This window comes from Misgurnus anguillicaudatus, chromosome 3 (assembly GCF_027580225.2).
Source record: "Misgurnus anguillicaudatus chromosome 3, ASM2758022v2, whole genome shotgun sequence".
NCBI classification, from domain to species: domain Eukaryota; kingdom Metazoa; phylum Chordata; class Actinopteri; order Cypriniformes; family Cobitidae; genus Misgurnus; species Misgurnus anguillicaudatus.
This window is the reverse complement of record NC_073339.2, coordinates 35,390,770-36,371,283: the sequence shown is the minus strand read 5'-3', so window position 1 is coordinate 36,371,283 and position 980,514 is coordinate 35,390,770. Positions and strand designations below refer to the sequence as shown.

Below are 980,514 nucleotides of genomic sequence, written 5' to 3'. Positions count from 1 at the left end.
TGTCTATTAAAGGGATAGTGCACCAATAAATATAAATAATATCATTAATGACTCATGTCGTTCCAAACTTGTAAGATCTCCGTTCATCTTCAGAACACAGTTTAAGATGTTTTATATTTAGGTTGAGAGCTTGTTGGCTCTTCATTGAAAATCTACGTACGGTATACTGTCCATGTTCAGAAAGGAAATAAAAACATCATCAAAGTAGTCCATGTGATATCAATGGGTCAGTTAGAATGTGTTAAAGCATCAAAAAATACATTTTGGTCCAAAAATAACAAAAATTTATTCAGCATTGTCTTCTCTTCCGCGTCTGTTGTGAAGCGCATGTGCCAGACTAAAGTCACTTGACTTCAGTGCTGCGGATGACGTGTTATCTGGTGCCCCCCGCCTGTTTTTTTTTTTTTTGGTTTGTTTTTTGTGCGCACGGGCTTTGTTTACAGTCTGAGGGAGACGCACGCTGTAAGTAAAAAAAAAAAAAAACATGCGCAAACATGTCTGAGGATAACATGTCATTCGCGTCACTGCAGTCACGTGACTTTAGTCTTGCGCATGCATTTCACAACAGACGCAGAAGAGAAGACAATGCTGAATAAAGTTGTAATTTTTGTTATTTTTGGACCAAAATGTATTTTCGATGCTTCAACAGATTCTTACTGACCCGCTGATGTCACATAGACTACTTTGATGATGTTTTTATTACCTTTCTGGACATGGACAGTATACCGTACATAGATTTTCAATGAAGGGACAACAAGCTCTCGGACTAAATATAAAACATCTTAAACTGTGTTCCGAGGATCTTACGAGTTTGGAACGACATGAGGGTGATCAATGACATTATTTTCATTTTTGGGTAAACTATCCCTTTAAGTGCTTAAAATAAGGCCTTAAAGTTTAAAAAAAAAACTTTTACGTGATTCTTTTCAGCATTATTAATAAAACGACTAATAATAATAATTTATTGAAAATATGGAAACATATGATCATAACTACAGCAACATTTTTTACAGTGTACATCTACATCAAGATGCTCTACATACAGTATGTGATGGAGATAACACATAAAACTGACACACAGATTATATACATTTAAATAGACAAACAGCCCCACATATCTGTGTATGTGAGCCCTCCCAGTATGTGTTGTATATACAGTATGCGGTCTGTGTGTTCGATTGAATGAACTTTTCATGGGAAAGTTGTGCTGTCTTATTTATATGTTCTCTTAACCTTGTATTCCGGCTTCACTGACCACAGTCCAAACAACACATTAACACATAAAACATATTGTTCTACATTGGTCAAAATTGGACCGTTTAAACTCAGAGAACTTGGTGCTCTAGCCAGATAAGACATACTGTAACCAAAGACAAAAGAAACACATCTTTTGTGTAATACTCACATAAATGTGTGATAGGCTACGTATTGCATTACAGGTTTTGTTTTCTTATGTCTCTGCTGTCTGTTCTAAAATGTATTTTCTGTACTATATTTTTAACTATATTGTAAATAACACTTTTTATCCTAAATCTAGTAATCTTCAACATATTTTAAAGGAAAAGTAACCTGTTAAATGATAAAAGATGTATGTGACAAATTGCCATGCATTTTTTTTTTTTTTTTGGTGTGCCAAAAACAATACCCTTTAAAAAGTACACCTATACTTTGTCCCAATTAAAAAAATGCGACCTCAGAAGGCGAGCACTCTGTCTTTGAAGTTGGCAGTGTCCGAATTCCACAAAAAGAGAACCTGAAATGAGACAGTATAGCCTTCGGGGGATTCTTAATTTGCGTCACCTGCTGCATGCGCCCACCGCGCCTGTCATTAGGACACAGAGGAGACATTTCTGATTTATTAAAATAAATATGGAACCAGAAAAATATTCATTTTATTGGAGAAAATATGACACGTTGATGTAGATTAAACTACTAACAAACAGTATATTAAATTAATCAACTTTAGAAATATACGCAACATACACAGAATAATATTTATACAAAACGTAACTTATAATACAAAAACGGTAAAATAATTTTTTTTGTGCTAAATACACTTTTATTTATTAAAGATTTTAAGTGTTTATTTCAAAATATCCAGCCGTTATATTCAGCCATTACCGGCGTGCAATGAATCTTGGGATAGCCTAGGCTGTAAAGGATCCATTTGTTATATCTTTAGCAGCGTGGAGAATTTGATTTGATTTAATGGTTTATTTTAAAACGGGACAGAGCAATTTCATAAAACACACGTATAAACATTGTTAAAAAAGCCAGAATTAGCCAAAAGGCTATTTTTAAATCTGTAGTCCCCTGAAATAAGGACACATTTTGAGACTTCATTTTACCCATCCTTCCAATTGGGATGGCCCTACTAGCCTTAAGTCTTACTGTTGTGATGCAATCGGTCTTAGAATACGTCATTCGAAGGTCGCAGCCTTCGAATTGGGAGACAGCTCTATAGTGTACTATATTTGCACTTATAGAGTTCATATTACTACCTCAAATGTACATATTGGTACCAAATGTATACATATCTATATATCTTTTGACCATTTTTCTGACCCTAAATATAGATGTAATGGAACACAAATTTTACAATACTGATATACACTGTTAGAACAACATTGTTCCTTTTCTTTCACTGGGGTGGTACCATTTTGTACCTTTACATGCATACTAAACATAATACAATGTTGTCCTTTTTGGTACATTACTGTGCCTTAAGGACCTATTGTGTACAGTACCTAAAATTTAACAGGTACTGTACATAATAGGTCCTTATGGTATAATACTGTACCCCAATGTGTAGTGTATACCCAAAAAGGTACAAAAATGATATGAGGGTACCACCCCAGTGACAAAAATTGTACAATTGTGTACCTTTTGTCTGACAGTGTAGTATTAATGACATTCTCCGCTGAACAACACACTATCACTATAATAAAAATAGCTTAAATAATCACCTTAGAAGCTGGAAACACTACATCACACTGACTTAAGCTTTTGATATACTGTACTGTTATTTAACTTTCCAGGTGGTAGAAAAATTGTGTATGTGTGTGTGCGTATGTAGCACAGGAGGGCCTGTCATCTTTATTACAATATGCTCCAACCCACATACGCTCAGCACGAGCGGAAGTATGACCATATAAGCCCATGAGAGATCCGCTCTCGCGTAACAGCATCATTAGTCACATGACTCTGAATGAAGAATGGCCCATTCATGAAGAGCACGCAAGTCCCATTTGGTCTGCCCCATGCTCCATAAGCATTGCTCAGAGATCCAGAGGAAACGCTCCCACATTCTTCTGCCATATAGTTTATTATTGGTGAAAGGCCAGTTTAAATTGACGAGGGGAACCGCATGGGGAAGGTGGAAAGTTGCGTTCAGGGAGTGAGAGAGAGAGAAAGGGTTAAGGTATACAAGTTAGCTAAATCTGGTACAAGTGCACCTTTAATCTTATGTACTAGATTCAGAATTCAGTTTGCTAATTACTAAGACAGACCCTAGGAGTAGGAACCATACTAGATTGCATTTACATTCATGCATTTGGCAGACGCTTTAATCCAAAGCGATTTACAGTGCATTCAAGTTTTATTACTATGTGTGTTTCCTGGGAATCAATTAGACTGTCCTCCAAAAGAAGTAAAAACGCCATCATACATTGTTTGTCAAGCAGCACAAATTTATCCTGTTAAAATTGAAAATCATATCCCAAATCATGTCATAAGTGCAAAATTATACCCCAATATATAATTTCATGATGACCGTAGAGGTGGATCGCATTTGGGGGAATGGACGGATGACCTAAATGGTCAGATGGGTTGGAGGATATGTTGTAATCGAACCCATGACCTTTGCATTGCCAGCGCAATGCTTTACTAACTGAGCTACAGAAACATAATATTTTAAATCAGTTGCATTAAATACAATTATATATCATCAAAGAGATTTCAGAAAACAATATACATTCATTAATTCAGGCTAATTATCCCTTTATGCAACACTGTACTTTTCTATCCCCATTACATCTACTGATATCCCAGTGAAAATGGATGACAATTTCTAGTGTTCGTACTTTAAGTGGCACACTTATATTTGAGTCATGCAAGGTTAACAATGACTGTGCTTGACTTTCAGATGCTTTAATTTATCTCTCTTAAATCTTTTTTTAAACCATTACCAACTTTGATTAAATTGCTCTGTCCTTTTTGGGTAATTATGTTTTAATGGGAATTTAAATTGAGTTAAAAGTGTTCATCCTCTCCAGTGTTTCTTATTATTCAGCCTAAAATGTTTGACTCCACCAATTTGCATGATTATGCTTCCAATTGTTTTCAAAACGCTACGTAGCATTATGACTGCTTCGCGAAATATCAATACATGCATGCTGAACTGGATTTTCGGGTTGATTTATTCATTTGCATTAGTTTATTAGACCATTTGTTTCAATTTGACATGCATATTGATTCATTTCTTGACTAAAGACTCCGGTATAATAAAACATATTAAATTAAATTAAGCATTAAGTGATTAAATGTTTGTTTTGTTTAGTTTAATGCAAGGTTATCAGAGTCTGATGTAAAGTTATTGAGAATTAGAGTTATCGAGCAACAGATTATATAAGCCTCAGTAATCATTAATCATTGATCATAATAAAAGTCATTTACAATGACACTGTAATGTGGTTCTTTCTGTATAGCAAAAACAAAAAAACTCACACCCTCCAGACATAACCCATTTTGCACACTCTAAAAATGGCTGGGTTATTTTTGACCCATAATGGGTAAAATATTGGACAGAACACGTGCTGGGTTAAAATTTTACCCAATGCTGGGTTATTTTAACAGAACTCCTGGGTTATTATACCCCATGGTTGCATAACAACAACCCAACATTGGGTCATTTTTAACCCAGCACGGGATGATTTTTAACCCAGAACATGTTGGGTCCAATATTTACCCATTATGGGTCAAAAAAAAAAAAAAAAAACGGCCATTTTTAGAGTGCATGTGTACTGTAAAAAGTAGGATCAACAAAAAAAAAAATACTTTAATTGTTAACACTTTCAAAAAAGGTTTTCAACTCACATTTTTCACCTAAAGTGAAACTAAAGTGAAATTTTAAGTTGATTTTTTACCAGTTGAAGCGATTTTGATAAAAAAAAGTTACTGTAACTGTGTGGTTTCTTCAGGAATGAGCTGATATTCTTTTTTTTCAACCATGAGAAAAAAATACCATATAAAATCATATGCAAAAGTTTGGGCACCCTTGACAATTTCTGGATTTTTATTTATAAATATTTGGGTGTTTGGATCAGCAATTTCATTTTGCTCTATTAAATAACTTAAGGAAACATATGTCAGTATTGAAATAAGGTTTATTGAAATTAACAGAAAATGTGCAATATGCATCAAAATGAAATTGGACAGGTCCATAAATTTGGGGAACCCTTGTCATTTTGTTGATTTGAATACCTGTAACTACTTAGCACTGATTAATTGGAACACACAATTGGTTTGGTGAGCTCATTAAGCCTTGAACTTCATAAACAGTTGCATCCAATTATGAGAAAAGTTATTTAAAGAGTAACTAAACCCTAAACCATTTTTTTTAGTTAACGATCTGTAAGAATGGGGCTTTATTAGTGCTGTTCATTGATTTGAGTAACTTTTTAGACATTTGGGTATAAAGTGTGTCAATGCTACAATATATGGTGTAAAAACATCTGAGTGCTGCCCTCTTCAGGTTGAATGGTGGCTACTGCAGTTGAATTTTCCAATTGGATGTTGGAGTACTACGTGATGTAAGTGGTATAACGTTACGTAAGCAGTTTCAAGCTCACCATGCCCTTGTTACTATCTCACCACACTCTTGCTACAAGCTCAGTTCGTCCTCTCTATCTCCGTTGGGGTCTGCCCACTTTTCTTGCATTTTTTAAATATTGCCACTGGGTGGAGTCAGGCTCAGACAACATCAACTTGCTGCAGATGGTGTCACTGTGCATCGTTCAACCATTCAGTGCACTTTGATGCAAAAGAAGCCTTTTCTGCACACATGCCACATGAGGTATGCAAACGCACATTTGGACAAGCCAGCTTCATTCTGGAATAAAGTGCTGTGGACTGATGAAACAAAGGCTGTTTCTCAATTCCAAGAACGCAAAGAATGGACTTGCGTTCTCGTGAAGGCTGGTCTTGCCAGGCGACCTTGGAAGAACGAACTCAGAAGTTCGCGAGAACACAGAACGCACTTGTGAGAATTGAGATGTGTGCGATCTTCCTGTTGGTCACCTGACCTCCCCAGATTTTAGCGTGCAAGTCTGCACTCGATGCATCCTTGACATCAAGAACACATCCGGGTATTTTCATGCGTCCTCTATACTTGTGTTCTTGAGAATTGGAATTGAACTTCGACCGTTAATGATGAAGTAGAGCGAGAACACAAGGACGCAAGATCGCTGAAAAACGCATATTGAGAAACAGCCAAAGATTGAGCCATTTGGTGGCGGCAAAAGAACACGGCATTCCAAGAAAAACACTTGCTACCCACAGTAAAATTTGGTGGAGGTTTCATCATTCTGTTGGGCTGTGTGGCCAGTGCTGCTACCGGAAATCTGGTTAAAGTTGAGGGTTGCATGGATTCAACTCAATATCAGCAGATTCTTGAGAATAATGTCAAAGGAATCAGTCACAAAGTTGAAGTTACGACAGAGCAGGATATTTCAACAAGACAATGACCCAAAACACTTCTCAAAATCTACTCTGGCATTATGCAAAGGAACAAGTACATTCTGATATGTTCTGGAATGGCCATCCCAGTCCCCAGACCTGAATATCGTTAAACATCTGTGGGGTGATTTGAAGCAGGCTGTTCATGCTCGGCAAACATCAAACCTAACTTAACTGGAGATGTTTTGTAAGGAGGAATGGTCCAAAATACATTCAACCAGAATCCAGACACTCATTACAGGCTATAAGAAGCATCTAGAGGGTGTTATTTCTTCTAAAGGAGGCTCTACTAAATATTGATGTGATTTTTCTGTTGGGGTGCCCAAACCTGTCTAATTTCGTTTTGATGCATATGGCACATTTTCTGTTAATCTAATAACCTCATTTCACTACTGAAATATTACTGTGTCCTTCAGTTATTTGATAGATAAAAATGAAAGTGCTGATCCAAACACCCAAATATTTATAAATGAAAATCATGGAAATGTTCAGGGGTCCTCAAACTTTTGCATACGACTGTACTTAATTGAAGCAGAGATCCGAGCCATATCTTTGAACCAGAATATCATAGAGACTTATATAAGTAAGGCTCGATTGACTGGGCAAACACCCAGAACACCCTAGCAATGCACTACAAATCACAAGAAAACTTTAGAGACTGCATAAAAATGCAGAAACAACCAGCTATAACAACATAGCTTTGGCCAGTTTTGCATATGCAAGCACCAAAAGCATATTCTTCAAAAAAATGTATAAATCTTGTATTTTGCTGAGGTTCAAGCCTTCAAGTAAATGATGTCTACCATTTATCATCATTACTGTGTATGTGTTTAAGAGAGAGAGAGAGAGAGAGAGAGAGAGAGAGAGAGAGAGAGAGAGAGAGAGAGAGAAAACATCAGTGTTTTCCTGCATCATGTGGAAAGGGGCATCATTGGTCATTAGATGTGGGCAGCTTTCCTCCAGCTCATTAAACACTTTAACACGTCTGAAAGCTTTGGTTTTTAAACAAGTCGGTTTTAATTAGGACTGATCTCTCTCTTTCCTTTGCTCATATTTTCCAGTGCAGCTGGCCATTGGAGCATTGGGTTGCCCATGGGACCTGAAACTCCAAGGACGCATTGACCCAGGGAGAAAGCAATGCTGCAAATATTGGGTGTCTTTTTTATAATGTCCACAGACAATGTAATTTTACCTCATGCCACAAACAGGAACAAACTTGTGTTGCTGAAATGGTGTGTATGTCTGGTGCTTACATTGTGAGGACTTACTGAACATACTAAACAAAGTATTTTTTGTTGTGATGGTTAGGACTCATCTTCCTCGAAGTGCTCATCTTTTTCCAAGAACAGAGCACCTGTCTATTCAATAAGCGATTCATCTCTCTTTCTCTCTTGTGCGTTCATCTCCTTCACTCTTTCCATCCAGCTCATTACATGAAACACAATTACCACACCCTCAAGCCTTCCAATGTTCAACTTAAAAGAGCTAAGAAGACCTTACCTGCTTATATTTCTTCCAGGTACTGATAAATGCCGATTTGCACTAATAATATGTGGCTGAAAACTATTCTGAATCGTACAGCTGATATTATTCACAGCTATTTTATGTACTACGGCTTTTGATCATTAAGTCCTTATCGATCTGAAATCACTGTTGGTTTGAGTTTATAACATGCATTTGAAAAAGCAACACTTGTCAAACATAATCATTATACATATTCTTTATTATCATGAAAATACCTGAAAAGGTTGAAGAATAGCAATGTAAATATATCCTTAAGCCATTTCCTGGAGCTGCGTGTCATAGCTACGTGTGTATGGTTCTTCGTCTACAGCACATTTTGGTCCCGTACACACTGCATATTAATTTGGTTGTCACTTCATCTTTTAATGCTTAATTCTGTTCTGTACACACACAGTTCAGTAATTTACGGGACTCACAACCGCATTCTACAACCGAATTAACTCCCGCAAAATGCAGGTAGTGACAACCGAATTTACAAAACTCTGCACAGTGTGTACATAACCGAACTGAACAACGAGTAGTTAATCAAGTGTTTAAACGTTCATCATAAACAGGACAGGTCTCTCTTCTGAAAAAATAAATGCTTAGAAGAGGAAAAAGTCTTCTGTATGCACGGATCAGAAAATGACAGAGGCACAAGCGTTTGCTGACTAGTGTTGCCAGATCTTGCACTAAAAAAGCAGCGAACAAGAAAAATCCAAGAATAAACCGAAATAAATCTAAATGCTTTACCTCAAAGATCAAAATATTGCGACCGGCACCCTCACACTTTATTAACACCAAAACTTGATCCCTTCATGAGCCAAAAGCCATAAACGGTTAAGCGCCAAAACGGCATTTACGTACAAAAAAGATGAGGGCTTGGCAACACTGCAAGACCGCGCGCTCCGCGCTGTGAAGCAGCCTCACAAAATCGTATAATACACAACGCCAAGACGGAGGTTTATTGCAAAACACAATGCTATGTTATAATGCTAATAATGTTATTATTTTGGTCAAAGCTGTGAGTGATAAGCATGCGAGACGGCAGAACGTTGCTATGGTAATTTCTGTGTCAATCATCACATTTTCGGGAGTGAGTCTTGTTCCGTACAGACATGAAACGAACATTTAGGGGATTCACTCCCGCATTTTAATGCGGTTGTCACTCCCGAAAGTTTGCAGTGTGTACGAGACCATTGAGTTTCTGCATGAGAGCGCCCTCTGGCTTTTGGATGTAGTGCCATTTCACCGTTATTCATTAAGAAGCATAGCAAGCATCATCTGCCGATATATTGGTGCACCCCTAAAAAACACCTTGTCCTGTTTCATTTTAACATATATCGGTGACATTATTTTGTCGTAAGGTGTTCGTCAATATGTGACGCGGAGGGTATACCTTTCGCGTCATTTTTTGACGAACTGGGGACTTCAATACTATTACGTCCGTTGCATTCTCTTCTCCTATTTTCTTACCATTTTCGCGTCGGTTTAGGGTTAGATTATGCAAAATTAAACAGTGTATGCGAAATTAAACAGTGTACGCGAAATTAAACAGTTGTCACCTGGCGTTGGGGTTAGAAACAGTTGTCACCTGGCGTTGGGGTTAGAGTTAGGTTTGGGTAGGGATGTCATTATGTAAATCTAACCCTAAACCGACGCGAAAATGGTAAGAAAATAGGAGAAGAGAATGCAACGGACGTAATAGTATTGAAGTCCCCAGTTCGTCAAAAAATGACGCGAAAGGTATACCCTCCGCGTCACATATTGACGAATGGTCAAGTGTCGTCAAATATTGACAACATGGGGTGAGACTGGGTTGTAAGGTGCACACCTGTAGTGTTGTATTTGTGATGTATTTGCATTAATGTATTAAATGACCTAATATAAATAAGGCCTAGTCCTGGATTAATCTAAACCCTGTTGAGAAACCACCCCTAAAAGTAAACCAAAACAAAACTAGCCTCGTTCTCCCCATTGCATGCATTTAGATATAATAATGGCTTTTTACACCTGGTTACTTCATGAGTTTTCTCTAATTGGATAGTTGTCCGATCATAAAAAGACCAGGTGTAAATGCCCTTCTAAACCATTCCGAGACGGATTTAAATCCAATCACTCAAACCACTTCGGGAGGTGGTCTGGGACGCATTTCCGACGAAACTATACAAGTGTAAATACATCTGGTTGATGGAGCCACATGTCTCATCCCAAATGTAAGCACATCATTCAAGAGTTAGCCGGAAGAGAGCCAAACAAATAAAGACGACACACTTATTGCTTCATGGACCGACGACAGTGGGTAAAAAGGCTTTCTAGAACTAATTAAAGAGTCCAATGACAAACTCGATTGTATTAATGAAAGAAATAAAACTTTGAGAGAGCGTTTTCTGAAGCGCTTTTCCGCGGCATAGTCCTGTCAGTTATCAAGCGGTCTCACTACTGCTGCTCTGTACTTCGCCCTTCAGCTCATGGCGAGCAAGGAGACGCCCCTCCCCTGCCCAACATACAGTACAACATACAGTAAGTGCTGACCTTTGTTGCATAGGTGTCGTCTTAAAGGTCATGCAGGTCTTGTTTATCCGGGGTAGCAGCTGAGTTTTGGGTGTTTGTTTGACGCTGGATTTCATTGAAAAGCCCCAACTTGTCATGGGTTGCATGCGGTAACTGGGTTGCATGCGGTAACTAGTGACTCGCTCCTCCCACAGCTAGTAACTCCTCCTTCCAAATTTTTTCGTACGTTATCAGAAATAATCGAAAGCTAATCTGTCTTTATAAATCTGATAAAACTAAAGACTCTTCGGAGATATAAAGGATGTAATACTACTCTACTCCAGATTAACATCAGATACACAGAAACGGTTTGTGTAATGGACCTTTACGTTTTTTAAGGTGGAGTAAAGAATAGTGCATTTGCATTTTGTGCAAAGATCTGATTGATAGCTGTTTTGCCAAGACGCATTCATGTGGGCTAATGTAAATGGCTTTCTGATCAGAGAAAACACATGAAGTGACCAGGTGTAAAAAGGCCCTTAGATGTCATTGTAGATGTTGGTGTTACAGTATAACACTGGCTTTACCCGAGTAATCCACTAGGTGGCAGTGTGGTTTCTTGCTTGTAGTGCTCACAGCTGAAGGTTAGCTCAGGTCAGCTTCAACAGTATTGTTACAGTGCTGTTGCCTCAGCGTATATCTGTCTGTCAGTGTGTGTCTGGGTATATGAGCGTATGGATATAGAAAACAAATAAGGAACAGGTTAGACCTTTCTAACATCTTATGAGATTACTCAGCACATGGAGTGAAAACACATAGAAAATTACCAGGATATGCCTCCACGGCAGGTAATATTGAATGTTTTGCATTACCTTGCATAACATAATTCTGTGAATGTAATCACTCTGATTTCTGCTGGGTTATTTTTAACCCAATTCTGGGTAAATATTGGACAGAACACACGTTGGAATGTATAGGTACATAATATTTTAGTACTATATTCACATTCTGTAAAAAGCATACAAAGGTACAAGATCCACAGTTGAAACAAGAATCTCTCTACTATATACTTTAATATCTTAAAGTTTGGACCATATGCTGTATCTAAAAACAATCGAACAGGCTCGGCTTTAACAGCACACCTATGATGATGTATTGTGGATGTAAATCTAACAAACAAATTGAGCTTACAATAATGGGAGGCCAAAACAGAGCTTGTCCTGCACGGTCCCCCTTACGGCATGAACAGCTTTCTATTGTTGCCACATTATTGCATCAGTGTTTTGGCCAGCCGGGGTGCAGTCAGAGAAATTAAAGCCATCTGACCCACAGACTAAATGAAATGAGATGAATATGGAAGCATGAGACCAGAGACAAGGCTGTATTATACTACGTGCATGAGAGAGAGAGAGAGAGAGAGACTAGCATACGGATCTAAAGCGTTGGTAAAGCGTGACCTTCCTCACAGTTACTGCTGGTAAAGAATCTCTCAAGAGCCTTGAATCATGTTTATTTTTATAAAGGTCACACTGCCCACAAAAATGGGTCTATATGACTATAAAGAATGAGCTTTGTGTGCATGTTAGAGAAAGTTTATGGCTTGTACATGTACGTCCCACCATATTAGCAAAAAAAGGAAATATTGAATGATTCCTCGTCAAAATGGGGATTTTCGAAGTCTATTTCATGGTTAAAAATACTTGTCTATTATCCCAATCTTAGCATGAGTCACAGATAGCGCCTTAGTCATTCTCGTGGATCAGGCCAGATGGGCCCTTGGGCACTCTGAGCATATGTAAGTGTGTGTGTGTGTTTTCCTGGACACTGTCAGCTTTGGCACAGTTGCCTCAGAAGAGGTCCAGGCAACAGTGCTATCCTTAGATACGGTTACCACAGCAGCATGACAAGGAAGTGCCTCACAGGAAGACTCACGGGCATGCACGTGAGGAGCGTGCATGAGATCGGAGGTTAAAGGAGAACATGTGAGGAGCAAGTGTAACCTACAGTAGCCTACTTAACACCTCATTTAAAGGGTCACTAAATAGTTAACAAAGGTGGTTGTGTTGCACATATAGGTGTGTTCGACATCGGCTGCGGCTGGATATAATCAATCGGCGAGATTAGCCGCGTGGTTCCCGAAGTTTGCTGCATTTACGTCAGTCATGGCTAATCACGTGGCGTTTGCTTGCTTTATGATTCGTAAGATGTAAACAACATGGAAAGTGACCGGTATACAGTCTTAAAAGTCTGTGTATGAGCATGAAGAGGCTTACAGCATCGTTTTTTACAAGAATAAAGTTCAACATAAGCATAATATTTAAATACCAATGTAGTGGGGTCTACGTTTTTTATCCGTTTTATTTTAAAGAACATGACACAATATAACATCGCTACATGACAAGAGCCTTAAAGCTGCCGTCGGCAACTCTGGAGGATTGAGCAGTTTCCAAATGTTTACAATTTCATGTCCCTCCCCCACTACCTCCGAGCAACCTCCCTCAAAGCTTGTTCTCGTCAGCGTGTGTGCAAAAGTATTATTGTGAACGCATACTTAGCAAGAATACTTAGATTACTTACATAACACTTCGAAATACAATCAATGGTTGATAAAGCAATTACCTGTCGAGAAGAAATGTGGCAAGCTCTGCATCCAGCTTGAAATCTCGTAGATTCCTTTCAAATGCCGGTCCGATATTGATCCTAGTTTTAATATGGTCACAGTCGCTTTCTATCTTTGTTTCCTTCTTTTCATTGTTTGTTTTCCTAGCTCTAGTTGTTAACCGAGAAATCGGAAGTTTGTTAATGAAAGTTCTCTCCGCCATCACGCTGTTCAAACCAAAACAACTATGAATTAAGGCGGATGCACGTGATATTGTAACGCGCGCGAGGGGGATGGGGATCTGTGGCGCGTGCAGGTACTGTGATTGACAGGCAGATTTTACACAGCCCTGCGCTGATTGGACCAAATGAACCAGCCTGCGCTGATTGGACCAAATGAACCGGGAGCGGTGGATTTTTGCAAAACAAATAACAGGCTCCAGGTGGAGCTAGAAGCGCGGATTTGTTTCTTAAACAGTCTAATTGATGTTGTTCTATCGGAGCATAGTGTTGGTTTCAGTGAATATGATCAAAAAATATGATAAAATAAGTTGTCGACCGCAGCTTTAACTGTTATAAAAATACAGATTTGTGTGCATTCGTGAAACCAAAGGCGTGAAAAAACACAAAACACGTGATTATTGTTATGCGGTGAATCCGATCAATCGTGAAACAGCTGTGTCGTCATTACAGCCCATGCAGCTCCTCTTGGCGAACTGCGCTGGCTGACTCGGGCGGCTGATCTCGAATCGCTCTCGCGGTACTTTAAAGCCATACGTCACAGTCACATGCCTGCAGTGCCAGTTCAAGTCGGACAAAAATACTAACCGGCATGTACTGCTTCAAGTCAGTCACCAATCGGTCTGCGCAGCGCCGCATGAAGTTGAACACACCTAATGTAATTTACTGGTAAGAGCTATCTTTGTGTGAATGGAGAATTAGGATTACCGGCATTAGAACAGACAACGTCAGAACATCCTTCTTGCCAACTTTGTGCTTCTTCGTACTTATTTTCAAAAGATTTATCCTTATGACTGGTTTTGTGGTCTAGAGTCACATTTGGCTGTGCAACATTTATTTCCAGCTTAAAGGTGCAGTGTGTAAAATTTAGCGGCATCTAGTGGTGAGGTTGCGAATTGCAACCAATGGCTTAGTCAACTGCTCACCCCTTGCTTTTGAAACACATAGAAAAGCTAAGGTAGCCGCCACTGGACAAACATGGCATCATTGGAGATAACTTGGTAAAAAAAAATTGTACGTTAAGGGCTTCTGTAGAAAAATGGCAGCACAAAATGGCGACTTCCATGTAAGGGGACCCTCCGTGTATGTAGATAAAAAGGTCTCATTCTAAGTTAATAAACACATAACGGTTCATTATGTAAGGTCTTTATACACCCCTAATAAAATAGTTTTGTATATTATTTTGCATTTCTGTCAAGAGACACTGCACCTTTAATAATGCTGTTTGTCTTTATCAATATCATAGCTTCTCAGTCAGACTTCTTAAGGCCTATTCACACTAAGGATGATGATAACAACTATAACTAGAAAGTTTTAAGTTGTTCTAAATGTAAGATAATAGCAGAGTCCACATCCCAACAATAACAAAACATAGAAATGACATTGCTGGGATCACCCCAGGAACGTTTATTTTCCGCTGATGAACATAAAACGTCAATCAAAATCCAGTCTAATTTAAAGGGCTTGCGCTGCTTAGAATAAAAATATTTTATAGTTATCATTCTCTGGGTAAACAGACACTGTCACGGTCAATACTCGCACATAATTATAAAGTTTAGCTTGAAGCTCCAATGGAAGGCCAATGCCAACAGCAGTGTGTGGTTCAGCGGGAAAAGCAGAGTGGTTCACCGCAACATAAATAAAGCTAGTGAGACACAGAGACCTTCATGAACACCCCAGCATCCCCAGCACCACATAAAACAGAGGACAAACCTCACCGCTGATGTCATTACACTCCAGGCTAATGCCAATCAAGAAGCTGGAGAAGTGAAAATTTCACAGTATGGGAACTGATGAACCGTGGCGTGCAAAGGATTCCACCCTTTTATGAAACAGATGCTTTGGATACACAAATAAACACGTAATGAGATTTTAGATAATGTGGTCTTTTTGGTTTAATACAATGAAAGTAAGATGCCTTTAGTGCTTAAAACTCCTGTCTGACTTATTTACTATATTGCAGTCCATGGGTGAAAGGCCATATACAATGCAGGTGCATAAATCGGACTTAGAAGTACATTTTTGCTCTGTCAGACTGGGTCTAATCAGTTGCATAATAACTTAAATCTGTCAAATTTAAGACCGGAAAGTAAGACTGCATACCCCTGGGCTAACTTTAGTGGCAAAAGCATACATCTCAGAAGTCAGGCGGGGTTGGGGTAATGGCCTTGCGAGGAAACTTACACTCTGAAAATGGTTGGGTTAATTTTGACCCATAATAGGTCAATATTGGACAGAACACACCGCTGGGTTAACATTGACCCAATGATGGGTTATTTTAACCCAACTGTTGGATTATTATATCCCATAGTTGCATAAAAACAACCCAACATTGGGTCATTTTTAACTCAGCATGTGTTCTGTCCAATATTTACCCATTATGGGTCAAAAATAACCCAGCCATTTTTAGAGTGTACTTTCCTTAAACCATTGATTTTGTCACTGCAGTCTAAATCGTTCAATATTTGCATTGTATTCACTCTACCCCATTAAAATCAATTTGGGATGCTTGAAAATGCAGAGTTTTTCTTAAGATGGAAGCGTGCAATTACGCCATTTTGTTTGTTGTATTACAGTATGTCTTATATCTCCCATAATGCAATGCAAATTAGAGAGTCTTACTAAAATCAGCAGTGGGTTTGTTTTATGTTAAAGGCTTTTTCTTTAGTTAGTCTTAAGTTAATGGCTTTGTTTACACAAGTGGTCCCACATTTAAAATAAAGCTCAGGGTCTCCTATTTACATAAATGTTCTTGAAAATGGAAGTTTAATGTTACCGTTTATTGCACTGGATTGTCTAAATTGTCTCCAGAACACATAGCAGACTTCATCGTAGTAAAAACAGAATATTCTTACCTTTGACTTTTATGGATTGCACTTGAAACATTTCCAGAAACTTTATGGATACACAATAAACAATAGAAAAGTCTCTTCCAAGAAGAGTTTCCCGAGTCTTCCCCAGAGGTCTGGCAGGTTCCTCTGAATCCCTCAGTGTATGAGATGCTGATGAGAACAGGCTCCAGCACACAAGGACACCTGCTTGAGAGATGAAGCCCAGAGAGGCCTGCTGAGCCTGGGATCAGTCTGAGTCAGTCCCTGGAGAGACCTGATGCAAATATGCATTTGATGGGAGCTCCGATTCACTCGAATGAGAATGGAAAGAGGATTTAAGGACACACACACACACACACACGTGCAATAAATGTTGCTTGTGCACTCAGCTTGGGTGTATACTCTTTATACTTGCAATACAGTACACAAACACATGCATGACTTTTTTCAGTGCATTTCTGTCAGCCTTGAACATTTTGTTTTTTCTAAAGTGACAAAATGCCAACAACTAATCTTTTTTAAAGGTGCATATTTTTGTCCATAGAATATTCTCTAGAATATAACACCACCTACCACCTACAAGGAATAGCAAGTAAATTCATGGTTTTCCTAAACTGAGACTAAAGACTACTGGCTATTTAGAAATAATGGTCGAGTCTGTTGATATGTCCTCCCCCATCTCTTGTTTCAATAGGACATACGTCAACACAGAAAACGAAAATTGCTCTTGTCAAGGGGTTTCAATCAATACTTCACTATTGGCAGTGCATCTCGACACTCCACTCCAAGTTGGAAAGACACCAGCAAAAAATGAACTACACGCATTAATCGCAAACGCACATAATGACATACCACAGACCACAAAACACACACAAGCCTTACAAATGTGCAAAGGACACCTTTGCGTGGACCGAGCCGGTTTACCTCAGACACGGCTGCTGGGTTTGGAGCTGTCACACCTGTGTCCTGTCTGGTTAATTTTGGAGATGCATCAATGCGCACACACACCGCTCTGCCCCACAGCACTTATCCAGATGAGAAGACCTGTCTCAGGGCCGCTACGCTTGGCTCAAAGCCATCTCAGAGGTAGCAGTATGATGGTGACTCACTGACAAACAAACAAACACTTTTTCTCCTACTTAGATTTTGAAATTCGAGTTTAACAACATTTAAATGATTGAATTATTTAACTGCTTCTGCATCACACAAACAAACATGTTTACCTTGTTATCTAATTAAGGCCAGACCAGAGGCCTTTATGAAGCACTACAAAACACCTTGTGCATTTTAAGGATTGATTTTATTGAAGTTAAATATTTTTTAGGTCTTGTCACATTAAGCTACTTATAAGAAACATATTCGCTGCGTCCCAAACCGCATACTTCCATACTATATAGTAGGCGAAAAGCACTACTTCTCGTACTATATAGTTTGCCTACTATATAGTATGGAAGTAGTTGGTTTGGGATGCAGCGATTGTTCCTATACAGTGGCCCTGTCCCAAATGGCACACTCCAGACTTGTGGTCCTCCTCAGAGTCCACACTTTGATGACATCACGTAGTCCAGACTTTAGGGACCATTGATGCGAGTCCACGTGGGTGCACCGGAGTTGTATTTTGGGACAGACTCGAGCATCACACCGGAAAGAGGTAGAGAAGTTGTCCGTCAATGTGAACTCCTCCCTTCCGTCGCCTGATTGGTCTGATTGCCCTTTCGCAAGGACTTCTGGGTTGGCAAAGTGCGCGAAGGCTGCTGCAGTGTAGGCTTCGCTGAAGACCGCATCAAGGGGGCAAAGGAGGCGCTGACGAGCACACTTAAAAGCGTAGAAATGACAGATGGGACACCCTACGGACTCGTAGACTAAGCGAGAACGCGGAATTTAAGGCCACAAGATCGAAAGTCCACATGAAGTGCGCCATTTGGGACAGGGCCAGTATATAAAGGGAAAATATTAAATGCTTCTGTTGTTTCTACGTAATGCTTTGCCTCTCTGTTGCCATCTCTGTTTGGAATATAAAACTGCAGGTTACTATTTTTTATAGCATATTTTATAAGTAAAATTATAATTTTTGTTTTATTCTGCCAACTACCGACAACATTTCTGCCAAGTTCATAATAAAAATAATGTTTTTGTTTGCATTTATTTACTGAAATTGAAATGGGGAAAACATGGTCCAAATAACATAAAAAGATACATTGTTTCCTATCTTGAATATTGCAGAGAAAACAAGTTCAAATTTATTTCCCAATAACAAAATCCTAATGTATTTTAGTCTTTGTGTCCACTAACTGTGCCTTTACACCGTCAAGAGCGTCAATAAAAGCTCTGGCTGCCCTACCAATGACGCTATAGACGGTTTCATGGGAAGCGCGTGCGGTGACGCAATTATGCGTCTGGTCGGAACTTTACTTCCGGTTTCTGTTTGTGTACTTATCTGACTAGTTGCTAAACTGAACTCTTGAACAAATACCTCGGTGAAAATAACAAATGTTTTGGTTTTTTGGGTAATCTACGTGTTGTTTAATTTGCTTGTTATATAAATAAACTACTTTAAAAGGACTTTGTTGTTATTTATTCTTAGCAGTGTTCATCGGAATTTAAGTTACGTGTTGTCCACGAAAGCCACTTGTTTATGTTGTTACTGCTGAAACTGTCTATAGAAAAGGTGTAGTAGACGCTCTGATGCTCGAATGCATCTCTCAAGTGGAGGTTTTCGACTCCCGATTGTTTGCCGCCGAACCGCGTCATAGCTCATTACCATAAAGTTGAGCTGATTTCAACTCTCCTCAACCCTCACACCATACGACACGCCGCGATGCTGCTCGACGGAGCTCGCTGCTGGCTCTCATTTAAATGAATGACTTCCAGCCACTTTGACGCTCTCGCCAGTGGCGGTGTGAAAGCACATTTAGTCTTTTACATTGCTGTTGGGTGACTTTATGTCGCCCATGAGGTTTGCTTTTGTTGGAATTCAACATACCCTGAACGGAAATGGTCGTAATACATGTAGAAATGATTATTAATTAATTCATTGAAAGAGATGGGCAACACAAGGCATAAGAGGGAATGAAAGGTACCTGGAAGACTCCCCTTCTTCCTTCTTAACCGACAAAATGTGATACAGGAAAGGACGTCTTAGAAACGGCTATAAAGAAAACGTCTGGATCAAAAAATAGCTAAAAGCTGAGTTCATGTGTTTTGACGTGGCTTTAGAGAGGGCTCTAAACAGAGGGTGGGATCCTTTTAAAGCTAGCTTGCTATGGCTAGCTTCCATGAAATTGCCTATTCCACCTTTGACCAGGCCCTTAAAAAGTACTCATTGGTGTATCTGTATCTGAATGTAAACAGGTTTTTAGTCATTCTAACTAATATTACTGTTATTTATTTTAATCATGTTTTTGGGTTACTCGACAAAACTTTATTTACAGTAAATACATACACAAACCTATTGATTTACATTACATTCATTCATTTAGCAGATGCTTCTCTCCAAAATGACTTACTGTACATATTACAGAGTCATTCAACATTTTGTCATCAGAGCCAAAAATAACCATTTACATATAAACATATGGGTTGATCAAGCTCTATTCCTGCGCTTCAACGTATGCCACCCTACTAGGGCAATAATATGCTTGTGTTTATCAATGTGTGACACATTCAAACACTTACGAACATCTGCTATATTGCAATAAGCTCAGTTATGTCCCCACCTCCCCCCTTTTGATTTGTAAGGAAAATTTAATCAGTCAAAGAATCTCTTTATTAATCACATCACAGAGGATCCTGTTTTGTTTGCTTATTTTCCTAAAGTTAATGAAATGTATTGCATTGTGTTCATACATGCAGCGATACGAATTAGATCAGCAGTAGATTATGAAAACCAGCCCCCCCATCCTCCCTTATCTCGATCAGATAATATCTATATTAATTCTTAACATGTGTTGTATGAAGTCTTACTGCGCTGTTGTTGATTTATGAGATCACATTTGTAAAGCCTGCATTACATTAATCGCAGAACTGAGTACTTTCAAAAATGAATAGCTTATATATACAGTAGAAATAATGTGCATGTTTAGTAAACGTTATCCCACATTTGTGATATTTCTGGGTTTTTATTAACGCTCAATCGGACAAACAAAAATAACATTCATTTAAAAGTAATTCTTCATTGGTATTCTTCATTGGTACATTAAATTGTGGTACATTCAATTGTGTGAAAGACCAAATTGCTCACCTACAGAAGACATGCTCATATATATATTTGAGCAGTTGTTTCAGTGCATTTAGGGGTGTGGTCCTGGTCAAGAAAATCTCATGAACTCCAAACTCAATGTCAGAATGTGAAAGAAAGGTGATTTAAGCAATTTGGAGCGTGGCGTAGTTGTTGGTGCCAGACGGGCCAATCTGAGTATTTCACAATCTGCTCAGTTACTGTGATTTTCACACACAACCATTTCTAGGATTTACAAATAATGATGTGAAAAGGGAAAAACATCCAGTATGCGGCAGTTCTGTGGGTGAAAATGCCTTGTTGATGCTAGAGGTCAGAGGAGAATGGGCCGACTGATTCAAACTGATAGAAGAGCAACTTTGACTGAAATAACCACTCGTTACAACCATGGTATGGAGCAAAGCATTTGTGAAGCCACCACACGCAAAACCTTGAGGCGGATGGGCTACAACAGCAGAAGACCCTAGTGGGTACCACTCATCTCCACTACAAATAGGAAAAAGAGGCTACAATTTGCACAAGCTCACCAAAATTGGACAGTTGAAGACTGGAAAAGTATTGCCTGGTCTGATGAGTCTCGATTTCTGTTGAGACATTCAGATGGTAGAGTCAGAATTTGGCATAAACAGAATGAGTTTGCCTTGTTACTACTGTGCAGGCTGGTGGTGGTGGTGTAATGGTGTGGGGGATGTTTTCTTGGCACACGTTAGGCCCCTTAGTGCCAATTGGGCATCGTTTAAATGCCACAGCCTACCTGAGCATTGTTTCTGACCATGTCCATCCCTTTATGACCACCAGGTACCCATCCACTGATGGCTACTTCCAGCAGGATAATACACCATGTCACAAAGCTTGAATCATTTCAAATTGGTTTCTTGAACATGACAATGAGTTCACTGTACTAAAATTGCCCCCACAGTCACCAGGGGCCTCATTTATAAACGTTGCGTACGCACAAAAGGCGGCGTACGCCACTCTCTACGCAATAGTTGTTATTTATAAAAAGCAAACTTGACGGGAAAATGTGCGGTCCGTCACGCAAGCTCGGACCCAGGCGTACGCACAAAAACGGGTGAAATGAGAAATGGCGACACCGACGGCAGATGGAAGGAACACGTGAAAGTGAAAGTAAAAATGACAACACTACCTCTCATAAATAACATGAAGACTTCTGTTGTGTCGAAGTCTGTTGCCACTATGTTCCCCCTATTTTTCCCTTCAGTGTAGTGTTTTTATGGCGTTTTTATCACGTTATAGGTTTTATTATTTATATATTTAAAGTTTTAATGGCTACTGAGATGTATATGTGTGCATTTCTGTAATGTATCTGTATTGTTCTTAATGGTAAGTCAATTATTTTTACAGTATGAATCATATTATATGTATAATATTTATTTAACTATGTATGCAAACATTACATTTTTAAAACGACCAGTAAAGGAAAAAAAAAGAAAAAGACAGGCTATATTTTAAAAGAAATACCCTAATAGAAAACTGTCAAATGTATGAAATATTTAATAAATTGTATTATAAAATACATGATATTATGCCTTTTTAGTATAACCAATTCAAATCTTTAATCTTTCTAAATGTAACGTGATGAAAACGCTATAAAAGCACACTAAAGGGGAACATAGGGGGAACTGAGTTCGACACAACACTTCACAAAGCAAGTCTTACAATTAACAGCCTACACGAACACCCGTTTGATCGATCAGCAGTGAAACAAAAAAATAAAGAAATCGAAAATTACAACAGAAATTCAAATGAACACATATTTGCTAAAAGAAAAGTGAAATATGTTCTGCAATAATATTGGCATGTTGTGTAATTCATCCTCATAAAGAATATAGTTAACAGAACGAAATAATGTACAAAACTGATATTCTTGTCAATGTGTCCGTCTGGCGGAGCAGATGCAATTACATAGACAGATAGATAGATAATTAAGGAGATATATAGTTAGATAGATAGATAAATAAATAGATAGATGTATTAATTGTCCACTGGGGAAAGTTGTTTTCATAGTAAACCATATCTTCATAATCTACGGAATTATGGTATTCATGCATATGCCTTTAGTGTGTTTATTTTTGATAAAACAATGTATAGCGTATGTCTCAACCATTCAGGAAGCAACAAGAAATTACATTTGCGCTGAACAATGTCCCATTTCCACGTCGATTATTACCGACATCTGTAGCTTGTCAGATGCAATTAAATGAATGGAAATAAAATGCCCCATCACAATGCGTAACGCCCACACTGTGCCCTCCAAACAACGTTTTTCTCCTCTTTTCCCCTTCGCCAACGATAACTTCTTCTTCACATTGAGTGAATTTACATTTTTTTTTATTTCCTCTATGTGTTTGCCATGATTTCGCAATCAATGCATATTAACTTGTGGGCGTTTCACGGACTATTTATGGGCAACTATGGGCGTGTCATGAAGCCGCAAAAGCTGCGCTACATTTAGAATTGATTGTGATTTATTAAGGGAAAAATGCGTAGGATGTGCGTGCGCACGGTTTTATAAATCCGAATATTTCTGTGCGTACGCACGTCCTATGTTTCATCCGTACGCCACTTCTGACGCAAATCCTACGCAAAGTTTTATAAATGAGGCCCCAGATCTCAACCCAATAGAGCATCTTTAGAGAGAGAGAAAGAGAGAGCTTACTTGTCTTCTTTATTTATTTTAACATTGAAAAGATGACACACTTCAGCTTTAAATCAACATCGCTCATTAAAATCTCACACATGTTACGTTTTTTAGGTAACACCTGACAAAATAATAACATGTGTTCTGGTGCTTCCAGCTGCTTGGTGCAGCTATTGGTGTGTAGTGTTAGTTTCATCCGTGTATTGTAGATAAACAGATTTGACCTTCAGATGTTATTTTCTCTCTCTCTCTTCATCCTTTCCTCTCTCACATGATGTTTAATGATTTGGCCATGGTGATGGAGATTAGCCCAGAGGGAGCAAAAGTCATTTGTTTCCATCTGAGCATTTCATAAAAGGATTACTACAATTCTGTCTGCAGGCTCGAGAGCACACATACACACACCAGCCAATCACACAAACACACACACACATGCTCACACTTTACCATCTATTAAATCAAGAAGGGATGATGTGAAAAGATGAAAAACCTTCTACATAATTACACTAACTATCTGACATCCTCTTACCAAGACTTATGAATTAAGTGTATGGCCTTATGGTATATATAGATTTTGCATCTTTTAGTCCGTATATAGTTCTGTCATGAGACATGCAAAACACTATTATTTACTTAAAGTGAACTATACCGTTAACACTTAGGTGAGCATTTTTAGTGCAATGCTACCTATAACCTCAATGTCATGCGGCCAACAGGGACCATCGGATCATCACCAACCCAGTGCTGCTAATTGGGCTGTTGTGGGTACGATAGGCAGCACCGGGGCTGTTAAGGGTTCTCCTGGGGAGAACAATGGCCCTGATTTATTTAGCTGCCCATGGAAATGGCGAGGAAACTTATTATGGCGTGTTTGGTGTGTCGCAAGAGCTGAGTTTTGTTGCAGATGAGTTTTGTTAACAATACAGAGTATGAGAAAGAATTTATAACTTTGCTTTGTACCAGAGGCCTCCGTTGAATAATTTACAGTGGACAGGAATATCAACCATATCATGTTAAAAAGAGCACAAAAACAATAGTTACTAGAGAATTCATGGAGACATCATACAACACAAGAAAAATCTTTGACTGAGCCTTCCAGGGGGGATCCGGGTAGCCTGGGTATTACCATAGGAGGCCATGGGTAATTAGACAGAATGTGGCAGGAGGATGAGTGATCCCCTCAGTACAAACGGTGGATTTTGAGGGAGGCAGGCACAGCGCGCTCTCATTCCACCATGTGGTAAACGTCTGGTGACTGCAGGGCCAGCGGGAGACATGCCAGCAGGTTTTAAATCATTGTCTTTTCATGCCTCCCCTGGCAGCTAATTGTGGAATTGAAGCTAATCTGCAGTTTGTGGAAGGTGGAGAACTGTAAGTGAGGTCTGCAGGGGGGACACAGACTGCTGTGACTGGACCACCAGTGGCGTGCTGACCGAAAAACCTGTTTGGTCTTTCTCTGTCCCTGTTAAAAAGACCTTATTAGACCAAAAGTGAAAGATTTTGATGGGGTTGTGATACTGTAATGCAAAGTTGAATGGAAAGATCATCAGACTTGAATAAAACCATAAAGAGCAATAGAGAGTGTTTATGTGCATTGATTTGCTATGAATGCCACCACTAAAGCGCAATGAAAGACGATTCAATGAAAAGCATCAGATGAGATTTTAATCGCTTTTCTCTGATCCCTATACTACATTCAGCCAGCCGCTATTACATAACATAAGTTTAAGGAAGCAAAAAGCAGTCTTGAATTTTTAAATGACCTCTTTTAGGATATAAACTGCATGTAATACTTCAAAGGAAAATGCTTGTGTACGTGTAACACAAAATCTTGCACATGGCCGGTGTGGTGTGCAGAAACGATGAAGTGATTTAGAAGCCTAAATAAAGCAATCCTTATCTTACACCACATCGACCTGAGAGTCTTGTCTATGTTGCAGCGGTGCTGCTGAGGAAACAAATTGACAATTTCCTGCTCCTTTGCTAATTTCCTTCATGGCAATTCTGCTATGCATCATAGGCTCTAAGCAGCGATTGCCTATTGACCTTGAACTAACATCAGCCTTCACAGCCTTACCCATGTAAAAACTGCAACTTGGGCTCCATTTACGGTCAATTAGCTCATGCATCTTAAACCGATTGAAAGTCAAGCATAAATGCAACCAGGATTCATTGCAGCAATGAGAACGGCAGTCGGGTTATTCAAACTACATTGCTAGGTGGTTTGTCAAGCATTATGGGAAAGGGAGAAGTGGATAATGGTAAATTGGGTGTTAGGTTGAGGAAAACACAATCTAAGACTTAAATGTAGTTCAGGTAATGACCATTAGAGGGCGACGCAGCAGCGAAGAAAGAAAGAAAGAATACCTACCAACTTTACGCAAACATTCAAACATATAGGGGCGATAAAATGCATGATTGAGTTGCCTTCATTTAAAAACATCTTGCACTGACGTGTCTTATATCAGTGCCATTGTTTTGTCTTAAGATGCCCCATTGTGTATTTAAATAGTTTAGAGATTTCTACCTATGCATCTCTCTCTCTCTCTCTCTCTCTCTCTCTCTCTCTCTCTCTCTCTCTCTCTCTCTCTCTGTGTGTGTGTGTGTGTGTGTGTGTGTGTGTAGACATGGGGTATAGGGTTGTTATGAGGGTGGGGTTGGTGATTTAAAGAGATGAGACAGACACTCTCGATCTTGACGGGATTGAAATATGTGTATGCTTGGGTGTGCTTGTATGCGCGCGTGTGGGTGTGCCATATATTGGCCACCGGAGGAAAAATCCAAAACACACTAAACTATAGAGAGCCATAAATCAGACCTGGCTTCAGAAAAATGCTGTCAGTACTGGTACATATCAAAAATAGATTTTACCGTTAGTAGGGCAGTTGACAATGAATGAGCTGTTCTCTTTGTGCTGCGAGTCTAGATAGACATCGGCCATGTGAGAGTCTTATGCTTGAGGCTGAGATGTAAGAGACATATGGTCGTGAGTAATCTGCGCAACAGGATCGCAGATACATTTTTTGTGTTTGTGTGTAAAATACAAACAAACCTACACATCCGTGTTAATCCTACAAGAAAACTGACAGTTGGCTTAAACCTGCTTAAGCAAGCCTAGCTCGGATAAAGCCACCACAGGACAACACATCATTGTCTGAGACAACGTACATGTAGGGATGAAAAGCGTTTTGTAGAACAGTTTGTCTGTTTAGTACCGTGGCCTGGAAAGGCAAAAATAAATTACAATGGTAAATTACTTATTTACAATATTAAAAACAAATTTACAAGTTTTTTAAACAAATTTACACTTTTTTTAACAACTTTAAAAGTTTTTAAACAAATTTACAAGTTTTGTGACAAATTTACAATGAGTGAATAAATTTACAAGTTTTTTTTAACAAATTTATAAGTGTTTAAACAAATTTACAATGAGCGAACAAAAGTAAAAGTTTTTTAACAAATTTACAATGAGTGAACAAATTTACAAGTTTTTTTAACAAATTTACAATGAGCGAACAAAATTACAAGTTTTAAAACAAATTTACGTTTATTACGGAAAGGGTAGGTACAATACGCTGACGTCACGCATCCGAGACTCCGGTCACGTGGGAAGAAACCCGGAAGTATCGCCGTGAATCACATGACAGTTGTGAATGCGATGTTGTGTATTAGGCTGTACATAATATTAACGTAAAGAGAGTGATAATATAACCTTTCATCGCTTCCGAAGTGACTAAAAGGGATATTGGACCTTATTTTCAGGTAAGTGAAACGCTAGCTTTCCAAGTTGCACACGTTTTGGATGGCAGTTATCAAAATAATTCACTGACTTTCTCATTAGATTACAGACAACACGAGAGGGTGCTTCAAACTTTTTAATCAGGACTGCATTGTTCGTTCGCTCCCGGGGTTACATAGACTGAAACGAGGAAGTGTGACGAGTTTGTTTACATGGTGCTGTAAACTCCAACCCAGGAGGACACTTCAGAGGAATCACAGGGATAACATGGTGTGATTTTTTTTGTCAAAACCAGAACTGACTTCCGAATCCACCTCGAACGCATTTACTTTGATGCAGATGTGGGCGGAGGCTAAACCCTCCAAATAGTATGTTTAGAGAAATGGAAGTCAGTAAAAATTAAGTTGGACTCGTTCTTTTTAACTACTGGCTGCCTAACAAACTGCTTATAAACCCAGAAATAGCAGACACACACACACACACACTTCTAACAGACATGCAATGCACACATTAGATACGTGTTAAGTAAATAACTGTACGGTTTTAGAACAAATTTATACATTAAAGAAACTTAATTTCCCTCATTGTTCAAAATATAGTTTTATTTATAAATTAACAATGTATATTGTCTCAAGTATGAAAAAATATATATGTACATTTTTAGAACCAATCATATTTACATTAAAAGCCAGTGGGTACAAACACACTTTTTTACACAGGGCCATGTAGTTTTGATTTTTTTCCCTTAATAATAAAAACCTTCATTTAAAAACTGCATGTTGTGTTCACTTGGGTTTTATTCTTTGACTAATATTTTAATTTGTTTGATGATCTGAAACATTAAAGTGTGACAAATATGCAATAATAACATGGGAAATCTGGATGGGGGCTAACACTTTTTCACACCACTGTTTATAAATTTGTTCCAATGTATATTTCCTATCTACTGTACAAATTGTAACAATAAAGCAAAGTAAAAACATTTAAATGAAAAACGTTTGTTTTTAGGATTAAAGGAATTTTTCACCCAAGATATAGATGGTTTGTTTTTTCATTGGAACAGATTTGGAGAAATTAAGCATTATGCTTACAATGGGATCCTCTGCAGTGAATGGGTGCCGTAAGAATATGAGTATTTAACACAAACTATGATTGTGTTTATGGTGTGCAATATAGCATGTGTTCATGTTTTGTGTGTAAAAAAAGACAATATTTTTCACATAATTACTCTCTATAGCGCTGTTTTCACTTTCCTAAAAACGAGCTGATGTTTTCCTTGTTCTATAAAGTCCCTCCTTCAGAAATGCCTATAGAGTTCTGATTGTGTAGTTTGTTTAGTGTGCTGTGATTCAACAGCAGCTTAGCTTAGTAGAGCCACTTGAGCTTAGCTGGCGACTGACGTATTCCAGTGGGTGGAGGTTAGTAAAAAAAACTCTTCTTTGGATGTCATTCAATCGGGAAGTAGAGGGCTGTAGTCCAAACTGGCCGTTTGCTATAGGCTTTGAAAGGGAAATTATATTAAAGAAAATATATCGCTTGGTATAGAATTTTGAGCTTTATAATTTTACAGATATTATTTATGCTCTAACAGCAACATTACACACCAACTAAAGTTTAAAAAATGGGATCAGGATAAACGGGACCTTTAAACCTTACAGCTAAATCTGCGGAAAGAAGCCCCTGCCTCATACGGCAGAGAAACAAGAAAAACTGATCCAAGACACAAATGTTGCAATAATCTTCCATAATAGGAGATGTTTCCAGGTAATCATAGTCTTGCAATGCCCCCAAACCACTGTTAGATCTGTGTATTGAGAAAGAGGAGAAAATTGCATGTAAAAAAAGAAAGATCAATGAGGACATAAGATTTATTTGTTCTAATTTTCATCAATGAATTACATGCTTAATTTTTTTCTCACTCTTTTCTTGTGTTCTGATCAGGAAACGAATGGTGGTCCTCCTCTTCTTCCTTTAGTGTTTCAATATCACAGACACTGGAAATTAACATAATCATGATTTCAGTCTTGGCAGTCTATCTATCTATCTATCTATCTATCTATCTATCTATCTATCTATCTATCTATCTATCTATCTATCTATCTATCTATCTATCTATCTATCTATCTATCTATCTATCTATCTATCTATCATAAATCTCAGTTTGCTTAGGCAACATTAGAGTATTAGTAATATGATAAAACATTACAGTACTGTCACAAGAGGTTTAAATGATTTAATGAAAATATAATTTATAGTATAAATATAGGTAATTTTAACATATCGTCTCATTACATAAAATCCTAATCTTTTAAAGATTATTCAGATTATATCATCGAACAAGTTAACGCACCCTTGATTCCTCTGAAGTGTCCTCCTGGGTTGGAGTTTACAGCACCATGTAAACAAACTCGTCACACTTCCTCGTTTCAGTCTATGTAACCCCGGGAGCGAACGAACAATGCAGTCCTGATTAAAAAGTTTGAAGCACCCTCTCGTGTTGTCTGTAATCTAATTAGAAAGTCAGTGAATTATTTTGATAACTGCCATCCAAAACGTGTGCAACTTGGACAGCTAGCGTTAGCTAACTAAAACTATTTCACTTACCTGAAAATAAGGTCCAATATCCCTTTTAGTCACTTTCGGAAGCGATGAAAGGTTATATTATCACTCTCTTTACGTTAATATTATACAGCCTAATACACAACATCGCATTCACAACTCTCATGAGATTCACGGCGATACTTCCGGGTTTCTTCTCACCGGGGGCTCGGATGCGTGGCGTCATCGTGTTGTGCCTACCCTATCCGTGATGGGCGTGGAGTTGTTTTGGAACTTGTGGTTTTGTTTGCTCATTGTGGATTTGTTTAAGGAATTGTAAATTTTTTCACTCATTGTAAATTTGTTAAAAAACATGTACATTTGTTCACTCATTGTTAATTTGTTAAAAACATGTAAATTTGTTTAAAGACTTGTAAATTTGTTCACTCATTGTAAATTTGTTAAGAAAACTTGTACATTTATTCACTCATTGTAAATTTGTTAAAAGACTTGTAAATTTGTTAAAAAAAATGTACATTTGTTTAAAAAAATTGTAAATTTGTTAAAAAAAATTGTAAATTTGTTTTTAATCTTGTAAATAAGTAATTTACCATTGTAATTTATTTTTGCACCCAGAGGCCACCGTAGTTTAGGGCTACTGTAAAACATGACGGTGACTTTCATATAAAGAGACCTGCGGTGTATGTAGATAAAAACGTCTCATTCATTAATAAATAAAAACAAATAAAAACAATACAGTTCATTATATAAGATTTTTATACAGCACTGATAATATAGTGATGCATTTCTGTCAAGAGGTCCTTCCAGGGTTTCCCACAGCACTTTTCAGTTCAGGCGGCCCGCCTAAGCTGGGAAACCCTACCGCCTTGACAAGGTCGTCCAAAAAAAAATTGCTGTACAAAAGGCCGTCAAGTGCATCTTAGAGAATAGCGTGGACATGCTTTACACCGCGAGTAGCACGCGCGCCACACGGCCGAAATGAAAAAGACGTGGTCCGGACCGTCACTGTCTGGAGGATAACTAGCTAGTTGATAAAACATCTCGGAGAATAGCGCGGATGCGCTTCACACTGCTAGCGTGCCTGCGCGCCACACGGCAGAAATGAGATAAAAAAGTGGTCCGTCATGTCTGTAGGATAGCCAGATAAAACACATGTCCGTGAAAACTGTAAGTGAACTTATGTTTTGGGTTTATTTAAGCCTGTTATTGTATTAGTCTATAGTTCTTGCAAATTTAAAATAATTTGGCTGGTGATTTTTGTTGTTTGAGCAACCTGCTAGCTAGGTTTCACGTGCCTGTTGATTATATTATTGTTGAGGGCTCTTGCTCATGTTATTTATGAGCATTATTTACATGTTACAGTACACTCCTTTAAGATAGTGTAATTAATAGTGGGAAATAATAAGTTGTAATTTTTTTTATCTATCATCGTTCACCAGACGTTCTACAACATCTGCTTTAGTTTGTGTTCATTAACCCTTTAGTTTCACTTCATTACGCAGCTATACCCGTTAGAGGTAAAATATTTAATTCATACATAATCTAGTATGTGTTCATTTTCTGTCATAGTTTCTTCAAAATTAAGTTTTATTTGAGTGTTTTAAATAAAAATATTTAAATTTTCATCATGACGCGTACGCCCCTCCCTTGGATTGCCACGCCCCTGTCCCGCCCACCTGCCAACCCTACCACCTTAACTAACAAATTTTCTGCGGGACACCCTGCCTTCTTAATGATAAACATTGCCCCTTTAAGGGAGGTTTTGGTTATGGTTACTGGCTTGGCCTGGCTGGGGGACTGGCTAAAGCTGCTTTTTTCGTTCTGGAACCTGTGCCAATTTCATTGATTTGTTTATACTGTGACATGGGACTTCCCACTGTATACAACAGTTTAGGCTTCTTGTAGCTCAGTATTTGTTGGCACCCCAATGGTTGTGTGATTGATCCCAGAGACCACACATGCTGATAAAAAAATGCATACTGTAGATTGAATGCCTTTGGATACAACTGTCTGATAAATGTAAACAACCAAAGACCTTCTGTCACCAAAACTGGTTATTAATACTATCAAGGTACAAATATATACACATTCCCAATATCAGACTGATGTAAGATATATATGATGTATATTCCTGTCTTTAAATGTGCACATTTGTCAAACAGCATGCAAAAGCCTGGGTATGTGAAATAATTTGTTGCAGTTTTTACCACAGACTAAGCTGTTCTCCACCCAACACTAATTAATTATAATAAATAGTAAAGTCTGTGCTGTTAATTTGTTTAGGTCTCTTCTGGCAACAACCTATCTTCATTGTGCAACACTCAGTGCTAGGCTGGCAATACAGTTAGTAGCTTCTGATTTAGCCTTGCTTGACTTTAGGAGACTTTAGTTTGTCTTTATTAAGTGTGTGCATTTTTTATACTGTGGAGAAAATTCACTAACCTGTATTGCATAAAGGGATGAAAAAAATAATAGACTGCTGTAGTATGCTGTAAAATACAGTTAACCATGCACCTCACAAAACGGGGTATTTTGCTGTGCAAGTTGCATTCAGCCCAGACTTTTTGTCTGCATAATCTGCATAATTTTTTTTACCGAACCAGGTGCTAAATATACACAGCCATTAGTGGACACTATTTCTTAGAGAATCCCCCCTCTTTGATTTTCTTTAAAATTCTCCCAAGCGGACACAAATCGAATAGACAGTACAGATCTGGTTAGCACAATGACTGTACTGCTAAGCATAAAATCACTTTTTTTTCGGACCCAAGAGTAATGGAGAACTCTGATACTAAGCACTTCTGAAGTGAAGAAAACAGGGAGTCCAAAAGCTAAACTGACAATTAGCAGCACTCATATGGGTAACCTCTGCCTCTTGAGCGGTTACCCTGCAAATCCTTCACTATGAGAATATGTACTTGATGAGAACAGGTGAAGGAGAAAAAGATATGCACTCCTACATGAACTAAGTGGTCATAACTTAAGCGTTTCGCATAGCCCCATTAGCCTCTGCTAACTCCACCCGTAATCAAAGCCAATCACGTGACCTTGTGAATGTCATGTGCATAGGCGGAGTTTGGGAGGGCACTGTCCCCCCAGACGAGAGCCAATAATGATTTTGTCTTAGCTTTAATTAAATATAAGAAATATGATCATTCTTATTTTATTTATCTAATTTTCATATTTTAATGGGTAGACTGAGATACATAAGGCTAAAATAGTTTGAATTCATTTAAAGGTGCCAAAGAATGAATTGATACAATAAGTTACACCTACATGTGACTTTATTAACTCTTTCCCCGCCAGCGTTTATTAAAAAAAGTTGCCAGCCAGCGCCAGCGTTTTTCATGATTTTCACAAAAGTTTAATGCCTTCCAGAAAATGTTCTTCTTTAAATATATAAACATACAATATACCAAATGAAAGAACAGACCCTCTGCTTTAAAAAAAAAAAAAAAAAAAACGTTTCATCCCACCTTCAGTAGTTCTTTTGTAATCAGCTTTTGAATATGGGTAGGTTTCTGCAAAAACACCACATTTTGAGCAAAAAGCAGAGATAATTCCATTTTTGTGACGGACTTTTCATAGAGATCCCATTCAGAGCGATCTTTAAAACAGACACGGACATGCAGCAGCTTGCCATAGGGCAATACTTCCGGTTTTAAAAAGTTGCAGAAGGATAATAGCGGTATTGCGGAAAGACGGAAATACTCGTCATTGGCGGGGAAGCGTTTTCTCTTGATTGACGAGATATCTTGTCAATGGCGGGGAAAGAGTTAAGTGCAAAAATTATCCAGAAATGGTTTTACAAGTCCATTTACAACCCTAGGATTTGTTTCCAGATTAAAATGGTCTATTGTTACCTTACTTGAAAGGGTCATGAATAATAATGTTGAGCTCTGCTCTTATTGGCTGTTTCTCAGAGCGGCTGATTTTCAGAGTGGCTGATTTTCAGCAGCTCTGTGTGTGTGCAAACAGACCTTACTGTATGTTTGGGCCTGAATTGAGACAAAGATACAGATTTTGAGAAATAATCAATTATTCGGAGATTGGAAATGGACGTTTTTTGAGTGATACGATTTTGTTTTTCAGTATGGACCTGCAAAACGTAACTGTAACGTCAATAGAACTTTGGCCTAAATGTTAGCATTTAGCATTAACTAGCATATAGTGCTGACTCAGCAGTCACAACTAGTTGCTTGTTAGCATGTACTTAATTTAATGTGTAATTTAATGTTGGGAACGTACATCACGACTGTAACATGAAAGTCTGTGTTATGTTCAAATTGGCTTGTTTTCCAGACGTCTCAATATGTCATTACCATGTACAAAACTTGTTCTTGATTCTCAGCATTTGGATGTTTTTCATCCCTAAAAAACAGTTTGGGAACACAACAAAGCACAGATGAAGACATCACTTGGTTTGCTAGACGGCACACGAGGGTAAGCTAATCTTGGAACCCCCCCAAAAAGTGAGCAATACTTAGTACTATGAAATTGAAAGCGCCATTTGAGGTACCAATATGTTAGCCTGGTCCAACCAGACCCTCGTACATTCATTTCATTTGTACAGAGAGTCTGGCCACGCTCCATTGCAAAGCGTTACTTCCGTTAAAGAGGGTCCTCTGTTGAAGTTTAAAACTATTGGATCTGCCCAGAGTCACTCAGGATCTGCCATAGCCAATATTTAACGTGTGGCTTTCCTTACCCAGCCAAACCTTGACCCCCTATATATTGGTGCTTTACCTTTGCATAGCACCCCATGGTTTGGGTCGGGTTGGATTTGGGGGCTTTTCCATTGGGTACAGTACTTAGTACCTGATACACTTTTTTAGTACCACCTCGGTTGAGGTTCCAAGCGAGCTGAGTTGATACTAAAACATGACATGAAAATACTGTAGATCAGTATTTGATCTGAGCGAATCATGATGCTAAACGCAAGATTAGCTTTACAGTACTTTGTGCTTGTGCTGTCTTGAGTAAACCTGTTGTCATCTGTGCTTTGTTGTAAATTCCCAAACTCCCTTTTAGCTGCGAAAAACATCCACAGGTTAAGAATCAGGAACACCCTACCAGTGTTTTCCAGAATTGCAGTTTGTGGTGGCACATTCGCTACGCAAACGTCGGCATGTACGGCATTTTGCACTTACATCAGGTTCAGTGGAGCGCATTGACAGAGGTAGTGATAAACGTGATGTGCAAACATTTATTTGTGGTGGTTAATTTTGATTTTGTGGCGAACTGAGAAATAAATGAATGTATGGGTACGTATAGCATTCCAAGGACGCTCTCACTTGTATGATGTCACAGCAGTAGGCAGCGCCAATATAATGTACTATGCAATGGAAAAGCCCATCTTTACACCAAAGCAGAGAGCCACAGAAACATCAGTACTCTAGTTGTGCAGTATTTTCACACCATTTATGGCCAAGGGCCAAGGCCTCATTTCCCACTGCTGGCTTCCAATGAAATAAGCTTGCTGATTTATGAGAGTGCTCAAGGAAATCATAAATTAAAAACTACTTAGGATTAGAAGAGACATATTGTCAAAAATGTGATTACCTATTGTTTTGCATACTGAGATATTGAGCCAACAGAAGTGAAAATGTCAATTCAGTGCTTAATCGCTGTTTGTCCAGAGTTCTAGCTGCATGGTAATAAATGTCCTTTCTCTCTACATGAGTATGCGACTCTCTGTTAACCAGTAACAAGGCTACATTTTACATCGAAACTTCTCAAGAAGTTTATATCCTTATAGGTTCATTTGTACTGGAGTTATTCAACCAATTCATTTGGCCAGGAACTGGAGAGGAACCAAGCAGAAGGGTTCTTAAGAGGTCAAGTGAGTGTTTTATTCAAACGTATAGCCAAAGCATATGTGCTGAGGAGAGATAACCTAAATTGAAAGCCTATTCAGTTCAGCATCCATACGGCTGAATTCAAAAGCACATTTATGTCTCTGACAGCCACAAAAGAAGCAGCCAACACAATTACTGAGAGTTTTTTTTAACGGAAGCGGTTTCCAAGTATATCTTCGGGGTGGAATGGCAAGTTTGTAGGAATACATTTTTTTCACACGCCTTACGGTGGCTGTGTTTTAAACGCTCCAGGGTGTGAATGCTCCCCGACTCCACGGGGATGCAAGAGAAAGCTCCAACAGCGAGTCGATTAGTACCCGCGTGTGAATGAAGTCTAATTAAACCCAAGAAACATCACGGACTGGCTCACTGAACCACAGATGCACATATTAAACTGCGACCACTCTTTTATTTGATGGATATGTTTATCAAATTTTCAGATGAATTGGCCACAACACATCTTGGCGCCAAAATAAAGAACGTTAATTAAAGACCATGTTGCGATTTTAATTCATCACGGTGCTGTGTTTGTTTTTAATCTGCTCTTGTCTGATCTGAATTGTGTCGCTTGGCAATGCGCACCATCGCTAAATCAATTAATATGACAAAGAATGGGCTACATGGGAATAACTTCAGGGAAGGAATATTTATCTCTGAGTGGGACATAATTACAGAAAAGTCACTATAGGATTGCATTTATAATTTATAAACTTTTGGATATTCTGCTGTTGATAAATCATTTTCATGACGGTGTTTACCGACACAACGTTGCACCCTTGTGTGGGTGTGTAATAAATATTTACATTTATATACTGTGACTTCAACAACAAAGTGCTTGGGTTTATTTGGAATTTGTGCATATGCGTATTCTGCCCTACAAAGGCAAAAGACCTTAACTCGCTAGAGAAAAATAACTTTTTAGTTTAGACTTTTTAAATGATTTTAGTTGCCTTCTTGATTGGTTATTTTCTCGAAAAAACAACGAAATTGACTCAGGATATTTATCCACACGATAAAGAAAGTATTGAATGTCCCAAAAATATCAGTAATTTTCGAACAAAAATGAAGTTACTCCCTTTTGCCTTTGTAGGACAGTATTGATGTTAAAGGGGACTTTTCACAAAACTTTTTTAAGATGTAAAATAAATATTTGGTGTCCTCAGAGTACATATGTGAAGTTTTAGCTTAAAATTCCCAACAAATAATTTATTATAGCATGTTAAAATTGCCACTTTGTAGGTGTGAGCAAAAATGTGGATGTGTCCTTAAAAATGCAAATGAGCTGATAAAATGCAAACACTGATCACCATAATGGTGGTTTGTTGAAATTGAAACTCAATTGTGCGTTCTCACTCGCTCTCTCTGCACTAAATGGCAGTGCTGTGGTTGGATAGTTCAAATTAAGTGCCATTATTATTATAATAAGATCCACTTTTGACATCACAAGGGAAGCCACATTTCAATGACCTATTTTTTCACATGCTTGCAAAAAGTAACTGGGTTGTTCTTTTTCACATTTTCTTCCGCCCTTAAAAAGTCACTCCGTGACAATTGTGTCTTTGTGAATAGACCTCTGTAGCACTCTCTTTAATAAAATAATATTAAATAATATACATAAAAAATAAATAATATTAAGTAAAAATATACAAAATAACGTTTTAGGTTAAAACGCTTACAGGAGTTTAGACTGTTACTTGCACTGTTTTGTTACTAAGAAAACACGATAAGATTACAATAACTTACTGCTTCTCCACACCGTGTGTTAGTGTGGGTCCGTAAGGGCTTTTCACGCTCTCTGACTGAACTGGTGTAAAGGTGAGCAGATAAAAGATGGAAGACTGCTGTTACCCAGCTGTCTATCTGTCAGCACTGATAACAGACATACAGTAAGACTGTGTCCACCTGAGTAGACAGAGAGAGAAAACAAGAACGTTGAGACTGAAAAAGCTACATAGTAGCACAGTGGAATATTCCAGAAAGCTGCTGTGTGATAGCGATCTGTGTAATGGCACAGAGAAACGCTCGGGGTGTGGAGGACACTATCTCACGCATGGCTTTGGTTACTAATAAACCCATCTGCTTGGCAATCTATAGTAGTTCCCCATTGCCTGTGGAGATTTGTATACACTCTTAGTAGAAGTGAGAGGTCAGAGTGTTTTTATCTTCGCTTTACATTCAATACTTTTGTTTGTTTTACTTTTTTGTTTATTGCAGTGATTTTTTTATTGTATGTCGCACAACGTACAATTACACAGACATAAGCCTCTTTTATAATATTGTGTAAAATAAAGAGGACGTTTAGATTATAGACTGTAAAAAAGATGGACGTAGTGTCCGTGACGTCACCCATAGGTTTTGATGATCGTTTTTGAAGCTTAAAGTAGGCGATGCCATCTTGGCAGCGCATCACCGCGCATCGCTCGCGGATATCCGAAAATGGGTAAAGAGGCGGGACGTGGGTGAAGCTGAGTTGGCTGGTTGCTGAAACCACGCCCCCCTAGCTCACTCTAGTGACAGCAGTGGCAGTTCACCCGTCACACTCTTAATTATGCAGAACTTAAAGGCTTAATATAATTTAAACAGATGAGTTGCAAAAAAATTCACCCCCCTCACAGTTGTCATGAAGGGCAAAATTAGCTAAACCAAAAATAATAATTTGTACCAGGCTGTAAACACATTATTTTCTGGTGTAAAGTTGGGCATTTTAACATGGTGGTCTATGGGAATTGACTCCCTTTTGAAGCTAGCCTCTGGCGGCTTGTTGATGAATTGCAGTTTAAGTCACTTGACTTTCAGAAATAAAGGTACAAAAGTTGTCACTGGGACAGTACCCTTTCAAAAAGGTAGACCTTTGTACCAAAAGAGTGCATATTAGTACTTCAAAGATACATAGTGGTAGTTCAAAGATACATATTTGTACTTAAATGGTACATATTAAAACCTTTTTTAAAGAATACAGCCCCAGTGACAGCTTTTGTACTTTTATTTTTGACAGTGGGCTTCATCAGAGAGATCAGAAGGTTGCCCCTCGGTTAGATACATTTACACATAAACTTTTAACCTAACAAACATCTCCTAAAAATAGAATCATCCTATATTTTGTTATACAACTATACATAATTAGTTGGTTGTACAATCTCAGAAAAAAGGTTTAAAAGTTTCACTCGGACGGTACTTTTTAGAAAGGTCCTAATATGTACTTTTTAGGTACAGATATGTACCTTTGAGGTACAGTCCCAACATGGCCGGAAAGTCTATGAATCGCCATGTATTGGGTGATACACTAAATGCTTTTAGTTAAATTTTATATTTTGCTTGTGAATAGGTTGACAACGGTATTAACCGAATAATTATGTTGCTAAGGCTAATCATAGACCTACTGTAGCTCTCTTTATCTGTTTCCACTTGTGTTTGTCCTCTTGAAAATAAATCGTTAAGCTTGGCACATTTAGCAACATCCTCCTCTAATGCCTTTTTCACCCCGTCCTGGCCTATTCCTCCCACCTATCCTCCCTAACGCATACGTTACGGTAGGGCCGGCCCAGCTATGGGTTGGCGCCAACAGTAGCTTACCTGAGAAAAGTTTTGGAAAAGACGGGCTATGGACCCAACCAACTCTATGGGAGGGTAGAACTCCTTCACATGCCACAACCCATGCAGAGGCTGTGCGCTGCCAGAATGCGTAACGTACGTAGTGTTATTTAAGAGAAGATAGACTCACTAACTAAACAAATGTAAAAAAAAAAACTTGACCGGCCCTGGGAATTCTCCCGGTTCTCCTGATTACCCACCCCGGGCCTGAGTCCCTATATGCATCTTGTTACAAAAGAGTACTTTTTTCCGAGTGACAACTTGTGTACCTTCTTCTAAGATGGCGGCGTTACCCGAAGATTACCCATAGAAGGCTTTTGTTTATCCCCCTGAAGCCGGATGGATTACTTTTGTGAAGGATGAATGCACATTTTTGGACTTGAAGGAGGTGGCCCCCATATTTTTGCATTTTATAAACTGAAAGATCTAAGAAATTTTCTAAAATAAAAAACATGGACATATGCATCTCGGATGATTTGAGGGTGACTAAATCATGGGTTTAATATAATTTTTGAACTATCCCTTTAAAAGACTAAGTAAGGTTTGGCCACTTTTTAAATTCATACAAATTAGACACCTTGTAAAATAAGTAAAAGTTTCCGTAAAATCATACTGATCCTTACTTTGCTTGCTGAATCCAAAACTATACTGATTACATTTGCTTAAAAGTGGCCCATCTATCAAATAACCGGTGCTGGATACGCCGTTGTGGCTTCGTCTATGTTTTTAAATGTCATGTCTCTAAAACGTGAACAACAGTTCAACACGGGACGTGTGCTGATTCGCGGTGTAGTTCTTTGCGTAATCCATCTCGCACTCAATAAAGCACTTCCACACACCCAGAGAAGCAGAGGCGGAGAGAAAGAATTCTGCTTATTCGAAAATGTTCAGCGGTTAATGAACAAACTATTGCTATGCTTGCAGAAAAGCCACCCCAAAAATAAGTCTTGGGCATTAGTGCAAGGTTGTAGTTGCTTAGCCATACATCTTGTTCTCAGGAGGCGCATTCGTGGAATCGTAAATAGAAAGATAAAATGACGATGCTCTGAGCTTTTCCCCCCAGGCCTTTTATACGTTCTTCAAGGTGAGTTGGCAGATAGGGGCTTGCGCTAAAGGCCTCAGAAATCAACGTGATGCGACTAGCCAACAGACAGAAAAAAGAAATCTGATCGGAGAAAGCCGGACAAATCAGCAGCTCCCAGAGAGGATCTGTTTAAAGTAGCGATTATTTCACACTTCTAGAAGAGCCAAAATTAGGACAGCTGGTGGAAGATAAGTGGCCAATTGACCACAGTTTTAAATCATGGAGTGAAAGTACCGAGCATCATCGCATATCGATAAGCCGCGGGCCAAACCGCCTCTCACTGCGGCTGAACCTCATGAGACACACTAGACTCCAAACGGATGGTCTGTCGCTTTGACAATAACCTGTGGCAGATTGGTTAAAGCAGCATTAACGCCTGGACACTTCATATAAAATGCAATATTGGTTTTAACTTCATTTCTGACAATTTTATATCATTTGTTAGTAAAAAAAAATCAAGCTTACAATCATGTTTATGTACTCTGGGTGTGCAAGCTGTGGGCAGGGGTCCTATCTCAAAGGAATAGTTTACCCTAAAATGGAAATTACGTTATTCCTAACTCACTTGAATACTTACGTCATTCAAAATTCGTATGATTATTGTTTTAGATTTTGCACTGGAACAATCCTTTCTAAAATACATTAAACTTTGGTTTACAAAGACGTGAAACTCACCGAGTGGTCACGGGTGTTTACTGATATGCTTACACAAAAATCACTGCAAATGCTTTCCAACAGGTGTTTTACTATTCGTTGTAAACTTGTGGACCCATTTTTCCAACGCCTCACACCTGTATGTTCTTCCGTTGAGAGCTTGAATAATAGACACTCCAGCCCAGTTGGTGGCGATAATCCACCGTTCCCGGGGGCGGAGTAATATACCGTACCTCACAGCACATCTAATACAAGTCAATGGATGTGCATGGGTACTAAAGAAAGCTGTGGTCACGATTTTTAAAATCTTTTATTTTATTTATTTTTAACTAAGGTTATATTTGTTTACACTAGTTATTGCATACATACATATGACCACTGCCATGTGTGTATGTGTTTTGTCTCAAAATGCTCCCACACAATGTTAATACATGTCTATGATGAACTTTGATGATGCAAATAAAATATGAATATTCAATGCTATGTCATTGCAATTCGTATATTTTTTTACGAGGTGGCTAATTCACATTAATTAGTACAACCATATTCGACTATTTTGGTACTATTTTGGTAACTTTTGCCCCTGTGACATTGGGGTGGGGTTTCATTAATGTTTTTTTTTTAATGATAATCATACGTTTTGATCAAGGGGCAATCTTCTGATCACTCTGATGAAGCCATCACGGAAATTACTTAAACTGAAATTGATCGAATGGCCGCTAAAGACTGGCTCCAAAAAGAAGTCAATTCCCATAGAGCCCTATGTTAAAATTCCCAACTTTATTAATATGTTAATAGACTGGTGCAAAAAGAGATTTTGGTCTATATAGCTAACTTGCCCTTTATGACAACTGTGAGGCAGGTGAATTTTATGTAACTCATCCATTTAAATTATTTTAAGCATTAAATTACTGCATACATAAGGCCGTGGCCACTTCAGTGACGGGTGTCACTACATCAACTCTCACTACCATCGAGCTAGGCAAGCGTTGTTTTAGCTGGGTCCACCCATTTCCCGCCTTTTTACCCATTTACGGTTTCTCGTGCTGCCAAGATGGAAACGGCTGGCTCCACCAATTATTGGCTTCAAAAAAGGTCTTCATAATCCTATGGGTGACATCATAGACACTACGTCCATATTTTTTACAGTCTATGGTTTTGGCACGATTAAAGGACAAGTTCGGTATTTTACACTTAAAGCCCTGTTTTCAGATTGTTTTTGATGAAATAGAGCGGTTTTGACGGAAATTTGGACATATGATGCTGGCCCGAGAATTTTCGGTTTCCGTTGTATCATCCCACACCTCTACAATGGCAGCATAAGTGCACTGGAACAATCTTTTCTAAAATACATTAAACTTTTGTTTACAAAGACGTGAAACTCACCGAGTGGTCAGGGGTGTTCACTGATATGCTCACACAAAAATCGCTCCAAAAGATGTTTTCCAACAGGTGTTTTACCGTTTGTTGTAAACTTGTGGACCAATTTTTCAAAACGCCTCACACCTGTACATACTTCCGTTGAGAGCTTGAATAATAGACACTCCAGCCCAGTTGGTGGTGATAATCCACCTTTGCCAATTGCAAGAATACAAACAACGTTCCTGGCGGCGGAGTAATACCATACCTCACAGCACACCTAATACAAGTCAATAGAGTTGGACAAAAACTCGGATAAAACTTGTTGAAAAGCATCTTTTGCAGCGATTTTTGTGTGAGCATATCAGTGAACACCCCTGACCACTCGGTGAGTTTCATGTCTTTGTGGACGAAAGTTTAATGCATTTTGGGAAGGATTGTTCCAGTGCACCTATGCGGCCATTGTGGAGGTGGGAGGTGATACAACAAACACCCGAAAATTCAGTCCAAATTTCAGTCAAACCCATTCTATTTCATCATAAACAATCTGAAAACAGGGCTTTAAGTGTAAAATACCGAACTTAAAAACGTAAAATATGTATAAATTCTAATGAGATCAGGCTGGAATACTACACATCTTAACTCGATTTGTGTTTACTTTGATTATGACTTGTTAGATTATGGTAATCGAAAATCCCTGTTTACATGGTAGTTTCTTAATCAGATTAGTATATAAACCGAGTTTATATTGAATTATTGTTGTCCATGTACTCTTTCTGACAGTCTACTAAAAGTTTTAACTTTGCTACTTACAATTTGCTGTGATTTTACGGTACACTATTTGTTTACAGATATTTACATTTAAATACAACCTGTGCTGATCTTTTCTAACTCCCTTATGATAAATACACCATAATGAGAAACAACTTAAAAAAACATGGTTGCATTTCAGATTGGACATGTCCCAACTTTTTGCCATATCATGAGCCAACTCCAGAAATGACCCCTCTAACAGTGTGAGACTAATTTTTTTAACAAACTGTCAGAGAACAGCATTAAATATGCATGCGATAGAATATAGCTCCAAACTTGATCTCATTTGCCTGGCTTCAGTCCAGCTGTCTGAACTCTCTTTAGTTAATTTCAGTCCTAGAAAAATTTGGATTGAGTAGATGCTAAAAGGTAAAAAAAATGTTGAGAAACTGATTGCAACGCCAGCACCCTATGAGGCCAAATAATGAGCTACGCTTGCCAGAGTGCCATCACAACAAGAGGTAAATAGCATAATTTGGACTGGATGCGAGTCCAAGCCCATTCTGACCCAAATGGCTTCACACAGCAAAGACGGAGGTGAGAAAGAAAAGAGGTTGGATATGAAGGGCAGAAAAATGTTCATACTGAATTTGACTGAAGAAACTACAGGAAGAGCACAAAGCGAAGACGGCCGATCTGTCTACAGCTCAGCGGGATATAAGCTGTAATTTCAGTCCTTTTTTCGTTTAATAGACCTGTAATCAGTCTAAATCCAGCTCTCTGGCTCCGCGGGCATTCGGCGGTCTATGCGTCCGTGAGCTTGCGTCTTTGTGTTGTAATGGACTGCAGGACGCCACGGTTATGTTTGAGCACAACAGGATGTAACTGCACTCATTTTTATTTTCTATCTTGCTATTCAAACAAGGTCGGTTACTGTATGCCTTACATTGTATGCACATTTTCTTGATCTCTCTCTCTCTCTGTCTTTGTTCCCCTCGTCCACTTTTCTCTCTTATCTGATTGTTGAGATGCAAAAAAAGAAAACTTTACCTGATATTAGCTTTCAAACTAGCAAGACTTACAATGCTAAATTATTAAGAGATGATGAATTGTCTAAACACATTTTATTTATAATTTATTTCAAAATTAGTATATAATATTTATCTATATATCATATAGACTAATAAATATTAAACTAAAATATACATTAAAAAAATTGAAAATCAATTTGTATTCTATTTTGACATTTTTTATGTTGAAATATTAAAGCACTTACTACATTAATAAATTATCGTGTTTCCATGGTTTGTGGTAAACAACCACATTATTTTCCACATACTGTACATTATCGTTGCTCCATAAATCCCTGCCTTCCTAAAATGGCCAACTAATCTGTACGTTGTGATTGGCATGAATATGTCAGCTGGAAATGTGACGCTCCTTACCATGTTTTGAAGATTAGCTCACAATGCACAAGTGCTGACAGGAGTTAATATCGTCTTTTCTACCTTATTAATATATTCATGAATACATTGTAGTACAAGAAAAGAGATTTACGTTGGAAACGATAACTTGTGTCATCGTTTACTTTTAGATTCGTACCTTTTGCATATCATTAACATGTACTAATACACACCAAAGGAAATGTAAATTTGTGAATCGATTAATTGGTGCTCTGTAAGAGTTTAGATGCAAACCCCTCTAAGTGCAACTGACGTTTTCTTGTAAATTAGCATTTTTTAACAGGCTCTTATGTTTAGGTTTAGTAATTTCACTTGAATGGCAATGAAATGGCTTTGTCTGCTATTTAACAAATTTAACAGTCTTTTGCTGCAAAACCCTCTAAGTGCATGGCAAACACTTCCATTTTAAAAAATCCGCTTTTTTGGAAAAGACATATTAAACATTTGCAAAATCACTAAAGACACAACTAGAAACATTGCAAATAATGAAAGTCAGAAATCAAAGGGTAAAAATGAAGAAACTGAACCACACATTAGGTAGCGCTGTGATGCATGTGGCTGCCACATTGGGATTGCATTCAGGTCCAAGTACTCACAAGGGACACAAATTTGAATGTGATCCACAGTCGTTTCACATCCGTCTTTTGTGCACTTTGAGGACTTTGTGGCATTTAATGGATTCTGCCAGTAAAGCAGTATTTCTGAATGGCCTGAGGCCAGGATTAAGCGGATTTTTTTGAGAAAGTATTTGATGAATATATACTGTAATACATGTCGAGAGCATTTGGTAATATCATTATCTATTTTTACGAAGGTGGCAGCTTTTGCATCTTACCTTTTTAAAATAAATATTGTCTTACATGTCTCAGTACTGCCATATATTGTTCAAAAATCAGCACGTTTCAGCAAGGCAGGGCATATAGGAGCAACAATAATGTAGGGTATGTGGAAAATAATGTGTTTTTTGAACCATTAACCACGCAAACACATTGCATTACACCAAATAGACAAAAATAAAGTTGTTTTTAGCAACGTAAAAGGTGCTCATTAAAAAATATAAAAAAATACCAAAACATTTTGCATCTGACACTGTTAACCCATACTGAGTGATAGGCAACGGAAACTCATATTACATTATGGAAGCATTATGCAGCAGATTTCATTCAAACATAGATGAATACCTCTGAATATCTGGATTTATTTCTTAATGGATCAACTAGTGGAATTTATTCATTAGGTATTTATTTTTCTGTATGAATGATATTTAATACAACTAAATGGCTCTTTATTGGATTCTGGTAATACTTTTATTGTAAATGTTGCCCTATTGTGCGATGTGTGACCTTTTATGAACAGAGTCATTTTACTCTTAGGCTCCATAAAGAAGTGAATAATACCCCTGTCAGGATTTGCCAAGTCATGTGACCACAAAGTGATTCATTTAGGTCGCAACTGCTGTTATAACTGGTAGCATGTTTATGGCACTGCAATGATGGAGGGTTCGAATAATAGCACTACATACAATACAAACAAGCTTTCATTTCTGCTACAGTGTGTTTTTAGTCTCTGCCAACTGCAGTAACATTTAGTCTAGTGTTGGTTTATAAAGCAATAAGCCCCAAGAAATAGTGGGTTACACTGTTCGCTACGTCAGAATTTATTCGGCAAAATGAGTATCTATCTACTATTATTCACATGATCTCTTTTTCGCATAAATCAAAACAGCTCAAGCAAGCATAAAAACTTTTTGGCGAATTAAGGGATTTTTTAATCGAAATTTGGCGTTTCCATCGCCAGTTTTTGATGCGATACTTCAAAATGTGCATAAAATTAATGGAAACATGGCTTATGAGAATTTATCTCTGCAAATATAGTTGTAAAAATTTGTCAAGTATTGATTATGGAGTTTGTCAAAATTAAACAACACACAAAGAATCAAATTAAATTAAATTAAATTAAATTAAATTAAATTAAATTAAATTAAATTAAATTAAATTAAATTAAATTAAATTAAATTAAATTAAATTAAATTAAATTAAATTAAATTAAATTAAATTAAATTAAATTAAATTAAATTAAATTAAATTAAATTGTGGCCCTGATGTACCGTCACTAACCTGAATGTCACCTCATTCTGCCCTTTTAGCATCCTCTTGTTCCACATCTTTACTTGAAGCAAACACAACAAATGAGATAACCAGGAAATGTATTCAACAGTAATCCCTATATTTGTATTTTTATATTTTTCCTTTGTATTCAACAATGCGATTAGATAACCAAAGTAATGCTAGGCTACGGTCAATTTTTACTCACCTTATCAATGGAACCACTGTCCAGATCTCTGTATTTATCAGCTCACTAAAATCGCAATGTGACTTTTTAGCCATATAAAGTAATCTTTTGATATATTAATACTTAGATGCCAACACGAGCCTCAACATTTAACTAACCATTATGTTGAAACTTAATAACCAGATTAATTTAAATAACAAGACCTGTTTTGTATTGTTCAATCAGCGCGTCTGTCTCTCCGCAGCACGTCAACAAACTTTTTGGTTCTATATATTAGTAATGAGTATGCATCAGTGTAATATATTACAAGTGAAATAATTTACCATTTAATGTGATATATCGCCAAACTGCTAAGTAATCTTCTCTCTTGCACACACACGCATGCACGCACGCACACACACTATCACACAGCAATATCTTTATGTAAATGGTGCACAAGAGAGTAGCAGAACTCCCCCCCCCCCACTTCAAGCACTGTGCATACTGTATACACTATACAGACACAAAAATATGCATGTCATGGACATTTAAACCACAGTGAACACACACACTGCAAGTCGGTAACACATGCACACGAAGCAGTTTGCAGCATCGCTGCAGTGCCAAGGGGGCAATTGGGGGAAATGTGCCTTGCTCAAAGGAACATCAGCCACTATCTGCCAGTAATGAGACTTCATGTTACAAACCCTAACTCTATAATCATTAGGCCACACTGAAATTATGAAACAAACATTTTAAAAATTCTGTGTTCTATAATGCAAAGTTTTACTTACGGTACAACCAAAGATGGTTTATGCCGTAAGAGAAATAAGAGAGATCAAACCATTGTATTTCAATAGTGAAAGGTCACAGGAAAATTATTCCTGATAAGAACGGTATTCTATTGCTGAATCTTTATTGTAATAACAATGGAAACTCTGCAGTGATTCATAATAGATGCTCACAGATGGTCCATTAATATGGTAGAAACCAAAGTGCATCAAAACAGAAAGGCCCAAAGTGTTACAGATGAAGAGAGCAAATAGCTCCTGCTTCTTCTCCTCTACACACAGTGTAGGATGTTTTATATATGCTATGTGCTTTTCGAGTGCTGGATAACCAGGTTTTGCAGTGTTCCACTGCTTTAGCGGATGCTGTATATTAGGGGTGGCACGGTTCATGAAAAAAATCCGAACCGTTCGGTTCGCTTGTCTCGGTTCGGAGCGCGTGTGTGTCGTACGGTTCAACGGTTCATGGCATGCGCAATGTAAGAGGTGACTGGTGTGGAGAGTGAGTGCTGCCGGTCATGTTACATGTAGAAATGGCAAGAGGGAGAGAAAAAGAAGTCTGCCCGCAGTTGGAGGATGCGCCAGCGTCGTATAAGTTTGGTGTGTGGAAACATTTTTTATTTCATGTTACCTATGATGACAGCGGAAATAAAACAATAGATACAGCCACACGCGATAGCCTTCTCTCCGACCATTTATCTAATCTGAGGTAATGAACACTGTTTTACGTCTTTTCGTATTCAGCGCTATTTTTAGCCTTTCGTTGATAAAACGAAAGCGGCTGATTTCCGCCTAGTTTCATTTTGCTAGCGTGTGAAAGTTGCGCGATCTTATTTCATAAACTGCCCCTTAAAGTAATCAGGACAGAAATGGTCAAAAGTGGACAAAAGAGACGGATTTAAATATTACAGGTGTAAACGTTATGTTTCTCTCTCGTTCACATATTCTCTCTGCAGTATTTAAGCAGCCTCTCAGTGATAAATGGTAAAGCTACACTGAAGTTGGGATTTTGATAAATGCAAGTTATCTTTGTGTGCTAAAAATGCACACAAAGTTCATGTAGATGGCAATACACATTCTCTTTTTTGCCAAATAAATGAAAAGCATGTTGAAATCATCAATGTCTTCCCTCTCGCTGTGTCAAAATCTCGCCTGGCTTTCCTCAGGGATGTTCCCAATAATGTGCTTAAAGTCAAATTCAGTTTGTGCATGATTACATGATATAACTTTTTTTAATACTGTATCCTAAATTACGGATAATTAATACATTAATAAGATAATACATTTCTGGAGTGTTAAAAAAAAATAACAACAAGAACCGTACTGAACCGAGAACCGTGACCATAGAACCGTGATACGAACCGAACCGAGGGTTTTGTGAACCGTGCCACCCCTAACTGTATATTGAAATAGATACTTGTATACACCTGTTAAATGGTAAGCCAGTCGATACTTAAACAGCAAGGATTTGCTTTTACAAAGAAACCGTGTTGTTAACTTTATGGGATGTGAAAAGAGATTCAGCTTGTTAAAGTGCACATATTTCATTGCCAAAATACAACGTTATGTTATCTGTTTGGTATAATACAATGTGTTTGTGTGGTGTATGGTTCAAAAAACATATTCTTTTCATACACCGTACATTTTTGTACTAGCTTCAGACATTCCTGTCTTCCTGAGACGCACAGATTTTGTACAAAACTCATTGATTTGAAAAGCACTTTGTCCCTGATTGGCCAGCTAATCTGTACTTCGTGATTGGCCTGAATACATCTGACATCAGCCGGAAATGTGACGCATCTTACCAGGTTTGAAAGATTCGATCACAATGCAACGCTAACAGGAGTTAACTTACAGGGGTGCATTTCCAAAGCATCGTTAGCCAACTACTGTCGTAAGTTGCTGACAAAGTTAAACGATTTGGTGTTTCCCGAAACCATAGTTCAAATGAACATTCGGAAGCTGTATCGCAAACTTGTGTGGTTTGATAGACAGCTCTTCACCTGTCGTTAGAAGCATCGTTTCTTGTTATTATCATATGTAGACTTACGTTGATCATCCTTTTAACAAAATAAGCAAAAAACATGTAGTAAAATGTATATCCATCATTCTAAATATATAACATTTTTATTTTACGTTTTTAGGTTTGTGAACAGAATTAAAGCGCATGTGCGCAGTCCTGCGAGCTTTAAAGCAACACTAAAGACTTTTTGCTCTTTGCTCCCCCTACAGGTTGGAAGCGGAATTGTCCATTACCACTGTCGTAAATAATTTAGCCTACTGCAGCAAAGCTGGCTCTGATTGGATTGTAGGTCTGCCGTAAAGCAAGTTTTTGTAGTTTTCACTCGAACTACAGGACCACGACCCGACGGTTGGAAACTTCTTTAGTGCGGTTTTGGCCGATAGAGGGCTGCAAAGCGAATGTGAAAGTGCCGTTCACCCTGTTTCGAGTGGAAACATTTTTGGAAACATTATTTTAAGGTAAAAAAAAATTAGTGTTGCTTTAAGACCCTTGGGAATCCCTGGGAGGAGTGATGTAAGAGGGAACTTGCGCATAAATTGAATATCTTGAAAATAAATAACAGATAACTAAATCACGATAACAAAATCAGTTGTCCGGTGCAATATATTTTATTAACAGCAATAATCTGACATTAAATCGATTTGAACAGATTAATTAGTACTTCACGTCTCACGTGACATCATCAACTATGTTGTTAAACCAACATGGTTCAAACGACGATTGTGCGACAAAGTTACTATGTTTTCGGGAAAGAGTCGTGACAACGTAGTTCGTTTCTCCATCATACTATGTTGGTTCAGCAGCGAGTTGCGTCGTTGTTCGGGAAACGCACCCCAGGCCGAGTCCGAAGCGGGATGAATTATGATAATGTCGGTCTTGTCTACATCACCAATCCCAGGAAGTAAACTGTAGCCTACAATCCGTGTGTTTGTTTTAGTCCAAGAGCAGAAATTTACGTTGGAAAAGATAACTTGGTCATTGTTTACTTTGGTCATTTGTATACCTTTTGCATATCGATAACATGTACAAATACACACTTACACACCAAAGGAAATGTAAAATCATGAATCAGATAATTGGTGCTCTTTAACTTTACTATTAATGACAAAGTTTTGTAAACTTCGCAAAACCTAACCGCAAAATGCTGGGTTATTTCAATATAAATATTATTAAGCTAACCACAATAGGTGGGCTTGTCCTTTTATAGAGCCATTGCTGCAGGGTTGAAAACAATATAGCTTTTTAACAGAGTGTAACAGCCCACCTAAAATGGCTGGGAATTATCTGGTGCAAGCTGGTTTATGTCTGTGACCGGTCAAGGTGGAAATCTGAACAGGAGGAACCATTATAATAAAATTGTACAGCATGTATAACTTTAGATGTTATTACATTTTCTGGTTATATGACAAAACATATTTATAGTTTTTACGGTTGCCAAGTATGAAAGACTACAGTGTGAATATTCTTGCTGTCGTTTTGCAAAAGTTCACAATCTGCTTTAAAACCATAACAAATCCTATACATTCAAAATCTCAGGCTTTCACATTTTCGAGGCTCAAAAGCTCTGTTGGAAGAAACTCTGTTGACATACGTTACATAATCAACAGAGAAATTCTGCAGTATCACTTCTGTTGACACCTGTTTGATCAGAGCCTGTGGAAATGCGCACAATGCCTCCTACTGACTACTAAGCTCTACTAAGATATCTTTTCTTCTCACTTTCATCTAGGATAAGAGAAATTCCGGATGGGATTCTCGTTTCCGCTCAAGAAATGCTGATACCCTTTTTCACGGGTGCATATGGAGCGAGTGCTCTTGGTGGACTCATAAAAGAACGTTTTAGCATTGAGAAGAGGGTTGCGAGTCAGCCATCTATTTATTCTGTTTTTAGCGAGACGCTCACTGAATGTGTCAATCTCTCTGGCACAGGGCAGGGAGAATGTATAAATTGGTTAGCTGAGTTTGAGCCCACATAAAGGCTGTCAGACACACACGCATGCGCACACATGTTTAAGCACAGATCAAAGGTGAAAATCTTTGACAAGATGGAGACTTTAATGCACCCTCACTGCCTGAAGCGCGCCTGTCCACGAATGACAGGTTTTTATGAAACTGAACACTTTGTGGAAAAATGTAAGGTTGGTTGAAAAGGTGGTCTGAAGCTGTAAGAACCCCCATCATAGCATCTTATAATTAGATTTTCATATTTATTAACACTCGTTGTCATCCCTTCATTAGCATACATTATGTGGCATATGTCAATACATAGGTCTTTTGCATAATAATACATCCTACATAATTTAAAGAACATTTTGTAAAAATATAACCTTGAAGTATTTAATATTGACTGGGGAAGGCAATATTAAAAATTTAAATCAATGTGAAATCAATGCTTAAAATCAAACGTGCATCCTTTTAATCTCACAATTAGATTATGAGACTTCTGCCTGGATTTCACAGACAGGGTCACAAACATACCACCATTTCTTTTCCAGTGACTGGAATACTGAACGTGTCAGATGTTTCTGTCTGGTAAAATAGGTCTTCCACAGAATATATATAAAATGAATCATTCATGAATCGTTACCCTAATCGTGAAAACATTTAAACCACGTTGTAGTCGACAGCCACCTTTAAATATTTAATAAAGAATATGGAAGGCAACATATGAATCAGAGTTTGCAAACAGCGGGTGTGAACGGTGTGTTTATCTTCACTGGCTTGAGTAATATTTATAATAAATCTCACCATATGGTTGATTTTTATCCAAACCCTTGAATCACCTGGACAACCATAACACACAGAAGCTCACATCAGTATTTACAGTCTCATTAATCTATTGTATCTCTCACTTTCTCTGCTATTTCTCTCCTTAAACAGAGGTAACATCAAAAAGAAGTATCATGTTATAAATTGTATGAATAGCAGTGGCGGCTTGTGACTGCTCTTCCGAGGGGGCGCAAATTCAAAATAAGTGTTCGGAGTGTCATGTGTGTTGCCTGTGTTTTTAAAATATGTGTTTGTTGCATTGTGAACCATGTGCATCACGTGTTTTGTCAAAATAAGTGCCTGCTGCACACACGTCAAAACCGTTTATGATAACAAAATACACGCAAGACACTCCCTTAACAGTAAACTCTGATTACGCATGAGATTTTGCAAGTATTTGGCAAACGCAAGCGTCTCTTTTATCATAAACCCTTTAGACGCGTCTGCAGCAGACAATTGTTTTGACAAGACACGTAATGCACATAGGATCACTCAAAGTGCAGAACACATATTTTAAAATTGCAAACCACACACATGACGGGCTACATACATGTTGTGATGAACTTCGCATTGAGGGCCCTCAAAAAAAAAAAATCACCTGCCCCCACTGATGATTAGACCAATTTAGTGTTAATATATAAATCGGACTGTTTACAACAAAAGTGAACATTTGCAGTGATTAATAAATCAGATAAAAAGTATATTATTTACTTTCTGTGCAAAATTACCATTAAATTACATCAAAATGCAATATAGCGCTGCCTCCACAGAAAAAATAAAATCAATGGCTAATTTATTCTATTCTATTCTATTCTATTCTATTCTATTCTATTCTATTCTATTCTATTCTATTCTATTCTATTCTATTCTATTCTATTCTATTCCACTTCATTTTGTTTCATGCCAGCCTATCCTATCCATTTTATTCTGCATTACTCTACTGTGTTTTAATTTAATTTAATTTAATTGAATTTAATTTAATTTAATTTAATTTAATTTAATTTAATTTAATTTAATTTAGTTTAGTTTAGTTTAATTTAATTTAATTTAATTTAATTTAATTTAATTTAATTTAATTTAATTTAATTTAATTTAATTTAATTTAATTTAATTTTATTTTATTTTATTTATTTTATTTTATTTTATTTTATTTTATTTTATTTTATTTTATTTTATTTTATTTTATTTTATTTTATTTTATTTTATTTTTTTTATTTTATTTTATCTTATTTTTATTTTATTCTGTTTCATGTCATCCTATCCATTTTATTCTGCATTACTCTACTGTGTTTTATTTTATTTTATTTTATTTTATTCTGTTTCATGCCATCCTATCCATTTTATTCTGCATTACTCTACTTTGATTATTTTATTTTATTTTATTTTATTTTATTTTATTTTATTTTATTTTATTTTATTTTATTTTATTTTTTTTTATTTTTTTTTATTTTATTTTATTGTTTTGTTTTGTTTTGTTTTGTTTTGTTTTGTTTTGTTTTGTTTTGTTTTATTCCACTTCACTCCATTCCACCCCACTCCATTCTGTTTCATGCCATCCTATCCATTTTATTCTGCATTACTCTACTGTGTTTTATTTTATATTTTATTTTATTTTATTTTATTTTATTACACTTCACTCCACCCCACTCCATTCTGTTTCATGCCATCCTATCCATTTTATTCTGCATTACTCTACTTTGATTTATTTTATATTTTATTTTATTTTATTTTATTTTATTTTATTTTATTTTATTTTATTTTATTTTATTTTATTTTATTTTATTTTATTTTATTTTATTTTATTTTATTTTATTTTATGTGTTTTCTTTTTTTTATTTTTTATTTTTTATTATGCTGTCCTTATCACTTCGTAATAGCTATGGAAACTTCCAGAAAATGATCAGATTATTTGTATCTTCATTAAAGTGAATGACTAAAGTGATTTTTAGGTTTTGCTTGTGATTGTCTTAATGTGCTTTTCTCATTTATTCTTGGTGTAAATCTTTCTTGATGAATTACGCATTAAAATAATACAAATCTATATTTTATTTATCACTCTATAAGACTAATGATAGATTACATATTTAAAATGAGAGAATCATGGCAGAATACTCAACCAACAAGTCACTGCTTTTTTCCTGCGTGTAGGGTGATTTCAGGTACAGTAAATAGTGCCAGTGTTGTCTATTAAATGAATTTACCTTCACCTTTAATCCTTTATTTTCTTCCTTCAAATGGTAACTTTAAAAATCCTTTAGAGTGTCTATTTCATCTTTTTTTTAATACAAATTCCTCATATTGAACCGTAATCAGTGCGCAATTCATAGTTTGCTATTGAAACATATAACTGAATGCACATGATGCTAATAACATTAAATAGCATGTGTAGAAGACAGTGTTTTCAACTATATAATTATTCGTTTTCATTAAAGTTGACTTCTTTTCATTCTGAGCCTATAGCAGTGATGAAGATAATTGATGTGGGCTTTTCGAAGCATAAGAGAAGATTAAACTTATATCACAGGACAAAAATAAAATTGCTTTATAGCAGACAGGTTGAAGCAGCCCTAATTCATGATTTGTTCTCTTCGAGAACAAGCAAGTGTTTTCAATGCCTTGTTCCCTGAACTGAATGGACCAATCAGAAATGTGATTTGATATGTTGCATGATGACTGATAGAAACAGCACAATGAGAATCAATACTGAACTAAACGCTGAGAGATTTATTTTGCTTTTATTACTCGGGCCTCTGAATCGCACTTTGTTCCACTTATCTAAGTGTTCACATTTTATGTCTCTTTGATCACTCGCTCTTTCTCTCTCTCTTCTCTCTCTCTCGTGCACATGGAAGAGCTGTGAGTAAATTCAGTCTGGGAATGCTGCATACCTGCTCTTCAGCTTGATTTAAAACCATAAAGGATCGTCAAGTATTGCGGCTTAATAATGCAGATAATTCAAAGGGGACTGCAGGTCTAGAGACTGTTGCTTTTAAATGGGCTACTTAAAACAGCATTTTATGAATAACAAATCCTCAAAATAATAAGCCTCCGTCCCCTGTTATTCCTTTTTTAAATCCCAGGTGGCCGTGGAATAACAGAGCTATTTCTAGTCAAAACGTTTTAGATGTTTGCATGCTCTAACAATCACCCTTGTATAACCTTTAAGATCCCTTGCTTAATAAAAGAAAGTGAAAGAGAGGGAGAGAAATCGGATGAGACACATAGCGAGAGCGCAAGAAAGAAGGAGGTTTTGTCTGGTATTTGTAATTAGAAAGTGGGGGTAATGAACCTACATCAGAACCACAGATTAACTCATTTACCGTCAGGTTATGAAGCCTCAATGTTCTCAACAGCTTTTTCAATGGGGTTTGGCTTGATAAACACGCACACGCCATTATAGAGTTCATTTAGCTTTTCATAACTCAATCACGGCAGCAGGGCGAAGCAAGCAAACTCATTACAGTAGCCCTCGGTGAGATGGATCCACAAGTGGAAGTGGGCGAGATGGATGGGTGAGAGCGGGAAAGGCTGGGTTAAACATCGCCTCCCATAATGCCTCATTTCTCTGTTCATAAAATCAGGATGAAATGTGTCCCGTGAGGCGGCTCCTATCACCCGAACCCCCCTCTCCACTTCTGCATCAGTGGAACATGATGAAAGACAAAATGAAGGTTTGATCATCATTATTCAAAATCCCCCTTCACTTCCTTACAACAGGCTCCAAACCCAACCCGCCATCCCTTCACCCCCATCCGCATGCAATAACCCTTCAGGAGCCCTTGATCCCTACAGCTAGAAATCATAAAGGCAATTTCAGGGACAGCAGATCATAATTCAATTCCCCCTCATCTTGCTTGATGCAAAGGTCGATGCTTTCAATTAAGTGACGGTGAAAATCATGCTAGTCACCCCGTTTTTATTTTTTTTGGGGGGGGGGTTAAAAAACAAGAATGCAACTACAACAGATCAGTCGGTCGATCGGGTCGGGTACAGAGCTGAAAGGATTGTTGGGTGCGCCCGAGTGCACCAGCTGGGCTGAACGAATTGAGCCGTTCGTGGAGTGTTTATTGGACAGGAGTGGGTTCATTCAGAGATAATTAAAAAACATGTAAATGGCTTTGAGAAATAAATGCAGTTTGTAGGCGTAATGCAAACAAGGTCTCGTTTGGCTAAAGAACACGAGTTTATCGCTGTGTGGGAGTTCTTTCACTTTGCTTCTTGAATGCTTTACACAAGGTCTGCCATACATAGTACAACAAACCAACCCAGTCTCACCCCATGGCGTCAATATTTGACGACACTTGACCATGCGTCAATATGTTGACGCGGAGGGTATACCTTTCGCGTCATTTTTTGACGAACTGGGGACTTCAATACTATTAAGTCCGTTGCATTCTCTTTCCTATTTTCTTCGCGTCGGTTTAGGGTTAGATTTACATAATGACATCCTTACCCAAACCTTTCCCTAACCCCAATGCCAGGCGACAACTGTTTAATTTCGCGTACCTAATAATATTGAAGTCCCCAGTTCGTCAAAAAATGACGCGAAAGGTATACCCTCCGCGTCAACATATTGACGCATGGTCAAGTGTCGTCAAATATTGACGCCATGGGTGTGAGACCGTGTTAAACAAACCTACATAATGCACTTGTGATTTTTTTCAGTCAAGGGTGTGGTGGTTTCTCACCTGCTTTAAATAATCAGATTATGTATAAAACAATTGTCAAAATTGACCCTTATGACCCTTAGGTTCTCAAAGGGCATAGTGCACAGGGTTTCCCGCAGAAAATTTGTAGGTTAAGGTGCCCCATTGATTGGAATAATGGGAAAAGCTGCGTGATGAAGTGAAACTAAAGGGTTAATAAAAATGATAGATAGTGTGAAGATTGTAAAAACTGATTATTTCCTACTATTAATTACATTATCTTAAAGGAGTGTAACTACTGTAGCATGTAAATAATGCACATAAATAACGTGAGCAAGAGCACTCAACAGTTATATCAAATCAACAGGCACGTGCAATCTAGCTAGCAGGTTGCTCAAACAACAAAATCACCAGCTAACTTACTTTAAATTTGCAAGAACTATAGACTAATACAATAACAGGCTTAAATAAACCCAAAAGATAAGTCCACTTACAGTTCTCATGGACACGCGTTTTATCAACTGGCTATCATCAGACAGTGACAGACCATTTCGGCCGTGTGAAGCGCGTCCGCATTGTTCTCAGAGATGTTTGTTTCAACTGGCTAGTATCCTCCAGACAGTCTTTCTCTTATTTCGGCCGTGTCGCGCGTGCCCGCTCCGAGGTGAAGCATGTTTGCGCTATTCTCCGAGATGCCTTCAATGGACTTTTGTGCAGCGAAAGTTTTTTTTTTTGACGACCTAGTTAAGGCGGTACGGTTTTCCCATCTCAGGCGGGCCACCCTAACTGCAAAGCGCTGCGGGAAACCCTGGTGCAGGCAAATTGAGCCCACAACCTTTGCCTGTACCACACACAAAAATAAAGGTACATAAGATAATATAGTTAGTTAGTTTTGCTGAAAATTACTTTACACATCAAAAGACTTTTATCTCCTTTGGTTATTTTCTTTTTTGATTGGACCTTGAGGCATTTAAAAAAGCTTAATGCTTAAATGTCATTATAATTAAATCAGTGAGAACAGTAGTACATTAGGAACCTCACTGAATGAATTACATTGAATATTAGCTTTAAAATGTCACTAACATTAACACACTAAAATGTCACTAACATTACAGTTTATTTTGGTTGCTTTGGAGCATTCCTTGAATAATTCTTAAAATTGCAAAATAATAAGTGCATTTCTCAGAACAATTTGTACAAACTGCACAACATCAAAAGCGTGAAACTTGTTCAAAATCTCTCAAAAGTGGATTTGCATGTCAGTGAACATGTCAGTCCCACCAAAATGGCAAGTCCTTGTGTAATTTTTCACGAGTCAAAATGTTTAGCCGTGTTGTCAATATAACAAGAGTACACAATTGTGTCAGTATTTTCTGAAGTGAACTTTAAGGCTACAGTTTGCAATGATAATGGTGATTGTAAATGAACATGGCTGCACAATTTCAACAGTATAAAGTTACTCATTTGTGAAGTACTGATTGCAAGAGATTGGACAGAATTCACATTTCCACTTTTTCTGTAAAAGGTTATGTGCATTTGTCACAGGGTGACGATCTTTTGGGCGGAACCAAAAGTTGGGAAAGTTTGGGTCCGCCCGGATGTTTCCGCCCAGACCGGGAAGAGGAAACACCGGACATCCGGTAGCATCGCGAGGGCTGTAATCAGCCAAACAAAGCACAGCTGTGAGTTATTAAGAGGAGCGCCGAGCGATTGGAAGATTACAGCACTCAGAAAAGTATTTAAGAGCAGTTTAAACCACAGTTTGTGTTCGTTGTTGGTGTGTATTGAAGTGCTGAGTTGTGCTCGCCGGATACGCTGATCGATCACTATACTTGCTCTCTCTCTCGTCTTGTGTTATGGATATATGTTGATGGAGATACCGAAAACCTTATAGGTTGAAGAACGAACGAATATTGACATCTAGAGGAGAGAAATAAAGGAAGAAGAAACGTATTGCTGTGAGTACACCTGTGGAAAAGTGTATTTTGGCGACTGAAAACCGCCCTGCCAGTGCATCTGAAGTGTTTGCGACGTGGATTTACATAAGGAAGCGTGGGACAAAGGAAGTACGACAGCCGTGAGTAACCAAACCCAATTATTATTGGAACAAATTGTACATTGTCTGACTTGTAGATCTTTCGAGTGCCTCCAAGAGAGGGAGGGCGGCCCTACCCCTGAGTCAGTGTGGTGGGTGAGCCGGAGGATCCTTTTTTGAAGCAGCTACAGTGACGAAACAAACACTAGGCCGTGTTATCATCGCCGTATTTCGCCCAGAGCGAAGTGGAGGAAGACGGGCGTCTTTTGTGTGCACTGAGCGTGGTGGGTGAGTCTTTGGATATAGAAGTTTTCACTTTGAAGTGGTGCTGTGTAATGCCGTGTATTGCAGTGAAATTGCTTTGTCTTGTCAGACGTATCCCCGCCTCCACTCACTCGTCAAGGGAAGACGAAGAGGCAAGCGGTCCTAGAGCAAACTTGTAAATAATTATGCTGTGAGTGTGCTTCAGGTTCGAATAACAGAGTGGCATCCTGGAGTGATTTCGCAGCCGAACGCTCGGCGGACTTTATTGAGTGGCGGTGAAGAACTGTAGAGTTGGCAGTGTGTGAGTATTACCAATAATATTGCTACCTTACCTGTGTAATTTCATCGTCACAGAGCTAGAGGCGAAGGAGATCCGCCGCCCCGAGGTCTCTACAAAAGGGCGCCCCTGTCCAGTGTTCGATCGCCCAACGGGTACCGAGGAAAAGGGCAGCGCTCGACCCGGTGTGACGGTGTGACGTTCTCGCCCCTCTGTAGACCAACGAGCTCGCCGGGAGGGTTCGTCCCCGGCGTCACATAGGAACTAGTGTTCAGCTGACACACTGTGGACGCCAGCTGTCGTAAGTCCGCCACCCTGTAAAGTGTATACTAAACTGCTGAGTCTGTCGATCAACAGAGACGAAGAGTGTGCCGTGCATATCGAGCTGTGGAGAGAGAGAGAACAAGCGTGAGAGTTAAGGAAACGAGCTGTGGAGGAACCTACACTTACCAAGAGCTGTAGCCAGCGAAGAGGTGAGAAAGCCATTCGAGATCGATTCACTGTGTCCTTGTGTCCCAGCTGCCGTCTGTGGAGAGAGAGAAAACAAGCGTGAGCGCTAAGGAAACGAGCTGTGGAGGAACCTACACTTACCAGGAGCTGTAGCCAGCGAAGAGGTGAGAGAGCCATTTGAGATCGATTCACTGTGTCCTTGTGTCCCAGCTGCCGTCTGTGGAGAGAGAGAAAACAAGTGTGAGCGCTCAGGAAACGAGCTGTGGAGGAACCTACACTTACCAAGAGCTGTAGCCAGCGAAGAGGTGAGAGAGCCATTTGAGATCGACTCACTGTGTCCTTGTGTCCCAGCTGCCGTCTGTGGAGAGAGAGAAAACAAGCGTGAGCGCTCAGGAAACGAGCTGTGGAGGAACCTACACTTACCAAGAGCTGTAGCCAGCGAAGAGGTGAGAGAGCCATTTGAGATCGATTCACTGTGTCCTTGTGTCCCAGCTGCCGTCTGTGGAGAGAGAGAAAACAAGCGTGAGCGCTAAGGAAACGAACTGTGAAGGAAACTACACTTACCAAGAGCTGTAGCCAGCGAAGAGTTGAGAGAGCCATTTGAGATCGATTCACTGTGTCCTTGTGTCCCAGCTGCCGTCTGTGGAGAGAGAGAAAACAAGCGTGAGCGCTAAGGAAACGAACTGTGAAGGAAACTACACTTACCAAGAGCTGTAGCCAGCGAGGAGGTGAGAGCTATCCCGTCTGATTTAGCGTGTCCTCTGTGTCCCAGCCACTGCCTGTGGAGAGAGACGGAAAGGAGAGTGAGACGACGACAAAGGGTGTGCGAGTTCCAGCGGTGGAGTGCCGCGAGAGCAATACAGGTACGCAGACAGGAAAACCAATACCAACACTCATTGTATTTTTGTTCTGCCTCCAGGAAGGAAAAGGAGGGCGCCACGGGCAGAAGGAACCAGAGGCGGGAGCCTGTTCCTCAACGTCACCCCCCCCCCCCCCCTGGTCACTCACTTGGCCGTGGCCCCCTGGAGGGCAGAGCCCGACATTAGTTTTAATTCCCTTTTCCCATTTCCCCTTTTGCATTTTAAATATTTAAATAAATAAAGAATATTTTTATACTTACCTGTCCTCGTTGTTGTCTGGTCATTGGGTTGGTTTTGGGGACCTCCTCGAGGTGGAAGTTGAGAAGGGGCGTGGCTTAACAATTAGCAGCCAGCCCCTGGCTTGTGACACATTGTGGTATTGAATACATCATAATTTACAGTACAAATACAAATAGAAAGGTTCACTGTATAATATATAAAAATATAAATCCCAACTCAAAATATTCTCCTGAGGGACATCCGGATGTCCCAGGCTGTCAGCCATATTCCTATCACAACAGATATAATTTCTTGCAATGTAGCAAATAATAATAATAAGAATCTCTTATTCAGTAATCTAACACTTTACACAATCATTCTCCTATAGAAATTCATCAATTTAGTTCCAATTTACAAATATCTAAAAAAAGGGAAAATCAGATTATGACAAATAGCGATAAATTAATTCAAAATTCCTTATATATGGGCAGAGGTATTTAACTAGTTAGTCAGAATATTTATTTAACAAGCTTGCAATTCTTGTTTTGCATGTTTTGTGTTTTGTTTGGTTGTTAGAAAATAAACCTCTGCATACATTACCGCAATAAAACCACAATAAAATGATGTACATCAAAAGAAAAGGAGTAACTTCAGCACTCTGACATGATTCAGTTGCAAATAAATGTTATTTAATTGCTTCCTCTGCGATAGAAAACGCCAAACTGACATCAAAATGGAGTCTAAGAAATGTACTGTACAGTACACTTCAGTTACAAAGGTAAACGTCAAAATCTGGAGAGCGGAAAGAATAGTGCATGATAAAGTCCTTTGTATTACAATGGCAATGTCACAGTAATGAAGAAGATGGAATGTCAGAGACAAAATATAAGCACCTTTCAATTTCAAAGCACTTAGCAGAACAATACTTTCAAAATTCTTTTGCCCTTCAGCTTGTGCACTGCTTTGTGATCTGATTCTTAAATACCTTTGTTGCTATAAATGAAGCAAGTAAACAAAATGAATTTATAGAGAACGTCTTCAAGCCAGACACCGGAAAACCAGGATGAATTAGCTGTGGGACATAATCAGAACATGATAGCTGACTTGAATAGTTCACTGTGTTAGATTCATTAAATAATTCTCACTTAAAATCTCTTAATTGCTGTATAATGCCAAATTGCTGCTATTAACCAGAAAGACAGTCAGGCGTGTTTCCAGGGAAACAGAAAGTTCCCATTCTTTAATAAAAAAAAGTTTGAAAAGGCTCTAAAGACTAAAGTTTTGCACAAACTTTTTTAACTTTAAATTAAGGAATGTTCTTGTAGCTCATCTGGTATTGGATTGGTGGGTTTGAGCCCAGGAAACAAACATATTGATAAATTGTCAACCAAGAATGCACTGTAAGCCATTCTGATTCATCTTTTGTCTTTACCATAAATACATATTAGTGAGTAACGAACAAAAGAAAGAAAGAAAGAAAGACCAACAGAAAAAAACAGACAGGTAGACAGACAGACAGATAGATAGACAGAAAGACAGCCAGACGGACAGACAGAAAGACAGATGGACAGACGAAAGCAGCAAAGAAAGAAAGAACAGACAGATAGACAGACAAAAAGACAGATAGACAGGCAGGAAAAAAGAACAGGTAGGCAGGCAGACTGACCAACAGAAAAGAAACAACAGACTGATAGATGGACAGACAGACAGATAGATAGGAAGACAGACGGACAGGCAGACAAACAGAAAGACAGATGGATATACCAACAGGCAGAAAGACAGACAGACAGACGGATAGACGGACAGACAGAAAGACAGATGGACAGACGAAAGCAGCAAATAAAAGAAAGAACAGACAGATAGACAAAAAGACAGATAGACAGGCAGGAAAAAAAGAACAGGTTGGCAGGCAGACTGACCAACAAAAAAGAAAAAACAGACTGACAGACAGACAGAAAAACTGACAGACAGACAGATAGATAAATAGGAAGACAGACGGACAGGCAGACAAACAGAAAGACAGATGGATATACCAACAGGCAGAAAGACAGACAGACAGATTGACAGGCAGACAAGCAGAAAGACAGATGGATAGACCAACAGACAGAAAGACAGACAGACAGATGGACAGGCAGACAAGCAGAAAGACAGATGGATAGACCAACAGACAGAAAGACAGACAGATAGAATGACAGACGGGCATGCAGACAAACAGAAAGACAGATGGATAGACCAACAGACAGAAAGAGAGATAGTTAGATGGACAGACAGACAAACAAAAAGACAGACGAGCAGGCAGATAAACAGAATGACAGATATATAGTCCAACAGACAAAAAGACAGATAGTAGATGGACAGACAGACGGACAGGCAGACAAAGAGAAAGACAGATAGATAGACCAACAGACAGAGAAAAGGACAGACAGACAGACAGATGGACATACAGACAATCAGAAAGACAAACGAGCAGGCAGATAAACAGAATGACAGATAGATTGACCAACAGACAAAAATAAATATGACAGACGGACAGACAGAAAGACAGAGAGACAGATGGACAGGCAGACAAACAGAAAGACAGATGGATAGACCAACAGACAAAAAGACAGACAAACAGATGGACAGGCAGACAAGCTGAAAGACAGATGGATAGACCAACAGACAGAAAGACAGACAGATAGAATGACAGACGGGCATGCAGACAAACAGAAAGACAGATGGATAGACCAACAGACAGAAATACAGACAGACAGATGGACAGGCAGACAAGCAGAAAGACAGATGGATAGACCAACAGACAGAGAGACAGACAGATAGAATGACAGACGGGCATGCAGACAAACAGAAAGACAGATGGATAGACCAACAGACAGAAAGAGAGATAGTTAGATGGACAGACAGACAAACAGAAAGACAGACGAGCAGGCAGATAAACAGAATGACAGATAGATAGTCCAACAGACAAAAAAACAGATATAGTAGATGGACAGACAGACGGACAGGCAGACAAAGAAAAAGACAGATAGATAGACCAATAGACAGAGAAAAGGACAGACAGACAGACAGATGGACATACAGACAAACAGAAAGACAGACGAGCAGGCAGATAAACAGAATGACAGATAGATAGTCCAACAGACAAAAAAACAGATATAGTAGATGGACAGACAGACGGACAGGCAGACAAAGAAAAAGACAGATAGATAGACCAATAGACAGAGAAAAGGACAGACAGACAGACAGATGGACATACAGACAAACAGAAAGACAGACGAGCAGGCAGATAAACAGAATGACAGATAGATTGACCAACAGACAAAAAGACAGATGGTAGATGGACAGCCAGAAAGAAAGACAGACAGACAGACAGACAGATGGATAGACCAACAGACAGACAGACAGATGGATAGACAGACAGAAAGAAAGAGAGATAATTAGACAGACAAACAAACAAACAAACAGAAAGACAGACGAACAGGCAGATAAACAGAATGACAGATAGATAGACCAACAGACAGAAAGAAGGGCAGACAGACAGATAAAAGGACAGACAGGTAGACAGACAGACAGACAGATGATGGACAGGAAGACAGTAAGAGAAAGGTACAGGAAGAGACATACAGAAAAAAAGATAGACAGAGAGACATAAAGACAGACATACTGACAAAACAAACAAAAACAAAGAAAGAAAGAACAGACAGATAGATAGATGAACAGACAGAAAGGCAGACAGACAGATGGTCAGATAGACAGACAGACATAAAGAAAGATGGACAGATGAATAGAAAGACAGATGTATAGACAGAAAGAAGAAATGAAAGAGACAGGATAGGCAGGACGACCGACAGAAAGACGGACAGACAGACAGACAGATAGAAAGAATGAACAGACAGACAGATAGGTAGACAGACAGACAGACAGGCAGGCAGGAGTGAGAAAAAAAGAAAGAAAGAAAGAAAGAAAGAAAGAAAGAAAGAAAGAAAGAAAGAAAGAAAGAAAGAAAGAAAGAAAGAAAGAAAGAGAAAGAAAGAAAGAAAGAAAGAAAACTTGTGCCAGATGTGAGCTTTATCTGTAAACATGAAGCAGACAGTTGGTCAAATATTCCTGACAGTAGCCATCTTGATTTCCCCCGTTGGGCTTGCTGTTGTTCCTGCAGTATAATACAATTAATCATTCTATATTACAATCTGAATTACATTCTATTACATTAAATAAATGACAGCAGTTGAATGGCTGTGATGGGGCAGTGTGGCCCTTGGCTAGACACAGAGTTTCAGGTGATTGCCTGCCTAATCTGATTTAACATGCCTGAAAGCGCTCACATTCGCTTTGTGCTGTGGTGTGCCATAACGGCAGATGTGCACCAGGAATCATCTACAACTAAACATGAAATATTTACATCATGGTCTGAAAGTGCTATAGTCAAGACCATTAAAGATGGCAAAGAAAGTCTAGTACACTACAGGCTAATGTGAAATAACTTTCTGTCTTTATGAAATGTAATCAAACATCAGTCTGTTCCAGGAAATTGAGAGAATAGTTTATGTTAGTGTTTGTAGTAAGTACTCTCACAGCCCCATCAGTAAGGCTTCATCTACATAAAAGGGTTCTTTGCCACACATATTATACAGAATATCATTCGGCATTGTCATTATTACCATGTTTCACTTTAAAACAAAAAAACATTTAGACTGTGGCTGAAAAACAGACTCACCCGTTTTCATCTCATCTTTCCTTTTAATGAGACACCTGAGCTTGTTCTACTTTCACAAGTTTTGGCAATTCTGGAGGACAATCTCGGAGAAACTTTCTCAGAAATAAACAACTAACGGCAAATGTATAAATAAACCCAGATGGAACGTTTAACGAATGTAAAGTCATTTCCCGTTGAAGCACAACATTTATGAATTATTAAGACGTCATTTATTTTATAGGTTTTGCAAAACAAAATCGAAATCTTCTCAAGGACCCCTTTGGGTACTATAATTATTTGGGAATCTTTGCCTACACTATCACATGAATAACACAACACATTATTATTTCTCCAATTTTTTTTTAATTTTTTTTTTGTACTTTTTCAGAGCTTTTTTTGTAACTTAAATCAAACCAAATTCCCATATCAGTAATTGTTTATGGACATGTTAATGCACATTCTCATGCTTAAGGAGATTAAAGGCTTTAGTATTGTATAAAGTGTCCTAAAAAACTACAGGTAAAAGTATCTGAAATAGGAGAACAGACACCACAACGTGCACACTTATTGCACATCTGCTCTGGTCTGCTTTGATTTACATTCATTATGCAAATCAAGGAGGTGGATTGTGGGATTGACACACCTTGTAAAAAAGTTGGCTCAACTTAAAAAAAAAACCTGGTTGCCTTAAAATGTTGAGTTATTTCAACGTACAGTAACTCTTTCCCCGCCATTGACGAGTTATCTCGTCAATTAAGAGAAACAACATGATCTCACAAAGTTACTAATTTTTCTGTGGCATTCTCACTGATCTCTGCAGTTTTCCGTGGCCCTGGTTACTCAACTGCTTTTTCCTATTTTCAAACCATTGTTTCTTCGGTTTAGGGTTAGATTTGGTGTTTGCCTTAGTATGCCACTTTAACTACTGGTTTGTACAATTTTTTCTTTTTTTTATATTTTTTAAACTTTAAACAGTTGTCCCTGGCTTTGTGGTTAGAGCTGGGTTTGGGTAAGGATGTCATTTTATGTAAATCTAACCCTAAACCGAAGCGACAATGGTAAGATAATAGGACAAAACAGTTGGGTAACCAATCCATGAGAATGCCACAGAAAAATAGAGTCCATGGCAGGGCCACGGGAAAATGTAGAGATCCGTGAGAATGCCATGGAAAAATTAACAAAAAATTTGGTGACTATCCCATGGAAATTTGTGAGATCAGGCTGAGGAGAAAACATTTACATGAAAACTGTTCCTGATGAGTTATTATGGTAATCTGTAATACCGTAATTATTCACTATATGGGGTACTCACCCAATTTCTAAGTTTACCCAATTTATATGTTTATTGTTAGTGACAGTATACATACACTATGTGTGCCGGTACTTACCATGTACCATGTAACAATTTGTAAGTACAGTAGTGTTTGTTATTAGTTTATACATCATATACTATATGTGCCTGTCATTAACTTACACTGGCTTGCAAGTAACACACACACATATACAATGTATTTACAATTTGTAAGTAAAGTAGTGTTTGTTATTAGATATCATTTATGTATGCTATAATTGCCTGCCATTAACCCACACTTGCCTGTAAGTACTGAATACTTATATTGTACATTCATTTGTAAGTACAGTAGTGTATCTTCTTAGTTACAGTATACCTACACTATAAGTATGTATCTGGTATTACCCAGTACTTATCTACAGTGAAATAATAACTACCAAGTATGTACCACTGGTAAGTACAATAATGATACTATTTAAAAACCATGTAGATGGAGAGTAAAAACTCATATTTGTCTGTAAGTACAACATATTTACCATATATGTACAAGGTAAGTACACATACTGAAAAATTCAGTGCAGCCAAAAATTTTCCTGAAGGCATTTTGTGAAAATCACAAAAAATGCTGGTGGGCAACTTAAAAAAAGGCTGGCAGGGAATGAGTTAAAAATATTAGTTGACACAACAATTGTTAATTTATTACTAATATATATTAGGTTGAATTAACTCTAATTTTTAACTTACTTTTTTAAGTTGAACAAAAATATTTGTTTTTGGAATGGGACTACAATATCTATTCAATTTGTCCTGGGTAGTGTTCTGCAACCTTGCATGATTATTATGTTTTGTATTTCAGTGATTTGTTTGTGATTTGGTTGTGCTAATGCTTGGAAATGTACACACCTTTCCATAATATGTCAATTACTTTCAAACTAGTGATGGGTCGTTCGCGAATGAGATGGCTCTAAGAGCTGATTCTTTGTAGCGAACCAGCAGAGCCAAATCTTCAGACGCAGGCAGGGGTGGGACCATAAGAGTCAGCTCTTCTAAGGGAGCCGAGCCAGAAGAGCCGAATCTATGAAAAGAGCCGGACTGCCCATCACTATTTCAAACATCAAACACTCGCATCTCAAGACTCAACAAGGTTTTTCAAAGCCCTTTAAAGACAAATTTAATGACATCACACTTTCCTTTCAAAACACATCCATAAAATGAATTAGTTTTTTGCATTCAACACACGTTTAAATAGTAGGCCAATGTTTTAAACACAAGGAATGAATAGACGTTTATAGGCCCAGAGAAATATAGATTTGGCTCTCGCTCTCCTGTGATGTTTAGCTCCTCCCAGAGTTCTTAAGCTTTATGAGACCTCTCTACTTTTCCAAATGAAAGTAGAGATGCCAGTGGAGCGTGTCCTAACCAAAAGCACTGACCTCATACTTTTATGAAGATGTTCTATTTCATGGTAAATTTGATCCAAAAGCCTTAAAGACAGCATCTCCCTGTCTCTATTCATCCTAGTCAAAAATTGATAGAAAAATTGACAGAAATAAAGAAGAAAGAGAGAGGGCAGGCGAGAGAGAACCGTAGGAACATATATCCCCACTTTACGTCACCAACAATAAATCAAGTCTAAAACTCTCTGAGATTCGTCAGTCATAAAAAGACTTTCAAAAGGAAGGAATAGAAAAAGAATGCTCGGTTTCATCAAATAAACATATTTGCATTTGTTTATAATTTCATGTTTATTTTTTAATCTTTTTAAATTCATAGTTTTTTATGCCACTTTAATCCGGGTGTTATAATAATAGTTATGATGAAACAACAATCTAGAACAATAATTTGACCTCTATAACTGAATAATACTCCAACCTCACAGCAATCTTACAAACACATTGCATAGAATTTATAAGAAAATATATCTTTGCTTAAGTTTAAGAAACCTCTCTCCTACAGAACACAAACATGAAAATAAATAAATAGTGATTTTGACAGTAAGCACCTCATACTACTGCAGGTTAGCCTGTTTGGTGTTATTCTAGAGTTAACGTTCTATGGATCCTCGTCACAATGTGTGCAATGCTGTATCGCCACAGATTTTAAACACTACTGTTTGAAAGTTTAGGGTCACTTTCTCATTCTCTGTTAACATATTTTCAACACCTAACGTTGACATCAAACCTTAGGGATAACACAACTCTAACTATGTGAATTATAGTAAAACTTAAATCAAACTATTTTATATTTTTACATCTTCAATCCAGCCACCCTATTTATGAACTAGCTTCTTGAGGTCTCACTCTGAGAAGCTTTTTAAACTTTATTGAAGGAATTTACATCTATTATCGACTTGTATTGTTCATTTTAAGCCACTGATTCCAATACATTTTTAGGTTCAACCAACTTAGATTTACATTGGATTAATTTGGATTTATCTTGACTAGAGATGAGTTCTTTTTTTAAGTTGTAGCAACTCATCTCTAGTCAAGATAAATAATAGTAAGTTGAAATAAGTTGTAAATCCGAATTGATTAAACTTAAAACATTTAAGTTTAAACTTTACATTTTTTAGTTGGTTTTCTATATATATATAACTGTAAAAAAAATTGTTGGTTCAACAAAAATAAGATACCTGGTTGCCTTAATTTTTTATAGTTTAACTTAAAAATAGTTAGTCAAGTTTTTAAAAAAAAATTTAACTTACATTTTTAAGTTGAATTAACTCAAAAATTTTATGCAACGAGATAGGGGAGAACCGGGGCAAAAGTAACGCGCGACTAAAGTAACAAAGCGATTTTCTCTTTCATTTCAAACTATGACAGCATCTTAAGTATGCAACCCTTGACGGAGCTTGAGATTCTGCGCACGTAGGTCGAAAAAGCCATTTTCAGCCATGAAACAAAGCGGTCATTTTTTTCTTATAAGGCGTTGTGTTTCTTGTTTATGTGTTACAGAACTGATAAATCTACAGGTAATTTAGTTTGCCTTTTCAGAGTTTTTCAAAATAAAAGTAAATCGATCTTGAGTTCCTGTCGGGACAAAAGTAACAAGCTGCTAATGCTGTTCAAAATCGCTATAATTCTAATTTGATTTAATTTTCAGTGTTCAAACTGTTGAAAAATGTTTTATTCTCAACAATTCAAGTACTGTCGGGTTGCTTTTGAAACATTTGATGAAACTGAAATTTTAAATGAACATTTTTTGCAATGATAAACAACAAAATATGTTTACAGTTACATATAAACAAGCTCATAGTCATGTTTATTTACTACAAACAAGTCTAACACAAAAATCTATTAGTAACAATTTGCCACTTAGGGTTACGTCATTTTACATTAGTTCAAAATTGCACCTGGTATTGATAGACCACACTTGTGAGTTATTGACCACAGCAAAAATATATCTCTGTCTAAAACATTATCTTTTAAAAATTATGTTTTTCGCCCCTGCTCTCCCCTAACTTACTTTTTAAGTTGAACCAACTTTTTTTACAGTGTACAAAAAATTATTTTATTTCTAGCTCATGACGAACATTTCAGTCAAGTGACCCTAAAATTTGAGCAGTGGTGTATGTGGTTTCAGTATTTTGGGTATAACAGTGATACTGTAGATGGCAGAAGGTAGCTGGTCACCTAAAAAAAAACAAAGAAGCATGGTGTTGCGCTTGTAAACAACTTAGACGTACAGTATAATTTAGTTATTACATACTTGATCAACTTACTTTCCTATGATTTATCCTCCCAAAATGCTGCAGTCAAAATGCTCAGTCAACATTTCATAATAAGGTTGATCATAACCGTAAACAGATGTGTTATTGGATAACTGTTGATACTGATGTACAATAAGGTTAATGACGTTTTGGTAATTAGATTTTTACATGAATGGCTTCTAAATGTCTGCATGTTGTTTGTGAAATAGAGCTGTCCTTAATCATTATTTACTTATTCGTCATACTGAAATTACCTTTTGGGAACTATCCTTGCATAAATGGATATAATTTCAAACTGTTTCTCATAACTGTATAATGCTCTGTATAATTTTCCTTACAGAACGTCGAATGGTTATTTCAAATTGGCAGTTTACGTTTCATTCACTGTGAGATCGTTTTTGCAGGAATGACCATCTAAATCATATTTTAATTTACCCAAGTGCAATGGTCCATAGCCCTAAACATTGAAAACAGTAAATAATGTAACAACGAATGTTAATTTTACACTTTACGTGAAGGGAATAATCAAGTAAATGTTAACAAAAAATAAAAAACAACAACACACAGTTTGCAAAAGAATACCGCACCTCTTTTGGCAGGATCGATTTTAGTCAGAACCTAAACACAGAACATTTTGATTTGTCTGAAAACAGGTAACTGTATATAAAAAAGAATAAACATTAGTCAACTCACCATAGTACATGTAAACATGTCCATGAGAACTAAACAATAAAATAAACATTACCAAGCATTCTTCGATACAAAATTCTTAAAATAAACTTTCTCTTTTTATTTTCAATTATTAATGTTGTTATATACATGGCATAATCTTGTGCTTTTTCCAAAAAGAAACATCCAAGAGGAAAGTTCATCGTAGTATCTTTTTGACCCATGGACTAAAAGACAGGACAAGGTTCATTCGGTTGGTTGTCCTGTAGCAGAGGTCGGTGTAACTGTACGTGGAGGGACCGTAGCCGCTGATGTGCTTTACTAACAGTAGCAAAGGCACCTTTGTATCTTCTTTAGAAAAACGCACACTTGTTTGCAGGTCGCAGTGTGTGTGCTCATTTACAGTTGCAGTCCAGCGTCCCGGCACACATTCGCAATCCTCCACCAAGTCAGACGTTCGTACAAAAATAGGAGGAACAAAACCGAAACGAAGAGAGTTTTTGCTCCATTTACAGATTGGGAAGAGCGGCTTCAACCGAGCCACGATTCGTCTAATGATTCCTGATTTCTGTTTCGGAGGACAGAAGAAAGAGAGGAAGAAAGGAGAGAAAGACAGACATAAAGAAAGAAGAAACTGACTGAAAGAAATGAGAGACAATGCGATAGATAGATAGATAGATAGATAGATAGATAGATAGATAGATAGATAGATAGATAGATAGATAGATAGATAGATAGATAGATAGATAGATAGATAGATAGATAGATAGATAGATAGATAGATAGATAGATAGATAGATAGATAGATAGATGAAGATATACAGCCATGAGGTAATATGGGAGACATGAAGATGCCTTTAAGATAGATACACAGATAGACAGACAGATACTGATGATGGATGAATAGATGTAATAAAATTATAATAAACGATTAGACATGTAATAAGAGAAGAGGTGAAGGAAGGCCTTTCTGGTGCTGGGTGGTCCACTGCCCACCCACCTTTCTCAGCTCCAGAGACACACACTGTTCGTGGTCTGGCAGGTGGAGGAGCTTTCTGCAGGAGACAGATAGAGTTTGCCGCTGGGACATACGCACACCTCGTACACAGTCTGTTTTGGGTAGGTGGTCCCTGGACCGAGCAAAGGGTCCACACTCCCGTGTGGAAGATTCCCGAGACGGATTGAATTTGCGTTTAAAAAGATCTAGGGAGAGGCGAGAAAAGAAAAAAGACAGACGTTATAATCAAAGGCTTCAGATAAATCGATATAATAACAGTAATTTAGGAGAGGACTTCATTTAATCGTATTAAAACATCAAGTTGATGAATGACTGTTTCATTACGTTAGACATTTACACGGAGCTGTAACAATTCACTGTAATATAACATTATGTCCAGGGAAATGTCCTACTGTATGTGTAAGACTTATCACTCCCACAGTATTACCTCCATTTACTGACCATCTGATATGAATTGCACTCATACATCTCAAATGCTTTGTTGATTTAATAAGCTCTTGTCTGATTGGATAGCATGAGGTGCTGTGGTATTAACTCAGACTGATCGTGATGTGTTATAGTCACAAAAAATTTGATTAATTTATTCATGTCCATGGCACGAAATTCTGCTTTATTTTTGTGCCTTGAGCACGAATGTCTTTGTTGTGTCACCCACACAAATTCCTATAAATAGTATTTTGTGTCCATGGCACAACTTTCTTTTTCGTGGCATTTTATGTATTGTTTTCTAATTTTTTTTCCTATTTTCTTACCAATCACTTTTTGTTACATTTTTAGACATCCTAACCCAAACCCCAACTCTAACCCTAACTCCAGGCGAGAATACGCACAACCGGCGCAACGTCATAGAATGTCTCTGAACAGGTTTACGCCCACTTTTGGGGGAAAACAGACTAGACCTTCCATTGACTTCCATTCAAAATAGCGGAAAAAAGCAACGTTCGTACACAGCCGGCAGGTGTAAATAACTTATGAAATCACTCAGACATGTTGAGTAATTATCTGTCCACCCTGCCTGCCGTGGAGCGCGGAAGGTGCATTAGCATATTTAATTTGGTCAATATAAAAACATGTCCCTTTCATTCTCAGAGCGTCAAATTTGTGTAACAACGCTCCCAATTGGCCAGAGGTGTCTTACCCGGACATTTACTCGTACCTCATCGAGTCAACAGGGAAGCAAGTGAATGATTTTACTTCGTATTTGAAAGTTACTTCGTATTTATATATTATGTCTTTATATTTAGAGTAATGAGTGCACTTTTCCGTCCAGCCATACAACTAACTGGCTTAGCGATATTTCCAGCAATCACTGGATGCCGTTGTTGCACAAATTTGACGCTGTGAGAATGAGGGGGACATGTTTTTGTGTTGACCGGGTTGGATGTGTTGATGTGTCTTTCGCGCTCTGTGGCGGGCGGGGTGGACGGATTGCTCGGCATGTTTGATCTGAGTGATTTCATGAGTTGTTTGCGCCTGCCGGCTGTGTAAAAACGTTGCTTTGTTCCGCTATTTTGAATGGAAGTCAATGGAAGGTCTGGTTTTTAATTCCCCAAAAAGGGGCGGTGACGAAATTTACAGTCAAGTTCCCGGATGTGCCGGTAGTCCATATATTTTTAAAAAAGGAAGATAAACATGTAGAAACCAATACATAAAAGTACAACCCAAACCTCAAATCTAACCCCAAACCCAAGCGACAATGATTTAAAGGGATAGTTCACCCAAAAATGACAATTGGGTCATCATTTACTCGTCCTCATGTTGTTTTAAACCTGTATGAATTTCTTTTTTCTGATAAACACAAAAGACGATATTTTGAGAAATTATGGTAAACACAGTATATAGTGTCAATTGACTTCCATAGTAGGAATAAAAAATATGATGGAATTTAATGGGTACAGCCAACTGTGTGTGCTTTCCATCATTTATCAAAATATTTTCTTCTTCATTTATCACAATTCTTTCAAAATATGTTTTTCCTACTATGGAAGTCAATGGACTCTATATGCTGTGTGTTTACCATCATTTCTAAAAATATCTTTTTTGTGTTCATCAGAAAAAAGAAAATCATACAGGTTAAGAACAACATGAGGATGAGTAAAGAATGACATAATTATTATTTTTGGATGAACTATCCCTTTAAAAAAAGAATGAGAAAACAATACATAAAATAACACGAAAAAGAAAGTTGTGCCGCGGACACAAAAAACTATTAGAGAAATTCGTGCTGAATGACACCAAAAAGACATTCGTGCTCAAGGCGTGAAAAAAGCTGTATTTTGTGCCATGGACACAAATAAATGAATACATTTTTTTGTGACTAAAACACGACTTACCATCATGTGGTATTAACTGCATCAGATAAACCCACCTAAACTCGATTTCCCTCTCTCTTTTGTTTTTAAAGAGTAACTAAACCCTAAACCAACTTTTTTTAGTTAATGATCAGTAAGTATGGGGCTTTATTAGTGCTGTTCATTGATTTTAGTAACTTTTTTGACATTTGGATATAAAGTGTTTACTACAATATATGGTGTAAAAACGTCTGAGTGCTGCCCTCTTCAGGTTAAATGCTTTATTCTGATTGGTTGAGAAATGTTTCATGGGTGTTAATTTTTTTCTGTAAAATGCACACCTAACCTGTCAAATGTCTTAAAATAACCACCAGAGCAATGTTTGTGGTAATCGTGGTATAAGCGGAAAATAATGCACACCCGTGGTGTAACCATTACCACCTTGGGTTTCCATTATTTTTAGTGCTGGGCAAAGATTAATCGCGATTAATCGCATACAAAATAAAAGTGATTATTGGTATAATATATGAGTGTGTGCTGTGTCTAATTATTATGTATAAATATATACACACACATAGGGATGGGAATCGAGAACCGGTTCTACTTAAGAACCGGTTCCCAGTGAATCGATTCCTTTGAACCGTAAGCATGCCTGCTTAACGATTCCGCTTATCGGTTCCGCTCGTTGCTCGTTATCATCATGACGTCACACACACGCTGTGTTGTTTTGGTTTAGAACACAGCAAACATTGCATCGAGGCAGAACGATCCAAAGTTTGGTTATATTTTGTGGTGGGCAGAGCGAGCCTTCGCGAAACACTGAAACAGTTGAATCAGTAACTTATATTTCACGCGAACATACGACAATACGTTCGCGTTGCAGGAGGTTGCAGGACTGTCGCGTGTTTGATACACTATTACACAACAAGACCAGCGAGTCAAGCACCAGCGGAGCTAACGGGACGTCATCTGTTATTAATGCCGAAGGTAATGTGTTAATGTTAACGTGTGCGCCATTTCATTATTTAAACTTTTACTATACGGATAATATCCGGTGTCATTGTCCATCAAATTGCTGACGGCCAGAGTCTGGCTGGCTCTCACACTGGCTCAGAGGCTGCAAAAATATCTCTCGTGCACCTCTAGCTAACATAGCCTAACTTACTCCGTTTACAGAGGCAGGGAGGAATAAAATGACCGAGGCGAGGATAAACAACTTTCACCCAGCAGTAGAGGCGGACACTACTTAAGTATTTCTACTTAAGAGTACATTTTCAAGTATTTGTATTTTATCAGTGTTTTTGTATTTTTTTGAAAACATACATTCCAAAGCATATTATCATAATTTTAACTCCACTACATTTCATAATTTCAAGTTTTTGGTTTATATTTAATATTTAAGTACATTAAAAATCGAGTAATGTTTTTTACTTTTACTTAAGTAAAAAGTACTTTTACTCAAGAAAAGTAAAAGTACACAATTTTTATGTAATTATGTAATCAATCAATTTTAATATGCAATATAAATACACAGTATGATTCTATGCTTTAGAATGTAGTGAACATTTTTTAGTAAAGTAATTTTTTTCCCAAGACAACACTCTGATAAAGCACAGATGCTTGGAAAATGAAACTAAAATACTCAAGTAGTGTCCACCTCTGCCGAGCAGTGACTAAGTTTGTGGTAAAGGGTTTGCATCCGTTTGCCACAGTAGATGTCTCTGCATTTCGGTAGGTTAATTTGCTGTATTTTGTCCAGTATCATATCTTTTCAAAAGAAAATAACAAATGCATGCATGACCAAAAGTTGCATGTTTTATGTCAGTCTAGTTCTGTTTTATTAATTCCTAGTCCTATCATATATTTACTGGTTGAGAAACACTGCCCTAGGCTTTAAGAAGTAGCTCACCTACTTTTAAGTTTGTTCTGAGGTTGCTACACATAGTGTGTGTATACTCTGTTCTGTGTCTTCTGAACAGATATTAAAGCCAGTTAATACAAAGATACAAATTTGTACTTATTCCCTCACCCAATGAGAATCGATAAGAGAATCGATAAGGAATCGGATCGATAAGCAACATCGATAATGGAATCGGAATCGTTAAATTCTTATCAATTCCCATCCCTACACACACATTCATGTATGTATTTAAGAAACATTTACATGTTTATATATATTTATTTATATTTTTATATAATCTATATTAAATATAAATAAAAAAAATGATATATAAATAAAACAATTCTGAAATGAATATATGAATGTGTGTGTGGTTAAATATACATAATAATTAGACACAGTACACGCACATATATTATGCAAAAAAATCACTTTTATTTTGTATGCGATTAATCGCGATTAATCTTTGCCCAGCACTAATTATTTTCAAATATTTTAATGGTTGTCGTCAATTATTCCTTAAATATATATATAGGGGTGGTGACCCGGACAGGGCCTATCCTAGTCCAAGCCTAAAATGCATGTATGAGATGCCTTAATTTAAAAACACCTTGTACTGACATTTCTTAAAATATATCAGTGCCATTGTTTTGTCTCAAGATGCACACCAGTATTGTTTTGTGTAAGGTTTGTTTGTAAAAACTACTTAAATGTGCTAATATAACTAAGGCCTAGTCCTGGCTTAAACTAAACCATCCAGGAAACCACCCCATATATTTTTTATATATATTATTATATGACATTTATTTAAAAACATCTCTCGTTGGTTGCTTTGCATGTCAAATAACCACTTTGCATTCAAGTAGGCGGTTCTTGGCCAGAAAAACTTGCAAACCTGACTGGGCTTTATGCCTATATATTCAAGAAACTACATTAGCTCATCTGAAGGACAACCATTTATTCTTCAGATTTGGATCAGGAGAGACATCGGCAGGAACGTAAACTACATTATTTCATTAAAGTTTCATCTGTTTCATTGATTTATGAATTTGTTTATTCTTAATTTATCACTTCCAACAAGTCTGTTGGCACTGACAGCTAAGAAAAATCAAATAATCTTTACCGTAACTGAAACACAGTGGTTGAATAACAAAAAGTGAAAAGTGAGAGAGAAGAAGAGAGGAAAGGCTGATATACAAACAAGGATGAAGTAATCAGTGTAAAGTAATGGTATCTGTGGGGTTGACAGGGCATATCTCTACAAACATTTACACAAACAAGCCTTCATGATGCCTTGCTGTCACCATATTGCCACTCTCCTTATGTGACTTTCATTTTGTCTGTCATTGCCATTATTTCCGTCTCACGTAGATTGCTGCAATTTCAAAATTGTACATTTATACATTTGGCAGATGCTTTTATCCAAAGCGATCTATCTTACAGCGCATTCAAGGTATACATTATATGCGTATCCTGCACTCTCAGAAAAAACATACAATAAGATACAAAAGTTTTCACTGGGGTGGAATCTTTTAAAAAGGTAAACTTTTTGTACTAAAAGGTGCATATTGGTACCTTAAAGGTACACACTGGTACTATAAAGGGACACCACTTTTTTCCAGCTCCTATAGAGTTAAACATTTGATTATTACCGTTTTGGAATCCATTCAGCTGATCTCCGGGTCTGGCGGTACCACTTTTAGCATAGCTTAGCATAATCCATTGAATCTGATTAGACCATTAGCATTACGCTAAAAAATAACCAAAGAGTTGCAATATTTTTCCTATTTAAAATCTAACTCTTCTGTAGTTACATTGTGTACTAAGACTGACAGAATTAAAAGTTGCAATTTTCTAGGCAGATATGGCTAGGAACTATTTTCATTCTGGTGTAATAATCAAGAACTTTGCTGCTGTGATATTGCAGCGCCTGAAAATAGTCCCCTGCAATACAGTTGGTAAACATTGTGACGTATTTTGTGGGCGGGGCTTAGTTGAAGGCAAAAAGAGCCGCAGAGGCAATGTTGAGAAGCTTAAGATAGCACGTTTTAGGAGGGATTTATTAAACATGGATGCAGAAGCAGTTTTGGAACTGTCCGAATATGTACAGTCACTGATTCAGCGGGACCGTGACAGCTATTTTTGTAAATCAACTCTTGCGATTTTAACCAGGTTTTGGATATTTCCTAGACAACATATGAATTACTTACAGGTGGTTTGGGTGGTTTTGTCTAGGCTTACTGTCTAATGTAACCTATCAATGGGCTAACTATGATTAGCAATGTGGATTATTTTAAGAGACCATTCAAACGATGGCACACACATCTATCGCTGTATGTTTGTTTAACATTTAAGCTAAACAATAGCACGGTTGGCACTTTTCACTTATAAAACAGAAACTTGCTGATTTGTACTAGATAAAACCAACACAACAGTACATATGCATAGATTATTTTACCTGATATGAAGTGTGCACTGCAAACACGAGCATTATTTATGATAATCTCCGTCTAGTCTGTATGCCGTATTGCAATCAACCACAATTGTCTTCTTGATTTCTGTGAAGAAATGTCTGCCGGGATCTGGTAAAACTTTATTTTTGAACCAAAAGTGCTGTTCCTTTTAATCTGGCAGCCAAAAACACAACAAGATGACATTTTAAAGTCAAAAACTCAAACTTTTAGCGCGCCGGCTATGAGTTGCTACTTATTTTTTGCCTCCAGCTAGAGCGGTGACGTCACAGTGACGTGGGTGATTAAGGGGTCTATTGAAAGTAACCAAGGAGAATATTTCAAGGGGAATGAATCACACAACTCTAGGGGAGCTGGAAAATGAGCATATTTTTAAAAAAAGTAGAGTGTCCCTTTAAAGGGACATACTAGCACCTTAAAGGTACATATCTGTATCAGAATGGAACGTCCCATTGACAACTTTTGTACTTTTGTGTGGAAATTGAATCCATGACTTTTGCGGTGCTAATTCAATGCTCCTCCAATCAGCTATAGAAATGCTATAAACCAAAATAAAGCCTGATTTAAAAAAGTCCCTTTCTTTTGGATGAACAAAAGCTACCCCAGACAAAGCAACAAGGCAATACAGTGCAGTGTTATTTTTTAAAAAGGCATGCTAAGGGATGTTATACAAAAAGTGCTGGTTTATTTTAATCCAGTGTTAAGTCAGTAATTGATAGAATGCATTGCTGGGTAAAATTGACCCAACTGAAGGGTTGGTTAACCTTATAGTTGATTAACAATAACACAGCCGTTGGGTAATTTGGGTAAAACCTAGCAGTGTGTTCTGTCCAATAATGACCCAACCCTACAATAAAGGAAATATGATATACATTGTATAGCTCAGTAAGTATAGTTATCATACATCATTTTCAATGCCCACCCAGTTTTCAGATGTCTCCATGTGCACTGCCTTACTTGACAAGCCTATTTATTGTTGAAAGCAAGTATTCTACAGAAAGCATACATCTACAATATACTCATTCCCGAAGACATTTCAAATACCTCTGCTTGTCATTCTACAAATGATCATGCGTTCATGACACTTTGCAGGGAATGAAGACGTGCCGATGAGAGGCGTGTAAAATAAAAAAGCACAGGATCAATACTACCATCAAAAACCCCATGAGAGACTTGCTTGTAAAAGGCACCATGGCAGAGCTAAAACAATGCTATCCTAAATGCGCATTTAACTCAGGCTTTCAAAACACTTCAAGTGCATTTTTAAAGTGAGGAATAGTTACACTTGAGCTCCATTTAAGTAAACTATAGCTCAGATCCAAAACGATCAGCTGTACGTCTATAATGTCTATTTGCCCTCAAGGCGTCGACAAGCATACAATAACATTATGTTTAACAAAGTCTGCCTGAACACAAGAATCGAACCCAAGCCCAGCTATTATGTGTCAAAAGCATTTGAACAGCCAATTGGACGACAGTTCTGACCATGTTTTCCATTTAAAAATCCAATTCAGGTGTTCGAGTCGCAGTAATGCTATACAGTTCAAGTAATAAAAACTACCCAAAAAGAGTTGCGGTGTGAAATTTACTAAATCAAAACAGCAACACTTAACAATAAGGATGTATATGTTAACATCAGTAAATGCATTAGTTAAATGGGATATTTCACAAGACTTTATTAAGATGTCAAATAAATCTTTGGTGTTCTCAGAGTACATGTGTGAAGTTTTAGCTCAAAATATCATATAGATAATTTATTATAACACGTTAAAATTGCCACTTTGTATGTGTGAGCAAAAAATGTGTCCTTTAAAATGCAAATGAGCTGATCTCTGCACTAAATGACAGTGTTGTGGTTGGATAGTGCAGAATAAGGGGCGGTATTATCCACTTTTTTTATTTCCAACCCAAGTTTCCTCAGTGATGTTTTCATAATCGGTGAAGGTCAGTTGTCGTTTTGCATTTCACCATTAATATCATGATTTGTCCTCTGAATGTTTTATTGCATCACCTCTCTATTACCAAATTGCAGAAATTCTACATTGGCATGCGGTTATTACACGTGTCCTCATGGATTATGTCACCTAATACTGGTGAGTGCCACCTTGGCCCAAACCGGACATTCAAATCCAATCCAATTTTAAACAGTCCCACATTTTTTGCCAACAATTCCGGAACCTTCCAAGATGTGGAACGGCCAATGAAACCTCCTGCTGACAGCTACCGTAACCCTTCCTAATAGTCACTGCGAGATGGGTGGTTCGGCTAAAGTCAGAACGGAGTCATTAAGGTCACTTTATGAGAGAATTAAAGATGGCACCAACCCCAAATGAAAGTGTCTGTATGAATCATTGTCAGTCAAATTTGGTTGGCGCATTGTTTACAAACGTCTTCCAGTTCTGGAACCACTGTTGTGGTTTGTGTGTGTATGTGTTTGCTTGTTTACAGCCAATCATAGCTGGTCTGAATATTTTTTCATGCATGATTTCCCTCACAGCTGAAGTGGAGAAGACAGCGAATGAGAAAGAACAGGTTTTGGAATGAGAAGAAAGATAGAGGTGGAAAGACTGGGAAAGTTTCAGAAATGCAGTTGATTTAAATTACGTAAATGAAGAGTGGGGAACAAACTTAAAGTCAAACTTTTCTTGCATATTTGTAAATTATTTCTTTGAGTAGTATCATGTAGGCTATACATAAATTTACAGCAATTAAAATCCTGCCAATTTTACTTCCATAAGTGCTATTACGCCATAAAATATAGTTCCTCTTTTAAATCCGCTTAGAAAAGCGCTACGTTTTATTTTGTACCACCAAACTTGCTCGTATAACTACTCGTCTTAAATAGGAAAAACGTTGATGTGTTTGGTCACTTCTAACTTTATCTCTAAATAGTACCATTGAATGAATGGGGCTAAGCTAAATGCTATCGAAGCTTAAATAGCATGACAATAAAAAAGGGGCGGAGCAACACAGGAACAGGAGATAAAAGGCAAACTATGTAAAATGTACACTAAATGTAACAACAATGCTAATAAAAAAGTTAAAATTAGAAGGGCTAGTTATGATTGATACCGTAATATAAAAAGGCTCTCCTCAAGCTTTTTGTAGAGAAATTTGCCAACACAGCTGTCCATTTCTGATTTATAAAGCCCTAATAAAGCCTTATTCTTTCATTATTTATATTTAATGCTCTTGTGGGCACAACTGTAGCCCAAAAATTTTCTCAGTATTATAACACGATTGTACTGTCAGTCCAGACACATGAGTCGCACATACAGATGAAAGCACATTAATAATGCCCCCAATGCTAATAAAACAATAATAAGCCCAGTACTCAACGGGGCAATGGAGGTATATTTAATTGTCTTAAATGTATTGCTATTCAAGTAGATCTCTGTAAAAAGAAGGGGAGTTTGAAGTTTAGTAATACATTATTACTGGCTTGACTACACTGACACTTTTTAATAAGAACAAAACTTAAACTGAACTGAACTGAATTTTTGCAAAGACCCGCCCTCTTTTGCTATGTCCGACATCAGCCAAAGCACTCTCACTGCACTAGAAATGATTATCATGAAATAATTATAAGGTCAATTTTAAACAAAAGCAGACAGTAGGTCTTCGATATGCATTTGAAGTGTAAATTCAGGATTTGAAAGTGACTCGGAATGAAGTAAATAAAATAAAGATCGAAGCTATAGCCTACAGGCCATAAAACTGTAAGTGTGCTACTACATCACCTCCAGACTGAGAATCACAACACTGAAGAGCTTTATAATGTCACATCCAGTAAGTCATCCTAGCTAGCATTAGTTATACTGTAACAGTAGCCTGATGTGCTTACAGTAAAAACTTAACCTATGGTGAGCACCAGGTAAAACTATGATTATTATAATCAAATTTGACCTGTATACAGTACGATATAATTCTGGGAGTGTCAGAAGTGTTAAGATGCAGTCATGCCGTGTGGCTATGAGGTAAAACTCCAGAGTCTTCTTCTTGTGTGAGTCCGTTTTTAAAGTCTTTAGATGGTTGTGGGCGGGGCCTGTGCCAAGTGATATCAGTTTGCTCAGAAAAAGCCAACATCTTGTCCCATAAGAATGTTAAGGGTTTACTGGGATTAAAAAAGTAGTGGGCAGATTGTATTATTACAGGGTGGTTGTTAACACACACAGGCGACACACAATTGTGTTTACACAACATTCACTCGTGTGTTAAAAACAACACAATCAATGTTAGTTTTCCCCTGAAGAAATTTCGTGAAACTTTTTTGAAAATTACAAAAAATACTGGCGGGCAAATTTTCAAAATAAGGCTGGCGGGGAACGAGTTAAAAGCAATAAATCTGCTCACCAGGCTACAGCTCTTCAGCTCTTCACACAAGTCCTGTAATCTGTCCACATTTATGTCCAAGAGACACAATGATAATCTTTTACATTTTAATTCTTTAATTTTTCTAATTTAAAAATGCTTGTGTGCTGCTGTGCATCAATGTGTACAAGCGTTCCCGTTTATAGGCACATATTACTAACACGCTCTTTAAATAACAAAAAAACATATTGTGCCATTGACTTAAGACCAGGTTTTAGTTGGATAATGGCGTAGTATATTATTTTAGTTGCCTCAAAATAGCAAAGCGCCAACAATATACCTGAAACACCCAGTTTTCAGATCAGATACTTACATTTGTCCTGAAGATCATTACATCCTATAAAATTTTTGGAACAACAAAATGAATCGACACATGGCTTTGTTGTCGATGACAGCCAAATATTTAATGACCACATTAATTATTCACCTCTCCACGTTCTTGCCGAATCCTTAAGAACAAAGAAAGCCTGGTAACAGTTGTAATTATGAAGTCAGAGAAGACCTGAGCGGTTTTCACAAGAGGAAACCTCTTGATTACGGTAATTCCGACCTGACGCGAACACACAATTACACCCTGACGCCACAGACAACTTCCAACAAAGCATTTATTTATTTTTTTGCGGTAGAAAACCATCTACAGTATGTTTCGATGCTTCAAAGACCTAAAATGAGACATCAACAACTTTTTCATTTCACCCCTCCCCCCATTTTTTTTTTACAGCCAACTTGAAAACCCCATCCAGCAAAAATATGGCTGCCTTGAAGACACTTCGAAAAACGACAAATGATTTTGGGAAGAAAAGCAACAGCAGACTTATAAACCAAAATGAAGCTGCCACAAATAAAACCACTCCAAAAACGAAATTGTCCCTCTGACTTTTAAAGGCTAAGCACGGCAGAGAAAAGTGCCATGGGACTCCATACTCCACAATAATAGAAAATAAAAGCTTGCTGCCATAACGCAGAAACAACCCAGGGGCAAAACAAACCGCTGGCAGTAATATGGCTGTTGGATTATTAACCTCGCAGGATCTACCCCTTTACGTCTGCACCACGGGCCTTCTGATTGATTTCTCCACTGATAGATAAACGCTATTCAACAGCAGGGCGACTTTACTTTCGTTACATTGGCCCTATCGCACACCCCGGTGGCTTTTATTAAGACGCATGGCTTAGGGGCCGGTCTGAATTGGACACCATATTGGAGCTTTGCGCAAACAATTGAAACATTAGAGTACATATGCCTTTCTTGTCTCCTCAGCTTGTCGGCGCCATATGTATCTATATCCATCGCCTCATTGGCTGGCTGAAGCGAGAGGGAGTGTTCAGGTGGAGAGAATGGGTGGTTTAATTGGCTGCACAGCTGTCATGTAACACATCCGGAACAACAAAACGGGTGCTTAATTTCATGGATGATGATGAGATGGTGTTTAGCGGTAATGAAAACTGATTTAGTCGAGGGCTGTGCTGGGATAATCACGAACACATTTGCATAGTTTTTTTTCTCATTCTCATTTTCAGCTGTTTAATTGTTGAGCTGTGTTCTCTGACATTTTTTTTCACCCGATATAGTGTTTAGACTTGTTTTTTATTGCATGATCTCTAAAATACCTTTTCGACATTAGCCATTTCTTTGACAATTAATGAGAGTATTTATATACAGGGGTTGACAAAATAAATCTTTTCAAAATAGTTTGTATATAATTCTCAAACTATTAGTAAATTTGACAAAACTAGTAGTTATTTTTTTACTAAAGCTATGATAACTTTAACTACCTAAACAGTATTCAGGGTCTGTCCTCTTTCTCTCGTTAAGAAAAGCTATCAGTGCACACCAGTCACTTTTAATTTCCCCTGATCTTAATGGGCAGCAGCAGCAATAGAAGGCAATAGGACATGAACCCAGTCAGCCATTTGCCTTTAATTCTCTCACCCAAAACTTTTTAACACCGGCCTCTTAACAGTCGACCGTTAACAACGTAGATTTGATTTTGCGTCCGAGCTATCTGACGCACGATTCTCTTCTCCAAATTGACAGAGGCATCCGTTTTACGTGTGGCGTCTCGTGAGAATTAAAAGGAGATGGGGAAAACAGGGTGGGATGTGCTTATATGAGGATTTGTTCCAAATTTGTTCTATAAGAGAGGGCGTCAAGGGGAGGGGGTCTGATTGTGTATCAGCCACTTTGTCTCTTATATAAGTTCTCTCAGCACCATCCCGCTATCTCAGGCACAAAAACCGAGGGAAAAAAATCTTCCTTTTTCCCAGAGAGGTGACAGGACTGCATGATATATGACTCAGACTCATGGAAGTTAATTAAATAGCCTGGGCAGTTACTAAAGCAAGAGAGTAGAACAAGAGAGAGACAAAAGAAGATGAGGGAGAGAGAGAGAGAGAGAGAGAGAGAGAGAGAGAGAGAGAGAGTGTTTGTGTGTGTGTGGAAGACAGCTTGACACATGGCAGCAGTAATGTGAGTGGGGTGGGGTCAATGTCAGTATGTGAGTATGGTTAATCCCGAAGTATAGTCTGTTTTATATGTGATACACACGAGCAAGTTTGGTGGTACAAAATAAAACGTAGCGCTTTTCTAAGCGGATTTAAAAGAGGAACTATATTTTATGGCGTAATAGCACTTTTGGGAGTACTTCGACTCGGCGCAGTAACACCCTCCCTCTCCCATTATGAGAGGGAGAAGGGGAGCGGACTTTTTAGGCGAGTCGAAGTACTCCCAAAAGTGCTAGTACGCCATAAAATTTAGTTCCTCTTTTAAATCCGCTTAGAAAAGCGCTACGTTTTATTTTGTACCACCAAACTTGCTCGTATAACTACTCGTCTTAAATAGGAAAAACGTTGATGTGTTTGGTCACTTTATCTCTAAATGGTACCATTGAATGAATGGGGCTAAGCTAAATGCTATCAAAGCGTCGCAGCGCGCTCCAGCGCTTACGTGCAACGCACAGAGATGGTAGAGGGATGTATCAACAATTCTTAGTTAAGGTAATAACATATTTTAATATTGAAAATGAGTAGACTATTCCTTTAAGTTTAAACATATTCTAGGTACTGACCAAATTACATAAAAATTATTTGAAAGCAAGTTATTTTCTTGGTCAAAATAATGGAGATTAGGGATGTATGATGACTAGGGATGTATCAAATGAAGAACAGACCTTCTGTTGTCTTATTAAAAAATCATCCTATCTTCATTATGTTCTCTTTTTATCATCTCTAATAGTATATGGGTAGGTTTTTTAAAAAATACAAAATTTTTACCAAATACCAAAAAAAGATGAGATAATTGCATTTTTGTAAAGGACTTTTGCTAGAGATCAGATTCAGAACGATTATTAAAGCATACACAGAGATTTTACTGTTTTTGGATCAGTGCATGCTTTAGTGTTTTTTAAAGGTGGAAAAGAGGATGTTTGTTTTATACATTTTTGCACTATTACTTGACACTATCTTTACTAAATGATAAAAGCCTCTTTATTAGGTGCACTGACAGTCATAATATTAATAAACGTCGTCTGTGCATAAGGTAGGGCCTTAAAAACATCAGCCAATCGTTGACGAAATCATCACGTCAACGATTGGCCCTCTGGCTTGTCAATCACTGCCATTACGTTCCTTGTGAGAGACGTGCACGCTCCAGTAACTTTACACGAGTGACGCATGCGCAAAGCGTCTTTAGTTTCGGTTTGTTTTCATTGTCGCTCCTGCTTTCCTCCTCGAATTTGCACCATGGAAGAGAAGAAACCCGAAGGAGGACGTAAAAGAAAGACATTTTAAGTCGCTGAGAAAAGGAGAAAATTGTCAGAATAATGTAATCTAACCAGAGTCGTTCTTGGAGAAACATTTCAACACTGGAGAGCAATGAAGGAACAGAGAGGTGACAAGACAGGTAACAGTGATTATTCTTTCTTTGTGTAATAATTATTGTTGTACTGTTATTCAGGTATATCGACGTTGTTCTTGTACTGTAGTTGTAAGGCGTTGACCAGTCTGCTACATGCTAGTTGAAATGGGAGTAGCGTCGACTGATCTAACTTTACGTCTTATGTGTTTATTATCATATCATTTCACATAATGAATCCACTGACGCGACACAGCATATAGCGGTGGTAAACAAACACTCGTGTTCAAATACTTGCACGAGTTTTGGAAGGCGTTCCCTAGAAATGAGCTGTGAAGGAGGGAGGCTGTTCTTATGCATGCGCTTATTTTAAAAAACTCAGTAACAGTTTATGGATTCTCAGTCGGCGGAAACATCCTCTTTTGCGCCTTTAAGTTGCGTAAGAGTGCCACCTAGTGTATAATATCAGAAATTTGGATTGCCGTAAAAAACTTCATTGGCAGGAAAGCGTTTTCTCTTAATTTACAAGATAACTCGTCAATGGCAGGGAAGGAGTTAAAGCGATAGTTCATCTTAAAATGAAATTTTTATGTTTATCAGCTTACCAACCATTTCAGTCTGTCAGCCATATAAGGCAAGTGGAGCCCCATATAGTGTATATGCGCCCTCTTGCCATGCTCCCGATACAGTAGGTGGCAGTATGCACCTATGAAGTTGTTTCGCAACCAGCCATTAAACATTACAAGAATAAGACGGTCATGTGTATGCGCATATTGCTTTGGGGATAGTGTTATATTAGAGGTAAAAATTATATAAATACTGTTCAGTTTCTCGCACAAACCGATCGTTTTGTGTCTCGAGCCGCAGGGTTTAATTTGGATTGGTCTGTGCATGTTTTATTTTCTCTATCAGATTTGGTTACCACCTACTTGCATTATACGACTGACAGACTGAAACGGTTGGAGTTAAAAATCTACATTTGTGTTCTACTGAAGAACCAAAGTCACCTACATCTTGGATGGCCTGGGCATAAGCTGATAAACATAAAAAATTTTCTTATTTATTTATTTTTTGCTAAACTGTAGTCTCGCATAGCCAGACATTCAGACTGATGACACAAGGTACAGTATGGACTAGGGCTGTCAAAATTGCTCAAAAATGACGTTTGAATATTCTCCCTAAAAAACCCACTAATATTCGAACTATTCGAATTTTTTCAACGACGTTAACGACGTTTAATGACGCATTACGTCAATAACAGGACAAATTAATATAAAGAGACATAACTACTTCTATAGGTAGTCTATTTAACCCTTGTGTGGTGTTCATATTTTTGTTACTTAGACGATGTTTGTGGGTCTATTGGACCCAGAGCATTATTAGTATCTTAAATCAATGCAGTCATACAAATTTATATAATATTGTTTACAGATGTTTACTTTAGCCTTATTGCAAGTAACATAGACAGAATTCATGGTTAATATTTGTCATTTTCCACTGTAGAGGACTATTTATAAACTAAAGTGCCATTCGTTTTTTGTGGTAATATGAAATAAAAGAAGAAAATTCTATTATGATCCAGATATTGGGGGAAAAACTATTTTATCTTAAATAAGTATAAATTAAACCAAGTTTTTCATCACTGTTGATGTTATATTCTTTGAACTTTTTGAAATTGTACACATTTTGTCAGTCTACACAGCACAGGCCCCAACTGAACAGATGCCGTATCATAAGACATTATCCACATTGAACATATAACCTGTTCCTGCCAGCCAACACAACACATAAGAAGCAAAATTTTATTGTGTAGTTGTGTTGCGTATGCATTTCTTGCATTTTATACACATATAATGTGTCCATCTTATGTCCACACACATGTGTTGTGCAATGTGTTGCTATTGAACACAACTTAGAATGATGAGAATTTATGGATAATATTTTACTTTCTCTATTATTCACTCTCTCTCACACACACATCTTTGTTGGACATTTAGTCCCCACAATGTGATAAATACCAGGTACACACACGCACGCACGCACGCACGCACGCACGTGTTTCTGGTTTCCATGTTTTGTGGGGACATTCCATAGACGTAATGCATTTTATACTGTACAAACTGTATATTCTATTCCCCTAACCTACCCCATTCCCTAACCCCAACCATCACAGAAACCCTTCTGCTACTTCACATTTTCAAGAAACATCATTTTGTTTGATTTATAAGCTTGTTTCAAGATCACAAAAATACTGGTATTTCTATCTTTTTGGGGACAATTGGTCCCCACAACGTGATAATGACCCGGCTGCACACACACACACACACACACACACACCATAGGTTTTGTGGTAAACCCATGGTTTTACTAATGGTAATCAATATACCAAACAACTAGGTTACTACTCTTTTACTACAGTAAAACTATGGATTTTTTGTAAGGGAGATAATGGTAAAATTTAGAATGGTTCCTGTTAGACAAAAGGTAAAGTGTTTTTGGGACAGTGTGGGCAAACAAATGTTCATGCATGATATATAACATGTTGTATCCTTGCGGCATTACAGCAAGAGTAGAAGGACAAAACTCTGACATGCACCCATCACATATGTACAGACATAAATACAAACACACTCATGCACTCACAGGAGTCCCAGATAGGAGAAAAACAGAGTAAAGTTACATAGCATGTTCAATTTTCACATTCTTATTACCCCCGGGTCCAGTGGACCCGAACACCACATATGTAATATAAATGTGTAGGGGGGGTACACAATGTACAGTAATTATAAAGTTGATTATTTTTATGTTCTTTATAGAAAATGAGCCAAGGCCAATGAATCTGAGGTTGAAACAACAATTGATTACATAATTTTTCTTACAGTAAACATTAAAAACGGGTCCCACAGACCCGAACACCACACAAGGGTTAAGTTTAAACATATTTGACAACGTATATTACATACACAAAACAAGTAAATCAAGAGACATCAAAGTGATATGGTACCTCGGTTACATTGCTTGACAAAACTCCCTGAAGCCTGCTCCATCCACGACACTGATCGATCTCATGTCCTGACAAATGAACGAAATTAATGTCTCCGTTTTGACCTCTTGTCGTGTTGCAGACAAATAGCTTGTGGCGGGCGATGCAAAGTAAGTGTTAAGACGTGACTGTTTAGCTGGAGTTCCACACATTGTGGTCTCGTACACACTGCAAACTTTCATTTAAATGTGAAAATGTGATGATTGACACGGAGATAACCATAGCAACGGCCTTCCGTCTCACGTGCTTATCACTCACAGCTTTGATGAAAATTATGTTTTGCAATAAACCTCCGTCGTGTCGTTGTGTATTGTACGCATTTGTGAGGCTGCACGCTCTTGCAGTGTTGCCAGGTCCTCGTCTTTTTTGTACTCGCATACCATTTTAGCGCTTAACCGTTTATGGCTTTTGGCTCATGAAGCGATCAAGTTTTTGGTGTTGTTAAAATGTGAAGGTGCCGGTCCCAATATTTTGATCTTTGTGCAAGATCTGGCAACACTGAGCAGCAAACGCTTGTGCCTCTGTCATTCTCTGTACTGCTCACACAGAAGACTTTTTCCCCTTGTAATAATATATTTCTTCAGAAGAGAGACCTGTCATGTCCATGATGCACGTTTAAAAACTTTATTAACTACTAGTTGTTCAGTTCGGTTATGTAGGCTACACACTATGCAAAGTTTCTGTAAACGCGGTTGTCACTGCAGTTTGCGGGAGTTAATTTTACCTCCTACCGACCAAAATCCAAAGTACTTCCAGAAATAGCTTTTTAGATTTTGGGGGGTTAAAATCGCTTTCTCTGCTGCGGTCGACTTTCTGCCCTCTTCCATGCAAGACGCGTCAACTTTTAACCGTGACAGACAGTGTGACTACTGTGACCTGTCCCTGAACCAGGCGCACTAGTGTGCCCACTCACAAAGCAGACAGCCACGCCTCTACTACCGCAGGCTTTAAAAAAAAATTATTCGAATATTAATTTTCATTTTCGAAATTCGTTTTTTTTTTAACTATTCGAATATATATTCGAATTTAGAATATTCGTTGACAGCCCTAGTATGGAACCTATAGCAGCTTTCACTGGCCAAGAACCCGACATAAACACCCAAGATATCGTCTGACTGAGATGTAAAGCAACTAATCACAGTTTGTTTTGTTCAGCAACATTTCCAGGGGGATAAAAATGTAAAGGCAATGTCCCTACATCTCCTGGAAATCCAACCAATCAGATGACGACTTTGAAACTCCTGATGTCTCAATGTCACGTACCGTATGAAGCTGAAACCACAGTACTGTAACAGGACTCTTTGTACTTAAAACTAATTTACGCAGTTAAGCAATAAGTAGTTGATTTCTGAACAACTTTAATTTGAAGCAGATAAATATGGGAATATTTTGAAAATTGAGGCACAAAGCACATTATATTAAGCATAAAAAACTTGGTTACAGGCCAAACGTGCTTAAAACACTCCCTGGTCTCCCCTACAGTAATTGCAAGTGTGCCAGCCCTTGAAATAATCTCTTAAAGAATTAAATGTGTTTATTAAAGGGAAACTTTACCTAAAAATGAAAATACTCCCATCACTCCCATTAAGCTTGAAACCCATATCATTTTTGCTTTCTAGGGAAATAAATAAATTAGCAGTATGTCTAAGCAATTGTTTTCATATAATGTACTGTAAGTAATGCAAAATGCTGCAAGGTCTAAAAGATCTATGGTACTATCACAATATTTGCGTGAATACTTACTTTGATAAGACGTATAGTACATGTGGAGGTATACATGCTTGACTTGTTTAGTACCATGGTATAGAAGTACCAAGACACCATCTAATACCTGAAGTGTAATATGGCATTGCCACAATGTTTTGTAATAGGCCAAATTTCACCAATGTCACCAAATTAAGATTTTACCTTTAAATATCCCTTTAAGAAAAACACCACAGTTTTATTGCAGTAATATTGACGAAAGTTTGAGCGAGAGTGGGAGTAGTCAGGAGTGCTGCAAACTAAGGGCTCTTCCGCCATACAATATAGTTCTCATTTTTTATATTTTTACGTTTTATTCTGTGCCACCATCCTTACTTGTGTAACTATACTCATGTAACTCTTCTACTATTTAAATAGGGAAAATATGGAAGTGTTTGGTGGCTTCTAAATTCATCCCTGTTTGGATCCTAAAGAATGAATGGGACTAGGCTAACACATTCACAACATGCTGTACAAAGATTAAGTGCACGCATTGAAAAAAAAAATGGGATGTATTAATTTGTCTAAGTTAAGGTAAGAACATAGTAAAATATTGAAAAACTGTGGTGTTTTCCTTTAATACAATTCAGGCTACTGATTTAAACCTGCACATGGTCACACCGCGGCACATACTCACCTCTCCTTCTGAAGACTCCAAAGTGAGATCCTTCCTACAGGAAGCTTTGAATTCCCCCACTCCTGCATTGACTTCTACACCTTTAGGGGCCTCCAACGTCAGCGTCCGAGTTGGGGACTCAAGTCTGTTAAAAAGAAGATAGACTTCCATGATGTGAACTTCTCAGGCTCTGGCTGAAGCCAACAAACTTCATGACGGCATTCGATTTTTTAAAACTAATTAAGAATTTTATATTCAAGACGTATTTGGGGCTGTACAAGACTGCAAAAGAGATGTGATGACTAGATTGTAAGGAGGGGAAGAACAGGAAGACAGAAATCAATAAGAAAGTGTCAGTTAATAAGATAACAGAATGAGTCTGTTCACTCCTGAATATCCACTGCTTTAAAAACGGAAAGAACAGAAAGGAATATTGGTCTGTAAAGAAAAGATAATGAGTAAAATGGAATCTATATCTTGTTTAAATGTTAAATGTTTCTTTAACTACAGGCATTTTTATAGCCCTAAACTATTTTTTACACGTTCACATTTAAGGGGTCCTATTATAAAGTCTTGATTTTTTTGGGGGGGGGGTCTATCTAGATGGTTTAGAAAGCACATTCTTTGAGACATTCGTTTTGCAACTTTTCAACACTGTACTGTATAATGTGGTTTATTGCAACAGTCAGTGCATGAAATGCCGATTATTTCTTTAAAGCACCTGTCCCCTTTCATAATATTATACAATAACAGGGCCAGTTTTTATCAGAAATAATATGATCTATTCTAGTTCTGACGAAAATATACAGTCGAAAGGTTATCTTAATTGTACAATGCTTATCCAGGAACTAATCTGTAGTCTTACAGCTGAGGAGGAAAAAAATGAAAGACGCAGCAGTGCTCAGCTGTTGTCTGCTCATTACACTGAAATGTAATTAATCAATTAATTACGTTTGAACAAATACATTTATGAAATGCAGGACTATTTAACTAATTAGATTCTAAAAAAGTATTACTCTATTGACACTGTTAAAGCTACCTCGGTATATTGAAGATACCACCACAACAAAAAGTGATCGTTTTCCAGACGGGTTTAATTACTGTGCCTGCTCTTTAAAATATTCCATGCATATGTTTATCTGTCCATAGTTGAATAAAACAACACACACACACACAAAACAAAGTTAATACACTCTCAAAAAAAAGGTACAAAAGTTGTCACTGGAAATGTACCTTTTAAGAAGGTCCTATATGTACACGGTCTGTCATGAAATACTTATCACCAGCCTTTCTAATATCGGTATCACTCGTTCAGCTCTTTCCTGGCTCATTTCCTATATCAGCAACAGAAAATACTATATCACTATACAAGAGCATATATCTGCCATTGCTCCAGTCTCACAGGGTGTTCCTCAAGGTTCAGTTCTAGGTCCACTTCTGTTTATCATTTTTATCTCTCCACTTGGTGACATCATATGCATGCATGGACTCCAGTTTCATTGTTATGCTGATGACATCCAAATCTACCTTACCACCAGCTCTGATAGGCTATCCCTGTCTGACTCACTCACAGCATGTATCAGGGACATAAAGCACTGGATGTCCTTGAATTTTCTTAAAATCAATAACAACAAAACTGAAATATTGGTGATTGGCTCTACTACTTCAGTCGAAAGGATGGACCTGTCCTTTGAAATTGATGGGGTTCATGTTAAGCCTTCTTCATCTGTCCGTAATCTTGGTTTCTTATTTGACTCCATTATATCTTTTGCCTCTCATATTTCTTCTGTTGTTGAAAACTCATTTTCAATCTCTGTAACATTGCTCGTCTTCAAGCTTTTCTCACTTTAGGTGATGCTGAAATTTTAACTCATGCATTGATACATCACCTCTGGACTATTGCAATGCACTGTTTATTGGTCTGCCTAAAATACTCATAGCAAGCTTACAGTATGTTCAAAACTCTGCAGCAAGAGTTCTCACCTCCACCAGGTGTTCTGCTCACATTACACCACTTAAGGCACACCATTTAAGGCATTACATGGTCTTGCGCCTCTATACCTGTCTGACCTTCTCTGCCCCTATTCTCCTGCCCAGTCCCTCAGATCATCTGAGCTTGGTCTTTTGTCCATTCCTCATTTTCGTCTGTCCACCATAGGTGGTAGGTCCTTTAGTGTTAATGCTCCTAAATTATGGAATTCCCTACCCCTTTCACTTCGTAATATACCAACTTTGTCTATCTTCAAGACCCAACTAAAAACGTATCTCTTCAATACTTATTATGGATAATGTTGTTAAATCTGTCCTAATGTGTTTGTATTGTGTATATGGTCTTATGTGTTGTATTGTGTAGGTGGAAGTGTTAATGTACTGTATAATACTATGTGAAGCGGCCTTGATCCATGGAAAGGTGCTATATAAATAAAACTTCTTCTTCTTCTTCTATATGTACCATTAGGTACCAGTATGTACCTCTAAGGGGCCTTTTTCACTGGGTGCAGTACGTAGTACCCGATACTTTTTTTAGTACCACCTCAGTCGGGGGTCCAAGTGACCCGAGCTGATACCAAAACGTGACACGAAAACACTGTAGATCACTGATTGGTCTTAGAGAATTGTCACTACCAGCATCTTTGCTATAATGTAAAATATTAGCTTTACCTTTATGCTAGCTTGCGCGGTCTCAAGCAAACATGTTGTCATATGTGCTCTGCTATAAGTTCCCAAACTCCCTTTTGGCGATGAAAATATCCACAGGTTGAGAATTAGGAACACCATAAGTTTTTTTCCAGACTTGCAGTTTGTTGCGGCACATTCGCAATGTGCACGTCCGCATATATGCTTAAATGCAACTCAAATGAGGCTCAGCGAAGCGTGTCGACCGACGCCACGGGTGTTTGTACAGAAACTGCCTTGTGAGACAGAGGTAGTGATAAATGTGATGTGGAAACATCCATTTGTGGTTGTCAACTTTAATTTTGTGGCGGACTGAGAAATAAATGAATGTGGGAATGTACAACGACGCTCTCACTTGTATGATGTCACAGCAGTAGGCAGCTCAAATATAACGACACGCCTCCATCAATGGGAAAGTATAGCCATCCCAACACCTGCAGTGAATTGACTTACACTCACTAGAATAGCACTCACTATATAACGAATAACCTGTCTGACATGAATATATTAACCCAAATGCTATCTTGTTCTCAACTTCCCTCTTTTCTTCTTAGCTTTATTCTTCTCTTACCCGCTATCTGTGCGATCCCCTGTCGTCTGAGAAGAAAAACTCAATCAGGTCATTGATTTTCTGTTCCGGCGTGCTCCCAGGCAATTCAGCACCAAAACAAAATATCTTAAGCACGCAGAGAGCGGACTTGATTTTTATATGGACGATAAGAGAGACTCGCTTTAGTCTCTTATCGGCCTGATTCATTATTCCGCCAACAAACTTGGCCCTTCAAACATTCGTCTTGACCTTTTCTGCCACTCTGACAAATGTATGCGTTGGCATGTTTGTTACCTTGGCACGATAAGCAATAAATAAATATGGCCATTCGGAAATATATACCATTATCACATTTATAGCTACCTTTTATTCTTCTTTCCTTCATCTCACATTAAATATATTCTTTAAAGCACAATAAACATATTGGATGGTGCACTGACCTAGGTCATTTTTGGCTTATTTATTAAGCTAAAAAGTCATAGGAGTTTATAAATTTATTTATAAATGAGTGAATGTTACAGTGGCAAATATGTATGCTATCTGCAAGATTCACATTGTGAATCTAAAAGCAAGAATCAAATGCTTTGCACGTACAACACATGAATACATACAGTATGCAGAGATCAGTTGTATTTGAAAGAGACTTGTTATGTGCAAAGGTTGAATGCATGATTGATAAATTGTATATGCTATACTGCAAAGGTGCCTTTTATATTTTGACTTTGGCTGGAAAAACATATCAGGCAATTGTTAAGAGGGGTTTTTGATGTGCACCCAGACTACACTGGGGAAAATTCACTTTTTTTGCAATCTGCTGACAGCACTGTTTTAGCTGATTCACCAAATTATGCAAATTAGAAAATGAAATTTATTGCACGTAATATGCATGACACAATCTGCAGTCTTTCGGGTCAGATGTTGGCATGACTACAAGGTTGTGACGGATGCAACAGACTTTTCCGATCTGGTAAACTTAGACATTACTGTGATCTAGACGCTTGAATCAGCTCTTTAAAATGCCAAATGTGTGCTCGACTATACGGCACGGCTGCATATGTGCCCATTATAGCGCTATTCTGATCATTTGATGAACTACTGCTGCCATGATAAATAAAAAATATACACAAACATCCACTTTAATAAATAAAACTCCCTTAACTGCCTGCTTTTCACAGACAGTCAGTATTATTGCTAGTTTATTCAATAGTAAGTAATAATATGGAAATCGGGAAAGTTTGTGATTTAAATAATAATATTTTCAAATAATCACAGTGCAGAGGACGGCATTTACATTACATTTATGCATTTGACTTTTATCTGAAGAGTCTTACAAGGTAAACTGCTGTTGTGTTTTCCAATACTGGAAGTATATACTGAATAAAAAAAAGAAAGAATGCAGATTTTATGTACTATATATGCAATCTTCCCTAAACCTCCTCTTTTACTCACCGTGGATGCTCAAGTGTTTGATAATGTAACATAATTGGACTGCTTTTTGATGTGGTGGACACACTTGATTAGAATTTTCCTCATATTGATTCCCAAGTTTGCTCACTTTTCAAAAAAATCCTCCAAGTTTGGTGTGTGTGGTCTTATTATTTATCACTGTGTCTCCAACGTGCCCATGGTCAGTGGAGCTGGCTTCTGACTTTTGACTTTGGAGAATAAGACCAATGAAGACATTAGGCAGCTCAATACCGACTGCTAACCTCTGACTTCCTGTTTCTCTGTACGCATTTACTTTCGGTCGCAGCCTTTCAGATTGATGAATGACACTGTAGCATGGGTAAATGAACATCAGCCAATGGCAAAGATGAGAAAACGTTTCGATCTGACATTTTCAAGCATGCCTGAGTTTAAAGTTTCTCTATGCGAGCTTCTCGCTCGCTCGGCTCTGGAAAGTTGATGGATAAAACCGAGGGGAATCTTGAGAAAGTTAAAGTTATTTTTGGAGGCGCAAAGAGAAGAAAAGACATGCTGAAATTTTAATGAATTTCATATCGTAATTGAGGTGTTTCTTCAAATATGGGTATCTCTAGAGTATGTCCCATAGGCCGTTTTTTAAACTAGCAGGTTTTATTGTTAAAACATTGGTATCATATTCTACACTATACAACTATTGCCAATTTATTCTATTTTTCCTTTTACTGTATATAAAGACTTTGGGGCCTTTCTTGGACAGGGATTAGACTAGTCCTAGACTAAAATAAATGTAAGAGCTGTACAAACTGAAAAAAACTTGCACTGACATATCTTTATATACATCAGTGCCCTTTGTTTTACCTCAAAATGCACACAAGTAATGTTTTTAGTAAGGCATGTTTGTTAAAGGGCACTGATGGTCTGATTCACGATTTAACATTTCCTTTGGTGTGTAAGTGTGTATTAGTGCATGTTAACCACATGCCAAAGGTACAAACCCCAAAGTAAACGATGACGCAAGTTATCGTCTCCAACGTGAATCTCTTTTCTTGGACTACAAATTGTAGGCAACAGTTTACTTCCTGGGATTGGTGATGTAGTAAAGACCGACATTATCATAATTCCTCCCGCTTGGACTCACAGTCTTTAAGTTAACTCCTGTTAGCATTGCATTGTGCACGAATCTTTCAAACATGGCAAGGAGCGTCACATTTCCGGCTGATGTCAGAGGTATTCAGGCCAATCACAACGTACAGGTTAGCTGGCCAATCAGGGACAGTTTTGTACAAAATCCATGCGTTTCAGGAAGACAGGGAAATCTGGAGCTACAAAAATATACGGTATGTGGAAAATTATGTGTTTTAACCATTAACCATGCAAACACATTGTATACCAAATATACAAAATTATGTTGTTTTTTAGCAATGAAATAGGTGCTATTTAAAACTATGTATGTTTCCTAATTAAACTAAGGACTAGTCCTGGATTAAGATAATCCATGTCCGAGAAACCACCCCTTTATTTTTTACTCTATTCCCAGACCTAATTCTTAAAATCTTTAAAAACAAAAATCCTTCACAAAAATATTATTACATTTTGAAATTGATAACCTAAACAAAGAGTGACATAATTAGAAAACATTTTAATATTTGTTAGGGATGAAGCACCTGAATGAAGAACAGAAATATGAAATTTTACTAAATTTACTTCACTAAATATTGTTAATATGAACATACTTTGTTTTTTATTGTTTATTTCTAATCAATCATCAATTTTGTCAAAATATGCAAAAAAAGTTCTTGATATTTTAGAAAAAAGCCACAATTTTCCTGTGGTTCATGACCTTATTGGATATGTCCACAAAAATGTGCACTAACAAAAATGTATTTTTCTAAAACTCCACAGGGCTCTTGCTCCCCATTTTAAAGAAGCACCAAATCATCACCACAAACGTTTCATCACAGAGACTCCAGGTGCTTACATCTGAATCACATCGCTACAGAAAAAGGTGTCTTTCAAGAAAGTTCACTGGAGCCGTTGACCCTCTGAGTGGGTTTCCTTTATAGCTCGCTGAGCTCTTGGCCCGATGGCCCAATTCTTGTCCCAGACATTCTCTGACAAATCCTCGAATCGGTCAGAAATGACTTTTGCAGCCCGACCGTCTGCTGTGTGAAATGTAGCTGGGGAAATTGGGGCTGGCAGCAAGACCCTGTGAGAAAACGTAAAGCAATTTCATGCCCGTGCGCATCCATCGCTGATAATTTAATCGATAGAGATGGAACTGGGGAACGACTATGCTCAGTGTGGGAAGCAGGAATTAGGTAGAGCCACTGGGTCTCTGAAGCATCGCTGCGGTATAGAAACAGGTTACGGGACTAAAGGAATGATATTGTATCTTATTTCACTCATCGTGAAGAATATCATTCACTCGAGCGAGATCATGTGTCATGTGAAGTCACCACTTCAGGGACACTTCAAACCAAGACACTGGAAAATGGCGAGATGGACTGCTAGTGTGACAAATAGAGAGAGAGACAAAGAACGATTTACAATGCTTTTTACTCAGAATGACAAAAGCAAAGACGTGGGCTCTCATGGAGACATGCATTTGTGTGTTAAACCTAGGGCTGGACAATAATTCAATAGCAATATATTTCACTGTTTTTTTTTTCAATAACGGTGATATGGTTTCTAAACACATTTCTGTTATTTTTTAATCTAAATAACAGCATCCCATTGTCGTTTACACCCAAAAATGTTTATTAAACGCGGGTCAAGGCGCTTCTTCCTTCCTCGTGTGGCGTCTTTCGTAGCGGGGACGGTAAGGAAAGCGGAAAGCCTGATCGGATTAAATAGCTCATCTGTACCTCACGTCAAATCATATTATTATTACCATGCAATAAAATAATCTGGCTGGGACTTTGGAGTGTTTGCCCAAAGAAGAGCTGTCACTCAGAAGTACGAGAAGGAGGTGCGGGGTTAGTTCGCATTAAGTCACAGCTTCCAATGGTGACACCATATAAAGAGTGAGAACAGGAGATGTAATGCAACACAAACTGAACTACAGATGAGAAAAATAGGCTTAAGTCATCAGGTGCCAAGGTTAGAAAAGGGAAAAGATGAGAAACGTGCGAAAGATAAAAATATGTATGCAGCTATGACACTCGTAGCAATAATAAAGCAATAATATATTTTTTTCCACTTTTGTAACATTGAATAGTGTACTACCATTCAAAAGTTTTAGGGTCACTTTCACTTACACTGAAAAAATTATTCATTGAATTTAATCAATTTTTTTAAGGTAAGTGGTTGCAATCAATTTATTTAGGCTAAATTTAAACAAAAGTTTTATATTTTATTTTACTTTACTAATCTTTTTTGTTTAAATGTAGCTTAAATAAATTGATTGCAACCACTTACCTTAAAAAAATTATTAAATTCAATGAATAATTTTTTTCAGTGTAGGCCATTTATTAATCTATTTCCACATATCACTATAATCAAGACTATGGAACTATGAAAGGCAATAGGGAGACTGAAGAAATGTATTCGTTTGAGACCCCTGCATTACAGCATTTATCACTGACTGGTGTTCGGGTGCACCTTATTAATATTAAAGGTGAGCCTTAATGTCTTAAGTTTATTTGACAGTGAGTTTACATTTAATTTTGTATGAATGCTTAATAAAAATTAATTTATTTATAACTTTTTAAAATATTATATCGTTTTATAAGAAGAGGTTTCATAGACTTTAGATTTATTCTAAAAGGCAATAAATGGAATTTAAAAAAAAATTAGTTGCCACCAAAATCAGTATTGTATCGGGTCAGTATTAAAAAGTAAATTCTTAATTTTACGTAAAATCCGATATCTGTCATATTTTCCCCTTTTTTTCCCAAAACGCGATAAACGCCCCTTCCTCCTTTTCTGCAAAATGCAATAAATCCGCTCCACAAATTACAGCTCACCATTCCAAGCAATGTAAACTATAATGGGGGCGCGGAATACACTCAGAATCCATGTTTCCATTTTCTACTTTGTACTTCGTTATCAACAAACAAACAAAAATTATAATTTTGAATGCATTGATAAACAGAATAGAACAGAACACAGTAGAGTAATGCAGAATATGGTAGGATAGAATAGGAGAGCTTTAATGGCCAAGTATGTCTGAACATACAGTAATTTTTTTTGGTGGTTATTGCAAGACCACACCATACCAGTATGAAACAGCTTTAAAAAGTACTCTAAGCGGGACCTTTCAGTAGGGAACACACTTAATCTTTTTCTAAAATAATAAATGGACAGAAGTCAGTTGTTTTCAAACATATAACACATTGATTGACTTTTATTCCATAGAAAGACAGATGACAACAGGGCCAGTCTACTAAGCTACTCAATAAATGTGAAGGTCACCACCACAAATCGATACTGCGTCAAAACCGCATACATCCTTGGGTTCCAAAGCATCTAAAAATTAAGTTTATGCTCTTATAGAAAGAAAGAAAAACGAACAGCTGGCTCATCCGCACTGACAGTACAATATAAGAGATGGACATAGAGGTACAGAACTACAGAGTAATCCCTGCGTGATAAGGTAATCAATGCATCTGAAGGTCACGTCCAAGAGGTGAATGTTCTCGCCGCATGTGTGAAAGGTAGAGTGAAAGTTAATTTAATGTGGATTTCAGAGAAGCGTTTTGCCATAATTACAACAGGACAGAATCTTAAGTATTGCATATGATCGTCACATATGCAGCCGGATGACCGCGGGTTCTCCTGCCGAAGGTCAACCTTAATAATTCTGCGCCTTCTGAAGCTTTCCAAACTTTGAAGCCAATCACATTTTATTTCCAGGCACAAACTCAGCCAATTAGTTACTGGTGGCTCAGGGTCGCGGTTTCACTTTTATTTTGATTTAGAACCAGCTCGCTCCACACAAACTTTAACCCCAACTATTGCGAGAAGAAAAAACGTCATTTCGAGTAAGAGCTCGAAAAGTGGAAAAGCCACGTATGAGGCGATTCTTGTCAGAGATTTGACAGATGAGTGTAAGTGTGGCCTTTAGCTGAAGAGATAGACGGTGATAAGAATCTATGGTTAATGTCCCAGACTGGTATCCGCGGGCTGAGATATGATCTTCAGGCTGTTCAAAAAAAAGTTGTATGGCATTTGAAAAGAAAGATAGCTTGAGTCTTTCGCTTGTGGTTTGAGATACAGTACTTGAAATCGTCATGTTCGGATGTTTTGCAATGACTGAGTTCAGGGACATTCAGCATCGATTTAGCATTTACATTTCTAATACGTTAATACATTTGAATTGAAGTAGTAAACATAATTTAGAATTGTAATTGTAACTTTTATTAAAATCAAATCGAAATGAGATGAAAAGAAATCACATTCAACTGGTTAATACTACTCCAATGTACCACTCCATCAATCATTGTGCGATATCAAAATATTTTTATTAAATTGGGCACAGTTATAGGTTAATATTAATATAAAATGGGCAGTTCTGGTTCTTCATTCTGATTGGATGAAACACGTTCTAAGCCATGATAAAATACCCCGATAACCCCACGGTTTAGACCCCATTACATAAGTATCACTGCGCCACAGTCTTTAATCCTATTTAAAATTTTTCTACAATTGCGCAATTAATGACGATATCCAGATAAATGTCAATAAATATTGTTGAGTCATCTCGTCAATAAAGAGAAAACGTTCCCTGGGGAGTTTCTAACGTTAAAAAAAGATTTGATCAGGGTCCGAATCTGATCTCTTAGAAAAGTTCTTCACAAAAATTGAATTATCTCAGCATTTAGCTAAAAAATTGAGAGGTGATAAGAGAACAAATGAAGGTAGCATGAATTTTTTTTTTTAAAGCGGAGGGTCTGTTCTTTAATTTGATATTTTATGTTTATTTACCGTAAAGATCATTTTTCTTTAAGGCATTAAACTAAAACTGTGTGGCAACTTAAAAAAAAACGCTGATGGGGAAAGTGTTGCTTCCAAGCATATTTGCTCATCACTTCTACAGTTGCACGATATAAATGTTAATGTAAAAATTAGATGAATGTTGATTTATAAAATAAACACCACAGTCTTTAATCATATTTTCATTGTGTCTTTGCTGTGTCTGTGTCGGTTGGGAACTGTGCTCTGTTGTAGCCACACTTGATTCTGAGGAACTACTTTGTTTGGCGGAAGAGTAATATTTGTACTAATATAATTACAACTTATTTGTGTTTTATTTTATGAAATCCTGCTATGCATATGAAGTAACCGTTTTATAAACGCAATAAGCCTCGGGAAGCAGTGCTGTTACAGTGCATTTTAGGGCTGTGTAAAAATATCGATTCATCAATGCATTGCAATTATTTGTTTCTCAAATCAATATCGATTCATCAAATCCTATAAATCGATTCAGCCCCCCCGGCCAGTGGCGGCGCTGTGGGCAACACTCTAGTGAGAGCGTTCAGCGTTGTACAAGGCGCTATATCAAAACAAAAAGATCAAAGATGGCAAACAGCAGCACTTCTTTCAAGCCTGCACCATCAACGTGATCAAACATTAGCAGAGGTGGAAAGAAACGAATTACATTTACTGACGTTACTGTAAATGAAAAGTTTTTTTGTGTACTTTTACTTTTTTGAGTAGTTTTTAAAATCTGTACTTTTACTTTAGTATGTTTTGTTTGAAGTATGTACTTCGCTACATTTTAAATCATATCCGTTACTGAGTGATTTTTTTTTTTAAAAAGCAAGGTGATAAAGACATGCAACGGATGATTGATGGGTGGGGGAACGTGCAAAAAGAACCATGGAGAGGGACGAGACAGGCGCGCGCTGATGCAGACCCTCAATTCTTATGAAAGAAACCCCTGGCCATATTTAAGCGACCACTTTCCACTGACGAGAAGTGATTGTTTAATTCCTATGAAAGGTAAGATTCAGGCTCTCGAGTACGAAATTGCAGACCGGGTTTTAACGCTCATTTGCACGATGCGTTTTTAATACAATGCGCATTATCCATCGCAGCTTCGCGTCAAGTCAAACACAACTTCAGAACGTCCTCGAGAATGCGCAGGTCATTAGACATTGCAGAGAGAGAGCGAGAGAGAGAGAGAGAGAGAGAGAGAGAGAGATCTGACATCAGGTACCCAGGTCAGGGACGCTAGAAGACAATAAACGTGTCAAAAGTATGACATGGCTCATTATATGCTCATTTAAACTATATATATAGTTTAATAAAATAATGTATGTTACCAGCAATACATCAATTACAACCTTACTATAGTGATTGTATTTACAAGCTGCTGACCACCTTCAAAAGTGCATAACTCACATGTAAAATCATTAAATAATTCCATAAATGTTTCTTAGTTTAAAAAAGCTTTTTATTTTAATTTTAACTTTTTGTTATTGCACTTTAATTGTAAAGATGTTCCTACAATTAAAAATAACTAGTTTGAGATGTATATTCCCTTGTCGTTTTTGAACTATACTAAAATCCTCCACCTCTCCCCGCTGTAAAAAAAGTTACTTTTACTCTGAGTAAAGTTAAGATGATTTACTTTTTACTTGAGTAGATTTTTAGACCAGTAACTTTACTTTTACTTAAGTAAAATAGTTTATACTTTTTCCACCTCTGAACATTAGTAATACTACACACATTATTTAAAAATATACTCAGGTACTTAATTGCTTGTGTATTTACTTATTATTGAATCGATATCGAAGGAAGTAAATCAATATTGAATTGAATCGAATCGAATTGAATCGAAGCCTCAAGAATCGAAATCGAATCGAATTGTGAAATTGCTAACAATACCCAGCCCTAGTGCATTTTATAACTGCTAAGGGGCGTTGTTAGGCACGACGCAAAGCACTGGTAACCCACTGCTTCTTGGGGCTTATTGCTTTAATAAGTTATATAAGTAATAACACTATTATTCTTAATGACTTATTTAAAACGAAGACCAGAAAGTCGCCACATTAAAATATATTAAGTCAAATTAAAATGTCATGTAGTGCATGAACAGTATATGACTTTGCATAACAAGACTGATTATTTTAATATCATTTTAATATAAGCATCATAAACCCATTCGTATGGTACTATATGCATGTTAGCAGACTAAAAATGTTCAGTTTTACACTAGGGGTCCCTGCTCATTCGCTTTATCCATCGATGCCCTGAAAAAAGGTTGAAGAGCTCTGCAGTTTACTGTTTTTGAGAACTAGAAAGACTTAAACATATGCTTTCCTTTCATGATTCAACAATAATAAATGATATGATGGAGGCTGGAAACAGGAAGTTTCATTGTGGAATCTGCTCCTCCACAGGAAAGTGCCTAACCGAGAACAGCCGCTGGTCATTACTAATGTATGTCACTCCCAGTCACTATAGCTTTAAATTTGATTTGCCCAATTGAGCATTAAAGTCAACAAATAAATTAAATTACTTTCATATTTTACGCTCCCAAATGCAAATAACCTTTCAGGGTAAAATGTCATGTCATTTTGGTGAACTATTCATTTTGATTTCTGATCATAAATGGAAAGCGTATTATCAATCCCAATTACTATTAGTAATTGATTTTAAGCCTATGCATGTGTTCCTGTGGCTCAGTGGTAGAGCATCGCATTAGCAGAAGAAAAGGTTGTGGGTTCAAACCAAGGGAATACAGATGTAGAACTATACCTTGTAACTCATGGTAAGTTGCTTTGGATAAAAGTGTAAATTAATAGCAATATCTATTTTTAATTATTTTTGTATTTTTAATCAGGCTTCCCCTGACTTTTAAGCCATTTTCATTATAGTTTGTCCCCACAATATATGTGCAATCTGAACTAGGCAAACACAAAGGTAATTTGCAGATATGCCAAAAATGGTCAAAGGCGCAAGACCATTTCGATCGGCTTTGAAGATTCAGGTGTGCAATAAATCTACCAAAGCCCCTTCAAATCCACCCTCAACCTTCAGTCCCTCTTTATCGCTTTCTATTCATAATTATGTTCTGAAGAGAGCAGACTGTGTTATCTGGATTAAGCCCCACACAACTGTACTTCAGTTACAGTGTGCAGAAAAGCACCCATCACTCTTTAGTTGGGTTCGTCTTTGCCATCTGGGTCTTTCTCTGCGGATACTTGTTAGTGAACACAGTAGCAGGTGTTAATGGAGAGATTTTACAACTCCCTGTAGGGGATTCATGTCTTGATCTTTCGTACGATCGCATTACATTTACATTTTTTGTGCGTTTGGCAGATGCTCTTATCCAAATCGATCTACAGTACATTATATGCATCAGTTTGTCTGTTTCCTGCTGTAAGCCATGTTAAGAAACATTAGACCAAGTTGCCATGTTAAAATAATTATCTAGCTGCTTAACTGGTTTGATTGTGTATCCTTTTCGTTTACACTTAGGAATTTAGCAGATGCTTGTATCCAAAGCGACTTACAGAAGTGAGGAAAACAACAGAGCGATTTGTCTTACGGCAATAATAAGGGCTATACAACGTTACTTTCAGCTTACAAAGTTTTGAAATTGGTAGTAAAATGATTAAATTTTTAAAAATTCAACAGAAACTAAAATAAACAAATCGAAGCTAGTTTCTAATGATCTGTTTAGCATTTTTATAGCGTTTTTGTCCATGCACCTTAAAAAGTGTTCAACTTGGGGAAGAAAACTCAGCTTGTCAATGTCTCACAGTAGAGGAGGGGCGGGACAAATACCACACCAACCAACCGGCGCATCGTACAGTGACTGAAAAACAAGAATCATAGCAAACTAAGCACTCAACTGAAGAAAAGCTGGTAAAGGCCAAAGTATAGGCCATTTTTTTCTCTTTCCCCGCCAGTGTTTTTCAAAAAAGTTGCCAGCGCCACAAAAGTTTAATGCCTAAAAAAAATCTTCTTTAAATATATAAACAAACAATATACCAAATGAAAAAACAGACCCTCTGCTTTCAATCTAAAAAAACACATCCTACCTTCATTTGTTCTCTTTTATCACCTCTCAAATATGAGTAGGTTTTTTAAAAAAATACAACATTTTGAGCAAAAAGCTAAAGATAATACATTTTTTGTGAAGGACTTTTGATCAGAGATCAGATTCAGAGCGATCCTCAAAACATGGAGTTTGAACTGGTTGCCCTATAGAGATACTTCCGGGTTTTATAAGTTGGGTATGAGCATCACCTGACGGATAATACCGTAAATATGGATTGCCAGAAAACCTTGTCATTGGCAGGGAAGCTTTTTCTCTTAATTGACGAGTTAACTTAAATGCTATTGTTACTATGTCACTTAAATTTTCCTACACATTTCTGTCATTGCATAATATAAAAAGAATACATACATATTTTAAACATTTTGCATAAAATTATTAAAGGAAAAATATAGGGAGAAAATATAGGGAAAAAAATTTATTGTACTGGAAATCACAAGACTACAACCGCTGCAAAGGAGGTGTCTTTTTTTTCCTAAAAAACAACAGTGGCATTGTGTAAACAAACCAGCATTTGAAGGGTTAAAATTCTGAAAATTAATGAATGTTTGGTCATTGTGATTAGAGCTGATGCTGGTTAAAAAAATGGCATCAGTGAAAGTGGAAAAAAATATTAATCTATAATATTTTTATGACACTTTTTTGACATGGACATATTGTCCTTTATGGACCTGAGAGGTAACTTTTTTTTTATCTGATACTGCATAAAAAATATGAATGCATAAAAATTAATGTTGTTGTTAATCATTGACATATCCAAGGCTGTAATACTCAAAGAAAAAAAATCTGCTTAGCATTTAGTAAATTGAAAATAATTAAAAATTTTCTTTTTTTCATAAAAAACAGCAGTGGCATTGTGTAAACAAACCAGCATTTAAAGGTTTAAAATTTTAAAAATTAATGAATGTTTGGTCATTGTGATTAGAGCTGATGTTGGTTAAAAATGGCATCAGTGAAAGTGGAAAAAAATATTAATCTATAATATTTTTATGACACATTTTTTTGACATGGACATTTTTGTACCCTCTGAACCTATGTGTAACTTTTTTTAATTGATGCACAAGGGTTAAAGCGGGCATGACTATTTTACCTCAGAACGTTTTTTTTTTTTTTTGGTACTATAAATCCCTTGTTAACCTGTAGTGTGACCTGTAGAGGGAGTCGGGTCGACTACCAAACACACTTGTAGCCAATCAGCAGTAAGGGGTGTGTCTACTAACTTACACCGTTGCCGTTGTGTGGGGTGGGTCTATCAAAATAAGGTCCAGATTCTATTGGGGTAGGGGCATGATTGTTTACGTGATTTCAAATATCAACAGTGGTTTTCAAACATTGTGCACTCCGCCTTTAAAAATCAACATGTAAAAAACACTCTCTGAATGAACTGTAGTCAGTTGGAAAACACCCCTGAAGTTAAAAACCCCTTTAATGATAATAACTTTTCAATTATAAATAATGGATTCTTAACTTAAGGGCTCTTATTCCCCAAATTACTTTGTTTTTCATCTGCCAAATTGTGTGAAACAATGAATAAGAAATTATTTAAAAATGAATGATATTCTTGCTGTTTATATCTGCAGTATAGTGTTTGTATTCTCAACACAGCCAAATGGAAATGCTATATTGGATAAAAATATTAAATGCAAAGAGAAGTTTGATGTACTGCATTCAGTCCAGATTTGACTCTTGGTAACAGCCCACCAGTACTGATGCAGAAATATGTCAGTTGTGCACCCAAACAGAGAATTTTGCTTTCAAAAAAGCTAAATCCCCAAAGGACACCCTTCCCTGATTTGAGACGTTACTTTGCTGACTGATTGTCATACTCTGTTTTAGAAGGGTGCAGTTAAAAATGCTTTCACTGTCATCTGGTGGCTATTCATTGTTCAAACACAATTCAACTGGTGATGCTGTATTGAGTATAATTTTCACTCTGGTGAAAGGCTTATGGTAAAAACTACAACATCAATTCAAACTTGAACACCACATCAATTTTCAATAAGAATAATTTCAAGATTTTGGCGAATATTGATAAGTTTAATTCTGAGTACACATTGTTGCTTTAGATGACTGTGGACTTATCTTATCAGATCTTGTGCAGCTTGATCAATTCTCATTTTATTATTTGCCACATTAGCTGGATAAGATAACTGATTGCTAATGGCAAAATTGTGACAGGCTCTTACCCTCTTCTCCAGACCGGTGTTGACTTTGCTGACTATATCAACTTTAAATAGGTTTGTCTCTATCGTTTATTTTTAATTTTTAATTATTCCACCTCATTTTGAAGTCAGGAAGAGTCACAAATGTAAATGTAAAGCAACCTGCAATGTTATGTTTCAAATAGAGATGGCTATATACTGTAGAGGCAAACATTACAAATTGCAGCTTTAAAGTTTTTGGCCTTCTGCACTAACTGAGCTGACAGTGACCATACAAATGTCTGAAACTCTCTGTTAACCCCGCCCCCTAATGTGATTGGGTTTATTATATATCTGCACCTCTTGCTGTCTAAGTGGGAGTTTCTTGGCCAATTTATGTTGGAAAAAGAATCAGACTTTTTCTCTATTTGATTCAAGCCATCTCAGATGGTGCCAAGGTTACTTTGTCGGAAATTAGCAGTTTAATAAATGACAGCCTGTGGCAAGATTAAATCTCAGCACTAAGAGGAAAGCACTGAACTAAACAAATGGAGGAAATGAACAGGATGGGCCAGGCATGAAAACTAGTAAGGTTATATAGACACTGAAAGAAATTGTTGTATAGTGGTATAATACTTAATATACAATTGTCTTTCACTCAAATTTGGATACTACGCCATAATGAAAAACAGAAAATATTTATTAATAGAAATGTTTCAATTGGCAAACACTAATGATGATTTGCAACAAATTATCAATGACAACTAAGGTTTATAAATATCAAGGGAATGCTCTTCTGATCATTTTTACTACTGTATGTTCTTTTTCTATGATAGCTAGTTTTTCTATTCACATCGTTAACTAAAATACATTTGCAGTGGTAGAAACAGTGCTTTTAGTTTTAACTTAACTGCTCTACTATTAGGGGAGAGCAGGTGCAAGAGTACAATTTTTCAGAGAAACTTAATTTTTAAAAGATTTTCTGTTTTAGACAGAGATATATGTTTGCTGTGATCTATCATCACCAGGTGGAATTTTTAACAAATGTAAAAGAACTGTGCCGATGGAGACCGTGGGATTGTGTTCTACGACCCCCCGGCATCTGTCGCTCTTTCCAATGAAAACTCTATGTCCTTTACTGCATCGAAGGGGGAGCTATCTATTTCTGAGGCCGACTCGGGTCCACTCCCTTCTTCAGGTAGGGTTGCAGAGCCCGTGTTCAACCCCGAGATGGCAGTTATGCTCACTTGGGCCACGGCGGCGGTCGGCTTGGAGGGGAAACCTCCTTCACCACCCGAACCGTCCTGCCTTTATGACTGGTAGTTTGGAGCTGCTCGGGCATCTCAACCCTCACCTCCAGTACCTTTCTTCCCCATGGTGCATGATGAACTGACTAGGTCATGGAGAACCCTGTTCTCCTCTCACAACCAACGTTTTCTGCCATCACCCCTCACCTCTCTTGATGGCGGAACCTCCATTACGCTGGGATTCTGATAGGGTTGCGATGCAGCTCCTGGAAGGACTAGCCAACCCTTCCCTTGTGAGCCTGCAAGCATTCGTCCTCAGTAATGGCATCTGCCTACTGGGCTTGTGAGGAGGGGGTCTCCGCCCCTCACGCTATGGTGTTGCTGCAGGTCCACCAGGCAAAGGCTGTGATGGACCTGCAAGGGGGAGATCATGACTCGGCTGTCTTTTCAGACATCCATGTGGCTACTGACCTGGCGCTCCATGCGACCAAGGTCACTGCACAGGCCTGCCATCTCTGGCAGTGTCTGGTGGACATGAGGGATGTTGACAAGAACCGACTCCTGAATGTTTCGGTTTCCCAGACCGTCCTGTTCAGCGAGACCTTCAAGGCCATAGCTCACATCATGCTGCGTCGGAAGAAAGCTGCCCCTGGTCCATCAACGTTGGCACCTTAGTTTGCCCCTTGCCGAGGGTTCCTGCTGCGACCACCTCCGTTCTTCCCCCACGGACCAATTCACGGCAGTGCCGAGGAACCGGTTGCCAGCAGCCCGCCCTGCCCGCTCAGCCCACTACTCGAGGTGGAAAACGTAAGAGCCAGCGCCTCTGAGACGGGCAGCCCAGAGATGGAGGGGATCGCTCTTCGGGAGATGGTGAAAGCACCACTCCCTCCCCCAGAGGAGGGTTGGTTGGAGAATCCTTGGTTTCAGGTATTTTTTGTTCCGTCGGCTTTTCAGCCAGCACCCACATATCCACCAAAAGAGTGATTTCCGCTTCCTTCCCCTGGTCTTCAGAAGAACTCGAGAGCTGCGACCGGTCTCAAAAACTGCTGTCCTCCCCTTCCTCTATCACCAGTGGGTATGTTGAGCAGCTTGGGTACCTCACAATGGAGTCTCACTAGCCCAGCCACCCATCAGTGGAGCCAGGTGAGTGTTACACCAAACCACGCCCCTATTTGTGTAGTCACAGCGCACACACCAGCAATCACTTCCGCTCCGTTCGGCTGCCCCACTGCAGGTACACAGGTAGTGCTGTTAATTCCGCCTCTCCTTCTTCTTCACTGGATAACTTCTTTCCCTGGGGCTCACGGGATAGTTAAGTGTCTAACAAATGAACACTTCAGGATTTTGCCAGAAACAGTAGTTCATCCGAGTACTTTTCGCCTATGTTTTTTGAATAGTATGAATTCAGACATAGCCTACTACTTGCCTCGTCTACTGCTTTATGCTTACTATATAATATGGAGGCAGTTTTAGATGCAGCTATAGAGTATTGATAAAACAATGTATACCTTGTAATTTAGTGAAAGTCGCTTTGTATAAAATGCTTAAATGTAAAAACGAACATCTTTAGAAGGTGGCTTTTAGTTTTCTTTTTTTATATAATTTTTGAGCTTGTAATGGATCTTTGGAGCACAAATGACTTGCTTCTCATGTTGCCATATTTTAATCTTAATTAATTATACTTATGATGGAAGTATGTGCTTGTAGAGTTTAGCCATGTTGTAAAATAAAGTAAAAGAAAGAAAGTACGGTAACAGTAGCTGAACAGATTAACTCTTGTTAAACCTGTGAGACTATATCATAAAACATTAGCCATTTTAAGACTCTAATAAGACATTACATGTTCCATTTACTTTAACTGTGTAATTCTGAACCCCTAAACTACCCGGACGCCACAACCAAAAAAAAACAAGAAGAAGCAGACAAAACTTTTATTTGCAAAAGTTCCACACACCAAGGACAACACAGCTGGCTCGTAACTCATCAAGAAGGCTCGTTTCAATTGGCTGTTAAGCATGACGATAATGAACACGCTTCAATAAAACAATAATTAGGCGAAAGCGAACTTGATTTATATGTTTCCTTCTTTCGATTTACAAATTAATGAGGATGCGAGCGGACTGAAACGCGCAAGGCGTGTAATAAGGAATTAATCGGCAATAAAATGTCGAGGAACGTATCTGAAAAGAACAACCTGAAATTCATGTTGAAGATGACGAAGAGGTGAAGATGAGTAAGTGAGAGAGTCTTGATGAGGTGGCAGATTTTCACTACAATAAATTCTCAGGTGTTACATTAAAATGAAGGCAGGATAGGTTAAAATTACTGCTATATCCCAAAAACACTGAGTAAAGCAACAAACTGATACTTTGAATTGCTCGAATGCGTCCTTGTGGAATCTTTTCCTAAAATGCTACTTGATTTGACGTTTTGTTATCTAATCCAATGACATTCATACATTTTTAATTGCGGCTTAAGTGCCTCATTATTTTCTAGGCCAATATAGCTGTGGGTTCCATGAAAAACAAATGAGAGTGAATAAGATCTGGCAACCTTGGACTCGCACGTCCCAGCCCGGATAATGTTTGCCATTAAGATAAGAAATGGAACTGACAAGGGTCAACACTCCTGCTGAAAGCTAAAAAGTTCCCTCTATCCCTCCATTAACCCATCGTTTCCTCAGTTTTCACTGCTGTATTTGCATTAAGTGAGTTTATAAGCGTTCGGAAAGCACCCTGGTGGTGCTCTATCAAACCAAACCGGGCGGGTAAAAGCTCTCGGTTCCCCTCACTAACCTGGCTATTTACACTTAAGGCAACTTCATCCATCACAGCACTACATAATTTCCTATAGTGATAATGTCCTGGAGAGCAAGAAGCTTCAAGATGTGTTACTGACCTATCGAACCCCCAATCAGATATCGACTAATGCAGACAGAACAGATTAGATCAATCCGATTGGCTGATGCATCTCAATTGTTAGAGGTCATGCACTCTTCCGTTTAACAGAATTTTAAGTAGACAGCAAATAATTGAATATTGAAGATGTAACACTTCTGTTGACATTTAGAAATGGCCATTCAGGTTCATGACTTAATGTTGTCCTTTTTCTATTCTTCTCTCAGTCCTTTTTCTTTTTCACTCTTATTCCCCTCTTTGGATCTCTCCGAGAATCATACGGTGGATGATAATGAGATACAGTACATTAGGAAACCAAGTCTTACTTTAGGTCTTGGAATGGTTCAGCACGAATGTGTGGCGTTTCCACCGAATGGCTAAACACAACTCCCTCGTTGCCTAGAGAAATGAGAGAGAGATTAGAGTTTAGGGTCATATTGAGCTTAGTCATTGATAAAGTAGAACCAAATACCAATCAAAAAAGCTTTTGTAACATATTTTGAAAAGATTGAGTCATCCCATACAATTATAATTTATAACAGCACCGTACAAAAAAAATAATAATTCTGCAGTCTTGCAATAGTTTGCTTAGCTCTTTTGCTTAATTTATTACTACTTATAATCTGTCAACAATTTGTCTAAAAGTGTAAACTATTAATCTAATTGCACAAATCAGTGAGCTAAATCAGCCTGAAGCCCGCTGACCGTATAATATTGGAGTCCAAGATCTTAGAGCTAATGTTAATGTGCTTATGTACTTTCTGAGACAGCAAAACAAAACTGCCTGGGGAGCAGCTTAAGAAAATGAATCTATGGCTTCATTACTCAGATTTTCAAACGAAAAAGCCATATGTGTTTGTGTGTGTGTGTATGTGTGTGTGTACATGTTTTGAATCCCAGTGGGGACTTCAACCTGCACGAACACCAACTCATGGGGACTCATGTCTGCGTGGGGACCTAAATTGAGGTTCCGGGTCAGTATATGTCTACCTTAGAGCTAAGTCTAAATGCAGAAATCGGATACGAGACACTTTTTAAAGATGATGTAAGGGGGTTGTCAAAAAATTGGATATAATCAACAAATCAGTATTGGGCATCAAGATCTGCAGTGTAAATCTAGCCTAAGACTGAGGGATTGAGATGAAGACAAGGCGCAGACCAAAGCAGGACATGACAGAGTCACATTTCAAGAGAAGCTGTGCTTAAGTCTTTTAAATGTCTTCTTTCTCAGTTTGTGTTTGCCTGTTTCTTTCATTTCTTCTTCTTCATAATCATGTTTTACAGCAGCTGATGTCATTAAATGCTATGCTACATTTAAAAGAACAGCTCAATCAAAAATTAAAATTCTGTCGTGGTTCACACATTCCCCTGTCATTCAAAACCATATGCTGTTATGTTTTCTGCAGAAAACTACATTTTTAGAAAAATCATTATATGGCTCTTGGCAGTTAGTAGTTGATCAACTCTTGCAAGCTGCGAGAAGAATGAAAAAGCAGTCCATATGGCTTGGTATACGGATATGTTTTACATTAAGTATTCAGAATTCAGGCAATTCATTACACAAAGCTATCTAAGACTTCAGAAGACTTGAAACTATAGTGCTTGAAATTACATTTACATAAGTGCATATTGCAAAAGTTACTGACAATGCATTTAAAGTATACATTCAATTATTTTTTTTCCTAAGGAATGGAACCCATGACCTTTGTAGGGAAGTCATGCCACTAGCAGCCATCTTTGCAATGCTTCCCAGCAATTATTTCAGTTATGCAAGACTAAAGTCCTACACTACTTGAATTGAGAAAGACATATATCTCTAAAATCACTGTTAAATTATGCTTTCTGACCAACAATTAACTCTTTCCCAGCCAGCATTTTTTTTTAAGTTGCAAGGTTTAATAGTGGATATATGGATTGACGTAAAAACTGGTCTTTGGCATGCAAGAGTTTGTTTTCTCTTAATTGATGAGATGACTTATCAATGGCGGGTAAAGGGTTAAACCCGACATTGACTGTATCATAAACTTTTCGATGTCTTATACCTACTGCCTATGCACACAGGTTTGCAAGCACCTTACGTGACTTTGTATAGAGCCCTTTCCCCAGAGCATCATTAGTCTTTATTGATTGATGATTGGTTCTCTTAAATGGAAGGCGGGACTTCCGTCTCCAGAGCAGCCATATTGTGCGATGCATTTTCCTCTTTATAAGAATACTCAATCTTGTTATTTTCAGTATCTTTGGCTACAAAAACATGGTAATTAGTCACATAATTACATTCCTACTGTATATAGCATATATAAAGAGTTTGGTTCCAATTAATAAATCCATTTTGTCTAATTTTAAATGTTTGTTTGTTGATCACCAAGTACAAAGTAGATGAGGAAAACAAGAATTCCATTTGTATTCAACGTGGCACCATTGTTGTTTACAATATGTGGAATGGTGCCCTGTGATTGGTTGAGCGGATTTATTGCAATCTGCAGAGAAGGAGGACTGGCGTTTATTGCATTTTGGGAAACAAGGGAGAAAAGATGACAATAACACGGCCGATATCGGATTTTGCGTAAAATTAAGATTTTACTTTTTTTTTTTAAATACTGACCAGATACAATACTGATTTTGGCAGTAACTTTTTTTAAATGCTGTTTATCGCGTTTTATAACCAAACTCTTCATGTTGCTTTTTTGATATTTTTAGAGCATAAACATGGTCACTCTTTTTGTATGGAAATAGCTCTATAATGATTTTTCTGCCCATAAAACCAACAGCATACAGCCCTAAAACCACTTGCAAGTGAACTTTTCCTTTAAAACATTTACTTTCGTTGAATTCTGCCCTTCAAATGGTCTTTCTATCTCTCTCTCTCCCCTTCATTCTCTTGCTCTCCAGAGGGCAGTTCCTCTTCCTGACATGTTTTAGCCTTTTAGACTCGCCTCTGAAGAACCACTGTATTTCATTTATGCATCCCTTTCTCTCTCAACCCATGTCTTTTTGTGGTAATGGACAGATCTACCCAATTACTGAGCATGTGCCCTTTCCGTCCCTGACCTCTAGCTGTTTCACCTGACCTCTCAGCATGCCCTGTTTTAGATAGAGACCTGCAGTGAAATCTATTTGAAACCTATTTGCATTTTAATGTAAGGGCGTGTTAATGCTATAGTACATGCAGTGCTGTGGAAAACTATTGGGATTCTTAAAATATCTCTGCAACTGTACAAAAAGGATTTTACGGCTACAATAGCAATATGGTTTATTGCTATACGTTGCCTGCATTTGCTCCCAGGTCAGGTAGCCTACTTATGTCCTGGGGTTGGGGTGTGGGCTTTGCGCAGGTGAGTTAAGTTCTTCTTCCCTAGACTTAGTAAATCATTTCTTTATGGACCTGGCTTTGTGCACTGAGGCATTGTCATGCTGAAACAGAAAATTGCCTTCCCCACTCACTGCGTTGTCTGTAATGCCATTGTATGCTGTAGTATTGAGATTTGTCTTCCCTGAAATTAAGCAGACTAGCAAACCCATTAATCAGAAGGGGTGTCTGCATACTTCTGCCAGCACTGTGCACCTACTTGAAACTGAATGTTGGATGCATACTGTATGTGTGTTTGTGTGTGTGCTCCAGTGCTACCTGTGACCCTCAATTTATCTGTGCCAATACTGATCTCCTCTTCATCAGCAGAGAAGAGAACTCGCCCTCCATCGCTACTTCTCACCTCGAACCTCTGACACTGCGCCTCCACCATCTCTGAGCCTACAGAGAAGAGAGAGAGAGAGAGAGAGCAAATGTGGTAAAGATTGTGGTAAAAATAGCTTCATTCTTGACACAAACCATTGAGCCACCTTTTTTCATTACAAAGAACCTTTTTGAAGCAGAAAGGTTCTTCTTTTTCTTATTGAACCTTTAAGCTTAATTTATAAGCATCTACTGGAAAAACATTTATATTCAGACATGTTATTATCAGTGTTATTCCGACTCCTGCAAACACAGAACCAAGGAAATACATTTGTTTTGTCTCATGCACTCATGGTGGAGCGAGAGATGTGAATAAAACTGATCTCGGTTTTATTTCCAGAGAGCGACCGGGACACTATTGCATTGTCATTGGAAACTCGGGAGCCTTTAATCCAGTGGCCCAAACACACGCATAATAGAATGGCTTCACAGACTGTATTATTCATCGTAGCTATCATATCTTCCACGTCTTATGTGACCTTGGAGAGCAAACCATGAAAGGTTTTGTTTGCATGGAGTGTGTGCATGCATGACAAAAAGTGAACTTCTCTTTGTATTCCTAAAGTCATTTTCTCGCACCTGCAACACTCTCATGTCTCTCTTACCCTCCTCATCAGTTTTTACCTGTGTGTTCCTCATGACCAAGACAGTGCTCCATTAAGGTAGCTCAAACCAAAAACATGTCAAATTGTGGGGTTTTATTTAGCCATTATTATTAAAATGTTTACTCTTCAAAATGCTGGGTTATTTTTTATAGACATTAATTGTTAAAGCACATCCCTAATATTGCCAGGATCATAGATTTGATTTCCAGGAGCACAGCAACCAAGAACATTTACTGTAAATGCATAAGAGGTCCCGTACACACTGCATATAACTTTGGTTGTCAGTTTACCTTTTAATGCTTAATCCTGTTCTGTACACACACAATTCAGTAATTTACAGGACTGACAACCGCATTCTACAACCGAATGGTGACAACCACATCTACAGAAACTCTGCATAGTTTGTACATAACCAAACTGAACAACTATAGCTAATAATAAAGTGTTTAAACGTGCATCATGGACATAACAGGTCTCTTTTGAAAAAGTAAATGCCTAGAAGGGGAAAAGTTATCTGTATGCGCGGTGCAGAAAATGAAAGAGGCACGAGCGTTTACTGACTAGTGTTGCCAGATCTTGCACAAAAAACAGCGAATAAGAAAAATCCAATAATAAATCGAAATAAATCCAAATGCTTTACCTCAAAGATCAAAATATTGTGACCGGAATCTTTACACTTTAATAACATCAAAAACTTGATCGCTTCATGAGCCAAAAGCCTTAACAGTTATGTGCCAAAACGTTATGTACGTACAAAAAAGACGAGATCCCGGCAACACTGCAAGACAGCCCGCTGTGGAGCAGCCTAAAAAATGCGTACAATGCAAAACGCCAAGACGGAGGTTTATTGCAAAACAAAAGTGAAAGTGTAATACCGCTTTTATCCACCAGATGGCACCAAACCGAATTTTTAAAAAATGGAAGTTAAAAAGATTTAATGATTTATTTTAACTGCCTTTATGTTTGATAGTCATTCTGAGTCTGATCTCTAACATAAATTCTTTTACAAAAACGCAAATTTTTAAGCTTTTTGCTCAAAATGTTGTATTTTTGAAGAGAAATATCCATATTTCTGTAGTTAAATTAGGTAGAAAAAGTAAATATATAATGAAACGTTTTTTCCACATTTTGTTTGTTTGTTTGTTTGTTTATTGTTTGTTTGAAAGCAGAGGGTGTGTTCTTTAATTTGATATAATTTGTATGTTTATATATTTATAGAAAATAATTTTTCCTGCAAGGAATTTTGTGAAAATTTTGTTAAAATCACAAAAATGCAGGTGGGCAACTTTTCTCAAAAAGGCTGGCGGTGAATGAGTTAAATACCACTGAAGATATAGATTAAAGGCAACTATGGTCCGAATCACGATTAACAATGTTAACAATATGTTAAACAAATCGATGATGCAAGTTATCATCTCCAACGTAAATCTCTTATCTTGGACTACAACAAACACACGGATTGTAGGCAACAGTTTACTTTCTGGAATTGGTGATGTAGACAAGACCGACATTATCATAATTCCTACCGCTTCGGACTCAACCTGTAAGTTAACTCCTGTTAGCATTGCATTGTGAGCGAATCTTTCAAACATGGTAAGGAGCGTCACATTTCCAGCTGACGTCAGAGGTATTCAGGCCAATCACAATGTACAGATTAGCTGGCCAATCAGGGACACAGCGCTTTTAAAATCAATGAGTTTTGTACAAAATCAGTGCGTTTCAGGAAGACAGTATATCTGGAGCTACAAAAATGTAAGGTATGTGGAAAATAATTAGTTTTTTAACCATAAACAATGTGAACACATTGCATTATACCACATACACAAAATAACATTGTTTTTTGCAATGAAATAGGTGCTTTTTTATTTAAATCTATTTTTCAGTTCTGTAGCCATTTATGTCTTGTCTTTAGAGTCAGCAATGATTCAGAGTTTCATCACGCTGCTACAAGTTTAGTTTTGTGGTTTTGTTTGAGTTTTAGTACAAATCAGCTTCGGCTTATCATGGCTGAGTTTCTTTACACGGCAGGAAGTCAAACTTCCCACTGAGCTGGAGGTTTTATCTTAAACCGCTTTTTTTCCCTACAGACAGAGAGATCCTAAGACCTTAAAGTGACTAAGTTAAAACAAAATGTGATGTGCACATGATGCTTTTAAATATAAAAATGCTATTCATTATTTCATTGCTTTTCTCTTATAATTACGGAAATTAGACATCATTTGATGCATTACTGAAAGATAAAGAATTGAAAAAGGACACAGAAGAAATGTTCAATCTACATTAATTACGTGGGCTAGAGATGAAAGACGTGCTTGATGATAAGGCGAGGCTGATTTTGATTATGCTGGTGAGGTCAAGAGAAGAGAATGCTAATAAAGTGTTCATTTATACTTCTGTTTCATTAATCCTCTCTTGACCGTATCGCATCGCACAGCGGTGGCCAGAGATTTGCTCATAGACAGATCCGCTACAGAGCATATGATCAGAGAAGATGTGATTATACACACACCAAAGCATATTTCTACTCATCTCCCTCCCCTCCTTCTTTCCTTTCTAAGCTAAACCACAGGAAGTTCATTTATTAATTGGTTTCTGTTATAATATGGGCAACACTCTGTGGCTGTTATCCTGGACCAAGAAACCATTTCTATGTTTACTAGTGTATAAAATGAATACATTATATGCAGTGCTTTCAAAACCACTCCAAAAAAAGTTTTAGATGTTACCTTATTTAAAACACCTGATTCAACTCATCAGCCTCCTTTCACAATGGTTAACATGGCTGCGTCCGAAATCGCGTACTGTGACACTATACTGAATGAAGTACCAACTCATCGATTGTTAAAACAGTAAGTACTTTATAGTATAAATTAATTTGAATGTACTACATCCACCATGTTGATACATCACAAGACACGTCATCATCAAAAGTTATTTGTTAACTAAAATGACGTTAAACAAGCGCAATTTAAACACAAAACACAAGGGACAGCTGTTGAATATATGTATTTGCATATGAATAGAGCCATGTTACCGCTTTCAGGCATAGGGGAGACCGGGGTTGGTTGTCACAATTTTTACTCATGCATGAATTGCTCATCTTCAAAAAATCTTTCAGCAGTAATTCCTACATGAAATGAAACTTTGGAGTCTTGGCTTTAAATGTGTATACTTTTTATTTTTCGAATGTATTGTAACAGGAAGTAATTAACCATCAAAGACACTCTGACACAATGTGACAACCAACCCCATCACGGGGTTGGTTGTCACAGGGTATGGGGTTGGTTGTCCCTATAGAGGTTCAATAGGATTTCAGTGATAAATTGGGATCTGAAAAGATAATGTGTAACTTTTTAGTTTTTTAAGCTAGAAACTCCAAATAAGTTTTAATATGAATCCACCCCTATGATAGTTGTCATCAATGCCCATTATGTTTAAACAATGAGATTAAAGTGGGTGATCAGTTACTTGAATAGGCTTTATGCCCAGCTGCACTATGAACTTCAGCCAGCTCCTTGTTTCCTGTCTGCCATTATTGGACAAACTGATTAATCCAGGTGTGTCTGATTATTCTTGCTGTGACTACTGAGGTCAGGCACACCTGGATTAATCAGTTTGTCCAATAATGGCAGACAGGAAACAAGAAGCTGGCTGAAGTTCAGGAAGTAGTGCAGCTGGGCATAAAGCCTATTGTCTACTGTGTTGAGAAATAAAATAAAATAATTTTTAGTGTTAAAACCTCTTTATTTAATGCTTTATTTATTTTATTTTAACAGCAAACAAAAACAAACAAACAGACGAACAGTCTTAAAAGGTCTATATGTCCAATACTCACATGTGACAACCAACCCCGCAAGCTATGTGACAACCATCCCCAACTGACTTCTTGACAAACATGATAAGCTAGCTGCCACACGGCTTTAACTTGATAGCTAAAATATGACTCAAAATAAAGCTACTACTTTTGGCTTTTTAATGAGTGTTTTGTTTTTGAATGACTAATATCCTACAAGATCTCAACACAAAAACACCACCAACATAAAAATTTACTCTGACCCATAAAAATAAAAAATTGTCTCCTAACCTCAATGTTTTGTGTCTGCTCAGCAAAATTTCAAGTGCAAATGAGAAAGCTATTAAAAGCTAACAAATTGATATAAAAATTGTACCACAGCGCCATGTAGTATGTCTGGAATAAGCAGTGTGACAACCAACCCGTGAGACAACCAGCCCCGGTCTCCCCTACTGAATAAAACAACGCCCCTACGTCGTCTTCTTTGTTGGATAACTCTTCTTCCAGGATCATGAGATTGCAAAGTGTCCATTGAATTAATACTTCGGTATCTTCCCGGAAGAAGGAGGTCACCCGGGTCCTTTTCGCATACTGCGGTTTTGATGCAGCCCATGTCTCCCTAACAAGTTGATGAGTTAAATCAGGTTTAAATCTGGGGGGAGGGGGGAATCCAAGAACCAGGATTGGGAAACACTGCATTAATGCGTAAAACATCTTGCATGTAAAAAAGACTAAAAAGAGATTGTTGGTTAAACTTTAAAAAGTAAGTTACCTGGCTTCCTTAAAATTTTAAGTTCATTCAACTTAAAAATATTAGATGTAAATAAAGTTGTGTAAAAATTGTTGTGTTTAGTTGAATTATCAACCAGTTACTTTTTTAAGTTGAACCACCTTTTTTACAGTGTAAGGCTACATTCACATGACAAGGTTTTTAACCAAAATTGGGAAACATCTTATGCATTTTGGCTGCTCGTTTACACAACATCATCGTTTTGGGGTTATGAAACTGCAAACCTCGAAACGAGTTTTAAAATTAAAGTTTTTGAAACAACACTGTTTCTGTTTTAGTGTAAACTACAAAAATGGTAATCTGAAAATCATGACATCATCCGCATATGTACTATGTGTTTAGTCTACAGGAATGTGTGAGAACTTGACAACCATAAAAACAATGTCGGCCTACAGGACTGTGTTTGTGAAGTTTTAAAATGCTGGATTTATTAACGCTTCTCCAACCTCGGATTTCCACCGACTGCGGAGCGGCTGCAGATCGGCTCTGCTGCGTTACGGCTCCGCACTCCGCCATCCGCCAATACCCACCAGTTCCGTATTTGTTGCAGAGCGGCTGCGTGCAGAAGTGACGAGGTCTCGCAAATTCACGTTATGATCGAGCGATATCTAGTTCTGTCTCCACCCATTATGACGTTAAATTATGACGTTTTGCTGGACCAGCCCAGATTACAACACGAGATCTCGCAAATTCACGTATGATCACGCGATATAGTCATGGCTCCGCCCATTATGACGTTAAATTATGACGTTTTGCTGGACCAGCCCAGATTACAACACGAGATCTCGCAAATTCACGTATGATCACGCGATATAGTCATGGCTCCGCCCTGCGGAGTTGTCCAGCATCTGTCAGAAATAGAAGCTCTGCGTATTTGTTCCGGAGGGCTGCGGATGGCCGGAGCTGTGACGGATTCGGAACGCAGTCAGTGAAAATACACACATTGACTTGAATGCAAACCGAGTGACTCCGCCGCCGTTCAGCAGTCGGTGGAAATCCGGGGCAACACAGTTTACAAAATTTTGCCACTTTATAGTCCATGGGACAATTGTAGTAATAAAACTTTATTGTCTGTATTTATTGCTGTGTAGAAGAATGCACGTGTGCGCAGCTGCATAGTTTTTCTTTAAAAATTAACATTGCCAACTACTGGGCTGATATGCATATTTCAGTGTTATGAATTATTTTTCTAGATCTGTCTGAATGGGGATTGTTTTGAGGTGTGTATGTGAAATATTTCAAAAACGCAAAGGAAAACTTTTTCACTTTTAGTATAATTGTAGTTGTGTAACCATCAGTGGCGGCTCGTGACTGCTCATCTGAGGGGCACAAATTCAAAATATGTGTTAGGAGTGTCATGTGTGTTGCTCGTGTTTTCAAAATATGTGTTTGTTGCGTCATGTGAACCATGTGCATCACGTGTTTTGTCAAAATAAGTCCATGTTGCACACAAGTCAAAACAGTTTATGATAAATGAGATGCTCACGTTCACAAAATACATGCAAGACACTCTCTTAACAATTAACTCTGATTAACTATGAGATTATGTGAGTATCTGGCAAACGCGAGTGTCTCTTTTATCATAAACCCTTTTGACGCGTCTGCAGCAGGCACTTATTTTGACAAGATACGTGATACACATAGGTTTACTCAATGCACAGAACACATATTTTGAAATTACAAACCACACACATGACGGACTACATACATGTTGTGACGAACTTCGCATCGCCCTCGAAAATAGAAATCACCAGCCACCACTGGTAACCATACCCTAAATGTTGTGCACAACAGGTGCATAGTGTTTCTTTACAAAGTAACATCGCCAACTACTGGGCTGACATGCATATTACAGCGTTATAAATTATTTTTATAGATCCGTGTGAATGGTGATTGTTTTGAGGTGTGTATATAAAATATTTCAAAAACACAAACTTTTCCACTTTTAGTATAATCATTGTCAGGTAACTATCCCAAATATTGTGCGCAACTTGAGATGAATTGATTTGCTTCATATTTGTGTGCATCACATTCAACTAGATGTTTTCAGGACTTAGGAGTGGAGTTTGCTTGATTACTTCAACAATTTATCTCCGTGAATGCACATAGAGCAAACACGCTCAATACTTGGACAAGGACAACTGCACTTCCCCAAAGCCCATCAAACTGCTGCACCTCACGGATCTCCTCTCCCTTCCACTCATCCAGGTGGTTAAAATGAGACACGATACGCGACGGAAATTAAAGACCTGCTCTTGAATATTAATTGAAACGGATTTACCCCTCATCAAAACTGAGGATTGGTGATTAATTGTTGTTTTGAGGTGGGAGGAAATTAAAAACTTCTCTCGGAGTGAATTAAATGATCTTGGGTTGTGGAAACCCAGATGTCTTTCAGAGATTAAGAGATACTTACTACACAAATAAACACAAAAACAGTCAAATTTAAACCATCAACGTGAAACCATTGAGGTGAGCGTCTAGTCAAAAGCATTCTTCACATGCCTGTACCCTGTATGCCACAATAATAATGTGCCGCACATATTCTGCTCCCTTATCATGGCAGCAATAAAAAAGACTGAAAGATGTGAATGAGCTTGCCCTCTGTGAGAAACATCGTCTATAAAACACGCCAAGGTTCTGACTCTGAATTACTGTGACCATATAGGTAAACAACCACAGCTGATGCAAGCCAAGGAAATGTCAAAAACATTCCCTTTTTAGGGGACTTTAAAAAGCTCCTTTATTCCTAAAAGTACCGTTTGTGAAAAGAAGTAGCTTGCTGAGAAATGCGGCACAAAAAGTATTTGAAAAAAGATAAATAAAAGGGTGAGCAAGGTAAAGATAAATTATTTATCTGAAGCTGATGACCATCATTAATAAAAGACGAAAGCGTTGAATTTTGATCACCTGCATTAATCAGTGGGTGTGCCTGCATGTGTCTGGGTGTGGTTTGCAGACAAGGTAAAGAGACGAATAATCAGACTTCTTGTCATAATCAGGAACAATACACAAAAGACTGATGTGTGTATTCGTATGCATTAATTTCCATACGTCCTTCAGGTAGGCAACCCTCTTTCCAGATTCCAAAGATTTCTAAGAGGCAATGTGGCATTACGAATTATGATGTTCATTTAAAACTAGCAATTTATTCGGGCTAAATTACGCAACATAAAACAGCGCATTTCATTTCCAAGCATTCCTCTATGTGCACGATGCTTTGCCGGTGTATTCTCTCTCTGATTAATTACTTGGAACTAATAGCTGAAATCACAGGATATTTGGTGCCATGAAACTCTTAATCGTTGACTCCCACATGAGCCGCGAGCACTCTTGACGCAGATGATTTCTAGATACGTCTACATTTCAATGTTCCGCTATGCTCTGCAGTGGATGTGAAAAAATGTAACTTTTTATATTATATTGAACTCTCCTTGAAAATGAGTGTTCCTGTGGTTTGAAACGGATTTAAAATGTAAATACAAGCATAACTTTTTTTGCATAGTGATGAAAATTAACTGTAATACATTATTTCTTGAACTTTCTTAAATATACACACTACAAAAGTTAAGGGGCATTCCTACGGACTCTGAAGGCCAGTTGAGGTCACAAAAAGTTCAGAAAAATACCATGGTATTACCATGGTTTTTTTTACATGCTACCCTGTTTCTATGTTCCTACCATGCTTTTTAGATATATACCACGGTATTACCATTTTTAAATGTGTCATGTCTTCTTAAAAGTACTTTGGAGTATGGTAAAAAGTCAAATCCACATATATTTTATATTACTTTAAAGAGCACCTATTGTCCGATTCACGTTTTTTATTTCCTTGGTGTGTAAGTGTGTATTAGTACATGCTACGATAGGCAAAAGGTACATACCCCAAAGTAAATGATCGTCTCCAACGTAAATCTCTTTTCTTGGACTACTAAAAAAACACACGAAGTTTACTTTCTGGGATTGGTGATGTAGACGAGACCGGCATTATCTTAATTCCTTCCGCTTCGGACTTACAGCCTGTAAGTTAACTCCTGTTAGCATTGCATTGTGAGCGAATCTTTCAAACATGGTAAGAAGCGTAACATTTCCGGCTGACGTCAGAGGTATTCAGACCAACCACATCGTACAGTTAGCTAACCAATCAGCGACACTACGCTTTTCAAATCCACACGTTTCAGGAAGAGAGTGGAAAATAATGTGTTTTTTTAACCATAAACCACAAAAACATATTCTATCATAACTAATACACAAAATAACATTGTTTTTTAGCAATGAAATATGTGTTTTAAACTTAACAAATTAAGTTAAACAATTTTACCGTACTTTCCGGACTATAAACCGCACTGAAATATAAGCTGCATCATTTAAAAATGTGTCATTAAGACGAAATAACATATATGAGTCACAGTGGACTATACGTCGCGTTTATTTAGAAAATTATTTCACAAAGTCCAAGCCGAAGAACAGACATTTAATCTGGAAAGGCAAGTTATTCAACTAAACAATAGCAGACAGAACAGCAGGCTGAATAGATGTACGTTAAAGTAATATTATAAGTTATTTAAACGATAAACCATAGCATACAGAACTTACCTGGAAGGTTTAATAGGCTAAATTAACCGAACAAGCCAACTAGTATTAAGTTCGCATACTCATCATTCCACATTACTGAATCCATTGAATTACATAAATACAGAAGCAGCATATGGCGGACTCTCACGTTAATGATGTCGCTTGCCTCATAAATGTCAAAATTAATTCATACTGACTTACAAGGCGCACCTGACTGTAAGACGCAGCACCAGCCAAGTTATGAAAAAAACTGTCAACCTATCACAAGTCAAAACTTAAAATAGTAGGTTGAATTGACTTAAATTGACGTAAATACACTGCTGCCCTTTTGTTGATGTGATTGCATCCATTGTTCAACTTATTTATAAGTCGCTTTGGATAAAAGCGTCTGTTAAATGTAAATATCATGGTTCATGCAGTACACTAGCGGTCAAACGTTTTGGTTACTTCACTAAAACGTTTCCCGTGATCTTTAAAACAATTTAAATTGAAGGCGTACGCTTAAATGCGTCAACAAATAATTGTCTTTTTTTACACAAAACTATAACATATGTTTTTAAAATGAATGACTTGGACTTAATAATAAAGAACACTTCATTAAAACCAGAATTGATTTGATCTCATTTAATACCGATTAAAAGCATCTCAAGGTGAGACTTCAAGAAGCTGTCTGAAGAAATGGCAAGATTAAAATAGACTCTTTTAATTTATTTTACATTTATTTATTTTAGACACAATAGTTCCCATAGTTAAATGTGTGTTTTTCTACACCTTTGATGAGTAACAAAATAAATAAATAAATAAATTATAAATAATAATAATATTAATAAAGATTGAGTCATGTCATGCCATCAATGCACAGGTGACGTGAGTTGAGATCAGTGTACCATCTCATAATATCTCGTATTTGCATTCAGCTGAACTCTGCTCATCCTGGTTGTAACACCAGCGGCTTCTGTCGCTCCTTAAATCCCCATTTCTCATTACAAATGAATGAGTTACGGCCGCTATGACATCGCAGTCTCTGTAAGCGCAAGCGCCCCTTTGGTGTCATGTCAATGTGAAGTAAGTAGCAATTTAGCAGATGGTTTTATTCAAAGTGACTTGTAGTGCACTTATTACAGGTTACCCTGAAGCAGCACAAGGTTAAGTGCCTCACTTAAGGAGGAAGCTCGTGGATTTCTCTTCACAGACCTTTAAAGAAACAGCCCCCCAAAAATGACACTCACAAAAGAAAACTATTCAATTCTTCTTAAGTGTAATAAAAGATTATTTGTGAGTAATGGCATAACATATGGGATTGTTCCTCAAACAGAACATATCTCATCGTTGCAAACTTGGAATTTGAAAAATAGTGCACAAGTCATATGACCTACTTTAATGACTCTTAAACTGCACCACAATTAAATGAAAATGTATATGTTTCTGTTTTGCAGATAAACAACAGAATCCACATTTGGGAAAGTAACAAATGCAGCAGTGTCATTTTTTTTTTTTTGGCGAACTGTCCCTTTAACTTCCAGACATTCGTAACGTGTTGAAAAGGACGAACAAAGTCACTTTTGATGCAGGCAGCATCTCTGCCCATGATGAGTTTGTGTATATGTGTGTCACCTCTGAATCCCTACTGTCACAAGGCTCCTGTTGTCCTTGCCCACCCCACAGAGCGCTTGAACACTCGTTTATGTCCTCTACACCACCCGCCGCTAATAAAATCATCGCCTGCTCTCCCAAAAGTGAGAAGGCATTTATTATGCAGTCTACACTTATAAAACGAAGGAGTCAATAGGTTGATGCCGTGTTCCCTTCCACGTCCCCTCAGTGGTTTGGCCTCTCCAGCTCACAGCGTGAGAACATCCCACATGTGAATTATTTTTTGAGTCCCCTGATTTCAATCACTCAAGACCTCAATGCGAACAGCAGGGTTAGCGGAAAAGGCTGGAGAGTGATGGGGACGTGGAATCAAAACAGGATCTGGCAGGACAAGCCAAGCCAGATGGCCAATCCCATGTCAAATCAACACCTCCAACCAAACCCATCATACCTGCGTGAAGGTCACAATGAAAATCTTTTCTGATCATCGTTTGTCTGAAAAACACATCTCTGAAGGATCACCAAGAGAAGATACCTTGAAGAAGTTTAAAGCGTGGAAAACCTTGACAGATAAGTGGTCTCGGATATTAAACGGCTCACTTAAGAACATCGTGAAAATAATCATTTGGGAATGAGTATATGCATTTAAAACCAGTAATTAATTCTGGCTAAATTACATAACATGAAACAGCTATTTAATTTCTGAAGGTTCCTCTACATGCATGAATTCATTGCCAATGTATTCATATCATGATTAATTACTTGGAACAAATCACTCAGATAACTGTTTTTTTTTTTGCTCAATGAAAATTACTATGTGACTCCCAGATGAGCTTCATGGGCTTCAAAACGGTTATTTGGAAATTTTAACATGTACAGTATACACTCAGAGTTAGTGTTAAATATGGACAAACCCAGCCGTTGGGTTTGAATTACACTGTAAACCCAAATGTTGACTTTACTTAAACAATCAAGCAGTGGTGGCCAATGACTTTTCTTCAGAGGGCGCAATTTCAAAATATGTGTTTGTTGCGTCTTGTGAACCATGTGCATCATGCGTCTTGTCAAAATAAGTGTCTGCTGCATATGCGTCAAAAGGGTTTATGATAAAAGAGGACGCTTACGTTCACAAAATACTCACAAGACAATCCCTTAACAGTAAACTCTGATTACACATGAGATTATGCGAGTATCTGGCAAGTGCGAGCGTCTCTTTTATCATAAACCCTTTATACGCATCTACAGCAGGCACTTATTTTGACATGACACATGATGCACATGGTTCACATGAGGCGCCGAACACATATTTTGAAATGACGAACCCGACACATGACGGGTTACATACATGTTGCGACGAGCTTTGCGTTGTGTGCCCTCAAAAAAGAAGTCACCGACCGCCACTGCAATCAAGTAAACATTTAAGAGAAAAAATTAAGTTGAAGTAAGTTAATCATAATCATGTAATTATATCCCAACGCATGTCATCATAGCAAAATTATACTCCAATATATAATTTTATACCCTAATATTTAAAGTTTCACCTGCTGCAGACAGTGGTGGAGCCACTTTGTGTTTAGCTCTGCTATTTGAAGTAAGTTTAAGGTTTGTCATGGAGTTTAGATTTCCTGAACAACTTTTACGAAAGTTACTGCAGTTAACATGATGTCTTTATTAACAGACAGTAAATCAGATGTGATGGGAGAAATAGAAATGTTTAAAAATTCAGCCTTACATTATGTTTACATTTATGCTAGTAATCCATGCAGGAATATTGATCTATTGTAGGGTAATGTGAAGTAATCAGCAATAATGAGATTCATTTGTGCTTTGTAGATACAGGGGTACACAGTGTTCTCTCCACAAAAATGTAAATTCATGTCAAAAATTCAGATTTTAAGTTCTTTAAGTACCCTTTATGATCACTAAAGTAAAATTAACAAAGTGGAGATGCCAGACATAGCTATTTATATTACAAACTATTTCAAGTTAAATCAACTTAGAATTTAATGCAATGAACCTCATACAGTGGTGTGAAAAAGTGTTGGCCCTCTTCCTGAATTAAAATTTTTTTCATGTTTGTCACACTTTAATGTTTCAGATCATCAAATGCATTTTGATGATCCCCGGTAAAACATAACTTAATATATATTAAATACATTACTTAACCAACATAACTTGGTTTATCACACCTGAGTTCAGTTTCTCTAGCCACACCCAGGCCTGATTACTGCCACACCTGCTCGCAGTCAAGAAATCACTTAAATAGGACTTGCATGACAAAGTGAAGCAGACCAAAATATTCTCAAAAGCTACACATTATGTAGAGATCCAAAGAAATTCAGGAACAAATGAGAAAGAAAGTAATTGAGTTCTATCAGTTTGGAAAAGGTTTTAAAGCCATTTCAAAAGCTTTGGGACTCCAGCAAACCACAGTGAGAGCCATTATCCACAAATGGTGAAAACATGGAACAGTGATGAACCTTCCCAGGAGTGGCCGGCCGACCAAAATTACCCCAAGAGCACAGCAACGACTCATTCGAGAGGTCACAAAAGACCCCATAACAACATTCAAAGAACTCCAGGCCTCACTTGCCTCAGTTAATGTCAGTGTTAATGACTCCCCCATAAGAAAAAGACTGTGCAAAAATGGCCTGCATGGCAGAGTTCAAAGACGAAAACCACTGCTGAGCAAAAAGAACATAAAGGCTTGTCTCTGTTTTGCCAGAAAACATCTTGATGATCCTCAAGATTTTGGGGAAAATACTCTGTGGACTGGCGACATAAAGTTGAACTTTTTGAAAGGTGTGTGTCCCATTACGTCTGGTGTACTGTATAAGTGTCCCATTGCGTCTGGCATAAAAGTAACAGTCAAATATGGTGGTGGTAGTGTGATGGTCTGGGGTCTGGTTTTGCTGCTTCAGGACCTGGAAGACTGTGATAAATGAAACCATGAATTCAGCTGTCTACAAAAAAATCCAGAAGGACAATGTCCGGCCATCTATTCGTGACCTAAACTGAAGTGAACTTGGGTTCTGCAGCAGTACAACGATCCAAAACACACCAGCAAGTCCACCTCTGAATGGCTGAAGAAAAAACAAATTAAGACTTTGAAGTGGCCTAGTCAAAGTCTTGACCTCAGTCCTATTGTGAGGATTTTATTACCTTAAAAAGGTGGTTCCTAAGGGTGGCCCAACACGTTATTAGGTTTAGGGGGCAAGCGCTATTAACACAGGGCCAGTTTGGATTTCGTTTTCCCTTCATAATAAAACCTTTACTTAACTGCATGTTGTGTTTACTTGTGTTATCTTTGATTTATATTTAAATGAGTTTGATGATCTGAAACATTACAGTGTGACAAACATGCAATAAAATAAAAAATCTGGAAGGGGGCCAACCATAATGACAATATTTTTTGTCAGCTCTCAGTTCGCTTTACCAAATGGCTGTGAATGCAACTGGCTTTTATTGCCATGTAAAGTCGTGTACTGTACAGTATGTAAAGTGGTAAGCAACAATTTAGCAGATTCTTTTCTCCCCAGAAAAGGTCAGTCCAAAGCCACGATGACCATGACAGACTAGAGCTCTCCGACATTAACTAACTCAGGATGAAGTCATGATCGCATTTCTCCCTGCTCCTTGCTCACCGCAGCACAACGGTACATCAATCATCTGAACTTATGGGACGTATTATAAAAACAGAGACCTCTGTACTCCTGGGCCAAGCTATCAGAGTAAAGCCCAGTTCTCTCAGTCTCAGCACCTCTGCACAATTTCTGTTTCAAGATTAATGTTCTCGGAGCGAACGGGTACGAGAGAACGGCAGAAAAGGGGAAATAAACAGGAAACAAGCTGCGATACAGCAGAACTTTGCTATCTGATTGGAAGCTATTTTATGCTCTGATATTCCCTAAATGTTCAGACGGCGTCGAGAGAGCGGAGGCAGCCTGAGGGCGATGGCACCGCAGACTTGTGGGTAATGTCAGGGAGATGATACAGAGGGCACATTGAAAAGATAACTTTTCTGTGACTACGGGTGAGCAACACGCCGCCAGTGAGTAAGCAAATTTAAACAACATCTGCCCATGGGCATGTACTTAATTAAGTTAAGTACGGGACACAAATAGCTTGAGATCAAATTTAAAAGTTTGCATTTATCATAATACAGGTCATAAGAGTCAGACGATACTTGATGCATCTTTGCTAGTATTAGCAAATATTTTATTATTCTATTACTAAAGACATAACTTATAAAACTAATAATTAAAGGCGGAGTGCACAATATCTGAAAAACGCTTTGGAAAAGAAAGTCGGGCCAACTATCAAAACACACATTTGTAGCCAGTCAGCAATAAGGGGCGTGTCTACTAACCAACATCATTGTCTGGGTTGCGTATGTGTGGGGCGGGTCTACCAACAGAAGGTGTGTTTGTTTAGGTGATTTCAAATGTCAACATTGGATTTCAGAGATCATGAACCCTGACTTTAAATAATATAGATGTGGACTATTATGTCCATGAGTTTGATTTTTTTAATGTTTTAATGCTGGTGTGTTCAACCAGCTTTTTACCCATCAACCCTTGTTGGTCTCCCAGGTTGGCTGAGCAGGTCTTCAGCTGGTCTCACTGGTATCTCCCATCCTAGCCCTGTAAAGCCCTTGGTTGTAATATTACAACATCAGTTTAAGGTCTAATAAAATATACCTGTAAATGTTTTGTTCTCTTTAAAACAACATTTACACAACTAAAAAGTCATATTGTTTAAACCTGCAATGATTTTAAATGGTAGACTTTGTAAATAGGTTTGTTTTCCTGGTCATGAACTTACAAAACCTGCCTTGAAGAACATGACCTTTTTTACTGGACTAAATAAAACAATCACGTAAGTAAAATTCCTAAAATATTTTTTTCTATGATTAGTTATGTGTCTCGATCATGCAGATTTTAAGATACAGCTGAATGTTTTGATTATATTAGATTTTGAGCTTGTTATGTCAATGTTCCAATTTTACAACGTTGGGTCTGAAGGGTAGCAAAATTTACCTGTACACCTGGCACATTACATGAATTAGCTGTACTTCTAAACTGTTAAAAACCTACTTTTTTAATCACTGTTTTGGTAGCAACAAAATATAATATTGATTTTAAATATATTTGATACTATTTCAGTTTTAATCAAAGTTTTAAGATTATTAAATAAGTTTTTAGGAAATTAATTATTCATTTGAGAATTTGAAAGTATTTATGTAGCAATATTTAAAACTATCTGTATTTTATTATTTTCCAAAATATACTTAACTGGTCCTGTTTTCTTGTCTGGACTTTGTTTGCCCAAATATCTATTTGCTGCATGAGGGTCAGGTGATAATGTTTGGAATGTGGGGTAGGGGGTACAGGTGCTATTAGCATTATAAATAGAGGACAATAAGCTCGCCAGACAGTATTGTGTGAATTCTGTGGAATGGGTGAATCCTTTGAAATGTATAAATGTGATTGGAATTGATTTGCATCGAGATTAATAAGCATGGAAATAATCAGTGTGTATTTAATTTCAGAATGCTACCAGACAGGACTGCCTTATATACAATGCGTATGATGTCATTTATATCATTCAAATTTGAAAAAAGTGACTTTGAGATGGGACTCTCGTATAACTGATGAGGAGGTATGTGACGATGCCTCTGAACTGAAAAAGAGAAATTAAAAACTCTATGTCTGCCCATATGATGATTATGTGGACATAAAAACTTACTAAAATGTCAAAAATGTAAAAACTCATTTATTTCTGCATTAGAGTCATCCTACAACAACATATAAAAGGTGAAACATTTTTTTTCAAAGATTTTTTCTATATTTGGGTCTTACAATGCTAGACAAACTGGTGTTGAGCTGGATTTGTTGACAAGTAAAAGTGCCCAAAAGCGAATAAAACCAGCAGACCAGACTGGGAGACCAGCTATACCACCTAAGACCAGCAAAATCAAAAATGCCTCAATGGGGAGCACTGTTGCCTCACAACAAGAAGGTTCTCGGTTCGAACCCTGGCTAGGTCAGGTGGCCTTTCTGTGTGGAGTTTGCATGTTCTTCCTGTGTCAGCATGAGTTAACTCCGGGTACTCCGGTTTCCGTCGACAGGCCAAAATGTGCAGTTAGGTGAACTTAAGATGCCAAATTACCCCAATGTTTGTGTGGATTAACCAGTTCTTGCCATGAATATAGCCATAGATGCTGGAATGGTGTTAAGAATAAATAAACAAACAAACAAACAAACAAACAAAATCATGACTGTCACCGGCACTAACTAGAATAAAACAGCATCGAAATTAATGGCAGTCTAAGCTGGTCTTTCTTTCGACAAGGAAAGAAAGCCTGAAATGTAGGACAAAGAATGTGATGATTTCCTCCCCTTGTTCTCCTTTGCAAGGCAGACCTGTGATCTGATGTTTTGTTCTGCTTGTGAACAGAAAGAATAGGAGAGCACCTAAATTACAGGCCTCTGGGGTAGTGACTTGTTCTTCGCTCGAATGTTTAGCTCGTGTCAGGTAGCTCTTTCAATACACACAAACACAAATACTCTGTCTTGCATACCCTTAAGTAAGAAAACCCTCACAGGTTAAGAAGATTCACTGGAAAATGCCAAAAACACAGGAAACCCCTGTGGCTGCCGTGAGATGTTTGATGTAATCGATGGAGGTCCTGAGTCTGGCAGGCACCTGGTCCCAGAACGTAGTCTACTGCCATCTGTGGCAAGATGGTGGACGAGTTTCCATCCAAAACAAAAAACAAAACCGGTCTAGAGGACAAGTGCATTGTTTTAGCAGCGTAAATGTGTTTGTGTGTCATACAGCCGGAAAACTAAAAAAGGAGAAGAGCTTCCGATATTTTCTGAATTTATAATCCTCTGTTTCCAGACCCCAAATCCCTTACGTGTCTCGTTTGCTATAAATGCCATTAAGGCAAAAGAAACTGCAATTCATTTTCTGTATAAGGGGAACTTGCGAACAATGATAAATTGTAACATGGTCGACACAAGGTGTCTCTTTCCCTGTTCGAATTAGATTTACTTTTGTGCAAGTGTCCAGATGCCATTTAGGGGTACAATTATGTTACGTTCAAGAAAAATGTAATTCTGCTCCTTGAAAGGCCAAGTGTGTGCTTGTCTAAACTGCGCATGTGGATATGCACCCAGTTTTAAGACGTTTCTCCATCATTTGATGAATAGCTGTTGCCAGATTAATAGAAAACGTACACAAAACATCTCTTGTAAATGAAACACTGTTTAACGTTTGCATCCCACCAGCAGCCTAAACAGTTATTGAGTTTAAAGGGATAGTTCACTCAAAAAGAAAAATTCTGTCATTTTCTCATCCTAATGTTGTTCTAAACCCGTATGAATTTCTTTTACCTGATGAACACAAAAGAAGATATTAAGCACACAGCTGATTGTAACCATTGACTTCCACAGTAGGAAAAACAAATACGATGGAATTCAGCGGGTACCATCAACTGTGTATGGAATAATATTCCGGACATTATTAAAAAGGAATTGCAAATGGTATTAAAATGGCTTTAAAATGGCATCTTTCTTTACTAGCAAGTTAATGCAAGTTAATAAACAGTGCTTAAGCTTATTTGGTTAATATTTGCAGAAATATAACAGCGGTATTATATAATTTAATGTATACAAAATTTTCTGCGTTATCATTTTAGCTTTTCTTGTGCTCCCCCTTGTGGCCGTTTAAGCGCAGTGAAGCGTGGTCGACTGTGAGTAATGTGGCTTCCAAATACAAACACGCCCTATAATATAACCCCACCCTGAACACTGTGATTGACAAGTTTAAAGGAATAGTCTACTCATTTTCAATATTACAATATGTTATTACCTTAACTAAGAATTGTTGATACATCCCTCTATCATCTGTGTGCGTGCACCTAAGCGCTGGAGCGCGCTGCGACGCTTCAATAGCATTTAGCTTAGCCCCATTCATTCAATGGTACCATTTAGAGATAAAGTTAGAAATGACCAAACACATCAACGTTTTTCCTATTTAAGACGAGTAGTTATACGAGCAAGTTGTGTCATCATAATCGCCACATGCAGGTTACCAAATTAAAATACGCTAATGTCATGTGTATACATTTAACAAAGTATGTGAATATGATTACGTAAAATAACCAAATTTGGTGATATAATGGTACTATATGACCCCCCTATGGTTCTTCATAGGTGCTATATAGCACTAAAAATGGTTCATCACAAGCCAGGAACCACTTTTCTGCTATTTAGCACCGTTTTTTTTTTTTAGATATATAATATATAAGTGCAAGCAGTTTTCAATTAAGGGAAACCACCTCTTTCAGTTAACTAAATAATGTGTGATCGCATTGTATAATGACAATCGGCCCTTTTAGTGTGTTTGCAGTGTATAAAAATGAGTTAACTTAAATACTCATTTAACTTAATGCCTTTAGTGCACGGAAAACTAGATGGAGGGAATCAATGAACAATACAAAAGTTTTTATGCTGCACTCAAAAGTGGTGCAATTAAATGTGAACTCTCCCCTATGTTTACATGACAAAGCGGTAGCTGTTGCAAACACTGGAATATTGCGGTAGCAGAAACGATCCAGAAAAAATAGAGGCGAGTATGAAAAACACATGCGCTATAAATGAAGCGCTCTGCTGTGAAATGAGAACGTGTGAACTCGGCTGACATGCCCATGAAAATAAAGTCGGTTTGTAAATGCCACTCACCCACAGTGAGCTGTCCTGTCAGCTGGCCAAGGTTATTTCGTGCGTTCACCGTCACGTTGCGGTCTGACTGTAACACCAGAGGACTGTCCTGAAAAACACACAGAATAAAGAATCTGCTCATGCCATCGTGTGTGATGAACAGATGCATGTTTTCAATGCTGATATGAACTGTATGGCAGAATATGATGCTTGCCACGCCAAGGTCATGAATTCAATAAAAAAGGATAAATGTTCACTTTTACATTAGCATGAGCTGAGGGAGCTATTTGTTTGACCAACCAATTCCAGTTGAATGGAAATTGTCAGAACCTGTGTATTGCCACTAGTTGTGCAGAAAATACATACTGTATCTTACTTTCCAATAAACTAAAGGTAATAAAGTAAAACAGTAGCGGAAAACAAAGAACAGGACGTGATTTGTAAATTAAGTGTAATGAAAGATAAAGACAATAACAGAGATGATAAACAATGATACCATAAACTAAATAATACAATAGATCTAGCTTAAAAAAAGAATGATAGGATGATAATGTGGTTAGTATGACGCTATTTTTGATTTCCAGGCTGTCAAAGACAGCTGTGTGTGCGTGTGTGTTCATGCATCAATGCTCTCTGGCTGGCAGGGGTGTGTGTATGTGTGTTCATGCATGCAGGGGTGCATCTTGTGGATCACTGGAGCCACTGTCCTCTCGGTTCTGTGTAGCTGTGATCTAACTGACCTGGACATCCGTTCTTTCATCACAGTCTCCGCTGTGGTGTAAATCACACACTTGCACCACTGCACATAATGGGGTTCCCGCACATATACAGTAAAATGCATTTAACCCTGGTCCATACTGTATCTAGTACAACATTCAGATTTATAGGGAGATTAAATTCTTAAATCATCTTATTATATATGACGTATAAAATAGGGAGTGTTACTTTTATCTAGATCACTTTTAACACTCCAGACCCCTGGCATGAGAATTCGGCTCTCAGTTTACCTTCAAAGCACAGTGCTCCTTTTATTCATCGATCCACCTGCCAGCCAGCCGGATCAATATATTGACAAGTACAATGAGGGTCCGCGAGAGAAAGTTTCTGATTTCTGTGCCTTCTCGTGTTTTTGTTGTGTGTGGGCATCTGTTTTTGAATATGGGTAGGTTTCTGCAAAAACACCACATTTTGAGCAAAAAGCAGAGATAATTCCATTTTTGTGATGGACTTTTCATAGAGAAATTAAAAAGTTGTGGAAGATCGCCACCTAGTGGATAATAGCGGTATTGCGGGAAGACAGAAATACTCGTCATTGGCAGGGAAAGAGTTAAAAAGCAACTATCGTCCGATTCACTGTTTTACATTTCTTTGTGTATTAGTACATGTAAACGATATGCAAAATGTACAAACCCCAAAGTATACGATGACGCGAGTTATCGTTTCCAACGTAAATCTCTTTTTTTGGACTATAACAAACACACAGATTGTAGGCAACAGTTTACTTTCTGGGCCTGTTGACATGGACAAGACCGACATTATCATGATTCCTCCCGCTTTGACTCATCTCTGTCACCTGTTAACTCCTCTCAGCATTGCATTGTGAGCGAATCTTTTAAACATGGTAAGGAGTGTCACATTTACGGCTGACAAAATAAGAGCGCTTGAAGAAAGCAGTATATCTGGAGCAACAAAAAATTTACGGTATGTGGAAATAATAGTTTTTAACCATAAACCACGCAAACACATTGTATTATACCAAATACACAAAATAACGTTGTTTTTAGCAATGAAATAGGTGCACTTTAAATATATAAACATACAATACATCAAATTAAAGAACAGACCCTCTGCTGTCAAACAACAACAACAAAAAACAGTTTCATTCTATCTTCATTCTTTTTTAATAATCTCTCACATACAGTATGTGTAGGTGTCTTCAAAAATTCCAATCTTTGTGCAAAAAGCTGAGATAATTGCATTTCTGTGAATGACTTTTGTTAGACATCAAATTTTACTGTTTTTGGATCAGTGGATGCTTCAGTGTTTTATAAGTCAATTTTAGAAAATGAAATACCATCATACCTTAAAAAAAAAAGGTTAAAGGCTTAAAGGTTGACAGTGCCATTTTTTGCAACTGAGATCATAGTAGCCCCTTAAAGTATGTACAATACAAGGATTTATATGTGGATGTATATAGGATGTTTTAGTGTGAAACAGCAACTTTTGGAAAACAATTTAAAACATCAGTGTGAAAAGAACGTGCTTCGAAACTTCAAACCAATGCTGAATAGTCCTTTTGTCTAAGTCCAGCATGCAGTTTGTCACCTGATCAATCAGAAACTCAGATCTGACACGCTGAAAAAACTCACAGGCATTCATATGCAAAGAAGGCACTTCTTCCAGTCTATTCTTGTCCATTCTAATCAAACAAATCTGTAATCTGTATTGACGTCCCACTGCTGTTCTTTCTTTCTTCTCATACAATGCCAGAAAGAAGAAACAAGACACTGGACACCAAATGAGCGATCGAGAGATTTTTTGGGAATGTCATTCAGCCATGACAACTCTGTGTTCCTCCATATGTCCACCTGTACATTATCTCTCTTTCATTGTGTTTTCTCTCCTTTAAAGAGTAACTAAACCCTTAACCAACTTTTTTTAGTTAATGATCTGTAAAAATAATGCTTTATTAGTGCTGTTCATTGATTTCAGTAAGTTTTTTGACATTTGGATATTAAGTGTTTCAATACTACAATATATGGTGTAAACGTCTGAGTGCTGCCCTCTTCAGGTTGAACGGTGGCTACTGCAGTTGAATTTTCCTATTGGATGTTGGGTCCAAAAAGTAACTCGTGACGTAAGCAGGTTCAAGCTCACCACGCCCTTGTTACAATCTCACCACATGCTTGGAACGAGCTTAGTTCGTCCCCTCTATCTCCGTTGGGATCTGCCCACTTTTCTTGCATTTTTCAAATATTGCCAGTGGGTGGAGTCAGGCTCTGACCAGGGGTTTAGTTACGCTTTAACGTCATCCCCCGACACTTCAATCCCACACACCTGCTGAGATCCTAAATTTAGGACCCACCTCCTGCGGCGATCCCCATGGATTCTGTTGGATGGTTAATTACAAGATCATCTGTAGGATTATATCCATTTAGACCTTGTTCTCAGAGGTGCTAAAATAACCGGATAAAGTCTGATGGCTTTATGTGCAGATTTACCGCTCTGCGTTAGGAGGTCTATAATACCTGCAGAAAGCTATCCGTTGGCATTCCCATTCATCTCTATGGCATTTGGTCGATTTGAAATGTGGCATCGTTGCTCGTGGGCACTCGTTTCCACATCCAAGGATTTTTTTCAAACCAAGCTATAAAAGTACCATGGCTGATAACAATGGAGCCACATGAGAATGACTTTGTGACATTCTGATTGGCTGATGGACGGACATGTAAGGTTTACTGTATAAAGTGCAGCAGACAATACAAATGTTGTCTATTTCATGCTTTTAAGAGGTTTCCAGGACATTTACCCTAAATAATATTATTTGTATTAACATTTACTATGAAAATCTTCTGAAGTCTGTCAGTATAGTGTTGAATGAAAGATGCATTTTGGAAACAGATGTAGTTACAATATGGCATCTGGTCAGTGCTAACCTATGGAACCGTGACTGCTTGGTTCATTTAGCCAATTTATCATACACAAGGTTGAAGGAATAGATCAACCAATTAAAGATGTCTTACCCTCGTGTGTTTTGAGATTGCACATGATTCAAACTCTTTATGATGAAAGTAACCAGACACTGTCAGAGTCTAAAAAGGATAAATGCATCACAAAAAGTATCTATACGTGGTCAGATAAAAAGGTACAAAAAATTTACAAAGAGTGTTACCCTTAAAGATTAATTTTGTACATTTACGCTTTTTTTAGGGGTACAAAACCGTTAACTGTACCTTTAAAAGTACACAATAGATCCTTAAATGTCCAAAATGCCCCTATTTTGGTGAGAGCAAAAGCGTGTGTGTGTGTACCTTAAAATGCAAATGAGCTACTGCTTTTGCTCCCTTACCAAAAGAGATGCTTTGGTTAAAATAGATCTGATTTCGGAAAGAAGCACAGAAAAAATAGCAGACAGTGTTTAACTCACTGGAGGCAGAAACTATGGTATAATGCTGCGTTTACACCAACCGCGGTAGAGGCATCAAGCGCGAGTGATTTCAATGTTAAGTCAATGTAAAGACGTGTTGACGTGTGTCTGGAGGTCCCGCGGCGCGGAAGACGCGTTTCCGCCTTATTCGCGGGTCTAGTTCGCGCGAATTTAGCGTTGTGCGCGGTACGCGCGAATGGTGCTTTTTGTGCATTTTGCGGTTCAGGCGAATGTGTGGCTGACGCCCGAGTTGAAAAATTTGAACTTTGGCGGAATTTCCCCATCAGGAGCCTGCTTGCTGCTCTGGTGGCAGCCCTGCAGAGTCACTCATTCAACCAACGCTTGATAATGTCCGTAAGCAGTCATCCGGAGCTATACGACACAAGTTCTTATTTCTATAGAGACAGGAATAAAAAGGACCTCGGTTGGAAGAGTGTCAGTGAGGACATCGGGCAACCTGGTAAGTTGTAAATACACATTTCACTTTTGAGTCACGTGACGATTATCTACCCGCGCTGTTTATTTTCCCCCTATAGTAAGGTTACCAAATACAAACTGGTAACTCTTTTGATAAATGCACAATCAACATCAGTCATCTTGCAAACAGACAACCGCATAGCACTTGCCCCTCCCACAAGGAGCGGATTTTGTCTCTGACGCGCGTCAAATGCTTGCTTTTTCCGCGCGTCTACTCCGGTCTACACCTGCGAATGCATTCAAACTGTTCAAGCGACAAACTAGGCGCGGTAGACGCGATTTTGACGCCTGAAACGCGGTTGGTGTAAACTCAGCATAACAAAACTGTCAGTCAGCAGCCGTGGGCGGGGATTTAGCAGTGTGACATCACATTGCTAAGAGTATCAAAGCAGCATGTCTAATGAGACTGCTTTGGTTTAATGGGGATTAAAACAGATGGGGTGAATAGATTTTTTCATTTTAAGGTGGATGCGTTCATGCACTGCCAGCTCACATTTACGTCCAAAAAACTTGTAAAAGTGGATTTTGTATAATAGGTGCCCTTTAACGCAAGCCTTTTTTTAAAGTTACCCGCCAAAATGAAAGAACAGACCCTCTGCTTATAAACAAACAATAAACAAACAAACAAACAAAACTGGAAAAAAAACGTCCCATTTATATTTTTCTCTGCTTATAAACTCTGAAATATTGATTTTTTTTTTCAAAAAGCAAAAAGCTGAAATAATTGCATTTCTGTGAAGGAGTTTTGTTAGAGATCACATTCAGAATGATTATCAAAACATACAAGGAGTGTAAAATTAATAAATATTTTTTTGCTTCAGTTTTTTATAAATTGGGTGAGTGCGCCGTCTAGTGGATATCATGGTATTACAGATTAACGCAAAAACTCAGCAGGAACACATTTTTTCATGCAAATGTTTTCTCTTAATTGACGAGATAACTCGTCAATGGCGGGGAAAGAGTTAAGGTACCGAAAAAGATACAACATTGTATTATGTTTAGCATACCTTTAAAGGTACAAAATGGAATCTTAGGGTATGACCCCAGGGACAGAAAAGGTAAAATTAAACAAGAGATGCACCGATATATTAGCCAATAATTGGTTTTGGTTGATTAAAGCAGTTTTTCCACACTATTTGCCGATAGTTTAAAAACAGCCAATAGTCATGGCCGATGTAACAGGAAAATGCAATGAATTTCAGCTCTGTGTAAATAAACATTTAATCTTCAGAATTTTGTTAATGCCAGTTTATATATCCACCAAACTATCGGCATCTGTATCTGTGAAAAAGATGTAATATCGATGCATCTCTAGTTTAAACCTTTATTTCTGACAGTGTAGACAGACATATATAGAAGTATATATAGGGACGGATGAATAGATTTTGCTTGCTGTACATGTAAAACCCAAGTTCTGTTATTCTAGTTAAAATCCCAGGAAGCATGGGGCATCACAGACAGCACAGCAGAGCTCAAGCACCAGACCAGACAGCATTCGTGATGGCACACAGGGAAGCACAAGCCGATGAAGCCTCAGGCAAAAGAACCTGTTTCCCAGAATTGCAAGTAAGCTCAGTGTTAAAGCACTCAGACTTTTGCTTTCCCTCCTACATTTCTGCAACAGATGAGGAATTAAGTAAGGAATCCCTCATCACGAGAAGACGTGAGATGTCAGTCATTTGAGCTGAAGGTACTATCTAACAACCTGACTTAAACTGCATTAGTAAGAAGCATTTTAAACTTCAAACGTACTATGTCTTTTAATGTGGTAGTGACAACAGGGTTGGGCAAAGATACATCAAAATGTAATGAAATATATTAATGAAATTCCAAATACCTTAGTTTTAAGTGTTTTAAAATAAACTACAGCAGCCACAACAACTGTATTTTTGTATTTTAAAAATAGTAAAAAAGACTTTTACAAGGGAGCATGAAATTTCTTCGTAAACCTTCTATCAGTTGGACTATTTGATCTACTGCTTTACCATTACATTGCCTCTGATTGAGTCATGCAAAATCTGACATATGCAACTGATAACGAAGGGCCTGCATTGTATTAGCACCATGACAAACAAGTCATTCATAAGAAGACAACTGATGGCACCTGTATTCATAGCAACTAGTTGACCACCACCTTTCATATGGATCAATTTTCTGGTCTGGTCTGGGCAAACTTCTCAGTAGGCACCAATCAGAGGCTGCATTTCTACAGTATGATGTCATCATGTAGAGTTTTTACAAAGTATATTACAGTATTTTAAAAATACAAATCACTAAAGTTTTTTGATATAAAATACGAAGGCATTTTCTTCAACCCTATCAAATACAAATTACAAAATACTATTTTGGATTTGAAATACGTATTTGAAATACATTTATCAAAAATACTGCCCATCCCTAGTTGACACTTTGGGCTCTATCTTAAACCTTGCGCAATGCAGTGCAATGCGCGACGCAAGTGTCTTTTGCTAGTTTCCACCCTGCACAATTATAATTTTCACTTTTAGCGCCACGTTGTTTAAATAGCAAATGCATTTGCGCCCCCCTTTTGCGCTCATGGGCGTTCTGATCTAAAAACGAGGTGTGTTCAGGTGCATTGTTGGCGCGTTGCTATTTTGAGGCAACTAAAATAGACTACGCCATGCATTGACCAACAAAAATCTGGTCTTAAGTCAATTGCACAATAGTGTGTTTTTGTTATTTAAAGAGCGCATTAGTAATATGCACCTATAAATGGGACGACAACGCGGGTTTTCTTATCACATACATGAATGCGCAGCAGCACAAAAAACGCTTTTAAATATGAAAGATTAAAGGATTGAATGTAAAAGACTATTATTGAGTCTCTTGGACATAAATGAGGACCGATTATGAGACGTTAGAAGGCGTAAAGAGCTACTTCACCTGTAGCCTGGTAAGTAAATAAATGCTTTGCTTTAAACAAATGCATCTGTTTTTAAATGTTTTTTTAATGCTACCTCACAGATTTATTGTATAGCCTATATGATGACTCTCTACCTGTGGATATGGTGAGATGAGAAACATTTTTAAGTAATGCTTAAAAAAATCATGACGCTGTCCAAGTGCTGAAACGTGCGAAGAGCCGTTTGTAAATTATATCTCCTGTTTGTTACAAAAGTATTTTTAGAGTACAAACCTTTTCTTACATACTTGTAAATATTTTTTTGATGATATTGGATAGCCATACATTTAAAGCAATTAAAAGCCTGCTTTTTTAGTTCCATTACTAAAAGAAAACAGGTTTTAAAGGTTTTAATGAAAAAATAACAATTTCAATATAAGTGAAAACAACACAATTATTTAACATTAATCTTAAACTGGGGATCTTCTTTCTCCACTTAGTTTTTCAGTTTACAAAGTCCGTCATCTAAATAGGTATTAGACATAGCACCATCGCAACTGACTTTTAAAGGGGATGAGAGCTCTCATTGGTTTATTTTGCACGTTAGGCCCAAAACACACCCATTACTCATCAAACATACCAACCATTTTTGACCACAAACCATTTTTCCCGTCGTTAAATTAGCAAAAGTGGATTCGGACATGCCCATTTAGACGTTGGGCTGTGCGCTTTAGACGATGCGCTTAGATCGTTAAAATAGGGCCCTTTATATCCCTTACATGCCCAGTTCTTTAACTACCTGAAAGAAAAACTATTGATGGGCAACCCAGTATCACGAAATTGCGTGACTATTTCACGCATGGACCAGCGTGACAATGTCACGCTTTGCCGCGTTTGAGCGTGAGCATGTCACGCTTTCTGTTTGTGTCGCTGTCACGTATTGGTTACTCAACTTTTTTGTCCTAATTTCTTACCATTGTCGCTTCGGTTTAGGGTTAGATTTACATAAAATGACACCCTTACCTAAACAAACTCTAACCCCAACGTCAGGTGACAATTGGTTAAAGTTTAGAAAATATAAAAGAATAAGTATTGTATCTTTTTATTTTATAAAGCAATACTTAAAGTGACAAATACTTAAAGTGACATATAACACAAGCACCAAATCTAACCCTAAACCGAAGCGACAATGATTTGAAAATAGGACAAAAAAGCCGAGCAACCAACACGTGACAGCGACACAAACAGAAAGCGTGACATGCACACGCTCAAACGCGGCAAAGCGTGACATTGTCACGCTGGTCCATGCGTGAAATAGTCACGCAATGTCGTGATATAGGGTTGTGATGGGCTATATACCATTATTTCTTCAAATTCAGATGATTAGTAGGGGAGAACCGGGGCGAAAGTAACGCGGGGTGAAAGTCACAAAGCGATTTTCCCCGAGCCCTGATAACATTTACATTCCAAACTATGACAGCATCTTTAGCACACAACGATTGACAGGGCTGACAAATTTCGATATATTTCTTCAAGTTTTGTGCATGTAGGTCCAAAAAGCTGTTTTCAACCATGGTAAGTACATTCCTAAAGCAGTCATTTTTTCTTATAACACGTTATAATAATCTATATGTTATTTAGTGCTCTAACACATCCTGAAGTTTGCCAGTTTTTCAAAATAAAAGTAAATCGTGTTACTTTTGTCCCATTGCTAATACTGTTGCATTATATTGAAACTTTATATTATTCTAATTTGATTCAATTTAATTTTCATACTGTTGATTTTTTTTATTCTCAACAATTCAAGTTTGTACTGTCAGGTTGTTTTTGAAACTTTTGATGAAACTGAAAATGTAATTTAATTATTTTTTGCAAATGACAAAAAATGTTTGCAGTAACATATTAACAAGATTATAGTCATGTATATTCAATAAAAACAAGAGTAACACAAAAAATATCTCTTGTTCTGTTGTGTTACTTTCATCCCAGCTGACAAGGTCAAAAGTAACAATGCGCTACTTATGTTTAAAGTGAAATTATAGTAAATTCGTTTTACATTTGTTCAAAATTCCACCTGGTATTGATAGACAACACTTGTGAGTTATTGACCAAAGCAAAAATATATCTCTGTCTAAAACATTTTCTTTTAAATATGTTTTTCTGAAAAATCCCCCCTAGTAATCATTGATAAGATAATCTGTTGTGCTTCTGTAGCATTGTGTTAGCAAAACACAAAGCTCATGGGTTTAGGGAACACATATACTGACAAAAATTTATAGATTAAATAAACTAAGTTGCTTCGGATAAAAATGTAAATGTATTAGATGGTCACTGAATGGACTGTGGGAGTTTGCATTTGCTGGTGGGTGGCACAATTTAGGAAATAAACCAATCTCTCAGGGGTATAAAGCTAACAAGGTTCCATTTATAACATGATAAAAGCTGAAAATAAACGCATGTTCCTGCACCCTAAGGGGAAAAAGCTCAAGATTACATTTGTGCTATTATGACAGCACATATACACTAAGGGTAAGTCTTTGTGCTTCTAACACAGCTAAGCACCACAGAGTTTCAGACATTTTTCTGAAGGCTAGACCAAATAAATTCGCAGCTCAAGGCTGTTTTATTTTAAGGACCACTACATAGGATATTCTGCACAATCTACGAGCTGACTTCATTCAACAGAAACGGGAACCAGGGGCTGCCGAGTACCAAAAAAGCACCATAAAATGATAACAGTTGTTCAAAATATTCATTCAATGTGATTTTAGTCTTCTGAATACGGTTGCTTCACTAAAAAATAAAAGATTTGTTAGTTTAACTTAAAAAGGTAAGTTACCTGGTTGCCTTAAAATTTTGAATTCATTTAACTTAAAAACATTAGTTCACTCAAAAATGTTGGTAAAACTATTATTTTTAAGTTTAACATTTTAAGGCAACCAGATAACTTTTTTTAATTTGAACCAGCTTTTTTACAGTGTTTACTTGAGGAACATACATACATTTAGATCAAATTATTCTAGATAACCATGTTAATTAATAATTTTAATTATATGAAAACAAATCATCTTGTACATTCCTGTAAATAACTGCTTTTGCTTCAAAGTCTCTTTAGGGAAGTCAAACAAGCAGGCAGCCATGTCTGCAATGCCTCCGGGCCGTTATTTCAGTCATGACTTCCCTGAAGAGTACAAACACAAAGAATCTGCGTTTATTAAATCAATGGAAGCAATTGTTATAGTTGCAATTCGATTTGGTGTTGCCAGCAGGTAGGACATGACACATTTTAGCTTTGAAGACATTTTTTCTTCAGCTGTAGACGGTCAGTCGAGACCGTAGTTTCGAATGATGTACGGTTAAGTCGTTGTGATATTACTTAATTGCAGATTTAATAAGCACTCTGAACTATACATTCAGTAAGTCAAGAAGTGTTTTATTTGAAAAAGTGGCATGCTTATGTACTTAGTCCATATTATGAGCAATTTAAAAGCTCTTCCGGCCAGTACAATGTTTTCAAAGAAATCAACTTTGAATGGCATACTTATAGTTTTCTTTGCCCATTCACCTGGGAAAGGAGAAAGCAATTTAAGTGTGCTTTGAGTTCTTATAATGCAAGTAATAAAAGCAGTATTTTCGTGCAGGATTTGGTTGGTTGAGCAGTGTCAATCACGGTCGGACTGAAAGCAAACAGCCAAGCTGAAGGCAAATTTTTGTGTCATGTAATGCGTGACCCTGGAAGATTAGACGTGCACTTCTCAGCAATCACATGTAAATACAAACACAAACACTCCCTTTGTCATTGGGCCTTGTCTTGCATGGCTAACAAATGCCTACTGTTGCAGGGCATAGTGAAAATGCTTTGATTTGAAATTATTTAAAAAAAAAAATTAAAAATATTGTACATTATTATAGCATAGCAATATTAATGAGGGTTGAAATGAATTCTCTTTTGGGTTAAACATACAATGTCAGAAAAAAATGTCAAAATATGTACACCTTCAAAAAGGTTTTGCACCTAAATAGTTCATATTATACCTCAGAGGAACATACTAGTGCCAAAGACAACTTAAGGGTCCTCAAAGATACATATTAGTATCTTAAGGGTGCATTTGAAGAGTTTGGTTTCAAAACGAGATAAATGTTTCAAAAATCTTGTGCATTCCAATTAATATTAATCAAACTGCTGTTGGTTTGTGTTGATTTAAGCCACCATAACTAAAAAGATACAGCTAAGTAGCACAATAAAGCACAATAAAAACATGATAACATAATAACCAACATGTTTTACAACATTTTAGTTATCTCATTTTGGAACCAAACTCTTTATTTGGTACCAATATCCATAGCTGTCCTTAAAGGGATGGTTCACCCAAAAATGAAAATGATTAATCGCAATTAATCTATAGCAGATTAGAAGTTTTGTTTACATCATATATGTGTGTAAACGGTGTATAATAATTACGTATATATAAATATGCACACATGCATGTATAATTTTAAGAAAAAATATTTATATATTAAGTATTTATATTTATATTAGTGCTGGGCAAAGATTAATCGCGATTAATCACATACAAAATAAAAGTGATTTTTTTGCATAACATATGTGCGTGTACTGTGTCCAACTACCGTGCATATTTAACCACACACACATTTATATATTCATTTCAGAATTGTTTAACTTATATATAATTTTTTTTAAATGTATTTTTAATATAGAATATATAATTTGTTTGCATGATTTATGCTTTAAAAACACATTATTTACCATTTGTACCATTATGTACCATTTAAATGTTATGTAGTGACATGTTAAGAGTAAAACTATTTATTTTTCATTTTACTTTATTCTCCCCAGAATCTTAAAACCCGTGTTTGTAAATCTGGGTGTTAAAGGGTCTTTAATCCTGAATTAAATTTTAATTACTGCGTATATGAGATTGTTAGAGAAAGAAGCACAAAGGAATGATGAAGTAGAGTCCCTGAATCAAATAATTATGATAAACCGAAGCTAAAACACAAATGGAAACCAATGCAGATTTAGCAACAGATGTGCACAAGATTATTTCCTAACCAGGACTTTATCATTCTAAAAGTAAGACAAAGCTTTTATTCAATTTGCCTTTATGACTTCAAAGCTTCGCCTTAATTTCTAAGTTTTTATTGTTTGCCTAAAGCACATTAAATGGATAACACCCCAAATACAGCTTTTATGTTATTTTGTTGATTTTGAAAGTGAAATAATTTTGCCAAAGGCAAAGAATTAACATATTGCAAACTTGTAATACCTTTCTTGTATTACCTTATTTCTTCATTTTTATCTTGAAGTATATATTGCATATATATATATAGCTATATAAATCCAATTATATTTTATACACGTGAGCCTGCCTGTAAAATCCAGGCTTTAAGATTAGGAGCTTAGAATTTTGATTTTGGTCAAAGATTTTGCATTGATTTCAATGACCTTACTCAGTCAATATTAAAGACATCACGGTTTAATTTTCACATAATGTTCTTTACATTATGTAGGATCATTTAGTAAATCACAAAAAAATTACTAGCTGTTCACAGGCAGTACCCATAAGACATTTATACTTCAGTACACATATAACCATTTAAACCTTACAGTTAAAAAAAGTTTTGTAGGTAATCCCAACTGGGTAAACGCATTGTTTTGAAACATTTGAAATGATAAATAAAAAATTAGTGATGGACTTTTATACTGACTGACAGTCTGCATACATATGATCAATTGTTCACATGCACACGTTTTCCACTGTGTGAAATGGGATTATACTATTACATAATGTTTATATGACAACCAAAAGCAGTGATGATTCCAGGTTATGTATACCTCATACTGATATCTGGATACCATCCAATCTCACGGTGGCCTTGGATGGAGTGGAATATGATTGGTTGTCATCCACCGTCAGAAATCTTAGTACTAAGCATTAAATCCAGCAATGTAATGACCTTCCCTGTCTACGCTTCGCAAGACATTCTGAGCAAAGGCATCTTTAAAGTTCGCTGCTTTTTTTGTTAAAATGAACATTAATGAAGATTTATTTGACACCACTTTGTAAATGTGTCTGTTTGCAAAATGAACATTGCAGAAGATTTATTTGATGGTATCCTTTACATAAAGTTTTATTTGGTTGCATCCATAAATCAAAAAATGTGATTGTCAAACACAATAGTTTTATTCTCTTTTTAAGGGTTGAGCTTTTAAATTTTACCCACACACACCTTAACTGGAGTAGAAAGAAATAAGCTTCTTGCCTGATAATAGATTATCGATTAGCAAGTCGTCTAATAATGTCATTTGTTTCTAGTTTGAGCAAAACTAGCCGTCCTTCTCTGAAAGCAATCAACGAAATAAAACACTCACAAAAGCAAACCGAGGACAAATAAAACAATGTCGAAAAATACCTCAATCACTTTAAGAGCTGTATTTTGAACAAGCTTCTGTTATTACATTGTGAGTGGCCTAATAGTGGATTTTAGGGGACGGACTGAGATTACATTTATGCGTTGGCACACACTTTTATCTAAAGTGACTTACAGTGCATTTAAGCTACAGTATATAGGGCCCTATGAAATCCTTTTAATTTTTCCCAAATTCCATTATATTTATTATTATTATTAGTTTTTGTTTTCATTTTTCTGGATTCTGCTTTTATTGGTTAAATTATATTTTAGGAATCAAAAGCATATATTATCAACTAAAACATGAAATGAATACAATTTAACAACAATTTATTTTAAGTTTTATTTAAAATTACATATAGGCCAATGTATTTTGGCTGTCTTGGTAACCGTACAACAACGTTACTGACAAGCAGCAAAATATTTAGTTTTTTATTTTAATCACAAGACTATACACTGTTAACCCAGATATTGTCTTTGCTCTCTGTTGCGGCAACACTTGTCATTGTTTACAATGCATGACGAGAAACAGCGGTACCTTTCTTTACATCCAACATTACGTTTTTACATCCAATTCATGTTTCCATGCATTTCTGTCATTTTATTTGCAGATTAATGAAACCACGTCAAAAAACTAGTATTTGAAGATTAGTTAGAATGGATTTTAAAAATGACTGAATCCAAAATTCCACGACATTCCGCAGTAAATTCCATTTTCTGCTTGTATTCCGTGATTCCAAATGCATTTCCCGCATTGCGGAAATCACAGGGCCCTAGGTATACATTTATCAGTATGTGTACCCTGGGAATCAAACCCATTACCTATAGGAACATCTTTTCTTCTCACCTAAGCAGGGCTGCACTAGCCATATGTAATGTATTACTTAAACAGACACGTTTGGTTCACAGCGGGGGCTCAGGAACTACTAATTAGTTTGAAACTAACTTTTAATTTACTTGTACCATTTGTTCTTGAAGCAAGAAATAGCCTGCAAGTTCTAAAATGAGCTTAAAATGCAGCTTTCAAATGAGGAAACTTCTTTACAAGTTAGAAAAGTAGTGTATTTTGCCTAATTTTTTTTTCTTTCAATTATATATTTTTCAGTATAATAAATGGTGAATAAAATATGTAAATAACTAATAATATCTAAAATCTGTAAACAAGTGTAAATGTCATATAACATAGTTTATCATATATACTGAAGTGAGCATTTGTGTCAACTGTTTTTCCTGGAAATATTTAGTTTATACATGGATTCACCTTTTAAGATTCACAGTTTAAAGACACAGTGCACAAATATTACAGTAGTGGATAAAGGGGCGGTCACTTGTGATGTGCGGGTCTGGGTTTATTTCAAACAACGGGTCCTGATTTTATGAAATGATTTGGCCTCCCCGCACCACTTTATCTATTTTTGTAACCCGCCGTGCCGCACCTGCGACCATTAAATAGACATACTAGGCATTGTAATGTAAATATTTATTTCAGCCTATAAGTGCTTGGACCATAGAAACCAGCATGGTCATGTTAATAACAAGATAATGTTAAACATTGTCAACATTTATAAAGCAGTGTTTGTATTCATTTCTATAGAAGACATTAGATTTAGCAGCTTGACCTTATTTTTTTAATATTGTAAATCCCGACCTTAATTTCCCTACACCTCATCTTCAATATACATTTTTTTCCCATTTGGTTTGTTGTTGTGGTTGGCGGCGGGAACTGCTTGAGGCCAAAGGTTTGGGGACATCATGTTAGTTACGTTGCTATGTAGACCTATGTACTGTAACCTTATCAAAGAACCTAATAAAATATAAAAATATATATTCTGAAATATTTTATATAAGCTATAGGTTATTGCATGCAAGATTCATGTTTTTTTTTTTTTTTTTTTTAATGACCTGCCCCAACCCGCCTTGCAAATAAAGTGACCCACGCATCACTAGCGCTCACACTAGACTTTGAGCATGCTAATATTTTTTGGACGTTTCTGTGAATATGAGTGCTTCGGCAATAAGTTATTTTGCTTTTCAAAAGAGAGAAAGGTCACCCCATGATGTACCGTTTTTTTACTGATAAGAATTTGCAGATCAGAGTTCAGCTGATTTTAACTTTGGTAAACAGAGAAATGCAAAATATCTTTGCACGAAGTCAATGGACTGAAAGGTATACTGTGACCGCCCCTTAAGGCCCAGTCTGGACTACAGTCTGGAAAACCAAACCGGTGCTACTCAGTACCATAAAATAAAATATCTCCATTTGTGTTCAGCAGAACAAAGAAATTCATACAGGTTTGTAACAACATGAGGATAAGTAAATCATGACTGAATTTTCATTTTTTCTGTGAACTATCCCTTTAAAGGTTCTTTATGGAACCATATGGTCCGACTTTCAGGAACCTTAGTTTTTAAGAGTATAACCCCCCCATCTGAATTTACAGCACGTCATCACTTTCTCTTTCTGCCCTCTGCGTAACTCTGTCTATCATTCTTTGCTGACTGTTCAACTTAACATGCTAAATGTTTCTATGGTGTATTGAGCCAATATAATCCAATTGATTTCATGAACACCGCAGCCTGAGACACACGCTTAAATTCACACACAATATAACAAAACCAAACAGCAATACAGAAATTCATGTTTTAAAGATGAGCCAAACAAGATGACAGCTAAGACAAGTGACAGTACTGTCAATGTAGGTATTATATTATGACACATAGTGCTGTTATATTGTACGTTGAATCTTTCAATCTCCAGGCTTACATCTCTTTAAAGGGACAGTTCACCCAAAATGACATCATCTATTTCTTTGGGGGAATAAATAATGACAGAATGTTGGTGCTGGCTACATTTAAAGAGTTCAGATCTTAAAGCCACTTAACGCTAGCCTGGGCCAACCAGACTCTCGTACATTCATTTCATTTGTATAGAGAGTCTGGCCATGCTCCATTGCAAAGCGTTACTTCTGTTAAGTAGGGTCCTCTGTTGAAGTTTTAAACTATTGGATCTGCCCAGAGTCACTCAGGATTTGCCATAGCCAATCGCTAACGTGTGGTCGTGACGTATATCATGCGCCGAAACTGGCCGTAAACAACTAATCCGAATAATCAGACCAACAAAACTTAGCAAACAATGTTCGTGCTCCGGCTTTAACTGCTGTATATTCGGCAGTTTTGCAACAACGAACCGAATAGCTTTTCTCACGTCTTTCTCCGCTGATATTACTGATTTACAACACAAACAGACGCACAACCTCAACGTCATCTTTCTTAGCCATATATACAGCATTGTTCAAAATAACAGCAGCACAACGTGACCAACCAGAACAATCAAGGTTTTTAGTATATTTTTTATTGCTACGTGGCAAACAAGTTACCAGTAGGTTCAGTAGATTCTCAGAAAACAAACAAGACCCAGCATTTATGATATGCACGCTCTTAAGGCTGTGCAATTGGGCAACTAGTTGAAAGGGGTGTGTTCAAAAAAATAGCGGTGTCTACCTTTGACTGTACAAACTCAAAACTATTTTGTACAAAATTTTTTTTTCTGGGATTTAGCAATCCTGTGAATCACTAAACTAATATTTAGTTGTATGACCAAGGTTTTTTAAAACTGGTTGACATCTGTGTGGCATGGAGTCAACCAACTTGTGGCACCTCTCAGCTGTTATTCCACTCCATGATTCTTTAACAACATTCCACAATTCATTCACATTTCTTGGTGAAACAGCATTTTTGACATCACCCCACAAGTTCTCAATTGGATTAAGGTCTGGAGATTGGGCTGGCCACTCCATAACATTAATTTTGTTGGTTTGGAACCAAGACTTTGCCCGTTTACTAGTGTGTTTTGGGTCATTGTCTTGTTGAAACAACCATTTCAAGGGCATGTCCTCTTCAGCATAGGGCAACATGACCTCTTCAAGTATTTTAACATATGCAAACTGATCCATGATCCCTGGTATGCGATAAATAGGCCCAACACCATAGTAGGAGAAACATGCCCATATCATGATGCTTGCACCTCCATGCTTCACTGTCTTCCCTGTGTACTGTGGCTTGAATTCAGAGTTTGGGGGTCGTCTCACAAACTGCCTGTGGCCCTTGGACCCAAAAAGAACAATTTTACTCTCATCAGTCCACAAAATGTTCCTCCATTTCTCTTTAGGCCAGTTGATGTGTTCTTTGGCAAATTGTAACCTCTTCTGCACATGCCTTTTTTTTAACAGAGGGACTTTGCGGGGGATTCTTGAAAATAGATTAGCTTCACACAGACGTCTTCTAACTGTCACAGTACTTACAGGTAACTCCAGACTGTCTTTGATCATCCTGGAGGTGATCATTGGCTGAGGGTTTGCCATTCTGGTTATTCTTCTATCCATTTTGATGGTTGTCTTCCATTTTCTTCCACGTCTCTCTGGTTTTGCTCTCCATTTTAAGGCATTGGAGATCATTTTAGCTGAACAGCCTATCATTTTTTGCACCTCTTTATAGGTTTTCCCCTCTCCAATCAACTTTTTAATCAAAGTACGCTGTTCTTCTGAACAATGTCTTGAACGACCCATTTTCCTCAGCAAATGCATGTTCAACAAGTGTTGGCTTCATCCTTAAATAGGGGCCACCTGATTCACACCTGTTTCTTCACAAAATTGATGACCTCAGTGATTGAATGCCACACTGCTATTTTTTTTGAACACACCCCTTTCAACTAATTCAACTAATTGCCCAATTGCACAGCCTTAAGAGCGTGCATATCATGAATGCTGGGTCTCATTTGTTTTCTGAGAATCTACTGAACCTACTGGTAACTTGTTTGCCACGTAGCAATAAAAAAATATACTAAAAACCTTGATTATTCTGGTTAGTCACATTGTACTGCTATTATTTTGAACAAGACTGTACCTATACATATACCTGGTGTAAATATATTCATCAGGTTTAACTGTAATGCACAAAGCATACACACACAAGCACAAACAACATTGCCATTTTACAGGTCCACGCTCTGGTTAATAATGAGCAAGCTTTATATAGTTGCATGTCAGTGTGTGTCTTTAAAGCAACATAAAATACTGCATCATGCTATCGGCCAGATCTTCGCTCTGATCCCAGCGTGAGCAGACCACAGGGACTGTTTTTCACTGTATTACAGATCAGACCCCTCCTCTTTAATACTGCTAAACTTTACCTATTGATTTCTATTTAAACGCCTCACTATTGATACCAGGATGGTGTAAATGAGGAGTCTTTTCATCAAATTTTCTTCTGCAGGATTTGATTTAGAAGGCAAACCATGCACTGCAGTTTTGCTGCCTCATAATCCATATGGAGAGATCGGAAGATTTGGGGTTCTTATCTATAATGGCACTGCAAGCGTACTCATGTTATATACTGACAATAATGTAGGGCTGAGAAGGAATGCAGAGATAAGACGGAGGAATACGAAGGAAATATTACTTACTGGACCAAAAACATGTGAAGCTCTTAGATTACAAATGCGAACTTGTATCTGGTTCAAAGGCACCAAGGAGCATGTAAGCTAACCATCAGCCCAGTGATTTTCAACTTGCGCATTTTGATGCAAAAATGGGTCACAAGTCTCTTAAGATTACAAGTACTCTCAAACAGGACGTTCGTCATGACATAAAAAATATGCCCCTATCAGAAAAGATTAAAAAGACCATCATATACTGTATAGTTTACACACCAATGGTCATGCCTAAAAAATCTTTTGTGAAAACCTGAAAATACAATGTGAAATTGTGAGAAACCTCCACTGCTCACAGTGGTTGTCAGGCTAAAATCACCTCAGAGACAGGTTTTATTACCTTACAACTTCAGTAAGAGCTGCACACTTACTGCATTAACAAACAACAGCTTTTATTAAACTACTGTACAGTTCCATATAGAAAACGCAGACCAGTTTTTGCAAAATAGAAATTATTGCTTTCCACAAAGAATGCTTCCAAGTTTGTCAATGACTGGACTACATCTGACCATAAAAATATGAAAACATGGTATATACACATTTTATAGATTGGGCTCAATACCTTGATGTTTCTAGCCAGCCTGATCTCAAGAGAATTTGTACATATTTTAGGAGTTGGCTCATTCATATGAATATCAAGTTAATCATGCAAAAACGTACAATTCTCATAAAAAACAACAACGAAACCTAACCCCGCACCTAACCCCAACATCACAGGGGTCAAGGCAAATTGTACAAAAACGTATGAATTGGTCGTATGAATTACCGTATTTTCCAGACTATAAGTCACTCCGGAGTATAAGTCGCATCAGTTAAAGCAACACTAAAGAGGTTTTTACCTTTAAATAACGTTTCCAAAAAAGTTTCAGTCGTTCATCCACTCGAAACAAGGTGAACAGCACTTTCACATTCGCTTTGCAGCCCTCTATCGGCCAAAACCGTCGGGTCGCGGTCCTGTAGTTCGAGTGATAACTACAAAAACTTGCATTACGGCAGACCTACAATCCAATCAGAGCCAGCTATGCTGCACTATTTACGACAGTGGTAATGGACAATTCTGCTTCTAACCTGTAGGGGGAGCAAAGAGCAAAAACTCTTTAGTGTTGCTTTAAAAATCAGTTTTTCGAAGAGGAAAAAACATATATAAGTCGCACTGGACTATACGTCACGTTTAGAAAATGATTTCACAAAATCCAAGCCGGAGAACAGACATTTAATCTGGAATGGCAAGTTACTCAACTAAACAATAGCACAGAACAGCAGGCTCAATAGGTGTCTGTACATGTTAAAGTAACATAAATATTTTTTATATATATATAATGCAAACACAGAAAGTAACTCTATTTACATGTGCTGAATAACAAAGGGAAAAACAAAACAAAACAAATAAAACAAACAAACATATTTGCTGCCCATACAAATTCAAACTGATAGCTGCTGTGTATTGGTGAGTGTATGTTTGCATGAAAGTTGCATACGGGTTTCCCAATGGATAATTCAATTCAATAATAGGATTAAAGCAAAAAATAATAATAATAATAATAATGGGGGCTGGAGGATGAGAGAGATGACCGTGAGTAGTTGAATTGTAGTAGGAAAATAGTTTTATATTGTATTCATTGTGTTTTTACATTGTACCCATGTTGTAAGGGAGTTATTGGGGACAGATGGGGCACCCCATGACCCCACATGATAATTCCTGCCCCAGACCACCGCTCTCACGCCAACCCTACTTTATTGCTTTTAGAATGGATGTGTCAAAGAAAAACATCTAGTGTGTATATCACCTTGTAGCCCAAGACAGCTTGCCCACTGAAGCTAAGCAGGGTTGAGCCTGGTCAGTACTTGGTTGGGAGACCACCTGGGAAAATCAGGTTGCTGCTGGTACACTCTAAAAAAAAAAGGTTCCTTGAGGTTCTATATAGAACCGTGGGGTTCTATACTTGGCCAATAGAACCTTTTACCAAAAAACGGGTTCCATATAGAACCCTTGGAAGGCAAAGAACCATTTTTATTAAAATGGTTCTATAATTCACGTTTTGTGACTGAAGTGTAAACTAAAGATTACACAATAATTGCAGACCTACACAACTCATTTACAAACCTACACCACTCATTCACAAACCTTTTTGTGTCAATAGGTTGTGGTCAAATAAAGAGAGAGTCAACAAATAGGCTACTTATATTTAGTGTACACTGTAAAAAATCCAACTAATGAAATGTTGGACGGGCAAAAATATATAAGTTAAACCAATTTTTTTGTTTGAGCTAGTTGAGAAGATCTGTGTTTAAAATATTAAATGAATGGTTATTTTCAAATCCAGTCAAAATTCAGAATGGCTAGTGTTGACTGAACTAATTAAGACAAATCAGGTAAGTATGTGGACTTATGACAGCTATGTTTCCTGACAACAAAATGCTCATAATATTACTGTTATTTGGTCACAAAATGTAATTGTAAGAGTTGTTCAGGCGTGAATGTATGTGCTTAAAGTTTAAATATGCGGTCGGTTAATAAAGATAGCGTCTATTTAAAAATGTGCTCGGACACTTTCGGACGTAGATGAGCTCCATATGAGCTCCAGAAAATCACAGACACTTAAGCGCTCACACCCCGCCCAGCGCAGCCTTGCCTCGGCAAGCGCATCAGAAATCGACTGCTGGCTCTGGTCTCTCTGTGGCGTTTAAACATGTGATTTAATTCATTTTGATTTCTTATACTTAACAATGAAAGGGTTATGTTTTAAATCATATTTTAGGATTGCACTTAATTGATATTGCTGTTGAGTGATGTTTCATATCTTTTACATTTGTTATAACCGGACTGCATGCGAACGTGAACTTCAGAGCTGAGGAAGCGGGTGGAGAAATAGTCCCAATATCATAACAATCTTAAATAAAACTTCTAAATATGCCCGTGTGTGTACCCGTGTGCGCGCGCGCGTGCGCGCGACCCGCTCACGCGCGCGTGTGTATGTACAGTATGTGCGTGAGTTTTTAATTTAAAATGTCTTAACTTAACTCGGAATGATCTGGATCACAGGTCATTTCATCTGAGATCAGTCCGCATGTAACAGCCAGAATCACTCACTGTTTCCCACAAGGACACGAGTCATCAGCCGTTTCCTCAAGGTCACGTCAGGTAAGTGGTTGTAAATAAATGTTAATTTTAGACTATATTAATTGGCAAAGACGCAAATACTCGACGTTTTTGTAAACATATAAGTTATATAAAGGTGTGTTATGTTATGTGACCGACTTAAAGTGTGTGTTACGTTATGTGTCCGAGTTAAAGTGGAGCTATTTTAGTTAAGATAATACCGGACAGGGTTTAGGACTCCGTCTTAATTATAATTGGGACATTTTTACAAACAAACCTTATAAAATACAATACTAGTGTGCATTTTGAGACAAAACAATAGTACTCATATGTTAAGAGATGTCAGTATTTTAGTCAGTGATAAGTCCTGTCCGAGAAAACCGCCCAATAGTGTTTAATTCAATTACGTGTGATGTCTGAGGGAAACTTGGCAATTTTAGGGTATAAAATCTTTCACCGTCAAGCTTTATTATATTAAACATGTTATTTATGTATGTGTGTGTGTTTATATTCCTCTGTTTATTAAACCAGAGGGGTGGAGAGGCAGACCAGACCACCACCATACGCGAAGATGAGCCTCGAGGCTTGACAGTTATTTTTTCAAACTGAGGAGTTCGGACTCCGGACCGTCATTTCTGCTTTGTACCCTGAGGTAAGTAAACTTTCTACATTTTTGAAACGATATTACTGAAATATTTAGTATAATTAGTTAATATTTATTTTGTTAGAGTAGGTCTTGTGCTAAATAGTGATACTAGAAGCTACTAGACACTTACATTTAACATTCAAATGTTTTAAAAACCAAACGTGTTCAGGTTTTTATGTGTATTTGGTTTGTGAAGTGTAATTTTTTTCCTCTCCCTCACAGATAACCATGGTTAATAAATGGTCAGACACGTCACTGGCTTTAAAATATAAACCCCATTGATGCAAAAAGGTAAGGTGCTTAAAAGGACCTTGTAAGACTTCGTCACTAATGTTCATTAAAGAGGAAATAAAAAGAAATCTGTGTTTTGTAGCTTTAATGATAATTCTTACTGTATGTATTTCATTTAGAATTTAGCATTAAAGACTGTAAAGTGTTTGAGGATTTAATTTAAATTCTGTATATTTCACACTATTTTTTTATTGAACATTGTGTTTTGAAAAATACATCACTAGTCAATTGCAACCTCAAGTTAATGTAGACTTTAAGGAACTTGTTTGTCTGAAAGTGGATATATAAAGATTTTGTGTTTTAAGATGCTGCATGGAATGACAATGTGGTTTGGAACAGACTTGGTGAAGAACATGGAAACATCTCTTAATAAAATGGCCCCAAACATCATCAGGAGTGCAAAAGAAGGAAGTAAAAACATCTCTACGCCAATCTCATTGGAGAGGAAACCACAGAAGGTGCTTGTTCTTTGTCCAGTGTAAAGTAGCCTTATTTGCATAGTCAATGTAAAGGTTCTAGTGAAAATATGAAAATAATGTTAGTATAAACTTTTTCCTTGCCATTGAAGAGTAAACTTGTTAATTAAGAGACGCTGGCTGAGAAAGAGTTAAAGTTTACCCACAAATTAAAATTGTCGTCACTTTCTTCAGCAGAACACAACAGAAGAAATTTTGAAAAAGTATGGTAATCGAACAACAATGGTGCCCACTGACCTGCATTGGTTTTGTGTCCATTAAATTGCTAGCAGAGTTGTTCGGTTACAGACATTCTTCAAAATCTTTTTTGTGTTAGTGTTCTGCTGAAGAAAGAAAGCTGTGAATGTTTGAAATAACGAGTGAGTGAATGAGTTTTCTTTTTTGAGTAAAATGTCCCTGTAATTGATATCTGTACCTAATGTACAATAATTTGTATCTTTGTAGGTCTGGTGAGGAATGCTGCACTTATGTTATTGCAAGCATTATTTCAAGAAAATCCCAGCTTCCTTTACTGTGTAAATAGTGTAAGTCTTCTGTAATTTAGTTAGCATTTGAGGCACTTTATTTAAAGTAACATTCAATGCAAATATAAAAATATTACTCTGTTTACCCTTAATTAGCATACAGCTCTACATCAATTATTACGAGTCTTGTTGGTTCGTGAGTGTCGCTTGCCTAGTTGTCATACTTTATTTGTGTTATTATGGGATAATTTTAAGTCTATTTGATGGCTTCTGTTAATTGGTAAAAAGCACTTAAAAGGTGAAATGTTTGTTTTACAGGAACCCAAAGGTCCCACACCAACCATAGTGTTCAACGGCTCTCCTGATCTTTTCAAATCTGAATGTATCAACTTTATAATTGACAATGTGAACTTAATATGTGGAAGACATTGACATCACAGGCTGTGGAATGACTGTGTCACAGGTCGGAGAAGCGGACCGCCCCTGTCGCGGATCACGCTCCTCCTAGTTCCACCTCGAGGAGGTCCCAAAGCACCCCAATGACCAGACAAACCAGAGATAAGTAAAATATAGAAATAGAAACTTTATTTAAATTATTTAAAACTAAAGTGGGGAATGGGAAAGGGAATCTAAAAATCTCGCTTTTCGCCCTCAGGGGGAGTATTACGGGGCCAGGGACGTTGGAGGGGTTTCCACGTGACTCCAGCTGGAACACCGCTACAGAGCGTATCTGGGTGGGTTGGGCACACACCGTCGCGGCGGCCCCTGATGGCATCCACAAGGGTCCAAGACCCTCCTAAGGTGAGTACAGACGACAAGGACACAGCACAACACTTCAATAAAGCTTTGTGTATTTCCGTTTCAAGAGGTTCTTACTTGACTGTTTAACAGTGTTTCTTCTCTCTCCACAGCTCCTAGCCGTAGCAGAACTACGTATTTCAGCACCCGAAGGACTAACAACCCAGCCGGCATCTGCAGCGTATATCCAACGCGATCAAACTTCACTCTGACAAGTAACTCCCTATACACAACCACGCCGTCCTTTTGCCCGGACCAGCCCCGCACTCTTTCCGCCCGCTACCTAGCGGTCGCCGGATCAGCAGAGCCTGCGGACTCTTCGGAGGCTGGTCTTCGTTGTGCTGCCCAAGGCGGAAGTTGACTCGCCCGAAAATCGACCCTTCCAGTAACTTCTACCTTCTCTCTTTATATCCTCCTCCCAGGCGTGGCTCGCCCAACCATCGCTCGCCACGTCACTCACACAGCTGTGCCTTGTTTCAGCGAGTGCGGGGATTCCCGGGGAACCCTGAAGTGCCGGTGTCTGTACAAACCGGTCCGGGCGGAACCTTTTCACTCTCCTTTTGGTTCCGCCCCGCATAGTCACTCCGTGACAACTATTTGCGTTTTTTTTTCTCCTCAATGTTCAATACCCTTTTGCCATTAAGCAAACACTGACTTTAATATAAAAAATATATGATTAAGTTTTAATAACTGTACAAAACAAATCTACAATCAACTAGTGTAAAATGTCAATCTATTTAATAGATTGTTCATGAATTGTCTTTAAATGCATTGTGATTTCGGTAACACTTTACAATATAGTTCATTAGTTAACATTGGTTAATGTATTAACTAACTTGAACAAACCATAAACAATACATTTGTTACAGTATTTATACATCTTTGTTAATGTTAGTTAATAAAAATGTAAGCTTTAATTGCTTGTTCATGTTAGTTCAGAGTGCATTAACTAATGTTAACAAGATTTTAATAAAGTAATTGTTGAAATTAACATTAACAAAGATTAATAAAGGCTGTATAAGTGCAGTTCATTATTAGTTCATGTTAACTGATGTAGCTGGCTGATGTTAACTAATGAACCTTGTTGTAAGGTGTTACCATGATTTCTTTTCATAATTTCAGACACATGTAAAAGTTACTAAAAATTAATACTGCATATACTGTACAGTATCTATGCGTAAGGGAAATAACTTAAACAAAATTTTTAATGTATAGTGTAATAAAGAGTTTAGCTGTTTAATACAGAGATGCAATTTATTTATATATAAACGTATGTATGTTTATTAAAAAGTGAAAATGCTTACTGGAAATAATTAAATAACTAAATGGTTGAATGTAATGAGACATTTTAAATGTAAACTAAAGTTTTGCTGTCTAATACAGAATAAAGAGATGTGATTTTAAGTAGTTTTTATAGATTTATATTTCTGTGTAATACAATTAATAAATAGTAAACTTTTATAATTTTCTAGATCGGTTATAATTTCTTATCAATAATAAATTACTCATAATAATAATAAAGAACCTTTAATGGTTCTAAATAGAACCATCTAACTTTGATTCAAAGAACCATTTGGGGTTCTTTTTAATGAACCCATTAAAGTGGTTCTATATTGAACCATTTAGGGGTTCCATATATGAAGCGGGTGATAGAACCATTTCTGGTTCGATATAGAACCATTTTTTTTAAGAGTGTAGAGGTGATAGTGAGACCAGTAGGGGGTGCTCACCCTGTGGTCGGTGTGGGTCCTAACACTCCAGTATAGTGACGGGGACACTATACTGTCAAAAAGCAACGTGTCATGGTCTTGTCAGACTTCTGTGCTAGATCAAGGTCTGAGTGCATCTGACAGGACCATGACAGTATTATGTTCTGTGTGGGGACATGTGGAGTCATATTGTATGTGTGGCTTCCACATGTTCCCAGTGTCTTGTCGCTGTCGTGATCTTGCCAGACCTTAGTATAGGTTCAGGTCTATGTTCTTAGGGCAAGGTCATGGCAGCATTGTGGTCTGTGTTGGAACACGTGTTTTCACATTATGTATTTGTGTCACGTGTTCCCAGTGTCTTGTCACTTTTACCCTACTCCCTTATGTACTCGTGTCTTACGTAATTAATTATGTTCACCTGTTCCCCATTGATGTGGTGTCTTTATAATGCCCTCGCGTTCTCTGTGTTGTGCGCGTTCGTTGTTGAAAATCAGTGTTCATGATATCCGTGTGTTCTGAGACCTGTTCCCGAGTTTATGTTTGTGTTCCATCACAGTCTTTAGTTCATTCTCTGTTTTACCCCCACGTGGGTTTTTTCTGTTCCGTGTTAATAAATTCATAGTTTATTTTTGTACATCTCTTGCGTTTGGGTTCTCCTTCAGTTTTCCTTTTTTCGGTGTTTACACACTGTGACACAACGTCTTTCGATGAGACATTAAACCGAGGTCCTGACTCTCTGTGGTTATTAAAAATCCCAGGATGTCATTCGAAAAAGAGTAGGGGTGAGCCCCGGCATCCTGGCCAAACTTGCCCATTGGCCTACTAATCATCCCCATATCTATCGCTGCTGTAGACGGTAATGGTTTCTCTCTCATATGAAATAATTTTGACGTATAAGTTGCACCTGAACTTAAGTTTCTGGACCCAACAAACTATGAAAAAAGTGTGATTTATGGTCCGGAAAATACAGTAATACAAATTAGCCAACTCGTAAAATATGTATGAATTCCTGTGAGATAGTGTTGGAATAGTCAAGATGATGTGTGGACAGAGTAAATATTTGGTTAAAATTATAGGTTATGTTTGAAATACTTTATATGGTAAACTTATTTCTTAATAAATAATCTTGACCCTGTCTGGGAAATCCAGGCTAAAGTCTCACAATCTAATGATGAGACTAGAAGCATCCAAAGTTGATTTCATATTGATTTCAATTTATGACATGACCTTAGATAATATTGAAGATAGCAAGGTTTTTTATATTTTAGTGTATGATGATTTAAATGCTTTACTGATGTAGAAAACAAATAAATCACAAAAATGACTTTACTGTAGATGGGATGTCACATCAGGGTCACATATTCTGTATACCACAGAGCACAAAGTATTTTCCCACACTGCAATGTGTTTGACTCAACTTTCCATTCCCAGTGTGACAAATGAACTGAGAGTGATTTTTATTATCTCATTCTTGACTCATTATCTGATCTCTTACTGCCAAGAGTTAGGAGTTGTTTGCACAAAATTGGATTAGAAAATTCTAGATAAAATGTCACTTTAAGCTCATACAAAAATGTGCTGCATTACAAAAAAAATGATACTGTTAAGACATTAAGCACTGCATATACTATTTCACATACAATAAAATAGTACAGTATGTATTTAGTGAATACTATGAGGTTGGCAGTAAGCTGAATGCTAGGATCCATTCCAAACACAAACTTTAGAAAGCATGGACAATGCCAAATTAATATGTTCATTAAATATGTGTATTAATATTTTATTTACAACTTCAAACATGGCATAAGATAAGGATTTCTATTGAATGCCTTTTTAAGTTTATCTCCCATAAAAGTTTTACTTATTCTAAAGAGTTTCAAAGACCATATCTCTTTAAACCCAGAAATGTTCTTTCTTCTTAAAAAAAAAAAAAGGTAGGTGTAAATCTCCAATGGCCATCTCAGTCAAGGCTGTGCATCACTTTCTAAACCATTCAAACTCAAAGATTATTTGGATTTATTGCTTTTAGCATTACTCAAGATTTTCTGTCCAAGCCTGATTTTGTTTCTGTCCTGCCAACATACTCTTATCACCTTTAACATTTACCTTCCAAGTCCAGGTTCTACCCTGAGTCCTGCTAGCCAAACACCCAGCGGTTAGCTGCCCTTTTACGCATGCTACATAGCCTTTGGCTAAATGTCATTAGCCGTAGACGAGGATCAAAACGGAGTCTGTGTAATGTCACCGTGTAGCATTAATTAAAACCGTGTCTGTTTTTAATTATTTTTGGCTAATCGAGAGGGTAGAGCTGATCCTGTGTCCGGGTCGATTTTAATGTTCGTATCGCGTAACAGTGGCAGTGTTTGCTAGTTTTTTTGTGAACCTGCTGAAGATTTGACTAAAGATAATACCAGTGTTTGCTTGCTTAAACAATGAAAAAAATGATTCATTCAATTTACTCATTTTTTTAAGGTAAGTGGTCACAATCAATTTATTTAAGGCTACATTTAAACAAAAGTTTTTTGTTTTGTTTTTCTAATTTTTTTGTTTAAATGTAGCTTAAAAAATGTATTGTGACCACTTACCCTAAAGGAATAGTCTACTTATTTTCAATATTAAACTATGTTATTACCTTAACTAAGAATTGTTGATACATCCCTCTGTCATCTGTGTGCGTGCACGTAAGCGCTGGAGCGCGCTGCGACACTTCGATAGCATTTAGCTTAGCCCCATTCATTCAATGGTATCAAACAGAGATAAAGTTAGAAGTGACCAAACACATCAACGTTTTTCCTATTTAAGACGAGTAGTTATACGAGCAAGTTTGGTGGTACAAAATAAAACGTAGCGCTTTTCTAAGCGGATTTAAAAGAGGAACTATATTGTATGGCGCAACAGCACTTATGGGAGTACTCCGACTCGGTGCAGTAACACCCTCCCTCTCCCATTATGAGAGGGAGAATGGGAGCGGACTTTTCAGGCGAGTCGAAGTCCTCCCAAAAGTGCTACCACGCCATACAATATAGTTACGTTTAGTTAGCACTATGTTTTATTTTGTACCACCAAACTTGCTCGTATAACTACTCGTCTTAAATAGGAAAAACGTTGATGTGTTTGGTCACTTCTAACTTTATCTCTGTTTGATACCATTGAATGGATGGGGCCAAGCTAAATGCCATCGAAGTGTCGCAGCGCGCGCCAGCGCCCACGCGCACGCACACAGACGACAGAGGGATGCATCAACAGTTCTTAGTTAAGGTAATAACATTTAATTTTGAAAATGAGTAGACTATTTCTTTAAGAAAATTAGTATGAATCATTAGTATAAAATTGAATGAATAATTTTTCTCAGTGAAGGATTCATATGCCATTGCTAAAAAATATTATTTTGTACATTTGGTGTAATGCAATATATTTACGAGGTTTATGGTAAAAAAGTTATTTCACTGTACACACTGAAAAAAATATTTCTTCAATTTACTTAATTTTTTTAAGGTAAGTGGTCGCAATCAATTTATTTAAGCTACATTTAAACATAAAAAATATAGAAATACAAAACAAAACAAAAACTTTGTTTAAATGTAGCTTAAATAAATTGATTGCAACCGCTTACCTTAAAAAAATTGCAAATTGAATGAATCATTTTTTTCAATGCATGCTCTATGCTTCGCTCTTTCAAAACGCGTACATTTTTACAAAGCTTGTTGTTTTGAATAGTGTGTTGTGCTCTGATTTGCCAGCTATCCAGTGCTTTGTGATTGGCTGAATATCTCAAGCATGAGATGGAAATGTTACGCCCCTTACCATATTTCAAATGTCGGCTCCCAAAGCACAGCGTCTCCACAAAATGGCGGCAACGGCAACTATAGGAGTTATTCTATCTACGTCATCAATGTTCGCAGCGGCCATGTTGTTGACATAAAAACCATGACACCTGTCAGTCTGTCAATTTACAAGCGAGGCAGCGTCGGTATTATCCATGGGATTATAGATGTAATATTTTTTAAACAGCGCGATGATGTGTGGTGTAATACACGGCTGTTCTAACAACAACAATAAGAACCCCGGAATTAATGTTTATGCGATACCGACTGTCAGAAAACATGAAATGAGGAGACAGAGAAGTTGAGCCAGCGCAGGAGAGACTCCCAACAGCAAAGTCTGTCCCCATCATTTTACCACAGGTAACGTTAGGGATATATGCCTCACAGCAAAGTCTGTTCCCATCATTTTATCACATGTAGAAAACGTTTAAGTTTTTAGATAACTAAACGTCACCTCACAGCAAAGTCTGTCCCCATAATTTGATCACATATGGTTAGCAAACAGTGGCTGAAACTGCTCTTTCAAATAAGCTGCCATAAATTGAGACAGTTATTAAATTAGTATTAATAACTATATGAACATAATTGGTCTGGCATTGATACTAGGGAATTAAGGGCCGTTCACATTATAACTATAAAAATATAGTTTTGAAAATCGTTTCAGATACAATGAACGACATTGTTGGGATCATGTTCTGAGCGATTTTTCCCACCTGATGAAGGATAAACCATTGATAGCCAATCAAATCTATTTGAACTTCAAGTGCACGAGTACTTAAAATGACAGTGAAGCTCATTGCTGAGGTCTATAACATAAAATGACCTACAGTTGCTGTGAAAATTGACTACGCAATGCTTTTTAATTACTAACGTTTAACTCTTATGCCAAAAGGGAGATTACACAAACTATTAGAGTTTAGAGTTACGCGAAACGCAGCGTGTTGAGGACATCTGCAAAAAGTTTTTATTACAAGCAATATTAAAGGCAAGTGATTTGCACAAGTGCCGTGAGCAAATTAGCATAAACGTATCGTTTGGTGATGTGGACGATGATATAGTTATCGTTATAGTTATCGTTATAATGTGAACGGCCCTTCAGTGCTTGTATGATGAATGCGGATACTGTATGAACGATATAGTTATAAATATCTGGATAAGTTACGGCTGGCAATAAGGACGGATCTTTACTTAAGGCTATTGGGTCTATTTGATATGGTTCCACACCAATCAAGCTTATCTTCTCTTGATACAGATGAGATGAAGCCATTAGCCTCCTCATCCCCTCAACTCAAATCTACGTGCAGCTAGGGGCAGGACAGATGTCATGTCAACAATATGGCTGCGGTTAGCTACTTCAGGTGTTTGCGAATAAGCCCTATACTACAGAGAGAATAAAAGTGACGCCTTCTTTCTTTGGAAATACATTTGTTATGCAAATCTTCCTAACCAGTGACGTAGATATGTCGTGGCATATTTAAATGACTTTACGGTTCACAGCTTTTAACACTCCAAAGACAAAGGAAAACATAACATTGCATCATATGACCCCTTTAAGTGAGGCTAATGTTTAAAGAGACAGTGACCCATTAGCTACAGCCTTTAATAACTATAGTAAACATAAGCTTATTTTGTGACATCTCATCAAATGCTAATGCGATGGCACGCACGTCCACTGTCATAACAAACAGGGCTTTTAACCCATCAAGTATACAAAACATTTGAAGTCGTAAAACAGTAATGCAGAGGAAACTCTGCGTCCTCTGTGAATTACATTACGTGTCACTGGCGGTTGATGCAATCTCTGCATCTGTCGAATAGCATCACTTCGCTATCATATGACCTCGTAAACACACAGCACCATGCAGACAAACAATAATAATGTGTTTTGACAGAACAGATTGCACGACACTAATATAAATAAAGAGACTATCACTCTCTGTTATGCTAGCAGCTCTCTGATGACACATCTGTCTTGCGCTTAAATGTTGGGTTTGATCTAACCAATCGCAGCTTGGCCATTGCATAAACGCGCAGTTATCCCATCACGTCACAATATAGGCGATAGAGCTTGAGCATCAAGCCAATCAAAGAGATAGACAGAGATTAGATATAATTGCAGAGGTGTCCTATTCCCACAAGGCATCTGTATGTCTGTATGTAAGAGAGAGAGAGAGAGAGAAAATAATTAATATTCTCCGTCATTCTCAGTTCCTGAAGGCCTGAACATTATCCACGTTTTATCATCCTGAAATGTTGTTAAATGTTAATGGGAACCTATTTTTACGTGGGCCCACACTCCAAATCCCTCCTTGTGCCGATCTGAATTAAACATTAATACCAACAAGCTTTTTAATGCATCTGAAGCCCTTGCACTCTGTTCTGTCTTCTTGAGAGCTGATGACCTGTGTTGTGACATCTATAAGCGTGTACCTGGAATCAAGCTGGACAAGTAATCGTTGGAATTTAGATGCAAGTGCCTATGCGATCTTACTACCAAAAGGCAATGATTTAATGCATGCATTTAATAACTCAACTACCACAGTGACATTTTTAAAGTACCACACGCACAAAACTTTTTTCAAAAGGTCTGCATCTGTATTATTAACATTCAGTGGTGGCCGGAGACTTCTTTTTCAAGGGCGCACGATTCAAAGTTCGTCACAACATGTATGTAGCCCATCATGTGTGTGGTTTGTTGCGTCAAGTGAACCTATGTGCATCACGTGTCTTGTCAAAAAAAGTGCCTGCTGCAGGCGGGTCTAAAGGGTTTATGATAAAAGAAACGCTCGCGTTTGCCAGATACTGGCATAATCTCATGCATAATCAGAGTTTACTGTTAAGGAAGTGTGTATTTTTGCGTGTATTCTTGCGTGTATTTTGTGAACATGAGCGTCTCTTTTATCATAAACAGTTCTGATGCGTGTGCAGCGGGCACTTGTTTTGGCAGAGCACGTGGTGCACACAGGATCTTTCGACACGCAGAACACATATTTTGGAAAAGGGAACAACACACGTGACACTCCGAACACTTATTTTGAATTAGCGCCCCCTCGGATGAGCAGTCACGAGCCGCCACTGCTAGTGATGAGTTGCTATAAGTTACAAAAATAAAGTTTAAATAATTCAATTTTATTTTTTATAATTCATGGGTCACTGTTTGGCAAAATGAGAATTTAAAAATCTTTAAAAACAATTTCTTTTAAAAGCATGCATCGGGTTTATATTAATGCACATAGTATATTTATGTTGATTTTATGCAATACAAAATTACATGTGCACCATTTTTATGAAAGTTAAGACTGAATGGACCTGAAAATGTCAAATGGTGCAACCGCCAATTGCGCCATAGAATGAGAAATATTAAATACTTTATCCATCTTGATGTATGGATGTAAGCGTAATCATCGAAAAAGAAATAAAAAACATTTATTTTAAAATATCATTTTATTAGTTATTTCTAAATGTAAATTTGAATGCATTTTTGTAATATTTGTCCTGACATATGCTGAAAACAGCTCTGTTATCTAAATAATCTTTGAAAATGAAAAATTTTTTATGAATTTATTTATATTTTTGTTTTAAAAATACTAGTTACACCAATTGACACAGACCGGTTATACCACATTGACATTTTTGCAATAATCCCCAAAATATTATTTCAAAATAAAATAAAACACTTGGTCCTCAAAAAAGATAATGTATGCATGTAATCTGCAAATTTATTTTGAAATTTTAACCCTTTTTACATTTAACTGAACCATACAAAATAATGAACGTCACGTCATTGACCCTTATACCAACTCCTCACTAGTCAAGAGAATTGAAAAGAAATGTAAAGTTGATTAAACTTAAAAAATTAAGTGCAACAAGGAATTTTTTACAGTGTAACTTAAATTATATATCGATATTATGAAGTGTTAATTGCGAATTACTTTAGGGTAAGAGGACATTTTATTTTTTTACAAAAAAAGCTACAGATTGTAGCTTTAAAATGTAGTTCTAAAGGCTACCAATAGGGGCAACCTAGACAATCCTAACACTGCTAACAACCAAACGTTGAAACAAATCTAGTGACATCAGTGCCAAGAAATGATCAATTAAAAAAGTTCAGCTCTTCCATTCTGTACAGCGTATATAGGGACTGTGTTTTTAGACTGTTAAGGGAAGAATTTACATTTATTTCAACCATTCAAAAAGTGCTGTCTCAACAATCTTTTTTATTACTTGTGCTGACATCTGTTTAAGGGGGGAAGAAAGGTTATATTGCAAAGGGGAGGAAAATGAGAGGAAGCATTATATTCTTCTTACATCACACAGAGTGGAAATAATGCATACAATAGGAAACTTTTGTCTCATTTTAGCAACTCCCATCACGGGCATTCTAGCAACAAGGCCACAAGGGAGTACAAGAAAGCAAGAGCAAACCAGAGAGAGAGAGAGAAAGAGAGGGAGAAAGAAAGAGAGGGAGAGAGAGAGAGAGAGAATGATAGATAGTGAGTATGGAAGAGAGTAGATAATGCACTAGAGGGAGTAAAAGAGGTAGTAAGGTAAAAATAAAGTTTTTGTCTTTTGTTCCTCTAGTGATGTACTCTTTGACCTGAGAGGGACGTTTGTAAAACACATGTGAGACCTTGGTCATTATTCACCAGGTGTGGCTCAGCATGAAAAATACATATAAACAATAACACACTGTATGTTGGGCCTGTAACAAATGATCTTGTTCCAGGCAATGACGTTAGCACTGTAATCTGACTAACTCAGCTTTTTAATCCAAAGTACAGAGATAAAGATGCTGAAAATACATGCCTAAATTAGCTCTGTGCAGCTCTTGTGACCTTATCACCAAACTGTCAAAAAAACACTCTAAAAAAATATTGGGTTTAGAACAACCCAAATTGCGTTGTTTTTAGCCAACCGGCTGGGTAAATATGAGACAGAACACGTGAGGGGCTAACTTGAACCACCAAGCTGGGTTTTTCAGTGTTTTTTAATCCAAACAATGGTTTAATTTTTATTAAAACATTGTGTTATTTTATTTCATAAATAGGTTCATATTTTTTTATCTTAATTCTATTTATTTTATTTTGTTACTTTATTGTAAATGTCAAATACACCTCCTTAAAAACCAATGCCAACATGGTATCCCCTAGTGATGGGGACGAGACCGCCTATGCCGAGTGCGAGTCAAGACAGAGTCTTTGAACGGTCGAGACCAAGTCGAGACCGAGTCCTTTGGTTTTCAAATACAATCGAGTCCGAGTCAAGACCGAGTCTTTGAGAAAGCAAGTCTGAGTCGAGACCAAGTCCTTTAAGAGTCAAGACCGAGTCGAGACCAAGACCATAAAAACATGTCGGTTTTCATATTCATGATTTAAAATCACCCCAGTTAATAATCAACAGTTAGACCTACAGCCTAATCTAGATTGGGAATTGTTTAGAGGAGCAGTCTTAACTTCTTAATATGGACTATGCTTTTACTATCATTAAAAAAAACATTTAAACTATTATGTTGATCTGGCAGGACAACAACTTTCTGAGACTTAAACCCGTGTCTTTGCTTGTTACATTTCTTTATTTCTATTTCACTCATTGACACTCGGCAGTCCTGTAGATAGGAACAATCCAATGCCAAGGCGCATTTAAATTTACATCAACATTTAGGTATTTGGCAGACACTTTTATCCAAAGTGACTTACAAAAGTGGGAAAATAGCAAACAATTCATCAGAGGGAAGCAATAGTGATGCATGAGAGACAGTAATGATTTATGAGGCACAGTGAGTGTATTAAAGAGACACCAAAACATTTTATCTGCACAGTTCAACTTTACAGCTCAAAACTAAAAACCTAGACCAGCATGCCTCCTAGCCTTAGCCCGTGTCTAGCCTTTACACTACCTGTATTAAATGTAAGTCACACCGTTACACCCTTCCGGTTATCTGTAATACTTATGAATTACTAGTTTACCAACCAAGCTGTTGCAACTGAGTTTTTGTAGTTTGTTTTGGCCATTATTCCAGTAGGATTTAATGGTCCCACCAATAAAACCCAACACATACCAGTAGAGACCTACAGAGGCCATTATAGTTTCCACAACCATTCAAATTCCTATTAAAACAATTCAATCCAATAGAATTTCTGTAATGGTTTCTGTTTTTTTAGCAGTGCTAGCCAAGACTTCTGGCATAGCTTTAGTGCTAGCTAGATTAATTGTAATTCACACTGTTGCACCATCACAGTTATCTGCAGTGAATGATTCAAAATGGCCACTGTGGCACAACAAAGGGTGTTGAGAGAAACTGCAAAGGCTGCTTGATCCTTGTGATTACTGAGGCTAATCGGCGATGCCATCGAAAAGCCAGCAGCAGACCAAGCTTTGTTTGTGTTCTTTAATGCTAATAGCTGTGGCTAACACATTAGGCACTTTGATTTATTGGCTCAAGGACGAGGCTTCTTTATAAGTTTATCTGTGCAGCTGTAAAAGGGTTTATCATTATTAATTAATGTGTGCTCCATGCATATTTATAGGCCATTGCTTTAGCACAGTGGATCAGAATATGGAGTGGGGGAAATGGAGTGCAACACCTCTATTACTGTGCGTTCACACCACCACCATCAAGAGCGTCAAAGTGTCCTGAAGTCATTCATTTTCAAGGAGAGTCATCAGCGAGGTACGATGAGCAGCGGGGGGGGGGGGTGCATTTGGATGTTGTGAGCATCGAGGACAATTGAAATCAGCTCAATTTATAGTAATGAGCTATGGCACGGTTCGGTGGCAAGCAATCGGAAGGTGGAAACGTTCGGCGGGAACCAATCGGAAGGCAGAAATCCATAGAAGTTTTCCACCTGAAAGGATTCCAGATAGAGTTGGGTCTAAGTCCACCTTTGTCGAGTACAAGTCAAGACCAAGTCCTTAAACACCAAGTCCGAGTCTAAAAGGGTCCAAGTTGGACTCAAGTTCGAGTTCTTAAAGGCAGAGTCAGCCCGAGTCCAGAAAGTAATTAAATTGAAAAAAAAAGATACAAATTTGTATTATATTTGTATACACTTTGTAGCTGGTCAAACTGGCCTAGCCAAGCTGTAAGTACAAGCTAAAATGAGCTACGCCCAGGTAAACCAGCTAGAACCAGACAACAAGCTCAGGCTGGTTTTAGCTTTTTTGCAGCAGGGCAACCAGAAAAATTTAAATCTGTTTTTGTATTGTCTGTTTGATCCTGCCCACTGCCAATTTACCCAATAGTGTATTTCGACAGCTCGGTTGCCAGTTATCACAGTTGCTTAAATGAGACCGGAATGGCCCATAAGTGCAACCACCGGTGGACGCAACCTCTGAAATGAGCTTTTGAGTTATAAAAATCCACATGAGATAGTTTGTAATTTGCACACAACAAAAATGAACAGATAAACTTGTCAGTAGCACTCCTGTATGTGTCTGATAACCCGAGAGGGGGGGCAGGAAAAAAAACATTTAAAATATTTAAAATTTGCGGTACCAAGTTCAACTGCTAGAAGTCTATGTTACACACAGCTCATTTAAGTCAGCGGGAAAAAATGGGATGGATTATGATTGCAGCAGTGACAACACAGCTACAGTGTGTTAAGGAGGGAAAGATACAAAGCTGGACGGAAAGAAAATCAATCAACAATGTTGAGTTTGTAATTGGCTGTTAAAGGTCAACAGAGGCCAAATAGAAATGAACCGGAACGTGATGCACACACACAGCTGTGAGCGCAGGGAAGCGCACGACCCCTTGCACTTCTCTGCATGCGTGCTAGACAGAGAATCTGTGCCTGCTCGCTTGCCCTATTCATCTAAGTGATCTATACTACACGTGTCACATATATCAAGAGCTCAAGCAAAAATTTTCAACACACTCACTCCAGAATCACAGCTGGCACTGGTGGTGACGGATGACTACGGCGACTTCACTTCCTGTCTGCGTGCTGCCGTTTGATTGGAAGGTGGAGATATTGCATAAATGTCTCGATCATTTTAATTAAATCTTGGCATGTGGCAAAGAGGCCGCAAAAATCCTGAAAAGGCATAACTGTGTAAATGTTGTTTCCAAATATCAATTCTTTCTGACACCATAAATCTACACCTAAATCAAGATGTAAATGCTCAATCTAAGTCTACAGTTAAATATATTTAGCTACCTTGCAAAGTGGTAACGCCCCCGGGTTGCATCAACATTTGGCACACAAAGTCAAATGAATGAGCTGAACATGTGCTCTAGGCAGAGGACATCAGTTACACTATTTAATAGCTAAATGGTGCCACGGAGTAAAAAAAACTCATTGAGGGATCTACAGCAGCAGGGAAAAGTTCAGCAGATTGTGTAAGCTATTAAAACATGGATCCACCATTGACTCTGAATGACCTGTGAGCAGTACAAAACCTTTTGTAACAGACAGCACAAAAATGTACAAAAAAATTACTATGAAACATATCACAAAGTATCAGATTACAGATGTGCCATCTACCATAGTATTACCACTTTTAGTTGTAGTTTAGGGGTATCTATCACCTACAGTACATATCATGTATAAGGTAGGCAGGGGCATCATGCACCAATTTTTTAAGGGGGCACAGTGCACAGCTCAAAAAAATTTGTGCATACACAGACATCAACCGAAATATTATAGAGCTTTCAGTCTTTTCCATGGCACTTACATTTCTAACAAATTTGAACACCTCTGCCTTCATGCAAAACCTCCAAAATAAGTGTGTTGACTGATTTTCATATCAAATACTATAATGACAATAATGACATATTGGTATCATATTTACATCCGAAACGGCATGTTTTATTTATTTAAGTTTAAAAAAATGACTTGTTTAATTGTGTCATTAATGCATTTTGCACAACAACTGCATTCTCCTATAAAATTAATGTAATTTTAAATCCATAAAGTATATAAACAACGAAAATGACATAAGCTATAGCCACGTGATTGATTTTAATGTTCAATAATGATTTAAAACATTTGAGGAAACGCATTATTGCATCAAATTTCACCTCATATGTGAAAATGTGTGATTCTGCGTCCCCGTGAACTCTGGCGAACTTTGGCGTTGTACCAAAGTTAATTTAGAAATCTGCTAATATAACGTCGAGACGGTCACATTTTAAACCATACATTTTTTACACAGAGGAGGTTAACTGCACATTACTGTACTGGAGTTTGGAAATGTTGTGAGCGTTTCTTACATGTTTAAATCCTCAGATAGCAAAATGCAGAAGCACAGGGCCCGTGAGCACGCTCAGACGCTAATGACGTCTGCGACTGCGCTGTCTGCAGCGCCTGCCGCTAGAATAAAGTCTGACAAAAATCTCAGAAAAGTGACAAGGATGCAGCACAGAATTGATAATATTCTGCATATTTAACAGATTAAAAGTCAATAACAGATTAATGGACGCTTCTTTCATTTTGGGGTTGCATGCAAAATCCATTTGGCTCACAAACCCCAAGGGGGCACGTGCCCCCTCAGTTTGAATGGGCATGACGCCTCTGTACGTAGGTGTAAAAGGTAATCTTTTAGGGTCATTAAGTGTAAATGTATTAAATAGGGGTGGCACGGTACATGAAAAAACATCCAAACCGTTTGGTTCGGTTGTCTCGGTTCGGAATGTGTGTGACGCACGGTTCGACGCATGCGCAATGTAGCCTCGTACCCGTATGTTATCTGAAGTCTTGTATAGAGGGTATGCACATGACGTCACCTTCAGCGAAAGTGACTGCGGTTACGCACACTGATTGGCAAAAGACACAGCCACAGAATTTGTGTACAGACTGCTAAAAAACACCGAAAGGAGAAGTAAATTGATCGTTCATGCCAATGTCCACAGGTGGGTTGACAAATTGCTAGACACCAACGAGGACATATTTATAAATAAAGACATTGATTTTGATTAATAAAACACTTAAAATCCTACTTACAGTCCTTTTGAGTAAAAGTACACACTTTTAACGTAATTAGGTAATAAATACATTTTAATATGCAATTTTAAAGGAACAGTATGTAGGATTGTGGCCAAAACTGGTATTGCAATCACAAAACTGGTGGCCAATATACAGCATGACAACATAAACATCAGTTGAGGGCTGCAACTCCACTTTTTAAATGACAATATCCTGGCCAGACCACTGTTGTCAGTGATACAAGTATTTGAAATGAAAAAGATTTCTTAATGTCTAGTGACATATCAGGGCCATTTTATGATTAATTGATATACATTTCTTACATACTGTTCCTTTAAAATTAATAATAGCTATGTTTAGAATGTGGTGAAGTAAAATTTTTCCCAAGAAAAACACCCTAACAAATAATTAGATAATTAGACACAGATGCTTGAAAAATGTAACTAATATAACTAAGTATTGTCCACCTCTGCTATCAAGTCCAACTAAATTCAATTTAAGCTGATAATAGTCAGTTTTACTGGCGTTTAAGCAGCAGCCGTTATGAAAACCAACATTTTCCACTCAACAAGGCGTGCTCCAGGGTGGTCACGTGGAAAATTGATGTCAATGCATACCCTCTGTAGACATTTCCTGAAATAACATTTGGAATGCTACTTCTTCTGCGGCACAAATGGAGTTTCTGCATGAGAATGCCCCTGGGTTTTGGATGTGCCAGCATTTCACCATAATTCATTAACTCTTTCCCTGCCAGCGTTTTTAAAAAAAGTTGCCAGCCAGCGCCAGCATATTTCATGATTTTCACAAAGGTTTAATGCCTTCCAGAAAATGTTCTTCTTTAAATATATAAACAAACAATATATCAGATGAAAGAACAGACCCTCTGCTTTCAAACAATAAAAAACGTTTCATCCTACTTTCATTAGTTCTCTTGTAATCACCTCTCAAACATGGCTAGGTTTCTTCAAAAATACCCAATTTTGAGCAAAAAGCTGAGATAATTCCATTTTTGCGAAGGACTTTTGATAGAGATCAGATGCAGAGCGATCTTTAAAACATACACGGAGAGATATCTCGTCAATGGCGGCGAAAGAGTTAAAATTCATTAATTTAGAAAACGCGCATTTGCTCGATTAATCACTACAGCCCTAAGTATAAGTAGGCGAACTGGGATGCAGTACTAGTCATTGATTTCAAATTGATTTCAATCTTTTACATGACCTTACTCAGTCAATATTAAAAATATCAAGGTTATATTTTCACAGGATGTACAGTAGGATGATTTTATATAGAAAACAGTAAATCACAAAAAAGACCATATAGCTGGATTTTCACAGACTGAGTCACATATTACTTTTTTAAGCAAAATGTGTTGGTTTCCTTTGGTTGATGCCTGGTTACAGCAAAGGTTTCAAAATTGGACTTACCCGTCTGGATTTAATCTCTTTCACATAAAGTGGTAGAAGGAACTCTGACACTCCCTCTAATCTGATGCCTTCTTTGGTTACACGGAGATTTCCCATGCCGTCCTGTGGAACAAAATGAAAGAAGAGATTGTCACATAAATGCATTTGTAACAAGTACTGATTTCAAGCATTAACACAAACGCTGTGTGCACATTGATTCATACACAGCCATTAACACATTCAGCTTTGATATCAAAGGAATATTACATTTACATTTTTTTTACACTAGAGAAGGTAATGGAGTTTTCAGATTTGTATTATTGAATGAAGGCAGTTCTGTCCTTCTGAGTATGCGAGATGTTATGGGGAGTCTAAATGTGGAGAATTATTTCATTTAGTTGTAACTAAATGGGTTTGTAAGCCGAATCTCACATTTCTGCATCTCTTACTCTCTATTTACCTCTCTCCCTCTTTTTGTATTTGGTGTAATGCATGTGTATGATGAGATGTGGCAGCTTGTGAATTTAAACATCTCTCATGAGCAGCATTCGACTGGAAAGCAAAGTAGCTGGTCTCCTAGAAAGGGCAAGGTGTGTCTTTAGCCCAAACCCAGACCAGCCTGAGTAGCATCAGTAAGTACAGCTGTTTTTTCTCGGTAAGGATGAGTCATCACTCAACAAAATAGCAGTTTGCTTTGAAGTTACATTTACGTCTTATAAATGTTATAAATGTCTATACGAAACATTGTTAAAAGTTGAGACGGTGAACGTGGGCAACATGTTGATTTTTCTAAGCAAAACGTTTCGAAGAAATGCCAATTTATCAAATAATTCTACTTTTCATTTGACCTTTCATTTGTTCATCTGCTGTTTTGATTTTTTATTAGAATATTGTGTCCTCAGGCAACACTAATGAGTCAATTACTTGCATAGTTTATTTTCTGGTGGGCTCTAAAAGCATCATTTCAGACGTAGTACACGAAGCATTATAATTACAGAGTGTAATTTCTGCTATTCTTTGGGATACTCGAGTGTGGCATTGCTGGCAAAGCGAGAGTTTTGAAAAAGGAACAAAAAGCACCTGCGGCATAGCGGTGGGTGGTTTTTGGAACTTTTCCATTTTTAAAGTTGAAGAAGTGCATTTTTTAAGTTTTAGTAAGTACATCTCAAATAGTCGTTGGAAAGAAACAGTTACATTAAATTCAACCAATCCCTGAGAGTCTCTTTGTTGATTAATGTAAGATTAAATATTCGCTGATGTCACGGGTGGGTGGGACCACTCTGTGGCTAACATAATGTAACTCGTGGCATATTAAATATTACATGTATGAAAATTAGGCTGTGAGGTAAACAATTTAAATAACTGTACAATCGCACATATCGTAGATCACATCTTATGTTTTCTGAATTTGAGTTTTGCAAACATATTATTCAAAACTGTTTATTCAGCTAAACAATTGGCATCAATTCCAACAAAAGTACAATCCATTAAACACACTGTACTGTACATATATCCCTTAAAGCCCCGTTTTCATTCCCATCTGAAATGAAGCGTGCTGTTCCTCTGACCAAGGTCTGTTGGTTTTGAGATAAGTTACTCTAGTTTCACTCCTCCGATAACCATGAAAGTGCTTTTCATTGCCACCAGAACAAACCTGCTGGTCTTGAGCCAGGAACCACAAACTTCAATCTTCAGTTTGGGGTGGATTAATGTTCTCAAAACAACAACGATTGACTACTGTGGCGCAACTAAACAAAAAAAAAGCTTTCATTACTTTCAACAAAACTGTCTTGTGCACAATGTGCATGACTTCAAGCAGTTGATGGACATCCGACTATACAGTATCTGCCTATATCTGTCTCTTTGCACAGCAATTTCAGACACTGAATATTATTTATATCCCCATGACTAAAATTTCATGTTTTATCTCTTTCCCCCGCCGGCGATTTTTTTTACGTTGCCAGCCAGCGCCAGCATTTTTCATGATATTCACAAAAGTTTGATGCCTTACAGAAAATGTTCTTCTTATATAAACATACAGTATATCAAATGAAAGAACAGATGCTCTGCTTTGAAAAAAAAAGTTTTATACTACCGTCATTAGTTCTCTTTTTATCACTTCTCAATTATGGGTAGGTTTCTTAAAAAACAAACAGATTTTGAGCAAAAATCTGAGATAATTAAATTTTTGTGAATGACTTTTGATAAAGATCAGATTCAGAGAGATCCTCAAAACATACACAGACATACAGCTGTTTGCCCTAGAGCGATACATCTGGGTTTTATAGACGGTTTCAGCAGTAACAACGTAAACAAGCGTCTGTCATGGTCCGCACATAACTTCCGGTAAACTCCGCTAAAAATAAATAACAACAAAGTTATTTAAACGTAGTTAATTTATATAACAAGCAAAACACAACACATAGAATACCTAGGAAACCAAAACATTTGTTATTTTCGACTTGGCATTTGAGATCAGTTTAGCAACTAGTCAGACCATAAAAAAAATATAACCGGAAGTAAAGTTCGGATCCAGACGTGTTTCGGGTCAGTGCGTCCAATGAAACCGTCTATAAGTTGTGGACAATAGCGATATTACGGATTGCCGGAAATACTCGTCAGTGACAGGAAAGCGTTTTCTCTTAATTGACAAGTTAAACCGTCAATGGCGGGGAAAGAGTTAACACGTAACACATCAATTTCATTGCTACTGTATAAATTAACCAATTTATGCCCTCTATAGTACATCAAAGTCAGCCTGTAACATAAAGAGTCAGGAGGTAATTAGTTTGGATATTCAAGCTCATGAAAATAATAAAAATACTTTACTATTTAACTTAGTAATATGTATTTCAGGGTAAACTATTCACTGTAAAAAAATTCCTTAGATATTACAATGTTATTGCAGCTGGGTTGCCGGTAATTTACCGTAGATTCAAATTTATGTAATTTACTGGCAAGAGTTTGTTCAAAGTTAAATACATTTTAAATATTAACAAGCCTCTTGCAAAGCATTTTGGGAACCAGAAATCATCATCAAACTTTTTCAGTTTTTTGCTTCAGATTTTGTTTCCCAGAATGTTTTGCTTGATGCTGTTTTTCCAGTTTAATTCGGTTAAGACAAAGACTTGTAAATGTTAAATGTTCATTTAACTTTGATCAAAATGTTGCCAGGAAATAACATAAATTTAAATCTACGGTAAGTTACCGGCAACCCAGCTGCAATTTCGAGGTCTTTTTTTACAGTGTTCCTTAAAAATATACAGCAGGGTGATGTTTGTTTGTTGGTTGGTCAATGAAAGCGCAGACTTTCAGTGGTGAAACAACTATATGGCTGACAGTCTGAACAGACTCAATAACCAGACTATCTGTCAATCAGCGGACACTTTGTGGGCGACAACAGAGTCGCCAAGCTGTTACTTGCTGTTCTTAAAGCACCATCACAGCTTCCACTTTTGTTTCAACTGGTGTGACAGCAGTTTGTTCCTATCAACCTCTTTTGCTGCGGATCCCATTGCTGTTTGTGTCTCTGCTAACATCTTCAATGTCAACGCTTCTTGCTGTCATGATCAACTGAGCTTCTGCTGATCATGCTGGAGTGATCTTGTTTAAACTGAACGTCTCAGTGCCATGAGGGCAAAACCCAGAAGGCAAAGGGAATCACTTTGCTTTACAGAACTACAGTCAAGTGCATCCTTTATCTCTTCCTTTAAGAGTTCTTTGTTAAGACACAGACTTCATTATGATAAGATCATACATCAATATTTTCATCAATTCCTACGTAGAGTCATTTGCAAATCGTCTGTATAGACACCTTGCACGTGACGTCACGCTCTACTCGCGCGAATTATGGACGCCATGATGGACGGCGGAAGTGCTATGTTGTAGACGGACGGCAAGCCGAACAAGTACGTGTTTGTGTTCGTTAGGGTCGTTAAATGGTTATTTCGTGTTGCTATGATGCACCTACCATTACAGAAAAGTGGCATAAATACATTATTTTTACATGAATGTTATTGTTTGATGCTGCAGTGACACCATACATTTCATAGCTGCCAACTCTTACGCATTCACCGTGAGACCCACGCAATTGACCCCATTCTCACGCCACACATCCATTTTCACGATGTAAGTAGCTGAACCAGTGCTCGCAGTACTGACACTTTTATATTTTAGCGTACCTTCACTGTCTTTTGCGTGCCACCTTCTCATGTTGCTGGTACTTTGCTGCAAAGAGTCAAAGAGCATTTTACTTTATGTGGCGCTTCGCAGGAAGTTCGGCAGCGAGGACATCAGAGTACCGCGAGAGCAAGTCGAAATGTTACAAAAGGGTCCGCCTTTACCTTTGCTCTCGCGTTACTCTGATGTCATACGCCGATCAGTCAGCTCCGCACCAGTCGAACACACAAAGCGTCAAGGTCTGGATGAAAAGCAGAGACCTGCCCGGATTCCACGCACGCAGCAGATACCCTCAGAAAACAGCAATTTTAATCAACCATCACTCGCGTGTGCATGTTTGCAAGCAGTACAAGCCTGCGTGATGTTTGCGGTGACAGGTTTTAATAAAAGAGAAAAAGTCAATTGATATTTGACATCTATAAACAATAATATATACGAAATATAATTATATGGTCTTGACATACACATTATCTGTTGCTTTAGTTTAATATTAAACTACTCATTTGGTTTATTTGATTGTGACAGTCCCTCTATCACCAATCACAAATCATCACTTTACGCTTCTCTTTCTCAGTGGATAAACTGAATCAAAGCTGCTGTTATCTGCAGTTATACATTTTACAGAGACCAGTAGCCTATTCATTAGATTTTAACTGAACTTTTTTTGGCACTTTTATCAGAAGGAAAGCATAATAGAAGTGTATAAAATAATATTATAAAACGGTTAGTTCCAATCCTTGATTCTAATTGGTCAATAGGTGTGCTTTATTCACAACAAAACACTGCTATGACCGCTTCACCCAACGGTTCTATTTAATATCACTGCGCCCTTAGCAACACCCTTAGCAACACATAAACATATAATGAGACAAAGTCTGAGAGCAGTTTGTTGTTTTTATTTGAGCTTCCATGTTGTTGTTTGCATTCAGGGACTATTTTTTCTAGCGGAAGGAATGCTTTTATTGATTTAACTTCATGAAAGTTGCACTAATTTTTTTTTACTTTAATATTGTGTGGTAACCGTTTTATAAAAGCAATAAGGTACTCGAGGCAAGTGCTGTATCGTGAATAAGTAACGGCTGAAGGGGTTGCAGGCACTCCGCTTCGCGTCGTGCCTAACAACGCCCTTCAGCCGTTACTTATTCACGATACAGCACAGCCTCTCGTACCTTATTGCTTAAGTAAAGACTCTAATCCCAGGCATTTAACTCAGTAAAAGCTTTTATTTCAATTTAATTTCTAAAATATGATTTGATTTGTATTGTGAACCATTTTAACGCAGTCTTTCCCAACTATTTAACACAGAAATAGCTAAAATCCACACTATTATCAATTGGCAAATGGTTAGGACTTATATAAAAAAATATTACCACAAACCCCCACCCCCCAAAAAAAAATCTCACTCCAAGCTGAACTCAGAAGTTGGCAGCTCTGCAGACTTTTAAAAGCCTTAAGATCAGCATCAGTGTATGGGGATATCCCGTTTACCACATAGTGGTACAAATCATGCGGGCTGAAGTCGGGCAGACTCGGCGTTTAATGAGGTCCGTGAAAATTGAAGGAGGAATCCAGTCCCGCTATCTGTAACTTCTCTAAATAGCGCTTTTTGTGAGGACCTACCAAATGCCCTACCTCGACCGATAACGGCACAACAACTTCCTTAATATAAGAAGCCATGTATTTTAGTGTAATATATATTTAAACTGTTTAAAACTAATCAAAAATCCCGCTCGTCTATTACTAATCAACCTAGTGCGTCAGTGATTTTGCCGTCCAGCATGGCGTCGTCACGTGGTCTAGGTCACGTGTTTGCAAAGGGTCTATAGTCATGTAAACAGAAATACATTCACAGCCTTGCTGAGTTCACAATCTGTTTCTTTTTGTTGTGTTTTTTGCCCTCTGAGAGAATAAGGCAATACATGTTTTTAATGTTGCATAGAACACAGCTTTATAGTGTGTCTTTGTTGGGGCGGAGCCACAACAAAAGTGACCAGGAAATACTACGGCGACCCACTGTCTGATGAAATGCAGTGCTGATTATTGCTACTAGAACAAAAATGCACCGTAAAAACTATAAACAATACCCGAAGGTTACAAACCACTCTGAAATACCAATAAAGGTCTTTATTGAATTTTAATTTAGCTTGGGGTTGACTCTGGAGTTTCAATAACAATAACCTATTACAAGGTCAGTGCTTTATTATATTTCGTTCTGTACATTTAACTATGCTTTGCCAGGCACCACCGTGCACTGGATCAATGTCTTATTGGATTTGAACAACCTTAGCTGGACGCTGCTTTTAAAAATTAATTTTGCAGAACAGTGAAAAATAATGCAAACACACACACATACGCAGTCACATAGCAATCCCCCACCTGGGACGTGCTATAATGTAAGTCCTTGTTGTGAAAAGATCGATGTGGTAGCTTTGCACAAACGACTGAATAATAACAATGATCGGGCTATGATTAGTTAAAGACCCTGGTGGGGAGGAGCTTCAGAACAGAGCCGTGTACCTTTTTTATATGTTTTATCAGATGTTTTAGAATGAGGCTTTTTCAAACACAAGAACTTCAATTACTCTCCAGCTAAACTTTTGAACAAGATCAAGAGTGTAGACTTTGTGTGAAAGCCCTAGTTTATTAAACAAACGTTCAGATATCATTTCCTTACCCTTGTGTTATTCCAAGTAAACCCTATAAATCCCCAAAAGCAGACTCATTTGCTATTTTCCATATTCCGAAACCACACAAAGACTTTGAGGCATAAAGTCCAGCTCATGTCAAATTGGATTTCGCCAAAAATTTGAATATGTGCAAAGAGAGCAAAGATGTTCAGTCGGTCATAAGATAGAAATCAACAGAATTTTAATATAGTTGGGTTTGGAATGAAATGAAGATGATGAATAAAGTTTAATTTTGGGGCGAACCATCCTTTTATCCACCAGACTGTGTAATAATGCAAAAAATTGAAAGCATAGTCAAGGCCAAACAACACTCTAAAAAAACAAACGGTGCTATATAGCACCAAAACTGTTGATTTGAATCGTGACCATGGAAGGGCCGTTTTTGGTGCCATGTAGCACCGGTGAGGCACCTGTGTAGAACCACACAGGTGCCATATAGCACCACTATAGCACCACATTTGGTTCTACATAGCACTATATGGTTCTACACAGGTGCCCCACCGGTGCTACACGGCACCAAAAACGGCTCTTCCATGATTACGAGCAAATACCCACCTTTGGTGCTATATAGCACCGTTTGTTTTTTAGAGTGAAGACCAAATCACTACAATCAATAAAAATATACAAAAAAGCACAGAGATGGAGGTTAAAAGATAGGCGAGGAAGAAAGAAAGAAAGAAAGAAAGACAAAAGAAAGTTTTGCAACATTTTGCACTGCTAGCACAATGCTACAGTACCACATAGCATTGGGGCCACTGGGGCGATACTACAGACTAGAAAAAATATGGACATAGTGTCTGTGACATCACCCATAGGTTTGTAAAGAGCATTTTTAAAGCCAATAATTGGCGGAGCCATCACCATATAGACCTTTTGCAAGTAGACGTCACAGTTACGTCACTGCAAGCTGCGCGCGCAATGTGGTGGCAGAAAAACAGTGAAAATTAATTATACATGAGTGAACCGAAAAAGAGAACTCCCTAAAAAATGTCTGCTGTTTAGTGTCAAAATAGGAATACCAAAAAAGATGGCCTTCATTTTTATAGAATATCATTGTCGAAGACACCATTTGAAAATAAACGTGTTTATGGTTGCAATAAGCCCTTAACCGGACAGACTGGAGTGATGAAATCATCTGAAAATCTTTTAATAATTACAATAGAAAAATATAGCTGCAAGCAGCAATGCCGGGGTCAAGCCGAAAAGGGCACAAAAGGATGTAAAATTGAGATTGGATAAGCAGATTGAAGAACCTAGGTAAATCTAATAATTTTAGATGAAAAAACAAAAAAGTTATCAACAAAATTAATCTAAGTTCTTGTCTACTGCAATCGTCCTTCTGTTATTGACAATCATGGAACATTAGAACACTGAAGGACATGTGAGTGGTGTTTGCAGTGGTCACATCATGTTACAACAAGTTTAATTAGTCAAAAGAGACCATCCCCATGTCTCTACGATGTTCTGATGCAGAGATATAGCTTTTGCAAAAACGGTTGATAAGGTATTCTCAATGGTTGCTAGGGAGTAAATTGGCAACCACCAGTGATTATAGTCAAAGCCATGAAAGGAATAATCCATGATGACTCATGGTTTTAGATGTGTTGTTGCAGTAGTTTTAGGCAAAAATACCATATTCCATCTCAAAACCAGTAGGTGGCGCAATGAAAAAATTGTGCATGCAACATCAGGTCATGATTGTGTTACATCTAGCTAGTTTTATGACTATACACTTTAGTTTAGTTAAGAAACAGTTGTATGACCATAGGGCTGGCTTGTTATCAAAGGTTTTGTTCAATTATAAGGCCATCTAGTGGTGCAAGCATACAATTTTTTTTGTGTGGCCTCAGAATGTGCTCATGCATCATCGTATCAAATCTGGTGAAAAAATCTCTTTTCGTTACAAAGTTACAACCATTTATGTGTAAAAAACACAAAATTTGAAGGTAATTTTTCGTTTTTTGCAATTTTCGGCCATTTCTGATGAAAATTTTAATATAACGCCAATAGAACTTTTTGTTCAGAAGGTAAGGTTAGTTTCTTCCTATGGTGTTTTCGAGTCGATCGGAAAAACGTTCGCGGAGATATTTACGCGTGTTTCTTAAGTGCTATTTTGCTGCGCAGGGTTAACCGTAAGGCGAATTCGGGTATGTTTGGTATCGTTGGACTCGGCAACTATTTAGAACTCAAAGGAAACAAGTCCTGTGAAAATATGTCAATCGGAGCCAAAGTTATAGGCATGTAAAACATAAGTCTGACCACTAGGTGGCGCTGTGACGAAACTCTGCATGCACCCTTAGTTCCTGACTGGCATCACAAATACAAAGTATCGTGTCAATAGGCTTAAGTTTGGCGAAGATACAGCCTCAAATCCGTTTTTTTGAGCTCTACGTAAAATTTGTTGACGCGCTATACGACAACGGATTGGTTTATCAAAATTCTTTTAATAACTTTTTGCCTTGAGTGTCTCTAGATGGTGCATACCGATTTTCAAGGCAATCCGGCAAAAGCTCTAGGACGAGTTCGCAAAAGTAGGTTTTATGAATATTTAAAAATGGCGGGAAAATTTTCATGACTGAAAATGACGTCATAGGGTCCAATCGAATCGTCTTGAGCCAAGGAATCAGAGGAAACAAGAATTTAATTTCTAGGACGTACGGGTCAGAAGTTATAGGCAAAAACATAAGTGCAATTTTGGACTGTTGGTGGCGCTAGTGGGTTAGATATAGAGACTCCAAATTTGCTGTGGGGACACATTGGACTGTCGTTTATCAGTGTGCCAAATTTCATAACTTTCCTACGTACGGTTCTATGGGCTGCCATAGACCGCAATGGCGGAAGAAGAATAACTAATAATAAATATAGCTGCAAGCAGCGATACCGGGGTCAAGCCAAACATGGCAAAAAATGATTCATACGTGATGACTGTCATGATTTAAGATCTAAGTTTGCATTAGTTTTATGAAAAAAAAAGCATTTTTTTGTATCTTGAGACCATTATGTGGCACTGTGCCGAAAGAATAGATGGTGCCTCAGGTCATGACTGTGATGACACATACCAAATTTAGTGTAAATACAATAAAGCGATACGGAGATATATCCTTAAATGACTTGACCACTAGGGGGCACTGACCAAAAAATAAATTGTGACTCAGGTCTTGATTGTGATGACACCCACCAAATTTTGTGTAAATACAATAAAGAGATTCAGAGATATAGCCTTAAATGACTTGACCACTAGGGGGCACTGACAAAAAAATTATTGTGACTCAGGTCTTGATTTTGATGACACCCACCAAATTTGGTGTAAATACGATAAAGAGATGCAGAGATATAGCTTCAAATCTCTTGACCACTAGGGGGCAGCGGAAAGTTTACAAGTCCTCCCAGAACATGTTGCGGATGAACCATACCAAGTTTCATAACAATACGCAATTGCATTTCTGAAATACCTGAACTTAAAGAAAAATTCAAAATGGCCGACACACAAAATGGCCGACCAAAAACCATTTGGTATCGTTTGACTCGCCATGCCTCACGAAATCTAACAAGACCAGTCTCATAATTTTACATTCAAATTTGCAGTAGTTATAAGCAAAAATAGACATTTTTTATATCTTGTGACCAGTTGGGGGCAGTGTGACGAAATAGTGCATGCACCCTCAGGTCATCACTGTCATGACATATACCAAGTCTCATATCAATACGCAAAAGTTTTGCGAAGATACAGGCTCAAACACATTTTGGCATGCTCGGCCTCGCATTCTTTGATGCGTTATACGACAACGGAGAGGTCTACCGAAAAGCTTTTGATAACTTTTTGTCTGGAGTGTCTCTAGATGATGCATACCAAAAATCAAGCCAATCACACGAGCGCTCTAGGAGGAGTTCGAAAAAGTAGGTGTTCAATATAATTCAAAATGGCCGACAGGACGTAGGTTTGACTCAGACATATTTGGTACAGTCGGACTCAGCATGAGCCAAGGAATCAATAGAGTGAAGTCTTATGTCATAGTGGCAATTTAATCAAATGGAATAAAGATTTTCAAAAAATATTTTACATATTCTGACCACTAGGTGGCGCCGTCCTAAAGATTTATAGGTGCACTCAGAACATGTCACTGATGAACCATGCCAAATTTCGTAGCGATACGCCATTCTGTTTGTGAAATACTGAACTTAATGAGAATATTCAAAATGGCCGACACCCAAAATGGCCGACCGAAAACCGTTTGGTATCGTTTGACTCGGCATGCCTCAAGGAATCTAACAAGACCACCTTCATGATTTTAAACTCAAGTTTGAAGTAGTTATAAGCGAAAATAGGCATTTTTCGAATCTCGTGACCACTAGGTGGCACTGTGACGAAACGTTGCAGGCACCCTCAGGTCATGACTGTTATGACATATACCAAGTTTCGTGTCGATACAGTAAAGTTTTGCGAAGAAAAGGCCTCACGTCCGTTTTGGCGTGCTCGCCGCCATATATGTTGTCAATTTATATGAGAACGCATTGGTCTATCAAAAAGCTTTTGATAACTTTTTGTCTGGGTTGTCTCTAGATGCTACATACCAAAGGACATGCAAATCGGACAAACGCTCTAGGAGGAGTTCGAAAAAGTAGGTTTTACGAAAATTTCAAAATGGCGGAAAGATGTGAATGACACAAATGACATTAATGTGTGCATTTGAATCATCATGAGCCAAGGATTCAGAGGAAACAAGAATTTAGTTTCTAGGACTCACGGGTCAGAAGTTATGAGCATGAACATAAGTGGATTTTTGGACTGTTGGTGGCGCTAGAGGGTTTGAGTCAGACACACCAATGTTGCTATAGTAACTTCTAAGACCGTCCTCTACATGTGTGCCAAATTTCATAACTTTCCTATGTACGGTTCTATGGGCTGCCATTGACTTCAATGGCGGAAGAACAAGAAGAAGAATAATATATAATAATAATAATAAGAAAACTAACAATAACAATAGGGTTCTACGCCCCTTCGGGGCTTGACCCCTAAATATAGCTGCAAGCAGCAATACCGGGGTCAAGCCGAAACCAGTTAATGGCGCAATGACAAAATTGTGCATGCAGCATTAGGTCATGATTGTGTTACATCTAGCTAGTTTTATGACTATACACTTTAACTTAGTGAAGAAACAGTTGTATGGCCATAGGGCTGGCTTGATATCAAAGGTTTGGTTCAATTATAAGGCCATCTAGTGGTGCAAGCATACAATTTTTTTTGTGTAGCCTCAGAATGTGCTCATGCATCAGCGTATCAAATCTGGTGAAAAAATATATTTTCGTTACGAAGTTACAACCATTTATGTGTAAAAAACACAAAATTTGAAGGTAATTTTTCGTTTTTTGTAATTTTCGGCCATTTCTGATGAAAATGTTAATATAATGCCAATAGAACTTTTTGTTCAGAAGGTAAGGTTAGTTTCTTCCTATGGTGTTTCCGAGTCGATCGGAAAAACGCTCGCGGAGATATTCACACGTGTTTTTTTTAGCGCTATTTTGCTGCGCAGGGTTAACCGTAAGGCGAATTCTGGCATGTTTGGTATCGTTGGACTCGGCAACTATTCAGAACTCCAAAGAAACAAGTCCCGTGAAAATACGTCAATCGGAGCCAAAGTTATAGGCGTGTAAAGCATAAGTCTGACCACTAGGTGGCGCTGTGACGAAACTCTGCAAGCACCCTTAGTTCCTGACTGGCATCACAAGTACCAAGTATCGTGTCAATAGGCCTAAGTTTGGTGAAGATACAGCCTAAAATCTGTTTTTTTGTGCTCTACTTAAAATTCGTTGAAGTGCTATACGACAACGGATTGGTTTATCGAAATTATTTTAATAACTTTTTGCCTTGAGTGTCTCTAGATGCTGCATACCGATTTTCGTGGAAATCGTGTGAAAACTCTAGGACGAGTTCGCAAAAGTAGGTTTTACGAATAATTCAAAATGGTGGAAAAATTTTCATGACGGAAAATGACGTCATAGGGTCCGATCGAATCGTCTTGAGCCAGGGAATCAGGGGAAACAAGAATTTTGTTTCTAGGGATTACGGATCAGAAGTTATAAGCAAAAACATAAGTGCAACTTTGGACTGTTGGTGGCGCTAGCGGGTTAGAGATAGAGACTCCAAATTTGCTGTGGGGACACATTGGACTGTCCTCTATCAGTGTGCCAAATTTCATAACTTTCCTACGTACGGTTCTATGGGCTGCCATAGACCACAATGGCGGAAGAAGAAAAATTTACTAACAGAAACAATTGCCAATATAGCTGCAAGCAGCAATGCCGGGGTCAAGCCGAAAAGGGCACAAAAGGATGTAAAATTGAGATTGGATAAGCAGATTAAAGAACCTAGGTAAACCTAATAATTTTAGATGAAAAAACAAAAAAGTAATCAACAAAAATAATTTAAGTTCTTGACTACTGCAATCGTCTTTCTGTTATTGACAATCATGGAACATTAGAGCACTGAAGGGCATGTGCGTGGTGTTTGCAGTTGCAAAACATGGGTCACATCATGTTACAACAAGTTTAATTAATCAAACGAGACCATCCCCGTGTCTCTACGATGTTCTGATGCAGAGATATAGCTTTTGCAAAAACGGTTGATAAGGTATTCTCAATGGTTGCTGGGGAGTGAATTGGCAAACACCAGTGATAATAGTCAAAGCCATGAAAGGAATAATCCATGATGACTCGTGGTTTTAGATGTGTTGTTGCAATAGTTTTAGGCAAAAATACCATATTCTATCTCAAAACCAGTAGGTCGCGCAATGACAAAATTGTGCATGCAACATCAGGTCATGATTGTTTTACATCTAGCTAGTTTTATGTCTATACACTTTAGTTTAGTGAAGAAACAGTTGTATGACCATAGGGCTGGCTTGTTATCAAAGGTTTTGTTCAATTATAAGGCCATCTAGTGGTGCAAGCATACAATTTTTTTTGTGTAGCCTCAGAATGTGCTCATGCATCAGCGTATCAAATCTGGTGAAAAAAATCTCTTTTCGTTACGAAGTTACAACCATTTATGTGTAAAAAACACAAAATTTGAAGGTAATTTTTCATTTTTTGCAATTTTCGGCCATTTCTGATGAAAATTTTAATATAACACCAATAGAACTTTTTGTTCAGAAGGTAAGGTTAGTTTCTTCCTATGGTCTTTTCGAGTCAATCGGAAAAACGTTCGCGGAGATATTCACGCGTGTTTTTTAAGCGCTATTTTGCTGCGCAGGGTTAATCGTAAGGCGAATTCTGGCATGTTTGGTATCGTTTGACTCGGCAACTATTCAGAACTCCAAAGAAGCAAGTCCCATGAAAATACGTCAATCGGAGCCAAAGTTATAGGTGTATAAAACATTTCTCTGGCCACTAGGTGGCGCTGCAACGAAACTAGGCATGCACCCTCGGTTCCTGACTGGCATCTCAAGTACCAAGTGTCGTGTCAATAGGCCTAAGTTTGACGAAGATACAGCCTAAAATCAGTTTTTTTGCGCTCTACATAAAATTCGTTAAGACGGTATACGACAACGGATTGGTGTATCGAAATTCTTTTGATAACTTTTTGCCTTAAGTGTCTCAAGATGATACATACCAATTTTCGTGGCAATTGGACAAAAGCTCTAGGACGAGTTCGAAAAAGTAGGTTTTACGAATAATTCAAAATGGCGGAAAATTTTCATGTCGAAAAAAGACGCCATAGGGTCCAATCGAATCGTCTTGAGCCAATGAATAAGAGAAAGCAATAATTTTGTTTCTAGGGCTTACGGATCAGAAGTTATAAGCAAAAACATAAGTGCAACTTTGGACTGTTGGTGGCGCTAGCGGGTTAGACATAGAGACTCCAAATTTGCTGTGGGGACACATTGGACTGTCCTCTATCAGTGTGCCAAATTTCATAACTTTCCTACGTACGGTTCTATGGGCTGCCATAGACCGCAATGGCGGAAGAAGAAGAAGAATAACTAATAATAATAATAAGAAAACTAACAAATACAATAGGGTTCTACGCCCCTTCGGGGCTTGACCCCTAAATATAGCTGCAAGCAGCAATGCCGGGGTCAAGCCGAAAAGGGCACAAAAGGATGTAAAATTGAGATTGGATAAGCAGATTGAAGAACCTAGGTAAACCTAATAATTTTAGATGAAAAAACAAAAAAGTAATCAACAAAAATAATTTAAGTTCTTGACTACTGCAATCGTCCTTCTGTTATTGACAATCATGGAACATTAGAGCACTGAAGGGCATGTGAGTGGTGTTTGCAGTTGCAAAACATGGGTCACATCATGTTACAACAAGTTTAGCTAATCAAACGAGACCATCCCCGTGTCTCTACGATGTTCTGATGCAAAGATATAGCTTTTGCAAAAACGGTTGATAAGGTATTCTCAATGGTTGCTGGGGAGTGAATTGGCAAACACCAGTGATTATAGTCAAAGCCATGAAAGGAATAATCCATGATGACTAGTGGTTTTAGATGTGTTGTTGCAATAGTTTTAGGCAAAAATACCATATTCTATCTCAAAACCAGTAGGTCGCGCAATGACAAAACTGTGCATGCAACATCAGGTCATGATTGTTTTACATCTAGCTAGTTTTATGTCTATACACTTTAGTTTAGTGAAGAAACAGTTGTATGACCATAGGGCTGGCTTGTTATCAAAGGTTTTGTTCAATTATAAGGCCATCTAGTGGTGCAAGCATACAATTTTTTTTGTGTAGCCTCAGAATGTGCTCATGCATCAGCGTATCAAATCTGGTGAAAAAATCTCTTTTCGTTACGAAGTTACAACCATTTATGTGTAAAAAACACAAAATTTGAAGGTAATTTTTCGTTTTTTGCAATTTTCGGCCATTTCTGATGAAAATTTTAATATAACACCAATAGAACTTTTTGTTCAGAAGGTAAGGTTAGTTTCTTCCTATGGTGTTTTCGAGTCGATCGGAAAAACGTTCGCGGAGATATTCACGCGTGTTTTTTAAGTGCTATTTTGCTGCGCAGGGTTAATCGTAAGGCGAATTCTGGCATGTTTGGTATCGTTTGACTCGGCAACTATTCAGAACTCCAAAGAAGCAAGTCCCATGAAAATACGTCAATCGGAGCCAAAGTTATAGGTGTATAAAACATTTCTCTGGCCACTAGGTGGCGCTGCAACAAAACTATGCATGCACCCTCGGTTCCTGACTGGCATCTCAAGTACCAAGTGTCGTGTCAATAGGCCTAAGTTTGACGAAGATACAGCCTAAAATCTGTTTTTTTGCGCTCTACATAAAATTTGTTAAGGCGGTATACGACAACGGATTGGTGTATCGAAATTCTTTTGATAACTTTTTGCCTTAAGTGTCTCAAGATGATACATACCAATTTTCGTGGCAATTGGACAAAAGCTCTAGGACGAGTTCGAAAAAGTAGGTTTTACGAATAATTCAAAATGGCGGAAAATTTTTATGTCGAAAAAAGACGCCATAGGGTCCAATCGAATCGTCTTGAGCCAATGAATAAGAGAAAGCAATAATTTTGTTTCTAGGGCTTACGGATCAGAAGTTATAAGCAAAAACATAAGTGCAACTTTGGACTGTTGGTGGCGCTAGCGGGTTAGACATAGAGACTCCAAATTTGCTGTGGGGACACATTGGACTGTCCTCTATCAGTGTGCCAAATTTCATAACTTTCCTACGTACGGTTCTATGGGCTGCCATAGACCGCAATGGCGGAAGAAGAAGAAGAAGAATAACTAATAATAAATATAGCTGCAAGCAGCAATGCCGGGGTCAAGCCGAAAAGGGTACAAAAGGATGTTAAATTGAGATTGGATAAGCAGATTGAAGAACCTAAGTAAACCTAATAATTTTAGATGAAAACACAAAAAAGTTATCAACAAAAATAATCTAAGTTCTTGTCTACTACAATCGTCCTTCTGTTATTGACAGTCATGAAACATTAGAGCACTGAAGGACATGTGAGTGGTGTTTGCAGTGGCAAAACATGGGTCACATCATGTTACAACAAGTTTAATAACTCAAAAGAGACCATCCCCGTGTCTCTACGATGTTTTGATGCTGAGATATAGCTTTTGCAAAAAAGGTCGATAAGGTATTCTCAATGGTTGCTAGGGAGTAACTTGGCAACCACCAGTGATTATAGTCAAAGCCATGAAAGGAATAATCCATGATGACTCATGGTTTTAGATGTGTTGTTGCAGTAGTTTTAGGCAAAAATACTATATTCTATCTCAAAACCAGTAGGTGGCGCAATGAAAAAATTGTGCATGCAACATCAGGTCATGATTGTGTTACATCTAGCTAGTTTTATGACAATACACTTTAGTTTAGTTAAGAAACAGTTGTATGACCATAAGGCTGGCTTGTTATCAAAGGTTTTGTTCAATTATAAGGCCATCTAGTGGTGCAAGCACACAATTTTTTTTGTGTTGCCTCAGAATGTGCTCATGCATCAGCGTAGCAAATCTGGTGAAAAAATATATTTTTGTTACGAAGTTACAACCATTTATGTGTAAAAAACACAAAATTTGAATGTAATTTTTCGTTTTTTGCAATTTTCGGCAATTTCTGATGAAAATTTTAATATAACGCCAATAGAACTTTTTGTTCAGAAGGTAAGGTTAGTTTCTTCCTATGGTGTTTTCGAGACGATCGGAATAACGCTCGCGGAGATATTCACGCGTGTTTTTTAAGCGCTATTTTGCTGCCCAGGGTTAACCGTAAGGCGAAATCTGGCATGTTTGGTATCGTTGGACTCGGCAACTATTCAGAACTCCAAAGAAACAAGTCCTGTGAAAATACGTCAATCGGAGCCAAAGTTATAGGTGTATAAAACATTTCTCTGGCCACTAGGTGGCGCTGCAACGAAACTGTGCATGCACCCTCGGTTCCTGACTGGCATCAGAAGTACCAAGTGTCGTGTCAATAGGCCTAAGTTTGACGAAGATACAGCCTAAAATCAGTTTTTTTGCGCTCTACGTAAAATTTGTTAAGGCGGTATACGACAACGGATTGCTGTATCGAAATTCTTTTGATAACTTTTTGCCATGAGTGTCTCAAGATGATACATACCAATTTTCGTGGCAATCGGAGAAAAGCCCTAGGACGAGTTCGAAAAAGTAGGTTTTACGAATAATTCAAAATGGCGGAACAATTTTTATGACGGAAAATAACGACATAGGGTCCAATCGAATCGTCTTGAGCCAAGGAATCAGAGGAAGTAAGAATTTTGTTTCTAGGGCTTACGGATCAGAAGTTATAAGCAAAAACATAAGTGCAACTTTGGACTGTTGGTGGCGCTAGTGGGTTAGACATAGAGACTCCAAATTTGCTGTGGGGACACATTGGACTGTCCTTTATCAGTGTGCCAAATTTCATAACTTTCCTACGTACGGTTCTATGGGCTGCCATAGACCGCAATGGCGGAAGAAGAATAACTAATAATAATAATAATTATTATAAAAAGAAAACTAACAAATACAATAGGGTTCTACGCCCCTTCGGGGCTTGACCCCTAATAATAAGAAAACTAACAAATACAATAGGGTTCTACGCCCCTTCGGGGCTTGACCCCTAAATATAGCTGCAAGCAGCGATACCGGGGTCAAGCCAAAAAGGGCACAGAAGAAGGTAAACTTGAGTCCGGATGAGCAGTTTAAAAAACCTAGCAAAACCTCCTAATTTCAGACAAATTAATATAACAGTAATCAGCAAAAAAGCTGTGTTCTTATTCAGTGAAATCTCTCCCTCACGTCTTGAGGAGCATTGACAATTAGAACACTGAAGGAAATGTGAGTGGTGCTTGCAGTGGTAATACTCAGCTCACAAAATGTTACTGTGGTGTTAATGAGTCGAAAGAGCCCACCCCCATGTCTCTACGCTGTTCTGATGAAGAGATATAGCTCTTGCAAAAACAGTTGATAAGGTATTCTCATTGGTTTGCTAGACAGTAAATTGACATCCACCAGTGATTTTAATCCAAGCCATGAAATGAATAATCCATGATGACTTATGGTTTTAGATGTGTTTGTTGCAGTAGTTTTAGGCAAAAATTACCATTTTCTATCTCAAAACCACTAGGTGGCGCTGTGACAAAATTGTGCATGCAACTTCAGGTCATGATTACGTTACATCGAGCTAGTTTTATGACTATACACTTTAGTTTAGTGAAGAAACAGTTGTATGACCATAGGGCTGGCTTGATATCACAGGTTTTGTTCAATTATAACGCCAACTAATGGTGCAAGCAAGCAATTTTTTTTTGTGTAGCCTCAGACTGTGGTCATACATCAGCGTATCAAATCTGTTGAAAAAATCTCTTTTCGTTGCGAAGTTATAACCATTTATGTGTAAAAAATACAAAATTTAAAGGTAATTTTTCGTTTTTTGCATTTTTCGGCCATTTCTGATGAAAATTTTAATATAACGTCAATAGAACTTTTTGTTCAGAAGGTAAGGTTAGTTTCTTCCTATGGTGTTTTTGAGTCGATCAGAATTACGCTCACGGAGATATTCGCGCATGTTTTTTAAGCGTTATTTTGCCACACAGGGTTAACCGTAAGGCGAATCCTGGCATGTTTGGTATCGTTGGACTCGGCAACTATTCAAAACTCCAAGGAAACAAGTCCCTTGTAAATACGATGATCATAGCCAAAGTTATAGGCCTATAAAACAGTCGTCTGGCCACTAGGTGGCGCTGCAACGAAACTGTGCATGCTCCCTCAGTTCCTGACTGGCATCTCAATTACCAAGATTTGTGTCAATAGGCCTAAGTTTGGCGAAGATACAGCCTAAAATCTGTTTTTTTGCGCTCTATGTAAAATTCGTTGACGCGCTATACGACAACGGATTGGTTTATCGAAATTCTTTTAATAACTTTTTGCCTTGAGTGTCTCTAGATGCTGCATACCAATTTTCGTGGAAATCGGGCAAAAGCTCTAGGACGAGTTCGCAAAAGTAGGTTTTACGAATAATTCAAAATGGCGGAAAAATTTTCATGACGGAAAATGACGTCATAGGGTCCAATCGAATCGTCTTGAGCCAGGGAATCAGAGGAAACAAGAATTTTATTTCTAGGACTTACGGATCAGAAGTTATAAGCAAAAACATAAGTGCAACTTTGGACTGTTGGTGGCGCTAGCGGGTTAGAGATAGAGACTCCAAAATTGCTGTGGGGACACATTGGACTGTCCTCTATCAGTGTGCCAAATTTCATAACTTTCCTACGTACGGTTCTATGGGCTGCCATAGACCGCAATGGCGGAAGAAGAATAACTAATAATAATAATTATTATAAAAAGAAAACTAACAAATACAATAGGGTTCTACGCCCCTTCGGGGCTTGACCCCTAAATATAGCTGCAAGCAGCAATTACCGGGGTCAAGCCAAAAAGGGCACAGAAGAAAGTAAAGTTGAGTTCGGATGAGCAGTTTAAAGAACCTAGGAACATCTTTTGATTTCAGACAAAACAATATAACAGTTATCAGCAAAAGAGCTGTGTTCTCATTTAGTGAAATCTCCCCCTCTCTTCTCAACTAGCATTGATAACTAGAACACTGAAGGAAATGTGAGTGGTGCTTGCAGTGGTAATACTCAGCTTACAAAATGTTACAGTGGTGTTAATGAGTCAAAAGAGCCCATCCCCATGTCTTTACGATAATCTGATGCAGAGATATAGCTCTTGCAAAAACGGTTGATAAGGTATTCTCATTGGTTGCTAGAGAGTAAATTGACATCCACCAGTGATTATAATCCAAGCCATGAAATGAATAATTCATGATGACTTATGGTTTTAGATGTGTTGTTGCAGTAGTTTTAGGCAAAAATTTACCATTTTCTATCTCAAAACTACTAGGTGGCACACTGACAAAATTATGCATGCAACCTCAAATCATAACTGTGTTGTATCTAGCTAGTTTAATGACTATACACTTTAGTTTAGTGAAGAAACAGTTGTATGACCATAGGATTGGCTTGATATCACAGGTTTTGTTCAATTATAACGCCATCTAGTGGTGGAAGCATACAATTTTTTTTGTGTGGCCTCATACTGTGGTCATACATCAGCGTATCAAATATGGTGAAAAAATATCTTTTCGTTGCGAAGTTATAACCATTTATGTGTAAAAAATACAAAATGTAAAGGTAATTTTTCGTTTTTTGCATTTTTCGGCCATTTCTGATGAAAATTTTAATATAACGCCAATAGAACTTTTTGTTCAGAAGGTAAGGTTAGTTTCTTCCTATGGTGTTTTCGAGTCGATCGGAATTACGCTCGCGGAGATATTCGCATGTGTTTTTTAAGTGCTGTTTTGCTGCGCAGGGTTAACCGTAAGGCGAAATCTGGCATGTTTGGTATCGTTGGACTCGGCAACTATTCAGGACTTCAATGAAATAAGTCCCGTGAAAAAAACGTCGATCATGTCCAAAGTTATAGGCATGTAAAGCATAAGTCTGACCACTAGGTGGCGCTGCGACGAAATGGTGCATGCACACTCAGTTCCTGACTGGCATCTCAATTACCAAGTTTCGTGTCAATAGGCCTAAGTTTGGCGAAGATACAGCCTAAAATCTGTTTTTTTGTGCTCTACCTAAAATTCGTTGACGCGCTATACGACAATGGATTGGTTTATCAAAATTCTTTTGATAACTTTTTGCCGTGAGTGTCTGTAGATGCTACATACCGATTTTCTTGGCAATCGGGCAAAAGCTCTAGGACGAGTTCGCAAAAGTAGGTTTTACGAATAATTCAAAATGGCGGAAAAATTTTCATGACGGAAAATGATGTCATAGGGTCCAGTCGAATCGGCTTGAGCCAAGGAATCAGAAGAATCAAGAAATTCGTTTCTAGGACTTACGGGTCAGAAGTTATAAGTGAAAACGTAAGTGCAACTTTGGACTGTTGGTGGCGCTAGAGGGTTGGAGATAGAGACTCCAAATTTGCTGTGGAGACACATTGGACTGTCCTTTGTCAGTGTGCCAAATTTCATAACTTTCCTACGTACGGTTCTATGGGCTGCCATAGACCGCAATGGCGGAAGAAGAAACGGAAGAAGAATAACTAATAAATATAGCTGCAAGCAGCAATGCCGGGGTCAAGCCGAAAAGGGCACAAAAGGATGTAAAATTGAGATTGGATAAGCAGATTGAAGAACCTAGGTAAACCTAATAATTTTAGATGAAAAAACAAAAAAGTAATCAACAAAAATAATTTAAGTTCTTGACTACTGCAATCGTCCTTCTGTTATTGACAATCATGGAACATTAGAGCACTGAAGGGCATGTGAGTGGTGTTTGCAGTTGCAAAACATGGGTCACATCATGTTACAACAAGTTTAATTAATCAAACGAGACCATCCCCGTGTCTCTACGATGTTCTGATGCAGAGATATAGCTTTTGCAAAAACGGTTGATAAGGTATTCTCAATGGTTGCTGGGGAGTGAATTGGCAAACACCAGTGATTATAGTCAAAGCCATGAAAGGAATAATCCATGATGACTCGTGGTTTTAGATGTGTTGTTGCAATAGTTTTAGGCAAAAATACCATATTCTATCTCAAAACCAGTAGGTCGCGCAATGACAAAATTGTGCATGCAACATCAGGTCATGATTGTTTTACATCTAGCTAGTTTTATGTCTATACACTTTAGTTTAGTGAAGAAACAGTTGTATGACCATAGGGCTGGCTTGTTATCAAAGGTTTTGTTCAATTATAAGGCCATCTAGTGGTGCAAGCATACAATTTTTTTTGTGTAGCCTCAGAATGTGCTCATGCATCAGCGTATCAAATCTGGTGAAAAAATCTCTTTTCGTTACAAAGTTACAACCATTTATGTGTAAAAAACACAAAATTTGAAGGTAATTTTTCGTTTTTTGCAATTTTCGGCCATTTCTGATGAAAATTTTAATATAACACCAATAGAACTTTTTGTTCAGAAGGTAAGGTTAGTTTCTTCCTATGGTGTTTTCGAGTCGATCGGAAAAACGTTCGCGGAGATATTCACGCGTGTTTTTTAAGCGCTATTTTGCTGCGCAGGGTTAATCGTAAGGCGAATTCTGGCATGTTTGGTATCGTTTGACTCGGCAACTATTCAGAACTCCAAAGAAGCAAGTCCCATGAAAATACGTCAATCGGAGCCAAAGTTATAGGTGTATAAAACATTTCTCTGGCCACTAGGTGGCGCTGCAACGAAACTATGCATGAACCCTTGGTTCCTGACTGGCATCTCAAGTACCAAGTGTCGTGTCAATAGGCCTAAGTTTGACGAAGATACAGCCTAAAATCTGGTTTTTTGCGCTCTACGTAAAATTCGTTAAGGCGGTATACGACAACGGATTGGTGTATCGAAATTCTTTTGATAACTTTTTGCCGTAAGTGTCTCAAGATGATACATACCAATTTTCGTGGCAATTGGACAAAAGCTCTAGGACGAGTTCGAAAAAGTAGGTTTTACGAATAATTCAAAATGGCGGAAAATTTTCATGTCGAAAAAAGACGCCATAGGGTCCAATCGAATCGTCTTGAGCCAATGAATAAGAGAAAGCAATAATTTTGTTTCTAGGGCTTACGGATCAGAAGTTATAAGCAAAAACATAAGTGCAACTTTGGACTGTTGGTGGCGCTAGCGGGTTAGACATAGAGACTCCAAATTTGCTGTGGGGACACATTGGACTGTCCTCTATCAGTGTGCCAAATTTCATAACTTTCCTACGTACGGTTCTATGGGCTGCCATAGACCGCAATGGCGGAAGAAGAAGAAGAATAACTAATAATAAATATAGCTGCAAGCAGCAATGCCGGGGTCAAGCCGAAAAGGGCACAAAAGGATGTAAAATTGAGATTGGATAAGCAGATTGAAGATTCTAGGTAAACCTAATAATTTTAGATGAAAAAACAAAAAAGTTATCAACAAAAATAATCTAAGTTCTTGTCTACTGCAATCGTCCTTCTGTTATTGACAATCATGGAACATTAGAGCACTGAAAGACATGTGAGTGGTGTTTGCAGTGGCAAAACATGGGTCACATCATGTTACAACAAGTTTAACTAGTCAAAAGAGACTATCCCCGTGTCTCTACGATGTTCTGATGCAGAGATATAGCTTTTGCAAAAACGGTTGATAAGGTATTCTCAATGGTTGAAGGGGAGTGAATTGGCAACCACCAGTGATTATAGTCAAAGCCATGAAAGGAATAATCCATGATGACTCATGGTTTTAGATGTGTTGTTGCAGTAGTTTTAGGCAAAAATACCATATTCTATCTAAAAACCAGTAGGTGGCGCAATGACAAAATTGTGCATGCAACATCAGGTCATGATTGTGTTACATCTAGCTAGTTTAATGACTATACACTTTAGTTTAGTTAAGAAACAGTTGTATGACCATAAGGCTGGCTTGTTATCAAAGGTTTTGTTCAATTATAAGGCCATCTAGTGGTGCAAGCATACAATTTTTTTTGTGTGGCCTCAGAATGTGCTCATGCATCAGCGTATCAAATCTGGTGAAAAAATCTCTTTTCATCACAAAGTTACAACCATTTATGTATAAAAAACACAAAATTTAAAGGTAATTTTTCGTTTTTTGCAATTTTCGGCCATTTCTGATGAAAATTTTAATATAACGCCAATAGAACTTTTTGTTCAGAAGGTAAGGTTAGTTTCTTCCTATGGTGTTTTCGAGTCGATCGGAAAAACGCTCGCGGAGATATTCACGCGTGTTTTTTAAGCGCTATTTTGCTGCACAGGGTTAACCGTAAGGCGAAATCTGGCATGTTTGGTATCGTTGGACTCGGCATCTATTCAGAACTCCAAAGAAACAAGTCCCATGAAATTACGTCAATCACAGCCAAAGTTATAGGCATATAAAACATTCGTCTGGCCACTAGGTGGCGCTGCGACGAAACTGTGCATACACCCTCAGTTCCTGACTGGCATCTCACGTACCAAGTGTCGTGTCAATAGGCTTAAGTTTGGCGAAGATACAGCCTAAAATGTGTTTTTTTGCACTCTACGTAAAATTCGTTGACGTGCTATACGACAACGGATTGGTTTATCGAAATTCTTTTGATAACTTTTTGCCTTGTGTATCTCTAGATGCTGCATACCGATTTTCATGGCCATCGGGTAAAAACTCTAGGACGAGTTCGCAAAAGTAGGTTTTACGAATAATTCAAAATGGCGGAAAAATTTTCATGACGGAAAATGACGTCATAGGGTCCAATCGAATCGCCTCGAGCCAAGGAATCAGAGGAAACAAGAATTTTGTTTCTTGGCCTTACGGATCAGAAGTTATAAGCAAAAACATAAGTGCAACTTTGGACTGTTGGTGGCGCTAGCGGGTTAGACATAGAGACTCCAAATTTGCTGTGGGGACACATTGGACTGTCCTCTATCAGTGTGCCAAATTTCATAACTTTCCTACGTACGGTTCTATGGGCTGCCATAGACCGCAATGGCGGAAGAAGAATAACTAATAATAAATATAGCTGCAAGCAGCGATACCGGGGTCAAGCCAAACATGGTAAAAAATGATTCATACGTGATGACTGTCATGATTTAAGATCTAAGTTTGCATTAGTTTTATGAAAAAATAGCAATTTTTTCGTATCTTGAGACCACTAGGTGGCGTTGTGCCGAAACAATAGATGGTACCTCAGGTCATGACTGTGATGACACATACCAAATTTAGTGTAAATACAATAAAGCGATATGGAGATATAGCCTTAAATGACTTGACCACTAGGGGGCACTGACCAAAAAATAAATTGTGACTCAGGTCTTGATTGTGATGATACCCACCAAATTTGGTGTAAATACGATAAAGAGATGCAGAGATATAGCTTCAAATCTCTTGACCACTAGGGGGCACCGGAAAGTTTACAAGTCCTCCCAGAACATGTTGCTGATGAACCATACCAAGTTTCATAACAATACGCAATTGCGTTTCTGAAATACTTGAACTTAAAGAAAAATTCAAAATGGCCGACACACAAAATGGCCGACCAAAAACCATTTGGTATCGTTTGACTCGCCATGCCTCACGAAATCTAACAAGACCAGTCTCATAATTTTACATTCAAATTTGCAGTAGTTATAAGCAAAAATAGACATTTTTTATATCTCGTGACCAGTAGGGTGCAGTGTGACGAAATGGTGCATGCACCCTCAGGTCATCACTGTTATGACATATACCAAGTCTCATATTAATACGCAAAAGTTTTGCGAAGATACAGGCTCAAACACATTTTGGCGTGCTCGCCCTCGCATTCTTTGATGCGTTATACGACAACGGATAGGTCTACCAAAAAGCTTTTGATAACTTTTTGTCTGGAGTGTCTCTAGATGATGCCTACCAAAAATCAAGCCAATCAAACGAGCGCTCTAGGAGGAGTTCGAAAAAGTAGGTGTTCAATATAATTCAAAATGGCCGACAGGAAGTAGGTTTGACTCAGACATATTTGGTACAGTCGGACTCAGCACGAGCCAAGGAATCAATAGAGTGAAGTCTCATGTCAGTGTAGCAATTTAATCAAATGAAATAAAGATTTTAAACAATTTCTTTACATATCCTGACCACTAGGTGGCGCCGTCCTAAAGATTTATATGTGCGCTCAGAACATGTCTCTGATGAACCATGCCAAATTTCGTAGCGATAGGCCATTCTGTTTGTGAAATACTGAACTTAATGAGAAAATTCAAAATGGCCGACACCTAAAATGGCCGACCGAAAACCGTTTGATATCGTTTGACTCGGCATGCCTCAAGGAATCTAACAAGACCAACTTCATGATTTTAGACTCAAGTTTGAAGTAGTTATAAGTAAAAATAGGCATTTTTTGAATCTCGTGACCACTAGGTGGCGCTGTGACGAAATGATGCAGGCACCCTCAGGTCATGACTGTAATGACATATACCAAGATTCGTGTCGATACACCAAAGTATTGCGAAGATACGGCCTCACGTCCGTTTTGGCGTGCTCGCTGCCATATATGTTGTCACTGTATACGAGAACGCATTGGTCTATCAAAAAGCTTTTGATAACTTTTTGTCAGGGGTGTCTCTAGATGCTAGATACCAAAGGACATGCAAATCGGACAAACGCTCTAGGAGGAGTTCGAAAAAGTAGGTTTTACGGAAAATTCAAAATGGCGGAAAGATGTGCATGACACAAATGACATCAATGTGTGCATTTGAATCATCATGAGCCAAGGATTCAGAGGAAACAAGAATTTAGTTTCTAGGACTGATGGGTCAGAAGTTATGAGCATGAACATAAGTGGATTTTTGGACTGTTGGTGGCGCTAGAGGGTTTGAGTCAGACACACCAAAGTTGCTATAGTAATTTTTGAGACTGTCCTCTACATGTGTGCCAAATTTCATAACTTTCCTACGTACGGTTCTATGGGCTGCCATTGACTTCAATGGCGGAAGAACAAGAAGCAGAATAATAATAATAATAAGAAAACTAACAATAACAATAGGTGTCTACGCCACTTCGTGGCTTGACCCCTAATAATTATTATAAAAAGAAAACTAACAAATACAATAGGGTTCTACGCCCCTTCGGGGCTTGACCCCTAATAATAAGAAAACTAACAAATACAATAGGGTTCTACGCCCCTTCGGGGCTTGACCCCTAATTATAATAAGAAAACTAACAGATACAATAGGGGTCTTCGCCCATTCTGGGCTTGACCCCTAAATATAGCTGCAAGCAGCAATGCCGGGGTCAAGCCGAAAAGGGCACAAAAGGATGTAAAATTGAGATTGGATAAGCAGATTGAAGAACATAGGTAAACCTAATAATTTCAGATAAAAAACAAAAAAGTTATCAACAATAATAATCTATGTTCTTGTCTACTGCAATCGACCTTCTGTTATTGAATATCATGGAACATTAGAGCACTGAAGGACATGTGAGTGGTGTTTGCAGTGGCAAAACATGGGTCACATCATGTCATAACAAGTTTAATTAGTCAAAAGAGACCATCCCCGTGTCTCTACGATGTTCTGATGCAGAGATATAGCTTTTGCAAAAACGGTTGATAAGGTATTTTCAATGGTTGCTAGGGAGTGAATTGGCAACATCCAGTGATCATAGTCAAAGCCATGAAAGGAATAATCCATGATGACTCATGGTTTTAGATGTGTTGTTGCAGTAGTTTTAGGCAAAAATACCATATTCTATCTCAAAACCAGTAGGTGGCGCAAAGACAAAATTGTGCATGCAACATCAGGTCATGATTGTGTTACATCTAGCTAGTTTTATGACTATACACTTTAGTTTAGTTAAGAAACAGTTGTATGACCATAGGGCTGGCTTGTTGTCAAAGGTTTTGTTCAATTATAGGGCCACCTAGTGGTGCAGGCATACCATTTTCTTTGTGTGGCCTCAGACTCTGCTCATACATCAGCGTATCAAATCTGGTGAAAAAATCTCTTTTCGTTGCGAAGTTATAACCATTTATGTGTAAAAAACACAAAATTTGAAGGTAATTTTTCGTTTTTTGCAATTTTCGGCCATTTCTGATGAAAATTTTAATATAACGCCAATAGAACTTTTTGTTCAGAAGGTAAGGTTAGTTTCTTCCTATGGTGTTTTCGAGTCGATCGGAAAAACGCTCACGGAGATATTCACGCGTGTTTTTTAAGTGCTGTTTTGCTGCGCAGGGTTAACCGTAAGGCGAATTCTGGCATGTTTGGTATCGTTGGACTCGGCAACTATTCAGAACTCCAAAGAAATAAGTCCCGTGAAAAAACGTTGATCGGAGCCAAAGTTATAGGCATGTAAAGCATAAGTCTGACCACTAGGTGGCGCTGCAACGAAACTGTGCATGCACCCTCAGTTCCTGACTGGCATCACATGTACCAAGTGTCGTGTCAATAGGCCTAAGTTTGACGAAGATACAGCCTAAAATCTGTTTTTTTGCGCTCTACGTAAAATTCGTTAAGGTGGTATACGACAACGGATTGCTGTATCAAAATTCTTTTGATAACTTTTTGCCATGAGTGTCTCAAGATGATACATACCAATTTTTGTGGCAGTCGGACAAAAGCTCTAGGACGAGTTCGAAAAAGTAGGGTTTACGAATAATTCAAAATGGCGGAAAATTTTCATGACGGAAAATGACGCCATAGGGTCCAATCGAATCGTCTTGAGCCAATGAATAAGAGACAGCAAGAATTTTGTTTCTAGGACTTAAGGATCAGAAGATATAAGCAAAAACATAAGTGCAACTTTGGACTGTTGGTGGCGCTAGCGGTTTAGAGATAGAGACTCCAAATTTGCTGTGGGGACACATTGGACTGTCCTTTATCAGTGTGCCAAATTTCATAACTTTCCTACGTATGGTTCTATGGGCTGCCATAGACCGCAATGGCGGAAGAAGAATAACTAATAATAAATATAGCTGCAAGCAGCGATACCGGGGTCAAGCCAAAAAGGGCACAGAAGAAGGTAAACTTGAGTCCGGATGAGCAGTTTAAAAAACCTAGCAAAACCTCCTGATTTCAGACAAATTAATATAACGGTAATCAGCAAAAAAGCTGTGTTCTAATTCAGTGAAATCTCTCCCTCACGTCTTGAGGAGCATTGACAACTAGAACACTGAAGGAAATTGCAGTGGTAATACTCAGCTCACAAAATGTTACTGTGGTGTTAATGAGTCGAAAGAGCCCACCCCCATGTCTCTACGCTGTTCTGATGAAGAGATATAGCTCTTGCAAAAACAGTTGATAAGGTATTCTCATTGGTTGCTAGACAGTAAATTGACATCCACCAGTGATTATAATCCAAGCCATGAAATGAATAATCCATGATGACTTGTGGTTTTAGATGTGTTTGTTGCAGTAGTTTTAGGCAAAAATTACAATTTTCTATCTCAAAACCACTAGGTGGCGCTGTGACAAAATTGTGCATGCAACTTCAGGTCATGATTACGTTACATTGAGCTAGTTTTATGACTATACACTTTAGTTTAGTGAAGAAACAGTTGTATGACCATGGGGCTGGCTTGATATCACAGTTTTTGTTCAATTATAACGCCACCTAGTGGTGCAAGCAAGCAATTTTTTTTGTGTAGCCTCAAACTGTGGTCGTACATCAGCGTATCAAATCTGGTGAAAAAATCTCTTTTCGTTGCGAAGTTATAACCATTTATGTGTAAAAAATACAAAAATTTAAAGGTAATTTTTCGTTTTTTGCAATTTTCGGCCATTTCTGATGAAAATTTTAATATAACGCCAATAGAACTTTTTGTTCAGAAGGTAAGGTTAGTTTCTTCTTATGGTGTTTTTGAGTCGATCAGAACTACGGTCGCGGAGATATTTGCGCGTGTTTTTTAAGCGCTATTTTGCCGCACAGGGTTAACCGTAAGGCGAATCCTGGCATGTTTGGTATCGTTGGACTCGGCAACTATTCAAAACTCCAAGGAAACAAGTCCCTTGTAAATATGATGATCATAGCCAAAGTTATAGGCCTATAAAACATTCGTCTGGCCACTAGGTGGCGCTGCAACGAAACTGTGCATGCTCCCTCAGTTCCTGACTGGCATCTCAAGTACCAAGATTTGTGTCAATAGGCCTAAGTTTGGTGAAGATACAGCCTAAAATCTGTTTTTTTGCGCTCTACGTAAAATTCGTTGATGCGCTATACGACAACGGATTGGTTTATCAAAATTATTTTAATAACTTTTTGCCATGAGTGTCTCTAGATGCTGCATACCAATTTTCGTGGAAATCGGCCAAAAGCTCTAGGACGAGTTCGCAAAAGTAGGTTTTACGAATAATTCAAAATGGTGGAAAAATTTTCATGACGGAAAATGACGTCATAGGGTCCATTCGAATCGTCTTGAGCCAAGGAATCAGAGGAAACAAGAATTTCATTTCTAGGATTTACGGATCAGAAGTTATAAGCAAAAACATAAGTTCAACTTTGGACTGTTGGTGGCGCTAGCGGGTTTGAGATAGAGACTCCAAATTTGCTGTGGATAATATTTGGACTGTCCTTTATCAGTGTGCCAAATTTCATAACTTTCCTACGTACGGTTCTATGGGCTGCCATAGACCGCAATGGCGGAAGAAGAATAACTAATAATAAATATAGCTGCAAGCAGCAATGCCGGGGTCAAGCCAAAAAGGGCACAGAAGAAGGTAAACTTGAGTCCGGATGAGCAGTTTAAAAAACCTAGCAAAACCTCCTGATTTCAGACAAATTAATATAACAGTAATCAGCAAAAAAGCTGTGTTCTTATTCAGTGAAATCTCTCCCTCACGTCTTGAGGAGCATTGACAACTAGAACACTGAAGGAAATGTGAGTGGTGCTTGCAGTGGTAATACTCAGCTCACAAAATGTTACTGTGGTGTTAATGAGTCAAAAGAGCCCACCCCCATGTCTCTACGCTGTTCTGATGAAGAGATATAGCTCTTGCAAAAACAGTTGATAAGGTATTCTCATTGGTTGCTAGACAGTAAATTGACATCCACCAGTGATTTTAATCCAAGCCATGAAATGAATAATCCATGATGACTTGTGGTTTTAGATGTGTTGTTGCAGTAGTTTTAGGCAAAATTTTCAATTTTCTATCTCAAAACCACTAGGTGGCGCTGTGACAAAATTGTGCATGCAACTTCAGGTCATGATTACGTTACATCGAGCTAGTTTTATGACTATACACTTTAGTTTAGTGAAGAAACAGTTGTATGACCATAGGGCTGGCTTGATATCACAGGTTTTGTTCAATTATAACGCCAACTAGTGGTGCAAGCAAGCAATTTTTTTTGTGTAGCCTCAGACTGTGGTCGTACATCAGCGTATCAAATCTGGTGAAAAAATCTCTTTTCGTTGCGAAGTTATAACCATTTATGTGTAAAAAATACAAAATTTAAAAGGTAATTTTTCGTTTTTTGCATTTTTCGGTCATTTCTGATGAAAATTTTAATATAACGCCAATAGAACTTTTTGTTCAGAAGGTAAGGTTAGTTTCTTCCTATGGTGTTTTTGAGTCGATCAGAATTACGGTCGCGGAGATATTCGCGCGTGTTTTTTAAGCACTATTTTGCCGCACAGGGTTAACCGTAAGGCGAATCCTGGCATGTTTGGTATCGTTGGACTCGGCAACTATTCAAAACTCCAAGGAAACAAGTCCCTTGTAAATATGATGATCATAGCCAAAGTTATAGGCCTATAAAACATTCGTCTGGCCACTAGGTGGCGCTGCAACGAAACTGTGCATGCTCCCTCAGTTCCTGACTGGCATCTCAAGTACCAAGATTTGTGTCAATAGGCCTAAGTTTGGAGAAGATACAGCCTAAAATCTGTTTTTTTGCGCTCTATGTAAAATTTGTTGACGCGCTATACGACAACGGATTGGTTTATCGAAATTCTTTTAATAACTTTTTGCCATGAGTGTCTCAAGATGATACATACCAATTTTCGTGGCAATCGGAGAAAAGCCCTAGGACGAGTTCGAAAAAGTAGGTTTTACGAATAATTCAAAATGGCGGAACAATTTTTATGACGGAAAATAACGACATAGGGTCCAATCGAATCGTCTTGAGCCAAGGAATCAGAGGAAGTAAGAATTTTGTTTCTAGGGCTTACGGATCAGAAGTTATAAGCAAAAACATAAGTGCAACTTTGGACTGTTGGTGGCGCTAGTGGGTTAGACATAGAGACTCCAAATTTGCTGTGGGGACACATTGGACTGTCCTTTATCAGTGTGCCAAATTTCATAACTTTCCTACGTACGGTTCTATGGGCTGCCATAGACCGCAATGGCGGAAGAAGAATAACTAATAATAATAATTATTATAAAAAGAAAACTAACAAATACAATAGGGTTCTACGCCCCTTCGGGGCTTGACCCCTAAAAAGAAAACTAACAAATACAATAGGGGTCTTCGCCCCTTCGGGGCTTGACCCCTAAATATAGCTGCAAGCAGCAATGCCGGGGTCAAGCCAAAAAGGGCACAGAAGAAAGTAAAGTTGAATTGGATAAGCAGATTGAAGAACCTAGATAAACCTAATAATTTTAGATAAAAAAAACAAAAAAGTTATAAACAAAAATAATTTAAGTTCTTGTCTACTGCAATCGTTCTTCTGTTATTGACAATCATGGAACATTAGAGCACTGAAGGACATGTGAGTGGTGTTTGCAGTGGCAAAACATGGGTCACATCATGTTACAACAAGTTTAATAACTCAAAAGAGACCATCCCCGTGTCTCTACGATGTTTTGATGCTGAGATATAGCTTTTGCAAAAACGGTCGATAAGGTATTCTCAATGGTTGCTAGGGAGTAACTTGGCAACCACCAGTGATTATAGTCAAAGCCATGAAAGGAATAATCCATGATGACTCATGGTTTTAGATGTGTTGTTGCAGTAGTTTTAGGCAAAAATACTATATTCCATCTCAGAACCATTAGGTGGCGCAATGAAAAAATTGTGCATGCAACATCAGGTCATGATTGTGTTACATCTAGCTAGTTTTATGACAATACACTTTAGTTTAGTTAAGAAACAGTTGTATGACCATAAGGCTGGCTTGTTATCAAAGGTTTTGTTCAATTATAAGGCCATCTAGTGGTGCAAGCACACAATTTTTTTTGTGTTGCCTCAGAATGTGCTCATGCATCAGCGTAGCAAATCTGGTGAAAAAATATATTTTCGTTACGAAGTTACAACCATTTATGTGTAAAAAACACAAAATTTGAATGTAATTTTTCGTTTTTTGCAATTTTCGGCAATTTCTGATGAAAATTTTAATATTACGCCAATAGAACTTTTTGTTCAGAAGGTAAGGTTAGTTTCTTCCTATGGTGTTTTCGAGACGATCGGAATAACGCTCGCGGAGATATTCACGCGTGTTTTTTAAGCGCTATTTTGCTGCCCAGGGTTAACCGTAAGGCGAAATCTGGCATGTTTGGTATCGTTGGACTCGGCAACTATTCAGAACTCCAAAGAAACAAGTCCTGTGAAAATACGTCAATCGGAGCCAAAGTTATAGGTGTATAAAACATTTCTCTGGCCACAAGGTGGCGCTGCAACGAAACTGTGCATGCACCCTCGGTTCCTGACTGGCATCAGAAGTACCAAGTGTCGTGTCAATAGGCCTAAGTTTGACGAAGATACAGCCTAAAATCAGTTTTTTTGCGCTCTACGTAAAATTTGTTAAGGCGGTATACGACAACGGATTGCTGTATCGAAATTCTTTTGATAACTTTTTGCCATGAGTGTCTCAAGATGATACATACCAATTTTCGTGGCAATCGGAGAAAAGCCCTAGGACGAGTTCGAAAAAGTAGGTTTTACGAATAATTCAAAATGGCGGAACAATTTTTATGACGGAAAATAACGACATAGGGTCCAATCGAATCGTCTTGAGCAAAGGAATCAGAGGAAGTAAGAATTTTGTTTCTAGGGCTTACGGATCAGAAGTTATAAGCAAAAACATAAGTGCAACTTTGGACTGTTGGTGGCGCTAGTGGGTTAGACATAGAGACTCCAAATTTGCTGTGGGGACACATTGGACTGTCCTTTATCAGTGTGCCAAATTTCATAACTTTCCTACGTACGGTTCTATGGGCTGCCATAGACCGCAATGGCGGAAGAAGAATAACTAATAATAAATATAGCTGCAAGATAAGAAAACTAACAATAACAATAGGGTTCTACGCCCCTTCGGGGCTTGACCCCTAAATATAGCTGCAAGCAGCAATGCCGGGGTCAAGCCGAAAAGGGCACAAAAGGATGTAAAATTGAGATTGGATAAGCAGATTGAAGAACCTAGGTAAACCTAATAATTTTAGATGAAAAAACAAAAAAGTTATTAACAAAAATAGTCTAAGTTCTTGTCTACTGCAATCGTCCTTCTGTTATTGACAATCATGGAACATTAGAGCACTGAAGGACATGTGAGTGGTGTTTGCAGTGGCAAAACATGGGTCACATCATGTTACAACAATTTTAATTAGTCAAAAGAGACCATCCCCGTGTCTCTACGATGTTCTGATACAGAGATATAGCTTTTGCAAAAACGGTTGATAAGGTATTCTCAATGGTTGCTAGGGAGTGAATTGGCAACCACCAGTGATTATAGTCAAAGCCATGAAAGGAATAATCCATAATGACTCATGGTTTTAGATGTGTTGTTGCAGTAGTTTTAGGCAAATACCATATTCTATCTCAAAACCAGTAGGTGGCGCAATGGAAAAATTGTGCATGGAACATCACGTCATGATTGTGTTACATCTAGCTAGTTTTATGACTATAGACTTTAGTTTAGTTAAGAAACAGTTGTATGACCATAAGGCTGGCTTGTTATCAAAGGTTTTGTTCAATTATAAGGCCATCTAGTGGTGCAAGCATACAATTTTTTTTGTGTAGCCTCATAATGTGCTCATAAATCAGCGTATCAAATCTGGTGAAAAAATCTCTTTTTGTTACGCAATTACAATCATTTATGTGTAAAAAACACAAAATTTGAAGGTAATTTTTCGTTTTTTGCAATTTTCGGCCATTTCTGATAAAAATTTTAATATAACGCCAATAGAACTTTTTGTTCAGAAGGTAAGGTTAATTTCTTCCTATGGTGTTTTTGAGTCGATCGGAATAATGCTCGCGGAGATATTCGCGCATGTTTTTTAAGCGCTATTTTGATGCACAGGGCTAACCGTAAGACGAATCCTGGCATGTTTGGTATCGTTGGACTCGGCAACTATTCAGAACTCCAAAGAAACAAGTCCCGTTAAAATACGTCAATCGGAGCCAAAGTTATAGGCGTATAAAACATTCGTCTGGCCACTAGGTGGCGCTGCAACGAAACTGTGCATCCACCCTCAGTTCTTGACTGGCATCTCACGTACCAAGTTTTGTGTCAATAGGTCTAAGTTTGGCGAAGATACAGCCTCAAATCGTTTTTTTTTTGCGCTCTACATAAAATTTGTTGACGCGCTATACAACAACGGATTGGTTTATCGAAATTCTTTTAATAACTTTTTGCCGTGAGGGTCTCTAGATGCTACATACCAATTTTCGCGGCAATCGGTTAAAAACTCTAGGACGAGTTCGCAAAAGTAGGTTTTACGAATAATTCAAAATGGCGGAAAAATTTTTATGACGGAAAATGACGTCATGGGGTCTAATCGAATCGTCTTGAACCAAGGAATCAGAGGAAACAAGAATTTCGATTCTAGGACTTACGGGTCAGAAGTTATAAGCAAAAACATAAGTGCAACTTTGGACTGTTGGTGGCGCTAGCGGGTTAGACATAGAGACTCCAAATTTGCTGTGGGGACACATTGTACTGTCCTTTATCAGTGTGCCAAATTTCATAACTTTCCTACGTACGGTTCTATGGGCTGCCATAGACCGCAATGGCGGAAGAAGAATAACTAATAATAATAAATATAGCTGCAAGCAGCAATGCCGGGGTCAAGCCGAAAAGGGCAAAAAAGGATGTAAAATTGAGATTGGATAAGCAGATTGAAGATTCTAGGTAAACCTAATAATTTTAGATGAAAAAACAAAAAAGTAATCAACAAAAATAATCTAAGTTCTTGTCTACTGCAATCGTCCTTCTGTTATTGACAATCATGGAACATTAGAGCACTGAAAGACATGTGAGTGGTGTTTGCAGTGGCAAAACATGGGTCACATCATGTTACAACAAGTTTAACTAGTCAAAAGAGACTATCCCCGTGTCTCTACGATGTTCTGATGCAGAGATATAGTTTTTGCAAAAACGGTTGATAAGGTATTCTCAATGGTTGAAGGGGAGTGAATTGGCAACCACCAGTGATTATAGTCAAAGCTATGAAAGGAATAATCCATGATGACTCATGGTTTTAGATGTGTTGTTGCAGTAGTTTTAGGCAAAAATACCATATTCTATCTAAAAACCAGTAGGTGGCGCAATGACAAAATTGTGCATGCAACATTAGGTCATGATTGTGTTACATCTAGCTAGTTTAATGACTATACACTTTAGTTTAGTTAAGAAACAGTTGTATGACCATAAGGCTGGCTTGTTATCAAAGGTTTTGTTCAATTTTAAGGCCATCTAGTGGTGAAAGCATACAATTATTTTTGTGTGGCCTCAGACTGTGCTCATACATCAGCGTATCAAATCTGGTGAAAAAATCTCTTTTCATCACAAAGTTACAACCATTTATGTATAAAAAACACAAAATTTAAAGGTAATTTTTTGTTTTTTGCAATTTTCGGCCATTTCTGATGAAAATTTTAATATAACGCCAATAGAACTTTTTGTTCAGAAGGTAAGGTTAGTTTCTTCCTATGGTGTTTTCGAGTCGATCGGAAAAACGCTCGCAGAGATATTCACGCGTGTTTTTTAAGCGCTATTTTGCTGCACAGGGTTAACCGTAAGGCGAAATCTGGCATGTTTGGTATCGTTGGACTCGGCAACTATTCATAACTCCAAGAAAATAAGTCCCGTGAAAAAAAGTTGCTCACAGCCAAAGTTATAGCCGTATAAAACATTCGTCTGGCCACTAGGTGGCGCTGCAACGAAACTGTGCATGCACCCTCAGTTCCTGACTGGCATCACAAGTACCAAGTATCGTGTCAATAGTCCTAAGTTTAACGAAGATACAGCCTAAAATCTGTTTTTTTGCGCTCTACGTAAACTTCGTTAAGGTGGTATACGACAACGGATTGCTGTATCGAAATTCTTTTGATAACTTTTTGCCATGACTGTCTCAAGATGATACATACCAATTTTCGTGGCAATCGGGCAAAAGCTCTAGGACGAGTTCGCAAAAGTAGGTTTCACGAATAATTCAAAATGGCGGAAATTTTTTCAGGACGGAAAATGACGACATAGGGTCCATTCGAATCGTCTTGAGCCAAGGAATCAGAGGAAACAAGAATTTCGATTCTAGAACTTACGGGTCAGAAGTTATAAGCAAAAACATAAGTGCAACTTTGGACTGTTGGTGGCGCTAGCGGGTTAGACATAGAGACTCCAAATTTGCTGTGGGGACACATTGTACTGTCCTTTATCAGTATGCCAAATTTCATAACTTTCCTACGTACGGTTCTATGGGCTGCCATAGACCGCAATGGCGGAAGAAGAAGAAGAAGAATAACTAATAAATATAGCTGCAAGCAGCAATGCCGGGGTCAAGCCAAAAAGGGCACAGAAGAAGGTAAACTTGAGTCCGGATGAGCAGTTTAAAAAACCTAGCAAAACCTCCTGATTTCAGACAAATTAATATAACAGTAATCAGCAAAAAAGCTGTGTTCTTATTCAGTGAAATCTCTCCCTCACGTCTTGAGGAGCATTGACAACTAGAACACTGAAGGAAATGTGAGTGGTGCTTGCAGTGGTAATACTCAGCTCACAAAATGTTACTGTGGTGTTAATGAGTCAAAAGAGCCCACCCCCATGTCTCTACGCTGTTCTGATGAAGAGATATAGCTCTTGCAAAAACAGTTGATAAGGTATTCTCATTGGTTGCTAGACAGTAAATTGACATCCACCAGTGATTATAATCCAAGCCATGAAATGAATAATCCATGATGACATGTGGTTTTAGATGTGTTGTTGCAGTAGTTTTAGGCAAAATTTTCAATTTTCTATCTCAAAACCACTAGGTGGCGCTGTGACAAAATTGTGCATGCAACTTCAGGTCATGATTACGTTACATCGAGCTAGTTTTATGACTATACACTTTAGTTTAGTGAAGAAACAGTTGTATGACCATAGGGCTGGCTTGATATCACAGGTTTTGTTCAATTATAACGCCAACTAGTGGTGCAAGCAAGCAATTTTTTTTTGTAGCCTCAGACTGTGGTCGTACATCAGCGTATCAAATCTGGTGAAAAAATCTCTTTTCGTTGCGAAGTTATAACCATTTATGTGTAAAAAATACAAAATTTAAAATGTAATTTTTCGTTTTTTGCATTTTTCGGTCATTTCTGATGAAAATTTTAATATAACGCCAATAGAACTTTTTGTTCAGAAGGTAAGGTTAGTTTCTTCCTATGGTGTTTTTGAGTCGATCAGAATTACGGCCGCGGAGATATTCGCGCGTGTTTTTTAAGCACTATTTTGCCGCACAGGGTTAACCGTAAGGCGAATCCTGGCATGTTTGGTATCGTTGGACTCGGCAACTATTCAAAACTCCAAGGAAACCAGTCGCTTGTAAATATGATGATCATAGCCAAAGTTATAGGCCTATAAAACATTCGTCTGGCCACTAGGTGGCGCTGCAACGAAACTGTGCATGCTCCCTCAGTTCCTGACTGGCATCTCAAGTACCAAAATTTGTGTCAATAGGCCTAAGTTTGGAGAAGATACAGCCTAAAATCTGTTTTTTTGCGCTCTATGTAAAATTTGTTGACGCGCTATACGACAACGGATTGGTTTATCGAAATTCTTTTAATAACTTTTTGCCGTGAGTGTCTCTAGATGCTGCATACCAATTTTCGTGGAAATCGGGGAAAAGCTCTAGGACGAGTTCGCAAAAGTAGGTTTTACGAATAATTCAAAATGGCGAAAAAATTTCATGACGGAAAATGATGTCATAGGGTCCAATGGAATCGTCTTGAGCCAAGGAATCAGAGGAACCAAGAATTTTGTTTCTAGGGCTTACGGATAAGAAGTTATAGGCAAAAACATAAGTGCAACTTTGGACTGTTGGTGGCGCTAGTGGGTTAGACATAGAGACTCCAAATTTGCTGTGGGGACACATTGGACTGTCCTCTATCAGTGTGCCAAATTTCATAACTTTCCTACGTACGGTTCTATGGGCTGCCATAGACCGCAATGGCGGAAGAAGAATAACTAATAATAATAATAATAAAATTAAGAAAACTAACGGATACAATAGGGGTCTTCGCCCCTTCGGGGCTTGACCCCTAATAATAATAAGAAAACTAACAAATACAATAGGGTTCTACGCCCCTTCGGGGCTTGACCCCTAAATATAGCTGCAAGCAGCAATGCCGGGGTCAAGCCGAAAAGGGCACAAAAGGATGTAAAATTGAGATTGGATAAGCAGATTGAAGAACCTAGGTAAACCTAATAATTTTAGATGAAAAAACAAAAAAGTAATCAACAAAAATTATTTAAGTTCTTGACTACTGCAATCGTCCTTCTGTTATTGACAATCATGGAACATTAGAGCACTGAAGGGCATGTGAGTGGTGTTTGCAGTTGCAAAACATGGGTCACATCATGTTACAACAAGTTTAATTAATCAAACGAGACCATCCCCGTGTCTCTACGATGTTGTGATGCAGAGATATAGCTTTTGCAAAAACGGTTGATAAGGTATTCTCAATGGTTGCTGGGGAGTGAATTGGCAAACACCAGTGATTATAGTCAAAGCCATGAAAGGAATAATCCATGATGACTCGTGGTTTTAGATGTGTTGTTGCAATAGTTTTAGGCAAAAATACCATATTCTATCTCAAAACCAGTAGGTCGCGCAATGACAAAATTGTGCATGCAACATCAGGTCATGATTGTTTTACATCTAGCTAGTTTTATGTCTATACACTTTAGTTTAGTGAAGAAACAGTTGTATGACCATAGGGCTGGCTTGTTATCAAAGGTTTTGTTAAATTATAAGGCCATCTAGTGGTGCAAGCATACAATTTTTTTGTGTAACCTCAGAATGTGCTCATGCATCAGCGTATCAAATCTGGTGAAAAAATCTCTTTTCGTTACGAAGTTACAACCATTTATGTGTAAAAAACACAAAATTTGAAGGTAATTTTTCGTTTTTTGCAATTTTCGGCCATTTCTGATGAAAATTTTAATATAACACCAATAGAACTTTTTGTTCAGAAGGTAAGGTTAGTTTCTTCCTATGGTGTTTTCGAGTCGATCGGAAAAACGTTCGCAGAGATATTCACGCGTGTTTTTTAAGCGCTATTTTGCTGCGCAGGGTTAATCGTAAGGCGAATTCTGGCATGTTTGGTATCGTTTGACTCGGCAACTATTCAGAACTCCAAAGAAGCAAGTCCCATGAAAATACGTCAATCGGAGCCAAAGTTATAGGTGTATAAAACATTTCTCTGGCCACTAGGTGGCGCTGCAACGAAACTATGCATGCACCCTCGGTTCCTGACTGGCATCTCAAGTACCAAGTGTCGTGTCAATAGGCCTAAGTTTGACGAAGATACAGCCTAAAATCTGTTTTTTTGCGCTCTACGTAAAATTCGTTAAGGCGGTATACGACAACGGATTGTTGTATCGAAATTCTTTTGATAACTTTTTGCCTTAAGTGTCTCAAGATGATACATACCAATTTTCGTGGCAATTGGACAAAAGCTCTAGGACGAGTTCGAAAAAGTAGGTTTTACGAATAATTCAAAATGGCGGAAAATTTTCATGTCGAAAAAAGACGCCATAGGGTCCAATCGAATCGTCTTGAGCCAATGAATAAGAGAAAGCAATAATTTTGTTTCTAGGGCTTACGGATCAGAAGTTATAAGCAAAAACATAAGTGCAACTTTGGACTGTTGGTGGTGCTAGCGGGTTAGACATAGAGACTCCAAATTTGCTGTGGGGACACATTGGACTGTCCTCTATCAGTGTGCCAAATTTCATAACTTTCCTACGTACGGTTCTATGGGCTGCCATAGACCGCAATGGCGGAAGAAGAAGAAGAAGAATAACTAATAATAATAATAAGAAAACTAACAAATACAATAGGGTTCTACGCCCCTTCGGGGCTTGACCCCTAAATATAGCTGCAAGCAGCAATACCGGGGTCAAGCCAAAACCAGTAGATGGCGCAATGACAAAATTGTGCATGGAACATCAGGTCATGATTATGTTACATCTAGCTAGTTTAATGACTATACACTTTAGTTTAGTGAGAAACAGTTGTATGACCATAGGGCTGGCTTGATATCAAAGGTTTTGTTCAATTATAAGGCCATCTAGTGGTGCAAGCATCCAATTTTTTTTGTGTAGCCTCAGAATGTACTCATACATCAGCATATCAAATATGGTGAAAAAATCTCTTTTCGTTACGAAGTTACAACCATTTATGTGTAAAAAACACAAAATTTGAAGGTAATTTTTCGTTTTTTGCAATTTTCGGCCATTTCTGATGAAAATTTTAATATAACGCCAATAGAACTTTTTGTTTAGAAGGTAAGGTTAGTTTCTTCCTATGGTGTTTTCGAGTCGACAGGAATAACGCTCGCGGTGATATTCGCACATGTTTTTTAAGTGCTGTTTTGCTGCGCAGGGCTAACCGTACGGCGAAATCTGGCATGTTAGGTATCGTTGGACTCGACAACTACTCAGGACTCCTAAAAATCAAGTCTTATCAAAATGCGTTGATTGCAGGCAAAGTTATAGGTGTATAAATCATTTGTCTGGCCACTAGGTGGCGCTGCGACGAAACTGTGCATGCACCCTCAGTTCCTGACTGGCATCACAAGAACCAAGTGTCGTGTCAATAGGCCTAAGTTTGACGAAGATACAGCCTAAAATCTGTTTTTTTGCGCTCTACATAAAATTCGTTAAGGCGGTTTACGAGAACGGATTGATGTATCGAAATTCTTTTGATAACTTTTTGCCATGAGTGTCTCAAGATGATACATACCGATTTTCGTGGCAATCGGACAAAAGCTCTAGGACGAGTTCGAAAAAGTAGGTTTTACGAATAATTCAAAATGGCGGAAAAATTTTCATGACGGAAAATGACGACATAGGGTCCAATCGAATCGTCTTGAGACAAGGAATCAGAAGAAGCAAGAATTTTGTTTCTAGGGCTTACGGATCAGAAGTTATAAGCAAAAGCATAAGTGCAATTTTGGACTGTTGGTGGCGCTAGCGGGTTAGACATAGAGACTCCAAATTTGCTGTGGGGACACATTGGACTGTCCTCTATCAGTGTGCCAAATTTCATAACTTTCCTACGTACGGTTCTATGGGCTGCCATAGACCGCAATGGCGGAAGAAGAAGAATAACTAATAAATATAGCTGCAAGCAGCAATACCGGGGTCAAGCCGAAAAGGGCACAGAAGGATGTAAAATTGAGTTTGGATCAGCAGATTAAAGAACCTAGGTAAACCTAATGATAACGGATAAAAACCGGCAATGTAACCAACAAAAATAATCTATGTTCTTGTCTACTGTGATCGTCTTTCTGTTATTGACAATCATGGAACATTAGAGCCCGGAAGGACATGTGAGTGGTGTTTGCAGTGCTAAAACGTAGGTCACATCATGTTACAGCAAGTTAAATGAGTCAAAAGAGACCACCCCAGTGTCTCTACGATGTTCTGATGCAGAGATATAGCTCTTGCAAAAAACGGTTGATAAGGTATTCTCATTGGTTGCTAGGGATTGAATTGGCAACCACCAATGATTATACTCCAAGCCATGGAGGAATAATCAAGGAATAATCCATGAAGACTCATGGCTTTAGATGTGTGGTTGCAGTAATTTTAGGCAAAAATAGCCATTTTCTATCTCAAAACCACTAGGTGTCGCTATGACAAAACTGTGCATGCAACCTTAAGTCATGACTGCGTTACATCTAGCTAGTTTCATGACTATACACTTTAGTTTAGCTATAAAATAGTTGTATGACCATAGGGCTTGCTTGATATGAAAGATTTTGTTCAATTATAGGGCCACCTAGTGGTGCAGGCATACCATTTTTTTGTGTGTGGCCTCAGACTCTGCTCATACATCAGCGTATAAAATCTGGTGAAAAAATATATTTTCGTTACGAAGTTACAACCATTTATGTGTAAAAAACACAAAATTTGAAGTTAATTTTTTGTTTTTTGCAATTTTCGGCCATTTCTGATGAAAATTTTAATATAACGCCAATAGAACTTTTTGTTCAGAAGGTAAGGTTAATTTCTTCCTATGGTGTTTTCGAGTCGATCGGAAAAACGTTTGCGGAGATATTCACGCGTCTTTTTTAAGCGCTATTTTGCTGCGCAGGGTTAACCGTAAGGCGGATTCTGGCATGTTTGGTATCGTTGGACTCGGCAACTATTCAGAACTCCAAAGAAACAAGTCCCGTGAAAAAACGACGATCGGAGCCAAAGTTATAGGCATGTAAAGCATAAGTCTGACCACTAGGTGGCGCTGTGACGAAACTGTGCATGCACCCTCAGTTCCTGACTGGCATCAGAAGTACCAAGTGTCGTGTCAATAGGCCTAAGTTTGACGAAGATACAGCCTAAAATCTGTTTTTTTGCGCTCTACGTAAACTTCGTTAAGATGGTATACGACAACGGATTGCTGTATCGAAATTCTTTTGATAACTTTTTGCCACGAGTGTCTCAAGATGATACATACCAATTTTCGTGGCAATCGGACAAAAGCTCTAGGACGAGTTCGAAAAAGTAGGTTTTTTGATTAATTCAAAATGGCGGGAAAATTTACATGACGGAAAATGACATCATATAGTCCAATCGAATCGTCTTGAGCCAAGGAATCAGAGGAAGCAAGAATTTCATTTCTAGGACTTACGGATCAGAAGTTATAAGCAAAAACATAAGTGCAACTTTGGACTGTTGGTGGCGCTAGCGGGTTAGACATAGAGACTCCAAATTTGCTGTGGGGACACATTGGAGTGTCCTTTATCAATGTGCCAAATTTCATAACTTTCCTACGTACGGTTCTATGGGCTGCCATAGACCGCAATGGCGGAAGAAGAATAACTAATAATAATAATAATAAAATTAAGAAAACTAACGGATACAATAGGGGTCTTCGCCCCTTCGGGGCTTGACCCCTAATAAATATAGCTGCAAGCAGCGATACCGGGGTCAAGCCAAACATGGCAAAAATTGATTCATACGTGATGACTGTCATGATTTAAGATCTAAGTTTGCATTAGTTTTATGAAAAAAAGCAATTTTTTTGTATCTTGAGACCACTAGGTGGCGCTGTGCCGAAACAATAGATGGTGCCTCAGGTCATGACTGTGATGACACATACCAAATTTAGTGTAAATACGATAAACCGATACGGAGATATAGCCTTAAATGACTTGACCACTAGGGGGCACTGACCAAACAATAAATTGTGACTCAGGTCTTGATTGTGATGACACCCACCAAATTTGGTGTAAATACGATAAAGAGATGCAGAGATATAGCTTCAAATCTCTTGACCACTAGGGGGCGCCAAAAAGTTTACAAGTCCTCCCAGAACATGTTGCTGATGAACCATACCAAGTTTCATAACAATACGCAATTGCGTTTCTGAAATACTTGAACTTAAAGAAAAAATTCAAAATGGCCGACACACAAAATGGCCGACCAAAAACCATTTGGTATCGTTTGACTCGGCATGCCTCACGAAATCTAACAAGACCAATCTCATAATTTTACATTCAAGTTTGCAGTAGTTATAAGCAAAAATAGACATTTTTTATATCTCGTGACCAGTAGGGGGCAGTGTGACGAAATGGTGCATGCACCCTCAGGTCATCACTGTTATGACATATACCAAGTCTCATATTAATACGCAAAAGTTTTGCGAAGATACAGGCTCAAACACATTTTGGCGTGCTCGCCCTCGCATTCTTTGATGCGTTATACGACAACGGATAGGTCTACCGAAAAGCTTTTGATAACTTTTTGTCTAGAGTGTCTCTAGATGATGCATACCAAAAATCAAGCCAATCACACGAGCGCTCTAGGAGGAGTTCGAAAAAGTAGGTGTTCAATATAATTCAAAATGGCCGACAGGAAGTAGGTTTGACTCAGACATATTTGGTACAGTCGGACTCAGCATGAGCCAAGGAATCAATAGAGTGAAGTCTTATGTCATAGTGGCAATTTAATCAAATGATATAAAGATTTTAAACAATTTATTTACATATCCTGACCACTAGGTGGCGCCGTCCTAAAGATTTATAGGTGCGCTCAGAACATGTCACCGATGAACCATGCCAAATTTCGTAGCGATACGCCATTCTGTTTGTGAAATACTGAACTTAATGAGAAAATTCAAAATGGCCGACACCCAAAATGGCCGACCGAAAACCGTTTGGTATCGTTTGACTCGGCATGCCTCAAGGAATCTAACAAGACCTCCTTCATGATTTTAGACTCAAGTTTGAAGTAGTTATAAGCGAAAATAGGCATTTTTCGAATCTCGTGACCACTAGGTGGCGCTGTGACGAAACGTTGCAGGCACCCTCAGGTCATGACTGTTATGACATATACCAAGTTTCGTGTCGATACAATAAAGTTTTGCGAAGATACGGCCTCACGTCCGTTTTGGCGTGCTCGCCGCCATATATGTTGTCAATTTATATGAGAACGCATTGGTCTATCAAAAAGCTTTTGATAACTTTTTGTCTTGGGTGTCTCTAGATGCTACATACCAAAGGACATGCAAATCGGACAAACGGTCTAGGAGGAGTTCGAAAAAGTAGGTTTTACGAAAAATTCAAAATGGCGGAAAGATGTGCATGACACAAATGACATCAATGTGTGCAATTGAATCATCATGAGCCAAGGATTCAGAGGAAACAAGAATTTAGTTTCTAGGACTCACGGGTCAGAAGTTATAAGCATGAACATAAGTGGATTTTTGGACTGTTGGTGGCGCTAGAGGGTTTGAGTCAGACACACCAATGTTGCTATAGTAACTTCTGAGACTGTCCTCTACATGTGTGCCAAATTTCATAACTTTCCTACGTACGGTTCTATGGGCTGCCATTGACTTCAATGGAGGAAGAAGGAAGAAGAATAATAATAAGAAAACTAACAGATACAATAGGTGTCTACGCCACTTCGTGGCTTGACCCCTAAATATAGCTGCAAGCAGCGATACCGGGGTCAAGCCAAACATGGCAAAAAATGATTCATACGTGATGACTGTCATGATTTAAGATCTAAGTTTGCATTAGTTTTATGAAAAAAAATTTTTTTTCGTATCTTGAGACCACTAGGTGGCACTGTGCCGAAAGAAAAGATGGTGCCTCAGGTCATGACTGTGATGACACATACCAAATTTAGTGTAAATACAATAAAGCGATACGGAGATATAGCCTTAAATGACTTGACCACTAGGGGGCACTGACCAAAAAATAAATTGTGACTCAGGTCTTGATTGTGATGACACCCACCAAATTTGGTGTAAATACGATAAAGAGATGCAGAGATATAGCTTCAAATCTCTTGACCACTAGGGGGCACCGAAAAGTTTACAAGTCCTCCCAGAACATGTTGCTGATGAACCATACCAAGTTTCATAACAATACGCAATTGCGTTTCTGAAATACTTGAACTTAAAGAAAAAATTCAAAATGGCCGACACACAAAATGGCCGACCAAAAACCATTTGGTATCGTTTGACTCGGCATGCCTCAAGAAATCTAACAAGACCAGTCTCATAATTTTACATTCAAGTTTGCAGTAGTTATAAGCAAAAATAGACATTTTTTATATCTCGTGACCAGTAGGGGGCAGTGTGACGAAATGGTGCATGCACCCTCAGGTCATCACTGTTATGACATATACCAAGTCTCATATTAATACACAAAAGTTTTGCGAAGATACAGGCTCAAACACATTTTGGCGTGCTCGCCCTCGCATTCTTTGATGCGTTATACGACAACGGATAGGTCTACCGAAAAGCTTTTGATAACTTTTTGTCTAGAGTGTCTCTAGACGATGCATACCAAAAATCAAGCCAATCACACGAGCGCTCTAGGAGGAGTTCGAAAAAGTAGGTGTTCAATATAATTCAAAATGGCCGACAGGAAGTAGGTTTGACTCAGACATATTTGGTACAGTCGGACTCAGCATGAGCCAAGGAATCAGTAGAGTGAAATCTTATGTCATAGTGGCAATTTAATCAAATGAAATAAAGATTTTAAACAATTTATTTACATATCCTGACCACTAGGTGGCGCCGTCCTAAAGATTTATAGGTGCGCTCAGAACATGTCACTGATGAACCATGCCAAATTTCGTAGCGATACGCCATTCTGTTTGTGAAATACTGAACTTAATGAGAAAATTCAAAATGGCCGACACCCAAAATGGCTGACCGAAAACCGTTTGGTATCGTTTGACTCGGCATGCCTCAAGGAATCTAACAAGACCACCTTCATGATTTTAGACTCAAGTTTGAAGTAGTTATAAGCGAAAATAGGCATTTTTCGAATCTCGTGACCACTAGGTGGCGCTGTGACGAAACGTTGCAGGCACCCTCAGGTCATGACTGTAATGACATATACCAAGTTTCGTGTCGATACATTAAAGTTTTGCGAAGATACGGCCTCACGTCCGTTTTGGCGTGCTCGCCGCCATATATGTTGTTACTGTATACGAGAACGCATTGGTCTATCAAAAAGCTTTTGATAACTTTTTGTCTGGGGTGTCTCTAGATGCTACATACCAAAGGACATGCAAATCGGACGAACGCTCTAGGAGGAGTTCGAAAAAGTAGGTTTTACGGAAAATTCAAAATGGCGGAAAGATGTGCATGACACAAATGACATCAATGTGTGCATTTGAATCATCATGAGCCAAGGATTCAGAGGAAACAAGAATTTAGTTTCTAGGACTCACGGGTCAGAAGTTATGAGCATGAACATAAGTGGATTTTTGGACTGTTGGTGGCGCTAGAGGGTTTGAGTCAGACACACCAATGTTGCTATAGTAACTTCTGAGACTGTCCTCTACATGTGTGCCAAATTTCATAACTTTCCTACGTACGGTTCTATGGGCTGCCATTGACTTCAATGGCGGAAGAGGAAACATAATAATAATAAGAAAACTAACAATAACAATAGGTGTCTACGCCACTTCGTGGCTTGACCCCTAATAAGAAAACTAACAATAACAATAGGGTTCTACGCCCCTTCGGGGCTTGACCCCTAAATATAGCTGCAAGCAGCGATGCCGGGGTCAAGCTAAAAAGGGCACAGAATGAAGTATTGGTTGATGACCGTCATGATTTAAGATTTAAGAAGTTTTCAGTAGATTAAGGCAAATATAGCCATTTTTCAAATCTTGAGTGCTGTGTAGAAACAATGGGTTTTGCCTCAGGTCATGTTTGTGATGACACCCACCAAATTTAATATACATATGATTAAGCAATGTTGAGATATAGCCTCAAATGACTTGACCACTAGGGGGCACTGCACTAAAACAATAGATGGTGCCTCAGGTCACGATTGTGAAGACACCCACCAAATTTGGTGTACATACGATTAAGCAATGTGGAGATATAGCCTCAAATGACTTGACCACTAGGGGGCACTGCATCGAAACAATAGATGGTTCCTCAGGTCATGATTGTGATGACATCCACCAAATTTGATATACATACGATTAAGCAATGTTGAGATATAGCCTCAAATGACTTGACCACAAGGGGGCACTGCCCCGAAACAACAGATGGTGCCTCAGGTCATGATTGTGATGACACCCACCAAATTTGATATACATACAATTAAGCAATGTTGATATATAGCCTCAAATGACTTGACCACTAGGAGGCACTGCACCGAAACAATAGATGGTGCATCAGGTCATGATTGTGATGACACCCACCAAATTTTGTGTACATATGATTAAGCAATGTGGAGATATGGTCTCAAATGACTTGGCCACTAGGTGGCACTGCACCGAAACATTAGATGATGCCTTGGGTCATGATTGTGATGACACCCACAAAATTTGATATACATATGATTAAGCAATGTTGAAATATAGCCTCAAATGACTTGACCACTGGGGGCACTGCACCGAAACAATATGGTGCCTCAGGTCATGATTGTGATGACAAATCCAAATTTGGTGTACATACGATAAAGTGATCTGGAGATAAAGCCTCAAAACTCTTAACCAGTAGGGGGCACTGAAAAGTTTACAAGGGCTTTCAAAAAATGTCACTGATGAACTAGGTGGTGCTGTAACAAAACATTCCATACACCCTCAGTTCATGACATTTACAAGTTGTGAAACATTCACCTATTCATACAGTGTCAGCCACACAAGAGCCATCCAGCTCATCGGGAGCATTTGGGGTTAGATGTCTCACTCATGGACACCTCATCACTTGGTCAGGTGGAGCTGGGGTTTGAACCACCAACCTTCCGATTTGTGGACAACCTACACTAACCACTGAACCACTGCCAATACACACATCAATTTGCAAAACCTTTGCGAAGATATAGCCTCAAATCCATTTTCGTGCTCACCATTATATTTGTTGATGTGCTATACAACAACTGACAAAAACTTTTTGTCTAGAGCCTAGATTGTGTGTACCAAATCCAAGCCAATCAAACGAACGCTGTTGGAGGAGTTTTGAAAAAGTTGGTATGCTTTGTTATTGAAAATGGCAGACAGAAAACGTTTTGATATCATTTGACTCGGCATGCCTCAAGGAATCTAACAATAGCACTTTCATGAATTTAGACTCAATTTTGCAGTAGTTATAAGCAAAAAAATCACTTTTCAATGACTGTTATGACATATAACTCATGGACATCTTGCCACTTGGTCAGGTGGAGCTGGGGTTTGAACCCCCAACCTTCCGATTTGTAGACAACCACCACTAACCCCTGAACCACTGAACCACTGCCAATGTGCAGAACTTTTGCGAAGATATAGCCGCAAATCCATTGCGGCATGCTCATCAACATGCTCAAACTAGGTGGCGCTGTACCGAAACTGTGCACGCACCCTCAGGTCATGACTGCCATCAAAACTACCAAATCTCATGTGAATATGTTTAACTTTGGCGAAGATACTGCCTCAAATCCGTTTGTTCCCAATCTGCGTAAAATTCGTTGACGTGGTGTACGGAAACGGATTGGCGAATCGACATGAATTCCATAACTTTTTGCCATGAGTGTCTCTAGATGCTACACACCCATTCTTTACGCAAATTGGACAAAAGCTCTAGGACGAGTTCGAAAAAGTAGGTTTTACAAACAATTCAAAATATCGAAATAATTAGCATGACGGAAATGATGTCATATGGTGCAATCGAATTGGCATGAGCCAAGGAATCAGAAGAAACAAGAATTGCATTTCTATGACGTACGGGTCAGCAGTTATAACCAAAAATGTAAGTGAAAATTTGGACTGTTGGTGGCGCTATCGGGTTTGACATAGACACTCCAAATTTGGTGTGGGGACTATTTGGAATGTCCTCTTTGAGTGTGCCAAATTTCATAACTTTCCTACAAAAAAAGTTAAAATTCAAAATGGCCGACCCCCAAAATGGCCGACCGAAAACCTTTTGGTATCGTTTGACTCGGCATGCCTCAAGGAATCTAACAATAGCACTTTTATAATTTTAGACTCAAGTTTGCAGTAGTTATAAGCAAAAATAGCCATTTTTCAAATCTCGTGAACACTAGGTGGCGCTGTGACGAAACTGGGCACGCACCCTCAGGTCGTGACTGCCATCAAAACTACCAAGTTTCGTATGAATACGCTTAACTTTGGTGAAGATACAGCCTCAAATCCGTTTTTTCGCGCTCTACGTAAAATTCATTGACGCGTTATACGTTAACGGATTGGTGAATCAACACGAATTCCATAACTTTTTGCCATGAGTGTCTATAGATGCTACACACCCATTCTTTAAGCAAATTGGACAAAAGCTCTAGGACGAGTTAGAAAAAGTAGGTTTTACAACCAATCCAAAATATCGAAATAATTAGCATAACGGAAATGACGTCATATGGTGCAATCGAATCGGCATGAGCCAAGGAATCAGAAGAAACAAGAATTGCGTTTCTATGACGTACGAGTCAGCAGTTATAACAAAAAATGTAAGTGAAAATTTGGACTGTTGGTGGCGCTATTGGGTTTGACATAGACACTCCAAATTTGGTGTGGTGACTATTTGGAATGTCCTCTATGAGTGTGCCAAATTTCATAACTTTCCTACGTACGGTTCTATGGGCTGCCATAGACGCAATGGCGGAAGAAGAAGAATAATAGATAATAATAATAATAATAAATATAGCTGCAAGCAGCGATACCGGGGTCAAGCCAAACATGGCAAAAAATGATTCATACGTGATGACTGTCATGATCTAAGATCTAAGTTTGCATTAGTTTTATGAAAAAATAGTAATTTTCTTGTATCTTGAGACCACTAGGTGGCGCTTTGCCGAAACAATAGATGGTGCCTCAGGTCATGACTGTGATGACACATACCAAATTTAGTGTAAATACAATAAAGCAATACGGAGATATAGCCTTAAATGACTTGACCACTAGGGGGCACTGACCAAACAATAAATTGTGACTCAGGTCTTGATTGTGATGACACCCACCAAATTTGGTGTAAATACGATAAAGAGATGCAGAGATATAGCTTCAAATCTCTTGACCACTAGGGGGCACCAAAAAGTTTACAAGTCCTCCCAGAACATGTTGCTGATGAACCATACCAAGTTTCATAACAATACGCAATTGCGTTTCTGAAATACTTGAACTTAAAGAAAAAATTCAAAATGGCCGACACACAAAATGGCCGACCAAAAACCATTTGGTATCGTTTGACTCGGCATGCCTCAAGAAATCTAACAAGACCAGTCTCATAATTTTACATTCAAGTTTGCAGTAGTTATAAGCAAAAATAGACATTTTTTATATCTCCTGACCAGTAGGGGGCAGTGTGACGAAATGTTGCATGCACCCTCAGGTCATCACTGTTATGACATATACCAAGTCTCATATTAATACGCAAAAGTTTTGCGAAGATACAGGCTCAAACACATTTTGGCGTGCTCGCCCTCGCATTCTTTGATGCGTTATACGACAACGGATAGGTCTACCGAAAAGCTTTTGATAACTTTTTGTCTGGAGTGTCTCTAGATGATGCATACCAAAAATCAAGCCAATCACACGAGCGCTCTAGGAGGAGTTCGAAAAAGTAGGTGTTCAATATAATTCAAAATGGCCGACAGGAAGTAGGTTTGACTCAGACATATTTGGTACAGTCGGACTCAGCATGAGCCAAGGAATCAATAGAGTGAAGTCTTATGTCATAGTGGCAATTTAATCAAATGATATAAAGATTTTAAACAATTTATTTACATATCCTGACCACTAGGTGGCGCTGTCCTAAAGATTTATAGGTGCGCTCAGAACATGTCACTGATGAACCATGCCAAATTTCGTAGCGATACGCCATTCTGTTTGTGAAATACTGAACTTAATGAGAAAATTCAAAATGGCCGACACCCAAAATGGCCGACCGAAAACCGTTTGGTATTGTTTGACTCGGCATGCCTCAAGGAATCTAACAAGACCACCTTCGTGATTTTAGGCTCAAGTTTGAAGTAGTTATAAGCGAGAATAGGCATTTTTCGAATCTCGTGACCACTAGGTGGCGCTGTGACGAAACGTTGCAGGCACCCTCAGGTCATGACTGTAATGACATATACCAAGTTTCGTGTCGATACAATAAAGTTTTTCGAAGATACGGCCTCACGTCCGTTTTGGCGTGCTCGCCGCCATATATGTTGTCAATTTATACGAGAACGCAATGGTCTATCAAAAAGCTTTTGATAACTTTTTGTCTGGGGTGTCTCTAGATGCTACATACCAAAGGACATGCAAATCGGACGGACGGTCTAGGAGGAGTTCGAAAAAGTAGGTTTTACGGAAAATTCAAAATGGCGGAAAGATGTGCATGACACAAATGACATCAACATGTGCAATTGAATCATCATGAGCCAAGGATTCAGAGGAAACAAGAATTTATTTTCTAGGACTCACGGGTCAGAAGTTGTGAGCATGAACATAAGTGGATATTTGGACTGTTGGTGGCGCTAGAGGGTTTGAGTCAGACACACCAATGTTGCTATAGTAACTTCTGAGACTGTCCTCTACATGTGTGCCAAATTTCATAACTTTCCTACATACGGTTCTATGGGCTGCCATTGACTTCAATGGCGGAAGAGGAAACATAATAATAATAATAATAATAATAATAATAATAAATATAGCTGCAAGCAGCGATACCGGGGTCAAGCCAAACATGGCAAAAAATGATTCATACGTGATGACTGTCATGATTTAAGATCTAAGTTTGCATTAGTTTTATAAAAAAAATAGCAATTTTTTCGTATCTTGAGACCACTAGGTGGCACTGTGCCGAAACAATAGATGGTGCCTCAGGTCATGACTGTGATGACACATACCAAATTTAGTGTAAATACGATAAAGCGATACGGAGATATAGCCTTAAATGACTTGACCACTAGGGGGCACTGACCAAAAAATAAATTGTGACTCAGGTCTTGATTGTGATGACACCCACCAAATTTGGTGTAAATACGATAAAGAGATGCAGAGATATAGCTTCAAATCTCTTGACCACTAGGGGGCGCCAAAAAGTTTACAAGTCCTCCCAGAACATGTTGCTGATGAACCATACCAAGTTTCATAACAATACGCAATTGCGTTTCTGAAATACTTGAACTTAAAGAAAAAATTCAAAATGGCCGACACACAAAATGGCCGACCAAAAACCATTTGGTATCGTTTGACTCGGCATGCCTCACGAAATCTAACAAGACCAGTCTCATAATTTTACATTCAAGTTTGCAGTAGTTATAAGCAAAAATAGACATTTTTTATATCTCGTGACCAGTAGGGGGCAGTGTGACGAAATGGTGCATGCACCCTCAGGTCATCACTGTTATGACATATACCAAGTCTCATATTAATACGCAAAAGTTTTGCGAAGATACAGGCTCAAACACATTTTGGCGTGCTCGCCCTCGCATTCTTTGATGCGTTATACGACAACGGATAGGTCTACCGAAAAGCTTTTGATAACTTTTTGTCTAGAGTGTCTCTAGATGATGCATACCAAAAATCAAGCCAATCACACGAGCGCTCTAGGAGGAGTTCGAAAAAGTAGGTGTTCAATATAATTCAAAATGGCCGACAGGAAGTAGGTTTGACTCAGACATATTTGGTACAGTCGGACTCAGCATGAGCCAAGGAATCAATAGAGTGAAGTCTTATGTCATAGTGGCAATTTAATCAAATGATATAAAGATTTTAAACAATTTATTTACATATCCTGACCACTAGGTGGCGCCGTCCTAAAGATTTATAGGTGCGCTCAGAACATGTCACTGATGAACCATGCCAAATTTCGTAGCGATACGCCATTCTGTTTGTGAAATACTGAACTTAATGAGAAAATTCAAAATGGCCGACACCCAAAATGGCCGACCGAAAACCGTTTGGTATCGTTTGACTCGGCATGCCTCAAGGAATCTAACAAGACCACCTTCATGATTTTAGACTCAAGTTTGAAGTAGTTATAAGCGAAAATAGGCATTTTTCGAATCTCGTGACCACTAGGTGGCGCTGTGACGAAACGTTGCAGGCACCCTCAGGTCATGACTGTAATGACATATACCAAGTTTCGTGTCGATACAATAAAGTTTTGCGAAGATACAGCCTCACGTCCGTTTTGGCGTGCTCGCCGCCATATATGTTGTCAATTTATACGAGAAAGCATTGGTCTATCAAAAAGCTTTTGATAACTTTTTGTCTGGGGTGTCTCTAGATGCTACATACCAAAGGACATGCAAATCGGACAAACGGTCTAGGAGGAGTTCGAAAAAGTAGGTTTTACGGAAAATTCAAAATGGCGGAAAGATGTGCATGACACAAATGACATCAATGTGTGCAATTGAATCATCATGAGCAAAGGATTCAGAGGAAACAAGAATTTAGTTTCTAGGACTCACGGGTCAGAAGTTATGAGCATGAACATAAGTGGATTTTTGGACTGTTGGTGGCGCTAGAGGGTTTGAGTCAGACACACCAATGTTGCTATAGTAACTTCTGAGACTGTCCTCTACATGTGTGCCAAATTTCATAACTTTCCTATGTACGGTTCTATGGGCTGCCATTGACTTCAATGGCGGAAGAACGAGGAAGAAAAATAATAATAATAATAAATATAGCTGCAAGCAGCGATACCGGGGTCAAGCCAAACATGGCAAAAAATGATTCATACGTGATGACTGTCATGATTTAAGATCTAAGTTTGCATTAGTTTTATGAAAAAAATAGCAATTTTTTCGTATCTTAAGACCACTAGGTGGCGCTGTGCCGAAACAATAGATGGTGCCTCAGGTCATGACTGTGATGACACATACCAAATTTAGTGTAAATACGATAAAGCGATACAGAGATATAGCCTTAAATGACTTGACCACTAGGGGGCACTGACCAAACAATAAATTGTGACTCAGGTCTTGATTGTGATGACACCCACCAAATTTGGTGTAAATACGATAAAGAGATGCAGAGATATAGCTTCAAATCTCTTGACCACTAGGGGGCGCCGAAAAGTTTACAAGCCCTCTCAGAACATGTTGCTGATGAACCATACCAAGTTTCATAACAATACGCAATTGCGTTTCTGAAATACTTGAACTTAAAGAAAAAATTCAAAATGGCCGACACACAAAATGGCCGACCAAAAACCATTTGGTATCGTTTGACTCGGCATGCCTCACGAAATCTAACAAGACCAGTCTCATAATTTTACATTCAAGTTTGGAGTAGTTATAAGCAAAAATAGACATTTTTTATATCTCGTGACCAGTAGGGGGCAGTGTGACGAAATGGTGCATGCACCCTCAGGTCATCACTGTTATGACATATACCAAGTCTCATATTAATACGCAAACGTTTTGCGAAGATACAGGCTCAAACACATTTTGGCGTGCTCGCCCTCGCATTCTTTGATGCGTTATACGACAACGGATAGGTCTACCGAAAAGCTTTTGATAACTTTTTGTCTAGAGTGTCTCTAGATGATGCATACCAAAAATCAAGCCAATCACACGAGCGCTCTAGGAGGAGTTCGAAAAAGTAGGTGTTCAATATAATTCAAAATGGCCGACAGGAAGTAGGTTTGACTCAGACATATTTGGTACAGTCGGACTCAGCATGAGCCAAGGAATCAATAGAGTGAAGTCTTATGTCAGTGTGGCAATTTAATCAAATGATATAAAGATTTTAAACAATTTATTTACATATCCTGACAACTAGGTGGCGCCGTCCTAAAGATTTATAGGTGCGCTCAGAACATGTCACTGATGAACCATGACATATTTCGTAGCGATACGCCAATCTGTTTGTGAAATACTGAACTTAATGAGAAAATTCAAAATGGCCGACACCCAAAATGGCCGACCGAAAACCGTTTGGTATCGTTTGACTTGGCATGCCTCAAGGAATCTAACAAGACCACCTTCATGATTTTAGACTTAAGTTTTAAGTAGTTATAAGCGAAAATAGGCATTTTTCGAATCTCGTGACCACTAGGTGGCGCTGTGACGAAACGTTGCAGGCACCCTCAGGTCATGACTGTAATGACATATACCAAGTTTCATGTCGATACAATAAAGTTTTGCGAAGATACGGCCTCACGTCTGTTTTGGCGTGCTCGCCGCCTTGTATGTTGTCACTGTATACGAGAACGCATTGGTCTATCAAAAAGCTTTTGATAACTTTTTGTCTTGGATGTCTCTAGATGCTACATACCAAAGGACATGCAAATCGGACAAACGGTCTAGGAGGAGTTCGAAAAAGTAGGTTTTACGGAAAATTCAAAATGGCGGAAAGATGTGCATGACACAAATGACATCAATGTGTGCATTTGAATCATCATGAGGCAAGGATTCAGAGGAAACAAGAATTTAGTTTCTAGGACTCATGGGTCAGAAGTTATGAGCATGAACATAATTGGATTTTTGGACTGTTGGTGGCGCTAGAGGGTTTGAGTCAGACACACCAATTTTGCTATAGTAACTTCTGAGACTGTCCTCTACATGTGTGCCAAATTTCATAACTTTCCTATGTACGGTTCTATGGGCTGCCATTGACTTTCGGCGGAAGAACGAGGAAGATAAATAATAATAAATATAGCTGCAAGCAGCAATGCCGGGGTCAAGCCGAAAAGGGCACAAAAGGATGTAAAATTGAGATTGGATAAGCAGATTGAAGAACCTAGGTAAATCTAATAATTTTAGATGAAAAAACAAAAAAGTTATCAACAAAATTAATCTAAGTTCTTGTCTACTGCAATCGTCCTTCTGTTATTGACAATCATGGAACATTAGAACACTGAAGGACATGTGAGTGGTGTTTGCAGTGGTCACATCATGTTACAACAAGTTTAATTAGTCAAAAGAGACCATCCCCATGTCTCTACGATGTTCTGATGCAGAGATATAGCTTTTGCAAAAACGGTTGATAAGGTATTCTCAATGGTTGCTAGGGAGTAAATTGGCAACCACCAGTGATTAGAGTCAAAGCCATGAAAGGAATAATCCATGATGACTCATGGTTTTAGATGTGTTGTTGCAGTAGTTTTAGGCAAAAATACCATATTCCATCTCAAAACCAGTAGGTGGCGCAATGAAAAAATTGTGCATGCAACATCAGGTCATGATTGTGTTACATCTAGCTAGTTTTATGACTATACACTTTAGTTTAGTTAAGAAACAGTTGTATGACCATAGGGCTGGCTTGTTATCAAAGGTTTTGTTCAATTATAAGGCCATCTAGTGGTGCAAGCATACAATTTTTTTTGTGTGGCCTCAGAATGTGCTCATGCATCATCGTATCAAATCTGGTGAAAAAATCTCTTTTCGTTACAAAGTTACAACCATTTATGTGTAAAAAACACAAAATTTGAAGGTAATTTTTCGTTTTTTGCAATTTTCGGCCATTTCTGATGAAAATTTTAATATAACGCCAATAGAACTTTTTGTTCAGAAGGTAAGGTTAGTTTCTTCCTATGGTGTTTTCGAGTCGATCGGAAAAACGTTCGCGGAGATATTTACGCGTGTTTCTTAAGTGCTATTTTGCTGCGCAGGGTTAACCGTAAGGCGAATTCGGGTATGTTTGGTATCGTTGGACTCGGCAACTATTTAGAACTCAAAGGAAACAAGTCCTGTGAAAATATGTCAATCGGAGCCAAAGTTATAGGCATGTAAAACATAAGTCTGACCACTAGGTGGCGCTGTGACGAAACTCTGCATGCACCCTTAGTTCCTGACTGGCATCACAAATACAAAGTATCGTGTCAATAGGCTTAAGTTTGGCGAAGATACAGCCTCAAATCCGTTTTTTTGAGCTCTACGTAAAATTTGTTGACGCGCTATACGACAACGGATTGGTTTATCAAAATTCTTTTAATAACTTTTTGCCTTGAGTGTCTCTAGATGGTGCATACCGATTTTCAAGGCAATCCGGCAAAAGCTCTAGGACGAGTTCGCAAAAGTAGGTTTTATGAATATTTAAAAATGGCGGGAAAATTTTCATGACGGAAAATGACGTCATAGGGTCCAATCGAATCGTCTTGAGCCAAGGAATCAGAGGAAACAAGAATTTAATTTCTAGGACGTACGGGTCAGAAGTTATAGGCAAAAACATAAGTGCAATTTTGGACTGTTGGTGGCGCTAGTGGGTTAGATATAGAGACTCCAAATTTGCTGTGGGGACACATTGGACTGTCGTTTATCAGTGTGCCAAATTTCATAACTTTCCTACGTACGGTTCTATGGGCTGCCATAGACCGCAATGGCGGAAGAAGAATAACTAATAAATATAGCTGCAAGCAGCAATTACCGGGGTCAAGCCAAAAAGGGCACAGAATGAAGTAAAGTTGAGTTTGGATAAGCAGACTAAAGAACCTATGTAAACCTAATGATTTCAGATGAAAAAACGCAAAAGTAATCAACAAAAATAATCTATGTTCTTGTCTACTGCAATCGTCCTTCTGTTATTGACAATCATGGAACATTAGATCACTGAAAAACATGTGAGTGGTGTTTGCAGTGACAAAACGTGTCACAACATGTTACAACAACTTAAATGAGTGAAAAGAGACCATCGCCATGTCTCTCTGATGTTCTGATGCAGAGAAAAAGCTTTTGCAAAAATGGTTAATAAGGTATTCTCATTGGTTGCTAGAGAGTAAATGGACATTCACCAGTGATTATAGTTCAATCCTTGAAAGGAATAATCCATGAAGACTCATGGTTTTAGATGTGTTGTTGCAGTAGTTTTAGGCAAAAATACCATATTCTATGTCAAAACCAGTAGGTGGCGCAATGAAAAAATTGTGCATGCAACATCAGGTCATGATTTGTGTTACATCTAGCTAGTTTTATGACAATACACTTTAGTTTAGTTAAGAAACAGTTGTATGACCATAAGGCTGGCTTGTTATCAAAGGTTTTGTTCAATTATAAGGCCATCTAGTGGTGCAAGCACACAATTTTTTTTGTGTAGCCTCAGAATGGGCTCATGCATCAGCGTATCAAATCTGGTGAAAAAATATGTTTTCGTCACGAAGTTACAACCATTTATGTCTAAAAAACACAAAATTTGAAGGTAATTTTTCGTTTTTTGCAATTTTCGGCCATTTCTGATGAAAATTTTAATATAACGCCAATAGAACTTTTTGTTCAGAAGGTAAGGTTAGTTTCTTCCTATGGTATTTTCGAGTCGATCGGAAAAACGCTCGCGGAGATATTCACGCGTGTTTTTTAAGCGCTATTTTGCTGCGCAGGGTTAACCGTAAGGCGAATTCTGGCATGTTTGGTATCGTTGGACTCGGCAACTATTCAGAACTCCAAAGAAACAAGTCCCGTGAAAATACGTCAATCGGAGCCAAAGTTATAGGTGTATAAAACATTTCTCTGGCCACTAGGTGGCGCTGCGACGAAACTGTGCATGCACCCTCAGTTCCTGACTGGCATCACAAGTACCAAGTGTCGTGTCAATAGGCCAAAGTTTGACGAAGATACAGCCTAAAATCCGTTTTTTTGCGCTCTACGTAAAATTCGTTAAGGAGGTATATGACAACGGATTGCTGTATCAAAATTCTTTTGATAACTTTTTGCCATGAGTGTCTCAAGATGATACATACCAATTTTCGTGGAAATCGGACAAAAGCTCTAGGACGAGTTCGAAAAAGTAGGTTTTTTAAACAATTCAAAATGGCGGAAAAATTTAATGACGGAAAATGACGTCATAGGGTCCAATCGAATTGTCTTGAGCCAAGGAATCAGAAGAACCAAGAATTTTGTTTCTGGGACTTACGGATCAGAAGTTATAACCAAAAACATAAGTGCAACTTTGGACTGTTGGTGGCGCTAGCGGGTTAGAGATAGAGACTCCAAATTTGCTGTGGGGACACATTGGACTGTCCTCTATCAGTGTGCCAAATTTCATAACTTTCCTATGTACGGTTCTATGGGCTGCCATAGACCGCAATGGCGGAAGAAGAACCAGAATAATAATTATTATAATAGGAAAACTAACAAATACAATAGGGTTCTACGCCCCTTCGGGGCTTGACCCCTAATAAATATAGCTGCAAGCAGCAATGCCGGGGTCAAGCCGAAAAGGGCACAAAAGGATGTAAAATTGAGATTGGATAAGCAGATTGAAGAACCTAGGTAAATCTAATAATTTTAGATGAAAAAACAAAAAAGTTATCAACAAAATTAATCTAAGTTCTTGTCTACTGCAATCGTCCTTCTGTTATTGACAATCATGGAACATTAGAACACTGAAGGACATGTGAGTGGTGTTTGCAGTGGTCACATCATGTTACAACAAGTTTAATTAGTCAAAAGAGACCATCCCCATGTCTCTACGATGTTCTGATGCAGAGATATAGCTTTTGCAAAAACGGTTGATAAGGTATTCTCAATGGTTGCTAGGGAGTAAATTGGCAACCACCAGTGATTATAGTCAAAGCCATGAAAGGAATAATCCATGATGACTCATGGTTTTAGATGTGTTGTTGCAGTAGTTTTAGGCAAAAATACCATATTCCAGCTCAAAACCAGTAGGTGGCGCAATGAAAAAATTGTGCATGCAACATCAGGTCATGATTGTGTTACATCTAGCTAGTTTTATGACTATACACTTTAGTTTAGTTAAGAAACAGTTGTATGACCATAGGGCTGGCTTGTTATCAAAGGTTTTGTTCAATTATAAGGCCATCTAGTGGTGCAAGCATACAATTTTTTTTGTGTGGCCTCAGAATGTGCTCATGCATCATCGTATCAAATCTGGTGAAAAAATCTCTTTTCGTTACAAAGTTACAACCATTTATGTGTAAAAAACACAAAATTTGAAGGTAATTTTTCGTTTTTTGCAATTTTCGGCCATTTCTGATGAAAATTTTAATATAACGCCAATAGAACTTTTTGTTCAGAAGGTAAGGTTAGTTTCTTCCTATGGTGTTTTCGAGTCGATCGGAAAAACGTTCGCGGAGATATTTACGCGTGTTTCTTAAGTGCTATTTTGCTGTGCAGGGTTAACCGTAAGGCGAATTCGGGTATGTTTGGTATCGTTGGACTCGGCAACTATTTAGAACTCAAAGGAAACAAGTCCTGTGAAAATATGTCAATCGGAGCCAAAGTTATAGGCATGTAAAACATAAGTCTGACCACTAGGTGGCGCTGTGACGAAACTCTGCATGCACCCTTAGTTCCTGACTGGCATCACAAATACAAAGTATCGTGTCAATAGGCTTAAGTTTGGCGAAGATACAGCCTCAAATCCGTTTTTTTGAGCTCTACGTAAAATTTGTTGACGCGCTATACAACAACGGATTGGTTTATCAAAATTCTTTTAATAACTTTTTGCCTTGAGTGTCTCTAGATGGTGCATACCGATTTTCAAGGCAATCCGGCAAAAGCTCTAGGACGAGTTCGCAAAAGTAGGTTTTATGAATATTTAAAAATGGCGGGAAAATTTTCATGATGGAAAATGACGTCATAGGGTCCAATCGAATCGTCTTGAGCCAAGGAATCAGAGGAAACAAGAATTTAATTTCTAGGACGTACGGGTCAGAAGTTATAGGCAAAAACATAAGTGCAATTTTGGACTGTTGGTGGCGCTAGTGGGTTAGATATAGAGACTCCAAATTTGCTGTGGGGACACATTGGACTGTCGTTTATCAGTGTGCCAAATTTCATAACTTTCCTACGTACGGTTCTATGGGCTGCCATAGACCGCAATGGCGGAAGAAGAATAACTAATAATAATAATAAAATTAAGAAAACTAACAAATACAATAGGGTTCTACGCCCCTTCGGGGCTTGACCCCTAATAATAAGAAAACTAACAATAACAATAGGGTTCTACGCCCCTTCGGGGCTTGACCCCTAATAATAAGAAAACTAACAATAACAATAGGGTTCTACGCCCCTTCGGGGCTTGACCCCTAATAATAAGAAAACTAACAATAACAATAGGGTTCTACGCCCCTTCGGGGCTTGACCCCTAATAATAAGAAAACTAACAATCCCAATAGGGGTCTCGCCCATTCTGGGCTTGACCCCTAATAATAAAATTAAGAAAACTAACAAATACAATAGGGTTCTACGCCCCTTCGGGGCTTGACCCCTAATAATTAGAGAAGATGTCCGGTGTTCTGTCGAAGTCTGTCCCTCTATGTGATTTTTATAGCGTTTTCATCACGTTAGATTTATAATTTATTTATAAAGATTAAAGATTTAAATGAGTTATACTGAAAAAACAATAATATCACAATTTATTAAATATTTCATCATTTTTCAGGTTTCTATTATACTTTTTTAACCTTATATCTTAGCCTATGTCTTCCTGTTTGTTCTAAAATTATTATGTTTACATACTTAATAAATATATAAACATGACACACGCATGATGTAAAGTGTGATTAATATATAAACAGGCCTATACAAATTAATTTGTATGTAAACATTATAGTTTTTTAATAGTTTTAGAACAAACATGTCAGCTATATATATATATATATATATATATATATATATATATATATATATATATATATATATATATATATATATATATATATATATATATATATATATAATGGTCTATTGGCAGCGCGTTACTGTGCATTGCTCGTGTATAACCGAAAATGGGTAAAGAGGTGGGACGTGGGTGGAGTTGATGTGCCTGGTTGCTTAAACCACGCCTGTCTAGCTTGACGGTAGTGACAGTTCACCTGTCACTCAAGTGGCAGCTCCCTTAATTATACAAAATGGCTTAATATAAGAAAAAAAAATTACCCCCTCAGTTGTCATAAAGGACAAAATTAGCTATATAGACCAAAAACACTTGCTGTAAACATATTTATTTCTGTTAGGCATTTTAACATGGAGCCAGTCTCTAGCGACCAGTTGATGAATTGCAGTTTAAGTCACTTCTGTGTTGGCTTCACGATAAAGACCGGAAGGGTACCCTTTCAAAAGTACACCTTTGTACTTAAAGAGTGCATATTATTACCCCTAAGGGTACATATTGGTACCAGATATATACATATTTTACCATATCATATTAGGACCAGTGTTGGGGGTAACCCATTACAAGTAACGTGCATTACATAATAATATTACTTTTCTGAAGTAACGGGTAAAGTAACGCATTACTTTATAAATGTACATAATAATATTTGAGTTACTTTTTTAAAAAAGTAACGCAAGTTTAATTAATTCGATGCGTGTGCGCCTGAGCGGGAACAGTTTCAGTCAGAAATAGGGCTGGGCAAAAAAAAAACATCGTCGACATTTTTTTTACACATGGTCGATTAAAAATTGATTCTCAAAGGCCACAAATCGATTTTTTATGAAATAACCTGATCGTGTTTGATCAAGGAATGCGACTGTTTTGACTTTTTTCACCATACATTTTTTCTTTTTAATCAAAATTGTATTGTATTTAACATAATTGAATGCATTTGAAAATTAGAGATGGGTTCTGGTTTAAGTGTACCTAAAATAAAAAAGTGTTATATACAGGTTGGTGCCTCTTAATTTCTTTTTATTGATTACCCACTTGTTAACTTATGTTTACTTTTTTTATAAATAAAGATTTGTATTAAATCTATATTCATTTAGTTGAATCGAGAATTGAGTATAAAAACCGATCCGAGAATCAGAATCAAACAGAGAATCGAAATCGAATTGATCCGATAGCTTATGCATCAAAATTGAATCAATACAGAACATCTGAATCGATAACCAGCCCCAGTCAGAAACGGAGATAGCATGCCAGAGATTGACATTTTTGCGATGGAAATTTGCATTTTCTGAATGCAGAACTTTTCAGTCATAAAAACCACCTGCAAGGGGCTGAAAGAGATCAAGCCTCGACCAAGTAAGAAAAAAGTAATCCAAAAGTAACTTAAAAGTAACATAAGCATTACTTTCCATGAAAAGTAACTAAGTAACGTAATTAGTTACTTTTTTGGGAGTAACTTAATATTGTAATGCGTTACTTTTAAAAGTAACTTTCCCCAACACTGATTGGGACCATTTCTTTCCTGCTTACAATTTCTTAGTGTAGAAAAGTAATTTTTCTTTATTGTTACTTTTTTTGCTAGATGTGTTCACAGCTTAAAAGTTTTGTCATCTTCTGGCAGTAGTCAATGTCATACAGTAGCTTTATCCCACAGATACTTTGAGAGTTTCACCACAAAAGCAGGCAGTATAATTATAAATGCATCTCCTGCTGAAAGTAATGATAAGAGGGGAAAAGCGCAAAAGACCAAAAGAGAAAGAACAAAACAAACATGAAAGGTTGAAAGTGCTGGGGCAAGCCTGGTGAGAGAGGACAATATTAATCTGTCCCACGCATTATGCTCAGCATAGAACCAGACATCTTCTTTTAATCAGCTTCTAATACACTGCTGTGTCAAGGTAATGATCCTTTGTTGCTGGGCTAATTGGACAAACCTATCATACCAGCTCCGACTGTGTGCGTGTGTGTGCCTGTGTTTGTGTGGAGATGCTCAGGCAAACACGGGGTGTGGGTGGAATCAATGAATTGGTTTTCTAAACTAAGCAATAAGAACTTTAACTGCAGTCGGATTGAAAAGTCTGTGATGTGAACTTTATCAGTGCAAGACACTCCAGAAACCCAGCAGGGATGATGCGTGGTCCATCATCTTCCGACACCATGCTCGGTAACGTCAACCAGCTTTTAATCTCGAGTGTCAGGAAACTGGCTTGCCAAACAACTTAAGGTGCAATTACAACTAGACAACTAATATACAGTCTAGCTACATTAAAATGATACTATTGGGAGTTTTAATCAAAAGCATTGTGCTTGCAACACAAAGGTCACCCCAGGGAACACACGCACTTATAAATATGCATACATCTGTATTACATTCGCATACACACAAAAACATACTCTTTATGGACTATATTGGGTCTGTAGTTAAGTGCTTCCCAAAACTGAACCACAGGCACACTCAAAACTCTCGACCTGGAGTCTATACAGTCTGACTATTCAGATCCAGCTAAACACACACTGAACATTCAAAAACACTCTTGACATTAAGATACAATGTACTGTAGAAGCGAGCTAAGTGTGCCGGATACACGCTGGGTTAGATTGGTCACAGAAAGCATGAATAGAAGTGAAACGGATCTAATATCAGTTGAATACTGAGCTGTTTGATACCATTGTGAAGGTCTGTGTGATTCTGAAGAGGGTCGCCAAGAGGTGAGATCCAGGTGGAGAGCGAACAGCAAGGGCTTTTTTGTATGCCGAGCTGTTCATACATATACAACTCATTCAAAGATCTGCAGAAGCAGGAAAATATCAAACAGGCATGCTGCGTATGTTAAAGGGATAATTCACCCAAAAATGAAAATTCTGTCATCATTTACTCACCCTTATGTTGTTACAAACCTATAAACATTTCTTTGTTCTGATGAACACAAAAGAAGATATTTTGAGAAATGTTTGTAACCGAACCATTCGTGGACCCTATTCACTTCCATAGTAGGAAAAAGAATACCATGGAAGTAAATAGTGTCCACAAACGGTTTGGTTACAAACATTTCTCAAAATATCTTCTTTTGTGTTCATCAGAACAAAGAAATATATACAGGTATGAAACAACATGAGAGTGAGTAAATGATGACACAATTTTCATTTTTGGGTGAACTATCCATTTAAAGCTGCAATTCGTAACTTTTGCCTCTCTACCGCCATCTCTGTTTGAAATGTAAAATTGACAGTTACTTTATGTACTCATTTTTACGTTTGTTGTGTTTTATGTACTTATGTGCTCACTAAATGATTTTGTTTATTTTGAACCAAAAATTATGGATTGCATATAGGCAAAGTTTACTGGCAAACAAGTACTACAATACTTTGAGATTAGCGAGAGAGTCCAGTTTCATGGTTTTTATATATGGTTTACATTAATTAAAACAATTTTTGCCTAAACTTATTCAGTCTACCCATTAAAGTAATAGTATAAGACAAATTAAATATGAATTATCATATTTCTAGTTCATTAACTCTTTCCCCACCAGCATTTCTAAAAAAAAATTGCCATCCAGCACCAGCATTTTTTATGATTTTCACAAAAGTTTAATGCCTTCCAGAAAATGTTCTTCTTAAAATAAATAAACATACAATATATCAAATGACAGAACAGACCCGCTACTTAAAAAAAATTTGTTCTTTTTTATCACCTCTCAAATATGGGTAGGTTTCTTCAAAAACCCCAAATTTTGAGCAAAACGCTGAGATAATTCAATTTTTGTGAAGGACTTTTGATAGAGATCAGATTCAGAGGGATCCTCAAAACATACAGGGACATACAGCTGTTTTCCCCAGGTTTTATAAGCTGCAGAAGAGCGCCACCTGGTGGACAATAGCGGTATTATAGATTGTTGGAAATACTCGTCATTGGCAGGGAAGCATTTTCGCTTAATTGACAAGTTAACTCATCAATGGCAGGAAAAGAGTTAAATATATAAACATACAATATATTTAATGAAAGAAGGGACCATCTGCTTTAAAAAAAAAAAAAAGTTTCATCCTAACTTCACTTGTTCTCTTTTTATCACCTATCAAATATGGATAGGTATCTTCAAAAAGACAAAATTCTGAGCAAAAAGCTGACATAATTGCATTTTTGTTTTTACTGTTTTGCCTTAGTTGATGCCTCAGTGTATTATAAGTTGGTTAAGGGCGCACCTGGTGGATAATAGCGGAAATATAGATTGCCATAAAAACTTGTCATTAGCAGGGATGCGTTTTCTCTTAAGTGACACGTTAATTCATCAATGGCAGGGAAAGAATTAAATATATAAACGTACAATATATTAAATAAAAAACAGACCATCTGCTTTAAAAAAAAAAAGAAACAAACGTTTAATCCTAACTTATTTTTTTCTCTTTTTATAACCTATCAAATATGGGTAGGTTTCTTCAAAAATACCAAATTCTGAGCAAATGACTGAGATTATTGCTTTTTTGTTTTTACTGTTGGCCTTAGTTGATGCCTCAGTGTTTTAGAAGTTGGGTAAGAGCGGCACCTGGTGGAAAATAGTGGAAATATGGATTGCCGTAAAAACTTGTCATTGGCAGGGAAGCGTTTTCTCTTAAATGACGAGTTAACGGGAGGAAAAGAGTTAATAGCTCAGACAAAATCATAACTCTGGCTCTGGTCTGGGGGGGCAGTGCCCCCCCTGCCCCCCAAACTTCATCAATGAGATAGCATCTTTAACCTCTCTTAACTCTAAAATGCTATAGAAAAATGCTTTAAAAATTCTCATTTTAAGAGGCCATGCTTTTTACACCTTTCCACTGAGGTCCACCTATAATTCTGAAATATATAAAATATCCCACAAAGTTTTGAACTTTAAGCAGTCAGCTGGCGTATTGAATCCTGGGACGTCTTTAACAGCCCTGTGTAATTTACTCTTGCGAAAACTGCACATACACCTTCTGCTCACCTTCTGAACTCTTCTGGGAGCACTAAGCCTGATGGGTAGGTGATATACAGCAGCTGTGAGGTGAGACTATTCAGGTGAGCCTTTGCTAAAAGTGCTGATTTGTGTTTCTTAAAACAATACTGAAACGCCTTGTCTGGACATTATTCACTTTTCAGTGGATTAGATGTCAAAAGAGGGAGCAAACTACATCCTGCTCTGAATATCTCGCTTTTTCCAGACCTCACTAAAGATACGAATCAGTACAGTCAGCAGTCTCTCGCTCTCTCCTGCACCCTATCTCATATACAGTACACACAAATACGGCACTGTTGTGGATCAGTGCCACAACTGTCAGTAACACAAGGCTAAACTCGGAAAACAGCAACATCAGACACACAAAGCACGCACACGCAATCATTTATACATAGAGCATGCCTCTATGTGACAGATTAGTGATTATGAACTGCATACTGTTTCCATATTTGTATCTAGGTTTGTCATACAGGTAATGTCAACACCACTGACCAAAAGACCATGTAAAGAAATTTAATCAATCAGTAACCAATGACAAAACACACGCGGTAGTAGTTCACGCTGGATGAACTCTAAAAAGCCTGTGTCCAAGTTCATTATCACACAATCATGGTTAATATATGGAAATTGAAATTTACATGATTACACACGTATTTTCATAACCGAATTGAATACCCAATCCTTACACAGCCGAGACATTGAAATTTGTTTCTACATTTACATTTATTCATTTGAATGTAAATGTAATTGTAGAAACAAATTTCATTGCCCTGGATGTGGCGTTAAATAACGCCTCTAGTTTCTGCTACTTGCACACTATTATAGGTCAGGGAATTGAGACAATCACATCTCACAATTCCGACTTGCCGTGTCGTGATGAGTTGTGACATAAATGATAACCAACGCCATCTGCATCACTGACGTCAAAACAGACGCAGTGCTTCCTGATTTTGCCATCTGAGTTTGAGGAGATCAACGAATAACTTAATTTATTCGCATATGAAGCTTTTATATAACTTTAGAAACTTTAATGTGTTTTTGTCATGTAGTTTAAAATCCATCTATCTTCATTCACTTTCATTGTACAGTATGGAAAAAGTGGCAATAACATTTTGCTTAAAATCTCATTTTGAATGCCATAGATAGAAGAAAAAAAGTTATACAGGTTAAGAGCAAAATTGTTAAGGTCGGGACTGTATTTTCATTTCTGAGCTAACTATTCCTTTAACGAAACTCCTGGTATAAAATCAAGACTGATGAATGCGTAACTAAAGCAAGTGTTGTTTATTTGAACTCGAGTGTTTCGCAATTTGAATTTCTTTCATTCAAGATCATCTCATTGCTTCATCTCTTTCTTCATCGGGGTGTCATTTTTTCTGCCTGGAGCTTTGTAGTTTTTAAATCTAAACCTATTATACCTTTATTTTGCTGAACAGTCGAAAAAAAAAAACACTCGAGTTATAATAATTTTCACAGTAATGGCTTTTAAGTCATTTAAACAGAAAAAAATCAGTGCGTTTGCACATGCAGGGACGCAGCAAACTCTGTCCTTTTGCCGCTGTGACCCATGACATTGAAACTTAATAAACAATCAGGAGGCAATCATTCAAATGTGGAACCTTATTCATCAAATCTCTAATAAGCAGACCAAACAGGAGGCATGCATAAATGATTGCTTTGCCCTTTATATCAAACCCAGCTTGCTCTGTAATATTACGCATGAAACTAATAGAGAAAATACATGCTTGGGTGGATAACCTCTGTTGCTGATTTGAGGCTAGTATTCATATTGTACTTCAAAAATAAATCTACTATCAGCAAGGGCGTAGTTTTCTGTAACCTCCCAAAACTGGCAAATACAAGTACCCCAAGATTTACACAACGATTAATAAAACGTGTGTTAAGTTAACAGTTTAAAATAAATCTACGCCCGTCAATGTAGGCAACACGGTTTAAATCCACAGTGAAATTTCAACATGTTGGTTTTCTTGAAACCCTTCGTGTTTGAATTCATACAACAACATACAATGTCAAAGAAACATTTTCAACCCTATTGCTGTTTAAAACTACTCTCTGGCTACGACAATAATGGTAAAGACACGTAAAAGTACACATGACAATGTTATCAAAAATATCCATGTTTACACCGACACGCGAAAATGACTAAAAATTTGGTATTGTGCATGCCAGGCCAGTAAATGGCGACTTTGTAAAAAAAACTTACACGCCTGCACACATATGCGTTCTCCCATATGAGTGACAAATACAAACAGACAGCGAAACCTTCAAGCAACTGTGTTTAGACGGACGAAAAAGTACTGTAGGTTTATTACTACTAATTGAAGCTGGACTATAAAGCAGCACATTTTTGTACAACTTTGTATTTAAACTTGTCATGTGTGTGGTTTGTCATTTCAGAAAATGTGTTCGGTGCATCATGTGAACCATTTGCATCATTGCGTCTTGTCAAAATCAATGTTGTTTTCATCAACGGTAAGGATAACGAAATGATTTCGTTGACGCACCTTTTTTATGACGTTAGCGTGACGATGACTAGCTAAAAATAGCTCTAAGGTGACGAAAACATGACGAGACGCTTTCATGTTTTCGTTGACGAGAAGGAACGAAAATGATTATAAGTCTGACGTTCACAATGCATGTCATTTCTGCCTGTTTGCATGAAATCTGTCTGTTTTTAGCTAAAATAATCAGCAATGCTGCCGCTTCCTTACCTTGTTTTGGCTACGCACACCACCCGACTGCCACCATGCCGCGCACACGCACCAGATTTCACACAACAACAACACACCGGCGGCTTTGGTGAGTTCGAAGGACCGTGGCGGTGACGCCAATAAACGGAAACGACAAGATTATTTATGGACATACTTTCGTCGACTAAAACTTGACTAAAACTATCAAGTTTATAAGTGACTAAAATGTGACTAAAACTAAGAAGCATTTTCGTCCAAAAGAAAGCACTGAGTCGTTCTAAAAAAATCAAACACATTGTTTTCTATGAGTATAGGCACACCGGTTAAGACTAAAGTCCCCTTAAGACTAAAACTAAAAGGGCTGCCAAAAACAACACTGGTCATGTGAACCATGTGCATCATTGCATCTTGTCGAAACAAGTGCCTGCTGCACACGCGTCTAGAGGCTTTATGATAAAAAAAGCGCTCACGTTTGCCAGAATTGTGGGTTACTGATAAAAGCTTACATTTTCAAGATACTCGCTTAATCTCATGTGTATTCAGAGTTTACTGTTAAGTGAATGTCTTGCGAGTAATTTGTGAAATTTTGTCATTTCTTTTATCATAAACCCTTTTGACGTGTGTGCAGCAGACACTTATTTTGACAAAGCATGAGGCACATGGTTCACATGACGCAACGAACACAAATTTTGAAATGACGAGCAACACACATGACACTCTAAACACATATTTTGAATTCGCTCCCATCCAAAGAGAATGGGAGACAGCAAATTACAGACACAAATAGAACACTGTCTGTATGGACGAGCAACCAACCTCAGACTTGTATGCTATTCGCACCTGGCGCCTGTTACTATAGTGACGGATGTAAATATCAAAAAGAAAGTATTATTTATGCAAAGGACAAAACTTTATTTATGTAATTAACAAAAACAGCTTCATATAATTAACAAAAACAGCTGGCGTGTGTAACGCTTCCTATTGTGCAGGAAAGAATATACAAGGGTGGTTCCATATTTAAAGTTTGCAAAATGAATGAACATAAAATCAGTGTCAGCAACTGCACGTTTTACCAAAGCAGATATATCCAATACAAAAGTAATCCCTATGAGTCCTGGTCACATATTGACGTCTTTTGAAGCAAATCAATAGATTTTTTCAAGAAATTAACCATTATTTGGTAAATGGACTGCATTTTATTTAGCGCTTTTAACAGACCTATGGCCATCCAAAGCGATTTACAAGTTGCCTCACATTCATCCATTCACTCACACATTCATACACCGACGGCGGAGTCAGTCATGCAAGGTGCCATCCAGCTCATTGGGAGCCACTGGGGTTAGGTGTCTTGCTCAAGGACACCTCGACACTTGGTCCAGTGGAGCCGGGGATTGAACCACCAACCTTTCGGTTTGTAGACAACCTACATGAACCACTGAGCACATGCTGCCCCTAATAACTAATAATTTACAATATTATTAGTGTAAATGCAGAGCCTCAGCCACATAGGAAGTGCGCTTTACGCTCCCGCTCTATAGGTGGCACTGATTTGCTGTTGGCAAACAAGCGTCTCAGCGCCACCTATAGAGTGGGAGCGTAAGGCGCACTTCAAATGTTGCCGAGGTTCTGCATAAACGCTAATAATGTTGTGAATAACGTTTAATATCTTGCAATCGATCAATTTGCTTCAAACTTGCGTGCATGAAAACCATATTAAAATGTGTTCTCTCTATCTAGATTAACTGGACACGGATTGTGGAATAAAGGATAATGCGTCTCAGTGATCAAATCAAACTACCAATAAAAAGTGAGAAGACACCAGTCATTGTCACCCAAAGTCTCAAAAGTCAACTTGACAATTAAGCAAGGGTTGTGCTTTTGTGAGAGCATAGAGAGAGTTGTGTAAGTGCTCATTCAAAGACCTTGCTTGCATGACTGTATTTGTACATGCTGAACAAAGGTACACTTTCATGTGGACCATTTTCTGCATGCGGATAGTCTTCTGTGCGCTCGTATCTCTCGCTTGTGCATGGTTTTCATGCACGCGAGTTTTGGGTCTGAATAGATGGCATAATAATGGCCCCTCAGACCAAAAACCAATCAAGTAATTTTTAAGACACTTTCTTTACACATACCTATTCAAACAAGCCATCACGTACAATCACAAAAAAAAAAACACAAACACACACACACAAAGGGTGAAGCAGAATGAAATGAAATTCTTTGGATGCACCAACTCTCACAACTGCCTTTCAACCTTATAATATGAGAGAGAGAAAGAGATAGAGAGACCAGATCACAAAAAGCAAGTAAGAGAAACAGCAAGAGAAGAAGAAAAAGACTGATACAGAGGAACAAAGAGAGACGCCCTGTGACAACCTCTGCTGCACTGACTATGAAAAAGGGCAAATACATTACTTGCCAACTTCAAAGATCTAAAGTTCTGAAAGCACACTTTCACCTTTTCTGACACACACACAAACACTGGGACACTGTGTTCAAAATAGTCCCCTATCGCCCTAAATAGTGCCTAAATAGTGCCCTAAATAATCATAGAGTACGTATACATAACAGAATAAGCGGATAACTATTAAAAATCTGCTTATTAAAGCAATAGTTTTCAAGCATTTACTGTACAAATCAATAAATCGGATATGCAGAAAACTGTGTTTACGTGGGATTTGGAGATTTGTCAGGTTTCAAGCAGACAGTGACATCACCGCCTTTAGTACATATAGTCATTCAAAAAGCTAATGGGAAATTTGCTACTATATACTTTGGTATCTCTACTTATGTCTGCAGAACTTATAAATGTTCGGAGAAAAACGGAGACATGCGCACATGGACAAAACTGCAAGAAAGCCAGTTAGGGGTGATTCACATATCGCGTCTTTTGTGCGCTCATGTTTGTTATTTCAAATGTAGGTGCGCGGTATGCACACTCATAATGGAGGGACGCGGTCGCGTTCGCGGTGTGACGCGTTCGTTTTTTCCAGGCACATCCGCACCGCATCGAGTTAAAAACATTTTAACTTTTCAGAATGCCGCAAGCGCACCTCAGGTCATGTGACAAGAACCTACTTGCATAGCATTTTCCACGCGTTTTTGGGCGTGACATGTGAACGGCCCCTTAAGGTGTTTACATACAACGCGAAATCGAGTTAATGAGCAAAAAACGAACAGTGGCGATAGTTTTTTTTAGCACCGTTTATGGGCTAAAAGAAAACTGTTTTACCCCCCCCACACACACATTATCAGCTTATTAAGCATAATCGGTGCCCCACAATGTACCACAATAATGTGTGTACAACCTATGTACACTCACAGCTAGTCGCTACTCATTCTCTGACGATCGGGCTGAATGAATTCTCGCTTCCGGTGAGCTCAAGTGTCCAAATTCACTTACACATTTTCATTCACTCCTTCTAGTGAACTATATTAGTGAAGTAATATAGCAAATGGTGAATAAGGGGTATTTTGGACACAACAAGAATCTACAAAACCCCTCTCTCTAGTCGCTTACACCAAAAGCCAAGCTTTCAAAAAAGATGCACCAACAAACACACTTCACCCAGCTAGGCTTCTTCCAATGCACTCTCAAGAAAAAAGGTAGCCTGGGTCCCCCCTCCAATGTGCTTCCGCTTAATTTTCATTTCGCTTCAGTTCAATGTCTGGGACTGCTGTGTAGAGTTTTGTTGTCTCGGGCAAAGATCTGCAGGTCCAATCAGCGAACAGAGGGGGGTGGCTAAGAACGGTGATGTTGAGGTTGTGCGTCAGTTTGAGTTGTAGTTCAGTAATGGCAGCTGAGAAAGACGTGAGAAAAGCTATTCGGTCCGTTGTTGCAAAAGTGCCGAATATACAGAAGTTAAAGCTGGAGCAAGAACAATAAGTTTTGTTGGTCTGATCATTCGGACTTGTTGTTTCCGGCCGGTTTCGGCTCATGATATACGTCACGACCACACGTTAGCGATTGCCTATGGCAGATCCTGAGTGACTCTGGGCAGATCCAATAGTTTTAAACTTCAACAAGGACCCTCCTTAACGGAAGTAACGCTTTGCAATGGAGTGTGGCCAGACTTGTACAAATGAAATGAATGTACGAGAGTCTGGTTGGACCAGGCTAGAAAAAAAGGTACAAGAAGGTACAAAAGTTGTTACTGAGGCGGTACCTTTTCAAAAAATAACACTCTACTTAAAATGGGCATATTGGTCCATCAAAAGGTACATACTGCTACCTCAAAAGGTACATACTGGTAAAATTTTTTTACATATTAGGACCTTTTTAAAGGGTACCATCCCACTGACAACTTTTGTATTTACAACTTTTTTATTCTATGTGTGGTCACATGAAGAAACATCATGCTTTTTGACAAAAGAAATGCAGGTCACTGGCTGTCAAGAAGGGTAAAATTTTGATGAAAATGAGAAATTTGGAAATTGTTAGTGTTTAGCTGTTGGTCTTTTAATGATCAATAGATTTAGTAAAGTTCTCAGTTGTGTTTCATTTAAGTACCAACCAAGACTAGTTTTAAACACATTAAAACAAGTCTACAAAACATTGGGACTATGCCTTAGTAATATTAGTACATGTAAGTAGTTTTAACAAGCATAGCTTACAAAAAGCAATACTGGTGTGCATCTTGAGACAAAACATAGCATTGATGTATGTTAAGATATGTCAGAGCAAGATGTTTTTAAATTAAGGAACCTCAAACATGCATTTTAGTCTGGTATTAGGATAAGGCCTTTCCCGGAAACCGCCCCACTGTTGACTTGTCAAATCTAAGCTCAGTTTGTGACATTGCTGAGATCTTTTCTGAAACTCTAACGGAGACATTTGTGAGATTTCTAAGTCTTTTATTCAGGAGGAAAATCTGAGATGCAGAACTGTTAATAGATTCATTTTTTTTACAAAACTCGTCTAGGGCCAAGTGTACAATCTTGTCATCAAGTGACCCTAAACTGCTATCAGCACTCTCACATAAACAATGAGGTGCATGATGCCCCTGCTCGCATCATCTGACTTGTGTGACATTCATCACTGTGAGGGATTTGACTAATAACAGCAGAATATTCTGCTTTATGGGTTAACGGGAAGGAAATTCATCTGCACAATTGGATTTAGTAACAGCCGAGTCCGCCAACCCCAGAGACATGCTAATGGTTCCTGTGAAATTACCCATCTGCCTTCCCGTTCCATGAGCCTTATGCTCGCTCTCATTCGCTCGCTTTCTCTTTGGCTCCGTCTCCATCTCCGCCTCCATCTCTCAATGCCCACCCCCGCAGTTGTTTTGGGCTAGCTTAGTGCAGATTTGATTGTTGGGGCCATTTATGAAAACTGTAGGGGAGGATTGACTTGACTTGACCAAGCTGATTTGCATACATATATACCCAGTCTAAGCAGTGGCCCCTCAGGGGATTCTGGGATATTACCGCTGGAATAGCTGGTGACCAGGCAAGTAAATTGAGTTGGAAAATTCACATTTTGCAGGAAATTGAAGAAAATGGATAGATATGTAACTTCTGACGGGTTTATCTGGCGTTGGTTGCCTTGGCAACCTATTATGGGGTGTCAAGCTGAAACGGTGGTGCCCTGTTTGTGGTCATTCACTCCTATTTTCATTTTTGGCATAGATATTTCCCAGGACAGAAGGGAACATATGATTCACTACGACTAGCAATATAACTGTCAGCTGACAACTCCATATACTTGTGGTAATAAAAAATACCCTCTGTAATGATATTATAAAGGTATTGACACTATAAGGCTGACAGTTATGACGTAAGATAAAATTTTATATGTTTAAATACGGTGGGTTGAAAAAAAATAATGTTTTAGGTAAATTCTGACAATTGTTAGTAAGACACAGTGGAAGAGATTCAAACCCACATCTTTAATTAGGCATGAGCTTAAAGTGTAGACTATAGAGATAGTGTACACACTATTATCTCCACTAAGATCAGATAAAGTTCAAAAGTGTGGCTCTTAGATCTGCCAACCTGATCTCATAAGAATTTGTACATATTTTACGAATTGGCTAATTCGTATGAATTCATACAAAGTAAATTGTGCAAAAACCTACAATTATCTTAAAAAACAATAAAGAAACTCCACCACTAACCCCAACATCATACAAAAATGTATGAATGTGATTGTACGAATTAATATGAATTAGCCACCTTGCAAAATAACTACAACAGGTAGCGTTCAGGCCAAAAACACCTTAATTGAACGAGAGGTGAAGCAGGGACCCCCAGTACATGTATTCAATTAAGACAGCATTAATTATTATTTATAACACATACTTTGTAAGGGACAGTTCACATTTTGTGTCTAAACTCGCAAGGGAAATAATGTATTTAAGCGCGCAAAAGAAGGTTACGTTACAAAGCTATTTAAAAAAAAAATGGGCATACATAACATTTTATTTTTAACTGAATAGATTTTATCATGAAAACGTTATGCTCTTCATTTTAAATTTTATTTTATTATAAACTAGTGCTGGACAAAGATTAATAGAGATTAATCGCATACATAATAAAAGTACATTTTTGCATAATATATGTGTGTGTGCTGTGTGTAATTATTATGTATATTTAATAGGGGTGTCACGATTCTCAAAATCCTCGATTTGATTACATTTTACATGTCGTGATTCGATTCGATTCTCGATTTTTAACTCTTTTTGTAAAGTACAAAAAATGCTATGCCATTTTTAGACTTTACTTTTATGAAATATATCTGACCTTGAACCCGGAGATGCCCTGCCATGTTAGCTGTGCTGCCAGTGGAAAAATATGGTTCACGCACATACCTGATAAAACGAAACTTCCTGTCAGATGAACATTCCTGTCGGTACTTTGCACCTTGTCATTTAAATGCTAGCGGGAATAATGACAAGTTTATATGGATACGAACTAATGTCTGAGTCTGCTGCTTGTGTTGTAAGTAAACATGCTGCACAGAGTTTTAAATATGCATATATGTTAGAGCTTTCTCTGAATTTTCAGCACAATTGATGAAATAAGATCACGCAACTTTCACACGCTTGGCTATTCGAACACATTCAACCACATGTGCGTTTACACTACAAAAGCTTGGCATGCCGACCGGACAGGACATGGGGGCATGGAAGCATCGACAATTCAATTTTTTAATTCGAAGTTCGAGGTTGTGATCTAATTTTGATCAATTTCGATTTAAAATCGAAATGCTAAAAAAAAACTTTTATTTTGCATGCGATTATTCGCGATTAATCTTTGCCCAGCACTATTATAAACCTGTTAATGCATTAACCCCCCCTCAAAAAAAAAAAAAAAAAAAATGCTTTCAAACATTATTTCGAGGACCACAGACCTCCAAGGGTCTCCATAACCCCTAATGAAAACCCATGATCTACAGTATATACAATTACATAAACCCAGAGAATCACCAGGCAAAAATATTTCTATCGACAAAAACCTGTTAAAACAAAGTAAACATGTACCAAAGGGACATTCCGCCTGAAGGATTCTGACGTTTACGTGTCTTGCTCAAGGGCAAAATGTTGATAGATCAAGAATTATCCCATGTTGTTTGAACCTATAACCTTTTGGTTACTATCCCAGAGCTGTACTATCCATCCAGAGGAGCCCGGAAAAGGAATAATGACATTTTATGCGATCTGATTGGCCTGATGAAAACTCTGTGGTTTGAGTGAATTGTGCCTCTAGGATTATGTGTAGCTATATTGACAAAGGATAATTGGAGAACTAGGCGATATCTAGTCAACCAGGGCCAATGGGGAGAGCTTGGCGGGGATTGCGGTGATAAACAGAGGGGCTCAGTAATATCTGCCAGTGTGGTCGGGGGAAGACTCAACTGAGAGGCAGTATACAAGTTAAACAATTACAGGTTTTGTTAGCCTGCGGGACAACAAACAGTTATGGTTCCCATTTGGCTGTGACATCGAGGATGTACACATTTCTCAAAATTACCATTTACAGAAAATGGTCTATGCACAAAACATGTTTTTGAATACTACAAACTCCACATACCCAGCTAGCAATAGCCATCATTTCACTTTCTATGTTAACTATAAACCCCACATAGTCCGGCTGTCAGTAACCGACTTTTAGCCAAAATAACCTTGGTGAATATGGGCACGTGTCATTTTTGCTCAAATAACTTGTATGATTTTCCATCATGTAAGAAATGTCAGCAGGCATTACAAGGTGTTTAGTTTTTGGGCTATAGTTGGATAAATCTGATTACATTTTCACTGACAGACCCAATTTTGCCTTGTATAACAGATGTCTGGGCTGTGTGTGTTTGGATATTAAACGCCTTTTCAATGCAAAATTGCTTGCTGGGTAAGAACAAGGAGGTAGGCCTATTGTAGTCACCAGATCAAGCTTTTTACTTCTCTACAGCCAGCATGTGTGGCAGATGCTTTTAAACAAGGACATATCGGCTAAGTAAATAAAGTGCTGTGACCTCATGCCTGCTAAGTAGTAAACTGTACGTGGCATTCCGAATAATAATGCAAGTACCTCAGAGAGGAGAGAGACAAACAGATGAGAGAAATAGAGAGAAGATGACAGACATCAGCAATTGCAGCAAAAATTGCTGAGTAATAGATAGAACCAGAATGTGACATTTTCTGTAGAAATGCTGCACGCATTCAGCACTATGATTTTATCATTGTAGTGGCTAAGGCATTGCTGTGGTTGCTAAGGTCTTCGACACATTTCGTTTGTTGCTATGCATCTGTTCTGGGTTGATTTGAGTGGTTGGCAGGTGGTTACAAGGGCCGTCAAGATGATTGCTTACTAACTCAAGGTAAAGCCAGGTCTCTATAATATTTTTGTCCCAGTCTATGGGATTTCTTCAAGCTGCACCTTTTGGGCAATATTATGGTATCATTTTTGGCCTTATCTGTAATGTTTTCGAGGTACTGAGTCATTAGGTTAGCCCATCACACACCAACGTTTAAAACCAAAGGTGATTTTAAGGAATGGCATGCAAAAATTACACTTTAAAAATGCTGGGGGGTTTTCAACCCAGTGTTGGTTCAAAAAAGGTCAATCTCAGCCATTGGGTTAAATTAACCCCAATATTTTTATATTTGAACCCATAATGGGTTAAACAACCCAGCATTTTGAACTGAAACAACCCAACATAGGGGAAATTACAACATTCATTGCACACTGCAAAAAATGATTTTCAAGAAAAAAAATCTTAGTATTTTTGTCTTGTTTTTAGTACAAATATAAAAAAAAATCTTAAATTAGGATGCTTTTCCTTAATGAGCAAAATGACCCAAGAAAATAAGTCTAGTTTTTAGACTAAAAATATCAAATTTAAGTGATTTTGTGCTTAAAACAAGCAAAAAAATCTGCCAATGGGGTAAGCTGATTTTTCTTGAATTTTTCTTGAATTGAGTGTTTAAGAAAAATGTTCAAGATTTTTTTGCTTACCCCATTGGCAGATTTTCGGCTTGTTTTATGCAGTGCAAAAAATGATTTTCAAGAAAAAATGTATTAGTATTTTTGTTTTCAGTAAAAATATCTAAAAATTCTTAAATTAAGATGCTTTTTCTTGATGAGCAAAACTACCCAAGAATATAAGTCTAGTTTTTAGACCAAAAATATCAAATTCAAGTGATTTTGTGCATAAAACAAGCAAAAAAATCTGCCAATGGGGTAACCAATTTTTCTTATATTAATCTTGAATTTAGTGTTTAAGAAAAATGTTCGAGATTTTTTTGCTTACCCCATTGGCAGATTTTTTTTATTTTTTTTTACTTGTTTTATGCAGTGCAACAAATGATTTTCAAGAAAAAAAATCTTAGCATTTTTGTCTTGTTTTCAGTAAAAATATCTAAAAATTCTTAAATTAAGATGCTTTTCCATAAAACAAGGCAACAAATCTACCGAGCCCCTAAGGTGACATTGGAGTAAAAAAATCTCAAGTTTAGTTTTATGTGCTCACGTGAAACCTTAATGTGCGAAAGTTTCACGTGAGCACACAAAACTAAACGCGGTAGTTTCACGTGTGCGCACAATAGTTTCACGTGAGCACACAAAACTAAACGCGGTAGTTTCACGTGCGCGCACGATAGTTTCACGTTAGCATGCAAAACTAAACTTTATTTAATTTGTCCCCTTAGGGGCTCCGTAAATGGGGTAAGCACATTTTTCTTGAATTTTTCTTGAATTTAGTGTTTAAGAAAAATGTGCAAGATTTTTTTGCTTAGCCCATTGGCAGATTTTTTGGCTTGTTTTATGCACAAAATCACTTAAATTTGATATTCTTGGTCTAAAAAATCGACTTCTTCGGTCGTTTTGCTCATCAAGAAAAAGCATCTTAATTTAGGAATTTTTAGATATTTTTACTCAAAACAAGACAAAAATACTAAGATTTTTTTTTTTTTGAAAATAATTTATTGGAGTGTTGGTTTGGGTTAATCGGTTTTGACCTAGCAGTGGGTTGATAATAACCCAGCATTTTTTAATGTGTACCCATTTTCTGACAGATCAAAATAAATAGTTAAGACCACAGCCCTAAGAAAGGAAAAAAAGTGCCAGCACCTTGCAGTCAGATTTGTAGTGCCAATCAGAATGTCTTGAGGCGCAGAAGGCAGCAAGGTCAGAGTGTCATTTTGTCATGTGGTGATGCTAATTTGTGTACCTATAACAAGGTTAGCGTAAATCTAACTCACTGTTCAGGCATATTTAATTTTTCTCACATGCAATGTCGTACAGCTGTTTTCTCTTATTACAGTCTCTAAGCATCTCTGTGTGCATGTGTGTCTTGGAAAGGCAGAGGTTTGGAAAGCCTTCAAGTGGCTAAATCTGGCAGAAATTTACAAGCACCTTTACATCACCAACCACAAGTATGAAAAATACTGTAATGGCATTTGCAAAACAGAGTCAAATGGAAAAAAACTGTAAACTGATGCTTACCACCGTAAAGTTCATGACCTTTAGGATCCAGATGGTCAAGGCTAGGTTGACGATCATGGTGACGAGGAGGAGGAGGATGAAAAAATACAGACAGCGCTTCCGCCAACCGTAAATCCCTACAGGGTACACCGTAGCACAGCCCGGCCTCTGGAGGGGGTTCGGCTGGGATGCCAGGATGTACTGCTCCTGGGTCATCTACCGAGAAAAAACAAAAAAGGAACATCTTAAAATTTGTATGTTTTTGATAAAAACATTTAAATGCAAAACCAAATAAACATACTGTTCCATTGACCTTTCCTTTAATCCAATTTGTTAACGTTTATGCACAATTCATCTTCTGTTTGAGGAGGATAATTTATAATCGGGTATTGTAACTGACAAAGACAAACAATGGTGGAGGGATGTGATGAGATAAAAACGGCAGCAAATGATGGAATGAAAGCAAACAGGGAGGAAAAGGACACAGCAATGTCACTTTTTCAAAAGCTCTTTGTCAGTAACATCTGCTTTTTAATTTAAAATCTTTCTGCAATCTCAGCATGTATCGACTCTGATACCTGAACCTTCACAATCTCTCTGTAACCTGTCGGCAAACTTCCTTTAGCCGGCTTACATTCATCTTCAGCTGCTTGCAAAGGTCTTTAGGTTCCCACGAACTACTCAACAACTCTCAAATCGCCTCCGCTCTATTCAGACTTGAAAATAAAGGTTCACATTAAAAGTGAAAAGGTTTTAAAGCCTGATGAGTATAGATAACTTTTTGAATCATATAAAAGCTACACCGCAAAAAAATACTTTCTTGCTTAGTATTTTTTCTTGTTTTCAATAAACATATCTAAAAATTCTTAAATTAAGATGCTTTATCTTGATAAGCAAATCGACCCAAGAAAATTAGTCTAGATTTTAGACCAAAAATATCAAATTTAACAGATTTTGTGTATAAAACAAGCAAAAAATCTGCCAATGGGGTAAGCACATTTTTCTTGAATTTAGTGTTTAAGAAAAATGTTCAAGATTTTTTTGCTTACCCCATTGGCAGATTTTTTTGCTTGTTTTATGCACAAACTCACTTAAATTTGATATTTTTGGTCTAAAAACTAGACTTATTCGTTTTGCTGATCAAGAAAAAGCATTTTAATTTGCAAAAAAAGCAAAAAAATCTGCCAATGGGGTAAAAATTGTCATTTTCTTGAATTAATTGGTTTTTTTGCGATTGTTGCGGGGAAAAAATCCTTGATCTTGTGGCACATTTTCTTAAAAAAATGGAATTGAATGTGCCAGATTTTTATTCAATTTTATGCGATAACTTGCAAAAACTGCGGAAACTGTTTGCAGCCTTTGCAGCTTTTCAATGATGTTCATGTCCCGTAATTGCGTCACTTGATAATGTTTCCATGGCAACAGGGAACATGGCGACGCTTGTGTGAAGTAAATGCAACATTTTTCAACTTTCTGCTAATATATATGTGACTTTTTGCTACGAAAATGCAGGGATTATGAATGTAATTTATGCGGTGAAAGTGCGGCCTATTTGAAAATATGCAGACTTTGGCTGATTATGCATTGAATCATGCGATCGCATTATCACGTTTTTCTGGAGGGACTGATTAAGTGTTAAAAAAAAATTTCTTACCTCATTGGCAGAATTTTTTACTTGTTTTAAACACAAATTTACTTAAATTATTATTATTATTTTTGTCTAAAAACTATTTTTAACTATTAACTATTTTGCTCATCAAGAAAATACATCTTGATTTAAGAATTTTTAGATATTTGTATTAAAAATAAGACAAAAATACTACAAAAGTAATTTCTTCCAGTTTAAAAGCATACTGCAGAGATAAAGTGTTTTTTTTTGGGAATGTTTAAAAGGTTTTGCTATTTCAGTCATGCAGAGACATCTATAAATGAGGTACTTCATTGAGAGTTGAGTTCATTGGCACTGTGGTCAACAAGACCTTTTTCTGTTTGCTTGAGTGGTCTGATATGTCAGACTCAAACTTTGACCGAAACTTCAGATTTATTTAAACAAACAGGAAACCTGAATGGAGGTGGTCCACTGTGGAATCTGCATCAATGCCTTTATTACATCTGTGTAGGTTGTTTGGTGAACCTATGGTCCTACACCAAGCACTCCACTATTTCACCATCACAGATAAACATCAACCATCTATCCAGGGTGCACTCTGCCTGTGGCCCAAGATGGTGGGATAAGCTCCTGCCCCCATGACCCTGCAGAGGACAAGTGGATTCGGAGGATGGATGGATGGAGATAAACATCTAGACGTTTCTGAGCAATAGCTTCTTTCTCTCACCCACACCAGAATTCCTAACCTTTGCTGCTCCTTTTGCGTTGGAGAGCGTGCATGTGCAAATTTTCTCTATATTTGTGGCGTGCGAATCGATGAATGTGGGTTTAAGTCGGTGCGGAGGAGTTTAGTTAATAGTCAGTTTCAACACATGGGTGAAAGAGATCATTCCGTTTTTCTAGCCTCAAGTCCTCATCTGCTATAAATATATATATAGAGAGAGAAATACCGGATAGTTTTTCTTTTTTACCTTTCAGTCTCCCACGCATTCGCTATCTTTACAGTTTTAGCACATCTTTGTTTTCCGTTTCCTTCTTGCAGCGATCTTCTCTCGCTGCGTCTTGCCTTTATTTCGCTCTGTATGGTTCCATACCCTTTTTACTCCACCCTAAACCAACCCTTGATGTCTCTCTTGTTCTCACTCAGTCTCTTCAGTTCCAATGCATTTCTGAAATTGATCTGACAGGAAAGTGATCCATCAAATGCATGTGCAGCTGAGTCGGTCCAGAACGGCACCCTGCCTACAGCCTAACACTATTAACACGCTCACCAACTACTCGCTCGCTCGCTCGCTCACTCACTCACTCAGATTACATCTGCTTGTTCCAGCAAAAACAAAGTCAGATAAACACAGCTGTGGTTTATGGTAAGACATGTGAAAAACAAAGGGGGCCTAAAATGCGCAACAGCTAAGAATAGAAAACAATTGCAGAAAATTTCATAAGGGGCTCCTTTAAACGTTAAATATTGTCCAAATGATGGACTGGTAATTGTTGTGTTGTGACTGCTTAATTCTTGATAAAAGCATTCACAATAAACCACTTAAGAAGATGTTTACTGTAGTGTCTTTCTCAGTAACTCTCCCTGCTATCCCAGCAACACACCAGCAGATTGTGCTAACTGACCCTGCTAATGATTTTATATGTAGGACTGGACTATTTTTTGGACACAGAGTGCAGAGACTTTAAAGACAAGGTAGTTTAGAGTAGGAAATAAAGGAGGAATACAGCAGTGCTTTAACAGCAGACTGTAGTATTTGTAGTTTTCACTCGAACTACAGGACCGCGACCCGACGGTTGGAAACTTCTTTAGTGCGGTTTTGGCCGATAGAGGGCTGCAAAGCGAATGTGAAAGTGGCGTTCACCCTGTTTCGAGTGGATGAACGACTGAAACTTTTTTGGAAACATTATTTTAAGGTAAAAAAAACTCTTTTGTTGCTTTAATCAAAGCCATAATCTATGCATTGCTAACACAGTACCAGTTGACAGCAGCATGCACTTCGGAAGCAAAAAATGTGGGTGTCATTCAAACTTCCTACCTTTGGATGTGTCTCTGGACACCTGAAGTTGATGTGAGCTGCAAGACTTGCAGGTAAACCCATAGATATGTATAATAAAGGCTAGATGTCTCGCCCGCGCTGCTGGCCAATGGAGGTAGACTTCCGCACCTGGCGGCCATCTTGTCTCAGTCAGCTCGCTCACTTGTAGCATTGTGTTTTAATGGTGCATGTACTTTTAAATAACCATAACTTGCTCAATTTTCTACCAATTTTCAAATGGTTTGGTTTGATATTAAAACATAATGCTACAAGTGAGCAAGCTGACTGAGACAAGATGGCCGCCGGTGATGACTTTAGAGACTCAGCCGTAAGACATCTAGCCTTTTTTATACATATCTATGGGTATAGACCTTTTGCGAGTCGACGTCACAGTTATGTCACGCACGCATGTGGTGGCAGAAAAACAGTGGAAATGAATGAGACACGAGTGAAACGAACAATATATCTCACTAGAAAATGTTTTGTTGTGCTGTTGAGTGTCAGAAAAGGAATGCCAAAATAGATGACCTTCATTTTTATAGTATAGCCTACCGTCGTCGAAAACACCATTTGAGGATAAACGTAGGTGTTTATGGTTGCAATAAAAGCCCTCAACCGGACAGACTAGAGTGATGAAATCATCTGAAAATCTTTTAATAATTTGAATAGAAAATAATTAGTGAAGATATCTGGTGTTCTGTCGAAGTCTGATCCCTCTATGTGTTTCTTATAGTGTTTTCAACACGTTACGTTTATAATTTATTTAGAAAGATTAAAGATTTGAATTAGTTCATAATATCAATAATATTACCATTTTTGTTAAAGTTTTCGTATTTTTTTTCGTTTTCTATTACTTCTTTTTACCTTATATCTCAGCCTATGTCTTTTTCCTGTTTGTTCTAAATTATGATGTTTACTAAAAAATATATAAACATAGCACACACGCACACGATGTAAAGTGTTAATAATATATAAACAGGCCAATACAAATTAATTTGTATGTAAACATAATAGTTTTAGAACAAACACGTAGGCTAAAAATATAAGGAAGAAATTGAAAACAGGAAATGATGAGATATTTAATAAATGATATTATACAGAATACATGATAGTATTGCTCTTATAAGTACTTCAGCGATTAATACTGTAAAAATAATTGATTTACCAATAAAGAACAACACATATACATTACATACATGCACACAATTAGTAGCCAAGCCATTTAAACTTTTAATTTATTTAAAAAATAAACATTACTTGGTGAAAACGTTATAAGAAACATTACACTTAAGATAAATATAGGGGAAACAGACTTCTACAGAACACCGGATCCTTAAAAATCTCAGTTCAATGCTAAAACACTTCACACAGCTATTGAGAAGCATTCACTTTCTGCCACCAGTTGGGCTCCGCCCACAAAAAACGTCATCTCTGTTTGCAAACACGCAAAAGGTCTATACCAGCGTGTTGAGCACATGACTTGTGCACGGCACGCTGGTCAATCAGAATAAATGTGTTACAAACAGTAGGTGCTTTGTTACGTTCTACTTAATGTGGCGTTGCACAGAGCGATCAGCCTATGACCTCAGTGTAGCGTGAGAACAATTCGAAAGCTATGCTCTTGCAGTAACTTGATCTCATCTGCCGATTGGGCTGCGCATGGAGTCGAGAGGACAATCTGCTTATGCAGAGCGAACGCTGTGCAACGACAGCAAGATACTGAAACGATGTTGGCGATCTCGAAAACTTTTATTAAACGTTTGTGCATCTAGTAGCGTTTTCCTTAAATAATTCCGGCGACCCAGTTTTTAATTCTCTCGACCACACTTAAGCGTTTTGTGTTAAGCCCGGAATCCACGGCAGGATTTTTGCGCTCTTATAAGATCATTGCATCATAACACTGTGCGACATGAATTGTTTAAACTTGGGTACGACGAGCATGTAGACTGTACGATGATGACATGGAGGCTTATGTTAGCGCAACGTCACCAGCATGCGCTAGTGGTAAACAAACACCGGTACACAGGTCGTAGCAGTAAACACACTGTGCATTGCTCATGCTAAATGCTGAAAACTATCGTAGGCTACCTTTGGACGCAAGACCGGGAAAACATCCGTCTTTAAAACTTCCTCACTGTATGACCCAAGACCACCGACGAAGAGCCACGATCACAGAAATATTCTTTCGTCTGGGTAAAAATTTTGACAGTAAAAATTCTGCAGTGTATCCCGAGACTTCCTGTGAGCCACTAAAGTCATATTGCAAGTGACACAGATGTGCCGTTTTGACCTGCTAGTTAATGTATATTATTAAATCCAGAAAGATCACCGTTTTTGTGCAGTTAGTGGTTGCCATAATAGCTTGTACAAATGAAACATACACATGAAAAAGGTAAAAACACTTGCAGGTGCAAACACTCGACTGGCTTTCCCACTGTACAGGTACTGTGCTTTTATAGTTGTGCCTTGAAAACCTGTCAACGATATATCTTTATATGATGTATTAGGCTATTTCTTAATTTCATCCTTCCACTGGGTTACACATGGCAGGTGTTGTAAATATTTACAATATATGTTTTTAATCATGTTTTGTGGGTGCTCCCACGACATTGTTTTCTACCAGCCGGCTGTTAAAACAGAAGTCTCGAATAGAAAAAAGAAATACATCACACAACCACAATCGAAAATAAGGTGGATAAACCAATCAAACTGACAGTGATGATGTCATTGTAATATTTGCATACTAAACTGTGATTGGTCTTTTCACACATAGCCTCGTAGAAGGCTAAAAAGAAGGCATTTATTGCAATGTGAATGTAATCAGGACTGTATTTTAAAACTAAAAACAGTCACTGGTAGAGTACACTTGAAACCTTTGTGCACTGATTCGGTCCTGCATAGGATTTACAAGCGTCCCCAAGGACCCCTGTGGTGAAGGATAAGATCCCCATAACATTTTGTTGAGGCTGGTGATGAAAGGTGACCCACTCTGTGTTTTGTTCTCATGGGAGTGTGTCTCTGTTTGATTCATACATAATCTAAAACAGCAATGAATTCTCGGTAGCAGAGGAATGGTGGCACTCAAAGTTGAGGCTCTGAATTACATATTGGGCACCAGAACACAAGTGGACATAAAATATAGAGGCATTGTGTTAATCCAGATAGTTACTAAGGAGTGGTGCCTTCTATCTGCAATCTGACACTATCAGCCAATCAGCTTTAGTGATCTTGTCATGTTTCATTAAAAATTTTAATAAATAAAAAATAAAAATATTTTGAATATACCTGTTAAGTGCTATGTAGTACTATAAATTGCAACGTATAGTGGCCTCATTCTTTATAACAAAAATGTGTATGTGTAAGTCTGAGAGAGAAAAGGAGAAGGGAGTATTATGTCAACCCAGCAGGAAAGAATAATTCGCTAAGCAAACAGACACGAAAATATCAAATCGTCTTCCGCCTTTCACTAAATCAATACCAGCACAAATATTACTTCAATTTCGCACGATGACATCGCGGCATGCGGGCGCTAACGCTAAGCAGTATTAACAAATCGATACATCATTTAAAAAGGTCATATCAGTCAGGGATGTAATTTAATGCCAGCCAGCAGACAGCACAGATTTGCAGCTAATTAAATGTTGCCATCTCTGTACAAGCTCTCTGGCTTTTCAAAGGTGAATCAAGGCAGAGGTATCGACAGTTCTAGCTCTGCATAAGCAGGGGTGACATTCTGTAGCAAAGCCCGTCTGTCGTTAATCTGCTCCCTTTACTTCGAGTTCACCTCTTGGTGAAGTTCTCTCCGTAGCCGTCTTCAATCTTAATCATAATCTTACACTTTTAATTAGCACTTTGTAACAGAACCGAGCACCAGGGTGTAGATTCAGAGTCACGGTTTGTCATCCTTCATAGATGCGCGGATCGCTTTCGTCAGATTATGTGTGCATTAAATCGGAAAGCTTGGACTGATGCGGGAACGCGCGGTACGAAGCAGGTGTCCCCTGCAATATAGGCACAATTATGACATCGTTCGCAGCGTGGGTGTCACGAGCGAGCGGCGTGCAGTCAAAACATTAACCGCCTGAATGCCCATAGTTTTCCGACAATTCTCTGTCGCCCGTGTGGGAAGATGAGGACGGATCTCACAGCTGTGCGTGTTGTGGCACGCTTTACACATGAAATCACAGCAAGGAAAACACTAAATCATCGACAGGGAAAACACACATTAGTAAGACGGATGGCGTGATTTTCTCTTCATTCTTGTTTCGACACAATATTTTAGGGAGCATCTGGGAAAACATCCAGCATTGCATTTGGTGAAATTCTACATGTAGGGTAAAGCACAGCATAGATGCACACAGAAAGCATAATTTGCATGCATTGCATTTTGCAATTAATCTGAGTGATGTTTGTTTTGTGAGAAATGGTGTTTGATCTATTAAACATGGTTGGCAGATGATTTGTGCGTATTTTCTTACATGCATTAATATTTTGCATTTCCTGTGTGCCTCCTGGGTAATGAGAAGCCTTTACAGGCCATCAATTAGGACATTAGAATAGGGGGCAGGGTTATTATGACTCAACTTGTATACTTAAATGTTCTGATTTCTTTGTATGAATTCAATATTTGTCTTGATGGCTACATCTGGTGGAAATTTTGTTTCAATAGCCCACTTAGAAATCCCCTAACTGATAAAAATGTTGTTGTGTATTTATGTATTTATATACACCATAGACTTAGACAATTGTGACCAGAGATAAAACACATTTTTTCATGGTCTTTTCAAATATTTTTTACATTATTGACATTGATGTTTAATTTACTTACAAATCTGTCCGATGAAAACCACGTATGTCCATTTTGACGATTTTGAGATTTTTCGACGGATTGAATGTCCAGGTTCATTTCCGTATACAGTATGCTTCACATATCTAAATGGCCAATGAAAAGTTGTGAAATCATGTCATCTGATTTTCACGTATATCCATTTGGTGTCAAAGCTGTCAATCATGCCGAGTATCTCCCGCCTTTTGGACGCATCTCGCCGGTCTCGTGAAGTTTCATCGAAGCTCAGCACTGGATAGCCGAATAAACATAGCCTGGTAAGACAATGACTTTCCTTCATCGAGGTAAACGTTTCCCCCCTGACGCCAAACGTAATTCTAGGAGTGACAAAATTACGGTAGGACTGTGCAAACAAAGTATCTGTCTAGAATTACCATGTCAGTGTATTGATTCATTGTCCCTTCATAGTTTGCAAGAGACATTTAATAAATTTATAATTAATATTTAATAAACTAAGCGTATTTAATTAACTAAGACGTAGGCTATTTAATATAAACTGAGCGTATTCTTCTGTCAATATGAAACGCGACTTGGCCATTCTAATTAATGATCAGAAGAATGGGTATCGACCACCGTTATTGTAAAATATGCACGTATGTCCATTTAAACTCAATTTTGGTCAAATGTGGATTATATCATTACACTGGCAAGAATATGGTTACATGTAAAGATGCCGTACCAAGTATGACAACGCTACATTCAACTGCTTTTGAAATACAGTGTTTTTTTTTTCCCTTTCCTGAAAAGTAACTGTTTTGGACATACGTGAGTTTCATCGGGTTAATGTAAGAATGTTTCCTGTGATGCAAGAAAGCACAGAATCACAATGGAAACACTATTTCTTATCAAACCGAGAAGTCTTTTAATAAATACCTAAACAATCTGCCACTCAAGACTGGATGCAATATTGCCACGGAGCGTCCCTGCTGTTTTGGGCTGCCCTGTCAAGGCTCATAAAGGGAGTCCAACCTAACTAGGGAAAAATTGTAGCAGACTGTTGCTACCTGCATCTGTACATCAACACAGCCCGGAGAGACCTGCGCCCGAGTTTTCCCTGCGTGAACCAGTATGACAAGCCAAAATTGGAGTTTTCTGGCAGAAGCACCCTGACGTTTAAACAGTGGGTTTTCTGCTTCCTGTAGCCACCCACCCTCACGCGCTGCTTTATTTGTGCGCTCGGCGCCATGTGTGTTGACAGGGAGCCAGATATTGTCTTCTGTTCTCCCTTCGCTACCTGGGGAAGCTAATTAGGGTTCTATTTCAGAGCACGCTAAGGGACAGGGACCGCAAGCGAAAAAAATGCTAATGCGAAATATGCTAGCGCAGCGCTGTCTGACAGGTATGAAAAAGGCTATTTGTGGGACCGCATTGAACTATAAATACTTTTGAATCGTCCGTAAGTTCTTTGGATGGCGTTACATCCCCCCGGTCAGCCGACTCTTTCCCTGGGTCGTTTGCGACGTTATCTGTGACAGCTAAGTTTTAGTAACTGCCTGAAATGCCTTGTGCTGACAAGCCTCAACCGCTTTCAGGCCTGTCAATCAAACCTGCCACTCGATAGATCCACTCTTAGCTAAGGGAAAAGGTTGGTGGCATTCGCTTAAATACAAACCCCCATAACAGAGGTAAACATTACATGCTCCAGCAGAGTCTGCCTGCCACAGCTGTGAATTTTTTCAGGTTCACACCCTTTTGGGTCGCAACGCACATCGGTTGCCTCTTCATCTGTGCTACACAACAAAAACAACCTCAGGCGTTTTTCTTTTGAACCAAAGCCCATGGGTAAACAGCACAACTTTACCTAAAGGCCTAATTGCTTATGCATCAAAAGTAAGGAAGTAAAATATTTCAAAGGCATAAAATTGGTGTACAATTCAATCTTATATAGGGTATTATACAATGCATGTATGCTGCGGTTTGACTTTATTCATAATAGGGTGCCTAGGGTGGCCATTCGTGCCAGTTTGCCGGACACATCCCGAACATGTTTTCGGGTTCGTTCTCCGGAAGTCGCGTTGCTCGACCGCATACGTCATCGAGGTTCTCACATTTCAGTTAAAATACATTAGAAAATTAAGATTTATTTATTTTAAGACATACAATCATTGTAGTTTCGTTCTTACCTTGAAATGTAACGGTTGCTTTTCTTTAAATAAACCCGAAATATTAAACCTTGATGACGTATGCGGTCGAGCAACGCGACTTCCGGAGAAAGAACTCGAAAACATGTTCGGGACGTGTCCGGCGGAACTGGCACGAATGGCCACCCTAAGGGTGCCTGTATGGGTGTTGGTGTAGTGCAGGAACCTGCTGTCAAAAACAAGGAACCTCGAGGGCTAAAACCAAAAATGCATTCACATACTATTAATGAGACCAAGTTGATTCCTAAAATTCACCCGCCCTTCTCCGCACCGTAAATACAATCATAGCTTTGATAACGGTGACAAAACGGGACCTTTAAAAATGACTGCAGTTGTTAACACCTAAAATATTTTAACATTTTCAACTTTTTCAAAATTTAATTAGAAAAACTTCTAATTTTTAGGCATTACCAATCAAAGTAATTTTTTAAAAGTTGAACCAACTTTTATTTTTTATAGTACAGATTTGTGCAATTGTGAAAACCATCTGTCTTGACGCATGTGTGCAGCATGCATTTAAGAGCACGCACACAGCTTTCTTAAGAGTTTATGAAATTTCGATCTTTGTTCATTCAAAGGAAGCCGTGTGGATACAAACAAATATATACATAGACAGCCAATCTAATAGCATGTGCTGTTGTTCGATACTTCATTTGGTTTGTACGTTCCCTTGCTACGCTTTCTTAGCTTTACTCCGAAAGGAACATAGCGGCCTGCGCAAACAAACCCAATGTGACCTTCGATGTGTCACAAATCCAGCAAGTGTGCGTTATGACACGGGGTTGGGTTTAGATGAAATCAGGTGACCATAAAGGCGTGCTGCTTTAAGCTTTAGTAAAAGACATGAAATCAATGGGACAACAGAGATGCCTCTGGAGGAAGGGCATTGTGGATGGGCCGAGCTAGGGAGGTTTAGGGCCGGATGAAATATGGCAAACGACATAAGCGCTTGTAAATCATCGCATGCTGATAACATCGTACATATAGCGTACAGTACAAACACGTTCTATCCGAACAGCTGGAACCAGCTTAAGGTGGTTTGCTGGTTGAAATTTATCTAGAGGGTCCCACAGGCAGGCCAAGCTGGTGTAAAGCTGGTTTAAGTGATATCTAAGCTGATGCGAAGCTGGCTGGCCAGATGGTCTCTACAAAACCATAAAAACGCATTTACGCATTTGGCAGACACTTTTATCCAAAGCAACTTACAGTGCATTCAAGCAGTACATTTTATCAGTGTGTATGTTCCCTGGGAATTAAAAACTAACACAATGCTCTACATATTGAGCTACAGGAAAACAGGGGCTGGGAAAACAGCAAAGCACGATAGCGTGGTTTAAGTTATTATTTGCATTTTGTGTGAGGTTGTTAGCAAACCCTGCCTGGAAATCCAGCTAAAACCATCTTATGGTGCGTCCACACCAAACGCGGAAGAGGCGGCAAGCGCGAGTGATTTACATAATGCAATGTAAGTCAATGCAAAGACGCGAATAGGCATCCTGCGGCGTGGTAAGCGCGAATGGCTTGGATGGCGCGTTCCACGTGAATTCAGCGTTGAAAAATTTGAACTTTGGCGGATTTTTGCGCCGCGTTAACCAATCAGAAGCTTGCTCTAGCAGTAACGTGAAGCGAGCGGAGTCAGAAAAACAAAACAAGAATGGAGGGCAATCATCATCGCTATACGACAGATCTTCGGAATTTTACAAGAATTAAAACGATCTTGTTTGAAAGAAAGTGAGTGAGGAGGTCGAACAATCTGGTAAGTTTACCTCAATTTGAGCTATATAAGCCCCTCCCATGACGCGAATTTAAGCATGAATGTCTCGAATGACTAGAACTTCACATGCGACTTTCATGCGTGAATGAAGCGAGTAAAAGTTCAAGCGTCCAACTACATGCGAATAGCGCGTCTTGTGTGAGCACACACTAAGGATGGTAGCTGTTTTCACATGCCTTCCAGCTGGTTTAAAGCTTGTTGATTACGACCATGAGTTGGTCTAGGATGGTATGGTGGTGAACAGGATGCTTGGTGGTGGGTCATCTGGACTACCAGCTAGTAGACCTGTTTTCTAAAAAATAAAAAATATGTAAATATAAATATATTTATTGAAAATAATTACATAAAATAACATATAATATATTATACACCAAAATGAAACATAAGAACAATTTAATTTGTACAGTATTGTATAGGGTTCACTCCCAAACCAATTTGGATCATGCTGAATCATATACTGTATAAACAAATTTAAATAAATACATTTAGCTCCCAATTAATGCGTCCTTGGTTAAAAAAGTGCCATTCTTGCAACTGGGGCAGAACCCTTTAAAAAGGTCCTGATACAGATATGTACCTCTGAGGTACTAAAATGTCACTTTATGTGCAAATGTGTACTTTTAAAAGGGTATTGCTGCAGTAATATGGAGCTAGTTAGCATTTTTATCTGATACTGTGCTTGGCTATGGTGGTTCACAAACTGGACCAGCAAGAGACAATCCAGCATAAATCCGCCTGGACCAAGTAAGGTAGTGGGATAGCTGTTGAGATTTTTGTATTTGTTGTTCTGCAGAAGATCCCAATGACGAAAATGTGCCACCTGTTTACCACAGTGGGGTGGATGTCTACAGAGAACTTGGCAGCTAGGCTTAGCGTCAGGTCTGTCCACCTGGCCACAAGCCGTTGACTGGATTAAACCGCATTACAGGCATTTACCGCAGACCACCACAGGTAGATGAAGTATCTGTACCATCTTCCCATCGAGACAAACACCGGTGACCTTCACATGGTATAATGGCTACAAACAAACACAAGTGTCGCCTGACCCATAGCTGAGAAGCATGCCACTTTTACAGTATTGTTGAATTGTTTAATACACATATCTGAATCGAGATTGTTTCCAAAACTAACAGGTGGCGTGACAAGCTGAGGAAAGTATTTATTACTAATATTTTCAATTTATTGCCTCAAGCTGGGCAAGTGGCCCTGGTGATATAGGTTGATCTTAAAAGACAGTGACAGGGAAGGGCCAACCAATATAGTTTTCGGTTTTGGGGGCTTTAATGACATCTTAACTTCTTATTTGTGGAAAATTGAATTTGCATGCTTCCCGGTTCACTGCCTAATCTTGTTGGTACTCTTTGACCTTCAAGAGTAAGTGGAAGATTAATGAGTTTATTTGTAATGTGTCTGGGGAGGGTCATCAAATTCACTCTTCAACATTGTTGTATCATTGGCTGAAAGGTTTTTTGTATCATTTTCTGGTATTAATAATTTATTTTTTTATTACAAAGTTCGCTTGGATTGAAACTACTTTAGGTGAAGATGATGTGCTTGTGATAACAAAAAATGTGATAAAAAGCATTGAATATTTTCTTTTCCCTGATGCCTTCATGTACCCTCAAGAGAACTTGAGAGACTTTTGCCTTCCATAAATCATTTCTTGCCTATTTTTATGCAGTTCTTGTATGTAGTGGCCAAACATAGCCATCCTAATAACCCCCCCCCACACACACACACACATACACACACATTTTGTATGGTAAATAAAAAATTATTTTCGCATTTCTCATCTTCTATTCAGTTTTTCTGACCTGGGCACATCATGTCTAAAACCTTTTTCTTATCTATAATGTTTTATGTGTTCATTTACAAGTTCTCTTGCTCTCTATCTATCATCTGTGCAATGACCCTGTGTCTTCTCGCGGTTCTGAATGAGATGTGTTAAGGTCTGTTTGACTTCACACTGGGCTGCGTTGATCCATCGGTAGATTAACTGAACACATGGTGACATAAAACGATTGATGTGTCGTGCAAATGAGCGGTAAAAACCGCGTTGCATATTCCGTAAAATGACGCACTGGTGGCTACCCATGTGTCTAAAGTAAAATGAGAGAGAGCAGGGCCGGAGTGGGGCCACTTTTCAGCCCGGGAGTTTCAGGCCCAAGACCGGCCCACTTTTTCCATAGTGTTATTCCAAATTAGCACTTTTTTCAAATTGGATAAATAAAGCAACAGTTCAGCTCTTACTATAGTTTTTAATAATATCATGGTTAAACAAATAAGGTTAAAGTTAAATAATATTTCACTTAAGATGAGAAGTTAACAAAAATATTCCTCTACACTCTAAAAAGGCTGTGTTATTTTTTACCCATAATGGGTAAATATTGGACAGAACACATGCTGGGTTAAAAATAACCCAATGTTGGGTTGTTGTTATACAACCATGGATTATAATAACCCAACAGTTGGGTTAAAACAACCCAGCATTGGGTCGATTTTGGCCCAGCAGCGTTTTCTGTCCAATATTTGCCCATTGTGGGTCAAAAATAACCCAGCCCTGTTACAGTCTATTCCACAAGGAAAGCTTGATAAATTATTAGCATTGCTAATGCTATGACGCCTATGATTAATCAGGTGCAAATAGAAATATAAAACCCAGTCCTAATTTAAAAAGAAAACAATTTGACAAAAATATTGAATCCAATATTGGGTAAATATATAGCATAAAAAATGATTTATAAGCTTTTTTTAGGCTGCTCATTTTTGACTGGGAACACAAAAGGTGTTATATGGTTCTGAACACAACCTGAGGGTTAAATAGCTTTAATTCATATTGTTTACTCATTGCCTCCTCGTTTTTAGCGGGGAACTGGCTTATCTGCTGCTCAGAAACTGCTTGCATAATATTTGCAAAGTCTATGAATCGCATGTATACACAAAAGGCTAATATTTTAACAAAAAAAATGTTGGCTTGTAAATAGTTTGAAAACGGTATTAGCCAAATAATTAAGTTGCTAATGCTAACCATTACTAGGCTTATTTCTCTTTAAGTTACCTGTTGTCACTTTTGTTTGTCCTCTTGAAAAAAAATCTGTAAGTTTGGACATTTGGCAGCATCCTCCTACAATGGCTTTTTTCTTCAACCTGTTTTTTTACGCCCTCCTCCTCTCAGACGCGTTTTGTTACGGTAGCGCCGGCCCAGCCTACCGGAGAAAAGTTTTGGAATAGACGTGCTATGGACCGAACCAACTCTATGGAAGGGGAGGGGAAAACTCCTTCACATGGTACAACCCATGCAGAGGCTGCGCGCTGCAGCGTCAATGCGAAACTTGTGAAGTGTCATTTAAGAGAAGACAGACTCACTAAAGTGACAAATGTAAAAAAAAAAAAAAAAAACTCGACCGGCCCAAAAGTGAAGCGGCCCACCGGGAATCCTCCCGGTTCTCCCGATTACCCACTCCGGGCCTGAGAGAGAGATGTATGATGCATTATATCAGATAACACCCTCTTTTCACCCATCTCAAATACATACTCACACACACAAAATGATATATCATTTAGAGAAGTATCATTCACTAAATGGAGTTTAGCAGCAGCTCTCAAAGAGAAATTATATTTTGAATAATTGTCATACGTCTTGATTAGATAAATAAGCCAGCTGCAACCAGCATCTCCCATGGAGGAACTACGTGACCTACATGTGAAAAGTTAACTGTTAAGATTGGACACGAGATACTCGAAATTAAACAAACCAGATACTTGCTAAATGTGTCGAGTTAAAGGCCCATCCTCTTGGCGGGTCAAACTATCAAAATGCTTGAGACAACGGCATTCATTCGAAACTAAATGAGGTTACGAGAAACCATGATTACACCATGAACAGCTCTGTTCCAAAACTGCTTAGACTGAGATATAAGGCACCATGGGCTTGCTCCAGATATGAGGACTGATGCAAAATATATGCTCCCTTATTCATATACATTCTAAAATAACCTCATTAGCCAAAACCTAAGGAAACATTGCATAAGCTTACTGAAAAATATATCCAAAAGTTTGTGAAGAATGTCATTTATGAATGTGATTCAAATACATGGCCCTGTCGGTAAATTGAGAATAAAGTCTTAGTATAGGAGCATCAATGTTTGATTTCAATCATTGATTTACATTGATTTCAATCTTTGGGATAACCTTTCTCAGTCGGTATTAAAAATTATCAAGGTTATATTTTCACAGAATGTTCCTTACATTATATAGGATGATTTATGTATAAAACTAATATTTTAGCAGGGTTTTCAAAGGTATCAGGAAATCTGTTTCCAGGTCCAATCTCCACTCATTTCAATAGAGGATATTATTTAAAGGTCACATATTTCTAGTTTCTAGAGTTTAATTTTAAGTTATGATGTCCTTAAGAATATATATTTGCAGTTTAAGTACAAAAAATAATCTCTATATATATTTTTACAGCTCCTGTTTCAGGAGCTCCGCTAAGAACAGGTCGTTTTGGCCTGTAATAAGTAATATTCATTAGTCTCTTCTGATAGGCCTGTTGGTTTATGAGTGAAATATGCCGTTGAAATAACGTTATGGAAGTACAGTAAAAATGTTAGTTTCTGTACACTTAATGTTAGGTTAGTAAACCAACAGACACAGAGACTAAGAGATTTTAACATTACCATGTTTAACTCAATAAAACAGACACCAACAGGGCGGGTGTCGGTAATTAACCCTTTTACTGTCACAGTTCCTCCTGAGGAACACCTGACTTTACTTCAATATTTTGGATGTAAATATTTATCGAATCGTGACAAACTATATATCTTTGGAAAGGTCTAAGCCTCTAGAATACAGATATTTTCAGTGCTTTAAAAAATAAATTATGTAGGGAGAGTGATTGATTCATTTATGATAAGAGTGCGTCTAAAACATTGATAATCCTACTATATGTCACTGTTCCGCCTACGAGACGCCTACTGTTGCTTCAGTTTTTTGCATATGAATTCGTATCTAATCATGACAAACTCATTTGAAAGCTCTAAGAGTGTAGTTTTCATATATCATCTTCATTTTGGGAATAAAATTATGTTATGAGAGTCAGTTTGTAAATGGTCATGGGCCCACAGGTGAGGCCAACTTTTTATACATATTTATAAGATTAAACCCCTCCTCTAAACCTAAAAAATCATGACAAACTATATATCACTAGAAAGCTCTCAGAATGTAGTTTTCATATTTCAAGGTCATCTGATGATAGAAATAATGTAGTGACCGTTTTTTGTTACATGCCTCCCCCCATAGGAATGCATATTAATTATTATATATTTATAAAACTATATCCTATTATAAATCTTCAAAAATGTTGACAAACTATATATTGTTGGAAAGCTCTATGAATGTAGTTTTCATATTTTAAATCATTTTAGCAGTAATAATAATGCAGTGAGAGAAATTGAATAAATTGTGACAAGAGTATGCAGCAAACCGTTGACACCTAGTGGCCTTTGTTGGTAAAATGACTAAAAGAGTGACACAAACCACATTTTTTATGATTTTAACTTGAAATTTGGATCACAACTACTTGAGATGTATGGCTTCAAGTTTACATTATTTCTTTCTGAAACATTTACATTTCTATACTTTCATTTATAAATGTATTATTGCATAACTGTTTACGATATATAATTTTAGTTTTCTCTGTCTCCATAATGTAACTTAAAGGTTAGGACTGCATGATAAATCGCGCACCTTGTCAGTAAAGCCAGTTCATTGATTAGTAGTAAATCACCATCAGCTTTCTTTTAGAAGGGGCAACCATTCTGAAAGCACACTGAAAAAAAATGATTAATTCAATTTACTCAATTTTTTAGGTAAGTGGTCGCAATCAATTTGATTAAGCTACATTTAAACAAACAAACAAAAAAAGAAAAAAAACTTTTGGTTAAATGTAGCTTAAATAAATTGATTGCAATAAATAAATTGATTGCAATCACTTAACTTAAAAAAATTGAGTAAATTGAATTAATCATTTGTTTTTTCAGTGCAGGCGATGCCGCTTTACTACTAATAAACGAGATGCACGTAACAATCACGTGCAATTTATTGTGCAGCCCTACTTAATGTGTTTACTTGGATTTGAGGTTGGACCCAACAAAGTAAGGACTGCAACATCTTTGATGAGTAGATTATTTTAGAGAACTGACCCACACTGAAGCAGTTACTTGGGAAATGTTTAGAACAGACGACTAAAGTCAAACTAATTTTTGAGGAATTTCTGAATAAATGAACATTAGCCATTGCTCTCGTATATAAATGTTTTTCAGAAGCCTGTGCAATGATTTAGTTTCCTGACATCCATCGATTGAACAGCATTTTCTCACATGGTGTGATATTCCTTAGGGGTTTGTTTGGGAAAAAGGTGGTGGGCCTGTGGACGGTGGACAGTGCGGGGTGGAGACTGAAGGCGGTGACTGTGTATTGGTGACATAGCGATTTTACGGAAGTACAAACGAACCGTTTTAACTCACAGCTACTTAAAGCAGGCTGTTCATTTGACTCTTAAATGACTGTTTTGTAACTTATGGTACTTACATAGCCCCTAGACCTCATAAAAAGCCACAAAATTTCAGTTTTGACAATATGTGAGTGTGACCTTTAACCCTTTCCCAGCTATTGACGAGATAACACGTCAATTCCGAGAAAACGCTTCCCTGCCAATGACGAGAAATTCCGGCTTTCCGCAATACCACTATTATCCAGAGAGAACTCAGTGTATGTTTTAAAGATCGCTCCGCATCTGATCTCTATCAAAAGTCCTCCACAAAAATGGAATTATCTCAGCTTTTTGCTCAAAATTTGGTGTTTTTGAAGAGACCCACCCATATTTGAGAGGTGATAAAAAGAGAACCAATGAAGGTACGGTGAAACGTTTTTGTTTTTTTTAAAGCAGATGGTCTGTTTTTCTGGAAGTCATTAAACTTTTGTGAAAATCATGAACAATGCTGGCGCTGGCTGGCAACTTTTTTTAAAAATGCTGGCGGGGAAAGAGTTAAACAGCCGTTTATGAGCACTGTTTATTCATATTACCCATTTAAGCGAACATTTTATAAACTTACAGTGTATACAGGCTCCAGCAATATATGAGTAATTCGTAAAAAAATCTGTGTTGGAAATATTACAACACGGAAGTGACTTTGATGGGGACTTTAATGCTTCTTTCTAATACATTTTGTACAATTCACTTTAAATGAATTTATACAAATTAGCCATCTCATTAAATACTTACAAATTCCAGTGAGGCTGATACACACATACCAACTCTACACGCTTGATTTTGTGAGCGTGGCCCAATAAAAGTGATATCGAGTGCATTATAGAGCAGCGACTGCCAGATGTACAGGAAACACATAAACACAGAAAGATTTATTTATATGAGAAAAACCATAATGACACCTCCAAATCCTGTGCAAATCCCCCATCAAGGTAACATAAACGTCATAACTCAGATACTTTGTGTATATGTGCGTGTGTGCGTGTGTGTGTGTGTGTGTGTGTGTGTGTGTGTGTGTGTGTGTGCACGCACGCATGTTTGTGTGTGTGAAAGACAGAGGAAGAGTTCAAGCAAGCAAACCATTCATTACAGCATTTCCATAATTTATCTCCTCGTGCTTCCGCCATACAGGCTTTCATATATGATGTGTGTGATCGTTGGCATGTAGGTAGTAAGTGATGATACAGATTATGCTCTTAGCGTTGTCATAGAAAGCATAATTCTTTATCTTAGTTTGTCCATAAATCGTGCATTAGTACATCTTCAAACAGAAGCACTACACCCAGACTACAGTATGCTCCTTCAACAACCAAAGGCAAAAACAGTGCCTTTACATGATGAGCAAACTAGTTTATCATAGAAATGAGCCATCCAAATATCAATTCAGTACCACAAACTAACGCTATAGACCTCATCGGGCTCACGTGCGGTGCAAAAATAACAAATGTTTTGGGTTCCTATATAATCTATGTGTTGTTTATGTTGCTTGTTATATAAATAAACTTCTTTAAAGGGACTTTGTTGTTATTTATTCTTCGCAGAGTTTACCGGAAGATACGTGATGACCATGAAAGCCGCTTGTTTTTACTGTTACTGCTGAAACCGTCTATACAGCACAGTGTAATATTTGCCTTGAGCATATAAGCTTGTATGTGATTTCAGGAAGAAGGTGATTGACGCTTATTTATGATAATGCAATATTTGTGCCCTTCAAAGGAAGAGGGTCAAATCCTCCGCATGCACCTTCTATTAACCGCTGCAACATCACATAAAACATGCAATACCACATAATGGGATTTTCTGAGGTTATGGAGAGGAAAGGACAATGGTGTCATCTACACACCCTGCATACTTTAAATAAAATGAAAATTAATAGTTCGAAAAATCTGTATAATTTCGGTGCCTGATGCAATTCTCTGTTAAAGTAAAAGTTCATGCAAATAGGAAAAATTCTCAGATATATATGACTTTCTATCTTCGGTTTAATGCAAACAAATACTTTTATATTAAAATGCTTCAACATGTTAGCATACATATGAGAAGATAACTTTTTTCAAACAGCCCTCCCTTTTCATGTTGAGCGGGCAGGATTTAGAAAGTACTACTTTCTGATTGGCGCATCAAATTTTAATCGAATCTTTGTGCATAACAAGCTTCAACGTTTGTTTCATTTAGTCTGTTTGTCTTTCCAAATGTCTTTTCCACACAAAAAGTCAAAAAGTTTACTCTGAAAGTTCATCTATCTTCTGTTGGATAAAACAACAGGATAAGAGAAAGACAGAGAGGGAGAGAAGGAGAGATAAACTCCCCACTGCTTCCTTATCTTTGAATTAAAAGACCAGTGGGACGTCACCCCGCGTACAGCTCTGGGATAAAATACCGAATCGCTCCCCACATACAGTTATCAACTCTTTGTGAATTGTAGGGTACTGCTGTAATAGCGTCCAGCAAGGCGGTCACGGTCCCTAATTAAAACACTTCCCAGTGCGAGTACACAGGATGAGGCATCCGGGACGGAGAAAGACTGCGATAAAGAGAGACAGATAGAGAGCAGTGCCGGATCAGTGAGGGCCAAGAGACACATAAATAGGTGGAGCCACAGCTGGAACGGTCATATTGCCAGGAAGAGATGTAGAATGTGAAAAATGATGAACTGTGTGAAGATTGAAGAAATATAGTAGGGTTGGGCTGTATGACAATACTGTAGAAATCTGTTACCGGTAGAAATCTGTTAAGGTATTTTACTACAGTATACGTTTATATATTTACAACTGAGTTTCACTGTTTATGGTTGTCAAGCAATGCCGCAACTCGACTAGTATTTATTGTCAGCTGTGAATAAAAATGGCTTGAATGTGACTCATCCTTTCAGGATTTTGTTACACCTATATGTTACAGTGGCGGCCGGTGACTTCTTTTTCGAGGGCGCTCTATGCGAAGTTCGTCACAACGCGTGTAGCCCGACATGTGTGGTTCCTTTTTTCAAAATATGTGTTCTACGCATCGAGAGATCCTGTGTGCGTCATGTCTTGTCAACAGATGCGTCTAAAGAGTTTATGATAAAAGAGACGCTCACGTTTGCCAGATACTCGCATAATCAGAGTTTACTGTTAAGGGAGTGTCTTGCGTGTATTTTGTGAACGTAAGCGTCTATTTTATCATAAACAGTTTTGACGCGTGTGCAGCAGGCACTTATTTTGACGAAACACGTGATGCACATGGTTCACATGACACAACAAACACATATTTTGAAAACGCAGGGAAAACACAAGACACTCTGAACACTTATTTTGAATTTGCGCCCCTCGGATGAGCAGTCACGAGACGGCACTGATATGTTATGAAAACATGAATTTTTACATGTAGGTGTTAGATAATATAAAAGAGTTTTTGCAATAATGCTAAACTTTTGCCATTTATTTTATCATTTGCTGTGTAGGCATCAAGTTCGTTAAAAACATAGAAAATAATCTAAAAAATTAAAGACATTTTTAAGGTAATAGTTGACAAAAATATGAAAATCCACTCATAGTTTACTCTCCCTCATGTCATCCCTGATGTATGACTTTCTTTCTTCAGTTAAATGTGCACTGTGTATCTTAAAGAAGGATCTCTTGACAGAAATGCTATATTATATACATAACTATATTGTCAGTGGTGTATAAAGACCTTACAAAATGAACTATATTTGAAGAGTTTGGTTCCAAAACGCAATAAACGCCATTTTAAAAAATTTAGTTACCGCCAAAATCAGTATTGTATCTGGTCAGTATTAAAAAGTAAAAACTTAATTTTACGCAAAATCCGATATCCACCGTGTTATTCTGTCATATTTTCTCCCTTTTTCCCAAAACGCGATAAACACCAATCCTCAGAACACAATAAATCTGCTCAACAAATCACAGCGCACCATTCCAAGCATTGTAAACAATAATGGCGGTGCTTTGAATACAAACAGAATTCTAGTTTTCTTTATATACGTTTTACTTCGTGATCAACAAACAAAAACAAAATAATTCCTTTGTTGGCATTGATAAACCTGTGGTGGTTTTCTGTGGCGGGGAAGAAATGTAAGCCATCAAAATCTAATAATTTACGTGAGAGGCACTCGTGAGATGAAAAAATGTCAGCTGTTGCTTGTTCTCACACCACAGGATCAAGCTTCTGTCATGCTAACACACTGACCTAAGGAGATCTTATGAAAAACTATCCATTATTTTACGCAAAGTCAACAAAAATCGAGCAGGACCAAAACATTTTACAGCTGATCGCTGTCAAAAAAGTTCAGCGACTACATCCCAAGTATAACAGCAGCAATGACAGTGTTCTTAATATAACAAAGTAAGTGTTTTAATTAATGCCATTAATGTTTATTTTTTTAATCAGTCTATACCCCTAGTCAACTAAATGCATATAAAATGGCAAAGATTAATACACATTTATATATTGATTCAATAAATTTATAGCATTTAAAAAATTGTCATGGATTTATTGTATTTTGCGGGAAAAAAAATCAGTTTTTATAATAAATCTTTAAAAATCTAATTATGGATTTAAATTTTTTATGTTATTATAACCTAAAGATGCTATGTGAAAGTTTGTAACAGAAAATAGTGTTTTTCATCTCGTCACTTTCTTGGTATAGAAAACACGTTTTTTTATCTAAATTAGTCTTCATATGGTAAAACCAATATTCATCATAAAAGTAATTTACATGAAACTAATGGGTTAATACATGTTTTGTGACTATGACAATAGTCTTGTGATTTGAAGCTTCACCATGTTTAGGCTTATGTAATAACATAACATGCTGGCATTTTAATATAAAACGATCTTTTATATATATATATAGGATTTCAGTCATACTGGCTGTATATGTGTATAAGTCATATGTGCTTTTGTACAATACACTGTTTCTATGTGTCTTGCTATGTATGTCTTTTTGCCACTGGGCACAAGGACAGCAGATATGTTGATATATGTGCTGCCATCAAGGCTAAATTATGATGTCATTGAAGTGCTAGTGATCACAGGTCTTCTCCTTCCCAGATCTCCTTATACACATGTACAGGGATACTAACTTTTGGATTGCCCTTCATGATGACACATCTTTCCAAACAGAATAAAATGATAAAACTGACAAGCAAAATTATTTTACATTACATTTATGCACTTGGCAGACACTTTTATACAAATACTTACATTTTTATCAGTGTGTTTCCATAATAGTGTTTCCATAATAATATTTCTATACCAATCCCTGCATCACACACACAAAAAAAGAAGAAAGCCACACGACAAGAAGGGCAAAAAAGGATTTGTTCACTGTAGGTATTCTGAATTAAATAATGTTGCCCATTAACAACAAAGCACTAGAATCTATTTGGACTTTTTCAGTACGTTTGAAGGCCATTAGAGCCGCGTGTGGAGGAAATCTCTAATGAACACAGAGCTATATTAGTCTGTTAATAACCGTGTGTCTATCTATGTAGCAGCCAGTCCCGCTGCAGTCATTTGCTGCCATTTTCTCGCCTACAGAAGCAGCACAGACTCACAATTACTCTTCTGCACGATAGCGTCCTGTCAAACAGGAGGCTTCCCCCTATTCAAATGAATGCCTGTAGTGTCCCACGAGAGGACGAGCACAGGTCTCAGATCAGTTTAAAATGGCAGCTTTGGCTTCTATTCAGCGCCCCGTTAGAGTGCGGTGGAGCTGGAATGGACATTAAGAGGCTTTTGGGTCCCTTCAGCATTTGCGTGATGACCTTGATGGGTCAATGAAACGCGAGGTGTCTAATTGGCAAAGACGGTCTGCGGGAATTTTACAAAATCTCGCCAGACGATGAGCTGTTTAATGCTCGGGTAAGGGAAGATGTGTGTGAGGAGATAAAGAGAGAAAAGACTGAAATGACTGTGTAGAGGAAACTAAACAGTAGGTACAGTCATCTATTTCAACCGTACCGTGTGATTGACATTGTAAAACAGCAAAGCCACATCATTGCCCAAACCGATCACTCTAACTGAGTGTGTGTGATTTTCTGTTGTCAACATAAAATATCAAGCTATATAATGTAAATTACGTTCTGTAAAAAGAAAAGAACTATGCTCGTGCATGCCCTCTTGAGAGGATGTGCATTTTTTTTAAAAAGTGGAGGGCAGTTATTTTTAAAAAATTGGGAAAATCTTCCGCTATACCTTTAAGCCGAACTTAATAAAGTTTACAATAATTATCAACATTATCAAATTAATTTAATCATCTTGTCAATGAACACACTTATTGCATGATGAACACACACATATACACAAACACAGTGAATTGACTGTGACTAAAAGGGACCATTGAGAACATCAATCCCTTAATAGGTAAAATCTAGATGAAAGGCCAAACAACTAGCTTCAGTCCTCATTAGTTTTTATGTGAAGTGCACACTGTGCCTAGTTGAAGATGTACAGCTTGTGAATTAGACTCTCCTATAATGGCATAAACCTTTATCATAACAGATGCCGCAGAGCATCAATCAGACTCTTTTAACATCTGAAGTAAACCAGACATAACTTATTTTACCCCATCATAATGTATGCACCGAGATAATGGCATAATGCATAACTCCAACCCACACGTGCACAATAACAAAACTGATTGTGACCCAGCAAGTGTCAGAACACGCAGACAAACCGTCACACATACACGCTAAAGATGTGGTCAAACGTGCAGCGTGGCAGGTGGCAGTGGTGTGAGACTGGTGTTAATAGCTCACCTGGCACAGGGCAAACAAACACACACACAGATAGGCGTTGAGAAGCCAGCTGTTACCCTGGCGACCCGCATGGCTGCAAGGACCCATGAAAAGAGCAAGCAAAAAACCTGCACGTGTGTGTCTGCAGGTGGGCTGGGACGACCAGGGGGAAAGCTGTGGGAGGCATACTAATCACACTGCGAGACCAAGACGGGCATCAGTATGTGCCGCTCGACGGAGATCACAAACAGCATTAAATCAAATTCAGTCCAATAAACATCCACGCAGAGGGACAAGAGTCTGATCAGGAATACGTGTCTCCCTCAGGACAATAAAACTATGGGATGTAAAGTGGCCATACAGCCTTTAAGCAGGTGAATGTATTCAGAACAATATTTCATTACTGTATTATGGCTCTGGAAACTTCTCAGTTATGTTTCATTGAAGAATCAAGCTGCTAAAATTCAAATCTACAACTGCACAATTGAAAAAAGTACAAGAAGGTACAATAGCTGTCACTGGGGTGGTACATAAAAAAAGTGGTTTTCAAACTGGGGTTTGAGATGGTGCCAGGGGGCCCCCGGTTTAATGACATTTTATAAAATACATTAATTTATCATAAATTCTGTGTAATTCAGAAAAAATAAGGCTACTAATTAACAACACTACATTTAATGAATTTAATGAAGGGATCCACCATACACAACAGGCCACATGCTAAAAAGGTTTGAAAACCACTGCCTTAGAGGTACATACTGTTCCTGTGTTCCTGTATAGCTAAGTGGTAAAGCATTACGTTTGCAGTGCAAAAGGTCATGGGTTCCAAAAATAGAGCGTAGTGAAAGTAAATATAATAAAAAGAGAATAGGACCAAGGATGGAACCTTGAGGGACTCCACATGAAAGATGCGCCGAAGAGGACTTAAAATCCCAGAGGCGAACCAAAAAAATTATCTGAGATAAATATGATTTAAACCACTCCAATACAGTACCCTTAATTGCAAACCAATGTTTCAACCTAGAGATCAAGATTTTATGGTCAACAGTATCAAATGCAGCCATGAGATCAAGGAGCATGAGAACAGCATAATCACCCGAGTCAGTAGCAAGTAACAGTTCATTATACACTTTAACCAGGGCAGTTTCTGTGCTATGAAGAGATTTAAAACCAGATAAAAATATATATTTTCCAGTCCATTTAACTCTTAATAAGACTGCAGTATAAACAACTTTTTCGAACATTTTGGAGAAAAACGGAAGCTTTGAAATAGGTCTGAAATTTTTTTTGGCGCTGCAAACGCAATGCTCTACCACTGAGCTACACAGGGGGTTTGATGCTCTTTGCCGATCCTGTTCCCCTCTCTCCACCTGTACTCGTCGGTCCTTTCCTTACATACTATACTGTTCTGTCTTATAAAAATGCAAAATATTCCAGAAATATAACCTAAAAAAGGTAGGTAGGTAGTAATTTTGGATCAATATGTTTTTATTATGTTGGGGCAACCCAAAATAATACTAACTCTTGCCCTGTCAGCATTTAAAAAAAAAAGTTGCCAGCCAGCACCAGCATTTTTAACAAATCTTAAATGCCTTTCAGAAAATGTTCAGACCCAATGCTTTCAGAAAAAAAACGTTTTCACATGTTCTCTTTTTATCACCTCTCAAATATGGGTTATAGAGATCAGATTCAGAGCGATGATTAAAACATACACAGAGTTTTTACTGTTTTTGGATCAGTGGATGCTTTAGTGTTTTATAAGTTGGGTAAGAGTGCCACCTAGTGTATAATAGCGTAAATATGGATTGCCGTAAAACGTCATTGGCAGGGAAGCATTTTATAACACAACATTTATAACACATGACCAAATGTGATTCATTACAAAAAAACAAAGATTAACAGATAAAGTCAAATATGAGAAATGTTTGAATTATATTGAAAACGTCTTGCAGATTCACTTACGTACAAATTCATACAAATTGTAAAATATGTATACATTTGCGTGAGATCAGGCTCTGTAATCTAATATAAGCTATTTTGTGTGATGTACATTTGATATTATATATTAGGCTCAATGCAAGCTAATCTGTTTACTGATAAACAGGTTGGATGGTGTCCATAGATAACAGCGTGTAACATCTGGCCAGCAGCAGGACTGCAGATCCAAACATGCAGCTGTGTATATTCTATTGATTGCACGTCTGAAAATATAAGTTTAAAGCTTCAGATCTTCTTAAATATGATCCGCAATGCTCCACCGGGAGAGACAAGATTTTATGTACTTAAGCTAATTAACCATGAGCACCCGAGATGAACAACCCCGCAGGACCGTGCTGGTTTTTACAAGACTTTCCATCGGTGAAGGAAAACAGAGCAGCTGTTTGTGAGTTTTAATCCCCCTGTATGTTCAACTCAATGAGGATAAAAAGATCAAATGAAACATTGTTTATGCTTTAATCCTGGTTTCTATTTAACATTGAAAAGGTTGAAGTGGCATCATGTGGCTAAAAATGCGTTCACACTTGGTTGTAAAGCAGACCTGGGTACAATTAAGTTGAAAGGGTTGTTTCATTAGTTTGCATATTTTTAAAAATTGACATGCCTAAGGATGAGCGTTGCCACTTGTTTAATGGAAGGCAAACATTAACAGATATCAATTATGTATGCAGCTGATAGAGCATTGTGTTAGTACTGCAAATGTCATGAGTTTGATCCCCAGCGAACACCCAAACTGATTAAAAATGTATAGTTTGGATGCGCTGTAAGTCACTTTGGAGTAAAGCATCTCCCAAAACGTAAACAGAATTCAGTACAAACACCAAACTATCAGTGGACAACAGCTTTAAGCGCTAATGGTTTGCAAATGTATGGCAGTTCAAGTTGTGCAGCAGAGCAGAGCTGGTGGCGACAATAAAACTTGGATTCAGAGACAAACAATCTCGCCAAGTGTGAAAAGCGCAAAAAGGCTGTTGGTTTTAATCTTTTCTCTGCACGGGTTCCACAAATCAGCTGAAAATTAGACATTTTGTGTGCAACACGGTATTGTTTTACGTCCGATTGTAAAAGATCCTCCCTGTTTAGTAATGGGATTAGATCGTACCAAAGAGCCATAAACACTAACGAACAATGCATGTAAAGACTTTGGCTTGGAGTGCCTGTGTGAGGTGTTTATCACCAAATGCTGTCTGTAACAGTCCAATAAATGATGAATGATGGAAGGAGGCTTCCACGGCACCTGCTCCCCAACACAACAATGGCAAAGGATTAGATCATGGATGAGGAAAATGGCAAAAACCATTAGCCTGAGCTGGGAGTTAGATAGAAAAAGAGGGAAATTTATGTTAATATCATGAGATAAGAAGCATCAATGTTTGATTTCAATCATTGATTTTACATTGATTTCAATCTTGACATGGCCTTATACCCAGTCAGAATTAAAGATATCAAGGTTATATTTTCACAGAATGTTCTTTACATTATTATGTAGAAAACAGTAAATCACAAAAAATAAACTGAAACTTAAAAAGCCATTTTTGAATTACACTTATATTTGGTTTTAACCAAGAGATCAGTCTTGCCAGGTGACTTCAGAAGAAGAACGAACTCAGAAGGTCGCGAGAACACTTGTGAGAATTGAGATGTGTGTGATCTTCCTGTTGGTCACCTGACCTCCGCCATTGTTTTGCGTAACGCGATTTCAGCGCGAAAGTCTGCACTCGATGCATCCTCGATATCAAGAACACATCCTGGTATTTGCATGCGTCCTCTGTACTTGCGTTCTTGAGAATTGAACTTCGACGGTTAATGATGACGCAGAGCGAGAACACAAGGACACAAGATCACTGAAGAACACATATTGAGAAACAGCCATTTTCTTGGTCTAGCTTTAAAGAGGACCAATGGTCCGATTCACAATTTTACATTTCCTTTGGTGTGTATTAGTACATGTTAACCATATGCAAAAGGTACAAACCCCAAAGTAAACAATTAGACAAGTTATCGTCTCTTTTCTTGGACTACAACAAACACATGGATTGTAGGCAACAGTTTACTACCTGGGATTGGTGATGTAGAAAAAACGGACACTATAATAATTCCTCCTGCTTCAGACTCAGCCTGTAAGTTAACTCCTATAAGCATTGTATTGTGAGCGAATCTTTCAAATATGGTAAGGAGCGTCACATTCGTGTGCATTATTTTCAAATAACTCAAAGGACCGGAGTCATTTATTTCGCATATACCATGGTTACCACAGAAATTGCTAAAACTGATGTGGTGGTTATTTTAAAAGATTTGACAGGTTAGGTGTGCGTTTATCGAAAAATAATGCATACCTGTGGAACATTTCTTAACTGATCAAATTAAAGCATTATATATATATATATATATATATATATATATATATATATATATATATATATATATATATGTAAGCAATAAGGTACGAGAGGCTGTGCTGTATCGTGAATAAGTAACGGCTGAAGGGCGTTGTTAGGCGCGAAGCGGAGTGCCTGCAACCCCTTCAGCCGTTACTAATTCACGATACAGCACTTGCCTCGAGTACCTTACTGCTTTTATAAAACGGTTACCACACAATATCAAAGTAACAAAAAATATTAGTGCAACTTTCATGAAGTTAAATCAATAAAAGCCTTCCTTCCGCTAGAAAAAATAGTCCCTGACTGCGAACAACAACATGAAAGCTCAAATAAAAACAACAAACTGTTCTCAGACTTTATCTCATTATATGTTTATGTGTTGCTAAGGGTGTTGCTAAAAGCGCAGTGATATTAAATAGAACCGTTGGGTGAAGCGGTCATAGCAGTGTTTTATCGTGAATAAAGCACACCTATTGACCAATCAGAATCAAGGATTGGAACTAACTGTTTTATATATATATATATATGTGAACCCACAGATAGTCGTGGGCAAACGACTGTGACTATATAGTACTGTGCAAACGACTATCTGTGGGTTCACACCGACACGAGTTCAACAATGTGCAAATAGATTACATACAAAGTCAATAAAAACATGCGATCAGACGCGTCCTCGCATGGGGTGATGCGAATTATGCGATATGGGCAGCAGGTTTTCCGGGAAAACACGCGCTATTCGCCTCAAATGCTTCTTCGCCCAAGTTGAAAATATTCAACTCGCAAAAAATTAGCATGACAAGTTAAATTCCGCGAGTAATCTAGAGCAAGTAACACAATGGCCCGCGTTTGGTGTGTGCGTAGCATTAGGCCACCATGATACCATTAGATTTGTTGTTTTTGCAACTGTATAGTGATCATATAAAATCATTTCTCAGTCTCTTTATAAGAATACAACCAGAAAATACAGGAAATGTGTATGTAGTATTAAAAACGGTGTAAAAGTATAAGCTGTAGTGTCAAGTATTTTGTGAAAACTCCCCTTCCACTTGAGCAATAGCAAAGGTCACACTAAATACTGACTGATGCCTAAAGAAGACATTTAGTTCTGAAAATTGTTTTGTTTTTAATTTTGTGTACATATTTCTTGTATTTTCTGTTCTGTATCTTAAAAAAAAATGAAAAATAAATATGGATGGACATTAAAACTTTGCTAAAACAACAAAGCTGGTGATGGTGGCCTTTTGACTTTTGCACAGTACTGTATATATGATGATGATGACATATAGAGAGTCACAGACTCAAACCCATCTGCTACCACAATGGTGTTCCCAAATGCTGCTTCATAGCTGATATTTACATGAGCTTATCCAGCAGCACTCATATCTTATATATGAACCACTAAACAAGGATCTCTAGCAGAAAGAATTCCGACAGCACAAATGCTACGTAAATAACAATACAGCTACAGGTCAGCTGGGGCCAAAATGAAGCTGGTGTTTCCATGGAAATGACTGGACAGAGAGTGGAGTATCGCATGGCCACGTGAACGCTCTTAGCTCAAACTCATAAAGTCAACACAAACTCGCTTTTAGTTCTCAACACTCGAGTCCCCACAGGAATGAAACAGCTCCTCATTAATGTACCTAATTACCAGCGCTGGAGATATGTGTGCATTCGGCGCTCTCAGAGCCTGAAGACATTACATGGCGGACACTAAAGCTAATAAGATTTTGGACAAGGCGGCTAACTTTTCGACAGGAACGCACTCACTGATTGGTTCGGAGCATGGCTGGGGAAGTTTCAAATATACATTAGGGACTTTTGAAAGAACCACGGAGAGCTTGGGATCGAAGAAAAAATTACACACTTCTTTAAAAAGTTTCTTGGCACAAAATAAATTAGATTGAAAGTATACAATGCAGCATGACATGTCTAAGCAGATGGATTTGTTTTGCGACCTTTGTAAGTCTCTTTGAAGAACCAGTGGGAGTCTGGTAAAGCGCTCGCTTGTGAGCGCTGGTGCAACTGGGACGAAAACCCTGCGCGCAAAACCGGCGTCTTTCTGTTTGGGAGCGTGTGATCTGTTGTTTCCTTCCTCCGGAGGAGTTTGAGAGCATATGGACCAGTTCATTAGAACTAATGTGCCATAATAGTATGTTGCTCACGAGGATTTCTCACAAAGCATTGCCAGTGATAACAAAGCAATCATTTCTAACAAGGCACATTAGCATAGAATCAGCTGAAAATCCCGGCAGCGAGCTAGTCATCCCTCCTTTCAACTGCAAACAAGACTTTCAGGAGGTAAAAATCTGAAGCACCGCAGGTGCACCGGTTTCCCTTTCATAGAAGTGCTTAATCCTCATTGGCGTACTATTCCACGGGGTGGTAAGTGCCATGTTTACACCTTAAAAATAACACTAAATACAAGTACATGCGGTACAAAGCATCACAGAGACACTTCAGAGGTGGTCCGAGACACATTCAATTTTTAATACACTGATATTTCTGTAGCTGTGTTGGTAGCACAAAGGTCATGGTTTCGATCCCTAGTGAACACACATACTGCATAAATGTATAGCTTGAATGCACTGTACATGTAAGTTACTTTGGATAACACTGTCCATTAAATGTATAAATGTAATGCATTCTTAAGCATACTGAAAGACATCAAAAGATATACATGTATGCAATGCATAATAATTGGTTTATGCTATGAAGGCATGGCTTTAAAACAATTAAACTTTCTGTTTAAAAAAATTGTGAGCTGACAGTACTAATACCGCGCATACAGAAAAATGTAGAGCCCCTTTCAGGTTGTCATATAAGATGTATGTAAATTCCAGATGTAGATGGAAATTCAGCCGGGCTGAACTGCCTGAGATAAATGCCAGTGTCTAAATGCCAGATGTTAATGGAAGCTTAAAAAAGGGTAAACTGTAAAAAAAAGGGTAAACAGATCATTCCAGTTTTTTATGTGAGAGCAAATATCATTTTTGCCACCTCCTCCTAGACAGTTGGCCCCGCCCATTTAGGAAGACATTAAGCACTGTAGTCAAACCGTGTGCTTCCCCTACATACATCAGTAAGACAAAACTCAAATGAAAAGAAACTTTAAACATTACATTTATTGATTTTTCTTCATGTACTTTTATGGTAAAAGTCAGTTTTACCAGAAAAATGTAGCAAAAATACAGGAACAACCATAAACAACCAAATAGTGAAAAATACAGTGACAAGATTTTATGCATCTAAAGCCCGGGATACACTGCACGATTATTGGCTGTCCCAGACGCAAGATTTCTGTGATCGTGGCTCTTTATCGGTGGTCCTATGTCGCACAATGAGAGAGGTTCAAAGACGGCCGTTTTCCAGGTCTTGCCTCCAAAGGTAGCCTACGATAGTTTTCTGACAGTGTCAGAAATTCGCCATGATCACCGCACAGTGTGCTTGCTGCTACGACCTGCACGCTGGTATTTGTTTACCACGAGCGCATGCTGGTGACTTTGCGCTAACTTGTGACGTAGCCGCCGAAGCTTCCGTGTCATCATCGTACAGTCTACATGCTTGTCGTACCCGTGTTTAAATGATCCATGTCGCACAGTGTGATAAGGTAATCTTATAGGAGGGCAAAAATCCTGCAGTGTATTCCTGGCTTAAAGGCTGAACTTTAGTCAATTTCATGTGTTCGCGTACGGTGCACGTGACACAATTTTCGTTATCAGTACGTGTAGGTTGCGCATGCACCTACAGCAGAATGTAATAGGCCTATGTAGCCCAGGAGATTCATTGCATTTTGTTGCAATGCGCAAGTGTCGAGCATCTGTGTACAGTGATGGTACTAACGGCGTTATAAATAAACGGCGTTACTAACGGCGTTATTTTTTTCAGTAACGAGTAATCAAATAAATTACTGTTTCTCCCGTTATAACGCCGTTACCGTTATTGACAATAAATGCTGCGCGTTACTATAATTAATCTCACTAAAGCGATTTTCACCAGAGTAAGTTCTCTCATGCAGACAGGCAATGTTTGTCTCTAGTGTGTGTGTGTGTTGGGGGCTGAGAGACACATAACTGATGCTGATTGGTGTGAGTGTGTGTTAGAGGGGGTGGGACAACCAAATAAGCGGTGATGATTGGCTTAATTTCCATCACTAGCCAACCAGAGGCAGGCAGAGATCATATGCAAACACATGCACAGTCCGAGAAGTTCAGTGCAGTGTTGCCAACTTGGTGACTTTGTTACTAAGTTTAGCAACTTTCTAAACCCCTTTTGCGACTTTATTTACTAAAAGCGACTAGGACAAATCGAGCGATCTTTTTTGGCGTGAGACTGACGCGAGAGCATGTATCGCTCTCTCTTCTCAACGAGCAGCGGCTGATGCTGCTACCAACTCACAGGCAGCCCGGACCTTGCGCTGCAGTCCGCGAGTCCCACACCCGCAATGACAGAGCGATGATGACAAGTACAACAAACTCAAAGGTAGCAGTCGCAAACACAAAGTAAAATAAGCACTACTATTCCATCGTTCAGGTGAAACGCAAGAATGTTTATGTAATGTGCAACTTATGCAGAGTAAGAAAGAGCCTCTTCACGTCTGTAATTCTGATCTAATAAAGCACCCCACATCGTCACATGCTGCCACTCCTTGCGAAAATTAACCAGGGGTTTTTGTGGTAAAAGTGCAGTAACCATGGTTTTTTGGCGTATTGATTGCTATCAGTAAAACCATGGTTTTACTACAGTAACCATAGTGAATTATGGTTTGTTGTCAAAACCATGGTTATTTTGTGGTAACCATGGTTTTACTGCAGTAACCATGTTTTTTGGTTTTAACTGTAGCAAAACCATGGTTAATTTTCGTAAGGGACAAAATTAGTGGTTTCTCTTTAGTGTCTAATTCATTCAACAAATGTTTTATTGGGGGCATCCAAGTTATTTGAAATATTTGAACTTTTTTAAGTAACGCAATAGTTACTTTGCCTGGTAATTAGTTACTTTTATAATGATGTAACGCAGTTACTAACTCAGTTACTATTTTTTAGAAGTAACTAGTAACTATAACTAATTACTTTTTTAAAGTAACGTTGCCAACACTGTCTGTGTATAGTACGAGACAAATCAACTATACTTTGCAAGGCTGTGCATTCGAGCGTGTGCGTATCTTTGTGTACCCATAAAAAATTGTAGTAAAAGTATTTACATTCCTTAACCGTATATTTCATAGCAAAGATTAGCATATTACAATTTGTAACCGCATGTTTGATATACAGTATGTGACGGTTAAAATAAATCTGCTTTGTGTCTTATGAAATACAATTAGCCAATATAATACATGTGGTAAAATCGCCAAATGATGAATCAAAGTTCAACATGGCCTTTCTATAGGTATGTTACTAATACTTTGTTTAGAGATGGTGCACAGTGTCGTGCATACAAATAAAAAAACACATGTGAGATGAAAATAATGGTACAAATGTAAAATGTAACATAAAACACGCTTATGTAGACTAACTGGTAACAAATATATAAGTATCATTTATTGTACATTTATGTAAAGTGAAAGCACTGTAAGCACTTAAAGCACGCCCTCTCGTGGAAAAGCTGCCGGGTCTCTCTCAACTTTCAAATACCGCTATAACCTAAATGGATATTCCAGATTGTTTGGGGCGGGGTCATGCTCAGGGGCTCCAGAGCATCATCCAAGCATAGACTGTAAAAAAGATGGACGACCCCCATTTGCTCTCTTTCATTGGTGAAAAGTGAAGCCGTCAGTGTTCCGATACGGCGCTGACATCTTGGGTCTTGAGTCTGCGCAGTAGCGATTTCGGAACTAGTCCTGCGCAGTAATAAGCAGGAAGTAAAGTCGCGAAATCAAGGCCCCGCCCTCGCTCTTGCAGAATGCACACAATCACAGCTGTCAATCATCATATCACACCACCATTTTTATAGCATTAAATAACTAACTAAAACTTTTTTAAAAAACAAATACTTGAATTTACATCAGCGTGATATAAACTACAGTAAGTTAAAGGAACCAGCTTCGGAAAAAAGATATTTGAAGTGTAATTAAATTGTTTAGTTGGTCTCAAGTCCTATTGAATAACATGGGGGAGGCGGGGTTTATGACCTATACTGGGACCAGTCACTGAGGGGCGATCGAGAGGTTTTGGCTTTACTTTTCAGGGCTTGTGCGGCACGTTTGCATCCAAGCCACATTTTAGCCCCGCCCAAATAATCCTGAACACAGAAATGTGTAAAACGTGTTTAACGGTGTAACTCCACAATTCAGTCTTACATAGTACACAGTCTTTGTAACGTGTTGCAGAAATAAATTTCTAACATTTATATTGTTTTTAGATAAAATATAATCAAATGTGAAGAGTCACAAGGGGAATTATACAGATGGGATTTGCATTTTTTTTTTTTTTATAAACATTTGCAGTTTATTACTGTAGCATTTTTACATTTATTTTTATATTTCTGTTAAAATTCCCCCCAAAAATTACAGCACAGGCTATATTTGTATAAAAGGCCATTTCTGTGCCTGCACGAGATGTCCGGCCTCACTTTTGTTGTCATTTCCTCTAAAGCTTTGGGGGGTTGTGAGAGACACGCTCATTCAAGATGCCCGATCCGTTTTTGGCAGCAACTTTGCTCTCCATGCAGGTCTCCTCTTCACTTCCTCTTCCAAGCATAAGCACGCTTACAGCCGCGAGGAACCCATTCTTTTGAATGGGTGCACGTGTCGCACGGGCAGTGCAGGACTTTCCGGGAGGTACATCTGAGAGAATACAGGTGCTGATGAGTGATTCAATCCATTATTTCCTGCTCTGGGTCGAGCGCAAGAATAGACTGATATTATTCCCACTCATCCTTAAAATAACTAAGAGATCCCCACAGGAAACCTTTGCACTGAAAGGTAGGCCGACAGATAGAAAGAAAGAATGAATCAGATGAGCGGAGATATAAGAGTTCGCTCAATACAGGAACAGGTAATGTAAGGGATAACTGACGATGGACCGCTGAATTAAAAGAGTCAATCTCAACCAATCAGAATAAAGTATTTAACAGTCCAATGGTATAATATAAAATAAGAATTATTTTATCATTTAATTGTGTTGTGATACTAACACTTATAACTTTATTTCTAACGTTTAAAATTTAAAGAGAAATTCTGGAAGGTGTACTGGTCACAACTTTTCATGTGGGGGCTGAGATTTTAAGCAGTCCAGAAGATTTTTGCACTGTAGTCTTCTAAAAACCATTTTTGTGTCGGAAACCGACCGAAATTTAAAGGGCACCTATTATGCAAAATCCACTTTCACACGGTGTTTGCAGTGTGTGAACACAACCACCCTACGATGAAAAAAATCCAAAGCAGTCACATAAGTCATGCCGTTTGATTCTCTTGTCAATGTGAGGTCACATTAATGAAGCCCCGCCCATTTACAGACCTGCATTACCATTGTTTCCACCCTCAGCGAGTTGTACTCTGTTCACTAGATACTATTGTCTCAAACTATATTAATCAGATCTATTTGAACTGAAAGCGCTCACTGTCTGTATGTAAGAAAGTGAGGAGCTGTAGCTCATTTGCATTTAAAGGTACAGACATTAAAACAGTTTGTTTTTGCTCCCACCCAAATAGGGTCATTTTGGACATGCTATAATAAATGATCTGTGGGGTTTTTTGACCTGAAACTTCACAGACACATTCTGGGCACACCTGAGACATACATTTTATCTTGTAAAAAGGCCAAAACAGGTGCCCTTTAACTCTTTCACCGCCATTGGCGAGATATCTCGTCAATTAAGAGAAAACGCTTCCCCTCCAATGACGAGATTTTCCGTCTTTTCGCAATACCGCTATTTTTATTTATATTTCCGCAACTTTTTAAACCCGGAAGTATTGCCCTATGGCAAGCGGCTGCATGTCCGTGTTTGTTTTAAAGATCGCTCTGAATGGGATTTCTATGAAAAGTCCATTACAAAAATGGAATTATCTCTGCTTTTTGCAGAAACCTACCCATATTCAAAAGCTGATTACAAAAGAACCACTGAAGGTAGGATGAAACTTATTTTTGTTTGAAAGCAGAGGGTCTGTTCTTTCATGTGATATATTGTATGTTTATATATTTAAAGAAGAAAATTTTCTGGCATTAAACTTTGGTGAAAATCATGAAAAACGCTGGCGCTGGCTGGCAACTTTTTTAAAAAACGCTGGCGGTGAAAGAGTTAAGTACATCCACGTACATATATATATCTTTATATATTTGCACTTATATTCATGTACATACGTGACCTTGTCTGGTAAATCCAGGCTAAAGCCTCATAGTCTAATAATGAGATTAGGAGCATCAAAGTATGATTTCACTTCACTCACATGACCTTACTCAGTCAATATTAAAGATAGTAAGGTTATCTGTACATGACAAATACAACTTGAAGCATAAAATGCTATATCCATATGCATTTACATAATAACATCAAGTTTTACAGATTCCTCCGAAATGAGCCTGGATTCAAATATAAACCATGACCAGCAAAAAACTGTTCTGGCATTCATCTGTGACCATAGAGAGTGATTTTAATGATGATGAGAGTTAAGGAGATTCAAACTGGAAAAAGCTGCTTTCAACCTGCAAATCTTCACATAGATACGAGAGCAATTTTCAGTGATTATACAGAGTTGATGGGGCCATCCTGAGAGAAACTGGGAGAGAGAAAGAGAGAGAGAGAGAGAGAGAGAGAGAGACGAAGCCTTGCTGAGTGAATTCTAATCAAGCCGACCCTTCATCATGAGGTGTGAAAGAGAAGTGGGTTTCTTTAGAAGCAGTAGTATTGCACAGGGATTGATTAGGGGAGAGATTTACAGCCACACCGAAGCACCTTTTACTGTACGCAACCATAAACCATAGCACACCCGCTGAGAAGCCATGGCAACGGAGTCCATCACATACACACATCCCACCAAACGCAAATACGGAAGCTGTTCCTGTAGTGCAATTGGTTGAGCAGTGCTAAAGATCATGGGTTCGATCCCTAGGAAACACATACAGTATAGTAATCAAATTTAAGTCCCTTTAAGCATCTGGCAAATGAATGTAATTTAATGTAAACTTCCAGAAAGCAGGAGATGCATGGGATCGAATGAGTTGGAGGGCAGATGGAAAGACTGAAGGAAACCGCCAATTAACTGTAGCAAAAAGAGACGTGCTCACATTCGTCCAAATGCTTTACGATTCATTTTGATGATGTCTTGCCGAACATTTTGTACCTCCTGTTTTTCCCAGCCCATGAATAAATTATAGGCCGACTTTTTAAGAGATATACATCAACGATTTTAAGACAGCAGTGGTGCAGAGTACAACCAAATCCTGGAAGACTCAGATGGTGCTGTAATCACAGTATGCATCTAATGAATTCACCCTCAAACAAGATAAACATTCTTTGAGGATCACCTACAAATGCTTACTGCACATCAGAGCCCTTTAAAGATAATGAATTACACCGTGCACAGTTAATACCTCCCCTCCTGGTCTCAGCCCTGCACTAAATCTTTTGATATCCAGGCTCTACTGGCAGAACACTGGTTTTTAAGCTCCTCCAATTCTCTTAAAAATGTTAATTATGTCATTGTTTGATTACCCCAATGATGTTCTACACCACGTTGTTTTATTTTTGTGGGACTGTAAAGGTTTGAAGAATCATCACGCTTTATGATAATACAGTAGCTAGGTGATAAAGATCACCTTCAAAAATTACACATCACACCGGTAGTATTCATTATGCATTGTCACAGTCACAAAAGTAGTACAGTCACAGGAAGAAAAGCAGTGTGGTTGAATTATTGACGTTGATTTTCTTTTTAGGAGCTTATTAAATATTTTATGGAGAAGAGCAGTATGAAGATATCAAATTTTATTATAATTTGTATATTTTATATAAAAATTAGGGCCGGGACTCGATTAAAAAAATTTATCTAATTAATTAGAGGCTTTGTAATTAATTAACGAAATTAATCACATTTTAATCACATATAAATATTTGACCTGAGAACATTGAGAAGTTATTTTTTCACATGGATTTTTAGTATACCATGAATAATGACTGAATACATAAGCTTAAGCAACAAAATATTGTTTATTTTTGTTCAACCAAGCCGTTGTACTCGGAGTCGGGCTAACGTCCACGCTAGCTGCTATATGTTTTGCATTGAGATGATACTTGAGGCTCGATGTGCTGCGGTGATATGCAAATTCCTTGTGACATAGCTTACACACAACCATGCTCTTATCGACGCTTCCATCTGTTCATTTTTTATTTAAAAAATTCCCATCCACAGGGCCAACCAAAGCGATCTCATCAGCTTCTTCGTTCATGTTCACTGTGGTTTGTTGTTGTCTGAAGTCATGATGAACGCTAGTTGGTGCTCCAGTATATTCGGTCCGCCGAAATTCATCCAATGAGAAATGTTCCGCGGTGCAAAAATAAGTGTGATTAAAATGCGCTAAAAATGTTTAACGCGTTATTTTTAATCTTAATTAACGCGTTAAAGTCCCGGCCCTAATAAAAATATAATATTATTTTTGCTCAATAGAAGTATGGCATATGGGTTTGAAACAACACAAACAGAATAAGTAAATCTATTTTTTTTCTTGCACATACGAAATTAGTCAAGTAACAAACTTTAAATCAGACTCCAAACGAGACAACAGAGGAACCTTGATGTATTAAACTGCGTCTACAGCAGGCAGGTATTTTGATATGACTCGTGATACACATAGGTTAAAGCAACACTTAAGAGTTTTTGCTCTTTGCTCCCCCTACAGTTTGGAAGCGAAATTGTCCATTACGACTGTCGTAAAAAATTTTAGCATACTGCAGCAAAGCTGGCTCTGATTGGATTGTAGGTCTGCCGTAAAGCATGTTTTTGTAGTTTTCACTCGAACTACAGGAACGCGACCCGACGGTTGGAAACTTCTTTAGTGCGGTTTTGCCCAATAGAGGGCTGCAAAGCGAATGTGAACGTGCCATTCACTTTGGAAACGTTATTTTAAGGTAAAAACTCTTTGGTGTTGCTTTTACTTGATGCGCCGAACAAATATTTTGACATGACGAGTCACACACACAATACATGTTTTGATGAGCCCTCGAAAAATAAGTCACCGCCACTGCCACTAATTTATAACAGAGGTGTTCAAACTTGATGACAGGGAGCAGTGTTGCCAGATGTACGATCAATAATGGAGAGAAAAAAAAAACGCATAATGTACGATAATTTCCACATTTTGTGACACTTCAAATGGTCGTTGCAATCATAGGGCTTCTATACTTATTGATCTATCTGTTAATTCTACATCTACCATCATAATTGTGAGGAGAATGCAAATGCGTATAACGCATGTCTTCTATCTCTTGGTTTTGGCTACAAGGGATACATCTATGGCCTAAATCTTGTGAGATGTTGGGTTTATTCTTAGGTTTGGGGGTTAAAACAGTGGTCCTGGCTAGATGGAATACAACTACGGCATAAATCTGGTGAAATGTCTAGATAAAATAGCTGTATTCTGCACATTTGACTTGTGTACAATCATTTTCTTCCAAATACCATAATTTTGAGGTTCTGGTACGATACTTGGACATTTCCAATCTGGCAACACTCACAGGGACCCCCACATATGATGAACCTTTAGCGAGAGTCATTTTTCCTAAATTTGTACTGTATCTGCATTCATATTTTGTGTATATAAACATTTAACCTGTGCTAAATAAATACTAATAGTGATTTTTTTAAAGACAGCAGATGTTTCTAACAAAAAATAGCCAAAAACAAGCTTTGCTAAATAGCACTAAAAGAGGTTCACTGGCATGTAATCATTGGGGAAATATTTTAAGTGCCACCTGTGTAGCACCTGTGTAGAACCATATTGTGCTTTGTAGAACCATAAGTGGTGCTATATCACCCCATCCAGTTCTTTATAGGTGCTATACACTGTTGCACTTAAAATGGTCCCCTTATGATTATGAGCTTTTAGTGCTATTTAGAACCCTTTTTTTCAAGTGATACAGTAGACGCTTTTTTTCTTGAAATTTTCTGGGAACCATTTAGTGTACACACCAGGTGCGAATTTAATTATTTATGTGAGTAGATTTAATACAAAGTCGATGTAAAGACACAAATAGACTTGAATGTGCACTATTCACCTCACGCGTCTTCAACACAAGTTAAAAAATCGCACAGAAAAAGCTGAAAATTAGCATGACACATTGTTTCGCAAGTCAATTGCTAAAGAGTATGTCCGGTTTGACACGTTTTTTCCGAACTGCATTGGCACCCATCATCCTTAAGTTCCACCGGAAGTGAATAGTTCCAGGGTCCTCATTTATAAAATGCTGCGTAGAAACCAACTTACATTTAATCTTATGACCATTTATCAAAAATGCGTATGTGTGCTTCATAAACCGAATGTATGCACAGAAAATGCGCGTACCCCTTTCTTTCAAATTTATAAATCGCAAATGATCTTGAACTTGTGCACAGCTGAGCAGATTCAGATCTCCACCTTTAAACGATGCCTAATTAATGTCATTGACATATAAAAAAAACGTTTGTCAATAGGGGTGTAACAATTAACCGTGCAAATGCGCGTTTTCTCAATGAATGAATTTGAATGAATTACGGTGAAATCCAGACATCCAAACGCCAGGGGGCGCTCCCGTTCAGAAACTCCCTTTGTGCCACAGAAGAAGTAGCATTACGAATGCTATTCCAGGAAATGTCTACAGGAATATTTATATCAATGTTCTTCAAATTGTTTCAGGTATTTTCATGATAATAAAGAATATTTTAAATGATTTGGTTTAACGAGTGTTGCTTTTTTAATGCACGTTATAAACGACTCCAACTCGTTATGATTTTAGATTGATAAGGACTTCCTACTGACCAAATGCCGTAGTATACACACAAGCTGTGCATTAAACAAAGAATCGCAGCCTTGCGATTCAGAATCGATTTCAGCTGTGCATTTTTAATGGGACACACGATTGAATCGTTACATCCCTACTTGTCAATGTTTAAACCCTTTTCGAGCAGCAAAAATGGTTTATATTTTTAAAACCTGTAGCAATCGGAAAAGCAAAAGTGCGTACGTCTACTCAGACATTCCTTGACAGGACGCAAAGCACTTTTCCACGTCAAAGACCGTTTTTATAAATATGGACTTTGTTGTGGATTTTTGCGTACGCACACTTTACGATCAAATCTGTTACTATAGAGTTATGTGGGTCTCTGGATGGTGCTGTGAACCCAGATATGTAGGCATTTGGCTTTTGGGTGTAAGATGTTGTTGTGCACGAAGACACTCCTTATTGCGCAATGTTTTTATGTGAGTGAGTGAGGCGAACAAAAGGTAATCTCATGAATAATCTAGAGCGATGAGCGCAACCAAATATTTGCTTTGCTTTTGGTGTGTACACAGCATTAGAGCCTATTGGGGGACAACTGGTAGGGGGTCCCAGGACCCCCTGGTCTATAACATACAGTACAGTTTCACTAAATACATTGCTCCTCCCTTCTGCTCACACACCAGTGGACTCTATATGTAAAGACATTTTGCCGCTTAAGATCTTAAAATTAGTCCTGGCTTTTGAGGCATCCAGAGGAATTTCTCTATGGATGTCTAATGGGGCTGAGTCATCGCTGACTGGATATTCAAACCCTCACACAGACACAAGTGCCTGTCAGGATCTGAGGACGAGTGATCATAAAAAGAGAGCCAGACGGCCACTTTCAATAAAAGGGAAAATAGGAAAAAGAGAAGGGACAGGATTGAAATGGCTCCAGTTATTGAAGTTCACTCATGATTGAAGTATCGAGCTTCAGCTTGTGGATCACAGTCGTTCCTATTCCAGTCTGATCTCATTAGTATTCGTAGGTTTTTGTAGGGCAGTCATTGGAGGGATAACCATTACAATTTAGTCCCAGGTCCCATCACACATACATTTTCTAGCACACATACATTTCCCTATATTTGAATAGACCTTATGTTATATTTATGCATTTGGCAAAGGCTTTTATTCAAAGCAACTTACAGTGCATTTGATTTTTTATTAGTATACTGTAAGTGATCCTTGGAGATCGAGATCTAGTGAGCTGTTGTATGAATACTGTATTGTATTTGTATTTACAGCATAAACCATTTAACATAAAACAAGACTGAAACTACTGTATCAAAATATTTCTTTGAGGTTCACAGAAAATGTAATTTATGGATTTGTCAATTTAATTAATTGAATTAATAAAAATGGCATTAAATATTTTTTTTACAATTGCAATTATAATGTTTCATTTTATTCTGTGCATTTCTAAAGAAAAGTCGTCAAACAAATAAAAAATGATAGCACAAAACAACTGCAATATATTAAAGCTCAACGTAAATCTGATCAATCAATCAATCAATATAAGAGGTTTTTAATTAATTCAGCACCTATTGAATAACTACCCCGCATACTTGTGTAACGTCATATAGTAATATTCTTTTCTTCACTCAAACTAACAGTGCAGTAACCTCCTACACACAACCTTCTGAATTATATTCATTCTACCTTCAAGCTATGGGTACATCTGTTGCAAAACGAATAATCTTTCAAATCTAAAACACCTGCGTATTGCTGCTGGGGTTAATTCACATCTTGAAAGGGTTGAAGAATGTTTACAAACACATCACAAAGTCATACATTGGTAAAAGTGTTTTACAGATTATACGCTGTCAATATGTTGATAATGTACGTTTCTGTGTCATAGCTACAAGACGAATGGGATCACCTTGCGCCGTCAGCGATGCCTTATTTGGACTCTTGTGTGTCTAAACACAGTACTTGACTGATTTGAAAGCCAGACGTGGTGTCTACACTAAAACAGCTTGAGGGTGTTACACCTCAACACAGACAGCATAGAAGCATAATGTTGAAGTTTATCAGTAGTAAAAAATATGTATCGTACTTGATTGTTTTAAAGCAAGGGCTGCCAAGTGCCAAAAATCAAACCTGACTGACGGCCGTGGGCTTAAATGTTATATTAAAGGTCACTTTCTTTCTGATCCCATTTTTAAACCCTAGTTAGTGTGTAATGTTGCTGTTAGAGCATAAATAATACTTGTAAAATGATAAAGCTTAAAGTTCACTGCCAGGCGATATATTTTCTTTAACAGAATTCCCCTTTCAAGCCTAAAGCGAACGGCCGGTTTGGACAACAGCCCTCTACTTCCTGCTTTAATGATGTCAGTAAAACAGTTTTTGACTAAACTCCGCCCACAGGAATACGTCAGTTGCCAGCTAAGCTAACGGCAAGCTAAGCTGCTATCGAATCACAACACATTAAACAAACTACACATACAGAACTCGATACGTATTTCTGAAGGAGGGACTTCATAGAACAAGGAAGACCTCAGCCCGTTTTGAGGACAGTGAAAATGGAGTTATCATACAGATAAGTAAATTGTGTGAAAAATACCGCTTTTTTACATGTGAAACATGAACACATGTTATATTGCACACTGTAAACACAATCAAAGCTTTACAATTAAAGTTGCCCTGATTCTCATAATTTATAATTTTCTAATAATTAAAAAAATAAATAATATTACTCTGTTTATGCCTAACTAATGCAGTTTTATCTTCAAAGGTAACTGTTGTAAAAAATAAATTATTTTTCAATTTCCTTTTGTCTTTGTGCCACTCTACGTTATTAGTCTACAGTATGGTACCCAAGTTTGTTGAGTTTCATGACACATGCTATGCACCTACAAGTATGCATGTACATTAAAAAATGTTTTTTTGTGTGTGTTTAATTCCTTGCCTTTAATTTCAATGTACATTTTTGTAATGTAAAAATAAAACAAAAATTTTGAATTTTAGAAAATGTTTAGTTAGAAATATGAACATCTGCATCAATGACGTTTATCCTTTTTACGTATCTCATGTGGCATGACGGGTCAAACTAAAGGTCAATGCGGGCAAACTTTGACCCACGGGCCCTATTTTGGGCACTTCTGTTTTAAAGAAATCCAATTGGTATAACAACTGGCTAATATATAATAATTATTATAAATTAGCCAGTTGTTTTTATTGAAAGTACCCCCTGAGATTTTAAATATATATTTCAACAATTTAATAACACATTTGTTTAACTGCAAAAACATTTATATTTTTATCCTTTTTCAGTAGTATTTTACATAGTTATTTTTATTTTATTACCTGTTATTGAACCTTAATCTGCCAATTTTCTTTTGTTATGTAAAACCTGTCTGTCCATTTTGTATGAGTTCTCAGTAATCTGATACACTCTCTCAAAAAAGGTACGAAAGTTGTCACTGGCACAGTACCCTTTCAAAAAGGTACACCTTTGTATCCAAAGAGTGCATATTATTACTTTAAAGGTACATATTGGTAGTTCAAAGATACTTATTTTTACCTACATGGTACATATTAGGACCTTTTTTAACCCAGTGACAGCTTTGTACCTTTATTTTTGACAGTGTATATAGTAGTTTTGTGTAATGGTCACGTGTCCAGATTAAACAAATTAAATATATATATTTTTCTTAGTACACTGTAAAAAATACTTTGCTGCCTTAAAATGTTTTGTTAAATCAACTTAGATTTACAAGTCATGTCAACAGAGATGAGTTGTCAAAACTTATAAAATTATGTTGATTTTTCTCAACTATATTTTATAAGTTATAATAACTCACCTGTAGTTATAACAACTCATCTCTAGTCAAGATAAATAATAGTAAGTTGAAATGACTTGTAAATCCGAGTTGATTGAACAAAAAAATTTAAGGCAGCAAAGTATTTTTTACAGTGTAAGTGTTTTATTTAGATTTTTTTTATTTACATTTTTAATTGACAATTTTATCAGCTCACAAACTCCCTGCAATTCTACCAGGAACAAACCCCAGTTTGGAAACCCCTAATGCATATCAAACATTACTTTTATTTAATTTTTATTTAAATATATAATGAGCCACAAGAACACTATAAAAATACAATTACGTTAGCATTTCTAAACAAAATGGCAAAATATATTATGATATATTTCGATGATCCTTAAAAATGTATGCATTTATAAAGAATAAAATTCGTAACTTTATTTGCACATAAAATAATTTTCTTTCTGATGGACAAGAAAGTTGACTGGATTAACTTTGCAGAACACCAATGAAAAACTTTTATGATCATAATGGGAGCACATTTTTTGAGGAGTCACGTACAACGAAGATACGGTGTGAAGGATTACAATTAACCTCGATCGTAAAGTTCCTTTTATATTTTACCACTGTAGCGTTGACCCTACTGGAGTAAATGAACCATAGCCAAACTGCTCTCGTCTGTCTAGCAGTCGTATAATGCCATCTATATAGAGTAAAAAGTAATTAGAGCTATGTTGAAGAGTCGACTTTCTGTTCACGCAGCACCCTAATGATACAATAGTCAAAGTGTCAGGGAATTTACACATGGCTATTCATGTTAACTAATGGCATAGGCCTGCGCGAATCAATAAAGGTCTTGTGAACTGGGCTGAAGTCCATTCTTTTTGGTTCATGAAGCGATTTCCCACCTTAGATTACTTGTTTAAGTGCACCTCGGTACAAGAAAAGGAGCCATCAGGCTTTTTAATGAGAGTGCATTGTGCACATGAATGATAAATTGTTTATTTGTGGTCGTATCTGCCACCTGATCAATAGGTTGGCATCTAATGAAAATGTCATGCAAACTGTTAATTTAGCTTTGTACGACAGTAATTGATGAGTATATTGGTAATTAGCATTCAGTTTACAGTGTGCAAAACAAGCCCTTTGATCCAGCATAATAGCCGTTATGCCATTTAGCAAACACATTGACTGGTGAAGAAACAGGAAAGTACATCGGTACATGCTAAGTGGATCACACGTTACTGCTAAGACAGGCACACAAGCATAAGATTATTCATACCCTTAGAGTTCATAAAAGCTCCTCTTTTCTTCTTCAAAGAGGTTTTATTTTGACATATACCAGAGAACAATGGCTTAATCACAATAAAGACAAGCTTTGAAGTCGACATGAAATCAAAAATGACCTATTTATTTTTAATGCACATTTCTGATCTCACTGTGCCTGACTCATCAGTGAACATTGTTGGAAAAAATACCTTCAATACCTTTATCAAAATTTAATAACATCACTCTAAAAATGCTGGGTTACTTTAAACCCACTGTTGGGTCAAAAAAGGACGAACGCAACTTTGAAACAGCATGTACACCGTATACGTAGGTTGCGTATGCACGTACAGGAAATTTTTGTATGTAGCCCAGAAGATACGTTGCATTTTATCGCAATGCGCATTGTCAAACGTCTGCGTACACATAAAAACAAATAAACTATGCTTTGCCAGTCTGTGCATTCAACCGTGCGCAATCTGCGCATACGTTTACGTACACACAAAAAAATGACGTATACTTTGGGCTTTAACCTATATGCTCTGTGGTTTCAACCTGATTTAACATTTTTGGGTCAAATATAACCTTTTCTGGGTTGATTTAACCCAACGGCTAGGTTTCGTCCCTTTTGACCCAGCACTGGGTTAAAAATAATCCAGCCTTTGTGTTTTTTTAAAGCATCTTCACTTTCTTTTCTGTATTTCAACTACGTTCATATATGTTTTATTATTTTGGTGGTAAAAAAAAACTACTTGTGATTTTTCACAGTAACTAAAACCCTATGGGCCACATCCTAAAATCTATTTGACTTTTGTAATAAAATACGGTTATAGATGACAGAGTGTATTTATTGTATTTTTGGACAGGCGTGGTGACTAAATTCAGGTTAACAGGTGAAAATCATTGAGTTTGTGTTCAGAGCACCCATCTCTTTCGGATCTTTTTGGCAATTAACCTTCTCTACGAGAAAGCTCATGAAGTACCCAATACCTAGCATTGGTTCATTTTTAACCAAGCGGTCTGTTCTGTCCAATATGTAACCAGCAGTGGTGTTAAAAAGCAACAGTTTTTATTGTTATACACTTGTTATTTTGCTTCTGGTGTTATATTTACTAGTCCAGTTAAGACAGGCTAGCCCCAGAGTCTCTATTACATTCTGGTCCCTAGATATGGCTCAGGTCTTTACTCCAGTGCAAGACTATAAGATGTTTTTCACCCATTTTATCATCGCCTAGGATAAAATGTCTGTTTGCTTAGAAAACAATAGCACACACCGCTATATCAACTCCTTATGCCCTACAGTTTAATACTTAAGGTTAGGGGTTGTTTAAACAGAAATGTACCACAAATGCACAGAATCACAAAGACTCCTAAAATACGGAGTCTACGAGTCCGTAGGATGTCATATCTGTCATTTTTACGCTGTGAAGTGTATCATCAGTTCCCCCCTTCCCTCCAGCACTGCTGCGGGCTCCACACACTTTACCAACCCAGAAGTCCTTGCGAAAGAGCAATCAGACAAAAGATGGGATGAGCTTGAGTCTGTCCCAAAATTCGACTCTGGTGCACCCTCGTTGACTCGCGCCAAGGGTCCCTAAGGTCTGCACTACATGATGTCATCAAAGTGTGGACAAGTCCACAAGTCCAGAGTGTGCCATTTGGGACAGTCCCTAAGGTCCTGTCCCAAATTACGCACTTCATGTGGACTTTCAGTCTCATGGCCTTAAATTGCGTGTGCTCACTTAGTCTACGAGTCCGTAGGGTCTCCTATCTCCAAAGTGTGCAAAGTGTGCCCATCAGCACCCCCTTTGCACCCTTGTTGTGGTCTTCGACAAAGCCCACACTCCTGCAGGATCCACACACTTTACCAACCCAGAAGTCCTTGCGAAAGAGCAGTTAGACCAATCAATCGACGGATGGGAGTAGTTCACATTGATGGGCAACTTCTCTTCCTATTTCTGACATGACGCTCGAGTCTGTCCCAAAATACGACTGGTGTCAAGAGTCCCTAAGGTCTGCACTACATGATGTCATCAAAGTGTGGACTCTAAGGAAGTCCACAAGTCCAGAGAGTGCCATTTGGGACAGGCCCTAAGGTCAGAAGTCTTTGCGAAAGAGCAATCAGATGGATGGGAGGAGTTCACACCACTTTTCATCCTATTTCCGGCATGACGCTCGAGTCTGTCCCAAAATACAACTCCGGTGCACCATCGTGGACTCACGTCAAGAGTCCCTAAGGTCTGAAATACATGATGTCATCAGGAAGTCCACAAGTCTGGAGTATTCCATTTGGGACAGGGCCTAAGACAACGTAGGGACGAAACTCACTGTGTAGAACAGTTTGTCCTTTTAGGGCTACTGTAAAAGCATGATGGCGACATTCATGTAAGAATACCTGCGGTGTATGTAGATAAAAATGCTTGATTTTAAGATAATAAAAACAATGCAGTTCATTTTGCAAGGTCTACATACAACACTGCCAATATAGGTATGTATATTATATTGCATTTCTGTCAAGAGATCCTTCTAAATGTTCCACATTGCCTCTTTAAATCACACTTCAAGAACCCTAACAAACACTTCACAAAATGCATAAGAATCTACAAGTACAAAGCGATCCAGTTTAGATGTCGTCCCATTCTTCTCATCAACATTATTGACGTTCGGCTCTTGAAGAACTACCCACAATCCTCCTCTCCCTCCCGGCACAATAAATCCACCTCATTAAAGATAGCACAGGGCATGACAATCACATTATTCCTTATCAACGATTTAAACTCTGAGAGAAGCACGCAGTATGATGAGCTATAGATCTCTGTCATACCTAGCATTCATTGCCCTATATACACCTGCTCAAGGATATTTGCTTAATGAAACCAACGGTGGCACGTAACGATTGCACGGACTCGGATATAAAGCCTGAGCAAATGTGACTGTAACGCTTTAATGCGAGTCGAACAAACATTGAAAATACACTCATCAAATTGTCTACTTGTCGAGAGACCAATTACAGAAATACAGCAAATCGATGGGAATGAATTGAGGAGAAAGACGATGCGAGATGAAAAGATGAGGGGTTTGATCCTGGAGGAAACCTGTAAACACATACCAACATTTCTTTGCCTCATATCTCAGCATCGATTCATTGCCATTGATTAGCAATGTCCGCGTTGAGCTGTTTTCTTTAACGTGCGTTTGAATGTGTGTGTTCTGCACAAATAAAATGCATTTCTATTAAAAGAGGTTTTAGCTGCCATCGAACGCCAGACATGGCCACTAAACTAGACACGCCCTTTCCCTTATTAACCCTGCCCCCAAGTACATGCACACACTTGGAGAGATTTTCAATCCAAGATGAAGAAAAAGAGTAGTACTGCTTCCTCTCAATGTATCAAGTTAGAAACATCAAATAAACATCCATATATTCTTATATATGGGGGTCTTGTGGACATACAAAATGATTGGCAAGCAAAAGGCACATTAAAACATTTCGATTGGTTAAAAATAATCTGATCACGTTCCACATTTTTTGGTTGTAGAGTCCAGGGCTGTCAAAGACACAAGAGTGAAAGTTAAATCAACTTAAAATTTAAGGCAACCAAGTAACTTTCCCTTTTAGGTTGAACTAACAAATATTTTGTAAAGTGCAATTTTGTAAGTAACCTTCCCAAAAGTGATAAAAAGAGATAACGTTTCGTAAGAGCTGTTTTTATGTTGGTATGCGTACTGGGTTTCAATAGAGCTTTATAAGTGGTGCAAGTTTGATGAGGTAACCAAAAAATAGCTATCAATGGGACAATGCCTGCCTACAAAGGACAAGTTAATCTGCATACAATAAAGGAGAATATGTGCTTTTACTAGCTACTACACTAAGTCTCTTAAACAAACCTCTAAAAAACAAATAAAAGCCATGATTCTTGTAAATTAACGTTAGCAGCTAATCGTAATGTTGCATTGCAGCCAGCAAAGCAACTGAGCTACAGGAATCCATATAGAGCATCAAAAATGTATGTGTTTAGCCTGAATCGCTCATGCTTAATTGCATGAGTTATGTATATTATTATACAACGGATAATTTTACATGCCTGCTACATATTAAAACAGCACACATGGCCATAAATATGACTTAATCATGCCTCCTTAAGTGAAAGTACACACACATACACACCTGATACGCAGCAAGTGGGTGAATTATTTGTTGGAGTGGAGTTTAAATGGTGTAAAGTACCTTTCAGGCTAAATCTGCTAAATTGCTGTTTGCCGTGGTTACGTGACCAAACTGTAAACAAAATGATATTTTCTAAACGCTTGCAAAAAGTACATTAATAATAAATTGATAAAGAATGTACAGCAGTTACAAAGATGTTAAAAGGCACTGCTGTTGCCATGGTTACCTCTTTTTACTATGGTTGCGTCCGAAAGCTCTAAAATGCTGCCTTTAGAGGCACGTCCGAATCCAATGCTTGCTTTACTTCATGTCTCCTGAGATAGGCTATTAGTTGATTCGTTTTACTTTTTGTTAATATTTTAATCTACTTGTTTTTTTTTCTTCGGAAAATCCTACCTAGGGACCAGAGATGCAAATTAGCTTAAGTTATACTATTTATGTGCAATACATATTTTCCACCCTTTTGACTGGAATCATGTTTTCTGTCCCTAATCAAATAAACATAAATAAATGAATAAATAAATAAATATCTTCATCGCCTTATATGGGCGTGCACAGGGAATGTGATTGGTCAAGCCCTGATTGAATTAGAAAAAAATGGCTTCCAAGAACACTCTAAAAATGTCTGGCTTATGTTTGACCCATAATGGGTAAGTATTGGACAGAGCACATGCTGGGTTAAAAATAACTCAATGTTGGGTTGTTGTTATGCAACCATGGATTATAATAACCCAACATTTGGGTTAAAACAACCCAGCATTGGGTCAATTTTAACCCAGCGGTGTATTCTGTCCAATATTTACCCATTATGGGTCAAAAATAACCAAGCCATATTTTAGAATGAAAGCATCTGGAGCATAAATTTAGTGTATATAGAGTTATATTTTTACTTTTTACACATTTTAATGGCCTTTCTAGTAAGAAGGGTTAGAATTCCTAAAACAGAATTCCGTTACGCTGCCTATGATGGCTGTCTTAATGTGTTTCCATTGCTGCCGTCTTGCATCCAAAGTCATTGCCTTATGAGGCAGTGAGGCAACAAGTCAGCTGCCTAACCGAGGGTTTACACCAGATGGGAGTTCCACGATTTGCACAAGTAGATTACATACAAAGTCAATGCAAAGACGCGATCAGACGCGTCCTCACGTGGGGCGATATGGGCGAGATATGCGCGGCGCATTTACCACGAAAACACGCGCTATTCGCTATTTTTATATAATAAAAAAATATTCAACTCGAGCGAAAAATTAGATCCTGGGAGAAATCTAGAGCGAGTAACGCGATGCCCCGCGTTTGGTGTGTATGTAGCATGAGGGACGGTTTACATTTTGCATCTTTTGCGAGCGCAAATACATTACTTTGAATGTAAGCACGCGGCAAGCACACTCAAATTGAGAGTGACGCGGAGCGTCACACTCCTTATTCCAAATACTTCAATTTTTAAAGGGGGGGTTTAATGGTATTTCAAGCATTCTGACTTATTAACACAGTTATAGAGTTGTTTCCTCATGCTAAACGTAGGCAAAGTGTCAAAACCGCAGTTGGGCGTGTTTCAGAGTATTTCTGTGCCGAATGCACTTCGCCAGGGTTCGTACAAGTTTTGGCTAGTTTTTTTCGATTACAGTTCTAACTGACGTTTCAGGGGTTTTCGATACATATCACTTCTTTATATGGGCTTCCGCCGGAAAACTTCCCCCGGAAAACCCCACCCAGCCGTCAGTCAGCGGGAGACGCTAGAGCTTGCTAACAGCTTATCACGCCACTCAGCTTTGTTTAATTTCAAAAGTCAACAATGGCACAAGAAGAAGTGTGTTTTTGGATGTAAGGAGAAGACATCCAGCCTTATGGAAACAATGGATATAGTTTATTATCCGGATTAACACCGGAGTTTTGCGTGTGTGTTTGATGCTGTGGATTTTCAGAACCGGGTCATGATGAGTTACACGTGGTAAGTAAGACTTCTGTCTTATGTTGGAAATAGGCGTGTGTATATTATATAAATGACACGAACATGTAGTGAATCATAAGTTAAAACAGTGTTGTATAGTGTTGCATGACTCGTACTCGCTCCTCCTGCGGTAGTAACTCCTCCTTCTTCATTTTTTCGTACGTTATCGGAAAGATTCGGTAAAGCTAATCTTTCTTTTATAAATCTGATTAAACTAAAGACTCTTCAGAGATATAAAGGATGTCATACTACTCTATAGGTACTCCAGATTAACATCAGAAATGCAGAAACAGCGTGTGTTACGTGAGCTTTAAGAAGGTCACGTTGGAAAGGAGGAGGAAAGTCGTGTGCTTTTCGACGCAGCTTATATCATTTTAACGTATCTTTTAGTTGTAGATTAAAATACGCACTAACTTGTGAGTTAACGTTTGTGGTGTTACATAACATTTACCATATTTAAATACTTTTAATATAAAGTATTTACTTATGTTTTAAAGTACTCATAGCATTTATTTAAGTAGAATGATTTGATTAAGTGATGCGCATATACATGTCAATACGCTCATCACCGCAACCTCCTTAAAACGCTTGTGTGAACTTAAAGGACCATGGAAATAAGAAATCCTGTCTCTCCCCCTCCTGTGTATGATTGAAGAGTACAGTGGTATGTGAAGAGCTCTCTCCGCTCTGTCCGAGTGCCCGCTTGATGTGGAAATAACACGGCAGAGCTCTATGGTTAGTGTGAACGTGCTTATTTAGTGGCTGCATGGAGAATAATGGAGAAGATTTTTCAGCCAGAAAGGCGGTCGTTTTTACCAGCCGGTGTGATTATATCTTACCGAAATTGAGGGGGGAGCGTGCGAGTATCTGTGTTTCTGATGAATTTGGGACAAAGCCTGTGGTATTTTCCAATGCATTCGGACTCATTTAAACCTCTGTGTTTCAGAGAATAATCAGGACACAGTGTCACAGAATCACCCAGCATGTGTGTCTATGAGGAAAAATGGAAATAGAGGCACACATATACACACGGACATCGTTGCTTGCCCATATCATGACTGCGAGCGCCAAGGGGCCGAAAAAGCATAAGCTAGCCCAGGCTGCTAACTGCCTCTTCAAAAGCCCTGCGGCAGAGTTGAATACATAACTAGCTGCCTCCATGCACTCACAATAGGGGGGTTGAGCCTGGTCTCTCACCTTTTCTCTCTTAGACACACACACACATACACACACACACACACAAAGGTTTTTATGGGTTTCTCAATGACAGCCTCCCCACACACTTCCAAATGTTTCCCACCAGAGACAGGAATATGTTCTTTACACAATGACCACAGAAAGAGGGATTGGGCCCACTGGTTTCACACAGAAAAAATATAAAAACATGAGATGAGTACCTCTATACATGAATACCTATCAGCATCTTTTTTGCTGTATAAAGCAGAACTATTTTTATATACTGTGCTGTAGTTTAAGCTACCCCCGTGCAGCATACTGTAATGGATAACCACACTAGTGTTTGCCTCTTTATTGAGCAAAAGTATATTTTATATGTAAACCAATTACATTGCTGTGTTACCCTATATGGGTTATAGCTTTTGAGAACATAGACCAATTACGGCTAATTTGGGCTAATCATAACAGAATCATACTCTGCATAATTACATGTATGCTGGTAAACAATAAATTTTTCCTTTATATTCAAAATTTCCTTCATATCCCTGCTGAAAAACCAGCATACCAGCAAGACCAGCATATGTTGTGTTTTGGTGCTGGTTTGCTAGTGAACACCAGCTAAACCAGCACCAACATTAGCACCAGCTAAACCAGCACCAAACCAGCATTAGCGCCAGCATCGCATGCTGGTCATACCAGCAAGACCAGCATATGTTGTGTGTTGGTGCTGGTATGCTGGTAACCCCCAGCATCAAACCAGCATAGACCAGCATAATTCCCATGCTGGTCCATGCTAGTTTTTTCAGCAGGGATCTATTTCTATATTTACCACAGAAGTGAGAACACACTTAGGAATGGATTACACACTAAAAACGCTGTATCGCTTATAAAGCTTAAAACATGCCAAACAATTGATTTGGAAGGTTACAGGACCTGATAGAGGCACAAGCAGCAAAGAATATAGTCTCCATTCCTGTTTCTTTTCTCAAAAATGTTTCAGTAACAATGAAGAAACAAAACTTACACGCTGAGCGTGTCCTAACAACCAGCTTCTGACGAATTATACATTACATTTCTGACGCGCATTTAGGCCTGCTTGTTTACATGATTGTTTTTAAAATAAACATTACCAAAAAGAGGCTTTCTTTTCGCTGTGAGGAACCGCAGCCGCAACCGAGAAAGATTTTCCGCATGAGGAAGCAAGAAACAGCGAGTGGGGAAAGACTGGAAAAGAGCACGCCGGGAGGATTTGAAAGCTCCGCGGCGGATTACCGAGCAAAGTAGTTGTGAGCGGCGGAGAGTGAAAGAAACGCCGTTCTCTTTACTTGTTTTTAATTTCATTAAAAATGTAAAATGCTTTTATAGAAATACAGCGTTTGGGAGAGCAGTTCGAGGCAGAGCTCACAGCTTCATACAGTATAATCAAAAAGAGATGCCTCATCTTCCTCGTTCAGAAGTAGGAGATAAACACCCACTACAAGTACGACCAAAACCTCTCCATTCCGTCAATGCGGTTCTGCTCTTATCTCACGTTCTGCCAGAGATTTATTTCTTTACAGTTAAACCCATAGAAATACAAACGTATATCTACATGTACTGTGTCTATTGAAAAAGCCTGACGTTGACTGAATATAACAGGAGGACGTGGACAGGATTTCAGTTTCTGTTCAATGATTCATTCGCTATCTTCAGTATTCTGTGTGTTCAGATCCTACAACAGCTGAATTTTGAGGCTGATGTGGGGGTCAAGAAAACAAATAAATTAAATGGACTTATTGACATGAATCGCACACCTCAATGTTACCTTGAAGTTGACATTATCGTCCAAACAATGACATTACATTTCTTTGGCAAAACCACTTTGAACTGTTGTAGTACATCACGTTTATTCCAAAATGCACAACATTATGTGGTACATTTTTCAGCTTCAGTGATTTTACTGCAAGCAGAATGATGGTTAGAGCATCTCGTTTTCTTGGTGGTCTCCAAGTCATTTTATCAGGTTACAGATGGCAACTGTGCCATAAAATTCAGCTAAAACCAGTGATGGCTGTTTTGCAATGCATGTGATTATTTAGTATATGCACCTACACGTCCATGAAACCTGAGCAAGATGGCAAACCATCCTCGCTGGAAAACTAGGTCATACTGGTATACTGTGATAAAGCTGGTGTTTGGAATATGTTCACTTAACCATCTGAGCCAATTTGGACCAGCTAGAAACCAGCAAAAATAGCTTGGATGTGGAAGCAGGTATTTTTATCCCTCACATGCACATAAAACAAATACATTGGACCCAAAAGACAGTATTATATAACCCACACTTGGGAGGCGTGCACACCAAAGCATTTAAACGCGACTGAAAACACCATCGGAAGCCAACTGCGGGGCCATGCCAGTGTTTTTTCAGCTAAGCGCTTTGGTTTGGCTATAATACTTATATTTTGTTTATCAGTCGTTAAACAATGTGCCGGTTGTCGTGATATTTGTCCCACTTGTCCTCCACTGTGATTGGATGTCTGAGTGAAAAATGACATTGACAAGCTGTTTTTCAACTCTGGGCACTCACTGCTAAAAAAGCGCTGGCGCTCAGCGCGAACAAAACCTCCCAGCTGCTGTCGTTTTTTAAAAAGCGCAACGCTTCCATTGGAAACAATTGAAAACATATGCCGGCCGCAGGCATTAACATCCTGGTGTGCATTCCCTGCATACAATATATACTGTAAAGGCATTATCTACCGAAACTTGATCCCAGAAATCAAGGTTTAAGTCTCATAATCGAATTAGTTCGACTTTAATCATTGATTTCACATTATTTCAATCTTTGATATGGCCTTACTTAGTCAGTATTAAAAAAATAAAGGTTAATTTTTTACAGAATTGGTTTTACAGTCAGCAAAAAAAGCCTGGAAAGTTTCCACAGACTGGATCAAAAATATCAAAACACATGGAATTTATCTAAATCAGCAAGTTTTGCATCTCTACCGTCATCTCTGTTTGAAACAATACTGCAAACTTATTTGTAATTTTCTGTACGTTTGTCAGGCTTTGCCCCGGTACAATGCATGTACGAAACTGATGTCTGTGATAATATACAGGTGCTGGTCATAATTAGCATATCATCAAAACGTTGATTTATTTCACTAATTCCATTTATAAAGTGAAACTTGTATATTATATTCATTCGTTACACACAGACTGATATATTTCAAAATTTTCTTAAATTTCTTTTAATTTTGATGATTATAACTGACAACTAAGGAAAATCCCAAATTCAGTATCTCAGAAACTTGGAATATTACATAAGACCAATACAAAGAAGTAAGTTTTTAGAAATCTTGGCCAACTGAAAAGTAAACACCTGAAAAGTATGAGCATGTACCTGTACAGCACTCAATACTTAGTTGGGGCTCCTTTTGCCTGAATTACTGCAGCAATGCGATATGCTCTCTAGGGTGCGGTTAACCCTATTGTTTGTACACTTTTTTCTACCACATCTTTTCCTTCCCTTCACATCTCTTTTAATGTGCTTGGACACAGCATTCTGTGAACCGACAGCCTCTTTTGCAATTACTTTTTGTGTCTTGCCCTCCTTGTGCAAGGTGTCAATGGTCGTCTTTTGGACAACTGTAAAGTCAGCAGTCTTCCCCATGATTGTGTAGCCTACAGAACTAGACTGAGAGACCATTTAAAGGCCTTAGCAGGTGTTTTGACTTTATTAGCTTATTAAACCTTTTCACAATATTCTAATTTTCTTATATTTGAAATATATCAATATGTGTGTAATGAATGAATATAATATACAAGTTTCACTTTTTGAATGGAATTAGTGATAAAAAATCTAAAGTGTTGATGATATTCTAATTATATGACCAGCACCTGACTAAATCAAAAGTAAATGTTTCAACATAAATCACAGTGCTGATGTACCTGTTCAGAGGAAAAGTAATCTCTGTTCCAGCATGTTTCTGTAAATGTTCCAGTATGTTAATGTAGATGATAAAAACTCTGCTGATTTTAACTCTTGTTTTAGCACAAACTTTTTTGACTGGGAGGCTCTCCGCAGTTTAAGTTTTCATTGTTTGATTCTCCATAAGGATGTAAAAATGTATTTGATACTTCACAGATGATTGTTGTTTATATCAAATTTATAAGAGAATGATAAGTTTTTACGGTAATCCATATTACCCAATTTATAAAACACTCAAGCTTCCACTGATCCAAAAACAGTAAAAACTCGGTGTATGCTTTGATCATCGTTCTTAACCTGATCTCTATTAAAAGTCCTTTATAAAAATGGAATTATCTCAACTTTTTTACTTCACCTACCCATATTTGAGTGGTGAAAATAAAGAACAAATGAAGATAGAAAGAAACTTTTTTTTAACAGAGGGTCCGTTCTTTCATTTGATATATTGGATGCATTAAACTTTTGTGAAAAAAAGCTGGCCCTGGCTGGCACCTTTAAAAAAAATGCTAGTGAAAGAGTTAATGTACTGGATTATTCCTGTTATTACTCTGCTAAATCTGTATGAATGTGATGGAAACAAACTTCATGTATCCCTTAAAATTTACTTTGGAAACAGTTGCTTTAAAGAAACTGCTTAGAGCATCACATTCAGCGAATTGTAGCACTATACCACTTGGTTGCAGATACCACTTGGTCTGAAATGTTGTCATCTAATGCAATGAATTTCATAAATTTGTAAGTGTGACTTAGAGTTAATGTACAAAAGTGTCCAAACACATTTTGGAGCCACTGCATACCATACACACATACACACACAAAAGTTAAGTGATAAAGCCTTCTCTCGCATTCTCTCTCTCCAGCAGTTTGTTGCCATTTAAATGAATTAGCTACAGCAGTCCAATCCCATCATGCCCCAGCTCCGGAAAAAATACACAAATACATAAATCAATTCAAATGACTGCACGCTGGCATAGAACCATGCACTACCTTCAGACCATCCCTCCAAACGCCAGGGCCGCTCTGCAAAAACAGCCCCTCCCCTCAAAGGCAATCCTTATTTTTCCTCTTCTAACCTACAGCGCCAGCAAACAGGGGAAATATTTGAATAATTATGCAAATTTCAATCCAGAAAAGTGTAGAAATAATGATCAATAGCCTATGAAAAATAAATCAGGACAAGATGAAGCAACTCCGTTGGCTCTCTCTCTCTCTCTCTCTCTCTCTCTCTCTCTTTATCTCTCGCTCTCTTCTGCCTCTCTCGCTTTCTGTCTCTCCACTTGTGATCAAAGGGTTGAGTGTTAAGTAAAAAAATAAATAATTAAAGCAAATAAACAAATAAATGAATAACCAGCAGCTAAGCCAAGAGGACATCATCATGGGTCGCCTTTTAAAAAGCTTGCTTTTGAAATTTCTACCCAGCAATTGCTCTTGAATTTTTAATTACAACACTCGTGTATACTATTTTATGGGCCATGTGCTATGCAGTTAATAACCCCATCGTATAAATCTTACTAATATAAATATACATTTGACATGCACATCTTTTCAAAGATGGAAATATTTGCTAGCTTTTATCATCACAATAACAATTACAAGTAGGTATTATTTCTGTGTTTTACTAGGTTGTAACAGATACCAGGAATTACCTACCCAATTATTTAATAAGGATATCAAATATTTTAAAGGTCACATAGCAGTGTTTCTGCTAATCTTATGTTAATCTTGAGTACATATAGAGTATTATTGCATCCTTTACATCTCTGAAGAGTCTTTAGTTTTATCAGATTGATAAAAGATAGATCAGCTTTACTGCTACTTTCCCAGAAAAAAAAAACGAGCACCTTGAAGCGTACCACACAAAACATTATCCCATATCTCTGAGATATATATTTTATCTTTGGATAACTTATGATTCACAACATGTTCGTGTCATTTACATAATATGCACTTAAGCAGCGATTTCCAACAAAACATGTGACTTATGACCTGTTTGGGACCGCCCCATTTCAACAAAATAGAGTTTTAAACAAACACACGCGCACAACTCCACTGCTATCCCAGATAAACAAATTATATCCACTGTTTCTATAATGCTGGGTTCAATGGAAAGCTTAAATTTCCCACTAAAACAAAAACACACTTCTATGGTGACGTTGATTTCGTGTCAGCTCTTGGTTGGGGGGGGTGTGTGCGCTATTCCAGGAAAAGTGCCCATATAAGGACTTCCACTGTACTTCCAGCACTGAAATCGCATTTTTTAAATAAATAAATGAAGGCACTTTGCTACATGCTACACTGAGAAATATTGGCTACGTCCGAAAGCTGAGGCATCTGATTTGTTGGCTCGCTGCCTCATAAGTCCATGACTTTGGCGGCATGAAGGCAGCTCTGGGAAACACATTCGGACCGACTTCATAGCCAGTGTAACAGAATTCAGTTAGAAATATAAACAGGGAGTGCCTTTGTAATAACTAATTGCATATATGAAAACTTCAATACAAATGTTTCGCAATAAAATTAAATAAAGTGAAAATAAAACTAAATTTACTCTACATTCCCAGTGCACGCATAGAATTGTGGGACAAGATGATGAAGGCATCTTAGCAGACAGTAAGTAAAACAAACAATGGATTCGGACGCAGCCATTGTATCCTTGTAGATTGTTGTAAAGCAAACCTTTCACTTTCCTTTGTGATAACTGTAATTGTTTACCACTTCCTCAGGTACGGCGATCAAACTAAATGTGGCTTTTACAACAGATAGCTCTTGGATATTTGTGAATGGGGGTTGTATGTGTATGTGTGTGTGTATTAGCCAACAAGCAAGAGGTTTATGAATTGCTTAAAAGAAATGAGGTGACAAGGCTGTATATCATAACAGTAATCCTACTCGCATGGAAAACAATAGAAGTAATGTTATTGATGCCAAGCCAAGAGCTGCTCCCACTCGCGCGACCATTTTTCTAATACCTTATAGTGTGGCCATCCTGTTGGCATACACTGTAAATAATAAATGGATTTTACAATAGCCGAGTTAACTGATTGAAAGAGCGACTCAATTAATGAAAAACTCAATGAATTATATGGAGGATGAGCATACGGATTAGTTTTTCGCAACGGATTTTCACATTTTCAGGATGCTAAGGTTAATGCTTTTAAAACAAATAAAGCCACCTAAATGCTTCGTCATTTTCCTAAACGGATTTTTCTAAATCGCTTTTTTTGTTAAACACTGCATGCTAATTTCTCACAAGTAAGGTTGTTGAAAGCATTAGCATGAATAGAGAGGAATAATGTAAAGTCCTTCTCAAATGTACATTGTCAAACTGCATCATATCCTCTGGGTTAGTAAAGCCAGAATCTAAATAGCCAAGACAGGCCATTTGGAGGCAAGCCAGTAAATTGTGGGAATCTAAATGCTCAATATGACAACTTTAGGACAGAAAGCACCACCTCCTGAATAAAAAAGCAGATTGGTAAAGTCGCTGTTTTTTTATAACAGTTTCTCATCGTACCTGCAGCAGCTGTAGAAAGTAAAATATAACGTGAGACAGGATAAAAAGTGATAAAAAATGTTACCATATTAATATATTGTTTTAGATCAATGATTTAGATAATTCAATCATAAACAACAACGAAGTCGGAATAAGGCACATGCGCATTGGCAAAAACAACAAGGAGTTTTTAATGTAATCTAAGAAACCACAAAACTAAAATATCAGATTTTCTGCTGATTTAACTCTTTCCCCGCCAGTGTTTTTTACTGTATAAAAAAGTTCCCAGCCCATTCTAGCATTTTTTATGATTTTCACAAAAGTTTAATGCCTTTCAGAAAATGTTCTTCTTTAAATATATAAACATACAATATATATATATATATATATATATATATATATATATATATATATATATATATATATATATATATATATATATATATATATATATATATATATATATAAATCATCCTGCCTTCATTCTCTTTTTATCACCTCTCAAATATGGGGTAGGTTTCTTCAAAACACCAAATTTTGAGCAAAAGCTGAGATAATTCCATTTTTGTGAAGGACTTTTCATAGAGATCAGATTCAGAGATCATCAAAACATACACGGACATAAAGATGTTTGCCCTAGGGCGATACTTCCGGGTTTTATCCGCCACCTGGTGGATATAGCGCTATTACAGATTGCCGGAAATACTCGTCGTTGACCGGGAAGTGTTTTCTCTTAATTGACGAGTTAACTCGTCAATGGTGGGGAAAGAGTTAAAATATGCAATTGTAAGCAAGGCAAGCAGTTTTAAAGAGCCCATATTGTGCTAAAAACAACGTTATCTTGTGTATTTGCTGTAATGCAATGTGTTCACGTGGTTTATGGTTCAAAATGATTTTTCACATACCATACACATTATTGTTGCGCGTCTATGCCCCACCTTTCTGAAATGCGCTGATTTCTACAAAGCTCAAAGTTCTAAAAAGTGCGGTGTGCTCCGATTGGCCAGCTATACAGTGCATTATGATTGGCAGAATACCTCATGTTGCTCCCGCAAATGTGACGCTCCTAACCCTATTTAGAAGATCTTCGTCCAACAGAAGATAATATCGTCTTTACTACTTAAATACCAGCATGAATCTGATCCAGAAAATGCAGATGACAATACTGATCGATCAACTTTGCCAATGCAGCTTGAGCAGAATGTAAAGGAATTGGTAAGGTAAACATACTAAAACATAAAACCATGCATTTGTGATGGCAGAAACTACAAACAACAAGCACTACTCTACAAAACTCGTGTCATAGTTTAAATAATCAGTAGCTAATTCTGTATGAAAACATAGCTTACTTATAGGCTGTAAATCATAAGCGGGCAGAATTATGATAATGTGCATCTGCTCTGTGCGGAAGTAAACTGTTGTCCAATCCTTGCGTTCATTGTAGTCCAAGAAAAGAGATTTCAGTTGGAGACGATAACTTGCGTCATCGTAGACTTTAGGATGTGTAACTTTTCAGATCGTTACGTGTACTGACACACACTTACACACCAAAAAAAAGTAAAACATGGAAAGGAAAATAGGGGCTCTTTAAAGATAGTAGCTGTACTTGCATGAAAGGAAATATAGCTGCCTGGGAGCAGTTCCAGATACGGTCGCAGAGTGGGCTGACTTGCTATGAAAGGGCTTTGGTAATGGAAACAGTACAGGAAATGAAATTTCCTAAATTGTTCTCTGAACTATCATGACTTTGCAATGAATAAAAATGGTTGTATGTGAGGAAAGAGCAGCAGGACAAGATGGTGCGAGAAGAGGTGAGGAGAGTGAATGGAGACGGCAGGACAGGTGAGAAAAACTTTAAATGAAATGAGATCCCTATGATTTGATCATGTTATATGAATCACGGTGGTTTCAATGTCAGAGAAAGAGAAGAGTGGAAAATGTCATTGGTCACAATGTAACAGCACTGTCCTGGGGCCATAAACTATAACAAGACTGCCGTATATTGACAGTAAACTTCCTCAAATAGCAGGAACAGCTGGAGAACAGGATTTTTTGGTGTTTTGGGACAACGTCCAATTCCAACACAAGGCAGCCGAGCTTGAACGGTTTAAAAATCACCTGCATTTTCTGCTGCTGTTTTTTCGCCATGTTCTGCTTTTAAGAATCCAGTTATAGAGTTCCTATGCTCCTAGAGATGGAAAATGTTCGGCCACAACCTTTATGACAATGTAATCCTTCTAACCAGCCATAGTAGAGGCCTGAAGAGATATTGAGGCATGTATGTGACAGGTACTGTATATCCATAAGTCACAGGACTTGAAGTGAGAATGAGAAAAACATGAGAAACCCCCTTCTCCCACAGATTTCATAATGTGCTTTGGAAAGCAAGAAATATGTGATATTGTTATCATTTATAAAGTAATCTGCCACAGCGAGTCAGAGTTTTGATCTTGTATTCTTGGTTTTGAGACCACACGGCCTTGATCTTGAGTCTAAATTGAGTCTAAATGACAAAAAATAAGGTTTTGTTCTGCATTTGGGTCTCAGCTTGTGCAATCTAAAAATAGTGGGTTATTTTTAACCCATGCTGCGTAAATATTGGACAGAAGATACTGTTGGATTAAAAAATACCAGTGATGAGTTGTTTCAGCCCATGGTTGGGTAGCAAGAACCCAACATTGAGTGTTTTTTTTTTGCTCATTGAGAATTTTTACCCAGCATGGGTAACAACCATAGACTGTCAAAAAAGAGTTGGCCTCCCTCCAAAGCCAAAAATGTCCGACCATGGTCGCTGCCATGTTACGTAAAGCCGAGGCATGTGCAGAAGGAATCGTCAGTGGAGCCAGAGGTGGAGCGGCTGTATCAAATTTCCGCCCAAACGCGCGCGACCAATTTAACCACACCAATCATAACGACACGCCCAGTTTCTATAGCATCAAATTACTAGCTAAAATGAAACTTATCACAAAAATGAACACTTGAACATATATCAGCGTGATAATAACTACTTGAAAGAACCAAAACCATCTTTCGAAATCTTCTATTGGAAGTGTAAATAATTTTTTCATTTAGAACAGAGTCGCATTCGTTTGAATGGAGAGGGCGGGGTTTATGACTTGTACTGCAGCCAGCCACCAGGGGGCAATCAAAGAGCCAGAGGCTTCACTTTTCAAGACTTATGAGGCACACCCGGTGACAACCCACCATTTTTAAAGTGTGGTCTCAGATAAGACATTCAGGGACTAAAATAAGCCATGGGTTGAAAGAAATTAAACAAAACTGCACCAACAGAAATTGACAAATATTATATTTCATAATATTTCAAAAAGAGAATATGTCAGATTTTATCAATTATATTTTCTAGGTAAAGATTGGACACCTTAGTTTCTGTTTTAATTAAATACATTTTTTGACATTACTTGACATGAATAGATCACACATTATGAGTTAAAAGAAAAAAAGAAAAATCTATTCCAGAGGCCAAATGCTGCCCCTTAATAGAAAGGTAATTTTCTGTCAGTATCCAAGGTACTAAAGACTATTCATTTAATATTAGTAGGTACCTTCACCATGACTGAGCACAATTATAATCTCTATTGAAGAACTTTGTAATAAACGGTCTCTATAGAGTCCCAGTTGGTCTGGTTTAGTTATTGGTCTGGGACAGGGTCTTAGATGGCCTAGGGTCAATATTACATCCTGTAAAAACTACACTTTTAATACGGACAAACCTAACTGTTGGTTTATATTAACCTAGTGAAATGTCAATATTTGACCCAACTATGGGTCAAAACAACACTGCATTTATACCCAGCGGTGTTTAAAAGGGTTGTAAAAATAACCCTAATGTTTTTTTCTTTTATTGCTTTTATTAACTCAATTACTCATCAATCAAAAAAAAAAAAAAAATTGGAATTTTAGTATTAACGAAATTCTGAATCATAAACCTTAAAAGGGTCATATTATGAGATTTTAGACGTAAAATAAGTCTTCGGTGTTAACTGTGCATGTGAAGTTTTAGCTCAGCGTGGTAAAATTGCCATTTTGTCAGTGCGAGCAAAAATGTGCTGTTTTTGGGTGTGTCCTTTAAAATACAAATAAGCTGATGAAATGCAAACACTCAACATCACCATGATGGTGGTTTGTTAAAATTAAAACGCAATTATGCTGTCAAAAAAAATTTCTCTGCACTAAATGGCAGTGCCGTAATTGGATTGTGCAGATTAAGGGGCAGTATTATTGTAATAGGACTTGCTACCTACGTCACAAAACAGGCGAAATCTGGATGACCAAATTTTTCACATGCTTGCAGAGAATAAATTACCAAAACTAAGTTACTGGGTTGTCCTTTTTTCACATTTTCTAGGTTGATAGAAGCACTGGGGACCCAATTATAGCCAAAATAATTACGTGGAAATGTTCACGCTATGACCCCTTTAAACCATCCCGCATAGCAATTTCGTACACAACATAAACATCACCTAACATGCAAGTCAATTAATAAACTTCTATATACGCTTACCAACATTTCAAACTTGGCCGCACAAGCCAAACACCCACTCAGTAATGCCATGACTTAAGATAACACACCGCTTAAACAGAAGAGTCCTCCAGAGTCCACTTGGTTAGCATATAGATTGCCTGCATGACTGCTCATCCTATAGAACGTAACGTATAGTGAGGTATGTGCCGAAGCAGCCGGCCCACTATAACATTAATCTCCATTAAGTCAATGGTAATCCTGCACAAGTCATACAGACTTAAAGCAAGGTTTGCTGTGGGGGCAAAGTTATCTTCAAGTGAAAATGATGGCTGTGAAACTGTAAATGCAAAACAGCGCCAGAGAGATACAGTACTGTGTTCTTAAAGTGTCTGTGGCTGAGAGCACAGCGTAATGATGAAATAAATGTAACCAAATGGGGATTTTTTAGATGGCATGTGAATATGAGTTTGCAAACTGTAAAATAACGGAGCACTTGACTGTTTGCCATGCACGCGCACAGACATTTATCAATATTTTTAATGGCATATACTCAAGAAAAGTATGTGTATTATGGGGCGGTTTCCCGGATAGGGTTTCGGTTAATCCAGGACTAGGTCTTATTTACTGTACATTAGGTCATTTAATAAGTTTTTACAAACATACCTTACAAAAAAAACACTACAGGTTTGCATCTTAAGACAAAACCATGTCACCGATTTATGTTAAAATCAGTCAGTACAAGGTGTTTTTAAATTAAATCAGCTCAAACATGCACTTTAGTCTGGGACTAGGATAAGCCCTGTCTGGGAAACCACTCCTATGGTTTAATATTTAACATCCACACTTCTCCACAGAAATAGCTAGCCTATAAAAACTTTATATGCCTATGGTGGCATTTAAATCTCTGAAAATTAGGGGTCTCCTCGGGTTCCTAGAAATGTACCTGACCTAAAATGACCCGAATCACTTTTTACCTGACATAAATAAATCTTTTTGTTTTTTTTAGAAAGACCTGGCCTGAGAAAAACTCATGAAAATTTGAGCCGACCCCAGTAGCAATTTTTTTTACCCGGCTGTACTCAATTGTAAATGGCACCGACATGTGTGCAGTCTGCAGCCCCGCACGCACTGGTCAGACAGAAAGATACCCTGGTGGCCTTGCATCCAATTTGGCCCGCTCTGCTTCTCCATTTATTTTCCTTTATTATCTAAAGCCGACCAAGGTAACCGCAAAAATTTGTATTAAAAAAATGATTGACTAAAATTATCCTATTGCCAGCCAAAAAGATGTCGCAATCACTCTTGGCAAACAGAGGAGGGGTTGGAAAATGCACACATGCAAGTTCGGATGGACCCGTGAAGACCTCTACTGATAATCAAATTCTAATTCAAACCTGGAAAAAAAGTTTTAGGATTTAAAAAATTTACAACAAGGAAATTACATAAAAAAAGAACAATAGCAATTTTTCATGATTTTAACAAAAGTTTAATGTCTTCCAGAAAATGTTCTTCTTTAAATATATAAACAAACAGTATACTGTATCAATTGAAAGAAAAAAAAGTTTCATCCTACCTTCATTTGTTCTTTTATCACCTTTCAAATATGAACTTATTTCTTCAAAAATACTACATTTTAAGCAAAAAGCTGAGATAATTTCATTTTTGTAAAGGACTTTTTATAGAGATCAGATTCAGAGCGATCTTCAAAACCTACACGGACATACAGCTGTTTGCTCTAGGGCGATACTTCCGGGTTTCTAAGTTGCGGAAGCCACCTGGTAGATAATAGCGGTATTACGGATTGCTGGAAATACTCGTCATTTCCATGAAAGCGTTTTCTCTTAATTGACGAGTTATCTGGTCAATGGCGGGGAAAGAGTTAAAGGAATATATTAGTCCAGAAAAGGAAAAGATCTCATAATTTATTCATGCTCGTGCCATTACAACCGTAAATGACTGCCTTTCTTCAGTTGAACACAAACACATGATCTTATATTAAAATATCATCACATTATTTTATATGGTACACAAAATGTCAAAAGCACATAAAACCATTATTAAAGTAATCCAAATGACTTATGAATATATGATAGGTTTGTAAGACAAAATTGGCCTTATTAACCAAATAATATGCTGCATATCCACATTAACATACAGAGCATACTAGTAAGTTCAGATATGGTGGCACATCAGTAGTTTCAGCCTCAGACGTCACGCCCACAAAATGTTGGCTGAACGTCTGATGTATATCGTACACTTTTCTGGAAACCCTGGGGGTATGTCGAAGTCGTCTTTGATTGGTTGAAATATACCGAATTTCCAGGAGACGCGAGTGTCGCGATTAATTTCGGTCCCTGGAAAACAAAGCTCTGGCGTTCCATTGAGGAAGAGAATCATGTCGTGTTCACGTGGATAATAATGACCAGTTAATATGATCAGCTAAACGTTGGATTCTCAAAAATATGCAAAGTTCGCGGCATAGACTCTCTTAAAGAAATCCAAGAGTTTTCCTTAAGGCAGTTAGTGGAGTCAAAAAGTTTGGTTCTCCTGAATTGCTTGTAGGTGTTAAAAAGTGGAGAGATGCTTGAAACAGATGTTTACCTTGTGTGTCTCATTGGTGTGGATATTGATGAAGTGCATAACGTTGTTCTATGGTGAGTAATGTTGTTTATTTAGATGCTATTTGGTTACGGCTGGTTATTTCAATAACTAACTTGTTGCCAGCCGACTCGTTATTGCGGGGAGTCCGAAACGTGACGCTAGACGAAACAAACTGTGATTGGTTGTTTGACATGTCAGTCAAACAGCCTTGTGGGCGGGCTTTGTCCAGAAAAAGCAGCGAAAAATACCAAGGTCTGGCTAAGCAAGACTAGCACATCAGTAACATTGAATCTTATTGGTTTTTGCTTGACATATGACAAAAACACATATGACAACGTGCACAAGTCAAGAACCAACGAGATTCACCGTTATCGATGTGTTGCCATATTTAAACGTATCACTCAGATTCATTTTTTTACAATACATTTTGGTCACTGGGATTAGATTATTTTATTTCTTAAAGGAATAGTCTAGTCATTTTCAATGTTGGGATATGTTGTTGCCTTAACTGGGAGTTGTTGATGCATCCCTCTGTCATCTCTGTGCGCTGCGACGCTTCGATAGCATTTGGCTTGGCCCCATTCATTCAATGGTACCAAAAAAAAGTTTTATTTTGTACCACCAAACTTGCTCGTATAACTACTCGTCTTAAATAGGAAAAACGTTGATGTGTTTGGTCACTTCTAACTTTATCTCTAAATGGTACCATTAAATGAATGGGGCGAAGCTAAATGCTATCGAAGCGTCGCAGCGCGCTCCAGCGCTTACGTGCACACACACATGATAGAGGGATGTGTCAGCAATTCTTGGTTGGGGTGATAACATGTTTTGATGTTGAAAATGAGTAGACTATTCCTTTAAGGTTTTAAAGAGCAGTCCCGGTTCGGCCTCGAATCAAAATAATTCTCAGGTGAACAAAGAGAAAGACAGCAAAGAATGAAGAACAGTGCTAAAGGAGAGAGGAGGAAAACAGCATCTTTTCATAGAGTTGGGGGCCACTTGAGATGCACACAAGGGCTGTTCAGAGGCACCGCGATCAGTATTCAAAGGCAAGAGTCAGGCCGCAATATTCACTCGCCCAGCTAGTTGTTTATTGCGCTCTCATTTGCAATACCGTGCGTGTCAATTGATGCGCTATGATGCTTCGGATTACTTTTTCCTTCTCTCCTTCAACCCCGCAGTTCATCTTTCTCTCTCTCGCTCACTCGCTCTCTGTCTTTGGCATCTCTGGAGAGCTCAGTGCCGTCTAATGAGTTCAGCTCCTGGACCTGTCTGGTCATTCTGTATCACACTTCATAGATTGTCACATCATAAAGATGAGGCGTGGAGCTGAGCGTATCAGTGGGTGGAAGTGGGTTCTGTGAATCACGATACTGTGAATCATGCCTTAATTTTCACCTGCTAGTGAGCTTTTTAACCCCTTATGGTCACTGCAAGAAATACTTGTAGATGCATTGTGTAACTTAAAAATAGTGCTGGGCAAAGATTAATTGCGATTAATCGCATACAAAATAAAAGTGATTATTGGTATAATATATGAGTGTGTGCTGTGTCAAATTATTATGTATAAATATATACACACACACACACATTCATGTATGTATTTAAGAAACATTTACATGTTTATATATATTTATTTATATTTTTATATAATTAAATAAATATAAATATAATATAATATAAAATATAATTAAATATAAATTTAAAAAATATATATATAAATAAAACAATTCTGAAATGAATATATGAATGTGTGTGTGGTTAAATATACATAATAATTAGACACAGTACACGCACATATATTATGCAAAAAAAAATCACTTTTTTATCGCGATTAATCTTTGCCCAGCACTACTTAAAAATAAACAAAAATCAAGTACACAAAGAGTCCGTGTTGAGAGCAGTCTCTTTACTTTACCCTGATAAGCAACTGTAAGCTTACAATATTAATTTCATCATTTCTGCTAGAAATGTCACTTGTTTTTTAATTCTCATAAAGATAGGTGCGAAAATAACCTATAGTTTTACGTCTCAAACAGAGATGGCGGCAGAGAAGCAAAAAGTTACGAACTGCAGCTTGCTTAAAGTCGCAATGAAATTGAAATGAAAAACTATATATATATTTTTAATATTGTGGGATTATTAACAAATGACTTATCTGTGAGCTTCATTATTTTTTTAAAATTCGTGTGTGCTCATAATCTTTAATCAAAAATGTAAATCTCCTCCCCTCCTCAAAACGATCTCTCTTCACTTCCTGTCAAAAGTATGGCAGGTGGGCGGGGTCCGGGAGAGGATCGCAGCGATAAGCAATTAGCAACACGACCCAACTTCAAACGATCCAATCAGATCTCGATGGACAAATTCAAATCCAGCCCTGCCTTATTTCATCTCAAAAGCCGTTTCATTCGAATATACGTCACCACGGGGAAAATAAGGCAATCGCTACTTCCGTTTCATGGCGACTTTAACATGCCAATTAACGGCACCAAACTAACATCTACTGATCAGTTGAGAGTCTGAGATGATTCAAACACACACTCACCATCAAAGTATATTTGCATGCAAAACTGCAGACTACTTACACATAATCCAGCAAGTCAACTCTGATTGGCTGACCTAACGTATCATCTATAAGCATTAAGTATTCCACCCCACAACATTTGTGCCGCTAAAGCAATGCGCTACCAAAGGAGTTATGGGAATTATCATGCTTCTAGTCCCCCGACAACTGATTTAACTAGCACACTATTTAACAAGCGCTTGTTTCATAGCATTAATCGTGTCATCCGGCCTCGAGCGGCATCACTGAGGATACCCGACTAGAGTGCTGAAATATTCACGCGTGCTCTCTGCCATCCGTATTGGTCCGACTTGCTGTTCTATAGGCTAGCATAATGTATACATTAAGAGTGGCAGAGAGAAAGAAAACAGCTAGGAAAGAAGTCATGAGCTCACCCAGCCAAGGGAACAGCGGGTTGCCATAGAAATTAGAGGTAGAGAGAAAGAGAGAGAGAGCGGGAGGGAGTTACCCATAGCAACAGAAGCTTCAAAATAGAAGTGCAGTGTCCTGCTCAGGCAAGCAGAGCGGACTGCAGCATTTTTTGGGAAATTTTCTCCTACCACATTCTTCAATGAATCATTCTTTCCTCACTGCCGAGGATGAAGAAGTGGGAGAGGGTGAGAGGTAGAGATGGAGAATTCATCAAAAATCTCACAATCTTATCCTGTGTTTGCCAATCCTTCTCTAGTTCGCTTTTTCTCTCTACTTCCTGTCTGTATCTTAATGAAAATACTATAGCAGCACTACAGTAAAGTGATGGTGTCAGATTTATCTAAAACAACTTGCACAAAGTGCAAGTGTGTGTGATCCCTGGAGATTAAACCGGCAACCTTTGTTAACTCAAAGCTCTACCAAAGTGAGCTACAGGAACACGGGATGGTGACACCATTGTATTTTGATTTAAGGTAAAAAATAACATAAAAGTTGGTGTTATAGATGCACAAATGTTTTTTTTACTTAAAATATTTGACACAGAGTAGGCCTATTACACTGTACTGTGTTCAAATCTGCTTTCTGTAACTAACTGAATGTCTAAAACCAGGCTCACGGTATAGGATTTCCATTTTACCCCAACTTTCCCTCTCAAGAATAAGAGAAAAAATCAGGTCTTTGGCTGATTCACAGATCAAGTCGTTCCCCTCATGATGCTCATATGTAAATCAGGTCTGCTGTTTTAAATTGCGATGATTACGCTAGTACTTTCACAATGGTGAATGACAGAGCTTCAGAAATAGTGACAACAAAACAATTAAGCAGCTGTATGTTTCCTGTAGACAGCTGAGAAGGACAAATGACTTATAAAAGGTGAGAAAACATTCATACAAGAAACAAGGTGAAATCACTTCAGTTTTAAACATACGGTGTGGGTGTAGAAAGCCGCTAGCGTGGCTCGTGACTGCTCATCAGAGGGGCACAAATTCAAAATATGTGTATTGCTTGTGAACCATGTGCATCACGTGTTTTGTCAAAATAAGTGCCTGCTGCACACAAGTCAAAACCGTTCATGATAAAAGAGACGCTCAAGTTCACAAATACACGCAAGACACTCCCTTAACAGTAAACTCTGACTACGCATAAGATTATGTGAGTATCTGGCAAAGGCGAGCTTCACTTTTATCATAAACCCTTTAGACGCGTCTGCAGCAGGCACTTATTTTGACAAGACACGTAATGCACATATGATCACTCGACGCACAGGACACATGTTTTAAAATTACAAATCAAACACACAACGAGCTACATACATGTTGTGACGAACTTCGCATTGATATGTACACTAGATGTCGTCTTGAGGTTCTAAGCATGCGTCAAAACCGCTGCCATCTTGAAACGGGGGTCTTGCCATAGGAAGTAGCTAGGTAACGCTGCTATCTCCGCCTGTACTTTGAATTCATGGACAATGCCGGACATTTGTGCTGCGTATGGATGTTAGACCTACTAGCACTATGCATTGTAGTTAGAAAAAGTAGATTTTCATAATATCAAAACTTTAATCTTTTTCTGGACTCAATGCTAAATACATGTCTGACTGTTGGAACTGACAAAAAAAAACTAGAAAATTAATTTTTGGTGATTTTATTTCTGTAACACCATTGCCTACAATGACACTGATGCTGGGCTCCCCTGTTTCAAGATGGCGGCTCTATTTGACGCATTCGTTACAATGAACTGCCATAGCCAAGGCGACATTTAGTCTACATATCTATGGCATCGAGTGCCCTCGAAAAAAAGAAGTCACTGGTCACCACTGCTAAGTATTAAAAAATAGTGTAACAATGTTCATTTGTTTACATATGCTGGCCAGTGAGGTCATGTGATGTGCCCCCTTATGGCAAAATCCTAATAATATATTTTATGGTACATTCACAAGGGGGTTAACGCATCTCATTTATTTTGAATGGGTGACATCATGCATTGCCGAACTAAATTGTGGATCCATCAGCATCACGTCACTACCGTTGCGTTAGGCAAAAGTTAAATTTTAAACTAAAATTTCTAGTGTAAAGATCAGATCACCTTATGCAAATAACCTAGTGCAGACATTAGTCAGTTACCTTTAGACTGGAGAACAGAGGAGCATAAAAACGGAGGAAAAATGTATCATTGTTGTGGGTAACACTACTGTAGCTATACCAGCAATCGCTAGCTCAACCAAACCACCGCCCTTTAGCTGTCAAAACAAAAGGTCCCTCTTTGGGTTGTGTTGCGGTCCACTGGCTTATTCGCAGTTGTCACTGTTGTCAAGTGATTGGAATTTCTTTCATAGACATTGACCGCGTTTACGTGCACCCTAATAATGCGATTATAATGGGATTTTGTCAATACTGCGATTATACTTTACCTCATGTAAACGCAATAATTCGATAAAAATAATGCGATTAAGCTCATAATCGCACTAAGTATAATCGCATTAAAAGAGGTGGCGTACGCCGTTTATAATCGCAGTATGCGTCCATGTAAACGCTTTAATCGCATTTATACCGCACTAATTAAGTGCACGTGTGTTTTAGTCACGCACCTTAACCACAAATTCGTTTTAAACTTGACATTAGGAAGTTTTACGTGAACTCTGCCAACACGACTCGCTGTCAGCAGTCTGTCTTCATTCAGAAACAGCTCAAATAACATGACAGCAGTGTATAAAAGCTTTAAGGGACATTATAACGATAACGATATAACGATAAATATATTAGTGACCACATCATAATGATAACTTCATGCTAATTTGCTCAACGAGCGCGGCATTACCTAATATTGGATATTTCTTGTAATAAAAACTTTTTTGAAATTGTTTACATGTCACTGAATGTATGCTGTTCTTCTTGCATTTACACAGCGGGAAACCAGCAGATGTCCTCAACTCGCTGCGTTTCGCGTAACTAAACAATGAATGTAGTAGGTTAATATCTTACCTTTTGGCGTAGTCAGTGTGGTAGAAAAATTTCACAGCAACAACTGCATCAGCTCTGGATACCTGAGGTAATTTTATGTTATAACCTCAGCAATGAATGAGCTTTCTACTGCATTTTAAGTGCACATGCACTTCAAGTTCAAATAGATTTGATTGGCTGTCAATGGTTTATCGTTCATCATGTGCCAAAATCGCTATCGTTATAGTTGTTGTGTGAACTCTGCTATTATCGTTAATATAAAACGATTTTTAAAACTATATTTTTATATCATGTGAACGCCCTATACAGGCACTGTCATATTTATATCTTCATCACGGCACCGGATAATGAAATACATCTATAACAACGTGTTTGTCATTTAACGTAAGTAAATAAAACCGTGGACCATATATGTGAGTTCATCATTTGTGCTCTGCATTGGGCTATGTGTGAATAATCCGAAAATAAAAACTGCATGTAAACCGGAGTGAAGAGGTTAGCTCCAGTCATGTAAACATCTTACTGCGATTAAGACCTTACTCACATTATTGGAAATAATCGCATTATTGGTGTGCATGTAAACGTGGTCATTGTTCTTAGAAAAAATATTCAGTATTCAGGCGGGAGTGACCCAATTTTCAATTAAATTTTATTTATATATCACGTTTTACATTTATAACAAATAAGCAGAGCTGATAAGGTGCGGGTGATCTACTAACGCCTGATGCGCATGAGTTCAGCACCACAGACATCTCAGCGGAAAGTTTTGGATGTGAAATCCCAGCTAATGAAGCCATGGTACACAGAAAAGAACCAGAGGTTGTTATTTTAAAAAATTATAGTTTAGTAAATCTGGCCCTAAATCGCTAAGAATTCAGGCTCTTTTACAGTGTGTAACCACCAATACTATAACAACAGAAAAAACACTGAAACAGAAGGGCAGAAAATGATAAAAACTAGTTCTGGTTTAGTATAGCCTTCACCTTTGTTGTATTAAATTAAATTGTTGCATTCACACATGCAGAGTAGTTCATCTACTTGAAGCTGTCTTATTTTAAGCTTAACAAACAGTGGTTTGTTTTGTGTACGTTCCTAAGAAACTAGCAGTGGCATAAAAAAATAATGGGCATCTGTGCTAACACATTAAGCTCTCACTATTGTCTCCATGGGTAAGCTGTTATTAAATGTAGATCATCTTATAATCTATTTAACATATCTGTAACATGAAAGTTGTAGCATAATCTGCTCGTGGGCTTGTGATCGACTCCAATATAGAGCTTTCCAAAATAATAAAAAAATAAAAATACTGCAAAAATGTATTATTGTTATGTATGTGAGGTACAAATCGACGATTTACGTTTTGTATTGAAGCTCATATTTTAATGCCCACTCTGTAAGGCTATACACAGCAGTTATATACGCACACTAACAACACTAAAAAAGTAAACTCTCCTGCTATAAAGATGGTAATCGGTTTCAGGCCTCTCCATCCTCTTTATGCTATTCATTTAGCTTTGTGAATTCATAAAATATAGAAAGACAAGCATATTTTGGTGCAATCCACAGACTTTGATTTAAAGAAAAACTGTTACTTACAGCAGAACATTATTATGGGCTTTAAAGTCAGAAAGAACCAGAAGTGCCTGCGGTGGATGGCAGGGGACACATTCTTGTAGTACTTGAACATTCTGATATAGAATGCAGACAGAAAGTTGTTCAGAGGTTTTTTTTTCAAGAAAGTCTTTCAGAATTTCATCTGTTATTCTAAGAGGTTTAACTTCAAACGAGCACTGGGCTTTTGTGTCCAGAAATGTATTTAAAAGTGTACACTTTGAAAATAATACCAATAAATAAAAGACTCTTTGGGGGAATATTTATTTCAAATGAAAGGGACTGAAGATTTTGTAGACGGTTGTTGAAATAATTAATGTCAAGTACAAGACAAATTGAATGCGACAGGATTGAGCAAAATTTTGAATTTAAGAAATTCCTTTTTTATATGAACTGGAATTTGAATTGGAATTGGAATAGCGGGGAGAGAAGTATACAGCATAAAAAGTCATTTTATGCACATTTCTGAAGTGTGTTTTTTTCTACCTCCTTCAATTTGAATTTGATTTAAATTGAAGGAGGTAGGTATTCTGCATCATTTAAGCTACACAATTAAAATTAAATTTAGAAAACTGAATTGCACTCAAAAAGCAATGCGTCTACCCACATACAGACACAATTAAATAAAATGATGCATGGAAAACCCCAGATTCCAAGAAAGTTTCATGCATTGATATTCATTAATCTCATTCATGATGCATTACAAACTGCTTTAAAGGATTTCTTTCCAGAATGTATATTTTTTAACATGATAAAAATTGATGCAAAAATGTTGAAATAGATTCATATTCCAACAAAGACTCCAACATTTTTTATATATAGTAGGCTACCTTTTGAAATATTGCACTGTTTTAAAGCAGCTCCTTAAAGGTACAGTGTTTCAGCTTGCTACTTTCCCGGAAAAAAACTGAGCCCTGGAGGTGTTACACGGGCAAAGCGTGTCACGGGCAAGCAACACACACAAAACATTACCCCAATATCTCTGATTCCCTGTTCATGTTGTTCACATTACATGCATTTACACGAGTGCCAACAAAACACAGACATTTGATGCAGTTTTACTTACCGCCTGCGACTCATTACATGGTCCCGTTACAAGGGACCACCCCATTTCAAAAAATCCAGCTTTAAACAAATACACTTCCACAAGTCCACTACTACCCCGGATAAACAAACTATATTCACTGTTTTAATGCTCGGTTCATTGGGAAGCTGAACAAGCTTAATTTTCCCCCACAAACAAAAACACACTTTTTTGGTGATGTTGATTTCATGTCAGCTCTTGGTTGGTGTGTGCATACGCTATACTGGGTGAAGTACCCATATAAGGATTGTACCCATATACTAAAATTGCCCATAAAAGAAATGAAGCAAGATTGTTACGTATGAATCTCTCAGATTCGAAACAAACTTTCTGAAAATTGTACAAACCCTAGCCAAGTGCATTCAGCAAATAAATGCCCTGTCAAACATCCAACAGCTTTTTTGACACTTTGACTCTGTTTTGCATGAGGTATCCAACTTTTTAAAGGTGCAGTGTGTACATTTTAGCGGCATCACCTGGTGAGGTTGCGAATGGCAACCAACGACTCAGTCCACTGCTCACCCCTCGCTTTCAAAACGCTTAGAAAAGCTACGGTAGCCGCCACCGGAAAAACATGTCATCGTCAAAGACAATTTAGTAAAAAAGTTTGTTCGTTAAGGGCTTCTGTAGAAACATGGCGGCACAAAATGGCGACTTCCACATAAGGGGACCCTCGTGTATGTAGATAAAAACGTCTCATTCTAAGGTAATAAAAACAAAACGGTTAATTATAAAAAGGTCTTTATACACCCCTTAAAATATAGTTTTGTATAATATTTTGCATTTCTGTCAAGAGATCCTTCTAAATATTACACACTGCATCTTTAACAAACTTAATTAGTCAGAATGCATGAAACAGACCCTTCCCCAGAAGAAAACATGGAAATAATTATAGAGATTAGAAAATTCTAATAAACATGACGTCTTTTTCTGCATTGGCAATGACGTAACCCAATGTGCTTTCATTTCTTAATTAAACCCCCAGTTGAATTATGCAATATGTGGTGCCAAATAATAGCATTGTTCTTAGTAACGCCTGCTATCGTCTGAGGTTTGTAGCTTTGAGTGACATTCAGGGAAACGAGGGTCCCGTACACATCTCATTCCTTCATCAAACATGCTGTGTTTAATCAACAATCTTTTATTAGTCATGTCTGTCTTTCCCTTATCCCGCTCGTGTAGGAACAGCGAAGGAAAATTGTGATTATTTCATAAATCTCTGAGCAGACGATTCAATTATTTGACTTCACTAAGCATGGCTTGTTCAGAGCAATCAAGATTAGGTTAATGTCCCGTCATCCTCACTGGCACAAAAGCAGCTAAGCCTGCTTTTTACTTTACAGTAATATTCCATTGTAATGTAAGAAAAGGGTACAAAATTGAATCATATTACGTTCGGTGAAATATAATTGATTTTCTGAAGTAATCTTTAGCAACACAAACAACTGAGAAAGACTTTAAAGTATAATATGAAGTAGAAATATGACACAGGACATTTTTTTTACCTTACATCTTCTCAAATGTGATCTGATACAGGAAACCATTACAATTTTATATAATCTGTATGTCCTTTGACCTATGACGTAATCAAAACAACCGTGAACGTAATTTGCGTATGCACTGTTTAACAAGTACAATTAAATCAATAGGCATATATTTCTTGATACATAAATCACTCAAAGAACCACCCAATTCATAGATTTCTAGTATTTTTTATTATATTCGCTTTTTTAAATGTGGTGGCTGCTTAATTTGCTTGGCCTCTCATAGTAAGGTGTCAATGGAAACCACACTTAAAATTCATCCATTCCTTTTCGTCTACTTTTTTTGTGAATAACATGGATTCGGACATACTTCTCACCCCGTAGACTGATTTTTGCCTACTATATAGTATAGAAGTTGGCGTTTTTGGATGCAGTGACTGTCACTGAGAAAAAAACTTCCAATGAGGTCATAGTAAAATAGTTATGAATTGTAATTAGATTATGTTAGGCTAATGCCCACGGTGATTCAACCCCAAGTGAAACCAAAACAATGAAAAAGTGAATTGAAACTGTGTTCAATTTTGTGATTTTATGTTAACTTCAGTCTCATTTTATGCATCATTTGTTAAATCTAGATAACTTGTTCTCTAAATAGACAAAGCGCTTAGCTAATCATATCACAAAAAAACTAATGTGTTTCTATTGAAGCGTGCGTCTTAAAACAAGTTAACGTTTCAGTTGCCAAGTCTTAAATGAACCTTGAATATATCCAATATAGTATGGATGATAAAATAAAATGATGTTCTGTGGGAGGAGACTTGACTCCAAACAACAATACTAATAAGCACTTCAGCACCTTGAAGGGCATTGTGGGTAGAGCGGAGGCTGGAATCAAGACTGCAGCCATTTCAATCAGTCTTGAATAGCCGTGGTTAGGTGGCATAAAAGCATGATATATCTGATATGTATCTGTAACACTATTTCATTCAACATAACACTCTTATTACATTAAATTCATGCAAACTCATCAGTTTTGCTTCAGGGTGTTGAGATCTACCCATGCTCCAATACATATGTATGTCATTTTCAAGTAAACCCAAAGGAAACAGATTAACTAGTTCAGGTTTAATCACTGTACCACATAAATGCAGCAGGAAGGTAGACTATCTGCAGCTGGATTGAGCACTTCTGTTAAACTGAACCTCTGTGGAATAACACAGCAAACTACAAAAAGTAGAAAATGAAACAGTTTCATTACTTTTGGGATTGTGCTTATGCACATGCATATCATTACGCCTTCAACAAATATAGTTTTTTTTAGAAATACTCCTGCCTGAGTGCCTTTCAAGGTATGCACAAATGTGATTTTTGTGATTTTCCCATTTCTGTTAGCAGTTGCCGGCCTAGATCATTAATTTCTATAGGCTACCCTTCATGAAAGATCAGTATACTGTGTTTTGCATATCAGGTTTACTGTTTGTTAATCGGCTTGAAGGAACACACCGACTTTTTGGGACTTTAGCTTATTCGCTGTATCCCCCAGAGTTAGATAAGTCCATACCTACCCTTTTCATCGTCCTTCATCCTGAAATTTCGTCTGACGCATCCACAGCTAGCCTAGCTTAGCACAAAAACTGGAAGTAAATGGCTCCGGTTAGCATACTGCTCCCAATAAGTGACAAAATAACCCTAACTTTTTTCTATTTATATGAGACACAGCCATCTTTTAACAGTATACATAGTGGGAACTATATTCTCAGAAGGCGAAGCACTGCTACTTGGGCGGAGTGATTTGCTCTCAGCACTTGAGAAGCCCTGTGATGAGGAGCAGCGAGTCCACCCAAGTAGCAGTGCTTCGCCTTTGTATACTTATCTTCTGCTGTTGTAGCCCATCCGCCTTAAGGTTGTGCGCGTTGTGGCTTCACAAATGCTTTGCTGCATACCTCGGTTGTAACGAGTGGTTATTTCAGACAAAGTTGCTCTTCTATCAGCTTGAATCAGTCGGACCATTCTCCTCCGACCTCTAGCATCAACAAGGCATTTTCGCCCACAGGACTGCCGCAAACTGGATGTTTTTCCCTTTTCACACCATTCTTTGTAAACCCTAGAAATGGTTGTGTGTGAAAATCCCAGTAACTGAGCAGATTGTGAAATACTCAGACTGGCCCGTCTGGCAACAACAACCATGCCACGCTCAAAATTGCTTCTTTCCCATTCTAACATTCAGTTTTGAGTTCAGGAGATTGTCTTGAACACACCCCTAAATGAATTGAAGCAACTGCCATGTGATTGGTTGATTAGATAATTGCATTAATAAGAAATTGAACAGGTGTTTCTAATAATCCTTTAGGTGAGCGTAGAATTATATTTACATACTTTTTTATGATGATTACTTAACCAAAAATATTAAAATAATATAAATAGCAAAATAATAATGTATACATTTGTGGTATAAACACTCACAAACTGTTAACATACTACATAACATTTTAATTTTACTAAATAGATTATAAACTAGGAACTTTATGCTCTTTATTTTAATCAACTTTTAAGCCTATTAATGCATTTTAGTTTGATGCCTAATTTCTTAAAAAAAATCAGGTGAAAAATAAGAATTAATATGGATTCACGTGACTCAAGTATTTTAATTGGCATTATACAATTATGCACAAAATCTACAAAAACTACTAAAGTGAAGTTTTATTAAGGAAAACACAAACAATACTTGTGGTTTAGTGAAGTGGTATCCTTGAGCCTTTACAGCTACTGTTTACCTAACCATAGTAAAATAACACACTTCATTTGGTACTTTTTAAATCTCAAGGCTACTTACCATTATTTCTGTACTGCAGGCTTACATAAAAAGGCTTTTGAACATTCATTTAGGCCCTGAATCATTGTTACAAAAATAATATGGGTGATAAATTGAGTTTTCTGCACTCTTTTAATGATAATTCAGTAAGATATATATGAATGAGCACCTCGGCGTTCTCATGCTGGAATGGTGTATTGATGCATGGTTTCTAGCTTTTTTAAATTGAATGTTGTGTTGTGACCTCAGTGGGATAAGGAAAATTGCACTCCGTGTAATTGCGTGAGTGAATTTGGACATAACAATCAATACAAATATGTATATGAAATATTAATGCAGAAATGCTCTTTCTCAGATTAATTTATTGGGCAATTCTGGAATATTGCTCAGTGAGTAAAGGCGTATTGACTGTAGCTTTAAGCAGGCCTAGATTTATTTTAATGCAGCATTGTTATAAGTTGCATGTTCAGGCTTGAGTTGTGAAGAAATCTAGACCTGGAACATAATAATGGGATAACTTTGCCAAGGTTACCCGTAAGACAGTGGCCTTCAAGTCTTTGGTGAGTGATGGATCCTGGGTAATGGACTTTTAAATAGCCATCCCTTCCCACTCCACTGCTTTGCTTTGCTTTACTTTACCTTATCCCTGCCCAGTCCATCTTTTCTCTCTTCCTGTTCACAAAGATGTCCCTTACTCTGCCAAACGGGTTGACTTCTCACGCCCTCAAGAGCTCGGCTGAACAATCCGTCTGTCAGAATCCCATCCAAACAAACAAACCGATAGGCTCCAGCACAAGTCTGTTTGAAGTAATAGCCGGTCTTTAAAAGAACAGCTCAAATTCTTATCCTTTTTGTTGTTAAATATTTGCTCTCTATGGCATCTGAGAAATGTGCACACAAATTTGACAATAACTTCTGTATCCGCTAGTATGCAAGTATTTGAAGTATTCACAGCTGGTATGATAATCCTTCAATTAGCAAATGCTCTGGTTCATTGGCACGGTGCGCAGCGTGCCGTTTTACAATTTAAATACAGAAGGTCTGAAAAAAGAGAAACGTCATAAAAAATGATGAGAAAGCATTGCCTGTGCCTAAGATTTATAATGGGATGTTGTTAAAGTACATTTTATATCATGCAGGCTTAATATGCAAATGCTTTTGGGATGACATACTTTTAGTTTTGCTAGAATTGTATGATTTGTGCAATACATTTGATTAGGGGAGGTCTTAAAGGGATAGTTCATCCAAAAATGAAAATAATGTCATTAATGACTCACCCTCATGTCGTTCCAAACTCGTAAGACCTCCGTTTATCTTTGGAACAAAGTTTAAGATGTTTTAGATTTAGTCCGAGAGCTTGCTGACCCTTCATTGAAAATCTATGTACGGTATACTGTTCATGTCCAGAAAGGTAATAAAACATCATCAAAGTAGTCCGTGTGACATCAGTAGGTCAGTTAGAATGTGTTGAAGCATCAAAAATACATTTTAGTCCAAAAATAAAAAAAATAAGACTTTATTCAGCATTGTATTCTCTTCCGCGAGATTAAAGTCACGCAGTGACGCGGATGACGTATGACGAGGCTGACGTGTTATCTGGTGCCCCCCAACTGTTATTTTTTTGTGCACCAGGGCTTCGTTTACAGTCTGAAGGAGACACACGCAGTAAGTTTGAACAAAAAACTTCGCAAACATGTCTGAGGATAACACGTCATCCTTGTCACTGCAGTCACGTGACTTTAGTCTCACGCATGCGCTTTACAATAGACGCGGAAGAGAAGACAATGCTGAATAAAGTCGTAATTTTTTTTATTTTTGGACCAAAGTGTATTTCCGATGCCTAAACACATTCTAACTGACCCACTGATGTTTTTTCGCATTATAAACTGTTTAAATGTAACATTATACATTAAGCTAATGGCATGAATATAAAAAGAGGAAGTGAGGCTGAAACCTAGCAATGCTTAGGTGGAAATTGATATTGATATAAATTACTCTACACTACACGCTCCACGTTTAGTACTGTACATCAATCCTCTGACTTTTCTATTAAAGTGATGTATTTGTTGTTTGCTTGATGCATTCATGTCTATCAGCTAATCATTTATTTTCATAGTCAAAAAGACCTGGTCACAGTAAAAAGTCAAAGTGAATACTGTTATTCACACTGTTACAATCAGTCCGTAGTGCTGTAAGCCGTTTCAAATAAACATATATCAAGGTCTTCCATTCACCACAACGTTGCTTTGAAAAAGACTAGAAACCGCTAGGGAACCGCTGGTATGTTAAAAGCCCACGTAACATGTTGTGAAAAGCAGTGATTTATCCTAAGTCTGAGCACGGCACATTTTTGTTTGTCTCTCTATATTTAATGCCATCAAATGGTTGAATGGATGACACTGAGAAAAGAGAGAAAACTGTGCATGTAAACACATCTGAAATAGACCCTAAAGCCTCTCTAAGGAAGAGATTGAGAGAAAGAGAGAGCTTGACTTGCCACTTCTGCGCGTGTGCCTCTCTCACCGCACCGAGTGATCCACTGTAGTCTCGAGTAAAGTCAGGGGATCTTCGAAATCGGCCAGCAGGGGCTGATCGAAGCTGTCAGTCACAAACACTCACATCTCAAAAGGCAGTCTAAAGAATATAAAGGTACCATCTGCAGGAACAATGAGTCCATCTTTGAAACTATTCAACACACGCCTGAGAAATGTATCCAGAAATACACGACAGCATTGAAAAAGAAGACTTTGTGTAAAACATGTACACCACAAATGTGAGATTACATTGAAAAATGTAGAACTGAAAAATGTGATTCTACACAAATATCAAACATGATTCAAATTGCGACATTGAACATGTTAATCTTTTTGCACCAAAGGTCAGACTTCAATAAAGGAAAAACAAGAAATATAGTGTCATCCTGTATAGCTCAGTGGTAGAACATTGCGTAAGAAGTGCAAAAGATCATTGGATCAAATCCTGGGAACATGCATAGTGGTACAAACCTATACCGTATTTTCTGGACTATAAGTCACACTTTTTTCATAGTTTGGCAAGTCCTGGAACTTATAGTCAGGTGCGACTTATACGTCAAATTTATTTCTTATGAACAAAGAGACAACATTAATGTCTACAGCCGCGAAAGTCCTCTCTATGCTGCTCCTGGATTTATGCAATTCTATGGATTCAATGATGTGGAATGACTTTGGGACTTAATTCATACATACTTAAAAGGTGTTTTTGAGAATAAGATGCAGCACCAGCCCAAATATGAAAAAAATGTGACTTAAAGTCCGGCAAATATGTTATATATGTTATTTGCTCTTCAAAAAGCATTTTTGCCTGACGCGACTTAAGGGGATCGCACACGGGCCGCGCAGCTCAGCGTCGCGCCGTCCTAAAAAAATCGAACACATTGTTTTCTATGAGTATAAGCACACTGGAGCCATCAGACGGCGCCTGTCCGCGCTGCCCAGCTGTGACTCAGAAAGTTGCTCAAATCCCTGTCGCGCAACACAGCGCCACTCACATAGTTTAACATTAAATAACATCATATTTGTCACAAATCATTAACGATTAATATTGGCTGCTAACGTATATTTTGCATTTTGAAGTAGATGCTATCTGACGAAGCTTGCGCTATTTAATGTGCACTTCCGGTTTACGATACCTCCGAGTTGTCCTAGACGCGACGCGGCGCTGAGCTGCGCGCCCGGTGTGCGATTCCCTTAAGACTCCGGAGCGACTTATAGTCCGGAAAATACGGTATCTTGTCATGCACTGTAAGTCGCTTTGGATAAAAGTGTCTGCCAAATGTATAAATGTAAATAACATTGAGTTTGTATTACCAACACTATCTTATGGCAATTCATATGTTTTTACAAGGTGGCTAATTCGTACTAATTCGTACGACAACATTGGAAAATCTTTGTACGATTTGCCTTGACGCCTGTGACGTTTGGGTGGGGTTTCGTTATTGGTTTTTATGATAATCATATATTTTTGCGTGATTAACTTCGTACTAATTCATACAAATTAGCCAAAGTCTCGTGAGATCAACCTGGTATTACATGTATGTAGGGTTTTAATTAAAAAATCACAATCTTAATTCATAAAAATGATAGCGATTCACTTACACGTACAGTATTTCCTTGTATTCAGATGCTGCATTTACGTGTTCATGTTTTTATTTCACAACAATCCAAGATGCAATATCAGTCAAATTTTGTCACACTCACACAGTGTAAAACCAAACCCTATTTATTCACCAATCAGACCTGATCGTTTTTCTCCTCTCTTTCTCATTTGCGGCATTCAGCAGTCACTCACGCGAAGTGTAGCAAGGCATTAGACCTAAACATCGTCGGTTTACTTGATGGATTTGGAGAGGCAATTTTCACACAAAAGAGAGAAAAAATTATCGCCATTGCGAAAAATCCTGGTGGCGACGGTGAGAGTGATGATGCAACAATATTGGTTACAAAAAAAGGTTAGGAAATACCTCTGAATCACTGCCACGAGTTCCCCATCAGAAAGGGTTTTTGGCACTGAAGGAACATTGGCTATGTTTACATGCACAAAATGTTGTCAATCGACTGAATTTAATCCGATTGAAGGTTACGACAATACAGTTTACATGCAACCTAAACATTGCAATCTGATTCAAATGTTTACATGTAGGCTACGTTCTATATAATCCGAACCAAACGTCTGCGCAAGCAATCAAAACCATCCTAATGGACATTCAAAACTAGCCCAAAAGCATCCCAATGACTATTCACAGCCCAAATACCAATAACTAATGAACAAAATCATTTCATCTTTGCCCCACAGAAAAAAATAAAATCGTGTGAGAGAATCGTGATCAAATTCCCATGGAGAAAAACCGCGATTCATATTTTACCAATAATCGTGCGACCCTAAATATATGCTTTTGGCAGAAGCTTTTATCTTATGCAAATTATAGTGCATTACAATGTATAAATTTTATCAAGGTTTGTGTTTCCCTATCAAACCAATGACCTTTTGGGCTGATAATGCAATGCTCTAACAGTTGAGCTGCTGGAACCCTTGGAAAATTACAGGAAATTAGGATGAGATTGCAAAGTTTGAGATTGTATTTGAAATAAATTATATAAAAGTAAAAGCATAAGCTGAGAATATTCTTCAGTCAATATATTCAGAGAATAACAAATCAAGTGACAGGAGCGATTAACAACATTATTAGTCTGCAGGCAAACATAAATCATGCATGCTAACAATGCAGATAAGAGCATATGGGACATCAAGCTAACTTATCTTTAAGTCAAACTAAATGAGTTTTCTGTAGTCGCTAGTGGAATTTTATCTGAAAGCTTAGAGAGCATTATCGGAAACAGTATCATCCTGCTGTCAGGGATTTGGGATAGTGACAGATTCACGTGTCCAATCTCGGCTCCTACGTCTAATTTAGGCTAGACACAAAGAGAACAGTAAACTTTCTCACAGTTTAAAACTGTAATCACAGATAAACATTGTGTAGCTCACGAAGTCCTTAAAAAACAATGCCATTTCCCAATTCACTATTACAAAAAAAAAAAAACGAGTATGCAAGATTGGCTTTAGAGTTTTCCAAATCATGTAGTATGCTAAAATATGAACAACCACCTATCACGCCAAATAATGAAATAAACACCATGGTCCACTAAGGGATGCTTTATGTTAACGTTATTGTGGTCAATAAGCTTATTTCAGTGAATAAATGTGTAGGAAACAACTATTTCTGTTGCTCATTAAGACGAAACCAATCGATCTCAGAGACAAGCAGTTGTCTCACAGTGCTTGTTATCGCCCCCTGCTGGTTCTCTGTCTTCATGCTTGTCATTTTCATGCCTAGAGACGGTAAAACAAGGAAACTAACACGGATCCTTTGGTGTGATACCAGTTTAGGACAAAATGTCTGGCAAAATATACTTATGATATTCTTAATAAAGTGGATTTTTTAAGTAAACATTTATGCATGCTGTTTCAGCTGATGTGGTCCACAATCCCTTGTGCTTCAGGTCAAGTTTGGCCTTTCAAGACCTCATTCTTTGTTTGATTTGTTAACTTGAATGGTCCTCTTTAATAAACATAGCATTAAAAAAACATTAAGTAGAGCAAGCTCATTAATATGACAATGTAGCAAGGTTCAAGAAAGGGGCTGACTCAGCGTCATTCATTTTTAGCTTTATCATCACAAGTGCTTATATTACAGCACAACATTTAGTTCCCGTCAGGCATCACTCAGACTACTATTTCTGCCACATAAATACACTTCCTTTATCTGAACGTGTAAAAAAACAGAAATCTCGCAAGCAATAGGTTTCAATAACATTTCTAATTAGCTGGAGAACCAGACAATGGAAAAATCTGTGCTAAAATCGCAGTTTTAACATGGCTCAGTTAAAGGGCCCATACTATGCAAAATCCACTTGTACAAGGTGTAAAAGTGGTTTTCATCACAGTGAAAAAAATCCCACTACTCACATTAAAGCAAAGCAGTCTCATTAGATATGCTGTTTTGATTCTTTTGTTAACGTGATGTCACACTGATAAAGCCCCGCCCACAGCACTGACTGACTGGTTAATTTTACCCAAAAGCTTTTTTAAATGTGTTTGTCAGCACATTATACCGCTAACGCGGTTAAATATAATATTGTACTAGACTGTATTCCCAGGAATCTGATCTATTTTAACTGAATCCGCTCACTGTCTGTTGGTAAGGGAGTGAGAAACTGTAGCTCATTTGCATTTAAAGGTACATACATGAAAACAGCTCTTTTTTGATCTTTTTTGATTTTGATCTTTTTTTGTTAATATTTAACTAATAAATATGCCTTTCTGGACGAATTTCAAAGTGAAAGTGTAATACCGCTTTTTTGGCGCCAAACCGAATTTATCAAAAACGGAAGTTAAAAAGATTTAATGATTTATTTTAACTGCCTTTATGTTTGATAGTCATTCTGAGTCTGATCTCTAACATAAATTCCTTTACAAAAACGCAATCTTTTAATCCATATTTCAGTGGTTAAATTAAGTGAAAAAAAAAATATATAATGAAACGTTTTTTCCTCATTTTGTTTGTTTGTTTGTTTGTTTGTTTGTTTATTGTTTGTTTAAAAGCAGAGTGTGTGTTCTTTAATTTGATATAATTCGTATGTTTATATATTTATAGAAGATAATTTTTCCTGCGAGGAATTTTGTGAAACTTGTTAAAATCAGAAAAATGCAGGTGGGCAACTTTTCTCAAAAAGGCTGGCGGTGAATGAGTTAATAATACTAATTTTTCCTATTCTTTTAGTACACACCAAAGGTTCATCTAATCCTTAAAATGTATATTTTCCCAGTTAGCATTATTACTATAAAAGCATGGAAAGCATGGTGAGCCCAAAAAATGCATCTCGCTTTGTACACGGGGGTGGTCACATTAATAAAAGTTGTGCTCCATGCCTCACAAACATCAGTTCTATTCAAGTCATGAGATCTTCATCATCTGTTGTTTGTTCATATTTTAATGACTGAGTCATGTTTAGAAGTATTAAACTGAATATTACATTTCTTACAGCAAGACAAAAAGGAAGTTCCCGTACTGATTCACCAAAGACTCGAACAAGCGGGGAAAGAGATAATTACACAATTGTGTTAGCGAGTGAAACGAGACAGACGAAGAAAGTACTCGCCATGGAGAGTACAAGAGCGAGATGTGGGGAGCGAATAGAAAGACTGATAGAGCGGGAGATGAGTTAGTCGGCTAACTGTCAGCGATAATCAAACAAGTCGACGAAACTAAGCGCAGAAGTGGGTTTAACGTAAAATAATCCGAGTAGTAAATACTCCTTTCCGACATCGGTGTTCCTCGCGACTACAAAATCATCTGCTGGAGTCCCACCAAGAGAAGTGGAAAAATAAATGAAAACATTTTATTACCATCATTACCTTAATGCCTCAACTTCATTTTTTTATGCTCTTATACTCCCAAAGAGGCATTTAAGGAATTTCTTATGAGCTGAAGCACCCTTAATTGCCCAGGAGATTGTGTGAAGTTATGCAACATTGCAGATATGCTGGCAATAGAGATGTCTGGAAGCTGTTGAAGTTGTGCTCTGTGTGTTACAGTGAAACGTGGGCAGCATATATGGAGACATGTGGAGAGATGGCAGCTAACAGAACAACCACCATATGCATTTTTTTAAGAACGTGTCTGCAGATATGCTTTGTCCTTAAACAAATGAACTCAGCAAAGAGCTTAATATTTCTTTGTGATTTATTGTTTTCTACATAAAATCATCCTACATAATATACATAACCTTTAAAATATACATAACCTACATAATAAAGATAAATATAATCTCATGTGTGCCTAGAATGTGTGAAGTTTCAGTTCAATATACCCCACAGATAATTTGTTATAGCATGTCCAAAATGCCCCTATTTGGGTGAAAACAATAAGCACAATGTGCTTTTCTTGTGTGTACCTTTAAAGGTCCCGTTCTTTCTGTGTTTTTGAAGCTTTGATTGTGTTTACAGTGCGCAATATAGAATGTGTCACATGTAAATAAAACTTGGTATTTTTCACACAATTTACTTATCTGTACAGTGTTGCTTTCACTGTCCTCAAATGGGCTGAGGTCTTCCTTGTTCTATAAAGTCCCTCCTTCAGAAATACGTAGCGAGTTCTGATTGTGTACTTTGTGTGTTGTGATTCGATAGCAGCTTAGCTTGTCGTTAGCTTAGCTGGCCACTGACGTATTCCTGTGGGCGGAGTTTAGTCAAAAAACTGTTCTACTGACGTCATTAAAGCAGGAAGTAAAGGGCTGTAGCCCAAACCAGCCGTTCGCTGTAGGCTTTGAAAGGTGAATTCTGTTAAAGAAAATATATCCCATGGCAGTGAACTTTGAGCTTTATCAGGTATTATTTATGCTATTATAGCAACATTACACACTAACTAGGGTTTAAAAATGAGACCATGAAGAACGTGACCTTTAATAGCATCTTTAGCTGAATTAGCGCAACAAACTAATTTAAAAAAGCTTTTGGGTAAAATTATTCTGATTGTCATAGGGACAAAAACTTGTTTAACATTAAAGGCGGGGGATGCATGATTTTTGAAAAAACACTTTGGAAAAGGGAGTCGGGCTGAGTACCAAAACACTCTTGTAGCCAATCAGCAGTAAGGGCCATGTCTACTAACCAACATCGTTGCCTGGGTTGCGTGTGTGTCTATCAATAAAAAGAAGGTCCAGATTGGGGTAGGGGTGTGCTTGTTTAGGTGATTTCGAATATCAACATTGGCTTTCAGAGATCATGCACCCCACCTTTAAATTTCTATTTTTTAGGTGTTAACAGCAATCTCTGCATTTCTGCTGTAGCAGCTTCCTACCTACTGGGAAATCTTTTAACTTGATGTTGGATCATGGCTGCGGGAGAGCACTGGTGAGGTCAGACACTGATGTTTGGTGATGGGACCTGGCTCACAGTCAGCATTCCAATTCATTTTAAAGGCTTTTAAAGAGCACCTATTTCATTGCTAATGTTATTTCGTGTATTTGGTATAATACAATATGTTAGTGTGGTTTATGGTTAAAAAACACATTATTTTCCACATACCGTAAATTTTTGTAGCTACAGATTTCAGTCTCTTATTGAAACACTCTGTGTCTCTGATTGGCCAGCTAATCTGTACGTTGTGATTGGCCTAAATACCTCTGGCATCAGCCTGAAACGTGACGCTCCTTACCATGTTTGAAAGATTCGGTTGCTAACAGGAATTAACTTACAGGCTCTGAGTCCGAAGCGGGAGGAATTATGATAATGTCGATCTTGTCTACATCACCAATCCCAGGAAGTAAACTGTTTCCTACAATCCGTGTGTTTGTTGTAGTCCAAGAAAAGAAATTTACGTTGGAGACGATAACTCACGTCATCGTTTACTTTGGGGTATGTACCTTATGCATATCGTTAACATGTACTAATACACACTTACACACCAAAGGAAAAACGTGAATCGGACAATAGGTGTTCTAGATCTAGATTTTAGGCAGGCTGGTCAACATCTTCAGCACAAGACTCTGTAAACATCTTTTTTATGAACCTAGCTTTGTGCACAGGGATTTTATTGTAACAGAAAAAGCCTTTATTCTGATAAATGATGGTATTAGGTGGGATTGTACTATGGCCATCATATTTATGTACTGTAGTTTGGTCAGGAGGTATTTCAAGGAATGACACACACTCTTAATATGCTTGCTTGTTTCAAACCAAAATGATGGCCCAACCATGCACAACCAGCCAGTTTTACGGCTCCTGATCCCCATCAACTTTGAAAATTCTGTGTTGTTTCAACCCATGGCTGTGTAAAATATGGATAAACCAGCCAATGGTTTAAATTAACCTGGAAAATATGATCTAACCATTGGTTAAAACTCAGCTTTTTATTTTACAGTGAAGAACATTTTAACAATTATAATTTCAGGTGAGCTGTCTCTTTAAAGCTCTGTGAAGCTTTTCAGTGCCATTAATAAGATGCCACTCAAATAGGCGGATGCGTTAGGCATTGTATTAACCAACAAAGAAAAGGTCAACAGAGCTAAATTATCATAAACTATTATTCAGACAGACTAAGGGTTGTAATGAAGGTCGAATCACAATACAATTGTCTGAATAAATTATTTAACATCACTGCGTGACATTGAGGTTGCATTCACAGACTGCGTCAAGGTGTCATCACACATATAATATCTGCACCTATACGTATACGTCTAGGTTGAAAGAGTTGCAGGAATGATAAAAAATTGAAATATTGCAGTCCGAGAAGGCAGAATTCAGACGGTCACTTGTCTTTCCAAGCACTCTGGAGTAATCTAAAGCATGTGCATCTCTGATACGGCGAGACTGTGCTAATACCCGAGCACTTGATTTAATGAGTGTGGATTGAGTATGTGTCCCTCTGGGTCAGTCTGACTTCACCAGCTCTGTTCAGCAGCCCACCATCATAAATCCCTGAACAAAAGTAACCAAAGGAAACTGCAGTTTGAAAACTAGGTGTGCATGCAACAGTGCATGATTTTTTTAGCTGTATTTGTTTACTTAGTTTAATAACTCAACATCTGTCTTCATTGTACTAATGAGTTTCCCAATTTAGATTTAATAACGATAAGACTCAGTATTAACTTCAACCAGCAGAAGACTTAAATTGTTCCATTATTTAAATGATTTAAAAAATAATTCAGAACATGAGACGTTTCTAGACGTTTAGTATACAAAATGATCAAACTACTTAAAGGATCCATTTTCTTAAAAGAAAAATCCAGATAATTTACTCACCACCATGTCATCCAAGATGTGCATGTCTGTCTTTGTTCAGTCGAGAAGAAATTATGTTTTTTGAGGAAAACATTGCAAGATTTTTCTAATTATAATGGACTTTAATAGAGCCCAACATTTAATACTTAACTCAACATTTAACAGTTTTTTTCAACGGAGTTTCAAAGGACTATAAACAATCCCAAACGAGGCATAAGGGTCTTATCTAGCAAAACAATTGTCATTTTTGACAATAAAAATAACAAATATACACTTTTAAAGCACAACTTCTCGTCATGTAGATCCGGTTGTGATGCGCCAGCTGACCCCACGCAATACGTCATGACGTCAAGAGGTCACAGAGGACGAACGCGGAACTCCGCCCCACAAGCGTCTTGAAAGAGGACCGTTCCTACGTTGCTGTATGTCAACTGATACTAATTAATGTCTTTGTGTCAGTTTATTGTTTAAAATGGTCCGCAAATGTGCGTTTTATATATGTAACACGTGACCTCCCTACGTCACCACGCATTTACTTTAGGTCGCAATGGATCGGATCTGGACGAGATGTTGTGGTTTAAAAGTGCATATTTGTTATTTTTATTGTCAAAAATGACAATCGTTTCGCTACATGAGACCCTTATGCCTCGCTTGAGATTGTTTATAGTCATTTGAAACTCCGTTGAAAAAAACTGTTAAGTGTTGAGTTAAATATTAAATGTTGGGCTCTATTAAAGTCCATTAAAATTAGAAAAATCCTGCAATGTTTTCCTCCAAAAACATAATTTCTTCTGGACTGAACAAAGAAAGACATCAACATTTTGGATGACATGGTGGTGAGTAAATTATCTGGATTTTTCTTTTAAGAAAATTGAATATTCCTTTAACAGTTAATATTATTAATTTGTGCCGCATTGCATCACTTGTAAGTTGTGTAAGTTATAATAAACTACATTCTTTTTTTAATTTCCAGCATGGTTTGCTTGATCTAAATTTAAGTTTACAGCACTTACGCCCTGTTGATCTGTTGCCAATTGCCAGCCTTTTATCGACACGATCATGCGGTGGTAACATGGCAGCAAAATGCTGATATGCTGGTCCACTAGGCATTGGCAAGGATTTGTCATCACCGTCAAGCTGTGTTCCTAATGTTTAGCTGACTATTTGGCAACATGAGAAGTGCAAACAGACCTACAGACCATACACAACATGAGCTCTGGTGCAAACATGCATGCTTGTACTGCGATTTACAGTACTGTTGATCTGGAATCAGATGTTGGCACGATAAAGACATTGTCATTTCTGGAGCAACATTCTTTGTGTATAAAAGAGTGTGGTCATTTGATACACAAGCAACTAGAGCATTAGATGTACATTTTATATGGTGGTGCTAGAAACCATGAGGTCATGGGTTTGATTCCCAGGGCACAGAAACTTAAATGCATGGATAGCATGTGTGGCGGGCAGAGTGGGCACCCTTATGTTTGTAGCACCTACAAGCAATTCAGGAGAACCGAACTTTTTGACTCAACTACCTCAAGCAAAACTCTTGGATGTCTTTTAGAGAGTCTTTGCCACAAACTTGCATAATCGTTTCGCTAGATAAGACCCTTATGCCTCGTTTGAGATCATTTAGAGTCCTTTGAAACTGCAATTTTAAACTACATTAAAAAAGTTAAGTATTGGGGTCCATTAAAGTCTATTAAAATGAGAAAAATCCTGGAATGTTTTACTCAAAAAACATAATTTCTTCTCAACTGAACAAAGAAAGACATCAACATTTTGAATGACATGGTGGTGAGTAAATTATCAGGATTTTTTTTTTAAGAAAATTGACGAATCCTTTAACAAAGACGAGCAAGTTTTTTATTTGTTTATGTGTCTTCTTTGTAACTTTAATAAACCTGCATCAAGATGGAGGTAAACTAATTGTCTCTAGTGGACATTGCATCGAAAGATGCACCAATATGAACCAGGAGAAATGTGGTTTAGGTTTTGCAGAAATCTAGGCAGATGTGCGTATGGTGTTTGTTTTTTTAGGTGTAAATTACTTTGTAACCTTTCGGTCCAGTGAACTACTAATGTCCCTCAAACACATTCCTGTATGATCGATAGTAGTGACACCCAATTGCCGGTGTACTAAGTGTTCAAAGAGCTAATGGCCTGGGGTGCTCTAAAAACTTGATCAATATGTGACCTTTCGCTATCGTTGTAATATGTATGTATTGATTTGGAAAAACACTGTCTATCGTAAGAGCATGCATGATTTTGAATTGATTGGTAAGTACAAAAAATTTCACACACAGAAATTGACAACCACAGATACTGGCGCCATGGATTTGATGTATTTGTGGAAAACAGCCACCACACAGAGTTGACATCCGCTCTGTGTCTTCTATTCCTCTTCTGTCCACTTCCTATCCACTTCCAGAATACCGAGCAGTTAGTAGCAATTATGTCTCATTGAACTGACTTTAAAGATTATTGATTGGTTTGCAATGCTATCCAAGGCTTTTTATGGGACACAGAGAGACCTTTTTACAGCACTGTGCTACGCTATAGCATTGCAATGAGCGTCGGTGTGTACTTGTGTGGCTTTTCTGTTGCAAAAAACCCCAATGAACCTTATTGTACCAGCCTTCAGGAAATCTTTAGACATAGCAACCCTATTAAATCAAAGAACAAGGGGAGGGTGTATGCCATTCTTAGGAAAGATTAATGAACTCCAATATCACTTTGACAAGTTCTCTCATCTGAAGACAAACATAACCCAAATGAGGGTTTAAACTTGCTTGCTATGAAAACCAAATGGATAAGGGGGTTGCCATAGAAATGGTTTCGGAGAACCTTGGAAACACTCTTTAGTTCTAGTTTGGGACTTATCTTTTTTTTGCAATAGACAGGAATGATTCTAGAAACCAGAACTTCATACAGATTTGGGAATGGGCAGCCAGACACTCTAGCAATGTGGTAAAAACTGCAATTTCCATCAGGAATCTGTTATACTTCAACGTATTTATTTATGTAAATGTACTAAAGATTTACAATCAGACCTATAGATTAGATTGATCCCTCGCTATTAAAGATTCACAGTTAATTGTTCTCATTCGAGGTTTTAACTATCCCACTGGGAATAACTGGAAGTGTAATGATGCTAAAAATTGAGTACTCATAGCATTAACCATCTCAGTGGTACGAGGATTCGGTCAGGTGATGATATATAAGTTGGGAGGGGTTAAAGGCAGAAGATTACATCCTCTCCGATTCCTCACAGGCCATTACGTAACACTGAACGTCTGAGAGCCAGGTTGGCCAGATCCGCTCGTTTCCCTTCTGTGTAAGAACGAAGCCAGTCCCTGCCAATTACCTCCAGGGAGAGTCTGAATATGGAAATCTACCCCCTCCTTGCATCCATCTGGTCTTGAAACAGTTTCCAATATGAGAAAATTAGGAAATATTAACTAGCAATGAAGTTAGATAAGTGTCTCCGGCTTTTTACGAGTTGCCCGCATTCATTTTTTTTTGTTTTAGTGCAGATTTTGGTGTTGCAACATCTTCAAGTCTGTCTCTAGCTCTGTTCTCTCTCTCTCTCTCTCTCTCTCTCTCTCTCTGGCTCAATTGTTCTCACTGTCAGATATCACAGTCTTTCGTCTTATCATTCTGTTGAAGGTTTTTTCACCTGCAGTGTAGTGCAGGCCTTTGCTAAACCCACTTTATAACTTTTTCATGTGGTTTTCCCTTTGATTTTTTACAGTGCACTGGTTACATTATGTAATAAATGTTCATAATCAAACTCACCATCAAGTAACGATGAGGCAACAATAGCACACTGCGAGCAGGAAGGGGATAAGGGAGTGTCAACAAAATGTTTTAGCAAAGGAAGCCAAGGGCCCTTGCACCCCAGAAAATAGGGTGCAAAAATAATTGATAACGCACCAATTAAATAAAACAAATAAAGTCACCAACTGCCATTAACTCTTTCCCCGCCATTGACGAGATATCTCGTCAATTAAGAGAAAACGCTTCCCCGCCAATGACGAGATTTTCCGTCTTTCCGCAATACCGCTATTATCCACCAGGTCTTCCGCAACTTTTTAAACCCGGAAGTATTGCCCTATGGCAAGCTGCTGCATGTCCGTGTCTGTTTTAAAGATCGCTCTGAATGGGATCTCTATGAAAAGTCCGTCACAAACATGGAATTATCTCTGCTTTTTGCTCAAAATGTGGTGTTTTTGCAGAAACCTACCCAAATTCAAAAGCTGATTACAAAAGAACTACTCAAGGTAGGATGAAACGTTTTTTTGTTTGAAAGCAGAGGGTCTGTTCTTTCATTTGGTATATTGTATGTTTATATATCTGAAGAAGAATGTTTTCTGGAAGGCATTAAACTTTGGTGAAATCATGAAAAACGCTGGCGCTGGCTGGCAACTTTTTAAAAAAATGCTGGCGGTGAAAGAGTTAAAGGGGACATTTCACAAGACTTTTTTAAGATGTAAAGTCTTTGGTGTCTCCAGAGTACGTTCGTGAAGTTTTAGCTCAAAATACCATATAGGTCATTTATTATAGCATGTTAAAATTGACACTTTGTAGGTGTGAGCAAAAATGTGACGTTTTGGGTGTGTCCTTTTAAATGCAAATGAGCTGATCTCTGCACTAAATGGCAGTGTTGTGGCAGATTAATGGGCGGTATTATCCCCTTCTGACATCACAGGGGGAGCCAAATTTCAATGACCTATTATATAAATCTAAATAATGCAATTATCAACCAATCACATGGCAGTTGCTTCAGTGCATTTAGGGGTGTGGTCCTGGTCAAGACAATCTCCAAACTGAATGTCAGAATGGGAAAGAAAGGTTATTTAAGCAATTTTGATTGCATGGTTGTTGATTTTCACCCACAACTATTTCTAGGGTTTACCAAGAATGGTGTGAAAAGGGAAAAACATCCAGTATGCGGCAGTCCTGTGGGCGAAAATGCCTTGTTGATGCTAGAGGTCAGAGGAGAATGAGAAGACTGATTCAAGCTGATAGAAGAGCAACTTTGACTGAAATAATCACTCGTTACAACCGAGGTATGCAGCAAAGCATTTGTGAAGCCACAACACGCACAACCTTGAGGCGGATGGGCTACAACAGCAGAAGACCCCAACGGGTACCACTCATCTCCACTACACATAGGAAAAAGAGGCTAAAATTTGCACAAGCTCACCAAAATCCTTTGATGGCTACTTCCAGCAGGTTTATGCACCATGTAACAAAGCTCGAATAATTTCAAATCGATTTCTTGAACATGACAATGAGTTAACTGTACTAAAATGGCCCCCACAGTCACCAGATCTCAACCCAATAGAGCATCTTTGGGATGTGGTGGAACGTGAGCTTTGTACCCTGGATGTGCATCCCACAAATCTTCATCAACTACAAGATGCTATTCTATCAATATTGGCCATCATTTCTAAAGAATGCTTTCAGCACCTTGTTGAATCAATGACATGTAGAATAAAGGCAGTGCTGAAAGTGAAAGGGGGTCAAACACAGTATTCTTGACAGTACCCAATGATTTCCATAGTAGGATAAACAAAACTATGGCTAATGTCAACTGTGTGGTTGCCATCATTTATGAAAAATCTTCTTATTTATTAAACTCCTACAAGTTTAGAACAACATGAATGTTTTATTTTCGGGTGAACTTTCTCTTTAAAAATGTCCAATGATGCTGTCTCATTTGTCGTTTTTGAGCTTGTGTTCTCATTGAGTTTTTCGATAGTGTGGTGTAAATGTGAACCTCTGAATACAGATGAAGAGTCCCTTTAGTGCTTTCGTGTTCCTGTTACCAGCTGATTATCCTGTCGATTAAAGAATGCCTATCTATCATGTTCGCAAATGCATATAACTGGGTCAAACTGGTAGAAACGGACTCATTAGTGAATAAACAACTCGCTCACGTCAGCACTTTTGCAGACGTCCGAATTTAAATGAACTTGAAATAATTTGAAATGATGATATGTGAGCGAGGCGATTTTTGCAACCACTCAACTTGATTAAATTTAGGGTGACCGGCAATAAACTTGCGTCATTTACCGAGCATTTGGTAGCTAATGGCCTGAAATAAAAGACAGCCATGAATAACAGCCGAGCGACAGTGTAAATTTTTTTTAAAACTGCATAAACCTGATGAGACTTGTTTAAATAAAAGTTTGTTAAAACATTTGACAGGGACTTTTTATCCAAAGTGACTCAAGCTATACATTTTATGAGCAAGTGGACTCAGAATCATAGTCATTGAATTCAAGTAGAACACAAACATTTCAGAAGTCCATCATGCCACTACAACTCACAATGCTTTATATGCTCTTCATTAACAGACACACAAAGGCCAGAAGAGAGGTGACAAAAGAAATGAAGAATAACAAAACATCTTTATCAAACAAACATCGATAGCGCAGGCAGATCAACAGATGACGCCAGAACAGATGCTGGGTTGGATCAGACAAAACTGATGTGACGCATCAGTCGCTGATGTCCGTGTCAACAAACACACACAAAATCTAGATTGATATGCATAATATATTGCTTTTTTCCAGAATCCTTGAGACACCAGGTCCAGTGCATGATTGCTCTCTTTATCTCCCCTCTGATGAAATGAGCTTGGTGGTCCGCGCCCAGCACGATCTGATAGCTGATTTTTACGCCGCTGTGTGCAGGGTTTATGTTTGACTTGTTTACAGGGCTCATAAAAGCTTTTATGGGGTTATCAAAGATAATAATGCCCAGAAAGACACAGAGATCCCTGTGCCCCCTCAGCAACTTCCTCGGGCAATATGAAGTCTCCCATGCAGTGATCAAAGATTAAGGTTCCTTTGTTTCAGTGATCTTTAGTGAAGGAACTTACTACCAAATTCGCTGATTTAAGGACACGTCCGCACTCTTGGTCTTGTTTACCGATCGATATGTCACATATCGAAACACAGAGAGCAGCATGGTAAGTTCAAAGATGGCAGCAGATAAATAGCGAATCTCATTGGTTTGACGGTGGACCACAAGACAAGTCATAAGTAGTAGGTATAGTTGAAGAGTTTGGTTCCAAAACGCGATTAAATGCCATTGAGTTACCACTAAAATCAGTATTGTATCAGTTCAGTATTAAAAAGTAAATTCTTAATTTTACACAAAGTCCAATTTCCACCGTGTTATGCTGTCATCTTTTCTCCCTCTTTTCCCAAAACGAGATAAATGCCAGTCCTCCTTCTCTGCAGAATGCAATAAATCCACTCAACAAATCACAGCGCACCATTCCACGCATTGTAAACAATAATGACGCCGCTTTGAATACACGCGGCACTTTAGTTTTCTTTATCTACTTTTTACTTCGTGATCAACAAACAAACAAAAACAAAATAATACTTTTGATGGCATTGATAAACCTGTGGTGGTTTTCTGTGATGGGGAAGAAACATAAGCCATCTAATCGAATAATTTACGCGAGAGGCACTTGGGAGACGGAAAAATGCCAGCTGTTGCTTATCTCCCGACAGCATCAAGTTTCTCATGCTAACACATTGACCCCAGAGGATCTTATGAAAAACTTTCCATAATTTTACTTAAAGTCAACGAAAATCGAGCAGGACCAAAACATTTTACAGCTGATCACTGTGAACAACGTTAAGGGACGACGCGCAGCAATGACAATATTCTTAATATCACAAAGTAAGTGTTTTGATTAATGACATGAATGTTTATATTTTTAATTAGTGTGTACAACTAGTCAACTAAATGAATATAACATGGCAAAGATGAATGCACATTTATATAGGCACATTTATATTTTACGTGTTTCAGCATAAAAGCTAAATAGTATTTAATTATTAAGAAAAAATAAAACATTTTAACTTTACCTCATCTTAAAGGTGCAGTGTGTAAATTTTATTCATCTAGTGGTGAGGTTGCGAATTGCAACCAACGGCTCAGTCCACAGCTCACCCCTTGCTTTTGAAACACAAAGAGAACCTACGGTAGCTGCCACCAGACAAACATGTCATCGTCGGAGACAACTTAGTAAAAAAAATTTGTCCGTTAAGGGCTTCTGTAGAAAATGCCGGCACAAAATGGCGACATCAATGTAAGGGGCCCCCCGGTGTATGTAGATAAAAAGGTCTCTTTCTAAGGTAATAAACACATAAATGTTCATTATGAAAGTTCTTTATACACCCCTGATAATATAGTTTTGTATATTATTTTGCATTTCTGTCAAGAGATCCTTCTAAAAAATTACACACTGCACCTTTAAAAAACAGCTGAATGACAGGAGTGCCTTTTCTTGTCAACTTTGTGTATTCATAGCTTTCGTCTGCAATTCGTTTTGTCTTATGTTGTTATTGCTCTGACTATGTCATTCCTTTATTTGAATAAATTTCATCTGCAACTGATAAGACTCAATGTCACTCCCTCTCTGTCTGCCTTGACAATATTCTGACAAGTCATCCGTCTTTTGAAAGTTTCAGACATGCATACCACAATTATAATTTGCCTGTAAACCGAAATGCTTTTCTACTGACATATTTAATATCAGACAGAACAAGGTCACCAACCGTGTGAGTTCAAAAGCAAGGGAATGCGACCTCATAAGAATGTACCCTGGACACTATCACTGCAGCACAGTGTTTTTTTTTTTGCCAAGTGGTTGATTTTTCTTTATTGCAACATTATGTTGACCCTGGGACAATATTTCAATCAACCAATCAGATTACCGAAATAAGTTACAGATCTTACAAACAGGATTAGCTGCTTAAAGACCGTTGTTTTTCACTCTGATTTTAGGGTTCAGTTATGGTTAAGTGCCTTGCTTAAGGTCACCTCAGTCCTGCTGGCCATGAGCCATAACCCAACAACTCTCGGGTTACAAATCCAACTTTCTAACCATTAGGCCACAACTGTCCACAAGAAGCTGCCCACGAAAAGCTTCCCACAAAGCTGCTTTGGATAAAAGTGTATGACAAATGCACAACTGTACGCTTACGAAAGCTTTAACCACAAAACATAAAAGCTCTGAAAAGCGAGTACAACCAACACCAGTCTGCTTCTAAACAGCCCCTGTGAACAGAGAGACGGGGAATAATTGTTGTTCTTTCCTTGTCAGGCCTGAAGTACTCTCTTGGGAGTCACAGTGTTTGGCTCATAATTGGCTCCAAGCTTCCACAAAACAACTCTTATCCCTTCTTTCTACACAACACTCCATACACCCCGGTTTACTGGCCTATCTGGTGATATCGTCACAGCGTTTGCACATCGCTGGCCCCACAAATCAGGATCAGACTCTTTTTTAATGGCTAAGGCTGGCAGAAGTAAAGCGAGTCTCACTGGGTATCAAGCGTCCGCAAAGCATTCGGATCTATGTGCAACGAGATCCGAGGAGGACCAATGACCTGGATATCTTTCTTGATTGGGGTGTCATGCAGCAAGGCTCAGGTTAAGACCGTGATTTGGAAAACGAGTACAACAATTTCACCCTTTGTAAAAAAATCTGTCTGGTATTTATTTTGGTAAGTGTGTTTACGGGGCTGTATGATTGAGAAACTCCATTTCTCAAAGATTTAAAGCCATTTATATTCAACTTTTAGCTGAAATATGCATTTAAATGTACAGACTGTCTTTTGTACAAATCTGTTGTCAAACCATTTTACAAGTTCTTTAAGTTGGTTTTCTGCAGCTTTTGTGTTATTTTCCAGCAGCGATTCATGAAGTCAGGTCCATTCAAACCAAGAATATCAAAACGTTCATTGTAAAGAGCAAAAGGTTCCCAGGTTACCAAGACCTCTCTCCCGCAGGATATGTCCTTTAACTGTGTCTGCGTACAAAGTGCTTGAACCCTGTCACTCCACACGAAGCAGCAATACGGTTACCACGTTTTCTTTGTCTGCCTCCATATTTACTGCGGATATGTAAAGAACGTCGACCTTAACACATACTTTGTACTTTTTTAAGATCTTCAGTGTGCCTTATTTTGATTGGTTAATCAGTATTTTTATTGGTTTGAACCACAAAACGTGTGGTGTCCATTCCAGTAGACGCAGGGTCTAAAGGGTTTAAATGGTTTTGCCTAGGGGTGGGAAATATGGAAAAAATATCATATCACGATTGGTTTACGCAAAATCACGGTGAGTGCATGGACAGTATGCATACAACAGCGCATGCACAAGAAAATATTGAGAAAAGACACTCCACTACACAAAGGAAATAGACAGCATTTGCACAAACACTACCATTTTCTCTTCTTTTATTTTCAATTCTTCCAAGAACAGAAAGCTGTGGAGCATTTTCGTCACCATAATGTTTGATTCCTGTTCTTTGTTTTCTCGATGTTTGTTGTAAACTTTGTTTGCAATGGACCGGCTACTTTTCTTCACTTATACTCAATTTTTTAATGTACTGTAAATGTTGCTGCCCTGACAGCCTGGTAGAGTAATAATTTGAATAAGAAATCATTTTTATTGCATATGTGTCGAAGCGCGGCCATTTGCGCGTAGCTGCGGTCTGTATCTGCGCCATTTGAAAGCTCCGCAGATGCGTGCGCGCGAGAGTCGAACACGAAAAAAAAAAGGTATACTATATTGTCTATATTGTCGCATACTTGATGTAGGCACGAATCACAATACAATGTTTCCGAAAAGTGTATCGTATAGAGTCATTTTAATCGTTCACGCACATCCCTAGTTTTGCCTATAGGGAAAATAAATAAATCTGTCTAATAAATTTACAGTGAATGAATACAATACATTATACGTTAAATGCCTTCTTGTGCAAAAAACTATGTTGCGTGGGCGCCTGCGTCAAAATAATTCTGGCTGGACAGGATTTACCGTGAGTTTTTAAAATCACGGTAATCAAACACGGTTGTAATAATAATTCAATTTTAAACGATAATACTAACCGTCAGGACATTTTACCGTGGTTAATCCTGAAACCGGTAATCGTCCCATCCCTAGTTTTGCCCCACCTGTTTTTAAGAATTATATAAATCAGATTACAGGACGGTGTACATGTGCGGGTTTTAGAGGTGATTGTAACGTGCCATTGAGGAAAACCACCTTTGGTCAAACATAATTTTCTTTTAGAGGAACACATAAGTGTAATAGACTCCCAGTAGAGGTAAAAGAAATAAAACAATTAACAGGACACTGTGCTTTCTCAAAATAAAAAATAAAAAAAATAAACATGGTTATTGACCCATCAAAATTATGATGTAGACTAAGGGCCGGTGTTATCCCCTTCTGACATCACAAGGAGAGCCAAATTTCAATGACCTATTTTTTCACATGCTTGCATAGAATGGTTTGCCAAAACTAAGTTTTTGAGTTGTTCTCTTTCACATTTTCAAAATTAATAAAAGCATTGCTGACCCAATTATAGTACTTAAACATTGAAAAAGTCAGATTTTCATGATATGTGCTCTTTAAGCTTGAGGAATACTCATGAATGAGATGACTTTGACGTTAATTGTGCACATATCAAATTGGTAAGCTTAAAGAGTGTACAGTATATACAGGATTTTGAAAGGTCCCAAAGTCATTCAATATTAGTGGTAAAGGATTTTATTGATTGTTAAAGGGTGAAGGACCATTCAACACTTAAAAACATGAGAAGATTACATAACCGTCCTTCAATAAGACAGAAAAATTTAACCTTGTCCTCACAAAAAGGCAGGCAAGGATAAAGTGTTGCTGTTATATTTAGTTTCTTTGACAAAACTTTTCGCTGTTACTCTGTGTCCTCCTAACTACTCATTACTGTACTGTTGACATTTGCTTGTAACATCATGGATATACGGAGTGTTTGTTACAGTAATATACAGAGGCGTGAGCATAACCTATGAAGAACCGTTATCAGAGACTATGATAACTGTTTATGATTCATAGTGTACACTAGCTAGAATGCATCAGTTCATGTGCCAGCCTTGAACCACAAAGAAGTTATTCATCTTGTGCCATGTGGTAACAGCCCCAGTGGAAGATTGTATTATCCGAAAGGACAACATTATTACTCAGGGTTTGCGCCTTCATAGCTCATGAGACATAATACAGACTTCGGTGGTATTTTATGGGAGTATCAAGTCTCAAAAATGTCTATAAAAACATATAGCTTTGCATCAGAACACATATATTATATTCATTTGTATTATACTTTAATGATGGATGGATGTGCTTCTTGGAGCTTCACCATATTGACCACCATATAAGAAGATAGCATGACAGCATTTAAATATGAAGTGATTGTTTACTTCAAAAAGAAAGTCAGTCGTACACATTTGCGATGGCACGAGGGAGAGTAACTTATGAGAACTTTCATATTCCTTTAAGCTAACGCATTATTGTTCTCCACTTCGCCTAGGAGAAACAATCGAGATATAAAGAGATGATTTTTCTTATGAGTCACTTCCAAAAACACACCCACACAAAACGCCCGAGCCAGTTAGTTCATCCAGAAGATCTGTAGCCATGCAGGCCAATTCATATGTTCTCTAAGGAAACAATATGGGCAGCTGCTGGTCTCGTACTGTCTCTCTACTGACACTAATTAAGCTCCATTACATACACCAACACAACGCTGACAAACAACATGGGCTCGGGCGAGCAGGAGAGCCGGACAGATAGAATTACGCATTGAGAGAGAGAGAGAGAGAGAGAGGTAGATAGAGATAGAGGCAACATAAAAAAAGACGACTGACTCTAAATAAAAGCTAATGTTGTATGAAGCATATTGAATTATCCCAGCAGCTGATTTGCTGGAAGGCTGGTAGACGGAAAGGAGTGGAGCCGACACCACATAATCGCTCTCATCGATGAGCGAGGCTCATACCTTCATTTAAAAAACAGCTGATCTAGACAGTAGGGTCAAGAGGTTGGGTGAAACACCTGCAGCATCTTCTCTCTCTCTCTCTCTTTATCTATCGCTCTCTCTACCAACATAATTACTTTCTTGTGGATCATTTACAGTGATAACATTCAGCATTTGTCCAGTTTAAGAGTTAGTCACCATGTTATTTGTCCCAGAGACTGCATTAAACAGAGGCTGCCTGCAGTAATTGAGTTGGCCGTTGATGATAAAGCATGTTTTAAAATTCAATTAATCCCTCACCCTCCTGGACTACACAGCCATAAACAAGGCCCGTGTTTAAAACAAAGTGCCTTGTTCTTGTTTAATCTACAGTGCCCGATCAAATGGTACTTGTAGGGGACAGAATGGCTTAAAACACATTCACATATATGAGGAATCCAACATGATCTCACGGCAAGTCGTGTTAAAGCCTAAAAAAATGTTATTAATTTATTTGTGTCCATGGCACAAAATGTAACTTTATTTCGTGCCTTAAGAACGAATGTCTTTTCATGTCAGTCGCACAAATTTCTATAAATAGTTTTTCATGTCCATGGCACGACTTTCTTTTTTGTGTCATTTTATGTATTGTTTTCTCATTTTTTATCCTAGTTTTAAATCATTGTCGCTTGGGGTTAGATTTCGGTTTTGGATGTACTTTTATGTATTGGTTTCTCTTCTGCTTTTAAAACTATTCTCGCTTGGAGTTGGGGTTTGGGTTAGGATGTCTAAAAATGTATCAGAAAGTGATTCTAACCCCAACCGACAATGGTAAAAAAATAGGAAAAAATAATGAGAAAATAATACATAAAATGCCATGTAAAAGAAAGTAGTGCCACAGACACGAAAAACTATTTATAGAAATTTGTGCGACTGACACGAAAACACATTTGTGCTCAAGGCACGAAAAAAGCTGAATTTCTGTAACAAAGGCTGCTTACACAAAGTGAGGGAGAGCGAGAGAATCCAAGTGCAGAGAAGTTTTATTTAAAATCCCAAAAGGGCAGGAAAACCAAGGGTATTCCAAAAGAGTAATCCAAAAAAACAGGCAATGGGTCAAAACCATGATAAAAAAACTTACAAGAACCATGAAACAAGACAATATACGCTCGGTAATACAGTGTTACAATGACAATACTTTGCAGTGTGATGTTGAGATTGAACCGGTTATAAAGTGACAAACAGGAAGTGGAATATGAAGTGTGACATGGTATCAACATAAAATTAAACTAATGCTTAAATAAAATGACGAAAATAAATATTAAAGTTTTACTTTATTTTTAAACTGATTTTTAAACTATTTAAAAATAACAATAAACCACAAGAAGCCATGCAAAAAATCACTAACAGTATGAATATTGTTACAGTCATGGCTTGTGTTTCCCCAGTCTGAGCATCTTATTTTGAAGTTATGTTTGACATGTTCTTAGTTCTTTTGTTCATTGGTTATTGTCTGATTGTCTTCCCAGATATGTTTTGTTATTTGGTTAACCCATGTGTATATATTGTCCCTTTGTTTCAGTTGTTTTTTGTTGAGAATTGTTGGTGAAATGGGTTGGTTTTGTTCATGTTTCGCTCTGTGTTCCTTATATTATCATTTGTTCCTGTTTTGTTAATTAAAGAGTGCTTGTGTTTGGATCTGCCGTCTCTGCCTGCCTCCTTCCATCCAACGTTACAAATACTTGGCTTAAAATCACTAAAAACAGAAGTGAAATCATAAAAGACAGCAGTAAATATTCATTAACTCTTTCCCTGCCATTGACGAGTTATCTTGTCAATTAAGAGAAAACGGTTCCTTGCCAATGACGAGTATTTCTGGCAATCAGCAATACCGCTACCATCCACCAGGGGCCGTATTCACAAAGAATTTTATCTTACCACTAAGAGTACTCCTAAATCGCACTAAAAGATTTTAGATAGGAATTTTCTCTTAAAAGTTATTCACAACGCCTTTTAGACCTACTTTTAGTAAGGAAAAATGATAACTCCTAAAGTCTCCTGAGTCTTCGTTGCTACAGATGACGTCAATTCTCATGCACGAGCTGCCTGTCATGTGGAACATACTACCCATGATATTACAACATCGAAATATGTCTGAGTCCTACAAAAAATAATAATAGTAATGCCATCAAAATGCATATATAAAAGAAAAGTCGTGAATGAAATTAAATTAAATCAAGGTAGCGTAATACCCAAATGAAAACCGCCAATTGCCTAATAATAAAAAACGACATTGCATTAACACTTGCTTGATTAATTTACATCCTATTAGCCTAAATAGACTACTTAAAGCAGGGAAATGTTGCCCATATTGAAGAAGCCTAATGTAATAAATAAATGACGGTGGATTATGAACTCGCCAAAACAGAAAAGAAAGCCCAACTGGACGCAGGATCAGTTACTGCTGCTGTCCCAGTTGGTGTTGGAAAAAAGAAACATAATAAAAGGGAAATTTGGCACTGAGATATCAAGCAAAACTAAGCGTGAGACGTGGGAGACAGTGATGCGCGGGTCAATGTACAAAACAACCGGCACCCGACCAGCGTTTCAAACCCACCGGCAACTCGGACCGCAAAAAAAAAAATTAAAATTTACCCGGCCCGCTCCCTGGCCCGCATTTTTTTTAAGTAATAATTGTTTATAATAGTTAACTGGCATTTTTATTTCAAACGATCTGACCGACCGCGACCCGAATATCATTAAAAATATTTTTGGATGACTCATAACCGCAGGCACCCGCTCATTTCGGATCAACCCGCACGTCACTGATGGGAGAGGATTTGTTTGCGGATCAATGCAGCATTCCTGCTTGTGTCGCGGACCCCGGACGACTGCGAGAGACGGTGGTATGCATTACAATCGCAGTCAAGGGTTGAGATTGTTGAAATTTTGTGTTTTTGAAGAAACCTATCCATATTTGAGAGGTGATAAGAATAATTTTTTTGGTTGTTGTTTGAAAGCAGAGGGTCTGTTCTTTCATTAGCTATATTGTATGTTTATACATTCAAAGAAGAACATTTTCTGGAAGACATTACACCTTTGTGAGAATCACGACACTGGCGGGAAAAGGGTTAAATATATCTTGTATTTAGTTATCTAAGTGTATGTTTAGTGCGAAAGAAGTCAGCAGTACTGCACATCAAACAGTACAGTAAATGGCTTTGCAGGTGTCAAGCATTTCTCCTAAAGCAAAATAAAAGGTGCCACGATCAAATGGCATATCAGCAGCTCTGCGGAGAAAATACTGTGGACATTTTTCATACTCTGAATAAACTCCATAAATCATACTACAGTATAAGCCACACGAAATGAAAGGACGGCCAGGTCAGCGCTACAACTTCTGATCTCTCTAGTGTCCGGATTTGTTCAGGTGGCACCCACATGACCGCTCTCAGCACCTGTGCCCGCTCTAATTGACCGATCCTGCTGATGTCAACGGAGGCCTCCTCATCTTCATTTCACCCAGAGATTCTGCTGATGCTCGGCATTACTGCCGGTTCACTATTAACCATGAGGACGGCAGGCATAGAAGAGGAAAATGTTGGTGTAGTCGAAGGGTTTATAACACTGGGGGTTTTACTTTTTTTTAACTGAGGACAGATCCATTAGTGTAAGACTCTCTCTCTCAGGCATCTAATAGACTATCGGTTTCTCCGGTTGGATAATCAAGGGCACACAAAGATTAGAGAAATATTTCAAGGCTTCTGTGCAGTTAAAGTCAGGAGAAGCCATCCTCTTGTTCCTAAACTTCGCTTGTTAAAAGTGCAGTGAAAGCCAGGAATATACCCGCGAACGAGACGAAAAGGAACTGATAGATAGTCCTGCCGAAGGGAGAAGCCAAGAGTGGGAGATAAAATCATAAAACCTCTCTTTCTCTTCTTTACTGAGCAATCAATACTCACAGTTCCTTCAAAGATTTACCAGGAGGAATTAGAATAGCCAGAATTTTGCTCTTTTTTTTTGGTGGACACATAACAATTTCAGGTATTCAGTGAAAACACAAGGTCAATACTGTAGGCGGAGTCTGGGGAGGGTCAACAAAATCGAGTGAGTAAATGAAACTCTTATTCCTAATTCGAATCTAATGACTTCAGGACTCAAAATCTCAGGTGTCCAAGAAAGATTTCAAGATGTGTTTAGTGCCAAGGGAGGTCACACTAAATACTTACTTTTGATTAAAAAAGCCATTTTGTTCTAAAAATTGTGTTTTCCTAAATGTTGTATACAAATTCTTGTATTTTCTGTTTGTATCTTAATAAAGACAATATTTTAATGGCCACCATTTTTCATGAGCTAAACTCAAAGATCTAAGACTTTTTCTATGTACACAAAATACAATATTTCTCTCAAATATTGTTCACAAATCTGTCTTAATGTGTGTTATACTGGATACACACCAAAAGATATTCGAGCTGATTTTGGGTCGATTTTCCCCTTTCCCCCAAACCTAGCTATGTCCCAATTATCTTGATGGTTCTACAGATTATCTTATCAGATTTTCCCTTGGTGTGAGGTGTGTTAAGAGTGTCCATATTTGATCGGAAGAGCGTCCGAGCCACCCAGATTGCAAATCGTAAATATTAAACATGTTTGTGTGGGGGGAACCCTGAGGATAAACGCGCACATGCTCTTGAGATTATCACGTGAAAATAAAAAATATCCAATCAGAAAGCAAGATGATGGAAGACAGACATGATCTTTGACACATCATGGCACACCACACACAATAGGAGCAAAACGGTTAAATCTAGGATTTTTTTATCCTCATGTATCCACATTTTGAAAATCTTATAATATGTAAAAAATCTTTTGGTGTGTACCCAGCATAAGTGAGCACTTCTCCATTGTCGACATAATCCATATACCTCACAGGTGTGGCATATCAACATGCTGATAAGACAGCATGATTATTGCACAGGTGTGCCTTAGGCCAGGCACAATAAAAGGCCACTCCAGCCCTCCAGTTCGTTTTTCCCTCGCTTCTCGTTCACTCGGATGTACGTCAGTGCTTACATTGTACGAGTGCCCACTACTGCTGGAACACTTGAAGAAGGTTCAAATGGATTGCTCTAAGCCCTTGTGACATGGAAAACGGAAACCGCCCCTCCATTATTTGAACTGTGCAAAGCGCGAGCTGCTGAAGTGACGTCACAATTGTGTTGCATTGTGGTATATGGAGCTGCCTTAAGTGTACATATGAAGTACACTCGCTCCTTCGGTCAACATCGAGGGAGCGAGGGGCTGTCCGTACAAACTTCCCTCATCCACTTGACGAAGTGGAACGCACTTCAAAATGGCGACGGGGATTCCCCCGAGGGGAAGTATTTAGGAAAGTTGAATGCGTGTCTAAAACTGGAATGGAATGCAGCCTAAATTTTGCAGTTTTACTGTATTGGGGGGTCCAGGGGTCCAATATTTAAGAGAAATAGGCCTTTTGTAAATAGAAAAACTCTTAGATCTTTGAGTTCATATAAAATGAAGGCAATAACAAATGTGTTGCATTTATATGTATGGTCATTAAAACTTGCTAAAACAACAAAGCTTTTATTGGCTTATGACTTTTGCACAGTATTGTATATGAAGAGCTCAGATCCATAAAGTGCATTGTAATAAGCAGTTTTTATCAGACTCTCTGGATTCTGCCAACAAACCCATATTTCTGAATGGCCAGCCTGATCTTTCTAGAATTCGTACATATTTTATGAGTTGATTATGAACATATGAATTTGTATGAAGTTATTCATGCCAAAACGTATGATTATCATAAAAAAACTAATTACAAAACCCAGACCCTAACCCCAACGTCACAGGGCAAAGGCGAGTCATACAAAATTTGCAAATGTGGTCGTACGTATTAGCCACTTTTTAAAATATGTGCGAATTGTCATGAGATAGCATTGGGCCTGAGGTCGCAATTAAACGAATTTGAAGCGAACATATTTGATGAACGTATAATACATGCCAAGAACATTTGGTTAATATTATTATCTCATTTTTGATGGTAGTTTTGCGTCTGAGCTCCTGTTTATATTCTGTATATATTTCACAGGCAGGGTCACATAAATACAAAAAAAATAAATGTATTTCTGCTGCCCATCCACTGAAAAGTGGTTCAGTACGGGTGCTAGCTGAATAAAGAGACGACTGTAACTGGATATTTATGCCATTTATGTGACTCATCTATCAAAGCAAGACTGACCTGAATTGGGTCTGTTTGAATGGCTCCAGGAACAAACACATGACGATCAAGACAAAACAGAACAAAAAGGTATGAAACACAAAACACACGCTCTGTGTGACTCTAGGCCATTGTCAAAAAGAGCAAAATGTATTGGAGTAGGGCAAGATCAGCAATCACAACATGCGTACACAAACCCACACGTGTGCAGACACACAATCTGACGGCAACAGTAATGACCTCACTGTCTGATCTGTCACTACCATCTGTCTTTTCCCCCCTCTCTCTCGTCGTATAGCGGCATGGCTCCTTTTCTCTTTATCACTGTCTGGATCTCTACACCAGCAATTCCATCTTCTCGCTTGCTACCTCTGGCATCTCTTCTCCTAGAGCATTTTTATCCTCTCCACTTCACCGCTATGAATGTGTCCAGCAACAAGTGCGCGTTCAAAGAAGGTCGTGAGGGACAGAGTCTTGATTTACAACCTCCGTCTTTTCCACGTCTTTATCCTCTTTTCGCAAACTCTACCCTCCCAGAGCTGTTGCTGTGGTGGAGAGCAGATGCGAGCAGGATTGGAGGGGTATCATAAGGTAGTGAATACCTGATGAGGATAGCAAGGACACATCTCGTGAATATACACCTTGCTTGTGTTCCCGCAGGACAAAAACAGCAGCAATGACAGAAGCTCTTAAACTCTTGGGTTTCCTCCAAATTCAAATATGAGATTGAATATCACAGGGTCAAAAGCATTTGGGATGCGATTCTATCTGTTACAAGTGGAATAAAAAGCTGAAAATTTATCGCAGCGAATGACACTGTGTTCCGGTCATCTTCAGATTTGCTTAGACTTCAAGGTGTCCGTAGGTTCTTATTCAAGGGAGGTTTTTTAATGTTTGGGGGCATTTCGCCTTTAACTGACATACAGTATTGTAGGAAAGGGAAACTCACACTGTAAAAAGTGAAAAGTATGATCAACTTAAAATATTACTTCAATTGGTAACACTTTACAATAAAGTTGTATTTGTAAACATAAGCAAACACATTAACTTATGTTGGGTACACAGCAAAAGATTATCGGGCTGATTTTGGGCAGACTTCCCCCCTTCCGACAATCCTAGCTATGTCCCAATTATCTTGATGGTTCTATTGATTATCTTATCAGATTTTGGAGAGAGGTGTGTTACAAGTTTCCGACCGTGATCAATAGAACGACCAAGCAGCCCCGATTGCGAATCGTAAGTATTAAACATGTTTTATATTTACGATCAGAAATCCTGATGTGTGGGGGGAACCCCAATATCCAGTCAGAAAGCTACATGATGAAAGACAGGAACAGTCACGGCGCAGCACAAAGTAAAGTTAATGCAAAACTTGTACAGACCATGTTCCCGCTGTCTCTCCACACCTTTGTCTGGGCTCAAAAATGACAACCGAAAGCACAACAGATGTGGTCTGTATGAATTTTGTGTCATATTCCAAGTCTTATGAAGCCATACGAAAGTGATATGAACAAGAAATTTGAAACAGTGACAGGCATAAAGGTTATACTTAATACTCTGCTTATCCATTTTATCTAATATATCCACGAATGTCAGACAGGTTGTCTGACATAACACCTAAATGACACCAAAATTAGACCGGGGGTGCTTGTAGTCACATTTTTGTAAATCATTTGCCGTGACGGATTACGAGCTATCTCTGAAGATCCTATAGGAACATTTGTGAATAACGCATGGAGATTTAGAGGAAGGCCTTAGCAGCTCTGCGAAACAGAAAGGGATTAGAAAAGCATTTGGATGCTTATTAAGATCCGAGATGGGGTTCAGATTCAGAACGGGTAATTCAAGAGCCGCTTTGATGCATTTGAGATAGAATTAAAAGAAAGACGGGAGTAGATGCTTCGTCTTTATTTCTCTACGAAATTTCACTTTTGCAACAAGTTTATGCTCCAGGGAAATAAAAGAGGGATGCGTTGTGAATAAAAAAGAAAACAAATATCTCATAAAAAGCACAGGTGACATAAAATCCAATCAAATCTTTCCTTCTTGGCCAAATATTCCAATATGGCAAAAATATATAAATTCAAAATTAATTTTTAAATGTATTTCAAAATATACAAAATATTGGCAAAAAATATATTTACTAAAATATATTTTGTAACATGTTTACAAAAATATTTTTTCACCAATATATTTTTTGGCCATTTTTGTATCATTTGAAATATATTTTAAAAATAAATATATTTCAAAGCATTTATATTTACTTTGCACTGGAAAAAAAACTTTGTATGTTACAAACTTGTAAACATAACAGGTTTAAAAAGATGGATTTTAAAGATTAAAATTAAATATATTTTCAACATTTTTTTATAAATATATTTATAATCTTATTTTTTATGCATACTAATACATTGTAAACTTACATTTTATACAAAGTTTTATATTTTGGCCCAAAAAATATATATATATATATAACTTCCGGTAAACTCCGCTAAGAATAAATAACAACAAAGTTCTTTAAACGTAGTTTATTTATATAGCAAGCAAAAAACAACACATTGATTACCAAGGAAACCAAAACATTTTCGACGAGGCATTTGTTCAAGAGATCAGTTTAGCAACAAGTCAGACCATTAAAAAAACGAAACCGGAAGTAAGGTTCGGATCCAGACGTGTATCACGTTCGTCCGATGAAACTGTCTATATGTTAATATTTGAAGGTTAAAACTAAATATATTTTCAAATATAAATATATATTTGATTAAGCTGAACTTTCTACAAACGTATTTTGCATATATTTAAAACAAATTTTTGGCCAAAGATATTTATTTTTTGCTTGACTGGTTTTGTGGTTCAGGGTCAGATATGATACAGTATATAGCTAGCAATGAAATGAGCAAATGTATGTATCTGCATACTGTATGCAGAAATGCAAAAACACTTTAACAGGTGCTAAATATATAAAAGGAAACCTGGTTAATTTGTCAAATTTCTGTTTAGCAGTCACCCCTGGTCTGAGGTGGTTATGTGTAATGCACAGAAAAAGAAAAAATATGGTAATTTTCATGTTGGACAAAGAGCCCAATATTATAAAGGTTAAAAGTTCTGCCTGGGGTGTGCCTGCAAAGACTTTTTAATCACTACATTTTACTGCTTTAAAAGAGAACAAGAGAAAGATAAAAAAGTGAGAGAAAAGGTTTGAAACTAATGGATCATCTTTAATTTGATAGATGGCCAACATGTTTTGCTTTTGGTTTATTGGGCTGAAACAGATGGCAGTCTTACGGCCTACCCCCCTTCAAAGGGCTGTTTTCCACATCACTCGTGCACTTTTGCGTTGCCGTTTAAAAACCTTGAGAAGTGCTGGGTTGTATCTGGGGAAACATTAATAAAAGTTCAGTGCCGTTATCTAAGCATAAAAGTTCAAATTAGAAGAGTGTCGATTGTCTCGCACCGCCAGGACAATCAACACTTCAGGCGTTTTCAAACGCCTGGAAAACGAGCCCACACTTTAGCTGCGAGCATATTGATGTTCCACTTTTTATTTCCTTGCTGGTAAAGACTAAGGGGCAAGAATATTAGTCAGTACAGATATGGGGGTATGTATTTAACAGTCTGATATAACAAGCAAATGAAACCTATTTCCATCTAGTCCCAGCAGTTTGAAGTGACATGAGTCAGAGGCTTAAAATACTTTCCATAATCCCCTTGGAATTTAAAAAGTAGACACTTTAGGTCCTTAATGACATTGCCTGATATTATTGTCTGAAAACATACAAAGTTTGGGGACGGTATTCAAGAGAAACAGCGTTTTTTTGTCCCCAGGCTGGTACAATTTAGTTATTCGTCAGATTGGAAGTAATAAACTCCCAACATACTCTACATTTTGAAGGTGAACAGTATGACCTCATTCATCTTCTGGATGTTCCTCCATAGATTAGTTCATCTGAAGGCACAGATGGGGCCAGAGTGCAAGAGCACCGAGACCTTTATCGTGGGGGCGTCTTGAATGTGGATGGTGGATGGGGGTGGGGGTGGGCATAGAAAAAGCAGATGTTTTTTTGCATGCACATCAAAACTGCAATGCTCTTGGGAAAAAAGAGAGGAATTGGTCGAGCTAAGAGTTGTTGACCTTTGCAGCAGAGGTACAGGAGTGGTAATGATACACGCTTATTAAACTATCTTCTCGTGTACTTGGACAAGGATGCTTGGAACAAGTGCCAGGTGAGCCACAGTTCACACACACACACACACACACACACACACACACACACACACACACAGAAGTAAATAATGGTATCACCTCCCGATATGTAACCATATCAAAACCACACCAGCTTGACTCAGTCACAATCATTGTTTTACACACATTGTGGACCACCATCAGGGATCTTGGGGCTTAGTGGCAAAGGCCATTAAAAGTGACCATTGAGTCATAACGACCAATGTGCTCTTAAGCAGGACACTTATGATTTCACTTCGTAAGTCACTTACTTACCCACAACCTCAATTCAAATTATATTTACTTACAACCTTAAATACTCACCATTATAATTACTCACTCATTCATCCACAACCTCAATTTCTTGCTGACCATTTCAATTATCCACTCACTTAACCGCAACCTCAAATACTCACCATTAAAATTATCTACTCACTCACCCACAACGTCAAATACTCACTTATCATCATTATTACCCACTCATTCACCTACCCACAACTTCAAATACTCACTATTACAATTAGCTACTCACTCACCCACAGCCTCAATTACTCGACATTTCAATTACATACTGACTTACCCACATCCTCAATTGCTCATTCACTATTTCAATGATCTACTCAATCACACACAACCTCATATACTCATAATTATTATTATCTACTCCTTCACCCACCTACAACCTTAAATACTTATCATTAAGATTTCCTACTTGTAGGTGAGTGAGTAGCTAATATACCCACCCACAACCTTAAATACTCAACATTTCAATTACCCACTCACTCACCCACGTCCTCAATTGCTCATTCACCATTTCAATGATCTACTCCATCACCCAATCACAACCTCAAATACTCACTTATCATTATGATTATCTACCCATTCACCCAATCACAACCTCAAATACTCACTTATCATTATGATTATCTACCCATTCACCCAATCACAACCTCAAATACTCAACATTTCAATTACCTACTCACTCACCCACAACCTCAATTGCTCATTCACCATTTTAATGATCTACTCAAGCACCCAATCACAACCTCATATACTCACTTATCATTATGATTATCTACTCATTCACCCAATCACAACCTCAAATTTTCACAATTTCAGTTACCTATTCATTCATCCACAACCTCAATTTCTTGTTGACCATTTCAATTACCTACTCACTACCCCACATCTTCAATTGCTCATTCACCATTTCAATTACCTAGTCAATCACCCACAACCCCAAATACTTATTTATCATTATGATTATCTACTATTTCACCCATCCACAACCTTTAAACCTCACTTATCATTATGATTACCTACTCATTCACCCAATTACAATTTCAAATACTCACAATTTCAATTACCTACTCATTCACCCGCAACCTCAATTACTCAACATTTCAATCACCTACTCACTCACCCACATCCCCAATAGCCCGTCCACCATTTCAATTACCTACTCAATCACCCACAACCTCATTTACTTACTCACCATTTCAGTTACCGCCCCACCGTTTCAATTACCTACTCGCTCACCCACAACTTAATTACATATTCACTCAACTACTTCCCCGAATGACTCACCCACTAACTTACTTTCTCTGTTTCATTTTGCATCTCAAGCATATCTGGACACATACAGACAGAGAGAGAGAGAGAGAGAGAGAGAGAGAGAGAGAGAGAGAGAGAACAGAGCAAAAGCTCACGGTCACCAAACATTTTTTCTGTATTATGGCGCTGTGCGCAGCATCACCTCCATTAGTTCAATCTCACAGGTCTGAGCAGAGCACCACAGCCTGTAGCTCCGACAGGATGAGGCAAATCGAACTAAAAGCATTGCATGTGCAATCATGAAAATGGCTTTATGGCAAGCAGAGAGACAGACAGCCACCTTTCGACTCGTCGAGCCAGACGGGCACGTCCGCACAAGACTCCATCTACAGAAGCGATGAATTCACACACATCTAACTGATGACCGTGTATGACTGCGGAGTGGGTCACAGGGGATTACCGCGAGACGGGAGTCGGCCTGCCAGGGATTGAGAGAGCGAGAACTGCATTGTCAAGAAGAGCGAGGTGTCGGTAATCGACAGCCTGCCGCACACACACAAACAAGCTCATGTGCGCGCACACACATGCATTTCTCCAGACGCTATTTTTCCCATAAGCTTGACGACGGGAAATACAATCTTCGGAGAAATGCAATCTATTCGGCATCATCCTCTCATACTTACACACACGCGCAGGGACCTTCAGAGCTCCACAGAGCAATACCGTCTCTCTCTGTTCATGTGTTCTGTCTGTAGATCATAATGACCTGATCTTCACCGCTTTGATTTATTACTGCACCGGCCTTTTCATATGTGCAGGGTCATTTCAGCCTGACATGCAATGTCTCTTTCATGCACAAATACTTTATACTCAATGCTTCTCACTACTGTGATTCGCTTTTGGGATTTTAATGGTCAGATGCATACAACACACTCTAAGATCAACTAAGTCTATTTACATTTGCCACCAAAGCAGGTCATTAAGGGTTTGCTGTGACTCAGCCACTGTGCTGGATAGGGATTGTGTGTGTGCGTGCGCGCGCGCGTGTGTGTGTGATGCTCTAAATGACAAACCGATAAAAAAACACATAACTTCTAAAATCTCTTACTGCTGTATAATGATTGGTACAAAGAAAGCGAATACGAAACTACCAGCATGAATTCATACCAAAGCTACTTGCACTTCTTTCGCACAACTTTCTTCTGTCTTTCAGGAAAGTTTGGATTTTTGAACTAGCAAACAGGTTATTCACGCGATTGTAGGGGGATGGCTAGTTCCCTCATCTTGAAAAAGCACAAAAGTCTATATTTCTGCAATGAGAGCATGTCATAATCCTCGTTGTGTTTAACCCTATGGCAAAAATAGGTTGTTTGCACACATTTTGTTTTTTTGGACTGTCAACTTCTAACACAATGTGGTATCATCCAGGTCCGGGGTGGGTAATCGGGAGAACCGGGAGAATTCCCGGTGGGCCGCTTCAGTTTTCGGCCGGTCGAGTATTTTTTTTTACATTTGTCACATTAGTGAGTCTTCGCTTAAATAACACTTCACACGTTCCGCATTCTGACACCGCAGCGCGCAGCCTCTGCATGGGTTGTACCATGTGTACACAAGTGCCTAGTAGGCACTAACCCTAACTCTAACCCTAACTAACTAGCAACTTAATTATTCGGCTAATACCGTTGTCTACCTATTCACAAGCAAAATATAAATGTAATTAAAATATTAGCCTTTTGTGTATCACCCAATACATGCCGGTTCATAGACTATATTATGCAGTTTAATACTGATGACAAAACTCAAGCTTGATCTGTGCATGCAGTAAAATGACTTTTTATTATTATTTTATTTTAATTTCTAATTATTTTTTGTAGTGAATAAGTATATTATTATTTAATTAATATTTAACATTAATTGTTGAACCATGGTATTAATAAAAAAGTAAGTGCTGAACCGTTGCTTCATTTATCCAATTTGGCAAAAGTGCTAATTTGGAATTCTACCCTGGAAAAAGTTGGCCGGTCTTGGGCCTGAAACTACCGGGCTGAACAGTGGCCCCACTCCGGTCCTGGTATCATCAAGTGCAATGTATCATTTTTTTCAAAGGACAACTGACTTTCAATAAATTACAATCATTAGTGATACTGATGTACACAGTGTTCCTTTTTCAGCTCCATTGGTAGCAGCGGTTGGTGGATGGAAAGCACGAAATTACCATAATAAATAAAGCGTGATTTGTCTACCTTCAGGAGCAAGTCGTTTTTTTTCTACGATCAAATGTATAGAGCTTGGTAAAATACAGTATTTATTCTTAGCTGGTCTTTCCAGTAGGGTTACGAAAGCTAATTGCTTGTGTGGTACAGCGGATAACCAGCTAGCTAGAAACACACTAAAACATTGTCTTAGAACAAAGTTACTAGATAAAGCAGAATTTTACCCTAGGGGTGTAAATCGGATGTTTCATCATGCTATGATCTGATAGCGTCCGACAGAAGAGACAAAGTTTTTGATCTGGTACACATGAAGAGGGTACAGGTGAGTTCAAACACTTTGGTGAAAATGCTTAGACAGACATTCTGTGTATGTTTTAAAATGTCTTATGTGTTGCATCAGTTTGTTATATTGTTAGTCATTTGATTTACATATTGATGCATATTGATGTATTGTTATACTCATATTTCACACCAGGTAAAAGTCAATTTATAGACTTGTCAGAAAAATTAACACGGTAAATAGATGTTAATGCACGGTAAGATAAAACTGAAAAATTCTATGCCTTCACCAGCATCAAGGAGACACCTGCTAGTATGAGTTATGTTACTCTGAAGTGTGTTTGGCTATACCAACATGCATTTTTCTAAAATCCCTAGTAAGTGCTTAAAATATTTTGCTTAAAATTTAATAATAGTAATTATTTGGATCTTCTTGTACAGGCCAAATACAAATATACAGTAAAAATTTCAAAAGTTTAAGTGGTTCTCACTTTTTGAAAGGCTCCTTAATGGGTCAAATCTATCTGGTTTTAAATCTAATTATGATAAAAGGTTTGTGTAAGGGTTAGATTTAAGTAATGCATTGCAAATAACAAAATCGTGTGAAACCATTGCATCTATGACAGTGACAGAATGATTTAAAATGATTGTAACTCATTACCCGACAGCCATTTTTTAAAAAGTTGCCCGCCAGCATTTTTTTGTGATTTTCACCAAAGTTTCACAAAATGCCTTCCAGTAATATTTTCTTAAAAAAGCTGAAATAATTGCATTTTTATGAAAGAATTTTGTTAGAGATCAGATTCAGAATGATTATCAAAACATACACAGAGTTTAAAATTAGTAAATAACGCTTTGGCTTCAGTTTTTTCATAAATTGTCACAAAATCTAGTGGATAATTGCGGTATTGCAGATGAACATAAAAATTAATCAGGAACACGTTTTTTTTTGTGCAAATGTTTTCTCTTAATTGACAGGTATTGTCAATGGCGGGGAAAGAGTTAAATGAGACAAAAAGTAATTAAACAAGCTAAAATAACAACTAAATTGCCCATGAGATAAAAAAATCTTTGAAAATATCTCTTTAGGGACATGTAAAATTTTACATTACTTATTTTAAGATATCAATACATAAAGACAAGTGAATGTTTTTTCCTTCTTTCATATAGTTTAGTCTATAGAAATTATAATCAGCTATGTATAAAATAATACATTATGTCCCTATTTACAAAGCTAGGTAAATGCATATGTGTTTGTGTGTGTACATGTGTGTGCGCGTGTGTGTTTTACTGCAGGGAGGATAAAGAAATACATAAGATTAAATAATATAACAGTAACTTAATAACAATAGAGGCAAACAGATTTCAGAAAGTCTGCCCAGTCCAGCTGCTAAGGTATCAAGTTATCATCTTCTAATCCATTTTTAGCACTCCAGAGGAGACAGGGAAAGCTTGAGAGAGAGAGAGAGAGAGAGAGAGAGAGAGAATCGACAGCCCTATCACACACAAAGTACACACCCTGGTGTTTATTATTAATAGAAATCTGTCTGTCTCTACCATGTCTATAGTTTGACTGACTGACTTTGTTCTTTCAGATCCACATTAGGTCTAACATCAGGGTGTCTCCAATCATAAGCGACTACTTTGGGTTCCCATGGCTACCAGAATATTACACCATCAAAGACCCATCACATATCATGAGCGCGCCCGGAAAGATCACCACGCTCTCGTATTCTCTCCAAATGTCTTTCTGTATGTGGTGTCAGTTTTTCAATTACAAAACCTCCATCTGAAGAAATCCGGATGTTTAATTAGTGCTAATTTTGATCTTGGCAGGCATCATTTCACTCTCAGTACCTGCTAATGAAAAGGAAACAAAATGTGTCTCAGTGCATTTGTTTAACCTTTTATATTTTGAATTGGATACATTAAATGATTTCCTGGGAGTTTCTAGCTCATGCCACTGAATGCCAGACCGGATTGTGAAGCTCCAAAAAGCCCATCCATCATAAAAGTAATCCATATGACTCCAGTGGGTATAGAAATGTCTTTTAAAGTAAAATGATACCTTTATGTGAAAAATTATTCATATTTCGAGCTTATTTAGCAGTCGATACATCAAGTGTCCATGGCACTGTGAAGTACATATGAGGAGCTCAGATGCAAAAGCCACTAAACGCCACCTCTGTCAAAAACATTTTCACTTCAAATTCCCTTAATCCCAGCCTCAGGCCATTAAAAAATACCAGTTTGTTGGCAGAATCCATTCAGAGTATGAAAAAAAAGTTAATTTACAAGAAAACATGTCAGATGCACTTTATATGCTTATCAATATGGTGGCAAGTCGTTGGCATGTCAGCACGATGCCGATAACCTAGAATTTCATTTGTTCTTGCTTGTCTACTGACTACTAGCTTTCATATGCCTATTTCGTTGAAAGGACCAATGAGATTTGAAGTTATAAACGTACTGTAGAGCCGATGTGCCATCATAATGAATGCTCTTTACTCAAACTTGAACGGAAGTGCATAAGCAAAGCCAAAAGTACACTACTGTATAAACTGAAAGAATCCAATTAAAAAAGTTAATAATACATTTATTAGAGAGAGATTGGTGTAGGACTTGACGAGTTAGTAAAGAGTCGAAAAGGCTGAACATTTGCGAACCCTGATTAAATAAATTTTGCATGAACCAGAGAGGACCTCTCCCAAAATACATAGAGACTTAAGAATTAAGTCTGTTTCTTTAAACAAAAGCATAAATTCAATACTTAAAATGTCATAGTGTTAATCAGAGAGGTAATTTGCAACTGAAAGGCTGAGCATCTATTTAAAATGCAGAACGTGGGTATTAGAAGCAGCACCAGCCACGAACCTTCAGCTTTTGGGGTAATGAAGTGCAAAAATCTAAAGGACACATCTTGGCTGCATTCATACTGGAAGGTCTGTTGCACGGAACCAATATTTTGAGACATAACAGACGGAACGAAAAAATCTGATAAGATGTAACCGACTGTGTGTATTTTTAAAAGTCCACCCTACAATGCAGAGCCTCTCTGGCTGTATTGATTCATGCCGTGCAGTTAAAACGGGTCTGAATCATGCCATCACCGGATATTGGCCAGAGTCGAGGTGGTCAGTGAAGTGAAGCAGTTTCATTTTCAGATGAGAGATACACATATATTATGGGTTTGGCAGATGCTTTTATCCAAAGCAACTTACGAGTGCATTGAAGGTATGCATTGTACTGTATCAGTTCCTGTGCTTTCTGGGAACAAACCCATTACTCATATATATTACTCAATATTGACTTTACATTGCTCATGTGCCAGTAGGGGCACAGCTGTACACCCTTATTAGGTGTAGCAATGATGAAAAAGTGTTATGAAATGATCGAACACTATTTTTGTATTTTTTCATTTTGAGTAATCCACAGGTTTGAAAAACAAGCACTTGATTAATCGCATTTAAGAGTTGAGGGGTTGAAGAAATTATGACAGAAAAATGAACAAGTAATAGATTATTAATGAAGGTAATGTTTTAAGAAAAAACAGAAACCTCTATCAGGAATGGCTGTGTGAAGTGAAACTAGAACTTAAGCACTTTCTACAGTACATGATAGCCTTAATACAACATAAAAATATTATACAGATACAGATATAGATACAGTGGTGTTAAAAGGTGTTGGCCCCCCTCCAGAGTTCTTATGTTATTGCATTTCGTCACACTTTAATGTTTGAGATCATCAAACAAATTTAAATATTAGTCGAAGATAACAAGTGAACACAACATGCCGTTTTTAAATGAATGTTTTTATTATTAAAGGAAAATCCAAAAGTACATGGCCCTGTGGGCAAAAGTGCTTGCCGCTCTGTTAAAACGTAACTTAACTGTGGTTTATCACACCTGAGTTCAATTTGGGTAGCCACACCCAGGCCTGATTACTGCCACACCTGTTTGGAATCAAGAAATCACTTAAATAGGACATTCTTGACAAAGTGAAGAAGACCAAAAGATCCCCAAAAGCTAGCCATCATGCCGAGATCCAAAGATATTCAGAAACAACTGAGAAAGAAAGTAACCGAGATCTACCAGTCTGGAAAAGGTTATAAAGCCATTTCTAAAGCTTTGGGACTTCAGCGTACCACAGTGAGAGCCATTATCCACAAATGGCGAAAACATGAAACATTGGGGAACCTTGCCAGGTGTGCCCGGCCGACCGAAATTACCCCAAGAGCGCAGTGAAGACTCATCCAAGAGGTCACAAAAGACCCCATAACAACATCCAAAGAACTGCATGCCTCACTTGCCTCAGTTAAGGTCAGTGTTAATGACTCCACCAAAAGAAAGAGACTGGGCGCAAAAACGGCCTGTTCCAAGACAAAAAACCGCTGCTGAGCAAAAATAACACAAAGGCTCGTCTCAGTTTTGCCAGAAAACTTCTTAATGATCCCCAAGACTTTTGGGAAAATACTCAGGGGACTGACGAGACAAAAGTTGAACTTTTTGGAAGGTGTGTGTGTCCCATTACGTCTGGCGTAAAAGTAACATCACATTTCAGAAAAAGAACATCATACCAACAGTAAAATATGGGGGTGGTAGTGTGATGTTCTGGTGCTGTTTTGATGCTTCAGGACCTGGAGACTTGCTGTGATAATTGGAACCATGAATTCTGCTGTCTACCAAAAATCCTGAAGGCAATGTCCGGCCATCTGTTTGTGACCTCAAGCTGAAGCAAACTTGGGTTTTGCAGCAGGACAATGACCCAAAACACACCAGCAAGTCCACCTCTGAATGGCTGAAGAAAAACAAAATAAAAACTTTGGAGTGGCCTAGTCAAAGTCCTGACCTACATCCTATTGAGATGCTGCGGCATGACCTTTAAAAGCCGGTTCATGCTTGGGAACCCTCTAATGTGGCTGAATTACAACAATTTTGCAAAGATTAGTAGACCCAAATTCGTCCACAGCGCTGTAACAGACTCGTTGCAAGTTATCGCAAATGCTTGATTGCAGTAGTTGCTGCTATGGGTGGCCCACCCAGTTATTAGGTTTAGGGGGCAAACACAGTGCCATGTGGGTTTGGGTTTTGTTTTCCCTTAGTTATAAAAAACCTTCATATAAAAACTGCACGTTGTGTTTACTTGTGTTATCTTTGAGTAATATTTAAATTAGTTTGATGATCTGAAACATTAAAGTGTGACAAATATGCAAAAAACATACGAAATCTGGAGGGGAGCCAACACTTTTTTACATCACTGTATGTACTCTACTGGTTGTGCAGACCAGTAGAGTACATACAGTGATGTAAAAAAGTGTTGGCAGGGTGGCGGCAGTGCTTTGGTAGCGGACTTCTCAGCTTGCTTTTGTATCATGGTACTGATGTCATAATGCTGTTCGGTCGGCGCAACGCAACATGAAGTTAAACACGCCCCCAGTCTTTACTATGGACCAAAGGCGCTTGTAATGCAGACCTCCAAATGCTGGCATAACAACCACAAATAAAATTAACCCATACGATCATAGTTTTCGCGATCGATCGTCGATGTCACATTTGTGTTCTTGTGCCGATCACACAGAACAAGTTTTTTGGATAACAGTGTCTTTAAAATATGTTAAATGTAAATCTAATAATTACAATTCATCTGATGCAATCTCAAGATAGAGGAAAATAAACATTAACCAATGATATAATTTCCTACCATGTCTAAGCCAATTAGCTCCCACTTCACATTACTTTCCACTCAATATTCTGTTCCACTAGAGAAATGTCAGATTATGAAAGTTAAACATGTTGCAATTGCCACTTCCCATATTCAAATGCGCCACAATGAGTTTCCAGTCACATCCAAACTATTATTTTAACATTATAACGTTCATGCTGATCAGCTCGCTGGTGCTTTGTGTTATTTTCACTTTGTTCTTTCACAGACTGACAGCACCAGCAAGGGATTTCCCTGCGGTACGTCAGATCCGCGGCTGCTGTCCAAAAATGTCCTTTCATCTATAACCGTGAAGGTCCCACAGGTTGGCACCTCACCTTCTTAAGCATCCTCTATCCTTGCTTTCTCCACATCTCCGATTCACCCTCTGGCACTCTTTTTAAAAACCAAGCCGATTCGATGGAGGGGGGGGTGCGCGAAGACAACATGGCTGCTATCTGCTTGAAACCGGGTGCAGAATATGCGTACGCTGAGTCATAACCAGGAAGCGGTTTATAATTAACTGTCACAGCTCGGAGGAGAGAAATTCCCGCACTGGGAAGCCTGTGGAGCAGAAGACATTTCAGAAATGTGTGTGTTTTGTGTTTGTACATGAACGGTGTGATCTCGCCGCATATTGTTGGTGTAATGAGGAAACGTGCCATAAACAATCTGTGGATAGATGAAGGTTTTGTTTGGGTTTCCCCTTTGCGGAGTGCATGCGTGTGCATGGCAGGACAGTGTAAACGGTGCTGATGGGCAACTTTCCCATGAGCACACACTGTGAATGCAAACCAAACATAGCTATCGCTCTGCCCCTATAGATCATACACACACACACACACACACACACACACACATTCACGCAAAGTCCTCTGCCCTAACATAAACACATATATGCACACACACACAGATAGCCTTGGTCAGGTAGTCCTCGTGATGCTGGCTGGTTTCAGGGGATTTTGCAAGGATTAGAGTCGAGTACACAGCTGATAATAACACACACACACAGAGAGACACACGTATACACACAAATAGAGAGTGCTTAGCTGATAACAGTCCCCTACCCGGTTGTTTATGCCATAGGCTGTGCAGTTCCTCGGCACTGTATTTTTCTCGAGTTTGCAAAGAACTTTTGACTTTTCTCCACATGGACCTCAAGGCCGAGTCAAAAAATATATATAAACATATATTTTAGTAATATTGAAGGTCACTGAATTTCCAGTTTATGGCATTGCAGGTTGTTTAGATTGAGGATTTCCTGCATGCCGCTGAAGTTTTGTGACCCTGGACCACAAAGCCAGTCACCGTACGGGTCAATTTTTTGAAATTGAGATTTATATATCATCTGAAGCTGAATAAATAGGTTTCCCTATTGATGTATGGTTTGTTTAGGATAGGACAAAATTTGGCCGAGATACAACTATTTGAAAATCTGGAATCTGAGAGTGCAAAAAATCTAAATATTGAGGAAATTGCCTATAAAGGTGTCCAAATGCACAAAAATAATGTTTTAATATATTTACAGTTACACAATATACATGATCTTTACATAATTTCCTAATGATTTTTGGCAAAAAAGAGAAAAATAATAATTAATTTTGACCTATACAATGTATTGTTGGCTATTGCTACAAACATATCAGTGCAAATAATGTTTTTGGTCACAAATGGACATTGCAAAAACATAGAGAGTGTAAAAAATTTGGGTCCTTTTATATTGAGCAAATATATGCACAGATTTTATATGCGTTGCATCGATACATCCTATTGTTAGTAATATGGTCGATGTACCAATCAAAATTAATTTATTGTAACACCTCTAGCAACTATTACTCTAAAAGTACTTATAAATCAGCTGTCAACTAATAACAAAGTGTTTCTCAAATGCGAGGGCGCGCCCTAGGAAGGTCACCCTGACAGTTCAAGGTTAGAGTCCTCCACAACTTTAAATGCAAGAATAACGGTTCCCGCCCCATTGTATTGCATGAAAACTTTAAAATGAGAAGGTAAAGATAATGCAAAGTATCACCACAAAAACTTTCAATTAAAGGAGACATTTCTCAAGACCTTTTTTATAAATGTAAAATAAATCTTTGGTTTCCCCACAGTACATATGTGAAGTTCTAGCTCAACATAACATATAGATAATTTATTATAACATGTTAAAATTTCTTTTTAAATAAAATACTTTGTAGGTGTGAGCAAAAATTTGCCATTTTGGGTGTGTCCTTTAAAATGCAAATGAGCTGATCTCTGCACTAAATGGCAGTGCCGTTGTTGGATAGTGCAGATTTAGGGTCGGTATTATCCCCTTCTGACATCACAAGAAGAGCCAAAATTCAATGGCCTATTTTTTACATGCTTGCAGAGAATGGTTTACCAAAACTAAGTTACTGAGTTGATCTTTTTCACATTTTCTAGGTTGATAGAAGCACCGGGACCCAGTTATAGCACGTAAACATAGAAAATGTCAGATTTTGATGATAAGCCCCCTCAGTATCAGTAGGCTACTGTGAATGAGAATCATATATCCACTGTTTGTGGTCTCCCAAGTTATATTCAAAATTTGCAGTTTAACATTGTGATTATTTACAAAAAAATCAATGTCTTTGTGCGTAAAACATGTTTTTGTCTTACATTTCATACTGAAATTGGGTGAGCTCTGTGCCCACTCGTTTCCTACCAATGTTTGTCTTATATTGTAGAATGAAATTACGAAAGTGCCAATTTAATTTTTGCAATGTTTTTTGAATGTGTGCAAAGGATTGTGGGAGATTTGAGGGCATTAAAGATACAGCTCATCCATCCTTCAAAAGTGGCCCGATAAAGCGGCATGAAACAAAGGATGCCTTCGAAGCATCCTTTCGACTGAGATCTCCTTCGATGATGTGTGATGATGTGGCAGCTGAGATATGCAGCCTTGCTAGGACACATCCTCGCGTTTGAGAAACACCACAAGTAAGTTTCACAGTAGCATGTTGCTAAGGTAACAACACAGCAAAAACACTTTTTGGTTGTGAATGTCTTAGACTGAAGTTTGTCACAATGCATTCTGGGATTGCATTCTGCCTATTTATGCTACTTTCGCCCCCAAAACAATGCATTATTATGCCACCTACATTTTGAGACAGCCTTCTTGTAAGAAGGTGTCTGCCTAGGTAACGCTGTCTTGCTGGGGCCCTAACAAGACTTTGCATTGGACATGCTGTCTCTCAACGCTTCCTGACCTCCATACCCTTCATATTTATGTAAATGTTTAAGTGACGGTAAAATAACAATATACTGCAGTCTCTAGGGGACAGTCCATTACCCACTTCGCACAATCATGGAAGGACTACCCTTACGAAAAAGAAGTTTATTCAAGTGTGCTTAAAGTATACTTCTTTTAAACTTAAAATAAGAAAGTATACTTTCAGTTTACTTTTTATGTACTTTTCTAAAATGTACTTTAGGTCTTTCTCAGAAATATACTTAAATTGTAATAAAGTATACTTGACCTATACTGACAGAAATGTCTAAGTATATTTGGCCTATACTTGTTTACTGACATATACTTATATAGTATAAAGTAATGAATGAATGAATAGCCCTGGTGAAAAATAAATATACTTTATTGTATTTCAAGTATATTTAACTTTGCAATATACATTACAAATATACTTAGAAAGAAATTTACTACTTTGAATATATTGAAAGTATGCTTACAACATATTTGCTTACAATTAAACTTTTAACATATTTCAAAATAATTATAATTTAGTATATTTTCTAAAATTATACTTTAAAAAAATATACTTGGAGATAAAGTTCTGTGCAATTTTTAAAGTATAATAATTTGAACTTATTTTAAAGTTTACTTTAGGTATACTTTATCTGTTAAAGTTATCATTATAATAATGCACTAACAGCATATTTATAAAATACATTATTTAGCATTCTTTAGAAACAGTATATTTTAAGTACATTTTGAAAGTATATGTAGTGTACAAATGTATATTATCTTTATGGAGAATCTTTAGTGTTAGTAAACTAGGTTATTAATTTACTGCTGCAGGTATACTTGCAAGTATTCTTTTACTATACTTTTAGTTAACTAGTACTCATACTGAAAGTGAACATGCAATTGTTCTGTTAGTGTACTCTTATTAAACTAGTAAGTTACTAATTGTGTGCTGCAGGTATACTTGCAAGTATTCTTTTACTATACTTTTAGTTAACTAGTAGTGTACTAGTCATACTGAAAGTGTACATGCAATTGTTCTGTTAGTGTACTCTTATTAAACTAGTAAGTTACGAATTGTGTGCTGCAGGTATACTTGCAAGTATTCTTTTACTATACTTTTAGTTAACTAGTAGTGTACTAGTCATACTTGAAGTGTACATACAATTGTTCTGTTAGTGTACTCTTAGTAAACTAGTAAGTTACTAATTGTGTGCTGCAGGTATACTTGCAAGTATTCGTTTACTATACTTTTAGTTAAATAGTAGTGTACTAGTCATACTGAAAGTGTACATGCAATTGTTCTGTTAGTGTACTCTTATTAAACTAGTAAGTTACTAATTGTGTGCTGCAGGTATACTTGCAAGTATTCTTTTACTATACTACTTTACTACTTTAAGTGAACTTAACATCATACTATAAATATATATACATTGCACTTAAAGTACAATATGTTCCTGTGTATTAATTTTTATACTTGACATATACCTTTTAATTGTACTTTCAATTTGAAGCTAAATCTTTCGTATGCTATCAGTGAGCTAATCAAACAAAAATAATAAATAAAAAAATGCCAAATATTGGATCATTTTGGATCTTCGGGACGGCACTGCATCACATACAGGAATGCTACTGTAATGGAAATCATAACATGGGCTCCAGAAAACATTGTCAGTGGACACAATCCACTGTGCCATTCGCTGTTGCCAGCTAAAACGCTATAGGTCAAAAAAGAAGCCATATCTATACATGATCCAGAAGCACAGGCATTTTCCCTGGGCAAGGGTCATTTAAAATGGACTTTGGCAAAGTGGAAAACTGTTCTGTGGTCCAACGAATCAAAATCTGAAGTTCTTTTTGGAAAACTGGGACGCCATTTCATCCGGACTAAAGAGGACAATGACAATCCAAGTTGTCATTAGCGCTCAGTTCAGAAGCCTGCATCTCTGATGGTTTGGGGTTGCATGAGTGCGTGTGGCATGGGCAGCTTACACATCTGGAAAGGCACCATCAATGCTGAAAGGTTTATCCAAGTTCTATAACCACATATGCTCCCATTCAGACGTTGTCTCTTTCGGGGAAGACCTTGCATTTTCCAACATGACAATGCCAGACCACATACTGCATTAATTACAACATCAAGACTGCGTAGAAGAAGTATCTGAGTACTGAAATGGCCAGCCTGCAGTCCAGATCTTTCACCCATAGAAAAGATTTGGTGCATCATAAAGAGGAAGATGCGACAAAGAAGACCTAAGACAGTGGAGCAACTAGAAGCCTGTATTAGAGAAGAATGGGACACCATTCCTATTCCTAAACATTGGTCCTCCTCCAGCTGTTCCTTATATGTACATTTAACTTTTCCGGCCTCTTATTGCTACCTGTCCCAACTTTTTTGGAATGTGTAGCTCTCATAAAATCCAAATTGAGCCAATGTTTGGCATGACATTTCAAAATGTCTCACTTTCAACATTTGATATGTTATCTATATTTTATTGTGAATAAAATATAAGTTTATGAGATTTATAAATTATTCCATTCCTTTTTTATTCAAAATTTCTACAGTGTCCCAACTTTTTCTGATTTGAGGTTGTATATGTATCTATATATATGGCTGAATCCCCTGAAAATTAACTTTCGTTCTGGACTCCATTTCCCACAATCCCTCATACCTGGACTGATTACTCTGCCACCTGAAGCTCATTGGACAGCCTATATAAACTCTCTGGAAACATTCAGTTAGCGCAAAGTCTTGATTTGTACTGGCTGTCATTGCTGAGCGGTTTGCCTGCCTGACATTGCTGTTGTTTGACTTTGCCTGTTGGAATATGAGTGTTTAATAAAAACCTGCAGATGTATTCTCAGTGTCAAAGTGCTTTGTTACACATGCAGCATACAATAAGTAACCTACTAGTTTACTAAGAGTACACTAACAGACAACTTGCATGTACACTTTCAGTATATGACTAGTAAACTACTAGTTAACTAAAAATAAATTAAAAGAACACTTGGAAGTATACCTGCAGCACAAAATTAGTAACCTACTAGTTTACTAAGAGTACACTAACAGAACACTTGCATGTACACTTGAAGTATATGACTAGTAAACTACTAGTTAACTAAAAATAAATTAAAAGAACACTTGGAAGTATACCTGCAGCACAAAATTAGTAACCTACTAGTTTACTAAGAGTACACTAACAGAACATTCGCATGTACACTTGAAGTATAAGTCTAGAAAACTACTAGTATACTAATGAGTTGACTTGCAGTACAAATGAAGAACTAATTGTGCACTAGTTGTACACTTAAAGTTGACTACTCTTACACTTATAGTACACTTAGAAGTATACTTTTATATACTAAAAGTGGGCCAATTTAGTCCCAAGCGGTATTCAAGCAGTACACTTACAAGTATACTACTAGAACATAAATGTTAGTACACTTACTACATAAAGTATACTTAAAACTTTACTCCAACATTACTTAAGTATACTTAATAAAATGAACTTGAAGTATACTTCTTTTTCGTAAGGGTATGTATATGATCACAATAAATCATTTTTTATGAACAGGTCGGTTCCTTGAGTTGGTTGGGCTGGAATCTGAAGATAACAGGCAAAGCTGACCGTATGTATTCACTGCACACCAGCACTGCTTCACACTCTTTGAATAAGGAAACTGTGCACAGTGTGTAGAATGAGCTATTGAGTATAGAGAGAGAGACGGAGAGGTGAGAGTTGTGTCGAGGTGTTGAGGTTTGGCTTAAAGTAGGTGGGAGGAAATAAGAGGTGACAAAAAAAAACGTTAACATATTGACGCTGAACAACTGATGTGTGTTTGTGTGTGAGGTTTTGTTAACATTGTGGGGGAAATCAATGGAAGACCACCACCATTAACTTTTACACATACAGTATTGTATGCAGTTATAAGATCATGTAAACAAGACAATTTTTTTTAAATACTAGTAATTTACAATTTACCAGTAACAGTACATTCACATGGGGCGAAATCGGTAACGCTTGATGGAAGGCTTGTCTTAAGCGTGGCTAACAGCCAATCATAGTGGCCGCAACACATGGTCCGGCCATGCATGAATGTAATTGGCTGGCTCGCACTAGGTTTTTGCATAAGGCGATCTGATTGGCTGACGCACGTGTTGGCGCTTGAAAAGTTGAGAAATGTTCAACTTCTGTCGCTAGCAACGGCAGTGACGCGAAGTTGACGAATCCACAATTCAGTTCTGCAACGCATGACGCCACCCCATTAAAAGTCAATGAGAAGCGTTAATGCTTACGCCCAGTGTGAATGTACCTTAAGAGAAGGTGTAATATTACCAGTAATTTACTGGTAACGTGGGCTACAGAAAAAAAAATATATATATAGACCGTAGATTTAAAGTCATATCTTGCCATTGTTTACAAAACCAACCTCGCCGTGCGGTGGTTTAGAGGAGACTTCCGCTCTCTGACAGAGTTTTCCGGTATTTTGGTACTGGTGTGTGAATGATATCTGACGTTGTTGCGTGTGTGAATAAAAAACGTTTTATTTACTCGTATTTACGAAGTCATTCTGGTAAGTTTATGGTAATTTAGCGAAATTACTGTGTGAAAGAGGATACTGACAATCTACCACAGGTGCTGCATGTGTCTTTAAAGTGGTTATGGGGGTGTATTTAAGTTTAAAGTGTCTCATTTAGTGCGACCAAAAAAAAATTCCGGAATCAAATTTATTATGGGACTAATGGGATAAATTTATGATGAGATATCTTTTTGTCCGGCAAATGCAGAGAGTAATAAAAATAGTTTAAAGCCTTTAATTTTGTACAAAGTACATATTTGCACCTAAAGAGTTCATTCATCTTTTTTGTAGCTCCAGTTTTCACTCTCTTCCTGAAACACATGGATTTGAAAAACTCAGTGTCTCTGATTGGCCAGCTAATCTGTACGTTGTGATTAGCCTGAATACCTCTGAGGTCAGCCGGAAACATGACGCTCCTTACCATGTTTGAAAGATTTGGTTGGTAACAGGAGTTAACTTACAGGCTGTAAGTCCGAAGCAGAAGGAATTATGATAATGTCGGTCTTGTGTACATTACCAATCCCAGGAAGTAAACTGTTGCCTACAATCCGTGTGTTTGTGGTTGTCCAAGAAAAGAGATTTACATTGAAGACGATCGTTTACTTTGGGGTATGTACCTTTTGCATATCGTTAACATGTACTAATACACACTTACACACCAAAGGAAATTTTAAAACGTGAATTGGACAATAGGTGCTCTTTAAATGCATAAGAAGTGCTGTTTGTTTTGGTTTTTAGGCAAATAACAGCGGAGAAAGACAGAACAAATTGTGTATTAGTTAAATTAGTTATTTCATTTATTTGTCCTTTCGAAATTCTCTTTGTATCTGTGGCACTTCATTAATATCCAACACCATAACTGACAATACGAACAAGCACATTAAATTATGACCAACATCAAACAATAAAACTTTGAAAAAACAGGATCACAGCTGAAATATCACAAGAGATTGTGTAGCAGAGCTATACTGGAGGGTATGAAATATATTTATGCTTGAGGAATCCGTACAAATGGTACCCTATACCTCGGTCCAGATGGTAGCAGTTCATATTCACCGTTAAAGGGGATGTAAAACATTCCGGAGAACTGCATGGCTTTTCCTCGCAACTCAAGATTCGTACGATGTTGTCAAATGACATTGTTTAAAACTATCAGTCTGTATCAGTCACTTTACTAAAATCACAGCTATCACAGTTGCCCTTCCTCGTCATTTACTCTTTGGGATAAGTATAATCAGGAGAGTAAAGGTCTCTTCACTCACATTCTTACCAATGACCCTTCAGATGTGACACAGTGGTTAGTGTGCCCATAGAAAAGAAAAACCACAAGTCAGTTCCCTTTAAAATCTACGTTGTTTCTTCCAGACAGCAATGAAATTAAACTGAGATCAAATTGAAGCTTTTGCTGATGTCTCCTGCAAGATGTTTCTCTGAGAAACAGATCCTAGTAAATCACGTTTCAGAGAAGATTTCAAAAATACACAATCTCAAGGCTTTATTTTCAACAAAAACACATTTCTCATCAGTATCTTACAATTCAAGCATCATAAATCTGGCATGCGTCCCTCTTCTTTGACCTTAGGTAAATTAAGATGTTTAAGCATCTTTTATAAACATACTGGTGTGTATCGTAAGACAAATGAATGGCACACATTTTAAGATTTGTCGGTGCAAGTTATTTTCTGTTGAGAGAGCTCCGACATATGTTTTGGCCTAGGACTAGCCTGAAGCCTTGAATGTGAAACCGGGGGAATATGACAGATGCCAGGTTTAATAAATAACCATTTTTACAAAGTTCCAAAGTTTACGTTATGACATTGTTAGCACGTCCCCTTGCAACAGTTAAGTAACCTCATTACCACCAACCTGTTACAACATATGTCGGCGTCTGTGCATTATTTTCATAATTAATTGTTTATCAATCGTTAAACAGTACAAGTAAGAAAGAGAAAGACAAAAAGATCAAATATGAGACTTTGGTGTCATCTACATATTTTTTGTAACAATTTGGCTAAATTCATATTGTTAAAGTTTTTCTGTGGTCGTCTTTTTGGTAAATAAAACCTATTTTTAGGAGCAACAACATAAACAAACGGCTTTTGTGTACTAAACGCAAATTCCTTGAGAGTCTTTTTACAGTAGTTTATTTCTGATAACAAGGTAAATAAATTACAAGTAAATTATCTTCATTCATATATCATACCTAACGTGTATGAACTATTACACTAAGCTATCGTTATTGTGTAAAATCTACAGGTCCTTGAATTCTTGCCTGGCTACCAAACCTCTCCGCACAGTTGTGATCCATGCTCAACGTCTCATCTCGTCTTAAGCAAACCAAAACATTTTATTTTCGACACGGTACTTGTTTCAGAGATAAGTTTAGCCACTAGCCAGGCTGATAAATTAATACAGACCAGAAGTTCACCTCAGTTCAGGCACGTAACTGCGTCAACGCGTGTGCGTTCGATGAAGCTGTCTATAACATCCACCTAAATGTTACTTTGACGTTACATCAATGTTTTTTACACAACATTTGCCACATCAATGCACTGTAAAAAGTTAAAGTTGGATCAACTTAAAAATTACTTCAATTGGTAACCCTTAAAAATGTTACGTTTTTTTTAACTTAAATTTGCTACATTTGAGTGAAAATTTTAAGTTAAAAATGTTTACTGTAAATAGTTTAGGTGTTACCAATTTAAGGGCCCTACCATATACCTGCTGCAATGCGACGCAAGTATTTTTTGCTAGTTTCAGCCTGACGCATTTATCCTTTTCATGCTCAGCACCACAATATTTAAATAGCAAGTGCATTTGCATTCATTTTGTGTCTATCAGGCACATTGTTGGCGCGATGCTATTTTGAGGTAACTAAAATAGACTATGCCACTGAGCAACTAAAATCTGGTCTAAAGTCTATGGCGCAATATTTTTTGTTATTAAAACAGCACATTAAAAATATGTGCCTATAAACGGGATGACAACACGCGTAGACATGGACTTGCATGCGCAGCAGCATACAAACATTTTTAAATATGAAAAATGAAAGGATTAAAATTTAAAAGATTATTATTGTGCCTATTAGACATAAATGAGTACAGATTACTGGACTTTAGGCTTTAGTTTTTAAATACTACCCCAAAGATTTATTGTATATGATGACCTGTACCTTTGGATATGAGATGAGAACCATAGTAATATTTTTCAAAACACTCACAGCATTGTCCCAATGATAAAACGTCTCACTACATGCTCACTAAAACCAAAATATTTCACGAACGTAGCATTTTTATCTTGTGTCTGCAAAGTAAAATGTATGTTTTAAGTCTAAACAACATTTTTAATGCAAAACCTTTTTCGCTTCTGGGAAGTTGACTACTTTCAGTGTACTTACGAGCATTTTCGAGAAACCCCTGGTGTGTATCTGAGCCGGCACACAAATCAAAAAGCGCTGGCTCCTCTTCAAAAATTAGTCTTTTGTCATTGTCCTGCTGTAATAAAATGCCACTGGCTTATCATAAAATATAAGACAGCAGAATCTATCTGGCTTTGCATCAATTGTTACACAAAGACTAGAGTCTAAAAATACTCCAAATGTTTCTCAAACACTAGTCTCTTGCATGAAATATTTCTGCAAATGCACAGAGGTATACTATCGTTCAAATGTTTAAAGTCACTTACTTACAGTTTATTCATACTTTTTTTTTAACATTTTTCAAACTCTGGGAATTATGTGAATTATGCAACTTCGAGAATTTGTTGTGACTAAAAAAATAAACTTGGTTATATTTTAGTATCAGCAAAGTAGCCACTATAGTTTGTAGAAATAAAGCTTTTACATTTTATCAGCTCTTTTGAAATCTCACCCTGAGATGGATTTACAATTGTTTTCAGCTATCTAAACTCTTATTGGTTGCTTTATCTTCATTATTTAGTCCAAATCATGTGTTTTGAAAACATTTAAAATAAAATTGTAATTGTAAAATTTTGTCTACAAGATAAATTTAAATCTTAATGGATGGATAAATCTTGAAAGGAAGACAAGGAAAAAGAATAAGATGTAAAGAAAAAAGGAATGTGTGTTTGTGTGTGTGTGTGTGTGTGTGTGTGTGTGTGGAGAGAGAGAGAGAGAGAGAGAGAGAGAGAGAGAGAGAGAGAGAGAGAGAGAGATGAAGGAGGCATTGACACTGCAGTCTATCAATTTAATGTGGTGCCAGCAGGAGTTTCACATCTGTTAGGGATGAGGCTACTACGTTCTCCCTCTATATCTTGCTGTCTCTCGCCCTCTCTCTCCTCATCCCTTTCTTTGTCCAGTCCCTTCTTTTTTCCCTTTGACAGGAGCAGGACTCATTATGCTTTTATTAGGACAGACTCAACAGAGGTACGTGTGTGTGTGTTGGTGTGCCTGCCTTTGCAATGACATCACTAAGCCAAAATGTCATTTTACAGTGGGATGTGACTGCCGACAGTTTTTCCTGTTGTAGTTCTTGTCCTTTTCGTCATTTTCATGTACTCCACTGGTTCTACACTGCCAAACAATATGGTGACAAGCTGCCCTTTTGACCCGCAGTGAGCATGCAAAATATGCATGCGCGCGGGAAAAAGATAGGGTCGAGCGACAAACATGTCCATCACGTACGGTCATGAAAGCTGGATGGAGTCGAATCTAGAGTCGCTATTGTTTGCCATTCGACCAGGGCAGGTGGAAGTGTCTTCAGTGATGTCAACATGAACTTATCACAGTGACACACATAGCACAACAGTGATAAATCATGACTCGCCCTGTGGGGTCTAACCAGCATTGTTTCGATTACCAGTCTCATTCACTTGTGCTCTGGTTTGCCCTTGCACAAAAATAATAATCATTCTAGAGACAAAGATATTGTATATAATACGATTGGGCACTGCTTTTACCACGTATACACATTTTTATGAACAATTTGGTACAACAGTTAACTGTACTTTTAAAGGTACACAATAGACTCATGTAGCTGAAAAGGTACAACATTGTATTCTGTTTAGTATACCTGTAAAGGTACAAAACGGAACCCTAGGGTGCCACCCCAGTGACTGGGGGTACAATTTTACACCTTTCTTTCTGACAGTGTAGGGGACAATGCAGAAATGCTCAATATGGCCGCTCTGGCAACAGATGTCCCACCTTCCAGTTAAAATAACCAATCATCAATCAATAAAGATTGATTTACTATGGGGAAAGGGTTCAAAACAAAGTCTTGCAAGGCATTTGATAATATGTGCCACATGCCTGCCAAAATAACATAATATTAAAAAAGGTGTTTAGCCCAATTTGAGCCTAAGAAACAAAAATTATGATACAGTTGATAGCTTAATTGTTGGTCAGAAATATGTTGTTTAATTCTAATTTTAGCATGTGATTTTAGAAATATCTGTCTTCCCCCTTTTTAGGTAGACAAGACTTTAATTTTGCATGACTGAATATCTGCCCTGAGGTGTGCAAAAATGGCCGCCAAGTGGTGCACCTAGTGACCTTGCTACAGGTCACTGGGCGCACCACTAGGCGGCCTTGCTACAGGTCACTGATTCAAATGAACCAATAGACAAATAGCCATATTCTTTTGTTGTTTAAAGAGACTTCTGTACACTGTTTCTGTCTCAGCCCAAAACATAAAGTCTTGTCCAAAAGGTACTGTCGCTTTTACTGACACTTTCTTTTAACCAAAACCACTATGATTAAAGCTAGAAGTATAGTCCCATTATTACGAATACACAAGGGTCCGCGTACATTGTGCATGGAGCAAATTTTGTCATCAGAGTAGTCAGAATAGATTTTTATAACCATGTGTACTGTAGGTCGCGCATATGGGGGATTCCCGCGAAATTAGACTTATGAGGTGTCATGAAACATTTTGATAAAAAGTAAATGCAAAGTAAGGGTGTTTTCACATATACACTGTTTAGGTCGGCCCAAATGACGTGTCGCTCAGAGTACGGTTCGTTTGGGTCAGTGTGAACAGAACAGTCGCACTCGGGTGCGCACTAAACGACCTCTCCGAGACCGCTCTAAACAGGTGGTCTCGGAGCGGCTGCCGCCGAACTCTGGGGCGACCCACCTGTGGTGTGAACACTGCTGTCTCCTTTACGTTTGAGCTGATGATTTTATAAATGCATAGCTGTCCTCCACACACAAATAGTGACATTACGGGCTTTTAGCAAACATCTCCGTGAGAAAGGCTTTAATAGAACAGCTACGCAATTTCACGTTAAAGCAAAGAAACTTCGCAAACTTCTCCACATTCTGATAGCTGCGCTCTCCCTGTCAGGCTGGTTGTCGTGGAAACGTGGGGGTGGTCATGAGACGGTAAGAGCTGTCAGAGACCAATGGCAGGGCTGACCGTTGTCACGTGGTGTACGGTGCGGCATTTCGAGTACAGTAAAAAAAATAATATGTGAACATGGACCGCACTAACTGAAAAATGATACAATGTATTTTGGTGCGCTCCGAGGCCGCACCACGGTGCGCACCAACATATGTGAAAACACCCTAAGAGTATCGAAATGAGAAGCATACAGTTACAAACATCTCTTCACGTACTATTTTGCACATGATTTCAAATGACATCATACAAACCAATTTTGTTGTTTTTTTCCACATTTAAGGGGGAAATTTTCATTACCGCAACATGTCCATGACTGGATTTGGGTTTTTTGACATGGAAATATTTATAATTAAAAAATCTAAAAATAAAAAGCTTTAATGCATGTTGTACTCTAAACATTTACAGTCAACAAACATGTGGTATTTGCTGGTCATTGGTAAATGTAGAGACAATAATAAGGAATATAAATGTGTCCAAGAACATTTTTCTCATCCTCCGCAACAATTTTCAATCATTGTTTAAGCCCTCAATGAACTAACATTTAAAAAAAAAAATTGTTGGAAGGGACATAATTGACTGTGACATTCAAGATGGCTACCAGGTAAGCAGATCTTATTTTTTCTCTCCAGATAAAAGTTGAATTTTGTTTGTCATAGTACCTAGACAACTTTTTAGTTCTCATTACCAAAACATGAGTTTGTAAATGCATATATTTAATGTAATATCATGTTGCGGTAATGATAATTTTTGATAATGATAATCTAAAAAATGTAAATAATTCTATAGGAAATATATTTTAAATCCTCTAAAAATAAAGATTATGGTAAGTTCAGACCTTAATCTTATATGTGCAAAAAATTTGCTTCAAGGGCTTTTTAAAAAAAATCTGATGCTGGACACCTTCTAAGTCTGGATTTCGTTAAAATCACCCAAACCTGTACAGGAGAATGTAGTATGTAGCCAAGAAGATGCATTTGCATTTTGTCGCAATACACAAGTGTTAAACATCTGCGTACACGTTCAAGTCAAATAAATTATGCTTTGCAAGGTTGTGCATTCGACCTTTCGCATACGTTTGCGTACACGTAAGAAAACTGACTATACTATAGGGCTTAAAGGTCACGTTCTTCCTGATCCTATTTTTTAATCCCTAGTTAGTGTGTAATGTTGCTATAATAGTATAAATAATACCTGTAAAATTATAAAGCTCAAAGTTCACTGTCATGTGATATATTTTCTTTAACAGAATTCGCCTTTCAAAGCCTATACAGCAAACCGCCGGTTTGGACTACAGTCCTCTACTTCCTGTTTTAATGACGTCACTAGAACAGTTTTTTGACTAACCTCCGCCCACAGGAATACGTCAGTCGCCAGCTAAGCTAGCGGCAAGCTAAGCTGCTATCGAATCACAACACACTAAACAAGCTACACTATCAGAACTTGTTACGTATTTCTGAAGGAGGGACTTCATAGATCAAGGAACACATCAGCCAGTTTTTAGGACAGTGAAAACAGCGCTATACAGAAAAGTAAGGTGTGTGAAAAATACTGTGTTTTTTACACGTGGAACATAAACACATGTTATATAGCACACTGTAAACACAATCAAAGCTTCAAAAATACAGAAAGAACGGGACCTTTAAGAATATTTACCCCTTAAGAGTTAACGAATTTCACAAGATCTTTGCATGTTCACATTCTCATTTTGAATACTTTTCTTTACATTGTTACATTTTAAACAATCTTTCTTTAAATTGTAAGTATACACATACATGTGTGGAGTCATTCCTGTCACAAACTCCCATCAATTCCCTCACAAACCCCTAGGGGGTCACAAATTCCCTGTTGGGAGACCGTGCCATTAAGGTTATAGCAATAATGGCAAATAACAATTTGAAATGTAAGTGTTACCCTGTTCTCTTGAGGGCCAACTTGACCTTCAGCTTCCACAGCTGAAGCCAAAGAAAGCCTTTTAAAAAGTTGGTGCCAGCGGCTTTTAAGGTAGTGAAGTCTAAACGAGTGCACTTTATCTCAGAATATCCAGTTTTGCCCCGAAATCTATCATATTGTGAAAGTAAAATACCCTGCTTATGACACCGAATATTGACTTGAACCACAGTTCGACTGATAGAAGTTAAAAAAATTATGTATGGAATCAGATTTTTTTATATATAGAATCGGAATTGGACTTAAAAATGCTTTATTGTCAAGTGTGTGAGAGGAATCAAAAAATATAAAGACACATAATGCAAGAAGAAATGCAACATGTAGAAGAGTTAAGGGTAATTTGAATAAATATAAATTTATTTATATATGCAAGGTATGCATGTGTGAAAATGTTGGTGACTGGCTTGTGCTTCTTTATCTCTCATTCATCTATACCTCCCTCTCTTTCTCCATCATGCTCACCCTGTAGATGAAGCTCTAAGGGACTTTCAGTAGAAATAAAATGGTGACAAGAGATCATCATTTTTCAAACGGGTTCGAGAGAAGACAGGATCAACAAGAGGACGGCCTCTTACTTCAGTCCATAGAGAGATGACTGGGACCTTTATCCAGTCTCTCTCTCTTTCATAGTTTGTGAGAGGTCGAATTCAAGCCCACTACACCGAAGGTTTCTGAAACTTTCAATCACAAGTTCCCCCCAAAAGTCTCAAAGCCAAGCTCTCTTGTCTCCACAACCACAACTGAGAGAGACAGTGACACATTTCTATTTTTCACGCTCTGTAGAGAAAGAATGAATGCTGGCTTTCTTTTTTTCTCAACTGCTTATGGTGGGGAGATGAAAGCACTGAGATCAAACATTTCATGTAGCTGATAGAAAGAATGTGTGGGGATAATCAGAACCTTTACCATTATTTCAATCCTCTGTCCTGTTTTGCCTTCTAATACAGGGTAGCTTACATTCTTCCCAGTGAGTGCATTGAACCTCAGGACCACAGCGGCGCGACAAGAGTGAAGGATTGAAAGGATCTGACCAGACCGATGGCTGCACCAGGGCCTTCATGGCTGGGGATGTGTGGAGCTCATGGAATTAGTGCTCATGAAATGCAGGTTAGATAAACATCCAATTGCTCCTCCCTCAATGCGTGTATCGATTAAAGTGTAAAAAAACAACGTTATTTTTGTGTATTTGGTATAATACAATGTGTTCGCGTGCATTGTAAAACCTAAAAGTTAACTCAACTCAACCCATTTAAGTAAACCGGTTGCATTAGTTTTAAAACACATACATTTGAGTACTGTGAACTTAAACAAATTGAGTCATTGAGTTCACACTACTTAAATATAAGTGCATAATTGCAATGACTCAAGTTCACAGTACTTAAATTTATGTGTTATAAAACTTAAATGGCCTAATGCAACCGGTTTACTTAAATGGTTTGAGTTAAGTTAACTGTTTTACAGTGTGGTTTATGGTTAAAAAAACACATACCGTACATTTTTGTAGCACCAGATTTCACTTTCTTCCTGAAACGCATGGATTTTGTACAAAATTCAACGATTTGAAAAGAGCTGTGTCCCTAATTGGCCAGCTAATCTGTATGTTGTGATTGGCCTGAATACCTCTGATGTCAGCTGGAAATGTGAAGCTCCTTACCCTGCTTGAAAGATTCGCTCATAATGCAATGCTAACAGGAGTTAACTCATAGACTGAGTCCAAAGCGGGAGGAATTATGATAATGCCGGCCTTGTCTACATAACCAATCCTAGAAAGTAAACTACAATCCGTGTGTTTGTTGTAGTCCAAGAAAAGAGATTTACTTTGGAGACAATAACTCGCGTCATCGTTTACTTTGGGGTTTGTACCTTTTGCATAACATTAAATGTACTAATACACACCTACACACCAAAGGAAATGTAAAAATGTGAATTGGACCATAGGTGCCCTTTAACTTGGGAATTACCTTGTATATGGATTAACCGATTTTCACCATGAATATACTCATAGATGTTGGAATGGCGTTAAGAATAAACAAAGATGACACATAGCTGCTTCTGGCGGCAGTTTTTTGAATGAGTGTACACAAAGGATCTAAGATTTACAGCAGATAGTGATGACTTTTGCACCTTTTCCTCATATAAATCGTTGACCTTGGTACACTTGGAATATTTTACTTTTTGAAATAAAAATTGTGACAGTTTTGTATGTTGCGTTTGATAAATTATAATAAATAAATGGGTATTTGGTCAAAATGCCTGAATAGTGTAATGCGTAATATAGTTTATCTATACACCCGGATCTCCTTGTTTCTACAGTAGCCCTAAACGGACAAACTGTTCTACAGAGCCCTATGTTTTGTCCCTATGTTGTCTTAGACTACGTCATGTTTGTCCTGTGGCAGCTACAGTAGCTTCTCTTTGCATTTCGACATTGAGGTTGTTGCGATATCTCAACGTTAAATGCTGCTTAAACCCACATTAAACCTTTAATGAGAAGAGAAATTAAATAAAAAAGCAGATTTACAGAAAACAAACACTACAGAGTTTACAACCATTTACAAAGATCTACACACGATAAGCAACAGGTAAACCAAAATAATATTTCATAGGGTCAGATAGCAGATAGTCATATATTATTTAAACATGAGAAAAAGAATTAAACGTGAATGTTAAAGAAACAAATTAGCACGCTATAACTCCTTAAAACACAAAATGTGACCCTGACTGTGAAATCCAGATTAAAGTCTCATAATCTGATTATGAGATTAGGAGCATAAAATCATTAATTTCTCGTTGATTTCAATCAAGATATCAAGGTTATATTCACAAAATGTTCTTTATGTAGAAAACAGTAAATAATAAAAAAGACTTTAGCTGGGTTTTCAAAGAGTGTGTCACATATGTGAAACTGCATTTACATATATAAGGTTTCTCTAATGATCGAATTAATCTGGTGTCACGTGTGTTTTACAGCATCAGGCATTTGCAGGACCTTCTGCATTAGCACGTTCAGTGTCATTCTCCACGGAGCTACAGCAGCACGCCAGAGCCGCGGGCAGTTTTCCCTGGGACAGATATAAAATCGGCTGGGAGATACTACTAACGTCCATGAATCCAAAGGCGATATATTGTATGGAGCAATCGAAGACGTCTGGAGAAAAATAGTCTTTGAATGGAAATAGAGCCACAGTAGGCAAGTAGCTAAAAACAATGATCATCAGAATGATGACCACCATCTTACAGGCCTTTTTCTTGATAGGGTGTCTCTTGTCTCGTCCTGGAGCCGACTGTCTTAGAGCCCAAAGAATGGAAATGTTACAGAACACCATGAAGACGAATACGGTGAGGATCGTGACGGTGAAGACTTTATCAAAGTTTGGAATGATTCCTACACACTTCCCTGCAGAGTGGACCAAAATCAAAAACCACGAGACACCAACGGAAACAGGCCGATGCCATGTGTCCTTTAGTTTGGTGAAGATAATGGGATGCATTACAGCCATATATCTGTCTAAAGAGATACAGGACAAGAAGAGGGGCGAAAAGTCTTTGACACCATAGAAAAAACGCAGGATGTACCAGTTGGCGCTGGTAGTCAAATAGACAATGCTTGCAAAGTTCAGAGGAGGAACAAGACAGAAGAACATGTCTAGCACAGCAAGGTGGGCGATGAAGATGTCTGATGTGGACGACTCGCGTCTCTTCTTCTGAATGAGCCAAAGAACCATTATGTTGGCTGGGATGCCCAGGAACAGGTTGAGAAACTGCAATGATAGGTAGAAGATAAGGGCTGCTGGTATGTCTGCACAGGTGGCATACACAGTCTTATCGGTCTGAGATGAGTTCAGAGGGCGATGACTGATGAGCAGAGAAGAGTTGATGTAGGTGAATATGTCCATTATCACAAATGTCTGTAACCTTATACAAACAGCTGAAAAATACAGTAGATTTATAAATATTAATAGGTTCAAATTTAGAAGGATGGACTCACTTTACTTCATTCCATTTTTACTTTTTGTATTTAGAATAACTATCAAAACTATGAAATACCACAAATGCAATTTTCTAGTGACCAAAATTTTTGAAAAGATTCAAAGGCCGTTTGACCAACATGAGTTTTTGATTATTAGTTCTGAATTTTAACTGGAAGACTATGGCTACACGATACATTTTTTTTCCATTATTGTTTACAATGCGTGGATGGCACGCACTGATTTGTTGAGCGGATTTATTTCATTCTGCAGAGAAAAAGGACTGTCGTTTATCGCGTTTTGGGAAAAAGGTAGAAAAGATGACAGAATAACACGGGGAATATCGGATTGTGCATAAAATTAAGCATTTACTTTTTAAAACTGAGCTGATACAATTGATTTTGGAGGTAACTGTTTTTTTTTTTAATAATAGATTTTTAAAAAATGCCGTTTATATCGCGTTTTGGAACCAAACTCTTCACATAACATTTTAATATATTTTAAGGATTTTTTCCACAATAGTTTTAATATCCCTATTTAAATAGGTCAGGTGGTACAACCAAGCAGTGTCTTTTTATTTGCCAGATAAGTTTTCATGCGCTCATTGTGTCATGCTGATTGTTTGTTTATTTGATGGTGGCATTTAAAATGAAAATTCTAAAAATAGTTTAAAACAACTTTACTATAAAACGAACACTTACAAATTTAAGAACAATAATTAAAAAAGTATAACAATTATAGACAACATTAGCTTGCATTTATTAGCTTGCATTGTCAGTTGACCATGAAATGATACAGTCTTTCTGAAAAAATAAATAAATCCATAGTAATGATCATTTTGGTCATCACTAAAGCGTTAAAGGTGCAATGTGGGACTTTTAAAAGGATACTACATAACTATATTATCAGTGGTGTATAAACATCTTGCATAATAAACTGTATTGTTTTTATTAATGAGCCGTTTTTATCTGCATACACCCGGGTCTCCTTATATGGACGTCACCGCCATGTTTCTACAGTAGCCCTAAATGGACAAACTGCTCTACAGAGCGTGTTTTGTCCCGAAGGGGCTGTTTACACTTGGTATTAAGATGTGTTTTCATCGATCGGATCACAAGTGGACGAGAGAGACACATTACGTTTACACCTGGTATTTAAATCCGTCTCTTTTGTCCACTTTCGACCGCTTCTGTGCTGAATACTATGAGGGGGTGGTCTGTGAGACGGTGGGCGAGTCTCTCTGCCTGTCATTCAAACCCGAGCGAGAGTAATTATGAGTTTATATGGATGCAAACTAATATAATGTCGGAGTGCACTGCTTGTTTAGTAAGTAAACATGCTGCACAGTGTTTTGTACATGAGTATGTTGAATTTTCAGCGCAATTGATGAAATAGGATCGCTTTCACACGCTTTCAAAACGAAACTACGGAGATCAGCCGCTTAGTTTTATCAATGAAAGGCTAAAAATAGCGCTGTTCACCGAATGTTCACGGCAGAAGTAAAAAAAGACGTAAAACTTGTGTTTAATACATCAGATTAGATAAATGGGCCGAGAGAAGGCGGTCGCGTTTGGCTGTTCGAACGCATTCAACCACATGTGCGTTCCGCAACTCCAAAGCGATCCGATCGAAAGTGGTTTCGACCACCTCTGGATGTGGTTGAAAGTGGTCGAAAGTGGACGAGCTCAAAACGTTTTGAACACCGTTTACACCTGGCATTAACGTCGTCCACTTGTGATCCGATCGACGAAAACACATGTTAATGCCAAGTGTAAACAGCCTCTATGTTGTCTTAGACTACGTCATGTTTGTCCTGTGGCAGCTACCGTAGCTTCTCTTTGCGTTTGTACATTGAGGTTGTTGCAATTCGATATCTCACCGCTAAATGCAGCTTAAAATTAAACCTTTAATGAGAAGAGAAATTAAATAAAAAAGCAGCTTTACAGAAAACAAACACTACATACAGAGTTTACAACCATTTACAAAGATCTACACAAGATAAGCAACAGGTAAACCAAAATAATATTTCATAGGGTCAGATAGCAGATAGTCATATATTACTTAAATATGAAAACATAATTAAACGTGAATGTTAAAGAAACAAATTAGCATGCTATAACTCCTTAAAACACAAAATGTGACCATGTCTATGAAATCCAGATTAAAGTCTCATAATCTGATTATCTTCAATAAATCATTAATTTCTCGTTGATTTCAATCAGTGTTAAAGATACCAAAGTTGTATTCACAAAATGTTCTTTATGTAGAAATCAGTAAATAATGAAAAAAGACTTTAGCTGGGTTTTCAGAGATTGTGTCACATATGTGAAACTGCATTTACATATATTGGGTTTCTCTAATGATCTAATTAATCTGGTGTCACTGGTGTTTTACAGCATCAGGCATTTCCAGGACCATTTGCATTAGCACGTTCAGTGTCATTCTCCACGGAGCTACAGCAGCACGCCAGAGCCGCGGGCAGTTTTCCCTGGGACAGATATAACATCGGCTGGGTGGTACTACTAAGGTCCATGAAGCCAAAGGCGATATATTGTACGGAGCATTTGTAGATGTCTGGAGAAAAATAGTCTTTGAATGGAAAGAGAGCCACAGGTGGCAAGTAGCTAAAGACAATGATCATCAGAATGATGACCACCATCTTACAGGCCTTTTTCTTGATAGGGTGTCTCTTGTCTCGTCCTGGAGCCGACTGTCTTAGAGCCCAAAGAATGGAGATGTTACAGAACACCATGAAGACGAATACAACGAGGATCGTGACGGTGAAGACTTTATCAAAGTTTGGAATGGTTCCTACACACTTCGCTGCAGAGTATACCAAAATCACAAACCACGAGACACCAACGGAAACAGGCCGATGCCATGTGTCCTTTAGTTTGGTGAAGATAATGGGATGCATTACAGCCATATATCTGTCTAAAGAGATACAGGACAAGAAGAGGGGCGAAAAGTCTTTGACACCATAGAAAAAACGCAGGGCGTACCAGTTGCTGCTGGTAGTCAAATAAACAATGCTTGCGAATTCCAGAGGAAGAATGAGACAAAAGAAAATGTCTAGCACAGCAAGATGGGCGATGAAGATGTCTGATGTGGACGACTCGCGTCTCTTCTTCTGAATGAGCCACACAACCATTATGTTGGCTGGGATGCCCAGGAACATATTGATAAACTGCATTGACAGGTAGAAGATAACGCCTGCTGGTATGTCTGCACAGGTGGCATACACAGTCTTATCGGTCTGAGATGAGTTCAGAGGGCGATGACTGATGAGCAGAGAAGAGTTGATGTAGGTGAATATATCCATTATCACAAATGTCTGTAAGCTTATACAAACAGCTGAAAAATACAGTAGATTTAAAAACATTAATAGGTTAATATTAAGAAGGATGGACTCCACTCCATTTTGACTTTTTTTATTTAGAAAAATCATCAAAACTATATGAAATACCACAAATGCAATTTTCTAGTGACCAAAAATGTTGAAAAGATTCAAAGAGAAAGACCATTTGACCAGCATAAGTTTTTGATTATTAGTTCTGTATTTTGTCACACAATACTGTTTTTTTCTGATTTAAACATTTTTTTTCTTGCAAATCAGTATTATTATAAATAAAACATCATTACACACACTCACATACACACTTGCTCTCTAATAGCGGGCATGTTGTCACAATATAATATTTATGTTGTCAAGTGTTTATTGAAGGACGCCTCTATCTATATAGTTTATTATTATGTAGTTTATCTTTCAAGTGAATTTTATTGAAATTAACTCTACTAATACATTTGTAATTAATATGTATTAACTGTTGTGGCCATTTTTTGAAAGATACAATATAAAAAATGTTTACACTGTAAAAAGATTCCGTAGAAATTACAGTATTACTGGCAGCTGGTTGCCAGTAACTTACTGTAAATTTAAATTTATGTTATTTACTGGCAACAGTTTGTTCAAAGTTAAATGAACATTAAACATTATCAAGTCTTTGTCTTTACAGAATAAAACTATAAAATAAGAGCCTCACGCAAAGCATTCTGGGAACCAAAAATCCTCATAAACCTTTTTCCCTTTTTTTCCTTCAGATTTTATTTCCCAGAATGCCTTACTTGAGGCTGTTATTTTAGTTTTATTCTGTAAAGACAAAGACGTGCTTATGTTAAATTTTCATTTAACTTTGAACAAACTGTTGCAGGTAATTAACAAAAATTTAAATCTACAGTAAGTTACTGGCAACCAGCTGCCAGTAATACTGTAATTTTTACGAAATCTTTTTACAGTGTACCCAACAATTATAATGTAACATTTAAAAGACTTAACTTATTTTTTGTTTATAAAATGTAATAATATATGAAGAGTTTGGTTCCAAAACGCGATAAACACTTTTTTTAAGTTACCGCCAAAATCAGTATTGTATCAGGTCAATATTAAAAAGTAAATTCTTAATTTTACGCAAAATCCGATATCCTTCCATGTTATTCTGTCATCTTTTCTCCCTTTTTTCCAAACCACAACGAACGCTGGTCCTTCTTCTCTGCAGAATGCAATAAATCCACTCAACCAATCAAAGCGCACCATTTCACACATTGTGAACAATAATGGCTGCGTTTTGAATACACACGGAATCCTAGTTTTCCTCATCTACTTTGTACTTCGTGATCAACAAACAAACAAAATAATACTTTAAATGGCATTAATAAACATGTGGTGTTTTTCTGTGACGGGGAAGAAACGTTAGCCTTTAAAATCGAATAATTTTTGTGAGAGTCACTCGGGCGAAGGAAAAATGTCGGCTCTTGCTTGTTCTCACACAACAGCATCAAGCTTCTGTCATGCTAACACACTGACCTCAGGAGATCTTATGAAAAACTTTTTATTATTTTACTCAGTCAATGAAAATCGGACCAAAACATTTTACAGCTAATCGCTGTCGTCAAAAAAGTTTAGCGACGACGTCCCAAGGATGATAGAAGCAATGACAGTGTTCTTAATGTGACAAAGTGTTTTGATTAATGACGTTAATGTTTATTTTTTTAATCAGTGTATACCACTAGTCAACTAAATGAATATAACATGGCAAAGATGAATGCACATTTATAAATTGATTCAATAAATGTATAGCATTTTGAAAAAAAAACTTCGGTTTTAAAATACATTTTTGAAAATCAAATAATGGATTAGAATTTTTAATGCAATTATAAACTAAATATGCTATGTGAAAGTTTGTAACAGAAAACAGTCGTTTTTATCTTGTCACTTTCTTGGTATAAAAATAAAGTTTTTACCCAAATTAGTCAAAATGGATTACTTTACTATAAAATGAACACTTACAAATGTAAGAACAATAATAATACAAAAAGTATATTAACAATTATAGACAACTTTAGCTTGTATTTATTGAAATAAATTATAAGCTAATTTATCAAAATTAAACCATTAATTTTTAACAAAGAAAGACAAATCGTATCTCATACCTTTAGTCTATACAGTAGTGTTGAAATGGTCCACTTCAGAAGTCTACAGCAGGATCAGATGAAGTTTGTTAATACAAATAGAGATTCACTCACATGATTCAAACCACAGAGATCTTCAAGAACCAATCAAACCAAAGTGTTCTAGATCCTAAAGGCCACTATGAAAATGACCTCTATCAAATAACTATTTGTATATGAATGTGTTCACTGACCACATAAGATTAGCATCTAGATATATGCTGATGAACTAGTTTGTGGATAGTGGGTTTGATTTCACTACTGTAAAAATCATTATACTTACATTTTTAAGTTTAATAAACTTGAATTTACAATTCATCTCAACTTTCTTAACTAATAAGGAGTTGATATAAATATACAGATAAAAAGCGAAAATATTTTAAGCAAATTCGTCTTTATTTTTATAATTTATAACAACACATCACTAGTCAAAAAAGTTTAAATTAAATGTAAATTTAAGTTGATTATAAAAAAGCAAGTGCAACAAGGAATGTTTACAGTGTACACTGTAAATAAAAAGTCAATTGAACTTAAGTTTTTGACTAATGTTGACTTATAACTTATAAAAGAGTTCAAATTATTTAACTTAATTTGTTAAGTTAATGTAAAACAAAAACTTATCTTGACTTGATTTTTTTACAGTGAACACTGTACGTGACATTTGTTTAAAAAACATGAGTGAAGTCAAGCAGCAACATACTTATTCTTATATCAGCCAAATGCAAAACAGTCAGATGCAAAACTTATCAGTGATACAAAGCAAACATGTGTATTGTGGCTCTGTGTAATGTGTTATGTGGCTCAACGGAAGAGCAATGGTAAGCCAGAGGTGGACAATGTACACAACTTGCTTACTTGAGAGAAGTACAGATACAACTGGCCAAATGTTACTCCATTGCAAGTAAAAGTTGACTCTTTTTACTTACAGATAAAAGACCAAAAGTACTTGTTTTTATAAGTACTTGTAAAAAGTAAATGTCAACACACTACCTTATGGCTCTACAACAACCTGACAAGTTTGTGGTATCTGTGGAAGATTTTAGAATGTTACAAAACCTACAGAACTGAAAAAAGAGATTCATTTTTGATTTAACACTCCTACCACCCCCACCATTGTGTTAACATATTACCAATGTATACGCAAATATATGGGAAATAGGGAAGCAAATACATACAAAGAACATTTGCCTGACCACAGGGGCATGTATTTGTGGTGGTCAGGGGTGGCACTGTCCCCCACTGAAATCTGGTTGGACACCCCAGATGCCCCTCCCCTACGAGACAACTCTGGTTTTCTGTCCCTCAGCTTTAACAGTGTGTGCTATGATTCAAGTTCATTGCTACAATCTGGTGACAGTCATGAACAAAATCCCTGCCATCACATTCGAAACATCATTTTGTAAAAGAAAACATTTGTTACATTAAGGACTTCAAACATAACTAGATAACACATTTCGCTTACTCACAATCAATAAGCTCATTTGAGATACGTCTCATGAATGTAGACAAAAACTGCCTGCATTTAGGAGTGCAATAACATTTGAGGCTTACAATAAAAGTGATTACACCAAATCAAATGAGTCTGTCGCGTCACATAGACGACAGAATCAAGTAAGATCTCTTTAACTCCGCGAAGGTTTTATTTAATCTAAAATATTAAATGATTCGAGTTCTCTATCACTAAAATCTGTCAAAGCAAATCACGCCAGCTACTACTGCTCATAAACACGTACAAGTTGATAGTGAAATCTGGAGCTACAAAAATGTATGGTACGTGGAAAATAATGTGTTTTTTTACCCATTAACCATGCAAACACATTGTTTTATAACCAATACACAAGATAACGTTGTTTTTAGCAATGAAATAGGTGCTCTTTAATCTTTGTTTTGTTAAAAGGTCATTTAAATAATCGTGGCTTGAAACATGCACACTGCACTGAGCATCTGTCTTCATCCATTTTGCCATGAAAGCCTCCAATTGATCAGTGTTTCAAAAAATGATGTAAAATCGCTGAACTTCACGACACATGACCCTAAAAGAGTGATTACTGAAAGACTGTCTGTCTCCTGCAAAAAACAATCACGTTTCAGAAAAGAAAAAACATTGTCTGACTAACGTAACTGCTTTCTGCTCAGTGACCTTGACAGAAATGGTGGAGTAATTAGTTGAGTAAAAAGTACATTTGCCTTTTAAATGTAGTGAAGTTAAAGTAACAAGTTTCCAGAAAATAATTATCAAGTACAGATACTCAAGTAAATGCGATTCGTGCTGGCAGATTAAATCGGAAGAAACACATTTTCAAAAATGAGATATGATGTATATGATATAGATTACATATGATATATTTTGACATTCTCTTTGAAGTTGATAGTCAAAGTAGATTTTAAGCAAAATCGAAAAAAAGATTTATAAAGAAATAAAGACACCCATAAGTATTAGGTTAAGCATTTAGGATGGTACAATGTACAGATAAAAATCATAGATATTTAACCTCCTAAGACATGGTGTGTCCACATAAGTGGACATCAATTTTTTTTTGTTGTTTGTTTCAACCCCAATCAAACACAGTGGTCAGACACTGGAACAGACGGTGGTCAGAGCAGGCCGCAAACATTCAAAGATGGTCAGACAGACAAAGTTAGTGGCAGACAGCAAACACTCACTAATCCAGGGATAGACAGAGTTCAGGGCAGGCAGCAAAAAAAAACAGAGGTATGAACACCCCAAGTCAAAACACAGGTAATCCTTAGAATAAACACTAGAGTAAACCACTCGGTATGTCGCTGGGCAAACAATAATTCACGGAAATTATTGCGGAGAAGATAAATCTCCTATTGATTGATGGATCGACTGACGGGCCGATCGGCGGACACACAGATTGACGTACGCACGAATGGACGGTCTGCGGGTGCACTGATTGACAGACGCACAGAATAAAAGTCTGGCTTTTATAGGGAAGGGTGTCACATGTGTGGAGTAATTAGAGTGATGTGTGGGATGATGGGAATTATAGTCCTAATACTCCGGTGAACTTGACCACTGAAAATTGAGAGGAGTCCCTACTGAAAAATGCTGCTGGTCACTGATTTAAGGTGGCTGTAGCTGGTTTAAGCTGGTTCTCCCAGCCTGGCAAAGCTGGTCAAGCTGGTGGGTCAGCTGGTTTTCCAGTCTGACCAGCTAAGTCCAGCTTAAAAAGTGACCAAAACACAGCTAGACCAGCTTAAAAAGTGACCAAAACATAGCTAGACCAGCTTGCTACGCCAGCAAAACCAGCTAAAGCCAAGCTGGGAGACCAGCTAAAATGAGCTCTCCAGTTTATGCTGGTCTTAGCTGGATTTTTCAGTAGGGGTGTTGGAGGCATTCCCGAGAAATACCCCTTAAAAGCATCTGTAATGTTCATGATGTATAATGCACTTTATTGGGGAGAAACAGTAAACAATGGTATGCATTTAGCGGTCTGTAGGTGTAGGGGCATTTACATTTTTAAAGAGACATGAAAAGCAGCCTTCACTCTTAAAATTACACATACAGGCGGTTTCCCAGAGAGGGTTAAAGGATAATTCCGGTATTTAACACTTTGAGTCTCATTTCTGGTTTGTTTTGGATGAACTACAGTGATGGACCCAGAAATTTTGACAATGGGTCGAGTCTTGACTTTTCGACTCATTTAGAAGCGTCTCTTGACTGCTTCAGAATGGAAGTCAATGGCCATGCACAAACATGTCATTAAAACAACACTTAACGTTCATTTTCAAAACTGTACTACTCACCGAGTGGTTCGTGGTGTTCGTTGATGATTAAAAACAAATATATTGGCGCAATGTATGATTTCAATCCGTGTTATTTGCTATAGTGGAACAATTTTTTCAGATACCTCACAACCGCGTATATACTTCCGTTCTATATTTGAGTCTGCAGCATGAATGAACGTAGTCCAACAAACTGTAATAAAACGGTAGCATACTTTCAAAATCAAGTTTATTTATAACAGTTATCAAGTTTATTTATAACAGTTACACCATCCAATATGTTTTTTTCATCGGCAGAACAATAAAGAAGATATTTTGCAGAAACCCCGGTGCTCCGTCATGCAAGTCAACAGATCCGCACACTTTAAGAGCTAAAGCATATATATCCAATACAACAGTAATCCCCCATAACTCCGTATGACATATTGACATCTTGTGAAGCAAATCAATCAGTTTTTGCAAGAAACTGAACGTTATTTACAACACTATTAGCGTAAATGCCAAAGCAGGAAGCGCGCTTTACGTTCAAGGCGATCTCTTCCACTGGTGCCGTTTGGTGGCTGTTGGCTATGGATGTTGGTCTGTCTGCGCCACCTATAGAGCGGGAGCGTGAAGCGCACTTCCTGCTTGGCAAAAGCTCTGCATTAACGCTGTAAAATATTTATATATATATTCGAATCTCAAAACTGAAAATCGAATGTCAACCCACGGAACAAATTTTCGAATATTCTGGTCCAGCCCTACAAATATGGGAAAAATTTCTTCTGAGAGAAACCGAGCGAAAAAACTACAACCACATGTAAAAACAAACAGACCCTTTTCTGTTTCCCGGCGGCGGAGTGATATATCAGCGAGCAAACAGTCTTCCAAGAAAAGTCAATGGAATTTTACAAAATGCCCAATAAAACACGACAGAAACTGTATTTCGCTACACAACTTGTTTTTAATCATCAACGAACACCACGAACCACTCGGTGAGTAGCACAGTTTTGAAAATGAACGTTAAGTGTTGTTTTAATGACATGTTTGTGCATGGCCATTGACTTCCATTTTAAAGCAGTCAAGAGACGCCTCCAAACGATCCAAAAACTCAACACACCACCCACCGTAAAAATCTCTGCGTCCATCACCGAAGACCATACAAAACAAACAAGAAACGAGAATCAAAGTGTTAAATACCGTAATTATCCTTCAAGATTAATCCAGGACTAGTTTTTAGTTATATTAGGACATTTATGTAGTTTTTACAAACAAACCTTACAAAAAGCAATACTGGTGTGCATCTTGAGACAAAACAATGCCACTGATATATGTTAAGATATGTCAGTACAATATGTTTTTAAATTAAGGCTTATCAAACATGATTTTTAGTCTGGGAAAATTAACACATGCTTTCTTTGAGTGTAAAAATAAATAAATAATTGTAAATAAGACATGTTTTACCATCTGTTCAATCGGATTTGTCATTATCTTTACTAAAGATATCTGAAGGATGCCCATTGGTATAATTTTACTTCCAGAGGTGGAAAGTAACGAATTACATTTACTCACGTTACTGTAATTGAGTAGTTTTTTTGTGTATTTTTACTTTTTTGAGTAGTTTTTAAAATCTGTACTTTTACTTTTACTTAAGTATGTTTTATTTAAAGTAGTGTACTTCGCTACATTTTAAATCATATCCGTTACTGAGTAAAAAAAATTTTTAAAAAGCAAGGTGATAAAGACGCGCAACGGATGTAAATGGGCGGGGCCCGGGGAACGCGCAAAAAGAACCATGGAGACGGACGAGAGAGGCGCGCGCTAATGCAGACCCGCCTCAGTTCAAATCTTATGAAAGAAACCCCTGGTCATATTTAAGCGACCACTTTCCACTGACGCGAAGCGAGTGTTTCATTTCTATGAAAGGTAGGATTCATGCTCTTAAGTACAAAATTGCACGACGCGTTTTTAATAGCATGCGCATTATCTTCCGAGGTCTAGCAGCTTCGCGTCAAGTCAAACACAACTTCAAAAAGTACTCGAATGCGCAGTTCATAAGACATTTCAGAGAGAGAGAGCACGAGAGAGAAAGAGCACGAGAGAGAGAGAGCACGAGAGAGAGAGAGAGAGAGAGAGAGAGAGAGAGAGAGAGAGAGAAGAATAAAGGTCATCAGGTCCCCAGGTCAGGGAAGTAAGAAGATAATAAACGTGTCAAATATATATAGACATGGCACTCATCTCATTATATGCTCATTTAAACTATATATAGTTTAATAAAATAATGTATGTTACCAGCAATACATCAATTACAACCTTACTATAGTGATTGTATTTACAAGCTGCTGACCACCTTCAAAAGTGCATAACTCACATTTAAAAATCATTAAACAATTCCATAAATGTTTCTTACTTTAAAAAAGCTTTTTATTTTATTAACTTTTTGTTATTGCACTTTAATTGTAAAGATGTTCCTAGAATTAAAAACAACTAGTTTGAGATGTATATTTCCTTGTCGTTTTTGAACTATACTAGAATCCTCCACCTCTTCCCGCTGTAAAAAAGTAACTTTTACTCTGAGTAAAGTTAAAATGATTTACTTTTTACTTTTACTTGAGTAGATTTTTAGACAAGTAACTTTACTTTTACTTAAGTAAAATATTATTAAAGTAACTTTACTTTTACTTGAGTACAATATTTTATTACTTTTTCCACCTCTGTTTACTTCTTATATGGTTCCCTAATCCAGTGGGTTTCAAAGGGGGCCGCGAGATGGTGCCAGGGGGGCCCCAGTTTTATGACATTTTATAAAATACATTCATTTATCATGAATTCTGTGTAATTAAACCTAAAAATTAATAAGCTAAGACTTCCCAAACTTTTTCAACATGCGGCCCCCCTTGTGTACGGTGGATTCCTTCGTGGCCCCGCAAAGAAAATTTGTGACAAAAAAACAAAAAACTGTTCTAAAATTCATTTTTAATAAAAAAAAAACATTAAATTATACAAAAAGTAGCGCTTTTGGTTAGTAGCCTATTTTTTTAGGTTTAATTACACAGAATTCATGATAAATTAATGTATTTCATAAAATGTCATTAAACTGGGGCCCCCCAAGCACCATCTCGCGGCCCCCCTGAGGGCCCCGGCCCCCAGTTTGAAAACCACTGAGCTAAGTAACCAACAGCACTACTAGGTATAATTTTATATGTTTTGTTTAATTAAAATATTACATTTTAAAACGGTTTTTGCCATAAATTTTCTTTCAGGGGGCCGCGAAAAAATGCACTGTACACAAGGAGGGCCGCAGGCTGAAAAAGTTTGGGAACCACTGCCCTAATGCATTGTGGAGGGTCCCGTATTCTCCCAGCCCCCCTCACTTCGAGCACACTAAACCCGGGATAAATGTCTTGGTCAAGGGCACATTGATGAAAACCCAAAGCTCGTTTCTTGCTGAGTTCATCCACGCAATCTTTAGCTCATCAGCCCAGATGTTGAGGCACTACAGCAAATCACCCATAAAGCAGCACTGCACCACATCACCAATAAAACACCACTATACCACACCACCCATAAAACACCACTATACCACACCACCCATTAAACACCACTATGCTACACAACCCATGTTCATCATGAAAATAATACAGAAATGCACAAAAGAATAAAAACCACATCTCCCCAGCTGCTATCTACTAGATCAGTGTTTCTCAACCAGGGCCAATTCAGTGGTATATATATATATATATATATATATATATATATATATATATATATATATATATATATATATATATATATATACAGTACATATAGTACAAAAACACTATGTCCTCCTGAGTGAGCAGACAATCTTGGTTTAGGGCCGCACATGCGTCATGCCCATCATTTATTTTCCTGCAGCCTACTGAGGAACAGATTTTGACATTTTGGGGCCAAGTGATAAAAAGAACAAAAGAATAAAAGAGATCTTCCAATGTTGGATGTACATTTAGTTGTCCAAGAGTTTTGTAATGACCAGATGGTCGTCAAGGCAAGAGAACCCACATACGCACACACATGCATACACGCAGTGCATGGTAATTTATAATGGGAGACTATCACTGTTGTCATGATGATTATCCCCCATAATCCCAGTCTAATGTGAGTCTGGACATGAACATATGGCAAATTAATCAAACTCCTGACAAACTGACAGTGTCAGGCAGTACAAGAGCTGAAGGTCAGCTATCAAGGGCTGGACACCCGATATTAATTCTGATACTAAAAATGAGATTTTCTACTTTCAGCGATGTCGTGTTTACATTGTGTACCAGTGAATGTCATTTAAAAATCTGTCACTCATGTATTTATGGTAAATTACAGAGCAACAAAAACAACGTTGTGGGAAATTAGTTATATATTAGGCTATACACTGAAACACAGCGTACTGTATCTAGAGTAGTTACAGAGATGGAAAAAAAAGAAAATTCTGTCATTATTTACTCACCCTCGTGTTGTTCTAAACCTTAATGAGTTTTTGTTTTCTGTACCTAATGACCTAATATTTGTTTTTCCTACTATGGGAGTCAATAGGTACGGTCAACTGTGTGCTTACCGTCATTTATCAAAGTATCTTCTTTAGCCAAGTTTTCACAGACAGGGTCAAAAATCTGTTGTGGCCAAAGGATACATCCAATAGAAATCACAAACTCAGCAATCAAAAATTAGAGGAAATACTACGTCAATTTGTTGGTACAAGGGCCCAAGAAACACCAACCCATGCCACACACAGGCTAGAGACAGAGGCTCTTTTTTACGAGGATGAGTAATGAGTTGACTAGTCAGGAACAAAGCTTTGACCCATGTTGTGAGCAATTAGATTAAAGAAACGCTGCAATTTACTTTAATTACATGTTTCACACTCTCAGGAGCAAAGGAGTTTGAGAACGAGGGAGAGAGACACTTAAGGGGCCGAACGACTACACAGGCTGTAAAGATAAGCTCAAAATGGGTATGGAGTGGATATAACATGGCTGTCTACCTTCGGTTTTATTTGAGTTGACAACCGTTGGTCACCAAAGCCTCCATATTTGTACACAGCGTGATATAAAAGAATCAAGAATTTTATCATTTAAAACGCATCTTTGATCATCATAATATCATTTAGGGGCAGTTTCCCGGACAGGGATTAGACTAGTCCTAGACTAAAATAAATATAAGAGCTGTCCAAACTGAAAACAACTTGCACTGACATATCTTAAAATATATCAGTGCCCTTTGTTTTGCCTCAAAATCCACACAAGTAATGTTTTTAGTAAGGCGTATTTGTTAAAACTAGTTATATTTCCTAAATAAACTAAGGTCTAGTCCTGGCTTAAACTAATCCTTGTTCGGGAAACCACCCTATAAACGTTTTACTTGTCACAGTAATTTCTTCTTGCTTTAAAACATCTTGAATATAACTTTACACCCTTGCCTTATTTAGTATATGCAGATCTATTAATATGCAAATTAGTCCCCGCCTCTACTCAATGGCCCTGTCCCAAATGGCACACTCCGGCCTTGTGGTCCTCCTTAGAGTCCATACTTTGGGACATATTTTGGGACAGACTCGAGCGTCAAGCCGGAAATTGGAAGAGAAGTTGCCTATCAGTGTGAACTCTTCCCTTCCGTCGTCTGATTGGTTTGATTGCTCTTTCGCAAGGACTTCTGGGTTGGTACGAGCAGCCATAGCACCCTGTAGCCCAAGACAGCTTGCCCACTGAAGCTAAGCAGGGCTGAACCTGGTCAGTACTTGGATGGGAGACCACCTGGGAAAACCAGGTTGCTGCTGGTAGAGGTGTTAGTGAGACCAGCAGAGGGTGATCACCCTGTGGTCTGTGTGGGTCCTAACACCCCAGTATAGTGATGGGGACACTATACTGTCAAAGCACCGTCCTTCGTATGAGACGTTAAACCAAGGTTTTGACTCTCTGTGGTAATTAAAAATCGAAGAACCGAATCGTGACCTTAGAATCGAAAATTTAATCGAATCAAGCATTTGGAGAATCGTGACATCCCTAATAACCACACAATGCATACGTGAACTGTGCATTTGCAGCACTAATCTATAAACGCTGATGTTAACGGGTGCAAGTGTGAACAGCACAGAAGCAAAGCTGAAGTAGCTGTATTGCAATCATTTCAGCAGCGGGTCTATCTAATGACATTGGAGAGTCTTCTTTTTACTGAGAAAATTCTTAGTAATGAATTTGCCCATGTCTTGTCTTAAAACATATTAAAAACACCACATAGACACATAAACAACAATAAAAACCTGATTTCCCCCACAGCGGGACTTTAATAAAAGTTCATTACACCGAAAACTCAATCAATTACTGCTCCTCGTGTGAATTTCTAAAATCACTTTTGCTATGTTCACATACAATTGCACGCACATCGGTGCAAAAATCTAATTATTGCCACGGAAACCATTCACCGGGAATGCCACTGAAAACTACAGTAATGTGCTACAGTAATGTGCTATTATCTGTGACCCGTGACCTTCTGGGGGTTCCTGGATGCTAAGTGTCAAAGATGAAGAGAGTGAATGAGAGAGAAAGAGAGACACAGAGAGAGATGAAAGATATGGGCTATTTCATTAGCAAAGCTTGTCTTATACCGATACAGGGTATAATTAGCCGCTAACTGTCAATGAACTGTCCTTTCAACTACCCCATATAATTGCTGGATCCTTTATTCGCCCAGCCCACAGTGCCATACTTAATTAAAATTCTTCCCTTTTTACCTCTTCAGCCAGTTCAAATAGCTGAAAGTGAATAGATGTAAGAGGAAGAAAGAATAAGACCCAGCTTTCCCCTTGCTCTATTTAACAACCCCATACGCACATATTGATATAAATGTATACCTTGAATGCACCATAGGTGCAGGACAAACGTGTCTGCCAAATCCATAAACGTAAATGTCAGAAAGAAGCAATGGGAGATTATTATCCTAAGCTAAACAACCCCCTTGACCACTATTGGTCAGTAAACTGTTATTGAAATTTGAAAGAAAATGCTGAACTCAATTATTGTTTTATTGTTTTTCTCACAGTAATGTACAAGTAAGCTGGTCCTCCTAATCAGGATGTAGTACAGTATGTAAGATACGACCATGTACGTCAACCTGTAAGAGTTTGCATCTCCCACCGTTTAGATCCCACATCTGTGCGTGAGCAGGGCTACAGACTAACTTTTTACTGAATATTTTAGGGGCGCAACCAGAAAATTTAGGGGCACACACCGAAAATCAACATGCTAACCAAATATCCACATTTTTACTAATTTCCACTGTATTACTAATAAATACTTTGATGATAGGTGCAGAAAGTACAATGTGCTGTTTCAAATTTAGTGTCACATCACAAAAAATGTTCAAATTTACTGGTCGCGCTTGTGCGACTGGATGTAAAATCAGTGGCACACTCTCAAATTTTGGTGGCAAAATGCCACCATTTGGTGGCAGTCTGGAGCCCTGGTGAGTGTGGCATTTTCGCGGATCAAGGAGGATAAGCCTGCTCCCCGCTTTGTGCAATGATGTGTTCATTCCCTCCAACCCACTTCACTCCCACCCACATCGCAAACCAATCATATGATACATCCATTACTGAGTAACAAAGAAAAGCCAAGAGGGCTAAAATATGATTATGATATTGATGTATATAATACTCTGTATATGATATTGATGCATGGAATGGTTTAGTCAAATAATGCAAAAAGCACTAACTCTAAATCTAAGCCAAAACCATGATGTTTTAGAAATCATGTTTAAATCATGTTCAAATAAGAAAACCCATTTTATTCCTATATTGTGACATATTTCTGAGAGAAAAGTGATTGTCAATGTAAAGAACACAGCTCGCGCTGGGTTGTTTTAACCCATTGTTGGGTCAAATATTAATTTTTCTCTGTTAATTTCAACCCTGAGTGTAAAGACAGATTAGGTGACCGTAGTTAATAAATTTCCCTTAGGTTTGCCAGTGTGAGCCCTGTGATGGACTACCATCTATTCAGGGTGTTTTCTAGAAACGACCCGAGATGCTGGGATAGACTCCAACCCTACCGCGACCCTGCACAGGACAAGCAGGTTTGGAGGAAAGATAGATGGTTAACATTTAATATGCCTGTGTGCAGCCTAGGTTCATAATGTAAGCAGAGGAGCTTTTACGTTTTTATCCAAAAATATAACGCTTTTTGGTAATTTAAATATGCATTATGTTTTTAGTTTAAAAAGTCAACTTCTAAATTTCATGTTAACAATTAATTTACATAGATGGCAGAATAGGGACACATTTGAGACATTCTCATTGAACAGCTATACAGACGCGCTGCTAATATTCCTCCCTGTCTAGGCCACATTTCACAGATCAAGCAAATGTCCTGCTGTGACACATCTGGAACAGAACTTGTTCAACCAGCACGGGTTCGATATCTCACGGGCACAGTCTCATCATCTGTCTCAAATACACAACGGCACATCCTAAACGCCAAACTTAATTTCCCTCATTTAGGCTCATAAGATCTTTCCCTCAGCACTCAAAAAGTTTAATTATGGAAATACTTTCACCAACTGTGCCAGAAAGTGTATCTAACACGCACATACATGCTTGGGCACACACATGTTGATATTTATAATTACAAGGACATTTGTTGTTCTTTTTCTATATTTTTACCCTTACATTTATTTATCCATTTAGAATAATGCATTTTGGCAGATGCTTTATCCAAAGCGAGTTACAGAAAATCTAATGCGGTGGTCACCAACCCTGTTTCTGGAGATCTACTTTCTTGCCTATTTTAGATTCAACCCTGCTCTTTTAACTCACTTCCCGCAATTTTCCACTAAATCCACTTACCCAATTTATGAAAAAACTGAAGCCAAAACGTTAGTTACTAGGGGTGTAACGGTACGTGTATTCGAACCGGACCGTTTCGGTTCAGGGCTTTCGGCACGGTGCACACATGCACCAAAAGGCCGAATGCATTTTGTGTGCGCCTGTGCGGAACATAATACGTGCGTTTCCGCACGAACATATTAAGTGGCGGAAGTCTCCTCGTTCAGCGCAAGTCTTCTGTCAAACATATAACATAATTCGGCCCGCAGAAAGATTTTTATTTACTTAGTTGTATATTTGTTTGATTATGGATGTAAACGTTTACGTGTCGTATCTAAAAGCGCATGTTAAACGCGTGTCAACGCGCTGCTTTGTTCTTTCAAAAGTGAGTGAGAGGATGCACGTCTTTCGTTGCTACGCAATAATGAGACGCGCTTTCTGTGACAGCGAGAATAAGGAATACGTGATCAGATTTTTCATCTGCACCTCACGTCAATCATATCATTGTCACAATGCGATCAGCTGGTCGGGACACGGAAGAGCTGTAACCCGGGCTTACTCAGCTGTTACTCAGCTGCGGAGGGGTTCGTTAGTAAAGTCACAGGCAGCTTACATTGACAACACAAGCAAAGATTTGGAGAAACGTGCAAAAGATCAAAGATGGCTATGTATGCAACTCACTAATCTCAAAATGAGTGTATAATAAGTATATCATCATGTTGCTTGCTATGCAGTTACACATAGAGCAGTAATATTATTTTATACAGAGATGGTACATAGCCAATTCAATACTGTGAGGTAAACAATCCAAAATAAATCAAAACAGAACATTTTTGGTGGCAAAAATGTAGGCTAATTGTTCATAAATGTATTCAGGAATTGAATTTGTTAGTTCAAGGTTTTAGTAGAAAAAGTTTAAGAGAAGGTTAAGAAAAGAGTTACCTTCTGTTATAAGATAATGTAAAAAAGAACTTTGCAGTAGTATTTTATTTATTATTTTTTCATTTTATATATATTTTATATGTTATATTTGAATAAAAAGTGTTTAAAAAAGTGTAAACAAATTGTAAAAAAAAGTTTATAGTAATAAACAACCTGCAGTTTAATGTTTGCAATTTTCCCTTACTGTACCGAAAATGAACCGAACCGTGCCTTCAAAACCGGGGTTCGCACCGAACCGTGATTTTTGCAAACCGTTACACCCCTATTAGTTACTCATTTTAAACTCTATGTATGTTTTGATAATCATTCTGAATCTCATCTCTAACAAAATTCCTTCGCAAAAATGCTAATATTTCAGCTTTTTGCTAAAACAAAGATTGATACCCATATTTAAGAGTTTATAAGCAGGGTTAAATATAGATAGGATGAAACATTTTTTTCCCGTTTTGTTTGTTTGTTTATTGTTTGTTTGAAAGCAGAGGGTCTGTTGTTTCATTCAATATATGTGTATGTTTATATATTTTAAGAATCTTTTTTTTTTTCAGGAAGGCATTTTGTAAAACTTTTGTGAAAATCAGATTTAGGTGTGTTTGATTAGGGTTGGAGAGAATTTTGCAGGAAAGTAGGGCTGTGTCCGAAACCGCCTACTTACTGTACGTACTATACGAAAAGTAGGGGAAAAGCAGTAGGCGAGGCGAGTAGTATGTCCGAATTCATAGTATACCAAAGACAGTAAGCGAAAAGTACCCGGATGACCTTCTACTTTCGGCAAGATCTCGATGGACCCTTTACTATCCTGTAGCCCCCGGGAGAAGAGTTATCCAATGATGAAGGAGAAAAAGATGCGTTGTTTTATTCAAAAACGTCCAAAAGTGATAACACGGCTCATTTCAAACCCAAATACATAGATTAAAGGTGGGGTGCATAATCTCTGAAAGCCAATGTTGATATTTGAAATCACCTAACCAAACACGCCCCTACCCCAATAGAATCTGGACCTTCTTTTGATAGACCCGCCCCCACACATACACAATCCAGGCAACGATGTTGGTTAGTAGACACTTATCTTACTGCTGATTGGCTACAAGTGTGTTTTGGTACTCTGCCCGACTCCCTTTTCCAAAGTGTTTTTTTGATGCTTGTTTGATGTCATTCCAGTTAATGACTAACTTCTTGTTATGATGACGTGTCCCGTGATGCATCATCATGGCGGATGTAGTACGTTCATTTATACTATCCATATTCATACTATATAGTACCTACTGATTTAACAGTCGATGAGTAGGTACTTCATCTAATTCAGTACCTACTGTAATAGTATTCGATTTCGGACGATCTCCAGGAACAGGGTTGGTGACCACTGATCTAATGTATACAATTTAATGAGTATCAAGCCCTATTCATACGGGATTAGTTTTATCTGGTGACCTCTAGTGATTTGTAATAATTACAGAGGTTGTCTGTGATCTCTATCCCATGTGACTTGTAAGTTAAAATTACCCCGCAAAATGACCTACCATATTTCGCAGAACACTGAGGTCATGTGATAATATTAGTCCCATGCGAATCGGCACTTCTGCAATTTGGCCAGGATTTGGCAGGATCGTATATCATTTTTTCAAGGCTGTGCGTTTTTTTATTTCGTTTTTTCTGTTTCTGCACCTCTCGCACTGCAACTGAAGAGCGCAGCGCACACACCTACTGCTACTTATGGCTTTCCATATGAAATTTGATGGTTTTGTCAAATATTTATGCTTTTAATCGTCTCTCCTCGTCCATGTATGATTATTAATATTCATAATGTGCAGAACTTTCGTTAAATGAGATCTCTGACCAGGCGTAGCTGTCAGCAACGGCATCGCAGGACCATTACAAAACTGACGCTCGCGATGATCAGGACAAAAACTCTGATTAACATGATAAAGGTACCTTTTAACACGTGTCGTGGCATTGCATGTATAGGACCCAGTGTTACGCAAAGCCTCAACATCATATCTGTGAGATAACACAGGCTTTGCTTATCCTGTGGGAATGGCTACACGAAACTCAAGCGAGGTGCCCAGATAATACTAATCCGATGCGAATAATACGAAGCATTCTGACATGGCTTTCGTGTCACTATGAAGATGCTAAAGGTACCCCAGGCATCACTATATAGACAAACTATATAGACTACATTGAGAGTCAAACCGATACACACAAACACACAGATGATGTTAAACTGCAAGGAGGAAAAAACTCAAAAACATGACAGAGAAAAACTGCAGGAAGCAGGGTTGTTAGGAGTGAACCTCGGAGACCAGTAGAATCCGGAAGTGGGAATTCACGGTCTTCCATGAACCAGACCCCTACTTGGCAGTAGAGGACTCTCGGAGGACTGTTGTGACAATTCCACGGTATTGATTTTTGGTCTAGAAGCCTTGTATCTGTAGAGAGTCTACAGTAAAGCCTTTGAATTGGGGAAGTTGTCTGTTTGTGTACGTGTCACTTTAATGGCCTCTCAAGCCGTCAGCGAGTTAAAAACAATTTCAACGGGGGGAGAGGGTGGACAGATATCAGACACACTCAATGTTATGTGGATGGAGAGCTGGATTTCTCCCAGGAGAAATGAACAGAGCCTCGAGTGTTAAGATGGTGCGCAGACAAAAAAAAAACAACACCGCTCTCTAAGGGCCGCGATTCCTTCATCCAATTTAATCAGTAACCCTAGGCCACAAATTAGATACAAGCCTCACACCGATCTTTATAGACAATTCTCTGAACTTAGCTTTTTACCAAAATCGTAACTTAATCTCTGTCAGGTTCTTAGACAGCCAGGAAGATTTATTACATTTTGCTTAGAGGCAAATTAAAGGGATAGTTCACCCAAAATTGAAAATTATGGCATCATTTACTCACCCTTAAATTGTTCCAGATTTGTCTACATTTCTTTGTTCTGCTGAACACAAATAAGGATATTTTAAAAAAAATGTTAACAGAAAAGGGGCACCATTCACTTCCATAGTATATTTTCCTACTATGGAAGTAAATGGTGCTCCAGATCTGATTGGTTAGAAACATAGCTTTGAATAAAAGCATCTATATAATTTCAGACCTCGATACAGACTTAAGTTTGAGTTGGGTTAGCTGCTTGCCATGAATATTTGCGACTTTTAACTGTTTCTCTCCTAAACAAAGACATGAAAAACACAGTCCACTAAAAACATGTACAGTACTGTAAAGAATATGCATGTTTGTGATTATTGAACACATCATGTAAACAACGTTTACATATTTTATTTACGTATTTGCATAACTAATGAGAGAATGATGAATAGAGAGATAAACATATAGACACTGCAAAAAAACATTTTCAAGAAAAAAAAAACTTAGTATTTTTTTCTTGTTTTCGGTAAAAATATCTAAAAAATCTTAAATTAAGATGCTTTTTCTTGATGAGCAAAACGACCCAAAAAATAAGGCAATTTTTCAGACAAAAAATATCAAATTTAAGTGATTTTGTGCATAAAACAAGCAAAAAAATCTGCCAATGGTGTAAGCAAAAAATCTTGAACATTTTACTTAAAGACTAAATTCAAAATTTGCTTACCCCATTGGCAGATTCTTTTGGTAGTTTTATGCACAAAATCACTTAAATTTGATATATTTGGTCTAAAAACTAGACTTATTTTCTTGGGTCTTTTTGCTCATCAAAAAAAAAACGTAAGAATTTTTTTTCTTGAAAATATTTTTTTGCAGACAGACAGGCAGGCAGACAGACAGACTCACCCTAAAATTCGCTGCTTGTTGACAGAAATCATTTAAAGGTGGTGTGTATAACTTTTAGCGACATCTACTGGTGAGAATGCAGATTGCAAACAACAACCCACCCCTCAATTACAAAACACATATGAGCCATTTCCCAATGTCAAGGAAGGATCCTCGGAAGCTAGAATTTCGAGGATGCTACGTCATCGACGTCCGTCGAAGGACTGTTCCAATGTCGAGGATCCTCGAAATTTCAGCCAAGGACTGAGTCCTTCGTTCGAGAAATATCCCATATACAGGAAAGGATGCAAATTTGTATCCTTCGCGCTCTTCACGCGCTGAAATCACCCACAATCCTATGCGCGCAGCACCGAAAGCACACCTTTCAATCACGCAATGACGTAATGACGTGCACTTGCTAGCCTGTTCCATTTAAAGTGTTCTCCGAATGCTTAAAAGGAGCCTCGCCTAGCCTCTGAAGGAAGTGACTTGTAAGGACTAGTCCTGCCAAGGAAGTATCCTTGACATTGAGAAACGGCTATGGTATCTACCACAGGACAAACATGTAGTCGTCTGAGACAATCGCTGTGTCTGAAACCGCCTACTTTCATACTATATAGTAGGCAAAAAGCACTACTTCGCCTACTATAGACCGTTTCATCGGGCGCATGTGCGGTGACGCGATAAGCGCTTGGTCCGAACTTTACTTCCGGTTTCTGTTTGTTTAATGGTCTGACTAGTTGCTGAAGCGGAACTCTTAAACAAACATCTCATCGAAAATAACAAATGTTTTGGGTTCCTATGTAATCTACGTGTTGTTTATTTTGCTTGTTATATAAATAAACTACTTTTAAAGGACTTTGTTGTTACTTATTCTTCGCAGAGCTTACCGGAAGTTACGTGATGACCACGAAAGCTGCGTGTTTATGTTGTTACTGCTGAAACCGTCTATATAGCATGGAAGTAGGTGGTTTCGGACCCAGCAAATGTAGTGATGACACGCCCTCTGTAGAACAGTTTCTGCATTTAGGGCTACTGTAGAAACATGGCGGCCACTTTCATATAAGTGGACCCGAGGTGTATGAAAATAAAAACGGCTCATTCTAAGGTAATAAAAACAATACAGTTCATTATGTAAAGTTATTACACAACACTTATAATATAGTTATGTATATTATATTGCAATTAGAGATCATTTTAAAAAGTTACACAATGTACCTTTAAACTCTGTTCTGTCAGCTTCAGTATATAACATTTTATTTACATGAACCTTAGAAGCCCCATAGAAATGCAGCCAGGCAGTATCCTCATTACGAATGACCAATCCAGTGAACCCAATGTGTTAGGAATAATAGGGAGGAAGGCCAAACTGTGAAGGAAAACCTGATGCTTTGACCCCAGGGAGGGCCAATGAGTTGCGAGATGAGTAAGGTTCATTAGCATAATTACAGCTCTTGGAAAGTTTGGGTTTGATTAATGGTCGACACGCATGCACTGACACTGGAAAGCCGAGGCACATCATTTGTTGGGTGTCATAGGGGGATTCTCTGCCTTATCATTCTCAAAATGCAAAATCTGAATCTCTTTCATGTCACAAGTAAATGCAGACAAGCATGCATGCGCACAGGCTCTCAAATTTAGTTAAAAGTATACATGCAACAAGTAAACATACGAAAACATAATAATATCCCATACAAAATAAGCATGATGAACTATTCAGGGCACAAAATTTCTGCATTTCCCAGATGCTTTTATCTAAAGCAACTTACAAGTAGGGGTGGAACGGTACATGTATTCGTTTCGACCCGAATCGGTACGGGGGTCACGGTTCGGTGCATGAATTTAAACGGAGAATACACGGTATGAAAATAAATAAACTTGCGTGCAAAATAATGAATGTAATGCGGAACTACTGTTAGATACGCGGGTTCTTTAGGGACAGCTAATCTGTAGCCCCACTTTAGCTCTGAAGCTCTGATTGGCGCCGATGCAGCCGAGCTCCGCCTATGTATGCGCTCTTCTCAGAGCCCGTCTACATTCTCTGGCACTCTGCAGTTTATATTTAAAAACTATGAAGCCTCACTCTCTCGCTAATCTCAAAGTATTGCACTAGCGTCCAATATTGATTTTTGTTGTTAGCAATAGAGCCCGACGGGTAAAGGATTTTGAAGGCCGATACCGATACAAATGTTTGTTGGTTTTAAAATCCGATATTCCGATATATCGGCCGATATATTTTTTTAAAAATGTATTTCAGAAACGCGCAACAAAACATTAACAGATTTCCTTAACATTAGTTATTTGTAGTTATTTATAAGTTTTAACTAAAATAATATGATAATGCATTTTAAAAAGAAACTTGTTTTTGTTGTGTCTCTTGACCAACTCACCAAGAACTCACTTAACCGTTGTTCTCTCTGCCCAACTCTGGCTGGATCAGCAGGTGGCAGGATGTGTGACGCGTTATACACGATTGTTGCCAACAGGGAGGTTGTAGAGTGCCCTCTGGTGGACAAACTATACAACGGGAACACTCATGAAATGGTTAAAGGCTGTTTCATCCGTTGTTTTTTTTATATTCATTTATCAGCCATTATGAATGCCGATACCGATAGTTTGGAAAATGACTAATATCGGGCAATAATATCGCCCTGCCGATATATCGGTCGGGCTCTACTTAGAACAAGCAGCAATGTTAAGAAACAAATAACTGGATGTTACGCAAAGCATTGCTATCATATCCCTGAGATAAGTTAGTAAATTCGTGTAAAATCACAGGCTTCCCTTATCCCATAAATGCAGCACATGGAATCCAGATGTGGGGGGGATTTCTAAATCACAAAAGATCCCCAAATGCATATTTACTATTTACACCATTTACATTTACTCAGCAAAAAAAAGCTAAATCAGACAGACAGAGAAAGAGAGAGAAAGAGAGAGAGAGAGACTTTAGGTTGAAAACCAGGTTTGAATCCAGACAGACAAGCTACCGGCGCTATCTCCGGCTCTAATCCGGCGAGTGCTATCGTAAACAACCCGAGAGCGCGCATGCCACGATATCTGTTCTGAAACTCACTCGGCGTGTTAAATCAACTCATAGTTCCTCAAAGCTTTCCCTTTACCAGGGTGCGAATCAGCCACGCTTTCTCAACAGAAAAGAATCTTTCCCTCTCTCTTTTCCATCCAGCTGCCAAATCTTCCTCGAGTCTAGCCTATTTTTCTTAGGTTCAGTAAAGGGCCAGTAAAGAACCAGTTTAAATTCCTCAAATTGAATACACACATCCCATTACTAAGAATATTAAATCCTCTTGGCATGATCCGAGAGGACACCCAGAGAAAATGGCACTCACGGGCCATATCAAGTCGCACCGAATTTCACAAAGGCCCTTTCAAAGCTGCAAGGCTGTGGAAAGTACAGCTCCCAGGTCCTCCGACAGAGTGTTTATTTGGCAGGTTTAGAGGTTTATGAGGCGCAATGTAATTAAGCAGGTCTGGAGAGAATGAGGTGTATGTCTGTACCGCCGAGTTTGGGGGATGCATTGAGATCTCATTATCACAGAGATCTAACCACCTTATGATGGTAACCCCTCAGTCAGATGCAAATTTTGCGGCTCACAAGACAGAATTGCAAGATTTACAGTCATGCATGGGATAGTAAGATTAAAGGTCACCATAATCAGGTCACTAGGCAGTCGGTTTATACATTGATATTATACAGAACATAAGGACAATAATTTTCCTGTAGTTTATGACGGCATCATAAAAGCTCTCTGATTCGTTTTTAAAATGCTAAGCACCTTGGGAAATAAGTAGGAAACCATTTTAATGGTCACTTTATATGCCTATTTTATTAACAAAATTCACTCAAGGCACACGGCTCGACTATATCTCGATAAATGTGAATAGTACCTGCTGGAAAGGATCCTAGATATTTTCTCCAACCTTGAATTGGTACCAAACTGAACTTGAAGATTATTTTAAGTCATTATTTTACAAACTTGCATTTTGTTATTCCCCTCTGCTAAATTGGAGATGGAAAACAAACACAGTGTGCTTGTTATGGGCTCTTGTTACATGGCGGACCGGTCCTTTAAGCTGATATCAGCAATTTAGCATAGCACCCTGAGGATAGATATTATGATGAATCACGTCATTATTTTCTAACCCCATAATGTCATTTCAAACTGGCAATGTTCCTTTTTCTTTGGAGAAAAACATTATGGGCGTTCTTCTTCATATGCAAGTTCCACTCGGCTTGCAGGCTTGGGAGGGAGGTGCGCTACCAAAGAGACTAAAGTCAAAGAGACTAAAGTCCATTGGCCCTGCACAGCTTTTTATATTATATATTTATATTAGCATGCATATGACATGACATCTTAGAATATGTGTGAATGTGAAGCACCACGCCATATAAGAGGGTGAATATACACTGCAACACTGAGTTAGCTGCCTTGGTTTTTGGAAGCAGCCCATACACTGCAAAAAATGACTTTCTTCTTACTATTTTTGTCTGTACAAATATCTAAAAATTCTTAAAGGGGGCATTTTACAAGACTTTTTAAGATGTCAAATAAATCTTTGGTGTCCCCAGAGTGCGTATGTGAAGTTCTAGCTCAAAATACGCCACAGATAATTTATTACAGCATGTTAAAATTGCCACATTGTAGGTGTGAGCAAAAAAAGTGCAGTTTCTGGGTTTGTCCTTTTAAATGCAAATGAGTTGATCTCTGCACTAAATGGCAGTGCAGATTAAGGGAGCGGTATGATGCCCTTCTGACATCACAAGGGGAGCCAAATTTCAATTACCTATTTTTTCACATGCTTGCAGAGAATGTTTTACCAAAACTAAGTTACTGGGTTTTCCTTCTGGGTTGATAGAAGCACTGGGGACCCAATTATACCACTTAAACATGACAAAAGTAAGATTTTAATGATATGTCCCATTTAAATCAAGATGTAATTTCTTGATGATCAAAATTAAGTTTTCAGACTAAAAATAAACAATTTAAGTGAATTTTTACTTAAAACAAGCAAAAAATACTAACAAATCTGCCAATGGGGTAAAAAAATTCTTGAAATTTTCTTGAATTAAGTGTTTAAGAAAAAGGTTTCTTTTTAAAGCAGACTTTTTTCCTTGTTTAAAGCACAAATTTACTTACATTTTATGTTTTTTTATGTTTTTATAAAATTGAATTGAATTTATGTTTTGTCTAAAAACTAGACTTATTTTCTTAGGTAATTTTCTCATAAAGGAAACACATCTTAATTTGAGATTTTTATAGATATTTGCACTAACAAGACAAAAAAACTATAAGAAAGTAATTGTTTGCAGTTTATGGGCTGTGTCCCAAAACCAAGGCAGCTGATTTGTTGCCTCGCCGCCTCATGAGGCAATGACTTCGGCGGCATGAAGGCAGCTCTGGGAAACACATTCGGACAGTCTTCATAGGCAGCGTAATGGTATTCTGTTTGAAATATAAACAGAGAGCACCTTTGTAATAACTAATCACATATGTGAAAACTAAAAAAATGAATTTTTCCTTAGAAATGCAATTTAAAATGTGTAAAATCTCAAAATACCATATCAATAATTTATTATAGCATGTTAAAAATTCCACTTTGTAGGTGTGAGCAAAAATGTGCCATTTTTGGTGTGTCCTTTTAAATGCAAATGAGTTGATATTTGCACTAAATGGCAGTGCCGTGGTAGGATAGTGCAGATTAAGGGGTGGTATTATCCCCTTCTGACATCACAAGAGGAGACAAATTTCAATGACCTATTTTTTCACATGCTTGCAGAGAATGGTTTACCAAAACTAAGTAACTGGGTTGTTTTTTTCGCATTTTCTAGATTGCTAAAATCACTAGGGACCCAATTATAGCATTAAACCTGGAAAAAGTCAGATTTTCATGATATGTCCCATTTAAATAAAATTATATAGCATTTAAAAAGTAATATAGATAGAATAGAACTTATGCTTTTGCCAATCAGAATTATTGTAAATGCATGAATACTTTGGTGTGGCTGGCTTGAATTAGAAAATGAAGGAAACGTGCTGGCATAAGGAGTGGCAGTGAGGAGTGGTGCTGTACATTAGAGACCGAGAGAGGGAGGGAGAGAGAGAAATAAGAGATAAGTGCATCTCTGGCACATTATAGAAAAACGAGACGCCACAGTGACGGGAAGCGTGGAAAAAGAGGTTTAGTCAATTCAATTGAATGCACTTTCAAATTCAGTTTTTGATTATTTATTTATTTGTTTGTTTATTTGCTGTTGCTGTGGGCTCAGCTCTACGAATAAAGGCCTGCGACACCCAATGCATCACAATTGTTCTTCCCAGTCCTCAGATTTTCAAGACATTCAAATTGAAATCTCTCTCTATCTCTCTGCATTTTGGCAAAAAATATACAGCATAAAGAAGGAAGTGACAGGAAATCCTTTCACCCATGCGTCATTCCATATGCCGCGTGTGGTGAGTAAAGTGGATGTGTTGATGTTTAGCGTGGACCTGCGGTGATCCATCAAACACACGAGCCAATGGTGTGTATCACAATCCGGAAAATTACATGATTATTTTCATCTGAATGATGACGCTTCTACGGAAACGTTGCCAGATTTGTTCTTAGGCTAAAAGCTATTTGAATAGAGAATCTTCATTATGTAAGTAATTTAGACCGGCACTAGAATCTGGCTGTGATCCTGTGAGTAAGATCTGTGTCTGGCAGACTGGCCCTAAGAGTTCAGTTATTAGATTACAGTAATTCTGCATTGAGGCTGTTTATTCAATGACATGGCATAAAACACTCACATAATGGACCTGGTGTTGCAGCGGGTTAGTGCACCTATTCAATGATACGCACATTTGGAGTACAATGCAATTCATGGAATTCACTGTTCACCAGTAGATGAAATAGTAAATATTTTGCCAAGAGAAGAAATTGTTTTCTCCATCTGAAGAATATAATTCTACATCTAAAAGAAATAAAACCGGGCATAAAAGCGAAGTGCTGCAGCAAATGAGGCAGGAAAACCCTGAGTACTAATCTGATACAAATTTGATGGCAGCATTATCTAACAAATTATCAACACCCGAGTAGAGTAAAACAAACTATTTGTTTGATTGAATTTATTAGCCTAAACCTTTAGAAAAGCATAACAATTATACAAGGTGGTGGTTTCGTGAATTCGTACAATATGAAACAACCGTAGCTTAATAAAAAAGCAAGCATGAAGGTCCACCCTAACCCCATCCAAACACAAAAGCGTCAAAGCAGATCATGCACTGTAAAAAGTTAGATCAACTTTTAAAAAATTACTTAAATTGGTAAAATATTTTATAATGTTTATAGAGCACCTATTACATTGCTAAAAACAACATTATTTTGTGTTTTTGGTGTAATACAATGTGTTTCTGTGTTAATTTAACTTAAAAATATTAGTTGACAGAAAATTGTTATAATTTTTTTGTGTTAACTAATATTTTAAGTTTAATTAACTGAAAATATTAAGGCAATCAGCTAACTTACTTTTTTACGTAACACCAACAAATCCTTTTTAAAGGCATGGTTCATGATCTCTGAAAGCCAATGTTGACATTTGAAATTACCTAAACAAACACACCCCTACCCCAATAGTGACAGAGCGCAACGCGTCATAACCTGAAAACTACGCACACCGGGGGAAACAATCCATCCGTTTTCGTTGACTTTGTATTGCGAGAGGCTGCCTCCTTGTTATTTCGAGCGTATAACAAAAAACAGAACAATGCCCAAAAGCTGCTGTGTGACAGGATGTACAGCCAACAAGCCAAAAAACCCAGAAATACATTCTTAAAAACCGTCGACCCCAAAAAAACAGCGTTTAAAGACACAAAAGTGAAAACAGGCAACTTTTCATAGTACTACTATTATTAGAACTACGCCCACTGGAGGGAAAAGTGGAGCGATCCACTTTTGTCTTTAAACGCTCGTTTTTTGGGGTTGACAGATTATAAAAATATATTTCTGTTTTTTTTTAGCTTGTTATCTGTACACCTTGTCACACAGCAGCTTTTAGGCATTATTCTGTTTTTGTTATAATTCAGAAATGACAAGCAGGCAGCCTCACGTAATACAAAGTGAATGGAGACGATCGGATTGTTTTCCCCCCGGTGGGCGTGGTTTTCAAATCAGCATAACTGGGCTCTGTCTCTATGGAATCTGGACCATCTTTTGATAGACCCACCTCACACATACCCAACCCAGGCACGCCCTTACTGCTGATTGGCTACAAGTGTGTTTTGGTAGTCGGCCCGACTCCCTTTTCCAAACTGTTTTTTAAAAGTCACGCACCCCACCTTTAAAGTGTGTGCACATTTGAATAAAATATGAATAACATGACAATAGGCTTATTCCCAGCTGCACTACTTCCTGAACTTCAGCCAGCTCCTTGTTTCCTGTCTGCCATTATTGGACAAACTGATTAATCCAGTTGTGTCTGATTATGGTTGTTGTGACTACTGAGGTCAGGCACACCTGGATTAATCAGTTTGTCCAATAATGGCAGACAGGAAACAAGGAGCTGGCTGAAGTTCAGGAAGTAGTGCAGCTGGGCATAAAGCCTTTTGACTAATCCGATACCACATTTAGCTTACCCCAACCTTCCAAAAACGTTACATTGTGTGTGCAATGAAAATTCAAAGCATGCAAGCAATACATATTTGGAAGCAGATATGATTTAAATAAATATTTAATGCTTTTTGATGCACATTTTCTATAGACATACACTGCACTAACCTCACTGCAGTGCTATTGAAAGAGCAGGTTTGTAACACCCCTCTCCATTAAACAAGCTTTTATGACCTATATTGATCCAAACTGTTTAAGAATTCAACCCAAGGGCTTGTGGGTAATTAATGTTGGCTTTAAAGCAAACATCATCGTTCTTTTGGAAAGTGTGTTTGGTTTTAGGGTGTAGAACGAGAGAGTAAGGGGAGGAAAAGAGCATGTAGGTCCCTAAAATTATGCTGACATGCACAGGCACAGACATCGATATGCTTTAGAAACACAGTGAGAAATCAAACACATAAAAGTGACTTTTTTATATTACATTATATGTTAATTTTATTGGCCTATATATATATATATGTATAAAAAATTCACAATGGCATAACAACCCAATTAAATGTACAACTAATGTATACATATAATAGTACATATAATATAATAATACATATCACACTAAAACAAATATTTGAACCCAGTGGCGGCCAATAACTTCTTTTTTCGAGGGCGCTCAATGCAAAGGTCGTCACAACATGTATGTAGCCCGTCATGTGTGTGGTTCGTAATTTCAAAATATGCGCGTCAAGTGAACCTATGTGCATCACGTGTCTTGTCAAAATAAGTGCCTGCTGCAGACGCGTCTAAAGGGTTTATGAGAAAAAAGAAACACTTTCTGGAAAATAAGGGTAGGAACGGCCTACCGATATGCATTTGTTGGTAGCGTGTTTCTACCTAGTCTCAAGGTCATAAGTTCAAGATCATGGGAGAATGCAAGTGAAAAACTGTATATGTTGAGTGCACTGAAAGTTGTTGAGCAAAACTCCATAACAAAGGTATAGCGAAAGTAAGCTGCCATCTGGGGCACTGTCATATCGATCCTGGTTTTGCAAAAAAGCATTGTATTAAACGCAGGAAAAATGTATACAAGATGGTAAATGAATTAGGAGAAATATGAATCTAATTAATAATGGACTAGTTTACCCAGTGTTCATTGCCAGTGCTATTTATTTTTAATGCTTATTAGAGTTCATTAGCATCAAACCGTCATTAGCGTCAAGCCCTATTGGATTCAGTTTTCATGCGAAGAGCTTTATTTGTGTGGCTTGAGTGTGGCCTACCTATAAATAAACCTCCAAATCACTCACTTATGACGTTCAATTTTGCTAAGGACTTTAACGCAGTAGATAGCAGAGCAGTCCATTAGGTTTTGGAAGGGATCTAATATACTCCAAACACTCAATGGGTACAGCATTCTGTTAGCTCAAACGGTGCTAGGTTTGAATCCCACAAATCACGATAATGTTGTATACCTTGAAGTCGTAATATGTTTGGAAAACCATGCACAACAGGCACGCGGACTAACGCATGTGCACACAAGCTAGCAGGTGTCTGGGATGCTTTTAACTAGTAATTGGCTCTTTGAGGTAAAGTAAAAAGTACCTTCCAAGCTTCTACTTAAAATCTTCTTCCAGCCATACAAACACTTTCCAACTCTCCACCAACTCTCTCTATCTCACTTCATCCACTCAGGCTTTCAACAGTAGATTAAACCACACTGGCACATCAAAGCTCTGTATGCCTTGATTTTTGCTTTGCTGCTAATTCAGAGAGGCTCCATGCATTTGTGTGTGTGAAAGTGTGTATGTGTGTGTATGTGTGAGCAAGTGCTTGTAGGGTCACAATACATCAGGTTTGAGTATAATCTTGTAATGGCCCAGATTGTTTCAGATTTATACCTCCTAGGGTTGGACGCTTTTCAAGAGGCGGCAATTCAATAATTGATTCAGACAGAAGAGAACCTCTCGGTCTCTTAAAATGATTGAGGTAGGGTACGGCGGGAGAGAGCGAGAGAGAGAGTGAGAGAGAAAGAGAGAGAGAGAGAATTAGGCTATATCCCCTCCAACAATCCTCACTTTTGAGTGAAGTAGGGAGAAGAATAATGACAGGCTTTTCATTGTAACACAATGTCATGAATTTAGTCATCTAAAAACAGAAACCCAAACCAAAAGGCTTCTTTCCCTACTCAGTCTGTCGGGACCGTGACATAAATGAGGTCACTGAAGATATGCGTGATTCTAAATGAACTCCCCTTCAACCGCTATGATTTGTTACAGATAATATTTTCTGCATATTAGTTGACTTTCATTATTGATGGACTCGAAGAGGGATCCTGCTCATAAATATGCATGAAAAGTGCAACCCAGATAAAAAATACTGCTCAAATACTGCTCGATACAGCAGATAATATGGACTTTACTATTTAAGTGTCAATAATTTTGTTTGTATTTTGCTTGTGTGAAGTTTGACTATTGTAGTATTTTAAGGCCCCCATGACATAAAACTTTAACTTTTTCCTTTAAGTATAAATTGAGGGGCAACCTTCGGATCTCTTTGATGAAGCCAATACGGAAGTGACTTAAACTGCAATTCATCGACTGGCCGCTTAAGGCTGGCTCCAAAGAGGAGTCAATTCCCATAGACCACCATGTTAAAATGCCCAACTTTACAGTAGAAAATAACATGTTTACAACCTGGTACAAAAGGTGTTTTTGGTCTGTATAGCTAATTTTGCCCTACATGACATCTGTGAGGGGGTGAATTTTTTTGTAACTCATCCATTTAAATTATATTAAGCCTTAAACTTCTGCATAGTTAAGGGCGTGGGTGAACGGCCACTGCTGTCATTAGAATCGAGCTAGGTGGGCGTGGTTTCAGCCACCAACCACCTCAGCTTCACCCATGTCAAGCCTCTTTACCCATTTTCGGTTATCCCCGAGTGATTCGCGGTGACGCGCGGCCAAGATGGCGACAGCAGGCAACGCCTACTTTAAGCTTCAAAAACGATCTTCATAAACCAGTGGGTGACGTCACAGACACTACGTCCAATTTTTTTTACAATCTATGGTATAAATGTGAATAAATAAAGTGGTATGTGTAGCGGATTTCAACCAGCACCACAAATGACACACCGACTCCAAGCTCTTTGGTGAACCACGTCTGCAGTTTAATAAACAAAAGACACGGGATCACACACACATCCTCTCACCAACAGTCTATCTGACTCTCTCCAGTCACATGTAGAACTCAGAGACTCTATAATAAAGTCCATTTGACAAAAAGTCTCTTTGGTCACTCATTACATTTCTTACACAAATATACATAAACAAAAATTATATAACAAAATAAAATGAATTCAACATGTACACTTTTCCTTTACATTAACATTACACTTAACAGGAAACACATTTATCATCAGACTATATTTAGCCAATTTCACTCAGTTATGTGATCGTATAGTGGTTTGTTGATTTACATACCTGCAGTTTAATAAACAAAAGACACGGGATCACACACACATCCTCTCACCAACAGTCTATCTGAAGGATGTGAGACAAAACAGATTAATCCGTGTCCTTCATTAACACAGTGACTGCAAACTCAATTTGGGTCTTAGTTGACTACACATAGGCTACACAAAATACGATTTTAATAAAAATTATACACATTCAACTTAAATTAAATAGACAACATATCACTTCTACAGACTCAATCCACCAAAATTTTGTATTTAAAACTGATATTAAAAGGAAAAACTCGCACTCCAAATTAGCGTGCGGGCGGCAACATTAAACAAACATATTAAGGCCACTCGTTTGTTAAACTTGCTAAATGCATCCGATTCTTCACAGAAAATCAAATCTATGCACTCAATCCATCTTTTTAACACTTTTAACATTGATATTGACTCATATTTTTAACCATTTTTACACTTTTATCAATCGTTATACAGAGATGCAAAAACACCAACCTGACTCTCTCCAGTCACATGTGGAACTGAGAGAGTCGGACGCGACAGCGCCACTAAGTGACGTCACTCAAACTTAAACTATTTATTTTTCACAAAGTAAATTTTTTCCTTGTATAATATTAAAAATGAAGAATGAAAATAAGATGGATGGATAAGAAAAACGTATGACATTACAAAAATAATTAAATGTCTTCAAATTAAATCTCTTTCAAAATAAAAGACGCTAAAGTTTGCTGGAACACAAAACTCAGAACACTACACTCTCCCCTCCCAAATTTCAGCAAACTTTAAGGCTGTATATGAGACAATTTCCTTTTAAAGGGATATCCAGACTTCAGTCATTCAAATGAATAGCAATAAACCTTGCTTGGAAGAAATATGCCCTTATACATATAACCATACATCCCTCAATAAAGTACTTCTCAAATGCTCTTAAAGTTTTACATGCTTACTCTTTGACATTATTCAGAACACTTCAACACTATACAATGAAATTTAACATCCAACAAGACTGGAAAGGATTCTGAGCAATTCTGCTAAAGGATCAGTAGTATGTGGCTCACTTATTACCATGCTCATACACTCAAGAAGTCTTTTAACGGGCTTTACTAATCTACCAGATCTAGTTCTCACACTACCTTCATTTGGTTTCAAAACAGTGTCTGACACACTTACTTTTCTTGGGGACAGTTTCTTTGTGACTCTAGTTTTACTACTTGGAACTTTAAACTTGTGACTACTGTCTGATCTACTTTCAGAACTGGCTTCACTTGGGACAGTATTAAGTTCTGTTTGAACACTATGACTGGTCACAGACTCTTCAACCATTTCTTCTTCAATACTCATTCCAGTTGAGTCTGAATTAGTCACACTGCTCCCATCATCTGTATTCTGGCCATTTAGACTGACATCATCAATATCACAACTGCCACAAGGAAAGTCACTGTGGTTGCTTCCACTATTTACTACCAAAGGGTCACGGTCTCTTGTATGATCTGCTGAAGACAATGTGTCAATCTCTGTGGCTTGTCTAGTGCTTTGTCCATGAACAGAATGTGTCTTAACAGGTTGAGACACTTTTGGGCCTCGGCTTTCCAATATCCAGGCAGCAATCCTGCCACTCCTAGATTCTCTTTCAGAACTGAACATAGACTTGTGCTTTTGGTCTTTCATCTCATATGTTTCTTCCTCAGAGATTGTGGAGAACACTGTGGTATCGGCTTCTGGTTTCTCCAAGGGAAGGAAGTTGACAGGTAAGAGAAAGTTACGGTGAACTACTCTACTTTTCTTTGTAGCTGGGTCTTCTACCCTATAGATGTGCACTGTTGGATCTTTCCAAGTTATCACATGAACTACAGAATCCCACACATCAGCTAACTTTCCTTTTCCTCTCTCTTTCTTGTTAACCAGAAGGACACGGTCTCCAATTTCTAAAGCCACACCTCTGGATCTCTTGTTATACTCTCTCGCCTGCTTCCTTTGGGCTTCAGTTGTACTTTCTTGAGCAATTTTTACAGCTTCTCTGAAATCTTTCTGAAGACAGTCCACATACTCATCGTAAGTCTGCATCTCATCATTCTTCAGGGCATTTCCGAACATGATATCTACGGGCAGCCTCGGTACTCTACCGAACATCAAGTAGAAGGGTGCAAATCCCGTAGTTTCATGAGTGGTGCAATTATATGAAAATGTGAGTGTCTGTATCACTTGGGGCCATCTCTCTTTTGATCGTGGAGGCAAAGAACGGATCATGCTCCCAAGAGTACGGTTGAATCTTTCTGTTTGCCCATTACCCATCGGGTGATACGGTGTAGTATGGGACTTACGGACACCAGAAACTTGTAGCAACTCTGCAATCAATCGGCTTTCGAAATTTGCTCCTTTGTCAGAATGTATTCTTTGTGGGAAGCCATATATACAGAAAAACTGATTCCACAGCTTCTGAGCTACCACTTTTGCTGTTTGGTTCGGGCAGGGGAACGCATGGGCCAATTTCGTAAAATGGTCCGTTATTACAAGAATATCAACATTCTCTCCATGTCTCCCCTCTGCAGACCAGAAATCGATACACACAAGTTCTAATGGTGCACTTGTTTTGATGGACTCCAGTGGTGCTCTGGCTTCAGGTTCTGGAGTCTTTCCAACGACACAGCGTTTACAGTGTGAAACATACTTTTTGACATCTGTGCCCATTCCAGACCAGAAAAACCTCTGCCGTACTAAGTGAAGAGTCCTACTTTGCCCTTGATGACCGGCATCATCGTGAGTTCCTTTCAGAGCAGCACTTCGAAGCGAAGCAGGAAGAACTAGTTGGTACCTGACTTTTCCTACCCTATCCTTTGACCTGCGATACAGAACACATTCTCTGATCACTAGTTTTTCCCAATGTTTCAGCATTCTCAGTACTGATGCGGTTTCATTGTCTCTCTCTCTTCGTGATGGTCTCCTTTTTCTATCAACAAAGAATATAACACGTGCAAGAGTGGAATCTGTTCTCTGTTTTACCCGAATTTCCTCCAGTGAAAAGACAGGGAGTGCATCCACACCTCCTTGAATTAAACTGTGAGTGCAGTGGGAAAGCTGAGCACCACGAACTGGTCTGGTGGATTCCCAGTCAATGCAGGACTCTAAAATAGCTTTCACTCCCTCATTTTCAATCTGGTGCAAACTCCCAGCTTCAACACTCTGAACACTACTGTCACACATCTGGAGTACATTCACTGACAACCGGAAAGCTTCTTGAACTGCTTCGGATGTTACAAGTTGAGCTTCACCCTTAAGAGCTTCACAAACTTCCAGAGTTTTTGCAAAGGGGCGTCGACTTAACAGATCAGCAGGAACATTCTGAGTGCCAGGTATGTATTTCAAGTCAAAGTCAAAAGGCGCTAGCTTAGACACCCATCTTTGTTCACAGGCATCTAACTTTGGTTTTGACATAATATATGTCAGAGGATTGTTGTCTGTTAATACTGTGAACTTAGTCCCCTTCAGCCAATGGGCAAATTTATCACAGACTGCCCATTTTAAAGCATAGAACTCTAATCTATGGGCGGGGTAACGGGACTGAGCTCTTGACAGGGACTTACTTGCAAATGCCACAGGTCTCGGTTTTTTCTCTCCCTCAGGTGTTTGACTCAGAACCGCACCTAGTCCATCCATAGACGCATCCGTGGACAAGAGGAAAGGTCTCTGAAAGTCTGGGTGAGCCAAAGTAACTGTGTTAACAAGTGCATGTTTAATTTTTTTCACAGCTAAATCACACTCTGCAGTCCAATCTTCAGGTTTCAGACGCTTGGGTTTGACAGCTCTGGGGCCAACTTTTCCACCTTTGATCTTTTGTCCAGCAGTCAGTTTATACAGAGGTTTGGCTAATGATGAAAAACTCTCAATGAAATGTGAATAATAGTTTGCCATTCCAAGAAAAGATTTGATTTTTGTCGGTGATGGAGTTTTTCCATCTTCTTCCATCAGCTCCACCACTCTGAGATTACTGATTGCAGACACTTTTGCTGGGTCAGTTGTGATGCCACTCTCTGATACAATATGTCCCAGGAACTTGACAGTTTTTCTCAGAAAGTAACATTTCTTTGGAGACAATTTGAGGTTGTGATCTTTGAGACGAGAAAACACCATTTCAAGGCGGTCGAGTGCCTCTTTCTCCGTCTTTCCAAACACCAGCAAGTCATCCAAGTAACAAAGGAGGGAAAGAAAGTTCTGGTCCCCAAAGATTGAAGTCATCATGCGAGAGAACGTTGCTGGACTATTGCACAAGCCCTGAGCCATTCTGTTGTATTCATATAGGCCGACCGGGGTAGTGCAGGCTGTGTATTTACGATCTTCCTCATGGATTGGGATATTATAAAAACCCGATGTTAAATCCATGGTACTGAAATAACAGTTCCCTCCCAAGGAGGCAAGAGCGTCAGCTTGGTGGGGCAGTGGGTATGCGTCTTTTTCTGTTCTTTGGTTGAGCCACCTGAAGTCTGTGCACACTCGTAATTCTCCAGAGGGTTTCCAGACTAAAACTAAAGGGGAGGCCCATTCACTGTTTGACTTTCGAATGATACCGCGCTCCTCCATTTCATTTAGTGTCTGTCTCAATTTTTGGTATTGAGCTGGCGGGACTCTCCTGTAGGGAAGGCGGAAAGGCTTCTCATCTTTCAGATGTATCCTGTGGACAGTGTTTTTGACCTCACCACAGTCTAGCTTATCACGGGAGAAAGTGCTCTCATACTTCACAATGAGGTCAGCCAATTGTCTTTTCCAAAAATCATTAACTTCACAGGAGTCAATATCGATTTCATTCAGTCCCAACTCTCTCAACTTAACTCTGAAGTCAGTTTGCAACATCTCACTTTCTTTGTGAACATTCTGAGGGACCGGTCTTGGCTCATGCTTTATGTCCTCTGTTAGCTGTAACTCTTCGAGGGCAAGACACGGATGCACTTGAGCAATCTTTGCATTCCGACGAAGTACAATAGGACGATCCAGCATGTTTATCACCTTCATGGGAATCCATCTGTCACCCCACAGCGGGCACACAGTACGAGCAATCATGATGTTTCTTGGTGCAGAATGAGAAGCTGAGGGCTCTACCATCACTGTACTCCCAACAGACAGAGGGACCTCTTCTTTTAGCCTGCCCCATATCAGATGCTCATGCTGTGGCTCCAGTGTCACACATTGTTTTAACATTACAGTGCCAACTCTTTTTGGGATCTTTTCTCCGTGCCAACGGTCAACATTGGAAAGCAGACCGAGAAGGGGATCATGACTGTTTTCCTTAACAGGCTGGGAAATATTCTCCCAGTACCATTTTGTTCTCTTTGCTTGTTGCGTCACGTGTCTTAGAACATTGGAGCCTACGATCATGTCATCATCTTGGCCTGGGACAACTAAAAAGTTGACTGTCATCTTACATCCAAGCAGATCAACATTTAGTTCATAGGTACATTTTGTCTTAGCCTGGCTGCCTCCGCATCCAGTGAGTACTTTTGTTGTGGGTTTTCTCACCCTGTCACAGATAATCTTGTGGTCCTGAAGTGTGCGTTCAGCTGTTTCACTCAATGTACAGGTTACAGATCCACTGTCTATAAGGGCTTGGAGTTCTACTTGTCCCTCAACTAGTACTGGAACTTGAAACAGTTCATCCTCATCACTAACTTTCTTGAAAGTTGGTTCTCTAAGTGAACAGGAACCAGTCTTAAAAGTACTTATTTCTTTTTCACTGTTTACTTTTGGAGTCAGACTGTCAACTAAGTTAAAATGGACATTAACTGGATTCTCTGGGGGCTTTAGTTTATCAGTACTCACACTGTTGCCCTTACAGTGTGAGCTTTCTAGTTTAAAGGGCTCAGGGGCAGAGGAACTTCTGTTTGTTTCTGGTTTCGTTGGCTTTTGTTTGGGGCACTCAAAGCCTCTGTGCCCAGTCTCGAAACATTTGAAACACAGGCCCTCTTTAAAGCAGTGTGTCTTTGTTGTGTGATCAGAAGCTTTACAAACTCTACAGGTGCCTGAACGTAAAACTGCTTCTCCAGATGGGGTTTTTACATGCTCTGCTTTTTGCATGCTTTCCTTCTGTGAGATGATAAGCTGCTCTAGAAGAGACACTGCCCTACCAAGGAGAGCTGAATCTAGACCACTGGACTGACTACTGTCGGCAACCTGCTGCTGTGTCATACACCAAGCACCAGAAGGCTTCTCTTCAACCCTTTGTGCTCTCTCCACATTGGCTAAATGCTTATCCATATGATGACTGTCTATCAGTGCTTGCACTTCATTAGCAGTCCAGGTCTCTAGTGGTTTACTCCGAAGGGCTGCATACAAGGTTGGTTCTGGACAGTGTCGGACAAACATCATTGTAACCTCATGACCAGGGTCTTCAATTCTTTTTCCTTGTCTTTTCAGGCACTCGTTTGCCAGGTCTAGAGCCTTATTAAGTCTGATCCAGTAATCTAAGCCACTCTCTGACCGTCTGGGCAAGGTTTCATAAAAATCTCTCAGCGGAGTAGTGGATGAGACTGCATCTCCAAAGTGTTGTCTCAAAATAGAGAAGATAACATGTGGGTCTCTAGTCACATTAATCAGGGGATTGTTACGAATGCACGTTCTTACAACATCTTTAGCACGGCCCATCAATCTATCAAGAATCTCCTGACCTTGTTCTGGCACACCAAGTCCTTTCTTATTTAGATAGGTCTGCATTAACTCCTCCCATTCATCAATGGTGCATCTATCACTTTTGTCGCCTCTGAATGCTGGAGGTTCTTTTACATCTTGGTGTCTGATAACTAAGTTGAGATTTGACCAGTCAGGGGGTTGGGCTGAAGACTGCTGAGCATTCGTATTGTCTCTCTGGACATTTTGGCCTGTTGATGACAAGCTAGCAGCTATTTGGCTACCTATCTCATTACCTAGCTGCTTCATTAGGTCTGCCATTGTTTGCCACTGATTTGGTTGGTCACTTACTGTAGCACCATGTCTTTCACTATAAGTAACAGGTGAGTCATGACTAGACCTAACCTGGCCTGTGTGGCTGACATTTTGCATAGAGGGACCTACTGGGCTAGATATCATGCTCTGCTCTAACATACCATTCAACAGAACACCCCGCCCCAACCCAGTAGAAGTTCTCTGTAACATTGGAACAGTATTCACAGGGGTAACATCAACATTTCCAACATTTGCATTCAGCAATGTCTCTTGTGTTCTAGTGTGTGCAAAACTATGATTGTCCATGTTTTAAATTGTACTGCTTATCTATTCTCCAAAGATCTTGTCGTAGAAGGTGTTAGCGATGGTCTCCACCGGCGATCTGCAATGGCTGATCTATTGAAATCCGGGTCACGGCACCAAATTTGTAGCGGATTTCAACCAGCACCACAAATGACACACCGACTCCAAGCTCTTTGGTGAACCACGTCTGCAGTTTAATAAACAAAAGACACGGGATCACACACACATCCTCTCACCAACAGTCTATCTGACTCTCTCCAGTCACATGTAGAACTGAGAGACTCTCCATAATAAAGTTCCAATTCTTCTCTTTGGTCACTCATTACATTTCTTACACAAATATACATAAACAAAAATTATAAAACAAAATAAAATGAATTCAACATGTACACTTTTCCTTTACATTAACATTACACTTAACAGGAAACACATTTATCATCAGACTATATTTAGCCAGTTTCACTCAGTTATGTGATCGTATAGTGGTTTGTTGATTTACATACCTGCAGTTTAATAAACAAAAGACACGGGATCACACACACACATCCTCTCACCAACAGTCTATCTGAAGGATGTGAGACAAAACAGATTAATCCGTGTCCTCCATTAACACAGTGACTGCAAACTCAATTTGGGCCTCAGTTGACTAAATATACACAAAATACGATTTAAATAAAAATTACACACATTCAACTTAAATTAAATAGACAACATATCACTTCTACAGACTCAATCCACCAAAATTTTGTATTTAAAACTGATATTAAAAGGAAAAACTCGCACTCCAAATTAGCGTGCGGGCGGCAACATTAAACAAACATATTAAGGCCACTCGTTTGTAAAACTTGCTAAATGCATCCGATTCTTCACAGAAAATCAAATCTATGCACTCAATCCATCTTTTTAACACTTTTAACATTGATATTGACTCATATTTTTAACCATTTTTACATTTTTATCAATCGTTATACAGAGATGCAAAAACACCAACCTGACTCTCTCCAGTCACATGTAGAACTGAGAGAGTCGGACGCGACAGCGCCACTAAGTGACGTCACTCAAACTTAAACTATTTATTTTTCACAAAGTAAATTTTTTCCTTGTATAATATAAAAAAGGAAGAATGAAAATAAGATGGATTGATAAGAAAAACGTATGACATTACAAAAATAATTAAATGTCTTCAAATTAAATCTCTTTCAAAATAAAAGACGCTAAAGTTTGCTGGAACACAAAACTCAGAACACTACATATGGTCCAAAACACTAACAAAATTCTCATATAGAATATATAAGCATTAAAAACCTACAGTTTGGCACTTGCGCTAAAAAAAGTCTAGAATTTTTATGACATCACCATAAAGTTCAACTTCTCATCAAGCGTCACGCCCTCAATGTTTTGTTACAGTACATCTTTGCTGGACTGTGGCATACATGAAATACTATTAGTTGATTTAAAAAAGGGGGGAGGGTCTTCTTGATAGTTTCATTGTTTCAGTTAAACTTACATCACCACATCAAATAATGCTGCACATTTCGAGGCACACATAGAATACTTGGTATTTTAGCAAATCTGAGCATAGTTTGTAACAGTTTGTTGAGTTTGGTTTCTAAAGCACTTGAGGAAATATAAAACATTGCCGGGGTCTATTTTTTAGGAGAAAACCTACACTAAGTTCCTTATGTACTTTCTAGAAGAAACAACTGAGATATTAAACAGATATAATTTATTTTTTAGATAACTTTGACCTTTTATTTTGGAAGGCCCTATCTGATTTGAAGCAAAAAAAGTGTAATATGCTTTAAGACAAACCAAATTAACAATTTAACACTACCATTCAACTATTTTCTCTATGAAATAGCAGTTTTCCAAAGACCAAAGTTTGAAATCCTGGTTTCGAAGAAGTATGTGCCGTAAACGTGCAACTCGCATATGCATTGTGAAAGGTTGTAGCAGTTACATGTCTGGAACTGCTAAATGTAGCATCTATGTACATATATATCTATGGTCTGAGCTGGTGTTGTTGAGTGGAGAAAGGGACTGATTTGCATTTGATATCTATGGTTCAAGCTGGCACAATTAAGCAGAGGAGGGGACAGTCAGTACCGATAACCCAGTGGTTATTGCGGCAACATAGTAGACAAGTAGAGGCGGGGACTAATTTGCAGATTCAGAGATCCACGTATGAGGCAACGGTGTAGAGTTATATTCAAGATAGTTTAAGGCATGGAGAAATTACTGTCATTGGAAAAAACTATAAATATGCTGTTTGCAGATGCTCAAAGATGAGTTTTAAGGGAACGTTATTGACTACAGGGCAGTGACAGTCGGTGACTTCGCTTCTGAGGGGCAGGAACTCAAAATATGTGTTCGGTGCAAACCTATGTGCATCATTCATCATGTCATGCCTGCTGCACACGTGATAAAAAGGGTTTATGATAAAAGAGATGCTCACGTTCACAAAATACTCGCAAGACACTCGCTTAACACTAAACTCTGATTACACATAAGATTAAGCGAGTATCTGGCAAACACGAGCGAAACTCTTTTATAATAAACCCCTTTGAAGCATCTGCAACAGTAGAATCAAATATTTTGACGTGACGCATTATCCACATAGCAGGTTCACATGACGCCCTGAACACAAATTTTGACATGACGAGGCACACACATGACGAGCTAAATACATCTTGTCACGAGCTTTGCATTCATGCGCCCTCAAAAAAGAAGTCAACAGCTGCCACTGCTACAGAGGTACATTAAATAAATGGACATACATTTACATTTTCTGACCAATCCAAAGATAATGGACAGCATCTGTAAACATCATATGAATATCTCTACACAAAGTTGCTCCTTGCTTGATTTATAAAGCATGAGTTCAACTCCCAGTGTGCATACAACTGATAAACTTGCACCTTGAATGCATAGTAAGTTTCGTTGGGTAAAAGCCTCTCAATGCATGAATGCAAATGTTTGGGGTAGGTTTTTCTTCTTCATGCCATCAGTAGCATTTGTCTGTGCATCTGACTAAAACAGCAAATTGCTGGTTTTACAGAGAACAAAGCTAAAGGATCGATTTCAACAAATCCACACTTACTGTAAGTGGCTGAGTTGCATCAACACATCCACTCATATTACATAATGTTGTCCAAAAGCAGCAGAGGCTATTTTTGTAAAGGACCGCAGGCACATTCTCAAGCTGATCCCTGTTTTATCAGCTGATGTAAGCTACCCCATTAACAAATTAATATTTAGAATCCAGCCCATAAGCAATGTCAAGGGGGTCGCACACCGGACGCGCAGCCCAGCGCCATTCTAAAAAAATCAAACACATTGTTTTCTATGAGTATATGCACACCGGGGCCGACAGGTGGAGCCTGTCCGCGGTGCCCAGCTTTGACTCAGGAAGTTGCTCAAATCCCTGTCACTCCACAGACCGCCACTCAAATTAAATAACATCATATTTGTCTCAAATCATTAACGATTAACATTGGCTGCTAACGTATATTTTGCATTTTGAAGTAGATGCAATCTGACTAAGCTCACGCTATTTAATATGCACTTCCGGTTTACGATACCTCCGAGTTGTGCTAGACGCGACTCGACGGGCCACTGAGTTGCGCGTCCGGTGTGTGACCCCCTTCAGAAACTAACGAAAAAATAAATCCCGAAAGAAATTTGTAAAACATGCTTGCCCTTCACAATTCTGCTGAGGTTTTTCAAATGTTTGGCTGTGATAACAGACTTTTTGATCCACCTGTAGTCAACTCTGTTTCTTAGCATTGGACTGCCTCAGCAGGCAAAGGTTGAGACCGTGATAGCTCACAGAGTCTGGGTCATGACGAACACCGGGAGGGCGGAAACGAGAGTGATCACAGCCCTTCTTATCCATCATTATTTACTCAACAAAGTTGTCTTCTTTCTGTCCCTTCCTAAAAGGTGAATGGGGAAGTATGCTTTTAATTTTTCTCTCTCAATCCCGTTCACTTTCCCTATTTTAATACATGGAGTGCACAACATCGTTCTTCTGTAGGAGGAAATTGGAAGACTTGGGGAAGTGTGGGGGGAGAACAAAAAAAGAAAAAAACATGAGTTGAAAGACATAGTGGGGTGTACAGGGAGAGAAACAACCTAAGTGTTGGAGGGAATGTGAGAGTGGAGGAAGCGGAAAAAAAGAGAAGTGGGCTACAGCGCCAAGCTGCCATTGAACAGTGCCTTGCGAGTGCTATTTCGAGTTGCTGCTTAAGTTGAGGTCAGTGCTTTTCACTGCCAGACCGGAATGGTAATTAGAATGCAGGCGGATCACAGGGGGAATGGTACCAAAGAGCACACTAATTCATACTTGCTATGTTCACATAAACGCACATACAGAGTGAAGTTGGTCATGCACCAATGAGAGCTGGAGCAAAGTCATTCGATGGGCATGGATCTCCACTGGAGTCCGCTCTACAGGGTTGAGAATGCTGCTCTCCGATATGGGTTTGATGATGGTGGAGTGTTTGATCAAAGGAATGATGGGCCATTAAACTTCTCTCTAAAAGAGATGACAGGAGAATGGTCAGTGGTTATGAAACAGTGGACTTCAGAATAAAAAACAGAAATACAGTATAGGCCAGTTGCGTTTTCTTCTTTATTGTGGTCCAAGTCTTGTGTTTGTAGCCAAAGCTACTTACTATAAGGTATACATTTTCTTTTGTATGTGTATTTCCTGGGATTTGACACATGACATTTTGTGCCGCTTAACCAATTGAGCTACAGAAACACTAAATGCACACAATATTATGTGTACTGATGCTCTTCAGAAGCACAAGGTGTTGAGTTCGTAGTCTGATCATTGATCCACAGTCTGGAAAATTCATAAGGGATACAAACCTTTGACAAAGACGACCGGCGGTTTATGAGCTTTCCTTTGATTGTGCATGTCTGTGCTGTGCCTAAAAATTACTATGTCACTCTCAGGTCGAGGTAAAACCTCAGAGACAATGATCAAAGTGGAACACATGACACATTTGCCTATGGCTAACATCGATCACCTGTCTCTTTTTAATAAAGCTATATGAAATTGTAAGTTTACACAGGCGCTGATCCTACCTTGTGACTGACATTGGCAAGCTCTCAACTGTCCACTACAGCCTCAATGGATTATATCTACTTGAACTGTCATACTTGAACTGAGAGAAAGTGAAGAAACAGGGAATGTGGGGAATAGAGCAGAGCCAAACAAGTTGAAACTGGAATAAAATTGCTGTACTGAATTGCCTGCCACTATATCATATGAGCTCTGAAATGACCCTCATATAGACTGCTCAGTAGCTGCAAGTTTTTTTGATGGTCAATGTTAATAGTGGCTTTTATGGCACAGCTGGGACTCTGGGAAACTCCATCGGGAACCTCACAGTCAACATGACCCTGATCCAATGGGTCTCAATGCTGTGCCCCTAGAGGAACACCGTTTCCAAATGCTATTCGGCACTCATACACCAACACACACACAGACACACACACACAGTTGAGCGAAGACTCCTGCCCACCAATCTGCGGAGCTACCAGATGTCAGTGGTCAGTAGGGTAAATCCCTTTTCCCTTGAGGAAAAACCATTGAGGTCTGAATTTTTATCACCTGTTAAACAGCTTCAAGTGGTTTTGGGAATCACAAGGCAGGCACAAAGCCATGAATTTGAACTTTGATATTTTCAAGCTGTGGGTTCTATTAAAAGTGTGAATACTTTTATGAATATATTTATATATCCATAATAATTACACACAATACACACACAAATATATTATGCAAACACAAACTTGCATTTTGTATGTGATTATTTGTGATTCATCTGTTCCCTGCTGAAAAAAACAGCATCAAACCAGCCTGAACCAGCATGGGAATTATGCTGGTCTATGGTGGTTTAGCTGGTGGTCACCAGCATACCAGCACCAAAACACAACATATACTGGTCTTGCTGGTATGACCAGCATGGGATGCTGGTTCTAATGCTGGTTTGGTGCTGGTTTAGCTGGTGCTTTAAAAAGGTAAAAATATGTACCATTGGGTACAGATACATTCTATAAATGGTGCTAAATAGCACTAAAAGCTGGTTATCATAGGGGAACCATTTTAGCGCTATAGAGCACCTATATAGCATCTCTGTTTGGTTCTACATAGCACAATATGGTTCTACACAGGTGCTACACAGGTTCAACATGAGTCCTTGGTAACTTTCAATAGAAGGGGACTATTTTAGGGCAGTGCGTAATATCATTGCGCCTGCTCCGCACATGGTACAGCAGCAAAGTCCTTGATTATTACGCTGGAATTTGAGTATAGTCCTAGCCATAACAGTCTAAAAAATCACAACTAATTTATCACAACTTAATTTTACATCGTTCTCAGTACACGATGTAACTACCAAAGAGTCCAGTTTTAAATGGGAAAAATATCAAACCTCTGTGATTATTTTTAAGCGCGATGCTAATGGTCTAATCAGATTCAATGAATTATGCTAAGCTATGCTAAAAGTGATACTGCCAGACCCGGAGATCGGCTGAATGGATTTCAAAACGGTAAAACTCAATTGTTTAACTCTAGGGAAGCTGGAAAATGAGCCTATTTTCAAAAAAAATGAGTGTCCCTTTAAGCACTATTTTTTGTGTATGTACTCATTTGGTACAATTATGTACCTTTGAGATACTATGTAAGTACTTATAAGCTCTCCTTGGTACCATTACAGTATGTACTTCTGAGGTACCAATATTAACTGTTTAGGGTGCACAGTTGTACTTTTTGAAAGGGTACCGCCCCAGTGAAAGCTGGGGTGCATATTTTGACCTTTTTTGACAGTGTAGGACCTTAAATGCACTGTATGGATTCGCTTTGGATTCAGTTAAAAGCAAACAATGTAAATGTACTGTAGTTGTTAATAAACCCACGTAAAAGGTGTTACGAAACAAGAAAGTGCCATCTCCGTAACATCCACTATTCTTTAAAGCATGAGTAACCACAAAACTGCAATCGGCTTATACACACCAGACATCTGGTGACAACCTGTTGTGCAAAATAACTATTGCTCGGTCCAGTACTCAATAATATCTATGCTCAGTTGCACAGCAGGATGGAAGAGCAATGTGTACTCACAACCAGATTAAGTGACAGACATGGATGGTGTTGTATACCTGCATTAGAAATACAAAGGTCTTGTCATGCCAATAAACCAGATTTACACACATCTTGATAGCAGCATATTAATGAAATTGGGATGCAGGTATCATACTGATTTAGATAATATACAGTAGAGAACAGTGGCAGCCAGTGACTTCTTTTTTCGAGGGCGCTCGATGCGAAGTTCGTCAGAACGTGTATGTAGCCCGTCATGTGTGTGGTTCCTTTTTTCAAAATATGTGTTTTGCAGGTCGAGAGATTTATCACATGTCTTGTCAAAATAAGTGCCTGCTGCAGATGTGTCTAAAGGGTTTATGATAAAAGTGACGCTCGTGCTTGCCAGATACTCTCATAATCTCATGCGTAATCAGAGTTTACTGTTAAGGGAGTGTCTTGCGTGTATTTTCTGAACGTGAGCGTCTCTTTTATCATAAACAGTTTTGACGCGTGTGTAGCAGGCACTTATTTTGACAAAACAACTTGCACATGGTTAACATGACACAACAAACACATATTTTAAACACGCAAGCAACACACATGACACTCCGAACACATATTTTGAATTAGCGCCCCTTGGATGAGCAGTCACGAGCCGCCGATGGTAGAAATACAGAGAAGGTTACCAGACTGCTGGTGGACCTTAATTTGTGTTTTCTGGTGTTGTGTTATGATTCATTGTTTTTTGTTTCTTGACGTGATCTTAGCTGTTCTTCTGTGCCTTGACTTTATGACAAAAGTCTCAAACACCAGGCTTTGTTAGAGGAACCTTTCATGTACCAGAGAAATCAATGACAAGGCAGATGAAGGGAAAATGTATTATTTGGAAGGCCAATCAGAGAAACCTGTCGAAAATCTATTACGCATCAAAGAACATGACTTCGAATGACATCTTTGTCTGATTTCAAAAGACAACGATTTTCTATATTTCAAATTCAAGCATGCGTGAATAGATCTTCACATGCCACTTCAATTACAGCTAAGCTTACATTCTTTAAATACCTGCTGGGATTTTGCACCAAAAAGTTTTGATGTCAAACAAGAACAAAAAATATTACATCAAAACCTGCTTAAGGTAAAAAAGGACATAAAGCAATACCACTGAACAAGTGAGCTGTCAGAAGTAGTTTGTGTTTTTGTCCTTCATTCGTCTTACAGAACTGAACAGAGAACAAGTCATAAAAGTAATTTTACACTTTCGCAAAGTCTTTGCATTTTCAGCTTTTTATTTTGAAAATGGCACTTTCGTTGTCCCCGCACTCTTCTCTGCTGGAGATGCGCTATATTTCTTTGTTGTTACTATTGTTGCTTGGCTGTTTGCACACGTGTTTGTTTGTTTTGGTTTTCGTTTTGATTTTTGATTTTTCAAACACATAATAGAAATTTTGAACATCAAATGGAGGCTTTTCAACGTGAATAAAATAATCTTAAGCCGGACATTAGTCGTGGAAGAAAAGCCGAGGCGGGCTGCCTCACCAGAGATCAAAAAGATACATCAAAGGGCCCAAGAAAAACACATCCAAAAAGCAGAACATCTAAGGCCCCCAAATATCTGATAGAGACATAACACAAAACAACGCTGCATCCCAGACGTACCTGGGACGGCAAGGTGGGCAACAATAACAAAGGAGCTTTTGAGGCTTGAGATAGAAAAACAGCACAAAGAAAAATAGTTGCTTGATAACCACCAAAGGACAAGGCAAGCTTTTAAAGCTAAAGTCAACCTAACAGAAAAGTAAAACCAAAGCAGATTTCACATAGGGGTGGTTTCCTGGACGGGGATTATCTTAAACCAGGACTAGACCTTAATTTAATTAGGAAATATAACTAGTTTTAACAAACATGCCTTACTTAAAACATTACTTGTGTGCATTTTGTGGCAAAACAAATTAATTACCTTTTCCTTTAGAAACTTTAGCTTAAAGGACAAGTTGCGTATTTTACACTTAAAGCCCTGTTTTCAGATAGTTTATGATTAAATAAAACGGTTTTAACTGAAATTTCGACACATGCGGCTGCCCCGAGAATTTTCGGGTGTTTGTGTTTCACCTCCCACCTTTACAATGGGTTTAATGGTGCACTGGAACAATCCTTCCTAAAATGCATAAACAATCTGAAAACAGGGCTTTAAGTGTAAAATACCGAACTTGTCCTTTAAAGGGATAATACACCCAAAAATTAAATTTCTCATATCATTTACCCTCATGTTGTTACAAACCTGTATAGATTTCTGTGTTTTGATGAACACAAGAAAAGATATTTTGAGAAATGTTTGTAAACAAACCATTCATGAGCCCCATTCACGTCCAAAGTATTATTTTATCCTACTATGGAAGTGAATGGGGCATGATCGATTTGGCTACAAACATTCCTCAAAATATCTTCCTTCGTGTTCATCAGAACAAAAAAAAATTTATGCAGGTTTGGAAAAACATAAGAGTGAGTAAATGATGTCAGAATTAAAATGTTTGGGTGAACTATCTCTTTAATCATGTCTTGCTCTCTTTGCTATCGCCATGGTTACTGTCAGGCAAAACTAGTCGGATAGAAAAAAATGCACCTGGGAGATATGCTAAATAAATTACTAAAATACTTTCAGCATGTTTACTGTTAATTCCAGAGTAAACTGACTTCATTAGAGTCATTGATATATTTGGTACCCAACTGAAATAAGTACATCCTCCAACCCATGCTATCACATAGTCGCTTGTCACTTTCCTCAAAATACATGGGAACGTTTCCGTAATTAGCACCCATATCTGCAGCCGGATATTAGTATGTACGAAACATTCACGTCCATGCAGTGCACATAAGTATTGTAATTCTGTCGTGTATTAAAGAATGCAATAAAGTGTTCCCTGTCAAATCAATATGAGACAAGATTGGTCCCTTCATTTTGGTGATCAAATCATTTATGCACACCACAATAGCATTGTAAAGATAGTTTTCAGTGTGATAATGGAACAATGATGAGTAACTGTAAAAAGCAGTAGTGAGCAGTTATTTTTTTACAGGGATGGGTCTAAACACAATATTGGTAGGTCTGTTGGTAGCATGGACATTTAATCATTATCACAGCCAGTCTACTATTTTACTGGCCACAACTGTGTTAGGAAAAAGTTTGCTACAAAGCTTTCACAAGTGTGGGCTCACGAAAAGGCCACCCTTTCATGAGCACCCTTTTCAAAGCTAAAATGACAAATGGGACACCATACGGTCTTATGGACTTAACAGACATATGCAGCCATTATAAGTACAATAGACATGAAGTGCGCCATTTTGGACGCAGCCAAAGTCCTCTCATGACAACACATACGACACTGCTGTTTCTCAACTTTAAAGAGGACATATCATGGAAAAAGAGACTTTTTCCATGTTTAAGTGTTATAATTGGGTCCTCAGTGCTTGTATCAACCTAGAAAATGTGATAAAGAACAACCCAGTAAATTAGTTTTGGTAAACCATTTTCTGCAAGCATGTGAAAAATTAGGTAATTGAAATTTGGCTCCCCTTGTGATGTCAGAATGGAATAATACCGCCCCTTAATCTGCACTATCCAACCACAGCACTGCCATTTAGTGCAAAGATCAGTGGAAAGAAAGTGGCAATTTTAGCAAGCTATAATAAATTATCTATATGGGATTTTGAGCTAAAACTTCACATACGCACTCTGGGGACACAAAAGATTTATTTGACATCTTAAAAAAGTCTTGTGAAATGTCCCTTTTAAAAACGTAACTATAAGTCCTAATAAGCTGCTTGCACAAATGGAGGACTTTTCCAGTATGTTCTAATCACCAAATAAGCAACCCTGTATCACGAAATGATGTACCTATAGTCACGTAAATTTGTGAGTCTTTTCCATGACACTGACACGTTTTTCCGCTTTTTTGCGTGAACATGTCACGCATTTCTGTTTACGTGTCACTGTCAACTGTTTTGTCCTATTTTCAAACCATTGTCGTTTCGGTTTAGGGTAAGATTTGGTGTTTGCGTTAGGAAGTCACTTTAAGTATTGGTTTATACCTTTTTTCATGATTTATTTTTTAATATTTTATGATTTTTAAACCATTGTCGCCTGGCATTAGGGTTAGAGTTGGGTTTGGGTAAGGATGTCATTTTATGTAAACCTAACCCTAAACAAAGCGACAATGGTAAGAAAATAGGACAAAACAGTTGAGTAATAAATACGTGGAATTGACACGTAAACAGAAATGCGTGATACGATCACGAAAAAAGGCGGAAAAACATGTCAGTGTCACGGAAAAACAGAAATATTTACTATATTTAATTTACTATAAATTGACTTAATTTCGTGATACTGGGTTGAAATAAGGGTACTTCCATCACTAACAAGACGAAAGTGCTTCCTTTAATTTAAATATTGTCAAAATTGACGAAAGTTCCAACACTTACAACTTTGCAAAACCTTTGTAAAACAAAATTTTCATCCCACTCTGTCGTCATAGCATTACAGTTTTCAACAAGTAAATGAAACAGTTAGGATAATGAAGAGTCATGGTAGTTAAGGTAATGTAAACACCTCATAGCTCTCTAAGGAACCATATGTGAATTTACAGCAGATGAAAGTGGCAACAGTCAGTATGTAATGACTGTGTGTAATTGTGAGTGAATTTGGCACGCTCAGCATGCTAGTGGCCTCGATGAGATAATTGCATCGGCGCATTAACTCCTCTTGTACGTCTGTAGAGCTAAATCTCAGGTTTTCGCTCAATTCCCCTCTCTCCCCTTGACAATAAAGATCTACAAGATCTTGTTGTTAACACCCTCGGTCTCGCATTCACAGTCTTCCGTGCCCACTAATCAGGTACAGATCTAGCAAACCGTTTTCAGCTCTTAATAAGCACCTAAATGTATTGGCCAATCCTATTGTCTTTCCATTGCCGGAAGCATTTTGTTCTGTAGGAAATATTCTTGGACCTGCTACGATCTTTCAAATGAATGAAAATGCCCAGGTATGTACAGTATGACAGGTCTATTCAAACTTATGTAAACGACATTGGAGGTAGGCGTAAGCTAATTTGATGTCTGAATACGAAAGTTAATTGCATTGGCAGCGTGCATTTTGATATTAATCTTTATTGTGAATGACCAAATAATAGAACAAATGGTTTATGCTCTCTAAATGGGTCAAGGCAGATGTTGAGTCAAGAAAACAGAGGTGACAAGGAATAAAAGCGAACAAGAGAGAGGTTTAGAGACAGTGACTGAAAAAGAGTTAACATTGAAAAAAAAAATTGAATTTAAATTTTAGATGACAAACGATGGACAGAAGGAAGTCATTTGGCCTCTGGAGTTTTCTGTCATTCATGCTCTGCAATGCTGCTGGCTTTACGGTAGGCGTACGGCCCATCTCACCATGCCACTCGCTTCATTTGGCTCATGATGTGGCCCATCAGACTAGATCCTCGAGTGGACATGTCTCACTTTCTCTCTCTCTCTTGGTATTTCTCCTTTCCCAGCTCGTTTCGTGTCCATTCGAAGCTGCTATTATCTCATCACTGCCCAGCTGTAGCTAACAGTGGGAGATCATTGCAACAAAGCTGTCCCTCTTCTCTCCCCTCATCTCTCATCATCTCTGCTCCCCTCCCCTCATCTTCTCCCCTGTCTTCTTCTCAGAAGTGAAATGGGCTGGGTGGACTTGACCCTGATGACAAAGCCTTGCCAACCAGCGTAGTGGTTGATCACTGTCCTCCTCAGGTAATTTAAACATATTGTTTATGGAAGATGACAATGTTTATCTGCGCATCTCTGCAAAGAAATTCATTTCTAGGTAGTTTAAAATGATACATTGTGTCCATGCAAAGACGGTTTTCTCGAAACAAGCAGTCTGCTACGCCAAACAAAAGCGGTTTGGTTACCATGGCCACCCAGTGGTGAAACAATGCTCGCAATTAACTGAGCTTTTCTGGTAGATCTCAATTGTAATTATAACGTGTGCTGTAATAGATTAAAGCCAGTGATTTATAGCGCGAATTAAACCGTAATTAAAGCAGAGTTCATTTTCTTCTTTGTAATACGAGAGGAAGTGTGTTAAATCGAAATTACATCGAAACAATAGATTTGAACCACTGTAATGTCCAAACCATGCCCCGCTGGGTGCTCCCATCGCCAGGCATTTATGAGTCAGTCAATCAGTTTCATCGGCACTACGTTCACTTCCTTAGTCACGTTAACCTTTTCTTAACCCCACCTGTTTGGCAGTACTCCATAAAATCCACTGAAGTGCCTCCATTCTTTCCTGTTACATGCTGAAGGCTATCTGGAAAAATGTTCAACACAACCGTTTTATTCCTGTCCTCCTTCAACTATAATATATATTAATCATTTGATACTGCTGTTGCTGAGAGTTGTGCTGTAATCGGACTGCCCTTTCCCACTGACGGAGTTAATTAAGTGTAAAATGGACAGAGGTGGGAGGGAAGTGGGACGGGGGGGTGATGAAAAAGGAAGGCTTGGCAAAGACCCCGATAGCGAGGGGACCGGGACACCGATGGGGCCTTCATCTGCCAGTCAAACTCGGACCAGCGCAGCAAACCTAAGAGAAGATGGATTACGGCCATTTGTGATGCTATTAGTGCTATTGAGTGGCTGCAGCTTTTACTGGCTGGTCCAGGATCAGAGCGTGGCCTGAGTGCTGACACTGAAGACCCAAGTAAACTGTTTGTGTTGTTAGTTTTCAAATAAGAATGTCTTTGGTGGACACGTATAGCACATTCAAGATACATATACCTGAAGTATTCAACCCATGACATTGGAAATACCAAAGCCCATTTTCTAAGACTTTTTCTTATGTGATCTATAGCATAAAAAAAAAAAACGAAGAGTGCATTCATTCCATATAAAACGAAAAATCTGGAAAGCCATGTCAGAAATCCATATTTGCTCTTTTATGAGGGCACATATTTTTATATGAAAAAAACATAGCATGCCCATTCATGGTAAATACTTCAATTGATTCAGTTTCCTATAGTTCAAGTGGTACACATGAAGCTGACGATGCTAAGGTCACTTGTTTGATTCTCAGAAAATGTATGTGGCGATGAAATGTAAAGCTTTTCTTCAATTTGAGTGCTTCAAGGTAAAAATCATTAAACAATGAATATGCTTTTAATAACAGTGATTACAGATATCTGGCAGATACTGCCAGCATATTGCAACCCTGTATCACAATTTATGTACCTATAGTCAGGTAAATTTGTGAGTCTTGTCCATGACACTGAAACGTTTTTCCGCCTTTTTGCGTGAACATGTCTTGCATTTCAGCCCAGTCTCACGAAATTTCATTATATAGTCACGTAAATTTTTTATTCTTTTTTCGTGATATTATCATGAATTTCCACGTTTTTCGTGATCGTATAGCGAATTCCTGTTTTCGTGTGATTATCAAGTATTGGTTACTCAACTGCTTGTCCTATTTTCTTACTATTGTCGCTTCGGTATAGGGATAGATTTATATAAAATGACATCCCTTCCCAAGCCCAACTCTAACCCTAACGCCAGGCGACATATAAAAAATAAATCAGAAAAAAATAGTATAAACCAATACATAAAGTGACATTCTAATGCAAACATCAAATCTAACCCTAAACCGAAGCGACAATGGTGTGAAAATAGGAAAAATCAGTTGAGTAACCAATACGTGATAATCACACGAAAACAGGAATTCGTTATACGATCACAAAAAACTTGCAAATTCGTGATAATATCATGAAAAAAGAATAAAAAATTTACGTGACTATATCACAAAACCTTGTGAGACTGGGTACCGCATTTTTGTTTACGTGTCACTGTCACGTATTTGTTATTAACAGTTTTGTCCTATTTTCAAACCATTGATGCTTCGGTTTAGTGTTTGTGTTAGGAAGTCACTTTAAACCTTTTTCATTATTTATTTTTTATATTATGATTTTTAAAACATTTTTTGCCTGGCATTAGGGTTAGGGTTGGGTTTGGGTAAAGATGTCATTTTATGTAAATCTAACCCTAAACCGAAGCGACAATGGTAAGAAAATAGGACAAAACAGTTGAGTAACAAATACGTGACAGTGACACGTAAACAGAAATGCGTGACATGTTCACGCAAAAAGGTGGAAAAACGTGTCAGTGACACGGAAAAGACTCACAAAGTGACTACGTAATTTCGTGATACTGGGTTGCATATAGAGGCTACAAAAGAATTAGACAAGCCAAGAATAGAATAATAAATATTGAATCCCAGAAGGAAATTTCTAAAAAGTTTCCTTGGGCTTAGACATTTAAAGATTAATTAAAGTTTAAGAAAAATATGAAACATTTTCTATTCAAAGCTATGGTTCACACAATGTAAGAGGTGTCATTAATGTGTTAATTTCCTTCTTGTGCTTAAAATCTCACATCGCAGTTTGCGGTTCGACCAAAGCATTCTTCAGTCCCTTTAAAGGAAACTCAACAGGGGTGGTAAAGGATTGGCAGTAAATTGAAATGACACCCCGAGAGATTAAGAAAGGCATTTCATCAGCTTCGGAATTGTTAGGACATACACGCCTCCAGATAAGAGGCAAACCAGGGATGCCAGTTTAATTAAACCGCCACTGAACACGCATTGTTAAGGGCAAAGAACTGTTTGCTTCATCACTACTGTTTTAATGACTCCTCTATCTCTATCTATTCCTGCCCTGTTTAATGAAAAGTGTCACTTGTTACACACTGCTTACAGTGTTCATGTTACATATATTCAATGTTATCATGATTCATTAAAATAGTAATAAGAAAGAACAAATGGAACTGACAAACAACCCCGCAAGGAATTTCCATATTAAGTACATGTTGTTCATTAGAAGTACCTACTTACTTATTTAATTACACAGCAACATGAACACTAACCTAAGTGTGACCGTGTCGCACTACAAAAGTATGGTTGTTTTAACAAGCTCTTGATGGATTCATTGCAAATATGATTCAATGTTGAACCCTGACATGTCACCCCAGTATCATGTCCATATTATTTAGAAAAGTAGGGTTTGGTACTCCCTCCTGTGTTGCAAGTACAAAAGGGCTGTTAATAAATGTGAATATATTCTCGAGTGGAAAAACAACCAAATCAGACGTGGTTCTGCCTCTTAAAATGGTGAAAATGCTTGGGGATAAATCTTTTTTCAACCACTTTGTTGAATTCATAGCTATTTTGCTAAAATTCAGTTCAGAGAGAAACCAGAAAGTGTGCTTATTTTCTTGTAAGGCTCTAAAAGATGTATTACAGTAGTTACATGCATTTTATTATATAGTATAGTTATAATGCAGCTTTGTATTGAATTATAGCCTATTGGTATATGCAACATTATTATATTGCATGTTCATGGTTTCCTTGCACAGGTAGCCTAAATGAATGACAAGCAAACAGTATGTGAACGCACTTGTTATGTTGCTTTTGAGAATTATTAATTTAATAAATACATCTTAAACACAACCCTTAAACGACATAAAAAAAACAAGTACAGTATCAGAATCAAGCAAGGTATCGCGAGACAAGCTGTCCTATTGATAACTAATATCAATCCAATGGAAACATGCTTGCGCACGTTATTCATTATGCTTGTCGAGATTCGTATTTATTTTCTTTACAAAGAAACCACAAAGAAAGAAAAGGGGGACAGCACCCCACCATCATGCACATGACGTCAAACCCGGCTATTCAAATCTCCCATACAACTGTTCGCGTGCACTCTGAATGCTGGAGCTGTCCACAGCCAGAGGTGCTGAAACACAGAACCCGTCGCTTGGGAACTTCTCATCTTCTCATCACATGCACATAAACATTGATCGATAAGTGCTCATGAGTTCTAAAAGTTGTGCATGTACATTTCAACGAACTGAAAAATGAAACCACCAGCATAAAACTGCACGTACACTCTTAAAAATAAAGGTTCTAGGTTGCAGTGATGCAATTGAAGAACCATATTTGGTTCCACAAAGAACCTTGCAGTCAAAGGTTCTTGAAATAATAATTTCTTTCTTACATTTTCCTAATCTAAAGAAAATGTTTTAAACTAAAAGATTCTTTGGATGTTAAATGTTCTTTATGGACAAATAGGCTACCCTTTTAGGAACCTTTATTTTTGGAGTGCAAGGGAAACGTTTTGAGTAGAAATGCGATAGAGGGAGGGTTTAAACAGGGAAATAATAATTTTTGCAGGAATTTACACTGTATAGTGGCGATTCGCCCTATTTGTGAAGTGACATTAGATGACGATTCCGTTCGCGTAAAATCCACAAACATCCGCAGGTATGCCTTTAATGGCCGCTACTTGAACGCGGGTTATTGAAATGCACCCCACGCACAAAACCCAGCACCCCTTCACCGCACTGTATAACAAGCATCGAGCCCCGAACACACACACGCACAGTACGGACAAGCTGCAAATCGGTGTCCAAAAAAAGCACGCAACTCACCTTCAGCGCCTCAATGTCCAGCGATGCCGATCGGTCCATATGGAAAGATAAAGTCTGAAACAAAAGTTGAATGTCTAACCGTGTAGTTCCCGAGCGCGAGCTAGCCCAGTTCTCCGAACCGCGGCGGATTTCCTCAGTCTCATGCCCGCTGATCACGACTCCCGGTATAACACACAGCGACAATCTCAACTGTTATAGCATATATGTCTGCAACTATTCACTTAGAGTGTCCCAACAGCAGCAACACGAGATAAACAGACTTGCTAGTCGCTGTCCGTTTTCTTCTCCAAATTAAAAAGTGTTTCCATCAGTAAGAGACCATGTTGTCATCGAAAGCGTTGATGAGCGCGCCACTGACACATTTGCAGCAACGCTGGTGGATCAGTTCCTTAAAAACAAACCTTTTTGCGGCAATTTTGAAGCAATTCTGTTCGCAGGCAGATGAGAAGGAGGCTATCGGGCCGATGCCGTTATCCGGTTGATGGATTGATTGATTGAGATGCCAGGGACGTAGCGCACTTCGCCCTACTTGGTGATCTCCACAAAGCCCCCGTATCCAAACGCGCGTCTCCAGGCGAATACCGGTGCTCTGAATACGGTCTCTGTGTCTGGGAGAGGGAGTCTGAGGAGGGAGGGATGGAGTGCAGAAGGAAGGGGGATCTTCCTCGAGTGAAGCGTGGGGGTGATTTTTTCTTTCTTTGGCGGTAACAATCCAGTTGCGTTTTTTTCTTTACAGCCAGGTGACTGCACGGTCCCCTTAGTCGCCAGCCTGAGGATACCAGTCAGTTCTTTTAATCACTCAAAACAAACTGTCCATCTAGTTATTCTCCCGGGTCCTAGCCACGAGGGGGAGAGATATATCTAGAGAGTGAGGCTCGTCTGTGTGCTGAGCCGATCCGCAATGCTATTTAAGTTTTAATTCGCATGCGTGTGAGTTGCATCTCAAGTGCATTCTATTGGCTTGTCCTGTCAGACAATTTCTAAAGTATATTTCAACGCACAACAAACACATTCAAGCCGCTCTAGTTCACAAAATGCGCTGCAATGTACAGTCTATTTTAGTGTGCATGTTCCCTGGGGATCAAACCCATGACATTTGCGCTGCTAACACAATGCTCTACAAATTGAGGTACAGAAACACCTTCACTACTTTAAACAAACCTACACAGCAGTGAAATCGTTTTTTTTTTCAAATGCGGGGAATGCATTGGGATCTTTTTCATACCACTCCGCAATTAATCATTCCTTGGCACGGCTTTTAAGCGCGCACCTGACCTCAGCTGGGTATGTTGTGCGCGCTCCAACGCCAGTGACGTCAGCTCCCAGTCCAGGACCCAAAATTAACAGCCCACCGTACAATGAGCTGAAGCGTCAGCGCGACAGGTTTCAAGTGGAGCATCTCTGCAGAGATCTTGTGTGCGCGCATTCGTGCTTGTGCTTTTGTGCAAAGGAAACCAGCGCAGATGATGAGCACACACCTATTTACATACAGTTGGGGTGGGAGACGCGCGCACACACAATGTGTAGGTTTAAATATTGTGTCCTAGATAAATGGAAATCATACATCATCCTCTGCCTTGCAAATTTTCCTCTGTTTTTCCTGGATGAGTTTCAGCTGTGCTCTCGTCAACACTTGACTGGCTGTCTTGTGGCCACGTGCATGTGTGAGATAAATATGCATGCTAAATAGGACAAACATCAATCTATTTACTGAACATTGCCAATAGCACTTTACCACTCATACATTTTATCCCTCTAAACCACATAAATTGCTGCTAGTGGATGTTGGTCTGAGAAACAGAGAGAACAAGTCACCACTGTAAAAACAAATTGTTGTAGTTTTGCAGCTGTTTGCCAGTAACTCACTGTAGATTTAAATTTATGTTATTTACTGGCAACAGTTTTTTCAGAGTTAAATAAACATTAAACATTAACAAGTCTTTGTCTTTACAGAATAAAACTATAAAATAACATGCACAGCATTCTGGGAACCAGAAGTTTTTTCTTCAGATTTTGGTTTTTGTATGAGGCTTTTTAGTTTTATTCTGTAAAGATACAGATTTGTCAATGTTTAATGTTCATAAAAACACTTGTCATAACATACATTTAAATCTACAGTAAGTTACTGGCAAACAGCTACCATTAATACTGTAATTTCTACAGAATGTATTTACATTGATAAAACAGGCAAAACAGGCAATGAAGTCTAATATTTGCCACATGCGTTTATGTTGTAAATAACATCTGTGTTTAGCCCTGTCTGAGTTTACATTCATTCTGCAAGGAGATGTACTGTATGCTGGCCAAATGAAGGACATAATATGGAGGTAAGAGAAAATCAGATCAAAGGGGAAATCAGCGATGCAGATACTTATCTTGTACGTGAGCTAATAAAAAATGATAAAAGAATAACTTAACACGACTGATAGGAACAATAAGGACATTGTTCTTATGATATCCTATTCTTTCACATCTTTTACAATGCATGAGAGACTAATGTAAAAATCTCATCTTCAATACGCATGAAACATGTATGTTTTTACAACCTTTGGCCTATAATGTATTATTTATCATCTGTTCAGAGTCCTCTTTCAGAACATGTGACTATACTGTGAATCACAACATTTAACCTTTGGGAAGGTTGCATTCAAACATTTTCATAAGCAAGTCGGCCTTTAAATAACTTGGCACCCATTTTCAATGCATTCTACTACCCTACTAACTAACAATACAGTATGATAATACATGTAAAGGCCTACACTGAGGACATTTACTGCAGCATCGTTTACACTGTACTTGCATGTTATTCACTCTGATTTTATGAGAGACTTTATTTAGTTTCACACTATGAGACATGAATGAAAATAAACCAAAAGATTGGTACTGTAAGTTTTGGGCAGAGATTTGTAAGCTTTATTAAATGTATGAGTGTAAATGTTTGACAATTAATAATAATAATAATAATAATAATAATAATAATAATTTTAAAATAATAATAATTTTAATGATAATAATTTAAATTATAATAATAGCATGATTATTTTTATTATTGCAAATTTTATAAATTGCATTTTAAATAACCATAAAAAAACATTAAATAACTGTTTCAAATGTTATAATTTTCGTTTTGCCAAGTCATGCTTTCTCCATATCCAATCTAACTCTATTTTAGCAGTTACTATTTTAAGACTTTTCGGGTTTGCCCCCCATTGGCAGGAACTGGAGGTACAGCAGGCTATGTAAAAAAACGCATCCTGCTCTCTGATGCTGTAACAAAATAATGTATATCTACAACATATACCTTTAAAAGTCTACAATTATTTATTATTAAAGTTATTCTTCAAGCATTTTTAAGTATTGTGAAATGGCATTTCCTCATTATTTCAAACATTTTAAATCCAAACAATAAAAACTACAAGCCCCAAAAGGCAATTGTGTGCATTCTGATTGGAGGGAATTGTAGCCAATCAAATCCCGCAGGCGCAGCTGATGCGATAAGAGCATCTTCCAACATGGCGGTGGTATTCCAGGGATTCCCATTCAACCTGTCGTTTGCATCCATACTGTTAATTCTGCTGCTATGTCTCCAGTCAGGAGGAGGTCAAAAGAAAAAGGAGGTATTGATACATTCATGACACTATCTTTACTGCGGTGTTTATTTGTGGTAAAGTCCGTTTCGTATCCAACCGGATCTGTAGCCTATTACCAAGCGGCGCAGTTGAATTGTTTTGACAGTTTCAAGGCGGATTTCTAAAGAATACTTATATAATACACATATATTTGCATCAGTGTTTATTAGGTGTCATGTTTAGTTTTATCCGTGCGGGGGTTCGTTCTTTTGTTGACGCACTTGCTGAGCGCGCGTGCCCGTGTGACGCTGCGCGCATGCCCGTATAAATGACAGTTAATTCTTGTGTAAAAATTGTTGAACACAAATTGTGTCTGTAACGAACTCCTATGGAAGTAGCAGAGACAATCTAATAATTTTATAAAGTATACACACGTATCTTTTAACAAATGTGCTTTGGCGAGGTTAAATTGAGCCCCAATTTGAAACGTTTTATTAAAGTAGGATAGATCTGTTTACCATAATTAGCCACATATTATGCATTGTTGTTTTTAACTATTGTTTAGTGCTTCTTATTGCAGTGTTTTGAATGTCATATATATCTCTCTCTCTCTGTTGTCGGCTCAGCATCTGAGAAAATATGATGTGTATTTGACCTTTCATCTTCCCTGCAGCAGAGAAGCAGGAAAATGATCATATTGAGCACAAATCAGGCAAAATGGTGAAGCAGCAATTTTCCCCTTCTCCCTCCTGCATTTTTAACTTCATTTCCTCATATTTTCTCTTCTACTTGAGTCTTTTTCACCTTCTTCTTTCTCCCTCCTGACCCAATGCTCTGCGGGTGCTGAGACGGGCAGTATTTTAAGTTACTGTCTTTAAGCCTTAATATATCTGTTAAGGTTTGCTCTGCCCTCTGTGAGCGCAGGAGGGAGAGTGGAAAGTGGGCAGGGGGTGAGGACCATTTTTTTTCTTTCCCAGATGCTCGTTCATCATCACAGCCAAATTTTGTGTCTCATTTCCTGGCTTGACTAATGGGAAAAGGTGTAAAAAGATGGAGTAAGCAGTTTTGCCCTGCTGGAGTTGCAGAGTTTTTGTTTGCCTTTGTTTCTCGTTGTTGGCTAAGGTTGACGCTTCTTCATGGGGTTTGAAGGTTTTTACTAGTTTACCGTCTGGCTGTCTTTGTTTTAAAGCATTTCAAAAATTTAGGTTTTAAAGCTGTTAAGCAATGTTTTCATATACACTATTATTAAAAATGTAGTAAGGTAATTTGACTGAAATGTTTTTCATGATCTTGAAAACGTTTAAATTAAGTCAGTTTTAATACAATAGTCTGAGAAATTGTGCATTATTTGCTTTTAATTAGTAATAGAACAATATATTTATGTGGACGATATATGGACCGATATTTGGATTTGACCTGACCCCTTTACATCCCTCCCTAACCTAGGAACTTAAATCTTGTTACACTAATGGTGAAATTAACACTGCATAGTTGCTCAGCCTGCATTTGTCAAGATATTTCAGAAGAGGAGACCAGATCTTATCAAATTTATCCAGATTTTTTTTTTTACCAACAATAAGCGAATTTTTCCCAATTGTTTTGCATTATTTTTATCACATTTGGGCACTTCTGTAAGTCTGATTGTTCAAAATTTGATATGTGGAGAAAAATATAATGCCATCATATTACTTGCTTTTATTACAATATATAAATTATATATGTATAAGTTTTTAAATCTGATGACTTGGGCTAAATAATGAAGAAAACACAGTCAATAAGAGCCCAGAATGGGAACCCCTTTAAAAAGCATCCCAGAATGATACAACAAGAAGCTGGTGCCAAAGCAATAAGTGGCTGCCTAAATAATAAATAGAGCATGATCAAATTTAAGATAGTTTTGATTTAGATTGAATTTTTCAGTAGCAACATAATTGCAATAGTTAAATTTGTTTTATTCCATAGTTTATATGAGTTTACAACAACTCTTATAAAATATGAAAATAAACAAATAAAGAGGTGTATGTATATTTAAAGGTTTAAACAGTATTGTATATATCCAATTTTCTATCGACTGTTGCACCTCATTTGTCTTAATTTCAGTATTTGCTCTTGATTACTCAAATCAACTGACCATTAGTTAACGCAATCTTGTGTCTTTTTTATTCATTTATCATGCTGACGTTTAAAATGTCAAGAATTTACATTTTCAGTGTGTTGTGAAGTTGTCTTTTTTGAAAAAGAATCTGTTTTATTTATTTATTAAATACGAAAATCAATATAACCTCAATATAACTGTCCAACACTTGTTTGGTATTGCTTGCTTTAGCAGATGCTCTTAAATCAAAAGTCTGTAGGCTATGATGAATCACTAGCAAAGAATGAGTCAAATGATTATTTGTCCAAGTTATTTTTATCTGGATGGCATGCTGTGTGTACAGTGTCAGAAGGCATTAGGATTGGATTTGCATATTTGCATTCCAACTGCAGTGACAACAAGGCAGCTTTCCTGAACCCTTTAGGAGTTTCAATTAATCTGATGCATGTCTTTTAAACCTACATATATTGTCATTGTTTTAACCCACCCCGAGTTAGGCATTTCACTTACCAATTTTGTATTTTGAAAAAAAAAAAAACTTTATACACTCTCAGAAAAAAGGTACAAAAGTTATACCTTTTAAAAAGGTCATAATATGTACCATTTAGGTACAGATATGCACCTTTGAGGTACCAGCGTGTACCTTAAAGGTACCAATATGTATCTTTTAGGTGCAAAAGTATACTTTTTGAAAAGGTACTGCCATAGTAACATCTTTTTGTACCATCATATACCTTTTTTCTGAGAGTATATGTGTGTTACCCCTTTAAATAGAATTGCAAACAATGGTCTGTAACAGTATTTGAGGTTTACAATATATAGATTGGTCGTCTAATAAGACTATACAGTGGGGAAAATAAGTATTTGACACATCAGCATTTTTATCAGTAAGGGGATTTCTAAGTTGGCTATTGACACAAAGTTTCCACCAGATGTAGCCGTCAAGTCAAATATTAAATTCATACACAGAAATCAGAACATTTAAGTATACAAGTTGAGGCATAATAAATAAAGTGAAATGACAGGGAATACGTATTGAACACATGAAGAGAACAAGGTGCAAAATGGCAAAGAAAGCCAGGAGATCACCTGAAATCTGTCAGTATTGTGAGAGAAACCCTGCCCCCTATCAGCACTAATTGATATCAGCAGGTTTAGTCCTAATTGATGGCCTATAAAGGCTTCTCATTACCCAGTAGGCACACAGGGAAGACTTCATGATGGGTAAAAGCAAAGATCTCAAAGAAGATCTTCGTAATCTTGTCGTTAAATAGCATTTTGATGGGAATGGTTATAGGTGCATTTCCAGAAGGCTGAATGTTCCTGTCAGCACTGTGGGGGCCATTATCCGGAAATGGAAAGAGCATCACTTCACCATAAACCGGCCATGATCAGGTGCTCCACGTAAGATCCCTGTCCGAGAAGTCCAAAGAATAATCAGGAGAGCCAAGAACCACTCAGGGAGAGCTTCAGGAAGACCTTGCATCAGCAGGTACTGTTGTTTTAAAGAAAACTAAGCAATGCACTGAACCGCCATGGCCTCCATGAATATTCACCAAGCAAGACTCCATTGCTGAACAAAAAGCATGTAAAGGCTCGGTTAAAGTTTGCGAAAGAGCATTTGGAGAATGCTATGGATTGTTGGGAGACTATAGTATGGTCAGATGAAAGCAAAAACTTTTTGGGAGTCATTCTACACACCATGTTTGGAGAAGAAATGGCACTGCCCACCACCCCAAGAACACAATACCAACAGTTAAGTTTGGGGGTACACAAGGCCAAGGAAACAATGAAGTGGCCAGTCAATCACCTGACCTAAATCCCATAGAAAATCTATGGATAGAACTGAAGATCAAAGTTCATAAAAGAGGCCCAAAGGAACCTTCAAGATTTAAAGACCTTGTGTGTGGAAGAATGGGCCAGAATCACTCCTGAGCAATGCAGACGAGTGGTCTCTCCATTCAAGAGGCATCTAGAAGCTGTAATCACCAACAAAGGCTTAACTACAAAGAATTAAATAAAGTGTGTTCAATACTTATTCCCTGTGTCATTTCACTTTATTTATTATGATTCAACTTGTATACTTAAATGTTCTGATTTCTTTGTATGAATTCAATATTTGGCTTGATGAATTCATCTGGTGGACATTTTGTGTCAATAGCCCACTTAGAAATACTGATAAAATGCTGATGTGCCAAATACTTATTGCTTTATGTGACCAATATGTGACCCTGCCTGTGAAAACCCAGCTGAAGTCATTTATGTGATGTACTGTTTTGTACATAAAATCATCCTACATAGATCATTTTTTTGAAAATATAACCTTGACATCTGTAATATTGACTAAGTGCGGTGCTGCACTGGCATGGGGCTGGGCTGGGATAGTCCTATCCTGACTCCGGCACTGGGGTCAAATCATGGTCCGCTTGTGCTCTTAAACTACAGCTCGACTCATTACAACCCAGACTGTCACTATGGTGGGAGGCTTGAAAGACAGCAAGTCGGGTTTATGTTCTGAAACAACTGAAATGTTTGAAGTCTTGAAGCTTCCCTCACGCTGGGGTGAGCGGTGCGAAGAGGGCCACCCCGCTGAGTGTTTGATGAAGGCAGTTTAATTCTAAAAGCTCAGAGACATAATGATGCATACATGTACTCATCCATAGAGAGGAAAATAGCGTCATGCTGCTCTGCCTTTCTCAAACTACCCTTTTTCCTCATTTCGCTCCTTTCTTTTTCGCTTCATCCCATCGTGATGGACCGTTATCCTGATGCACCGATTTCGCAGATTGGTGAAAGGGTTGCAGGGTGCAGGCCTGTATGTATGCATTTCCATAATGAGACAACACTCAGCAATATTAAGATTCTAAGTACAACACGGCTCAGTGCAAATTAATCTCCAGGTGATGATGTCTCTAGTGCATTAGAAGGTAGTTTATTGTTTTTCCTTTATGCCACTTTTCCTGAAAGAGATCACAGAGAGAGGGCAGGAAATGGAGGAAGGTATGGATTCTGTATCACCCATGAGTTTGCGGTGGGACTAGCTGTCTCGCTGAACAATTTCCTTGCTATTCCCATTGTGCCACTAAGGCTCTACCGAGGAAGTGACGCACTTCGCTTGTATCACAGATTTTTCCATGCAGACTTTCCTGTGACATCTGCCGTGAACAGAAAGAGTAAAGTGCAATTGATGGCATAAAAGCTCAAACGCTCTTGAGCCTGTAGCATGTGCTCAGCTGTCACCCCGGTGTCTATCCGAATAGACAGTGAGCTGTGTTTAAGGCCTAGTCTACTGGATTTGTCAAATGATTTGTATTGCGCCTGAGAAGCATTACCAAAATGATTCTCCATGCCATGCACACTCGCTCCAGCCGGCAGATGACTGTGATATATCAACATAAAGCCCAAAGCCATCGCATATGCATTGTTTATGGAGAATCATTCTGAATATTGAGACTTTTGTCTGCCCCAGCCCCGCAAACATCCAAAATTAGGCTTTAAAAGGTAAATAAACTAAATAGATGCATGAATATTTAGCAGACTCCCGTCTCTGCTGATTTCAGATCTGTGCCCGATGGTTTTATTCTATTTTCCTTGAACATTTTCCTCAAGATTTAAGATATTTGCTAGTCATTCATAACAAGTGCATTGCTATTTTTTCCTTTTTCACAGGAGAGAAAATAGTAAAAGAGAGCATAAATGTTTATGAATTATCTACAGGGATAGAGAACGGTGTAAAATATGTTTATTTAGACTTAACTTAAAATACTCCCACCATTGAGGCATTGCAGAGATATTTTATAGTTAACTGTAAATGTTTGGAAATCTCCAATGACACACGCTGTTTCTGCTTATCTCATGTTAATCTTGAGTACCTATATTACATCCTTCATGTATCCAAAGAGTCTTTAGTTTTATCAGATTTATTAAAGACAGCTCTGCTGTACCATTTTATTTTTTTAATAAACTCGCACACACAAAATATTATCCCATTATCTCTAGATAACTTATGATTCACTACATGTTTGTGTCATTTGGTTGGAACTGGAACTGCCGGTTGGAACTGTCCCCATTTCAACAAAATCCAGCGTTAAAGGAAAACACCACAGTTTTTCAATATTTTACTATGTTCTTACCTCAACTTAGACGAATTAATACATACCTATATTTATTCAATGCGTGCCGTTAATCTTTGTAAAGGGCGTTGTGTTAGCATTTAGCCTAGCCCCATTCATTCCTTTGGATCCAAACATGGATGAATTTAGAAGCCACCAAACACTTCCCTATTTAAAGACTGTTATTTGAGTAGTTACATGAGTACAGTAAGTGTGGTGGCACAGAACAAAACGTGGCAATTTTTTAAGCGGATAAAAAAGCCAAGGTCGAAGTCCTGCAAACTAAGTGCTCTTTTGCCATACAATATAGTTCTCGCTTAAAAAATTGCAATGTTTTATTTTGTTCCTCCATACTTACTCGTGTAACTACTCATGTAACAGTCTTTAAATATGGAAAACATGGAAGTGTTTGGTGGCTTCTGGGTTCGTCCCTGTTTGGATCCTTAGGAATGAATGGGGCTAGCCTAAATGCTAACACATTCACGATGCGCTGTACAAAGATGAAATGCACGCATTGAAAAAAGAAATGTATGTATTAATTTGTCTAAGTTGAGGTAAGAACATAGTAAAATATTGAAAACTGTAGTGTTTGCCTTTAAACAAACACACATGCACAGCTACACCGCTACCCCGGAGAAACAAGCTATATCTATTGTTTCCATAATGCTGGGTTCTTTTGAAAGCTGAACGAGCTTAAATTTCCCTCACAAACCACAACACACTTCTTCAGTGACGTTGATTTCGTGCCAGTTGGTGTGTGCTATTCCTGTTAAAGCACTTCTATTGTACTTCCTGCACTAAAATTGCCCATAAAAGAAATAAAGCAAGATTGTTACGTATGAATATTTCATGTTCAAAAAAAAAAAAAAAAACTTGTACGAACACTGGTGAGGTGCATTTGGCAAAGAAATAATCCGTCCAACTGCTTTGTTTAGCATGAGAAATCCAAATCTTAAACAGTGTTAATAAGTCAGAATGCTTGAAATACCTTCAGAACCCCCCCCCCCCAAATGTCATAACATTTTTGTTTTAAAACGCTCATAGGCACAGACAACATTTTTAAGGCAAATGACATGCTTAGTTTCAGTGACATAATACAGAATTAAGAAACTTAAATGGACAGTTCACCCAAAAATGAAAATTTTGCTATCATTCGTTTTAAACCTGTTTGAGTTTCTTTATTCTGTTGAACACAAACAAAGATCTTTTAAAAATGATGGTAAGAACACAGTTGATGGTATACTCGATAGTATTTGTTTTTCCTACTATGCAAGTCAATGGGTACAGTACTGTCAACTGGGTGCTTACCATCATTTATCAATAGTGTTGGGCGATATGCCCCATTTTGAGATCGTCCTATCGTCAGCCTGTGAGATCGGTGATACACGATAGTATCGGGGGGCGGGAAAGTAAAAAGGAAAGTTTGCCTCAGCTCGCATGAAACGCATCAAACTGAACAAATACATAAGGATTACTACTTTAGTTTATGTTTAGACTTCGGACAGACGCGACAGCGCGTGCACGTGAGACAGAGAGAAGCGCAGCTGCTCATGCACGCTGGATTTAGTGCTAGAAGGGGTCCAAGACGCGCGCATCAAGTGCAGGTATGTGCAAGAAGGAATTCTCTATTTTCAAGCTCTCCATGTAAAGTGAAGCCCACAAACCCTGCATGCAATGTGGATGTTAATGTAAAACTATGATGATAATAACCATTCGCCAACTATCATCATGACTATCGCCATAAAAGCCTGCCATTGGCGATATGTCTGAAGATCGTCGATACACAATACTATCGTCTATCTGCACAACCCTATTTATCAAAAAATCTTTGTTTGTGTTCAACAGAATAAAGAAACTCAAATAGGTTGTGAAGAACCTGAGGGTGAGAAAATAATGACAAAATTTTCGTTTTTTATGTAAACTATCCCTTTAAGATCTACACAGTACTTTATTTTGACAAATTTAGACTTCTTCAACTTCAACATCTTTGACTCTGTCGAGTCCAAAGTGAAGCGCACAAACCCATTGGGAGATATAATTTGTATACACCGTTTACTAATTCACTTACTGTTATTCGACTGACAGGCTTTTTCTGAAATTTTAATGCCCCTTTCTTTGAAATTACTAGTCTTTTTACAGTGGCTATGCATAGTATGAAGTTTCTAATCGAAATATGTGACATTTCATTTGATTTATTTGAATGTTTCATTAGCCGCAGACCTGTTGATTGAATGATAATAGCTTGTGTGGCAGAGCTGTCCGTTTGATGGATGCTTTGTGTTCACTAGACGTCGCCATGCCTTCAATCTGACATTTCGAGTCAGAAATTGGGCATAATCAGAGGGCAGTTATTTTTGTAGCCAGTGGAAAGGGGAGGGTTTGTGAGACCACAAGCAAGACATGCTGTGTTTAACATCAGAGAAAGATCTTTAAAGAGATGACTGTAGTTATTGATGGATGAGCTATGTACTTGTAGTAGATTAAAGATGCATTTAAAAGGCAGTGCTTGTAGTGGGTGTATTTACATTTGTTCACTTTATGAATATGTACTGATCAAAAGCTATCGGAAACAAAGTATGTGCTCCAACACTTGTTGTTAATGGATCTTGTTGTTTAGGCCCTATCTACAGTAGTTGTTTAGTCTTGCTAAATCGAGCCACGTAGCGTATAGAAGTATGTTAGCCTTGCAATGCAAACACAGTTGCTAGTTGTTTTTAGCGTTTACGAGCCATATCGAGTGTCGCAGAATGTTAATGCCAGGCATCATTGCCATACGCAAACCCAACTTTGTTAAAATGGCACATAGCATATGATTTATTTTTGTTTCGTCGAGACTGTAATTGAAATGTGCATAGTAGTCCGATTAAAATGTATAAAGTTTAAACAAACCCTTATAGCCTGATTTTCTGTGCTTTCTCAGGGTGACACAGGAGCTCTGTTACTTTGCGCATTGCTTCTAGCCCAATGCCATCTGACAGTGTAGTCCAGAGCTTTATCTGGAGTTGGCCTTGACTCAGACTCGACACTTGATCTCGAAATGGACTCGACTACAACACTGCCATCTAAGCTCCTAATAATCACATGTAGAGTCCAACAGAGTCTAATGCATACGAAGAAAACCGCCAGCCTTGAATTTTGACAAACATTGTTTTTCTGTCTTTAAAATGTCATACGAGGTAACAACTTCACTTCTTATTTATTCTCCTTTCATTGGTCCCAGTCCTGCGTACCGCCCGCCTGTCCACCCCATAGCTTGTGACATCTTCGATTGTCCGTTATCAGCCCTGTCATAGCAGGCATCGTCACAGCGTGGCGAAGGATGATCCGGCGGAGATGCGGTAAGTGGGAGACCGGCGTGGCCGGGTAAGCCTGTCGAACCGGATAACGCTAGCAGTCTTATCAGCGCTGCGCCAGCCGTCCGCGGCAAAGCCTTAAACCTGCATTAAAAAGTGTATCAGAGAGAGAGGTTCATTAGGAAGAGCAGTGACAGGAAGGAAAGTATTCAAGAATCTTCCCAACATCTATTCATTTGTTTCTCTCTCCGGTCTCCATTCTGATTTTCATCTCTCTTTATCGCTTGGAATTTCTTTCGGATCAGGAATGTCGTTCTAACCTTTACCTATTTGAGTTGTACTGTATAAGGTATTATCAGTATCCGCCACGCGTTTTGTTAAAGACACTTAGCAGGAAAGTGATTGGTAAGGTAATTCATTGGTGGATGCTGCGACCCTCCTTTTTATATCAGTGGTCTCAGTATAAAACGAATTTTGGTTTGATAAAGAGGTGCAAAAACTAAGATACGACAAACGATTAGTAACAAACAGTCTTGTCCTAATAGTTAGAGAGTCAGGCTTGATTCTCACAGATGGCAGGAAGCGACTACATTGCCCTTGAACAAGTCACCTTTACCCCGGTTGCTCCTTGGGCGCTGCAGTGAATGCCTACCGCTCTGGGTGTGTTTGTGTGTCTTCATGGTTTGCAGTGCATGAGGTCACATTTCGAGTATGGGTTACCATACTTGACAGTCGTGTCACTTTAATCCACATCATCCTGTCTTAATGTAATTTGTTAGCGAGAATAAAATGTAGATCACACTTGTTGATATCTAGTCAGATGTCTGATTTTGTGAGATTTTTTTTGCTTGTATTAAGCTGCCATATTTTTCTTTTTCTCAGGATTGTTTGTGAAATGTCTTTTTTATTAAGTTATTAAGGCACTCTGTGAGTCAATTTCATCTTAAGATGTAATATCATTACATTCATGGCCATCGCGATTCAAGTCACCGTCTAATTGACAGGAATATTAGATCCAAGTCTTCCTCACTTCTTTATAAAGTTGAGTATGGAGAAAGAACGATTTTGAAGAAGGACAATAATCTAAATTGAGCTGCTTTGTCTTTTATTACACTCAGTCCTGACCCAAATCCTCAAGTAAATTATACTTCATAATTAATAATGATAATCCCGAATCCTTTGTTGTCTCAGAGGACAGTCTATTATTACTTCAACGATCTGCTCACTTTTCAGCTTGGTTGCTGTTTTATGAAATAAAAGGCTGCTTTCGCATAGTCATTTTGACTCTGTTAGTCCAATTTGACCAATCAGAAGTCAATTTAATGTCAATCCTGCATCCCTCACATATCAACCAAACTCACTTAGTAGAAATGGGAGACCAATTTCACGATTCAATTCTGACTAAGATTTCCATACCACACGCGTGAGCAGCGAGTGAGGAGAGCATTTGCCACACATGGCTTTCATACCGGCTACGTTACTGTGCAGCTTACCAACAGTACTTAAGTTCGCAATTCACATTACTTTATTTTAAATACATTCATGAAGAAAACCTCTTCAATACGCTTTTTTACTGTCAGTGTAATTAATGTAACTGTAATTTGTTTAATCCTCCTTGTTTTGATGCTGTTTTGGTCCGTGTAATGTTTTCCTGAAGTTTCCGATAAAGAAAATTGTCACTTAGTGATTGACAACATGATGCAATCGTGTTCCCCTCCAACACTATAGCAAAAATTTAGCTGACGGCAAAACGATCGCAGCACTGATGCTTCAGTGCCGCTCCTGCTACGCGAACCTGCGCTGCTGACACATGCGGTGTGTATCCAGTGTGCATGCTCTAACTTGATAAAGCTACCCAGTCTCACGAGGTTTCGTGATATAGTCACGTACATTATTGATTTTTTTTTTCGCAATATTATCACGAATTCCTGTTTTCGTGTGATTATCACGTATTGGTTACTCAACAGCTTTTTCCTGTTTTTAAACCATTGTCGCTTCGGTTTAGGGTTAGATTTGGTGCTTGGTTTATACTATTTTTTCAGATTTTTTAAAATATTTTGCTTGGCGTACGGGTTAGAGTTGGGTTTGGGTATGGATGTAATTTCATGTAAATCTAACCCTAAACCAAAGCGACAATGATAAGAAAATAGGACAAAACAGTTGAGTAACCAATACGTGATAATCACACGAAAACAGGAATTCATTATACGATCACGTAAAAATGCGGAAATTCGTAATAATATCACGAAAAAATAATCAAAAAGTTACGTGACTATATAATGAAATTTCGTGAAACTAGGCATGATAACGTGGGTGCCGAAAAAATTAGCTGCTTATGCGCTGCTCACATTAGCGTTAGATTTAATAAAGTTTGTTTTAATTTGATTCAGCATTGGTTCTGTTAGCAATATTACTTTTTTTTGCAGTCATTAGCTTTTATAACCAAACTGTGTGTGAGCCTTGCCTTGTTTTGATTATTCTAGAAGATTATAGAACATTTTTCTATAATATGCAGTTAGTCATAAGGATTTTAAAGTGTCACATCAGGAACGAGTGATGGAAATACAAAATTCTGAATAAAAATCTCTTAATTCGCAAAAAAAAAAGTTTTTACGCTCTCTTGAGGTGTTTTTTTGTTTTGTGCGAAAAACGGTTAATGTGAATAATTGAAGATGCAATGCAACCGCATATGCAGAATATATTCTGACATAGCGAACAATAAATCCACATGACTAAGGGTGCGTGCACACCAAAGCTTTTAAACGCGGACGCCGAAAGACAGCTTTTTTCAGCCGACCGCTATTTTTTTTCAGCTGAGCGCTTTGGTTGCTGTGATACTTCTGCTTTGTTTTTAAGTCGTTGTACGATGTCCCGGTTGGTTGTTGAGATATTTGTCCCACCCCTCCTCCCCTGTGATTGGACGGCCGTTTGAGAACTGACATTAACGATCTGAGCTTTTTACTCAAAGTTGAATATTTATCGAAAACATACGCCAGCCGCCGGTGTAAAGGCTTTGGTGTGCACGCCCCGGTTGCTTCAGCTGATGGATTTGACAAGACCTGAAATGTTTTATGAAGCAACTGCAAAAGTTTAAAACAATGGGTACATGAGCGAGAAACGGATGTCCAGAAGTGGTTTTAAGAGGAAAACACAAATGTACAGGATCCTCGGCCACAGACCTATTGGTACGACTCTGGCTTCTGTTATTATTGGTTTAGGTTATTGCTTTTAAAATGCTGGTTACTAGATAACCAATATAACCATTATGCACTCAATGAACTGTATGGAAACGCACCTAATTCGAATTTGCTTTGTATTCTGTTTTTGCAAACTTAAAAAAATATCGTTTCACATTTGGATGGAAACCCAGCTATAGATGCCCATGTCAGAAGTGGCTGCAGATTCAGGTCTTTGATGATTGGTTTGTGGATAAATTGGCTGACTAGCTCTGCTGTTTGACATTTCACTCCCATCAAATAGACTTGCATGAAGTTGCTGCATCAGCAAGCCCTGCCCTCTTGCTTTCTGTTTATTGAACTAAAGCGCTGTTTGATTTTGTTATAAAAAGAGCATAATAAAAGCAACTATATTACTTTCACCGCATTATTCTCACAGCAATAATATTGCCTGGTTTAGCAGTATACAACAGTCAGAAGGAATTCATTCTTGTTGGTAGGATGGTGTGTGGTGTAGCTTCAGGCTGGTTAGCAGAAAGTTCAAATGTTCAAATCTCAGAAGAGCATCCTTATGCTGCAGTGCGTATCTTTATATTTTTATTAAAAATGTACAAAATCGGTTAATCAAGTGAGTAAATGAACAAAACGTTCAAAACTGTCACCTCACCCTCCCTTAAAGTACCTAAGGTAACCTGCAATTTTAAACCAAGCTATCTTTAAGAAACTTAATTTAGGTTATGTGTTTATTAAGTGATATATGCTTTGTACGTATGTTTTGTTCTGTTCAGGGCTCCTCAGAGATAAAAATGGAGTTTTAAGAGATTTTAAGATTTTAAGTATTAATTTATATTAACTAATGCAGTTAACAAATGGGTTAAAACCTATAGGTGGAGGGGTGATCATCTTTTCCCCTTATTTGTGCAAAACAGTATTCAGCGCTCTGTCGTGTAACGGTCAAAAACTGTTCAGAGAAAAACATAACAGCGGAGATTAGATGCATGTTTCCAAAGCTGAACTGCTCAGAAGGGGAGAGGTTTTATTACACACACTTGTCTTTCACAGCAAAAGGGAAAGTGTTGCAGACTAGTTTCTAACTTTCTAATTACTCTTGTGATGTTTGTTTAAGAGTGAATCTGTTATTGTGTATAAATCACTGTGAACATTTGCAAGTTTTTGAGAGTGTGCAGATGCCGCATCGATACTGGGTTGTATTTTTATGCCTGAAGAGGAACGCGAAAACCGTTGACGTTTTTTAAGTTAAAGTTTGATGGCTTCATCGCTTGACAGATACGGAATTCATCAAGGTAATTGGAGCGGAAAGATTCCCTTCTTGTGCTTGCCCAACAGAGCACAGTGATGTGCTTTTATCTGACACCCCTGTAATTAAAGATAAGAACCTAAATATTAAAGGCATGCCGAGAAGCCGGTCATATCTAAATGCAGTTTACGCCACAGCTCCTGCAAACTGTACTGTAGGATAGGGTTTGAAAAGCTGCTTTGAATTAGGGCTATATTCAATAAATGGTAATCATCTGTTTATTATTTTTTGAATTGGATATTTCAAATATTGTATTGACCAAATGTCCTTCTTTAAACAACAAATAATCTGTTAACAGGTGCAGGATCACAGGCATTTTCTCATCTAAACAACTTAGAAATCTGTTACTGCAATAGTTGTTATTGCTTGTGAAGAGCTTAGATGTAAAACCGGGGTGTGCTTTACATCTTGAAAAGTGAAGCTGCTGGCTCTTTGTTTGACCCTGGTGGCTGGCTGCACTAAAAGTCATAAACCCCACCCACTCCATGCAAACGAATGAGACTCGGATAAAAAAATTACACAACTTTCTGAAAGGATGGTTTTGGTCCTTTTAAGGTAGTTGTTTTCACGCTGATTATGTTCAGTTCTTCATTTTTGTGATTACGTTTCATTTTAGCTAGTAATTTGATGCTAGAGAAACACGGTGTGTGTCGTTATGATTGACATTTGTGATTGACAGCTTCTCTGAGCTCTGAGACTCTCTGAGCTTTATGGGAAGATTGAAGATATTTCTGTGTTATTTCACCCCCCGACAAAATTAGTTGTATTTAACTTGCCTTATTTTAGCAAGCCAGTCAAATGAGACGTTCAAGGGTCGTGGTTGAATTGGGCGCATGAGCATTTGGGTGGAAGTTTAATACCGTGGCGGACGATTCCTTCTGCTAGTGTCGTAGTTCTCGAGACCGGTCTCGGTTTCAAGACAACTTTTTTAGGGATGCTCCGATCAATGCCGATCTCCACTAATAATACGTGGCCGATCACTATTCTGAATCGGACAGCCGATCTTATTACAGGTATTTCATGTACTACGGCTTTTGATCAGTAAGTCCTTATCGATCTAAAATCACTGTTAGTTTGAGTCGTTTATAACATGCATTTGAAAAAGCAACACTTGTCAAACATAATTATTAAACATATTCTTTATTATCATGAAAATACCTGAAAAGGTTTGAAGAACAGCAATATAAATATATCCTTCAGACATTTCATGGAGCTGCGTGTGTATTGTTCTTCGTCTACAGTGCATTTTGAGTTTCTGCACGAGAGCGCCCCCTGGCTTTTGGATGTAGCAGCATTTCACCATAATTCATTGAGAAACATAGCAAGCATTATTGGCCGATCGATCGGAGCATCCCTAAACTGTTTAAAGGTTCATTTCATTTGTATAGAGAGTCTGGCCACGCTCCACTGCAAAGCGTTACTTCCGTTAAGGAGGGTCCTCTGTTGAAGTTTAAAACTATTGGATCTGCCCAGAGTCACTCAGGATCTGTCATAGCCAATCGCTAACATGTGGTCGTGACGTATAACAAGTCCGAATGAACAGACCAACAAAACTTAGCAAAACATTGTTTTTGCTCCGGCTTTAACTTCTGTATTTTCTGCAGTTTTGCAACAACAGACCGAAAAGCTTTTCTCACGTCTTTCTCCGCTGCCATTACTGAACTACAACTCAAACTGACGCACAACCTTAACGTCATCGTTCTTAGCCACCCCCCTCTGTTCGCTGATTGGACCTGCAGATTTTTGCAGGACAAAACAAAACTCTACACAGCAGTCCCAGACGTAGTACTGAAGGGAAATGAAAATTAAGCGGAAGCACGTAGGAGGGCGGAGCCAGGCTAGGTCAAGACCACAACTACGGTAAATCACAAATTTATTTTTTATCATTAATTTTATGCATTTTTTTCAGGTTTGGCATATGATGTTGGCATTGTTTAAGCATTGTTTAAGTTTCTCCCAATGACAATTTTAAAAACACCTGCATATTGTTAAGTGGATGGCAAGCCATGGAAAGACAGTTCAGAATAAATGGTTAAGTTGATTTCAGCTCTTTAGTGTTTGTTCACTTTTATTTGCTTATAGACAAAGATAAATTTCCACATATCTGCAATGCCTTTGATTATTTTATGGACTTCTCTGATGGCATACACACACACGCATGCGCACAGACAAGAAGTCCCTAATCATACGCATATTCCACATTTTATCATAAGTGTTTTAATGCAGTGACTTGCACTGGTCTTGGTCTTGACTTGGTCTCGACCTGTCTTGGTCTTGACTTGGTCTCAACCCTTTAAAGTCTTGGTCTTGTCTCGGTCTCGGCCTCGGCCTGTCTTGGTCATGACTTGGTCTCGGTTTAGGTGATCTTGACTACAACACTACCTTCTGCGCATGCCCTGGCTCCAAACTGACGTTTTTGCATAACATGGCAGTGCCCATGGTCGGACATTTTGCTTTTAATTCATTACAATGGAAGGTTGCATCATCCATCTTTTTTCAGTCTATGTGCAAAACATGAACATTTTTATTCAGATTAATTTTTAATAATTTTTTTATGTGATAATGCATCTTTCTTGAGCAATTGAAAAAAATAAAATGCAATTGATGATCTGACATTTAATTTTCAATACAATCTTGAAGCAAGGCTTTTTATTCATGCCCAAGCAATAATAGTGTACATGTAATGCACAGATTTTTACACGTGTTTTCTTTCTGCGTTGTTCACATTCACACAACAGACTACGTTTACAAGGATAACCGTGTAATTTTCAAATAAGTTTGGGTAAATGTATCCTCTAGGTCAAGAAAACATGAACCCAGTGCACTGTCTGAAGCCTTGAGATGCAGCTTGCTTCTCTAACTGTGCGTGAGTAGCGCATTGAAACAGTTGTGTTTTCTTTGCTCTTAATATTTAAATTGTCAAAGCCTAAAACACAGGCAAATGATTTGCATTTTTGTGACGATGTGGCACTGGCTCATGGGGGCAAGTGACAGTTATGTTAGCTGTTCGAAGCATCGTTCACTGCCCCGGGCTATCAGGCCATTATTATGAGTAAGTAAAAAGTTAAGCATGCATATTAAGAATCGATTCAGGGATTTCCAGAATCAATTTTGTTTTGTTAAATAGAAGGCAGATTACAAACTGAGAATTGATATATTATTATACCCAGCTCTAATAGTGTAGTTTGCTCATTTATAGGTTATCGGCCATAGATAAAAGTAATCATACAGCCAAAACTGTAATATCAATGCAACTGTAAACTGGACTTATTTATAGTTATGCAATTATATATGTTCCTGTAGCTCAATTGGTAAAGCATTGTGTTGACAGCACAAAGGCCATGGGTTCCATTCACTATGGATAAAAGTGTAAATGGTATTAATGTAAGTGTGGTGTATTAAGAACTACATTTATTTATTTACACACGGATGATCTGGAATTTAAAGCAGGCAAGCTGACATTGAGATCTGTAGAGCCAGACTACTGTGCTTTTACTGGATCATGTGAGAGTTTATGCTTACAATGTAAAGATCAAATTGAAACAAGCTTTGCAGATCCCAGATAAGCTTCTCCATCCATGAAAGCCAAGAAAGGGGCACACGGGAGAAGTATTATATCATCCACAATGTCTGGGCTGCCAAAGGGCTGAAGCATAATGAGATTGATCCTGATATGAAATAGCACCACGTCCTGTTTTTCCTCAAGCTTTGTAACCAGACTTTTGGAAGCAGAAGAAAGGATAGAGGAGGTTCATGAAGTAAGATTGGGTGAGAGTATATAGAGGAGAAGACAGAAAGATGAAAAATTTTGGTTAGTTAATTCCACCGCTGTAGTCCGTATGTCCCTTTGTCTCTACCCGCAGCAACAGTGCAAAATCCAGACCTATTTACTTATTGACAAAGTCTGATCCACCCCCAGGAAAAGGTCAGGCAACAGGAGGAGGCATCTGACCGGCATAAAAACTAACCAACCTTAAAAAGCAGCACAGTAGTGTGCAATTTTGCCTTATGTAAATTGCAGACCACGAAAGCCATTTGTCTCTTAAATGCTTCATTTTCAGAGCCATTGGCTCCCTTGGAATTAATTTTGTCTGGAGTTTTGTTTTAGTAAAATGAAGCAGTAATGCGTTTATGTAATATAAACAAAAAGTCCTGGGAAGAAAGAAAACCTTATTACATTAGAACCGGATTCGTTTGAGTACCGTGTCTGTTAATAGACTTGTCTAAAGTAAGACATCCATTGATTCTTAACACGCAGCTTGGTATTTATTTATATTTTTATTTAACAAGAGCAGCTGGAGTTGCCATATCAATTACAACGCACGCCATTAATCTGAAAAGCACCATTGCCGCTGCATGTTAGCGATTATGCAAGTTTCTCGTACACAGCAAAGTTTTTAAAATGAAGCGGTAGATGCTCATTTACTCCCCGCCAGGTGGATAAAACAACTCGATTCTTCATTTCTAAGTTTGGAGGTTTGATAATGTCTGTTATAGAATAAAATATCTTGGAGAGAAGGTTTGATGGCCATTAAAGTGGAGCCAGGTGCCATACAAAGGCATTGATGCAGTGGAGAACGTATGGACTTTTCCTCTTATTTTCCATGGGGATGGAACAAGAGGTGAAATGGGGATTGCGCTCTCTCTGGAAAGAGATGACATTGAATTGTTTTCATTTAACTTTTGACCTCACCACAAGCCTTTGGAAAAGCGCGAGTGCACGTGTGTACATTTTTCCTTGTGAGGTTTTGATTGGTTGTTCGGACGAAGTGATAGAATCTCTCTCCTCTTTTCTTATTGCGTTCTATTCATCTTACCCTCGGCGTGTGTGAGTGCCGATGTAAAAATGCCCTCATTCATTTGGGAATTCTTAAGCCGTATTCAGGCTCCTTTCATTCCCAACACTCGTCTTGCGGAAATAAAAGAGAAATAGTATAGCCTCCGTTTCTCCAGCATCACTCTTTAAAGAGTAACTTACCCCCTAAACCAACTTTTTTTAGTTAATGATCTGTAAGAATGGGGCTTTATTAGTGCTGTTCATTTGATTTTAGTAACATTTTTAACATTTGGATATAAAGTGTTTCAATACTACAATATATGGTGTAAAAACGTCTGAGTGCTGCCCTCTTCAGGTTGAACGGTGGCTACTGCAGTTAAATTTTCCTATTGGATGTTGGGTCCAAAAAATACCGCGTGATGTAAGCAGGTTTAAGCTCACCACGCCCTTGTTACGATCTCACCACACACTTGGTACGAGCTTCGTCCCCTCTATCTCTATTGGGATCTGCCCACTTTTCTTGCATTTTTCAGTGGGTGGAGTCAGGCTCTGACCAGGGGTTTAGTTACTCTTTAATCACCCCGTTTACTAAGTTTAGACTTTCTGATTTGTGATCGGGGACCACCTCCCAAATTTGTCTTCGTAGCATCATGCAAACACCTGCAAAACCGGCCCCACAAAAGCAACCTTTTTGAAACTGCGCTCCTGAGTCCCTCATTGATATTCAAAGTGGATCTCATCCCACTGTCCCAGCAAACTCTCACACCAGGTTCATTCTGCATCTTCTGCATATTCATGAGCCCACATTCCGATACAACCGGCCCAAATCACATTTCGAGTCGTGTCTTCCGATAATTATGGATTGGATATGCGCACGGCTTTGGGGAATGAAGGATGCCGCAATAAAGCGCGTGTGCGCGGAGGGTTAAAAAAGCAGACGGTAAGTGTTGTGAATAGAGAGAGAGATTAATGAGACAGACTTGGTCTCGTTCGATGACAGCAGGGATACAGATGTCCCAGCGCAGTATGTGGCCTCTGAACAAAACTACTGGAGCTCCAGAAAGAGAAAGAGAGAGATTGAAAGAGAGGGAGAGGAAAGAGAGGCTGTTTTGGATAGAGGAAGTTAGAGAGCGGCTGATAAAGGAAATGGTTACATTTTAAGGAATTTTTGATGGATGTAGGAGGATGAAGTTGTAAATGAAAACTGTCAAGAAATTGACAGGTCATATTTCACACGGAAATCATGAACAAAGAACAACTGTAATTTGCATAAAGAAAATTAAGCCTGTTTCAGAAACATTAAGATTTTTTAATTGATTATTTTAACTTTTTTCAATATTCTCCACATCCTACTGTTATGACGGACTATTTCATTTTCCTTATTTTAATGCAAATTAAATCATATTATCTAAGGTTATAATAATAATCTTTGATGGATGTCAACAGACTGATGGACGTAAACTTTTTTCAGCAGTTTGTTGCCGGCTGTGAATGAACTGGAATTTTACCTGCTGAACAGGTTCATTGGTAATGACTTATAACACAGGCAGGTATAGGTGGTGACAGTTAAAGATTATTTCACACGGCTTCTAAGTCCACAGCATTGTCTACCGCTTATCTCAGTCGACCAGTCCGTCTTTGACAGAGAAGTCAACGGCAACAATTAGACTCGCTGTAATCCCTTAGCTTGTCTGGTCCTGTGACAACACCGCCTGTCGGGACACGAGACTTTTGCCGTGGTCAGGGTGGCTTTTCTAAATGTCTTGGTGTCAGAGGATCGTGGGAAAGTTTCTTAACAGGTTTGCGTCCTTAAAGGTGCCAAAGAATGCAATGAAATATATTTTTAATTGTTCTCTGATATCTACATAGAAGGTATTTGGCTTTATTAAAGAGCACCTATTTCATTGCTAAAAAACAATGTTATTTTGTGTATTTGGTATAATACAATGTGTTTGCATGGTTTATGGTTCAAAAACACATTATTTTCCACATACCGTACATTTTTGAAGCTCCAGATTTCCCTGTCTTCCTGAAACGGACTGTCCCTGATTGGCCAGCTAATCTGTACGTTGTGATTGGTCTGAATACCTCTGACGTCAGCCAGAAATGTGATGCTCCTTACCATGTTTGAAAGATTCGGTTACAATGCAATGCTAACAGGAGTTAACTTACAGCCAGTTAGGGTTAGGTTCTTTGGTTAGGGTTAGAGCTCGAAGTGGGAGGAATTATGATAATGGTGGTCTTTACTACATCATAAATTCCAGGAAGTAAACTCTTGCCTACAATCCGTGTGTATGTTGTAGTCCAAGAAAAGAGATTTATGCAGGAGACGATAACTCGCGTCATTGTTTACTTTGGGGTATGTACCTTTTGCATATCGTTAACATGTACTAATACACACCAAAGAAAATGTAAAATCATGAATCTGACAATAGGTGCTCTTTAAGTGCAAAAAATATCCAGAACCGGTTTTACATGTCCATATACAACCCTAGGATTTGCCCTTAGAATGAACCAGTATATTATTACCTTATTTAAAAGGGTCAAGAATAATAATGTTGAGCTCTGCTCTGATTGGCTGTTTCACAGAGCAGCTCATTTCAGTAGCTTTGTGTGTAAACAGTAGGTATGCACCAAATATTCGGCCACCAAAAATTTTTGGCCGAAAGACTTTTATCACCAAAACAATATGGCCGAAATGTTGTGATGACGCAAACAGAAACCATGACCTGCACATGCTTGTCTGAAGCAACCTGTCTGCGGTGTGGACGTATTTAACCGCAAAAAGGCACCAAAGTGTGGTTGAATGTGTCTGGTCCAGCTCCAGTCTGTTGTTGACAGGGTACATACAAACAAAGTTCCTCTTTTTTTTTTTTGGTTTTTGGCCTAGAATTTTCATTTTGGTGCATCCCTAGTAAACAGACCTTATGTTTGAGTCTGTATATGACGAAAATAACAAATAATTACAGTGTTTCCCACAGGATTTTGAGAGACTGTGGCGGTGATGATTAGCATATATGTGACGTCATTGCGTCGTGTTTTACTCTTTGATCTGTCACATTATATTGCATTTTAACACAACTGAATTCTATTTTTTTACATATTTTCTGTTCTGTTGTCTATAAAATAGTGACTAAACAGGACCCAGTAACGACCCACGACAAATCAATTTATGGGAAATACTGAATTATTTTGTTTGTAGATTGTTAATGAATGTTTCTGAGTGGTAAGTTTGTGCTTTTTTTTCAGCATGGGCCTGCAAAACATAACTGTAACATCAATGGTAGAACTTCAGCCTAATTGCTAGCATATAGCATTAACTAACATATAGCGTTAACTTAAAAGTCAAAACTTGGTTTTTAGCATTGTAACAACACTGTACTTTATTTCATGTACATCTCGACAGTAACGTCACTGCTGGTGTCATGTTAAGAATGGTTTTGCAGTAGTCTTTTGCATGCACAAGGTTTACATTTGTACAGGTAAATACAGTTTTACATTCTACGGCACCTTCAAAACGTATAAAGGCTCTGAGTATTACACTTCGAAACTGAGCATGCTCAGCTCTCGGGTATTTGTCTTTCAAAATGTCCACCTGAGTTGCTCTGCGTCCCTACGATACTTCTGAGGTGGGTGTACTCTAGTGCTTCAGGGACACAAACCAATACTTACGTGAGAAAATTGGATCTACCAGAGGGAGGGAGTAATGGTTTACGTGTAACTTAAAAGGATTTACTGTGCTCAAACAGCATTAAGGTGTGATTATGTAGTCTTGTTTATGAATGGTTTTGTAAAGATAGATTAAGGACAGTCTGTGTCTAGCTAGCTTTTATCTTCTCTGCTTTGCTGGTCCCTCACACTGTGGTCAGAACAGTACATCATTAATGTCAGTACTGTACTGGATTGCCAAAAGCACAAATTGACCCACCTTTCTCAAATTCTAATTGGTCAATAAATGCCTGTGACACAGTGTGTCAGGACCCAACTTCTCCCAAGCTTCAGTGTGATATCTAGATGAGGTTTCTTACAATATTTACCATTCATTCTTCTTGTTTGATCAGTCACTTCTAATAGTACTGGTGTTGTTTTTTTGGATGTTGCAGGTGTTTTTTTTTAATTGTTGGATCGAAAGGGAGTCTGCATTTCTTTTTTTTCACTTTTAAATAGCTTTTCAGCTTTTCCAGCTATACAGTTTGTATAATAATCAATTGAAAAGGAAACTCTAAAGGGTCTTTCTGTACTGTAAAAACACATCTGTACTTGACATAATCCGACATAAATAACACTGCAGAAAACGTGCTTTGTCTCTTTCAGCAAGGCCCACCATAGGGATGAGCTCTCGACAGCATCTGTCACATTAACCGAACAAAACACCTGCTGAAGGAAAGACAAAGATAGAGAAAGGCAAGAGATAAAGGAAAGGCAAAGATAGAGAGGGAATGATTAAAATAAAAGCTCTCAGTGGGGAGATTTGTTCTTTAGACACCTACCCGACACCTTGGCTATTCCGGTTTGGGAAAATGAGGCCATTTGTTCTTCGGTTCTTTGGTCTAAGGAAATGAAAGAAGGAATGGAAGAAAGAATGAAAGAGGAGGCGAGATCAGACATGAAGAAACGGGCTTCGTTTCATTTTTGTTTGTAGTTTGGGCAGCATGTCTTTTTCGCTCGGCTGGCCCTTGGACATTGCACATCATTAACCATGGTCTGATTGACAGCCGGACTGACAGTTTGGACAGCGTGTGTGGAAACCTCTTCCTAAACAAGACTGACATGGTCATAAAAGAAACAGCCATGGTGTTGTATGACCTACGTGTGTTTGCTTACCACACGCACTATTGGTGTTTAATCAATGCATTACATATGTTTTTATTCAAAGCGACTTGCAGTGCATTAAAAGTCAATGCATTTGCGCCCCCTTTTGCGCCCATGGGCGTTCTGGTCTGAAAACGAGGTGTGTACAGGCGCATTGTTGGCGCGTTGCTATTTTGAGGCAACTAAAATAGACTACGCCATTGACCAACAAAAAACTGGTCTAAAGTCAATGGCGCAATATGTGTATTGTTATTTAAAGAGCGCATTAGGAATATGCAGGTTTACATAGTACATGAATGCGCAGCAGCACAAAAACGCTTTTAAATATGAAAGATTAAAGGATTTAATGAAAAAGATTATTATTGAGTCTCTTATATAAATGAGGACTAATTATGAGACGTTAGAAGGCGCAAAGAGTTGCTTCACCTGTAGCATGGTAAGTAAATAAATGCTTTGCTTTAAACAAATGCATCTATTTTAAAATGTTTTTAAATGCTACCACACGGATTTATTGTATACACTGAAAAAAATGTTATGTTGAATTTACTTAATTTTATTATGACAAGAAGATGCACACAATTAATTTAGCTAACTCCAGATATATTTTTTAAGCTGAGTGTACTTATAATTTATCAATTGAGTGTACTTATATTTTATATGTAATTTTAGATTAATTATATTCATAATTATTTTGAGTAGAATTTGCTCAATTTTTTTATGTTCAGTACACTAAAATTAATTATGTGCAAACAAATCAATTTAATGGTTTAATTTCTACATATTAAAATAAAGATAATCCAATCTTTTTTTAATCTCTTATTCTATTTAACTTTTCACATTTAACTGCCACATTATGTTGAGCAAGTAAGAAGAGACTCAATAGATCTCAGTACTGGCATAAGCACAGTTATTGCTTACATCATGATTTTCATCGTGTCGCCTATTGTCTATACACAAGCACAACTCTTCTGAATGATGGTAACCACAAAACTCAAAACAGAAACAGAAACTCTTCTAAATCTCAAAGCTAATTTTACCTGAAACACTAACAAGTCTTTCTTTTTTGTTAAAAACACAAAAATAGCGTTTAATTTCAAATTTTACTCTCCAAATGCCTCTAATAAAATTAAGTGAAATTTACTGAATAATTTGTTAATTTAGAATTAACTTACATTTTTTTGTGTTATTTTTACTTTTTACATTTTTTTAATAGAATGTAATAATTTCTTTTAAGTTAAATTTACTAAGGCACAGAATAATTTTTTTCAGTGTATGACTCTGTACCTGTGCATATGGTGAGATGAGAAACATTTTTAAGTAATGCTTAAAAAAACTGACGCTGTCCAAGTGCTGAACCTTGCGGAGAGTCGTTTGTAAATTCTTTATCTCCTGTTTGTAATTTTTACAGTACAAACCTTTTCTTACATACTTGTAAATTATTTTTTGATGGTATTGGATAGCCATTTAAAGCAATTAAAAGCCTGATTTTTTACTTCCATGACTAAATGAAAACAGGTTTTAAAGGTTTTAATGTAAAAATAACCATTTCAATACAAGTATAAAACAACACAATTATTTAACATTAATCTTAAACTGGGGATCTTCTTCCTCCGCTTAGTTTTTCAGTTTACAAAGTCCGTCATCTAAATAGGGATTAGACATGGCGCCAGCGCAACTGGCTTTTAAAGGGGATGAGAGCTGAGACTCTCATTGGTTTATTGGACGTTACGCCCAAAATACTCCCATTACAATAGGACCAACCCTTTTCGATCATGCGCTTGGCGCACAAACCATTTTTCCCGTCGTTAAATTAGCAAAAGTGGATTCGGACGCGCCCATTTAGACGTTGCGCTTTAGACAATACGCTTAGATTGTTAAAATAGGGCCCTATATGTTTCCATACGAAACCATGTCTTTGCACAAATCTCAGTTTCTGTAAAATAAAAATAGGAAAGTTCTCATATCCACATTCACCATGTACATCCTCGAGGTCAAGTTTAACATTACTTTTGTAACGCTTTCCTTGAATAGCAAAAAAGTTGTTGAGCAATGTGAAAAGAGTCTTTTTTGCCTGATTCCTTTCCAAAGCTAACAAACATCTATCATGTCAAGCCCGAGGGTGACCTCCGCACGATGTTTCAATTTGGGCTCTCACTGACAGAGCCATCACTTGCCTCCTTTCTGTCAGACTCTTCTAGTCCACAACAAAAGCAGCTAAATAATTCAGCGTGCCCTTGAGTTTACACGCACACTCAGCTCTGATCATCCTTTTAAACAAACGAGTGCCTGCAGCTTCAGCATCTGATGTGTTGTCAACTTTGGGGTAAAGGATAAAATAGTCGGAGGGAAATAAATAAAGGGCAGGTTATTGCTGATGAGCTTAGATGGATGGAGGGTGGAGGGAATAAGGAGATGAGAAGAAAACAGAAAGTTGAGACGCAATTGAAATGCAAAAAGTGACAACTAATAGATAAAATAAAATATAATATCCTTTCCATGCAGTAAAACATCAGATTGCAGATGTAAAATGTTGTGTGAATGCTATTTGATTTTTACATTTTGATGTTAACCTTAAACGGGACATATCATGAAAATTTTCAATGTTTCAGTGCTATAATTGGGTCCCCAGTGCTTCTATCAACCTAGAAAATGTGGAAAAAGAACAACCCAGTAACTTAGTTTTGGTAAACCATTCTCTGCAATCATGTGAAAAAATAGGTAATTGAAATTTGGCTCCCCTTGTGATGTCAGAATAGGATAATACCGCCCCTTAATCTGCACTATCCAACTACGACACTGCCATTTAGTGCAGAGATCAGCTCATTTGCATTTAAAAGGACACACCCAAACCGGCATATTTTTGCTCATACCCATAAAGTGCCAATTTTAACATGCTATAATAAATTATCTATATGGTATTTTGAGCTAAATACACCAAGATTTGGATACACCAAGATTTATTTTACATCTTTAAAAAGTCTTGTGAAATGTCCCCTTTAAGGGTAAAGGTGCATATTAACATCTCAAAGGAACATAAATGGTGCATGTTTGGACATTTTTAAAGGGTAGTGTCACAGTGTCAACTTCTGTACCCTTTTATCCAAAGACGATTTAGTTTTAACAGATTTAAAAAATACAAATCAGCTGTAAAAAAATTTTCCGAATAAACTGGACCCCCTTGGGGCATCCCATGGGCGGAGCGGGTCACAGAGCAAGCAACACACACAAAACATTGGGTTGGGACCACCCTATTTCAACGAATGGGGCTTTAAACAAACACCCATGCACCGCTCCATTGTTACCAGATTAACAAACTATATCCTTTGTTTCCATAAGGCTGGGTTGTTTGGGAAGATGAACAAGCTTAATTTTTCTTACAAACAACAACAACACACTTCTTTGTTGATGTGTCGTATCCGCTTTTGGTTGGTGTGTGTGTGCGTGCGTAATTCTGGTTAAAGTGCCCATATAAGGACTTGCTCTGTGCTTGTTGCATAAAAAATTATTATTTTATGTTTCGAAAATCGTTCCGAAACTTGTATGAACCCTGGCGAAGTGCATTTGGCACAGAAATACTACATCACACGTCCAACTGCTTTTCTGACACTTTGGCTATGTTTAGCGTAAGGGATCCAACCCTTAAATAGTGTCAATAAGTCAGAATGCACGAAATGGCTTTAACCCCCTCTTTAACTTAATTAAACATGACTAATTATTTTTATTTAATTCAAAATTTCATCCTTATAGCCTTTTTCAGGCAGAAATGTGTCACATTACGAAGGGGAAATGGGTTGCGAGTGCCATGTAGATTTTTATTTTATGTTGCAAATTACTTTTTTAAAAGCTTTGAATTAAGTTAATTAAACATCACTGACTCATTTAATTCATTCTGTCTGTTCCTAAAACTGTAAGTGCCGGGAGAAATGCTAGCAAAATTTAGACCCGTTTTGCCGTCTCTCAGCTGTCACACATGCCGTATACATTCAGTATCACAGTGTGCTCAACAGACTTTTTTAATAAAGCGTCTACTGTATCATTCAATTTGAAGGCAATGACTACAATGATAAGTAAAAACTTTAGGCTTCAGTTCAGAAGACGTTTTTCTGTTTTCAAATCTTTTTGCTTTTCGAAAGGGAGGCTGTGTTACCACACTTGTTCCCAGGGCCGGATTAACCATATGGGCAACTGGGCAATTGCCCAGGGGCCCAAGACCTCCAAAGGGCCCAGGGCAGCAAGGGCACGAGCAAAATACTGTATCTGGTAATCTCCCGCTCGCCGCTTTATATTAAACAAACTGTCAACACGGGCTTTTGCGCTGCAAAGAGAGACGCTGTGCTTATTACTTTGAACGTGAGTTGAGAGCGGTTGAGTCTCATGCGGACTGACCAATGAAGAGAGGGCCTCAGGTTAAGACCCTCTCCTCATTGGTCAGTCCGCATGAGGTGGGTCAACGGTTCGCCAAGCATTACGTGACGCAAGGCTTTGGTACAACAGAAAAAACGAGACACGGAGAAGCTAAGTCGGAGCGCGAAGCGGAAATTAAAAAAGGAAAAGGGCATCAGAAACGCAGAAAATGTAAAGTATAAACAGTGGTGTAGTCTACGCAGGTATCTGCGCGATCCGATCGGCGTATGAAATCAAATTACTATAGCGGCGCGAAAGTGACTGGGGAGCAGAGAACCGACAGGCGAGTGACAGCAAAGTAGCGCGAGAGCGATTCCAGTTATCACATGAAGAAATCTGCTTTGAATCGCTCTCGCGGTACATTGACATCATCAAGAGGTCTGCTTAGCGCCAAATGAAGTCGAACCTGCAGTGTAGCTGCTCACGCCACACTGTAAACAACCCGGCCATGTGGAAAAGTGAACGAGTGAAGCAGTGCACAACATAAAATCTGGAGAGTTAACAACGCACATGTGAGTAAACAACATTTAAATCATCAATCCAGTTTGGATTACTTTATCTGGAGGTAAGGCTCCAATAAAATAAAGTAAGCCGGTGTATATGTCCTGATGGTTTTTAGCTGCCTTCCAGCATGTTTGCCACAGTGTTAAACTTCCTTTCCCTGTGTTCATTTATATATCTACGTTCAAGATGTAGCCTATATGATCTTAAACTTCTGTGAGGAAAATCATGTCTGCGTTGATGTTCAGTTCAGACTTGTATTAGGCTGGGTGTCTAATATTAGGCTATATGATGTTCTTGTAATAATAATTAAGGAAAAGCCTATTTTCATTTTTAGACAATGCTTGTATATGCAAAAAAATAAGCTTTTTATATCAATGACTATGCAAATTAAAGTTAATCCATGGTCATCTTAAATGTGTATTAATTAAAAAGTTCTGTTAAGTGAGCTTCTGTCAATGACGAGGACAACTCAGCTAAGTTAGCCAGGACTTTTCTACACCGCCAGCTTGCTTACAGCCGGAGATTATAGAGATGCTGATGTGTTTAGTTTCCATAGCATCATATGTGAGTGAATGTCTTTGATAGGGGACATAGTAGTGCATTTGTATGAGCATTTAAATATTTGTAAATCAAAATACACCTGATGCCAGTTAGAATTTAAGGTATTGAGTATATGTACTGTATAATACAGTAATATATTCTGTATATGACCATAATATGGTGATCCTGGGGTCGTGATGATGGGGCCCATGAATATTGTTGCCCAGGGTATAACAAAGTGTTAATCTGGCCCTGCTTGTTCCCTGACCTTGTTCTTAATAAAATGCTAAAATGAAAAGTAAAATTTGAGGTCCAGTTTGATTTTGGATGCCTCTTATATGAGCACACGTACTTCACATCCTGGTTTCTGATATAGAGTGTATGCATCAATGTCAATTTACCACACTGTAAAAAATACTTTGCTGCCTTAAATTTTTTTGTTGAATCAACTTGGATTTACAAGTCAATTCAACTTACAATTATTTATCTTGACTAGAAACAAGTTGTTATAACTACAGGTGAGTTGTTATAACTTATAAAATTAAGTTGACTTTTCTTAACTATATATATACAGTGGGGCAAAAAAGTATTTAGTCAACCACCAATTGTGCAAGTTCTCCCACTTAAAAAGATGAGAGAGGCCTGTAATTTTCATCATAGGTACACTTCAACTATGAGAGACAAAATGAGGAAAAAAATCCAGAAAATCACATTGTCTGATTTTTTAGGAATTTGTTTGCGGTTTGTGGTGGAAAATAAGTATTTGGTCAATAACAAAAAAGCAAGATTTCTATCTCTCACAGACCTGTAACTTCTTCTTTAAGAGGATCCTCTGTCCTCCACTTGATACCTGTATTAATGGCACCAGTTTGAAATTGTTAGCAGAAAAAAAGACACCTGTCCACAACCTAAAACAGTCAGAATGCAAACTCAACTATAAGACCAAAGAGCTGTCAAAGGACACCAGAAACAAAATTGTAGACCTGCACCAGGCTGGGAAGACTGAATCTGCAATAGGTAAGCAGCTTGGTGTGAAGAAATCAACTGTGAGAGCAATTATTAGAAAATGAAAGACATACAAGAACACTGATAATGTCCCTCGATCTGGGGCTCCACGCAAGATCTCATCCCGTAGGGTAAAAATTATCACCAGAATGGTGAGCAAAAATCCCAGAACCACATGGGGGAACCTAGTGAATGACCTGCAGAGAGCTGGGACCAAAGTAACAAAGGCTACCATCAGTAACACACTATGCAGCCAGGGACTCAATTCCTGCAGTGCCAGATGTGTCCACCTGCTTAAGCCAGTACATGTTCGGACCCGTCTGAAGTTTGCTAGAGAGCATTTGGATGATCCAGAAGAAGAGTGGGAGAATGTCATATGGTCAGATGAAACCAAAACATAACTTTTAGGTAGAAACTCAACTTCTTGTGTTTGGAGGAGAAAGATGCTGAGTTGCATTCAAAGAACACCATACCTACTGTGAAGCATGGGGGTGGAAACCTCATGCTTTGGGTCTGTTTTTTTGCAAAGGGACCAGGACAACTGATCCGAGTTAAGGAAAGAATGAATGGGGCCATGTATCGTGAGATTTTGACTCAAAACCTCCTTTCGTCAGCAAGGGCATTGAAGATGAAACGTGGCTGGATCTTTCAGTATGGCAGTGATCCCAAACATACCGCCCGGGCAAAGAAGGAGTGGTTTCGTAAGAATAATTTCAAGGTCCTGGAGTGGCCTAGCCAGTCTCCAGATCTCAACCCCATAGAAAATCTTTGGAGGGAGTTGAAATTCCGTGTTGCCCAGCGACAGCCCCAAAACATCACTGCTCTAGAGGAGATCTGCATGGAGGAATGGGCCAAACTACCAGCAACAGTGTGTAAAAACCTTGTGGAGACTTACAGAAAACGTTTGATCTCTGTCATTGCCAACAAAGGGTATATAACAAAGTATTGACATAAACTTTTGTTATTGACCAAATACTTATTTCCACCATAATTTACAAACAAATTCCCAAAAAAATCAGACAATGTGATTTTCTGGATTTTTTTTCTCATTTTGTCTCTCATAGTTGACGTGTACCTTTGACAAAAATTACAGGCCTCTCTCGTCTTTTTGGGTGTGAGGGCTTGAACAATTGGTGGCTGACTGGATTCTTTTTTGCCCCACTGTAAGTTGTGACAACTTATCTCTGTTGACATGACTTGTAAATCTGAGTTGATTTAACAAAAAAAATTAAGGCAGCAAAGTATTTTTACAGTGCACGTGAACATGCAGGAATACGCCTCTTTTTGGGTAGAATGAGTGCCAAAACAATAAACAAAATGGCAGGTTTTAATAGCGGCAGCTGCGAAAACGGCAGTATGACAATTATTGGCTTAAAGATGTTTTCAGTCGAAAAGAAATTGAAGTGTTTTTAAAGGGGTCATATTATGAAATTTTTTTAAGATATAAAATAAGTCTTTGGTGTTCCCAGAGTGCATATGTGAAGTTTTATCACAAAGTACCCCGCAGATAATTAATTATAGCATGTTAAAATTGCCACTTTGTAGGCCTGAGCAAAATTGTGCAGTATTTGGGTGTCCTTTAAAATGCAAATGAGCTGATGAAATGCAAACACTGATCGCAATGAAGGTGGTTTGTTGCAATTAAAACTTAATTGTGCAGTCAATGATCTTTTCTCTATTTCTTTCCCTTTGCACTAAATGGCAGTGACGTGGTTGGACAGTGCAGATTAAGGGGCGGTATTATTGTAATTGGCCTTGCTACCTACCTCACAAAACAGGCAAAATCTGAACGACCTAATTTTTCACATGCTTGCAAAGACTGGTTTACCAAAACGAAGTTACTGGATTGTTTTTTTCACGTTTTCTAAGTTGATAGAAGCACTGGGGACCCAATTATAGCACTTAAACATGGAAATGTCACATTTTCACGCTATGACCCCTTTAAGAAAAACATTACAGGATTTTTCTTCATATAATGGGCTTCAATTGAACCCAATAGTTTGAAAGCCCAAATTGCAGTTTTAATGCAGCTTCAAATGGCTCTAAATGATCCCAACCAAGGCATAAGGGTCTTATGTAGCAGAACAATCACCATTTTTGCCAAAAATCAGTACTTTTTAGCCACAACTTCTCATTTTTCACTTGCTCAGGGATGTGCATCTGCAACCTTACGTATTACATAAAGAAATGGGTAAGTAAATTATCAGGAAATTTTCTTATGAAAGTTGAGTAATCCTTTAAACTGAATTTAGTTGGACTTGACAGTGACTCTTACAACTTGCCAAACACATGCCGTGGATACTGGCGTGTGACCAGACATTGCTTTTCCTGACATATATGTTTGTCTTGCCTAACACTATTAAAGGTCACGTTCTTCCTGATCCCATTTTTCAACTTTTAGTTAGTGTGTAATGTTGCTGTTAGAGCATAAATAATATTTGCAAAATGATAAAGCTCAAAGTTCACTGCCAGGCGATATATTTTCTTTAACAAAATTCCCCTTTCAAAGCCTACAACAATCGGCCGGTTTCGACTACAGCCCTATACTTCGCGGTTGAATGACATCAATAAAACAGTTTATGACTAAACTCCGCCCACAGGAATACGTCAGTCGCCAGCTAAGCTCAAACGGCACTGCTAAGCTGCTGTTGAATCACAACACACTAAACAAGCTACACAATCAGATCTCGATACGTATTTCTGAAGGAGGAACTTCATAGGACACGAAAGACATCAGCTCGTTTTTAGGACAGTGAAAACAGCGCTATACAGATTGTGTGAAGTAAATTGTGTGAAAAATACAGAGTTTTTTTACACGTGAAACATAAATACATTTTATATTGCGCATTGTAAACATAATATAAAGCTTCTAAAACACAGAAAGAACGGGACCTTTAAACCATGCTGCCTTTGTAGAACTAATGTCTTTTTTTATACCTTTGCATTATTGGATATTTTTATAGTTGTAAGTTAACGTAAATGCATGTTTGTCATTCTGTAAGTTTACACAAGGTTGTGAAAGTTACGCTGCAGCTAGGGGGTGCTCTTTTACAAACACCGCAATTTCCTTTAACCAAAACAGTTTTTTTTAAAAAAACAGTTTTTTTCATAATGGTGACATTTACAGATATTTTTTATCCTTTGCTAAAATATACCGATGCAGATCATCACAGCTTTATAACCTGACAGTATATGTAAAAGGCAGATGTGATGGTTAATGTTTTTTTTCTGCAATCTCTTTGTTCCAGAACATGCTGGCGGAGAAAGTGGAGCAGATGATGGAGTGGAGTTCCCGACGCTCCGTGATCCGTATGAACGGAGATAAGTTCCGCCGGTTCGTCAAGGCTCCTCCCCGGAACTACTCCGTCATCGTGATGTTCACCGCTCTACAGCCTCAAAGACAATGTTCTGTCTGCAGGTGAGACATCCATCAGGACCCGTCCATTGGTATAACTGTATTTACAACAGTAATACACTTAGATAAACATCTGAGCCGTCCCGGAGCGCCACCGGAAAACCCTCCACATCTGTCTGTTCCCCGGCAGCCTCCGCCCCATATATCCTTTCCATCTATTTATTCCAAGACAGCTACTTACCCTCTATCCACCCACCCTCACATCCATCTCCACCCTCATTATCCCTCCAACGTCGGGTAAAATGACTCAGTGCCCATACGATCTTGTTCCTCAGCTGAATATCAAGCCTTTGAGACTGAACCTTTCTCCCACTAGTGCTATTCAAAATCTACTTATCATCTGACTACATCATCCGATCTACCGGCTTTATTGAATAAAGATAACGTACTGGACCAGTCGAGTGTGCTACCAAAATAGAGGAAGTTAATTTAAAGCGGATCGACCTTTAGACGCCCAGTCACCCTTTCAACGTGACCCGTAATGCTTTTTTAATTATCTGCCGTCTACTCGATTCGCATGTTTATGTATATTCACTTTTTCCTCCATCTTTTACCCTTGATCTCTCTTTCTTTCTCACTCTCTCACTCTCTCCGCCGTTTTGTTCTGAAGGACTTTGCTTTCCGAGCAGCTTCGACTGCAGTAAAGTCTCAATGACAGATCAGTTAACTTCAGCTCGGCCAATCCTTTTCGAAACTGGACACTCAGCAGAGCATTAAACATTAATGCGCATTTAAGCATGTTTGTTTTAACCCCCTGCAGAGTGTTTGAGCGCTCTTTATTGATGTTTTATAAGTACACTTTATTGATGCTAAATAGCTTTTGCAGACACTTTCCACCTTTTAAACTCATATGAGTGGGTACACCTGCATATTTTTGCTGTGAGAGTCCAGGTGGATAAGCATACATCTTTTTAATTGTCAAATCTTTGTGAAAATTAATTTACAAGACATAAGGATTCCTAGAAACTAGCAAGTGGATTTATACGTTCCGTCTGCAAAGGACAGATCGCTATTTATCAGCATTGTCATTGGCTTATTTTCTCCCTTTATTTATGCTGTCTTCCCCGTGTGCATTGCAAAGCAATCATTGTAAAAAGTAACAGTGATGACACTCATCTAATGAATTCATTCTTGTTGCCTTCATGCTGTTTGCTGGCTTCCTTCTAATGAATAATATCTTATTTTCGCGTTCACGTTTTACATCTCACTTTGTCTCCCTACTTGTGAAAATGTCTGTTACAGGCAGGCTAATGAGGAATACCAGGTGTTGGCTAACTCCTGGCGATACTCTTCGGCCTTCTCTAACAAACTCTTTTTTACGGTTGTGGATTACGATGAAGGGGCTGACGTCTTTCAGCAGGTAATCAATCCACTTCTTTATCTTTTCCCACATAACTGCATGAATTTCATCAGGTCTGTCTGCCTGTTCACTTGGAAACATAATAATATTAAAGACCCATGATTTAACTAGGCCCGAAATATAATTTTTGGTATTTTTGGCAAAGATGGCAGATTTCAGGAGTGAACTTTATAGGGGGTTGGGGGCTTCTTCATAGTAATAACCTAGTAGAATAACCCCGCAAAATAGATTAGAAATGGATGATCATTTAAACAATTTATGTAAAAAATTATTGACGATGGGCTGTTGAGTTATTTGAAAATAATGCACACCCATGGTGGTAATGTGGCCAGACGCGAAGCTGAGGGTGTGCATTATTTTTAGTTATTCGCTTATACCACGATTACCACAGACATTGCTAAGACATTGCTCTGGTGGTTATTTTAAGACATTTAACAGGTTAGGTGTGCATTTATCGAAAAATAATGCGTATCCGTGGAACATTTCTAAACCAATCAAAATAAAGCATTCAACAGCCCCTTGGTATAGGTGAGGAATAATTGACGTCGGGCCATTGAATTATTTGAAAATAATGGACACCCAAAGTGGTAATGTGGCACGACGCGAAGCTGAGGGTGTGCATTGTTTTTAAATAATTCAACGGGCCATTTAGTTATTCTGCTTTTACCACAGTTACCACAGACATTGCTAAGACATTGCTCTGGTGGTTATTTTAAGACATTTGACAGGTTAGGGGTGCATTTATCGTAAAATAATGTGCACCCATGGTACATTTCTCAACCAATCAAAATAAAGCATTCAACAGCCCCTTGGTATAAGTAATGAATAATTGATGATGGGCCATTGAATTATTTGAAAATAATGCACACCCTCAGCTTCGCGTCGTGCCACATTACCACTTTGGGTGTCCATTATTTTCAAATAATTCAATGGCCCGACAATGCGAAGAACATACTGAGATGTCCATTTTTTTCAAACTATTTAAAGGAGTCATATATTCATCTTATACCATGGTTATCACAAACATTGCTCTGGTGGTTATTCTAAGACTTCTTTAAAGGAAAACACCACATTTTTATTGAAAACACATTTTTTTATATTTTACCATGTTCTTACCCCAACATACTGTAGGCGAATTAATGCATACCTATCTTTTTTCAATGCGTGCACTTAATTGTTGTACAGCGCGTTGCGAATGTGTTAGCATTTAGCCTAGCCTCATTCATTCCTTAGGATCCAAACAGGGATGAATATAGAAGCCACCAAACACTTCAATGTTTTCCTATTTAAAGACTGTTACATGAGTCTTACAAGAGTAAGTATGCTGGCACAAAATAAAATGCGCGGATAAAAAAAATGAGAACTATATTGTATGGCGGAACAGCACTTAAAGGTCGAAGTGCTGCAAAATAAGTGCTCTTCCACCATACAATATAGTTCTCATTTTTTATTAGCATAAAAAAAGCCATGTAACAGTCTAAGAACATAGTAAAATATTTAAAAAACAGTGCTGTTTTCCTTTAAAGGTTAGGTGTGCATTTTACAAAAAAAAAAAAATGTACACCCGTGGAGCATTTCTCAACCAATCAGAATAAAACATTCATTAGATATAAAATGTAATAATAAACAATAATACATAAATTATAATGTGTTACCACTTTTACTTTTTGTATTCACATTGGTCTGTTCCTATACACTCATACACAAAATATCTCGACTTTAGCCCTATTCGGACGGGATTCGTTTTACAGGGGGACCTCTGAGAAAATCGTGCTTCTCAGAGGTCCTCTGTGTTTTTAATCCCGTCCGAATCGGCCATGTCTGTGTTTTTCTCTGACGACCTCCGTAAGAATTCCAGAGCAATTTACCTACTGTTTTTCGCCGAACTCAGAGGTCCTCTGAGAAATGTTATCCCGTCCGGATGCAAATGTCTGTGTTTGCCCGCAATATCTTTTGAAAACGCGGTTCATTTCGTGTTTTGGCCAACGTGATCTGCCTTAAGATCTTACTAATGCGCGTATATTGTATTTCCTGAGTCCCATTCATTCAGATATGGATGTTTTTTCGCATTCTGCAAAATAAAGTAATTAAATCAAGACGAGCTGAATATCATACACTGTTATGACTAAACACTGTAATATCATTAACGTTATAAGAAACTCTGTTCAAAGTTGTTCAACTCCGGAAAGGTAATGTTAATTAATAAAGATAATAAATTGTTATTAATCATTATTTCTTCATTTCTTTGGGTTTATTATAAGCAGACAGTTATATAAAACACGTAGGTTAACGTTACTTTAGTAGGATTTGTATTTTTTTTTATTTGTTAAAATTAAATTAATAAATTGCATGTTCTGTCATAATTTTACATTTAAAGCAAAATATTAAACATTACAAACACGCGTATCTAGAGCACGTGCTCTTCTGCAACGCCCAAATGCATGAAACAGACACTCCCATCTCTGGAATAGCCTGCATCATTTTAATCCCGTCCAAATCGGTACATAAAATCGCAGACGTCCTCGGGGGCACGTTGAAACTCAAACGTTGTTTGGAAAACTAATCCCGTCCGAATAGTGCTTTTGACTGACAACTTCAGGCATTACATTTTAATGCAGCAAGAATATTCAAATGGAAAATAGCTCCCTGTCTGTTTTTGATGTAATGAAATGTCACACTTCTCTGAGGCGAATTACAGAGACGAAAATCTTTATGACACAGAACACGCACATTAATTGAACAAACGCTGATACGAAGCTATCTTGCTGCACTTTTCCCGCTGAAAAGAAGCTTGATCAAAGTGACGTCTTACACACTTATGCCTGCAGTGCTGTATCTGAGGTACAGGTAACGACAGGCAATTAGAGTAGCATTACTGAAATTGATTTGCTTGAAATTTGTGATTTATGCCTATTGGCTGATAAACATACATTTACGAATTTGGCAGATGCTTTTATCCAGATTGACTTTCAGTACATTCAAGTTTAACATTTTATAAGTATGTGTGTTTTATGGGAATCCAACCCTGACCTTTGCACTGCCAATGCAAAGCTCTACCAACTGAGCTACAGGAACATGTGATCATATAGAAGGTTAAAGATATCATAAAGATATCCCACGAATCTAGCAGATTAGATGCACATGAGCTACCTGAATTTTCAGCTAGTTTATGTGAGGGTTTCGGCGGGGTCTTAAAAATTGAAAATCAAAAGATCACCCTGGCTTCGGATCAGAGGGTTTGAAAGGATCAAAATGTCCCCTTCTTCTCAGCTTCTCAGAGGTCAGCCATAAAAGATTTCTGTTAGTTGTCGAAGCAGTCTTATCTGATTGAACTGGACATTTGTTTATGTTAACCCACCAAAATCCAGTCCCAATGTAGTTGGGGAGATGTCTGGAGTGCTTTGTTATACGCTGTTCAATACAATTTCATCATTGAAGATTTCTTAAAACTTCATCCTAAAGTCTCAACTGTCTCGTAATATCTTAAAAGGACATTCCACTTTTTTTGAAAATATGCTCATTTTCCAGCTCCCCTAGAGTTAAACATTTGATTCTTACCATTTTGGAATCCATTCAGCTGATCTCCGGGTCTGGCGCTACCACTTTTAGCAAAGCTTAGCACAATCCATTGAATCTGATTAGATCATTAGCATTGCGCTCAAAAATAACGTATCAATCGTATCAATATTTTTCCTATTTTAAACTTGACTCTTCTTTAGTTACATCGTGTACTAAGACCGAATATAGTCCCCTACCATTAAAAGTAAACAAGCAGACTATTTTCGGGCAGTGCATAATATCACTACGCTTGCTGCAGCCATGTTACATCAGCAATGTCACTGATTATTACGCCAGTGTGAGAGTATAGTTCCTAGCCTAGAAAATCGCAACTTTTAGTTTTCTGTCGGTCTTAGTACACGATGTAACAACAGAAGAGTCAAGTTTTAAATAGTAAGAATATCCAAACTCTTTGTTTTTTTTGCCCAATGCTAATGGTCTAATCAGATTAAATGGATTGTGCTAAGCTATGCTAAAAGTGCTAGCGCCAAACCCAGAGATCAGCTAAATGGATTCCAAAACAGTAAGAATCAAATGTTTAATTCTATGGGAGCTGGAAAATGAGCATATTTTCCAAAAAGTGAAATGTCCCTTTAAAAACATATGGCCGCATGCGCACTGGACTGTAAAATTGGACTTCAGTTTATTCATAATGGTCTTAAAAAGTCGTAGATTTGACTTAATGAAACCTGCAGAAACCCTGCCACAGTTTTACAGGTGCACTTCCCCTGAAGCATCTTAGATTGCTCAAGGCAGAATGGTAGTAGCCATCTTTGTGTTGCCATATCTTTAGCCACTAACATATCAGTCCATGATTATAAGGTTCCTGCATTTGACATAATGATGTGACCTTCTGTTTAAACTGAGTTGTAAATTCAAAGGTTGTAGATTTGAACCCCCACAGCATAAATTGTTGCTTCGTAGAGACGTTGTTTGTTAGTTAGCTCTGGATTAAAGCAAAGTTCAGCAATATAACATTTTCCAATAAAAAATCTGTTTTTGCATATTAGAGGTAAATGTAAACATCACTGAATAGGTTATTTCTTTTTCATCATGCACACCGCAAATAAAATAATAAATTCACCTGACTTCATATGCATGAGAATGCTAAAACGTGGAAACATACCTGTAGGCATATGTTTAAAAATTCTGATTTATTCACAATTTATTCTTTATTCAAAACAGGAACCCTGTTGTCCATATTCATTGCAAGGTTCAAAATAATTTTGCATGCTTAAAATGTAGCGCAGCTGCCATTTAACATTTATTGGGAACCGAGACTGCCTCTGTTTATCCAAACTCACACACATCACTACCAAACCCATTTCTTGGAGGACGTGTGGGTTAATGTTGATTTGATGTGTTTTCATCCAGAGCATGAGGACAGCGGTATTAGTCAGTCCATTAGCATGCTAATAAACAGATGTGTGTTAGAGGTGCTAGTTATTAATGCTCCCCGATGTTTTTAAGGGACAAATTTTCTCACCAGCGATTACACCCCATGATTAAAATTATATGTAATTACACGAATATCACTTAGCCATATTTTCCCTCATTTACTCACCCATATGTCATGTCATTTCATCCTCTTACTATTTTTTCTTCATGAAATACATAACATGTTAGCAGAATGTCCATTTTTCTTTTTTCAAAACTATTCCTTTAAGACTTCGTCTGTCTGTTCTTCATTCTATCATTATTTCTCCTCTTTGACTACTCGCATATTTCCACTTTCTTCTGTAATCACCTTCCTGTTGTTCTCGCTCTCTCTTTTCAGCTATTCATTCTTGTTGTGGGTAATTCACCTCCCTCTGGAGGCTCCTGAATTGCTCCCGTCCCCTTCCTAAAAGAAATCTCTGCAATATGCATCACGTTGTTCCCGCTGCGTTATTGATTTATTAGTAGATATTAATGTTTTTGTGCTCTTGTCTCTATTCTATTCATCACTCCCCGCCCTTCCCTCCCCTCATCACTCCTCCTGTGTTTAATGCTCTCTTCTGCTCTTCACTACTCTTTGTTTATCTCCCGCCCTTCTTATCCAACTCTGTCCTGTCCATCAGCTGAACATGAACTCTGCCCCCACATTCATGCATTTCCCAGCCAAAGGGAAGCCGAAGAGGGCGGACACCTTTGACCTCCAGCGGATTGGTTTTGCCTCCGAGCAGCTGGCAAAGTGGATCGCAGACCGCACCGATGTGCAGGTACGTCTGCGCTCATGCAAAAACTATATACAGTACTGCAAATGTCTTTAAAGGCCACATTATAGTCTATTTTTTTAAAGTGTACGGGTTGTGTGTCCGCTTGACAAATTTTTTTGTATCAGAAGAGTGCGTGCGGATTGTAAGCACACCGTCGGATTTTTGAAGCCCTGTATGCGTAGGTCGCGCATGTGCGTACGTACAGTAGTATGTAGTATGTACCCCAATGCACATGCATCCAACGTACACGTACGAGTTAAATAAACTATACTTTGCAAGGCTGTGTGTTCAGCTGTGCGCATACATTCGCGTAAACGTAAAAAAAAACATACAATACTCTGGCTTTTAGTTTAAGCATCAGATGTCAAACTCATGGCCTCTCCAGAAGTCGTTCAGTGAAGTTTTCAATCTTTATAAGACTTTTTAATTTTGTTTGAGGCACTTAGTAGCAAATTAACTCGATTCTGCTTTGCTTATTTACTTTATTTTTCTTGCTTGTTATTTTAGATCAACAGAAATTTAAATCACAGTGTGTACCCATTATCCATTTTTTTTTGTGTGTTTTCTGCACAATTTTTTTACATAGACTGATGCATTATTTTGTACATCTGTCTATAAAAGTTACTAAAAAAGGCTCTACATGGCCTTCAGGTGGTCTCTTTCTGTCTTAATGTCATTGGGTGTCCAGAAGAAGCTGTAATGTTTTATCACTCAGTCTCAAGTCCATTTGAGCCTTTGAGCACCACACAAGTCCTGTCTGGTTGAATGGAGAAGATTGATGTCTCGCATTCAATCAGTTTAAACCTGACAACTGTACCATACATTTTGTTGCATTCCCCAAGTTTTACAGTAATATATTCATAGCAATACTATAGTATAGTATAGTAATAACACTGCATTGTCAGTGCTAAGGATTTTCTACTAGCCCTGTTGTACCAATGTTTGATTTTTCTTGCCCGTCCAAAATTGTTAATGTTACACCACAAAAGCACTAAAAATTAATTGGAACTATTTATTGTTTTTTTTTTTCTTTTTCTTTTTTGCACATGTAACCTTAATAAATTAGGTTAAGACACCATAGGCTCATATAAATTTAAAATATTGTTAAAGACAAATAAGCAGTCGATTATAAAAATAAGAACAATTTATCAAACTGTGAGCACAAATAAATGCAATACTTTAATGGACCCCAACACTTAACAGTTGTAATGCAGTTTAAAATTGCAGTTTCAAAGGACTCTAAACGATCCCAAACGAGGCATAAGTTCTTATCTAGCGAAATGATTGTCATTTTTTACAAGAAAAATAAAAATATGCACTTTTAAACCACAACTTCTTGTCCATCTCCGGTCATGTGACACGCCAGCGCGACCTCACGTAATACGTCATCATGTCAAGAGGTCATGGAGGACTTTTGCGAATCTACGCCCCAATGTTTTCAAGTGTGAAGAAAGAGGACCGTTCCGACGTCGTTGTATGTGGAATGATACTAATGAATGTCTTTGTGTCAGTTCATTGTTTAAAATGGTCCGCAAATGTGTGTTTATATATCGTCGCTGCCCGATGAAACTCACGTCATGTCCAAAACGGTTACTTTTCGGGAAGTGAAAAAAACATTGTATATCAAAAGCAGCTGAATGTAGCATTGTCATACTTGGTACGGCATCTTTAAATGTAACCATATTCTTGCCAATGTAATGATATAATCCACATTTGACCAAAATTGAGTTTAAATGGACATAGGTGCATATTTTACAGTAACAATGGTCGATACGTGTTCTTCCGATCATTAATTAGAATGGCCAAGTCGCGTTTTATATTGACAGATGAATATGCTCAGTTTATTAAATAGCCAACGTCGTAGTTAAATACGCTTACTTTATTAAATATTAATTATAAGTGTATTAAATGTCTCTTGCAAGCTATGAAGGGACAATGAATCAATACACTGACATGGTAATGCTACACGGCAGGGGCGTCACTTTGTGTTGAAAAGTGGTGGGGACAAAAGATCAGATAAAAAACATTACAGCAGGACGGGAAAAATACTGAATAACGGCGCATCAAAAATGGGCATAGCTTAGGCCAGTCAACAACAAGAAAATACTCCACATAAAACCCTCAATGTCGACTGCACACATGCAACAGTCCCTGCAACACCAGCTCAACCGAACAATGCCAAAGCACCATACCATAGAAAACAGCAGCGCGTTTAGTCAATGATTACATTGAATTTCATTACACATGTACAAGATAACTCCATAAGCATACAACGCAACATATGTGACCCTGGAACACAAAACCAGTCTTAAGCATCGCTTAAACCTGAACATTTTCAGAACATTTTAACCAAACGCCTTCAAAAAAGCGGTGGGATGTCCCCAGTGTAAATAGCACTATGCTAGACAGATATTTTGTTTGCACAGTCCTACCGTAATTTAGTCACTCCTAGACGTACATCTGGTGTCAGGGGGAACGTTTACCTCGATGAAGGAAAGATATTGTCTCCCCAGGCTATGTTTATTCGGCTATATCCAGTGCTGAGCTTCGATGAAACTTTACGAGACCGGCGAGACGCTTCACAGGCGGGAGATAGCGGCGTGATTGACAGCTTTGACACCAAATGGATATACGTGAAAATCAGATGACATGATTTCACAACTTTTCATTGGCCATTTAGGTATGTGACGCATAATGTATACGGAAATGAAGCTGGACATTCAATCCGTAGAAAAATCTCAAAATCTGCAAAATGGATATATGTGGTTTTCATCGGACAGCGACGATATGTAACACGTGACCTTTAGCCGTCATTACGCAATGACGTGAGGTCGCTCTGGCGCGTCACATGACCGGAGATAGACGAGAAGTTGTGGTTTAAAAGTGCCAAAAATGACAAACTTTTTGCTAGATAAGACCTTTATGCCTCGTTTGGGATCGTTTAGAGTCCTTTGAAACTTCGTTGAAACTGCAATTTTAAACTGCATTAAAACTGTTACGTGTTGGGGTCCATTAAAGTCCATTAAAATGAGAAAAATCCTGGAATGTTTTCCTCAAAAAACATAATTTTGACTGAACAAAGAAAGACATCAACATTTTGGATGACATGGTGGTGAGTAAATTATCTGGATTTTTTAAAGAAAATTTACTAATCCTTTAAGAATCATAATAAAAAATTGTATCCGGTGTTCATTAGATCCTCAAGGTGGAACTAGGCAGAACCGACTTACACAGCAGACCCAAATGTGGGCTTTTCCTTCAGTAAATGGAGACGGATAACATCTGACTTTCCCATCATGTTAACATAGATTTTCTCTCCAGAGAAAAATATTACCAGCATCCTAATGCGTTTCCAGATGAGCGCCTTGGAGCGTCGGCACTAATTCAGTCACCTTATTAAGACTCAGGTTCAGCTTTAATACTTTTGAATAAGTCACTAAAGGGATATATCACCTTCTGGGAATGGCTGAGTTATGTCAGAGTCAATAAAAATGGAATTTTTAAGGCAGATTTTCCTCCAGCCGAACGATCTCCAATTAGAAAGCGGCATGTAGATTACAGAGGGGTTCATATGTCAGCAAACCCTCTCCCCGTAGCAAGTCAGACCTGTTATCTTTTGATTCATCTCTTAATCGGGTTCGTGAAGGCACAAAAACACTTCTGTGAACTATGATATTTTCTGGCCAAGTATAAAAAACTGTGAAGTCTCATTGGTTTTATAAAGAGTCTGTGTAATTGTCATTCGTCTTAAACAATAGGGTAGAGTAGAGAAATGGCAAGTATAATGGATTCATCAAAAGAGTTTGTTTTTTACTCTGTTTACTTCATTACCATAACATTAGCTAAAGTAGCTATTAGTCTTTGTCGACTGATCCGCACGGATTGGAGCATTGCTCCCCCACCCCCTGGAGTAGACTGAATTATAGGTGAAGCCACCAATTTTTATCCCAGATTAATCTGATCTGATTTGGAGGCACGTAGAGCGCAGGAGAGGGTGTAGTACATGTTTTGAAGGGAAACATTAGGGCTTTGAACGTCAGGCACTAAACGTGTTTACAGCCCTCTGGGTCTCGCATCACATTGCTCATAAATGGGACATTCTGGGCATCCGATACGTCTTAGACTTACTAGCCCTCTGGGTCTGCTTTTAACATCAGGCTTTGAGGAAGGAGAATAAAAAAGTGGACGGATAGCCAACCGATGCAGCAAATAATGTGGTCACAAAGGCATTCAATGCACCTATCAATTGAGATAATTCTCTATGCAGTATTTTAGAAGAAACATACAATGCATCTTAACCACGTGCAAAAATGGTGCTGAATCATATTTATATAAAGTCACTCTAACTCTTTTTAGCACAAATACACCTTCAAGACTACAAAAACCGTAGAAGATAAGACATGCAAACATAAAAGAAAACCAAACTGGATACAAAAAGAGTTGTTACTTTTTGCCCCAAAAGAAGCTAACAGCCATTTTAGTATTGTTTGTGACTCTGTCTTGGTGACTTAGGAGTCCTCTTGACTACCCCTAACTTCTCACAGATTTAGGAGCTAGTTTCAGCACAAAAAAAACTTTAAATACTCTTACCGTGGGTTCACACCAGCTGCGTTTGAGGCGTCAAAATCGTGTGTACCGCACCTAGTTTGCCGCTTGAACAGTTTAAGTTCACTTGTTTCATTTGCGCGTGCAATTCTAGTCATCGAGACATTTACGCGGAAATTTGCGTCATGGGAGAGGCTTCTGTGACTCCACTTGCTTCCTGTAATCATGTCACTACTAGAGCAAGCTCCTGATTGGTTAACGCGACGCATTTTTCCGCCGAAGTTAACATTTTTCAACTCGCGCGTTTGCCGTGGCAACACTCAATTCGCATGAACTAGACACGCGAATGAGGCAGAATCGCGTCTACAGCGCCTAGTTTGCCGCTTGAACAATTTGAGTTTACTCGCTTCATTCGCGCATGAAATTCTAGTCATCGAGACATGGACGCGGAAATTTGCGTCATGGGAGGGGGTTTTGCGTCTCCACTCGCTTCCTGTAATCACGTCACTACTAGAGCAAGCTCCTGATTGGTTAACGCGGCGCGTTTTTCCACCAAAGTTTAAAATTTTCAACTCGCACGTTTCCCGTGGCAACACTCAATTTGCGCGAACTAGACACGCGAATGAGGCAGAATCGCGTCTACCGCGCAGCGCTAAACGCCTCATTCGCACCGCAAGACCTCCAGACGCGGGTCAAGGCGTCTTCACATTGACTTAACATTAAAAACACTCGCGCTTGACACCTGTACCGCGGCTGGTGTGAACGCAGTATAAGAGCAAAAATTTAGGAGTCCTAAAATTAGGATTGACACGCCTATTCATTTTAAGAGTTTCTTCTAAATCATCAAGTTAAGAGCTACTTTAGCCTTAAAGGGACACCAGGCAAGCCTGAGTTTTTTTTCTCTACGAAGCTCCCCCTAGTGTCTGGTAGTGAATGCTTTCAAACACACTGTCGTAAAAAGAACTGTTTTCCCTCACCACGAGCAACCCAGCTGATCAGCTGATGAGACATTTACAGATAATAACGAAACGCATTGAAAGTACAACCAAATAAATTATCAAAGTGTTACACAAAGTGCACAAAAGCATGAATGCGAGGTCTGCATCTGACTTGGATCCTTTTCTGTCTTTCCGCTCTCGCCATTCTGAAAAAGCTACACCAATGCTAATGAGTGTGCGAGCCCTCGCTCGGTCTGAAGTTCTTTTCCTTTTCTTTGCATCTTTCCTGGCTCTACCATTATACACACGTTTGCAACAATCGCTAGCTGGGTTTCGTTGGCCTGCCACTGTGCTGGGGATGCTTGCCGTAAACTGATCCTGTTTCTCGCGATATCTAAGACTTTGCGAGACTGAAGGACGCGGGTACGATACACCGAACTTGCAAGTGGGATATTCTGACTACAGGCAGTATGGATGGGCGAGAGAGTCTTCATTCGCCCTGTAATAAGTCATTTAATCATATACCATATTACGAAGATGATTAATTAACACGAAAACGTTGCCTGGTGTCCCTTTAAGATGCACTGTGAATACTGGCTCGGATCTGTATAGTGCTTTTATTCTACCTTACATGTGCTTATGTTTAAAATGTACATTTATATAGTAGGGTAAGTTGTCACATGTGTAAGTTGTCACACTGTTAATAATTCCAACACTAGAGGCTCAATCTCAAGAATCAAATAGGCACTTTGTGTGACGACTTCTTCTATAGTCAACTTTGTGTTCACATGTTGGCAAGATTGCTCTAATCTGACATTAGCACAGTTCTTATTTTTTGGCTTAAAAGGTAAAAAAGCATAATGGGGCAAAAAAGCCGATGGGACAAATTGTCACAAGTGAACCCTCTCTATTCAACAGTCTACAACGTAATAATATAAGATATGAAAATGCAATTAATACAACAAATGTGCCCAAGGCTTCCTTCTTTCATTTGGTATGAGATGTATACCAATGTGATGTATGGTGCTCAGTAAATGTTAGAGAGTGTGAAAAGTGTGACAACTTGCCCCGCTCTACCCTACTTTTTTTTTGAAAGTCAATTATATATTGTAAATATACTGTACTACGATTCATACAATTAGTACAATAGGGGCAAAATTACAATCATGCCATAAAAGTACCTTTAAATTGAAATAGAACATTTTTATTCCCCATCCGAATTCTTTTAGGCTTTTTTGTGCCAGGCTAAGTATGATTAGTATGCTTTATGCTACTGTCACTTTAATTTCAAAAGTTAAAAGAGGTACTCTAGCCAAATATCGGAGTTACCACATGATTTACTAACCTTCATGCAATCCGAGATACATAATGTCCATCATCGTTTAGACGAGCACATTTGGAGTTCTTTCAGTAAATGTCCTTGCTCTTCCAAGCTTTATAATAGTGGAAAAAGGGATTGGGGAACAACTGCTTATTTTAAACTCTATAAAATGCATTTATTCTTTACAGAAGTACTTTCCACACGGCTCCAAGGGGTTAATAAAGGTCTTCTGCAGGTAATCGATGTGATTTTGTCCCGAAAAAATACCCATATTTCAAACTTTATAAACTGTAATAACTAGCTTCCAGTAACAACGGCAACTTGGATTCACGCGATTCATGCAAAACTTTTAGCTTAGTTGCCATAGGTACGTTCTCCAGTGACTCTTTTGAATAGATTTAGTCAGAGATTGCGTCGTTACCAGAATCTATTTATTTTATGTTTAAAATATTTATAGTTTTTCTAACAAAATCACATCGATTACCTGCAAAAGCATTCCAAGGTCCATAGACCTTGCTTGTGTACATATATCTCACTTCCTGTGTCAATATACTTGACTTCCTGTGTAAATAGTCCTCACTTCTTATGTCCATATACCTCACGTTTGGCACCCATAGACCTCACTTCCTGTGTAAATAAACTTCACTTCCTGTGTAAATAGTCCTCACTTTTTATGCCCATATACCACACTTCTTGTGCTCATAGACCTCACTTCCTGTGTTGAATAGACCTCAGTTCCTGTGCCTATAGACTAGGGGTGGAACGGTACATGTATTCGTTTCGAACCGAATCGATACGGGGGTCACGGTTTGGTGCATGAATTTAAATGGAGAATACACGGTATGAAAATTAAAAAAACTTGCAAAATAATGAATGTAATGCGGAACTACTGTTAGATCCGCGGGTTCTTTAGGGACAGCTAATCTGTAGCCCCGCTTTAGCTCTGAAGCTCTGATTGGCGCCGATGCAGCCGAGCTCCGCCTGTGTATGCGCTCTATCAGAGCCCGTCTACATTCTCTGGCACTCTGCAGTTTTTTGTCAGGTTGACGGTCTAGTGAGTGAGTGAGCGAGCAGCGACAGAGAGTATGGCAAATGGTGGTGAGGATCCGCCGTCCACTTTAAGATCGTAAGTTTGGCAAAACTTCACTTTTCCAGTCAGTTACAGTAGTACAGGCGAGAGAGTGGTGGAAAAGACGAGGGCTGTGTGTCGGCGTTACTGCATATATCAGAGTTACTGCATGATTTACTCACCTTCATGCAATCCGAGATACATAATGTCCATCATCGTTTAGACGAGCACATTTGGAGTTCTTTCAGTAAATGTCCTTGCTCTTCCAAGCTTTATAATAGTGGAAAAAGGGATTGGGGAACAACTGCTTATTTTAAACTCTATAAAATGCATTTATTCTTTACAGAAGTACTTTCCACACGGCTCCAAGGGGTTAATAAAGGTCTTCTGCAGGTAATCGATGTGATTTTGTCCGAAAAAATACCCATATTTCAAACTTTATAAACTGTAATAACTAGCTTCCAGTAACAACGGCAACTTGGATTCACGCGATTCATGCAAAACTTTTAGCTTAGTTGCCATAGGTACGTTCTCCAGTGACTCTTTTGAATAGATTTAGTCAGAGATTGCGTCGTTACCAGAATCTATTTATTTTATGTTTAAAATATTTATAGTTTTTCTAACAAAATCACATCGATTACCTGCAAAAGGCCTTTATTAACCCTTTGCAGCCATGTGGATTACTTCTGTGAAAGATGGTGCAATTATTTTTTCAGAAGTTGTATCTGATCACTGTTTTCTACCATTATATGCTTGGACATTTACAAAAATAACTTCAAATGTGTTCGTCTGAAAAATGCTGGACATATGGTTTGAACCTAGAATTTTCAAAAAAAATTAAGTGTAAAATGAAGAAGAAACTTACGATTTTAAATTATTTGTAGGTCACTAATCAAAATAGATGCAATACGACAGTATTTGTTAGTCCATTTGTTGACACTAAAAATGCCAAAATTACACAGTTCTGCTAAATCGGCTAAAGTGGTTAAAATTCATTGCATCTACTGTGAGTAATTGATTCTCACTGTTTTTCCACCTCCAGATTCGGGTGTTCCGCCCACCCAACTACTCCGGGACGATTGCTCTGGCTCTGCTGGTGTCCCTGGTCGGTGGGCTCCTCTATCTGCGCAGGAACAACCTGGAGTTTATCTACAACAAGACCGGCTGGGCCATGGCTGCATTGGTGCCTAATCTATCATTATTAAGCTTTAATTTAAACTAAACTCTGGGGCCATGTTTCTTTTGAAAAGCTGCCAGATCAAACAACAATGCATATCTTGGCAGCAGTACTACGGTCAGCTCTCCCCGGCCCTCAAAGTACTTCAACAACAACAACAACCTCAACACTTTGCTACTGCTTTATAAGCTACTTTAATAAAATAAAATCAGCTGACCGTGGAGTAAACCAAGATTAAAAATTATTTATAGAGTTTTTAACCATAAAACTGCTCTATTTATTGAATCTGCAGCCACTGTGATGAGGTAATAAAAAGAGAGGTCAACAGCTCAAGGGGAAAAAGCAAGCTGAAGGCATAATGTCACCACCGGTGGCCAAACATGATAAGCTGATTTGAATATTATGTTTGATTTGCATGCTTTTCCCACCTTCGTGCGGATGCTAATTGTTGAAACGTACAGTACTTTAACTATTTTCACTGAAAGCTGAAGGTGGAAAGGATAAAGTTTGTTACCCACCATATTGATTTTAAGGGCAGTGTAAAAATGTTTACTGCAGGCTGTAAGGATGTAATCAATCTTTTTCTTTATCACTGTTTCCCACCTTACTTATCTTTCCCTCGCTTTTTTGTCTGTTCCACAGTGTGTGGTGTTTGCCATGACCTCAGGTCAGATGTGGAATCATATTCGTGGTCCTCCTTATGCACACAAAAACCCTCAAAACGGACAAGTGGTAAGTGCTCATCAACCTCCTGTGTCAATTTTCCTCACTTTTATGTCAATATTATTCACTTCCTGTGTCCATAGACCTCATTTCCTGTGTCCAGAGACCTCACTTTCTGTGTCAATAGACCTCTCTTCATGTGCCTATAGACCTTGATTATTGTCCATAGAACTTGCTATGTCCATATACCTCACCTCCTTTGTCCATAGTCCTCATTTCATGTGTCCATGTACCTCACTTTCTGTGCCAATATACTTCACTTCCTGTGTAAATAGTCCTTACTTCTTATGTCCATATACCTCACTTTTTGTGCCCATAGACCTCGGTTTCTGTGTATATAGACCTTGCTTCCTGTGCCCATAGATATTTTTGTGTCCATACACCTCACTTCCTATGTCAATAGACCTCTCTTCCTTTGCCTATAGACTTTGCTTCCTGTGTCCATAGACCTTGCTTGTGTACATATATCTCACTTCCTGTGTCAATATACTTGACTTCCTGTGTAAATAGTCCTCACTTCTTATGTCCATATACCTCACGTTTGGTACCCATAGACCTCACTTCCTGTGTAAATATACTTCACTTCCTGTGTAAATATACTTCACTTCCTGTGTAAATAGTCCTCACTTTTTATGCCCATATACCTCACTTCTTGTGCTCATAGACCTCACTTCCTGTGTTGAATAGACCTCAGTTCCTGTGCCTATAGACTAGGGGTGGAACGGTACATTTATTCGTTTCGAACCGAATCGATACGGGGGTCACGGTTTGGTGCATGAATTTAAACGGAGAATACACGGTATGAAAATTAAAAAAACTTGCAAAATAATGAATGTAATGCGGAACTACTGTTAGATACGCGGGTTCTTTAGGGACAGCTAATCTGTAGCCCCGCTTTAGCTCTGAAGCTCTGATTGGCGCCGATGCAACCGAGCTCCGCCTATGTATGCGCTCTATCAGAGCCTGTCTACATTCTCTGGCACTCTGCAGTTTTTTGTCAGGTTGACGGTCTAGTGAGTGAGTGAGCGAGCAGCGACAGCGAGTATGGCAAATGGTGGTGAGGATCCGCCGTCCACTTTAAGATCGTAAGTTTGGCAAAACTTCACTTTTCCAGTCAGTTACAGTAGTACAGGCGAGAGAGTGGTGGAAAAGACGAGGACTGTGTGTCGGCGCTTTCAGCAGTTGTTGGGTATGTGAGTGGAAGTACATCTAATCAGGGCTCTCAAGTCTCACGCATTCACCATGAGACACACACATTTCAGTCAGTTCACACGCCACACCTTGTATTTCTCACGGTGAGAAGTAGGAGATAAATTGTCCTGCTATATACAATTAATGGACAAAGCGCAGGCATACGCAGGGCAGTTCTGTCGAGTTCAGCTGCTTTTAGTTTTTTAAGTGTGCTCAACTTTACGCAGCGGCATCAGCGTCACGGTACCGCGAGAAATCTTGAGGAGGAGGCTGATTTTAAATCGCTCTCGCGTTACTCTGACGTCATCCACTTGTCGTTTCTTGCAGCGCCTCATGAAGTCTTACACACCTATTAATACATCCTACAAGCCTAAATTTTTTTGTTCTTGTACATTAATATGAAATAAATGTGCTAAAATGTAATTTAAAAATGTATTTAGATAGTTTGTAATACATTTGAAACCCATCTTTGTATGAAAGATGAGTACAAGTTTATACATTTTTGTTATACGAGATATTATGTTAAATGCATTTCAGTTCATATTCATGACATCTCACAATAACAACGATAAGGACACCTATGTTTTTAAGATTATTTTAAGTACAAAAAAAATTGCCTTCTGCATTTTTGTTTTGCTTTCCCTCCATTGTACCGAAATTAAACCGAACCGTGACGTTTGAACCGAGGTGCGAACCGAACCGTGACTTCTGTGTACCGTTCCACCCCTACTATAGACCTTGATTCCTGTGTCAATATACTTCACTTCCTTTGTAAATAGTCCTCACTTCTTATGTCCATATACCTCACTTTTTGTACCCATAGACCTCACTTCCTGTGTCAATATACTTCACTTCCTGTGTAAATAGTCCTAATTTCTTATGTCCATAGACCTCACTTCCTGTGTCAATATACTTCACTTCCTTTTTAAATAGTCCTCACTTCTTATGTCCATATACCTCACTTTTTGTACCCATAGACCTCACTTCCTGTGTCAATATACTTCACTTCCTGTGTAAATAGTCCTAATTTCTTATGTCCATAGACCTCACTTCCTGTGTCAATATACTTCACTTCCTGTGTAAATAGTCCTAATTTCTTATGTCCATAGACCTCACTTCCTGTGTCAATATACTTCACTTCCTTTTTAAATAGTCCTCACTTCTTATGTCCATATACCTCACTTTTTGTAGCCATAGACCTCACTTCCTTTGTCAATATACTTCACTTCCTGTGTAAATAGTCCTAATTTCTTATGTCCATAGACCTCACTTCCTGTGTCAATATACTTCACTTCCTTTTTAAATAGTCCTCACTTCTTATGTCCATATACCTCACTTTTTGTAGCCATAGACCTCACTTCCTTTGTCAATATACTTCACTTCCTGTGTAAATAGTCCTCACTTCTTATGTCCATATACCTCACTTTTGTCCATATACCTCACTTTTTGTACCCATAGACCTCACTTCCTGTGTCAATATACTTCACTTCCTGTGTAAATAGTCCTAATTTCTTATGTCCATAGACCTCACTTCCTGTGTCAATATACTTCACTTCCTTTTTAAATAGTCCTCACTTCTTATGTCCATATACCTAACTTTTTGTACCCATAGACCTCACTTCCTGTGTCAATATACTTCACTTCCTTTGTAAATAGTCCTCACTTCTTATGTCCATATACCTCACTTTTTGTACCCATAGACCTCACTTCCTGTGTCAATATACTTCACTTCCTGTGTAAATAGTCCTAATTTCTTATGTCCATAGACCTCACTTCCTGTGTCAATATACTTCACTTCCTTTTTAAATAGTCCTCACTTCTTATGTCCATATACCTCACTTTTTGTACCCATAGACCTCACTTCTTGTGTCAATATACTTCACTTCCTGTGTAAATAGTCCTAATTTCTTATGTTCATAGACCTCACTTCCTGTGTCAATATACTTCACTTCCTTTTTAAATAGTCCTCACTTCTTATGTCCATATACCTCACTTTTTGTACCCATAGACCTCACTTCCTGTGCCAATATACTTCACTTCCTTTGTAAATAGTCCTCACTTCTTATGTCCATATACCTCACTTTTTGTACCCATAGACCTCACTTCCTGTGCCAATATACTTCACTTCCTGTGTAAATAGTCCTCACTTCTTATGTCCATATACCTCACTTTTGTCCATATACCTCACTTTTTGTACCCATAGACCTCACTTCCTGTGTCAATATACTTCACTTCCTGTGTAAATAGTCCTAATTTCTTATGTCCATAGACCTCACTTCCTGTGTCAATATACTTCACTTCCTTTTTAAATAGTCCTCACTTCTTATGTCCATATACCTAACTTTTTGTACCAATAGACCTCACTTCCTGTGTCAATATACTTCACTTCCTGTGTAAATAGTCCTAATTTCTTATGTCCATAGACCTCACTTCCTGTGTCAATATTCTTCACTTCCTGTGTAAATAGTCCTCACTTCTTATGTCCATATACCTAACTTTTTGTACCCATAGACCTCACTTCCTGTGTCAATATACTTCACTTCCTTTGTAAATAGTCCTCACTTCTTATGTCCATATACCTCACTTTTTGTACCCATAGACCTCACTTCCTGTGTAAATAGTCCTCATTTTGTATGTCCATAGACCTCACTTCCTGTGTCAATATACTTCACTTCCTGTGTATGTAGTCCTCACTTCTTATGTCCGAAGACCTCTGAAGCTGTGTCCATAGACCTTGCTTGTGTCCATATACCTCACCTTACAGTATCCATATATCTCACTTCCTGTGTAAAAAGTCCTCACTTTTTATGGCCATATAACTCACTTCCTGTTTCCATAGACCTTTTTATATCTATATACCTTGGTTCCTGTGTCCATAGTCCTCATTTTATGTGTCTTCATACCTCACTTCATGTGTCCATAGACCTGGCTACCTGTCCCCCTATAATTATTGTCCAAGTCCCAAACATATATTACCACCAATATTTGTTTTTCTTGACTGTCTGTTTATATGAGTTTTGCGTGACGCATTTTGGTACAGTATGTGTTCATTTAGAGTCATTGTTGAAGAAAAAGTTTCTGGATCCCCTCATTTCCTGTGTCATTAATTCCACTGAATATTCCTACCAAAAGTGTAGCCTACATTCATAAGCAAAATGTTATACACACGCCCGAGTATAATCCTTAAATATTTATGCGCAGCAGCAATCCAAAGCGGCTTTGCTCACATGTTGTTTTGCATTTGTCTCTCATTGGCTTCCAAGTGATCCCTCCAGTCAATAAAATGATAAATCTCGAATGAATTAAGGCCTTTTAATTATTAAAACATAAATAAGGGGATCAGCTACTTGGAGTACATAATCCTTCCCAGTACAGCTTCATCATCGTCCCTCATTAAGCTGCAGGCAGGAAGTTTGAAGCCGCGTTCCTCCGCCTAATAGCCGTCTGAGGCAGAGGTGAATGAAAATGCTGATGGCATGGAAAATTAAAGTCAGCGAGGTGAGGTTGTAACATCTAACCTGTGCTATACAGAAGATCATTACACTGTAAACCTGAACAGTACGATGCACTCGTGAACTCTACTTAAACCTGTGAAATAAGTTTATTCAACTTAAAAGTTCTATGTGTTTTTAATGATGTCACTGCTTTGAGTCTCACAAACTAAAAAAAGTAGAATAAGAACTTGGCTAATGCAGAAATTACTTGTAACTTCCAAACCACTGCCTCATTTTAACAAACACTGCAAATAGTTACAAACTTTTGGTGGTTTTGATGAGGTTTATGGCATTCAATCTGTCAGTTAAGCTAAGAAAGAGTCTGCCACTGCAAATTTGCTTCAGTTTAGAGTTAAATCAACATAATTGAATAGGATTTCCAGTTTCCAGCATGCTTTGCATGAGCCTGACTTTATGAGAGCATTTTTTAAAATTAAGTGATATTGTGGTTTTCAGTAAAGAGAAAGACTTAATAGTGTTATACATTCATTTATGTTGGAGATTTAGAAGATTTAGGAGATTGTGGGTACAATTGTTCAGAAGTGTAGCGTCTGTTCTTAGGCTGTAGGTCGACTATGTGTTGCTTTATCATTTAAAAAATAACTGTGTGAAGTCAATGCCAGTACTAAGCTCAGTTTCTTCACACTTACACATGAGTCACATTCTCTGTTTTTGTGACTTGTGAACAAAAAAATAAATGGTAAACACTATAGTGTATAGTACAGGTATAGTACAGTCCTTCCAGAAAAACGCAAAGTTTTTTTGTGATTGTTGCGGGCAAAAATGTTTGATCTTGTGGCACGTGTTCTTAAACAATACGATGGAATATGCGGGATATTTATGCAATTTTATGTTATGAAATTGTGGGAAATTGCAAAAATTACAGGAACTTGCAAAAACTGCGGGAACTTGCAAAAACCGTTTGCAGCTTTTGCAGCTTTTCAATGATGTTCTCGTCACATAATCACGTCACTTCATAAAGTTCCCATGGCAACAGGGGACATGGCTGCGCTTGTGTGAAGTAAATGCAACATTTTTCAACTTTCTGCTAAGATAAAATGCGGGGATTATGAAATTATGCAAGCCCTGCATATTTTTCACACGAAAATCTGCAACTAATCCTGCAAAAGTGTGGCGTATTTGAAAACATACGGCCCCCACATAAATATATGCGAACTTTGGCTGATTATGCGTTGAATCATGCGATCACATAATCACGTTTTTTTGGAGGGACTGATAGTAGTGTACATAAATATTAAATACAATTTGGATTAATTGCAATTTATAAATATTATTTACTTTTTATTTACTAATTATTAAATTTTGTGTTGGTTTACTTATTTCCTTTTTTTTAGGTAATTGGTTTTCATAAAAGTTTTAAGTAGGTGAAAGTAAAATTTTTCAGAAAGCGTAAATTTAAAAGAGTTTTAGACAGATATATATTTTTGCTGTGGTCAATAACTCAGAAGTGTTGTCTATCAATACCAGGTAGAATTTTGAACAAATGTAAAACAACTGTATAATTTAACTTTAAAGGGGACAGAGAATGAAAAACCATTTTTACCTTGTCTTTGTTGAATAATAGTAGTCTACCCACATTCACAAACATACAAAAAGTGCTAAACATCTCAGTCTCATAGAAATTCCATTTTTAGAAATGTCAGCCAGAAAACAGCCCAATCTGAAAAACTGATGCTTATGACATCACAGGCATCTAACTGCCCCTCCACTTTAAAATAATTGGCTACATTTTTTTAATTGGCAGCAAAGTCAGCCAATCAGTAATGAGATTGCAAGTTAAGCCAGTAGGGGGAGCCAAATAGGTGCAAAACCACTTGTTTAAAATCCCCCACCCTAATAGAGCTATCTGAGAGAGGTTTTTAGGAAGCTTCAAAGGCATTACAGACCAAAACAAAAAAAAATTGTCTACATGTCACATCACAGAACAAGGATAAATACTCCGTTCAATCATTCTATGTCACCTTTAAACATAAGTAGGGCATTGTTACTTTTGCCCCTTTCAGCTTATCATGGTTTAAATTTCTGGACCTACACACGCAAATCGGTTGGAAAATAATGCGATATTTGTTAGCTCTGCCAAGTGTTGCGTGCTAAAGATGCTGTCATAGTTTGAAATGCAAATGTAGAAAATTGCTTCGCTACTTTTGTCCCGCTTACTTTCGCCCCGGTTCTCGCCCTACTCTAAACTTGCAAGGTTTTTACAGTGTAGTGCTTTTGTAAATAGTACTCTCGTTGACTGAAGAAATTTGCATCAAGCTGACCTCACGACTATGACTGGGATCGGAATGACGCAGCCTAAAATGGCTCTACAACTTACTACCCTACTTGTTGTCTGCAACATCTTGCATGGGATGTGACACACTTACAAAGCCAAATTACACTACGTTCCCTTCCTATAAATAACTGCTGTCTAAAATAAACAACATGGTACCTTTAGTGTATTTACTCTCTCTGTGTTTTGAAAGGACACAGGCCATCTGCTGTTTCACTACGCAGTTTCAGAATAAACTAGTTCAGTTTTAGACCACACCTGGACTGTACAAGACTTTTATGGACTGTACTTTGGGCCAGCTGCTCCAGGCAGTGGCGCCCCAGGATTGTTTTCATGGGGGGGCACAAATGGGCCAGTACAAATCTTAGGGTGGCACAATTAAAAAAATTATTATGCCTGAATCTAATGGTCAACAGTTTTCCCTTTGCTTTTAATGCTACTTGTATAGTGATTCTTATTTATTACTAGTATATGATTTACTAGAAACAAATAAAAATTGCAAATAATTTAAAGATCAGATGGTGGAATAGTATTAATCTATCAAAGATGAGTATCGACCGATCATCGTTTGATTTGTGTATTTAAAATACATTATTTTATTAAACTATACAATGAGTTATATCCAGTGTTATCCAGTTAACATACTGTAATTAAATGAGTGACATACTTTAGTCCTTAACACGTTTCTAGTCTTCTATAAAGTTTTCTCGACGTGGGCACCAATCTTACCTCTCTCTCTGTCTCTCTCTCTCTCTCTCTGTCTCTCTCTCTCTCTCTGTCTCTCTCTCTCTCACACACACACACACACATACACATACACATACACACAAAGACGCGTTTGAAGGGAAAAGCGCGTGTTTTCGGCAATGGCTCAGCCAAATTCGCGTCATTGGCATTTCGCATCGCCCCTTGCGAAGACGCGTCTGTCTGATTGCGTCTTTGCATTGACTTTGTATGTAATCTACTCGCGCAAATCGTTGAACTTGCGTTTGGTGAGTATGCCCCATAATGAATGGAAACACATTATTCCCTTCGAGGCACCGCAGGCAGCGAGTGCACATGCACAAGTGCAGCGGGTACACTGGCAAGAGTAGAGCGAGACCTTCAGCCTATGTGCCGGGCTTTTTAAGGGGGCACAGTGTGCACAGCTCACAGAAATGTGTGCATACACAGACATCAAACGAAATATTATAGATTCTTCAGTCTTTTCTATGGCACTTACATTTCTAACAAGCTGAGCGCCCCAGCCTTCATGCAAAAACCTCCAAAACAAAAGTGCTGACTAACTTTTATATCAAATACTATTCAATCGGATTAATGACATATTGAAACAGCATGTTTTGTTTATTTACGTTTTGTTTAATGACTTCTAATTGTGTCATTAATGCATTTTGCAAAACAATTAATGTTATTTTAAATCCATAAAGTACATAAACAACGAAAATGACATAAGCTATAGCCACGTGATTGATTGTAATGTTCAATAACGATTTAAAACAATATGTTTAGATAAAATTATTAGAGTAACGGACATTTGCATTAAATGTTACCCGTGAGCATGTGTGATTCTGCGCCCCCGTGAACTCTGGCGAACTTTGGCGTTGTGCCAAGAAGATAAATCTAGAAATCTCTACTAATATAACGTCCAGACGGGCACATTTTAAACTATACATTTTCTACACAGAGGAGGTTAACTGCACATTACCGTCCTGGGGTTTGGAAATGTTGTGGGCGTTTCTTAGACGTTTTAATTTCTCAGATAGCCAAATGCAACAGCAAAGCTTGTGAGCGCGCTCCGACGCTGATGACGCCAGAATAAAGAAATTTAACAGGATCAAAGCGGCGAAAATGACAAGTGAAAGTGACAAGGATGCAGCACAGAATTGATAATATTGCGCATATTAAACAGATTAAAAGACAAGCAACAGATTAATGGATGCTTCTTTGATTTTGAGGTTGCATGCAAAATCCAGTTGGCTCAAAAAACGAGGGTCAGTTTGAATGGGCATGACGTCTCTGGTGCCGGGGTTTAGCCCCGGATGGCCCCAGCCCAATTTAAATCCTGACAGTGATTATCTAAGTTGAAACAATATGCTTTATATAACGTAGAATTAACTGAGTTTTACTTACTAGTTTGTGAGTTTCTTCTGTAATGCATGCAATGGCTGAACAGGAGCGAACAGGACGTCACGTGTACGTCACATGGATGGTAGTGCGGCTGCGCGTAATCGCGGGTAAAGGAGAGGGGAGGGGTTAAGGTTGTATATTATCACATTATACAAATGTATTTTATTTTTTTACATAGTGCTTTTAGTGTACATTTTAATGAATACATATTACTACTATTATTTCAATCTAAAAATCTAAAAAAAAAAAAAATTTTTTAAATCTCATTCTGTTTGGGGGGGCCACTGGGGGGGCCAGTGACTTTTATGGGGGGGCCGCGGCCCCCCTGGCCCCCCCTTGGGGGCGCCACTGGCTCCAGGTTGCGTGGGGGTTGTGGTTTGTGTGTACAGTATGTGCACTGAATCTTTTTAACCTCTAGAGCTCATAGCCGCAGGGTTAAGAAGAGATGCAGAGCTAGCAAGTCTACCGCAGTAAAATGTATAGAAAAATTATAGGCATGTAAAAAACATACTGCGGCTCTGGGTGATCTTTTTTTACCTGCAGAGAACTTGCTACAGTTATCAACAATGTTTGAGCTCTGAATCCAATTTCATTTAGGCATAAGGATGTGACTTCAGAACTTTTTATATTTGTATTTCTACATTTGTACATCCATACATCATGCCTTTCAAAAAATTAATTGCCATGACTGGTAGCATCCTGATTAGTTAGAAAAGTCAAGTCATTTATTACTGAATCCATGATTAATAGAACATGTAAACAAACAACTACTTTTGCAAATATACAGTATTGGGCAAAACCCAGAATTTGTTATAAACTACAGAATTGTACAAAAAAATGACACTTGTGAAAATGTGCTTTAAAGTGAGAATGTTTAAAAACAAATAATGCATTACTAATAATTAATATGTAATTAACATCTGTTGTTTGTAACACCGGATAGATGGTGCTTTCTGATATGTGTTTAAATATCTATATCATGGGTTTCCCACATGGTTCCTGGAGGGCACCTGTCCTGCATATTTTTGTTCCAACCCTACTACAACACACCTGCCTCTAATTTTTAGGTAGGTCTTAACAACTTGATTAGCAGGTTAAGGTGTGTTTATTGGTTAAAGCTGAAATCTGCAGGACAGGTGCCCTCCAGGAACAGGATTGGATACCCATGATCTATATCAGGAGTGGGGAACCCTGGGTCCTGGAGGGCCATTGTCCTGCACAGTTTAGTTCCAACCTAACCAAACACACATGGATTTCATTTTCAAGTAATCCTGAAGACTTTAATTAGATTTTGTCAGGTGTGTTTTTAATTAGGGTCGGAACTAAACCCTGCAGGACAGTGGCCCTCCAGGACCAGGGTTCCCCACCCCTGATCTATATAGTCATTTAATAATGTCTTTTAGAAGCTACAAAGAGTATAAACATGTTTCAGAAAATAAATAAATCATAATAATTTACTCTGATCATCATGTTCAAATAATTACATACCCCTGGCTGTTAGCATATCTTGTTGCCTTTTTGAGCACCTTTAAATTTTGCATTATTTGTAGTAATTTAATACAGTGGTCTCCAACATGGTGCTCACGTGTATTCTGTGAGTCGCCCACCAAAGCACATTCATAAAATAACGTTATACCATATTTAAAAAAATCAATCTTGGCTTCTTTTTTGTATGTTAACATTTTAAACAATTAATCATTAAATTAATGAAGAATTAATGATGAACAAAATCAACAAGTAAAACAAAAAAAGTTAAAATAACTATATTAAAATAGTAGCCCTCCAGATTGTGGTTGCCCTTGCTCATTAAAAGGTTGGAGATCCATGATTTAATACTTTTTAATACAAGTCTTAGTGTGAAAAGATTGATCCCAATGTAATACACTGTTGGAAATGGGTCAAATATGCGAAAGATGCAGGAAAGCAAAGGAAGTGAAATTTAAAGTTGAAAGAAGTGAAAGTTGATCCAACTTTTAATTTTTTTACAGTACATGAACAACTACAGTATAGAAAAACATAAAAACAGTCGTTGATCATATGACATTGCAACAGCAGACAACAATCCATAGCATCAATTGTATGCAAACTTTTCATTTTGTCGCCTAAGTTAAAAAAAAATAAAAAAATAAAAAAATAAATAAATAAATATATGATTGGTCCCAAAAATCTAAAATAAGCTTCTATAAATAGCATGGAGATGTTTGTTTACATTTTCTATAATCAGAAGAGCCGCCATTTTGACCAACAACATCTCCCCCATGCATTAAAACTCACACGCTCTTCTGAACAAACAAACACAAAGACTAAAAGCAAACTTTTCATTTAGTCGCCTAAGTAAAAAAAAAAAAAAAAAAAAAAATAAATGATTGGTCCCAAAAAATCTAAAATAAGCTTCTATAAATAGCATGGAGATGTTTGTTTACATTTTCTATAATCAGAAGAGCCGCCATTTTGACCAACAACCCCTAAAAGTGCCTCTCCCCCGTGCATTAAAACTCACACGCTCTTCTGAACAAACAAACACAAAGACTGAAATCAAAAATGCAGAAAACAAACAAGCAGAAAAACATCTCCAAACGACAATTAAACTGGAGCTGGAGAGGCTAATGTAGTATAAATTGTTAAAAAGGCTCATCGCTTGTCTCATTTGTTGTACAGGATGGGGTGGTAAAAATGGTTCATTTATTTGGAGGATGTGATGGTAAGGGGTGAGCGGGGGATTGTTGATTCTTTTAATCTGTTTTATTGTTTTATGACTCCGGTTCGGAATCCTCTTATTCAGAGAATGTAGCCCGAAGACAGCCTTTATGAAATATTCAAGCCTGAACATTGATCCATAGCCGTAAACATGCTGCTAACAACGCCATGAATCTTTAGGCTCAGGACATCTGTAGTTCACAACACTAAGAGTTTGGTCAGAGTAGTACTTCTTCATCTGCCGTCCTCCCCCTCAAACTGGACCTGAAGGGAACACTTTTATTAGTGTGAGATTGCAATGTCAACTGCGATATATAGCTTAAAGAACTGTATCACTATATTTTTTGGTCTTTTCCAACTTATTAATTGTCTATTACTCTCGATTTATGAACTTGGTCAGAAATGGCTTTTTTTCCAATCAAAAGACCCACCATTTTGACCAACAGCTACTGTGGAAAAGTACATTATGAAGTTTCATATAAGAAGTACAATACATCAAAAATACACAATATGAAGCAAGAGATGTTTTCCACAAAATGTTTATTAATAACAAAACATGCTTAAAGGGCACCCATTTCATTGCTAAAAAAACATTATTTTGGGTATAATACAATGTGTTTGCATGGTTTATGGTTCAAAAAAACATTATTTTCCACATACTGTACATTTTTGTAGCTCCATATTTCACTCTCTTCCTGAAAGGCTCAAATTTTGTACGAAACTCATCGATTTGAAAAGTCCTGTGTCCCTGATTGGCCAGCTAATCTATACGTTGTGATTGGCCTGAGTACCTCTGACGTCATCCGGAAATGTGACGCTCCTTACAATGTTTGAAAGATTCGCTCATAATGCAATGCTAACAGGAGTTAACTAACTTTAGGGATGTCCCGATCAGGTTTTTTTGCCCTCGAGTTCGAGTCATTTGATTTTGAGTATCTGCCGATACAGAGTCCCGATCCGATACTCCTATAATACATAAAAAAGAATAAAGAAGAGCGAAAAAACAGATCCAGGATGTTCCTTATGTCATGCCGCATGTGTTGCTGTTTCTGTGTGGAGTCAAAAGAGTCTAACTCTGTGCCAGCGTGTTTAGATGTGTTAAAAAATAATGAGAATATATATAGTATATGTACAGGGGTTAAATTGGGATTTGTTTTGTGGGGAGGCTCTGTTTGGAGGGAGGGTTCAAGGGGTAACATGTTTAATCCTGATGACAGCAAAGCCACTGGTGTGTTTCAATGACATTTTGTACCTCTGATATGATTTTAAGTTTCAGTTTTAAAGCTGTGCCACATGTTGACCCAAACTTTAAAACCTGAACTTTAAATTATGCAAATCTATGAGTCTGACACCCTATATGCATTTGGTGCACATGTCATTATGCACAATTGATCAAACTTTGAAGGAAGTTATAAGACTCAACCTCCTTGACTAATTCTATGCATAAGATAGGCTACCCAAAAAGACTCAATTAACAAGAAAAACAACATACTGATTCAGCAATATGTCTTATAAAATAGCCATAGAGATTCCCTAAGCTGGTCAGCAGTTAGTTAAAAAATACCTATAGTTAGGTCGTAATTAACTTGTATAATCAAAATACATAATTTTATTTTATTTTATTATTTATACTATACAATAAGTTGTATCCAGTTAACTAGTGTAATGAGATGAGTGACATGGCTATACATACTTTAATACTTTGTTTCTAGACTTCTATTAAGTTTTTTCGACGTGGGCATGATTCTTGCCTCTCTCGCTCTATCTCTCATCTATACAACGTAATGTCATGATCCTGCGCGAATGCGCGTTCTTGAGGTTCTGAGTGAGACGCGGAGCTGCGTCTGAGCACATGATGACAAAAACGATCAACGCGTCGTTTAAATGAGCGGTAAAAAACACGGTTTTGTCGTGGGTTCCCTGCACGCACGAGTGTGAAGCCTATTAATGAAAACACGTCAATAGACTTCATGCGGCGCCGCAACAATCGACAGCCGGGTGACGTCAAACTTCTGCGAGAGTGACCCGCAAAATCATATGGAGGAGTTTGCTTTTAAATCGCTCTCTCGAAACTCGGACGTCATCCGGCTGCCGGTTCTTGTGGTGCCGCATGAAGTCGAACAAGCCTATTCTCTTCTCGTCAGTTCACACTGTCCTTGTTTGTTGTAGTCCAAGAAACGAGATTTATGTTAGAGATAATAACTTGCGTCATCGTTTACTTTGTGGTATGTACCTTTTACATATCATTAACATGTACTAATACACACTTAGACACCAAATGAAATCTTGAATGGGACCATAGGTGCAATTTAAAGATACAAATTTTCATCACCATATATTTTTACTAAACAAGTACTAAACTGGTTAGTTTTACTTTTTAACTAACTTTAAACATTTTTTTTTTGCTGAAGACACTTAAAGCTGATTTGTGGTAATTATTTTAATTTATTAGAATTTAACTCATTAAATCCCAACATTTTCCTTTTCCAACATAGTAAGCCTTTGAAATAATCAGTAATATGATATCAATAATGTATCAAATCAAATAATTATGTTTAATTCTTTGAGTATTTTGTGATACACTTAAAGTACATTCTGTATTAATTTAAATAAATTATCCTCTTTTGTGAATGTTTGGAATAATAAGTTCTGAGATCTGTCAAAGAGAATGAATATAATATAATCTGTAGTCTAATATTTAAAGCAACTCTGCCAAAGCATATGTCCAATTAGTTATTATCACTGACTAAAATATAATTTTTCGCTAAAAGGCCTCAGCCATACACAAAACTATAGAATGTTGCTGGGATAGATTTTTGGTCATCATTTATGGTTGTGCATCGAAGTGTGAAATTAAAAAAAAAGTGGAAATAGGTTGTGCGAGAGACAGTGGTCGGGGGAAAAAACATTACCCTGATTTTCTAAACTAAACGCTACATTTGCATGAAATTATATTTCTCTAGTCAGACTCTGAAAGTGCCATTTCCACATTTTTGTTGGCTTCATCCTGTAGCCCAGAGCAAAAGCCATTTAGAGAGCTGAAGGTTGTTTTGATAATGAAAGCGCCTGGCTGCTTACTGACGAAATGGCGAGGCAATGTGAGGTAAAGCTACACTTATAGTTGCTGTTCACACCTTAGGACAGATCACACACACACACACACACACACACATAAACACCTCGCTGTGTTTATACGCTGGATGAACATACTCTAGGCCAAAAAAGCTGAACAGTTTTCAACATTTTCTCTGGCTTTTATGTTGTGTTATGAAGCTATTAATTTCTTCTCCTTTTTTTGCTCCTGGCTGCATGGCCATTCTAATAATTTCCTAAAAAAGTAACTCCAGTCCAGGTAAAAAGGATTGTGGGTATTTGTCACAAGATAAATGTTCCTCTTGAAATTGTGCCTGCGCCAGTATGTGTCCAAGAACCATGAAGTCACAGCATGAAATGGATGACATTTCAATTGCAAATAGAAACTAGAAAGCAAAGAAATTTATGGATATCATTTATCCAAATAGAGTAGCTATGGACATCTCCACCTAGAAATGTGTTTTGGTAAAATAAAGACGTAGCAAATTATTACTTCAGTGTAGTTGCATTATTCCCATTTGATTAATTAACAACAGCTATCAAAAAGTCTTTTAAAAGGGAACTTTAAAAGTATATTTGCTATATTTTGCTATACGTATAGTTGTCCATTTTAAAGAGCACATATTATCCAAATCACAATTTTACATTTCCTTTGGTGTGTAAGTGTGTTAGTACATGGTAATACTATGCAAAAGTTACAAATCCCAAGTTATTGTTTCCAACTTAAATCTCTTTTCTTGTACTACAACAAACACAAGGATTGTAGGCAACAGTTTACTTCCTCAGCCTGTTGACGTGAACACGACAGTCATTATCATAATGCTGCCCATTTCTGACTCACAGCCTGTAAGTAGCCTATGTTTCATATTAAAATAATTTGTTACTGACAAAACCATGATTCAAACTCAAGTTTTGAGCAGTGCAGAGTAACGCTTGTTTTTTGTAGTTTCTATGATAACACATCCAGATATGTTTTTAATGTTTTCGTATTCCATACCTTCCTAATTTGCTGGCAAAGTTGATTTACGAAATGATCAGCTTGGTCATCTGGATTTTCTAGATCAGATTCGGCTCGTATAATAATGTAGTAAAGACGATATTAACTCCTGACAGTATTGCATTGGTATTTTCCAAACATGGTAAGGAGCGTCACATTTCCAGCTGTCGTCAGAGGTATTCAGGCCAATCATAATGTCACTAACTGGTTAGCTGGCCAATCAGAGGACACTGCGCCTTTTAAAACGGTGGGCTTTGTACGAAATCAACGCGTTTCAGAGAGGCAGTTCATAGAGGAGCAACAATAATGTATGGTATGTGGAAAATAATGTGGGATTGTGTCAATTGACGATAGTATCGTGTATTGACGATCGTCAGACATATCGCTAATAGCACCTGGACTCAATGCGTGTGTCTTGGACGGCTCTGACATTTTCTTGCACTAGAGAGGTTGTTTAGCACGCAGAGGGTTAAAACCAGCAAGTTTGTTGTTCCCACTCACTGGCGTGCAGGACATTTTTACGCAGTGTTGCCCTTGCTTCTTTTTTGTCCACCAATCAAGTGACTTGATTGGACAAATAAATAAATGAGTAAACTACTGCCCCACCCCACAATAGTATCATGTATCGACGATCTCACAGGCTGACGGTAGGTCGATCTCAAAATGGGGCACTTTCCCCAACAATACAAGCAAACACATTGTATTACACCAAATACACAAAATAACGTTGTTTTTAGCAATGTAATGCTGCGTGGTAGAGGCGTCAAGCGCGAGTGATTTCAATGTTAAGTCAATGTGAAGACGCGTTGACGCGTGTCTGGAGGTCTCGCGTGCGAATTAGGCATTTGGCGCAGCGCGGTAGACGCGATTTCTAGTTCGCACGAATTGAGCATCTGGCGCGGTACGCGCGAATGGTGCTTTTGTGCATTTTGCGTTTTACGCGAATTTGCGGCTGACGCTCAAGTTGAAAAATTTGAACTTTGGCGGGTTTTCGCACCGCATTAATCAATCAGGAGCCTGCTTGCTGCTGTGGCGGCAGCCCTGCCCGGAGTTACTCATTCCACATAGGAGGAATGCTTGATATTGTCCGTGAGCAGTCACCCAGAGCTATATGACACAAGTTCTTACTTCTATAGAGACAGGAATAAAAAGGACCTCGCTTGGTGTGTCAGTGAGGACATTGTGCAACCTGGTAAGTTGTAAATACACATTTCAATTTTGAGTCATGTGATGTTTATCGACCCGCGAACCAAATACAAACCGGTAACTCTCTCGATGAATGCACGATCAACATTAGCCATCTTGCAAACAGACATCCGCATAGCACTTGCCCCTCCCACAAGAAGCGGATTTCGCCTCTGACGCACGTCAAATGCTTGCTTTTTCAGCGCGTTTAGAGCGAAGTATAATGAAGAATGCATTCAAAATGTTCAAGCGGAAAACTAGACGTGGTAGACGCGATTTTGATGCCTCAAACGCGGCTGGTGTGAACCCACGGTAATAGGTGCACGTTGTTTTTTGCAATGCAATAGGTGCTCTTTAAAGTTAAAAGTCATGGGGCTTATGATCTTGTGTTTGGCCTGAACTCTGTTTTGTGGAATTAAACACATAGTTTACCCACAAATGAAAAATCTGACATCATTTTCCCATTCTTATCTGTTTGACTTTCTTAGCATGGAGCACTAAAGGATGTATAAAAATGTTTGGCTTATGTATGGAGAAACTAGTTGCATGCATTGCTCAGATGTAATTTTGGTCTTTAGTTCTTTCCATACTGTAGATTCTCAATTGGATTTAAGTCAGGTGATTGGCTGGGCCATTCTAGGAGATTTATTTTTTCTCTGAAAAAATGTAGAGTTTCCCGGCTGTGTTTTGAGTTAGGATTTACCCATCATGCGATGTTTCTTGCATGACACCTTGGTATTGAGACACAATTTTATAGGCCTTCAGTTGGGACTGTACCAGCTGTTGTTATCTGCACTGACATAGGGCATGATTGCTTCTTTATTACTGACTCTTTTGGCTTTCCATGCCTTTCTGCATTTTTTTTCTTTAGAGTTCCAATACTTTTGCCAGTGTCATTTTACATAATTAAACATAACTTAATTTATGGACTTCTATGGCTTGATTTCTATGCATGTGTGGATTGCATGGGTTGTTACCAACATCTGGTGAAAATTTCATGTCAATAGCATCAATAGCAAAATGGTGACGTGTTCAACACTTATTTTACCCACTGTATGTCAGTATAAGGGCTACTTTTATACATATTTCCTTAGTTTACTGTGAACTGTCCCTTTAATTGATCGTAAAAGTTAGTCTCCTGAATTTTATTTGTGGAATTTAATTTAATTTGCAGATTTATTCGGTATGCTGTTTCAAAGTCACCCCGACATGATCGCTTCTTTGGCCGCATTATCCTTGCTTCACTTCCCGATTTTCATTTAATTTCCCACATTTCGTAAATGAACTCTCTCAGCCTCTTTGTATTTACCACCTCTTAGGGCCAGCAAGAGGTAAATCATCTGTTCTTCCCTACCAACCACGTTGTCACTTTTATTGCATCTCCGCAAATATTTTGGCTTTGAGCTTGGACGCAGCGTTGCTGGGGAGTCTTTATTAACTGAATTGAACTGTGAACTGAAGCATTAAATAAATGTTGCACTTGAGGCAAAGATTTTTCAAGATCTCATCCGGCGACTGCCGTTTCCTTTTTTTCTGTGCCGGCTGATGCCGAGGGAGTGTAGCAATAAAAATGAATCTGTAGAGCAAATGGGGGCTTTAATTACAGCAGAACAAGAGACCTGCAGAGGAAAATAGAGAAAAAACAAACAAGAGAAGCAAAGGCTGATTAACTGTGAATTAATCACACTGATGCAAATCTTCCATTTTGCCACCAGGACCTTCTGGCTAAAGAAGTTTTTATGGTTAACTTTTCTCATTGCCTGTATATTTATGAGAGCCAATGAATGGTGCAAATAAACAACTAGAAAATTCAATGTAATGGCAATACGTTCATATTTTATATATCTTTTTTCGATGCGTGCACTTTTAATCTTTGTACAGCGCCTTGTGAATGTGTTAGCATTTAGCCTAGCCCCATTCATTCCTTAGGATCCAAACAGGGATGAATTTAGAAGCCACCAAACACTTCCATGTTTTCCCTATTTAAAGACTGTTACATGAGTAGTTACAAGAGTAAGTATGGTGCCATGAAATAAAACTTTTTTTTGGAGCCATAGGAATGAATGGGGCTAGGCTAAATGCTAACACATTAAAGATGCACTGTAGAAAGATTAAAAGTGCACGCATTGAAAAAAGATAGATATGTATTCATTTGTTGAGGTAAGAACATAGTCAAATATTGAAAAACGGTGGTGTTTTCCTTTAAGGTGCAAGTCTAAGAAAGTAAAGAGCGTCAAGACCTTAAAACAAACTCCATGTGCATCACCTAATAGCACATGTCATATTCATATAATTGTAAATATACATTTTTGTAAAAGTGTTTTATTAAAACCGTTTTATTATCACCACGACGCTGTTCCTGAGTATTCAAGTATTCGTTTTTCAGAAGTATGTAGAACTTCAAATGAAAAGTTGCGCATTACTGCACTGTTAAAAATAAAGGTTGTGATTACATAGAAGAACCGTATTTGGTTTCTCAAAGAACCGTTCAGTCATAGGTTCTTAGAAGAACCATTCCTTTCATACCTTTTTGATTACAAATAACCTAGTTCTAGTTGTGTTGAAAGTTAAGTCAATGAAATTAATTACTTTCTAGATTAGATCTGTGGCTGTCTGATGAAAATATCTCAGTTGGTCCTGAGGATTGGCTTGTTCTGTAGATGATGAAATCTGCACCCACTGCGTCTGTCTACGAGTCCCTGTCTTCCTCCATGCAGACTCTTTCCTGAGCTTGTTAGACTATATTCAGTTACGCTGAAGGGTTGCCGTCGGCTGCTGGAGTTTTGCCGTCCTCTGTCTATAAGCTTGAGAATTCTTTTGACAGGCCTGAAAACTCTTTCTCTAACTTGTGCTGGCAGTGCTTTTTCATACACCATGAAATGGCTGTTTGCCCTGCCATATCCAACTGGCCTGAAAAGACAGTGGAGTAAGATTGTCTTAGTGTGTTTTCCGCCGTTTCGAATATTCTGATTATGTGTTATGTTTATGTAAACATCAGCATTTGTTGGAGGATGTACTGGCTTATCTTGGGAATAACTTAATTGGTAGAGCATAGTGTTACCAGCACAAACGTTTTAGGTTCAATCCCAGGTAACACGCATACTAAAATGTAGATTAAATGCAGTGTTGCTTTGGATAAAAGCATCTACCAAATGTGAATGTAATGGATGGAAAGAGTTGGAAAAAAGCTTGGATGCATCAATCTAGCAATAAAAGTTTCTTGCATTGATTGTGTAACTTTAATTACTATGACTACCTATACGTGACAATTAATTTTTCCAACGGTGGGTGCTCGGCACAACATCATGCAATGCTTAGGTTGCTTAGCAACGGCAGACGCTACAGGAGCGCCCAAGCGCTTTGGAAAGTAGGAGGGAAGAGCATTCGCGGTTTCCACATGGTTTTAGACTCACCCCTTATTGAGCTTATTCATCAAAGCATTGTAGATATCGTGGGATCCACCAATCAGATTTCAAAAGCCTGAATTTTGATCAAAATTCATTAAATATATCTGGTGTTTTTCCCTGGGTGCTTGGCCATTTTGGGGGATGTTTGAGCCCGATATTGGTGTCTATGACTCTACCTATTGGCATTTAATTATTTTCCAATAAGTATGGCAGCCTATGTAATTTAGTTTAAAGCTGCATTTAGCAGCGACTAGCAGTAGCAGAGCGACACAATCTCATTGATTTCAATAGAAGCTTGGTGCCTTCCGGCGACACGAGTGACAGTGACCATTGCCGACTAGATGGGGCGTGTCCAGTCGCATGACAAAGTTAAGTAATGTTTAGCTTGGTACCATATATGGACAGCGCCGTCCTGAATAAGTTACATATTTTAGAATCCTAAACTGAAAGTGACAGCCAAAGCCTGCAGGGATAAATGGACGTCTGACTAAAAGTGAGTGTTTCTATTTTCTTTATTATACTAACGTGGCATTTATGTACAAAATAGCATATTTGAGCAGTGTTCAGATTAATGGGAGTGGCTTGCATAGTTATGCATTGTGGTGCATTGTGGGAGTTGTAGTTTTCCATACAAATGTGCCCTTAAGTCACGTTCTGTCTTTTCTCTGTCAAAAAGGCACAAAATTCTAAATGTATGTTACATTTTGAATACAAATATGACCCACTTTCAACGAAGATTTATTTTTCTACCGATAAAATGTCCCTTTAAGTACTATAATTTTTTTTGAGGAAGTATGTGATTTCAAAATAATTGGCATTTGACCCAATTTGATGAAAAAAGTCGACAGCCATACAAAATACATGCTATTATTGACCTATTTTGATTTGTAAAAAATTACAAATTTAAATTCCCAGTTTTCTTCTGCCATCGAACCCATTAACTTTTATAGGACACGTTTTATAAATAATTAGAAATTGCACCAAAATATTAGAATCGGATTTGGAATATCAGAATAGGAAGTGCCCATATTATGAAAAAGTCACTTTTTCTGGGTTTTGGTGTGTTATTTTGTGTCTCTGATGCTTCCACACGCATACAAACTTGGAAAAAAATCCATCCATGCTGTTTTGAGTGAGATACAGGTTTCTGAATGTCCTCTGCCTCGAGTCTCAGATTGCACGAGTTCAAACTCAGCTCCAAAGTGACGTAACTAGCCGTTTCGTCACATTCCGTTTGAATTTTCCCGCCCACCACCCCACTCGCAGGTCTCCACCCATCAGGTAGCTAGAGGGCACAGAGCAGTCACTTCGCTGATATCCTCTATGCTGTTATCATGTCTCACGGAAATAACAGCACTATTTGGATATTATGGATTATACTCCCGCCTACTTTTAACACGTGTTTATTTAAACCTAAAATGTGATCTCATATACAGTGTGTTACGACGCAAATAGTCCTCAGATTGTAGGCAATAAGACGTTCATGCGAAATCTGATGTAAACAACAGACTATATATCTATATTTCACGGATTATACGCATTTGTGGACAAAAATGGTCATTGAATGTATTTTATTGGACTTTCAAGATCACACATCTGAAACAGACTGGATTTGATTCGCGATCGTTAACGTTATATCAACACAAAAGGTAAGAAGTCACGTTATATTTTGCATGTTGTCATCTTCTGTCACAAAATACTACATTTTTGATGCTAGAGCATCTGTATCTCAAAACAGAGATCATGAATTGATGCTAATCCCGTAAATTATACCTTTTAAATGTATAGTGATGTTAATATTGTTTGTAGACAGTACGCTATATAGATATTTTTTGCAGGCTAGATAGTTTGCAGCGTGGTTTCGAAAGTTAAAAAATATATTTAACGGCTTTATTTTACAATTCTACAAGAACTAAGTAATAGTGCTTTGCCAAACTAAAACTGTTTTGCCAAACTAACCGAGACCGGGCCTTACCGACCCGGCTTTTCTGACGAGGCTAACGTACCCCCGAGTCTCTTATCACTTTATGGTCCGGATCTCCCGCTAGCTTCTAGCAATTAGCACGCGGCCCACAAGCAGTATACATCCCCCGCCGGGCACATGACGTTAGTAATGGGGCATGGCCAAAGGAGCAGCAGCTCATAAATATGTAATGACCACTTCAAAACGGCACAATCTGATATGCACTGAAACAGAGGCTACTAGAGATGGGTAACAATCTTTTCCTACAAGCTATTTCGAGCAAACAACTTTGAAACATGCTTTATGGAACTCATACACCTATTTAACTTGCGAAAAAGCAGTCAGAATATGGGCACTTCAATCCTGAGTGAGTTTACGATTTTATGACTTATTGGCTCATTTATTAAAGATTCCTAATCAAAAAATAATTTTCAAAGCAAATATTTGTACCCTTAATATTCATCCCCCTCATAGCACGAGACCGATTCTCTGGCTGTCATCCATGCTTCATCCAAGTACCTCTCAGAACTGCCTGCTGATGAGCTTGCGCTCCAGACAAATTGATCTGAATAAAAACCACTCCACCTATAAACAAGCTCTCATTCCAGCTGAGAGATGTCTGCCATTCACAAATCTCCAATCTACACAACATACCCTACAGTACACTTTGTACTCTGCATTTGGAAAACTCCTAGAGCACAATGTTCTGCACTCAAACCATTCAGATTATAAGATCTAACTGAACAACCCCCAAAGAGTAGCTGTCAAAACACCCCGCCCCAAAAAAAAAAAAATGATGGTTTTCCTATTGTTAACTTACAATGGTGTTCTAAAGCTATGTGACCTTTTTCAGAATGCATAAAAGGACACTGTAAAAAATATGGCCCAAGTTTGCTAAGACACATCGATAACATCAAATCCCATTGGTTATATTGTCATGACACGAGCCAGTTTATCTTAAATAGATCTGATACTCTTGCATTCTTTTTTTAACCTTGAAACAATGAACGCCACTGTCATTGTGAGAGCAAGAGAAACGTTCCAGTTCCAGTTTCTCCTTTTGTGTTCTGATGCCAAAGGTCAAACATCAATAATGACAGAATTTATTGGGTGTAATATCCCTTTAAATTCATCAACATTGATTATGCAACCAATCCCACTCCTTTAAAACAGACTCGTCTTTAAACTATGCCATGACTTATTGGAAGCAGTAGCAGACCCGAAGGGAGCAAAAGTCACAATGATGCCAACGCCGAGCCACTGCGGGGCCAGCGCATCACCAACACTCAAGCGAATGAGACGTAATGCTTGATGACAGTGTGGGGGTAATGAAAGGTTGCTCCCACACCAAGTAAACATTCAATCTGCCTCTAGAAACCGCAAAGTGCCTCAAAAACCTCTTGGCTTCGTACTGTGCATGCCAAACCTTGCTGGACTTGAGTTTCTTAAAGGGATAGTACACTAATTAAAGTCTCACTGTGGGTAAAATCAGGGTTTTATTGCTGTTTAAATGTCTTTGTGGTGTTTTTAATATGTTTTAAGACAAGCCATTGCAAATGTATCATTTAAAACCATTGCTGAGTAAGAACAACATTTTTTGACTTTAAAATCATGTCAAATATAATCATTTCAAACATGTGACCTATACAAGATCTAATGACATTTGATGTTATACTGACATCCAACCTCCATCATATTTGATTTGAGTGTGAGTCATCAGTTTTGCCTGTTGGTTACATAAAAACGGAGGCTATCAAATTATTTTAACACTCGAAGTATGGTGCATAAGTCGTTTTTTAATTACGCTTTTATTATGTCACATTGTTCCTGCTGGAGTTTGACATTCCGTGGTCACTAATATTCATATGGAACAGAGGTGCATAAATATTATTCAAATTTCTGCTTTTCTGTGTCAGTGAAAATAACAGCATACAGCTTCGAAATTACATGAGGGTGAAATAGCATGACAGATTTGGCGTTAATTGACATATTTTTCAGTTTTGCGAGAACTGTTCTTTTAAAAAGCAGTCTATTTAATCCTCATTTGTTTGGCAGAGAAATTCAGAGAGAAAGGCCACTGCACTTTTAAGTGAACACTTCAGTTGTTGGCACAATTTTACCACTGGTAGAAAGCAATGATGCATGAAGTGTCTAAAAAAACCTGACCTTTTCTGGGGGTATTTAGCACTCACAACACACACACACAGTTGTTAGAAAGACTCAAGTGCCTATACGATCAAATGTGTTACCATGTATTTTCGTGCTTTTAAGTGGTCCTTTTTATATGCTGTGATTTTTTATTATTTTGCACACAGTCGTTGGCATCATTAAAAATAGACTTAATATTAATGAATTCTTTGTGGATTTCGCTAAACTCCCTCTTTAAGCAGTGATGTATAATTAATATTCCTCGTTCTCTCACCTACTATATGATATATATCTCTCGCTCTACCTCTTTTTCTGCTTTGTTGACTTCTCATTTATCTCCATCAATGACTCATTCGTTTGACCTTCAGTAGTTAAGCTTTAAAAACAGAGAGAAAAACCAGGAACAGAATCATTTGCAAAGGTTACTACATTAAAACAATTTGGTGACTATATGTTTACAAAATAGATCATTTGTCTTTTGTGGTTACAAATCACTTAGGAGACTGCTAATGTAGTTGGCCACTACCGCAATTAAGTGTGAAATTTAACAGTTTAAACAGCAGGGATTTTTTTTAACTTTGGTGTGTTTTAAACTGCAAACAGGAATCTCTTATAAATGTACTAAAGCTATTTTTTGGTGATTTACTGTATTCTACATAAAACCGTGCTATTGTGAAAATATAACCTTGATTTCTTTAATATTGACTGAATATTTCAAAGATTGAAAGTGAAGTGAATGAATTGAAATAAAACTTTGTATGCAGTTTCATAATTAGATTATGAGACTGATTTCATACAGGGTCACATATACATATTTGAAGAATTTGGTTCCGAAACCCAATAAATCCATTTTGAGTAATTTCGGTAAAAATGTGTTCTATACCAAGAAAGTGACCAGATGAAAACCGCTATTTTTTGTTACACACTTTCACATAGCATCCTTAAGTTATAATAACAATGAAAATTCAATTACATTTATTTATAGATTTATTATAAAACTGATTATTTTTTCCACAAAATGCAATAAATCCAAGTTTTTTTTTTCTTCAAAATGCTGTAAATCTATTGAATCAATATATTAATGTGCATTCATCTTTGCCATGTTATATTCATTTAGTTGACTATGGAGGACCACAAGAGTCATGCAAAATGTAATAAAGAACTTCAATATTTAATAACTACCTGGACAATAAAATAGCAATTAATACATTTGTTTAAAAATTCATTAATGAATCTATAAATAAATAGAAAAAGTTATAAAAAAAATATTATTTTATTAGGCAATAAAAAGTGAGATCACAAAAACAATGCAGAAACTAAACATTAATCCATTAATAAATAGATCAAATTAATACAACAATCTACAAAAACAACATAAAACACTCAATAAGTTCATAATTTTAAATTGCATTTACAAATTCTTAATTAAATAATGGAATTTCAAAATGTATTTCAAAAAGCGATTAAAATAACTGGATTTATAAATTGAACTACAAATACAGGTTTAAATTAGGCATTTAAAAGGGCATTTCCGTTTAACATTTCTGTTTTCATTTTCCCGATGGTTTTCCTTGTTCTTTTCGCTGTTCGATTTGCTTTTCGTTTTGGCCTCTCTATTTAGCTTTTCCGTGACTCTTTGGGTCCTCATCCGAGATGTATAAATTTGCGCATGAAGTACAATCAGAGCCAATCAGCGAGCTTGTTACATTCACCTGGCCATAGGTAATTTGCATTTTTCATTTGACCATTTGCAAGGACCCAAAGAGTCACGGAAAAGCTAAATAGAGTTTTAGTCCTGCTCGATTTTCGTTGACTTTGCGTAAAATAATGGACAGTTTTTCATAAGATCTCCTGTGGTCAATTTGTTAGCATTACAGAAGCTTGATGCTGTCGTGTGAGAACAAGCAACAGTCATCATTTTCTGTCGCCTGAGTGCCCAAGTGGTTTAAGTTTCTTCCCCGCCACAAAAAACCACCAATGCCATCAAAGTATTATTTTGTTTTTGTTTGTTTGTTGATTAGTACAAAGTAGATAAGGTGTTTGCTGGTTTAAGCAGTTAGTAAATATGCACCGCAAAAATTATTTTTAAGAAAAAAAAATCTTAGTATTTTTGTCTTGTTTTCAGTAAAAATATCTAAAAATTTTTAAATTAAGATGTATTTTCTTGATGAGCAAAACAACCCAAGAAAATAAGTCTAGTTTTTACACCAAAAATATCAAATTTAAGTGATTTTCTGCATATAAAACAAGGAAAGAAATCTGCCAGTGGGGTAAGCCATTTTTTTAGTGTTTAAAAATTTTTTTAAAGATTTTTTTTGCTTACCCCATTGGCAGATTTTTTTTGCTTGTTTTATGCAAAAAAATCACTTCAATTTGATATTTTTTGTCTGAAAACTACACTTATTTTCTTGGGTCATGAAGAAAGAGCATCTTAATTTAAGAATTTTTAGATATTTTTACTGAAAACAAGACAAAAATACTAAGATTTTTTTTTTCTTGAAAATAATTTTTTGTGGTGCATATTTACTAACAGCTTAAACCAGCAAACACCTCTTTTGCCGTAAGGAAGGATCCTTTAGTGAGGATTTACTAAAGACATGCAGTGAAAAATTAACGCTGAAAAGCTGTGGATACAGATGTTCTTCCGACTGACCTTCTTGGATATGCATTTGTAGGAGTTTTCTTTATTGAAAAAATTTATGGAAGAAGAGTGAATCACGCTGCGTGCTTTACTAAGGTATACATTGTCAATTTACTGGTAGTTGAGGTATTATTTAACGCCTTAAAATAGATGTCTTAAACTCTTAGTTTGCCCTGCTCTTGGTAAAGTAAATTGCATTGGGCATTATTGAAATTGGATTTTTTGCGCTTGTGTTTTTTAACGTGCATTGTGATTTCAACTTCAACGTTTTTTTGCGCTCTCACGTTAATTTGCCCTGTTTAGTAAATCTGGCCCTGTATTTACTGTTTAAAAAATTATGATCATGATAGAATCACCTGTATTCTCAATGATCAATTATAGTGCTAAATATTGAGCTTTATATATGTTTTATACTTTACCTCTCTTACTTAGTAAGCCTAAAACCATTATCCCCGTCTGAGTAAAATGAATGCATAACACTCAATTCATCAGATCAGTCTGGAGCTCCGCGGAGAGTATTACCGTATTTGTCATTGCGACTAGCGCACGACTGCAATTTGCAATTTGGATTAATGTCATCGCCCTAATGTGCTATGCATGTTCCTTTGGCTTTTTGAGTAAGAGCTTTGCATTGTTTTACAGATTGAAAGCAGTATTAAAATAATCCATTCAAGTGGAAAATGAAGGAGGAAAAAAACACAAAAATCCGACGAATTAATATGTTGTTTGTTTCAAACAGTTGCATGGATTGTAGGGAAATGTTATTATGTTGCAAAACATGAGAATTTGATCTTTTGTGCTGGGAGGAGCTCTGTAAGATGTCATCAGCATCATTTGAGCTAGATGAATACAGCTTTTTACCTAGACAACTTGAAAGCGTTTTTAAAGTGAGCTGCGATAAAGCTTGAATGTGTTTGGCATGATTTTTAACAGTTGTTGTGTAGCTCAACTGGCAGAGCTTAGCATTTGCAGGACCAAGGTTGTGGGTGCAGTCAAGAGACCACACAAGCACATTCAATGTATGTCGGTAATTCACAAAAAAGCATCTGCCATATGCAAAAACATCAAAAGATTTATGTAGTGGTATGACTCAATCTGAAAGGAACGACAAAATCGTAGGTTTAATTCAAGGAAGGCACTTACTGATAAAATGCTATAGCTTGAATGCACTGAATAAAGCTTTGGATAAAAACGTCAACCAAATACGTAAAGGCGAATCTGGAGTCGTGCAACTAAGATTACACTCCTCTGCATTTCTATGTATACTGAACCGTAATGTAGCCTAAAGCCCAATCTATAGTCTGTTTTCTATGTATACACACGGTTGAACGCACAGCCTTGCAAAGCCAGACGTTCGACACATACACATTGTGAGAAAATGCAATGCATCTCCTTGGGCTACATACTACATTCTCCTGTACGAGCATGCAGGACCTACATGTACAAAGTATGTGCGGTAACAAAAATCCGGTGAAAATTGCCATCACGCCACTGTACGCGGACCCCCGCGAATGCGTAAAAACGGGACATATTTTTGGACTTTGTCTCATTATGTTTTAAATAAAAGTCATAAATGTTAGTGTGATTTTGGTTCTGTGTTATGTTGACTATGGTTATTGACTGTGGACTATTTTCAAAACAAAATCATTACAAAACATTATGTCGTAGTCTGTAAACTAACTAGGCACATGAGTACACTGCATGGGTATTCTGGGAATTTCAGCTCTCAAGGAATCAACAAAGGATAGTAAAGCACAATAATGTCAGCTGTTCTTATTCAGTCATGCCTTTAACCACAGAAGTACAACAGCTGATTCATTCTCCCGAGACACTACAGTATGATAATCTCATGAGGAAATTAGTGGCATTGTTGGGAACCCAGTACACCATTAAACTAAAGTGTCCCCAGACTTTTCTGACTAAACACCTCCTTTGAATCCAAGGCTAAACTTTTTATCCCTGCTAAAAAACCAATAGACACATCACATAAATTATATTGGTTTTATTGGGAATTTTATTGGTTCTAATGGAATGTGGCACAAAACACACTACAGTGTAGTGGTTTTAATGGTAAAAACTAATGCTTCCTATTGGTATTTTAATGGAAACCATTCGAATTTTCTGTAATGGTTTTATTGTTTTTTTTAAGCAGGGATATTAACCTACTGCAATATCTTACACCGAAAGGATCTTGCAGATATCTCACGTCCTTGGAAGGTCGTTGAATATGACTTTATCTTACTGTACCTTCGCTGTGGGTACTCACTCATTTGTAAAAAGATGTAATCATAAAGTTTGACAACATTGTGGGCACAACATGTTTCCATTAAAGGGGACATTTCACGAAAATGTGACTTTTTTCATGTTTAAGTGCTATAACTGGGTCCCCTAAAAAGAACAACCCAGTAGCTTAATTTTGGTAAACTATTCTCTGCAAACATGTGAAATATAGGTAATAGAAATGTGGCACCCCTTGTGATGTCAGAAGAGGATAATACCGTCCCTTAATCTGCCCTATCCAACCACAGCACTGCCATTTAGTGCAGAGATCAGCTCATTTGCATTTAAAAGGAAACATCCCAAAATGGCAAATTTTTGCTCACACCTACAAAGTGACATTTTTAACATGCTATAATAAATTATCTGTGGGGTATTTTGAGCTAAAACTTCACATACGCACTCTGGGGACACCAAAGACTTATTTGGCATCTTAAAAAAGTCTTGACTGCTCTTCCGAAAATTCAAATTCAAAATAGGTGTTTGGAGTGTCATGTGTGTTGCTCGTGTTTTCAAAATGTGTTTGTTGCGTCATGCGAACCATGTGCATCACGTGTTTTGTCAAAATAAGTGCCTGCTGTACATGCATCAAAACCATTTATGATAAAAAAGACGCTCATGTTCACAAAATACACGCAAGACACTCCCTTAACAGTAAACTCTGATTGTGCATGAGATTATGCGAGTATCTGGCAAACGCAAGTGTCTTTTTTTTATAAACCCTTTAGACCAGTTGTTCCCAACCTTTTTAGCCCTAAGTACCCCCACAGCCCTATCAGTAAGGCTCAAGTACCCCTTCATCGAAACTAAACCAAAGTTGTGTTTTAAAGACAAATAATTAGTAATTTTAATTAATTAATTAATTTTAAATACTAAAGTAAAAAGCACTGACTGATGAAGCATGTTTATTTCAACAAACCACTACCATTGCGATCAGTGTTTGCATTTTATCAGCTCATTTGCATTTTAAAAGACACACCCAAAAACAGCACATTTTGCTCAGGCCTACAAAATGGCAATTTTGACATGCTATAATTAATCATCTGTAGGGTGTTTTGAGATAAAACTTCACATATGGACTCTGGGAACGCCAAAGATTTATTTTACAAATTAAAAAAATTCATCATATGACCCCTTTAAGGGCCAGATTTACTAACAGCTTGCGCAAACCATCATTTTGACGTTAAATAACGACTGAACTTACTAAAGACACGCAATAGATATTTAGCTCTGAAAAGCTGTTATTTTTGCGACCTTATTGCATATGCATTTGTGGAAGTTTTCCTACGTTAACATTAATGCGAGGAGAGTATTACATTTTGCCAGAGGAACATACTTTAAAATAAATATATCGTTTGCCAAGCCATGCTATGTTTAATTTGCTGGAGAAAAGAGGAGGAGAAGTCACCAGGAGAAGTAAAATTAGGTATTTCAAAACTTATTTTACCCTTCATCTTTCGTCCTCCGGTTCATAGTGTACTTTTACTTAGCTGGAATTTCACACTCCGCAGTCCGCATTTTCATTGCGATGTCCTGCCGAGGTCTCTTATTTTTGACCCTGTACTAATTTGCGCTGCTCTTATAGATTGCAATGGTCATTAGAGAAATGTGCTTATGTCATTATTGTGCCTGTGTATTTTATTTGCGCCTTTGTAGTAAATCACACGCAAATTTTCAACTCCGGCGCTTATTTGGAATTGAGCTCTCACGTCCTTTTTAGTAAATGCCCTAAATTTACTAAAATCTCAATTTAAGTTACTAATAATTAAAATGTGCAAATAAGTTAAATTATTCTGTTCAAATATAAAGAGAAACAAAATGTGTTAAGGCATTCTCTATAAATACAAAAGACATCATACGGGACAAAATATGTTAGCCAAAAACAATACAAAAGTTTTTTTTGCATAATTTGAAAATGCAACGGCAGCGGGAATGAATATTATAACATTATTTAAACATTAATTATAGTTAATAAACTTTGTGTCTTTAGAAACTATTCAGGTTCATTAAAAAATAGTCAGATCGTTCTTGAGTTGGACATCGCTATTGCGTTTTGGATCATGCTGCGCATTACTCTTGACGGCTAATTATATTAATGATAAGATTAAAATTACAAAGTTGTCCTTTTTACAATGCTTTCCTCACAAAAATCAATCGTAGGTCAATGACTGGACAAACGAAAGACTTTTTTATTAAAAGTAAATGAGATCAAAGCAAAATGTAAATATTTTCGCGTACCCCCTGGAAACTCTTCACGTACCCCCTGGGGTACGCGTACCCCCGGTTGGGAATCACTGCTTTAGACGCATCTGCAGCAGGCACTTACAGTATTTTGACAAACACGTGATACACATAGGTTCACTCAACGTGTCGAACACATATTTTGAAATGACAAACCACACACGTCGGGCTACATACATGTTGTGACGAACTTCGGATCGTGCACCCTCAAAAAAAGAAGTCACCGGCCGCCACTGTTAAAGTCATTTCATGTAATTATATACGTTTTCTCATGGTAATTCATTCATATTTTACAATGTGCTATGAATTCAAAAGATCACATTTGTAAATTTTTGTACAATTTTCTTTTACCTCTGTGATGTTGGGGTTACAGGTGGGGTTTCGTTATTGTTTTTATAATAATCATATGTTTTTGTACGATTCACTTTGTACGAATTAGAATATGTACGAATTCTCGTGAGATCAGACTGGAGTTATTGCTAAACATTATAAATGTTAGAAATGTGACAGTCTGATCTGTGCGTGTTCATGTGTTTTGATAGAGGCGTGACTTTGGATGACTTGAGGGTGGGATCAGGATTTCATTGCTAGGCGGCTACCGTTAGCATTTTTCAAAATATGTTACCCTACCTTTAAGAGAGACGGCAGCTTTCCCACAAGTTGGCGTGGTTTCAGCACATGTGGCGGACACGCCTCATCATTTGTTATTTTTCCCAGATTTTGATAACTTTTTTTAGGGATGCTCCGATTGATCGGCCGCAGATCGCTATTGGCCAATAACGGCATTAAATACTCGCTAAATTTGGCGATCTCATGAACGGATCTTTCTGTTTACTTTTGTCTTCATAGGGCTCCTGAATGCGGCTGCAATTAGAGACCATTTTTACGCAGTGCAAGCATTTTTATAACCCGTTGCTCATGTGCGACGTGCAGATTTGGATTTCTTTCTGCCTTTACAGAGATATGTGTATTTTTTATGAGGACGGGCTCCGGTCCTAACAGCGCGACACGTCTTCACATCCCCATCAGACAGCGCACACTACACATATGTATTGAGGACAATTGCATCCTCATGTCGAAAGTTTGTTATTTGCATGCGTTTTAAAGTTTTATCAGTTTAAACTTTCATTTTCCTCACAGCTGCTCTTGTCTGCGTACACCTGACGTGCGCACATACAGCAGCCTGTCATCAGTGCACGTGTACATAGCGATCTCTCTCACGTCTTAAAGCTACAGTAACCCAATTCATTTCTCAATAAAATCACTCTCTGCTCTTGACTAAAGAACTGTTGTACTTCATACGAATGCGTGTATATTTAACTCATAGAGTAAAGACTGTGAAGTGTTTTATTTAGACATAAGCCTTTTAAATTCATATTAAATTTCTCTTTGCAGAAGAAATATTTGTTGTGCTTATTTATTTGATTCTCTATTAAAACAATAACATACCTAATTACTGCAAGTAATATAACAAAAGCAACATCTGTGGTATTACTTTATCTAGAAAAATAATGTTAACAGTTACAGTCATCAAAGACCTTGCATATCAGCTTGAAGAATCGGTATCGGCATTGGTATCGGCCGATCACGAAGATAACATCTGTAATCGATATCGGCTGCAAAAATCCTGATCGGAGCATCCCTACTTATTTTATTTACTAGCTGTTTTTTAACATTCAAATTTGGCTGGGTGGTTAATAACACATTTTTTTTCTGTGGTGTGACAAACTCAGAACACATATTTAATATCACTTTACTTGGCTTTTAACCAAGTACAAAAACAATATAAGTCACCGGAAAGTCTTTTGCATCTATAATTGGTAAATTTACATACATGTGTGAGTACTAAACCAAGAAAAGGTGGCAGTTTTTTCTTTATTTAATATTCCAAGCACATCTTTAATGGCTTCTCCTTTGCTTCAGATTGTCAACATTAATGTGTTCATAGTCTAATGTATCCTGGCCCCAGTAGTGCAGTTATTAATGAAAAACGCAAACGGCATACACAAACACACTTTGAATCAATTTGTTGCTAGTTCCTCTGAATATTTTGTATTTTGTTAATTTGTTAGTATCTTACAATTGTGTTTAATTAGTTGTTTTGTTATAAAAAAGTAACTCTGTTGTCATTGCTGTTTTGGTTAATAGATTTCCATTAAAACAGATCCCTATGCGCTTCCTCTAGTCATCATTCTGGGATTGTTTTAAGTGTTGTTTTTTCACTAAGTGAACAGATGCTAAATCCAAATGAGTCTAATAATATTTATCCCTAGTAAATGATTCACACATTGCACAATTAAGTGTTTAATGCAAGTCAAAATATTCATTTAACAGACACAGCACTTTTTTTAAGTGTAGGAGGAAAAAATTACGTATTTTCAATTCAAATGCATGTGGGCGTCAGCAGTGAAGATATTCAATCACGGATGCTCCTACACACATGCTAAATATGAATTATGATGATTCATTGAATGCTGACGCCAGTTTGAGTGTAAGGTAGTCATCGGTGACCCCAGTGCATCATGGGTACAAGTGGTCAACTGCCTAAAAGTCCAGAGCAGAAGTCAACTTTGTTTAAATTAACAGTATGATGAATATACGTGACTACACACACCAACGCATGTCCTTCAAACTACTAAATCATTTATAACACCATTCATGCTTTTGTTTTTTTGCAGGGTGATTTGCTGTTGTAATGTTTTGTAGAGCTTTAAACATAACCCTTGTCAGTTCCTTAAAGTTTCCAGTAAGGTCCTTTTCCCCAAAAAGTAGCAAATGATTGATTATAACGACACCTTCCAGACCCAGTAGAAATATGCAGATACGCACATTGAATAATATAATTGTGTCTCTGCTTTAGTTCTGGAAGTGCTTCTAATATAAATGCTGTTTTCTTTAATATGAAAATATGCAGTGCCTGTGTTTAAATGTTAGCAGATGCGTTAACCCAGAGGCGACAGGTGACGTGACAATGATAAATGCAGTGGCCTATTTGCTCATATCCTCTCCTTAATGGCCCCCTCCCTCTCAAAACCTTTCATATCTCTTTCTTTTTCTGTCTCTTTTTGAAAAGCTTCAAGAGACAACAGCCTCAAGTACCGGCACCGTTTGCTTTGTTGTTGCCGAGTTTAGAGTATACTATGCAGATTTTTGTGCCATTTTGAGCACAATAACGTGTTTATTTCAAATTAAGTTCAAATTCAAATGAGGTTTTGTTTTGGTAATATATTATTATTAAAAACTTTAATCTCTTAATAAACAGAGCTGCCCACAGCAGTAGAGTGACTTGCATTTAGGTGACATATAAGCTTTGCTCAAAATTAAAACTTTAAATGGACAAACTGTTCTACAGAGCCAATTCCAGTTCCAATTCAAAGATGAATACATCTTTAAAGCAGCCTCCGAAGTCCATAAAGCTAACTGAAATAAGAGGTCAAGCCTGTATCGAGGATCCTACCAACGCACCTTCCTTACTTATTAAAATAAATATGAATGTAATAAAAAAATTACATTTTATTTTTGAAAATGAGACATGCTTATGCAGATTAAACTAACAAACAGTATATCGAATTAACCAACCAGAAATATAGAAAACTAAAACGCAACATACACAGTGGGCTCTATCATACACCTGGCGCAATGTTGCGCAATGCGCAACGCAAGTGTCTTTTGCTAGTTTCAACCGGTGCAATTATCATTTTCACGTTTAGCACCACGTTGTTTAAATAGTAAATGCATTTGCGCCCAATTTTGTACCAATGGGCGTTCTGTTCTGAAAACGAGGTGTGTTCAGGCGCATTGTTGGCGCGTTGCTATTTTGAGGCAACTAAAATAAATTAGCGCAATATTGTTTTTGTTATTTAATGAGCATGTTTAGTAATATGCGCCTATAAACAGGACGACAACACGCGTTTGCTTATCACATGGATGTGCAGCAGCACATAAATGTTTAGAAATATGAAAAATCAAAGGATTAAAATGTAAAATATTATTATCGAGTCTCTTGGACATAAATAAGGACTGATTACGAGACGTTACTTGCTGTAGCCAGGTAAAATTGCATGTTTTGCGTTATTTTTAAATGTTTTTTTTTATGCTACCCCACAGATTTATTATATATGATGACTTTGTACTGTACCTGTGGATATGCTGAGATGAAAACCTCACAGCGCTGTCCGGGTGCTGAAATGTTTTGGAATTGGCTTTTCACATGTTTGTAAATTCTTTATCTACTGTTTGTTAATAAATATTTTTAGAGTACAAACATTTTCTTCCATATTTGTAAATTATTTTAGGAGATTACACTGATCATGGGCTATCCTTTCATTTAAAAACCTGCTAATTTTACTTACATTACTAAAAGAAAACGACCTTTAAAGGTTTTAATATAAAAAATAACAGTTTCAATACAAATGAAATCAACGCGATGTTTAAACATTCATCTTAAACTGGTTGTCTTCTTCCTCCGCTTAGTTTTTTACTTCCGCAATCTAAATAGGAAATCAGCATGGCGCCAATGCAACTGGCTTTTAAAGAGGATGAGAGCTGAGACTCTCATTGGTTTATTGCACGTTATGCCCAAAACACACCCACTATACTATAATATAAGCCAGTATACACGCCAGTGACTTTAAGGAAACTCTGTGCGCGCTCAGTGGTTCGCTGTTCTGTCATGCTGGTGAATAATCTCAGCTTCAGCGTGGGCTTCCTGATTTCTGCTTCAATCCAGTTTGCCGACATTTCTCGTTGTAAATAATTCCCTGTGTCAAAGAGCTGAACCATAACTTCTGATTGCGATGACACGTGCCTCCTCACTACGCCACCCCCTTACGGCATTCTGCATATTGTTCACACATAATGCTTTCCGTGAATGTTACAGTAATCGACAAACGGAGTCAAGTGATTGCAGTCTGTGTGCTTTTCCACCACTTGTTATGGCGAATAAAGTTGGATAGCTGGATGCTATGCAAGTCATGCCTTTTATTGTTTTCCCTGTTTGCGGTTTTAAAGTCTGATTGTGTGATAGACTCCTCAAAAGTTTGTGGGGCATTTGAGCTGGCTTTGCGTAGACATAATGAGAGGGAGAGCTCAGATAATCCTGCTATATTCTGTGCCTTCGTTGACTTTGTTGCTTATGGAGTTTAAAAGAGCACCCACGAGAATGCCACTGTGTTTAAGGGAGCTTCGAGAACCATTCAGAACGAGCTGTTGGATTGTATGTTGTGAGGGAAAATGAGCTTGTGCTGCGTTATTGAAGTAAAAACAAATGACTGGCCTGTGATTATACAACTTTAAAACATCAAAATATGAAATGATGGATAATAATTGACTATGACGAAATTTTACAACACTGTTCATCAAAAAAATTACGGAGATTGAAAAAGTCTAAAGCAACCTCTGGTGTGTGTGTGTGTGTGTGTGTGTAAATTATTACCTTGATTAGTTAGTAACATTTTTAAGCATTTTAGCTAAGCAGTAATGATACATTGTCAACTGATAAATAGTTATTAACAGTCCTGCATTACTACAGTAAAAGTTTGATTATGAGTTTTTTGTGCCCCCCCAAAAAAAAATTTTTTTGGCACCAGCCGCCACTGTTCAAATATGCACTTTAGTCTGGGACTAGGATAAACCCTGTCCCGGACCGCCCCTTTAAGTTGCATAGTGAGGAAAGTGACACATACCGTATGGCAAAGAGCAGCCTTGATGTCTGATAAATAGCATTTCATGTTTTACTGCAAAGAGATATTCCTTCAGGCTTGAAATGATGTGAGGGTAAGTAAAGGACGACAAAATGTTTAGCTATCCTCCGTGCATTGACAGATATAATCAGTTAAACCTGCCTGAAGCTTTTAAGTCTGGAAACACATCTTTTATGATCTTTCTCTGAATCTCTCCGTGCTCTGTATTGCTCTTACAGATTCATGATTCATCCGCACATGAAGTAGCACCTTGCTTTAGTTTCTGCTTATTCTGTAAAGTGTTTGGTGATTCTAATTGAAGCTTTGCGATTCACTTTCTTATTTCCATTTCATCTTTTCAAGCATCTTCCCTGACCTATAGATATTTAGTTTGAATAGTCTTTTGACTGTTGTCTTTTATCTGACCTTTGTATTTTAAGATTTTTATATATTTATTTTTAAAAGGGAATGTCAACGTGTGTGTAGGTTGTGTTCATGTGTTTGCGGTATGATAAATACAAAGCTTTACTTATCACAGAGCCATTGTGTCATACATCCACAGGACCGTTTGAAAGCCGAGCTTGAAAGGTCTATTGTCTGCTTGTTTGTCTTATTTTATCTCTCTCTGTCTTTTTCAGAGTTATATCCATGGCAGCAGTCAAGCTCAGTTTGTGGCTGAATCTCACATTATTCTTCTGTTGAGTATCCTTTGCCATAAAATCCCGCTGTGCACAATGAACTCGTCGCATTGTTCTGTAAACGAAGTGAACCTTATTAATCCACTAACCTTTTTCATACAGCTCTGTTTACTATTCTGTCAACATTGTGAAATTCGGGATGTGATGTTATGAATGTGTTCTTTGAGCTTATCTAAAGCATTCTCAGGGTAAGTACGCACCGGGACGAGTTTGTTTTCTCGGATTTGGTGTAATATGGGATGCAGAACACCACATGAATAGAGGGAATTTAATTACAGTATAGATGAAAATATTCCTTGAATAAATGTTGTGTTTACTAATGTTTGCTCTTGATAAACATTAAAAAGACTAAATGAAATATAAATATCATAGAGTTTACACATTTACAGTATACTTTATTTATAACTAAATACATTTTAACTGTTAAGATTAGTTATTTAAAGGTGCACAGAATTTCTTCACAGAAATGCAATAAAATATACATAACAATATTACCTGTGGTGTATAAAGACATTTCATAATGAACTGTATTGTTTTATTACCGTAGAATAAGCAATCTACATACACCACGGGTCTCCTTACATGGAACTCGCTGTCATGTTTCTACAGTAGCCCTAATTGGACAAACTGCTCTACAGAGCGCATTTCGTCCCTGCAGTGGCAGCTACTGTAGCTTCTCTATGCGTTTCGAAATTGAGGTTGGTTGCGATTCACAATCTCACCACTAGATGCCCAAAAACACACATTACACCTTTAATGGCTATCCATAATTTTTTTACAGGAAAATAAACAATAAAAATAAATGAAACCTCAAATACAAATGCTGGAGCCTTAGTCATTTCTAATGATGTATTGTTTGCTGTGTTAAATTAAACCTTTTACATACGATCAGCTACATTTGCTGTGATCACCCATGATCTTTGTCCTATAACTGGTTAAGGAAATCAGCTGTTGCATGTTAATTAATTTGCGGTTTTTAGTAAATAACTCGCAGATATTACCACTCCTACTGGCGTTTTTTTTTTTTTTTTGGAGTTGCGCTCTCATCGTTTAGTTAATCTAGCCCATAATGTATAGGAAGCCGGTTGTTATTACAGAAATAAGCCCCGACAGTGTGATCAGGACCTACCTGTACATTATCCTGCTTATTGCATGGCTATTTACCACATAAGTAAGGTGAGGAACATTTAAATATTGACTTAAAATATTTTATCTGCTCATTTTTAATGAATGCATATCTTCTACGAAGAAAACCCGGTTTTAAGATAAGACGTTTAAATGTCACGAACACACTATTTGGTTTAATCATTTGTAAATATAATGGGGCGGTTTTACGGACAAGGATTAGCTTAGGCCAGGACTAGGTCTTAGTTAAATTAGGATATTTAATAGTGCAGTGTGTAAATTTTAGCGGCATCTAGTGGTGAGGTTGCGAATTGCAACTGTCCACTGCTCACTCCTCGCTTTTGAAACACATAGAGAAGCTACGGTAGCTGCCACCGGACAAACATGTCATCGCTGGAGACAACTTATTTAAAAAAAAATTGTCCGTTAAGGGCAATCTCATCTGGTCACCCTAGTAATAAGTAAGGAATAATTAATGACGGGCCGTTGAATTATTAGAAAAATAATGCACACCCGAGGTGGTGATGCGGCCACAACACGGTGGGTGGTGGTCGTTACACCTTGGGTGTGCATTATTTTTCAATAAATCAACGGCGCGGAGTCAATTATTCCGCTTATACTACAGTTACTACACCTCAAGACATCAATCACATGACATTTTTAAAGGAATTCGTCTGTTTTTTTTTTTTTAAATCGCTATTGTGAGTAGGACTATTTTTTCCGCGTCTCATCCAACGGCTCTTTTGCTTGTTCCAAAATATCGTTTTAAAGCTGGCAATGGAGACTTGAGCCGTTGATAGCATTCTAATGCAGTTATTAGTGAAGTTGTAAGAAAGAGAGAGACAGAGAGAGAGGGCGAGCGAGAGAGAGAGAGATTGTGTGAACGAGGCTACCTCTGTGCGTCTCTAAACAGCGCTGTTATTGCCTCGGAAAATTGTCAGTCATGTTGTTTTTGTTAGTTTTTTATTACAGTTAACTATGCGAAGTGATATGGAACTGTAATGCGGTCAAGAGAGAGCTGCATGTAACTTCGTTCGCCTTGCATTTCCCAGAAAATAATTGCAGACCACAGAATGTTCATCAGTCAATCGTATTCAAGAATTCAAGGGACCCGTAGTATAAGTAAAAAATAAATGTTGAGTGTTTTCTGCTTTAAAAAAATCTTCGTCCACATGTTTATGTTCAACCATGTAAAAATAGCTCTTAAACACTAACTCGCTCACCTGGCCGTGTTGGCCCTGTCCTCTCGAGCGTCAGTCTCTGTGTGAAATTGTACTGTAATCACAAGGGTTTGTTGACTGTGCCTGATGAGCAGCAGACAGACTGACAGACCCTCTGCTACAATCTGGCTCAGCTGCCGAAGAAGAGAGGGGCTTCAAGCAACTGGCACAAGACCTAGCGCTTGTCTCTATTCCTCTCACCACACACTCTGCTTTCCTCCCCCAGGCTACATGAGGCCTCCCAACCGAATGGAGTGTGCTCAGAATTGAAGAGTGTCTTGTTTTTATTGTGTTCAGGATAATTGCTATTTTCAGGTGTTTGTTTGTCATTTCAAACGTATACTGTAAGCATCATTTACGGTTGTAAATATTTACTGGAGAAATTGATTTGGGACCACAGCCTTGTCATTTCCTTAACTTCATCACAGATGCGGCCATCACCATGGGAATGGTCCTGCTGAATGAAGCCGCCACGTCCAAGGGAGACGTGGGTAAAAGAAGAAGTAAGTCTCTTGTATCTGTATTTCTTTCTCTCTTTTGGCGTTTATATTATATTTATCGCATAACATACTGTGCATGTGATCATACAGAGACATACCCTGTGTCACCTCTTACCGAAGTTTCTGTCCCACTTACACTGAAAAAAAAAATCCTTTCAATTTACGTAATTTTAATGTGTACATCGGTCCCACATGATCCGATTGTTTAAAACCAAAATAATTTTCTCAAATTAATTTTTATGTGTCAGACCAAAACATTTTAATTACTTTAAGTAGTCTAATAGAAATATGTTGACTCAAAGTGCTATTTCTCTTTACTATAACACATTTATTTTGTAATGTTTAAGTAATTTTATTATGTAAGGGGACTAGATTTTCATCTCTAATTCCAACATGCTTTTTTAATGCTTATATTATGGGATTATGTAACTCTAAAGCAATTTCATTATGTCTCTGGCACCAGAATAATCACTCATAATTATCCAAATGTTATTTATTTCTTTTTAAATACAAAATACATTTGCATTGGCATAAAAAGCAAAGAGTTTTGTACAAATGTTTAGTGATATTGAGGCAAACCACTGCTTTCAGATCATCAATTCATTTAAATCACTACACATTAATTCATTAACAGTCAATTACTATTACAACAATCAGCACATGCAGTACATACATAAAGGGGCAATTTCCCAAACAGGTTGTAGATTAATCCATGACTAGGCCCTAGTTATATTAGGATATTTTTACAAAAATAAAGTTTACAAACAAACCTACCTTACAAAAACAACACTGGAGTACATCTTTAGACAAAACAATGGCACTGATATATGGCATTGCAAAAGTCTGGGACTAGGAAAAGCCCCATCTGTGAAACTGACCCAAATGTTTAAAATAGTTACTATCACAGTAGATTTAGAAGTGCTAAAGCACAAACACTGCATTCCAAAGAGACATGCAAAACAGTAAGTACTATTATTTATAAAATGAATTTAAAAACTGTAAAATATCACTCATACATAAATTCAGAGATACAGATTTTATAAACTTTTAATAAAATATTCAAAAAAAACAAAATACAACAACCATTTCCAAAATCGACTCTGAGCAGCAAACTGTTAATGTATTAATAAGAGAAAACACTTAAAACAGATAAAAAATTCAAAAATGAGCAGCACAGTCTTTCTGATCCTTTCACTGAAAGAAACTGTTCGTTAAAGTTACCCTCAATGCAGTTTGGATTTCCTCAAAAATAAAGCGGAGATCAGGATAGCTCAGGTTTAAGGCATACATCAGCTCAAACACGATGTTGCAACACCTTCATGGCTTCCAGGACTATACAAAGATCCTCTTCTTCATCACAAGAAGCATGTTGTTTGAGAGCACAAATCCCAACATTGGTGTCTTCAAATGACCTCACTGATGCTGACTTCATCCATGCCCTGTACAAAACAAACGTAGTTAAAGAAACAGAAAAAAGGTTACTGTTACAATAAAAGTGTCATTGGAAATTAGTACAATGCAAACAAATATAAATGTAAGTATACAGACCCATGTGCATTGCCACAGCATGTTACAATTGGTTACAAATCCATGGGTTACAAAGCAAGGCAGCTGCACTGTCCACTGCTCTGGGTGTGTGTGTGTGTGTGTGTGTTCACTAGGGACGCTCCGATCGATCGGCCAATAATGGCATTAAATGACTCGATCGGTGCTCGCTAAATCTGCCAATCTCATAAACCGATCTTTCTGTTTACTTTTGTCATCAAAAGGATCCTGAATGTGGCTGCAATTAAAGACATTTTTTTACGTAGCACGAGCATTTTTACAACCCTTTGCTCATGTGCGGCGTGCAGATTTGTATGTCTCTCTTTGCCTTTACAGAGATATGCGCATTTTCTATGAGGACGCGCTCCGGTCAACAGCACGAGGCGTCTTCACATCCCCATCAAACAGTGTATACAACACATATCTATCACGGACAATTGCATCCTCATGCCAAAAGTTTATTATTTGCATGCGTTTTAAAGTTTTGAGCGTTTAAACTTTAATTTTCCTCACAGCTGCTTGTCTGCTTTCAGCCGCCGCCCACACACACAGCAGCCTGTCATCAGTGCACGTGAACAGAGCGATCTCTCTCTCACGTCTTAAAGCTGCAGTAACCCAATTCATCTCTCAATAAAATCACTCTCTGCTCTTGTCTAAAGAACTTTTATACTTCATACGAATGTGTGTATATTTAATTAATACAGTAAAGTCTGTGAAGTGTTTTATTTTCAGTACTTTTAGGAGACATAAGCCTTTTTAAAGCCATATTTAATTTCTCTATGCAGAATAAATATTTGTTGTGCTTATTTATTTGAGTCACTATTAAAACAATAATATACCTAATTACTGCAAGTAATATAACAAAGGCAACATCCGTGGAATTATTTTATTTAGAAAGATTGTAACAGTTACAGTCATCAAAGAGCTTGCATATCAGCTTTAAAAAAAAATCAGAATCGGTATCGGCCGATCACGAAGATTACAAATCGGTGATCGTATCGGCTGCAAAAATCCTGATCGGAGCATCCCTAGTGTTCACTACACTGGAATGAGTTAAATAAAGAGGCCACGTTTCGAGTGTGTGCTACCACACCTGACAATCACATCAAAAGTGAATTCTCTCATTTTCTCACTCTCATGTTGTTACAGACCTGTATAAATGTCTTTGTTCTGACAAACATGAAGGAAGATATTTATTTTGAGAAATGTTTGCAACCAAACTGTTCATGAGCCCCATTCACTTCAATAGTATTATTTTTCCCCACTATGGAAGTGAATGGGGCTTATGATTGGTTTGGTTACAAACATTCCTCAAAATATCTTCCTTAGTGTTCATCAGAACAAAGACATTTATACAGGTTTGTAACAACATGACAGGGAGTAAGTGATGAGAATTTTTATTTTTGGGTGAACTACCCCTTTAAATCTTCCCAGGTGTTTTAATGACCCGTGTGCCAAAAGATGTTGTAACTAAAACATACTAAACGTTCTGTACCTCCAACAATGTTTACACATTTTTATGTCAATGAATCTATATTACTTACTTCTGTCATTTGATCATTAATTGTTTGAAGTCTTTTTGCTAGCTGTCATCCTTTCTGATAGAAGAGTTTCATCAGGTTTTTGGATTGGAGGTCCAGGTGACACGCAGGAACATTAGACAGCAGTGATTCTTTTAAATTCAGCAACCATTGTATATTTGAGTACTGCGAGTAAAAGAATAATACATGTATATTAGTTACAAAAATAAGATATAGCTCCTAACAGCAGTGCAAAAGTGAAAGAAATGACTTACCAATGCTGTGTAGCGCATGAAAGGATGATGGACCTACAGTATAAGAGGAAATATTCAGAGGTGAAATCAACACACAACCTCAAATGATGAAGGTCACACATACACAGAGCAATAATGAAATAAGTATTATATCTGTCATAGGACGCAATGTTGGACGAAACTAGATCTTAAAACAACAAGGTGCTCTTCTGAAAACGTCAGCTTTAAGGTGTGGCACTTCAAAGCGTTTTTTTTTTTCAGTTAATATACCAGACGTCACGCGAGACATTTAAAAAAGCTTTTTCTAATAGAATCAAGTGTTGCTCGTGGCGTAGCGAAGTCACGAATAACTGACGCGGGTCTGTTCATCTGATTAAGCAGACCGTTTGTTTCATACGCAATGTCATTATTAATTTAGTCAATTGATATCATCTGGTAAATTACTTACATGGATAACGTTACTCTGGACAGAATAACTTTTGGTTAGCGTTTTATTTGTCCTGATACGTTTCCATAGAACAGCTGAGTAAAAAGTGCCTCAAAAGTCAACTCAAAGCTGACAGTTTTCAACTCGGATAAAACTACCAAACGTGAAATAACGTTAAACAGCTGACATTTTTAAAACGCTGTGTTTTTCTTTATGAGCTTGACTGACTGTTAACTTACTCCACCAACCTCCTCCAAACTAATATTTACTACAAGTCATTGCAATGGCTACATATTGTAAACCAAAATAGTCTATCTAGTGAAGATATATCACGTATGAAGCGAACATAAATAAATAATAGAACTTACTTTAATAACGTGGTGTCCGTCTGAGAGAGTTCTTCTGACTGACTGACTGCTGCTGAGTCTTCATTTTGGCGCCCAAAACAAACGATCTTTATTCTTCTTTTATGGCAATCGATGTCCTTCTCATTGAGCTATACTGCCCCTGCTGCTCAGGAGGTGCCGTTTTGCTTGCAAACCCAATTTTATTGCTTTAAGTATTCAATTCAATCAATTTTAATCAATGTGAGAATAATGTGTTCATTTTACATTCAAACAAAACATTTTAATCCTAATCAATTAAATTATGTTTACACAAGGAATATAAATATTTTGTGTTGCATATACATGTTTATTTTATTTAAATTCAAAGACCCACTAAGTCCATTTTTTTCAGTGTAGGCCATGTTTACATTAGAGCATTTGCGTTTTAAAACGGCATTTTAAAATGAAAACAATCCTCGTTTATACTGGCATTTTAAAAAGAATCTTCATCCACACTATACACCACCATAAACGCATGAAACATGACCAATCACGTAACTGGGCATGCGCATATAAGTGTAAAATAACTTATTACTCTAATAATAGCTTACCTTTGCACGTTTACGCAGCCTAGGGGTGTGCAATATTGACAAAAAGTCATACATGGGTCCTTTGCTGGCAACTATAACAGACACTATTTTTGAACCTATAAAAATGTGTTTGGGAAAGTCTTATACTGTTCTATTTCCCCCCTACAACATATTAATATGATTAATAAGTTAATTTTGATTTTATAACTAAACAAAAAGGTCTTTATGATTTAAAAAGAAAGCATTCAAGTGAACAGTACTAAACAGTAGCGAACTTGAAGCAAAAATAAATTTCAGCAAATGCAAACTTAAATCAAACATAGTAAGAGGTGAAGTATTGCTTTAGCCTACCAGAAATGCTTATTGCATTAATTTTTTAAAGTGTGCGAGGTCCGTGCACGTCCTCCGCTAGCAACACACAAATAGCTAAAAGCGCAAGCGCCTAAACGAGCATTATATTAATGACGTTGAGTTTATTGTTTTTATTAATTTATATTCACAAAACTTATCAACAAAACATCGATTAAAATTAAGAGACAAATTATCTGAAACGAAATTCATTTTAAAGTAGCAAACAAAACTTACATTAAACTGGAAAATAATGTCTGACCCATTACAATTCTCCCTTCATATTGGCCTTTGCAACGCCTAGATTGCATTTAAAATTACAGTCTATCTTTCGTAAGCTAACTAAATTTAAACAAAACATAAACACTTATACTGTTCTAGCTCCCTCTACAACATATTAATATGATTAATAGGTTAATTTTGATTTTATAACTAAACAGAAAGGTCTTTATGATTTAAAAAGAAAGCATTCTAAACAGTAGCAAACTTGAAGCAAAAATAAATTTCAGCAAATGCAAACTTCAATTAAACATATAGTAAGAAGTGATGTATTGTTTAGCCTACCAGAAATGCTTATTGCATTAATTTTTAAAAGTGTGCGAGGTCCGTGCACGTCCTCCGCTAGCAACACACAAATAGCTAAAAGCCAAGCGCCTAAACGAGCATTATATTAATGACGTTGAGTTTCTTGTTTTTATTAATTTATATTCACAAAACTTATCAACAAAACATCGATTAAAATTAAGGGACAAATTATCTGAAACGAAAGTCATTTTAAAGTAGCAAACAAAACTTACATTAAACTGGAAAATAATGTCTGACCCATTACAATTCTCCCTTCATATTGGCCTTTGCAACGCCTATATGGCGTATAAAATTACAGTCTATCATTCGTAAGCTAACTAAATTTAAACAAAACATAAACACATTAAACCCAACAATACTCAAACATTAATATAAAACAGACATTATCTATATGGATACATGTTAAAACAATCCGATATAGCGTTTATAAAAGCTGATTGGTAGATGTTTACTATTTTTGGCAAAACCTCCGTTGCAAACCAACATTTACATCAATAAAATAATTTTTACTTTGAAAATGATGCGCTGTCACGTTAATATCAGCTGTTCGTTTACATAAGACTCCGTCTACGTTCATTTACACTCAGAGCAACGTCTGAGTTCTCAAACTAAAACAGGGTCTTCAGCGTTTGCGAACGAATCCGTTTATGAGGGTCGAAAACGGTGATGTAGTGTAGATGAAAGGCGTAAACGTAGCAAAAGTAACGCGTTTTAAAGCATAAACGCATTAATGTAAACATACCCTTAAGTTTCATGTTACGTGACTGACTTCTCTGAGCTTCTGACGGCCCATTCGTATGCATTCCCCCTTCAGGGGTTCCCATAACGATGAGCAACGCCTCCAAACTCCACAAATAGCTTTCCATGCATTATCACTGCATTAGCTGTGGAGACCACTTAATATGATGGCCTCCAACCCACCATTGCAGAGTCATCGGCAGCTTTGATATGTTAATAGCACGAATTATGGGTGATATGTAAATTGAGTTATTTTTTGGCTGGGCTTAAACTCACCTCCGTGACAAACAAGTGCTTTTTTGGTCCTGAATTTAGACTGAACCGAAAGAGGAGAAACCCTTTATGTAATATGCCGGAAGGCGAATGGTTGTAATTACTATGTGTGTGTAAGTGTATAATTGTGGTAACTGCTATTTCTATGCGTGTATAAGTGGTGCTTCTGTCACTAAGAGACCTGATCAGTTTTGGCAGTCATGTATATGTAGCACCGCTTAATATTAATCAGGAAGCGCAGGTCAGTTTGACACCGTGTATGCTATCTGCAACCAATACATACCAGTTAAATTCACAAAACAATTCATCCAGTTGCCAATTGAAGATAATTATGAGTTAAACAAATGCCAGATTGATCTCATGCAAATAAATAGAATTATATCCGACCACACTTAAATTGTATGAATTTCATTGGTTAGAAAACAAATAATGCACAACATTAAATCTAAAATAGCTGCACTTTCTTAACCATATTTGCAGTTACTTTTAGCCAACTGGCACCATGGGGATTGTAAGTGGATGTAGGGGTGGGTAATAAATCGGTAGAAATTTTTCAACCAGTAGAGATTTTGGACTATCGTCTCTATCGAGGTTACGCGCCCACGTCACGTTGCTGTGCGTGTGGTCACGAAAATGTAGAGTTTGTACAAGTATTTAAGCACCGCAGTTTTAAAACAAGTGATTTTAAGCCATTGAAACTCAAACAACAGTGTTATATGCGCGCCCTGTTTTTGTGTGAGTGGAGCGCACAAGTCACGCCTGCAACTGTATCTTGTGATCCATGACAAAATTATTAAAGGTCACACAAATACTTACACATGTTTCTGCTAAACTTGAGGACTAATTGATAAGTATCGCTTCCTTAATACAGTGGGGAAAATAAGTATTTGACACATCAGCATTTTTATCAGTAAGGGGATTTCTAAGTGGGCTTAGAAATTTCACAAAATTTCCACTAGATGTAGCCATCAAGCCAAATATTGAATTCATACAAAGAGATCAGAACATTTAAGTGTACAAGTTGACTCATAATAAATAAAGTGAAACGACACAGGGAATCAACAATTGATTGGTGTTGCTGGGCAATTGTGGTAGATAGTTTGCCACCGTTTGCCACTGAACCTGCATTAACGACGACAGTGGGGCATCTGGCCTTTGTCAAACGGGTTGGCACGCATCATCGGGTTGCGGTGAGATTTTGCCGTTTTCTTGTTGTCTTGTGTATTTCGGTAAATAGTATGCCATACAGAAGTTTTCCACGGAACCTGCATTAACGACGACAGTGGGGCTTCTGGTCTTAGTCAAATGGGTTGACGTGTATGGGCGGGTTGTGGTGAGATTGTGGCGTTAGAGATTGAGGTTAGGTCATGTCAAGGGTTTATGCACTGAGTTACGCGAAAGAAGCAACCTCAGGAGATGGAAGGGCTGAGGAGTAGTGTGGCAGAAGGTCACTCAATTGACCATCCCACAGAGTCTCATTGGTGCCTCAAGTATGCATTAACGGATATCAACATCAAGTCCAATACAACAGATCTGCCTACACAACAGATTCAAAACTTTCTAAAACTTGTACAAACTCAATCGAAGTGCATTTGGCACAGAAATACTGATATGTAAAAATTATTCTTTGAAACTTTGCCCATGTTTAGCATGAGGAATCCAACTTTTTAACTGTGTTAATAAGTCAGAATGTATTAAAACCCCAATTTAACACTTTCCCTGCCATTGCCAAGTTATCTCGTCAATTAAGATAAAACGCTTCTCTGTCAATGATTAGCTTTTACGGCAGTCCACATTTCCACAATTGTTCACTAGGTTGCGCTCTTACCCAGCTCATAAAACACTAAAGCATCAAATAATCCAAAAACAGTAAAAACTCATTGTATGTTTAAATCATCATTCTGAATCTGAACTCCAACAAAAGTCCTTAACAAAAATGCAATTATCTTCGCTTTTTGCTCAAAGTTTTTATGAGGTATTTATGAAGAAACCTACCAATATTTAAGAAGTAATAAAAAGAGAACACATGAAGATGGGATGAAAGTTTTTTTTTAAACAGACTTTTATTTGATATATTGTATGTATATATATTTAAAGAAGAACATGTGAAAATCATAAAAAATGGTGGTGCAGGCTGGCAATTTTTCAAAAGAAACGCTGGCGGGGAAAGAGTTAATGTTAGTACCAAATTATTAAAATAATAAAAAATATAACCACTTAAAGCTGCAATTATATAAATCACCCATGTATTCATATTTTTTGATGGGGTGAAATCTGTACTTTTGGAAATTGAATCAAGACATCGTAGATTCGAACTGAACCACATTAGCATTAACAGCTTTGTGTGCATGAAGCTCATGTGCTGACCACTCCTGCAATCTTTTATTTAAAATGTCTACATTAATGTGTCGGTGTAAAATGTAGTTAACAAAATTATTAAACTAGACAGTCAAATATATGCCTATTAAAATAATTTCATATTCTTTATAAAGTTCAATTAGTGGGCGCATTTAGCGACGTACCTTCTTAACCTGCTCTCTCCAGGGGTTGCGTCTCACATTTTCCCATCAGCCCACCGAATTTGGCCATTATCCACCACACCAGTGTCGTGGCACCAAGGTCAGAGGTCAGCTTAGCTCCACGGATAATTAAACCAGCGATGCCACCTGCGCGGGGGTTTTCCTACACCTGTCACTGTTAATTGACCATTATGCATATGAATCTACATTATTATAATCTCATCAGTCAGCCACTGAAAAGGTTTCAAGTGCTTGGGTGGGTAGCAGGTCATTTTACAGAGAACGAAAGTGAAAAGATTATATGTTAGGGCTGGACGATGTGAAGGGAGAAATGTGCCAACTGATTTTGCTGTACAGCGGTAGATAGATTTGCATGAATTTTAGTAATCAGGACTGTTTTATGTTATGCAAATAAGAACATTGAAAGAATGTTAAATTATGGGAAAATATAAAGTGAGATGTGTCTAAAAGACCCAAAATATAACATTAAAATGCAGTTGACCCTAACCCTATACCTACTTTAAACAACACGCATGTCCACAATAAGTAATATAATATAATAAATGCTTTTCTTACACAAATACAGAGTTGACGTCTAATATAAAGTCTAAGACTGTTTTAAATAATCTAATCTTTAAATTTAGTTCTGACTAAATGGAAAAATGTGTGTGATGAAGTATACGGTTAAATAGAGGGAAAGGTGTCCTACTTCCCATCTTTAAGCACTTTTCCAGAGGTGTGAGAGGTAAAGGAAAGCCCTGGCAGATGTTTGCACTATAGGCACTGCTGGGCGACCCTCTGTCACCCACTGGAGCTACATAAGATGGGCACACTGACTAATTTATGTGATGGGATTTGGGTAATAGGTTCTGAATGATGACTGATGAGTTGTGCCTGTGTATGAGTCACATGCATATGCATTGTTTTTTGTTCACATAGTCACAGGAATGCGGTGCCAGTATTAATTTGTATATGCTTCGGTAATTTTTTCTTGTACAGTTATTTGTAGTCTTTATGTACCGATAACTAAACAAATTGAAAAATAGAATTGCGCTTTGTGTATCTGTGGGGTTGGCATCTGCTTTGTTAACATATTAACATTTTCGGTAACACTTTACAATAAGGTTCATTAGTTAACATTAGTTAACTACATTAATTAACATGAACTAATAATGAACTGCACTTATACAGCATTTATTCATCTTTGTTAATGTTAATTTCAACAACTACTAATACTTTTATTAAAATTTTGTTAATGTTAGTTAATGCACTGTGAACTAACATGGACAAGCAAATAAAGCTTTATTTATATTAACTAACGTTAACAAAGATTAATAAATACTGTAACAAATGTATTGCTCATAGTTTGTTCATGTTAGTTAATACATTAACTAATATTAACTAATGAACCTTATTGTAAAGTGTTACCACATTTTCATTATCGGCTGTGTTAGGAAAAAGCAATGAATTTTACAGGGACAAAGACATCACCTATTGCATTACACTCACTGTGTATATTCCTGTGGATCAAGTGGTGCATAGGGTGAGCAACACCAAGGCTGTGGGTTCGATTCCCAGGGAATTCGCAAGCCAAGAAAGTGTACCCTGAATGCATCGTACATCACTTTGGATAAAAGTGTGTACCAAAAGCATGAATGTAAATGCTCTCATTGCAAAAACAAAGCTATACATTGCAAGCAGAACAGTTATCGGCCTTGTTAGTGTTTTTGACAGACTACACAAAGTCAATACATTTGCCAGTTACATCATTTTAGATGAGCTTGGATGCCAAATATTTTACTGTTGTTGAAGTCAAGCCTCAAGTATTTGGTTGACTGGTCTGGGTATGGTGAACATTGAAAGGTCAGCATTTTTGACTTTCAGTGAGACATCTTGGTATGTATGACATTTATACAAGCTATAATGTGACAGTCAAGAGGGGTTGTTAAATGTATCACTTGCAAAAACATGATAATGTTTAAGCTTTATTAGTAAATATATTATTAAAAGTTTCACATTTGAAGCAGAAAACCTTCCACACTGTAAAAAATATTTGTTGGTTCAACTTACAAGGTACTAAAGCGTCTTGCTCCTCAATATCTTTTGGAGCTTTTAATACCCTACATTCCAGCACGTGATCTTCGCTCGGCTGATGCTGATCTTTTAGTTGTTCCAGTAACGCGGTTAAGAACAATGGGTGATATGGCGTTTTCTTCACTTGCCCTAAAGTTATGGAACTCTTTGCCTTCAGAGATTAGAAATGCAGCTTCCTTGAAAAGGTTTAAAACATCCCTCAAAACTCATTATTTTAAGGAAGCATTTGGGTGATAAAGTGTCTCTTGTGTTTTTTATGAAATGTGTCTTAATATGTTTATTTTATGGTTTCTAAGTGTTACACTTAACTGTTTTACTACTGTTATTTACTTTTTCTATTAATTTTTACTTCCATTGTTTTATACTTACTTATGTTATGTGTTTTTATAACCATGCCTATTTTATACATCTTACTTTTTATATTTGTGTTAAGCGCTTTGAGAAATGAGTTTTTAAGGTGCTATACAAAATAAAGATATTATTATTATTAACTTACAAAAGTAAGTTACCTGGTTGCCTTAAACATTTGAATTAATTCAACTAAAAAAAGTGTAATGATTGTTGTATCAACTATTTAATTCAATTCAATTCAATTTGATTTATATAGCGCTTTTCACAATTGTTAATTGTTTTATACTATCAACTAGTAATTTTAAATTAAATTAATTAAACCTTTTAAGGCAACCAGGTAACTTATGGCGCTTTTCCACTGCATAGTACCCCACGGTTTAGTTTAGTTTAGTTTGGGTCGGGTCAGCTCACCTCACTTTGGCGTGGTTAGCTTTTCCAGCGAGTTTAGTATCACTTCGCAGTGGGAGGGATTATAGGCGTGTCGTTATATTTGCGCTGCCTGCTGTGACATTATACAAGTGAGAGCGTCGTTGTACATTCCCATTCATTTATTTATTTCTCACACAAAATTAAAATTGACCACCACAAACAGATGTTTGCACATCGCGTTTATCACTATACCTCTGTCTCACATGACAGTTTCTGTACAAACATCCGCGGCGTCAGCCGACGGCGCTCCGCTGAGCCTCACTGAAGTTGCATTTAAGCATATAATGCTGACGTGCTCGTCGCAAATGTTCCGCCACAAACTGCAAGTCTGGAAAAAACTGTTATGGTGTCCCGGATTCTCAACATGTGGATGTTTTTCATCCCTAAATGGGAGTTTGGGAACTTATAGCAGAGCAGATGACAACATGTTTGCTCGAGGCTACGCAAGCTAGCATTGAGGTAAAGCTAATCTATTACATTATAGCGATGACGTGACGATTCTCTCAGACCAATCAGTGATGTACAGTGTTTTCGCGTCACGTTTGGTATCAGCTCGGGTCGCTTGGAACCCCAACCGAGGTGGTACGAAAAAAAGTATCCGGTACTACGTACTGCACCTTATGGAAAAGCTCCCAAAAGTGAGCTGACCCGACCCAAACTGAACCAAACCGTGGGGTGCTGTGCAATGGAAAAGCGCCATTTACTTTTTCAGTTTTACGAGAATTGTATGGGTCAAAATTATTTACAACAAAAATCATTAGGATATTGAGGACTTCTTTTGGACAACTTTAAAGGGGATTTTCTCAATATTTAGATTTTGTTAGTTTTATCTCGGCCAAATATTATCCTATCCCAGCAATACCATACCATAAACTGAGAAAAATAATAAGTAAAATTAACTTAGGTTTTCTTTTGCAAGTTTTTGCACTCCGGTTTTTCAAGTAAATTTAATACTTGCAAAATTAGGTAAATTTTACTTGGAAAAGCTGAGTAAAATTAACAAAAAACAGTAAGTAGAATTTATTTAAAGGGATAGTTCACTTTAAAATGAAAATTCTGTCATCATTTATTCATCCTCATGCTGCTCTAAACCGTATGAATTTTTTTTCTCTGATTAACACAAAAGAAGATATTTTGAGAAATGATGGTAAACACAGAGCTAAAAGTGACCATTGACTTCCATAGTAGGAAAAAAATATTTTGGGAGTATTGTGATAAATGACTAGGGAAATATTTTGATAAATGATGGTAAGCACACAGTTGACGGTACCCATTAAATTCCATCATGTATTTTTATTCCTACTATGGAAGTCTATGGTCACTTACTGCTGTGTGTTTACCATCATTTCTCAAAATATCTTCTTTTGCGTTCATCAGAAAAAAGAAATTCATACACATAAAGAACAACTTGATTAAATGATGACAGAATTTTCATTTTAAAATGAACTATGCCAAGTAAAGTTATATTACACTGTAAAAAAATATGTGATGTTTACATAAAAATTAGGGCTGTCAATAGATTAAAAAAATTAATCTAGATTAATCGCATGATTTCATGAGTTAACTGCGATTAATCGCAAATTAATCGCACATTTTTATCCATTCTAAATTTACCCTAATTTAACACTTTTCAGGTTTTTAATATTCTAATCATATATACATATGATGCTTTATGCAAATGTATGTTAACAACAGCCTGTTTACATTTTAACAGAATCACCAGCCATTGTTTTGTATATGAATTTTCCTTTCAGAAGATTTTTCTTTCTCCATTTTTGTTTGCTGCTGCATCATTTGTGACCTGTGCTGGCAAGTTGAGTCGGAATTAGCAAATTAAAAAAAAAATTGTTGTTCATATTTTGACATTCTCTATTAAAACATAGAACAATGCATGATTTGTTGAAATATAACAAAATATGACAGAACTACACGTGTTTGAAGTTGAAAGAGTCAAATTACCACAAAAATGTCCACATCCATACATTATATTACCACATCAATACCTTAAAATCACTGGTAAAACTAATAGATTTAGCACACACAAAGCAAAAACATCATCAATGTATGTTCAACTTTTTTTCCTTTTGTTTGATTGACATTGAGACAGACTGCTTAAAATCTAAGTGATCTAATATAATGTTACACATCAGATAGTTTTACCCAACAGTTAACCAAACATTTACTTAAAACATAACAGATTATAGAACCTACCTGCGTGAATTCTTATCAAAGCAGATATTTGTAAAACTTTAATTTTGTGTAGATGTCTATATATCCGGGTCGCGCACTCGCGCGTCTGTGTGCACGCGCTTCAGATGTCAGTCAGTCAGCGTGAGGGGATCGCTTTTGAGTCTTGTCGCTCTTAATAACTCTTTAACATTAATCAGGTACCGAACTTTATCTCTCTTAATGACTATTTTAACATCAAGCAAGTCCTGCAGTCTATTTTATAAGTCATGCATAAAAGCGAAACCAAAATGAACTGAGACGCATTTTTGTATTAGATTAAGCATTAGGAGGACGGTAACGTTACACCTCTCAGACGTATAAATAAAGATCATATCAGATGTCCAACGAGCATTTAGAGCATTGGATTTGGTAGACGATTTGCTTAATGTTCTTATAAAAACCTTTTACTCATTAAGAGAGAGTCACATTTGTCTGCGTCTCTGTTCATTCAACTATGGGCTGGACCAAGGGTCAAACAGAAATTGCGCGTTGCGTTAATCTCCATTAATAAAATTAGTGGCGTTAAAATGAATTTGCGTTAACGCGTAATTAACGCGTTAATTTTGACAGCCCTAATAAAAATATTATGTATAATATTGTTACCAAAACATTTTTAAGTACTTTTAACAGGTTATTGTGTGGAATTTTTGTGTTATTTTTACTTTTTACAAGTATTTTTTTATAATTTTTTATAGAATTTACTCATTTTTTGTAAGTTACATTTACTAAGGCACAATCATTTTTTACAGAGTACATCAATGGAAAGCTTATTTATTCTCAATTTTATCTGTGTTAATCTCAATTTAAAAAAATGTACCCTTTGTGTTTAGAGGAATAAAAGCAGGCAAAAGCACGCATGTCAATCTAAATTGGGTGCAAAGTCGGCAACACCAAAGCTCCAAAAATATTTATTATAAACTAGCATGGCATCAAGGTAATGTTTAGAGCACGTCTGAGGAAGAGCCTGCATGCTCGAAACGTCACCTTGATGCCATGCACTAGTTTTTAAATAATACATATTATTAATAAATATTTTTGATACCTTTGGAGCTTTGGTGTTGCCGACTTTGCATTGTTACACTATGCAGTTTAGAGGATTGAATTCACAAACAGTTTTAAACTGTAAACAGCATACAAAACCATACTTATTTGATAAATAAAGGCCACTAACCAACAGCACAACATTGTATAATTTCATATGTTTTGTGTAATTAATTAATTGTTTAATTGTTAATTTTAAGTTGTACAATGTCCTACATTTTTTTTGGGAGGGGGGGGCAAAGGAATGCACTGTACACAAGGGGGGCCGCATGCTGAAAAGGTTTGAGAACCACTGCTGTAGAAAACCACGATTTGTGCAGTATAACATTTTAACTAGTTACACAGAAATAGCCATTGTGTCAAGCCCTGTTCTCTTTTTTTGTAAGGATAAAAATAAAAAAGGACACGCTACAAACCTGCTCACAAAAGATGTCTGGTGGATTTGTATCACACAGATGGTCTAGATGTTTGATGCATGAAAGCAAAAAGCAGCAATATAATAAACTCACATTTTATGGTCATAAAAATGATGACAGAGCTCAGCCACTGAATAAAAGTATGTGCAAGCAGTAATAATATTTTTCATGGAGCATTATTCACTCGATCCTTCCATCTGTGTGACGAATACTTTTGAATCGAAGCTCATTTTCGTCTTTTTACAATTTTATTGAGAAAAATATAAAGATTCAATGTGTAAATTTGCCAAGCTTGTTGTGTTTTGTTGCGACTATCCAAAGCCTATTCACGCGCAGTTTGACACTTCCTAGTAATATAGGGTGAGCTACAAAACAAACTGGAACCTCGGGTGATTTAAAAATGTTAATTGCTACTATGCAAAGTAAAAATACTGTCACAGTCAGTGGTTGATCAAACCCAGCTGTTGTCATGGAAACACACTGACTCCAAAAAAATGCTGCTAAATAAAGATGGTAAGAATAGCAAAGCTTTAGTTTAAAACACAGCTCCCCCCCGCAGAAACATTTACAGCAAGCTGTTCATTGCAGTCACATGAAGTCAAAACGTGATCGCACCAGTGCACACAACGTCACATTTATCCCGCAATCCTGACAATAAATGTTTAGCGGCTTTTAAATGTCACATCAAAGTTAGTCACATTAGTTATTATCGCATCATGGCTAGTGCTTTTTGGAAATGGTAGTTTGGCACTTCTAATAGGAAACCTTTTGGATATGTCATTGAACTGATAATGGCCTTTGCAACATGCAGCCTTAAAAAAGCCTTTAAAGATCTTCAGTAAATTCTGTAACTTGAAATAAAGAAATCGAGATGTTTTGTGTATTCTGTATAACTAATCTAGAGAGGACACTGCTGGCTGTATGGTGTATTTGGAGGTGCTCTTCTTTTAAAGAGATCAAAAAACTTTGATTCTCTATCATCTAAACAGCAGCTGCCACTGTGTCTCACTTTAATATGTTTACTAGTTATATGCAGACTCTAATATGGAGTACTATATTAATAATCATAAGGAAGAACTGCTTGCTTTTTGACATGCTGTTCTTCATTTAAGACTATTTTTAACATCACTTTGCTAATTTCTCTTTAATTGTTAGACATGCAGTTTTTATGACCTCATTAGTCGAGACACTACATGGAATATTTGTAATTTTAAAAGCGCATTTGTCACGCCACATGACTTTTTAGGCGACTGCAAAAAAAGTCCTTAAAGAAACAGTGGTACGTTAAACAATTGCATCGCCATGATATTTTTTCAACCATTTATATATTAATGTACCACAGTATTACTACCTAATACACTCAGGTGACTCTCAGAAAAAAAGGTGCAAAAGTTGTCATTAGGACAGTATACCTTTTTAAAAAGGTCCTTATATGTACCATTTTGGTATAGATATGTACCTTTTGAGGTACCAGTATATTCCTGTACAGTACCAATTTGTACCTTTTAGGTACCATATATGCACGTTTTAGGTACAAAAGTGTACTTTTTGAAAAGGTACCACCCCAGTGATGACTTTTGTACCTTCTTGTACCTTTCCTTCTGAGAGTGTATATTACCCATTAGTAAAGGGTCACATAACTAAAATGTTTCTAATAGACTTTTTGATTTGTATCCCAAGGTGTATGGTTTTTTTTATTAGTTTTGTAGATAAAATAATATAATGGTGCCAACATTATGTGTTTTTTCTTTTATGGAGATAAAAATCCAAATTAGCCTAGAACAAATAGGAACAACTTCAATTACTGTACGGTATTAATATAACCTCTTTAGGTGCAAGACTGTACTTGTTGAAAGGGTTAAAAACTTTTATTTTTAACTTAGTGTTTTTCACTTAAACATACGAGTTGAAAAAAACGTAATTTTTTTAGTTGTTACCAATTGAAGTAGTTTTTAAGTTGATCCAACTTTTACGTTTTACATTGTAGCTAGGGCTGCAACGATAAATCACATGTCGCATTAAAAAGACCTGTCTAAAATTGATTCTGAATCGCAATGCTGCGATTCTGTGTTTCATGCGCATCTTGTGTGTGTACTATGGCGTTTTGGTTAGTAAGAAGTCCTTATCAATCTAAAATCATTATGAGTCGGAGTCGTTTATAACGTGGATTTAGATTTAAAAAAGCAACGTGTTAAACAAAATCATTCAAAATATTCTTTATTATCATGAAAATACTTGAAACAATCTGAAGAACGGCATATATAAATATTCTTCTAGACATTTCCTGGAATAGCGTTTGTAATGCTACTTCTTCTGTGGCAAATTTTGAGTTTTTGCATGAGCCCCCTTTGGATTTTCGATGTGGCGGCATTTCACCGTAATTCATTCAGATTGATTCATTGACATAACGCGCATTTGCACGATTAATTGTTACAGCCCTAATTGTAACTTTTACTTTTTACAAAAATGTAAATTGTTACAATTTCTATAGACAGTTTCATTGGACGTATGTGCGGTGACGCGATTACAGGTCTGGTCCGAACTTTACTTCCGTTTTCTGTTTGTGTAGTAGTCTGACTAGTTGCTGAAACTGAACTCTTATACAAATACCTCGTTGAAAATAACAAATGTTTTGGTTTCCTCTGTAATCTATGTGGTGTTTTTTTGCTTGATATAAATAAACTACTTTAAAAGGATTTTGTTGTTATTTATTCTTAGTTACTTGTTGACCACGAAAGCCGCTTGTTTATGTTGTTACTGCTAAAACCGTCTATAGGCAAACTGATATATTTAAATGATAAAATATAACACGGTTAGATTAAATATATATAAATATACATATATATAGTTACATATGTGTTATTCCATAGGTTTAACAAGTTTGCTATTATTCTAAAATATTGGAAAAAGAATTTTTAAAATCATTGTGACCTTGTAAGATCTCCGTGTATATTAGCTTAATGTAAACTGATTTCTTTATAAAATTTGAATGAAGTCAAGTGCTAATAAGATACTGTGCTTTTCACAATATTTAAGGCATTATTGACTGTGATGACTAACTTTTATAATGTGATGCAGCAGTTTGTCAAATTTTATGCACTAGTATCTCCTATTGGAGAGAAAGCACCTGATTCAGCTTTTTATAAGCATTTAAGTAGCGATTATTGTTTCATTCATTATTAATGGCCTCATTGTGCGAGTAACACTCAGTACTTCATGTGTTTGTTTTTCTCTCTTTACAGTCATCTGTCTTGTTGGGCTTGGTTTGGTGGTTTTCTTCTTTAGCTTTCTTCTCTCCATCTTCAGATCCAAATATCATGGCTATCCTTACAGGTAAGAAATGCTCATCTACTGTATTATCATTTAACCCATATAAGATGCAAGTTGTATTACTGGGATACATTGTGACCCTGTCTGTGAATTCCAGGCTAAAGTAAATCTAATTATGAGATTAGAAGCAAAAGTTTGCTTTCACATTGATTTCAATCAATTTCTCAGACCATTCTTTTTAAGATATCAAAGCTATATTTTCACAGAATGTTCTTCACATTATGTCGGACGATTTTATGTTAAAAAACAGTAGTTTACAGTACTTTCACAGGCAGGGTAACAGTTATTAAAATTGAATGTCAACATGAAATCATATGTGACCCCATTTGTTACATAATACACTTTTATTACACCACTTCACTTGGTATAACTTGATACTCGCTTATCTGGGTACTGCGGGTCATCTTGACCGGTACTACTTGTACACATGAAAATGCAACAATTTTGTCAAATCAAGGTTATAATTCGTTACAGATTACCTGATAAAATAGCTCAAATCAATATTTTGTGTCCAGTTATTTACTCAAGTTACTTGGTTTTGCGAGTCAATTCACCCTACTATTTTAAGTTTTGACCTCAAAAATTTGACCTAACTTATAAAAACAAGTTCAAATTGTTTAACTTAATTTGCCAAGTTAAATAAAAATAAAAATAAATGTTGATTTGACAACAGTGTATGATAGTGTACATCCAGGTCCAGTGTACAATTATTGCCTTACTAACTGCGCACATTTAATGCCTAATGGTGCGTTCACACCAGACGCGGAAGGGGCGGCAAGCTCGAGTAATTTACATGTTAAATCAATGCAAAGACTCGAATAAGCTTCCTGCGGGGCGGTAAGCGCGAATGGCACGGCGCGGATGACGTGTTCCACGCGAATTGAGCGTTGACGGGTGATCCGTGCGAGTTGAAAAATTTGAACTTTGGCAGATTAAAATGATCTTTTAGAAGTTAGGAGATCAAACAATCTGATAAGTTTACTCAATTTCAGCTATATAAGCCCCTCTCTTGATGCAAATTTATGCGTAAATGTCTCGAATGACTAGAATTTCACGCACAAATGAAGCGAGTAAATAATAGTAAATAAAGCTAGGGGTGGGCGATAATTTGCATGTGATTTTCACTGCGGATCTCGTCAGTAAAGCCGGTTCTGTGATTAAAAGTAAATCGCCATCAGCTGCTTTCAGATGGAGCGGCATTTACTACACAAAGCCATAGTTCAATGACAATCGGAGCAATTTCGCATGAATTATCTCGGACGTATCACCTGTGATATGTATGCGATATGGCCCAGCTTGTCAGTGGACTACAGCTTTGTGTAGTAAATGCCGCTCCATCTTAAAGCAGCTGATGCCGATTTACTTATTATCAAGGAACCAGTTTTATTAACGAGATGCGCATGATATCGCATGCAAATTGTCGCCCATACCTAGTGAACGCACAGTAAAAGGTATTGTGATAACTTGCTTTGCCTCTAAAATGTTATTTACAGCTTTCATCACCAAGGCCTAGTAAGTTTTAACCAATAGCCTGTAAAAAATCCTTATAGCATTAAAATGTTTAAGTAAGTTTAATGAACTTTAAATTAATTTAAACTATCTTGACTGAGGTGTTGCTATCAATTATAAAAATAAAGTTGAAATAACTTAAGCTAATTCAAATGAATTTAGTAGTCAAGTTGATTAAACTTAAAAAGTGCAACAATATTTTTTTTTACAGTGCATTGTACTTGGGAAAGTGGTTTTCCACATTCGTATACAGGTCAGAATTTACTCTGCTATGATGTGCCACTTTTCGTGTTTCAGTATATTCTCATTAAAACTTACGTAGCCCCCAATCGTCCTGTTAATGTTCCATTACACTCAATGTAATGTCACATCATGCCTACTGTATCAAATGGGTCACAAGTGCCATTTCATGTTGACTTCAAGTAGAAATTTATTGCATGTAACATCATTTTGCATCTGGATAGTTTTGAATATTTTATCAGCCCGGGCAGAATTTAAGCTAATGAGCTAATAAAAAAAAGTACACTGTACAGCAGGGAGATTTGTGTTATCTACTTGTAATCGTAGCACTTTGAAACAGTCAATTGATGTTTCTGTGATGATGTCATTTCTAACTTGCAAACACACATTTCATGTGTTTCTCTCCTCATGTCTTTCTCCCTCTTTCTTTCAGCTTCCTGATTAAGTAAAATCACATTGTGAAATGAAAAGATGTCGTTCTTTAGCATTTATTCAATGAACTCAACTGCTGTACTGTAACAGATTGCACGTGTGTAACCGAAAAGAAATAAACTGATCTGTTATCCACCGCTGTGCACTGTGTGGTCTGTGTGCGAGAGCGTCCATTAAAGTTAGATGAATCGTATGTTTGCTTATATCACGGGTTTTGTGGTCTAATTGCAAATTGAGAATTGAGGATTATGTCCTCGAGGTTTAGTGTAGATTAGCGTTTGCATCTGTGTGCGTGGCTGTTATTTGTTATTGCCGTTTATGATACCTCTCTCGGGGCAATTGTGCCAGTCTCAGCAGATTGCGTCCTCTTTTTGTCCCCTTCAGTCGGAGTCCTGACATCTGGAGGGGGGAAAATACTTTTGTATTACCACCCCCCCTGCTTATTGTGGGTATAGTGGTGAAGGGGGATTGTAATGCTTATTATTAGATGCAACTTGGAACCCACTGATTTAAATTCAATCCAACATCAGAAATAACATATTTACTCCACTTCAAACGAGAGAGCTTGGCGATAGCGTTTTTGACATTTTCTTCACAAGCAGAGATAAGGGCTGTTATCTAAATTAGCTGTCATCATATAGACAATAATGCCAACCTTTCCTGCGTGCTTCTACCACATGTTTATTTACCGTAAACCTACTTCATTAAAACTGATTTGGTTTGATTTGTTGTCAAAAAGCATTCAGTTAGATATTTTAGTTTCAAACTATTTCCCTCCCCATTCGACGTACGTAAAGCCACCAAAATAAAACTTTTATATTTGGAGCACACTTGAACTTTATTTAAAATGCTCAATTAATAGAATAGTCGAACATAGAGATCCAAACATTAATGCTGGAATGATAATGAGCGTCACACATGTGCTTCATTATTTTGCCAGGGCTACCGTTTAACAAGTTAATTTGCCGTAATGAATCTATTGGAGTTCATATAAACCAACATTTTAGAAAATATCGCAGACGGTGTGCTCTTTGAATGGCACATTACCCAAGTACAGAGGTCTTTAAGCTTTTTCAGGCCAAGGACCCTCTCATGTATAGAGAGGAGGAGCATGGACCCATAGTACATGTATCAAATTGGATTTACATGCTTTTTGTGATGGTTACATTACAAATATAATAAAATTTGCTTTTTGTATTCACAGATACATACTGATAAAGGGATAGTTCACCCAAATAGGAAAATTCTGTCATAATTTTCTCATCCTCATGTTCTAAATAAATCTGTATGAATTTCATTTTTCTAATGAACACTAAAGAAGACATTTCGATAATTGATGGCAAGCACACAGCTGATTGCAACCATTGACTTCCATAGCAGGAATAAAAATAAAATGGAATTTAATGGATACCGTCAACTGTGTGCATACCATCATTTATCAAAATATCTTCTTTTGTGTTCATCAAAATAAAAATAAAAACTATATATATATATATATATATATATATATATATATATACAAAGGTCCAGGGCATGCATCCCAGAAAAAAAATCTTATTTCTCTGCTCTACATATATGAATTTTAATACATCAGAAAACCAAAGAATCAAATAACTATACATTGTAAACCATGTCGGTGTGCATAAGACTTGTGTTGGTCATTAGAAATACATTGTAATCATTATTTTACCATCCTGGGCACACTGGACTGTGTCAGTAAAGTAAACATAGGCTAACTGAATATAAGATCATTTTAGTGAATTAACTAAAGGCTATCAATAATTAGTTTATTAAATTAATTCACAATATTCACATACTCATTATACACTTAATATGCTGAAATACAACATCGGTGGTGCAGTGGTGGAACTAGAATTTTATAAATGGGTTGGCCAAGGCTATTTAAGGGGGCCCATATCCTATGAAAAAAACTGTAATTATTAAAAAAGCATACATGAATCTACGATTACTTCATATTATCCCACATTAGATAAATAATCTTCTTGCCCTGCATGCATTACTAACTGTAAGATGTAAACATAATGCAAGGCTGAATTTTAAACTTCTCACATCTGATTTACTGTCTGTTAATGAAGCAAAAGGCTTTATGTTAACTGCAGTAACTTTAGTAAAAGTTCAGGAAATTCCATGATAAACCTTAAACTTACTTTAAATAGCAGAGCTCAACACTATAGGAAGAAGTTACAGTCAGGCACAGTGAGTAATTTTCTCTTCTTTTGTTATTTAATTAACTTTAATGACTTTAACAGGTACTGTTTATTAGACTTTTAAGACTGAATGCAATAAAATGTTAAAGACAAAAGATAAACACAGGCTTATTTAAACTCTGTGCACGCGCGCTACCGGTGGATGAAGCGTCGCGTTTTCAAGTTCAGGCTTAGCAGCAGTCCAATACAAAACAGTGAATCTTTTTTCATTATACAGTAAAAAGATCTCTTCAAGAATTAAAGGGTGGCTTTGAATTTTGTTAAAGCTCACGTAACACACGCTGTTTCTGCATTTCTGATGTTAATCCGGAGTACTTATAGAGTAGTATGACATCCTTTATATCTCCGAAGAGTCTTTAGTTTAATCATATTTATAAAAGAAAGATTAGCTTTACCGAATCTTTCCGATAACGTACAAAAAAATGAAGAAGGAGGAGTTACTACCGCGGGTGGAGCGAGTACGAGTCATGCCACACTATACAACACTGTTTAACTTATGACTCACAACATGTTCGTGTCATTTATATAATGCAGGCGCCTATTTCCAACATAAAACAGAAGTCATGAGGTGCGTTCCATTCGACCGTAAGTGGACTGCGAAGTGGACTTCAAAGGGTATTCCGCCATCTTAAGTGAGATTCAAATCCAAAGGGAGCGAACATGTTCAGTTCGAAGGGCACTGCGCACTGCATAGGGAATCAGGGAACATCGATACATCACTTCACAGGAAGTGGAGAGCGATAATCACCCAACTGTCATTGCGCGCATCACGTGATCACCAGTCAGAACGGTCAGATCGCTATGCAATTATATGACAAGCGTTTAAAAACACATAAATACACATAGTTTACCAAATAAATGTTACTTTAATATTTGCATGACAGTTACAGCAGGGCTTCGATTCTGTTAAAAGTCAAGTAATAGCAGCAATAGTCAATTTAAGTGTATAATAAACATACGTTTTTCAGTACTCAATGTTTTTTTTGTTATTGTATAGTGTACATATTTTAAATGTGATAGTAAATAAAAATTAAAATATGAATGTAGTCCTATATATATTTACGTTATATCAATCTGCGCCACCCCGTCGTTGACTTTCTTTGATGACGTTTGCAGGCTGTTCCAAATGAGCGGTTATTGTCCGTGAAGTCCACTTCAACTGATATACCGTGCTCAGGGAGTAGGGAGCAGTGAACACTCCGTAGGGACCCTGTTGAATGGAACGCACCTTTACTTACCGCATGCAACTCGTGACCCGGTTGAGAAACTCCACCGCATCAAACACACACGCAAAACTCCGCTGCTACCCCGGATAATAAACTTTATCCATTGTTTTCATAAGGCTGGATTTATTCTCCTTACATCCAAAAACACACTTCTTTTTTCGTGCCATTGTCGAGTTTTGAAATTAAACAAAGCTGTGTCGCGTTATAAGATGTTTGCAAGTGCTAGCGTCTCCCGCTGATTGACGGGTGGGCGGGGTTTTCCGGGGGAAGTGCCCATATAAAGAAGTGATGCGTATAGAAAACCCCTGAAACATCAGTTGGACCTGTAATCGAAAAAAACTTTCCGAAACTTGTACGAACCCTGGCGAAGTGCATTCGGCACAGAAATACTCCCAACTGCTTTTTTGACACTTTGCCTACGTTTAGCAAGAGGAAACAACTCTATAACTGTGTTAATAAGTCATAATGCTTAAAAAATACCATTGAACCCCCCCCTTTAATAAACACCCTAAATAACAGGAAGTGAATTACAGTACTTGAGGGAGTGAAAGCAGCGCATTAAATTTGGACACCCATGTTGCTCAGCTGCAGTAATGTTTCTTGTCTTGTCACCTTGACAGTCACTGCGGTTTCATATTTCTCATCATTAAACTGCTGTATAATCGTCAGCGTTTGATTACTTACATCTTTCTTGCACCTCCACTTACTGCACATCTGTCCTCTGTGTTGCACCTCTGTATGCCTGGTTTGATTGGATTGATCATCTCGGATTAATTTGGACTTTGTTATAGTTAATGGAGTGCAGCGCAGAACTGTTTGCCTATGACATCACAATACCGCAAGATCGATTTAAAAGCATACCGAGTCATTTACTGTTGACTCAGTCTTGCGGTGCTAAGACATCACATACCGATCACATACCAAACGAGCACTGAGCGTTGAGTCAAATAAGACGAGCGTCAGAAAATGACCGAGGTCCGGACCTCAATGGTGGGTACGGCCATGCATGAGGGTGAGTAAATGATGACAGAATTTTCATTTTGGGGTAAACTATCCCTTCAACATAGCAGCCTACATATAATTTGAACTTTACTGAATAGATTTTAGCAGGGAACCTTCATACCTTCATTTCAAGTTTTATAATATTTTATATGGGAACCTTCATTTCTATTATAATGCATTTTTATTTGATGCCAAATTTTTTCCCTAATAAAATATTAAATTCAAGCAATATTTGAAGGACCCCAGTCATACCACTATGGACCCCCAAGGGTTCCCAAAGACATATACCTTAGTATATAATCCGGATTGCTATAAACTAAAGTGTAATGGAAATAAATTATATGGCAATACAAAATATTGACGTGTAAAGCCTTTATTTCTACTTAATAATGCTTTTGTCTGCCACAATAATGTAATGTTAATTTATCTTCATTTGAGAGCTTTTCTCAGCAAATCCTTATAAAGTAGGATTAATAGCGATTAAGTAATTGCGCATCATATAAATAATTGCAGTAGTATAATGCATCTCTTATGTAAAATTAAATTGTCCAGGTATATATAAAAAGTAATTAATTCACCACCATGGTTCTATAATACTTAAAAACACAGCTTGACGTTATTATGTGCTGTTGTTGTTGTTGTTTGTTGCTGGAGTGAATTAGTGGCTTCCAGCAAATATGAAAAGAGCGTATTTGGCATCAAATCAGAACCAACGGCAGCATTACATCTGAGAAAATTCAAGCTGGCAGTAATTCCCTTGAGCTGTCGAAGGACATTAGTGGTCGCCACTCCATCCTTCATTTGTTCAGAGAAGGCGATCCAATTTGTATTTTTTTCTTGTTTAGTTTTTTACACTAACACTGTTTGCTATGCACTTAGAGGATGATGAGGGGATGAGAGTTACAGGTAATTAGGATAAATCATGTGAACAGGACAACACATGCATGTTAAACTAGCCTTAGATGTCACATCCATGTACCGTTCCTTACACGTTTGATGCATAATATGCACAAAATTAAAAACACTTTAGGAGTTTAAAGTCAGCTTCTGATTGGTTGTATACATTTACACACCCCTAAACGTGACGTTGAACAAAACAAACTACGATCGGTTGCTTGGATCAGTCACCTTGCTTCCTATGTGATGGGTCTAACCCAATATTAATGCAAACTTCATCGCTGTGGATACCTGTACATGTCAGCCCTTAATGCAAAATGTATAACGTGCTTTCTGCTTTCTCACATTCCACCTGATCCAGGCATGAGGACATTGCATCACATGAATATTACAGAGCAGGTGACTCATATACCCTAAAAACAGCAAAGATATTAACTTCTGATTTACTGCAATTCTATCGCAGTAGGAGGTGTCACACAGCAGAGAGAAACTCACTTGATATGATATAGCTGCCGGCATGCTGTCATCTCTCTTTCGGTACTTATCCTCAAAGGGGTAACTGGATAAAAAAATACAATTGCGAGACTCCAACACAATTTGCATTTCCCTCTCATGTCCTTTATAAATAACTTTAGAAGTAACATTTAATTGCAAGTCGAGTTATTTATATATTTCCCTTTTCGCTGCAAATAACAGGGTGTTTTGAAGTTTCAGGGAGTTTAATTACGTAGGTGCACACACACACACACACACGCGCGCTCGCACACACACACACATGGTTTTTCCAAGAATCAAAGAGGACTCTAGATACTTAGGCCCTTAGCTGATTGATGTTTTGCTGGTACTTTCGAATGTGTGTCTGTTCAGAATGCAAAATTGGCTTTATTCATCAAGGTCATTATTTATACTTTTAACCAAAGCCACTCTACAGAGAACAGCTTGCAATGAAAAAAAAAATAATTTCGTTAACTTTTTAAGAAAGCTACATTTAGCTAATAATGGTAAATCATGGGTCAGACATTTTTGCTGAAATCTGAGGTGAACATTACATTTTTTTAACATTTATGTATTTACCAGATGTCTTTTTAAAGCAAACATTTGGTGTCTGTCACTTTGATGTCACTAGTCCCCTGCTCTGCTAGTTTTAAGTTATAGTTCAGCACATAATGGAAATTTCACTCTAAATTCTGCTGAGTTATTTTTAACCCAATGCTAGGTAAATAGTGGACAGAACACATGTTGGGTTAATACATAAACCTGGTTGTTTCAATGCAATGCTGGGTTGTTTTATCTCATGGTTGGGTTCAAAACAACCCAGCATAGGTTTATTTATAATGCAACATGTGTTTTGTCAAATATTTACCCAGCATTGGGTTAAAAATCTTTGTATTATATACTTACGCATCTTGATGTCATTCTAAAACAAAAACAGTTTTATATTAAAATGGCATCGTGTTTTTTTTTTTCTTATATGGGGTTCAAAATGAAGAAGCTTCAAAAAGCACATATATCCATCATTAACTCTTTCGCCGCCAGCGTTTTAAAAAAAAGTTGCCAGTCAGCGCCAGCGTTTTTCATTTTCACAAAAGTTTAATGCCTTCCAGAAAATGTTCTTCTTTAAATATATAAACATACAATATACCAAATAAAAGAACAGACCCTCTGCTTTCAAACAAAATGGGTAGGTTTCTGCAAAAACACCACATTTTGAGCAAAAAGCAGAGATAATTCAATTTTTGTGACGGACTTTTCATAGAGATCCCATTCAGAGCGATCTTTAAAACAGACACAGACATGCAGCCGCTTGCCAGAGGGCAATACTTCCGGGTTTAAAAATTGCGGAAAGGCGCCACTTGGTGGATTATAGCGGTAATGCGGCAAGCCGGAAATAGGAAGCGTTTTCTCTTGATTGACGAGATATTTTGTCAATGGCGCCGAAAGAGTTAAAGTAATCCAATGACTCCAGTGGGTTAATAGGGTTAGTCTTCTTAACTATTTTTTGCTATTTTCCACCAGGTGGCGCTCTTACAGACAGTATATAACCCGGAAGTAATCCTTTAGGGCAAACAGTTCAAACTCCATGTATGTTTTGATGATCGCTCTCAATCTGATCTCTATCAAAAGTCCTTCACAAAAATTGAATTATCTCAGCTTTTTGCTCAAAATTTTATATTTATCTGTATTTGAGAGGTGATAGAAAGAGAACAAATGAAGGTAGGGTGAAGCTTTTTTTGGAAAGCAGAGGGTCTTTTCTTTCATTTTGATATATTGTATGTTTATATATTTAAAGAAGAACATTTTCTAAAGGCATTAAACGTTTGTGAAAATCTTAAAAAAATGCTGGCGCTGGCTGGCACCTTTTTTAAAGTTAACTTCTGTTGCCGGTTGCATAAACTGTTTAGTCATAATGGTTTATATTCTGTTATTAAAAATGTAGACTGATCTCATTTCAATCCAAAAGGTTAGACTGATTAGCACTAACTAATTGCTAGTTGGTCGGACTAGATCTCAAGACACAGTCTTAAAGGAATAGTCTACTCATTTTCAATATTAAAATATGTTATTACCTTAACTAAGAATTGTTGATACATCCCTCTATCATCTGTGTGCGTGCACGTAAGCGCTGGAGCGCGCTGCGACGCTTTGATAGCATTTAGCTTAGCCCCATTCATTCAATGGTACCATTTAGAGATAAAGTTAGAAGTGACCAAACACATCAACGTTTTTCCTATTTAAGACGAGTAGTTATACGAGCAAGTTTGGTGGTACAAAATAAAACGTAGCGCTTTTCTAAGCGGATTTAAAAGAGGAACTATATTTTATGGCGTAATAGCACTTTTGGGAGTACTTGAACTCGCCTGAAAAGTCCGCTCCCCTTCTCACTCTCATAATGGGAGAGGGAGGGTGTTACTGCGCCGAGTCGAAGTACGCCCAAAAGTGCTATTACGCCATAAAATATAGTTCCTCTTTTAAATCCGCTTAGAAAAGCGCTACGTTTTATTTTGTACCACCAAACTTGTTCGTATAACTACTCGTCTTAAATAGGAAAAACGTTGATGTGTTTGGTCACTTCTAACTTTATCTCTAAATGGTACCATTGAATGAATGGGGCTAAGCTAAATGCTATCGAAGCGTCGCAGCGCGCTCCAGCGCTTACGTGCACGCACACAGATGATAGAGGGATGTATCAACAATTCTTAGTTAAGGTAATAACATATTTTAATATTGAAAATGAGTAGACTATTCCTTTAACTTACTGGGTTTGTTTATGCAACCGGCCCCAGGTCTATGTTTGTTTATCGATCTCGCTAGTGGCTAAACTGACCTCTGGAGCAAATATCTTAACGAAAGTAAAAATGTTTCAGTTTTCTAAAGACGAATAGAGATGGCGATCATGGATCACTGCTATGTGAAAATTGGTTTGGCAGCCAGGTAAGAATTCAAGGATCTGTATCTAACATTGTATACATTCATTTTACACAGTAACATTAGCTCAATGTAATAGTTGATACGCTTTAACTATGATTTGAACTAAGGTTAATTTACTTATTGTTATCAGAAATAATTTACTGACAAAAGCCGTTTGTTTATGTTGTTGCCACTAAAACATCTATAGCTGAATAAATCTTAAGAGATTTTTGGTAAATTATATTCCTTTAACTTCAAAGCAAATTAAATTTGTTGAATTGAAAAGTGACCTCAAACAAAGCTATTGAATTTAAAGAACCCCTATTTTCCATTTCATGATTTTACATTTCTTTTTGGTGTTTAACTGTGTGTTAGTACATATTAACGATCTGCAGCCCAAAGTCTACGATGACGCAACTTATTGTCTTCCACTGAAATCTTTTTTCTTGTACTACAATGAGTGCAAGGATTGTAGGCAACTGTTTATTTCCGCAGCCAGTTGACATGGACTCGATGCACTTTATTATAATTCTGCCCGCTTCTGAATCACAGCCTTTAGGTAGCCTATATTTTCATAATCAAAGAATTTGATACTAACTATTGAAAAGTGAGATTTGAGCAGTGTTGAGTATAGCGCTTGTAATTTGTCATTTCTACGATCACAATTGCAGACGTGGTTTTATGTTTTAATCTTTACCTTACCAATCTGTTACATGCTCAAGCCGCGATGGCAAAGTTGATCGATCAGCTTGTCATTTGCATTCTCTGGATCAGATTTGGTCTCGTATTGGGTAGTGAAGAAGATATTATCTCCAGTTGGGAGCTGATCTTCCAAATATGGTAAGGAGGGTCACATTTTCAGGAAATGCTTGAGGTATTCGGCCAATCACAACGCACTGAATAGCTGACCAATCGGAGCACACCACGCCTTCTCAGAACAATAAGCTTTGTAGAAATTGACACGTTTAAAAAAGGCGGGGCATAGAGGACCAACAATAATGTACGATATGTGGAAATTTTTTTTTTATACCTTAATCACGCGAACACATTGCATTACACCAAATACACAAATAACATTCTTTTTAGCACCGTAATAGGGGCTCTTTAAAGTTCTGCATCACAAACTGCTTAAATATAGACCATTCGGTTACTATTCCTTCATACTGCCGCATCATAAATGTCCCAAAGATGCCAGACTGCTGGTGGTCACGATTTACTGCTAAATGTTGCTGCAATGGCACATTTATAGCACGGTTTATTATCTGCAAGTACTGCAGCTGTGTTGATTTTGACAATAAAAGCTCAAGCTTTGTTGGTATTATTTTGGTGCCGTTTCTGGTGTAGTGCGTCATATTGCGCAGGTGGGACAAATTATGGTGTTTTGTAATAAGGGTTCAAAACTATGCTGAAATTAAATATAAATATAAAAATGTATATAATAATTTATATACATTTAAATTATTCGCCATTAAAAAGATGTGACTGAAATAATCTTCTATAACATAAATTATATGTTAACTTTATATGAATGATATGTTATTTTAACTTCTTTAAAGTCCTCATGAACAGGAAGTTGCAATTGACTTCTGTATTGCAAAATATTTTCAAGTGAAATGAAATATCACACAAGGAAAATGGTGTGCATGGCTTGTGTTTCTGTGAATTGATTGGATATAGAAAAGTAGGCGTTTCGTTCAGAAATTGAACTAGCAGCTGACTGACAGTTGGAGAGGGTGGGATTAATGGATGGCCCTGCCCAAATCGTCTAGCTGAAGACATCAGAGAAGAATCACCACAAGATTGCGGAAGTACATTTTCAGATTTTGATTAAAGTTTATGAGGGCACATGATTTAAAAATAATAATTACCCACATAATAAATCGTTTATAATGAACACCGCAATATTCCATTAAAAATAAGAATGGTCAGTTTTGATTTCATGGGGACTTTAACTTGCTGTATTGTAATGTAATGCTTGTAATCATAGTGACAGATAATGACTAATTATCAATACTAGGTGGCATCTTGAGTGATATCATTTTAATTGTAAACTATTTCAACTACACTCACCTAAAGGATTATTAGGAACACCATACTAATACTGTGTTTGACCCCCTTTCGCCTTCAGAACTGCTTTAATTCTACGTGGCATTGATTCAACAAGGTGCTGAAAGCATTCTTTAGAAATGTTGGCCCAAATTGATATGATAGCATCTTGCAGTTGATGGAGATTTGTGGGATGCACATCCAGGGTACGATGCTCCCGTTCCACCACATCCCAAAGATGCTCTATTGGGTTGAGATCTGGTGACTGTGGGGGACATTTTAGTACAGTGAACTCATTGTCATGTTCAAGAAACCAATTTGAAATGATTTGAGCTTTGTGGCATGGTGCATTATCCTGCTGGAAGGATGAGTACATGGTGGTCATAAAGGGATGGACATGGTCAGAAACAATGCTCAGGTAGGCAATGCCCAATTGGCACTAAGGGGCCTAAAGTGTGCCAAGAAAACATCCATCACACCATTACACCACCACCACCAGCCTGCACAGTGGTAAGAAGGTATGATGAATCCATGTTCTCATTCTGTTTACGCCAAATTCTGACTCTACCATCTGAATGTCTCAACAGAAATCGAGACTCATCAGACCCGGCAAAATTTTTCTAGTCTTCAACTGTCCAATTTTGGTGAGCTTGTGCAAATTGTAGCCTCTTTTTCCTATTTGTAGTGGAGATGAGTGGTACCCGGTGGGGTCTTCTGCTGTTGTAGCCCATCCACCTCAAGGTTGTGCGTGTTGTGGCTTCACAAATGCTTTGCTGCATACCTCGGTTGTAACGAGTGGTTATTTCAGTCAAAGTTGCTCTTCTATCAGCTTGAATCAGTTGGCCCATTCTCCTCTGACCTCTAGCATCAACAAGGCATTTTCGCCCACAGGACTGCTGCATAATGGATGTTTTTCCCTTTTCACACCATTCTTTGTAAACCCTAGAAAGACAACCCCAGTAACTAAGCAGATTTTGAAATACTCAGATCGGCCCGTCTGGCACCAACAACTATGCCACGGTCAAAATTGCTTAAATCACCTTTGTTTACCATTCTGACATTCAATTTGGAGTTCAGGAGATTGTCTTGACCAGGACCACACCCCTAAATGCATTGAAGCAACTGCCATGTGATTGGTTGATTAGATAATTGCATTAAAGATAAATTGAACAGGTGTTCCTAATAATCCTTTAGGTGAGCGTATATTATCATCTTCTCATTTTCAGTGAGCAACTATCTATCTACAAATCATGCACCTAATGTTATTTATATTATGAACATGAATGAAACAACTACTTGTAGTCTGGTTTCCATCATACGGCAATGAGACTCAAGAAAACTTAAGGGAGTCATTTGTGGGATATGAACGTAACTGCTTCAAACAGGACTGACAAATGTATTCTGCTTCTGTGTATTAAGTTTATGAACATAATCAGATTAAATTATACAAATACTGAGATTATTCTTCACATGAGACAACAAAATGCTTCTCTCTCTCTCTCTCTCTCTCTCTCTCTCTCTCTCTCTCTCACACACACGTGTTCAAGGCCAAGAGTTATAAAAATCAATAAGAGGGCTTCACTTCTAAATCTAAATTCAATTTAGTGTTAAATCAACACTAATTAATCATGAATTAATTAAAGTGCTTAGCTGGAACAAACCACTTTCATGATCCATGAAGTCCCTTGAGAAAATATTTTACCACCTCTTTGCTTGAAAAGCACATTAAAGCACTTCGTTGGTCAAATAGATGTTTCTGCGTGTAAAAAAATGTCATCTAATGCAGGCTGTTCTGTGTTTTCTATTAATTAGCTCCACCCACATAACAGCAAGATAGATATGCAACTGAAGATGGATTGCTAATTGTTTAAAATGAATACATGCCAACGTTGGCAGCTTGTGTCCTTGGAGACTAATGCTAATGGCAACCAAATATGATACAGTCAATCGCGTTCGCTGACATCAGGGACCCAATCGCACTTGCTTAAGAGTGCACATGCTTCAGTGATAACCAAAGAGACGGCCTGTTATAGCGCTGCTTTGCGATGACATGTTAAATGGGCAATGTAATGACACACATATTAGGAGATTAATTTGAGCCCCATGAGGGGGTTTAGAAAATTGTCACAAATGCAGGACGCCTGCCTTCAAGCAATTTCAACCCTTTCTTTGAAAACCCAGCCAAAGTCAATTTTTTTGTGTGTGATTTACTGTTTTATACATAAAGGCATACTACATAATGCAAATTATAATATAAAGCAAAATATAACCTTGATATCTTTAATACAGACTGAGTAAGGTCATGTCAAAGATTTAAATCTATGTCAGGGTCACAATTTAGGACCGTTATACATTTCCCTGTCACATCAGAATTTGATCAAATGGAAATGCATTTAGAGGAGAAACAATTGAAGGTTACTCTCTCAGATCCGAGACAACAACGTGACCTCACTGGATGGGAACCCAAGATTTGAGTGTCATGATAAATTGCACCCATGGAAATGTATATATGACCACCCACACACCAAGCAACACACACACCGACCTGTCATTATAAAAATAGTGGTTTGAAGAGAGATGCGGTTGGAGAAGAAAATAAATGCTACTTGAGATGTGAGTGAATCTGAGGTGGCCCTCGAGTGATCCAAACACAATTCAAAGCAGATTAAATGTGTAAACAAGGTCCGTAATGTTTAGTTATCCAAAAAATACTATAGTAGGAGGACGTAAAACACATTGATCTTGGTGCATCCTGGACAAATGTATATTGTTCAGTGTGGTGCAGTCGGTGGTGCATGTGGGCATAACACAAAAGAGCCTGTTTACACCTGGTATTAAGATGGTCGATTGGATCACAAGTTGATGATGCTAAATAGCTTGACCACTTTCGGAGGTAGTATTCAAAAACACATTCGACTGGACTACTTTTGTGGCGCAGATGCATATGTGGTCGAATTTGTTCGAGCCAGTGGCGGCACCAGGGAGGAGCTACGTCGTGCTGTAGCTCTGGCTATAATATCAATAGCACCCGCCCAGCACCCCCAAGAAATGTCTGTAATTTTTTATAGTTATATTTTAATGTCATGTTTGAATAGTGTTTTCATGTTGTTAAAAAAAGGGAATCAAATAATAATTTAAAAATATATATTTTTGTCTAAAATATCATGACGCCCAAACAGGTGATCTTCTTTGGCCGATGGGTGCAGCACCCAGTGAACTTTTGACCTTAACGCACGGCAGTTTGTTTTTGGAAATTTAGGCAAGTTTGGAAATTTAGGAAAGTAAAATACACCAAAATGGATACACCAAAAACTACCCGAGGAACAGCAGTGGACACACTAGGACCAGTAATCTGGCACTTTTGGCTATAAATACGTAGAGAACGAGGACCCTTGACTGCGTCAACATCATTGATGATGCTGTTTTGTTGTGAAGACGTCTATGATAAGTGCTTGATTTTCCCCTTTGTTGGCTATTACAAATTGAATTAATTTGGTGGTTAAAGCACAAATCTTGGCTCTGCATTGTTACATAGGGTGCTCATACGTGTCATTCTTCCCGGATGCGTCCTGTCCAGGATTTCGGTGCGTCTTCCGGAAGTCGTATTTGTTGACCGTATACGCCATTCAGTAAGATATACAATCGTAGTTTCATTCTTACCCTAAACTGTAACGGTTGCTTTTCAGTAATAATAATAATAATCCTCTATGACGTATGCGGCCGTCAAATACGACTTCCAGAAGATGCACCCGAAATCCTGGACAGGACGCGTCCGGGTCCGGGACTGGAAAGAATGGCACGTATGGTTAGATGCTCCAACAATAGAAACAATGCTGATTCATCACTAGTGTTGGTAACTGGCTGTGTGATTTCGTGATCTAAGCATTTTAAGCCGTAGCATGCACAGTGTCTGTTGCTGCGTTTGCTGCTCCGTTGTATTCAGGGCTAGACTGTGACAGAACTGTGAAATATTATTTTCAGAGGTTTACATTGGCAGGCTTATGTATGTTGTATCTCTAGCCCTTGTGTTGAATACATTTACATAGTCGTGGAAAGAGTATAGGATAGTAAATGCGGGTGTGTACGCGTGGTCCGATGAGACCTCCTTAATGAAACGCCCCAAAATTTGCCCCCCAAAAAGTGGGTGCTCTTCTCCTCTTTCCTTTTTGTTTCATTTTGCGAGCATTGCTTAGGCTTATTTCATCACTTGCTCTGAAATATCAGAGAAAGCTCTTACGTACATGTACAAATGGAGAAAACAAGTATTTGACACATCAGCATTTTTATTTTATTCTCTATGTCATTTCACTTTATTTATTATGACTCAACTTGTACACTTAAATGTTCTGATTTCTTTGTATGAATTCAATATTTGGCTTGATGGCTTCATCTGGTGGAAATTTTGTGTCATAGCCCACTTAGAAATCCCCTTACTGATTAAAATGCTGATGTGTCAAATACTTATTTTCCCCGCTGTATGTGCAGCATGTTCAATAACAACACAAGCAGCGAACTCTGACCTAATATAAGTTTGCATCAATTTAAACACATAATTTCTCCCACTAGCATATAAACTAAAACAGAGGAACTCGCCCAACGACTGCGACCTCAGTAATCGTGACACAAACAGTTAAAGGGGAACAAAAAAGATATGGATACCAGGTGTAAATGTGAATGTGTCTCTATTGTCCACTTGTGATCCGATCGACCAAAAGGCATCTTAATACCAATAAACAGCCCCTAAGAGGCATTGTGTTTACATGAATGCAGGTTCAAATCTGTCACATGCCTTTCTCTGATTTGCTGTACCATCATAAAAAAGCAAAAAAGTCATGAAGCAAAAGATATCTTTTATGAGCATTGCTAGGGGGCTTTAAAAGGCGTATAGAAGCGTAAAGGCTTTTATGCTGTTCACTACTGTATTCAATTCGATGTAAATCCACAAGACAGAAATTAGCATCTAACAGCTTGTGAAAAGCAGAGTTTGTCATTCATGCATGAAATGAATTTCACACGGGTTCAAACCTTTACTGAATCTGCAGATGTGTATAATTGAGAATTTAACATGCTAATTGATGCCTGCTATCATTCACGAGTTCGTGCCGGAGAGACTTTTGTCAACAGATGGGAAAGTTTGTTACCTACTGAGTCTGACCGATCGATCTTTACTGCCAATACTGTTAGCCGCTGTGTCCAGTTCAATAAGAAGGTACAAGGAGTGCTGCTGCAAGAACATCGATAGTGACCCCGTCTCAAAGGTTTGTGAGGGAAAAGCTCACACGCTTGCTTATGAGCCCTGCATGAGCTGCTGGATCATCTCTACTGTCCATCACTTATATCAGTTATTTTACAGAGAAAACACTGGTTTTAGCACAAACTTAATAATAAGCTTATTTCACAGACTGAGTCACATATGTGACCCCCCACGGACAAATTTGTAGTAGCCATCAATACATTTTATGGGTCAAAATTATTTAAATATAAAATAAATCCTTAGCAATATGTGTTGCTAAGGACTTCATTTGGACAACTTTATAGGCGATTTTCTCAATATTTAGATTTTGTTTGTACCCTCAGATTTCATAATAGTTGTATCTCTGCCAAATATTGTCCTATCCCAGTGTTTCTCAAACTTTTTCTGCCATTCCCCACTTTGGATGTAGGGAAGGGTTCTGAGCCCCACATGTCCCCAATTGCTCCAACAAAATGGTAATCAACTAGGCTTTAGGTTTAACTGTTGAAATTTATTTAATCACATATTTTAATACATAAATGTGCAAATGTATTATCACTTTGCATGAAATAAGACTTTAAGTAAATAATAATAATGCAACTGTGTTTGCATTTTGTCTCTGACAGAAGTCATACTTTCTTTACGGCTGGCTTTTTGGTTGATTAGGTCCACTGTCTGTCTTGGGTTTATCTGCTGGTGCCGAATCTCCAGGTTTTTTTTCTATTCCATGTCACAAACGTACCCATAGTTAACTTTTATACTCGCTATTTGGCCTATCCACATAAAAGTTTTTATTCTGCTTCAATTAACATTCTGACGTTAATTCATTCTTGTAGACTATGGTTCCATGTGACATTTCCTTTACAGGCTGACGTTGTTTTGAGTGTATTGTCAATAAATACAGGAATTAATAGAGATGGGCATAAAAATGACTTGTAACTTGTAATGTTTCTATTCCCCACCAGTGGGACCCGCCCCACACTGCCAAACGTTGTCCTATCCTAACAAACCCTACATAAATGGAATGCTTATTTATTCAACTTTCAAATGTATAAATCTTTATTTTAAAAAATTGACCCGACCTTGGCGTGGTTCGTTTAGGCATATGTGAACCCAGCAATCGTGCTCAGATCCGCCCCAAAACAATCACGCCTGATTGCAAACAAACTCTGAAGCGGTTCGCTATAAGTATGAAAGCAATCCGACCCACCTGACCAACTAACAGGCTGCTTATTGCGTTATTAACCCTGAACAGCTCTTTGGTTACGAATTCTGGTGAGCATTAGGGTGGCCATTCGTGCCAGGTCCGCCGGACACGTCCCGAACATGTTTTCGGGTTTGTTCTCCGGAAGTCGCATTGGTCGACCGCATGCGTCATCAAGGTTTAATATTTCGAGTTTAATTTCAGAAAAGCAACCGTTACATTTCAAGGTAAGACAGAAACTACAATGATTGTATGTCTTAAAAGAAATAAATCGTAATTTTCTAATGTATTTTAACTGAAATGTGACAACCTTGATGACGTATCCGGTCGAGCAACGTAACTTCCGGAGAACGAACCCGAAAACATGTTCGGGACGTGTCAGGCGGAACTGGCACGAATGGCCACCCTAGTGAGCATGTCAACACCATTCAAAACCAAAGCGCACCTGTTCCTTATAAAATGTTCTCTAATTGCTGTACTCTCCAATTTTGATTCCTTTTTATAATGATGAATAACACAGTGTGTCACAAAAGCTACACAAAAGTGAGTACACCCCTCACATTTCAGCAATTATTTTAGTATATCTTCTCATATACTTTAAAAATGAAATTTGGATATATTTTAGAGTAGTCAAAGTGCTCCTTGTCCTCTGAAAACAGCTTAACATACACCCATTATTGTCTAAATAGATGGCAACAAAAGTCAGTACTGTACACCCTAAGTGATAAGAGATGTATGATGTTTAACCATGCAAAGCCACATGTCCTGTTCATCAACTTCATGTTTTATCCTCTTGACAGTGCCATACAAATGTGTGTATCTTGTATTAGAACTGTTCAAATGTGATGCTTTGAGTATTACTGTCTGATACTGACCACTGGATGTTGAACATGGCACCTCATGGCAAATAACTCTCTGAGGATTTGCTCTTCACAAAGATGACCTAGGCTATAAGATCTGTAACATCCTTTTCCAAGATTTGGAACAGGACACGCAAGGGTCGATCAAAGAAGTGTTGTGCACCAGGTGCAGAAGCTGGCTTTAAAAAAAGACGCATGAGTGCTGCCAACATTGCTTTACAGGTTGCAGCAACTTTTTTATTAAAAGGTTTGTTTTTTGACAAATTCTAATATCTAATTCACTTTATTTGTGATTAAAAAAGCAAACACGGTGCACACATCACTACGGCAAGCAGCAAGTGTTCGACTTGACGGCCCGGTCTTCAACTCCTCCCTCAACTACAAGCGGCAAACCTTGCAGATCGGTCTGCACAGCGGTGCATGAAGTCGAACACACCTGTTGCCTTGTGAGTGCAAACCAAGATGAAATTGCAGGCGTTTAACCCCTAGTTTCGGAACAAAGCGGTCGATATACAGGTCTGAAAACACCCTAAAGTTCAAGTTTGGAAAGAATTTAAGGAGGATTAGCAAGAAGTGCACATAGTTTATAGTCAAGGCACAGGACAATGGCAATGAGAAGATCTATAAAATATTAATATTTGATGAAAGTGTATTTGTTTTTCAGAGCATTTTTGTATTTTACTAAATTCTTATGTCCTGATATATGTCTTTTGTTGCCAATTATTATTTTTTGGTTTAACTTTTCCCCCGCCAGCATTTTTTTTAAAAGTTGCCAGCCAGCGCCAGCATGTTTTATGATTTTTACAAAATCAATAAATGCCTTCTAGAAAATGTTCTTCTTTAAATATATAAACATACAATATATCAATGAAAGAACAGACCCTCTGCCTTAAAACAAAAAATCTTTAATCCTACCTTTATTTTTTCTCCTTTTATCAACTCATAAGGGTAGGTTTCTTCAAAAATACCAAATGTTAAGCAAAAAGCTGGGATAATTGCGTTTTTGTGAAGGAGTTTTGATAGAGTTTAGATTCAGAGTGATGATCAAAACATACACAGGGTTGCAAGTTTGAACTGTTTGCCCTAGGGCGATACTTTCTGGTTTTATAAGTTGGGTAAGAGTGCCACCTGGTGGATAATAGCGGAAATACGAATTTCCAGAAAATCTCGTCATTGGCAGGCCAGCGTTTTTTATTAATTGTCGAGTTAACTCATCAATAGCGGGGAAAGAGTTAATAAAGTTACAGTCAAATACTGTATGCACTATTTTAACGATCTAAGCACATGGTCTAAAGCGCACACCGCAAGTGCACTTAGGGCGTGTCCGAATCCACTTTTGCTAGTTTAATGATGGCCGCACAAATGGGCGCGAATGCATTTGCTATTAAAGCAACGTGACGTGAAAATGATAACTGCGCTGGCCTCAAACTAGCAAAAAGCACTTGCATTCCGCCAGGTGTATGATAGGGCCCTGTATGTTTTCTCTATTTTGTACTAACCATCTCACCTTTTAAGGTTTCATCTAACCTGAGGGGGCAAACATTGTGCAAATTTGCCCTCCAGATGTCCCTTTTGGCTACTGTACACTGATATACACAAATTCTTGGTAAACCTGTGGTCTTTAGACACCATCCATGCATCATGGATCAAGTGAATGAAATAACTCTAATAACAAACGGTACTAAATAGCACTAAAAGTGGTTCACTGGCTTGTTATCATAGGGGAACCATTTTAATATAGCACCTATATGTAGTACCTGTGCAGAACCATATTGTGCTATATAGAACCATATCTGGTGCTATAGTGGTGCTAAATTACCCCCGGATGGTTTTTCATAGGTGCTTTTCATGTGCACTTAAAATGGTTCCCCTATGATTACGAGCTATTAGTGCTATTTAGCACTCATTTTTTTGGAGTGTAATAAAAAATAAATATATTTAAATACAATGAACTATACTTTGAAGTGCATACCATTATATTTTGTAATCATATAGTAGAAGTAAAGCACTGCAGTATGCATCTATAAGTGGCATTTATGAAGGGATTAATGTTGTTGTTGTTGTGTGTGTTTTGTTACCCTGAATAAACTTACTATGCCTAATTTCAGCCTCATGTTTTTGTTATGCGACAACAGGCAGCTTACATATTTTCATTAGCTCCTCTCAAATACCAGCAGTATAAATACCATACTAATAATTGCTGCTCTGGAATGCATCTGCTTTTACTTTGCAACAATGGATAACTGTAGACCAAAGGACAGTCAGTGTAGAAATTGGAAATTTCCTCATTATCAAGCTAAAGAAATCAAATACCAGAGAGGTTTCACCAGTTACGATTATTCTTGAGTAATTCTGTTTCTAATTGAATCTGAATAGGCCGACTGCAAGAGGCTTCATTGCCAAATGAGTTAATTAGTTTTGAGTTGCCAGTATTAAAGTTAAGACGCACACCCAGAGCACACCTTGTTTGTTGTCTTGGCTCATCGTCTGTGAAACATTACTATAAATGTTATTCTCCATTTCCTTCTCAAACCACTAAGTGCTAGAAACATTTCCTGTGCCTAACAGCCTCTCTTATTGGGTATCGGTGTCTCAGAAGGAGCATTTCTTTAATCTAAACCAGGTAAAATAGATTAAAACCGGATTGAGTTTGGGTCGCTTTGTTTGTTGCAGAATTAGCAGGTTTTTTTACTGTTGCTTATACTTAACCTAACTGCAAGTATTAAGGTTAGGGTTTCTATATCATCGAAGTTGTCCAGACTATGTGCTTACACCACGCCAGGGGTCTCCAACCTTTTTGTGAGCAAGGGCTACTTTTTTGATATAGTCTTTAAAAAAATATTTTACTTGATTTTATTTTATTTTACTTATTGATATGTTTTAGCATTATTTAAAATGTTAACATACATAAAAGATTGGTAATAGAAGAAAGCTAGATAGTTAAAATATATAATATATATATATAAATATGTAAAAAATAAATATTTAAATTAAGGCTAATAGAAGTGCTTTGGCGGGCTACTCACAGACTCCATTTGGGGCCGCGGGCACCATGTTGGAGACCATTTCATACGCACTATGTACTGTATTTACAATTTTGATAAAGATTCTAGTAAAACCTTCAGAAACCTAATTAAAAACATAATATGATGTTAAACTTTTTGGGGTAGAGTACAGTACTTAATGTGTACCTTTAATAGTATAGTTAAATACTCCTAACATTTAACTGGTACACAATAGGTCCTTAAAGGGATAGTTCACTCAAAAATGAAAATTCTGTCATCATTGACTCACTCACATGTTGTTACAAACCTGTATAAATTTTGTTGTTTTGATGAGCACAAAGGAAGATATTTCGAGAAATGTTTGTACCAAACTGTTCGTGGACACCATTTACTTCCATAGTAATATTTTTTCAAACTATAGAAATGAATGGGGTCCACGAATGGTCTGTGTTCATCAAAACAACAAAATGTATACAGGTTTGTAACAACATGAGTAAATGATGACAGAATTTTCATTTTTTGGGTGAACTATCCCTTTAAAGGTACAAATAGGTCATTGGGGTATACTATTGTACCCAAAAAGGTACAACATATCAATGTTTTGTATACCCAAAGGTACAAAACGGAAGGGTTAGGTTAGGGATAAATGTACGGTTTAGTATTTTTTTCTGACTTTTATTATTTTCAAGATGAGGGCAAATGACGTCAAACACTAAATGCAAGTCAATTACTGCATTGTACTTTTGATGTAAGTGTACCTGTTGTCCAACATGACCTCAGTCACAGTCAGGATTCACATAATTGAATCCAATTCATAATTGGATTCACATCATTTTTTGGTTGAATAAGTGCATTAATACATACTGGTACCAAATGTACAGTACTGTGCAAAAGTCTAAAGCCACCACCGCCAGACTTGTTGTTTTAGAAGTTTTTATGTCCATGCATATTTATTTTTCAATCTATTTCAATAAAATACACACAGAAAATACAGGACATATGTAAAAAAAATGTTCAGGACTAAATGTCTTCTTTAGGCATCGTTGGTGTTTAGTGTGACCTCTCTTTGCACTAAACACATACAGTATTGAGTGTTTTTGAGCAGAATAAAGTAAAAGGACTAATTTCTTTAAATTAGAAATAGAAATTAGGATTTACTGAGAAACAATTATATATGATCACTATAACATTGCAAAAACAACTAATCTAATTCTGGCATGTTGGCGTAAGACTTTTGCACATTACTGTATATATTTCCTAAATGGTACATATAAGGAGCTTTAAATGTGGAATTCTCAATAAAAAATGGTTTTACTTATTGGTCAACTTAGCTGACACAATGTTTTAACACAGCTTTTCAAGTTAACTTATATTTTTAATTTTAATTATCTAAAAATGTATCATCCCATACGGCAAAAAATCTATTTCAAAATATACAAAAAATGGCCTACATATATATATATATATATATATATATATATATATATATATATATATATATATATATATATATATATATATATATATATATATATATATATATATATATATATATATATATATATATAGTATATTTTTGAAATATATTTTAAAAGTAAATACATTTTAAAGCATTGAAAAATCTATTTAGCCCTTCATATATTTCAATAAAAGAAAATATATTCATGTCGCATTTGAAGAAAAACTTTGAAGAAAAACTTTTAAAAGGTTAAAATTAAGCATATTTTCAACTTCAAAAAATATATAAAATGAACTTGTATTTAGCATATATTTAAAATATATTGAGGCAAAAAATACATTTTACCAAATATGGGATGTAAAATTAGAAATGTATTTGTATGCCCTTGAAATATATTTTGAAATATATGTTGATATATACGGAGCCCCTAAGGCGGGTGTAGGCAAGTTCGGTCCTACAGAGCCGCAGTCCTGCAGAGTTTAGTTCCAACCCTAATCAAACACACCTGAACAAGCTAATCAATGTCTTTAGGATTTAGACATCAGGTTAGATTATCAGTGCTTAGGCTAAAATATGCAGGACTGCGGCTCTCTAGGACCGAACTTGCCTACCCCTGCGTCCTAAGGGGACATTGTGCGCACGCAAAACTAAACCTTTTTAAAACATTCTGCACATGAAGGTTTTGCGTGAGCACATGAAAGTTTCACGTGAGCATGCGAAAGTTTCACGTAAGCCCGCAAAAGATTCACATGAGCACATGAAACTAAACTTTAGATTTTTTTTACTCCAATGTCACATTAGGGGCTCTGTAGATATATGAAGGTTAAACCTAAATATATTTCTACATTTAAAAATTATTCAATTGAGCATAACATTCTACAAATGTATTTAGTATATATTTAAAATATATTTTTGGCTAGAGAAATGTATTTTTTTGCCATTTGGGATCAACATCAATTTTAAGGCAACCAGATAACTTACTTTTTATGTAGAACAAACAAATAATTTTATTGGAAATTCTGCCTTAAAAGCTCCTAATATGTGCCATTTAGGTACAGACATATATACATTTGGTAGCAATATGTTATGGACTTTTTATAAGGGTATTGCCCCAGTGACAGCTTGGGGCCATTTTTCTGACAATTTTTCTGACAGTGTACACAATTTTTTAGTATAAATAGTGTGAGCAGTGTGTTCAGAGTGAAACTTATTCAACCAAACTTTTGAACTTACTTTTTTAAGTTTAACCAACTTTTGTACAGTATAGGGACATTTTTTGCCAATTTTGTAACAGTGTGAGTGTAGAATATTGAATAAGAGTTCAATTTGGTTCACACATAGAGATTCTGGCCAATCATCATGCAACACCATGTACAGTAATCACCCACAACAGCACCATGCGTGTTTTCATCAGAATTTGTACAGATTCTACTCTTCCTTGAATATTGCTTTCTGTCATCACTTTGAACACATGAATTGTGTCATGACCATAACCATAGATCTTCTCTTTGACTTCCTGTCGCCATCCTGTCGTCTCGTGTTCTGAAGATATCATTGTTTCTCTTATTTCTCTGTTTTTCAGTCTTATTGAATCTATCAAGCAAGAAGGAACATTAATAATGCATTTAGCTTTGGGGAGCCTACGGGCCTGTCACCGCATGACAAATGAGGACCGTTCACTCATGATACGTGAATATGCGGATAATATAATGTAAGTTACTGCTAAAAGCATGTTAAACTCCTTACACTATTTATCTCCTGTCATGAGGCTCATTCTATGGAAAAGGAAATCTGTCATTGCCAGAAGGATCTGATTGGTCGAATTGTCTTGAAGTTTGGGAAAAACTAGGATAAATATACATTTAAAATATATATATATTGGGACTGCTACACCCGTAATAACCATGAAAAAGGACAGTAATATGAAAATGTGATGCCCTGCGACTTTTCATGCATAAGTGTTTGCTTGACTATGACCAATCTGCTCATAAACATCTTCCTCTAAAAAAGACCTGAGGCTTTTTTCATGAAACTTCATTTGAGTTTGATATCAAGTGGCCAAAGCAAAATATAAAGCCCATTTCCACCTAATGGCAGCACTTCTTGATATCATCTTGAAGAAAAATAGCACAAAACTTTTTTTCCAGAGGTAAAATTGCAACTGCTCGAGACAATCGCTCCTTTTTCATAAGCCGAATGTGATGTTTTTAAATCATTATGGGAGAGTTGGGTTGGGGGGCGTGCAGACCTCCCTCGCTCTCGGGCAGCGCGTCGTACGTGGGTTGTATTTAAAGATGCTCATAAAGTGTTGAAAGTGTGATAATGGAAACTGCCTCTGGGTGGCATTTTGACAAACAAGTGTTATTAAAGAAATGGTTTTATCAATGTGTTTACCGCTTACAGTTTTCAGCCTCATAACTGCACGTTAAGGTGATTCAACTTCTAAATGTGTTTGCTTTCTTCTCCTCCTCCTCCTCCTCTCCTCCTTCTCCTCTTATGGAGGGCAATGAAAGGGTTTGTCCCCAACCATTACAACATCCTAGTTGCTTCAGGCGTGTGTGATTGTATGGTTTGCTTTGTAGTTTAGAAAAAGAAGTTGAAGAGCTAGAAGTAATGTTATTTTGCTATAGATCAGCCCAATCTATATCATCATGACAAAAATGTGGTCGTACGAATTAATGGAAATTAGCCACCTCGTAAAATATGGACCAATTGTCATGAGATAGCGTTAAAAGGAGAAGAAGTGATGTATGAATTAAAATAAACTTACATTGCAGGAGGGACCCAAACCATTTCTATGGATCATAGCAACCTGGAGGTGGTCTGTTTCGACCCAATAAGCAGTACATAGCAGCCACCCAGAACACCCTAGCAATCTTTGAGAGATGTTTAGAGATTCCCCGGACTATTTCGCTGGTCTAATCCATATTCCGGTCTTAATACCCTCTTGTATTGTTTTGTTTAATGAAGACGAGTGAAGCGTATTATCTGCGTGTTGTTTTTTGCTGTTGTGGGAGACCTGTCTGGTCCTGTGATCATTAGCTGTTGTGATATGACAGGAAGCCTCTGTGGGGAGTTGGGCATTTGAGGTCTCTGATGGTTTTCTTTCCTGCCAGTGCGTCTCATCAGTGCCATGACTGACGGTTTGTTTTGACACATCTCCTGTGAAAGGGCCGTGGCATATCGATATGTCGCGTTCTAACCCTGGCCTGATGGAATGACAGCTTTGCTATTTCTGTGCATGTGAATGTGTGTGGAAAAAGAGTTGAGATGTGGATCGCTTGCTGTGGTGATAGTCAGTGACATACCGGCTGCCTCCAGAGGGAAGACCAATCAGAAAAAATTAAACGTTTGACTCGGCCTGCTGAAAGTTAAACTAAACGTAAAGACTGTCATCTTTAAGGGCAAGTTCCTGTAGGTGGAACATTACACATTCTAATGGGCCCTATCATACACACGGCGCAATGCAGGGCAACGCTTGATGCAAGTGTTTTTTGCTAGTTTCAGCCCTGCGCTATTTTTTAAATAGCAAACGCATTTGTGGCCATTTGTGTGCCCATTGTGTGAGTTTTGCTATTTTGAGGCAACTAAAATATACTACGCTATTGACCAACTAAAACCTGGTCTAAAGTCAATGGCTCAATGTTGTTTTTGTTATTTAAAGAGCGTGTTAGTAATATGTGCCTACTGTATAAATGGGACGACAACACGCGTTTCCTTATTTAACACAATGGATGCACAGCAGCACACAACGATTTTAAATATGACAAATTAAAGGATTAAAATGTAAAAGATTCTTATTGAGTCTCTTGGACATAAATGAGTACAGATTACAGGAATTTAGAAGGTGTAAAGCTGAGTTGCTTCACCTGTAGCTTGTAAAGTAAGCAGATTTTTTGCTTTTAAAAAGTGCAAATACAGTACTGTTAGGGATGCATATCAATTAATCGCGATTAATCTATAGCAGAATAAAAGTTTTTGTTTACATCATATATGTGTGTGAACTGTGTATAATAATTATGTATATATAAATATGCACACATGCATGTATAATTTTAAGAAAAAAATATATTTATATATTAAGTATTTATATTTATATATAATATAAATTATACATAAATATACAAATGTATATACACATGTAAACATTGCTTAAATATATACATGCATGTGTGTGCATTTAACTATACAAAGTTATTATACACAGTACACACACATATATGATGTAAACAAAAACTTTTATTCTGCTATAGATTAATCGCGATTAATTGATATGCATCCCTAAGTACTGTGCAAAAGTCTTAAGCCACCACGACCAGACTTGTTGTTTTAGAAATGTTAATGTCCATCCATATTTATTTTCAATCTATTTTATTAAGACACAAACAGAAAATACAGGAAATATGTACAACAAAGTAAAAAATAATTTTTAAGGACTAAAATCTTCTTTGGGCATCGCATCGTCGGTTTTGGCACTAAACACATCTTAAGCGTTCCTGAGCAGAATAAAGTAAAAAGACTAATTTCTTTAAAATTAGAAATTAGGATTTAATTTTATTTAGGTTTAAGAGATCTTGCATTTTCATCAGTTTACATTTTTATACAGTTTTTAATACTATATACACAGTTCCTGTATTTTCTGGATGTATTCTATTAAAAAGACTGAGAAACAATTATATATGATCACTATAACATTGCAAAAACAAAAAATCTTATTCTTGCATGGTGGCATTAGACTTTTGCACAGTACTGTATATATTGCATTTATTTCGATTTTTTTAATGCTACCCCACATTTTTTGTATATGATGACTTTGTACCTCTGGATATGGTGAGATGATAACCATTAAATGTAATATTTTTAAAAACACTCTCCACACATTTGTAAATTCTTTATCTTTTGTTTGTTACAAGTATTTTTTCTTATGCAAACCTTTTTTTAGCATTTATCAAAAGCCACTTGCAGAGTATGCAATTTTCACATTTTATAAGCATTGAATAGCAGGCACATTTAGTGAAAACTGCATTAAAAATACTATTTGACTAGTTTTCAAACTAAATAAAAAAATAAAAAATATGCAGTTTTCACAATTTAAAAGCAATAAATATTAAGTAATTTTTGTAAAGTTTGCATTCAATATTTAACTTAACTTTAGCATATTTGAAGAGTTTTTTAAGTTGTATGGATGAGACGAAAATTACAGAAATTACTTACTGTAGATTTAAATTTATGTCATTTACTGGCAACAGTTTGATCAAAGTTAAATGAACATTAAACATTAACAAGTCTTTGTCTTCACAGAATTTTAGAAAACTAAAAACTATATAACTATAAAATAACAGGCTCATGCAAAGCATTCTGTGAACCAAAATATAAAGGAAAAAAGACAGACAAAGGTTGATGAGGATTTTTGGTTCCCAGAATGCTTTGCATGAGGCTGTTATTTTATAGTTTTATTCTGTAAAAAAAACTTGCTAATGTTTAATGTTCATTTTACTTTGAACAAACTGTTGCCAGTAACAATAAAATAAATTTAAATCTGCAGGAAGTTACTGGCAAACAGCTGCATAACTACAGCTTTTTTACAGTGTACATATATTATTTTAAATAAAGACAAAACAACATAAAACAACATTAATTTTTTTATGATAATAAGCATTATGCCAAAAACTTGCAGGTTATAGCTGATACTTGCCAAGACCAGTGAAGACGTACTATCTTAAATTTATATACGTACACTGTAAAAAAATTCCGTAGAAATTACAATGTTATTGCAGCTGGGTTGCCGGTAATTTACCGTGGATTTGGATTTGTGTTGTTTGCTGGCAAGAGTTTGTTCAAAGTTAAATCAATTTTAAATATTAACAAGTCTTTATCTTCACAGAATAAAACTATACAATAACAGCCTCATGCAAAGCATTCTGGGAACCAGAAATCCTCATCAACCTTTTTCTGTTTTTTGCTTCAGATTTTTTTTCCCAGAATGTTTTGCTTGATGCGTTTTTTTTTTAGTTCTACTCTGTAAAGACAAAGACCTGTAAACGTTTAATGTTCATTTAACTTTGAACAAAATGTTGCCAGTAAAAAACATAAATGTAAATCTACGGTAAGTTACCGGCAACCCAGCTGCAATTTCTACGGAATTTTTTTACAGTGTATAGTGTGCAATATGTTTTTTAAGACATTTTATCTTTCATGACAGAAAACAATCATTTTCTAGAAACATGGTTTTAGATTTAACTTTTTTTGAAAGCAGGAAATAACCTTTAACATTCACAAAATCCTAATGTTGATTTACAGTGAAACAGACTATAAAAAGGTAAGAAAGAAACCAAAAATTTTACCTTTCATCTATGCTAAGCAGGATTTCATAATTCACAATTTAGCACAACAAGGTGTTTCTTCAATTTCGAATCCTGTGTAAATACATTAGGTTGCATCTTTGCAGCATTCTAGTTTTGTAAACACACTGTAAAAAAATTCCGTAGAAACTGCAGCTGGGTTGCCGGTAATTTACCGTAGATTTAAATTTATGTTTTTAACTTGCAACATTTTGTTCAAAGTTAAATGAACATTAAACATTTACAAGTCTTTGTCTTTATAGAGTAAAACAAAAAAGCATCAAACAAAACATTCTGGGAAGCAAAATCTGAAGCAAAAAAACAGAAAAAGGTTGATGATGATTTCTGGTTCCCAGAATGCTTTGCATGAGGCTGTTATTGTATAGTTTTATTCTGTAAAGATAAATACTTCTTGATGTTTGGAATTTATTTAACTTTGAACAGATTCTTGCCAGTGGATAACATAAATGTGAATCTGCGGTGGATTACCGGCAACCCAGCTGCAATAACATTGAAATTTCTACGGAATTTTTTTACAGTGCACACTGTATATTTGTGGCTTTGATGTGGCGTCTATGCAAAGTAAACTCGATCTAATTGGCTCAATGGGTGTCCCGCATCAGTGGCACCAGTGGTGTACAGCACAGCAGGGTTGACATCTAGTCCAAATGATAATGGCAGTTTCCAAATCACATTTTGCAGATGCAACTAGACCTCTGAAATAAACAGCGCCAGTGCTCATAAAGCATGAGTTTAAATTCCGTTCATCTATTTCTTAAGGCCATTTAGTTTATTTGTCACCTGTCGGGTTGTGATATGAACTAATTCGCAGAGCTCTGCCATCCTCTTCTTTACTTCTAATCACCCCACTTGCCTGCCTAAGTTGCATTAAAGCAAGAACACAAACTCCATTATCTGATTACAGTAGAGAACATCAGGCTCATGCATGCTAATGAAGTCTATTACAGTAGAGTCAAGCTCCTCTTCATTCGATAGAAGTTGACTCATTAGCGCAGCTCCAAAAAGCTCCCATGTACAAAATAGCAATTACAACTAAAGGAGAAAGATGTCACCTTGGTGTAAAGTGGTGACATTGTGGATTACCCACGTGTGTGTGAGTTTAGAGTATTGTCACATTTTTTCTGCAGGGTCTTAAAATGTATTACATTTCAAAATTGAAGGCCTTAAAAGTCTTAAATTCACTGTTCTAGGTCTTAAATACTTAATTTTCCTACGTCCATGTAACGCTACCTCTAAATGCTGATTGAAATGATCCCGCAGTTTTTTTCTTTTTTGATAATATCTTTTGCACGTCACTGCATATGTTTAACCGCAGTGATAGTCCAGACGGCATTCCGTTTACCATGGTTATAAACTTACATTTACTGCCACCAGCTAATACCGTAGTTGTCCCTCTTCTCATATGTTTGGCAGTGGCCTCTCTCTTAACTCATTCCCCCCCCAAACATTTTTTGAAAAGTTGCCCTCTGCTTTCAAACAAACAATAAACAAACAAATAAAATGGGGAAACAGTTTTATCCTATCTATAGTTTTTTTTTTTATAATAATTGCATTTTTATGAAGTAATATTATTAGAGATCAGATTCAGAACTATTATAATAACATACACACAGTTTAAACTTAGTAAATAATGTTTTGGCTTTCAATTTTTTCATAAATTGGTTAAGTGTGCATCTAATCGCGTTATTGCAGATAAACATACAATTTCAGGAACACGTTTTTTTATGGAAATGTGACCCGTCACGAAAACCAGTGACACAAGTCAGCAGCACAACTTTCGAGATAATGAGAAAGAAAGTTTTTTTTTTCAAAATTGTTGATTTTCGTTTTTCGTTTTTTTTTCAGAATCTGTTAGTTGAGATCACGAAGAAGCCTCTCCATGTTTGAGATAGCAGTTTTTGTATATTTAAAAGCGTACATTTTGTGGTTGAAATCGGCTTGTTTTTCCGGAGATTCTAGCGTGCAGCAGGGGCGTCATTGTCTGTGTATATTTCCATACTGGATAAGCGGCTTTTGTTTGTTTTGTTTTTGGTCCCGCCCCTCAAGGGAACAGCATGGCTACTTAATAGGGAACACAGTTTAAGATGTTTTAACGTTAGATTTAGTCCGAGAGCTTTCTGTCCCTCTATTGAAAATCTATGTACGGTTTCCATGTCCAGAAAGGTAATAAAAACATCATCAAAGTAGTCCATGTGACATCAGTGCGTCAGTTAGAATGTGTTGAAGCATCGAAAATACATTTTGGTCCAAAAATAGCAAGAATTCCGACTTTATTCAGCATTGTCTTCTCTTCCGGTTCTGTTGTGAACCGCGTGGAGACACGTGACTGTAGTGATGCGGCTGACCTGTTATCCTCACACAAACATCGTCAAATTCGTTATCTAATTGGCTACATGTTTTGTCTACCAATATTTTCCATGAAGTCATTAGTCCCTTTCACACATACAGTCTTTACTGGTAATTTACTGGTAAATTGCAGGTAACATGTCATGTGTGAACAGAACCTTTCCGGTAAATCAGTGCTCCCAATTTACCAGTAAGACAGGTTGTAAGATTAACGGTAATTTGCCGGTAAGCGCTGTGTGTGAACGAAAAATATAGCATTACCGGCATTTAGATGACGTCAGACCGCGCTGACAGATCGGGAGGGCCAATCAGAAAGTTTTTTATACAGGTGACGCGGTTTCCCCCAGACTATTTACGGACGTTTCCACACACATGTTGCTTAAAAGTCAAGCACACCTGAAGTTAACATCCACATTTCTTCACCAAAGTTGTTTAAAACAGCTTACCATCTAATTGCCAAATTGCCGACGTCCTTAGCACACCATCTGTGAAGCCTAATGTGCAAACGCGCAGGTTCCGTTTGACGCCGCCTAACGCAATGTTGTTTGGTCACGAGCAACTTCGCGACCGTTTGCCACAGATGTGAAAACAACAAAATACGGACCGTGGATATTAAGTCATAACCCGCCGTTCACAAATACGACACGGACGGAGCTCGCCGGCCGCGCGCCACAGGTAACTTCCGCTTTCTCTCCAAGTTTACCGGTATTTTGATACTGATGTGTGAATGATGTCTTACTGGTAAAAAGACGGAACGTCACTGCATGTGTGAACAGCACATTTTTGTATTTACTGGTAAATTCATTCTGGTAAATTCATGGTAATTTACCAGAATTACTCTGTGAAAGAGGCTAATGGCTGAACAAATGGTAATTACTATTTTTAATTACTTCTAACAGCTTAATTAATCTTTTAATGAATCTTTAATCTGTCTTTGTAAATATCTAAATATGGTATATAAGAATTTATTGGTGCAGTGTCTCACTCTACCATACATGAAAGTCCACTGCTCGCACAACCTGTCCATTACCGTGCCGATGTCTCCTCAATTTAATTATTTATCTTTTTACCATAAGATATATATGCCATTGTTTGTCTCAAGATGCACACCAATGTATTCATCTTTGTAAGGTATGTTTCTAAGAAACTCCCTAAATGTCCTAATATAAATAAGACCTGGTCCTGGACTAATCTAAACCCTGTCCGGGAAACTACCCCTATATATTTAAAAATGTTTTTTTTTGTTTAAAGCTCCCATTTTCTGCGTATCTGATGTTAATCTGGAGTACCTATAGAGTAGTATTACATCCTTCATATCTCCGAAGAGTCTTTAGTTTTATCAGATTTATAAAAGAAAGATAAGCTTTATCGATTCTTTCCGATAACGTACAAAAAAATTGGAAGGAGGAGTTACTAGCTGCGGGAGGAGCGAGTCACGAGTCAACACTTTATACAACACTGACTGGATAATTTACGATTTACTACATGTTCGTTTAGTTTAAATAATATGCACTTACGCACCTAGTTCCAACATAACACAAAAGTCTTAACGCACGCAACTCATGACCCAGTTGGGACTTTTTAAAAAATGCAGCGTTAAACACACATACACGCAAAACTCTGCTGCTACCCCGAATAAACATACTATATCCATTGTTTCCATAATGCTGGCCTTCATCTCCTTACATCCAAAAACACACTTCTTCTTTCGTGCCATTGTTGAGTTTTAATATAAAACAAAGTTGCTGCGTGAAGTGATGCATGTGACTTAGCATCCTCGTTTCTCGCTGTCCCACTAATTTGACGTATGGCCATGGTTTTTCCATGGGAAGTGCCCATAAAAAGAAGGGATACATATGGCTTACCCCTGGACCAGTATTCGAAAAAAACTTTCTGAAACTTGTATGAACTCTAGTGAAGTGCATTCGGCACAGAAATACTCGTCCAACTGCTTTTCTGACAGTTTGCATTTCTTTAGCACGATGAAACAACTCTTCAACAGTGTTAATCAACAGAATGCATGAAATATCATTGCCCCCCCCCCTTAATAAAACCATGTGTTTATTTGATTTTCATACTTTATTTGAACCAATTATTATTCTCATTGTATTCTCATCTGTCTCGTAATATCAGCAAAGTGTAAAAATCTTGTCTCATGTTATTCTCGTGAACCTTGTTTCATCTTGTAGTATAAGTGTTTTGTCACACCCCTAGAAAATACATATTTTTTTGTCATGAAAGATAAAAGGTTTTAAAAACAAATGCACACTGGACTAGAAAATTTGACTAACTTTCATTCTTAATGGCCTTAAAAAGGTCTTAAAAAGTCTTACATTTGACTTGGTGATATCTGCAGAAACCCTGTGTAAGATGGTGATATATTTCTGTCAGTGGTTTCACACTAGAGGGAGGCAGAGGTGAACACCAAGTTAGTGGATGAGACTCTGCAATAGACCAAAACTAAACTATAAGTCGGCACCTATTCTACATACTGCATACAATACTGTCAATACACTGTAAAAAGTTGGATAACTCAAAACAATTCAACGTTTTTTAAACCTAAATTTTTACTTAAAGTATTTTCACCAATTGATGTACATTTTTAACTCTTTCACCGCCAGCGTTTAAAAAAAAAGTTGCCAGCCAGCGCCAGTGTTTTTCATGATTTTCACAAAAGTTTAATGCCTTCCAGAAAATGTTCTTCTTTAAATATATAAACATACAATATATCAAATGAAAGAACAGACCTTCTGCTTTCAAACAAAAAAGCCGTTTCATCCTACCTTCAGTAGTTCTTTTGTAATCAGCTTTTGAATATGGGTAGGTTTCTGCAAAAACACCACATTTTGAGGAAAAAGCAGAGATAATTCCATTTATGTGACGGACTTTTCATAGAGATCCCATTCAGAGCGATCTTTAAAACAGACACGGACATTCAGCTGCTTGCCATAGGGCCATACTTCCAGGTTTAAAAAGTTGCGGAAAGACGGAAATACTCGTCATTGGCGGGGAAGCGTTTTCTCTTGATTGACGAGATATCTCGTCAATGGCGGCAAAAGAGTTAAGTTGACCTGTCTCTTTTACACTTCTATGCTATTTTAAATCTAGCTCTGCTTTTCTTTCATTCACACAAACCTTTTACTGAAAGCACTGCATTGTTTCATTTTATATTTACTAGGGTTTTGATAATTCGGTGTTTCTCCTGTTCCTGAAGGCCCCTGACACAGCACATTTTAAATGTCTCACATACTATATTTGACACACCCCATTTGGTTCTCAATTCAACTCTACGAGCTGAATCAGGTGTGTTAGATTAAGGAGACATGATACATACATGCATTGGAAGTGCGCAATGAGGTGTGCACTTCAGGGAAGAGACATTTTATGTCATCGTAATGGGCCGGAAAGATGGTAGGAAGCTCTTAGCGCCAGCCGTGGCATACGCATACAGAAAATGCCAAAAAGAGAAGATCGTACGAACTCTGTGTCTGATCATTAAAGGCATTAAAGCCTGATTTATAAAGTGTTTACCCCGGGTCTTTAGTGTGCCACCTAATATCAGAGAGAACATAAAAGACAAGGTGCACTGATGAAAGTGTGATCTATTTCCGAATCATGCTCCTCATTAACTGCTCAGAAACATTATAGCCATTCTGATCTTTCCATAATTCTCCAATTAGCATAATCATACAATACATCAGTGAATATGTGGCAGGGCGAATTGATTTCCTCCTAATTGCACATTGTGCGAGGAAGTTGTTTGGTTTCATTGCTCTTCATTCGAGGGAAGAAGCAAGGAAGAATTATAGATTTGAGGAAGCAGGGATGAATAATAGATTATAGCTCTTTCATATGGTGCGCACACTGGTTATTATATGGCTCTTGAAGCTGCTAGTGAACCGGTAGTCATGTCTGGTGATGCTGTGGATCTCTCTAATGGCAAAAGACTGGCTCTGTTAAACCATGTGTCAGAATTTAACGTCAAAGAGAGATTTTCTGCTGACAGAGAGGGAATGAGGTCAGCGATCCGCCTAAATCTCTGTGCTCAAATTTAATGCACCTTTAGGTTGCGTTTCTCAGAAATTCTGTTTGCAAATATGCTGTCACAACAGAAAGTGTCCTATTTACAGATTTCTCTGGCCTCACCTTCGCATTATCTGCTTCCTTCATTTTTAATAATGCTGTTGACTCGGCTGGAATCGCTTTTGCTTTGGTCTTATGAAAATTCCAAACCTCTGAGGTAAGGGGGTTTTCTCAGGTCTAGAGCCATTTCGTTAAGACCCAGAGCTATTTCCTAATGTCAGATATCACGCCAGTGTGATGGCTGCAGTTGCACAGATCTGTCACAAAGAATATGGCCTACTGCTTTGCAGTTTCATGCGCCCATCAAACATATCCTTCTATAATGGAAAGGTTAATAAACTCTATTAGATTATATTTCACATTAATCTTTCAACACAAATATTAACAAATACATACTTTGCATTTTTTTTTTTAAGAAACGTTAAAAATGGTTTTAAATGAAGAGTTTGGTTCCAAAACGCAATAAACCTTTAGGTTATAATAACATAAAAAAGTCAAATCCATAATTTGATTTTCAAAGATTTATTATAAAAACAGATGATTTTTTTCCGCAAAATGCAATAAATCCATAATCCCCCCTTTTTTACCTGCTATAAATCTATTGTATCAATATATAAATGTACATTCATCTTTGCCATGTTATATTTATTTAGTTGACTAATCGTATACACTGAATAAAGAATCCTTGGGACGTCATCGCTAAACTTTTTTGACCGTGATCAACTGGAAAAATGTTTGGTCCTGCCTGATTAGTAAAATAATGGAAAGTTTTTCATAAGATCCCCTGGAGTCAATGTGTTAGCATGACAGACCCTTTGATGCTGTCATGTCGAAAAAGCAACAGTCGACAATTTTGCCTCTCACGTAAGTTATTCAATTTTGATGGCTTATGTTTCTTCCCCGTCACACAAATCAATGCCATCAAAATTATTATTTTGTTTGTTTGTTAATAACAAAGTAAAAAGTAGATGAGGAAAACAAGGATTTTGTGTGTATTTAAAGTGCCACCCTTATTGTTTACAATGCGTGGAATCTGGTGAGAAAAGATGACACAATAACACAACGGATACTCAAGTGTAATTTTTTAAGTAAGTTGTTTAGTACATTAAAAATTTTTGTTCTTTCTTACTCACACTCAAGTAAAACTTTTAGTTATTACTTGAGTAAAAGTAAAGAAAGTACTAGGTTTTGAATATAATAATTATTGTATGTATTCAATTAAATGTATTATGTAAAGTAAATATACAAAATATAAATGTAGTAAAATCAAACTTTAAATTATTTATTCAATAAAATAAATTAGAATTTTGTTTTGATATTATATAAATTATTTATATAAAACATTTATTTTATTATACATTTATTGTAACGACACAATAAAGTGGAGGAAGCAAGCGCAGGCGATCAACACAGATTTATTATGAATGATGGTAAGACAGTGAAACAACAGAATATGTGATAGAGTCCAGGATGGTGGCAATGGTGATCGAAGGTCTACGGTGGCGTGAGAAGTGCTGGTTGGTGAAGTCGGTGGTGAGTGTGAAGATGGCCAATGGATGAAACCAGGAACGGACCGGGACACTCACACGGAGACGACAACATGAAACACTAATCCAAACACACGAACACGGGAGACGATAATCCAAACAGTGTGGCTGGAACATGAATGAGGATCTGACCACGGGAAGAGAGATGAGTGAGTATATGTAGCTGATGGGTGATGAGGATCAGCTGGAGCGAGGCAATCAAGACACAGGTGACAACACTTAATCAAACGAGCACATGGCAGGGGTGAGTGAACAAACAAACACACACACACATGACACGGAGGAAACAGTGGATTTCCTACCGTGACAGTACCCCCTCCCCTAGGAACGCCCCTTGGCGTTCCCAGCCTGCTTTACCTGTAGATTGTAATCATCAATAAGGCGGTGATCCAGTATGTCCCGAGCAGGAACCCACCTTCTCTCCTCCGGACCGTAACCTTCCCAATCCACCAAGTACTGAAAACCGCGTCCCCTCCGTCTAGAGTCCAGAATACGATTAACCGAATATGTGGTCTCCCCATTAACGATACGAGGCGGGGGGGGGGGGGGGGGGGACCGGGGCAGGCGGATTAAGACGGGAAAAAATCACCGGTTTAATTTTGGACACATGAAACATGGGATGAACCCTCCTGTACGCCGGTGGAAGGCTAAGACGCACTGTTACCGGATTAATGATTTTGGTAACAGAAAATGGGCCAATAAATTTGGGAGCAAGCTTATTCGAAACGGAACGCATCGGAATGTTCTGGGTTGAAAGCCACACTCTTTGACCGATGACATAACGGGGAGGCTTCGACCAGTGGCGATCGCCTTAGCCTTGGTGCGCGACCTTGCCTGGAGCAGAGCTCTACGAGCTCTGGTCCAGGTGCGGTGACACCTCTGGACTAGTGCGTTTGCGGAGGGGACCGACACCTCGGATTCAGTACTGACAAAATTAGGTGGTTGGTACCCTAAACTACACTTAAATGGAGACATGCCCGTAGATGACACTGGCAGAGAATTGTGTGCGTACTCCACAATTGAGAGTTGTTGACACCAGGATGAAGGATTGTTGGAAGCCAAACACCGCAATGCCCTTTCGACATCCTGATTGGCTCGCTTGGTTTGACCATTGCTCTGGGGATGGAACCCGGATGAAAGACTAACAGTCGCCCCTAACAATTTACAAAATTCTCGCCAAAATTTGGACACAAATTGGGGACCCCTGTCACGTCTGTCGGAAGGCCATGTATACGGAAGACGTGGTCAATGACAGTTACCGCTGTTTCCTTGGCTGATGGCAATTTGGGCAAGGGGATGAAATGAGCCGCCTTCGAGAACCGGTCCACTACGGTTAAAATCACCATATTACCCTTAGAGGGTGGGAGGGCGGTAATGAAATCTAGCGAGATGTGGGACCAGGGTCTCGAAGGGACAGACAGCGGTAAGAGTAACCCATCTAGAGGTCGATTGGAAGTCTTACCAACAGCACAAACCGAGCAAGCCAAGACGAAGTCGTGGACATCACGAGCCATACCAGGCCACCAAAATCGTTGCTTGACTAGAAATCTAGTTCTACTAACCCCTGGGTGACAAGCAACACTGGAACAATGACCCCACTGGAGAACATCTGACCGTAACCCCTCCGGCACAAATAAACAGTTCGGTGGGCAACGAGCCGGGGGCGTTACCCCTTCTAAGGCAGTCAATACCTTCGATTCGACCTCCCATCTGAGCGCGGAGATAATGATGGTCTCCGGTAAAATGGGCTCGGGAGTAGCAGTACGATCGGAACGCTCAAAAAGACGGGATAAAGCATCGGGTTTGATGTTTTTGGAACCCGGCCGGTAAGAAAGTGTAAAATCGAAACGACCGAAAAACAATGCCCACCGAGCCTGCCTGGAGTTAAGTCTTTTGGCAGTTATAATGTATTCGAGAATCTTATGGTCTGTCCATACAATGAAAGGTACACCCAACCCTTCAAGCCAGTGACGCCATTCTTCCAGTGCCAATTTGACGGCCAACAACTCCCGATTGCCAATGTCATAATTAACTTCCGCAGGAGATAAACGATGAGAATAATACGCGCAAGGATGAACCTTTCCGTCTGAGGATGCGTGCTGGGATAACACTGCTCCTACCCCCACCTCTGACGCGTCGACCTCCACTATGAATTGACGTGAGCGATCAGGGGTGACAAGAATAGGAGCTGAAACAAAGCAGCTTTTCAGTTTGGCAAACGCAGCTTCAGCTGCGTCTGACCACCTGAACGTCAAACTAGGGGAGGTCAAAGCGGTCAGAGGCGCGGCTAGTTGGCTGACATTGCGAATGAAACGCCGATAAAAATTGGCGAACCCCAGAAATCTCTGCAGGGCCTTGCGAGACTCTGGGGATGGCCAATCTACCACAGCCTTAACCTTCTCAGGATCCATGCGAACACCCTCAGTCGAAATGATGTGTCCTAGAAAAGAAACAGACTGTGCATGAAAAACGCATTTCTCCGCCTTGACAAACAATCCATTCTCTAGCAACCGCAGAAGCACTCGTCGTACGTGTTGCACATGTTCCTGGAGAGACGAAGAAAAAATCAATATGTCATCCAGGTAGACATATATGAACTGATCGACCATGTCTCGCAACACGTCATTAACGAGTGCTTGGAAGACTGCCGGCGAGTTGGATAGACCGAAAGGCATCACGCAGTACTCAAAATGGCCACGAGGGGTGTTAAAAGCAGTCTTCCATTCATCCCCCTCCCTAATACGGACCAAATGATAAGCGTTACGTAAGTCCAATATAGTGAAAACGGACGCTCCCTGCAACCTCTCAAAGGCTGAAGACATAAGCGGCAAAGGATAAGTATTCTTTACCGTTATGTTGTTCAACCCTCGGTAGTCAATACAAGGTCGCAAGGATCCGTCCTTCTTACCCACAAAAAAGAACCCCGCCCCCGCTGGAGAAGAGGAAGGGCGAATGAACCCCGTTGCTAGAGAACTGGATATATATTTCTCCATGGCCGCCGTCTCTGGAATAGACAAGGAATATAACTTGCCCTTAGGCGGAGAGGTACTTGGCAATAACTCTATCGCACAGTCATAGGGACGATGAGGAGGAAGAGAATCAGCCCGCGACTTACTGAACACCTCCTTCAGGTCGTGGTACTCCGCGGGCACGTTAGACAAATCCACTGCTTCCCCCTGAAACACAGACTCAGAAACATTAACACCAGCAGACAAAAGACAAGACAAATGACACTCCTCGCTCCAGCTAACCACAGATCCGAGACGCCAATCAATACTGGGGTTGTGTTTATGGAGCCAAGTGTGACCGAGAACAATGGGAGTCTGAGGTGAGTATGTGATGAGGAATGAAATCTTCTCCGTATGATTACCAGATGTGATGAGTTAAACAGGAATGGTGGTCTGAGTGATGACTGGAAGCTTGTGTCCATCAAGTGCAAAAGGTGCAATGGGGTGTTTGAGGGAAGTGAGAGGAATCTTGATCTTACGTGCAAAAATGATGTCCATAAAACTACCCTCGGCCCCAGAATCCACCAAAGCGTGCTGATCCAGTGTGTGGGTGGACCACCGTAGTCTCACCGGAAGGAGTGTCGATGTAGATGAGGTCTTCCTGGCAGAGATCCCACCCGATAGTAGCCTCAGATTTACTATCGGGCTTGATCTTTTACTGGGCAGCGCTGGATGTGATGTTCTGGGCTGCCACAGTATTAACACAGTCCAAGGGATCTCCGCCTGATCCTCTCCTCCCGGGAGAGCCGAGCTCGCCCCACCTGCATGGGTTCCAGATCTCCAGGTGGGCTGACCGCAACCTCTGGCCGCCGGTGCTGAACCTCTGGACTGGTTGTGCGAGTGGTCCTCCCCTTCCGTCTGGCTGCTTGGTCGAGCCGGTTGTCTATCCTGATAGTGAGGTCGATAAGTCCGTTGAGTGAAGAGGGAAGTTCAACGGCTCGAATCTCCTGCTGGATGCGGTCAGCCAACCCATGCAGGAAATGATCCCACTGCGCCTCTTCGTTCCACTTACACTCCGCCGCCAGGGTGCGGAACTCAATAGAGTAGTCTGATACGGACCTATCATCTTGCCGTAGGTCCGCTAGAAGCCTGGCCGCCTCCCTCCCGGCGACGGAGCGGTCGAAAACCCGTCTCATCTCCTCCGAAAGGGTGTGGAACAAAGCACAGCAGCGATCTTGGTTCTCCCACACCGCCGTCCCCCAGAGGGCAGCCCTCCCCGTGAGTAGGGAAAGTACGAACGCCACCTTCATCTCCTCGGTGGTGAACGTGCGGGGCTGCAAGGCGAAGTGCAAAGAACAATGAGAAAGAAATGATCGACAAAATCTTGGCTCACCCGGATATTTTTCTGGAATGGGGAGGCGTGGCTCGGACTGGGGAAAACCCCCAGTGGTGATCGGCGGTGTGGGTGGCGTGGGGGGCGCAGTGGGTGGCGGTGGAAGATGTTGTTGAGCCTGGAGAGCGAGCTCGGAAACCTTCGTCACCATCGCTTGGAAAGCTCGACCCATCTCATCTATCGCTTTTTCTTGACGATCCATACGACCCACGGTGCATTGTAAAAACTCCTCCAGATGAGATGGGGAGCGATCGCCTGCTGCTTCCATGATGGTCAGATCCTTCTGTAACGACACAATAAAGTGGAGGAAGCAAGCGCAGGCGATCAACACAGATTTATTATGAATGATGGTAAGACAGTGAAACAACAGAATATGTGATAGAGTCCAGGATGTTGGCAATGGTGATCGAAGGTCTACGGTGGCGTGAGAAGTGCTGGTTGGTGAAGTCGGTGGTGAGTGTGAAGATGGCCAATGGATGAAACCAGGAACGGACCGGGACACTCACACGGAGACGACAACACGAAACACTAATCCAAACACACGAACACTAATCATTAACTTACACTGGCCTACAGGTACCACGCACTTATCATGTACAGTTGTGTTCAAAATTATTCAACCCCCCAATGCTGTTAAGGGTTTTAGGGAATTTAGTGTACATTTGTAATTGTATTCAGAATGAAATCCTACAATGACTTCTTAAAGAACCATATGCAACTAAAATGACATCAATTGGTTTTGTAATATAGTAGTAAATGTTTCTTTTGTGAATTCTTCATTGACACAATTATTCAACCCCTTAAAGAACTACCACTCTGAAGAACAGAGGTTCATTGAAGTGTTTTCAATCAGGTATTGAAAACACCTGTGGATGTCAGGGAACAGCAATAAAGCCTAATAGGCACCAATTAGGCAGCTTTAAAATGACTGTGATACTCAACTCCTTCTAAACATTTACTGGTGTGGTTACAAACATGGTGAAGTCAAAAGAATGGTCCAGGAAGAAAAGAGAAGAGGTGATTAATCTTCACAGGAAGGGCAATGGCTATAAGAAGATTGCAAAGATGTTAAACATACCAAGTGACACCATAGGAAGCATCATTCGCAAATTCAAGGCAAAGGGCACTGTTGAAACGCTTCCTGGTCGTGGCAGAAAAAAGATGCTAACTGCGACTGCTGTGCGCTATCTGAAGCGTAGAGTGGCAAAAAGTCCCCGTGTGACTGCTGAGGAACTGAGAAAAGATTTGTCAGATGTGGGTACTGAAGTTTCTGCTCAAACAATACGGCGCACCCTGCGTACTGAAGGCCTCCATGCCAGAACTCCCAGGCGCACCCCCTTGCTGTCTCCAAAGAATAAGAAGAGTCGACTGCAGTATGCCAAAAGTCATGTGGACAAACCACAGAAGTTTTGGGATAGTGTTCTGTGGAAATTAGATGTTCATATAATTTACGCTTCAGTAATTTGTATTTATTATCTGTTCCAATGGTCCGTACAGAGCTGGGAAAAAAGGCTTTTAGTTACGCAGCCCCAGCCACTTGGAATATATTACAGTCTGATTTGCAATTACAAACATTGATTTCTCTTGATGATTTTAAACGACATTTGCAAGTTTTTGAAAATGATGCCATAAACAGTTGTCAGTGTTTTTAAATTAATTTGTTGTTTAAACGTATTGTACAATTAACTTGTATTTTTAAGTAGTCCAATGTTAACTGTTTATATATTTATGAGGATTTTGGCTAGTATTTGCTGTGTGCTTATTTTATTTTGTTTTGTATGTGTATTGCTGTAACTTTGTTCTGTAATTATGCTGCCATTTTGGCCAGGTCTCTCTTGAAAAAGAGGTTTTACATCTCAACGAGATTCATCTGGTAAAATAAAGGTTAAATAAAATAAAATAAAATAAATAAAAAAAAAACACACAAGCACATTTAAATGATCTGTAATAAAACCACACGTTTAATGCTAAAACTTTAGAGAAACACACAATAAGCATAAACATGTCATTTGATCTATGATAGTGAATACGCGTTGTTCTCTCACTCTGTCTCGTGCAGTGCATTAATCCTCGTGTTCATTCATATAAACTTCAGAGAAACATATTAAACAACATACTTGTATTGATGAAAGTGAACCGTCACGTTGCTCTCTATCTCTCGTTCGTTCACTCACTCGCTCTATCATACTCACTCTCTCTCTCTCTTGCACTAAGATAACGTTATTCCTCATCTTCAACCTTAAGAAAGACCATTAAAACTACAAGTTATAAGATTGTAGGCTACTGTTTGTGTATGAGGGAATACAAATGCGTCGTGCTGTCAGTCATTCTTTCTGTCTGTCTCTCGCACTCTTGAGGCAGCGTCATGGTTGGATAGCGCAAATGAAGGGGCGGTATCATTATAATAACATCCCCTCCCTACGTCATGGGGGGGGGCGAAATTCGAATGACTTATATATTCACATGCTTGCAGAGAGAGCCTTACCAAAACAAAGTTACAGGGTTGCTATTTTTCATGTTTTCTGGGTTGGTAGAAGCACTGGGGACCGATTATAGCACTTAAACATGGAAAATGTCTGATTTTCATGGAATGTCCCCTTTCATGAAAAACTTAAATATGTATTTTAAGTAGCATAAATAAAAATCAAATACGTTTTATTACAAATTGCTGCTACCTGGATTGACATTTTTACACTTGCTAACTATGTCCCATCGGTTGAATAATTCTACTTGCACGCTTGAGATCTTCATACCCACAAAATACAGGAAAAACATCAATGTAAGTACTCAAGTGGTCAAGTGCAAAGACAGCAAGTGTGGGTATTTGGCCGCAGCCTCTGATGAAAAAACTGAAGTGCAGAATGATGTCATCAAATCATTAATCCTATCGGTGGAAGTAAGAGACTAGAGTGCTTAAATATCTAAATGCTTTTTTAGAGCACACCAGTTTATAGATTTCCTTAAGGATATCGTATTTAAAAGCAAAACTTTCATTTTTGTTTTTATTTTAACTTTTAATTACAACACAGACATATTTGCCTTCAGTTACTGCGTTTAAAAGGTACTGCATAACTGGAACGACCAGTGTAATTGCTACAAAGAATTAACTTTAAAGGTCAAAGGCACCTTGTTCAGTTTTATTTTGTATTAAATCCGAGCGCCATGAGGAAGAAAAATAAGCAAGTAACACCAGGGAATAATGGCCAATGCAGTAGCCTTCCATCAAATTGCCTTGAGATGTATTTCCAGCATGAAAGTAAAAATTGTTAGCGCTGTGACACAGCAGGTAGTTTAAGTGCTCACAAGTGCAGATGTATAACTGTTAGCTCTCATTCCATTTCTTTTAACCAATACTTTTCCTTCACACAACATGTCTCTATATTAAGGAACCAAAGGCAAAAAAGACTTCTTGACTGGAGTCAATCCAAGAGTTGTATTGTAATTTTGCCACCATTTGGATCATTCAGAAACATCAAGTCATGTTTGTTAGGGATGGGTGGACTTATTTTCTTTTAGATCCAAAGACAACATTCTCTGTAAAAAAATCATAATGGCATGATTTATTAACATTTAATATGTTTCAGATGCATTCATTTTTCTCATAAACAGTTTAAATTCCTCCCAGTCTGAAAACAATACTGTTATACTATTATATGTGCTGCCACATTTGTCTTTACAAGTATCAATTTCTTGTTTGCTCAATTGGAACTGCATTGTTCAAGTTTAAAGTGCATAAACACTGCCGGTTTTATCAATGGTTATTACTCACCAACTGTTATTCCTTCACAGCCAAATGATTTAAACAGACATGGGTTTTCTTAACTTTGGGAAAGCAGTAGCATGGCTCATGAAGTTGGAACCCACTAAGAATAATTGAAACAAACCAGGAAAGGTAAACACGAAAGTAAAAGTGATTAATGATACCGCCGGTGCAGCAAGCTCTCCATTTTTTCTCCCCAGCACGACGGACCATCGCCCCGGGAGAGAGCCATTGTAACGTTAAGGTATGGCTGAATCCTATTATAGGATTTAGCTCATTGCTCACTTTCATTCCCTCAACAGACTTTCCACAGTGGGAGATCTATGGTGGCCATTTTAATGCCACGCGGAGGTCATCGTATCTTTTCGTCTCTTTATCTAACTTTTGGTAATACTGCGATTTCTCCTTTAAATGCAAATGAACAAAAATTCAGACGAGATTGGTTTAGTTTTTTTATTGACTAGAGACTGCATTGTCTTCATTACTTGTTTCATTACAAAAGAGAGGTGTGCTTTGCTTAGGGTTCCCACGGGTCCTTGAAATCCTTGAAAGTTTATGAATCTGGGGGGGAAATCAAGGCCCTGGGAAGTTTTTGAAAATATACATACATAGATGCAGGTCATTGGAAGTGCTTGAATCTACAGTATTTTATGCAAGAAGTTTCCTGGAAAAAAATCCATATTATTCCCTGTGTAGTGTAGGATAATATCATAAAAGTTTCAGACTTTTAAGCACACTTGCTCAACTGTTCGCTTTAAATGCTTATATTTTCTGTATGCAAATTTTGATACCAAAATGCTTTTTTGCATAAAATTGTGTTTGACACATGAAAACGTCTCGGGTTACATATGTAACTGTTGTTCCCTGAGAAGGGAATGAGACACTGCGTCTCCCTTGACATACTTTCTGCGTCCCTGTAACGCCGTCTTGGGGAATATTTCAGATAGCAATATAATTCCTGGCTCCCGCGTCACCCTGTCTTTTTCATTGAGCCTCACCATTGGTTGAATTTGATATACACATTCAGACAGACTTACCCCTTGGAGGCGTCCCCAAAGTGTCACCGCAGTGACGCAGCGCGAGTTCCCTTGAAAGGGAACTGTAACAATGTATCTTAAAAGGTAACACAATGTAACCTTGCTCTCACTTGAAATGTGTCCTGACATTTAGTCCTTGAATTAGAGGGTATTAGACTTGGAAAGTCCTTGAAAGGTCCTTGAATTTGAAGATAACTAATGTGTGGGAACCCTGATTACTGTAGGACGAAAAGCATTACAACAAGCAATGCTTGTAACTTCTCTGTTCATCAGAAATTCTGGACAAATACTGGATTTCCTTTTTAAGTATTGTCGGTAACACTTTACAATAAGGTTGTATAAGTAAAGAGTTAAGGGCCATTTTTATATATTGTTTTTTGTTAAGGTTAGTGATTGCAAACAATTTCCTTAAAAATGTTGAAAGTTAGTCAATGAAATGTGTTTATTTAAATATAGCTAAATAAATTGATTGCAACCACTTACAGTCAGTAATTGTTCATCAGTCATAAATAAATAAGAGGAAGTAGCATAATTAAATAGGGCTTAAATTACTAAACTTTTTATACTTGGGTAACTTTATAAAATTGATTAAGTTCAACTATTTTTTTTTGTTTTTGTTTAAATGTAGCTTAAATAAATTGATTGCAACTACTTACCTTAAATAATTGAGTAAATTGAATGAATCATTTATTTCAGTGTAAAGTGGACCTGATAACATTGCCGTAAATTGTTTTGTGTGAACCAGACGCAGAATCAGTGCCGTAAGAGGGGCGTGCCTTCACAACTAGATGTTATTGTTCAAGTCTTTTACACAGTGATTTAAACGCAGATCAACGTTCATGACAAGAAATGTTGGCAAACTGGACTGTAGCAGAGATCAGGGATCTCATCACTATCTGTGCTGAAGCTGAGATCATTCACCAGCAAGAGAGAAATCATGCTGTGGAAAAACTTACAAAGTGCAGGACCTCAAATAGGTTGTTAACGGGATGTGTGTGAATGCACGCACAGATTTCGGAAAATAATTAACAGTGTGAATGAACCAAAAATCAAACGATCTCGGAAAAACCCCAGACACAATTTCCGTAATCTCTGTGTGAAAAGGGCTTATGTTACAGGGTTTTTCGGTGGGGGGGATCCCAATAATGCTTGAAGTCGACCCCATAGTAATTTTTTTGAAGCTCTCAATTACCCAGCGACCTCTGCGAGCCCCTGTATTGCACTTATTTCATGAAAATATTAGGTTTTTTTTTTGTCAATTCAGAACTAAATGACAAATCATCTTCCCCAACTTAATTTTGGTCCGCAGAGGGCACTTGGTATTACATTTATTTTTTTGTGGAGTGGTGTGATCTGTACTTTTTCTGTTCTGGTCTCAGCTTGCCCGTGACATAAATAACTTTTCTTAATTTACATTGTCTTCACAACAACAACAAAAAACGTTCTTTTAACTGCTCTCACTGCTGAGAATAATAATAAATAATAATGTTAGTCAGTCGCTGGATTCCTTTACACATAAATAGCAGACTTGTATGAGGCTTTTCTTTGTTTTAAAATCCAATCTAATATTGTATCTTTTTTATATTGAACTGACTACCCAATAAAAATAATTGTTTACAAACAATAAAGAATATGATTGTGTGTCATAAAGAGACACAGGCAAATCAATACTAAAATAAAAACGTAATATTAAACTCTAGCATTTTAAGAGCTGCCATATTACACTAATATTGTTCTATTGATTGTGATCACTAAAAGTTTCCTATACCAGGAATTTATAGCAAGACTTTCAGCAATGTGGAGCCTTGTTTTCCTATCCTCCTATCAGCGTCAAACATTGTGTTTTTAGAGAAAGGAAGATGTCTTGATTAAGAGAGCGCAAGCTTTGAAACTTATTCTGAGATTCTTTTCTTGCACCAAGGCACATAATATATTTACTGAGAAGGAAGTAATACCTTCATTTTCAGGGTCTCATGCACACGGATTCTCCAGGAAATGATATATGCATGAGAAATGTTTGTTCCAGGTCTTGAAGGCTGATATATCTACCAAGCATGTCACCAAGCAACAGATTTAATCTTTGCCCAAGGCTAGTATTTTATATATGCATTCTTAAAAATGAAGGTTGAACTTAAGAGTAAGGTTTAACCAAAAAAATGTCTTTTGAGGTAAAGCCATAAAAGCACATGTAAGTTCTTAGTGCCATGAAGAACCCTTTTTGGTGCTACAAACTCTTTACAAGGGTTTTAAAAAAGATTCTCTAACAATTCTTTATTGTAGACCCATCCATGATCAATAAGCATTTGAGTCAGTGGTGGCATTTCACAAAAACTATAGGGTATAGCATGATTTCCTCAATACTCTCATTCTGGTATCAAGGACTCCGCTGCCGCAACATGGCCGCACGAGGCGCAATGGTACCACACAGAAGCCAAAAACAGTCCCCTTAGTATCTTTCAATAGCAGGGGACTATTTTCGGGCACTGCGCAATATCATTGCGCCTCCCGCAGCCATGCCACGGCAGCAAAGTTCTTGATTATTACGCCAGAATGAGAGTATAGTTCCTAGCTATATCTGCCTAGAAAATTGCAACTTTTAATTTCCCGTCGGTCTTAGAACACGATGTACCTACAGAAGAGTCAAGTTTTAAATAAAAAATATTGAAACTCTTTGGTTATCTTTAAGCACGATGCTAATGGTCTAATCAGATTCAATGGATTATGCTAAGCTATGCTACTGTAAAAGTGCTAGCGACAGACTCGGAGATCAGCTCAATGGATTCCAAAACAGTAAAAATCAAATGTTTAACTCTAAGGGAGCTGAAATATGAGCATATTTTCAAAAAAAGTGGAGTGTTCCTTTAATACTACGTATTAATAGTGAGACCAGGCTGAATTTTTAGCGAAGTGCAATTCCAGCAACAGAAATACTAAAACAGGCTAATATCAAAACATTATGTGTGTCTCATTGCGAAGCTGCATCCACCTGAGGTGCAATATGCAAATATTGTTAGCAAATATTTTGAAGAACATTGCAGAGCTTGATTATGACGTGAAATGAAGAACATTTAGCTAAATTAAGGATCTGTTTGGATGGCTGTGTAACTGTTTTGAGAGCATTGACCACAAATTGGAGAAAGGTACAAAATCGATAATTGTGGGGGGAAACGAGAAAAACTGTGATAACGAACAACTCCAGTTGTTGCTGTTGTAAACCAAACAAGATATCTGTTTCTTGCTTAATGAAAATTCAACACATTTTATCAAGCAATTCATTATTAGATTAGACACTTTTACAAAGTGGAGATGCTCCTGTATTGATTCGAGACTATAAAAATTATTTTTTGAGGATTAGCATTCAGTCTCTGGACATTTATGTTTCCTTGTACAAACAAATCAGTACATACTAGATGTGAACATCTCGACAACCATAAAAAGTAAGTTACATTTAATATATATACAGTACTGTGCAAAAGCCACCTTCTTTTGACAAGACCATCACCAGCTTTGTTGTTTTAGCAAAGTTTTAATGTCCATCCATATTTATTTTTTACTCTTTTTTAAGATACAAACAGAAAATACAGGAAATATGTACACAAAATTAAAAACAAAATAATGTTCAGAACAAAATGTCTTCTTCAGGCATCAGTCAGTATTTAGTGTGACCTTTCTTGGCACAAAACACTTCTTGAGCTTTTTTTAGGAGACTGAAGTCCTGAAGTCATTTGATTAGAATTAGAAATTAGGATTTAATTTTATTTAGGTTTAAGAAATCCTACAGTTGCCTGCTATTGCTCAAGTAGAAGAGTAGTTTACCTTAAATACTTGACACTCCAGCTTATACTTTTATACTGTTTTTAATACTACATACACATTTCCTGTATTTTCTGGTTGTATTCTAATAAAGAGACTGAGAAATAATTATATATGATCACTATACAATTGCAAAAACAACTAATGGTGGCCTAAGACTTTTGCACAATACTATATTATATATATTTCTTATATATGCTGCACGTTTTTTCGCCTGCAGGGTGACCTTCTGGATAACCTAAAAACCATTTCGCCTGTCTGTCGTATGGAGAAGGGTAAGTCTTGTGGGACCTGGTCCTTGATCGGTGCCAATGGGCAACATTCACTCAAGGGATCTGTTGCAGAGGAGATGCCCATATGCTAAGCCATATGTGAGCTGAGTGCTTTGTAATTCTGAGTATGCATGTTTAGGCTCTTCCTTATGAAAATGTCTATTTTTAAACCACATGCTGATTCTAATTCCCACTGCCAGAAACAAAATAGGGTTATTAGCCAATAAATGAAGGACTTTGTTTTTTTTCTGGATGGGATTTTGTAAACATGTTATTATGCACACTTTAATGTGTGTTGAATTGTTCTGATAGTGAGATAAAGTAATAGCATTAAATGAAGTTTATTGTTTGATTTATTTCATTAGATTAAATTGATCTGGGGATTGATTACAGCATCAGTCATTTTAAAATGACATCTTATGTGCGACTTACAAGACATGTTAACAATACATTTTCTTTCTTTTTGCAGAAAAGCTTGGGGTAATATCTTTCATTTTATTACACTTTTAATCAAATGTTTTGCCAAAATGGGAATTTGCCTTGGGTATCAGATGCTCAGCCAGCATGAACCATAGATGTACAGTGGCGGCGTGTGCAAGGGGTGCAAATTCAAAATATGTGTTCGGAGTGTCTTGTGTGTTGCTTGGGTTTTCAAAATATGTGTTTGTTGTGTCATGTGAACCATGTGCATCACGTGTTTTGTCAAAATAGTGCCTGCTGCACACGCGTCAAAACTGTTTATGATAAAAGAGACGCTCATGTTTACAAAATACACGCAAGACACTCACTTAACAGTAAACTCTGATGACGCATGAGATTATACGAGTATCTGGCAAACGCGAGCGTCTTTTCAATCTGTAAAAAAAGGATAAAGTACTGTGTAACTATGAAGGAATTTTCCGTATTTATGATTTACAGGCGTTTTACCAGTTTTTTTTAAAGTTTTGTACAATCCTGGTACCCAGCATGCATTGCGGCATGAAGCTTTGTTGTTGATTGTCACCATTGTTGCGTTTCATAGGCGGATTGAAGTGTCCCTAAAGGCTACGGATAATGTTCTGTAAATCTACGGACAGTGTTCTATAAATCTACAGAATGTTTCGTTGTTGAATAAATGAAAATGTCTGTAAACATAACGGAAAAAGTACCGGTAATTTTCTGCCAGGACATTATCCGTTTTTTTACGGATTTTTTTTTTAGAGTGTTTTTATCATAAACCCTTTGCGTCTATAGCAGGCACTTATTTTGACAAGACACGTGATACACATCACTTGACGCGCTGAACACATATTTTGAAATTACAAACCACACACATGACGGGCTAAATACATGTTGTGACGAACTTTGCATCGAGCGCCCTCGAAAATCACTGGCCGCAACTTTTTTCACGTGACACAATTATCGTGACACGATTATTGTTATCAGAAGAGTGTACGTGCACCGAAAACCTGCGCACATTGTACGCGTTGGTTGCACATGCACAAACAGGACTATGTAATATGTAGTCCACGTAAGGTATGCAATGTGCATGCATCAAACGCCAGGACACCTGTATGAGTCAAATGAACTATGCTTCGCGAGTCTTTCTATTTGACTGTGCACGTACACTCACATTATGCTTCAAAAAAGGGCTTTAGGCTAAGACTATGGTCAACAATACTGTTACTCTTACCCTGTTATATCTGTAGAATCACACAGCTGTGTACAGTATACGTGATGTGAAAGTTATGACGTGAGTTAAGTATTCCAGCTGAATTTCTAGTGAACTTCCAATAAGCTGCCTATCAGAGCTGAGCTTCAGGAATGTACCCTTTCCAGGATCCTTCTGCGAAGAGCAAACATTTGTGACACTTTGAAAAGCCTGCAAGCCCTTCCTTTCGGATTGTATGACAGCTTTGCTCAAAGGCTGAGGTTCGGTATAACATGTGTGAGAGAGATAAGTAGCCCACAGAGCTTGAATATATGAAAGACGTTCTCTAACATATCACTACTTAGCAGATTACTTTTTAAAAATAGTTTTCGAAACCCTCCGGTGCCTTGAAATGCTTCCAAGGTTCACTCCCAATTGAGTTGCCACCCACATTAGGTTTCAAAGGGCATTCAAATTTGACCATGTTTGATCACGGCTACCATTTCCATATCTCTCTCTCTCTCTCTTTCTCTCTCTCTCTCTCTCTCTCTCTCTCTCTCTCTCTCTCTCTCTCTCTAATTAGTACCATACATCATTAGTCGCTTGTTTATATTTAGATACTGAGGGACTTCTTCATCCAGAACTTTCTGGAATGGACAGCTTTACTGTAAGTGTTCCCAAAGACCATCTGTGGAAAAAGAGAGTACTCAAAAACCTCATCACTAAATCCACATTATTAATTTTGTTAAGCTCCTCACAGATATGTACCTTTGAGGTACCAATATGCAATTTTTTTGTAGAAAAAACAATAACGAAACCGTACACCTAACCTTAACATCACAGGGCAAACAGAAGCAGTACAAGACTGTGGCCATACGAATTAATACCACCTTGTAAAATGTCCGAATTGTCATGAGATAGCATTTTTATTATAGGGGTTATTCGATCTATGTCATCAATGTTCGCGGCGGCCATATTGTTGACATAGAACTGTCAGTCTGTCAATTGACAAGCGAGGCAGCGTGGGTATTATGCATGGTATTATCGGTGTAATTTTTTCAAAACCGCGCGATGGTGTGTGGTGTAATACACGGATGTTCTAACAACAGCAAAAAGAATCCCGGAATTAGTTTTTATGCGATACCGACTGTCAGAAAACATGAAAGGAAAGAGACAGAGGAGTTGAACCAGCGAAGGAGAGACTCCCAACAGCAAAGTCTGTCCCCATCATTTTACCACAGGTAACGTTAGGGATATATGCCTCACAGCAAAGTCTGTCCCCATAATTTGATCACATATGGTTAGCTGTAAGCAGTGGCTGAAACTGCTCTTTCAAATAAGCTGCCATAAATTGAAACAGTTATTAAATTAGTATTAATAATACGAACATAATAATAGGTCTGGCATTGATACTAGGTAGGGAATTAAGGGCTGTTCACATTATAACGATAACTATAAAAATAGTTTTGAAAATCGTTTTATATTAAACAGAATAGCGGAGCTCACACCAAAACTATAACGATACAGATACAATGAACGACATCATTGGGATCACCTTCTGATCGATTTTTCCCACCTGATGAAGGATAAACCTGATAGCATTAAAATCTATTTGAACTTCAAGTGCACGAGCACTTAATGACAGTGAAGCTCATTGCTAAAGATAACATTAACGTTAGATTACCTCCAGTTGCTGTGAAAATTGACTACGTAATGCTTTTTAATCTATTACATTAACTAACTGTTATGACAAAAGGTAAGAGATTACACAAACTATTAGATTCACTGTTTAGAGTTACGCGAAACGCAGCGTGTTGAGGACATCTGCAAAAGTTTTTATTACAAGCAATATTAAAGGCAAGTGAGTTGCGCAAGTGCAGTGAGCGAATTAGCATAAATGTATTGTTTGGTGATGTGGACGATGATATAGTTATCGTTATAGTTATTGTTATAATGTGAACGGCCCTCAGTGCTTGTATGATGAATGCGGATACTGTATGAACGAGATAGTTATAACTATCCGGATAAGTTCCGGCTGGCAATAAGGACGGATCTTTACTTCAGGCTATTGGGTCTATTTGATATGGTTCCACAATAATCAAGCTTATCTTCTCTTAATACAGACGAGATGAAGCCATTAGGCTACTGCTCCCCTCGACTCAAATCTACGTGTGGCTAGGGGCAGGACAGATGTCATGTCAACAAGATGGCCGGGGTTAGCGACTTCCGGTGTTTGCGAATAAGCCCTATAGATTTATAATAATTTACTAAAAGACTCGAGCTAATTTTAAGCTCTAATAGTTTTTTAAAAAGGCACAGCATGTACAATTTTTGCATTAAAATAGCAAATAGCACAGTATTATATATTTTGTTCATGTGTTCACCTACGTTATCCCAAATGTCTTCATCAATGTTTAGATCCAGAGAATTTCCAGTTTTAAAAAGCATTCCGCCCCTGGTCATATAGGGTCGCTGTCAGAGTCATGTTCACATTATCCTTGGTGTCTGCTTTCACTACCGTAATGTTTGTTTTCATGCATTGCTGCGCAGACCGATCGGCTTGTGACATCATTGTATTGCGAGAGCGTTGCAAAAGCTATATCAACTCGCTCTTGCAAAATATTCTTGCAAGCCACTCTATTGGCTTACATATGAAGAGTTTGGTTCCAAAACACAACAAATCCATTTTGACAAATTTCGGTATAAACGTGTTTTCTATACCAAGAAAGTGCACCTTTAGGCATTTCTTCACTTTCTTCAGTGTTTCCACTCAAAACATCTTTATCAGACTAAAAAGAATTGCTCACTGTGAGGTTAGAAATTAAATCAGGAATCATAAAAATCAACGCTTTATAAGCAAACCATGTCTCTTTATTGCAGTAAGACCTAAAACAGCCACGTCATATGTTGTACATGCATGATTTCTCAGATTCCTCAAAGCTTTTTGAAATGTGTCAAAAAATATTGACTATAACGGCAATATTTCATTCACAACTACATTCACAGGGAAGCGAGCTTATTACTGTTACACGCTTTCAGCTGTCAGAGAAACTCAGAATAATGTCAGGATAATGAAAACCATAATACCAAATCACTCAATGCCCAAGTGGGGGTCAGTAACTACTAGAAATCCACACTGTACCACCAACGTCATGCTGCTCAGGTGCATTTCAATGTGCACCAATTACCTGAAATTCCAGTTTTAAAATGAATTCCCAGCAGTGGAATAAATTATAGCGGTCAAAGTCGGAAACCAGCTTCTCGGTACACGGTTAAACAAGGATGAATAGTTTATTTATGTAATTTCACTTGTGTATAGCACCAGCACATGGCGCCTGCAGAGTGAAAGGAAGCGCATTCAAGCTCTCTGGCAAAATGAATTCCTCGCCGTATCAAATCGATTACTACTTGCATCAGCAACATTTTTGTGGATGTTTTTCAGAAATAAATCGCATACGTGTTGCCTAAGTGGGCTTCACTTCATAAAAGAGTAAAAAATAATAATAATAATTCTTACAATCCCATATTGGTTCTCCAGTTTTTGAAAAGCTTGTGGTCTTGTAGACCTGAATGGATTTAAAAAAGATTAAATGAAGAAAGGAGCCATAATAGCCAGAATATTTGTTACTTGCCAGATTCACCTTTATTTGATTCTGTATCAGATTTTTGTGCAAGGATTTTACAAATGTTAGGAACAATAACCTTATAGTTACTAACTAGGAAGATTTGAATGCAAGGTTGGAAAAGGCAACATTAGAAAAGGTCATCTAATGCTTAGAGGCTGAGATAACACCGCCATCTTTGGTAGTTAATTGGTTTAAAATGCAGTAAAAAAGACCTCTAAGTCACTAAAACTATAGGCAATCTGAAAAGATCATAAAGTTGAAGATGATAAAATGATTTTTTTTTTCTGGGGTAAGAAATTGACAGGTCCCAAATATTTATGTCACGGTTAATCCGTGTCATGTCTTGTCTCTGTTCCGATTGTTATCACCTGGACATTCATTGATTAATTACCTGCCTCATCACACCTGTTTGTCATTTAGTCTGTGTGTGTATATATACCTCTGTCTTCTGTTTGCTCACTGCTGGATCATTAGTCCCTTTCACACATACAGTCTTTACTGGTAATTTACTGGTAAATTGCAGTTAACATGTCATGTGTGAACAGAACCTTTCCGGTAAATCAGTGCTCCCAATTTACCAGTAAGACAGGTTGTAAGATTAACGGTAATTTGCCGGTAAGCGCTGTGTGTGAACGAAAAATATAGCATTACCGGCATTTAGATGACGTCAGACTGCGCTGACAGATCGGGCGGGCCAATCAGAAAGTTTTTTATACAGGTGACGCGGTTTCCCCCAGACTGTTTACGGACGTTTCCACACACATGTTGCTTAAAAGTCGAGCACACCTGAAGTTAACACCCACATTTCTTCACCAAATTGTTTAAAACAGCTTACCATCTAATTGCCAAATTGCCGACGTCCTTAGCACACCATCTGTAAAGCCTAATATGCAAACGCGCAGGTTCCGTTTGACGCCGCCTAACGCAATGTTGTTTGGTTACGAGCAACTTCGCGACCGTTTGCCACAGATGTGAAAACAACAAAATACGGACCGTGGATATTAAGTCATAACCCGCCGTTTACAAATACGACACGGACGGAGCTCGCCGGCCGCGCGCCACAGGTAACTTCCGCTTTCTCTCCGAGTTTACCGGTATTTTGATACTGATGTGTGAATGATGTCTTACTGGTAAAAAGACGGAACGTCACTTCATGTGTGAACAGCACATTTTTGTATTTACTGGTAAATTCATTCTGGTAAATTCATGGTAATTTACCAGAATTACTGTGTGAAAGAGGCTAGTGTCATTGATACCCTGTCTGTTCCTGTGTTAATGTTCCTGTGTTCCTGCCTTCACCATGTCTGCCCTCGTGTTTTTATTATTAAATGTTATTTATTTTGAACCTTGCGTTTGCGTCCTGTCGTTACAACCCCTCCGTGTCGTGACAATTTAAATTGTAAGGGAAATTGTTCTGACAATGAGAGAGAAAGACTAAAAGCACAGGTGCTCAGGACCCTGTGTAACTAGCTGGGTTACGATTAATGCAATTTGTGCCCCTTTAACCCATATACATTAATATCAAGACTACAAGGGGTAATTCACACAGTATTTCTAAAATCTCTGCAGATCAGTCTGCATGCTGTGACGTGTGTGCTGTTCATGCACAGCAAAGATGGAGCCTTTTTGTTTTATCAAAATGAGTAAACTCAGCCATGCAATCCTGAATGCACCATCAAACACTGCTACAACAGAAAAACTGGACATCTGAATATATATATATATATATATATATATATATATATATATATATATATATATATATATATATATACTTTTAATATACTGTGTTTCTTATGGTTAGAGAACATGCACTCAAAAATATAATGAATGCCCCTCAAAATCTGCTTAAATGTGCAAATATATAAATTAAAAGTTAAATTCTGACCCCGATCTGTACGACATCACTTTGAGGATGTTGTTAACAGTATAATTTTCGGGTGTCTGCTAATAGACTAGTGGTTATATGCTCATAATGATCATTAAAATGTTAGGCAAGCCTTGAACTTCATTTTTGACAATTAGGTGGCAATGCATTAATTGTGGATATGTAATTACCCTCGCATGGTACATTTTCCAGAATTTCAATACTTTCATTTCTCAAGATGATGTCCTTTCTTATTGTTTATCACCTTTTCTTTTTTGTGGCAGTTAGGACTTTAACTTTTTGTGTATTCACAGGTTGATCTATTTGCTTTTTGTTAATGGAGTCCCAATATACCATTGCTAATAACAGAAGGCAGTGCCGTTTTCTCCGATGTTAAAATATTACAGACACTGATAATGTCTTGACATACGTTGTATTTCAGTTTTTCTAATTAAAACAACCAATCAGCAGGCTACATGAGTGATGATAGGATGGGTGCGAAAAGATAAGTTAGGATTGACTTCATTAATCACATGTGTACACACACATTTACACAACATTAAAACATCTGGAGTGAGGTTTTTTTTTGTAGTAGACACACAGCATCATTTTAATTTGGTTTACTTTCGCTAGTACTCAAGCCTTATATGTTAATATATCTAATTCACGTTCTTTCCATGTGTTAGGAACAACATTTCAGTTCCACTTTTATTCTGCCTTCATTTTGGCATTTAACAAACATCATGTATTGTTATTTATTACAATGGTTAGTGAAGGCATTGTCATATAGTTGTCAGGGACATTTTACATTTTTTTTCTGCTAATCAAACTCACAGCCATAGTTTTGCGGTTAAACAGTTTTCAAATATGTTTTCTTTAGTGCTGGGCAGAGATTAATCGCGATTAATCGCATATAAAATAAAAGTGATTTTTTTGCATAATATATGAGTGCTGTGTGTTATTATTATGTATATAAATACACACACATTCATGTATGTAGGCTATTTAAGAAACATTTACATGTGTATATATATTTATTTATATTTTTATATATTCTATATGATATATAAATAATCATATATATATATACATTCTGAAATGAATATATGTATGTTTGTGTGGTTAAATATACATAATAATTACACATAGTACACACACATATATTATGCAAAAAAAATCACTTTTATTTTGTATGTGATTAATCGCGATTAATCTTTGCCCACTGCAAAAAAATTATTTTCAAGAAATATGTCTTAGTATTTTTGTCTTGTTTTCAGTAAAAATATCTCAAATTTCTTAAACTAAGATGCTTTTTCTTGATGAGCAAAACGACCCAAGAAAAGAAGTCTAGTTTTTAGACCAAAAATATCATATTTAAGTGATTTTGTGCATAAAACAAGCAAAAAAATCTGCCAATGGGGTAAGCAAAAAAATCTTGAGCATTTTTCTTAAACACTAAATTCAAGAAAAAATCAAGAATTTTTTTTTTTATCCCATTGGCAGATTTTTTGCTTGTTTTTTGCACAAAATCACTTAAATTTGATTTTTTTTTCCTTAAAACTAGACTTATTTTCTTGGGTCGTTTTGCTCATCAAGAAAAAGCATCTTAATTTAAGAATTTTTAGATATTTTTACTGAAAACAAGACAAAAATACTAAGACATTTTTTCTTGAAAATAATTTTTTGCAGTGTAATATTACAAACTCAAAACATTTCCATATTGCATATTGTATATCATAACATTGTTTATCAAGTTATCGCATATTGCACCCCCCCCCCCAGTATCGTGACCCTCTAAATAGTCATGTAGACTACTTTAATGTAATGTAGACTACTTTTATAGGATTAGTTCATTTTTTTGCGTGAACTCTCCCTTTCAAGCCTTTCAGTTCCCCCTGCCTCTTATGTAACTAATCTGTTCAGGTACCACACAATTGCCAGAGAGTCACCACAGAGCGTTGAGGTCATGGTTTAAGTGTGAAACCTTTTAACTCTTAGATCGCAATCTTCATTAATCCCTGAGTGCTGGAGAGTCTACAAAGAGTAGCCGGCTTTTTCCTCAGGGAAAGATTGGGCCAGTACATATCTGGCTTTTTCAGTTAATGAGGGTCTCTCTTTAGCTTCAGCGGGCATCTTTCATGTGGAACAAGATGGAGTGAATTTCGCCCGGCTTTCCATTGTGCTCTACTTCGGAGCGCCTGTGGGTCTTCTGGCTTGTTTGCATCTCGCTCTCTTCTCTCATCAGCCAACAGCTTCACAACGTAGCTGCTGGTGCCAATTGATTTTCGATGTAGTTTGTATAGAGACTCACGCTACATAATTTATTTCGTAGTATTGTAATATGTCGTCGGAGTGGAAAAAATGTGTTTGGTTTGCATTTCTTGTGTTCAAGGAAATGAATTTCTCTGATTGTTTGCAGTGCTTTGCACTTTCATGTGAAGATGAATGTTGTTTAAGGCTGTTTGTTGTGCTGGATCTGATCTGTGTGTGCATGTATGTGTGGCTGCAGATAAAACTGTTTACTTTTTAATGGCCTTTTTCCAGCTAACCTCTACCTTTCTCTCCCTGGTTCCATTAGATAATCATTATGCAGTTGTTAAACGTCCTCAGAGACTCGATTTTATTTTTTCACATATCCAGATTTTTTTTGAGCCTGTAAGTCCCTGAAATCATAACCAGAGACCCCATGCAGCATGATGCCCTTTCATTCACCTTTTCATCAGTGGAGTTTGTGTTATTTCCCCAGTTTTCTGCATTATGTTTCATTTGAAGCGTTAAAGAGATTATGAGTAAAATTCATGTGGCGTGACCTGGTACATCTGTTTCTAAATTGTTCTCTTCATATCTGCACAGTCAGAAAATCTGTTCTTTCTTTCCTTTGTTTTCGTTCATCCTTCCTTCCTTCCTGCCTTCCATTCATTCATCCATCCATCCATCCTTTCTTTTTTCATTCTTTCTTTCTTCCTTCCTTTGTTCAACCCATCCTTTCTTTCTGTCTTCTTTCCACCCTCTTCCATCCTTTCTTTCGTTCTTTCATCCATCCATCCATCCATCCATCCATCCATCATTCCTTTCTTTCTTTCTTTCTTTCTTTCTTTCTTTCTTTCTTTCTTTCTTTCTTTCTTTCTTTCTTTCCACTCTTCTTCATCCTTTCTTTCTTTCTTTCTTTCTTCCTTCCATTCATTATTCTTCCTTTCTTCCTTCCATCATTTCATTCATTCATTCATTCTTTCTTTCTTTCTTTCTTCCTTCCTTCTTTTGTTTAATCCATCCTTTCTTCCTTCCTTTGTTCCATCCATTCATTCTACTTTTATTTCTTTCATCCATCCTTTTTCTTCCTTCCTTCCTTCCATTCATCATTCTTTCTTTCTTTCTTTCTTCAATCCATTCATTCACTCATTCATTCATTCTTTTCACCCTTCTTCCATCCTTTCTTCCTTCCATTCATCATTCTTTCTTTCTTTCTTTCTTAAATCCATTCATTCATTTATTCTTTCTTTCCTTCCTTCCTTTCCTCTCAGTTTTGAAAGCAATTAATATTTAATCCTTTCTTCCTTCTTTCCACCCTTTTCCATTCATCTTCCTTCCTTTGTTTCATCATCCTTTTTTCCTTTCTTTCATCCTTCCATTCTTCCTTCCTTCCTTTCTTTCTTTCTTCTATTCATCATTTATTCATTGATTGATTGATTGGTTCATTCATTCTTTCTCTCTTTCTTTCTTTCTTTCTTTCTTTCTTTCTTTCTTCCTTCTTTCCACCCTTCTTCCATCCTTTGTTTAATCCATCATTTCTTTCGGCCTTCTTTCCACCTGTCTTCCATCCATTCTTTCTTCTTTTCTTTCTTTCTTCAATCCCTTTACTTCCTTTCATTCATCATTCATTCTTTCTTCCTTTCTTCCTTCCTTCCATCTTTTCATTTCTTAATTCGTTCATTCATTCATTCATTCATTCATTCATTCATTCATTCATTCATTCATTCATCCATCCATCCATCCATTCATTCATTAATTCATTCATTCCTTCTCACTTTTAAAATCAATTAATATTGAATCAGTCAACCAAACAATTAAAATTTAAATTTCTTCCTTTCTTCCTTCTTTCCACCCTTCTTCCATCCTTTCTTCTTTCCTTTGTTCCATCATCCTTTTTATCTATCTATCTATCTATCTATCTATCTATCTATCTATCTATCTATCTATCTATCTATCTATCTATCTATCTATCTATATATCTATATATCTATATATCTTTTTTCTTTCTTTCCTTCTTTTCTTCCATCCTTTCTTCCATCCTTTCATTTATTCCTTATTCCGTCCTTTCGTCCATCCTTTTCTTTCTTCCTTCTCAGTTTTGAAATCAATAAATATTTGCATCAAATCAATTTGCAATGTTGCAAAGTAGTTTTACATTAAATACATAAGAAAGCTGAAGCATAAGGGAAACTGAAAATTATTTAAGTTTTATTATGTTTCATATATAATATATACAATATTTAAGCAATATCGCTCGAGTAGGAGTGTGATATAGCTCTATATCATCGGCCTCGTGGCGGCCAGAATGACAGGTAAAACTTTCGGCTGCTTTGAAGCTCATAACAACTCAATGGACGGAAAAGCCGTTTCTTTATATTACCGTTTCTTGGTCACAAAGTGTAGTTTTAAGATTAGTTCAGTCGAGAATGTATCTGTATTATATTTAAATCTGCAGTCGATTAGTAAAGATAGCGCCTGTTTGTACGTTTGCTTAGTGAGATTCGGTACGAATGAGAACCAAAGCATGAGCGGACGGACGTCAGTGTTCACTCGCCCCGCTGACCACCGCCCTCTCTGGGCTACATCTCTGAAAAGGATTCCCTGGCTCTCATGTTGGCCTTGTTTGTTTATGATCGTCAAAATGAGATCAAATCAGCAGTATTTGGTGTCATGATCAAACTAGTACTTGTTTTTTTATTCATATTTAGTGTCTTTTGTGTTGTTATTGTTTTGGCGCGAGGTAAAAGTTAATAAAACTATACTTGTGTAACGTTACTATTGCTTTCTCATTTATTCTTAATGCGATACGAGCACTCGATTATTATTATTAAACTTTGTTCTTGTCAGTACTATACAAAACGGTTTTTTATAAGTGTCAGAGAGATGTTTTTGCATGCTGCTTATAAATATACCAGTGGTGATATCTCATAACATGTTTTAATAGTCACGTCACGATAAAGTAAATGATCAATGTCCACTTTTAAAAGCTGCGGTGCTTACCTGCAGTTCCACGGTGTTTTCGCGTTCTGATAAAAGATATAGCTCCCGAAAAAAACGAGTGTTTATATTCCTCTTTCCAAGTGTTAATCGTCCACACGATGTGACATGACATTTCTCCCATTAACTTTAACGTAACATCCAAGAGCGCTGATCTTTGACGGAATAATAACTTCGGATTGGGGATTCACAGACTGATTTATGAGCTAGTAAACTAATGAGACACACGGAGAGTGATTCAAACAGCGCGTCTGTGTTTTTCCATTCAGAGATGAGCCTGCTTAGGACCTCCATTCACTAGGTGGCGGAATAATACGAAAGGTGAAGCGGTTACAGTGCCGTTATCAGCACAATATCGTATAGCTCTTAGCCAATCAGATTCGAGAACCAGAAAGAACTGTTGTATAAATATGTATATCACATGATCCAACCCAAGAAAGTAACATCTTACAGTACACAGTCAGAAATAAAGGTACAAAATCTTTCACTGCAGCAGTGCCATTTCAAAGGGTACATCTTTGTACCTAAAGCGTGCATATTAGTGCCTCAAATATACATATTGGTACCTCAAAGGTACAATCTGTACCTAAACAGAACATGTTTTTAGGGTTTTTATCATACCAGTGACAGCTTTTGTACATTTTTCTCTGACAATGTAGATTTCAGTGATTTCATATTTTAGCATAGGGAGCCATCATGTCCTATTTAATGGGTGATTTATGTGCAATTTTGGAGATTTTATATAGGATATGTTGTACTTTCTTTGTTTTTCTGTAACTGTGTTACAGGTCATGGGTTTGATCCCAAGGGAAGACAAATTGTATAAATTAAATACACTGTAAGTCACTTTAGATTATCCTGTGTGCAAAATGCATGAATGTAAATCCACTTGACATGACTGTTACTCGTATGGTAAATAGATGCCTGGGGGTTGCCAAGATGGCCTCCATGTGGACTTACTTACCTTAAAGAAATTTTGTTATCAGTTTGTGTGCTAATGAATTGGTGTGTGTGTCCCTGCAGGGGACAGGTGAAGCAGATGGCAGTGGCTGCTGGTGATTGGTGGATGGGGGAATCAGAACCCTCCTCCTTCTAGCTTCTCTCTGTAACCAGCTGGAGCAGCAAATAACAGGAGACGACCATGGAGAGGACAACTGTATACTATCATAATTACTGCAGGTCATTACAGTACAAACTCCAATATTAAACAACCTTGCATTAGGCTTAAGTTAAAGCATAAACACAAACGCTATGACCAACACAATTTACTAAAACATAATATGTATGACCCCAAAATTAGAGGAAAACAATCATGTAGTTTGACCCCTGACTGGTTATATGGATATTATGAAATTTTTACCAAGGATATTGAAACACAAATTGTTCTTGGCTGCATTACAGTGAGCATAATGGGACCCAAATGTATGAATATTACCCATTTGTTTTATAAAATCTTTAATAAGGCAGTATGCTTCCAGTACCAGTAAAGTTTGATTGTACAGTATTGTACAGTTGGCCATTATAAATGACCCATGTGAAAAAGCACTCCTGATACATTTCTAACAAATCAGCCTTGCGTTCTCTTGAGAAAACTAATCTCAATTTTAAATAAAAGTATATTGAATCTGTGAGTGAAACCGATGTGAAGAACATCATTAGTCTTCTGTTTGTCATTATTCAACTGTGTATCCGATGTACAGAACCTAATGCATTTCAGGTAGAGATGCTTATCAGAAACTTGAGACATAATGAGGAGGATCAGTTTTACAAAGCAACTTACTGTTAACATGAAAAAGTCCTCCCATTCGAGCCAGAAGGGAACCAAACTTCCCTTTCTTGACTGTGGGTTAACACCGGCCGCGTTTGAGGCGTAAAATTCACGTCTACCGCATCTAGTTTGCCGCTTGAACATTTTTAGCTTACTCGCTTCATTCACGTATGAAAGCTACGCGTGAAATTCTAGTTATCGAGACATTCTCTCGGAAATTTGCGTCATGGGAGGGACTTCTGCGAATCCGCTCGTTTCCTGTAATCACGTCACTACTAGAGCAAGCTGCTGATTGTTAATGCGGCATGTTTTTCCCCCAAAGTTCACATTTTTCAACCGGCGCGTTTCCCGTGAAAATTCGCACCATTCTGGCAAACTAGACACGTGAATGAGGCGGAATCGCGTATACCGCACCGCGCTAAACGGCTCATTTGTGCCACAGTTTCACTCATGAAATTCTAGTCATCTAGACATTCACGGGGAAATTTGCGTCATGGGAGGGGCTTCTGCGACTCCGCTCACTTCCTGTAATCACATCACTACTAGAGCAAGCTCCTGATTGGTTAACGCAGCACGTTTTTCCACCAAAGTTTACAAAATAAAACGTAGCGCTTTTCCAAGCCGATTCAAAAGAGGAGCTACATGTCACGGCGCAACAGCACCCCTGGGAGCACCTCAACCCGGCGCAGTAACACCCTCCCTCTACCATTATGAGAGTGAGAAGGGGAGCGGACTTTTCAAGCGAGTCGAAGTACTCCCAAAAGTGCTATTACGCCATAAAATATAGTTCCTCTTTTAAATCCGCTTAGAAAAGCGTTACGTTTTATTTTGTACCACCAAACCTGCTCGTACAACCACTCGTCCCAAACAGGAAAAAACGTTGATGTGTTTGGTCACATCTAACTTTATCTCTAAATGGTACCATTGAATGAATGGGGCTAAGCTAAATGCTATCGAAGCGTCGCAGCGCGCTGCAGCGCTTACGTGCACGCACACAGATGATAGAGGGATGCATCAACAATTCTCAGTCAAGGCAACAACATATTCCAATATTGAAAATGAGTAGACTATTCCTTTAACATTGAAATCACTTGCGCTTGACACCTCACCTCTAGTCATCGAGACATTCAGGCAGAAATTCGTGTCATGAGAGGGCCTTCCATAGGCTTCCGCGACTCCGCTCAGTTTCTGTAATCACGTCACTACTAGAGCAAGCTCCTGATTGGTTATCGCGGCACGTTTTTCCGCCAAAGTTCACATTTTTTAACTCGCGCGTTTGCCGTGGCTATGCTCAATTCAAGTAGGAATCGTGTGTACCGCCCCGGCTAAACTCCTCATTTGCGCTGCGAGACCTCCAGATGCGCATCAACGTGTCTTCACATTGACTTAACATTGAAATCACTCGCGCTTGACGCCTCTACCGCGGCTGGTATGAATGCTGCATAAGACTTCCATAGCACAAGATTAAATTGAGCAAATTAACGCAATCACAATTTGATTCCCAGTGTGTATGACAAATGTTTCTGCATCCCTTAAAATCTCATCCCTTTTCCAAACTCTATTCTTTAAAACACTGTAGAGTTCATTCAATTTGTGTAATCTAGTATAAAAATGTATTAGGAGTAAACTCTTGAACTCATTCTCTTCATTCTCTTATTGCAGTGGGTTGAGGCATATTCAATTTAACAGAAACTTTGCAGAATCAGCAAACACGTCCCGCCCTCCGTAACTCACGAGAGTCACTGTCTGTCTGCTTATTATCATGAGAGGAGGAGGGGGAGAGACAGGTATGATAAACAGCATGTGATGTGTGTACATATAAATTTGAGTTAACCCAGAATGGCAATATATCATGGATTACCAGTGTAAACAAGAACATAAAGTATATTTTAAATTACTCATCCAAGTAGTTGAATTCCAAATCTGAAAATTCTCTTATAATTTACTCACCCTCATGCCATCCCAGATGTACAAGACTTCCTTTCTTCATTTGAACACAATGAAAAATTTGATATTAAAACGCTGTCGTGTTATATTCTTTTGTTATTAAGAGCCAACCTGTCAAAGCTCAAAAAAGCACATGCATCAATCAATAATGTCATCCAAATTACTCCATTGAGTTAATAAATGTCTTGTGAAGTGAACCTTTACTTTTGGGAGGAAAACAATTCATGTTTAGCTATCAATATTCTTGGCAACATAAAGATTGGTGCGATAAATTAAAATATGGTGGCACATCGTGTTTTGTGGCGAAACATGCATTTGATGTCAATAGACATGCAAAAACCAATCAGATTCAACATTATCGAATAACCAAGGTAAACAACATTTTAATAAATTTTATATTCAAGTCATAACCATCTGGGATATGGATTTTTGCTTGGTTATTTACTGCTTACATACTTTGCTGGGATAAGTATCCATCCTGGTTTATGCTACTCCGAGCTAGTTTGGTGCTGGTCTAGCTGGTGGACCTGGTTTATAGCTGGTTTATGATAAAGTTGATTAAGTTATGACCAAGGTTGGCTTACTGGTTAAGCTAGAAAACCAGCCAGCCGAAACACAGTACTGTAATATATATGCCATAAGCAGAGTTTGGGGGGACGGGGGGCACTGCCTTATGTTTGAATAATTTTGTGCGGTCACGTTTTCCAAGCGTGTTTTCTAAAATCTTTTTTGTACCTACCTTGTAAAATGCAATGCATTATGGGATTGCCATCTCCATGGTGTGTGTGATTAAAATTGCCAAGGTGCCTATGGTTTCTTCAAATGCTCCTTTGATGGTCAACCCAGTAGTTTTTTAGGGGACAGATGAAGTACATACACATACGCATGCTATCACAGACTGGACAAGACACACAAATTAACACAGCATCACTGTACGTGTTGAGGGTAACAGACAGGTTGACCGAGTGTATCTTAGTGGATTATTGAGCCAAGACTCCCGCCCAGCTTGAGAGCGATGGAAAGCAATTTCATCTATCTCATTCTCAGGTGATGCATTTGTTGTGGAGCGATTATGTTCGGCCTGCAGTTGATGTCCATTTTCCAGCAAACTGTAATCAATAGCGATGACTGGTTTCTCGCACTCAGAGAGAGTCTTCTGGCTCTCATCTGGCTGTTCCTGGATCTGTGTAATCTATGTAACAGAAGTGTCATCACACGAGTGCATGGTCTGCTATGAGCGATGAAAAGGGCAAATGGGAATGCATGTGAAATATAATCGTGGGCAGGGTCCAAAAGAAACTTTAAGTGCTAAGACAAATGGCCAATTGCTGGCATGAAAGTGCAGTTTGGATTGTTTCATAAAAACAATTCTGCGTCATAGGGATTACTTAGTCCTTTATTAATCTTGCATGTTGATGTTAAATAGTTTGTGTTGGTAGGAGCCGATGGTGTAGTGAGAAGCGCTCCGACATGTGTCCACATGAACACGCAAAAATCCGGTATGAAGCGCTGTCAATAGCATGCCAAACCAACAGATGGCGACACATCTCTTACTGTAAAGCCATGATGGCCAATCAGAAGCCATTGCGAGTTTCCCCTCAGCACATCATAGGTCAAAAAGTCCGGTTTTACCGGCTACACGTCAACGCTGCAACCGGAGTTTCTAAAAATCTTCACCCTGGCAGGAGTTTTTATAAATGTTCGGTTTCAGTCACCTGATACTATGTTTGCGTGTGGACCAATGGCCGAACTGCATAGAAAAAGGTGTGGTTCTTAAAATAGGCGGACCCGGCTTTTTGGGCATATTGGAATTTGCTATTTTTTTAATAGTGAGTGAATAAATATGGAAACCAACACCCTTGCGTCTTCGTATGTACAGCCAATCAGAATATTTTAGCCCTTTTTTCACACAGATTATGGAAAATACACAGAAAAATGTGTAAGTTTGCTTATCATCCGCAATTTCTTTCAGAAACTAGAAACCAGGCACATGCATTAATTTTCTGATCTGAACTTGAGCATGACGCATGCTGTTCTGTGAAGCTGCCGATTGATGTCAGTTTAAACACAGATAGTGAGGAGCTGATTTCAGTTTGCACACATTTCTTGTTGTGAATGTTGATCTGTATTTTATAACCCAGTATTAAAAAGCTGTAAGGTAACTTGTTACGATGACACACGCCTCCTTACTATGACACGCCCCTTAAGGTTTCTGCCATTCTGCCACACCTTACACATTTCTTGGGACGACTCTGTGGCCTTCCTAAAGGGTGTTTTTGTGATAAAGTTTGGAAGAACGCAAATTGCAAATGAGGTGAGATGGGGCAGAGGAGTGCAAAAGGAAGACGACATGATGAAAGAGACAGAATGAGTTCATTAGTAACGGAGCTAAGAGTCTGCAGTTTGAGCGGAAATTTAATAAAGATGAAATAATGCAGTGTCTTTGTCCAATTACAGCATGAAACAAAAACACACATTTGCACGAAAATGACTCATCGGTCTCTTCTGATTCTGATATATTTGTGTACTAATATCTATAAAAATTTGATATCTGTGTAGAATTAAATTTAAGTGCTTGATCATTTAACATTGGTTGCTACACTCCTTTATAATTTATTTTATATAGGGCATAGGAGCCATACGAATAATGACATTTAAAATTTTTCAAATCTCGCCACAAATACACTAATGATATATAATTTTAAAGCAGTAAATAGCTCCTTTAAATGTCAATCATTCTAGCAATTTACATACAGTAACTGCTTTTTTCATTTATAAGGAGGGCGTTTTAAAGTCTGCGTAAAGTAAATTCAAAGATATGTTATACATGTTATAAATGTATTGCTGAAACACAAAGACTGTGAACCGACAATAAAGGTACAAAAGTTGTCAATGGGATCGTACCTTTTAAAAAGGTCCTTATATGTACCATTTTGGTACATACACTCACCTAAAGGATTATTAGGAACACCATACTAATACTGTGTTTGACCCCCTTTCACCTTCAGAACTGCCTTAATTCTATGTGGCATTGATTCAACAAGGTGCTGAAAGCATTCTTTAGAAATGTTTGCCCATATTGATAGGATAGCATCTTGCAGTTGATGGAGATTTGTGGGATGCACATCCAGGGCACGAAGCTCCCGTTCACCACATCCAAAAGATGCTCTATTGGGTTGAGATCTGGTGACTGTGGGGGCCATTTTAGTACAGTGAACTCATTGTCATGTTCAAGAAACCAATCTGAAATGATTTGAGCTTTGTGACATGGTGCATTATCCTGCTGGAATTAGCCATCAGAGGATGGGTACATGGTGGTCATAAAGGGATGAACATGGTCACAATGCTCAGGTAGGCTGTGGCATTTAAACAATGCCCAATTTTTCACTAAGGGGCCTAAAGTGTGCCAAGAAAACATCCCCCACACCATTACACTATTGCATTAATGAGAAATTGAACAGGTGTTCCTAATAATCCTTTAGGTGAGTGTATATTTACCTTTGAGGTACCAGTAAAGGTTCTTGTACCTTTTTTCTGAGAATGTATGTAGTACTGAATTGTGGAGTTAGATTGTTAAACTAAAAGTTTTTCACATGACTCCATGAAGCACACAGAGCATGGCTCCGCCTCTAACACAATCCTAAGTGGGTGTGGTTTCAGAGTCGACAGCTGACACACCCCCAGGCGTTTAAGATCAATCCTGCCTATTTTTTGATCATTTATTTTATTTACTTGGCATTTTTATCATTCAAATTTAGCTGGGTGGTTAATATCACATTTTTCTGTGATGTGACAAACGCATTTAATATCAGACTTTACACAGACTTTAAACTATGAAACTTGCAGGATGTATTAATTATACCAAGACCTCTTATATGTCAAAAGATCAGAGAATTTTGATTCTTCATGTCATGATCTCTTTAATAATTAGTCCTTAAATATTTATGATTATACATTTTTAATCTTAGTTGTTGCAGCAGAGTTGATCTTGTTCATATCTTCTCCCTTCAGGATTTCAACAGTGCTGCTCACAAACTGTGGGTCATGAATATTAATTTCATCCGACCAACTGCTGAAAACTCGCAATTTGCCTAGCAGGACGCAGTTTGCACATTTATTCTGCTTAACATCAAGCAACCGATTGTCAGGTGCTTCATGCACAGTTAACACATTGTTTAATGCTGCACATAACAATTATTTCCATCACATTATTTTTGTAAATGTTTGTGTGGGACCCACCAGTTACAATGTTGCTACACCCCATTTCCCAGTTTAAATACCATCTCTTTCTGAACGCTTATGTGTATATATGTGTCCAGAGTATCAGCTATCACAGTGAAAGGTCGATAGTATGGATCTGTTTAGGCTGAAGGACACTGACACATAAATAGCGTGAAGCTGAGAGTGGTCTTCCCTGAAAGGCTAATGTATGTGTATGTATGTGTGTGCAGCCTCAGGGCTAACAATGTTTCCCCCCTGGCCATTACAGAGTAAATGAGTGTCCGAGCAAAGCTCCCAAACCTTAAACTCTACCACTAACATACACTGATGCATACGTCTGTATGCTTTATTGCCAAAGAGTGGGTTCAAGACAGACTGAAGGATCAAGAGAGAGAAAAGAGGTGGTCTTTTGCATGCGGCGTGATGCCTTTACAATTTCAATCTCTTGCAATAAGGTTACTATTAAGGCTCTTGACACATCTTCACAAACAGCTCAGGGTGGGTATTGACTGATGCATAGATCACAAGCACTACATATGATTGTAGTGTGTACCACAGTGATAGACATACAGGGGAGATTGCAGGTTGGAAATTTCGCACAAGAGCTTTTGTTGAAGACCTTTGTCTACGTGTTTGATGTCATTTATTTTGTTTACTCTGTGTAAAATATGCACCACGTATCGTATATCTTGAAATGGTGGTGTGAGGTAGGCTGCCTAGCTCAACTGGTAAAGCGTTATGTTAGGTCATAGTTTCAATCCCAGTGAACACACATATTGGTGAGCGCGTGACAAACTAACAGGATTTCTTGTAAAACGGCTACTTGACATATTTATACAAGGCCGAGAAATCTGTGCTTTTGGTCTTTTCCTGTCAGAAGATGATCTCCTTTGAATTTGGGAAAAGTTTTGATGTTTTTTCGTTTAGATATTGAACAAAGAGTGTTTTGAAGGCATGTATGTGAATTTCTTCATTTTCTTTTTTTGATTTCTGAGTTGGGTGTGTAAGTCACCAAATCCAACCTTATATTATTTTAATCACTAGTTTCAAAATGGTGTTATGTTTTAGGTAACATGTCAGCAACTCCTAGTAACTAATAGCTGGGATTGAAAATATTTACACTGCAGTGTTAGTTGTAACACAGTGTTACAATTAAGCCTCAGGTGAATAATGATAAAGAAATAAAAAATATATAAATATGTTTAATCAGAATGATAACTATAAAGGGGAAATTATTTTTTTGTCTTAATTGTGCAGCCCTTTCAAAAAATCTATTTATATACATTGATGCATAATACATTGATGGTTAGATGAAGGATCATGGATGAGTTGGGTTAAAGTTAGGCCATGTAATTAGCCAATAGAATTTTGAAATCTGACTACTTTTCAAATTGTATATATATATATATATATATATATATATATATACTGATTGTATATATTTTGGGCACATTTATGCATTTGGTGTATATTTATTTAAGCTTTTATTACTTATACTGTCATATTTTTTTGCAGAATTGTGTTTATTGTGTTTTGGCAATGTTGGAGATTGTGCCCCTTAATAATCTGTTTTTCAAATATTCTAATGAAGGATTTGTGCATTTGAGAGGTATATTTTTTATAAAAATATAACAGTTTGTGCAGAATTTTTTTTTTTTTTTTTTTTGGGGGGGGGGGCTCGAAGGGTGTAGAACTGGTTGCTTGTCATGTCAAAATATGTGTTTGTTGCGTCATGTGAACCATGTGCATCATGCGTCATGTCAAAATAAGTGGCTCTGCACACGCATCTAAAGGGTTTATGATAAAAGAAACGCTTCACATGAGATTAAGCGAGTATCTGGCAAACATGAGCGTCTTTTTTACCATAAACCTCTTTGAAGTGTCTGCAGCGGACACGTATTTTGACATGACATGTGAGTTTACATGACACGCCGACCGCATATTTTGACATGACGAGCTGTCACAGGCCCCCACTGCAAACCTGTACTAATTTATTTGTTTTGATGAACACAAGAGAAAATATTTTAAGGAATGTTTGTACCCAAACCGGTCTTGAGCCCCATTCACTTCCATAGTATTCTTTATTCCTACTATGGAAGTGAATAGGGCCCATGATCGGTTTGGTTTCAAACATTCATCAAAATATCTTCCTTTGTAGCCATCAGAACAAAGAAGTTTATACAAGTTTGTAACCACATGAGAGTGAGTAAAAAATGACAAAATTTTTATTTTATGGGTGAACTATTCCTTTAAAAACTTGATTTTCACCACAGGGGAACTTTAAGAAATTCAGTGGGCACTCCAGCACTCCATGCTGAATACCAACAACAAAAGCACATATATGCTGGTGACCAGCTGTACTGATCAGCCCCCTACTGTTTAGCAGCGGAGTATATTGCTGCTTCAGATAAAAATGTTGACCAAATGGCTACTTATTTTCTACTTCAGCCACAAACCACTTTCTTTCTTCTTCATCATGTCAGCTGTCTTTTCTCCCTCCATCGTCTTTGATTGCATCCATTCCTCTCTAACCTGCAGTGCTTGCATCTATCAGAACAAAATGACTCCAACATCTTTCCTCCCCATGCCCCGGAGGCTGTTTGTTTTTTCCTAACACAGAGTGCTTTGATAGGTGTTTCAAAAGCCGATGGGAATGAGCCAGATGTCCACAATGTTGGAATCTCACAGTGGTCTCCTTGCTGATCCACAATCCCGTGGTTTTGCTCACCGCACGAACACCGGCAGTAAGCCGTGGTCACCCTCGGCCTTCTCTCGTCATTAGATTTCACGCTGGCTCGTGTTATAACGTTAGCTAATTTATGTTGACCTGGGGGTTGTTGACTTTCAGGTTTTCTTTTATACCTCCAGGTCATTTGATTAAAGTATATCAACACATCAGCGCAGGACTATAATTTAGTACACAACTTCATCTGGTCTTGCTTAGTGCACTCCTCCTTACTCTTGGACTTCTGCACCATCCTGTAATCCGGTGTCTCACAGCGTCATTGACTACGTTTACATAATGCAATTATTTTCTCACATATACAGTCCACTGTTTTAATTTACTTACATAAATGACAAACACGTTCTTATTCAGTGCCGTGATGAAGACAGAAATATTATGACAGTGCCTGTAAGGGTTTTGTATGCTCCTGTCGCTTTATGTGAGCTGGCCGACTGCTGACAGCGAGTTCAGGGAAAACTTTCTGATGTCAAGTTTAAAACAAATTCGTGCTTAAGGTGCATGACAAAAACACACATGCACTTCAGTTAGTCCGGTATAGATCCAATGTGCAAGTGTTTACATGGCCCTACGATTAAAAACAGCGTAATCGCAATATTGCCAAAATCCCATTATAATCTCATTATGAGTGTGCATGTAAACATTTCACATTATACTCTAGGTGTAGTACAAAACACAGTAGCTTGCTTTGAATTGAATTGAAACTAAATGTTTTTACAGATGACTGTTGTCAAAACGATCCTCATTTATTTGTGAAAACAACTAAAAGCGGCATATGCCAGGCCAGTATTTGGTGATGTCACCCGATGTCAGAGCACGTAATATGTATGCGCATGACATTATCATTATCATAAATGTGCATTTTCTAGTTTATATGACAGAGGTTACTTTCTACTTAAAGGTGCAGTGTGTAGATTTAATCAGCATCTAGTGGTAAGGTTGCGTATTGCAACCCTCCCTTTCAAAGCACATAGAGAAACTACCATAGCCGTCACAAAACAAACATGTCAACATCTGAGACAGTGTAGTGACGAATGCCCTCTGTAAAGCAATTTGTACGTTTAGGGCTACTGTAAAAACATGATGGCACAAAATGGCGGCTTCCATGTAAGGGGACACACAGTGAATGTAGATAAAAATGGCTTATTCTAAGGTAATAAAAACAATAGAGTTCATTGTGTCTTTAAAACAACGGAAAACATAGTTCTCTATATTATGATGCATTGCTGTCAAAAGATCTTTCTAAAATTGACACACTGCACCTTTAAAAGTAATTTGAATTTTATCCGTGTTTGCATTTATTTATTTATTTATTTATTTTGAAAATGTGCATTCATAAGCATATTGTCATAATTTTTACTTCACTACATTTCATACATTTTTATTTTACATTTAATATACATCTAGTACTTTCTTACTTTTACTTAAGTAAAAAGTACTATCGTAAAAGTACACAATTTTAATGTAATTAGGTATTAAATAAATTGTAATATGCGATATAAAGAAATATACAGTATGATTCTATGCTTTAGAACTAGTCAACAAAAAAACTATTCCAAGACAAATACTCAGATAAAGCACAGATGCTTGGAAACGTAACTAAAATACTTGTCCACCTGTGTTATGGATACAATAACGATATCATTATTTAAGCAACTTGCACTTTCAAACCCGTTTTCAAAAGTTTATTTTTTCAGGCCCCCAAAATGCCGTTGTCATTGTACAAAAAAGGTTTTATCTGAACATAGTGCATGTAATGTAAACGTCCCCCAAATAACTCTTTGTAAACTTTCAAAGAAGTCTTTGTCATGCTATTGCTCTGTCCAAGTTTTTCTTGCATTTAATTTTGAATTGAAGCTCTGTATCCTTCTTGCAACCCTAATTTAAATTCAGGACTGTAAAATTGAATTCTGAATAGTGCAGAACCCCAGTAGCTATAGAGCACTGAAACTGCTTTGCGATCTCTGTCTTCATGCACGCTGTTTGCACTTTGCTTTACTAACAGACAGATAATCAAGTGTATCCAAAACACAGGGACTGGGGAATGACTTTCCCACCAAGCTGGATATCCCTGCTTTATATCCTCTACTTCACTCTCATACAGTAGCTCCTATTTCTTTGGGTGACTGTCCCATTGTTTCTTTTACATCATTATCTGAGCATCAGCCAAAGAAAAACAGGGAAATAGGAAATGAGAGGGAAGTTGGAGATACCCCACATCTGCTTTTAGCTTTGTAGGTGTTTCAGGGGCGTCATGCACCAATTTTTTAAGGGGGCACAGTGCACAGCTCACAGAAATGTATACATGCACAGACATCAAACTAAATGTTATAGAGCTTTCAGTCTTTTCCATGACACTTACATTTCTAACAATCTGAGCCCCCCTGCCTTCGTGCAAAAACCTCCCAAAAAAGTGTTGACTAACTTTTGTATCAAATACTCAGAATCAGAATATAGACATATTGGCATCATCTATACATCTAAAATGGCATGTTTTGTTTATTTACGTTTTGTTTCATGACTTATTTAATTGTGTCATTTATGCATTTTGCACAACAACAACTGCATTGAAATTAATGTAATTTTAAATCCATAAAGTATATAAACAACGAAAATGACATAAGCAATAGTGAAAGATTTTCATGATTTTCAATAATGATTTAAAAAAATATGTTTAGATAAAATTATTAGTGGAACGGATTTTTGCATTAAATTTGACCTCATACATGTGAGCAGGTGTGATTCTGCGCCCCCGTGAACTCTGGTGAACTTTGGCATTGTACCAAGAAGATGAATCTAGAAATCTCTACTAATATAACGTCGAGACGGTCACATTTTAAAACATACATTTTCTACACATAGGAGGTTAACTGCACATTACCGTACTGGGGTTTGGAAATGTTGTGAGAGTTTCTTACACGTTTTAATTCCTCAGATAGCCAAATGCAGCACCAACAGCAAAGCTCGTGAGCGTGCACAGACGCTGATGCATTGCCTGCCGCCATACTAAAGTAATGTAACGTGATCACTATTGCTTATGACCACTCGGTTTGAATGGGCATGACGCCTCTGAGTGTTTGATTGGCAACAAAATACACTGTTATGGTCCTAAGCTGTAAGGCCTACTGAGGCGATACCCTTTCAAAAAGTACACACTTGGACCTAAATAGTTCATATTACAGTTTTTCTCAGTCGCTTTGGTACAATTCTCAGATCAGAATTGAAATTCTCAAAACTACTTGTTCATTTCTCACATCATTGTGTCACTTGTGCACATCAAAAAAGCAGTTTCTCATTTCTCTGAACAAGTTGCAAATGCTTTGGTACATCCATGCAAATGATTATGTACAATTCTCTGCTTTTTCCTACATTATCAGTTGCTTATGTCATGTTGATCAAAATGTATTATAATGGGTCTCTGTTGAATAGTCTCACTCCACACAACATTTAGGCATTAGTTCATAGTATAAGTCTTTACATGCAAAATGGTTGAACATGTTGTCAAAATACAGGGTATCATCAAACATATTTCTATACATTTCCATTAGACATTTTTTCTAAATATGTCCTGAATTGGTAAATTGCTCCCAGGTGAATCTTGACTTTCTCTAACAGACAGAAACATCCCCAGCAAGCAAAAACCGAGACGTTGAAATGACTGCTAACTATAGATCCAATATAGTCCGGCTATGAGTAACCCACTTCTACCCTAAATAACCTTGAATTTGGTTACATGCCATTTTTGCCAAAATAACTTGAAGATGTATGATATTCCAACATGTAAGCAAAGTGTGTTCAAGGTGTTTGCTTTCATTTCTTTTACATGTTCTAAAAGTATATGCATCATCTATTCTTGGGCTATATGGTTAGACATATTTTAGACATCTATCATGTTCACATTTCTACTTTTCTTTTTTTCCCCTTTTTATGTTATGCAGTGCTTGCAGTGCTGTCTTTATCTTTCTTTATGGCAATGACATGGTCTTTCAACGAATTACAGTACAAACAGTAAAAGCGTAAATGTAAATTTTGTCAAGTCTCTTGCAATCAAACTCACACATAACTTAGACTAAGGTGTAACTTACCATTTACAATACTTGTCTTCAAAACTTTAGCCATAGTTTACATCAGAACATCACTTCAGAGTAAACTGTTATATTGACAACATGACTAAACAATTTGACTGTCTTATCCGTACACAATGAAACAAGGACTTGTCATTCTGATGGCACTGACATGTTCATTGACACAGATATTTACTTTTGAGAGATGAACTAAGTATTTTGAGTAAAAGAGTGGCTTTTGCAGGTTATCCATGATGTTTTGCTATTTGTACAAATTGTTTTGAGAAATACACTTACTGTTTTGCAAATTGTGAGTATGATTCGAGAAATGTACCAAAGCGACTGAGAAAAACTGTAGTACCTTGGAGGTACATATTGGTGTATATAAAGATTGCATTTTAGTACCTTTAATGTATATATTGGTAACAAATGTATACATTTCTGTACCTAAATGGTACATATTTGGAACTTCTAAGGGGTAGTGGCCCAATGACAGCTATGGACTAATTTTCTGATAGATAGATAGATAGATAGATAGATAGATAGATAGATAGATAGATAGATAGATAGATAGATAGATAGATAGATAGATAGATAGATAGATAGATAGATAGATAGATAGATAGATAGATAGATAGATAGATAGATAGATAGATAGATAGATAGATAGATAGATAGTTGGGGTTCTGGAATAAAAGCTCAAAGCACGGACCGCCATGATCTGTGTCGTAGTTAGGAGGATTATCTCGCTTTTGGATTTAATATTGGTGAGTATTCTTTTTCCACTGCCAGAGAATGTGTATATCATAAATATGAATTAAGGCAAACACGTCCTGTAAATGTTCTGGAATCGCTCCTGTAAAGCGGACCTAGTAACATTGCCTCACAGGAGCGTTCCCAGGAATGTAAAATTCAATTTTGAATAGTGCACAACCCCAGTAGCTACAGTATAGAGCACTGAAATTGCTTTGTGATCGCTGCCCTTATGCACGCTGTTTGCACTTTGCTTTACTAACACACAGATAATCAGACAGAAGCCTCTCGGCCAATTTTACAGAAATTTTCTTGGATCAAAGTGCTGTGTGAATGAGGTTAAAGATAGATAGATGCATCAAATATACAAAAACCGCCAAGTTCAGTTGTGAAATGTGTCGCAGGTCATGGCAGTAAATATGTTTGCACTTGCAAAAATGTGCAAATATAAAAGGTTGCTAATATGGGTCATTTTTGACCGATCGGTGTAGAAATACAAAAAACGTATTTCTTTTAAAGATTCACCAAAGCTGTGATTGAAATAGCAGAGGGAATGAATATGGGTCATTTAAGACCTGTCTTGTCCATTAAGGGTAGTGACAAATAAATGATAAGGTAGTAAACATGGAAAGAAAGGATGTGTGCAAGTTCATTGAGGTATACCTGGAATTCTGAATGATTAAATTATTTCCTTCAAAGATATAGAAAATATAAACTCTGTCGGGTCACTTTAGACCAGTAATTCTCAAAGTGTGGTCCGCGGACCACTATTGGTCCGCCAAACCCCCAAAGTGGTCCGCCAAAAGATGACCTAAACTAGGCAAGTGTTTATACAATCGTCACTTATTTAAGTCGATATTTAATGCACTTGCAAAACTGTGATATCAGTTCTTGCCTTTCTGTTTTAATAACGTAAAAATGGATCGGTGGCTAAACCAAAGAGGAGTCAAAATAACTGAAAGCAGCTAAAATCCACAGATCTATTAGTTTTGTAATGTACTAGTTTTTGTTTCATGTGTAAAATCCCTGTAATTTCAGTGATTTTGGACATTAAGGGAAACATTTTTTTCAGCATTTTATTGTTACCATAGTTACAACCATAGACTTCATATACCCACCACCTCAGTTTTAAACGAAGGGCTCTTTGGAATGACATTAAGTGGGACATAGGCTGTTATAGTATGTTTTGCAGTTTTTTTCATATGTGCAGTTTGTTGTTCATATTAAGCTGTAACTCATTTCATATTTACTTGTTCAAATGAAATACATTTTGCATAATAATTTCTGAACATAGCATTGCATTTGTGTTTAAAAAATTAGTTTTTGACTTGAAACTGTTGCATATTAAACTTAAATTTTAAAATTTAGCTGATCCTTCCTATTTTGTTGTTTTTGGGGGAGTGTTAGAGTGGGATTCTGTTAGGTGGTCCTCAGAAAAAAATTGGAAGATAAAGTGGTCCTTGGGCTGAAAAAGTTTGAGAAACACTGCTTTAGACCCATGATGTGCATCAAAGGGTTAAATGAGACAAAGTATGCCCAGCGTTTTTGTTTGTTGCTGCATACAGAGAAACTGTGCTGCCTCGATAGATAAAATACTAAGCATTCATATATATTTTTATGTTTTTTTATAAAAGCCAAATAAGTTGATTTGAACTAAGCACCAGAGTAATTTTGCGCTAGCAATATGGTTGACTAATCGGTAATTGAGTCTGTTTTTAATAAAATTTTTGCTCATGTAGAAAGTTCTAACCTTTCCGTGTGCACTGATACCTTTCAGTGACTTCTAATTCAACTACTTTGCAGAACTTCATAAAAACATGTATTTTTCTCCAGTAGCCATAAAACTGTCAGCTTACTTTCCGAATCAAGAAAAACCTCAATACCATATGAAATATTGTTCCTAGGAGCCCCACCTAATGTGTTTGTGCAATTTCAAACTTTGAGAAACTTTGTGATCGAATTTTACTTCCAAATCATAGTCCCACGCTTAAGAACCACCTTCGAGTCTCCGAGCATTGCGGTGTGACCGCTAAAACTATATCAGATATACAGCTTTCATGTTTTAACATGAAAAACTCTTGGCTTCAGCAAATGCATATGCAAAAACGATGCCACATCCTCCCACCCAACCCCTCGAAGAGCAGGGCATAACAGCATTTTTTTTTCAAGAGGAAGAGGATATTTTCCTCAAAATCAAGCAGTATTTTTGTTTGAAGTTGCCTGCCCAAGAGATATAAACAAGGTTCTGCTTACTATGGCTTTCCCGTTTTAATGTCTGGGGAATGTGAGAGGGTATTATTATTTTTTTAGTTAAAATAGGAGTGAATCTATTCCCTGTCTTTTTTTCTCTACAAAAGATTGTTCTTCACAGTCACCTGCTAAGACACTTATGTGAGTGGAGACCGCCCCAATGCATTCTGGGACTGTTGTCTGTTGTCATTTTCAGTCATCTACTCCCACTCATTTGCCTCTCCCTCATGTTTCTTTCCCATCTTTTTGCACCTCACTATTTCTCTAACGCTTTTCACATTATTTGGTTCACTGGGCCTTTAGATGAATACATTCATGTGGGTGTAACTTCAGCAAACACACCAGTGGTTTTCACGCACAAAACAATATCTCAGAAAGTGGTTAGTTCGGTGCATGATTCATGACTCGCTCGCTCCGTTCGTGCTTTCGTATTTGCCGACTTGACATCTGCCCCGTGTGTTAATCACAAGCGTCTATTTTATAGGATGATGGTGCCCCCTACAGTACCTACAGTATGAATCAGGAAAATGAATACTATACTGAAAATGTCCTACCTCTTACAGAGGACATGAGGACATTTTTGGATGATTTGCATGTTTGTCAAGGTTATTTCATCCAGTGTTGACAAAATGTGCAGCCCAGACTTGTTTTCCTTGTGAATATCTGTGAGTCACATTTCACTGCCTCTTGTCTTGTTTACTCCGGAAGCTTCGCAGTTCATATCGGATGTGTACAGCAAGTTGTGAACCAACCTTCCCATAAACTTGGCCTCAACTTTCATACAGCATGCCATTTCAGAGATGAAGACTACCATTGAGAAGACATAGAGAAGGAGAGGGATAGTAGCAGGCTTTTTCACAGCGCCATCTGTTTCTTGTCAGAAACGCTTCGATCGTGTACTGTGCTCACACACAACCTTCACTACAGGCAGAGAAAAATCAAGCGAGAGAGAGAGAGAGAGAGAGAGAGAGAGAGAGTGAGAGAGAGAGAAGCTCAGCTGCCATGCAAGATAAATGTCTTTTTTCTCGAGCTACTGTGACCCACTTGAAAGTAATCTCTTCCACCATCTTCGCCAGTTACTTGTTTAGGATGAAACGTTTAATCATCACATTGTAGTAAACAATGAAGTGCTGGTCACTGCTGTAATATAGTGTACAGCACTAAACTTCAATGAAAGAAACAAAAGTGTATAAATCATGTTTCCTATAGTCTATGTACAGTAGCAAACTTTTATATTCTCAAATAATGTGTTTCAAGGTTTTCATTCTTTGATAAAAATCGCTTTTGTAATTATAGTGATTTTGCGGTGGTTATCTTTGAGCCACTTGACTGAAATATGTTCTTTTAAAATGAAAACATCAAGTTAAGCCAAAGAATTACTATTTAAAGTCAGTATAAAGTCCCAATGAAATCAAAACTGACTATAATTATTTGTTTATGTAATATTAAAGTGTTTATTACAGTATAAAACAGGGATTCCCAAACTTTTAATTTCACTACCCATTTGAATAAAAAAATCCTTGCTGCACTTAAATGTTAAAGTTTAAACAACTTGAATTAATAAGTCATTTCAACCTTTTTGACTAGTTAGACGTTGCCTTAAAGGTATAGCGGAAGATTTTCGTTTTTCGGGTGGATCACCACTGTTATTGGTCATCCCAGATGTCAATCATTCTGATTATATGTTGACGTATTCCCCTTATTTTTCACGACAACAAGGGCGGCGCCATTTCGCTCATTTTGTCAACGTTCTTCCGGCCGCATAGACGATGAGCAGCTGAGGCAGTGACTGAAGGTTACGCGTTAAGCTTAAAAACCTTTACAGTGTGATCAGATATTATCTGTAAGGAACTTTGTAGATTCCACTTAAAAGGATTTAAGTCTCCTGATTTGAAGGAATAAGTGTTGGCAAGTTTGCAAATGAATTCTATCATGGTACCACATAAAAACGAAATAGTTATTGGACTGGCTAAGGTGCACATTTGCTTTAAAAAAGACGAAATCACTGTGTAAATATTTGTAGGCATAAGTACTTTAATAATTTCCAATGCTGATCCATCAACTCCTGACAGGACGAGGTAATTAAATATGCCAGGTTACTTGCCGCGGCCGCTTCATATCGTCTTACCACGAGACGATTGATTGGACGATATAAGACTATCCGAGCGTCTTATGAAGTTTTCTCCGTGCTCCTAATTCAAAACATTAACATCAGTAGCGATATTTGTCATTTGGCTAAAGTTACAGTGAACTACAAACAATCTTCTAACCCCCAAACTAACCACCGAATGCACTGTGCCATATTAGCAGCGGAAGTCTGTTGACAAAATGCTGAAGAGCGAAGAATTAAAAAGGGGCATGGCGGAATAAGGTGAATAACCGTCGTACGTGCTCGCTTCTAGGTTCGCTTTCTGCACATGCGCACTTTCACGTGTATGTGTGTTGTGCTACGGTTTCAACCATTCATTGAAGGTCGCGTTCTCACTGTGTTTTTTTCAAAATGTCTGAGGGTCGCAAGACAAAAAAGTGTCTACGAATTTAATGACAAGAAGAGAAAGGACTACAAAGAAAGAAACAAGACCAGATTGTTTATTGGAGACTATTTCACACGCTGGCGTGAGCTTAAAGGACAGGTTGGGCTTCCCACGCGAAGTTTCTACTGGAAAGGTACATTTTGTCATGCTATTTGGAGAAATCCATTTAAAATCACTGCTAGTAAAAGTTGATGTAAGCTATGATTAGCGATGCTAGCCCTGGCACAAGTCACGAACCGCACAGACACGGTAAACATGCCGACAGCAACTTGTAAACAGAGCAAAGAGAATAACTGAGCTCCTGCATGCTCTCTCTCTGTCTCTGTCTCGTGCACGCGTTTAACAGGCGTTCCCCCTTGGGAGGAGGGAGAGTGTTGCGTGTGTATTTTTTAAAAAATATTGAGGGGCGGTTCTTTTAAATAATTTAGGAAAATCTTCCGCTATACCTTTAAATTATAAAAATAAAGTTGTAAAAACTTAAGCACATTCAACTTTTTTTATACCAGCTCCTCACTAAAAAAGTCGAAATGACTTGTTAAAGGGGCAATAAGTAGGATTTACCCCCATCTAGTGGTGGAATTGTATTTGCATTCAAACGAAAAGTGCTTTCTAGCGCCTCCCCTTTCCAAATGCGTGTTGCAACTACGGTAGCCTTTATGTAATCGCTGATCTCCTTGTCTGTTGCAGCTGGTTAACGTGTTCTGAATGAAAACGCGTTGTGGAAACGTGTTGGTAGGCAAGTGCTTTTTGTCCCTCTCTGCTATTATTGTTTATCAATACGGCAGAACGATATGGATGCCTCCTTGGACTTACCCTTTCAATTCTAAGCTTACAAAAGAAAAGTCAGATCACTGGCAGAGGTCATTTGACACCAACGAGGACATATTTATGAATAAAGACATTGATTTTGATTAATAAAACACTTAAAATCCTACTTATTGCCCCTTTAATTCAAGTTGTTTAAACGTATACATTTAAGTGCAACAAGGATTTTTTTACAATGTAAGGACCCACAAACATGTTTTTAAATGGAAATATTAGCTAACACACAATATGAAGCTATATTATGATATATCGTATCCACACTTTGATGACATCATAGAGTGCAAACTTTAGGGACCATTGATGCGAGTCCACGTGGGTGTACCGGAGTCGTATTTTGGGACAAACTCGAGCGTCACGCCGGAAATAGGAAGAGAAGTTGCCCATCAGTGTGAACTCTTCTCTTCTGTCGTCTGATTGGTCTGATTGCTCTGATTGCTCTTTCGCAAGAACTTCTGGGTTGGTAAAGTGTGCGAAGCCTGCTGCAATGCGGGCTTCGCTGGAGACCGCATCAAGGGGACAAAGGGGGCGCTGATGAGCACACTTCAAAGTGTAAAAATGACAGATGGGACACCCTACGGACTCGTAGACTAAGCAGGCACGTGCATTTTAAGGCCATGAGACCGGAAGTCCACATGAAGTGTGCCATTTGGAACAGGGCCTGCGGAGGACGAGAGAGGACCGGGCCTGGACATTGTTTTATATTGGTTTTGTAATGTATTTGTATATTTTGTTTGTGACCGGCAGTCGTCCGTGCACTGCAAAAAATTATGTGTTAATTTCCCACACATTGTGTGTGTCATGCCATCCAAGGCACCATTTCATGTTAAAATAAATGAAAGGGACAACACAAGTTGTGTTAAAAACAGTGATGGGAGTAACGCGTTACAATTAATTCTGTTACTGTAATTCCACTACTTTTAGTGGTAATGAGCATGTAACAAAGTATTTTTTTTAAATCAAGTAACGCAGTTACAATTAGTGAAATTTAAATGAGTTGGTTACTCGCGTTACTCTATTTTGTGATAAATGAACACTTGCAGACCAGACATTTCTGATCTAACGTCGCAGGACCATGGGGGCGGCACAATGAGTAATAAAACAGAAGGTGTGTTAGTTCAGGGACAACACATTAAATGCCGTTTAGATCCTTCTAAAAGTTACAGGCTGCACATTTTAAAGGTGCAGTGTGTAAATTTTAGCGGCATCTAGTGGTGAGGTTGCAACCAACAGCTCAGTTCACAGCTTACCCCTTGCTTTTGAAACGTATAGAGAAGCTACGGTAGCTGCCACCGGACAAACATGTCATTGTTGGAGACAACTTAATAAAAAAGTTTGTCCGTTAAGAGCTTCTGTAGAAACATGGCGGAACAAAATGGCGTCTTCCATGTAAGAGGGCCCCTCTGTGTATGTAGATAAAAACGTCTCATTTTAAGGTAATAAAAACATAACCATTCATTATGAAAGGCCACACAGGTAATATAGTTATTTATATTATATTGCATTTCTGTCAAGAGATCCTTCTAAAAATTACGCACTGCACCTTTAAAATAAAAAAAGTTTGCAAATTGAAAAAGAAAAAAAATATCTAAATGGTTTTGCTAAAAGAAGTCACATCTACACATTTTCCTGCTCAAGTTTCTTATAAAATATGTTTAACAACAAACCAAAAATACTGATTAGGAAAAAGACATTACATTGCGTATACGCACAAAAGCACACGGATAATGAGAAAATGAGAAGAATTGCTGGAACTGTTGCCCTACCTATCTTTGCTCCAGACTCCAGATTTTTCACTTTTCTAATTATCATTCCTCAAGGTTATCAGGGAAAGTTAAACATTTAGTAATCTCTCTCCTTCTCTGATGTTAATATTCTTTACCTAACAAATCTGCCCTTTATGTGTGACAGTTTTGGTAGAAAAGACTTTCCAAAGTGATAGTTCTGGCATGATTAATATTTCCTGTAAAATTAAAGTATTTGTTTTCATACATCATTGGTTTTACAATACCATTCTGGCTACAATCTGTACAAAGTCGCTGGCTCTATGTCCTATTTTGTCCCAGACTGACAATGATTGACAGACATTGTTATAGCGTTAGCACAACACGTCTGATCTCAGTCGCAGGATTCCTACAGTCTCCTGTAGATTTTAAATATTTGATGCCATTCTCCTTCTTTTCTCTGCTGTCATGGACACATTTCGCACTCACTCGCATTTATCTTTCATACCTGCTGAGCGTGTGTGTCCATGGTTTTGATGTATAGAACCACTACTGTTTCATAGTTGCAACCCATGCACATGTGTGTCAGGTGTTAAATATGGCATAAATATATCACAGAAAATGTATATTAAATGACTAATACCTTAAACATATGAAAAAAAATGTCTTTTAAAGTCAATGATTTGCTCATGTTTGTTTTCTTTCATTATTTTAAACACATTCATGTTAGTAAAACTCAATTATATTAAATAGTCTTTCATTAAAACAATTTTAAGTCATGGACTTCATTTTGAATTGAAGTAGAAACAGGCCCGGTCGATTTGATGCTTTTATTATGTTTCGCTTTTAAATAATTTAATACCATATTACTTTAATTGCATTCTCGATACTCTAATTGCATTCTTTTACTGTGGGATGTTTTTTTTATTTTATTAAAAAATATTTTTTTCTATATCAGCTACTGTATAATCTGTCCAAGTCTATCTTATCCAATAAACTTGATCCAATTTTAATATTGGAAAGGCCGCAATTCAGTTTTATCCGCAGGCGGAGTCTCGCTCACAGTAAAATTGCCTGGCTCAACAGTACACCTTTCATTAAAGGAAAGCAAGGTAGACCCAGAGGGGTATTAAAAAGCCCTGTGACCCTGGCAGATGGCACGACCCCTTAGGGGTGCAAGACGACCTTCAGTCGCATCAGGTAACAAGACTTCTGCGTAAAAGTGCTGAGTCAAGCTACCAGTGATGCATTATGGGCCGTTGGCAGGCGCCACACGTAGATAGTGGGCATTAATATTGTATTGGGGTGGAAAGTGCCCCCTATTTCTAACTTCAAATGGAAATGTGTATGTTCATGCAGCAGAAAAGTTATTGACATGAGGTGAACCAGAACAGAGAATCAAAAGCTGTTGTATGAACTTGAGACTTTAATGCTGCATTGTCTACTGACACATCTTAAAAAGCTTCAGAGACTGAAACAGCAGTTTTCAAAAAGCTATAGGATTTAAGGAAAGCTTTTAAGTTTCTCAAAGGAATGATTCACCAAAAAAATGAAAATTCTTTCATAAATCACTCATGTCATCCCAGATGTATATGACTTCTTTGTTCAGATGTACTCAATGATTTCTCTAAAAGCCATAATTTTTATGACTTTATACAGGTCTCATATTGAAGCTCCAAAATGTCAAGTAAAGGTCTGACAAGTTCAGTGATCTGAAAGACTTTCTAATTGAAATCACTATTGTTTGGCCTCTGGGGTTTATAGAGGTATTTTTTAAGTGCAATGCTGCCCTCTGTTGATCTAACAACATAACTACAGTTAGATTCAGTGCTGAAAAACTCTATAGCTACCCAATGAGACAGATCCTGTCTAAAAGTAGGGGCATGCGTGTCTACAAATTCCCGTTTTTTTTTTTTTCTTTTCTTTTTGCTTATCCGGTTGTTTACTATAATCAATAATTTATTTTCACTCATTTTATTTGTCATTTATAATCTTACAGGTCTAGAAATATTTTTTCAAACAACCACCAGATGGCAACCAAACTTCTACAAAAGAATAACAATATATTGTGCAGGTTATACCTGCAAACCTCTTTTGTAAAGTGCATCCCTTTGCGGTCCCCCAAAGAAAATGTATGACATAAAACAACAGGAACACAGGTTGATCACATCATTTCACCGGTATGTGTGCAAAACCCACAAATTTTCACCCTTATAAACAATTTTAGATTTCTCTGTCCTGGTGTATGATCTTTGATGGCGCTTTGATGGGATACAGCTACGGCCTAAATTTTGCAAGATGTCGGGTTTAGGTTTGGGTGTAGGATTAGAATGAAAACAGCGGTTCTGGCTAGATGGGAAACAGCTACGGCCTAAATCCCGTGAAATGTTAGGTTTAGGGTTAGGTTTGGGGAAAGGATTAGGATGAAAACAGCCGTTCTGGCTAAATTGGAAACAGCTACAGCCTAAATTCTGTGAAATGTTGGGTTTAGGGTTAGGTTTTGTGATAAGATTAAGATGAAAACAGTGGTTCTGGCTAGATGGGATACAGCTATGGCCTAAATTTTGCGAGATGATGGGTTTTAGGTTTGGGGGTAGGATTATGATGAAAACATTGGTTCTGGCTAAATGGGAAACAGCTACGTCCTAAATCCCGTGAAATGTTGGGTTCAGGGTTAGGTATAGGAATAGGATTAAGAACAAAACAGCGGTTCTGGCTAGATGAGATACAGGTACAGTACAGCCTAAATCTTGCGAGATGTTGGGTTTAGGGTTAGGTTTGGAGGTAGGATTAGGAGGAAAACAGTGGTTCTGGCTAGATAGGATACAGCTACAGCCTAAATCCCGTGAAATGTTGGGTTTAGGGTTAGGTTTTGTGATAAGATTAAGATGAAAACAGCGGTTCTGGCTAGATGGGATACAGCTATGGCCTAAATTTTGCGAGATGATGGGTTTTAGGTTTGGGGGTAGGATTATGATTAAAACATTGGTTCTGGCTAAATGGGAAACAGCTACGGCCTAAATCCCGTGAAATGTTGGGTTCAGGGTTAGGTATAGGAATAGGATTAAGAACAAAACAGCGGTTCTGGCTAGATGAGATACAGGTACAGTACAGCCTAAATCTTGCGAGATGTTGGGTTTAGGGTTAGGTTTGGGGGTAGGATTAGGAGGAAAACAGTGGTTCTGGCTAGATAGGATACAGCTACAGCCTAAATCCCGTGAAATGTTGGGTTTAGGTTTGGGGATAAGATTAAGATGAAAACAGCGGTTCTGGCTAGATGGGAAACAGCTACGGCCTAAATCCCGTGAAATGTTGGGTTTAGGGTTAGGTGTAGGAATAGGATTAAGAACAAAACAGCTGTTCTGGCTAGATGGGATACAGGTTCATTACAGCCTAAATCTCGTGAAATGTTGGATTTAGGGTTAGGTTTGGGGGTAGGATTAAAATGAAAACAGCAGTTCTGGCTATATAGGAAACAGCTACAGCCTAAATCCCGTGAAATGTTGTGTTTAGGGTTAGGTTTGGGGAAAGGATTAGGATGAAAACAGCGGTTCTGGCTAATTGGGAAACAGCTACAGCCTAAATTCCGTGAAATGTTGGGTTTAGGGTTAGGTTTTGTGATAAGATTAAGATGAAAACAGCGGTTCTGGCTAGATGGGATACAGCTATGGCCTAAATTTTGCGAGATGATGGGTTTTAGGTTTGGGGGTAGGATTATGATGAAAACATTGGTTCTGGCTAAATGGGAAACAGCTACGGCCTAAATCCCGTGAAATGTTGGGTTCAGGGTTAGGTATAGGAATAGGATTAAGAACAAAACAGCGGTTCTGGCTAGATGAGATACAGGTACAGTACAGCCTAAATCTTGCGAGATGTTGGGTTTAGGGTTAGGTTTGGGGGTAGGATTAGGAGGAAAACAGTGGTTCTGGCTAGATAGGATACAGCTACAGCCTAAATCCCGTGAAATGTTGGGTTTAAGGTTAGGTGTAGGAATAGGATTAAAAACAAAACAGCAGTTCTGGCTAGATGGGATACAGGTATTGTACAGCCTAAATCCCATGAAATGTTGGGTTTAGGTTTGGGGATAAGATTAAGATGAAAACAGCGGTTCTGGCTAGATGGGAAACAGCTACGGCCTAAATCCCGTGAAATGTTGGGTTTAGGGTTAGGTGTAGGAATAGGATTAAGAACAAAACAGCTGTTCTGGCTAGATGGGATACAGGTTCATTACAGCCTAAATCCCGTGAAATGTTGGATTTAGGGTTAGGTTTGGGGGTAGGATTAAAATGAAAACAGCAGTTCTGGCTATATAGGAAACAGCTACAGCCTAAATCCCATGAAATGTTGGGTTTAGGGTTAGGTTTGGGGGTAGGATTAGAATGAAAACATCAGTTCTGGCTTTATAGGAAACAGCTACAGCCTAAATCCCGTGAAATGTTGGGTTTAGGGTTAGGTTTGGGGATAAGATTAGGATGAAAACAGCGGTTCTGGCTAGATGGGATACAGCTACGGCCTACATTTTGCGAGATGATGGGTTTAGGTTGGGAAATAGGATTAGGATGAAAACATTGGTTATTGCTAGATGGGAAACAGCTACGGCCTAAATCCCTTGAAATGTTGGGTTTAGGTGTAGGAATTGGATTAATAACAAAACAGCGGTTCTGGCTAGATGGGATACAGGTACAGCCTAAATCTTGCAAGATGATGGGTTAAGGGTTAGGGGGTAGATTAGGGTGAAAACAGCGGTTCTGGCTAGATGGAAAACAGCTACGGATTAGGATAAAAACATCCAGTGGTATTTCACCAGATTTTGGCCATTGCTAGCCACAACCACACTTTGGGCATTCCGTAGGCAAAACATTATTTTTTTGGCCAAAAATATGTTTTAAATATATGCTAAATACGTTTTGTAGAAAGTAAAGCTCAATTAAATATATTTTTGAATTTGAAAATAACATTAGTTTTAGCCTTTATATATTAACATTTATTTAAAAAACAAATACATTTCTAATTTTTCAACCCATAGGGCAAAAAATATATTTTCCCTGGTCAAAATATAAAAGTATGTATAAAATATAAATGTGTAAGTCTATTTTTGCAGTTGAAAATATATTTAATTTTAATATTTTCAAACCTGCTATTTTTCCAATGCGATGTGAATATAAATGCTTTAAAATAGCATATGTTTAATTTTTAAATAATTTTCTAATTAAATTTAAAAATGGCCAAAAATATATTGGTGAAAAATCGATTTTTAAAAAAAAAAATTCAAAAGATATTTTTGCATTGCAAAATTTCTGCATTTGGGACCCCTGTTCCCCCTGCAGGTTGGGAGGATTCCACATTCTTCATGTGAGGCTGTACAATGTACTGGCACTTTTTTCACTCTTGGCCTGACCAGAGGTAAATTGTATCCTAATTATGGTATATTTAAAAATTGCATAATCTTTTTTTGACAAAACATTACATCTTTACTTGTATGGTATTTTAATAATAACAAAATTGACTGAATAATGGAAAACGTGTTATTCGTAAAACCATAACTTGACTAAAGTGTAAAATTTACTCCTGTTACGATATGTAGGTAAGGGTGTGGGATACAAAAGATTTTGGATCCTGAACAAAAGGGTGTTTGGACTAAAAAATAGTTGAGAACCCTAGGCCTTAAATGAAAGGATCCACCTGAAGTGTCTGTTGTAGACCTTGTAAGACAAACGCTCTTAGCAGTGCAACAATATCCACCACAGCAGGAACAAACCAGTTTAGAATCAGAATGACATCTCTTATTAACAGCACAAAGTGGATAACTGTGGCATCAAATTGCCAGACAGGAAACATTGTGACAGAGATGTAATCAAGCATCAGGGTCACAAAAAGTAGTGTGAAATGGGAACACACACAGAGAGAGAGCGCGAGAGAGAGGACATGGATGGGTAGGTAGGGCTTTCCCCTTCATTTACTGTTCAGTAATTGACAGGAAAGCAGAACAATGGTCTTTCTCAGTAAGGTGGCTGACCTCTTCTCAACTTACCTCTAATATACAAACACTTTCTAACATCAACACACACAAAGTGTCATTTATTAGAGGCCAAACTGTTCAGAGCTAAAGAAGACAAAAACATTTGTATTAAAAGACATGCAAGGGCAGTATAAAGATTAATCTTTGCCAGACAGTTTGGTGTTCATCATTATCCTCTTTTCCAATGCATTGTCTCTATTGCACTGGTTTTAAATTCAAGCAAGATATCTGCATAGTCAACATTTGAGGACTTTTTTCATGTTCAAAAGTCTGTTTCAAAAGGTAGATAACATTTATGGGCAAATTTTAATGCTGTGTTCAAATCAGCCGCGTTAGAGACGTCAAGTGCGAGTGATTTTAATGTTAAGTCAATGTAAAGATGCGTTGACGCGCGTCTGGAGGTCTCGCGTCGCAAATGAGGCATTTAGCGCGACGCGGTAGACATAACTTGCGTGAATGACGCAAACTGAGCGTTGCCACGTTAAAAAATATGAACTTTTGGCGGAAAAACACGGCACGTTAACCAGTCAGGAGCTTTCTCTAGTAGTGACGTGAATACGGGAAGTGAGCGAAGTAGATTACTTAAAACCCAATCACACACGCCTTTGGTACCAGAAAATACCCGTAAAATTGCCAGAAAAGCGTTTGTGTGAACACAAACATGTCCCGTATATCTTCTGGGATCGTTGCCGGAAAGAGGACCTAGTAAGATACACGGAAAACCCTCTGTGTGAACAAGAAGCCGAAACAATGCCGTAATGGGCGTGTCATAGTGAGGACGCGCGCGTTATCACAACAAAAGTTATGGTTCAGCTCCTTAAAACGAGAGATAACATGCATATAAACATTCACCACGAGAAATGTCGCAAACTAGATTGAAGCAGTTATCAGGAAATGATAAATGAGACGCATAAACATAGACACACGTGCCGTAGTGAGGATGCCCGTGTCATGGCAACATGAAGTTGGTTCAACTTTTTAAAATGAGGGATTTACAACATTCACAAAGAGAAATGTCAGCAAAACTGCATTCAGCAGCATAAAAAAATATCGCGTCACGTGCTCATTTAAGCTTATAATAAACAAAAATGCCCGCGCATCATCCCAACAAGATATATCGTTCAGCTCCTCAAAATGTGGGTTTTAAATGTATATAAACAATCACGCTGAGAAATGTCTGAAAACTGTATTAAAGCAGAGATCAGGCAGCTCGTCAAATATCCACTCTGAAGCAGAGATCATTCACTAGCATAGAACGCGGCGTGTCACGTGCTCCTTTATAGTCTTATCATAAACAAAAATGCACACGAGTGGTTTCTGGAGAGAGAAATAATAAATAATATGCAAACTTCAGACCCGGCATAGAAGAGAGGGCAGGACTTTCAACAGGTCACGTGTCTTTCTGGGACCTTGCATATGCCGGCAAATCATGGCAGTGTGAATGAACAAAAAATCTAACGACCCCGGAAAAATCCAGATGTATTTTCCGTGTATTTTCCGGAATGTCTGTGTGAAAAGGGCTATACAAAGTCAATGCAAAGACGCGATCAGACCTGTCCTCGAGTGGGGCGGTGTGAATGACGTGATATGGGCTGGGCATTTGCCGCGAAAACACGTGCTATTTGCCTCAAAAGCGTCTTCATCTAAGTTTAAAATATTCAACTCGAGTGAAAAATTTGCATGACACGAAGTTGAATCCCATGAGTAATCTAGAGCGAGTAACGCGATGCCCCGCGTTTGGTGTGTACGTTGCATTAATGTCTCGGATTACTAGATTTTCACGCGCGGCTTCAACGCGTCCAACTACGCAAGATTAGCGCGTTTTTGCCACCTCTACCTTTATTTCTGATAACAAGCTAAATAAACAAGAAGTAGATTGCCTTAGTTCAAATCATACAGTAGCTAAAGCATATCAAAAACTACACCAAGCTAACTTCATACTGTGTAAAATGTGTACTATATAATGTATACAATCTCAACTACAGATCGGCTGCCAAACCTTCCTTCACACAGCGGTGATCCATAAGCTTTAGAAAAACAAAAACATATTTTCTATGAGGTATTTGTTTGGATTTGGGTTTGTCCTCTTAAATGTAAATGAGCTGATATCTGCACTAAATGGCAGTGCTGTAAGGATTAAGATTAAGGGGCAGTATTATTATAATAAGATCCTCTTCTGACATCACAAGGGGAGCCAAATTTCAATAATCAATTTTTCCAAATGCTTGTAGAGAATGGTTTACCAAAATTAAGTTACTGAGTTGTTCTAGGTTAATACAAACACTGGGGACCCAATTATAGCACTTAAACATGGAAAAGGGCAGATTTTCATGATACGCCCCCTTTAAACAAACACAGACCTGAATTTAAGTTCAGTCCAAACGCTTAACCTCAACAACGTGCGTCTATAATATAACTTATATTATTACATAGAGTATTGCAACACTACATTAGCAACATGTGAAGTTGCTGCCTATGTAGGGCATACCACATCCATTACATTCGGTTACATATGGTGTGGATGCTGCCTTAGAAGTCAGCTGCCTATGGTTTTGGAACTGAGCCCATTTTTCTATGTGCTATTTCTGTCTGCATTTCTTTCTCTCTCTCTTTCTTTGTCTCTCTCTCTCTCTCTCTCTCTCTCTCTCTCTCTCTCTCTCTCTCTCTTTCTTTGTCTCTCTCTCTCTCTCTCTCTCTCTCTCTCTCTCTCTCTCTCTCTCTCTCTCTCTCTCTCTCTCTCTCTCTCTCTCTCTCTCTTTATCTAAATGCTCCTAATCATCATAACTGTTATCTAATGATGTTGTGCTCCACATTCTGTCATTCTCTCACCCAGTTCGTTCTTGCCTGATTGATTTCTATTTATGCCTGACCTCGGGACAATAAAGCAAATCCAATACACAGGCATCCACCTCGGATAGCCATATGCCACCCTTTCGAGGTCAGAGGTCTCCTTGTGAGCGAAGGCACATTCTGTCAGTGTTTCTTAACTCAATGAACGGCCCATCGCGGCCCGGTGCACGGGTTAGTACAATAACTGCTCCTGAGGGACATATCAAGGCTGGGAGTCTACTGGCCCTCCCTGAAAATCCACTGTTACTGTACAATGTAGTTGGGAGGTGCAGGAAATGTCTGAGGAATTGTGAAGGTGTGTGTTCACAAGTTATCGAGGTGATGAAGGAATAGTTCATGCAACAATGCAAATTATGAAATCATTGCTCATCCTCGTGTTGGATCAAACTCAAAACTTTTTTAACACAGGGAGAAATACTTACTTCCCATACTTCAATAGAAATGTTACTTCCCATACAATAAATTAAGATTTTGGTCACACAAAGGGTATTTTCTCCCAAGGACTTTTCGCCCTAATAATAGGGTTTTTTCAACCCCTAGGTAGTCAGCTGACATTGGTGAGGTTTTTTTTGTGTTTTTTCCTGCTTTTATTATGTTAAGCTTAAATTAAACAATTGTGAAAAGCACTATATAAATAAAATCGACTTGACTTTAAAATAATGTTGTATTTGTTAACGTTAATGCATTAGCTCAGTGTTTCCCAACCAGGAGGTCGGGGCCCACAGGGGGGCTTCACCAGATTTTCAAGGGGGCTTCAAGATGACTTAAAATTATTAAAAATTGGACAAAACAAGCATTAAAATAAGCTAAAACAAGCTAAATTCAAGATGTTTCTTTTTTGTGGCCATTTTAGTAGCAAATATACATCTGTATAGTCCTATTTAATTTATGTGGTAAAAATTGAGTGAGTGGGGTGCCTTCAAATATTGTTGTGGGCAACTAGGGGGCCTTGAAGTGAATAGGTTGGGGACCACTGCATTAGCTAATATGAACAATATGGTTTTCAGCATTTGTTTTTCTCCGTTAATGTAAGTTAATGCACATTATTGTTCATGTTAGTTCATTGTGCATTACTAATGTTAAAGCGATACTCCAGCAAATAATGAAAATGAACCCATGATTTATTTACCCTTAAGCCTTCCTTGATGTTCATGATTATCTTTTTCAGACAAACACAATTGAAGATGTTTTTTTAAATGTCCTTGCTCTTTGAGCGACGTCCGTTGGTGACGCCCCGTTGGAAATGATTTGTCTGGCTTTGCCAGACCATAACTCATTTACTACTGAGAATGGTCTGGTTTTAACCAGGCTACTTCTAAGCTTTATAACGTAGTAAACCGGGAACAACTTCTGACTTTAAAGCCCAAAGAGTGCATCAAAAGTTCCCACTGTATGTTACCGGAAGCTAGTTATTATAGTTTCAAATATAAGTATTTTTCATACAAAATCGCATCTATTACTCTAAGAAGCACTATATTAAACCCCTGGAGCCGTGGATTACGTACACTCTAAAAAAAAATCCGTAAAAAAACGGACAAAGTACTGTGTAAATATGAAGGAATTTTCCGTATTTATGTTTTACAGGCATTTATCCGTTTTTTTGATGGCATGGTGCATTGTGGGTGCAATAACTCCTGCTGCAATCTTTCACTTTTGCCTCTCTATCACCATCTCTGTTTGAAACCTAAAATTACAACTTGCTTGCAGAGTTATTGTCTAACATGGATGATGTTTAACTTCTAAACAAATGCTGTCAGAACAAGATACAAGTGTTCAACTATTCCAGCATCAACACATGGAATTTAGTAGGCAAATCTTCTTTCTGGCGTGACGTGTGGGTCAAATGGATATTTACCACAACATTTATCACATTAAATCTCCAGTTTGTGTTTGTTTTAGATTAATTTGAAGTCACCACTATGGTGATTAGTGTTCCCTTTAGTTAGGCATTTGTCCCTTGACCCTCACAGAACTGACTTTGCTCTTATATCATTGCAACATTGTTTTTGCTTGTAGCAAATACAACTTGTTTGTTGCTTGAGGAAGGAGAATTGTCTATGTTGTCATCTAAGCTTGATTGTTTTTATGTTTTGCTGCCTAACATTTAAATATGAAAAGATAAAATAAAAATGATGAGCTGAAATGTATAAAAGTGACACTCTATGCTGATCTAAAAACACACTGTATTGAATAAGATTGCTGCAAATGTGTCAGCTGTGGTTTTTGCTTCAGAGATATCAACAGTTTGGATACAAATCTCAACAATGGTGAGAGTAAATGTTAAGAAAGAGTGTTCTACAATCCTGGTACCCAGCATGCATTGCGGCATGACGCTTTGTTGTTGATTGTCACCATTGTTGCGTTTCATAGGCGGATTGAAGTGTCCCTAAAGACTACGGACAATGTTCTATAAATCTACAGAATGTTCAGTTTTTGAATAAACGGAAATGTCTGTAAACATAACGGAAAAGGTACCGGTAATTTTCTGCCAGGACATTATCCGTTTTTTTACGGATTATTTTTTTAGAGTGTATGTGGTGGGTGGAAGCACTTTTTTTGGGCTTTAAAGTCAAACGTTGTTCCCTGGTCCCTTTTTACTGCCGTTTTATAGCTTGGAAGAACAAGGACATTTTAAAAATAACTTTGATTGTGTTTGTCTGAAAAAAGATAATAATGTTGAGGATGGCTTGAGGGTGATAAAGGGTGTTTTCACATAGTTAATTTTAAATTAACCAAACCCAGTTCATCTAAAATGATAAATGAAGCAGAAAAGGAACTAGCCGAATGTGACCTTTTGTTGTTCACTGGACTGAGTTCTTTTTTTGGTCCTTTTCAGAACTGAAGTGATCTCAGACCCTTTCTTGTTCACATCACAACTTCATAAGAATTCAAATCCCAGTCTAAAGGACACGTGAAGTGGACCAGGACCTCATTGATTTCACATATCAAAAAGAAATTGAACCACAAAAGAACCCAAAAGTGAACCTTACTCAGACCACCTCCGGACGTGGTCTGAGTTCGGTTCCCTTTTGGGTCCTTTTAGGGGGGTCTGAGATCACTTGGTTTGTTACACACTGAACTGCTCCGAGAGCGTTTGGAGGGCTCAAACAAACTAGGTTTGAAAACACCCTAAAACCTGGGATCATTTTCATTATTTGCTGGAGTATCCCTTCAACAGATTTTGATTTTAAAAGTGTATAGTATTTAAAATGTAAATAAATGCTGAAATTAACATGAACTGAGATTAATAAAGCCAATTGTTCATTGCTCATGTTATGCATTAGCTAATGTATTGCAAAGTACCAAGATTTCTATATATTGTCCTACATAGAAAGTCTTTGGAATTTTGAACAACGTAACAATGAGTAAATGTGGTTAAACAAACAAGACTGGTTAGAAATGCATGATTGTTATCAAGGTCAAAGAAAATACACCTTACAGAGCAGAAACAAATTCTGTGACCGAAAAAGCCACAGCAGCTGAGGGTAACAGGAAAAATATTGTGGATGTGTGTGCGTTTTTGCGTGTTAGGCCGTTTGCTTGTTTTATGCTGTGAAATGTTGCAGTGGATCAGCAGATGTCTGTGTTCATATTTGTCCCTGAAGACGTTCCAGGCTTCTATCCTCTTTTTCTCTCTGCTTCTCTAAGACACACGTGTATAAATGTCCGCACTACACGTCATTGGAAATCACTGGCATTGATCCAGCCTGATCAATAAAGCCATAGAGCAACTGCAGCACAGAAGGTTTTACTAATGCAATCTATGACCTGTACACACATACACTATATCAGTGACATAGTATTTGAAAAATCTGTATAATTACAAATACAGAATAAAACAAATATGGTGAAGTACGCCTTTAAAAGCCCACCTCTGATTTATTCTTAAGGGCATCTTCCTACTTGAACCCACTACGTGGCAGCACTGAGATGCTGAGATCAGAACCTCAAAGTAGTATGTGTGTGATCTTCTGACAGAGATTTACATCTCTAGTTCATCTGTTTGTATCTCCCATCAAAGAGCCTCATCATGTTGGCCTGCGGGAGAGGGAGATTACCAGCATGCAAGTGTGTGAGAGAGAAAGAGAGAGAGAGAATCACTAGACTGTAGCTTAAAGCAAACCTCTTCTGTAATGACAATCCACAACTTCCATTTCTATTCTGAGTCATAATGTGTGTAAATGAGCGTCTGGGTTTCTGTACATCTGTACGTCTGTGATATGGGTCTGCGTTTGTGTGATGACGGCTCTAGCCAGGTGGGTGGGCAGTCGGGGCTCTGAGTACACACTCAGCCCAGCTGTTGAAGTGATCCTGTCTCTCTTTGAAGTTCGGCTATCACCCGCCCCTGTGCACACCCTCATACACGCATACACACACACGATGGAGAAGCTTTCAGACCTCTCCATGCCAGTCACAGCCCTAATAGCTGTTTTGACGTCGGGTGCAAGTTTACGTGTGCATGCACGTGAGTCACATTCGGTGTAAAGAGCATGTGACAGCGCACAGTAAAATGATTTAATCTTGATCGTGGTAGACAAATTTACTAAGCAGGGGTAAAGTGCAACTGTTTGCAGATCACTTTTGACTTTGATGCGTGAGTAAGTCGGATACAATCAAGCGCATCTCATCTCAGAGGCATGAGTGGGTGTGTGCATGAGTGTCTGTTCCAATATTTAGTGAGTTGCCTACAGAGGGAATATTTCAAGGTATCATGGGAACACTTTAAGGCCCTGTCCCAAATGGCACACTCCAAACTTGTGGTCCTCCTCAGAGTCCACACTTAGAGTGCGGACTTTAGGGACCCTTGATGCGAGCCCAGGTGGGTGCACAGGAGCCGTGTTTTGCGACAGACTCCAGCATCACGCCGGAAATAGGAAGGGAAGTTGCCCATCAGTGTGAACTCCTCCCTTCCGTTGTCGGATTGGTCTGATTGCTCTTTCGCAAGAACTTCTTGGTTGGTAAAGTGCGCAAAGCCTGCTGCAGTGCGGGCTTCGCCGGAGACCGCATCAAGGGGGCAAAGGGGGCTTTGATGAGCACACTTTAAAGCGTAAAAATTACAGATTTTACGCTTTGACAGACACCCTACGGACTCGTAGACTAAGCGAGCACTTGCAATTTACGTCCACGAGACCGAAAGTCTACATGAGGTGCGCCAATTGGGACAGGGCCTCACTAATGCTTTTTGGTTTTGGCTCAATCATTCCAAAAATATTCTAGTACTTACCATTCTTGGACAATTAAACCAAACGTGACAGTAGTGCAAACGTTACAATTTACCTCATAGAACGATTTTTGATAAGACAGGCACATTTATTTTGTTGGCAGCCAGCAATCATTCGTGTGTAGCCTGTTTAAAACAACTGCAAGAATTACGCTAACGTTAGCGGTTTTCATATCGTAAGTGCTGATGGGTTATTTGTAACATAGCGTTACAACTAACCCCGCTGGGTCAAAATATTTTCAAGCCCACCAAAAAGTTGCTTAGAGCTGCAGACATGTTTCAAAACGATGCTATGTTTTAGTCAACAAGACACTGATTAATATGATGGACATTATACATTTCCAATAATTTGCAGGAGATCGTCTTTTGGCAGCGTGAAAAAAATACAGTGAAACAAAACGCTCAACCCTGTGCAACAATGTAAACAGTCCGTGTTACAATTAACCTGCTTTAGTTTTTGCCCCCGCACCCCTATTTACCATTTTGGTATAGATATGTACCTTTCAGGTACCAGTACCTGTAAAGGACCAATATGCACTTTTTAGATACAAAAGTGTGATTTTTGAAACGGTACCGCCCCAGTGGCAACTTTTATAACCTCTTGTACCTTTTTCTAAGAGTGTATATTTTTTTCTAGTCTGTGTTATTATGGTTCAACTCTTCAGTGCAAAGTGATGTTTGTGTGGCTTGCTAAATGGTCTCTTATGAGGTTGCATGAGGGTTAGGATGTTTCTTAAAATGGCAGCTTTCTATATAGACAGTTGCTCACTAGGTGGACAGATTTTGTCCCTCTTTACCCTCATTCACTATTCCTATATTGCTTCACACATACTTGACATAGTAAATAAAATCAAGTGGTGACACTAGTGCACCGGAAAGGCTTCTCCTAAAACGTGGAAATTAATTTGTGGTGAATGGCTTCTAAAGTTGTTATTGTGATGCATCATGGTATTAAATATGCATGCTATGATTTGGGATGCGCACCTCTACAAATGGCTTTTCCTTTAAATAGTGCATTTAATAAGGGTATAGGGGCTATTTCGGACACAGTTCTTGTGTGTTTGCTGTCTGTGTGTCTATTCATGTTGCTTTATGTATGCATGCACATAATTACGCTCTTACTATGTCCTTATTCACATTTCCTTCAACTGTATCTGCTGCTGAAATCTCTCCATACCTTTCAAGCATTAGGGTCTCATCATGTTACAATGCACTTCCCAAAATCCCTTATCTACCCCTTTAAGTCAGCACTAGCAATGCATGCTAATGTAGCTTTAAAAAGCTCTGCTGTGAGCCCATATGATACCTGGCCTTACCTGGGCCCCCTGTCTTCCATCTGCCAGTGGTTCCCAGCCCTCGTAACCCCGGTGAAGAGGCCTTTTGTTGGGCCGATAAACCCGTCATTGTCTCCCGTCCCTCTGATTCGCGAAGCACAGGGGGTATCAACATTCAGTCGCCCCCATCATACACAACAACCAGGGTTCAGTTGTTGCCTCTATTTCTTTTTTTTTAATTCACCCGAGAGCACTTAGTCTTGCAGAAGGTGATGATGGGATGGAAGGGTAAGGAATCGGTGAAAGAAGGAGAGGAATATATCAGTCACAGCTTTTAGTTTTGCAGTGCTGCCATGGAAAAATGATGGCACCATGGTACTGTAAGACTATTTCTGTGTTGTAGCATTTTAATGGTATCCCCAAGATGTTGTCTGTGAAATCCAGTCTGAAGTCTCATAATCTAATAATAAGATTTGGAGCATCAAAGTTTGATTTTAGTCAATGACTTCAATCTTTGACATGACCTCATTCAATATTAAAGATGTCAAGGTTTTAATTTCACAGAATGTTCTTTACATAATCGGGATGATTTTATGCAAAACAGTGAATCACACAATAGCTTTCAACGGCAGCATCATATAAAAAAAAACATGGTGTGAAAATGTTAGATGTTTGAGTGATTTTTAGTGCAAGGCAGGTGTTAGTTTGCTCTTAATTTGCATTAGCTTGCCATTGATTACCTTTAACAATGGTGACTTGTGGGAACGCTACAACAATTCTTTACAGTAAGCAGGTAGCACTAGGAACTTACATGGTACATTCTTCTCCCCAGACTTTACATTTCACATTGCACTTAGGACATGAGTTTAGTATGGACGTGTGACCTTGGTTGCCTTAGATCTTTCTTTCACTTTCTATTGACTTGTAATTGAAAGTGCACACTTGAACAAATAACTTAACCTTCAGAATTGGGTCTCAGTTTTTTCTAACAGTCTCAAAAAGCAAAAAAAAAATAATAAAATAAAGAGCTTATTTCTTTTTGTAGACATCGACGAGCTGAAATATGATAATATGGCTAATACAATATTTTGCCCTGTGCTTGTTTCCTGGTAGACTGGTAAACCACTGCATTGCTTTTGCATTTAGAAATTGTGAAATATTTAGCATTTCTGGTTCATATTTACGAATTTTTTGAGTCTATGTAGTTCATGGTGATATTAATTTACTTATCTGCTGCTTTCACTGTCCTAAAAACGGGCTGATGTCTTCCTTGTTCTATGAAGTCCCTTCTTCAGAAATAATTAACGAGTTCTGATTGTGTAGTTTGTTTAATGTGTTGTGATTCGACAGCAGCTTAGCTTAGCAGAGCCGTTTAAGCTTAGTTGGCGACTGACGCACTCCTGTGGGCGGAGTTTAGATCAAAAATTGACGTAATTCAACTGGGAAGTACTGGCCGTTCGCTGTAGGCTTTAAAAGAGGAATTCTGTTAAAGAAAATATATCGCCTGGCAGTGAACTTTGAGCTTTATCATTTTGCAGGTATTATTTATGTTCTAACAGCAACATTACACACTAACTAAAGTTTAAAAATGAGATCAGGAAGAACGTGACATTTAAAGGAACAAAAAGTTCAGATAATTTACTCACCCCATGTCATCCAAGATGTTTATGGCTTTCTTTGTTCATTTGAAAAGAAATTAAGTTTTTTGATAAAAACTTTCCCAGATGTTTCTCCATATAGTGGACTTTAGTGGACCTCAACAGTTTCAATGCAGTTTAAAATTGCAGCTTCAATTCAGCTTCAAAGGGCTCTAAACGATCCCAACCTAGGAATAAGGGTCTTATCTAGCAAAACAATCATCATTTTAGCCAAAAAAATAACTTTTTGACCACAACTTCTTGTCTTGCACTAGCCTAGTTATGCGCCAGTGTGACCTTACGTATTACGTAATCACGTTGAAAGGTCACACATGACGTGAAACTACTGCTCCAGTGTTTACAAGTGTGGAGAAAGAGGACCGTTCCGATGTCGCTGCATGTGGAATGATACTAATGAATGTCTAAAATTTGCCGTGATTACATAATACGTAAGGTCGCACTAACGCGTCACACAGCTACTGTAGTGCAAGATGAAAAGTTGTGGTTACATATTTGTTTGGAAAAAATGACGATCGTTTCACTAGATAAGACCCTTATGCCTCAGTTGGGATCGTTTAGAGCAGTGTTTTCCAACCACTGTGCCGCGGCAAACTAGTGTGCCGTGACCACTTGTTTGGTGTGCCATGGAAAAATAACCCGGCCACAGTGTTTGAAAAAGCGCTTGAAGGCTACCAGGTTGCTGAGTTGGTCACATCTGCGTGTGTCACTGTCATCAATTCCAGCCAGGATATCATCTTGTATTCATCAATACAAGATCAAGTTTCACATTAAATGTGAATACTACATTTATTATTCCAGATTAACAAGTCATTTAATCATTGCAATTTTGTGCAGATCTGTTAATGCTTATTGTGAAAGTTGGTGTGCCGTATGATTTTTTTACTTATGAAACCTGTGCCATGGCAGAAAAAAGGTTGGGAAACACTGGTTTAGAGCCCTTTAAACCTGCATTTAAATTGCAATTTTACTGTTGAGGTCCAATGGAGTCCACTAAATTGAGAAAAATTCTGGAATGTTTTCCTAAAAAAAATTTTTTATTTCTTTTCGACTGAACAGAGAAAAGCATAAACATCTTAGATGGCATGGGGGTGAGTAAATAATTTGGATTTTTTATTAAAGTGGAGTAATCCTTATACGCTACAGTGCTATATTTATATCACTATATATATTGCAATATATAGCACTGTATAGCACTACAATAGAGTTTCAATATAAATATGGCTCCTAAAGCCAAACCAATGCATTATTTTACAACGTTTTGCTCTTTTTTACACTTTTTACCTTTTACACACCAAAGCGTTAACACGCGGCTAAAATCCTCAGACGAACGCCAACTCTCTGCGCTTGCCATTGCTTCTCCAGGTAAGGCCTTTCTTTGCTATGATACTTCTGTTTTGTTTATCAGTCATGGTACAATGCGCTTGTTGGTTGTTGTGGTATTTGTCCTCCTCCACTGTGATTGGATGACTGAGTAAAAGTGACATCGATGAGTTGAAGTTGAACATTTTTCACCATCTGCTGCCGTTTTTGAAAAATGTGGCCCTTCCATTGGAAACGACAGACGAAAACGCCATTGTGTACACGCCCCCTTAATCTTTTTTAAGAATCTGCTCATTCATCTTAACAAATTGATTTCTTGTAGTTTACACCTTCTTTTGACCCCAAAACTCCTTTGCCGACATTAATGTCATTGCAAGGTCAGACTTCACACGCATCACGGCTCCATTGAACTTTCCGTTCTCGATACTTCAAAGAAAATAAATCCATACGGGTAACCAAGACTGATCGCTTTTGGCATATCACCCATATGCCGACTCTTGTAGTAACCCCATTGGGCATAGACTGTCAGTATGACAGATGTGTTTTAGAGTCGTTTTCCTTTTTTTGAGTGACTAGTGGACTAATGTTTGGAGGACATTTTAACCTGTCCCAGTCTTGCTCGCTCAGCATTATAGTTAGGCCTATTGGACTGAACGGTTTCCACACAAAGCCGCGTGCCGTCAGATTGGCATGTTGGCCCTTGGGTGACTTTTATTGATAAACGCCTTGTCTAAAGGAATTAAATATTAATGATTTCAAATTGGAAATTGGACATAGGAACGGGAACGGCACGTGCATGTTTTCCACAGATTCTTATTACCTAAAGCTTTTCTCTGCCCTCCAGATGCGTTTACAAATTTCCATCAGCGTGCGGTTGGCTTTGGTATCTTTCCATTAGAGCGGCTCTGTATGTAGTAGAGGATATACATATTCCTTTCTTCTCCACTTGTTCAGGCTTTTGATTTATGTGTGTGTTTAAATTGAGATCTTTAAAAGCTCTGTGTGTGTGTCATTAGCGTTTGTTTTAAGATCTGCAGGGCACCAGGAATTTCCCCTAAACACTCTAATGTATCTCTTTCTACCTCCCTAACTTCCTCCTCTTATCTTTTCTCTTTCTTTCTGCGAATCTGCGTACTGGCTTGCCGTTTTGGCAGGCTACTGTCTTCATGTATTTGTTTGTGTCGTGATTTGTTTGTGTCTGTATGCGAATGCGTATAGGATTCTCGCAACATGCCGAGACCATGCCAAGGAATGCAATGCGTTTGAGTCAATAACACGCGCTTGTGCACACAGAAAGCTGACATCATTGAGTTCCGTGTGGTGCAAATGTGTGATCTGGCCTGTCGTGCCGCATCCAGGGGTGCAATGCAGAAGCTTCATGCACATGTTTATGCGCATTCAAACTGCACGTGCAGTCGTAAATATAAAGGCGTAGAACGGAAACTGCATTTAAAGGCGTAGATGAATAATAATCATGAGCATCAAACACTGTTGTTTCCAACTTCTTATGTAAACCTTGTACATGCAAAAGAGCACTGAAAAACAGGCCATATATGCTAGTTAATGCTATATGCTAGCGTTTAGGATGAAGTTCTACTATCTGCTTGTTCAGACTGACGTCATGCATCACTTCCGGGCGCAACCTTTCTCAAATGCCATAGTTAACTAACAAAAATCATGCTAATATTTGCTGGTATCATAATGCAAAACTACCAAATACACCTGATCCTAATTTTTATCTCCATATCAAAATCATAACCAAACATGGACTCATGGACCTGGAGTTTTTAGAACCCTGCTGAAAAAAAACAATAAAACCATTACAGAAAAATTCTAATGGTTTCCATTAAAATACCAATAGGAACCATTAGCTTTTACCATTAAAACCACTACACTGTAGTGTCTTTTGGGCCATATTCCATTAGAACCAATACATAGAACCAATAGAACCAAAACATACTATTAGAGACCAACAAAGCCCAATACACTGTAGTGTGTTTTGAGCCATATATTAGAACCAATAAAATTCCCAATAAAACCAATAGAATTTCTGTGATGGTGTCTATTGTTTTTTTTTTAGCAGGGAAATTATTAAAATATTGCTGACAGTGATTTGTGAGCCCGAAGACTGCAGTGTACACTGTGAGTTTATAAAATTTTAACTTAAATGTGTTATAAATATAAATAAATAGTGCTCATAAACGGTTTAAATAATATCCTCTATTGAAATAAGTGGAGGCTTGGACTCAAACAGTGGCTGTTTCTCAATATGCATTCTTCAGCAATCTTGCGTCTTTGTGTTCTCGCTCTACGTCATAACTGCTGAAGTTCAATTCCAATTCTCAAAAACTCAAGTACAGAGGATGCATGAAAATACCCGGATGTGTTTTTGATATCAAGGATGCATCAAATGCAAACTTGCGGGCTGAAATCACTTTGACGTCCCAGAAGTCATTGCGGCAAAACAATGCCAAAGGTCAGGTGACCAACAGGAAGATCGCACACATCTCAATTCTCACAAGTGCGTTCTGTGTTCTCGCGACTTACTGAGTTCGTTCTTTCAAGGTCGCCTGGCAAGACCGATCTCCACTAGACCGCAAGTCCCTTCTTTGCGTTCTTGGAATTGAGAAACAGCCAGTATTACTTGTGTCATGACTTAACAAGTGGATTGACGTTAAAGTTACTGAGAAACGTCAATTTCCAATCTTCAAACCATTTGTAATTCCTCAAAATCTGTATGTTTGTCTGATACAGGCGCAAACATATAAGGTCTGTTTGCTTTGAGAGCTACTGACATGGGCTGTGCTGTGAAACAGCCAATCAGAGCAGAGCTCAACATTATTATTCACGACCCTTCCAAATAAGGTAATAACAGCCCTTTTGATTCTAGGGACAAATCATAGGGTTGTAAATGGACATGTAAACACGTTTCTGGGTAATTTTTGCATTTAACTCTTTCCCCGCTAGCATTTTTTTTTTTAAATGTTGACAGCCAGCTCCAGCATTTTTACGATTTTCATAAAAGTTTAATGACTTCCAGAAAACTTTCTTTTTTAAATATATAAACATACAATGTATAAAATGAAATAACAGACCCTCTGCTTTTAAACGAAAAGTTTCATCCTATCTATTCTTTATTCTCTTTTTATTACCTCTCAAATATGCATAGGTTTTTTTCAAAAATTCCAAATTCTGAACAAAAAGTTCTGTGAAGGACTTTTGTTAGAGATCTCGAGGGGCCGGATAACTGCCATTTTTATCTTAAATTGAAGCTTAAGAAAAAAGTTAAGAATATTTTGTATTCTCATAAAAGCTTCTTAAGAAAGTTCTTATTTTTTTCCTTAAGTATGTTCTTAAAGGAGCATTTCACCCATAGAAACATTAATCTTTATTAAAAGTGTATCATATTTGTAGTCGAAATGTAACATACATTTTGAATTTGGTGCTTATTTGACTGAGAAAATGAGTGTTTGTAGTCTCACCCCCTCTACAAAGATATAGGACTTCCTTCTTTCAATGATGCAAAATGATGATTTTTACATCATTGAAAGAAGGAAGTGCAACACTGAAATCCATATTTCTCCTGTCTGTGGGGAAGCAGAGGGAATGATGCACGACCATTCAAAAACATGATTTGGTTTCCAACTATACACAGCTTAATGCAAATGGGTAAAGTGTCCCTTTAAGAAAAAACTACAAAATGTAAGATGTTTTATAAGTTAATGTGATTGTTTTAAATGTGACATGTTGTATTTTGTAGTCTGAAATGGCAATTTAATCAGTTTATTTCACATAGATTAGTTTAAGAGGAATTCAACACTGATATAATGAAGTTTAATGGCTTACTCAGTAATATGTCATGAAACACAAATAAGTATTAGTGATAATATTAGCAAACATTTAACTTCCTCTGTATAATAGCCTACATTCATTGTGAAATTACATAACAACTAAAAGTCGCTCTAAGCGGGAGTCGAACCGGTAATCGCTCCGTAATGTGAGTCGAGGGCTCCGAAGCCGTGGGCACGCTTCACCCTCCGCGTCCGTCTCTTGACGCGTGAACGCGGGTCGTGGGAGACGAAGCCGTGGGCACGGAGAGTGAAGCACGGACACCCAGAGCGCTCGACCCGCATGACGGACCGATTGGGACATTGTGGAATTATAATTACCCACCGCACTGCCTTAATATGGCATCTGTTACAACAGCAAATAACATCCTGTAGTAGTCTTAATGGATCACTCGTTTGTATCGTGTTAATGATCGCAAGGTAGTCAAAGATAAATGGATAAGTGTATTACCTCATTAGCAGGGTATCTTAATTCATTTAAAAGCTTGTCATTTTATTCTTAAGACACAATTTTAAGATATTCTTAAGAAAAAAATTGAGAACTTCTTAAGAAATGTTTGAGAATTGCACTTAGGAACATTCTTACGCACTTCTTATAATTTATCTTAAGAACTTTCTTATTTTTTGTCTTAATGTTTTCGTGAATCCGGCCCCAGATTCAGAATGATGATCAAAACATACACAGGGTTTTTACTGTTTTTGGATTAGTGGATGCTTTAGTGTTTTATAAGTTGGGTAAGAGCCCCAACTACTGGATTATAATGGAAATATGAATTGCCATAAAAACTCGTCATTGGCAGGGAAGCGTTTTCTCTTAATTAACTCGTCAATGGCGGGGGAAGAGTTAATAAAGTTACATTCCTTCTAACATATCAAAAAACAATTTAACATGTTGTATCAATGCATTCTTTGGCATCTTTAAGTGAATGCAAATCCAAACTGCTTAATTTAACCTTAATAGTTTTTAAAGTGTAACATATCTATCCAACTCATGAAGAAAGCTGCTACATACCCATACCGTAAAATGCTTGCTTATCACTGGCTGTCAAGTTCAGCAGCAATTTCACTTGGTTTAGTGTCAACTTACACAAACCACCAGTAAACCATCTTAACCACAAACTACTTCATTATTTTGCCTTATTATGTATTATCTTACCCAAAGCACAAAGTGAGCCAGAACCACTCAAAAAAATAAGGATGCATGATGACCTTGTTTGATGTACTTTGGTACACATCAAAAATTGCCTGCGTATCTCTCCAGCCTTTTTTCTCATCTCTATTTTGATCTTTTTTTCTTAACCTCATCTTTTGGTCTTTGTCTGCCTAGAGTTCTGTATCTCTCTTTCACCCGCATCCTGTCACCTCTCCACCGATCGTCTGTCTCGGCGGCCGCATCTCTCTTTGATATCCGAGACCAGTGAGTCTCCTGCAGAAACAAAGATCTTCTTTGTGTGTTTTTGTGGGTGTATTTGCAGTTCCGTCCTTATTTTTGCCGGCGCGGTCCAAACCCGTGCTCAGACGAAGCGGTCCGGAATCACTGTGGGATCTCTGAGCTGCATGGGAGAGCTACTATCGATAGAGATCGGGATCTTAAAGCCACAGTGTGCGCAGAGAGGGGTGTGAAGAAGGTCAGACCACACCGCAGTGTTTGTGTGGATTTGTGTGTGGCACGGTATAATAACACATTATCGTTTTATATGCTCTTAAATATGATACGCTGGCATGGGCAAACTGAGAATCATAATTAATAGCATTTGATACAGTTAATGACCTCAGATTTAATTTAGATGATGTAATTGAGCACTAACAAAGGATGTTGTTAGTTGCAGTTTTGCATCCTGCAAAAACAGCATGCAGGGAGGTCAGGAGGTCTTTCTGTGTGGAGTTTGCATGTTCTCCCTGTTTAGACAAAGTACTAGCAGATTAGGTGATTTTGGAGAGTTGGAGATGCCAAATTGTCCTTCCCTAACTTGTATTAGTATGAATTTCCGTTGCGTTGATGCTTCATTAAATCTCCTTAGTGAAATGTTTGAGAAATTAAAATATTCTTTGGTCTCATGCTACTTCAAAAAGTGCAAAATAATAAATAGGTGTCCAAATGATCCAAAGAAGTAAAAACACATCACTTTCATTGTCTCGTCTGATCTGAGGCACATGGTTCACATAAGCACTCACACAAACACATAAGCTGCCCGAGGCTGAAGGTTGTTGCCGGGTGGAGGTGGAGAAGAGATGCTCGGCTGTTTGTTCCTCTCAGATAGACATGTTTGTTTTAACACAGCAGGTCTCGGTATGAAAGACTCGTACTTGTCAGAGCAAATATGTAACGTTTATTCAATCTGCCCTTGCAAACACACATACAGGTACTCATGTGTGACGGCACACACACACACACACTCAGGTATGCACACATTTCCACACACAATACGCGTACCCTTAAGTTTAGGCCAAGCAATGTACAGGTAGACCCCAAAATCTGAGAGCACGTGTTATGTTTTAATCCAAAAATGTGTCATTATAATTTATGTCATCAGCGTAGCAGTTTAGGCGAAAAATTCAATTGAGGAATTGACATGAAATACGGAATATGTCAGTATTTTGTATTTGACTAATGACATCATTCACTTGAACTGGCATGCTCTCCACAAGTTTGTTCAAAGCATGACGATCCAAGTTATGATTTGAGACTCTCATGTGCTTCAGTGAAAGAAAGAAAATGGCTTTTTCCTAATCAAAGTTGAAATGGTCAGTGTCACAAATTTGCTTATTTGATTAGTGGTTTCAAAATAGCACAGAATCGTATTACCTTTTTACGTCATAACATACTATTGTTTTAAAATGTCAGCATTCTTTTTAATTGGATTTTGAAGGTTTAAATTAGATTTCGAATCCCAGATTATCAACTATTGGAACCCATTGTCTGTTTATGGAAAATTGGGTCCTTGTTCTTTTCCAAAAAATGGCCCCATATGTCATTTGTGCAAGCATCTTATTACAAACGTTTTGTTTTAAAGGGGTCATAGCGTGACTTTTTCCATGTTTAAGTGTTATAATTGGGTCCCCAGTGCTTCTATCAACCTAGAAAATGTGAAAATGATCAACCCAGTAACTTTGTTTGGGTAAGCTATTTTCTGCAAGCTTGTGAAAAATTAGGTCGTTCAGATTTCGCCTGTTTTGTGATGTAGGTAGCAAGGCGAATTACAATAATACCACCCCCTTTATCTGCACTACCCAACCACAGCACTGCCATTTAGTGCAGAGAGAAAGAAAAATGCTTGACAGCACAATTGAGTTTCAATTACAACAAACCACCATCATTGTGATCAGTGTTTGCCCTTCATCCTCTCATTTGCATTTTAAATGACACACCCCAAAATCGCACACTTTTGCTCAGGCCAACAAAGTGGCAATTTTAACATGCTATAATTAATTATCTGTGGGGTGTTTTGAGTTAAAACTTCACTTACGCACTCTGAGGACACCAAATATTTATTTTACACATTAAAAATATCTCATAATATGACCCCTTTAAAGTTACCCGCCCTCTATTGGTCATAAAAATAAAGAGAGATGTTAAATGTTATGGGTTATTTTAGCGCAGAGTTTGAACTTTTTATACAGTCCCTCACTCATTATTTTTCTAATTGCCAATTAAAATCATACTGAAAACTTTACAATGCTGATGTGGTCCCTTAAAAATTTGCATTTGTAATTACAGATTGCAATTATACTACTTATCTAACTTATCCCGCACAGATATAATCTCGCAATGCACCTCACAATAAAGCTGACCCGACCCAAACCAAACCATGGGTTACTATGCAACGGAAAAGCGCCAATTGTGTATACCTGTGAAGATACAAAAGGGTACCTTATTAGGGTACCACCCCAATGACAGAAAAGGTACCCTTTTTTCTAACAGTGTAATGCAGGTAAAAGCAATTTTTGGCTATTGCTACAATTATACCCGTGGTTACTCATGACTTTTTTGGTTTTGTGGAACATTCTTATGGGTCTTATTTAAGGGATGTCACCCATACAGTCGTTTAGTTGATTGCGTTGGAGGAACTTAAAAGTTTAAAACTGTGCTTATTGTGATACATAAACACAAATGGAACTCTAGTATTAAAATCTGTTGTGAGTTTTTGTTGTTTGAGAGAACTATAGTGTGTGAAAGGATCCTGTGTGATAAAAATTGCTCTGCCATGTGCATGGAGAGACTGTTTTCTCCACCTGGCTTTTTGCAATGCCTTTGGAATGAGATGACAACATTGCATAGTGACGGCCACTGCATAGCTGTCATGACAAGAGAATGGAAAGTGTTGCGCTCGCTCGGATTTATGTCTGTTTATGAAGGAAACAGAACGGATGAGCTAATATGGGTGTATGTCAGGACAAACACATACAAAGTGATTCAGGACACACGCAGACAGGGATTCACCTTATCATCACTTGTGAGGTCGAGATATGTAAAAGTAGGCTACAAGCATGCATTCGCAGGCCGCACAAACACACAATAAGTGATATCTTTGTTGCTTATCACAAGATCTAATTGTGAGTGATCCCTGGTTTTCCCAACCAGGGAATTTCCTCCCCTTGCTGCGGCTCCTTTGAGCTTGCGAGTGTGTGTCTGTGTGAGAAGTGGCTGCACGCCGTACCACCAGGCGCTTTTGAAGTGCGTCCACACACACACACACACACACACACACACACACACACTAACCACATAAAAATCTAAACCAGATTATGTTTGGTCTCCAACAGGTTACAGCAGCCCTTTAAGTTTCATGTTGTTTCCCTTTGCACTTGCTGACATATACAGACACACACACACACTTCTTTAAAGGAGTGATGACACATCATGACAGAAGACGAGGGGATAGAGCTTTTCTTTATTGCTATACCTTCTTAAGTTTTAATCCCATGTTGTCCACCAGTGTTACTTTAGGCTTAGCTAGTAGAGGACATCCATGAAAAGCACAATAAGTCGTATGTAACAGTCGTATCTTAGGGAAATAGTTCACCCAAATATGAAAATGCTCTCATGCCATGACAGATGTATATGACCTCATGTAATATGGGGCTCAACATGGTGAAGCTCCAAAAAGCACATATATTCATCATTTAAGTAATCTGATTAACTCAAGTGAATTAATATATGCCTCTCGAAGAGAAATTATGTGTTTGTGAGAGAAAACGATTATTTTTTTAGCTTATTTTGAAATCGAAGCGTTGCATATCCATTGCAGCATACAGGTCAATGTACATGATAAATTGAAACATGAAGGCACGTAGATAACATTGAATCTCATTGGTTCTTGTGGCGAGATTTTTATGTTTGGGTGAACTATGCTTTGTAAGTCACTTTTGCCAAATGCATACATCTAAATGTTACCGCCAACAGGTAACAAAATCTTAAATTTGTATTTTTTATCCAAATGACACCCCATACACGATCTCAAGGTGTTTTATCTTTAATTACCAGGACCAGGTGTGTGCGGGAATTGCGATTGTGAAACTGCGGTATCCCCTGACAGTTACCGTCCTTACGCAGGCACAGATCTCTCCATACTGACTTGCCAGGACTCGTCGTCTTCCCAGCCACCCCCACCCCTCCTCTGTCTCTTACTCTCTCGTCCTCTGATTGTCTGATTGATCTCAGCACTGTCTGCACGAGCTTTCAGTGCTCGCTTACTCTCACAGCGTTCGCGTGGTCGGGCTGTCTTCGCCGTTTTAGATCTCCTTCTTGATCTTACTGAAGTGATAACTGCAGGCCAAGAGAGGTGGAACGATGGAAAGATGGGAAAGGCAGGAGCTGGTTCATTATGCAAGAAGAATAAGATGGATAGAAAAATATGAGTACTACTGAAGTGAGACAGTATTGTTAATATTGTTTAAACTACCAGCCAGTTTACAGTGTTTCGGTTAGTGGCGGCTCATGGCTTGTCTTCCGAGGGGCGCAAATTCAAAATATGTGTTCGAAGTGTCATGTGTTGCTTGTGTTTTCAAAATATGTGTTTGTTGCATCGTGTAAACCATGTGCATCACGTGTTTTGTCAAAATAAGTGGCTGCTGCACACGAGTCAAAACCGTTTATGATAAAAGAGACGCTCACGTTCACAAAATACACGCAAGACACTCCCTTAACAGTAAACTCTGATTACGCATGAGATTATACGAGTATCTGGCTAACGCGAGTGTCTCTTTTATCATAAACCCTTTAGACGCATCTGCAGCAGGCACTTATTTTGACAAGACACATGATGCATAGGTTCACTCGACGCGCCGAACACATATTTTGAAATTACGAACTACACACTTGACGGACTACATACATGTTGTGACAAACTTCACATTGTGCGCCCTCGAAAAAATAAGTCACCGGCCGCCACTGGTTTTAGTTGTTTAAATATAGGGGGTATCTCTCATTCAAGGCCTTAGTAGTAGTCCTGCACTCTTAAAAAAAGGTAACAAAGCTGTCACTGAGATGATCATCTTTAAAAAAAAGTACACATTACTACAGTATAGAGTGCATTTAGTACCTCAATGGTACATATTACTACCTCACGATCTGTCATTTAAGGAGCACCTATTGTCCGATTCATGTTTTTAAATTTCCTATGGTGTGTAAGTGTGTAATAGTACATGTTAACAATATGCAAAAGGTTCAAATCCCAAAGTAAACGATGACGCGAGTTATCGTCTTCAATGTAAATCTCTTTTCTTGGACTAAACACGTGGATTGTAGGCAGCAGTTTACTTCCTGGGATTGGTGATGTAGACAAAATCGAAATGATCATAATTCCTCTCGCTTTGGACTCACAGTCTGTAAGTTAACTCCTGTTAGCAACTGAATCTTTCAAACAGGGTAAGGAGCGTCACATTTCCTGCTGACGTCAGAGGTATTCAGGCCAATCACAACGTACAGATAGCTGGCCAATCAGGGACACAGAGCTTTTCAAATCTGTGCATTTCAGGAAGAGAGTAAAATTTGGAGCTACAAAAATGTACGGTATGTGGAAAATAAAGTGGTTTTTAAACATAAACCACGCAAACACATTGTATCATACCAAATACACGAAATAACATCTTTTTTGTTTTTAATCTTTTTTGTTTCCTAGGGCTCAATGACCTCTGTGTTGCTAACACAATGCTGTGCTAACAGAGCTACATGACACGTCACTGTGAGAATCTTATAATAGGTGTTAATATTAATTAAGGGATAATGTAGAGGGAGCCAGTTGTTATCGCAGAAAAAAGCCCCGACAGTGTGATTACACTGTAAAAAATACTTTGCTGCCTTACATTTTTTGTTAAATCAACACAGATTTTCAAGTCATGTCAACAGAGATGAGTTGTCACAACTTATAAAATATAGTTGAGAAAAGCCAACTTAATTTTATAACAACTCATCTCTGGTCAAGATAAATAATAGTAAGTTGAAATGACTTGTAAATCCGAGTTGATTCAACAAAAAAGGCAGCAAAGTATTTTTTACAGTGTAGCGTAACACTAAAGGAGCTTATTGCGTGATATCAACGTCTGCCTCAAATTATCCCACTTACATGGGTGTTTTCCTCATAAGTAACGTAAGGAACATTAAATAATGGTTTGAAATATTTTATTTGCTTATTTTTAACGAATGCAGATCTTTTGCGAGAAAAACCTGTTTACTTTCAGTTCTAAGATGTCACAACACACTATGGGCCCTATCTTGCACCCAGCGCAATTGACTTTGTCAGTGACGCATGTATCATTTGTATTTTGCACCGGCGCACAGCGGGTTTTTCCCTCCACGTTGGCAAACTAGGGAATGAACTTGCGCTCCCTGGGTGGTTCAACGTAAAAAATTAGGTGTGTTCCGGCGCAAACCATCCCTGATGCTATTTTGCAGTTTCAAAAAACAATTGCACCACTGACCAAAAAAAAACTAGTCTAAAGTCAGTGGCGCGTTGTTCATTATGCTATTTTAAGGGTGCATGCTTGACCATAATATATAGCGTGCACAACGCGCACACACTTTGCTTATCTAATCTACACAGATGCAACAGTTATGTTTGCAAATCGTAAATTGTTACAATAAAAAATATTAACACATGAGATAAGGGAAATCATAGTGGTGAGCATTGTGGTGATAGTTTTTATTTATTGTGTGGCTGCGTTAAAAAATTCTCATTCAAATAACGATTAAAATATTTTCATAAGTTTGTTGTGTGACTGTATTACGTTTATTTTATGTAAATAATAATTAAAATGTTTTCATAAGAAACCTTAATGTATATGAACTTGATTTGTAAGTGTACTTTGGGATTGGACCTTGCTTGCGTTTCTTTGGTCCGATTTCAAAGCCCCCAAACCCTTTCAGCGGTGAGGGTGGACGCAGCGATGTCCTGCTGGTGTCAGGTCCTGTGTAGAGGCAGATCCATCTCCCGATTTATGCTGGCAAGCTTGGGATTCCCCCGTCTCCTGACATCATTGTAGCGATTGGCGCAACGATGGGGATGCCAGCTGATGAGACAGTTGTGGCTATTTGCTCTCACGCCCGTTTAACCGACGCTGATTCGGACGGGTTTCTCCTATCCCATACAAAACAACTTCTCTGTCTTTGACTGCTCTTACAAGAACGTGGGTCTCCTCGGCTGTGAACCGCTCCTGGCGTGCGCCTGGTAAATCTGTCATAATAATAGCAACCCGCCATGGAACTTGCGCCCTTGCGTTTAAAGGGAATGTTGGATAGCGTTCTGATTGGTCTATTTGACGTTACGCCCAAACCACACCTATGAATAATGAACCTACTTCAGACCAACCCCTTATTGATTTGCGCCTGGCGCAAGTGTTATTTCTCCCGCCGTGAAAATAGCAACAGCGCCCAAGATCCGCCCACAAAGTCAGATCGTTAAAATAGGGCCCTATTTGTGTGAGGATTTGGTATAGATGAACCCAATTGCAGACAGAGATGAATAAACACTGACACTTTATATAAACAAAACAAGAAAAACAAAACCCACGAGGGGGCAAAACAACATAAACAGGAAAAATATACTAAGACTAGAAACACTAAACAAAGAACAAGACTGGACTAAACACTAAATATACAATGGGAGACTAGACTAGACTAGACTAGACTAGACTAGACTAGACTAGACTAGACTAGACTAGACTAGACTAGACTAGACTAGACTAGACTAGACTTAACAAAGTACTCACAGGCAAGGCAAGGACACTGGATACAAAACGAACGTGCACAGAACAGCAAACACAAAGACTTTAAATAAGTGAACTAATGAAGGGAACAGGTGAAAATCATAACAGGTAAGGGATCGGGTAAAAAGTGACAAGACACGGGAAATTCCCCACACAAAACATTGTACTGTCAAAACCCTGCCATACTGACTAAACATGAAAAAATTAAACAAGGTTCCGGCAGGATCCTGACAATTTGGTTTAATCATTTGTAAATATAATGTCAAATGTGTTATTAAAATACATATTTATATTTATAATATTAAACTGTACCTGTCAAAATGATTTACAGCATCAAGGTTACAGTGTGTTATTAGTTTTGAGTGGTTGTTATCTGGGATTATTACACGGCTCTCTGGAATGCTTGATTCTGATTGGTCAGTTGAGACATTTGCAGGTTCGTTCTTTTCAAATAATAACCGCTCCAAAGTAATAACGCAGCCGCTACTACTTGTACGAGTAAAATCGCTCCGCGTCAAAAAAGATCAATAAAGATTACTGTTTGGCGCCATCTTGTGACAAACACTGGACAACCACGACAAGACACAGACAGCTTACTGAGACTGAACTTGACAATATAGAGCATGACAGCTATGAAGCCAACACACAAAAAAATACAGAATGGGCATTAAAACTTCTCAAAGACTGGCTAAAAGAGAAAAAATTGAGACAGACAAGTATGAAGCAGAGGATCTTAATAAGGTATTACGATCATTTTATGCATCTGTGCAAAGTTTCGCGGAAGGATAAAAATGTTTATTTAAAACAAATATGCCAATAAAATGTTTCAAATTCATATTCATGTCCGTTTTTTTTCTTATGTGACAAGTAGCCGTGTAATAAGCGGGATAATGTAGAGGCAGCCGGTAGTTATCGGGAAATAAGCCCCTTCAGCTGCCTCTACATTATCCCTTACATAACAAACCTGCAAGTGTCGTGACTGGCCAATCATAATCAAGCATTTTAGAGCGCTGTGTAATATGTTATATAAATATACTATAATGTTTAATTGTACATATTGCATAAAGGCACATTTAAGACATTGTTAAGATCTCTTCTGAAACTCAATGAATTCTCATTCATGTTGAACAGAGATAGAAAAGAGTGGACCCTTTGCATGTCGGATGCATAATGGAGCATTTATTTGAAGGATACTGAGATCTTGATGCTCACATGTTTCTTCACACAGATGGAAGTATTTGTATACTCTTTTAAATTTTATGTAGCATATGTATTTATAACAATAGACTCTTAATTGCTTCCTAATAGTAAACATGCTCCAACAGTTAGACTTATGCAATGTCATATGGATGTCATTCACTAACAAACACACTGCAGCAACTCTGAGTGCAGCAGTGAAAATGTGTTACTCTCTGCAATCAATATCCTTACAAGCCATCAGTCAGTGTGTGTGTGTGTGTGTGTGTGTGTGTGTGAGAGAGAGAGAGAGAGAGAGAGAGAGAGAGAGAGAGAGATGAGTTCAATATTCTTCAGTCCCCATCCACTTTAACTAATTACTTTCACACTATGTGTGTGTGTGTTTGTGTTTGTGTGCATGTGCGCGCGCATGCGTGTGTGTGTGGGTGTGTGTGTGCGTTTGTGTGTGTGTTTGTGTGTTTCAGAGGCAGAGACAGGTGCCTCAGGACTCTTCTGATAAAGCTGTTTATTCTGCATTGTGAGAGCCTCAATATTTCAGAATGAGACTCAATATTTCTGTCTGCTTGGTGTGAGGAGGTATAGGCTACAGGTATAAGAGGGAAATAGTTCAACACAAAATATAAATTATTTCATAATTTACTCATCTTATTATGTCTTTTATATTTCTTCCTTGAAACACAAGAGTTTTACAGAATGTGTTGGTGCTTCTTGCATTGTAATGCACTGTAAAAATGCCGCATTTTTGTCAAATCAACATATGTTTTTATTTTACATTAACTTTAAAAATTAAGGTTACAATTGCAACTTGTTTTTATAAGTTATGTCAACTTATCACAGGCCAAAACTTAAAATAGTAGGTTGAACTGATTTGCAAACTAAGTTGTTTTAACTTCATGCTGCACTTTTTTACAGTGCCATATATGCACTGTAGCTCATGTGGCTGTCAAGTAGAGGTCGTCTCGGGTCCAAAGAAATGTACCCGACCCGAAATGACCCGAATCACTTCATACCCGAACCCGACGTGCATAAATAAAAAATTTTTAAAGAAAGACCCGACCCGAGACAAACCCGAGAAAATTAGACCCGAGTCCGACCCGAACTAGTGAAAATTTTGTTTTAACCCGACTGGAACCGAATGTAAACGGCACTGACGTGTGTGCATTCTGCAGACCCACGTGCAGCAGTCAGACAGAAAGAAACTCCGGTGGCCTTGCAACCAATTTGGCGAGCTGCTCCATTCGTTTTACTTTGTTATCTGACGACGACACCAACGTAACCGCTAAAATGTCATTTATAATTGACTGACATGTTTGTCTCAACGAAAATGAACCTTCCGACAACCACACAATGTCGCAAGCGCTCTTGGCAAACAGATGAGAGGTTTGAAAAGGACATTGACGCACACAGGCGAGAGAGAGAGTTCGGGTCTTCTCGGGTCCGTTCAGAAAAAACACATTCATTTTTAAATTACCCGAGACCCGATGCCGCTATTATTGTACCCGACCCGTGTCCGAGGCACATGTGAAACTTTTCGACCCAAACCCAATCGGGTCTAGGGTCGGACCTCGGGTTTTTGGATCTAAGTGGACCCTTGAAGACCTCTACTGTCAAGCTCTGAAACTGCAAGAAAACTGTTGCCAGTAAATAATATAAATGTAAAATCTACAGTAAGTTACTGGCAGCTAGTTGCCAGTAATACCCATTAATACTGTAATTTCTACAGACATTTTTTACAGTGTAGTTCTCACATCAAATCCACGTTGGGGTACATCATATGATGTAATAGATGTAAAGCATTTAAATTCAAACACATTTATGGATTTTTGAGATACTCCACAACCATTGAATTGTAAGGAAATGAACAGGTGTTTTGCAAAATCGCTTTTTTTAGAAAAGTTACTGTATTTATTTATTTATGCCATTTCAGCTTCTATGGCTTTATTCGAGTTACTGGATTGAAACAAAATGAGTAAAAAATTACAAAATTAGGTTTTCTGGATGAACTATTCCCTTCGATTATCATCTCATAAGACATCGGTATAACAACACTGTAAAAAGTAATACCTAAATCTAACTTATAAAAATTGAGGCAAGACAAGAATTCATTTTTTAAATACAGTTTACTTGTTTTATCTTTGTTAAATCTACTAAGGCACAGAAACACTTTTTACAGTGAATACAGTTTCTCTTTGGTGCTATACTGTACTTTTTTCCTGAGGTGATTTATCCCATTAAAATGTAAGCGTCAAATGTAAAACTAAATCGGCATGTTTCCAATAAGTCACACAAATTAGAGGATTGTCTTTTGGGAACGGGCTGTCAATCAGGCCGAACCCAGAGGCAATGTTCAATCTCTCTCACCTCCCAAAGCTTAAAGAGGAGTTTAAGAAACTTCATCCATCATGCTAACTAGTGCTGTCACAGGCAACTTCTCTACAGCTTTACATGTAAATAATATTATGCTCATTTAATTTTAAGGTAACAGTATTGGCCGGTAGTTCTTTAAGAGAGTTACATGGTATTATATATTTATATACTGTTTCTCTTCTGTTCATTAAAACCTTGTTTAATAACTGTGCTTTGCATATGGGTTTAATTCCATATGTGTTCCCTATATTTCACTTTTTTTAGACATTGTGTATGATGATAATATCATAACTGGACCATACACTTTCAGAAAAAGGTACAAATGCTGTCACTGTGTTGGTACTTTTAAGTACAGAATATATGCATAGATTTGTGGTATTAATGTTCCTTCTTCATGTACAAAGGTGTACTTTACAAAGAGGTATGCCCCAGTGACAGGTATGTACCTTTTGTATCACCATTATATTTTTTGTAAGGGCCATTGCAATGGCAATCAGAGTAGTAGTAGAGATACACACATACACACAATGTGCACAGATCAAACATCGCTTCACTGCTCAGGCATGACAAGCCAAACACATTAACCATCTCACATTCCTCTCCAACCAATGGACAATATGAAAGCGATTAAGTATATCGGTCCCACAAGTGTGAGTTTTAAAACACATTTTAGCATTTAAGCATTCGGCAGATGCTTTTATCTAAGTGACTAACAGTTTATTCAAGCTATATTTTACCAGCATGTGCACTCCCTGAGAGTCAAAACAATTGAAGTTTATATTGACATGCAACATACAAGAAGAGCTTTAAAAAAAAAAAAAACTATAGCATAAATCATTTAAAGGTGCATTGTGTAATTTTTAGAAGGATCTCTTGACAGAAATCCAAAATATACAAAATTATGTTATCAGGGGTGTATAAAGACTTTTCAAAATGAACCGTTACGTGTTTATTGCCTTAGAATGAGACGTTTTTATCTACATACGGAGAGGGTCCCCTTACATGGAAGCCGCCATTTTGTGCAGCCATGTTTCTACAGAAGCCCTTAACGAACAAACTTTTTTACTAAGTTGTCTCCAACGATGACATGTTTGTCCGCTGGCGGCTACCGTAGCTTCTCTATGTGTTTCAAAAGCGAGAGGTGAGCAGAGGACAGAGCCGTTGGTTGCAATTCGCAACCTCCCCACTAGATGCCGCTAAAATGTACACAATGCACCTTTAAGATGTGTGCTAAAGAGTATTTTGATTAAAACCTGCTATCTGTAACTTTTCTTCAGATTTTTTTTGTGTACTTAATAACAGATTTTTGTTTATTTTTAACTGAAAGTTACCTAAAAACGTATTTTTATGAGTACTTTCAAGTGTGAGTGTACTTATCTTAAAAGCAAATAAGCTCTGCTTGGATAATTTGAACAAACCATGATTATGATAACACTGAACATAATTTTACATACAATGCACTTGTAAAGCTCATTTGCACAATTATGTCTAATAGACATACAGTCAGATTATAGTAAAACTTACCTACTAAAATCAAGTAAAATTTACTTAAAATTGCATGATAAAACATATGTTAAATATTTTATTAAATGTTACTTAATTATTTTATTTAGAATTTAGATTTATTTTAATCGTTTAGGTAAAGTCTATTAGGTTTTTTTTGAAAATTTAAGCATTGCTGTCCTAATAATATTAAATAAATCGTATTTTCTGTTTGTTATTTTTTTATATATATTCCTATGGACCTAGTTATTTTTAGTGTTATAAATGGCATTATAACACAATATTCATGACTGACAACAAGTCAGTCATTTATCAATCTTGATTCGGAACAGAAACGCACACAAACTGTGTTTCTGACATGCATTATCAGCACTGTGGAAAGAATTACAATATAATGTTCTGAACAGGGTTCATGTAAAGAAACACTGATCACCTGAACGGTGACTTCACAAAATTATTATTTACAACAAAACAACATCAATAATATAAGAGCTTAAACCTTTATGACATTTTGCTAACAAATATTTAAGTAGTTAAAGTTCTTATCAGTTCTTATTCTGTGATAAAGCTTAAAAAATAAAAATGTTCAGGCGCAAAGAATTGTGGGTATTCCTTACAACATGTGCAAATACATGTAAGTAAATTTTACTTAGATTTTTTAGTTTGATGATTAAAATGTACTTAATTATTTTAGGACTATGTGCAGTGACTATAAAACAGTTAAATAATACAAGAAAATATCTAATAAGACTTACTATTCCCACACAGTTCATTTTTTACATGAGTTAATTGTGTATTTATCATCACTTTACTTAGGAAAATCTAGTTCTCAAAAATGTTAATATTATTATGTAGAAATTATGAGAGTCAATCTAATAAATATTACTACACCAAAAAGTTCGTTTTTTCAGTGTAGTATGTATAGCAGTGGTCTCGCGCGGAGTCTATGAGTTGCCCACCAAAGCACATTCTACTAATACACAGAAAAAATTATTCATTCAATTTCTCATTTTTTTAAGGTAAGTGGTTGCAATAAATTTATTTAAGCTACATTTAAACAAAAATAAAATAAAAAACTTTTTTTTAAATGTAGCTTAAATAAATTGATCGCAACCACTTACCTTAAAAAAATAAGTAAGTTGAATGAATAATTTTTTTCAGTGTAGCCTCAATTTTAATATTTATTTATTACATATTTTATAAAGCTTGGCTTATTTTATGCATGTTAACTTTTTAAATAGTGATTAATCATATCAACAAGTAAAATTAAAAAAATCAACAAGTAAAACAAAAGAGTTTTAAGTAGACTATATCAAAAAAATGCCCTCCAGATTGTTTTTTTATCATTGTGGTAGCCCTTGCTGACAAAACGGTTGGAGACCCCTTAAGTATAGATTAGATCATTTGGTTATGGAATATTTGGTATTTTAGGTTAGTCAACCTGAATAAGTTCAGGGAAGTAATTTTGTTTTATATGTTTATAAACTGTTATAAAATAAGTTAAAAACTCACTTCAAATGTTAAATCATTCAACTTTAAATAGAAAGGAAAATGTGATTCTTCCTCACTGCAAGTGGCAACACGATAACCAAGCCATTCAATAGCGCAAAAAAGTTCAGATTTAAAAAAATGTATGACATTTCCAGCTCCAGTGTTTACAAGTAGAAATATTACCTAATAGAACAACAATTCCCTTCAGCTCCTATCAGACACTCGTCATGTGTGTGTGTGTGTGTGTGTGTGTGTGTGTGTGTGTGTGTGTGTGTGTGTGTGTGTGTGTGTGTGTGTGTGTGTGTGTGTGTGTGCGTGTGCGTGTGCGTGTGCGTGTGCGTGTGCGTGTGTGTGTGTGTATGTCTTTGACGTGCCGCTTGAACACCTGTGCAGTTTTTACCTGAGCCGCGCTAAGACATGCAGGTAAAAGATCAGTCACTTCAACACCTGTCCTAGAACAACACCATGTGTTACAGTCTTTCCTCTCCTCTATAACTACAAACACACACAAAAACACATGGTTAGATCAGTGATTCCCAACCTATAAAACAAAATTCATGGCTTTAATTAAAAATTTTAAAGGCTTTTTTCTTTTCTATTTTTATAATGATGAAAACTGAATGATCTCTTAAACCTAAATAAAATGAAATCCTAATTTATCATTTTAAAGAAATTAGTCTTTTTACTTCATTCTGCCCAAAAATGCTCAAGATGTGTTTAGTGCCAAGCGAGGTCACACTAAATACCGACGATGCCTAAAGAAGACATTTAGTCCTGAAAATGTAATTTTTTTTTTACATATTTCATGTATGTTCTGTTTGTATTTTAATACAGTTTTTTACAGATGCTAGGACACATTTCTCAATACTTAGGTCACTTTTGCAAAACTCTTCACACAGTTCTCCTAACAAACTTTTAGCTTGGCAAAGCAGTTCATTTCACATTCAAACTACCAAAACACTTTATTCAGGACTCAAATCAACTCATTCTTCCAGAACACTAGCAAAGACAGCCGACAAACACACTTTGTCACCCACAAAGCAATGACCTAAAAAACACTAACAACATGTAGCATTATACAATGTTTTCTTGTGTAAAACAAGGACACATCTCTGTTTATAATTCACTGCAATATATGTTACTGGAATGAATCAGACATGATGAAGAATGCGTCAATATTTTATGTAGTTTATTTTATTTTTTTTTTCATTCCAAAATACAACAATTTGTATACAAACCATCCACTGATACAAATACAATAGTAATGCTAATCTACTCGGTCTTCTCCATTTGGCCAATTGTTTTTAAAGCATTTAATTTTAAGATTTAAAATATATTTCATGAAAATATTACTGTAGAAATGTAGCCAATTGCCGTATTAATTAGTTTTGTATTATGTTGTTTTGAACATAAGTTTTTGAAAACAGTATGTAAGCATGTGCAAATTGGTCTGTATGTAAAAAGAGTTTTGGCAGTTGTTGTGTCTGAGTGAGAAAAGAATTAATGAAATTTGAGAGATGTCATTGAATGCATTTTGTACCAAAGCAATGATAATTGATCCTCAGTTTAGCCCACAGATTTCTGTTATGATCACTGTGTGAAGAGTTTTGCAAAAGTGACCTAAGTATTGAGAAATGTGTCCTAGCATCTGTAAAAAACTCTAAAATAGATTAAAAAATAAATATGGATGGACATTAAAAAGTCTGGTGGTGGTGGCCTAAGACATTGTACTGTATATATTCACATACTGTACATACTGTTAAGTTAAACTATGTATAGACAAAAGCTGGACAAAGGTTGATTTTTGTCTGCAGAACTGCTCTTTACTCATTTACCCCAAAAACAATATCAGACCAATATCAAACTAAATAGTTATTATATAACTGATTCTGTATTTCACAAACTGCTTGAGTGGAAATTACATGGCATGTTTGTTTTCACCCACAGCATTGTTTAACGTATTTAATGTAAAAGCAGATTATTATAAGGATGGTAATTTGGATAATGTTATAGGTTGAGAATACTAAAATTATTAATTTTGAATCCGGTATGGTGAAGGAGTCCTTAGGTCTTTGGGGCTATGGTGGTTACTGGATACTGTAAAATAAAATTCTGTCTCTGTAAAGTTGGAAATAATAAAAAGTAGATCTATCGATCAAGCCACATCAACCTCACCACATCCTTTCTTCAGCTGTTGCTGTGTTTCTGCTCAGGGGAAAACCCCGGTGTGTGTGTGTGTGTGTGTGTGTGTGTGTGTGTGTGTGTGTGTGTGTGTGTGTGTGTGTGTGTGTGTGTGTGTGTGTGTGTGTGCACGCGCTCAGCTAGTAGAACCCCTGGCTCATCATCACAGAGATTCAGAGATCACACATCATACAGCGTTTACTGATATGCCTCTGCACACAAATAGAACCATCATCCCACCCTCGAACACCCCCCCTCCCCGAAAGGGGGAAAGACAGAGATCAGACATTTAGACACTCCTATAATGTCAGTTATGTAAGTTTACAGTTCTTCTGTGAACTTTTACACTGGACCAAACTCCCTCTCTCTTTTTCTCTTTCTCTGGTTTTGCTTTCTATCTCAGGATGCCACCTAACAACCCGGTTCTCTGTTCCTCTTTTGTATGACTGAGAGCCCACATATCAGCATTATTTTGGAAACGCTTGTCTGCCCTGCAGCCACCTCTCCCTTTACACTGTTAAAAAAGTATCATTCCCTTTCTTAAACACACACGCTGTCGCTTCATTCACACATGCAGACAGTCAGGTTGACGGGCAGCCAGTCATCAAGTGTTTTCAAGCCAAGTGAGTCACACTGTACAAGTGCGGAGATGAAACAGAAAGCGAGAAAGAGGATAACACAAAGCAGTGAGTGCAGTCATGGCCACACGTGATGCCGTCTCAGTTTTAAAATGACCTCATATATCCTAAGAGCACTTCCACCTGCCCCGGGTCAACAAACGTATACACTACAGCAGAGTCGCCCTCCCAGAATCTAGCATGAATGCTGGTGAATGGGTCTCAAAAAGACACTTAGCACAAGAAAAGACCACTTTGTGGAGGGCTTCCTGCGGGCCAAAGCTGCAGACCAAGATGTCACTTGAGAAGTTTGCCGTAGGGAGAAAAAGGGAGGGGAAATAGTTTTTAGGTCATTGTGTTTTAATGTTAGCCCTTTTAACAGCAGGGTGTTTGGGAGAGCAGGAAAATGGATGAGAGAAAGAAAAGCGAAAGGATGCTGAAGCATGAAATGCATTTTTAGCAATTTATATAAATTCGGCTTACATCTGCACTTTTTAGCATAACTATTTAGGCATTTAAGTACTGTTTTAATTGGGAACGAAGCTTTATTTTAATCTACTGCAAAAGATCGATGAGAATCTGCTGCGTTTCTTTTAAAGTCAACCTATAAAATGAAATTCAATAACCATTCACCTATGACAGGTGACCTTATGTTGTTTTTAAATGAGAGACACAACAAAGTGCAATAATTTGAACTGTTTAATTCCCAGGTGATTTCTGGAACATTCTCAGGCTTTTATGAATCTGGTTTAATGACATGAGGGATAAACAAACACATGGGACCGCATGGAACGCTGATACAACTGAAAACAAAATACTTTCTTCAGTAGTTCTATATCTAGATAGAAGTTTCGCTGTCTATAGTGGTAGAAAATAAAGCTCTTGTGACGTCGTGTTACATCTTGCATATATTCTTGTAAAAATATACCTTTCAAAATAAATAAATATATAAAATAAATATCTTTAAAAAACATAAATTAAAGGAGCTAAAGAGAAATGTTCTGAGGAGTTTTATGTCTCCCGCTTGTCCATGCCAGTGTTAAAATATAGTATGAAATCTCAAAAAGCATAACGCAGAATTCCTTCAGAAGCCTTCTAGAATTTTCAGTAGTACGGTTGTCCATCATTCTCTGGCAAGCAGTCCACCAGTGGAAATTTAGCTCCCTCCTAATCCAATATCCCCTGTGCCCTACATACAGAAGGTACAGTATATGGATCCAGTACAGTGCCTGTGTCTCCAGGAACTATCCAAAGTCCAGATATCTTGTTCCTGATTTCTTAAACACTTTCCATCTCCCGTATCGCTCCGACCTTGGCTGCAGAAAAGGACCTCTTCCCCCAGCTCCTCCGCTGTCTCCCGAGACAGGTCTGGCTGGAGAGATCTCAGCAGACTCCGGGGTGATGAAGAGCATGCAGGTGCGATTTTTTTGGTTTGAGTTTAATGTTCAGTGGTTTCAGCTGTGGCCTAGTATCTCCTTGTAAAGCTCGGGAACACGTTCCGGATCCACGGGCCGGGGCAGGAAGTGCGTGAAGCGCTGGTGCCTCCGTGAGCGGGCTCCGTCTCGAGACGTCCCATCTTTGTTGAGAGCTACGTAGTAGTGAGACCCTCGCTCGCCATGCCGATAGAGGTTGGAGGAGTAGGTGTTGTACCAGTTCTCCTCAAACTGCTCTCTGAACACACACTCTGCTGTCAGCTTTTCCTAAGAGAGAGAGAGGGAGAGAGACAGAGGTTAATCACACAGCACAAATACAAAGAGAAGAATAAACCATGTCCAAAGGCTATTTGAAATTGCATTCGAATTGTGTCATAAATCACGCTCTGAGTTTAGCAAAGGCAGGCTATGAATGAAATTAATTTTGGGGTTGCTGAAGTATTTGGATATTTCCATATTGAATACTTACAGATCCATAGAGTTCGCCCTTGCTGTTCATTCCAAGATACAATCCGCTATCCACACCACGGATGCTCACCATTCCTACGGCGAGACTAATGAATTCCAATATACCTGCATGGGAGAAAAGCACAGCTGTTAGTTTTCAGTTGAGAGAGCAGGATGAGCCATGTGATATCACATGTGCACCTGCAATAGTGGCATCTAACTGGCCTACTTAATTCACTTATCTTGCACATTTTTTCTTGCTATATAATGTTGCTGTCCTGTTACAATATTACAGTTGTGGTTAATTATAATTTAATTTTTGCATTTTCATTTTGTTATATTGTACAAAAGGTAATAGGTTTACAGTAACCTATATTCATGTAAAATGTTAATAAATCAACACTTACCAAATCTGCTGTGGTCTTTTCTCGTGCCTTGCACTACGCCGTCCGGTAATATCTCGAGGTGATACCCGGTCCTGCAGTAGAGCTGCCGTCGCCGGAGGATCCCTTTCAGATGCGTCAGGTCCGGTGAAGTGCTGCGTGACAGGCGCTCCGCGGAGACGATGTGCTCGTTCATCAGAGCACCGGAGTCCCGAGGGGGCGTCAGGACGAAATGAGACCCGTGCCCAAAGGTTTCCAAGCCGTGAGAGAAGCTGCCCACCAGCTCACCGACTGCACCCATCACCGACACTCAAAAACAACCACCGGAAGAAAAGTTACCGTACGGACAGCACAGCCCTTGTGGTTTCTCTCTCTCCCTTGTGTTTTGCGCAGTCACTGGTTGCGGCTTTACAGTCAATGCGCGTTTACATCCGATTCTCTCTCTCTCTCTCGGTTTAGCACATGCTCTCTCGACCTTCTCAGGCTACTCCCCTTTGCTCCGGTCCCCTCTGTATCCAACACACTTGTATTACGCACTCCAACACGCAGGCTTATGCGGCTCCTCTGGTGCTCTCAGCGTGCTGAATGTGACTGGCTCTGCTCTGAGACACCAGCCTAAATATGGCCCTTATGTAAATGCCCTCTTGACATATGCTAATGGAGCCCTTTATAGATGACTGTTTGAAACATAACTCCGTAATCGTTTGATCCTCCGCTTCTGTCGTCTTTGATGATGGGTTTCATCTGCATCCCCGCGTTTATTCCATTGATGGATTATGATAAAAGTAAAGAAAGAAAGATTGTGCAGAAGACACGAGACCAGTGTGAAGATGACGATCTTTGTAACGCGCAAAAGAAAAGTGCAGTATGGATAAGAGGGATGCGCACCGATCCGTTTCGTTCCCCGGGGTTTACGCGCACTGACGCTCTGGCGAACCTCTAGTGGGAAGCAGGTGGAAGCCAAGGAGGAAAAAAGGAAAGGGGGCGGTGCTCGACAGAGAACCAGAGTAAGACAGGGAGGGAGAGAGAGAGAGAGGGAGAGTAAGCCAAGTCTTTAAGGTGTATGTGCGTGCGTGTGCGCGTTATTATATTGTCGGTGCCAAAAACGTCAGAGTCCTGTTCTTGATTTGCAGCTTATACAGCTTAAGTTCAAACTTTGCAGGTGTAAATTTATATGGCCGTTCAATAAAGTGCGCATGTGGCTGTAAAAAAGTCAAAACAACCTGCACATCTGTGCAAACGGCATCAATGCACTGTCAACCCTGACTGATGTCAATGCCTTTGAACACTTCCAGTAACAGTATCAAAGATATCAGAGATCAAAGATTTAAAGGGAAGAGTTGGCTTTTCTTCATTACGCGAAGATGGATCATTAACACAAAGGTAACGCGAATTGTTTGATGCTAAATCGTTGATACTAAGAATGATTGATATAGAAATTTTCCTGCCCAGAAGCTAAGAACTTGCCTCAAAGTTGCATAAAAGGTTATTTGCGTTATTATTTTAAACCAGGAGAGGTGCTTAGGGTTCTCCAGATATTACATTTTGTTTATTGCAATGGACACTATGTTTTAATATATAAGCATATAATTGCACTGTGATCATACGGTCACTAAAAGGTGCGCTTTGTATGTTTCGGATCAATGTGATAACATTTATTAATGTTATAATATTATAGAATATAGATATAATAAAGATATTTTTGAACGCATGCAGCATAAGGCAACTATCTTTGCAAAGATTGTTATGTTTCTCGTGCCCTAGTTGTAATATTCATGTAAACAATTTTACTTTTTATTTTCCACAATTGTCTCAGGAGGTTAGATCACTTCCATAGGTGATTTATCAAAGTTTCTCTCATGGGACACTTTCTCCCACGTCGTTCCCCTTAGCTCATTAGTATTTATGATATCCAAAAATACCTTAAACTAAAATCAATGTGGCCAGCTAGATCAGGATCAATTCACAGGCGCAGCGGATCGACCACTTACAATAGAGATGTCAGTTATATGCCAGGTTTAGTAGTGACATTGACAGTTTTCTGAGCAAACTAAAAACTCAGGATTTCATGAAAGCATCGTAGGCTTTGATCGGACTTTTGAAACGCACTACAGAGCAGATGTGCGCTTTCAAGTGAATTTTAATCATACATTAAACATACTGCAGTATTTACTAAATTGTCAATTTCACTTATTTATTTTGAAGTAGCATTTCTTGATTTATTAATTCATTAATTTACTATACATTAACAAAGTGTATTCATCACTATAATACAGTATTACTTGTTTGTACGATGCATGATAACTGCATTTGCGCATCACATTGAGATTAAACTGTGTAATTAGATTATACAATTTGAAAGGACTAAAATTATCTCAAAAAATAATATCAAAATGTTTAATAGATGTAAAATTCTCACAAGTTTATCGTTTACTAGAGCACATATAGCATTTACTCGTGGACTTCTCAAGCACGCGACTGCCTCTGGTGATCCCGACACTTCTCGCGATGCGTGAATGAGAATTCGTATCTTGCACAAATTCAGTCATACCGACAATAATGGCCGCTATGCGCAGACTAGCAGTCATATTTAGGAGTTTGTCTCCGTCTTCAGCCCTTTTTCGGTCTCCGGTAAGGGATAACCGATGCGTACGCAGAGGAACAGCTGTCGCTGTAGGCGTTGCCGCCGGAGGAGCGGTTGCATATTATTTCTATTCAGAAATGCATACATTTAAATGGAGGAAAGCCCTTGTAAACGGGACTGCCTGTCGGGCTCTGCTGCCTTCACTGCCTGCTGTATCCGCAAGGGAGAAGGTACAGTATGACTGTACGCACTGTTCTCGGTGCCACGTAACACTGCTATTCAATTTTTCCTGGCAGTAGTTCCTCATTGCCATAATATGCAACTACAGGTTACAAGCTGCAGCAGCTATTGTTAACTTCTGTGCATTATATTTATTTGTTTTGGTACACACGTGCGTTGATGAAATACGCGTAATGCTTTCATATATGCGGCTATGACAGTGCGCAGTGCTGGAGATGATGATGCTGCAGGATGGAGGGGCGCTCTCCTCAGTGACGGTGCTGAAATGATGACGTTCACTTTCTTAGATATCCTCCTCAGTACAGCTATTCATGCACTAATCTGTACTGCATCATAGTGTGACCTGTCAAACATAGCTAACCCTTACCCCATTAGCGTTTAGGCTATAAAAGACAAAAAATATATATTTTGATACACATCCAAATTTAGTTTCCAGTAAGTTTTGTTTTTATGTTTGCATGCATGTATATATGTATGCATTGATCTTTAAATAACCATAAACATTTATCCTTGTGTATTTGATCACACTATAGATAGCATTTTATAGTAGGCTATTGATTTTGTCTGTACAGAGATTAAACAGTTTAATTTTTTTATTGCATTGATATATAAATGCATATTCAAAAGAAAAACATCATAAAGAGAACAATAATCATTTTCAATAGTCTGAACTACTGAAGTCAATCTTTGATTGATGTTTATTGATCACTCTTTGTATTGATGTTTTTGATATATTGATGTTTTTGACTACACATTAACACATTAAGGCTTTGTGGTCATTTTAGTTAATATTGACAAACAAATGAATCAATTAAGAAACAACTCCATAATTATGGCCACTTTTATTTTTAAAATGTAATCCCTATATTTGTTTACTTTAAACATATACACTAGTCAACATTTGAAGTGGATCAAACCTTTCATAAAATGGTCTTCAACCAATACCCAATGCCCACTCTTTTCTTAGGACAACTTTGGTTAACTTTTTTAAAATGTTGATTAGTATATTTTGATTTATTTGAAAGTCAGGCCATATGTAATCACACAATAAGATAATTATGTATCTAGATTTGCATTCATTTGCTTTACTCTTTAACTAAACACCCTAGAACTTAACAATAATAATCCATAATAATCATAATAATTTTTTTCAGTGTCAGTCATTGTTTCTGTCTAATGCTGTACAAATATATATTTATATAAAAATTATTTTGTGCTATTTGCTTACATGGTAATTTGGATGTAAAATAGTTGGTTCAGTCTGATATGACAATTACTCTCACCTTAATGTTACATTTTTAAAAATAATAAAGTTATTGTTAGATGAACATTGTCACACAACATGTTACAATATGACATCATATGACACCAAAAATGCCACATGACCTTTTAATGTCCTTAAAATTGTTGTATTTATCCTGAATTGACAAATCAGCTTCACTGCAAAGATTAGAAAACTGGCTTTGAAATCTATAAGTAAAGTTTTGCTTTGAAACTATAAGCGATTTGATTTTATGAATTGTGGTTGATTTTTGCAGGTTCAGCCGTTTGATTTTGATGAAAGCGATGTCTACATGTCGTCTCATGAGCATCGATTTCGTCTATTCAGCTCAGTGGAGTATGAGGGGCAGCTGTACATGACTCCTCAAAACTTCATTGAGTCGGTCACCATGAGCGAGCCCCGAAGTGAGTACATTTGTTGTATCAATTTATATTGATCATCTTTAATGATTCAAAATACAGACTGTGCTATGTTCACACATCAGTTAAATCTGATTTATAAATGTGACAGATTTGTTTTATTGACAATCTGAAGGTCAGTAATCACATGACAAATCTAGACCACTTTCTTATGTAGCTGCATATTATGTTTTGCAATGTGAACCATCAAGTTGGAATTCATAATTAATTTGCAGTTTGCATAAATCCTACAATAATGAAATTTTTAGAAGAAATAATGTTTTAGTATGGATTAGTTTTAAATTTGTATATGTTATTAATCTGGAGTCAGAGTTACTTATATAGGAAATATTAGATTGCAAGGTTCTTGACACATCAGTGTATTGATAGTCCTTAATATATTAAATGGGTTTCAGGTAGGCTGCATAATAAACTAAACTCGTATCTTTGCAGATCAAAGCTGTGCTTATGCACAGTAGTGTTCAATTATTAGTTTGCTGGTTTACATGTCTGTTATGCTTTGAAGTGACACAATACATACAGTAACACAGTAGAAAAGCATTAGGGAAAAGAACAAGATATGCATTGATGTCAGAAGTCTAAACCATAGTTAATTAAGTTGTTTTGTCTGATTGTTAAATATCATGGCCTGTTATACCTTAAAAGGGTTTGCTGTAACAGAGGATGAGTACTTTGTTGCTGTGTTCTCATGCCATAGAAAACATATTGGTATGGGACCCCCATCCTGATGTTATCTCACTGCCCACCCACTTTCTGTTTCTTTTATGTTTCTCTTTATCTGTCTCTGGATGCCCCTGTGTTCCTTTTCATTTAGACAAGAAACCTTGGAGGTCACTCACTAAACAGGTCTGATGTGAATCTCTTGCTAATGTCAATCTGTTGCTAATGTGAATCTGTTATTTAGTTTGAAGTATAAATGTGTTATTCATTGATCAGCTTAAGGTTTGCATTTCAGTATAAAGTACATTATTGAATGTTTTGATTGTTACAATTATTTATTTAGGAGCTGGAAAAGATCTTGTCCGACACTCCACCCGTGTGGAAAGGAACGTCCAAGCTGTTCCGAAACCTTCGTGAGCGAGGTGAGTTTTGTTGTCATTATTCTTAATATGCCAGTCTAATTGATTACGTAGTTGACATGAAACAATATCCCCAACTCATTTAACTTTTGTTATGTGTAAACTCTAAACATTTTTTAGTTGGTTAATTCAATTCAATTTTCAATTCAATTCTATTTATGTAGCGCTTTCACAATTGGCAATTGTGTCAAAGCAGCGTTACATTAATTGAAGCATGGGAAAACACAGAAAAATCGACAGACAATAGCAAAATACAGCGGCTATGAATAAACTTTACAAGTGAGCGTATTAATAATGTATCGTATAAAAAAGGGTGCTATGTTTAGCCAATGTCAGCTGACTCCCCGAGTTGAAAAAACCTCTAGGAGAAAAACCTCCCAACTTTTTTAGCCTGGGATGAACAAAAAGTCCTAGGAGGGAAAAAACCTTGGGAGATATATATCGTCGCTGTCCGATGAAAACCACATGTGTCCATTTTGCCAATTTTGAGATTTTTTTGACGGATTTAATGTCCAGGTTTATTTCCATATACAGTATGCTTCACATATCTAAATGGCCAATGAAAAGTTGTGAAATCATGTCATCTGATTTTCACGTATATCCATTTGGTGTCAAAGCTGTCAATCACGCCGTGTATCTCCCGCCCAGGATAGCCTGGTGAGACTAATGTCTTTCCTTCATCAAGCTAAACGTTTCCCCCTGACGCCAGACGTAGGTCTGGGAGTGACAAAATTACGGTATCACAGCTGTCAATTATGACGTACACCATCGTTTTTATATCATTAAATAACTAACTAAAAACAAACTTATTTTAAAAACAAACATTTAAATTTACATCAGCGTGATAAAAACTACAGTTAATGGCAGGAACCAGCTTCGGAAAAAAGATAATTGAAGTGTTATAAAAATTTTTAGTTGGTCTCAAGTCCCATTGAATAACATGGGGAGGCAGGGTTTATGACCTATACTGGGACCAGTCACTGGGGGGCGATCGAGACGTTTTGGCTTCACTTTTCAGGGCTTGTGTGGCACGCTTGGTATGACAACGCTACATTCAACTGCTTTTGAAATACGGTGGGGTTTTTTTCACTTCCTGAAAAGTAACCGTTTTGGACATACGGGTTCAATCGTAGTCATTGGTCAGGCATCAGCTGGGCATCACGTTGAAGTACGACCAGTAGATCATTGGTGTGTTGACCTCCACGGCAGCTGGAACTGGGTCTGTTTGTCTCAATGTCCTTGGGTTCGAGGACGAGACAGGGAGAGAGAAACAAAATCCTATTAGCGTATAGGGGACATTCACATGTAATGGAAGTGTCACACAGTATTTTAATATATGCTCGGTTCCAGACAGGCTAGCTATTGCGGCATTAGTATATTACCCAGACGAGTTATGTAAATGCTTTAACCCAGGGATGGGTAAATATTGGACAGAACCAACTGATGGTTTCTAAAAAAAACTGTATGACAATTTTGTTTCCCAACAATGGGTTAAAACAGCCCAGTATTTTGACTGAAACAACCCAGCATAGGTTTATTTATAACCCAACAGTTGGTTATGTCCAATATTTACCAAATATTTGGGGTAATACCAACCCATTATTTTTTATATACTACAAGTGCAACAAGAGGAAATTTAAAGAGAGCAAACATAACGTTTCAGATCAAATTTAAAAAAATTAAAAAGTAAATGCAACGATTAAAACAATTTAGTCATGATATTTTTATTGTATAATGTAATATTTTTTCTGGAGTGCCAAGAAATTCTTTTAATCTTCAATTAATATAAATAACTATTTAGAGATAAAAATCCACTGTCTTACATTTATATCTATGTCTACTGCACAGAAGCCTATACAGGCATTCAAACCCAGTTTCCTACAGTATTTTAGTATTATGATTTTTTCCCTTGCATCTCTCGATCCTGCCCTCGCTTTCTCTCTCTCTCTCTCTCTCTCTCTCTCTCTCTCTCTCTCTCTCTCTCTCTCTCTCTCTCTCTCTCTCTCTCTCTCTCTCTCTCTCTCTCTCTCTCTCTCGCTCTCCTCTGTGGGTACCAGTCAAGCACCAGTGAAGCCTGGGCCTGAGGCATTTACTTTGTGTGATCACTCATAAAAATAACTCTATTCACTCCCTACCTCTCTCTACCCCCTTTCTCCTTTTCTCTCACTCTGCTTTACTGTTTTCAATTCCTCTCTCACTGGGACCAGTGAAACATACATTCTCCAGGCAAAACACATGCCTGCATACAAAAACGAAGACGAAAACCTAAATACAGAGCAGAATGACAACTTTAAGTAAATACATTTAAATCAGTTAACCACAAGAGTGAAGCAGCTCTTGAAGAGCGCAGCCGCAATTAAAGTATTTGCTTGTGGCCTCCGTAACATGGCTTGCTCACACCACAAGCTAATTCCCAGCGGTGATAATTATAACAAACACACCCCACCCTCTTTACACTCCAGCTGGATGCTAAAAATAAACCCCCTGAATTCTGCTCTTCCTCATAGTAATTACAGTTTTTGAAATCGTCACCTTAAATTGGCGGCAGTACATTATCGCGCTGGTTTCACTGATGTGGAGACTCGACACTGCGTCTGATGTCGAACCGTGGTAATGATAGCATGCAGATGTTAATCGAGGAAGCTATGCTAACAAAATCCATGGATGCACTTTGGTCTCGGAGGAGCGGTTTCTAAGAGGCATCCAGCATGAGGGAAAGCTACTTGAATGAGTCTTGGGAAGTTCAAAAGTTGACTTGGGTTTTTTATGTGCTATAGTATGGACTTTTGACTTTGAGAAATGCAAGGAAATTAAACCTTTTTTTTAGTTCTAAGCCCAATTATTCATTAGGCAGATGTTTTGCAAGATGTCATTTCTTTAAAGTATGATTTTTCCTTGCTCTTTCGCAGAATATGCTCATTCTAAAGAGAAAAAAAGTACTTTTCAAATGTCGAGTCTTGACTCAAAAATTCAACGTTAAATGCAAATAATACAAATAAAACCAACTAGTTAAAACTAGGGATGCAGCGATAGGATTTTTTTGGCCGATACGGATAACAATTTAAACAGACAACTTCTGGCCGATACCGATGCCGATATTAAACACTTGTATACAATACTATACAGTTGGTCTATTAGCTAGTTTATTTCTGCATCAAATTATTTTTAACTGAACATGGATTGGATCTAATTAACATTCAACTGACCAACATAATAAGAGAGGCACAAATTAAGCTAAAACAAATATAATAAGACAGCATGACAACCTTCAAAGGTGGTTTTTGCTATTCAGCATTTATTTTATTAACAACATTAACACATTTTTTTTTTACATATAATGGATTTCTTTATGCAGTTAATTAATAAACAATCGGTATCGGCCTCCTTATAAATATCCGATAAATATCGGCGGCCGATACATCGTGCATCACTAGTTAAAACAGCATTAGTTTTGCTTTGGATGTCAAAAGTCATTTGTGACTTGATAGAAGTTAACTAGATTAGAGCAAACAGATGCCAACATTTTATTTCTGTGCTTCTATACAATACTTCCCAGTCTATGATTGATATTAAGCACAATAAACCTTGTTTTGAGGTAAAATAAACCACCCTGGTGCTGTGATGGGTCGTCATGTGACTACCAATTTTAAATTTGGGTCCTTATAAAATTCTGTTGGACTGAGTACCAAACACTTGTGGCCAATCAACAGTAAGGGGCGTGTCTACGAATGATGGGGAGTAGAGAGCACCCAGTTCTATCAAATCTCTGTTGGGATCTTTCAAATACTGGTGAAAAAAATCAAGCAAGGACACTTACTTGCGCTACTGCAAGGCTTTGAACCTGCAATATGTGCACGCACCCTGCATCCGAAATCGCATACTGTGACAGTAGGTACTGAATTAAATAAATACCTATATCGACTGTTACAACAGAAGGTAGCCTACTATATAGTTTGAATATGGATAGTATGAATAAATTCGGATGTATACATGCACTATGTAGATACATCACATCATACGTTGTCATAACAAGAAGTTAGTTGTTAACTGGAATGACGTTAAACAAGCGCAATTTAACCACAATGGACAAATGTTATATGTGTGTATTTGCCAGACTGATCTCACGGAAAGTCATGTTATAGCCGCGCAAAATTTTATTAATTTATTTGTGTCAAAATTCAGCTTTTTCGTGCCTTGAGCACGAATGTCTTTTTCATGACACTCGCACGGGTTTCTATGGGTGGTTTCTTGTGTCCGTGGCACGACTTTCTTTTTCGTTTCCTTTTATGTTTTGTTTTCTCATTGTTTTTTCCAGTTTTCTTATCATTGTTGCTTGGGGTTGGGGTTAGAATCACTTTCTGTTACATTTTCAGACATCCTAACCCAAACCCGAACTCTAACCCCAACTACAGGCAAGAATAATTTTAAAAGCGGAAGAAAAACATAATTAAAGTACACCCAAACCCCAAATCTACCCCAACCCTAAGCAACAATGATTTAAAAGTGGGGGGGAAGTTAGAAGGCAATGCATAGAATAACACAAAAGGGAAAGTCACGGACACGAAGAACAATTTGTAGAAGTTTGTGCGCGTGGCGCAGGGGAGACATTCGTGCTCAAGGCACAAAAAAAGCACAATTTCGTGCCTGGACACGAATAAATAAATCAAATTTTGCGTGACTAACACGACTTTCCGTGAAATCATGTTGGTATTTGCATTTTAATAGAGCCATGTTACCACTTTCAGATATTTTAAAAATAAAACAAAGTGTCTCCTTCTTTATTGGATAACTCTTTTCCCGAGTGTCACAGGATAGTAAAGTGGCAATCGATTGAACCCTTTGGGATCTTACCGGAAGTAGTAGGTTATCCGGGTGCTTTTCTCTTACTGTTTTTCGAATAGTATAAATTCGGACATACTCCTCTCCTCACCTACTATGGGAACTAGGTGGTTTCGGATTCAGCTTATGTCTCCTGTTTCCAGGCACAGTACTACCAAAACACATTGGACCTGGATTACCATAGTAACGCACAGTGTTTTACTTACTTATGACATCATACCCTCAGCACAGCAGATTCCACCATAGTCGTTGCCTATGTTGTGGATGCATCCGTATGTGTTGGGCGGACCTATCAAAAAAGGGTTTACCAGAAAATGCTTACCCCACCTTTAAGGAGCTCTGGTCAAAACTGCACCTATAGCTGCACCTTATAAAAATAAAGCATGGAAGTAATTTCATCCCATGGAAACCACGTTTAAAGAAACTTGTAGATATATATTAATGTAGCCTACTTGAATTTGTTATGAATGACCGTATATGAATGCTGGACCCTTGGCCCTCAAGTTGTCAAACACAATTGAAACAATTTAGACTCTTTAATTAAAGTTGACATTAATGAAAATATGACTTTTTGTGTTTAAGTGCTATAATTGGGTCCCCAGTGCTTCTAGACAACCTTGAACCCAGTAACTTAGTTTTAGTAAATCATTCCCTGCAAGCATGTGAAAAAATAGGTCATTGAAATTTGGCTCCTCTTGTGATTTCAGACGGGGATAATACCGCCCCTTAATATACTCTATCCAACCACGACAATGCCATTTAGTGCAGAGATCAGCTCATTTGCATTAAAAATGACACTCCCAAAACGGCATATTTTGGCTCACACCTACATAGTGGCAATTTTAAGATGCTATAATAATACTATATGGTATTTTGAGCTAGAACTTCACATATGTACTCTGGGGACACCAAAGATTTATTTTACATCTTAAAAAAGTCTTGTGAAAACATACTTTAGATATAATTAATAAAAAAAACTGATAGAAGGAAAGCACTGAAAGTGCCAAATGCTTAAATATATAGTTATTTATGACCTCTTAAGCCATAGGAAACCCCTATTTTTTTATCAAACATAAGAAAGATTCTCAGTAAACAATATTACATACTATACCACACACTTAAAATTTTCACCTACTTCCTTGTATAAAAATAATATGAGATTGTTATAAGCCATAAATAAATAAATGCTACAATTTTTCCATTAAACAATCAGAGTTTCTCACGTATATCGACTCGAATTGTCTCCTCGGGCTGGAGTCATTTTGCTTAGCGGACTATGAATGCGTCTGTATTGCTTGAGTGAGTGTGTGAGACTTGGTGTTGGGTTGATTTTTCAGTGTCAGGTTTTGACTCCCGAAGGCGCACGGGCAGTGTCCCGTAACACTCTGTCCACTCACCCTGAACTATCTCTGTGTCTCCTAATGTCTCGATGTCCCCCTTCACACAGAAGCTGTGGAGAGGAACACTTTCAGTGGAGGTGTAGGAAAACTTATCCCTTCTCCCAGCCCTCCCCTGTCGCCTTTACATAACAGAACCTCCATCGTTCCATCAGCCCACCTCTCTTTGTGTCGTTTCGCTTTTTCTGCCGCTCTCTCTCTCTCTCGCCTTCTCTTTTACCCCGTACTCTTTCTCACGAATGGAACAAAAGCAGGGACAGTTCCCTGTCTAAATGGGGCACATCTCTCAGACCTGACGGATGCTTCTGGAGCGCCCTTATCCAAACAGAAGCCTTTGAACGCAGCCTCTGTCTCCATGGTGGTCACTTACAGTGTCAAAGGCTTCAGCTTCGGTGTGTGGGCCAAACGTTGGCTAAATGCAGACGGACGCTTCAGCCGAGAGGCACCTTTTTAGATGTTATCATCATGAAAGGGGGGATTACTTGTCTTCTTCTTTTTCTGTTTTGGAGCAGAAGAAGGGAAAAGAGTGCGCGACTCCATCTATCTCTGGAGGCCCCTAGCTTTGAAAATCAGTAAACATTTTAATCCGACCTTCAGATGAGCCGCCTTCTGAGTTTTTAGTTTAGACAAAGACTAAAAAGAAAGGAGGGATTAAAACATGGGCCATTTGTGGGTTGTTAGTGTGTTACTGTACATTAGGAGAATTGATGTGACCCTTTGATATCCTTTTCCAGGCATCATCGCTTACACAGAATATCTCTTTCTGCTATGCATTCTGACAAGTGAGTATGACCTTTATCTCTTCATCTTCTCTCTCCCTCTTCTCTCTATCACTACCATAGCTCTGGTCCTTGCATGTTTTACATCTATGGTGTGGCACATTCAGGCAAGGCCCACCCAGACTCCCCACAAAATATGATCTTGTAGCTCAATTGGTAGGGCATGGGTTCAGTTTCCAGGGAACAACACACATTTAAAAAGATAAAAACAAGTGCCATATATAGTGCTATAGCTCGGTGGTAAAACGTTGCATAGCAGCACAAAAGGTCATGGAGTTCAACCCAGGGAACACACACGCTGGATCAAATTGGATAATTCGTTTTTTTTTTTATAAATTATCTGCGAAATGCATAAATGTAAAATATAAAGTTTGCAATTTTCCATATAATATTCTCCCTTCTGTTCTCAGACATATATTTTGTTGATCAGAATTTGCTCTTAGAGACTTAAAGGAAAACCCCACCTTTTTTCAATATTTTACTATGTTCTTACCTCAACTTAGACGAATTAATACATACCTATCTTTATTCAATGCGTGCACTTAATCTTTGTACAGCGCGTCGTGAATGTGTTAGCATTTAGCTTAGCCCCATTCTATCCTTAGGATCCAAACCCGGATGAATTTAGAAGCCACCAAACACTTCCATGTTTTCCCTATTTAAAGACTGTTATGAATAGTTACACGAGTAAGTATAGTGGCACAAAATAAAACTTGACGATTTTTTAAGCTGATAAAAATGAGAACTATATTGTATGGAGGACTAGTTTGCAGCACTTCGACCTCGGCGCTCAGTAACATTATCACTCCTGACTACTCACCCTCTCGCTCAATCGTCAATATTACTGTGCCCAAGGTCAAAGTGCTGCAAACTAAGTGCTGTTCCGCCATACAATATAGTTCTTATTTTGTATCCACTTAAAAATCGCAATGTTTTATTTTGTGCCACCATACTTACTCCTGAAACTGTTAATGTAACAGTCTTTAAATAGGGAAAACATGAAAGTGTTTGGTGGCTTCTAAATTCATCCCTGTATGGGGCTAAACTAACACATTCATGACGCGCTGTACAAAGATTAAGTGCACGTATCGAAAATGATAGGTATGTATTAATTTGTCTAAGTTGAGGTAAGTTGAAAAACTTAATGTTTTCCTTTAAAGTTCTCAGGTATATCTTATTTAGATATCAACCTGCATTATATTAAACATATTTAAAAATATAAATATATAATAAGTATTTTTAGAATTAACTATAATGTTAGAATTAAACACAATGTCTCCCTTAATGTCTATAGTGGATTTGGCCCTGCTTTGTGGCATAGCTCAGATAATTTGGTCTTGGGAGATTTTAAGAAATACTTTTTTATTTTTATTATGAATTTAAACTCTAAAAATCAGTACTTAAGCAAAAATCGTAGTTTATTTTCCATTGAATCTCATTGATGTCTAGGAGATACAATTGAGATTTATTTATTTTCTCAATTTTGAACAGTCATCTGACTAAGCCGTAGCTGTAAAAGTCTCTGTAACACACACATTTTGGACAGACGTGTGCCATGCTGTTGCTTCGGCAACAAAACAGAGTGGCTCCTCGTAGGGTTCAAAACACAAGAAGAGTGTGATGAAAGGAAAAGTAGTGAAGAAAAGTGATAACAGCTTCATACAAATACGGGCTTCACCTCTGATCAGATCTCTGATTGAGCCACCTAGTGGCAGAATATGGTGGTTTATCCTTCCTAAAGCACTTAATTTATAGTAAATGAATTAGTATTTTTGACACCCCACCACTACCACCTTCCATTGGTCAAACAAACAGCAGCCACCACAAAAGTCATTTTTCTCACATGCTGAGAAATTTTTGTTTAATGTTTCAGAGTCGCTGAGACAATGTTTCCCTTTTAACTTATAGGCCTGGTTTCACAAGCTTAGCTAAAGCCATGGACTATGCCTAGTTAACCTGATAAGGAACACTGTGCCATACACGGTACACCCCCTCCCTTGCACGTGAGGCGTCATTGTAACTTTGAAGCATTAAATCTTCAAAATATACGGTCATGCTGCACATCGTTGAAAAGCTTAGACTTTAGGGGATCCACTAAACGGATTTTTAGCAGTCATAAAACTGTAATCTAGTTGTTAGCTACCTGATCCGGGCGGCGCCGAATTAGGATATTTACTTACCTTCAAAAGCTTCCCTTTATCTGCTTCGGTAAAATTGTCCAAAACAAATTGTTCATAAATCCCCAAAAGACCAAGGAAATGGAATATCCAAGCCTTTCAATCCAAAACGATTTGTTCATCTCACAATCTTGACGTTTCTGACCGAATTACGATATAAATAGTGTATACAATTAATTCACTAACGGTTATTCGTTCGAATCTCACTTTTCATTCACGATTTATAATGAATATATTCGGATGTCACGTTTATTGTGCAACGTCTGAGGAACAAATACACCCCCTTGTGGAATTTCAGCCGTTCCATAAAGGGCTACATTAAGATGTTTAAGCATCTTTTATAAACATGCCTAGAAAAATAAGATTCTGGTATCTTGAGACAAATCAAAGGCACTGGCATATTTAAAGATCTGTCAGTGCAAGTATTTTTTAGTTGAGACAGCTCAAACATGTGTTTTAGTCTAGGATTTAAGCCTGAAAAATCCAGCTAAAACCAGCATTGGTGTAGCAAGCTGGTCTAACTGTGTTTTGGTCACTTTTTAGCTGGTCTAGCTGGACTTATCTGGTCAGGCTGGAAGACCAGCTGGCCCACCAGCATGACCAGCTTTGTCAGGTTGGGAGGACCAGCGTAAACCACCTTAAACCAGCTAAAACCAGCTACCAGCTTATGCTGTTCTTAGCTGGATTTTTCAGTAGGGTTGTTTGTGCAGGGGATAATGTTAAGGGACTGCTATACAATAATTAAAAAATAACAATCTTTGTATATGTGTTTCCTTCAGAGCCGCATGCAGGCTTTAAGATCGCCTTTAACATGTTTGATGCAGACGGCAACCAGATGGTTGATAAACGCGAGTTTCTTGTGGTGAGTGGATAAATTATAGATCAGGTTTGATTTCAAACAGCCGTCTTAACTGTTTTATTACTCAACTCTCAGTTAACTTTTTTTGTCCTTAGCTGCAGGAAATCTTCCGGAAAAAAAATGAGAAGAGAGGGAGAAAAGGAGATGCAGAAAAATCTGCTCAACTGGTAAGAAAGAGTTTGAACGATTGATAACATGAACTTTGCTTTTAGTCTGGTCACATCTTTGTAATTAAGGGCAGACTGCAGACTCTTGTTTAGTATGAATAAGCGAAAGTGTATTAAAACTGAAAATTACAATAAACAAACTGAAATAAAGTAAAGCTGTTACACAATGCCATAGAAAAACCATTCTTGATCTATTAACAACCTTACCTTTCAAATAATCTTATAAGAAGTGGCTATTCGGAGGTCCAAATATGGTTCTTTTATGGCATCAAGTGAAGCAATACTTTGATTATGTACCATAATAAGCTTTAATTTCAGATCCTGATAATCAAAGAAGTGTGGAAAGCTCTAACTGTTATAAGGATAGTGTTTTATATACAGGTTATATATAGTATAAACATGGCTAAAGAGTTGTATTTGTTGGTCAATATTTTTGTTTAAAGCAGGTGAGTGGTGAGTATTAAAGAAATGTTTGATCCAAACTCAAACACTTGTTATGCTTTAGAGATCGATTAAATAAGCTGATGCTACAAATCTGTCCAAAATTGATTTTCTCGAGCACACGGAAGTTTATTATGTCTTTGTATATGTCTTTCTAAGCAGTATTATGTTATACTGTATCATGGCAGATTCACTTAAGATTATATTTCTAGTCCTTTAGTCATCATTCTGTTGTTCTAAACCTTTATGAGTTTCTTCATTGTGAACACAAAAAAATATATATTTTGATAAATGATGGCAATCACACAGTTGTCGGAACCCATTGACACCCATTGGGCATGGGCCTCCCTCAAAATATGCTTGGCCCCCCTTGTGCCCCCTCCAAACAGCGCAGAGTGATTAGAGTATAACATCTGCGCTGCAAATTCGGGTGCATTTATTCATTATAAAAACAAACAGTGCTAAATAGCACTAAAAGTGGTTCTTGGCTCGTAATCACAGAGGAACCATTTTAAGTGTCATATAACACTCATGAAGTACCTGTGTAGGACCTGTGTAGAACCATATTGTGATGTAGAACCATATGTGGTAACCTGTACGGTTCTTCATAGGTGCTTCATAGGTGCTATATAGCACTAAAAATGGTTCCTCTTACGAGCCAAGAACCACTTTTAGTGCTATTTAGCACTGTTTGTTTTTAGAGTGTACGCTAATCGGCAGCGTAGCTTCATTTGAACCCACCTACCAACTAGGTGTGTTTGACTTCATTCAGCGTCGCGGTGGCCAGCGGGCGGATGACGTCGGGGTGCCGCGAGAGCGATTAGAAAGCACTCCTTTGTGTGATTTCTCAAGCGTTCTCGGGGTGCTTTGGTGTCATCAGCCTGTTGGTTGTTGCGGCGCTGAATGAAGTCAAACACATTTGTATATTGAAAGCTCCTACTTTGCGTTCACACCAGATGCGTCAGAGCCGGCAAGCGTAGTCAAAAATACTTGAACATTTACTTGCTTCACTTGCGCGTGAAAGCTGCGCATGAAATTCTACTCTTTCGAGACATTAATTCGGAAATTTGCGTCATGGAAAGGGCTTTTGTGACTCGTTTGCTGTAATTACGTCACTACTAGAGCAAGTTTTTAATTGGTTAACGTGGCACAAATATCCGGCAAAGTTTAGATTTTTCAACCATTCGCGACGGGCGGACCCCTATTAGCGTTTTGCATTGACTTGTGCTTGCCGCCTCTTCCGCGTCTGGTGTGAATGCACAGTTAGAGTTTGTGTTTTGTTGTGTTATTCAGCCCGATGCTAGCCTGGCTAACACCAGACCAGTCTTATAGAGAATGAGACGTGGTCTGGGAACCACATGCTCATTTTATTCGTATTTGAGGTGTGGTTTACGAATGCCCAGAGCCGTTTATTGGGCACTGAGAATGTCTATCAAATGCGTCTGTACTTTTTTAAAAATAAACTTGCATTTAAAACTATAGAACACTATCTAAGGGTGCATTCAAAAGTAACTTTGTGTCTGCTGCCGTGTTGGATAAACAAAACTGCTTCAGTGTGTCGCATAGACGTCGTCATCGTCTTGCTGCCCCCTCCCCATTTTGTGATGGTTCCCTATTTCAGGGGCAAAATTGGTCCATAGTTTCCATGCTAATCTTGCAGCGTAAATAAATTTGCACGCAAAGCAGCATGGGGAAACACAAGCTAACGCGATGCACCAGCACCGCTTAAAATAGAAATCATTATGTTACGTTTCTTCCTGTTTCAAATATTAAACGCACAATCATTTCCCCAAAATAGTGTAAACGCTAAAATGTATTTAAATAAACAAAAAATTTTGCATGGCAGTTTTAGTATTTTTTTTATTATTTTTTTGCATGTTCATGAACAGCTTCACCTTTAAATTATTTTGTCGTAGAGGTTTGTTTATTATATGTAATTGTATTATTTATTAAAAGAGAGATGCCTTGTCCAGGCACTTGTGCAGTGCCATTTTTATGTCATCCTACTTCTGTTGGGGAACATGACTTTTCCCATGGGCCCCCCTGACTGGTTCTTGGTCCCCCCTGTGACACCCCATTTAAAAAATCCTAGAATCGCCCCTGTTGGTACTTACAACTGTGTGTCAAAATATCTTTTTTTTGTGTTCAACAAGACTCATACAGGTTTAATACAACATGAGGGTGAATACATGATGACGGCCTCAAATTTATGCTTGAAATTCTTTTATTTTTACGAGTATCAGAAATATTTATTTTAGTATATTAAGCCAGACCATTGGCGAAGGATTTAACGTGAGAAAGCCCCACTTATGTTTTTGTCTGAAAATGTAAAACTCTCTATATATAGTATATATGGGATGCTCAAAATTCCATATATATCCTAAAACAACCAGGGACTATTGGCCAACTATTGTGCACCACCTCCAAACTTCTGTTTGGATAATTTTTCTTGTCTTTGACCCTCTTATCTCATTCACATATCTAGTTTATCAAGGGCTGTCCGAGCGAAAGCCAATCTTGTCACCCCTCTTGGAACCTTGAAAGTGTGTCAACTGTCCTGTGGTTAACCACTTTCTGCTCTTTGCATGTTTGACCTGTTTATCCATCACTACTTATTTTGTTTTCTCTTCCGCATGCTCTGATCTCTCCTCTCGTCTCTGTGTAGAGTATGCAGCTCTATGGATATCAGGTTGCCCCCGTAAACAGCGTATGTATCCCCCGCTGCCCTCCGACCTGTGAACTATAACCTCTTTGTGAATCTTGAAATCATGGGAGGGATGATGGGAAAATGAGAGAGCTCTACAGATGACTCAATGAAATGTGGAGGAAGGTGGGGTGGACCTCAGAGGTCAGAGTGCACGTAGAAGTTTGGCCACAATCAGTCTGATTTGATTTCGTATTGATTTTGTTGTCTTTAAGCACAACATTTCAGTTACAAACTTCATCAGTGGGCTTTATAGAGGATGCCTGGGTACGAATGGGCGGAGTTGTGGTGCAAATGTGTTTTCTATTGAGCCAGCTCAGTAGTCTTTCAAATGCACTTACTGTACATTTAATTGCTGAATAGCTCTCTCTTTCTTTTTCTCTCTGTCTCTCTCTCTCTCTCTCCTAACTAAACCTTTTTAATGTTAGTTGCTTTTCCTATAATAAATAGAGAGCAAATTGAGAATTAGAGAGAAATGTAAAGACAGTTTTAAAAAAAAGGTGTAATGTGTTTTAGAGGCATCTAGTGGTGAGATTGCGAATTGCAACCACCCTCAATTTCGAAACGCAATAAGAAGCTATACGGTAGCTGCCACAAGACAAACACGTTGTCGTCTGATACAACATAGGGACGAAATGCGCTCTGTTCAACAGTTTGTCCATTTAGGGCTACTGTAGAAACATGGCGGCAACTTCTATGTAAGGAGCAGTGACGGGGGTAACGCATTACAAGTAACGTCCATTACGTAATAATATTACTTTTCTGAAGTAATGAGTAAAGTAACGCATTACTTTTTAAATGAACACATTAAGTTACTTTTTGCAAGTTACTTTTTTAGTTTAATTAATTCGAAAAAAAATGATGTACGGAATGAAACTAAACTTAGTTACATTATGCACTTTATGCGTACACGCTTGTGTGGGAACATTTTGAGTTCAACATGATCTCACAAAGTTCCGTGGGATAGTCACGGAGTTTTGTGCTCGTTTTTCCGTGGCGTTCTCGCGGATCTCCGCGTTTTTCCGTGGCCCTGCTGCGGACTGTCTTTTTCCGTGGCGTTGTCGCGGATTGGTTGCTCGGCTGCTTTTTCCTGTTTTCAAACCATTTTCGCTTCGGTTTAGGGTTAGATTTGGTGTTTGCATTAGTATGTCACTTTAACTATGTTTATACTATTTTTTCTGATTTATTCTTTTATATTTTCTAAACTTTAAACAATTGTCGCCTGGCGTTGGGGTAAGAGTTGGGTTTGGGTAGGGATGTCATTTCATGTAAATCTAACCCTAAACCGAAGCGAAAATGGTAAGAAAATAGGACAAAACAGTTGAGTAACCAATCCGTGAGAATGCCACGGAAAAAGACAGTCCGTAGCAGGGCTACGAAAAAATGCGGAGATCCGTGAGAATGCCACGGAAAAATGAGCACAAAATTCCTTGACTGTGCCGCGGAAATTCGTGAGATCAGGTTGTTTTAGTCAGAAACGGAGATGGCAGACCAGAGCTCGACATTTTTGTGATGAAATATGCATTTCTGAATGCAGAACTTTTCAGTCATAAAAACACCTTCAAGGCCTGAAAGAGATCAAGCCTCAGCAAAGAAAAAGTAACTGAAAAGTAACTAAAAAGTAATGTAAGCATTACTTTCCAACTAACGCAATTAGTTACTTTTTTTGGAGTAACTTTATATTGTAATGCATTACTTTTAAAAGTAACTTTCCCCAACACTGGTAAGGAGACTCGTGGTGTATGTAGATAAAAACGGCTCATTTTATGGTAATAAAAACAATACCGTTTCTTATGTAAGGTCTTTATACACCACTAAAACATAGTTATGTATATAATATTGCACTTCTGTCAAGAGATCCTTCTAAAAATTACACATTGCACCTTTAACTGAGTCTTCCAATGTCAAAGGATCTAAGTTACAGTATTGACAATTGTCTCACTTTTTATTTTAAACTTTTCGAAGGAGACATCTGCGATAAAGTTTATACTGAAAACAACTAATTAAGAACTTCATTAAGTTTAATGAGCTGTAAAATGTGTTTCTGGGCACACATATTCTTGCATTCAATTACAGTCACTTTATGAACAAACACACAACTATACAAGAGTGCAGTTAAAGCACTCCTGAGCTGGTGTAATGTTTGGACAGAGCGATTCTGTATTGGTTATAGGGAGAAAGTGACAAATAGGCAATTTTTGTGACTGATGAGAGAAATTCATATTATGAGTCTATATGTACGCATGCATACAAGTAATATATGTCTGCTTGGCCTTAAACTGATGTGTCACTATCAGTCTCTCAGCCTCTGTATTCATAATGTAATTGAAGATGGGACATCAAATAATAAAAAAAATTGAAAGGGGTATGCATTAATTGTCAATTGGTCTTGTGTATAGACCAAAACAACTTTAAGGTTTTTATCCCTTCAACACTGAAAGTTAAACTACCTCTTGCAATTTCTTTGCTTAGAAACCGGTTTAAAACGGTGGTATGACGTATTTAAAGTTCACTGAGCTTTCTCATGCCTGGTTTAGACTACACAAAATCAACTTATTTTTCTCTCAATCCGTTTGACTTAGGGTGTCGTAGTGAGTTGTAAACAACATTGGCCATCAGGATGCAAGAATCGATCATTTTATTTCATATAGTGCATAACCTGAAAACCACGCCCACCAGGGGGGAAAACAATCCAACCGTCTCCATTGACTTTGTATTGCGAGAGGCCGCCTCATTGTCATTTCTGGCTTATAACAAAAAACAGAATAATGCCTAAAAGCTGCTGTGTGACAATATTTACAGCTAACAAGTCAAGCTGTCGAGCCGTAAAACCCAGCCTTTAAGGAGAAAAAAGTGGATCGCCGACTACGTTTCCCCCTACTGGCCGCAGTTCTACTAATATAAGTACTATGAAAAGTTGCCTGTTTCCACTTTTGTGTCTTTAAACGCTCGTTTTTTTAAGTCGACAGCTTATAAAACTTATTTCTGTTTTTTATTTTGCTTGTTAGCTGTACACCTTGTCACACAGCAGCTTTTAGGCATTATTCTGTTTTTAAGTTTTATCTGTAATAAGTTGTAATAAGTGTAAATAAGTTTTTGTGGGCTGTTGACCCCAGGGAGCGAGCGTTTGGGGACACAAAGGTGGAAGCAGGCAACTTAGTGCTTCTATTGGTAGAGCTGCGCCCGCTGGGGGGAAGCGTGGTCGGCGATCCACTTTTTTCTCCTTAAAGGCTGGGTTTTACGTCTCGACAACTTATAAAAACTTATTTCTGGGTTTTTTGGCTTGTTAGCTGTACATATTGTCACACAGCAGCTTTTAGGCACTATTCTGTTTTTTGTTATAAGCCAGAAATGACAAGGAGGCGGCCTCTTGTAGTACAATGGTCAATGGAGACGGTTGGATTGTTTTCCTCCGGTGGGCCTGGTTTTCAAATTACCATAACTGCGCTCTGTCTCTATGTCACATCTTGGATGCTGAAAAGTAGAAACACAGCCTTCGTATATGAAATGAAAAAGACACGATGGTGTTGGTGTATGCATCCTATAAGTGAAATTATGCAATGGAGGAAAGGAAAGTGATGATTGGTCGAAAAGCATGCATCTGACAAGTGGCTTTTTAAAGTAAAATAGACAAAAGTGTCACAAAAGTAGACATAAACATATTGTGTAGTCTGAACTCGGCATTATAGATGGATCTGTTATATCAGTAAAATTCCAATTTCAGTTAATTTCCCAGAATTCACTAATAATCCAGGATTTTATTAAACAGTTTATCACTTACATCATGTAACCACAAACAATCAGCATGTGGCTAACATCAACAACTGCCTAACTTCAAATCTCCCTTTCCAACGTTACATATTTATATAGTTTTATTGATAACACTGATGTCATTCGTGTTAGAGGAAGGACTGAGAGGCTACGCGACACATCCTCTTTAAAATCTTTCTAACATGATAACAACTTTCCATCTCATGCTAACCCCTCTGCAGGTGCTAAAAAAAGAGACTCAGGAGTTTGTGCCCAGGAGCTACTGGGACATGCTGAGACGTGGCGCGAGCCAAGCCCTCTTTTCTGACCTAGCAGAGGTACAGCCAAAGCCCTCTGCCCTACTGACCTCATCCCATGCTTGTTATATTTGTCCCCAGTAATCAATAATTTCTCTAATTTGGAAAATTTACAGCTTGGTTATATCGTCTTGTTTTAGTATCGCAACCCTTCATCTAAAGTAACCTCATGCTAGTGGTCATTGCCATTTAATAAGCCATAAATCATTTTGCTGTTGTCTTGAAATTAGATTTATCCCTGTTTATTTCATCAACTGTTGATTGCTTAATAAATCTGCTTCTGATGTGTTATTGCACTCTAAAAATGGCTGGGTTATTTTTTTACCCATAATGGGTAAATATTGGACATACCGCTGGGTTGAAATTGACCTAATGATGGGTTGTTTTAACCCAACTGCTGGGTTATTATACTCCATTGTTGCATAAAATCAACCCAACATTGGGTCATTTTTACCCAGCACAGGGTAATTTTTAACCCAGCATGTGTTCTGTCCAATATTTACGCATTATGGGTAAAAAATAGCCCAGCCATTTTTAGAGTGTGGAATTTAAAAAGTAATCTTAAGGTGTCTTTGTCTTGTTTACTGGTAAAAATAGGCTAAACGTTATTTTACAGGTACGTTTACACAACAAATAATTATTAAAAATTATTATTTATTAAAACTGAACAACGTCGTCAAAACGATACCCGTTCACATGGATCTGAAAAACCACTAAAATGTCTGTTGTGATTTTTTTATTTATGTTTTTATAGTTTACTGAACATGATAGCAGTATCTTTTTCAAAAACGTAAACTTTGTCAAACCATTTTCAAGTGTGCATTTTTAGGCTGCCACCCGACAAAGGAGTGTAAATAAACGGGCAGAGAGCATACATTTTTTTTCTGTTTTTTGGTGTCATGTACACAGCCCAGTCTCATGAAATTTCGTTATGTGTCACGTAATTTTTTTATTCTTTTTTCGTAATATTATCACGAATTTCCGTGTTTTTCATGATCGAATAACGAATTCCTGTTTTCGTGTGATTATCACGTATTGGTTACTCAACTGTTTTGTCCTATTTTCTTACCATTGTCGCTTCAGTATAGGGTTAGATTTACATAAAATTATATCCCTACCCAAACCCAACTCTAAACCCAACGTCAGGCGACATATAAAAAAATAAAGCAGAAAAAATAAAGCAATGAATAAAGTGACATTCTAATGCAAGCACCAAATCTAACCCTAAACCGAAGCGACAGTGGTTTAAAAATAGGAAAAAAACAGTTGAGTAACCAATACGTGATAATCACATGAAAACAGGAATTCGTTATACGCTCACAAAAAAACGTGGAAATTCGTGATAATATCATGAAAAAAAGAATCAAAAAATGATGTGACTACATCACGAAACCTTGTGAGACTGGGAAGCATGTACATGACCCCTAAGACTTTCAGGGAATGTAGACAGTAAAAACTGCTTTTTGTTTAAACATTTATAGGGTCACTGGACTGAAATGTTTCAGATCTTAAAAACCTAAATGGTTGAAATTATTTTTGTAGTTGTGCCAACATATTCATTTATTTCTTTAGAAAAATAAAATAAAAATTTCAACCCTATCTCATGCCATTTCTTGGTATAGTCACAGAATATTTGTTTGTGTTAATGGACACGATTTTCCTCTTTTTTTAAACATCATCTCAAGGAAAGTTTTATCAATTTATTTGTGTCCGGGGCACGAAATTCGTGCAACGCACACGAAAAACTATTTATAGAAATTTGTGCGAGTGACACGAAAAAAACCATTTGTGCTCAAGGCACGGAAAAAAAAGTAATTTCGTGCCATGGACACAAATAAATTGATCAAATTTTTGCATGACTACACAACTTTCCATGAGATCAGTCATTTTTTGTCAACAAAAAAAAGAGGAAAATTGTGTCCACAAACAAATAAATAAAATATTTCATGACTATACCACGAAATGCTGTGAGATTTGGTTGTTTATTTAATTTATTTGTAAATTAAATGACCTGGACTAAATAATAAAGATAAAGCAACTGAGCCCATGCAGAATAACTCTTTCAATTCTGCTTAAAAAGCAGCTCAGGGTCTCAAGCTGCTTGAAAATGTAAAGAGTAGCTACATTATTTAAAAATTGTAGGCAAATCAGGGCTACTTTAACTATGTTAAAATTAAGTGTTGGTTCCAAAATGAGATAACATCCATTTTTTTTTAAATTAAAAATTACTTTTATTTAAGTTTCCTTGGTCCCAATATAATTCCCAAAATTACATTTGTTTTATTTCATAATTTAAAGGCACACAGCGGAACTTTTTGGCCACTAGGGGGCGCTAGAAATGTATTTTTCACGCCTAGGGGCCCTAGAGGCCACAAGTGCCGCAGCACTGTCGCAAAGTAAAAGAACTGGCCAACCTTAAAACTAAACTAAAAACTAAACCTTTAAAACGCTAAACGATCAACATTTTTAGGCATCAGGGAGAAACGCAGTCATGTTTCAACTTTCTGATGAGGAACTCGTGGCAGAAGCCATTTCTCAATCTGAAGGTTGCAGCCTCCGGATGTCGTATTTCTAAGCTGCATACGTCATCAAGACGTATTATTTCAGAATATTAACAATTATAAAGTTGACTATTATACTTAGTTCATCGTAAATTGTTGCAGTATGCTTATGACTTGCGAATGTAATGCTGCAGCCTTCCAATTGAGAAACGACCAGAAGTATTTCCTTGCCTTTTTCGAAAACAAATATTGTTGCATCGTCCCTCTCTCCCTCGCCACCAGGATTTTCAGCAATGGCGCTCGTTTTTCCTCTCTTTTGTGTGAAAATTGTCGCTCCAAATCCAAGTAAACCGATGTGTTTAGGTCTGCCGCTTTGTAATACGTCACGCGAGTGACAGCGGAACGCAGCAAATGAGGAAGAGAGAAGAGAGAAACGCTCGGATCTGATTGGTGAATGAATAGGGTTTGGTTTTACACTGTGTGAGTTTGAGCAAGTTTGACTGCTATACCATACTGGATTGTAATGTAAATACCATAGACACAGTAAAAGAAAGGTAAAAATGTGAACATGTGAATGCAGCATCTGAATACAGGGAACTATAGGAAAGATAATTGCCGTCATTTATAAAGAAGATCGCATTTATGTATGAATCAAGATCGTGAGTTTATATAAAAAATTGCCTTAAAGGGGATTCAAACCCGGGTCGCCCATGTCATAGGTACGTGACACTAACACGGTGCCACAGAATCAAATAATAGAAGTTGCTCTCTACACTCGTTAAGTAGCCTCCAGCAAAATTCACGTTAAAAAAAATGTGTTGAGGAAGTGGAGAAAGTGACGTATTCCGTAAAGCAGTCAAATTTTTTAGTTGTTTTTGTGCTCTGGTTACTACCCGAAACCCTAAGTTTTAAAGTACGAGTAAAAGCGATACAGACCCTGTCAGGCCATGGTAGACATGTCATTCAACCTATTTAAAGTCGATGTACTATCACAAGGGTCTTGAAAATTTATTATGAAGGTTGAAAAACTACATGGTGTCGCTTTAATTACTTCAATGCATATTATTGGGTTTCTTTTTTTATTTAATTCAGTTTTATTTTTGTAGCAAAACTTGCTTTATTAAGCAGCTACAGCAAATGTGATGCCGGATTTTACATTAGAAAATGTTTATACATTTAAATGTATGTATTTTGAAAGGCACATGTATCCAAAGCGATTTACAATGCGTTTAAGCTATCCTTTTATCCGTATACGTGTTTCCTGCGAATCAAACCCCAAAGCTGCAAGAAATAGTCGCAAGAAACAGATAATTTTAGATATTTTTCCTAGAAAACAAGACAAAGGAATTCATTAAGAATGTGATTTCTTGTTGTGTTTCGAACATTGATTTACTTCATTATTAATTGTTTTGGTATATTCAGCCTATTAATATTAATGTATAGTTGTTGTGTTTTGTGCATTGTCTGTCTCAAACCGGCTGTGACTAATAACAACTCTAAATGCTCGCAACTGCCTGCTATTGATCTCTTAGATTGTTTGAATCCGCACGCAGAGAGGGCACTTTAAAGACCTTTGTTTGTCTACTGATTCAGTGTGCGTCTATTCATCCTGATGTGTTTGCCTTGTAATGGCTAATAGAGGACGTCTGTAGGAAGCTGTAGTTTAATTATTGTTGAAGATTCTGTGCGTATGCCCTGTATTTACTTAGTCTGTTATTCACAATGAGAGGGTAATTTCACCTGGGCTTCCTCAGATGACACATTTAGACGGGGCTGTTTGTCTGAGTTGACAACTGCAGGGTACCAGACGTCATGTGATTGAGAGGGTTGCATGTGTGTAAGTGTGATTTGAGTTACTCATCTCAGAGGTGGACAACGATAATCACTGTTTTAACCACTGTTTTCAGATCAAAGAGTAAAACGCCTCAGGAGGTGTCTAAGTCACATTGTGGGTGTGGCTGAGGTGTTACATGTAATGATGACCTCAAAGTAATGGTTTCCTGTAACCGCGGTGTTGTTATGTCACACTTCCAGCAGATTGATGAGGGCGATGTTGGGAAATCAAAAAAGCAGCTATGTGTTAGAGAAGCATTTATACAAGTGAGGCATGGTTTTTCGAAACAATAAAATGTTAATATACACATGTGAACTAATGTTTTACTACATGCACAAAACTGCATTTTATGAATAATTTTTTTGTATTGAATCAAATATATTTGCAAACATGGCTTTCAGTTCCCTTTGTCATCTATAGTACTATTCGGACAGGATTAGTTTTACATGGGGAGGTGGGGTAAAGCAATTTTTATTAGAGTTCTCAGTAATTTTAGTCCTGTCCGAATGTCAGTAATCATTACGGACAATGTCAGTAAAGATTACGGCGACTTTTACCTTCGTGGGAGTTATAAAGCAACATGTTCATGCACTGCATTTCGTTGCAGTGCGCATGCATCGAACATCTGTATATATGTACAAGTAAAATAAACTCTACTTGGCAAGGATGTGCATTCGACCGTGCCTGTACATTCGCATACATGTAATAAACAGACTATACTCCAGGCTTTAACTCCACTGCATTTCATAGGAAATTTTCTTACTTTTTATCAAGTAACTTTGACTTTTACTTGAATAAGAACACTTTTACTTGAATAACACTTGACTTGAAGGAATGTGTATAAGACTGACACCTTCATAATCATGACATGACACAACACGTGCCATGAACATGAAGGAGATTTTGTTCACGTTTGTGGCGGCTGTCATTGGGTGTCATTTGTTCGATTGTGTCATTTTTGGTGCAAAGATGACATTGTTTGACATTAACCAAAACATCATAACTTGTCATGACTTCTTGACATTACCAAGACAACATAATCGATCACTTTTTACCAGTGATACAAATATAATTTGTCATTAAAATGTCATTAAGTGTTAATACTCTGTCAAATAGTTTTATTACGGCATCATGAATATTCTTAAGTTCATAATGTTTTTTTTTTAGTTTTCTTCATGTGTTTAAGAAATAGAATCAATCATCCAATAATAATTAATTAAAATTGATAAAATTATATTTTATTGCATTTGGAAACTGATTCACATAAAATTAAATGAAAACAGTACATTATTGGGTAAAGTCATACAGTGTTGCGTTCATACAGTTAAATGCATTTAATTAATTAATTAAATGTTTTGTTAGTTTTTTCTTCTATGTCAGAAAATTTCAGAACCCTCTGTGTGAGGAAGAGCAAGTGCAGTTAGTTGACAGTTTTTATGTATTGTGCACATACATAAAGTTAAGTACAATATTTTGACGTGTCTGTTTCATTTTGTTAAGGTATTTGAATTTATTTGACATAGTACTAACACTTAATGATATTTAAATGACAGTTTAATGTAATGTTAACCCATAAAGCTAGGTAGTTTCTTAAGTTTGATAATTATTCTGCTATGTCATGTTTATGACAGATTTATGACAAGTTCTGATGTATTGGTTTATGTCAAGTTGTCATAATAAAGACATCTTAAACAATGTCATCTTTGCATTAAAAATGATATAATCGAACAAATGACACTTAATCACAGTTGTCATGGATGTGCATGGAATCTCTTTTATGTTTAGGACACGTGTTGTGTCATGAAGTAAAGCGAACATTTTAGATTTCTGATTATTAAATAATAATTATTACATTTCTAATAAAATGACTTGTATTTGTGAAATAATTAAGTATTAATATATTATGCTTTTGAATGTATAAATGTTTAAACACTCATTAAAAGAAAAACACTTTAAAAATACTTTACTACTGTGCACCTGAATTTGTCAAAACAACATACTGAATTAACATATACAGCATAAGTTTATATTTGAAAGTCCTTTGTGACAGATCATTCAATGTCAGGGTGTGGTCCCTTATTTTTATTTAAAATGCACTCCCATATTCTGCAACCACAGTGGTATAGTTTTTACATTTGTTATTATTTTTTACACTATTCGCTGTGAGTTACACCAAAAAGCATCTGCGATTTGTATGAGACGGCTAGTGAAATAGACTCCTTCTTTCTCTCTTTATAACTTTCCTCTGGTTGTATCTCCATGGATAGGATTATAATCTAGAGGTACAGCATTGGCATGGAATTGCATTCTGGCTCGCTTTACTGCACAGAAGCCCAGGGAAATGTTTGGAGTTTTTGCTTGGTTTTACCCAGTTTCAGCATGAAAGGGATGAGCATGGGTGGAGACAAACAACCTAACCAGCCCTGGCACCCTCTTGTTGCTTGTTTCCAGTTTTTTTGGATGCCAAGCCACTGGCAAAGTCATTTTCTACTGGCAGACACATAACATGGACATCTTTTCCGTTAAAAAGGGAAGATTGTTTGGGGAATCTTGACACTTAAATGAATCTTAAAAGTTTTGGTTGGGTTTAAACACACATGATTCTGTCCGCAAAAGGAAAGGTGGAAGCTGCTCAGATCTGTGCATTTCTTTCACATATCTTTCATTGCAGATATGATCTGTGGAAGTTGCTGAAGCATGCATGCAATTTGAATGCCTTTTGTGTCTTGTCCTGTCTTTTTGTCTCTCCATCACTGTCTCTGGCTCTCAGATATGGCATGTTTGTTTTCATGTCTTTGTATCATTGCACTTGCACATCTAGTCAATCATTATACCTCAAAAAAGCTAAGGGGATTGTTCATCAATAAATAAATAAATAAATGTAACCCTGTTTATGAAATTCGGGCCAATCTATTCATAAGAATATAAAAGTAGATGTATAGCCATAAAATATAATAGATTTCCATTTATAATTGGAATTTAATTTATAATACTGAAATCAGTTATTTATTAATATGCTATTAATATGTAAGGGCATAATTTGGACACTTTTAAAGGTGATCTTCTCAATGTTTAACTTTTTTGCACCTTCAGATTCCAGATTTCAATATATAAAGAGTTTGGTTCCAAAACGCAATAAACTGCATTTTTTAAAAAAAAAATAGTTACCACCAAGGTCAGTATTAAAATGTAAATTCGTAATTTTATGCAAAATCCAATATCCGCCGTGTTATTCTGTCATCTTTTCTCCCTTTTTCCCAAAACGCAATAAACGCCACTCCTCCTTTTCTGCAGAATGCAATAAATCTGCTTAACCAATCACAGCGCACCATTCCACGCATTGTAAACAATAATGGCGACGCGTTAAATACACACGGAATCCTAGTTTTCCTCATCTACTTTGTACTTCGTGATCAACAAACAAACAAAAACAAAATAATACTTTTGATGAACTCGGAGTCAACGAAATTTGAGCAGGACCAAAACTCAAAATCTCAAAAAAAACCTTGTCATGGATTTATTGCACTTTGCAGAAAAAATAATAGTTTTTTATAATAAATATTTGAAAATCAAATTATAATTTTTTTATGTTATTATAACCTAAATATGCTATGTGAAAGTTTGTAACAGAAAATAGCGGTTTTCATCTTGTCACTTTCTTGGTATAGAAAACACATTTTTACCGAAATTAGTCAAAATGGATTTATTTGCGTTTTGGAACCAAACTCTTTATATGTATCTCGGTCAAATATTGTCCTATACTAATAAACCACGCATCAATGAAAGCCTATATTTTTAGCTTTCAGGCGATGTGTAAATCTCAATTTAAAAAAAATATTGATGATTAATGGTTTTTTTTGGTCCAGTGTCACATATTCTTTCATCACTTTACATAAGTTTTGGTGTTCAAAACTGTATACATGTATAAAAAAGTCATCTCACAAAAAGTCCACACTTGTATACAATGAAAATACCTTGGTAAGAATTTGAAAAGCTTTTATTTTTGGGTGAACCGTCCCTTTAACTATCTGTGTTGTTCTCTTCCATCGATGGTATAATGATCTGCACGTCTGCTCAGAACATTTATGAACTAAGAGATGGATGCACATTGTTGGACACTGGATGGCTGGTTCTCTGAATGGCCTGGCAAGTCTTTATCCAGAAACAGTATAGGATTATTTTAAACGTTTGCCTTTCTTGTTTTGCCCTCTTACCTGCCACTCCTCACCAATCACAGCGTGGCGATGAGAGCATGGTTGACACCACTCTTCTCGTGCACTTCTTTGGCAAGAAGGGAAAGGCGGAGCTAACATTTGCTGACTTCTACAGGTATGAAAGCTTGGATTTCATAGCTCTGAAAACATGCCAATCATTCAACTACATATTTTTTAAACTGTTTACTGTAATGTGGACATTATTTCTTCTCATTATGACTTACAGGGCATTAAGGCTGCTATACATTTTATCAGTATGTTTGATCAAACCTATGACCTTTTGTGCTGCTAATGCAATGTTCTACCAACTGAGTTTGAGAAACACTTATTGTTGTTATAATTAACCTCAGACCATCTTCTATAAAAAATGTGAATTGCACAATCGTGTACTTTTCGGTCTTCTGTTTTTGTTCACATTCTTTCAGATTCATGGATAATCTTCAGACCGAGATGTTGGAGATCGAGTTCCTGACCTATTCCAAAGGCATGACCACCATCAGTGAGGAAGACTTTGCCCGAATCTTGCTGCGATACACCAACGTAGAGGACATCCGCAGCTATCTGGAGAACGTGCGTCACTGCATACCCGATGAAAAGGTAATGAGTAACCGCACCTTGTTGCAAAATTCTTTTGAAAGGGAAGGTGTAGGACAACCAATCACACTTTCACCACTTCAAGCTACTTTTGTTTACTTTAACCCCCATCATGCCCTTCCTCCCAGCAGTTTTACATATGCAATAAGTAAGGAATAATTGATGACGGGCCATTGAATTATTTGAAAATAATGCACACCCAAGGTGGTTATGTGGCACGACGCAAAGCGGAGTGCCTTTATACCGCGGGTGTGCATTATTTTCAAATAATTCAAAGGACCGGAGTCAATTATTCTTCTTACACCACGGTTACCACAAACATAGCTCTTGTGCCTATTTTTAAGACCTTTAAAAGGTTAGGTGTGCGGTTTACTGAAAAATAATCAACACCCATGGAACATTTCTCAGCCAATCAGAATAAAGCATTCAACAGGCCCGTGGTATTCACCTTATTTTTCACGACAACAAGGGCGGCGCCATTTCGCTCATTTTGTCAACGTTCTTCCGGCCGCATAGACGATGAGCAGCTGAGGCAGTGACTGAAGGCGACGCGTTAAGCTTAAAAAGCTCACTCGTTTCTTTCTTACCAATTTTAAGCAAACTGAGGAACACCCTTATCCCAAGTAATGGTTCGACTACGATGTTCCGGTAACTTTAAACCACGCCGGGTGTTGAAAAGGTGGCCAGTTTCAGGTAAGCTATCTTAGCTAACTTTGTGCTCGTTCGCCTAAAGTTAGATTTGTGAAGTCCGTTCTACAAATACACTTAAGATCAGTAACGTTAGTTTATAAAATGCAACTATTTGAATGGTTTTAATTGTCCATCTATATTTTTATATTTACGATAGTAGGCTACAACGAGATATTATAGTACATTGCATTCTTACAGTAGCCCACGTGATTTCTACAAGTTACTGAGATTTCAGATGCTAGAATGTCAGTTCATTTCTCATTCAGATATTGATAATGACCTATTTAACAACGTATTATTTAACACTGAAGTTAAAGGTTGTGTGTATAATGTTACTGTCTCTTTTTAATGCATCTCTCTCTTACACACTGTTCTGTTATGGGTGCCATTTATAATATATTAATTCTCATGATGCAAGTTTATTTTAAATACTAACATAAAAGTGTTTATGGTTATATTGTTTTCACAGATGCATTGATGTGTAGTGATGCAGTGAACAACTGTGAGGATGATACAATCAACATGTTCCTAAACTGTGATGCAGAAACACAATGGGAGGATCCATCCGTCTCTGACCACAACTACACTTTAAAATCACAACTCAACCTGAAGCAACCTACATCTGATATGGGAAAACAATGGTGCGGTTTCCCTGACAGGGCTTATGCTGGTCCCAGGCTAAAATGCAGATTTGAGCTACAATAATTTAAAAACACCTTTTACTGACATACCTCAACATATATGAGTGCCATTGTTTTGTCACAAGATGCGCACCAGTCTTGTTTTTTTGTAGGGTTTGTTTGTAAAAACTAAAATGTCCTAATATAATTAAATCCTAGTCCTGTAAACCCTGTCCGAGAAACTGCTTCAATGTGTTGAGCTGGCACAAATGTACATATCTCTGCTGAGAAACAACCATCTTTGTCAGCTTTACAGAGGGTTGATATTGCATCCATTACACAGTCACCAAGCACTTTACCAGTACATACACCAACAGCTTCCAGATAAACACTTGGGATCAGCTCCTGATGACTCCGATAAAGCTGTGTCTTAATTTATTGCAGGGTGGTCTTGCTTTACCTGTTGTAAAGTTACATTAAACCTTCATATGTGATCAGATGCAGTGATATTAAACATTTACAATGTGATCAGATGTTGTGCAATTATATTAAACCTTTACAATGTGATTAGATGTTGTGCAATTATATTAAACCTTAAAATGTGATCAGATGTTGTGCAATTATATTAAACCTTTACAATGTGATCAGATGTTGTGCAGTTATATTAAACATTTACAGTGTGATCAGATGTTGTGCATTTATATTAAACCTTTACATTGTGATCAGATGTTGTGCTATTATATTAAACCTTTACAATATGATCAGATGTTGTGCAGTTATATTAAACATTTACTATGTGATCAGATGTAACCTGCCATGCAGTTATATAAACCTTTACAGTGTGATCAGATATTATCTGTAAGGAATTTCTTAAACCATATGTGAGCTTTGTAGATTCCACTTAAAAGGATTTAAGTCTCCTGATTTGAAGGAATAAGTGTTGGCAAGTTTGCAAATGAATTCTATCATGGTACCACATAAAAACGAAATAGTTATTGGACTGGCTAAGGTGCACATTTGCTTTAAAAAAGACGAAATCACTGTGTAAATATTGGTAGGCATAAGTACTTTAATAATTTCCAATGCTGATCCATCAACTCCTGACAGGACGAGGTAATTAAATATGCCAGGTTACTTGCCGCGGCCGCTTCATATCGTCTAACCACGAGACGATTGATGGGACGATATAAGACTATCCGAGCGTCTTATGAAGTTTTCTCCGTGCTCCTAATTTAAAACATTTACAGCAGTATCGATATTTGTCATTTGGCTAAAGTTATAGTGAACTACAAACAATCTTCTAACCCCCAAACTAACCACCGAATGCACTGTGCCATATTAGCAGCGGAAGTCGGTTGACAAAATGCGGAAGAGCGAAGAATTAAAAAGGGGCGTGGCGGAATAAGGTGAATAAGTGGATAAAAGATTTTAAAGTAAACTGAATTTTATCAACAGCTACAATTTACAACATTTACAGACGGTTGCTTCTACTATCCAAATCAAAATGCTCAAAAACTTCAAGAAATTACAGCAAATGGCTTTTTGTGGACGCAACTTCTGGTAGACATGCATCCATTTACAGTAGTTTATTTTTTATAACAAGGGAAATAAATGACAAGTAAATTACTTAGGTTCATATATCAATGCATATCAACTATTACACTGAGCTAACATTACTGTGTAAAATTAATGTATGCAATTGTAGCTTCAGGTCCGTGAATTCTTGCCTGGCTGCTAAACCTCTCCCCACAGTTGTGATTCATGTTAGCCGTCCCCCCTCGTATTTAGCTAACCAAAACATTTTATACTCAACAAGGTATTTGTTTCAGAGATCAGTTTAGCACTAACCGCGACAACATGTGTGCGTCCAATGAAACCGTCTATATAATTTCTACAGAATAATCTGTGGAAAGTTGTTAATTGTTTCATGTTCCTATAGCTCAATTGATAGACCATGTGTTAGCATTGCAAAATGTCAATGTTTTGTACCCCAGGGAACACAAATGTATACCTTGTAAGACACTGTAATTCACTTTGGATAAAACTATCTGCCAAATGCATATGTAAATGTTGTACCGAGGCAATTTCTGCAGACAAATTTGTCCCCAAACTATTTCCAAGTACACATAAACACATTCCCATACCTTGACACGTCATTTGAATGCTCTCGTCCTCATCAGCAGATAGTATTTGTTTAGTGTTTGACACTTCCATGTAAACTGCAGTTTATTCTTATAGTCTCATTACTCAATTACTCCTACTCTCATTACATCCTCCTTTCATCCTGCAGATGGTTTTCCCTCTTTATAGTCTTACGTTTATTTATTATGCAAGTGTCAAACTCACACTTTGCAGTTAAATGTAACTGCCTATCCCATGCAGGCCCAGTTCTCTCAATTATCTTAGACTTCCGTAAAGAATCAATACCAACAGAGTCCCCAAAGTAGATTATTTCTGATAACAAGCAAAATAAATAAGTAAATTACATCGTTTACATCATAGCTTAAGCGTAACAACTACTAAACTAAGCTAATATAACTGTGTAAAATGATTGTTTACAATGATATTCAAAGATCTTTGATGATCCATGCTTACTGTCTTCCATCTTCTTCATGAAACTGTAATATTTTTATTTTCGACAAAATTTTTGTTTTAGAGACCATTTTAGCCACTAGCCAGACCAATAAACAAACACAGCATGGAAGTTAACTTTGGGCCAGGTGCGTAACCGTGACAGCAAGCGAGCGTCCAATAAAATGTCTATTTTTTAGTTATTCAAATTCTTGCATCCCCAACTAAAAAGACACTTTAATGTTTGATGCAACAATCTGATTTACAAAATTGAATTCACACCAGACTGGATTAAGTTTGTGGAACTGGATTTCTGAATTACTGATATGCCCTTTTCACACAGAGAGAAAATACACTGAAAATGCATCCGGGATTTGTGCAGGATCTGTGTGTGCATTCACACACATTCCGTAAAAAAAGATCTCGACATGTGACATATTTTTTCTAAAGTTTGCTAACAATCTATGATTTCTCTCTCGAGAAACTATGCACCTGCATTTTAGATTATGGCACGATCATAAGGAGCACGTGATGCGCTGTTCTGTCATGCTGGTGAATGATCTCAGCTTCAGCGCGGATAATGACAAGCTCCCTGATCTCTGCTTCAGTTCAGTTTGACGACATTTCTCGTTGTGAATGTTGATCTGCGTTTAAATCCATTTGTCAAAGAGCTTAACATAATTTCTGGTTCTGCATCTTGTTCACACAGAATGCTTTTTGTAAATGTTACTAGGTCCTCTTTACGGGAGGGATCCAAGAACATTTACGGGTGTCTGTGTTCACACAGAAGCCTCTCTGCCAATTTTAAACAGAAAAAATGTGTCCGAATTTTTGGTCACTCCCTGCGAGGGTTTCACACAGTTGAAGCAGAAATGACTCCCCTAAACTCAGTGTTTTTTCTCTTGGTGAGCATGTGCGTTTCTTTTTCTTCTTTTGTTTTGGCCTTTTCCATATTGTCACCTACACCTGTGTATATATCCACATACATTATAAAACTGACACACTGCCTTACTCTAAACACGAGTGCCCGCACTAAGCATTTGGCGCTGTGTGTACACCTGCGCACTTCAATGCACTGCACATGACAAAGAAAACGCGTTACCCGGGAATGCATGCAGGTTTCTATTCGGGGGGGTCACACATGTTTATTTCAGATGTACAGTCAGAGCAACAAGTCACAGCTGGAAAATTAGATCATATAGTGTGAGCACATAATTTGTGAGCTTCGGCTGTTTATCGCATGCGATTTGGTGTGAGTTGGTGCTTGCCCAGATGGCATGCAGCCATTGGAACGGTGTTGGAAATTGGTGATTTGTCTTGATACCATTGAATCAGTGTCGGGTTTGAGCCCTCCATTTTTATTGAGGGGATTTTGAAATTTCAACAAATCGCCATTGCTGTGGTCGGTGTTTGCTTTGGTCGGGCCCTTGACTCTTGTGTTTTAATGTTAAGTTTTCTTTGGTTGTTGAAGCAGTGTTTAAAAATACATTTGCTATCGCAAAGAAAACAAAGCTCTAACGTTATCAAGTAGTTTCATTCTTGTAGATATCCCTAAATAATATGAATGAAATACAGTTAAAGATGTGTACAAAATGAATATTACAGTACTAGTTGGAAGCAGTGTCAAGTCTGTTATTTTGAGAAATGTAAAAACACATTTAGAAGGTCAACTTACTGAATCTATCTCTGACATCATGAATCGGTCTATTCATCTCATCAATGGTGACGATCAACAAAAGAACGCTTCATGCTGCAATGCATGCTGGGTATCATCGTAGTACTAAACTAATTTATGACTCCTAGAATGCATTGCAGTTGATCGTTTTATCTGAATTTGTTTGATAATTGTCACCATTGTTGAGATTTGTAGGATGAGTAATGATGTCTGAATGTGTCAGCATTCTTTGGATTTACACACCAGAAATATTATAATGGTCAAGAATGGATCAACACTATCACGTAAAGCTGTTTTGTTTTATACCGTCTTGACATCTTGAAACCTTTGAAATACATCTTTCTTTTCCAAAGCACTTGCGTTTCTACATAAACACATACAAATACTAACAATGAAAAGAAAGATTTAACTTAGTAAATGTCAAGAGTCAAGGGCCCAACTAAAGCAAACACTGATCACGATAATGGTGATTTGTTGAAATTTCAACATTTTTTCAATATTAATGGAGTGTGCAAACCTGATATTGATTCAATGGTATTAACATTGACAAATCCACAATTTTTAACATTGTTTCAATGGTTGCATGCTATCTGGGTAAGCACGACTTGCTAAAAATCGCACAGTGTATGTCTGCCCATAGAGCAATCTAGATTCATCATAAAATTAGAGTAATGCTAATATTGCAAAAATAAAATAATAATAATAATAAGTAAAGGTCCAGTATCATTTGTTGGCAATGAAATTTTATCCATGCATTGAAATTTGTGAGGATTATGTGTCTTAAACGTTTTGGGGAGGATGTATTTGTGTAGGGGAGCGTGTACATGTGTATATGCTGTTCTTCTGAAGACGGTCAATTGATGTAGGCTTCTCCATGCCTGACTGCTCGCTTTTAGCTCTTTCCCATGCAGTCTTCAGCTGAGGGATCTGTTTGTGTTGAGGGTATCAGGTTTTGGGGCCCCTTAGCAGTTTGTACATTTGGCTAGAATGACTTTACTCTCCTCTGGAATTCCCACGGACAAGACCCTCGACTCACTTTTATGGTGTTTTATGGTTTTACAGCTCAAAGTAAACTTAACCTAAAAACACATTTTCCCAAGTTTGTTTAGAGTATTAACCAGTGTTGGGGAAAGTTACTTTTAAAAGTAATGCATTACAATATTAAGTTACTCCCAAAAAAAGTAACTAATTCTGTAACTTATACTTTTCATGGAAAGTAATGCTTATGTTACTTTTAAGTTACTTTTGCGTTATGCTGCGTTCAGACCAGCCACAGTAGAGGCGTCAAGCGCGAGTGATTTCAATGTTAAGTCAATGTAAAGACGCGTTGACGCGTGTCTGGAGGTCTCGCAGCGCAAATAAGGCGTTTAGTGCGGCGCGGTAAACGCGATTCCGCCTCATTCGCGCTTCTACTTCACGCAAATGCCGAAGTTAAAAACGGAAAAACGCACCACGTTAACCAATCAGGAGCTTAGTGACGTGATTACAGAAAGCGAACGGAGTCGCAGAAACCCCTCCCATGACGCAAATTTCTGCGTGAATGTCTCGTTTACTAGAATTTCACGCACAGCTTTCATGCGCGAATGAAGCGAGTTAACTCAAAATGTTCAAGCGGCAAACTAGACGCGGTAAACTTGAATTTGACGCCTCAAACGCAGCTGGTGTGAACCCACAGTTACTTTTTCTTGGCTGAGGCTTGATTCCTTTCAGGCCTTGCATGTTTTTTATGACTGAAAAGTTCTGCATTTAGAAATTGCATTTTTCATCACAAAATTTTGACCTCTGTCCTGCCGACTCAGTTTCTGACTCTGTTCCCATAGGCGTGTATGCATAGAATGCATAATGTGACTATGTTTAGTTTAATTCAGCACATATTTTTTTTATCGAATTAATTAAACTAAAAAAGTAACCTGCATTACTTTTTTTGAAAAAGTAACTAAAATATTAATGTGTACATAAAAAATAATAATTTACTTGTTACTTCAGAAAGTAATATTATTACGTAATCCACGTTACTTGTAATGCATTACCCCCAACACTGGTATTTACGGCCTGATTATCCTTTATTCACACTTTTAGAAGGTGCTAAACAATGCCATAGTAGAAACATTTTTGGCTGTATGGTTCCTTTAAGAACCTTTGCCTAAATGGTTCTTTAGGGAACCAAAAATGGTATGGCATCACTGTGAAGAACCTTTTGTAGCACATTTATTTTTAGGTGTAGCAGCACTTCACTTCGGAGAACTGGAGCGTTCGGACTTGTGTTTTGGGAACGGAATATAAAGAGGGATTTCCAATCGTTCTTTAGAAATTGTTTTGTCGATCTCGATCTCACTTGTTATCTCTCGCTTGTTGTCTCTTTGATTTCTGTCTGTGAGTTCATGTTTGTTTTCGCTTCTCATTCAGACAGGCTGACAGGTTTACAGCATAGTGCTTTACAATGACTCATGCCTTTCATCATCGCATGTCTGTCAGTGTTTGCGGTTTTCCGATATCTGAACATGCATCTGCAGAGGAGCATGAGTGACACAGTGTCTGATACCTTTCTGAATATGTCACCTTCCTCGCATTTGCCTGTCCTGTGCAAATTCGCTGGGGTTTAGAAGATTTTGGAACGAGTGTCAGATCACTTGCTGATCTTGTGAATTGGAACAGAATGTGCCGTCAGTAACGATTGATGGTGGTGCTGTTTGTCAGATTGAATGTCTCAGATATAAAGATTTCTGTTGTTTCCTTTTTGTGATCAGGGCATCACCTTTGAGGAGTTCAGATCCTTCTTTCAATTCCTCAATAACCTGGAAGATTTTGCTATCGCCATGCAGATGTACAACTTTGCTTGTCGTTCCATTGGACAAGATGAGTTTGAGATTATGAGCAATGATTTCACTTTAATCCGTCTTTGGCATGACCTTACTCAGTCATTATTTAAGATATCAATGTTATATTTTTACAGAATGTTCTTTACTTTATGTAAGGATTTTATGTATGATTTATACTATTTTTCTAATCTTGTGGATATTTCTTGTTCTCTCTTGTTCAGATGAGTTTGCTCGGGCTGTGTATGTGGCCACAGGTCTGAAACTGACTCGTCATCTGGTCAACACCATCTTCAAGATTTTTGACGTGGATCATGATGATCAACTGAGTTATAAAGAATTTATTGGCATCATGAAGGACCGTCTGCACCGTGGAGGCAGGGTGAGTGTGCATGATTTTAAAGATGCCATGGGTGTAAAGACGCTTTTTAATATGTACAGCAGGTAGACTGCTGAGGTCACCTCAGCAACAGTGCCACCTAGTGTTAATCTATAAAATTAACTCTTAAATTTACTGTTAAACAACTGCATGTCCATCCAATTTGTTTTTCAGGATTTTGGGTTTAAGTTTCTCTCTCATGTTTCTTTTATCATACTTGCAGGGGCTACAAGGCTATAGAGCATTTCACTTCCTTTAGGTCATGTCTGAAAAAAGAACTGGCTGGCAGATAAGTAACCCTGAGCTAATGCTTCCACATTACTGCATTTTAGAGAAGATATTTGTTGACCTTAAAATTTAATAAATAGTTTTATGTATGTTGATTTAAAGCTATGATGATGATGATGTCATACTCGATGGTAATGAGGTATAATTTCTCTTTTCACCAGGTGAATAAAAGACGTCTCTTTCCTTTATCAGAAAGAAACATATCAGGAAAGGTTTTAGAGCGAAGGCATAGTGCATCCATCATGAGAGCTACCTCTTCTTCTGATCTTGAATCCTGAGGAGATTGTGTTCCGATCAGCATTCTGCACTGCATGCACCAGCATATCTTGCATGATTGAAATTTTGTTCTTCTGTAATGTTATATATTCTTGTCTGCATGCAACCTAAGGATAATATCTCTGCCTTGTAACTGAATTGCAATTGCTATGAGATTTGCACATGAAGTTGCACATAGTTGCACATAGTTGCCATGCAGGCAGTTTAGATATTCATTAATTTTTTTATGCATATTTGTTATGCAGGATGAGTTCATAGCCTTTATATATTTTTCCATTTTTAATTATGCATTTTATTTATGCATATTATCTTATTTTATGATTAATTACAAGCAAAAGGTATGAATGTTATTTTATGTTATCTATCAATATTTTTTATTAAACCATACACTGTGTAAAAATAAGATATTGCATGTGTGATGAAATGTGATGAGGATTGCCTTAATTTAATATAGATTAATCTTGATTAATCTTGACATTATTTCTCTCACACATTATTTATTATTTTTTAAGGTTCAAGTATAAATTGTCTTGACTACACAAATGTTGTACAATATATCGTTGTCTGTCTTAAAAAAATCATCCAAAGCAAATAACAGCTTAGCAAGTTTTTAACTAACACTTGACAAATAAAGATCTGAAATTCTCAAATGACTGAAGTTTATTAATGAAATGTTTCATGCCTAAAATGCAAATGTCATGTAAAATATTCCCTGTAATATGAAAAATATTGCTTTGTTAAAATGATTTAAGTTTGATAGTCCCTTGAAGCCATATACTGGTTTTATAAATTACTTCAAGGGGCGGTTTCGTGGACAGGGATTAGACTAGTCCTAGACAAGGTGTTTTCACATATACACTGTTTAGGTCGGCCCAAATAAATGTAAGAGCTGTCCAAACTGAAAACAACTTGCAATGGCATATCTTAAAATACATCACTGCTCTTTGTTTTGCCTCAAAATGCACACAAGTAATGTTTTTAGTAAGGCATGTTTGTTAAAACTAGTTATATTTCCTAATTAAGGTCTAGTCCTGGTTTAAGCTAATCCCTGTCTGAGAAACCACCCCAAAGTGTTTTAAAAGGAAAAATTAATGGGGTTATGTCTCATACATTTTTATTAAAATTGATAATGAAATAGTTTCCACTTCCCATTTAAATATCATCTCACAAAAGAAAATACATTTAAAAATGTAAAAACAGTGTGTTTATTGAGATATAACAAAATATGACATTTTTTTAAATAAAAAATAGTTTAGTAAACGTAGCAAGGGCTTCTATCGCGAGAGCGATACTATGATGCCATAGTCAGATCAATCTGCGCAGCTCTGCATAAAGTCGAACACAGCGACACTTTTGCTAGTGAACTGCCGTCAATGAGACGCTTATTGTGAGATTAGACTCTAGCTGGTTTGACAGTTGGAAGGTTAAGACTATACTTTCAGGGATCATTTCTATAGTACTTAACTAGGAAATGTGTTTCGAAAGTGTTGCGTCTCCCAAACTACGATGAAGAGTATCGAAACTTCTTTCTGAGCGTGAATCGGATATAGAGTAATGATTAAGTTCATATGCTTTGTGTCATTGATGAACGTTCAACATTGCTTAATAGCGATGTGGAGGAAAGGGGTTTGATCAGAGTAGTTTGTAATGAAGTCAATAATAGAAATTATTAGATGATATGATTCTGTAAGAATACTGAATTGTACATTATTGTAAAGTTTAAATTTAATTTGATAATTGCAATACTGCTGATTATGAGAATTGTTATATGTGTTAAGATCTATGTTGTCATGCATGGAGATGTTAGGTCTAATTGTGATAATTATATAGACTTCTATTAGATCAAAAATCTTTCTTACATATTGTTTTGTATTTTTAAACAATCATTAATACAGCACATGTTGTACAGATTACTAGCTTTGGTAGACGGAACTACATGTGGACTGTGCAAGTTTCCTCAGGACGTTTAATAGAGACGTACCAATGCACGCTTTAAACGCCTTAACCCCAAAAAAACAAACTACAAAACAAATTTACAATGAATTTTTACTATCAGTTATTCTAGATACCATATTATTGAGAGATAGGCTGAAAGTTTAAGCACTAATAATTATTTTAAGCAGATTTTCTGTGGAACATAGATTCTCTTATTTTATTGGTTGCTTGGTCGGACCTTGCAACTGCATTATGGGTAAATGCATACTTTAAAATAATAAAATAAATTTACAGCTTTACTATAATCTAAATTATATGTTTGACTTGGTACAGTACTACCGTTAACTGCGACAATAAGACCACGCTTTAAATCCACATAGGTGCATTGTTGTAAAGTATTGTTTTAAACTGTGAATATTAATGTATGCTTTTTATTAGCTTTTGTTCTTTATTTTTTAGCGTGTTATCTATACACGCTGAAATCAGTTAGTTTGTGTATTGGTTACAAGGCTTAAGATAATAAAATATTATGGAAAACTACTGTTTCGAGTTACAGTAGTAACTCCTCGCAGTTCAGTATACTGTCCCAGTCAACAACTAGTGATCACCGTCTCTGAGACTGCGAGTGTTAAAATAGACGTTGGCTGGTTTGACAGTTGGAAGGTTAAGACTATACTTTCAGGGATCATTTCTATAGTTCTTAACTAGGAAATGTGTTTCGAAAGTGTTGCGTCTCCCAAACCACGATGATGAGCTTTGATACTTCTTTCTGAGCGTGAATCAGGTTTAGAGTAATGATTAAGTTCATATGCTTTAAGTCATTGATGAACGTTCCTTTCTACTTTTAGTAGTTAGGAGGAGAGGAGTATGAACAGAGTGGTTTGTGAATCAAGTTAATAACAGATTATGACTTACAAAATTAATTAGAATTAAATATATAGAGCTTGTTTTGATAATTTTATTAAGGTGTGCACTTTTGCATGTTAATCCAAGTATTGTTAGATGCTAGTCTATATTCAGGTATTATGGTAAATAAACGTTACATGTGTGTTTATTTAATACGAATGTTTTTGTCCGGGAATGTTATGAATTTCTAATATGTTTAGATACATTAATTCACGAATGTTTTTGTCCGGGTATGTTATGAATTTATAATATATTTAGATACATTAATGTCATGTGTCATTTTTTGTTAAAATAAGTGTTTAATATTTTTTAATACTAAATATGAATTTATTTTGGTATCTGATAAATGTGAACTAGAAAACGGGCCAACTATCCGTACAAATTAGAAGTTTAAGACAACTGTTAAAAATGGTGTTTAAATTGATATATTAGAAACTTCAGCATCATTATGTGTTTGATACCTTTCCTATAAACACATTTCACAATTATCAGGGGCCCGTACCATGAAAATGGTTAAACAAACTCAGGGTTACAGGATTAGTTTCAGGTTGACAAAACCAAGCCAATGTGCAGGCCTTGTTGGTAAAAACTATTTTCATGGTACCCAAAACCCAGGATTTGCACAAACTAATCCTAAACAAAGCTGGCTAACCAACTAAACCAGCTTCATGGTATAGGCCCCAGGTGTTGTTAGGATGATTGAAAAACCTTTGTCCAACTGAAATCATGGGCCTTTTAATTAAACAGTAGTATAAACAGTAAGCATGATATCACATCATCCAGTGTACACAATGTGGTCTTTATGGCTAAATGAAAAGTTTGTAGATTTCTCTCAAATACTAAAAAAAGCTACTTCAATGTAATGGGTAGGCTGGTACACTTTCTGTGTAAGGTGGTACAACCAGTGTAAAACTAGAAAAAAATGCTATTTATCAAACAGATTTCAATTGTATTTTAAAAGTATATTTTTTATATATCATAGTCAAAAGCTTGTGTTGTTTAATGTAAATTCATTGCTGAGGTCAAGGGATGCAACTAAGGGTGCAATTGCTATGGATGACCATAAGAAATAAAAAACACAAATTGAAATAATTTAATAAGCTAATTATTTAGCAAAAATCATTTTTTTAATATATACAAGCGAAGGTTGAAAAACATATCGTTCGAAATCATCCCTAACAGAAAAAAACACGCAGAATCAATGTTGATACTGATAGTAACCAATAAAATAGCTGATTTTTTTCATCGGAATGGTTTAAATCACCATACAACATTGAAGGAAAACACCACCGTTTTTCGGTGTTTTGCTATGTTCTTACCTCAACTTAGACTAATTAATGCATACTTATCTTTTTTCAATGCGTGCACTTCATCTTTGTACAGCGTTGTGAATGTGTTAGCATTTAGCCTGGCCCCATTCATTCCTTGGGATCCGGGCGGGGATGAATTTGGAGGCCACCTTAGCGCTTCCATGTTTTCCCTATTTAAAGACTGTTACATGAGTAGTTACACGAGTAAGTATGGTGGAACAAAATAAAACGTGGCAATTTTTTAAATGGATAAAAAATTAGAACTATATTGTATGGCGGAAGAGCACTTAGTTTGCAGCACTTCGACCTCGGGCCCAGTAATATTGCTGGAAGTTTCAGAGAGGGGGGGAGTAGTCAAGCGTGATGATGTTACTGCGTGTCGAGGTCGAAGTGCTGCAAACTAAAGGGGGTCGCACACCGGCCGCACAGCTCAGCATCATGCAAAAACCTCCAAAATAAAAGTGATGACTAACTTTCATATCAAATACTATTCAATCGGAATAATGACACATTTGCATCATATTTACATCTGAAACGGCATGTTTTATTTATTTAAGTCTTAATGGCTTGTTTAATTGTGTCATTATGCATTTTGCACAACAACTGCATCATATAAAATTAATGTAATTTTAAATCTATAAAGAATATAAACTACGAAAATGACATAAGCTATAGCCACGTGATTGATTTTAATGTTCAATAATGATTTAAAAAAATATGTTTAGATAAAATTATTAGAGGAACGGATTTTTGCATTAAATTTTACTTTATATGTGAGCATGTGAGATTCCGCACCCGCGCGAACTTTGGCGTTGTGCCAAGAAGATGAATCTCTACTAATATAACGTTGAGACGGTCACATTTAAAACCATACATTTTCTACACAGAGGAGGTTAACTGCACATTACCGTACTGGGGTTTGGAAATGTTGTGAGCGTTTCTAACACGTTTTAATTCCTCAGATAGCCAAATGCAGCAGCAAGCCAGCAACAGCAGAGAGCTCGTGAGCGCGCCCAGACGCTGATGACGTCTGCGACTGCGCTGACTGCAGCGCCAGCTGCCTCCAGAATAAAAGTAATGTAACATGATCAAAACACTATCAAAACGGCGAAAATCTCTGAAAAGTGACAAGGATGCAGCACAGAATGTATAATATTGTGCATATTAAACAGATTAAAAGTCAAATTACAGATTAATGGACGCTTATTTGATTTTGAGGTTGGATGCAAAATCCATTGGCTCAAAAAAACCAAGGGGGCACGTGCCCCCTCAGTTTGAATGGGCATGACGCCTCTGCCCTTAAGTGCTCTTCCGCCATACAATATAGTTCTCATTTCTTAATCCGTTTTATTTTGTGCCACCATACTTACTCGTGTATCTACTCATATAACAGTCTTTACATAGGGAAAACATGGAATTGTTTGGTGACTTCTAAATTCATCCCTGTTTGGATCCTAAGGAATTAAAGGGGGGCTATAGGCTAACATGTACAAAGATTAAGTACACGCATTAAAGGACAAGTTCGGTATTTTACACTTAAAGCCCTGTTTTCAGATGGTTTATGATGAAATAGAACGGTTTTGACTGAAATTTCGACATATGCGGCTGCCCCGAGAATTTTCGGGTGTTTGTGTTTCACCTCCCACCTCTACAATGGGTTTAATGGTGCACTGGAACAATCCTTCCTAAAATGCATTAAACTTTCATTTTCAAAGACGTGAAACTCACTGAGTGGTCGGGGGTGTTCACCGGTATGCTCACACGGAAATCGCTGCAAATTACGCATTCCAACATGTTTTATCGTAGTTTTTGGTAACTCCATTGACTTAGATGTGCTGTGAGGTACTGTATTACTCCGCGCCGGGAACTTTGTTTCTATTCTTGCAATTGGCAATGGTGGATTAGCGCCACCACCTGGGCTGGAGTGTCTATTATTCAACCTCTCAGCGGAAGAATATACGGATGTGAGGCGATTTTTGTGTGAGCATATCAGTGAACACCCCTGACAACTCGGTGAGTTTCACGTCTTTGTAAACGAAAGTTTAATGCATTTTAGAAAGGATTGTTCCAGTGCACCTATAAACCCATTGTAGAGGTGGGAGGTGAAACACAAACACCCGAAAATTCTCGGGGCAGCCGCATATTTTTTTTCACCATAAACAATCTGAAAACAGGGCTTTAAGTGTAAAATACCGAACTTGTCTTTTAAAAAATGTAGGTATGTATTTGAGATAAGAACAAAGTAAAATATTGAAAAACGGTGGTGTTTTCCTTTAAGAAAATCCACACAGCAGATACACGCCTTTTTTACTGTACACGCTTTTTAAGACCTGTCTCTTTAAACTCTTTCATGGTGGGAGTGATGACGCAAGCAGCGTTAAACAGCTGACGTCACGCTCACAAGGGTTGTTTTCTTCCGAGCCCGTATACTTCAGATTACAGCTTGATTTCTCACACTATAGTTATAAAAATACCACGGATTTTTAGCTTCGTTTTTTTTAAATAATCACAAGCGTTTCGTTTGTTTTCCCATGTGTCCATTTAAACGGGTGATCGGTCGCCAACATCACTAACAAACGTTAGATAAACTCGCAGCTAATGCTAATGGTTTCGTTTGTTGTTTCTTACGTTGCTCTTTCGTTTTATCAGGCCTCTTTAAACTGACACCGCCAGGTGATTCAAGCATTAGTTTTTGTGGTAGCAGACGAGAATGAACTGGATTTTCCCTCTATCCAAGGGCTCCGGATCGATCCCCCCTTTGAACAGTTTACAGAAACAAAGACAGAGACAAATCGAGTCTCTCAAAGCTGCACACACCAAGTAAGTCAAAATGTAGAGAGCTGACTATCTAGACACCATCCGTTCTAAGTTACTGTAAATTGGCGCGTACAGTGCCCCTAATATGGTAACCGAACGTTTGGACACGTGTGTGATTCTTCAGAAATGCTGCTGAGTGGAATAATGTCTTGATTTGTACTTAACAGCTAACTAAAAAACTCATAAACTAAACAACATTTTTATTCTGGAGTTTTCTGCTCATAATGGACAAATACGCGGCAGAAGAGTCAGATGAATAATCCAGAATGTCTGCCTATTGTTGTTGTTGTTATGGTATACATTTCACTACAAGGGAGTTGCAAATTGTCTTTAATAATATAACGAGATGTTGAGGTAGAAAGGCTCTTAAACCAGCCAAATCCCTCCATCAGGTAACATCCCACCATAGAGACATTATGGTTTCCATAAACTAAGACAAGTTTTTCTTAAAAATTAGTAAAATTCTCAAGTTTGTTTAGTGATGGGGATATAACATTTCATTAGCCTGATACCAAAACACTGAAAGTCTGTGAGATTTACTAGTGAGGATAAACCTGTGTGTGTGTGTACTGGATGTTATGTACTGTGTTTCAGATTAAAGTATTAACTCTTATAGTTTACTTCAGATCCCTTCTTAGAAGGATAGGTCTTAAATTAGTGTTGTAGTACATCTTGTCTGTATTTTTTTCAACAGAACGGACAGATTAAAGCATTTGTTTCACATGAGTTGTTTGGACTTCCCTGAATAATGACTTGTCAGAGTATGTGACATAACATGTTTTGACACGTTTCACATTGATAACTTCTAAAAATAACCAAACGATCTTGATCTTTCAGTTATAGACTTTAATGCTACTCAGTTCATGTGTATTTAAAGTTAATAATTCCCAACCAAGGGGATGTTTACCCCATGGTTGCCCGTTAGCAAGTTTGTCTTATATTGCCAAATGCCTAAAAAGCTAAAGCAATGAAAATATATTGTGTAAGCCTTTCAGTTAAAGGAAAACACCACCGTTTTCGGTGTTTTACTATGTCCTTACCTCCACTTAGATGAATTGATGCATGCCTATCTTTTTTCAGTGCGTGCACTTTCAATCTTTGTATAGCGTTTTTAAAGGTGTTAACATTTAGCCTAGCCTATTCCTATGGCTTCAAACAAAAGTTTTATTTTGTGCCACCATACTTACTCATCTAACTTATGTAACTACTCATGGCTTTTATTGGGAAAACATGGGTTTGGTGACTTCTAAATTCATCCCTGTTTGGATCCTAAGGAATGAATGGGGCTAGGCTAAATGCTAACACATTCACAAGGAGCTGTACAAAGATTAAAAGTGCACGCATTGAAAAAAGAGAGGTTTGTATTAAATCGGCTAAGTTGAGCTAAGAACATAGTAAAATATTGTAAAATGGTGGTGTTTTCCTTTAAAGGGGTCCTTGATTATGATTTCATTTTTTTAACTTCAGTTAGTGTGTAACCTTGCCATTTGAGCATAAACAGCGTCTGCAAAGTTACAACACTCAAAGTTCAATGTAAAAAGAGATATTTTCTTTAACATAAGTCGCTTCTAAAAACAACAGGAAACGGCTCGATCACTGATCTCCGCTAGCCAGTAGCTAAATGCTAATTCATACTTATCTGACAAACGCCTAAAAAAGACCTACCCCACCAGCGAACTTTGAATGTTTAGACAAACTTGACATGTACACAGAACTAAGCCATAGTTTGTTTTTGTAACGGGCTAGTTCTGGCGCCAGATATTTGGCTACACTCGTTCTGTAAAGATTAAAATAAATGAGCTATACAGTCAGTAGCGATCCCTGTAGATCCGCAGTCTGTAATCAGATAAAACCCAACAAATGATAGCATATCTAAATCGCTTTTCTATTGCATAGTACCCCACGGTTTACGTTTAGTTTGAGTCGGGTCAGGTCAGCTTACTTTTGGGGGCTTTTCCACTGGGTGCAGTACGTAATACCAGATTTTTTTAGTACCACCTCGGTCAGGGTTCCAAGCGACCTGAGCTGATACCAAAACGTGACGCGAAAACACTGTAGATAACTAATTGGTCTGAGAGCATCGTCAATTAATTTACAGCTTTACTATAATCTAAATCAGTGGTTCTCAACTCCAGTCCTCCCCCTTTGCAAAATGTTTTAAATGTCTCCCCATATGAAACACCTCATTCCACTCAGTAGGCTCCTTCCAGAATGTTTGAAACTTTCCCATAATTAACAAACTTACAAGCTGATGAACCGAATCGGGTGTTTCATGTATGGAGAGATCTGGAATGTTTTGGGGGGGTGGGGACTGCAGTTGAGAACCACTGATCTAAATAATGTGTTTGACCTGGTACAGTGCTATGGTTAACTGCAATAATAAGACCACAATTTATATCCACATAGATGCATTGTTGTAAAGTATTGCTTTTAATCTGTGAATATTGATGTATGCTTTTTATTAGTTCTTTTTCTTTATTTTTACCTATACACACTGACATCAGTTAGTAGGTGTATTAGTTACAAGGCTTAAGATAATAAAACATTATGGAAATACTACTGTTTGAGTAATGGCCTTTCCCCGTTGCTGTTTAGTATCCTGTCCCCAGTCAGTGACTAGTGATCACCATCTCTGAGACTGCGAGTGTTAAAATAGACCTGGGCTGGTTTGACAGTTGGAAGGTTAAGACTATACTTTCAGGGATCATTTCTATAGTTCTTAACTAGGAAATGTGTTTCGAAAGTGTTGCGTCTCCCAAACCACGATGATGAGCTTTGATACTTCTTTCTGAGCGTGAATCAGGTGTAGAGTAATGATTAGGTTCATATGCTCTACGTCATTGATGAACGTTCCTTTCTACTTCTAGTAGTTAGGAGGAGAGGAGTATGAACAGAGTGGTTTGCGAATTAAGTTAAAGATAGAGTTAAATTTTTAGGTAGTGTTTAAGTTTAGTTATCTTGCTTTGGTTAAAAATGTAATTAATATGTTAGGTATTTGTTCTTAATTATTATAATGGTGTTAAATGTAACTTGTTTTGGTTTATTTATGTTTAATGTGTTGTTAACAGAGTAAATGCGCAAGATCTATTTAAACACTTTCTAAATTCACTGCTTTTTGTGCCTGGGGATGTGTGTACTATTAATATATTGATACATTTTTGACATTTGTTACTTTTGGTTTAAATAATATAGCAGTATTTTTAATAATAAATATTAATTTTTGTTTCGGTATTAGTGATGCAAAGTCCGATTCATTTTCGCGAACCGGCTTTTTTCGGACAGTTTGGCTCATTGAACCGGTTCAAAAAGCCGATTCACCGGTTCCTGACGTCATCAAGAAATGACATTACTACGCATTTATTGTATCAATGAAACATTCAAATAAAGTCGTTTGTGTCAACACATTAAAACATTTAAATAAAAATTTGTTTTTGTGAAGGCATAGCTGATTTATTGCCTTGCATTCATAAGTTAGTAATGTTTGTGGTCACAGTTTAAATCGCGGATCATAAATCCTCGGTGATTCACACGCAGTGTCAGCAACTCATCCGTCAGAATCGTCGGCAATCCTCCCCTCGGCAATCATCGACAAACTTCGTTCGGTTCTTTATGAGTCCAACGTGCTATTTCGGCTGTGCGTCCTGCGTCATCAACCCGGAACCTATGCCCAAAACTAAAGTTCGATTCAGTTCGATTTGCGAACCGGCTCGACCGGTTACTTCCTGAGAACCGGCTCAAAAGAACGATTCGTTCAAGAACCTAACATCACTATTCAGTATCTCACAAATGTAAATAGTAAGTGGGGCCAAATTATCAGTTTAAGACAACTGTTAAAAATGGTGTTTACATTTTTTAAAGAGTAACTAAACCCTAAACCAACTTTTTTTAGTTAATGGTCTGTAAGAATTATGCTTTATTAGTGCTGTTCATTTATTTTAGTAAGTTTTTTGACATTTGGATATAAAGTGTTTCAATACTACAATTTATGGTATAAAACGTCTGAGTGCTGCCCTCTTCAGGTTGAACAGTGGCTATTGCAGTTGAATTTTCCTATTGGATGTTGGGTCCAAAAAATAACTCGTGACATAAGCAGTTTCAAGCTCACCACACACTTGGTACGAGCTTAGTTTGTCCCCTCTCTCAGTTGGGATCTGCCCAATTTCTTGCATTTTTCAAATATTGCCAGTGAGTGGAGTCAGGTTCTGACCAGGGGTTTAGTTACGCTTTAATAAAAAAGTTTTAAACACAATTGATTTTACAATTATCAGTTGTGGTTGGGATGTTAAGATATTTTGAAAAACTTTTGTCCAAACTCAATCATGGGCCTTTTATTAAAGCGTAACTAAACCCCTGGTCAGAGCCTGACTCCACCCACTGGCAATATTTGAAAAATGCAAGAAAAGTGGGCAGATCGCAACGGAGATAGAGGGGACGAACTAAGTGTGTGGTGAGATCGTAACAAGGGCGTGGTGAGCTTGAACCTGCTTACGTCACGAGGCATTTTTTGGACCCAACATCCAATAGGAAAATTCAACTGCAGTAGCCACCGTTCAACCTGAAGAGGGCAGCACACAGACGTTTTTACACCATTGTAGTATTGAAACACTTTATATCCAAATGTCAAAAAACTTACTAAAATCAATGAACAGCACTAATAAAGACCCATTCTTACAGATCATTAACTTTAAAAAGTTGGTTTAGGGTTTAGTTACTCTTTAAGAAGTTAAACATTACTATATAAACTACGGCGGCCGATTTTGCAGTGTCTTTGGGCAGCTATTTTAGCCATATACTGTTATACCAAACTATCAGTGTGAATTGGGCATTACTGTTATCTTTAGTTATCACTGTACTATACATTTATTTCTAAAGTTCAGTTTGTGCTAAAAACTATTTTTCATGACCTGCTGGTGTTACTTGAGCTTTGATTATAAATTCCGGCAAACATTAAATGTTTTTCCATGTACAAAAATATTTACTATTCCTTTTTTTCAGGGAAAGTTTTTGCTGTGGTTGACTGTTTTAGTTTTTTTTGTAATTAGTTTTGTGTATAAGTTGTAACCATTGTAATAATTAACCATTGTGCTATTTTAAGTGTTGATCATGCTAAATGATATCTAATGATATCCATTTTTTTTTTTTTTTTTGATGTTGAGTAAGGGGTGTTTAAGTTTAACTGATGGGAACTTGAGGGGCGATTGCGACATCTCTAGCAACATCAAACTGAACTGTAAAACACTATTACTACATTTAGTTTGTTAGTCAGGTAAATGGGTAATTCCCACTTAAAGTCACATGACTGGCAGAGAGAGACCACCAAGCTTTCTGATTGACTAACAAATGCGGGCGGGGGGTTCCCCATTTGATTTTTACAGACAAAGATGTGTGAGATTTGATATTTGTCACCTAGTTTAGAGTTTCGCATTGCTTGAAAGACCACAGTCTGATCTGAATTAACTCTGTGCATAATGTCTCCAGTCTTGCAGAAATCCAGAAGGATGTGGAGTATAGACTTCCTTTTACTGTCAACAACATAACAATTACTGTCAATATGTAAGTAAAAAAAAAGATTTTCTATACATTGTATTTGTATAATAAATTTGACTGGTAATTAAAATATTATAACCTTTAATTTCATCCACAGCTTGCTGCCACCACAGTTTCCTCAGGAGAAACCAGTGGTCAGTGTATTTCCACCAGTAGGCCATCATTTAATAGACAGTAACAGTGGAACAATGGTTACCAGCCCACTCATAACTAATGTAAGGGTTTCTTTTTTTGCATGCTATTTGAATGATTTTCAATGATTGAATGAGTTTATACTTTTATTGTATAGTAGGAGAATAAAGTTTAAAGGCGGAGTGCACAATGTTTGAAAGCCAATGTTGATATTTGAAATCCCCTAAACATACACGCCCCTACTCCAATAGAATCTGGACCTTCTTTTGATAGACCCGGCACACACATACGCAACCCCGGCAAGGATGTCGGTTAGTAGACACGGCCCTTACTGCTGATTGGCTACAAGTGTGTTTTGGTAATCGGCCCGACTCCCTTTTCGAAAGCGTTTTTCAAACATTGTGCACTCCGCCTTTAATTTAACATTGATTTTAAAGATTTCTTTCTAATATGTATGACTGAACACATCAGCTCACTATTGTACTTTTTCTTTTCGTTTCCCCTTAAGTTTGGCATGCATTCAGATTTAGGGAAAGTAATTCAGAGTTTACTAGATGAATTCTGGAAAAGTCCTCCCGTCTTGATGTCAGGCCCCACCACCTTTCCATAGTGAGTAGTTTTTAGTATTTTATCTTCTCGAGTCATTTTGCCACAATCCACATCATTGATTATTTCATCTTTAATTTTCATTTATTTGCTGAATTAATAATTAAAATAATTTAAATGTTGTTTAAAACATGAAATCTCTAATTTATACCCTTGTTTTCTTAAGTATGTACAAACCATCGGGGATGCCACCTTACCCAACCCAGAGCTTCCATTATGTTCCCGCCTTCCCACAACAGGATGTTCAGCGGCCTGTTGGCCCCTCCCCTGTGCCACATGCAGGGGTGGAGCATCAACAAGCACCACCCCGACCAGCAGCACCAGCTTATGGACTCATTACAGACCTTCCTCTTCCTGTACCAACTGCTGACTCCCAGGTATCTCAAAGAATCAAGTCCAAAATATTGACTTAGGGTTTTGTTTAACTGATCTTTAGGACTAAGTGTCTACAAACTTTCATTTTGAAAGGCAATTTATTTCTATAGCATATTTTGCATTGTCGCAAAGCATGTTTACAGTAAATGCATATTAGTACAGGAAATAGATACAGTATATTGAATACATGGTATTATATCAATAATAAGTCAAAAGATGTACATTAGCCTATCAGAGCTTTCTCTACTGTGTAGGCACCCTTAGGGGACGTGTACACCAAGGCGTTTACATCTGGCGTATGTTTTCAGTTGTTTAGTTGCTTAGACCTTTAAAGGCGGAGTCCATGATGTTTGAAAGCCAATGTTGATATTTGAAATCGCCTAAACAAACACGCCCCTACCCCAATAGAATCTGGACCTTCTGTTGATAGACCCGCCCCACACATACGCAACCCGGCATTTGATTTGATTTTATTGGCTATAAGTGTGTTTTGGTAGTCGGCCCGTCTCCTTTTCCAACGTGTTTTTCAAACATCGTGGACTCCGCCTTTAAGTCTCCTTCACCATTCCCTATCATCTGCTACATCTGTTGCTTTGGAACAAATGAGGAATATATTGAATCTACAGCCATAGTTCCTGGTCTACAAATTCACTCATTTGAATTACACATTTGATTAAAGGTGCAGTGTGTACATTTTAGCGGCATCTAGTGGTGAGGTTGCGAATTGCAACCAACAGCGAAGTCCACTGCTCACCCCTTGCTTTTGAAACACATAGAGAAGCTACGGTAGCTGCCACCGGACAAACATGTCATCGTCAGAGATAACAAAAAATTGTCCGTTAAGGGCTTCTGTATATTGCGGCACAAAATGGCGACTTCCATGTAAGGGGACCCTCTTTGTGTGTAGATAAAAAGGTCTCGTTCTAAGGTAATAAACACATAATGGTTCATTATGAAAGGTCTTTGTACATCGCTGATGTATATTATTTTGCATTTCTGTCAAGAGATCCTTCTAAAAATTACACGCTGCACCTTTAAGGGGTACAATGACCTATAAATGCTCATTTGTGGTCTTTTGATCTCTGCAGTCAGGTCTGAATGGACACATGTACAAGATGCCTGAAATCCCAGATTCATTTCCAGAACTGTCTGAGATGAGGTACAATACTGACGGCCACAATCACTTAATTAGCGTCTAGTCTGCTTAAGTAGAGTAGGCTACTAAATATCAGGTTGTTTTTTTATATTTCCATTGACATATTCTTTGGGTACGTGTGATCTCTCAGTGTTTCCCAGCTGAAGGACATGAGCGATCAAGATGATGTGCTGTTGGAGTTCTTCATGTGTCTTCCTCAGCTCAAACAAGTGACCACGGACAAAGAGGAGCTGGTCAACAACATAGTGGAGATGGCCAGTGAGTGGGGTTTTTTTGGAGTTTAGATAAACATTCTTAAGTCTAAAGTCTTCAATGCAAAATGTCTAATGTAAATATTAGATTGAACAATTTAGATCTTTATAATCTGCATCATGCAGTAAATTGTGTTACATAATTCAAATGTGGTTCGGTGTTTTGTAATAGGTTTGCAAGTAACAGAGAATATTTATTTAATATTTATTGCAGAGAAAAATTTGCAGCTCGAGCCGCAGCTGGAAGGCAAGAGACAGGAGATGTTGTGTAAAGTATGTTTTCTCAAAGTTTTTCTTTGCAAAAAAAAAAAAAAAAAGAAGTTAAAGGGCACATATTATGCAAAATCCTCTTTTACAAGATGTTTGGACATAAATGTGTGTTGGCAGTGTGAATCCATTCTCCTACTTTTTTAATCCCTATTAACCAGGCAGTCTCATTGGACATGCTGTTTTGGTTCTCTTGTTAATGTGATGTCACACGGACGGGGCCCCGCCCATGGCCACTGACTGACTGGTTAATTTTACCCAAGAGCTTTTTTGGATGTGTTTGTTAGCACATTGTAGTGCTTATGCAATGAAACAGGCTTGTGCACAATTCAGAATTGAATTGAGAATGACTCCTAAATTCCAATTCAATTCTTGAATTTGAATTGAATTTGAATTGATGTCAAAAACAGGATCTAGAATTACAATTCGAATTTAAATTAAAGGAAGCAGAATTGCAATTCAATAGAAATTCATAGAAATTCATGTACATATTATACAGTAAGTGAAGTGTTAAAAATGAAGCTTTCAGTATATGTCAGATGTGATTGCATTACATATTCTATAAATGATATTAGTTTGAACTACAGATTACATAACCAGGAAATGTTTCCCCCCAGCAATTAATGTTAAAAACTCTAATCACATAACAAATAATTAAGTTAGATTTTTTTGTAATTGTAATTTTGTGGAACATGACTTCATTTCCCAGAATGCTTTACTTTAACCAAGTATTTGGAATGGTTGCCAAACAATTTTCCAAAGTAACTTTCCTAACTCAACTTCCTGTAGGGCGGAGTCAATTCAATTCAAATTCCAATTCATGAATTGAATGGAGGCCAATTCTGAAATTCTGAATTGTGCACAAGCCTGCAACGAAATATACTATTGTCTGGAGCTGGAGCTCACTTGCATTTAAAGGTAGACACATGAAAACAGCGCATTTTGCTCTCACTCAAATAGGGGCATTTTGGACATGCTCAATTGATCTGTGGGGTATTTTGAGACTTTTTTTAAGATATCAAATAAATCTTTGGTGTCCCCAGAGTACAGCTCTGATCTCTACACCAGTCAGTGTTGTGGCTGGATTACTGATTAAGGGGCGGTATTATCCCCTTCTGACATCACCGGGGGAGCCAAATTTCAACGACCAATTTTTTCACATGCTTGTGGAGAATGGTTTATCAAAACTAATCAAATTTGTGATAGTGACCAACATCTTTGTGCAAAATTACCTTTAATGGTTTTTAAAGCATTATCAAGAAAATTAACTAAAAAGCAGAATAAGACATACTGAATACTAATTCATATTACGTTTGCAACATTTATTTCAGATTGTCATGGCAATAATTATTTGTAAAGGAATACATTTTCATGTCTGAAGCATTTACACCTGACTGCATTCAAGTCTTTGCATTGAGGATGCTAACAGATCTTCTGGTGTGTGTTTTTGTTTTGCTGTAGTATGAACAGTTAACACAGATGAAGTCAGTATTTGAAACCAAGATGCAGAGACAACATGAGCTCAGTGAGGTAAAGCACACCAGATACTCCCTTTGTTGATCATTTACATATACGATGTAGACAAATGAGTCAGTTTGACAAGGAAATGGAGAATACAGTATTCTAGTTTTCATTTAGGCTGACCTCAGGAATTTGCATATATGTTCATGCTTTTACTCCCTCAAAGTTTGTGCATTGCTGTGTTGCCTTTAGTTTGTACTAAATCCAGTTATATTTGGTTTACACTTAAAGGGACACTCCACTTTTTAAAAAAATATGCTCATTTTCCAGCTCCCCTAGAGTTAAACATTTGATTTTTCCGTTTTGGAATCCATTCAGCTGATCTCTGGGTCTGGCAGCACCACTTTTAGCATAGCTTAGCACAAGCCATTGAATCTGATTAGAAAAAAAATTATCAAAGAGTTTCAATATTTTTCCTATTTAAAACTTGACTCTTCTGTAGTTACATTGTGTACTAAGACCGACGGAAAATTAAAAGTTGCGATTTTCAAGTTCAATGGCTAGGAACTATACTCTCATTCTGGCATAATAATCAAAGACTTTGCTGCTGTAACATGGCTGCAGCAGTGGTATTACGCTGCGCCTGAAAATAGTCCCCTGCCATTGAAAGTAACCAAGGGGACTATTTTCAGGCAGTGTGTAATAACATTGCGCCTACTGCAGCCATGTTACAGCAGCAAAATCCTTGATTATTACGCCAGAATGAGAGTATAGTTCCTAGCCATATAGCCTTAAAAATCGCAACTTTTAATTTTCCGTCGGTCTTAGTACACGATGTAACTACAGAACAGTCAAGTTTTAAATAGGAAAAATATCGAAGCTCTTTGGTTATTTTTAGCGCGATGCTAATGGCCAAATCAGATTCAATGGATTGTGCTAAGCTATGCTAAAAGGGGTACCGCCAAACCAAGTGGTGTGTCCCTTTAAGGTGAATAAACATACTGTAACTGGAATACAACTGAAATGTGTTTTAATTCCAACAGAGTTGCAGTGTCAGTGCACTGCAGGCCAGATTAAAAGTAGCAGCACATCAGGCTGAGGAAGAGTCAGAGGAGACGGCTGAGAACTTTCTGGAAGGAAAGACGGAGATCGATGATTTTTTAGGAAGCTTCATGGAAAAGAGAACGGTATTACAGCAAAATTCGACTTTGAAACAATGCATGATATGGGATTATAAAAGGGCACACATTATGCCCATTTTTTTTAAAAGATGTTGGCCAATGAAAGGCTGCATCCTCCAGAGGTCGCGTTTATTTCAGTTACTTGAGCATTACATTTACAAGCCATTAACAATTTATGATTATGAATAATAGTCAACTTTATAATTGTTAATATTCTGAAATAAGATGCATTTTATGAAGCATGCAGCCTACAAATGCGATCTCTGAAGGACGCAGGCTTATGTAGTTTAAGTTTCATGTGTGCCCAGAATGCGTGTTAAGTTTTAGCTCAAAATATCCAACAGATCATTTGTTATAGCATGTCCAAAATGCCCCTATTTGGGTGGGAGCCTTAACAGACAGTGAGTGCTTTTGGTTAAAAATAGACCTGATTCCTGTCATTACAGTCTGAGACAATAGTATCTTTAGCTGCATTAGCGCTACAATGTGTTATCAAACACATTTAAAAAAGCTTTTGAATAAAATTAACAAGTCAGTCACTGGCTGTGGGCGGGGCATTATCAGTGTGACATCACATTAACAAGAGAATCAAAACAGCATGTCTAATGAGACTGCTTTGGTTAATGGGGAATAAAAAAAGGAGAGGGTGGATTTGTTTTCATTGTAGATTCTTTACACACTGCCAACATAGGTTTATGTCCAAAAATCTTGTAAAAGTGTTTTTTCATAATATGTGTCCTTTAAAATATTCCTATATATATCTTGGGCCCATTTTTCTGCAGCAGAATATTACAAAAATGAATTCAAAACAAGGCTAATATGACATAGTTTTTTTAACTAAGGTCTAGAGCAACATGGTCACGTCCCTCACATCTGTCCCATGACAGTTTTTGCAGCATCCCTTCTCCACCCCATTGCCTCACTCTCAGCTGGTATCTATCCAAGTTGATGGTAGAGTAATCTGGGTCTCTGTGCCCCCCTCAGACAGCACGTCAACCTCCAAATTAAAGTGTTATCAGGTTAATGATTTTCTGTCTGTAATATTTTTGTACCTTGTTCTTTAGCTTTGTCATTGCAGAAGAGCCAAAGAGGAAAAGCTCCAGCAATGCATGAACACACATGGACAGTTTCCTGCCACGCATTAAACCGAATGTACTGTATGGTGCTCTTTCCTTTGAGGAAGGTAATTTACATTTTCTCTTATCATCTCAGATGTTTAATAGCTCTGTTTTCAAGCTAAGTAAAACATGTATATTTTTTCTCACAGGTTTGGGATCAATCTACCAGCAGCACATCTTGTGTTTCCTAAATGCTTCAGAAAAGAGATGGTTCTTAAATTAAATCAAAGTGATTTTTGCACAGGAAAAATGCTCACTCGGGTTGTGACCAGATGCGAGTGACATCTGGAGATGCCCGGCCTTTGACCCAAAGACTGTAATCAGAGGAGAGCAATGTGTTCGTAATAGTTGTCAGAAACAGGCTGAGTTTGAAGCTTATTAGTTCACTTTCAGTTGACGTGACAATTGGGATTGGGCTTTGTATGCACTTGAAAATGATCTTAAACGGTGTTAACGCTGCCGGAAGCTTAACTATGACAAAATCATACTGTATTTAATATTGTTGATAAAAGCCTGTAATATAATTAGACATTGTATAATATGTTTATTTAATTTGATAGGTTAATAAAACATTCAGAATAATCCCAGCTCTGGTTTGCATCTTCAAAACCCTTTATGCTATTATTTGGTTAATGGTGTTATTATCATTGAACTGTTGCTTACAAAAGGTCACTCAGCTGGTGTCAGCTTTGTTTCAGATGAAATGTGTACATTTTTATATGTTAAGGTAATGAAGGATGGAAAATTAGACTTCATTGCATTTCTGATTAATTCCACTATTTATACACAGATTACACTTTTCACATTTAAAGGGATAGTTCATGGATTTGTAATATTTTCCTAACCCACAAGCCATCCTAGGTGTTACCTTTAAATGCAAATGAGCTACTACTCCTCACTCCTATATCAACAGACAGTGAGCGCTCTCGGTTCAAATAAGATCTAATTCCTGTGAATACAGTCTTAGACAAATGGTATATGTAGTGTTTTAATGCTACAACATGCTTACAAACAAATTTAGAAAAGCTTTTGAGTAAAATCAACCAGTCACTCAGTGGCTGTGGGCGGACTTTATCAGTGTGACATCACATTACCAAGAGAATCAAAACAGCATGAGACTGCTTTGGTTTAAATGATTGGGCTAAAAAAAACGAGAGGGTGGATTGTTTTTTACTCACTCTAAAAAATGATGTGTTGGATTTACTTAAAGGGGACATATTATGAGATTTTTTTTAAGATGAAAACTAAGTCTAAAATAGGTCTGAGCAAAAGTGTGCCGTTTTGGGTGTGTCATTTAAAATGCAAATGAGCGGATGAAGTGCAACCACTGATCACAATGATGGTGGTTTGTTGCAATTGAAAGTCAATTGTGCTGTGAAATATTTTATCTCTCTCTTTCTCTCCATACTAAATGGTTGTGCTGTGGTTGGATAGTGCAGATAAAGGGGGCGGTATTACCTTATTCTGACATCACAATAAGGGCCAAATTACAATGACCCATTTTTCACATGCTTGCAGAAAATGGTTTACCAAAACTAAGTTATTGGGTTGATCTTTTTAACATTTTCTAGGTTTATAGAAGCACTGGGGACACAATTATAGCACTTAAACATGGAAAAAGTCTGAATTTCATAATATGTCCCCTTTAAAATATATATGCACCATTTTTGCATCACACTTTTTAAGTACTCAGAACTTTGATAGTTTTACTTAAAATTAACAATAAAACCTGTGTTTTATGTACTTAAATTTTTAAGTAAAGAATGTTGATGAACTCAAATATTTAAGTTCATATAACACATATTTTCTTGTTTATTTTAAGTACAATTTTTCCAAGTTGGGATTACTTTACAAGTGTGATGCAAAAATGGTGCATATATATATATATATATATATATATATATATATATATATATATATATATATATATATATATATATATATATATATTTTAAGTAAATCCAAAACATCATTGTTTAGAGAGAAGTTGGAGCAATTTAGTATACCCAGTTCAGCTAACATGCATGTTTTGGCCTGTGGGAGTGTACACAGAAAGGTCTTCTGAACAAAGGCTATGTTTGACTTAGTTCTTGCTTGAATCAGAGACATTTTTGCTAGTAGGAAACATTGATGTGTGCTCACTGTGTTGCCCTCTACACTGAGCACACACTTCTGAATCATGGTAACAATGAACAAACATATTTTTTTCAAAATAACTCTAAATACAACATATAACTAAGATTTACAACATATCAACATAAATAAAGCCAGCAAACATTAAAACAGTTATCTTTTTTAGTAAATATTATCCAAAGAAGTGAACATGTCGCAATGCATGCTGGGAACTATTCAGGCCATTGTTTTTTTTTTTTAATTGCTTGTTCAGATTACTCAGTTTGGCAAGTTGGGTAAACAAATTGGACAAAAACTTAAAACTCCAGTCAACAAATTATATTTGTTAGCAGGATGATTATGCTTATTTCATTCAGTGAACAAAAATTAATGAACTGATGCCCTTCAACAAGAAAAACTTTGTTTTTTGTTAAAAGAACATTTTGAAGTTGGATTTTTTACAGGGCATGTGCTTCACAAAATGGCTACGACAGATGTCATAATTTTTGGCTGGAAAGGCATCATGGGAAATCACGTGGCTCTATAGTAACATAAAATGTTATGCTAGATTTACTTAATTTTGATGCAATTGTTATAGTAGTTAGCATTACTTATGTTTTTTCATTTTATTTTTGGATACATTTAAGTTCACCTGGTAACTTACATTTTTGTGTTACACATACTAAATATGTTAAGTAGAGGTTGAAAAGTTATAAATACTATGTTTTTCATGTTTAATCTAATTTCTTTAAAAAGTTATGGTTGTTCAGCCAACAAATTGTTTTCCTTGTAAAAGTGGATTTAAAAAAAATTATATCCTGGCCTTTTCAACTTTATAATGGCAATAGATAGTGCCCCATTTTTAAAGTTCATCCATCCATCAAAAAGTAATCCATACAGGATTATTGGATAGGCGCACAATTTGGAGCTTTAAAAATGGGGCACTATGCAATACCTCTATAAAGCTCAACAGATACAGAATATTATTTCATTTAACTCTGACTGTGTTTTGCTCATATACGAAAGTCATATATACCTAGATTGGCTTGAGGTTGAGTAAAATTTGGGCTAATTTCTATTTTGGGGTCAGGGTTCCCACGGGTCCTTGAAAGTTTGTGAATCTGGGGTAAAAAATTCAAGGCCCTGGGAAGTTTTTGAAAATATACATACATAGATACAGGTCATTCAAAGTGCTTGAATCTATTTTATGCAAGAAGTTTTCTGGAAAAAAATCTGTATTATTCCCTGTGTAGCGTAGGATAATATCATAAAAATTCTAGACTTTTTAAGCACACGTGCTAAACTGTTTGCTTTAAATGCTTATATCTTCTGTATGCGAATGTTGATTCATACCAAAATGCTTTTTTCACTTTTGACACATGAAAGCGTTTTGGGTTACGTATGTAACTGTTGTTCCCTGAGAAGGGAACGAGACGCTGCGTCTCCCTTGTCATACTTCCTGCGTCCCTGTAATGCCGTCTTTGGCAATATTTCAGATAGCGATATACTTCGCTCCCGTGGCACCATGTCTTCGTTGTTAAGCCTCACCATTGGTTGAATTTGATTTACACAATTAGATGCACTTACCCTTAAAATGTGTCCCCACATTTAGTCCTTGAATTTGAGAGTATTTGACCTGGAAAGTCCTTGAAAGGTCCTTGAATTTGAAGTTAACTAAGGTGTGGGAACCCTGTGGGGTGAACTATTTCTTTAAGGATAAAACATCCACAGAGAATAGATGGGAGGTCCTTCCCTGATTTGTGTACCAAATTCAGGTAATGTTTGGTGTATTCATTTCTTTCAAATGGAGCTCTAAAATACTCAAGACTTGATGAAAAATTGACTCTAGACATGATGCACTTGCAATTTAGTTTGCTGCGGTTAAGCAAACATTTTATTGAGGGTGTTTACTCAAGAAATGTACACACCTGTATGTTCCAGACAAACCATTTTGAAATCTACTGTTATTGAAATATTTATCACAGAGATGTGAAAGACTGATTGTCTATGTGTCCTATAGTTATACAGAAACAGGACCAAAACAGAGTAGTATAGGTGCCATCCATGTACAGCAAACTCTCTTTTCACTTCTGTATAAGACTTCCTTTAAATACAAATGGGGATCACAGACTGGAACATGGTTTTGGCAAAAAGTTATTTTTCTAGAAAGACTAAACTTCTAACTACATTTAAAATTAGTATGCGAAACATTCTGCAGCGAAATGTTTCAAGCTATAGTATGCCACACTGTGGTCACAAACTTAGCAAATAGTGTTATTTTGAGAATAAAACGGTTCTTTTCCATTACTTTAAAATTGGTTAGCTCTTAGCAGTCAAATCAAATAATGAGTTGAATATGGGACATTAAAAATTGTGCCTGACATTTCTGCTGGTTCACTCGCTGTACTGGAAATAGAAGATCAAGGTAGTCGCAATGCATTATGGGAAACCATAGTCCATCCAGCGTGCTGTGTTGTATACCGATATTTGCACAACACACGCAGTAAACTGTATGATGCCGAAATAGTACAAGTAGTATTGTAATACGCTAGTCCAAACTATAGCTTTAATTTTATATTATTATAACATAAAACTGTAAATATTGAAGGCTTAAAGGACAAAATGAGGAAATACACAGCAAAATAAATAAAACTAAAAACACTATGCTGAAAATTAAAAAAAAAAAGTAATTGTTGCTAGATACCTCTTTTTGTGCACATACTTAAATACAAATTCACACACACTTAAAAAAATAAAAATACATTAAACATTAAAACAGCAGTTTTCCTGTTTGTTACCCGTACTGTGCTTTTATCCCTTCATGCCACCAGTTCTATTTTTATTCAGGCGTTTTTGTTGACCACCTCATCAGAATCGGGGTCCTAAGCATCATCTCCGGCACTAGAGGAGTGGCTGCTGAGGTCAGCCACACCGGACTCGAAATCACTGCAGATTGAAAGTTCATCAGGGTCACCGCTAGTGGGCGGAGCCGGTAGCACCAGTGGCAGTGTGAAGGAGGGAGGGTGTCTTTCGCTTCTCGGGGTGGTTATGTAGTCAAGAGGGCTACCTAGTTCAACTTCAGTTGGGATTGGATGGCGGACTCGTTCAGACAGCTGGTTGGTAGGTTTCTTTCTCTCCCATAAAGTTTTCTTCTGCTTCAGCTGAATGAGTCTCTGTGAAGGTGAATAAGCTGCGGTCAGTGTTTGAAGAGGATATGGATGATTACAGTTCTAGATTCAATGCAATAGAAACATTTTATTTCAAGGTTCGGATTGTATTGTTATTTGCATTTCTGAAATAAATCATTTTGGCCATTTAGAGTTTTATATATACATTTTTGCACACTGCGCACAGTATAAATGCTGGACACTTGCATCTTTTCTTTCCCACTAAAGTACACTTTATTTGAAGGTGCCAAATAATGCATAAAAATAATTTACGTAGAAGGTACCATATTTTCCAGACTATAAGTCACACTTTGTTCATAGTTTGGTGGGTCCTGGAACTTCTAGTTAGGTGTGACTTATACATCAAAATTATTTCATATGAACCAAGAGAAACCATTATTGTCTACAGCCGCGAGAGTCCGCTTTATGCTGCTCCTGTATTTATGTAATTCAATGGATTCAGTGATGCGGAATGATATTGGGACCTTTTTTAACTTGATTGGCTTGTTGTGTTAATTTAGCCTATTCAGCCTCCCAGGTATGTTCTGTATGCTATCGTGTAAATAACCGTTTATGTTACTTAAACATGTACGGACATCTATTCAGCCTGCTGTTCTGTGCTATTGTTTAGTTGAATAACTTTCCTTACCCGATTAAATGTCTCTTCTTCGGCTTGGATTTTGTGAAATCATTTTCTAAATAAACGCGACATATAGTCCAGTGCGACTTATATGTTTTTTCCTCTTTAAAACGCATTTTTGACTGATGCGAAATAAACTCCAGAGCGACTTATAGTCCGGAAAATACAGTATGTAACTTTATTAAGTGCAAAATTATCCAAAAACGTTTTTACATGTCCATTTACAACCCTAGGATTTGTCCTTTGAATGAAATGGTCTAGTTTTGCCCTATTTGGAAGGGTCATGAATAATAATATTGAGCTCTGCTTTGAATGCTCTGCTCTGAGGCTCATGCCAGTAGCTCACATTAGTAAACAGACCTGTATCGAGGAAAATACAGACTAGACTGAACAACTAATTGTTTGGAGATTGTTAATGGATGTTTCTGAGTGGTTAGTTTGTGTTTTTTTTTTTCAGTATGGACCTGCAAAACGTAACTAGAACTTCAGCCTAAACTCTATAATTAGCATTAATTAGCAGGTAGCGCTAACTCAGCAGCCACAACTTTGTTTGTAGCATTTTAACAACTTTGTAATTAATTTAAATTTGGGGGCGTACATCTCAACTGTGACGTCACAGTCGGTGTTATGTTGAGATTGGCCTGTTCTTCACTTCTAAAAAAAATCACTTCTTTGACGTAGTAAACAGTTGCAAAATCACTGAAGATGCAACTAGAAACATTGCAAATGATAAAAGTCAGAACGTAAAAATAAAGAAACGGAACCACACATTAGGGGGCGCTGTGATCCATGTCACTGACACTTTCGGGTTGTATTCAGGAGTACTCACAAGCAGGGCTTGACAATAACACCCGCCAATCCGCCAAATGCGGTTAGATTTCGGCTGTGGCGGGTAAGTCAGCCAATCCCACTAGCCACTTTGGCAGGTTGAATATATTTTTTATTGTAGTTTTCTTAAAAGTTATGCGAAATTATAAACAATGCGCAACTGGGAAACTACAAATCCCATGAGCACTACCTGCACCCAGCGCAACGTACTGAGACCGTTTGTTGTGACACGCGCGATCAGCGGAGGCTCTCGTTGCGGACCAAAATGGCACCTTTTTTTACACCAGCCGCGGTAGAGGCGATAAAAACGCGCGATTTGCGCGTAGTTGGACGCTTGAATATTTGAGTTCACTCGCTTCATTCTCACGTGAAAGCCGCGCTTGAAATTCTAGTCATTTGAGCGCGTCATGGGAGGGGCTTCTGCGACTCCGCTGATCACGTCACTACTACAGCAAGGTCCTGATTGGTTAACGCAGCGCGGAAATCCGCCGAAGTTCAGATTTTTGAACTCGCGCGTTTCCCACGGCAACGCTCAATTCTCGCAGGATGCCTAATCGCGTCTTTGCATTGACTTAACATGTAAATCATCCGCGCTTGCCGCCTCTACCGCGGCTGGTGTAAACGCAGCATTACCAGAGAGAGCGCGAGAGCTGATGGTTTTGCGAATGCACGGGATGCAGTCTGAGCGCATACACGTACACTTCAGGAAAGATAAAACAATTAAATGGAAGTGATTGAAGAGTTTTAAAGTACATGCACAATCTCTGGGCAAGAGCGGAGAGAAATTCAAAGCGCATACCTGAATGCACACGTCCCAGTTTTGTCCGAAATCAAATGAGGGCTACTTTGTGCAACAATAATGCCCTCTCGGCATTTGCCATTAAAAGTCTTAAATAACTTTTAACAGACACCCTGATCAAGCATATAAAATTTACTGCCGTTGTTAATAAATAACTTTAAATTTGTCTAGGGTTTTTGTGTTTATCTTTTCAGTTAATCTGCTACACCACCTTCTCCGCTTTTAATATATTCATTAGAAGTGAATCTATTGATCCCTTACTACCATGCTTTTCATGCACCAAATATATGATCTGTACTGATATACCTGGTATATACCAGCTAATAAAGGTAGTCTTAATTTGGGTGGTCAGGCTGCATTTAAAAGTCAATCTGCATCTAATCTAGCTAAATCGAGTAAGATTACTCAAATTAAAGTCACTTTAGGATGCCAAAGTCAAGTTTAATCATATAAAATGTATTTTACCAGCAACATAATTGTGGCTAGTGAAAACGCTGAGTGGCTAGTAACTTTGGAAAACAACTAGCCACTTTGGCTGGTGAGCAAAAAAGTTCATGTCAAGCCCTGCTCACAAGTACATACAAGTTAGAATGCAATCCACGGTCGCACGCTGTCTTACAACTGTCGCACCTGGGATTTTTAGCCGGTTATATACGGAAAACAACCTCTGCTAGTTGTGATTATATATAACTGTCTTGCCTAGTTAGATGTACAGCAGAGGACCAAAAATATGATCTCAAACTGGAAGCCGTATTAACCTGACTGAGATGGTACCTCCTGGTGGCTGCTAAGCTCCACCTCCAACTGCTGTGACTCCTCCCTCACTGCATTCAGGCAATCGGCTGGAGACTGCTGAGAAGCCATGTCTTTCTCCACACGACTGTACAACCCCTTCCAAAACCTAGAAGATGATTGGCAACAATTTTTTCAAACAATTTATTAAGTGCTAAGCTATACATTTCTTTATATACCCTAGGATCAAACCCATTTAAAAAGAGGCTCTCATCATAAGGTAACAATACTCAATTTGGCCTTTAATATTTCTGAAATGTCCACAATTCTTTTATTGCCAAGTTATCTAAAAAAACTTTTTTAGATGCACCAAAGATGTCAAATCAGACTCATTTTATTACAATCACAATTCAGTTGATATTATGGAGCTGATTCAACTCTAAAGCATGTGACGTATCACTGTCTACTATACAAAGGGAAGTGAAAGAAGATTTGATAATGTTGTACAGAGATCAGGGCTGTTGGTTGTGGTTGACTCACTTGAAGCAGTAGGCTGTGGTGAGAGGTTTGAGAACACCCTGTGTTTGGCTGTGGTCTGTCCTGTACAGAGGGTTTGTGTATTCTGCCCTGTTTTCCCACAGATGAGGCCACAGAGAGTGTGTTCGCTCCTGTAACCTGCATAATGTGGAAACAGGGAAAATGTAAGGGCAATCTGGGATGTATGTAATAAATAGTTAAACAGGTGATGAGTAATGCAACTATTACTCTGGCAACGGGAAGTCCCGCCTTCCAGTTAAAAGAACCAATCATCAATTGATAAAGACTGACGATTCTCTCTGGGTGGGGATCTGTACAGAGTCGTGTAAGGCAATTGCAAAACATTGGTGTGCATTGGTGGTTTTAGTGCAACTTGAGCTTAAGAAAAAAACTTTATGGTACAGCTGATGTCTGGTTTAATGGTTGGTAAGAAATATAAGATATCCGTCCCCATCCAAGTAACACTTTAGTCTTGCATGACTATGTAATTGCAAAACATGGCCACCTAGTGGCGCATCTTCCCTAAAGCAGTGGTTTTCAAACTGGGGCCACGAGATGGTGCCGGGGGGGGGGGGGGGCAGTTTTATGACATTTTATAAAATACATTCATTTATCATGAATTCTGTGTAATTAAACCTAAAAAAATACTAAGCCAACTAACCAACAGCACTACTAGGTATAATTTTATATGTTTTGTTTAATTCAAATATTACATCTTAAAACAGTTTTTGTCAATTTTGCACTGTACACAAGGGGGGCCGCACGCTGAAAAAGTTTGGGAACCACTGCCCTAAAGGAACTTTGAAACGACTCAATTTGACATGAAGGTTCTTTGTGTTTTTACGTGACATATTTTCTAATATTGTGGTCAACATGGCATAGCTCCAAAAAGCACATACAAGCTCATGAAGATAACAGCAATATAAAATAATTAATTTGTGTTTAACTGAAAAGGAAGTCATATACATTTGAGATGGCATGAGTAGATTATGAATTTTTATATGGTTGTGATATGGTTTTCTTACTTCAAGTCTTTCCTCTCTTTCTGGCAATTGCCAATGAAGTTTCCATACTGGCAGGAGTAGATGTGTGTGTGCAGCTGTATAAGGAATCGCTCATTGAACTCGAACGCGCAGGGGAACTGCTGCATCAGCTGCCACACACACTCCAGAAACTGATCCATGACCGGTGAAACCTCTTTCGGGTCACCGTCCAGGTGAGCATACCTGAGTGAAAAAGCAGCACAAGTTGAGGTCACTGTAAAGTCAATCTTGAAATTTGTTTGTGAACACAGTAAAAAAAAAAATTATTGATGAAACACGCCACAAAGACCAGTAAACCAGTGGTGCTCAAACTTTTTGGTATGTGCCAAAATGATGCACATGAGCCAATGTGCATGGCCCCACCCCTAACACAATTGCGTGCATCCATTCAGGTTGTACTGTTATTTGAAAATTGAGAAAGCAGCTTTTATGTGAGTGGGCGTGGTTTCAGCACCATAGCGGACACACCCCCAGCATTTGAGAGCAGAGAATCCTGCCTGTTTTTCCATGATTTTGATAACTTATTTTATTTATTATGCATTTTAATAATTTAAAGGTACACTCCGCTTTATTTGAAAATATGCAAATTTTTCAGCTCTTCTAAAGTTAAACTATTGATTTTTACCGTTTTGGAATCTATTCAGCTGATCTCCGGGTCTGGTGCTACCACTTTTAGCATAGCTTAGCACAATCCATTGAATCTGATTAGTCCATTAGCATTGCGCCTAAAAAATAACCAAAGAGTTACAATATTTTTCCTATTTAAAACTTGAATCAATGATTTTGCTGATGTAACATGGCTGCAGAAGGCGCAATGATATTACGCAGCAGCCGGAAATAGTCCCCTTAGTAACTTTCAATAGCAGGGGACTATTTTCGTCTGCTGCGTAATATCATTGTGCCTCCTGCAGCCATGTTGCGACAGCAAAGTCCTTGGTTATTATGCCAGAATGAGAGTGTAGTTCCTAGCCATGTCTGCCTGGAGGATCACAACTTTTGATTTTCTGTTGGTCTTAGTACACAAGGTAACTACAGAAGTTTTAAATAGGAAAATATCGAAACTCTTTGGTTGTTTTTGAGCGTGATGCTAATGGTTTAATCAGATTTTATGGATTGTGCTAAGCTATGCTAAAAGTGGTAGCACCACACCCAGAGATTGGTCAAAAATGGTAAAAATCAAATATTTAACTCTAGGGGAGCTGGAAAAAGAGAATATTTTCAAAAAAAGTGGAGTGTCCCTTTAAATTTGGGTGGGGTGGTTAATATCACATTTTTCTGTGGTGTCACAAAGTCACATTTAATATCTGACTTTACAGGGACTGTAATTCGGCACAAATGTTGAAACATTAGGTCCTTGTGAAATTCATCATGATGCAAACCAGACAATTTGACCATTCTGATTATGCAATAACATCTCATGTTTCTCAGTATTTTGTCACAAGGTATGAAAAAGCATATTTAATCTACAACCAAGTTTCCAAAACTGTTTGTCAAATGAAAATGTATTTGAAATTAGCAATAAAATCTGACAAAAAGGTCCACACAATAATTTTTCAACTTTAGCTCAAATGTATTTTTCAGACTAATTCATACATACAACTATCAAAATATTGACTAAAACAGATAACATCTCTAGGGGGCAGTTTCCCGGACAGGATTTAGATTAATCCAGGACTAGGCCTTAGTTATATTATGACTATTACTATTATTTAAGTCGTTTTTACAAAAATACAGCAAAAAATTATTACTGGTGTGCATCTTGAGACAAAACAATGGCACTTGATATATGTTAAGATACGTCAGTGAAATATGTTTATAAATTAGGAAGCTCAAACATGCATTTTAGTCTGGGACGAGGATAAGCCCTGTCCGGGAAAGCACCTCAAGATGTCATGCAGAAACAGGAATTAGAGACTCACAGTCTAACACTACGTACAGCATGTCTTATGGTTTGGTCATGGTATCTGGTATGGAGGCCACGTGTTGTTCTTGTGAAAAATGTTTAATCGATTACTTCATTCAATGAATTGAATTCATCATTTCATATGTTGTGTTCATCACGTGAGGCAAGATATATTACAATTTTAAATGGAATAAAGCCAAAAGCACCAACCTATGGGAAAACTTGTGTCCGAACGACACCCAGTCTTTCTCTATCAGAACCTAGAAGCAAAGAGACTTTAATCATACTGAAAAAAATGCTAGTAATTGATTTATTTGAAAAAATAAACGAAGATGGATCACCATAAGTCCTTTGATGGTTCTGTAGTATGGATCTAGTAGTATACTAGCTACAGAACAGGCCTGAGTGGTCCGGTCCCAACCATCTGAACAGTGAACCAGAACACTTATTCCATCTTCTGCCACTGCCTGCAGAAACACAACAAAACATAAACAGAAAAAAGTTATTTACAGAAACACAGGCACTTGCAACACCAGGATCATGGGTTCAAGTTTTAAGGAATGCATGTGGTGATACATCCTTGGAGTTTAAATACCACAAAAACTGTTTGTTTGTAATGATGACTATAGTAATTATTTAGTATCATTATATACTTTGCCAGTAAAATGTATGGAAACAGTTTTACAATTACATAATACTGACTGAATATACTTAAAGGATTAGTCCATTTTCTTAAAAGAAAAATCCAGATAATTTACTCACCACCATGTCATCCAAAATGTTGATGTCTTTCTTTGTTCAGTCGAGAAGAAATTATGTTTTTTGAGGAAAACATTGCAGGACTTTTCTCATTTTAATGGACTTTAATAGAGCCCAACATTTAATACTTAACTCAACACAACCGTTTTTTTCAACGGAGTTTCAAAGGACTATAAACAATCCCAAACGAGGCATAAGGGTCTTATCTAGCGAAACAATTGTCATTTTTGACAATAAAAATAACAAATATACACTTTTAAAGCACAACGTCTCGTCATGTAGAGCCGGTCGTGATGCGCCAGCTGACCCCACGCAATACGTCATGATGTCAAGAGGTCACAGAGGACGAACACAAAACTCCGCCCCAGTGTTTACAAGTGTCTTGAAAGAGGACCGTTCCTACGTTGTTGTATGTCAACTGATACTAATTAATGTCTTTGTGGCAGTTTATTGTTTAGAATGGTCCGCGAATATGCGTTTTATATATGTAACACGTGACCTCCCTACGTCACTACGCATTTACGTTAGGTCGCGCTGGACTGGACCTAGACGAAAAGTTGTGGTTTAAAAGTACATATTTTTTTATTTTTCTTGTCAAAAATGACAATCGTTTCACTAGATAAGACCCTTATGCCTCGTTTGGGATTGTTTATAGTCCTTTGAAACTCTGTTGAAAAAAACTGTTAAGTGTTGAGTTAAGTATTAATTGTTTGTGTCTATTAAAGTCCATTAAAATGAGAAAAATCCTGCAATGTTTTCCTCAAAAAACATAATTTCTTCTAGACTGAACAAAGAAAGACATCAACATTTTGGATGACATGGTGGTGAGTAAATTATCTGGATTTTTCTTTTAAGAAAATGGAATATTCCTTTAAGAGGGGTGGTTCATTTCATGCATTTTGATTTATTAACACAGTTTAAGAGTTGGTTTCCTCATGCTAAACAAATGCAAAGTGTTGAAAAAGCAATTGACGTGTGACAGAGTATCTCTGTGCCAAATGCACTTCGCCAGGGTTCGTACAAGTTTCGGAAAGTTTTTCTTCCCCCGGTAAAACTCGCCCACACATCAATCAGCGGGACAGCGAAAACCGAGGATGCCAAGTCACAAGCATCACTTCACGCGGCAGCTTTGTTTCATATCAAGAATCAACAATGGCACAAAAGAAGAAGTGTGTGTTTGGATGTCATGAGAAGAAAGCCAGCATTATGGAAACAATGGATATAGTTTGTTTATCCGGGGTAGGAGTGGAGTTTTGCAGGTGTAATTGTTTAACGCAGGATTTAATTGAAAAGTCCTAACTGGGTCATGAATCGCGTGCCGTAAGTAAGACTTTTGTGTTATGTTGGAAATTGCCGCGTAAGTTCATATTATATAAACTTCACGAATATGTAGTGAATCATAAGTTATCCAGTCAGCGTTGTATAATTTGTTGACTCGTGACTCGCTCCTCCCGCAGCTAGTAACTCCTCCTTCTGGATTTTTTTGTACGTGATCGTAAAGAATTGGTAAGGCTGATCTGTCTTTTATAAATCTGATAAACCTAAAGAGTCTTCGGAGATATGAAGGATGTAATACTACTCTTTAGGTACTCCATAGATGAACATCAAATACGCAGAAACAGCTTGTGTTAGGGGAGCTTTAAAATAACTTACAATAATATGTATTGCATTTATATTTCCTTACAACAGATTTTTTAAATGAATGATTTACAGTATAATTTCAAAATATCCATTAGTTCAGTTTTATCATTGACTAAGTAAGGGTAAAGTCCTGCCTTAGCAATGAAGACTCCAGACTCTAGTACAGCTTTGATGTGTTTTAACCACCCAGAATTCTCCAATCCCCACAAAAAGTCACTCATGGAAGGAGACACGAGTTCGCCAACTGCAAAGATAAAGAAGAAACGATGAATACTTGCTATATATTTTTATACAGGCAACATGCTATAAAGTATATAACAAACAATAAATACCATCTATAAGCTTCTGTTGGCTGTTTCTCATGACGTGGATGTTTTCTATGCCAATGAACTGCAGTTTTATGTTGGTGTAGTGGTCTTCGTTCTCGTAACCTTTCCCAGCAGCGCGATTTGCCATTGCATTCAACTGGAAACAATTACAAAACAGTATGAAATACACAAATCTGATATTGTGCTTAGAATACATAAACATTATCATCAATCCTTTCTTTGAAATACATAAGAATAACAAATATATTATTACTATGGATGCACTGATAAATAAACATATAATATAATTACCCCCAGTGGCGGCTCTTGACTGCTCATCCGAGGGGAGCTATTTCAAAATAAGTGTTTGGAGTGTCATGTGTGTTGCTTGCATTTTCAAAATATGTGTTTGTTGCATCATGTGAATCATGTGCATCATGTGTTTTGTCAAAATAAGTGCCTGCTGCACACACGTCAAAACCGTTTATGATAAAAGAGACGTTCACATTCACAAAATACATGCAAGACACTCCCTTAACAGTAAACTCTACGCATGAGATTATGCGAGTATCTGGTAAACGGGAGCGTCTCCCCCATCACAAACCCCCTAGACGCATCTGCAGCAGGCACTTATTTTGACAAAACATGTGATGCACAAAGGATCACTCGATGCGCAGAACACATATTTTGAAAAAAGGAACCACACACATGACGGCTACATACATGTTGTGACGAACTTTGCATCGAGCGCCCTCGAAAAAAGAAGTCACCGGCCGCCGCTGATTCCCCCATTATCAGATATTGGACGATTGTTAAACAGCCGGCATAAACGGTATCTATCGTCCCAGTAGATGTCATTATAAAATATATATATATATATCGGCATATGCACCGAAAAAATTTGTATCAATGCATCCCTAAAATGTATTACATTATATTATATTATTAAACATTCTGCTTTATTCAGCTTGCACGTAAGTGAACTCTGTGGTCAGCGCCAGTTTTGTGGTATTTAATGCCATGTGCCCACAAACAATTACTTCTTAGTGAATTCCCTTATTGTTTTAAATATTACTTTATTACATTTTAATACCTAAAATACAATTTTAAGGAAAATTGGTCAGCAAAATTAGGTCAGAAAACTATTAAAGTACTGCATTTAAAATCTCAACAGCCTGTCCAACCTGTTTTGGCACCTATTTGATTTCGTGACATCTCACCTTTGGCCTTGTGTCCACCACATACATGAACTCGCTGACAGGGTTGGACTTCATAATGGCTTGCAGCATCTGCTCATCATCTGAGGAGCGTGCGCTGAAACCAGAGAGAGGCTGACTGCTGCGACAGATAGATGCCTAGAAATAAAACAAAGGAAGAGAATTTGTAATGAAAAGAAAAAAGTGGCGAGGTGAAGACAGCAAGTATTAACCGGACATTAAACAGAGAATAACAGAATTCAGAAGCAGGGCCGCATTAACCATAGGGCTAGGCGGGGCTAAAGCCCCGGGGCCCGAACAAGTAGGGGGCCCGTGATTGGCTGTGAAGCAGATTGACTGCTACTAGACATCTGATTGCCAAAGCCTTACCACGCCCCCTACAAATTAGGTTTTTGCCGCCAGCCGCAGCACGCGCTTTTGAAGAAGCGCTGAGAGCGGAGAAGCGCCCGATGTCATTCGCGTCGGGCGCATTGTCCAATCGAATGAGGGGAGAGGCGGGCCTTACGTTGTGGTAAGGGAAGTTACAAGGGCTTTAAAGAACCGGACTCCACTCGCTCACTTTCTCCTGCGTCTTTGTGCACCTCTCACCCTCAAACAAGGTCAGAGCAAGAGCCTATTTTTAAAGTTTCTGCTAATATGACAGTTAACAGTAAAAGAGCGCTCACGCGTCAATATTTGATTGACAAGACAGCTTACTCGGTGGTTGCTTAGCAATATAAAAAGCCGCGCCGCACTGTATAGGCTGTATAGTCGCAAAACGTAGAACAACATTTGGTCAGACATCACTTTAAAATGGCATAAAATGGTGGAATGCAAAACAACTTTTTGAACGCTGATTATACAGGCTACAACTTAATGTATACATTTGTTTAGATTCTGTGTTATAGTGACTACTACATCTATTTAAGCCCACATCTTATTTGATGTATTTGATGTATTTATTGTATATATTTTAACAGCTATAAATTTGTGCTTCAATACTCTGTAATCTCTGTTTTAACCTTACAAGCCTAACCAGGGACAGGGGTTGCAAATTAGTCTTGGCTATAAACCTGTATGCATGGAATCTACTTTGTATTTTTTATAAAGCAATGTTTTATCCATTTGTCCCTGTCAAATAAACATTAAATAAATATAATTAAATAAATAAATCAAACATCAGAAATAAAGTAATTTACTGCCATTGACTGAATCACTTTTGTAAAATAAATAAGAATGAATGTTGAATTTATAGTGAAAGATAGGTACTGTATATTTGATTACTTTGCACAATATAATATTATTCAGTGCTTTAAGTTTTTCAAGTAGGTCGATTTCTTGTGTGCCTTTGTTCTATTGTTATTAATTGTAACTCTTGTCATCAGTAAGCTTGAGATTATTTTCTTAAGTGACTATTATTTTTTTTTATATGGAAATTGGTCAAAAGAATTCTGAAATGTTAGTGGCATTAAATTTCCATATGATAAAATTCTTATTAAAAGTAATATAACTTGACTGTGAAGTATATCATTATTGTTAGATAAAATGACTCGTATAATGATAAAACATTTAGCTCATCGCCCACCCCTATATTCGCTATTAGCAAGTCATGTTTACAGGTTAGTGTTAATCTAACAGCTTTTTTCGTGCAACTGTTATTCTGAATTATTCTAGATTATATTTATGTAAAACAACTTCAGCAGTGTTTTAGAAAAATGTGTTCTCTCTGTAGTTGGTGACCTAAAGTGGTGTTGTTGGGGGGGGGGGGGGGCTGCAGTAATTCATAGCCCCGGGGCCCAGTGAGCTCTTAATGCGGCCCTGTTCAGAAGAATAGTTGAATAATTGAAAAGCCTGCAAAAGGTTGGCTGGCCTGGGTTTAAAAGATGTGTCACCATTTTTACACTTACACCGGTGTCCCTGTGGAAATAGGAGAGAACGGGAAAACGTCCTCGACTCCGGAACTTGGCACTTCCCACAATGACGGCAGGAGAGGCTGACTTTGGGACATACAGCTCGGATGGGTACGTGTCACACAACTGCCAATTAAAGTATTTTCATCAGAACTGTTATTTTATAACGGTTTTCCAACATCAACACTATAAACCATTTCCAGTGTTTGTTTTCTATCAAAATCTTCCTCAAAGGTTTTCCTCTTCCTCTAACCACTTCCCTTCCTCCTGATTCGTACAAAAACACCCACCTTTCACAATCCAATCTACTCCTGCCTCATAAAACCAAGCCCTATGTTTGCCAAACACTCCTACTAAACCTTCTGACAATATTCTGGCAAACAGATAGCCCCGCCCCAAACTCATGCTATTGGTTGAACCTGTGAAAAAGAGGAAATCTTGACCCTGACAAAGAACAGAAATGATGGAGCTGTGATGTCATACTGACTCTGTACTCGTGATTGGCTGCTGTGACGTGCCAGAGGTTTCTGGGTATTCCCATTCGACTGAATTCTGCCTTGAGTTCGATGAAGCCCCAGGCCTTTTCCCTTAACTCTTTATCTATGTTGGGATTGATGGAAAAGCAAAACAGCTCTCCGTAGCGCTCTGTGAAGAAAAAGAGACCATGTCAGCATAAACAGCACTTTGTTTCACAAAAAAGCAAATGTATGGATCATTTTCCACGCTTTGCCAATTATAGTGAGCAAAAGAGGGCTTAAATTTGATGAAAAACTGTACAATTGAGTAAAATTGAATTTTTGGGTAACCAATTTCTTAAGTCTAATTTTAATAATAAGTTGTGTCCAAAAAGATCACCAAAATATATACGATATTTGCCTTAAGCAGGACTGCCTAATAGGCATGGGCCGGTATAAGATTCTGGTGGTATGATAACCTTTAGCAAAAATACCACGATTTCACAGTGTTGCGGTGTTGCCATTGCAACACTAAAATGTGTTATTTTTAAATGCCATGTAAAAATAAAGTCTTTAAATTATAATAGCTTTCAAAAAATATATAATCTTTTCATAATGTATACTAAATGTAAACATCAAATCAATCACATGACCTAATGATTTAATGAATTTTGTATAAACACAGCTCATACCTTGGAGACGGTATCACAGATCATTTTAGTGGTTTTGAAACCTTGACTGTTTGGTATACCTTGAAACCGGTAACTGGCCCATGCCTACTGCCTAATGATTAGTCGCAACTAATCGATTACAGAATAAAAGTTTTTGTTTACATAATACATGTGGTTGTACAGTGTATACTAATTATGTATATATAAATACACACATGCATGTATAATTTTAAGAAAATATTTATATAATAAATATTTGTGTGTAATATAAATTTATATATATATATATATATATATATATATATATATATATATATATATATATATATATATATATATATATATATATATATATAAAAATGTCAAAATGTATATACACATGCATTTTTATTGCATTCTTAATTGTTACATCCATTTCTTAAATATATGCAATATATTTAGGGCCCGAGCACCGAGGAGCAGGCCAGAATGGCCTGCACCGAAAGGTGCGAAGCCCTATTGGTTTTGCTCGAATTTATTATTTTTTTTTTTTTAGGGCCCGAGCACCGAGGAGCAGGCCAGAATGGCCTGCACCGAAAGGTGCGAAGCCCTATTGATTTTGCTCGGATTATTATTTTTATTATTTTTTTTTTTTTTTTTTTAGGGCCCGAGCACCGAGGAGCAGGCCAGAATGGCCTGCACCGAAAGGTGCGAAGCCCTATTGTTTTCCTTAGGATTATTATTTTTTTATTATTATTTTCTTTTTTTTAACACTTTTGGGCACTTTGGGTGCCTTAGCATACTCGAAAACTCTTGAAATTTGGCACAGAAGTCAGAGTCGTCAGCCATTAGGACTGGGCAAAGGCTGGAACACGGGCGTGGCACGGGGGCTCTGTAGCGCCCCCTGTAATGCAAAAACAAACAGGAGTTCGCAGATCGGGCAAACATGTACGCACATTTACGAAAGTTGGTATACATATAGATCTCATCAACCCGAACAACTTTCGCCCTCTAACATTTTAGCTCCGCCCAACAGGAAGTCTGCCATTTTGGATTGTTTAAAAAATGCATGCGGTGAACTTTTGAATACTCCTCCTAGGGGATTCATGCAAATGACACCAAACGTGGTGATCATGATGTCAAGACATTGGACTTGCTAAATTGCGAAGGGATTTTTGATATCTTGAATGCTGTTCCCATGGCAACGTGTCAAACTTTACTCTCATTGTAAAGGCATATTTAAGCCTTACAGTTGCATGCAGTGAACTGTTAAATACTCCTTCAAGGATTTTCATGCGATTGACACCAAAAGTGGTCAACATGATGCCGAGACATAGTAGATGATAAATTGCGAAGGGATTTTTGATGTCTTGAACGCTGTTCCCATGGCAACGCCCCAAACTTTACTTTTATTTCAGGCATATTTAGGGCTCTTGGCATGCTTAGATTAACCTAAAAGTTGGCACACACATGAGAGTTGTCGGCTGTTAAGTGTGGACAAAAAGGTCAGATAAAGGCGTGTCTCTTAAGTGGCTCACTAGCACCCCCGTTTGTCTAAAATGTGGGGTTTCTTTTACCTACAGTCCCCAAATGGGTCAGTAACGACATAAAATAGTCCACTGATATTTACCTACTTGATGCACTTGCCCACCGTGCATCGTTTTCTCGGTGGCACCGTGTAGCGGTAAATAAACGTGCGAGGGCCCGCCATTGGTGCTTTCAGCTATATTTTTTTATTATTTTTTTCAACACTTTTGGGAATTTTGAGTGCCTTAACATACTCGAAAACTCTTGAAATTTGGCACAGACGTCAGAGTCGTCCGTCATCGCAGAAAACCAAAGGCTGGAACACGGGCGTGGCAGGGGGGCTCTGTAGCGCCCCCTGTAATGAAAAAAAAAACATTGGTGCACAGATCGGACAAACATGTACGCACAGGTACGAAAGTTGGTACGCATATAGATCTCATCGACCCGAACAACTTTCGTACTCTAACATATTAGCTCCGCCCAACAGGAAGTCGGCCATTTTGGATTGTTTAAAAAATGCATGCGGTGAACTTTTAAATACTCCTCCTAGTGGATTAATGGGATTGACACCAAACGTGGTGATCATGAAGCTGAGACATTGTACTTGCTAAATTGCGAAGGGATTTTTGATATCTCGAACGGTTTTGTCATGGCGAGGCGACAAATTCATGGCGAAATCAGAGAAACAGGAAGTGTCTAATATCTAAGGCAAAAAATGTCTTATTGTGATGACACGCGGGGTGTTTGTTCGTCTGAAGATTCCGATCGCATCGATGTGCCTATTGTGACTCCCGGATATAGCGCCACCACCAGGCACCAGGAAGTGTGGCAGTCACAAAAGGTGAATTTTTTGACAGTTCCATGCGATGTTCTTTTAAATACTCCTCTTAGGATTTTCATGCGATTGACACCAAAAGTGGTCAACATGATGCTGAGACATTGTAGATGATAAATTGCGAAGGGATTTTTGATATCTTGAATGCTGCTCCCATGGCAACACGTCAAACTTTACTTTCATTTTCAGGCATATTTAAGCACTTGGCATGCACTTTGGGTGCCTTAACATGCTCGAAAACACCGGGAATTTGGCACAGACCTCAAAGACGTCGGCCATTAGGACCGGGCAAATGCTGGAACACGGGCGTGGCAGTAGGGCTCTGTAGCGCCCCCTGTAATGCAAAAAAAATATTGGTGCACAAATCGGGCAAACATGTACGCACATGTACCAGAGTTGGTACGTATATAGATCCCATCGACCCGAACAACTTTCACAATCAAACCTATTAGCTCCGCCTAACAGGAAGTCGGCCATTTTGGATGGTTTAAAAAAAGCATACTGTGAACTTTTGAATACTCCTTCTAGGGAATTCATAGGGTTGACACCAAACGTGGTGATCATGATGCCGAGACATTGTACTTGCTAAATTGCGAAGGAATTTTTGATATCTCGAACGGTTCTGCCATGACGAGGCGACAAATTCATGGCGAAATCAGAGAAACAGGAAGTGTCTAATATCTAAGGTAAAAAATGTCTTATTATGATGACACACGGGGTGTTTGTTCGTCTGAAGATTCTAATTGCATCGATGTGCCTATTTTGTGAGTCTCGGGTATAGCGCCACCACCAGGCGCCAGGAAGTGTTGCAGTCACAAAGGTTGATTTTTTTGACAGTTCCATGTGATGTTCTTTTAAATACTCCTCCTAGAATGTTTATGCGATTTACACCAAAAGTGGTCAACATGATGCTGAGACATTGTAGATGCTAAATTGCGAAGGAATTTTTGACATCTCGAACGCTGTTTCCATGGCAACGCTTCAAACTTTACTTTAATTTCAGGCATATTTAAGGCTCTTGGCGTGCTTAGATTAACTTTAAATTTGGCACACACATGAGAGTTGTCAGCTGTTAAGTTTTGACAAAAAGGTCAGATAAAGGCGTGTCTATTTAGTGGCTCACTAGCGCCCCGTTTGTCTAAATGTGGGGTTTCTTTTATTTACAGTACCCAAATTGGTCAGTAGCAACATGAAATAGTCCACTGATATTTACCCACTTGATGCACGTGCCCACTTTGCATCGTTTTCTCGGAGGCACCGTGTAGCGGAAAAAAAACGTGCGAGGGCCCGCCATTGCTGCTTGCAGCTATATTTTTTTATTTTTATTTTTTTTAACACTTTTGGGCATTTTGGGTGCCTTAACATACTCGAAAACTCTTGAAATTTGGCACAGACGTCAGAGTCGTCCGTCATTGCAAACGGGCAAAGGCTGGAACACGGGCGTGGCACGGGGGCTCTGTAGCGCCCCCTGTAATGCAAAATAAAACATTGATGCACAGATCCTGCAAACATGTACGCACATGTACGAGAGTTGGTACGCATATAGATCTCATCGACCCGAACAACTTTCGCCCTCTAACATTTAAGCTCCGCCCAACAGGAAGTCAGCTATTTTGGATTGTTTAAAAAATGCATGCGTTGAACTTTTGAATACTCCTCCTAGAGGATGCATGCGATTGACACCAAAAGTGGTGAACATGATGTCGAGACATTGGACTTGCTAAATTGCGAAGGGATTTTTGATATCTCGAACGGTTCTGCCATGGCGAGCCGACAAAGTTGTGGCGAAATCAGAGAAACAGGAAGTGTCTAATATCTAAAGCAAAAAATGTCTTATTGTAATGACACGCGGGGTGTTTGTTCATCTGAAGATTCCGATCGCATCGATGTGCCTATTGTGAGTCTCGGGTATAGCGCCACCAGCAGGCGCCAGGAAGTGTGTCAGTCACAAAGCTGGATTTTTTTGAAAGTTCCATGCAATGTTCTTTTAAATACTCCTTCTAGGATTTTCATGCGATTGACACCAAAAGTGGTCACCATGATGCCGAGACATTGTAGATGATAAATTGCGAAGGGATTTTTGATATCTCAAACGCTGTTCCCATGGCAACGTGTCAAACTTTACTTTCATTTTAAAGGCATATTTAAGCCTTTCAGTTCCATACAGTTAACTTTTAAATACTCCTTCTAGGATTTTCATGCGATTTACACGAGAAGTGGTCAACATGATGCCGAGACATTGTAGATGATAAATTGCGAAGGGATTTTTGATATCTCAAACGCTGTTCCCATGGCAACCTGTCAAACTTTACTTTCATTTTAAAGGCATATTTAAGCCTTTCATACAGTTAACTTTTAAATACTCCTTCTAGGATTTTCATGCGATTGACACGAGAAGTGGTCAACATGATGCCGAGACATTGTAGATGATAAATTGCGAAGGGATTTTTGATATCTCAAACGCTGTTCCCATGGCAACGCGTCAAACTTTACTTTCATTTTAAAGGCATATTTAAGCCTTTCAGTTCCATACAGTTAACTTTTAAATACTCCTTCTAGGATTTTCATGCGATTTACACGAGAAGTGGTCAACATGATGCCGAGACATTGTAGATGATAAATTGCGAAGGGATTTTTGATATCTCAAACGCTGTTCCCATGGCAACCTGTCAAACTTTACTTTCATTTTAAAGGCATATTTAAGCCTTTCATACAGTTAACTTTTAAATACTCCTTCTAGGATTTTCATGCGATTGACACGAGAAGTGGTCAACATGATGCCGAGACATTGTAGATGATAAATTGCGAAGGGATTATGATATCTCAAACGCTGTTCCCATGGCAATGCATCAAACTTTACTTTCATTTTTACACATATTTAAGGCTGACAGTTACATGCAGTGAACCTTTAAATACTCCTTCTAGGATTTTCATGCGATTGACACCAGAAGTGGTCAACATGATGCCGAGACATTGTAGATGATAAATTGCGAAGGAATTTTAGACATCTCGAACGCTGTTCTCATGGCAACGCGTCAAACTTTACTTTAATTTCAGGCATGTTTAAGGCTCTTGGCGTGCTTAGTTGAACTTTAAATTTGGCACACACATCCAGAGATGTATAAAGTACTAGGGACCCAGACTTGAGTAAAAGTACAAGTGCTCTATCAAAAAAGTGAGCACACCACTTAAGTGGAAGTACTGAAGTATTAAACATGTTTTGTACTTAAGTATTGCAAGTAGTTTATTTTAAAATATACTACTCAAGTACTGAAAGTAAAAGTACAAGTATTGTGTAATGTAGTTATTAAAGAAAACAGTCAAAAGTTTGAATATAATATTGTTTATATTATTTCAAATGTTTAAGCTAAAGGACACTCACAATTGCTTTGGCTGTAGCAGGAGTACAAGGACAGGAATGTTCAGATTAATTTAACTAATATGGCAATAGAAAATTCAGAATTAATAAAATATTAGTCGATGTAATGGTAATAGGTAAAGGTACAAGATGTTTCAATGTATTTAGGTTTCCTTCTTTCGCGCACACTCGCGAATTCTCTCTCTCTATCGGTCTCTCTCGTGCACTTTGGTTCTCTCTTCACTTCACATTTGTCCACAACCGCGGCTCATATTTGTGAGTGAGAGGGAGGGAGGGGTCCGCTCTTCACTATCTCCTATTGGTTTAGACCACAATCTGTGTGTTTCTAATGTGTATCACCGCTCCGGCAGTGATAATGTAGGTTTGGAATGATTCGTAACATTTGAGTGTAACGAGTAACTATGCAGCACATAAAAAATGTATTGGAGTAAAAGTATTAAACTCATCGAAAATATGTACTGAAGTAAAAGTGGAAGTAGGAGAAAAAAATAATACTTCAGTAGAGTACAGATACTGCCTATTAGTACTTAAGTACAGTAGTGAAGTAGTTCTACTTCGTTACTATACATCTCTGCACACATCAGAGTTTTCGGCTGTTAAGTGTTGACAAAAAGGTCAGACATAGGCGTGTCTCTTAAGTGGCTCACTAGTGCACCTGTTTGTCTAAAATGTGGGGTTTCTTTTACCTACAGTCCCCAAATGGCTCAGAAACAACATTAAATAGCCCACTGATATTTTACCCACTTGATGCCCTTGCCCACCGTGCATCGTTTTCTCGTTTTCCCATGTAGCGGTAAAAAAACGTGCGAGGGCCCGCCATTGCTGCTTGCAGCTATATTTATTTATTTATTTTTGCAAAAAAAAAAAATTGTCGTGACTAATCATTAAGCAGCCCTATCCTTAAGATAAAAGCAGCATATATGAATTTGCACAGTCTTTGCCATTGCATTTTTCAAAACAAATATTTGTAACCGGCCCATGCCTACTGCCTAATGATTTGTCTTAATTAATCGATTGCAGAATAAAAGTTTTTGTTTACATAATACATGTGGTTGTACTGTGTATAATAATTATGTATATATAAATACACACACACACACACACACACACACACACACACACACATGCATGTATAATTTTAAGAAAATATTTATATAATAAATATTTAGGTGTAATATTAATTATATATAAATATAAAAATGTATATACACATGCATTTTTAATTATCTGAATTCTTAATTATTGAATTCTTAATTGTTACATCCATTTTTAAATATATGCAATATACTTATTTATTTATTTTGGGAAAAAAAAGTCGTGACTAATCATTAAGCAGCCCTACCTACCCTTAAGATAAAAGAAGCATATATAAATTTGCACAGTCTTTGCCATTGTATTTTTAAAAACAAATGAAGAGTTTCGTTGCAAAACGAGATAAATAAATTTTTTTAAATTTTTGTCAAAACATGTTTATTATTATGTTATCATGTTATTATTTTGTTTTATGGTGCTTCTTAGCTGTATTTTTTAAGTTATTAAGGTTTAAATCAAAACAAACCAACTGCAGTTGCATTGAAATTAAATGGAATGCACAACCAAAAAACGAGATTTCTGAACAATTAAAAAAAAACGGTGGTTATCTCGTTTTGCAACGAAACTCTTCAAATATTTTATTTAGATTTTTACCTGGTCGTGAAAGACGAGTAAGGGATGCCAGCACATCTAAACAGTCTTTCTCCTGTGGGATCAGCAGTCGGTACATATGGAAGTTCTTACAGCGGACAATAAGAGGACTTCCTGAAGGGTTCGTCGGAAGTCTCTCCACATTACAAACCAAACTGTGCAGAACCTTGGAGAGCAAAAAAGATATTAAGTGACGGGTACATTCTGAAACCTGATAATTTTTTATTATTTTAACGACCTTCAGGCACCTGGCTGCATATAGACATGTTTAGACAGAACGATTCAGACAAAGCAAATCAGAGAGCAGCTGAGAGTAGACATGTTTAGACAGATGAATAGATGTAGAGACAAACTAATTTTACTTTTTCGTTATTTCATGTTCAGCCTCAAAGATAAGACTATACAACAAGATCCATTTTGTGGCTAGTTGTTGTTTAAGCTGTGATGAAAGCTGTACCAAATGTGGCGATTTAGAGGAAACTCTATAACATAGTGGATGACTTGTGCTCTTGCGGTTATTATTTCGGGTCATTTTGAAAGGGAAGCTTGATTGTCAGCATCGCCGAGTTTGTGGTCAGTTTCAATTCCTACCCAGGTTTCTTTCCGTGCCTCAGAGTTCTCCACAAATATAGTGTGAGTGGAGGAGAGGTACAACGTTCCCACTGTAGATCTCCTAGGCGTCTGCCTGTCAATCATTCGCACATTTTCAACCTGAAGAAAACACACCACAGAAAACATATGTCATATCTTTTAATTTCTAAGATGATATAGTGTATGTTGTCAATTGGGAAACAGATGTTCCTGTAACTCAAATAGTAGAGCATTGCATTGGGGGTTTGAATCCCAGGGAACACAAATTGATGATAGCTTGTAAGCTCTTCAAGTCACTTTAGATAAAAGCATCTGCTTAATGTGTAAATGAAAAAAAAACTGCCTACCATATATAATGACACTAAATAAAGGATTTTATGAGGATAGATTTACATAGTAATTTTAAAGAATGATGGACACAAGCACTGTCAAGGCAAGATCGCTTAAAGGGATACTTCACCGATTTAGCATTCAGCTTTGTATCTGTAGAAACCCGGCAGTATTACTGAATGACCATGTTTCCCTCCATCATTTCCCCCTGAGAGGAGAGATATCTACATTTTGGTTCTGCAAAAAAGTCCTCCGATGATGCAAAAATCGTCATATTACATCATCGGAGGACTTTTTTGCAGAACCAAAATGCAGATATCTCTCCTCTCAGGGGGAAATGAGGGAGGGAAACATGGTCATTCAGTAATACTGCCGGGTTTCTACAGATACAAAGCTGAATGCTAAATTGGTGAAGTATCCCTTTAACGTTACCTAACCTAAATCATTTTGCCCTTGAATGCAGTGAAATATCATATTTTGATACTAAGTGCACTTTTTATTTTTTCTTATTTTTTTTTTACATAAATCGTAAGATCGGCCGACATGCATCGTAAGTGAAAAATTAAGACTGAATAATTTATCAGTTCTAATTACAATGTGAATGAAGATGGACGGCGACCATTGTGGCCTATCGTCAGGTTTATTCGATCAAACTGTTTATTTCTAAAAAAATAAACAAATACATATATAAATAAATAATACTTTAAAGAAAACCATATGGTGTTCAAATGAGACATATGTGGGATATAAACGCGTTTATTTAGCACCGGCACATGAAAGACATTTCAGAATGAGCGTTACCTTTGGTGTTCTGATGTGGTCCATCCTAGAGACGCCCGCGTCCAAATGATGCGCAGAAATGATCCGAACCGGCTAGGATATCGTTTTCTATGTCAGAAAAACAGAACCGGATCTGTCATTTTGGTTAAAAACATCATTTCACAATAGGATGGCTCGCTGTTGTTGTGATTATGGCCATGGTTCGGGTTTAACTGCAGAGATCCATTCCATACGCTTACGGATTCAGCCTGGAACACTGTGGTCAACATACACATCGCACGCTACGGATCCTAGTACGATGAAGACGTGACTTATGAATATTAAATACGTTACATGACGTTTCCCTAATAGTTCTAACTGATTGGTTAAAAGAGATCTACCGGTAGGCGGTCTTTTGTCAGATAACAAATTACTAAATAGCACTGTGGACACAGTTTGGTTCATGAATTTTTAATTAATATACGCGATTAGACGATCCGAAGGTAACCAAGCAACGTCATAATGATCTATTCAATATTTAAAACATACTCCCTTGTCGTAGCAGGATTCGTAATTTCTCCTCGCAGTATCGTGGATCGTAATGTATTGACGCATGCGCAGATGCCTCTGCTCGAGACCGACCCTTCATCCAGACTTCAGACTGTATTGATACGCATCGCCTTTGAAAAAACAAGCCCCTGGAGGAAAAGAGAAAGATTGTAACGTGTTTTCAGAGTACATCGCGTACTTTTATCCGGCATGATAACAGACATATTACTGATATATTGCAAAAACACGTTTTCAGGGCCAACTCACAGTTTGACATAACATATCACCTGGTTTATAATTTCAGAGGTCCTTCTGTCAAGTTGCGTATTTTATGCTTACTACATTAATCACAATATCTTATTTTACACATGAAATTCTGTTGTCAGTAGACGTTATATGACATATCACCATCAGATGGCGCTAAATCCATGTCCCACGTTATTACAGTACCAGGATGATTGGCATTCCGTCAGCCTCATGATACACCGTTGTGCTCATCACAACTGAGGTAACATTTTGAATTTTTTAGTTCTTGTTCATAAATACATTATTGCGACGAATACTCTTAAATGCTGCACAATTTCCCTAAAGCTCACAGTAATAATAATAATCAGTGACCATTAGCACGAAAATACATGCGTTATGATGAACATTGTCTAGGTTAACAAGCAAATCTGCATATAATACAACGCATACATTTAAGTTAACATATAATTCTTTATAACCATACAACACAACTGTGTTCTTGTTATGAATGCAGAACTTCGCCGAGGTAACATCCAGTAGGCCTACTCCAGTTTATTCTTATCAGGTGATTGACAGAAAGACCCTAGAACTATTATCCATGGTTTTACCTAAAGTAACCATAGTTTAAACTTAGTATTTTTTGCAAAACCATAGGTACAACAAATGTACTATTTTCTCAGTAGTGACAATGGTTTATTTGTATAGTTTAACTATGGTAATACACATAACGTTAATCAATTGTTTGTAATGAAAAGACACTCGATGTAAAGCCAAAGTCTGACAGACAGTACCAATCATTATTCACTTTTTAATGTGAAGTTGTGTTGTTTTACACACAACAACACTCTGGTGTGCAGCAAAATCTTATTCAAAGTAAATGTCTTGTAGATATTTTTCAAGTCCTTAAAAGGGTGTGTTTATAAATATTATGCATAACAAATATATATCTAGTTTCACCAATTTTCTCTCATTTTGTTTGTCTCTTTGGGCTCTATCATACACCTGGCGCAGTGCAGCGCAATGGGCGACGCAAGTGTCTTTTGCTAGTTTCAACCCAGCACAATTATTATTTTCACGTTTAGCGCCACGTTGTTAAATAGCAAATGCATTTGCGCCCAATTTTGCGCCCATGGGCGTTCTGGTCTGAAAACGAGGTGTGTCCAGGCGCATTGTTGGCGCGTTGCTATTTTGATGCAACTAAAATAGACTACGCCATTGACCAACAAAACCCCTGGGCCTGGTCTAAAGTCTAAAGTCAACGGTGCAATATGTTTTTTGTTATTTAAAGAGCGCGTTAGTAATATGCGCCTATAAACGGGACGACAATGCATTTGCTTAGCACATACATTATTCTTAAACTGGGGGTCTTCTTCCTCCACTTAGTTTTTCAGTTTACAAAGTCCGTCATCTTAATATAGACATAGTGCCAGCGCAACTGGCTTTTAAAGGGGATGAGAGATAAGATTCTCATTGGTTTATTGCACGTTACGCCCAAAACACACCCATTACTCATTAGGAAAATATGAACAACCCTTTTCGACCGTGCGCTCAGCGCACAAATAATTTTTCCTGTCGTTAAATTAGCAAAAGTGGCATCGGACACGCCCATTTAGGCCGTGCACCGTGCGCTTAAGACAATGCGCTTAGATCGTCAAAATAGGGCCCTTTGTGTCTCTCACGAGTTTGCCTATCATTTACTGTACTTACATTTGTTTACATATTGGCCACACTGCTTTCTCAATATCGGTATCTGCACCGGACATAAAAAATCCACTAGCATAAACTAATCTTCTCACCTGTCAACTGTTACCCAAGTTTACAACAGGGGTCTGCAACCTTGTCAAACATTTGGCCCCGGTCTGATCGAAAAAAAAAAAAACATGAACATAAAACACAGCTACATCAGTACAGGGTCCTGTATATACCGTTTCAGCAGTAACAACATAAACAAGCGGCTTTTTTATGTAATTCATGCTTGAAAAAAGCTGCTTTTTGCATTTTTTGCCACATATCAAGCAGACAGGTAAGCCAGCATCATCAGCAGTGAAGGCAAATTAATCTTTCCATGAATGACTAAACATTTTTTTTATTTATCCATGGTTATCCAGAGTTGAGGCGATGTGCGACTAATGAATGTGACACATTTTTTAATTGACAAAATATTAAAACACTTTTAATGTAAACACTTTTTTAATGTAACAAGATCAATTCGATCTGGAAAATAAAATGGTATTCCAAAGAAATAAAGTAGCAGTTTCCATTTGCATATCAACAGTAAGTTGTTATAGACAGAATAAGAATCCACTACTAGAATTTTATTCAATCCATTATTTCAGGGCCGGCGATTGCTATAGGCGAACTAGTCGGTTGCCTAGGGCATGTCTTATGTCTTAACAGATAAGTGAGACCAGATTATAAGTCTTTGTGCAGTGCTCTCCTCTGATATGGATGAGTGAATGCTGTTGACAGAGGTATGTGTTGAGGTCAGCGTCTCTACATGTTTACGGATCTATTCTGGGTCACAGGAGTGGCAGAAGGCCCAGAGGAACCACTTAAACTCAGGTGCAGATGTAGAGTGTGTGTTTGTTCTTTACTAACAGGTTACTTAACCTGTTAGTGTTAATAAAGTAAAAAAAAATCTTTGTACCAAATATGATCGTAACATGAGGAAACAACTCTATAACTGTGTTAATAAGTCAGAATGCATGAAATTTCATTGAACCACCCCTTTAATCTATGTAATATTATTGACATTCTTTATCATATTTTATTTAATAAATTAAAGTCATATATCCACATATAAGTGTTCCACCTCTACATTAAAAAAGTGCATAGGTCTACTTGTATTTTTAAAGGCTTTTAACAGAATAGATTCAGTTCAATGGGTTAAAAACATTTGGACTATTGGATGACCAGACACAGTTTACCCTAAATGACCCGGTACACGCTAAACAAATTTCAACTCGCGGTTAATTAAAATATAGATAAACATTGTTGTGGGTTTAAATGAACCTATGTTGGGTTATTTGAACCCACGGTTGTATCGGTTACTTTAACTCACACAACCCTGCACATTTAGAGAGTAGTGAATAGGCTTCTTGAAGTTTGACTTTAATAAATATTAGTAACTTTATCTCCCAAAGTCTGTTGGTGAGGTTGAATGCCCATATCCATGGACCCTTGGGAGCCCTGAGTGTTTCTATATAGGCTCTTTGTCTAATACAGGGAGCCTGGGAAACGTATGACCTGCAGGATACTTGAACATGTTCCTGGGTGGTCAGGATTGCCCATGTCTCTGTTTTATGTTTTAGTGAAGATAGATGCATCTATTTCTTTAATGACCCCCAATGAAGGCAGTAACCAGACACTAATGAAGAAGGCTAGAGAGCAGACATAAAGGAGACTTGCCCGTGTATGGATCTAGCAAACAGTTATTTATACCTCTCTATCTCTTTTAGAAAGAACAAGCTGTGGACTCTGATACTAGTGTGTATGTATGTGTGTTTTGGGTGAGAGTGTTAAAAAAAGCTTTAGATAGATAAAGAGTGAAATTAAAGCCATGTTATCTAGCTGGACACAGCAGTCATGAATGTATCCAGCGTTGCCCCAAAATTGAGAACACATTTTGATACATATTCATTACACGTTGTTGCATAAAGCCACCTTAATGTAAGTTTCTGTCTATTTTTACACTGGCTAATATTCTACAGACAACGTACCAGTGACAAAATGTGCTCTATAGAGCAGTTTGTCCATTTAGAGCTACTACAGAAACATGGCGGTGCAAAATGGCGACTAAGGGGACCCGTGGTGTATGTAGATAAAACAGCTTATTCTAAAGTAATAAAAACAATACAGTTCATTTTGTAAATTTTTGATAATATATTTATGTACATTATATTGCTGATGTCTTTCTTGTTCTATGAAGTCCCTCCTTCAGAAATATGTAACAAGTTCTGATTGTGTAGTTTGTTTATTGTGTTGTGATTCGACAGCAGCTTACTGTAGCTTAACAGAGCCGTTTGAGCCAAAGCTTGCGACTGACATATTCCTGTGGGCGAAGTAGTCAAAAACTGTTTTATTGACATCATTCATTCGGGAAGTAGAGGGCTGAACTCCAAACCGGCCGTTTGCTGGCTTTGAAAGGGGACTTCTGTAAAAGAAAATATATCGCCTGGCAGTGACCTTTAAGCTTTATCATTTTGCAAATATTATTTATGCTCTTCTTACAGCAGCATTACACACTAACTAAAGTTTGAAAAATGGTATCAGGAAGAACGTGACCTTAAAATAAACCATGGCCGATATTTTACTAAGTTTGACAAACATTGTAAAGTGTCCAGATTCTTTCTGTAATAATTTTGACCAATGGAAATATATTTGTACAATTTTTAAATGTTTGAGTATTTAAGATGTTTTTTTATTGTCAAATAGTTTGCCTGAAATCTGAGATTTGTATAGGGACATTGAGCCCATTAATTTTTTCCCATAGACTTCCCATTAGAGCTCTGTGTTTAACAAACATTTATGGCATTTACTCGTTTTTGTCCAAAAAAAAAAATATCTTCACATATGAACACAACTTTATGATTTCGTAAGTAAATGATTTTTACTAGAAAAGAAAAACTAACCATAGGCTACAAGTAAACTACACCAGCTGTCACTCAACATCAGCGTCATTACCACCAAGCTTCAGACAGCTCTTTCAAACTTTAAACACATTAAAAAAACATGTTCCCTGATAAGGAAATACTCTGTGGAATAATCTTGTTGGTAATTGTGCCCATGTAGTGTTGTTTCTGAGATCTTCATGCGTGATGACGTTTAAAGTCCCCGACAAAGTCTGTAGTCCCACAGGGTTTTGCCAACAAAAATACGCATTCCTGCAGCAGTCTATTAGGACAGGGTTGCCAAATCTTTGTGTTGTCAAAATTGTTGCCACATTGAAGGTGTAAGAATTTTGTTCAGTAGTGGCCAGCAGTGATGGGGGGGTTGATCCGAAATAAGCGGGTGCCTGGGGTCACCCGCGGTTACCCGTGGTTAGGAGTCTTCCAAAAATGTTTTTAATGAAATTCGGGTCGCGGTCGGTCAGGTCGTTTGAAATAAAGATGCCAATTAACTATTTTAAACAATTACTACTTTTAAAAAATGCGGGCAAGGGAGCGGGTTGGGTGCAATATTTTTATTTTTTTGCGGTCCGAGTTGTGGGCGGGTTAGTTGGAAAATTAAAATTGTTTGCAAATTAAAAAAAGGTGTTCGAAGTGTCATGTGTGTGGCTCGTCATGTCAAAATATGTGTTTGGTGTGTCATGTCAACCTATGTGCTGCATGCGTCAAGTCAAAAAAACGTGCCTGCTGCACACGCGTCAAAAGGGTTTATGATAAAAGAGAGAACGCTCACGTTCACAAAATACTAGAAAGACACTAATTTAACACTAAACTCGCAAGTATCTGGCCAACGCGAGTGTCTCTTTTATCATAAACCCATTTGAAGCGCCTGCAGACACTTATTTTGAAATGACGCAAGATGCACACATCACACGCCAAACACAGATTTTGACACAACAAACCACACACATGACAGGCTAAATAAATGTTTTGATGAGTTTCGCATTGTGCACCCTCAAAAAGGAATTCACTGATTTTGTTAATAAGCCACCACTGAGTTGGTTTTGTTACGGAGACCTGACAACCATGTCTCCCAAAAAGAGTCCCAGTCAGCCTGAATTCACCATATATTTATTTAATGCAAATGTTGAGGTACAAAGCATTTCTGTAGGTGAGATTAAAGATTGGACCACCTTAATAATGTTCCATTAAATAATGAATCATTTTCAATGAACTTGTTGTTGGGTGACTTTGTCACTATAATATCAAATTAATCTTTTGACCTATAACATGACCAGGTCATTCAGTTTTGTGCTGAAGAAGTGTTTATGCACATATTGTGTTGGGGTGGTGTCGGTGTATAATAATTCAAATGTCTTTTTTATGACTGCCTAGACTTGAAATGTTTCCCAGAGCTTAAAAGGACACAGACTATTTTTAAACTAAACAGAATTCTTTTAAACAGTATGTGAGCCGGAACTTAACCTCTCAACATGGCTTGTTTGTCATTTCAAGACTGCGCTAAGGAAATATACAGTAGATTGTCATTGAAGCCAAACAGAAAGATGGAACTTGTTATGTCTATTTAAGAAGAGTCAAACACATAGTTAGACAGAACTCCGATAACATGCTTCTGAATGTCAGTGGTTTCAGCTGTGGTTATGGTTGCTGGAAGGGGTTTGTGTGTCTGTCCGTAGTTGTTTTTCTTTTTTTTTTTTACACAAAACATGTAATTTTTCTTAAAGATTTTTACTTGCTACAGTAAATTACCGTAAGCTTATAGGAAGCTTAATTTTCTGTCTATACAATATATGTATTCACTTAACTGTGGTACTTTTTTAGTTTAGTTTGTGTGTGTGTTTTGTCAACACTGTTTCTCTGGCATCTAATATGATAAGCTTGGGTATAAATTCTTGGAGTTTATCAGGGATAACAGCTGTACGACTGGAGATATTGTAGGCTTGTATAATGACCACTTGACCACAGTTCTGTGATAATTCAATTTGCTGTCTCACACCACTTTTTACTATGTGATGTTTACTAACACAAGCATCACTATCACCATGTAAATACTTAGGGTTACATGAAGTAAAAAAGTTGGCATGTACTTGCAAAAGTTTAAAAAAAAACATTGATAAATAAATTCTTAAGGTTCATTTGATAATAACCTGTCAGTTGATAAATCAGACAAAACATCCTAGACTTAAATTAATGGTGCATTGTCTAACTTTTTGAAGGATTTCTTGACAGAAATGCAATGTAATATACGTAACTATATTATCAGTGGTGTATAAAGACCTTACCTAATGAACTGTATTGTTTTTATTACCTTAGAATGAGCCGTTTTTATCTACATACACTGCGGGTCCCCTAACATGGAAGTAGCCATTTTGTGCCGCCATGCAACCTGAAACTAACAAACAGTCCTATAGGGGGAGTTTTTTCACTATGTTGTCTGACGTGTTTGTCCTGTGGCAGCTAGCTTAACTATGCATTTCGAAAGGTAGGAGTGAGCTGTGGACTGAGCTGTTGGTTGCAATTCACAATTTATCTTGACATTAAGAGAAAACATTTCCCTGCCAATGACGCTTTCCAGACAAGTTTTTATGTTAATCTATAATTCTGCTATTATTTGCTAGATGTTAACCAATTTATAAAAAAACTGATGCAAAAACAAATTGTTCTAAATCTGATTTCTAACAAAATCCCTTTACAAAAATCAAAAAGCTGAAATAATTGCAATAAACATGCCCATATTTAAAAGGTTATAAAAAGAGAACAAATGAAGATAGGATGAAACATTTTTCCTTGTTTTGATTGTTTGTTTCAAAGCAGAGGGTCTGCTCTTTCATTTGATATATTTGTATGTTTATATATTTATAGAAAATATTCCTGGAAGGCATTTTGTAAAACCTTTGTGAAAATCACAAAAAATGTTGGCTGCCAACTTAAAAAAAAAAATGGATTCCAGGGAATGAGTTAAGGTCATGCCACAGCATCTCAATAGGATTGAGGTCAGGACGTTGACTAGGCCACTCCAAAGTCTTTATTTTGTTTTTATTCAGCCATTTAGAGGTGGACTTGCTGGTGTGTTTTTGATCATTGTCCTGCTGCAGAACCCAAGTTCGCTTAACAGTGGGGCAAGCACTGTTTAAAATATTAAAATTTGTTTGATGTTCTGAAACAGTAAAGTGTGACAAATATGTAATAACATAAGAAATCCGGAGGGTGGCCATTTTTTCACAACACTGCAAATTGTCTCATTAGCACGCATTAGCAGCATGTTGTCAAAGCTCTACCAATCATCCGCCCCCACCCCCAGCTACACCTGTCTAGATCTGTTTACAGGATATTGTGATATGATAACTTGCATGCTCAACGTAACATGTGTTTTAGCAATATAACGTCTTCATGTATGCTTTACTACAGCAGCAGCGTAACTAGAACTAGTTCTGCATGGGCCAAATATTATGACCATTAAAGGGCACCTATAATGCATTTTTTTGGACATGCATACCATTTGTGTGGCAATGTGAGTCTGTAAAGTTGTGCCAATAGACGATATACTATGCTCTTTTTCACTAATCTGTAAAAAAAATCTCTTTTCCCAAATAAACTGTACTAAACTGTATTTTTGGATCATTAGCTTTTCCTTGGTAACTTCAAATTCATTTCATTGAGCGATGGATCATTACTTCCCAGTTCGAGTGATGCTTAACTTTTGTTTCTCTCTCTCTCTCTCTCTCTCTCTCTCTCTCTCTCTCTCTCTCTCTCTCTCTCTCTTTCTTTCTTTACTTGAGAAACAGACCCCCTTTCCTTTTTACAGGAGATCTTCGGCTGCTTATATAGGGCCCCTATTTCTCCAGAAGTTGTAGCCAAGAGGAGGTAATCTGCCCACCCAAATACACACTCACACACATTCTGAAATTCTGTGACTCATTTTTGGCAGAGAACCCCTCAGCAGCCTCAGACCTCGAGCAATCTACGAGCGAATCTAAGGTTGTTGTCCGATGCTCTTGTAAATGTGTGTCGCAGAGCGTTAAGGAATCCCTCTGTGTCACCTTTGTTGTGTCCTCTGGCACGGAGGGTTCGGATAAGAGGGGGAAAATACATTCCATCGCTACCTTGGAAAAGTCACAAGCTCACTTACATACGCACACACACAGACAGTTCTGGTTGGTTACTGCGGCATGGTTTGGCTGCGACTGAGAGGGGAGGGGTCTCTCTCTCTCCTTTTCTCTCTTTCTCTGTGTGTGTGTTCAGGCTGGAATAGCTCTCTTGCAGTGCTTTTGCTGGCAGGATTGCATGAAACAGGACGTTTTGTCCAGCACGGACATACCTGCGTGTGTTTAACGTGGAATACGTGTGTGACAGATGGTTCAGTGGTTTAATTCGAAACACTTGAAATTCAGGTAGGTTCATTGCCATTTTTATTCAGTAATTTCATAGTTGGTTGACAAAAACTTTTTCTCTGCTTTGCACTACATGTGAGTCAGATGTTGTCATAAGCTATGTACATCAACTAAACCCTGCAGCAAATATCAATAGCAATCACAGTACAGTAACTTAAAATCAGAATGATATTCATCTACTCAAAATTGTATGTGCGATTTGTGACGCCTCACATACGCCAATCTATATTTGTTTGGCACTAATTACAATAGTTATGTAATGTAATGATGATTTGTTTTTACATGTGATGCTGGTATTGATAGGTTTGTTCCTAGAATCCATATCACAGCAGTATTAACATGTTAATCTTTAACACAAAAGTTGTGCAATTTATTTATTAAAGCACGTCCTTTATTGGTGGCTGTCTAGGGGTCTTTTACGTAACAAGGGTGAGCTATTGATCGAGTTTACACGCGTCATCTTGGCACAATGTTGTACAGTCAGGCAAGTGCCAAAGTCAAAACGCACTGGACATCGTCACTGCTGTAGAGGGACGTGACTGTATGTGTGTGTCATACAATTTGCTATAGTGAGTATGAACTTGCCAGGCTGTATCTACCTGACTTTACCTTCCTATTAACCACATTTTTTTTGCACTTATGTGTCCGATTATTTTTGGCACTTTAAATAAATGACTATTCCGATTGTTTATAAAAATAGGAGCGATCTTGTAGATATTTCTGTGCCAGAGAGACTACAAATGACAAAGCACACAGCCTATCACTATGGCAACTGTTTGGTTCTGATGAGAAATCTGGAGAATTTTACTGTATGTGAGACTTTGCAAGTCTGTTGCATTAAATAAATATTTTTAGGTTTAATACGAGTTGAACTTAAAATTTGTTATATTTGTTTAAGCATATATCAAACATTACATCGCCATTGCATTGTCATGGTCGTGAAGTTTTAATATAGTCTGAGCTCTGTGGATTTGACATTTATTTAAGTAGAATAAACATGATTAAACATGACAAAACCACATTTATTTACATTAGATTGAATTATTTGGCACTTGTATTCGTATCGACTTACAAATGAGACAACATTTAACAACATTTAACATTTTGCCTAAGGAGCTCAGCAATGAGGGTAGTCTACAAATCTGAAGTTATGCCCAGCTGCACTACTTCCTGAACTTCAGCCAGCACCTTGTTTCCTGTCTGCCATTAATGGACAAACTGATTAATCCAGGTGTGCCTAACCTCAGTAGTCAAAACAACAATAATCAGAAACACCTGGATTATTCAGTTTGTCCAATAATGGCAGACAGGAAACAAGGAGCTGGCTGAAGTTCAGGAAGTAGTGCAGCTGGGCATAAAGCCTATTAAGGAAAGATGAAAAACATAGAATTAAGAGAATATATATAATGTATAAAACGCTTTTTACAGTGCATTGTCAAATAGAGCCAAGAAAAATGTATAAAACCCCTGTGATGAATTATGCATTGTGCAACACAACCAAACTGTTATCAGTATTCATATCCAGGGTTATCAAAATGTCATGTTCAAAGTCCTTAACTCACACTTTGTACTGCTCTTATATAAAGCAGCTGTCATTTTGCACTAAGATTGAGAGAAAGAACAAGACCTTCCTTTTAACCTTAAGGCTATTTGATGCATGAATTGTAAGAAAATTTAAAGACGAGTAAACGTTAGATGAAGAAAAAAATGATTGTCAGCTATGATGAAGTCCATATCTTAAGATTATGAATTCCCTATTAAGATCTGTTGTTCTCATTCATGCATTTCCATTAATGACTTGCATGAGAGTGAGAGTGCATTTAGAAAGAGTGGAGGAAAACTGAGACGCTGTTGCGTAATCGCACACAGCATCGTGGAAAGAATGACATTTGTATGGAGGTGTAACTGCCCACCTTAATAATTTATGATGCTACTTATTCAAGTCATCTAATATATGTGGGCTGTATGCACATGCTAAAACTATTGTTAGAAGGTGATGAAATGCATATAGTCATAATGTTGAAATATATGTACTGTCAGAAGAAATGGTCCCAAGCTGTCACTGGAGCCGTACCCTTTAAAAGGGTTCCAATATGTACCAGTTAGTACATGGGGGAGTATAGTAAATTTACAGTCAGCGTGACGCAATTTTCGGCATCAGAAGAATGCGTGAGTACTGTATACGCACCGTCAGATTTTTGAAACCCTGCGTATATTGTTCGCGTAGGTCGCGTATGCGCCTACAGGAGAATGTAGTACTGTATGTAGCCCAGGAGATGCGCATGCATCTAATGTCTGTGTATAAGTTTGAGTCAAATAAACGATACTACTATGCACGGCTGTGCATTTGACTGTGCGCGTACGTTTGCGTACATGTAAAAAGTATTCAAATGAAAGCTCTTGATGAGCTTTTTCTGCTGCAAGTTAATTCTTAATCAATTTAGAGTTATAAAAGATTGAAATTAGTACACAAAGTCAGATCAAACTAGGGATGCATAACGATTAATCGCGATTAATCTATATCTAAATAATAGTTTTTGTTTACATCATATATGTGTGTGTGAACTGTGTATAATAATTATGTTTATATAAATATGCACAGATGCATGTATAATTTTAAGGGGAAAAAACATATATTTATATATTAAGTATTTATATTTATATATAAGTTATACATAAATATACAAATATATATATACACATGTAAACATTTTTTTAAAATATATACATGCATGTGTGTGCATTTATCTATACAAAGTTGTTATACACAGTTCACACATATGATAAACAAACAAAAAACTTTTATTCTGCTATAGATTAATCTAGATTAATTGTTATGCATCCCTAGATCAAACCATGGTAATTTTTTTTTTGTTTTGGTCCTCAAGTTTGTGAAATGTCACTCTGACTCTCATCCCTAAATATATGTATATACAAATTTACTCGCTTTTTCAACCAAACCGAATTTGAACAATGGTACACTGGGCCCAAAATAGTTCTGATGGTAAGAGGTTTGTTAAGCCATGCGTATGATGTATTTAGCTGGTTTCAGATAACATACCGGCCTTTTAACTCATGCTGAAATATTTTCGTTCTAGGTCAGAGTTGCGATACTTTGTTAATGGGATAATTCACCTAATTACTGAAAACTGTGTTACAGAACGCCAGCCATTCCCAAATCATCCAAATTAACCTAGGGAATTGCGCAGGTGCTAAATTTGAAATGATACAGAAATCAGATATCCTTTAAGGTTCTTTAAAAGCAAATGTATTGACCACATTGGCAAAACAAGAATGTTATTCATCATACGGAAACTTTAATCCAGGGCTTTCTTACACCAGCACAGCTCAGTATTTATTATGTTAGTTCATCTCACCGCCGTGCAGCTCATATCTTCAGTTGTTTCTAGCCGAGACACTTGTGCCTTTAGGCACCGAGGAGCGCCCTTTAAATCCACTCGGTTTAGTTCTTGAACATTACATTTATTCTCTGTCTCGTTCTGTCAGGGTTGGACGCATTAGGAAGGAAGCCCTCCCTCCCTTTCACTTTACCTTTCATCTAAAGGGCCAGAGGGCAGTCCTCATTGATATCAGTTATTGCTGGTACTCATGAAATTAAATAATGCAATTGTTAGCTAACTGCATGCTTAACCATGCTGTTTTTGTAAAAACACGTTTTGGTAAAAAAAAAAAACATGCATATGTGCCTTTTAATATTCAACCAGTAAAAAAGCATTATTTGCATAAAATTGTAAAGAAATAGTGTACCCGTAGCTCAATTGGTAGAGCATTGTGTAAGAATTGTTTTGGGTTCAATTCCCAGAGAGCACAAATACCTTGAATGCACTGTAAGTTGCTTTTTTAAGAGCTGTCCAGCTTTCCTAACATGATGCCCGCTTAGAGAATATTTCAGTTGACAGGCATGCAGAACAGTGTAGCAGTGTTCGCGCCTATCGTCAACCAGGACGTTGTGTATGTGTGCAGATACAGTATATGTGTAGATGATTATGTGAATCTGGTCAAATCTTGGTAGTTGATTTTAAAGCAGTGTGACATGTTTTGTAACTGCATCTTTGTTAACCCAATCAACTCTAACACAGATTTTCATTGGCACTGTATGGCCCGGCTGTCAGACTATCAGATCATCCCAGAATTGTTACAGATCACTTAGATGTTAGACCAACATCAGTCCAAGTAGATTATAGTAACCTTAGATGGCTACACAGATGCAAAGAACAAAGCTGTCCAGAGGTCATGTACTATTTTGTACTTAAAAGTATCCCACTGCTTTCTGTGCCATAAAAAGCCAGCCTTAGAGAATCTATTACATAATACTGAACTTACAGTATTATGTACAGCTGTGTTTATTATCTTTAAAGCCACCTATAGCATGCTAAACTATACAGGCATTTGTAAAAAAAAATGACTAAATGTATATTTGTATAGCACTTCTCACTGTTTGTTGCAAGCAGCTTTACAAAAGGACACAATAGAAAACACATACACAACAATTCAGAAAATAAAAAAAATGTAGATCAATTTACAGTCCAGTGCTGGCATCATCTGAAGTCCTTGCAAAGGTCGGTGTCATCTTTCCATATGTGTTGGGTCATCTGACAGACGCAGGATCCAGACTGGAACTGACATAATACGCACAACCGGCGCAACTTCATAGAATGTCTCTGAACAGGTTCACGCCCACTTTTGGGGGAAATCAGACTAGACCTTCCATTGGCTTCCATTCAAAATAGCGGAACAAAGCAACCTTCGTACACAGCCGGCAGGCGTAAATAACTTATGAAATCACTCAGATTAAACATGTTGAGTAATTATCTGTCCACCCTGCCTGCCGTGGAGCGCGAAAGATGCATTGACATATTTAATTTGGTCATAACAAAAACATGTCCCTTTCATTCTCCCAGCATCAAATTTGTGCAACAACGCTCCCTATTGGCCAGAGGTGTCTTACCCGGACATTTACTCGTACCTCATCGAGTCAACAGGGAAGCAAGTGAATGATTTTACTTCGTATTTGAAAGTTACTTAGTATTCATATATTATGTCTTTATATTTAGAGTAATGAGTGCACTTTTCTGTAGAGTCATACAACTAACTGGCTTAGCGATATTTCCAGCAATCACTGGATGGCGTTGTTACACAAATTTGACGCTGTTATAATGAAAGGGACATGTTTTTATATTGACCAAATTAAATGTGTTAATGTATCTTTCGGGCTCTATGGCAGGCAGGGTGGACAGATAAATACTCGACATGTTTAATCTGAGTGATTTCATAAGTTATTTACGCCTGCCGGCTGTGTAAAAACGTTGCTTTGTTCCGCTATTTTGAATGGAAGCCAATGGAAGGGCTGCTTTTTTATCCCCCAAAAAGGGGCGGTGACGAAATTTACAGTCAAGTTCCCGGATGTGCCGGTAGTCCGTATGGGATGAGCATCCCACAAAAACAGAAAAGCAAATAGAGAAAAATTAGCGTAGTGCATGCTCATAGCTTTTTAGGTAGAGAATAGTTATTCATAGCTTAATGCAAAGTTACAGGATGCAATTATGTGTATGCTAGGCTGAAGAGATGTGTATTTAGTCCAGATTTAAACTGGAAGAGTCTTAATGCCCATATAAGGTAATCCGAAAACACATAAAAATAAAAAGCCCCCCAAAAATCAATATATTCTCCAAATCATTGGAGTCTTATCTTAGTCATTTTTTAGTAAAAATATCATTTACTAAATGTGTATGTATTAGAGATTCTGATTGATTGTGTATAATAGTTATGCTATACAGTACATTTGGACGATGAACAGAAGAGGTTCATTCAGCCAGCTTGCCTACAGTACAAAGTGATTCATCGACATGTGAATGAAACAATGCGATTCTTTCACATTTCTGACATTTTTACTGTATAACCAGCAGGGTCGTTGTTGGGGAAAGGGAGAATATTGTTCTGGCTGTATGAAAATGAAGAAAGTCCAACTACTCATTGAGTCCATGAAAGCATCGCCCACCCAAAACATTTTGTTCTAGGCTAAGCAATTTAACAACAGCCGTAATAAACCACTTGCTTATGATTGAGACCACAGTCCCTTTCACTACCCGGAGAAAGAGCTTTACTGAAAATGGAGGTTTGTAGTGTGTTTTTGCAGTGTCACCAACTCTTAAAAATTCCACCCACTTATCAACCCCACTCGGGAGGATATCAACCTCGCCTTTGTATTAAACATGACTTAAAGACGTTGGCGTATTCAGTCAATCGTTCTTGTGAGCAGAACAATCAGACTCTTGGTCAGAAGCGTTTTGTGTTAAAACACAAGGCCAGTGTTGTGGCCGTAACCGTCACCTTGTGTGAGAGAGAATGGCCTGAATATCAAAATAAAGGCCTTTTCTTAGCTCTGTCTGAACTACCTCTGACCTCTGTATCACCCACATTTCAAGTGTGATTTTGATATAAAGCATAAAGCAAGATTTAATTGTGCAGATGTATTTTAAGATCTCAGAATGAAAAACTCTCATAATGAAATTTTGGCTGAATAGGGAAACGCCTTTCTTAAATCACCTTAAAGAGCAACTATGGTCCATTCACGATTTTACATTTTCTATGTTGTGTAAGTGTGTATTAGTACATGTTAACGATATGCAAAAGGTACATACCACAAAGTAAACGATGACTAGTATTTCCAACGTAAATCTCTTTTCTTTGACTACAACAAACACACGGATTGTAGGCAGTAGTTTATGTAGACAAGAGCAACATTATCATAATTCCTCCCACTTGGACTCACGGCCTGTAAGTTAACTCCTGTTAGCGTTGCATTGTGAGCGAATCTATCAAACATGGTAAGGAGCGTCACATTTATGGCTGACGTCAGAGGTACTCAGCCAATCGCAACGTACAGATTAGCTGGCCAATCAGGGTGACAGTGCTCGATGAGTTTTGTACAAAATCAATGCGTTTGAAGAAAGCAGTATATCTGGAGCTACAAAAATGTATGGTATGTAGAAAATAATGTGTTTTAACCATATAAACCACGCAAACACATTGTATTATACGGTAGCGGCCGGTGACTTCTTTTTACGAGGGCGCTCGATGCGAAGTTCGTCACAACATGTATGTAGCCCGTCGTGTGTGGTTGCTTATTTTAAAATATGTGTTCTGCGCATTGAGAGATCCTGTGTGCATCAAGTGTCTTGGCAAAATAAGTGCCTGCTGCAGACTCGTCTAAAGGGTTTATGATAAAAGAGACGCTTGCCAGATACTCACATATTCTCATGCATAATAAGAGTTTACTGTTAAGGGAGTGTCTTGTGTGTATTTTGTGAACGTGACCGTCTCTTTTATCATAAACAGTTTTGACGCAGCAGGATGTGCAGCAGGCACTTATTTTGACAAAACACGTGTTGCACATGGTTCTTATGACGTAACAAACACATATTTTGAAAACGCAAGCAACACACATGGCACTCCGAACACTTATTTTAAATTTGCGCCACTCGGATGAGCTGCCACTGGTATTATACCAAATACACAAAATAACATTGTTTTTTAGCAATGAAATAGGTCCTCTTTAAAGAAATAAAGAGGGTTAATAGTGGTTGCACCTTTAAGGATGTTGAAGCAACTCTGTTGTCTTTTATGTCAAGCATAAAAACACTTTACAAAAACCATAAGCTGAAAACACACTAATTATATATAAAAGCTATTTATATTTAATAATATATTTGTTAATAAACATTTATTCTTATAGTATTTATTAATGCGTATAATTGCAAGTTTGTTTGTCATTCAATGCCAACCGTACTTTATTTTCCTACAGAAGTGTGAATAGATTTATAGTTTTTGCTATTTTCTCATCTGACTCTTGCTATGAAAATGAGTCGCCTGTAGGGTGCAGTAGTGCTCTGTTTTATACGCCTCTGCATAGCAATCTGACAAAATGTTTTGAATAGTCACGTGTATTGATTTGTTTACTTGAGTCACAATTTCAAAATTCAACATTACCATTGCTTCTTCAGATCTTAACTGGTGACCCTGTTTTTTCATGCTGTATCTATAAATCTATAAACACAGTACACATAGAATGAAATTGACGTGCTGTCGTCTTCTTTTCTTCTCTAGAATCATTAAAACAGTTCTGAAAACCCTGAAGACTTCAGGAATGCTAAACCCATCCTCAACACAGTGGAGTATTTTCTGTCCATTAGCACTGGACTGGGTCTAGCTATGGGAGGTATCGCTCCATGATAGTGTCTTAACATCATCTGCTCATCTATGAGTTTCATGGAACCACAAGTAAAGAAGTCTGAGCTTCCACCCCCCGGTCTTCCCAAGAGACCGGCACAAGGACCTCAGCATGGGATGTGTCTGCCATTACACAGCGGTGAACACAGCAACAATGCTTTTACCTGTGATTCTTCATTGTCGTCATCCTCAACTTCACCTTTGTATTGTAAAGGTGAAGTTTCTCCAGACTCCACGCGTAGCTTGAGTAGTCTAAGCAGTGCCAGAACGGATAGCCCGCTGGATGTGGACATGGCTGAGGTAGAGATGGGAAAAACAATGGCAAGCGGTGATGATTCAGGAATACAGAGTCCAGAATGCAGACCTAACTATGGTGATGACAATGACAACTCTGTGTCTGTCTATCTGGATGCCAACGAAGAATGTTGGAGTGATGATGAGGAAGATGATAACCATAATGTCACATTGGTGGTAACACAGAAGGTTGGACAAACAGATCAAAATAGTATATCCTTGTGCTCCTCGGAAAGTGATGATGAAGAAGAAGAAGAAGAGGACTCTTTTCTCTCTTTAGCATCTGAAGATTTGGTGATAAAGAACCAAGTTCTGGAAGTGTCCTCCAGCTGTGAGATGGTAATGCCAATTGTTGCTTTAACAGACATTTCTCAAGACCAACCACCAGATGTGAAGTTGGAGATGTTCAACAGAGTGCTTAATTTGGCTACGGTTGATGATCTCCAAAAGGAAGTGGTCAAAGGGGATCTCTCATTTGACTTGATCCCAGCCACTCAAGCTATTGACAACATGACTGAGACAGCGTTGTCCCCTAGAGATTCAGAAGGTAATGCAATCTGCACTATCATGACAGATACCAAAAACATACAGGTCAATACTTCATCAAACGTGGAAAATCAGCCAAAGTCCCCAGCAAAAAAGACCAATGATCTGGCAGGACACGGTCTCAAAGCCAAGCCTCCTACGAGGGCTGCCCTGACCAAAGCTACAAAGCCTGAGATGAAGAGATTCCCCAGGCCAGACTTGAGAAACGTAAAGGCTAAAATCATCTCCAGGGCCTCCTCGGCTCCAAGATCAATCAATCCCGAAAAAACGAACGCTAATCTTTGCCGATCACCTTCTGCGAATAAGCTTCCTGCCACAGCAGACTATCGAACAAAGAGGAAAGTGGATGATAAAGCTGTTGTGAAAAGAAGCAGATCATCATCCAGCCACTCAAGGGGGACTGAAGTGAAGATCTCAGACCGTCCAACGTTAGATCCTGAACCCAAACCAACGTGTCCTTCGCTGGATACAAAGACAGATCACATTAAGTCCTCAGTAAATGTCTGTCAGGAGCAAGATTTAATCGCGTTGTCCTTGCGTACATCAGAAGAAGAAACATCAATAAAATCAGAATCATCGGATGGTTTCATAGTTAAAGAGGCTGATCACAAGAACGAAGCTGGAATTAAAACTTCTAAATACAAGGTTGGTGACTTATTTTCTTCTTATTCAAGATGTAGAAGCTGTATTATTGATTATTTTTGATCATTTACACATCTGCAATCCATATTGTTGATGGTTTGACCTCAATCAATAATGTTTGGCTATTGAAGTAAAGCTTTTCAAGTTACCCATACACTCTCAGAAATAAAGGTCCAAAAATTGTCACTGGGACAGTACCCTTACAAAAAGGTACACCTTTGTACCCAAAGAGTGCATATTAGTACTTTGAACTTCCAATATGTACCTTTAAAGGTACATATTTGTACCTAAATGGTACATATTAGGACCTTTTTTAAAGGGTACTGCCCCAGTGACAGCTCTGTACCTTTATTTTTGACAGTGTATGGATGCAAAAGATATCTCAGACTGATCCCAGCTAGCAAATTTGCAGTTAAAAGACATCTAATATAGCGGTTAAAACACAGCCTATATGTCTAGGCAAAATTTGGGATATTAGTGAAAAATGTATAGATGTCTAACCATAGCCCTCAAATAAATAAAATAAAATAAATAAAACCAAACATTTTGTAAGTTGTTGACTTTACATTAGGTATGCATAACGATTAATCACAATTAATCTATAGCAGAACAAAAGTTTTAGTTTACATCATATATGTGGGTGAACTGTGTATAATAACTTAGATAAATGCACACACATGCATATTTGCTACCCAGTCTCACAAGGTTTTGTGATTATAGTCACGTACATTTTTGATTCTTTTTTCGTGATATTAACACGAATTTCCGTGTTTTTTTGTGATCATATAACCAATTCCTGTTTTCGTGTGATTCCACGTATTGGTTACGCAACTGCTTTTTCCTATTTTCAAACCATTGTCGCTTCGGTTTAGGGTAAGATTTGGTGCTTGCATTAGAATGTCACTTTATGTATTGGTTCATACTATTTTTTCTGACTTACTTTTTTATATGTCGCCTGGCGTTAGGGTTAGAGTTGGGTTTGGGTAGGGATGTCATTTTATGTAAATCTAACCCTAAACCGAAGCAACAATTGTTTAAAAATAGGAAAAAAACTATACGTGATAATCACACAAAACAGGAAACAGGAATTCGTTATACGATCACGAAAAAAATGCGGGAAAAGAATAAAAAATGTACGTGACTATATAACGAAATTTCGTGAGACTGGGCTGATATAAGAAATGTTTACATGTGTATATACATATATATTTTTACAAAATATATTTATGTATAATTTTTATTATATATAAATACTTAATATGTAAATATATATTTTTTCTTAGAATTATACATGCATGTGTGCATATTTATACATATTATTTTACACAGTTCACACACACATATATGATGTAAACAAAAACTTTTATTTTGCATAAATTAATAGTTATGCATCCCTACTTTCCATGATGAAATATCATTCAAGTTATTTTGGCAAAAATTACAAATTCAATTTTAATTTCAACTTGTTTATAACTTATGTCAACTATATACTAATCAAAAACCTAAAATACCTAAAATTCAATTGACTTGCATACATTGCAACATTATTTCTGTTTAGAGTGTAAGACATTCCAATACATTGGCAGAAATGCACTATATTATACATAACTCATGGTGTACGTAGACCTTACAAAATGAACTGTATTGTTTTTATTACCTTAGAATGAGCCGTTTTATCTACATACACCAATGGCCCCCTTACAAAGAAGTTGCCATTTTGTGCCGCCATGTTTCTACATTAGCCCTGTGTTAAGATCGCGTTTTGTCACATTTGATCACATTTAGGGGTAGTCAAAAACACATCCGACTGGATTGCTTTTGTGGTGTAGACGCGCATGTGGTCGAATGTGTTCGAACAGCCACAAAAGACCGCCTACTCTCCGCATACTGCTCTAATGTAATGTACTGAGCACAATGTTTTTTCATTGCACGTGACTTCTAGCGCAAACCCACGATTTAAATTCCAGGTTTTAACATGAATGTGTCTCGCTCGTCCACTTGTGTTCCAATCAACGAAACGCATCTAAATACCAGGTATAAACAGCCCAAACTGAGGCTAACATGTTGGCTTGTGCAAGAAGGATGTATTGATGAGTATATATGATGACTAGATATAATTACTGATCAAGGCCCGGGTTAAATGTGATCAGTACAGACAGATCTATAAGCATGTATGCATACATCCTCACAGTTCACAGTAAACAGACATTTAAATCTGCTGTGTGTAAACTTAAAGGTAGGGTAACACATTTTGAAAAATGCTAATGGTAGCCGCCTAGCAATGAAATCCCGATCCCACCCTCAAGTCAAATCGCCATCCAAAGTCACGCCTCTTTCTAAACACATGAACACGCACAGATCAGACGGTCACATCTCATGTCTCATTCAGCAGTGAGAAAACGTTGCAGTACAAAGTCGAATAACACTTCCAAAATAACCAAACAACTGGTTTACATCAGAATTAGTTTAAGCACACGTTCGGTTGTGTAGACGTAGTAACTTTATCGTTACGCTAATCCGTAAACGAACACAAATTTCATAAGCAACACAATGTTTCATCAAAGTAGAATATCTGAATCCATCTCAACAGAGCCGGATTAACCCAAAGGCAAACTAGGCACGTGCCTAGGGCCCGATTGGCGGGATGGGGCCCAGACAGAGGGGGAATTTTTTTTTTACAAATGTCCCATCTACAATTTCGCCGCTGTCGGGCGGGATCCCCGTATCTCCAAAACCATTATTTTTCAGGAAATAAAAAAACGCCGTGTTTTTTAAGTTATTAAACATTATTTCAATTAAAGACGAGCTTTATGGCTCGGGAGTCGGGAGCAGAGAGATACGAACTTATGCTCTCATTGATAAAATGGTACGGACACAGACGTCGCCGCTGCCAGCAGTGTTCAACAAATACTGCGGTCACATTGAGCCTTAAAGACGATGCTTCAATAGTTAACCAAAGCTGACTGTAGTATACATCTTACTAAACTCGATTTTAAAGGTTTACGATCTTTAAGTGATGCAATACAAAACACGATGAGCGGACTGCTGTCGCAAACTTACCTTCGTGGCTCACGGGCTTCCTTCTGCACAGAAGCATTACAGCTATCGAGTTTTAATAAATGTACTTAAACCTAACTATTTTCACTTGTTAGTGCCTAACAAACAGAAGTATTATATTAATTAAACAGCCATTTTATCTCCAATAAATAAAACATTTACTTGTGTTTAACATTCACAAAACAATTTAATGGTGGTATGCAAAACATTCAATTTAATTCAAAATTGAATTCAATAAAAACATTGCTGCTTGTGTTTTACATGCACAAAATAATTTAATGGTGGTATCCAAAACATTCAATTTAATTAAAGTATTATATTAGATACATTTTAAAACTTCAATGCATGTATGATAAGCCTAGTAATACGTAAATATTTAAAATACATCAATAAATGATATCATAGGTTAACACAGATAAAATCATAGTTAAGTCTTTCTTTATTAAGCCCATTACTGAGTGTATTTGTGTTTGTGAGTTTATGACTGTTGTTGTCTGAGGTGGTGACTCGGATGGGGACGACAGTCATCAGAATGGTTAATTTTCAAGTTCATCGTTCCACTCTGTACCTGACAGAGTTCCTTTAAGGACACAGACATGGTTGCTGCAAAAAATTAATAAATAAAGGACAAACGATCATTTCCCTACGTTATATAAGGCATCTTTGCGTATAATAACGAGGCAAAAAAAACAGTTCCTTGCAAATAATTCATGTCTGCAATGGCAGAACTAGCGGGGTTAAGATTTTTTTTCTTTAAGCCACACAAAAATCACGTTAGATACCAAACATGATAACAAAACCAATGGATAGTGGCTAACTAAGTCAACTGCAAGCAATCTGTGTTTTAAATTCACTTCACAAACGTGAATAGCGTAAAGAAAAATCTAGCAGCCTCAGAAACGATACATTAGAGTTTAGCACTACCATTACTTCGAGATAAAACTGTTATACATAATATAAAAACTGTTATTATATAATTCATATAACTGAAACATAAATAACCAGTGTTTTGAGGACATTTACCTCAGTGGACGTGTTGCTCGACGAGGATTTCGTTGCGATTCTCAATCTTGAAGAGAAATATGCAGCGAAGTTCTCCCGCGGATTACTGACACCTATTGGTTATTTACTGGTACTACTGCCTTAACAATGACACTCCCAATGGATAAGGTGAGGATAATTTAATAGCATTTAATAGAGCCGTGTAATCACGTATAAATAATAAATTTAGCAAAAAATTGTCTGATAGACTGGTTAATATACAACACATGACTTAATTTGGTATACAAACAACCAATTTGTAAGCAAAGACTAGGCTATGTAAAATGTGAATTCACTTTTATTAGTAACTTTGGTAAGTTTCAGATTTCAATTCATAAATAACCTCGATGGGGGGGCCCAAAAAATGCAGCCTGCCTAGTGTAGTCCATTTATTTAATCCGGCTCTGCATCTCAATACAAACATATTGCGTACCTACCTTATCAAAATAAACAGTGCAACGACTCTTTCATACCCTTTGCCTCCTGCAGCCGTTTCATCTCGTGGTAAAGCAGTAAAGTTACTGATGTTAATTTGGGTTTTTGCTCTTGCTGATCCAGACAGTTTTTGCTGTTGTTGTTGTTATAAAAGATGTCTTTCGTTGTGTGCCTCCTGTGTAGGTTGTCAATTTAGCAGAAAAGTTTGCTGTTCTCACTGTTTACAGACAGGAGGTGAGCGCACGTGAACGCGCCGATGACGTATGGTGTCTGCGTGGACTCACTGCGCGGTTGGCATTCAAATTACGCTTACGTATGAGGGACAAAAATGGAAACGTCCGTTCGGACCGAAATCTATGATTTGTTGAACATTTTTTGGTCCTACACCTTTCACAGATGACATAAATGTATACAAATACATTTAAACAACTTAACAGTGATTGCTAAAAAACTTTTAACCAGCATAACAAAAAATGTTTCAGGATCAAATCTGTTACCCTACCTTTAACTCTTTCACCGCCATTGACGAGTAATCTCGTCAATTAAGAGTAAACGCTTCCCTGCCAATGACGAGAATTTCCGGCTTTCCGCAATACCGCAATTCCGCAACTTTTACAACGCGGGAGTTAATGGGTTCATTTAAAGTAGTCATAGTGTGAAAATTTGGCTTTTTCAATATTTAAGTGCTATAATTGGGTCCCCAGTGCTTCTATCAACCTAGAAAACGTAAAAAAGATCAACTCAGTAACTTTGTTTGGGTAAGCCATTTTCTGCAAGCATGTGAAAAATTAGGTAATTCAGCCTGTTATGTGAGGTAGGTAGCAAGGCCAATTACAATAATACCGCCCCTTAATCTGCACTATCCAACCACAGCACTGTCATTTAGTGCAGAGCTTAAGAGAGAGAGAATAATTGACAGCACAACTGAGTTTCAGTTACACAAACCACCATCATTGTGATCAGTGTTTGCATTTTATCCGCTCATTTGCATCTTAAAGGACACACCCCAAAACGGCACACATTTGCTCAGGCCTACAAAGTGGCAATTTTAACGTGCTATAATAAATGATCTGTGGGGTATTTTGAGCTAAAACTTCATATACGCACTCTGGGGACACCAAATATTTATTTTACGTCTTTAAAAAAAATCTCATAATATGACCCCTTTAAAGTAACATACTTATGATAGCTGGCTGATTTCATGTCAACTTCTTTAGATGAGAACTGCTTCAACAAGTTTAGCTCAATGCATGTAATCACATGATTAAGCTATGCTGTTATTCAGACGTTATTAGCTCGGGACTAACCAATGTATTAAGGGCAAATCCAGGACTCCAAAACATTTTTGTACATCAACGCCTTGTTTTCTCTATCTGTTCACTACCCACTGTCTCAGTGTGCTACATAAGTGCTCTCGCATGTTTCTGTTAAGAAACATCCAAGATCTTTAAATCCCATCTTACTCTCTCTCTCTCTCTCTTTCTGCTTATTTCTGCCTCGGTTATAGAACATAAGTGAGTGTTTTTGCCAATACAACAACTATTTTGAAGGGGAAAGAATTTAGTAAAGAGACAAAAAACATTCTTGAGGCTAAACACTGACTCGGACACACATAATCTTTCCATAAACTCACTCCATGTGTGCGTAGGGTGTCCAAAAACGAGGGGAAGAAAAATAGGAGGAGAGAGAGAGAGGAAAAGATCTGGGCTGGTCTTGAAGCCCTAAGGGAATAATATACAATAGAAACTTTTTTCTCTCTTTTTCCTTTCTGCTTTTCAGAGAGCTGGCTAGTCTTATTTCCCCTCCCTCCTTTCCGCTCCTCCTCCCTCCTCCTCGTCTCCTCTCTCGTGTTCTCTCTCTAAACCGCTGCACATTTTCTGTCTGCTCTGTGGAATGGCTAACACTATGGTTACCCTGCGGCGCCCCGAGCTGGGCTCTCTCGCGTGGGACGCTGTCACTAACCAGCGGCTCTTCTTACAGACTGTTTCTTCTAAGCTGGGACCATCTCTAGGGACTGCATCTACATCTGAACCCCCAGAACCCAAAGCGAAGCCCCCTGGCCGGGAAGCCCGATCTACAGGTGGTCTGGGTCCACCGGGAAGCCGAGTTGTTCAGCCAGCGGGTGAGTTTTGTTTGTTTAACATGGCACATTCACAGAACAGACTCTCAAGGGCATTGCTTAGGAAAGCGGGTGAATACGGATGAAGAAGAGTATGTTGATTTACTGTGGATGAAAAGATATCTACCATAAACATGGGTACTCTTTATAGCTTTCACATTTTAGATAACTCACTTTAAAATCACTTTAACTTACTGTAGTGGAGAAGCAAGACCTAGAAGATGTGTGTCTAATGTGTGTGTCACGTGCGTTTGTACTGTAAATACTGTCTGATGCAGTGTTGCAGTTGACATTTCAGAGTTGTGATATGTAAACGTGTTTCACATTCCTCTAATACACACAACACACAAGTACCCAAAAACACACAGAGGAGTGCATATTTACCTGTATTTACTGTAGACACTTATTGTTTTTATGTAACGTTTATGATAATTACTGTGGTTTAATCTTAATCTTTATCCCTAAAAGTGACTTTTTTTGCATTATTGCATTGTTGAATTAATTTATGAATCATGTCTACACAAGAACACACATTTTCCAGCTAATTTAGGACAAATCGTCAAACAATTGTTTTTATATAAAGATAAATATAATTACTAAAGACAGACCCTAATCCAAACCCTACTTTTTACCATAACTCTAGCTTCCTTAAAGGCACAGTTCACCCAAAAATGAAAATTCTGTCATCATTTACTCACCCTCCCATCGTTCTTAAAGGAACACGCCGACATTTTGGGATTTTAGCTTATTTACCGTATCCCCAAGTAACTCTATCTGACGCACCCACCACTAGCTTAGCTTAGCTTAGCTTAGAACAAAGACTGTAAGTAAATGGCTCCAGCTAGCATACTGCTCCCAATAAGTGACAAAATAACACGAACATTTTCCTATTTATAAGTTGTGATTTGTAGTGTCACAGCGTGTAGAAATAACAAGGTCATATGAGACACAGCCATCTTTTAACAGTATACATACTACTAGGAAAATGTTCGTGTTATTTTGTCACTTATTGGGAGCAGTATGCTAGCTGAAGCCATCTACTTACAGTCTTTGTGCTAAGCTAAGGTAGCGGTGGGTGCTTCAGACAGAGTTACAGGACGCACGGAGACGAAAAAGGTATGTATGGACTTTTTTAATTCTGGGGGATATGGTGAATAAGCTAAAATTCCAAAATGTCGGCGTGTTTCTTTAACCTATTTATTCTGGTAAACACAAAATAAGATATTTTGATAAAGGTTGCACACAAAGCACACATGTGGGTAAATGATGACACATTATTTTTTATTTTTTATGAACTATGCCTTTAAGGAAGCTAAAGTTATACTATATACTGTATAATGAACAATTAAATTTAGAGAACGTTCTCAAAAAAAGTTGTACCTTTCCTCTGGGAACAAAATTGTTCTTATGTTAGCTAAATAAATCACAGGAACATAGACTGTGACTGACTCATTCTGACATTTTGGATGTGTGTGTGTGCGTGCGTGTGTGTTTGTAGCCTAAAATATATTTCCTTGATTTTACTCCAGCCTTTGTTTTGTTCAGAAAAAAATCTACATTTGTTTTAGTGAATCTCATTGTACTCAATGTGTGTATTTGTGTAAGGCATTTCTCCTTGATATGACCCTGCCCCTGCTATAGGTCAGAAACAACCTGTGTTTGCTTCTGGAAGTGGCGATCTGATTTCGCTTTCTGTGTTTATGTGCATGTTCACACAAAACGACTCGGGCAGTCCCGTAACCTAACCCTGATATCTTTATTTTTGTTACGGGTTACCTCTTTCTTTTATCGCATGTGGAAGCAGGGATAAATTTAGGTACACATGATGTCAGGGGTTGTATTCTATATGTTTGTGTCTGTTGTGTTTCATTGTGAATGAAATGTGAATTGAATCAAATGGAGAAGGTCACATTCCCCGTAGACAATTGCAGTCTTGTTTCCTTCTCCTCAGAGGCACTTTGACTTTAGCTCGAAAATCGAATAGTCACCAATTGAGGGGAAGTTTTGTGTCAAAAGATATCTGTCTAGCTGTGGGCTGATTCTTAGTAAAGGTGCTGTATTTGTGCCATGTGTGTTGCCATAACTTGACTGATAGACTGATAACAGAATAGTGAATGTTAGCACATTACTCGATGTAACTGGTTTATAAGGAAACCTCTTTTATGGAAAAAACAAATCAACCTTATTTCACTCAAATTTGTTTTTTATCTTTGCACATTTTGCAATATTACTTTAATTTTTTATGGTGTGCAACCTTCAAATTTAACCCAGATACATTTAGACATATGTAACAGGGTTAAATAATCATGTTTTGGAAGATAAATATACTTTTTAGTTTCAAAATTTGTTATGTCACACTAATGTTGACCTGCCTACTATATCTATTTAAAGGATTAGTCCATTCTCTTAGAAAAAATCCAGATAATTTACTCACCACCATGTCATCCAATATGTTGATGTCTTTCCAATGCTTAACAGTTTTAATGCAGTTTAAAATTGCAGTTTCAAAGGATTCTAAACGATCTCAAATGAGGCATAAGGGTCTTATCTAGCGAAACGATTGTCATTTTTGGAAAATTATGCACTTTTAAACCACAACCTCTCATCTTCCTCCGGTCGTGTGATGCGCCAGCGCGACCTCACGTAATACGTCATCACGTCAAAAGGTCACGGATGATGTATGCGAAACTACGTCCAAGTGCTTACAGTGTGGAGAAAGAGGACCGTTCCGACATCGTTCTATGTCGAATTAAACTAATTTATGTCTTTGTGTCAGTTTATTGTTTAAAATGGTCCGCAAATGTGCGTTTCATATATGTAACCTTGACCTTTCCACGGCATTACACAATTATGGGAGGTCGCGCTGGCGCGTCACATGACCGGAGGAAGACGAGAAGTTGCATTTTTATTGTTCTTGCCAAAAATTACAATCGTTTCGCTAGATAAGACCCTTATGCCTCGTTTGGGATCGTTTAGAGTCCTTTGAAACTGCAATTTTAAACTGCATTACAACTGTTAAGTGTTGGGGTCCATTAAAGTCCATTAAATTAGAAAAATCCTGGAATGTTTTTATTGATTTATTGTTACTACTACTACTACTACTACTACTACTGCTACTACTTCTACTACTACTACTACTAATAATAATAATAATCAATAAATCAACCATTCTGGCACAAGTGGCACCTTTCCTGAGATCAAATCGCTCCACACTGCTTGTCAAAGTCATCTTACTGCTTATTTGTTTGCTTTTTAAATTCAGTTTTCACTGCAGATATAGTTGCCAGATAAAACTTAATAAAAAATGCCTTTTACAATTAGATTTGTCTCAGAGTAGTACCACGTTTTCTCCAGCAGGTGGCATTAATCTAACTCTACTGGGTAGCAACTCTACTGTGTCACTGCTGTTTTTAAACCTTATTTTAAAACAGCAAGGGTCCAAAAAGAACAAACTCATAAATAAGTGCAAAATGGCATCTCATGTTCTTAGTACAGTCTGACGTGTGCAAGAGCAGTAGTTTCAGACCTGCATGTTCAGTACATAACTAGCTGATTTAATGAGTATTTGTGTTGGGAAGTCTCCATAGCGCTGCCCCCAGAAGACCTCGTTCAGAGCTGGTACTCATTGAACTCAAATAAGGGCTCTTCCACATAGGAAATGATCTGTAGTAGCCTATAGAGAAACAGGATACAGGAAGATACACAAAGATTTCCCAGCACACGACTGCACATTTCACACAAAAAAACAAAAACACTTGCACGGACCATAGCAGCAACCTATTGCTGATTTCAGATACTCATGAAATGAATCAATTTCCTTTATATTTTGTGTTTAGGTCTTTCCAGGATGCGCACCACAGACAAATCTACAATCCCCTGCAGCCCAATCACAGTTTCAAGCTGTAAGCTTCCTCAGAAAGCATCTTCCAAACTACCAGTGAAAACTAATCCCACAAGTCCCAGCTCCTCCTCGAGTACAATCAGTGAAAACAACAGTATCAATGTAAACAAAGGTGGGTGTGACAGCATCTTTATTAATGTTCTTAATGATGTTCTTATGACCTATAGTATCTTTAGTTACTTAATTATTAGAGATGCACTGATATAAAAACAATTCCACAAACACAGATAGCAAATTATTTAGACTGATATTGGCCAATACTGATAATTTAGTGGTTATATTAACTTGCATTAAAGAGGACATTTCACAAGACTTTTTAATAAATCTTTGATGTCCCCAGAGTACATATCTGAAGTTTTAGCTCAAAGTCCCATATAGATAATTTATTATAACATGTTAAAATTGCCACTTTTAGGTGTGAGCAATTTGGGTGTGTCCTTTAAAATGCAAATGAGCTGATCTCTGCACTAAATGACAGTGCAGTGGTTGGTTAGTGCAGATTAAGGGGCTGTATTATTATAATAAGATCCCATTCTGACATCACAAGGGGAGCCCAATTTCAATTACCTATTTTTTCACATGCTTGCAAAGAATGGTTTACCAAAACTAAGTTACTGCGTTGACCTTTTTTACATTTTCTAGGTTGATAGAAGCACTGGGGACCCAATTATACCACTTAAACATGAAAAAAGTCAAATTTCATGATATGTCCCCTTTAACTAAATTCTGAAGATTACATTTTCTGAATGTTATTCATTCATATATAATGACCATTAATATTGAACATTAAACTAGTGATATTTCTTTACATTTTCTATACACAGGGCTCATATTCATTGCATTTTCCTGTTCTCTTTTGATTGACAGGATATATTGTCCATGACTATCGGCTGTTTTTAAACTATCGACCAATGGCCGACAGTGATACCGATTGTTGGCCGATATAGCAATGTATCTCTATTAATTATTTTCTCGTATCACTTTTATCATGTACATACCAGCACCATGATATTTTGGACAGGTATGCCCATCCTGTCCTTTTATTCCCATTTGGTAGTATCACTGTACCGTACTTTTAAATAGGATTTTACTTTTTCTCTGGGCATTGCTCTCTGCAGATTGACTGCAATTTCTGCGTAAAAATAAAGTACAGATCCGGTCCTATTAAAATCTCAGTAAATTCTTCTGAAGACATCAATTAAATTAAATTAAATTAAATTAAGAGCAAATTTAAATCTTTGCTTAAGTTATATCTGTCTTAAATATTTCTTCTGATATAAAGAGCCATTAATCTCACAAATTTCTCCATTAGTTTTTCAGAATAGATCTCAACAATGTCACAAACTGAGCACAAAACGCAATATCATGGAAGTATATGAACTCAGACATTTCTCATCAGATTTACCCAAATCCAGATTATTTTACCTGTACATTCTGCGTTAATTTTGCAGCTCCATATTCTTTATGCATTTTAACAATTGTCCCATTTGCTTGTATTTTTATTTCTCCTCTTTATTTTTCCAATTTTAAATGAGAAACACTTAGAAGTACTAAAATAAAATACAACTGACACCTCCATCAAATTTCTTGAGCTAGAGCAACCACTGAGCCATACAATTTTCCTCTTTGTCAGGTCAAAGGTCACATCTGCTTAGACTGTAGCTGTGAACATGAGTAACAATCATCTCTACCATTCCAAAGCTCTGTGCTGTAAACATCAGAAGAAAGCATCCTCCGCATGCCACCCTCTCAGAATCATAACTATTCGTTCCCACACGCAAATACAAAAAATGGTTATCCTGTGACCTTATATTCAAGAATAATCAAAATCCATCCTTTGATTCAAGTTGTCATGGTAACTCAGCTATGAGCAATAAAATAAATGCAGTCTCTGATGGAATGCACATGAATGTGTTTGTTTGATAACTTAGTAAGACTTTCTAGGTAAATTCCCAATTGAAATTGCCCATTAACATCAAACACAAAAGTCTTTCATTTGAATGATGAATGTTTGTGGCTTGATGAACTGATAAAGCAATTATATATTGTTGTGCTTGTGCGTGTTCTGTAATCAAAGTTTGACTAATGGCCTAGCTTTGATTTCTGACTGATTGGGAGGCCTTTACTAATTGTAGACGTATAAACAAAATCAATCTTAATTGCTTTTGATTTTAAGATTTCGTGTGAACTGTTATTTGTTTTAGTTTCATGATGGGTGCCATGGATTTGCTCACATGCCAACTGAGTTATGTTTTGTAGATGTTTGCACATGTTTAAACATGAACTTAAAAATACTATATTTAATGCATTTTTAAGTCTTTAGATCATAAATGTATCTGCTTTTTGGTATGTTTTGAGATTTTACTGGAATCTATAAGCTTTGATTCGATCGCAATCTTAACTCCGCTAACTTTGTTTTTTGTGAGTTATTACCATTACACGCAAAATTGTGTTTAAATTATAAAGCGTTATTATATGCTTACTGTTGCAAATCAGGGTAAGGTAAGGAAAAAGGTAAACAGTTTTTATGTACTTGCTCAATAACAGATTTTTGTTCATTTTTAACAAAAAATAACAGATTGCAGCTTTAAAGAGATAGTTCAGCCAAAAATTTTAATTCTGTCATAATTTACTTACCCTCATGTTATTCTAAACCTGTATGAGTTTCTTTATTTTGTTGAACAACCAAGATATTTTAATCATAGATGGTAAGCCCACAATTGACGGTACCCATTGACTTCCAAAGTCGGGAAAACAAATACTATGGAAGTCAATGAGTGTCGCCAATTGTGTGCTTAAAGGTGCAGTGTGTAATTTTTAGAAGGATCTCTTGACAGAAACGCAAAATAATATATAAAACTATATTATCAAAGGTGTATGAAGACCTTTCATAATGAACCATTATGTCTTTATTACCTTAGAATGAGACCTTTTTATCTACATACAAAGAGGGTCCCCTTACATGGAAGTCGCCATTTTGTGCCACCATTTTTCTACAGAAGCCCTTAACGGACAATTTTTTGTTGTCTCCGACGATGACATGTTTTTCCGGTGGCAGCTACCGTAGCTTCTCTATGTGTTTCAAAAGCAAGGGGTGAGCAGTGGACTACACCGTTGGTTGCAATTCGCAACCTCACCACTAGATGCCACTAGGGTTTACGCACTGCACCTTAAATATCTTCTGTGTTCAACAAAATAAAGAAACTCATATAGAACAACATGATGGAAATGATGACAGAATTTTCATTTTTGTTTGAACTTTCCTTTTAGTCTTCTATGTTTTATAATCCTTGTTATATCTCTGTGATCAGTCCCTGAAGAGAAATCTATCAAGCAATCTCCTCCATCCCAGATGCAAGGAAAGTCTCTGGTCAGTAAACCTGCATCAGGTCACCGCAACAGAGCGAGCTCCATCCCATCCAAACCAGTAACAGGTGAGAGACCATAAGTAGAGTTCTAACACTCATACCCACCCTTATATACATTCATTCACATTCATCTGTCTCTCATCATTTCTTATTTACACATGAAAGACCCTCAAATGGAAAATCACTTTGTTGTTAACTGGTAATCGTTCATCAGTGAGAATGCGGTGATTGTCTTAACAAACACTATCTTTGATGTGGTTGTGTGTAAGTGTAAAACAAGATATGATTTCTAAATGTAGTTTATAATAGTTTAACATATAACTTTAAATTTTTGTTCGTTTTAAAACTTATATAACTAAATTATACTATCTTAAATTAGGAACTGTGTATCTTAAATAGTTTGTGTATTTTAAATTTTGAATGTAATTTCACATTTAATTTTTATGCTATAAAACGCCTGTGTTAAACACATTATGGGGTGTTTTCCCGGAGGGATTAGCTTAAACCAGGACTAGGCCTTAGTTTAATTAGGACATATAACTAGTTTTAACAAACACGCCTTACTAAAAAACATTACTGGCATGCATTTTAAGGCAAAACAAAGGGCACTAATGTATATTAAGATATGGCAGTGCAAGTTGTTTTCAGTTTGGACATCTCTTACATTTACTTTAGTCAAAGACTAATCGGGTGATTCTCACGAAAACTTGGTTTTAAAAATGTCAAGCATGAAAATGTAAAATTTGCTTAAATTTACTTTTTTTCCCACCAGACATTGAAAAACAAAGTCTGGAGTAAATGGGAACATTAATTTAAGAACTTTTACTTATCATTTAACACTTTTTGTAACATAATTTAAAAAATTAGTCCTAAAAAATCTCATTACCGCAACAGTCAGAAAACATCAACACTGACATATTTTCAAAATGACATGACAAACCTGAAAGAACATAATTTGGAGATTCTGCACATGCATTTAAAATCAAAGTATTATGCTTCTATTAATTAAATTAACATTTAATAAGCATCTGTTGTGGTAATGATAATCAAAATGTCGTGTAAGCATTCTGACAAGACAATATTTCAAATTAACTGTAAAAAAATGATCTTACCTGGTAGCCATCTTGAAGTAACTGGTCCAAGTGCTTGGTCACTCAAAATCAAACTTTATTAAAATTCTGTATGTGTGCTTAAACTGTTCTCAAAAAGTGTTGCGGAGGATGAGAACATCAGGCATGGACACATCATTTTCCTAATTTTTCTTCATTATTATTATCCATGAATATTCAGTAAATATTTTTTCTGTCATCTAAAGTAGTCTAGCAAAACATCCATTTATTTTTTTTCTTAATATTTTTGTGTTAATTTGATTAAATTACAACATAACGCATGTTCAAACACAGCCGGACACATTGCGGTAATGAGAATTTCAGCAGAAAATGAGATAAAATTTACAATTATAAATTCTTATGTTGAAATCACACATTGTGCAAGGTAGAACACAGTATTGTGTTAATTCTGATGCTTTTTAATGTTACTATATTACTAAAGCTAAAATCATTAGTGCCGTGGTGTTTCAATGGTTTCGTGAGAATCACCCAATCCCTGTCCGGGAAACCGCCCCTTTGTGTCTAGTTAAGGACAACACATTTAATGCGCATTTAACAAAGCTTCCTTGTACTGCATATTAAAGGTTACTATTTTAAAGAAGATTATTGTTTTATATGAAACTGGAGTCATTGCTCTTAAAGGGATAGTTCACACAAAAATAAAAATTCTGTCATTATTTACTCACCCTCAAGTTGTTCCAAAAACTGTATATTTTTTGTTCTGAACACAAAATGAAGATATTTGTAATTAAGCAGGAAACAGGACCACCATTGACTTTCATAGAAGGGAAGAAAATACTATGGAAGTCGATGTTGCTCAAATATCTTCATTTGTGTTCAGCAGAACAAAGAAACGTATACAGGTTTGTAACAAGTTGAGGGTGAGTAAATAATGACAGTATTTTCATTTTTGGGTGAACCTTTAATGAAAGTCATACCCTGTTTTCATTGGTTTATTTTGTTGCATTTTTAAACAATAAAAAACCTACATTATAGTTACAAATCTACATTATAGTTATTAGTTTAAATATATTTTCCAGGAAACACACATGCTTGTAAAATATTCACCATAAATGCACTATAAGTTGTTTCACATATAAGCATCTGACAAATGCATACATGTAGGCTATATGTACATTTTCAAAGAGTATACCTTACAAAAAATAGCATTGCATTTCTTGATTTCTTTATTGAAAGTGAAACTTTCTGTCATACATTTTAATGTTTCAATATGTAATAGTTTCCATTTGCCAAAGGTTTTAGGATTGGGTGTTAATAGTTACGTTTGAATAACAAAGCAAGTGTGGTTCAATAATTGCCTTGCTAATTGTCCTAAATGGTAATATGGTTTAAGCAGTATTCTCAATGCCCCACCCTGTCCCACCCAATTGCATTTAAAAACACACAGCATCCATACTTCCTCCTCAAAACACCAAACTTGCACTGTGAAGCATCTCACTGTGTGGACTATTAACATGAAGTTTGATTTCTTCTGCACTGTTGCAATAGGGCTAAAGGTCCCAGCTGTGACCAACCACATTACAGCTAAGAATAACCAGAATGCTTTGCAGCGAAGTGGATCTGCGCGACATATTCGCTCAATGACAACAGCAGGTAAGACTACTTATGTATGTGTTTGTCTGTTTTCAGAACTTTTACAATAAATGTATACGATGAGTTACAAGGTTTCTTCAGGTCAACCAGTGTGTATTGAAAAGCCTTATATGACTGTTTTAGTCACCAATAGGTGTGTCATGTTCAGAAACCTTATGTGCAGACTTATTATATTGTATTGTTTAACTAGATTTTGTAACAGTTTGGAAAACAATTAAGTTGGAGATGGGTTATAATATTGGCTGCTATTTTTAATTATATAAAGATGAAGAAGTGAGCATTTTTTATCACCCAAGTGAATTTTGCCAACAAAGCAGTATTTCAAAATGGCCTGAGGCTGAAATTAAGTGGATTTGAAGTGTTTAAAGTATTTGATGAATGTATAATACATGCCAAGAGCATTTGGTTAATAACATTATCTCATTTTTGATGGAGGTGGGGTTTAGAGGCTTTTGTATCTTAGTGGTGTTTTGTATCATATAGTGTTCTTCTGACCTGCTTTTGTTAGTGTCATTTAGTAAAATTGACTTCTGCAGTGTGACTTTTAAGTAGTGGTCATGCAGGTTAAAATACAGTAACTGTGTTTACTGTAGGCACACATTGATCATATAGGCCTATACAGTATATAGCTTAAATGGAGTGTGAAATTAGTCTTTCTCTGTGTTACAGAAACAGTGAGCATATGTCTTTGAATGCATAATATAACCATGTACAAGCATATTAGGTGCCATCATAGTGTGCATGTGTTGCTCTCTGTGTTCATACACTCCAACCCTTGATTGTTGATAATTGATGTTGTTATGGGCATGGAGCTGTCTGAGAATAGCGTCGGACCCCAGTTGTTATATGCTGCTTAACGTCTCTTCATTCAACAATGTCACTCATCAGTATTCCAAAGGGTTTGTTTCTCTCGCTCTGTTTCTTTCTCCCTGTCCAACAAATGCATTCATTCAGGAAGCCTGCTGCTTGGTAGACATGCATAAATGAATGAGAACAGACACCTAAAAGAGATAAAAGAATAATAAAAAGTCATTTTAATGGAAAATGTCAAATTCGGCAGTAAAAACCTGTTACCTTGCTATATACGGTGCAAAAATGATCTTAAACAGAACAATACATGTGATATTACAGTAAATGGTATACAGATCTTTTAAATTCTTTTCGGCATCAGTATCAATAATTGGCATCAATTTACAAGACAGATTTTTACCATACGGTTGTATTTGTTGGCAATATGCAAAAACTAACATGAACAAACAATAAACAATGTAGTTCGTGAGCATTTATTAATTATTAAAATTTGTAAATTTCATTAGTTACCCATGTTAGTTTATTGTGCATTAACTAATCTTGATTTGAAAATTATTTTAGCAAAAATTGTATTAGTAAATGCTGATATTAAAATGATCTAATAAATGCTTGAGAAGTATATTGTTCATTCTTAGCTCATGTTATGCATTAAAAGGACACGCGGTACCATTTTTAGCATAGTTTAGCACAGTCCATTGAATCTGATTAGACCATTAGCATCCTACTAAAAATAACCAAAGAGTTTCGATATTTTTCCTATTTAAAACTTGACTCTGTAGTTACATTCTGTGTGTACTAAGACAGAAAATTAACCAAGAGGACTATTTTCAGGCAGTGTGTAATATCACTACGCCTCCTGCAGCCATGTAACAGCAGCAAAGTCCTTAATTATTACGCCAAAATGAGAGTATAGTTTCTAGCTATATCGACCTAGAAAATTGCAATTTTTTATTTTCCATCAGCCTAAGTACACGATGTAACTACAGAAAAGTCAAGATTTGAATAGGAAAAATATCGAAACTCTTTGGTAATTTTTTAGCGCAATGCTAATCAAATTCAATGGATTATGCTAAGTTATGCTAAAATGGTCCCGCCAAACCCGAAAATTGGCTGAATGGATTCCAAAACGGTAAAAATCAAATGTTTAACTCATATTTTCAAAAAAGTGGAGCGTCCCTTTAACTAATGTTAACAAATACAACCTTATTGTAAAGTGTAAAGTGTAAATTATTATATCTACATAATATCTGTAGATTAAATATGTGGTTATGAACTGTAAAATATATATGCATTAGAAAGCCATCTTGTAATGCCTAAAATCTTAATTAAAACCAGTTTTACAGTGAATCACACCCTATAGCCTTTAAATGCAGTATTCTCCATCATCATACCACAACCATACTAATACTGCAGGCAAGAGAGAATGACATTACTCACACACCGCAATTTCCTTGCTCTCCACATACACCCTCCCCTTTACATTTTTATTCCCTGTCTCCCTCCACCCCCCTCCTGATAGCATGAGTGTGTCTGTCAAAGCTTAGCTTGTGTGTGTGTGCATGTGCAACACACATAAAGGATTAGCACACTGCGTGTAGAGAGAGAGAGAGAGAGAGAGAGAGAGAAAGAGAGAGAGAGAGAGGAGGAGGAGGAGGAGAATATATGAAACACTGGTTAAGCATCCAAGAGGAGAGAGCGGTTGATCTCACAAGAGCTACTCGACATTCCCGACATCCACATCATCACCATCTTGAGTTTTTCTGAACCAATTTTGTTTTCTACCTTATTTCTCATTTTCCTTTTTTCCGAAAGGGAATTCTATTTTTGCTGTTTATCCTATTTCATCTCATTCTTCTGAAAATATTCTCTTCAACTCTGATTTGGATTTTTTCTTTGCCTTTAAAACACTTTTGGACTGCAGTGAGAAACCGATCCGGGTTATTCTATCTATATTTCGATTTTCCTTCTATTACCTGTTCTTATTATCTAATCTAGATATTTCTAGATTTTCTTTCTTGATTTTGTGGAGGATTTGATTCTCCTCCTGTTGGACGTTGAAGGTCATGTTATGGTCTCCGAGACTTTCCCTGTCCAACTTCCACGTGAAGCTTACGGCTAAGGGACTATTCCGTAATCTCCAGCTACTGCCGGGATGCAAGAAATCCACTGTGGTGTTTCACGCAGGTTTGAGAATCTCCCACTCTCCATCTCTCTTACCATACGCCCCTTCCCCCTCCTGTCTTTATCCTTTTGACACCCTTCTCTCCATAGTTACTGTTGTTTCATCCGTGCTTTGACGGGCGTGTGGCAGCCTTCACCATTGTTTTTTTTAATACAGAGGATGCTTACAAAGAACTCTGTGTGTGTGTGTGTGTTTGTGTGTGTGTAATATAGTGAAAGGCCTGCTCGCGTGATCTATAGTGCAGTGATGCCCGTGCCAGAGGGCACCATGTGCAAAGCCACAAATAGAAGCCCCCTGCTGTTTTTGAATGTGTGTATTTGTTTATCAACAAATAATACTATGTCTGCATCTTAATATAAACAGCATATTTATTAAGGTATAGAAGTGTACAAGGATATACATACACTGATTTTATATAAAATCATGAATTAAAGCAGATTAGTGGGAATTGGTAGTGTGGAAAATAGGTTTAAACTAATTAAAAATGTGTTTGTGCATTTTGGAGATCAGTAACCAAACTTTCCCCCACTCTGTCTGCAATTCTCCATTGCCCTCCTTTCCTGTGTGTCAAATAAAAATTTAGGTTAGGGTTCATTCAAGGATGCTGTTTATCTGTCTGTCTCTAGGCCTCTTTCTCTTTCTGTCTCTATTTCTGTTTCTGTCTGTCGATAGAATTTCTTTTAGTTCAAATTAATTTTTTATGTCAAATGTTATATATCTCTTAAATGTTTATAGCATATATATTTATAGCCATAGCCAAAAAATGCATTTCAGTTATTGATTCCAAAAATCATTAGGATATTTCGTCAAAAATAATGTAAGGTATTTTTAACATTACCTACCGTAAATATGCCAAAAATGTATTTACTGTTAGTTATATGTGTTGCTAAGGACTTTAATTGGACAACTTTAAAGGCAGTTTTCTTAATATTTAGATTTTTTTCATACATCAATGGAAAGCTTATTTATTTAGATGATGTATAAATATCAATTAAAAAAATTTACCTTTTGGTTTGGTGGTTCAGGGTCACATTTAAGTTTTGAACAGCTGGCGCTCAGTCAAGTCGACTCTTAAACTTTAAGAAAATATAGATTTTCTTACGCTAAAGAAAAATTAAGCCTATTTTGGCACCGTTAGATTTTTTTACAATAGAAAATCAGTGAATTTATTTTATTTTAGACACATTATCTTAGTAAGAATTTGAGAGAAAATGTCCTGAATTGCCATGAAAATGTCCCAATGCAAAAACCTAATAATTTAAAAAAAGCCTTAGCTTTATTTCAAATATATTATTATAAAATATATTATTATTATATATACATTTTTCTCTTCTGAATTATATTTAAATATGTCCTGAACATTTTGTGATCTTAATGACTTTTATGTTGGGTCATATCAATCTAATATCAATATTATATTGATAATATCATATCAATCTATCAAATCTAATATTTTTGACTTGATTAAAACCAATCGAAATGTTACAACATGATCCACCTTTTTGGATGGCTGACAAAGTATTTCTATATGTATCTAACTAACAGAAGCCAAGAAAACATTAAGGTGTAGAAACACCATTTAAAGTAATTAAACATTATTTTTAAGTGGTTTACTTTAGGGTGTTGGTCCAGTCTAATGCAAGGCATAATGGAAAATTACAGAATATTCTTGAAAACGCATAGAGAGTGCAACCTCTCCTCATGGTTGTCGCCATAGAAACTAGCATGCCGGTTCATGCAGCGCTGTTATTAGCAGACCTGATATATGTGACCTAAACAGCCGGCATGTGCGTGTTTGTGCGAGAGAAACCGTTTGTACACGACGAACACTGTAGATCGCATTGCACATTACCTGACAAATTCAAGATTTAATTGAATTTTAAACCAATGACACAGCCAGACCAAATTCTCTATGCACCCTAATGTTAGGGGTGGCATGTTTGTGTGCCAAATGCACAAGTACACACAATGTACTCAAAAGTGGGCCAACTCAGACACATTTTACAGCCTTACTTTTTTTATCTAAATCTGTTTATTTATCTGGATTTAATAACATGCTTCTGGCTTGTAGTTTTCATCCCTTATCAGAAGATTTAATCTAAACTGCCTCTGGCCTCATTCCCAGAATTCCAATCCAGATTATTTAGCTGAATCTAACTTCCCTTTCTATCTGTGTGTAGTATTCTTGTGTCTTGTTTACTGTCCCAAATGCACGATTAAATGTTTGGAATAACTGGTTGTAGCTTTTAAATATACAGTGTACTTATTCTGTGTGCTGTAGCACAGTGAAGCATTGGTCAAATCTTTTGTAGCATCCCCACTGAGACACTTGCAGGAAATTACAAGTCTTAGGTCACATAATGTGTTATGAGGCAAGACAGATGGCAGGCCTACAATTTCCCGTGGATTTATGTCTATGATGGACCAGAGATGTATCTCAGAACCAGAATATGATAGAGGCTTGCATCTAGGCACAAGAAACCCCCCATACCATGGCATTGTCTTATGGCGCTTTTCCATTGCATAGCACCCCACAGTTTGGGTCGGGTCAGTTTACTTTTGGGGGCTTTTCCACTGGGTGCAATACGTTGTACCTAGTGTTTTAGTACCACCTCGGTTGGGGTTCCAAGCGACCCAAGCTGATACCAAAACGTGGTGCGAAAACACTGTAGATCAATGATTGGTCTGAGAGAATCGTCACTACTAGCATCATCGCTATAATGTAAAAGATTAGCTTTACCTTCATGCTAGCTTGCGCTGTCTTGAGTAAACCTATTGTCATCTGGGCTTTGCTGTAAGTTCCCAAACTCCCTTTTAGCGATGAAAAACATCCACATGTTGTGAATCAGGAACACCATAACAGTTTTTTCCAGACTTCCAGTTTGTGGCGGCACATCCGCGATGTGCAAGTCCAAATACAGTATATGCTTTAATGCAACTTAAATAAGGCTCAACTGAGCGCATTGATGGACGCCACGGGTGTTTGTACAAAAACCGTCATGTGACACAGAGGTAGTGATAAACACAATGTGCAAACGTCTATTTGTGGTGGTTAATTTTAATTTTGTGGCGGACTGATAAATAAATGAATGTATGGGAATGTACAACAACGCTCTCACTAGTATGATGTCACCTCAGTAGGCAGCGCAAATATAACGACACTATTATCCCTCCCACTCCGAAGTGTTACTAAACTCGATGGAAAAGCTAACCAAGCCAAAGTGAGGTTAGCTGACTTGACCTTAACCGCGAGGTACTTTGCAATGGAAAAGCGCCGTTTGTAACCACCAATAACACCCTAGCAACTGGGTAATTACAGTTAACTATAAAACCCTGGCAGTCTTCCATTCTGGGGTCATAGTGGCAAGTCTTGCGCATGCAAGCCATATTTACAGTACATGTTGTTAAAATCTAGATGTTCTATTATATTGGCCTAATTTAACCTCTTAAACTCTTCAGATCCACCAGCGAGTCCAAATCAAGATAGTTTCAAAGTCCATGTGGAATTTTTCTACTGTATCATATTGTATGTGGTATCCTAAAGTTGGTCCATCTTTGTTACCGTCGCAAGTGGAAAAGGGTATAATAAAATGCGTCGCTATATACAGCTGATTTTTGGGACCTGAGGGAGAGGTTCTAGCAGACCTATTACAGCGCTTGCGGCCCGCATAGTAGTGGCGCTTTGTTACATTTTTAAGGAGGTGGTATCAGGCTACTGCGTTGGTTACGTCGTAGGCTACACATTTATGCGTACACTTGATGCAGAAGTATAAATTAACTTTTTTTTCTGCAAAAGTGCACCACTTTCAAATGGGTTTGCCAAATTTAGGTGGAAATCCAACACAACTGCAGAGTGTTAGTGGATTTTTTAATAGAAGATCTTTAGCTCGTTCAGAATTTCAAACCACGAGAAAATACAAATGGTTGTGTATGTGTGTGTACTGTATGTGTGCATCACACTTATCCTCTTGACGTCCTTCAGTGAGCCATACCCTTCCTTCCTGTTTTTATCCTCAATTGTAGTCTTTATATAACCATAATTTTTGTATTGTTTTGTATGAAATAATGAATTAGGGGGTGTGCACACCAAAGCTTTTACGCCGGCGTATGTTTTCAATTGTTTTCAATTGAAGCGCAAAGTTTTTCAAAATAGCCAGAAGCTGGCTGTTTTTTATGCGCCGTAAGTCGGCTCTCAACGGTTTCTCTGCGCTGAACGCCGAGAGTTGAAAAATATTTAACTTTGGGTGAAAAGCTCAGCTCAGTTAAAACACGGCCGTCCAATCACATTGGAGGGGAGCGGCGGGACAAACGTCACAACAACCAACCGAGCAGAAGTATCACAGCAAACAAAACGCTCAGCTGAAGAAAGCTGGCGTTCAGCTTAAAAAACAGCTGGCATTCGGGGTCCATTTGGCGATTTCAGCCGCTTAAAAAAACTTTGATGTGCACTCCCCCTTATGGTAGTATGTTATTCTACCACAGGCCCTGGAGGTCGCTCTCTCTGTCCGGCACACTGGCAACCCTCTGTCTGTCTTTCCAGCTGTGCTATGATAGGTAACATCACCAAACCAGCACACAAGGTCTCTTTTAGTCAACTACCTATAAGTAATATAAACATACACCTTACTGGCCTTCTAAAGAAAACTAGGTGCTAGGTGTGTTTTCAAACTGTGTGTTTTCATAGAGACTGAAAATGAATATGTAGTTGGTCATATAATATAGCAATAGACTCTGAGTTCCAAAGTCGGCAGCTCCGCTGTACCACCGGTGTGGATCCGCCCCAGACTCGATTGCTATCTGGGATGTTGCTACAGAATTTATTACAATGGACACTAAAAAGCCAAGATGTTTTTAGTTTTACTCAGTCAAAAATATGACTAAAATGTATACAATGGCCATATCAAGTCCTAATGGTATTACTATGGGTTATTAAGAATCTGCCATGCAATTATTTGCAGTACCTTGTAGTACCACATAAATAACATGGTACATTTAGTACTCTTTTAGTATTATGATACAGCATATATCAAACTACCCAGGTACAAATACATAATTTTACCATGGTACCACAGTGGAAAAAGGATGAATTTGCACAATTTTTGCACAATTGGTTTATTATAAGAGACATTTTTGTCTGTAAAACATGGGCACTTAAACTTAAACTTCACTTAATGTTTGGACTGTTTGATATGTTTCATTTATAAGCTGGTGAAGCATTGCATAAGCAGCTCAAGGGGTTGTGGGTTTGATTCTCAGGGAACACATGCAATGTTAAAATGAATGCATTAGTCACTTTGGATAAGACCATCTGCCAAATGCATAAATGTATGGTTCTTTGTGTTTTTAAAGAGATTCGTTCTCCTTAACATCGATACACAACTCTCTAAGGCTGTGATGTGTTTGAATGTGTTTTTTTAGGCTTTGGAGTGTGTGGCACTACTTTGGTCTGAGTGAGATAATGTTCTCCATTAAGTAAAATGCTACAGCGTTTATTCAGGCTTTCCTTCAGAACGGGTGCATAATTTCCTCACCCGCCTCCCAGTAATTATGTGGAAGCCGTTTTTGGTGAGAGGCGGTTTGCTGTTGTGTGTGTGATGTTTAATCTTGCGGTGTAATGAAAAGAGGATTGTTTCGAGAAAAAAAACTGCATCAAAGGAACACCACTATGTCTGTTAGCACAACCATGAACATATCCGGTCTGGGTGTGGACATGCTTGATGGAGCACCAGCGTGTGTGTGTGTTTTTTAAAACGTGTGGTTGTGTGTGTATGTAAGTGTGTGGTAGGTAGTTACGGTCTGTCTCCAGTGGTGTTTGGGGGACAGCAATCATAGTATGTCTCCTGTCATAGTAGACTGGCATAAACACTTATTATGAGCCCTTGACTACACACTAATTACATGTTTCTCATAGACTTTTCCTGTTCACACACACACAGAGTCTAAATGTGTGTGTGTGTGTGTGTGTGTGTGTGTGTGTGTGTGTGTGTGTGTGTGTGTGTGTGTGTGTGTGTGTGTGTGTGTGTGTGTGTGTGTGTGCATGCGTGTGTGTGTGCACCAGCCTCTGTGTTATACAGAGCATCTGTGCTCTTTTCATTTGCTAAAAATCAGCATCACTGCATCAAAAATGAAATATACTTTTTTACATTTTATTAGTTTATAAAACAACACTATAACTAATACCCATTCCACTTACTTTATTAACTTAATGAACGACTTGTGATATAGCTGAGACATGTCTGTACCATGGCACCACCACAGTACATTTGTGACCACAAACTCACAAAATAAGGGTATTTATTAAAACTTGAGATTTATACATCATCTGAAAGCTGAATAAATAAAATGCTTTGATGCATGGTTTCCATTGATGTATGGTTTATTAGGATAAAACTAGGGATGCACCGAAAATTTTGGCCGATACCAATAACCGTTAACTCTTTATATTTGGGGGCCGATAACCGCTATGTATATAGGCCGATAAATATTCATATTATTTTCACAATGAAAAACTCCCAGACCGCGGACATCTTGTCTTTGCACTAGACTAGCATACTCTTCTTAAGCCCGCAACACGTGTCATCTTGTGCTATGTCACAGAAAGCACCAATCAAAACTCCACATGGCCAGCAATGAGCAAGTGAAGTGGTTAAAACAAACCAAAATAATCCATCATTTATCGGCTTTCATTTATCGGCCAAATTTTGCTATCAGACCGATAACAGATAATATTAAAAATAAGCAGTTATCGGCCGATAACGATATGTCGGACGATATATCGTGCATCCCTAGATAAGACAATATTTTGCCAAGATAAAACTATTTGATAATTCTAGAATCTTAACTTGCAAAAAATTTAAACATTAAGAAAATTACTTTTAAAGTCCAAATGAAATCCTTAGCAACACATACACTGCAAAAAATTATTTTCAAGATAAACATTCCTAATATTTTTGTCTTGTTTTCAGTAAAAATATCAAATTTAAGTGATTTTGTGCATAAAACAAGCAAAAAAATCTGCAAATTATTTTTGCTTGTTTTATACACAAAATAACTTAAATTTGATATTTTTGGTCTAAACACTAGACTTATTTTATTGGGTCGTTTAGCTCATCAAGAAAAAGCATCTTAATTTAAGATTTTTTTTTATTTTTACTGAAAACAAGACAAAAATACTAAGATTTTTTTCTGAAAATAATTTTTGCAGTGCATTAATAATGATAAATAAATGTTTATATTTATAGGAAATTTGCTAAATATCTTCATTGAACATAATCTTTACTTAATATTCTAATGATTTTTGTCATTGAAAAAATAAATAGGTTTGGACCTATACTGTGCAATGTATTTTTGGCTTTTGCTACACCCATGCTACTTATGATTGGATGATGTGAGGTGTTGTGGCAGGGTCACATTTTAAAGTGGTGTAAGTGACAAAATGTATCTTTTTGCCACAGTAATATGTTTACCAGAGATGAAGTATCTGAGGTCAGCAGTGATGTGATTGAAGTTGATGACAGTCCTTGTAACGGATTGTGCACATGTGGTCATGTGACTGCAAGCAAGGACACGGTTACGGCAAGGGGGCCATAAGTTATTACTGCTAGAGGACATATCTGATAAACACACACACACACGCACGCACACACAATTAAGGACAGTACATTTAACTTGAAAAGACCCCCATCATAACCCACATGTTCTTTGTCCTCTTCTGGAGACAGTTAACCTGAAAAAGGCAGCAGTCATCCCTCTATTTCAAGCCTGTGTTTAAATAATGTACTAGGGACAATTGTCATTGGCGATCTCTGTTTTATACATCACTAAGATATTTAGGTGGATATAGGATATAAGGAAATATAGGGAATGTGAGTACAGTTTGTTTGTGCATATCATAAGCAATATCAGTGGCGGCTTGTGACTGCTCATCCGAGGGGCGCAAATTCAAAATAAGTGTTCGCATGTGTGTTGCTTGTGTTTTCAAAATATGTGTCATGTGAATCATGTGCATCACATGTTTTGTCACAATAAGTGCCTGCTGCACACATGTCAAGACTGTTTATGATAAAAGAGACGCTCACGTTCACAAAATACACGCAAGACACTCCCTTAACAGCAGTGTCGGCGCCAGAGAATACAGAATGAGGGGGCCTCCTATTTTACTGGTGGGGCACCTGGTTCATCTTATTATTTTATTATTATTATTATTACTACATGGCACTGTAAAATGCTTGGTACTGATTGGCCACTGGCCAGTCGCAACATTCAAAGGTATTTTATTCCTTGAACAACCGCCTGAAACACAGCCTCACCCGGGTACTGCGAGTGCGAGCGAGTCACGTTAACAGGGACAGTTTAATACCTACGAATTAATACAGAATAAATATGCATAATTAATAACGTATATGAGATTGTATTTACAATGATTAAACCGAATGTTCCTCTTTTGACTTTTAACTTGTTTTAACGCGTCTGGAAACGTTTTGCCAGAAGGTTTGCATTTCTTAAAAATAAGCTAATAAAAGACATCAAATCAAAATGTTATGTCTATATATTTACTCATATTAGCAACTAGCCGTGAAATTAGCAGGATTGATACAGCCAGCCAAGTTGTTGTCGCCAATAAATCCCTCACTATAGTAAAACCATAACTTATAATAATTACGTTAAAGTGCAAGACTGGATAACTCACGCAAATAATAAAGACCAGTACATAACCAAATAACAGCAAAAGAAAACAATGTTACTGACATATCTAACACCAGAATGAACTATGCGTTTACCTTCAGAAGAGCTGCAGGCGACGAGAGGACTTTTTAAAACTTTTTAAGAAGGTCCTTTTATTTGTCGCGAAATTTCTTCGTCTTGCTCAAATGCCAAGACTTACAAGTATACATTATTTAGACAGAAAATGAGTTGGCGATTGAGCCCCCGAACGTGACAGTAACTTTCAGTGCAGACAAAACACTGGGGATACCTTTAAGAATTTGTGTTGTTCAAATGTAGTGGCTGCCTGTATGTAACTGGCTGACTATGTTAGCATTTGTTACCTTTTTATCATCCGCCTCGGCTATCGTGACGGTAGTTGTAACAGTTCACTCGGGTTTGTTTACACGCAGTAATGAGCAGACAATGTGGTTCCGAAGCACATTTTTTTATTTCCAACGAAACAGTCTCCATCGCTTTCTTATCAGGTTTACATCATCTGAACACCCGGGTGGCAGGGCAAAACTTGCAAATAAACTTGAGATAAACACGAAAACAGCTCGTATTTCCTTCTGTGTATCACTATTAACAACGCACATGCGAACACAGCGCTCCTCGACTACATTACCCAGAGTTCAGCACGGTCTGCACTACAAGCCCCACATTCTTAAACATTGTGGGTTAGTATTTTAATTATTATTTTTTATTAATTATACTCCGAATTTTATTCAGTATTCATTGTATAACCAAATGTATTTGCAGCACATTTTTTTTAATTATTAAGTTCATTGTTATTTTGAGAAGTAAGGGGGCACAGTGACTCAAGTGGCCGGGCCATGCCCCCTAGGGCCCGCTCGTGGCGCCGACACTGCTTAACAGTAAACTCTGATTACGCATTAGATTATGCGAGTATCTGGCAAACGCGAGCATCTCTTTTGTCATAAACCCTTTGGACGCATCTGCGGCGGGCACTTGTTTTGACAAGACACGTGATGCACATATCACTCAACGCGCAAAACATATATTTTGAAATTATGAAGCACACACATGACGGGCTACATACATGTTGTGACGAACTTCGCATTAAGCGCCCTCGAAAAAATAAGTCACCGGCCGCCACTGAGCAATATTACATTTTTCTGCATTTGATCTAATTAAATTATAGTTTAAATGAAGAGAAAATTTAGATTTTTAATACAACAATTAGGTGTTCTGATTTTTTTATGCACAGAGGAGATAAAAATGAATATAATAGTGCTTAGTGTTTGTGTGAAAATTCCCACAGGGGATTGATGTTTATATTGTGCCTCTTCGTTAATGATTGATTGATTATTTGTAGTCGATTTGTTAAGACTTGTTTAATTTCCAAACCACACACGACACCTCCAGAGGCTATGTGGTTTTAAAAGAAACGTGTGTGAGCCAACTGAATGCAGTGTTGCAGTCCAAATTTGTATCTGCCAGGAGGGGGCGTCATAGGCACTGCAGGATATTCAGGTTGTGTTTGCACCTTTCAATTCCCTCTGCTCGGACATTTGTGTGGGAAATCATTGATAATTGCTTTATAAACACAGATTAAATTCATACACAGACTAAATTAGCACATACATTTTAGTTAAGGTGGTTAAATGCATAAACACAACAATCATACAACCCCCTGTTGTCTTCTCCTTATAGTGACTTTTGTTGTATAGTAAAAGATTTGATTTTCAGGTGTTTTTTAAGATATTGTAAACAGTTTGTATACAATTAAAAATAAATTGATTAATCCAATTTATTCTTCTTGATAAATATACAGTACAGATCAGAGATCACTGATATCCATTTTTAACCAGCAGTCACATTGAGCAATACTTCTTAATCTTAATAATGGGTTTAAAACATGGAAAACATTGCTTGGGGTAGATGGTACACTGTTTTTTTTTTTTTTTTTTTTTTGAGAAATCTACAAGTCAATATTCTTTACAGATTATAGGACGGGAAACCATACTTTGTCTTGACTTTGCCTGTAGATAATGGTCGAAAATGCACTCTTGGTACACACACTGTCTTTCTCTCTTTGTCTAATGCACTCTTAATGTGCTCTCTGGACCTTAGCGCATTATCATTAAGAATCCATCCCAGCATGCACTGGGGCTTTTTTAGGATCAAACTCGAGAGACATTGATGAGGGCGTGTGTTGTTTTTGTTGCTTTAGGCATTTGTTGTATGGCTATTGTCAGTGATGTACATTTCTTTCAAATGATGTCACAAATGCATCTTAATATTCTCCCTAGTGGGTGTGTTTTCTTATGAAAGCAGTTTTTTGTGCTTTCACTGGTTGAAGTGACATGTGATGCTGGACTGTGAAATCATGCTGAACGTCATGACCACGCTCTCTCTTACAGTGGACAAGACTTCCAAAGCGCCAAAGGCTGCAGGGACGACGGCTGGACGGACACAGCCGCACAGCGTGGTTGGGGTAAATGCACAGACTGAGGAAGAAGAGGAGAGAGATCTTCGTACTCAAAGTGAGAAGAAGAGTCAGTGTATCCTGCAGCTTCGCAAAGTCATCGCTAATGGCAACCGACGCCTGGAGGCTCTTGCCCTGGTCGTTCAGCATGTATTCAGTGAGGTAAGAGATTGCCATTTTGAAAGATCTTACATACATTTTAACTATTTTAGATATATGATAGATATCTTGAGTAAACAAAAAAAACATTTGCATTATACTACTGACTACTAGACACAAATGCATTGCTAAACATTTTAGTTGTAATGTAACATATATCTCAAATAATCTTTTTATTATGCATTATGAATCATATAACATCATTAAACACATCTAAGATGATATTTTAACTAAGTAGATGTACATTACATTATCATTCTAACTGGTCAAATTCTAACTAGTTCAAAATGCATAAAGAGTGTTTTATGTTAACAGCCATAGTGTGTGATCTGTTTTGTCTACAAACCGGAATAAAACAAATTTTGATGGGGGTACCATTACTAAACATTTCCAGGTGTGTATATGTGTTTTGAAACTGCAAGGTAAACCGATGCTGGATCACATTCACTATAGATGGAGGATTTGGGTTAGTCAATAAACCGAGCTTGACCTGATCCCCGCATGTGATCAGTATCTGTGTGCAACCAACCAAAAACACAGGATCTCCTGTTCATACATTTATTCATATTTGCCTTCAAAGCCACATGTTACTGATGTTGGATTGATTTTCCTTAATGTGCAGCTTTACTGCAGCTTTGATAGTCAACGATAAAGCACAATAAAAGCCATTCAAGTTAAAGAGGAAACCGTCTGTGTTGGATCAAGGGTCTCTTTGACTGAATGTCAGACCCATCAGCCCGGCATAATATCTGGGAGTCTCAATAATAGCTCTTTGTTTTGTGATCGTGGATACAGACCTGTCACGGTGCTAATTCCAATTCATTTTCTTTCAGTTTGCAAATAGTTTCAAAATCAAAGAAGCTGTCAATCACCCCAAGCATTTAAGCCTCCTATTGATCTGAATGAATCAATAGGTAAACATTGTGTCACCATAGCAACATTTGCTACTGTAGCATACTGGATTTAAAATAAACAAAATTATTAACTTTTTTTTTTTAATTACATCAATCAGGAAGCAAGTCAGCATAATTGAATGTTATTATATGTGTTGAACCTCTGGTATCTAGCTTGCTAAACCAGTAATAGGGAATAATGATTCATTAACATTTTCACATTCTTGCTTCGCTATTCATAAGCAGGTGTTTGAAAACTTACGTGAAGTTCTTGTTGGGTAGTATCGTTGTCGTGTCATGTTTTTAATGATCCTTTGGCTGCTGGCAGTAAGGTCATCCAGACCTATAATACAAGGCTTTATTAGATAAAATATTACACCCGTCTGTCTGTGATTGTGTGAACATTCTTTTATGACTGGAAGAATTTTTAATTCTGAATTTGGAGGTTGCCAAAAGACAGAGGCCAAAAACATGTTACATACTGTACATACTGTGAGGAAGAAACATTGGGAGGAACCAAAGCTGCCCATGAAAGCTCTTCTTCTCAGGCTGGCATATATTTAGGCAAATTTATACAAAACATATTTACTATATCTACATATTTACAGTTGACTCCAAAAGTCTATGAAATGAGTTTTTAAATGATGTTAAATGAAATATTTAAGCGCCTGTAACAAACCTGTATATATTTAATACAAAGATTAATTGCATACAAAATAAAAGAAATTTTTGCATAATATATGAGTGTGTGTTGTGTGTAATTATTATGTATAAATAAATACACACACACACACACACACACACACACACACACATTCATGTATGTATTTTAGAAACATTTACATATGTGTATATATATGTATTTATATTTTTATATATTATATATACATTTAAAAAAAATTATATATAAATATAAAATTCTGAAATGAATATATGTATGTGTGTGGTTAAAAATACATAATAATGACACACAGTACACACACATATATTATGCAAAAAAGCAATTATTTTGCATGCGATTAAAGCAACACTATGTAGTTTTCGTGTAAAATGACTTACAGCTCCCCCATGTGGTTGAAAAGCGCAACAGTGCCTGGTATCAGACACTCTTCTGCAGGCAGGGGGAGGGGCGGGGCTGTGTGTTCTACCCTCCACCGCCACTTTTAGAGTGTGCTTGTAGCAGCTAGGAGGCTGCTCAGGTTGCAGCAACAGTACAATTTGTCCAGTTAAAAGTTGTTCTATCATTGAAATAATTTTAGAGACATTATTTAAAGGTAAAAAACTACATAGTGTTGCTTTAATCGCGATTAATCTTTGCCCATACACTGCAAAAAATGATTTTTAAGAAAACAAATTCTTAGTATTTTTGTCTTGTTTACAGTAAAAAAATATCAAAAAATTCTTAAATTAAAATGCTTTTTCTTGATGAGCAAAACGACCCAAGAAAATAATTTTTTAGACCAAAAATATCAAATTTAAGTGAATTTGTGCATAAAACAAGCAAAAAAATCTGCCAATTGGGTAAACAATTTAGAATTTTTCTTGAATTTAGTGTTTAAGAAAATTTTCAAAGATTTTTCGGCTTACCCCATTGGCAGATTTTTTTATTATGTAAGCAAAGTCAACAGGTTTCAAGGTGTTTGCTTTACTTTCTAAGTCTATACGCATCGTCTATTCTTGTGCTATGGTTAGACGTCTATTAGACTTTCACTGACAGCCCAAATTTCGCCTTGTTTTAGCCAAAATTGCTTGCTGGGTAGAAAGATAGATCGTTGTTTTAAAAAATAAGAACTAATCCAGAATATAGTTGTGAATACTGTATATTTGTAAGTATAGTTGTGAATCATGAAAAGTTGGTGTTACGTACCCAATCTACTATACTGCCCTACAAAGGCTAAGTGCAGTAACTACGCAAACCCTGAAAACGAGAAAAATGCCCTTAAAGTTTTTTACACCAGCTAGTCAAACATGTTACTGCAATTTTGGCACACACGTTTCTCTGAAATGGGACAAAATTGAACCAGGAGACTTTGTCACCAGACACAACTGATCTCACAAAGCCCATTTCAACCCTTAACTCAATTTTGACCAAATGCATTACTGCGCTTTGTAGGGCAGTGTAGTTGGGTGTGTTCTTTAAGTAAAAGGTGGTTGGAGAGGAGTGGTTGAAAAAATAAGACGACACGGTAACATCAGCAGGAATTAAATTAGGTTAAAGAACAAGCAAGGTCCTGGATTTTGAAAAAAGCCTATGAAAACAAACTTCATTCAAACATGTTAAGACATTAAATTGGGTCTATTCAATTTAATGTTGACTTTAAACTGTGTTGTCCTATCTCTAGGTAAACACTATTATTAACACATCATGTATGTTAGTATTGCGTAAATGCCCTAAAAGAAAGAAAGAACTCCCACTTTTAGTATCGTCTTTCAATTTAATCCGCCGCATTCCATGCATTTTTAGGCATTCTATGTAAAATGCTAATTTGTTATCTTATCTCCTTATCTCTCTGTAATAGCGACTTTATCCACCATCAATCCTTCTTATCCAAACAGGTTAAGAAAACACTTAACAAAATTTGGAGCTCTAGGAAACCCACTATGGGCACAGCTCACACAGAGTTCACAGAACTCAAAAATCTTTCACATTCTTTCCACTCATAGAAAGAACGTGAGATTTGACTTTGGGGAAAGTTGACAGTTTTAGCGCTTTACGTGTCCCTTTCTGATTGATAGTGGCAAAGAGGAGGTGGGATGTTTGAGCTGTGTGGAATTTGCCAACTGCTACTTGAAAAAGGGGGTGTGGTCTGTTTTCCCACCATACAGCTGTTTGGCTGATGACAGTAGAGCAGTGTTTCTCTTTACCCGCCCACCCTTGGCACTTTACCGTATTTCATAGAGTATAAGTTTTGAACTATATAGGCCAATTTTCCAGACAGGGCTTATCCTAGTCCTAAAGTGCATGTTTAAGATGCCTTTACCTACTAAGACCCAAGCTTTGGTTTGGCTTGCATTTCCAGCTATTTGGGGTTAGGAAGAACCAATAAATATAATAACCAAATATTTTTCTATGAACATGAAGCAGTGTAATTGTCCATGTTTGTGTACAACAGGTTCCAGTTACACAGAATTAAGTATTGCAAACAACAAAAAATGTGATGTCCACGTATGTGGACACACCAGGTCTTAGGAAGTTAAATTAAAAACATCTTGACACGTTTTAACGTATTTCAGTGCCGTTGTTTTGTCCCAAAATGCAGACCTGTAATGTTTTTTGCATTAAGGTATGTTTGTAAAAGCTGCTTAAATGTCCTAAAATAACTAAGGCTTAGTCCTGGCTTAATCTAAGCCCTGTCCTACACTGCAAAAAATGACTTTCTTACTTAATATTTTTGTCTTGTTTTCAGTAGAAATATCTAAATTTTTTAAAATTAAGATGCTTTTTGATGAGCAAAATGACCTAAGAAAATAAGTGTAGTTTTTAGACAAAAAATATACAATTTAAGTGAATTTGTGCTTAAAACAAGCAAAAAAATCTACAAAAAAATCTTAAAAGAAGTTTTATTTTTTCTTAAACACTTAATTTAAGCTAAATTTTCTTACCCCATTGGCAGATAATTTAGCTTGTTTTAGGCACAAATGCACATAAATTGTATAGTTTTTGTCTAAAAACTAGACTTATTTTCTTAAGTCATTTTGCTCATCAAAAAATACATTTTGATTTAAGAATTTTTAGATATTTCTTCTGAAACAAGACAAAAATACTGCAGTGTAATACTGTAATTCCTACACTGCAAAAAATATTTTCAAGAAAAAAAAATCTTAGTATTTTTGTCTTGTTTTCAGTAAAAATATCTAAAAAATTCTTAAGTTAAAATGCTTTTTCTTGTAGAGCAAAATGACCTAAGAAAATAAGTCTATAGGTAGACAAAAAATATATATAATTTATGTGAATTTGTGCTTAAAACAAGCTAAATTATCTGCCAATTGGGTAAGCAAATTTTTCTTTATTTTTATTCTTGAATCTAGTGTTTAAGACAAATGTTCAAGATTTTTTTGCTTTCCCCATTGGCAGATTTTTTTGCTTGTTTTATGCACAAAATCACTTAAGTTTGATATTTTTGATCTAAAAACTACACTTATTTTCTTTTTTGTCATTTTGCTCATCAAGATAAAGCATTTTAATTAAAGAATTTTTAGATATTTTATATTTAATACTAAGAATTTTTTTTCTTGAAAATAATTTTTTGCAGTGTACAGATTTTTTACAGGGTTGTTGAGCAAAATGACCTAAGAAAATAAGTCTATTTTTAGACAAAAAAACATATAATTTAAGTAAATTTGTGCTTAAAACAAGCAGAAAATCTGCCAATGGGGTGAGAAAATTTAGCTTGAATTAAGTGTTTAAGAAAACTAATTTCAAGATTTTTTTTCTCACCCCACTGGCAGATATTTTTGCTTGTTTTAAGCACAAATTCACTTAAATTGTATAGTTTTTGTCAAAAAATCTTAATTTAAGAATTTTTCAGTATTTATACTGAAAACAAGAAAAAAATACTAAGTAAGAAAGTCATTTTTTGCAGTGCAAAACTCTTTCAACATTTGTCTTAACTTTTCACCTCCCCCTCTTTTAGAAAGAATACGGGGGCAGGTCTGTGATAGGGAGGAGACGGTTTCTAATGCAGCATGCTTGGAGACTGATGCCGACAGACCAGTTTTTAGAATAGAGAAGGAAAAGAAGGTAGCTTAAGATTGATTTGTTGCATGACTTTGTCGGGAGAAAAGAAAGCAAAAGCCGGACACAGAGGAGAAGATGGGCTCCTCTGGTAGCAAACCCGGCCTGAAGAAATATCCTGGCTACAAGAAAAACGAAAAGGTGCATTTCTGCTTTTTTATAACCTCTGGTTGTTTTCTTGAGAGTGGTTAATTTGAAACACAAGTGTCGATAGCTGGTTTACTGGTCTGTTCTCAATTTTGATTTTTGACTTCCTGTTAGGATCAACAGAGTCATTGTTGGACTTATGGTAAATGGTTTTGAGAAACGGTGGATTTGTGGTGGCAGGGAATTCTGGTGAACTGTTACATCAGAGCAGAACTTTTGCTGCATCTCTGATTATAATTATAGATGAGCAAGGCGCTTTATATGATCTTTGTTTAGGGTGTAAAGTCTAAAATTCCTAGCAATGTTGTGGTTTTAAAAATGAAATTCATCATTCAAAACTCTACTGGGACTATGTCGTTTCCCCTGAGGTGTTGAGAGTTAGGTGGTGTTGTTTGTGAACGTGTAGACCAGCCAGAGTCTGTGTTTGATTAGTTCAGAGGTGAAAACCTTCGTCTTCTTATCTGAGAGGCCATGAACTTTAAACTCACCCTGAGCTTAGTAACCATAACATGGTGCATAACAGCAGGGTGAGACTTTTGTGCATCTTGTGTTATAAAAACAAAACAATAATTTGTCTTGCAGGCATCATGAGCTTTAGCTAGAGGTTGCTGGTTGCTTAATCACACACGCCTCCCATCTTTCTGGAACGTTTAAATCGGCCTCGCAGTTTCGCACTGCCCCTTGATGAAGTCGGGTGATAAGAAACTGATTGAAATGGTCATTATCCAACAACAACAGTCCGTTCGGCCAATACATACAGTGTCTAGATGTGAGCCACGCTTAAAGCATGATATCATTTTAAAGTCTTGAGGATAGTAGGTTGTTTAAAAACATGGTGAACTGGAGATGCCAAATTGTCCTTCCTTGACTTTTATGTGGATCAGCTTGTGTATAGATAAATTTGTGTGTAGATTAACCGGTTCTTGCCATGAATGTGGAGTCAAAGGGACAGTTCACCCGAAAATGAAAAAGCTTGTCATGTACTCACTCTCATGTTGTTAAAACCTGTATAAAATTCGGAGGAACACAAAGGAAGATATTTTGTGTATATTATTTGACATATTATATGTTTGTTTCTGTAGAGCAAGGTCATGGATTCGAACAGGAACAGACATACTTAAAAAAATTATACCTTATAAGTTGCTTTGGATATAAGCATCTGCTAATTGCATAAAAATGTAAAAAAATAAATGTTTTTGCCCATACTGATCAGAGGCCCCATTGACTTTCATAGTACGAAAAAAATACTGTAGAAGTCATTGGGGTCTCTGATCATCAGAACACAAAGACAAACAACATGAGAGTAAGTAAAAAATTTTGGGTGAACTATCCCTTTAAAAAATAATAAATAAATAAACATGATTGCGATCCATGGAAAGTGTTAAAGGGAAACACCACAGTTTTTCAATATTTTACTATGTTATTACCTCAAATTAGATGAATTAATACATACCTATCTTTTTTCAAAGCGTGCATTTAATCTTTATACAGCACCTTGTGAATGTGTTAGCATTTAGCCTAGCCCCATTCATTCCTATTGCTCCAAACAAAAGTTTTATTTTGCGCCACCATACTTACTCGTGTAACTAATCATGTAACAGTCTTTAAATAGGGAAAATATGAACGTGTTTGATGGCTTCCAAATTCATCCCTGTTTGGAGCCATAGGAATGAATGGGGCTAGGCTAAATGCTAACACATTCATGACGCGCTGAACAAAGATTAATGCACACATTGAAAAAAGATAGGTATGTATTAATTTGTCTAAGTTGAGGTAAGAACATAGTAAAATATTTAAAACACGGTGATGTTTTCCTTTAATTCAACGGGAAATGAGTTACAATAAGAACTTTCAGCAAGTTTTTATTTCTATAGTCTAAAATAATTTTTTCTTTGTTACAGCGCGAGGTGGCAATCAAACAAAAGGAAGAACTTTCTGTCCAGCTTAACAACTTGCGAGACCAACTGGGTAAGTTACACATGTCCCATTACAAGTAAAAAAGCAGGTGTCCGAGCCGAGTTCTTGTGTCTGGTTGAACGTAGGCTTTCATCTTGGTTAGTTAGCTTTCATTTAGGAGGTGCTTTTATCCGAAATGACTTAAAGATAATTGTGGGGCCAGTCCGTCTGTAGAAACCTTTCTTGTCTTGCTCAAGGGCACAATCCTGAAAAGCCAATTCGACCAGGCGTTTAGTTTCGGGGTCACACCTACAGTATTTAGGATTGCATTGTTTTAGCAGGTTCTTTCTCACAGATCATTTACTTATTAGTGGTGCTTGCTGAGACAAGCGTCACTAGTTTTGCTTGGGGTTAACGGTTTAAACAAACCCCTAACCCTTCAGTACATAGCTTGCCCTGCACCATTCGAGTGATGCCTCAGGTGATGTGGCTTACTGAGGCGTACTGTTACTTTTCTAAGCAGTTAGATGAATGATTTTGCTTGAAGATGGACTATAGAATATGTACTGACTTTAGGGACCTAACAAACACTCACAACACCCTAGCAATAAACCAGTAGTCACATAGCAATGCACTACAAACATTCCTTAGCAGCCCTCTGGATATACCACCTATAGCATTTGCATATTAGGCAAGCACCACTTAAACGAATAATTTACTCTAATATGAAAATTTTGTCTGCTTACCCTCAGGCCATTCCAGATGTAAAGGACTTCATGTCTTCTGTTTTACAAAAAATGTTAAATTGCAAAATAATTGGTATCGTCTTGTGACAAAACACACATATAAGTAGTCAGAACTAGTCACAAGACGCACAAGAACAAATGAGATTCAACATTATAGACATGCTGCCATATCTGATATGGGTGATTCTCACGAAATCCAGATTTAGAAGATGTACAGCATCCGATTTTTTAAAAAGCCCTTGAAGCCATTTTTTTTTTGCACATATAAGAGTCTGAACTTACATAACCATTATTTTTAGAGGATTTAAAAATATTTCCTATAGAATTATTTACATTTTTTAGATTATCATTATCAAAAATTATCATTACCGCAACATGATATTACATTAAATCTATGCATTTACAAACTCATGTTTCGGTAATGAGAACTAAAAAGTTGTCTAGGTACTATGACAAACTAAATTTTAATTTTTATCTGGAGAGAAAAAATAAGAACTACTTACCTGGTAGCCATCTTTAGTGTCACAATCAATTATGTCCCTTCCAACATTTTTTGTTTGTTTGTTTTAATGTTAGTTCCTTGAGAGCTTAAACAATGATTGAAAATTGTTGCGGAGGATGAGAAAATTGGTCTTGGACTTGGACACATTTATATTCCTTATTATTGTCTCTACATTTACCAATGATCACATGTTTCTTTACTGTAAATGTTTATAGTATAACATGCACTGAAGCTTTTTATTTTTTAGATTTTTTAATTATAAATATTTTCATGTCAAAGAACCCAAATCCAGTCATGGACACGTTGCTGTAATGAAAATTTCCCCTTAAATGTGGAAAAAAACAAAATTGGTTTGTATGATGTCATTTGAAATCATGTGCAAAATAGTACATGAAGAGATGTTTGTAACTGTATGCTCCTTATTTTGATACTCTTACTTTGCATTTACTTTTTATCAAAATGTTTCATGACACCTCATAAATCTAATTTCATGAGAATCACCCATATGTGACACATCGACTACAGCTCACAAATGTATTGTTTTGCTTCAGAAGACATATATTAACACACTGGAGTCATTTGGAGTATATAATGATGGATGGATGTTCTTTTTCAGGATTTGCCATGTTGAGCCCCATAAAAGAAGATAACATGATGGCATTTTAATATAAAATGATTCATTTGTGTTTAGCTAAAGAAAGGAAGTCATATACATCTGGGATGGCATAAGAGTGTTTACTATGAGTGGATGTTTATATTTAGGTGAGCTGTATCTTTAATATTTTCCAAGAACATGCAAAAATCAGTTTTTCTGATTTTCAGAATCCGTGTTATCATTAAAACTATTTAGCATGTATGTGCAGCTTAACATTGCAATATTTGTTCTGATGATCCCGCTATACCCCACATTCCAGAATGCATCTGTTTCATGTTTCATCCTGTTGGGTTTTATATTCTGATAAGCACCATATTGATGAAACTATGTGGCTGTTGTGAATTGAGAAGCAATCACCTCGCACATCTGCCCTGTGGACATGCAGACTTACACTTGGTGTATTTATGTCTATGGGTTGTCAACGTAATATGACTTATTGATGGTGGCAGTACCTCGAAACACGAATGCACACACGTTCTCGGCATGCCCGGACACACGCATTTCTAATGCTGCAGAATGCTAAAGATGTTGCTTGTTATGTTTAATTGGTTTGGCCTTCTGCACTGTCATGGCCTTTGGCTTCAGCACAAGTATGTCTGCATGTGTGTGGTGTATGAGGAATGTTTCACTCGCACTGGCATCTGTCTGCAAGTCTGAAGGTCCAGTTGAAAAAAATTATAATTTATGCTTTTACAGGATTATACAAATATTCTGATGATATAGTATGGCAAATATAACAACCAGTACAGTATTAACATAAATTGTCGTTTTGGTTCAATAGTTAGAATAGAATAGAATAGAATAGAATAGAATAGAATATAATAGAATAGAATAGAATAGAATAGAATAGAATAGAATAGAATTTACACACTGCAAAAAAAGATTTTTAAGAAAAAAAAATCTTAGTATTTTTGTCTTGTTTTCAGTAAAAATATCAAAAAATTCTTACATTAAGGTGCTTTTTCTTGATGAGCAAAGCGACCCAAGAAAAGAATTCTAGTTTTTAGACCAAAAATATCAAATTTAAGTGATTTTGTGCATAAAACAAGCAAAAAAATCTGCCAATGGGGTAAGCAATTTTCTTGAATTTAGTGTTTAAGAAAAATGTTCAAGATTTTTTTGCGTACCCCATTGACAGATTTTTTTGCTTGTTTTATGCACAAAATCACTTAAATGTAATATTTTTGGTCTAAAAACTAGACTTATTTTCTTAGGTTGTTTTGCTCATCAAGCATCTTAATTCTAGATTCTTTTCTAGATCTTGGTGACCACTAATAAAGTTCACTCATTTTAATTCTTTAGATAAGTTCATCACTACATTCTAGATTGGACTGACTCTATCCTTGCTCCTCAGGTAACTCAATCTCATGCTGTGAGCAGCTGGAGAAGGACAAAGAGGAGGTGCGTGTATCTCTGGAGGCATTTTTGCAGAAACTCCAGGAGCAGCATCAAACAGAACTACAGCAGCTCGAGGAGCGACTGAAAGAGTTTTACTCGGCAGAATGGGACAAAACTCACCAGGCCTACCAGAAGGAGGCGGATAAGTGCAGGGCACTCATGCAGCAGCAGGTAGGCTGTTACCCGGGCTGGTCCATGTTTGTATCACAGACATGTCGAGTCTTATGTAATCACATTAAAGTATTCAAATTACAGGCTCGGATCACGCAATGCATTCCCTTATTACGTAAATATGTCTGTGAAAACATTAGGTGTGTTATTTCACACGCTCCCTATATGCTGTATGTAATAATTTGGCCTTAAGCTCTTGGTTTTTTTGGAGATTATTATTGAGGAAGGTATAAACACTCAACTCCAGTTTTTATCCAGTCTAGGGTGAGAAAGGATTTTATTATTTTAAAAGCATATATGTGCTGCAGAAGTGTATAGCAGGCTGTTATGCAACTAAAGAGTTTTTGTGTGTGTATCTGCTGTTTACTAGCGTTCCAGTACATTTTTACCTCAGCTGATTGACATTTCTGTTAATTAGTAACAATGGAGTGATAGTAAAACTTTACGAGTACAACATACAGTACTTATGCTGCAAGGATAGAAACATCTGTCTTGATGTTTAAAAAGTAAACACGCACCTGAGCTGCAGTTACTCAATGTATATATCAAGTGTGTTTTATAGCACTTTCACTGTTAGGTTAATGATGATGATTTTTACTGACAGGTGGACGAGGTGAGGAGCAAACAGGAGGCCCTGAGGAACCAGCAGGAAGTTGCACACAGCAAGCAGATAGAGACATTGAAAAAGGAGCATGAGACCTCACTCGCAGGTAATTTAATCACAAGCTGAAGACCTAGTGGTTTGCATTTTAAATTGATGACATTCAGTCGATTAACCAGAATGTTTTTTTCTTTTCTAGAGCTGAGGAAGACTCATGAACAGCACACGGAAGACCTGGACAAAACATTTAAGGAGTCTGAAGCCTTGCTCAATGTATGTATTGCCAGGTGTCAGTTTGTGTCCTAGAACAGGGGTTTTCAAACTGGAGTCTGGGGACCTCCAGAAGGTTTTAGGGGTCCGCCAAAAATTTTAGGTTTCAAAATTAGATTTTTATCTCATTTCTTATTACATACATTGAAAAATTGTTTGCATTTGCTTTGAGTCTTTCTACTGTGTAGTCATGTTTTCAGTCCCCTTTATCTTTCACTCACTGGGGTTTGTAAGGCAGTACTCCTTGTAAAGCTGGTACTGTATGAAACAATATTGTCAAAGATGCTGCAGTACAAATAAACTTGAATTAAAAATGCAGCATTACTCTAAGTGTAGCCTACTTGATAGGTAGGGGGTCCCTCAAAAGGTTCAATGTATTTGGGGGTCATTGGCATCATAAAGTTTGAAAACCCATGTCCTAGAATACTTGTAAATCCTCTCATATAACTCAGTGTCAGAATTTTTAATGAAAATCGACTTTTTCCATGTTTAAGTGCTATAATCGGGTCCCCAGTGTTTCTATTAACCTAGAAAATGTGAAAAAGATCAACCCAATAACTTTAAATAAGTTTTGGTAAACCATTTTCTGCAAGCATGTGATAAAGTAGGTCATTGAAATCTGGCTCCCCTTGTGATGTCAGAAGCGGATAATACTGCCCTGGTGCATTCTCACCAGTCGCGGTAGAGGCGGCAAACTGAGCTATTCGCGCGTAGTTGGACGCTTGAACATTTAAGTTCACTCACTTCATTTGCATGTGAAATTCTAGTCATTCCAGACATTCACGCGGAAATTTGCATCATGGGAGGTAATCACGTCACTACTACAGCAAAGTCCTGATTGGTTAACACAGCGTGAAAATCCGTCGAAGTTCTGAACGCGCCATCCGCGCCACGCTTAACGTGTGTACCATGCCGCAGGATGCATAATCGCGTCTTTGCATTGCCTTAACATGTAAATCACTCGCGCTTGCCGCCTCTACCGCGTCTGGTGTGAACCCTGCATTAGTCTAACCACGTCACTGCCATTTAGTGCAGAGATCAGCTCATTTGCATTTTAAAGGACACATCCAAAAACGGCACATGCTCACACCTACAAAGTGGCAATTTTAACATGCAATAATAAATGATCTATATGGTATTTTGAGCTAACACTTCACATATGTATTCTGTGGACACCAAAGATTTATTTGACATTTTAAAAAAGTCTCTTGGGAGTGAAATGTCCCCTTTAAAAATATCTATATATATTTACCTCTCCTTTGGTTTACCACATATAAAATGAAAAACTGAAAATATGTAAATATTTGACCCTGCCTGTAAGTCTAATAATCTACTTATGAGATAATAATCATTAAAGTTTGATTTCAACCATTAATTTCACTATGATTTCAATATTTTACATGACCTTACTCCAAGATGTCAAGGTTAAATTTTCACAGAATGTTATTTACATTTATGTATAATGACTTTATGTAAAAAAACAGTAAAGTAAATCATAAAATAATGCTTTAGGTGAGTTTTCACAGGCAGGATCACATGTTTTGTTAATAAATATGAATTTAATTATTATTTTATTCTACAGGAGAAAATTCAGACCTTGACAGCAGAAAACGAGGCTCTGAAGGAGAAACTGAGAGAGGAGGAGGAGCGAAGGAAAGCTTTGGCAGATAAGAGTCAGGTAAATTAAATTGGTTGTGTGTACAGGACAGGACCGTTGCCTCTTGTCCCTTGATTTTTTGCCATTTAGTACGCAAGATGTGTCAAATCTAAACAGTGTCAATTTAAGAGAGTTTTAACATATAAAAGATGCCAAACCCTGCATTCTGTCTCTTTTGCACTGTGTTTGTAAACTCGAGGTTGCGTTTTTATGTAAATGCCCCTCAATAAACTTTATGTGTTTACATTTGTTTTGTTTGGCAACTACAATAGTCTTTTCAGCTAGTCCATTTAACCTGTGACCCGTAGAGGTACTTTTTGTGGTCCCAGATGGTCTGAAACACCAACTGAACAGCTGTTTATCTGTACACAGAAGGACGCCCATACGCTGTATTTGGAGCAGGAGCTGGAGAGTCTCCGAGCTGTGCTGGAAATAAAGACCAACCAGATACACCAGCAAGACAAGAAACTTATGCAAATGGACAAACTGGTGAGAAACGCACATAAAATACATTTGTGTAATGACACCCAGAGGTATCATTAGTTGAATTTTGGTTAGATTTGCATAGGAATATCTATGAAAATAAATAGGATAGTTTAAGGGTAGTGCCTGACATTTTTATTTCCTAATGTGTTTACAAACTGATCGATGATAATTTGAAACTGGAAGAGTGTCTTAAGAAAGTCCAGCAGGAAAATGAAGACTACAGAGCTAGAATGGACAAACATGCTGCACTGTCAAAGTAAGTTGATTTGCTTCTCCAAAAGAAATACAGCGTGGCATTGTGTGTGTGTGTGTGTGTGTCATATTCTCCAAGTACAGACTTTTAATTTGTTCTTTTCTCGTATACAGGCAGCTTTCCACAGAACAGGCAATGCTTCAACAGACCCTGCAGAAAGAGTCAAAGGTCAACAAACGGCTATCCATGGAAAATGAGGAGCTGCTGTGGAAACTGCACAACGGGGATCTCTGTAGCCCTCGACGCGTCTCTCCCTCCTCCCCCTTCCCCTCGCCCCAAAATTCCGCCTCCTTCTCCGCGACCCCAATATCACCTAGATAACCTCTGACCTCAGATCAACTCAACCCAGAGGGCACCTATGGACCTTTTGGCCATTTTATTCCTATAATAGGACTTGTATAGATTGTACAGACTTAAAGTTTATAAATGTCCCCTATCAAATGAAAGACAATGATGCACAGTTGCACTTCTAGGTCAAGGAAATCACTTGATCGGTTACATGCTTGTTCGTTCCATGACGTATTATTTCTTTATTTCTCACACACCTACACAAATTTCTCTGGGGAGGGGACACACCTCAGGGCTTGTACATAAAGTATCTCTCCCTCGGACTGACATTTTCTGTTAAACCTGTTTACCTTTTTTTAAAAATTTTAAACGGTTAGTACATTTGCAGAGGAAAGATGTTGTATTTTTTGTATGCTCACAAGAATGCAATATGATATTTACATAAGAAATGGAAAAGAAAGAAATGGCTTAAAAGACAACCTCACAGGTCCTAACTGTTCCTTATGTTGTGGAATGTATTTACTTCATCCCAAACTTGTTTCCCCCTGCCTCTACATTTAAAACTTCTTTAAGTGAATGTTTCCCCATCTCAACCACAGTGATCTTTTATTGTTTGTTTTTATTTTTTTAATTAATGCATTAAACTTCTGGATGCTTATCTTAATATTTTGTATCGGTTATTTTAATGCAACCTACAAAGGAACTGAATTTATTTTAATAGTAAATAATTAAGTATGAAAATATTTTCATAGTAAAAATAATTACACCACCAAAAAACATTTTGGGGTTTATAAAGTACTATACATTTTATTTATATACATTTCAACAACTTACAGTGTAGGCTATAATACTTAATTATTTAAAATTATTTTAATTGTATGATTTTTTTGAGAAGCCAGCTAATATATATATATATATATAATATATATATATTATCATGTTATACTATACTATTTTGTATAATAAAACATATAAAGTTGACAGCTAAGAAGTGTTGTTAGACTACTTTGCCATCTAGTGGTTAAACCATGGATTAAACAAAAGATTTAAAGGGATAGTTCACCCAATAATGAAAATTCTGTCGTCATTTACTCATGTTGTTACAAACCTGTATAAATTTCTTTGTTCTGATGAACACAAAGGAAGAATTTTTAAGAAATGTTTGTAACCAAACCATTCGTGGACCCCATTTACTTCTATAGTATTCTTTTTTTCTACTGTTGAAGTGAATGGGGTCCACAAATGATTTGGTGGCAGGCATTTCTCAAAATATCTTTCTTTGTGTTCATCAGAACAAAGAAATTTATGAGAGTGAGTAAATGATGACAGAATTTATTTTTTTCCCCTTTAAAGGGGACATATCATGAAAACCTGACTTTTTTCATGTTTAAGTGCTGTAATTGGGTCCCCAGTGCTTCTAACAACCTAGAAAATGTGAAAAAGATCAACCCAGTAACTTAAACCATTCTCTGCAAGCATGTGAAAAAATAGCTCATTGAAATTTGGATCCCCTGGTCAGAAGGGGATAATACCGCCCCTTAATCTGCACTATCCAACCATGGAACTGCAATTTGGTGCAGAGATAAGCTCGTTTGCATATTAAAGGACACACCCAAAATTTTTGCTCACACCTAAACAGTGGCAATTTTAACATGCTATAATAAATGATCTATATATGATATGTTGACCTTAAACTTTACATGCGTACTCTTAACAACAGCGCTTTATTTGACATTTTTAAGAAGTCTTGTGAAATGTCCCCTTTAAAGGGATAGTAAACCCAAAAATTTAAATTATGTCATCATTTTCTCATCTTTATGTAGTTTTAAACCTATATGCATTTTTTTCTTCTGATAAACACAAAAGAAGATATTCTGATAAACGATGGTAAAGTACACATCTGATTGTAACTATTGACTTCTATAGTAGGAAAACAAATATTATGGAAGTATTGTGATAAATGATTAAGAAGATTTTTTTGATAAGCATATAGTTGACAGTACCCATTGAATTCCATTGTATTTATTTTTCCTACTCTGGAAGTCACTGGTTACAATCAGCTGTGTGCTTACCATCATTTATCAAGATATCTTCTTTTGTGTTCATCAGAAAAATTCACACAAGTTAAGAACAACACGAGGGTGAAGAAATTATTACAGTATTGTCATTTTTGGTTGAACTATCCCTTTAAGAGACCAACAGATTTGATAAGAGTGACATCTGGTGGACGTAAACGAAAATGCGAGGTTTTGTGAATTAATAATGGAAATTATTCAAGTTTATAAATGAAAACTGTGTAAAGAAATTAAGTAAAATTCGTTTTTTCAACACTAATATATGTACATTTCTTCTGAAATGCAAAATGCATTAAAGACGCGTGCGTGCGTGCGTGTGTGTGCGTCTTCATATAAGGCCAGAATGCGGCAGCTTTCTAATATTTGCTCAAGGTGTTAATTTGCTTATTGTTGACAGTTTTCTTACAGCATGACTTTATCAGTGAGTGTGTGACAATGGATCCATCAAATATTGCGCTTTTTATTAAAACGCACTGCAAAGACGGGCTAAAGTATTTTCAGCAGAATCTTAAAAACCCTTTCCACCGATGACCACTCATAATTGTCACAAGGCTCAGATTTGTATGCAAATAAAAGATCTAATGTAAGCAATATTAAGCTTGATTGAGACAAAAATTTGACTACATTAAAAAGTTGTTTTTCATTTAATGTATTCAGCGAAACACATGCTTTTCTTATATTGCAAAATGGTTTTAATAAATTATACAAAATAGGACATAACAGAAATACAATATACTGCAGCACAACTACACAGAATCTCACATGCTGAGACCGTAACTAAGTTGTATAGCTTTTCGGTGAGCTTATCTATAAAATATCCCAGGACCAATGACATATAACTTAGAGGAAAACATTAACTATAGCCTACATCTATGTAACCTTGGAGTTTGACGGGTTTTGCCCTTTTTATTGCCCAGTTTTATTCCTTGATATATTAGACTTATGTTTCATTACATGACATTTTCGACCATTTATTTGTTAAATACGGATGAACACTGTTTTCACAATTTTTGAGTTTCCAGCACTCACATTTCTCAGCATCTGTACTTTTAAGACGTCGCACTCAACTTCTCTTACAGTTCCTGTTAATACTTCCGAGAAACTAAATAGTACCACCCTTTAAAAGCCTCAATAAATGTCCTATCATAATCTCTGAGTTATATCACCTTAAAAAGCACACACGTAACCTCTAATGTACAACCATATAACAGATATGAAGAAGTTCACAATAAATATTGCATTACTGAAAATGAAAGCAGTATTCCTCCGCCTGTTTGTTTGGTATGAGGTAAAGATGGCCGTGGCAGGAGAGGAGGTTACGCTGAGGAAAAGCAACACTACGTATCGACACTTTATCTGAAATTTTAATAATCTTCTTATGGTCATATTTCAGTTTGTGATATTCCAGTGAGAAGAATCCTTCACACAGCATCCAAGGTAATTTTCTAGTTAAGTAATTCCTTAGCTGGGCTCTTGCAGTTGTTTCTTAACTTCTGTTAGCTTGCTAGCTCTGACTAAAGGTATTGAGCATTCGCTACAAATAACAGGTTAATGGCATTCAGTTGTCCAGCAAATGTGACATTTTGGCTTTGACTCCTTAACATTTTAATGAAAATAAATGTTCAGAAAGATCGGGGGGTTAACGTAGCTAATATTAGCTAACCGGTCAGATGCCTTTGTGTCAGGTGGAAGTTAAAAGCACAACTGCCTGTAATTGTGAATAAAATAATACATTTTAACTAACTTAATCGTTATTAGCTTTAAACCTATCATCTTTGTTATATATGATAATAAGCAGTAAGTTGTTTGGCAATGTTGTTGTGACTCTCTTTAGGTAGCTTTATTCCTCTCACCCGGGAGTTTTCGCGGGGAACTGGAGTTATGTATGTAGCTCGTGCTAAAGGTTTCCATGGTGACAGGCCAAAAACCTCCACGCGGCTATAAAACCCTCAGTCAGTCAGCGGTCTCCCGCGTTGATATGTTTGTGTTGCCACTGGTAATATAAAAGTCGATTTAAAATATATTAAAACTACATTTCAGATACAATTCTAGACTGCTACACCTCCAGAAACCTTATCCTGCCGAGGTCATGTAAAAGCGGCTTCGTAGGGGGGCTAGTGTTGACAGTCAACCGGGAAAGTGAGTGAGTTGACCGGGTTAACCGTTTTAACGGACCCACCTCTCAAACTACAGCGGCTTAGGAGAACAATAGCAAAGCTTAGTAAGTTATACAATCCTCATGTAATAGAGCACACAGGCTTCAGCTTTCTATAGTAAGTTACATTTAAATTACACTGACAAAATTTTGCCACACTGTAACGTGAATGTATTTTGTGGACATGGTAACTGTTGTTGTATTTTTAAAGTAACGTTAACGTTATGTACCTACGCATAAGTAAGTTATTGTGATCTTGGTTATATTTTAACCTCCTAAGACCAGGATGTCCACAGACGTGGACATCACATTTGTTGTTGTTTTGCACCATAAAACTTAATTCTGTGTAACTGGAACCTGTTGTATACAAACATGGACAAATACACTGCTTCATGTTCAAAGAAAATTATTTGCAGGGTTCCCACGGGTCCTTGAAAGTTTGTGAATCTGGTGGAAAAATTCAAGACCCTGGGAAGTGTTTGAAAATATACATACATAGACAGAGTTCATTGAAAGGGCTTGAATCTATTTTATGCAAGAAGTTTTCTGGAAAAAATCCATATTATTCCCTGTGTAGTGTAGGATAATATCATAAAAATTCTAAACTTTTTAAGCACGCGTGCTTCGCTTTTAATGTTTATATCTTCTGTATGCGAATGTTGATTCGTACCAAAATGCTTTTTGCATAGTTGTGTTTGACAAATGAAAATGTCTTGGGTACATATGTAACTGTTGTTCCCTGAGAAGGGAACGAGTCGCTGCGTCTCCCTTGCCATACTTCCTGCGTCCCTGTTAAGCTGTCTTTGGCAATATTTTAGATGGCGATATACTTCCTGGCTCCAGCATTACCCTGTCTTTGTCGTTAAGCCTCACCATTGGTTGAATTTGATATACACATTCAGACGCACTTACCCATGGAGGCGTCCGCAAAGTGTCACCGCAGTGACGCAGCGCGAGTTTCCTCGAAAGGGAACTGTAAGAATGTATCTTTAAAGGTAACACTATGTAACATTTAGTCCTTGAATTTGAGGGTATTGGACCTGGAAAGTCCTTGAATTTGAAGTAAACTAAGGTGTGGGAACCTTGTATTTGGTTATTATATTTATTGGCTCTTCCTAACCCCAAAATAGCTGTTAGAAATATGAAAAAATAACAAACCAAATCTCGGGTCTTAGGAGGTTAATACTGAATCATGGCGCTCTCCCAGTACCATTTAAGTTTATTTCAATACTTTGTATGACATGTCACTATAGCTAACTTAGTTAAAAATGTCCAGGTTGAACCAATATCTTATTTTGAGCGGTGAAGATAATGCTTTGTTTATATGTAATGCCTATTCAGGTTAAGGTTGTCATGTGGCCTATTAATTGTTGCTTGGCAGCTGGTCAAACAAAACTTTATTGGATTAAGCTTTCACATCAAGGATCCGTGTGAACATGTTTCTGAGAATGCAGTTGAGATTTAATTCAGATTAGGGTTTTGTATTTCTTAAGGTAAGTTTAGTGTAAATCGATTTTTTGCTTGATTATAGGATTTTCCAAGCATTTACAATGGCAACAGGTGGCACTCCATTTGAAGATGGGGCAGATGAGCAGGAGCTGCATAACTGGACCATCCCCAATGGCAGTCTCAACAATATGGTCTTTAAATCAATTATTCTCATACTCAAAATGACAGTCATGCAATTAAGACCTGTTTTAATAACATCAAGATCTATTTTGTATAGATTTCCCTGTCTTTTGCTATTTAATAAAAGTTTTAGCCGTGTTTATGATTTACTTAAACTTAATTATGTTGACCTGCCCCTCTCTCAGGATTGGGGAGCGCGGAAGGCCAACCGCTCCTCTGAAAAGAACAGAAAGAAGTCTGCCATGACAGAGAGTCGGTTAACCAATGAGATCTCTCCAGAGTCCACTCCTGGAGCAGGACCGCGAAGGTCTCGGACACCCCACTCCTTCCCTCATGTGAGGTACAGCACTCAGATGTCAGTACCTGATCAGGCTGAGCTGGATAGGCTCCGTCAGGTCATCAACTTTACAGATCTGGATGAGGTGAGCTGGGACTGTATGACCTCGATCAGGTTTATGACATGCATCCACTGGGACATTACAACTGGCCGAACTTCAAAGCAGGCTGTTATTTTAGTATATCAGCTTACTTGAAAATTCAGGCAAGGTTTGAAAAACTTCGTAAATGTGCCAGTAATCCTTAAATAAAGCAATGTTTTACTTTTCATCCCAACAGAGGAGCATTGGCAGTGATTCTCAAGGCCGCGTCACTGCAGCCAACAATCAGAGACAACTTTCTACCGAGTCCAAGAAACATTTTAACTTCCTGCCTATTCATGTGAACACTAACAAGAGTAAACAGACTACTGCATCCACATCTGGAGCCAAGGAGCCCAAGAAACAAAGTCCAGGGAAAGACTTGTTTGCCCCAGTGCCAGCAGTGAGTAAAGAGGCTTTTAGTGTGGACAGCGCACAGGATTTTGCATTGGATGATGGAAGTGGAGATCTATCCATTGACAGCAGTCAGGTATTCAAGATTTGTTAAAGGATTAGATCACCCAAAAATAAAATCATGTCTTTATTTTCTCATCCTAATTTTGTTCTAAACCTGTATGAGTTTCTTTATACTGTTGAACACAAAAGAAGATATTTTGATAAATGAGGGTAAGCACACAGTTGACGGTAGTGTTGGGCGATACGCCCCATTTTGAGCTCGTCCTATCGTCAGCCAGTGAATTCGCCGATACACAATAGTATCGGGGGGCGGGGCAATGGTTTACTCATTTATTTGTTCATTTTTTTACTCATTTATGACAATTCACTTGATTGGTGGACAAAAAGAAGCTGACTAACTGTAAGGGCAATACTGTCATTAGGGCTGGAACGACGCGTCGACGTAGTCGATTACGTCGATTACGTAATTACGTCGATTTGCCGGAAATGCGTCGATGCGTCGCATTGTTTACGTTTTCAAATGAAGGCGGCTTCAGCTCCGACCGGATAATACAAGTGTTATACCAAACAGCCAGAACGTGATCAAAAGCGTGGGAATACTTTAAGCAGAGACCAAATAAAACACATACTGTGTAAAACTGAAATGGCATACCACAGCAGCGCAACATCTGTGCATGATTATCTTAAAAGAAAACAACCTGGAGCTCTCCGACCTCAGAATGACGCGACGGCAGCGTAAGTATGTGAATTTTTACAGTAAGTTTTTATACAACAATAGAATCAATGCAGGCATATATGGTGCTTAATACAGCTGTGTTTACATCTTAGGTTAATACGAGCTGCGAGACACCTGACAGACACGACATTGCATCGCGTCTGGGCAGTATTTTGAAACAGTCAATAAAGAGCGGGACATGTTTAACTTTTTATATTAAGAAGTTATGAAATAATAAGTTACTGTTACACTGAGATAGGCATGTGCCCGCGTGCACTGAAAGCCAGCTGGCAGCGCGGAGTTCCCATAGCTTATTTTTTTGCTATGTGCTCAGATATTATAAAAGCTCGTCTCGTTAGGTATTCCTGACATGCGTTTATTTAAAGTAACAGCAGCGTAAACGCCGTTTATAAAATATTAGAAGATCATGCTAACTAAATTTGTATTTACCCGAGACTTAAGAAAAGTTAAATGTTAAAGATGATGCTAAATGAGAATGCAGTAACGTTACTACTGATAGTAATAATATTAACAGTAATAATATAATGGTTACATTTTATTATAAGGGTTCATGAATCACAATGAACTTATTTTTACTTCAGTCTGAACTAATGCTGAGTAAATGCATGTACTAATCATAAACTAATGAAGAGTCATCATTAAGTACAACATGACATGTTTTTTAGTTAATGTATTAATAAACAATGATTTCATGTGAGTCATTTTGTAGTTAATGATGACTCTTCATTAGTTTATAGCACTAGGGCTGGAACAATAAAGAGCGCGACATGTTTTTATATTAATAAGGAGTTATTATTCAGTTTGATTTATTTTTATTTTACTTCTTTAATATTCATATTTTTTTTTGTTTAAGGTGAATAATGCCCCTTTTGCACTGTTTATGTTAGGCTGAATTAATGTTGGACTTGTTTTTATGTGATTTGTTATATATTCCTTGGCACTGGCACTGTTTGTGTATTTGTTTAATTGAGAAAATGCTTCAATAAAATGTTGGCATTAATAGCAGATGTTACATTTATTATTTGTAAAAAAAATCTTTAGACTATTCGATTAATCGAAAAAATAATCGATAGACTAATCGGTTGAAAAAATAGTCGAAATTTGCAGCTCTAACTGTCATGACCGCAACCTTTTTAAAACTGATGCCATTAATCCCATGCACTCTAAAAATTCTTGCGTGCTAGAGAGTGGGAACAACACACTGGCTGATTTTAAACCCCTAGGTGCCTAACAACCTCTCTAGTGCAAGGAAATGGCAGAGCTGCGCGTATTACAAGCTCATGTGCGAGGAAGAGTACGAGTCATGAGCTTTACAAGTTCACGTGCTAGGACTCCATGCTGCACGCTTTCAAGTCCGAGCAAGAGTCCAAGACGTGCGCATTAAAGGAATAGTCAATTTTCTAAAACAAATCCAGATAATTTACTCACCACGATGTCATCCAAAATGTTGATGTCTTTCTTTGTTCCGTCGAGAATAAATGAAGTTTTTTGAGGAAAACATTCCAGGATTTTTCTCATTTTAATAGACTCCAACACGTAACAGTTTTAATGCAGTTAAAATCGCAGTTTCAACAGATTTTCAAAGGACTCTAAACGATCCCAAACGAGGCATAAGGGTCTTATCTAGTGAAACGATTGTCATTTTTGACAAGAAAAATAAAAAATATGCACTTCTAAACCACAACTTCTTGTCTTCCGGTCCTGTGACGCGCCAGCGCGACCTCACGCAATACGTCATTACGTCAAGAGGTCATGGATGACGTATCGAAACTATGCCCCATTGTTTACAAGTGTGGAGAAAGAGGACCGTTCGACGTTGTTGTATGTCGAATGACACTAATTAATGTCTTTATGTCAGTTTATTGTTTAAAATGGTCCGCAAATGTGCGTTTTAGATATGCAACACTTGACCTTTCCACGGCATTACGCAATTACGTGAGGTCAAGCTAGTGCGTCACAGGACTGGAGATGGATGAGAAGTTGTGGTTTAAAAGTGCATTTTTTTTTCTTGTCAAAAATGATAATCGGGTCCCTAGATAAGAGTCCTTTGAAACTCTGTTGAAACTGCAATTTTAAACTGCATTAAAACTGTTAAGTGTTGGGGTCCATTGAAGTCCATTAAAATGAGAAAAATTCTGGAATGTTTTCCTCAAACACCATAATTTCTTCTCAACTGAACAAAGAAAGACATCAACAGTTTGGATGACATGGTGATGAGAACTGGCTATTTTTCATAGAATGATCTGCTTTTCAGAATAATAAAAGAAAGTAGATGGCATAACTTCCATGTGTTCATTAGAACGCCCCCCTATTGTTGCTGAGCAAAAAGTGGAGCACAGATGTGTCAGTGAGCGCTCAGAATTTAGGCCAGTTTAAAAATATGCCACTGTCCATGTGAGAGCTCTTCCTTGGTCTCTTTATTTGGTCTTTTCCTCAGCACCTTCTTGTTTCTTTCCCTTCTCGTCATCTCTCTTCTGCTCCTCATCTTCAAATATTTTTTGACTTTTTCTGCGTTTGCAAATTTACACAGCTTGTTTCTCTGTTCAGGTGGTCAGCAAACTGGTACAGATCCGTGAATATATTGGGAAGGCCACATCCATGAGAGACGACCTGGTGGAAAAGAATGATGTGCCTGCAAACGTGGAGCGTCTTTCTCTTCTCATCACTCACCTGAAGGAACAGGAGAAGTCGTACCTGCGTTTTCTTCAGAAGATGCTGGGTCAGTGTTTGGAGAATTGTTTTTATTTATTTGTTATTTTTGTACAATTTAATGTTGTTGTGCAGTATGTTAAGATTGTTAACATTTAAATATGATAATTTAAGCAACTACAGGCTTTGCAATACTGATGGTATTTTGTTTATCTGAAATGTGTACTTTTTTTTTTCATTCAACTTCGATTTATCATCTTAATTATATATTTTTTGGCTTTTAAGTTATTTTGTTTTGTCTAGCTCATAAGCTTATTTTTTGTGTATTTTTAGTGTGTTTGATCAGCTCAACTGCAACAATGTTCAAGGTTGAGCATCCACTTTTTAAATATCAAAACTATTTCTGGATATAGCACAAAGCTGGGCAAAACCTGTCAAAATCTTGAATCAGACCAGAGTTATGCAGTGTGTTAGGTTTTGTTCTTAGTGCCACAGGCTTGATTAACTTAGAGCCCAAATCTAGGGCATCATGTTGTCTTTCCCCTCAGCGTGTTCTCAGTGTGACCTCGCTTGCTGTGCACGTGTTAGTGTAAATCTCTATAAATATTGTGAATACTTGCATGCTGCTTAATAGTAAATGCACCTGTCTTGAACATTGTTTTATATTATTAGCTTAGCATTTGTACTCTGACCCATAACCAGCAGCATTATTAGTAAGTGTCTGCATTTAAATTGGGTCTGTTCTGAGCCATACCCCTCCTCCCTACGCTTCACAGGCGAGGGAAAATGAGGATGATGATGAAGGTGCCACTGACTCGGCAGTGGGTTCAGGCTCGGTGGCCGAGAGCACGTCTCTTAACCTGGAGCCGCGCTCAGAAGCCTCCAGTGCCACCGTGAGTACTCACAAAGGGCCCATCTCTCCTCTTGATTTCTAAACTAGGCATGCAAGATGGAATGTAGTCTGTAGTTCTCTGGCTGCTTGGATAGGTGCCTGTACAAATAGGAGCTTTGCTTATGTTTCCTTTCTTTTCATTTGCATGAAGGTTTTTACCCGTATAGTTTTGGATATGGGTCCATTTTGGAATAGTATGAAAGATGAACACTTAACAGTGTCTGTATGTACAGGTGACCCCAGGATGTGTCAGGGTACCTCAGCTTTGTCAGTCTTAGCCATTTGTTTTGATCCGATTTAGCAGAGTTTAGAGAGAAATTTGATGCCGAAGCACTGGCATTAAATTGCTGAATGATCTGAAAAGGATGCAGCTCAGCAGGTTCTGCATGTTAGACGCTATTCTTTTTCCTTTCTTTTTATATATAGCTGCTTTTACTGTAGTTACAGTTGGTTTTATTTTTAGATTCTTAAGGGCTTATCATGTTTTGCAAGCAGCTATCTGTCTAGACAAATAGTGTGCTTATGACAGCTTATTTCCTGTCGTTTTAAGAAATTTTCTTATTTTTGTCCCTAATGTGCCTGAAAGCCAAACAATAAAAATTGTTTGAAGATTTAAAAGCTGCTCCAGCCTTTTTTGCCATTTGTGCAGAGGCAGTAATATTTAAGTAGTCTAGACTTTTGTAGCTTAGACTGTAACATATTTGTTTAATGTTTGAATACTGTTGGGTGTGTACATTGTTTGCTTAATAGAAATAAAATAATGGTACTACAGCTACAATAAAGATTCACAATGCCATGCTTTGCAGCAGTGTTGCAGAAAATCCTGGCAATAGTTTCTATCAAGCCCACATTTATGTTATGTATCCAGGGTTCCCACGGGTCCTTGAAATCCTTGAAAGTAGGGATGCATATCAATTAATCGCGATTAATCTATAGCAGAATAAAGGTTTTTGTTTACATCATATATGTGTGTGAACTGTGTATAATAATTATGTATATATAAATATGCACACATGCATGTATAATTTTAAGAAAAAAATATATTTATATACTAAGTATTTATATTTATATATAATATAAATTATACATAAATATACAAATGTATATACATATGTAAACATTGCTTAAATATATACATGCATGTGTGTGCATTTAACTATACAAAGTTATTATACACAGTACACACACATATATGATGTAAACAAAAACTTTTATTCTGCTATAGATTAATCGCGATTAATTGATATGCATCCCTACTTGAAAGATTGTGAATCTGGGGAAAAAATTCAAGGCCCTTGGAAATTTTTGAAAATATACATACATAGATACAGGTCATTGAAAGTGCTTGAATCTATTTTATGCAAAAAGTTTTCTGGAAAAAAAATCCATATTATTCCCTGTGTAGTGTAATATCATAAAAAGTCTAGACTTTTTAAGCACATGTGCTAAACTGTTCTCTTTAAATGCTTATATCTTCTGTATTTGAATGTTGATTCATACCAAAATGCTTTTTTGCATAGTTATGTTTGACACATGAAAACGTCTCGGGTTACGTAACTGTTGTTCCCTGAGAAGGGAACGAGACGCTGTGTCTCCCTTGCCATACTTTCTGCGTCCCTGTAATGACGTCTTTGGCAATATTTCAGAGAGCAATATACCTCTTGGCTCCTGCATCACGTTTTCTTTGTCGTTAAGCCTCACCATTGGTTGAATTTGATATACACATTCAGACGCACTTACCCCTGGAGGCGTCCCCAAAGTGTCACCGAAGTGACGCAGCATGAGTTCCCTCGAAAGGGAACTGTAATGTATCTTAAAAGGTAAAACGACGTAACCTTGTTCTCACTTGAAATGTGTCCCCACATTTAGTTCTTGAATTTGAGGGTATTGGACCTGGAAAGTCCTTGAAAGGTCCTTAAATTTGCAGTTAACTATGGTGTGGGAACCTTGTGTATATTATGTTAACATTATTTCATTATGTATTGTGTAAACATCAAAATACCATAAATGTGCAACCTTGTAATCGAGTTATAGCCATGTGGGTCATCACCACTTGCCCTTGCTAATGTTCAGTTCTGTTGACAATAAAGAAATAGGAAGTGGAATGAGACACAGTCTAAAGAATAATTCCCAATGAACTGACAAATGCATATTAGGGATGCACCGATAGGATTATTTTGGGCCGATACTGATTTAAACAGACAACTTCTGGCCGATACCGATTTTAAACACTTGTATACAATACTATACAATTGGTCTATTAGCTAGTTTATTTCTGCATCAAATAATTTTTATCTGAACATGGATTGGATCTAATTAACATTCAACTGACCAACAAAATAAGAGAGGCACAAAGTAAGCTAAAACAAATATAATAAGACAGCATGACAACCTTCAAAGGTGGTTTTTGCTATTCAGCATTTATTTTATTAACAACATTAACTAATTTTTTTTACATATAATGGATTTCTTTATGCAGTTAATTAGTAAACAATCGGTATCGGCTTTCTTGTGCTATTGCCGATATGCCGATGGTTTCAAATTCATCAAAAATCGGCCGATAAATATCGGCGGCCGATACATCGGTGCATCACTAATGCAAATGAACACCATCATTCTAAGTTAGTCATTTTGTCTGTTCATTGTGACTTAGCCTTTTGAAAACCTGCAGTCACTGCATGTTGTTGCTCCACAGTTGTTGTTGTTCTGTCTTAATGAAATATTTTCTTCTTTCTCAGGGTCATGGTGTGTGTGGAGAGCAGAAAGAGGAGCTAGAAAACATGAAGAAGCAGCATGACCTCCTCAAGAAGATGCTGGAGCAGCAGGAGCAGCTTAGAGCACTACAAGACCGCCAGGCTGCATTATTGGCCATGCAGCAAAACACTGAACAAGCCATAGCAGTGATGGATGACACTGGTGCGGAGAACAAACATAATATCATTCCTGGCTTCTAGAAGTTTGTATCATTTGGTTTATTTTGTGCATGTTTGTTACAGTTGTTACAGAGACTACAGGAAGTGTGTCTGGCAGAAGCATTACCTCAGAACTTAATGAAGAACTTAACGATCTCATCCAGCGCTTTCATAACCAACTGCATGATACTCAGGTACACATACACAAAACAGTTCTGTAACTGCATATTGTTAAGAAACTTTTTTATTGTAAGGGTCCTGTATTAAATTTTTTTTCTAAAACAGTTAATGTGACCGCTCTATTGTAAAAACTTTATCTCTCCTTCTCAGTCACAGACAGTCCCTGACAACCGACGACAGGCCGAATGTCTGTCTCTTTCTAGAGAAGTGTGCCGATCACGCCCGACCCATAATTCCCGGAGTCATTTGCCATCTACTGCCCCACTAACTACAGCATCAACGTCTGCCAATGCTAAACTCACCAAACTACAAGAGCTACAGGACAAAAAACAGACCATGGACAAGATCCTTCAGGAGCTTCATTCCCTTAGAGACCAGACCCTCAACAACAGTTCCTGTAATTTTCAATACCTTTTATTGATTTTGTTTATACATATAATTTATATGTTATAGTTTTTTTTCAGAAGGTACTGTTGTGTGGTTAAAAAGATGCCTTTTTTTAGGTCAAAGTGTTACTCAGCGTGGTGCACGCATGGGCATATCAGAGCGTCCCTTAGTGCTGGGTAGAGAGGGCAACAGGGCCCGTCCAGCGAGACAGGACCCCTCCTCTTACACACAGATAGATGATAACGCACATCCTGCAGAAAAACTCAGGTCTCTTTTTCATATAATTTTCTCTCACTACATTCTCAAATCCTAAAGCTTAGATGCATGTTTCAAAATGGATGTTATTTATTGTTTGTCTTTTTAGTGCTGTATTTTAAAGGAACAGTATGTAAGAAATGTATATAAATTAATGATAAAATGGCCCTGATATGTCACTAGATATTAAGAAATCATTTTCATTTCAAATACTTATATCACTGACAACAGTGGTCCGGCCAGGATATTGTCATTTAAAAAGTGGAGTTGCAGCCCTCAACTGATGTTTATGTTGTCATGTTGTGTATTGGCCACCAGTTGTGATATTGCAGTACCAGTTCTAGCCACAAGTTTTGTGATTGCAGTACCAGTTTTAACCACAATCCTACATACTGTTCCTTTAATATCTAGTTTGTTCTTCCCTGCAGGAAACTAAGGGAGGTACACAAGCGTCTGAATGAACTGAGAGAGTTGGTTCAGTATTATGAGCAGACATCAGATATGGTGGTGGACACAGTTAACGAGAATGTGAAGGAAGATGATGAGGAGACCGAAGACGGTTCGCTGTTCGAGGCTATGGTTGATTCAGAGCAGGAGAACCATGAACCTGTTACCAACATTAGGTACAGAGAAGAAAATATTTTTTATTGGTAAAACTACTTATGTCCTAATATAACTAAGGCCAAGTCCTGGATCTGAGACGGCTAAATGATATCAAAACAGTGCAGAGGAGTGGCCTAAACAAAACTTATTTGCTTTTAGGAAATCATTGCATTAATTTAAGTGTGCTAAATTAATATTTATCGGTGCACAATCCATTTTGGGGCAGGAACTATACACTGCACAAAAACACTCTTGATTTGAGGATTGCTTTAAGAATTATTCAACTGCAGGACGTCAGAACTAATGTTGTTTTTTGTGTCTTTAGAAATCCAGCCCAACCACAGACTCCAGGTAACTGGATGGACATGAACAGTCTGACAAAGGCTCATAGTGCCTCCAATAACAGAGATGGACGCCTGAACACGGAGTGTGAGATCAATAACCGTTCGGCAGCTAACCTCCGCAGTCTCAACATCCCCTCAGTCATAGGTCAGACATCACACTAGATTTTAAGACATCTTAAAGCATTGTGAGCACCTCTTTAGGCTTTCTAAGGAATTTCTGTTTTTTATAACTATGTTTTTCGTTAGTTTTATTTTGTACATTTGCATTGTGTTTCCTTCAGAATGCCAGTATAACCGAGACAGGCCTTACAATGGAGTTAAGGATGAAGATGATGATGAAGTACTGGAAGATGATGGGGCGAGAGGAGGAGTAGGAGGAGGAGGCAGAGACACTGATGGTTCAGGTTCCAGTCGAAGAAACAGTCTAGGTCGTGATGCAGATTATGCAGAGAAGGTTCATCGTCTTCAAACAGCCAAACAGAAACTCAGGCAGCTGCAAGAACTAGTGGCGATGGTGCAGAGTGAGTGTGTGTGGAGTTTAAGTTATGATTATTCACAATGCATTCTAGTCATTTTTTCAGTAGATCATTCTTTTGCCTTCCTCTTGATGTGCCTTCTGTATGTAGTCAACCTGATGAAGACTAGAAATGTTTTTGTTTTCCTGGGTCTGATATTTTTTACTATAGAGTGATGATACGGATGGCACAACACCTAATGAAGACGAGGATTTGAAGCAACAACCTAATAACACCCGAGCAACAGCTCCTAAAGTCAAGAGGGACCTTACTCTCTCTGACAAGGCCAGGTTAGTGTGGGTCATCCTATGAACAATTTTGGTTTCATGCTGTTTAGAAACAGGGATGTAGCATGTTATTTTGTAAAGCATCACTTCTGTGAAAACTTGACTATAGTATTAAACCTGTTTGTATAACGTGCGTTTCAGAGAGAAATTGTATGAGGAGAAACTCAAGCAACAACAGCAGGAGCTAAAGCAGCTCCATGAAGAGAGACAGAGACTAATGGACATTCAGGGCAAGATTCAGGACTTGCAGTGGGCCTGCCCTGACCTCCAGGTACTAGGCACACATACACCTGTGATAGAGCTGCAATATAAAGCCTCTTTTCTCAAGCGATGTTGTGTCTTCTCTCGTATCTGATCAGTCGTCTGTGAGCAGCAGTGCCAGCGGTCCGATGATGAGAAAGATTCCCGCAGCAGCCTCTACTCCAGCTTCTGTACCCTTACACTCCTCTTCCTCAGCTAAAGCCAACACTAGTGGACTCAAACCCACCACCGAGCCTCCCCCGGTCACCATCACTGACAACGAGGTGAGTGTGTGTGGAATCTAAATGAGATTTCCATGTTTTATATTTGTTTGGTTTAACAGTAACTTTTAAGTTTATTAAAGGCACACAGCTGAACTTTTTTCCACTAGGGGGCGCTAGACATGTACCGTCGCAAAGGAAAAGAAGACAACTCTTTAGGTCACAAAGTCAAGCAATATAACATTACTTACTAGTCCAAAAACATGACCGCCAAGTCAGCATCAGTCAGGAACCCCTTCTCCTTTAGTTCACGGCATCTAGCGAACGCTGGCCCAATATTGATCCTTATCCTTCCTTTTAATCTGTCACTCTCCCGTTTTCTTTCTGGTCTCCTCCGACCAAACCTTAGGTTTCTTTTTCTTAGTTGCTGTTTCGGCCATGACAAAAACATCAGGAAAATAAATAGTTATGAAGTTTGAAAATTATTAAGGTTGAAAAACTACAAAGTGTCACTTTAAGGGATAATAGATGATCAACTGGCCATTCTCACATTATTTTGCAGTAATGACTGACTGATTGTATTATTCATGTTTTTACACACTTACTTGTCATGTAAATAACTGGGCATTAAATTTTATTTGAGATTATTTATTACTGTGTACATCAGTGGCATTTGTGCATTACAAAGGCTGTTTGTGTTTATCAGCTTTGGTCAGAGATGCGGAGGCACCAGATGTTGCGTGAGGAGTTGAGACAGAGGCGGAAACAATTGGAGAGTCTGATGGCTGAACAGCAGAGGAGAAGCACACTCACTGACTCTCCATTTAGGAGCGACACACAAGATACTCAGCCCTACAGTCGTGATGAGAGGTAATACATAGTCTTGAAGGATTCGACTTGATCTGTGCATTTCTTGTAAGTGTCTAAAAACTCATGGATAACAATTGTCTGTTACCACATTGTCTGCGCACATTTATGGTGCATCATATCCTTTATTTACAAGAATTAAAAGTTTGAAATTTGAAAAGTTCAAAATATCTTGTAGTGTCTAAAATATGAGAAGCTCAGATTTAAAAGGCTCTAAATGCCACCTCCGGAGCGAGATAATGATATTAACCGAATGCTCTTGGCACATATTATACGTTCATCAAATACAATTGCTTCAAATTTACTTAATCATGCCCACAGGCCATTCAGAAATACCAGTTTGTTGGCAGAATCCATAAAGAGTCCGATAAAAAAAAGCTAATTTACAAGAAACACATCAGACGCACTTAGAGGGTTTTGCATCTGAGCCCTTCATATTTATGTTCAAAATTGCAAAAACACTTTGATTTGTGTCACACCCTGACCTCTAATATATGGGATTCCTGGTTTGAGAGGCTTAGAAATGCCTAGAATGGTTCAGTAGGGGCTAAAACTTTGGCACACAGTATATAAGGGGCTTTGTTTTGTTACTGATTTCCATTTACTTTTGTTTTCTGTCAGAACTGTGGCTACCTGGGGTGGTTCAACACAATGTCACGATGATGATGATTTCTCAGAAGTGGGAGCTGACGAGGATGATGACGAGGATGTACTTGATGAGGGTGAGGAGTCCAGTTCTACTGATGAGCTGCACACATGCTCCACCAGAAAACAACGCAACTACAACAGGAACAACAGAGATGGGTACAATTACTTCAAACACTACACCGTTGTCTACAGATCAGGCCATGCTAGTATTAGTTACACTGCCTTTTTGTTTCCTGTAGTCTGAAGGTTCACAGGGAGGTTAACAGAAGTCCTTCCTCCCGTGAGTCAAGGAGTCATTCCCGTCAGCAGCAGAATTGTGAGCGAGGGAGTTCCAGTCGAGCCAGGCGGCAAGAGAACCTGCGATGGGCAGCAGATCTGTCTCTGTCTGAGGGCACCGCACCAGCACATTGGCAGGAACAGATCACACACCTGCAGAAACAGCTCAATTTTAGCACCACCATGTGCCAAACTCTGCTACAGGACCAACAGGTCATTGTTGCACACTTTTTTATACAATATTTATTTATTTATTTTTCTGACGTTTTTTCCCTCTTTCTTGCATCTAGACTCTTTCATACATGCTGCAGGCTGTACTGACAGGTCCCTATGGTGTTGTGCCCAATAATGTGACCTCTCCTCAGGTCCCTCTCATCATGCACCAGCTAAACCAGTGTTACACACAGCTGGCTTGGCAGCAAAACAACGTCAATCGGTGCGACTTTTAAGTTTTTTCTCAAAAAAAAAAGATACATCATTAAAGTATGTTTGCCTGATGTTGTCAATGAAGACTGTGGCATTCAGTGTAGATAGGTCTAAACAACTTGACTTTGAAAACGAAAAGATTTTGAAATGCATTCCTCTTTTTGTTTTCCTGTCAGGTTGAAACAGGTGCTGAATGACGTGTTGCGGCAACAGAATCAGTCATGGTCAGGGCAACAGCAACATCAAAATGCTGCACGTGATTCTGTATCTCCTTCACTGTTCTTAAACTACCCACCTGTCAATATGCCCGGACTCCAAAACTTCTCTCCTTTCCCCACTGGTACAGTATGCTTGTGACACTCAAGATTGACTTTAAGAAATGATCTTGACCTGGAAAATACTCTTTCGTCTTTTCATTCGACTTTTTGCTTTTCTGTCCTTAATTTTTTAGGCTTTAATTTGAGTCACATGTTTCCCTCCTCAGCACCAGATTTCCAGCAGAACCAGGCCAGTTCAGATCAACAGCATGACCCAAACATATCCCTCAAAACTGAGTACATGAGTTTCCCCCCTCCACTGCAAAGATCCCCACTTAACAACACTGAGAAACGGTACAAATGAGTTTCTGTGTGGATATGAACTTTTTTATCAATTTTTCTTTATTATTAAACCAAACTCATAATATAATTAGAATTGAAGTTAATTTGAGAATTACATTTTTGTTTTTCCTTTACAGGTTTCAGATTCAGCCTGATAATATGACAGACTCTCATAACTGTAGCTGGTTGAACTCTTCTCTAAATTGCTCCGATCAGAGACCCAATCAGAACTCTCCTGGCCCTCATCCTTCCACCTCTCGGGATCAGTCCTACATTCCTGACTCCCAAGAGTCTGTGAGCAGCCTGCCAGACCAGGCAGACCCCACCACTGTCACCAAAACCTTCAAAGCAGGACGAAAGGCAGCGGCACAGGCCAGTCTTGCGTCCAGAGACAAGACGCCAAATGCAAAGAGTCGTCGCAAGAGGGGCAGGGGACAGAAAAACACAGGTGTGTTTGTATTAGCAAGAGGCAAAAAAGTTTGACCTCAATGGCCTTGTACCCACCAGTGATGCGCGGGTCAATGTATAAACAACCCGCACCCGACCGAAGTTTTCAACTAACCCGCCCGCAACTCGGACTGCACAAAAATAAAAAATTATGTACCTGACCCGCTCCCTGACCCACATTTTTTAAAAGTAGTAATTGTTTAAAATAGTTAACTGCATCAAACTACCCGACCAACCGCGACCCGAATATCATTAAAAATATTTTTGGATAACTCGTGACCACAGGCACCCGCTCATGTCGGATCAACCCGCGCATTACTGGTACCCACTGCAAACTTTCGGGAGTGACAACCGCATTTAAATGCGGGGGTGAATCCCCTAAATGCTCGTTACATGTCTGTATGGAACAAGACTTACTCCGGAAAGTGTGATAACCATAGCAACGTTCTGCCGTCTCGCGTGCTTATCACTCACAGCTTTGACCAAAATAATTTAACAGCGTTATGTTTTGCAATAAACCTCTGTCTTGGCGTTGTGTATTGTACACATTTTCGGGGTTTTTTTGTACGTACATACCGTTTTGGCACTTAACCGTTTATGGCTTTGGCTCATGAAGCGATCAATTTTTTGGTGTTATTGAAGTGTGAAGGTGCCGGTCCCAATATTTAGATTTTTGAGAAAGCATTTGGATTTATTTTGGTTTATTATTGGATGTTTCTTGTTCGCTGTTTTTTTCGTGCAAGATCTGGCAACACCAGTCAGCAGCAAACCCTCGTGCCTCTGTCATTTTCTGCATCGTGCATACATCCTTTCTAAGCATTTATTTTTTCAGAAGAGAAACCGGTCATGTCAACACTTTGTTAACTATAGTTTTTCAGTTCGGTTATGTACACACAAAGCAGAGTTTCGTTAAAGGCAGTTTTCACTACCTGGATTTTGCGGGTGTTAATTCGGTTGTAGAATGCGGTTGCAGTGTTTCCCACAGATCTGAAATTTACTTGTGGTAAATTCTATTTCTCTTTTGCCGATTAAAAAAGCTTAATCCATTCATTATTTCAGATTTAAAAGTCTACTTGCTGTCCCGATGACAGACTTTACATTACAGCTTTGCGTTTTTTATATCCTGAGTCAGCTAGAGCTTTGCTCATTCAGTATTAGCACTGCTTTTTGCTACAATCTCTGTGCAAACTGTTTAGATTTTAGTAAAGATATGGTCTATTAATTGTAAGATTATAAAAAAATGGGATAAAGAAAAAATGAAGCGGCGCGTGGTCGTGACAAGAGCCAGCTGTTATCGCCAAAGAAACCGGAGGCACGCTGAAACAGCACTCGAGCTTTGCGCTAGCGGCCGTTCTCCGATCGACTCGGGTTTTACACACAATATTAATCAGACTTGGGACCCGAAGTAATGAACTAGGATCGACCCGGACCCGACTGACCACTTAAAATATAAACCTGGAACCGTACGGGTCCCGCGTCCTCAGTGAAGAAAGACCTCTAATGGTAAAACTCTGCTCAAGTTCAGAAACATGAAAGGATACAATGTGACACTGAGGTTGCTTCGGGTCGCACCCAATTCATTGAGAAACAGAGAGCACGTGAACGGACACTCAACGGGAGAGACACAACGTGCTTGCACGCAAAATGAAGCCAACTTGGATGCTATAAACGCATATGCACATAAGCATATGCGACCATTTTGGTCGCAGTGTAGTTCCCTGGCTGCTCAGTTATCTCAGTATGTGCTGCAGTTGATCCAGTTTGCCGCGCTGGATGATGAGTTTATGACGCGTGCATCATCTTCACGATCTCTCTCGCTCGCGCTCTCTCTCTCTCGCTCTCTCTCTCTCTCTCTCTCTCGCTCTCTCCAAAACACGGGTCATCCAGTCGAGTTCAGAAAATACGGAAATTCGTAAAGTGATTTTTTTTACCTGGGCAGGTCGCAATTTACCTGGGCGCACCGCCCAAGTAGAGCCTATGTATGGGAAACACTGGGTTGTCAGTCCTGTAAATTACTGAACTGTGTGTGTAGTGTACAGAACAGGATTAAGCATGACAGTGACGTTTTTTTTTTTTTTTTTGCTGCTTCTGTACTATGTACCAACTCTCCATACAATTGCACACACAACTGAACGTCAAGCTCACCAATTAAATAAAAATGCTGTTACTTTATCACTTTCCTTTTAGCTCCTGTTGAAAGCGATAGCGTTTCAAGTGATGCTCACTTTGATCAGGACAGAGATCGCTGCTCACAGGTCAAACACAAAGATCTGAACCAGGGGCTGCTGGACAAACTCACACAAGAGAAACTTGACAGCAAGATGCAGACAAACAAGCCAAACGACCTCACATCTGGTACAATGCTTTATTAATACTACTGCAATATATGTTAACTTGTAGCACATTAGGGTACATTTGTTATATTTTTAGAATCTGACTTCCTAAAATGAGTTGTTAATGTTTTTATCAGGACAATATTGGCGCTTTTTTCATTCTCATTTGTTTTGAACATCATCCATCTTATGTTCTGTTTCCTCATGTTGTTTTAAATCATTATGCTCACTTTCATGTTGGGTTTTGTTCCTGGTTTCTTCACAGCATATGCTTGGAGAACACCTTTTCTGTCTAACAGAATTGCATGCACTGAAATCCCAGGTAACTTTTCATATATGTCAGCTCACTAACCTCATTAACAGTTTCTTTATCTGCATGGGTTATCTTTGTTTCCTTTTATGGTTTCTTAATTACTGTGACACCATATCAAGTTGGTCATTCAATCATCATGGCACAGAATCTCACACAAATATTATAGATACAAATGTGTGTATATATGTGGAAGTTACTACATTTTTACAGTATTTTTAATGGTAAACGTTTGTTTTTTTACTGTCATTTGTACAAAATCACTAAAGTGCATTTGCACATGCAAGAAAATGAATAACTGCATCCACGTAGGTTATAGTTTTTCTTTTCTTTTTTAAGTGTTGGCATTAGAGAGTTCTGAGCACGGTTTTGAGTATACAGCAGATAACTTCTTTGATAACATTAATGGTGCTTTTCCATTGCATGGTGCCCCACGGTTTGGTTTGGTTTGGGTCGGGTCAGCTCACCTCACTTTGGCGTGGTTAGCTTTTCCATTGAGTTTAGTATCACTTCGCAGTGGGAGGGATTATAGGCGTGTCGTTATATTTGCGCTGCCTACTGCTGTGACATCATATAGGTGAGAGCGTCGTTGTACATTCCCATACATTTATTTATTCCTCCACAAAATTAAATTTGACAACCACAAATAGATGTTTGCACATCGCGTTTATCACTACCTTTGTCTCACATGACAGTTTCTGTACAAACACCCGTGGCGTCAGACGACGCGCTCTGCTGAGCCTCATTGAAGTTGCATTTAAGCATATATAATGCTGACGTGCACGTCGCGAATGTTCCGCCACAAACTGCAAGTCTGGAAAAAAAGCTGTTATGGTGTTCCTGATTCTCAACCTGTGGATGTTTTTCATCGTTAAAGGGAGTTTGGGAACTTATAGCAGAGCACAGATGACAACATGTTTACTCGAGACAGCACAAGCTAGCACTAACGTAAAGCTAATCTTTTACATTATAGCGATGATTCTGAAAGTGACGATTCGCTCAGACCAATCAGTGATCTACAGTGTTTTCGCGTCACGTTTGGTATTAGGTCGGATCGCTTGGAACCCCAACCGAGGTGGTACGGAAAAAGTATTGGGTACTACGTACTGCACACAATGAAAAAGCTCCCAAAAGTAAGCTGACCCAAACCAAACCGTGGGGTACTATGCAATGGAAAAGTACATCATCAGTACATCATCTGTCCTCTTTTTGTTTTGTTCTTGTACATCATTTATATATATGTCTTGTCTAGATGCAAGCAGTGATTTCTCTCTCTTTGAGGCCCTGAGAGAGACCATCTACTCTGAGGTGGCGACTCTGATCTCTCAGAATGAGTCTCGTCCTCATTTCCTCATCGAGCTCTTCCATGAGCTTCAGCTGCTCAATACAGACTATCTGCGCCAGAGGGCGCTATTCTCACTACAGGTACAATACACAGCTACTCACACTTTCTGAATTGATTGTTACATAAGGAAGATATTTTGAGGAATGTTTGTAACCAAAACAAAATCAATCATGAGACCCATTTACTACCATAGTAGGAAAAAAGAATACTAAGAAAGTGAATGGGGCTCACGAATTGTTTGGTTACAAACATTCCTCAAAATATCTTCCTTTGTGTTCATCAGAACAAAGAATTTATACAGGTTTGTAACAACAACATTTTGGGTGAACTATCCCTTTAATCGTTAATAAAATAATTGTCAGTTGCAGCCCTAGATCTTTTTTATAGCATGTTCAAAATGTACCTTTAAATGCAAATGAGCTACTGTTGCTCACTCCTTTACCAAAAGAGACATTGAGCCTTTTCCGTTAAATAGATCTGATTCTTGTGAAAACAAGACTATAGTATTTCACTATTGAAATGGGTCAGACAGCATACAACTTGTTGAGGGTTGAGATTATGGTAATGCAGGACTATTAGTCAGTGGCTGTGGGCGGGGCTTTATCAGTGTGACATCACAATAGCAAGAAAATCAAAACAGCATCTCTAATGAGACTTCTTTGGTTTAATCGTGATTAAAAAAGGAGTGGGTGGATTTTTTTTCACACACTCCCAGCACACGTTTATGTCCAAATACCTTGTTAAAGTGGATTTTGTATAATGGATGCCCTTTAAAATGGTGTACTAAATATAGAATATGTCATTTTTTAAGGATGGAATACTATATTACTTAAAGGATTAGCCCATTTTCTTAAAAATAAAATCCAGATAATTTACTCACCACCATGTCATCCAAAATGATGATGTCTTTCTTTGTTCAGTCGAGAAGAAATTGTTTTTTGAGAAAAACATTCCAGGATTTTTCTCATTTGTATGGACTTTAATGGACCCCAACACTTAACAATTTAAAATTACAGTTTCAAAGGACTCTAAACGATCCCAAACGAGGCATAAGGGTCTTATCTAGTGAAACGATTGTCATTTTTGGCAAGAATAAAAATATGCACTTTTAAACCACAACTTCTCATCTTCCTCTGGTCGTGTAACATGCCAGCATAAAATATGCAAGAAATACGCAAAATTTTACGAATGATGTGCATCTGCAAGTTTGGGTCATGATAAGAAGTTATAGGCTTAATCGTGGATTGCTTGCTTTTATATTAAATTTATATAGTAAGTACTGTATCATAATTTCATTGTTGGCTTTGACCCCTAGGACATAGTTACAAGGCACTTGACAGAGAAGAGCGTAGCAGATGAGCAGGCATCATCTTTGGGTCCGGCTGTGTGGGCCACAGGCTCCCAATCAGAGCTCACACCCAGCGAAAGCCTGGCCACCAGTGAAACTGTAAGATATTTTTTCCCCCCGAATGATTTATTTTGTATCACACAAACTCATTTAGTTTCTTGACATTTTTAAGGAGGCATCTGAGAAGAATGTGACAATAAAGTCCAGCTGTGGAGTAAAAAAGACATTGGATAGAGAAAACACAACAGATAACGAAAGCCTGCTGTCGACTTCATCCAACCTTGAACCCTTTGCCAGTGACGACTTGGGTAAGAAGACTGCGCCGCTCATTCATGTAAAGATACAAAAGTTAGCTTGCTTGCTTTGCCTGGTGGAGTTTTGCTGATTCTTGGGAAACTTTCCTTTTTCGGTCCCTCTTCTTCTTCCTTACTTTAATCTATGCTCCTGTAGGTAACACAGTGATTCATTTAGATAAAGCCTTGGCCAGGATGAGGGAGTATGAACGCATGAAGCTGAGGGCTGAGTTTAATACAGATAACTCAGAGCACGGCCCTGAAGCCGCCGCTGCTGCTGTTTCGGCACCCATTAAAGGTACAGAGTCACTGCCCGGCCCCAGGATAAGCTGGTATAATGAGAACTGTGCTGATACATCTTTTCAGTGATGTTCTCTTTTACAGGAAAATTCCAGACTTTCATGACCTTTAATTTATCTCTTGCTATTCAGGGTTATGGGGTTTAGGTGTTTAATCAGGACAGGCTAATGCTTTGCTTGCTTGAAACAGACATGTAATAAATGTTTTTACTTAGTGTTTTGTGATAAATCCTATGCAGATTTTCTAAAAGTAAAGATCAATAAAGCACAGTTAATGATGATATGTTTATACAAGTCAGTGCTATATTCTTGCCTATTATTTTCTCCATGAAAAAGATTTTGTTATTTCAGAAAAAAAATAGTCAATGATGACACTATCCAAAAGTTTATTTCTATACCTAAATCTCTGTCTGTTTGTGTTCAGGTGCAAGTCACTCGTCTGCAGACATGCACTGTCCTCAGATTGACACACAACAGCTCGACAAACAGATCAAAGCCATCATGACAGAAGTTATCCCATTCCTAAAGGTGAGTTTGTGCTAGGTCTCATTTCAAATTTACAAGTAAAGACACATTAAAGCTGCAGTTCACAGACTCGCTTTCTTGCACTTCTGTCAGGAACACGTTGGTGAGGTGTGCTCGCACCATCTGCTGACATCTGTGAGACGCATGGTGCTCAGACTAACTCAGCAAAACGACGAGAGCAAAGAGTTTGTGCACTTTTTCCACAGACAGCTAGGCGGCATCTTGCAGGTACCACACTGTCATTATTGCCCCTCAAATGTTTCGTCTGTCTGTCTGTCTATATATATTTTTTAAATACTGTAGTTAAATATATAAACCAAAATAACTTGCATTACATTGAATCCATGTGTACTTTGTGAATCAAAAACATGACTTTTGAGCTGTTAATGCCGTGCTTTGCCAATTGAGCTACAAAAACTAAATTTCATTAAGGATCTATGAAATGTATGATGATTTTTTGTATGTGTGTGCGTGCACAGGACTCGCTGACTAAGTTTGTCGGCCGGCCGCTCCAGGACTGCGGTGAGGACCTTCTGGTGGAGATCTCTGAGATACTTTTCAATGAGCTCGCCTTCTTCAAACTGATGCAGGATTTAGACCAGAACACCTCCAAAAACAAAGACCGGACCAAGAGACGCTCAGACAACAGATCTCCAAAGCCTTCACCCAGAACTGAGGTAGAGATGATGACTGCGAATATTGTGCCTTAAGCAAAGTTTCTGTGTTTGAGTAAGGGATTAATCAGTATGTGGTGTTTATTCAGGAAACCAAAGTGGTAGAGAGAGAAAAGACGTTCTCGCCATCGTATTTCGATGAAGATAAAGTATGTTAGTTTAATTGTTGATATATTTGCATGTCTGTATTACTTGTATGTATTACTTAAAGGACAAGTTCGGTATTTTACACTTAAGCACTGTTTTCAGATTGTTTATGATGAAATAGAACGGTTTTGACTGAAATTTGGACATATGATGCTGGCCCGAGAATTTTCGGGTGTTTGTTGTGTGGCCCCCTGCCTCGGCTGCATAGGTGCACTGGAGCAATCCTTCATAAAATGCATTAAGCTTTCGTTTACAAAGACGTGAAACTCACCGAGTGGTCAGGGGCGTTCACTGATATGCTCACACAAAAATCGCTGCAAAAAAGATGCTTGTCCTTAAATCATACCATGCTGGGTTAGATTACTGTGAATATTAAATGTTTTGCTGCCAATTTGCCTTGTTTTTCCTCTCAGGATCATGATGAAACAGAGCGGGGAGAGATGAACCATGAGAGAGAGGAGGAAAGAGATGCACAGAGCAGTGAAGCATCTGAGGTGGAAGAAGAGGATGGAGATGGCCTTCCTCTTTCTATAAGTATGTAATCCCAAAGTATCCTTTAGTTGTGTTAGTTGTTTTATACATAGCTTTTCAAAATATAATTCATTTAAAGGGACACTCCTTTTTTTATATGCTAATTTTCCAGCTCCCCTAGAGTAAAATATTAGATTTTTGATCTCCGGGTCTGGCGGTACCACTTTTAGCATAGCTTAGCATAATCCATTGAATCTGATCAGACCATTAGCATCACGCTAAAAATATCCTATTTAAAATGTATCCTATTTAAAACTTGACTCCTCTGACTGTTCTGTAGTTACATCGTGTACTAAGACCGACGGGACTGAAAATAGTCCCTTTGGTAACTTTTAATAGCATGGGACTATTCGGGTAGTGTGTAATATCATTGCGCCTCCTGCAGCCATGTTACGGCAGTAAAGTCCTTGATTATTACGCCAGAATGAGAGTATAGTCCTAACCATATCTGCCTAGAAAATCACAACTTTTAATTTTCTGTCGGTCTTAGTACACGATGTAACTACAGTCGAGTTTTAAATAGGAAAAATATCCAAACTCTTTGGTTATTTTTTAGCGCGATGCTAATGGTCTAATCAGATTCAATGAATTATGTTAAGCTATGCTAAAAGTGGTACCATCAGACCCGGAGATCAACTAAATGGATTCCAAAACAGCTATTTAACTCTAGGGGAGCTTGGAAAATGAGTATAATTTCAAAAAAATTGGGAGTGTCCATTTAATGTATTGACCTGACTAATATATTTGTCTCTGTGATTTAGAAAGAGCAGTACCTAAAGTGTTTAAATGTATAAATGATGCAGCAGAAAATGTTTGACCATTCAAAGTCACTTATTAGATTTGCTTAAGGTTAGCCGTCTTAATCTCACCTACAGGTAGAAACTGTTCTGTAATGTGTTTGTATTTGATAAGAACTTGCTCTCTAACTGTTTGACTTATTGCGTGTTTGCCGTCTTTTCTTTTTAGGCCTGTCTAAAGCAGAGACGCAGGCTCTGTGTAACTACGGCAGTGGAGAAGATGAAAACGAAGTAGAGGAGATTGAGGAGTTTGAGGCTGAACCTGATGAGGTGCAGACATCACTACAAGCCAACATGGACAACACTATTGAACAGAGACAGGTGTGTTATAACATACGCGTGAGAACAGACAGAGCTCAGAGCCATTAATGATGATAATAACCTGTCGTGTTCTTCTAGTGCTCAGCTTTACCAGATGATGGAATTAACCAGGACACAACATTAGACCTAGAGACCAACCAAAGTACGGCTAGATGTTTTTAACTGTAAAATATATGTATATTTCAATAAACTAAAAACAAATTGACCAAAATTGTCTTCAATCCAGTGAGCAGTGAACAGTCCGAGTCCAAAGATAAGGTTGAGGCTCCAGAGGAGGTGCTGCAGACTCCACCAGGAGAGAGAGAAGAGAAAGACGGCTGTACTGTTCCTTCAGCTCAGGAGAGTCCTCAGGGTTCAGACACAGCCAGCCCTGACACAGACTCACCGGTCATGATCAACACTGATGTAAGTCTCTCTCTCACTTATCAGCATACTGTTTGTGTAGAAACAACATTTTTATGGTGTTGTATGCATTAAAACAGGAGGCTGGATCTGGAAACACCAGCCAGAAATCAGACGAGGAAGACTTTGTGAAGGTGGATGATCTTCCTCTTCAAATGTCTGTTATGTGTGAGGTATGTTCCTTGTGTGTTCTCTATAATAGGAATGGGTAAGTGATGCTAGTAACTGAGTTTACAGTATTTGTAACTTTTTTCTTTTTGCTTTTAATATTTACAGGAGGAACTTTGTAAGAGGATCACAGAAGAGCAACAAAATAACAACCTAACAGTTGAGATTCTGAATGAAAATGCAGATGGGCTTACAGGCTTGATTGGAAACGCTGAAGCACTCAAAGAGCCTGGTAATTGGTTATGTTTACTAAAAACTTAACTGTTACGCAGTGCCCGAAAATAGTCCTCTGCTATTGAAAGTTACCATGGGGACTATTTTCAGGCACTGCGTAAGAATATCATTGCCCCTCTTGCAGCCATGTTACGGCAGCAAAGTCCTTGATTATTACACCAGAATGAGAGTATAGTTCCTAGCCATACCTGCCTAGAAAATCGCAACTTTTAATTTTCTGTTGTTCTTAGTACACGATGTAACTACAAAAGAGTTACCTTAAATAGGAAAATATAGAAACTCTTTGATTATTATTTAGTGCAATGCTAATGGTGTAATCAAATTTAAAGGATTAGTTCATTTTCTTAAAAGAAAAATCCAGATAATTTACTCACCACCATGTCATTCAAAATGTTGATGTCTTTCTTTGTTCAGTCGAAAGGAAAATATGTTTTTTGAGGAAAATATTGCAGGATTTTTCTCATTTTAATGGACTTTAATAGAGCCCAACATTTAATACTTAACTCAACACTTACCAGTTTTTTTCAACAGAGTTTCAAAGGACTCTAAACAATCCTAAACGAGGCATAAGGGTCTTATCTAGTGAAATGATTGTCATTTTTGACAAGAAAAATAAAAAATATGTACTTTTAAACCACAACTTTTCGTCTAGGTCCGGTCCAGCACGATCTAACGTAAATGCATAGTGACGTAGGGAGGTCACATGTTACATATGTAAAACGGACATTTGCGGACCATTTTAAACAATAAACTGACACAAAGACATTAATTAGTATCAGTTGACATACAACAACGTAGGAACGGGGCGGAGTTTCGCGTTCGTCCTCTGTGACCTCTTGACGTCATGACGTATTGCGTGGGGTCAGCTGGCGCATCACGACCGGATCTACATGACGAGAAGTTGTGCTTTAAAAGTGAATATTTGTTATTTTTATTGTCAAAAATGACAATCGTTTTGCAAGACCCTTATGCCTCGTTTGGGATTGTTTAGAGTCCTTTGAAACTCCGTTGAAAAAAACTGTCAAGTGCTGAGCCAAGTACCAAATGTTGGGCTCCACCAAAGTCCACCAAAATGAAAAAAATCCTGCAATGTTCTCCTCAAAAAACACAACTTCTTCTCGACTGAACAAAGAAAGACACCAACATTTTGGATGACACGGTGGTAGGTAAATTATCTGGATTTTTCTTTTAAGAAAATGGACCAATCCCTCAATGCATTATGCTAAGCTATGCTAAAAGTGCTAGCGCCAGACCGGAGATCAGCTGAATGGATTCCAAAATGGTACAAATCAAATGTTTAACTCTAGGGGAGCTGGAAATGAGCTTATTTTCAAAATAGTGGAGTGTCCCTTTAAGCAGTCAGGATTCAACCAAATAGTTTTTATAAATACTATGTTACTTTTGTAATGTATTGAATGTTCAAACTCAAAGCCTTTTTCCCCAATGTGACTGGATTTTGTTGTTCTCACTGCATTTTTTCTTTCTTTTCAGAAACCATTGGAGCTCAGAGTGCATGAGAATGGCCTTTTTGACTTTCCTCGCGACACTACAAACCACCATTCATGCAGCATTAACGTAAAGTGAGCTTTGATTATTTAAGAGCAAACGCTAAATCTCGAATTAGCAATCGGCATGCCATCTAACAGATTAAGACTGTATAGGTAGTAGTTCTATTTTGATTGTTTTATGAAGAATGTAGGTGTTGTTTGATACACAGGTTTTTCTTTAAGCCGTTCTGTAGTCTGTTATTATATAGCTGTATTTTTCTTTATTAAGCCAGCTCTCTGATATCGAAAGTTCCTACAAGCACTAAAGTTTAAAGAGATGCAAAACGTTCTCATTTGACATGTTATGCTTCAGTCGGTTTCTAGAATACTATGGAGGAAAACAGCAGTGTACCTCAAAACTTCAAATACATTTGGGGAAATATCCAAAATGTGCATTTAAAAATATTGAATGGATAGATTTGAATCACATGCTAGCACCGATGGGGTCCTGTTCTCACGTTACTGCATTCTTTTAAATGCTCTTGCTTTTAATTTTATTTTTTAAGGCTTGTTGCCCAATGCTCGGGTTCTCATCCTATTTCACCTCATGAAATTCCCTGTCTTTAAATTGTAATTTAACAAATAAAACATTGATTTTTATCCTTTTGCTGTAGTGATTTCTCTTTATTTAGCAAATCATTCCATTGCACAGTATTTCTACAGTTTGTTGAAACTGTTTGTAGTACACAAATCATATACATTCATTTTTTTCTGGTTAATCAAGTTTCCTCTTTTGCATTTGGTCGAGGTAAATTATTATTTCACACAGTGATAATGCTGAAGTTAAAGCTGGCACACCATTATTGAATTATTCTGTATATACATTATGTATGCAAATATTGTTACAAATAAAAATATCATAAAAAAACTAAAATCACATTCCAAATATTTGCTTCATTTAAAAAAATATATACAAAATGTAGTAGTTAGGGTTCCTATAATAGCAATTACTTCATTACAAGGCTCGTTGGAATGCTTGATTCTGACTGGCCAATCGCAACATTGATGCTGCATATCATTTAAATAGGTACAGTTTAATATTACACAAAATTAAATATAAATGTCTTTTAATACCATATATGACATTATATTTACAGATGATTAAACTAAATGGTGTTCTTGACATTTGAACGTCTTGTCTTAAAACCGCAAGTAAATGGGTTTTCCTCGCGGAGGGTCTGCATTTGTTAAAAATTTCAAATCAATATTTAATGTTTCTTAACTTACATAAATAGCCATGTAATAAGTGGGATACAAGACCCTCCGGTGGCCATTTTTCCTTAAATAAAATAATCTGTTGACAAAGTGTAGTAGTTGTTGTTTGCTCTGAAATGAATCAGTACTTGGCATTACAGACCAAAACGATTAAAATAAAGATGACTGATTTAAAAGGTAACAACCGTCTATTGATCTTGGCATTTAGAAGAATTATGAAGTCCTAATGGAGCCCATCACCACGGCATGCAGGGGTCGGGACAGTCACGAATAAAAGACTCCAATGTTCCCTTAGACACCTCCATAATAGTAGTGTATGCCGTCAACTACATAGCACCATGAGAGAGAGTTTAGAAACAATATTAAAATAAAAACCATGAAATGGTTAACAGGAACTTGATGGTAGCCAATTATGAACCTACTTTATTAAGGACTGGCTTGGTCGAGAGGACATCATAGACTGTTTTTACGGAGATATTCTGAAAGAGTAAAAATACAAAATTCAAGTTAAATCTCGGATTACCTAAACTGCAATAACTGCTGGTATAAGGTTTGTTTAGAGGTGAATTACACAGAGGATTAACTGCTATAAAGCTGTGAGACTAGAATACACAGGCGAAGGATGAAAAGATACAGGGTACTAGGATACTAGCTTCATGCAAAAAATAAAAAACTGCCTGTTTGCAGTTGTAAAAAACAGCTTGTGACCAGAGCTTACAGAAGGCAGAACTTACAGTCTGTGTGGTTTGATTCATGCATTTCATAGCAGGAGTTCTTCGGTCATCCAAAAACAGAGGAGCTTTCCAGTGGTCATAGTTGGTCTCCAACACATACCACCTGCCATTCTTTACATCTAATCTGAAATACAGAAACAATGTTAAACGCTGACTTAAAGCGACACCATGTAATTTTTCAACCTTCATAATACATTTTCAAGACCCTTGTGATAGTACATCGACTTTAAATAGGTTGAATGACATGTCTACCATAGCCTGAAGGGGTCTGTATCGCTTTTATTCGTATTTTAAAACTTAGGGTTTCGGGTAGTAACCAGAGCACAAAAAAAACTACAAAATTCGACTGCTTTACAGCATAGGTCACTTCCTCCACATAATTTTTTTGTAACGTGAATTTTGCTGGAGGCTACTTAATGAGTATAGAGAGCAACTTCTATTATGTGATTCTGTGGCACCGTGTTAGTGTCATGGACCTATGACATGGGCGACCCGGGTTTGAATCCCCTTTAAGGCAATTTTTTATATAAACTCACGATCTTGATTCATACATAAATGTGATATTCTTTATAAATGACGGCGATTATCTTGCATATAGTTCCCTGTATTCAGATGCTGAATTCACGTGTTCACGTATTTACCTTTCTTTTACTGTGTCTATGGTATTTACATTACAATCCAGGATGCTATAGCAGTCAAACTTGCTCAAACTCACACAGTGTAAAACCAAACCCTATTCATTCACCAATCAGATCCGAGCGTTTCTCTCTTCCTCATTCCGCTGTCACTCGCGTGACGTATTACAAAGCAGAAGACCTAAACACATCGGTTTACTTGGATTTGAAGCGACAATTTTCACACAAAAGAGAGGAAAAACGAGCGCCATTGCGGAAAATCCTGGTGGCGAGGGAGAGAAAGACGATGCAACAATATTTGTTTTCGAAAAAGGCAAGGAAATACTTCTGGTCGTTTCTCAATTGGAAGGCTGCAGCCTCTGGAGGTCAAATATGCAGGCTGCATACGTCATCAAGCCTGGTTTATTAAGGTAAACTGAGCATTACATTCGCAAGTCATACGCATATTACAACAATTTACGATTAACTAACAATAATAGTCAACTTTATAATTCTCAATATTCTGAAATAAGACAGTCTTGATGACGTATGCAGCGTAGAAATACGACATCCGGAGGCTGCAACCTTCAGATTGAGAAATGGCTTCTGCCACGACGTTGTTTAGCGTTTTAAATGTTTAGTTTTTAGTTTAGTTTTAGGGTTGGCCAGTTTTTTCCCCTTGCGACAGTGCTGCGGCACTTGTGGCCTCTAGGGGCGCTAGGCGTGAAAAATACATGTATAGCGCCCCCTAGTGACCAAAAAGTTCCGCAGTGTGCCTTTAAAAAAAAAACATAATGCATAAGTGTAAGGAACAGATTGTGCTTACTCCAGCGGATGGATGCTTTGTGTTCTGGATCTGGTTATAATGCAGGCCTGTCCTGTTTGGTTTCCTCCAAGAATAAAGTAGGCTGGAGCCAGAAGCTTGGTGTCAGACAGCATGGCTTTGGCATTCTCATAACTAAAGAAATACAAGCACAACATCTAAATGATCATTTTTACAGTACCAACCACAAAGATATTAACGTATTTAGATCCCTAATACTATATGGAATAGTATCCAATTTGTGCAATAGGTACGACTGATGAAGGAGACATATCATCAAAATCTGACTTTTTCCATGTTTAAGTGCTATAATTGGGTCCCCAGTGCTTCTATCAACCTAGAAAATGTGAAAAAGATCAACCCAGTAACTTAGTTTTGGTAAACCATTCTTTGCAAGCATGTGAAAAAATAGGTAATTGAAATTTGGCTCCCCTTGTGATGTCAGAAGGGGTACTGCCCCTTAATCTGCACTCTCCAACTACGACAGTGATATTTAAATTATAATAAATTATCTGTGAGGTATTTTGAGCTAAAACTTCACAGACGAACTCTGGGAACACCAAAGATTTATTAGACATCTTAAAAAGTATTGTGAAATGTCCCCTTTAATGTTCTTATTACTTGATAAAAATCATTAACTCTTTCCCCGCCATTGACGAGTTATCTCGTCAATTAATAGAAAACATTTCATTTAAAAAAAAAAACTTTTTAGCTTAATCTGCAATACCGCGATTATCCACTTGATAATTCCAGTTTATGAAAAATAAACTGAATCCAAAACGTTATTTACTCGTTTTAAACTCCGTGTATGTTTTGATAATCATTCTGAATCTGATCTCTAACAAAATTCCTTCACAAAAATGCAATTATTTATAAAAAAAAATATTTTTAAAGAAAATTACCCATATTTAAGAGTTTATGAGCAAAGAAAAAAATATATATAAAATATGAGGAAGTTTTTTTCCTGTTTTGTTTGTTTGTTTATTGTTTGTTTAAAAGCAGAGGGTCTGTTTATATATTTTTAGAATAATTTTTTTCCTTTAAGGCATTTTGTGAAAAATTGCTGGCGGGCAACTTCAAAAAAAAAAAAAAAATGGCTGGCAGGGAATTAGTTCAAATAGTTCCTGAAATAAGAACTTGCATCTGTGAAAGCCCTCGCCTATGTGTCCCAGACTCTTTGTTTTGATTCATATGGGAAGGAAACCTACAGCATCTTTATAATGCATTTTAATTTAGGTAAATATTAATATACAGTATATATATGATAAGAATACATACTGCTTTTTTGCCTCCTTTCCATCTCTGTGACTTACCTGGTAGCGTTCTCCAGTACAGAGCGAGTGAGAAAACTCATCCACATCCCATCTCTCTTTCCCAAAATCCACTCCAAGATCCCTGGAAAAGTAATGCCATGTTTTTTTCATCATCACAATAACTCAAATTTACATTCTACTAAAGATCCAGCACAATAAGCTACTAAGTAACACAGTGGCTGAGAAAATAAAGCTTGGGTTTTGTCGACACATTTGTACCATGACTCTGCAAAATCAGGAGGAGGAATAAAGAGCAAAGGCTCACCAATGTATCCACCGTCCAGACTGAATCGCTCATTCATAGTCAGTGTGAATGTGTTCTACAAAGAGAAAACAATGCACAGATGTGGTCAGAAACAACTGACAAACAATCCAAGCATTCACAATTTTTTGTGAATCACGTCTTGTGAAAATACAGAAGTGAAAGTAAAAACAATGCCAAAAACAAAAAAGCATGGTCATCCTGGATTTATTCTGTATAAATAAGGGAATATATCTAATTGTATACATCAGTTACTATTCTGATTGGCCGGTCACGAGTCGACGTATGTTATTCAAATATAACAACCGCCTGAAACTACTGTAATAACACACTGTTACCTGGATGCTGCAAATCTTTAAGACAGGTACAGTTTAATATTTTACAAAAATTAAATATAAATATGTATTTTAATAACATATATGATATTATATTTACAAATGATTAAACCAAATAGTGTGTTTGTGACATTTGAATGTCTTTTCTTATCTTAAAACCGAAAGTAAACAGGTTTTCCACACGGAAGGTCTGGATTTGTAAATAATTACTAAATTAAATTATTTCAAATCAATATTTTATATTTCTTACCTTACTTATGAGGTAAATTAAAAAAGAGGCAGCAGATTGTTATTGCAAAATAAGCCCCTTTAGTGCGGGTCCTGATCACACTGTCGGGGCTTATTTTTTGCGATAACAACCGGCTGCCTTTACATTATCCCGTACTTAATGTTCTCAGTGTCCTTACCGGATGAATACCAGTCAGCATTCCCACGTATCCGGCAAAATTGGTGGATTTAAAGACGGTGTGGTTATTTCGTCTGAAGTCGATGTTTACAACCAGCGGTCTCAGTTTCTCTGTTATGATCCATGTCCTGTTCTTCACATCCCATCTGTGAGCAGAGACAATGACAAACTTTTTAATGTGACAGTGGTGATAATAACGCTTTGGACAGGCAGAAAAAAATTATTCTTGTGTATCAAACTCATTTATGTTAAGCAATGCTACAAACATTCATATGTGATTTAAAAAAAAAATTCTAAAATGATTTTAGAAGTGAAAACATTTACAAATCACGAGAAAGTGTGAATGGAGGAAGTGGATGAGCAACATAAACCAAAACAAAGACAAAACTAACCCCATGAAAAGTCCAAAGTCCAGATTTCTGCCATGGATAAGATTTCCTGTGGTAAATGTGTGAAAACAAGTGTTAGGGCCAAGCTTAAATAAATCTGACATATGTGACACAGACTTATATCAAATGTTTTCAACATGCCAAATATATAAAGCTGTATAGAACAAAAATGAGTAACACTTTATGATAAGGTTTCATTTGATAACAACATGAACAATACTACAATGTTCATTTCAATGATTTCTTCTATATATACTTTTTTAATCAAACATTGTATATTTTAAAGGGTACCTATCATGCAAAATCCACTTTACAAGGTGTTTGGACATAAATGTGTGTTGGGAGAAAGCTACAATTAAAAAAATCCACCCAACCGCTTTTTAATCCCCATTAAAAGAAAGCATCTTGATTCATTTGTTAATGTGACATCACACTGATAAAGCCCCGCCCACAACCACTCACTGACAGTCCTGCACTACCATAGTTTCCACCCTCAGCGAGTTGTACCCTGTCCACCATATCTCAATAGTTAGATACTATTGTCTCAGACTGTATTAATCAGATCTATTTTAACAGAAAGCGTTCACTGTATCTTATGATAAGGAGCAGTAGCTCATTTGCATTTAAAGGTACAAACACGAAAACAACTAATTTTTGCTCCCACCCAAATGGGGACATTTTGGGCATGCTATAATAAATGATTTGTGGGGTATTTTGAGCACATTCTAGGTACACCTGAAACTTATATTACATCTTGTAAAAATGGGCATAATATGTCCCCTTTAACATTACTTAATGAACAATATACTAAAATAAACAAACAATAAACAAATGTATTTAAATTAACTAACATAAGCAAAGTCCATGCCACCTAATGCATTACTAAATGTTAACTCTTTCCCCGCCACTGACAAGTTATCTCATCAATTAAGAGAAAACATTTGCATGAAAAAAACATGTTCCTGGTGAGTTTTTAAGTTAATCTGTAATACCGCGAATATACACTAGATGGATTGGATTTTTACCCAATTTATAAAAAAACTGAAGCAATTTTTTTTAATTAATTTTACACCCTGTTTATGTTTTGATAATCGTTTTAAATCTGATCTCTAACAAAATTTACAAATATGCTATTATTTCAGATTTTTGCTAAAAAATATTTTTGAAGAAAAATATTTAAGAGTTTATAAGTAGAGAAAAAAATCTAGATAGGATGAAACATTTTTTCCCTGTTTTGTTTTTTGTTTGCTTGTTTTTTGTTTGTTTGAAAGCAGAGGGTCTGTTCTTTTGTATGTTTATATATTTTTAGAAGAAAATTTTCCTGCAAGGCATTTTGTGAAACTTGTAAAAATCACAAAAAATGCTGAATGAGTTTATATACAAGACCATTTTTTTCTGTAAAGCACTACCCCAAAATGTTAATTCTGGCTTTGTTGACCGTTCCTTACCATTTACATCCTCTGCAACCAGAGAAGTGCATACCGTGAACACCTCATAAAATATGTTGAAGAGAACCACCTCACCTGCATTAAATAGAAAGCGATTTATGTCATAAGCATAAAGTGAATTAAGCTTCATTACTGGCGTTTAAAATATTACATACAGTTTAAAACAAAACCGCCTCACCCAAAGGAACACCAGATGCTGATGCAACTCCTTTAATCTCCTCATTGAATGGATAGGGCAGGGTGTTCACCATCAAGGGCTGGAGAAATCCAAATCACAAATCACAGTTAGACCCGAGACATTACTGTAATGTAGGTGACAATTGACATGTACTGTAGGTCAGTGTGTCTGTCCATAGTCTGTCCAAGATTCTTCAACCCACCAAATCCTTATCTACCAGATCGATGAGCTTCCCACTGGGAACAAAGGCATCCGCCAGATCTCTGATAGCTTGAATCATGCTGACCATCTAAACAGCAGAGGAAACAAGAATGTAGTTGTTTAAGAACAAAGTCAGCACTTTATAAATCATGTGATGTTGACTTTTTACTTTTCAGTTCACTAAATTAAAAACAAAAAATTATGGACAAATCTAACAGTGCTTAACAATCAAGTAAATGTGCCTGTTTTAGTGGAAACACATGTAATTAGATTTATCTAATTCTTGTATCAATGATTATATTAACTCACATCATTCTTTTTGTCTGTAATAATTTCGGTCCATCTTTTGCTTGGTGGCAGGTCCAGATCAACAGTATACCAGGAAACATCACTTTTGAATCTAAAGAATACAGAGATTCAAAACCTGACTTTATTATATTCATCATAAGAGATTTTGTGAGCAAAATTAATTACACAAAATTAGTTTGATGTACTATAAAAACACACTGTAACTTTAACAACTCAAAACATATTTAATCGAAAATATCCAGAAATAATGGGTCAAAAATTCTTTATGTTGTGTGTTTTGGGCCTTATTCCAGTAGGATTAAATGGCCTTCTGGTGGATCCATTCACTGACAAAACCCATCTGTGACCCTGGACCACAAAACACGGGTATATTTGTACCAATAGCCAACAATACATGCATGGGTCAAAATTATCCTTTTTTTTTGTGCCAAAAATCATTAGAATATTGAAGGGGACATTTCTCAAGACTTTTAAAGATGTCAAATAAATCTTTGGTGTCCCGATAATTTATTATAACATGTTCAAATTGCCACTTTGTAGGTGTGAGCAAAAATGTGCCGTTTTGGGTGTGTCCTTTTAAATGGCAGCGCTTTGGTTGTATAGTGCAGGTTAATGGGCGGTATTATCACAAGGGTAGCCAAATTTTAATTACCTATTTTTTCACATGCTTGCAGAGAATGGTTTACCAAACTAAGTTACTAGATTTTTTTTTCACATTTTCTAGGTTGATAGAAGCACTGGGGACCCAATTATAAAACATGTAAAAAGTCTGATTTTCAAGATATGTCCCCTTTAAGTAAAGATCATGTTCCATTAAGATATTAGTCCCTACTGTTAGATTTTTTGCACCCTCATGAAAATCATTCCAGATTTTATATATTTTGTAATTTCCCCACCGAAAAAGTAAAAAATGTATTTATCATTAGTAATATGTGTTCCTAAGGACTTCCTTTGTACAATTTTAAAGGCGACTTGGGCAAATACTGTCCCATTCTAAAAACATACTTAAATGGAAAGCTAATTTATTCAGCTTTCAGATAATGTATACATCTCAATTTTAAATAATGACCCTTATGACTGGTTTTGTGGTACAAGGTCATATTTACATTTACGGATTTGGCCGATTCTTTTACCCAAAGCAACTTGAAGTGCATTATAATGTATACATTTTATCAGTTTGTTTTTTGCTTGGGATCCAAACCACAATTGTGCTTCAGGAATTAGGGATGCATAACGATTAACCGTGATTAATCTATAGCAGAATAAAAGTTTTTGTTTACATCATATATGTGTGTAAACTGTGTATATTAACTTTGTATCGATAAATGCACACACATGCATGTATATATTTAAGTAAGATTAAGTACATTTAGGAATATATACATTTGTAAATTTATGTATAATTTATATATATATATATTCTTAAAATGATGCATGCATGTGTGAATATTTGTATATACATAATTATTATAAGCAGTTCACACACACATATATAATGTAAACAAAATCTTTTATTCTGCTATAGATTAATCGTGATTAATCGTTATAAGTTACATCCCTAACATGAACACAACACGGTACCATAATAGTTTAAATCTGTTAAAACAATACAATTCCAACTTACTAACATTAAACCTAGAATTAGAATCTAAATTAGAAATACAGTGACCAATTCTATTGTTTTATTCAACAGAAAGAAACTAAATAACAAAAACATATGACATAACCTTCAAAATACTTGCATAACAGTGACTCATTCCTAGCCTTCTTACAAAACATATCTAAGTTTCATTAAAACAAACTACAACAAAAATAACACCCAAATAAACTAAAAACAAATAAAGCTCTAAGCCTTTAGTGAAATTCAAATCAATTTAATGTAATGTATTTGCGTTGAATATATGCACAATATAACTATGATTGGGCTAGATAAGGATTTGCAATAAAATATCTGACAACAATGTTTGCTTAGAAGTTATAATGCACTAAAGGGATTAGAACAAAGCAGAAGTTTTAAAAGCGATATAAAATGGAATACTCACGTTGGCCCCTTTGGAGGATACATGCCACTTCTGCAATCCTCTGTGTACTGTAATATCACCATTAGTCATATATTTATATAGTAAACATGTGATAACGATTAAACTAAGTTTAAACAAGTTTAATCAGTTTCATTTATCACTTGAGTTAAAACAGCAACATCTTTTAGATTAAATGTTATAGCGATGTTAAGTTACAGTAAAACAATTTGAAATCGAAGTGAGGATATTGAATAAAATACAATATATAAGCCTTCATAACATCAACAACTTTACAGCTATGACTTACCGGTGGCACATATTGTGCAGACAAATACATAAATAAACAGGTAAAAAGAAAAGAGCAAAAGTTTAATTTAGCGAACATGATGAGACGATCTATCGCTGACTTCACCAGCGCGTCTGTAAACGCGGAAGTTCTGCTTATGATCCGCGTGACAGACAGTTGATCTGCGCAGAACCACGAGACACTGGGGGAGTTACCATAGCAATTAAAGCAATAAAACATTACGTGACACTTTCTTCCAGTTTTAGTTTATTAATACTGCAGTATTGGCCTTTTTGTGTTCTTTTTTGTGAACTTGGCTTGTATGGAGAAAAACTTTCTCTAAATGTCGAGTCGCTTGATAAAATGTGACTATTGCGCCATCTAAAGGGCATGGAGGGAATTGCAACAACAAGAGCATTAAAAGAGTCGAGGCGAGAATAAAACATGATTAAAAAAATACAATCAGTGTTGTTTAATAGTAAATATATGAAATATATGTGCACACTTGTTTAAATGTAAAATTACTGTAATTACAACCATTTTCCCACTTACAAGCAAGTGAAACTTATTTGAGGTCAATACAGGCAAAAGTTCTACTTACAGGATCAATAAAGCTTGACAATTTTAATGATAAACAAGGTATCTATAGCATTCATAAAAATATATCTGTGACATTAAATATAAATAAATAATCATAACTAACACTAATAAACCATAAACAACTACATTGATATTAAAATGTATCTTACACACTTATAGAATACCTTGTATTATGTATCTTATACACCTACACGACTTTAGGTCGACATTCACACACATACAAAACGTTTGACAGTATATTGGTAATCTTCATTTTTAAGCTGCTTTGGATAGTTTTGTGTTTGTGATAGTTTTCTTCATTTCTAAATAGAGGACACACTATTTTAGATTTATAAGTCTTTAATATGAACCAAATTCACAGTTAAAGATACTCTCATATCAAAGCAACTATTAAAAAAAAATATTTTGCAAAGTTTACAGGTTTATTTAAAAAAGCAGACATCATAATACTGAAATAGAAAATGTTATCTCCTGTTTCACTTGCAGTATCGGTCAGCTTTCATTTTGGCTCTCCTACAAAGAAGAAAAAAAACCTCAATAAAGATGCATGCACATTTTTGGATAAGTTTCATAAACCACTTTTTATGAATCAAACATCTAAATTACAGATCTGAACATGTATCCAAATTTTCGACAAGGGTCTTGCTGCAGCAGTTGCACTTGCATTCTCAGACATGCACTCTCACACATATACACTCCTGACAGTGATGTAGTCGTGACCTGCTGCCTACTTTACAATCGACAAAAAAGATCTTTAAAAATGTGTTTGTGTTGCCAATGGATGCTAGAAATGTGAAATTTACTTACCATAGCAAAGAAACTTGTTTTTAACATAAAATTTTTTCCGTTGTGTTTATCGCAGGATTTAAAAAAAGAATAATTTTAGTTTTCAAGACTTACAGCAAAGTTAATAATTATCAAAAGATACAAAGAAGTTGTTAGATCTATAGAGCAATACAAAATTATAGTTTTACCTAATGCACATTTTTGTTTTATGTTTACAATAGGTTCAAGGCAGGGGCTTAAACTACAGCCAAACATACTGCAACATGATGTGCACTGTTGGGGTTTCAGAAAGTAATCAAATTGATTTGTGCATCTGTAAGAACAGGACAGAAGAATGATATTAATTTTGCTTATTTAAAAACTTAATTTAATTGTAATTTCACTTAATTAAGTACAACAATACATCACCATAAATACATCAATAGCACTATCATCTTTACTTTCATTGCAAAAAGAGGAAAAACATGTACAAATAAACTAAGAAATATAAAGAAATTTAAGACTGTATATACGGTATTCTGTTAAAATAGTAACAAAATGTTTTCATGGTTGGCAATTTATAAATCATTTGAAATAGCCTAATGTTTAAACACCAAATCTACAATACATAAACCAGTATAATTGAAGGATTACTCCAATTTCTTAAAAAATCCCGATAATTTACTCACCTCCATGTTATTCAAATTGTCTTTCTTTGTTTAGTCGAGAAGAAATTACAATTTTTAAGAAAAACATTGCAGAAATTTTTTTTCAATTTAATAGACGTTATTTGACCACAACAGTTTACGGTTTCAATGCAATTTAAAATTGCAGTTTCAACGCAGCTTTAAAGGGCTCTAAACGATCCCAACCGAGGCATAAGAGTCTTATCTAGCAAATCTATTGTCATTTTCAGCATGAAAAATAAAATATGTAATTTTAAACACCAACTACTCGTCTTGCACCAGTTGTGTGACGCACTAGCGTGACCTTACATAATACGTCATCACGTCAAAAAGGTCACACGTGATGTATGTGAAACTACCGCCCCAAGTGTGGAGAAAGAGGACACGTTCCAACATTGTTGTATGTGGAATGATACTATTTAATGTCTTTTGTGTCAATTTAATGTTGAAAATGGTCCGCAAAAGTGACGCCACTGCCAGAAAGAGGATGTGTCTCAGAGTGCAAGTGCTGCAGCTAGACCCTCTTGAAATGTTCTGCTAACTTTTACCAAAGATTACCTTTAATCACCAGAGTAAAATAATGTATTATTCAGCGCAAGTTCAAAGCTAGCATAGTTTTATTTTCCACAAAAAGGTATCAGGGGTCTTACCTATCCAGCAGTGCTTCGTGAAATTTACCATCTGTTCTGGCTAGTTTCAGCACCTTGCCGTCCTCCTCATTCACCCTCAGCTTACGATCCTGAAAACTCTGAAATTTCTTTCTGCAGACACATACAATACAAACATTAAAAACTAAAAATAACCCATCTCTGGGCAAACAAATCCCAGGAGCGGAATTGAAACATATTTTAAAACCCACCGCAATAGGTTCTCAATCTTAGGATTAGTACCATTTTCTTAAAAAAATTCAGATACTTTACTCACCACCATGTCATCCAAAATGTTGATGTCTTTCTTTGTTCAGTCGAGAAGAAATGTTTTTTTTTGTGTGTGGAAAACATTCCAGGATTTTTCTCATTTTAATGGACCCCAACACGTAACAGTTTTATTGCAGTTTCAAAGGACTCTAAACAGTCCCAAACGAGGCATAAGGGTCTTATCTAGCGAAACAATTGTCATTTTTGACAAGAAAAAAAGCACTTTTAAACCACAACTTCTCTTATTTCTCCGATCCTGTGACGCGCCAGCGCGACCTCACATAATACGTCATCACGTCAAGAGGTCACGGATGACGTATGCGAAACTACGCCCCAGTGTTTACAAGTGTGGAGAAAGAGGACCGTTCCGACATTGTTGTATGTGGAATGATACTAATTAATGTCTGTGTCAGTTTATTGTTTAAAATGGTCCGCAAATGTGCGTTTCATATAACACGTCACCTTTCCATGGCATTATGCAATTGCGTGAGGTCGCGGTGGAGAAGCTGTGGTTTAAAAGTGCATATTTTTGTTTTTCTTGTCAAAAATGACGACAGTTTCCCTAGATAAGACCCTTATGCCTCGTTTGGGATCGTTTAGAGTCCTTTGAAACTCCACTGAAACGTGTTACATGTTGGGGTCCAGTAAAATGAGAAAAATCCTCAAATGTTTTCCGTAAAAAAACATAATTACTTCTCGACTGAACAAAGAAAAACATCAACATGACATAGTGGTGAGTAAATTATCTGGATTTTTTTTTAAGAAAATGGACTAATCCTTTAATTCTTCTTTATTTACTAAACTGAAGATCCAAATTCAGCATTGTTTAAGAAAGACAAACTGTCGCCACTCACACATAGTTGACCTCACAGCTCTTGACATCACCCCTGTCTTCATCTGCAAGATCATCCTTTTTCTTCACTTCTTTCTCTGCACACGAACGAATCTGTGGATGAAAGATCAACATGTTCATTACCTTCCTTTATAAAACAAGAAAATATCTATTAGGGCGATCACAATTAAGAAATTTGGCTGACGGTTAATTGTTCAATAAATTCTGATGATTACGACAATTAATTGCCTGTTTTAGGACTTTGCCAATTATGACAATTAATTATCTGCTTTATTGCTTTGACTTTTAATTCTCATACATTTTTTGCTTGTTTTTCACACACATATATATTTTTCAAAACTGAAAATTCTTCATATTAAAGAAATACACAATAACGTGTCTGAAAAATAACTGAAAATAAAAATGCAATCAAAATAAACAGGCATTAAATAGTAGCCAATCCTACTAAGGTCATATTAGTACAATTAGTATACATGTATTTAATGGCTTTGCAATGTATCACATCAGTTAAGGAGCGCCATCTGATACTTTCTCGTTTATACAGGCGCTACAGCTCCCCCTTGTGTTTTTAGAGAGATGTGCAATCATTGCGGTGATCTGAAATCATTGCGATGGGGTCAAACAATCGCGATGAGACGATTATTTAATCATTGTGACAACCCTAATATCTATGTAACTGAGCAATAATACTGTGGCAAGTTAAAACTTAATTAACTTAATTCTTCATGTACCTTCATAGTGAAACTCACCTTGATCATCTCCTCATCTCCAGCTGCCTTATTTTTGGCCACTATGTCTCCATTTTCGCTGTACGAGATGAAGCCGCTGTTTGCAGCAAGCAAAGCCGTTTTACCCTAAGAATAAAGAATATGAAATGAAGATACTAAAAGATTATTTAACAACACCTGTTTTGACAGTAGCATGTGAATTGCCTTACCATCCTGAAACACTGGCTCCCACTGCTCCCTGGAGCCGATGGCGTCTGATCGACCAATCACAATGCCTTCTGAGTTTATCCCCAGATACTTCCCGTAACCCGATTTTAGTGCTATCCTACGCACCAAAAAAACAAGACAGGTTAGTCACATGAACTAAACAACTACAATACCCGCCAGAATAATATGGTTTGTATACAACCTTCATGTTTTGTTGACTGTTTATATTTGGAGTCACAGATGGGTAAAAATAAAAACTGACCTCTTATATTACTCTCACATTCTTTTAATATGTTCCAAAATGAGTCGCTTAGTTTAGTAGTTCCACTTCTATAATAACATTGCTTAACCCATTTACTCCTAAAACGCCTAAAAACTATGTTATTCTAGGATAAATACCCTTATCTCCTGAGGGTTTTCAGAAAAAATACTAAGAATTGTCTTTGTCTACCAAAAACTTAATATCTAATCCTCTGTAGCACTTTAGAAACATGAAATAAAAGTAACCGGCGGTAGATGTAATGTTTCGGCATGCAGCATCAGGCGCAAATGAGTTCAAATAAATCCATCCATGCAAACATTAGGGGTTGTATACATTAATCACATATTTTGCATATGAAAAATTATTGGATTCCCTAAAACCCTAAAAAAGAGAATGAGGGACAAAGGTGACATGAAATAAATATACTAGACTTACAGAAAATAATGGGTCTCATTCACTAATAATTGCGTACATTTTTCATATTTATACACACATTTGAACTTCTCACGAATTTCCGCCTAATTTGCTTTAACAAATATGACATTTAATTAATACGACAGAGACGTGCATCTGTAACGAAAATAAAACAGACAGGAGATCAAATGATTGACGTTTGGACTTCTCATTACATTTACATGACGTTTAGGCTACATTAGGCATTAAGCAGATGCTTTCATATAGCCCTAGAGATTTAAAAAGTGAGGAAGGAAAGCGTGAAGATTTGTCCTTACATACTTCTTTATGTTTAGAAATAATAAGTAGGCTATAATAATATATAATATATTGTATATAATAATAATAATAATAATAATATAGATTATGTTTAATAATATATAATACAGAAAATATTATAACATAAAATAAAATCATGTAAACATTATAATTATAGCCTAGCATTTGGCTATAATTGTGGTTTTAGGTTTTCTTGAATTTTTGCGTACATTTAGAAGACATTTTGATACGAAAGTTCTTGTTTAATCATGATTTGTTCGTGAAGACATCCGTACGCACATCTCACGCACAAATTTGTGCATACGCATGCTAAGTGAATGAGACCCAATATTGGGAGAAAAAATTTAAGTTGCTTGTTACCTGGAGTCTGAAAGTCTGACTGCAGTGAACTGTTCGGGTGGATCTGGGCCTTCATCCTCTGCAAAGAGAAGAAAGTTATAAAAACAGCAAATTTTTATGGGAACTGCATGTACGATTCATGTTTCTCATTTAACAGGACGATTCAGAGTACTACTGACTAATATACATTTATAACTGCATTTTTTCAATGCCAACAAGGCTTTACAGAATCACAGTAATGTAAAATAATACTGCAGTTCAGTTAGGAAACCATGTATCAAAATGTACAAAAAAGGGTATAAATTACAGAGCCCATATAAGTAGACTTACCAACATTTTAGTTGATAAGCACTGTAGTAGCATCTAGTTGTGATACATACAATGAGTGAAAAGTAAAGAGAAGATTAAATCTGGAAGTTAAAATTTTCCTTAGCAAACATGATGAAAGGCATTTAAATGATAAAAAATCATTTCCGGTCAAACAGAGTGTCTTTTTACATTTTTAAATCTGCCACAAAGTCTCACAAATAAACTAAATTGATTTTAGGGAGCGTGTGCAAATTCCATGGCACTTCTAAAATGATTAATTGATACATGCCTATGGATCCCAACGGTCAGCGCAAAGTAGAAAATAAGGCTGAGAAAACAATCGTAAACACCCCCTTTAAGTAACTGAACTATGAAATTGCTCTGTGCACTGCTTGAACGACTATGGTAATGGAGGCTGACGACGCATAACATTAGTCAGGTTTTTAAATCCCTCCATACTGAGAGGGACACAGAAAAAGCAACACCTTTAGCCTCTACTTCAGAGACTTATTTGTTTCGCACCATTAGAGGAACCTTTTCAATTTAAAAGACAATATAAAAGCCACACTACCTGAAAAATTACAACACGGTATAATTGCACACGACTTGCTTTTCCCCTGAAGATAATGAATTTACTTGAGTAAGATAAACATCAAAATATGAAATTAAATAAGGCTTTAGTTCAGTGGATATCAAGCTTTTGGACTTCAAGGCCACAACAATATTTGAAGCCCCCCTAACATTCACAATTTCGACCCAAGTGTGGCATAACTAAAAAATAGATTTTTAGTTGTTTTATCTTTTTTGGATTTGGAGTAGGTGATGTCATGAAGTCTTGTTGTCTCTATCCGCACCTTTATGTGGAGCTCCTACTGTGAAAAGTCCTGTGTCCAGTGCATGAACGTAAGAGTTGTTGTGCATCTCAATGGCCACGGTGCCTGTGATTTCACCTAAACTCTTCACTGCCCACCATCCTCCTAAAAAGAGACAAAGGCTTTAGAAGCTCATCTAATACATTTCTTATTACGCATCCCTCACAAATATTACAATAGCAAAGATCTAACATTTAACATCGAAATGAAAAATAAATAACAATGTATGGTTTATATAAACATAGAAACACACACCAACAATGTCTGGCTTGTCTTCTCCATCTTCTCGTTTTCTCTTTTTGTCCTTGTTCTTTTTCTTCTTTCTGCAAACCACAGACAATTGATCAGAACAACAAAAATATCAGGCGTGATGTAACGGCAGTGAATTAACCGGGGGCAGTGCCCCAACATTAATGATACGTTAGCAACCGATAAAGACGTTAGGGTGGAAAAAAGACTTACTTCTTGTCGTTCAATCCTTTTAGAACCAGTTTGGTGGACTTCACATGTGAATACTCAGCCATGATAATACAAAAGCGCTCGTGTTTGTAATCGTATGTTGTTATTCACAGCAGAGCAATCACTTCCTGCAACACGAGACGAGAGCGCCTTTGTACGGTGGCCGAGTGGCTCACTGCGTTGCACTTTAGTCTGGAAAGAAGTGCGACACCCAAAGGTCAGAAAAGGTACTGTAAATTAAGTGTGATGAACTTTAGTGTAACGCATCTGTCATATTAAATAGTATTAGAAATGAGGCTGTGCCAAATAGCAGGACGTTGAAATACGTATCTATAAGGTTTTAGTATGGTCTACTGCATAAGTACTAGGATGGTCTACTGTTTGTGGTGATATAATGCGCTAATAGATTATATTACCCACAAATCATTGCGAGAGTGACCATACACCGAATAAATACATTATTATTGCGATTCATTAGTCATATGCCAATTTTATAGACAAAAAAACTAATTTTGAGGTACATTTTTTATCCAAACTATATTCTGTGTATTATTAAACTACTGATCAAACAATTGAACTTACATTAGATTCAATTGTAGTTTCTCAGACATATTGTGGTGGATTCTTCACTTGCAATTTCAAATTAAACAAATAAACAAAGTATCCACAATGTATAAAACGTGAAAATGTAAGTTATACCTCGAGAATCAAAAACACAAGCACGTGCTGTCTAATGATTATAAACTACACACATCACGACACTTGCTGTATTTCCTTAGGCTTAAACTAAACCCTACTTTTTTTTATCTTTAGGAATCGCGGAAAAGAAGAATTTACTTCATTGAACCAGAAAATTACTGCATTTCACTTTAAATAAGGAATTCATACCCACAAACCTCTAAGAACGTATACTAAATAAGTTTATACACATGTCTATAAATTGGTAAATTGTAGAGCATCATTGAACCGATAGCTTTTATAAATAGCTTATACTTAACATACTTTGCTTTAGTATTCAGCATGACTCTATTATTAACTTTTAATACCAAGCTACTCTGATCAAACCCCTTTCCTCCACGTCACCATATGTAACGTTGAACGTTCATCAATAATATAAAGCGTATGAACCAAATCATTACTTCATATCCGAATCACGCTCAGAAAGGAGTTTCGATACTCTTCATCGTAGTCTGGGAGACGCAACACTTTCGAAACACATTTCCTAGTTAAAAACTATAGAAATGATCCCTGAAAGTATAGTCTTAACTTTTCACTTCACAAACCAGCTAGAGCCTATTCTCGCACTCAGAGTCTCATAGACGGTAGTTGACTGAAGTGAAAGTATGGATGTACGTCATCAAGCAGAGCTGCGCAGACCGATCGCAGTATGACATCAAAGTATCGCTATCGCGATTCTAAAGAGGCGCTGTGAATCCGACTCTTTTTTTTAATAACTGTTGTCTGTTGTACTGTCATATTTTAACAAATTGTTACAAAAATAATAGCCAGCAATCTATTATCTGTTGTGGTATTAAGAAATGGAAACCATTTCATGAACAATTTTAATAAAAAAATGTATAAGACCTATATATCCACTTAATCTTTTCTTTGGCTTCCACAGACAATCAACTTTTATTTAAATCACTATAACAAAGCAATATTTTATAAAACATAATAAAACATTTCATTAATAAACTTCAGTGGTTTGACAGAATTTCCGATTGAGGCAATTTATTTGTCAAGAGTTACAAACTTGGTAAGCTGTTATTTGCTTTAGATTAACTCTTGTAAGACAACAGTATCTTGTGCAACATTTCATTTGTGTAAAAAATATCAAGATTAATCAAAATGAATCAACACACTTTATCACATGATGCCGTAATCTTATCTCTTTTTTTACATAGTATGATCCAATAAACATGTTGATAGATAACCTTAACATTTACACTTTTTATTTGTAATTTATTATAAAATAAGCTAAAATAAAAAAAATAGAATGTGATCTCTTCTACCTGCGGGCAACTACTCATGTGCAAATCTCACAATTCACTTACAAGGCAAATATATTATCCCTAGGTTGCATGCAGACAAGAATATATAAGATTACAGAAGAACTAAATTTTAATCAAGCAAAGATATACAGTGGTACTACATGCAGTGAAGAATGGTTGTCACAGGAACACAATCTCCACAGGATTCAATATCAGAAGAGGTAGCTCTGGATGCACTATGCCTTCTTTCTAAAACCTTTCATTTTTCTTTCTAAGAAAGGAAAGCCACGTCTTTCATTCACCTGGTGAAAAAAGAAACTAAATAGACCTAATTTAATCCAAATAGTCATACTTACTGATTAATTATGACATCATCACCTTTAAATCAACAGACATTAAATAAATTATTAACTGTTAAAGTCAACAAGTATCTTCTTTAATCAATTAAAAACATTCTAATTATCATTAAGCAAATGATTGCATGTGGTGATAATAATGCATTCATTAACTGGCTACAAATGACATTTTCTTAAACTAAAGAGAAATGCATTACCACAAATATGCATTGAAGGCTTTGCTCAGGGTTACTTATCTGCCAGCCATTTCCTTTTTCAGACATGACCTAAAGGAAGGGACATGCTCTATAGCCTTGTATCCCTGCAGGTATGAAAAAAGAAACAGGAGAGACTTAAGCTTAAACCTAAAATCTTAACAAAAATGCAGTTGTTTAATATGAATTTAAGAGTTCATTTTATGGATTACCACTAGGTGGCACTGTAGTTGCGGTTTGTCCTATATTTGACATCACCGAGGTGTCTTATAACCTGTGCAAGAATAAGACACCTCTTGTTGTAACCATAATGGTAACCATGTAAAAGGTAACATTTTGTAGTGACCAAATGTGGATACTTTGTATAAAAGTTTGACCCCTCTATAGCTTGAAAACTCTATAAGTTACAGGTGCAAAAAGTGTTACAATCATACCTGGTCACCCATAACTGCTTATATATTGTTCAAATTAGTATTAGCCCAGCAGCAATACAATGGAAGTCTATCAGATGTCTTTTAAAACAAACCTATAATATCTGTGTGCATTGCAATGTTGATCCTATCATGGTTTTAAAACCACAGGGTGTGTCAGAGTTTTGCCAGATTGGTTATTAGCAGTTAAAAGAGAGGGGGAGAAAAGGAGAAAAAGAGATACAGGGAGTAAGAGAGAGCACTTTTCTCTCCAGACATAATGTCTACCATGAACGACCCACCATTTAAACCAAAATAACCCTGAATATGGCAAAGTCTCTTATTTTAAACCTCACCAGGTCGCTGTAATAACACACACACTTCCCTTCGCCATCTTCACATTTCCTCCGGTTCTGGATTTTAAAGGTTTATTGAATCTATCCACTAAAATCAGTTGGAGAGGAACGGTCCCCAGAAGATCAACCCACCACTAATGACAATCATTAAAGAGTGGCCCGCTGAGAATCTAGACACTGAATGCAATAAATTGCACGCTGACAGGAAATAAAACAAACAGAGGCATTCAGGACAGACTTTTAAACACAAGCAGGAGCGACAGAGAACTTGCATGTGTGGCCATGCAAAACCTTAATTGATGCCAGATATGCATGCATGCACGCACCTTTTAAATATGCTTTTAAAAATACACATAAAAATACCTGCCAAAAAGTAATGCATTCGGGGGTTTCTTCTGGGAAGGAAGCTTTTAAATTAAATGCTACATTAAATACTAAATATTATGTTTGCAAAATTGTTGAGGAAAGACAGCAGCTGTAGAAACACATAATCATAAATGATAAGACTAAATAAGGGTGTTTTAATGGGATGTTTGTGTCTGTGTTGGGTGTCTTTCCCCTGTCCTTGTTGAAAACCTTTTGTCCTGTGTTTGGCGTGGCCCATTACCTCTGCCTCTCAAGTGCAATACAGAATTTATCATCCTTAGCAAGCATCCTCGTTGTATGAGACACAAAGCAATTGGAGGAAGAGAGAGCGAGGGAGAGGGAGAGATAGAGAGAGAGAGAAAGGAGGAATGGCTTAATATATAGTTTTATGAGCTTGGCCTTTCATTTCCTCCCATGTTGCGACTCATCAGTCAAGTTTTTGGTTATAGATAGAAAGTGATTAGTCTGACTTTTAAACTAATATAAACTATGATACAGTGCCTAGCGCAACAGAACTGGTGATGATGTATGATTGCAAACAAGTAAAGATCAGGTTATTCAAGTCAAGCCTCTTACAGCTCAAGTGTGACATTTCTGCGCCACTAACATCACCAAACATAATTGATAAAATTAGGACTCCAGCTGGTGTGAACTGTGCAGTATCAAACCTCAAGAGGCATTTACTTGCAGCTGATGCTGAGGTTGTGGCATTCATAGTCTTCTTATTAGTGTGCTTGACTTTCAGTGTGGCTGATGCTGACGGTTCCTGTAGCTCAAGTGGTACAACATTGCACAAGCAATCCAAAAGTCATTGATTTGATCCACATACTGCCTTTGTACGTCCCGATTGACCACTGTCTACTATACTTTTTCGAAATAAAGGTTCAAAAGCTATCACCCTTGTACCTAAAAGATGCATTATGAGTACCTTATACAGCTTATAGGTACATTTTGGTACATCAATGTACCTAAATGGTGCATATTAGGACCTATTTTGAGAAGGCTACAGCCATCCCTAAAGCTTTTGTATCTTTTGTATTTTGATCCTTTTCCTACTTGGCCCCTAAGCTCTGATTTACAAAAAACGTTCAAGAAACTGACACAGTCGATCAATTTAAGTCTATAGACATTTTTCTTTAACAAAGCATTTACATAATTTGTCTAATAAATGTACTTATCCCGCAATAGTTAGCGTGTGCCTGGAAAAAAAGCATTTACATAGCTCGTCTGGGTAATATACTTATGCCGCAATAGGTAGCCTGTCTGGAACGGAGCGGATATTACACCACAATACTGTATGACACTTTCATTACATGCGAACACCCCCTACGCTAATAAGATTTTATTTCTTTCTCCCTGTCTCGTCCTGGATCCCAAGGACAATGAGACAAACAGACCCAGTTCCTGTTGACATGAAGGTCATCACACCATTGATCTACTGGCCTTCCTTCAACGCGATGCCCTGCCAATGTCTGACCAACGACCACCGGCTGCCCCCGTTTAATCTACTTATCCGTGTATATCTATATAATTTAAAATTTTTTATTTCCCATAAAATGTTATAAAAAGTATCTAATATAGTATATCCTGTATAGAATCAGCTGTGTCTGGCTTTCTCTCAAGGTTTTTTCATCCTGGGATTTTTTCCCTCCTGACTAAAAAAAACAGGAGGGTTTTTCTCCTAGTAGGTCTTTTCAACTCCTTGAATAAAATTGAATCTTTATTCTCACAGTATACCAAATATTAGTAAGTGAGTGCTGCTTGAGTATATAGCAAATATTTCATAAAGTAAACTTCATTTAATGATTCAGCTGAGCCAAACACGATTAAACACATCAACGCACCAAATATAATTACAAGTGTAAGTGGGAAAAATGGGTTTTATCTTTGCCATGAATGTCAACTCTGAAGCCAGCTGTTATTCTTAACCAGAATAATCAAAATCAACTAAAAGACAGCTGTTCAATTAAGAACTAAACTAAAATGAATAAAACGGACTTGTTCATGATCCAGAACATGCCGTCGCTGGTTTTGACCATGCAGGGCAATAATTGGGCACTGGACCAAATTAAGGTGATCGTTATTAATTTAGCTCCACATGTGATTTTGCAGAATGACACACTTTGGAATCATCCCCTCTCTAACCTACACCAGGTGTACTTAAATTTTAATCTTACACCTTATGAAAATGTAATAAATGGGCAAGGTGCTCCGCTATCCCTGTAGCTCAACTGGAAGAGCATTGCATCAGCAACACACGGGTTTGATTCTAGGGAACACACATACTGATATAATTGAATGTTCTGTGTGCATAAATAGGTTTTTGTTTGCTTTATTTATTTATTTATTTATATATATCTGCTTGCGGTTTTGCAGCTGTGCTTTAAAGCAGATGGATGTGGAGATGCATCATGCATGCAATACTCAACATGTTAATAGAAAAGCAACTTTAAAAATGTGAAATTCGAACACGCTTACTAAAAGTTACAATTTTGCTTGCAAGATTTTGGGTGACTGACATGTCCACTTTGGCTCCGCATATGTACCTTCTTTGTAAGTCTCAATTTCTCTGCACGCTGAGGCGGTGTTATAGTTGCACACCTCATGATGTGTGGTTGCCTGTACTGTACTGTTTCTCTGTTGAGAAGCAGGGAGGAAAATAACGCTGCCCCCCGAAGTGTTACAGAAAATTGCAGTGCGCGAGATTCCGGCAGTCTCTCTTTCCGAAAAAACCTCTGGGGGGGAACAACGCGTTCCAATATTTGACAGTGACTGACAGAGGAGGCGAGAGGCAGAGCGAGAGACCATGCAGAACCAGAGAATGCAGCTGCTAATGGGACCACAATCACACTCGCTGTGGCAGACACTTAGTGATTTTTTGGGGCTGGCAGACAGGAGCTGCTGGGTAGCTCGGGGTCTTTGTGCCTTCCTGGGTGAGGCTGTGTTAATGAGAAATGAGTTCAGCCGAATCGGAGTGAGTGACAGAGAGGAGCAGGTGATCTTTTGACTCTCTGCACGGAGGTGTAAGCTTATCATGTAGGTCTGAGAGCTTGCTGTTTTTTCTCTGCATGTCAATCTTTCTCTCACCTTTGACTGACTCCATCAAATCAACCCACCTCTACAATCATCTGAGTTTGTACGTCTTGTTGCCGGCTTTGATGTGTATGTTGATATGTGCACGACGGCCTCTTTTCTGTGTAAGCGTATCTCTGAAGTTCCACCCTCAGCCTTAGGCTAGATTCAGAGTATGATGTTACATTTGGTGAGGTTAAGCATGATCGTTTCTCATGATGCTGGACCTGTGATTAAGCTGTGAGCTGAGGCAGTCAGGAGATGAACTGTGCTTTAAGTTTTACTGACAAATTACATGACAAATGCAAAGTTTGTCAACGCCATTCCAGCATCCATGGCTATATATTTATGGTGAGAAATGGCTAAAAGACATTTTGGCATCTCTAAATCATACTGTTAGAAAAAAACCTTTTTTTCTCGCTAAGAACCCTTTTTAGGTATACTAAACATAACACAATGTTATACCTTTTTGGGTAGGCTACTGTACCTTAAGGATCTTGTGTACCTTTAAAGGTACAGTTAACTGTTTTGTACCCCTAATTTAACTGTTACAAAGTTTAACTTGTTTCCTAAGTTACACAATATGCCCCTAGGGTATAATATTGCACCCCAAAAGGTAAAACATTTTATTGTGTTGTACCATAGACTGTAAAAAAGATGGACGATGCCTGTTCGCTCTCTTCCATTGGTGAAAAGTGAAGCCGCCAATGTCCCGATACAGTGCTGACATCTTGGGTCTTGAGTCTGCGCCGTAGCAATTTCGGGACCAGTCCTGCGCAGTAGTGAGCAGGAATAAAGCCGCGAAATCAAGACCCGGCCTTCGCTCTCGCAGAATGCGCATATCACACGATATCACAGGTGTCAATCATGACGTGACACCACCATTTTTAAATCATTAAATAACTACCTAATCACAAATTTATTTTAAAAACAAAAATTTGAATTTACATCAGCGTGATAAAACCTACAGTAAATTACAGAAATCAGCTTCTGAAAAAACATAGTTGAAGTGTAATTCATTTTTTAAGTTGGTCTCAAGTCCCATTGAATAACATGGAGAGGCGGGGTTTATTACATGATGTTTTTATTAACAAAGTTCGGGAGGAACACGTTCAAATAATCAACCTAATCACCTCAACTACGACCAGCTGTTGACAATCAGTAATCAGGTATCCACCTGATTGGCATCAACAGAAACCTATTTAGACTGGAAACCAACTCACCCTCATTCCTCGATAGTTTCAGCAGGAATTGAACATTGCTTAAACTTAAGACAAACATCAACCAACGCCAACATCTTCTCTAAGAAGTTCCACAATCTTCATATCTCTCTCCAACCAACTCTTCCATCTACAAATCCACACCCCGCCGCAAAGCCACAAACTAAACAAGGAAAGATCACAAAGCTACATCTCTACTCACCAAAAGGTTTTCCATCCTCGCAAGAGCGGTTTATTCAGACAGCACCAGCAGGCCATCAGCCTGTCCAGGTTGTGATCAAGATTCTGCCGCCAAGCCTCAATCATTTTTCGCAAAGCAGCCTGCCATGCACTGCACGATGCAACACATCCCAGCGATACAGGTTTCCCATCCAGCTCAAGCATGTTTCCGCCAGCGGTGTTGTAGCCCTGCTTTCACAAACCTTTCCGTCTAATTTCTAACCCTTTCCCCCTGCCTGTGTCTCCACCATCGGGCTCGAGCACGAGGCTACCTCCGCTAGCAGCATGCCCAGACGCCCCTACTTTTTTCCCCCTTGTTTTCTTATAATTATAAATCAAACTGGTATGACATACAGCACACATTAATTCGTAACTTACATAATGTTGCCGGTTGCGCGAGAAATAACTTCAAAGCCACATGCACACTGGCAGTGAAAGCAGCTCCTGTTATCCAACAGCTACATTTATTTAATTCCATACTGGGAAACGCGATCGTTTTACATAAGGAACACAACCCGAGCCCATATTGATTCCTGCCCCGCGCTGCAGTTGACACATTGATGTTGTTCCGCTGGCTCGTGTGCGTACCCTGCTCTGGGGTGCTTTTCCCGAGCAACGGCATAACGCGCTGCTAAACCACCATACCGTGGATAGTTGGAGAGGCCAGCTGGCTTGTCATGACTATTTCCCGAAAACATAGCAACTTTGTCGCACATCCGTCGCTGAACTATGTTGGCTCAACAATAAAGTAAATGATGTCAAGACAAATTAATCTGTTCAGATCGATTTAATTTCCTATTATTGCTGTAAACTACATGCATCACATCTAAAGCTTTTGTTGTCACGTTTTAGTTCTCTGTTGTTTAAATCCAAGATTCGTCTTTCATTCGCAAGTTTCCTTCTACGTCACTCATTCCAGGGATTCCCCAGGGTCTTAAAGCTCGTTGTTATGCTCAGTTTTCCAAAAACAGCGCTTCAATTCTGTTTACAACCTAAAAGACATGAAACAGACTTTGTTTATATTTAGATTACGGTTATAGAAATCACTGCATGCTGCTTTCTTATTTGTTTAAAAGCATGATCTACCCAAGTCTACATGTTATACTAACTATAGAACTATACTTCTAACCACAGCCGTCCAACTGATATTTGGACATTTAATGCGGCTGATAAATAACGTCACTGAGCCTGACTAAACTTACGAGCACTTTATTTGAGATCTTTTCAAATAAAGGATCATGTCATTTAATTCAACATGGATGAAAGTGCAATTTTAAATAAATTATTTATTGATAAATAATGTTCTATTAAAGAAGCGAATTTTGTTTGTAGCCTATTGCCATCAATCATAGTTTTTAGAAATAAAATTGAAATCGGCCAAAGCATGTATCAGCATGTCACAATTAAAGTAAAAATTGAAATTCTGAATTAGCCAAGGAAATTGGAACCAGTGCATTTTCACTTGAAACCCCCACCTCAAATGCCTCTTTAGATACCATCCTCCAAGCTGTATCCCCCAGAATCCTACAAACCTACCCAACCCCTTGAAAGAGCTTCAAGACCTTCTACTCTTCTTACAACCTGTTTTCCTGATTTTGTCCCTACTCACCATCTCATTCATATCCTACCTCAATCACCACAAGAACCTCAAAGCCAGCTCCATTAAAGGATACCTAAGTGGAATCCAAAATTTTCCACAAACTTCTTTTTCGGCTCACCCTCTCCAGTAATAGCAGGCACCCAGACATCCACGCTCGTTAGGAATCCAAAGAACCCACCCGTCCTGATGCAAGACAGCCAGTAACCTTAGAAATACTCACCATATGCATCTCCACCCTTTGTCGAGATTTCCAGTCCACCAACACTACCCTTATACTCTACGCAATGTTCATTCTGGCCATCACTTGCAACTTCAATCCAAATAATCACCCAACAGTTTTCAGATCTGTCACTTCCGGACAACGATACCATTTCTTATTCCATCAAACAAAGCAAGACAGACCAAGTGAGAAAAGGCCATTCCATTTACATCTTCAACTTCCAAACACCAATTCAACCATATCAGACTCTCCTAGCATATCTACATTCCAGCGACTCCCAGGCTAGATCCACATCAAACCCATCAAACCCTGACTCAAATCGCCAGGTTACACGCTTCCGGTTCCAAAACACCTTAAATCTGTCCTACTCATAGCAGACCTCTTCTCCAAAACCTACATTCGATTAAATCGCTCCAACATCAGAGAAGCTCAATGAACCTTCATCAGCGGATCCCACCAACTCCATCCCACCAGCTCCAAGACCACATAAACTATCAGACTTTATCCACTGCCGCAGCAGTGATGTTTCCTCTGCTCCCGCAGGAGCCCCCCCTTTTTTCTGCACTCTACTAACCTCCACTGCTATGGAAGTGGTTTCCCTCTGCTCCCGCAGGAGCCCTCCCTTCCACAATTTCTCCACCGCCACAGCAGTGATGTTTTCCTCTGCTCTAACATCAAACCGCTCCCACATCAGAGAAACCCAACAAACCTTCATCAACGGATCCCACCAGCTCCAAACTGTATAAACTATTAGACTTTATCCACTGCCGCAGCAGTGTCATTTCTCTGCTCCCGCAGGAGCCCCCCCTTTTTTCCATGAACTCTACTAACCCCCACTGCCATGGAAGTGGTTTCCCTCTGCTCCCGCAGGAGCCCTCCCTTCCACAATTTCTCCACCACTACAGCAGTGATGTTTCCTCTACTCTCACATCAAACCGCTCCCACATCAGAGAAACCCAATCAACCCTCATCAGCGGATCCCACCAGCTCCAGGACAACACAAACTATAAGACTCTCTCCACTGCCACAGCATTGATTTTCCCTCTGCTCCCGCAGGAGCCAGCTTTTTACTAAAATCCACTGCCGCAGTAGTGGTGTTTTTACCATCTCCCGCAGGAGATCTGTTCTCCATTGCTGCAGCGGTGCCATTTTCTCTGCTCCCGCAGGAGCCCTGCTTTTCGTGAACTATACTGGGACCAGTCACTGTCACATTTAGCATAGCTTAACACAATCCATTGAATCTGATTAGACCATTAGCATTGCGCCTAAAAAAATAAATAAAGAGTTTCGATATTTTTCCTATTTAAAACTTGACTCTTCTGTAGTTACATCGTGTACTAAGGCCGACGGTGGTAAAAGTTGTGATTTTCTAGGCCGATATGGCTGGGAACTGTACTCTCATTCTGGCATGATAATCAAGGACTTTACTGCCGTAACATGGCTGCAGCAGGCGCAATGATATTATGTAGTGCCCAAAAATAGTCCCCTGCTATTGAAAGATATAAAGGGACTATTTTCGGCGGCTGCGTAATATCATTGCGCCTCCTGCAGCCATGTTACGGATTATTACATCAGAATGAGAGTATAGTTCCTAGCCATATCTGCCTAGAAAATTGCAACTTTTAATTTTCCGTTGGTCTTGGTACACGATGTTACTACAAAAGAGTCAAGTTTTAAATAGGAAAATATTGAAACATTTTGTTTATTTTTGGGCGCGATGCTAATGGTCCAATCAAATTTAATGGATTATGCTAAGCTATGCTAAAAGATGTAGCGCCAGACCCAGAGATTGGCTGAATGGATTCCAAAACAGTAAGAATCAAATATTTAACTTTTAGGGGAGCTGGAAAATGAGTACATTTTCAAAAAAGTGGAGTGTCCCTGTAAGGGGGATTACCCCAGTACAGTTTTGTACCTAATCTACAGGAGGAAACCTGTTTACCCGGGATAAATACAGGCTGACAAAGTGTGACAACGCAAAATCCACACAGAATGACTTCCTGACCCAGCCGAGGCTCGAACCAGGAATCTTCTTGCTATGAGGTAAAAATACGTCCCAACAAAGTAAACAGGTTTAAAAAAGAACTTCCAGCTAATTACATTTAGATTTATGTATTTGGCCGATGCTTTTATCCAAAGTGAATTACATTGTATTCAAACTGTAAAGGGTCATGATCCTGCTGTCCTGTCAGAGTAATTCATAGTTGTTCATAGTCATGTGGCAGTACAGAACACGGCCTTTGTTTGGGCCGTCATCCCATCATTGTTTGAATAGTTTTCACTTTTCCCTCTGGATTTGTTCCCGTATATAATGCCCTGTTTTCTAGCGTCTTGTGCTCGTGCGTTATATGTATGTATAATTGTATATGTATATTTCCATGTACTTCGTGTCGTCTGTCAGGTCTCCCTGGATCGCGTTGATCGGCATGTGTCCAGTCCGTGTTTGGGTCGAGACCAGTCCTTGTTCCTGTCAAGTCCTTGTTAGGGCCCGAGCACCGAGGAGCAGGCCAGAATGGCCTGCACCGAAAGGTGCGAAGCCCTATTGTTTTTGCTCGGATTATTAGGGCCCGAGCACCGAGGAGCAGGCCAGAATGGCCTGCACCGAAAGGTGCGAAGCCCTATTGTTTTTGCTCGGATTATTATTTTTTTTATTATTATTATTATTTTTTTTTAACACTTTTGGGCACTTTGGGTGCCTAAACATACTCGAAAACTCTTGAAATTTGGCACAGACGTCAGAGTCGTCGGCCATCAGGTCTGGGTAAAGGCTGAAACACGGGCGTGGCAGGGGGGCTCTGTAGCGCCCCCTGTAATGTAAAAACAAACATTGGGTCACAGATCGGGCAAAAATGTTCGCACATGCACGAAAGTTGGTACACATATAGATCTCATCGACCCGAACAACTTTCACACTCTAACGTTTTAGCTCCGCCCAACAGGAAGTCGGCCATTTTGGATTGTTTAAAAAATGCATGCGGTGAACTTTTGAATACTCCTCAAAGGGAATACATGGGATTGACACCAAACGTGGTGATCATGATGCCGAGACATTGGAGATGCTAAATTGCGAAGGGATTTTTGATATCTCAAACGGTTCTGCCATGGCGAAGCGGCAAAGTCATGGCGAAATCAGAGAAACAGGAAGTGTCTATTATCTAAGGCAAAAAATGTTTTATTGTGATGACACACGGGGTGTTTGTTCGTCTGAAGATTCCGATCGCATCGATGTGCCTATTGTGACTCCCGGGTATAGCGCCACCACCAGGCGCCAGAAAGTGTGACAGTCACAAAGGTGGATTTTTTTGACAGTTGCATGCGATGTTCTTTTAAATACTCCTTCTAGAATATTCATGCGATTGACAACAAAAGTGGTCAACATGATGCTGAGACATTGTAGATGATAAATTGCGAAGGGATTTTTGATATCTCGAACGCTGTTCCCATGGCAACGTGTCAAACTTTACTTTCATTTTAAAGGCATATTTAAGCCTTTCAGTTCCATACAGTGAACTTTTAAATACTCCTTCTAGAATATTCATGCGATTGACTCCAGAAGTGGTCAACATGATGTCGAGACATTGTAGATGATAAATTGTGAAGGGATTTTTAATATCTTGAATGCTGTTCCCATGGCAACGTGTCAAACTTTGCTTTCATTTTCCGGCATATTTAAGGCTGACAGTTACATGCTGTGAACTTTTAAATACTCCTTCTAGAATATTTATGCGATTGACACCAAACGTGGTCAACATGATGCTGAGACATTGGAGATGATAAAATGCGAAGGGATTTTTGACATCTCGAACGCTGTTGCCATGGCAACGCATCAAAGTTTACTATTGTTTCAGGAATATTTAAGCCTCTTGGCATGCTTAGATTAACTTCAAATTTGGCACACACATCAGAGTTGTCAACTGTTAAGTGTTGACAAACAGGTCAGACATAGGTGTGCCTCTTAAGTCGCTCACTAGCGCCCCCGTTTGTCCAAAATGTGGGGTTTCTTTTACCTACAGTCCCCAATTGGATCAGTAACAACATAAATAGTCCACCGATATTTACCCACTTGATGCACTTGCCCACCGTGCATCGTTTTCTCGGAGGCACCGTGTAGCGGTAAAAATACGTGCGAGGGCCCGCCATCGCTGCTTGCAGCTATATTTATTTTTTTTTTTTTTTTTTTTTTTATTATTAATTTTTTTTTTAACACTTTTGGGCATTTTGGGTGCCTTAACATACTCGAAAACTCTTGAAATTTGGCACAGACGTTAGAGTCGTCCGTCATTGCGAACAGACAAAGGCTGGAACACGGGCGTGGCACTGGGGCTCTGTAGCGCCCCCTGTAATGCAAAAACAAACAGGAGTGCGCAGATCGGGCAAACATGTACGCACATTTACGAAAGTTGGTACACATACAGATCTCATCGACCCGAACAACTTTCGCCCTCTAACATTTTAGCTCCGCCCCACAGGAAGTCCGCCATTTTGGATTGTTTAAAAAATGCATGCGGTGAACTTTTGAATACTCCTCCTAGGGGATTCAAGCAAATGACACCAAATGTGGTGATCATGATGTCAAGACATTGGACTTGCTAAATTGCGAAGGGATTTTTGATATCTCGAACGGTGTTGCCATGGCGAAGCGGCAAATTCATGGCGAAATCAGAGAAACAGGAAGTGTCTAATATCTAAGGCAAAAAATGTCTTATAGTGATGACACGCGGGTTGTTTGTTCGTCTGAAGATTCTGATTGCATCGATGTGCCTATTGTGAGTCTCGGGTATAGCGCCACCACCAGGCGCCAGGAAGTGTGTCAGTCACAAAGGTGGATTTTTTTTTAAAGTTCCATGCGATGTTCTTTTAAATACTCCTCCTAGAATGTTCATGCGATTGACACCAAAAGTGGTCACCATGATGCCGAGACATTGTAGATGATAAATTGCGAAGGGATTTTTGATATCTCGAACGCTGTTCCCATGGCAATGCCTCAAACTTTACTTTCATTTTTACACATATTTAAGGCTGACAGTTACATGCTGTGAACCTTTAAATACTCCTCGTATGGGATTCATGCGATTGACACCAGAAGTGGTCAACATGATGCCGAGACATTGTAGATGATAAATTGCGAAGGAATTTTTGACTTCTCGAACGCTGTTCCCATGGCAACGCGTCAAACTTTACTTTAATTTCAGGCATATTTAAGACTCTTGGCGTGCTTAGTTGAACTTTAAATTTGGCACACACATCAGAGTTTTCGGCTGTTAAATGTTGACAAAAAGGTCAGACGTAGGCGTGTCTCTTAAGTGGCTCACTAGTGCCCCTGTTTGTCTAAAATGTGGGGTTTCTTTTACCTACAGTCCCCAAATGGCTCAGAAACAACATTAAATAGCCCACTGATATTTTACCCACTTGATGCACTTGCCCACCGTGCATCGTTTTCTCGGACGCACCGTGTAGCGGTAAAAAAACGTGCGAGGGCCCGCCATTGCTGCTTGCAGCTATATTTAGGGCCCGAGCACCGAGGAGCAGGCCAGAATGGCCAGCACCGAAAGGTGCGAAGCCCTATTGTTTTTGCTCGGATTTATTCTTTTTTTAGGGCCCGAGCACCGAGGAGCAGGCCAGAATGGCCTGCACCGAAAGGTGCGAAGCCCTATTGTTTTTGCTCGGATTATTAGGGCCCGAGCACCGAGGAGCAGGCCAGAATGGCCTGCACCGAAAGGTGCGAAGCCCTATTGTTTTTGCTCGAATTTATTCTTTTTTTTTTTTTTTTTTTTTTTTTTTTTATTATTTTTATTTTTTTTAACACTTTTGGGCATTTTGGGTGCCTTAACATACTCGAAAACTCTTGAAATTTGGCACAGACGTTAGAGTCGTCCGTCATTGCGAACAGACAAAGGCTGGAACACGGGCGTGGCACGGGGGCTCTGTAGCGCCCCCTGTAATGCAAAAACAAACAGTAGTGCGCAGATCGGGCAAACATGTACGCACATTTACGAAAGTTGGTACACATATAGATCTCATTGACCCGAACAACTTTCGCCCTCTAACATTTAAGCTCCGCCCAACAGGAAGTCGGCTATTTTGGATTGTTTAAAAAATGCATGTGGTGAACTTTTGAATACTCCTTCTAGGGGATTCATGGGATTGACACCAAACGTGGTGATCATGATGTCGAGACATTGGACTTGCTAAATTGCGAAGGGATTTTTGATATCTCGAACGGTTCTGCCATGGCGAGCCGACAAAGTCGTGGCGAAATCAGAGAAACAGGAAGTGTCTAATATCTAAGGCAAAAAATGTCTTATTGTAATGACACGCGGGGTGTTTGTTCATCTGAAGATTCCGATCGCATCGATGTGCCTATTGTGACTCCCGGGTATAGCGCCACCAGCAGGCGCCAGGAAGTGTGTCAGTCACAAAGCTGGATTTTTTTGAAAGTTCCATGCAATGTTCTTTTAAATACTCCTTCTAGGATTTTCATACGATTGACACCAAAAGTGGTCACCATGATGCCGAGACATTGTAGATGATAAATTGCGAAGGGATTTTTGATATCTCAAACGGTATTCCCATGGCAACGCGTCAAATTTTACTTTCATTTTAAAGGCATATTTAAGCTTTTCGGTTTTATACAGTGAACTTTTAAATACTCCTTCTAGGATTTTCATGCGATTGACACGAGAAGTGGTCAACATGATGCCGAGACATTGTAGATGATAAATTGCGAAGGGATTTTTGATATCTCAAACGCTGTTCCCATGGCAATGCATCAAACTTTACTTTCATTTTTACACATATTTAAGGCTGACAGTTACATGCTGTGAACCTTTAAATACTCCTCGTATGGGATTCATGCGATTGACACCAGAAGTGGTCAACATGATGCCGAGACATTGTAGATGATAAATTGCGAAGGAATTTTAGACATCTCGAACGCTGTTCCCATGGCAACACGTCAAACTTTACTTTAATTTCAGGCATGTTTAAGGCTCTTGGCGTGCTTAGTTGAACTTTAAATTTGGCACAAACATCCAGAGATGTATAAAGTACTAGGGACCTAGACTTGAGTAAAAGTACAAGTGCTCTATCAAAAAAGTGAGCACACCACTTAAGTGGAAGTACTGAAGTATTAAACATGTTTTGTATTGCAAGTAGTTTATTTTAAAATATACTACTCAAGTACTGAAAGTAAAAGTACAAGTATTGTGTAATGTAGTTATTAAAGAAAACAGTCAAAAGTTTGAATATAATATTGTTTATATTATTTCAAATGTTTAAGCTAAAGGACACTCACAATTGCTTTGGCTGTAGCAGGAGTACAAGGACAGGAATGTTCAGATTAATTTAACTAATATGGCAATAGAAAATTCAGAATTAATAAAATATTAGTCGATGTAATGGTAATAGGTAAAGGTACAAGATGTTTCAATGTATTTAGGTTTCCTTCTTTCGCGCACACTCGCCCTTTCTCGCGAATTCTCTCTCTCTATCGGTCTCTCTCGTGCACTTTGGTTCTCTCTTCACTTCACATTTGTCCACAACCGCAGCTCATATTTGTGAGTGAGAGGGAGGGAGGGGTCCGCTCTTCACTATCTCCTATTGGTTTAGACCACAATCTGTGTGTGTTTCTAATGTGTATCACCGCTCCGGCAGTGATAATGTAGGTTTGGAATGATTCGTAACATTTGAGTGTAACGAGTAACTATGCAGCACATAAAAAATGTATTGGAGTAAAAGTATTAAACTCATCGAAAATATGTACTGAAGTAAAAGTGGAAGTAGGAGAAAAAAATAATACTTCAGTAGAGTACAGATACTGCCTTTTAGTACTTAAGTACAGTAGTGAAGTAGAAATAATACGTAACTATACATCTCTCCACACATCAGAGTTTTCGGCTGTTAAGTGTTGACAAAAAGGTCAGACATAGGCGTGTCTCTTAAGTGGCTCACTAGTGCACCTGTTTGTCTAAAATGTGGTGTTTCTTTTACCTACAGTCCCCAAATGGCTCAGAAACAACATTAAATAGCCCACTGATATTTTACCCACTTGATGCCCTTGCCCACCGTGCATCGTTTTCTCGGACGCACCGTGTAGCGGTAAAAAAACGTGCGAGGGCCCGCCATTGCTGCTTGCAGCTATATTTATTTTTATTATTTTATTTATTTTTTTTTTTATTTTTTTTTTCAACACTTTTGGGATTTTTGGGGGCCTTAACATACTCGAAAACTCTTGAAATTTGGCACAGACATCAGAGTCGTCCGTGATCGCCGAAAGCCAAAGGCTGGAACACGGGCGTGGCACGGGGGCTCTGTAGCGCCCCCTGTAATGCAAAAACAAACAGGAGTGCGCAGATCGGGCAAACATGTACGCACATGTACGAAAGTTGGTACACACATAGATCTCATCGACCTGAACAACTTTCCCACTCTAACCTATTAGCTCCGCCCAACAGGAAGTCGGCCATTTTGGATTGTTTAAAAAATGCATGCGGTGAACTTTTGAATACTCCTCCGAGGGAATACATGGGATTGACACCAAACGTGGTGATCATGATGTCGAGACATTGTACTTGCTAAATTGCGAAGGGATTTTTGATATCTCGAACGGTTCTGTCATGGCGAGGCGACAAAGTTGTGGCGAAATCAGAGAAACAGGAAGTGTCTAATATCTAAGGCAAAAAATGTCTTATAGTGATGACACGCGGGGTGTTTGTTCGTCTGAATATTCCGATCGCATCGATGTGCCTATTGTAAGTCTCGGGTATAGCGCCACCACCAGGCGCCAGGAAGTGTTGCAGTCACAAAGGTTGATTTTTTTGACAGTTCCATGTGATGTTCTTTTAAATACTCCTCCTAGAATGTTTATGCGATTGACACCAAAAGTGGTAAACATGATGAAGAGACATTGTAGATGATAAATTGCGAAGGGATTTTTGATATCTCGAACGTTGTTCCCATGGCAATGCGTCAAACTTTACTTTCATTTTAAAGGCATATTGAAGCCTTTCAGTTCCATGCAGTGAACTTTTAAATACTCCTTCTAGAATATTCATTCGATTGACACCAGAAGTGGTCAACATGATGCTGAGACATTGGAGATGCTAAATTGCGAAGGAATTTTTGACATCTCGAACGCTGTTCCCATGGCAACGCGTCAAACTTTACTTTTATTTAAGGCTTTTTTAAGGCTCTTGGCGTGTTTGGATTAACTTTAAATTTGGCACACACATCAGAGTTGTTGGCAGTTAAGTGTTGACAAAAAGGTCAGATAAAGGCGTGTCTATTTAGTGGCTGACTAGCCACCCCCCCCCCCCGTTTGTCTAAAATGTGGGGTTTCTTTTACCTACAGTCCCCAAATGGGTCAGTAACAACATTAAATAGCCCACTGATATTTACCCACTTGAGGCCCTTGCCCACCGTGCATCGTTTTCTCGGACGCACCGTGTTGCGAAAAAATAACGTGCGAGGGCCCGCCATCGCTGCTTGCAGATATTTTTCGGGCCCGAGCACCGAGGAGCAGGCCAGAATGGCCTGCACCGAAAGGTGCGAAGCCCTATTGTTTTTGCTCGAATTTATTATTATTTATTTTTTTTTTTTTTATTTTTTTTTTTTTAACACTTTTGGGGATTTTGGGTGCCTTAACATACTCGAAAACTCTTGAAATTTGGCACAGACGTCAGAGTCGTCCGTCATTGCAGAAAACCAAAGGCTGGACAACGGGCGTGGCACAGGGGCTCTGTAGCGCCCCCTGTAATGCAGAAGAAACCATTGATGCACAGATCGGGCAAAAATGTACGCACATGTACGAGAATTGGTACGCTTATAGATCTCATCAACCCGAACAACTTTCGCCCTCTAACGTTTAAGCTCCGCCCAACAGGAAGTCGGCTATTTTGCATCGTTTAAAAAATGCATGCGGTGAACTTTTAAATACTCCTCCTAGGGGATTCATGCGAATGACACCAAACGTGGTGATCATGATGTTGAGACATTGTACTTGCTAAATTGCGAAGGGATTTTTGATATCTCGAAAGGTCCTGCCATGGCGAGGCGACAAAGTTGTGGCGAAATCAGAGAAACAGGAAGTGTCTTATATCTAAGGCAAAAAAATTCTTATTGTTATGCCAAGCGGGGCGTTTGTTCGTCTGAAGATTCCGATCGCATCGATGTGTCTATTGTGAGTCTCAGGTATAGCGCCACCACCAGGCGCCAGGAAGTGTGTCAGTCATGAACTTTTAAATACTTCTCCTAGGGAATTCATACAATTGACACCAAACGTGGTTAACATGATGCTGAGACATTGGACTTGCTAAATTGCGAAGGGATTTTTGATATCTCGAACGGTGTTGTAATGGCAAGGCGACAAATTTATGGCGAATTCAGAGAAACAGGAAGTGTCTAATATCTAAAGCAAAAAATGTCTTATTGGGATGAAACGCAGTGTGTATGTTCGGCCAAGGATTCCGATCGCATCAATGTGCCTATTGTGAGTCTCGGGTATAGCGCCACCAACAGGCACCAAGAAGTGTGGCAGTCACTAAAGGTGGATTTTTTGACAGTTCCATGCAATGTTCTTTTAAATACTCCTCCTAGGATTTTCATGCAATTGACACCAAAAGTAGTCAACATGATGCTGAGCCATTGTACATGATACATTGCGAAGGGATTTTTGATATCTTGAATGCTGCTCCCATGGCAACACGTCAAACTTTACTTTCATTTTCAGGGATATTTAAGCACTTGGCATGCACTTTGGGTGCCTTAACATGCTCGAAAACACCGGGAATTTGGCACAGACCTCAAAGTCGTCGGCCATTAGGACTGGGCAAACGCTGGAACACGGGTGTGGCAGTAGGGCTCTGTAGCGCCCCCTGTAATGCAAAAAAAATATTGGTGCACAAATCGGGCAAACATGTACGCACATGTACGAAAGTTGGTACGTATATAGATCTCATCGACCCGAACAACTTTCACAATCAAACCTATTAGCTCCGCCCCACAGGAAGTCGGCCATTTTGGATGGTTTCAAAAATGCATACGGTGAACTTTTGAATACTCCTTCTAGGGGATTCATGGGATTGACACCAAACGTGGTGATCATGATGTCGAGACATTGGACTTGCTAAATTGCGAAGGGATTTTTGATATCTCGAACAGTTCTGCCATGGCGAGGCGACAAATTCATGGCGAAATCAGAGAGACAGGAAGTGTCTAATATCTAAGGTAAAAAATGTCTTTTTATGATGACACACGGGGTGTTTGTTCGTCGGAAGATTCTGATTGCATCGATGTGCCTATTGTGAGTCTCGGGTATAGCGCCACCACCAGGCGCCAGGAAGTGTTGCAGTCACAAAGGTTGATTTTTTTGACAGTTCCATGTGATGTTCTTTTAAATACTTCTCCTAGATTGTTTATGTGATTGACACCAAAAGTGGTCAACATGATGCTGAGACATTGTAGATGCTAAATTGCGAAGGAATTTTTGACATCTCGAACGCTGTTGCCATGGCAACGCTTCAAACTTTACTTTAATTTCAGGCATGTTTAAGGCTCTTTGCATGCTTAGATTAACTTTAAATTTGGCACACACATCAGAGTTGTCGGCTGTTAAGTGTTGACAAAAAGGTCAGATAAAGGCATGTCTATTTAGTGGCTCACTAGCGCCCCCGTTTGTCTAAAATGTGGGGTTTCTTTTACCTACAGTACCCAAATTGGTCAGTAGCAACATGAAATAGTCCACTGATATTTACCCACTTGATGCACGTGCCCACTTTGGGTCGTTTTCTCGGAGGCACCGTGTAGCTGTAAAAAAACGTGCGAGGGCCCGCCATTGCTGCTTGCAGCTATATTTAGGGCCCGAGCACCGAGGAGCAGGCCAGAATGGCCTGCACCGAAAGGTGCGAAGCCCTATTGTTTTTGCTCGAATTTATTATTTTTTTATTTTTTATTTTTTTCAACACTTGTGCTAATTTGGGAGCCTTAACATACTCGAAAAGTCTTGAAATTTGGCACACACGTCAGAGTCGCGTGCCACTAGGCTCATGCAAAGGCTGGAATACGGGCGTGGCAAGGGAGCTCTGTAGCGCCCCCTGTAATTCAAAAACAAACATTGGGGCACAGATCGGGCAAAAATGTACGCACATGTACGAGAGTTGGTACACATATAGATCTCATCGACCCGAACAACTTTCGCCCTCTAAAATTTAAGCTCCGCCCAACAGGAAGTCGGCTATTTCGGATTGTTTAAAAAATGCATGCGGTGAACTTTTGAATACTCCTTCTAGGGGATTCATGGGATTGACACCAAACGTGGTGGTCATGATGTCGAGACATTGTACTTGCTAAATTGCGAAGGGATTTTTGATATCTCGAACGGTTCTGCCATGGCGAAGCGACAAAGTCATGGCGAAATCAGAGAAACAGGAAGTGTCTAATATCTAAGGCAAAAAATGTCTTATTGTGATGACACGTGGGGTGTTTGTTCGTCTGAAGATTCCGATCGCATCGATGTGCCTATTGTGAGTCTCGGGTATAGCGCCACCACCAGGCGCCAGGAAGTGTGTCAGTCACAAAGGTGGATTTTTTTGACAGTTCCATCCGATGTTCTTTTAAATACTCCTTCTAGGATATTCATTCGATTGACACCAAAAGTGGTCAACATGATGCTGAGACATTGTAGATGATAAATTGCGAAGGGATTTTTGATATCTCGAATGCTGTTCCCATGGCAACGTGTCAAACTTTACTTTCATTTTAAAGGCATATTGAAGCCATTCAGTTCCATGCAGTGAACTTTTAAATACTCCTTCTAGAATATTCATTCGATTGACACCAGAAGTGGTCAACATGATGCTGAGACATTGAAGATGCTAAATTGCGAAGGAATTTTTGACATCTCGAACGCTGTTCCCATGGCAACGCGTCAAACTTTACTTTTATTTAAGGCTTTTTTAAGGCTCTTGGCGTGTTTGGATTAACTTTAAATTTGGCACACACATCAGAGTTGTTGGCAGTTAAGTGTTGACAAAAAGGTCAGATAAAGGCGTGTCTATTTAGTGGCTGACTAGCCCCCCCCCCCGTTTGTCTAAAATGTGGGGTTTCTTTTACCTACAGTCCCCAAATGGGTCAGTAACAACATTAAATAGCCCACTGATATTTACCCACTTGAGGCCCTTGCCCACCGTGCATCGTTTTCTCGGACGCACCGTGTAGCGGAAAAATAACGTGCGAGGGCCCGCCATCGCTGCTTGCAGCTATATTTAGGGCCCGAGCACCGAGGAGCAGGCCAGAATGGCCTGCACCGAAAGGTGCGAAGCCCTATTGTTTTTGCTCGGATTTATTCTTTTTTTTTTTTTTTTTTTTTTTTATTATTTTTATTTTTTTTAACACTTTTGGGCATTTTGGGTGCCTTAACATACTCGAAAACTCTTGAAATTTGGCACAGACGTCAGAGTCGTCCGTCATTGCGAACGGGCAAAGGCTGGAACACGGGCGTGGCACGGGGGCTCTGTAGCGCCCCCTGTAATGCAAAAACAAACAGGAGTGCGCAGATCGGGCAAACATGTACGCACATTTACGAAAGTTGGTACACATATAGATCTCATCGACCCGAACAACTTTCGCCCTCTAACATTCTAGCTCCGCCCAACAGGAAGTCCGCCATTTTGGATTGTTTAAAAAATGCATGCGGTGAACTTTTGAATACTCCTCCTAGGGGATTCATGCAAATGACACCAAACGTGGTGATCATGATGTCAAGACATTGGGCTTGCTAAATTGCGAAGGGATTTTTGATATCTCGAACGGTGTTGCCATGGCGAAGCGGCAAATTCATGGCGAAATCAGAGAAACAGGAAGTGTCTAATATCTAAGGCAAAAAATATCTTATCGTGATGACATGCGGGGTGTTAGTTCGTCTGAAGATTCCGATCGCATCGATGCGCCTATTGTGACTCCCGGGCATAGCGCCACCACAGGGCGGCAGGAAGTGTGTCAGTTACAAAGCTGGATTTTTTTGACAGTTCCATGCAATGTTCTTTTAAATACTCCTTCTAGAAAAATCATGCAATTGACACCAAAAGTGGTCAACATGATGCTGAGACATTGTAGATGATAAATTGCGAAGGGATTTTTGATATCTCGAATGTTGTTCCTATGGCAATGCGACAAATTTTACTTTCATTTTAAAGGCTTATTTAAGCATTACAGTTGCATGCGATGTTCTTTTAAAAACTCCTTCTAGGTAAATAATGTTATTGACACCAGAAGTGGTTAACATGATGCTGAGACATTGTAGATGCTAAATTGCGAAGGAATTTTTGACATCTCGAACGCTGTTCCCATGGCAACGTGCCAAACTTTACTTTCATTTTTACACATATTTAAGACTGACAGTTACATGCTGTGAACTTTTGAATACTCCTCGTATGGGATTCATGCGATTGACACCAGAAGTGGTCAACATGATGTTGAGACATTGTAGATGCTAAATTGCGAAGGAATTTTTGACATCTCGAACGCTGTTCCCATGGCTACGCATCAAACTTTACTTTTATTTCAGGAATATTTAAGGCTCTTGGCGTGCTTAGATTAAATTTAAATTTGGCACACACTTTAGAGTTGGTGGCTGTTAAGTGTTGACAAAAACGTCAGATAAAGGCGTGTCTATTTAGTGTCTCACTAGCGCCCCCGTTTGTCTAAAATGTGGGGTTTCTTTTACCTACAGTACCTAAATGGATCAGTAGCAACATGAAATAGTCCACTGATATTAACCCACTTGATGCACATGCCCACCGTGCATTGTTTTCTCGGAGGCACCGTGTAGCGGTAAAAAAACGTGCGAGGGCCCGCCATCGCTGCTTGCAGCTATATTTAGGGCCCGAGCACCGAGGAGCAGGCCAGAATGGCCTGCACCGAAAGGTGCGAAGCCCTATTGTTTTTGCTCGGATTATTATTAGGGGTCAAGCCACGAAGTGGCGTAGACACCTATTGTTTCTGTTAGTTTTCTTATTATTATTCAGTTTCTTGTTCTTCCGCCATTGAAGTCAATGGCAGCCCATAGAACCGAACGTAGGAAAGTTATGAAATTTGGCACATATGTAGAGGACAGTCTCAGAAGTTACTATAGCAACATTGGTGTGTCTGACTCAAACCCTCTAGCGCCACCAACAGTCCAAAAATCCACTTATGTTCATGCTCATAACTTCTGACCCGTGAGTCCTAGCAACTAAATTCTTGTTTCCTCTGAATCCTTTGCTCATGTTGATTCAATTGCACCCATTGATGTCATTTGTGTCATGCACATCTTTCCGCCATTTTGAATTTTCCGTAAAACCTACTTTTTCGAACTCCTCCTAGAGCGTTCGTCCAATTTGCATGTCCTTTGGTATGTAGCATCTAGAGACACCCCAGACAAAAAGTTATCAAAAGCTTTTTAATAGACCAATGCGTTCTCGTATAAACTGACAACATATATGGCGGCGAGCACGCCAAAACGGACGTGAGGCCGTATCTTCGCAACACTTTATTGTATCGACACGAAACTTGGTATATGTCATAACAGTCATGACCTGAGGGTGCCTGCAACGTTTCGTTACAGCGTCACCTAGTGGTCACGAGATTCGAAAAATGCCTATTTTCGCTTATAACTACTTCAAACTTGAGCCTAAAATCATGAAGGTGGTCTTGATAGATTTCTTGAGGCATGCCGAGTCAAACGATAGCAAACGGTTTTCGGTCGGCCATTTTGGGTGTCGGCCATTTTGAATTTTCTCATTAAGTTCAGTATTTCACAAACAGAATGGCGTATCGCTACGAAATTTGGCATGGTTGATCAGTGACATGTTCTGAGCGCACCTATAAATCTTTAGGACAGCGCCACCTAGTGGTCAGGATATGTAAATAAATTGTTTAAAATCTTTATAGCATTTGATTCAATTGCCACTATGACATAAGACTTCACTCTATTGATTCCTTGGCTCATGCTGAGTCCGACTGTACAAAATGTCTGAGTCAAACCTACTTCCTGTCGGCCATTTTGAATTATATTGAACACCTACTTTTTCGAACTCCTCCTAGAACGCTCGTGTGATTGGCTTGATTTTTGGTATGCATCATCTAGAGACACTCTAGACAAAAAGTTATCAAAAGCTTTTCGGTAGACCTATCCGTTGTCGTATAACGCATCAAAGAATGCGAGGGCGAGCACGCCAAAATGTGTTTGAGCCTGTATCTTCACAAAACTTTTGTGTATTAATATGAGACTTGGTATATGTCATAACAGTGATGACCTGAGGGTGCATGCACAATTTCGTCACACTGCCCCCTACTGGTCACGAGATATAAAAAATGTCTATTTTTGCTTATAACTACTGCAAACTTGAATGTAAAATTATGAGACCGGTCTTGTTAGATTTCTTGAGGCATGCCGAGTCAAACGATACCAAATGGTTTTTGGTCGGCCATTTTGTGTGTCGGCCATTTTGAATTTTTTCTTTAAGTTCAAGTATTTCAGAAACGCAATTGCGTATTGTTATGAAACTTGGTATGGTTCATCACCAACATGTTCTGGGAGGACTTGTAAACTTTTCGGCGCCCCCTAGTGGTCAAGAGATTTGAAGCTATATCTCTGCATCTCTTTATCGTATTTACACCAAATTTGGTGGGTGTCATCACAATCAAGACCTGAGTCCCAATTTATTGTTTGGTCAGTGCCCCCTAGTGGTCAAGTCATTTAAGGCTATATCTCCGTATCGCTTTATTGTAATTACACTAAATTTGGTATGTGTCATCACAGTCATGACCTGAGGCACCATCTATTGTTTCGGCAAAGCGCCACCTAGTGGTCTCAAGATACAAGAAAATTACTATTTTTTTCATAAAACAAATGCAAACTTAGATCTTAAATCATGACCGTCATCACGTATGAATCATTTTTTGACATGTTTGGCTTGACCCCGGTATCGCTGCTTGCAGCTATATTTATTATTATTAGGGGTCAAGCCCCGAAGGGGCGTAGAACCCTATTGTTATTGTTAGTTTTCTTATTATTATTATTATTTATCTTCCTCGTTCTTCCGCCGAAAGTCAATGGCAGCCCATAGAACCGTACATAGGAAAGTTATGAAATTTGGCACACATGTAGAGGACAGTCTCAGAAGTTACTATAGCAACATTGGTGTGTCTGACTCAAACCCTCTAGCGCCACCAACAGTCCAAAAATCCACTTATGTTCATGCTCACAACTTCTGACCCGTGAGTCCTAGAAACTAAATTCTTGTTTCCTCTGAATCCTTGGCTCATGATGATTCAATTGCACACATTGATGTCATTTGTGTCATGCACATCTTTCCGCCATTTTGAATTTTCCGTAAAACCTACTTTTTCGAACTCCTCCTAGACCGTTTGTCCGATTTGCATGTCCTTTGGTATGTAGCATCTAGAGACACCCACGACAAAAAGTTATCAAAAGCTTTTTGATAGACCAATGCGTTCTCGTATACAGTGACAACATATATGGCGGCGAGCACGCCAAAACGGACGTGAGGCCGTATCTTCGCAAAACTTTTGTGTATCGACACGAAACTTGGTATATGTCATAACAGTCATGACCTGAGGGTGCCTGCAACGTTTCGTCACAGCGCCACCTAGTGGTCACGAGATTCGAAAAATGCCTATTTTCGCTTATAACTACTTCAAACTTGAGTCTAAAATCATGAAGGAGGTCTTGTTAGATTCCTTGAGGCATGCTGAGTCAAACGATACCAAACCGTTTTCGGTCGGCCATTTTGGGTGTCGGCCATTTTGAATTTTCTCATTAAGTTCAGTATTTCACAAACCGAATTGCGTATGGCTACGAAATTTGGCATGGTTCATCGGTGACATGTTCTGAGCGCACCTATAAATCTTTAGGACGGCGCCACCTAGTGGTCAGGATATGTAAATAAATTGTTTAAAATCTTTATATCATTTGATTAAATTGCCACTATGACATAAGACTTCACTCAATTGATTCCTTGGCTCATGCTGAGTCCGATGGTATCAAATATGTCTGAGTCAAACCTACTTCCTGTCGGCCATTTTGAATTATATTGAACACCTACTTTTTCGAACTCCTCCTAGAGCGCTCATGTGATTGGCTTGATTTTTGGTATGCATCACCTAGAGACACTCTAGACAAAAAGTTATCAAAAGATTTTCGGTAGACCTATCCGTTGTCGTATAACGCATCAAAGAATGCGAGGGCGAGCACGCCAAAATGTGTTTGAGCCTGTATCTTTGCAAAACTTTTGCGTATTAATATGAGACTTGGTATATGTCATAACAGTGATGACCTGAGGGTGCATGCACCATTTCGTCACACTGCCCCCTACTGGTCACGAGATATAAAAAAATTCTATTTTTGCTTATAACTACTGCAAATTTGAATGTAAAATTATGAGACTGGTCTTCTTAGATTTCGTGAGGCATGCCGAGTCAAACGACACCAACTGGTTTTTGGTCGGCCATTTTGTGTGTCGGCCATTTTGATTTTTTCTTTAAGTTCAAGTATTTCAGAAACGCAATTGCGTATTGTTATGAAACTTGGTATGGTTCATCAGCAACATGTTCTGGGAGGACTTGTAAACTTTTCGGTGCCCCCTAGTGGTCAAGAGATTTGAAGCTATATCTCTGTGTCTCTTTATCGTATTTAAACCAAATTTGGTGGGTGTCATCAAAATCAAGACCTGAGTCACAATCTATTGTTTTGGACAGTGCCCCCTAGTGGTCAAGTCATTTAAGGCTATATCTCCGTATCGCTTTATTGTATTTACACTAAATTTGGTATGTGTCATCACAGTCATGACCTGAGGCATCATCTATTGTTTCGGCACAGCGCCACCTAGTGGTCTCAAGATACAAAAAAATTGCACTTTTTTTCCTAAAACTAATGCAAACTTAGATCTTAAATTATGACAGTCATCACGTATGAATCATTTTTTGCCATGTTTGGCTTGACCCCGGTATCGCTGCTTGCAGCTATATTTTTTTTTATTATTATTAGGGCCCGAGCACCGAGGAGCAGGCCAGAATGGCCTGCACCGAAAGGTGCGAAGCCCTATTGTTTTTGCTCGAATTTATTATTTTTTTTATTTTTATTTTTTTTAACACTTTCGGGCATTTTGGGTGCCTTAACATACTCGAAAACTCTTGAAATTTGGCATAGACGTCAGCGTCGTCTGTCATTGCGAACTGGCAAAGGCTGGAACACGGGCGTGGCACGGGGGCTCTGTAGCGCCCCCTGTAATGCAAAAAAAAACATTGGTGCACAGATCGGACAAACATGTACGCACATGTATGAAAGTTGGTACGCATATAGATCTCATCAACCCGAACAACTTTCGCCCTCTAACATTTAAGCTCCACCCAACAGGAAGTCGGCCATTTTAGATTGTTTAAAAAATGCATGTGGTGAACTTTTAAATACTCCTCCTAGGGGATTCATGCAAATAACACCAAACGTTGTAATCATGATGTCGAGACATTCTACTTGCTAAATTGCGAAGGGATTTTTGATATCTCGAACGGTGTTGCCATGGCGAGGCGACAAATTCATGGCGAAATCAGAGAAACAGAAAGTATCTAATATCTATGACAAAAAATGTCTTATAGCGATGACACGCGGGGTGTTTGTTCGTCTGAAGATTCCGATTGCATCGATGTGCCTATTGTGACTCCCGGGTATAGCGCCACCACCAGGCGCCAGGAAATGTGTCAGTCATGAACTTTTAAATACTTCTCTTAGGGAATTCATACGATTGACACCAAACGTGGTAAACATGATGCTGAGACATTGGACTTGCTAAATTGCGAAGGGATTTTTGATATCTTGAACGGTGTTGCCATGGCGAGGCGACAAATTTATGGCGAATTCAGAGAAACAGGAAGTGTCTAATATCTAAAGCAAAAAATGTCTTATTGGGATGAAACGCATTGTGTATGCTCGGCCAAGGATTCCGATCGCATCGATGTGCCTATTGTAAGTCTCGGGTATAGCGCCACCACCAGGCGCCAGGAAGTGTTGCAGTCACAAAGGTTGATTTTTTTTTGACAGTTCCATGTGATGTTCTTTTAAATACTCCTCCTAGAATGTTTATGCGATTGACACCAAAAGTGGTCAACATGATGCCAAGGCATAGTAGATGCTAAATTGCGAAGGGATTTTTGATATCTCGAACATTGTTCCCATGGCAACGCGTCAAACTTTACTTTCATTTCAAAGGCATATTTAAGCACTTGGCATGCACTTTGGGTGCCTTAACATGCTCGAAAACACCGGAAATTTGGCACAGACATCAAAATCGTCAGGCATTAGGACTGGGCAAATGCTGGAACACGGGCGTGGCAGTAGGGCTCTGTAGCGCCCCCTGTAATGCAAAAAAAATATTGGTGCACAAATCGGGCAAACATGTACGCACATGTACGAGAGTTGGTACGTATATAGATCTCATCGACCCGAACAACTTTCACAATCAAACCTATTAGCTCCGCCCAACAGGAAGTCGGCCATTTTGGATGGTTTCAAAAATGCATACGGTGAACTTTTGAATTCTTCTTTTAGGGAATTCATGGGATTGACACCAAACGTGGTGATCATGATGCAGAGACATTGTACTTGCTAAATTGCGAAGGGATTTTTGATATCTTGAACGGTTCTGCCATGGCGAGGCGACAAATTCATGGCGAAATCAGAGAAACAGGAAGTGTCTAATATCTATGGTAAAAAAATGTCTTATTGTGATGACACACGGGGTGTTTGTTAGTCTGAAGATTCTGATTGCATCAATGTGCCTATTGTGAGTCTCGGGTATAGCGCCACCACCAGGCACCAGGAAGTGTTGCAGTCACAAAGGTTGATTTTTTTGACAGTTCCATGCAATGTTCTTTTAAATACTCCTTCTAGGATTTTCATGCGATTGACACCAAAAGTGGTCACCATGATGCCGAGACATTGTAGATGATAAATTGCGAAGGGATTTTTGATATCTCAAACGCTGTTCCCATGGCAACGCGTCAAACTTTACTTTCATTTTAAAAGCATATTTAAGCCCTTGAGTTGCATGCAGTGAACTTTTCAATACTCCTTTTAGGATATTCATGCGATTGACACCAAACGTGGTCAACATGATGCTGAGACATTGGAGATGATAAAATACGAAGGGATTTTTGACATCTCGAACGCTGTTACCTTGGCAACGCATCAAAGTTTACTATTAGTTCAGGAATATTTAAGCCTCGTGGCATGCTTAGATTAACTTCAAATTTGGCACACACATCAGAGTTGTCAACTGTTAAGTGTTGACAAACAGGTCAGACATAGGTTTGCCTCTTAAGTCTCTCACTAGCACCCCCGTTTGTCCAAAATGATGGGTTTCTTTTACCTACAGTGCCCAATTGGGTCAGTAACAACATAAATAGTCCACCGATATTTACCCACTTGATGCACTTGCCCACCGTGCATCGTTTTCTCGGAGGCACCGTGTAGCGGTAAAAATACGTGCGAGGGCCCGCCATTGCTGCTTGCAGCTATATTTAGGGCCCGAGCACCGAGGAGCAGGCCAGAATGGCCTGCACCGAAAGGTGCGAAGCCCTATTGTTTTCCTTAGGATTATTATTTTTATTTTATTTTTTTTTATTTTTTTCAACACTTGACCTAATTTGGGTCCCTTAACATACTCGAAAACTCTTGAAATTTGGCACACATGTCAGAGTCCCGTACCACTAGGCTCATGCAAAGGCTGAAACACGGGCGTGGCACAGGGGCTCTGTAGCGCCCCCTGTAATGCAAAAACAAACATTGGTGCACAGATTGGGCAAGCATGTACGCACATGTACGAAAGTTGGTACGCATATAGATCTCATCGACCCGAACAACTTTCGCCCTCTAACATTTTAGCTCCGCCCAACAGGAAGTCCGCCATTTTGGATTGTTTAAAAAATGCATGCGGTGAACTTTTGAATACTCCTCCTAGGGGATTCATGCAAATGACACCAAATGTGGTGATCATGATGTCAAGACATTGGACTTGCTAAATTGCGAAGGGATTTTTGATATCTCGAACGGTGTTGCCATGGCGAAGCGGCAAAGTCATGGTGAAATCAGAGAAACAGGAAGTGTCTAATATCTAAGGCAAAAAATGTCTTATAGTGATGACACGCGGGGTGTTTGTTCGTCTGAAGATTCCGATCGCATCGATGTGCCTATTGTAAGTCTCGGGTATAGCGCCACCACCAGGCGCCAGGAAGTGTTGCAGTCACAAAGGTTGATTTTTTTGACAGTTCCATGTGATGTTCTTTTAAATACTCGTCCTAGAATGTTTATGCGATTGACACCAAAAGTGGTCAACATGATGCCAAGACATAGTAGATGATAAATTGCGAAGGGATTTTTGATATCTCAAACGTTGTTCCCCCGACAACGCGTCAAACTTTACTTTCATTTTAAAGGCATATTTAAGCCCATGCAGTGAACTTTTCAATACTCCTTCTAGGATATTCATGCGATTGACACCAAACGTGGTCAACATGATGCCGAGACATTGGAGATGATAAAAAAGTGAAGGGATTTTTGATATCTCAAACGCTGTTCCCATGGCAACGCGTCAAACTTTTTACTTTCATTTTAAAGGCTTATTTAAGCCTGACAGTCGCATGCAATGTTCTTTTTAATACTCCTTCTAGGGAAATAATGCAATTCACACCAGAAGTTGTCAACATGATGCTGAGACATTGTAGACGCTAAATTGCGAAGGAATTTTTGACATCTCTAACGCTGTTCCCATGGCAACGAGTCAAACTTTACTTTTATGTCAGGCATATTTAAGGCTCTTGGTGTGCTTAGATTGACTTTAAATTTGGCACACACATCAGATTTGTCGGCTGTTAAGTGTTGACAAAAACGTCAGATAAAGGCGTGTCTATTTAGTGGCTCACTAGCGCCCCCGTTTGTCTAAAATGTGGGGTTTCTTTTACCTACAGTACCTAAATGGTTCAGTAGCAGCATGATATTTACCCACTTGATGCACTTGCCCACCGTGCATCGTTTTCTCGGAGACACCGTGTAGCGGTAAACAAACGTGCGAGGGCCCGCCATCGCTGCTTGCAGCTATATTTAGGGCCCGAGCACCGAGGAGCAGGCCAGAATGGCCTGCACCGTAGGTGCGAAGCCCTATTGTTTTTGCTCGGATTTATTATTATTTTATTTTTTTTTATTTTTTTTTTACGTTTCGGGGCAATTTGGGGGCCTTAACATACTCAAAAACTCTTGAAAATTGGCAGAGATGTCAGAGTCGTCGGCCATTAGGACCCATCAAAGGCTGGAACTCGGGCGTGGCAAGGGAGCTCTGTAGCGCCCCCTGTAATGCAAAAACAAACATTGGGGCACAGATCGGGCAAACATGTACGCACATGTACGAGAGTTGGTACGCATATAGATCTCATCGACCCGAACAACTTTGACCCTCTAACATTTTAGCTCCGCCCAACAGGAAGTCGGCTATTTTGGATTGTTTAAAAAATGCATACGGTGAACTTTTAAATACTCCTCACAGGGGATTCATGGGATTGACACCAAACGTGGTGATCATGATGTTGAGACATTGGACTTGCTAAATTGCGAAGGGATTTTTGATATCTCGAACGGTTCTGCCATGGCGAGGCGACAAAGTTGTGGCGAAATCAGAGAAACAGGAAGTGTCTAATATCTAAGGCAAAAAATGTCTTATTGTAATGACACGCGGGGTGTTTGTTCGTCTGAAGATTCCGATCGCATCGATGTGCCTATTGTGACTCCCGGGTATAGCGCCACCAGCAGGCGCCAGGAAGTGTGTCAGTCACAAAGCTGGATTTTTTTTAAAGTTCCATGCAATGTTCTTTTAAATACTCCTTCTAGGATTTTCATGCGATTGACACCAAAAGTGGTCAACATGATGCAGAGACATTGTAGATGATAAATTGCGAAGGGATTTTTGATATCTCGAACGCTGTTCCCATGGCAACGCGTCAAACTTTACTTTCATTTTAAAGGCATATTTAAGCCTTTCAGTTTCATGCAGTTAACTTTTAAATACTCCTTCTAGGATTTTCATGCGATTGACACGAGAAGTGGTCAACATGATACCGAGACATTGTAGATGATAAATTGCGAAGGGATTTTTGATATCTCAAACGCTGTTCCCATGGCAACCTGTCAAACTTTACTTTCATTTTAAAGGCATATTTAAACCTTACTGCTGCATGCGGTAAACTTTTAAATACTCCTTCTGAGGAAATAATATGATTGACACCAGAAGTGGTCAACATGATGCCGAGACATTGTAGATGATAAATTGCGAAGGAATTTTTGACATCTCGAACGCTGTTCCCATGGCAACACGTCAAACTTTACTTTAATTTCAGGCATGTTTAAGGCTCTTGGCGTGCTTAGTTGAACTTTAAATTTGGCACACACATGAGAGTTTTCGGCTGTAAAGTGTTGACAAAAACGTCAGATAAAGGCGTGTCTATTTGGTGGCTAACTAGCGCCCCCGTTTGTCTAAAATATGGGGTTTCTTTTACCTACTGTACCTAAATGGGTCAGTAGCAACATGAAATATTCCACTGATGTTTACCCACTTGATGCACATGCCCACCGTGCATCGTTTTCTCGAAGGCACCGTGTAGCGGTAAAATAACGTGCGAGGGCCCGCCATCGCTGCTTGCAGCTATATTTAGGGCCCGAGCACCGAGGAGCAGGCCAGAATGGCCTGCACCGAAAGGTGCGAAGCCCTATTGTTTTTCTTAGGATTTATTATTATTTTTTTTTTTTTTATTATTATTTTTATTTTTTTTAACACTTTTGGGCATTTTGGGTGCCTAAACATACTCGAAAACTCTTGAAATTTGGCACAGACGTCAAAGTCGTCCGTCATTGCGAACGGGCAAAGGCTGGAACACGGGCGTGGCACAGGGGCTCTGTAGCGCCCCCTGTAATGCAAAAAAAAACATTGGTGCACAGATCGGGCAAACATGTACGCACATGTACGAGAGTTGGTACGCATATAGATCTCATCGACCCGAACAACTTTCGCCCTCTAACATTTTAGCTCCGCCCAACAGGAAGTCTGCCATTTTGGATTGTTTAAAAAATGCATGCGGTGAACTTTTAAATACTCCTTCTAGGGGATTCATGGGATTGACACCAAACGTGGTGATCATGATGTCAAGACATTGTACTTGCTAAATTGCGAAGGGATTTTTGATATCTCGAACGGTTCTGCCATGGCGAGGTGACAAAGTCATGGCGAATTTAGAGAAACAGGAAGTGTCTAATATGTAAGCCAAAAAATGTCTTATTGTGATGCCATGCGGGGTGTTTGTTTGTCTGATGATTCCGATCGCATCGATGTGCCTATTGTGACTCCCGGGTATAGCGCCACCACCAGGCGCCAGGAAGTGTGTCAGTCATGAACTTTTAAATACTTCTCCTAGGGAATTCATACGATTGACACCAAACGTGGTAAAGATGATGCTGAGACATTGGACTTGCTAAATTGCGAAGGGATTTTTGATATCTCGAACGGTGTTGCCATGGCGAGGCGACAAATTTATGGCGAATTCAGAGAAACAGGAAGTGTCTAATATCTAAAGCAAAAAATGTCTTATTGGGATGAAACGCGGTGTGTATGTTCGGCCAAGGATTCCGATCGCATCGATGTGCCTATTGTGAGTCTCGGGTATAGCGCCACCACCAGGCGCCAGGAAGTGTGACAGTCACAAAAGGTGGATTTTTTGACAGTTGCATGCGGTGAACTTTTAAATACTCCTCCTAGGATTTTCATGCGATTGACACCAAAAGTGGTCAACATGATGCTGAGACATTGTAGATGATAAATTGTGAAGGGATTTTTGATATCTCGAATGCTGCTCCATTGGCAACACGTCAAATTTTACTTTCATTTTCAGGCATATTTAAACACTTGGCATGCACTTTGGGTGCCTTAACATGCTCGAAAACACCGGGAATTTGGCACAGACCTCAAAGTCATCGGCCATTAGGACCGGGCAAACGCTGGAACACGGGTGTGGCAGTAGGGCTCTGTAGCGCCCCCTGTAATGCAAAAAAATTATTGGTGCACAAATCGGGCAAACATGTACGCACATGTACGAGAGTTGGTACGTATATAGATCCCATCGACAAGAACAATTTTCACAATCAAACCTATTAGCTCCGCCCAACAGGAAGTCGGCCATTTTGGATGGTTTCAAAAATGCATACGGTGAACTTTTGAATACTCCTTCTAGGGGATTCATGGGATTGACACCAAACGTGGTGAACATGATGCCGAGACATTGTTCTTGCTAAATTGTGAAGGGATTTTTAATATCTCGAACGGTTCTGTCATGGCGAGGCGACAAATTCATGGCGAAATCAGAGAAACAGGAAGTGTCTAATATGTAAGGTAAAAAATATCTTATTGTGATGCCATGCGGGGTGTTTGTTCGTCTGAAGATTCTGATCGCATCGATGTGCCTATTGTGAGTCTCGGGTATAGCGCCACCACCAGGCGCCAGGAAGTGTTGCAGTCACAAAGGTTGATTTTTTTGACAGTTCCATGTGATGTTCTTTTAAATACTCCTCCTAGAATGTTTATGCGATTGACACTAAAAGTGGTCAACATGATGCAGAGACATTGTAGATGCTAAATTGCGAAGGAATTTTTGACATCTCGAACGCTGTTGCCATGGCAACGCTTCAAACTTTACTTTAATTTCAGGCATATTTAAGGCTCATGGCATGCTTAGATTAACTTTAAATTTGGCACACACATCAGAGTTGCTGGCAGTTAAGTGTTGACAAAAAGGTCAGATAAAGGCGTGTCTATTTTAGTGGCTCACTAGCGCCCCCGATTGTCTAAAATGTGGGGTTTCTTTTACCTGCAGTACCTAAATAGGTCAGTAGCAACATGAAATACTCCACAGATATTTACCCGCTTGATGCACTTGCCCACCGTGAATCGTTTTTCTCGAAGGCACCGTGTAGCGGTAAATAAACGTGCGAGGGCCCGCCATCGCTGCTTGCAGCTATATTTCTTTTTATTTTTATTTTATTATTTTTTTTTTTTCAACACTTTTGGACATTTTGGGGGCCTTAACATACTCGAAAACTCTTGAAATTTGGCACAGACATCAGAGTCGTCCGTGATCGCCGAAAGCCAAAGGCTGGAACACGGGCGTGGCACGGGGGCTCTGTAGCGCCCCCTGTAATGCAAAAACAAACAGGAGTGCACAGATCGGGCAAACATGTACGCATATTTACGAAAGTTGGTACGCATATAGATCTCATCGACCCGAACAACTTTCGCCCTCTAACATTTTAGCTCCGCCCAACAGGAAGTCCGCCATTTTGGATTGTTTAAAAAATGCATGCGGTGAACTTTTGAATACTCCTCCTAGGGGATTCATGCAAATGACACCAAATGTGGTGATCATGATGTCAAGACATTGGACTTGCTAAATTGCGAAGGGATTTTTGATATCTCGAACGGTGTTGCCATGGCGAAGCGGCAAAGTCATGGTGAAATCAGAGAAACAGGAAGTGTCTAATATCTAAGGCAAAAAATGTCTTATAGTGATGACACGCGGGGTGTTTGTTCGTCTGAAGATTCCGATCGCATCGATGTGCCTATTGTAAGTCTCGGGTATAGCGCCACCACCAGGCGCCAGGAAGTGTTGCAGTCACAAAGGTTGATTTTTTTGACAGTTCCAAGCGATGTTCTTTTAAAAACTCCTTCTAGGATTTTCATGCGATTGACACCAAAAGTGGTCAACATGATGCCGAGGCATAGTAGATGATAAATTGCGAAGGGATTTTTGATATCTCCAACGCTGTTCCCATGGCAACGCGTCAAATTTTACTTTTATTTCAGGCATATTTAGGGCTCTTGGCATGCTTAGATTAACCTAAAACTTGGCACACACATTAGAGTTGTCGGCTGTTAAGTGTGCACAAAAAGGTCAGATAAAGGCGTGTCTCTTAAGTGGCTCACTAGCGCCCCCGTTTGTCTAAAATGTGTTTTTTTTTACCTACAGTCCCCAAATGGGTCAGTAACAACATTAAATAGCCCACTGATATTTACCCACTTGATGCACTTGCCCGCCGTGCATCGTTTCCTCCGAGGCATCGTATAGCGGTAAAATAACGTGCGAGGGCCCGCCATTGCTGCTTGCAGCTATATTTAGGGCCCGAGCACACCAGGGTGCGAGGACCCTATTGTTTTTGCTCGGTTTATTATTATTATTATTATTATTAGGGCCCGAGCACACAAGTGTGAGGACCCTATTGTTTTTGCTCCGTTTATTATTATTATTATTATTATTTATTCTTCTTCTTCTCCAAAGTGAATCGCATTTTTGAGGGGCGAAACATGCTCGAAAACTCATGAAATTTTGCACACATGTCAGGAGTGGCGAAAATTTACATGTGGCATAGGCGCCAGAAGTGGGCGTGTAGAAATGGCTCGATAGCGCCACCTGCAAAATTTCAAGAGAACAGCCCCCCCACTACGAAAAACGTACAGATACGAAATTTGGTAGGATCATCTATCACCCCAAGACCTACAAAAAAAGTCTCTTGGAGCGAAGCTCTAAACCCAACAGGAAGTCGGCCATTTTGAATTTTTGCCTTGATTTTTGTGCAAATTTGGTCATTTCCAGCCTTCATACTTTAACGAACTCCTCCTACAGATTTAATCCGATCATCGTCATATTTGGTCAATCTTATCTAAAGGCCTTTGCGATGTTAAATTGCGGAGATCTTGACTTTTCGTCAGAGGGCGTGTCCGTGCGGCCTGACAAATTTCAGCATTTTCGCCATGAAACAGGAAGTGGCTCTAACTCAGACATACAATGTCCAATCTGCCCCACGCTTCACATGTTTGATAAGGGTCTTGGCCTGAACACATTTCAATGCCAATATTCAACTTCACTCATAGCGCCACCTAGAGGTAGGAGGAAATACCATGTTTTATGTTCTGATTTACTGCTCTTAGAGATTTAATCAAATCATCATCATATCTGGTCTGACTGATGTTAAGCCCTTTTCCTTGATAAATTGCGAAGATCTTGACTTTTCGTTGAAGGGCGTGTCCGTGGCGGCCTGGCAAAGTGTGATGTTTCGCCATGAAACAGGAAGTTGTTATAACTCAGGCATACAATGTCCGATCTGCCCCTGACTTCACACGTTTGATAAGGGTCCAGGCCTGAACACATCAACATGGCATAATTCAGTAACACTCATAGCGCCACCTAGAGGCAGCAGGAAATACCATGTTTTACGCTGTGATTTACTGCTCTTAGATATTTAACCATATCAACATCATATTTCACCAGTGTAATCTCAAGACCTTGTGTGATGATAAAAAACAACGAACTTGACTGTTCATTAAAGGGCGTGTCCATGGCGGCCTCGCCAAGTATCGCTAAATGAATCGCATTTTTGACAGGCTAAACAAGCCCAAAAAGTCATAAAACGTTGCACACACGTCAGAAGTGGCGCAAATTTACATGTGGCATAGGCGCCAGAAGTGGGCGTGTAGAAATGGCTCGATAGCGCCACCTGCAAAATTTCAAAAGAACAGCCCCCCCACTACGAAAAACATACAGATATGAAATTTGGTAGGATCATCTATCACCCCAAGACTTACAAAAAAGTCTCTTGAAGCTAAGCTCTAAACCCCACAGGAAGTCGGCCATTTTGAATTTTTGCTGTGATTTCTGTGCAAATTTGGTCATTTCCAGGCTTCATACTTTAACGAACTCCTCCTACAGATTTAATCCAATCATCGTAATATTTGGTCAATATCATCTAAAGGCCTTTGCGATGTTAAATTGCGGAGATCTTGACTTTTCGTTAGAGGGTGTGTCCGTGGCAGCCTGACAAATTTCGGCATTTTCGCCATGAAACAGGAAGTGGCTCTAACTCAGGCATACAATGTCCAATCGGCCCCATGCTTCACAAGTTTGATAAGGGTCTTGGCCTGAACACATTTCAATGCCTATATTCAGCTTTAATCATAGCGCCACCTAGAGGTTGCAGGAAATTACATGTTTTATGCTGTGATTTACTGCTCTTAGAGATTTAATCAAATCATCATCATATTTGGTCGGACTGATGTTAAGCCCTTTGCGGTTATAAATTGCAAAGATCTTGACTTTTCGTTGGAGGGCGTGTCCGTGGCGTTCTGCCAAAGTGTGATGTTTCACCATGAAACAGGAAGCTGTTGTAATTCAGACATACATGGTCCGATCTGCCCCCAACTTCAAACGTTTGATAAAGTTCCCGGCCTGAACACATCAACATGGAATAATTCAGTAACAGTCATAACGCCACCTAGAGGCAGCAGGAAATACAACCTTTTATGCTGTGACTTACTGCTCTTGGAGATTTGATTATATCAACATCATATTTCATCAGTCTAATCTCAAGACCTTGTGTGATGATAAATAGCGAAGACCTTAAATTTTCGTTAAAGGGCGTGTCCGTGGCGGCCTTGCAAAACATTGTTAAATTCATCGCATTTTTGACAGCCTAAACGAGCTCAAAAGTCATGAAACGTTGCACAGATGTCAAAGGTGGTGAAAATTTTCATGTGATATAGGGTTCAGAACTGGGGGGGAGGTAAAAATGGCTCTATAGCGCCACCTACAAAAATTCAAGAGAGCAGCCCCCCCGCTACATTAAACGTACAGATACGACATGTGGTAGGATCATGTATCACCCCAAGACATACAAAAAAGTCTCTTGGAGCCAAGCTCTTAACCCCACAGGAAGTCGGCCATTTTACATTTCCTCTTTAATTTGAGTGCAAATTTTGCTATTTCTGGGCTTCGGACTTTAATGAACTCTTCCTACAGATTTCATTAAATTAAAACCATATTTTGTTCGTGTCATCTAAAGGCCTTTGCGATACTAAATTGCGGAGATCTTGAGTTTTTATTGGAAGGTGTGTCCGTGGCAGCCTGCCAAATGTTGGTTTTTCACCATAAAACAGGAGGTTGTTGTAACTCAGGCTTACAATGTCTAATCTGACCAATGGGTCACATGTTTGAAAAGTGTCCTGGCCTGAACAAATCAACATGGCAATATTCAATAAAAGTTGTAGCGCCACCTGCTGGCAGCAGGAAATGTCAGGTTTTACACTGTGTTACAAATCAAAGTTCTTTTGAATATCTACCTATATTTACCCACTTAAATTCATATCCCCCTGGTTCACAGCTTTACTAAGGCCATAGGGTGGCCGTGCACATGCGTGCGAGGGCCCTTCCATCGCTGCTTGCAGCTTTAATTATTATTATTATTATTATTATTATTTATTCTTCTTCTTCTCCAAAGTGAATCGCATTTTTGAGGGGCGAAACATGCTCGAAAACTCATGAAATTTTGCACACATGTCAGAAGTGGCGAAAATTTACATGTGGTATAGGCGCCAGAAGTGGGCGTGTAGAAATGGCTCGATAGCGCCACCTGCAAAATTTCAAGAGAACAGCCCCCCCGATACGAAAAACGTACAGATACCAAATTTGGTGGGATCATCTGTCACCCCAAGACCTACAAAAAAGTCTCTTGGAGCAAAGCTCTAAACCCAACAGGAAGTCCGCCATTTTGAATTTTTGCCTTGATTTTTGTGCAAATTTGGTCATTTCCAGGCTTCATACTTTAACGAACTCCTCCTACAGATTTAATCCGTTCATCGTCATATTTGGTCAATCTCATCTAAAGGCCTTTGCGATGTTAAATTGCGGAGATCTTGACTTTTCGTCAGAGGGTGTGTCCGTGGCGGCCTGACAAATTTCTGCATTTTCGCCATGAAACAGGAAGTGGCTCTAACTCAGGCATACAATGTCCAATCTGCCCCACGCTTCACACGTTTGATAAGGGTCTTGACCTGAACACATTTCAATGCCAATTTTCAACTTTACTCATAGCGCCACCTAGAGGTAGGAGGAAATACCATGTTTTACGCTGTGATTTACTGCTCTTAGAGGTTTAATCAAATCATCATCATATTTGGTCTGACTGATGTTAAGCCTGTTGCGGTGATAAATTGCAAAGATCTTGACTTTTCGTTGAAGGGCGTGTCCGTGGCAGCCTGGCAAAGTGTGATGTTTCACCATGAAACAGGAAGCTGTTGTAATTCAGACATGCATAGTCCGATCTGCCCCCAACTTCACACGTTTCATAAGGGTCCCGGCCTGAACACATCAACATGGCATAATTCAGTATCAGTCACAGCGCCACCTAGAGGCAGCAGGAAATACCACCTTTTATGCTGTGACTTACTGCTCTTAGAGATTTAACCATATCAACATCATATTTCATCAGTCTAATCTCAAGACCTTGTGTGATGATAAATAGCAACGACCTTGACTTTTCGTTAAAGGGCGTGTCCGTTGCAGCCTCGCAAGTTATCGCTAAATGAATCCCATTTTTGACAGCCTAAACGAGCTCAAAAAGTCATGAAACGTTGCACACGTGTCAAAAGTGGCGAATATTTTCATGTGATATAGGCCTCAGAACTTGGGGTGTTAAAATGGCTCTATAGCGCCACCTACAAAAATTCAAGAGAGCAGCCCCCCCGCTACGTTAATCGCACAGATACGAAATGCGGTAGAATCATGTATCACCCCAAGACCTACAAAAAAGTATCTTGGAGCAAAGCTCTAAACCCCACAGGAAGTCAGCCATTTTGAATTTTCTCTGTAATTTGAGTGCAAATTTTGCCATTTCTGGCCTTCGTATATTAACAAACTCCTCCTATAAATTTAATCAGATAATCATCATATTTGGTGAGTGTCATCTAAAGGGCTTTGCAATGCTAAATTGCGGAGATCTTGACATTTCAATGGAGGGTGTGTATGTGGCGGCTTGCTAAATTTCTGTGTTTCTCAATGAAACAGGAAGTTGTTCTAACTCAGGTTTAAAATGTCCAATCTGTCCCACGCTTCACAAGTTTGATAATTGTCCTGTCCTGAACACATCAACATGGCAAAATTCAGTACAAGTTATAGCGCCACCTGCTGGAAGCAGGAAATGACATGTTTTACACTGTGATTTACTGCTCATTGAAATGTATTCAGATCATCATCATATTTGGTCAATCTGAACTTAGGGACTTCACAATGATAAATTGTGAAGATCTTGACATTTCGTTAAAGGGGCGTGTTCGTTGTGGCTTTTCAAAGTTAGATTTTTCGCCATGAGAAAGCTGTTGTAACTCAGACATGCAATGTCCGACCTGTCACAGACATCATACGTTTGACAAGGGTCCTGGCCTCAACACATCAATGTTACAACAATCAATTACAATCATAGCGCCACCTGCTGCCATCTGCTGCATAAAGGAGTAGTGGCACTTCAAAGTTCCTTTGAATATCCACCTATATTTATCCACGGAAATTTCAATCCCCCTGGTTTATTGCTTTACTAAGGCCATAGAGTGGCGGTGCACATGAGTGCGAGGGCCCTTCCATCACTGCTTGCAGTTTTAATTATTATTATTATTATTATTATTATTATTATTATTATTTATTCTTCTTCTTCTCCAAAGTGAATCGCAGTGTTGAGGGGCGAAACATGCTCGAAAACTCATGAACTTTTGCACACCTGTCAGAAGTGTCGTAAATGTACATGTGGTATAGGTGCCAGTAGTGGGCGTGTAGAAATGGCTCGATAGCGCCACCTGCAAAATTTCAAGAGAACAGCCCCCCCGCTACGAAAAACGTACAGATACGAAATTTGGTAGGATCATCTATCACCCCAAGACCTACAAAAAAGTCTCTTGGAGCGAAGCTCTAAACCCAACAGGAAATCCACCATTTTGAATTTTTGCCTTGATTTTTGTGCAAATTTGGTCATTTCCAGGCTTCATACTTTAACAAACTCCTCCTACAGATTTAATCCGATCATCGTCATATTTGGTCAATCTCATCTAAAGGCCTTTGCGATGTTAAATTGCGGAGATCTTGACTTTTCGCCAGAGGGTGTGTCCGTGGCGGCCTGACAAATTTCTGCATTTTCGCCATGAAACAGGAAGTGGCTCTAACTCATACAATGTCCAATCTGCCCCACGCTTCATACGTTTGATAAGGGTCTTGGCCTGAACACATTTCAATGCCAATATTCAACTTCACTCATAGCGCCACCTAGAGGTAGAAGGAAATACCATGTTTTACGCTGTGTTTTACTGCTCTTAGAGATTTAATCAAATCATCATCATATTTGGTCTGACTGATGTTAAGCCTGTTGCAGTGATAAATTGCAAAGATCTTGACTTTTCATTGAAGGGCGTGTCCGTGGCGGCCTGGCAAAGTGTGATGTTTCACCATGAAACAGGAAGCTGTTGTAATTCAGACATACATAATCCGATCTGCCCCCAACTTCACAGGTTTCATAAGGGTCCCGGCCTGAACACATCAACATGGCATAATTCAGTATCAGTCATAGCGCCACCTAGAGGCAGCAGGAAATACCACCTTTTATGCTGTGACTTACTGCTCTTAGAGATTTAACCATATCAGCATCATATTTCATAAGTCTAATCTCAAGACCTTGTGTGATGATAAATAGCAACGACCTTGACTTTTCGTTAAAGGGCGTGTCCGTTGCGGCCTCGCAAATATCGCTAAATGAATCCCATTTTTGACAGCCTAAACAAGCTCAAAAAGTCATGAAACGTTGCACATGTGTCAAAAGTGGCGAATATTTTCATGTGATATAGGCTTCAGAACTTGGGGTGTTAAAATGGCTCTATAGCGCCACCTACAAAAATTCAATAGAGCAGCCCCCCCGCTACGTTAATCGCACAGATACGAAATGCGGTAGGATCATGTATCACCCCAAGACCTACAAAAAAGTCTCTTGGAGCAAAGCTCTAAACCTCACAGGAAGTCAGCCATTTTGAATTTTCTCTGTTATTTGAGTGCAAAATTTGCCATTTCTGGCCTTCGTATTTTAACAAACTCCTCCTATAAATTTAATCAGATAATCATCATATTTGGTGAGTGTCATCTAAAGGGCTTTGCAATGCTAAATTGCAGAGATCTTGACATTTCAATGGAGGGTGTGTATGTGGCGGCTTGCCAAATTTCTGCGTTTCTCAATGAAACAGGAAGTTGTTCTAACTCAGGTTTAAAATGTCCAATCTGACCCACACCCTATTGTTTTTGCTCGGTTTATTATTAGGGCCCGAGCACACCGGGGTGCGAGGACCCTATTGTTTTTGCTCGGTTTATTATTATTATTATTATTATTATTATTATTATTATTATTATTATTAGGGCCCGAGCACCGAGGAGCAGGCCAGAATGGCCTGCACCGTGGGTGCAAAGCCCTATTGTTTTTGCTTCGTTTATTATTATAATTATTAGGGCCCGAGCACCGAGGAGCAGGCCAGAATGGCCTGCACCGTGGGTGCAAAGCCCTATTGTTTTTGCTTCGTTTATTATTATTATTATTATTATTATTATTATTATTATTATTATATTCCGAAATGAATCGCATTTTTGAAGGCCTAAACATACCCGAAAACTCATGAAAATTTGCACACGCGTCAGAAGTGGCGAAAATTTACATGTAGTATAGGCGTCAGAAGTGGGCGTGTAGAAATGGCTCGATAGCGCCACCTGCAAAATTTCAAGAGAACAGCCCCCCCACTACGAAAAACATACGGATACGAAATTTGGTAGGATCATCAAGCACCCCAAGACCTAGAAAAAAGTCTCTTGGAGCGAAGCTCTAAACCCCACAGGAAGTCGGCCATTTTGAATTTTCTCTGTCATTTTTTGACATTTCCAAGCGTCGCACTTTAACGAACTCCTCCTAGCGATTTAATCCGATCATTATCATATTTGGTCAGTCTCATCTAAAGGCTTTTGCGATGCTAAATTGCGGAGATCTTGACTTTTCGTTGGAGGGTGTGTCCGTGGCGGCCGGACAAAGTTCGACATTTTTGCCATGAAACAGGAAGTTGTTATAACTCAGGCATACAATGTCCAATCTGACCCACGCTTCACATGTTTGATAAGGGTCTTGACCTGAACACATTTTAATGCCAATATTCAGCTTCAGTCATAGCGCCACCTAGAGGTAGCAGGAAATGCCATGTTTTACGCTGTGATTTACTGCTCTTAGAGATTTAATCAAATCATCATCATATTTGGTCAGACTGATGTTAAGCCCTTTGCCGTGATAAATTACGAAGATCTTGACTTTTCGTTGAAGGGCGTGTCTGTGGCAGCCTGGCAAAGTGTGATATTTCCCCATGAAACAGGAAGCTGTTGTAATTCAGGCATACATTATCCGATCTGCCCCCGACTTCACAAGTTTGTTAAGGGTCCCGGCCTGAACACGTCAATATAACAATAATCAGGTACAGTCATAGCGCCACCTGCTGCACACAGGCGGTGTGGCACATTTTTTGTCCTTTGAATATCCACCTATATTTACCCACTTTAATTCATATACCCCTGGTTCACTGCTTAACTAATGCCATAGGGTGGCGGTGCACATGCGTGCGAGGGCCCTTCCATCGCTGCTTGCAGCTTTAATTATTATTATTATTTTCCGAAATGAATCGCATTTTTGAAGGCCTAAACATGCTCAAAAACTCATGAAATTTTGCACACGCGTCAGAAGTGGTGAAAATTTACATGTGGTATAGGCGTCAGAAGTGGGCGTGTAGAAATGGCTCGATAGCGCCACCTGCAAAATTTCAAGAGAACAGCCCCCCCGCTACGAAAAACGTACAGATACGATTTTTGGTAGGATCATCTATCACCCCAAGACCTACAAAAAAGTCTCTTGGAACTAAGCTCTAAACCCCACAGGAAGTCAGCCATTTTGAATTTTCTCTGTCATTTTTTTACATTTCCAAGCGTCGTACTTTAACGAACTCCTCCTAGAGATTTATTCCGATCATCATCATATTTGGTCAATCTCATCTAAAGGCCTTTGCGATGTTAAATTGCGGAGATCTTGACTTTTCGTTGGAGGGTGTGTCCGTGGCGGCCTGACAAAGTTAGGCATTTTCGCGATGAAACAGGAAGTTGTTATAACTCAGGCATACAATGTCCAATCTGCCCCACGCTTCACATGTTTGATAAGAGTCTCGACCTGAACACATTTTAATGCCAATATTCAGCTTCAGTCATAGCGCCACCTAGAGGTAGCAGGAAATGCCATGTTTTACGCTGTGATTTACTGCTCTTAAAGATTTAATCAAATCATCATCATATTTGGTCAGACTGATGTTAAGCCCTTTGCCGTGATAAATTGCGAAGATCTTGACTTTTCGTTGAAGGGCGTGTCCGTGGCGGCCTGGCAAAGTGTGATGTTTTGACATGAAACAGGAAGCTATTGTAATTCAGGCATACATTATCCGATCTACTCCAGACTTCACACGTTTGATAAGGGTCCCGGCCTGAACACGTCAATATAACAATAATCAGGTACAGTTATAGCGCCACCTGCTGCACACAGGCGGTGTGGCACATTTTTTGTCCTTTGAATATCAACCTATATTTACCCACTTTAATTCATATCCCCCTGGTTCACTGCTTAACTAATGCCATAGGGTGGCGGTGCACATCCGTGCGAGGGCCCTTCCATCGCTGCTTGCAGCTTTAATTATTATTTATTCTTCTTCTTCTCCAAAGTGAATCGCATTTTTGAGGGGCGAAACATGCTCGAAAACTCATGAAATTTTGCACACATGTCAGGAGTGGCGAAAATTTACATGTGGCATAGGCGCCAGAAGTGGGCGTGTAGAAATGGCTCGATAGCGCCACCTGCAAAATTTCAAGAGAACAGCCCCCCCACTACGAAAAACGTACAGATACGAAATTTGGTAGGATCATCTATCACCCCAAGACCTACAAAAAAGTCTCTTGGAGCGAAGCTCTAAACCCAACAGGAAGTCCGCCATTTTGAATTTTTGCCTTGATTTTTGTGCAAATTTGGTCATTTCCAGCCTTCATACTTTAACGAACTCCTCCTACAGATTTAATCCGATCATCGTCATATTTGGTCAATCTCATCTAAAGGCCTTTGCAATGTTAAATTGCGGAGATCTTGACTTTTCGTTGGAGGGTGTGTCCGTGGCGGCCTGACAAATTTTGGCATTTTCGCCATGAAACAGGAAGTGGCTCTAACTCAGGCATACAATGTCCAATCTGCCCCACACTTCACACGTTTGATAAGGGTCTTGGCCTGAACACATTTCAATGCCAATATTCAACTTCACTCATAGCGCCACCTAGAGGTAGGAGGAAATACCATGTTTTACCCTGTGATTTATTGCTCTTAGAGATTTAATCAAATCATCATCATATTTGGTCTGACTGATGTTAAGCCTGTTGCGGTGATAAATTGCAAAGATCTTGACTTTTCGTTTAAGGGCGTGTCCGTGGCAGCCTGGCAAAGTGTGATGTTTCACCATGAAACAGGAAGCTGTTGTAATTCAGACATACATACTCCGATCTGCCCCCAACTTCACAGGTTTCATAAGGGTCCCGGCCTGAACACATCAACATGGCATAATTCAGTATCAGTCATAGCGCCACCTAGAGGCAGCAGGAAATACCACCTTTTATGCTGTGACTTACTGCTCTTAGAGATTTAACCATATCAACATCATATTTCATCAGTCTAATCTCAAGACCTTGTGTGATGATAAATAGCAACGACCTTGACTTTTCATTAAAGGGCGTGTCCGTTGCGGCCCCGCAAAGTATCGCTAAATGAATCCCATTTTTGACAGCCTAAACGAGCTCAAAAAGTCACGAAACGTTGCACACGTGTCAAAAGTGGCGAATATTTTCATGTGATATAGGCTTCAGAACTTGGGGTGTTAAAATGGCTCTATAGCGCCACCTACAAAAATTCAATAGAGCAGCACCCCCGCTACGTTAATCGCACAGATACGAAATGCGGTAGGATCATGTATCACCCCAAGACCTACAAAAAAGTCTCTTGGAGCAAAGCTCTAAACCCAACAGGAAGTCAGCCATTTTGAATTTTCTCTGTTATTTGAGTGCAAATTTTGCCATTTCTGGCCTTCGTATTTTAACAAACTCCTCCTATAAATTTAATCAGATAATCATCATATTTGGTGAGTGTCATCTAAAGGGCTTTGCAATGCTAAATTGCGGAGATCTTGACATTTCAATGGAGGGTGTGTACGTGGCGGCTTGCCAAATTTCTGTGTTTCTCAATGAAACAGGAAGTTGTTCTAACTCAGGTTTAAAATGTCCAATCTGACCCACGCTTCACAAGTTTGATAATTGTCCTGTCCTGAACACATCAACATGGCAATATTCAGTAAAAGTTATAGCGCCACCTGCTGGAAGCAGGAAATGACATGTTTTACACTGTGATTACTGCTCATTGAAATGTATTCAGATCATCATCATATTTGGTCAGTCTGAACTTAGGGACTTCACAATGATAAATTGTGAAGATCTTGACATTTCGTTAAAGGGGCGTGTCCGTTGTGGCCTGTCAAAGTTTTATTTTTCGCCATGAGAAAGCTGTTGTAACTCAGACATGCAATGTCCGACCTGTCACAGACATCATACGTTTGACAAGGGTCCTGGCCTCAACACATCAATGTTACAACAATCAATTACAATCATAGCGCCACCTGCTGCATAAAGGAGTAGTGGCACTTCAAAGTTCCTTTAAATATCCACCTATATGTATCCACGGAAATTTCAATCCCCCTGGTTTATTGCTTTACTAAGGCCATAGAGTGGCGGTGCACATGAGTGCGAGGGCCCTTCCATCACTGCTTGCAGTTTTAATTAGGGCCCGAGCACCGAGGAGCAGGCCAGAATGGCCTGCACCGAAAGGTGCGAAGCCCTATTGTTTTTGCTCGGATTATTATTTTTATTATTATTATTATTTTTTTTATTTTTATTTTTTTTTTACGTTTCGGGGCAATTTGGCGGCCTTAACATACTCAAAAACTCTTGAAATTTTGCACAGACATCAGAGTCGTCGGCCATCAGGTCCGGGCAAAGGCCGGACCACGGGCGTGGCAAGGGAGCTCTGTAGCGCCCCCTGTAATTCAAAAACAAACATTGGGGCACAGATCGGGCAAAAATGTACGCACATGTATGAGAGTTGGTACACATATAGAACTCATCGACCCGAACAACTTTCGCCCTTAAACCTATTAGCTCCGCCCAACAGGAAGTCGGCCATTTTTGATTGTTTCAAAAACGCATGTGATGAACTTTTAAATACTCCTCCTAGGGGATTTACGCGATTGACACCAAACGCGGTGAACATGATGTCGAGACATTGTACTTGCTAAATTGCGAAGGGATTTTTGATATCTCGAACGGTTCTGCCATTGCGAAGCGACAAAGTCATGGCGAAATCAGAGAAACAGGAAGTGTCTAATATCAAAGGCAAAAAATGTCTTATTGTAATGATACGCAGGACGTTTGTTCGTCTGAAGATTCCGAACGCATCGATGTGCCTATTGTGAGTCTCGGGTATAGCGCCACCACCAGGCGCCAGTAAGTGTGTCAGTCACAAAGGTGGATTTTTTTGACAGTTCCATCCAATGTTCTTTTAAATACTCCTTCTAGGATTTTCATGCGATTGACACCAAAAGTGGTCAACATGATGCCGAGGCATAGTAGATGATAAATTGCGAAGGGATTTTTGATATCTCCAACGCTGTTCCCATGGCAACGCGTAAAATTTTACTTTAATTTCAGGCATGTTTAAGGCTCTTGGTGTGCTTAGATTAACCTAAAACTTGGCACACACATCAGAGTTGTCGACTGTTAAGTGTGCACAAAAAGGTCAGACATAGGCGTGTCTCTTAAGTGGCTCACCAGCGCCCCCGTTTGTCTAAAATGTGGGGTTTCTTTTACCTACAGTCCCCAAATGGGTCAATAACAACATGAAATAGCCCACTGATATTTACCCACTTGATGCACTTGCTCACCGTGCATCGTTTTCTCGGAGGCATCGTATAGCGGTAAAATAACGTGCGAGGGCCCGCCATCGCTGCTTGCAGCTATATTTATTATTATTATTATTATTTTTTTTTTTTTTCAACACTTTTGGGAATTTTGAGTGCCTTAACATACTCGAAAACTCTTGAAATTTGGCACAGACGTCAGAGTCGTCAGTCATCGCAGAAAACCAAAGGCTGGAACACGGGTGTGGCAGGGGGGCTCTGTAGCGCCCCCTGTAATGAAAAAAAAAACATTGGTGCACAGATCGGACAAACATGTACGCACATGTACGAAAGCTGGTACGCATATAGATCTCATCGACCCGAACAACTTTCGTACTCTAACATATTAGCTCCGCCCAACAGGAAGTCGGCCATTTTGGATTGTTTAAAAAATGCATGCGGTGAACTTTTAAATACTCCTCCTAGTGGATTAATGGGATTGACACCAAACGTGGTGATCATGAAGCTGAGACATTGTACTTGCTAAATTGCGAAGGGATTTTTGATATATCGAACGGTTTTGTCATGGCGAGGCGACAAATTCATGGCGAAATCAGAGAAACAGGAAGTGTCTAATATCTAAGGCAAAAAATGTCTTATTGTGATGACACGCGGGGTGTTTGTTCGTCTGAAGATTCCGATCGCATCGATGTGCCTATTGTAAATCTCGGGTATAGCGCCACCACCAGGCGCCAGGAAGTGTTGCAGTCACAAAGGTTGATTTTTTTTACATTTCCATGTGATGTTCTTTTAAATACTCCTCCTAGAATGTTTATGCGATTGACACCAAAAGTGGTCAACATGATGCGAAGACATTGTAGATGATAAATTGCGAAGGGATTTTTGATATCTCGAACGTTGTTCCCATGGCAACGCGTCAAACTTTACTTTCATTTTAAAGGCATATTTAAGCCCTTCAGTTGCATCCAGTGAACTTTTCAATACTCCTTCTAGAATATTCATGCGATTGACACCAAACATGATGACCATGATGCCGAGACATTGTAGATGATAAATTGCGAAGGGAATTTTGATATCTCAAACGGTGTTCCCATGGCAACGTGTCAAACTTTGCTTTCATTTTCCGGCATATTTAAGGCTTACAGTTACATGCAGTGAACTTTTCAATACTCCTTCTAGGACATTCATGCGATTGACACCAAACGTGGTCAACATGATGCCGAGACATTGGAGATGATAAAATGCGAAGGGATTTTTGACATTTCGAACGCTGTTGCCATGGCAACGCATCAAAGTTTACTATTATTTCAGGAATATTTAAGCCTCTTGGCATCCTTAGATTAACTTCAAATTTGGCACACACATCAGAGTTGTCAACTGTTAAGTGTTGACAAACAGGTCAGACAAAGGTGTGCCTCTTAAGTCGCTCACTAGGGCCCCGTTTGTCCAAAATGTGGGGTTTCTTTTACCTACAGTCCCCAAATGGGTCAGTAACAACATAAATAGTCCACCGATATTTACCCATTTGATGAACTTGCCCACCGTGCATCGTTTTCTCGGAGGCACCATGTAGCGGTAAAAAAACGTGCGAGGGCCCGCCATCGCTGCTTGCAGCTATATTTAGGGCCCGAGCACCGAGGAGCAGGCCAGAATGGCCTGCACCGAAAGGTGCGAAGCCCTATTGTTTTTGCTCAAATTTATTATTTTTTTTTTTTTATTTTTATTTTTATTTTTTTTAACACTTTTGGGCATTTTGGGTGCCTTAACATACTCGAAAACTCTTGAAATTTGGCACAGACGTTAGAGTCGTTCCTCATTTCGAACAGACAAACGCTGGAAAACCGGCGTGGCACGGGGGCTCAGTAGCGCCCCCAGTAATGCAAAAAAAAAAAAAAGTGCGCACATCGGGCAAACATGTACGCACATTTACGAAAGTTGGTACACATATAGATCTCATCGACCCGAACAACTTTCGCCCTCTAACATTTTAGCTCCGCCCAACAGGAAGTCTGCCATTTTGGATTGTTTAAAAAATGCATGCGGTGAACTTTTAAATACTCCTCCTAGAGGATGAATGCGATTGACACCAAAAGTGGTGAACATGATGTCGAGACATTGGACTTGCTAAATTGCGAAGGGATTTTTGATATCTCGAACGGTTCCGCCATGGCGAGGCGACGAATTCATGGCGAATTCAGAGAAACAGGAAGTGTCTAATATCTGAGGCAAAAAATATCTTATTGTGATGCCATGCGGGATGTTTGTTCGTCTAAAGATTCCGATCGCATCGATGTGCCTATTGTGACTCCCGGATATAGCGCCACCACCAGGCGCCAGGAAGTGTGTCAGTCACAAAGGTGATTTTTTTTCACAGTTCCATGCGATGTTCTTTTAAATACTCCTTCTAGGATTTTCATGCGATTGTTACCAAAAGTGGTCAACATGATGCCGAGACATTGTAGATGATAAATTGCGAAGGGATTTTTGATATCTCAAACGCTGTTCCCATGGCAACCTGTCAAACTTTACTTTCGTTTTTAAGGCATATTTAAACCTTACATCTGCATGCGGTAAACTTTTAAATACTCCTCCTGAGGAAATAATGTGATTGACTCCAGAAGTGGTCAACATAATGGTGAGACATTGTAGATGATAAATTGCGAAGGGATTTTTGATATCTCAAACGCTGTTCCCATGGCAACGCGTCAAACTTTGCTTTCACTTTCCAGCATATTTAAGGCTGACTGTTACATGCTGTGAACCTTTAAATACTCCTCGTATGGGATTCATGCGATTGACACAAGAAGTGGTCAACATGATGCCGAGACATTGTAGATGATAAATTGCGAAGGAATTTTTGACATCTCGAACGCTGTTCCCATGGCAATGCGTCAAACTTTACTTTTATTTCAGGCATATTTAAGGCTCTTGGCGTGCTTAGATTAACTTTAAATTTGGCACACACATCAGAGTTTTCGGCTGTTAAGTGTTGACAAAATCGTCAGATAAATGCGTGTATATTTATTGGCTCACTAGCGCCCCCGTTTATCTAAAATGTTGGGTTTCATTTACATACAGTCCCTTAATTGGTAGTCCCCCGATATTTACCCACTTGATGCACTTGCCCACAGTGCATCGTTTTCTCGGAGGCACCGTGTAGCGGTAAATAAACGTGCGAGGGCCCGCCATCGCTGCTTGCAGCTATATTTAGGGCCCGAGCACCGAGGAGCAGGCCAGAATGGCCTGCACCGAAAGGTGCGAAGCCCTATTGTTTTTGCTCGGATTATTAGGGCCCGAGCACACCAGGGTGTGAGGACCCTATTGTTTTTGCTCCGTTTATTATTATTATTATTTTTCTTCTTCTTCTTCTTCTTCTTCTTCTTCTTCTTCTTCTCCGAAATGGATCGCATTTTTGAGGGCCTAAACATACCCGAAAACTCATGAAAATTTGCACACGCGTCAGAAGTGGCGAAAATTTACATGTAGTATAGGCGTCAGAAGTGGGCGTGTAAAAATGGCTCGATAGCGCCACCTGCAAAATTTCAAGAGAACAGCCCCCCCACTACGAAAAACGTACAGATACGAAATTTGGTAGGATCATCTATCACTCCAAGACCTACAAAAAAGTCTATTGGAGCGAACCTCTAAACCCCACAGGAAGTCGGCCATTTTGAATTTTCTCTGTCATTTTTGGACATTTCCAAGCGTCGTACTTTAACGAACTCCTCCTAGAGATTTACTCTGATCATCATCATATTTGGTCAGTATCATCTAAAGGCCTTTGCGATGCTAAATTGCGGAGCTTTTGACTTTTCGTTGGAGGGCGTGTCCTTGGCGGCCTGGGAAAGTTTGATGTTTCGCAATGAAACAGGAAGCTGATGTAATTCAGGCATACGTTGTCCGATCTGCCCCTGACTTCACACGTTTGATAAGGGTCCAGGCCTGAACACATCAACATGGCATAATTCAGTAACACTCATAGCGCCACCTAGAGGCAGCAGGAAATTCCATGTTTTACGCTGTGTCTTACTGCTCTTAGAGATTTAAACATATCAACATCATATTTCACCAGTGTAATCTCAAGACCTTGTGTGATGATAAAGAGCAACGGCCTTGACTTTTCATTAAAGGGCGTGTCCGTGGCAGCCTCGCAAAGTATCGCTAAATGAATCGCATTTTTGACAGGCTAAACAAGCTCAAAAAGTCATAAAACGTTGCACACACGTCAGAAGTGGCAAAAATTTACACGTGGCATAGGCGCCAGAAGTGGGCGTGTAGAAATGGCTCAATAGCGCCACCTGCAAAATTTCAAGAGAACAGCCCCCCCACTACGAAAAACCTACAGATACGAAATTTGGTAGGGTCATCTATCACCCCAAGACCTACCAAAAAGTCTCTTGGAGCGAAGCTCTAAACCCCACAGGAAGTCGTCCATTTTGAATTTTTGCTGTAATTTATGTGCAAATTTTGTCATTTCCAGGCTTCGTACTTTAACAAACTCCTCCTAGAGATTTTAATAGATCGTCATCATATTTGGTCAATCTCATCTAAAGGCCTTTGCGATGTTAAATTGCGGAGCTTTTGACTTTTCGTTGGAGGGTGTGTCCGTGGCGACCTGCCAAATATCAGCGTTTTCGCCATGAAACAGGACGTTTTTATAACTAAGGCATACAATGTCCAATCTGCCCCACACTTAAGATGTTTGATAAGAGTCTTGGCCTGAACACATTTCAATGCCAATATTCAGCTTCAGTCCTAGCGCCACCTAAAGGTAGCAGGAAATGCCTTGTTTTACACTGTGATTTACTGTTCTCAGAGATTTAATCAAATCATTATCATATCAGGTGAGACTGATGTTAAGCCCTTTGCGATGAAAAATTACGAAGATCTTGACTTTTCGTTGAAGGGCGTGTCCGTGGCGGCCTGGCAAAGAGTGATGTTTCGCCATGAAACAGGAATCTGTTGCAATTCAGGCATATATTATCCGATCTGCCCTATACTTCACACTTTTGATAAGGGTCCCGGCCTGAACACATTAATATAACAACAATCAGTTACAGTCACAGCGCCACCTGCTGCACACAGGCGGTGTGGCACATCAGTTTCCCTTTGAATATCCACCTATATTTGCCCACTATAATTAAGATCCCCCTGGTTAACTGCTTTACTAATAGCATAGGGTAGCGGTGCACATGCGTGCGAGGGCCCTTCCATCGCTGCTTGCAGCTTTAATTATTATTATTTTTCTTCTTCTTCTTCTTCTTCTTCTTCTTCTTCTTCTTCTTCTCCGAAATGGATCGCATTTTTGAGGGCCTAAACATACCCGAAAACTCATGAGAATTTGCACACTCATCAGAAGTGGCGAAAATTTACATGTAGTATAGGCGTCAGAAGTGGCCGTGTAGAAATGGCTCGATAGCGCCACCTGCAAAATTTCAAGAGAACAGCCCCCCCGCTACGAAAAACGTACAGATACGAATTTTGGTAGGATCATCTATCACCCCAAGACCTACAAAAAAGTCTCTTGGAGCTAAGCTCTAAACCCCACAGGAAGTCAGCCATTTTTAATTTTCTCTGTCATTTTTTGACATTTCCAAGCATCGTACTTTAACGAACTCCTCCTAGAGATTTAATCCGATCATCATCATATTTGGTCAATCTGATCTAAAAGCCTTTGCGATGTTAAATTGCGGAGCTTTTGACTTTTCATTGGAGGGTGTGTCCGTGGCGGCCTGACAAAGTTCAGCGTTTTCGCCATGAAACAGGAAGTGGTTCTAACTCAGGCATACAATGTCCAATCTGTCCCACACTTCACACGTTTGATAAGGGTCTTGGCCTGAACACATTTCAATGCCAATATTCAGCTTCAGTCATATTGCCACCTAGAGGCAGCAGGAAATGCCATGTTTCACGCTGTGATTTACTGCTCTTAGAGATTTAATCACATCATCATCATATTTGGTCAGACTGATCTTAAGCCCTTTGTGATAATAAATTGCGAAGATCTTGACTTTTCGTTGAAGGGCGTGTCCGTGGCAGCCTGGCAAAGTGTGATGTTTCACCATGAAAGAGGAAGATGTTGTAATTCAGGCATACATTGTTTGATCTGCTCCAGACTTCACACGTTTGTTAAGGGTCCCGGCCTGAACACGTCAATATAACAATAATCAGGTACAGTCATAGCGCCACCTCCTGCACACAGGCGGTGTGGCACATACATTTTTCTTTGAATATCCACCTATATTTACCCACTTTAATTCATATCCCCCTGGTACACTGCTTTACTAATGCCATAGGGTAGCGGTGCACATGCGTGCGAGGGCCCTTCCATCGCTGCTTGCAGCTTTAATTAGGGCCCGAGCACACAAGTGTGAGGACCCTATTGTTTTTGCTCCGTTTATTATTATTATTAGGGCCCGAGCACACCAGTGTGAGGACCCTATTGTTTTTGCTCGGTTTATTATTATTATTATTATTATTATTATTATTATTCCGTTTCTTCTCCAAAGTGAATCGCATTTTTGAGGGCCTAAACATACTCGAAAACTCATGAAATTTTGCAAACACGTCAGAAGTGGCGAAAATTTACATGTGGCATAGGCGCCAGAAGTGGGCGTGTAGAAATGGCTCAATAGCGCCACCTGCAAAATTTCAAAAGAACAGCCCCCCCACTACGAAAAACGTACAGATACGAAATTTGGTAGGATCATGTATCACCCCAAGACCTACAAAAAAGTCTCTTGGAGCGAAGCTCTAAACCCCACAGGAAGTCGGCCATTTTGATTTTTCGCTGTGATTTCTGTGCAAATTTTGTCATTTCCAGCCTTCGTACTTTAACGAACTCCTCCTAGAGATTTTATCAGATCGTCATCATATTTGGTCAATCTGATCTAAAGGCCTTTGCGATGTTAAATTGCGGAGCTTTTGACTTTTCGTTGGAGGGTGTGTCCGTGGCGGCCTTACAAAATTCAGCGTTTTCGCCATGAAACAGGAAGTTGTTCTAACTCAGGCATACAATGTCCAATCTGCCCCACACTTCACATGTTTGATAAGAGTCTCGGCCTGAACACATTTCAATGCCAATATTCAGCTTCAGTCATAGCGCCACCTAGAGGTAGCAGGAAATGCCATGTTTTACGCTGTGATTTACTACTCTTAGAGATTTAATCAAATCATCATCATATTTGGTCAGACTGATGTTAAGCCCTTTGCCGTGATAAATTGCGAAGATCTTGACTTTTCGTTGAAGTGCGTGTCCGTGGCGGCCTGGCAAAGTGAGATGTTTTGACATGAAACAGGAAGCTGTTGTAATTCAGGCATACATTAGCCGATCTGCTTCAGACTTCACTCGTTTGATAAGGGTCCCGGCCTGAACACGTCAATATAACAATAATCAGGTACCATCATAGCGCCACCTGCTGCACACAGGCGGTGTGGCACACCAGTTTCCCTTTGAATATCCAGCTGTATTTACCCACTTTAATTTATACCCCCCTTGTTTACTGCTTTACTAATGCCATAGGGTAGCGGTGCATATGCGTGGGAGGGCCCTTTCATCGCTGCTTGCAGCTTTAATTAGGGCCCGAGCACCGAGGAGCAGGCCAGAATGGCCTGCACCGTGGGTGCAAAGCCCTATTGTTTTTGCTTCGTTTATTATTATTATTATTTTCCGAAATGAATCGCATTTTTGAAGGCCTAAACATACCCGAAAACTCATGAAAATTTGCACACGCGTCAGAAGTGGCGAAAATTTACATGTAGTATAGGCGTCAGAAGTGGGCGTGTAGAAATGGCTCGATAGCGCCACCTGCAAAATTTCAATAGAACAGCCCCCCCACTACGAAAAACTTACAGATACGAAATTTGGTAGGATCATCTATCACCCCAAGACCTACAAAAAAGTCTCTTGGAGCTAAGCTCTAAACCCCACAGGAAGTCAGCCATTTTGAATTTTCTCTGTCATTTTTTGACATTTCCAAGCATCGTACTTTAACGAACTCCTCCTAGAGATTTAATCCGATCATCATCATATTTGGTCAATCTGATCTAAAGGCTTTTGCGATGTTAAATTGCGGAGCTTTTGACTTTTCGTTGGAGGGTGTGTCCGTGGCGGCCTCACAAAGTTCAGCGTTTTCGCCATGAAACAGGAAGTGGTTCTAACTCGGGCATACAATGTCCAATCTGACCCACACTTCACACGTTTGATAAGGGTCTTGGCCTGAACACATTTCAATGCCAATATTCAGCTTCAGTCATAGCGCCACCTAGAGGCAGCAGGAAATGCCATGTTTCACGCTGTGATTTACTGCGCTTAGAGATTTAATCACATCATCATCATATTTGGTCAGACTGATCTTAAGCCCTTTGTGATAATAAATTGTGAAGATCTTGACTTTTCGTTGAAGGGCGTGTCCGTGGCAGCCTGGCAAAGTGTGATGTTTCACCATGAAAGAGGAAGATGTTGTAATTCAGGCATACATTGTTCGATCTGCCCCAGACTTCACACGTTTGTTAAGGGTCTCGGCCTGAACACGTCAATATAATAATAATCAGGTACAGTCATAGCGCCACCTGCTGCACACAGGCGGTGTGGCAAATAACTTTTTCTTTGAATATCCACCTATATTTACCCACTTTAATTCATATCCCCCTGGTTCACTGCTTTACTAATGCCATAGGGTAGCGGTGCACATGCGTGCGAGGGCCCTTCCATCGCTGCTTGCAGCTTTAATTATTATTTATTCTTCTTCTTCTCCAAAGTGAATCGCATTTTTGAGGGGCGAAACATGCTCGAAAACTCATGAAATTTTGCACACATGTCAGGAGTGGCGAAAATTTACATGTGGCATAGGCACCAGAAGTGGGCGTGTAGAAATGGCTCGATAGCGCCACCTGCAAAATTTCAAGAGAACAGCCCCCCCGCTACGAAAAACGTACAGATACGAAATTTGGTAGGATCATCTATCACCCCAAGACCTACAAAAAAGTCTCTTGGAGTGAAGCTCTAAACCCAACAGGAAGTCCGCCATTTTGAATTTTTGCCTTGATTTTTGTGCAAATTTGGTCATTTCCAGCCTTCATACTTTAACGAACTCCTCCTACAGATTTAATCCGATCATCGTCATATTTGGTCAATCTCATCTAAAGGCCTTTGCGATGTTAAATTGCGGAGATCTTGACTTTTCGTCGGAGGGTGTGTCCGTGGCGGCCTGACAAATTTCGGCATTTTCGCCATGAAACAGGAAGTGGTTCTAACTCAGGCATTCAATGTCCAATCTGCCCCACGCTTCATACGTTTGATAAGGGTCTTGGCCTGAACACATTTCAATGCCAATATTCAACTTCACTCATAGCGCCACCTAGAGGTAGGAGGAAATACCATGTTTTATGCTCTGATTTACTGCTCTTAGAGATTTAATCAAATCATCATCATATTTGGTCTGACTGATGTTAAGCCCTTTTCCTTGATAAATTGCGAAGATCTTGACTTTTCGTTGAAGGGCGTGTCCGTGGCGGCCTGGCAAAGTGTGATGTTTCGCCATGAAACAGGAAGTTGTTATAACTCAGGCATACAATGTCCGATCTGCCCCTGACTTCACACATTTGATAAGGGTCCAGGCCTGAACACATCAACATGGCATAATTCAGTAACACTCATAGCGCCACCTAGAGGCAGCAGGAAATACCATGTTTTACGCTGTGATTTACTGCTCTTAGATATTTAACCATATCAACATCATATTTCACCAGTGTAATCTCAAGACCTTGTGTGATGATAAAAAGCAACGACCTTGACTTTTCATTAAAGGGCGTGTCCGTGGCGGCCTTGCAAAGTATCGGTAAATGAATCGCATTTTTGACAGGCTAAACAAGCCCAAAAAGTCATAAAACGTTGCACACATGTCAGAAGTGGCGAAAATTTACATGTGGCATAGGCGCCAGAAGTGGGCGTGTAGAAATGGCTCGATAGCGCCACCTGCAAAATTTCAAGCGAACAGCCCCCCCGCTACGAAAAATGTACAGATACGAAATTTGGTAGGATCATCTATCACCCCAAGACCTACAAAAAAGTCTCTTGGAGCGAAGCTCTAAACCCCACAGGAAGTCAGCCATTTTGAATTTTTGCCTTGATTTTTGTGCAAATTTGGTCATTTCCAGGCTTCATACTGCAAGAAACTCCTCCTACAGATTTAATCCGATCATCGTCATATTTGGTCAGTCTTATCTAAAGGCCTTTGCGATGCTAAATTGCAGAGATCTTGACTTTTCGTTGGAGGGTGTGTCCGTGGCGGGCTGCCAAATTTCTGCGTTTTCGCCATGAAACAGGAAGTGGCTCTAACTCAGGTATACAATGTCCAATCTGCCCCACGCTTCACATGTTTGATTAGGGTCTTGGCCTGAACACATTTCAATGCCAATATTCAGCTTCAGTCATAGCGCCATCTAGAGGTAGCAGGAAATACCATGTTTTACGCTATGATTTACTGCTCTTAGAGATTTAATCAAATCATCATCATATTTGGTTAGATTGATGTAAAGCCCTCTGCGGTGATAAATTGTGAATATCTTGACTTTTCGTTGAAGGGCGTGTCCGTGGCGGCCTGGCAAAGTGTGATGTTTCGCCATGAAACAGGAAGCTGTTGTAATTCAGACATACATTGTTCGATCTGCCCCAGACTTCACATGTTTGATAAGGTTCTTGGCCTGAACACATTTCAATGCCAATATTCAGCTTCAGTCATAGCACCACCTGCTGCACACAGGCGGTGTGGCACATCAGTTTCCCTTTGAATATCCACCTGTATTTACCCACTTTAATTCATATCCCCCTGGTTCACTGCTTTACTAATGCCATAGGGTAGCGGTGCACATGCGTGCGAGGGCCCTTCCATCGCTGCTTGCAGCTTTAATTATTTTTATTTTTTTTTTTTTTATTATTTTTTTCAACACTTTTGGACATTTTGGGGGCCTTAACATACTCGAAAACTCTTGAAATTTGGCACAGACATCAGAGTCGTCCGTGATCGCCGAAAGCCAAAGGCTGGAACACGGGCGTGACACAGGGGCTCTGTAGCGCCCCCTGTAATGCAAAAACAAACAGGAGTGCACAGATCAGGCAAACATGTACGCACATTTACGAAAGTTGGTACACATATAGATCTCATCGACCCGAACAACTTTCGCCCTCTAACATTTTAGCTCCGCCCAACAGGAAGTCCGCCATTTTGGATTGTTTAAAAAATGCATGCGGTGAACTTTTGAATACTCCTCCTAGGGGATTCATGCAAATGACACCAAACGTGGTGATCATGATGTCAAGACATTGGACTTGCTAAATTGCGAAGGGATTTTTGATATCTCGAACGGTCTTGCCATGGCGAAGCGGCAAAGTCATGGCGAAATCAGAGAAACAGGAAGTGTCTAATATCTAAGGCAAAAAATGTCTTATAGTGATGACACGCGGGGCGTTTGTTCGTCTGAAGATTCCGATCGCATCGATGTGCCCATTGTAAGTCTCGGGTATAGCGCCACCACCAGGCGCCAGGAAGTGTGTCAGTCATGAACTTTTAAATACTTCTCCTAGGGAATTCATACAATTGACACCAAACGTGGTGAACATGATGCTGAGACATTGGACTTGCTAAATTGCGAAGGGATTTTTGATATCTCGAACGGTGTTGCCATGGCGAAGCGACAAATTTATGGCGAATTCAGAGAAACAGGAAGTGTCTAATATCTAAAGCAAAAAATGTCTTATTGGGATGAAACGCAGTGTGTATGTTCGGCCAAGGATTCCGATCGCATCGATGTGCCTATTGTGAGTCTCGGGTATAGCGCCACCAACAGGCACCAGGAAGTGTGGCAGCCACAAAAGGTGGATTTTTTGACAGTTCCATGCAATGTTCTTTTAAATTCTCCTCCTAGGATTTTCATGCGATTGACACCAAAAGTGGTCAACATGATGCTGAGGCATTGTAGATGATAAATTGCGAAGGGATTTTTGATATCTCGAATGCTGCTCCCATGGCAACACGTCAAACTTTACTTTCATTTTCAGGGATATTTAAGCACTTGGCATGCACTTTGGGTGCCTTAACATGCTCGAAAACACCGGGAATTTGGCACAGACCTCAAAGTCATTGGCCATTAGGACTGGGCAAACGCTGGAACACGGGTGTGGCAGTAGGGCTCTGTAGCGCCCCCTGTAATGCAAAAAAAATATTGGTGCACAAATCGGGCAAACATGTACGCACATGTACGAAAGTTGGTACGTATATAGATCTCATCGACCCGAACAACTTTCACAATCAAACCTATTAGCTCCGCCTCACAGGAAGTCGGCCATTTTGGATGGTTTCAAAAATGCATACGGTGAACTTTTGAATACTCCTTCTAGGGGATTCATGGGATTGACACCAAACGTGCTGATCATGATGCCGAGACATTGTACTTGCTAAATTGCGAAGGGATTTTTGATATCTCGAACGGTTCTGCCATGGCGAGGCGACAAATTCATGGCGAAATCAGAGAAACAGGAAGTGTCTAATATCTAAGGTAAAAAAATGTCTTATTGTGATGACACACGGGGTGTTTGTTCGTCTGAAGATTCTGATTGCATCGATGTGCCTATTGTGAGTCTCGGGTATAGCGCCACCACTAGGCGCCAGGAAGTGTTGCAGTCACAAAGGTTGATTTTTTTGACAGTTCCATGTGATTTTCTTTTAAATACTCCTCCTAGAATGTTTATGCGATTGACACCAAAAGTGGTTATCATGATGCTGAGACTTTGCAGATGCTAAATTGCGAAGGAATTTTTGACATTTCGAACGCTGTTGCCATGGCAATGCTTCAAACTTTACTTTAATTTCAGGCATATTTAAGGCTCTTGGCGTGCTTAGATTAAATTTAAATTTGGCAAACACATCAGAGTTGTCGGCTGTTAAGTGTTGACAAAAACGTCAGATAAAGGCGTGTCTATTTAGTGTCTCACTAGCGCCTCCATTTGTCTAAAATGTGGGGTTTCTTTTACCTACAGTACCAAAATGGATCAGTAGCAACATGAAATATTCCACTGATATTTACCCACTTGATGCACATGCCCACCGTGCATCATTTTCTCGGAGGCAC

General features: G+C 37.9%; 12 protein-coding genes, 6 long non-coding RNA genes and 4 other non-coding genes across 44 annotated transcripts; 11 read left to right on the top strand and 11 right to left on the bottom strand.

Annotated features, from left to right (window-relative positions):
- Nucleotides 1-21,601: 21,601 nt before the first annotated feature.
- LOC141363191 (uncharacterized) lies at nucleotides 21,602-500,845 on the bottom strand. Its single transcript, XR_012368680.1, has 2 exons — nucleotides 500,706-500,845; nucleotides 21,602-22,297 (listed from the first exon to the last, which is right to left on the bottom strand). It is a non-coding gene; the product is annotated as an uncharacterized lncRNA (long non-coding RNA).
- LOC129439784 (uncharacterized) lies at nucleotides 28,575-29,795 on the bottom strand. Of its 3 annotated transcripts, none has more exons than XR_012368667.1 (4): nucleotides 29,643-29,795; nucleotides 29,389-29,546; nucleotides 28,938-29,032; nucleotides 28,575-28,842 (listed from the first exon to the last, which is right to left on the bottom strand). It is a non-coding gene; the product is annotated as an uncharacterized lncRNA (long non-coding RNA). The 3 variants fall into 3 exon arrangements; XR_012368666.1 differs by having other exon boundaries at nucleotides 28,958-29,032; XR_012368670.1 differs by having other exon boundaries at nucleotides 28,938-29,007.
- LOC129444805 (zeta-sarcoglycan) lies at nucleotides 69,809-469,578 on the bottom strand. 2 transcript variants are annotated; one of them, XM_055205725.2, is made up of 8 exons: nucleotides 468,708-469,578; nucleotides 261,781-261,975; nucleotides 179,458-179,559; nucleotides 137,414-137,501; nucleotides 117,203-117,325; nucleotides 113,901-113,973; nucleotides 92,651-92,774; nucleotides 69,809-72,526 (listed from the first exon to the last, which is right to left on the bottom strand). In XM_055205725.2, the coding sequence occupies exons 1-8, from the start codon at nucleotides 468,744-468,746 to the stop codon at nucleotides 72,329-72,331; spliced, it is 942 nt and encodes a 313-aa protein (XP_055061700.2). In that variant the 5' UTR covers nucleotides 468,747-469,578; the 3' UTR covers nucleotides 69,809-72,328. The 2 variants fall into 2 exon arrangements, with proteins under 2 accessions (XP_055061700.2, XP_055061701.2); XM_055205726.2 differs by lacking the exon at nucleotides 468,708-469,578 and adding an exon at nucleotides 264,340-264,888.
- On the top strand, nucleotides 160,488-163,229 carry LOC129422838 (uncharacterized). Of its 2 annotated transcripts, XR_012368663.1 has the most exons (7): nucleotides 160,488-160,551; nucleotides 160,768-160,836; nucleotides 161,142-161,294; nucleotides 161,757-161,836; nucleotides 162,095-162,158; nucleotides 162,240-162,577; nucleotides 162,688-163,229. It is a non-coding gene; the product is annotated as an uncharacterized lncRNA (long non-coding RNA). The 2 variants fall into 2 exon arrangements; XR_012368652.1 differs by having other exon boundaries at nucleotides 160,493-160,551; nucleotides 162,095-162,577.
- On the bottom strand, nucleotides 406,568-408,947 carry LOC129444807 (uracil nucleotide/cysteinyl leukotriene receptor-like). The gene has a single exon (XM_055205729.2). It carries the CDS (start codon nucleotides 408,945-408,947, stop codon nucleotides 408,024-408,026), a length of 924 nt encoding a protein of 307 aa, XP_055061704.2. The 3' UTR covers nucleotides 406,568-408,023.
- Nucleotides 410,485-412,579, bottom strand: LOC141353410 (uracil nucleotide/cysteinyl leukotriene receptor-like). Its single transcript, XM_073859995.1, has one exon. It carries the CDS (start codon nucleotides 412,465-412,467, stop codon nucleotides 411,418-411,420), a length of 1,050 nt encoding a protein of 349 aa, XP_073716096.1. The 5' UTR covers nucleotides 412,468-412,579; the 3' UTR covers nucleotides 410,485-411,417.
- tusc3 (tumor suppressor candidate 3) lies at nucleotides 472,166-584,929 on the top strand. Of its 2 annotated transcripts, XM_073865784.1 has the most exons (10): nucleotides 472,166-472,324; nucleotides 505,561-505,730; nucleotides 506,970-507,087; nucleotides 512,706-512,846; nucleotides 521,759-521,899; nucleotides 522,536-522,625; nucleotides 560,690-560,753; nucleotides 563,523-563,597; nucleotides 582,522-582,612; nucleotides 584,792-584,929. In XM_073865784.1, the coding sequence occupies exons 1-10, from the start codon at nucleotides 472,220-472,222 to the stop codon at nucleotides 584,805-584,807; spliced, it is 1,011 nt and encodes a 336-aa protein (XP_073721885.1). In that variant the 5' UTR covers nucleotides 472,166-472,219; the 3' UTR covers nucleotides 584,808-584,929. The 2 variants fall into 2 exon arrangements, with proteins under 2 accessions (XP_073721885.1, XP_073721891.1); XM_073865790.1 differs by lacking the exons at nucleotides 560,690-560,753; nucleotides 563,523-563,597; nucleotides 582,522-582,612; nucleotides 584,792-584,929 and adding an exon at nucleotides 530,209-530,259.
- LOC129420594 (uncharacterized) lies at nucleotides 564,651-568,082 on the bottom strand. Its single transcript, XR_012368673.1, has 4 exons — nucleotides 567,709-568,082; nucleotides 566,935-566,967; nucleotides 566,684-566,845; nucleotides 564,651-565,033 (listed from the first exon to the last, which is right to left on the bottom strand). It is a non-coding gene; the product is annotated as an uncharacterized lncRNA (long non-coding RNA).
- A 126,628-nt stretch (nucleotides 584,930-711,557) lies between the features above and the next one.
- fgf20a (fibroblast growth factor 20a) lies at nucleotides 711,558-714,360 on the bottom strand. The gene is made up of 3 exons (XM_055205724.2): nucleotides 713,153-714,360; nucleotides 712,768-712,871; nucleotides 711,558-712,565 (listed from the first exon to the last, which is right to left on the bottom strand). Exons 1-3 carry the CDS (start codon nucleotides 713,427-713,429, stop codon nucleotides 712,320-712,322), a joined length of 627 nt encoding a protein of 208 aa, XP_055061699.2. The 5' UTR covers nucleotides 713,430-714,360; the 3' UTR covers nucleotides 711,558-712,319.
- A 20-nt stretch (nucleotides 714,361-714,380) lies between these two features.
- On the top strand, nucleotides 714,381-755,270 carry micu3a (mitochondrial calcium uptake family, member 3a). Of its 8 annotated transcripts, none has more exons than XM_073865740.1 (16): nucleotides 714,381-714,511; nucleotides 717,491-717,638; nucleotides 718,468-718,499; nucleotides 718,657-718,735; nucleotides 725,703-725,750; nucleotides 728,704-728,786; nucleotides 728,879-728,950; nucleotides 732,057-732,098; nucleotides 736,088-736,183; nucleotides 742,765-742,779; nucleotides 744,735-744,826; nucleotides 745,137-745,308; nucleotides 753,609-753,726; nucleotides 753,911-754,060; nucleotides 754,282-754,345; nucleotides 754,503-755,270. In XM_073865740.1, exons 1-16 carry the CDS (start codon nucleotides 714,398-714,400, stop codon nucleotides 754,507-754,509), a joined length of 1,332 nt encoding a protein of 443 aa, XP_073721841.1. In that variant the 5' UTR covers nucleotides 714,381-714,397; the 3' UTR covers nucleotides 754,510-755,270. The 8 variants fall into 8 exon arrangements, with proteins under 8 accessions (XP_073721841.1, XP_073721818.1, XP_073721808.1 ...); XM_073865707.1 differs by lacking the exon at nucleotides 714,381-714,511 and adding an exon at nucleotides 715,605-715,942; XM_073865717.1 differs by lacking the exons at nucleotides 714,381-714,511; nucleotides 732,057-732,098 and adding an exon at nucleotides 715,604-715,942.
- LOC141363172 (uncharacterized) lies at nucleotides 745,319-747,143 on the top strand. The gene is made up of 2 exons (XR_012368647.1): nucleotides 745,319-745,998; nucleotides 746,465-747,143. It is a non-coding gene; the product is annotated as an uncharacterized lncRNA (long non-coding RNA).
- A 776-nt stretch (nucleotides 755,271-756,046) lies between the features above and the next one.
- Nucleotides 756,047-756,262, top strand: LOC129445544 (small nucleolar RNA U3). The gene has a single exon (XR_008644814.2). It is a non-coding gene; the product is annotated as a small nucleolar RNA U3 (small nucleolar RNA).
- Nucleotides 756,263-757,221: 959 nt separating this feature from the next.
- Nucleotides 757,222-757,436, top strand: LOC129445546 (small nucleolar RNA U3). The gene has a single exon (XR_008644815.2). It is a non-coding gene; the product is annotated as a small nucleolar RNA U3 (small nucleolar RNA).
- A 3,702-nt stretch (nucleotides 757,437-761,138) lies between these two features.
- Nucleotides 761,139-774,264, top strand: vps37a (VPS37A subunit of ESCRT-I). 2 transcript variants are annotated; one of them, XM_055205712.2, is made up of 12 exons: nucleotides 761,139-761,591; nucleotides 767,067-767,141; nucleotides 767,233-767,350; nucleotides 767,776-767,876; nucleotides 768,040-768,250; nucleotides 769,337-769,407; nucleotides 769,535-769,662; nucleotides 769,870-769,928; nucleotides 771,384-771,452; nucleotides 772,427-772,570; nucleotides 773,629-773,744; nucleotides 773,833-774,264. In XM_055205712.2, exons 1-11 carry the CDS (start codon nucleotides 761,482-761,484, stop codon nucleotides 773,707-773,709), a joined length of 1,167 nt encoding a protein of 388 aa, XP_055061687.1. In that variant the 5' UTR covers nucleotides 761,139-761,481; the 3' UTR covers nucleotides 773,710-773,744; nucleotides 773,833-774,264. The 2 variants fall into 2 exon arrangements, with proteins under 2 accessions (XP_055061687.1, XP_055061686.1); XM_055205711.2 differs by having other exon boundaries at nucleotides 761,140-761,591; nucleotides 773,629-773,747; nucleotides 773,832-774,264.
- On the top strand, nucleotides 764,274-764,488 carry LOC129445549 (small nucleolar RNA U3). The gene has a single exon (XR_008644817.2). It is a non-coding gene; the product is annotated as a small nucleolar RNA U3 (small nucleolar RNA).
- Nucleotides 774,265-777,651: 3,387 nt separating the features above from the next.
- Nucleotides 777,652-801,916, bottom strand: mtmr7b (myotubularin related protein 7b). Of its 2 annotated transcripts, none has more exons than XM_055205709.2 (14): nucleotides 801,509-801,916; nucleotides 800,378-800,497; nucleotides 799,790-799,952; nucleotides 791,745-791,902; nucleotides 791,255-791,383; nucleotides 789,372-789,506; nucleotides 788,176-788,308; nucleotides 787,978-788,087; nucleotides 785,785-785,910; nucleotides 785,654-785,703; nucleotides 783,523-783,723; nucleotides 782,501-782,635; nucleotides 782,003-782,129; nucleotides 777,652-778,967 (listed from the first exon to the last, which is right to left on the bottom strand). In XM_055205709.2, exons 1-14 carry the CDS (start codon nucleotides 801,530-801,532, stop codon nucleotides 778,677-778,679), a joined length of 1,902 nt encoding a protein of 633 aa, XP_055061684.2. In that variant the 5' UTR covers nucleotides 801,533-801,916; the 3' UTR covers nucleotides 777,652-778,676. The 2 variants fall into 2 exon arrangements, with proteins under 2 accessions (XP_055061684.2, XP_055061685.2); XM_055205710.2 differs by having other exon boundaries at nucleotides 778,753-778,967; nucleotides 781,987-782,129.
- A 218-nt stretch (nucleotides 801,917-802,134) lies between these two features.
- Nucleotides 802,135-803,051, top strand: LOC141363137 (uncharacterized). Its single transcript, XR_012368642.1, has 2 exons — nucleotides 802,135-802,523; nucleotides 802,776-803,051. It is a non-coding gene; the product is annotated as an uncharacterized lncRNA (long non-coding RNA).
- Nucleotides 803,052-811,119: 8,068 nt separating this feature from the next.
- On the top strand, nucleotides 811,120-867,322 carry mtus1b (microtubule associated tumor suppressor 1b). 2 transcript variants are annotated; one of them, XM_073865684.1, is made up of 16 exons: nucleotides 811,132-811,280; nucleotides 811,690-811,849; nucleotides 819,408-821,015; nucleotides 827,526-827,667; nucleotides 831,501-831,677; nucleotides 834,877-834,999; nucleotides 837,552-837,656; nucleotides 851,739-851,965; nucleotides 859,639-859,705; nucleotides 862,891-863,105; nucleotides 863,710-863,815; nucleotides 863,906-863,979; nucleotides 865,559-865,654; nucleotides 866,006-866,122; nucleotides 866,278-866,375; nucleotides 866,486-867,322. In XM_073865684.1, exons 3-16 carry the CDS (start codon nucleotides 819,561-819,563, stop codon nucleotides 866,691-866,693), a joined length of 3,210 nt encoding a protein of 1,069 aa, XP_073721785.1. In that variant the 5' UTR covers nucleotides 811,132-811,280; nucleotides 811,690-811,849; nucleotides 819,408-819,560; the 3' UTR covers nucleotides 866,694-867,322. The 2 variants fall into 2 exon arrangements, with proteins under 2 accessions (XP_055061682.2, XP_073721785.1); XM_055205707.2 differs by lacking the exon at nucleotides 811,690-811,849 and having other exon boundaries at nucleotides 811,120-811,280.
- Nucleotides 867,323-870,011: 2,689 nt separating this feature from the next.
- pcm1 (pericentriolar material 1) lies at nucleotides 870,012-898,716 on the top strand. Of its 8 annotated transcripts, none has more exons than XM_073865644.1 (40): nucleotides 870,012-870,172; nucleotides 872,422-872,530; nucleotides 872,705-872,941; nucleotides 873,135-873,425; nucleotides 876,636-876,807; nucleotides 877,515-877,630; nucleotides 880,368-880,545; nucleotides 880,626-880,735; nucleotides 880,872-881,112; nucleotides 881,225-881,375; nucleotides 881,792-881,986; nucleotides 882,292-882,455; nucleotides 882,592-882,835; nucleotides 883,002-883,115; nucleotides 883,254-883,383; nucleotides 883,472-883,636; nucleotides 884,280-884,443; nucleotides 885,062-885,244; nucleotides 885,328-885,577; nucleotides 885,655-885,800; nucleotides 885,967-886,130; nucleotides 886,242-886,401; nucleotides 886,527-886,837; nucleotides 889,024-889,191; nucleotides 889,435-889,491; nucleotides 890,732-890,904; nucleotides 892,140-892,271; nucleotides 892,345-892,480; nucleotides 892,623-892,763; nucleotides 893,189-893,292; nucleotides 893,383-893,517; nucleotides 893,769-893,966; nucleotides 894,053-894,112; nucleotides 894,524-894,644; nucleotides 895,608-895,759; nucleotides 895,838-895,901; nucleotides 895,986-896,164; nucleotides 896,242-896,334; nucleotides 896,438-896,561; nucleotides 898,055-898,716. In XM_073865644.1, the coding sequence occupies exons 2-40, from the start codon at nucleotides 872,441-872,443 to the stop codon at nucleotides 898,078-898,080; spliced, it is 6,039 nt and encodes a 2,012-aa protein (XP_073721745.1). In that variant the 5' UTR covers nucleotides 870,012-870,172; nucleotides 872,422-872,440; the 3' UTR covers nucleotides 898,081-898,716. The 8 variants fall into 8 exon arrangements, with proteins under 8 accessions (XP_073721745.1, XP_073721749.1, XP_073721735.1 ...); XM_073865648.1 differs by having other exon boundaries at nucleotides 880,872-881,118; nucleotides 886,275-886,401; XM_073865634.1 differs by having other exon boundaries at nucleotides 880,872-881,118.
- Nucleotides 898,717-899,200: 484 nt separating this feature from the next.
- Nucleotides 899,201-909,026, bottom strand: asah1b (N-acylsphingosine amidohydrolase (acid ceramidase) 1b). Its single transcript, XM_055205705.2, has 14 exons — nucleotides 908,666-909,026; nucleotides 908,380-908,426; nucleotides 906,338-906,428; nucleotides 906,030-906,116; nucleotides 905,828-905,906; nucleotides 905,650-905,724; nucleotides 904,205-904,250; nucleotides 903,814-903,958; nucleotides 903,075-903,129; nucleotides 902,810-902,891; nucleotides 901,500-901,631; nucleotides 900,060-900,183; nucleotides 899,748-899,804; nucleotides 899,201-899,651 (listed from the first exon to the last, which is right to left on the bottom strand). The coding sequence occupies exons 1-14, from the start codon at nucleotides 908,882-908,884 to the stop codon at nucleotides 899,562-899,564; spliced, it is 1,329 nt and encodes a 442-aa protein (XP_055061680.2). The 5' UTR covers nucleotides 908,885-909,026; the 3' UTR covers nucleotides 899,201-899,561.
- A 539-nt stretch (nucleotides 909,027-909,565) lies between these two features.
- On the bottom strand, nucleotides 909,566-916,565 carry frg1 (FSHD region gene 1). The gene is made up of 9 exons (XM_055205706.2): nucleotides 916,377-916,565; nucleotides 916,170-916,237; nucleotides 915,897-916,019; nucleotides 914,755-914,812; nucleotides 913,404-913,518; nucleotides 913,215-913,319; nucleotides 912,467-912,558; nucleotides 911,346-911,456; nucleotides 909,566-909,757 (listed from the first exon to the last, which is right to left on the bottom strand). Exons 1-9 carry the CDS (start codon nucleotides 916,436-916,438, stop codon nucleotides 909,721-909,723), a joined length of 771 nt encoding a protein of 256 aa, XP_055061681.1. The 5' UTR covers nucleotides 916,439-916,565; the 3' UTR covers nucleotides 909,566-909,720.
- Nucleotides 916,566-917,422: 857 nt separating this feature from the next.
- Nucleotides 917,423-917,637, bottom strand: LOC129445547 (small nucleolar RNA U3). The gene has a single exon (XR_008644816.2). It is a non-coding gene; the product is annotated as a small nucleolar RNA U3 (small nucleolar RNA).
- Between the last annotated feature and the right edge of the window lie 62,877 nt (nucleotides 917,638-980,514).

What these genes read in the sequence shown, in the direction of transcription:
- LOC129444807 (XM_055205729.2), bottom strand. Translation starts at nt 408,947, where the DNA reads ATGGACATATTCACCTACATCAACTCTTCTCTGCTCATCAGTCATCGC.
- LOC141353410 (XM_073859995.1), bottom strand. Translation starts at nt 412,467, where the DNA reads ATGATTTTTCTAAATAAAAAAAGTCAAAATGGAGTGGAGTCCATCCTT.
- LOC129444805 (XM_055205725.2), bottom strand. Translation starts at nt 468,746, where the DNA reads ATGGACCGATCGGCATCGCTGGACATTGAGGCGCTGAAG. An exon ending in AAGAGATTAAATCCAGACGG is followed by an intron (nt 137,502 to 179,457) that starts GTAAGTCCAATT and finishes TGTGTTTTTCAG; the next exon opens with GACAGTCCTCTGGTGTTACA. An exon ending in GACAGGACAGCTCACTGTGG is followed by an intron (nt 117,326 to 137,413) that starts GTGAGTGGCATT and finishes TCTTCTCTGTAG; the next exon opens with GCTCAGAGATGGTGGAGGCG.
- tusc3 (XM_073865784.1), top strand. Translation starts at nt 472,220, where the DNA reads ATGGCGGTGGTATTCCAGGGATTCCCATTCAACCTGTCGTTTGCATCC. An exon ending in GGGCTGACGTCTTTCAGCAG is followed by an intron (nt 507,088 to 512,705) that starts GTAATCAATCCA and finishes CCTGTCCATCAG; the next exon opens with CTGAACATGAACTCTGCCCC. An exon ending in CAGACCGCACCGATGTGCAG is followed by an intron (nt 512,847 to 521,758) that starts GTACGTCTGCGC and finishes TTCCACCTCCAG; the next exon opens with ATTCGGGTGTTCCGCCCACC.
- fgf20a (XM_055205724.2), bottom strand. Translation starts at nt 713,429, where the DNA reads ATGGGTGCAGTCGGTGAGCTGGTGGGCAGCTTCTCTCACGGCTTGGAA. An exon ending in AAAAGACCACAGCAGATTTG is followed by an intron (nt 712,872 to 713,152) that starts GTAAGTGTTGAT and finishes TCTCCCATGCAG; the next exon opens with GTATATTGGAATTCATTAGT. An exon ending in AGGGCGAACTCTATGGATCT is followed by an intron (nt 712,566 to 712,767) that starts GTAAGTATTCAA and finishes TCTCTCTCTTAG; the next exon opens with GAAAAGCTGACAGCAGAGTG.
- micu3a (XM_073865707.1), top strand. Translation starts at nt 715,688, where the DNA reads ATGGCCGCTATGCGCAGACTAGCAGTCATATTTAGGAGTTTGTCTCCG. An exon ending in CTGTATCCGCAAGGGAGAAG is followed by an intron (nt 715,943 to 717,490) that starts GTACAGTATGAC and finishes TGATTTTTGCAG; the next exon opens with GTTCAGCCGTTTGATTTTGA. An exon ending in CAGAAAAATCTGCTCAACTG is followed by an intron (nt 728,951 to 732,056) that starts GTAAGAAAGAGT and finishes GTCTCTGTGTAG; the next exon opens with AGTATGCAGCTCTATGGATA.
- vps37a (XM_055205712.2), top strand. Translation starts at nt 761,482, where the DNA reads ATGAACTGGATTTTCCCTCTATCCAAGGGCTCCGGATCGATCCCCCCT. An exon ending in CCAGAACTGTCTGAGATGAG is followed by an intron (nt 769,408 to 769,534) that starts GTACAATACTGA and finishes GTGATCTCTCAG; the next exon opens with TGTTTCCCAGCTGAAGGACA. An exon ending in GACAACATGAGCTCAGTGAG is followed by an intron (nt 771,453 to 772,426) that starts GTAAAGCACACC and finishes TAATTCCAACAG; the next exon opens with AGTTGCAGTGTCAGTGCACT.
- mtmr7b (XM_055205709.2), bottom strand. Translation starts at nt 801,532, where the DNA reads ATGGACCACATCAGAACACCAAAG. An exon ending in TACTCGTCTTTCACGACCAG is followed by an intron (nt 791,903 to 799,789) that starts GTAAAAATCTAA and finishes TTTTCTTCACAG; the next exon opens with AGCGCTACGGAGAGCTGTTT. An exon ending in ATTTCCACAGGGACACCGGT is followed by an intron (nt 789,507 to 791,254) that starts GTAAGTGTAAAA and finishes TTTTATTTCTAG; the next exon opens with GCATCTATCTGTCGCAGCAG.
- mtus1b (XM_055205707.2), top strand. Translation starts at nt 819,561, where the DNA reads ATGAGTTTCATGGAACCACAAGTAAAGAAGTCTGAGCTTCCACCCCCC. An exon ending in TTAAAACTTCTAAATACAAG is followed by an intron (nt 821,016 to 827,525) that starts GTTGGTGACTTA and finishes CTCTTCTTACAG; the next exon opens with ACTGTTTCTTCTAAGCTGGG. An exon ending in TCGCTCAATGACAACAGCAG is followed by an intron (nt 837,657 to 851,738) that starts GTAAGACTACTT and finishes TCTCTCTTACAG; the next exon opens with TGGACAAGACTTCCAAAGCG.
- pcm1 (XM_073865634.1), top strand. Translation starts at nt 872,441, where the DNA reads ATGGCAACAGGTGGCACTCCATTTGAAGATGGGGCAGATGAGCAGGAG. An exon ending in TGCATGCACTGAAATCCCAG is followed by an intron (nt 889,492 to 890,731) that starts GTAACTTTTCAT and finishes TGTCTTGTCTAG; the next exon opens with ATGCAAGCAGTGATTTCTCT. An exon ending in CTTTGCCAGTGACGACTTGG is followed by an intron (nt 892,481 to 892,622) that starts GTAAGAAGACTG and finishes ATGCTCCTGTAG; the next exon opens with GTAACACAGTGATTCATTTA.
- asah1b (XM_055205705.2), bottom strand. Translation starts at nt 908,884, where the DNA reads ATGTTTTATTGCTTTAATTGCTATGGTAACTCCCCCAGTGTCTCGTGG. An exon ending in GGTTGCAGAGGATGTAAATG is followed by an intron (nt 904,251 to 905,649) that starts GTAAGGAACGGT and finishes CATTTACCACAG; the next exon opens with GAAATCTTATCCATGGCAGA. An exon ending in TCTGGACGGTGGATACATTG is followed by an intron (nt 902,892 to 903,074) that starts GTGAGCCTTTGC and finishes TTACTTTTCCAG; the next exon opens with GGATCTTGGAGTGGATTTTG.
- frg1 (XM_055205706.2), bottom strand. Translation starts at nt 916,438, where the DNA reads ATGGCTGAGTATTCACATGTGAAGTCCACCAAACTGGTTCTAAAAGGA. An exon ending in AGTAGGAGCTCCACATAAAG is followed by an intron (nt 914,813 to 915,896) that starts GTGCGGATAGAG and finishes TTCTCTTTGCAG; the next exon opens with AGGATGAAGGCCCAGATCCA. An exon ending in GGGAGCCAGTGTTTCAGGAT is followed by an intron (nt 913,320 to 913,403) that starts GGTAAGGCAATT and finishes CTTTATTCTTAG; the next exon opens with GGTAAAACGGCTTTGCTTGC.